This window comes from Scyliorhinus canicula, chromosome 8 (genome assembly GCF_902713615.1).
Source record: "Scyliorhinus canicula chromosome 8, sScyCan1.1, whole genome shotgun sequence".
Lineage (NCBI taxonomy): Eukaryota > Metazoa > Chordata > Chondrichthyes > Carcharhiniformes > Scyliorhinidae > Scyliorhinus > Scyliorhinus canicula.
Window position 1 is genome coordinate 61710961 of NC_052153.1, and position 1143580 is coordinate 62854540.

Here is a 1143580-nt window from a genome sequence, read left to right on the forward strand (position 1 = left end):
TTCTCGGGGATGCCTTCCCCATTGTGGCCAGACTCCAGCAGTGCGCTGAGCGGTGCGCTCACCTACTCGAAGCTCTCGTCAGCCGGCACGACTGGTTGACGAACTTCAAAAGCAGGTGTGTTGGCCGGCGTGAAAACATGGCGTGAGGACGTCGGGACTTCGGTCCATCCGGGCCGGAGAATAGGGGGGGGCCAATAAGTCGGTATTCTGGTCGTGTCGGGGGGTCTTTCGAGGCCTTTGCCGGGAATGCCGACGTGTAGTTTGTGCGGGGTTCGGAGAATAGCGGGAGGGCGTCGGACCGGCGTCGCCATGAAAATATGCGCGGCCCGCTATTCTCCGAACCGGCGTGAGAGCGGAGAATCGCGCCCCTTGTCTCTTAAATTCTTAGGATTTAAAAATATATATATTTTATGGGATGTGATTTCCAGCTGGGCCAGAATTTACTGCTCATCCCTTATGCCTATTCCACAAGGGGGCATTTAAGAGTAATCCACACAGCTGTGGATCTGGAGTCACATGTAGCCCAGATTTCCTTCTCGAAAGGACATTAGTGAACCAGATGGTTTTGACAATGGTTTCATGGGCATCATTAGATTTTTAAAATTCCAGACTGTTATTCAATTCAAATTACACCATCTACCATGATGGGATTGGAACCCAGGTCCCCAGCTAACTAGTCCAGTGACAATACAACTATGCCACTTCCTCCACTATATTCATCCACACAATCTTGATGGTGGAGTGTAGAACTGTGGTAGACTGAATTGGCAGAGAAGGAGTCATGGTGGCTGTGAGGTAAATGAGTGCAAACATGAAGGAAACTCTGGTTGTTATAACAACCAGAGCTCAAAAGCCCTTCCAGTAGATGAATCTGAGTGAATGTTCATTGGGTGACGTAGTGTCCAAATAGGGGAAATTGATGATATTCTACACCTAGAGGTATCTAGTAATGGTGGTGAAACCCACTAACCTCTGCATCTGTAAGGCCAGGTCTGTCATGTACTGTCCAGCTCTGACATATAGGGCAACAGGATAGTTCGAGATGCCGTGGTGAGCTGCTGTTTGTCCATTTATGTCTGTAGCTGAACAATCCTTGCGACAAGCCAAAGTAAAGATTTTCAAGGCCGAAGTGACTTTTTATAGCTACGTACAGGACATGGTGAGCAGTGTTGTGAGGTATGAGGCTTTTGGCAACAAGGGCACAGATGTCTGTGACCCCTTCTGCCTGGTGACTCACAGTCTCCTGTGGCACTGGTTCTTGGTCATATTCACTAGTAGATCCGATGTTGGGCATATGACCTGTTCTCTCTCCCCTCCTTACTGATGCCTGGTGCTCCGCCCATCCTGTGGGTCCAAAATGTGAGAGAGGTATCCCCATTGACAGATACTGCCTTCCTTCTGGTAAGATGGCTGTTCAATTGTTTCCGACAGCCAGGCATCACGATGCCAGTAGGGTGATGAGCACCTGCATTGCTTGGCCTGCCCTCTTATCCGACCACTTGCGCTGCACAAGGTAACCTGTTTCCCAATGGCCAAGTCTTCTCTGCCCCTTTTATGGGTCAGTGCAGACTTGATTGGCACTTCATGATGCCGAACTGCAATGTCAAGGTGCTTAGGTGCCAGGGGGAGTGCTGGGGCACACCCCGACCTTGTCCCTGACCACTCGGGGGGGTCTTTAATGGCCTGAGAGACCCCCACCCCCCAACGAGATGCCGTCACGCCTGGTTCACGTTTGTGGAAACCAGTGCTAAACAGCTCCGAGTGAGGTCTCGGAGGAGGGCACAATGATTCTCGGGCGCCGGGTGCATACGGTGTCCTGGTATTTAAATGAACCTAATGGCTTACTTAATATGCAAATCTGGATCTCGCCCCTGTACCAGGCTGAGCAGGTTGGGTGCATTGTGATCAGCCTGACGGTGGGTGTAGAGCCGAATTTGAGGCTCTCGCGTGATTCACCCATTGTACCTGGATCCGCGTCAGGCACATCACAGTTGCTGAAACATGTGCAATACCTTTTCCCTAAATAAGGGGACAAAAACTGCTCACAGTACTCCAAATGTGGTCTCACTATTATCTCATACAGATGCTGCAAGATTTCCCTACTCTTTTACTCCAACCCCCTTGAAATGAGGGCCAATATTCCTGACTACCAACTGCAGCTGTGTTAGCTTTCTGTGTTTAGTGCACAAGTATCCCCAAGACCCTTTGTGTTGCAGCTATCTGCAGTATTTCCCCATTTAAATAATACTCTGTTCTTTTGTTTGCCCTTCCAAAATTAAAAACTTCACATTTTCCCACATTATACTCCATTTGCCAACTTTTTTTGCACACTTACTTAACCCATCAATATCTCTTTGCAAACTTTGTATCCATTTTTCAACTTGCCTTTCCACCTATTTTTGTGTTGTCTGCAAATTTGCCTACAGTACGTTCACGTCCTTCCTCCAAGTCATATATATTATAAACAGCTACGGTCCCAGCACTGACCCTGTTGACCCCATTGATTACAGGTCACCAACCTGAAGAAGAATCCTTTATACCCACTCACTGTTTCCTGCCCATCAGCCAATTCCCAATCCATGCTGATATACTACCTCCAACACCAGGGGCTCTTATCTTTGACTTAACCTTTTGTGAGGTACCTTATCGAATGCCTTTTGGAAGTCCAAATATAACACCTCTACTAGTTCTCCTCTATTCACTCTGTTTGAGACTTCTTTGAAAAGCTCTAATAAGTTAGGCTGACACGATTTCCCTTCCATGAAGCCATGCGGACTCTGCTTGATTAGATTATGATTTTACAAATATGCTGCTATTATTTCCTTAATAATAGACAGCAAAACTTTTCAACAATAGGCTAATCGGCCTATAGTTATCCGCGTTATGCCTCCCTTGCTTTTTGGATAGGTTGGCTGTTTTCAATTCCTCTGCCACTTCTCTAGAATCCAGGGATCTTTGGAAAATTACAAACAATGCAAACCATCAAGTCCACTGGACTTATCTGTCTATAGCCCCATTTGTTTGTCTAATAATACTTTCCTCATTATGGTGATGGTATTTAACCCCTCCCCTATATTCTTCAGTAATAATGGGATGTTCAAATTATCTTCCAACATAAACTATCTGTTTAACTCCTATGCTATTTCCTTGTTCCCCATAACTATCTCCCAAGATTCATTTTCTATGGGACCTATGTTCATTTTGACCTCTCTCTTTCTTTTTATATATTTAAAGAAGCTCTTGTCAGTTTTTATATTCTTAGCTAGTTTTCCCTTGTAATTTATTTTCTCTCTCTTTGTTTTCTTTTTAGTCCTCCTTTGCTGGAATTCTGAATTTATCCCAGTCCTCGGAGCTGTTATTGATGTTTTTCTCCTTAAATACTTTTTCTTTCAACTTAATACCCTCCTTAACTTCCTTGGTTACCTATGGTTGATTTATCCCTCTCTTATAATATTTCCTCCTTACTGGGATATATTTTTGCTGAATTACCTCCTTAAATGTTTACCACTGCTTGTTTACTGTGTTTCCTGCTCATCTATCCACCCAATAGCTAACTCTGTCCTCATTTCATTGTAATTTCCTTTATCTAAGTTAAACTTGTGTCTCTGACACAGTTACTCACTCTCAAACTGAATATTAAATTCTATCATGTTATGATCACTACTTCCTCGGGGATCTTTTACCCTGAGGACATTTATTAAACCTGCCTCATTATCAGATCCAAGACAGCCTGTTCCATGTTTGGCTCCATGACATGTTGCTCTTAGAAACTATCCCTAATGCACTCTATGGATTTGTTGTTATAGCTACCCATTTCAACTTGATTAACCCAAACAACATAAAGATTAAAGCCACCCATAATTATTGCTCTATTCCTTTTACATGCTCCCATTATTTGTTAATTTTTATCCTTACCTGGAGTGTTTCTACTGTTTGGGGGTTTTCTTTCCCTTGCTGTTTTTTACCTCCACCCAAATGGACTCTATATCATCCGAGTCTAGATTGTCTCTCACAACTGTCCTCATTTCATCTCTTATTAACAGTACTACCCCACCACCTTTCCTTCCCGCCTGTAATTTTGAAGGGTCAAATATCCTTTAGTATTAGGCTCCCAGTTTTGATCTGATAATCATATTTCCATAATGGTTATGAAATCATATCTAGTTACTTCGATTTGTGCCATCAGTTGATCTACCTTATTCTGAATGTTTTGTGCATTAAGCCTTTAGGCTTGCCTTTTGCCATTTTTAGTCACCCTATCTTTTCTTCATATTGTGGCTCTATTTGCCTCTCACCCTTGATTACCCTGTCTACCGTTTTTGCATTTTACTGTTCTTTCTTTCTGTCCTTGTTTCTCTTTCCCTTGTCACCCTGCTTAAGCTCCCACATCCCCTGCCATTCCATTTAAACCCTCAACAACTACACTAGGACATCAGTCCCGGTCCAGCCCAGGTGTAACCTGTTTGTATTGGTCCCACCTCCCCCAGAACTGTCCCAATGTCCCAGGAACCTGAAATCCTCCCCCTTGCACCATCTTTCCAGCCAAATATTCATCCGATATATCCTGCTATTTTTACTCTGACTAGTTCTCACAGTATTCACTACCCTTGGGGTCTTACTTTTCAATTTAATTCCTAACTCCCTATATTCAGCTTTTAGGATCTAATTCCTTTTTTTTAACCTATGTCATTGGTACCGATGTGCGTATCACGACCATTGGTTGTTCACCCTCCCCCTCCACAATGTCCTGTCGCCGCTCTGAGACATGCTTGACCCTAGCACCAGGAAGGCAACATATCATCCTGGAGTCTCGTTTGTGACCAAAGAAACACCTAACTATTCCCCTGACAATTGAGTCCCTTACAACTATTGCATTACACACTTTTTATCTTTTCCTCTGTGCGTTTTTAATGCTAAGGGTGAAGCAAATATGACATTGCATGACCTCTTTCCCATGATCCCCGTCCTGTGATCTCCTTTCCACTATCATTCGCCTGTGCCTGGGCTCTTTCTCAATCCAAGGCCTCGGATGGATGTCTTGCAGCAACAGCCAATAGCTTCCTGATAGCACTGCCATTCAATTGAGCTACCAGCCTCAGATTGGCCCATGTTATCCCATGCCGCCAAAGAGGGAAACTTGCTCTAAGAGAGCATAAGGTAATTTTTTTATCTCCATTGTCCAGAGCAGTAATCTGGCAGAGAATATCATATACTAGTTGTAGAGCGCATTTGATTTTCATTCTATTTAAATGAATGGGACCAAAAGCATAGGGGGAGATAGTGATATTTTGGTAATTCACTGGACTAGTAATCGAGAGGGCAAGGCTCATGCTCTGGGACATGGCTTTAAATCCCACCATGGCTGCAGATGAAATTTAAATTCAATTAATAAAATGTGAAATATAAAGCTAGCCTCAGTAATGGTGACTGTGAAACAATTGTCGATTGTTGTAAAAACCCATCTGCTTCACTAATATCCTTGACAGAATAAAGAACATAAGAACTAGGAGCAGAAGTAGACCGTCCGGCCCTTCGAGCCTGCTCCGCCATTCTAAAAGATCATGGCTGAACTATTCGTGGTCTCAGAACCACTTACCCACATTCTCGCCATATCCCGTAATTCCTTTATTTTTCAAAAAAACAACTACCCTTTCTTTAAATATATTCAATGAAGTAGCGTCTACTACTCCTTTTGGTAGGGAATTCCATACTTTAACCACCCTCTGAGTGAAGAAGTTCCTCCATGATTCAGTCCTAAATCTGCCCCCCCTAATCTTGAGGCTATTCCCTCTTGTTCTACTTTCACCTACCAGTGTAAACATCCTTTCTACTTCTATCTTATCCATTCCCTTCAAAATGTTATATGTTTCTATTAGATCCCCCCTCAACCTTCTGAATTCCAGTGAATATAATCCCAATCTACTCAGCCTCTCCTCATACGATAACACCCTCAACTCCGGTATCAGCCTAGTGAACCTCCTCTGCACCTCCTCTAGTGCTAGCACATCCTTTCTCAAGTGTGGAGACCAAAACTGCACACAGTACTCCAGGTGTGGCCTCACCAGCACCTTGTACAACTGCAACATTACCTCTCTGCTTTTAAACTCAATCCGCTTCGCAATGAAGAACAAAATTCCATTTGCCTTCCTAATTACCTGTTGCACCTGCAGACCAACCTTCTGTGACTCATGCACAAGTACACCCAGGTCCCTCTGCATAGCAGCATGCTGCAGCTTTTTACCATTTAAGTAATAATCTGTTCTATTGTTACTCCTACCAAAATGCACGACTTCACACTTATTGACATTATACTCCATCTGCCAGACCTTTGCCCACTCACTCAATGTGTCAATGTTCCTCTGTAAGGTTTTACAGTCCTCAGTACACTTTGCTCTGCCACACACCTTCGTGTCATCTGCAAACTTGGATACCTTACACGTAGTTCCCAACTCCAAATCGTCTATATAAATTGTAAATAATTGTGGTCCCAACACCGATCCCTGAGGCACACCACTCGTCACTGATTGCCAGCCAGAATAGCACTCATTTATTCCCACTCTTTGTTTCCTGTTAGACAACCAATCCTCTATCCATGCAAGTACTCTACCCTTAACACCATGCATCCTTATCTTATGCAGCAGCCTCTTGTGCGGTACCTTGTCAAAGGCCTTTTGGAAATCTAGGTACACCACATCCACTGGGTCCCCTTTGTCCACCTTGCTTGAAATGTCTTCATAGAATTCCAAGAGATTCGTCAAGCATGACCTGCCCTTCATGAATCCATGCTGCGTCCGTTCAATGGGACAATTTCTATCGAGTTGCCCTCCTATCTCTTTCTTGATAATAGACTCAAGCATCTGCCCCACGACAGAGGTTAAGCTAACCGGTCTATAATTCCCCATCTTTTGTCTACTTCCCTTTTTAAACAGTGGCGTCACATTTGCTGTTTTCCAATCCTCTGCGACTGCCCCAGTGTTCAGCGAATTTTGGAAAATTACCGCCAGTGCATCTGCTATTACTCCAGCCATCTCTTTCAGTACCCTGGGATGCATTCCATCAGGGCCAGGAGACTTATCTATCCTGAGCTCCATTAGCTTGCCCAACACTTGCTCTTTCGTGATAGTAATGGTTTTCAGGTCCTCACCTACCTTCTTCTCTCGGTCAATTGCTGGCATGTTATTAGTGTCCTCCACTGTGAAGACCGATACAAAATATTTGTTCAATGCCTCCGCCATTTCATCATATCCCATAACTAAATGACCACTCTCATCCTCTAATGGACCAATGTTTACTTTAGCCACTCTTTTCAGTTTTATATAATTATAAAAACTTTTGCTATCTGTCCTTATATTCTGTGCCAGTTTTTTTTCATGTTCTATCTTACTTTTCTTTATGGCTTTTTTCGTGGATTTCTGCTGACCTTTAAAGTTTTCGCAATCTTCTAGTTTCCCGCTGATCTTGGCCACTTTGTAAGCCTTCTCTTTCAATTTGACAGCCTCATGTATCTCCTTAGACACCCATGGTAGATTACCTCTTTCCTTACAATTCTTCCTTCTCACTGGAATATACTTTTGTTGAGCACTATGAAAGAATTCTTTGAAAGTACTCCACTGCTCCTCAACTGTCCTACCATAAAATATTTGTTTCCAGTCTACTTTAGCGAGGTCCTTCCTCATTCTATCGTAGTCCCCTTTGTTCAAGAATAGGACCCTGGTATTGGATTCTATCATCACACTCTCCATCTGTATACTAAATTCAACCATGCTGTGATCACTCCTCCCAAGAGGATCCCTAACGATGAGGTCATTAATTATTCCTGCCTCATTACACAGGACCAGATCTAGGATAGCTTGCTCTCTCGCTGGTTCCATTATATATTGTTCTAGAAAACTATCCCGGATACATTCAACGAACTCCTCTTCAAGGCTACCCTGACTGAACTGTCATCTTTACCCTGGTCTGGCCTACATGTGATTCTAGACCCAGAGAAATGTGGTTGATTCTTAACTGTCCTCTGAAGAAATTCAGCATGTCTGCATTGACTCTCACAAACTTCTGTAGATGTGCCATAGAGAGCATCTTATCCAGCTGCATCATAGCTTGATATGGAAACTGCTCGGCCCAAGATTGCAAGAAACTGCAGAGTGTGGTGAACTCAGCCCAATGCATCACACAGGCTTGTCTCCCCCACATTGATTCTGTCTGCACCTCCCACTGCCTTAGGAAGGCAGATAGCATTATCAGAGATTCCTCCCACCCAGGCTTTGCCTTCTTCCAGACCCTTCCATCAGGCAGAAAATACAGAAGTCTGGAGACCCGCACATTCAGACACAGGAACAGCTTCTTTCCCACAGCTACTAGATTCCTCAACAACTCTCCCTTGGACTGATCTGTTCCCTGTAAGAACACAATTCACGACGTCCTGCTCTTGCTCATGTATTTGCTTTATTTGGCCCCTTGTTCCACACTGTAACCAATCACTGTTTGTCGATGTACCATTTGTCAATGTACTCCATTGATTTTTTTTTGTCTACTATGTACGTACTGTGTACATTGGCAGCAGAAAAATACTTTTCACTGTACTTTGGTACATGTGACAATAAATCAAATCAAATCAAATTGTCTAGCTAGCTTTTCAATTCAAGGTCAATTAGGGATGAGCAACAACTGCCCACTTTGCCATCAATGCCCATGTCCCATGAAAAAATAAAGATTAAAAAGGGACAAGTGCTTTGGTCATTGAAATTAATGCCCAGATGTCAAATGCTATAATTTAGTCCCATGGTTTATTACATAGATATTTACATGGAACAAACAGTGCAGAAGGAGGCCATTCGGCCCATCGAGTCTGCACCGACCCACTTAAGCCCTCACTTCCACCCTATCCTTCTAAACGTTTTGGACACTAAGGACAATCACTCAGGTGGACACCGCCTCCTCAACAGGAATTATGGATGGACAATCAATTCTGATCTAGCCAGTGACACCCAACAAAAAATTGATGGTAGAGTGCACTAAACAGATTTTATCGATATATTGCGCAGTGTGTGAGAGCAACTTTTGGATTTCTATATCTTACACGAGTTTTTTGAGCAACAGTTGAAAACTCCTACATACATCGCATTTTGTCTACATCAAAGGCAAATGTCACAGGTAAGACCTCATTATGCATCTATTCCCAAATTCCTTTGAAGAAGGCATTCATGTAAATAGTTGTAATTGCTTACTCCAAAATTACATGATCAGACAGGACTTGTTGATGCAACTGTTCTGAACCACTTTGAAGCACAGGCCTATCAACCATTATCTTTCAATATTAATATTTATTGATCCCTCTATAAGTGTTTCTTACTCTGGCTGCCAAAGTTATACTTTAATCACCCATGACCAATGCCATTCTTGCCACACATGACTTTACACAGATACGATTCACAGTAAACTCTTATCCACTTGAAAAGTCTTTTGCTTCACGGTGCAAATACTTAACTCTTCAGGAGGTCCAACAACAGTTCCTATTGGAATAAATGAACTTAACCTGATCAAAGTTATTTGAAAAGTGTAATAACTTGGCCAAGGCCGGTCTTCTAACAATAGCTCACTTTATTAAAGTAACGAAAAGTGCCGCAGCCGTAGTGTACAACACTTATATCCCAGCCCGGAAACCTATGGAGATGCCAGTCCGTGTCGGAACTGCGGGTTTTAAAATCCCACCATGCATCTCCTATTGGGCGAGCCTCCGCCCGTTTAATAGGGGAATTCATATTCCACGAAGCCCACAGGGAGATCTATTAACAATCCCATATGTCCTTCATGGCCATCAGGACAAAAAGCTTGACAAAGAAGCCATTGAGATCGGCCTATCCCTGGAGAATGCAGAAAAAGGGGCTCAGGAGTTTCAGGGGGCACCTGACAGTAATGTTCGTTAAGGGTTGGAGCCTCATGTAAAGGCACCCATTCCTCACTGGGAAAGAGAAGATTGAAAATAACCTCAGCCAGCTGTGTAAAATGTTGAAAGGTGCAATGGTGTAAGGACTCATCAATGTGTTATGAAATGCTGAGATCATAATTTATACAAAGCTGATATCCTCATATTTTCTATAAACAGAACAGTTAGAGTTTGGATCGAAATTCACTCCAATCCACATTTCAGCAACTTATATCCAAAACTAAATCCAAGTGATGTGAACTACTGAAAAACTATAGGGGCAGTTTTTTAATTGTCACCAACTTAATCCTGACCTGGGGTGAAGGCCGAGGGTGCGTAGTAGTCATAAAGTCAGGTTGTTGAGGTAGCTCAATGCCCCTTGGATGCCCAAGAGAAATATGAAGTAATTGTCAGGTGGGCTTGTAGATGAGCATTTCATATACTTGCCTAAGGCAGGTGGAATGCTCTAACACAGAGAATTCAGGATGCCATGTTTGCAACCCTTTGATGCAAATAGGTTGAGTGTACTATGCTGTTGATTGTGCCTGCTGGAGTCTGTTCCAGAACAAACCTCCAAAGGCTGCCCACCGTGAGACCAGATTTGACTGCATTGCATTACAATCGGGCCTTGACGTCCTCTACCCCAGCTGTTCAATATTCCAGGACCATCCTCTGGCAAAAAGAAGATTCTCATTACTCCAATCCAACACCAATCTGTCAATTTGTAACTTCATTGAAGTTAACCTATTAAACCAGGACTATTGTAAGCGAGCACAAACTTAGCATGTTTTCAAGATATTGATTGTTTTTCGGCAAAGGAGTAGTGACAGATAGTCAAATCAAATATCTAAAATTCAACCTATACTGCTGATTAATCAACCATTTATTGGATTGGATTGTCACGTGTACCGAGGTACAGTGAAAAGTATTTTAATGCGAGCAGCTCAACAGATCATTAAGTACATGGGAAGACAAGGGAATAAAAGAAAATACATAATAGGGCATCACAAGGTATACAGATTAACTACATAACCACCGGCATCGGATGAAGCATACAGGGTGTAGTGTTAATGAGGTCAGTCCACAAGAGGGTCATTTAGGAGTCCGGGGCTGGATTCTCCCCTACCCGGCGGGGCGGGGGGTCCCGGCGGGATGGAGTGCCATGAACCACTCTGGAGTCGGGCTGCCCCAAAGGTGTGGATTTCTCAGCATCTTTAGGGGCCAAGCCCTCACCTTGAGGGGCTAGGCCCGTGCCGGAGTGATTCACGTCCTGCCGGCTGGCGTGGAAGGCCTTTGGTGCCACGCCAGCCAGGACTAAAGGGACTTCGCCGGCAGGCGGAAGTCCGTGCATGCGCGGGAGCGTCAGCTGACATAATTCCCACGCATGCGCAGGGGAGGGGGTCACTTCCGCGTCGGCCGTCACAGAGGCTATGGCCGACGCGGAAGGAAAAGTGTTCCCCCACGGCACAGGCCCGATCGCGGATCGGTGGGCCCCGATCGCAGGCCAGAACACCGTTGGGGGCAGCCCCAGGGGCCAGATTGCCTAGCGCCCCTCCCAGGACACCAGAGCCCGCCTGCGCCGCCAGTCCCGCTGGTAAGGGAGGTGGTTTGATTCATGCCGGCAGGACAGGCATTACAGCAGTGGGACTTCGGCCCCTCGCGGGCTGGAGAATCGCCGGGGGGGGGGGGGGCGCGCCGACTGGCACGGTAATTCCCGCACCCGCCGAATCTGTGGTGCCGGAGAATTCGGCGGCTGCTGGGGGCGGGATTCACGCGGCCCCCTCGGCGATTCTCTGACCCGGCGGGAGGTCAGAAAATCTAGCCCACGGTAACAGTGGGGAATAAGCTGATTTTGAGTCTGAGCGTGTTCTCAGACTTCTGTATCTCCTGCCCGATGGAAGAAGTTGAAAGAGTGAGTAAGCCGGGTGGGAGGGGTCTTTGATTATGCTGCCCGTTTTCCCCAGGCACCGGGAGTTGTAAATGGAGTCAATGGATGGGAGGCCGGTTTGTTTGATGGACTGGGCGGTGTTCACGACTCTCCGAAATTTCTTGCGGTCTTGGGCCGAGCAGTTGCCATACCAGACTGTGATGCAGCCAGATAGGATGCTTTCTATGGTGCATCTGTAAACGTGGTAAGTGTTAATGTGGACATGCCAAATTTCCTTAGTTTCCTGAGGAAACATAGGCATTGTTGTGCTTTTTTGGTGGTAGCGTTGACGTGGGTGGACCAGGACAGAGTTTTGGAGATACTGCACCCCTTGGAATTTGAAACTGCTAACCATCTCCACCTCGATCCCGTTGTTGCTGACAGGGGTGTGTACAGTACTTTGCTTCCTGAAGTCAATGACCAGCTCTTTAGTTTTGCTGGCATTGAGGCAGAGATTGTTGTCGCTGCACCACTCTACTAGGTTGTCTATCTCCCTCCTGTATTCTGACTTGTCGTTATTCGAGGTCCGGCCCACTATGGTCATATCGTCAGCAAACTTGTAGATGGAGTTGGAACCAAATTCTGCCATGCAGTCGTGTGTGTACAGGGAGTAGAATAGGGGGCTAAGTACGCAGCTTGCGTTGCCCTGGTATTGAGGACTAATGTGAAGGAGGTGTTGTTGTTCATTCTTACTGATTGTGGTCTGTTGGTCAGAAAATCGAGGATCCACTTGCAGAGTGGAGAGCCACGTCCTAGGTTTTGGAGCTTTGATATGAGCTTGGCTGGGATTATGGTGTTGAAGGCGGAGCTGTAGTCAATAAATAGGAGTCTAATGTAGGAGTCCTTGTTGTCGAGATGCTCTTGGGGTGAGTGTAGGGCCAGGGAAATGGTGTCTGCTGTGGACAGGTTGCGACGGTATGCGAATTACAGTGGATCAAGGCATTCTGGGAGTATGGAGGTGATGCGCTTCATGATCAACCTCTCGAAGCACTTCATTACAACTGAAGTCAGGGCCACTGGACGGTAGTCATTGAGGCACATTGCCTGGTTCTTCTTGGCACCGGTATAATGGTGGTCTTCTTGAAGCAGGTGGGGACCTCGATGCAGCGCCGGCCCTAGGGTTGCTGGCGCCCCGGGCAAGCTGAACTTCGGCGCCCTTGGGGGGGGTGGGGCGGACCCGAGCGGGGGGGGGAGCGGACCGAGGGGGAGCCGCCCTGGGGGGGGGGGGGGCTCCCTGGGGGAGGGCGGCCGCCGCGCATGCGCTGTTTGGCACCTGCCCAACTGCGCATGCGCGGGACCCGAGTCTCTGGCGCCCCCTAGCACATGGCGCCCCGGGCGACTGCCCGAGTTGCCGGTGCCTTGAGCCGGCCCTGCCTCGGTGTGGAGTAGGGACAGGTTAAAGATGTCCGCAATTACTTCTGCCAGCTGGTCCGCGCAGGCTCTGAGTGCACGACCAGGGATCCCGTCCGGTCCTGTCGCCTTTCGAGGGTTCACTTTCAGAATTGCCAACCTGTCTTCGGAAACTGTGATTGTGGGTATGGGTGAGTTATGGGCTGCTGGGGCACATAACAGCAGATTGTTGGTTACCTGCTCGAACCGAGCATAGAATGCATTGAGTTCATCGGGGATGGGTGCGCTGCTGCCGGAGATACTGCTTGGCTTGGCTTTGTAGCCCGTTACGTTGTTTAGTCCTTGCCACAATCGTCGAGAGTCTGTCTATGACTTCAGCTTGGTTTGATATTCTCTCTTGGCATCTCAGATGGCTTTGCGGAGGTCGTACCTAGATTTCTTGTATAGGTCAGGGTCGTCTGATTTGAATGCCTCAGATCTGTCTGTCAGTAGGGAGTCAACCTCGTGATTGACCCATGGTTTTCGGTTGGGGAAAGTACGTATTGCCTTTTTTGGCACACAGTCGTCCACACATTTGCTGATGAAGTCTGTGACGGTGGTGGCATACTCATTTAGGTTCGTCGCTGAGTTCTTAAATATGAACCAGTCCACTGTCTCTAGGCAGTCACGTAAGAGCTCTTCTGTTTCCTCGGACCAGCACTGCACAATCTTCTTAGCTGGATTCTCCCACTTGAGTTTCTACTTGTATGCCGGGAGAAGGAACACCGTCTTATGGTCTGATTTGCCAAAGTGCGGTCGGAGGATGGAACAGTAGGCACCCTTGATTTTTGAGTAGCAGCGGTCAAGAGTGTTGTTGCCCCTGGTGGGACAGGGGATGTGCTGGTGGAATTTTGGCAGTACACTCTTGAGGTTGGCCTTGTTGAAGTCTCCGGCCACGATGAACAAGGCATCCGGATGTTCTGTTTCGTAGTTGTTTATAACTGTGTACAGTTCATCCAGGGCCTTCCTTACTTCTGCCTGGGGTGGGATGTAGACCGCTGTAACAATGGCTGAATTGAACTCATGTGGAAGATAGTATGGGCGGCACTTCATGGTCAGGTATTCCAGGTCCGGGGAGCAGTAGATCGCCAGGGTCACCACATCCAAGCACCAGGAGAAGTTGATGAGGAGGCAAACCCCTCCACCCTTCCCTTTGCTTAATGACGCGGTGCGGTCCGTCCGGTGAATTGAGAAGCCTTCAGGTTATATGGCAAAGTCCGGTGAGGCGGGGATGAGCACACAGCAGTCTCTTACTTCCCTATGAGAGGTAAGTTTTGCGTTAAGTTCATTAGCTTGTTTTCGATCGCTTGGATGTTTGCCAAGAGTATACTGGGGAGAGGGGTCTTGAAACCGCGTTGCTTCAGTCTAACCTGCAGACCACCGCGTTGCTTCCTTGGTTGGCGGCTGCGGCTGGATGATCCTGGGATCCGATTGGAGAAGTCTGACCTTGTGGAATGTAGGTGGTTGCGTCTGGCGGATTCAGGGCTCTGGAGGGGACCAGGGTGCTGGTTACGTTTCCGGGGTCATGTCTGACAGGGTCCCGGGTGCTGGTTGAGGTAGAGAGGTTGCTAGGGGGCATATTTGCGATCCGGATGGGACCCGGCGTTCTGCGGGCACGTGAATACCTTGCAGCGCGTTAGGGTCCTCGCATGGGGTGACCGCCATTTCGGGGGTCCTGGTTCATGGGCAGGGGCTTCCAAAGGCAGGATGGGCTGAGTCCCGTGGTCTGTTGCCTCCCTGGGTGCTCCTGGGGTCGGGTTGGGCCTCCGCGTGGATTTTTCTTTCTTCCATCTCCAGGTAGGTTGGGTTGCTGGGTGGGCCTCTCCTGGTCCGATCGCTGGGTGGGGCTCTTGGGGTCGGGTTGGGCCGGACCTCGTCGTCAGAGGTCGGGTAGGGAGCTCCGGGGACTGTACCGGGCGATCCGGGGTTGGCGTCAGTTGTTAGGCTGGGTTGAAAGCTCCGAGGTCCACATCGGCTCCAAATCGAGGTCGGGGCTTCTCTTCCAGTTTGGGCCCAATCCCCTTCCAGATCCTGGAGGTCAGGTCGGGTCGGGTCAAAAGGTCTCGACGGGCTTCGGAGGATGTTCAAGCCTGCAAGAAAAGATAAAAGATAAATTTAAATTGCCCTTTTTATCGTTTGTTCCCCTACTTCTGCACAAAAATAGGTCAACTTATTAAACTACAGTAAGTATTCCAATTTGTAAATACTAATTCAAAGATGAAAATAGTGGTCAGGATTCTCCGTTTGGGAAACTAGCGGGATTCTCCGTTGCCCGACATCGATATCGTAATCGGCGATCGGGTGGAGAATCCCTTTTGAAGCCGAAATTGGAGGTGGGGCCTGTTTTTGAACGCTCCGCCCCCTCCAAAACGGCATCAAGGGACGTTCACCTCACAATGTTGGGACGGCCTCAGGATGTCACCTGAAGGCCCTCCCCTGATGCTCCGGCCCCGATGGGCCGAGTTCGCGATTGCGTGGTTCACTTGTGCTCTGAGTTTACGTCAACCTCACATGGCGGCTGCGGACTACGTCCAGCGCCACCGCAGTTGGGGTGGGAGCCCTGCCACTGAGCGGGGAGGGGGGGGTGTCTTCAGCGGGGTCTGGAGGGATAGTCCAGGGGTGGCAAAGGGGAGCCCAGGGGGTCACTGTCTGGCGAGTCGCGTCCGTGCACGGCGTGCGCCATGTTAGAGGGCGCAACCACTGCAGGTCGTCACTGTGCTCCTGCGCAGCCAGAGACCCGGCCATTCTCCGGCCGTGGGAGCCGGGAGTTTTACCTGGCGTCGATGCTAGCCCCTCACCGGGCAAGGAATCGGTGAGGGTTCGGCGATGATTTTGGCATCGCAAAACACCACTGCTCCGACGCCGGCTTCGGTACTTAGCCGCTGATGTACCATCAATTGGACGCAAGGTCCAAACTTAGGCTTCAATCAGCTAGCTGTTAGCCCGGTGGTCGACTACAGAGAAAGGCCGACCACCGGGAACTCTGGGTACTTATACCCCGCCTCGGAGGCGGGTTCTATTTGCCTCTCGACCAATTGGTGAGCAGTCACTTGACTACTCCCAGCCAATCAGACGAGCGGTACATGACCAGCCAGAGCCAATGGGAAACCAATGCTCTGCACCAATGACAGTGCTCACATTCATACCTCCACATTCACCCCTTGTGGAGAAAGAAGGCGGAGGAGGGTGTGGAGAAAGAAGGCGGAAGAGAGAGAGAGAGGGGGAGGGGGCCGAGGACTGTTGGTACGAGTGGAGACGATCGAGAAGATGGGGGCTGCCCACTGGCTCGTGGCAAAATGAACAAAACTAAATAGAGTAGGATGCAAAGAAAATACAATAAAGTCCCATGGTTGCATCAGATGGACACGATCAGCCTGTCGGGTGCCCGTGGTGTTCTGCTGGACCGTCGCAGTGGAGCAGGTGACGCCGGGCTGATGGTCGTCCTTGCCTCCGGGAGCGTCGGTCGTAGATGTGTCTCCGTACCCCGGGCCGGTGGTGGAGACGCTGTGATCGGGGAAGAGGGGGTCTGTGCGCTGGGTCGTGGGGGCGCAGGGGGCGCTGGGGGGAATTGGGGTTGGGGGGGAGGTGTTGATGTAAGGGGAGAAGGTTGCACGGCGGCGGGTGCCAGGTCCCGAAGCGAGACCGTATCCTGCCGACCGATAGGATACTCCACTTACGCATACTGCGGGTTGGCGTGGAGTAACTGGACTCGCTCAACGAACGGGTCGGACTTGTGCACCCGCACATGCTTCCGGAGCAAGATGGGCCCGGGGGTGGCCAGCCAGGTCGGGAGAGGGGATCCTGAGGACGACTTCCTAGGGAAAACAAGAAGGCGTTCATGAGGTGTTTGATTAGTGGTAGTACAGAGGAGAGACCGGATTGAGTGGAGGGCGTCGGGGATGACCTCTTGCCAACGGGGGATAGGGTGGTCTCTGGACCGTAGGGCCAGCAGGATGGTATTCCAAATGGTGCCATTCTCCAGCTCGACCTGACCGTTACCCCGGGGGTTATAACTGGTCGTCTGCTAGAGGCTATGCCCCTGCTGAGCAGGAATTGACACAGTTCGTCACTCATAAAGGAGGGCCCCCGGTCGCTGTGGATGTACGCGGGGTAACCGAACAGGGAGGAGATGAATAGGAGGGCCTTCATGACGGTTGTTGTGGTCATGTCGGGACAGGGGATGGCGAAAGGGAAGCGGCTGTACTCATCAATAACACTCAAGAAATATGTGTTGCGGTTGGGCAGCACGGTAGTATTGTGGATAGCACAATGGCTTCACAGCTCCAGGGTCCCAGGTTCGATTGCTGGCTTGGGTCACTGTCTGTGCGGAGTCTGCAAATCCTCCCCGTGTGTGCGTGGGTTTCCTCCGGGAGCTCCGGTTTCCTCCCACTGTCCAAAGATGTGCAGGTTAGGCGGATTGGCCATGATCAATTGCCCTTAGCTTCCAAAATTGCCCTTTGTGTTGGGTGGGGTTACTGGGTTATGGGGATAGGGTGGAGGTGTTGACCTTGGGTAGGGTGCTCTTTCCAAGAGCCGGTGCAGACTCGATGGGCCGAATGGCCTCCTTCTGCACTGTAACTTCTATGAAAATTGTTGGAGGGGAGGGGACCCCTGAGACGTTCGAAGGGGCGGGATGCCTTGATCAGATGCGCTCGTTTGGGGCGGGAGAAGTGCGGTTTACACTCGGCGCAGACGTGGCAGTCCCTGGTGACGGTCCTGACTTCCTCAACGGAGTAGGGCAGGTTGCGGGTCTTGATAAAGTGGTAAAAACGGGTGACCCCTGGATGGCAGAGGTCCGTGTGGAGAGAGCGGAGGCGGTCAATCTGCGCGCTAGCACAGGTACCGCAAGATAGGGCATCGGGAGGCTCGTTGAGCTTCCCAGGACGATACAAGATATCATAGTTGTACGTGGACAACTCGATCCGCCACCGCAAGATCTTGTCGTTCTTGATCTTGCCCCTCTGTGTATTATCGAACATGAAGGCTACTGACCGTTGGTCTGTGAGGAGGGTAAACTTCCTGCCGGCCAGATAGTGCCTCCAATATCGCACAGCTTCAACTATGGCCTGTGCCTCCTTTTCCACCGAGGAGTGGTGGATTTCGGAAGCGTGGAGGGTCCGGGAGAAGAAGGCCACGGGTCTGCCCGCTTGGTACAGGGTGGCTGCCAGAGCTACATCAGACGCGTCGCTCTCGACCTGGAATGGGAGGGACTCGTCAATAGCATGCATCGTGTCCTTTGCGATATCCACTTTGATGCGGCTAAAGGCCTGGCGGGCCTCCATCGACAGGGGAAAGGAGGTGGACTGGATGAGGGGGCGGGCTTTGTCGGTGTAGTTGGGGACCCACTGGGTGAAGAATAGGAGAAGAAGCCCAGGCAGCGTTTGAGGGATTTGAGGGTGTTGAGGAGAGGGAGTTCCATCAGGGAGTGCATGCGTTCGGGATCGGGGCCTATCACTCCGTTACGCACTACGTAGCCAAGGATGGCTAGGCGATCGGTGCTAAACATGCACTTATCCTTATTGTAAGTTAAATTAAGGAGTTTCGCGGTTCGGAGGAATTTTTGAAGGTTGATGTCATGGTCCTGCTGGTTGATCCACCGTGGAAAAGACTTTGTACTTTGCGATCCTGTTAACCAGATCGGAAATACGGGGGAGAGGATATGCGTCCAGCTACGTAAACCTGTTGATGGTCTGACTGTAATCAATGACCATCCGGACTACCAGCACTTGGGCTCGCCAGGGACTGTTGCTGGCCTTGATGACTCCTTCATTAATGAGCCTCTGGACCTCGGACCCGATGAAGGTCCGGTCCTGGGCACTGTATCGTCTGCTCCTAGTGGCGACAGGTTTACAATCTGGGGTGAGATTAGCAAACAAGGAAGGGGGGTCCACTTTGAGGGACGCGAGGCTGCAGACAGTAAGGGGGGGGAGTAGGGCCGCCGGATTGGAAGGTCAAGCTCTGCAGGTTGCCCTGGAAATCCAGGCCCAAGAGTGCCAGAGCGCATAGACGGGGGAGAATGAGGAGTTTGTAGTTTTTGGAAACCCTCCCCTGGACCGTGAGGTCTGCTATGCAGCACCCGGTGACCTGGACGGAGTTCGAACCACCACAGCTGCAAAATCAGAGAATCCAGCCCTGTGTTCTCCCGCTGGTGGTGAATCACTCCAAGGAGCGCGCCCAGAAGCGATTCATTCTCCATTGACCATCCTAATTTATGCACTTGAATTCATCTTTGAATTAGTATTTACAAATTGGAATATTTACTGTAGCTTAATAAGTTGACCGATTTTTGTGCACAAGTAGGGAAAGAAAATTATTAAAAGGGCAACATAAATAGAAGCTCCCATGATTCTGTTTGGAATCTTGTTATTTTGAGCAGGCGGCCCAATACTGATGTCCGGTGGCTGCCCCCACCCCCCCCCCCCTCTCCCCCCCTCCCCCCCCACTAACAAGTAGGGACATCCTCCCCCCAACACCATGGGAATTGCTGGGTCAACCCCTCCCCATCACCCCCCACAGCATGAGGGTGACTCGATCCCTCCCTGCTGGACGGCCATCAGAGACCCCCCATCAGATAGCTCCAATCAGAGACTTCCACATCAGAGACCACCCTCAGACTCCCCCACTAGACCCCCATATCAGGGACCCCCCCGCCGATTCCATGCACCAATCAGTCACTCCTGCCTGGAAACTGCAGAACAGTCTAGGCAGAAAGAGTGAAAAATAACTACTTCTCAGTTACTTGTCCCTTACACCAGCTGCGTCAGACAGGGGTGTAGAAAGCAACAGCTGTTCCTTCATAGAAAGCCAAGGCAACATCACAAGGCTGTTATTTCTAAACCACAGTATGTCTTTTATCCGTATACAATGGACAAATGACCACAAGTTGTTTTGTACAATAATATAATTTATTTACTGTCACACAATTGTTACTGTTAATCACACACATACAAGTTGATCTATAAGCTAATACACACAAGACCTTAACTTAACTTCCAAGTGACTGGCATGTACCGGGCAAATATGGCCTTTATCTGTAGTCAGCAGTCTGGCAGTGTTGAAAATCTGTCACTGGTCATCGTTGTCCTTGTCTCTGGTCCTTCAGCGATGGCGTGGATGGTCTTCCTCTTCTTCGGCCAGTGAAGGGTCCCGATGTTGGTTGCTGTCGAAGTGAGGGAGTGAGGGGTTGCGCATCACCTTTTATCCCCCGGAGTTTTTGCGTCCCTTTGGGTGGTCCCAGGTGAATGTCCAATCAATCGATCAGGGCTTGATCATTCTGATTGATTAGGCCCAATTAAGACCCGCCATCCTGAAGGTGGGGTATATCCTTACCGGCCATGTCTGTTGGTGTCTGAGGCACATAGGTCTTTCCAAATAAGGATGGGGGGTTTCATGATAGGGATCTTTGGTGAGGGTACTGATGGGCGCCTCTGATGGGGGAAGGTGGGAGGTGGGGTGGGCGGGATTTACATTGTTGGTGGAGGAGGACCTTCTAATAGACTTTGGGGCACCTACGCTAAATACCTATTCCCTTGGCCCATTAGGAGGTCCACCACATCAGGGTCACACTGGAAAACACTTGCACCAATCCATGCTGCCGGAATCCCGACTGAGAGGGACGGAACATCACAGAAGCGTGGAGAATCTGGTGTTCAGCAAGTTAATAGGATGCAAATGGGTTCAACTGACTCATTTGCGAACTGCGATGTCACCGCCAACGTGGGACCGGAGCATTGCAACCGCGTCGATCCTGTTTTGCTTGGCACGGGATACGCCACCATTATCAGAACTCCGTGAGGAACGCTGGAGAATCCCGGCCAGTATCCCTCATTCATAATCCAGATCTGAAAAGGATAGCAGAAATTGCAATGATGCATTGAGGAGAAAGCTAGCTAAGTAACTGAAGGAGAAAGAAACAGAATAATATAATAATAATAATCGATTATTGTCACAAGTAGGCTTCAATGAAGTTACTGTGAAAAACCCTAGTTGCCACATTCCGGCACCTGTTTGGGGAGGCCAGTATGGGATTTGAACCCGCGCTGCTGACATTGTTCTGCATTACAAGCCGGCTGTTGAGCCCAGTGTGCTAAACCAGCCCCTTCTATATGTTGGGAGAGTTAGATGAAGTGGGGTGGCAGAAGGCTTATGTGGAGAATAAACACCAACAACAACCGGTTGGGCCGAATACTGTGTTACTGTGCCGTAGAAAAATAACAATGTGAGCATTGTTCTGGCATAGTTCTGACAGAGATAAAATCAATCTAAAGGAAACTAAAAATTAGAAAAGGCAGCAAGTGGGCCAATATTACAGTTGAGCCCCACCTTCCATTTTTAAATTATTAACCTTGCCCTTTTCCCTTGAATCTGGTTCAAGATTTGTTGGTGCGTTAATCATAAAGAATATTGTGCAACTGTCAGCAGCCTTGCCACTCCTTAGCACTATTGAATGAATCACAGCCCTATTTCTTTCATGGAATGCAACAATATTCAGAATGTAACATGATCTTTACGTATCCGTGCATAAACAACACACTGAAGCTCTGTCATATCTGTTGACTGAAATGCAAACGATGTTTCTGGAAAAAGGAATCTGCTAACAGCTTCACCATATTAAAAACCGATCATTTGCAAGTTGAATGGTTTCAATTTTAGACTGTAGCTTAGTAAGTTGTGGTACTGGCTAGAGGAGGAATCAGTAGTAAACTACTGCTATGGTGTACATATTGTTGTGAATAAAGAGAAAAGCAAATTACTGCGGATGCTGGAATCTGAAACGAAAGGGAAAATGCTGGAAAATCTCAGCAAGTCTGGCAGCATCTGTAGGGAGAGAAAAGAGCTAATGTTTCGAGTCCGATGACTCCAGCTTTGACAAAGAGTCATGGGATTCGAAACGTTAGCTCTTTTCTCTCCCTACAGATGCTGCCAGACTTGCTGAGATTTTCCAGCATTTTCCCTTTCGTTGTTGTGAATAAAGTTACTTCCGTTTGACTCTACAAACTCGTGCTGGATTCTTCCTGGCCCTCACAAAACAAACCCTCCAGGGAATCAGGACTGGAGTTCAACACTTGGCTTTGTGGGACACTGAGGCAAGACTAGCGACTTATGCAGGGGTATCCCTAGCCATAGCGGGCACGATACTGACGCTGGTTACATAAGGGCAGCGGTCCATTAGACTGCCATTAATAATAGTACGGGGCCCTGGAACTGTGTCTGGCTACAACGTTTCTGGCTAGACTGGTAACAGATCTTCCGGATGGGCACTGGAGTCTTGGGGAAGTAACCAGAAGTCTTCCAGGAGGGCCAGGGCAAGATTAAGGGGGCCAGGATCAAGATATATGTGGGGCCTGAGGATCAACCAAAGTACTTTCGGGCTCACCCAGTCCCAAATGCACTGCGGGCAAAATTCGAGGACAAACTCAACTGATTGGAATGCCTCGGTGTCCTCTGGCCGGTACGGTTTACTGATTGAGCAGTGCTGGTAGTTCTGGTACTAAAACCTGACAAAACTGCAATCCTATCCAGAGATTATAAGTTGACCGTAAACAAGGCCTCACGTCTGGACAGGTACTCAATGTCGCAGATAGAAGACCTATACATGAAGTTGGCCAGCGGTCATTCCTTTTCCAAGTTTGCATTAGCCACGCCTATTTCCAGCCAGAGCTGGATGCCGATTCATAGAATTTACAGTGCAGGTGGAGGCCATTCAGCCCATCGAGTCTGCACCGGCTCTTGGAAAAAGCACGCTTCCCAACCGCACAACTCCACCCTATCCCCATAACACAGTAACCCCATTGAAAACTAAGGACAATTTCGGACACTAAGGGCAATTTAGCATGGCCAATCCACCGAACCTGCACATCTTTGGACTGTGGGAGGAAATCAGATTACCCGGAGGAAACCCACACACACACGGGGAGAACATGCAGACTCCACACAGACAGTGACCCAAGCCGGGAATCGAACCTGGGACCCTGGAGCTGTGAAGCAATTGTGCTAATCACTATGCTACCATGCTGCCCATGGGCATTACGTTACCATTAATACCCCAAGGGTCTCTATGAGTACATGAGGTTGTTGTTTGGAATATCAGTGGCTTGTGTAATATTTTAGCGTGTTATGGAGAAGATGCTGAGTGGGCTACCGCATGTGGCTGTCTACCTGGATGATGGCCTGGTCACCGCAGCCATGAAAGGGAGCACCTTAGCAATCTGGAAGAAGTCCTCTGCCAGTGTTCTGAGTTGGGCAGCCACCTCAAGAAGGGAAAGCACGGTTTTTATGCCAAGGAAATTACACACTTGGGCTATTGCGTGGATCAGGACAGACTACACCCGGTTGAGGAAAAGGTGCGGGCGATAAAGCCCCCACACCAGAAAGCACGACAGAGTTGCAATCATTCTTTGGTCTCTTAAGGTACTATAGGAAACGTATTCCTAGCCTAGCGACCATCCTTGCCCCACTGCATGCAATGCTGAAGAAGCAGCAAGAATGGATGTGCAGAGCGCCTCAAGAGGAGACCTTTTCCAGGGTAAAGCAATGGCTAACGGCGTCAGGGTTGTTGGCGTGTTCCGACATTCCAAGCCCCTTTTGGTGAGATACAAAACCTCACCTTGCGGAATGGGGCAGTGCTGTCGCACCGCATGGCTGATGATAGGGAAAGGCAGACAGTGTCAAGGACTTACGTCGTTGCATAGCACAAATATGCCCACATTAAAAAAAAGGTTTGGCTGTCATTTTGTGGTGAAGAAATTTAATTAATACATATATAGGTACTATTGTGATGAACCATGAACCACTGCGAGGGGTTTTTAAAGAAGACAAAGAGATCCCACCAATAGCACGGTAGTACAGTGGTTAGCACTGTTGCTTCACAGTGCCAAGGACCCGGGTTTGATTCCCGGCTTGGGTCACTGTCTTGCGGAGTCTGCACATTCTCCCTGTGCCTGTGTGGGTTTCCTCCAGGTGCTCCGGTTTCCTCCCACAAGTCCCGAAAGACGTGGGGCACGACTCTCCGCTCCCCACGCCGGGTGGGAGAATCGGGGGAGGGCCGTTCTGGCACCCCCCACGATTCACCCACTCCCCCCCAAACAAAACACGACACGCCGCTCGAAGAATCGCCGCTCGCCGTTTTTCCCGGCGACCGGCGATTCTCCGGCCCGGATGGGCTGAGCGGCCTGACGACCCCGACGGGTTCATGCCGGCGGCAACCACACCTGGTCGCTGCCGGCGTGAACAGCGCGCGACAGGTAAGTGTGGGGCCTGTGGAGGGCGGAGAAGGGACTGAGCACCACGGGCGTGCTCAGGAGGTGACTGGCCCGCGATCGGTGCCCACCGATCGTCGGGCCGACGTCTGTAAACGATGCACTCTTTCCCCTCCGCCGCCCCGCAAGATCAAGCCGCCACGTCTTGCGGGGCAGCGGAGGGGAAGAAATTGCATTTTTCTCAGAAGTTGTTCTCAAGAATTTATGGATATTTTTGGAACTCCATTTCTAAACTGCATCCATTCATCACGGAAAGCAGAAATTGGTCCAGGATTGCCACAGTCAAAATAAACAACCGCTTCAAAACATAGATTCACAGAGTCATACACAGTACAGAAGGCGGACACTCAGCCCATTGCATCCATGCCGGCTCCCCACGGAGAAATCCAGTGACTCACACTCCACCATTTGGTCTCCGTCGCAGAACCGAAAGCTTATTCCCTTCAAGTGTTTGTCCACTTTCCTTTTGGCACCATTGATTGTTTCTGTATCTAAGGGCAGTGAGCGAATCCTCGGTCATTCCCCTCACTGTGCAAAAAAATTCTTCCTCACATTTTCTCTTTATCTCTTGCCCAAAATGTTTAATCTGTGCCCTCTAGTCCTTGTACAAAGAGCTAATAGGTAGAATTTTTCCTTGTCTAGCTTACCTAAACCTATCATCATCTTGTACGTGTATGAGAAAAAATTTAAACTATTCCAGAATAATTTAAAATGGTCATCTGATGTTTGAATTCTGGGAAAGTATACTATAAATGTTATATATTTGGAAAATAATTCCTGTTGTAAAATACTCATTTATTAATCCAAGGACCTGCTACTTACAATAAATGTATATTTTTAACTAGTTGATGGTGCTTTTTTCCCTTTAATGTTTTTCTTTGATATTGATGCAAACATGAATATCATTTTCATTTGAACTTAGTGAATAGTATCAATATGACACAGTAGCATATTAATCACACTGGCCTCATGCAATTCTTCTGGCCCAGATGTTCTGGTGTCCAGATAATCAGAGACCAGATGTAACTCGGAAGATGCGCTACGGGACCCCATTAGGCGGATTCCACAGCATTGCCTGGGAGGATTGACGTTCCGGTGGGGAATTTCCCATGCTCCCTGGGACCCTCTCAACAAGTCTCTAACTCCAAAATTAGAATGAGAGACTTCAGCCCTTTCTGACTTACATGCGTTACCCAGGAAATGCTCGGCAGGAAAAAAACTATCTAACACCTGGTTAACTACACAACTGACCCCCAATCACTCATAATGAACCCCATAATCATAGGCTGGATTCTCTGATTTTGAGACTATGTCCGAAGGAAGTGTCTAGTTTTGCATGAAAAAGTCAGTGCCCCCTCCGCACCGATGCACCGCGAGCGGGCCTGGCCTGCCAGATAGTGCCCCCCTGTAACCCCTCTCACCACCCCTGGACCATCACCCCCAGTCCCCGCCGAAGGCCCCCACAGCCAGCGGAACGGCTCCCCCCCACCCCCGACTGTGGAGGCGCTGGACACAGTCCACAGCCGCCATGTGAGGTTGATGACAATTCAGAGCACACGTGTCCCATGGCATTGGGAAGTCGGCCCATCAGGGGCGGAGCATCAGGTGACGTCTCGGGCCACCCAAACGGCGTGCGGCGTATTCACTGATGATGCTGTTTTGGAGGAGGCGGAGCAACTGAGAACAGGCATCAAAAGGGATTCTCCGCCCGATCGCCGAATGTGATTTCGGCAACGGCAAGCGGAGAATACCGCCCCATATCTCTAAACTCTCTCAGGTCAATTAACCCCCGACTCCGCCATCCTAACCCAACTTCATCCCGAAATCAAACTGACTAGCTCTCATCTTGGCCTGACGTGTCTCTCCCTGACTCAACTGCCCGACCCATCTACCTACTTCACCCACCTGCCACCTTACCTGCCTAACTCCCCCCACCTAACACCCTAACCACTTGCCACCCGACCAAGCTTCCACCATTTTCACATACCCAACTTACCCACTTCCCTTCCATGTTTATCATCGCTCTTTGCAGTTTTCAAACCAGCCTTTGGATATTTAAACTCTTTCCATACAAAATATGGCCACTGTATTTTAAAAAGGGGACATAGTGCACAAATTCAGACTGCTGCTCTCACGAGTCAGATGTGAAGGATCCTTCATTGGGAAATCGTTCAAAAAAATTGGTGAAAGGCATGTATGCATTTTCTATCTGTTCAGGCTTAGAAATAGGGGTGAAAAATGGGGTTGGGCGGAGAATCAGTGTTGACGCTGAAATTCTGGCAGGCGCCAGTTTCACGCCAAAATGCAATTCTCCGCCACCTTGATCGCGGCGTCAATGCGCTCAACTCCACAAGCACAGTAAAGGCCATTGGCATCTCATTAGCGGGCCTGACCCGGTACTGTCTGGGGCCTCCGTGATTCTCTGCATTCACCGGGGAGAATTCCTGATGGTGAGGTTCCATTGTGCTTTTAAAAATTAAGAAACACGCTGTGGCTGCTGAGGAAGACAACCAGAGGAGGTAGGACACCCAAAGGTGCGACCGTGGGCTGTCGGTCCTGACACTGGCTGGGCTGGCCGGCTGGCAGGGGGACGGCCAGGGCCGGGCGAGGGGGTGAAAGGAGGATGGGCCGTGGGGCTGGGTGACCTCCCTCGGGACTGTGGCGGTGTCCAGGTATGGACCATCACGGCTGCAATCTGCACAGCAGTCATGTTGCTGCACGCCCTACTGACCACCCACCTTGGACATTGGTCGAATGGATGCTCCCACCGCCCAGCCCCCACTCTTCCACTACCATCCCCGCACCCTCCGCCTTACCACGCCCCCCCAACCAGCCGCCACCTGCCAGCGGTGCATCACATGGCCCACCCAAGGACAATGGCCACAGTAGCCTCTAACGGTGGGGTTTTGGGGGGGAGGTGGGATACCATAGCGGTGAGTGCAGGCTGAACTGTGGTCTCTGAGCCAAGCCCATCCCCCAATGCCCGCACATTCCCCACACTGCAGCCAGCCCAGACCAGCCCACCCTTCTGACAGAACACCGAGGCAAGTTGTAATATTTCTGCACAGGTGTTCCCCGTGAAAACAATTATACAGATTTGTGCGCTAGCCTCTGTCACTAAACTGTGCCCTGCACCTGTGCCAACTTAACTGGTGTCTAATTTTCTGGCCTTACGGACCTAAACACTATGTCTAGGTGGATCCCCAGATGGCACATCAGGAGTGGAGGCAGCCTGCAGTGATTCCCGTCCTGCGACCTAGGTCCCCTTTGGCATGTGTCTTCCGAGGCAACAAGGCCTGGATGGGTCCGGCTTCTGCTCGGGTGTTCCTGGTGGCATGGTGCCACCCTGTTCTGCCCGCTGGCCATCAGATACACCAGGGACAGGAGGGGGGTGGGGGGAGTCCGAGGTGCTGCGGTGTTCCCGCACCTCACCTGCGGGAGTCATCGGCAGGGAGCCTCATCACCTCCTACTTTCTCGGGGTGCCCGATGGATACTCCATGGGATGCGAGCGGAATTATCCCTGACACTTCCCGACCCTGGCACTGCCAGTCCTGGAGGCCTGCTCTGGTCTCGACCAGGGTCTGCATGCTCACGCCCATGGAGCACAGGGAGTGGACCATCTCCGCCTGGAACTGCGCAACATCACCCATTCAGTGTGCCATAACTTCTGGGTCTGTGCCACATCAGCCACTGGCTGCGCCATCTCCACCTGGGACTGGGCCACCTCCCTCTATGTCTGAGCCACGTCTGCTAGTGCCTGATCAATTGCGTGGCGCTCTAAGACATGGCCTGCTGATTCTGGGCCATGCTCAGGAGCACCGCTGCAATGTCCTGATGGCTCTGGTACATGGCTGCCTATGAGAGGAGGACAACCATGTCCTGGGTCTCATCCACTGCCTGAACAGATTACCCCAGACCTTGGACATGCTGATCCATAGCCGAAATCCTCGCCCCCAATGCCTCCACTGCGGGCGCCATCCGTGCGGTGTTGGCCTGGGTGCACACATGGCTAGCACCACCCCCTGCTCCTGCACGCGGTTGGACACCTCCACCTGCACCTGGATGCTTGCCGAGAACCCCTCATGCAGTCCCTGGCTCTGCAACTGCATCTCCACAAACTTCTAGAAGTCCAAAACCCGTCTGGACACCAACTAGTCCCTGGGGTCGGCCCGTCCTCCGACCGTCCATCCCCTCGGGAGTACCTACCACCACCTGCTGTACCAGAGCATGTGTGTGGTGCGCACCAAATGGTGTCCCAGGAGCCTTTTCACTAAAGTGCCCAGCCGAGGTGAGTGTCTCTGGGATATTGGAGGGTGTTGGAGACAGCTGTGACAGGAACTCCGTGTCGGACTCGAGCTCTGGGGTGTCCTGGATCTCAGGTCTACGGCTCGCGTCCGTTTCGGTGTTCGCGCCGCTGCTTGGCATGTGGGATTCAGGCTGTGGCTGTGGTCGGGGGAACATCAGAAGGGCCCACCCCATCACCACCAGCTCCTACAGGGCACATGACAATCAGCATGATTAGACCATGGGCCGGGAGGGAGTGGGAGTGGTTGTGACGGTGGAGCTGGGATGTAGGGATGGGGGTGCTGCGGGGTTGTCAATGGGAACTGTAACTCAATGGGGTCTCCCTTCCTTGTTCAATGCTGATCTCCACCAGGTGACTGCCCTTTCCTCGGGCCCGCCGACCACACACAGTGCACTCTGCTGTGCTGCAGTGAGGGGCCGCAGGTCTGATGGTCCCCTCCAGTCTTCTTCCACTCCCAGCGGTTATGGACGGCCTTCTCTTGGGGTGGTGGTGGTGGGGGGGGGGGAGGGGGGGGGGGGGGGCACAGAAAATGCACAGTTAGACAGTCTGATGCAGGGACCAGGGGGTGGGTAGCTGGTGACTTCCGTGGTCAGGGCACGGGTGCTGGCATGTGGTGCAGGATGGGGGTTTGGGGGTGGGTGGGAGGAATGAGGTTATGGATGAGGGCGGGTGGATTTGGTGCCAGGGGAACAGTGCTGCCTACTCACCTGGGTGACCTGAGAGGTCATACCATTTCTTACGGCACAGCTCACCGGTTTGTACGGTGTTGCCCATGGCGCTTACAGCTGTTTTGTTATGTTCTTGAGGCAGCACAAGCTGCTTCCTTGATGTGCACTCTGACAAAGGAAGGTTCAGACTTGGAGATAGCTTTAACTCATTTATTAAACTGTTAACGATTCTCCTACTTGGATTCGACTCTCCTGTTAATCCTGCTATAGCTACTCAGACTGACGAACCAGTCTGCTACAATCCAGGTGGTGGGTGTGATGTGTTTCAAATCAACCCTATGTACTCACTGAGCATCTCCATTGGAAAGAGCAAGATCATGTGTGCTGTGTCCTTATATATGGGTTGGTGTAATGCCCTCCTGTGGTAGTGTCACCACTGTGTGTATCTTGAATGGCCATAGGTCGTGTCCTATCTTACTGGCCTATTGGTTGAATGTCTGTGTGTCATGCCTCTGGTGCTCCCTCTAGTGTCTATCTAGTCTACGTGTATTTACATTAACCCCTTGTGTATTTACAGTGATGCATATCATCACATTCCCCCTTTTTTTGTGTTACATATTTTCAGTACAGTGTTAAAGAAAATTGAACAAAAACAGGTAGATAAGTGATGCTATGTACAAGTTATGATGACTGTGATGACTATACAATAGTATACAAGACCAAATAATCGTTGCAATGATTTTGAGGATAAGACAATACAAAATAAAACTTATGAGTCCAATAGTTCATGAATTTAAATGGTCTGGTATGGAAGTGTCAATGGTGACATTGTCATTCCCTTGTGAATGCCATCAGTGTCCTGGTGTTTGATCACCAGGAGGTGTTCAAGTGTTCAAATCACTTCATTGACTGATTTGGAATCTTTTTTTTCGATGCTTATGGTAGCAATTCTGGATGGCATCTGTCCTGAAAGCCAGGTTGCCTGTTGGTAGTGTAGCAAACGTGAATTGGTAAGATGCATCGTCCTGCCATGGTATGTCATTGTACTGAGCTGAGCAGTAACAGTGTCCCTCATTTGCAGAGTTGTAACATGTTGTACCAGTCGTCGTTCCATAGGTGTTGTTTTTGTTGTGCTTTTTGTTGACGTTGTTGCCGCTGGTACGCTTCTTGTTATTGTCTTTGATGTGGTTTTCACAGGTTGTGTTGTTGTGTTGGATGGTTCTGTTGTTGTGTTTGTTGCGCTCAAGGACCACACTCTGTGGATAATACGAGTCCTTCACACAGTTACTCGTGTTAGCGTGCTTTGTGGCATCTACTGTTTCCTTGAGTATGCCGTCACTGAGTTCGCGGCGCTCCCCGTCTGGAGGCATGTCCGGCTTACTTGACTCAGCTTTGGCTTGTCGATGCTCCCCGTCTGGAGTCTGGTCTGTGTCACCTGAATCAGTTTTGGCTTGTTGATGCTCCCCGTTTGGAGCCCTTTCTGGTTCACCTGAATCAGCTTTGGTTTCTTGCCGCTCCCCGTCCGGAGTCATTTCAGGTTCACTTGCAGCTTCTGAGGTTTCTTGATGCTCGATGTCTGGAGTCAAAATGTTCAGGAATTCATCTGCTTGTGGAGAGGCTCGAGCGAATGAGGTTTGAAGTAATGTGGTGTCACCGGAGTCACCAGTAGTCTCACTGTGATTGTTGAGTGCCTCTATACATTCTAGCTGAGGTCTGTCACGTTACACATCTGGTATGGGAAGTGGGATGCCGTCGTCACTTGTCTCACATACAGTGGGTAGAGCCTCAGTAGCTTCTTGTCATTCACTTGAGCTGGGTAGACTGTCAGAGTCTTCTTCTGGTGGCTCAAACAATCTGGGTGGACTGTCGTAATCGCTTTGTTGTTCACTGCAGCGTGGTAGACTGTCATGGTCTTCTTGCTGTTCACTTGAGCGTGGTAGACTATCATAGTCTTCTTGCTGTGCACTTGAGCATGGCAGACTGTCATAAACTTTCTGTTGTTCACTTGAGCATGGCAGACTTGCATTGTCTGCTGCTGGTTGCTCAGAGGAGGTTGCTAGACCCTCATGGTCTTGTTCATGCAAGGACTGCGCTTTGGAGTCTTGCGTTCCTTCAATCATGGAGTCTGTCCACGAGCTCACTGTGGAGGCTTGTGTCACTCCCTCTGTGGAGTCTTGCAGCGTCCTTGTGTGATACGATGCATTGGTCTCGCTGTGGAGACTGTCATCACTTCTTGTCCATGCAAGGACTGCGCTCTGGAGTCTTGAGTTGCTTCTATCGTGGAGGCTGTCCACGAGCTCACTGTGGAGGCTTGTGACACTGGAGTCACTTTCTGTGTGGAGACGTGCAGTTGTCTCGCTGTGGAGTCTTTCATCGCTTTCTGTGTGGAGGCTGGGAACTTTCGTGGTGCGTGGACCACTCTCTGTGTGGAGTCGGGGACACTTCGAGGTGTGTGGACCGCTCTCTGTGTGGAGTCGGGGACACTTCGCGGTGTGTGGACCGCTCTCTGTGTGGAGTCGGGGACACTTCGCGGTGTGTGGACCACTCTCTGTGTGGAGTCGGGGACACTTCGCGGTGTGTGGACCACTCTCTGTGTGGAGTCGGGGACTCTTCGCGGTGTGTGGACCACTCTCTGTGTGGAGCCGGGGACTCTTCGCGGTGCGTGGACCACTCTCTGTGTGGAGCCGGGGTCTCTTCGCGGTGTGTGGACCGCTCTCTGCGTGGAGCCGGGGACTCTTCGCGGTGCGTGGACCGCTCTCTGCGTGGAGTCGGGGACTCTTCGAGGTGTGTGGACCGCTCTCTGTGTGGAGTCGGGGACACTTCGCGGTGTGTGGACCGCTCTCTGTGTGGAGTCGGGGACACTTCGCGGTGTGTGGACCACTCTCTGTGTGGAGTCGGGGACTCTTCGCGGTGTGTGGACCACTCTCTGTGTGGAGTCGGGGACACTTCGCGGTGTGTGGACCACTCTCTGTGTGGAGTCGGGGACTCTTCGCGGTGTGTGGACCACTCTCTGTGTGGAGCCGGGGACTCTTCGCGGTGCGTGGACCACTCTCTGTGTGGAGCCGGGGTCTCTTCGCGGTGTGTGGACCGCTCTCTGCGTGGAGCCGGGGACTCTTCGCGGTGCGTGGACCACTCTCTGTGTGGAGTCGGGGACTCTTCGCGGTGTGTGGACCACTCTCTGTGTGGAGCCGGGGACTCTTCGCGGTGTGTGGACCACTCTCTGTGTGGAGTCAAGGACTCTTCGCAGTGCGTGGACCGCTCTCTGTGTGGAGTCAGGGACTCTTCGCGGTGCAGAGAGTGTGGCAGGAGGCCGTTCTCTGTGGGCTTGTACAGCTCTCTATCTCTTGGCGTCAGGCCGCAGCATAATCTGCACTCATGAGTCGGATGTCACATATGCTGGTCTGAGGATTCCTCAATCCGAAGAACTTGTCGTTGGGGTCTTCAATGTACAACACGTCCAGTTGCGGTTTGGAATTGGTACTGGGGTAGCCACCTCCCAAGATGAAATCGTCGTCTGAGTCGTAGTTTTCTAGGACCATATCATCACGTTTTGTGTCGGAGCTGGCATTGGGTTTGCAATGTCCAAAGAAGCATTCAAGGTCTGAGTCACAGTCTTCAAGGACTGTATCATTTCTTTGGGCGGTGCTAACTATTTGTTGCAGGGTTCTGCGGAGATTACTTTCAGCTACTGGTCGAATTGCAGGCTTTGTGTTGTCGTTCCAGGTGAAATAATCCGGTTTTGAGGGTTTAAAATTTTTTTTTCGTCTTTTGGGACATTTTCCCTTTAAGTGGGCATTGTCCGGGGCCTCTGACGTCATGAAGCATGTGACGTAGGTCATAGGAAGCGATTGCGCATGTGCAGATCGCTGCTCCTTTACTTGGGGCCTCTTTCGCAATTGTGCATGCGCGGCTTCTCGCGCATGCACAAATGACCGTACCGTTCTGTGCGTTCGTCACGCAACTGCGCATGTGCAGCTCCTTTTCCAAGATGGCCGCAAATCAAAACTGCCGTTTTCTGCAAGCCTACCTTGTGGTGATTGTTGGCGCCTCTTTTACTGTTTTTTCTTGTATGTTCCTCGCAGAATTCTTGGAATTTGTCCAGGACTGCCTGGAAATCGCTCTTGTTTTGCCCCTTTGAGTATTTGAAGGTCTGGGAGATTTCAGCTGCTCTTGGACCCGTGATGGTAAGTAGCAGCTTTATTTTCTCTGCATCCGCCATGTCATCTAAGTCGGACGCTACCAGGTAGATCTCGAATCTCTGCCTGAACGCACGCCAGTTTTCACTGAGATTGCCGTGGTACCTGAGCTGCTGTGGAACCGGAATCTTGAACATTATCTTGCCTGGGTGCTGTTGCTGGTTGTCACTGTTTGCTGAGTTGTAACTATATGGATTTAAACAGTTCACTCCTTGTTACCATGTTTTGGTATGCTCTTGACGTAGCATAAGCTGCTTCCTTGATGTGCATTCTGACAAAGGAAGGTTCAGACTTGGAGATAGCTTTAACACATTTATTAAACTGTTAACGATTCTCCTATTTTGATTCGACTGTCCTGTTAATCCTGCTATAGCTACTCAGACTGACGAACCAGTCTGCTACAATCCAGGTGGTGGGTGTGATGTGTTTCAAATCAACCCTGTGTACTCACTGAGTGTCTCCACTGGAAAGAGGAAGATCATGTGTGCTGTGTCCTTATATATGGGTTGGTTTCATGCCCTCCTGTGGTAATGTCACCTCTGTGTGTATCTTGAATGCCCATTGGTCATGTCCTATCTTACTGGCCTGTTGGCCAGTAAGTGTATTTACATTAACCCCTTGTGTATTACCACAACAGCCTATGCCAAATGTGCTCAGGTACTGCCATCGGCAGAGTTTGGTAGCCTCCTTCCTGGGCCAGGATACAGGAGGAGTGAGAACCGCCAGGGGACGGCTTGAATCCTGCCACCGAATTCTGCGACGCTGGGGTTTTGGCGGGGACGGGAATCGCACTGCGCCAGACGGCGGCCGTCGGCAGTGCCTCCCCCCCCGGCGATTCTCCGGCCCGCAATGGGCCAAGCGGCCACCTGTTTTAGGCCTTTCCCACCGGCGTAAATTAGACCTGTTACTTACCGGCGGGACGTGGCTCGGCGGGCGGCCTCCGGAATCCTCAGGGGGAGGACGCGGGGGGATCTGGGGGGTGCCCCCCAGGTGGCCCGGGGGTGCCCCACGGTGACCTGGCCCGCGATTAGGGCCCACCGATCCGCGGGCGGGCCTGTGCCGTGGGGTACTCTTTCCCTCCGCACTGGCTGCTGTGGACTACCGCCATGGTTGGTGCGGAGACGAACCCTCCTGCGCATGCGGTGGAGTGACACCAGCACACGCTGGCACTCCCGCGCATGTGCAAACTCGTGCCAGCCGGCGGAGGCCCTTTGACATGGCGCCAAGCCCCTTCCGCCCAGTTGGCGCAGCGTCAACCCCACCGGCGCTGACCTAGCCCCTGAAGGTGCGGAGGATTCCGCACCTTCCGTTCGGCCAACACCGGAGTGGTTCACATCACTTCTCGGTGCCTGGACCGCCCACCCCACCGGGTAGGGAAGAATCCCGCCCAGGGTCTCCGTCCCGGCTGGGGTCCAGCCTCTCCTCCACGGCGTCCAGCAGGGCTTCAAGCTCGATGTCCATGAACCTTGGTGCTGCTCTCCTCGCTGCCATCTTTTGGCTGGGATGGTGTGGGGAGTGAAGTGTATATGCTGCTGCAGCTTGTCAGCTTTCCGAGTGTCAATCGCAAATCTGACGAATCCGACACCTTTTCTCATTGGAATTGATTGTGTTTTGTATTCCACATGGCGTAAGTGCCAGCCCCTCAATGGACACTGAATCGGTCCAGGTGCGGCGCCAGTTTTGCTGTCGTAGAAGTCCGCGAATCCTACCCCGCCATCAACACCGAGGATTTCCGAACCTGTTTGGAAAAGCTGTGCCTATAAGTCCACTGTTGTGCAAGTCTGCCCTCTTGAGGATCAATCTAATTTCAACATGTTCTCATGTCTGTAAGGAGAAGAAAAGAGGATGCGGCCTGTTTTTTTGAGTGCACCTTCCCAGCACAGAGTTTTGTATGCCTGCCCCTTAGGAAATCACAATATCACTCCTGACAATCAACGAACAGAAATTTGCAGAGACAAAGGGCGGGATTCTCCCGCAACTGGCCGGATGGCCCGACGCCGGCGCCTAGAGCGGCGCAAACCACTCCAGCATCGGGCTGACTGGAAGGTATGGAATCCTCCGCACTTCCGGGGACTAAGCCAGCGGCGGAGGGGTTGGCACCGTGCCAACCGGTGCCGAAAGACCGGCGCAAGTTGCCGCATGTGCAGATCCGCCGGTGTGGTTCTGTGCATGCACAGACTGGCCGGCGTGTTTCCGATCGCGGGGCAGGCCACCGTGCCCCCCCCCCCCCCCCCCCCCCCCCCCACAGTGACCCAAGCCAAAATCGAACCTGGGACCCTGGAGCTGTGAAGCAATTGTGCTATCCACAATGCTACTGTGCTGCCCTTAAGAACAAATTAATCTACACTCCATTATTCTACCATAATCCATGTACCTATCCAATAGCAGCTTGAAGGTCCCTAACGTTTCTGATTCAACTACTTCCACAGGCAGTGCATTCCATGCCCCCACTACTCTCTGGGTAAAGAACCTACCTCTGACATCCCCCTATATCTCCCACCATTCACCTTAAATTTATGTCCCCTTGTAATGGTTTGTTCCACCCGGGGAAAAAGTCTCTCACTATCTACTCTATCTATTCCCCTGATCATCTTATAAACCTCTATCAAGTCGCCCCTCATCCTTCTCCGTTCAAATGAGAAAAGGCCTAGCACCCTCAACCTTTCCTCGTAAGACCTACTCTCCATTCCAGGCAACATCCTGGTAAATCTCATTTGCACCTTTTCCAAAGCTTCCACTTCCTTCCTAAAATGAGGTGACCAGAACTGCACACAGTACTCCAAATGTGGCCTTACCAAGGTTTTGTACAGCTGCATCATCAACTCACGGCTCTTAAATTCAATCCCTCTGCTAATGAACGCAAGCACACCATAGGCCTTCTTCACAGCTCTATCCACTTGAGTGGCAACTTTCAACCTTACCGTTAACCCTGTATTCCGCAATCATATTTGTCCTTCCAAAATGGACAACCTCACACTTGTCAAGGTTAAACTCCATCTGTCACTTCTCAGCCCAGCTCTGCATCCTATCTATGTTTCTTTGCAGCCGACAACAGCCCTCCTCACTATCCACAACTCCACCAATCTTTGTATCATCTGCAAATTTACTGACCCACCCGTCAACTCCCTCATCCAAGTCATTAATGAAAATCACAAACAGCAGAGGACCTAGAACTGATCCCTGTGGTACGCCACTGGTAACTGGGCCCCAGGCTGATTATTTGCCATCCACCACCACTCTCTGACTTCTATCGGTTAGCCAGTTCATTATCCAACTGGCCAAATTTTCCACTATCACATGCCTCCTTACTTTCTGCATAAGCCTACCATGGGGAACCTTATCAAATGCCTTACTAAAATCCATGTACACTACATCCACTGCTTTACCTTCATCCACATGCTTGGTCACCTCCTCAAAGAAGTCAATAAGACTTGTAAGGCAAGACCTACCCCTCACAAATCCGTGCTGACTATCCCTAATCAAGCAGTGTCTTTCCAGATGCTCAGAAATCCTATCCCTCAGTACCCTTTCCATTACTTTGCCTACCACCGAAGTAAGACTAACTGGCCTGTAATTCCCAGGGTTATCCCTATTCCCTTTTTGAACAGGGGCACGACATTCGCCACTCTCCAATCCCCTGGTACCACCCCTGTTCCATACTGAAAGTGGTAATTCCGTGTCCACATTTAAGCACTGAAACTATATTGCCGAATATAGCACATGAATAATATTGCATTTACTGAACTTCCTTTGTCTGCAATATTAGTAGATTTTCATTCATTTATTTTAAACTGATCAAGACCTCAACTAAAATAATGTACAGAAGAGCTCCAGGTAAATACATGAAGCTTTCATTGCAAGGTATCCCAATGTATGTAATCTTAATGTCATTGGTGGTAACATTAATTAACTATTTCCCCCAAAAACAAGTCGGAGGATTGTGACTGTGGTTGTAAAATAGCTACTGCACTAAAACCATGGTTATGGCAAGCCACAGTATCCATATATCCCCTTTTTTACAGAACCACAGGATTGAGACTGCATTACCCTGCACATTCTTCCATTTCCATTTCAGATCATCATCCAATGTCCTCATGAATGCCTCGATTGAATCTGCCGCCACCAGGCAGTGCACTTCAAATCTTACCCACTCGCTGCTAGAAAATGTTTCTTCTTGTGCCTCCATTTCTTCTTTTGCCAATTACATTAAATCTGTGCTCTGCTTCTCAATCCTTCCATCGGTGGGAACATTTCCTCTCTGTCTTCTCTACCCAGAGCCATAGGGAACAATGGAACAGTCACTCTGCGCCCGAAAAGCAGCTTGCCACGGTGCAGCGTGGTTGATAGAAGCCGAGAGACCCTGTTCCCGGGTTCTACCCCGTTCGCAACACCTCGAAACATTGCGATGCAAAACCCGCCCACTTTTTAGCAAATCTTCACATTAAAGCGAGACAGTTAATTTCACTTTAATGTGCAGATTCCTGAGTTACCCGACACATAGGATCAATTTCCTTTGCCTCGGACACCTTGGGCGAGTGCCCCCCACAAATGGGGACGAGGAGTGTAGGCAATCAGATGGGAGGCCAACAGGTACTCTGGCACTGCTGGTGCCACCTGGGCACCCTGGCACTGCCAGCCTGGCCCCCTGGGTTCCAGCCTGGCACTGCCAAGGTGCCCAGGTGATACTGCCAGCTGGAAGCAGCACTGCCAAGGTGCCAAGCTGGAATTTCTTGTGTGCTAATGAATAGTCTGGGGGTGCCCTGAGCGGGTGTTGGGGTGGCGAGGTCCTCCTATAGCGCGTTGGGGTTTGAGGTGTCAACGGTCACATTGGGGGCCTCGGAGATCGGGACACCATTTTAAAGTGGCGTCCTGGTCTCTCGCTATCCTGAGGAATTCCAGCCAGTGGAGCTGCTCAGTGCAGAAAACAATGTGCAACCCCGGCATTGCGTTCCCCACTGAAGGCCTTTATCTAACGTGAATGGTGTTTTATAGCTATATGTTTCATGGCGCCGAGAAACACGCGGCTAAACACGCTCGCTATGGGACTTTGTTCCCTTTTAGTTAAATCATACCCATTATGTTTGAATGCCTCTTCACCTTCCCTTCTTCAAGAAAAACAGTCCCTCCCAGCGACCAGAGAATCCCGCCCGAGGTTGATGGACTTCTCCATTGTCCGTGTCTCGCCCGTGGTGTTCTTATAGCAGGTGGGGTGGAAGAATCCAGCCCATGTGCCGAAATGAAATTCCTCATCCCTGGAACATATCTTTTGAACCTTTTCTGCATTGTCTCCATATATTGCATGCAGTAGCATCTGCAAGTTACTCGACACACAAAGTCTAAAAGTAAATTATCATGGATGAACAAAATATGTTTGTTCTTTCTCGTCTGTTCGACTTTCGGCATTGGACACATTTGATCAATGGTGTGCTAATCCTGTTGCCAGAATCGGAATTGTGCGCCAGTTTTGCTCTGTTGCTATTACCCCTGTGCCACGCTATTAAAAATCGGGTGAGACCCATGGTTACAGAACCACCCTCATATCTGACCCATCATGAAACCCCACCCCAACCCCCATCCTGGTATGATCCGCTCCGATCTCGCCCACTCCTAGATGACTCCCCTCCCCGATTAATCCCCCCTCCCAGAAAAATCTCCTGCCTGGACTGGGCCCCTACCGGACTGAACCCACTCCCGGACTGTGTCCCCTCCCAGGCTGACCCACCTCACTCCCTCCCAGACTGATGCACCCTCCCTCCCATTCGGCTCCCCCTCCCTTCCGAACTGAGCCGCTCCTCAATTGGCCCCACTTCATCTCACCCCCAGATTAATTCCCCCTCCCTCCCAGACTGAGCCCCCTCCCTGACTGACACCCCTCCCAGGCAAGCACCCCTCCCAGACTAAGCCCCCCTCTCAGGCTGAGCACCTCCCGAACTGAGCCCATGGTTGTGTCATATTTCAGAGGGTAATGGAAAACATACTCCGGGGGTTACCACAGGTCAAGGTTTACCTAGACTGAGTTTTAATCCCTGGATCGTCTGATCATGAACACATGAAAAACCTTGCAGCATACCTCAACGCTTCAAGGCAGCAGGGGTCCGGCTGCACAGGGGAAAGTGTGTTTTCCACACCTCAGAGATGATCTACTTGGGCTCCAGAGTGGGCCGGAATGGGTGGCACCCGGACGATGACAAAGTGCGGGCAATCTGGCAGGCTCAGTGCTAAATGACCAGACAGAACTCTGTTCTTTTTTGGGTCTAATCAATTATTATGGGAAATTTATCCTGAATCTGGCAACAGTATTGGCCAGCGTTGGGTTTGGGATCCGCAGCAGCGAGCAGTTTTCGATGAAGTGAAGAGAAGACTTCCTTCCTCGCGACTCTCAACGCATTTCGACCCATCAAAGTCACTACCGCTGAGCTGCGATGCTTGCCTTCGGGCATCAAAGCTGTTCTTGCACACAGGATGGATGTCGGCACATTGCGCTTGCCTCCCGCAACCTGGCGGCGGGAAGGAAACTCTGCACTTTTTCCTGTCTCCTGGATTACAACACAAATGATATCCCTTCAAACAAAATTACATCCCTTGCAAAGACCTTGGAGCAGATAGAAGCGGTTTAAGAAAGATGCTTTGAAGTGGCTTGTGTTTAAACTCTACTGTCTCTCTATCCCAAAAAGGTACTGACTAAAATGCTCTCATGCAAAGACAATAGCCGGACATGCTTTCTCAATCTGTGCATAATGTTATTCAATTTGAATTAACGTTCTGGATGGAAATGCAACTGGTTGTCCTTTCTGCATGAGAGTCGCTCCAAGTTCATTTTCAGTTCTATCACACTGCAGAGTGACTTGGTCATTGACATTTTTATACCTCAGCACTGGCGTTGTCATCACGAGTTGTTTGCTGTGATTGGAAGCTTCTTCATCTGTGCTCTAATATTACTGAACATAGTTTTGCAGTGGGCTTCTGTAGAGGTTCACACTCTGATTAATTTGACCAGGTTGTTCACAACTCCAAAAAATTGCTGGACCGCCTTCACATCTGTTGCTGGTGCATCTTTAGCTGGTTTAGCACAATGGGCTAAGACAGCTGGCTTGTAATACAGAACAAGACCAGCAGCATGGATTCAATTCCCGTTCCAGTCTCCCCGAACAGGCGCTGGAATGAGGCGACTAGGGGCTTTTCACAATAACTTCATTGAAGCCTACTTGTGACAATATCTATCCTATAGCTTGCACCTAATCAGAACCAGGGCAAAATTCTTACGTGACCTGTATGCTTGACTTCAGACTTTTTCAGCTGCCTTTGTTTTTTCTTGTTCAACTTCAGGTTAATCTAGTGAACTCTCTCTCGCAGTCTTGCTCGATTCTGATCGTGGTCTGTGATTGCTTCTCCATTGTGTCTCTGCATCCATAGACTAGCAGATCATCCATTAGATTTTCACACCTGGAAGATCATTGACTATTTTATGCTGTCGTTAAAAACTGTTGCTTCCATCCAACTTCACTTGGCAGTATTCATCCTTCGCACCTCATTATGGCAGAATTTCATCAATGGTTGGCATGGGTTGGTGGGATCTCTTTAAAGCTTTATTTAGGTCCTTTAGATCTCACCCTCTTGGGGTTCTTGCTTGTTTCACTGCTGTAATGCTGCTTATCTAGTCTGCAAGAGTTGTCACTTTCTTGAATTCTCACATCTTTTCAAGCTCCTCTACCTTATCTTTCATGCTGAACTTGAGGGCAGCTGGAACTCTCCTCGGAAGACTCTTGAGTTTGTCTCACACTCTCATCGACCTCAAGATGATACTCACAAGGAAGACATCCAAGAAGCGCAGTGATTAGCACTGCTGCCTCACAGCAACAGGGACCCGGGTTTAATTCTGGCCTCGGGTGACTATCTTGAGTCTGCACTTTCTCCCCATGGCTGCATGGGTTTTCTCCGGGTACTCTGGTTTCCTCCCACAATCCAAAGATGTGTAGGTTAGGTGAATTGGCCATGCAAAATTGCCCCTTAGTGTCCAAAAAGTTAGGTGGGAATACTAAGTTATGGGGATAGGGTCAGGATGTGGGCCTAGGTAAGATACTCTTTCCAATAGTCAATGCAGACTCAGTGGGCCGGATGGCATCCTTCTACACTGCAGAGGTTCTAAAGATGTGTGAAAATGTCTTTGCAATCTGACAGCAACTATTCAGTAGTTATTAGCTTGACACTGCAAAACACTTCTAGTATGTGTAGGGTTATACCCAGTCCAAGCTTTTGACTTGTTTCAGCCAAGGTGAGGGATCTTTTCTCAGTGTCCACTATCTGGAACTGAGGACCTTCTTTCTTCCCGATGCATTGGGCTCTCAGCTTAGTTTGTCTGCTTGGGGTGAAGATCATTCCGTTAAAGATCCTCAACTTTATCTTCAATGGCTTAACTTTTGAGGAACCATCTCCAATGACCTCACACAGATCTGGGGAACTCATGGTGTCGTCTGTAGTAGAGTGATTTGTCTGAAGCATCATCCAACATCCCTCCAGCTACCATCTTTCCAGACTTGTTTTTCTTCTTTCCAACAAAACACTGACCTACAGATTCAGCTTTTTGCAGTTTGAACTTTGCTTTCTCCATGTTGGACATGTTTCCTTTTCCTTCTTGTGGTGTCCTTGATGTATTTACATCCAGTACTCTGCCTTGATCTTTCTGCAGGGCCATCTTTAAGTTGTCATTCCACTTAATCATTGATTTGTGCCTGGAAGGCTTGGGCAGCCTTCCAGCAGAACACAAAACCTTGCCAGCTCTCCCATCAATACTCTTGAGTTGATGATTAACCACCTCAGAGCTTCTGCTCATGTCAATAACTTTCTTGAGAGTACATTTCTCTTCTTTCAGCAAACGTGCTTCTTCTTTCAGTTGTCTGAACCCACAAGACTCAGCTTGATGTCTGAGTGCAGCCATGTACTGATCAATATTCTCCCCCTCTTCCTGAGCTTTCGTTTTAAATGACATCAGTAAACAGTTCAAAGTGGATTTTCAAGGCCTCGAAACTGTCCAAAGTCCAGTTTTTCCATCCTTCAGTTAGATTTAGGGTGCATGACAACTTGTCGTACCCCTTCCCCATCACTGATAATAGATTTGCTGCTCTTATTTATTCAGATTTCACGTTGAAATTTCATAATTCTGTCAATTCCATCTCTGAAGAACTGCCAATTCTATCTCAAATCTCCATTCATTGCCATAGAGGCAGGTACAGGAATATTCAAAGCTATAATGACTCGCCCAACTGTCAATATCCTATACCAAGTTGGCAATTGAATTTTCATTATGCTCTACGATTGTTTTACTTCTGCTGGCTCTCTTACAGTTATCAAAATCCACCCAATCAAGGCCAAGGTGACCAATCTTACATTGACTTCCTCAGATGCTATTTGCCCTGTATTTCTCCCGGCAGTGGCGGAGGCTGCTCGGAGTTTACTCTTACCACTGTCCAACTATATTTGGTTTCTGCGTATGCACACTGTGCTGACACATGCACAGCCCATTGACTCAGCCAGAGGGGACTGGAGGACTGGCCAGCTTGGTTATTGATTAATACATTTTCAATTCTAAACCATAGGAAGGTGGGTTGGTATTTGGGCTGGGTTGGGGGGGTGGGGGGTGGGGGGGGGGGGGAAGGTAGCCTCTAGTAGGGCTCTGCCAGGTTCAACGAGCCTGCAGGTGCTTGTGAGGGACCGGTGGCCAGCAGGCCTGAGTACTTGGGGGGGGGGGGGGGGGGGGGGGGGAGATCCAGCAGCAGTCCCAAGTCGGCTGGAGGGATCTAACAATGGGATCTAGGTGAGGGTGGATCTAGTGGCAGGCCAAAGTCAAGGGGGTGGGAGATGCATCCAGCAGTAGGCCCAAGTAGGGGGAGGGGGGGGGGGGGGGGATCCACTGGGAAGCCCAAGTGAGTGGTGGAAAATCTGGCAGCCAGCAGACCGGAGACACAGGCAGGCCTGGGAAGGTCGGGTAGAGGGGATGCTGGACAACTGAGGGTAGATGGTTAGTGAGAGGAGTGTCTAAGCATGTTGGGGTAGAAATTGGAGAGAGGGGCGGCTGAGTGAGTGATTTGGGCTATGGGAGAGTCCGAGGGTGTGTGTGTGTGTGTGTATGTTGGGGAGCAGCATGAAACTGCAACCCATCAACATTCACAGTGTCGCCAGAGTCCAAAAAGCAGAATGTAAGTGAAGTATCTTGGACTGGATTCTCCGTTATTGGGGCTATGTCCCCACGTCAAAACGGTAGAGTTTTACGCCAGAAAAACTGGCATCAAAGGGACACGAATTCCTAGACTTGCAGGGGGCTAGTAGGGACCCGGAGTAGATCTCGCAGCTTTTGATGCAGATATGGGCCCCCGCACTTCCAGGTTGGAGGCCGCGCATACGCATGACAGTGGCCTCCAGTGGCCACGCCATGCTCCATGGCAGACTTGGACCGCAGAGCTATACCCAAAAAAGGAACACCACAATCGGCTGCATGCCCGAGCCTCAACCCCTGTACAAACATTCCACGGCCGCCTATAAGGCCCTCCCTGGCCTCTGATCGGCCCGCCCCCGACTAGGGCGGCCGCAGACTGAGTCCGCAATGGTCCCAGGTAGGTCCCAGGTGGCGCGGCATACTCCTCGAGTATGCCGCTTTACCGGCGCAGGTCCCAATTCCTTGCGGGAAAATGGATTCTCTACCCCCGCGCCAGCCGCGATTTTCGCGCGAGGGTGCGGAGAATCCAGCCCCTTATCTTTATTCTTTCTTTAAAGTCTTGCAGACCTTTCCCTGGTCTCCATTCTCATCAGCAACCCACCGCTTTAAAGTATCCCTTATTTATTTTCCTCAGAGTTGATCACCCTGATCCTGGTTGCACACTTCTGACACCATGTTCCATCTCGTGTGTAAAATGACTGCTGCCTTAGAGCCATTATTCACATGTCATCATATCAGAGGCCTCTTGTGTACGGCAAGCCACAGCGTACAAAAGTATTTATCCAAAAAATGATGAACAATTAACTGATGTAGGCAGCACGCCAATTTTGTGCAGCCTCTTACACATTTTTTTTATATTACTAGACACACTGTTGAGTGGCTGCACAACTCAGCAGGGGAGCCATTCTTGGACAAAGCCAGCACAACTTAAAGCAGTGCTAAAAGCCAGCCTCTGGGAGGTGCATTCTGGCCAGGGCAAATTCAGTAACTTTGTGCAGGAGAATTGAGCAGAAAGTAAAGTGAATTACTGTGCAACAGGGGAGGGTCGCTCCAAAGTTCTTTGATTCAGCACTGGAGGCCTTGGTGGGGGAGACAGAGGAAGAGATATGTGATTTATCCACAGAAGGCAAGATGGTCCCAAGACATATTTTGAGAAGTCATACCAGTCAACACAAAGAGTCAAGCCCTGAGGATAGCTGTATTTCTGCAAAGAGTTCAATTACTTCACACAAGTGGTCAAGGTCTGTGAACATCTTCACATGCTATATCGTCACAAACTATTCAATGTATCTCACCCCCATCACTCACTTACCAGCAGCTCTACCAATCATGACTTACACTTAACATTCAGAACATCACCTCATTCCTCACACACTTAGCACTGCTGCAAGCCTCACACCGACATCTTACAGCTTACATACACTGCCAGCTATTAGACCATGGCAGCCAAATCATCCAACTGGATTTCATTGTACCCACTAATGCATCTCTCTCTTTGTTGCGAGACAGGGCAGTGGATACCTGGAAACACCAGCACCTGGAGGTTACCCTCCAAGTCACTCACCATCTTGACTTGGTTCCTGTAGTGATCCCTATATGTGCATGTACACAAGGGTTTAATGTGTAATCAGTAGCACCACATGATCAATAGAGGGCGGACCAACAGGGGTATAAAGGCAACCAAATTGGGTCTCTCTCTCTTGGGTACACTGTGAACAAGGCAATAGCAGACTAGTTCAGATGGCTAGTGGAGTTACGTATAGTTACGTAGTTAGATCTTGTTAACCTTATCACTAGTATCAAAGTTAAAGTAAAGAACTCAGGCAATTATTGTTATAGTTACTCAATAAACCTTTTGTTACTACTGGACAAGTTTGAGTCTTCTTCATCGAGATTCAGAAGACCTCATCACTAACCAATGTTTGAGTAGCACATGTTACCTACCACACAAGTAACAAAACAGTTCCTTCACCCGCCGGGTCAATATCCTGGAACTCTCTCCCCAACAGCACCTTGGGTATGCCTACACCTAAAGAATGGCAGTGATTCAAGAAGGCATCTCACCACCACCTTCTCAAAGGCAACTAGGGATGGGCAATAAGTGCTGACTTAGCCATGACCCCCACATACCGTAAATGAACAAAAAAAAGTTAGCATGTAACCGGACAGGCATGGTTCTATGTCCATACCCATTGGTCACCATCAGGTGAACGGCCTGATGGGGTTGAAACTATCAAAGATGATGGTATCTTTATGTCTAATTTCGCTTCTCAAATCTCACTTCCCCGGCAACCCAGAATCCTTTCTAATTCTAATTTGTAATCAGCAGATAGTGTGAAGATCACCAACCCCCCCTCCCCACCCCGCCTGCACACACAGACCACCCTCTCGCACAGCCGTTCCGTCATCACAAACTTACTCTTGTGCCTTTCTCCTTTTAAATGTCCAGGAATTGCAACCTGGCCAGGTAGTGCTGGAAGAGCAAATGGGCAACAAGTGATGAAGAAGGAATGCTGTTAGTTGATTTCATACTTTCAGACACCTACTTCACTGTGTGTATTATACAGAATAGACCTGAGGCAGGATTTTCTTGTGATCAGACACCCATGACTGGCGCAGGACCCTTCAAATCAGGACAAAGACCCTCAGTATATGCCACATTCGCTGTAGACGTTAGCAGCTTTGACGAATTTTAGAAGCTATGAAACACTTCTATAATCGCAGCAACAGCCAGTACACTTCAATCAGCAACTAAACTGTTGAAGATCCCTTTAAATAGTACTGGTACAGGTCCTTCCTGCTGCTGAATGCGTGTTCAACCATGTGTGTTTTAAGAGAGACTATTAGCAAGAACATTGAGTTCCAAAATGGCAGGGCTGGTTTTTAATCAGCATTACATAATACTTGACATCACTATCTGCCCACTCTGTGCACTGTTGTTGGAAGCTCCATGAATGTGCATCAAAACCTTCACCAAAATGGTGTGCAATGCAACTCCCATCAGACGGGCAAACATATGCCTTTGGTGCTATCGTGAAACTAAAAAGGCACCCATGACATTGGAAAATCTGGTATGAAGGAGCCAAACCTTGCTATCATCGGCTTTTCATTCAGGCTGTGCGACTGGAAATAAATGTTAAAACATTTGCAATTTCATTATTTTAAATACAATGTTACGACCCCCTGGGCAAGTGCGCGGCCAATTCCAGCCCCACTTGTCCCAAAGTCACAACACAAGTGAATAAACCAATAATTCTTATAAAAATAACCAAAATATCTTGAGTACCCAATAATTACAGTCACCAGGTTTGTAAGTTGAAAGACAATTACTGTTTATTTATAATAAGAATAATTATGAAATATGCAGTAGATACAGTTGGTTAAATATTAATAAGTACCTAACTCCTATTTTAACTTGCCTTCCAACCCTCTACACCTAAGGCAGACGAACACAGAGGACTGGAAAAGGAAAAAAATAATAAAACAGAAAAGAGTCTTTGCTTCAGATGATGATTGCTAGCATGCTTTCTTCGCAGTCTTTACTGGAGAGGCAGAGACTTTGTTTCCTCAAACCTGGCCTTCAGTTTGTGGTTCACCTTCAGGCCTCTTTGATGTAGAAAATGGAGCACTCACAGGCAGCAGGCCTTCTGGAGAAAGGTAACCAATTCACACCAGCTTTTCTGGGAGAGTTAGCAAATTCTGAACTTTGTCTGCACCGCCTGTAATGGTTCTTCTGTAAACAGATTTGTCCAGGCTTTCTGCCAGTTCAGAAAAACTGGGTGCGATTCTCCAGCCTCGCTGCGCTCTTTCTCGAGCGGAATGAGACCCGTGAATTGCGGGAGTGGCTGAAATCGAGATGTGCGCCAGGTGCCAAACAGTTTGCGATTCAACCAGCCCACTCCTGTAGATGAAATCGTGATTTCACCCTGGCATGGCGAGAAACAAATTATCACCACTTAAGGCCATATCCAAAAGCTTCCCGTGATTCATTGACCTCCCCAGCAAGTAATCACACTGGCGCTGATTAGTACTCCTTTTTAAATATGTGAACCTGTGGGGGGCTGAGGAGATGAGTAGCCATCTTTGCTCACAGGCAAATAGCCCAGGGGTGCTGGGCTTGCCACCCCAATGGTCGGCAAGGGGGTGGGGGACCCTTGGCTTGGGGGTTGGGAGGGAGGAGGCCCTCTGCGGAGGGGCCCTCAATGGGAGGGTGTGGGTGAAGGCGTTGAGGAGGGCAACCGCGCATTATCATGCCAACACCTTGATTGTGTGCACCAATTCCGTCCCTGCACGTCTGCCCCACCAACCACCCATAACCCCCACTGATTGCCAAGGCCTCTGGCCGTGCGGCTGAAGGCTCTTGCTAATACTGAATCGGCAATCATGGTTAAGTGAGCACTTCACACAACCCAAGTGGATTCCCATGGGTGGGCGGGCCATGTAGCATGTGGGAGTCATTACCTTGCATCCCAATCAGACCGCGATGCCTAGGCACTGTGCCTCAACACTGCGGGAGGCAACACCACACACGCAGCAGCCAACATCCGAACACCCAGGGGATGGGACAAAGCTCCAGGGACATGTCCACGGCCAGAGGGTGGGTGAGTGCAACATGGAGGGGACCAGCACATGGTCCTGGTGAAATTATGAGCGAGTGTCCAGGGTACAGAGTCTGGGGTCCAGTGAGGGGGGGCTGCTGCAGCCAGGGATGCGTGGGCAGTGCATTCCAGTTTGGAGGGGGGGGCATCAACAATGGGGGAATGGAGGGTCCTGGGGTGGGATCCACCGCTGTTTTTCAGTCTTACAAACTCTTCCAATTCCTTACAGATATTGAACGGTATAGATGGTATTTTGGGCCTAGCCAGCGCCGGCCCTAGGGTTGCTGGCGCCCCGGGCAAGCTGAACTTCGGCGCCCTTCGGGGGGCGAGGGGGGCGGGGGCGAGGGGGGCGGGGGCGAGGCGGGGGGGCCGAGCCCCGAGGCGGGGGGGGCGGGGCCGAGGGGGGGGCCGAGGCGGGGGGGGGGCCGAGGTGGGGGGGCGGGGCCGAGGCAGGGAGGGGAGGCGGGGGGGGCGAGGCGGGGCTGAGGCGGGGGGAGCGGGGGAGGGCCCGAGGCGGAGGGGGCGGGGCCGAGGGGGGACGGAGGGGGGGGGGCGGCCGGGGGACGGAGGGGGGGGCGGCCGGAGGGCGGGGGGGGGGGGCGGAGGGGGCCGCCCTGGGGGAGGGCGGCCACCGCGCATGCGCTGGTTGGCACTGGCCCAACTGCGCATGCGCGGGACCCGAGTCTCTGGCGCCCCCTAGCACATGGCGCCCCGGGCGACTGCCCGAGTTGCCGGTGCCTTGGGCCGGCCCTGGGCCCAGCAGAACTTGCCCTAATGGTGCTGTACCTAGGCTGGGCAGCCAGACACCAGAGACGGCAGCAGCAGCAGCGTCTGCAGATGCTCGAGGCAGCGGCCCATGTGCTGGACCCCGTCCCAACAGGCCAGGGAGGGACCCAGAGTGGGAGGCCCGCGACGGCCTAGGGTGTACAGGCATCGCAGGACATTTTAACAGATGACAGACAGCACGTACCGCAGGAGGCTCTGCCTCAACTGGGAGATAGAGCCATGTCCTCGCGCTCTTGGCACTACGTGAAGAAGCAGGAAACCCGCTCCCGGTGGCCCTCAAGGTCACCGCAGCTCTGAACCTTTACACCTCAGGATCCTTCCAGGGATTGACTAAGGAACAGTATGGCATCTCGCAGGCCACAGCCCACAGGTGCAGGTGACAGGTCATGGATGCCCTTTTTGCCCGGGCGGAAAACTACAGAAAATATGACATGGACCAAGTCCAACAAGATGCCCGGGCAGCAGGGTTCTCCGCCATTGCCTGGATGCCCCAAGTCCAGGGGCTGATAGACTGCTCGCATGTCACCTTGTGCTCACCGGGCCATCTGGGAGTGCGCTGCGTTAACAGGAAGGAGTTCCACTCCCTGAACATTCAGCTCGTGTATGACCACCAGATCAGGATCATGCACGTGTGTACATGCTTCCCTGGAATGTGCACGACAGCTACATCCTGGGGAAGTCAGTCATCCCCAGACACTTTGAGGTCCACCCCAGGATCGGCGGCTGCCGCTTGGGGGATAAGGGGTACCCGCTGAGGACCTGGTTAATTATGCCAGTACGGAAGCCGGAGACCGTTGCAGAGATCCAATACAACGAGGTCCATGTGGCCACTCGGGTTGTCATTGAGTGGTGCATTGGACTGATCAAAATGCAGTTTGGATGCCGCGACTGCTCCGGTTGGGCCCTGCAGTACACCGACCGGAGGTCTGGCACAGCAGTGAGGCGATGAGCTGGAGAATTGGGATCAGGAACATGTAGACACCTCTGAGGAGGAGGGGGGAGGAGGACAAGGATGATGAGGAGGTGCTGGACCAGCAGGTGCTGGAGGACGATCCCAGGGAGGAACCGGAGGGCCAGGGAGACCCTTACAGTCACTCGCTTCACTTAGGACGTGGCCTGATCTGTCATCGGTACTTTATCCACCCCCCCACCCACATCTCCCACCATACCAGGGTCTGTGTCACATCACTCCAGAATGTTATCATAGAATTTACAGTGCAGAATGAGGCCATCCGGCCCATTGAGCCTGCACCGGCCCTTGGAAAGAGCACCCTACTTAAGCTCATGCATCCAACCTGTCCCCGTAACCCAGAAACCCCACTTAACCTTTTTCAGACACGAGGGGAATTTATCATTTCCAATCCACCTAACCCGCACACCTTTGGACTGTGGGCGGAAACCGGAGCACCCAGAGGAAACCCACGCAGACACGGGGAGAACGCGCAGACTCCGCACAGACAGTGACCCAAACCGGGAATCGAACCTGGGACCCTGGAGCCGTGAAGCAACTGTGCTAAGCACTGTGATACCGTGCTGCCCTTTGCTGGGACTGTGTTGGCACCGTCAGCAAGCCACTGTTGAAATGAAAATGAAATGAAAATCGCTTATTGTCACGAGTAGGCTTCAATGAAGTTACTGTGAAAAGCCCCTAGTCGCCACATTCCGGCACCTGTCCGGGGAGGCTGGTACGGGAATCGAACCGTGCTGCTGGCCTGCTTGGTCTGCTTTAAAAGCCAGCGATTTAGCCGAGTGAGCTAAACCAGTTGAGGGCAGATGGAGTGATGATAACCCGCAGAGTGCTGAGCGCCAGTGCTCTTCAATCTATGCCCGAGTCTAACCCCTGCCTGGCAGCTGAGTGCTCGCACACACCCATCACCTGCATGCGGTGTGCCCAGGGAGGGGTATGCATGAAGAGGTGGGCCATGGGTTCGGAGGTTGGCCCGCATAGCAGAAGAAAGTGACAGAGGCGTCATGCTGGTTGTGCTCAAGGTTTTTTTAAAGTATCACTGATGTCATACAAGTCCCCATTCTCCCGAAGGTGCCGCCCCACTCTCTCCACCCCCCCCCCCCCCCCTCACCCCCTACCTTCACCCCCATCCACTCCCCCCCTCCCTCGGTACTCCAAGTGATCCTCAATGTGCTTGGCCTTCCTAGCCTTACTGCTATGTCTTGGTGTCTCCCCAGGATGCACATCTGAGGTGGAGGCAGCCAGCTGCTTACCTTGGCCCGTGGCCTTCGATACCCCTGGTGGGTGTCCTCTGGATGCTCTTGTCCAGAGGGTCCCGGCTCACCTTTCGACGGCACTTGCGCAGTCGTGCCGCCCTGTGCCATGTGCTGACCTCGAGACATGGCCTCATCAGAGGGGTGGAACTCGGGGGAGCTGGTGGCCACCATCCCCATTCCATGGGACGGGTCTGGGTTGGCCCCCAGCGCTCTCTCCTCCCAGTTGGTGTCCATAGGCCCCGGGGTTCACCTTGGAATGGAGGGGCAGCTGGTTCGAGCCCTGGATCCCCCTGCATGAGCTGTCTCTGCCAGCCCTGGTGGCTCCCTGATTCCTGCACCAAGGAGTTGCGTCCATGACGATGCTCCTCAGTGATTGGGCCATGCTCTGCAGTGCTTCGGCAATGCTCACATGCGACTGGCACAAGCTCCGCAGCACCTCCGCCATTCCCATCTGAGAGCAGGACATGTCCCGCAGCACTTCATCAAGGTCAGCCTAGTACTGGGTTACATCTCCCAGCGAGTCGGATATTCTGCCGAGTTCCTCAGCCATGACCGTCACCGATTGTGTGCAACCTTGAACACCTTCACTCATGTTGCTGCGTTGTGCACCAGGCTCTCCACTGTGGTCGCCACCCGAGGAGTGTTGGCCTCGGTGTCACGCATTGCCACCAACATCCCCTGCACCAAAAGCCTCTGGGACTCCTCCAGTCGGCTATGGACCTGCTGGAGTGTCGCTGACATGACCCTCTGAAGGTCCTGACTGTACCCTAACGTCTCCATCAGCTCCGGGTAATGCTATACCGGAGGCTCAGTGGCAGGCTGGTACTCAGTTGGGTCCTGGGATCCAGCAGACCTCTGACTGCTGTCTCACCTGAGGTTCCTGCCTCCACCTGATGTGCATCAGCAGCTATGTGGTGCTCACCAGATTGTGCCCCAGAAGCCTGCCCACTAATGTTTCCCACCAATTTGTGTGTCTCTGCGCTGGCGGAGGGTGGGGATGACAGCTGTGACACCTCTGAGGTGCTCTCCTGGGAGGCAGAAGAGGGGGCCAAACGGGATGGGTCAATGCTGTCAGCTGGAGGACCTGCGGGAGAATGGACATGTGGTAAGTGGGAGGGATGGGTCAGTCAGTATGGCAATAACAACTCCCATTTTACAGGCCCTCCAGGTTGGGCCCGATGGATCCTCACTGCTCGGTCCTCGGCCATCCTCGTCATCTCCATCACCCGTTCATCAAAGATGGTGAGGATCCATATGTCTGCCATGCCTCCACCTGTCTGGGCCCTCTCCTGGTGATTTTGGGAGAGATTCTCCTGTGGAGACACAGAGAGGGAGTCATTAGCCACTTGCGTGGTTCACAATGGTGGGAGGGGAAGTGTGAAGGAAGGTTTGGGGGTGGTTGAATGGAGAGCAGGATTAATGGAGGGTTGGGGCCACATGGAGTTTTGTGGGGGGTGCATGCTCGCATGGGGGAGGAAAGGTCTCGGGGGGGGGGGGGGTTGTCAACAAATCCCTGCTGCCCGGTGTAGGTCTTTGACTTTCTTGTGACACTGGAGGTCAGTCCTCCTGGTCACATTCCCAAGCTTATGGCTACCACCACTTCGTCCCAGGTGGCACTGGCTGCCCTGTGGCTCACCCTCGGGTACCCTCGGAGGAACAAGACATCTCTCCTGGCTTCCACCGTGTCAAGGACCCCCTCAGGTCTGCATTGCTGAATCTTGGGCCGGTATTTTGAACGTGATGGGGGCGAGCTGAATGGTGCTGGCTGAGCAATTACTGTTTAAGTGCTGCTCGACCTTGTGTGGGGGGTGGGTGGTGCTGATGAGTGTGGTCCTGGCAAATCAGCTTGCGAACCTTCATTTGCGGCGAGAAGCCCTTGGGGCTTCATTTTAGTGAGCCAATTAACATTGAATAGCATTGCCGGCCTCGCTGGACAGAGCACCGGTAAGCTCACTGCAGTTGCCGCTCGCTACCATCTTTAGAATCTTTCTGAAGAATCGCACCCACAGCTTTTCTGCAATAAATCAGAGAGTGGGTCTCTTCCTGGGGCTGGCATGATCAAAACTGAAATCAAACTCGAGCCTTGTGACTCTGGAAAACACTCCAGTGGGATCAGAACCAAATCACACCTGTTACTGAGCAGAGCACAACCTTTTGGACAATTCATTGGCCATCAGTCAAATCAATCAAACCGAGACCCAGCCAATCTCTGTCAGTCTACAACTCCCATCTGGACCAGCACAGTCTTCTGCATAGGTTAAAGGCGCAGGCCACTGCTTTCTTCTGCTTGCCTTAAAGTGACGTGTCCAATAATCATCCATGGATCAATATAAATAACAGCAAAATAAAAGAAAGGGGAAATAAGGGAATAAACAGGAATAAACAGAAAAGACCCTTACAATAATTATATCACTAGAACATGATTAAATCTCACCCAATCTTTTTTCAGTTCAATTTATTGTTCATTCTTCCCAAAACAGGAGAACCAATGGAGGAATTGTTGTGCTCTTGATAGGGATTTAGGCTCATTTAAAAGGAGTGATTTAAATTAAATCAGTTTAAGAATGCACAAGCAATTCAGTTTAAATCAGATTTATTAAAATGCGACACCAATATTGTTTCAGAACACTTTAGCATACTTGATCAAATGCCTAGAGAACGGAATTAATTTGCATTAACCAGAAATAATTTTTAAATTTTAGTTTTCAAGCACTAGCTGGCGTGCAGTGGTGTAACCCTTTCCAATGCTTCAAGATATTTTTATTTGTTTTTCTCCATTAACCTTTTTACTACTATCACCTCCTCCAATACTTTCCTTGTAATAGAAGGGTCCAGTACATAAAAGGTAAGTACATGTGGGACTGAGTACAGCACTGTCCACACATTGATGCAAGGAGATACCTGATCTAGAACCAAAGTCAATCTGGAGATGGACACTGTTGGGTTAATATCTAAAATGGAGTCAGCTCCATAAGTATACATTCTACTGTAAATATATACATAGTTAAGAGTTGTCAATAAAGACTTGCTGTTAACATACTTCAGACTGGAATGTACTTCATGTTGTCGAAAGCCAGGTTTTTCATTCTCCAGCTTGGCTGAAGGCATTGGTTCATGCTGAGGTATGATTCCAGGGACATGGGTCACCTTGCAGTACATCTAGCTAATGGCAATTCTGCAGTGGGAATCTCAAAAGTAAGTGGTGGGCAGGCTATTCTAACATCACATCAGAGTCAGCTCCTCTCTTCACAATATCATGTATTCCACCACCTGGGTAACTGGACAACTTATCCCTTTCCTAATCCTGGAATGCATTGCCAACTGAAGAAACCCACGGCTGGATTCTCCATTTCTGAGACTAAGTGCTGGCACCAGGACAGGATTCGAGGACTTCCATGACAGCAAAACTGGCGCCGCACCCGGACCGATTCAGCAACTGTTAAGGGGCTAGTACTGGCGCCACGTGAAGCACAATCGATTCCAATGCGGAATGGTCCCGGATTTCCCGATTTGCGATTAACACTCAGGAAGCCGACACGCTGCAGCCGCATATACACACTTCACTTCCCATACGCACCATTCCAACTAACAAGATGGCGCTGGTTGCATTGGAGCATGCCCATACAGCTGACGGGTTGGCTGGGGCCATAAGGCACCTCGGTGGGGGGGGGGGGGGGGGGGGGGGGTGGCCTGGGGGGACACCCATATGACTCGTGTCCCTAAATTCACAGTAGGCAGTCAGTGTCCCGTGCCTGTCCACCCCGACCTCACAGCCTACCTCCTGGCCACCCACCACTACTCCCCCCTGGCCCTGGCAGAAGCCCCCCGGCCAGCGGCACAACTGTCAGCAAACTTTGGTGATGTTGGACACTTTCCATACCCTCTCTCCCTCCCTCAGCAGCGCCTTCGCCTGTTGCATGATTTTTAAAAGCACAAGTGAACCTCGCCATCGGGAATTCGGCCCATCGGAGGCAAAGCATAACGGAGGCCCCAGAGAATACCATATCGGGCCCATTAATGATATGTCAACGGCGTTTACTGTACATGTGTTCTGGAACGCATTAACACTGCTGTCTAGGCAACGGAGAATTGTGATTTGCCGTGAAAACGGCGGCTGCCGCAATTTCGGCGATGAAACCGGTTCTCCACTCTGATTCCTGATTCCAGTGTTCCCTGATTCCAGCGTCGTCCGACGGAGAATCTCGCTCCCTGTTTCCATCTTACCTCTTTGATTTTTTTAAACCTTTATGACTTAATCAAGTGAGCAATGTATGCTTTTCCAATGATGCTTGTGAGTACAGCAGATTGCAGATTGATAGAAAAATTGTTAATTTCAAGATGTTTTAGCACATAAATATCAATTATAAAATGGTAATCCATCAGGATGCATGCATGTTGATGCAACTGCAATTCCATTGTTGCAGAATAACTACCCCCCCCCCCCCCCTTTCTATCAGTGGAGGAGGAACAAAATAAACTTTGTTACATTCAGTTGTTAACTCATGAGGAAGTATTATTAAAATGATAACTTCATTTTAAATTTGAAAATCACAATGTTTTTCTGTTAATGTTAGTTAAAGTAACTCAGTGAAAAAGGCTTCTCGCACTTATCATGCTAACAGTCCTTGAAATGCACCACCTTGTGGACAATGAGGATTTAGTGCTCCAAAGAGTCTGCCCTTTGTGTCCATGCACTGGTAAAATTCACTTATTCTTCATTTTTTTCTCTAGTCCGAATAGTTTTTTTGTCACCTCATTGAATCTGAAAACACAATTTTATTGTCACATCTCATTTGTCATTAGTTTTTGCCAATGGCTTTAATATATATAACTGCTTTATTCAATTTTCTTAACTCTCAGTTTAGGAACAATATTCACAGTTCTATTTATTTGGGCAATGTGATCGAATACCCCACAGAAAGGGGTGGATGTCCCACACTGCACCAACCTAGCCCGGCCACAGTGCATTATGGCAGGTGTGAAACGAATCGATTTCCCGCTGGCTTTGCACCCGGAGTGCTGAGCTGTCCACCCCACCCCGTAATATGCAGCCCCTTATTTGAAATTTACCCAATGTGCTTTGGGGATGAGCTTGGGGTGGACGGGAAGACGGTGGGTGCAATGTTGTTATGTTGTATGGAAATGGTAACAAAGGACTAACAGGTTAAACCATTCACTGGGAGATGTTAGCAACTCTTACATACTGTGTGTTCGCCCCATGCTACCGATACATCACTGCTGTCTCCACGTCATCACAATAGACATCTTCCCCCTTTTAGTTGAGACAACCAACACTACAGCATAAGACAATGTTGGACTGTGGTAACAGGCCATTAACTATTTACAATGTACAGAGCACAAACTTGGGCAACAGAACATTAACTACTTACAATATACTGAGCACAGACTTGGGCTGTTACACCCGGCGCAAAACCCGATGCATCTCTTCCCCCCCTTTTAAAAACAACAGCCCACATGTAGGCTAACATGCACATAGTCTTTGAGCTTGGAGTTTGGTCTGCTCAGGTGCCCTAAACTCATAATTGTGTCAGATGGCTGTGCTTAGTGTACAGGCTGTTGTCCACCTGGCGGATGGCATCAGTCATTCTAGGGTGTGTGCAGTGGTTCCAGGGGTTGAAGCATTGGTATCCATCTCCACAGGTGCAGGGGGCATGGATTACAAACTCATTGTATTGAAATCTGTGGCAGTTGGTGGCGCTGGTTCTGGTAGCTGTAATAAGTGACACCAGTTCCTGATGTAGAGAGCACCATCTGACGCTACCACATACCTGTTTGGTTGGGGACATGGCTGTGGACCATTCTCAGTTTGTTATGACCGTGGGTGGTCTGCATTCTGACTGTTTGGTCCAATTCTAGAGTATAGTCCGCGTTACGGTCTTAGTACCTTTTACTTCTTTGTTGTCATTTTATGAAGGCTCCACCCACAGTTGTTTCCACTTTGGGTTACTGAAGGTTCTTACCAATAAGGATCATGCTTCTGGTACATTTGAAAGACTTCCTTTGTGCTGATGAGAGCAGGGCCTGTCTCAGCAAATTTCACAGATTAAGTATTGTGGCATATAAGTCTGTGTTGTCACAGAGGCATTTTTTGAGGAGATGCTTTGCTGGGCATACTGCCTGCTCTGCCAAATATGTTGGTTGTGGGTAGAAGGGGCTACTTGTCATATGCTCAAAGTCCCACGTGTGCGCAGAGTTCTGGACCACCCTGGAGGCAAATTGCTGGGTGTTGTTCATCATCATCCTCCGGGAAATGCCATTTGTAGTGAAATGTTTCTTCACCTTTTCAATGACTGTGTTGCTCTTCATGTTGACTTAGATAGTCGACTTCTTACCAGCTGAAGTATTAATCGACAAGGACTAGATTCTGTTTCCCATTCGATTTGAATATCTCTGCCACCATAAGCGACCATGGAAGGTCTCGGATCTCATGGAGGCGAAGCGCTTCTTTGGTTTGATGCGGCTTGAGCACATTACATGGTGCACATGGTTACAGTGCAGACTTTGTTTGCACTGAGTGCTGAGCTTGTGGCATTTGAGTGCTACAGTGAGAGTTTGGTGACTGAGGGAGTATAAGGGTTCATTTTTATTTAAAGTCTAGTATTTCTTTTATTTAGTTAATTAACTTAAAAGTTGCTGTTTGGTCTATAAGAGGGTGAATTTTGAATCAGCTTTAAACAAGGTTCTACTTGGACTTACTTGCAGCTGGAGCTTGTTAATTAGTTAATTGCATTAGGCCAGTTTTCAGAAGCTAGAGTCATAGTATAAATAGGAGCTAGTTACAGTGCAGACTTTGTTTGCACTGGAGTGCTGAGCTTGTGGCATTTGAGTGCTACAGTGAGAGTTTGGTGACTGAGGGAGTGCTGAGCTTGTGGCATTTGAGTGCTACAGTGAGAGTTTGGTGACTGAGGGAGTGCTGAGCTTGTGGCATTTGAGTGCTACAGTGAGAGTTTGGTGACTGAGGGAGTTAGGTGAGGAGGGAGTAAGGTGCTCCTTACATTTCATTTCCTATATTTATCAAAGAGCGTGAAGGGAGCCAGGAGTTTAGAGTACAGCTGACTGGAAGTAGAGTCGGAGGGCGGAGGTCCAGTTGGTCCAAGGGGCAGCTAATTCTGTAAAGTAAGAGGGGATGTAGGCTAGGGCAGTTGCATGCTCCTCCTGTAGGATGTGGGTGGTGAGGGATACCACTGGTGTCCCCGCTGACTATACCTGCGGGAAGTGCACCCAACTCCAGCTCCTCAGAGATCATGTTAAGGTACTGGAGCTGGAGCTGGATGAACTTCGGATCATCCGGGAGGCAGAGGGGGTTATAGAGAAGAGTTACAGGGAGGTAGCCACACCAAAGGTACTGGACAAGAGTAGCTGGGTTACAGTCAGGGGAAAGAAAACTAACAGGCAGACAGTGCAGGGATCCCTCGTGGCCGTTCCCCTTCAAAACAAGTATACCGTTTTGGATGCTGTTGGGGGGGATGACCTACCGGGGGAAGGCCCCAGCGGCCAGGTCTCTGGCACTGAGTCTGGCTCTGGGGCTCAGAAGGGAAGGGGGGAGCATAGAAAAGCAATAGTAATAGGAGATTCAATGGTTAGGGGAATAGATAGGAGATTCTGTGGTCGCGAGCGAGACTCCCGAAAGGTATGTTGCCTCCCGGGTGCCAGGGCCAGGGATGTCTCTGATCGTGTCTTCAGGATCCTGAAGGGGGAGGGTGAGCAGCCAGAAGTCGTGGTGCACATTGGTACAAACGATGTAGGTAGGAAAAAGGGTGTGGAGGTAATAAACAAGTTTAGGGAGTTAGGCTGGAAGTTAAAGGCCAGGACAGACAGAGTTGTCATCTCTGGTTTGTTGCCGGTGCCACGTGATAGCGAGGCTAGGAATAGGGAGAGAGTGCAGTTGAACACGTGGCTGCAGGAATTGTGTAGGAGGGAGGGCTTCAGGTATTTGGATAATTGGAGTGCATTCTGGGGAAGGTGGGACCTGTACAAGCAGGACGGGTTGCATCTGAACCAGAGGGGCACCAATATCCTGGGGGGGAGGTTTTCTAGTACTCTTCGGGAGGGTTTAAACTAATTTGGCAGGGGAATGGGAACCGGATCTGTAGTCCAGCAACTAAGGTAGACGATAGTCAGGACGCCAAAGCACATAGTGATGCAGTGGGGAAGGTAACAATGACAAAGGAGAGTACTTGCAGGCAAGGAGATGGGTTGAAGTGTGTATACTTTAATGCAAGAAGCATCAGGAATAAGGTGGGTGAACTTAAGGCATGGATCTGTACTTGGGACTACGATGTGGTGGCCATCACAGAAACTTGGATAGAAGAGGGGCAGAAATGGTTGTTGGAGGTCCCTGGTTATAGATGTTTCAACAAGATTAGGGAGGATGGTAAAAGAGGTGGGGGGGGGTGGCATTGTTAATTAGAGATAGTATAACAGCTGCAGAAAGGCAGTTCGAGGGGGATGTGCCTACTGAGGTAATATGGGTTGAAGTTAGAAATAGGAAAGGAGCAGTCACCTTGTTGGGAGTTTTCTATAGGCCCCCCAATAGCAGCAGAGATGTGGAGGAACAGATTGGGAAACAGATTTTGGAAAGGTGCAGAAGTCACAGGGTAGTAGTCATGGGCGACTTCAACTTCCCAAACATTGAGTGGAAACTCTTTAGATCAAATAGTTTGGATGGGGTAGTGTTTGTGCAGTGTGTCCAGGAAGCTTTTCTAACACAGTATGTAGATTGTCCGACCAGAGGGGAGGCCATATTGGATTTAGTACTTGGTAATGAACCAGGGCAGGTGATAGATTTGTTAGTGGGGGAGCATTTTGGAGGTAGTGACCACAATTCTGTGACTTTCACTTTAGTAATGGAGAGGGATAGGTGCGAGCAACAGGGGAAGGGTAAATACAATGCTGTCAGACAAGAATTGAAGTGCAGAAGTTGGGAACATAGGCTGTCAGGGAAGGACACAAGTGAAATGTGGAACTTGTTCAAGGAACAGGTACTGCGTGTCTTTGATATGTATGTCCCTGTCAGGCAGGGAAGAGATGGTCGAGTGAGGGAACCATGGTTGACAAGAGAGGTTGAATGTCTTGTTAAGAGGAAGAAGGAGACTTATGTAAGGCTGAAGAAACAAGGTTCAGACAGGGCGCTGGAGGGATACAAGATAGCCAGGAGGGAACTGAAGAAAGGGATTAGGAGAGCTAAGAGAGGGCATGAAAAATCTTTGGCGGGTAGGATCAAGGAAAACCCCAAGGCCTTTTACACATATGTGAGAAATATGAGAATGACTAGAGCGAGGGTAGGTCCGATTAAGGACAGTAGCGGGAGATTGTGTATTGAGTCTGAAGAGATAGGAGAGGTCTTGAACAAGTATTTTTCTTCAGTATTTACAAACGAGAGGGGCCATATTGTTGGAGAGGACAGCGTGAAGCAGACTGATAAGCTTGAGGAGATACTTGTCAGGAAGGAAGATGTGTTGCGCGTTTTGAAAAACTTGAGGATAGACAAGTCCCCCGGGCCTGACGGGATATATCCAAGGATTCTATGGGAAACAAGAAATGAAATTGCAGAGCCGTTGGCAATGATCTTTTCGTCCTCGCTGTCAACAGGGGTGGTACCAGAGGATTGGAGAGTGGCGAATGTCGTGCCCCTGTTCAAAAAATGGAATAGGGATAACCCTGGGAATTACAGGCCAGTTAGTCTTACTTCGGTGGTAGGCAAAGTAATGGAAAGGGTACTGAGGGATAGGATTTCTGAGCATCTGGAAAGGCATTGCTTGATTAGGGATAGTCAGCATGGATTTGTGAGGGGTAGGTCTTGCCTTACAAGTCTTATTGAATTCTTTGAGGAGGTGACCAAGCATGTGGATGAAGGTAAAGCAGTGGATGTAGTGTACATGGATTTTAGTAAGGCATTTGATAAGGTTCCACATGGTAGGCTTATGCAGAAAGTAAGGAGGCATGGGATAGTGGGAAATTTGGCCAGTTGGATAACAAACTGGCTAACCGATAGAAGACAGAGAGTTGTGGTGGATGGCAAATATTCAGCCTGGAGCCCAGTTATCAGTGGCGTACCGCAGGGATCAGTTCTGGGTCCTCTGCTGTTTGTGATTTTCATTAACGACTTGGATGAGGGAGTTGAAGGGTGGGTCAGTAAATTTGCAGATGATACGAAGATTGGTGGAGTTGTGGATAGTGAGGAGGGCTGTTGTCGGCTGCAAAGAGACATAGATAGAATGCAGAGCTGGGCTGAGAAGTGGCAGATGGAGTTTAACCCTGACAAGTGTGAGGTTGTCCATTTTGGAAGGACAAATCTGAATGCGGAATACAGGGTTAATGGTAGGGTTCTTGGCAATGTGGAGGAGCAGAGAGATCTTGGGGTCTATGTTCATAGTTCTTTGAAAGTTGCCACTCAAGTGGATAGAGCTGTGAAGAAGGCCTATGGTGTGCTAGCGTTCATTAGCAGAGGGATTGAATTTAAGAGCCGTGAGGTGATGATGCAGCTGTACAAAACCTTGGTCAGGCCACATTTGGAGTACTGTGTGTAGTTCTGGTCACCTCATTTTAGGAAGGATGTGGAAGCTTTGGAAAAGGTGCAAAGGAGATTTACGAGGATGTTGCCTGGAATGGAGAGTAGGTCATACGAGGAAAGGTTGAGGGTGCTAGGCCTTTTCTCATTAGAACGGAGAAGGATGAGGGGCGACTTGATAGAGGTTTATAAGATGATCAGGGGAATAGATAGAGTAGACAGTCAGAGACTTTTTCCCCGGGTGGAACACACCATTACAAGGGGACATAAATTTAAGATAAATGGTGGAAGATATAGAGGGGATGTCAGAGGTAGGTTCTTTACCCAGAGAGTAGTGGGGGCATGGAATGCACTGCCTGTGGTAGTAGTTGAGTCGGAAAATTTATGGACCTTCAAGCGGCTATTGGATAGGTACTTGGATTAGGGTAGAATAAGGGAGTGTAGGTTAACTTCTTAAGGGCAGCACGGTAGCATTGTGGATAGCACAATTGCTTCACAGCTCCAGGGTCCCAAGTTCGATTTCAACTTGGGTCACTGTCTGTGTGGAGTCTGCACATCCTCCCCGTGACTGCGTGGGTTTCCTCCGGGTACTCCGGTTTCCTCCCACAGTCCAAAGATGTGCAGGTTGGGTGGATTGGCCATGAAAAATTGTCCAAAATTCTATGATTAACCTAGGACAAAAGTTCGGCGCAACATCGTGGGCCGAAGGGCCTGTTCTGTGCTGTATTTCTCTAATCTAAAAAACATCTGGACATTTCCCTCTCTATGTCTAAGTACATTCAGGGCCAGTACATGGTTTCCTTTGCTCTGCACTCTGTTGCTTCCATCCCTGGTGCCCTCAGTAGAGTTGCTGGGTAGTACCTCTGCAGAGAAGTAGAGATGATGAATCTTTGGCCAGGCAGTTCAGTCCATCTTGCATGGTTCACTCCTCTCTCATGAAGTAGAATGTGCGGAGCTCATGAGGAAGCTCCTTTGATGACACTGGCCAACTATTCATGGAGTTGCCTGCATGTGTGATCCGCCTGTCGGGCAACTTAAAATTTGTCAATTCTACAGGATGACAATAATTGAACCATCATGATATAATTGTCCTCACAATCTGCCTGGTCAGTGGTAGATAGGTAAGCCCTTGAGAGGACATTAACAAGGTATAGCTCCTTGCTGTACTTGTAGAGGACACTGAGGTTGTAGCATTGTAACTTGAGCATCGTATGCTGCAGGCCTGGTGATGCAGTATGAAGATGCTTTTTAAGTATAGTATGAAGAGGCTTTTAAGTATAGTTATATGTGGCTGGTGATAAGGTTCAATGTTGGCTGGGCAGCCATAGATTGCCATGAAATACCTGACATGCGAAGATTAAGTAATAATAATAATAATTGCTTATTATCACAAGTAGGCTTCAATGAAGTTACTGTGAAAAGCCCCCAGATTAAGGCAAGGAGTTTCTTCTCAATCTGGGCATAACGAGATTCAATGTTGGTGAGGAACTTGGTGCAAAGGCTACTGGACTGGTGTGCCAGTATGGATACAGACTGCGTCAAGTTTGTGCTGGGAGGCATCTGCTGATATGAATCAGGTGCTCGAGCACCCAATCATTGTAGCACTGGAGGGGCTGAAAGCAGATGCTTGAGTATGTCGAATGCAGCAGTGTGACACTCCTACCAACACCATTTGACACCATGGTGAAGAAGGTGACAGAGGGGTCCACTCACCTAAGGGCATGAACTTCGATAAATATTTCGCCACACCGAGGAAACATTGCAGGGCATGCTTGTTTTCAGGGGTGGACATGTGTTGTATAGACGTTGTCTTATCCAAATCTGACTTCACACCATCGGCTGTGAGCAGGTGACCCAAATAAGGAACTTAGTTCTTCTTCCCCTTGAAAGACAAAGAATTCAAAAATTTTGATCTCTGGGTCCGCTAGGTTCAGAAGTTGTACCATCTTCATCAGTGAGATGGGCACAACAGCAGGCATGCCATTCTTTTTCAACCTTCTTCCAGTTATCAGCTATACTTGTGTTGAAAGTGAGCAGGTCGATGCGGCAAAGACCTTGTGCCATCTCTGCCACTCCCTGACACCATGTAAAGTTGCTGGTTGTATGAAAATTATGACAAAGGACGAACAAGTTAAACCATTTACAGTTAAACCATTTACTGAGAGATGTTAGCTGTCCTCGTCAGCCTGGCAGTGCCACCGAGATACCATGGTACTATGCCCAGGGTGACACTGTCAGGGTGCTGGGATAGGCAGTGCCAAGATGGCAGACTGGCAGTGCCAAGGTGCCTGTTTTCCAGAGGGAGAGGCAGGGTACCACCCTCCCCAGAGCCTGCCCACTCGGAGGTCTCAAATGGCCTGAGAAACTCCACCAGGTTCTGATATGCCTGGTCCACGTAAGTTGAAATCCGTGCTAAATGGTAGCCTGGTGAGGTCTCCCAGCCGCGACCATTATTTCCCGGGCGCTGGGAGAATCTGGCACAGGCAAATTTAAATGAGCCTAATGGCTCACTTAAATATGCTAATCTAGATCTCATCCAGCGAGGACGGGATCCAGATTGCGACATCTTGCAGGATTCCATTAAATCTCGCGAGACTTTTCTCGCGTTGCGAATCTCACAAGAGGCCTCTTGCGAGATTCAATGGCCTCGCGCATCACCAGATCGGGTACAATAAGGCCATTAAAGTGCGCCTGACATCGGAGATCCTTTGATGTGTTTATCTTGTTGGCTTTGATTATTCTCTCAATAAAGAAAGTAGGCATAGAAATTTAACTGGCAATGATGGCATTCAGGATTAGCAACAGCTTATTGAAGGTAAGGGAAACAAAAAGAAAGAAGGAAGCAATTTATTGCTTATTAATTGTAGCACCTGCTTTCTTTATTTGTTTCATAGCCATGCCCTCTGCTGCTGTGCAGCTCAAGATATACACTGGAGGCTTCCAGTAGTTAACCAAGGGGTTTATTGATGAAAGGCAAAGACAGTTAAGTAACAGGCACAGAACGTTATACAATAGGTCTGAACACTTCAACTCCCTGGTCCACACTGTCCGTGTCCTGCTCTCAATGTCCCTTGCAAGCTCCCTGTTGGCTAGGGTTTGTGCGCGATTGGCCACGAGCATGTGGTCCGTGGAACCATTCCCTTCAATGTGCTGTGCTACTACATCCCTCCCTTCCTAAGTCCCTTATAACAATTACCCCAAAAGCTATATCCAGAAGTTGCAAATGTTAACAGAGACAACAGGAAAAACAAAGAACCCATCAAAAAGTCAATTCGATCGGAAGTCTCTGGGTCCTCCTGGACCTTAATAATCCTACCCAGACTCGGCACTATTTTGGGCGATCAAGTGGTCAACAGCTGGTGTCATCTCGGGATGCACGACCTCAAGAAAAGTGAACTGGCCTCAGAGACGTCGACAGGCACAGCTAGCTGAGCAAAATCAAGAGTCCATGGTCCCTTTGGCTGGACAGAGTTACAGGAATGTTCACTATGTAATCTGGACTTGTCGACTCCAAGTTGGGGGTCGCCACCCGTTGACTCCTCAAGTGGTTGACGTGCTTTCTGATGGTCTTCCTGTTCACATTGACCACAAAAGACACCGACCCTGACTGAGTCACAACACGTCCTAACCAAGGCAAACCTGAGGCGAAGTTACAAACTAAAACTGTGTCTCCAACCCGCAATGACTTGTTGCCCCTCTGCTCTGACCACTGGCTCTTCTGATGTGCCTCCACCCGCTCCCTCTCCACCGCCCCCCCCCCCCCCCCCCGGGTCAAATTTGAAAACACGAGAGCCAATCAGAATTTCAACTGACGGCCCAAAACAGCTCAGCTGGTGTGAACCCTATGGTGGAATGAGGGGTTGAGTTATACGATGACAGAAAATTAGCGAAGTGGTTTATCATATTGTTTTTTCATTGCATTCTTGAACGTTTGAACGGCCCTCTCAGCCTGACCACTGGGGTTAGGGGGCTGTCCTGTTGTGTTTTCTGCCATTTGCCGCACAAAAATCTGGAAATCATCGCCGGTGAAGTGGGTCCAAAATAATTGACTCGGGAAGTGCATAAATGGCAAAACTTGGCACAAGGCATCCACTGTGGCTACTGAGGTAGTGGTCCCAATCTCTTGTACCGATAGCCACTTAAGAGGGCGCATCTACTAACACCAAACTGGAACCCAAGGAGTGGGAAGAAGCAGCAAAACTAGAGCTCCCTGGATATCAAAGGTGCTAGAGAATAGTATGAAGCAGGAAAAGAGAGCATGTGACAGATTTTGGCTTGTAATCACTCAGGAGAGTTAGGTTGAATATATAAATTATGCAGGAGAAATGAGAATGAGGAAAATAGAATGAGGAATAGGAAAATAGATTGGCATCCAAATCTAAAAATAATCCAAAGATAGACAGAATAATAAATTGCAACTGTGAAGATGAAAGTTCTTTCATGAAATGTCATAGTTACTTAGAATGTTACAATAACAACGATTATTATTTGTATAGCACCTTTGATATAACAAAACACCCCAAGGCACTTCACAGAGTATTATAAACAAAGTATGGCACTGGACTAGATAAGGAGGCACTAGGCCAGATGACCAAATGCTTGGCCAAAGAGGCAGGTTTTAACAATCATCTTAAAGGAGGAAAGCAAGGTGGTGAAATAGAGAGGTATATGAAGGTAATTCCAATGCTTGAGGCCTCAACAACCTAAAGGCATAACCACCAATTGTAAAGCAATTAGAACTGGGAATGAACTACAGCTCCCTGGATAGCAAAGGTGCTAGCAAAAGGCTTGGATTAGTAGAGTATGAGATAGGGAGTGCCATGTCCCTGGAGAGAAGGCCATTTGGCCTATCAAAACTGTGCTGTAAAGGGATGGTTGCTTGAGGTGCAGATCAAACTCAGGATTTCAATATTTTCAAAACCTGTAATTTCATGCAAGTACTGTTAATGACAAATCTTGCCACTAAAACCATTTCAATTTGCACCTTATGACTGCAGAAAGAACAATACAACTCAAACATTTTATGTAATGATCATGGAGCAATCCCAGGCATTAAGTGACCTTATAGGCACTGACAAAAACTTGATTTAATGAATGATGGTTAATTCTGCATAAAACGCTTGGACCAAAGGTATGGGGCTGGATTATCCATCGGCAGGATCCTCCGCTTCGCTGGCAACGCACTCATGCCGCAGATTTCCCGACGTAGGGAGGCCCACAATGGGAAAACCCATTGGCCAGTTGCCGGGACTGTGGATTCCGCTGCCCGTGGGGACTCGCTGCACCAGAAAATGGGTGCGGTGGGACAGAGGATCCTGGGTTTTAATAACATTGTCTGCGAGAGAACCACTTAAGGCACAAAAATGATGCATGAAGCTTTGCTTCTAGCTTAAGAACAGAATAACTAGGAACATGGGTAGGCAACTCAGGCCCTCGAGGCAACTCCACCATTCAACGTGATCATCTCGGTCTCAACTGCACTTTCTTGCCCATTCTCCATAACTCTTCAACACATTATTAATTGAAAATCAGTAAATCTCCTTGAATTTACTCCATATCGCAGCATCCACCGCACTCTGGTAGCGAAGCCCACAGATCCACAACCCTTTGAGAGAAGTAATTTCTTCTCATCACTATTTTAAATCTGCTACCCCTGAATCTAAAATTATAACTTCTCATTCTAGATTGCCTCACAAGGGGAAGGATCTGCTCTAAGTCTACTTTGTATATACATTTTATCATTTTATATACCTCAATTAGATCTCCTCTAATTCTTCTAAACTCGAGAGAGCATAGGCCTAAACTACTCAACCTCTCTCCATAAGACAAGCTCCTCATCTCTGTAATCAATCTAGTGGACCTCCTCTGAACTGCCTCAAGTGCAACTACACCCCTCTTCAAATAAGGGGACTATGAAGGCAAACATTGCCTTCCTTATTACCTGCTATACCTGCATACAGATTTTCTGAAGTTCATGCACGAGGACACCCCAGATCCATCTGCACTGAAGCAGCCTGAAGTTTCTCACCATTTAAATAATATTTTTTCCAATCAAAATGGATAACCTCACACTTACCCTTGTTAAAGTTCATGTGCCAAATTTTTACCCACTTACTTAATCTATCCGCATCCATTTGTAAATTTCTTATTTCCTCATTTCATGTGGGCATTTTGTATTTCCGTGAAGGGTGCAGCAGCAAGAACTGTTCATGATTTGGCTCAAGTATCAGCTACTCTTACAATGTTTCATCTGTCCTGTGCTTGTCGAAGGCTAACTGGTTAACCCCTCTGCGAATAATAATTTTCATAGGATTGATTTTAGAAATCCATACAGGAACCTATTTTGTTCAAAATAATTAGTAGGTAATCATGATCCTTCATGCGATTAAACTTGAAAGAGCTAACCAAATAAGCCAATTACAAAAGGATTGATTTCACTTGGGCTGCCATTTTGCTTTGAGGTGTTCTACACATAGGCCTAGAACACTCCTGTGGACCTAAATTATTCTATTCAACTAGATTATTTGCTCAACCAGATTCTGCTATTTTATCAATGTTCTATTTCTTTGGGGACGAGGCAACAGGAGCAGCCAGGAGTTCCAGTGCACTATGTCATTCCATCAATTACACAACCTATTCATATGCATGGATTTTGGATAAATTCACCACTTGTCTCGCCTGCTTTTTGTTGTGGAAATTGGGTGTTATCAGGTTCAATCTCCACTTGTTTTAAAGTCAGATTATATAGTTTAATAAGAAAGTGAACATGATTTAGTGTTGGCAATGATAAATGAGATGGTATAATGTTTGGAAGGTGTTAGCTGGGAGATTATACAAGAGTAATTTAGGGAACCGTGGAATTGTGGGATTGTGAGTGGTCTTGGGAGAGAATAAAGGATTGAAATTACCCGATAACTGCAATTAGATTATGGTACTGAGCTTTCTTCTAGGCTCGTGCAGCAAGAAGATATATTTTGAGGAATAATAGGGTGGAATTTAATGTTACTGGCATAAATCCCAGTGGCAGACACCAAAGTGGGTAGCATTGATGCTAATATTTGGAACAGCAGCCCAAATGTGATTTGAAAATGAAATGAAATGAAATGAAATGAAAATTTGGGATTTGGGAGCAACCAGCCAATTAACATGGCAGCGGTAAGAGGCTCAGCCAATTATGTGGTGGGGGCAAGCAAAAAGATGCCGTGCCTAGAGTCAGATGGTCACAGGTTTGGACATCATTTTAAAATGGTACCTGAACCTACCTACAATGCCTCCAAGCCAACAGCATTATTAATACAGACCCTGCGAGGAAGGCCCAGACTCATCTGTGTTTGTTTGGATCAGTCAATGGTGTCGGGCAGGGGGCTGCAAACAGGAAAGGGGCTCTCAGCAGGCAATGGGTGACCCCAGGATTTAGCAATATCTCCCTGCAGGTTTTTCCTCCACGTTTCCTGGGAACTTTATGAAGTGCTTTCGCCTACGGAAGGCAGCAGGAGGCTCTCCCGCCTGGATGGAGATTGCAGTGGAGGTTAGCAGTTACGGGTGCACAAATGGGTCCAGTGCTGAAAGAGGGTCAATGACTTCCACCCCTATATAAGTATAACAGAATGTTTAGATTGCTGTGGCTCTCATGTGGGCAATGAACAATGGGTCTTAGCAACAGGAGGGAGCAGCCAGGCAGGCGAAAGAATTGTAAGACCCAGCAACAGGTGCAACATGAGGATTGACTGCATGTGGGAGACAAGGAGTAGCTGCTTGTAACCAGTGTCCTCTAAGTCCCATTAGAGTGGAAGTGTAGACAGGGCACCCGCGAGACCCCATTATGTCACAGAGGAATACCAGCTGATACAGAGGTCTGTCACCTATTGAGCAAAAATTCATTTTCCCACGATTGCATATCATGGGCAAAGGCGGATAGAGGAATGCTTAACATTCAGTCCATCACACCAGCAGAGGAGGAGACTGGGGAACTCGTTGGGTAAAGCAGGTAATCTGGGCAATTGTGGACAGCGAAGCAGGAGTGCAGAAAGAAGAGAGTGAAGAGGCCTTGAGCTTGTTGTCAACCCCAAGAAAAAAGAAGAGACAGGCATCAGAGAGTTATGGGAAGAGGGAAAGTGAATGTTGTAAACCTAATTGTTTGTTTTCTCTTACAGTAGCCTGCTGTTTAAACCAGGACCTCTGATGAGAAGGGCATTGAGCCTTTGAATGCAGCATCACGTCTTTCATCAGCATCCTTCAACTACGTAAAATGATCTGATCAGAGTAGCCATTATCCTACGGGATGCTTTTGATGTGCTCAATTTTAGCATGGTGAGCAAATGGCTCAGGCCCTATTACGAGGTTCCGATAAGGCCAGTCTTACAGCGTGTGAGACATAGACTGTAAGAATCCCAATGTGTAAATTGACCAGTGAAGGTGCATTCTTCATGGTACCACCTCTACCAATTAGCATCCACTTGTCAACCAATCAACACTCACTTCTCACAAGGTATCAATTTGTTGTCTTCCCCTGACACTGGTATTCTTGCGATTGTCCTGATGCATGCAAGATTAAAAGCTTCAACAAAATGTCTTTTTGTTTTCAACAATTCTGTACTACCAAGTGCCATTTTGGGAATAATGGTTGTTTTCTTTAAACCCACACCCCAAAGGGGTAGCAGTGGTAGACAGTTTTCTTAACAGACCCACTGGATAATCACTTAATGGGGCGGAGGTCCAAGGCATTCCACTCACTGAGTCATAGCACAGAATAAAAGAGACACATGGACAAGTGGGCAGTTGGGCCGATAAAGCCGGTCAGTCAGCTAAGGTGCAGATGAATGCTAACCTAACAAGGGGAACATACATTTCTCACACACTAACGGGATAAGATGAACTATTTTCATTATATTTTTATTGCAAATGAGTAATCTACACACATTTATTCAAGATTTAATTATGTTTTCTGGTTTGTACATTCCCTTGCTGTCTACAAAATAAAGCAACATAAATATTTGTATTTAATATTGCTTTGCTAAGTGTTGAAGTAAGCTTTCAGAAAGATTAAAGAGGTATGCAAGGACTTCTGCGAAAGACATGAAGGTGAAATTGGTCTATCCTAGTTGTATAAAAGAAGTTCATGGTCAATTGATAACTAATCTTGCACATGTCAAATTTCCTTTTTGATTGAATTCAATGGAAAAGAATTTCAAGTTATGTGTAAAAAGGGCTGCCAATTGCTATGATCCTGTCACAGATCAATTTTATCCTAAAGGTATCCTGTTCCAATCACCAAGATCCTATCATTACAATCCAGAGTTACAATATTCTATAATTTGATATTGAGTAATATGAACACACTCCCTGAAAATAAGATGCTCAGATCACTTATGGGAGAGACTAGCAGCACCACACTCAAGGGAATATCTAAGGCAGGCACAAATCTTCTAATCATCGGATAAAAGTATGCAATTCTCCCAGAAAATGATTAAGGGTGTGATTCTCTGGCCTCATTGAGCTCTCGCTCGAGCAAAAGGCCAGTGAATAGAGGGAGAGGCCGAAAACGAGATACGCGCTGGGCGGCAAACCGTTTGCGATACAACCAGCCCATTCCTGTAGGTGAAATTGGGACCTCGCCATAGCGTGGCAAGAAACCAAATATCATAATTTAAGCCCCATTTCCATTCAATTAGTGAGAACAACCCCACATCCAATGATCTCCTGTGATTCAGCGGCCTCCCCAGCAAGTGGTCACGCTGGCGCTGATTAGTACTCCTCTTTAAAACATGAGCCTGGCAGATGGGCTCCCTTGGGGAGCCAAGGAGGTAAGCAGCCATCTTCGCTCACAGGCAGTGAGCCCGTGAGCACTGAGCATGCTGCCCCTGTGCTCGAGGGTTGGGGGGCAACCGGGGGTGCAGCCATGGTTGGGGGTGAGCCGCCATGGGGGCTGGGGGTATCAGGGCTGGGGGTTGGTGGTGGGAAGGGCATGGGATTGGGGGTTGGCCAACATTGCGGAACAAAGAGCTAGAGATGTCATGCTGATTGTATTGTGTACACCAATGCTCCACTATCCCAATGGTGCTGCCCCACTATCCGCACCCTCCATTCCTCACCCCTCCCAAACCCCTACAAATCCCCCTCCCCTTCCCCCCAACGCACACTCAACTCCTTACCCTCCGCCCACCCTTGCCCCCACAGTGCCCTCTCTGATCCTCATTGTGCTTTGCCTTCCTAGCTCTACCATTATGTCTAGGTATGTCCCCAGGCTGCACATCAGAGGTGGAGGCAGCCAACTGCTTACCACGTCCTGTGGCTTTGATCCGCTTGCCAGGCATCCTCTGGGGGCTTTCGGGCCAGAGGGCCCCGGCACACTTGATGGCAGCACATGCACAGCCGTGCTGCCCTGTTCTGAGTGCTGGCTGCGAGATGCGGCTTCATCAGAGGGGTGGAACGTAGGGGACCTGGTGGCACCATCCTTAGTCCATGGGATGGGTCCAACTTGGCAAACGTGCCCCCTCCTCCAGATCGGTGCCCATAGGGCCCTGGGGTTCACCTTGGGATAGAGGGGCAGCTGGTTCAAGCCCCAGTTGCCCGTGCATCATCTGGCTCCGCCATCCCTGATGGTTCCCCATGATCTGCATCATTATGTTGACACCCTCGGCAATGCTCCTCAGTGACTGGGACATGCTCTGCAGTGCCTCAGCCATGCCCAACTGCGACTGGGACAAGTTCTGCAGGAAATAATGGGTGCCTGTGATGCTGATGAACATGTTAAGAATTGGGGAAAACTAAAATTAGTTGGGATAAAATAAAGTAAAAAGGGGATCTGATGAAGGCAGATGTCTGAATGGACTATTAATCTGGGAATAAATATCAGTGTTTACCTAAGTGACTCGGGGAAAACAATGGGATGTTGAGGAGGTAACTTCAAAGTGGAAAGGTAAGGGAATTGATACTTATTTGCTAAAAGCTGGGTTCACAGGGTGGGTAACATCAAAGGGAATAATGGTATATACATAGCACAGTAACTGGAGAAAGGGGCATAGTAGCAGCTGCTACCACACCCAGCTACAGAGAGCAGTCTCCCCTGAAAACAAGTTATTGCTAAAAGGGCAGCCAGTTAAAATCCAAAACTCAAAGAGTTTGCCTCTGCTGAAACTGAATGTGGACAAATAACCTGTGTATGTTATTATCTTCTGGATTAAGCTCATAGAGTTATATAATATTGGATGTTGTTGGGGACTTTAGGAACTTTCAAGCGATTATTGGATAGGCACATGGAGCACACCAGAATGACAGGGAGTGGGATAGCTTGATCTTGGTTTCAGACAATGCTCGGCACAACATCGAGGGCCCGTTCTGTGCTGTACTGTTCTATGTTCTATGTTAACACCGGGCATCTCAAGAGTTCCAGAAACCATTGGTAGTTGGGAACAAAGGCGTAACTTCTTGTAATACTGTGTATGCATCATAGAATTTACAATGTAGAAGGAGGCCATTTGGCCCATCGAGTCTCCAACAGTCCTTGGAAAGAGCACCCTACCCAAGCCCATGCCTCCACCCTATCCCCGTAACCCCACCTAATCTTTTCTGGACACTGAGGGCAATTTAGCATAGCCAATCTACCTAACCTGCACATCTTTAAACTGCACCCAGAGGAAACCCACGCAGACACGGGGAGAACGTGCAGACTCCGCTCAGACAGTGACCCAAGCCGGGAAGCGAACCTGGGACCCTGGAGCTGTGCTAACCACTGTGCTACCCACTATAATCATCAGTGTAGTTCAGTGTACTGTTGTAGTGTTTTATAGTCCTACTTGTCATGTATTTTTCCTTTAAGTTAATAAATATTCTTTATTAATGGATCACAAAATGACTGGACTATTCCTCTCTCGTTTGCAAATCTTTGCTCTCAGTACACCAAACTGAAAATATACACCACTAAGAACCTGTGTTCCAAGTTACCCTTCTGGATTTTGGGATAACCTCGCATTTAACATCAGCGGGTTTCTCAACCGTTAGTAGAGCAATCAGTTTTAGCAAGTAGGGGGTTTAGTGGAGATGTCATGTAGAGTCGTATTTACAGAAAAGTTGTGATTTAAAATCAATATAAATAATTAGAAATAGAGCAGGAAAGAGAAGAAAAAGGAGAAAAATTAAGACCAAGAAGAGGATTTATACATTTACATTTATTTTAAAATGTTTAAAAATTCATCTAAAATAATTTGGTAAAAAGTATTTTGACAAAATATCTCAGTGATTAAAAAGTTGATATAATATTGTACGTTTCTCTGTGGATTGTAGGTTAACATTGAGGAAAGGACAGTCGTCCTCTTGTAAGGGACATGAGTCAGGCTAATGACTTGTTGATGCAGAATTGCTTTCCGTTACATCGGCAACTTAGAGACGAGGACAAGCTCATAACAGAGTTATAAATATAAACATCAACTGAAAAACCAAAATGCCAGATTAAGACATGACATTGACAATATCTTGGAATGGACTAACTACAGTGTGGTGTATCAGGATTGTTGAATCAAAGTTGTACAGCATGTTCTTAGCATTGGAAACGATTACCACAGTGCCACCTAAAGGCATAGCTTCGATCCGAGGTAATATATTTTATATATCACTGTAAGCTGTTTCCCAAGTTTAATATCTAAAAGATATGTGTGGCAGTGTGATGAGCATGTGACCAGAAACCAGAAATGTGGTCAGCATAAAGCTGCCTAGAGTGTAGGTGTAGGAGAGAGAAGGAGGAGGAGATACAAGTGTAAAAAAAACAGCAGGTATGCTGCCCAGAGTTTTGCCTCTGACCACCACTGGCGTGTCTCTCCTCTTGACCTGCATGTTTGCAAACACTCGTTTGTGTTTATTTTCTGTTGTGAAGAATTGCATTGCTGTTGAGGTAGAGGAGCATATTATTTTCAGATTCTTTTTGCCTTGTTGTTGCTTCGTCGGGTGTACCCAAATCCGACAGCCTCATAGAGGTATCGTTTGATGCATCAAGGTTTTCAGTTTGTTGTTTTGCACCCTGTCACTGTTTATTTTTCTTAACTTTACAAAGTTATGTCTCCTGAGCCTCCTCATTCTCTCTCTGGCTCTCTGTCCTATCTTTTTCCTCTCTTGACTTCCTTGATGATCAAAACTGTTATCAACCGACTGACTTACAACAAAGAACAAAGAATAAAGTACAGCACAGGAACAGGCCCTTCGGCCCTCCAAGCCTGTGCCGACCATGCTGCCCGTCTAAACTAAAATCTTCTGCACTTCCAGGGTCCATATCCCTCTATCCCATCCTATTCATGTATTTGTTAAGATGCCCCGTAAATGTCATTATAGTCCCTGCTTCCACCACGTTCTCCGGCAGTGAGTTCCAGGCACCCAGTACCCTCTGTAAAAAAACTTGCCTCGTACATCTCCTCTAAACCTTGCCCCTCGCACCTTAAACCTATGTCCCCTAGTAATTGTTCCCTGCGGAACACCACTAGTCACAGCCTCCAATCAGAAAAGCACCCTTCCATTCCATTGCTACTCTCTGCCTTCTATGACCTAGCCAGTTTGGTATCCATCTTGCCAACTCACCCCTGATCCCGTGTGACTTCACCATTTGTAACAGTTTTCCATGAGGGGCCTTGTCAAAGGCCTCACTGAAGTCCATATAGACAACATCCACTGCCCTACCTGCATCAATCATCTTTGTGACCGCCTCGAAAAACTCCATCAAGTTAGTGAGACACGACCTCCTCTTCACAGAACCATGCTGCCTCTCGCAAATATGTCCATTTGCTTCCAAATGGGAGTAGATCCTGTCTCGAAGAATTCTCTCCAGTAATTTCCCTACCACTGACGTAAGGCTCACTGGCCTGTAGTTCCCTGGATTATCCTTGCATCCCTTCAGAAACAAATGAACAACATTAGCTATTCTCCAGTCCTCCGGGACATCATCTGAAGAAGTGAGGATCCACAGATTTCTGTCAAGGCCTCAGCAATTTCCTCTCTAGCCTCCTTCAGTATTCTGGGGTAGATCCCATCAGCCACTGGGGACTTATCTACCTTAATATTTTTCAAGACGCCCAACACCTCGTCTTTTTGGATCTCAATGTGACCCAGGCTATCTGCACATCCTTCTCCAGACTCAACATCCACCAATTCCTTCTCTTTGGTGAATACTGATGCAAAGTATTCATTTAGTACCTCGCCCATTTCCTCTGGCTCCATACATAGATTCCCTTGCCTGTCCTTCAGTGGGCCAACCCTTTCCCTGGCTACCCTCTTGCTTTTTATGTACATGTAAAAAGCCTTGGGATTTTCCTTAACCCTATTTTCCAATGACTTTTCGTGGGCCCCATTAGCCCTCCTGGCTTCTTGCTTAAGTTCCTTCTTACTTTCCTCATATTCTACACAGGCTTCGTCTGTTCCCAATCTTCCAGCCCTGATAAATGCCTCCTTTTTCTTTTTGACAAGGCCTACAATATCTCTCGTTATTCAAGATTCCCGAAATTTGCCGTATTTATCCTTCTTCCTCACAGGAACATGTCGATCCTGAATTCCTTTAAACTGACATTTGAAAGCCTCCCACATGTCAGATGTTGATTTACCCTCAAACACCCGCCCCCAATCTAGGGTCTTCAGTTCCTGCCTAATATTGTTATAATTAGCCTTTCCCTAATATAGCACATTCACCCTAGGACCACTCTTATCCTTGTCCACCAGCACTTTAAAACTTACTGAATTGTGGTCACTGTTCCCGAAATGCTCCCCTACTGAAACTCCTACCACCTGGCCGGGCTCATTCCCCAATACCAGGTCCAGTATAGCCCCTTCCCTAAAATCCTGAAAGGCACAACAGGTGATGAAAGATTATGGGCTTGTGGGCTGGATTCTCCATTTGGGAAATCCTGGGCTGGATTCTCTGTTAGTCAATGCCCAAATCAGGAAACACAATTGGTGTCATTCGAGGACCTGCTGGACCAGGCATGCCATCAAAGACTCCGGCTGAGCAGGGAGGCCGTACTGAATATTTTCCAGATCACGGCACACCTGGAACTGCAGGATTATGGGGGAGGACGCCTGCTCCTGGTGGATGTCAAGGTGATCGTCACCCTGAACTTCATTGCCATGGTATTATCCCATGCGCCGAATGAGAACCTGTCTGGATTCTAGCAGACTATGGTTCACAAGTGCATCTGCGCCGTAATGGATACCCTGTATGCACGATTGGCAAAATATATCAGCTTCAATGTGGACTGTGCCCACCAGGATGCCTGGGCAGGTGGGCTCACCGTCATTGGCGGGATGCCCCAGGTACAGGGGGTGATTGACAGGATGGGCGGGGGGTACGCATGTACCCCTGCGGGCTCCGGCGCATGAGGGGGTTGTCTTCACAAACCGAAAGGGGTACCACTCCATGAATGCGCAGCTGGTGTGTGACCACATGATACCACAGCATGCATATCTGCACCCAATACCCAGGCAGTGTGCATGACACCTTCATCCTGCCAGACCCGATTGTTCTCGACACCTTCGAGGCGCTGCCCCGGCCAGGGGTTAGCTCCTGGGTGACATGGGCTATCCGCTGTGGTTGTGGCTAATGATGCCTACCCAGAGCCCACAAACTGACGCGGACACTCGCTACAACAGTGTGCATGCCACGACCAGGCCATGGTCGAAAACTGCATCGGCGTCCTGAGGTGCGATTCAGGTTCCTGGACCACTCTGGAGGGGCCCTCCAGTATAGCGATAGGAGATATCCCGCATCAGAGTGGGCTGCTGCGTCCTTCACAACATCGCGCAGCAGAGGGGTGACAGGCTGGAAGAGGGGAATGAACGCCAAGCCTCGTCCGACAAGGATGATGCAGGGGAGGGTCAAGATGGGCAGGGTATGGCAAAGAGTCCAACATGTACAGGAGGATGCACAGTCTGTGCACCAGGGCCGGCGCACACAGGATGCTCTAATTGCCCCCAGGTTCACCGACTAAGGGCTTGGCCATTGGCAGCCGAACATCCCGTCAAACCCCCCCCCGCCTACCCTGCTAACTCCTCCGTGTGATTCCTACCTGCCTCACTATGGCTGTGGGCCCTGGGTTGGCAGTAACAGCGGGTCTGGTCCAGGGGATGGAGGATGATGACCACCCACTCTGAGATGAGCTCCGGTGCTTCGTACTCCTTGACAACGTCTGACTCCTGTCCACGGTAGAATTATACACTGTCCACCTGGGTAGTCCCTGCATGCAAGTTGGCCATTCCATCACTGAATTCCACTGAACCCTTGGGGTGCCGGGGGTGGGACGGGGTGCGAGGGTGGGACGGGGCGTGGGGTGTTGGGGTGGAGAGGGTTGGGTTTGGGACTGGAACCGAGGTGATAGCATGATGGCTGACCTGGGGGCTCTGGTCAATGTCCCCCCTCCATTGTCCGTCCTTCCCCACTCCCACCCACCCCCTCCCAGCCACCCCTCTGCAGCACCCCCAGGCCACCCCTCACACCTTTCTGATAAAACACAGAGGCAGGTTGAAACATTTATGAACAAGTGTTCATTGTGAACAGGTGAACAGGTGTCCACAGGTTTGTGCCCTCGCTCCAATACAATCCTGTGGTGCTGCACCCATGCCAACTTAATTGACATCTAACTTTATGGCCTTACGGGCCCAATGCTATGCCTAGGTGGATCCCCAGATGATACATCAGGGATGGAGACAGCCTACAGCAATCCCCGCCCTGTGACCTGGGTCCCCTTTGATGGCTGTCTTCTGGAGTGACTGGGCCTGTCTCTCGGGCGTCCCAGGTAGCCATCCTGTTCTGCCCACGGCCCATCGGTTGCGCAAGGGACTGGAGGGTGGGGCTGGGGTGGGAGTCTGAGGTGCTGCGGAGTTCCAGCACTTCCCCTGCCAGGGTCACCAGCATGGGCCTCATCACCTCCTCCTCCATCAGGGTGCCCGATGGTCCCTGGGCTACTCCTTGGGACAGGGGTGCTCCTGGAGCTGTCAGATGCAGGCAGTACAGGGGTAGCCAGTTGGTGGCCTTTGTAAACAGGGGCACCGGCCATAACAGGTGGTATGGGTGCTGGCAGGTGGCGCAGGATAGGGTTCGATCATGCTGTTGGTCGGTGGGGTTCAGTCACTCTCCAGATAGAGGGGCTATGAAATGAAATGAAATGAAAATGAAAATTGCTTATTGTCACGAGTAGGCTTCAATGAAGTTACTGTGAAAAGCCCCTAGTCGCCACATTCCGGCACCTGTCCAGGGAGGCTGGTACGGGCTGGTATGGGTGTGTGGGATGGGGGTTGGTGCCCTGGGCACGGTGCTGGCTACTCACCTGGATTGCCCTGAGGAGGTTGTGCAGTTTCTTGCGACATTGCTGGCCAGTCCAGGCAGTGGGGCACATGGCCTCTGCCACCAGGCCCACTGTGCGGCAATGAATGGCAGCCTCCTTCCCACCCCACGGAACAGGGCGTCCCTCCTCTCCTCCATGGCGTTCAGCAGGGTCTTGAGCTCTGCACCTGTGAATCGGAGTGCAGCTCTCCAGGCTGCCCTCTTGTTACTGGAATGAGTGTGTGTGGAGAGTGGAGTGCTCATTTGTGGCTGCAGCTTATTAACCTCTAGTGCCAATACCGACCCCAGCGATTCAGACACCGTTTTTCATCAGAATTGCTGTAGTTCCACATGGCGCTGGTGCTAGCTCATTAATGATCCTGAATTGTGCAACCAGCGCCGATTCCATGGTCGTAGAACAACCCAGATTCAGTCTCGGCGAAAGCACTTTGGGCGGGATTCACCGATTCCCGATGCCGATTTCGTAATCGGCGATCGGGCATAGATTTCCATTTGACACCCAATCGGAGGTGGCGCCAGTTTGACGCCGATTTTATATCGTCCGCCCCCTCCGAAATGGCATCATTGTGTCACGTGGCCCATGTATCGGAACAGCGTTGGGGCATCACCTGAAGACCCAATGGGCCGAGCAGTCAGGAACCTGGCGTGGCAGCTGCAGATTGTGTCCTGCGATGGGTGGGAACCGTGCTGTTGGCCGGGGGGGGCGGCTTCCGCGAGAGCTGGGGGGACTGGTGAGGGTGGCCAGGGGGTGGCCAGAGCGGTACTATTAGGCAGGTCGGATCAGCGCACGACCAGTGCCATGTTTTACGGCACGACCGCTGCAGGTCATTGCCATGCGCATGCGTGGCTACATCCCCGGCAATTCCCCACCTTTTATATCGTGGGGGCCGGGAGTTATACTTGGCATGGCTGCTAGCCGCTCATCGGTCACAGGATCGGTGAGGGTTCAGCGCGAGTTCCTCCGCTGCGCTGACATCAACACTTAGTCTCTAAAACGGTGAATCCAGCCCTTCGTCTTTGAACAGAGAATGCAGCCTTGTTCTCACACCTGAGCTGAATGGCACCAGTTTTATGATCCCTTGTGGCCGTAAATCAGCAAACAATTCAGCATGGCGTGGAATACAAGGGATTCCGAGGGAATCTATCAGATCGCCATCTTGAGCGGGCAGCCCGATAGTGAGGTCAGGCGGCTGGCACCACCCCACACCGCAATCAGCCTTGAGCCCCCCCACCCACCGTACCGCAAATCGGTCCCGGCTCCCCCACCATAAATTGACGCAGACCCCTTCCCCATCCTCCACCGCATGGCAGCCCCCCCCCCCCCCCAGATTGTCTGGGTTCCCCCCTACCCCAGGTATGTGGTTGACCTGGCCCATGCCCTCACCCCAGGACACCGTAATAGGGGGATGCACCTCTACCATGTTACCTTTTAACCTATTTCCCTTTCCACTGCAGCCAACTCTACCCAAGAAGCTTAATCACAATCCGAGAACTGTTTCATGATGATGTGATAATATGACTGCGACTGTCTTGGGTCACAGATCTGAAATAAACACCTTCAAAATCCATGTTCAAGCAAATCTGTTAGACAGCCTGCATATTATTTACAATCCACCTGGCAGTTGTTCTGGATCTTGTCAAAGATCAACTGCCCTCTGCTGTCAGTATTAAGTATCTTCTTGGTGTAAAATTCTTTAAATTCAGTCTCCTCTGTGCCAAGACTAAATAGATTAGCTGCGCTGGCTCAACCTTCTACAAACTACGGCCGTGAGTGTTTGACAACAAAGAGATCTGCAAGTCAACACAAATCCTAGTGTACAGGGCAGTTGCCTTCACGACACTCCAGCAACATCAGCTGCGCTGCACTGCACACTGTCGGCGAAATTCTCCGACCCCCGCAGGGTCGGAGAATCGCCTGGGACTGGTGTAAATCCCGCCCCCACCGTGGCCGGAATTCTCTGCCACCCGGGAATTGGCAGGGGTGGGAATCGTGCCGCGCCAATTGGCGTGCCCCCTGCGGCGATTCTCCGGCCCGCGATGTGCCGAAGTCCCGCCGCTGAGAGGCCAATCCTACCACCGTGGTTTCAACCACCTCTGGTGGCGGCGGGATTGGCGGCGCGAGCGGGCCCCCGGGGTCCTGGGGGGGGCGCGGGGCGATCGGACCCCGGGGGGTGCCCCCATGGTGGACTGGCACGCGATCGGGGCCCACCGATTGGCGGGCGGGCCAGTGCCATGGGGGCACTCTTCATCTTCCGCCGCCGCTACGGCCTCCGCCATGGCGGAGGTGGAAATGAACCCCCCTACCGCGCATGCGCCGGTGGTGACGTCAGCGGCTGCTGACGCACCGCCGCATGCGCGAACCGGCGAAGGCCTTTCGGCAAGCACCGACGCCGGGGGGGGTGGGGGGGGGGGGGGAGCCAGCTGGTGCCAGGTCCCTGAGGGAGACTGTGTCTTGGCGGCCGTCAGGGTACACTGCGTAAGCGTACTGCTGGTTGGCGTGGAGTAGCTGTACCCTCTCAACCAATGGGTCCGCTTTGTGGAGTCGCACGTGTTTACGGAGGAAAACGGGCCCTGGAGCTGCCAGCCACGTTGGGAGCGAAACCCCGGAGGTGGACTTCCTGGGGAAGGCAAAGAGACGTTCATGGGGGGTTTCGTTTGTCGGGGTGCACAGAAGAGACCGAATGGAGTGAAGGGCATCGGGGAGGACCTCCTGCCAGCGGGAGGCAGGGAAATGTCTGGACCGTAGGGCCAGCTGGACGGCCCTCCAGACCGTCCCATTCTCCCACTCTACCTGCCCATTTCCCTGGGGGTTGTAGCCGGTCGTCCTGCTCGAGGCAACGCCCCTGTTGAGCAGGAACTGGCGCAGCTCATCGCTCATAAATGAGGATCCCCAGGGAGGGAAGGGGGAGAAGGGAGGGAAGGGGGAGAAGGGAGGGAAGGGGGAGAAGGGAGAAAGGAGAAGGGAGGGAAGGGGGAGAAAGGAGAAGGGAGGGAAGGGGGAGAAAGAAGGGAGGGAAGGGGGAGAAAGGAGAAGGGAGGGAAGGGGGAGAAAGGAGAAGGGAAGGGGGAGAAGGGAGGGTAGGGGGAGAAGGGAGGGAAGGGGAGAAGGGAGGGAAGGGGGAGAAGGGAGAAAGGAGAAGGGAGGGAAGGGGGAGAAAGGAGAAGGGAGGGAAGGGGGAGAAAGAAGGGAGGGAAGGGGAGAAAGGAGAAGGGAGGGAAGGGGGAGAAAGGAGAAGGGAAGGGGGAGAAGGGAGGGTAGGGGGTGAAGGGAGGGTAGGGGAGAAGGGAGAAGTGAGGGAAGGGGGAGAAAGGAGAAGGGAAGGGGGAGAAGGGAGGGTAGGGGAGAAGGGAGGGTGGGGGAGAAGGGAGAAGGGAGGGGAGAAGGGAGGGGAGAAGGGAGGTGAGGAGGAGAAGGGAGGGTAGGAGGAGAAGGGAGGGTAGGAGGTGAAGGGAGGGTAGGAGGAGAAGGGAGGGTAGGGGGAGAAGTGAGGGTAGGGGGAGAAGGGAGGGCAGGGGAGAAGGGAGGGTAGGGGGAGAAGGGAGGGTAGGGGGAGAAGGGAGGGCAGGGGGAGAAGGGAGGGTCGGGGGAGAAGGGAGGGTAGGGGAGAAGGGAGGGTAGGGGAGGAGGGAGGGTCGGGGGAGAAGGGAGGGTGGAGGGGAGAAGGGAGGGTGGGGGGAGAAGGGAGGGTGGGGGAGGAGGGAGGGAGGGTGGGGGGAGGAGGGAGGGAGGGGGGGGGAGGAGGGAGGGGGGAGGAGGGAGAGTGGGGGGAAAATAAATAAATAAATAAATAAAAAATAAATGAGGATCCCCAGTCGCTGTGGGCGTAGGCGGGGAAACCGAATAGAGCGAAGATGGTGTGAGGGCTTTGATGACAGTGGCAGACATCATATCAGGGCATGGGACGGCGAATGGGAAATGTGAATATTCGTCGACCACACTGAGGAAGTACATGTTTCGGTCGGTGGAGGGGAGGTGCCCTTTGAAGCCCACGCTGAGGCGTTCAAAGGGGCGGGAGGCCTTCACCAGGCACGCACGGTTTGGCCGGTAGAAGTGCAGTTTACACTCCGCGCAGACCTGGCAGTCTCTGGTGACAGCCCTGACTTCCTCGATAGAGTAGGCCTTAATGATTGCGGGCTGAATGAAGTGGTAAAAACGGGTGATTCCTGGGTGACATAGATTGTCGTGCAGGGTCTGGAGTTGGTGCACTTGTGTGCTGGCACATGTACCTCGGGATAGGGCATCGGGGGGCTCGTTGAGCTTACCGAGGCGATACAAATTCTCGTAATTGTAGGTGGAGAGCTCGATCCTCCACCTCAAGATTTTATCATTTTTGATCTTGCCCCACTGTGTGTTGTTGAACATGAAGGCAACCGACCATTGGTCAGTGAGGAGAGTGAATCTCCTGCCGGCCAGGTAATGCCTCCAATGTCGCACAACTTCAACGATCGCTTGGGCCTCCTTTTCGACGGAGGAGTGCTGAATTTCGGATGCATGGAGGGTGCGGGAAAAGAATGCCACAGGCCTGCCTGACTGGTTGAGGGTGGCGACCAGAGCGACGTCTGATGCATCGCTCTCGACTTGGAAGGGGAGTGTCTCGTCGACCGTGTGCATCGCGGCCTTGGCGATGTTGGCCTTGATATGGTCGAAGCCCTGATCAGCCTTGGCCGTCAGTGGGAAAACGGTGGATTGAATGAGTGGGCGTAATACGAAAAAAACCCCAGGCATCGTTTGAGGGCCTTGGGGCAGTGGGGGAGGGGGAGTTCCATGAGGGAGCGCATGCGATCAGGGTCGGGCCCTAGAACTCCATTCTGAACCACATAGCTGAGGATGGCTAATTGGTTCGTGCTGAACACACACTTCTCCTTCTTGTAAGAGGTTGAGAAGAGTGGCGGTGTGGAGAAATTTGGAAAGGTTAGCGTCACGGTCCTGCTGGTCCTGGCCGCAGATGGTGACGTTGTTCAGGTACGGGAAAGTGGCCCGCAGTCCGTTCCGGTCAACCATTCGTTCCATCTCCCGTTGGAAGACCGAGACCCCGGTGGTGACGCCGAAGGGAACCCTGAGGAAATGGTAAAGGCGGCCGTCTGCTTCGAATGCATTGTATGGGCGGTCCGCCTTATGGATGGGGAGCTGGTAGTAGACAGATTTCATGTCCACTGTCGAGAAGACCGGTATTGTGCAATCTGATTGACCATATCAGATATGCGTGGGAGGGGGTACGCGCCAAGCTGCGTGTACCGATTGATGGTCTGACTGTAGTCAACGACCATCCTGTTTTTCTCCCTGGTTTTCACCACTACCACTTGGGCTCTCCAGGGGCTGTTGCTGGCCTCGATAATACCTTCCCGCAGCAGTCGCTGGACCTCAGACCTGATGAAGGTCCTGTCCTGGACGCTGTACCATCTGTTCCTGGTGGCGACGGGTTTGCAATCCAGGGTTAGGTTTGCAAAAAGGGAAGGCGGGTCGACTTAAGGGTCGCGAGGCCGCGAACAGTAAGGGGTGGTAAGGGCCCGCCAAATTTCAGGGTTAGGCTCTGGGGGTTGCACTGGATGTCCGAGTAGCAAGGCAGAGCAGAGGTTGGGGAGGACGTAGAGTTGTTAGCCGCTGAACTCTATGCCCTGGATGGTGAGGGTGGCGATGCAGTACCCCCAGATCACCACGGGGTGGGATCTGGAGGCCAGGGTTAGCGGGATGTAACGCGAGGGAGCAGCACCTTACCGTATCAGGGTGGATGAAGCTTTCAGTGCTCCCGGAGTCAAGAAGGCAGGATATCTCATGCCCGTCGACCTTCACCTTTGTCAAAGCGGTAGTTAGGTTGTGCGGTCGAGACTGGTCAATCGTGACCGCGGTGAGACGCGGCTGGTTGTCGGCGTTTGCAGGCGATGAGTGGCCTGATGTGGTGCCCGACGAGCAGGGGTCCTGAGGCAGGTAAGTTGGTGGCGCCCACGGGCCGCACGTATCCTTGGGCAGGCATGATGGCGGCGCTAACGGGCCGCACGTGGTCCGAGGAGAGGAAGATGACGACGCCCATTGGCCACACGTGTGGTGTGCCGGGACAATAGCGGTGATTGAGCGGGCCTGGCAAACTGCAGCGAAATGTCCCTTCTTGCCACAGGCCTTGCAGAGTGTGCTCCATGCCGGGCAGTGCTGCCGGGGGTGTTTTGACTGTCCGCAGAAGTAGCATTTGGGTCCCCAGGGGTTTGTTCACTGCCGCGCGGCGCAGGCGTGGGGTTGGCTGGGGGCGGTCACTCATGGGGTCCATGATGGGGTGGCTGCAGGCGGGGTCCACGATGCACAGGGGGGGGGTGGGCCGCGCAGTCGGGGGGGGATAGGACCGTACGTTACATGAGGCGACCGTAAGCGAGAGCGCTAGTTTTTTGGTCGCCGTAAGGTCGGGCGTGGCCCCCTCTAAGAGGCGCTGGTGGATGTAGTCAGACCCTATGCCCGTAATGAACACGTCTCTCATCAGCAGGTTCGAATGTTCAGTGGCCGAAACGGCCTGGCAGTCACAGTCTCTCACCAGAGTGAGCAGGGCATGCCAAAAATCTTCCACAGACTCACCGGGAAGTTGGTGCCGCGTGGATAGGAGATGCCTGCTGTAGATTTTGTTGGTCCGCTGAGCGTAATTCTCCTTCAGTAGCTCCATGGCTTCTGCATAGTTCGGCGCGTCCTGGACGAGGGGAAAAACGTTGGAGCTCAGCCGCGTGTACAGAGTCTGGAGCTTCTGGGCTTCTGAAATTGGGTCTGGCGCAGACCCGATGTATGCTTCAAAACAGGCTAGCCAATGTTCAAAGTCTTTTTTGGCGTTGTCTGCTTGAAGATGCAGCTGCAGGTGATCCGGCTTGATGCGAAGGTCCATCTCTGAAAAATCTCTGTGTAATAAATTGATGCACTATCAATTATGACGAGACCAGAGTAGAATGTAATCGAGACTTTATTACACAGAGATGTGTGGCCTCCTACAGCAGCTGACGAAATGGCGGAGCCAGCAGGCAGAAATCTACCCCCATACCTGTAATACAGGGGCCTTACCGTAATACCCATATATGCACAGTATAATACATCAATGGTGACTACCACACAATCTTTCAGAATAATGACAACTTCTCCATCAAGGTGCATCATGCTTTGTGTCATAGTATCTTAAAGATGAGGCAGAGCAGTGGCAGAGTGATGTGACCATCAATTCACATGACACGTGGTTGGAAGTAAACAGTGGTTTTAATAGTCTTTCAACAGAGCCTGCCTGCGACGTGATGAACTGGCAGGCAGGCTCACAACTGCCGAACTTTATACTTCCGGTTAGTGGGAGGAGCCATGGGCAGAGCCAAGGGTGGAGCCCAGTACAAACTTCTCATCTCCCCCTATGGGCAGAGCCATGCAACTGCTCGTATACCGAGCTTACATAGACACAGTACATCATATATCATAACAGTGTGAATTACACGGACTGTGATTCACCACATTCACCCCCTGTAAAAAATTGAGTCCAGCGGGGGTGATGTGTCTACAAAACCGAAATTACGAGTTACAAGTTACAATTCACAGGTTATAAATCACAAATTAAGTCGATCCGGCGGCCGAGTCGTCCTCTGGGATCGACGAAGCACCGGGGTTGCCGCCTCTTCTGGTAGCTGGGCGGTGGCGGTCGGCGAAGGGACCATGGCGGCCTCCGGGGGTGATTCGGTCAGAGCTTCGTATCCGACTGGTTCGACTGGTGACGGGGAGCGCTGGAAACCCAAGGGCGCGGAGCACGGGCAGCGAAACTGCAGGCATGGGGGCTCCGGGCGCGGGGGGTTGGCTGGGTTATAGTGCGAGGGGTATCTCAGCGGAGGTAGTGTCGGAGTTGGATCCTGCAGGCGCCAGGTCCCGGAGGGAAACAGTGTCCTGACAGCTGTCAGGGTACTCTATAAATGCAGAGTGTTGGTTTGAATGGAGCAGGAGCACTCTCTCTACGAGTGGGTCAGTTTTGTGAGTCCGGACGTGCTTCCGGAGGAGAACCAGGCCCGGTGTCTTCAATCATGCTGGGAGTGAAACCCCAGTGGTAGTGCCCCTATAGAAAACAAATAGCCGCTCATGAGGGGTCTGGTTGGTGGCTGTACATAGGAGGGACCTAATAGCATGGAGCGCGTCGGGGAGGACTTCCTGCCAATGGGAGGTCGGGAGCTTCCTGGACCGGAGGGTCAGTAGAACGGTCTTCCAGACCGTCGCGTTCTCCCTCTCCACCTGCCCGTTCCCCCTGGGGTTGTAGCTGATAGTCCTGCTCGAGGCAATGCCCTTTTCGAGCAGGTACTGACGCAGCTCGTCGCTCATGAAGGACGAACCCCTGTCGCCGTGTACGTAGCTGGGGAAACCAAACAGGATGAAGATACTATGCAGGGCCCTAATGACTGTGTGGGAGGTCATATTGGGGCACGGGAAAGCAAAGGGAAAGCGAGAGAACTCCTCAAAGACGTTCAGGAAGTACACATTCCTATTGGTCGAGGGAAGTGGCCCTTTGAAATCGATACCGAGGCGTTCAAAGGGCCGGGAGGCCTTGACCAGGTGGGCCCTGTCTGGTCTATAGAAGTGCGGTTTGCACTCTGCACAGATCGGGCAGTACCTGATGATGGCTTTTACCTCCTCAGTGGAGAAAGGCAGATTTCGGGCTTTGATGTAGTGGGCGAGCCGGGTGACCCCGGGGTGGCAGAGTTCATTGTGGATAGCTTTCAGGCGGGCGTCTTGTGTGCTGGCACACGTGCCACGGGACAGGGCATCTGGGGGCTCGTTGAGCTTCCCCGGTCGGTACATAATGTCGTACTTGTAGGTGGAGAGTTCAATCCTTCACCATAGGATCTTATCATTTTTGATTTTGCCCCTTTAAGAGTTGTCGAACATAAAGGCAGCCGATCTTTGGTCGGTGATGAGGGTGAACCTCCTACCTGCGAGGTAGTGCCTCCAGTGACGTATAGCTTCCACGATGGCTTGTGCTTCCTTTTTGACCGAGGAGTGTCAAAGTTCCGAAGCAGAGAGGGTTCGGGAGAAGAAGGCGACTGGTCTCCCTGCCTGGTTTAGTGTGGCTGCAAGAGCTACCTCTGAGGCATCGCTCTCTACCTGAAAGGGGACGGATTCATCCACCGCCCGCATGGCCGCTTTGGCGATGTCCTCCTTGATATGAGTGAAGGCCTGACGAGCCTCATCCGATAGAGGGAAGTGTGTGGCCTTAAATAGTGGGCGGGCTTTGTCCGCAGACTGAGGGACCCACTGGGCATAATAAGAGAAAAATCCCAGGCACCTTTTGAGGGCCCTGGGACAATGAGGGAGAGGGAGTTCTAAGAGGGCGCGCATACGGTCAGGGTCGGGGCCCAGGACTCCGTTCTCCACGACATAGCCGAGGATGGCTAGCCTGGTCGTGCGGAAAACACATTTCTCCGTGTTATACGTGAGGTTGAGCTTCTGGGCCGTCTGGAGAAATTGATCGAGGTTAGCGCGTGGCCCTGCTGGTCGTGGCCGCAGATGGTGACGTTATCCAGGTACAGAAACGTGGCCCGCAGCCCGTACTGGTCCACCATTCGGTCCATTGCTTGTTGGAACACCGAGACCCCATTAGTGACGCCAAAGGGAACCCGGAGGAAGTGGAAGAGGCGGCCGTCGGCCTCAAACGCCGTGAAGTGGTGGTCTTCCAGGCGGATTGGGAGCTGGTGGTATGCAGACATCAGATCCACCGTGGAGAAGACTTTATAATGGCCGATCTGATTCACCATGTCTGCAATTCTGGGGAGGGGATACGCGTCAAGGAGCGTGAACCGATTAATGGTCTGGCTATAGTCCACTACCATTCAGAATTTTTCCCCGGTCTTGACGACCACCACCTGAGCTCTCCAGGGCTATTCCTGGCCTCTATGATCCCCTCACGTAGAAGCCTATGGACCTCGGTTCTGATAAACACCCTGTCCTGCAGGCTGTATCGCCTGCTGTGAGTGGCTACGGATTTGCAGTCCGGCGTGACATGGGCAAAGAGTGGAGGGGGGTCGATTCTTAGTGTGGCGAGGCTGCAAATAGTGAGTGGGGGCAAGGGCCCGCCGAAACTGAGTGTGAGGCTTTTCAGGTTGCACTGGAAATCGAGTCCCAGTGTGGCGCAGAGTTCAGTACAGCTGGAAGTTTGAGTAGCTAGTGCCCCGGATCGTTAGGGTCGCAACGGTGCGCCCTTGGAGGTGAACAGAGTGGGAGCCCGAAGTGAGGGAGATAGTTTGCCGTGCAGGAAAAATAGGGAGCGAACAGCGTCTTACCAGATCTGGGTGTACAAAGCTCTCGGTGCTCCCAGAGTCGAAGAGGCACGGCGTCCTGTACCCGTTGATTTTAACGGTCATCATTGAGTTGCGGAGGTTCTTTGGACGCGATTGGTCCAACGTGACCACGCTGAGTTGCGGGTAGTCGGCGGCTTGATCAGCTGTGCTGGAGTGGCCCTGTGATGACTGCCCTCTGAGTTCGTAGTCGTTGAGTTGAGTTTCAGAGTTGGAAGAGGATAGATCCCAAGATGGCCGCACCCATGAGTTGCACATGGCCGGCCGCAGGAGGAGGATTGCCAAGATGGCCGCCCCATGAGTCACACATGTCGGGTGGGGGCGGAGTCGGCATACAAGCTGCAGCATTTCAGGGCCTGCGGGCCTGTGAGTTTTGGAAGCGAGTGCTTTGGGCTGCAGGAGAGTTTGGAGAGGAGGATTTCTTCACCAGGCAGGCCCGGGCATAATGTCCTTTGCGACCGCAGTTGCTGCAGGACGCGTTGCGGGCCGGGCAGTGCTGCCGTGGGTGCTGGGACTGTCCGCAAAAACGGCACACTGGGGCTGCATGATGGCTGGGTGGCCGTGCGGCGCAGGCCAGGGGCAGTCACTGGTCGGGGGCCCAGAATGGGGTCGCTTGGATCAACGGGGAACGAGGTGAGGCTGCGGAATGAGACCTCCATAGTGGTAGCTAGTTCAACTGTGTCCTCTAAGTTCTGGGCCCCTTTATCTAGCAACCACTGGCGCACATAATTCGATCTGAGGCCTGCCACGTACATATCTCTAACGGCAAGTTCCATGTGCTGTTCGGCTGATAGAGCCTGGTAATTACAGTCCCGAGCTAAAATCTTTAACTCCCGCAGGAATTCTTCCAACGACTCCGCAGGACGCTGGCGGCGGGTCGTAAAAATATGACGCGCCTAGACCTCGTTGATGGACCTCACATACATTCGATCTAGCATGGCTAGGGCCCCCGTATACGAGTTGGTACTATTGAGTTGAGAAGATATACGGTGGTTCACCCTTGCGTGCAGTTCTGCTCCTCTGTAGTTTCTGAAGTGCTTGATTCAGCCAGGTAGGCCTTGAAACATCTGAGCCAGTGCTGAAAGATTTCTCTTGCCTCTGCAGCCTGCGGGTCAAATTCTAGTCGGTCAGGTTTGAGGGCTGATTCCATAGTTGTTTCTTCGATTTCTTCTTGTTTCCAAAGACTATTAAATTGATGTGACCATCAATTCACACGACACGTGGTTGGAAGTGAACAGTGGTTTTAATAGTCTTTCAGAAGAGCCTGCCTGCGACGTGATGAACTGGCAGCAGGCTCACGACTACCAAGCTTTATACTTCCAGTTAGTGGGAGGAGCCATGGCCGGAGCTTTGGGCAGAGCCAAGGGTGGAGCCCAGTACAAACTCCTCATCTCCCCCTATGGCCAGAGCCGCGCAACTGCTCGTATACCGAGTTTACATAGACATAGTACATCATATATAATAAGTGTGAATTACATGGACTGTGATTCACCACACAGAGAAGGAAAGAAAAGGAATGCAAATCCTGCACCCTGAATCTGACTTCCTCCTGGGTCATCCAGCCCCATCTGTCCAAAGATTTCTTGGTTGAGAATTGGCCTACTCAAACACATTAAAATACATGGCAGAAACTCAACAGGGTGGGATTCTCTGTTCCTGAGACATAGAACATAGAACAGTACAGGCCCTTCGGCCCTCGATGTTGTGCCGAGCAATGATCACCCTACTCAAACCCACGTAACCCGTATACCCGTAACCCAACAATCCCCCAATTAACCTTACACTACGGGCAATCTAGCATGGCCAATCCACCCAACCCGCACATCTTTGGACTGTGGGAGGAAACTGGAGCACCCGGAGGAAACCCACGCACACACGGGGAGGACGTGCAGACTCCACACAGACAGTGACCCAGCCGGGAATCGAACCTGGGACCCTGGAGCTGTGAAGCATTGATGCTAACCACCATGCTACCATGAGGCCCCAAACTATGGGCTGGATTCTCCGATTCGGAGACTAAGTGCAGACGCCGGCGTGGGAACGGTAGCATTCTGCGACTGTCAAATCACCGCAAAACGGCCACTGATCCCACGTCTGGTAGGGGGCTAGCAGGCACGCAGCGTAAAGCACCCGACTCTAGCTATGGATACGGCTGGAGAATTGCCGGGTCCTTGGCCACGCATCCGCACGGTAGCAGCCTGCAGCGGCCGTGCCCTGCAACATGGAGGAGTTTATCGTATTGGCTGAAGACTGACATCTGTCATTCTGGGGATTTCTGAAGGAGACCGAGATGGATCATTCACTCAGCACTTCTAGTTGAAGATTGTTGTGAATGCCTCAGCCTTGGCGCTGGGCTCCTCCATCATTGAGGATGGGGACATTTGTGGAGCCTCCTCCAGTAAATTGGTTAATTGTCCACCACTATTCATCGCTGTATGTGGCAGGACTGCAGGGCTTAGATGTGATGCGTTCATTGTGGAATCTGTCTATTACTTGCTGCTTATGCTGTTTGATACTCAAGTCATCCTGTGTTGCAGCTTCACCAGGTTGACACCTAATTTTTTGGTATGCCTGATGCTGGTCTTGGCATGCTATCCTGCACTCTTTATTGAACCAGGGTTGATCCTCTGGCTTGGTGGTAATGGTGGAATTGGGGATATGCCGGGCCATGAAGTTGCAGATTGTGGTTGAATACAATTCTGCTGCTGCGGATGACCCACAGCGCTTCATGGATGCCCAGTCTTGAGTTGCTAGATCTGTTCGTTTATCCCATTTAGCACAGTGGTAGTGCCACACAACACGATGGAGGATATCCTGAATGTGAAGATGGGACTTTATCTCCACAAGGACTGTGTAGTGGTCACGTACACCGATACTGTCATGGACAGATGCATCTGTAGCAGGCAGATTGGTGAGGATGAGGTCAAGCATGTTTTTTCCTCTTGTTGGTTCCCTCACCACCTGCTGCAGTCCCAGTCGAGCAGTTATGTCCTTTAGGACCCTGCCAGCTCAATCTGTGGTGGTATTATCAAGCCACTGGTGATGGACATTTAAATCTCCCACCCAGAAGATATTCTGCACCCTTGCCACCTCAGTGCTTTCTCTAAGCAATGTTCAATAAGTTCATAGGCTAGAGGGACAGAATTAGGCCATTCCGGCCATTGGTTCTGCTCCGCCATTCTATCATGGCTGATATTTTCCTCAACAGCTACCTACAGTGCAACAGCTGGATTGCATAATCAGCAAGAGCATCTCCTCCCGAGAGGGCAGCATGGTAGCACAGTGGTTAGCACAGTTGCTTCACAGCTCCAGGGTGCCAGGTTCGATTCCAGGCTAGGTCACTGTCTGTGTGGAGTCTGCAAGTTCTCCCCATGTCTGCGTAGGTTTCCTGTAGGTACTCCAGTTTCCTCCCAAAGTCCAAAGATATAGCGGGTTAGGTAGATTGGCTATGCTAAATTGCCCTCAGTGTCTAAAAAGGTTAAGTAGGGGTTACTGGGTTACGGGGATAGGGTAGATACGTGGACTTGAGTAGGGTGTTCTTTGTAAGGGCTGGTGCAAATTCAATGGCTGAATGGCCTCCTTCTGCACTGTAAATTCTAGATTCTATGAACACATGACCCAGGAGCAGGTGTCGGCAATTTAGCCTCCCGAGCCTAACACCCTCAATGTGATCATGGCTGATCCCATCCTGGCCTCCACTCCACTGTCCTGCCCATTCTCCATAACTCTTCAACCCGTTCCCAAATAAAAATCTGTCTAACTCCTCCTTAAATTTACTCACCGTCCTGCATCCATTGCACTCTGGAGTACCGAATTCCACAGATTCACAACCCTTTCGGAGAAGTAGTTTTTCTTCCAATTGGTTTTCATTCCAGATATTTTATTGAGTTTAAATTCTACCATGGTGGAATTGGAACCCAGGTCCCCAGATCAGCATCCTGGGTCTCTGGATTACTAATTGAATGACAATACTACTACACCACCACCTCCCCTTGGAGAAGAATGGTTGGACGTTGGTCAGTAGCTTGCACGAACATGGAGATTAAAATGTTTTTAGGAGAGGGGTGATCAAGGCCAATTTGCAGGAGAGAGCAACAGTACTTGAATAGAGAATAATTAACAATATCAGCCAACATGGGGACCAGGAAAGAATTATAGAATCATAGCTTTCAGTCCATCGAGTCTGCACTGGCCTTTGGAAAAAGCTTCCACCCTGTCCCCGTAACTGGGCCTAACCCTTTGGACGCTAAGGGGGAATTTAGCATGGCCAATCTGCCTAACCTGCACATCTTTGAACTGTGGGAGGAAAGCGGAGCACTTGGAGGAAATGCATCATCGGCAGGCTCTCCTGCGAGCTATGTACAGGATGGGCCGAGTTCCCGAGGGCGGGGGACACATGTGGTCTCAGTGGTCGAAAACTTGGCGTGGCGGCTGCGGACTGTGTCCAGCAGCGTCACATTCGGCCGGGATCCGTGCCGCTAGCCGGGGGTCTTCCGCGAGGGCTGGGGGACTAGTGGGGGGTGGCCAGGGAATGGCCTGTGGGGTTGCAGATGGCCGGCAAGTCCGCACACGGCCGGCACCATGTTGAATGGCGCGACCGCAGCAAATCGGCGCCATGCGCATTCGTAGCCATTCTCCGACCATTTCCGGGAGTTTCACATGGCTGCTAGCCCCTCGCTGGTCCCGGAATCAGTGAGGGGTCGGTGCCGATTTGTCGGTCGTGAATTCTCTGTTCGAGCCGGCACTTAGCTGCTGAAACGGAGAAACCAGCCCAAGATGTTTGGCAGTAAAGAAACAGCCAGTGGCACAAATTAACAAATAATTAACTGCCACAAACCAACAAAATAAACAAATGCTATTCAGTTACAAAACATTTATTCTTATCGTGTAAGATTTGGAAGCTTCTAGAGGCCATTTTGTAGTGAGAAATTACTGTTTCAGTAGACAACTTTCTGTTTCTGTAGAAACTATTGTTACTGAAATATTTTCAGTAAGATTTCAAAGCGGTTCAGTAACTCAGTGTGGAGAGTAGTGAAGGCTTCATCTTGACAACATCTTGAATTTGCATGTTAGTGTTTTACTGCAATATCATGGTTGTCTCAGGATTTTTTATACTTTAAAGGCACTAAATAAAAGCAAATCAATGTTGTCATGTTTGCAAAAGAACTGCACAACAGTTTGTTTGGAATTTACAGAAATAATAGCTGAAAGGATGTTGTTTTCGATTTTAAATATTCGGTTTGGTTTGTGCTAAGAGCGTCATATTACGCGTTGGCTGCTTCAATTAAAATTGACACCCCTTGTCGACGAAGTCAAAGCTTAAAAACAAAATGATGAATTGATTATTAAAATGAATTGTTGAGTTTTGCAATTACACTGCACAAAAATTAGCACAGGTGGAATGAAAAATAATGGAGTTGTCAGTAAAGACAATTTCTACAAATATGTAAAGCACATACAATCGTGCAATGTGTTATTGTCTTCGGGGAGGGCAAGTTCTTTTGATTGGGAGGGAAACAAACTATTTTGGCATGTATTCTGTGGTCGTTGGGTCCTTCTAAGAACAGAAAATCGAAACTGAGGGCACTTTTGGCACGGTTTTCAGTGTGGGAAATACATTTTGTCAGCCTGGGAAATGGGCGAAAATTGATTCCACTGTGAAAGACAGAATGTGTTTTTTTATTATTACTTTATCAGAGTTGCAAAGCCCGAGCTTAAAGAGTGTGGACAGGGGCAAACCCCTAATCCAGCTCCTTGCCTGCTCCAGAAACTAATTCAAATTGAATCCAATTCATGGTTCCCAATAGAGAGTATACCAGATCCAGACGTACACCTGATCTAGCAGAACTAGGGAGCATAGCCTCAAAATAAGGGGAAAGAGATTTAGGACTGAGCTTTGGAGGAACTTCTTCACCCAAAGGGTTGTGAATCTATGGAATTCCTTGCCCAGTGAAGTAGTTGAGGCTCCTTCATTAAATGTTTTCAATATAAATATAGATAGTTTTTTGAAGAATAAAGGAACAGAGGATTATGCTGTTTCAGCGGGAAAGTGGAGCTGAGTCCACAAAAGATCAGCCATGATCTCATTGAATGGCAGCGCAGGATCGAAGGGCCAGATGGCCTACTCCTAGTTCCTATGTTCTTATTATCCCATACTCATCTTAGCCAAAAGGCCACAAAACTTTATGCTTGATCTTAGCCACAAGGCCAAGAAGTGAATGTGTTTTGCTTATTACTTTATCAGAGTTACAAAGCTAGGGCTCAGAGTGTGGACAGGGGCAAACCCTTAATCCAGCTCCTAGCCTGCTCCAAAAAACAATTCAAATTGAATCCAATTCATGGTCCTCACAAGAGAGACATACCACATCCAGGCATTACACCTGATCGCATGCTCATCTTAGCCAAAAGGCCGGTAAGCGCTATGCTTGATCTTAGCCAAAAGGCCGAGAAGCGAATGTGTTTTAATGCACGAGGTGTGCTGGAAATACTTTGCCTTATTAACAGTCCCCAGCACTTCTCTGGTTAGTTGTCGGAGTATTCCTAGGCTACCTTCAGACGTCACCCACAGATAAACATTAGCGTTGCTATGGCCTCGCTGAAGCGGGGCGAGTTGTGCAAATGCAAGGAACAAAAACACTTAAATCAGCGATCAAACCACTCCAGCACAAAGGCAGAACGGAAGCTGGCGAACTGGCTGCAGACATGTCGCCCTAATTAAAGCTGCTCGACTCCGCCCTCATTCCTTCTTCCGTGCGCCCTCACTCAGAATTGCCCCTGTGGTTTACACGCTGACTGGGGCACTGTATTAAAAATAAAACTGACGGTCAGTTGACGCCCACGTTGTGGTGAGCGATTGCAAAGAAACGTGGGCTTACATTTTTCAGCAGAAATTTTGGCTGCCCGGGATGTTTTCTTTTATTTCAAAGACCGGCGTTCGGAGCTTCCAGCCTTCTACCAGCCTCAGTCAGACCGTGCCTGTGCAGATGCTCACAGGTCTGATGGATTGCAAATCTGATCAGCCTTGCCTGACTGCGAGGTGAACTCCCAGGACCAGGGCACAATCTTGGTGTTGGCGGATTCATGTGGAAGCTCACGCCCATGTTCAACACAAGGGAGCCCCAAATAACTGGTTGACAGATAGTGAGTGAGGCTCCACACTTGCAACAAGGAATACCCTGGGCGGGGTGGGGTCTTCCAGCAAAATGTCACATCCCTATGCAATCCTGTATTCTGGTGTCAGGCTGGGATATCATCTTTTTCACACCGCTGCAAGATGAAAATGAAATGAAAATGAAAATCGCTTATTGTCACGAGTAGGCTTCAATGAAGTTACTGTGAAAAGCCCCTAGTCGCCACATTACGGCGCCTGTCTGGGGAGGCTGGTACAGGAATCGAACCGTGCTGCTGGCCTGCTGGGTCTGCTTTATAAGCCAGCGATTTAGCCTTGTGAGCTAAACCAGCCCCAGCTTCCAGCCCCAGCTTCCAGATGGAAGCTGTCCCTTCAATTGTTAATGTATGCTTATCGACATTTTAGTGATACCCGGCTTTAATTAGCTGCATGTTCACTGGAATGATACAGACACAAATACAGATACTTGGGGAGATGATGGGACTTATTACACTGTCGATCAGGCACAACGAGGCTGGTGAATAGCAGGAGAGGTTAAAAACGAAAACCGCATCGGGTGCCAAACAGTTTGCGATGCAACCCTCCGTTCCCGTACGCAAAATCGTGATCTCTCCGTAATGAGGCGAGAAACCAATATCACTACTTAAGTGCAATTTACATACAATTATCAGGAGCCACATCATCTCCAATGGCCTCCTGTCTTTCAGTGGCCTCCCCAGCAAGAGTTCACGCTGGCGCTAATTCGCACTCCTTTTGAAAAAAACGTGAACCTGGCGGAAGGGAGCCGAGGAGGTGAATAGCCACCTTTGCTCACAGGCAAAGAGCCCAGGGGTACTGAGATTGCCACCCAGGTGCTCGGTGGGGGAGGGGCTGTTTTGGACTCCCAGCTAGGGATGGGGGACCACCTGCGGGGGGATGCCATTATAGGAGGGTGGGGGGTTCCTCGGGGGTGGGGGGTTCCTTGGGGTGGGGGGGGGGGCACCTGCTCACGCTGCTAACCCCTAGATTGTGTATTAATTCCAGGGGCAACCATTGTCCCTGCCCACCGACCACCCATAATCCCCACAGACTGCTGAGGCCTCTGGTCGTGTTGCTGAAGGTTATCACTAATAAGGGAATTGGCAATCTTGGTTAAGTGAGCACTTCACACATCCCAAGTGGATTTCCGTGGATGGGCGGGCCATGTAGCATTGCCTAGCATTCCAATCATACCTTGATGCCTGAACACTGCGGGAGGCAACAGCACACACACAGCAGCCAACATCTGAACACCCAGGAGATGGGACACAGCTCCGGGAACATGTCCACCGCCAGAGCGTGGGTGAGTGCCAGAGGAAGGAAGGGGGGATGCCTGGAGAGATGGGAAAAAGGTTCAGAGGTCAGCCCGCATTGCAAAAAAAAGTGACAGAGGCATCATAATGGTTGTGCAAAAAGGTGCTTCATGTGTTTTACAATTCCCCACTCTCCCGATGGTGATGCACCCCCACCCCCCAAGCCACAACTCGGGGGAGCTGGTTGCCAACATGGCCACTCCATGGGATGGGTCTGGGTTGGCACCCAGCACCCCTTCCTCCCAGTTGGTGTCCATCGGACCCTGGGGTTCACCTGGGTTGGAGGGGCAGATGGTTTGAGCCCCGGCTGCCCTTGCACCATCTGGCTCTGCCAGTTCTGCTGCATAGTATCGACGCCCATGGCGGTGCCCCTCAATGACTAGGACGTGCTCTGTCGTGCCTCGACAATGCCCACCTGTGACTGGGCCAAGCTCCGTAGCACCTCGGCCATTCCCATCTGAGAGCGGGACATGGCCTGCAAAATCTCATTAAGACATTCTGTCGAGACCCTCAGTCATGGCGTGACGCCTTGGACACCTTCACTAATGGTGCCGACATAGTGCACCAGACTCTCCACGACGGTCACCGCCCTAGCAGTGTTGGTCTCAGTGCCACACATTGCTGGTGCCTTCTCTTGAGCCCAAACACCTGGGACTCTTCCAATCAGCCATGGATCAGCTGGAGTGACATTGACATCCCTCACTGCATGTATCGGATGCACCCTGTCATCTCCAGCAGCTCCGAGTACCTCTGTACCACAGGCTTAGCATCAGGTGGGACCCAGCTGGGCCCTGGAATCTAGCAGTCCTCTGACTGCTGTTTCGCCTGGGGGTTCCTGCCTCCACTTGATGTGCATCATCAGCAGTGTGGTGCTCACTAGATTGTGCACACGAAGCTTGTCCACCGCATGTCCCAATGAGGCGTGTGCATCTGCACTGATGGAGGGTGGGGAACCTTGTGGCTCTCCTCCAAGGTGTTCTCCTCGGAGTCAAGAGAGGGTGTCGCCTAGGATGGGCCGGTGCTGTTGGCTTTAGTACCTGCGGGAGAATGGACATGTGATCAGTGGGAGGGATGGGTCAGTCAGTAAGGCAATAACAACTCACGTTTGACAGGTCCCCCAGGTTGGGCACGGTAGTTCTTCACCTCTGCAGCATCTGTCAGCCTCCATGTCGGTGACCGATCACCTCCAAGGCATGATCCTCAAGGGAGGTGAGGATTCTTAGGTCCAGCACTCCACCAGCAGTCAGGGCCCTCCTGAAGATTATGGGAGAGCTTTTCCTGAGGAGAGACAGAGCGGGGATTTGTTAGCCACATGCATGGTTCACAGTGGTGGAATGGGGTGTTGAAGGGAGAGGGATGGAGGGAGGGTTGGGGGTCGCATGGGGAGTGGATGCTCCCTTGGGGGGGGGGGCATTGGTGTCTACTCACTTGTGCTGCCTGGTGTAGGTCATTGACCTTCTTAAGGTACAGGAGGCCATTCCTCCTGGTCACACTCCCAGAGCTGACAGCTACCGCCACCTCATCGTAGGCAGCACTGGTGGCTGACTCTCCAGGACCATCGAGGGAACAGTAAAGTGTGTGCATCACTATTAGAGAAGGTATCTAAGGATTATGATGAGGTGAGAAAAATCATATTAAGTGCTTCTGAACTGGTGCCAGAAGCCGACAGGCAAATGGTTAGAAATCTAAGGAAAGAACCAGGTCAGTTCTACATAGAATTCAAAATAATTAAACAAAATAATTTTGATGGGTGGATAAGAGCATTTAAAATAGACCAAACATGTGATTCTCTTAGGGAAACAATTATTTTGGAGGAATTTAAAGATTCACTTCCAACGTTACTGAGAACTCATGCGGAAGAGCAAAGAATTAAACCACTAGACCGGCAGCAGAAATGACAGATGATTTTGAATTGGTTCACAAAGCAAAGTTTGGTTTTCAACATCAATTTCAGTCTGTGAAGGATAGAAACTGGGGAAATGAGAAATTCACAGGTGGTCCATGCAAAGGAGGTTTAGTTGGTGATTGGTGATGTTAAGGACAGTGTATCTCAGAACAAAAAGGAAACCTATTATAGTGGAAGAGAGATAAGAAAACTTAAGTATTTTCATTGTAATAAAGTTGGACATGTGAAGTTATAGGATTGGTGGTTTAAGAAAAGTATTGGGAAAACTGACTCAGTAACACAGGATAAGCCAGTGGGCTTTATTAAAGTGGGAAGAAAACCTAAGCGTCTAGTTTGAGGGCTATGGTGATGGCAGCGTTGCCAATGTCTCCTAGTAGGTATTCAGGGAGCCCGGTGGTGCAGTCCATGGTGAAGGTATGGAATCAGTTGAGGAGGCATTTTAGGGTGGAAGGGATGTTGGTGCGAATGCCGCTGTGCAAGAATCATGTTTGAGCTGGGGGTGGGTGGGTGGATAGTATATACAGGAGGTGGAGGAAAGTGGGGCTGGTTAAGGTGAGGGATCTGTATTTGGATGGAGGGTTCACCAGTCTGGACGAGCTAAGGGAGAGGGTAGAGCTGCTGAGGGGGAGCGCGTTCAAGTATCTGCAGGTTAGAGTCTTTACGCGAAAGGTCTGGAGGGGGTTCCCTAGGTTGCTGGGATACATCCTGCTGGGGTGACTGCTGATTCCAGATGTGGAAGGGGAGGGAAGAATTGGGGATGTGAGTTATTTGAAAAGGACGTCAGATGGAGTGTGTTATGTTAATATGCTCAAAAGGTATTTTGATAGAGATGGAAAGAAGGAGGAGGTGTTGGTTTGGTAACTCAGGGAGAAGAGATAAATTCAGATGGTTCTGAATTTGAAGTTCTTGAAATTAAATTGGATCATGAGGAAGTATTAAGAAATTTGGATAAATTGTTGAGTTACCTTCCAGAGTAAACTCAAAATGGCCTAAAAGTGTTATTACAGTCAATAGTATGTGGAAATAAATTATAATAATCTTTATTAGTGTCACAAGTAAGCTTACAGTAACACTGCAATGAAGTTCTTGTGAAAATCCCCTAGTCACCACACTCCAGCGCCTGTTCAGGTACACCATGGGAGAATTCAGAATGTCCAATTCATCTAACAAGCACATTGTTCAGGACTTGTGGGAGGAAACCGGAGCACCTGGAGGAAACCCATGCAGAGACAGGAAGAAAGTGCAGACCCAAGCCTGGAATTCAATCCAGGTCACTGGCGCTGTGAAGCAACAGTACTAACCACTGTGCCGCCGTGCCGCCCCTGTAAGTAAAAAAGCAATTATGCATGATGTAGATGTAGGAAATACTGTTCCCATTAAACTACAACGATACAGGCTCAATCCACTGAAGTTAGCACAAGTACAAAAGGGGATTGACACCATGCTTAAGGAGGATATCATTGAAGTGAGTTGCAGCGATTGGAGCTCATTGATTGTCATGGTACCAAAACCAGATGGAATACAAACAATTGTGTGGGACTATAGAAAGGTGAACGCAGTTATGAAGTCAGATTCGTATCCTATTCCTCATTTGGAAGACTGTGTTGAAAAGGTGCAAACGCACATTTTATTACCAAACTTGACTTACTTAAGGGATATTGGCAAATCCCTTTATCGCAGAATCACAGATTCTTTATCTGTGAAGAAAGTTTCAACTTTTGCGACGCCAAATGGTCTGAATCAATTTAAAGCCATGTCTTTTGGAATGAAAAATGTGGCAGCAACTTTCTAAAGATTAACGAACTAGGTCATTTCTGGACTAAACATTGCGTAGTGTACATTGACGATTTGGTGGTGTTCAGTCAAACATGGAAGGAGAATTTGGAACATTTTTAAAAAAAGTTCCTTGTCTAAATAAAGCTGGGTTGGTGGTATATTTGGCTAAAAGTGAAATTGTGAAAGCTCATGTCACATTCAGAGATCATACAATTGGACTTGGTCAAATGGCCCCACAGAATGTGAAAAGGAAAGCTATTGGAGAATTTATAATACCATCAATGTGGAGAGACGTTTTAGGCATGAGTGGTTTCTATTGGGAATTTATGCCACATTTCGGCAGCGTGATTGTCCACTGACTAAACTTCTAACAAAGACAAAATTTCATTGGACGTCGGAATGTCAGGAGGCTTTTGATAATCTGAAGTCTGTGTTAACTACTGTAGCAGTGTTAATGTCACCTCATTTTGCCAAGCCATTTAAGGTGGTAATTGATGGGGTGTAGGTGTTGTACTGCTGCAGGAAGACAACAAAAGATTCGAAAGACCCATCGGTATTTTTCTAGGAAACTCAATATTCACCAAAGGAAATATTCGACCACCAAGAAGGAGACATTGAGTTTGGTATTGACGTTATAACGTTAGGGTTAGTAACAAGAAACAAGTGTATATTCAGACCATAATCCACTAAAATTCTTGACAAAACTGGAGTTTATTGTTACAACCGTTAAATTTACAAATTCCACATTCGGCATAAAGAGACAATGTGATTTTTATCTGTTATTTGTTCATGGGATGTGGACATCACTGGCTGGGCCAGCATTTATTGCGCATCCCTGAGGGCAGTTAAGAGTCAACCGTATTACTGTGTATCTGGAGTCACATGAAGGCCAGATCAGGTAAGGACAACAGATTTCCTTCCCTAAAGAACACTTTTATGACAATTTATTCATGGTCCTCATTAGACTTTTAATTCCAGATTTTATTGAATTCAAATTCCACCAACTGCCCTGGTGGGATTTGAATCCAGGTCCCCAAACCATTACCCTGGGTCTCTGGATTACTAGTCCAGTGACAGTACCACTATGCCATTGCCTCCCAGCTGACTGACCTGTGAGAAGACTAAAATGGACTATACTCATGGTTATGTTTGGCTGTTTTAAAATGTAAAATTATATATCTTATAGAGTACAAGTTGCATGTAATCATAAGAAATTTTTATAGTTAAAAGGATTTAGAAAAATGAAGCCACCTGTTTATATAGTTGGTTCATTTTTAAGGGGGAGGTGTGACGGACAGAGAATTTTAGGAATATTGAATTCTAAATATTAGGCAATTTAAGGCTTTAATGGATGGGGTTATAGTGTGTTTGACTCCAGAGGTCAGGCTTTTTTTTTAATAATCCCATTTTATCGGGCCTGGGAGCTTTTAGGAGCCAGAAGATGAATTTGACCAGATGAATGTGTTTTTCTGCCTGGGCCCATGCACTGTGGTTTGATTGGGGAGTTAATGTACTTTCAGCCTTCAAAGTTAATTTGCTTTTCAACGTGGACAGGTGATGACATTGCTGGGTGGAGCTAAGTGTTTCAGTCACTTTTTGAGAAAGCTTTGGGAGAGGAGTTGAAATCTGATCTGTCTGACACTGAGTCCACAATTATCTCCCAGTAGGATAGTTCTAAAAAGATTAATAATAGTTAAAACAGAGCAGTCTTGTCTGAAGACAAGGAAGAGGCTGAACCAACCCAGATGAAACAGCTATTTGAAGATATTCAGCCAGAGTCTGAGGCAGTTCTAACAGGAGCTAAAATCTGTCCTGTAAAGCAAGTATGACTATGTCAAGCTGATTTTAAACTGGATAGAGAGCTGTATGTTCCTTTAATTGTTGTTTAATGGATAATTGAGTGGTAATGTTTAAGGTGTAATTAAAAGCTGTTCTCTTTGGGATTGAAGTTAAAGAGTTTAATATTGTATTCATAATAAAGTTTTGTTTTAAAATACGTAACACCTATTGGTTTATGCAATCACTCCTGGAGTGAATTATTCTTTACGCAAAGTCTTACAAAATAAATTAAAATATTGCGGTTTCGGTCCAGTATCCTAGCCACTGCTGGGATCCAGTCTGAGATGGTAACAGGAGACAAATTCAGTCTGAATCTAAAATCATGTTCCACTGACGAGAGGGCAAACTTTCCATTGACTAGCTTTCCGAGTTTATGGCCGGCTTTCGAACTCCATTTACACTCGACCAGTTTAACGTCACGATAACGTTGAAACTGATTAGCACGGATACTAAACTTGCGATGTAAAGATACCCTTATACAGGTAAATTAAAAGAGCAGAAAGGGAGAGAGACATTTCAAAAGAATGCGTCAGGCATGAATAGCTCGTAGCAGGGCAATATCTGTCATTCCTGCCTCATACTTTGTATTGTACATTGAAAACTCCTTTCACAAATCATGAAGATGAGAAAGCCTTTTTTGTCAGCAGGGCATCTTATAAAATTTCCAAGGAATGTAATCACTTGAGTAACTCAGTTATAGCATCCACATAGTTGCGTTGATTATGCTAAATGTGAACATAATTACTGCAGCAGCACTTCAGATGATTGCTAAAACTATTTCAGTCTGTCAAGAGTTTTAACCATGGTCTTTTTGGATTGTTACAGGGGAAGTTCACATTAGAAGAATAGAGCGAATCGGCAGTTCTTCCAGCATCTCCGTGCTTAGTTTTAAGAACGATTAAAGTACATAGAAACAGAAGCTGGGATGAACTCATTGCGTCAAGGTGAACAATGAAGTTTCGTTCAGTGCAGCAAAAAGGGCGAGAGAGAGAAAAACACTTTGAAACGATTTACAGGAACTAAGTTCTTGCCATAAGTTCACATCAACTGACAAGCTTTTGTTACACAAATTATTCAAAAGTTAAAAATTACTAGAATTCCCAGACGCAATTGCATTCCCTTCCATCTGATAACGCGTCTCTCTCTCGCTCTCTCTCCAACCTTTCTTCCGCCAAATGACTAGGGGTACATCATTCCCCTCGCACATGATAACACAACATGGATTTCAAACCAGAATGCGGTAATGATCAATTCAGACAACGTGTGAGCCTGAAATCTGTTCCAGTTATAGTATTTACCATAAATCAGTCCGCACCTGTTTACCTATCCATTGCTATTAATATTGATTGCCTTATTGATGTACTGTACATTTTCGATTGAGATTTTGCTTGGAAATCAGATGAATTATAATCATCCACAAAGTCCAAAAAGTCAATGTCTTGTTTTCTTAAGCAGGTGGTACGCTTAAATTCAGAGGATTGGTCCCTTTAAAATTTTATAAATGAAGATTAATTAATTGTGTTAATAATGCCACAAACACTATTGCCAGGTCACTGACTCCATCCCTCTTTCGAGGTTGTATCAATCTGTTTATCGTGTCATATTTGACCCCAAGATGAACTTTGGTTCGTATATTTGTGCTAACACTGAATCCACCCATCTCTACCTTCATAACATGCCCGTTTTAAAAATATTCTTTCACGTGACCTGGGCATCACTGGCCAGGCTAGCATTTTGATGCCGACCACTAATTTCCCTTGAGAAGGTGATGGTGAGCCACCTTATTGAATCACTGAGTCCATATGGTGTAGGTGCACCCAGAGTGCTGTTTAGGAAGGGAGTTTATCATGTCATATTTGACCCCAAGATGAACTTTGGTTCGTATATTTGTGCGTACCACCTGCTTAAGGGAATTCCAGGATTGTGACCCAACAACAGTGAAAGAACAGCGATGTAGTTGCAAGTCAGAATGGTGTGTGCCTGGGAGAGGTACTTGGAGGTGATGGTCTTCCCATGTATCTTATATCTTTATCCTAGGTGGTAGAGGTCACTGGTTTGGTAGGTGCTGCGAAAATAAATTTGCTGAGTCGCTGCAGTGCATTTTGTAGATGGTGCACTGCTGCCACTATACATCAGTGGTGGAGGGAGTAAATGTTTGAAGAAGGGATGCCAGTTAAGCAAATTGCTTTGTCCTGTAAGGTGATGAGCTTCTCGAGTGTCGTCGGAGTTTCAGTAATCCAGACAAGTGGAGAGTATTCCATCACAATGCCCTGTAGGTATTGGACAGGGTTTGGGGAGTCAAGAGGTCAGTTAGTCGGCCGCAGGATTCATAGCCTCTGACCTGCCCTTGTAGCCACAGTATTTATATGACTGGTCCAGTTCACTACCTGGTCAATGGTAACCCCCAGCAATGGTAATGTCATTGAATGTTAAGGGGGAATGATTGAATTCTCTATTGTTGAAGATGGTCATTGCCTGATACTTGTGTGGTGTGAATATTACTTGCCACTTATCACCCAGGTCTGAATGTTGTCTGTGTCTTGTTGCATAAAAGCATGGACTACTTCAAGATCTGTCTCAAATGGTGCTGAACGTTGTGTGTGCAATCCCGAACATCCCCACTTCTGACCTTACCATGGTGGAAAATCATAGAATCCCTAAAATGCATAAGGAGGCCATTTAGCCCATCAAGTCTGCACCAATCCTCTGAAAGAGCATTCTATTTATGCCCACTCCCCCACTACCGCCATAACCCAGTAACCCTACCTAGCCTGCACATCGTTTGGACACTAAGGGGCAATTTTAGCATGGCCAATCCACCTAAGCTGCACATCTTTGGACTGTGGGTGAAGCTGGAGCACCCAGACCCATGCAGACACATAGAGAACATACAAACTCCACACAGGCAGGCAGGAATAGAACCTGGGACCCTGGTGCTGAGAGGCAGCAGTGTTGACCATTGTGCACCATGCCACCCTTCATTGATGAAGCAGCATGGGGCCTCAGTTCATCTGCTACTGAATTCCTCATCTATGCTTTAGTTGAATTCTACACTTGACTATTTCAATGCACTCCTGGCCAGCCTTTCACGTTCTTCGCTTCCATAAAAGAGTAGAAAGACTTGTATCTTATTTAACACCGTCCTTGACCCCGGGGATGTCCCAAAGCAATATACATTCACATTTTGAATCTAATCACCGTTGGAAAGGTGCCAAGCAATCTGCAGACAACACTCTTCCACTAACAACAATATCATAAGTGACCAGAGAACCTGCATTTGACCAAAGTTTTGTTCACCTGTCTTCAGGTGTAACATTATTTTGACAATTCTCCAGTAAGGCAAGTGCCTTGGAACTTTTAATGTGTTAAAAATGCCATTATTGTAGATGGCTAGCGTGTGGATCACAAAACGGCAACAACACGGGTTCAATCTAGTTGGGCCGGAGGTAGACTTGAGCACTTCCTCGTCCTTGACCTTGTTCTTGAGGGTGGTAGGCAATGGCAAGCCACCATTGGAAAACAGCCAAGAAAACGGCTCAGGATGAAGCACCAGCAGACAATGAGCAGAGCACACATGAATGAATGTTTAGTGTAATCAAATTGAAGGTCCAGCTAAGAACTTAAAGCTCCAACTATCTGTAGTAGGTGAGCCAGAAAAAGAAATCAACTGTGGAAATCATCTCCTTGGAATTGAATGTGACCAGGCGACCTCGACAAAATACCATTGACTAATATACAAGCGCAGTCCAATTTTAACTAGATTTTTGTACTAAAGTAAAAGTATACAATTTCATCTGTGTTATTCTCATTGATAAAATCTTGTTGCGTCTTGCAATCATTTGTGTTCACAATATCAATTCACGATAAATGCCAATGTTTGTGTGAAGGATAAAGGTAAAATGCTTTCGTGCATAAAATGCTTTGGCGCAAAACCGCATATTCCAGCCGTGTTATTTGACTTCATAGTGCTGCATGTCAATGAGCAACGCTCAAAGTTGATGTCCAACGCATGAATGTTGTTATGGATTACTCAGTTTGTTCTAAAACGTGGGATATACTCTATACGAAAAGGCAAATCGTGCAATTGAAGCTAATTGGAGATTACGGCATACATCAACCGTCATTTCAATAAACAACCTCTCAGTGATTCTGATGGTCTTTGTTGGTATGAAGAACCTTGTGTATAAAACGCCAGATCTGCTGCGATCACGCTGAATACTTTTGCATCACAAGCACAAAATACTTCATAAACAAACACAAAACTATAAAAATGCAGCTGCTGATATGCTGAGTTAAAAAAAACACTTAGCAAATCAAGCAACTTCAATGGAAAGGACAGACTTGTGAACGTTTCAGGCGTGGACTCGGCTTCGATACTGGGTTTCAGAGCTCTGGCAATGCGCCCGCGGGCAAAACGTTCTCTCCAGGAACTCTTTAATTATCTCTCTATTTGTGCCAAAATTCAGATGAACGTGGGAGTCGCAAATCAGTAATGCAGGTCTGATTACGCCCACTTGTCCTTTAGCTGTAATCCGCAACATTTATGTGGCTGAGTTTTGGATGTTTTCTGAGAACCGACTGGTTAAAGAAAAGTATCCAATTGGTGGTTCTAACGACGTTAGTACAGTGCAATTGGTAGAACTTGTAAAGTAACTTAACACTCTTGTTCACTACCTTTGCATGGAGGATATTCATTATTCCACCAAAGAAAGCCTAGAGCGATGGCTGATAAGTGATTCAGAAATTACACAATGGAATATTTTGACGATCTACCAAGTCTGATGTAAGTCAATGAGGAAAAAAAAGTTAAGAGTACATCAGTCCCAGGCCAAATATATAACTGGCAACCAAAATCTCTTCATATCATTTACATTATCAAATGTTAGAAATATGGGTTTGTAAAGAACCAATTGAAGTTAGCCAGGCAAAGAGATATAAAAGAAACAGATTGGTTTAATGGTGCACTGTGTTCCTTTTTGTTTACTTACAGTGCAGCTGGAGTTTTAAGAGTGATGATTAGGCCATTTATATGTATTTTTGCGTTTAAATAGTTTATACTTGTAACATTTTGTATGTAACGCATTTTCAAAGGAGTTTTGGTGACTAAAATGTTATGGTCTCACGTGAAATGGAAAGCATTTAATGAAAATACGATCATTAATACAATTTTTTTTTGCCATATACGTTAAGGCCTTCTCCTCATAAAATGGTGGAATTCCAATATTTCTGCAAAACTATTAAGTGAGGAATTAAAGTTAGGGGACTTGATAAACAAATAATCACATCAATTGTTTAGTCAGTTCTGATGTTACCATGTTTGCTATTTTCTAAAATCTTACATACATGAACTGCCCCACGACATATTTGAGACAACATCTGCCAGTATACATTGTGTGAAAATATTCCATTCAATTTTATAAAGGAAACAAATTATGTAAAAATATGGCAAAGGGAAGTAAAGTTTTGTGTACATGAAGCACATGCTTGAATTGTTTGATATATCATCATGTGTGTGTGTATATATACATATATATATAAAATATATGTCTGTGCGTATATATATATATATATGTGAATGTCTGTCAGTATGTACCACATTGTTTCACAGAAACTCAGAACATTTATTAACAGACAATTAACAGAATAGAAGGTGCTTATTGTGTCGATACCAGAGCCTAAATAAGCTTAGTGGCAGTAGTTCCAATCAAAATTTAATTTTGAATAGAAATAATTTTATATATCACATAAGAAAATATCAATCATCATGATGTTATCAGCGATAATTTCTGCATGCATATAAATACTTTTATCCCATTAATGTTGGATACAGATCATGCAACAAAAATATCTTCTTTTATTTCCCTATTTTTTTTAGATCCAGACAATTGAACTAATTTTCACACCAATTTAATCTTCTGAACTTCTTCAGTTAGTACTTTAAAATTATGGGAAATGATCAATAAGGCACGTGACACCATTTATTATAGCAACATTTATAATACCAAAGAGCTGGAGAGATAGAAATGTAGTCTGAATATGTAGAATCTTATTAAAATGTTGTTTATGGATGCCTCCAATTTCTTTTGACTCTTATCCATTAGTGAGGATTTAAATTGAATAGTATTTTGGAAAGTAATTTCACATAAAGACACAAGCAGTATTAAACTCAATCCACTATACATCTATTATCTATGCACAATTGAGATGTTGACACTAAAGCCAAGAAAGATCATCTGGTCTAGTGCAAATGGTTAAATTTGATACTTACAATTAAAGATTAATGTTGCTATACTGGGAATGAGACAATGCCGACCTTAGTAGTTCTAGGATTTAATGGTTTGATGGTGAAAGCTAGAAGCTTGTGATTGACCAATCAAAGACCGGTCCTATCAGCAACTAAACTGTTGGACTTATCAGGTAGAGGAAAAATGCACAATAATAAATATTACTTTATTTTTTAATCAAGGAATAAGCTGAACAGATCTAACATACTGTGCTCAAAACTAAAAAGAAAATCTGGAATGTATCTAAACTTGCTGGCAATTGAAGAGAAAAATTATTTTCCATCTAAAATTGGCAGGCCTAAAATAAAATAACGTAGTATTTCAAAAAATACATTGGTTATCCGATTATGTTAAAGCTGGTGATATATTTATCACAATTATCTCTTGGACTTATACAACTAACAAACCTTTTAAATATAAATATGTCAATTTATAGATGTTATTTGTGTGATTTATAGATGTTATTTGTGTGATTAATGTGTTCCTGTGCAGATACATGTAAAATTACACTGATATAAACATGAATATATTGGTAATAGAAATGTGACTGTGCATGCATTGTCGAAATTGTATGTCTAAATATGTATATCTCTATATATATATATTTAACATATTGCCAAGGCATGCATCCTTTCATGAACCTTATGTCTTCTTGACATTATATTTGAATAATGTAGCTGTGCCAATATTTATAACTGAATATGACGATGCAATGACTTACAATGGAACTTTTCAGCAGAAAAAAATTATCTGTTGCAGGGTAATTGCAGGATCTCCATCACTATTGATGCTCCTATTTCCACCTTCCATTCACCCTTGGGATCTTTTTTAGATCTGCTGCAGTGCCTTGGTCTGTAACATTACATCTGGACCTCTTTTGCCCAGTGATTCTAAACATCCCAACCCCAATCTTCAATCCTTCTAGATGCTCAAATCACACCAAATTTTATTCCAGCGTCACTGGTATTCACAGCACTTTACTTTTGAAAGGTTGGCATGTTGGACCCCAAGCTTTAAAGTATGAACTAAAAAGAGCCACACAGACTCAAAACGTTATTCCTCTTTCTCTCTCTACAGACGCTAACAGACCTGCTGAGCCTTTCCTGCATTTTGTGTTTTTATTTCAGATTTCCAGCATCCACGGTATTTTGCTTTTATTTCAGTATGCACCCTTTGCCCTCTTCTGACATTTTTTCCTGCTCCTCAGATCCAACTTTTCTTCCGTTCACCTTATTTTGTCTTCCGTAGGGACACAGATGAAATGAAATGAAAATGAAAATCGCTTATTGTCACGAGTAGGCTTCAAATGAAGTTACTGTGAAAAGCCCCTAGTCGCCTGTTCGGGGAGGCTGTTATGGGAATCGAACCGTGCTGCTGGCCTGCTTTCAAAGCCAGCAATTTAGCCCTGTGCTAAACAGCCCCTGCTAATCAATGTCTAATTACGGACTCAGTTATTACCATGTCTCCCCACCTCAGTGTCTTGCCAGCATGGGCTCAGTTTTTTCTTCTGTTGGCCTCCCCACAACTTTCAGTCTCTGTCATTGGGACAAATCTCAATGTTTACCATTGGCCGTGGTTTATGATAGGCAGACGATGGACATGAGGAGCAAGAGGTAGTTAATCGAGAGAGATTTTGGCCAGAATGGCATGGAATTGAGATTGCAGGCCAGGTAATGCGGGGTGAAAAGGCAACATGAACATGAAACTTACAAAGTTACAATGGCTTGAAAGCTGTGGCAACTCTTATTTCATCTTTTAAAAAAGTTTTCAGAGTGTGCCTACACCACGAGGCGCCTCAGAGCACCTACCTACAGCAGCAGCGCCTACATTTCCTGGTGTACCTGCCCAGTGCCCCAGGTGCTCCCACTGAGCTTCGCGTCTGCACAATCTGCCCACCTTCCCTAATTGGATGGGGTTCCCCGAGGCGGCTTGATAATTGGCCGCCTCAGGGAAGATCGCGCAGGTGGACAGGCCTCAATAACCATCGGGGTTGGAATTCAGATGTGGTCCCATCCCTCATTTATAAACTAAAGTGTAAAGATTCAGTCCATGGAGAGCGGTTGGTGTAAAATGGACAGTGAGGAGGAAGTGAATAAAGTCAAAAGCAGTAGAGGATGCATTGGAAAGGGAATCAGGAGATTTGGCATGTAGGAGTCGGGTTTAGGGCAATAGGGATTCTGCAAACCGTATTGTCCCCTTATCCACTAGGTATACGTGTAACCAGCAGTTTCTTTCCTCACTGGATTCTTGGTCCTTTTCTTGAAAACAAAAGCCGGGAAAGAGATACAGAAAGAAGCGAAACACGAACATGTTGTTCCATGTTCTATGAACAGAATCGTAGAGCTTTACTGCACAGAAAGAGGCAATTTGGCCAATCCTGTCTGGAACGGCCATCAAACACATATCTGTTCTAATCCCATTTGCCAGCACTTAGCCTATGGCCTTGTATGATGTGGTGTTTCAAGTGCTCGTCTAAAGGCTTCTTTAATGTTGTGAAGTTTCTGTCTCTGCCACCCTTTCAGGCAGATTCCAGATTCCCAGATTCCAACCACCCTCTGCGTGGAAAGGTTTTTTTTTAACTCAAATCCCCTCTAAATCGTTTTCCCCCACCCTGGTTATTGGCCCTTCGACTAAGGAGTTCCTTATCTATCCCATCTATGTCCTTCATAATTTTGTACACCTCAATTGGGTCCCCCATCCCCCTGCGGCCTTCTCTGTTCTAAGGAAAACAACCCCAGCGTAATCAGTTTATCTTCATAGCTGAAACACTCCAGCCCAGGGAACATCCTGGTGAATCTCCACTGCATCCTCTCTAGTGTAATCACATTCTAACCAGCATTTTACAGCTCTATCATAACTTCCCTGTAATTATTTTCTATGCTTCAGCTAATAAAGGCAGGTATCTTATATGCCTTCTTAACCACCTTATCTGCCTGTCCTGCTACCATCATGGATCTATGGGGATGCATCCCAAAGACCCTCTGGCTCTCTGTACATCCTCGTGTCCTACAGCCCATTGTGTGTTCCCTTGTCTTGTTAGTCCCCCCCCCCCCCCAAAATGCATCACCCCCACAGTTTTCAAAGTTAAATTCCATTTGCCTCTGCTCTGCCCATTTGGCTAGTCCATCTAAAGATATGTTGAGTGTATTAACAACTCCACAATACAAAGGAACACAGCGGATTACAAAACAATCAGCCATACTCTTAAAAACATCCACAATACATTAAGAACAGAAACCGATGAATCAACAAGAAAACAAAACTAGCAGCTTTCAAGCCCGGTGGAAAGGCACCCAAAAGAACAGCACAGACCAGCGGAAAAGGACACCGGGCAGGCAGAAGGGAGAAAGATTAAACACCCCTCCCCTCCCAAGAGGGGGACAACTCATCTATTTCATTCTGTAATCTAAGACTTTCCTTCTTGCTATTTACCACACCACCAATTTCCGTGTCATCTGCGAATTTACTGATCACAATTTCTAGGCACATTAAGTCCACCAATAATAATGATCATTCCAAATGATTGGATCGCTTCCTGGAATTCCCATCAACCAGTATTAATTACAAGAGACTCTCAGTGTGGGGTGTTCAAGTCGCAAGCGTTTTATCAGTCCTACGATGAGTGCATGGTTACAATGCAAGTGAGGAATTTAATCTGTCATTGGCCCAAGGTAATCTTGCTCAGTGGGTTGTGGTAACCAAGCGAATGTGTCATTCCTGGTTACAGTGAACAAATGGGTTGAGGGACCAGTTTTTGAACTTCAAAAATGCCTTTCAAAAATGCGCTGTAAAGGTCATACATTGGAAGGGGATGCTGATGCAATGTGTTCTTCCCTTTTATTAGATTGTGTAGTTACTTGTGTGCGTATACACTTACACACAAATGTGGACAACGATGAAGCAAAATATTTGAGCGTGGGACAATACTTAAGTGTTCTTTATGCTGTGAGCAACGCCATGGGTGAGCAAATGGGGTGCCCCTGTATTATAGCTTGGCCCCCTTTGTTCCGTCTTTCGAATTTTTCAAGGGTTATTGAACAACACAAGCCGTGATCGTCTTTTTCTTGTAAAGCAATTTTCCAATTAATGCCACAAATTAAGCATTGCTATCGCGGATTTCAATCAGCTCGAGTGCACGGGTCTCACAAACGTGCCAACTCAAGAGTGTTGGGAATGTCGATCAAAAGTTTTGGAGAGTAGGATAACCCGTTTTTCATTGAAACAGCGATCCGTGCGTACGTAAATGCCGCGAGTATGCGGATATCTGTAAGCATATTGCGTCCATGCCAATTATTCAATAGCACAAACAGATCAAAGTTTTTTTTACGGTGAATAAACGAAAGCAAATTTCCAAGGCAGAATGTATCTGCAAACAGCATCATTGTGTTTGATACTCAGCTGTAACATGCAGGGTAGCAGACATGCTTAAAGTTCTTTCAGCGAATGGCTGGTGCAGTTCTCAAGTCCTTGGTTGAATGAGCTTCCACAAATCGGTCACCAATTACCCGCCCCCGCAGTCGAGTCGGGTTGAGTACACACACACACACACACAGCTCCAGTCACTGGCATAGATACAGCCACGCTCACAACATAACACCAAGTATCAGCAGTAGAACCGAGTAATAGCAGTGATCCCAAAGCTTATAGAACCCCTCCCCCTCTGCAAAAAGAAAGAGAGAGAGAGTACGGCCAGAGTGAGATCTGCGGGGAAAACTCACTGGCGACACAGCTCCATCTTTGAACGCCGACTAACTTCACTGGGGAATATATTCGCCTGGATCCAGAGATACTCTCTGTCATGAGCTTGTTTGCGGTGGCTTGTGCAATTTTTTTAAAGTACCCGGTAAGTGGCTTTTGATTTGAACAAGTTGCAGAATAACCCCTCAACCACTTTAATTTCAGCGTGATCCGTGTGCAAATAACCGCAGTTGCTAACGTGAATGTTTGAGAATATGTGTGAAGTTCTCCTGTCAACTGTCATGATATGTACAGTGGATTTAGGTATCCCCATTACGTTGGTTACCAGTATCGCTGGTCTGTTTGTGGATCTGAAACTTGTGGAAACATAGGTGACCACTCGCAAAAGTATGGTTTAATGAGCGGAACACTTATTCCAACGCCTCCGAACACACAGGAGCGAAACTGGGTTACTATAAACAGGCAGGTTTATTTATTATACGATGCAGGTTATGAAGCGGCACAATCGGCATGGACCTCGAGTGCTGGTCGATATTTTGCCAGGCTCTCGGCTAAATAATAAAACACTGGCGGAAATTTTGTTTCCAAATCCTGTCCTTTTAAGCAAACGTTAACTTGCAATTGTGTACTTATGACAGGTGGACTTCTGAGTCTGTAGGTGAACAGAAACGTTATGCCAAGAACAAACTTATTTATTTTTACAGAGGAATGGTGTATAAAAACTGGGCTTTTGGCATTGCAGCACTCAGGTAATTGCCACTGCGAGCTGATAAAGCTAATTGAACCTGACGCAGGGGTGAAGCTGAAGGTAGAGAACGTGGTGTGCGGATCAAGCTGCCAATGGTTCGCCTCCTCTGCAGCTTTCCCTCTGACCGAGTTGCCCAAGACGCTCATGGCCCCTCATCCAATCAACAGAAAAGGTTCATATTTAAATCCCCAAATCTACCAGATGCCGATAGTCCAAATACTTGAATTGCAGAAGGAGCGTGCCTTCGAGTCTGGATATTGATATGAGAAATCCTTTGAAGTATTTGCCTGTTATCCTTGAAATGAAGGCGTGCAACCAAATTAGAGAGAGTATTTTTTCCCGTCAGCATTCATAAATAACACCCACTGCTTTCAAATTGAGAGACCAGTCTGTCGTTTTTGTAATCGGCGTGTAATGAAGTATGGAGAAAATATAGATAAATGCTTCATATATATATATGTATAGTCGTTATTTAATCTCTTAAACGAATGCAGTTTAACACATCATAACACTATGACATTTCAAACAAGTTAACCTAAATAATAACATCTATAACTGCAAATGTGGTTACCGAGGCTTTTAACGCTGGCAAGTATATATTTTTTTAAATAATGAGTTTTGATTATAAATATCTACTGACCTTTTGAATGCGAGGAACGACCTTTGCCTCCATTGGCCGGTCAGCTGAAAGGACAGTGAGAGTTCACGGCCTGTTTGGGCCGGTTTTCTGCCGCCAAAGGTGTTCCGCTCGCGCCGCCAGGTGCGCAGGCTCCCGCCACTTTATTTAGAACCAATAAACTCAATTATGTCTATTTATTCTAATTAGTACCACGTTCCTGTCTTCTCTTCTGATGAACATTAATGTTTTCAATATACCTCTTCCTCCCTTCAAAACTGTTCTGTTTTGCGGGCCAATTTGATTTTAAAAAATAATCTACAATCACTTATTTAAAAAATCGATTATTATTTCAATTAGAGTAAATCTACTTATTTTCACTGGCTGGAGTCTTCACTTAGTGCACTGGTTACTCAAGTTGCTTTGCTGTTGGGGTAGGTTTATTTCATGTATTTTTTTCTCTCTTTCATTGGAAACTTCATCAAACAATATATCACGTTTCACAAACATCTACTGGAGGAATTGTGGTCCTGGGCAACATCTGCCACCAAAACAGAGCAGCTTGTATAAAGTGTGTCACTCTGGTTGTAACTTCGCACTATGTCACTTTTCTTTCGCTTCTCTGTCACGATTGAACCCTGACATTATCAGCCCTGACATACAATTCCGCTTTTCCTTACAGGCAATCTGCAATCTGCCTGAATCCTGTCTATGCTTTTAACATGAAAACAGAAGGTGAACTTCACTCTATTTGTCTCTCCCCCGCGCGTTCAGTTGTTTCCTCTTTGACAGGGCATGTAGGCCACCCAATTGGTTCGAGCAGTGCCTCTGACACAGTTAATTCACATTTCACATTCCACTTGGGTTCTGCGACTTACTCGATCAATTGGATTTGGGTTATTAGATATGATTTTATTTTCCAGTAACTCCAAGTTCCCAGTTCCAATGTATTCCCAACACTACCGTTTGTATTTATTTTTGGCCTCCTTTAAACAAATCTGACAGAGATATCAAAGCGTGTTGTTCACAGGCTACATTGCAACTTTTGGATTTATTTCGCACGTGCGCTCTCCTTTGTCATGACAGGCAGGAGCATGCTGCAAAATTTGGCGGATTACATTTAATTGCTAAACAAGCAACAACTCAACTAATCTGGATTCGCTCCCAGTTCTGCATAATGCTTCTTGGAGATCATCTAGTCGACCTTGCAAAATTGAGACCCAGTCCTGAAGTATAACATACCAACATACAAACGCGCGAAAACACGAATTAGGAGCAGGATCAGACCATACAAAGAACAAAGAAAAGTACAGCACAGGAACTGGCCCTTCGGCCCTCCAAGCCTGCGCGGACCATTCTGCCCGTCCAAACTAAAACCTTCTACACTTCCGGGTCCGTATCCCTCTATTCCCATCCTATTCATGTATTTGTCATGGTGCCCCATAAACATCACTATTGTCCCTGCTTCCACCACCTCCTCAGGCAGCGAGTTCCAGGCATCCACTGCCCTCTGTGTAAAAAAACTTACCTCTCACATCTCCTCTAAACCTTGCCCATTGCACCTTAAACCTATGCCCCCCCCCCCCAGTAATTGACCCCTCATCCCTGGGAAAAAGTCTCTGACTATCCACTCTGTCTATGCCCCTCATAATTTTGTAGACCTCGGTCAGGTCGCCCTCAACCTCCTTTGTTTCAGTGTGAACAAACCAAGTTTATTCAACCTCTCCTCATAGCTAATACCCTCCATACCAGGCAGCATCCTGGTAAATCTCTCTTGCACCCTCTCTAAAGCCTCCACATCCTTCTGGTAGTGTGGAGACCAGAATTGAACACTATACTCCAAGTGTGGCCTAATGACTTGCCAATTTTTATACTCAAGGCAAGCATGCTGTATGCCTTCTTGACTACCTTCTCCACCGGTGTTGCCCCTTTCAGTGACCTATGGACTGTACACCAAGATCTCGCTGACTGTCAATACTCTTGAGGGTTCGGCCCATCGAGCCTGCTCCGCCATTGAGTAAGACCACATCAGTTCTGATTGTGGCTTCAACTTCACTTTGACTCCCTTGTTACTCTAGAATATATCTACCTCTGCCTTAAAAAAACATTCAATTACCTAGCCTCCAATGCTGTTGAAGAAGACACATCCAAAATTTCACAACCCTTCCCCCTCGAGCAAAACATTCCTTTCATCTCCATCTCAAGTGGGATACCCCTTATTTTTAAACCCAGTCCCCTAGTTCTAGTCTCTCCAACAAGGATTCTTTCAGCATCCACACTGTCAAGTCCCCTCAGGATCTTTTACGTTTCAAAAGTATCCCCTCTAACGCCAAAGAATATGGGCCCAATCTGTCCATTCTGAGAGGTCTTGACAGGGTGGATGTGGAGAGGGTTTTCCCTCTTGTGGAAGAATCTAGAACTAGGAGTCACTGTAAGGGTCGCTCATTTAAAATGGAGGTGAGGCACATTCCTTTCTCTGAGAGTCATGTGTCTTTGGGACTCTCTTCCCCAAAATGTGGGAGAGGCACAGTCTTTAAATATTTTAATACATAATCTTGGTTAACAAGGGGGTGATACATTATGAGATGGTGGGGGGGGGGGGGGGAGAGGAGTGGTGGTAGGCCAGATGCAAATTGAAGGTTACTATCCGATCAGCCATGATCTTACTGAAGAAAGAGCAGGCTGGAAGGGACAAATGGAAGTGGCCTACTCCTGCTCCTTGTTTGTAGGTTGGGAACCTTTCCTGATGAAATGCCCTCACCTCCACCTCCGTTCCCCCCATCCCAGGTATAATTATGTGAAACTTATCTGAACTGCTTCTAACGCATTCATATCCTTTCTTAAATAAGGAGATCAAAACTGTACACAACACTCTGGATGTGGTCTCACCAACCCCAGTACAACAGCAGCAAAGCATCCCGACTTTTATATTCCAGTTTCCTTGCAATAAATACGACATTCCATAACGCTCGGCGGAGCTTTTCTGAATTATCAGGACAAGAGTGACATTTTACGAAATTTATAGAGAGGAGGAGACAACTTGGGGTGATTTCCCCGAATTCTATCTCCAAACAATAGGAATAATTATTGCCAATATTAGACATTCCCATTTTTTCCTGGCCCAGCTATTTCCACCGTCCTCATACAGACACTCCAGAAACACGACTGGTGCAATTGATCCAATCATAAAATGATGAAATTGGCTTAAAATGTTGGAAATGGCTAAATGAAGGAAGTAAGTACTCAGGTGCAGTCAGTGGCTCTTCGCCTTTAATACAGAGGTTCACACTATTCGGCTCGATATTATATATCAATGTTACCAAGCCTGGAAAATAAGAAGACGACGATCTGACCATTGATTGGTTTTTTTTATTACTATGTATAAAAACTGGAAAAAATTAATTGACCCACACACTGTGATCAAAAAAGTAATCATTATACAAATAATTTGCGTTAGATTGATGTTCACGATGTTGTCATTTCGTTGACAGTACTTATTGCAGTCCGGGTTCGTACACCGTTACTCCAGCTATTCACCTTAATTCCCGTTACAAAAGCAAATAAAATTATTTAACACGGGCTCTATGACATTTTCAGAACCAAAAAGGCAAAGGTATAGCATCAAAACATTACAGCAATGATTATTCGATGAAACAGCCATCAATGTATTTGACCAGACAATAAATACCCCGGTATTGTATTTAGTAAATTTGCATTTATATTGTATCTGTTCTTTTCACAGGATATTCTCTGACATGGTTTGGATAATGTAGTGAACTGTCATTAACTCTCGTTGGATTGACACGATTGCGGATAATTTAAGCGTTTTTTTTATTGCCGACGAATCGTCTTAAACATGAATGGAAGACCCTGTAATATTAACCACAGGGGAACAGGTACTCCTCAGGGGCCAGCCTTGATCAATGGACAACAGATCCCCCCCATCATAATTCAGACAGAAACACCATGCCCGTCTTCAAACAGCGCAACACCAAGTCCCGCTACTGGAATGCTGGCAAACAACATGCACACAAAACTGTTTCTGAATGGCTGCCAGCATTCTCCAGTGACACCCCAAAACACCACCATGCCCGACAATGCCATCCATCTACCTGCTTTAAGTCCGAGAAGGCACGTGGTAACAAAACATACTTTTCAAGTACCCCAGCCACTCGGGTATTCAACAGCCCTCTCCTCAAAACCAAAACACATGGATTTTGGAGGCATTTTTTCGAACAGCACTATAAAAGGTATGGCTTTCATTAACTGAAATGAACTTTTTTTTGTTTTTACTTGAACATCCAGATGTGTATTAATCTATACAGGTGAATTCAGCTGATGAATTCTTGAACTACTGGTGTGCTTCTCAGCTAAGATTAGAATTTATGTCCGTAAACAATGAATCTTTTTTTAATGCATAATGCAACATTATTTTCCTGAACAGCATCTTATTTTGTTCATTGGGTAAAGGGTATTTGAAAAAATGGATGGTTGATTAGTAATTAACTGACCTGTCCTGATCCATTGCCATAAGCATGCCTTTGCATGTTTGTGGTGATGTCAGCATACAGCCAGCAAGTTGAAATATGCTTGGTTAAATAGTAAGTGACCCTTGCTAATCTATTACTGCCAGCTTTTTTTAACCTTTTGCTTGGTAACTGTAGCACAGGACTCCTACAGTACATTCAGTGAATCAATAACCAGCACTTCTAACTGTGATGTTTTATAATAATACATAGTGATTTATTATTCTTAGGAATTGAACTGCAAATTACAATGTGATGACTCACTCTGATTATATCATGATTATTAATCATTCAATATACATCATAACGTATTAACTGCGTGGAATATCCTGCTTGTTGCAGTCTGCCATGACACTAGGCACCAACAAAATCAGTGGAATAAAATTCCCTCAGTATATATTATGAAATAAAGAAAATGTGAGAATACTTCCAGGGTAGTAATTACATCTTGGAGTTATAATGGTGGCTATAAACAGTTACCCATTATAACATCACCTCAATTCCTTGGTTATTTTTGATGCTTTTTACTCTTTATTTAAATCCACTCCCACTGTGATAAATGTTGATTTGAGATCTCAAAGTTAGCATTTTTGCACAATGATCATTCATTCTGTAGCTGACAGTATGTCTCACAAATAAGCTAAACAGGAAATCATTGTTTTACACATAAGTACCCACTAGATGTTCTTTTAGAATAATCAGAACATGATTATGGCTGGTGAGGTAGGGAGGGGGGAGTACATTGCAAGCTATGCACTTCAGAATTCAATGTTTTGACAGTATATGGTGCACTGAGATGATTTAGATACACCAGCAGTCCTTGCAGGTTTTGCTGGCTTCTCACCAATGCTTTGCTGCTTTGAAATTAAGTGACTGTTTAAGAATGGCATGAGTTAGTTTCAACATGATAGTCCTTCTTCACTGGTCTTTCACCCAATTCATTACATCAGTTTCCATTCTTAATGCTGTATAATCCAGATTTCTGAGAGGTTAAAGTACACTCTTTAAATTACATTATATGTTTGAATTCCCACTAATGCCAAAATGACCAGAGTCTTATCTCTTCTGAGTCTTCACAATTGTTAGGATGAGCCCAATACTGTATCTCTAATTTATTGGTTGAATTGGAACAGGAACTTGCATAGGAACTTGTATTCTGACACATCACATGATTAAGTTCTTGCACGTTTGATAGTTTAGAACAAAGTTGTATGAATTTTGGATGCTAAAAGGAACTGCTACTTTATTGCAAATAAAGTCAATTGAGCGAGAGAAATGTTTGGCATTTTCCAAGCCAATTAGGCTTTACCAATGCCATAGAAATGAAAGCATAAATATCATAATGAGTGCTTCTAAGGCAACCAGTTGCTATAGTGGGACACTGCTGGTTCTATTGAACAAAAATGGTTTGATATTGCTGTCATATTGGATGTTTAATTTGATTCCTAGCTGGAAATGACAAGCTCCCGCGTTTTAACCCCAAGCATTTGTGCGCACAGAAGTGAGATTTTAGAATGCAACAGCAGTAAAATGATGAAAAGATTCTTGTACTTTCCCCCATAATTTCACTCATTGATTTGTTAGTTAAAATGAAATTGCAGCTAACAGACAGACTATAGAACTTGGTTGAGTACACAGACAGAAAGAAACTGGGCAGCATGGTGGCGCAGTGGATAGTGCTGCAGCCTCATGGCGCTGAGGTCCCAGGTTCGATCCCGGCTCTAGGTCACTATCCGTGTGGAGTTTGCACATTTTCCCAGTGTTTGCGTGGGTTTCGCCCCCACAAGCCAAAGATGTGGATTGGCCACGCTAAATTGACCCTTAATTGGAAAAAAATTGGATAGTCTAAATTTATTTTAAAAAAGGAAAGAAAATATTTCCCCCGGTGTTTAAAAAGTGGAAGTACATAGGGTTTTGAACACAGTGGATTAAGGCATTTTGCATTGTAAGGATACTGAAATTTTAACATATTTCAGTACTTTAAATCACTTTGCATTCTGCACTCAAAAATACTGTGCTTAGCTCTGAAATAATTTGTAAGATGTTGAGATATTATTTCAAAGCGACCTCCAGTAGGTTGCCAAAGCAATGTTGAGCAAAGTGCAGCTGAAGTGTTAAGATTTTTCCTAAAGGTCCATAACTAAAATGTATCAATTCAAAGAATAATTTTGAAGTAAGTACATTCTGTAAATTCCATTTGCATTTAACAGGAGAAGATTTAAAGATTTACACTTTCTCATCAAAGGAAGTATCCTGAAAATATGGGGGCATTACTAAAGAGAGCACTAAAAGCCCTTACTTTTCCAAAAACCTGACAAGAGATAGCTAACTGCTTTCTGCAGTATCAAGTGGACCTGGTTACAAGTATGGCAGAAAGGAGGAAGATGCCAAAATAAGGCATATGTGTGTCTGAAATAAACATGTCACTAAATATGTTATCAAAACTGTGGTACTCTTTAACTGTTCACATTCCCAAGTTGTCAGACGATTTTGCAGTCCTTTGAATGGTTAGCATTGTGGTCATAAAGCAACATGGCACAGAGTGCATAAGTTATACTTGGAACTATTGGACTGAAACCCAAAGTGCGTCACACGGAGAATCTTGCCAACACATTCCAACTGCATGAGGCATGTTAGGTTACTGATATACAGGAAAGGCTGCAAGATGGCCAGATGGATGCTGTACATGACCCCCTGTATTTTCTGAAAGGTAATGTGGCAAAGTTACGTTGCAGTTTTTTAGGGTGGGCTGGGGGAGGGAGGGTGGCAGGAAGTGAAGTGTTAACACTGTGAAACAGTGAGGGAGATTTCAACCCCCTCCACTTGATAGAAACAGACCAGTGATGGAGTTGAAAGTAGAGCTGATTGGCTTACTGCCATTCCTGTATTGTTGCCATTTTATCTAGGATCCATTGTCATCCCGGACCAGCAGGAAGCATTATTAATCTATGCAAATACATTTAAAAAATATAATTCATTTGGATTACCTTAGTATTTAGTCCAAAGATGTGCATGTTAGGTGGATTGGCTATGCTAAATTGCCCTTAGTGTCCAAAAAAGATTAGGTGGGTTTACGGGGATAGGCTGGAGGGGTAGGGATAGGGTAGAGTTGTGGGCTTAGGTAGGGTGCTCTTTCCAAGGGCCAGTGCAGACTTGATGGGCCGAAGGGCCTCCTTCTGCACTGTAAATTCTATGATTCTATTTTTAAATGTTGGTCCCATACTGAACTGGAGTTATACCACACATCATGCAAACAAAAACAAATTTGTACAGAGTTCTTGCACCATGCCATGCACTCAAAAATCTATTTCAACTTGACTCCTGAATTATTGTGTTAATTTTGTGCTGGTCCGTATCTAAAAAACATGGCCTGGATTTTAAGGGGCACCATGTTCCCTGCTACCGCCCTTGCCCCCCTCCCTCCCCCTAGCAAATAAGCAAATGATTGGAAGGCCGGCCATTAAAAAGCTGGCTGTCCTGCTGCTATTCCGCACTTGGTTAACTGGCCCAGGGTGAGACTTCTCCCATCTGGGAGACAGTCCCACCGTACGCAGCTGTTCACCAATCTGATTGGCTGAGAACTCCACGGTATCAGCAGCACCAGATTCATACAATTATCTATATTTTTCTTTTCGTTCATAGATGTGCATTTTGCTGGCTTGGCCAGCATTATTGCCCATTCCTATTTGCCCTAAAGAACTGCTGCGGTCTGTGTTTCTCAGGAACACCCACACCATTGTTAGGGAGGGAGTTCCAGAATTTTGACTCCATGACAGCGAAGGAACAGCGATACAGTTCTAAGTCAGGATGGCGTGTGGCTTTGAGGGAAACTTGCAGGTGTTGGTGTTCCCAACATCTGCTAACCTTGGAGAAAAGCAAAATACTGCGGATGCTGGAATCTGAAACGAAAGGGAAAATGCTGGAAAATCTCAGCAAGTCTGGCAGCATCTGTAGGGAGAGAAAAGAGCTAACGTTTCGAGTCCGATGACTCTTTGTCAGAGCTTTGACAAAAAGTCATCGGACTCAAAATGTTAGCTCTTTTCTCTCCCTACAGATGCTGCCAGACTTACGGAGATTTTCCAGCATTTTCCCTTTCGTATCTGCTAACCTTGTCCTTCTAGATGGTAAAGGTTGTGGGTTGGAAGAGCTGTCGAAGGAGCCTTGGTGAGTTGCTGCAGTGCATCTTGTAGATCGTACACGCTACTGCCATTGTACGTCGGTGGTGGCAGGAGTGCATGTTTAAGGTGGAGGGCTTCCTTGTCCTGGATGGTGTCAAGCTTCTTGAGTGTTCTTATAGCTGCACTCATCCAGAGAAGTGGAGAGTATTCCGGAGATGTATGGTGAGATGCACCTTCAACTTGCAGAAAGTAAGTCATTGAGCTTGAGTGGCATTGAGGGGGAGGGTTATGAAGTGGCAAAGGCTTTGAATTGGAGGACCAGAAGCAAAAGAGAGGAAAAGAGAACAGCAGAGATAAACTGGATGTGGTGAGAATTGGGAAGTGGTAGAGGTTACTTCCAAATATCACTGATTGGGTCACAACGCCAAACCCGGAGTGAAACAACTTTAAACAAAACTCGCAACTCTATATGAGAATGTGGGTCCCCTTAATTGACTGATGTTAAAGCAAAACGACTAACAATGAGTCAATTAAAAACTGGAACTCACTGTATCATTAGTCATTGGTGAATGATGAGTGGACACAATGCACTTCAAATTTTACTCTGCCTCCTCGCAATACACAAAATATAATCACATCTGCCTTTTATTTCTCCACTTCACTTCCCTCCCTGTGCCGCCATCATCGACATAACCCCCTCTGCCTCCCACCTAAGTCCCCCTCCACTCACCCCCTCACCAATGTCCTACAAGTGCAAGGTTTTGATGCTCATTCTCATCCCTCCCTTTCATTTCAGAGTTCAGGGATGCCTATAATTTTGCCGATCAGTCTCCCACCCTGACTTGTGTTTTTGTTTAAGGTGGGAGGAGAAATTAAGAGATTTAATTGCATTTTATGCAAATAATGGGGATGGGATAACCTATTTTCTTTTTCTTTATAAATGTTTTTTTATTGGGTTTTTGAACAAGGTATAATTACCGTTATGTACACAGGATAAGAAACATATACATATATATATATATATATGAAAATGAAATGAAAATAGCTTATTGTCACGAGTAGGCTTCAATGAAGTTACTGTGAAAAGCCCCTAGTCGCCACATTTCGGCGCCTGTCCGTGGAGGCTGGTACGGGAATCGAACCGTGCTGCTGGCCTGCTTGGTCTGCTTTAAAAGCCAGCAATTTAGCCGATATATATACACATATATAGAAGAGAAGGGCACACCCAAACATACCAAAGAGAAGAAAATAGTACATAGTAAAAAAAAACAATAAAAAATAAAATAGAATAACTGGTAGGGTATTGTCCACCAGCTCGACAGTGGCAGCTCTGTACACCTGGCAAAATTATTTACAACTTGTAAGTAGGTGACTGTTTGCAGGGGAAGGGGGGTGGGGTGGGGATTGGGGAGGCAAATATACATTTGGGTGCCAGGGAGATAATTACAGTGTGTGATTCTTGGCTGTGTTTCGCGTTGTTGTCGCCTGCTTCTCCCGGATGGATCTCACTGCCGTCTCGCGCTCGCCTCCGCTTCTGCTGCTCCTCCCGTCCTCCATCTTTATTTTCCTTGTTCCCCGCTCCTGGAGATGTCATGCTCGTTTTGGTATCCCGTGCCTTCCTTCCGGCTCCCATTTCCCTGCCCCCCCCTCCCCCCTCCCCCCCCTCGCTGGTTCTCCTCTCTTGTTCCCCCCCCCCCCCCGTCCACGGTTCACCTTTCTTTCCTCAGGTTTAACTGTCTCTTCCCTCCCTCCTGGTCTATCTCTCCCTTTCATGCCTTGGCTACTTTCCCCTGATTCTTGACTACTTTCCCCTGATTCTTGGCTACCTGGCTATTCTTCCTTTTGTTTGTTGGCCACAAACAGGTCCCGGAACAGTCGCGTAGATGGCTCCCACGTTCTGTGGAAGCCGTCATCTGACCCTCGGATGGCGAATTAGATTTTCTCCATTTGGAGAGATTCCGAGAGGTCGGACAGCCAGTCTGCAGCTCTGGGTGGTGCTGCTGACCTCCAGCCAAACAGGATTCTACGGCGAGTGATCAGGGAGGCAAAGGCAAGGGCGTCTGCCCTCCTCCCCAGAAATAGATCTGGCTGGTCCGAGACCCCGAAGACCGCCACTTTCGGGCATGGCTCTACCTTAACCTATTTTCTTAACCATGAATATTGCTTAGCTGTAATTGGGGAAAAAGCATCTTGTTATGAATTTCGGTTCAGAATTTACTACACTACCTGTCTTTGCTGACCTACATTGGCACCAGTCAAGCAACATCTCAATTTTAAAATTCTCATCATTGTTTTCCGATCTCTCCGTGGCGCCATCCCTCCCTAACTCAGTAATCTCCTCTGGCCCCACAATCCTCTGAGATATCGTGCTTCCTAATTCTGGCCTCTTGAGCATTCTCAATTTTAATCATTAAACTATTGATGGCTCTGCCTGCAATTGCCTCTGTCCTAAGTCCTGGAATTCCCTCCCTACACATCTCTGCATCTGTACCTCACTCTCCTCCTTTCAGACACATCTCTTTGACCAAACGTTTGTCATCTGACCTAATATCTCTTTATGTGTTTTGGTGTCATATCTTGTTTTATAATATTCATATGAAGCACCTTGGAATGGTTTATTATGTTAAAGGTGCTATATAAATGTCAATTATTGTTGTTGGAATGAATAAAAAGAATACTAAAGACTCCATAGATAAACAGACTTCAAAATTAAGGATATACTTAAATTATTTCACGAATCGGGCAGCACGGTGCCGCAGTGGTAGCACTGCAGTCTCACGGCGCCGAGGTCCCAGGTTCGATCCTGACTCTGGGTCACTGTCCGTGTGGAGTTTGCACATTCTCCCCGTGTTTGCGTGGGCTTCACCCCCACAACCCAAAGATGTGCAAGGTAGGTGGATTGAACATGCTAAATTGCCCCTGAAGTGGAAAAAATGAATTGGGTACTCTAAATTTATATTAAAAAAAAATTATTTCACGGATTTGTGTAATGGAAGATGATAGAGTCACAATGCATCTACCACTAGTATATAATGGGATTGAAAAGTGATTTAGAATATTTACCCCTGTTTACTACTGATCTCCATTGCATGTTGTACCTTGGCAATAAGTGAATAGACACACAGCTGTTACTACAGTGATCAGTTTTCATAAGCACAAATGTTTAACGTGTATCCAAGGATGAGATTATATAGCTTGTGAATATCAGTGGAATATTTCAACCAGTTTCACTGAAATTTCAACCAGCCCTGTTCACTAGAGTCTGTTCCACTTTTATTAATTTCCCCCAGCTTGTTCAGTTCTGCTATTGTGCTTTAACCATTCAGTCAGCCTCTGGGTCTCGCATATGTCTCATTTCTCTTATCAGTTTGTCTTATGCTTCCTTTTCTCAATCATCTGTTATCCGTCTAATCACTATAAAGCGTTTCTTTTCTTTTCTCTTCCACTGTTCTTTTCCCTCACCTTTTCCCTTGATTGGTTTCTCCTTCTGTCCACCTGCGACATCTTCTCCTCCCAATGAAGGATAAAGCAATGTTAACTTTGCTTCATCCACAGATGCTGTCTGATCTCCTGAGTGCATCCAGAATTTTCTGTTTAATTTCATACTCAATTAAGTTAAAAGAGCTGAAAGCCAGATTTGAGGTGAGAGTGATTGCCCTTGACATCAAGGCAGCATTTGACCGAGTGTGACGTGAAGGAGCTCTAGAAAAACTGGAGTCAATGGGAATCACAGGGAAAACCCTCCATTAGTTGGAGTCATACCTGGCACAAAGGTAGATGGTGGTGGTGGTTTGAGATCAATCATCTCAACTCCAGGATATCACTGCAGGAGTTCCTTAGGACAATGTCCTAGGCCCATCCATCTTCAGCTGATTCATCAATGACCTACTTTCCATCATAAAGTCAGAAGTGGGGATGAATGTAGGTGACTCCACCATGTCCAGTACCATTCCTGAATACTCAGATACTGAAGCAATCCATGTCCAAATGCAAAAAGACCTGGACAATATCCAGTGTTGGGCTGACATGGCAAGTAACATTCATGCTACACAAGTGCCAGACAATGACCATCTCTAACAAGAGAGGATTTAACCATCGCCCCTTGACATTCAATGGCATTACCATTGCTGAATCCCCCACTATCAACATCCTGGGAGTTATCATTGACCAGAAACTGAACTGGATTAGCCATATAAACACTATGGCTACCAGAGCAGGTCAAAGACTAGGAATCCTGCAGTGAATAAGTCACCTCCTGGCTCCCCAAAGCCTGTCCATCATTGACAAGGAAAGTCAGGAGTGTAACGGAATACTCTCCACTTGCCTGGATGGATGCAACATCACTCAAGAAGCTTGATGCCACCCAGGTCAAAACAGGCCACTTGATTGCTACATCTTTCAGAAACATTCACTCCCTCCACCGCTGATGAACAGTGGCAACCGTGTGTACCAAATGCAAAATGCACTGCAGAACCTCAGAAAGGTTCCTTAGGCAGCCCCTTCCAAACCCACATCCATTACAATCTTGAAGGACAAGAGCAGCAGTACTAGGAACGCCACCACCTGGAAGTTCCTTTCAAGTCATTCAACATCCTGACTTGGAAATATATCACTGTTCCTTCACTGTTGCTGGGTCAAAATCCTGAAATTCTCTCCCTAAGAGCACTGTGGGTGTACATACATCACAGGGACAATGGCAGCTCAAGAAGGCACCTCACCACCACCTTTTCAAGGGCAACTAGCGTCAGGCAATAAATACTGGCCGAGCCAGTGGTGCCCACATCCCGTAAATGAATTAAAAATGTTGGATTTTGTCTCTCATATGAATGATATATAGTTGTTTTATTGGATTGGAGATTAACTGAGAACTGAGGTGGACCTTATCACCAAACTGCATTCGAACGCACATTCCTCCCAACTAGTTTACAAACTGGCCCTGAAACCCAAAACCCGCTGGGAAAAAAACCAACATCTCGAGCAAAGTCACATATGTGTCGGGAGAGCGGTTCACAAGCTGCGAAAAGGCCCAACTCGCAAAACATGCTCCCAAGAGGAAAATATAGCCCAGCACCTTTGAATATTTGAATTCCTATACTCCAGACCTTTGAGATCAGTATATTGTCAGTGCAGGTATGCCTAGTTATGACCAGATATACTGGCTGACCCAAGACCAGGTGTGGGGCCCACATTGACTTTCAATTTGGCAAGCCAATGTTTTCTTTACAAGTTTTACCTGCATGTTTTGTCTGGGATGCATAATCCATCAGGGGTGGGGGAAGGGCTAAGTGGTGGAGGTCCAAAATAGATGCATCTCAACACATCACCGCAGATATTTTGAGCGATTGTCTTTTTGTCTGATACTTTGAATCGTGCTTAATTGGTTAGCCCTAGAGACCGTGTGAAGCATTAGCTAATTAAATATGATAGATTTACTCAACCTTGGCCTCTGTGAACTGTAAATGTGCACTTCTGGCACTCGTCCCAAGAAGTAATTATAGCATGATCCAGAGCTTTAAGACAGTTTAGTCGAAAAAATACCAAGTATTGTTGGTGACATATCTCTTTAATCTTTTGTAATCTTTTCTTCCTGCACCTGCGCTAAACAAATCACATGGCTAGAATTGCTAGAATCCTTATCCAAGTGACATGCAGATCAATCAGGACTAATGTATGCAAGACCAGTGCAAAATACTCTTGGGAAGGGAGACAAGAAGCATTGTAACAAGCCTATTTTAGAGTGAGAGATTGCAGTTTAATCTGGTTTCTATTAGAGAAACCACTATGAGCAGTCTTTTTGTTCAGGGGTTGTGGCTTGTTAAAATATAATAAGGGACGAGGAAATAGTACATTAGAATATACATGGGCACATTATGTCATTTTTTGAAGAATGTACTTAATATAAATGGATTGCAGACTTTTGTTTTTATCGACATTATGCAGTTTTCAATCATGCACAGAAGTTGTGTACACAATGTCGTGTAGTTTAGCTATTAGGACAAAACAAACTGTGGAAAGTATTCTGATTTTTGGTTCAATCCAACTTTATCTGACTCCAAATTGCAGGTCAACAAAGTCAAAGCCAGATTATGACCACTGAAAAGTGTTTCTCAAAGTCAACAGCACAAGTGTAAACTGGGCTCAGCTACGGGTTTCTGTTATTTTAGATATGTTGAAGAATAGAGAAATGTGTCCGTTTAAAATAAAAAAGACCAGCCTGGGCAAAGATAATCTTACTTTTTAGTGTGGCATAGAAGTTGTAACAGTTCAACCTATTGGAATAGAATTATGTTCGCCCCCCCAGTACTTGGAGCTTTTACACAATTGTGGTGCCAGATGGTTATAAGTTGTGGAAGTGTGTTTTGCAGTTGGTGCATTGCGTACAGAAATATCACCTAATAAGTAAACCTTATTCATCGATTACCACGAGAATTTTTTTTAGTTCTCCCTTTTTCTCTGGAAAGTGTTACAGGCAGGGGAGAGAGGCAAACTGAACTCCTTTATTTTTCTCATCGTCTGTAAGTATTGGTGTTAATTTTTTTGTGTGTTTCCCCAAACCCTCTGTTTATCATGTCAATTTTAATATGACTCACAGTAAACTCTCTTCAGAGTTATATAAGTGTTGTTTATTCATACTTTCAAACCCCGGAATCATTTTTGCAACTATATTTACACATACGCACGAAAGAAGGAGATAGGATAGAAAAGCGTTTGACAACAAGGACTAACTTTAAAAAAAACAAATATATGGATATTAATTCACATGGACGTCAGAGTCCAGAATGTCAGAGTCAAATGAGGGTTCCTTCACAAAGGAGTTAAATTTTAAGCAGGTCCAGCTAGCTGAAAGCAGGAGTAGCTGAATTCCTTCAGAGTTGGTGGTGACACAGCAAGATGAGATTGGTATACAGAGGCTTGATTCACTCTACTGATGATGGCAGGAATCTTCTGGAGAACCAGGCTTCGAGGAGGTTTAAACTTGAAACAGTCTTTGTTCTCAGCTTGGAGCTGTGCTTTAGTGTTGATAATAATAACCTTTATTATTGTCACAAGTAGGCTTACATTAACACTGACTGCCTTGGGAGTGCAGGAATGTAACATTAAAATTTTCCAAAGGCCAGATGACCTTAGGTCATGTGGTGTCGTCCATTGATGAGTCAGCTTCAGGTTGACGATCGGTTTCCATATCGTTGGTCAAAATTCATTGTTCACCTTTGGAGATAGCTGGTGGCTATTACTCCGTGGGTAACTTAAGTTTCAATGCTCTTTCCTTTTTTTAAGTCGAGGCTGGGGAGACGGGCTATCTGCTGCTCCCTTATTTCATTGATTCTAATAGACCCACATAATGACAGATGGAAGATTCCGTAAGGTTGGCGGTCTTGTACTGTTGGACACTTTCAGAACTGTAACCAACTTTCAAGTCATCTGACCTGTGGCAGCCAGGCTTTTGGTCCAGCAAAGTCAATTTTTAAATAAGCAGAAAAGAACGCTTGATTTAAACAGTTCATGGTCTCTTTCATGTCTTATGAACATGACAAAAATAATGTGTACAGTTTCACAGGTGCCAGCAGCCCTCCAATACTTCATCGATGCAACTAAACAAGTGAATATTTACAAGCTATTCAACAGAAAATCTATCAAAGCTGAACTAAATCCTGTCCTCCTGAAACACACACACACACTTTTAACAAGGCATCAGTGAGCAGCAATCGGGGGTAAGAATACTTCCATTCCAGAGAACAATAAAACAAACACAACTACATGCACTCCAGTTCAAGCTTGATAACTCAACAGAGGTCAACGAATAGATAGCAGAGGTTTATGGCCTATATCAGCCAATACCAAACGTTATGGTGCTCAGTAGGTTTCTTAAATATCTGATTAGGTTTAGTTATTGAACTTTGGCTAGATTACTGACTCCTCTCTCATCACACATAATACAATCCAAATTTGGTGCAATAAGATAGGATCTAGCATATCTTTCTTTCTTGTACACTTTACGGTTTGGCGGCAAATTTATAACGTAAATAATCATGTTGTCAACACTTTTTTAATGATGCCAAAAGATGTATAGGTTTCAATATTTAATTTTAAACTGACAACAAATAATGGTATGCTGTTACTTGTTATTTGACTCAGTGAGAAGATATTTAGGTCCCGATTTAATGTCCTCGTAGCTTCTGACTTGGTGACGTGATGAAGCTGTTCAATCTCGCCGGAGACATCTCACAAGATTTGCGACGCTTGAAACGTCTCGAGAAATTTAAATAAATTTGGCGAGATGTCACAATGGGCATGACCCAGATTAACATAGTTAAGTGAGCCATTAGGCTCATTTAAATATGTCTGTCCGGTATTCTCCCGCGGTCCGGGAATTAGCGGACTCACCTGGGAGACCTCGTCATGGTGCCGTTTAACACTAGTACGCACAAATGTGGACTGGGTGTAATGGCACCCGGGGGTGGGGGTCCTCCCAGGCCATTGGAGGCCGTCGGTTGGTTGGGTGCTGGGCAGGGTGGTACCCTGGGCACTCCTGCTGGCACCTGGGAACCTTGGCACTGCCAGCCTAACACTACAGGACTACCACCTGGGCATCCTTTCAGTGCCACCCTGACACTGCAGGGTGGCTAGATGACACTGCCAGACTGGCAGGGACAGTGCCAGGTTGGCACCACCAAAGTGCCCATGTGCCAGATTGCCTATGCCAGGAATCAGGCCAGGGGTGCACTGTCCTTAAGAGGTGGGATGAAGGCTGGCTTGAGGACCCCCTAAGAGGTAAGTTAGGGCAATTGAGGAGTCCAGAGGTCATGGTGGGGGAGCAGAGTTGAAAGATCGGTGTGGCATTTATAAATGGCACCCAGATCCACAAGTAGTGGGGCAACGGGCCTGGGCTGGAGAGGATGAAATGCCTACTTCTGCTTTCGCCCACAGCACCCAGTCACTGTATGTAAAATCCAACCCACAATATATCATTAGGCGGGATGTTCATTTCCTAGTAGTGAGAATTCTGTCCCCATCTCCTTCTGCACTGTAAATTCTATGAATCTCGGCAAGGAGTCCCACCTCCAAGAGCTGCTGGCCAATCAAATGGCCCTCAGCTCCCTCATGCCACCAAGCGCCACTGGGAGCAGAGGACACTGCTGGGACTGCAGCAGATCCCAACAAGCATGATCATTGGAGACACATGGTGGTAAGTGTCAGGGGTGGGGTGTAGGGATGGTGGAGCGGGAGGTGAGCAGAGTATAGGGTATTGTCAGAGCCTGGCTAGCTGGAACCGGTGAATGGGAAGGCAAGGGGGTTCAGGGGCCAGGTTGGACTGAGAAGTGTGGGAGGGTCTCAGTTGGTGCAAGAGCAGGCATGCTTCTTCTGCAATTTATTACACTGTAGTGAGGACAGTGGCAGGCAGTTAGGCACCAGGAATGATGCCATGGCATTTTCCACCACCCCCAGCCTGCACACAACAAACAGGGGAACATAAAGTTCTACCCCATATCTTTTTCAGCATATCTTTGTCTCCCACTCCTAAAAGTAAACAGGATTTCTTTCTGTCTTAAGCAAAATGTTCCGGATGTTTCTTAATGTCTTGGCTCAAATTCGCATTAAGTTATTATAGCCTCAAATTTTAATCTTACCCGTCCAGCAGGAGCAGGGCAGGTGAGCAGTTAAAATTACAAAAATAGTCTTACTGTCCTATATCGGTTGGAATACTCTGAATGTCCTATTAACTGCAGCATTGAATTGCATTAGAAAGACACCCATTGGCAAAAGGTGCATGCTTACTAAATACTTGCAATTCAGCATCTTGTGATATACTTGGGATCACAATGTTATTTCAACTGGGAAAGGACTCTTCAATTATCACCAGCTGTTCCTGTGCACAAGTATTCTGCTGTAGTGCTAAGTGCATCAACACGTGCCAATCCTTATATCTCACTCTTAAACTAACCACAATGCTAATTTCTGAGTTTGCAAGTGGTGAATGTATGACTATCTCATGCAGAAAGAATTTCTTCATCTGGGGTGTTATCATGGAGGGCTCTGGCTGTTGAAAAGGACCTCGAGGAAAGAGAAAAAGAACAAGAATTAGGTTGGCATTGGGACACTGCTCACTTGCAGAATACATGCTTTACATTGTAATTTCATGTTAATCTGACTCTGCATATTTTCAATGCTTAATGAAGTGGAACAAGTGATTGTCAGAGATTCTGCTTAGTGAAGCCTCCAGCATTGAAATGACTGATGTGCTTAAATATTGGGGTACAACCTGACACCTTTTGACTCTAAAAAGGAGTTGCCAAGTTGGTCAAGTTGTTTGAATGTTGGCAGGCTATTTGACTGGGGAGATATCAAACCAAGATAGCTGATACCTCTACACTTGTATTTTTCAGCCGGAGTTACTGGTTGAAAATCAAACTGCATCCTTGGTTAAATTTTCAGCTCTAGCACACACAAAGAACAATTATGATTATTGAAACAAGCTAATTTACATAAACAAGGGCTAAACTTGGGACCTTGTGACATACTGTTCCTTTGGGAGCTCCATCAAAAATATGGGGTGGGATTCTCCATCTCGCCAGACCCGTTTTCTGGTGCAGTGCACCCCCGCCAGCAGCGGGATCCTCCATCCCGGCCAATAGGGTTTCCCATTGTGGCCACCCCACACCGTTGGCAAATCCATGGACGTGAATGCACTGCTGGCGAAGGGGAGGATCCCACTGACGGAAAATCCCACCCATGATTTTTCTGGTGTCAATTAACCCAACAGTATCATTTTGCTATGCATATTTATTGTAGACATCATCCCTATTCTCCAGTCTTAAGCAAACTACCGTATGTTGTAGTAGTCCAGGAAACATGAAGATAAAGGTTGACTAACAGGAACTCCCAGTCCGGTAAGTATTTTAATGGCTCAATAATGAGTACCAACTGGATGGACCTCATCCTGTTACCATGGGAACTTGTACTTAAAGAGCCCCACATCAAGATCAATAAATGATTCCTTGTGAGGGTTATCACATCCCAACAGCCTGCCCCGTGCCTCACGTCCAGGTCCTCCTCTTTGCTCCCGAGACCATGAGGTTGCCTGCGCTGCTTTGCAAACAGCCTTGAGTCCATTGTCAGTGGTTGGATCTGGGGCATAAAGCAGATGGGGGATAGCCGCTTCATCGCTGAGCATCGAAGTGCCACTGACTGGGGTTCTATCCCAGTATCGATTTCTGGCAGCTTCCACATCAGAGCCTGAGTGTCCATCCTCCTGGGGAATGACTCTCGGTATACCATGGGTTTAGTCCCTTGCCCTGTGGTAGGTTTCAAAGACGTCGAAGGCATCACCCTGCCCGGAGTAGTCTCTGCAGTCAAGGGTTCCCTGCTCCGAAGATGGTCCACCTGCCATCTTCTCAGAAAGGCCAGTCTTCTGAACTACCACTCCTGGGATCCAAGGGGTCCCGTCTCTGAAATTATGAATATAGATGGTATCTCCTGGCCTGAAAGTCCTATTATGTGTCATCATTTTTCTTTTGAGCCTTCTGTTTTGACTCCACTTCCCCACTTTGGGAAACAGAATACTGACTCTGGTCTGACGGTGTCGGCCCATCAGAGGTTCCACTGGTGCAACCCCCATTGTCACATGTGGTGCGGCCCAGTAGTTGAAAAGGAACCAAACCATTTTGATGTCAAGTGAACTGGTGATGGAGACCATTTTTAAACATTTGGACCGCCTGCTCAGTAAAACCATTAGAGGATTGGTGGTAGGGCGCCATCTGAATATGCTTCATCCCATTGGAGTTTGCAAATGACTCTCCATTGATGAATGGCGTGCTGTTGTCAGACATGAGGACCTCCAGTATCCCATCAGTGTTAAATGATTGCTGGAGCTTTTCTATGGTGGTGCTGGAAGTCATGGAGGACAATCAATGTGTGCATTTAGAATGAGTGTCGACCAAGGTCAAAAACATTGACCCCATAAATGACCTGGTGAAGTCCACGTGTACCCATGCCCAAGGCCTTCCTGGCCATCCCCATGGGTGTAGTGAGGCTGACGACGGGAGCTTTTGATTCTCCTGACATGACGGGCATTGTTCCACCAAACCTTCAATGTCGGAATCAAGCCCGGCCACCAGACATAGCAACTTCATCTTGGAGACGCCTGGGTGAACACTGTGGAGCTCCCTTAAGATTGGGCACTGGCCAGTGCGAGGGACAACTACTCCGGCTCTTCATAGGATGAGGCCATCTTCCACGCTGAATTCTTGGTGTTTAGATAGGACGGGCTTCAGGTCCTCTGTAGGGTGTCCTTGGAGTCCACCGCTCAGGATCACGTGGTGTAGTTTTACCAAAGTAGGGTCTTTCTGGGGTCATGTCTGGATCTGCATGCCGGACACAGTTAGGGTGTCAATTAAATTCAAAGTCATGATGACCTCTTCTATTCGTGTGGGGGGGGCGAGTGTGTGGGTAATGGTAGTTGACTCGGTGCATCAGCATTGGCTATGTATGTTCCCTGGCAGTGATCGAAGGAGTATTCGTAGGCTGCCAACAAGAGTTTCCAGTGCTGAAAGCGAGCCAATGTGTGGGATCGACCTGTCCTTCTTGAATAGGCTCAACAGGGTTTATGGTCCGTGATTATCATAAAGTGTCGGCCATAGACATATGGATGGAATTTCTTCACTCCGAATGTCACGGCCAGACCCTCTTTTGCAATTTGTGTATAATGTCACTCCGCATATGCAATCGGTCACTCGGTACCATCGTCCCAACAATGGGACAAGTTACTCCACAGGGAAAGTCATCGAATGTTAGTGCCAGCAATCTTGTGGAATCATGCCAAGATATTGGACAACAAGAGCAGGAGCACTTGTTTAACTTCTGTAAATGCTTCGTCCTGTGGCGCCTGCCACGGCCACTTGGTTTTTCTTCAGCAATGCGTGCAGTGGTGCCAGTGAGGTAGCTCGGTTGGGGTTAAATTGCCCATAATAATTGATAAGGTCTAGGAACAACTTCCGTTCCGTCGTGTTTGGCCTCTTTTATGGCTTTCACTTTGTCCTCTATGGGGTGCAGGCCTTCCTTGTGGACACATTAACCGAGATACGTTACCTCGCCCTCTTGAAACAAGCACCTTTCCTGCTTGAGGCAGACGCAGGACGTCTTCCAAGTTTGCCAGGTGTCCTTTGTCGCTGGCTCCTAGGATTAACACATCATCAAGGTACGCTGCCACCCTTGGCTACTCTTGAAGGATATTTTTCATTACGCGCTGACAAATAGTACACGCCAATGAGACTCCAAAAGGCAGCTAGGTGTATTCATACAATCCCTTATGGGTGTTTATGGTGACCAACTTCCTGGATCCCATATCGAGCTCCAACTGGAGGAATGCATGGCTCATGTCCAGCTTGATAAAAGTGTGGATTCCAGCCAGCTTTGTGGAGAAATCTTTGATATGTAGCTTGGGGTACTGGTCAAGGCAGGAGGCACTGTTGACAGTCAATTTATAGTCTCCGCAAAGGGGGACCAACTCGTCGGGAACCACCAGCGCAAACTGTGCTGGACATATTATGCCAAGGCGCTTTAGATGTCCAAGTTCAGCCCTTACCTTGGTGAGCAAGGCATAGGGGACCAGTCATGCTCTGAAAATGTTTAGCAGGGCCTCTGCGTCCATGTAGACCTTTGTGCTTGCCCTTTTGACCTTACCAAGGCCCTCCTGAAACACCTCTGGATATTTCCAGATGACTTTGTATTGTCCCCTGAAGATCTGCTGCCAGTTCATTTGGATTTTTTTGCGTATCCTTTGACCCCGGGTACAACACTCTCGTGACTGCTCCCCAAAGTCTTCTCGGGAACAAGGTCAAGAATTCCATTAGAGGCTTGCCAATGTGCCTTCCAGCTGTAATAAACCTGTAGCGCTGGGGAATAACTGGTGGTCTCAGGTCATAGTGGTTTATCGCTAAGTCCACCAGCTCCTGTGCCTCTGGGTAAGTCAGGCTCTTAATGATGCAGAAAGTCGGCTCCACAGGCAGTCAAAATGATTACCTTCTGTCAGTCGTCCCCCCTCAAAGCCACTCGCACAAAAGAAATAACGCATTCTTTCGCTGTACTGGGGCCAATCCTCCTCACCCACATCATACGCCTCGAGTATCCAAAATAACGCTATTTCCGGGTTCCCTTTGTAAACCTCTTATTGGAGGCATTTTTTTAAAATGCAGGGCTGTCCAGAATCCCGCTCTTGCTCCGTGTTGCCAGTGTAGTAATCCTGGAGATAGTAAGATAAAAGTTGAACCAAGTTTATTTTAACTCACAAGTAAAACTGCACCCATGGCATACACACTCGTGTCCCAGCCCGGGACTAAGCGGAATTCCCAGTCCAAGTCTGCGCCAGTATTTAAAAAGCTCGATAATAAGTCCTGGCTGGATGGGCCTCAGCTCTTTACCATGGGAACTGGCACTCAATTAGCCCCATTTAGAAATCAGCGAGTGATTCCTCATCATGATCCCTTTCGGCGTTATCGCAGGTGTCCCACCAATGTTGAAGACACTAATATCTTTTGCATTCCATTTTGCCGATTCACAGAACTGTAGCTACGAATGAAAACCTTAAACCAGGCTATTCAATTTATTGACTGAGTTTCATTCAGCAGAGACTATAATTCCAGACTTAATATTAAAAATATGTAGAATAGCTTTATAAGAAATTGATGCTAGCAAATTACAACATTTTTAGTCAGATTTTCTCCAGTTAAGAACAGGGGTTGCTGATGATTACAGATCCATTCTAGTAATTGTAAAAGTAATGTGTTACAACCCTCACGGAGGACACAGAGTATGGACCATCAGGTTCCCCATGACCTCAGCTGAGTACGAACTTCTGCGATATGGGGCAAGGCTTCTCTTTAACAAGGGGTGCCTGCATAGTTTAAAAACCCTGGCCTAAATGAAGGTCGGGGGCAAGAGAACCCTTCAGGGAGTGGATTAGAAAAATTGCGCATGTCATTAAACCCAGTTTTGTATCCCACCTACTGTTTCGTTGTGGTCATTCTGTGCAGATTCTACATAGTTCATTAAATTAACTGGAAACTTTTTATGGTAGTAAAGTTGCTGAATTTTATTTTATGCGATTAATGTACAATTATTTGAATATTGCTTGCTTCTGGACTATTTAATTGTTTCATGAGGACATAGCAAATCATTGTGTTCATGCAGCTGGTAGCCTTGCAAGAACTTTCCAACAGTGACCCATTGCAAACCACACAGTGCTGGCTAAAGATGCAACTCATACACCAATATAAGTAGGCATGCATGTTGTTATTGAAAGTCATTCATCGTGAATTAATATAGGTAAGCACATCATTATTGGTTCATCGGTTTATAATAGCAAAATCTGTAAAAGTAAAACACAACATGCCTGAAACATGCAAGAGAAATTAGATTAAGGATTTGCCGGGGCAAAAAGCAGAGAGGGAATCAGTGAGATCAGCAATGGGGACTAAAAGTGGCGATATAGCAGGAAAGAGCATGGGAATCAGCGAGAGCAGAAATAAAACCAAAGACACAGAATGGAATTTCAGTGTGAGAATTAGTGAGAGAAGCAGCGAGGGTTAAGAGTGAGCTTTCAGTGTAACAATCAGCAAAACCTATAGTGAGGGTTAAAAGCAAAGGGGCAGAGCACAGGAAGAGAGTGGCGAACTCGGCGTGAAGTAGAATTTGGGCCGCCGCATGCTAAACGGAAGGCTGCCACTGCATTTTATGAATCCCAGGGAGAGAGGTCCTGTGGGAAGGAGGAAGGAGGAAAGTAGGAATATGTGTGCTCGTATGTCATGGGCTCGTACAGTGAAGCCTGGTCTCAAGTCATCTTGGACCCTCTTTCCACTGGACCAAGGCCTTGTTATGTCAAGCCATGTGGTAGCTGGTGTACAACGGCAATCTCAGATTAAAATAACTCATGTGCAGGCATCTTCCACCCCTGAGAATGAAGTTTGAGACCTGGAACGTCAGGGCGCTCATGGACAACCCCAACAGTGACAGGCCGGAACGGCATACTGCTATTGTTACCCAGAAACTCAGGCATTTTGAGATTGACATCGCCACCCTAAGCTAGACCCGGCAGGCAGGGAAAGACCAGCTCAATGAACAAGGTGGCGATTGCATCTCCTTTTGTAAAGGTAAACCAGAAGAAGATCGCTTCCTCAACAGGGTTGGTGTCATCATTAAAAACAAATTAGTTGGCAGCTTCAATGGTTTCCCTTGCAGGATAAACAAATGTCTCCTGACCCTTCAGCGCACCCTAGCCCAGAACCAGTGTGCTACAGTCCTCAGTGAGTACGCCTCAAATTTGGAAGTTTTAGAGGAGTTCCAAAGAGGAATTTTACTCCAGCCTCGAACAATCCTTGACCCGAGTCCCACTGGGCAACAAATGGGAGAAAAGCATTTGGGAAGGAGCTGAACACCTCAAGTTTCATCAAAGGCAAGCTGAAGTCACTCCTTAACAGCGAAAGGAGCGCGTGACAACCGAGGCACCCCACCCACCCATTCCTCCACCCACTGTCTGCCCCACCTATGACAGACTCCACCCATTGGACTCCTCAGTCAACTGAGAATATATTTTTAGTGTGGAATCAAATCATCCTTGACTTCAAGGGACTTCCTAAGAAGAGAAGAAGAAGGAATTTTTGTTCCAGGAGCTGAGCCTCGTTGATACTTTTCCAGTATAACATCAATAAGCTTTTACATTTTGCCAGCTTTCAAAAAGCCACTCTGAAAATGTTTTGGTACTCAAAATTAAATTTGTTTAAATTTGCACTGAAACACTAAAATCCAAGGAAGGAACTAAAGTTTCAGCATAGACTGTTTTCCCAAATCTATTTTGATCGGATTTAAAACCGCTTTTGGAATAACAGCAAATTCAAAATCTTCTGGGCCAAATGTGACTTTTAATGTGCCAGTATTTTCTCTTCAGTTAGACACTTTAATGAACTCCCATCTTGAGAGAGAAGAGCAGTAACACTTTAGGTTAACAATAAGCAGGCAATGAGTCAGCAGTTAGCAACCGCTGGCCAACAGGCTACTTAGATATTCTGAGGATGCCTGCATACTTCTCCCACGTAAACAACAGCCTCTAAATCTAATCATCAATACTCTTGAGTTGATTATTTTAAAAAGAAGTTGTGTGACACATAAAGAATATTGGATAGCTATGCAATGAACCATTCACTGAGTTTGAATTACGTGAAAAACTGAGTACAGCTGAAGCAGTTTATTTGCTTAAAACCAAAGCTGGATTATTACTTTGTGGTTCATTACATTTGGCAAATATCTATATAATAAAAATAGCATGCTCTGTCAGCTTCCCGTTCAGCAGTGTTTGGGTTTTACAATATACTGTCCACATCTAGTAATATCTACTGTATTATGTGGTTTTTTTTGCAGGATTTCCCACGATTCTGTAATTCTATACTTTGACCACTAACGTGTGTTGTCGAATAGATTACCCAAATTTCATCTGAAATTTGTTTAAGCTGCCTTTTTTTCTCAGTAATGATATTTAGTGAGAGGATCAACAATTTAGTATCAGTACTTTAATTTACACGGTAGATTGATTGTAACCATCCAAATTAGAACTGTCAACAATACCATTGTTGGCCCACTGTCACCAAAAAGACTGCTTATGCCCAAGAAGAAGGGAGATTACCTCACTATTTGCTATGATCTCTGTAGATACTGTTAGATTTAAAATAAACAAAATTCTAGCGTCTGACTGAAAGAATCACACAAGGTTTCAAGTTTGAAGAATTTGATTGTAACAAACAAACTAAAAGCAGCTTTAACTAAGCATTATTTTATAGGCGATGTATACTCTAAAGCGCAGAAATGTTTTTCCATTTAACTTTTAAAATGACGGAAAATCTCCCACTATGGTTATACTTTCACTATTCCTTAAGTAGGCACTTCTTTCCCACAGACAGTCCAAAGCTGTCCTCCACTCCTGATGGCCTGCTTCCTTTTGTCTTTCACAGCCGGGTATAATGTATAATCCCAGATCTGCCTTTAACTATGAAGGTTACACTGGAGATTTCTTCTCTCTGAAAAATTGTTCAACCTCCTTTCACTCCTTTTTTTTCAATCTGAGCACAAGGGCTCACTGGCACTCTGTGTGGTGAACAATAAGGGCATAATTTTGTCTGCTTCAGGTTGAGGACTCGCTGCTTTGATCTCTTGCTCTCTCCTAGATTCTTGCAGGCTGACTTGTGTCTGTCAGACTCAGAGGTATCTTAGGAAATGACATAATACAATCCTATGCCATGGATTATGATTTCTTCACCTCACAAACCCATTTCCATGGTATAATGAATCACATGGGCCTCATATCCAGGTAAAATGCAAATTAGTTATTTTATAGACTACCGACACCATCCCACCTTGGAATTCACAGACAATTCAAAAGTATAACCATTTATAAAACCTGACATTCATAATATGTTTTTGTGAGAATGGTTCTGAAGGAAGTAAGGTCCGCGCTTGAGGACACAAAAAGGTTGATGTCCGATAACATGAAGTTCAAAGTGAAATAACACGGTCAGGAGCTAGGAGCAGTGGGTAGGCTTCATGTCAAGATGAGTGCACTAAAGTGAATGTGGGGGAGGGTGAGATAATCCAGGGAGTGAAAGGAGATTTGGGAAGTAGTCAATGTGAGTGCACTAGTAAATCTTGTAGTTCATTTGTAATGATACATGGTCAAGCATTTGTCTGTGTTTTCAGCCCCTTCTCCCATGGATTGGTTTCTTTCATCACTTTTGACTTGGATATAATGGAGCTCGGGTGGGGTAATTCCACCACTGGTGAAACAGGAGTCAGGAGTATTTTGTATTTCAGCATTTTATTTAAATAGAGGCTATCTTCGATCTTATGAATCTTTCTGCCATGTATTTAACAACAAATCATATTCACTAAATAAAGCACTTGCTTTGAAACCTAATTGTGATGGTCTCCCAAAGTGATGTACCTGGAATTCATTGTGATCTTTTCATCTACAACAAAACATATTTTTGTTAGCTATTCTGTACTGAAGCTAATTGTAACACACTTACTGTCACCCATTAAGCAGCTAACTCAACGTGAACCAGACTTCAAGCTTGGAATTTCTGGTTTCTATTAGTCAATTTAGTTACCGGCTGAACAGTGTGAAAAGTGCTTTTGCTTTGCTTTTATACCTCCACAGGAATTTCTCTTTTATATGTTGCTTGTATGCTAACTTGGCAAAAGATTGAATATTGCTCCATTGCCTTTAGTGTGATTAAATACTTTACTACAACTATCTGGAACCAATCCACGAGGGACATTGTACTTCTGGGTACAGGGATAAATTTAATATGGTTGAGCTATTTCTCTTAATTCTCAAATTGCTACATATATAGATGTTACCTTGGACGTATTTAACTTTCTGGTTTCTGCTGTTGGTTAATTGTGATTATAATCCCTATTCTGTTACTTGCAAAACTAATTGAAAATAAAATTATTAAAATTGATTTATTAATTTTAAAGCTTCACATTATATCCTTTCTTTTTCTCAAGCTCTTTGAATATATGGCCATGCAACAAAGAAATATTTTCCAAACTAACATTGTTTTTCTCAGAATTACAATTAATGATTTCCTGAATCATTTCCCTAACTGTTTCATTGGGAATTTCCCTTATACTTTTCATAGTTTGTGTAATCTGAATTCATTATTTCTAACTTCCTTTGACAGATATAGAGCAGAATTTTACAAGTCTCCATCAAAATGTTTGCAGTTGTGGGGATGAGATGTTGTTGGGGGGTGGGGGGGGGCTGTAAAATTCCCTGGGTCGCCTCCCCCACACTCCCCAATCCTCTCATCCATTCCCTGGGCGGAACTCTCCGACCGCCCGGGGGGTCGGAGAGAATCGCCCGGGGCTTGCGTCAGTCCCATCCCCGCCATGTCCAGAATTCTCTGCCTCATCGAGATTTGGCGGGGCTGGGAATTGCGCGGCACCAGTCGACGGGCCCCGCGCGGTGATTCTCCGGCCCGCAATGGGCCGAAGTCCCGCCGCTGACAGGCCTTTCCCGCAGGTGTGGTTTAAACCACCTCTGGTACCGGCGGGATTGGTGGCGCGGGCAGGCTCCGGGGTCCTGGGGGGGGGGGGGGGTGGCGCAGGGCGATCTGACCCCGGGGGGGTTCACCCATGGTGGCCTGGCCCGCAATCGGGGCCCACCGATCAGCGGGCGGGCCTATGCCGTGGGGGCACTCTTTTTCTTCCACCCCCGCCATGGTGAAGGCCATGGCGGGGGCGGAAGAGACCCCCTCCCCTGCACATGCGCCGGTATGACATCGGCAGCCGCTGACGCTCCGGCGCATGCGCGGACTTCTGCCGGCCGGCGAAGGCCTTTCGCCCCCAGCTGGCAGGGCGCCAAAGGCCATTCGCGCCGGCCGGCGGAGCGGGAACCACTCCAGCGTGGGCCTAGCCCCTACAGGTGCGGAGAATTCCGCACCTTTGAGGAGGCCCGACGCCGGAGTGGTTCACGCCACTCCGTACCGCCGGGACCTCCCGCCCTGCCGGGTAGGGGAGAATCCCGGCCCCTATCTTTAATTTTACAGGGTTCCGGCGGGGTCTACCTGCCGTCACCACAATTGAAGTCCTTGAACAGCCAATTAATCAGGTCACTTCCCACCTTGGCCTTCATTTTGAGGCTGGCTGTAGGAGTTCAGGGATGGAGGTGGGGAGCCCAGCAGGTTAATCTGCTGGACCTCGAATCACAGAGGAGTGGAAGAGGGGGGCGGGGGGTGCCTCCACCTCCATTCCTGGGTGCCATTCAGGATCAGGTCCACCCACCCAATTCCCAGCTCAAATTAGGGCAGCCCGGTAGCACAGTGGCAAGCACTGGGACTTCACAGTGCCAGGGTCCCACGTTTGATTCCCTGCTGGGTCACTGTCTGTGCGAAGTCTGCACATTCTCCCCGTGTCTGCGTGGGTTTCTTCCGAGTGCTCCGGATTCCGTCCACAGTCCCAAGACGTGCAGGTTAGGTGGATTGGCCATACTAAATTGCCCTTCGTGTCCAAAAAGGTTAGATGGGGTTATTGTGTTACAGGGATATGATGGAAGTGAGGGCTTAAGTGGGTCGGCGCAGACTCAATGGGCCAAATGGCCTCCTTCTGCACTGTATGTTCCATGTAAAATGTCTGAATCCCAGGTGCTTCCTCCCTGTCAACCTTCAAATCACCTTCTCACCACTACCCCCTTGCCACTGAACCACGCACTTGCCTGCGTCCTGGGGCTCAAGCACTTTGACTCTGAGGACTGTTTATAGTCCCAGTTCTGACCACCACTCCCAGTGGTATGACTGGGTCTACAAGGCTGCCTGCCCATCAGATTGTCCACCAACTCTCTGAGCCGTAACTTCCACCCATCACAAGTGGAAACCCTGCTCCAACTAATTGACGTTCCTCAGAGAGTTAAACAGCTGCGGGGCATCACTGATCAACCGGGATGTGTGCCCTGCTTCTCCAGTGGGCTGTGGGAAACCGTGACATAGAAAAGATTTTGCCTGTAGATTCTAATGTCACCTCTGCCATTCTTAAACTGAATTTTGAAAGATCCTTTTCAAGTTATTAATTCCATTAGGCATACATTATCTTGGCATGTCAAATCTTCACTTGAGAGAATATATTAGGATGAGAATTGTGAGGAAAGGTGACTGCATTTCAGGAGTGATAAAACTGGCCAATAAATAGCTTCTATGATAAAACAAAATTTAATTTAAACACCAAATCAATCAGATTAGCAACAAAGTAATAGCTCTACACTTAACAGTTTAAACAGTTCTTAAATAAAATGAAAAACTTTAACTTACTCACTACACCTGCAACTATATATATTCCAATATAGTTCAATGACCACTTATATATAAAATTAACAATCAGTTTACTTTCTTTTCTCGGTGGGTGCCACGATCTTGCAGAGACATTTCTATTCAACTTCAAATCCTACGGAAAACTGAAATTACAGAAATCCCTTAATTACATCATCTCTACCATAAGCATAAGACATTCTACTGTCTCCTCCCACAAGATGTCTCATGACCTGGTTAGCCAGGACCAAACACAATGGTGGAATTCTCCATCCCACCAGCCTGTTCTCCGGCACGGCACGCCCATTACCGCAGCTGGCCAATGGAGTTTCCCATTGTGCGCCACCCTAGGCCATCAGGAAATGCACGGGCATGGGTGCACTGCCGAAGGGCTGGAGGAGCCCGCTGGTGGAAAATCCTGCAGAATAGCTCTTAGATATTATCTACACCCGAGGGAGCCTCCAAACCTAAATAATATTCATTAGCCACCTATCTGTAAACAAGTAAATGCTACTTAAATGCTACTCAGAACACCCCCTGCAAAATCAAGGATTACCTCACTTTTACAACCCCTTAATCACAGCTTTAGTAGATCTAATTGCTGTATGCACCTTAATGCCAATTTGTACCAGCATTATTGCAACGAATATAAAATATAACAATTTCTAACATTAATCACAAATAACATGTTGAAAAAAAACATGAGGGACTTAAAGCATGGGCATGATCTACTAGCCACACTGCACCCGAAAAGCAGTGTGTCACAACGCAGCATGGCTGGTAAGTGACAGATGGCACTGCTCCCAGGAACCTCCTGGCTCGCTACATCTCCTGGGATCTCGCCGGAGGTTGAGATGTGAAACCCGCCCATTATGGGCGGGATCACTTCTTGCCAGATCAGCTAGTCTCACTCTAATATGCAGTTCCTTGAGTAACAAAGCATTGGGACCTAACCCCCTCACCTTGGAGACCTCGGGCGAGCACCATTCAGTGAGACCAGACGGAACGGCACTCATAGGGGTTTGCCAGGAGATCGGAGGCCCCCAGCTGCTTGCCCCCTCGGCAGTGTGGCAATCTGGAACTACCAAGGTGCCCAGATAGCACTGCCAGCTTGTCAGGCTCGTGTGCCATGGTGCCAAGCTGGCATTTTCCATTATGGTTACCTCAGGTTTCCAGTCTGATTACCTCCGGATGCAGCGGTGTACTGCATGGGGAGGGGGTGAGGTGGGGGGCCTGGGGGCCCTCTTATAATGAGCTGGGGCTGGGAAAGGGTTTCGGGGGTCACATCGGGAGCTCATGAGATCGGGACCCCATTTAAAAATGGTGTTCCGATCTCTCGCTGCACTGTTCTGGCGAGCAGAGCACCTCAGTGCAGGAAACGGGGCTGAGTGCTGCCTTGGGAGAACTTTCCTTACTTATGCCCTGTGTCAAGCTGGATGTTTCTCAGCACTGCAAGTGCAGGAAAACACACGGCTAAACGTGCTCGCTATGGGTCTCTGTTCCCATTTGGTTAGATTGGCTCCTATGTTTAGAAATTGTGGAATATTGTTCTCCTTGGAACAGAAAAGTTCAAGGGGAAATTTAATAGAGGTTTTAAAAATTGAGATGTTTTGATAGAAGATGTGTTGGTAGCCTATTGATTAGCACCCAATCCACTACCTTAATAAGAGCACTCCAGAGGCACTGGCATATTATGTCTGCAGTGTGTACCATCTACAAGATGCACTCCAGTAACTCACCAAGGCTTCTTTGATAGGACCTCAGAAATCTGTGACCACTATCACCTAGAGCCGAGTTGGGGGACTCCTAGTGACCTTCCAACAGCATTGGGTAACCCCAAACATTCACATTATGTCGACGTCTTATTTTTTCCGCCAGAGGTGAGGACATAGGAATCAAACGTAAACAAGTGTTTTCTAGCTATATCTATGCACATATTAGGAATTAGGAAGAGGCACAGTCACAATTATATTCGCCAGATACATGAGACCCTCACATTAAACCCTGGATAAGCCACCCTCCCATGACCATTTTGCATTAACCCCTGGAAATAGTACCAACTTTAGGAGGGGTTAATCTGGCAATAATTAAAATCTTCTCTTATTAAAAAAACCCTTTTTATCTTTTGACATTTTAAATGGGAGAAATTATGCTGGATAGCTGATTTTCATTTTGGGAAATGCACCTCTCTCTCCCTCTCACACATTCACCTCACACTCACTAACGTCTCTCTCTCACATTCACACCACATACACTCACGTCTCATTCTCGCACACACCACCCACACACACACACTCACCCACGTCTCTCACACATACTCACTCCCCATTCTCTCACACACATACACACACACACTCACTCCCCATTCTCTCACATACATATAAACACTCACCACACACAAACTCCCCATTCTCTCACATACACACACACACACTCTCTCACTCTCCATTCTCTCATATACACACATACACACACAGTTATTAACCCTTGCTCTCACACACAATAACCCCACCATTCTCTCACACATGCCTCACCAAGGCCCTGAACATCCCCATCTCCCATATGCGCCTCTCTGAAGCACGGATCCCCCGCCCCCCCACACCCCACTCACCCCCAAATCTCTGAGATGTATGCCTCAGAGGACGAATTCCCCCGTTCTCTCACATGCACCTCACTGTTTTGTCTCACTGCTTCATGCTGCCTCTTTTGGCAGCTGGCTCCATGGTTGTGGGCATTTTTTGCGCAGCAACAGTGTGGTGGTATGAATGTGAGCACTGCCATTGGTGCAGAGCATGGGTTTCCCATTGGCTCTGGCTGGTCATGTACCTCTCGTCCAATTGGCTGGGACTAGTCATGTGACTGCTCACCAATTGGTCGAGAGGCAAGTAGACCCCGCCTCCGAGGTGGGGTATAAGTACCCAGTGTTCCCGGCGGTCGGCCTCACTCTGTAGTCAACCACCGGGTGAACACTAGCTGATTAAAGCCACAGTTCGGATCCTAATCGTGTCTTGAATCCAATTGATGGTACATCAAACAGCAAGTTGGAATAAATCAAACGGGCCAATCAGAAAAATGCCTCTCATTCACTGGATGCTGAAAGGCTGACATTGTCTTTTTCATGGCTTGCTGGGGTTGGTTCCGGGCCAGTGGCAGTACTGGGAAGCGACTCGGTGCCGAGTCCATGGCCGCATGGTGGCCCCTGGGGATCAGGGTGGCCTGGCTCAGATTGTCATTACTGCAGTCTGACTTTTAAAAGCACCCCTTTGGTTCTTCTTCCAGGCTCCTGGCTACTCACAATTCTGAGTGTTGTTTTTATACTTTGAATGCTCAGAAGGCCTCTGGTCATCTAGGAGCCCACCCAGGTCACTGTCTGATATCTTCATACTCCAGCTGTATCATCAAGGGGATGGACATGGCTAAGCTCAATCAGGGGCCTACCAGGTGTTGGCACTCCTCAGAAGCGCTGCCCCATTGCAGAGGAAGCAGGTGATCAGCAGGGTTCACCCAACCAGAGAATACTTGCACTGTAACCTTTGGAGACCTCGCTGGTTCCCCATCCCTCTCAGGGCAGAGGCCTCACGAATGAACACCATCCCTCCAGATCACCAGCTGTCTCCTCCTGGCGAGGTTGGCAGCACTGACTGTCTCTGCTACCACCTCCCAGATAGTGTTCAGGAGGGCAGGCTTGAGACTGCAGCCCCCCCCATGGAAGAGGATGCCTCTCCTCTACTCACTGACATGGAGCTGTGAGTCATAGAAATATAGAAAATAGGAGCAACAGGAGGCCACTGGGCCCTTCGATCGTGTTCCACCACTCGTTACAATCAAGGCTGATCATCTAACTTAATAGCCTAATCCCACTCTCCCCCCCCCCCCAATTTCCTTTGATCCCCTTCAACCTAAGTGCCATGTCTAACTGCTTCTTGAAAACATGCAATCAACTAATCAGAGTCATCTAGTCTTTTTTGAATTTAAGCAAAAGCTTGGAGGATAACCATAACTCTTCCCAAGTGCATTCTTCATGGCAACCACTCAGAAGTCAGAATTTTATGTGGTTTGAGTGGGCACATGCCGGATCCAACAGCATGTGAAATCATGCAAGACGACATTGGTGCGCTTCCCAATTCATTGCCTGAAAGGGGGGGAGGGAATGCCTGGAAAGATGGGCCAAGGGTTCGGGGGTCGACCCGCATTGTGGAAGAAAGTGAAAGAGTCATCATACTGGTTGTGCACAAGTGTGTTTAATGTGTAATAGAAATGTCCCCATTCCTGATGGTGCTGCAATCCACCCCCTTCCCAGTGCTGCCTGGAATGAGGTGGCGGTGGCTGTGAGGGCGGGAGTGTGACCAGGAGGACTAGCCTCCAGTGCAGGAAGAAGTTCAATGACTGGGCAGCACGAGTGAGTAGGGACCAACGCCCACCAACTCCTCATCCCCAACACCTGAGACCTGTCCATCCCCACAGGAGCATCTACTCCCCCAACTCTCCAAGTGACCCTAACCTTCCTTCCCTCCCTCCCCCTTCAAGCTCCCCCCCCCCCCAACCTTCCTTTCACACACGTCCTCCCACCACTGTGAACCATGCATGTGACTTCTAACTGTTGTCTCGTCTGGGGGTTTCTGCCTCCATCTGATGTGCATCAGCAGCGGTGTGGTGCTCACCAGATTGTGTCCCAGAAGCCTGACCAATAATATGTCCCAACAAGGTGTGTATATTGCCGCTGGTGGAGGGTGGGGATGACAGCTGGGTTGTGACCATTATGGTGGCATCCTCGGAGCTCTCCTCCGAGGTGGTCTCCTGGGAGGCTGGAGAGGGGACCGCCTGGGATGGGCAGGCGCCATCGGCTGGAGGACCTGCAGGAGAATGGACATGTGGTCAGTGGGAGGGATTGGCCAGTCAGTAAGGTATCACCAACTCAGATTTGCCAGGTCCCCCGGGAGGAGCCCGGTGGTTCCTCACCTGTGCAGCATATGCCAACCTCCGTGTGGGTAACTGCGCTGTCCTTGGCCACACCAGTCACCTCAAGGGCATGCTCTTTGAAGGTGGTGAGGATTCAGATGTGTGGCACGCCTCCGCCAATCTGGGCTTTCTCCCAGCTATCATGGGAGAGCTTGTTGGTGCCGACTCACTTGTGCTGCCTGGCCTTTGACCTTCTTCCTGCACTGGAAGCCAGGTCCCCTGGTCACACTCCCGGCCCTCACAGCTGCTGCCACCTCGTCCCAGGCAGCAGTGGCTGCCCTATGGCTGACCCTCCTGGACCCTGGGGGGAACAGGCCACCTGTCCTGGCCTTCGCAGCATCTAGCAACCTCCCTAGGTCAGTGTCCTCGATTCTTGGGGCCTCCTCGGCGCTAGTGTTGCGAGCTGACTGGAGTTGGCTGAACAAGTGCGGCTCAAGTGCTGCTCAACCTTGTTAGTGGGAACTGGCGTGCGCGGTACCAGCGAATCAGCTTGCGAGTCTTCATTTGCTGCGAGAAGCCCGTGAGGCTTCATTTAGTGGACTAATTAACTTTGAATAGCGTTGCTGGTCTCACTGGTCCAAGAGCCGGGAAGCTCACCGCAATACTCGCTCGCTACAACACTTGGAAAATCTTCTGGTGAATCTCGCCCAAGATGTCTAGGGATGTAATATTGCTGTCAGGTGTGTAACATAGATACAGTTTGCTGCATTTTTTTCATAACTTTTAATTTGCACAGGTTTGCAACTCCCTGAGACAGCTCTGCAGCAGCTATCTGCCTTGATGGAGCCCAATAGAAGTGTCAATGCGGACCCTCCCTTTTCTCGGCAGCTGCCATCTTCCCACCCTCCCCGCTAGTGCTGGGCCATTCTCAGTGTGTTTCCCACTGGCCGTCCATTAATTGGCCTGCCCACATTAAATCAGATCCTGAGGCCAATTGTGGCCAGCAGCGGAATTAGTATCCACTTCTGGGCCCATCTATTGTGCGCAATGTGCCCAACAAGCGCAAAATTCAGGCCAGAGTCCACTTGCCAACTGAACGCATCTCTTTCTCATTAGTATAAATTGCTATTCCCTTTGAAAGTTTGCATTCTTGAATTTGTTCTGATGAATGCAAAATTAAAAGTTTTGACAGAAGGCATCTATATTTGTAATGGTACTTTTTTAAAAAATGCAAATGAGCAAATTATTTATTCATGGGTGTTGCTGGTAAGGTCAGTATTAGTTGTCATTGTAACTGTCCTTGAGAAAATGGAGGTGAGCCAACAAATTGAACTGCTGAAGTCCATGTGGTGTAGGTGCTCTCAGGGACAAAGTTCCAAGATTTTGACTCAACAATAATGAAGGAATAGTGACATATTTCTAAGAATGGTATGCATCTTGTGGGTGGTGGTGTTCATATGAGCTAAGAACCATGGACACATTACGGTGCAGAAGGAGGCCATTCAGTTCATTGTGTCTGTGCCAGCTAAAAAAGAGAAAAAAGAAATTAGCCACTCATTTTTATCCCATTATGTTCTTCTGTAATATGGTGACCAGGACTGTACGCAAAATTCCAGCTGTGGCCTAACCAGCATTTTATACAGTTCCATCATTACATTCCCTGTTCTTGTACTCAGATGTTTTCTTGACCACCTTACCCACCTGCCCTGCCACCTTCAAGAACCTGTGGACATGCACTCCAAGTTCTCTCACTTCCTCAGCCCCTTTTAATATATTTCCGTTTACTGAGTATTCCCTTGCTTTCATTGCCCTTTCCAAATGCATAATCTCATATTTTTTTCAAATTGAATTCCATTTTCCACTTCTCTGCCCACTCAACTAAATCATTGATATGATTCTGGAATCAACAACTATCCTTGTAATCAGTAACGGAATCAATGGTGATGGAGATAAGAGAGGAAAGTAGAGTTGAGGATTATATCAGATCAGCCGTGATCTCATTGAATGGTGGAGGAGACTTGATGGGCCAAATGGCCTACTTCTGCTCTTATGTCATATGGTCTCTTCACTGTCAACTACACATCCAATTTATATGTCATCTGCAAATTTCCCAATCATGCCACCCATATTTAAGTCATTAATATATATACAACAAACAACAAAGGCCCCAACATTGAGCCCTGTGGAACACCACTGGAAACTGTTTTCCATTCGTAAAATCACCGATTGACCATGGCCCTTTATTTGCTGTCACAGAGCCCATTTTGGTTCAAACTGGCACATTCCCCTGTATCCCATGAGATCTCGCTTTTCTGACCAGCCTGCCATGTGGGACCTTGTCAAATGTCTTACTGAGACCCATGTAGACAATAACCTCAGCACTATCCTCATCAATCCCCCTTGTTGCTTCCCTGAAAAGTTTGATTAAGTTAGTAAGACATGGGGCGGGATTCTCCATTTGCTGACGTCAAAATCGCGAAATGCGATTGGGCGAAGATGCCAAAATCACGGCGGGCACTGATGGTCCCATCAAAACCCCTGGGTTGGCCCACGGTGGTGGGGGCGGATGTCGAGGGCAGGGGTTGGTGGAGCCCTGGCCACCCACAGGGTCCGCTCATTCCCCCCCAATATCCGCTCATTCCCCCCCTCCTACCCAGCCAGCACTGACTAGCCCACCCTCACACCCATTGGACAGAGCACCGAGGTAGGTGTTACAGTGGCAACAAGTATTTCATGTGAACAAATATTTACAGATTTGTGTCCTAGCTCCCATAACTAAACTTTGCCCTGCACCCCTGCCAACTTAACTGGTGTCCAATTTTCTGGCCTTACGGACCCTAACGCTATGCCTAGGTGATTTCCTTAGACGGTACAGTCGGGGTGGAGGTGGCCTGCTGTGATTCCTGCCCTGTGACCTGGGTCCCCATTGGCGAGCGTCTTCTCGGGCGACTGAGCCTGGATGGGCCCGGCTGCTGCTCTGGTGTCCCGGGTGGCGTGATGCCACCCTGTTATGCCCGTCCCTGTTCTGCCCACTGCCCATCAGATGCACCAGGGATAGGAGGGGGTGGAGTCCGAGGTGCTGCGGTGTTCCGGCAGCTCCCCCTGTGGGAGTCACCGACATGGGCTCCATCACCTCCTGTTCCCTCGGGGTGTCGGACGTCCCACGGGCTACTCCACAGGACGGGGGTGTGAGCAGAGCTATCCCCTGAGGATGATGGAGGGTATTGGAGACAGCTGTGATGGGAAATCACAGTCATCCTCTGACCCGGACTCCATGGTCTTCTGAGTCTCGGGTGAAGGGCTGGTGTCCGAGCTGCTCTCAGCATCACTGCTTGGCTCACCGGGGGTTGGGGGGGGGGGGGGGGGGGGGGGAGAGGAGCTACGGGTTCCGGCTGTGGCACTGGCTGGGGGTGGGTTCTGTCTGTGACACTGGATGTGGCACTGGCTAGGGGCGGAGGATGCCAGATGACCCACCCCATCTCCAACAGGTGCTGTCCGCCAAAGGCAAGATGCATGATTAGACTGCGGGCCACAGGGGAGTGGGGGTGCTGGGGGTGAGGGTGGGAGATGGTGGTGTTGGGTGAGGGTGATGTGGGAGTGAGGATGGTGTGAGGGTGAGGGTGGTGTGTGGTGGTGGTATAGGGGTGTGGGGGGGGGGGGGTTGATACATGTGTCATGGGGAACCGCAACAAAGCGGAGTCTCATTTCCTTGCCCACGGCCGATCTCCACCTCATCGACCTCCCTTTTTTCCGGACCGTTGGCCACATCCAGGGTCCTCCGCTCGGCCACAGTGAAGTGCCGCAGGTCTGGCAGTCCCCCGCCTGTCTTCTCACGCTCACAGCGGTTGTGCGCAGCCTTCTCCTGAGGAAGGTGGTTGGACAAAGAGAATACGACAGTGTTAATCAGTCCGACGCATGCAGCCCACGGGGTGGGCAGCTGGTGTCCTCAGTGGCCAGTGCACCCGACCATAGCGGCCGGCATGCATGCCAGCATGTGGTGCAGGTGGGGGTTCGGCCGCCCGTCCAGGCTGGGCGGGGGGTTTTGGGTTACGGGTGTGTGGGATAGGGGTTGGTGCCAGGGTCATAGTGTTGCCGACTCACCCTGGCCACCCTGAGGAGGCCATACAGTTTCTTCCGGCACTGCTGGTTACTCCGGACGGTGTTGCTGGTGGCGCTGACCGCCTCTGCCACCTGCGACCAAGCACAGTGGCAGCTAGGAGCCTCCTTCCTGGGCTGGGGTACAGGGTCATCTTCATTTTCTCCATGGCATTCAGGGCGGTCTCCAGCTTGGCGCGGGGGAGCTTGCAGCTGCTCGCCTTGCTGCCATTTTGTTGGCTGTGATGGTGTGTGTGGGGATTGGGATGGTGTGTGTGGGGAGTGAAGTGTGTATATGCGGCTGCAGCTTGTCAGTCTCCTGAGTGTCAATCGCAAAACTGGTGAATCCGGCACTGTTTTTCATTAGAATCGACTGTGTTCCACATGGCGCCGGTGCTAGTCCATTAACAGCAGTGGTCCAGGTGTGGCGCTAGTTTAGCTGTCATGGAAGTGCACGAATTATGAGTTGCTGTCAACACTTAGGGTGCGATCTTCCCAAATGGGAACAAAGTTCCTTGTGTAAAAGCAAATTACTGCAGATGCCGGAATCTGAAGCCACAGAGAAAATGCTAGAAAATCTCAGCAGGTTTGGCAGCATCTGTAGGGAGAGAAAAGAGCTAATGTTTCGAGTCCAGATGACCCTTTGTCAAAGGGTCCGCAGACTCCGCACAGACAGTGACTCAAGCCGGAAATCGAACCTGGGACCCAGGCGCTGTGAAGCAACAGTGCTAACTACTTTATCATCAAGACTTTTTTCTTCCACCTTTGACTATTGTCCCTCTTTGCCTCAGTTTATCTGTTGCCAAAATGCTCATCCATGCTTCCTTTACCTCCAGCTTTGAGCATTCCAAAGCTTTCTTGGCTAACTTCCCATCTTTCACGCTCCATAAATTTAAATTTATCCAAAGCTCTCTTGCTTGTAAGTAAACTTGTGCTGTCTTGTTCAGTCATCGTCTCTGTCCTCGCTGACCTATATTGGCTCTTACCCCCCTTGTTGCCTTATGATTAAAATTCTCAGCTTTGAATTCAAATTCCTTCATGGTTTCTCCTCCCTCTGTCTCTACAACCTCTTCTAGCTATCCAACCCTTTGAGAACTTTGCTTTTCTGTTGCTCTGGCCTCTTTTCCATCCCCTAATTTCTTCACTCTGCCATTAGCGGATCAATCTTCAGCTGTTTAAACTCTTGGCCCTGGCAAACGTACCAATATCCTTCCCACATCTCCAGTCCTTACTTTTTTGTCCATGGCCACCTCAGAATGTCTCCTGTAACTCAGGGCTAATATTTGTATGAATACTCTCCTTTGAAGTCCCTTGGGACATTTGACTATGTTAAAGGTGCTATTTATGAAAGATGTAGTTGGTGTGATACATTCTGTACGATGGCATAGTGGCACAGTTATTAGCACAGCTGCCTCACAGTGCCAGGGTCCCAAATTCAATTCCGGCCGTGGGTGACTGTGTGGAGTTTGCACATTCTCCCCGTATCTCTGTCGGTTTCCTCTGGTTGCCTGGACTTCCTCCCACAGTCCAAAGATGTGCAGATTAGGTGGATTGGCCATGCTAAATTGCCCCTTAGTGTCTAAAGATGTGCAGGTTAGGTGGGGTTATGGGGATACAGCAGGGTCTAGGGAGTCTAGGGGTCTAGGGAGGGTGCTCTTTCAGAGGGTCAGTGCAGACATTTAAGAATTATTCTGTTGGATCCAATTAGGGGCAAAATATGTAGTCTGCGATGCTCAATTTTGCTGGTGCAGATTATTGGGCACGATTCGCCGGCTTGTTATAATAATAATCTTTATTATTGTCACAAGTACATGAACACTGAAATGAAGTTACTGTGAAAATCCCCTAGTCCACACTCCGGTGCCTGTTCGGGTACACTGAGGGAGAATTCAGAATGTCCAATTCACTTAACAGCATGTCTTTCGTGACTTGTGAGAGGAAAGCGGAGCACCCGGAGGAAACCCGCGCAGACACGGGGAGAATGTACAGGCTCTGCACAGTCAGTGACCCAAGCCGGGAATTGAACCTGGGACTCTGGAGTAGTGAATCAACTGTGCTAACCACTGTGCTACCATGCTGCCCACTATAATCATCAGTGCAGTTAAGTGTACTGTTGTAGTGTTTTATAGTCCTACTTGTCATGTATTTTTCCTTTAAGTTAATAAAAATTCTTTATTAATCGATCACAAAACGACTGGCCTATTCCTCTCTAGTTTGCAAATCTTTGCTCTCAGTACACCAAATTGAAACTATACACCACTAAGAACCTGTGTTTCACTGAGGAATGCAGAACTGAGAACAATCATGACTGTATTTTGATTCCAGCAGCTAATGTACAATATGTGGGTTATTTTCCATTTATGTACTCCTGTCGTTAGTTTTGCTTCAGTTGATATTGGAATACAGGTGCAAAGGATAATGTAACTTTTTGCAAATCAGTAATATAAAAGATGCAATGTAATCCAGAATGAGTGGAGGCATTTTACATGTGCTATTGTGTTCTTGGAATGCCCCAAAGTGCTTCATTTTCAATTAATTTATGATAGTCACTTTTGATATCACGAATTATGGAAGTCAATTTGTATAAAACCGTCCCTGAAAATGACAGACTAGAGTCTGGAGCCCGCAAACTCCTTCCAATCTACCACAGGAGACATTGGCAACAACAGTCAAACTACAGTAAGAACAAAAAGAAAAAAATGTCATTGGAAACATGGCAGCTGAATGAGATACCTCTGCAGTCCAGGACGTTTGTGCCATTTGGGTCCTGCACATAGCCTACGATAAGGATTGTGATCACTTTGCGACTCCCTCTCACCCCCAAGGACTGTTGCACCATCAATTTTCAGGTGATCAATGACAGCAACACAAAATTCAATGGTCTGTGTCCATTTCTCAAACACCAGTCATGATTCTTTCAGCACGTTGCAAATCTTTACAGTCCTAAGTGGTTGAGGAGGCTCATACACAGTGAGGGCAAAGCAAGTCATTGACAATCAGACAGAAAGTATAGATGCCGGAAAGAAAATCACCACAGGCGCAAAAGTCATGTGGCAGGCTCTCTCAAAACACCATCAGCTATGCGCTAAACAGATGCCCCTATCTGGTGCCTTTCCAGACAGGGTGGGCTAGGTTAAAGGCCTAGCTACTGGATGGGTGCCAGTTGGGAGCCTTTTTAGATTGTGATGACCCTACAAATGCTACAGCTGTGCTTCCTCATGAAGTGGCTGGCTGATCCTGCTTTCCTCAGTCAGTCCTCCTTCAATTCCTCCTTCTGCTCCTATTTTCTATGTTTCTACCTCTAGTTCTGTCATTTAAGGGTGTTGGGAGGGGGTCGGGAGTGGAGTGCTGGATGAGCCACTTGAGCTATCATTCTAAAAGTCAGGTGTCTCAACCATTACTACTTCAACAATGCCCTCATGGTGGGGTCCTCATGAGCATACCCATTGAGTTGCATGAGGGAACCTTCTATCAATGATCAGGACTATGACCCCTGCATGATAAATCTTTCTACTCCATTTCTCAGCATGTTCAACTTGGACAGTAAATTCTCTTGCAGATTGAAGCTCAAAATAAACAGCAAATTTTAGTGAAACATGTTCCAACTTCTTTAACTGAGACTTTGCGGCAGATGGCACTAACGTTGCCACACTCTACACTCTGGGTTACAATTCTGTTAAATCGTCCTGCACAAGTATGTGTAATACTTCTTCACTTTCTCCATTAGGCCATGCAGGTACTTGGTGCTTGGCATTCAAGTAGCAGTGTTGTTTGAAATATAAGCAACATGATGCAGGGGCAGCCAGAGCTCCAACCAGCTGCTCCTCTGTCACAAGGTAGACCTCGGCAATATGGACACTGACCGGGAGGAGGCGACACTAAGTGCCAACCCAGACCTGTCCCATGGAGTGGGGATGGTGGCCATCAGCTCCCCCAAGTTCCACTCCTCTGATGAGACTGCATCTCACAGTCAGCACCCGGAACAGGACAGTAAGGCGGTACATATGCCGCTGACAAGTTTGCCGGGGCCCTCAAGCCCCAGAGCCCCCATTGGCCTGTCAAAAGTCACGGGACGAGATAGACAGCTGGCTGCCTCCACTGCTGATGTACATCCTGGGGAGACACCTAGACGTAGTGGTAGAACTAGGAAGGCAATGCACATCGAGGATCACTGAGGGCACCGGGGGAGGGGATTCGGGGAGGAGGGGTAGGTAGGGAGTGAGGAGGTGGTGAGGTAATGGTGGCACCATCAGGAGAGTGCGGAATTGTATTACACATTAACCACCCTTGTGTACAACCATAATGGCACGTTTGTCACTTTCTTCCACAATGTGGGCCGACTTCTGAACCCTTGGCCCATTTCTCGAGGCATTTCCCTGTCCCCGGGCACACATGTGCGGGTGATTGGAGTGAGCGAGTGCTCAGCAGACAGGCAGGGATCAGACAGTGGCATAGATTGAGGAGCACTGGTGCTCAGCTCACTGCGGGTTATCATCACCACCCCCTGCCCTCGACAGTGACCCGCTGATGGCACTGACACAATCCCAGCACCCTGGAGAGTGGGAAATGGGAGTGGGAGATAACGGACCAGGCCCTGTTGTGAGCACTAACCTATATGTCGCCGCCAGTGGCAGACGAGAGAATCACAATGGGATCAGCGTCCAACGCCAATCCCTCTGTTTGCTCGTGCGGAATACTCCACCACATCAGGAACTCTGCTACCGGTGGCTGGCAGAGGAGAATTCTGGCCTTAGTCATTTTTTGGGAGAATTGCCCGCAGTAATTTCAGCAATGTAAGAGTTACAGAATAACAAAGAAAGGCTAATTAACTTGACATAATAAGCATACATGTATAGGATTTTAAGGTGTAGTTTACTTGTTCCTGTTACCAACCTTGCTAAGACACAAAAGGAAATATCCCTAGTAATAATACAAACCTCTGAAATCATGGTTGTTATTAGCACCCTCGATTTCTATAGTGAACTGGGCCTTGTTTTTCTCAAAGTTTACTTGAACTTTGCATTTTGTCTTTACTGTAGGCTTTAGATTATTGCCCACTAATGTCTTAACATTTCTTGCCTTAAATTAAAGTTAATTGTAGACCTGTGCAGAGATAGAAGTAAGGACCGGAATTTTCAAAGCCTCTTCCTGATGGGGACAATGATTAGCATCCTAAATTCTGCAGGTCTGAACCTACTACCAGTACACCAGGCAACATTTCCACTAAAGCTTTCACATAGGTAATCCAGGCTTGCAACATGCAAATCAGGATCCTATGATGGTAATTGAGTCTGAATGCATTTTTGAGGTACCTGTTGTCAGGTGCTTGTTAAAATTCCCTGAGGAAGGAGCCGTGCTCCGAAAGCTCGTGTTTGAAACAAACCTGTTGGACTTTAACCTGGTGTTGTAAGACTTCTTACTGTTAAAATTCAGTAGCTCTGAAGAAGTCTTCATAGTCATGTGCAGGTTAGCTGTAAGTCTTGTGGTAGTATGACTAGAGGTATTACGGTAACTAGCAATGCCGGGACACCATTGGTGGAGACGTCTCGCTGCAAAGGACAACCAAGGCCCCCGACCGTCTGATTGTGTCGCTATGAACTGCATATAGACTTTTAATGTGACATGTACATGGCCAATTGTGAAATTGCAAAACTGTATTATGTCTTTGTAAATAGTTATGGGTCAGTGGGCAGACGCAGAACGAGAGTAGTGCAGTACCTCAACACTAGTAATACTACCAGTTATGCTATTCAACCCGTGCGGACAACCAGTTATGGTCAGGCGACCAAGCCGCCACCACCCCCCGGCCGAATTCTTTTTCAACAGGGGGTGAATGTGGTAGTATGACTAGAGGTATTACGGTAACTAGCAATGCCGGGACACCATTGGTGGAGAAGGCTCGCTGCCCAGTGGCCCAATGGTTTGTAACACTAGTCACCCATTGGTTAGAGTTGTAAGGTAGCTCCACCCTGTAAGGCGGGGTATAAGAGCCCGTGTATTCCCCACAGCTTCCTTTCTGTACCTGAGCTGCTGGGGAAACATCTTGTCTATTAAAGCCTTCGGTTTCGGACTACAACCTCGCTTCTGTGGTCAATTGATAGTGCATCAAGTCTTTATTAATTCTTCAAACTATTTACATTTATACAGTATAGGGGTATAGGGTACAAACTAGGAGCTGTCTCCATGATTGCTAGTACACATGACTCTGTCCCACATTAAACCAACCCTGGATGCAGGTCTTGGGCTCTCTTACATCGATGTGTGGGCAGTACTGTGCAAAGTCCTCTTTATACCATACTTCATACTATACATACACTCCCAAGTTTTTATCCAATGTATTTTAAGTGATTGTTTACCTGGTGTTTTACATTGCTGTTACTGTCATTAATTTACATTGTCATTTCTATATTATCACTAGCCCATCTTCCCCCTTCATGTCCTTACATTCAAAGGCTCAAGTGGTTTGGAAGTCTTATATAACCCTTCTGCATAGGGATATAATCCCTATTCTCAGAGGAGTGGTATGCTCTGCAGCTGTTGGTTCTTTCTGTGGGTTTGGAGGTTGTTCTGGCATCTTGGTAGGCAAGAGGTTGGTCCTTGTCCTTTCTAATTATCGAACATTCTCTCTCAATGTCGGTCTTTCTGTATTTTTTTTAAATTTAGAGTACCCAATTAATTTTATCCAATTAAGGGGCAATTTAGCGTGACCAATACATCTACCCTGCACATCTTTGGTTGAGGGGGCGAAACCCATGCAAATACGGGGAGAATGTGCAAACTCCACACGGACAGTGGCCCAGAGCCGGGATCGGACCTGGGACCTTGGCGCCGTGAGGCAGCTGTGCTAACCACTGCGGCACCGTGCAACCCCGGTCTTGCTGTAATTTTGGCATGTGTCTGCTGTAGGCAGAAGCTTCAGCGTATAAGACTGCACTCTTGCTTAGATGTCCTGGTAATTGGTTACTACTCCTGGTATGGGCTTTTTCAGCAGGATTGGAATGGGTATGTGGAGTTCTGTCCATCAGAAGTTCATTTACGGCAGCACGGTAGCATTGTGGATAGCACAATCGCTTCACAGCTCCAGTGTCCCAGGTTCGATTCTGGCTTGGATCACTGTCTGTGCGGAGTCTGCACATCCTCCCCGTGTGTGCGTGGGTTTCCTCCGGGTGCTCCGGTTTCCTCCCACAGTCCAAAGATGTGCAGGTTAGGTGGATTGGCCATGATAAATTGCCCTTAGTGTCCAAAATTGCCCTTAGTGTTGAGTGGGGTTACTGGGTTATGGGGATAGGGTGGAGTTGTTGACTTTGGGTAGGGTGCTCTTTCCAAGAGCCGGTGCAGACTCGATGGGCTGAATGGCATCCTTCTGCACTGTAAATTCTATGATTCTAATTCTATTATTTGGGAATGGGCCACATTGTAATGGGATGGACCAGTATGTGAGCAGTCAGTGGGGAAGCCCTTCTTCTATTTTAGAAGGGCTTTTATTTTACAGGCCCCTCTTTCAGCTGCCCCATTTGACTGTGAGTAACTAAGAGCTGGTCCGGTGGTGGAAGTCGGATGTGGTGCCAAAGTGTCCAAAGTACTCATTTGCAAATTATGGGTCGCTATCAGATACTATCTCTTCACATGGACGTGGATCACAAATATCTCGTAGTTTCTTAGGGAGATTTTCCGCTCCCATTTTTAGGGGGTGAGAATGGCAAAGAGGGTGGAGAATCGTGATGGAGTCCCAAAAAGGCTTATGCCAGCAGGATTTTCCCTGCTCAATTTCCAAACCCCCCCCACACACACCTTTAAATGTTGGGATCACCATTTAGAGCTATTTAACTAAGCATATCAGGACGTTACACCTGATAGATCCCCCATGTTAAATTGTCCATTCACATTGGTGTGAGAGTACACTGAATTGAATCACGACATTTTCCCCATGATGCACACCTGACGATCAGAGCCCACTGGAGGCACACAGCTGAGTATAGCCCCGGGGGCAGAGGCCCCGTGCAGTACCTTGGCATTGTTTGGGCACTGGCTCTGACACTACCCAGACACTGTCCCCTGGCAGGGGTGATTCTGTAGAGAAGGTGCTGGAGATTCCATGGGGAAGATGTTGGGGAGCCCTGTCGGACAATGGAGGGGGAGTTCTGTGGGCGAGGTGGACTTTTCCCGCCCATGTTGACACTTCAACGAAAACAAATCGGTAAATCTGAATCTGTCCCTAAGTGTTGCCTCTGTATGAGTTGTATAAGGTTGCTTCATCTCAACCCACCTGGAGAACCTATCCACCACTACAAGGAATGATTTGCTGTTGAGAATGAACAGGTCAATGCCCAACCTATCCCTTGGCCTGGTATGTCGGCAACTGGGTGGGAATGAGGGACTTTATTTGTTTCTTCCTGTAGCAATGCATACATTTCTCAATTTTCAATGGTGTCTTCAATACCTTGGAAATGCCTGGCCACCAGACAGCAGATTGGGCCATACTCTGAATTTGGTGATGCCCAGGTAGCACTTGTATATATATTTAACAATCTTTGGCTGCAGGAAGATTGGAGATTGGGATGCCAGCCACCCGTCATAGACCAGGGTGTCGTCCATAATCGTAAAATGTTTTTGTTGTTCGAACCAAGTTTTCATGGTCCCTCTGTGTGATCTCTGTGGGTATGGGCACAGTCCTCATTTCACATTTGTTCCTGATTAATCTGTTGGAGTTTGCTTGTGGTCACTGTAATGTTCTTTGATTGGGCTGATGTGGAATCTCTATAATGCCGTGTGAACAAAGAAAATTAGACTTTGTTTTGTAAACAAAGTTATTTATTACTAACACTACACAAGCAAACAACTAAAATGTCCACGGTGAATACAGTTGAAAATAAATGTCTAACACTAACTTACACTAAGAGACAACAGAGCTGCTCTAATATGCGACTGCTATCAACTCCTTACAAACACCTTCTGCAGGTTAACATGGTGCATGCGGGTCCTGGGACTCCTTACTTACCCCACCTGCTGATCGGATGCTAGAACTACAACAGTAAAACATATAACTTATAATACACATGGAGATCATAGATCATAGAATTTACAGTGATGATGAACTACTCATATTATATACAGATGATAGTCTGCCTAGCATCACATCCTCCTTTCTTTCAAAATGATTTTGAATCATAAGCATGTACATTCAAACTATACACATATACAGTGAGTTTTTCAGTTAAAACTGCATGCATGTAAACATGACATTTCATCAGGTCAATCGATTTGGCTGTTGGTGTTCAGAAATTGAGTCTATCAGGTTGTCTTCGAATCCTGGTGGATCGCTGCAGTGCTTGAGGTGAAGACCGAGGTAGTCTGGTTATTTTCTGGTAAGCTACGTTACCCTTGGTTGCTTCAATGTTTGGCATTTCTACAGCCATGTATATAGTCTCATCCTGAATACATAGCGCTCAAAGGTTTCATTCTTTTGCGGATGGCAATAGTTATTGAATTGCTCAATTATTTTTGAGTAGCTCTTCTTGTCTTCCTTCGAAGTGAACTGAAAAGTATTATACAGATAAATTGCTTGGGGCCCGGCTACTGTCATTAGGAGTGCTATTTTTCTATCATCCATAGCTTCTTGGAGACCAAAAGCTTGCACATAAAAAGTGAACTGTTGCTGGAAAGCACGCCAGTTTGCATATACATTATCAGTGGTGAGCAGTTGGCTGGGAGTCTTCAATGCTTCCATCACTCTTTGCTGATCCTGGTAGTATTTAGTTTTACAGCCAGTATTTTTTTCCGAGTGCCCGCTTGTTCTCTTGTGTCTTCTCGACGTATCTAACTTTCCCTAACTGTTCTCTTTCAACGTTCACTCCAAGGTACCATGTAATGTTCTTTGTTTGGGCTGATATGGAATCTCAATAATGCCTTGTGAACAAAGAACATTAGACTTTGTTTGCAAACTAGGTTATTTATTACTACCACTACACTAACGAATAACTAAAATGTCTAAGGTGAATACAGTTAGAAATAAATGTCTGACACGAATTTGCACTAAGATTCAACAGAGCTGCTGTATTATGCGGCTGCTATCAACTCCTTACAAACATCTTCTGCAGGAACACTTGGTGCATACGGGTCATGGCACTTGATACCTGCCCCACCTGCTGGTTGGATGCTATAACTACAGCAGTAGAACATATAACTTATAATACACATGCAGATCATAGAGCATAGAATTTACAGTGATGATGAACTACTCATATTATATACAGATAATAATCTGCCTATCATCACAGTCACTGGCAAGCATCGCGCTATTAATTTGGAGTACATTTCCAGTTGTTTGATGGAATTGACATCATGTTTTGTCAGAGGCCTACTGTGGCCTTGAAAGTGTGTCTGCTGTTGCCTGCCTTTTGCATTAGATCGATGCGAACATCATGGGCTCGATCCTCCGCTGTCGAATTCTCCATTGCCCCGGCAGCCCGGGGATTTCCCAATAGCATGGGGCTGCCCACACTTGGCCGGCTAGTGAGACGGAGAATCCCGGGGGTGGTGGGATGGAGAATCCTGCCCCATGAGTGTGCTCTAGCCAGGCAGACTGGCCAATACACCTTAACAGGAAAACAACAGATAGCTCCAAAACCAGATTTGTCTTTAATTTTTCCAAAATAAATTTGCATTTAAGCTCCACCAAGCTTCCCAAAACACGACCAGTCTGCTGCTTGCCCATGCACGCCTTTCCACCCACCCCAGCCCTCAACCATTATGACTGTCTCTCTTCAACAGCAATAATCTGGCTTGGCTCAGAAAAGGAGCAGGTCACATTCACTGTGACCACCGCCTATCAGTTATTCTGAGCATGAGAATCACCCTGAATATTACAAAACCCCAAGTTCAGCTCAACATAAAAGAGAATATTTTAAATTGGATTTGTTGGGTGGTGTGCAGGGGAGAATAGAGAGACATGAAGATAGACAGCAAATTAAGGTAAATTAGCTGATCTGGTAAACGTTTGATGGAACTGTCTTCAAATTAAATTTTGTACCATGAGTTATATTTGGCAGAACTCCTTCTCCCAAGAGGTCTATATGCGATCTGGGAACAAAGCTAAATCTACAGTGTAATGGAAAACCAAGACACAGAATGCAAAGCTTTTGACTTATGTTATTTGTGTGAAAATGTTTCTTTCCTTTTTTTTCAAAAAACAAGGTTTCATCGTTGTATGAATGAAGATCTGCACTGATGAGAACGCTCAGAGTTTGGTTTTGAAATTCAAAATGCTCTTTACTGATGTAAGGATGAGGATCTCCAAAATGCTCATGCAATTTAAAAAATACTTTTGCTAAAAGAGCTCCAAACTTAAACTAAATATATATTCTTTCTGAATTAAAGTAATGGTGATGCAAAGAATCTGAGATGTTTATGTAAGTACGATGCCCTGACATATTCATTTCCCTGGATGAGAATACGAGAACTTTTTCAGAGATTTTGGACCTGCACATTTGAAAGCCTTTAATGCTCAGTAACCAGAGTCTCATGGTTGTCCAACAACCATCATTCTCTTCCAAAATCACGAATTACTGTTTACTTTTGAAATTGAAGCATGTGAAATAGAATGTGCATAATTTAAACAGGCGAGTAACCAAAACAACTTTGTAGTTCAACATTGAATCCTTGCTTCAATAGGAAGGTGCAATTTTATTCCTTATTACGAATGTTTTTGCAGATTGAGACAGCACAGCAAAATATCACTTTCATTACTTGAACTGGCAATGTATGTAGCTCTGTGACTTGCACACTACATAAACATAGCTCTGCACCTAAAATAATTTTTAAAATGCCCAAGGAGAAGATCAAATTTGTTAACGATTTGAATTCTAAATAGTCTTTCACTATTTTGTTTTCTCTACATTCATTTGAACCACAGTGTTTTCTTTTCACTTTCGTTAATAAGTTGTGTCCATCTTCTACTGTTACTGCAGAAAGGAAAGTGATCTGCAAAATCAAAGTATAGTTTTTTCTTTTTTTTGTAAACTTAAAGTACCCAATTATTTTTTCCAATTAAGGGGCAATTTAGCATGGCCAATCCACCTATCCTGCACATCTTTTGGGTTGTGGGGGTGAAACCCATGCAGACACGGGGAGAATGTGCAAACTCCTCACGGACAGTGACCCAGAGCCGGGATTCGAACCCAGGTCCTCAGCGCCGCAGGCAGCAATGCTAACCACTGTGCCACCGTGCTGCCCAAATCAAAGTATTCTTGGCTACTTTTGACCTTTTTTTTGTCTTGATGGTTAAACCATATTTGCTTTCATTGTAGTTTGCTGCTTTCCTCATTACATAGTTTTCCATGAAAAATTAAAAGGATGCCAGTGTATCTCCTTGAGGAATGCCTGCTTATATAGAACTTTGGCTTATTCCTGCTTATCGGCGATCGGGCAGAGAATTGACTCCGATGCCAAAATTGGGACTGGCGCCGGTCAGCCATGCTCCGCCCCCTCGTAAATGGCGAAATGGCGCGATCGTGTCACGTGCTGCGCGCCATTGCAACAGCGTCGGCGCATCATTGGCTGGCCCTCCCGCGATGCTCCGCCCCCGATGGGCCGAGTTCACAACTACGCGGGACACATGCAATCTTAGCCGTGCAGGAACCCTGCATGGTGGCTGTGGACTGTGTCCGGCACCACCACACTTGGTCAGATTCCATGCCACTGGCTGGGGGAGACTTCCACGAGGGCTGGGGGGACTGGTGGAGGGTGGCGGGGGAGGTGGGCTGTGGGGTCGTAGATGGCGGGTTGGGTCAGGTCCGCGCATGGCCGGCGCCATGTTGCATGGCGCGACCGCTGCAGGTCGTCAGCAGTGTGCATGCATGGCCACTGACAAGGCGATTCTCTGTCTGTTTTCAGCGCGGTAGTGGGAGTTTCACCCGGCACCGCTGCTAGCCCCTGACTGGTCCCGGTATCGGTGAGGAGTCAGCAACAATATTTCCATCATAAACCTCCCGCAAATGATCCGTTCGGGCTGGCACTTAGTCGCTGAAATGGAGAATCTAGCCCCTTATCTTTCTTTTACTCTACATCAGGCAAGGTGTAACCACCAAATTTTCACTCTCACTTACCCATAGTCTGCTGTGTCCTTCACAGTTTTGCCCTCTAAAAAGACTGAGGACATGATTTAACCAAAATGTTTCTCAGTGTGGCTACATCGACGCGACGACCAAAAAAGCATAAAAGCGCCTATACTTCCCCAGGAAACTAAGGAAATTCAGCATGTCCACATCGACTCTGACTAATTTTTACAGATGCACCATAGAAAGCATCCTATCTGGTTGCATCACAGCTTGATGCGGCAACTGCTCGATCCAAGACCGCAAGAAACTATAGAGTCGTGAACGCAGCCCAGTCCATCATGCAAACCCGCCTCCCATCCATTGGCTTGGTCAACACATCCTGCTGCCTTGGGAAAGTGGGCAGCATAATCAAAGACCCCACCCACCCATCGTATTCTCTCTTCCAACCTCTTCCACTGGGTAGAAGATACAAAAGTCTGAGAACACGCACCAATAGATTCAAAAACTGCTTCTTCCCCACTGTTACCTGACCCTCTTATGGACTGAACTGATCTCTCTACACATCTTCTCTAATGTTGTAGCACTATATTCCATATGCTTCACCGATATCTATGTCTTTGTATTTACATTGGCTATTTATCGTATGTCCTATGTTTATAATGTATGGAACAATCTGCCTGGACTATACGCAGAACAATACTTTTCCACTGTGCCTCAGTACACATGACAATAAACCTAAATCGAATTTAAATTGAACCATTTCCCTTTTTGACGTTCATTGGCTTTACCAAAGCTGAATCCCACATCTACACTCTGGCAGTTACCACTGACCAGCAGCTGACTAGACCAGCCATATAAAAACTGTGACTACAGGAACAGATCAAAGACTGGGAAATTTGTGATGAACAGTTCACGTTTAGACTCCCCAAAGACTGCACACTTGTCTGTAAGGCACACGTCAGGGGTCTAAGCTTCAACAATGCTCATGAAGCTCAAAATCATCCAGGACAAAGCAACTTGCTTGATTGGCATCCCATCCACCTTAAACATTGACACCCTCCCCACTGACACACAGGGCAGCAGTGTGTAAAATATACTGGATAAAATCAAATTACTGCGGATGCTGGAATCTGAAATGAAAGAGAAAATGCTGGAAAATCTCAGCAGGTCTGGCAGCATCTGTAGGGAGAGAAAAGAGCTAACATTTCGAGTCTGATGACTCTTTGTCGAGCTTTGACATAGTCTTTTCATACCCTACAAATACTGCCAGAGCTGCTGAGATTTTCCAGCATTTTCTCTTTCGGGCAGCAGTGTGTACCATCCACAGGATAAAGTGCCAAATCTCCTTCAACTGCTTCTTCATAATTCATAACCTCCAACACAGAGAAGGACAAGGGCAGCAGATGTGTGGGTACATCACCACCTACAAAGTCTGTCTAAGACTCACATTGAAATTTACAGTATGGAAGGAGACCATTCACCCCATCTTGTCCTGAGAACTAGTCATCTGGCCTGATTCCATTTTCCCGTTTTTGGCCCATAGCCTTGTAGGCTTTGGTACTTCAAATACATAGCCGAGTGTTTTTTTAAGTGTTATGAGGCTTTCTACCTCTACCCTTTCAGGCAGTGAGTTTGAGATTCTGACCACTGTCAGGGTGAAAGGTTTCCCTCGAATCTTCTCTAAACGTCCTAAATCTTACTCTAAATCTATGCCCCTGGTTATGAACCCCTGAACCAAGGCAAGCAGGAATTCCAATCCACCCTGTCGAGGCCTCTGATAATTTTATACATTTTGATTAGGTCATCTCTCAGCCTCCTCTCTTCTAAGGAAAACAACGGTACACTATACAATCTTTGCTCGCAACTTAAAATTCTCCGGTCTAGGCACCATCCTCAGAAATTATCTCTGCCCCTTCTCCCATGCAATCTCATCTTTCCTAGAGTGAAGTGAGCAGAGCTGCACATAGTATCCTAGCTGTAGCCTAACCAATGTTTTATACAGTTTCAATGGAACCTTCCAGCTCCTTTAGTTTCCGCCCAAGCTAAAAAAAGGCAAGTATCCCATATGCCTTCTTTTACCAAATTTTCTACCTTCCCAGTGACCTAATATACTTGTCTATGGATACACTTCAAAGTCCTTTTGTTCCTCCTCACTTCTCAGTCTCTGTACATTTATGTATCTCCTTGCCTTGTTAGCCTTTCCCAAATGTGTTATCTTCTACTTCCCCGCATTTAACTTCATTTGCCAGTGTTCCGCCCATTTGACTAATCTATCTTCCTGCAACTTTCTTCATTACCAACCACACAGACAGTTTTGGTGTTGTCTGCAGACTTCATAATCATTTCTCCCACAATTCCAAATCTATTGAGATGTAACCAACACCCATAAGCAGATCAAACAATATAAACACAAATTAGAAGCTTTGAACCTTGGCCCCATTCTGCAATAGCTGCCATGACCAAATCTTGTGGGAGAAAGAAATATGTGATTGTGAAAGTAAGGAGGTGCAAGCAACTGTTACCTGTGCCGCTAGCAGTGAAAAAATTGGAGTTCAAACGCAATTTAGAAATGTGCTCTCTCTGCTGCAATTTGCTGGGCAGGATTCTCTGATCCTGAGGCTAAGCGTTGACGCCATTGGAAACGCTGTCGTGTTTCTCGACAACGTCAACATGGCCTCAGGATCAGCAATTCTGGCCCCTATAGGGGGTCAACACGACACTGGAGTGGGTTTTTTAACACGGTCGTTTGGCCCATCCCAGGCCGAGAATCGCAGGGGGGGCCCCGTAGAGCGGCCCCCATCCGGCGCAGCGCCGACTGCGCCAGTGCCAAAGGCGGTGATTCTCCGAATCGCGTGACGGCGTCGGGGGGGCGTGGTGCGATTCGCGCCGTTGGTGGAGATTCTCCTGCCCGGCCCCTGGCTGAGAGAATCCTGCCCATTGTTCCAGACTACATCGACTGATTTTGACCCAGACCTTGAATGCTTCCTACAAAGAAAGACTTCTTTTGGTCTATTACTTCTTGTTATTGAAAAGAAAGTTAGAAGTAAAAGGAAGTTAACAGTTAATTCCCGAGTGAAGTTGTTGTTTAAATTATTCATTGTTGTGTTTCCTGCAGTTTTATAGTACAAGCTTATGCTTTTGTTTACAGGAATGGTTTCATGGTAGAATTTCATCTGTGCCGTCTGCCACACAATTAGCATTTCTAGGACAAAGGACATATTTTATTACAAACTTCATTAGTTATATAACTTAAATATAAGATCTGCTGTTTTCCATTTAAACATTTACTACTGTTGGCAGCACTGAATGACCTATTTGGGTGAGTGTTTGACATGCATGAAAAAAATCTGGCTCCTTTGTTCATCAGCATGTGTAAGGTAAAGACTTGCCATTAAATTCTTTTACATTCAGCATGTCTTTGAATTAAAAGATCTTATTTATGTAGTGTTGACAGATGTTGGTTTCTTTGATTGCATGAATTCTAATTGCCAAATCGAAATAATCATCTATTATGAAGTTAGTGTTGGCTAGTTTCACGTCAACAAAATGGCACTGGCAACTTTTGTGATTTTGACAAATTCTAGATTTCTCAAAGTACCATCTGTTTTTTTGAGATTACAGCATAGATGTGAACCATTCAGCCACCATGTCCTTGCAGACTCTTTGAATGAGTTCCCTAGATTATTCCTGCACTTTTGCCAGACATTTTTACCAGAATTTTGTAGATTTGTCCTCTTCAGGATTTCCTATAGAATTTGCTTTCACCACCTTTTCAAATGCTGTCTTTCAGATCATTCTGTCTGGAAAAAAAAGCTCTCCTCGCTTCGTTTCTAGTTTTTTCCCCCCAATAATTTTATATCTATCAGGAGCCACTTGCCAGAGCGGAATGTTTGTCCTTACTTGCTCTACCAAACTTTTCATCATTTTGAATTCCTCAATTCAGGTTCCTCTTACATTCTGTTCTGTGGAGAATGATCCCAACTTCTTCAGTCTCTTCACATAACTGAAGCCCCCCCATCACTGCTGTTAATCTTGTAGCCTTTTTTTGGTATCCTATTTGAGGCCTTGCTCTCCTTCCTAAGTGTTTACCCACAATTTTCCAGCTGAGGCCTAACCAAGGATTTGTAAAAGTTTAACATAGCTTGCTTGTTTTCTTGCATTTAATGCCTTTACATACAAAGATAAGGATTTCATACACTTTCCATATCAATTGGCCCTACTTACTACTTTCAAGGATTTGGGAATTTGCAATCACAGGTCTTTCTGCTTTTGTATACCCCCTCAAATTGCATGCCTTTTCAGTTATCTATTTGACATGCAACCATCCAATTTTCTGGCCATTTCACCTGTCTGCTTTTGCCCTCCCGGAGCCTGCTGCTATCCTCCTCACTATTTATCGTGATGCCAAGTTTTGTATTATTTTTGAATTGTAAATATTTAGCTAAAGCAAGAAAAGCAATGGTCTTCTTCCCAGTCCAGGGATCATAATGCATACATCTCTCCAGTCAGAGAAATATCCCTTCACGCCTACTCTTTGTCTCTGAGCTCTGAACCAATTATCTATCCAAGTTACCACTGCCCGTTTCATTCCACGTCCTAATTTCTGAATATGTCTGTTATGAGGCATTTTACGATATGTTTTTTAAAGTTTCAATTGTACAACTCATACAGCTCTAGCATCATCACAAATCACGTGATTCAAGTGAATGGCCAGGACACACAGGAGCAGCTCCACTAGTATTCATGTTTTTTTGTTTTGTTTTGCACATAATGAAACTAGATTACTTGAGAGGCAGTTTTCAGAGTTTACTAATAATTACAGAGATGAGCACTTTTTAATTTTTGCTCAGGTACTCAAGGGAGCAGTTCTCCAGCCTTGGCTTTTATTTGTGTTTCTTTCTTTATTGCACCTTGCCTGTGTTCAAACACTGTCTATTCAAGGGCCAATGGAAAGAGGCTTATGTTTTCCACTTCTTCAAACTCTAGTCATCAAAATATCAGAAATGATTTTTTTTCTAATGTTCCTGCCAGAGGCAGGTTGGAGAAGTTTCCACCTGCTGCCCTGAACTTGTCATGCCTCTGACCTTGTTTGAAGTCAATTATGTATTCAGGGTGGTCTTGCAGTAGTGAGTTCCTCTACAGAGGGAGCTCACCCCACACAAATCACAGCGTTCATGAATAATCAAGTCCTGGGCACTTTCAGAGTTCATTTTCTTGTTCTTATAGTCTTGTCATTGATGGTAGGAGTTATATATTCTCACCACAAAGTATATATAACCAGAACAAATATCATGTTTCCTATTCTCTGGGATCTGCAGAGAAACTGGTCATCTTCCACAGTGAAGTGAGGTACGAATGTATTTGCATCTATTGGCAGAGGAATAAGCTTTGATACTGTCAAATGTCCAGTAGGTTAATCCAACAGTTACAGCTTATTACTTAATGGTTCCATCACCTTAATTTATTAATAATGGTTTCACTACCTCATGTGATCTCAAGGCAAAGTCCCACGCTCTCTCTAATGTCGACCTTGCATTCAAGAGGATCAGCTTCCTCTCACATACCAAACATTCCTTTTTCTCACCAAGTATTTGTTACTCTCGATAAATTTACATATAGATCCCATATCCAGGAAGATAATTTGCGCTCCTCATTTATGTTTTGTGATGGAATACCAGGAAAAAAAGTGTTACCACCTGATAATCAATCCTTCTTTCTTGTCCAACATATTAGTCTCAGGATTTTAAATCTTTGTGGAATTCTATAGCCTGGTTATTTCAGCTGGATGGATTACAAGTACAAATCAGATGAATTTGACCAGAAAATGGGCAGAGACCCACTTTCCTGTGGGGGAGTAAGAACTGAATGCTTCAAAGAGGCGGGAGTTTTACTTTCCAATATTTGTGCAAGCAGGACACTCATTAGTAATCACTACACCAAAATAGAGTTTGAGGGTTGCTAGATGATAGCAAGCATGCCAAAGATCATGATAAATAGAGGTTAATGTATTTATGCAATTTTTTACTGATGTCTCTGCTGGTATTTAGATTTTTGTGAGCTTTTGTGCTTATTGATTTAGTTTCAGTTGCTCACTAGCAGCATCCCAATGGGAATCTCTCTATCTGGAGTTTCAGAAATACAGTGAGAATCAACACAAGGAAAGCAAACAGGTTAGGCTCCAAAAGAGGTAAATGCACACGTGCCACACAAACACATCTGCATAGCAAGGGAAATGTAACTTGTTCTAGCAAACAATCTGAATTTAAACTGCAGGCAGAGTGGAAAATGCTATTCCCTGTTGCTTCCCTTGACCCTACAGTTTTCAGACTTCTTAAACCCAAGCTTGAACTGTAAGTCTTCATTCTCCATTGTGGTTTGTTGATTCAATTGAACAAAAGATTATAGACTGAGAAAATGATGACCCATTCGTTCCTGAATTCAAATTCCTGATGGATTCACAGGAGTGTGAATTTGTCTGCTAACAGAGATGCTCATGTTACATTTGCCTGACAGTGTGCAGCAATAATAATTGTGACTCACTCATAATGGACAGTTTATCGAGCAACACTTTGGTTTCCAAAAAACACTGTTACACATACACCAAAGCATATGGACTCTGTCATCTGTTATTCATATGCGTCTGCATGTGGTCCAAAATCCAGTGGTCCAAAAAACAGAGAACCCAAAGTGTGCAGTGGACATAGCCCAGCTGTACAAACTTACTGATGCAAATCCCAGTTAGAGGGGTTGGATTTACACCAGTAAATAGATACAAGTTTAGTAATACCCTGAATGTTGTGATGCAACAATGTACATTAAATTTAATTTCCAGCTTTTGGACTGCAGCTCATTGAGAAACCTGAACTGAAAAGAGATGGAACAATTCAGTAATATATTTTTTTAGTGTCAAATGTTTTCCACTATATTATCCAGTACAACAAGGACACAAATGGGTTAAATACTTGGGAGCCTGGGTATGAGGTTAACATAAGAACATAAGAACTAGCAGCAGGAGTAGGCCATCTGGCCCCTCGAGCCTGCTCCGCCATTCAATGAGATCATGGGTGATCTTTTGTGGACTCAGCTCCACTTTCCGGCCCGAACACCATAACCCTTAATCCCTTTATTCTTCAAAAAACTATCTATCTTTACCTTAAAAACATTTAATGAAGGAGCCTCAACTGTTTCACTGGGCAAGGAATTACATAGATTCACAACCCTTTGGGTGAAGATGTTCCTCCTACAAGGTTGTTTAATGTCATTGCAGATCCGATATGTTTATCAATCTTCCATCTAAATAGATGAATTTCCAGTTCTCCCTCAACCTGGATGGCGAATGGATTCCCAAATTTAGTGATTAGTTCTTTGAAATGGTCTGGTTGCACCTCCAGCACCAGTCCATCCCTGGCAGAGTTTAACGGATGCTGGTTGGATTTTATCTGATCCTATGATGCCTAATCTCACAGCAGTTGGCCACAGTTGCCAATATTTCGGGAAGATTGGAACCCCCATAGTTTTGCTTTGTGGTTGGTACAAAGAAATTGGGGAAATTTCCTGACTCCACAAACCCAACTTGGAAGAAACTTCTTCAACCCATTGGGTTTTCATTCTGGGAGGGTATGGAGTTTGCGGGTATTAACTGGGGTTGGGCCCATCGATCACGGAAACCATGCAAAGCCAGCTGCTTGAGCATTAAGTGCGGATGCGGTCTGTTTAAAAGGCCTATCTCACTGCTCTGGGGCTTTGTCCCAGTTGTAATAGTAACAGTGCAACAAAAAACATCCCTCACCATACCTCCCACTCATCCCTCATAATCTTCATATCAACCCATGGCTCATCCCCCAGCCCTTGAATTCAAAAGCTTTGATCTCAAACTCGCTATGCTTAATCTTCAACTGCGTTTGATGTTTTGAGGGTTTTTATCTTGCATTTCCAGTACTTCCCTGCATATAACACACATCCGTTTTGCATTCTGATTTGCATTGGCACAATTAATAAAACCATACCTCAAGAAATCATCATTATACTGCTTTTTTCCCGATGTCAGCTGCTTCTTAATGGGTCGTTCACCAGAGGCCCTGCTTTGTCTTGCCATGATCTCTCCTGCGAAGCTCTCTCCAGAAGATTCAGTTGTCAGATCTTGGCCATTTTGAGTTTCTGGCCCTCTTTCTTATTACAAACTGATTGATCTTCAGTTCTTCACACACTCCTGTTGCTTGCTTGCTGGCAGCTACAAAATGGAGGAATCTCTCCGCCGTGATTTTGCACTCGAAGCACAGATCACATGATGTCAGTGTGCATGCCTGCACATGACCTGCCCTCTGCCGCTACATCTGGTGGGAAGACTCTGTCTTCTTTAAAAAGAAATTTGGTCCTGGGTCAGCGCCCTGAAGTCAGGAGAACACGGTACTGGTACAATGCGTTCACGTCAGGGGATGGCAGTCTACACACATAACACAAATCACATTTATTTTCTGTGATTGCTGCTGGTGCCTTCTTATTGGATCTCAGTTTGAAGAACAAACAAATTGTTGCAATCCCTGTTTATGTAGCTATCACATAATTCCTCTCGCTGGGATGGTGTCGCCATTGAAGTACCTATGGAAGCCAGTGCTCCCCTGCCTCCTCCTATTGGTCAGCAGAACAATGGGTTGCCAGATGTGGCATTAGGAAAGCTAATCACCCATTGAATAATCTGGGTGCCAATCGGATGGAGCAAAGCAAAATGCTGCGGCTGCTGGCATTCTCAACCTAAAAGCTGGCTGCAGCCAGCAATTTAAAAAGCCGGTTGTGGCCTTTGGGCGCTTCTCCCACAATCAGGAATGCCACATCCAATTGTCCATGACCCCCTCATCCCCCCCCCCCCCCTCCCCAAACACCTGCCCTCAACCTACCCCATGGGTCGTGACCCTGAGTTTAAAAAACCCTGCCAAGAATGAGAGTTTAGAAATGGGACCGATATCTTTTCATTAGATCTACTTGTGTGCATACCTGATATTTTAGCATTGCTACGGTCAAGGACTGTTCAGGACTTACAAAATTCTTCCGTATGAAATTAGTTCTGGTGGAGTCAGGGGCAGCTTCAGCAAAGTACGTGATGTGCGAAGAGTAGTTCAGCTTTGCCATTGGGAAAGGTGGGTGCAAGAGACAACATCACTCCTTGTTTTTCAGTCAGAGGGAAGTTTTTGTTATGTTTTAACAGCGCATAATCTTTTTTCTGCATCTAACTGAACTCTTTACTCATCGCAGATGTGCTTTCTGCAGTAAAGCCACAATGGTAGTGTTGGATGCCCACTGAAGTAGCTCTTTTGGGTGAACAGTGCACAGGGTGGTGCAGAGGCACTCTGGGTTGGCTGTGGGGAAATCTACACCATTGTCAAGAAATAGTGGTTATTTATTGCTTATTATTTATACTTCATTGTCATTTAAGATTTGAACTGGTGGAAAGGCTAGTAATTCCACTGGGTATTAGATTCTCCGACGGCAGGATTCTCTGTTTTGCTGGCACCCAGGGGTTTCCCGATGGCGTAGAGCTGCCCCACAATAGGAGACCCCATTGACCGGCTGGCGTAACGGAGAATCCCGCCAGCGGGTCGGGGCAGAAAAATGGCGCGGTGGGGTGGAGAATCCACATGTCCCTTTGGTGGTGTTCATTTCCATACAAAACCATTGTAGGTTAGACACAGCTAGTTTAGATTCAAAGAAAAATTCCAATATCCTTTAGCCCCAAATGCAGAAGAACATTATTATTATTTTCTTAATCAATGCTGTAATAGGGCCAAACACCCATGGCAGAAAGCGAGGGAAGGGCACAATGTACTTGTGAGGATTTCTGCTGATGACCGCAACAATGTTCACGTGGTCAAGAGATATTCCTTAATTCTCATTCTATTAGGAGGCACTAACACTCATCCAGCACTCCTGCCAGCCAGAGATTTAGGCTGACTGGGGTTGTTGGGGAAGGCTGGGGTATCCACTGGAAAAAAGAAAGTAGTTGCTTCTTGAGGGCTTGGTGATGGAGTCACATTGAAATACAGTTTCCTTTCAGATTTCAAAGCCATTTCCCCATCCAGATCGAAGTGCATCCCTTTTTTGCTGGCTTTCAGTAGATTTGTGAGGGCAGCACGGTAGCATGGTGGTTAGCATAAATGCTTCACAGCTCCAGGGTCCCAGGTTCGATTCCCGGCTGGGTCACTGTCTGTGTGGAGTCTGCACGTCCTCCCCGTGTGTGCGTGGGTTTTCTCCGGGTGCTCCGGTTTCCTCCCACAGGCCAAAGATGTGCGGGTGAGGTGGATTGGCCATGATAAATTGCCCTTAGTGTCCTAAAGAATAAGGTTAATGGGGGGGTTGTTGGGTTAAGGGTATGGGGTGAATATGTGGGTTTGAGTGGGGTGATCATTGCTCGGCACAACATCGAGGGCTGAAGGGCCTATTCTGTGCTGTACTGTTCTAAATATCTAAAGATGTACCTCACTGATTCTACAAACAGATACCTCTTGAGGACTGGGAATGTAGAAACGCACCACACAAGGAGTCCCCAGTCTCAGCTATGCCTTCTTTTTGCTAATAGTTTTGTTTGGTCAGGAGGAGTCATCCCTCCAGATCACCCTGGAAACTCTAATGTTAGGCTGCGGTCTGGCATAAACAGGTCTGAGCCTGATTTCCAGTGTCTTCAGTACCCTCCCATTGAAGTTATGCAAGAGTGTGCCAGAAGGGACAGAAAGCTTCAACCCATTTAAGTTAGTTTATGATGACTTATTCATATATTTTAACTGCACACTCATACACAAACCATAGAGTTTGCCAGACAAAACCTTGATGAATGTAAAAAGGAATGAACAGTTCAGTAAGATCTGTGAATAATCTAAAATGCTTATAATTTTCTTTCTTTGAGGAGTCCTCAAATGTGTTAAATTGATACTGAACAGTAATTCCTGGCACATATCTTTGAATGTCTCCATGTCTGCTTCTATGCCAAGCACTGGCTCCACAGGTGATGCTCTTTAACATTCGCCCAATTGTTCCATGACCAAAAACATTGTGAATCATTTCTTCTATGTGGAAGTGATTCATCAAGTACGCCCCTCAGAGATCTTTAACTTTATTCTTTGTGTCAGTGCACTCACTGTTCACTTGAGCTGAACAGAGCTTGCTATGGTTTAACACTTGCCTGAGAATGTGGCTTTATGGACTATAATGTCTTTGACGATTCACTTCTGGAGAGGCAGTTTTAATTTCAATTCAGCTGCCTTATAAAATCTGCAGTCTATCTTATAGACAGTTGCATTCACTAGATTTTGTGATTGTTTGCAGATACCTAGGTAACAAATATTCTATGGCTGGAATTTGACTGGCCCGCTGACACAGGACTTGGCCGTGGGGTGGGGGCTGTAAAATGCGGTGAAGGGAATGCAGGATGTTGTCAGACATTGGCAGCAGTGGGGTACAGTTGGTAGCACCAATGGAGGGGGCGTGCTGCAAGGGTCAGAGAGGGGCAGAGGCACTTGCTCCCAATGGACTAGTCAGGGAAAGGTGTTGGGGGTGCTGGTTGTGTGAGTAGGGTAGAGCCCATCTACCATGCCCCACATTGTCTTTGTGCCCAGTCACTGAAGGATGAGGAACAATGCAGAGGGAGAGAGGTCCAGGCACCAATGAGGCCACAGCAGGGACAGTAGGAGCAGCAGGACGCCAGCGTCTGGGTGGAGATGCCATAGAAAGGACAGAGGAGTGCACCAACAGCCTCCTGGACAAAGAAAGGCCCATCAGTGGGAAATTACATTGCTCAACTAACTCCTTACCTGAGCAGTAGTCTCAGTATAGATTGAGGCTCTCCAGTCAGGTGGTCATTGATTTATCCACAATATTCAGGATGAGCTGAAATCCATGGGATCCAATTAATATCTAACAGCAATGGCCCTGGAGATTACCCTGAGTCTCAACTTCTATACCTCTGGATCTTTCTAGGGATCCACAAGGGGCAAAAATTCACAGAATAGCTAGAACACAGAATGAGTCAATTTGCTCATCATATGCATGCTGGTGTCTGCAAAAGCAATTCACCTAGTGCCACTCTCCCCCCTTTTCCCTGTAGCCCTGTAAATATTTCCTTTTCAGATAATGATCCAATTCCCTTTTGAAAGCCATGATTGAAACTGACTGAATTAACAGTGCATTCCAGATATTAACCACTTGCTGCATGTATGGGATCTCACCGGCTCCAGCTTACCTATGCATCAAGGAGGTGACCAATGTCCTGTTCAAGAGGGCCAATAACTATTTCTATTGCACCACTGACAGTCGGACAGAAATATCCATCAGCATTGCAAACATCACTAGATCTTCCGGGTAGAGCGTTTCATCAACTGCCCACATGTAGCCATTCACCATCCTGTAGACTTCATTAACAGGAAGGGCTTCCATTTCATCAATGTACAACTGGTCCACAACCAAGGCAGAACAGTTCTGGCACTTCTGCATCTTCATGGATGGATTATTGGAGAAAACGGCTGCCCACTGAAGACAGGGCTACTCACACCTGTGAGGAATCCACATAATGTAGTTGAGAAGTACAGAAACTGCCACCATTCCATGCAAGCAACCATCTAACAGATTGTTGGGCTGCTGAAGATGAAATCCAGGTGTCTAGGTCAATGTGGTAGTGCACCTCAGTATCCCCCAGTGAGGGTCTTGGGGATCATTGTGGTCGACTATGCTCTGCACAACCTTGCCTAACAAGGACATCATCGATTGCTACTCTTTATCTGATATCTGGATGGGGAAGAGGCTGCTGAACAGGTGACACGGAATGAGGAACCCCTTGTACCAGAAACAAAAGGAAATGAGAGATGTGCAATTGGAAGTACTGGGGTCACTGGCAGAGGGTTTGAGGAGCACCACACACATTTGGAGCACCCCAGTAGGAGTCCTCAGATGCAGACGGCAGCTGCTCCTCCTCCCTTAAAAAGCACTCATTCCTCCCTGCTCGGCTGATAAAGACGAGACTTTGGATGTCTTGCCCCACTCCTCTTGCCATTGCTGCATAAAGCCTCTGGACAACGTGACGGCATGCAGGTCTCTGTGCATTCCACCAGCCATTGAGTGGTTTGCTAGAGATGCCTGCCCATGAGTGTTGGCAACCTCTGGATGGAGAATGCCTAGGTCTTTAATCATCCGTGCATGATTGTGCGCACGAGTGTGCATTGCATCTTGCAGTTCTTCCAGATGTTCCTTCACATTTTGCTGAAGCTCCAGCAGGCGGCATATTGCCATTAGGCCCTTCATCATTGTGCAGCTCTGCATGAGCCTGGCCTTCCACAGTCCTTCAACTGTCCGTGGTCTCAGCAATTACAGCGTCGACAACGTCTCGGGCATGTCTGTGACGTACCCACCAAGTTGTGACCTTGAAATTTAATTGCAAGCGCACAGCACCAATATGAAAGTATCTGCACTCGTGGATGGATCTGGGGAATGTTGTGATGCTGCAGCATCTGAGGATCCATTCCCTTCCTCGGAGTTGGATGGATGGCTCCCAGACTCTCCAGCTACACATTTTCCTGAATTCCTGAGACATGCATGAGAGAATACAGACATTTTGGGGTTACGATTTTCCTATCTCCTCGTCCCAATGTGGGGCTAAACCTCTTGTGTCCCAGAAGCACCCTTGTGTCCCTGCACTTGTTCACTTCCCCCTGTGATGACATTCCTTGTTTTTCATCAATTTTGAGGCTCCCTGTGACCCAGTTAGTTTGAGGGCCGCCGCCTCTGCTGGGCTCAGGATACACAGGTGTGGGAGGACTCCACTGCCCTTGACAATTTTTCAATTCTCAGGACCCTATTTCAGTAAGTCAATACAAAACAGCAGGGCAAGCTTAAAACCAATGGACACTATTTTGAACTTCAGTGGCAGCTTAATCAACTGCCCTTTGCACATCGGACTCTATTTTCTTTCTATTAACTTCAGTTAAAAACTCTGCTGCTGTCCGTTTTATGCCCGCCAAAGAGTTCAAAGTTAAACCCCATATGTGCTCAATTTAGACAGTTGATCAAGCTGAACTATGATGTCCAGGTTTGTTTGATTTTCACAGATTCTTAACAGCGCAGACGGAGGCCATTCGACCCATTGACTCTGCACTGGCTCTCCAAAGGAACATTCAACCTTGTCTCATTCCAGCTGCCTTATCCCCATGACCTTGCACATTCTTTCTTTTAAATTAGCAATCCAACTCCCTTTTGAAAACCTCAATCAAACCTGTCTCCAATCGAGACTGCAACCATCCTCTGGATGAAAAAAATCCTCACATCTTTCAGGAGGTAACAAGGAAGTTAGACAAAGGAGAACCAGTGGACGTGATTTATTTAGATTTCCAGAAGGCCTTTGACAAGGTGCCGCATAGGAAACTGTTAAATAAGTTAAGAGCACACGGTGTTAAGGGTATGATCCTAGCATGGATAGAGGATTGGCTGATTGGCAGAAGGCAGAGAGTGGGAAAAAAGGGGTCTTTTTCAGGATAGCTGCCGGTGACTAGTGGTGTGCCTCAGGGGTAGTGCCGGGACCACAACCTTTCACAATATATATTAATGATCTGGAAGAAGGATCTGAAGGCACTGTTGCTAAGTTTGCAGATGATACAAAGATCTGTAGAGGGACAGATAGTATTGAGGAAGCAGGGGGACTGTAGTAGGTCTTGGACAGGCTGGGAGAGTGGGCAAAGAAGTGGCAGATGGAATACAATGTGGAAAAGTGTGTTAGCATTCATGTCGAGAGGGTTAGAATACAAGAGCAGGGATGTGCGTCTGAGGCTGTATAAGGCTCTGGTCAGACCCCATTTGGAGTATTGTGAGCAGTTTTGGGCCCCATATCTAAAGAAGGATGTGCTGGCCCTGGATATGGTCCAAAGGAGGTTCAAAAGAATGATCCCTGGACTGAAGAGCTTGTCGTATGAGGAACGGTTGAAGACTGGGTCTATACTCATTGGAGTTTTAAAAGATGAGGAGGGATCTTATTGAAACTTAGAGGATACTGCGAGGCCTGGATAGAGTGACGTGGAGAGGATGTTTCCACTTGTTGGAAAAACTTGAACGAGAGGACACAATCTCAGACTAAAGGGATGTTCCTTTAAAACAGAGATGAGGAGGAATTTCTTCAGCCAGAGGATGATGAATCTGTGCAACTCTTTGCCGCAGAAGGCTGTGGAGGTCTGAGACAGAGATAGATAGATTCTTGATTAATAAGGGGATTAGGGGTTATGGGGAGAAGGCAGGGGAATGGGGATGAGAAAAATATCAGCCATGATTGAATAGCGGAGCAGACTCGATGGGCCAAATGGCCTAATTCTGCTACTATGTCTTGTGGTCTCATACTCCTTTGGCCCATTATTTTGAATCTGTGTCCTTTAGTTCTTAGTGCTCTCTTGAGTGGGAACAGTTTCTCACTATTTACCCTATCCACATCCCTCAGGAATACATACCTCGGTCTCGTCTCCTCTCAGCCTTCTTTTCTCCAAGGAAAATAGACTCAACCTTTCCAATCTGTCCTTAAAGCTATAGTTGCTGAATCATTCTTGTGAATCTCCTCTATCCTGGACATCTGTGACAATAACTTCCCTTTAAAAGTATAACTTATTGTGAGTTAAAGAGATCAAACAACTAATTAAAACCAGTAGTAAAGTAATTATAACTCCATGTTCAGCACTTAGTGCTGTATGCACATTAAGCTACACCTTACATGATTGATAACATTTCATGTGAAGATCAAATCATTTCTTTCGTGTATTTTGAACTTGAACACCTCTTACAAAAACAGCTTCACAATCATTGTAACCATGGTGGATGTGGCATCTGCTATAGAATAAAACCGGTGGGCAATTGAATTTTACGGGATTTCTTCCTCCCTGCTACAGGACTGAGGATGAATTAAATTCCCTGAGAGAACAACAATGTCCCTTTAAAAACATATCCTTATTGGATAAAAAAAGCTAGAAATTCCCGGGATCGAGAGCTATGGAAGTGAGGTGAGGTTTTGTGCCTGCAATTTGGCCCCATTGATGATCCAGTGTGGGGTTTTTCAAGTGATTCCCAGGGTAATCCCAGGCTGCTTGGAACTCTGCCCGACTTGTCTCTGAGAGCAGGTGTAGCTTCTATTGTGAACATAGTATATTAAGACTTTCTCAAAGCTGCAAAAGTATTTTTTTCTATTACACTGAGATTGATTATCGTTAGGGCAACTTGCTTTCAGCCCAATTCAAACTTGAGTATGGATGACCACTCCAATTATTAAAGTGATCCCATTCCCAGGAATTGGAAGAACGTCAACACAGTAGTCATAAGTGTTTCCTTGCAACACTTGCAACACTTGTCTGCGTTCTATCCTGAATCCTATCATTTGGATTTATGATTATATACTCATATTAAAAGCAATTTGAAATTTCTTTAATTCTGCAAGCCATATGTTAGTTGAGCCCTAAAATGCATTTTTTAATTCTTGAATTACAAGTTTTTTCTTGATGCTTCATCCCGATGCTTCAAAATAATCCTTGTAGAGAAATAAGTATCGGCTGCCAAAAAATGTTCCGATCAGGGTCTCAGGGAATAGGCCAAGTCGGAAGGGAGTTCTAGAGGTCACCAGGCCTGAAGGCGATGGTGCCCCCAGTCAGAACATACCTTTTACGGGGGCCCCTCTTGTGAACATCACCCCCCCCAGCACTCCCAGGCATTCTCCCTCGCAAACCCCCAGGCCCTCACCCCTGCCACTCTTCCCCTCCCCACCAGCACCCCTGGCCCTCCCCTCATCCTATCTTGTGCCACGGTCCTCATAACGCAATGGTGAGTTTCCGTATGAGGTGCAGCAGGGATGACATGAAACTGGATGGCTCCCACACTGAACCAGATGGCATGCCACACCTTAGGTAGGGCATGGAGCCGATCTTGAGGTGAGCTTCAAAAGGGCTGGTACATGTCTTGAGTTTCCAGCTCCTCCTCAATCTACACTAACAAAAACAGCATGTTTTATTTAGAGATTCCTTTGAGCACCACTGCTTAAGTCATGAAATGTGTTGATAATTTACACCTGAAAATTACAATCAGGATTCTAGACCTGCACACAAGTTAAACCTCTTGTGTGTTTCAGTTGATTGGGCTGCTCACCCATTTATAGGTCCAACTGAAACTTTTATCAGACAGTCCCTAGGTATTCATGGGAGAAGCCAAGTTCCTACCTGCACAATACAACCCATAATTCCAGTTTCTGGTTGCCTGTTTTTTGTGTGATAAACATGTGGCCAGCAGCTGAACATTGTTCTCATATGCACTGGTTTAGCTCACTCAGCTAAATCACTGGCTTACCAAGCAAGCCAACAGCATTGTTCAATTTCCGTACCAGCCTCGCTGGAATGTGGCGATTAGGGGCTTTTCACAGTAACTTCATTGAAGCCTACTCGTGACAATAAGTTAATTTCATTTCATCTTGTTAATTTATATGTTACCCATATATGAAATGTTTTCACCTGTCATGATTAATTGCCTATTTTTTGCTTCTATCACCAAAAGTGTCAATGATAATAGCATTCTCTGATATTGGCAGCTAGTTGTTCCTTTTATTTTCCATGTCACTGTTTTATTGTCATTATCACTATTTTAAAAAACAAGACATTTATGAATCGTGGAAGTAAAAATGTCAATTCCTCAATAGCAGGGTCGACTGAGTCATTGCCAGTAACAGGAACAGCCTGATCCTCTTTGGCTACGCTGGGCCCTCATTTAATCACTATTTGGGATTGTGTGCCATAAAACAAACAGGGAACATCTTACAAGTGTACGTACACATCAACAAGAACATTTCTTTCCAAATTTGTTTCAATAAAATGTTTTGTGACAAAAGCAAATTTGTTCTCCTTTCCAAGGCAAAATAAGACAACACTGTGCAAAATAATAGAATTTGACATAGAAACTTCACCTTCTCTCAAAAGATTTAAAGTGTGCTACCCTGTCTTATTTATACTGTCACCACAAGCAACACATCTTCTTGACAAATGTTGAAGCCTTCAAATTGACTATTTGCAAAATTAATGTGGGAGGCCCATTAACAGTCATGGTGGCCAAAGATTTCTGTGCAGCTGATCATAGAATCATAGAATTTACAGTGCAGGAGGAGGCCATTCAGCCCATCGAATCTGCACCGGCTCTTGGAAAGAGCAGCCCACGCCTCCACCCTATCCCCGTAACCCCATCTAAACTTTTTGGACACAAAGGGTAATTTATCATGGCCAATCCACGTAACCTGCACATCTTTGGACTGTGGAAAGAAACCGGAGCACCTGGAAGAAACCCACGCAGACACGGAGAGAACGTGCAGACTCCGCACAGACAGTGACCCAAGCCAGGAATCGAACCTGGGACCCTGGAGCTGCCCATTCCAATCTCGGGTCGGGCAAGTTAGGCTTCTGCAAGACAGGACTGTTGCAGTTAAGGGTTTTTCCTCTTTCTAATCGCCCATTAAAGAACTCCCCAACTTTTTACTTGGAAGTAGCAGGCCATTAAAAAAGAAATCCATCTAACAACCCAGCCATTAAGGTAAATTAAGTTTGAATGGTGATCTGTAATATGGGCGCTCGAGTTCAGTGATTAGACTGTTTTATTGGACATATCAAGCTGCTTAGGTCACTTCATGTGAGCAAAAACACAACCATCAGTCTCCAAAAGAGCCTGCGGGGTTGAGGTGGAGACATAATACCACATCAACAAACTCTCAGTGGATAATGAAAACAAATTTTATAATTTTTAGAATTCCGTCTTTCCATTTGAAATCTATTTTCTGTCTGACATTAAATTTTAGGTTATTTTATATTTTGGTGCAGTTTTCTGATTATAATTAATGTTTCTCTTTGAAGTAGTGGATCCACAGCTGTTCTTTTACACAAAAACTGACAGCCTGGTACTTTATATTTATTCTGTTCTAATATCTTCTGTCTAAAGTAATCTTCAGTACCCTGTTTTAGGTTTCAAACTAAACATTTTGAACAATTCAGTTAAAAATTCTTCTTGTAGTGGTCTGAGGTTTCAACTATCAGGAAAGCCTTAATAGGTAAGGGCTTATTTTCTCTGGAAGAGAAAGGCTGGCTGTTGACCTCAGAGAGGTCTTTAAAATTATGAAGGGGTTTAATAAGGCAGACACAGAGAGGAAGTTTTCACTTCTGGAAGGATTCAAAACTAGGGGACATAAAAATAAAATAGTCATTAATAAATCCAATAAGGAATTCAAAAATAGGTGAGAATGTTGAACTTGCTACCACATTGAGTTGTAATAATAATAATTGGGCAGCATGGTGACGCAGACTGCTGCCTCACAGTGCCGAGGTCCCAGGTTCGATCCTGGCTCTGGGTCACTATCCGTGTAGAGTTTGCACTTTCTCCCTGTGTTTGCATGGATTTCGCCCCCACAACCCAGAAAAATATGCAGGGTAGGTGGATTGGCCATGCTAAATTACCCCTTAATTAGCAAAAATTAATTGGGTACACTAAATTTTTTTTTTTTTTAAATAATCATCATCTTTATTAGTGTCACAAATAGTGTCACAAATAGGTTACTGTGAAAATCCCCTAGTTGGCACACTACGGCGCATGTTCGGGTGCACTGAGAGAGAATTCAGAATGTCTAATTCACCTAACCTGCACATCTTTGGACTGTGGGAGGAAATCAGAGCACTATGTATCATAATAAAGAGCTTTATAATTTTATTACTGCTTTGTGGTTTCATTATACATAAAACATTATTCAGCTGGAAGCAACACTCATGTGGCACAGATTGAAGGAAATCACGACCACACAATCTTTGATTTTCCAATTATTAAGAGTAAATAATGAACCATTGGGAAACCTAGATAAGTGCAGGAAAATAGAGGAATAGAAGGATTCAGTGATGGGGAGAGATCAGTAGAGTGAGAGGAGGTGCATGAGGAGCAAAAACACCAATGTAGAGCAGTTGGGAAGAATTGCCCATTTTGGTGCTGTAAAGTTCCGAGTATTCTGTCCAGTGTAAAGGTTAGGATTTAGAAAGTAAAGTCCCAAGATGATAAATGGAAATTACAATTATATATAAGAAAAATATTAAACAAATTGGATTGCACCAGGAATGTTTTACTATAGATGGGGAAGAATCAAATGAATGATTGTGATGCATTGCATGTTGATTGTCACAGATATGGAAAAAGGCTTACACTTCTTTATGGATAAAGCAATACAATATGCTTTTACTAATGAGAAGGTGGTCAAGGATGACAGTAGCAGAACAGCTCAAGAGTAGCACAGATATGACAGGCTTGACCACAAAGCTTTTGACTTCATCCAACGAACATACTTTCTATTTTTATTCAAGAACCAGTTCTTCTTACTGCTGATTTGTTTCTGGCATAATGATGTAATGTGAACACAGCTCTGTTTTAAAATTTGAATCTGTGGCTGGTAGCCACTGTTATGGGCCGGGATTCTTCCCTACCCGGTGGGGCGGGGGGTCCCGGCGTACCGGAGTGGCGAGAACCACTCCAGCGTCGAGCGTCCCCAAAGGTGCGGAATTTTCCGCACCTTTAGGGGCTAGGCCCGCGCCGGACCGGCTCCCGCTCCGACGACCGGCGTCGGGGCTGGCCGAAAGGCCTTCGCGGTCGCGTGAGTCAGCGCATGCGCCGGACTGTCAGCAGACGCTGACGTCAGCGCATGCGCGGTGGAGGGGGTCTCTTCCACCTCCGCCATGGTGGAGGCCGTGGTGGCGGTGGAAGAAAAAGAGTGCCCCCACGGCACAGGCCCGCCCGCCCATCGGTGGGCCCCGATCGCAGGCCAGGCCACCGTGGGGGCACCCCCCGGTGTCAGATCGCCCCGCGCCCCCCCAGGACCCCGGGGCCCGCTCACGCCGCCTGCCCCCCCCCCCCCCCCCCCCCCCGGCACAAGAGGTGGTTTAAACCACGTCAGCGGGAGAGGCCTGACAGCGGCGGGATGTCGGCCCATCGCGGGCCGGAGAATTGCCGCGGGGGGACCGCCGATCCGGTGTGGCGTGATTCCCGCCCCCGCCGATTCCTAGGTGGCGGAGAATTCCAGCCACGGCGGGGGCGGGATTTACGAAGGCCCCGGGCGATTCCCCGACCCTGGGGGGGTCGGAGAATTCCGCCCCTGATCTCTATAGAGACAGATCATTTTTAAGAAGAGATTTGAATTCTCAGTCACCAACTGAAAGAAGCACACAGGGCGCGATTCTCCGCTGCTCACGACGGGTCGGAAAATAGCGGGAGGGCCTTCCCGACATTTGTCTCGACCTCCCGCTATTCCCCCCCCCCCCCCCCCCCCCCCCCCCCCCCGGCCGCCCCACGACACGAATCGCTGCTCGCCGTTTTTTTCCGGCGAACAGCGATTCTCCCCTAGCTGATGGGCCGAGTTCCCGGGCCTTTACGGCCGTTTTCACGAACGCAAACACACCTGCTCTCACCGTTCGTGAAGACGGCCGCAAAGTGCCGTTCCCGACAACCATGGCACCGATTGGAACGGCCGCACCACGGCCGTGCCAAGGGTGACATGGGCCTGCGATCGGTGCCCACCGATTGCGGGCAGCGGGTCCGAAACCCGCGCACTCTTTGTTCCTCCGCCGCCCCGCAGGATCAGCGACGGTCGCTAAGCCTGCGATGCCATGCTTCGCGGGGCCGCGCTGCTAGCCCCGACCGGGGGGGAGAATCGGGTCCCGGGAGGGGGCGCGGAGGCTGCCGTGAAACACGGCCAGTTTCACGGCAGCCTTTACGACTCTCCGCATTTGCGGAGAATCGCGCCCACAAGATTTCTCATTATTTAGACTTTTGCTGTAACAAACAAACTAGTAGCACAGTGGTTAGCACTGCTGGCTCAGTTACGCCAAGGACCCTTGTTCAATTCAAGCCTTGGATGGTTGTCTGTGCAGAGTTCGCAATTTATCCTCGAGTCTGTGTGAGTTTCCTCCGGTTTGCTCCCAAAGTCCAAAGATGTGCAAGTTCGATGGGGTTACCGGGATAGACTGAGGGAGTGGGCCAGGGGAAGGTGCTCTTTCAGAGGGTCGGTGCAGACTCGATTGGCTGAAGGGCCTCCTTCTGACTGCAGGAATTCTATATTCTAAATTCAGGATAAAATAATACCCTCCAATTTACTTCTTTAATAAAAACAAAACATCTTTAATCTCTTGTTTCACCTTCAGGAACCAGGGAATACTTTTCACAGCACTTGCTGGTAACTGTTTTATGGTTGTTTTGTAACCTCAGCTCAAAATCGTCGGCTGAATTTTATGTTCACTTGCTGGCGGGTTTACAGGCGTTGGATGTGAGCGTGAAATAGCAATGATGGGCTTCAATTTGGGTTCCCACCCACCTCAACAACACTACAATTTAACATCCTCATTGCCTGAGACATGGCACGAAAATCCACTTGAGAATATTTTGTTTATTAAACAGTTAACAGTAACTAAGATCTGAAAATCAACTATGTAACATTCCACATATCACACTAACCGTTAAAGAACAAGGAAATGTCACCATTCTATATTGGTAGCAATACAAAGCTATATCAGCTCATTTTCACACAAAAAAACAAACACACACTATCACCCCTCGTAGGTTCCCCAACAGAAACGGAGGAAAGTCTGAGAATGTGTTATCACGTCCAGAACTTTATCATAGAAATTATCTGTCCATCAAAGTTTGACTTGTTCCATGTATCAGTGCCATTCTCTGTTCAGGAGCCACAGCTTTGCGGGCCCTTCCACACGGCCCAATCTCACCAGAAGTAAATCCATTTGATTTGATTTGATTTATTGTCACATGTACCAAAGTACAGTGAAAAGTATTTTTCTACGGCCAAGGGAACGTACACAGCACTTACATAGTAGACAAAAAAAAATAATCAACAGAGTATATTGACAAATGGTACATCGGCAAACAGTGATTGTTTACAGTGCGGAACAAGGAGCCAAACAAAGCAAATACATGAGCAAGAGCCACATAGGACGTCATGAATATTGTTCTGACAGGGAACAGATCAGTCTGAGGGAGAGACGTTGAAGAGTCTAGTAACTGTGGGGAAGAAGCTGTTCCTATGTCTGGGTGCGGGTCTTCAGACTTCTACATCTTCACTCCTATCCTTGTGCATTGTGGACAGGCTTTGGGAGTCAGGAGGTTAGTTACTCAGCACAGGTTTCCAGCCTCTGACCTGCTCCTTTAGCCACCGTGTTCTTATGGCTAGTCCAAATAGTTTTCTGGTCAATGATAATCCCCAAAGTATTGATATTGGGGGATTCAACTAATGTAATGCCATTTAATATCAAAGGGCGATGGTTCGATCATTTCTGGTTGGACATGTTCATTGCCTGGCACTTGTATAATGTGAATGTTACTTGCCACATGCCAGCCCAAGACTGGATATTGTCAAGGTCTTGCTGCATTTGGACCTGGACTGCTTCAGTGTCTGAGGAGTCATGACTCGCCGTTGGCCGCCAGCAGGATCTTCCAGTCCCACCAAAGTGTGCAGCGTTTTGTGTGGCTCAGCGGCCGTACACCAGGGAACCCTCCGCAGAGTGTCAACTTTGGAAGATCCTGCTGGCTAATCCTTTGTCTTCTACTTACCTATCACTTACCAACTGATGTCGCAGGGTTGGCTCCAGTTCTCTGCTTTTATTTTTGCTATTGATATCTCTTGTACTGAGCTGTATCAAGTGTATTCTAGAAATGCATTTCGACAACATCCATACATATTCTCATGTCTACCACATCCTCTATCAACAGCTCAGTCAGACATGACTTATACTAGGGGATTGTCACAGTAACTGCATTGCAGTATTAATGGAAGCCTACTTGTGACACCAATAAAAGATAATTATTATTGCTTCACCCACATGCCAATCTTCTTTGATGAGCTTATATTTGTCTATATAGTCAGTCATTTTGTGATAAGTTCCATATGATCGTCATAATGGATGCAACAGCAGTTATCTAGGCCGGGATTCTCCCCTACCCGGCGGGATGGGGGACCTGGCGTGATGGAGTGGCGTCAACGACTCTGGCGTCGGGCCTCTCCAAAGGTGCGGAATTCTCCGCACCTTTAGGGGCCAAGCCCTCACAATGAGGGGCTAGGCCCGCACCGGAGTGGTTGCCGCTCCGCCGACCGTCGCGAATGTCCTTTGGCGCCCCGCCAGCTGGGGCCGAAAGGCCTTCGCTGGGCGGCGGAAGTCCGCGCATGCGCCGGTGCGTCAGCGGCTGCTGATGTCATACTGACGCATGCGCAGCGGAGGCGGTTCTCTTCCGCCCCCACCATGGTGAAGGCCATGATGGGGTGGAAGAAAAAGAGTGCCCCCACGGCACAGGCCCGCCCGCCGATCGGTGGGCCCAGATTGTGGGCCAGGCCACCATGGGGGCACCCCCTGGGGTCAGATTGCCCTGCGCCCCCCCCCCCCCAGGACCCTGGAGCCCACCCGCGCCGCCAATCCCGCCGGCACCAGAGGTGTTTTGATTCCCGCTGGCGGGATTAGCCTGTCAGCGGCGGGACTTCGGCCCATCGTGGGCCGGAGAATCACCGTGGTGGGCCCGCCGACTGGTGCGGGGTCCCGCCGACCGGCATGATTCCCGCCCCTGCCGATTCCCGGGTGTGGAAAATTCAGGCCACGGCGGGGGCGGGATTGACGCCGGCCCCAGGCGATTCTCCGACCCTGCAGGTGGGGGGGGGGGGTCAGAGAATTCCGCCCCTGGTTTCTCCCGCCTCTCCTTCTTAAGTAATACAATGACATTTGTAGTTTTACAATTCAAAGCCACAATTCTCAAGGTGAGAGATTCTTGCAAAATTATGACTAACACACATGCAATTTTGTCAGTATTTTCACTTATTTCTTTTAATACCTTGGGAAGTAATGATAAGTTTCTGGAGATTGAAGTTCCATTATTTTCTCCATGCCCATTTTTTAATATTAAATCTACTAAGTTTCTCCCATGGCTGATGTTTAGGTTTGCTTGCACCTCTTGTTTTCTGTCCACTTCCTGCACCATGAAAGCCAAGTGTTCATTTAACATTCCTGCCATATCCTTCTTACCAACTATACTAAAACTTCTATTTGATTTAATGAGCTCTCATTTTAATTTATCCTTAATCTCCTAGCTGTGCCATCGTTTCTGCCCAATTTCACAGTACTACAAAATTAGTATGGTGCAGAAGAAGGCATTCAGCCATTGTATCTGCATAGGTTCACTGAATGAGCAATTCACTTCACATAGAACATAGAACAGTACAGCACAGAACAGGCCCTTCAGCCCTCAATGTTGTGCCAAGCATTGTCCGAAACCAAGATCAAGCTATCCCACTCCCTGTCATTCTGGTGTGCTCCATGTGCCTATCCAATAACCGCTTGAAAGTTCCTAAAGTGTCCGACTCCACTATCACAGCAGGCAGTCCATTCCACACACTAACCACTCTATGTTGACTGCCTATTTTCAGAGTTATGCAGATCTTGACATAAACTTGGTAGCAAATTGGTTTCATAAGTCTTAAATGTGCTGATTCTTCCAAAATTCCTCTCGGACCCATAATTACAAGTGACTTGAGTTTGCACTCGTGCTGCAAAGGTTCCAGAAGAATAATTGACAATTATCACTATGAGTAAGTTGTAGCACATTTTTTGCCATTCTGCAGGCTCACGGACTCAAGCTGATAATTAGGTTGGCAGGCCTTTTTATTTGAATTGAAACTGAAGTTCCAAGTAATTATTATATGGCGAGTGCAAATAATGCGGCACAGTTTAATGGTGCCTCAATTGCATGATTTTGGAAGTATAATGCTGATATTACAAGCACCACGGTAGCATTTTGCACATATTAACATGACCCAATGGGCAAGTATCACAATCCAACAGAAGAAAGACCTCAATTGATCAAACTTTATATGCGATCTTTCACATCAGCACTTCATAAACAGATTGTTACAAGAGAATCTGATATTAAATGCTTAACGTTCTTTTTTAAAGAAATAGAATCAATGCTAGAAAATCTTGGGCTCCACTGGATTTAGATTTTGGATGGTTAATTTCATGACACTCTCATTGCATCGATTGTGGATGCAATGAATACTTTTTCTAATAAAATTGTAGCAATGAATAAGATCTGAGATAAAGACCAACAGAAAAACTGTCCTAACTTTTTCAATCTATATTGACTGTCGCGGCACGAAAGCTCAGTGGTTAGCACTGTTGCTTCACAACTCCAAGGTCCCAGGTTCGATTCGTGGCTTGGGTCACTGTCTGTGTGGAGTCTGAACGTTCTCCCCGTGTCAGTGTGGGTTTCTTCTGGGTACTCCGTTTTTTTCCGACAAGTCCTGAAATATGTGCTGTTCAGTAATTTGGACATTTTGAATTCTCTCTGTGTATCCGAACAGGTGCCGGAATGTGGCAACTAGGGGCTTTTCACAGTAACTTAATTGCAGTTTTAATGTAAGCCTAATTGTGACAATAAAGATTATTATTATTAAATACCTTTAACATGAGTTAGGTTCCAAGTTAAGTACACTCTGGGCGCGATTCTCCGCAAATGCGGAGAGTCGTAAAGGCTGCCGTGAAACTGGCCGTGTTTCACGGCAGCCTCCGCGCCCCCTCCCGGGACCCGATTCTCCCCCCCGGGTGGGGCTAGCAGCGCGGCCCCGTGAAGCACGGCATCGCGGGCTTAGCGACTGTCGCTAAGCCCGCGCGCCAAGCGTCACAGCGGCTGACGCGCACGATGACGTCATCCGCGCATGCGCGGGTTGGACGGCTCCAACCCGCGCATGCGCGGATGACGTCATCACGCATATGCGTCAAACCCGCGCATGCGCGGGCCATCATGCCCCTCAGCCGCCCCGCGGACTGATCCTGCGGGGCGGCGGAGGAACAAATAGTGCGCGGGTATCGGACCTGCTGCCCGCGATCGGTGCCCACTGATCGCAGGCCCATGCCACCCTTGGTGCCATGGTTGTCCGGGACGGCACTTTGGTGCCATGGTTGTCCGGGACGGCACTTTGCGGCCGTTTTCACGAACGGTGAGAGCAGGTGTGTTTGCGTTCGTGAAAATGGCCGTAAAGGCCTGGGAACTCGGCCCATCGGCCTGGGGAGAATCGCTGTTCACCGTAAAAAACGGCGAGCAGCGATTCGTGTCGTGGGGCGGCCGTGGAGAGGAGAATAGTGGGAGGGCGGGAAAAATGTCGGGAAGGCCCTCCCGCTATTCTCCCCTCCACGGCCGCCCCACGACACGAATCGCTGCTCGCCGTTTTTTACGGTGAACAGCGATTCTCCCCAGGCCGATGGGCCGAGTTCCCAGGCCTTTACGGCCATTTTCACGAACGCAAACACACCTGCTCTCACCGTTCGTGAAAACGAACGGTCGGAGAATAGCGGGAGGGCGGGAAAAATGTCGGGACGGCCCTCCCGCTATTCTCCAACCAGTTGTGGGCAGCAGAGAATCGCGCCCTCTGTTTTAAAAAAAAACATATTTTATTACAAACATGTATCAAAGCAAGTTACAGCAAAATTTCCTTTTAAAAACATTCATTATGGGCGGCACGAGGTGCAGTTGTTAGCACTGCGGCTATGGCGCTGAGGACCCGGGTTCGAATCCCGGCCCAGGGTCATTGTCCATGTGGAGTTTGCACATTCTCCCCGTGTCTGCGTGGGTTTCACCCCCACAACCCAAAGATGTGCTGGTTAGATGTATTGGCCATGCTAAATTGCCCCTTAATTGGAAACAAAATAATTAGGTACTCTAAATTTGAAAAAAAAACATAATTTTTGAGCTTCAAATTATGGTGGACTTAATCTTAATTAATTACAATTTTAACACTTTTCTCTGGACTTTCCCAGTCAGTTGAAGGCACATTTGGAGGTGAGGCTTTGGGGAAAATTGAGGGGTAAAAAGCCATCTGGCTGGTACCTAATATTTTCTCACTTCCATCAGTCTATTCCAGGGGTGGATCAACAACCTGCGTGTGAATGGTGAGAAGTATTAAGAGGCAATTGAGAGAGACTTTGCACCTGCAATGGCTATTTGCCAACTGTGAGCGGTCACTTGCAGTGTCTGGAACATGGCAGCTGAGAGGCGGCGAGTGCACAACAGGAAGTCATTGAGCCCTGCAACTGATTTCCAATATTCTTGGTATTGTTCGACGAATACAAAATATTTAATGACTCTGCAGAGGTATATCAACCAAAGTTTTATTGGACCATATTTTACTCCTCTGACTTACATCTTCCAGGAGGTAGTAAGAGAGGACGCAATCATATGATGCTGCTTGACCTCCTCTGATGGTGTAGCCTTTGTATGATTAGGATGTTCAATGGTTAGAATTAAACCATTAACAATCCAATATAACACAATTATACTATATGTCCCGCCAAGTGTCTGACTCCTATTTCTATGTTGTCAAGATCAAAGAAATCACAACTTTAGTCTCTGCTGTGTTGTAGTCATTTTTTTAAATCTTCTTTTAGATCTTCTTTCCTCCATCCCTCTTATATGGGCAACTGTTATGGCAATTTTATGAACCTACTAGAATGGGTTCCCTTCGCCTTTGGAGGGCATCAGGGTTTTGAGCCCTGCGGTCCCTTCTGATGGGCAGGAGGCAAATTGGTAGATGACTCAGGTTCACCAGTCAAGTTGTCATCTGAATTGGCAGATGAATGCAGCACCTCTGGCTGGTTAGATTGGGTAGATGACTGCTTCCTCAGGTTAAAACACTGCTTCTATATGCATCCTGTGCACGTCTGTTCCATTTCAACATACTGCTCCATTTGGATGGGGTAGGACCATGGGTGTGGTTTCTATTCAAGTACCGTATATACTCGCGTAACATGCGACCTTTGAAGACCTAAATTTTGACCTGAATTTGGGAGGTCGCATGATACGCGAGATACAAAATTTCGGGTGTGAAGTGCTGGTCAAGATTAGGCTGTTAGGCTGTTAAGCAGACCGTATCCATTAACGGAAAGTCAAATGGACATTATTATGGACATAATGAAATATAAAACAGGAATACATATGTAGGTTAATTAACAAACTTTAATAAAACTTTAATAAAACTTTAATAAAAAAACTATTAAAACAAACTTTTGCAGATTAACTAAAATCCGTCAAATTCGCTTTCATTGCTATCAGTGTCATCATCAAATAAAGCTTGGAATTCTTCTTCATCGAGGCAGTCGTCATACTGATCATCTTCCAGGTCTTCAATATTTTCATCCTCTTCTCCTGCATCTTCGAATATAGCATCATCTTCACTTCCATCCAAAGCATTCGCTATTCCACATTTTTAAAATGCTTTAACAATCAAATCTGCATCTATCTCAGCCCATGCTTCTTTTACCCACAAACACAGTAGAGGCAAATCCGGAGCCTTCATATTCCCTCCCTTTGTAAATGATTTCCCTCCTTCCATCATCCAGTCATTCCATTTCTTTCTTATATTGTCTTTAAATGGCTTATTAATGGATACGTCAAGTGGCTGAACGACGCTAGTCAAGCCAGCTGGAACGATTGCTATATCGGTGTTTGATTCGCGAACAGCTTTCACAACAGAATCCACGCGATGTAACCTAAACATATCCCACACAAGTAAACTTTTTGGGCGTCGTAAACCACCTGCTCTTGATTCCCAAACTCTCTTCAGCCAAATCTTGCAACCATTATCGTTCATCCAACCTTTTTCATGGACATGGACAACGATACCATTTGGAAATTTTACTTTGGGCATTAATTTCCGTTTAAAGATAACCATTGGAGAAAGTTTCGTCCCATCTGCCATACACGTTAGTACATCCGTAAAATGTGTCTTTTCGTGCCCTGTAGTTTTGATAAAAATACTTTTCTCACCGACTTTATTAACGGTTGAGTTTGATGGCATATCAAAATTCACGGGTGTTTCATCCATGTTTCCAATGCACGATAACTGATAGCTGTTAGCTTTGCGATGTTTGATTACAAATGTTTGAAAACTAGTCACTTTTTCTTCTAATTTTTTTGGGAGTCTCTGTGCAATTTTTGTTTTTCTTCTTAACACAAAGTCATGTCTTTTCATGAACCGCGTACACCATCCAGGACTTGCAGTAAACTCACGAATGCCCATGTTTCTTGCTTCTCGTAAAGGATAAAGTCTAATTTTAGATCGAGTTATAATATAACCATTTTCCCGATTTTCGGACACCCACTTTGAGACGTTATCTTCTAATTGCGGCCAATGACATTTCGACCCGCGATTAACGCATTTATAGGAAGGACTTTCCATCAGTTTCTCTTTCTGTTTTCTCCAGTTGCGGACACAGCTTTCTCCGACACCAAACAGCTTTGCAGCTTTGACGTTGTTGCTGTGTTCCGCTTCGGCAACGACTTGCAGCTTCAATTTGGCAGTATATTTCTTGGCAGATCTTTTCTCCATAGTGGCTAATGGTAGAATGTATTCGACCGTTATGTGTTACGCGTTAGTTAACTGCTTATTACCATGATTAGAAACCGCAAAACAGCTGGTTGTTTACGGCGGGTGTTAACGGCGTAATTTGGTATCTCATTTGGTGTCTCAAAAACGTGACTCGCATGATACATGAGGTATAGCATAAAATCATGTTTTGGGCTCTAAAATTTAGGGGTCGCATGATACGCGAGATTGCATGATACGTGAGTATATACGTACTTGTCCATAATGAGCTTGGTCTCGAATCCAAAGTGGCTCTCCTGGCTGAAGTCCCAGCAGATTGCAAACTTTTGTCCTTATGATGGAAGGAAGGTTATTGATAAAACAGCTGAGGATGGTTGGACCTAGGAAACTCCCCTGAGGAACCTCTCCCATGCTGTCCTGTTACTGAGATGATTGACCTCCAACAACCATAACCATCATTCTTTGTGCTAGGTATGACTCCAGACAGTGGAGCGTTTTCCCCCTGATTCCCATTGACTCCAGCTTTGCTGGGGCTTCTTGATGTCGTACCCGATCAGATGGTGCCTTGATGTCAAGGGCACTCACTCTCACTTCACTTTGGAGTTTGTTTTGTTCTCTTGTCTACTGATGATAAATAGCACAAATAATGCAGTTTGTCATTATCTCTTTCAGTGCCTTTGAGAGATCTGGCCACCAAATAGCATATCTTGCTCTGGCTCAACATTTTATGATGACCAAAGGTCTTAGGTACAATCATTGCAGTATGTCTAGTCTCAGAATCTTTGGAAGAACAACTCTCTCCTCATATCCAAATAAATCGTCAACTATACTGAGTGCCCTCTCTGTTCATAGCACTGTCTGAGAATGTGTGGCATGTATGCTGGCCATCGTTTGATGAAGTACTCTTAAAGCTGAGCACATCCTTCATCAATATTCTGCACATGATTTCATTAATTTGCTGAGTTGTTGCTGGTGGTGTTGTTATTGCTGTCAATGCCAAGGTCTCTGCTTCTTCAAAAAGGGCTGCATCATCTTGTTCAGGCCTTGGCACTGGGATATGGGCCAACGCATTCCCTGCCATTCCAGAATATACTCTTTCTTTCCATCAAACTTCATCATCTTCTGTTTGAATTGTTATACTCGTGGGGGCATTTTTGCTATCTTGAACTGGAGACCAAGAACTTAAATGTGTGAACATCTCACAAGCCTATGAAGCAGCTACTACTTTTTTCTCTATCATTGCATATCTCTGTTCAGTCTCAGTGATTGGGATACTCAGTAAACTTGTCTGTGTTTTCCATCCATCTGTATCTGAAAGAGTACAGTCCCCAGTCCTGTGGAAGATGCATCTACAGTAATGATAGTGGGTAGCTCCAAGTCAGAGTGAACTAAAATGTCAGGTGCTTTCAGCATCTCTTTCATTTTTCTCAAAAGCCTCTATTTCTTCAGAGCACTATTATCCTGCAAGATCACTCATCGCATATAATAATGTGCTGAGCTGATCACTGCTTGCCTTCACAGTGAGGCCCAAAGCAGTGCGATAAGTGGCAAATTTGGTGGAGACTTCTCCATCACTATTTATTCCACAACTATTTATGCCACTATACAATATTCTTGGTATTGTTGGACTAATACAAAACATGAGCCTGCAGAGGTATATGAAACAGGAGCATTATTGGAACATATCTTACTACTCTGGCTTACATCTTCCATGAAGCTGTATGTGAGACCAAATAATGTGATGTTGCATCACTTCTGTGATGATGTACATAGTACGTGATTAACATATTAAACAATTAGAACATTAGCGACCCTATATCCAACACATTCACTACAGAGGTCAGTCATAGGCAAAGACTTGGAAAGACCGGTTGATATTAATGTTTTGGTAAGTTCCTGCTGGAGATGTTCACAAGTCACAGGGCCACAATATTTCTCTTCCCCAATGTCTTCCATTTTCTTCAGAAGTAGTTCCTCCAAGTCACCAGAGCCCAAATCTGTTAGTCACTCAATCATTAATGTGCGTTCAAACATGAACCGAATTCATCATCCCACATGCTACAAGGGCGGCACGGCGGCACAGTGGTTAGCACTGCTGCATCATGGCGCCAAGGACCTGGGTTCGATCCTGGCCCCGGGTCACTGTCCATGTGGAGTTTGCACATTTTCTTGTCTGCGTGGGTCTTACCCCCACAAGCCAAAAGATGTGCCGATTATGTGGATTGGTAATACTAAATAGCCCCTTAATTAAAACAAGGAAAGAAAATCCTACACACCATGCTTAATAGGATGGCAATCCAATGTTATATTGTCAACAATTACTGTAAATAAGATAAAGTAGATATGGCCTGTTTTACTCCGCAATATTTACCCACAGTAAATAATTATACTATTTGGGCCAAATTGAGTTAATAGGCCAGACCTGCAGTTTCTTTCCCTTTGAGTATTTGTCCTCTCCCCTTTTGAAAATTATTATTCAATCAGCTGCCACCACTTTTTAAAATACATTTCAAATCACTCCCTGCATAAGTATTTTTTGTCATGTTGCTTCTGATTATCTTAAAAATGTGTCCTCTCGTTAACAAAGCTTCTTTACCCAATCAGAACCATTCATGTTTTTGAATACCTTTGTCAAGTCACCCATTTACCCGCTCTGCTTTAAGGAGCATGCCACAAATTCTCAAGCCTGTCCCTACAACTGGTATTTTTGATCCTTGGGTCCATTCTTGCAAATAAATCTCTTTTGCACTCTCTTGAAAGCCTTTACAAATGTGTGGTGCCCAATAGTGGACCAGATACTCCAGCTGAAATGCAACACTGAAGATTTAGTATGGCTTTTGTGCTTCATGCTGCTCTCTGTAATGTCAAGAATCCTATATATTCTTTTTAGGAGTCTTCTCAACTTTCTTATCCACCTTCAAATGCTTATGAACACACCCCTCAGTCTATGGGTGCGATTAAATAAAAAATCGTCAGTGTCCGTTCTGGGTGGGACTGGTGGAGTCTTTCCAGATGCTTGTAGTGCCGTTAACTACTCCGCTATCCTAATGGCACTTTGTTGCTATTTTGGCTCCTGGAGGGGAATGTCCCCTTGAGGCTGCACTGAGCATCAATTCCTGCACTGAGGAGCTCCGGCGAGCAGACCTGCTCAGTGCAGGAAGAGATCAAGGCACCATTTAAAAATGGTGCTCGATCTCCTGAATACCCCTGACACAAACCTGGACTCCCCCAACTCACCCAAAAGGGGGTCCTCAGGACCCCTGCACCCCACCGCACACGGGCAAGGCACCCTGCCAGGACCGATCCCTGGTGCGGGCACAATGCCAGGCTTGCACCTTTCCTGGCAGTGACACCTAAGGCACCCTTGCAGCACTGCCAGGATATCAGACTGGCAAAGCCAGGGTGCCACCCTGCCCAGGGGCCGACCACTCAGGGCCTCCAATCACCTGGGAGACCTCCCCAAGTGCCATTCCGCCTGGTCCCCTTCTGTGGGAAACAGTACTGAACAGTGCCCGGCTGGGGTCTCCTCGGCGAGGTTGGTAGATGGCGGGTGGCCATGCAATCCAGCGTTAGCCACTCACTTACCTATGCGAGACTGGGTCCCACCCATCATGGGCGGGATCCAGATTGCGACGTCTCACAATGTTAAGTAATGGGTTAAGAGACATTCCAATTAGTTGTCTCATTTATGTTATGTATCCAATAATTGACACTGATATGGCCTTTGTGTCAGGTGATGTGATGTTGGTGATGTGATGTTAGCGTTTTATGCAGAGTCTGTTGAAGTAAATTAAAGGTATTTGTGGAAAAAGAGCAGAACCTTTGACTCTTTATACAACAGCAGCTAAACGTCTAACACACGAGACCTGGTTAGATCTCGCGAGACGTAACATCCATCAGGAATTCCGGGTGAGGCCTCTCCCGGCATCTACCGGCCACGTTCCATCCCATGTCCGGTGGGATACGGCCGGTAGGTCGTACCCTCTACTTTTCCATCCCTCTTAAAATTTCACCATTTACTTGAAATTATTATCCTCATTCTTTCTACAAAAGATAATCACTTCACACTTTTTTGTGATAAATCTCATTTGCCATTTGTCTACCAACATGACCAATCAGTTTATGTCCTTTTAAAATCCAATGTTATTCTCTTCACTCTTTCATTGGATTTTCAAGGTTCATGTCAGCTCCAAACTTTAAATCATGCCTTGTTAATACTATATATCAAAAGGATTTGCGATCCCAAACCTGACATGCAAGGGATGCCATTGCATTTCTCTCCAGCTTGGAAAACATTGTTCACCATTACTCTTTGCTTTCTGTCCCTTTAGCCAATTTCTTAAATTCTTAAAACTTCTTTACTTCCATGTGCTTCAATTTGCAAACGAGTAGAGGTGTATCTTTATCAAGAACATTTTTATATTCTATACAGAATATCAACCATTTTACCCTCAGCAACCATCCCCATTACGTCCATGAACTCAATCAAGCTATTTATACATGATTTGCCTTTAACAAATCTGTGCTAGTTTTAAAGTTATTAACCCACTTTAGTTTATGCCAATTAATTTTATCCAAAATTATTGTCTCTAAAGGTTTCTCCACAAATGATATGAGACTGGCTGGCTTGTATTTGACAGATTTGTTTCAAAGATGGAATTATAGAACCCCTACAGTGTATAAGAAGACCACTTGGCCCATTGGGCCTGCACTAATCCTCTGAAAGAGCACCCTACCCAGACCCATTCCCCTCCCTATACCATAACCCCACCTAACCTGCACGTGTTTGACACTAAGGGGCAATTTATTCTGGCCAATCCACCTAACCTGCACATCTTTGGACTGTGGGAGAAAAGTGGAGCACCTCAATTGGGGTGAGGGCAGAGGTTCCAGCCGAGGCCTCATCCATCCAGTGTCAAAGTTGTGGAAAGGCAGGCAGGAGCCTGCGGGAAGGCCATCAAAATAATTTTATGGTCCCCTGCAACTGCAAGCCCACTGGCAGGAGATCATAAAATTTTGCCCTTAGAGTTGGAGCCTTTGACAGTACTGTGATACTTACCTGAATAGTTATCCAGGAAATATAAGATTAAAACTTAGTTTAAAAGCTAGCTAACTCCATAACTGATCCCCAATCATCCACCCACAACCCACCTACCTGACTACACTCCAGACCCAACAACCATTGTTTAATTAATTTACGGGATGTGGTTGTAGCTGGCGAGGCCAGCATTTATTGTCATCAGAAGGTGGTGGTGAGTTGTCTTCTTGAACTACTGCATTCCTTGAGGTGTTGGTGCACCCACTATGCTGTTAGGGAGGGAATTCCAGGATGTTGCAACAGTGTAGGAATGGAGATGTATTTCCAAATCAAGGTGGTGAATGACTTGGCGGGGAAACTCCAGGTGCTGAGCTTCCCAGGTATCTGCTGCTCTTGTCCTTATAGATGGTCATGGTCATGGGTTTGGAAGGTGCTTTCTAAGGAACCTTGGTGAGTTACTGCAGTACATCCTGTAGATGATACACTTGCTGCCGCTATTCTTCGGTGGAGGGTTTGAATGTTTGTCTAAGGGGGAGCAATCAAGCGAGCTTCTTTTTTCTGGATGGCGTCGAGCTTCTTGAGTGCTGTTGGAGCTGCACTCATCCAGGCAAGTGGAGAGTATTCCATTACACTCCTGACGTGTGCCTTCTAAATAGTGAACAGGCTTTGGGGGGTCAGGAGATGATTTATTCATCATAGGATTCCTAGCCTTTTGATCTGCCCTGGTAGCCACAGTATTAATATGGCTAGTCCAGTTCATATGCTGATCATTGGTAACCCCCAGGATATTGATTGTGGGAAATTCAGCGATGGTAATGCCATTGAATGTCAAGGGTTGGTGGTTAGATCCTCTCTTGTAGGAGATGGTCATTGCCTGGCACTTGTGTGGTGCGAATGTAATTTGCCACTTGTCAACCCAAGCCTCGATATTGTCCAGGTCTTGCTGCATTTGGATATGCACTGCTTCATTACCTGAGGAGTTGCGAATAGTGCTGAACATTGTGCAAGCATCCGCAAACATCCCCACTTTGGACCTTATGATGGAAGGGAGGTCTTTGATGAAGCAGCTGAAGATGGTTGTGCCTAGGACACTACCTTGAGGAACTCCTGCAGAGATGTCTTGGAGCTGAGGTGGTTGACCTTCAACCACTACTACCACCTTCCTTTGTGCCAGGTATGATTCCAACCAACGGACAGTTTCCCCGCCTGATTCCCATTGACTTCAGTTTAGCTAGGGCTCCTTAATGCCATACTCAGTCAAATGCTGCTTTGATGTCAAGGGCAGTCACTTTCACCTCATCTTGGCATTCAGCTCTTTTGTCCATGTTTGAACCAAGGCTGTAATGAGGTCAGGAGCTGAGTGACCCTGGCAGAACCCAAACTGAGCGTCTGTGAGCAGGTTATTGCTGAATAAGTGCTGCTTGATAATGCTGTTGATAACTCCTTCCAGCACTTTGCTGATGATGGAGAGTAGACTGATGTTTCTAATTGACTTCAGACAAGACCCCGAACACCCGATCCTTTGACCAATCGACTACCCCCCAGATTACACCTGAGCATCCCACCCCACCCACGACGAGACTCGACTATCCCTGATCACCTGACAGCCCCTTTCCACATCCCGACCACTCCCCACCCACCTGACCTGACCATACGCCTCTGACTCAACTAATCTGCTGACCAGTCCTGACCTGACTACGACACACGGAGACATGGCTACCTCTCGACCTGACTACACTCCGACCTGACCTATTATCCCCCAGCCGACTACCCATACGTCCACCTAACACCTCACCCATTGCCTATCTCGCCCACCTTAACACCTCCTAAATGGCATAATAAGCAAGCAGCGATTGATCAACTGATAGCTTGTAGTAAAAAAAAATTGAACTCAATGCTTTGCAAGCTTCAGTTATTTATTTCTCAGGCTACGTCACAGTTGGTGTGGCTATGTTTCACTTGGTTTTGCATGATCAATATTTCCTGAGCTATCTAGCCTTCTGCCCTACTTCATTCAGTGATGCCCGCATTGTAGACCTTGGTTTTCACCTCGATTAGGCATGATCTAATTGAACGGCAGAACAGATTCAAGGAAATGAATGGCCTATTCCTGTTTCTTGAGCTTTGAGCTTGGCAAACATGCAATTTTCTCTAATCCTTCTAAATTGCACTCAAAGCTTCCCCAATTACTTCCCATCTACTTTTCCAACCTGTGCCGCACAACTGAATGTTTCCTGCCTGTGCCACATTTAAAGGTGCAAGCTTTTCCAAAATTATCCACAGCTTTAGTAAAGCTGACAAAGTCAAGGAGATGTTAATAACTCAAATCAGCCCTGACGAAAGCTGCATGATCTGTCAAGTCAAGAAGTTAGACTGTAATTGTAGTAGACACAAGTTAATTACAATTTGATCTGCAGACATATCTAACATGTGGCCACTTTTATTATGGGATTTGAAACTACTGCTGGGGATATAAGTACTGAAGACTGGAAATTTATTTTCTAGCAAGATGCCCAACATTCTATTTAATGCATTTATTACATTCTGGAAGGATAAAGGCATTTCAAAACAATCACTAGCCAGGGCAACGGCAACATAGACAGTAAATGCAACCTTGCTAATATTATCCACAAGTTAGAAAAGAAGTTAAATAAGAAAATAAAAGTAGTTGTACAGACTTCATGATTTGGGGTCCAGTGCCATTTATTCTGAATTCCAGTCCCAAGCACCGGGTCCGGCGTCCATCCCGCCTCCGCCGTGTCCCGAATTCTCCGCCACTAGAGATTCGGCGGGCGCGGGAATCGTGCCGCGTCGGTCAGCAGGCCCCCCCCCCGGCGATTCTCCGGCCCACGATGGGCCGAAGTCCCGCCGCTGAACCCTCTCCCGCCGGCGTGGATCAAACCACCTACCTTACCGGCGGGAGCAGGCGGTGCGGACGGGCTCCAGGGTCCTGGGGGGGCGCGGGCGATCTAGCCCCAGGGGGTGCCCCCAAGGTGGCCTGGCCCGCGATTGGGGTCCACCGATCGGCGGGCGGGCCTGTGCCGTGGGGGCACTCTTTTCCATGGCGGAGGCGGAAGTGACCCCCTCCCCTGCGCATGCGCGGGGTTGACGTCAGCAGCCGCTGACGCTCCGGCGTATGCGCGGACTTCCGCTGGCCGGCGGAGTCCCTTCAGCCCCGGCTGGCGTGGCGCCAAAGGCCTTCCACGCCAGCCGGCGGGACGGGAACCACTCCAGCGTGGGCCTAGCCCCTCAAGGTGAGGGCTGGTCCCCAAAAGGTATGGGGACTTCCGCACCTTTGGGGCGGCCCGACGCCGGAGTGGTGGGTCACGCCACTCCATCACGCCGGGACCCCCTACCCCGCCGGGTGGGAGAATCCTGGCCCGGGTGGCAGTAACATAGCAGTGACATAGTAGTATTCTCACTGAATTGGTAAACTAGAGACCCAGCTCTGGGGACCCAGGTTCAAACCCCACCACTGCAGGTGGTGAAATTTGATTCAATAAAAATCTGGAATTTAAAAAAAGTCTAATGATGACCATGAAGCCATTGCCGATTGTCGTAACAACCTAGCTGGTTCACTAATATCGTTTTGGGAAGGAAATCTGCTGTCCTTACCTGGTCTGGCCTACATATGACTCCAAGACTCACAGCAATGTGTTTGACTTGTAACTGCCCCTTGAAGGGCAACTAAACACGAGTAATAAATGGTGACACAGCCTGCAATGCCCACGTCCTATGAACGAATAAAAACATTTGCAATATGTGTTTGCAGAAATCTGGACCCTGGAATCTTACTGTCCCAGAGTGCTGGATGACAGTGTGTAATCATTGTTATCGCTGGTAAATTTCCGTGGAATCTATACAGTGCAAAAGGAGGCCATTTAGTCCATCATGTCTGCACCGACCCTCTGAAAGAGCACTCCACCCAGGCCCACGTCTTCGATCCTATCCCGGTAACCCTACCTAACCTGCACATCTTTGGGGGGAAATTTAGCATGACCAATCCACCTAACCTGCACACCTTTGGACTGTGGGAGAAACCCAGAGGAAACCCAGACAGACAAGAGGAGGATGTCCAAATTTCACACAGACTGTCACCCAAGGCTGGAATTGAACCCAGGTCCCTGGCATTGTGAAGCAGCAGTGCTAACAACAGTGCCACCGTGAGAAAGTATAGTCTTGTTGGCGTACTGTTGTGACAATTTTGCAGAAAGTTAATATACTTTTACATCTTCATATGTGCCATTTCCAACTTCCTCCTGTTATGGTACTCTAGCGGTTTCTATTTCTTCATTTACTGGAAGGAGGTTGTTTTATGCGGCCATTTCTATTACAAGGACAAAAGAGAACGAGATTATGCATTGCAGTCACATACAGACAAGGTTGGCTGCTCCAAATCAAGCAGAATAACATTCAGTAGTGAGATGTCCACAGAAGAAGTTTGGCTCAGAACATCTCCAAGTGTCCTGGACATATACTCCTCCACAATTCAGAATCTGCATCTGCCCGGGGTCTCCTCAACTGCTGCGAATGTTGGGGCATATTTGTCAGCTGCCTATCCCATTGGTTGTAGGTAACACTCACCTTGTCAGAGTGTAAGTGGGCATTGAACCTTTTCCTATACTGGATCTATGTCCTTTGCTTTATACTTCTGGATTGTAAGATTTTCAAATGCCAAGTTTGTGTTTTGCTTATGCAGGGAATAGCATAATTTAAGGAAACAATACATGAATCTGTCCTCAGTTCTAGTTGACAACAAGTGATGCCTGCCTTCATGTTTAGGTTTGGTAACCTAACTTTAAATATCTCCTGTCCATCCTAGCATGGCTGCTTGCTTTCTTGCGAGGTGACCTAATTCGGCTTGCTTTTACTTGGGATCATATTAAGTTAAGTGTAGCTAGGTGATTATTTATTTAAGAAAATATTCACTTAGAAAATCTTTGTTTTTTTTTGGGAAAAGCCATTTACTTCAGTTTTTATATTTCCATGGAGCCCCTTCAAATAGTTTAACTACATTACTTGTAATGGTAATACTTGGCCATTACATTCTGCATACAAATCCAATTTGTGGGGCAGCACGGTAGCCTTGTGGATAGCACAATCGCTTCACAGCTCCAGGGTCCCAGGTTCGATTCCGGCTTGGGTCACTGTCTGTGCGGAGTCTGCACATCCTCCCCGTGTGTGCGTGGGTTTCCTCTGGGTGCTCCGGTTTCCTCCCACAGTCCAAAGATGTGCAGGTTAGGTGGATTGGCCATGATAAATTGCCCTTAGTATCCAAAATTGCCCTTAGTGTTGGGTGGGATTACTGGGTAATGGGGATAGGGTGGAGGTGTTGACCTTGGATAGTGGGTAGGGTGCTCTTTCCAAGAGCCGGTGCAGACTCGATGGGCCGAATGGCCTTCTGCACTGTAAATTCTATGTAATCTATGTAAAACCAAAGAAAATAAGCAAAGTCAGCATTATGTAACAGACAGGATGGGGGTTCATTTAATCAGCACTAATTTCTCCTCTCACCACCCATCCAAAAACACAAAGGTGTTTTAATTTATCTCTTTACAAAGGGTGGCATGTTTCTCAACCCCTTCGTTTTTTTGTGTGATACAGTTTTCTGGTAATACACAAACTCGAGATAAAATGAACTCAGAAGGATTAGTTTAGGTGCACAGACTCAAAATACAGAAAGAGGGCTGCTATGCTTCCCTTGCATTTAGATAATAAAGGGAGGGGTAGAGATAAGAATGCTGTACAGTACAAAGACAAAAGAAAGAGAAAATATGGTCTCATGTGGGTCCCAGAGCCCAAAACCAAATTCCACAGAAGGATGAAGACCAATGCTGGCTAATTCATTTGTCCGGTGGTATTGGCTTCACACAATGAGATAGGCATGTAAGAGAGAATGTGTATTGTAAGCAATGGTACAGAATTTACACCTGAAGGAATGTAGATGGGGCTAGTTATAATAAACAGCAGACTGAGCTATGCAGTTCAGCAAGGCTTGTTCCATAAGCCAAAGCCCATGTTATATAAATCCCACTTCTCCACTAGATATTTGATAAAGGGTGTATATCCAGCTTCTGGATTCCAAAGACAGTTAAATGTTTCAGCTATTAGGAATTAAAAGGAAGATTATGAGGTATTTGTTTTAGCAGATGATCCATCTCTCTCTGGCCAGCCAACATTATTAAATGCAGGTGGCCTTTGTATACCTCCCGTTGAAGTTGGGCTGTGTGGTGCCCTGGTGGTCACCACTGACTCCTCACAGATAATGAATTAAGGGTTTTCCTAAAACTGCTAAGTAGCTCCTTTTGTTGAGGGGTCATAGACAGACATAGATTCTGTCATTCTATAGATCTTTATTCAGTTTAAATATTTTAGAAATAGCAACTAGTGTATCTAGCTATATTTTATAAAATTATACAGTGTGATTTCTTAGTCACTCACAATTCTCGCCTCCACCCAAATTGGTTTAAAAACGCCCAAAGATTGCTCTGACCAAGCAAGGTAAAGCAGGAGAAGTAGAGATTTGCAAAGACTTTTTACTGCCATTTATTTGACATCATTAAATGATTTCACACTTGCAGACTAAAAGGCAGTTAACATAGATTTAAGAGTCAATATCTGAAGCATGTACTATGCTGATGGAATAATAATGCCAGATCGAATGATTGAGAATGAGAGAGATCCGGAAGGATGAAGACTCCAACAATTGTGTAGAGGTTGAGATGTGTAAATACTTGCTGTAAAGAGCAATGGTTTTCAGAAACTACAGACTCAAGCAGCATACTTTGGAATGATAGACAATACCGCACAGCCACCATCTCGACCCTGACCCCACAACTAAACGGTTAATGATATGTAAGTACGCCTAACCTTTCTGGTACTTGCAAACAGTGAAATTTCTTCATTGCAAATGACAGCCTCAGTATTGGCTGCTGATTCTTGTTTAAATGCAGCTTGCCCTGGAGACACCCTCTTCCTTTTTCACCACTTCAGCAGGGAGGCACGGTTGCAGAATGGTTAGCACTGTTGCTTCACAATGCCAGGGACCCGGGTTCAATTCCTGGCTTTGGTCACTGTCTGTGCGGAGTCTGCACGTTCTCCCTGTGTCTGCTTGTGTTCCGTCCGCGTGCTCCGGTTTTCTCCCACAAGACACCCGAAAGACGCGCTTGTTAGGAGAATTGGACATTCTGAATTCTCCCTCCGTGTACCTGAACAGGCGCAGGAGTGTGGCAACTAGGGGATTTTCACAGTAACTTCATTATTGTAAGCCGACTTGTGACAATAATAATAATTATTATTATTAATTGGCCAGCAGGTCTGACCCATGTCCAATTAGGCTTCTGCCTCTATCATAATGATTTTCATTTCCAGGTTCATGTTGTGGCTGTGTTTTCTGAGCTGGGAATGAACCTGCCCCTTGATTCCCGCCTCGTCCACCAAAATATGGCCCTTTAACTCCCAGGCCCCATCTATATATCCCAGTTAATTATCTGCCCAAAACTAGCTCTGAGTATTAGTTTGATGGGCAGTAAGTAGGAGACCACCAAACAGAGTCAAAATAATTGTCTCAGCACTCGGGTCAATTTTGATAAAGAAGTTTGAGAGTGACTTGAGATGAAAAATTAGGGAGCTGGGTCACCAGACACTTAAATCCCTTGCAGGACTTGATGAAGGACTTGATGTCCTCCTGGACCTGCAGGGAATGTTTAAAAATTGTTGTGAAGCAAACCTCATCTTTATTGGCGAAGTGCAGGCCTCAGTTCTTCTTTGTACTAGCTTCACCTGATGGGGAAGCAAGAATGGCTTCTTTGCTCAGGTCACCAGTTAAAGTTGTGATTGTGCCCACTTGTGTTATCAGAGCCTGATTTACATATTTAAAGAAAATCATTACAAGTGTTCTCCCTACCTACCTTGAACACTGGTCAAAATAGAAGACAGGAAGAACAGAGCACGTGATTTACTTACATGTCCACCCAGTGTCTACCATGCGGATAGAGTTAAAATTACCTTTGTCGGTTGTCTTCTAATGATACAAACCTAAAGGAATACAAACTTGAAACACTGATTAGATAGCTAATACAATATCATTGCCTTTTTGTATCTAGACATAGAACACAATTAACACTTTTTGTTAATTGTTAATTTGTTAAGGGGCAGCACGGTAGCATAGTGGTTAGCATCAATGCTTCACAGCTCCAGGGTCCCAGGTTCGGTTCCCGGCTGGGTCACTGTCTGTGCGGAGTCTGCACGTCCTCCCCGTGTGTGCGTGGGTTTCCTCCGGGTGCTCCGGTTTCCTCCCACAGTCCAAAGATGTGCGGGTTAGGTGGATTGGCCATGCTAAATTGCCCGTAGTGTCCTAAAAAGTAAGGTTAAGGGGGAGTTGTTGGGTTACGGGTATAGGGTGGATACGTGAGTTTGAGTAGGGTGATCATTGCTCGGCACAACATCGAGGGCCGAAGGGCCTGTTCTGTGCTGTACTGTTCTATGTTCTATGTTCTATGTTAAATGGAAATTCCAAATTGTGCATGTAAATATTCAATGAAGTTAGTTAAAGTTCAGCTGAGCGTGCTGTGCCTTTTATGGGTCTGTTTTGGAGCCAGATCATCGTATTGTATGGAATCCAATAGCAATAGCAACTGGCCGTCATACGTCTACTTTGACACATAACCGAGGAAGAGCCATTTCCTACTTCTTTTGATAAACAGATTATAACCTGTAACATATATAATGCTTGTACAATGTCAAGTGCATTTCAAATATGAAGAACGCGAAGTGGATAAAAAGCAGTGTTAGGTACAAATTACTTTCATCAACAGCCAAATCTTTTTTTTAAATCAAAAACTAAATCAGGTTTTTTTCCCCATTTTAAACTAGGCCAGTCTGTTCAAGGGCTAATTTCTGATCTCAAACAATGTCAACAAAATAGCCTCCTCTTCGAAGAAAGAATAGCTGTGGTTGAGATGTCAGTCCCCATTAAATCAGATTTGGCAAGGCTGAAGGTGAGGGGCAGGAACTGGAGTAGTCTTCACAGGGGCTGACTCATTCAAATTGGGCTTAATCCTACCTCTTATTCCCAGTGGCTTTGTGCTGCCCTTTGGAAGGTATATAGAATCTCTTTAAGTTGAAGGAACTGAGATTTTGTCAGTGCTACAAAAGCACTGGAAAATTTCAATTAATTAGCATGCCGTAGGCAAATGAAAGAATAAAACTGAAAAGAGAAATGCCTTCAGGTCTGAAATGAATGTAAGCACACAAGAGTAATGCAGGTTTTAAATATTTGCGGCTGTTTGTATAATTTTCCCAGGGTTTTCCCTCCTGTAAGTACGGTCAATAAAAAGCAAATGGAAGATTTTGTTTAGGTCATGATGAAAAAATGTTTCATTTTTCGACACCGATAAATAGTTTAATACTATTATTTGAAATGTCAGAACAAAGTAGATCCATAGCCAGATTATAGTATTTACTTTGCACCTGATCACAGTTGATAAAAGTCATTTTGGAAAAGAAGCCAATGAACATAAATTCTCACAATGTGTGTTTATAAGTTTAGAAATTAAGGTCCAAAAATAAACTGTCACTTTGAGCCAAACTATCCTGTGAACCAGTGGGCAATATTGACATAATCACTGAAAGATAAATAGGAGTAATCTCCTTTATTTCAATGTCAACATTTCTGTTCCTCTCTCGCCAAGCGACTTGACACGTGTCACCTGACAATTTTCTAACAACAGGAATTCTGCGTGCGAGGAGAGTGGGGTGAACCTCTATCTGACAAACCCTATGGGTTCCACAGTAGTACTCCATCAAATTGGTGTAGATTTCTAAAAGGTACTTCTTTAAAGAAGTAATAGAAATCCAGTGGAAGCCGTCTATGTGAGTTTTTAAAGAAGGGGCATGAAGAGTCAGGAGCCAAATTAAAAAGCAGAACCAAAAAGGTAATAATCTCTGGATTACTACTTGAGCCATGAGTTAATTGGCATAGGACCAATACGATTAAGGAGGTAAATGCGTGGCTCAAAGGTTGGGGTGGGAGAAATGAGCTTGAATTCATGGGACATTGGCACCAGTATTGGGGAAGAGGGGACGTGTTCCAAAGTGACGGCCTTCAACTGAATCATGCTGGAACCAGAGACTTGGTGATTTGCGTAACTAGGGCTTTAAACTAAATTGGGGGCAGTTCAGTTCAGTTCAGTTGTAGGGGAAACTAGAAAACCCAATTTGAAGGAGGAGCTAAGAGTTCAGGTTAGCAATGTTATTGGTGGTTACCAGAAAATAAAAGTGAAGGATAGAACAGGTGAATGTTTGTATGCACCAAGGAATTATAGAAGAGTAGGGAAGTCTAACATTAAAACAAATTTAAAAGCTTTGTATCTAATTGCAAGAAGCATTTGTTAAAAAATGAATGAGCTAAAGGCGGCAATAGCAACAGGAGGTTATGACTTGGTGGGGTTCACTGAAACGTGGTTACAGGGAGACAAGGGACGGAGTTCTCCGAGCCTCCGTGCCAAAATCACGATTGGCGCGGGGATGGAAAATGGGCACGTTCGCTGAAAATCGGCGCGACGCTACTCCCGCAATTCCCCAGAGAATCGCCGCGAATCGCACGTGCGCGATCTACGCTGCGCGGGTAGGGGGCCGTTGACAGAGGTCCCTGCAGCGATTCTCTGACGACCATTAGCCAAGGTCCCGACGGCGTGGTTCTAACCACATTTTGCCTGTCGGGAACGGCCGGAGGCAGCTGCGGAGTCAGCCCATGGCCGCCCTGGTGGAGGGCGGGGAATCCTTCACAGAGGGGCCTCAGGATGGCCAGGCTAACATTTGGGGACCACCGATCCGCAGGCGAGCGCGATCTTGGGGGGGCCTATATTTTTGGGGCCGTTCCGCTTTGTGAGTTCATCATGTCGTGCGGGCAGCCCCCGAAGGCCGCCGCCGTGCGCCTGTGCAGACTCCCGACTGGAAGTGCAGGGTCCCGTATCGGCAGGCAGATCTGCGTGGAGTTCTCCAGGGCCCTGCTAGTCACCTTCATGTAGGAGAATTACTCTGGACTTTCTCCAAGAAAATCCGGAGTGAAACACCCGCGTTTTGACGCTGGAGTGGGTCATAGCCCATTCATTGGAGAATCCAGCCCCAGATCTGGGAAAACAGGGCGGGATTCTCTGATCCTGAGGTGAAATATTGACGCCATCGGAAACGCCGTCGAGTTTCTCAACGGCGTGAACATTTACCCTCAGGATCAGCAATTCTAACTCCCTTCTCCACGCCGGCCCTGACGCAACATGGCGTGGGGCTAAAGGGGCCGGCGCGGTAGAAAAGAGGCCCCCAGCCAGGGAGGCAGGCCCGCCGATCGGTTGGCCCCGATCACGGGCCAGGCCATAATTGAGCCCCCCCCCGGGGTCGATCCCCCCCCCCCACCCCTCCCCCCCACAGGCCACCCCAGACCCTTCCACGCCGAGGTCCCGCCGGCTGAGAGCAGATTTGAACGGCGCTGGCGGGACTCAGGTTTCTTGTAACGGCCGCTCGCCCCATCCTGGGCCGAGAGAATAGGCGGGGGGGGGGGGGGGTGTTGTGTAGAGCGACCCCCGACTGGCGCCACACCAACCACGCCGGCGCCAATGGCGTGAATAGAATCGCGTTGGGGAGACGTGGCGCGATTAGCGCCAGTCACGGGGATTCTGCAGCCCGGCCGCAGGCTGAGAGAATCCCGTCCTGAATATCCAAGTGTTTGCAGTATTTCGGAAAGATAGGGGGAAAGGAAAAGGAGGTGGCTTGTTCCCTGATGGTGAGGAAAGGGATCAGTGCTGTAATGGGAAATGACATAAGTACTGGAGATCAAGATGTCGAATCAGTCTGGATAGAAATAAGAAATAACAAAGGAAAGAAGTCCTTGGAAGGAGTAATCTATAGGTCCCCAAACAGTAGTTCTATAATGGGGCACAGTTTAAACCAGGAAATACTGGGGGCTTACAAGAAAGGTACGGCAATAATAATGGGTGATTTTAATATGCACATGGAAAGGAGGAATCAAATTGGCAAGGATAGCCTGGTGGCAGAGTTCATTGAATGCATTAGAGATTGTTTCCTGGAACGATATGTTGGGGCACCAACCAGGGAGGAGGCTACTCTCTATTTGGCATTCTGTAATGAGGAGGGATTAATTAATGACCACATAGGTGAGGATCTATTATGGAGTAGTGACCATAGTATGGTGGAATTCATGATTCAGTTTGGGGGCGAGAAGTGGAGTCCCACACTAGTATTCTGGAATTAAACGAAATTACATAGGCTTGTGGAAAGATGTGGCCCGCATAGATGGGGCAGGAAGGCTAAACGGTAGGACAGCTGAATAGCAGTGCCAGTTGTTCAAGGCGATACTCAATTCCTCACATCAAAAATATATCCCAGAGGATGAATGATGGGAAGAGTGGTAAAAAAACATCCATGGCTAAATAAGGAGGTCAAGGACATTATAAAGCCAAAAACTAAGTTATATCATATTGCAAAGGCCAGTGGTAGGCTGGAAGATTGGGAAACTTTCACATATAAACAAAGGGATGCTAAAAAAAAGTAATAAAAAGAGCTAAGGTAAATTACAAAAAAAGACTAGCACAGAATATCAAAAAGGATAGCAAAAGGTTCTGCAGATACATAAAAGGGAAGAGAGTGAATGAGGTGAATGTTGGCCGCTTGGAAGATGAAACTGGTGAGATAATAGTGGGGAACGCAGAAATGGCAGAGATGCTAAATCAATACTTTGCCTCAGTTTTCATAGTTGAGGTCACTAGTGCCATTCCTATTGGAACAGGCAATTCAGAGGTAATAGAAACGGTGGAACTTGGAACAATCAGCATCAATAGGGAAACGTTACTCAACAAACCCTTGGGATTGAGGGCAGACAGGTCTCGAGAGCCTGAAGGCCTACATACTAGGATGTTAAAGGAACTGGCAGCAGAGATAGTGAATCCATTGGTTATAATATTCGAAAATTCCATCGACAGGGGAAAGGTTCCAGTGGATTGGAAATATGCTAACATAATGCTCTTATTCAAAAAGGGAGGGAGCCAGAATGTGGGAAATTACAGACCAGTTGGTTTAACATCTGTTGTTGGAAAATTGTTAGAATCAATTATCAAGGGTGTAATATCAGGACATTTGAAAAGCCAAAACGCTATCCATCTGAGTCAGCATGATTTTATGAAGGGCAAATCATGTTTGACTAATTTCCTTGAGTTATTTGAAGATGTAACAAAGTGGATAATGGGGATAAGGTGCCGCACAGAAGGTTAATTCACAAGGTGAGATCACATGGGATTAGGGGTAACTTATCAGCTTGGATAGAAGACTGCCTGACTGACAGGAGACAGAGAGTCGGGATAAATGGATCTTTTTATGGATGGCAAGATGTAACTAGGGGGTGCCACAGGTCCGGTCTTGGGCCCCAGTTATTTACAATCTATATTAACGACTTGGATACAGAAATAGAAGGTTTTATAGCCAAATTTGCAGATGACACAAAAATAGGTGGGACCGTAAATTGCAATGAGGAAATAAGAACCTTACAAATGGATATAGATAGGTGATGAGAGTGGGCCAAAATATGGCAGATGGGGTTTAATGTGGAAAAGTGTGAACTCATGCATTTTGGTCGAAAAAATGAAAAGGCAACTTATTATCTAAATAGGGAGAGACTTTGCGATGCTCTGATGCAGAGGGATCTGGGTGTCCTTCACAGAAAACGAGCATGCAGGTGCAGCAGATAATAAGGAAAGCAAATGGAATGTTGGCATCTATAGCAAAAGGAATTGAGTATGAAGGTAAGGAAGTGCTGTTGCAACTACACAAGGCATTGGTAAAACCGCACCTGGAGTACTGTGCACACTTTTGGTCCACTTATTTGAGGAAAGATGTAGCGGCATTGGAGGCAGCTCAGAGAAGGTTCAGTAAATTGATTCCAGAGATGAGGGGTTTGTCATATGAGGAGAGATTGAACAGTTTAGACCTATACTCTTTAGAGTTTAGAAGAATGAGGGGAGACCTAATTGAGGTATACAAGATGCTAAAAGATATGGATAAAATAGACGTGGAGCTGATGCTTCCTCTTGTGGGGCATTCTAAACAAGGGGTTATAATCTTAAAATAAGAGCCAGCAAATTTATAACAGATTTGAGGAAAAACTACTCCCAAAGGGTTGTGAATCTGTGGAATTCGCTACCCCAGAGTGCAGTGGATGCAGGGACAGTGAGTAAATTTAAGGAGGAGTGAAACAGATTTTTAATTGGTAATGGGTTGAAGAGTTATGGAAAACGGGCAGGACAGTGGAGTTGAGGCCAGGATGGGATCAGCCATGATCACATTGAAGCTGTTTAGGCTCCGGAGGCTAAATTGCCGACTCCTGCTCCTAGGCCATGTGTTCTAGGGAGAAGATGCTCTGGCTGATTTTGCGATGCAACCCTTGGTCTGTAGCATTGTAGATAACAGATGAGGAGTATATCAGCCATGATAGAATGGCGGAGCAGACTCAATAGGCCAAATGGCCTAATTCTGCTCCTATATCTTATGAACTTATGAACATTTGAGTAGGTGGCACATAAGAAACTTAATGTCACATATAATTGAGGGCATTGTAGCCATATGGATAGAGAGGTCACTGTCATAACTCATTTATCAAGGCAGTAGCATGAAAAAGTTGGATTGTACTCTTTTATACATTTATTTACAGATGCAAGCATGACATATTGAGCATTTCCTACCTACCAACTAAAGTTTCAACTGGTTTCTATGGTGTCCACCACCTGAATACAATTGAACAGGTGCTCTTTCCAAGAGCTGTTGCAGACTCAATGGGCCGAATGGCCTCCTTCTGCCTGTAATTCTATGATTCTATGAACAACAAACTAATATGCAATTAGTGGTAAGCTACCTCCAGGGACCTGGGTTCAATTCTGGCCTTGGGTGACCGTGTGGATTTTACATGTTCTCCTGCTGTCCAAGTGTGTTTCCTCCTGGTATTCCGTTTTTCCCACAGCCCATAGATGTGCAGGTTAGGTGGATTGGCCATGCTAAATTGCCCCTGTGTCCAAAGATGTGCAGGTAAAGTGGGGTTATGGGGATAACATATTGTTTTGAATATTGTTGGAGAATGCAGAAAAGCTAGCTGAATGGGTTAATAGATTGCAAACTTGATATTAAACAATATGAAATAATGGGGGCGATTCCCCTGAATTCACTCTATGTACTGCCGCCAGTGGAAAAACTGGAGTGTTTCCTGCTGGCACTGGCAACACTGAGTGATGTGACCATCAATTCACAAGACACGTGGTTGGAAGTGAACAGTGGTTTTAATAGTCTTACAACTGAGCCTGCCTGCGACGAGATGAACTGGCAGCAGGCTCACAACTGCAGATCTTTATACTTCCAGTTAGTGGGAGGAGCCATGGGCGGAACCATGGACGGAGCCAAGGGTGGAGCCCAGTACAAACTCCTGATCTCCCCCTATGGGCAGAGCCGCGCAACTGCTCGTATACCGAGCTTGCAGAGACACAACACATACAATATAACACAGTGTGAATTACTAGGATTGTGATTCACCACAGTGAGTGGGCCTAGTTGGGTTTTTTTCCCGGAGAATTGGTGCAGGCATGATAAGCCAAATGGCCTCCTTCTGCACTGTCGGGATTCTATTGGATCTTCTTGAATGTAATTGAAGGGCAAAGCTAAGTATAAAATGTTTTTCAAAATGGAAAGGTAATGAATGGGGTTCCATATTGAGTCTGCTGTTTGTTACCATTGACATTAATAATTTGAATTTAAGAATATGGATAGCAATATTGAAAATGTAAGAAAGAAAATTAAAATTGATGATGGTTTTGAAAGTGGTGTAACATATTGTTTTGAATATTGTTGGAGAATGCAGAAAAGCTAGCTGAATGGGTTAATAGATTGCAAACTTAATATTAAACAATATGAGATAATGGGGGCGATTCCCCTGAATTCACTCCATGTACTGCCGCCAGTGGCAAAACTGGAGTGTTTCCTGCTGGCACTGGCAACACTGCTCAGGTGCTTTTCAATAGCACTTTGAAACATTTTTGCAGAGGGTCAGATTTTTCACTGGCCTTGAGAGGGGGAACGTAAACTCCCTCTCCTCAGAGATCGGGGTCTTTGAACTTGACATGAAATATTCAGGGGTTCCAAGCCTCAGAGGGAATACTTTTAACTAATGTTAATGTTAAACTGTGTTAATGTTAAACATTGGTATAAAATCTTAGGTAGGACACTTTGGAGCATTTCGTACAGTTTTGGGAACCCATTCTGTAATGGTTCTAACAGCAATGGAAATGGTGTTGTATAGACTCACTCATCCTTTACGAAGTTTGCTACCGATGTTAAACATTTAGCTGCTGTTGTATAAAGAGTCAAAAGTTCTTCTCCTTTTCACAAACACCTTTATTTCACTTTAACAGACTCTGCACAAAACTCTATCTTCACATCACCTGACACAAAGGCCACCTGAAGCCCCTTTACATATCAGTGTCAATTATTTGATACTTAACATAAATGAGACAACTAATTGAAATGTCTCTTAACCTGTTACTTAACAACCAAGGATGAAGGATTTAAAATATTGTGTTCACAGAGGAGTCCACATGAGAGGCGAAAATAAATTGTTTGTTTATTGAACAAACACTATTGACACGTATACACAGGTCCCAGTCAGGACTTCCCTGCTCGACACCCACTTGGGCCCAGCTTTTTTATGTAGTGTCTATGGCTCAGCTGATGGGGCTCCCGCCCCTCAGCTGGCAATCTCATATTTAAGGAGACTCATGGGGAGACTAATTGGTCCGACCGTGTAGAGCCCGTGCAGGTTATAAACAACAGGTATGTAAAAAGACTTGAGAATTTTGGTCTTTTTCATTAAATCTGAGGAGGTTAAAAGGATACATGACAGAAGTATTCAAATATATGAAGGATTATGTGATGCATATAGACATCTGTTTGCAAGGCAATAACAAACAGCATAAGTTTAGGATAACCACAAGAATAAAAGCTGGTCTGAAAAGGCATTTGAGAGTGTGAGAGAATATATTGTCCACTGACAAAAAGCAATCCCTTTGGGACCTGATTCTAATAAACATAAGAAACATATAGGGCGAGATTCTCCACAAATGCGGAGAATCGTAAAGGTTGCCGTGGGACAGGCCGTGACCCACGGCAGCCTTCATGCCCACTTCCGGGGCCAATTCTCCCCCCCCCCCCCCCGGGCAGGGCTAGGAGTGTGGCCCCATGCGTCACGGCGGCGCGGCCTTGATGACGGTCGTCAAGGCCGCACACCAAGCGTCACGCCGGCTGACGCGGCCGATGACGTCAGCCGCGCATGCACAGGTTGGACAACGGCAACCCGTGCATGCACAGTTGGCGCTTTTTCCCTCAGCCGCCCCGCAAGATGTGGCGGCTTGATCTTGTGGGGCGGTGGAGGGAAAAGAGTGCGTCTGTTACGGACGCACGGCCGCGATCGGTGCCCACCGATCGCGGGCCTATGCCCCCCTTGGCATAGTCGTGGTACTGCCGTGCCAATTGGGCCCCCAGATGCCTGAAACGGTCATCTGCCGCCCGTTTCATGATGGCAGCAAGCAGGTGTGTTTGCTGCCATGTTGAAACGGGCGCTCGGCCCGGCCACTCGACCCATCGGCCTTGGAGAATCGTCGCTCGCCGTAAAAAACGGCGAGCGGCGATTTGTGGTGTGTGTCGGGCATGGCGGGGGGGGGGGGGGGGGGGGAGAATAGCGGGAGGGCATGAAAAATGTTGGGAGGCCCTCCCGCTATTCTCCCACCTGGCGTGGGGGGGCGGAGAGTCGTGCCCATAGGGCGTGATATTATCAAATTGCAACATAGTCCTGTGACGAGCGCGTTTAACTGGGTGTTTCCTGGCACTAGCAGCATTGAGAAACGCCACGTTATCTATCGGGACTTTGTTCCAATTTGGGGCCTCAGCGGGAACGACCTGCTGAAACTGTACATAGTCCCGCTTCCTAACCCTGGGGACCTCAGCTCACCACAACTCATCAATGCAGGAAGAGATTTTAAAATGCCGTCCCGATCTCTTGGTCACCGCCCCCAAAGCCCCAATTCATCTATAGAGGGCCCCTTAGGGGAGGGGGGCACACCCCAAACCCCACCCCACCTCATACGCACCCATGGGCCTGATCACCAGCAAGGGAGAAATGTCAGCCTGGCACCCTGGCAGTGCCACCTGGGCACCTTGTCAGTACCAGGATTGTACCCAGATGCCACTACCAGGATGCCAGTGCTAAGATGATAGCAACAATACCCTGCCCAGAGGGCAACCACCTGGGAGTCTCCATTCCCCTGGGTGACCTCCCCCGCCCCCCCTCCCAAGTGCTGTTCCGCCTGGGGCCCGTTTGTGGGGACCAGCATTGATTGGCGCTTAACCAAGGTCTTCGAGGTGAAGGGGTTAGATCCCAGGGCATCGGTAGGTCCAAGTGATTAGTGGAGTGAGACTAGATGTCTCGCTCTAATATGTAGATTTGCCAGATAATGATCCCACCCACAATGGGCGGGATTCAGATTGCGACATCTTGCAAGATCCAATTAGATCTTGTGAGGCCTGGCAAGCCAGGTAGAACACGGAAAAGGGATCTCCCGGCAGCAATAGCCACACCTCGCATCCTTTCAAGTGCAATGCAGCTGGTAGATCACGTCCATAGTAAGAGACCCGCAAATAAATCTCCATTGGTGGAAATTCTGCTAAGGCCTTCATTTGTAAGGACCACAAAGAATCCACACCAAGTTGTTGAAACAAAAAACTTACTTTATTTTACAACCACTATTATATAGAGTTCCAATTGTTCCCTGGTTCTGTTATTGTTTTATCTCTGTTTTGAAAATTATACTAGGTTGCCACTTATCCAGCATTGAGGGACTACTGCACTGTCAGAGCAATCGGGTTGGATTTCAAACCCCCTGCCCCACCCCATAGCTTTTATTTGCGGTGGTGGAGGTGGCCCGTGGCTGGATCTTCCAGTACCACCACTGTCGATGGGTTTTCCCATTGTTTGCACCCTACACTGACAGGAAATCCATGGCAAGGGGTTGCTGTTGACTGGACCGGAAGAACCCACCAACGGGAATAGCCGGATAATTTCAGCCATCATCTTTTGGATGTGATTGTTAGCTGAGATCCTATCTCCCTACTCAGTTGATGTATAAAATTCAACACCACTATTTCAAGGATGTACAGAGGGGTTATTTTGGTGTCCAAATCAAAATTTATCCTTCGACCAACATTAGGAAGGACAGACGGGAAGGTAAAGGAGGTGGTGCAGCTCTGATATTTAAGGATGACATCAGTGCGATAGTGAGAGATATTATAGGTTCTATGGAGAAAAAGGTTGAATCCATTTGGGTGGAAATTAGAAATAATAAGACGAAAAGGTCACTGATGGGCGTAGTCTATAGGCCACCAAATAATAACATCACGGTGGGGCAGGCAATAAACAAAGAAATTACTGATGCACGTAAAAATGGTACGGCAATTGTTATGGGGGATTTTAATCTACATGTCGATTCGTCAAACCAGATCGGTCAGGGGAGCCTTGAGGAAGAGTTCATAGAATGTATCCGCAATAGTTTCCTAAAACAGTATACAATGAAACCAAGGAGGGGACAAATTATCCTAGATCTGGTCCTGTGTAATGAGACAGGAATAATTAATGATCTCATAGTTAGGAATCCTCTCAAAAGGAGCGATCACGGTATGGTTAAATTTAAAATACAGATAGAGAGTGAGAAGGTAAAGTCTTGTGCTTAAACAAAGGAGAGTACAATGGGATAAGGGAGGAATTGACTAAAGTAGACTGGGAGCAAAGACTTTATGGTGGGACAATTGAGGAACAGTGAAGGACTTTCAAAGTAGTTTTTCACAGTGCTCAGCAAAAATATATACCAGTGAAAAGGAATGACTGTATGAAAAGGGATAATCAGCCATGGACATCCTTAATTGCCCTTGAACTGAATGGCTTGCTAGTACATTTCAGTGGGAGGGTAGTTAAGAGTCAACCACATCACCGTGTGGGTCTGGAGTCACAAAAGACGATAAGACCATGAGACATAGGAACATAATTAGGCCACTCGGCCCATCGAGTCTGCTCCGCCATTCAATCATTGCTGATATATTTCTCATCCCCATTCTCCTGCCTTCTCCCCATAATCCCTGATCCCCTTATTAATCAAGAACCTATCTATCTCTGTCTTAAATACACTCAGTGATGTGGCTTCCACAGCCTTCTGCAGCAAAGAGTTCCCCAGATTCACCATCCTCTAGCTGAAGAAATTCCTCCTCATCTTTGTTTTAAAGGATCGTCCCTTCAGTCTGAGATTGTGTCCTCTTGTTCTTGTGTTTCCTACAAGTGGAAACATCCTCTCCACGTCCACTCTATACCAGACCTCTCAGTATTCTGTAAGTTTCAAAAAGATCCCATTCATCCTTCTAACCTCCAACGAGTATAGACCCAAAGACCTCAACCGTTCCTCATATGACAAGCTGTTCATTCCAGGGACCCTTTCCAAGGCCAGCACATCATTCCTTAGATACAGGGCCCTGAACTGCTCACAATACTCTAAATGGGGTCTGACCAGAGCCTTATACAGCCTCAGAAGTACATCTCTGGTCTTGTATTCTTGCCGTCTTGACATGAATGCTAACATTGCATTTGCCGCTGAACGTCTGAACATGCATGTTAACCTTAAGAGAATCGTGAACAAGCCACAAAAAACCCTACCATTAATGTTCCACTGTCTTCCCTGCTATGTTCCCTTTCCAATCAACTCTGGCCAGCTCCTCCCTCATGTCTTTGTAGTTACCCTTATTTAATTGTAATAGAGTAAGTCTGAATCCAGCTTCTCCCTCTCAAACTGCAAGGTAAATTCTATTACATTGTGGTCACAGCTTCCTCAGAGTTTCCTCACCTTAAGTTCCCCAATCAAGTCTGCCTCATTACACATCACCAAATCCAGAATTTCTTGTTCTCTAGTAGGCTTTGTCACAAGCTGCTGCAAAAAAACATCTCTTCGACATTCCACAAATTCCTTTTCCTGAGATCCACTACCAACCTGATTTTTTCAATCCACCTGCATATTGAAGTCCACCATGATTATTGTGATATTGCCTTTTTTACATGCTTTCTCTATCACCCAATTTATTTTCTGCCCCATATCGTGACTACTGCTAGGGGACCTGTACATAACTCCCATCAGGCCCTTTTTACCCTTGCTATTCCTCAACTCTACCCACAGAGATTCTTTGGGCGGAATTCTCCGCAGGGGGCCGAATTCGTGAATGCCGTCGTGAACTCGGCCGCGGTTCACGACGGCCTCGGAGCCGGCTCCCCGCACCTAATTCACCCCCACCCGGGGGGCTAGGGGCGGGCCTCCGTCTTTCTCGGCAGCGACCTCGTTGTGCCGGGAATGACGCGCGTCCGGCGCATTTGTGAAGTTATCCGCACAAGCGCGGGTTGCCGGTTCCAACCCGCGCATGCGCGGATGACTTCATCGCGCAGACGGCACAAACCCGCGCATGCGCGGTGGCCGTCTTTCTCCTCAGCTGCCCGGCAAGATGTGGCGGCTTGATCTTGCCAGGTGGCGGAGGGGAAAGAGTGCGTCCGTTTTGGATGCTGGCCCGACGATCGGTGGGTACCGATCGCGGGCCTATCCCCTCCCGAGCATAGGCGTGGTGATCCCATCCCAATCAGGCCCCTAGATACCCCAAACGGGCATCTGGCGCTCGTTTCACGAATGCAGCGACTAGGTGTGGTTGCTGCCGTGTTGAAACGGGCGTGAAGGGCCGGCCGCTAGGCCCATCGGGCTCGGAGAATCGCCGTTTGCCGTGAAAAACGGCGTGCGGCGATTTTTCCGAGCCCGGGGGGGGGGGGGGGGGGGGGGAATCATGGGGGCACCAAGGGAGCGTAAAAAATGTCGGGGGGCCCTCCCGCGATTCTCCTAGGCCGCATGGGGAGCGGAGAATTCCGCCCTATGCCTTTTGATCCTATATCGTTCCTTGCTATCGATTTAACTTCATTCCTTACTGACAATGCAAACCCACCCTTTTGCCCATTTGCCTGTCCTTTCGATAGGACGCATATCCTTGTATATATAGATCCCAGCCCTGAACCCCTTGCAGCCACGTCTTTGTGATGCCCACAACATCGTACCGGCCAATTTCAATGTGCGCAACAAGCTCATTTACCTTGTTCCGTATACTGCGAGCATTAAGAAATAATACCCTCATTCCTGCATACCTCCCTTCTCACACTTGTCACCTTTTTTGCACTGCCTGAGGGTGATGTTGATCTCTTATTTTTGTTCCCTATTTCCCCTTCATTTACTACACCTTCTCAGCTAATGCTCTGGTTCCCACCCCCCTGCCACACTAGTTTAAATCCTCCCGAGTGACACCAGCAAACCTCCCAGCCAGGATATTGGTACCCCCCGAGTTTAGATGCAACCCATCCTTTTTGTACAGATCGCACGTGCCCTGGAAGAGATGCCAATGAAACTCTCCCTCCAACACTGGGTTAGCCATATGTTTAGGTGCACTATCACATGTAGGCCAGGCCGGGTTAGGACAGTAGATTATTTTCCCTGAAGGATGTTGAACCAGATGGATTTTTACGACAATCGGCAATAGTTTCATGGTCATCGTTAGATTTTTAATTCCATACTTTTATTGAATTCAAATTTCACCATCTGGCATGGTGGGATTCGAACGGGGGACCCCAGAACATTACCCTGGATGTCTGGATTATTGTCCAGTGACAATACCACTATGCCACCATCTTCCCATATGTGTCATAATTCACTTGCCTTGTTTGTCCTTCCCAAGTGCATCACTTCACATTTATCCGGATTGAATTCCGTTGGCCACAGAACAGCCCATCTATATCCTCCTGTAATCGAGGCTATCCTCCTCACTATTTACTAGCCCACCAATTCTAGTATCATCCGAAAACTTACTGATCAACCCTCCTACATTCATATCTAAATAATTTCTAATACTTTATTCTCTGCTTGTATCAAGTTCTTCACTCTTATTCACCTCATTGATTTCTTTCTATTTCTGGTGTGTATCTTGTGTTTTCTGCTGTGAAAGTGGACACAGAATAGCCATTCAACATCTTTGCCGTTTCTTCATTCCCATGATAACTTCTCTTGTCTGTGCGCTAAGGGACCAATGTTTACTTTTTAAAAAAATTTAGATTACCCAATTATTTTTTCCAATTAAGGGGCAATTTAGCGTGGCCAATCCACCTACTCTGCACATTTTTGGGTTGTGGGGGCGAAACCCACGCAGACACGGGGAGAATGTGCAAACTCCACACGGACAGTGACCCATAGCCGGGATCGAACCTGGGACCTCAGCGCCGTGAGGCGGTTGTGCTAACCACTAGGCCACCGTACTGCCCTCGGGACCAATGTTTACTTGAGCTAGCCTCCCCCTTTTGATTTACTTTCAAAAGCTCTCAAAGGATGTTTTTGAGATCTACCTGCTTTGTTTATTCTCATGTATTTTATTTCCCCCCCATTGTTATCAACTTTCTGGGCAGGCTTCAGCCACCAATCCTCAGGCTTACTATTACTCTTTGAACATTATAACTCTCTTCTTTTAATCTAACTTTATCCTTAACTTCCTTCGTCAGCATGGATGGAACTTTGTCACTCAGGTTTGTTATTTAATGGAAGATATTTTTATTGATATTTGAATAATGTATTAAATATTTCCCACTGTTTACTTACTGCCACACCTTTCAGTCTGTTTACCAATGCAACTCACCTTGTACCTGTGCAATTGGCTTTGATTAAGTTTAATATTAATGATTTGGACTTCTTTCTGCCTAATTACACAATATTAGATCTAAATAGCTTTTGTGAATGCTGCATTCTATACGCTCATCTTCCAAAGTTTCTTTGCTAATTTGATTTATTCCAACCATAGGAAGATTAAAGTCTCCCATTGTTGTTATATAGCCTTTGTTAAAATCTTAAATTATTTCTTGCTTGATTCTGTCTTCCCCTCCGCTGTCTTCCCCTCCGCTGCCCCGCAAGATGTGGCGGCGTGATCTTGCCGGGCGGTGGAGGGGAAAGAGTGCGTACCGTTGAGACGCCGGCCCAACGATCGGTGGGCACCGATCGTGGGCCAGTCCCCTCCCGAGCACGGTCGTGGTGCTCACTCCCCTCTCCGCCCCCCACAAGCCATAAAACAGCTGCTGGTGCCATGTTCACGCCGGCAGCGACCAGGTGTGGTTGCCGCCGGCGTGAACCGGTCGGGAACGGCCGGCCGCTCGGCCCATCCGGATCGGAGAATCACGGGTCGCCGTGAAAAACGTGACACGCCATTTTGGGGGGGAGGTTGAAGAATCGCGGGGGGTGCCAGAGTGGCCCTCCCGCGATTCTCCCACCCGGCGTGGGAGCGGAGAATCGCGCCCTTTGTTTTGTTTAAAAGCAAAATACTGCCGATGCTGGAAATTTGAAATAAAACAGAAAATGCAAGAAAAGCTTAGCAGGTCTGGCAGCATCTATGGAAAGCGGAACAGAGTTAATATTCTGAGTCCTTATGATACTTCTTCAGAACTAAAGGGAGGGAGAAATCTGATGAATATTATACTGTTTAAGAGGAGGTGGAGCAGGTGGAGCAAAGTAGATGGTCAGAGATAGGTGAGAATGAGGAGAAATTTGACAAAGATGTTATGGGCAGAAGACAATGGGGGGGGGGACAATGGGGGGGAGACTATTTAACCTCCTGAGGAATATGGTTCAGCCAGAAAAGCCAGGCACGGAAATCTATGATGAAGTAATGGAAATATTTCAGGGCCACTATTCACTAGTCATCACAGAAGGGTTAAGGTTTCCTAAGTGCAATCAGGACGAAGGTGAATAGATTTCACAGTTTGTAGCTACCTTGAAAAGACTGGTTGAGCACTGCGAATTTGGGGATGTGTTAAATGATACCATCAGAGATAAATTAGTCTGTGATTTATGGAGCGTAGCTATTCAAAAGCAGTTTTTAATCGAAAGGAACCTGACCTTAAAGAAAGCTTTGGATGTTGCTGTATCTATGGAATTAGCAGGCAAAGTAGCTCAACAGTTGAGTTTGAGTTCAAAAATTCATAAATTGTCAGCCGAAATGTGGACACAAACTCGCACTTGCCATAGGGCAGCATAGTAGCACAGTTGCTTCACAGCTCCAGGGTCCCAGGTTTGGATTCCCGGTTTGGGTGGAGTTTGCATTTTTTCTCCATGTCTGCATGGGTGCTTCGATTTCCTCCCATTGTCCAAAGATGTGCAAGTTAGGTGGATTGGCCATCTTAAATTCCCTTTGTGTCCAAAACGAATAGATGGGGTTACGGGGATAGGTTAGAAGTGTGGGCTTAAGTGAGATGCTCTTTCCAAGGGCCAAATGGCCTCCTTCTGCACTGTGAACTGTATGTATAAAATAGGCGTCTAAAAAGAGAGTACTCAGCAGCAGATTGTTGATACAAAGACATCGGGCTGAATTCTCCGCTCCCACGATGAATCGGGAAGGCCGTCGCGAACTCAGCCGAGTTTCACAACGGCCTCGGAGGCCACTCCTCGCACCTTATTCACCCCCACCCGGGGGGCTAGGAGCGGTGCTCCGTTATTAATGATGCGACGGCGGCACCTAAGTGACGTCAGCCGCGCATGCGCAGGTTGGCCGGCTCCAACCTGCGCATGCGTGGCTGATGTCACGACAGCTGACGGCTCCAACCCGCGCATGCGCGGTTGCCGTCTTCCCCTCCGCTGCCCTGCAAGACGTGGCAGCTTGATCTTGCGGGGCGGCGGAGGGGAAAGAATGCGTCCCTTTGAGACGCCGGCCCGACGATCGGAGGGCACCGACCGCGGGCCAGTCCCCTCCCGAGTACGGCCATGGTGCTCACTCCCCTATCCGCCCCCCACAAACGAGCATCTGGCGCCCATGTTCACGACGGCAGCGACCAGGTGTGGTTGCCGCCTTCGTGAACCGGTCGGGAACGGCAGCCCGCTCGGCCCATCCGGGCCGGAGAATCGCTGGTCGCCATGAAAAACGGCGAGCGCCGATTCGGCGAGCGGGGGAATCATGGGGGGGGGGGCCAGAACGGCGTGCCGTGAGTCGCCCGGCCCTCCCTCGATTCTCCCACCCGCCGTGGGGAGCGGAGAATCGCGCCCATCATGTGCAGGGATTGTGGCAGAAAGGGCCATGTTGAATGTGCTTGTTGGAAAAAAAAACAAGTTTCAGCAAAAGTTGCAAGGAGCAAGAGTCAAATAAATCAAAGGGGAAACTGCATAAAGGAAAAAGCATCCATGTGGTACAAAAAGGACATGAGATATAACTTAAATCACAGTCCAAAGATTAGCTGTCATTAAAGATACTGGCTATTGTTGGTGAAACAAATCGTTACTTGGTCACTCCATCGCTGGATGCTCAGCCGGTGAAGATAGAGGCAGATACTGGGGCAGTAGCTCGCTGGTACCAGATACTGTTTATTGAGAAAAGCTCTGATATATTTCTCAGAAACCCGCAAAAATACTGTTTAAAAACCTATCCGGTGAAGTAGTTTTATTTAGTGGCCGTGTTGATGTGACAGGGCAATTAAATAGACAGTCAGCTGATTTGACCTTGTACATAGTCAAAGGAAATTATCCAGGACTTATGAGAAGAGCCTGGCTGGAAAAGATCAGGTTAAATAGGGCATGGTAAATCTCATGACAGATTCCAAATCGGGTCTACCCACAATCTTGAAGAAACATGCCATTGGCTTCAACAATGAGCTGGGAAGAGTGAAGGATACCTCAGTGAAGATCAAGATCAAGGAAGAAAGTAAAGGCCACGCCGATCACCCCCGTGATGAAAAAAGATGGATTTGTATGCATTTGAGGTGATTTTAAAGTCACTGTTAATCCTGTACTGTGTGCAGTACCTTTGGCCCTTGATTGATGGCTTATTCTATGGGTTGGCTGGAGGTCAACTCTTCAGTAAATTGACCTTAGTCAAGCAGAGCGTCCACCCAATTCTCAATGATTGTGACACACAAGATTATTTTTTGATACAAAAGATTACCATTTAGCTTCCACACCAATGTTGTTCCAATGAACTATGGAACAAATTTTAAGCGGATTAGATGGCGTCCAGTGTTACTTAGATGACATCTTGGTTACTGGAAATAATGGCGAAGAACATCTCCGCAATTTAGATTCTATACTCCAGAGATTAGAAGATTATTGATTATGAGTCCAAAAAGAAACATGTGAATTTTTCCAATCGTCAATCGAATATCTGGGACATGTCATCGATGCCAAAGGACTGCATAAGTCGCCTTTGAAAGTCAAAGCCATTGCCGAGGCATCCGCATCTCAGAATGTGAACCAACTTTGATCTTTCTTTGGCATACAAAATTATTACAGGTTTGTCCCTAATCTGGCTACTATTCTAAAACCTTTATACAATTTACTGTGTCAAAATAAAAAGCGGGCGTGGGTGCATCAATGTGCAAGCCAAAGAGGTGCTACTCAAGTCTGACGTCCTGACATATTTTGATCCAAATTTACCCCTGAAACTGGCATGCGACACCTCACCTTATGGTGTTGGGGTTGTAGTTTCCCACATAATGTCCGCACGTGAAGAGAAGCTGATACCTTTCATGTCAGGACCTTGAATAAAGCCGAAAACAATTACATACAGATAGCAAAAGAAGCCTTAGGAGTCATTTTTGCCATAAAATAGTTCTACCAATTCCTGTATGCGAGGAAATTCACTTTATTGATGGACCATTATCCACTAACAATGATTCTTAGACCTCATACCAGGATTCCATCAATGGTAGGATGCAGAGATGGGCATTGTTCTTGTCAGCACACACACCTACAATCAAGTATCATCATCAATCAAGCCTTCATGGGAACGCAGGTCGACTCTCTCGACTATCCTGATCAAATAGTTCATTAATAAGCAGTTTGTGTGGGACATTTTCTGCATTGAGCAAGTAGATAACATTCCTGTAATTGCAGGACTAGTTAAGCATACCAGAAATGATCCAATACTGTCAGAGGTCATGGATGTGGTCCTGCGAGCAAAGACTACAGGTACAAACACTGAGTTAAAGCCATATTCCACTAATCAAACCAACTGGGGAAAGCAGTGCCTCAGTTGAGAACCAGACACCGAGTCAATCTTAGAGAACTATGTCAACTCCAGTTAAGCTGACCAGGGGCGAAGTCCAAACCAAACCAAAGACCCCAGAGGTTGTAGCAAGTACTAAAGGCCTGAGGTTCGCCAACAAACACACAGAGAATAACTGCCTTCAAAGCATTTGACATGCTGACTGTTACTGCTGATTGATTAAAGTTATATACTGTTTATTGTGTCATGACCTTTGATTTAAAAGGGGAAGAAAATGTTGTGTATTTATGGTATTTCTAGTGTTTCCACACTAGCAGCCTTGCAGTGGAACTGCACTAAGAGACCGATCATGTGTCGTCAGCCGTATGCCTGGGCAAATGGGTAGTGTAACTTGGAAGCCAGTTGTGTTAACATCTTCAGATAAAGCTCTTTGCTTGTTTGAACCTCTGAGGCCTGCAGACTTAATTTTAAAACCACCACACCTCTTATCTTATCTAATGTGTTTTTTCACCTCTTCTCCAAATTGTCTGTATTCCTCTTGGTTCCTCAACTGTATTTTCTACCTGACTCCTGTCATGAGCGCACTTTTACTTCCTTATCTTCATTTCCATCACCTTTTTCATCCAAGGCGCTGTGGATTTGTTTGCCCTACCTTTCCCTCTTCAGAGAATATACCTTGATTGTGTCTGGAGCATTTCTGCTTTGGAGGTAGCCCATTGTTCAGCTATGGGTTTTCCTGCCAACCTTTCATTGCAACCTATTGTGAATGATTTAGGATTTCTGACCTGGATGATTAATCTTCATAGTGTGCTTCTGACACGCCACCGAAAAAGGGAAAGATATTTTTCTAGACAAAACAAGGAACAGCTCTCACCTGAGGGAGATTACTCTTCCAGTTATGACATAGTTATACAGCTTTCACTTACTTTCTGGTGGGGGGTTCCCCAGGTAAGTCTCTCATACTAAACCGTTACTTTTTCAGCGTGGATTCTTGTCTCTTAGGACTTTTCCTAATGAGCTTCTCGGAATTTGCTCAACGTAACACACACAATTTAAATTTTTAGTGGGGTTTTATCACAAACATTAAAAAAAAATATAGAACATATTTACAGAGTATACAAAATATAAGCCTGCTAATAGTTGGTCATTATGTAAGTCTGCTAATAGTTTGCCATTACTAAGAGAGAAACATACTTACACATGGATATCCAAAAGTATCTTCGCTCCAAAACTTTTAACAGAGGAAGAAAGCCATACTTATAAAGTTCAGAAAGAATAACTTGTTTGACGAAACAGGGAGGAACAGAACAGTGATTGCACCCTCTTTGCAGGACAGAAGAGTGAGTATTGGTTCTGTCTAATCTGTGTCTTTTTATACATTTTCTTTAAGCAGCCTGTCTTAAAATTAGCTATACATATCTGTAGATTTAGATCTTTTTTCTCTTAAGGATAGTGATGAGACCATCAATTCACTAGACACATGCTTTGAGATATGAACAATGGTTTTAATCTACTTACTACAGAGCCAGCCTGTTACACGTTGAACTCTCGATGAACTGGTCGGCTGGCTCTGGGCATCGAAATTTATACAGCAGTCCAGGGGGAGGAGCCGTGGGCGGAGCCAAGGGTGCAGCCCTGTACAAACTCCTATGCATTCCCAGAGCTACCCCCTAGTGGTCGGGCAACGCAACTGCGCTTACAATCGTACGGTCTCATATATATATATCACAGTGTGAATTACAGAGTTACATTCACCACATTCACCCCCTACAAAAAAATCAAGTCCGGCGGGGGTGGTGGTTCATAAATTGAGTCTGTCCGGTGGTCGAGTCGTCCGCTGCAATCTGCGGAGCACCGGGGTTGCAGCCTCTTGTGGTGGCTGGATGGGTGTTGTGGGTTGGGGTACGATGGCGGACTCCAGGGGTGATTCTGTCCGAGCTCCATACCTGTCTGGTTCGACTGGGGGCGCTGGGGGTTAGCCGGTGCGGGTACGCGAAACAAATGTAGCGAACTAGTGGGCTCAGGTGCGCGAGGGGGCGGCTGGGTGGGGTCTAGAGGGGTACCTCTGCAGTGATAGCGGGGATGCTGGATCCAGCGGGTGCTAGGTCCCGGAGGGATACGGTGTCCTGACGGCCGCCAGGGAACTCTACGAAGGCGTACTGTGGGTTTGAGTGAAGCAGGCACACCTTCTCTACAAGGGGGTCAGTTTTGTGCGTCCTGACGTGCTTCCTCAGAAGTACAGGGCCCGGTGTCTTCAGCCATGCCGGGAGTGAGACCCCCGTGGTAGTGCCCCTGGAAAAGATAAAGAGCCTCTCGTGAGGGGTCTGGTTGGTCGCGGTGCATAAGAGTGACCTAATAGCGTGGAGCGCGTCTGGGAGGACATCCTGCCAATGGGAGACTGGGAGATTCCTGGAGGGTCAGTAGGACGGTCTTCCAGACCGTCGCATTCTCCCTCTCCACCTGCCCGTTCCCCCTGGGGTTGTAGCTGGTAGTCCTGCTCGAGGCGATGCCCTTGTCGAGCAGGTACTGACGCAGCTCGTCGCAAATGAAGGGCGAACCCCGGTCGCTGTGTATGTAGCTGGGGAAACCAAACAGGGTGAAGATACAATGCAGGGCCCTAATAACTGTGTGGGAGGTCATATCGGGGCACGGGATAGCAAAGGGGAAGCGGGAGAACTCATCTATGACGCTTAGGAAGTAAACATTCCTGTTAGTTGAGGGGAGCGGCCTTTTGAAATCGATCGCGAGGCATTCAAAGGGCCTAGAAGCCTTGACCAGGTGGGCCCTGTCTGGTCTATAGAAGTGCGGTTTGCACTCCACACAGATCGGGCAGTCTCTGGTAACAGCTTTTACCTCCTCAGTGGAGAAAGGCAGATTTTGGGCTTTGATGTAGTGGGCGAGCCGGGTGACCCAGGGTGACAGAGGTCGTTGTGGATGACTTTCAGGTGGTCGTTCTGCGCGCTGGTGCACATCCCGTGGGATAGGGCATCTGGGGGCTCGTTAAGCTTCCCCGGTCGATACATAATATCGTAGCTAGAGGTGGAGAGTTCGATCCTCCACCGCAGAATTTTATCGTTTTTAATTTTGCCCCTTTGCAAGTTGTCAAACATGAAGGCAACCGATCTTTGGTCGGTGATGAGGGTGAACCTCCTACCTGCAAGGTAGTGCCTCCAGTGACGAATAGCCTCCACAATGGCTTGTGCTTCTTTTTTGACTGCCGAGTGTCGGAGTTCCGAAGCGGAGAGGGTACGGGAGAAGAATGCGACTGGTCTCCCTGCCTGATTTAAAGTGGCTGCAAGAGCTACCTCTGAGGCGTCGTTCTCAACCTGAAAGGGGGTGGATTCATCCACCGCCCGCATGGCCGCTTTGGCGATGTCCTCCTTGATGCAGTTGAAGGCCTGGCACGCCTCAGCTGACAGGGGAAATAGCGTGGCCTTAGAGAGTGGGCGGGCTTTGTCCGCATATTGAGGGACCCACTGGGCGTAATACGAAAAGAATCCCAAGCACCGTTTGAGGGCCTTGGGACAATGAGGGAAAGGCAGTTCTAAGCATACGGTCCGGGTCAGGACCCAGGACTCCGTTTTCCACGACATAGCCGAGGATGGCTAGTCTGGTCGTGCGGAAAACGCATTTCTCCTTGTTATACGTGAGATTCAGTTTCTGTGCCGTTTGGAGAAAACGGTAGAGGTTAGTGTCATGGTCCTGCTGGTCATAGCAGCAGATGGTAACTTTATCCGAGTACGGGATGTTGTCCCGCAGCCCGTACTGGTCCACCATTCGGTCCATTGCTCGTTGGTACACCGAAACCCCATTAGTGACGCCGAAGGGAACCCGGAGGAAATGGAAGAGGCGGCCATCGGCCTCGAATGCCGTGTAGTGGCGGTCCTCCGGGTGGATTGGGAGCTGGTGGTCTGCAGACTTCAGATCCACCGTGGAAAAGAGCTGATACTGGGCGATCTGATTTACCATGTCTGCAATCCTGGGGAGGGGGTACGCGTCGAGGAGTGTAAACCTATTAATGGTCTGACTATAGTCTACGACCATGCGGAATTTTTCCCCGGTCTTGACGACCACCACCTGAGCTGTCCAGAGGCTGTTGCTGCCTCAATGATCCCCTCACTGAGAAGCCTTCGGACCTCTGATCTGATGAACACCCTATCCTGCAGGCTGTACCGCCTGCTGCGGGTGGCTACGGGTTGAAATGAAAATCGCTTATTGTCACGAGTAGGCTTCAAAGAAGCTACTGTGAAAAGCCCCTAGTCGCTACATTCCGGCGCCTGTCCGGGGAGGCTGGTGCGGGTTTACAGTCCTGGGTGAGATTGGCAAAGAGAGGAGGGGGGGAGATTTGCAGCATGGCTAGGCTGCAGACAGTGAGTGAGGGTAGGGGCTCGCTGAAACTGAGGGTGAGACTCTTGAGGTTACACTGAAAATCTAGGCCCAATAAGAGTGGGGTGCAGAGTTCGGGCAGACGTAGAACTGGAATTTGGCATAGCTAGCGCCTTGGATTGTGAGCGTCGCGGCGGTGCGCCCTTGGATCTGGACAGAGTGGGAGCCCGAAGCGAGGGAGATAGTTTGCCGCGCGTGGAAAACGGGGAGAGAACAGCGTCTTACCAGATCTGGGTGTACGAAGCTCTCAGTGCTCCTGGAGTCGAAAAGGCACGGCGTGCTGTACCCGTTAATTTGGACCGTCGCCATCGAGTTTCGCAGATGCTTCGGGCGCGATTGGTCCAGAGTGACTGCGCTGAGTTGCGGGTAGTCGGCGGCTCGATCAGCTGTGCTGGAGTGGCCCCGTGATAATTGCCCTCTGAGTTCGTAGTCGTCGAGGTGAGTTTCAGAGCTTGAAGGGGATGGATCCCAAGATGGTCGCCCCCATGAGTCGCACATGGCCGGCTGCATGGAGGAGGATTGCCAAGATGGCTGCCCCCATGAGTCGCACATGGCCGGCCGCATGGAGGAGGATTGCCAAGATGGCCGCCCCCATGAGTCGCACATGTCGGCTGGGTGGAGTCGGCATACAGGCTGCAGCATTTCGGGGCCTGCAGGCCTGTGAATTCAGGGAACGAGTGCTTTGAGCCGTGGGAGGGTTAGAGGCTGGGGCGGAATGAGTGCTTTGAGCCATGGGAGGGTTAGAGGCTGGGGCTTTCTTCGCCAGACACACTCTGGCATAGTGTCCTTTTCGCCTGCAGCTGTTGCAGGCCGCGTTGCGGGCCGGCAGTGCTGCCGTGAGTGCTGATTCTGGCCGCAAAAGTGGCAGGCTGGGGCAGCATTGTGGCTGGGCTGCCATGCGGCGCAGGCCTGGGGGAGTCGCTGGTCGGGGGCCCATGACGGCGTCACGGGGTCCGTGGGGAACGAGGTGAGGCTGCGGAAGGAGACCTCCATAGTGGTAGCAAGTTCAACAGTCGCTTCAAGATTTAGGGCCCCCTTTTCCAGCAGTCGCTGGCACATGTAATTTGACCTAAGGCCTGCAACAAAGGCATCGCGTACAGCAGGTTCTCTATGTTCTGCCGCGGTAACCGCCTGGTAATTACAGTCACTAGATAAAGTTTTAAGCTCTCTCAGGAATTCTGCGAGCGAATCCGTCGGCTGCTGGCGGCGAGTAGTGAACATGTGTCGTGCATTAACAGGCCTCACATACATTTTGTCGAGTAGTGCCAGGGCTTCAGTATACGAACCGGCACAGTTTAGTTGAGTAAAAATTCTGTGGCTCACCCTCGCGTGCAGTGGGCTCAGTTTCTGCTCCTCCGTTGTTTCGGCTGTGCTTGCTTCCGCCAGGTAGGCTTTAAAACACCAGAGCCAATGAGAAAAAAATTATTTTGCCTCTGCATCCTGTGGGTCGAGTTCCAGTTGCTCAGGCTTGAGGGCTGATTCCATGGTTGATCCTGACTGTTTCTTAAGTAGATTAAATTGATGAGACTATCAATTCACTAGACACGTGCTTTGAGATATGAACAGTGGTTTTAATCTACTTACTACAGAGCCTGCCTATTACACGTTGAACTCTCGATGAACTGGTCGGCTGGCTTTGGGCATCGATATTTATACAGCAGTCCAGGGGGAGGAGCCAAGGGTGGAGCCCTGTACAAACTCCTAAGCATTCCCAGAGCTACTCCCCCTAGTGGTCAGGCAACGCAACTGCGCTTACAATCGTACGGTCTCATATTTATATCACAGTGTGAATTACAGAGTTACATTCACCACAGATAGTGCAGCCTTGTACCTTTCTAACCAAAGGAACTAGTCGGTGGTGACCATTCTTAAGACGTGTGTGCGCCAGTTTCAACTTCTTGCCATGCGTTTGATTCTTACAAAAGTTTTTTATTTAATCTGACTCTCTGGTCAGTGTGATATTCATCACACTATTCAGCCCCGCTCTGTTCTTGCCCCATTGAAGTCAGTTCTCCCCCCATTAATTATTTTTTTAAATGCCAGATTGTCTATTTACTTTTCTGTCATCATTCTAAACCTTACAATACAATGGTCACTGTTTCCTAAATGTTCCGCCACTGACACTCAATCTACTTGGTCCACATCACTTTCAAGAATCAGGTCCAACAGTACATCATTTCTTCTGCACTTGCTCCGCCCCCACTTAAACTGTATAAATCCCATCACTTTTCTCTACCTCTATGCCTCTGAAGAAGTGTTATATGGGCCCAAAGTCTTTCTTGGGGAGTTTCTCCCCGGTCCAGTCACATTTTAAAATGTTGTCAACGGTGGGGAGCCGGCAAGACCGGCTCCTCAGAGATCAGGGTGCCATTTTGAAAGGGTGCCCAGTCTTGAGAGACCCCACAACCCCACAGACATGAGCATTACTCCCCCCCTACTTTCAGAAACTCCCCCTTCACCTGCCCAACCTTTATGAAGCCCCTTCATCCCTCTTTCATGGGCATGGTGCCCCTCAGGCCCTGACCCTTGGCAGTGCCAGACTGGCACCCAGCAGTGCCCCAAGCACCCTAACAGTGCCAACTGGGTACCCTGGCAGTGAGGTTGGCATTGCATGGGTGCTGGGGGCGTGCCAGCATACAGTCCTACCCTGTTCCTGACCACCTGGGAGGCTCCAATGACCTCCATGACCACCCCCCACCTCCAAGTGGCCATCACTCCGGGTGCCCAGAATGCAGCCTCTACTAGACAATGCATATTTAAATGAGTCAAATGGCTCATTTAATTGTGATTATCTGGATCATGCCCAGCGAGGACGTGATCCAGAACACGCCGGGCGTGCGAGTCAGGTGACTCGCGCATGGTTTCGCACTCTGTGAAAAGCCCGTTTTGGGCCTCTCCCATGATGCACCTGGCACGCCCAGATCATGTTGGGCGCACTACGGTGGTAGAATCAGTTCCACGATAATCACAAACACATATAATAGGCAATTCAGGCAAAGCTTGTTTCCTAGCTAGTAGTTAGAATGTGACACTGGCTACCACAGGGAGTAGTTGAGGTGAGTAGCATTGATAAGCACATAATGGTGAAACAAAAACAAGAATTTGTTCATGGGATTAGATGCAGAGGATGGTGGAAGACCTGTGTGGAGAATAAACTGGGCTGAGTAAACTGTTCCTGTGCCGTAACTACTTTAAAGTTGATGCTTACCCTTTCATACCTTCTATTCTTCGGTCCAAGATCCACCACATCAATACCTTCTAATATTTTGTAACGTAGCCATCAATAAATCCAATGATTTTCCTCTATTGTCTAACTGAGTAGGATTGCCCTTTCTTTGCTGCACTCTTAACCTAATAATAGTATGCCTACTCATGACAATGATTTATCTTTCTGTCTGCACATTGTTCCCTCTGAATTTTCCAACGTTCCACCTTTGGCCATTTCCTCCCTCTCCTTGTCTTCGAGAAGCCGTACTTTCCTCCTGTTAAATAGTTGGCAGACTGAGGTCATTGTTTTTGACCCAGTTGAGAAATTCCATACCCATGTTATTAATTCCTTCCTCCTGCTTTAGCTATTGAATCAGGCTGAAAGGTTTCTCCAGTCTCCTATTTGAACCTATATCAAGCTTCTGACCCTATTTGCTCTCCGTCACAAAGACCACCCACTCCCTTCTCCATTATGCAGCCACCGTAACCTTTGTCTAAGCTCACCTGTAACTGAAACATTCACTTACACTTTGTCACATCCAAGCAACTATTCCTATGGTCTCATGGGTCCCGTCCCCATTCTCTACTCAGCTTTGACATGCAAAGTTCTACTGCCTGTTATTTCTACAACATCAGGTTTCACTTATCTACCTTTTCTACCCTCGCTGACCTACATTGACTCGCAGTTCCCTAATGCCTCCTATTTAAATTCTAACCTTCATGTTTAATACTTTTCTAGGCTTTTCCATTTGCTACAGTCCTACAACTTCACTTTTTCTTTTCCTATTTCTTCTTTTTCTTTACCTTTTGTGAATTCCCCTTTTTCTCTTACCCCATGTTTGACACCCATGTGCTTATCACTATCCTGCACTCTGGAATCCTTTGTGTCATCGCTCTGCCTCTCCACCTCTCTCTTCTCCTTTTAAAACCCTCAATTATTACCTGTCTCTGCAACCAACCTATTGGCCAGACCTCTGCTATATTTTCTTTGGCTCCTGAATTTGAAACATTACATTTGTATTTTATTTAGAATTAAGTGTAAGAAAAATGATTTTGATTCACTTGCACTCTCAACTACAATGGGTAATATAAATTTGATTTTCTTGATTAGAATGTGGTGAATCTATTACCCAAATCTTGTCTTATGCTATTCATCCTCAAATTTATTAACAGCTGTATTTGTGACTGGTATCCTGAGTATTGCCTTATTGTTTTGAAACTGTACTGCCTGACATATAAACACTATTGCTTTATGAACCAGCAGACAAAAAATAGCTCAAATCAGTCCAGTTAGAGAGGGACAGTTTTTACCTTCTCAAATGTACTGTATAATGACACAGGCATGTGTTTAATTTGCTGTTCTGAATTCCCCGAGTTGAAAGTAAAGTATTGGTTAAGGTTATTAGGAGCAGATTGATTCCTTTCACTCTACGATGCCTTTCACATTGCTTTACTTTTGACCTTTGGTGCTAGTTCTAATTTCCTGTTGTTACTATATAAATTAAACAAAAATACTTAAAATGGGGTCTTAGGTAGGTAACAGTGGATCTGAACACACTGCAAATTATAGGTCAGTATTGTTGAAGAGATTTCATTTGATGAATGAAATATAGCAGCTTTTTCAAATTAACTTTCCCCGGTTCATTTGTCTGCGCACATGATTAGCAACAAATAGCTGTTTCACTTCAAAGGAGTGTTTGGGGCCATGCACAGTCAAAAGGCAGGAGATACAAAGGTTTGTGTGGGAAGGTGCCATTGGAAAGAATGGGATGTTGGGGTGACTGAGGAAATGACTAGGGTGTTGCGGGGATGCTGTAAGAGGAAGGGAGGATATGTGTGATGATGGCATCAGCTGGAGGTGGCAGAAATAGCAGAGGATGATCCATTGAATATAAAGGATGGTGACGTGGAAGATGAAGGTAAAGAGAATCCTACCAGGATTCTGGGTGGGAGAACGAAGGGTGAGAGCAGAACGAAATTAAATATTATGGACACTTCTGAAGATTGTATCCTCCAAACAGATGTGATGGAAATGGAGAAACTGGGAGGATGGAATAGAGTCCTTCTTGGAAGTGGAGTGTGAGGAAATGTGGCCAAGGCTGAGGAGAGGTAGTCAAGTTAACTATGGGCTTCAGTGGGCTTGCGTAAATTGGTTCATAGCTTATCCCCAGAAACAGAGACAGAAGTTAATCAATGCTAACATATTAACCTTGCTCCTCACCTGAGGTGTGGTAATCCTCAGATTAAATCATCACCAGTCAGCTCTTCCTCCTCAAAGGGGAAAGCAGCCTATGGTCATCTGGGACTGTGGTGACTTTGCTTACTTTACTATTAACTTCAACCCATGAGTCCTTATTTTGTACAGTAATCTTTTGTATTTTTTTAAAAATCGTTCATGGGATGTGGGTGTCGCTTGCTGGCCAGCATTTATTACCCATCATTGAGGACATTTAAGAGTCAACCACATTGCTGTGGATCTGGAGTCACATCTAGGCCAGACAAGGTAAGCGTGATAGATTTGCTTCCCAAAAGGGCATTCATGAACCAGATAGGGTCAACATTGGACTTTTAATTCCCAATTTCTACTGAATTCAAATTCCACTGTCTGCCATGGTGACATTTGAACCCAAATCCTGTGAGCATTACTCTGCATCTATGGATTACAAGTCCAGCAGCAATACCACTGTGCCACAGCCTCCCTGTGTGTTACCAGCTTATTAAATTCTTTTTGAAAATCCAGATACATTACATCCACTGGCTTCCCCTTATCCTCAAGTTAGACCCTCAAAAAACTCATTTGTCAAATTTGATTTCTCTTTCGTAAACCCAAGGTTGTTTAAACACATTGGTATCTTGCGGCTCCTTTGCAGCAGGGGCAGGGTTGAAAAGTACAGCGAGCCACTCAAAAGTCCATTGACTTCGGGGAGAGGGGCTATAAGAACTTACTGGTGTAAAATTCTGCCATTGTGATTTTTTAAAGTCCCACGTTATTATCATCCAAAAACATTATTGTTCAATTTGATTCTTGTTCATGTCAGTCTGGGCGGCACCGTAGCACAGTTGCTTCACCGCTCCAGGGTCCCAGGTTCAATTCTTGGCTTCGGTCACAGCCTGTGCGGAGTCTGCACGATCTCCCTGTGTCTGCATGGGTTTCCTCCGGGTGGTCTTGTTTCCTCCCACAAGTCCCGAAAGATATGCTGTTGGATGATTTGGACATTCTGAATTCTCCCTCTGCGTACCCGAGCAGGCGCCAGAATGTGGCGACTGGGGGCTTTTCACAGAAACTTCATTGCTGTGTTAATATAAGCCTACCTTTGACAATAAAGATTATTATTAAATTAACATGCAGCCTGGAAGTCTGCAAACCACCTTAACATATGGTTGCATGGCGAGATCCAGATTGTGACATCTTGCGAGGCATTCCAAGTGTCGCAGATGTCGAGAAGCCTCTCGTAAGATTTAGCAGCCTTGCTACGACACTGGGTCGGTCAGGAAGAGGCCATTCAATTGTGCCCAGAGTTAATGGGCGCGATTCTCCGCTCCCACGCCGGGTGGGAGAATCATGGGAGGGCCGCTCTGGCACCTCCCGCGATTCTCCCACCCCCCCCAAAATGGCGTGTCGCGTTTTGCGACACGCCGCTCGGAGAATCGCCGCTCGCCGTTTTTCACGGCGACCCGCGATTCTCCGGCCTGGATGGGCCGAGCGGCCTGCCGTTTCCGACCTGTTCACGCCGGCGGCAACCACACCTGGTCGCTGCCAGCGTGAACATGGCACAAAAGGTGAGTTTGGGGCCTATGGGGGGCAGAGAGGGGATCGAGCACCACGGCCGTGCTCGGGAAGGGACTGGCCCGCGATCGGTGCCCACCGATTGTCGGGCCGGCATCTCCAAGGGACGCACTCTTTCCCCTCCGCCGCCCCGCAAGATCAAGCCGCCACGTCTTGCGGGGCAGCGGAGGGGAAGACGGCAACCGCGCATTCGCGGGTTGGAGCCGGCCAACCTGCGCATGCGCAGCTGACGTCATTAGGCGCCGCCGGCCGCGTCATTCTCAGCGCGCCACCTTGACGCCAGCGTCAAGGCCCGGCGGGTGAGATTTACGGAACGCCGCTCCTAGCCCCCCGGGGGGGGGGGGAGAGAATAGGGGGCGAGGAGCGGCCTCTGACGCCGTTGTTAAACACTCCGGGTTTCACGACGGCCTCGGGCGTTGCGGAGAATTCCGCCCAATGTTTTGAATGTAAATTACCCTAAAGTGTTTTATTCAAGTGGTGATATTGGTCATGTGGGAACTCTGCTTGGTTGCTCAATGCTTTCAGACTCCCCTGCAAAACACATCCTCTTTTGCAGCCTTATTTCCATGACCAGGCAAAAAAATGTAAAGGAGCCACAGTATTAAATAAATTACCCATGCACTCTATGGGAGTGAAAGATATTAAATTGGCTAAGGGTAGATAACAGAGTAATGTCGATTGTTTTTCAGACTGCAGGGTAATGTGTAGAGGGATGACCCGGGGACACTATTATGACCACTGCTTTTCTGGCTGTGGACTTGAATATACTGGATATAACTTCAAAGTTTGCAAAAGATTTGTAACAAACCACAGGAGGACATAGTGAAATGGGAGGCAGATGAAATTTAATGCAACAAAGTATGAAATTATTCATTTTAGGACAATCTTGCACTGTATGAGGAGAGGCAAAATAAATTAAATGGTACAATCTTAAAGGGAGCGCACTAACAGAGTGCCTGAGTTTGTGTGTATACAAATCCTTGAAGATAGGATAAAAAGCTGAGCAGTTCATTAAATAAGGAAGCACATAGGATCCTTGGCTTTATTAATACAGGCAAAGAATACAGAAGTAAGGATGTTATACTGAAACTTTATTAAACATTGGTTAGGCCTCAACTGAAGAATTGTATTAAATTCTGGACACCAGACTTAGAAAGGATGCCAATGTCTTAGGACTGGCTTTTCATCCTAGAGGCAGATTGTGGGGAGGATTGGCAAATTTCCTTGCTCAGTGTACCCACCTCATGAAAAGTGCTTGAAAGTGGTATTTTCATTCTGAAAGAGTAGGGGTCGGAGTGGTGAAAACAAGTCCGATTTGTTGCCCCCAGAAAGAGAATTCAGGAGAAGCCATGGAGGCTGCTGAGTACAAAAGTTGTCAAGATAAAAGGCCTGCCTTGGTGCTGTGGGACTTCATCCCTGCTGTAATAATCACAGTAAAACAAACAACAGCCCTCTCGCCATTATCCTCCCACCTCGTCACACACTCCCCATGGCCCCCATACCCTCCATGCCAACCTATGGGATTTCAATGCTCATTAACCCAGTATACATCATATTCAGATTCAATTAATCTTATAGTAACATTGACATGTGTGGAAAAGGTTTTTAAAAAGTTATTAATTCTTAATTTTCTTATTTCCTAGAAATATCCATCATCCAGAAATCTGAAGTACCAATAGCAGAAACTGTAGGCACTTGATAACTCTTTATCTTATGTATTAAACATTCTGCTGACAGAACACAGAGAAAAGGATGTCAATCAAGCACTGTTTTCTGAATAAACAGACTAATGGATGTCTGGGATCTTAGCTATGAGTAGCCATTGGGTAGAGGAGCAGGGGTTTGCAAGGGGCCCCCGAGTACGACCTTTTGAACTTGCCTTTTAAACATTCCATCATCTCAACTAATCGAGGCCATGAACCACAAGTCCTTAAAAGGCTGGCTCCGATGCCATGAAAATTGCTGGGAACTAGGAGATGTATATCCCTGCTATGTAGCTGGTCAGGTCAGGTTCATAAACTGCACTGGCCCCCATTCTCAGCATCCCTGATTTTCAACAGCATAAGGGTATGGGATTGTGAGCCTGCATCGGGCTGCACCCGTACGCTGTTGAAAATTGGGGCATTTAGGATGGGGTTTGAAATCTACGAATTGTGTCCTGGACAATAAGATCCAGAGAGTCTCCCTGGCTCTGCAAAAACCCAACACTCAGCGAGGCTAAACCCGATTTAGCGCGGGGGGGGTTGGGGGGGGGGATACTTTGAGGAACAAGACAGTTCTAATGATCCCAGAAAGTCATTATGGTGTTTCATTTCTTGGCCACTGGCACATTCCATGAGGCAATAGGCAACATCTGCCAGATTAATTCTCATGTAAGGGAAGTACTTAATGCCCTCCTTGCTAGCTTCACCCAGTCCGCAATATTTGACACATGAACAGGATAATTGAGTGTCCCATTCATTTTCAATGGATCACGAGATTTCCCTGACTTCTTGGAACTGTGGGTTTCACTCATGGGGTCGTACGAGCTCTTACTGTCAACCCATATCATTACATCAACCAAAAGGATTTCTCTCCCTTAATGTCCAATTAGTGTGAGGCTATAGGCATAACTTCCGTCAGTGACCTGTATGTAGAAAACTGTTATGATTTAGTCAACCCATTCTTCATCAGTCTGATATCCCCGCTCTCGTTCAGGATGCAGGGAAACTCTGATGCTGCTGTACTGAGGGTTAGAAGGTCATCAGAGCCATCTCTTACAGATCTTTTCTCAATGCCCTTTTGCTCAGGATCATACCCTTCATGCTCCTTCTTCCTTGCTTCCAGCTCTGGAGAGCAGACAAGGAACAAAATAAAATCAGTTTCCAACTTTATGTCGTCTTTGTCGACAGGAATAGTGCCGGAAGACTGGAGGATAGCAAATGTTGTCCCCTTGTTCAAGAAGGGGAGTAGAGACAACCCTGGTAATTATAGACCTGTGAGCCTCACTTCGGTTGTGGGTAAAATGTTGGAAAAGGTTATAAGAGATAGGGTTTATAATCATCTTGAAAAGAACAAGTTGATTAGCGATAGTCAACACGGTTTTGTGAAGGGTAGGTCATGCCTCACAAACCTTATTGAGTTTTTTGAGAAGGTGACCAAACAGGTGGATGAGGGTAAAGCGGTTGATGTGGTGTATATGGATTTCAGTAAGGCGTTTGATAAGGTTCCCCACGGTAGGCTATTGCAGAAAATAAGGAAGTATGGGATTGAAGGTGATTTAGTGGTTTGGATCAGTAATTGGCTAGCTGAAAGAAGACAGAGAGTGGTGGTTGATGGCAAATGTTCATCCTGGAGTTCAGTTACTAGTGGTGTACCGCAAGGATCTGTTTTGGGGCCACTGCTGTTTGTCATTTTATAAATGACCTGGAAGAGGGTGTAGAATGAAATGAAATGAAATGAAAATTGCTTATTGTCACGAGTAGGCTTCAAATGAAGTTACTGTGAAAAGCCCCTAGTCGCCACATTCCGGCGCCTGTTCGGGGAGGCTGTTACGGGAATCGAACCGTGCTGCTGGCTTGCCTTGGTCTGCTGTCAAAGCCAGCGATTAGCCCTGTGAGCTAAACAGCCCCTCGGAAGGATGGGTTAGTAAATTTGCAGATGACACGAAGGTCGGTGGAGTTGTGGATAGTGCTGAAGGATGTTATAGGATACAGAGGGACATAGATAAGCTGCAAAGCTGGGCTGAGAGGTGGCAGATGGAGTTTAATGCGGAAAAGTGTGAGGTGGTTCACTTTGGAAGGAGTAACAGGAATGCAGAGTACTGGGCTAATGGCAAGATTCTTGGTAGTGTAGATGAACAGAGAGATCTCGGCATCCAGGTACATAAATCCCTGAAAGTTGCCACCCAGGTTAATAGGGGTTAAGAAGGCATATGGTGTGCTAGCCTTTATCAGTAGGGGGATTGAGTTTCGGAGCCACAAGGTCATGCTGCAGCTGTACATAACTCTGGTGCGGCCGCTCCTGGAGTACTGCGTGCAGTTCTGGTCACCACATTATAGGAAGGATGTGGAAGCTTTGGAAAGGGTTCAGAGGAGATTTACTAGGATGTTGCCTGGTATGGAGGGAAGGTCTTACGAGGAAAGGCTCAGGGACTTGAGGTTGTTTTCGTTAGAGAGAAGAAGGCTGAGAGGTGACTTAATAGAGACATATAAGATAGTCAGAGGGTTAGATAGGGTGGACAGTGAGAGGCTTTTTCCTCGGATGGTGATGACCAACATGAGGGGACATAGCTTTAAATTGAGGGGTGGTAGATATAGGACAGATGTCAGAGGCAGTTTCTTTACTCAGAGAGTAGTAGGGGTGTGGAACGCCCTGCCTGCAACAGTAGTAGACTCGCCAACTTTAAGGGCATTTAAGTGGTCACTGGATAGACACATGGATGAAAATGGAATAGTATAGGTCAGATAGGCTTCAGGTGGTTCCACAGGTCAGCGCAACACCGAGGGCCGAAGGGCCGGTACTGCGCTGTAGTGTTCTAGGTTCTATGTTCTATAACTAATTGTTGCTGCCTTATTCTGTAAATGTGAAGGTCTCCCCAGAGAATGCACATTAGAAAAAATATCTATTCTTTTTAATCTTTTGCAACATTTATTCTGCACAGAAGATCTTTAAACTTCCTTTTCCCCCATTGCTTCCGCTGATTAGAATCTAAATATCACAATTGTTCTCTCCTCTTAGGAACACATTGCCTGTGCTCACCTTTCTGTATAATGTTGGGAGGACCCTATTGCATTCCTCTTATGCTTAATTTCAGTCAGAAGAATTTTTGTACACAATATTTTTGTTGTTCTCTTCTTCAGTTCTCCTTTTGGATAGTCCTGCTGGGCACATGCCATCACTTTCCTACATTCTGGTTATGCTTTCAGAGCTGTCCAACATTAAATGCCGCAGCTGTGACTTCAAAAATCCTTCCAGCTCCCCTCCCATTCCTCCGACATATTTTCCAAAACTTCTCTCAAATTGTCAATGGGTATTGGGCCTTTGTCCCAGCCAGGATTATCAATATGAGCTGACCCTGTGATTTCCGTTATGGTCAAATTCAGGGCCACTGATGTGTGTAATTCCTGCCCCAGCATTCTTCCAATAGTGGGTCATAGGATCTGGAACTTCCCAAAAATTAGTTCACAGGGAATAGGGCCAGATGATGACATATTAATGAAAAGGAAATTTAAAACATATTATGAGTATCTTCATTGTGCAAAGCGAGACATATGTTTGGAATAATTTACAAGGGAGATTAGTAGAGAAAAAAATAGTAGACATTCAGCATGCAATTGGACAGCAAAGGAAGAGCTGGGGTACTAAAAGATTGAGCTCCTATCGGTCAATAGCTTTTTCTTACGGTTTAACTAAAGCAGCACTTCAGTGTGAAAGTTGATTCATGATGTAATAATACTACCAGTGATATCCCATTCCATGATAAGGGTGATTCCGTACAAAATCCCCTCTCAATTACTCAGCAGCCCAGCCCTCCCTTACCCCTCCATAAACAAAGAAGCCCCTCTTCTCAGCAAGCCCCTATTCACTACTTCACTCAACAGCCCCTCTTCCCAGTCACTCAAGAGCCTCTGTTCCTAATACCCTCCCCACATTTATTCATTAAGCAGCTTCTCTTCTCAAATCCCTTCCACACATGCACCTACACCCGTGCTTTTGTACTTTCAAGTGCACTCTGGGCTCACCGTCTGCCCCTTGCTGTTTGACAGTTCTAGGGCTGGCCCATAGATCCTCCAAACTGTCATCTACTCTCGATAGATGCCATTGCTGTTCAGAGGAAGAGGAACTCCTAACCTGAAATGTGATTGTTACGCTCAGATTCAAGGTCACTCCTCAATTTTGGAACCAATGTTCGAGAGGAACATAGGGCCCTATGAGTACACGTCCACAGATCCAGGATGGTACCTGGATAGGTAGATAAGATAGTCAAAAAGGCTAATGGGAATATTGCTTTTATTTGCCAAGGCAGAGAATGTAAGGGCTGGGATATTTTGAGGAACTGTATGAGATATTCATAAGGCCATAGCTGGAGTACTGCATGCAGTTAGACCATAAGATGATAAGACATAGGAGCAGAATTAGGCCACTCGGCCATTCAATCATGGCTGATATTTTCTCATCCCCATTCTCCTGCCTTCTCCCCGTAACCCCGGTTCCCCTTATTAATCATAAACCCTATCTATCTCTGTCTTAAAGACACTCAGTGAATTGGCCTCCACAGCCTTCTACAGCAAAGAGTTCCACAGATTCACCACCCTCTGGGTGAAGAAATTCCTCCTCATCTCTGTTTTAAAGGATCGTCCCTTTAGTCTGAGATTGTGTCCTCTGGTTTTAGTTTTTCCTACAAGTGGAAACATCCTCTCCACGTCCATTCTATCCAGGCCTCACAGTATCCTGTAAGTTTCAATAAGATCCCCTCTCATCCTTCTGAACTCCAAACGAGTACAGACCCAGAGTCCTCAAATGTTCTGGTCAAGTTATGAGGAATGATTGGGTAGGCCGTGGGTGTTTTCTGTGAAATGGGAAGGTTGGGTACTTTTATATTCTTTGTTGCTGCAAAGAAAAAAAAGGTTGTAGGTGCCCCCAAATCACGGTGGACAATGATATATAACACCCCTCCTCATTTGCTTCATTAATGCAACAACAATAAATGTTTATGACAAAGATCCCTTTATGTATTATTTCTATATATATATATACATATATACATACATGCACACACACTTCAATAAGACACAATCTGTGGTGGACGTCTATTTCTTTCAGGTAGAATTGGCTACTTGTGACGTCAGAAGTGTCTTCATTCCTTTCTGTAGATGGTACTTCTTGAGCAGTTGTTTCCAATATCTGTCACTAAAGCGATCGAAAAGGCCCCCCGAAAAACTGATTTCTGTCTCAAAGTATTGCTCTGTAGGTTTTCCAAGGGAAGAATCTCTTGAAAAGTTTCTGCAACCTGGTGCTTGATGTTAGTGTTTACCAATCTCTGAAGTATCAGGTGGAGTCTTCCTGCTTATGTTCCTTGGTCCTTCGATTTTTTGACAGAACGTTTTTTGTTTTTTTGAAAAAACATTTTATTAAGGCATGTATAAGTGTACAATAATTACAGTAAACAGTACAAATACAAATATAAACATGGTGCAAATACCGCCTCCCTCCCTCACAAGTCCTACCTCCTCTAAACAGTAACCTAACTCACCCCCCCCCCCCTCTCAACCCCCCACCTCTGCTGACAGTTTTCTCCAAAGAAGTCGACAAATGGCTGCCACCTCCAGACGAATCCTGAGTGGGGGAGACGGAGGGGGGAGTGGGGGAGACGGAGGGGGGAGTGGGGGAGACGGAGGGGGGAAGTGGGGGAGACGGAGGGGGGAAGTGGGGGAGACGGAGGGGGGAGTGGGGGAGACGGGAGGGGAGTGGGAGTGGGGGGGGTAGGGAGAGAGTAAGCGAGTGACTCATCCAACCCCGGTTACAAAATGTCTGCCACCATGCCATGGCGTGCTGGTCACGAGGACACGGCCGCTGGTTGCCCTGTGGCTTATGGCCACAGGCCACTGACGCACCGGTGAAGAGGACATAGTTAACTGCCCGTTGGATGCAGGGAAAGTGACCAGCGCGACCAGGCCACCGGGACACACAGGTATCCCATGGCAGGCGGCTGCCGAGGTGTCGACTAACCTCCGTCTAACATGTCCCGTTTCTCTGACCCCCACCACCCCACTAGGTTAGCACAATGTCTGTGAACAGAACGGCTATGTTCTGCGCAGTGGTTGGGGCCGCTGCACTGCATTTGGAGATGGAGCAGCATCCACAGCCACAACCCGCAGTGGATGTAGGGCCAGATGCAGCAGCAGAGGGAAGGGCCGAGGAGTTGCCAGTCGTCGAGCAGCATGGGGGGGGAGGAGGAGGAGCGGGACGAGGAGAGAGTGAGGGTGCAGCCATGGCACCAGAGGCGACGACCAAGGCCGAGGGTGTACCGTGCCCAGATCTCTTTCCTAACAACGACGGACATCACCTGCAGGAGGAGACTCCGGCTGAGTAGGGGGACGGTGATACATATCTGTCACCTCGTGGCGCACCTCGCCCCACGTGGAATGGGGGCAGGACACGCGATCCCGGTTGCCATCAAGGTGACGGTCGCTCTTAACTTCTATGCGACCGGCTCCTTCCAGTCTCCGAGCGGGGACCTCTCCGGGATCTCCCAGTCATCGGTCCACAGGTGCATCCGGGATGTGACTGATGCCCTCTATGCCATCGCGGACCGCTACATCACCTTTCCCGAGGACCGAGCAACTCAAGACTCACAAGCTCATGGATTTGCCAGCGTGGCCGGGATACCGATGGTGCAGGGGGCAATCGATTGTGTTCACGTCCCCATGCGTCCGCCTGCAGGGGACAGGGAGGTGTTCACAAACAGGAGGGGGACATACTCCATGAATATCCAGGTGGTATGCGACCCCCATATGACGTTCATGAACGTCTGTGCAAGGTTCCCAGAGAGTGTGCATGACTCCTACATACTGGCGCAGTCGTACATCCCTGCGATGTTTGAGGGACATCCCCCCCCCGGCTGAGGTGCTGGTTGCTAGGCGACAGGGGTTATCCGCTGAGGTCTTGGCTGATGACGCCTATACGGAGGCCTCAGACCAATGCGGAAACACGATACAACGAGGCCCATGCAGCAACCAGGGGTGTGGTGGAGCGCTGCCTTGGCCTCCTGAAGATGAGATTCAGGTGCCTGGACTGCTCCGGAGGGGGCCCTGCAGTACCAGCCCGACAGGGTCGCTCGCACTGTTGTGGTCTGCTGTGCGCTGCACAACATCGCAATGCAGAGGGGAGATGACCTGCTGCAGGAGGCAGAGGGAGAAACCAGTGGCAGTGGTGCCAGCACAGAGGAGGAGGAGGAGGCTGGCAGAGTGGCGGGCGCAGCACGCAGACACGACCCAGGTGCTGGTGATGTCCAGGAGGCGGCACGACGGACCCGGCGAGGATGGTGCGCACGCGACGCCTTGGTGGCAGCACGGTTCACGCGTCGCATGCGACGTCCCCGCTGAACACCAAACGACCACCTGCATCGCTAGTCGTGCAGAGGGTCAACACACAACTGCCACCACCACAACCCCCCCCACCCCCTCTCAGTGTACACTGCTCCACTTCGACATCACCCTTACCACTGGGTCCAGACGGTATGGCACAATATTTATGGCTGTCAGCGGGTGTGATCAGTGCCATGTGGAATGATGAGCTCAGAATCGTTAGAGAGAGTCTGACCCATGGCAATAGCTGAACCATCCACCTTGGTGGCCGCTGAGTTTGTCACGGACACTCCATCACGTGCCCGCGTGGGCTAGCTGTGGGAGGGGGTGGGGGGAGGGGCAGGGACTGCACACCCAGCACCGAAGTTTCACCGCTCGTCAACCCCAGCGACACTCGGTCACCATCACGATTCCTGTGGCTGTGGAACAATCACACGGTATTACAAGTAAGGTGGAACAGTGCGTTTAATGTTAACAATAATTTACAGGTGCCTTAGCCCCTACAACTAAACTGTGCCCTTCACCCGTGCCAACTTACTCAGTGTCTCTCTTTGTTGCCTTAAGGCCCCTACCATTACGTCTAAGTGATTCCCCAGATGATACAGCAGGAGTGGAGGAGGACTGCTGCGAATCGCCCCCTTCGACTCGTTTCTCCTTCGGCAAGCGTTTCCTGGGGTGACCCGGCCTTGATGGGCCAGGCTGCTCTGCGGGCATCTCGGGTGATGTTGTGCCACCCTGCTCTGCCTGCTGCCCACCCGATGCACCAGGGATGGGACGGGGGGAGACTGAGAATTCCGGGACGTCCCGTGATGGAGTTAATGGGACTGGCCCCGAAACCACCTCCTCCCTCGGGGAGCCCGGTGGCCTCCGGGCCTCACTTTGGGACAGAGGTGCGAGCGGGGAGGTGCCCCATCGCGCCACCGACACCTTGCGCTGCCAGTCCTGGAGGCCTGTAACGGTATCCACCAGGATCCGAAGGTTTGCAGAGACGGTGTCCAGGGAGTTAGACATTCCCGCCAGGGACTGTGCGATCTCAACCTGCGAGTGCACAACGCCATCCAGCACATGTGTCAAGCGGTTGATGCTCTCCGTGACTGACTGCTGGGACTGTGCCATCGACTGCTGTGACTGTGCCATGGCGTGCTACTACTGGGCCATGACCTGCTGAGACTCGGCCAAGGCCCGCAGCGCGCCGGCAATGTCGTGTTGGCTCTTGCGCATTGCTGCCTGTGAGAGGGCAACCCTGTTCAGGGCCGAGGATGACGCGTGCACATTAAGCCCAATGCCTTGCATAACCTGACCCATTGCCTCCACCGTGGATGCCACCCGTGCGATGTCGGCCTAGGTTGCTGCCATGAGCGGCACCACTCCCTGCTCGTGGACGCGGTTCGACTCCTCTAACAGCGTCTGCAGAGTCTGGAAGACAGCCCTCATCCCGTCATTGTGTCCCTGGGTTTCTTGATGCATCGGCTGTGCGGGTGGGTTGAGAAACTCCAGGAACTCGGAAAACGTCTGGGAGCCAGCTGCATGCTGGGCCTGGCCTGCCCTCCGCCAGTCTGGGCCCTCGGCTGCTCCGACCTCCACCTGCTGTACCTGCTCAGCTGTGATGTACGACCCAGACTGTGACCCAGGAGCCTCATTACTAAATAGGCCAACCGGGGTGAGTGTCTCTGGGATGGTGGATGGTGGATGGTGTGGGAGATAGCTGTGCCTCAAGCTCGAGGTCGTCTTGGGTGGACGCCTCCTCTATGTTATCGGCCTGCTGAGAGGCCACAGGGCGTTCGCGGGCCATTTCTTTCTCTTGCTCTCTCGCCGCCCTCTGGGCGTCCTGCTCCACAGATTCGGTTGGGGAGGATGGGACTCCCCGCTGATCGGGCACCCTCTGTCGTGCGGCCCTGGGTGAGGTGGGGGCAGATGCCTGTGTCCGCCTGGAGGCAGATGGCCCTAGTCGTTCGGCATCACGTCCTAGGGAAGAGAATGAAACGGGTTATTTAGAGACGCTCGGCCGGGCGCTGGACGGTCCCAGTGGGTAGGGTGTGAAGGGACAGAGGATGGGGGAGGTGTCCAAGTGGGCAGGGTGTGTGAAGGGACAGAGGATGGGGGAGGTGTCCAAGTGGGCAGGGTGTGTGAAGGGACAGAGGATGGGGGAGGTATTCCAGTGGGCAGGGTGTGTGAAGGGACAGAGGATGGGGGAGGTGTCCAAGTGGGCAGGGTGTGTGAAGGGACAGAGGATGGGGGAGGGGGGGTGTTTGTCATGCAGGGTTGCCTCACTTGTTGCAGCTCCGCCAACCTCGCATTGTGCGATCTCCCGGGTGGCAGATCCCCCAACAAGGTCCAGTGCCCTCTGCTCAAACATGGTAAAGGGTGCAGGATGGGCGAACCCCCTCCAGTCTTGTTCCGCTCACGAGTGTTGTGAGCGGTCTTGTCCTGTTGGGGGAGGGGGCATAGGTAGATCATTACAATACGGCAGGTATCGGCAGGCCGTTCAGATACTGGCACAGTTTGGGGGTCAAGTTGTAATAAGACCATTGTATCTCTCCACGGGGGCCAGAGCGCTGGGTCTGTGACTACTTTGTGAACCACCCTCAACTCACTCTGCCCCAATCCCCCTCCACCCCCCATGCCGGGGGGGGTGGGTGGGTGGGGGGGGGGGGTGATTAAGTAACTGGGGGAGGGATGGTTGTGACCCGGGGGCACCCTCTTGGCACTTACCCTGGCAGCCCTGGTGAGGTCGTGCATCTTCTTCCGACACTGGTCAGCTGAACGAGGGGTCTGCCCCACAGCACTGACGGCAGCAGCCACCTCACGCCAGGCCTGGCGCACCGCGCTGGCAGGGTGGCGATGCCCGCTACGCGGGCAGATGAAGCCCCTCCTCTGCTCGATTGATTCGAGCAGCGTCTGCACGCCAGCCTCCATGAATCGCGGGGCTGCTCTCCTGAGCTCCGACATCCTGGCCTAGTTTCTGTGCTCGCCCGCGCCTTTTTACGGCGTCGGGCGGCGTCACGTGGGCGTGTTCGTGTCGTCGTCGTGTTCCAGCGTCATCGCGCACGTGATTGACACGGCCCCGTTCCTAGCCCATTTCCCGGACGTGATTACGTCGGGAACTGGGCCGTGTCGGGCCGTCGCAAAAGTCGGCTGTTTTCACGGCCGACTTCGCGATTTTCCGCGGGTGCGGAGAATCGCGCCCTAAGTGTTCGCGCCATAGTGAACGCCGTTGCGTTTCACGATGGCACGAAATGGGCACGGAGACGACCGATTCTGTCCCCCAAAGGGGACCAGCATGGCAGCCTCCCTTCTCGGCGCCAAATTTGCGCCGAGCCAACCCGCGCATGTGCAGGGGACTTCTTCAGCGCGCCGGCCCTTATGCAACAGGCGTGGGGGTTCAGGGGCTGGCTGCGCAACAAAGAAGGCCCTGGGGGAAGAGGCCGGTCCCGCCGGCAACAACCAGGGGTTAACGGTGCCGGCTAGACTCTGCTTTTTCTGCGCGGCCACTCAGTCCATCCGGGAGTATCGAGAGCCCCGCCGATTCCAGCGGCCGGCGGCACGTCAAACACGTCGGCGCAAATGGCGCCGATTCTCCGCACCTTAGAGAATCGCGCGCCGGCGTCGGACCGTCGTGACACGGTTGCGCCGATTCTCCGGCCCGGCTTAGGGCTCGTAGAATCGCGCCCATAGTTCCTCCATTGCAGTATTTCAATCTTTCTCCCCAGCAATCCTGAATGCACCCAATAATAATGGAGTAAATAAGAAATTCTGCAATCTCCCTCACAATGGAAAGTCCAAAAATGCCATGCAGGATATTGTTACTTAGATTGTATTTGTTGGTAAATTTGGGTGCTTTTTATGTAAAGGATTGTATATCTGGTGTCAGCTTGAAAGACATTTTGGTTGCAGAATTAAGCTTCCGTTATAAACACTCCTCCATTATTTTATTTTTGGGTCTTGATTTGCAACATTTTAATGCACCCATATTGAAAACTGATAAATATTAGAGAGTAGGTGATAAATTATTTTTTCTTTTAAATAACTTTTATTGAAAAAGTTTGTATTTATACAACAACATCGAACCATAATAAAATACCAACAATAACAATAATAATAGCAATCAAACATTCGCCACTCCTCAATGAACAACACAACATATTAACAACAACTTAAATTAACACAATGTTAAGTTACATAACCATAGCAAAAAAATAGAAACTACAATAAGGAACACCCCCCTGGGTTGCTGCTGCTATTGACCAAGATACCTATCTTTGAACCAGGAAGTCCAGAAAAGGCTGCCACCGTTTATAGAACCCTTGTATTGATCCTCTCAGGGCAAATTTGACCCTCTCCAATTTTATAAATCCCGCCATGTCACTGATCCAGGTCCCCACACTTGGGGGCCTCGCATCCTTCCACTGCAGCAAGATCCTCCGCCGGGCTACTAGGGACGCAAAGGCCAGGACACCGGCCTCTTTAAAATATTATTTAAAAAAGAAAATCAAACAGACTTCAGTCGTTTTCCAGATATATTCTGGAAGATGAAGGTTATTACTTAAAAGGAGAAAATAAAGGGCACAATATTTATTAGAACAATCAAAATTAAAGACCAAAACCTTGATTTTAAAGCTGCTCAAGGCTTTCCCCAATTGCATTGGACACACCGCTCCCTTTCAGGCGGGTTACTGTTGACTGTTCTCACAGTTTTGCAGCTGATGCCTCCACTCAACACTATCTAACTACCTACCCATCTGCTGGTCAGATGTCACAGTTGGTAAAATTGTTCGCAGGTTAGGCCTGGTTTATCTAAATGACACACAGGTCTCTCATTGGCAATGCTTACCCTCTGGCCCTTTGTTTGTCCCTGCACTCAAGATACAATCACAAGCTCCATTTTTTGCCAAATTTAACACCACATAAACTGTATCATTGGATGTTTGCTGGCTGGATCAGTTCATCCTTGATTTATATATCATTGTCCTCGGTTCTGATAATTAAAAAAAAATCTTAAACTTTGACAACCTGTGATGCAAGAGCTTGGAGTCAGATTGGTCAAGGTTAAAATATTGCTGATTTAACTACTCTAAAGCTTCTTTTGGATTTATTATACAAAATGTATGACTAAAAGATTGACACATGTTGTCTGATAGCTCTACCAAGATCAAAGATGACACTCTTGCAGGTGTTGGGGTTCCCAGGATCTGCTGCTCCTTATCCTTCCAGGTGGTAGCATAGAACATAGAACAAACAGTACAGCACAGAACAGGCCCTTCGGCCCTCGATGTTGTGCCGAGCAATGATCACCCTACTCAAACCCACGTATCCACCCTATACCCGTAACCCAACAAACTCCCCCCCCCCCCCCCCCCCCCCTAACCTTACTTTTTAGGACACTACGGGCAATTTTTTTAGCATGGCCAATCCACCTAACCCGCACATCTTTGGACTGTGGGAGGAAACCTGAGCACCCGGAGGAAACCCACGCACACACGGGGAGGACGTGCAGACTCCGCACAGACAGTGACCCAGCCGGGAATCGAACCTGGGACCCTGGAGCTGTGAAGCATTTATGCTAACCACCATGCTACCGTGCTGCCTGGCGTGGGTTTTGAAGATGTTGTCGAAGTTGCTGTGTCCATAACACTTGTTAAACTCAGCTAGATTAGCCGCTTCATCATCAAGTTCACCTCAGAAGACTCAACTACATGATATAGAACATAGAACATTCAGTGCAGAAGGAGGCCATTCAGCCCATCGAGTCTACACCGACCTATTTAAGCCCTCACTTCCACCCAATTCCCGTAAACCAATAACTCTTCCTAACTTTTTGGTCACTAAGGGCAATTTAACATGGCCAATCCACTTAACCTGCACGTCTTTGGACTGTGGGAGGAAACCGGAGCACCCGGAGGAAACCCATGCAGACACGGGAAGAACGTGCAGACTCCGCACAGACAGTGACCCAGCCTGGAATCGAACCTGGGACCCTGGTGCTGTGAAGCCACAGTGCTAGCCACTTGTGCCACCCCTTTGATATGATCCTTTATGCTTATAACTCTCATGTGGAGTCTTTCTTTAAATGTGCATTAAATCATTGAAAAGGCAGAGTCAGTTAGTGACACAATGGCTGGAGTTTCTGGGCCCCACTACATTGTTTCACGGCGGTAGAGGCAGCCCACCATTGGCCAGTGGCAGGATCATCTGGTCCTGCCATTGTCAACGGGGTTTCCCATTGAATGCAACCCCTGCAGCCAGGAAACCAACGGTGGGGGTTCGCCCTTGGCAGCACCAGAAGATCCCACCAGTGGGAATCGCTGAAATTTCCAGCCAATGCCTTCATCAAATTCCCAGCATTTAGTCATTAATAACTTCTTTTGGGCAGCACAGTGGCGCAGTGGTTAGCATTGCTGCCTCACGGCGCCGAGGTCCCAGGCTCGATCCCGGCTCTGGGTCACTGTCCATGTGGAGTTTGCACATTCTCTTTGTGTTTGCGTGGGTTTCACCCCCACAACACAAAGATGTGCTGGTTAGGTGGATTGGCCAATCTAAATTGCCCCATAATTGGAAAAACAATTGGATACCCTAAATTTAACCATAACTAACAAGTTATACCCTTTTGAAAAACACATGGCATTTATAATTCAAGGTGTGATATCGTTTTCACTCAATGGCAATATAAAATCAGTGATAAGACAAAAAAAGGTACCAAAGACTGTAGACTGTAGTTGCCCACCCCTCCACAAAGCAAGTACAAATATAATTATGTTACTGTACCAGTTTTTGTTTCCCTTTCGTCATGCTAAGTACAGGCATTAAGATATTACAAATTCTAAAACTATATTTTTCAAAAGTGAACACCAAAACGTGAGATTTATGCAGCATACCATGCAACCTCTTTGGCATTTGAACTTTTAGACAATAACGTCGGTGACCAATATCTGAGCGAAGGAATCTCACAGCCACTTGTAAGATGCACACACCCTGTTGTTTAAGATGGACCGAAACCTACAGACAAAGGTGTTTGCACACAACCGATCTCCGAGTTTCACCAGAGGTAACAAAGAAATTAAAACTCCACAGGTGGTAGATGAATATGAACTGGATCATGTCAACCTTTTATTGTATTGTGCTTTCCCCCAACCAAACACAAAATCTTAAACTGTGAAAGGCAACAACATAGGATGTGTATCAGCCCAACCCACCAGTTTTTTTTGGATGAAAGACTCTGAACCCGTCACAGATCAGATGGTTAAGACAGTCATATTTGTTATCTGTTCTTTTACAAATGACGGCAGAAGCTGTTCAGGTCAGAAAACACCTTGATAGCTCCATTGAAAAAAAACATCTTAGCCAGCTGCAAGACAACTAAGCTGCCAAGGTGAAACTGCTGTACTTTGAAACAGAAAGAAGAATTCTCCCCCAATCTGTTTCAAATTTGAGTTCCTTAAGAGTTAATCTCCTGGCAATTCAGCTGCAAGAAACTCCCCAGCTCACTTGAGAATCTGGTGCTTTCATAAGACCTCCACTTCACCTTAAGTAACAACTCATCCAAGCAACTACAAGCCTGCTATGAAAGAGATAGAAATAATTCCAGATTGTAATCATATTGTTTTATTAATCTCCAGCTACTTATTGTCCATGTGCACTTATGTGCAAGATTCTGCATTTAATATGCATGCTAATAAATAATCTCTTTATTTTTAAACTCACAAAAAGCTTGTGACTGGAATCATTTAAATTATCAACTCTGAGGATAAGAAAATATATTAACCTCACACATTAAAATAGTTTGATCATGGAGAACAATAAAAATGGGCAGCGCGGTATGGTGGTTAGCATAAATGCTTCACAGCTCCAGTGTCCCAGGTTCGATTCCCGGCTGGGTCGCTGTCTGTGTGGAGTCTGCACGTCCTCCCCGTGTGTGCGTGGGTTTCCTCCGGGTGCTCCGGTTTCCTCCCACAGTCCAAAGATGTGCGGGTGAGGTGGATTGGCCATGCTAAATTGCCCGTAGTGTCCTAATAGTAAGGTTAATGGGGGTTGTTGGGTTATGGGTATAGGGTGGATACGTGGGTTTGAGTAGGGTGATCATTGCTCGGCACAACATCGAGGGCCGAAGGGCCTGTTCTGTGCTGTACTGTTCTATAAAAAAGCCCAAACTCTGTCTATGACGCTGTTAATTTTATGATTTGCTACAAAAAATATAATGGGAGCGCCAGGGATCTGGGTTCAATTCCGGCCTTGGGTGACCGTGTGTGTGAAGTCTGCATGTTCTCTCCATACCTGCGTGGGTCTCCTCTGGGTGCCCGGGCTTCCTCCCACAGTCCAAAGATGTGCAGATTAGGTGAATTGACCATGCTAAATTTCCCCTTAATGTCCAAAGGTTAGGTGGGATTATGGGGATACTGCAGGGGAGTAGACCTGGGTGGGTGATCTTTTGGAGGGTCAGTGCCAACTCGATGGGCTAAATGGCCTCCTTCGGCACTGGAGGTATTCTATGATTCTATGACTCAGAAGACGAATAGTGATCTCAGAGGTGGGTTTTGGAATGGGGTGGTGGTGAGGGGACGGTAATTGAAAAGCTGTGTAGAGGTGGGAAAAAATGGAAAAATGGATTTCCTTTAGATCCTGCCAATTTTAACTTCTGGATGTTGAGTGGTTAGACCTTCGGCACCAAGCTGCAGCTGAGGAGTGGAAAGGAGGGATCAAAGGCCTCCTTGTTGTAGAGAGGTTTGAAAGATTGTTTTGGGGGAGAAATCAGAAGGGCCTCAGTGGGGGAAAGAATTGAAAAGTGGGAGAGGATGCGATCAGAAGGGTTGGAGGTGGTGTCACTCACAGATGATGCAGGTAAACGGGATACAGCAGTTAAATGGAAAGGAATTAGTTCTTGGATCGTGCCGTCTTTGATTATTGTTATCCAACGTCCAAGAAACACAGACAGACAGGGTTAAGATTAAAATGTTGGTTTATCCTGGCACTTGCAGCCTCTTAAAATATTTAATTGGTCAATCCACCTGTGAGTGAGTTGGTTGCCAGCCCCCACTTGTGCTTTTCTTCTACATGTTATAACCAGAGATGGGTGGGTGGAGGTTTCACATTTTTTACATATTTACATGCCACCCAATCCAAATCGCATTTTTAGCCGGCGAATATTCTCCTCAGAACTTTTTCACCAACACATTACAATTTCATACTTTGTTCTTTGAATTTTTCATCTCATGCTTAACCTTTTAATATAGGCCCAAATGTTCCCAAAAATGTAAAGTTTGTTGGCTCAGGCGAGAAAACCAGTGTGAACCTTGCAGGCTGCACAACCAGTTTTTCTTGTCGTATTGAACAGCACTCTGAAATTTCAAAGGGGAAGTAATTTCACATGGTCAGCGGAAGGGCCAGGATCAAAGAAAGCTTGCAAAGCCGGAAAATCCCGAGATTGGGGCACATTTTGCAAAGGGTGATACAATCTCTCCGATTTAAAGGGCATGGGGCAGAATTCACCGCTCCCCACGCGGCCTGGGAGAATCGCGGGAGGGCCCCCCGACATTTTTTACGCCCCCCCTGGTGCACCCCGCGATTCTCCCCCCCCCCCCCCCCCCGCTCAGAAAAATCGTCGCTCGGGAGGGGACAGGCCCACGATCGGTGCCCACCGATCATCGGGCCAGCGTCCAAAACGGACGCACTCTTTCCCCTCCGTCGCCCAGCAAGATCAAGCCGCCACGTCGTGCCGGGCGGCTGAGGAGAAAGACGGCCACCGCGCATGCGCGGGTTCGTGCCGTCTGCGCGATGAAGTCTTCCGCGCATGCGCGGGTTGGAACCGGCAACCCGCGCATGCGCGGATGACTTCACAAATGCACCGGACGCGCATCATTCTCAGCGCGACGAGGTCGCTGCCGAGAAAGACAGAGGCCCGCTCCAAGCCCCCCGGGTTGGGGTGAATTAGATGCGGGGAGCGGGCTCCGAGGCCGTCGTGAACTCAGCCGAGGTTCACGACGGCCTTCACGAATTCGGCCCCCTGCGGAGAATTCCGCCCCATGGTCTTTTGAAAATTCAAGGGCGCAATTTAACGGCCTCACCGTGCCCGACTTGGTGTCAAAAGGAGGCCGTTAAATCTCATGAGAGGCCTCTTGTGAGATTTGCGATGCTCAAAATGACTTGCGAGATTTAACAAAGTCTCATGAGACTTTGTGATCTGGATTTCGCCCAAATTGGGCATGATCCAGATCAGCAGAGTTCCCAGGCTGGCAGGGTCACTGCCAGGGTGTCAAGTTGGCAGTGCCAGGGTGCCCGGGTGCCAGGTTGGCACTGCAGGGATTGGGCCAGAGGGGGTCTCACCATGTGTAGGGGGTGTGAAAGGCTGTTTACAGGGGCCTTCCTGAGGTTGGGGTGGGGGAAGGGCGGGGGGTTGGAAAATGGGGGTTCGTAAACGGGGCTGAAAGGGGTGGAGAAAGATCGGGCAGCCAGACAAAATGGCACCCTGATCTGTGAGGAGCCTTTCCTGTTGGGCTTGCCAGCAGGAAATGACTCGTTAAGTGCGGCCTCAGCAGAAAGAAACTCTCCGAGAACAAGAAAAACAGCAAAGTGCCGTTGAATAGCAAGGTGCTTCACGGCGCCGCAGCCATCGAGAAAGATCCCTTGAACACACACCCAAAACCGGACATAGATTGTATTTCTGATTAAATCACACCCCCAGATGAATTACATCGACTACATTATCAGTGTCTTCACTCTCTATTTCCAAAGACAAAATTGTTCTTCAAAAAATGTTCATGCTATGCAATCTTGCCCACGATTAACGATTTTTGTTTTATTTGTTCATGGGATGTGGGCATCACAGGCTGTGTCAGCATTTGTTGCCCATCCCTAATTGCCCTTGATGGGCCAGTTAAAAATCAACCACATTGCTGTGGGTCTGGAGTCACATGTGGGCCAGACCAGCTGAGAATGGCAGATTTCCTTCCCTCAAGAACATTAGTGAATCAGATGGGTTTTTACGACAATCAACAATGGTTTCATGGTCACCATTAGACATTTAATGCCAGATTTTTATTGAATTCAATTATCACCATCTGCAGTGGCGTGGTTTGAACTTGGATGCCCAGAGCATTACTCGTCCAGTGACAACACCACAATGCCACCGTCTCCCCATTAACCTTGTAATGAGTCATTTCATACGAGAGGCTAAAAGAGAGGCGCTATGTTACCAAGCTATACAGTTCAGCTTATAGCTAGTAAGCAATTTTATTTACAAAATTACAAGAAGCAAATGAAGAGAAGTGGGACAAGAAGGAAAATGTTTAGCCTAGATATTTAAACGTTATCAAAATTAGCTTTGAGCGATTTCATTCGGCTTTTAATGATACACATGTGGTATCATTTTTGCCCAAAGGAGTCACACCTTATGGCTATGATGTGAAGAACAGTTGCTAGAGTAGAACTTGGGTTGAATGCAAAAGGAAGAAGTCCTATGTATTATATAATTCCTTTGGGTCTCCAATTGGGCAGAATTCAATGCACATAATCAAAGAATTGATTTCCCTTAGGCAGGCAATTTGTTATTAATCAATTTCCCCTTTGCAGATTGAAGATTGCAAATTGCAACCTTTAGGTTGATTAGTTTCTTACTCATTATTGACACTCAACTTGGATGTGAACTAATTTGATCTCTAGATCAAGCGTTCGTGATAATTATGCAGCTACAAAATTCACATGTGACAACCATTTCAAAGCCAAGAAAGAATCTCATATGTAATTAACATGTAATGACTTCTTTCCAGGTGACCATCCTTGCTATTCTTCCTAAAGTAACGCATGAGAAACTGGATACAAAATTCAGACTGTGGCAGTGATTTTTATGAATCAATCTCTTTTGCTTTTGTGTTTAGTACCATTATTATAATTGTGTACCGTGTTATACTTTTTGTACCATTATTATGAGACTTCCCAGCCTAGAAAATGGATTGCCTAGAATTGAGATTCAATCTGGGTGCAGCTTGCACAGCACACAACTGAAGATGCCAACAGCAATGGCCATCAGTCTCATTTATTTATTACTGGTGAGCTGCAGGTGCCAGTTATAGCCCCAGAGGAAACTCACTGGTACTGGAGGGACAAGAGAGGCAGAAAGTTCAGTTGGTACCAACCTATGACATTAGGCAGATCCAGGGCTGGGACGCAAACCAGAAGGGCCGACAGCAATAATCAGCAACTGCTTATGGGGTTTGTAGTAATCCACGGGAGGCAGGAGTTCCGTCACCACACCAATATTTATTTACAATAACGATGTTACAGGAGCAGCTACAAACAGTGCTGCTAGCAGTCCAGTCAACTTAAAACTGCTCACAAAGCCTACACAGGTGATTATATGGGCCCCCTCAATGAGCTATCATTGAGGGAGCTCGTACTCCAATTGGCCAACCAATAAAGCCAATTGGAGTTCATTACAGGGTTTTAATGTGCAGCTCCCTGCATATTTGCTTAAGTATATTTTACAATTGTAACATTTTGGTGGCAGCCTCCAGCGCTCCCTTTTAAGGACTGCTGCTTAGGTTATATGTAAAGCTGGTAATCCTTTTCCATGGCTACTTCTTTACCTATTGAAAACTTACCTCATTGTTCCACCTCTCTCTCTTGCCTTTTATTCCTGCCAGTACGCCCTCCTATGTATGTAAGGTACATCAGGTAACGTAATATTTTAGTATCTCCTCCATTCTTTTTATCTTCCACAAGTATATATTTTCTGATCAAGCCTGTTCTTCATTTAACAAATCTACTTTCATATGTTCATAAAATATAATTTCCTTTTGTGACTTATTAGCCCTTATGTATTCTCTCCCTGACTCACCCTGATCTTTATTTCTGTTTTTCTCTTTATTCTCTAAAATCAGCTTGCTATTTTTTATAATTAGCCGGAATTTTTCATGTGCCTCCGTTCCAAGTTTTGTTTTAATTTCTGTATTTTTGCAAGGAATTACAGTTTTTGCTGCACCACCCTCATAGGAATAGGTTTTGTCTGAAGCAAATTGTCGCTGTTTGAACATTTCCAGTTGTATTTGCATTGCCTTGCATGATACTCCTTACTTTCCAGTTCACATTATTTTTTCCCTTCGTGGAAATTTTCCATTTGCCCATTATATAACTTTAGTTTTGTCGGCCCCCTTTCTTTCCAGATTTTCTATTGAATTTCATTTGGTTATGGTTATTATTTCTCTGACACTTGTCATGTCAGGTCTGCACCTCCATTTCATGGAAAACATAGTAGGCCATTCATTCCCTTGCAACTGTTCCTCCATTGAAAACAACCATGGCAGATCCTCTATCTCAATTCCATACTCCAGCACTCTCCCCATACCACTTGACATCTTTAGAGTCTAAAAATCTATTTTCTTCTTAAATATATTCAGCGATTTGGCCTCCGCAACCTTCTGTGGAAGAGAATTCCTCATCTCAGTCCTAAATTTCCTACCTCATATCCTGAGACTGTGACCCTTTGTACTCCACCCTCCAGCCAAAGGATTGAACATCCCTTCTTCCAGTCTGCCCAGCTCTCTCAGAATTTTATACGTTTCAATTAGACCCCCTCCCATTCTTCTCAATTCCAGTGATTACAGACCCAGTCGACTCAATGTCTCCTCACGCGACAATCCTGCCATCCCAGGAATCAGTCTGGTGAACCCTTGCTGCACTCCCTCTATGGCAAGTATATTGTTTCTTAGGTAAGGAGACCAAAACTATACACAATACTCCAGGTGTGGTCTCACCAAGGCCCTGTACAGCTGGAGTAAGATCTCTTTGCTCCTGCACTCGACTCCTCTTGCAATGAAGGCCAATATTCCATTTGTCTGGAAAAGATCAAGAACTCCGTTAGAGGTTGCAGCCATTTATCTGATGCTTCCAAGAGTTAATTACCATCAGCTGTTAAGGGGGGGGGGGGGGCAGAATTAGTATTTATTTATGGGAGTTAGGGGGGATTCAGGGTGTGGGGGGAGGGGGTGTTGGATGTAGCCTTTGTTGTGTTTTTCTATTTTTCTATATTACTGTATCTCTGATTCTGTGTGATGTTGGCATGCCAATTGTACCATGTTTGGACATTTTTCAGAGTTATGTTGTAGTTTCGATCATGTTTGTTGATTATGAAATCTTTCATAAAATATTATTTAAAAAAGAAGATTCCATTTTCCTTCCTAGCAGCTTGCTGTACCAGCATGCTTGCTTTCAATGATTGATGTACTAGGACACCCAGGTCCTTTTTGTACCTCAACATTTCCCAATTTGTCACCATGTAAATAATACTCAGCCATTCTGTTTCTCCTTCCGAAGTGAATACATTCACATTTATCCATAGTATACTGCATCCGCCGCGTATTTGTCCACTCACTCAATTTGTCTAAATCACCATGAAGCTTCTTAGCATCCATCTGACCTTTTCCAGTGAGTTTTGTGTCATCAGCAAACTTTGAAACATTATGGCTCCCTCATTCAAATCATTGATATGTATTGTGATTAGCTGGGTCCCAAACACTGACCCCTGCAGGACCCCACTAGTCACTGCCTGCCACTTCGAAAAAAAAACATTTATACCTACTTTGCTTCCTGCATGCTAACCAATTCTTAAACCATATCGATATACCCCCAATCCCACGTACTTTAATATTAAATACTAACCTCTTATGTGGGACTTTATCAAAAGCTTTCTGGAAATCCAAATGCACCACATCGACTAGTTTTCCCTTATCTATTCTGTTTGTTATGCCCTCCAGTACGTTTGTCAAACTGATTTCTTTTTCAGAAAACCATGTTGACTTTGTCCAATTTTCAATGTGTTCTGATATCACATCCTTTATAATACTCTCGCATTTTCTCCATTTCTGATATTAGGCTAGCCTGTCTGTAATTCCCTCTTTTCTCCCTCCCTTATTTTTTCAAATGGCACGGTTACATTTTCCACGTCCAATCTACCAAGACTGTTACAGAGTTTACAGAACTTTGGAAGATAAGAACCAACGCATCCGTTATTTCTCCGGACACCTCTTTCAGTACCCTTGGATGTAGATTGTCAGGCCCTGGAGATTTATCAGCTTTTAATCTCATTAACTTTACAAACACTATTTTAGTAATATTAATTTCCCTTAATTCTTCCTTCTCACTAGGTCCTTGATTACTCAGAATTTCTGGAAAGTTATTTGTGTCTTCCTCCATGAAGACTGAACTAAAGTATTGTTTAATTGCTCTGCCATTTCCCTGTTCTCTTAAAAATTTGCCTGTTTCAGATGATAAGAGATTATAATTCTCTTCACTAATCTTTTTTTTGTTAAACTTACTTACAGAAGCTTTTACATTCCACTTTTATGTTACTTGCAAGTTTACTCTCATGATTTATTTTTCCCCTCTTAATCAATCTGTTTGTCCTATTTTGCTGAATACTGAACTTCTCCCAATTCTCAGGCTTGTTATTTTTTTCTAACAACTTTATAGAACTCCTCTTTGGCTCTATTGCAATCCTTAATTTCATTTGTGAGCCACGTTGGCCATTTTTCTTGTATTGCTTTTGTACCAGAAAAGAATGTATAACTGTTCCAATCCATACATTAGTTAAATATTAGCCATTCACTATCCACCATCATGCCTTTTAATCATAGAATTTACAGTGCAAAAGGAGGCCATTCGGCACATCGAGTCTGCACCGGCACTTGAAAAGAGCACCCTACCTAAGCACACATGTCCACCCCATCTCTGTAACCCAGTAGCCGCCCCCAACCTTTTTGGATTCTAAGGACAATTTTAGCATGGCTAATCCACCTAACCTGTACATCGTTGGACTGTTGCCCAATCTATCCTGACCAATGCATACCACATAGCTTCGTAGTCTTCTTTGTTTGGATTTAGGACCCTAGTTTCAGATAGGACTTTTTCACTTTCCATCCTAATAAAGGGTTCAATCATGGTATGGTCACTGTTTCCTAAATGATCCCGTGCAACAAGATTATTAATTAAGCTTTTTAAGCAAAATAACAAATCTCGGAAAGTACGTACCTTCGTTGGTTCCTCAACATACTGGTCTACAAAACCATCTCGTACACACTCCAGGAATTAATCTGCCACGGTATTATTGCCAATTTAGTTTGCCTAATCTATATATATACTTCGGTCACCCATGATTACTGTAGCAGCCTTGGTACATGCATCTCAAATTTCCTGTTTAATGCCATCCTCTACATTGCCACTATAGTTTGGAGGCCTATAGACAACACCCATTCATGTTTTCCACTCCTTGTTGCTTCTTAGCCCCACCCAGACTGATTCTACATTTAAATTTCTGAGCCAATATCTTCTCACACTATTGCACTGATTTCATCCTTAACTAACAACACCTCCACAACTCCTTTCCCTTTTTTGTATATTATCCTTTTTATAATATCCTTATATATTCAGTTCTCAGCCTTTTTCAGCCTGCATCTATGTCTCCATAATTATAATCATATTGTACCTGTGTATATCAATTTGTTAATTCACAGATCTTATTGTGAATGCTTCAGGCATTCAGATATGGTGACTTTAGACTTGACTTTGCAACATTTTTAAACATGATTTCTTTTTGTACGATTGTCCTATTTGCTACGAGCTCTTGTTTCCTCTGCCTTCCACTTTTTTCTTTCTACTTTTCTGTCTTTCATTTCTATTTTTGTTTCCCTCTCTTGTATCTCCCGACTCAAGTTCCCATTACCCTGCCATTTTAGTTTTAACTCCCCTCAACAGCACTAGCAAATACCCTTGTGTGCATATTGGTCCTGGTCCTGCTGGGGTGCAACCTCAAGGGTTCCTGGAACTTTTCTGAATAGATAGAATTAGGTGCACATTGCAAATGATATGGTTCCAGCATTGTTGGGTAAATGAGCTGGAAAGAGCCATTTTCAGCTCAGTCACCTCAATTTCCTCTATATTTAATCTTGACTGCCCAAATGCAGGAGTGTACCAAAAATCTTCAGTTGATTACATTTCTTTGTGTACTCATTGGATGAGAGCATCATTGAGTGAGGCCAGCATTCCTAATTGCCCTTCTTGAACTCCTAAAGCTCATGAATTTGACCCATCAACAATGAAGCAATGACAAGTCAGGATGAAGTATGACTTGAAGGGGAACTTGCAGGTAGAGGTATTCCTCAGTACCTGCTGCCCTCGTCCTTCCAATTTCTAGACTCACAGAGTTTGGAAGGTGCTATTGGAGAAACCTTGGCGAGTTACTGCAGTGCATCTTGTAGATGGTAAACACGGCAATTGTTATCCACCAGTGGTGGAAGGAGTGAAATTTTCAGATGATGGATAGGGGTGCTAGTTTGCTTTGTCTTGGATGGTGCTGAGTTTCTTGATCATTGCTAGAGTTGCATTAATCCCAGCATTTGGAAATTATTTCTTCACACTCCTGACTTGTGCCTTGAAGATGGTGAATATGCTTTGAGGAATCAGGAGGTGTGTTACTTTTTTCAAAATAAACTAATTTGATTTGCTATTGTTACTGCAATATTTATCTGGCAGTTCCAATGAGGCTTCCCACCAATGGTAACCTCGAGGATGTTTATGATGTGGGATTCAGCAATGGTAAAACCGTTGAATTTCAGGGGAAGATGGTTAGATTCTGTCTTGATGATCTTTATCTGTAATTGTGCAGCATGAATGTTATTTGGCACTTGTTAGCCCAAGCCTGATTGTTGTTCAGGTCTTGCTGTGGGCAAAAAGTACTTTATTATTTGAGAAGTTGCAGAAGGAAATAAACACTGTACAATTATTAGCAAAGTTTCCCATTTCAGACCCTAGGATGGAGGGAAGGTCATTGGTAAAGTAGTTAAATCTGGTTGGGCCTGGGACACAAGCCTGTGATATGCCTGCCGCAAAGTCCTGGGGTTGAAATCACCTCCAACAAACACATCCATCTATCTCTGTGGTAGGTATGTCTCGAACCACAGAATCATAGAGTTCCTACAGTACAAAAGGAAGCTATTCGACCCATCGAGTCTGCACCGATCCTCTACGTAGGCCCACACCCCTTCCCTATTCCTGCAACCCCACCTAACCATTGGACACTAAGGAACAATTTAGCTTGGCTAATCCACCTAACCTGCACACCTAGGGACTGCGGGAGGAAACTGAGCACCTGGAGGAAAACCATGCAGACATGGGGAGAAAGTGCAAACTCCAACTCCACACAGTCACCCAAGGCCAGAATTGAACCAGGGTCCCTGGTGCTGTGAGCCAGCAGTTCTAACCACCGTGCTGCCCAAGTGGGAAAATATTCCCTGATCCTGATTGATTTCAATTTTACAAGGGTTTCTTAATCCACACATATGTAAATACTTCTTTGATGTCAAGAGCAGCCACTCTCACCTCTGGTGTTCAGATCTTTTGTCCATGTTTGAAGTCTAGAGTTGAGTGTTCCTGGCCAAATTGAGCATTGTGTAATAGGTTATTGGTAAGTGTTGCTTGATAGTAATGTTGCCAACACCAGTAGATTGATAGATTTGTAATTGGCCTGACTGGATCTATCCTGTTTTTTGTGGATAGGAAATACCAGGATAATTTTCCATTTTTGGGTAGATGCCAGTAATTTAACTGTACTGGAACAGCTTGGCTGGATGCTTGCATAATTCTGTAGCACATGCCTTCAACTGTGTTGTATGGGTATAGTTGGAGACCATCGCCTTTTTTGTAGGTAGTGTGCTTCACCATTTCTTGATATTACATAGAGTGAGTTGGATTAACTGAATGATTCTGTGATGGTGAGTTGCTCTGGAGGAGGCTTAGATGGATCATCTACCAGGTACTTCTGGCTGAAGATGGCAAATAAGTCAGCATTGTCTTTGGCACTCAAATACTGGGTTCCACCATCATTCAAAATGGGTTTCATGGGTCCTTTTCTTCCCATCAGTTATTTAATTTTCCACACCATTTATGGTACATTGCAGGACTGCTTTGGTCTGCATTTTGGCCTTGGGATTTTGCTATGATTTTATGGATTGCTTAGTTCGGTCAATAGCAAGCTGCTTCTGTTCGACATGCATGTATCTTGTGTTGTAACTTCACCAGTTAGCATTGTCTGGCATACCAAACGTATCATCTGGTTGAATACCCAAGAAGGAATAAGAGGTAGGGGTGGGGAGGAGAGAGATAGTAAAATTAGCGCTGTTGTGTAAATAAATCAGGGTCTGAACCACATTTTGGAGTAAAAAGGAGCAATGTATAAGTCTTGAAGAAGGAGAAACATTCAGATATCTAACAAGTTTTTTTTCATACAAACTCATTGATGTCCCATACAAAAAAATTGAATTTAGTATGCATTACCTGCTAACCTTTGTTTCTGATCATGATCCTTAAGCTTGTCTGAGGCTGGTCTTAAACTCAGTTAAAATGAAAGTTTGAATGTTAATTCTGGATTACTTAGTTCAAATGGTTCAGAGTTATCCCAACATGTTTGCTTTGTAAAATAGTTTTAGTTTATAATGTGACTAATAATAAGAATAACCAGAGAAATCAAAAGCATTTGATGGGTCCGGGGATTGTGTCGGTGGGGGGTAGGGGGGAAATTGGCACCATTTAAAGTGGAACAGAGCTCCTCAGTGCAGGAAATGTGACATTTCAATAGCGGGGCAGCCAGGAACGACCCCACTAAACCCACCCGAAACGGCATTGTGTTTTTTTTCCGTTAATGATGTGCTTGAATTTTCCAGCATCCATGCTGACAAGCTCTGAAGCAAATCTTTTAGAGAAAGTTGCCTAGAACTGTTCCATATCTAAGCTGAAAGCATGCTATTATTTATGATATACTGGGCGTTTTCCATTTCTGTGCACAATAATTTGCTACGACTTCACAATATCTTGATATATTCTGTTGCAAGGCTAACATCTACTTTTATATATACTTCAGGGAACCCTGGGTTTGGACCACAATGCCAAGCAATTGGGAAAGGCACCAGCAACAATTTAGTGGTTACAAGCAGTCCCATGACGCTCCAGAGAACAGGACTTCTGTCAAACCAGGCAATTGTTCACAGCAACCACTTCAATCGCGCCATCTATCGTCAGATGCACCCAAACCTAAACATTCCTGCTTCAGATACAAGGTCTTGTAAAGTTTTTGATTTGAATTTGTTGATTGTTGATAGGCATGGATTGACAAAGGGGCATTGATAACATTGAGCAAAGCAAGAAGATATGCACCTGCTGCGTTTTATATGCTTACATTTTAGGATCTCACTAAATCAGGCTAGTACGCCTGAACATCTGGTTTGTTGAGCACAACTTGAATGAGCTGCAAATGGTAAGAAATTTTGGAGTTCTTGCCTAAACATAGGAAATATCATTAGCCCTTACTAATTTTGTACAATCCTTTCTAAATTTCCATGTATCAAAATCAATGCTCTTTTTCATCAATTCACTTCTTAAAGAACTGCACACCCATCTAAAACGGATAGTTTTGTGATTTATTACTTTGGATTTTATGATTTTGATAAGAAATTTATTGGATTAATTTTTTTTATCTTTCACATTGTTATATCTACATAATCTTTTGTGCATTATTTGTTCTTGGCTTTTTCAGCAAGACTCTTTTTACAGAACCCTTTTCCCACAGTGCAGTTGCAGACAGTAGTTGCTCCATTTGCAGAAACCAGTGTTCAGCATGGGAATGAGATTTGGTATTCCAGTGTCAATGATGGATTTTGAAAAGGAAGAATTCATGCAAATACATGTGCCTTGTGCCATCTGACCACACTACTTAAACTTTGGTCGGGAATTGTCCAAGGTGGATCTGGTGAACCATTACTGGCAGGATCTTCTGGGCCCACCAAAATCTATGGCCTTTTGCCTGGATCCATAGCCCTGGCTTTCGCGGGTCCAGATGATCCTGCCATTGTGAGGGTCCAAAAAATCCCACTCTAAATGATGCGCTCTCCTCAGGTCTCACCTCTCACAAATTTTACCACACTGGGAGCCCCTTTTGAAGCGATGATGTAATAGAACATAGAACACAGAACATAGAACAGTACAGCACAGAACAGGCCCTTCAGCCCTCGATGTTGTGCCGAGCAATGATCACCCTACTCAAACCCACGTATCCACCCTATACCCGTAACCCAACAACCCCCCCCCTTTAACCTTACTTTTTAGGACACTGAAGGATGGTATGCCTGCTCTGCCCAAAAGCCGTGCTTCAGTCTCTGCTGATCCTTCATCCTGAGTTATTTGTTTAGCAGTTTTTGTCTGCATTGGTTGGTCATTGCCTTCCAAGCTTGGGGCAGGGTGAGGACGCAGGTCCCAAGTCTACCTCAGCCAGAACAGGAATCGCACCCATGCTGTTGACATTAATCTGAACCACACGCTAACCATCTAGCCAAGTGAGCTAACCGGCTCCAAGTCGCTACAGTATTAATTTTATTATATGACTGAATCTTGCCAAGCTAATACCAGTAACATTTTCCACATCAGTCAGCCTTAACTCCAGCAGTCCATAAAATAGTGAAGAATTCCCATTTGCCAAAGAAACACATTCAGGGTTTTTCTGAAGGAATAGTGGCAACAGCATTACATAGTATACCGGTCTAAAAGGTCAGAGTCTTATAAATGGTAGATGTGGTGGCTCGAGACGTGCACTGCAAGCTTCCAGTAGTTAACAAAGGGATTTATTGATGAGAGGCAAAGACAGTTTTTTTTTAAAAATTTAGATTACCCAATTATTTTTTCCAATTAAGGGGCAATTTAGCGTGGCCAATCCACCTACTCTGCACATTTTTGGGTTGTGGGGGCGAAACCCACGCAGACACGGGGAGAATGTGCAAACTCCACACGGACAGTGACCCAGAGCCGGGATCGAACCTGGGACCTCAGCGCCGTGAGGCGGTTGTGCTAACCACTAGGCCACCGTGCTGCCCTTAAAGACAGTTAAGTAACAGGCACAGAACGTTTACAATAGGTCTGAACACTTTGACACCCTGGTCCACACTGCCCGGTGTCCTGCTCTCAGGGCCCAGTGCAAACTCCCTGTTGCCGATGTTTGCACGGTCTTGTGCGATTTGGCCCAAGCCGGTCACATGGTCCTTGGAGGTTGCTATCATATCCCTCCCCCCTTAAGTCGCATATTACAACTGCCCCAAACTATATAAGCAAGTTCCAAATGTTAACAGAGACTTCAGGGAAAAGAGCGTCCATCAAAAAGTCAATGGGTCCAGAGACCTCCAGGTTCTAAATTTGGAAATACAACACCAATTGGGTTCTTAACCGACAGCCTATAAGCAGCTCAGCTGGTGTGACTCCCATGGTGGAATGAGGAGTTGAGTTGGACAATAGCAAAAAATTAGCTAACAATTGAAGTGGTTTATCGTGTTGCTTTATCATGAGAGTTTGAATGGCCCCCTCAGTCAGACTGTCCGGCATTGAGTGACAGGGGCTGTCCCAATGTGTCATACGCTATTTGCTCGCACAAAAACCTGGAATTTATTGCAGGTGAAGGGGGTGCAATTGATGAAACAATTGACTCGGGAAGCCCATGAATAGAAAACATTCAGTACAAAGAATCTACCATGGCCGCCGAGATAATGGTTCCCATCTTTTGAACCGATAGCCACTTAGAGTGGGCATCCACCAGCATGAAAAATATTTTCCCATAAACAGACCAGCGTAGTCAACCCTGGACCATTGACAAACTGGCCATTCCCAAGGGTGAAGAGTGGCAATAGGCCACAAAGTTTGCTGCATTTGGCAAAGATGGCACTGTTGTATGAGCTCTTCAATAGCTTTTTCTATACCTGACCACCAGACATAGTTTTGTGCCAGCATCCCGGCATGGGTCGCTGTCTGTGTGGAGTCTGCACGTTCTCCCCGTGTCTGCGTGGGTTTCCTCCGGGTGGTCCGGTTTCCTCCCACAGTTCAAAGAGGTGCAGGTTAAGTGGATTGGCCATGCTAAATTGTCCTTAGTGTCCAAAAAGGTGGGGTAGGGTTACTGGGTTATGGGGATAGGATGGAGCTGTGTCTTGGGTAGGGTGCTCTTTCCAAGGGCCGTTGCAGTCTCAATGGGCCGAATGGCCTCCTTCTGCACTGTAAATTCTATGATACCATCTGTAATAAGGCTCCTGTCATGAAGAGCCAGAGAATGCTCATAGTTCCTACATTCCAGGAGGAGGATGTTGATTTGCAGTGGGGACAATGCATAGATCCTCACAGAGCTTCTGTGAATGCCAGACTCCTATCTGGTTGATGGCAGCTTGCTTGCTGTCGATGATCAGGGTTATGTCATGGCGATGCAGCAGAGAAAGTTTAACTTCTTCTGATCCAATAGCATCCTTTGTGAGCTGAACCCTTGAGGACCACAGTGTCAATGGAGACAGAAGCTGATGGGATGGGAGGCCAGCACACAGGGAGAATGACTGAACTGTGTGACACCAGACAGGACATGCTGGCAGACACTATAATTACCGTTGAGATACAGGCATGAGTGATGTGTTCAGTCATTGTGGCGCCATCACTATGTTGCGAAGGTTGAACAAAGCACAAGGAATGAGCCTTGCCCTGGACACCCTGCCTTTACCTTGTGCAAGAATCGAGTTTTCACTACAGACTGACAGGAACACTACTCATCACAACAAAGGAGCCATAAGGGTGAAATGAATGGGGAGTATATTTACAGAAGTGAACATTCTGTACAAATGATTAGTCCCCATGCCTGCACTGTGCAGCTACACATTCTTAATCTTTATCACCCTGCCATTACATCATGGTGCATCCCCAACATCCACAATGGAGGTGGAGACAATCTGTTTATTACTATGCACTGTTGTCTATGATGCCCTCGGAGGGCGTTCTCTGGAGGGTTGAGATCTGGGGGGCCCCAGCCTTTTTTCGGGTCCTGCTGTGTGGCAATGCCACTTTCCTCGGTCTGCAGATCCGAAGTGGTCACAGGAAGAGGGGATTCGGATGGGTCGGACAATCCCGGGGATACCTGAGTGGATGGCCCCGGTGTGTGCACCAGCTGATTCTCTTCCCACTGGGTGCCCGAGGGCCCTTGGCTGCCTCCATGAGAAGGGGGCAGCAGGAATAAGCTTGAGAACCCCACCCCTTGTGGTCCTGAAACTGATGGATGCCAGAAATGCCTCTGCCATTGAGTGCAGCTCTTGCAGCAATGCAGCACAAAGGTCTTTGACCAGTCTCCACAGAGCCCACGACCCTACCATTGTCGACCTCACTGCTTTGGCCTGTTGGTGCTGTCATCTCAGTCTAAAGTGAATGGACTCCTCCATCATGCCTTGCAATCTCAGGACTGCACCAGCCATCCCTTCATTATTTTCCCGACGTTGCCTTTGGAGCTTCAGCAACTGAGGCATGACTGATCATCATCAGCAGAGGAATGATTTACATCCTTACCTGCCAGCTGAATGTCTCTCTCCTCAAATCAGCGAGGATCTTAAGTTCCGGGATCTCTCCCTCCTGTTATGAGTCAGCTTGTCCTGCATGAAGATACTTGGCGAGAGTGTGAGCAGAATACATGCTAGGGCAGATGATAAAGGTGCTTAGCATGCGTGGCTGGTGAATAGGACTAGAGAGGTGATGAGGATCCACAGGGGAAATGAAGATGTGCGTGGGACAGTTAGTGGTGGTGTCCCTTTAGCTGGCACTGAGTAAGATTTCAAAGAACAAAGAACAAAGAAAATTACAGCACAGGAACAGGCCCTTCAGCCCTCCCAGCCTGCGCCCATCCAGATCCTTTATCTAAACCTGTTGCCTATTTTCCAAGGGTCTACTTCCCTCTGTTCCCCGCCCATACATATATATGTCCAGATGCATCTTAAATGATACTATCGTGCCCTCCTCTACCACCTCCGCTGGCAAAGCATTCCAGGCACCCACCACCCTCTGCGTAAAAAACTTTCCACGCACGTCTCAATTAAACTTTCCCCCTCTCACCTTGAAATCGTGACCCCTTGTAATTGACACCCTAACTCTTGGAAAAAGCTTGTTGCTATCCACCCTGTCCATACCTCTCATAAATTTGTAGACCTCAATCAGGTCTCCCCTCAACCTCCGTTTTTCCAATGAAAACAATCCTAATCTACTCAACCTTTCTTCATAGCTAGCACCCTCCATACCAGGCAACATCCTGGTGAACCTCCTCTGCACCCTCACTAAAGCATCCACATCCTTCTGGTAATAAGGCGACCAGAACTGCACGCAGTATTCCAAATGTGGCCTAACCAAAGTCCGATACAACTGCAACATGACCTGCCGACTCTTGTACTCAATACCCCGTCCGATGAAGGCAAGCATGCTGTATGCCTTCATGACCACTCTATCGACCTGCGTTGCCATCTTCAGGGTACAATGGACCTGAACTCCCAGGTCTCTCTGTACATCAATTTTCCCCAGGACTCTTCCATTGACCATATAGTTTGCTTTTGAATTAGATCTTCCAAAATGCATCACCTCGCATTTGCCTGGATTGAACTCCATCTTCCATTTCTCTGCCCAACTCTCCAATCTATGTATATTTTGCAGTATTCTCTGACAGTCCGCCTCGCTATCTGCAGCTCCACCAATCTTAGTATCATCTTCAAACTTGCTCATCAGACCACCTATACCTTCGTCCAGATCATTTATGCATATCACAAACAACAGTGGTCCGAGCACGGATCCCTGTGGAACACCACTAGTCACCTTTCTCCATTTTGAGACACTCCCTTCCACCACTACTCTCTGTCTCCTGTTGCCCAGCCAGTTCTTTATCCATCTAGCTCGTACACCCTGAACCCCATACGACTTCACTTTTTCCATCAACCTGCCATGGGAAACTTTATCAAATGCTTTACTGAAGTCCATGTATATGACATCTACAGCCCTTCCCTCATCAATTAACTTTGTCACTTCCTCAAAGAATTCTATTAGGTTTGTAAGAAATGACCTTCCCTGCACAAAACCATGCTGCCTATCACTGATAAGTCTATTTTCTTCCAAATGTGAATAGATCCTATCCCTCAGTATCTTCTCCAACAGTTTGCCTACCGCTGACGTCAAGCTCACAGGTCCATAATTCCCTGGATTATCCCTGCTACCCTTCTTAAACAAAGGGACAACATTAGCAATTCTCCAGTCCTCCGGGACCTCACCCGTGCTCAAGGATGCTGCAAAGATATCTGTTAAGGCCCCAGCTATTTCGTCCCTCGCTTCCCTCAGTAACCTGGGATAGATCCTATCCGGTCCTGGGGACTTGTCAACCTTAATGCCTTTTAGAATAGCCAAAACCTCCCCCTTCCTTATGCCAACATGACCTAGAGTATTTAAACATCCATCCCTAGCCTCAACATCCATCATGTCCCTCTCCTTGGTGAATACCGATGCAAAGTACTCATTAAGAAGCTCACTCATTTCCTTTGAATCTACGCATAAATTCCCTCTTTTGTCTTTGAGTGGGCCAATCCTTTCTCTAGTTACCCTCTTGCTCCTTATGTACGAATAAAAGGCTTTGGGATTTTCCTTAACCCTGTTAGCCAAAGATATTTCATGACCCCTTTTAGCTCTCTTTATTGCGCGTTTGAGATTTGTCCTACTTTCCCGATATTCCTCCAAAGCTTCATCAGTTTTGAGTCGCCTCGATTTTATGTATGCTTCCTTTTTCATCTTAGCTAGTCTCACAATTCCACCCGTCATCCATGGTTCCCTAATCTTGCCATTTCTATCTCTCATTTTCACAGGAACATGTCTGTCCTGCACTCTTATCAACCTTTCCTTAAAAGACTCCCACATTTCAAATGTGGATTTACCCTTAAACAGCTGCTCCCAATCCACATTCCCTAGCTCCTGCCCCAATTTAACACTCTTCCTTTAGGACCACTCTCGTCTTTGTCCATGAGTATTCTAAAACTTATGGAATTGTGATCGCTATTCCCAAAGTAATCGGCGACTGAAACGTCATCCACCTGGCCGGGATCATTCCCCAATACCAGGTTCAGTATGGCCCCTTCCCGAGTTGGACTATTTACATTCTGCTCTAAAAAACTCTCCTGGATGCTCCTTACAAATTCTTCTCCATCTACGCCTCCAACACTACATGAGTCCCATTCAATGTTGGGGAAGTTAAAATCTCCCATCACAAACACCCTATTGCTCCTACATTGTTCTATAATCTGTCTACATATTTGTACCTCTACTTCACACTCGCTTTTGGGAGGCCTATAGTAAAGTCCCAACAATGTTACTGCACCCTTCCTATTTCTTAGCTCTATCCATATTGCCTCAGTGCTCGAATCCTCCATCGTGCCCTCCTTAATCACAGCTGTGATATCATCTCTGACTAGTAATGCAACTCCTCCACCCCTTTTACCTCCCTCTCTATCCCTCCTGAAGCATCAATACCCTGGGATATTTAGTCGCCAGTCTTGCCCATCCCTCAACCAAGTCTCAGTAATACCAATAACATCATATTCCCAGGTACTAATCCAAGCCCTAAGTTAATCTACCTTACCTGCTGCACTTCTCACATTAAAACAAATGCACCTCAGACCACCTGTCCCTTTGCGATCATCATCTCTTCCCTGTCTACTCTTCCCCTTAGTCACATTGAGTTTATTATCCAGTACCTTACTGGCTTTAGTTGCTGCCTCTTTACTGACCTCTAACTTCCTAATTTGGTTCCCATCCCCCTGCCACATTAGTTTAAAACCTCCCCAACAGTGTTAGCAAAAGCACCCCCGAGGACATTGGTTCCAGTCCTGCCCAGGTGTAGACCATCCGATTTGTAACGGTCCCACCGCTCCCATAACCGGTTCCAATGTCCCAAAAATCTGAACCTCTCCCTCCTGCACCATCTCTCAAGCCACGTATTCATTCTGACTATTCTTAAATTTCTGCTCTGACTGTTCTGTGGCACTGGTAGCAATCCTGAAATTACTACCTTTGAGGTCCTACTTTTTAACTTATCTCCTAACTCCCTAAATTCTGATTGTAGGACCTCATCCCGTTTTTTACCTATATCGTTGGTGCCTATATGCACCACGACAACTGGCTGTTCACCCTCCCCCTTCAGTATGTCCTGCAGCCGATCTGAGACATCCTTGACCCGTGTACCCGGGAGGCAACACACCATTCGGGAGTCTCATTTTCGACCACAGAAATGCCTGTCTACTCCCCTTACGATTGAATCCCCTATGACTATAGCCCTGCCAGTCTTTTTCCCTCCCTTCTGTATATGTGTGTGGAAGTAAGAGTGTATGAGTTATAAATGATGAGAAGAGTGACTTACCCTGGTCTTCTGTAGGGCATTTGCACTGACTACCGCCACTAATGCCTCTCATGCTGGATTGGAGACCTTGCTTGAAAGTCATTGCTCGGAGTGTAGATATAGAACATCACGGCAGGCCTCCACTGTATCGAACAGGCACTCGAAGGAGGTGTTGGTAAATTTGGTTGCCGTATGCTTCCTGGGTTTGGCAGCCATGACTTTCCAGCAGCTTCCCTTCACTTGAAGTGTATTTGCTGTGTGGAGAGGCAGCCTTTAAATATGGGCCCAGATCACTGATGCACTGAGGTAATGGCAGGGCTGGTGAATCGGAGGCACCCGCCAGCGATCCAACATGAAACTCGTGTGCACAATACGGTGGAAAAAGCCGCCATTGCCATCGGAAGGTTACCCTCCTGAAATCAGACTTGGATGATTCTGCCCTGAGAATCCTCCGTATCTCAGTTTCACCCTTTGATATTTTATCACCATGGAATATGACATGTGTCACTTACTTCCCCTTCCTACGGACGGTATTTTACTCTTACCTGCATTAATTCCATTTACTGTCATTCTGCTTCCCTGCAACATCTAGTCTCCTACTTCATGTGAATTTAATGTTCTCCTAACTGCAACCAAATGTTGGTGACATTTTTAAAGTCACCAAAGAGAGATGAACGTCACTTGGTATTGGTCCAGTTAGAGTGCTATTTGAAGTCAAAGGATGAAATTTACCAGTCGCTCCCTACCTGGCTCGGGATGCGATGGGTCCGGTAAACCCTGTGCCTCTCACGCCTCCAAAGGGATCTCTCAAAATGTCACAATCTGGATCCCTCCCGCAATGGGAGGGACCTAAATTTGCATATTTGGGGAGGGTTCAGTTGGGGGGGGGGAGGTTGTCTCCCAGGCAGGGTGCCCAGTTGGCCCATGTGTGGGATCGGGCCTAGGGGATATCCTGTCCTTATGAGGTGGTGCGGGGGGCTTGAGGACCCCACAACAGGTAAGTTGGGGCATTAGGAGAGGTCCAGAGGTCATGTTGGAGGATCAAGAGAGATTGGGATGCCATTTATAAATGGCGCCCCGATCTCTTCCTGCACTGACAAGCGGAGCTCGTCAGTGCAGGAATCTCACTGAGGCCCGAAAAGATAAATGTCCTGTTCAATAGTGGGGTCATATCCGGCGAACACCCCGCTAAACCCACCCACAACGGGACTCTTTTTTAATGTTAAACCGAGCCCAAAGTTAAAGTTTGAAGCCAAGGTTGTGTGAGTCTACTTCTGTCATGCCCAAGACAGAAACTGAAACTTCAAAAAGTGCAGTCCAATATAGATGTCAATATCAAAACCTAATGAGGTTTATTGTACATTATTTGTGGCAAATTGGGGCCTTTTATTAAACTATAAATTTATACTATTAGGTTTACACAACTTATGTGCAGAGAGAGTGTTTTTGCCGTTCCTTCTGACCTATGTTAATGGGTTTTTCAAAGTTGCAGATATATTAACCTGTAGGACAGTCCTTAGTTCCTTGAGTTCATTTGTGGTTAGAATTCTCTGTCCATCCATCCTTTGAAAATCACAGGGAATAAGGGATCATTCATAACTGTTATCTTTTCAAAAGCACAGAATGTACTCTTTTACCTTACTCCCCTTCCAACAGATTGCTGTGACTTATGAACAAGTCCATGGACCATTACATGGTCCTCCCTTCCCAAGTACTCCCTGTACATCAGTGAAAATTACAGCAATTATTTGTGGCCCTTATAAACAGATAACCACTTCCTTCCCGAGTCGAAGAGTATTTCTTTTGGGTATCAGCTTTAGATATTTGATTTATGGCAATTGTAATATGAATAATGGAGTGAACTTTCCTCATGGAGTGAGAGAGTAAGTGGGATCCCCCTCTGACTTCACTGCAATTCTGATCCATGCCTCTTGGTCATGGACTATTGACTATTCAGGGCCAGTACCAAATGGGATTCTCATCACCTTGAGCAAATCCACAAAAGCCAGAGAGAAATTAAATGTACATGCCGTTGTCAGACCACCTGATAAGAGATCTTTAAAAAAGTCATGGAGATAGACGAGGTCTACAATAATTAATGCTTTACAGCCAGATTTGAGAGGGAGGAAACCTTTACTCGGTCCTTCTGTCACTATCCATTGCCTGCCACTCAGTGGTAAGAGGTGCATACAGAAGATCTGTCATCCAAGTGACTGGATTAAGTGGGAAGTCAGATAGGAATACTCTAATTGCATTTTTATATGTTGGGGTGGCTGTGGGGCCTTTGAACTGCTGTTCAAAAACAGCAGCCCACACAGCCTCCAGTAATGAAGGTGTTTTGGGGTATCTGCAAAAGCTATGTTCACTTATCTTTCTCCAGTTTCATCTTCCTGCTGCTTACCCCCTCTCGGAACCACCAATATGGAGTGGGTTCTTATGAGAAAAAGTTGGAAAGGCTGGGTTTGTTTGTTTCCGTGAGAGTTTAGAAAAGTGAGGGGTCACTTGATTGAAATATACAAGATCCTGATATAGAGCACACACACACACACATACTTGGCCTCAGCTTGGATTTTATCCAAACTGTTCTGTTCGGCTTAAAGACTGTTGTTTTTTTTGTGGTCAATCTGTTAGAGATAGCTGTCTGTGATAAACTCAATTTCTTATTTTTCCCTTCAAGTGAAATATCCACTGAGATGGTGCAGCTTAGCAAAGTTTCCTGGGGATGTCCTCAATGTTGCTGAAAATGGATGTTTTGAGAACAGGGAAAGGGCTACCACGTCACTGTGTTCTTGTGTTAAAGATATATGAATGTTTGTATTTGCAACACATCCTTTACCCATTTCCTCTTGGGGACATCTTGAAATTGGTCTAAAGATCGATTCATGCTAAAGTCAGCATTAGATATCGAAACATTTCAGTGGTCTGCAATGTATAAAGCAAGCAGAAGGTTAAACACAATATTTTCTAAGTGTTAATAAATTGAATATCCATTCTGTTGAGGATTTTGGATTAATTGGATATTTTATTAACATCATGCTTTTGTAAACTTTACAGGCCCAAACTGATACAGCTCCAGTACACAAACAAACATCTGAAACAGGAGCAGAAGTAGGCAATTTGGCTCCTCAAGCCTGCTCCGCCATTCAATAAGATCATGGCTGATCTGAATGTGTTTCAAGTTCCATTATCCATTCTACCACAATAACCTGTGATTCTCTTGCCTAACAAGAATCTGTGAACCTCCACCTTAAAAATATTCAGTGAACCCGCTTCCACCACCTTCTGAGGCAGATTGCCCAAATTGCGGAACCCCCCGAGAGAAAAGAAACTCTCTTCATCTCTGTCCTATAAGTACGACTCCTAATGTTAAAACCACATCCCTGAGTTCTGAACTCCCGCATAAGAGGAGACATCCTTTCTGTACAGGCAACACTGTTCAGGATTTTGTATATTTCAATCAAGTGACCCCTCACTTTTCTAAACTCTAGCGGAAACAAACCCAGCCTTTCCAACATTTTCTCATAAGACAACCTGCTCATTCCAGGTATCAATCAAATAAACCTCCCTGAACCACTTCCCAACACATTTAAATTCCTCCTTAAATAAGGAGACCAAAACCACACACAGTATTCGAGTTGTGGCCTCGCCAATACCCTGTACAATGGAAGCATAACATCCTACATTTCTGTTCAATTCCTTTTCTAATAAAGAATAGCATTACATTAGCCTTCTTGATTTCAATGTGCTGTCGCTGCATTCTTTCTTTTTGTGACTTCATGCGCTAGAACACCTAGGTCCCTCTGCGCCTCAAATTCCCGCAGTCGTAACCCATTGAAATAATACTCTGCTCTTTTATTCTTTCCCTCAAAGTGAATAGCTTCACATTTTCCCACAATATACTCCACCTTCCAGATTTTTCCCACTCATTCAACCTACCTATATCTATCTGCAAACTCCATATATCTTCACCTAATATAGAAATGAGGCAGAGGAGGATTCCTGCTCTGCTACTGATTTCCCTCCCAACACCCAGACTATTGAGAGCCGGGGGCTTGATCATCTTTATTAAATATTTTTATCCACACTTGTCAGTGTGGGAAGATTTTGGGTCTCCATGGGGAAAAGTTGGGAGGTATGGCATCAGTTGGCCATAGACACGTGCCTCTAGCAGACACCCTCACAAGGTTACTATTTGTAAGACAGTTAATGTTAAGGAATTGAAAAGCACGTTTCTGGAACCTTCCAATCCATGACCCGAGCCTAGAGATACCAATGCACTTCAGTCCAAAAGAAAACCTATAACAATAAAATAATGTCTTTGAATGTGATCATTGTTCTTTTAAGCTGTAATTCTATGGCAATTTATAAAAGTTAATTGTTTGATCGTAAAGTGACCCTCAGGAAAGAACCTCCAAGTTTAACTGACTTCTTTCAGTTATCCATTGACAGAATGAAAGCAAATGGTTATCTTTTGATGGGGGGGGGGGGGGGGGGGGGGAATTCAAAATTTATGTACCCTGAAGTCACATGATGGCAGAGAAACAAAGCAAGTTTATTGTTTTCAGTTGTCCCACTGACACTTGCACGACTAATTACAATTCTTTTTACTGACCTAACTAATCTATAAAGGAATTCCAAACATTTCTAAGGTTAAGGTTAGGTGATTTGGTAAGAGCTCAAGGCCAACATATGAACATATTATTTTGTGTCATTTGTAAACTTTACTTCATTCTTTGTTTATTGGTAAACACTTGAAATATCCCAGGTTTTGACATGTTCTCCACATTTTGTCCGAGTTGAAATTATGCATGTGAATGCGCACATATATATTTATACATGTGGGTGTGTACTAATTTCCAACAAGTTGCTCATTATCCACTCTATCTTCATTAGGTTCAACAACATGTGCAGAACTTCAATTTCTTTTCCATGATGTAAATAAGTTATACTAATTTTAGCCTTGCTGTAAATATGTTATACTAATTTTAGTCACATTGTGATCAAAAGCATGTTAGGAGAATGTGTAAATCACCTCAGTAGTATGTATTGGCTATAATGGAACTATGTTCTTGACATTCAAATAAAAAGCCATTTCTTGGGCATAATTTTTGAAAGATCTAAGGGTTAATTTAAGAATTGATAAATCATGAGGATATATTGGAAATTCAGCTGTGGAGGTCAGCGATCCAGAAAAGATTTACTGTCTGTTAACATTGAAGAACATGCTGACATCCACATTCCTTTAACGCTCATGGACTCATGAATAAAAGAATAGATTGGACAGCAGTAAAATTTACCGGGGTGGCACATTGGAGCAGTGGTTAGCACTACTGCCTCATGGCGAGGACCCGGGTTCGATCCCGGTCCCGGGTCACTGTCCATGTGGAGTTTGCACATTCTGCCTGTGTCTGCATGGGTCTCATCCCCACAACCCAAAGCTGTGTAGGGTAGGTGGATTGGCCATGCCAAATTGCCCCTTAATTGGAATTATATTTTTAAGCAGTAAAATGTACCTAATGATGTTTTGGTGTCACCACCAATTCACTGAGATAGCTTTTAAATTTTGTCCCCGTGAAAATAAAAATAGGGTAAAATCAGGTGATGATAATAAATGGTATCCCTACCTTACTCCCTTGATTTTCCATATCCTCCTCTGTCATGCTTATTTCGGCTGCAATTTTCTCTCTCGTTCGGTGGGGGGTCGGGAAGTTTCCTGGCTCCCCAAACCTGACTCGGGAGGAACTTCCCTGAATGGGTAAGCGCGGGCGCTGCCAGTGCTAACTGGAGTTGTGCCCTCCGCTCCCAGAAATGGCTGAGAAGTAGCCACAGGGGGATATTGAGTTCTGAGGCAGGTCTCAATGCTCTGGGACTTTGTCCCATTTATAATAAAAATAATAAGACCCTCACCCTTACATATCTCCTCACCAACTTTCACACTCCCCATGTCCCATCCATGCCAACTTATTCCACCTCATGCCTTGCCCATACAAGTTTGGTCATTCATGCTCCCTATGCCAACCTATACTCCATGACTCATGCTCTGAAGCCCCTCATGCCCTCCATGTCAACCCATGCTATCACTCATCCCCATGAGCCTTTGTAACCCCCATGTGGCACAATGGCACAGTGGTTATCACTGCTGCCCGACAGCTCCGGATTCAATCTGGCCTCGGATGACTGTGTGGAGTTTCCTCCGGGTGCTCCGGTTTCCTCCCACAGTCCAAAGATGTGCAAGTTAGGTAGGTTAGCCATGATAAATTACCTCTAAGGTTGTGCGAGTTACTGGGTTATGGGGATAGGGTGAGGCATGGGCCTAAGTGCTCATTCAAGGGCCGGCGTAGACTCGATGGGACGAATGACCTCCTTCTGCACTATAGATTCGATGATGCCACCTTAGTACCAGCCAATGCTCCTCGGCACACCATCCTTTGCCCCTAAAGCTTCCAAGTAATCTCACCCAGTATCCACTGTAGGCTGACCTCAAGCTCCATGTTTGACAAAATAAAATAAAGTTCTAAGTATCTAATACAGATTTCAATGATTTAACAAAATCACTGTATTTGATAAAAGTCCAGTCAATATATTTAACTCATTTCAAGTACTTAATCACCTATTAAAAAAACATTTGTATACATAGCCGGACATCAAAGACAGCTAATATCTTTATAACCACTCAGATGCCAATCAAGCTTTGAATTTACAGGGCTCCCACTGTGATAATGATAGGTTGTGGAAAAAATGGTAGTACTGAAGTTAACAAACATCTATTGAAATTGCAAACATTAAATCTTTTTTCAAATGAGAGACTGAGCAGACTGGTTTTCTAATTTTAAAGAGCAAGTAATTTAAATGACTTTGGAGCTTTATGCAAATTCATGTCTAATTTTAAAAATTCCCATGGTGTACCTCATGTCTCCAAAGACCACTGGTAGGTTTAGACACTTACCTCAAATTTGTAAAGTCCACAAGTCATGTTTCAAAAACCTGTGCAATGAAAATTGCTTCTGAATGAAGGGAGCTGCACTTTTAAGTGTGCCGTTGCCTCCATGAATGATGAATGAATGAAATACGTCCTGCCCTATTCCCCAACACTCCTGCCTCCAGTGAAAATAGTGGGTGCCAGATACGGGGCCAGAACGTATGGATTTGAAGCTTGAGTACCATTTTGGCTATGGCACGGGGTCCTTCTGCCTTTGTGAACATTCTGGCCTTATTGTTCTGGCATAATATCAAAGCTGGCTCTGGACTTGTTTCTTTTATCAAATTCATGTACGAAAAGACTAATGAAACAGTGAGTACATTCACAGCTTGCAAAGCAAAATTTTAAGGATTAAAAGACCTTTCAAAGTTTGGTTGTGAAATGCAGCAAGCATAACTTCTGAAACCAAAGTTTGTTCTAGTAATGAGGCACATGCAAACTATGTATCTTTTTTTTAAAATACAGAAAATGTCTTTATTTCACGTGCTCGCATTCTGCAGTGATATTCATCTTAAGTTCAGGTTAAAAATTAAAATTCAATTCAATTCAATTTTAGATGATTTGGATTTGAACTTGTTTGGAAAGATGTGGGGCGAGATTCTCCACAAATGCGGAGAATCGTAAAGGCTTCCGTGGGACAGGCCATGACCCACGGCAGCCTTCACATCCACTTCCGGGGCCGATTCTCCCGCCCGGGCGGGGCTAGGATTGCGGCCCCGTGCGTCACGGCGGCGCGGCCTTGACGACGGTCGTCAAGGCCACACGTCAAGCGTCATGCCGGTTGACGCGGCCGACAATGCGCAGTTGCCGTCTTTTCCCTCAGCCGCCCCGCAAGACGTGGCGGCTTGATCTTGCGGGGCAGCGGAGGGAAAAGAGTGCGTCCGTTACGGACGCACGGCCCGCGATCGGTGGGCACTGATCGCGGGCCTATGCCCCCCTTGGCACGGCCGTGGTACTGCCGTGCCAATCGGGCCCCCAGATGCCCCAAACGGGCATCTGGCGCCCGTTTCACGACAGCAGCGAGCAGGTGTGTTTGTTGCCGTGTTGAAACGGGCGTGAAGGCCCCGCCGCTCGGCCCATTGGCCTCGGAGAATCGCCGCTCGCCGTAAAAAACGGCGAGCGCTGATTCGTGGCGTGGGTCGGGCGTGGGCGGGGGGAGAATAGCGGGAGGGTGTGAAAAATGTCGGGAGGCCCTCCCGCTATTCTCCCACCCGGCGTGGGGGGGTGGAGAATCGCACCCCATGTGGTGGGATTCTCTGCTTCTGAGACTACATGTTGTCGCCAACACAGAATTCGTGGACTTTCAAGACAGAAAAACTGGCGCCACACCTGGACCAATTCCGCTACTGATAAGGGGCTAGCGCCGGTCCATGTGAAATACAATCGATTCCAATGGGAAACGTGCCGGATGCACCGATTTCGTGATTCACACTCACGATGCTGACAAGCTGCAGCCGCATATACACACTTCACTCCCCACACTCCCCACCCTGGCCAACAAGATGGTGGCGAGGAAAGCAGTCCCGGGAGTTACCGATGCCGGGATGGAGACTCTCTTAGACGCGGCGAAGGATGACCCTGTACGCCAGCCCGGAATGGAGGCTGCCTGCTGCGGGCATTCGCTGTGCCTGGGTGGGAGAGGCTGTGAGCACCGGGCCAGCAGTGCCAGACAAAACTGCACGGCCGGCCCAGGTGCGTAGGCAGCAGTGTGACCCTGCCAATAACCCGCATCCCACACACCCGTATCCTGACCCCATCTCCCCCACCACCTCCCCAGGAGGCTGGCCGAACCCGTACTCTGCCCCACATGCCAGTACCCATACCGGCCAACATGGCTGGGTGCCCTGGCCACTGAGGCCATCAGCTGTCCACCCCCAGGGCTGCATGTGTAGAACTGCCTAACATTGTTGTTTTCTGTTCCCCCCACCCCCTCCAGAAGAAGGCCGCACGCAACTGCCGGGAGCGAGCGAAGACTGGAGGGGGACTGCCGGACCCCCGGACCCTCACCATGGCCGAGCAGAGGGCTCTAGACGTGGCCGGCCCTAGAGATCGCGAAGGTGGAGCTCAGCCGCGGGTGAGGAAATGAGACTCCGCTTAGCTGTGGTTCCCCATGACACATGTGCCAACCCCCCACTACCTTCGCGCCAACATCACCAACACCCCACCCCCATTCCCCACCCGGCCCACGATCTAATCATGCGTCTTGTCTTGTGTCTTGCAGTATCCACTGGTGATGGGGCAGGTCCATCTTGTGCCCCCACTCCCAGCCTATGCCACAGCCGGGGCGCCCCCGTGAGCTGAGGACTGACTCGGAGAGCAGCTTGGACACCAGTCCTCCGCCAGAGACTCAGGAGAACCCGGAGCTAGAGTCGGAGGATGACAGTGATTTTCCTCACAGCATCTCCAACACCCTCCACTATCCCAGAGACACTCACCTCGGTTGGGCACATTAATGAAGAGGCTCCGGGGACACTATCTGGTGCGCACCACACATTGCATCCGGTAAAGCAGGTGGAGGTAGGAGCATCCCGAACGGACAGAGGGCGGCCGAAGCCAGGGACTAGTTGTCGTCCAGAAGGGTCTCGAGCTTCTGGAACAAGCAGTCCCATCTATACGGATTCCCGGCGGACTTATCCAAAAAATTTGCGACAGTATTGGCCCCGCACCTGCGGGAGATGTTCACAGACTCGCTAGCTAGGGGCACACTGTCACCCACGTTAGCACAGGCCTCAATCTTGCTGATACCTAAGAAAGACAAAGACCCAACGGAATATGGGTCATACAGACCCATCTCACTGCTGAACGCAGATGCCAAAATACTGGCCAAAATCCTAGCCAAAAGGCTAGAAGACTGTGTACCTGACGTAGTCACAGAGGACCAGGCGGGCTTCGTCAAAGGTAGACAGCTTACCTCGAATATCAGGCGCCTGCTGAACGTGATAATGACCCCCTCCGGGACACAAGAGGTGATCGTCTCCCTGGACGCAGAAAAGGCCTTCGACAGAGTCGAATGGAAATACCTCATAGAGGTACTGGAGCGGTTCGGGCTTGGAACAGGGTTCACCTCTTGGGTAAAGCTCCTATACAACGCTCCCATGGCAAGCGTACGGACCAACAATACCAACTCCCAATACTTCCAGCTGCACAGGGGCACCAGACAAGGATGCCCACTGTCCCCGCTGCTGTTCGCACTAGCAATCGAACCACTAGCAATCGCGCTCAGGGCAGCAAAAAATTGGAGGGGGGATCCAAAGGGGAGGCAGAGAGCACAGGGTCTCACTCTATGCAGATGACCTGCTCCTCTACATCTCGGACCCACAGAGCAGCATGGACGGAATCATTGCGCTCCTGAGTTTGGAGCTTTCTCGGGCTACAAACTCAACATGAGCAGAAGCGAGATCTTCCCAGTACACCCGCAAGGGGGGGATGAAAATGCTAGGATCCCAAAGAAGGTCCTACAAAAAACAAAATCCAGGGGGGGGCTAGCCCTCCCAAACCTACAATTCTACCACTGGGCGGCAGCAACCAAGCGAGTAAGGGGATGGATCCAGGAGCCAGAAGCTGAGTGGGTGCGTGTGGAGGAGGCCTCCTGCGTGGGGACCTCCCTCCGGGCCCTCGCCACGGCAGCACTCCCATCCCCACCAAAAAACACTCCAGGAGCCCAGTGGTGACAGCCACCCTACAATCCTGGAATCAACTGTGGCAGCAATTTGGCCTGACCAAAATGTCGGACAAGGCTCCCATTTGCAACAACCATAGGTTCACACCAGCACTGACTGACGCCACCTTCAAAAGGTGGAGGCAGGACGGAGGGACATTGACAGTCAGGGACCTATACACGGACGGCAGGATCGCTACACTGGACGAACTGACAGAGAAATTTCGGCTAGCCAGGGGGAACGAGCTACAGTATCTGCAGCTGAAAAACTTCTTATGAAAGGAGACAAGGACGTACCCACAACCGCCACGACAGACACTACTGGAAGACCTACTGGGCGCAAGTATCCTAGATAAAGGGAACTGTAGCGACATGTATGACCGACTGGTAGAAAGGGCCGACACCGTACTGGACGCAACAAGAAAGAAATTGGAGGAGGACCTGGGGATTGAGATCGGGTGGGGACTCTGGAGCGAGGCACTGCATAGGGTCAACTCCACCGCGACGTGCGCAAGGCTCAGCCTGACGCAACTAAAAGTGGTACATAGAGCCCACTTAACAAGAACCCATATGAGTAGGTTCTTCCTGGAGGTGGAGGACAGATGTGAATGGTGTCAAAGAGGCCCGGCCAACCACGCCAACATGTTCTGGTCTTGCCCCAGACTTGTGGAGTACTGGACAGCCTTCTTTGAGGTCACCATCCGAGGGTCAGACGAAGGCTTCCACAGAACGTGGGAGCCATTCATGCAACTGTTCCGGGACCAGTTTGTGGCCAACGAACAAGAGGAAGAATAGCCGGGTGGCCAAGAATCAGGGGAAAATGGTTGGGAGTTGGGGAAGGTAGCCGGGGCATGGAGGGGAGAGATGGACTGGGAGGGAGTGGGGGGGGGGAACTGCTAAACCTGAGGAGGGAGGGGCGAACCACGGGGGGGGGGGGGGAAGACAGCTAAACCTGGGGAGAGGGAGGCAAACCGTTTAGGGGGAGGGGACGGGAGAGGAGGGCTGGCGGGGGGCAGGCCCGTGCCGGAGAGAGGACACGTAATGCCAAAAAGTGCATGACATCTCCAGGAGCGGGGAACGAGGAAACTGGAGATGGAGGACGGTAGGAGCGGCAGAAGCGGGGGCGAGCGTGGGACGACAGCGAGACCCGTCCGGGAAGGGGTGTGCCCTTCTCCTCTAAATGTGTGTAGATATATATATATACATATGTGTTTCTTATTCTGTGTACATAACGGTAATTATACCTTGTTCAAAAAAACCCAATAAAAACATTTATAAAGAAACAAAACAATGCGCGCCACCCAAGCTAACACCTCACGGGTGACCTCCTCATTGGAGGCATTGGGGCGACAGTTTTGGCTTTTGATCAGCATGTCCAATGCCTGGGGCATTCTGTGCAGGCGCTGGTCGAGGCCCAGGACAGGGTTGCTGCCTCACAGGCTACCATGACGCAGAGCCACCTGGAAATCACAGCGGCACTCCTGAGCATGGCCCAGTCATAGCAGGCTATGGCTGTGATGTTGACGGCATTTCCCGGGCACTGGCCGATGTGGCGCAGACAAAGATGGAGCTGTCCCAGTCCCAGAGGGAAATGGCGCAGTCACTGGCTGATGTAACACTAACCTAGAAGGTGGTGGCATAGTCAATGTGTGATGTGATGCAATCCCAGATGGTGATGGTCCACTCCCTGTGCTCCATGGCCACGTCCTGTAGATTCTGGTCGAGACGAGAGTGGGCATCCTGGACTGGCAGTGCCAGGTGGTGGGGGAGCCTCAGAAGATAGCTCCCCTCGTATCCCGTCCCCTCGTACCCCGAGGTCGGAGGAGGTGATGTGGCCCGTGCCGGTGACCCCCGTAGGGGAGGTGCCGGAAACTGCAGCATCTCAAACTCTTCCCTGCCCTCCTTTCCCTAGTGCATCTGGTGGGCAGCGGGCAGAACAAGGTGGCATCACACCACCAAGGACATTATTGCAGCAGCCGGGCCCATCAAGGCCCTGTCGCTCCAGAAGACGCCCACCAACGGAGACCCAGGTCGCAGGGCGGGAATCAGCATGCCGCCTCCTGCAGTACTCTCTGGGGAACCAACTAGGCCTAGTATTCGGGCCCATATGGTCAGGACGTTAGACACTAGTTAAGTTGGCATGGGTGCAGGCACAGTTTAGTTATGGGGGCTAGGGTGCAAATCTGTATATATTTGTTCACATTAAACACCTGTTGCCACCGTTACAGCCTGCCTCGGTGCTCTGTCTGATGGGTGTGAGGGGTGGATGGTCTGGGCGAGGGGGGGGGGGGGGGGGGGTGAAGTGGGCGGACGGCCGGGGTCAGGTGGACATTGGGAGTGTTACCATGGGCAGGAATCAGACGCTGAGCACCAGAGCTCATCGCAAAGCGGGTTGTCATCATCCTCCATCCAATGGACCAAATCTGGTGTTACTGCCAACCCAGGGCCCCCACCTCGCCGTGTGGCAGGTATGTGTCACCAAGGGAGTTGCAGGTGAGGGGTGGCTGGGCTGGGAGGTGGTGGATAGTGAGGAAGTGTGGGGTTGCGATGCTGTGCTCGTGCCCCTGGCCTGACCTTCACCCCCTCAGTTGGTGAACCTGGAGGTGATCAGAGTATCCCATGTGCGTTGGCCCTGGCGCACATGTGCAGCCTCGCATGCCTGCCTGGGCTCCATGTCATACCCTCCCCTCGCATCCTCCTTATCGGATGAGACCTGGTGTTCCTCCTCCTCCTCCAACACATCAACACATCGTCCCTCTGCTGTGCAAAGTTGTGGAGGTCGGCATGGTAGCACAGTGGTAAGCACAGTTGCTTCACAGCACCATGATCCCACGTTCGATTCCTGGCTTGGGTCACTGTCTGTGTGGAGTCTGCACGTTCTCTCTGTGTCTGCGTGGGTTTCGTCCGGGAGCTCTGGTTTCCTCCCACAGTCCAAAGATATGCAGGTTAGGTGGATTGGCCATGCTAAATTGCTGTTAGTGACTAAAAAGATGAGGTGGGGTTCCTGGATTATAGGAATAGGGTGGATGTGAGGGCTTAGGTACAGTGCTCTTTCCAAGAGCTGGTGCAGACTCGATAGGCGGAATGGTCTCCTTCTGCACTGTAAATTCAATGGTTCTATGATTCTAGGAAGCAGCAGGCTGCCACAATGCGGGCGACCCTCTCAGTATCATACTGGAGGGGTCCTCCAGAGTGGTTCAGGCACCTGAACCCCATCTTCAGGAGGCTGAAGCACCACTTGATCATGCCCCTGGTTGCTGCATTGGCTTTGTTGTAGCAGGTCTCCGCGTTGGTCTGTGGCCTCCGGATAGGCGTCATCAGCCGCGACCGCAGTGGATAACCCCTCTCACCCAGGAGCCAATCCCTCAGCCGGACATGTCAGGAATCATTGAGTGTGCCAGGATGAAGGCGTCGTGCACACTGCCCAGGTACCGGGCACAGACATGTATGATGCGCAGCTAATGGTCACATTTCAGTTGCATGTTCATCAAGTGGAACCCCTTTCAGTTTTTGAGAGTGGCCTGTTATCCTCAGGTTCCCATAAGGGGATATGCATCCTGTCGATCACTCCCTGGACCCAGAGAAACCCATTAATGGAAGCAAACCCCGCTGCCAAGGCATCCTGATGGGCTTGGTCCACATTAAATTGGATGTATTGAGATGCCTGGGCATATACGACCTCTGTGACGGCACTGATGCACCTGTGCGCCAAGGTCTGTGATCCTAGGCAGGTCCCCACACGCCTGGAAGGACCCCATCATGTAAAAGTTCAAGTCAACCGTCACCTTGACGGCCATCAGGAGTGGGTGTCCTCCCTCATCCCCTACTGTGCGAGTTGTGTCATCATCTGGCAGAAATATCTCTCTGCTCAGCCGGAGTGTGGCGACTAGGGGATTTCACAGTAACTTCATTGCAGTGCTAATGTAAACCTACTTGTGACTCTAATAAAGATTATTATTATTACCTCTGTTGAGGCAGCTAGATTGAACAGATTGGGTCCAACTTCAGGAGGCAACAGACTTACCTGTGCCTATTCTTGCTCAGTACTAAGCTGAACTGAGAATTTCCAAGGATCTGTGGGTAAACATATCACTGGCCAGGCCAAAAAGTGTGAGCAAGCCTATATCGGGATTCTCTCGATCAAATCCCAAGAATCTTTAATCCAATCATGTCCGACCTATAAATTTCAGCCTTTGTCAGGGCATTTAAGACAGAAACTGTGGCCGAAAAGTTATGTAATTTCTTCATTTTCCTTTCAGTATATTCTTTTTCTATTTCCCATTCTCAATGTAATCTTTCTTTCCCTCTCAGCTTTTCACTTTCCGTATCTAATTTTACTCCAATTCACCTTCCTTTTTTATTTGTTCCTCTGTTTCTTTCTCAATCCTAAAAGTCTTTGGTTAAGGAATTGCCCCATTAGTGGCCCAATCTAACCGAATTGCAACAGAGTTCCGTGTCCAGTGCGTTTACCAGGGTGATTCCCAGCACTCGCATAGCCAAGAAAGGCCACGCTACCACAGAACTTAAGCAGAGAATGGCCTGCCGAGGCTGCATTTAGTCCTGTTTCCTACACTGAGGAGCTCCGCTCGCCAGAACTCCTCAATATAAGAGGAGATCGGGATGCCATTTTTGAATGGCATCCCAATATCTCAACTCCCACGGGCAAAATGCCAACCTTGCACAATAATGAAAAATGAAAAGAAATGAAATGAAAAGAAAATTGCTTATTGTCACAAGTAGGCTTCAAATGAAGTTACTGTGAAAAGCCCCTAGTCGCCACATTCTGGCACCTGTTCGGGGATATAGCACTGCCAGCTGACAGTGCCTCCCATGTTCCTTTCCGTCTGATCCCCATTTGTTGGGTCCAGTACTGAACGGTGCTCGCCTAAGGTCTCCGAAGCAAAGGGGTTAGATCACAAGACCTCGCTAGATCAGGCGAGCACATATTAGAGTGAGACTAACTGGCTCACTCTAATATGCAGATTTTCCAAATATTGATCTTGCCCACGATTGGCGGCATTCAGATCGTAATGTCTCGTTAGATCATGTGAGGTGTGGCGTGGTGTGCCAGGTAGATCCCAGAAGAGGGATCTCCTGACATCTAACGGCTGCGCCATGCCCCCACTCACCCAAACGGGGACACGGTGCAGCCGATAGATCTTGACTGAGATGTTCTGTTCTCATTATGCCATTATCAGCTCGCATTTTCAGCCAATTAAGGGACAAAATAATTTAACATGAAGGATACAGGGAAATGACTAATGGTAAATGCTGCAAAATATTCCCCTCAAACAAGATTTGGCACATTCAGGTGTGCCAAAATGTTACTGAATACTGGGGTGCCAATGTGGGCAGCAGATCTGACACCTCTTGGGAAACCTAATCTGATTGGCACATGTCCTTTGTCGAGTCAGACAATTCTCAGCTTGGAGGCTTCATGGGGGCAAATTGTCTGAACTCAATAAAGGGAAATTGAGGCAATTTAAATAAATAAATAATCTGACCGAACAACAAGGCTCAAAAAACATTAATGTCCGAGGAAACCAAATGAATGAACTACAAAATGCTCCTTTAAAAGGCCCAAGGCAAATTTCTTGAAAGTCCATGGCCTCCTGCCTGCAAGTTTGTCTGAACTATCTGTTGCCGGGTTTCACTGGTGCGCTGTAGACCTGGGCCGCAAATTTTGGCTCCGTAGTGAGCATACTTTGAGTGCTATTTGTTACATTACATTATAGTAATATCTCATTACTCTTTTGCTTACTTCCAGAATGGTCTGATGGTTAATGTTCAGTAAAACTATCAGTCTTCAAATTAAGCAAATACTGTTTATTGAATAACGAATTATAAATATCTGTGAGTTCATTCACTCTTCTAAAACTATAACTGAAGATTAGATAAATAAGAATAATTATATATTGTTTAACTGCACTTGCCAACTAAGCTATATCTCTAACATTCTGCTCGCTAGTCACTCCTAATACGAAGAGGCGGGAATCTCCTCTGAGTGAAGTTTATATACATAGATCTAGTGCTGCCTTTTTGTGGTTGTCTTGCACTATCTTACAGATGTTAACCCCTTACATACCAGCAGATATGCAGATCACTACATCCCCTTTTTTTTAAACAGTTTCCTATGCAATAGAGAAAATTGTACAACAAAGTGTATAAATTATGAGATGTATATTTGTACAAGCAAAAGTTATGGAATGACTATACACAAGATTATAAGATTTTATAAATTCAGTCTGTTAGGTTCTCGTCGTCTTTGTGTCGATCTTCTTAACGGAGGAGGTGGTGAGTCTGAAACTTAGACATTTTTGTGCATGTCATCCAATTTCTTGGTATGCAGTAGATTTTCTTGAAATAATGCGTCATTGAAGTTAAAATTTTGAAATAATGGTTGTTGAAGCCTAATTTCTTTGTAAAGCACAACTGTTGCGTCGACAAAATGTGCCTTCTGCTGATTTGATAATGTAGGAACGTGGTGCTGCTTGCCTAATAACTGTAGCTGGATAAGACCGTCCTCCTTCTGGATTCTTGATCCTGACAAGGTCGTCCTTTGTCAGTGGTTCTGATTGAACTAGATGTTGGTTATTGTACAATCTTTGTTTTGAACGTAGTTCTTCAATCTTCTTCAGAACAGACAAATGGTCTGGATTCTGCAGTCTGATCGCTGGTAAGGTAGTCCTGAGATCCCTGTTGAATAACATTTGAGCCGGCGAGAGTCCTGAAGATAGAGGAGTAGCTCTGTATGACAATAAAGCAAGATGGATGTCTGACATTGAGTCATTTGCTTTACTAATCATTTGTTTGATTATGTGAACACCCTTCTCTACCTTGCCGTTGGACTGAGGGTAGTGGGACTGGATGTCACATGACTGAAGTTATATTTCTTCAAGAATTCTGACTAATAAACTTTCAAAACATGGACCATTGTCTGACATTACTGTATCCGGTATTCCATGTCTTGAGAATGCTTTGATGTCAAGTCAAGAAGTTTTGTAACTTCTGTGTAGTTAGAATAATAATCCATTATTAGAACATAGTCTTGACCAGTTGTGTGGAAGAGGTCAATCCCTACTTTTGACCAAGGAGATGTGATCAGTTTGTGCAGCCGATGGGTCACCTTGCATTGTGTAGGTTGGTGTCTTTGACAGGTTTCGTAGGTTATTATCATGTCAGTGATGTCCCTGGTTTATCCCCGGCCAGGAGACTGCCTGTCTTGCTCTTCTTTTACATTTTTCAATACTGAGGTGTCCCTCCTGAATTTTCTCTAAAACGTCGGATCAAAGACATTGTGGGATGACAATTTGGTCTAGTTTCAATAATAGGCCATCAACTACTGTCAAATCAGATTGTATGTTATGGTATTGAGGACAATGCCCCTTCGGCCACCTATGTAGTAGTTGGTGCATTACCCTCTGATGAGCAACATCCTTCTTCGTTTCTGACTTGATTAATTGCAGTTTTTTGTCTGATGCTGGAAGGTTCTTCGCACAGAGTTGAGCCTGAGCTTCTACATCTCGGATGAATTCCATTGATGTGCTTTCTGTTGCAATGGAACAATTGATACAGTGTATGCAATTATAAGTTCTTTCCCAATGTGTATAAATTAAACGGAAATCGTATCTTCTTAATTTCACCATAATCGCTTGAGTCTGGGTGTCATATCGTTTAGATCTTTGTCAATGATGTGGTCCGTCTAAACAATGAAGGTTGGGAGTCCTTAGATATAATCATAGAATTTGAGTATTCCTGTCAACAGACCTGGACATTCCTTCCCAATTTGTGCATATCAATCATTCTGTTGCTGTCATTGCTCTTGCAGCATACGCTACAGGAATCCAATCAGGCTGTTCATCTTGTTGCAAGAGAACTGCATCTATTCCATCCTGACTTGCATCAGTGGGTATTTTGGTTGCTCTTTTCGGATCGAAGAAAGTGAATATCGGTGCAGTCATAAGTTATGTTTTTAGATCTATCCAGTCCTTCTGATGACTTCGCGTCCATTCAAAAATGGTAGATTTTCTGATTAAATTTCTCAATGCTGTTGTTCTTGATGACAAGTTGGAAATAAACTTGGCCAGAAAATTGACAAAACCCAGAAACCTCAGAACAGCTTTCTTATCTTCTGGAATTTTTATGTGTTGTATTGCTGCTATCTACTATCATTAGGTCCGACGACACCTTGATGAGAAATGGTATCTCCCAAGAATTTCAATGAGGATTCTGCAAATGTACACTTTGCTTGATTCAGTTTGAGTCCAAACTTGTTGATGCGTTCGAATACTTGTTCCAAACGTTTGATGTGTTCCTCCTTGGTTGTGAACCAATTAAGATGTCGTAAACATACACCATCAGACCTTCAATTCCTTCTGTCATTTGCTCCATGATCCTGTGGAATATCTCAGATGCTGATAGTTTACCAAATGGCATACTGTTGAAGAGAAATTGTCCAAAGGGTGTGTTGAAAGTACATAATAATCTGCTTGAGTCATTGAGTTGCATTTGCCAAAATCCCTGTAAAGCATCTAACTTTGTGAAGATGCATGCGTTTGCCATCTCACTTGTAATTTCTTTGCGCTTTTGTATGGGATAATGTTCCCTTCGTATATTCTTATTGAGATCTTGAGGATCAATGCAGATGCGAAGATCTCCAGAATTCTTTTTTACGCAAACCAATGAGCTGACCCAATCAGTTGATTGTGTGACTCGAGATATGATATCTTGGGTTTGAAGTTGGTCAAGTTATAGTTTTAACCTTTCTCGCAAAGGAGCAGGAATTCCCCTTGGTGGATGACTAACTGGCTTGACATACTTCCTGAGTAAACTTTTATACTGGAACGGTAATGTGCCCATGCCTCGGAATATATCAGGGTACTGATTCAATATTTGTTGGATTTCTTCATCCAGACCTAGTGTAAATTGAGTTGCTGTGTATGTTATTTGTACAAGCTGCAAGTCTTTGCATGTTTGTGCTCCCAACAATGAAGATTTGTCATTTGTGACGATTTCAAATCGTAATAATTTCTTGATTCTTTTATTGGAGACTATCAATGGCATGATCCTATTGAAGTAATCTGGTTGCCATTGTAGTCCTTCAGTCTACATGCAGCTGGAAGTATCTCAGGTTCTTCCGGAATCTTACTGAGATCCAATCTTGACAGTAGATTTGCTGAAGCTACTGTGTCAAGTTTAAACATTATAGGACAGTTGTTAACTTGAATGACAGAATTCCATTCATTGTTAATTTGAATTGTGTTAACTTGATGTGGATCACTCAAAGTTTCTTTAGGTTCCTCACATCTTTCTATGATTCCCATGAAAAGTGTATTTTTGAGTGAAAAAAGGTCATTGTCTGATGAAAAATTTTCTTTTGTTTCTTTCCCTGCTGAATCCACACTCCGAACGTTGATGTTCCTGTATTTCTGTTTCGGAGTTTGATATTGGAGAGAAGATCTACATTGCGATGCATAATGATTCAGTTTTCCACACTTACAATGAGCTGACATTTCCTCTTAAAATGAGCGGTTCCACTTCTATAACACGTCATGACGTCAACGTTCTGACGCATGAGACATTTTACGCATGCGCAGATCGGTTCTCTTCCATCTTGCATTTTCTGCCGAAGTGTGCATGTGCAGGGTTCGAGTGTGCACACACAAGATGGCTGCCATCCTAAATGTGCTTCTTCATCGATTGTGACACCATTTTTCCACACTAAACGTCTTGGTAATCTTTGCTCCTTTTTCAGGGGTATAATATTCATTGTATTGATTCTTGCTCTGTTCATGTGCTCAGTATTTTTCTATGGCTAATTGTAACATTAGATCTTGCTGTCTTAAAAGCCTCTCTCTTAAATTTTCATCATTTATGCCATATACAAGGGGCTGGTTTAGCTCACTGGGCTAAATCACTGGCTTTTAAAGCAGGCCAGCAGCACGGTTCGATTCCCGTACCAGCCTCCCCGGACAGGTGCCGGAATGTGGTGACTAGGGGCTTTTCACAGTAACTTCATTTGAAGCCTACTCGTGACAATAACTGATTTATGCCATATACAATTTGATCACGGATTAGCGAGTCATGCAGTACTGCATTGTTACAAGATTGAGCTGGGAGTTTCAAATCTGTGGCAAAGCTTGTAAAAGATTCACCTGTTTTCTGCTATCTTCTGTTCAATATGTAACGTTCAAATATTTCATTTGTTCGTATTTTGCAGTGGTCATCAGAATTTACTTATTATTACGTTGAATTTGCTTTTGTCCTGACCTCCAGAGTATAGGAATGAATTATATATTTCAATTGCATGCTGTCCTGCCATTGATAGAAGCAATGCAATATTTCTAGCATCAGTTGCTGCTGTTAAATCAGTAGCTTCTAAGTAGATTTGAAATTGTTGCTTGAACAACTTCCAATTAGAATTTAGATTACCGGTAGTCTTGAGTTGACGTGGAGCTTGTGCGTGATCCATCGAGGTAATTTTCTGCGATGGATCCGTTTGCTGCGACACGCCCCCAGTTGAATAGCTGCTATTAATTTATTCTTTTCTTGATGTTTCAAATCTTTCTTGCTAGTTTTTTTGAAGCCAAGACCTGGTATCATGTTATATTACGTTATCGCAATATCTCGTTACTCTTTTGATTACTTCCAGAATGGTCTGATGGTTGGTGTTCAGTAAAACTATCAGTTTTCAAATTAAGCAAATACTGTTCATTGAATAATGAATTATAAATATCTATGAGTTTGTTCACTCTTCTACAACTATAACTGAATATTAGATAAATAAGAATAATTATATATTGTTTAACTACACTTGCCAACTAAGCTATATCTCTAAAACTCTGCACACCAGTCGCTCCTAATATGAAGAGGCAGGAACCTCCTCTGAGCGAAGCTTATATACATAGATCTGGTGCTGCCATCTTGTGGTTGTCTAGCACTGCCTTACAGATGTTAACCCCTTACATATCAGATATACAGATTACTACACTATTGGTGCTAATTGTTGTCTAAAATGGCATGTGCACACACATCTGGGGCGAAATTCACTGACCCCCCGCATGGTCGGAGAATCGCCTGGGGCCGCCGAAAATCCCGCCCCCGCCGTGGCAGAAATTCCCCACCACCCAGGAATTGGCGGGGGCGGGAATCACGCCCCGCCGATTGGCGTGACACCTGCGGCGATTCTCCAGCCCGCAATGGGCCGAAGTCCCGCCGCTGGGAGTCCTCTCCTACCGCTGTGGTTTGAACCACCTCTGGTGGCGGCGGGATTAGCGGCGCGAGCGGGCCCCCGGTGCCCTGGCGGGGGCGCGGGACGATCGGACCCCGGAGCGTGCCCCCACGGTGGCCAAGCCCGCGATCAGGGCCCATCGTGGCTAGTGCCGTGGGGGCACTCTTTTTCTTCCACCGCCGCCACGGTCTCCACCATGGCGGAGGCGGAAGAGATTCCCCCAGCGTGCATGCGCCGGTGGTGACGTCAGCACCAGCTGATGCACCGGCGCATGCGCAAACCGGCGGGTATCTTCACGCTAACAAAGGCCGCCGGGTGGTTGGGCTCTTGGCAGGCCGCTACTCTGGTACTCCCACTGCCAACTAGGCACCCATGACACAGCTAGCCTGGCATCTTGACAGCGACACTCACACTGCCAGGGTTCCCAGGTAGCGCTGCCAGGTTGGCAGGGACACTGCCAGGGTGTCAGGCTGCCAATGTCAAGGTGACCAGGTGCCAGGTTTCCCATGCCAGAGATCAGGCCCAGGGGTGCCCTGCCCTGAAGAGATGGAATGAGGGGGCCTGAGGACCCCCAAAGAGGTAACTTGGGACATTGTGGAAGGGGGGGGGGGTCCGATAGGCTGCCGTGGGGAGTCCAAGGGGGGTCAGAGAGATCAGGGCAGAATTTAAAAATGGCACCCACTCATTTCCTGCACTGACGGGAGCTGAGCTCGCCAGTACAGGAAGTGAGATAAGTTCGCTTTGGCGGAGCCGAACCCGACCGAAGCCAGAAACATAAGTGGCCTGTTTGATAATGGGTTCAGCACCGAGATGCACACCCTGCTATGCATGCCCAAAATGGGACTCTGTTTTTTTGGGCCTTATATCGTTAAGTCTCCAAAATAGTGCTGTTGAAAGAGGCAGTCAACCATTCTCTTGTTAGACGCTGATTTATTTCTACTGACTGCTGCTGAGTTAGTCAAAGTGTTTGGTCATGTAAAGCTGGAGTAATTCAAAGGCATGGTGAGGCACGTGCAAAGGCCTTGGTTCTGACTTCGAATTCTGTTTAGAATCCAGACATATTTTCTTAAGTTTCCAATTCCCTTAGCATACCAAAGAGAATGAGTGTAGTAAGTAATCCTAAAACACCAGGTTAAAGTCCAACAGGTTTGTTTTGAATCACTAGATTTTGGAGCATGCTGCTTCCTCAGGTGAATGAAGAGTTCGGTTCCAGAAACATATATATAGACAAAGTCAAAGATGCAAGATGAAATTTGAATGTGAGTATTTGCATGTAATTAAGTCTTTACAGGTCCAAACAGAGCAACTGGAGAGAGGGATAATCACAGGTTAAAGAGGTGTGAATTGTCTCAAGCCAGGACAGTTGGTAGGATTTTGCAAGCCCAGGCCAGATGGAGAGGGGTGAATGTAAAGCGACATGAATCCAAAGTCCCGGTTGAGGCTGTGCTCATGTGTGCGGAACTTGGCTCTAAGTTTCTGCTCAGCGATTCTGCATTGTCGCGTGTCCTGAAGGCCGCCTTGGATAACGCTTACCCGAAGATCAGAGGCTAGAATGCCTTTGACTGCTGAAGTGTTCCCTGACTGGAAGGGAACATTCCTGCCTGGCGATTGTCGCGCGATGTCAGTTCATCGGTCATCGCAGCGTCTGCATGGTCTCGCCAATGTACCACGCTTCGGGACATCCTTTCCTGCAGCGTATGAGGTAGACAATGTTGGCCGGTTGGCACGAGTATGTACCACGTACCTGGTGGGTGGTGTTCTCACAGGTAATGGTGGTACCCATGTTGATGATCTGGCACATCATGAAAAGATTGCCATGGCAGGTTTGTGCGTTGTCGTGGTCGCTGTTCTGAAGGCTGGATAGTTTGCTGCAAACAATGATTTGTATGAGGTTGCGCAGTTGTTTGAAGTCAAGTAGTGGGGGTGTGGGGATGAACTTGGCAAGATGTTCGTCCTCATCGATGACGTGTTGAAGGCTGCGAAGAAGATGTCGTAGTTTCTCTGATCCGTGGAAGTACTGGATGACGAAGGGTACTTTGTCGGTTGTGTCCCATGTTTGTCTTCTGAGGAGGACGGTGCGGTTTTTTGCTGAGGCGCGTTGGAACTGTCGATCGATGTGTTGAGCACCATATCCCGTTTGTAGGAGGGCATCTTTCAGCATCTGTAGATGTCTGTTACGCTCCTCCTCGTCTGAGCAGATCCAAGGAGGGCTTGTCCATAGGGGATGGCTTCTTTAATGTGTTAGGTTGAAGCTGGAGAAGTGGCGCATTGTGAGGTTATCCATGGGCTTGCGGTAAAGCAAAGTGCTGAAGTGACCATCCTTGGTGGAGATGAATGTGTCCAAGAATGCAACCAATTCTGGAGATTAGTCCATTGTGAGTCTGATGGTGGGATGTAACTTATCGATGTCATCGTGTAGTCGTTTCAGTGATTCTTCGCTGTGGGTCCAAAGGAAAAAAATGTCATCAATGTATCTGGTATATGATGTCAGTTGAAGGTCCTGTGTGGTGAGGAGGTCCTGTTCAAACTTGTGCATGAAGATGTTGGCATATTGAGGTGTGAATTTGGTCCCCATGGCTGTTCTGTGTGTCTGGATGAAGAACTTGTTGTTGAAGGTGAAGACGTTGTGATCCAGAATGAAGCGGATGAGATGCAGGATTGCGTCTGGAGATTGGCAGTTGTCGGTGTTGAGTACTGAGGCTGTTACAGCAATGCCATCGTCATGGGGGATGCTGGTGTTGAGTGCCGAGATGTCCTTTGTGACGAGGAATGTTCCTGGTTCAACTGGTCCGTGAGTGTTGAGTTTCTGAGTAAGAAGTCTGTCATATTGCGACAGAACCTGGGCATTCCTTGTACGATGGGTTTCAAGATGCCCTCGATGTAGCCAGAAAGGTTCTCACACAGGGTCCCATTGCATGATACAATAGGACGGCCTGGTGTGTTGGCCTTGTGAATTTTCAGGAGGCAGTAGAGATCTCCAATGCAGGGAGTACGTGGGATGAGAGGACGTAGAGTACTCTGAATGTCTAGATCCAAGGTTTTGATCAGTCTGTTGAGTTGGCGGGTGTGTTCCTTGGTCAGTTCTGTGGGTAACTGTAGTGTTCCTGGTTGTTGAGTAGCGGCAACATGAATGAGGATAAGCAATTTGAAGTAGGAGGAGGAGAAGGGTTCAGCAGGAGATAATATCTAGCCAGGCTCTTTAGGTAGTAGGTCTTCTAACTCAAATTAAGCAAGGAATAATGCAGTAGATAACTTCTTCTAATTATGCTAGTGCTCACTGAAATCCACATCTGTTACAGACGACATACAGCCTCAGCACAGATGAAAACAACATTGTCTTTCCAGTGCGAATCAGGGGATGTGTCCAACATCACACAGTTCGTCATCCTCAGTTGCGTATAAGGGTGAATAGAAGGAATCCTTTGCTTTCTGTTTTTCCAAAGAGAAGCAGATGGAGCATGCATGTGGCTTCACCAGGATTGTTGACTTCCCCATCGTGCTATGTGCTTTGCTTGTACTGCAGCATGGTTGGCAAAAGACTGCTGACTTTCAGCAGGGGAAACGGCAGATGGTTTTGGAGGTTGACCTCACCCATTTCTGGCCTGAAAATGTTGAGCTTCAGATTGCAACACCGTATTGCAGGCAGCAGCAATTTGAGCTGGCTACCTGACCGGCAATAGCAAGTGGCTCTGTGCACACAAGCCCACTTCCCTCTCTCAAGGTGATTGCATTGATGGTCTCAGCACTGCCACTCTCCTGGGGCGGTAATGTAGCAATCCTAGGAAAGCGTCAGTGGACAAATTATTGGAATGCTGTGAGACAGTGCAAACATTTGGCCACCAGTAACTGCAGCCGTGTGGCAGCAGGTGAGTTTGCAAGGTGTTATAATCCTGCATGGGACTCATCCAGCTGGGGATGATTGTTCCCTCGTGCAGACTGGGTTGTGAGTTAACCAGCACTAGTGTAACAGGTCAGCTGCTAAAGGAGTGAGGACCTGAAGATGTTTAACAGGGTCCTGCGTAAGTATTGCTGTTATGCTGAATAAACGTCTTTCTTCTGAACTCTTTGGACCCCCTTTCCCTGTTTACTTCACAAGACAGCAAATTGAGCCTGCATGGTTCAGTCTTCCCCTTCAGCGCACAGACACTGGGTGGCTCCTGTTGTGCTGCAATGGAAGCTGAGACATTCGCCATCATGGTTAGGTCTGTATAGCATTGCTGCCTACAGCGCTGAGGACCCGGGTTCGAATCCCGGCCCTGGGTCACTGTCCGTGTGGAGTTTGCACATTCTCCCCGTGTCTGCGTGGGTTTCACCCCCACAACCCAAAGATGTGCAGGATAGGTAGATTGAACACTCTAAATTGCCCCTTAATTGGAAAAAATAATTGGGTACTCTAAATATTTTTTTTTTTTTTAAATGGTTAGGTCTGTAAATGTGCTATTGAAATTTGCCACTGCTGCCACGCTGAAAATTATGGACTCCAAGCTTTGTGTAAATCTGTGTGTAAGGTTCATGCTGGACTCCTCCATGCCCCGTGACAGTGACCCAAAGGCAGGCCCACCAATGCACCAAACATTTCTGTGGGTTTACTCATCAGCCTTTTGCTATTATGCCACCCCATGGATGACCTCATCACCCTCTGGCAAGCTGGCATTTGTAGCGTTGCCCGTATCCCCTGTTCTGACTGCAGGACACCTGTGCCCTGTGACACACCACATGCCATTCCCATCTCTAAGCCAACTTCGAAAGCGCATGCAGTGCAAGTATCTGAGTTGGTGTGTACTGATGTGAGACGGAGTAATGACATTTCATCACCAGCAATCTCTTCTTCCTCTTGCACATCATGCTTCTTGCACTACTGCCTGGCCAAGTTAGAACTCTTGGGTGTATTAAAGGAGAAAAGCATAAAGGTAGAGTTGACATGAGGGAAGAGGTGGTAAATGCAAGTACAATGCTTATTTCAGCTGCAATTTGTAAATCAGAAGAAATTGTGGGAAGAGGATAACGTGGGATGCAAGAAGGAGGAATAGGTTGGAGCATAAAGTAATCTTCACGCTTTCATCTCACTGTTAGCCAAGATATCAGTCATGGAAGCTTCAATAGCAGTTTCCTCCATAGGGATGAAGGTATGCATTCGTAACTGTTCACTCTGCTTGTTGCTGCTGATTGCAGTTATGCACAATCCTGTCAGGCAGAAGAGAGACAAGTGAATGTGATGCAACGTTTCTGGGCGACGTGACTGTCATAGTTGAATAGCTGGCAGTGTGTGCAAGCTGTGAGATGTGGGTATGAAGCTTGAGCAGTGCTAACTCTGTGACTGTGAAGTGAAGCTTTGGATGTAATTGACAGATTGTTGGTGGGAGAGGGATGAGGTTGTGGCACATTGAGGGGTGTCTGAAGTTAGTGATGTAGTTGGTGGAATGTGACAATGTAACCTTGACCATTCGTGTGATATCATTAAACTACTTTCAGCACTGCATCCAGGTTACTGGACTACTCTTTTTGCATTGATCGGCACAGCTATCTGGTCTCACTCTAACTTCTGTTTGTCATGCTTTGCCATGTCAATGGCAAAGCATTTCTTGCCCATCCCTAATTGCCCTTAGACTGGGTGACTTGCTTGGTTATTTCAGAGGGCAGCTGGTTTAGCTCACTCGGCTAAATCGCTGGCTTTTAAAGCAGACCAAGCAGGCCAGCAGCACAGTTCGATTCCTGTACCAGCCTCTCTGGACAGGCGCCGGAATGTGGCGACTAGGGGCTTTTCACAGTAACTTCATTGAAGCCTACGCGTGACAATAAGCGATTTTCATTTCATTTCATTTTCATTTCTGTGGGTCTGTAGTCACACATAGCCCAGGCCAGGGAAGGGCGGCAGATTTCCTTCCCTAAATGGTATGAGTGAACCAGATGAATATTTTGAAAAATCGCTGATCATTCACATGGTCACCATTCCTGAGACTAGCTTTGTATTCTAGATTTATTAATTGAGTTCAAATTCCACCAGCTGCTGTGATGGGATTTGAACCCTTGTTCTCAGGGCATTAGCCTGGGCCTCCGAATTATTAGTCCAGTGACATTGCCACTATATCAACATCTCCCCCTGCTCTAGCATGCAGGTACTCAGCTTAGAACTGTTGCCATTGTTGAAATAAATGGGCAGCACAAAGTTTGCATATTGCCTGCATGAGAAGAAAGGGGTGTTGGCTAATTATGCATCATAATAACCGTGCCTCTTTTTGGGTGTGATTGCATTTTGCCCCTATGCTATCTTAGATCATAAAGGAACCAATTCAAGTGATTTTTTTTGTTTAGTTCAACTGTTCCTGTAATAAGCTTTGTCCATTTAGGTTGTCAGGATCTTTCTTCAGTATGAATAAATCTTGCAGTTTTATCAATTGTGCCCTGTCCCTTTGCAAAACTCAAAGGATGGCACACAATCCAACAGTTAAGCTCTTTTTGATTAATTCAAATGAATTGAGCCTTGCTTTATGAAACTTGAACTTCCAGTCTCCAACAATTAGGCTCTTTCCCACTGAAAGGAAATTGCGTAATTAGGTTAGATTAAGGCAACTTCAAAGCAGCATTTTCCACAGAAACAGAGATTTCAAGTGACAGCTGATGCTTTGTCACCTGTGAGGAAAAGGTTGCGACAACTTTGATTTTCTTTTTCATCGTCTTGTTATTTTTACTTTTACTTTTTAGATCCATTACCTCTGGTGGATCACTGGGCTCAACTGCACTAAGTCTTATAGAAAGCCAGTCAACATTGAATGTGAAGCAAGAGTGGCCTCATGGTTACCCAATCCTTCCATCCCTCCCGTCGTATCAAGGTTCTCAGAATGGCAGCGAACTAGGGGATGTGTTGAGTATACCGCCTGGGACTGCCATGTCAAATAACAGCACCACAAACTCTTTGCCGTCCTACCTGTTTGGGAATGAGAACAGCGCTCGCAATTCTGCCCGATCTAATTCTGCTCGATCAAGAAAAAGAGGTCTTTCCACCTCGCCCTTTTCAGATGGAGTTGGAATCGACCTCATTATCCGCACATCTCCAACTTCATTAGTTGCATACATCAATGGATCCAGGGGGTCTCCAGCTGATGTTTCCCCTCAGCCTGAAGTGTGTGGACATTTCCTCGGAGTCAGGGGTAGTTGCATCCCTCAGGCTTACAATACAGCAGGTAAAGAGCGTAATCTCTTTACACTCACTGATCTTGAAGCCAGTAACGGAGTGTACCAGAGGATGCAGCAGCTGGAACACTCTTCTGTGCATCCCATGCTGATGAACAACATGGTTGTTCAACAGGGTATCTCAGTGATTGGTAATCAGCAGTATGATGCATTTAAAAATGATCAAATGGATGAATTCTCTTCAGGCATGGAAATTCCTACACTGCCCCAGGGCCCGCCACCACCTTACCACGCCCACCAGCACCTCATGACCCACTCCCATCCCCGTGGGCAGCCATCACCACAAGGGACACAGCTGGATGAGGACGGTGAGCCATCAAGAGTTAACGGAAAGCACTGCTGCCGATGGATAGACTGCAGTGCAATGTACGATGAGCAGGAGGAGCTTGTGCGACATATTGAAAAGGCACACATAGACCAGCGTAAAGGAGAGGACTTTACTTGCTTCTGGGCTGGTTGTCCACGCAGATACAAGCCATTTAATGCTCGCTACAAACTGTTGATCCACATGAGGGTGCATTCAGGAGAAAAGCCAAACAAGTGTACGGTAGGTGACAAAGCAAAGTTCTATATACTCCTTTTTACTTGCTTACAAATGAACAATTTTATTGACATGAGGCACTGAAGCACTGTGCGATAATTAATCATGTTTACCATATCTAGCTTTGGTTGCCATCTTTATTCTTGCAAAAATAGCTTCAAAAATACAGTAACTTATGTTTGGTTCATTGAATATAATGGAGTGCCACAGTCTTAGTGATTTTCTGGATATCTCAACTATAATATAGCTTTGATGCAAAGAAAACAACACCAATGTATTTTTTAAATTGAGGATTAACATTCCAAAAGATTTCTTTTGTGCAGCAATGGTTGCAAATACTATGCAAAACCTGAACGTTCAGTTTTATTGCCTCTAATATTGTTTCATGAATTCATGCAGTAGCCTAGTTACTAACAGCAGCAAACATTATTTGTGCAATAAGGACATAAATGGAAAGACTGCACAAGTTTTTAAGTTTAAAGGGTAAACTGCTGCTCATTTGACCATGCACAATGCCATGCAGTGATAGCTTCTGGGTTTTAAAGCTGTCGCATTATTGAACCCTGTATTGTAACCTCTTCATAGGGTGATACTAAATAGAATCGGGTAGGAGGCAGGAGAAAAATCAAAGGGAAAGTTTTCATCAGAATAGTGTTATGTAAATCAAAGCAACAGATCCAAGAAAGGATTTGGCACAAGGTGTTGGCTGCTGTAGCCCTCTTGATCAATGTTGATTGATGATGCAGGAAATGCATGAAGTATATTGTTTGCACTAGGGAATGATCTGTGAGTCAACACTCCCAGTAAGGAACTATAAGGAGCACATGTTAGCTAAGAGAAAATCATGTCCACAGTTTCCTGAAATACTCTCCCAACAGAATGATGTACTGTACAATGCCTCTTAAATACAAGATGACTTTTTAAATGCAAGAAATATGGTAAGAGCACAATTGCCCATACATTGACAGATGCTTTAATATTTAAATCATTGTATTCAAAAGGGATTTGGATTGCTATCTGAAAATCAATAATGTGCAAGGTTACGAGGATACAGCAGGAGAGTGGGATTAGGTAGAACGCTCTTTTAGTGAGACAGTACAGACGTGATGGGCCAGATGGTCTCCTTTTGCATAGCAAGGATTCTGCATTCTCATTACTGAGAAACTAAAAATACTGGTATTATGTTATTTATCAGGATACACACCACATTGTTTTGAATCCACTCAAGTGAATTAGAAATCGTTTTGATAAATTAGTGAGAAGCTATTGAAAGAAAGATTCAACCAACAGGATTGGAGCACTAAAGAGGAGCAACAATACAGAAGAGGTACAAGATTTGGTGTAACTTTGAAAACAGTGTTAGAATACAGATTGTTAGGTAGGGAATATATCGGTATGTTTTTATAAGAGAGATAAAATCACTACATTTTCGAAGTTAACAAATGAGAATTAAAAATTGTTGCATTTGCTAGATTTTTCAATTCTGTGAAACTATGCCAAGAACTGTGCTGGGAAGTTACGGAAATGACTTGTGGTCTAAAGGTGATCAGACCTGATAGTTTCAAGTCTATCACTGAGGTGTGATCATCGCTGTTGCAGCTCTGTATGAATCCTATTTCTAGTACAAGAAAAGTTAGTAAGTAAAACTAAAGCGATAGAGGTTGGATGCAAATATTAATTTTTAGATAGGAACTAGGTCGGCTGACAGATTTTGAAATGGTTGCAATGAAATTATTATGCCACGTTATTAGTCAAGCCCATGTGTTTGTGGTTGAGTTGCCACCTCTATATGATGTGAACAGTAGATTACAAAGATGACATTGTTGGGCGGAATTTACTGGCTATTCACGCCGGCGGGATAGTCCGGTCACACCGACGGTGCACCCCGGCCTCGGGTTTGGGGCAGCACGGTAGCATTGTGGATAGCACAATTGCTTCACAGCTCCAGGGTCCCAGGTTCGATTCCCGGCTTGGGTCGCTGTTTGTGCGGAGTCTGCACGTTCTCCCCATGTGTGCGTGGGTTTCCTCCGGGTGCTCCAAAGATCCAGTCCAAAGATGTGCGGGTTAGGTGGATTGGCCATGCTAAATTGCCCATAGTGTCCAAAATTGCCCTTAGTGTTGGGTGGGGTTATTGGGTTATGGGGATAGGGTGGAGGTGTGGACCTTGGGTAGGGTGCTCTTTCCAAGAGCCGGTGCAGACTCGATGGGCCTCCTTCTGCACTGTAAATTCTATGAAATCTATGTTTCATGGTGACGAGGGAATCCCGTTGACAACACTGGGACCAGTAAGTTCCCCTGGGGCCGCCTGCACCACCAAATCCCGCCCCCAGTGTACGGTGTAAATTGCAGTTCTGTTTTAAGGTTTGGATATTTCTTGCTAGGATTGGGTTGAAATGGAGGTGGGCAGTGAAAGAAAATGGCACTGATGTCATGCATGAAGACACTCTCCCCACCCCCCCTCCCCCCATTCCTGATCTTGCCAATTTTCATGAGAGCGGGAGCAGCGTGAGGAGAGAGTGGGGAAGTGAAGTTGCCCTCATCATTAATTGGATGCATTTAGGCAATTAAGCAACTCCTTTAAAAACTTCCTTTCGAAGGTCTCAATTTTTGCATGGGTAGGCAGCCACTGGGAGCTGTATATATCTGAAGAGCACCAGCCCATTGGAACAGGGTCAGCAGTGTGGAAAAAGTTTTATTTAATTGAAGAAGTGGAAGTTTTGAAGCAAATCTATTCCACAGCAATGAAATTTTAATAGCATTAGCATTTCCCTATCCTATCCCAGGTTCCAGCTCTCCTTTTGTCCTGGCCAATTTGGATCCTTTCAGTTTTTTAAACTATGTACAGATGGCAGACAAAGCAACGGCTGCTAAGTCAGGCCAGAATGTCACCCATTTTCATGGTGTCCCACCTCCACTCTCCATCCCTCCAATCCCCACCACTAATCGGCTGCCAATTCCAACTCCTCATCAATTAATCCCTCTTGTCCACTAACATCTTCCCGTTAGGAGGGATTTGCGACTAGCAGCAATCCCATCTCCGACATCCTACCTCCCGAGCCAAAATAATGCCCTTAATCTCAGATACATTTACCCAGCAAGAATTTAATATCTTCTCTGTTCACCATATGGGCATTAATAGAGAAGGTGAGGGTCTGGATTCTCTGGTCCCCCAGCCATGTGTTTCTCTGCAGCACGCCTTTTGTGGAGGTGGGATTCCCTACTATTGCCACTTATCAATTGGATTTCCCATTGAAACCACCCCTTGCAGTCAGGAAACCTGTGGGTGGGCGGAACGCTGCCAACGGGAATGTGGAATCCCAACGGCCCGAGAATTCCGATCTAAGTGTATCACAATGGGCGGAATTTTACACTTCCCTGACAGTCGGTTTGAAAGTGACATGGTGGTGCTGTGGGGTGGAGGAAGGGATTCATAAAATGCAGCAGGCAACTTGCTGGCTATTTACCTGCCTTTCCCAGTTCTGGGATGGTGGCAAAGCATCTGATCGCTTATCACCCCTAGGCCTATTGAGGCCCTTAAGTTCAATCAATGACCGCTTAAGGGCCCCATCCTGCTGTTAGAACATAGAACATACAGTGCCGAAGGATGATGCCATTTGGCCCATCGAGTCGGCACCGACCCACTTAAGCCCTCACTTCCACCCTATCCCCATACCCCAATAACCCCTCCTTTTGCCACTATTTCACTCAGGACGGGGAAGGCTGACATCATGTGGGTAACCTGGCAGTTTTAGCTGGGAGAGCTGGTTTCAGGCAAGAGGGACAGACATCCTTTACAGTCCTTTTGGCGCATCAAAGGCACCTCCACCCTAGGCCTTCCACCCAGGCTTCTTAACCCTTAAAACCCAGCCCTATGTTTCCTGAGGATGATTGGCAAAGCAGTAATTCAGCCCACAGATTGTTTTTTTAAAGTTCCCTTTGACTAGGAAAGGATGGAAAATAAAAATGCCACAAATATTTTCTGAAACTATCAATTGTTGCAACTCCAAATGTTTATTTGAAATTATTCCAGATTTGGAATGATGAATTTACTTTGAAGGTTAATATTACACGAACTGAGGTGTCAGCTGTGTGCATGTATTGCTCTGAATGTATTGGTCAGCTATATTAAAGAAAGGGGGGGAAATAATCATGGGGCAGCAGGGTAGCATGGGGGGCAGCAGGGTAGCATTAGGGGCAGCAGGGTAGCATGGTGGTTAGCATAAATGCTTCACAGCTCCAGGGTCCCAGGTTCGATTCCCGGCTGGGTCACTGTCTGTGCGGAGTCTGCACGTCCTCCCCCTGTGTGCGTGGGTTTCCTCCGGGTGCTCCGGTTTCCTCCCACAGTCCAAAGATGTGCGGGTTAGGTGGATTGGCCATGCTAAATTGCCCGTAGTGTCCTAATAAAAGTAAGGTTAAGGGGGGGTTGTTGGGTTACGGGTATAGGGTGGATACGTGGGTTTGAGTAGGGTGATCATGGCTCGGCACAACATTGAGGGCCGAAGGGCCTGTTCTGTGCTGTACTGTTCTATGTTCTATGTTCTATGTTCTATGTATCTAGTGATGCAGCATTTCAAATTTATTGTGCAATGATTTCATAGGTCATCATCTTTATGTTACTCTGACAATATCAAACCCACGACCCATGCAGATAGTAAATACAATAAAATATATAACTAGCATTGAGATACCTCAAAAATGTTCTCCAACAAAAGCTTTAGAAAACCAGCTCCAACAAGACAGTTGGTGGAAAGAGTCATGAGCAATGCTATCGAGATGCATTTACTTACCTCTAACATGCTCACCAATGATCAGATGAGTTATGCCAGGATGGCCGTGCTCCAAATGTGAACACAAGCTGAATTTCAAAGTGAAGTCAGAGTAACTGCCTTGGTGACAAGGCAGCATTCAACTGAGTACAGCAAAAAGAATGTTCAGTAAGGCTGAAGTCAGAAGGAAAGAGGGGGAAATTCTCCAATTGTTAGAGTCACCTGTTAAAGTCACAGGAAGATGTTGTAGTAGTTGGAGACCAATCATCTCAGCTACAGGACATTGCTGTGAGAGTTCCTCAGGGCAGCGTCTGAGGCTCAGCTATCATCAGCTGCTTCATCAATGAACTGTCGTCCATTTTCTCATTTGATTGAATAGTGTTCATTCCATTCGCTATTCCACAGACCATAAAACAATCCATGCACACACGCAGCAAAACCTAAACAATATCTATGCTTTAGACGTGAGTGCATTAACAGCCATAAAACACGTGAATAAACATCTAGCCACTTTCAGAAGCTAGGGAAAAGGTAGGCTTGTAAATAATTGGGTAGCACTGTGTAGGAGGACTGGTCGGGTCGATTGGTCAGAGAGGACGCGTGTGGTCAGGGGGATGGGGATCTTGTTGGTCAGGTGATCTAGGGTGATTATTGGTAGATTTTGGGGTGGGGTTTGGGTGGTCAGAGGTATACTGGTCAGTGGGGGATTGGGTTGTCAGTTGGGGTTTAATTGGGGCAGGTTCGTTAGGGGAGATGGGGTCAGGTGATCAGTGAGGTGAGTGGTTAGTTGGATCGGTTGGTTGGCAGTGGGGTGTGGGTCAGCTGGTCAGTGTAGGGGGTTAGTCAGGAGTGGTCAGGCAGGAGTCAGTTGGGTATGTCAGTGGGTATGGGTAGGTCAGTTTGTGGGGTAGCTGCCTTGTAGGTTGATAAGTGAGGGAGAATCATAATAATCTTTATTAGTGTCACAAGTAGGCTTACATTAACACTGCATTGAAGTTACAGTGGTGGGGCTCGAGTGGTCAGTAGGGGGGAGAGGGATTGGCGGCCAATTGACCAGTGAGGGTTAGTGGTGTTTGGGTGATCAGTCGGGGGTGTTCAGGGGGGTACCCTGGGGTGTTGGGAGGTGGGGGGAGCCCCATGGAGTGGCGGGGGGTCGATACTGTATTGCCCAGGTGTTGGAAGTGGTTTTAATTCTAACATTTTCTGGGTAATTACTGTAAGGCAGTTGGAACAATCCAAACCAGGCCATGAGAATACCATCACCTCAAGCACTCCTTGATCTTGCATACCATCCTGGTTTGGACAAATATTGCCATTTCTTCTTCATTGAGAGCATCTTTGCCACATATGGACTGTAGACTGCAGTGAAAAGGATAACCATCACTTTTCAGAGTAACGGGTGTGGAGTAATAAATGCTAGTCCTACTCTTCAGAATGAATTCCTAAAATATTTGAGACAGCTTAGTTTTTTGGGAAAAGATAATAAAAATGTGGGGTTGAGAATCCTCGAATCTCTTTCCTTTTACACCCTTACCATCACAAGAGAAGATTTTCAACTCATTGATCTTTATTTGAACTGAAACCTGGATATCAGGTGGCAAAGAACAATATTATACCTTCAGTGCCACCCACTCATCCTTTAGTATGTTGAAACTGGCATAAAAGTGGAATCACAGAAAAATTCTTCTTAAATGCCCTATCATATTTTAGTTCTTCAGTTATTCCTAATATATCTGGAACTGGTAACGTTGCACAGCCAGAAGCAACATTTGCTCATGATTTGAATTAGAATTGAGTTCCTCTAATGACATTTTACCAGTCATAAGAACCATGTTTAGTAAATCTGAATGCAATCTAATTTTTGTCCATATGGATAGAATTATATCCATCTCTCAGGTTTTTTTTATATTGTGTTACCCTCTTCATTGAAATATGAGGCTCTTGTAAGTGGCCATCGAGTAAGGTAGCCAATAAAATGCGGTTCCAGGAAACAGCATTTCACAGTCTGAATTCGATTTACATTGCCAATGAGATTTCATATAGGTGGATCAGGGTAACTGAGTCCCGTGTCTGAATGAAACATTTTCTTCCAGATTTAAACCTGCACCTCCAAAACACAATCAAAAAGTTCTCATGCTAATACCTATGTGTTTGAATCACATGAGGAGACAAAATGAAGTTTCCTCTGATCAAATTGACAGTGCAGCGTGCTATCATTTCAAATAAACATGACGAATGGTAACATCTCCACTACTGGAAACTGAAAACAAAAACATGCTGTTTTCTAACATCTGGAGAAGTTTAGCCATGTCAGAGAAGAAACATTGCTGAGCCATTGGCATGAATCCCATGAGGCATCTGGTATATCAAACTCTTTAACAGGTATGATAGAAGTATGATCTTCAGAAATGTTTGAATGACATTTGCTGGAAGGATGGGAAAGAAAAAAGTTAAACAGAGGGGAGAAATCCTCTCCAGATGTTCCACTGGCAACAGTCAGTAGGAATACCTGCCAGAAACTATTTTACTTCAGAAAGCACAATTTAAGATCTGTCATTCAGTAATTTTAATTTCATTTCCCATGAGGTGGCATGCGATCTAGCATACCTGAGCAACTGGCCTTGTTTTATACTATGCATTTTGTGGAAAATCAGAACCAGATTTTATTTTATTTTTTGGAAAAGCAGTTTGCCTGTGTTAGAGAAGCATCGCTGGCTTATATCGGGGTAAATGGATTTTAAAGGGATATTGTCATTACAGGAAAAAAAACATAGAAATCTTTCTTGGGCACCTGTACAAAATGGCCCTCTCACATCAGACACCTGTTATATATCTGGCCAGATATTCAGTTCAATTTAGTTGAACAGAGGTGAAAATATGACAGAAGGTTGAACAGGCAGTCAAAGCGATAGCGCCTGTTTGTGCAACCACCCAAGGTGAATTTCTATCCCCAGTTGTTTAACCAATCTCACTGTTTAGTTATAGAGAGCAACCATAATAGCAGGACTTCATTGTTAGTTACGTTGAAAATTGACACAATGACACGATGATATGTTTAATATGATTTGTAGCATTATGCATTTCCAAATTTGATTTGTATCCATTAGAAAGAAAATTAAGCCTTTTGACTGAGTACAGCCAATTGTGCGTTTTCTGTTCTATGGAATTGTTACTGAATATGGTGGAAATGTGATTGAGTGACATTTGTTGAAAAAATAGGGCAAAAATATCCTGGGTATATTGATAATTGACTTCTGAGTGAATTAAGCTGTAGCTTGGTAAGCACAATATAAATAATTCAGTCAGGTCGGTGTATTGAGTTATTTTTATCGCACTTCAAACTACGAGCCAGATGCATTTTTGCATGCAAGCATTTTTTCTTTCACCAATTCCTTTGTCAATAAATAATTTCACCAATTCCCTTTTTGCACATTTTACCGGATTCTTCTCCCTGTTACAACTGTTGTTTGGATTTGGATTTGATTTATTAACATTTGTAACGAGGTACAGTGAAAAGTATTGTTCTGCATACTGTCCAGACAGATCGTTACATATATGAAAAAACATACGACATACATAAATACACAATGTAAACACAATGTTAATACATAGGTACAGGCATCGGGTGAAGCATACGGAGTGTAGTACTACTCAGTAGAGAAGATGTGTGAAGAGATCAGTTCAGTCAATAAGAAGGTCATTCAGGAATCTGGTAACAGCTGGTAACCTATCCATCTCTGTCTTAAAGATAGTGATTTGGCCTGCACAGCCTTCTGCGGCAAAGAGTTCCACAGATTCATCACCCTCTGTCTGAAGAAATTCCTCCTCATCTCAGTTTTAAAGGATCATCCCTTTAGTTTGAGATGGTGTCCCCTGGTTCTAGTTTTTCCTACAAGTGGAAACATCCTCTCCACGTCCACTCTATCCAGGCCTCGCAGTATCCTGTAAGCTTCAATAAGATCCACCCTCATCCTTCTAAACTCCAACAAGTATAGACCCAGAGTCCTCAAATGCTCTTCATTCCAGGGATCATTCTTGTGAAACTCCTCTGGACCCTTTCCAAGACCAGCACATCCTTCCTTAGATATGGGGCCCATAACTGCTCACAATACACCAAATGGGGTCTGACCAGAGCCTTATACAGCCTCAGAAATACATCCCCTGCTCTTGTATTCTAACCCGCTCAACATGAATGCTAACATTGTATTTGCCTTCCTAACTGCCGACTGAACCTGCACGTTAACCTTAAGAGAATCTTGATCTAGGACTCCTAAGCCCCATTGTGCTTCTGATTTCCTAAGCCTTTTACCATTTAGAAAATACTTTATGCCACCATTCTTCCTACCAAAGTGCATAACCTCACACTTCTATTTCACATTGTATTTCATTTGCCACTTCTTTGCCCAGTGTCCTAGCCTGTCCATTTCCTTCTGCAGCCTCCCTGCTTCCTCAATACTACCTGTCCCTCTGCATTTCTTTGTATCATCTGCAAACTTAGCAACAGTGTCCTCAGTTCCTTCTTCCAGATCATGAATGTATATTGTGAAAAGTTGTGATCCCAACACTCACCTCTGAGGCACACCACTAGTCACCAGCTGCCATCCACTTTATCCCCACTCTCTGCCTTCTGCCAGTCAGCCAATCCCATATCCATGCCGGTATCTTACCCTTAACACCATGGGCTCTTAACTTATTTAACAGCGTCCTATACAACACTTTGTCAAAGGCCTTCTGGAATCTAAATCGATCACGCCCACAGGTTCTCCTTTGTCTAACTTCCTTGATACCCCCTCAAAGAATTCTAACAGATTTGTCAGACATGACCTCCCCTTGATGAAGCCGTGCTGACTCAGTCCTATTTTATTATGCACTTCCAAGAACTCTGCAATCGCATCTTTAATAATGGACTCTAAAATTTTACCAATGACCGAAGTCAGGCTAACCGGCCTACAATTTCCCATCTTCTGTCTCCTTCCTTTCTTAAACAGGTGTGTTACAATAGCTATTTTCCAGTCCTCTGGGACCCTCCCTGCCTCCAGTGATTCCTGAAAGATCATCACCAATGCCTCCCCATTCTCTACAGCTATCTTCTTTAGAACCCGAGGGTGTAGTCCATCGGGTCGAGGTTATTTGTTCATCTTCAGAACTTGCAGTTTCCCCAGAATCCTCTCCTTAGTGAACCTTCTCCTTAGCCACTACACTCACCTTTCCTCCCTGATTCTTCTGAATTTCTGGTGTCCCACTGGTGTCTTCCACTGTGAAGGCTGATGCAAAGTATCATGGTGGTAATTATTGCAGTGGTAATGCTCTAAGAGCACCAAGGCTAATTTAAAAACAAAATGTTCCTGCATTACTGACTGTTGTTCAACCTATAACTCTGCCATTCATGCAGTGTCATTGAATGCATGACATACCGTGATTGGGTGCTTCGGCAGATCTATTCAGCTTTATAATTATTCAGACATTCCATATCATATTTGTGTCATTCGATACTCTGACACAGCATTTCTTTTTGGCATAAGAGTTCCAACAAGCACTATTTCTGTGACAGTGTGCAGTTCCTGGACCTCCTTTTGGAGATCTGGATTTGAGGATGGCTATAAAATACATTTGGAGTTGTAGCGCGGTTGGTAACGTCCCAGCCCAGGAATTCATGGCCAAGGAAGGTTCGTTCATGACATGGTCAAGCAAGCTGTGTGCGTCAACGTGTAAATCATTCCAAACATGCCGTAGCTGGCAGTAAGAGCAGCAGAGTCTCCTGGTCAGCCACGCTTGATGTGGAGTGGCGCCCCTCAACCTATAAGTCCATAGTGACAGACTACCGAACCGTTCTAGGAATTACTAGCTATGGAAACAGACTTGGTACACCACTAGGTGTGGAAAGAGAATTGGAATGGAATAGAATATATCTGGAACAGCTTGTCCTAGACTGGTCCTCCAAATTACACCCTTCATCTTTTCAAAACCTCTTGCATTCGACGTTTGTCATTGGTGTCAGAAATTATATAGACGTGGTTATCCAGGTAGATTTGAGTAGATTTTTGTTTTAAAACAAAAGATATCAATCAAACCTGTATCTGAATAAATCTCACAAGATATTTGTATTTGAACTAAATGGTTTAACGCTTCTTTCAGAAATTGGTTTCAAACAAACAATTTTGTAACAATTGCATCAGATTGAAGCATGATTTCTGTGAGAAACACTGGTTGATAGCTCCATATGCACTGCGACAGAAGTATAGAAGCCAATATAATGTCCAATCTTTGACAAAAATGAGGCATTGTTATTTTGAAATAGCTGCCTCCCTAACAATACTGTGGGTGCACCTACACCACATTATTATAAAGTGAAAGGGGGTAAATGTACCCCGACTACGCTTGACCAGTTTTCAGTAACCCTTTAAACTCAGGCATGCTACTCACGCAGTGAGATAGACAAAGGGAACAAGAATCGGGTGAAGGTCCAACAAAAGTTTATTGAACACTTTATCAGGGAAAAACAATATTTATCAAACTCTGCTTTCATACTTCTAATTAAACTAATTAAACTCTATCAAACTCTATAAATCTCTTCTCAGGATTCTTCAGTAAACAGCCTTAAATCTCTATTTGAACAGTCTCAAATCTACGCTAGCTACCTACTTCTGACACATACTTCTCATGATTTGCTACACCCTATCCACAGATATCTATCACTATATTTGAACTGTTCATCTGATGAGTCTGGTAATACCTATTCAATAAGGTCACAACAGCCTGTTCCTCGGTCTTTGAGAATTGGCCAATGTTTCAGGATCTGCAGTCATCAATTTGGGCTTCCCCTCTCATTTAGGTCTGGTTCTGATCTTCGGGTCGTTTCACCAGGCTGGTCTTCTGGGTCTGGTCAGTCTGATGATGCTCACCACGAGGTACAAGGAGGTAGAGAAGCTGTGCTGCTCAGCTACCAGTCAAAGGTGCTCTCTGGAGACGCCGTTGAATAAGTTGTAAAAACAGAGCTGGGGCTCCAGGTTGCCTTATTTATTTCCCTCTTTGCACTCTTTTCAAAGACCCTGTGGCCTGTGCCCAATACTGGCATCAGGCGGAGGCAGGAATGAGGTGGTTACTTTCCATATTTGGAGGTCGCAAAACAGGGTTTTGAACCTTCAACTATCAAATGCTGCCCATGTCACGCTATGTCTCTGGTGTCCTACTGAGCTGGGTGCCACCAAGTCTGTGTAGCATTCTTCGAACAAAGCAGGTTCACTGGAGGTGTAATAGCAGTTTGTTCTGAACCCATGGCCGGGATTCTCCTCTACCCGGCGGGGCGGGGGGTCCCGGCGTAGTGGAGTGGCGCCAACCACTCCGGTGTCGGGCCTCCCCAAAGGTGCGGACTTCTCCGCACCTTTGGAGGCTAGGCATGCACTGGAGTGGTTGGCGCCACGCCGACTGGTGCCAAAACCGGCGCCAACGGCCTTTGACGCCCACCCCCGGCGTCGGGGCTGGCCAAAAGGAGTGGTTGGCGCCACGCTGACGTCACCACCGGCGCATGCGCGGTAGGGGGGTTCTCTTCCGTCTCCGCCATGGTGGACACCATGGTGGCGGCGGACTTAAAAGAGTGCCCCTGTGGCACTGGCCCGCCCGCCAATCGGTGGGCCCCGATTGTGGGTCTGGCAACCATGGGGGCACCCCCCGGGAACCGATCGCCCCGCGCCCCTCCCAGGACCCCGGGGGCCCGCTTGTGCCTCCGATCCCGCCGCCACCAGAGGTGGTTGAAACCACATCGGCGGGAGAGGCCTCTCAGCGGAGGAACTTCAGCCCATCGCGGGCAGGAGAATCGCCGCATGGGCTCGCCGATCGGCACGGAGGGCACGCCAATCGGCGGGGCGTGATTCCCGCCCCCACCAATTTCCGGGGGGTGGAGAATTCCGGCCATGGTGGGGGCGGGATTTTCGCGATCCCGGGCGATTCTCCGACCCTGTGGGGGGGGTCGGACAGTTTCGCCCCATGTGAGTGTTAGCACCTGGCAAGCCAGTTCCAGGCCTGTATGGCTTCGATGGGAAGTTGATTGTCTAAGGCCTGGCTGAATGAATACTGTCTGTTCCAGCTCTGCAGTTTGCAAATTGCAGAGTCCGGCTAGGTTTAAACTTGGCTTCACATTTCGAGTTTTTAATCTATGTTCATTGAAAAAATATCAACATTTCTGTAACAATCCTGGAGGTCATGGGTCACCTGACCACAACATAGATGGCCACGGTTCAAAAAGGCAGCTCATGGCGAACTTCTCAATGGCAATTAGGGACGGGCAAAAATACTGGCGTAGCCAGCGAAGCCCACAGCCTTTGAATGAAAAAAACATGTTTTTAAGATGTTATATGAGGTTAGTTCATACCGTGTGAAATAAAATGAACTTTGTAGCATGCTCCCATCTAGAGCAACAATAGGGACCTTTCAATTCAGTAGAACATATCTGATGCAGCACTGCATTTTTACAGGAGCCATCAATGCAGTGTGGAATAGTTATGTTGAGGCCATAGAATGTTGGTAAAACTGTTAAAAATACTTCAATTATTCTTTGTTTTAGTGTCTCAGTTGCGAAGTTCAAGTTCTTCAATTCAAGTGACTTGAAATTGCCACAGAGGTCAACAGCTAAGAAACAAATGGTAAATAGAAAGCTAATAGCAATCAGGTTGATTCGGCCTGTTTTTTCTATTTGAGAGCTCAGAATACACTGAAAATACATGTAAAGAGAAAACAAGCAAGGTTCTCTACAAATGGAATGGTTTGTTGTTTGGCAGTTTTAAAACAGATCCTGTATTATTGTGATATGAGGTACACGGAGGTTTAAAGGACTATAACTTAACCTTCTGTCAATCAGTACCACATCTACAGATTATGAGTTAGTAGCCCCATGACCTGTATTCAACCTAAAATTAGTAATGGTCAACTGTATTTATTGTGCCACTTAACTTAGAGTCATTGGTAAACTTAAAGTACAGTTTTCTGTTTCTTAATTCAAGTCATTATAAATATAGTGAATAACTGTAGCCCCAGTACAGTTCCCTGGGAGAGCACTGCCAATTTGGAAACATATCCATCATCCCTGCTCTCTGTTTCTTATCTCCAAATCAATTTCCTCTATAAGTTAATAAGTTACTCTAGTTCCATGTACTCTCATTTTTATCAACAATCTTTTCACTGGAACTTTGTACATGATCTTCAAATCCATATAAATAATTTCCATCGGCACTCTTTATTTACCATGTTAGTTTCCTCCTCAAAAAATTCAACTAGGTTGTTAAACATAGTTCCCCATTGCAAGCCCAGGCTGCTTCTCTCTGAACAGATTATATTGGTCCAAATACTCAGTTCCTAAAATTAAATCCTCCTCAATCTACTAGTGATTGTTGTGGGTACACTCATTGGGATTGCATTCGGGAGGTGAGAAGAGATATCAAAAGATAATGTGATGAATTCTCCATTGTCTGACACCAATTGCAAGGTTCCTGATCCAGTGGGAAATGGAGCAAGGCTGAAAAACTGGATCGGCCCCGGGCATCAATCCCATTCCGATGATCGAGTCCCTTGCCTGCAATGGCAGCGAGCTACACACCCCAGTAAAATGTAAATCAATGATGAGAACCTTTTTTGCACCTGACTAATGGGCTTCAAATTAATTTGAGTCTCCACTGTGCCTCCCCTTCCCGTAATGCACCAGCCCCCATAGCGGGAGATCCTCCTGGCGGGATTTGGTGCAAGTATTCCCAAGCATGGTCCTGATGCGGTGGACCCTGCAGTGGGTCAAGGGGGTCAGTGCATAACTGAGGTGCTGCCCAAAGTCCACTCCCCCACAATAGAAATCCTGCTCCCCATAATCACATTTGCTATGATTGACAGTTCCTCACCACATCAAAAGCAGCTAAGTGCTTTCACTTCCTATTTTTCACAGCAGAAATAACTTAGTTCCTTTTGATATGGTGAGGAGCTCTCAATCATAGCAAGAACATTTATAAACATTGTGTTTAGCATCACAGCAGGGTACTTGAGACTCATTCAAGCATGAAGGGAAAGTTAGATCAACAATCCACCAGCTAGCTATCTCTGGAGTAATAGAACTGTCAACCATTGGCTAGTTCAATATATTTCTGTGTGAAATTGAATGGAAGATTTACATTTCAAGGGCTGCCAAGGGATTTGAAGCCCTTTGAAGTGAACTTGGCTTTGGAGGAAGCCTCTCACATTTGTAAAAGCTGTTATTTTAAACACTTTTGACTGAGGCAGCAGATGTTAGGGAAGGGTATGTGAAAATGAAGTGATTTTTCACTCAACTGATTGGACTGCTCTTTCAATTTCAGACAGGGGTGATTGATGGGAGTCTCTGATGGGGGTGTCTAATGGGGTATCTGATGGTGGTCTGATTGGGTGGGCTGAGGGGGTTGGGTCACCCCCATGGATGGATGCTGTGAGGGGTGACACATTATTTCTTTGGTAAGGGAGAGGATGCTCCTACTTGTAAACAGAAAGGTGCAACATAATTAGCATTATGGGGGGTGGAGGGGGGGCCTGTTGCCGGACCCCACTATCGGGCCACCATTACCAGGATTCCAAAACAGTCCTGCAAGCTCTCCACCATGCATAAATTAGCATGGAAAAGGAGAGGGAATCACACTTAGATGCCTCTCCGAGCGCCATGGGAAATCAGTAGTGTGCCTCCACTGGCAGGAGAACACCTTCAGAACGGAAAATCCAGCCCAATATGTGCTTAAGACACCTTCAAAACCAGTCAGTAATTAAGTTAGCAGGCTGTGCTGAAAACTATTTGCATTTTCGAAATGTACCCTTACTTTAAAGATCTGTTGGTTTGGATGTTACAGCCAGTGGCAAAGCAACAGTGCTTGCTGTTGACCTCAAATAAGGCTGCCCACAACGATCTAGTAATCTCTGTGGCATGGATTTCCCTTTTCCCAATGTCAGTTTGAATCTAGTGCCAAGTGAAGGTCTAGGATCTCCAGGTACTCAACAATGTTGAGATCATCAGACGGCCGATCGCAGAGAAGTATTCTCCCAGGAAGCAAAATACGGACGTAAAAACCATTGAATCTCTCCATTTGATTTTTAAAAACTGTACAGGTAGTGAAATAATGGTTGGGATAAACACATGGGATTCAGTCAATAGCTAAAATACCCTGCTATAAAAAGGTTAAGAGTTTGTGAAATTTCTTATCATAATGGAGAAATTAGACATTAACTAAATATAAAATTACACTTTTCGGGCCACTGTGTCTGTTTTGCGGTAACTATGAATTTAGTATGTTATTAAATTCTCAGTTATACCTCATTCAACAAGGTATAGGATGCAATTTACCGGCCGCAACCCCTTGGAATTGGAACGGGACATGGCCGATGGACCCCTTGAGAGGCCTCTCCTGGGATTCCAGACGGTCGTTGCATCTCACGAGATCCAACGCGATCTCATGAGGCATTACTATCTGGATCCCACCCATAATTGTCAGGACCCAGACTAGCAGAGTTAAGTGTTTAAAAACTCACTTAACTCTACCGATGCAAGGTCGAACCGGCTCATGGCCTTACTGAGGAGACCCTAGCCGGGTGCCATTCAGCACTGGTTCCCACAAATGGGGACTAGGTGGAAAAACACTTGAGAGGGTCTCCCAGGCAAATGGAGGCCCCTGGTGATCAGCCTCTGGGCAGGGTGGCACCCTGGCACTGTTCATGCCACCTCGGCACCCTGGCAGTGCCACATGGGTGCCTGCCTGGTACTGTCAGGGTGGCCAGGTGGCACTGCCATCTGGCAGGAGCACTGCAAGGGTGCCAAGGTGGCCAGGTGGCATTTTGCCCGCACCAGGGATCGGACCCAAGGGTGCCCTGCCCGTGTGAAGTGGGGCTCTGGGGGCTCAAGGAACCCCCAGCAGGTGAGTTTGGGGATGGGGGGTGGTCTGGGAGTTGTGTCAGGGAGCCGAGAGATCTCTTTCTGTACTGAGGAGTTCCGCTCTACAAGCATGGAGAATGACCTCTCTAATCCTGTACAGAACAGATATTTTTGGTTAGGTCGTGTCCATAATATTTTTCAGTGTTTTTACAGCAAGACTAAGAATGGACACTTTCATTATTGCATCCTGGAATGATCTTACCAGTGCACACTCTGCAGAAGCATAGATTCACAGTCAGCAATCTTTGGATTTCCTTACTTAACTGCAGATGTTGCAGGCTGCATAAAATTCAGATAACTAATGACAATAAACACTGACATATTTGCTGCATTGCTACTGCAAAATACAAGCCTGTAGATTATTACAATATGAGTTATTTCTCATCATAAGGGTTAGTTTGTAGACTTCTGTGCTCACAAAATTCAGTTTGGTACTTCACTGAAATTGGCTAGGGTATGTCAATATTTAACTTGAGTGAACATTGAAAACTGCTGAAAATCTGAAACAAAAAACAAATGTTCTGAAAACACTGTTGTGTTCTTTGTGTTGCTTATTTGGGATGGTTACATAGTGCTCCACAAAGACCACAGTGCAGCTTTTACTTAAAGCTAAGATTTTATTGACAGCACTAAACTGGGTTTTGACACTTAGTCCTTTTAGAATACAGAATTGATCAAAAACATCTAACTACACTCATCTACTGCTAATTGCACTACTGGTATAAACTTCTCACACTAACTGTTCTTATGACGTTCACTAGCTGTCACCTGCATATCTCCCCTGAGGTCCAGCATCACTGCTTTATGTAGTAGTATCTGCAACTCCCTCTAGTGGCTACTCGTGGTACTACGTTAACCCTTGTAATGCTATCGTTATGATAATACCACAAACACGTGGCGAATCAGGCAGCTTCTATGGGGACAAGAGAAATATTGCAGGTATGAACCATCTAAGTTTTGACAAAGAATTCACATCCAAAACATCGATTTTCTCCACAGATACCACCTGACCTGATCAGTGTTTCCTGTATTTTCTGTTTCTTATTTTATTTGATAGCTGTTTGCTTTGATGTTCCATCGATAACTGAGAGGAGCCACAAGACACGGATCACATCAAAGAGATTCAGATGTAGAATCCCTACAGTGCAGAAAGAGTCCATTCAGCCCATCAAGTCTGCTTGGACCGTCCAGAAGAGCGCACCCCCTCCCCCCGTCCTATCCCTGTAAGCCTACCTAACGGTGGACACTAAGGAGCAATTTAGCATGGTCAAACCTACACATCTTTGGACTATGGGAGGAAACCAGAGAACCCGGAGGAAACCACACAGACAATGGGGAGAACGTGCAAATTCCACACAGTCACCCAAGGCGGGAATCAAATCCGGGTCCCCGGCATTGAGGTAGCAGTGCTAACCACTGTACCACCGTGCCGCTATATTACTTGCTATAAGCTGAATTGGTTGATAATCATCCTCTGAATTGTGAAAAGAGAATAATACCCTTAAGTCGCTCAAGGTTTTCATTTTATATATCCTTGTGAAGGAGGAGTGAACCTATTCAATTTTGAAATAAAAACAGAAAATGCCAGAAATACTCAGCAGGTCTGGCAGCATCTATGGGGAGTAAAACAAGCTTAATGTTTCAGCTGATGATCAGAACATATTATTCAACGTTAAATTGTTTCTCAGCAGTGACTGACAACTTGAACAATGCACTTAGCTGACAATTCGAGATGAGATCCATGCTGAAAAATCAATGTAATTGCTGCAAATTTTCTAAGTTGCAATTAACAGCCGTTACCCAGCAATGAATTGTATCTGTATAACATGGCACGAAGGAGGGACTGTGATGCAAAGCAGTGGCGAGAGGAGTTGTTGAAATGATGCTGTGCACTGCAATAATAAAACTCAAGCAGTCAATCAAAACCTACATCCCTGGTCTGGTGTTCTAGCCCTCTTGACATGAATGCTAACATTGCATTTGCCTTCTTAACTGCCGACTGAACCTACACGTTAACCTTAAGACAATCGTGAACAAGGACTCCCATGTCCCTTTGTGCTTCTGATTTCCTAAGCATTTCCCCATTTAAAAAATAGTCTATACCTAAATTCCTCCTTCCAAAGTGCATTACCTCACAATTTTCCACATTGTATTTCATTTGCCACTTCATTGCCCACACTCTTAGCTTGTCCAAATCCTTCTGCAGTCCCCTTGCTTCCTCAATACTACCTGTCCCTCTACAGATCTTTGTATCATCTGCAAAGTTAGCAACAGTGTGTTCAGTTCCTTCTTCCAGATCATTAATGTATATTGGGAAAATGTCTGCTCCCATCACAGATCCCTGAGGCACACCACTAGTCACCGGCTGCCATCCTGAAAAAAACCCCTTTATCCCCACTCTCTGCCTTCTGCCAGTCAGCCAAACCGCTATCCATGCCAGGATCTTACCCTTAACACCATGGGCTACTAACTTATTTAACAGTCTCCTATGCGGCACCTTGTCAAAGGCCTTCTGGAAATCTAAATAAATCACGTTCACTGGTTCTCTTTTGTCCAACTTCCTTGTTACCTCCTCAAAGAACTCTAACAGATTTGTCAAACGTGACCTCCCTTTGACAAAGCAGTGCTGACTCAGTCCTATTTTACCATGCACTTCCAAGTACATCGAGATCTCATCTTTAATAACAGACTCTAAAATCTTACCAATGACCGAAGTCAGGCTAACCGGCCAATGATTTCCCGTCTTCTGCCTCTCTCCCTTCTTAAACAGTGGTTTTACATTAGCCACATTCCAGTCCTCTGGGACCCTTCCTGCCTCCAGTGATTCCTGAAAGATCACCACCAACGCCTCCACAATTTCCTCAGCTATCTCTTTTAGAACCCTGGGGTGTAGTTCAACCGGTCCAGGTCACTTATCCACCTTCAGTCCTTTCGGTTTCCCCAGAACCTTCTCCTTATTGACGGCCACTGCACTCACCTCTGCCCCCTGATTCTCCTAGACCTCTGGCATCCCACTAGTGTCTTCCACCATGAAGACTGATGCAAAGTAACTATTCATTTCATCTGCTATTTCTTTGTTTCCTATTATTACTTCTCCAGCCACGTTTGCCAGTGGTCCAATGTCTATTTTTGCTTCTCTCTTACCTTTTATATATTGAAAGAAACTCTTCCTATCTTCTTTTATACTACTAGCTAATTTGCACTCATATTTCATTTTCTCTCCCCTTATTGCTTTTTTAGTTGTCCTCTGCTCACTTTTAAATGATTCCCAATCCTCTGGCTTCCCACTAATCCTTGTCACTTTGTATACTTTTTCTTTTGCTTTTATGATGTCCTTTACTTCTCTCGTCAATCATGGATGCCTTGTCCTGCCCCTAGCATGTTTCCTCCTCCTTGGGGTAAATTTCTGCTCTGCCTCCCGAATAATCCCCCAAAACTCGTGCCATTGCTGTTTTACTGTCTTCCCGGCAAGTCTCCTTTTCCAATCAACTCTGGACAGCTCCTCCCTCATGTCTTTGTAGTTACCCTTATTTAATTATAATACCGTTACATCTGACTGCAGCTTCTCCCTCTCAAACTGCAGGGTGAATTCTATCATTTGTGGTCACTGCTCCCTAAGGGTTCCTTCACCTTAAGTTCCCTAATCAGGGGCTGGATTCTCCCCTACCCGGCGTGACGGAGGGTCCTGGAGTAGGGGAGTGGCGCCAACCACTCGGGGGTCGGGCCTCCCCAAAGGTGGGGAATTCTCCCCACCTTTGGGGGCCAGCCCCGCGCCGGAGCGGTTTGCACCAGAAGACTGGCGCAAAAAACCGGCGCCCCCGGCAGCGGGGCTGGCCGAAAGGCTTTCGCCGGTCGGCGCATGCGCCGGTGGTGACGTCAGCGGCATGGGTTTCTCTTCCGCTTCCACCATGGCGGAGGCCGTGGCGGCCGCGGAAGAGAAATAGTGCACCCAGGGCACTGGCCTGGAGTCTGAGCGGGGGGCCCCGATCGCGGGCCTAGCCACCGTGGGGGCACCCCCGGGGTCCGATCGCCCCCCTGCCCCCCCCCAGGACACCGGGGGCCCGCTCGCGCCGCTGATCCCGCCGTTACAGAGGTGGTTCAAACCTCGGCGGCGGGAGAGGCCTCCTAGCGGCGGGATTTCGGCCCATCCGGGCCGGAAAATCACCGCAGGGGCCTCGCTGATCAGGGTGGCGAGATTCCCGCCACCACCACTTCCCGGGTTGCCAAGAATCTCTGCCACGGCGGGGGCGGGATTTTAGGCAGCCTCAGGCGATTCTCCGACCCTGCTGGGGGTCGGAGAATTTCGCCCCAGGTCTGCCTCATTACACATCAGCAAATCCAGAATTGACTGTTCTCTGGTGAGATGTACCCCAAGCTGCTATAACATCTTCTCTTAAACATTCCACAAATTCCTTTTCTTGGGATCCACTACCAACCTGATTTTCACAGTCCACGTGCATATTGAAGGCGCCCATGATACTTGTGATATTACCTTTTATTTACACGCTTTCTCTATCTCCTGATTTATTTTCTGCCCCACATCCTGACTACTGCTAGGGGGCGTGTACATAACTCCCATCAGGGTATTTTTACCTTTGCGATTCCTCAACTCTACCAACAGAGAGATTCCTTCTGATTATATATTGCAACTTGCTATTGATTTAATTTCATTCCTTACTAACAATGCAACCCCGCTCCCTTTGCCCATTTGCCTGTCCTTTTGATAGAACACATATCCTTGGATATTTAGATCCCAACCCTGATCCCCTTGCAACCACGTCTCTGTGATGGCCACAACATAGTACCGACCAATTTCAATGTGTGCAATAAGCTCATTTACCTTGTTCCGTATACTGCGTGCATTAAGGTACAATACCCTCATTCCTGCATTGACCACCTCCCTTCTCACACTTGTCACCTTTTTTGCTCTGCCTGAGGGTGATGTTCTATTATTTTTGTTCTCTATTTCCCCTTCAGTTATGACAGCGTCTTAGCTAACGGTCTGGTTCCCACCCCCCTGCCATATTAGTTTATGGCACAGCTTCTGTGATGGCAAGTAATACACCTTCTTCTCCAAGGGTGTGAGGACATGCAGCTATGCCTGTGGTCCTCTAATTCATTGCTCCTGTATCCTGTTATGAGCTACCTTGACCTGCAAGGAAAACAAAACGTGTCAGTTAATGTGCAGCAATCTGTTTGAGTGACATGTTTGTCATACCTTGCAGTACATGGAAGTTGTCAGATGTGGGTGTTAGACTGGTAGAAGCATCATCCATGAGAGGGCGAGGTGGAGCATTTGAACATTAGGCGTGACTGCTCAAAATTATTGATCGGCAAGTGATCGAGCTCTGATGCTTTGAGCAGTGGATGAAATTGCTGGTGCAGGTGGTATGCTTTGGCAGTTGAAGATTCATTCACTGACCTTGGCCATTCATGCAAGGTCATTCAACCTCTTCCGTCACTGTATTCAAGCCATTGAACCTGAACTCCTTACATCCACTCTATAGCTATCAGCTCCCAAGCCTTTGTAGTGTATGTACGGATGGCCTCCCGTGGCTAGATCACCTCTCTTCTCTTTTCAACCCATTCACTAAGGTCTCTAGTGTAGAACAATCGTAACAATCCCTCTGACATGAATAGTCAAAGTCAGTGAATGCATCTTCAAATGCCATAGCCTACCAGCTGCACCATTATTCAGGTTTCTTCCTCCTTCTGTGGTGTTTCCCAGCCAGTTAATGAGCTGCTGCAGCCTGATTTCCCCTTCATTTTAAGAAGTGCAGGCTGACTTTAAGAAATGCTAGCTTTAACTGGTGCTCGACTCATACAAACTTGAACTCCTTACTGAACTTGCAGCTACTCAGCAGGGCGTTTAGCACTGGGCCACAAACCACTATCATAGAATTCAGCAGGCAGCACAAAGTGTGCCTGTCTCAATTTTAATGGGTGCAGGCTAACCATGCATGCGATCTTCACCCCCATTATCAGGCACGATTAAACTTTTAGTTCTATTTGTTCACAGTGTTTCTGCACAAACTGATTAAAGGAATATAAATCCCAGGTGTGACTTAAAATTAAATATCAGAAGAAAACCTCTGTTGCATTTGTGTAATTTAAAAAAAATTCTGCAGCAGTTATCCTGGGTATTATGAGTAAAGGTGCCTATTTCAGTTCCAATTTGAAGGCATTTTCCGTTGTGACCTTATGCAAAGTAAAAACTGGACTGAACATTCCCAAACTCATTTGACGTCGGCTGGCAAAATAGGATCTTTTTACCCTTCAATCTAGGCTTGGTTTGAATTTGGTTTCAGAATTAAACAGATAATGTGTTAAACTACTGCATTACTCAGTTCCTCTTTTTAATAGCATCAGCTTATTTTGGCGGACATTAATGAAATGAAAATCGCTTATTGTCACGAGTAGGCTTCAATGAAGTTACTGTGAAAAGCCCCTAGTCGCCACATTCCGGCGCCTGTTCGGGGAGGCTGGTACGGGAATCGAACCGTGCTGCTGGCCTGCTTGGTCTGCTTTAAAAGCCAGCGATTTAGCCGAGTGAGCTAAACCAGCCCCAACCATTAATGGCACATTGTGTCATAGGGAGGTAAACCCATTGATGTTGTATTTCTAAGTCTGCAATGTAAAACACCAGCAGGAGTTGAATAATTGTATTGAACAATAATCTCGTACCAGTGTTGATCTAAACATGCTTAACACACTCTTTTGGAATTACTTTGTTTACTATTTTAACAGGATTAACTTGTTCATTTCAACATCTGGTAAAATAGTGAATAAAGAATTTTCATATCAGCATGTTAAACATTTGTGTGGAAATGTTACTCACGTTATTCAACATACTATAAATGATGACATTCATACTTTCTGTTAGCGATTGTTTTTTTCCTCCATAAATGGCTTGGTTTAGTGATTAAATCATCAGGAAATGCCTGTAAAATAAGATGTAAAGCCACGGTTCAAGGTTGTCATAATTTATGCTTGTCAGATAAAATTCTTGACAACTTATTCTGTATTTCAGAAATGCATTTTTAAAAGTGCAGCTATACAAGCACGCTTTTATCATTATAATAGAGCGTCATTGATTCTAATCGGGTCTGTTCTACGTGATGGACTGAAGACAATGGTACTGTTGTTTTCTTAATTGCTAATTTACTTGGACTTGCAGTCATTTCAGTTACTGGGAATGGAAAGTCTCTTCTGTTATGACCTAACTGACTCAACAGCACTTGTCTAAACATGTTCCAGATATTTATTTAATGACAATTTGGCAAACAGACATCACATACTTGTTAATAAGTGGTACTATGTTTGTTCAAGAAAGCATGAACATCATGCATCATTTATTGAGCCGGCAGTGCATTTATGTGCATCGTGTGTCACTGTGCTGTGAAACTATTATCTGCTGAAAGTTGGCCACTAAGGAGTTCTTTCTGAGAAACCTACATCCAAAAATGATTGCTGAAACAGTTTAGAGATGTTGGTTAGTGAGGTCTAAAAGAAATCCCTTATACTGACATGCATTCCCTGTTCATCCATCTTTAATGTCAGTGTCTATCATAATACAGTTTAAAATATTAAGAAAATAACAGGCTTGACTTTCTGAGATATCTGGGCGGCACGGTGGCACAGTGGTTAACACTGCTGCCTCACAGTGCCAGGTTCCCAGGTTCAATTCCGGCCTTGAGTGACTCTCTTTATATAGTCTGCACTTTCTCCCCGTGTCTGCGTGGGTTTCCTCCGGGTGCTCTAGTTTCCTCCCACAGATTAAAGATGTGCAGGTTAGGTGGATTGGCCATGCTAAATTGTCCCTTTAATGCCCAAAGATGGTTAGGTTGAGGGATTATTACAATAGGGCTGGGAAGTAAGCTTGAGTCGCATGTTCTTTCAGAAGGTCGGTGCGGACTCAATCAGCTGACTAGCCTCCTTCTGCACTGTAGGTGTTATATGATTCTATACTATATATGAATCTCTTCGGATTTCCAGCATGCTGTGTAGAACATGTTGGGACAGTTGTAGGATTTCTCAAGAATTTTACATTATCGGAGTACTCTTCAGCTGGATGAGTCACCATTGCAGGCACGTAAATTGCCTGGTCCTGTATCCTGTTACCAAAATGAACAGACATCTGAGATGAACAGCTGGAATATTCAAATAAAACTACTATCCGGTGAGAAGCGAGGCGACAAACCTGAAGGAATCCATGGGAACGCCTTAAAGCTCTGAGAAGCCAATTTAAATTTTCTCTCTAAACAGTCTGGCAAAGCCTGAAGATCAAAGAATCAACTTTTGATACACCAACTGGTCTGGAGCCGTCCCCATCAGGGAACTCTAACACCATTGGTGGTCATGCCTTCATCTGCCAAGCTCTGGGATACCCAGAACTGAAGCTCTTTCGATCTCTTCACCTTGCTTTCGTCCTTTGAGACATTCCTTAAAACCTACCTCTTTGACGAAGCTTTTAGTCGCCTGACCTAATATCTCCCTAGATAGTATCATACTTTTAAAAAATAATCTTTATTGTCACAAGTAGGCTTACATTGCAATGATGTTACTGTGAAAAACCCCAAGTCGCCACATTCCGGCACCTGTTCGGGTACACAGAGGGAGAATTCAGAATGTTCAAATTACCTAACAGCACATCTTTCGGGACTAGTGGGAGGAAACCGGAGCACCCGGAGGAAACCCACGCAGACACAGGGAGAACATGCAGACTCTGCACAGACAATGACCCAAGCTGGGAATCGAACCTGGGACCCTGGCGCTGTGAAGCCAGAGTGCTAACCACTGTGCCACCATGCTGCCCTACTGTGCTACCGCGCTGCTGGCTTGTAATAATGCTCCCGTGAGACGTCTTGGAACATTTTATTACGTTAAATTGTACAATTGCATGGCGCTGTATAAATTTAAGTAGTTGTTGGCTGATGCAAATTCTCCAAGTGCTCAAAGTATTGATACATTGTTTCATATTTTACTCCAGTATGAGCACGGAGGCTGGCGTTAGAATCTGTTATGAATCTGCCTTATCTATTTTAGGTCCTCCAAAATGGCCTTTGGCACCTCTGTAAATGTGAGGTTAATCCAGCTTTCCTTTTAAAGGTTGTCAAATGTTGGTCTGCATTGGGAAGGGGAGGGGAAATAATAGATCTGGAACTCACAGCCGCAGCTCCAGCAGCAACCCCCCACCCACAGAATGGACAATATGTAACTTGTGGGTCTCAGCATTCCAGTCCTAAAGAGGCCACTTCCCTGCTTTATATCTTCCTTAAAAGATATCCAAGTCCAAAGATCTGACATTTGTCACTTGTTTCTTCAATCAGCCTATCCTCTTCAACATCCAGGGTGCCTGTTTCCTTCAGTGTTAGCTTTTCTTATTTAATCAGGAACAGGTTTTATTATCCTGCTGCCGCACCAGGTTTCATCCTCTTGTCCAGTTATTTCCTTCCCCCAATTGGAGAGTAACAAACACGATGCATCTTTTCAAGAAGCAAGACCAAACTGATCTAGGAAACAAGACTAATCAGTGGCAGGTGACTTGGTAAAACACCTAAAGTTGAATTTTAACAGTGAAAAATGCATGGGTTGTGGTGAGGACAGTTGTTAAAATTCTAACTGTGGTGAATTCTAAATACTAATAATCCACACTGTATTGTACAACATGTGTTGAGTGTATATCGTATTGGATCACGTGTAGTTGCGCGGCTCTACCCATAGAGGGAGATGAGGAGCTTGTACTGGGCTCCACCCTTGACTCCGCCCATGACTCCACCCATGGCTCCTCCCCCTAACCGGAAGTATAAAGGTTGATGCTGAGAGCCTGCCTGCCAGTTCATCTGGAGTTCATCTCGTCACAGGCAGGCTCTGTTGTAAGACGATTAAAACCACTGTTCACTTCTAACCACGTGTCGCGTGAATTGATGGTCTCATCACAAACATATCTGAAACCTGACCCCAAACTGTGCCCAATCTACCCACTGTCTGATAAAGGTGGGACAAGGGGCAGGCAGCCAATCTGCTCCTCAGAAACTGGTTTAGCAATTTAAATATTGTAATGAGGATGGAAGCCTCTGATTTAACTTGTTTTGTCCTGGCTGAAACCTGACAGATAAGCTTTCTAGAGAAGCATTCACAGCATTACTTGTCAACAAAGGAGGAGCATGAGTGCTTCTTCCCAGCTTTCGTGCACCCATGGCTCCTCTCATCAGACCTCCCTTCATTCAAAGACCCCCAGGATCGAATTCCCCCCCACCAGAGTCATGGATTTATCTGTACCTGCTGACTGCTACAGGATCTTCCTTGCTCGACTGGAACTGAAGGCCTGTCAATCAGGCTGTCTTCCAGGTGGGGAACCGTCAATGAAAAATGATACATGCTGTGGAGTTGAAAAGCCCCAGAATACAGGGAACGCTGAATTTTCAGGTCTGGTGTTTGAAATTTGGCTCTCCATTCCCTATATCACCTGCCCCAGTTAATAACCAGGCCCAGCTACAATATAGAATTAAATTACAAAGCTCTCAAATAGATATGAGTTAATTAATGTCAGTCAGGTTATATTTCTAAAGGGCAATTTGTAGAATTGTTTGAAGAATAGCAATGGAAAAACAATACTTTATATGAGTTTTCAAAGAGTTGACATGGGGATAGATGCAAAGTATATGTAATGGTAAATGGAAAACTTTTCAGACAAAAATTGTGTTGACTGATATTCCACAGGGGGCCACTGTTGTTTACCATATACAAAAATAGTTTGGATTGAAGAATTGAGTAAACAATATTACAATCCTGAATTATAACAAATTGAGGGATGTGGCAAACCATGATGAGAAGTGTGAAAGATTGCATTGTTAGACTGGTAAGAAGGCAAATAGTTGACGGTGTGTAGAAATACAGTAGGAATAGGGAAATAAGTTTTTTAAATACTAAATGTCGTAAAAGAGTAGAGAACACTTGTAGTACAAATATGCGGGTCATCATTCATTCTCAGAATGTGGGGGTCGCTGGCAAGGTGCCCATTCCTAAGTGTTCTGATGTAGCTGAGTGGTTTGCTAAGCCACTTTAGAGGACAGTTATGAATCAACAATAGTAGCAAGAATTTGGAAATACGTATAGGGCCAGCCCAGGTTAGGATGGCACATTCTTTTTCTCAGAAGACTTTTGTAAACAATTTGTTTGTTTTTTAACAATCTAACAGATTCTTTGTGACTTTTGAACCAAGAACTTTACATGTCTTATTCATTTTAACTGTCTTCAGTTTCTCAAACTTCCAAGGCAAGATTTCGTCTCACACTCTTATTCCAGGTCTCTGGGCCAAGCCTTATTAGTCCAGGCCACTGGGTTACTTGCCCAGTAACATAATTACTACAATACTATACTAAATGTAGCACGGGCAGCACGGTAGCATGGTGGTTAGCATAAATGCTTCACAGCTCCAGGGTCCCAGGTTCGATTCCCGGCTGGGTCACTGTCTGTGTGGAGTCTGCACGACCTCCCCGTATGTGCGTGGGTTTCCTCCGGGTGCTCCGGTTTCCTCCCACAGTCCAAAGATGTGCGGGTTAGGTGGATTGGCCATGCTAAATTGCCCGTAGTGTCCTAAAAAGTAAGGTTGGGGGGGGGGGTTGATGGGTTACGGGTATAGGGTGGATACGCGGGTTTGAGTAGGGTAATCATTGCTCGGCACAACATCGAGGGCCGAAGGGCCTGTTCTGTGCTGTACTGTTCTATTCTATTCTAAATGTTAATAATTTAGAATATTATTATAGGGGCAGCAGGGTAGCATGGTGGTTAGCATAAATGCTTCACAGCTCCAGGGTCCCAGGTTCGATTCCCGGCTGGGCCACTGTCTGTGTGGAGTCTGCACGTCCTCCCCCTGTGTGCGTGGGTTTCCTCCGGGTGCTCCGGTTTCCTCCCACAGTCCAAAGATGTGCGGGTTAGGTGGATTGGCCAAGCTAAATTACCCGTAGTGTCCTAATAAAAGTAAGGTTAAGGGGGGGGGGGGGTTGTTGGGTTATGGGTGGATACGTGGGTTTGAGTAGGGTGATCATGGCTCGGCACAACATTGAGGGCCGAAGGGCCTGTTCTGTGCTATACTGTTCTATGTTCTATATTCTATAATACACATAGTTAAGGCAATAAAAAGAAACTGAATCCTTGAAGGTAGGGTCTGGGGAGATTAATTTCCATTGGCCTTTCTCCCTCTAATCCGCAATTTTAGGAGGAGCTGCAGAAAGCCCAGACAAAAGAAGAATATTAGCTAAATGGTTCATGGAGAAAAACACCAGTCCAGATATGATGGGCCTGATGTTCTGAGATACCATAAATATAAAACACTGCTGCCATAAGTCACAGCATGTTGTCCCTTTAGGGCAGAGCAAGAATAATAAATGCCTCACGGAGAAAAAGCAAAGATTATACCTTGGGCAGCACGGTAGCATGGTGGTTAGCATAATTGCTTCACAGCTCCAGGGTCCCAGGTTCGATTCCCGGCTGGGTCACTGTCTCTGCGGAGTCTGCACGTCCTCCCCGTGTGTGCGTGGGTTTCCTCCGGGTGCTCCGGTTTCCTCCCACAGTCCAAAGATGTACGGGTTAGGTGGATTGGCCATGCTAAATTGCCCGTAGTGTCCTAAAAAAAAGTAAGGTTAAGTGGGGGGTTGTTGGGTTACGGGTATAGGGTGGATACGTGGGTTTGAGTAGGGTGATCATGGCTCGGCACAACATCGAGGGCCAAAGGGCCTGTTCTGTGCTGTACTGTTCTATGTTCTATTATAATTTGCTTCAGATGGCACACAGCAAAATGTTGGTGCGATTTCCAATGTTTATCAGTTATTTCCAAGAGTCAAAATAATTCAATCCCCCAGTAATAAGAATTAATATTGCAACAACAAAGTATTTTTAAATAAGGTCCAATGGGTGTCTTATTAAACACGCTACTTAGGATCATAAACCTATATCACAATAGAGATTTAGGGCAGGATTCTCCGTTTAGGACTAAGTTCTCCCACCAAAGTAGAATCGCTCTTGGTCTATGCTAGCACGAGACACGGCGGCCAGAAGTAATTTATTCTTCCTTGCCATTGCAAATTTATGAGTGGGTGACCCAATACCAAGGTCCAATGGCTGGTCACCTTCCCCACCCCACAACACAAGTCCAGGCTCCCCTGCTGACAAGTAGGGGCATCATCTTCTCAGTCACACCACACGCGCAAGAGGGTGACCTGACCCCCCAACCAGACCCCTATCCACATTAGAGACTCCCACTCAATCAGATCCCTACCATGTGGACCACCGCATCAGGGCCACTCCAGTCAGGGGGAACATTTTCTCAGCATCTCCAAAATGAAATTCCTTAAGAATTTTAACGGTTTCAATTTGATCACCTCACTTCAGGGAATAAAGACTAGTCTACTCCCTCACTCCAGGAGTCTCTCTACTGAACCTTCCTTGCACTAAGGCAAGTATTTTCCTTTATTTTCCCAACCAAAGTGGATAACTTCATGCTTGATATGGTATTCCATCTGCCATATTTCTGCCCAACCCAACCTGTCACTTATCCCTCTGCAGCTTCTTTTCATCCATCCTATTGCTTACTTTCCACCAAACTTCACATCGTCAGCAAAATTGGATAAGTTGCATTCAGTCCCCTCAACTAAGTCATGAATATAGATTGTAAATAGCTGAGAGCCACGTACTGATCCACGTGGTACGCTGTTCGTTACATCCTGTCAAGCTGAAAATATTGGTTAATTACTGCCAATCAATCTCTCTGCACCGAGAATGAACTATAATAAGAGTGGAGTTTCATTCCTTGAGATTTTAATTGATGAAGATTTAAAAATTAATTTTTATTTACTCTTCCATTCTATTTTCTTCTTTTGTCGCTAATTCTCTTTCTGTAACTGATTTGATTCTGAATTTGCCCCCTCTGATTTACATTTCCTTCTCAGTCCCTGCGCTGTTAATTTCCTAATTACATGAGCTGATTGGCTAAAGAGATACACAGTTCTTTCCCTGTTCACTCAAGTCCATGATGGCTGGTTTCCCTCGCTGTGATGTTATCAGCTCATGCTTTTAGTAACTTGCCAGACAAAAAAAAATTAAATCCTAAACATGCAAGGGCATGTCTAATTAAGGCAGCCTTGCTCCAGAAAACGATTGTCCAATATATCCATCAGGTTTTTCTTCACTATATTTCCAATGTTTTAATTCCGGGTGCTTCTAAATAAATGGTTGTTACTGACTTTGTCATCTATTGTCTGACTATGATGCACTCTATCTCCCATTCTACTCACCTAATTTCCCTACTTTGTTTCCCCAATCTGAAGTTCTCAGGTCAACACTGCAGCACAGATGCCATTATAACACCAAGAGTAAGAAGTCTTACAACACCAGGTTAAAGTCCAACAGGTTTGTTTCAAACACGAGCTTTCGGAGCACGGCTCCTTCTTCACCTGAAGAAGGAGCCGTGCTCCGAAAGCTCGTGTTTGAAACAAACCTGTTGGACTTTAACCTGGTGTTGTAAGACTTCTTACTGTGCTCACCCCAGTCCAACGCCGGCATCTCCACATCATTATAACACCAAAACATCTATAGCTGTTGGATATTGACATCCAAAGGACAATATCCATGCAATAGTATTTTTCATACGTATATGAATGAACCTTTGTTTTAAGAATAAAGGAAGATAAGAAAGCATGATATGAGAAACCTTAATGATTCTAGAGACTACAAATAAACCATTTTATTGTGGGCATTACCAAGTTTACCATCTTGTAAAGTTTATTCCTGAATCCCAAGATAAAACTGAAAAACATTCAGAATGCCTTTCTAAACTTACACCTGCCATATTGTGTTCTTGTCACAATTTCCATTATCTCATCAACCAATTTGTTCTATAAAATATACATTGATGGGTGGATTCTCCACCGCCTGCCACCGGTAGCGGAGTCCCCTTTGCGGTGGAGAATGGATGGGCGTCCTCTGGTCCCCCGTCAGAAGGAGCAGTGAGCAACATGCCTGTGCCGGCGGGAGGATGCAAATGCATTTGTATCTCATTAACGGGCAGCAGAAATCCAGCCTTTGGCCTCAGTAATGGTGACTTTGAAAATGTCATCACAGAATATTACAGTGCAGGAGAGGCCCTTCGACCCACTGTGTCTGCACCGATGCATGAAATATATCCTATTTGCCAGCACTTGGCCCATAGCCTTGAATGTTATGACAAGTGCTCATCCAGATACTTTTTGAAAGATGTGAAGCAACTCGCCTCTACCACCCTCCCAGGCATTACATTCCAGACTGTCACCACCCTCTGGGTAAAAAAGCTTTCCTCAAATCCCTTCAAAACCTCCTGCCCCTGACCTTGAAATTGTGCCCCCTGGTAACTGACCCTCCAACTAAGGAGAACAATTGCTCCCTACCCACCCTGTTCATGCCCCTCATAATCTTGTAGACCTCAATCAGGTCGCCCCCCAGTCTCCTGCTCTCCAGCGTAAACAAACAATTGTTTGAATAGCCATATGGTTCACTAATGTCATCCTCACCTGCTCTAGCCTACCAGGGACCCAGATCCACAGTAATGTGTTTCACTCTTAACTGCTCTCTGGAATGGCCCAGCAAACTACTCAGCTTAAGGGCAATTAGGAATGAGCAACAAATGCTGGCCTTGCCAATGACACCTAGACCCCAATAAAGAATAAAAAGAAAAGCATATGAGGAAAGTGTAGTTGAGACAGAAGATCAGCCATGACTTTGTTGAATGGAGAACAGGTCCAAAGAGCCACATGGCCAAGCACCTATTTCTTATGTCAAAAGAACCCCTTTCGCCAAGCTTTTGATCATCTTTCTTTAATATCTTCTGATGCGACTTGGTGTCAAATTTTGCTTTGTAATGTTCCTGTGAAGCACTCGGGATGTTTTATTTCACTAAAAGTACTACAGACGTATAGATTGTTGGTGTTGTTGAAGTAGTGTTGTGCTAGTTTGAATGTCTCTGTTTTGAATTATTCTTTATGGCCTTGCTGGTCATATAGTATACAGGAGCTGTTTATCACTTGCATACACGAAGATTCTGACACAAATCTCAGTTAACTGTATTTCAGGAGCTTCCTGGGAAAAAATATAAAATTTGTAAGTGTTGCAACACATAAAACAAAATTTTCAGCAAACATGTATCTAATTTCCTTCACCAGTGTCCACTGGAATGGCAGTTTAAATTAGTGAGTGAATAACTACATGTTGCTTGGATACAGCATTCTATAAATACATCTTAGAGTTCAACTAATAACCACCTTGGTTTTGTCTCTACTATTGACTGGAAACGAGCAATGAAAAGCAGACATCGGTAAGACTATATTACCAGTACCTTGTTAATCTTCTCATTGATAACTTCAAACCAAATGTGCTAAAAATATAAAATGTTTTAATATACTAGCATAATTAGCTCCCACCTATAGAGTGAGAAAATAATTATGAAGCATTCCAGTTTGAGATAAATATTCAGATACCGCAACGAGCCCTTTCAACACTGTTTGATGAAACTATGGTTTCATGACTAGTAGGAATGTAGGAGGGTATTAAAATGTTTGAAATCGCTTGAAACAGTCAACCATAAAATATTTGCTGATCTAGAGGACAACTTGGTTGTTTCCTAATTTGTTGAAAGAACAAAGGATAAATTATGGATCAAAACCTAGAATCACAGACCTGACCATATTTATGTAATTTATTACAACTCCTGAGGATTAAAGTTTTTATTTTGTTATTTGTTCATGAGCACCACAGGGAAGGCCAACATTAATTGTCAATCCCTAATTGCCCTTGAGCTGTCTTCTTGAACAACTGTAATGCTTGTGCACGTACCAGCTGTTACCTGTTAAAGTGGGAATTTCAGGATATTGACCCAGCAACCATTAAGGAATGGCAATGCATTTCCAAGGAAGGATGCTGTGTGACTTGGAGGGGAACTTGCAGAGGGGGGTGGTGTTTCCACGCGCCTGCTGATCTTAAACTTCCAGGTGACAGAAGTTAGAACATAGAGCATAGAACATTACAGCACAGTACAGGCCCTTCGGCCCTCGATGTTGCGCCGACCTGTGAAACCACTCTAAAGCCCATCTACACTATTCCCTTATCGTCCATATGTCTATCCAATGACCATTTGAATGCCCTTAGTGTTGGCGAGTCCACTACTGTTGCAGGCAGGGCATTCCACGCCCTTACTACTCTCTGAGTAAAGAACCTACCTCTGACATCTGTCCTATATCTATCTCCCCTCAATTTAAAGCTATGTCCCCTCATGCTAGACATCACCATCTGAGGAAAAAGGCTCTCACTGTCCACCCTATCTAATCCTCTGATCATCTTATACGCCTCAATTAAGTCACCTCTTAACCTTCTTCTCTCTAACAAAAACAGCCTCAAGTCCCTCAGCCTTCCCTCATAAGATCTTCCCTCCATACCAGGCACCATTCTGGTAAATCTCCTCTGCACCCTTTCCAATGCTTCCACATCCTTCCTATAATGCGCCGAATTTGGAAGCTTGGAGAAGCCTTGGTGAATTGTTGCGGTGCATTTTGTATACAACATGTACCATTTATAAAAGGAGTGAATGTTTTCAGTGGTGGGTGAACTGTAAATCTCCTCGGTGGTGTTGAGCTTCTCAAGTGCTATTGGCATTCATCTAAGCAAGTGGTAAATATTTCATCACACTCCTGACTTGTGCCTTATGAGGTTTGAGGAATCGCGAGATACATTACTTGCTGCAGAATTCCCAGTCTCTGACCTTCTCTTGTAGCCATTGTATTGGATAATGGTTAAACTCTTTCTTGTTAGAGATGGTCAGTGTCTGGCAACTGGGTGTCACAAATGTTGGGCACGATTTAACGGGAAAAAACAGAGTCCCGTTTTGGGCGCGAATAGCAGAGTGTTTCCTTCCTCCTGCAGCACTGAGAAGGACCCTGCTATCAAACGGACTCTGTTCTTTATTTTGGCAATGGCAAGGAACGCCCCACCCTGGCTGCACTTACCTTAATTTCCTGCCCTGCAATCTCAAATTAGACAGGTGAATTGCGAGCCCCAAATCAGCTCCACACTGGACACAAATCCTCGCCTGAGTCGTCTGACACGATCTGGATTTCGTCATCTCTGGGCATTATGGCTCATTTAAGTACCTGGATGCTGGATTCATTCGGTGCCTGGGACTCACCGACCATGCCTGGAAGATCTCTACAGGGCGGCATTTACTACTGGTCCACTCAAATGTGGATCAGACACAATGTCACCTGAGTGGGTCTCCCTGGCTGCATGCCCTTTGGGCAGGGTGGTGCCCTGGCACTGTTGGTACCACCTGGGTACACTGGCAGTACCAGCCTGGCACCTTGGCAGTGGCAGCCTGATACTTGACAATGCCACCTGCCAAAATGCCCAGTGGAACTGCCAGCTGGCATGGGATTTGCCAGTTTGGCACTGCCCAGGTGCCAACCTGGCATTTTTGCCCATGCGCAATCAGGCTGGGATTGCTCAGCCTGGGTTTTGGAAAGGGATCGGGGGGGCGGGGGGGGGGGGGGGAGTGAACCCTCCCATATTGTGTTTGGGCTAGGGGGGAGGTTGGTTATTGTATTGAGGACCTCTGAGATCGGGACGCCATTTCCGATCTCTCACCACAATGGCGAGTTCCGGTGAGCGGAGCTCCTCACTGTGGACAACAGGGCTATGTGCAGCCATGGACGCGAGTTCCCATTCAGGCCCTTTATTCACCGCGAGTGCCGGGAAACACACGGCTAAACATGCTCGCTAGGAGACTTTGTTCTCTCTTGGCAAAACTGCGGCCCATGTATACAGATATCTTTGATGAGACACGTTCAATTCTCGATTATGAACACTGCTTAGGAACTGGCAGGAAAGCAAGGCACAACTTCTATAAAAAGAGTGTAACTGCATCAGATTAAAATACCCAACCACAATTTTTATTTCCCAAATGAAGAGTATCAACCCAAACACATCAGTTGCCCCCAAACAAATCTATTCAGCCTTCAGTTGTCAAATTAAGACCCAAATTAATTTCAATTAAAGAGCTCTTTTTTTTCAGGCATTTGCCGCATTGATCCTATTTATTTTACACTGGAATAATGGGATACCAATTCTCCATCTAATAATTTCCTGATCTTGGCTGTATCAGCGATGATCACTGGGCTAAATCGCTGGCTTTTAAAGCAGACCAAGCAGGCCAGCAGCATGGTTCGATTCCCGTACCAGCCTCCCCGGACAGGCGCCGGATTGAGGCGACTAGGGGCTTTACACAGTAACTTCATTGAAGCCTGCTCGTGACAATAAGCCATTTACATTTACATTTACATGAGGATATTAAGTGGGGTCTGGAGGCTTTGCAGTAGGAACAGGAAAACGTAGAAATGCACGTTATTACAAGCTGTTTTTGCACAACTCCTAACCAGTAGCTGAAGACTAGTTGGAGGACAACCTTGGAGTGCACATTAGTTGATATAAATATAGATATAAAATACATTTCAAATTTAGAAAACCAATAAATGTTTCTAGTTAGTAAATTAAATCTTCTATGACAAATTGATACGAACATAGAATCTAGTGCTGGCACTGAACAGCAATTCTTTCAACCAAACATATGATGCAATTTCCATTCAAAGTGTGACACTAGCAGATTTGGCTGACATCTCCATTGGAAATGTTTATTAAAACTATATTCATAGTCATAGGACATGATCTATCGGCCTCACCGTGACGGACTCGGGACTTGTCGCGGGATATAACAAGATCTCGTGATGCGTCATGATCTGGATCCCGTCCATTGAGGTCAGGACTCAGATTTGCATATTGAAGTGAGTAGGTCGTCTCACTTGAATACGTTTATGGCAGATCTACCCAGTGTCCCGGACCTAACGGCCTCGCCCAGGAGACCCTGAATGTGCGCCGTTTAGCACTGGTTTCCGCGAAAATGGACCGACGTACCGATGGGGGGGGGGGGAAGGGGTCAGGATGGGGGGGATGGGGTCGTGATGATGGGGGGGAAGGGGGTAAATGGGGAGTGGGGTGAAGATGGGGGTGTGGGGGGAGGATGGGGGCGATGGGGGGAGGAGAGGGGGGCCTCTGGGCAGGGTTGTACCCTGGCATCCCCAATGCACCTGGGCACAAGGCCACTGCCGAATGCTAGGCTGGCAGTGCCGAGGTGCCCAGGTGGCATCATTCTTGTGCTAGGGATTGGCCACGGGGGTGTCCTGCCCTTGAGGTGGGGTGCGGGGCGCTCGATGACCCCTTTATTGGTGAGTTGGGAAATAGGGGCGGTCCAAAGGCCATGGTGTGAGGTCTAGAGATTGAATCCCTTCCTGCACTGGCAAATAGAGCTCGATGGTGCAGGAAACGGGGCTAAGTGTGGCCTTGGCGGGGTAATCGTTACCAAGGTCCAGAAATGAAGCAGAGTCCTTTTAATAACGTGGTCATTCTTGGCGCTGCCAGAGCTGGGAAACACCCGGCTAAAAGCACTCGACACGGGACTGTTTCATTTCCATTAAATTGCACCCATAGTTTATTGTTGGTGAAGTTTCCTGCTTTGTCTCATATCACACTAACCAGCCAATTCTGTTTCTATATACCAGAGGACTGATTTGACATGACATATTGTAATGGATATTCAGGCGCGGGATGTGTGTGTAGGGGGGGGAATGAAGAGGGGTAGTCGGGAGAGTAGTCAGGAAGCTAGTTGACAAGGGGCGGTAGGGGTGTCATCAGAGGGTCGAGTGGAGAATTGAGGTGGGCCACTAGTATAGTTACTGAGGAGATAAGTGGTTTTAATCCTTTCAACTTTTCCTGGGTAACTAATCTGTTATGGGAGTTGGAATTATCTAAACTCTTTGATTTAAATCAGAGTTTTGGATAGTTCCCAATACAGGGTAATTGCCCATCAGAAGTGTAAACTTTCCAGTCCTTGCTTAGGAACGTCCAGGAGTCCCTCAGCACATCTTTTAGGGTACCCCCTGAGTACAAACACCCCCCTCTCTTCCCCTTTCTCAGGTGGCTGTCAATACACTTCTGAGTACACGCACTGACCGTGCATGTGCAGGAAAGTAATGACACTGTGCCCCAGTGTATAGCTTTGATTTATTTAACTATGGTCTGTCATCTGAATTGCAGAGCAGATTCTGGCCTGCAATCCTGAATAAAAACCTTTTTATGCTGTATCTAATTCATCATTAAAATGTTGATATGGGAAAGGAAGTGAACCAGGATTCGTCTTACGATCAGGATACTCAACTGAGGTCAGGAAATGATCTCTGAATGAAGGAATCACCCGACTGCTCTTCGGTATTAAAGGCAGTACGGTAGCACAGTGGTTAGCACTGTGGCTTCACAGTGCCAGGGTCCCAGGTTCGATTGTTGGCTTGGGTCACTGACTATGCGGAGTCTGCACGATCTCCTAGTGCCTGTGTGGGTTTCCTCTGGGTGCTCCGGTTTCCTCCCACTAGTCCCGAAGTATGTGCTGATAGGTAATTTGGACATTCTGAATTCTCCCTCCGCGTACCCGAACAGGCGCCAGAATGTGACGAATAGGGGCTTTTCACATTATCTTTATTGCAATGTAAGCCTACTTGTGACAATAAAGATCATTATATTTTTGTTAGAGATTGGCTGGACAAAGTCATTCAAAACTAAATGGGAAATATCAAACTTTTTAAATTCAAGTGTCCATAGGATGTGGCAGATATGAGGATTCAAATGATCTTCGAAACAAATTTTATCAACACCTTTTTAAGGAAAACATATTGCAGCTATATTGACAAGTGAAATTAAGTTCATTGTGGTATTACAATGGCGTCACAGAGTAAAACAGTATAACTGCGCATTTATGGCATTGGCAGCAAAAGCAGCCCCAAAGAAACCTATTAAAGACAAAATGAAGGCAGAGATTATGATATAAAATTGTTGAACTCTAATGTTGGGTCCAGAAGGCTGCAGAGTGCCAAGACAAAAGTTGAGGAGCTTAATTGTAACACCTGCAGCAAGCCAAAAGAGCAAAAAGGTCAGAGTGCAAGCAAGGTTAAGAATTGAAGTAACAGGCAACAGGAAGTTCAAGGTCAGGCTTGTGTTTTTTGCATTTAGAAATGCCACAGTTGCCTGGCTGTGATTGTGGAGGAGCAACTCTTCCGCAGGAAAGCCAACAATGGCCTGGCAGTCATTGCTGACACAGGTGAGGGTGTCTCTTGTGGGATGAAGGGCACCGCACCTCCTTTCCCAATGAAGGCCTACTATGGGTGTGTCCAAGCCGATGTGTCTTGCCAGAGAAGAGATTAAACTCTACACTATGGACCAAGACTCATTCACCAGATCCACACTAATTTAGGAGTATTTGAAAGAGAATGGCACCTGTGTCACCTCGTGAACCAAGTTAATTGTCAATCTGCAGCTCACCAGTGGATGGAAAAACACTTCAAATCATGCTATGGAAAATTACCACCAATCAAACAGGTTGTATGGGCAATAATCCCAGTCTTATGATTAACTCCAGAGTTCAAATATAAAAACCAGAAAGGACAGTAGTCATTTCTGGGGGACAAAAAACAGTTCTGTCCTTAATATACCAAAAAATGTTGAATGATTCACAGATTACCTCACCTGAGGGCCTCACCCCAGGCCTGATGGGATCTATCCCAGAATACTGAAGGAGGCTAGAGAGGAAATTGCTGAGGCCTTGATGGAAATCTTTGGATCCTCACTGTCTTCAGGTGATGTCCCAGAGGACTGGAGAATAGCCAATGTTGTTCCTTTGTTTAAGAAGGGTAGCAAGGATAATCCATGGAACTACAGGCCGGTTAGCCTTACATCAGTGGAAGGGAAATTACTGGAGAGAATTCTTCGAGACAGGATCTACTTCTATTTGGAAGCAAATAGACGTATTAGCGAGAGGCAGCATGGTTTTGTGAAGGGGAGCTCGTGTCTCACTAATTTGATAGATTTTTTCGAAGAGGTCACAAAGATGATTATGCAGATAGAGCAGTGGATGTAGTCCATATGGACTTCAGTAAGGCCTTTGACAAGGTCCCTCATGGTAGACTTCACAAAAGGTGAAGTCACACGGGATCAGGGGTGAGCTGGCAAGGTGGATACAGAACTGGCTAGGTCATAGAAGGCAGAGAGTAGCAATGGAAGGGTGCTTTTCTAATTGGAGGGCTGTGACCAGTGGTTCCGCAGGGATCAGTGCTGGGATCATTGCTGTTCGTAGCATATATAAATGATTTGGAGGAAAATGTAACTTGTCTGATTAGTAAGTTTGCAGACGACACACAGGTTGGTGGAATTGCGGATAGCGATGAAGACTGTCAGAGGTTACAGCAGGATTTAGATCATTTGGAGACTTGGGCAGAGAGATGGCAGATGGAGTTTAATCCAGACAAATGTGAGGTAATACATTTTGGAAGGTCTAATGCAGGTAGAGAATATAGAGTGAATAGTAGAACCCTCAAGAGTATTGACAGTCAGAGAGATCAAGGTGTACAGGTCCATAGGTCACTGAAAGGGGCAACACAGGTGGAGAAGGTAGTCAAGAAGGCATATGGCATGCTTGCCTTCATTGGCTGGGATCATTCATAGGATGTGGAGGCTTTAGAGAGGGTGCAAAAGAGGTTTACCAGGACGTTGCCTCGTATGGAGGGCATTAGCTATGAGGAGCGGTTGAATAAACTCAGTTTGTTCTCACTGGAACAACGGAGGTTGAGGGGCGACCTGATAGAGGTCTACAAAATTATGAGGGGCATAGACAGAGTGGATAGTCAGAGGCTTTTCCCCAGGGTAGATGTGTCAATTACTAGGAGGCATAGGTTTAAGGTGCGAGGGGAAAGGTTTAGAGGAGATGTACGAGGCAAGTTTTTTACACAGAGGGTAGTGGGTGCCTGGAACCCGCTGCCGGAGGAGGTGGTGGAAGCAGGGACGACAGTGACATTTAAGGGGCATCTTGACAAATACATGAATAGGATGGGAATAGAGGGATACGGGCCCAGGAAGTGTAGAAGATTTTAGTTTAGATGGGCAGAGTGGTCAGCACAGGCTTGGAGGGCCGAAGGGCCTGTTCCTGTGCTGTACTTTTCTTTGTTTTTTGTTCTTTGTTCTTATTCTGCATGCATTCTACAGGGTGTGTCATTGAGCCCTTATTGACTGAGATTTGTTTTTGGAACTCCAGAAGGATAGAAGTGCGCCTCGTATTGCGCATGGAAAAAGATCATATTACACAGAATTTTCACCAGTAAAATGTCATTTAAAAAGTTGCTATTTTTATCAAATCTGCTTCACTTATCTTACAATTTTATCTGTGACCCTAAAAAACTGAAGTCAATCAAATCAACGATAATAATGGTTTTGACTGCTGCTTGTTTGCACTTCAAATTCTCATGTCCACAATTCTCCTGTGTACAACTACAGTACCTGATCTTTCATGCACAAAACCTTGTCTTGCAGGTACATTTAAAAGCAGATGTACAGTAATTAAATTTAAAAATTAAGAAACAACCAATCCGGAAACATAAGAATTATCTTTTTTTAAAACACATGGAACTGAATTTAAATAGTTTGAAACTAGGGGTGATATCTTTGGCTTCAAGATAAATTCATCCTGGATATAAAGCTAAGACAACAAACGTGAGGCCTCAGCCATACATTAAGGAACACCTTCAAGATAAATAGTTTCTTCTGTTATGGTGTTCTTTCAGTTAAATTTGCCTTTGAATTACCAATACACCAGTTACTGCTTAACTTTCATTTCCTTGCACACCGGTTAATTATCTGTTCATTTTGATTACAGAACATGACTTCTCTGTGCTAGCATTAAGTGTAGGATGAGAGTGTGACTGTACTCTGAAGTAATATTCGCTTGTCAAATGTTTTGTATTTTGACCTGTTGACTGCAATATAGCTGCTTGCTGTCAGTTGTACCCTGGTTGACTGTTGTTCGTTTTAACCTGAATTCTGTCTGTATTCTCATTTTAACACTTCATTTGAGCCCTCAGACCATTTCTGTAGTTAACGTTCGACTCAAACATCATCAATCTTTCACTTCTGATTCCCTTGTTCTCTTCAGGCACATAACAGCTCCCATTTTCACTCCCTTAAGCCAGAGGTAAGCAGACTTGACTGTCAATGGTCAATGACTAGTTTAACTGTTCATCTGGCTAAACTACGTAAAGAACTAATGGGCCTTGCTGTCCTCTGCCCAAACAACTACTATTCCAGGATCAGTTCACCTCTGCAAACCAACTTTCTAAACTCCTCTCTCTACCTTCTCTATGATGCGGAGATGCCGGCATTGGACTGGGGTGGGCACAGTAGGAAGCACCTGATGAAGGAGCTGCACTCTAAAAGCTAGTGATTCAAAGCAAATCTGTTGGACTTTAACCTGGTGTTGTGAGACTTTTTACTATCTTCTCTATCCTCAGCTCCAACAACAATCACAATGAGCTCATGGATGTCCTTGTCATAAAGATTAACATTGTCTGAACAAATGCCTCTGCCACTTCCCTCCTTTCCACTAGCCCACCAGGTCAAATATCTCCGAAGCAACCACCTGACCTAGAGCCCTGAGCTCTCATCTTTCTCTAGTTTCCCATCAGGTCCTCTCCAAGCCCATCTTCCCCATCAGAACAGCCTACTTCTTTCTCTCGATCCTGCTTCTACCAAATGGTTGATCATCCAACATTCCTCTCTGGGCCCCATGTTAGCTGATATTGTCCGTGATTCTCTGATCCGAGTTCAACCCAGCCGCCGCTACCAGTGAGAACGGAGGATTTGGCATTCAGCCAAAACTCTATTCACTGCAGCAGGACTGGAAAATCCAGCCGGCTGAACGGACGGAGAATTCCAGACATTGTTGAGGTGCCTGGTGGCAGAGGTCCTGCCCACAATAGGTGGCAGCAAATCAGAGGTTGGCAGCAACTTGTTATCCCCAGCACCAGCAGAAGCAGTGGCATCTGGTGGCACTGCACCCAACAGAGGCCCGGGAATGTCATGGGATCCCAGACCGAAGGTGAATGAGAGTGGGATGTGGGTTGTGAGGTGGGTGTCAGGGGAAAGGGAGATCAGAGGAACGAGCACAGGTGACTCTCAATGCCCACCACCAACTTCCTGATAGAGGTTCCACCGTTGGGCACAGAATGCCTGATAATGAGATCCCCCCCAGCGCATTTGATAGGCTGCTGGCAACCCCAATACGAATTGCTAGGCAGCTGTTGGGAGGTGCGAGGAGGCCATGGAGCTCCTATTAAATCCCTGAGACTCCACTGAAATCTAGTTGTCTCATTAATGAATCTAACTGATATCTCACTGACGGCAGCCTGGAATCCCTTCCACCCTCAAGTTAATTGTGAAAGGTCTCTTGCCACCATGATTAAATGGGCTTGGCTGCCATGGTTCCAACCACAATGGGCTGCATTAATGGCAGCACTGTAGCATAATGGTTAGCACAATTGATTCACAGCTCCAGGGTTCCAGGTTCGATTCCCGGCTTGGGTCACTGTCTGTGTGGAGTCTGCACATTCTCCCCGTGTGTGCGTGGGTTTCCTCCGGGTGCTCCAGTTTCCTCCCACAGTCCAAAGATGTGCAGGCCAAAGATTGCCCTGAGTGTTGGGTGGGATTACTGGGTTATGGGGATAGGGTGGAGGTGTGCGCTTGGGTAGGATGCTCTTTCCAAGAGCTGGTGCAGACACGATGGGCTGAATGGCCTCCTTCTGCACTGTAAATTCTATGATTCTATGAGAAGTTAAAAACCACGTTGAGGGAGGTTGAGTGAGGTTGATCTTGCAGCTATGAAGTCACTTCCACCTGGTTACTAATGAGCAGAATGCTAAGATGGAACCTTGAAATTCCATGGAAGGTGCCATTTAACATATTGTACAGAGCCATTGTTAGTTTGCCAAAGTTGCATGGCATACATCCAATGCAAGTAGAAATGATGATTGTTGGAAATCAAACAGACGCTCAGGCTTCCAGATCAGGTACTTCCTTAATTCCCATGATAAAGACAGCAGCAGACATTATCAGCCCCCTACAAACTGTTTCTCCTAATCTAAAGCATCCAATGAATTTACAACCCAGCAAAGAATGCCCATGCCCATTATCATTTTTAAAATGACATATCAGAACTCTCGGACTTAATAATGGATTCGCTCAGCAAGGACAGCACGGTGGCACAGTGAGTTAGCCCTGGTGCCTCACGGCGCCGATGTCCCATGTTCGATCCCGGCTCTGGGTCACTCAGTTTATTGCACATTCCCCCCCGTGTTTGCGTGGGTTTCGTCCCCACAACCCAAGAGATGTGCAGGGTGGTTGGTTTGGCCTTGCTAAATTGTCCCTTAATTGTAAAAAAAAATAATTGGGTACTCTAAATTTATTTTAAAAAAGGATTAGTTCAGCAGAGGTTTGTTTAGGCAGGCTGAAGTGGGGTGTTAACTTTGATGGATTGAAATGTTTATGAGATTTTAATAAATTATTATTTCTCTGATCTGTTTTTCCAATGTCTAAATGCTTATTTGGACAGGATTGAGAGATGTTAATTGGGGTAAAGCTTCTATTAAAAGTTCAACTAAGCATTCATGATGAGGCCACCTGGGTAAATAGGGGTGGGATTCGCTCAGCCCGGGGCCGGGCCGGAGAATCCCCAAAACGGGTGCGAATTGCGGTATGCTGGCCCAGTGCTCTGCGGAGAATCTGCGACATTGGCGTCATCGTCGTTGACACGGCACCGGTCGGGGGCTGCTCTATATGGCCAACCCGCCGATTCTCGGCCCGGGATGGGCCGAACAGCCGTCGTGAAAACGCCGAAACTTGCCGGTGCCGTCCACACCTGCTCTCAGTCGGCGGAACTCAGCGTGGAAGGGTCGGGGGGGTGGCCTATGGGGGGGGGGGGGGGAGAGAGAGGGTCCGTCCTCGGGGTGGCCTCCAATGTGGCCTGGCCCGCGATCGGGGCCCACAGATCGACGGGCCGGCCTCTCTGGCTAGGGGCTTCGTTTTTACACACCAACCCGCGTAGTCCTGCGCCGTGTTGCATTGGGGCCGGCGCGTTGAAAGAAGACACTGCGCATGCACGTATTGGCACTGGCGCCACTGCGCATATGCGGGTTGGCGCCGGTACTACTGCACATGCGTGGATCCCACAGCAACCAGTTTGCACCGGCATCAGCAGCTGGAGCAGCGTGAACCACTCCAGTGCTGTGCTGGCCCCTTTTGCGGGCCAGAATTGGACGTCAGGTCGGCCCATTCACGCCGTCGTAAAACGCGACGGCGTTTACGACGGCGTGGACACTCTGTCGCGGGATTAGAGAATCCCACCCCAGATGTCTGGACAACTGTTTCTTTTAATATAGTTGCCAAATGTTGCCATCTTTTGTGTTAGTTTTGATTGACATCTTTTTTAAGCTATTTTAAATTAGTCTTTCTTTGATCTTTATCAATTCTGCATATTTATCTGGATAAGATTAAGAGGTGTAAAGTGAGGTAAAGGTTCTGTTATTGAAGTTGCAAGCGATAGTATCTGATTGATGTTTTTATAAGGGTGTAGGAATATCAGGGTTTTTTTTCCAAAGCAGATTCTTATTTTGCATCACGTGATGTGTTGTGATGCAGAGTGTTTGCCGGGCTTTGGGCAGATCACTATCTCTCATCGTGTTTTGGAATACCATCCGCGCGCCTGCTCTTTTTCAAAAATCCATGGATTAAATTATAAATGGGTTGAATGGAGTGAAATGTTATTTAGATGACATACTCATCACCGGTTCCAGTGAACAGGAATGCTTGGAGTCTTTGGAAGCTACCCTGAAGAGGTTATGGAGCCACAACCTGAGTTAAGAAGGAAAAGTGTAACTTGTTTAAGTCATCCATAAATTAAATTGATCGTATTATCGAGAAAGATGGTTGACACAAAGAGCCAAAAAAAATCAACAATCATAGAAGAACAAAGTCCTCAAAATGAGACAATTAAGGACATATTTAGGATTGATCAACTATTATGGTAAATTTGTGGAATTGAAGCTTTTACACATGTTGCTATGTTTCGAACAGGCATGGCACTGGTCAGAAAAATGTGAAAATGCATACAATGAAGTGAAAGAAGCTTTACTGAAGTCAGAGCTGTTGGTTCCTTATAATCCCAAGAGGAATTTGCAACTTTCTTGTGATGCCTCACGCTATGGGGTTGGTCCATCACGTGAACCCGCCCCTCATCCATTGACTTTGTCTACACCTCCTGCTGCCTTGGGAAGCGAGCAGCATAATCAAAGACTCCTCCCACCCCGGTTATTCTCTCTTCCAATCTCTTCCATTGGGCATGAGGTACAAAAGTCTGAGAACATGCACTAACCAGTTCAAAAATTGTTGCTTCCCCGCTGTTATCAGACTCTTAAATGACCCTCCTGTGGACTGAACTGATCTCTCCATACACCTTCTCTACTGAACAGTGCTACACTCCGTATGCTTCTCCCGATATCTGTGTCTATGTATTTACATTGTGTATTTATCGTATGTTCTATGGGCGCGATTCTCCGCTCCCACGCCGGGTGGGAGAATCGTGGGAAGGCCGCTCTGGCACCCCCCGTGATTCTCCCACCCCCCCAAAATGTCGTATCGCGTTTTGCAACACGCCGCTCGGAGAATCGCGACCCGGATGGGCCGAGCGGCCTGCCGTTCCCGACCAGTTCACGCCGGTGGCAACCACACCTGGTCGCTGCCGGCGTGAACATGGCGCCAATACCTGGTTTGTGGCTTGTGGGGGGGCGGAGAGGGGGGTGAGCACCACGACCGTGCTCGGGAGGGGACTGGCCCGCGGTCGGTGCCCACCGATCGTCGGGCCGGCGTCTCAAAGGGACGCACTCTTTCCCCTCCGCTGCCCCGCAAGATCAAGCCACCACGTCTTGTGGGGCAGCGGAGGGGAAGACGGCAACCGCGCATGCGCGGGTTGGTTCCGGCCAACCTGCGCATGAACGGCTGACGTCATTAGGCGCGCCGGCCGCGTCATTCTCGGCGCGCCGGGCCTTGACGCCAGTGACAAGGCCCTGTGGCCGAGATTTACAGCACGGCCCTCCTAGCCCCCCGGGGGGGGGGGGGGGGGGGGGGGGAGAATAGGGGGCCAGGAGCGGCCTCCGACGCCATTGTGAACCTCTCCGGGTTTCACAACGGCGTCGGGCCTTGCGGAGAATTCCGCCCTATGTTTTTCATGTATGGAGTGATCTGTCTGGAATGTATGCAGAACAATAGTTTTCACTGTATCTCGTACACGTGACAATAGATCAAATCCAAATCCTTAGGCTGTCTGTGTGGAGTTTGCACGTTGTCCCCATGTCTACATGGGTTTCCTTTGGGTGCTCCGGTTTCTTCCTACAGATTAAAGATGCACAGGTTAGTTGAATTGAGCATGCTAAATTGCCCCTTAGCATCATTCAGAGGGTCAGTGCAGACTCGATGGGATGAATGGCCTCCTCCTGCACTGTCGGGATTCAATGATTTTATGATTCTTGGCAGCTAGTAGATTGCAAAGATCTTCATTGATGTTGTCGGTCACCCTTACAATATCCGGTATAGCAAGTCAGAGCAACATGCAAGTGCTGATGCTTTCTTACGATTGTCATTGCAAGTCAAGTATGACCCAGAAGAAAATGTTGTCAAAATTTGTATTTCTCGCTCATGGATATTGTACCTGTGACTTCATCTCAAGTTCAAAGATATACAAGAATAGATGCAGTAATGGTGAAGGTGGTGGATTGGTCCAAAGAAGAACATTGTCTAATGTTCGTAGGAAAAATCCAGACCTTAAGTCATAGTACAGAATGGAGTTTGATTATTTCTCCGTGCTTATGTAGTAGAGTCTTTGACCAAATACATGAGGGAGATCCTGGTGTGGTGAGGATGAAGGAATTGGTATGCAATTATTTTTGGTGACCAGAATTGGATGCTCAAATTGAAGAGAAAATTGGGCAATGCCAATCTTGTGCAAAACTAAGGAATTCTCCACCATTACAACCATTATATCTGTGGGAATGGCAGACCCAGCCATGGCAGTGAATACACATTGATTATGCTGGTCCACTGGAGGGTCGCATGTTCTTGGTGATTGTGGATGTGTGCTCAAAATGGCAAGAAGTCGCATTAACAAAGTCAACGACGACTGAGCAGACCGTTGAGAAATTAGATAAAATATTTGCAGGATTTGGAACATTGGAGCAGATTGCCAATGATAATGGTACACAGTTTACTTCGAAGGAGTTTGCGGACTACTTGGAAGGGAACAATATACACCTTATCACGCCAACTCCATATCATGCAGCAACGAATCAATTGATCTAATGTTTTGTGCAAACATTAAAGCATTCTGGCTTAGAATCAAAGGATCAGGGAACATTATCAAGAAAAGTAAACAAATTCATAATACCTTATCAAACACTGTACATGCTACCACATAAAGTTCACCAGCAATGCTGTTCTTCAAGAGGAAACTATGAACCACAGTTTGATTTGTTAACTCCAGGTGATACTTCATAGATTGCCAAATGACAACAATCAGCACAAATTGCTAGGAGGGAGAAAATCTCTAAAAGAAAAGTAAGTATTCAACTATGGTGAGAGATGCTAGCTAGGAGCTTCACCACCAATGAGAAAGGGGTACCAGCCATGATACCAGCAAAGACAAGTCCAATGTCATACACCATACAGACAGATGATGAAAGAGCTTGGCGACATCATGCTGATCAGTTACTTGCTGCACGAAGTGAGCTTGCAGCAAGTCTCAAGAAGTTCTACCTTTAGAAGATCCAGGGAGCTACACCTTGGAAAAGACACCAGAGACAAGTGACGAGTTCAAATTCTGTTTCTGAGGACTTTTTAATACCTATGGTGACAGATACTGAAATAACTATTCAAGAAATACCATCAGTGCGGGATGCTCCTTCCCACCGTGCCACATTTCTGCCTCACCCCGCCGGCTGGATGCTCCGTTATGCCGGCTGGTCAAAGGGGTTTCCCATTGTGGGCAGCCACACGCAGTCGGGAAACCCCTGGGCTGCTGGCAAAATGGAGCATCCCGCCGGTGGAGAATCCAGCCCCACGTAATTAAAGGAATGAGGACACTTCCGAGGTCGTAAGTAGCCAAGTTAAAGATTGCTGAATTATATCAAAAATGAATAGGCATCCACCCATTGTTTTATTGAATTGCATATGTGTAGAAATAATAAAAAAGAGATATGTTGTATAAATGTTAATTGTTGTCGTTACACTAATGAAGTAAAGGGGGAGGGGTGTTATGTATCAGGAATACATTCCTGCTGGTTATGCGTCACGTGATTGGTAATGGCGTCACCAGATTGTTTACATGGGCTTTGGGCAGGTCACCATCTTGATTGTATGAGCAACATCTCTTAATAATTCATAGATAGATAGAATTTACAGTGCAGAAGGAGGGCATTCGGCCCATCGAGTCTGCACCGGCTCTTGGAAAGAGCACCCTACCCAAGGTCAACACCTCCACCCTATCCCCATAACTCAGTAACCCCACTCAACACTAAGGGCAATTTTGGACACTAAGGGCAATTTATCATGGCCAATCCACCTAACCTGCACATCTTTGGACTGTGGGAGGAAACCGGAGCACCCGGAGGAAACCCACGCACACACGAGGAGGATGTGCAGACTCCGCACAGACAGTGACCCAAGCCGGAATGGAACCTGGGACCCTGGAGCTGTGAAGCGATTGTGCTGTCCACAATGCTACCGTGCTGCCCAAAGAATGTGGGAACCTCCATTTTCCTTTCGTGGCAACAAAGAAATATAACAATTCTGAATAGGTGATTTATTTCATGAGCATGTCAAGAGCGGTTGTTGTTATAATCTGGCTTATTGGTTCTGTACATGTTGCATCATGTATGAGTGGGCATGGAAGGGGCATTAGGCATAGTAGTATCAAGTATGGAGGGAACATGGGAAGTGGGTGTGGGTTATGGGGTGAGGGTGTGAGAAGGGTGAAGGCTAGATTGCCTAACAAGCCTCAATACAACTGGGATGAAATGAGCCTTCTAACAAGCCCACCACAGTACTCACCAGCCTCCATGTCTGCATCCAAACTGCTTTTGAGGTCAGCAGTCCTAACTTGATCCTGTGCCCACTTCTCTGGAGTGAAAACAGAGCATGTGGGGTGTGGGGGCCATTTATAATGAGATAGGTCTGCAATTCAGGAAATTTCCTGACTGGACCTTCCCATTTCATTAGTGAAAATTAAGCCCAATAAAAGAGAAAAATGGCAGCAGAAGGATATCTGTATAAGAAAAAAGGATCTACAAAATATGAAACTTTGACATTGTAAGGAAATCCGACTTGGATTATCAAAGCTACCATTCAAAGCTGTCAAAAGGCACAGTTAGTGCTGAGAGTGGAAATTGGGACTGACATCAAATTGGAGAAACTATTTTTTAACAAAGCCTTTTTTAAAAATTACCATTGTAGGTTTTGTTGAAGATTGAAGGACTTCACAAATGCCTTAGTTTCACAATTGTTTCAAATGTAAAACCCGCCCATTACTATTAACAAAAACAAAAATTGAAAAAGAAAAATTTAAAGACATATAAAATTCCATTGCCTACTCAGAAAGCCAATGTCAAGCCCTTTATTACTGCTGAATAAATGATTCATTCCCCAAAGCAAAAAAAAACAACTCTTGCATCTGGCCTGAGCAAAAAGAATTAACTTTTACATGACCTCAAGATATTAGAACACAATGTAAAATTCCATGACAAATTTCTCAGTCAATGCATAACAGGTATGACTCTTTATAATTTAAAGGAGTTTTGTGGTTAAATTTCAGCCAAAGAAATGGGATAAAATCAGTTCTTCAGAGTACACAGGTGCAAATCCAGCTGCTGTAGTTATTATGGTGGAATGCAATTTTTTTATAGACTATTGTCATCCAGGAAGGATTGAAAATAATTTCTTGGAATGCAATTGAATGAAAACATATATAATGCATAAAATATAGTAAATAATTATGTTTCTCTGCAGTTTTTAATAGAAACATAGTTATGAAGAAACTTCACTCTCTGACAATTCTCAGCAATTTGCTGACAAAGACAATCCCCTGTTTCACGTGATAAATTGCATGTTACTGTTGTTGGGAAATCCAGCTCATAATACTGTTATTTCTTTCATCACCAAGGAGACAGCATTGTTTCTCTTTCCTGCAGTGCATTCTGAGTAGGGTGATGAGCACTGTAATTGGCTTGCTCTCTGTGGACAAGTTACAGAACTTTCCACGGAAACCTTTGTTGCCTTACGACAAAAAATGCTAAACATATCTGACTACCGTTAATTGCTGTGCAGACGCAAGAAAGCCTCATGTAACTGTTAGTTTAGGGAATACTTTAACGCTACACAGGCTATATTCACAGCAACACCTTTCCTACCCTCTCTCACGTATTTATGCCTGCTTTCCACGTGCAAGATGCTCCTGTCAATATTATAATGAGATGTCCCTGCAAATCCTGTGGTAACCAACAGTACACTTCTGGCTGGCAAAATGCCTGCCTCATCAGAATTACCACAGCGTAAGCAACTTTGCAATGTTTTGCGAAAAGAAGTTACCAACAGAGTGCGGTGAAGAAAATGTCATAGACTGGCAATGTTAACTGCTGCAAGTATGCAGTCTTTATCAGACTTTAATATATCTATTATATGTTAAATTCGGTATATAGGGATACAAGCTCATCAAAATATTTCACAGTACCTTTGGGCAAACCAATAATACTGCTTCTCATATCATTTGTGTCTGTGGAAGGCTCTGAGATAGGAGTTTTGCAAATAAACTCAGCCTGGTGTCTGGTACAGTGATTCTGATTACAAGGGTATGGTTTAAAACCTTTCTCAATATGGTAAAAGTAAATTCGATCATAGACAAATTTTAATAACTTCTGTCTCTTCTCCCTCCTGTTTGTACCCTGCCACTTTTTTCTCCTTTAACCGCCACTCTGCTTTTTAGTTCCTCCCATTTGCCTTGTATATTGCACATTTCTATCCCTGGATTCAATTCCCTTACTCTCCAATCATGCTTAAGTTGAATACTGAACTGAAGTTCATTTTGATTCATCAATGTACAGCACACCAGGAGTCATTTAATTACAAATATAATTTTATACTTAACTACCCCAACTATAAAAGTATATTCAATAGGGTTCATGACTCATTCATCAATTTGTAGCATTTTATACGGAACTGGATCTTGCTTTTGCAATTGTCTCTGTTTCAAACCAGGTGTGATAATTTTACAGTGTGCCATGCTGAAACTTCATTATTATTTTTTTTCCCAAAGGAGATGCTATTAAGTGTTTACTTTGCACCTTCAATTCTTTGATTTAAGTGCTTTTTCTAATAGGATCTTATATCCCTTATTGCAGGCATTTTCAAAGTCGGGGTCGCGGTCCGCCGGGGTTGTCGGGAAAGTCACGGACCCGTCATTCGCGGCGCTCCAGATTGCGCAAATTTGCGTGCAACAACCGCAGCAGCCGGCTTTTTACAATACTGGCTGTGAGCGGCCTTCAGAATGACGGCCCCAACCATATAAAAAAATGGGGGTGCACTGCACATGTGCGCCCGCTCATCAGTGCCCATGCGCAAACTCTGTGCATGCGCACTGATGAGTGGCCATGCAAGCGCAGTGTGCTTTCATATTTACCAGAATACTGTGCAGTGACTTGAATCTTATTTAAAATGTTAATGATTAGAATTTCATTCCCTCTGCTATGAAACAAATTAATCCTTAAAAAAGAAGAGGTCTTTCTTTAGAGCGCTCTTTAGAGGTCTACAAAATTATGAGGGGCATAGCCAGAGTGGATAGTCAGAGGCTTTTTCCCAGGATAGAGGGGTCAATTACTAGGGGGCATAGGTTTAAGGTGCGAGGGGCAAGGTTTAGAGGAGATGTACGAGGCAAGTTTTTTACACAGAGGGTAGTGGGTGCCTGGAACTCGCTGCTGGAGGAGGTTGTGGAAGCAGGGACGATAATGACATTTAAGGGGCATCTTGACAAATACATGAATAGGATGGGAATAGAGGGATACGGATCCAGTAAGTGTAGAAGATTTCAGTTTAGACGGGCAGCATGGTCGGCACAGGCTTGGAGGGCCGAAGGGCCTGTTCCTGTGCTGTACTTTCTTTGTTCTTTGTTCAGTTGTTAAAAACCGACTGCTGCGGCTGTTGCACGTGAATTTGTACAATCAGAGATGCAGACGAAGATTTGTTTTTAAATTTAAAGTAATCTTCCTGCCTGAAGGGAAGTAGAGAGCAGGTCACGCCCCCCCCCCCCCCCCCCCCCCCCACAAAAGTCGATGTCACGTGCTTTGGGCGTGTTTGCAATTTGTCCATTTTGTCAGCAGCAAACAAGTAAATGAGGACCAAGCAGGCTCACCTCATGCATTAAAATAAGAGAAAATAGTGGGTGGCGAATGTCGGCCGGCATGGGTCATAAAGGTTGGCCAGCATGGGTCATGAAGGTCGGCCGGCGTGGGTCCCGAATGTTGGCCGGTTGGTAAAAATGGGCCCAATTGATCTGCAGCATATTTAAAATGCAAAGGCATATATTAAAAATAGTTTTTAAACAGAGCCAAATCAAATAGCAAAGGTGGATTTATAGACCACACATGAATTACTGTGGATGATATATGCATTACCAAATAACATTCAACATAAATATGCCAAAATGAATATCAATGATTTCCACGTTATATAATAATGACATGAATTATGCTCACAACCAAGACTGGTTAAGACTGCCAGTCAGGTTTGTAGTGTGGCACATTTGTACATACTGGAAGCTACAAATATCAATATGCAGGCCTCTGTTCTTACATTACACCTGTTTCAGCTAAATAAAATAAGCGACTGCTGCTTATTGGCTCATTCCTCAGAGCAATGCCTTGACCAATCAGAGTCCAGCTGCCTTGTTTAAAATTCAAATAATACTTTGCAGTTAACTGTGTCATGATCAACTGGTGCATTCTCCGTGACAATGGCTCTACCAATCAGAGTTCACTTTCCAACCAATCAGCATTCTCATCTCATAAAAGCGTACATTTGTTGTTTCCCTGACATTGGTATTCTTATAAATTGTCCTGAGAGTGCATGATGAAAAGTTTGGAGAACAATGGGCGGGATTCTCCGACTCCCTGCCGGGTTAGATAATCGCCGGGGGTTGGCTTGAATCCTGCCTCCGCCGTCCTCTGAATTCTCTGGCCCTCCAAAAGTCGGCGAGGCGTGAATCGCGCCGCCCACCTCGGAGAATGGCAGGGACCGGTGCGACTCAATGGGCCCCGGGGCTGCCCGAATTCTCCGGCCCGCGATGGGCTGAAGTCCCGCTGGTTTTTTGCCGGTCCTGCCGGCGTGGATCAGACTAGGTCCCTCACTGGCGGGACCTTGCGGCGTGGGCAGGCTCCGGGGTCCTGGGGGGGGGGGCGATCTGGCCCCAGGGGGTGCCCCCACGGTGGCCTGGCCCGCGATCGGGGCCCACTGATCCGCGGGAGGGGCCTGTGCCGTGGGGGCACTCTTTTCCTACGTGTCGTCCGTGTCAGCCTCTGCGATGGCCGACGCGTAGGTGAACCCCCCCCCCCCCCCACCGCGCATGCGCGGGGATGACGTCAGCAGCCGCCGACGCTCCTGTGCATGCGCGGACTCTCGCCGGCTGGCGGAGTCACTTCGGCCCCGGCTGGCGTGGCGCCAAAGGCCTTCCACGCCAGCCGGTGGGGCGCAAACCACTCTGTCGCCAGCCTAGCCCCTGAAGGTGCGGAAGATTCCGCACCTTTGGAGCGGGCCGACGCCGGAGTGGTTCATGCCACTCTGCCCCGCCGGGTACGGGAGATTCCCGCCCAGAGTCTCTTTTTCAGCAGTACTCATTAATAACATTGTCAAATTGATATCAAATCCATTTATTTCCTATTTTAAAATCATATTCCCTAGCATTGAATGTGCTTGTCTGTCAATGTGCAGAATCAGAATATTTGAGGCAGAGATCATTTCATTTTTAAAGAGAAGAGTAAATTGACATTTGACATAAGAAAAGATACATGGCTAGGGGATGCAGCCAGGGCACTGGGATTCTAATGGACTGCGTTACTCCTACAAAGTGGTGGCATAACGAAGTGGGCAAATAGCATTTCCTGCTGTAAATTTCTGTATGCATTTACTGAGTTCATTAACACAAATAGGAAGCTGCCTCTCAGGGGCTGCGTGGTGTTGCACTGGTACCTCATGGCACTGAGGACCTGGGTTCGATCCTGGCCCCGAGTCACTGTCCGTGTGGAGTTTGCACAGTCTCCCTGAGTCAGCGTGGTTCTCACCCCCACAACCCAAAAGATGTAGGTGGATTGGCCTTGCTAAATTGCCCCATTTAAAAAAAAGAGGAAGCTGTATTTCATACATGTCATGTAGAGGGGTGTGATGGTTAAAGAGTTTAAGGAAGTGGGGGGGGTAAATTAATCCAGGAGGTTAACCTTTTCCTGTTCTCATCCAAGCTTCTGCTGTGAAATATTTATCTTAAACCAGGTAGAAAAGCTTGGAAATCCAGAAGGTGGTTATTGTAGCTAAAATCAGCGGCTATTTGTAAGCTCTGGCATTCCATTCCACTAACCATTTACCTAACCCTAAAGTCCAGGGGCTATACAAATCTGTCTGATTTTTCAATCAGACATCATAAAGGGTCTGGAATGTCTGTGATCAATGGACTGAATTAGGTTAATATTTCTGGTAATTATTTTCCATTTTAAACTTCTGTACAAAACCTCTTTTTTTGGGGAGTGTGGGTAGATAACTTGGTTATAGGTGCAACAAATGTTTTTTTTTCCCTATGCCCTGTTAGGAAAGGAAGCAGCAACAATACACTTGGTTAAAATGGCAAATAAAAAGTGAAAGGAGACATCAAACGAAAAAGTATCATTTGGTGCTTTAAGCCTGAGGCTTTCACAAACCTCACGCAATCTGTCTTAATGGGGAATCTGTCAACCTGTGAAATTTAGCTGAATATTTTGAGAATTTAAGTCAGGCTCCAGAATATTCATTCACATCTCCACTCTGAACTTTAACCCGCTGTTCCCACCTCTCTCCGAAACAGGTTTACAACTTGTGGCCCCAGAAGACTTGAGGAAAGTAAATACAGTAACAAAGTATTTTCCCTCCATCGTCTCATGTATATAAGTAACTCTTTATCACCTCATTAGTGTTCTTTGAAGTATTATTAAAGGTGCAACAGCATTTGCTCTTTAATTGGAAGTGTTAAAACCATGTTACCTGATCCAGGGTAAACACATATATCTCTAGTTAGATAGATATCTGCCTGCATCTAGCCAGACTTTGTCTGCTGTAATCTTTTAATATTAGAAATGCTATCACCCCCACCCCCACTACATTTGCTCTAACTTTTTTTGAAGTACACAGTTAATTAAGTTAAGTACCCAATCCCTTTAAATTCCTTTTGCGCAGTCGCATATGCACAGCACCGATGATAGGCTGAACAGCTGTTCTGATGAAAGATAATTGACCTGAAAGGTTAACTCTGTCTCCACAGGTGCTGCCTGTCCTGCTGAGTATTTACAGCAGTTTTTACTTCTACTTCGGATTCCCCATATCTGCAGAATTTCGATTGTATACTAAGAATTAAAATTTGCTTTCCATAATCTCAATTCATTTGATGCAATGTTATTGTTCTGTTCAGTAAGGTTTATTGTTTTGAACATCTCAGTTCATCATTACTGTTAAGCAATTGCCTTGATTTTAATGTTGTTAATCTGCCCATTCTACCCAGTGAATAAAATGTTATATCAATAGAATTTCTCATGTTACTTAATTGGCCTATTGAACGGACAGAACTCTGAAGATGACCTAGCATGAAACAAAGTTATATTAGTCATCAGTTGATGAAACATAAATCCCTCTCACTTAAAATCTCATGGGGGTTGCTCTTCTGGCAAAAGAACGGCGGATCAAAACTCCCCCATGCACAGGTACTCGGCCATTAACCCCATTTTAAACTGTGGGGATGAGGTCGTTAACATATTGAGCAAGCCAGGCATCTGCAAGGGCACCTCATTGACATCCAACCAAATGCAGCCTCTTTTAGACTAATAGCTGTGGCAGTCTCCACCTCCCATGGAAAAATTGTTTTGCCTCAAGATATAAGATATTCAATAATCTCTAATATCCTAACCTAACTGAGCTTTGGGACCATTCAAGAGGCTTCAAATCCACTCATGTGAGCTTGCTGCTGTTTGAGTTTCACTCGTGCCTTTTAAATGCATTAAGCACAGAATTTCCAATGATCCCCACTCCTGACATGCCCTTTCACTGGGGAATTACCCATGCAACTTCTCCCCAACCCCCAGCATCACCGCCAGCAGAAAATAGTTTTTTCCAATTTTTTTTTCCTCGATATCCTCTGAGACTCTGCCTTGGCCCAGGCTGGAATTTTGGGCCTCTTCAGTTCAGGCAGGGAGCCCTAAAAATGCCTGATTTGCATCATGCGGATTTCCCAATGAGCAATCTTGTGGCCAAAATGAAATCATGCAACCGGCATGTGAAGACTTCATTTACATCAAATAATTGTTTAAGTTTGATTCTTTGTTCCAGTTTCTGACTGCAGGCAAGGGACCACCTGGTTTACTGTTCACCCATTTTGATGGAGCCAGTTGTGTCAAAACTATGCTACAGTGGTTTAAGAAGAAGGACCACCACCACCAACCACCGCGGGCAATAAATGCTTGCCTTTCCATCAATGCCCACATCTAAATATCTTCTTTTTAATTAAGTAGAGTGGAAGAAGATCTGAAGAAATTCATCCCAACACAGCATTTTGCACTATTTTTTGGATCTTTAATTCATGCTCCTTTGTAAGACACAAAATCAGCAAAGATGTTGCACTTCAGCAATCGTGGGATTTTACAGGGCTCATAGAATCATAGAATTTACAGTGCAGAAGAAGGCCATTTGGCCCATCGAGTCCGTACCAGCTCTTGGAAAGAGCACCCTACCCAAGCCCACACCTCCACCCTATCCCCATAACCCAGTAACCCCACCCAACACTAAGGGCAATTTATCATGGCCAATCCACCTAACCTGCACATCTTTGGACTGTGAGAGGAAACCGGAGCACCCGGAGGAAACACACGGACACACGGGAAGAACGTGCAGACACTGCACAGACAGTGACCCAAGCTGGGAATCGAACCTGGGACCCTGGAGCTGTGAAGCAATTGTGCTAACCGCTACGCTACCGTGCTGCCTAAATGCTCGTAATGTATCCGGCCTCCATGTTGGTCTGATGAACTTGACTCCTGCGTCCCAGAATATATACGTCCTCCATTTCAACTTTCAGGAATAAAGGAAATTTAAAATGTATCTGTCATAAAGCAAAGATGACAGATATAGGCTAAAACAGATATGGGGTGTTTGTAGTATCGACCTAATAGGTTTTGGAAACAGATCCATTTGTCAGTTACCTCTGAACTGCATCATTCTAAATAGACCAGCCAAAGAAATAAAGTTCAGACCGCAATGCACAGTGGGCTTCTGGTGGACTGCTAAGATTTTATATTTTGCCATGAGTGAACTCGGTGGATTGCCTGTGATGATAAGAGCGAGCAATATTGCTGGCTTTTGGAGCTCTTCTACAACACTGGAGAAGGGCTCAGCTGAATGCAGACCTTGTTCATTCACATCTGTGCATTGTTGACAAATCCACTTGGCAACTTCAACAATCAAAGCAGCTTTGTATTATTAATGGGTTATAGGATATTGAGTCAAGGTGGTTTAATACAGAAATATTGTGTGAGGGTCACACTGTCTACTTGTAATCTGCGACCCCGGGCATTTTGTATTAAAGGATTTAATAGGATTAATTTTAGAAGTGATTTGCATAAATTCATATGGAAATGTGCCAAAAGATGATTTTATGTCATTTGATATATCTGATGTTGGTTTGTACAAGATACAGAATTTGTTTTAATTCAGGTAATTGTGTGGTATTATTCTCACTCAGCCATACATTATTCTGATTTTTAATTTTTAAGAAGACAGATTGGTTCCTGCAAAGTTAGTGTACACTTTTTTAAAATCAAAATATAAAGATTGTGGCCAAATTCTCTTAAGAACCAGATCATTCAGGATGTAAAACATGGGGCGCGATTCTCCGGACTCACGATGCATCGGAGAATAGCGGGCGGCGCAAATTTTTACGGCCACGCTGGTCCGACGCCCTCCCGCTATTCTCGCTCCCCCCACGGCCGACCCCCCCGACACGAATCGCTGCTCGCCGTTTTTTTACGGCGAGTATCGATTCTCCCCTGGCCGATGGGCCGATTTCCAAGGCCTTTACGGCCGTTTTTATGAACTAAAAACACACCTGCTCTCACCGTTCGTAAAAACGGCCGTAAAGTGCCGTTCTGGGGAACCATGGCACCGATTGGCACGGCCGCACCACGGCCGTGCCAAGGGTGTCATGCGCACGCGATCAGTGGGCACCGATCGTGGGCAGCGGGTACTTACCCCGCGCACTCTTTCTTACTCCGCCGCCCCGATGGATCCGTCCGCGGGGCTTCTGAGGGGCATAACGGCCTGCGCATGCGCGGGTTTCGCGCATATGAGTGATGACGTCATCCGCGCATGCGCGGGTTGGAGTCATCCAATCCGCGCATGCGCGGCTGACGTCATCATACGCATCAGCCGTCGCTAACTTTGGCGCGCGGGCTTAGCGAAATTCGTTAAGCCCGCGATGCCGGAGTTCACGGCCACGCGATGCTAGCCCCGACCGGGGAGCAGAATCGGTTCCCGGTCGGGGGCGCGGAGGCTGCCGTCAAACACGGCCGGTTTCACGGCAGCCTTCACGACTCTCCGCATTTGCGGAGAATCGCGCCCATCATTTACAGCTCACCACACATCGTTTTGAAGGAAGTGACATTGTTTGGGAAAGGTATCACATATTTTTGGATTTCCCATTTAATCATTTCTGGTTTTTCTGCTGATGTTTGCCATATTATCAAGCAATGGGTTCTGAATTAGATTCATGATTGAATAACTGGCAGTGTGTGCAACTTGTCAGATATGGTTGTGGAGGCTTGCAGCAGTTTCAAGTGTGTGAGGGTGATCTTAAGCTATGAATGTGCAGTCGTGCTTGATAGAGATTTTTGGTGGGTGAGTGAACGGGGTGCAGTGAATGGAGCAGCATCTGATGTGAATAGTTCCTTCGTAAGGATATGGAATTTGAAGATGGATTTACTGGGTTTGACTGTGTAGCAGTGGATCCACGTTTTCAGAGTAACACTGTTCACTCTGTGTCTTGTAAAGCACTTGGCTGGAAAATCTCCTGGCCCCCGTGAGAAGAGAACTTTCCTGCTCCTGTCCACACCCTGCATCAGGGCCCAGAGTACTGTATCTGTGATGAGACCATCAATTCACGCGACACGTGGTTAGAAGTGAACAGTGGTTTTAATCGTCTTACAACAGAGCCTGCCTGTGACACGATGAACTCCAGATGAACTGCAGGCAGGCTCTCAGCATCAACCTTTATACTTCCGGTTAGGGGGGAGGAGCCATGGGTGGAGCCAAGGGTGGAGCCCAGTACAAACTCCCGTACACTCCCTGTGCATCTCCCCCTAGTGGCAGAGCAGCACAACTGCTCATGTGCCGAGCTTACAGAGACATAGTAATACAGTGTGAATTATGCTACTGTGATTCGCCACATTCACCCCCGTAAAAAAATCAAGTCCAGCGGGGGTGGTGGTTTACAGATTGAGTCTGTCCGGTGGCCGAGTTGTCCACTGTGATCGGCGGAGCACCGGGGTTGCAGTCCCTTCTGGTGGCTGGAGGAGCACCGTCGGTTGGGGTACGATGGCAGACTCCGGGGGCGATTCTGCCCGAGCTTCGTACCCGTCTGGTTCGACTGGGGACTGGGGGCGCTGGGAGCTAGCTGGCGCGGAAGCACAAACAAAATGTAGCAAACTGGTAGGTGCGGGGGCATGGGGGGCGAGTTGGTTGGGATGTAGTGTGAGGGGTACCTCGGCGGTGGTAGTGGGGGGGGTTGGATCCTGCAGGTGCTAGGTCCCGGAGGGATACAGTGTCCTGACGGCCGTCAGGGAACTCTATGAAGGTGTACTGTGCGTTCGAATGCAGTAGGAGCACTTTCTCTACGAGTGGGTCAGTTTTGTGCGCCCTGACGTGCTTCCGGAGGAGTACTGGGCCCGGTGTCTTCAACCATGCCGGGAGCAAAACCCCCGTGGTAGTGCCCCTGGAAAAAATAAAGAGCCGCTCATGAGGGGCCTGGTTGGTAGCGGTACATAAGAGGGACCTAATAGCGTGGAGCGCGTCTGGGAGGACCTCTTGCCAATGGGAGATCGGGAGATTCCTGGACCGGAGAGTCAGTATGATGGTCTTCCAGACCGTCGCATTTTCCCTCTCCACCTGCCCGTTCCCCCTGGGGTTGTAGCTGGTAGTCCTGCTCGTGGCGATGCCCTTGCCGAGCAGGTACTGATGCAGCTCGTCGCTCATAAAGACGAACCCCGGTCGCTGTGTACATAGCTGGGGGAACCAAACAGGGTGAAGATACTATGCAGGGATCTAATGACTGTGTGGGAGATCATATCGGGGCACAGGATGCGGGCTTAGTCCGCATATTGAAGGACCCACTGGGCATAATCGAAAAGAATCCCAAGCACCATTTGAGGGCCTTGGGACAATGAGGGAAATGCAGTTCTAAGAGTATACTGGCATACGGTCCAGGACTCCGTTTTCCACGACATAGCTGAGGATGGCTAGTCTGGTCGTGCGGAAAACGCATTTCTTCTTGTTGTATGTGAGGTTAAGCTTCTGGGTCATCTGGAGAAATCGGTTGAGGTTGGCATCATGGTCCTGCTGATCATAGCCGCAGATGGTGATGTTATCCAAGTACGGAAACGTGTTCCGCAGCCCGTACTGGTCCACCATTCGGTCCATTGCTCGTTGGAACACCAAAACCCCATTCGCGACGCCAAAGGGGACCCGGAGGAAGTGGAAGAGGCGGCCATCAGCCTCAAACGCCGGGCGGATTGGGAGTTGGTGGTATGCAGTGGCAGAGGAGCGCAACTGCTCGTGTGCCGAGCTTACAGAGACATAGTAATACAGTGTGAATTACGCTACTGTGATTCACCACAATCTGACAATCTGGGACTTCGCTCTTTGCCATGTTGCGCAAGTGCAGGCTAGCTTTAAGTGATGCTAACCTCACAAACTTGGTGACAGGCTGGCTTGACACCACTCTATTAAGACAAGGCTTATAGGATGAGATTTTGGGGGGGGGGGTGAAAGAGGGGGAGGTTGGGGTTGAAGCAAGGGGAAGATGAGGTTTGAAGCAGGGGGAAATGAGGGTTGAGGGAGAGGGAATGAGGTATAGAAGGAGGGGACAGCTGGAGGTTGAAGGATAGGGCAGATGGGTGTTGAAGGATGGGGCAGATCGAGCTGACTCAATTGTTTTCCCCTCTCATCAACTGAAGCGTCCCCCACGCCCCTCCAGCTCAATAACTCTCATATCCTGCAAATTGTCACCTCAGCTTCACATGAAGTCTGAGGCATTAAAATGGTGGTGGTGTTGCGTGGGGTGGTGGCGGTGGTGGTTGTAGTTGCGAGGGTGGCACATACTGTGAAAAATCTTCAGGAGTATTTTCCTCTTAGCAATCATTTTTACAGATTGAAAGAGATTTTGCTACGTTATGATAGAAAACGGCACATTTAATATTTGAAGACCCAGTTCTTGCCGCATTGTGGTGAAACTAACCTTTTCAAATGATGTTAAGGTAAACTAAAAGATGTCCTTACTGATAATTCTATTACTGTTGAGCTGCTTTCCCTTGAGTCAGACATGATATCCTGCAATGTTAAATGTTTTTGCTGAGGGACATTATAAGCATTGAACTGAGGTCTTTAATAATCAGTGCTGTGTATGTTATTACATATAAAAAGCTCAGCCACATGCATTATACAAGTTGGAATTTGTAATGCATGCACCTCTTGTCAAGCAACCACAGGGACTCTCATATCGACTATAGTTTCAAACTAGGCAATGCAGGACCTAAAACATGTATTTTATTGGTTTCTCATTTTGATTCTGGAATCTTGATGACTTTATAATTTAGATTTTTAAATGCTGGAACCAATTTCAATATTCTGCTGTTAAATGAAATGAAAATCGCTTATTGTCACGAGTAGGCTTCAATGAAGTTACTGTGAAAAGCCCCTAGTCGCCACATTCCGGCGCCTGTCCGTGCTGCTGGCCTGCTTGGTCTGCTTTAAAAGCCAGCGATTTAGCTGAGAGAGCTAAACCAGCCCCTGGTTCAATAGTGGGTTCAAAGTTCAATAGTGTCAGAAACCCAGCTCTTAAGAGAGAGAAGGCCAGATGAATGCAGAGTTGGGAAGATGGTGGACCTTAAAAAAAATAGTGAACGTAAACAGAATGCAGAAGTCCTGCCCTAATTTCTGACAGATAGGAAAAGGGGGCAGGGTTTGATTCACAGAGGAAGGAAACCCTAACTTGGCTGGGCAATTTGAACTTTGTGGTGAGTTCAAAGAGCTACCACTATCTCAACAGGGGATTCTGAGTTCACAGTTCGATTGACAGTTTAATGAAGATATTAAACGATCAGCTTTCTTAATATGGGATCTGAATACAAGTGTTTGTTTTTATTAGCGACTGACCACTTGAGACTTAAAATCTTTAAATGGGTTTCTTGTGTGCAAATTCCTTTCGCTATCAAATATGTATGAGTAAGAGCTGTATTAGCTTGTTCGAGGTTATTTTTTTTCATCTCCATATAGCTTCTGAAGTCTGCCCATGACATATACTGTGTGAGTCGTTATGGAGGTGGCATGGGGGCATGAGCATATGAGAGAGCATGTGGGTGAATAGTTAGGGGACATGAGCTACATTGGTGTGTTATGAGGGGACATGGAGGTGGGTTGGAATGTGAGGGATGGGGACTAGAGGTCCCAACAGCATCTAAAATGACTGGAACAAACCCAAGAAAACAAGCTTGCCTTGTCAATCACTTGCTCCAATCACTTACTCCAGTGGCTGCGTAGAATCTGATTTCAGTTTTGGCGGGCCCAACTCAATCCCGCTCCCACATTCGCAGAGTGAAAATTAGGTCAAATGGAGCCCTGGGCTACCTACCCCCTAAGTGAAATGTGCATTAGGCCTCCATTTATGATAATACATTTCATGAGTTTGTGATACTTTTGCGATTCTTGCAGTCTGCTTGTGGTTTAGAATCCTCCTACCACACCTCCTTTTCTTTCCTTGGCTGTATGCATCTCTTCATTTTGTCTCTCTGAGATTTATCTTCCAGCTTTAAACTGTTATCCATCAAAACCCATATGGAGGAACAATCTGATATTGAGTAATAAGGCAGGGAATGGGAGACAGCTGGGGGCAAATCAAAATCAACATTTCAGTGCATGATACATTACAACACTTCAAAAAGTACTGAATTGACTATAAAGCATTTTGGAACTCCCCTGTGGCACAGAAAGATGCAATCTAAATGCAAATCATTTTCTCAACTAAACTATAGAATGCGATCCGCGATCACCATTAAAAATAATAAAACGAAGTATAATAAAATGGAATCACCTCGAAGCAGACAAAGGCTGTTTTTTTTTTCAGTAGTGTATTGCTTTTATTAGTTGTCAGCATTTGTATGGGTTTTTGATATTCCTGAACAGCCTTTCAAGTTTATGTAGGTTGCCATCCATCTATCCAACATGAACACACTGGATGCGGTCCAACCAAATTGTAACGAGTCCCGTGTTGAGCGTGTTTAGTCAAGTGTTTCCTCAGCACTCACAGCACTGAGAAAGACCACACTATTGAACAGGACTCTGTTGAAATGTGGGGCCTCAGTTGGAGGAGAACAGTGGACGCCATTTTAAAACCCCGATCTCTGACCTCCCAACACCAACCTCGTACTCCCCAAAGCCCCAGCTCACTTATAACGGGTCCTCAGGGAGGGGGGGCACCCTCCCCACATGCCACCTCACAGACAGGGCACCCCCAGCCCGATCCCCGGTGTGGGAACAATGCCAGCCTTGCACCTTGGCACTGTCAGCCTGGCACCTGGCAGTGCAACCTCAGTAACATGGCAGTCCCAAGTCTCACTGTGGAGCTGTTTAGCACTGGTTTCTACAAAATTTGAACAGATGTAATGGCACTTGGGAGGGTCCCGCAGGCAATCGGAAGTCCCCGGGTGGCCGGGCTCTGGGCAGGGTGGGAGCTTGGCACTGCCAGGCTTCCCAGATGGTGCTACCAGGCTGCCCAGGTAGCACTTCCAGGCTGCCCATGTGGCACTGTCAGGCTGGAAGGGCCACTGCCAGGCTGGCAGTGGCAAGGTGCATGGGTGCCAGGTTGCCCATGCCAGACTTTGGGCCTGGGATGCCTTGCCCTTATGAGGTAGGATGAGGAGGCGCTCAAGGACCCACTAATCGATAAGCTGGGGCATTGGAGGGTTCTGGAGGCCATGATGGGGGATCGAGAGTTCGGAGCGGTATTTAAAAATGGTGCCCTGATCTCTTCCTGCACGGATGAGTTATTCGCTCCCAAAATGGGACCTTTTTTTTGTTAATCGCTCCCTGTATTTCACGACTCCTCTGAGAAGTTGACCAAACTCCACAAAAATTGCTCGGGGCTAGAAGATGCCTTCCCCCGCAATGGGGAATGCAGGGTGTGGGCTCACTGCCAATCCCCTTCTCATTTGCCAGTGAAAACTGGAAGCACAAGGAATGGGGGTATGATTCGCCGAAATGGGTACTGTCCATCATTTCTGAATGTCTGTGAAGTTTTTCAAATTCCATCAAAATCCGGCCCAATGAGACGGAAGGGAAGATTGGGTTAAAATAAAGAGAAAGAGACAGAAAGAAAAGGCTTTTTAAAAATATATATTTAATTTCTTTTCAATATCCAGCAATTAAAATCTGTGGAGATTTTGCACTTGTAATTTTCCATGCCAGAAAATTTGCTTGGCAGTAATGAGGAATTACCACTTGCTAAAAAGGCATGTAGACTGAAAGGACAAGGGCTAAGTTTTTCTGGTGAACCTAATCAATATGTACCATGTTAAAATAGAATCTTCATGCTGTCCAATGCAAACAGCATGTTGTAATTTTAGCACAGATTATAGCAAGTTGCGCATCTCAGTCGGCATCAACCAGAGGTTGCACCCTGATTAGTGTACAATTAAAGGGGAGCCCTGTCCACCTCACGATTATTTTTACTGCCAACTGTAGGCCGAAAAGTTTGCCAACCCATTTCGTAGAATCACAGAATTGTTGCAGCTCTCTATGAGGCCGTTTGGCCCATTGTGTCCGCATCGGCTCTCTAAATGAACATCATGACTGAGTACCATTCCCCTGCCTTTTCCCCACACCCCTGTGCATTATTCAAATTCAAGCAATCATCTAATGCCCCGTTTGAACCTGCCTCCACCAGATTTCCAGGCAGTGCATTGCAGACTTCAAACCACTCGTGTGGGAAAGTTTTTTCTCACCATATGTGCTTCTTTTGTAAATCACTTTAAATCTGTGCGTTCTTGCTCTCAATCCATTTACCAGCAGGAACCTAAATAATGAGTCTAGAATATGGTGTCAGATGCTATTTGTTTAACTTTAAAAAACACAAGGAAAGTACAGGCTGTGTAATCTGAAAATGATCTGCAGGTATTCATGCAAATGTACAAGCAATTATCAGAAAAGCAGCCTGGCCAGAAAAGTGAAAGATATAAAGCAGCAGATTCTAGTTTTACAGTGACAGTTATAAATAAAATTAAGTTGATATTAATTAAGTGGATGTAATTTGGGTCAAATACAGCAAGCAAGTTTGTTATAATTTAACAAATGTTTTAATACATTTCAGGCAGAATGTTACCCTTCCCCGCTGGTGCATTTGTAGGCCTGGGCTGGGCATAAAATTCCTCAGATGGACTTCCTGCTGGGTTTGCAACCACCCCAACCCCTCTGCAAGTTTACATTGGGGCTGGTAAGGCCTTGGCTGGCCTGTCCACCTTGGCCCCAATTGAGCCCCTTAAATGGCTAACTTTCGACCACTAAAAGTCTATTTCCTGTCTGTGGTGAATGTGATTCACACGGGATTATAAGCTGTATATATATGTGTACGCATTCGTGGAGTTCCCGGACGGTCGCCAGGACACAGTATCCCTTCGGGACCTGGCAACCCCCCCTACCCCCACTGCGGAACCCCTTACCCCGTTCCCTATGCTGCCGCCTCCTCGCGCCCCTGATTCCGCAAGCTCATCCCACCGGTTCCACGCGTCAGAACCAGCCCGCCCCCAGTCTCCAGTCGATCCAGAGGTATATAAAGTTTGGACGAGACCCGCCCCGGAGTCTGCCATCGTACCCCAGCTCTCAACACCCACCCAGCCACCGCAAGAGGCTGCAACCCCGGTGCTCCGCAGATCGAAAAGAACAGTTCGTCCACCGGACAGACTAACTCTGTGAGCCACCACCACCGCTGGACTCGATTTTTTTCACAGGGGGTGAATGTGGTGAATGTGATTCACACGGGATTATAATCTGTATATATATGTGTCTATATTGTAAGTGCAGTTGCACTACCTGACCACCAGGGGGAGTAGCTCTGGGAATACTCGAGAGTTGTACTGGGCTTCTCCCTTGGCTCCACCCAGGACTCCTCCCCCGGGAGCTGCTGTATAAAGATCAGTGCCACAGGGTCAGCCGGCCAGTTCACCGAAAGTTCAACGGCTAACAGGCTGGGTCTGTTGTAAGTATATTAAAACCGCTATTCTAATCCTACAAGCACGTGTCCGTAGAATTGTTGGTTCCAACACTGCCAGCCTCAATTTTCAAATTAAATTTGAAATTTTCAAATATTTTGGGGAAGCCCAAAATAAATCGGGTTCAGGCCTCGGATATTGTCACAAGTAGGCTTACATTAACAATGAAATGAGGTTACTGTGAATAACACAGTTACTGTGAATAACACAGCTACACACACATTCAGCAGTAGAAAGAACATCACACCCCACACAACCCGCCTCACTACCACTATTTAAAGAAATCATCAAATGATTACAGGTTAGTTATGTGGTGGTATGACTAGGAGGTTTACGGTACCTCAGAGTAGTGCTGCTATTGGTGCAGAGGACTCGCTACCCATTGGCTCAGGCAGATCATGTGTCTTTCTGCCAATTGGCTGAGGTTAGTCATGTGACTGCTCGCCGATTGGCCGAGAGACCAGTAGCCCCTCCTACGAGGTGGGGTATAAAAACCCGTAGCAGCCGGCAGTTGGCCTTTCTCTGTAAGTCGACTGCCGGGCACACAACTAGTTCATTAAAGCCTGATATTTGGAACTTCTTCACGACTCGAGTCCAATTGATGGTACATCAAGTTACTGGTTAATTTATTTTGGAAGTTGCTTCAATTCTATTAATCTTTGATGCTTTCTATAGTTGTTAAAATTACCAAAGCCGACAAGGAGCGGTGTAGCCGGTGTTCAAAAAAGGCTTTTGCACAACCCAAGGGCAGGATTCTCTCAGCCCGGGGCCGGGCCGAAGAATCCCCACCACCGGCGCGAATCGTGCCACGCCGCCCCGATGCCTGCACGCGATTCTCCACAATCGCCGCCATTGTCACCGGCGTAGTGTGACCATATGGAGAGGATCATGCAGGCCAACACCTGCCAATTGTAAGGGTGCCTTCATTCTGCAGCCGCATTTTAACCATCAGAGCAAACCAAAGGGGGGCTACTTAGCAACACTAGCTGTTGACCACATAGCTGATGACTCCGATGCACAACCCACATGCTCTTGTATAGCATACATACAATGAAAGCCATGCTGCCACACCAAATGTGATCGTGCATACCATGGCCATGTTCCAACAATGCTTGCACCACCTGGACTGTCCTGGGAGTAACCCTAAAGTATTTACCTGAGTGGTTGTCAAAGATTAATCATTATCTGCTCCATGCAACACAACTGCACGTTATCAATGCACAGTCCTTGCCACCAACTTTATGGCGGAAGGCTTTGGAGCAGGAACATGAAGATGGGGAGGATGCAACCAGAGAGTGTTTTGCTTCCCAGATTGTCAGTGATGAACTCATCTGAGAGTGATATCAGTGAGCACAACTCTACTTCACTTTTGAGCAGCTGTCATGCACTTTCCCTCTTGTCTGTCACTGGCAATCACAACATTTTCTTGACCACAATGCAAAAATAAAAAGAACCACCACAAAATAAACATTGTCATGTGGTCAACAATTCATTCTCAAACATTGGATATTATCGAGAGAAGCTTAGATTTATAGCATCCTGCACTTACTGCACTGGAAGAAACTCACTAAAGTGTTGGAAATCTTCATAACACTCAAAAGTATTCATTACATGTGTCTAAATTGTTAACTGCTCACTTTCATCATCACTCTGCTCCTGAGTGAACCTGGTAAGACTTTGAAGACTAGAGAATTTAGCTCTGTTACTAAAGATCATTTTCTCCAATACTTAGAGTCGACAATCATCTGGCAACAGAGTAAAGGTGAAATTTAGAAGTGTGAACTCTAACGGTGATGAGCTTTTTATTGACAACGAGTGAACCAAATTTTTAATTCTTAGAATTCTGTTATCACAAACTTTTCATGTAGTTATTGTTGATTTACTAACACTGACAGAAACTGTTCTAGCTTGAAGGATGAGGAATACGTTCTTGATTAAATAAAGATGATAATTGTAAGCTTAATACCTCTCGAACTACAATATGCATCTTTTTCAAAGGAAGTTAAGTTATGGAACATTTGGTACAATAGTGAAATAGATTGATTCAAGTGTGAGAGATAAACTTCATTGTTTACACAATAATTAAAGAGGATATTTTCTGCATTGATGCACATTTGGAAAATAGATGCTTCTATTCAAATTGAGGAACTTTATGCAACTAAAAGACAAATACTGCAACTGAAAATAACTATATAAATACCTGTTAAACACCGTTCATCATAGAAGCTGCAACCTAAAGATTTAATCTCTTAAATTTCTTCTGGTCATGTTTAGTGTCAGTTCATAGCTGTTCTGACTTTGCACTGACACAACTCTTATTTATATAATGGTTTTCACAACCTCCAGACATCCAACCGTGTAACATTTCATGAAGTACTTTTTGAAATGTAGTCACTTAATATAATGTAGGTAAATCTGACAAACAATTTTCACACAACTAGGTCCTGATGTGTTATCTGTGTTGGTCTAATATCAACTGCAACTGGATGCAGTAAAACGAGAAACAGGCTTCCGACACAGGAGATGGTCCAACGCTGTTTTATTGAACCTGTTGATTGTTGTACATAATCTGCTGTGGGTGGACACTCTATTAACCTAACTGATAACCTCCTACTGACTTGACCAGACTAGCTCTCTATCACATGGTGATGATGTTCATTGGCCTGTGCACTGCGACTATCTCCCTAGCCGTGTCCTGTGAGAGAGGGAGAGCCTTAATGCCCTGTGGGTTTTATAGTGGTGGTGTCCTGTCCGGTAATTGGTTGTTCTGATTCGTGTGTGTTCATTGGTTATCCTGTGTGTCAATCACTGCCTGTCTGCATCTCATGATATACATGAGTGGATATTATGACAGGTCCCACAGAGCAATGAGATAATAAAAACCTTAGGCTGGTAGAGTTGATGGGGGAGAGTGAAGGCCCTCCTGGTATGAACTGGACTGAGCTCATGGGTCGTTCAGGCCAAAACCCAAAGTAAATGAGACGCCAAGAGCAGTAATGATCTGCTTCCATAAATACCAGATGAAGGAGAAGTTGTTAAGCTGGGAAAAGCAGAAGCGGAATGTGCAGTGGGATGGTGCTAGAGTTCGGATTTACCAGGACTTGACAGTGGAGTTCGCAAAGAGTTGAACAGAGTTCAGCCGAGTGAAGGCGGCACTGTACAACAAGGGACTGCGATTTGGTATGGTATACCCGGCAAAGCTGAGGGTGCTGTACAACGCCAAAGATTTTTATTTTGAAACGGTGGAGGCGGCTAGGGCGTTCATGAAGACAGGAGGCTTGGGACAGAAGTGAGGAGTGGAGCTGGAAGAGAGATCATAATTAAGGAATATGTACTTTTTAACTGCACGGATGAGGTGTCAAAGGCGGTTGTCTGGGAGGCTTTAAAGGCGGTGGTGAGGGGTGAGGTGATCACGTTCAAGGTTAGACTAGGCAAAAAGGAGAGGTTGGAACTTCAGAGCGTAAGAGATGAGATGCTGGAGGGAGACAGGAGGTATGCAGAAGATAGAGACCAGCGCATTTGGAAAAGAGGGAGGAACTCCAGGCGAGCTTTGACCGCCTATCTACCAGGAAAGCGGTACGCCAATTGAGGCGAGCAAGGGGGGCAGTCTATGAGCATGGAGAGAAGGCAGGCCAGATGTTGGCGGGTCAGCTCCGTAGAGAGGCTGCGGCAAGGGAAATTTTCCAGTTGCGGGACAGGGCAGGGAAGTTGGTGGTAGCTCCAGATCAGATTAACAAGGTCTTTAAGGAATTCAATGAGAGATTGTACAGGTCAAAGCCACCTGGGGAGGCTGGGAGATGCAGGAATTTCTAGATGGGCTGGAGTACCCGAGGTTAGAGGAGGGGGACAGGGCTACATTAGAGGGGGCGATAATGGAGCAGGAGATAAAAGATGAGATTGGGAGGATGCAGTCGGGGAAAGTGGTAGGGTCGGATGGGTTTCTGGTGGAATATTATAAAAAATTCAAAAATAAGTTGGTACCGCTGATGGTGGGGATGTTTGAGGAGGTGATAGGGAAAGGGGTGTTACCACAAACCTTGGGGACAGGCATTGGTTTCCCTGTTACTTAAGAAAGATAAGGATCCGACGGAGTGTGGGTCGTATAGGCCCATATCACTTTCAAACGTAGATGCAAAGATATTGACAACAGTACTGGCAGGTAGGCTCGAAGAGTGCCTCCCTAAGGTGATCTGTGAAGATCAGATGGGATATGTGAGAGGGAGGCAGCTCTTTTCGAACATTAGGAGGGTATTGAACGTGGTTATGGTACCGGCGGAGGGGAAGGAAACAGGTGGTTGTGGCATTGGACGCTGAGAAAGCGTTTGACCTGGTAGAATGGGGGTACTTGATGGCAGTTCTAGAGCGGTTTGGAATTGGATCCAGATTTGTGGACTGGGTAAAGCTACTATATAAGGAGCCGAGGGCCAGCGTCTGCACAAATAACATCAGCTCAGAATACTTTCCTCTCCACCGTGGAACTAGGCAGGAATATCCTATGTCCCCCCGGCTGTTTGCACTCGTAATTGAGCCATTGGCCATCGCATTAAGAAGTTCAGGGGTATGGAACGTATGGAAAGGGACAGTGCGGCGGGGTATAGAGCATAGGGTGTCCTTATATGTCAATGACTTGTTATTATACGTGTCGGAACTAAGTGTATCAGTAGGGGGAATACTGGAGCTGCTTCAGGTGTTTGGATCTTTCTCAGGGTACAAATTAAATCTAGACAAGAGTGAATATTTTGTGGTGTCTCGGCCGGGGGTGGGGCCAGGAGTGGGGGGGCTACCATTCCGTAGGACAGGGACTCACTTTAGATACCTGGGGGTGCAGGTTGCCCGAGATTGGGGGGGGCGGGGGGCTCCATAGGTACAATATTTCTGGTTTGGTGGGGAGAGTGAAAGCTGACCTGGCAAGGTGGGATGGTCTCCCTCTGTCATTAGCGGGTCAGGTACAGGCGTTTAAAATTAATGTGCTGCAGTGATTCCCATTTATTTTTCAATGCCTGCCGATTTTCCTGCCAAAGGCATTTTTTAGAGAGGTTAAAGGGGTGATTACCTCGTTCATATGGGGAGGGAAGGTGTCCAGAACTAATAAGGTGCTACTACAGAGAGGAAGGCAGGCAGGGAGGGGGTTTAGGTCGTCTGAACCTGATGTATTATTACTGGGCGGCGAATGTGGAGAAGGTACAGAGCTGGGTCAGAAGGGTTGATGCCCAATGGGTCAGAATGAAGGAGAGTTTGGGTAGGGGGTTGGGATTGAAGACGCTAGCGACAGCGCCGCTCCCGACAACGCTGGGGAGATAATCAGGGAATCCAGTAGTAACAGCTTCATTGAGAATTTGGAGGCAATTTCGACAGCACTTCAGGTTGGGGGCATGGTGAGGGAATGCCAATTCAGGGTAACCATAGATTTGAGCCAGGGAAGTGGGATGGGAATTTTCGGAGATGGGAGGAGAAAGGAATTAGAACACAAATAGATTTATTTCTTGGGGCTCGTTTTGCAGGATTGAAGGAGCTGGGAGCAAAGTATGGGCTAGAGCAGGGGGAAATATTTAGATACATGCAGGTTCAAGTCTTTGCCAGAAAGGAGATACAGAGTTTCCCAGTAGAGATGGCTTCCACATTGCTGGAGGAGGTGCTGACGACAGGGGGACTTGAGAAGGGGGTAGTATCGATGGTTTACGGGGCTATTTTGGAGGAGTAGAAGGCGTGTTGCCAATCGGCACCAGAGTCGCCAATAATGTTGCCAATTTAATAATGATGCCCTTTAGAGTCGTCAGGTATCAAATGATACCACCACAAGGCTTTACTGGATATTGATCAAAGGCCCACACAACCAGTTAGTCAGTTCAAGTTTAAAGATGGTTTATTTACACACAAGGATTACTTCGACATGCAACACAAAACACTACAAGTTAAACTACACCTAACAACTACAATAACCTATACTTAACTTCAGGGCAAGCGGCTCTATGCAGATGGACAAGGTCTTTGTCCGGATCTTGTTGGCTGGGTGAAGACGTGGCTCTGTTTCTGCTGGTAGCGATCGTTGGTCTTGAACTTGTCTGTCTGGTCGTTATGCTGCACTTGGGTTGGCATAGGCCGGATCCAAGAGATGTGTCTCGTCTTATCCCTCTGGGATTTTGCGCTTTTTGGGGCGGTCCTTAACTTGGACCCAATAATTCAGCAGGCTTCGATCACTGCCTTTGATTTTGGCTAATAAAAGGGCGGGTGCCTTGATGGTTGGGCATGTCCTCAGCAGTCATTGACCTTGGCTGTTTGGGCTCATTGAGTAAAGGGAGTGGCACCGATTAGTCTGTATTTGTATCGGTTACCTGAGTACAGTTCTTTTGTTCTGGGGAAATGGGCAATTAGAACACAAACGAGCGGGGATTTCGATCGCGTCTAGCTATCTGGGTTGCAAATACACACACAAGCTCTGAGCCTGTCTGAGTCCTGGGTTGGCCATAATTCCCATGGTCCTTTGCAGGTGGCCATCTGAGATGGCTACATCCGGTCCTCTTGATCCTGAATGCGAAGCGTGGTGGATCACACTGTTGATCCCTTATCCATCCCTGGTGTGCCTGTTACCCTTGGTCAAAGACAGGTTCTATACTACTCTGTCCTATGTTTTTGGAGCATTTACCTAACATTTTTATTAACACATCATACATTCATAATTTCTAACGGGTCACTTCGCTGTTCCGCACAATTGAATATCTAACTAACACTATCTAAGCTACTCTCACGCTGCGAGCAAATATCAAAAAGAACTTATGTACAATACAAGATTTCAAAACAGCAGCATCAGATTCCTACTTAATCTATCAAAGTTAGAGAGGTATACGGTCTTTATTTTTTATCAGCGATTACAGTGTATGTTGAGTTGGGTGAATTCCAAAAAGGGGGCTCGGAATGTATATATCAGGGAGCGGGAGGCTCTTTTTCGCCATTTGCCGAGTCTAAGTGCCTGGATGACATTGCAGATTATTGCAATTACCAGAAGGGCCTCTACTGTGTATGAAAGGGGGTACCATTTGGCAATGATTTTGCACCATGTAGGGGTTTCAGTGTCTATCTCCATGTGTGGTGTGGTGTCCGGGCTAGGGGTGTCATGTTGTGTGGTGATGTTCGGGGCTGGTGTGGTACAGAGGCTTGTAACGCGCGCAGTTGTAGGAGTCCAGCGATGACCACAATATAGATGATCAGTCCTCACTTCATCTTGTCTTCTGTTTTCCGTATATTCCTGGGGGTGCAAGCATAATATCTGTTATTATCTTTGGTTAATATCTTGTTGATTTGTCTTTCTCTCCTTAACCTCAATTATCCATTAGAATCATCACCATGTATGACTCCCTCTTTTTATTTTAAATAACATTTTGAGAGACAAGACATTGCCAAAAAAATATTTATTTGTAAGATTTTCGTACCTGGTGGTCAATGCGGGGAGTGGGCGGACAATTTCTCCATCCAGTCTTTCCTTTACTGGAACCAGTGATGGCTGAGGCTCATCTTACTAGCCGAATTTTAGGGCGGCCAGTTTTATAGAGTTTTGTCGTCCAGGGTCCAGAGGTAGTTCGCGTGTCGCAGCATATGTGGCAACTAAGTGTGTCAAACGTGTAAATAACAGGTGGGGAACGACCAGAGGAAGGTAAAGGGATGAGTGTACAGACTGTGGCAAAGGGCATTCTTTAAACCAAAATGAAAGGGCAGAGAAGGGGAAACTGAGACCTGTCAAAGACAGTGCAAAGTGTAAAGAACCATTCCAGAGTACTCAAAGTGATGGGAACATGAGGTGCATGTGGGCTGCGGCAGGGCAAGAATGGGTGGAATCCTCAGGTAGGGAGGTGATAAGTGCCGTTGCTCCACTACCCAAGCTTAACTGACCAGATGCATTTGGGGTTCTCGGGCAGGGTGGGGATTAGTGCCGTTATTCCCTACCTGGGTGCACGTGAAACTGGACCTGGGCCCTCGGGAGGCCATATTCAGGGTGTCGGATCAGCCGGGGTTGGAAATGGGTGCAGAGGCAGATTTTGCAACCTTCACCTCATTGATCGCCTAAAGACGGATCCTGTTGGGATGGAGAGCAACCTCTCCACCCTGTGCCCTGACGTGGCGGGGGGTCCTGCTGGAATTCTTAACACTTGAAAAGGTCAAATTTGAACTGAGGGGAAGGTTGGAGGGGTTCTACAATTCATGGGCATTATTCATTATGCACTTTCGAGAATTGGATTACATCGAACATTAGGGGAGTTGGGGGCTGGGAGGGTTGGGGGTAGGGGGACTGTATGTGTTAATGGTGACTATGGATGATTCCTAATTCCTTTTTGTCATTTGTTTATGTTAACATGCGGGCCAATGTCTGGGGTTTGGCGGGAGGATGGGATCGTTGTTATTGATATAAGGATTGACATTACATTCGTTACTGATTATTGTTTATTGTTGGGTGTAAATCTGGGAGAAAGTGTGCAAAAGGAGGAGAATAAAAAAATATATTAAAAAAATAAAAACCCTGGGTGCAATTCTTGGGAAAATGTCTAAGTTAATTTGTGGCGGGATTTTCAGGAAGTTTCCCGTCAGCTCTGCCGGCGAGTTCCCCATCCCTATTTAATGACACTGAGTCACTTTTTTGGGCCCTGGGGAGTTTCTCACCGGTTTAGTCCACACTTAGCATTTTTTTTTAGCACTGGGGAGATGAATCCGAGATCAGGGGCGGCATTCTCCCCTACCCGGCATGACGGAGGGTCCCGGAGTAGGGGAGTGGCGCCAACCACTCGGGGTGGCGCCTCCCCAAACATGGGGAATTCTCCCCACCTTTGGGGGCCAGCCCCACGCCGGAGCGGTTGCCACCAGAAGACCGGCGCAAAAAACCGGCGCCCCCGGCAGCGGGGCTGGCCGAAAGGCTTTCGCCGGTCCGCGCATGCGCCGGCAGTGACATCAGCGGCAGCTGGCCACTGACGTCACTGCCGGCGCATGCGCGATGTGGGGTTCTCTTCCGCCTCCGCCATGGCGGAGGCCGTGGCGGACGCGGAAGAACATAGTGCAGTCAGGGCACTGGCCCGGAGTCTGAGCGGGGGGCCCCGATCGCGGGCCAGGCCACCGTGGAGGCACACCCGGGGTTCGATCGCTCCCCGCCCCCCCAGGACCCCGGGAGCCTGCTCGCGCCGCTGAGCCCGCCGTTCCAGAGGTGGTTTAAACCTCGGCGGCGGGAGAGGCCTCCCAGCGGCGGGACTTCAGCCCATCCGGGCCGGAGAATCACCGCAGGGGCCTCTCCGATCGGAGTGGCGAGATTCCGCTGCCGCCACTTCCCGGGTGGCCGAGAATCTCTGCCACGACGTGGGCGGGATTTTAGGCGCCAATTTCGCCCTAGGTCACCATTTTGCAATGGTGCCCCGATCTCTAAGTGAGTTTGTGGGTCCCCCAGGCCCCCTAAACATGGGAAATGTCACCCTCCCCCTCACACACACGCAGATACTATGCCACACTCCCCAAGTGAGGACACCCCACTATGGGTCCTTGGGGCCCCCCTCCTTCAGGCCCCCCAAGTCCCTTTACAACACCCCACTTCCAGGACACCCATCCTTCAGCCCCCAACCTCCTGGAGGCCCCTACTTACCTGCCCTGCACACCCCCACCCTTCAAACACCCCTCCACTCTCCTTTCATGGGCATCGGCCCCCCTCAGGCCCTGCCCCTTGACAGTGCCCCTGGCATTCGGGCACCCTTGCATCTGGGCAGTGCTCCTGGCTTGGCAGTGCCACCTGGGCACCTTGTCAGTGTTGTGCTGAAGAGTTAGCTGAGGTTAAGTGCTCATGACCTACAGTTGGGACATGAATCTGTGACTTTCTAACTTGGAAGCCAGGGTGCTGCTGAGCCAAAATAAGCAAAATACTGTGGCTGAAACAAGAACAGAAAATATTGAAAAATGGCAGGAGGCCTGGCAGCATCTGTTGGAAGAGGAACCAGATATTGTGAGTCTGTTTCACCCTTCACCAGAACCAAAGAGGGGAGAAATGTGTTGGATATTATACTGTAGCTGGGAGAGATTGCAACAAGTTGTAGCAACCTTAAGAACAAGAGACAGATGGTCCAGTGTGTGTGTGAGGTGGAAGTGAGGTTTGCATTGAGACTATAAATAAGAACATATAAGAACATAAGAACTAGGAGCAGGAGTAGGCCATCTGGCCCCTCGAGCCAGCTCCGACATTCAATGAGATCATGGCTGATCTTTTGTGGACTCAGCGCCACTTTCCGGCCCGAACACCATAACCCTTAATCCCTTTATTCTTCAAAAAACTATCTCTCTTTATCTTAAAAACATTTAATGAAAGAGCCTCAATTGCTTCACTGGACAAGGAATTCCATAGATTCACAACCCTTTGGGTGAAGAAGTTCCTCCTAAACTCAGTCCTAAATCTACTTCCCCTTATTTTGAGGCTGTGCCCCCTAGTTCTGCTTTCACCCGCCAGTGGAAACAACCTGCCCGCATCTATCCTATCTATTCCCTTCATAATTTTATATGTTTCTATAAGATTCCCCCTCATCCTTCTAAATTCCAACGAGTACAGTCCCAGTCTACTCAACCGCTCCTCATAATCCAACCCCTTCAGCTCTGGGATTAACCTAGTGAATCTCCTCTGCACACCCTCCAGCGCCAGTACGTCCTTTCTCAGGTAAGGAGACCAAAACTGAACACAATACTCCAGGTGTGGCCTCACTAACACCTTATACAAACCTCCCTAGTCTTAAACTCCACCCCTCTAGCAATGAAGGACAAAACTCCATTTGCCTTCTTTATCACCTGCTGCACCTGTAAACCAACTTTTTGCGACTCATGCACTAGCACACCCAGGTCTCTCTGCGCAGAAGCATGTTTTAATATTTTGCCATTTAAATAATAATCCCTTTTGCTGTCATTCCTACCAAAATGGATAACCTCACATTTGGCAACATTGTATTCCATCTGCCAGATCCTAGCCCATTCACTTAACCTATCCAAATCCCTCTGCAGACTTCCAGTATCCTCTGCACTTTTTGCTTTACCACTCATCCTAGTGTCATCTGCAAAATTGGACACATTGCCCTTGGTCCACAACTCCAAATCATCTATATAAATTGTGAACAATTGTGGGCCCAACACTGATCCCTGAGGGACACCACTAGCTACTGATTGCCACCCAGAGAAACACCCATAAATATATGGGATTCTTTTTTTAAATGGGCTTAAGATGGAAGAGAATGGTCACAGTCTAAAGTTGTTGAACTCAATGTTGAACCTAATTGAAATGTGCGATTCTGCTCCCCCTGCTTCCGTTGGGTTTCACTGGACACGTGGATATGAGAGGAAGGTGCTGAGTTAAAATAGCGAGCAACAGGAATATTGGGGCCATGCTTGCAGGCTGAGCGAAGGTGTTCACAGGAATGGTCACCCAGTCTGGGTTTAGTCTCCCCTATGGAGTGGAGAGCACATCGGAAGCAGTGAATGCAGTGAACCAAATCAAAGGAGGTGCCAGTGAAACACTGCTTCACCTGAAGGAAGTGTTTGGGCCTTGGATAGCGAGGAACAGCGGGCGCGATTCTCCGCTCCCCATGCTGGGTGGGAGAATCACGGGAGGGCCGGGCGACTCACGACACGCCGCCCTGGCATCCCCGCGATTCTCCCACCTCCCCTCGGAGAATCGCCGCTCGCCGTTTTTCACGGCGTCCGGCGATTCTCCGGCCCGGATGTGCCAAGCGGCCTGCCGTTCCCGACCTGTTCACGCCGGCGGCAACCACACCTGGTCGCTGCCGTCGTGAACATGGCGCCAAAGGCTCGTTTGTGGCTTCTGGGGGGGCGGAGAGGGGAGTGAGCACCACGGCCGTGCTCTGGAGGGGACTGGCCCGTGATCGGTGCACACCGATCGTCGGGCCGGCATCTCCCAAGAGACGCCACCTTTCCCCTCCGCCACCCCGCAAGATCAAGCCGCCACGTCTTGCGGGGCAGCGGACGGGAAGACAGCAACCGCGCATGCGCGGGTTGGACCCGGGCAACCTGCGCATGCGCGGCTGACATCACTTAGGCGCCGCCGTCGCATCATTCTCGGCGCGCCGCCTTGATGCAAGCGTCAAGGCCCGGCGGCCGAGATTTACGGAGCGCCATTCCTAGACCCCTGGGGGGGGGGGGGGTGGGGGTGAATAGGGTGCGAGGAGCGGCCTCCAAGGCTTTCCCGATGCCGTACGGGAGCGGAGAATTCCGCCCAATGAGTTCAGTGTGAAGGTGTTGCACCTTCTGCGATTGCAAGAGAAGGTGACATGGGAAGGGGATGGATTTGAGCGTGATGGAAGAGTAGACAAGAGTGTCACAGAACCACATATGAACCACAGCATAAACTGCCCAAAAATTAAACTCAAATGAGTTGGGAATCTTTCTGGATGGATGAAATTAAATTGGGCAAATTGCCTTCCTCATTCATAGATAACTTCACATAAGTCTCTATGTTCTGAAAGCATCAGAGAATTAGCAGGTAATAGGGAAAGAAAATAGAATGTTGGCCTTTATTTCAAAATGGAATGTAGAAGTAGACAAATCTTGTTAAAAGTATACAAGGCACCAGTTAGTCTACACCTGGAATATTGTGATCAGTTTTGGTCCTCTTCTCTAAGGAAAGATATACTGGCATTGGTGGCAGTCCAAGGAAGGTTCACTAGGCCGATCCCAGGTATGGAGGGATTTTCTTATGAGAGGTTGAGTAAGTTGGGTCTGTATTTATTGGAGTTTAGAAGAATGAGGCAACCTTATTGATGCACAATCAATGACTACTAAAGCAAGGTTGTCGTACAACTGAAGGCTTTAATAAGCTAGATGTTTCCCCCAGCAGCTCAGGTACAGAAAGGAAGCTGCTGGGGCGGCACGGGCTCTTATACTCTGTCTTGCAGGGCGGAGCTACCATACAAGCTCGACCAATAGCAAGCATACATTATCTACCAATGGTGTTCCAGCATTGCTAGGTACCGTAATACCTCTACACAGACTACCACACTTATTGAGACATATCTGATTCTGAGGGGGCTTGACAGGGAGAATGGTCAGATGTCGCTTCCCTTATAGGAGAGTCTTGAACCAGAGGACATAATCTCAGAGGTGTTGCCCTTTCACAACAGAGATGAGAAGCAATTTACCTTCCCACATGGTAGTAAATCTGTGAATTACTTTCCGAAGAGAGCTGTAGAGACTGGGTCATTAACTATGATCAAGGCGGAGATACCCAGATTTTTAATCAGTAAGGGAATCAGCAGTCATAGGGATAAGGCAGGGAAAGTGGGGTTGAGGATTATCACATCAGATCAATCATGATCTCATTGAATGGCACAGCAGACTCGATGGGCCAAATGCCCTACTTCTGCTCCTACATCTTATGTTCTACAAATTCAGGGACTTTAAATTCATAATATTCCTGAAGAGTCAGGGGTGGGGGGTACTGGGCAACAAATGGGGGTGCCCAGGGACCCACGAGAGCCACACCCCTGCCCTCGCTGCTGATCTCCCTGCACTAATCTCACCACAAACACCCAAAAAAAAAACTCCCCACACTACTCACATGTACTCAGGGTCACTCCGCGATCCTCCAACTCCAGTGCCTGCCCTACTTGTAGCAGCCACAGCCTCCCCACTGTTGCTGCTGAGCACAAGAGCTGCCAGCAGCTTTCAATAGGCGAGACACCCATCACTGGAGTCTTAATTTCAAGGGACTGTCCATCACTGGCCTCACCACTGCCTGGTTGACATGTGGCTTAGTGAGCCTTCCCCAAAACAGGCAACGCGGGTCTCTTGCCATCTGTCCAGCTAGCAGGTGGGACCTCAACCGTTCAACAAGGTTTTGCCCTTGGTTCATGCTTGTTTATGAGTAATGTTCTCAGAATTGTACATTGCTTCACTGCTGAGTAATTAATTTTCATTGGCAGGGGAGATACCATTGGTTTGTTTGCATATATTGCATTCTTTGGAAATGACATCAGTGCCTCGAGCTTGTGGTCGAAAACTTCACTGTGAAACATTTGAACAATGAAGGACAGGAAAAGGAATTCTGGTTAATTCATCTTGCCCCAGACATTTTGTAATATCCAGTCCATTACTATATATGTATATCACACTTCAAACCCTAAAAAAATCCATGTGATCTGGGAAAGGCACAAAGCCAAGTTTGGAAACAAAATCCAAACCATTTGGGGAAAAGAAATCTGGAACATTTCTCTGGGGGGTCACTCATGCCTTGATAATTCTATGCAGTATCTACCTTTTATAAGGGATGACCTCAGTCCTTGCCAGGAAGAGGGCCAGCATTTGTTTGAAATAATTCAGTGAATTGGCAGCCAGTGCATGAGCTGAGAGTCTGTTTCAGAGATCCACTATTTTCTGGGAAAAGAAGCACCTCTTGACATCTCACCCAGATCTGGCCTTATACAACTTATAAATAGTGATCCTCACTAACCTATTTAATTGGAACAAACTGTTGATTTGAAAACCAAATGTTTCATTTATTATCTTATCAAGGCATCCCTGAGAATCATGCTACACAAGTAAAACAGTTCATAATTGTTGTATGATCCAAAATTCTATGAATTGTATTACAGCCACAGATTATATGAATATAATTCTCCTATATTGCAGCCCATGAAATTTAAAGGTCTCCCATGGTGATAAAACAATACGACGTAGTCCCAATAACGCTAACATACAGTTCGAAACAGACAGAAAAAGTTTTGCCAAAGAGAAATATTGCAGATGCTGGAACTCTGAAATAAAGGCAGAAAATAGTGGAAATAATCAGCCGCTTAGGCAGCATCTGTGGAGGAAAAATACAGTTACATTTTCGGGCATGTGACCTTTCATCAGAACCAAACAATATTGGTTGGCCTGTTACTTTGCATTGATGTTTTGACCTTATTTCGCCCTCTGAAGACAATAGTCCATGGCAAACCAGCACTCCAATGTTTTTCCCACGTACTTCGGATGTGTCTTTAGGTAGCCAAGTCTGATCCTATTTTCATTCAACATCCACCGTACATACTTTCCGCAGACATCACCATGAATCAGGAGGCCAGGATGTCAGATGTCATTTATAATTAAATCCACCTCGGGCCCAAGTTATATAGCTTTCTATAGGGCAGGGAACGAGAGGCAAGGTTGTGAAGGCATGGTCTTCATGAATAACCTCAATCGGTTCGGAAATTGAACCCACGTTGCTGACCTTGTTCTGCATCACAAACTAGCTGTTGAGCCGAAGCTAAACTGGCCACTAAACCATCAGGAAAGTTGTGGCAATTACTTTTGTTTGTGAACAAGAAATGGTTCACCTTTTAAAGAGTTTGGTGGCAAAATTGAGCTTTGTTGTACCCATTTTGTTTGGATGATATAAGGTCCATTAGGGTTCTAATATGTGGTCCTCTGTACAGAAGCACACTGCTTGAACAAAGCATACCAAATGCCACCTTGATACATGGATTAGCATGCACACCTTGGAGGATTAACTCATGCAGCTCTGCGTTGAGAAGGCTGGCTTCAGACTGCACAATCTTGGCATAGATGACAGCATCTGGGATGCCTGGCTGACAGACAATGGCAAAGGAAAAGTGGCAGAAGTGGGATCTGTATACTGTCATCCCGAGAGAGGACAGCAGGTTTGTGCTCCCTGCTGCCAGTACCGATCCTCAGGGTACACGACACCACAGCAATTATGCTAATCTGTTGCATAACAGATTGCTGTGACACCCTGCAAGCCCCTTTGAATACTAATATCCACAGCTATGCTTGCACAGTCTGAGCTTCCGTGGCAGCGAGCTGAGTTTGCGTGAAAACAAGCTGACCTAGCATTGACTTCTGCCTGGGCTCCCACTGCAGCATTCAGATTTTTGGTGTAAGCTGCTAGTTCTGCAATGGAAGCCCAGACACTGGCCACAGGCACTGTGTCAGGCTTGGGTTGACAGATGTGCTGATGGAGTTGGCCATCAGTTTGATGGAGCTAGGCTCCAGCTCTGATTAAGGCCCCATGCTAAGGTGGTTTCAGATTTCTATATGCTCCTTGAAATTGAACTCAGGCTTTCTGACAGATCTGCCAATGTACCAAGCATTTTGCTGTCTCCTTGCTCTGGTCCATCAAAGTCCTCATTTCTGTCCTTTACAGTATAACTCATATGCAACCTCACTGCAGCACATTTGTGCCTCATTTGTCATCATGTACCGATTCCCCTTTCTGGCCTCCACTCAGATACGTACAGTGCCAGTATCTCAGCTAGAGAATGGGTTTGTAATCAAGCGATGATGCTGTGTCTTTATCACCATTGCCTTCTTGCTATTCCTCCACTGCCTGGCTAGGTCACAGTTCTTGGGTACCTGAAAAGAGAAAAATGCAAGCCTCGGTATGTGATGAATAGGGTCAGAAGGAAGATTAAATATGCACTTCACAGGACTGTTACCGAACAAAACTTGACACCAATTGTCAGCAGGAGATATTAGGGCAGAATATGTGTGAAGCAAACTTGGTACAAGTTATGTTATGGGCCACAGAGAAGTGGGGGTTATTGAGTATAATAGGAAGGCACTTGCTCAATAATGTGTAATGTAGAATGTAGGGTTAGGTTGCTATTTTAGAATATTGTTTTAGTAGACTTGGTACGAGGAAAACTTGTATAATCTTTACATGGAGCCAAAATGGGGTAGAGTCAATGATGGAGCAACTTGTATATAGTCTGTGAAAGGAACAGACTTAAAGTCCTTTCCTCATTCCATGTCATTTTTCATGTTATGTGGTGTGCGTGTTTATTGTGGATCTACCTCTAAGGATGAAAATAATGATTAATTTAGCAGATTTAATGTTTTACTTATTAACCCAAGGAAGGGTGAATTTGGTTGGCGAGTCAGTATTTTTGATCTGTTGATAAATATCTATGTAGCACCTCAGCCCATGCTTTAAAAAAATAGTTTCCCATCAGAACTCTTTCTATTTATCTTTGACTTTAATTTATTGTACAGGAAAATCAGCATAAAATTCTTACCATTTTACACCATTTCCAGCATCTAAAGTACATCGACCACCAGACAGATTTTAAAAATATAATATCTTGATTCAACGGTGCAGAAAAAGCTTTTAAATTGTCCACAATTGTATAAGGAGTATTGTGCCTGTCCCAAGTACCATTCCTCTGCCACATTGTTCCTCCACATTGTCCTCATTTAGATATGGTGGAAAAACTGGTGAATAGATGTTTTTGAAAAAATCATGCTTGTCCATAATTCTTACTCACAAAGGCTCCACTGGGGAAAATTGAGGTGCATTGTCCAGTTCAAAAGTAGTGAGAAAATTCCCAATTATGATATGATCTGTTAAATTCTGGCTGACAATCTATATTGTAGCGATACCTCTGGCAGCAGGTTGATGGTGAGGGACAGTAATGTGCAGAGGAATTGCTCCGCTCCTGTAAGCCACTCCATCAGAGGCAGACTTACACTTTTGGGGGTCCCGCATGTTGCCTCTGTGCAGGGACCCCACCTCACACCTGGCCCTCTGGTGACATCAAGCCCTGCCCAAAGTGATGTTGAGCTCTGCCCCAAATCCCCAATCCCCACCCCCAATGACATGAATCCCCTCCTGACCCCGCCCACCCTCAGCTCACACAATGCAAGTCACAAAAAACAAAAATTACTGCTTAACTGCTTTAGTGCTTTTCAACTTCTGACAACAAGATGTCCAAAGATGTGCAGGTTAGGTAATTGGCCACGATAAATTTTCCTTAGTGTCCAAAAAGGTTAGGTGGGGTGACTGGGTTATGGGGATAGGGTGGAGGCTTGGATTGAAGTAGGGTACTCTTTCCAAGAGTCGGTGCAGACTCGATGGGCTGAATGGCCTCCTTCTGCACTGTAAATTCTATGATTTATGATCAATGAACACGTCTGTAATTGATTAGCTGAAATCCAATCCCATCTATTGTCAGCATGACGGTAAAGATGGTCAACATTGTGATCTGAGTGTGTTGAGGGAAGAAGACATGAACTGGCTGATGATCAACAGGATAGAGAAATCAGTCAATAATATGGCTGCAGCACAGCACAGTCCAGTGCAGGACAGAATGAGGTGGAAAACGTCCAGTGCAGGAGTAAATATTCCAATGAACTGAAGTTCCACCCCAAGTCTAATATTAGTGGCTTTGCTGGCAATTGTCTGGCAGAATTCCATTCTTTGTCCAGAAGAAAAGAGACTTTCTGAAGGCCAGTATTGAGAGTGTTGGAGGATGGCAGTTACTCACTGGTTAGAACTGTCTGCATGTGACCATCAGCCATTATATCAGACCAGCAAATGTTCTCTTTTGAAGAACACAATTTGGACTGGCCAACATAGTTGAGAGATGGATATTTTAGATTTTCTTTGCCATGTATGGCAATTTAGATAGCTTTGCTTCTGCACTTTTTCTTCACAAATTAATTTTTACTGTTTTGTGGAACCATTTACTTTAAAGAAACAGTGCCATCAGCAAATCGCTGCAAAATGTTGAAACAACTTTATTGAATACTTCACAATTGTTCGCTTCAGTTAGAAGTTTTGTCATTGAAGTTTGAAATTATTACCTCAATGGAAGCAGAGGCACTAACATCAACAAAGAATACAGGCCACTATGATGATAGAAGCATACAAGACACCGGAAGTTATTTTTTGATGAAACTAGAGACAATGAAACCATTGTAGGTAAAACCTTGTAAGGATGCACAGTCAATTGTCAGTATTGCTGAACTTGTCAAATGTTCCGGACTCATCGTTCTTTGCAGATAATTTTTCATTCTTTCCAACACAGAGAAAGAACATTCAACAGAAGCATTTCTTTTTTTTTTCTTTTTTTTAAATTTAGAGTGCCCAATTATTTTTTCCAATTACGGGGCAATTTAGTGTGGACAATTCACCTACCCTGCACATCATTGGGTTGTGGGGGTGAAACCCGCGCAGACACGGGGAGAATGTGCAAACTCCACACGGACAGTGATCCAGGGTCGGGATTCGAACCTGGGTCCTCAGCGCCGTAAGTAGCAATGCTAACCACTGTGCCACCGTGCTGCCCGCCAGAAGCATTTCTGACATTGTTATAAACTATTTTCAGAATGGTTTCCACATTTGGAAAGGTTGACTTCAAACCATCATGTACAAATTTGTACAAATCAGCTGGTGATCTTAAAGGACAGAGCTTATCATTATCAATGTATTGAATGAATTGTTTCACTTCATCTTCAAAAAGATTTGTGTCTCTGTCCTCCTGGTAGAATCCAATTAATCTCTCATTGCAGCGGCTCTTAGCTTTCTTATCCAAGCTTTGTTGAAAAGCATGAAAAATAATTCAACAGTTTCCTTCTTAGATTCACTTCCACTCTGCAATTGTACCATAAGGCAATGTCTTCACGGTAGGTTTCTTCCCTCATTTTAACTGCAGAACAATGAGCTTGAGCAATATATTGTCATTCCATTCTCATTGCAGAGTCCACTTCTTCACCTTCATATTTTTTCAGGCGAAGACGGACATTTCCTATCTCCGGAAATCAGCAGGCCAAAGTCAACAGACAAGTCACCAACATTTTTGGTGGATGTTGTTGTTGAGGATGAATGTTCAGTTTGGGCACTGCTGAATATTTCAAACCTTTTTTTAAATTTAAAGTGCCATTCTTTTTTTTCCAATTGAGGGACAATTTAGCGTGGCCAATCCACCTACCCTGCACATCTTTGGGTTGTGGGGTTGAGACTCACGCAGACACAGGGAGAATGTGCAAACTCCACATGGACAGTGACACAGTGACCCAGTGCCGGGATCAAATCCGGGTCCTCGGTGGCATGAGGCAGCAGTAGTAACCACTGCGCCACCCGATTTCAAACCTTTTAAAGTAAAGTGTCAACGTGTCTTTTTGCCTAGCTTCATCCTCTTGTCCCGCCCTCAACTTTCTGCGTTTTTGACTGCCAGATTCATAGTATCTCTTCATATTGACTGATCTGTCTTGATTTCAATGAATATAAATGTTCATAAAGAGCAGGCTTCTTTGCCCTCCTCAGCCCTGGCCTGGGAGTTGAATCATCCCTGCAGCTGCTCTCCTTGAGGACCTAAGCTCATAGGTGTGCTAGTAGTGGCTCACTGGCTGCCGGGCTGCTGCTGCAGACAATCTGGCTTGGCCTCTGCTCTCACCCTCACCAATCCAATTGTTGCCCACCCTCTCACTCTCTGTCCTGGCCTTAGGCTCTGGTCAAGTCGCATCACTAGCTGCTGTTCCCTGAAAACCATGACGTTGGCGCTTGCTTGGGCTTTGCACCTCACAACCCCTCACCTCTCGCTCAGGCGGCAGGTCCTCGAGCGTGTGCTCCTGGATGACTGCTTGGCTGCTGCTGGGTCAGCATTCTTACTTTTGCCATAGCCACCGGGCCAAAGTCAGAAACCTGGCTTCTGCTCACTCAATGAAAGTTCAGGAAGTTCACACCAGATAATCAGAAGATCCATCTAAACTGCTCTATCTCCACCACCTCTCAACGTCTGGCATACTGTTTTCCCGCTCTAAGGGGAAGTCCACCAACCAGAGCCCGATGTTGTTCTGTATTGCCCGCTGAGCCTATTAGCGAATTCAGTGCTCCCAGGCTCTCATTGGTGCTCGCACACCATGGCAACCTCTCAGTATGCAAACCCTGCCCATCCCCAGTAGGATCCTTGGGCTGCTTGAAGCCCACCTGAGGGTGGCTGAAGAGCCAGGAAAGGGAATTGGGGCCTAGTGAGACTGAATGGCAGCACCCTGAGTCTGGATTACCTCATGGAGAGAGAGGGCATCAGGACAAACCCAAACATGCTTGTTGATTGCTGTGCTGAGGAGCCAATTAAGGCCCCAACTGTGAAAGATATCTGGAGCTTATCTGTCTGAATACTATCCGTAAATATTAGTTTCTACAGTTTTCATGCTAGTAGAATAAAGGAATCTTGCTTTTTAACGTTTTATGCAGTCTGTGTGCTTAAACCGCACATTACAATATGGTCAAAGGTGTTCTGGATTAGGGGAGCATCTGTCAACTCTCACTATCCCAACAAATGAGTTAGTAAAGAAAAATCAAAGAAAACCAGAAACATTGACCATATTGGGAGTCTGGAAGAGAACCGTGTAATTGATGGGTAGAACAAAGCAGAATAAATTGGCACCATGAAGCATGGCAGAGGAATGGTAATCATGGGGTGGGGTTAGTGTGCAATCTTCCCGACAGAAGACAATTACAGCCTGCACATGAACCTCCACTAGCTTTTTGTGAGGTCAGTAGGAATGATCACTGCACATTTTCTTTCTTGTGCAAATAATTTCAAATTAATTTGCGTACAAATTTACAGATTAGACGGAACATAGATGTGAAGAAAGTGTAACATTCTACCACTAAATAGCAGTGTGCAAGAGTAGGTGAGTGGAAATTGGAAGTACAACACATCGGCCACGAAATTGAACTTAACAGTGCACAGTTTTTCAGTAGTGCTGGGACCAATTTGCCTCCAAATTAGTGTCAGCAGCATGCACACACACATCTGATGCTAGCCACATGAGACATCCTATTAATTAAGGTGTTAGTATACCTGCAGGAAATGTGTAAGGTATAAACTGTGATGTCAATCAGTGTATAATCCTGATTTGATGCCAGTGAAGCCATTGTGGTGCGCAATGTTGCAATTAACACACTCTTAATGCACAGCTAAACTGCATCCAGTAGCAGGAAGGAGACTCTCCCCATCCACACCAGCACTATTTAAAAGGATCATCACTTACTTTCAGGTTAACTGGTGATGAGGGATTTGGAAACATACTTATCTGGCTGATGAAGAAACAGCAGGGAGAAATAAAACTAGCCGAATGGCATCCTTCAATTCTGGATGCTTCTATGATTCCATGAAAAGACCGTGGCGCTGGGGAATTGAAGTTAATTTTCAAATCTGTGTCTGATGGGCTTATATTAGTTAAGGATCTCCAGGATAAGAATGTAACAAGTAGGCGCAGGAATAAGTTGTTTTGCCACACGTGCCTGCTACGCCATGCAAATAGGATCATGGTGATCTGATTATAGAATCAACACCAACTTTCTGGTTGCCCTCCCATAACTTTTGACTCCCTTGTATATCAAAAATCTGTTCTACTCAGCCTTGCTTATATTCAATGCCCCAGCCTCCACTGCTCTCTGGAGTGGTGAATTCCAAAAATGAACAAACCTCTGAGGCAAGAAATTCCTCCTCATCTCAGTCTTAATTGAGAGGCCCCTTATTTTGAATCTGTGCTCCTAGTTCTAGATTTTCCCCATGAGGGAAACATTCTTGGAATATTTACACCCTCAAGCCCCCTCAGAATCATATATATTTCAATAAGATCACCTCTCTTTCTTCTAAATGCCAATGAGTATAGGTCCAACCTGCTCAACCTTTCCAAATCAGACAACACCTTAATCCGAGGAATTAACACAATGATCCTTCTCTGAACTGCTTCCAATTGGAAGTACTATTATTGGAAGCTCCCTTAAGTAAGGATGCCAAAACTGTTTTTTTCAAGTGTAGTCATTGTTGTAATGCAGGAAAAATGACAGCACATTTGTGCACATTAAGCTCCTACCAATAGCAATTTGATAATGAGCAGGTCATCTGTTTTTGATTAGGGATAAATATTGGATGGGACACTGCCAGTAACTCCACTGCTCTTTTTCAAAGCAGTGCCATAGTGCCTCTTTTATATCCACATGAGAGGGCAAATGAGGCCACAGTTTATCAGCACATCCAAAAGACAGGACTTTCAACAAGACAGCGTTCCTCAGTGCTGCACTGGAGTCTCAGCCTTGATTTTTATGCTACAGGTTTGGAGTGGGGTGTGAACCCACAACTTTCTGACTCAGAACTTAGGGCGCGATTCTCCGCACCCCACGCCGGGTAGGAGAATTGCGGGAGGGCAGGGAGAATCACGACACGCCGTCCTGGCACCCCCCCGCGATTCTCCCACCCCCCAAAAAATGACGTGTCGCATTTTTTGACAGGCTGCTTGGAGAATCGCCGCTCGTCGTTTTTCACGGCGACCGGCGATTCGCTGGCCCGGATGGGCCAAGCAGCCTGCCGAACCCGACTGGTTCACGCCGGCACCAACCACACCTGGTCGCTGCCGGCGTGAACAGCGCGCGACCTCTGTGTGTGGGGCCTGTGGGGGGCGGAGGGAAGATCGAGCACCACGGGCGTGCTCAGGAGATGTCTGGCCCGCGATCGGTGCCCATCGATCGTCGGGCCGGCGTCTCTAAAAGACGCACTCTTTTCTCTCCGCCGCCCTGCAAGATCAAGCCGCCATGATTTGCGGGTCAGTGGAGGGGAAGACGGCAACCGTGCATGCGCAGGTTGGCACTGGCCAACCTGCGCATGTGCGGCTGATGTCACTTAGGCACCGCCGGCCGCGTCATTCCCGGCGCGCCGCTTTGACGCAAACGTCAAGGCCCTGTGCACGAGATTCACGCGCTGCCGCTCCTAGCCCCCCGGGGGGGGGGGGGGGGGGGGGGGGGGAATAGGGGGCGAGGAGCGGCATCCGACGCTGGAGTGAAAGACTTTGCCGTTAGAGTGCGACCAACTGAGTAACAGCTGGCAGAAAGAGGGAAAGATGATGGGCTTCTGTGTTGTTCAGATACAACATGCAGTGATTAGTCCCCAATTACTTTGTGTGAAAGTCTCATCCTAAAAGTCAGGTATACCTCATCAGTTGAAAATCAAGAAAATAGCTCCAGTAAAAAAAAATTGTTGTATTTATAGATTAAGTGGAAATAACGGCTCTGGAAATTGAACCAGATGTTACTAGTGCTAGTTAATTTTTCTTCAGATGGCAAGTTAACTATGTTTCTAACACACCTAATAAAACTGAAACCTACCTCATTAGATAACATTTATTCTCCATATTAAGTTTATGCAACAGTACCTGCAGTGCATTGTTACTCGTTCTCATGTGGTGCCAAATTAGGGCATCTTGAATAAATCTCGCACACCTGTATTACATAGATCCTGTCAGTTTTTCTAATTGGTAGCAGGTTGAGTTGAGGTTACCAAACAATATTTCACTCTTCCCCCAGAGGCAAGACCATTAATCGTGTGTTCCACAGGTGGTATCAAAAACGGATGCATAACTTTGTGATATTTGTGCATCTGATATTTCAAGCTAACTGCAACATAAGAGCACACCATATTATGAACTGGAATTCAAAACTTCTGCATGAGCAAAATATTCCCCATAGCAACCATTTTGAGATTTGAAGATGCCATATTCCTGCTTTGTTTAACAAATTTGTTGGAGAACTACAAGAACTACAAGAATATAAATTATTGCGATTTGATATATTTCTTAATTATAAAGGAAATAATAAATTCCTGTTAGCTAGTCTTTATTTTAAGTATTTTTTATTGATCTCAATTAGTATTTATAACAAAACAGAAATGATAAGAACACACAGGCAACATATACAGAAACACGAGGCATATTAACAGTAAACTCCAAATGGCGGCTACAACAACCATATTATTAATTATATACATGTTGACCCGTGGTATTAAAACATACCAGGAGTGTTTGAGGCCACAGAGGTATAACCTCTTCGTTGTCATGTTAGCATCAATGTTTTTTTCTCCCCCAGTACCATTTTTGGTCCATCTGTACTTTCTTCCTCTGCCCTGAGTGTTGCTTCCCTTTCTCCCCAACCCCCCCCCCCCTTCTTTTCCCCTGTCTAGCTCGATCTCCGCTCCCCCCCCGCCAAGTTAGTTGCTGGTCATGAACAGTCCGCGAAGAGGCTGGTGAGTTGTTTCCATGTATTGTGGAAGCCTCCGTCCGATCCTCTGATGCCAAATTTTATTTTCTCCAATTTAAGGAATTCCACCAAGTCAGACAGCCAGTCCGCGTCTTCGGGTGGTGCTGTTGATTTCCAGCCAAGCAGGAGTCTCTGACAAGCGATCAAGGAGGCAAAGCTTAGGGTGTCTGCCCCTCTGCCTGTAAAGAACTCTGACTCTTCAGCCACCCCGAAGACCGCCACCAGTGGGCATGGCTCCAACCTCACTCCCACAACCCTGGACATGGCTTCAAAAAAGGCGGTCCAGTACCCGACAACTTTGGGGCAGGCCCAGAACATGTGGGTGTGGTTGGCCGCGCCTCCCTGGCACCGTTCACAATTGTCTTCCACCTCCAGAAATAACCCGCTCAAGCATGCTCTGGTCAAATGTGCCTGGCGCACTACCTTTAGAATCTTTATTATTGTCCCAAGTAGGCTCACATTAACACTGCAATGAAGTTACTGTGAAATGCCCCTAGTCGTCACACTCCGGCGCCTGTTTGCGTACACCGAGGTAGAATCCAGAATGTCCAATTCACCTAACAAACACATCTTTCGGGACTTGTGGGAGGAAACCGGAGCACCCGGACGAAACCCAAGCAGGCATGGGGAGAATCTGGAGACTCCGCACAGACAGTGACCCAAGCTGGGATTCGAACCTAGGACTGTGGCGCTGTGAGGCAGCAGTGCTAACCACTGTGCTACCATGCCACCTTCTGGTTGAAACGTGAAATCAGACCCTTGACTATTCCAATTCGCTCCTGGCTGCCCTCCCACATTCTATCCTCCATACACTGTGAAGCAACAGTGCTAACCAATGTGCTACCATGCCGCCCATAGCTGCGATAGGCTCTAGCCCTTCGGATGAGGAGGTGGAGTTTGCCTTACGCAGTGCTTCAATCGAGAGTCCTCCCCCTATCTCCAGGCCCAGCTCCTCTTCCCACTTTTCCCGTGTCTCGACCAGCGGGGCCCTTACCTTCTCGAGCAGTCGTCTGTATGTGTCGATGCTGTTACTATCTCCTAACTCGCCCGATGCTAGCAGTCTGTCCAATAGTGCGTGTCCGAATAGCTGGGGGAACATTGTGGTCTCTTTGCAGAGGAAGTTCTTCAGTTGCAGGTATTGAAGGTTGTTGCCTTTTGGGAGCTGGAGCTTGTCTGTTAGGTTCCCCCAGGGCTGCATCTCTACCGTCTACTTTGAGATCCCCTACTATCAGCACCCCTTCGTCCTGTCTCCACATCTTAAAGGAGGTGTCCATTGTTGCCGGGGTGGATTTATGTTTTTTGCAGATGGGGGCCATAGCAGACATTCCACCAAGATTAAAATGGTGCATGAACTGGTTCCAGGTCCTTAGCATGGCCACAACCACTAGGTCTCTAGAGTACTTGGCTGGGGGAAATGGGAGTGGGGCCGTAGCCAGTATTCAAAGGGATGTCCCCATACAGGAGGTCTCCTCCATTCACTCCCATTCTGCCTCCGGCTCTTTCACTCTTTTAGTTTATCTATCTTGGTGAAGAAGGCTGAGGAAATGAAGATTGGGAGGAATCTTGGCACATGTTAATTTTTATTATCTGCACTTTTCCCACCAGGGAGAGCGGGAACGAGCCCCATCTCTCCACAGGTCTCTCTTCACCTCTTTCATTAGGCTCGACAGGTTTCATTTATGGATCCGTGTCCAATCGTGGGCTATTTGGATTGCCATTAGCTGTCTGCACTTGACAAACCAGTCTGATCTTCCCACAACTACCTCTGGCATGCAACTCACCCGGGCCCTCGCCAGGACTTTAGCATCATTGTTCAGGGGTGAGATGGGTCTGTATGACCCGCACTCCATTGGGTCTGTGCCTTTTTTGTGATCAGTGATATTGAGGCCTGTGCCAACATGGAGAGCAGCACCCTGCTCGACAGCGAATCAGGGCCAGTGCTGCCACAATCACTTTTATAGAAGTCCACCAGGAATCCGTCTGGACCCAGAGCCTTCCCCAACTGCATGGAGTTGATGTTCTCCATAACCTCCTCCAGACATACCACTGCTTTCAGACCCTATTTCTTTTCCTCCCCCATAACTGGTATGTCCGTTGACAAACCGTTTCATTTTTGAGTCTCCCTCCAGAGGCTCGGCGGGGTACAGCTCCCAGTAGAAGGTCACAGAGGTCTCATTGATCTTATTTGGCGCTGCGATTAGCCTGCCATACCCATCCCTCACCTGCACTATTTCCGTCGTGGCTGTTGCTTTCTCAGCTGGTGAGCCAGTAGGTGGCTGCCCTTGTCTCCATGGTCCCATGCCTGGTGGAGTTGGTTCACTGCTTTCCCAGTGGAGAGCAGGTCAGAATCAGAATCACAGAATACTACAGTGCAGAAGAGGCCCTTCGGCCCATGGAGTCTGCATCAACGCATGAAAGGCCCTGTCCTGTCCACCTAATCCCATTTGCCAGCACTTGGCCCATAGCCTTGAATGTTATGGCGTGCCAAGTACTCATTCAGGTAGCTTTTTAAGGGACATGAGGCATCCATCCTCCACCACCCTCCCAGGCAGTGCATTCCAGACCATCACCACTCTCTGGGCAACAAGGTTTCCACTCAAATTCCCCCTCAACCTCACACCCCTCATTTTGAACTTATGTCCCCTCGTAACTGACCCTTCAATTAAAGGGAACAGCTTCTCCCTATCCACCCTGTCCAAGGTCCTCATAATTTGTATACCTCAATCAGGTCATCGCTCAGTCTTCGCTGCTCTAAAGAAAACAACCCAAGCCTATCCAACCTCTCTTTATAACTTATATGTTCCATCCCAGGCAACATTCTGGTGCATCTTCTCTGCACTCCCCCCAGTGCAATCACATCCTTCCTATAATGTGGCGACCAGAATTACACACAGTACTCCAGCTGTGGCCTAACTAAAGTTCTATGCAGCTCCATCATGACCTTAAACTTTTCCTGTCCCCGGGAGAGCAGCCAAACAAGCTTCATTCCAGAAAAGACCCTTGACCTGAGCCCCTCCAGCCCACCCAGCACAGGTCCCCCTGACCCCACCTCCCATGAAGGACCCCTCGCAACCCTGGCGGCAATTGTTGGGAGGTTACTTAACCACCTTGCCATCCACCTTGCCATCCCTCAGACTGCAAGGTGCTATGTTGGCACTGCCAAGGGGCGAGGTATGAAGGGGGTACTGGGGGTAGAGTGGGGGTCTGAAAAGGGCGTCTAGGGTCTGAAAGGGGTTCTTAAGTCCTTGTCAGTGAGTAGGGTGGTGGTGGTAGTAGGGGGTGGGTGTGGTGCCCTGGCCAACAATCTGGTGGGAGATGGGGGGTGGGGGCTAGCTGAAGTACTTTTTTGAAATCAGAGTGCCCTTTAAATATTGCCGCTCTGATCTTAGAGGTGCGGGACCTGTCAGAGAGATTAGGTCCCGCCCTTTACATTGCAGTGTGGACCATTGTGTGCCATTGAATGGCACGAGAAAGCCAATTCAGCTAAAAATAATTTCCAAGCGCCACAGCATGGCACGTCGGGGTCACTCCTAGCGCCAGCGGGAATCACTTTGGTTTTCCCGCTGGAGGGAGCACTTAGTCACGGTTCTGGAGAAGTGCGCCCATTAACTTGGGTTCAGAGTGGAGTGTGTATTCGACCAGAGTCACCTTGTGTGCTTAAATTGGACTTCTCGTGTTAATGAGACCATTGTAGCTTATGATGTACTTTGTAATCCATGTTAAACTTTAAATCAGTGTGTTTGTTATGCTAAGAAGGGAGTAAAGGAGTATTATTTTACAATCCAACTTTTCATGTTTAATAAATGTTTTTTGTTATTAAAACTAATTAGCAGTCCTGTGACTCTGTACCTCCATGTTTCCTCCAAGAATTGTCTGCCTGGGTTCCAGTTATCAAGAGTCTGATACAGTGCAGCAGTCTGTACTGGGGATATGGGACCTTTATGATCAGGGCAAGCAACGGCATTGAAGAATCCTGCCTGAGACATGGAAAGTCTAAGTGTAAGCTAGAATACGTAATTCAATGTAAAATCAAGTGGAGAAAGCAAAATAAAAGAGGAGAAGAAAGAAGGGATTAAGAGAGAGCGTTGAAAGAGATGGAAAGAAAATGTATTTTATTAGACTGGATTCTGCATGTGTAATGGCAGCAAAACTGTCGATGTTCACGGCCATAACAATTGTGAAGCTGATATTAACTTCTGGTATCCGCAGATGTGCAGTTAAATGTGGAAAATCAGAAGTTGATGTCAGTGATTTCCAGCTCCTCCACAGGGCACTCTTTGAAGTCCACACAGATGGAAATCTCAGAAATCAATTAAATTGAGATAAACTTCAACTGTTATGGTATTAATCTTTGCTGTGAAACCCTTTATAAAGTTACTGGGTTTTCAACGATGTGCGAACTTCATAATAATTGCTGAACAGCCTCTTTGGCCCTGGAAAACACATTTTATATTTGTAGAACGATCATTTTGTTTTGATAAATATTCCATTCGCCTTTAAGTTTGTTTATGATACTTAAACATCTATCTTAATGTTCCAAGCTTTCTTTACCTTTTTTGTACAATAATTTGTACAAAAAGTGAAGGATAATCATTGTATTTTGCTTCCTGGTTTGCAGTCTGTGAAAAGCCTTCAATGTGATTGGCTGCTTAGCCTGTTTGATGACATCACTGTTGCTGGCCTCTGGTGACCTCCTATAGTTAATACCAGGATCAAATTATTGTCAGGAAAGCATAAATCAAAGCATAAAAATGGGACAAGTATTTTTTCTATATCTCAACAATAAATAAAATTTGAAGAAATGACACAACACACTTGTGAAAATAAATTTCACTGCCAGCGACAGGTAATTTGATAGTATTTCTGTTGAAAATGCATTCACACTTTCAAGGGAAAATCTTGATTTTCTGCCATGTTTAGTGGGTATGTCGGCTCAGATTTCCCTCTGTTCGTCACTGACTGCCCGAATAATCCACATTTACCTTGTCTGTAGGCAGCAGCAAAAACTTCCACTTCTCCATATCGCAGGACTGACATATTACAAACTGTGATGGTTCCAGAGTCGCATATTGCTGGAAAAGCCCTTTTGACACCAGACACTGAAGGCACACCCTTGAGTTCAGTCATAAGCTCAATGGTAGACAATATTTTAAAAAGATTTTCAAACAGTTAATTCATTTAAAATAAAACTTTATTGGGCAGCACGGTGGCCTAGTGGTTAGCACAACCGCCTCACGGCGCTGAGGTCCCAGGTTCGATCCCGGCTCTAGGTCACTGTCCGTGTGGAGTTTGCACATTCTCCCCGTGTCTGCGTGGGTTTCGCCCCCACAACCCAAAAATGTGCAGAGTAGGTGGATTGGCCACGCTAAATTGCCCCTTAATTGGAAAAAATAATTGGGTAATCTAAATTTATTTTAAAAAAAGAAAGAAAAAAAAACTTTATTAATCATTTAAATACATTATAACAGTTTAAAAAAGTTGTCCTTGGATATGAATGGCCCCTAATCCTCTTCATCCCCTAACCCTGGTAACCCAGTTCCTTTTCCTCTGCCCACCCTGTCACCCTTGCCACCTCCAGCTCCCCACTCTCACTCCTCTGGGCTTGCACCCCACCCCCCAACCTTCCAAGATCGGCCCCTACACCTTCAGCTCCTTTCCCAGTCTAGCTCCCCACCTCTGCTCCAAATCCCCCCCCCCCCCCCATTCCTCATTCCCAGCAATATTAAAAGCACTTGATGGAGGGGATCAAAGTTCAGTGGGACTGTGGAGCTGGGATGTGGGAATGGAAGTGCCTGCAGTCAGAGTAGGGGGTGGATTGCTGGTATGGAGAGATTTGGGGGTACTGATGGTAAAGCTGGAGTTGCAGATGTGTGAAGGCAGGTAGAGAAGCCAGTCAGTGACTGGGAAGGTCTATCATGAAATGCATTTCTATTCACAATTCGCCTGCAACTAACTGTTCATTTTATGCATGGGGACAAAAAGTGTGAACTCCTTGATTCACGCCTGTGATTATTTTTTTGCAAGCAAGAAACCATTGCAAACAGGTAAACTGCCTGCCACTCTAAGAACTGGACCTTTGGGACAATCAGTATGGACTCTGCCGGAGCCCGTTCAACCATACTGCAACTTCTAGAATTCAGCTTTCCAGAAATGGCAATACCATTACACCTCCCAGGAATAATGGACTTCCTCTACTGAGGAAGGAAACTTTGGCCCTGACGGCCAAACACAGCAGCTTTGTCTCCTTACTTTATTTGATGCTAAGTGTCCCAAATTTGCGCCCATCTTTCCCAGAACTTCATGTTCAATCCCTCCAATCAGGTTTCTGCCCTGCCACAAAAGTGGTTCTTCTGAAAGTCACAGATGACATTCCATGACTAAGGCAAACTAGCCCTTGTCATCTATCTCAGTCTGCCCGCAATATTTTACACAGTTAGTCACATCATCCTCCTCTAATGCTTCTCCACTGATAGTCAGCTAGGTGGCACTGTACCCACCTGGTTCCATTCTTATCTATCTGATTGTAGCCAGAAAATCCTCATCATGGCTTCTCTACCTATTCACGTACTGTTCCCACTGGTGTCCCTTAGGGATCTATCTCTGGATCTCACCTATTTCTCCTGTGTGCTGCCCCTCAGAGCAGCAGAAATATCTTCCAAATAAATATCGTGAAGGCTAAAGCCTTTGTCTTCAAATCGTGACTCAAATTCCCATCCCTAACCATTGACTCTATCCTTCTCAACTTAGGGCGGGTGAGTCTGTTTGCAATCTTGTTTTCATATTTTACCCTGAGATGGGATTTCAATCACATATTCACACTGTCACTAAGACCACCATCTCCTTAACATCATCTGAGTCTGCCTCTGGCTGAAACACACAATCGCACCCTTGTTATCTCCAGACTTGACTATTCTAATGCACTCCTGACTGCCTCCCACATTCTATCCTCCATAAACTTGACTTGCACCAAATGCTATTCATGAATTCGCCCCAAACTCACTGATTTCATTCTTGTTTTCAAATCTCCCCATGGCCTCACCTCTCCTTACCTTCGTAATCTCCTCTCGCACTATAATCTTCTGAGATATCTGTGCTCCTCTAATGCCAATCTCATCAGCAACCTCAATTTTAATCAATCCAGCATTTGTGGCTGTCCCTTCAGTTGTCTAGGCCCTAAGGTCTGGAATTCCCTCCCTAAAATTTTCTTTATCACGCTTTCCTCCTTTAATACACTCAATAAAGTCAACTATTTGACCACACTTTAGGTCATCTGTCCTAACATCTCCTTAAGTGGTTCTGTGCCCATATATTTTTTAATGCCTTGGTGAAGTGCCTTGGGATGCTTTATTATGTTAAACGTGTCATATAAATTCAAGTTGCTGCTGTTGCTGCAACAATGGTTGATCAGAGGCAAGGCAACTTGAGCATATTAAACTGTGCAGAACAGATGTCTGATAATGCTGCCTGATTTACTCCTTAATAATGATGAATTCGGGCGGCCCGGTGGCACAGTGGTTAGCATTGCTGCCTACGGCGCTGAGGACCCGGGTTCGAATCCTGGCCCTGGGTCACTGTCTGTGAGGAGTTTGCACATTCTCCCCGTGTCTGCGTGGGTTTCACCCCCACAACCCAAAGATGTGCAGGTTAGGTGGATTGGCCATGCTAAATTACCCCTTAATTGTAAAAAATGAATTGGATATTCTAAATTTTTTTTTTAAATGATGAATTCTGTAAGCACCATCAGTATTCCTGCCACAAAACAAGGCCACTATGTTTCAGTCAAACTGTGGAGAATTAGATTCCCAAAACGTGTGGGTGATGTGTGCAGCATAATTATCTTTTAGGCACTTAATAGCATTGCTTCATGTGAACCTACCTGTATCTGTATTGTTATATTTGTTAATTGCCAACACTGTTCATAGATGTAGCATCAATATTTCCTACATCAAATGTATTTGTCACTGTTGGTGACATTTGTGGACAAACATCATCCTATTGATTCATACACCTTTGTTATTTTGACAGAACAATTTAAAATAAGGGCATCAATAACGTGTGTTACAAATAGCAGAAAAATACGGCCAAATGATTGTATTAAGCTTTGCCCACTGTTGTCAACAGTAATTTCTCGGATTTTCCTTCTACTGCATAGGCACAAAAATTATTTCAATTATAGAATTGGAACTCTAGGTTTTTTTGGTATCAGAAGCAGTATTGAGGAGACTAAAACATTTCATTTTTAGAAAATTGCACCAGTCCTGCTTTAATTGGACAAACACAGATATGAAAGTGGAAAAGTCTGTACCAATCTGAAATCGTAGATCTTCTCCAAGGCCGTATACGTTTGTTCAGTGGTAACTATCACAATGCAGAGATCGATTTTAATAAATGCCAAAGTGGTATTGATGGGCATTTCCAAATACTGTTCTATGAAACATATTGATCCACTAGCCAACAATCAAAACAGAAGCATGTGAAAAACACACAAAAGTTGTGTACAGAACTATCTATGTTTATTTATTTTTTTAATCAAGGCAGTTAATGGAAATAACTCAGAATTTGTCTTATGCACATATTTACACAGTATAAAATGTGTCCTTCCAAGAGGTTTGATCAAATAGTCATTTCTTTATAGGCAGCTAATTGATGCTTTATACATTGTACCACAGGGGGAACAGATCTACCATGTATGCCAATATTTGACTGTATATAACCAGTCCCCCCTGCCCTCCCGCAGATTATACCTGCACCAGAAAGTAGACAAATAAGATGGAGGTTGTCTCTCTCTGGGCAGAGGAAGAGAAATGTAGAGGATGAGTTCATTAATGTTATTCCTCAAAGATTGAAAATTGCGTAGACTCTCCTTCCAATTCTGTTAATTGGAAGTAGAGTAATAGTGCTTGCAGTGAAATAAATATCTTTTTGAAAATAAATTATCAGGTGGATTGGTGGAGTGGCATATTGGTGACGTAAAGCACTCTGCCATATCAAACACATAGGGCTGGATGTTACATTGTGAAAGCGGGACTGCCATACTCCTTCAGAAGCGTACTATCCAGTGTGATGATGTTGGCTCTCAAACCTAATGTCGTCACACTGGTGCACAATAATACGGTAGGCGGGTGGGCTCCAAAATCAGCAGCCCACCATTTAAAGGAGTAATTAAAATAATCAGGGCCATCCCTCAGGGATAAGTAGAAAATATTGGTGCTCTAGTCATCTTTGAGCTCAGCATCATTTGTGTTGAGAAACGGTGTCTCCCATTGGCGTGCTATATACTGTGGGAGGTACCACCCCCAGCGAGGAGGTAAGGAGAAGGAGTAGGTCTCCTGTCCAATCAGGAATGCATGAGTGCAGGAAGGTGAGCAAGCTACTGAGGACTGAGAGGCTGCGGAGCGGAAGCAGCAGCAGGCACTTGAACAATGCAAAGGCCGTACCATGCCGACCGCGTTCACAGGAGTTTTATGTCTTCAGGTGATGGAGTTCAAGTGCCTCCATGGACTTCAGGCAAGAACTGTCGGCCACGTCTCACTGGAATCGGATCGCAACAATGCGAGGAGGGGAGCTCCCCCAGGGTTCCCGACAGCCAATATGCCTCACGAGAGTTACCCAGGCCTCAGGGGTGTCGTGATCATGATCCTGCTCACAATGGACGGGACCAAGCAGGCATGAGGAAATATCACCTATCATGATAGCCTGCAGCAGGGTTCAAAGAGAATCATTGTCAAACCTTGGAGCAGTGCTTGATCTTTTGCCCTCCCCAGCTCATGGTTCCATTCTCCTGGCCATCTGTGGAGAGACACAGGGCGCGATTTACCCATCGCAACGTGCCCGGCTCCACTCTGGGCACAACGGGTGAATCGCAGGAGAGCCTCAAATCGGGCTCCATGCTGGCTGAGAAACCTCGTTCAAGTCACCTGACTCGCAGCGCCCGGCGGAATCTGGGTCATGCCCTTGCTGGGTTTGATCCAGACAATGATATTTAAATGAGCCATTAGGCTCACTTAGCATTTGTTTCCTTAATTATGGATCAGGCGGGATGGCATCACTGGGCTCTCAAAGGCCATTAGAGCCCCTAGGGTGGTGGGGGCAGGGCAGGGTATTATCCTGGAACCTGGGTATCATGGCACTGCCAGCCTGGCACACTGGAACTATCACCCACACACCAGGTGGAGCCAACCTGGCACTGCCAAGGGTCAGGCTCTGGCGGGCTATGAAAAGGGCGTGAGCGGGGATGGTCTGAGAGGGCCAAAGAAGGTTTGGGGGATAAAGCAGGGGATCCTGAAAGGGGGGAGTGTAGAAATCAGGGCAGTCTTTCAAAATGGAGTCCTAATCTCCGAGGAGCCGATCGTGCTGGCAACCTCAGCTCCCCAGAGCAGGAAATAGGTCTACGAATGGCCTCAACAGGGGGCCGGGGGGCTCTCTGAGGGCTAAAAAAAATGGTTAAGTGCCGTTGAATAGCGTGTCATTCTTGGCACTGTGGGCACTGAGAAATACCCAGCCAAACTCACCCGAAATAGGTCTGGGAAATATTTCTGGTGAATCACACCCACAGCGTTAAGAGTGTGATGTTCTATACCTCCCTAAAGACTTGATATTCCTCAGGGCTTTGGGTCATGTGCATTCCAATGCTATTTATTTCCTGCCAAGGCTCCTGAATACTTCCCAACGAGAACAATCATCCATCATTTAACGACTGCAATGGTTTAAATAAATCCAGATTTTTCACCAAATATTCTGATGTGCCCAAATAATGTTTCCTGGTGCATCTGCCACAATCCAGGACCAGGGGTCCCCTTAAATGAGTGGCCATGACTTCCTTCCAGGTCACGGTCTGCCCTACTGTTTGGACCCACTGGTTCCCAAGGCAGTTCGCCAGCTGCCTTCTTGCCGGGTGTTAATTGGCCACTACATGTGTTATTCACCATCTTCCAAATGCAGGGGTGGGAGTCGGTGATCCACTGACTCCTGACCTCTCACCCACCGCAGATGTGTGTAAAATTCAACTTCTGGTTGAATCCGGACCAGTGTCCCCGTGCTGTATTACTCATCTTAGTGAGACCATTACTGTGAATTTTCACAAGTATAAGAGCCAGTTGGTCGATAACACCTGTTACATCCTCACAATATGTAACGTACAGACACTATGGGCGCAATTCTCGGGCCTTGTTGTGCTCTCGCTCAAGCAAAATGAGGCCAGTGAATAGCAGGAGAGGCCAAAAGCAATTATCACCATTTAAGTCCCATTTCCATACAAGTAATGGGAGCCACCCCATATCCAATGGCCTCCTGTCATTCAGCGGCCTCCCCAGCAAGTGGTCACACTGGCACCGGTTAGGACTCCTTTTGATAAACGTGAACTTGGCGGAAGGGCTTCTGTGGGGAGTCGAGGAGGGGAGTGACCATCTTTGTTCACAGGCAACAAGCCCGGGGGTGCTGGGATTTCCACCCCAGTGCTCGGTGAGGGGGGTGAGGGACTTTCGACTGGGGCTGGGAGACCCCCGGCTGGGGGTGGGGGATCTTCCGCAGGAGTGGGCCACCATAGGAGGGTGGGGGAGTGGGGGGAGCAATCGCACGCGGCACCACCATGCTGAAGGCTATTGCCAATAGGGAAATGGCAATCGTGGTTAAGTGAGCACTTCACAGATGCCAAGAAAATTCCTATGGGTGGATGGGCCATGTAGCATGTGGGAGTCATAGCCTAGCATCCCAATCACACCTTGATGGCTGGACACTGTGCTTGAACATGCGGGAGGCAACACCACACACATAACATCTGAACACCCAGGGGATTGGGACACAGCTCCGGGGACATATCCACAGCCGGAGGGTGGGTGAGCATCATAGGAGGGGGAAATGCTCGGAGAGATGGGCAAAGGGTCTGGAGTTCAGCCCACATTGCGGATGGAAGTGACAGAGGCATCATAATGGTTGAAAGAAAAGGTATATAATGTGTTGTACAATAACTCACACCTGATGATGCTGGCCCCACTAGCCCCATCACCCTCCTCCACCCCCCCCCCCCCCCTCCCCACAACCTCCCGGTGCCCTCAGTGATCCTTAACGTGTTTGGCCTTCCTAGCTCTACCACCATGTCTCGGTGTTTCCCCAGGATGCATGTCCCGCAGAACCTCATCACGGTCAGCCTGGTACTGGGTCAGATTCCCCAGCGAGTCGGACATTCTGCCAAGATTCTCAGCCATGGCCATCACTGATTGCATGATGCCTTGGACACCTTCACTCATGGTGCTGGCATTGTGCATCAGGCTCTCCACTGCAGTCACCACCATAGCAGTGTTGGCCTTGGTGTCATCTTCTCTGCCTGTAGCCTCTGGGACTCCTCCAAGTGGCTATGCATCTCCCTTGTTCAAAGACGGGGAGAATGTACAAACTCCACACGGACAGTGACCCAGAGCCGGGATCGAACCTGGGACCTTGGCGCCATGAGGCAACAGTGCTAACCACTGTGCCACCATGCTGCCCCCATTATTCCAAACTTAGTCATTACCATCTTTTCAAATTTAACCTTAATATCTAGTACTCGTCTTTAACATGAAAGGAATCTAACCAGGAAACAAAAGGGGCGGAATTCTCCGCAAGGCCCGACGCCGTCGTGAAACCCGGAGAGGTTCACGACGGCGTCGGAGGCCGCTCCTTGCCCCCTATTCTCCCCCCCCCCCCCCCCGGGGGCTAGGAGGGCCGTGCCGTAAATCTCGGCCGCGGGGCCTTGTCACTGGCGTCAAGGCCCGGCGCGCCAAGAATGATGCAGCCGCCGCGCCTAATGACGTCAGCCACGCATGCGCGGGTTGGCCGGCTCCAACTCACGCATGCGTGGCTGATATCACGACGGATGACGGCTCAAACCTGCGCATGCGCGGTTGGTGAGATTTTCCAGCATTTTCCCTTTCGTTTCGCAACATTTTAATGATCTGTGTACATGAACCTAAGTCTTTTTTGACCTTCACTTTGTTTTGACACTGTTTGAAATAGACTTGAACTTCAGGCCAAACTACCTGGGCAAAATCAAATGGTATGTGAATTGAACCCATGCAGTTGGCGTTGTTTCGCTTTACGAACCGGCTGGCCGACGAACTGAGCTGGATGATACAGGGTACAAATCAAGAATGCATCACAAAGGGCGGTATGTGGCGCAGTGGATAGCACTGGACTGCGGCACTGAGGACCCGGGTTCGAATCCCAGCCCTGGGTTACTGTTCATGTAGAGTTTGCACATTCTTCCCATGTCTGCGTGGGTTTCGCCCCCACAACCCAAAGATCTGCTGGTTAGGTGTATTGGCCATGCTAAATTGCCCTTTAATTGGAAAAAAAAATAATTGGGTACTCTAATTTTTTTTAAAAGAACGCATCACAATAGGGAGTCTCAGGAACAGAAAAAAATTAATACAAATTGATGGGGATATTGTAGGTAAAAGAACAATTGATAATAGAAATAAATACGCAGGATTTAATCATTAACAGGACATCTGTCATAGCAGTTCAAGTGTTTGCAGAAGCAGAGCAGAAACCATCAAAATAATTTGGTACAATAATCTTTATTGCAACTGAGCATGACTTCAACCATCACTTAATCACAAGAGGTTTCTGATTCTGAACCACTGAATACCATTTCATCTTATAAAAGTCCACTTAATTATAGCATTTAAAATTTGAGCTCACTATATGAATATGAGAACTGTGCCCTTCACTTCTAATTGCCTCTGACATTGAAAAAATGCTTCTGTAATAAAGCCCCAAATTAATTATATCTTATATTTTAAGCCAATGTTACTATTGTAAAGAACTATTAAAAATATATATAATTAGATCCATACACCACTTCAATTAAGGTTTATGAAAACCATGCTTAAATTTCATATTTTCCATTACATTCGTATACCTAACTCACACTCCCACCTACTGTTTTCCAGTAAAATGTATGCATTTGAGGCAAAATAACATCTTGCTTGAATGTGTGTAAAACATTTGTTCTATCGGGGAAAGCAAGTCATTAAAACTGAGCAAATAAGTAACTTAATATCAATTTCACCTCTTTGTTCTCACAGTTTACCACATAAAAGCATAACAACTAATTAAAGACACCATAGCGTTTATGCATTTTCTGGTTATTAGAATCAAACTCAAACAATTAAGAAACAGCAACTCATACATTTGTTACTGATCTAGAATTTAGGAAAGCATAAAGCAAGGCAAGTGTTTTATTTGTACTGATGCATGTTAATTCTGAAAATAATGAGCTGTGTACAATTTAAAATTTTCGGACTGTGTCAGGAAAAAACATTTTGACCTAATATAAAGAAATGGTTCCTTTAGTTCCAACACTGCTTTTGGGTATAATTTGAAGCAATTAATTTAGTGTTGAGCAATAATAATAATAACCTTTTATTGTCACAAGTATGAAGTTACTGTTAAAAGCCCCTAGTCACCACATTCCAGCGTCTGTTTGGGTAAGCTGGTACGGGAATTGAACCTACGCTGCTGGCCTTGTTCTGTATCACAGACTAGCTGTCTCGCCCACTGAGCTAAACCAGCCCTAACCAGTACATAACGAAAGATTACTGTTGGTTTCAGTGCGTCTCTTTTCTTATATGGTACAGCAGATAAGTATCAATATGCTGTACAACCCAATGGCAATATTGCAGAAGTAGGTTTTGCATTGATATCTGTCTTTTCCTACGTGCATTATTCGGTTGTCCATCAATATCCTTGAATTGACTGCTGTGCCATTTAATTTGCCTCACAGATTTATTGAATTGCATAAGCAAGCAGGGAAATAGAGAAGGAATGTGATTTCATGTTCATTTTGTGCTCTTCGTAATACTTCACGGGAATGACCCAAGTCAAAATTTGTGATTATATTCATCATGGTCAAGTCACTGATGTGAAATTCTGCATCCTGGCTCCTGACTAATTTCAATCTTTTCCTATGGTCTGACAGCCATGAAAAGAGCTACTTCTGCAACTGCTGCTGTCGGACATCGTGACAACCAGAGTTATTTTGATAAATACTGATCACTTGTCACCATCAGTTCTGTAGCAGGGTCAATGGACTCTAAACGTTAACTATGTTTCTCACTTCACAGATGCTGCCAGATGTGCTGAGTTAATCGAGCATTTTCTGTTTTTATAACTGATCACTGATTCACTGACAATTCAGTTCAGTGGCAGATGTCATTTGCCCCACAGCAGATTGTGGTGCATCTATTCAATTATTCAACACAGCAACTTCCTCAGGGAGGTCTGAACTTTCTGACGTGTAAGCCAACTCAATGTACACCTGACAAAGGCCCAAATAGAGAAGAGCAAAGGAAAAATTAATAGTTAGATATTCTTGGTCATAGATGGCTAAGGGAAGCAGTTTACTATTGTTAACATCAGATTACTTTCCTCCTGATCAGAAAGCTTCAAGATCCAAAACTAGAGTTGTCTAACATCTTATCCAAATACATTCAGCTCAATTACATCAAAGAAGATTTTCCATTCCCCTTCTGCCCGGTTTAGGATGGATTTTCACTCATTGCTCACTATATTGATTTTTTTCCCTGTGTGTGGTCGGAATCCGCCTTACCAAAATTATAGTCATGACTTTGATCCGGAAATATTTTCCATGACTGGAAAGTAAGCAAAGTTCACAATACTATGGGTTGGAATCTCCGCCCTGCGACGCCGGCAAAGTGAGTTGCCATTGGGTGGTGGATTGGGCGTCAGGCCGAAATCAAGGTTCTACCTTGCCCCGGGTGCCAGGCCTTCGACTCCACTTTGGCATCTTGCTTCCTTCTACCAAACTGGAAGGCTTTGGCACAATCAGCATTTTTCTCCCTTAATGCAACCAGCAGTAGCAGTGATGGCAGCCATCTGAATGAGTCCCACATTTAATATGACCCACCTCTGTTTCTCCTCAGCCCCCTGAAAATCAGAATTTTTATCCGTTTTTAACTGAAGATTGGGTTTCTGACCAAAAAACTGACCTTCCTCCTATTTCTCACCTCCGTGGCAAAATCTCCAGCTCCTGGATTGAGACAAAGGAAACGTTATAGCTGAAGTTTTATAAGGATTCGTGCTTAGACACATGAAGCAAGAGTTTCTATTCCTTTTGGGTGGATTTGGGGTGGGGCAGGACTGCCTGTTACTGGCATCCAGTATTGCTCTGGCAAACGGCGAGGGATTTAAAATTTTAAAAGGTTTGACAATTCTCCCACATTCCACAATTTTTCAAATTGCTAACAGCCATTTCAGTCCCTGAGGCAGACTCCCTATTGCAGGTGGGAAACCAGCCAGGAAAACCCACCAAAACAATGATAATGACACGGATCCTGGAACACTCGCCACTGTCAATGGTGGGGAAGTTGGGCAGTGTCAAAATCCACCACACTACCTTGAATGTGAGCTTTCCACAAAAATACAATATCTTGTCCTCTTGGTTTTCAATCCACACGCATGACCTGAATATCAAAACCAAATGTAGGCTTGTCAGATTTGCTAACAAGATAGAATAATAGATACAGAAGATGTAGCAGAAGATTTAGAGTGGGTATGCAACAAGGCAGACAATTGTGAAATGGAATTTATGACAACTAAGTACAAAGTACTGCACAACGTTTGAAAAACGCTTGTCATAAGTAAAGAATGGGTTGTCCGATGCAAGGTGACCTTTACTTTCTCTTTGGAAGTAAGCTTTACTTTAAAATATAAAGAAATTCAGAGTGCTAGAGGCCACTTTACCATAGTAATGTGCGGAAAGGTTTGAGGATGCCCCAGTGGCAAATACAGGCACCCAGCAGTTGAGCAGTTTCTTTTGACTATTATATTATAATTTATTATTACGGTTTCTTTTTACTAGTCCATATCATCCTTGCAAAGGAGGTCTTGTGGCACAATGGTAAAAATCCTGCGGTAGCACAGTGGTAAGCACTGTTGCTTCACAGCACCAGGGACTCGTGTTCGATTCCTGGCTTGGGGCACTGTCTGTGCAGAATCTGCATGTTCTTGCCATCTCTCCGGGTGCTCTGGTTTCTCCCTCAAGTCCCGAAAGACGTGCTTGTTCGGTGAATTGGACATTCTGAATTCTCTCTGTGTACAACTAGGGGATTTTAACAGTAACTTCATTGTAGTGTTAATGTAAGCCTACTTGTGACACTAATAAAGATTATTATTATGAGAAGCTCCAGGTTCAAGTACAACTCCAGGACTTGATGGCCAAGGAAGGTGCATTCATAATGTGGGCAAACAGGTTGAATGTCAATCTGCAATTATTATCAATCTGCAAACCTTCTTCCATGTACCAATGGTAGGTGATAATAGTGAGACTGATTCCTAATCAGCCATGTGATGGAAATAAAATTGAAGCCTCTACCATCACTATTTGTAGCTCTGCACTATATCATGCATGTAAAATTGCATGTTGCCACAGCAACAAGGATGTGCAGGTTGGGTGGGGTTGCGGGAGTGATGTGGTGGAGTGGGACTAGGTGGGGTGCTCTTTCAGAGGGTCGGTGTGGACTTGATAGGCTGAATACCTACTTCTGCACTGTAGGGATTCTATGTACTGTGGCCCAGTTGGTTGGACAGCTAGTATGATCAGATTGATACCAATAGCACAGGGTTGTTCTCCATTCTGATTGGTGTAGATTTGGTCGTGGTGAAGATTTTGGCGCTGTGGATTAGTCCTCCTTTGGGCAGAGAACTGAAGAAGATCATCCTTGCTTGATTGATAACTGCACTGATCTGTCTTTTAATATTAAATTGTTCCAAACACCTCAGTGCCCCCAGCCGCCGGGGTATGATGTCTGGCATTGATAAATATTCAAGATTGGACCATATTTTGAAACCTAGAGTTGAGAGTGTTGAGTTTCTGTAAGAAACAAGGACAGCAGATGAAAATATGAAATATGATCCTCCATACTCACATTCACTGGTTCTGCAAAAATCATGAACAGCAATGTGTTGTTTGTGCTCAACTTCTTACTCAGGATAGTATGAAGCCAAGCAAACTAAAACGTCATTTGGTCACCAAACATCCTTCCTTCAAAAATAAAGCATGTGATTTTTTTTTCAAACAAAAGCTCTTTCAACTGAAAGGACAGAATGAATGTAATCAAAGTACTGAGTGCTATCCTTGCCAAAGTACTTGAATCACATTACACAGTCTCATATCAAATAGCAAGAATTGCAAAATGGCATATGGTTGATAAAATCTTGGTACTGACAGGAGCAATTGAAGAATGCAGGGAAAATTACAACTTTTTTGTTTGCTACATCAGATCATTTGAGATCAAAAGAATTTTGAGTTCATTGTTATGCCCTAATTAATCAGGACTGCTGATGAGGACATTTCAAAACATTCGTCTGGTTCTGATAAACGAAAATGTGAATGAGTTGTGTCCAGCTGGTTGTTGTTGAGATTTGAGCAAATGTGGCAATAGATATGACTGGATGTAGTAATGAACTTGCTGCTCAGGTGAGAGTTGTTGCATTTATGCCATTAAGTGACAATGTTGTGTACAAAGGGAGGTGTTAGTCACAAAAGCATTGCCAAAAAAAACTGTAAGATGTACTGAATTCTGCTGTCATAGTTGCAAATCATTTAAAAGCTTAGCCAATGACCTTGTGCCTTTGTGGCAAGAGAAAGGGAATTAGGATTTCACATTGTTTCAGTTCTGATAAAAGGTTATTGATCTGAAACATTATCGATCTGAAACGTTGGGTGCGATTCAACCAAAAAGTTTCTAAGTGTCATTTTGGGCGTGTTTGGCGGGGTGTTTCCCTTTGCTTTTCTGGGTGAGTTCCACACCGCTATTCAGACGCACTTAGCACGTGACTTAATTAAAGGAGTGGAGCTCCTCGGTACAGGAAGAGATTGGAGCGCCATATATAAATGGTGCCCAATTTCTCAGCTGCCCCCCGACGTGACCCTCTGATTTGTCCAGTGCCCCAACTCACCTGTTGGGGGTCCTCGAGCCACCCTGCACCCCAACACATACCAGCAGGGGCACCCACAGGCCCGATCCCCAACAAAATGCCAGCTTGACACCTTGGCACTGCCTGCCTGACACCCTGGAAGTGCCTCTCTGAAAGCCTGGCAGTGCCACCTGGGCACCCTGTATGTGTCAACACGCGGGTGTCAGCACCAGCAGTGCCAGCCTGGCCAGAGGCCGACCACCCAGGAGGCTCTGATCACCTTCGATACTCCCAAGTGCCATTCCGCCTGGTTTCCGTTTGTGGGGACCAGTACTGATCGGCGCTCGGCAAGAGTCTCCTCGACAGCGCCGATAGACGCCGGGTGGCCATTCAATCCGGCGTAACCACGGGTCACATAACGGTGTGAGACTGAGATTCCCCCAGTATCCGGCAGAGCAGCTGTTGGGAATCCTGGGGGAGGCTGCTCCTGGAATCTACCCGCCGCATTTTGTTCTGATTCTGATGGGATGGTGCGGTAAATCATGCCCTTAGTCATTTTTTTGGGCCTTAGGCATTTTCTCCCTGATAAAGCTCAAACTTTGAAATGCTTTCAACAGTGGGGAGCTGAACTTGCTGGATAGACTGGCTCCTCAGAGATTGGGCTGCCATTTTGAAAGAGTGCTCTGATCTCTCAGTGAGCTTGAGTGTCCCCCACCTACAGGCAATGTCACTCCCTGCACATATGGATAACACCCCCTCCCCAAGTGAGGACATGAGGAGACCCCGTTTTGGAGTCGATGAGGGTCTCCCCATTTGAATTATGCCCATTAACTCTGTTTCACCTTTCATACATTGTTGTCAAACCTGCTGCGTATTACTGGCATTTTCTGTTTTTCTGTCAGATTTCCAACATCTCCAGTTTTTTTTCTTTTGAATTCATGTCTGTTCCTCGCGCTGTGTGGAGAGGTAGGGCTGTTGCACTGGCACGTTCACTTCACACGCAATTTTGATAATCGTCGCATGGTAAAATTGCCGCAAGAATCCGTAAACTCGGAGGAAACTTTATAAAATCAACATTGAATCATCACTTCACTATCATTTCTTCAACCAGAGCCTCCAGGTTCTACAGGGTGATTTGGACAGTGGAGTGACAGGCTTAATGAAGTTTAACCTTTCTTTGCAGAGTAAGAACGGCAGTTTTTTCACCATGCGTGAAAAGGTATAGAGTTTCGCCAACATACTTTAGCTACAGAATAATTATGTGCTGCAAGACATTAAAGTGTGTTCCTCATATTGTCTTCTGCCATTATAGACATGAAGTGAAGTTAAAGGTGCAATTCTGGAGCGCTTGTGTTAGCTTTATACAAAATTCTGTTGATATTTTGGGCTATTATATACCCCTAAGGCCAAAGCCCTGATCAGTGGAGTGGGAGGAGGATCTGTACTTGCACCCCTCCATGAGGTTCACCGAGAGCGTAACCTTGTTTCAGGCCCGGTTACAGCAGGCGTTGGCCATAGGCTACCATTGGCAACAATCAATTTCCTCCTTGGAAACCATTTGGCTGGCAGCCAGGTGTTCCCACAGACCTCTGGTGAGAGCTGCTTTAGGGTAGCAAAGTCAAATCCAAGCCAGTAAAATTAAACAGGCCCAAAGAAGACCACTAGAATTCCCCAAAATAGCTTCTCCAAATATCATCAGGCTAAATAGGGAACCAAAATGTCCTCCAGCAGGGAAAAATTAGTGAGGAAGATGCAGCACCAGCCAAAGAGTCAGGAAGAAATAAGGTATCAAGCCCAAAAAGGAAAAGGTTAAGGACTTGCCCGAAGTATGGTGAGCAGAATCCTTTTTCCACTTTAAATAGGGACACCGAAAGCCCTAAGACCCAGCCAGCAAATTTAATGATGGGGTGAATCGTAATTGGACATCATGATAACCGCGCCCAAATTCAGGGGGCTTGATTCTCCATTTGGGAGACAAGATGCAGACACCAGCGAAGCATGTGTGGTCTTTCACGATCAAAAAATCAGCGTGAAACCCTCCCCACCGATTCCGGTATCAGTGAGGGGCTAGCACTGTACCTCCCGTGGTCTGAGCCGAAAATGGCTAGAGAAAGACAGGTCCCAGTCGATGCATGCGCACGGCTGACTACCTGCACCGGTCGCAGCGTAAAACATGGCGCTGGCTGTGCGTGAACCCTAACCCGCCAACCCCCTGGCCACCCCCCACAAGCCACCCCAGCCGTAGCAGAAGTGCCCCCCGCCAGCAGCACAGATACCCTCTGAGTGTGGCGGCGCTGGACACAGTCCGTTGCGGCACGCCGGATTCCCGCACGGTTGGGACCACACGTGGCCCGCACTGTCGAGAACTTGACCCAGAGGAAGCACAGTATTGCGGTTGGGCCAGCCGATGACGTGGCAACGCCGTTGATACGGCGTGTGCCATGTGTCACGATGTCGCCAGTTTGGAGGGAGCGGAGCATGGCAGACCGGCATCAAACTAGCGCCGGCCCCGATTTCGCCGTGGGAATTCATTCTCTGCCCGATCGCCGATCACGATTTAGTCGTCGGGCGTTGGAGAATCCCGCCCAGGGACTCTCAACTTAGTTCCTTCCTTTTTCTCAGAAAGGGGAGACATGCATGAAAAGTGAATCCCTGAAATGTGACTCAGGAAAGTAATTTTGAAAGCCTCTGCTCTTGAAAGAAGGCTACTAAGTTTAAAAACTCATTGAAAAATATAAAATAGCCAATGATTGCGACCAGGCGGACTCACAATATTACATCAAACTAAGTCCAAAGATGTACAGGTTAGGTGAATTGGCCAGGCTAAATTGCCCTCAGGGTCCAAATTGCCCTTAGTGTTAGGTGGGGTTATTGGGTTATGGGGATAGGGTGGAGGTATGGTATTGTGTAGGGTGCTCTTTCCAAGAGCTGGTGCAGACTCGATTGGCCGAATGGCCTCCTTTTGCACTGTACATTCTATGAAAAAAATAAAATAAAATAAGCGAGGGCGGTCAAACATAAGTACAAATATGTAATTGTTGAAAAGTAAATTTAAAACAATTAGGAAAGCTTCTTTAATTATGGAGTGACATGCTTGGAATAATGTTACCAGGGTGGGACAATAGTGGCAAAAATATTAGCAACTATGCAAATGGGTAACGGCAGAGTGAGGGTACAAGGGGGGTGAGTTTATGTTCTTAAGCATCAAGTACTAAAACTCCAATCCTTCACCACAAGACACCGCTTTAATAAAGCGTCGTTGGATTAGCCTCAAACATTTCTTTCCTCTTCTTTCTGTCAATGTTCTCCACTTCATTTCTCCTTGTGGTGTTAACTACCTGCTCCAGTAGGATTTACTTGAAATAGTGACTATTCTTTATATAGAGCCTGGGACGACTGCTGACAGGCTGTTTAATTGTTGAATCATGACCAACTCAACCTGATCTTCACAGACATGCATTTTTACAAAGGTAATTGGATAATAATTATCAACTGCATCCTTCTCCCTTACCTAAGACACAGAGGTGAACTGAGATCAAATAATTCGGAGCAAATGGAAGGCTTTCTTGACTTGAATGGTACAGGTTTGAACTACGTTAACCGACTGATTCATCAGAAAGCTTTGAATATTTTTAACATGCCAATTTCATATTGAACTTACAGTTGGATTAGAAACAAACCTTTCGGCTTCGAAATTGCTAGCATTTGAATTGAAATTCTTCGATCTGCTAGTTTAGCGGAGTCATTTGAAATAAATGGTAGAGCAATTTCAGACAGACGCTCTGAGCTTTAATTTTCTGGTATTCCATGGTGCAATTTCAGGATCTCTGGTCATTTTAGCAAAGAAAATCTTTCAAAGATGTCCAGTTTGATTTTGGGTTTGAAGTTACAAGAACAATTTTGCAAATCTATGCTCTCGGTATGTATGGGACTTTGCCTGTCAAGAGCAGATGATTAAAATTATTCCTCACAGCCTGGATTAGTTTGAATAAGTAATTTATGCAGAATTTGTGCTCACTACCTCATTAAGATAAAGCCCAAAAATTGACAATTCTCACTGATCCTGATACATAAAAAATATTTTATCTATCAAATACTTTGGGCTTCGTATACTTTCAGTTTGTCCATAAAAGACCTGATCCTTCTGTAAAAGCTTGATACCTTTTTTTACAATTGGCATTAGTGCAAACATACCATTCAGTCATGGTTTAACAGAATAATACAGCTGTTAATGCAGCTTTCTCAGAAGCAATAGCAAAGATAATTGAGCATAATAACTACCCTACTGTTGTCAAGGTAAGTGACAAAGAGACATTGAATGGATTACTATTCTGTCGCGTCATGCACTTCAATAGACTTACACAATGAATGGCTGCCGAAGAATTTCAAGCGTCCAATACATTTTTGTGATTGTTCCTCCTGCGCATTGAAAGTTTGAGAAAGAAGAAAACACTAGTAACTGCGCACAGGTGCCTACCAATTGTGGGAAGGTTTTACATGAGGCATTTGGAATCGGCCTGAAAATCATCCCTTTACCAATGCACACTTTAATAGTCGCTCCATTGCAATATCATTTTTGAGTTAAAATAGATTTTTTAAAAAACAATTATTATTTAAGCATTTCTATATGACCTCCACATTCTGCTTTCATTTCCAAATTAAACTAAGTTTGTTAGATCTAATCAAAGAAGGCAACTGAACTCCGCCCTTTGTGAGGGAGATGGACACATATGCCAATTTATTTTTATTTGCGTAGACTCATTTCACAGTTAATTCAAAACAGTGGCTTTGTTCAGAAACACATTTCATGATGCCTTGCCCGAGCGCTGATAAAAATACTTTTTATCTTAAGTTGTAAGATAATCATATTAGAATTTACACTGACATATTGTTTCTCATGAAGAACAAATTGCAGAGTTTGACAGGAAAGGTAAACATTGAGTAAGGAAAGATAAAGTGGAAGTCAAGGATAGAGAGAGGTGATAAAATGTACAATTAGAAGTGGATTATGAATGCAGAAAAGAAGGTACCTAGCTATTAGGGAAGGAGTTTCAGTGGATGGTGCATTGTAGCTGAAGGGATGGCTGCCTGTAGAGCAGAGTAAATATAAAGAAGTAGATTGATGTTTGATTAGTGGAGGGAATGTGTATAAATACATTTCTCTCTCCGAAATTCAAATGGGCCTGGACTATGAACCCATTGGATCGTCAGAGCGGAAATTGTATCTGTTCGAATTTGGGGATGATTTGGAGCTAAACAAGCATACCAAACTTTGTGTACAAGAGGAAGCAAATTTGAAAAGTTAGGTTGTAGAGACTGAGATAGAGATACTAACAGTAAAGTCAATCAGTAACTCAGACCTGTGATGAGGGCATGGACAATTGTTGGGGAAGATTAGGGGCATGACTGGCAATATTTCAGAGGTAGATCAGAAGTAAGAAAGGAGGCAGGACTATAAGGCTCCACTCCTTTGGGTGAATCTTGAGGTGCAATGTGGTGGATTAGTAGAATTTAGAGTGGTGGCACAGAACTGTCCAATAGCCAAAGTGATGACTTTGACTTTACCATCATTAAGTTAAAGGAAGTCACACCTCATTCAGAACATAGGACGCGATCTACCCGAATGGGAACAGTACCCCGTAGCGCATGCAATTAGCCAGGTGTTTCCCGGCACTTAGAGTGCAGTGAAACACTAGGTAATCAAACAGCCTTTTAGGTAGATTGGGAGCCTCAGCAGGAACACGCAGCCGAGGCCGCACTTAGTCCTGTTTCCTGCACTGAGGAGCTCCATTTGCCAAAACGTCTCATTGCAGGGTGAGACCTGGACGTCATTTTTACAGGCCACACTTGCCATTCCATCGGTCCCTGTTTGTGGAGACCAGCACCGAACGGCACACAGCCGAGATCTCCAAGGCAAAGGGGGTTAGAACCCAGGGCTTGGGTAGATTGCGAGAATGCATATTAGAGTGACACTAGCTGTCTCACTCTAATATGCAGATTTACAAAAAGTGATCCCGCCCACCAGGGGATGGTTTCACATTGCACATTCACATTCCTGTGCGATCGCGTTAGATCTCGCGAGGCATGGGGAGCCACATAGATCCTGGCAGAGGAATCACCTGCCGTCTACCGGCCACGCCGTGCTGCCTTTCAAACGTAATGCAGCCGGTAGATCTCGCCTATAGTCTCAGGTGCACAGCTGAAGAGGAGAGAAACAGTACTGATGGGGGGAAGAAGCAGCGGAGAGGTAAAATTAGTTTAATCATTACACAAGTTAAACAGACTCCACTGACGATGTAGTCAATGGGACATCATGTAAATAATGAAGAGGCAGGACTAAACATGGAGCAAAAGAGTTCATCCACAGATCAAGAGAAAAAACTATTGAAGGAGGAGGTGAGACAGCAAAAAGTAGGGTGAACACATAAGATTGATGCCATGGAGATAGATTTGCAGAAAGAATGTGTTGGAGGAGGATAAAGTGCATCTTCCTATCTGACACTTTCAGAAGATAGCGATGGAAAATAGCTACAGGTTGTACAGTTTCGACATTTAAAAAAAAATTAATTTAGAGTACTCAATTATTTTTTTTCCAATTAAGGGACAATTTTGCGTGGCCAATCTACCTAACCTGCACATCTTTGGGTTGTGGGGGTGAAACCCACGCAGACACAGGGAGAATGCGCAAACTCCACATGGACAGTGACCTAGAACCGGGATTCGAACCCTCAGACCCAGGTCCTCAGCGCCGTAGGCTGCAGTGCTAACCACGGCGCCACATGCCGCTCCTAGACATTGTTAATATAAAATTCACATAAAATGTTCAGATAAGTTTGAAATCAGAAACGTTCTGAATAAAGACTCAAATCATATTCAATTTCGGAAAACTGGATGACACATTCACACATTGCACCATGTAGTCTGCAATATTTTATTACAAATACATCATGTGATATTTAGGGGGATCCATGTTTCTTTCTGCATTTCTAATTACATGTATCAAGGAGTAACTATTGTTTATCTTTTGTTCTACTTTTTTTTGTTTCCAAGTTTCTGACCTACCTAGGTTCTATGTAGATTAGTGGATGATTATTGCTCGGAGTATAAACATCTCCAGTTTCATAAAACAATTTTTCTTTATCTTTATCCAAGGAACAAATTCTAATTGCCATGGGTCCAATACATATATATTCTTGACAAACACAGAAGACTGTATATTGAAAATTACAACTTTTGTGATGATTGATGGTGGGAGGAGGGCTGGGGGCATTTAAACAAGTAAGTGTTTCATTTCCCAATGGTCAGTGAGTTGTAGTTTGAGGAATGTAATTTCTTGGTGTGCTAGGGAAGGTCAACTACCTCTTTGAGCAGCATGCTTTATTCAAGTGTTTTTTAAAAGTTAGATTCAGTTATGGATTATTCAAAAATATTTTTGAACGAATCTGAAGTACAAAATAAGTATCAAATTCTCCACTGGATAGCCAGAATTTAAAATCCTGTGCTGTGAACTCTGACTAAAACTGTCTTCAAGTGTAAACTAGTACAAAGCTGCACTGCAAATATCTATGATGTGGAGGTGCTGGCGTTGGACTGGAGTGGGCACAGTAAGAAGTCTTACAACACCAGGTTAAAGTCCAACAGGTTTGTCTCGAATCACTAGCTTTCGGAGCATAGCTCCTTCATCAGGTGAATGAGAGGTGGGTTCCACAACCACATATATAGAAAAAGGCAATGATGCAAGATGATACTTTGAATGTGAGTCTTCCAGGTAATTACGTCTTTACAGGTCCAGATGGAGTGATTGCAGAGAGAGATAATTACAGTTAATTACTGTTCTGCCTTGAGACAATTCACACCTCTTTAACCTGTGATTATCCATCTCTCCAGCCGCTCCATCATATATTTTTGAACAGTAAAGAAATTAAGAGTGATGGTGAGCGGGCAGGTAAATGGAGCTGAGTCCATAAAAAGGTCAACCAAGATCTTATTGAATGGCGAGCAGGCTTGGGGGGTCAGATGGACTACTCCTGCTCTTAGTTCTTATGTTCTTATGTTCTCTTCGCAGAATTGTTAGCCAGGAAAATTTAGAAGGATTGAAATCACTTCTAATTCCTGGATAATGATGGTATGGATCCCCAGCCCCTCACCCCCCATAACTCTGGACCCCTCCAACCACCCAACCCTGACTACCAACCCAACACCCTGACTGCCCCCAACACCTCTCACTACCCTCCGACCCATTGACCACCTCCAGCCCCCAACTACCCTCCCACCCCTAGACTAGTCTTCTATCTCTCGTACTACCCCCATTCTTCTGTCTAGCCCCCATCCCTGTCTGTCCTCTCAATCTCTGATGACTCCCCTGCCCTCCCAACTACCTTCCCAACCCCTCAAACATCCTCCCAATTCCTCAACCATCCTCCCAGCTTCCTGACTACCCTCCCACCACCCAAATACCCTGGCCCCTCCTGATTGCTCACCAACCTACTCCACACCCCATTTTTATAGCAGATGGTGCCATAAAAAGGGGAGTGGATTCACTTTCCCCTGACACTGCTGCCTTGCACTGGAAGGAGTCTGGAGTTGCTGCACTACATTTTCTTCACAAAGCCTTGGTCAGAAGTTCAGGCAAGAAATGTGCAGCCTGGATGAGGAAAAAGGTGCAGAGTGCAATCTGATGGTGTTTGCCACTCTGGGAGTCCAAGGCAAGGCCATTCAATCCAATGCCTTGAGTAATTCTGGCATAGCCATATTCAAGTGAGACTAACTACTTACTTGAATATGCAAATATGGATCACGTCCATTGAGAGTAGGATCCAGATCCTGACGCCTTGCGAGAATTCGTTTGATCTTGCGAGGCTTAACAAGCATCGTAAATTTTGTGCAAAGCCTCTTGCGAGATTTAACAACCTCATTGCATCACCTGGTTGGGCGCTACAAGGCCGATTGATTGCGCCCAAAGTCTAGTGCTTGGCTTGCTTTTAGTTTATGGCCTTGCTAATCTGGGGCTACAGTTTTAGTGATCGGTGCATTTGTCTGGCTAGAATCTTTTTGTTCCTCCACCCCTCAGACTTGCATCTTCCAAATAATAAGTGACCGCCCTAATCTTCCTACCAAAATGTGCTACCTCCCATATACTAATGAACTTAATTTGCCAATTATACGCCCATTCTACGCATTTATCAATTCAAAGAAAAATACAGCACAGGAACAGGCCCTTTGGCCCTCCAAGCCTGTACCGGTCATGATACCTTTTGAATGCCTTTTGAATGCCGTTAATGTATCTGCTTCCGCAACCTTCCCTGGCAATGCGTTCCAGGCATTCACCACCCTCTGCATAAGAAACCTGCCTCGGACATCTCCTCTAAAATTTGCCCCACGGATCTTAAACCTATGCCCTCTGGTTCCTGCCCCCTCCACCCTGGGAAAGAGTGCCTGCCCATCCACTCTATCCATGCCCCTCATAATCTTGTAGATTCCTATCAGGTCACCCCTCAACTTCTGTCCTTCTAATGAAAACTGTCCGCGTCTATTCAGCCTCTCCACATAGCTAACACCCTCCAGACCAAATAGCATCCTGGTAAATCTCCTCTGCACCCTTTCCAAAGCCTCCACATCTTTCTGTAATGTGGCGACCTTACCAAGGTTCTATACAACTGTAGCAAGACTTGCCAGTTTTTATACTCGATGCCCCGTCCAATGAAGGCAAGCATTCCGTATGCTTTCTTGACTACCTTGTCCACTTGTGTTGCCACCTTCAAAGATCTGTGGACCTGCACGCCCAGATCTCTCTGACTTTCTATATTCCTAAGAGTTTTGCCATTTACGGTATATTTCCCCTCGATGTTTGACCTACCAAAATTCATTACCTCACATTTGTCCGGATTAATCTCCATTTTCCATTTCGCTGCCCAAGTCTCCAACCTATCTATGTCCCGTTGTGTCCTCTGACAATTCTCGACACTATCTCAACACTGTTACTCCACCAACCTAGATGTCATCTGCGAACTTACTACAGTAATCAGACCAGCTACATTTTCCTCCAAATCATTTATGTATACTGCAAACAACAGAGTCCCCAGCACAGATCCCTGTGGAACATCGCTAGTCACAACCTTCCATTCAGAAAAACTCATTCTACTGCTACCCTTTGCCTTCTGTGACTGAGCCAACTTTGTATCCATCTTACCACCTCACCTCTGATCCCGTGCGACTTCACCTTTTGTACAAGTCTGCCATGAGTCATCTTGTCAAAGGCTTTACTGAAGTCCATGTAAACAACATCCACCGCCCTCCCCTCATCAATCACCTTTGTCACGTCCTCAAAAACTTGATCAAGTTAGTGAGGCACGACCTCCCCTTCACAAAACCAGGCTGGCTGTTGCTAATGAGTCCATTTGTTTCCAAATGGATATAAATCCTGTCCCTGAGAATTCTCTCCCAATAATTTACCTACTACCGATGTAAGGCTCATCAGCCGATAGTTTACAGGATTATCCCTGTTAACTTTTTTAAACAGTGGTACCACATTAGCTATTCTCCAGTCCTCTGGTATCTCACCTGTTGACGATGAGGATACAAAGATGTCAGTCAAGGCCCCAGCAATTTCTTCCCTTGCTTCCCTCAGTATTCTGGGGTAAATCCCATCCAGCCCAGGAGACTTATCTACCTTAACATCTTTTAAAAGATCCAATACCTCCTCCGTTTTGATGGTAACATGATCCAGACCTGTAATTTGTGATGGTCCTCCTTCATACTCATTAACTCCCACTACCTCCTCTGAATTTGAGGTCAACTACAAATATAAAAACTGAGGCAGGAATTTTCCAGCCCCACCTGTGGCAGGATGGCAAATTCCCACCCAAAGTCAATGAATGTTTGGCTGTGTCTCTGAATTATCTGTTTTGCCTGTGACGAGACCCGCCGAAAGGCCGGCCTGTGTTTTTGATTTCAAAGCCCAAATCGTTAATTTAAATTGTGAACAACAGTGGGCCTGACACTGACCTTTCTGGAACATCACTTCTCACTTCCTGTCACTCTGAATACACACTCTCTACTCCCACTCTCTGCTTCCTGGATTGAAGCCATCAGGCAATCCATTCTGTGAGTTGTTCCCTGACTCTACATTCTTCTACCTTATTCATTAGTCTATTATGGTTCATGTTATCAAAATCCAAATAAATTATATCTACTTTATTCTCTACTCTTTGTGACCACTTCAAAACATTTCAACAAGGTTGGTCAAGCATGGTTTTCCCTTTTGAAATCCATGGTGACTATTCATTATTATGTTTATCTTTTTGAGATGTTCTTCTCTTCCTGCATTAGCAATGATTTTATTATTTTTCCAACCACAGATGTTAAGCTGACTCATGTATAATTCCCTGGGCATGTTCGGCCCCCTTGAAATTTAGGAACTACATTAGCTATCGGCCAGTCAATTCTCTGCCACTACACCTATTTCTAACAAATTAGTAAATATGTGTAGCAATGTCTCTGCCATCCCTACTTTAGATTATTTTAAAATGCATGGATGCAATTCAGCTAGACCAGTTTTTTTTTATCCGAGTTTATTTAGTTTATTGAATACATCCCCTTTATTTTCTTTTAAATACACTTAGTACTCATCTCGTTATTCTCCCTGGTAAATATCAAAAACATAGTTTTTAAATTTTCCTGTCATCTCTCCATCATTTCCTGTGGTATTATCCTGGAGATCAAATGGTCCAAATCCTAGCCCAGTCATCATTTGTTTATCAATGCGCCTTGAAAACATTTTACTATTTTGTTCCTCGATAACTTAATTTCATTGGTCTTTTTTTGCCTTTCAAATTGTTTATTTTTCGAATTCTCTCCTAATGGCCAAAGTAAACATGGCTCCCTCGGAGGCTGAAACAGAAGATAAAATAGCAAGGAATAGAAAATTGGCGCAGACATTAAACAAATATTTTTTGTGTGTATTCACACTAGAAGATACGGAAAGCATCCCAGAAATAGTGGGGAATCAATGGTTTAGTGAGAATGAGGAACTTGAGAAAATTTATATTCGCAAAGAAAAAAGTGCTGGAGAAATTAATGGGCCGGAAAACTAATAAATGCCATGGACCTGTCAGCCTACACACCAGAGTTCTAAAAGAAGGGTTGCCCTGGTTGTGATCTTCCATATTTCCCTGAATTCTGGAATGGTCTCAATGGGGTGAGAGTTAGCAAATGTAAGACCATTATTCAAGGGAGAAAGGAGAGATTAAACCATGACCTCTAGGCCAGTTATCCTGACTTCAGACATCAGGAAATTGCAGGAAACCATTATAAAATAAGTAATAGCAGGGCACTTAAGAATTCAAATTCTGATTTGGCAGAGTCAACATGGTATTATGACAGGGAACTCATGGGTGGAATTTTAGAAAAAAACATTGCGAAGTATGTGGTTCTTTTTGAAAACTGGCGTGTTCCTCCCCAAAAACACAGCCAGGTTTTCTGTTCAGTTCTTCTGACACCTGGGGCGGAATTCCCCGACCCCCCTCGCAGGGTCATGAAATCGCCCGGGGCCTTCGTAAATCCCACCATCGCCGTGGCTGGAATTCTCTGCCACCCAGGAATCGCGCCCCGCCAGTCGGTGGGCCCCTCGCGCCGGTCGGCGGGACCCCCGCGGCGATTCTGCGGCCCGCGATGGGCCGAAGTCCCGCCGCTGTCAGGCCTCTCCCGCCGACGTTGCTTAAACCACCTCTGTGCCGGCGGGAGCAAGCGGCGGGAGCGGGCCCCGGGGTCCCGGGGGGGGGGGGGGGGGGGCGCAGGGCGATCGGCTCCCGGGGGTGCTCCCACGGTGGCCTGGCCCGCGAACTGGGCCCACTGATCGGCAGGCGGGCCTGTGCCATGGAGGCACTCTTTTTCTTCCGCCGCCACCACAGCCTCCACCATGGCAGAGGGCAGAGGTGGAAGAGACCCCCTCCATCACACATGCGCCGGTGGTGACATCAGCGGCCGCTGACGCTCCGGTGCATGCACGGACTCATGGCGAACGGTGAAGGCCTTTCGGTCAGCCCCGACTCCGGTCGGCGTGGCGCCAAAGGCCGCTGGCGCCAGTCGGTGGAGCGGGAGCCACTCCGGCGCGGGCCTAGCCCCTAAAGGTGCGGAGTCCGCACCTTTGGGGAGGCCCGACACTGGAGTGGTTAGCGCCACTCCGTGACGCCTGGACCCCCCCACCCTGCTGGGTAGGGGAGAATACTGCATCATGTCAGAACAAAATTGGGAGGCAGCTTTTGCACTGTCACTGAGGCAGGACGAGGCCTGAGAGAGCTGGCAAAACTGAAATTGGGGCACCATTTTTAATGGGCGCCTCGATCTGCGTTGAAAATATACTTCTCATCCCCCCCTTCCCACGGCTATGGAGGAGCCCTCTCCACAAGCTTCATAGCGACACCCCTCCTACCCCACGGGTGGCACTGTCCTCCCCTCATCCCAACCATTTTCTAGCACGCACTTCCCTCCCCTCCCTTAAGGGATCCCCCCCCCCCCCACCCCCCACCTCCCCAATGGAGAAGGGTTTGCCCCCTCTCAGTGCCCCCTAGCAGGGTTGGCCCATCATCGGCCCTCAGCCCTGGGGCCTCCATGGAACCTTTGCAACCCCAGTGCGATCATCACAACTGGTTTTCAATATTGAAAATCAGTCGTGATTCCCACTGGCGTGACATCTGGTGTGTCCAGAAACAATTAGTGTAAGCCGTATTATAATTTAACCATTTAAATTCATGGAAATTAGGTTCACACCCCTTTTGGCCATAATAGAATTTGTGTCCACAGTGAACGGACCCTGAGAATTGAGCCCCATATACATAGAAATATATCTAGAAAATAGAAGTCGGAGGAGGCCATTTGGCCCGACAGGCGTGCTCTGCCATTCATTATGATCATGGCTAATCATCAAGTTCAATGTCCTGATTCATCCCCCTCCCCATATCGCTTGATTCCGTTAGCCCCCCTAAGCTATATCTAACTCCTTCTCGAAATTACACATTTTGGCCTCAGCTTTGTTTTGTGATAATAAATTCCACAGATTCACCATTCTCTGGGTGAAGAAATTTCTCCTCGCCTCTGTTGAAAAAATGTTTACCCCTTATCCTTAACCTATGACCCCTAGTTCTAGACTCCCCCACCATCGGCAACGTTCTTTCTGAATCTACCCTGTCTGATCCTGTTGGAAATTTCAAAGTTTTTATACGATCCCCTGTCACTCTTCTAAACTCCAATGAATATAATCCTAACCGACATAGTGGGCTGGATTCTCCGTAGCCCTTCGTAACGCGGGTTGCCTGCGAAAAAAATCGGTGTTAATCACTCCGGCGTCGGGGCCTTCTTTAAGGCCGCTATTCTCCGTTCCCGGAGGGGCCAGCAGCTGACTGACGCTATACGCGTCAGTTTCTCCAGCTGCGGAAGTGGTGAGACCCGGCGTATTTTGGAGGAGGAGGAGGAGAGAGACAGACCCGGCATTTGGGGGGGGGGGGGGGAGGGTTGGTGGTGTGTTCCGGCATTTGGGGGGGGGGGTGTTGGTGGTGTGTTCCGGCATTTGGGGGGGAGGGTTAGTGGTGTGTTCCGGCATTTTGGGGGGGGGTGTGTTCCGGCATTTTGGGGGGGGGGGTGTGTTCCGGCATTGGGGGGGGGTGTGTTCCGGCATTGGGGGGGGGAGGGGTGTGTTCCGGCATTTGGGGGGGGGGTGTGTTCCGGCATTGGGGGGGGGGTGTGTTCCGGCATTTGGGGGGGGTGTGTTCCGGCATTGGGGGGGGGGGTGTGTTCCGGCATTGGGGGGGGGGTGTGTTCCGGCATTGGGGGGGGGAGTGTGTTCCGGCATTGGGGGGGGTGTGTTCCGGCATTGGGGTGGGGGGGTGTGTTCCGGCATTGGGGGGGGGGGGTGTTCGGCATTGGGGGGGGGGGTGTGTTCCGGCATTTGGGGGGGGGTGTGTTCCGGCATTGGGGGGGGGGGGGGGTGTGTTCCGGCATTGGGGGGGGGGTGTGTGTTCCGGCATCGGGGGGGGGGGTGTTCCGGCATTTGGGTGGGGGTGTGTTCCGGCATTGGGGGGGGGTGTGTTCCGGCATTGGGGTGGGGGGGGGTGTGTTCCGGCATTGGGGGGGGGGTGTTCCGGCATTGGGGGGGGGGTGTGTTCCGGCATTTGGGGGGGGGGTGTGTTCCGGCATTTGGGGGGGGGGTGTGTTCCGGCATTGGGGGGGGGTGTGTTCCGGCATTGGGGGGGGGTGTGTTCCGGCATTGGGGTGGGGGGGGTGTGTTCCGGCATTGGGGGGGGGGGTGTTCCGGCATTGGGGGGGGGGGGTGTGTGTTCCGGCATTTGGGGGGGGGTGTGTTCCGGCATGGGGGGGGTGTGTTCCGGCATTGGGGGGGGTGTGTTCCGGCATTGGGGTGGGGGGGGTGTGTTCCGGCATTGGGGGGGGGTGTTCCGGCATTGGGGGGGGGGGTGTGTTCCGGCATTTGGGGGGGGGTGTGTTCCGGCATTGGGGGGGGGGGTGTTCCGGCATTGGGGGGGGGGGTGTGTTCCACCCAAACAACACCTCATCCTCAAACAACACCTAAAATAAATGATCTGACTATCACTTTGCTGTTTGTGGAACTTTGCTATTTGCAAATTGGCTGTTGTGTTTCTGACATTACGAAGGTGACTGCTCTTTTAAAAGTATTTAACGGTGTGTCAAACATTTTGGCATTTCCAGAGATGGTAAAAGCTGCTATAAAACTGCAAGTTCTTTGCCTTAACTTCTGCAATCACCTTCTTGCCATATGTCCCTGGATTGGCTCACTGTCACATCAGAAAGATGATCCCTTTATAAAATGCATATCTTTACTTGTTCTGTGACTTTAGTGAAAACAGAGCACCTGTGATCATTATAGGATATATCTAAGTCACCCTATATGCAGATTGCAGACAAAGACAATGCTGATCACTAACACAGTTTGTTTTCTACCCACTGCCAAGATTACTATCTGGTCTGAAGGACAATTTACACTTCAACTAATTTCTTTACCATAGTTTCTTGGTCCAACAGGGAAAAGATCACGTTGCACCTTTAATCTTTGAAACATCAATTTCTTTACATAAAGAGCATTTAGCTGAAAGGTGTAAGGTGATGATTTGGAACAGTGACTGTCAGAATCAATTTGAGCTGATTATTATCTCCTCTTTGATATGTATTTAGTTAACAATTTAATCAGATGTAGAAAGTACAGTGACAGAGATAATTACAGGTTCCCTGTATGTCAAAGAAAGGAATCTTAACTGCACAGAACAAATAAGGGAGCCTTTTGACATAGGTGTGTAAGGAGTATTCAGTTTAATTTGGTAGGTAAAGCTCGCATTTTGATTAATCTTTACAGGTCTGCAGGCTTGCCCAGGTTTAAATGCTTTCTACAAAGCAAAGCCAGCTATCATATAAGTTTAACTTCCATGCCCGATAGTGGCGGTCTTCGGGGTTTCAGACCAGCCAGATCTATTCCTGGGGAGGAGGGCGGACGCCCTTGCCTTTGCCTCCCTGATCGCCCGCCGTAGAATCCTGTTTGGCTGGCGGTCAGCAGCACCGCCCAGAGCTGTCCAACCTCTCGAAATCTCTCCAAATGGAGAAAATCAAATTCGCCATCCGAGGGTCGGACGACGGCTTCCACAGAATGTGGGAGCCATTCATGCAATTGTTCCGGGACCTGTTTGTGGCCAACGTACAAGAGGAAGAATACTAGGGTGGCCAAGAATCAGGGGAAAATGGACGGGAATCGGGGGGAAGGTAGCCGGGGGGGCTACGGGTTTGTTATGGGGGTTTGATGGCTAGCTAAGGCCCAAAACCAAACTGTAAATAGAAGCCTATAAACATGTGCCTCGGCCATATTGGGGAATGTAAAATATGTAAGCCGGCTAAAGGGGGCAGCCACAGTTGTTATTACGAAGATGCCTACCTGTAAATATACATGTCAATATTTGCGTGTTTTTTTTCCCTCTAATAGTTTGTTATTTGTTCAATATAAAATATGAAAACTCAATAAAAAACATTTTTAAAAATATATATAAGTTTATCTTCATTGACAGTGTGTCTGATGCATGTACCCTTTACAGAAAAGCCTCTGCTAAAGCCAAAAGCAACAGTGATGTTGCATTTAAAAAAGTAACAGTGATCTTAATGTTGGTGCCAGAAGTGCTTTTCTACTTGCAGCTCCCAGTGTCAGCATAAAACAACTTCAGAATTGCTATAACGTGAATTAGATTCAGGCAGAACTTTTTTTTCCTCAACATTCAAAGTAAACACATAAACACAACCAGAGGATTTCATATATTCATTATTTGCAGAAAGATTGTAAAACGTGTTTTGTTAAGAACACTTCCCCGATCTTTTCAGAAATAGGAAACATCAAACTTTTCCACTCTATTTGTGAGGTGAATACACGTATTGTTCTGAAGAAGTTAAACCAATTTGCATCATGTCAGCCACACAAAATCAAGGAAGTAACATGACTAAAATGACAGTGCAAGAACCTTATTTCAGCTGCTCTACCAGAGTTGTACCTTTTCAATGGGGCCTTGAAAAAGATAGTCGATGATACTGTAGGGACCCAATGCAAAGTTGAAGCACCAATGGGCGAAGTGTCAGCTTTAAACCATAGAATTCCTACATTTCAGACGGAGGCCATAAGGCCCATCGAGTCTGCACCGAGAGGGTCACTCCCTTGCCCCTAACCCCACCTAACCTGCACATCCTTGGAGACCACGGGGCTATTTAGCTGCAGGCCTCTCAAAAATGTTTTGAACAGGGTTTCTAAATTCTTTTTTTGGAGTCAGGAGTATTATTGTCTCACCGTTTAAGTGGCACTTGCATAGCAACGACCAATAAGCTTCAACAAAGAAGCAACTTGCTGTCAGTGTGGTAATGAAGTCCAACCATGAAAATTAGTCAGGCTTCAAAACACTTTCATCAAGTGAGCAGTATGTTCTTTCCACCTGCTTCTGTTAACACCCAAGGCAAATCATTTTTATAGTTTGAATCCACATCCCACAGCCCCACCTGGAAGTTCCCCTCCAGGCCACTCACCACCCTGACTTGGAAATATGTCACAAATCCTTCACCTGTCATTGGGTCAAAATCCTGGAACCGCCTCCTAACATCACTGTGGATGAACCTAAACCACATGGACTCTGGCCTTTAAGAAGCAGCTCACCAGCACCTTGCCAATGGTAGTTAGGGATGGGTAATAAATGCTGGCCTAGCCAGCGGCCCCGACATCCCATGAATTAATTTTTAAAAGGCGAAAAGTATACTTGGACTACACTGCCATTTATTTCCCTCTTGACAATTTAAGCAATTCATTCTCATCTCACAGTAACTAGTGCAATGCATGCGGCAAAAGATGTATATGCCTTCTATTTTTGCTTTTCCTCTTTGTGAGAATTCTGTGCTTCCACTCTTTGTCTGTTCTCGACAACCTACTTATTATTCAGAACTTGTCGTGAGGAATCACATATTCCACTGCTAAATGCCATGAACCATCAGGTTATCTTGTATTTCCAAAGGTCTGGTCAGTATTTTTTTCCTGGCATTTTGGATAAGCTTGGACCGTTGAGTGCGCTTGTTTAGCCCTCTAAAACAAAAGGAAAATAAACAGACGCTGGAAATCTTAAATAAAAACAAAATGCTGGAAACGCTCAGCAGGTCAGGCAGGATCTGTGAAGGGAGGGAAGCAGAGATAGCATTTCGGGTCAACCGTCTTACATCAGAACTGGAAAATGTTATAGATGAAGGGTGGCACCTATACTATGGATGCTAATGGGGGCATTCAGTGTTGCTCACAGCCAGCATTTTTATTTTGTGGATGTTTCTAATGCACAAAAGAAAATACATTAGAAAGGCTTTTTGCCAATTTCTTTTGTAACTGTAACTTGTGTTGGCTCAGATGAATGTGGCTTAAGGATCCCCCGAGATCCCTGTGGTAGAAGCTGGGCAACATGAGCAAACATTTTGGAAGATTTAAATATTTACAGTTTCTTATTATTCAAACTGATAGCCAAATCAGTGCTGAGAGCTCTGGGAAAAAGAGGAAACAGATTTATTTACTGTTTTGTGTGTTTCAACTGTGCAGTTTCTTTCAGCAGTATTTTATACTTATTGAAATTTAATTAAAAGCTGCTTTTAAAATGTCTGCAGCAAAATATAGGGCAGGCAGGCTCGGAGGGTTCGGAGAGCTTTTAGCTCGTTTATATTAATTTACCACCTTTCACCTTGTTTCGGATTTTCTTAATTCACAAAACAAGGCGAGATTTGAAAAACAAACAACATAACCACGATATTAGAAAACGTGTAAAATTAAAGTTGTTGAAATGTTGACAGAAATGTTGGAGATAAATAGAGAAGGAGAAGTAGAAAAAAATGTTAGAGGAAAATGCAGTAAAAGTTTACTGTCAATACTACAGTGATAAAGCTATTCTTAATGCTTTAGGAGCTTTGCTCATTTAATATTGGTGTTAGGGGGCGCGATTCTCCGCCCCCCACGACGGGTCGGAGAATAGCGGGAGGGCCTTCCCGACATTTTTCCCGACCTCCCGCTATTCTCCCCCCCCCCCCCCCCCCCCCCCCCCACGGCCGCCCCACGACACGAATCGCTGCTCGCCGTTTTTTTACGGCGAGCAGCGATTCTTCCCTATCCGATGGGCCGATTTCCCAGGCCTCTACGGCCGTTTTCACGAATTTAAACACACCTGCTATCACAGTTCGTGCAACGGCCGCAAAGTGCCGTTCTGCACAACCATGCCCCCGATTGGCACGGCAAAACCACGGCCATGCCAACGGTGGCATGGGCCCGCGATCGGTGCCCACCGATCGCGGGCAGCGGGTCCGATTCCCGCGCACTCTTTGTCCCTCCACCGCCCCGCAGGATCAGTCCGCAGGGCGGCTGAGGGGCATGACAGACCGTGCATGCGCGGGTTTGACGCATATGCGCGATGACGTCATCCGTGCATGCGCGGGTTGGAGGCGTCCAACCCGCGCACAAGCGGCTGACGTCATCGTGCGCGTCAGCCGCCGTGAGTCTTGGCGGCCGTTCGCTAAGCCCGCGCTGCCGTTCTTCCCGGGGCCGCGATGCTAGCCCCGACCGGGGGGGGGGTGAATCGGGTCCCGGGAGGGGGCGCGGAGGCTGCCGTGAAACACGGCCGGTTTCACGGCAGCCTTTACGACTCTCCGCATTTGCGGAGAATCGCGCCCTGGCAAGGTTTATTATTTCGCATGTGCTGAGAACTGGTGAACCCAAAAAAACAGGAATAACTGTGCACCTACCAACACCTTAATGGTGAAAAGTCTGCATGCTATTAATAAAAACAAGTATTAATAAAAATGTGATTTTAAGGCTATACTCTGATCTGCAGTTTATTGTGTCATTTAAATCCTTGATTACATCACATCACTGAAATCATTTCCATGGGCGCCATCTAATGAAATAAAAAGTCCGTTAAGCACCGGGAACGACCCCACTATCTAACGGCATAGGGGTTTTTTTAGGCCTCAGCGGGGAACACCCCACCGAGGCCACACCCAGTCACATTTCCTACACTGAGGAGCTCCGCTGAGGTGCCGCCAACCCAATACCCCAACTCATCTGTTGGAGGAGTCCTCAGGTTCTCCGCATCACATTTCACATAGGCAGGACACCCCCAGACCGGTCCATGGTGTGGGCAAAATTCCACCTGGATGCATTGGCATTGCCAACCTGGCACTCTGGTAATTCCCCTGCTGCCCTGGCACTGCCATCTGGGCACCCTGGTGCCCCTGCCAGCTTGGCACTGCCACCTGGCAGTGGCAGTGTCAGGGTGGCACATGGGTGGCACTGACAGGGCGTCCAGGTGGCACTGCCAAGGCGTCAGGCTGGCAGTAGCGAGATGCCCTGGTGGAATCAGCAGCATCAGGGTGACACCCTGCCCAGATACCAATCACCCAGGGGCCTCCAATCACCTGGGAGACCCCCTCTCCCAAGTGCTGTTCTACTTGCCCCCTTTGGTGGGGATCAATGCTCAATGACACCCGGCTGGAATCTCAACAGTGAGACTGGTAGAGCTCGGGAGCCAGTTAGATACAGCGCCGGCAGAGTTAGTGAGCTATTAAGCTCACTTAACTCTGCAGGTCCAGGTCCCACCCAGATCTCATTAGATCTAATCAGGCTTAACGACCATCAGGAAACCCAAAGAGGCCTCTCGAGAATCTATCGGCCGCATCCCGTCTCAATTCTGGTGGGACGTGGTTGGTAAATCGCACCCCGTTTACCGTTGCAATATTTAACATTATTACTGTTACGAAGTATGACATCTGGTAAGACCTCACATCAATACAGTTAGAGGTGAAGAGCAAAGTTTATTCATTGGATGCATGATGGCTTTATACCCGAAGAGTGTATCTGATGATCTGGTCACTGAATCATGACCTGCTGGGCACCCATACCTCTGCCACAAAGACACTCATAAGTGAGATATGAAGATGGTGGACATCAACACAGAATTGGGAGACAGTTGCTGGTGGCTGGGACTCTGGAGACTGACCGTTTGTAGGTGCACCAGGAAAGGCCAGGAGAAATAGAAAGCTCAGCTGACCACAGAGTGGGCTCAGAAAAAATAGAGACCAGAAAACCCTGTACCTTCTCAGCCCACCGCCAAGGTTCAAACCATCATCTCCCAAGATGGAATGTTGCCAGCATCGTACGAAGCTAGATTTTAGGAAGTTCGCTGATTTTTCAGAATGTGCTGATTTTATAACTTTTGAGATACTGCAAAATTTTTAGGTCTGATGCTTTTCGCTCAGTCCAACTATTTATTCATTTTGTAGTTTTTGAAGAATGTAGGGCGCAATTCTCCGCACTCACGGCGGTGCGGAGAATAGCGGGCTGCGTAAATTTTTACGGCCACACTGGTCTGACGCCCTCCCGCTATTCTCCCCCCCCCCCCCCCCCCCCACGCCCGCCTCCCGACATGCATCGCTGCCCGCCGTTTCTTTACGGCGAGCAGCGATTCTCAGCTGGCCGATGGGCCGAATTTCAAGCCCTTTATGACCGTTTTTATGAACGTCAAACACACCTGGTCTGACCGTTCGTAAAAACGGCTGTAAAGTCCCGATCTGGGGAACCATGGCACCGATTGGCACGGCAGTACCACGGCCGTGCCAAGGGTGCCATGGGCCCGCGATCAGTGCCCACCGATCGCGGGCAGCGGGTACTTACCCCGTGCACTCTTTATCCTTCCGCCGCCCCGCTGTATCCATTCGCGGGGCGGCTGAGGGGCATCCCGGCCCGCTCATGCGCGGGTTTCACGCAAATGCGTGATGACGTCATCCGCGCATGCGTGGGTTGGAGTCTTCCAATCCGCGCATGCGCGGCTGACTCATGTGACGCGTCAGCCGTCGCAAACTCTGGCTAGCGGGCTTAACGAAATTCGTTCACAGCCGCGGGATGCCAGCCCCGACCGGGGACCAGAATCGGTTCCCGGTCGGGGGGGCGGAGGCTGGCGCCAAACCCGCCCGTTTTTGACGCCAGCCTCACGATTTCTCCCGGGTGCGGAGAATCACGCCCCTAATTCTTTATAGCATAATGGCTGGCATTTACCGGACTAGTCTGTAACCAAATAACCTTCACATAGAAATTTCAGAAATTAACAGTTCAGTGCTATATCATTAACCATTCTCTAGAAATATACCTGAATCTTTTAAGTTACCTGATTTCCAGAGAAGATATCAATACAGATCAAGATGCAGCAACAGACAATCAAGGGTGCAGCTCCAAAATCTTATCACACTATATTTCCAATATATGTCATGCTGTTGTTGGGTGCACTAGACTGGAAAAAAAAGATCTCATAACAGGGCAACTACTGGCCACAATGTTACTACAAAGGGCATTTATGAATACCGAAGCAAATTCTTTAACCATGCTTTATATGAAAGGAGTGTATGACTGAATATTATTTAAGTGAAGAAAGGCTGCAGCGCTGAGAGATTTGGGGGTCCTCGTGCATAAATCTCAAAAAGCTAGCATGTAAGTTCAGCAGGTAATAGGGAAGGAAAATGAAATGTTGGCCTTTATTTCAAAAGCAATGGGGTATAAAAATAGGGGAGTCTTGCTAGAACAGTACAAGGCACTAGTTAGACCACATATGGATATATTGTGAACAGTTTTGGTCCCCATATCGAAGGAAAGATATATTGGCATTTTCAGCAGTCTAGAACAGGTTTACTAGGTTGATCCTAGGTATGGAGGGTTTTCTTATGAGGAGAGATTGAGTAGGTTGGGCTTGCATTCATTGGAGTTTCATTGAAATGAAAGGCAACCTTATTGAGACATATTGGATTCTCAGGTGGCTTGAGTAGGATAGATGCTGAGACGTTGCTTCCCCTTGTGGGAGACTCTAGGACCAGAGGACATGATCTCAGAGTAAGGAATCACCCATCTAAGACAGAGATAGGGAGGATTTTTTTCTCTCAGTGGGTAATGAATCTGTGGAATTATTTACCGCAGCGGGCTTTAGAGGCTGGGCTGTTAAATTTGTTCAAGGCTAAAATAGATAGACTTTTAATCAGTGAAGGGAATCACGGGTTACAGGGATAAGGTAGGAAAGTGGAGTTGAGCATTATCACATCAAGTCAGTTATCATCTTCTTGAATGGCGGCGCAGAATCAATGGGCTGAATCGGTGGCTGTACCGTGGCACAGTGTTTCCTCACAACGCCAGGGACCCGGGTTTGATTCTGACCTTGGGTGACTGTATGGGTTTCCTCTGGGTTCTGCGGTTTCTTCCACAGTCCAAAATGTGCAAGTTAGGTGCATTGACCATGCAAAATTGCCCCTTAGTGTCTAAACGTTAGGTGAGTTACAGAGATGGGGCGAGGGAGTGAGCCTAGGTAGAGTGCTCTTTCAGAGGGTTAGTGCAGACCCAATGGGCTGAATGGCCTTCTTCTGCACTGTAAGTATTCTATAGTCTATGAATGCCCTACTTCTGCTCCTGATGATCTAATGGACTACTGTGAGATGAAGGAAAATCCTGGAAAATATAAAGGAATTTGAACCCTCGAAAAAAAAACCATATTGATGCACACCCTACATTTGCCCATAAAAAGAAATCATGGCTTCAGACATTTATATACTTAAATGCTCAGAGCAAAAAAGTTACTTATATTTTCCTGTCAATCAACATTCAAGCATTACTAAGATTGATTAACGTTCATAATAAGCTGCTTTCTATTTTTCCCTTTTTGCGAAAGAGGGAAAATAATTTGAGACAAGTATTTTTCTTTGAGTGTCAAGTACTGTAGAAGTCAACCACAGGTTAAATATAATTCAGAGCTAGAATTTGGATTGAAACTAATTTGGATCAGAAACATCGAACATTTTGATTGTTCCATTTAGATTTGAAGTATAAACAAACAATCCTTGAGTTTATAGTCAGAGGATCATACAGTAAGATTCATGAGGCCATTAAGAAACCAAATTAATGTTTATGATAATCTCAGTAATCAAATACATGCCCAACTCTAAACTAGAGAATTGGGTGCATACCAACTATTAGGATACCAGAGATGGTAAAAGTGTAAGTTACTGGACCAGCATTGAAAAAGCTGTGTAGTTGTTAAACATGGGCTGCTAAATTCAGCTCTGTAGGAAGTATGCATGTGCGTGGGCAGCACAGCAGCACAGTGGTTAGTACTGTGCCTTTAATTCCCAGCTTGGGCCACTGTCTGTGCAAATGTCTGCACGATCTCCCTGTGTCTGCGTGGGTTTCCTCCGAGTGCTCCGGTTTTCCCCCACAACTCCCAAAAGAGGCGCTGTTAGGTAATTTGGACTTTCTGAATTCTCCCTTTGTGTACCCCAACAGGAGCCTGAATGTGGCGACTAGGAACTTTTCACAGTAACTTCATTGCAGTGTTAATGTAAGCCTATTTGTGACAATAAAGATTATTATTATAAAAAGTATGCAAAGTGGGTAGATTATGGCATTCGGCAGCGTCTAAGACTAACTTGGCACCTGACCTGCAACTTTGAACTTTACAGGCTGGATTTTCATCCTAAGAGGCGGGTAGCAGGGGTTGAGAAATTGCCTGGCTTGGCATGTCTGCCCTGGGAGAAAGTGCCAAGAAGGGTGTGACTTTTGTTCTCGAGGGGTGTAGGTCGTAGGGGCATGCTGGATTAAGTACCCCTGAAAAGAGTTCACAAGCAACTACAGAGGCTGGTGGGTGCAGAGATGGGCTGTTCAAAAAGACTTGTTTTATTGCGCTGGGACTATGTCACACATTCTCCCTGTCCTCTCTATTCAAACTGATGGCCCCTCAGACCTCCCATGCCTACCACTGCCCCACCCTCCACCCAGCCTTAATTTCCACCCCAACCTATGGCACTAAACCCATTTACCCAGAATACACTTTGTACATAATTAATTAACCCAATAGTAACAATGTCACATGTGAAAAAGCTTTAACAAAGAGTCATTCATTCATAATTTTATTACAAAAGACTCGTTGTATTATAACACAAAAGGAATGCCAATTAACCAGCCCTTTGAAGTATCAATAGCAGAAGTGGAAAGCTCTCAACACCCCTTTATCTTGTAGAGATGAACATTGGGCAGTTGAGAAATAGATATATGAGAGAAAGAACCAGTGATGTTTTCCTTTGGGCACAGCTGTTACATCAAACTAATGAATGTCTGGGCTCTCAGCTAAGAATGAATAATGAGGTTTGACTGAGAGCCCATAGATTCATTTGTCTGTTGAAAGAGTTGTGTACAAGCAAAACAATTGCTTGATTGACAGCTTTCTCTCTTAGATCTATTGCTCAATTGTGCAATATTTATTTACACAAGATAAAGAGGTATCAAGTGCTTGCAGTTTCTGCTATTTGTAGTTTAAAGGGCTGTTTAATTGACACTTGCACAGGGGTATAATAAAAGGAGTCTTTAGTAAGAAAGTTATGAATTAATGACTTTTTAAAATATTTTTTCAAATACAACATTGTTACCATACATGTGCAGAGTGTATACTGGGTAACTGGGCATTGAAGTGTTATCTGTTGGCATGGAGTATAGGGAAGGCATTGGGGTGCGTGAAGGGGCATAGGTTGACCTAGCAGGCACAGGTAAGATATTTTGTACATACTTATCAAAAGGCTCCCTCCTCCATACTGTGGTGTATGATGCTTCTGAGGGGCTGTGAACCATGACTCTGAAAATATGGCCCAACTCCATGAAAATCGCAAAGGACTAGGAGATGCCTGTAGCCACAATGGTGCCGGTCAGGTAGGGAGTGTAGCGTGTGGGCTTTTAACCTGCACCTTTACCCGCCTTGATGAAAAATGGGAATTCCAGGAATCCCGGAGTCAGATCCCAGTTGCCAAGGTCAATGGAGTGTCCTCGATTCAATAGAAAATTTGTCCCAACATGTCTGATCAATGCCCTCTGTTCAGGATGCATAGTTGAACATGTCACTCAAAGAGATCACCTTACAAATCTGTGGTGATCTGAGGTGATTTTGATTTTCTTTTGCTGTTGTAGATTTAGTGGAAGTACTGTGTACTCTGTAATTGGAGAACATCACACAATTCTTTTCAGTCACAGAGGGTGGTGTTGAATCTTTGAAAGGAATGATGTGGTTTGAAAGACCTCTCAGCAGAAAACTTAATTTGAGCCCTGGATGCTATAGTTGCAGTTCCAATTGGGCACAGCGATAGAGAAGAGGGAAGAAGCTGTTCGCAAGAGGAAGAAGACTACTCTTAAGAGAAGTCCATATCGACCTAGTATCTTCACAGAGTACTTTGCATACCTGTCCACTTCAGCCAACAGCAGAGTCTGCAGTTTACATTTCCCCTGGGAGCTGGTCACTCAACTGTGCCTCATCCTCATACCAGTAGAGTAGAGCAAGGTGAGGACCCAGGGTTGTCGGTGGCCATCAAGTTTACCATGGGCCTCAACCTCTGTCTGTCAGAATGCTTCCAGGCTGGACCTGGTGACATTATCAACATTTCTTAGTTTTCCAAATATCACAGCATCAGGAAGGTCACCATGACTCTGTGCACAAGGTGAGGAAACTTTGTTTTCTTGTCTCTAAGCAACGAGGAATGGGCATGTCGTTTTTCCAGGGTTATCGGCTTCTCAATGATGCAGGGAAAAATCAGCTGCATACACAAGGGTCTGCAATTTCCCCACCTAAGGGAGAGATGTACTGGAACCGCAAGGAATTCCAACTTCTGAATGCGGAGGTTTTGTGTGACCATGCATAGACCATCATGCTGGTGAATATCCATTATCCTGGCAGCAGTCAAAATGCTTATATCCTGCACCAGTTAGTCATTCCAACCACCCTTGACTCACTAGATTGAACCAGACATTGGCTGCAGGATGACGGGGCTACTAGTTGTACTTGTAGCTGGTGATTCTCCTCTTCCGTTTACCAAACCTGGATACTGTTTCTGCAATGAGACCCATGCTGCATTGTGGAACATCGTGGAACAGACCATCAGCATCCTAAGACAACTGGCTTGGCAATTGATGGAAGCCCTCCAGTACTCTCCAGGTGGTGTCTTGGGATTTGTTGTTATCTGCTGCGTCTTCCATAACCTGGCATCATGAAAGTGCAAGCCCTTCCATCATGCCTTTGGTGACCACCTCAGAAGGAGGAAGAGAAAGAGGAGGAAGGAAGGAGGCATACAGGATGTCTTTCATTCTAGAGAGCTGGCATAAATATCTTATTTGACTAAGATTCCCATGAAAAATTTCAATATCATGACGACTTCTCACTTTGCATCTTTCGACCCCACTGTTAGGGATCATCACAGTTTCCTCACAGTCAAACACAGAAATGAAAGGTACCACAAATTAAACCCATACTTACTTTATCCAACAACACTTCCAATAATATATACAATACTCAAATATTCACCCTTGCACTTTCCATTACTTCATTGCAGGTACCTTTGCCTGTCCAAGTGCTCCTATGCAGTTCTTCACCAGTGTCTACAGCATGGCTGGTGGAAGGCTGCTAAATAGTTAAGAGTCCAATTGGCTTTGTAGCTTGCACTCAAGCAGTTCTGGATTTTGAGGACCAGAGGGCGAACAGGAAAGGCATTGGCGGACGGACAGTGATGCGATTACAAATGCTGTTATTTTGAGAGAGAACAGCAGATTCATATGCCATAGAGGCATTATCACACGCTGGGATGGTGCCATGCTAGCCTGGTTGTTACAAATAGAAGGTTTATAAAATTGTTGCATTTTAGGATCGTCTCCTTATTCTACAGTAAAATGGAGAAATTAAGGGATCATGTAACCTGTTCTGCCTTCTGTCAGACTGCACGCATGGGTGATTTGGTTGTTAAAGGTTAAAGGGGGGTCCAGGTTGTTTTACTGGGAAGAAGGTGCAAGAAATTCACACCTCTAAACAATGATCTGAGTAGCTGTACTGATGATGGATAGACTGATTGTCTTCAAGTTATAGGGAGGTGTTAGGAATCCAAGGTTTTGTAAACAGTCATACTTTAAACTGTCTATTTAATTCCACAATGGAATGTAGTTGGGAGTCCAAAGTTTAGCGACTTAATATTTTTACCTGAACAAGGCCCATGTGATTCACATTGTCATAGGAATGGACTTTAAGAGGGGAAAGGCCCATACGGAAGTCATTGTGGGATTGGGTTGTACGTTTCTCTAAATATCACTGACCCTCACAGCTAGAGTCAATCTGCAAGAATCTAAGAGAGAGCAGAGAAATATAGACAGCATCCCTCGATTATTCACCATGCAGATTGCAGGTAACGGCTCACAGCTCATGCTTGGATTGAAGAGACCAAATTTGTGAGGATTTAAACAAAATTGTAAGATTTGCGTAGCTTTGGCTAGAGGGAGGGATCTCCGATTTGTCCCACACTGCAAAATTCAGTTTGGAGAGTAGAGATTATCAGACTGGAAAAGGAAAAGAAGCTGAGGATAGCTTTGGACTGGTTCCTGGAGAATGAAGTGTCCACTTAAGGAGCAAAGTAACATATACCCATGGCAAAGTGATTTTTGGTTGTAGAACAAGTTAAATAGAGGACCTTTTCTGCAATGTGGAGCATATGATGTATGTAGTCCCAAAAGATGAGTTGTTCAGTGAATTGGACATTCTAAATTCTCCCTCACAGGAACCGGAATATGCAAACAAGCGCCTTTTCACAGTAACTTCATTACAATGTTAATATTACTGTATTATTATTGAAATAGTGTTTCATCAATGTTGCTTTAACTTTGCTACAGTAAAGGTTTTAAACTTGAATCATGTTATGTAATCAGTCATTCACTGAAATTTAGAATTTATTTTTTAAAGTTATGGGGCGGGATTCTCCGTAGAACGATGCCGAAATCGGGGACAGTGATTGGGCGGAGAATCGGGGCAGGCGCCAATTGACATGGGTCGCGATGCTCCGCACCCTCCAAATCGGCATCATCGGGACACATGCTGCGCGCAGTTACAACACCGTTGGGACGTCATCAGCTGGCCCATCCGCGTGCAGACAGTGTCCAGCACCATCACACTCGGTCGAGATCCGTGCCACAGGCCGGGGGGCTTCTGCCAGGGCTGGGGGGAGTGGTAGGGATGGCTAGGAGATGGGCTGTGGGGCCAGGGTGGCAGGTACACGGTCCAGCATGGCCAGCGCCATTTTTGTCTGGCAGGACCGGTGCTTGTGTGGGGCTGTAGGTGTGTGCAGCTGTAGCTTGTCAGCCCTGCGCATGTGCAGCGTGGGACCCAGTGGTTCTCAGACCGTTTTCTGCTTGTTCTGAGGGTGTTTCACATGGCGCCGGTGCTAGCCCCTCACTGGTACCAGAATCGGGTTTCGTGCCGATCTTCCCGTTGTGAAACACCACGGATCCTCCATTGGCATCGGCACTTAGCCTCAGGAATGGAGAAACCAGCCCCAAATTGGTCTCTCTGGGATTGTGTTTTAGTAGTCTGTTTGGAGTATGGTTTGTTGGACTGCTGTGAGACCCTGCAAGCCCCCTTAAGTATTAGTGTCTACAGCCATGATGGCAGCGGTCTGAGTCTGTTTGACACCATTCTGGGCTTGCATGGCAACAAGCAGAGATCTTATGACATCCCTCTGAATGTCTGCAGTGCTCAATGTTGCTTAGCTTCTACCCGTGTTACAATGGAAGCTGAGACATCAGGCATCGACTGCTTTATCACATTGTGGTCCACAAGTGCTCTCTCTATTTAACTTGTTCGACAACCAAAAATCCAATTGCCATGGTTATATGTTATTTTCTTCCTTAAGTTGGCCACCACTCCCACGCTGGAATAAATAGGTTCCAAACTCTGCACTAAATCCTGTGCCAAATTGGAGCAGGACACCTCCATGAACCTTGAAAATGACAACAGGCTCTCTGGCAGGTCTGCTAACACAGCAAACATTTCTCAGTCATCATACTGGCATCTCAGTCATTCCATCTTTTGTTTTACTATACTCTCTCATTAGAGTGCTGTAATCCTATAATCAAAACTGAGTTAGCTGTTTGATCTATAACTTGGGCAGCATGGTAGCACAGTACTAGCATTGTTGCTTCACAATGCCAGGGACTCAGGTTCAATTACTGGCTTGGGTCACTGTCTGTGCAGAGTCTGCATGTTCTCTCCGTGTCTCCGTGGGTTTCCTCCGGATGCTCCGGTTTCCTCCCACAAGTCCCGAAAGACGTGCTTGTTAGGTGAATTGGACATTCTGAATTCTCTCTCCGTGTACCCGAACAGGTAGCGACGAGGGAATTTTCATAGTAACTTCATTGCGGTGTTGATGTAAGCCTACTTGTGACACTAACAAAGTGGAGGATACTGGTATGAACAATCCATAAAAATATAGAGTACTTTTGATATAGACGCACAGTGCTGCCACTACTAACACCTACCAGGCAAAAGTATTTGTAACATTACAAAGGGAAGTTGAGAGAAAACAGAGATCTATAGACCAGTGAGACTAAAGTCGGGAGGAGGGAAGTTGCTGGAGTCCATTATCAAGGATTTAATAGCACAGCATTTGGAAAGCAGTGGTAGAATCAGACTAGGGGCGAAATTCTCTGCAGACCGTCGTAACGCCGATTTCCGGCGAGTAAACTCGGTGTAGATGACTCCGGCGTCGGGGACTTCTTTTAGGCCGCTATTCTCCGTTCCCGGAGGGGCCAGCAGCTGACTGACGTGATACGCGTCAGTTTCACCAGCTGCGGAAGTGGTGAGACCCGGCGTTTTGGGGGGGGGGGGGGGGGAGGGGGAGAGAGACAGCCCGGGGTTTTGGGGGGGGGGGAGGAGGAGGAGAGAGACAGACCGGCATTTTGGGGGGGGGGGAGGAGGAGAGAGACAGCCCGGCGTTTGGGGGGGGGGGGGGGGGGGGAGGAGAAGAGAGACAGCCCGGCATTTTGGGGGGGGGGGAGAGAAGGAGAGACAGACCCGGCATTTGGGGGGGGGGGAGGAGGAGAGAGACAGACCCGGCGTTGGGGGGTTTGCGGCGTTGAGAGGAGAGGAGAGGAGAGGAGAGGGGGGGGGGTTTGCGGCGTTGAGTTGAGGGGGGGGGTTTGCGGCGTTGAGTTGAGGGGGGGGTTTGCGGCGTTGAGTTGAGGGGGGGGCGGCGTTGGAGGGGGGCGGCATTGGAGGGGGGTAGGGGTGGTGAAGGGGGTAGGGGTGGTGAGGGGGGGGTTGGGGTAGGGGCAGCGGCGTGCAGAGGAGGGGGGCGACGGATGCCCGGGGCCAACGCACCGTCGCCCCCCCTCTGCACGCCGCTGCCCCAGCCCCAACCCCCTCCCCTCACCACCCCTACCCCCTTCACCACCCCTACCCCACTCCAACGCCGCACCCCCCCCACTAACGCCGCACCCCGTCCCACTAACGCCGCACCCCCCCACTAACGCCGCACCCCCCCCCCTAACGGAGGAAGGAAGGGGGGGAGGAGGAAGGAGGGGGTGGAGGAAGGAGGGGGGAGGAGGAAGGAAGGGGGGGAGGAGGAAGGAAGGGGGGAGGAGGAAGGAAGGGGGGGAGGAGGAAGGAAGGGGGGGAGGAGGAGAGAGGGGGGGGTGTGTGGATACCGGCCTTCAGAGGGAGGGGGACGGGGTGTGGGTACCGGCGTTAAGGGGGGGGGGGACCCGCCGTTGAGAGGGGGGGACCCGGCGTTGAGAGGGGGTGGACCCGGCGTTGAGAGGGGGGGGACCCGGCGGTGAGAGGGGGGGGACCCGGCGTTGAGAGGGGGGGGACCCGGCGTTGAGAGGGGGGGGACCCGGCGTTGAGAGGGGGGGGTTGCGGCGATGAGGGGGGGTTGCGGCGTTGAGGGTGGGGGGTTGCGGCGTTGAGAGGGGGGGACCCGGCGTTGAGAGGGGGTGGACCCGGCGTTGAGAGGGGGGGGGACCCGGCGGTGAGAGGGGGGGGACCCGGCGTTGAGAGGGGGGGGACCCGGCGTTGAGAGGGGGGGGACCCGGCGTTGAGAGGGGGGGGTTGCGGCGATGAGGGGGGGTTGCGGCGTTGAGGGTGGGGGGTTGCGGCGTTGCGAGAGATGGGGGGGCGGCGTTGGAGGGGGGTAGGGGTGGTGGGGAGGGGGGTAGGGGCGTTGGAGGGAGGTAGGGGTGGTGAGGGGGGGTGGTTGGCGTAGGGGGCAGCGGCGTACAGAGGGGGGGCGACGGTGCGTTGGCCCCGGGCATCCGTCGCCCCCCCCTCTCTGCACGCCGCTGCCCCCAAACCCCCCCCCCGATGCCGCAACCCACCCCCCCGATGCCGCAACCCCCCCGATGCCGCAACACACCCCCGATGCCGCAACCCCCCCCAATGCCGCAACCCCCCCCGATGTCGCAACCCCCCCCAATGCCGCAACCCCCCCCGATGCCGCAACACCCCCCCCCGATGCCGCAACACCCCCCCGATGCCGCAACCCCCCCCGTTGCCGCAACACCCCCCCCGATGCCGCAACCCACCCCCCCCCCCGATGCCGCAACCCACCCCCCCCCCCCCGACACTGAACGGCGTCAACCATCATCAATGGTTGACGCCGTTTTAAAGCAACTGTGATTTTCGCCGACGCGACCCGTGGCCACGTCGGCGGGACTTCGGCCCATCCGGGCCGGAGATTTGTGGAAACTAAAAAAAAAATGAAATCCCGCCGGCGCCAGCTGTTTTCAGAGGCTGCCGGCGGGATTTGCACAGCGCCGGTTTTTGGCCGGTCAGAGATTTGAAAACCCTGCGGGAGCGGGATTAACGCCGCTGCCGGCCGATTCTCTGCGTGGGGTCGGAGAATTTCGCCCCTTATCAGCATGGATTTACGAAAGGGAATTCTTGCTTGACAAATGTACTAGAATTCTTTGAAGATGGGAGTAGTAGAGTTGACCAGAGAGAACCGGTGTATGTGGTTTATTTTGACACGGTGTCAAATAGCTGATTACTATGTAAAGTTAAAGCACATGGGATTACAGGTTGTGTCTTGAGATGGATAAATAGCCGGTTAGCAGACAGGAAGCAAAAAGTTGGAATAAATAAGTCTTTTTCTGATTGACAGGCAATGATAGTGGGGTATCACAGGGATCTGTGCTGGGACCCCAACAGTTCACATTATATAATGATTTGGATGAGGGCACTGAATGTATTGGGGGCGATTCTCCAATATTGGGCCCAAATGTTTGCGCCATTATGAATGCCGTCACGTTTCACAACGGCACGAACAGGGCCCGGGTATGACAGATTCTGGCTCCAGGCACCGCGCCAACCCGCGCATGCGCTGGGGACTTCTTTAGAGCGTCGGCCCCGACCAACGGTGTTCAGGGGTCGGCCGCGCCAGGAAGTAGGCCCGGGGGGGGGGGGGGGGGGGGGGGGAGAGGCCGGCCGGCTGATCGGTGGGCTCCGATTGCGGGCCAGACCCCATCGGAGGCTCCCCCCAGTGAAGGAGCCCCCACCCCCACAGGCCGCCCCCCCCGACCGTTCCCACAGAGTTCCCGCCGGCAGCGACCAAGGGTGAACGGTGCCGGCAGGACTCTGTCATATCGGCACGGCCGCTCGGCCCATCCAGTCCGGAGAATCGGCGGCCCCTCCGAATCCAGTGGCCCGCGGCCATTGCCGCGCCAAATACGCCAGCGCAAATGGCGGTGATTCTCCGCACTTCGGAGAATCGCGTGCCGGCGTCGCAGAGTCGCGGCGCGGTTGTGCCGATTCTCGGGCCTGGCACGGGGCTCGGTGAATCGCCCCCATTATCTCAAATTTGCAGATGATACAGAATTGGGTGGGAGAGTGCAGAGATGGTTTAGTAGGATTTGGGCAGGCTTAGTGAGTGGGCATATGCATGGCAGATTCAGTATAATGTGGATAAATGTGAGGTTATCTGCTTTCATAGCAGAAATAGGAATGCAGATTATTATTTGAATGGGTGTAAATTGAGAGAGATGGATACTCAGCGAGACCGTGGTGTCCTCATGCATCAGTCACTGAAAGTCAGTGCGCAGGTACAGCAGGCAGAAAAAAGGCAAATGGTATGTTGGCTTTCTTAGCGAGAGGATTTGAGTATAGGAGTAGCGATGTTTTACTGCAATTGTATTTGTGTGGCCACACCTGGAGTATTGTATCCTTATCTGGAGATTTGATGTCCTTATCTGAGGAAGAATGTTCTTGCTGTGGAGGGAGTGTAGCAAAGGCTTACCAGGCTGATTCCTGTTATGGCGGGACTGTCATATGAGGAGAGACTATGTCGGTTAGGATTATATTCACTGGAGTTTAAAAAAGTGAGAGCGGGATCTCATAGAAACTTATCAAATCCTAACAAGATCAGACTGGGTAGATTCAAAAAGAATGTTTCCGATGGTGGGGGAATCCAGAACTCGGGGTCATAGTTTGAGGAAAGGGTGTAAACCCTTATGGACTGAGGTGAGGAGAAATTTCTTCAACTAGAGAATGGTGCATCTGTGCAATTCACTACCACAAAGAGTAGTTGAGGCCACAACTTTGTGCAATTTCAAGGAGTTAAATAGAACTCTTGGTGCTAAAGCGATCAAGAAATATGGGGTGGAAGGCTGGATCAGGCCTGATAGCACAGTGTTTTCTACTTTAATTTGAAAATGACTGCCCAATGACTTAGCTGGTTAAAATTAGGAGGCGCCAGATCGTACAAACCAGAAAGATCTCAAGTCCAACCCCAACCAGCGGTGTCATTTAATCGTGCTATAAATGGCTCCAACTTTCCTCAGCAAAAAATGGAAAAAATTGGGTGGGGCTCCTACTACCAATTGCTTTGACCAACTGCTGTTGGAAGTGCATACTTCATGTGAGGGTAGGATTGGCCTCAGCTGTGATGTTGCTATTGTTAACAGCACTCATTGTCCAGCCTCACAACTGGAGGCTGTCACTTGGCACCTGGACACCTGGCAGATTTCTCCAGAAAGCAGTCAATCCATTGGCAGAAAGAAGCAAAGGTACGGCGGAGAAAAAGTGTTGAAAGTTGATGGGAACAAGAAGGGGAACATTTCAAAGTGTTTGTTTATAATCCTGATTGCATCTGGAAGAATTACAAACATCTGAACTTTAGAAAATACCGCCATGTGAGTAAAGTACAAGTATAACAGACTGTTCGACATATTTAACATAACTTTCATGCATCTTAGTTCCTTGGAGTAACAATCTGGGCAATTTTCATTTGGCACACACTTTGTAACACTAACTGCTGTTCTGATTCCAGAAAATTGTGCAGATTCTGTTCCACGCGCCTCCATCTCAGCTTCATACGGTACTCTGTTTAACTTCACAGCAAGTGAAAATCATGGTGCAGTCTTGAAACTGTGCAGGATTTCTTACACCCTCCAGCTGAATTGAGCTTCCAGCCGATGATTCAGATCACTGTGGTAGCTCATTCCGTAGATTCCTGATCTAGAGTTGGAGCTCATTGCCACATATCTAGTTCAGGTATGTGTTGTTCATGGAATGCACCTTTCCCACTGTCTATATGACCTTTGTGAAAATTCTCCATTCTAATAGCTTAGGTCGTTGTCAGGAAATAAATTGATACAGTCAAAAGGAGTGAAACTCAGGCAGTTTGAAAATAAGCAGCAGTTAACTCTTTTTTTGTCCATGGGATGTGACCAGTAATGGATAATTGGATTGACATCATGACTTAATGGAAACCTGGATGAGGAGTGATAGCACCTTATTGCTTAATGAATCCGCCCCACCTTGCCATACCATTTGCCCCATCAAGACCGGCACGGTGACAGTTTCCACACCAAGATATCTTCACTGCTTTCCTCCCCCAACCTTTGCACCAAATGACTTCTAATCCTCTTGAGCTCTTCCTCCATCTCAAATCTTACTCTGGGTTCACTGATCTCTTATCTTACCTCAATCCCTCCCTCTATGTAAACTTGCTTACCCATATTGCCGACCACCCCTTAACCTTGCCATCTCATGGGGTCTTACTAATCCCAACATATCAATCGTGTATAGATGAGGCCATCTCTGATCATTTCCTTGTGTCATTCTGCACTAAAATCCTACTTGCACGTCATAATCCTGCCTGCATCCCTGGAAAGAATTATCGTTTAATTAACTTTACAATTGCTCTTTCAAAATCCCAATGGCTTACCCTTTGGCCCTCTGTTTGCCACAGCATTTCTACTGCTATTGGTTTGCTCATCCATGCCTTCACTTCCATTTTTGATGCCATACTCCCTAAGAAAAATAATTTTCTTTCTCACCCTGGCCATTCCCCTGGGTATGTCCTCAACACTGCTCATGTAAGCCTAAGCACTCGAGAGACAACGGCAGACAACTAGTTTAAGATCAACTGGAGAACATAGCACACTGTTGAGTCCTGCTCTGGTCAGTTAAAACTGTTCATTATCATCCTGGAAAAGAAAGATAATCCCTGGTTTCTTTTCTCTACTGCAAACCATCACTTTAAACTCCTCTTCCCTGCCTCATCCACCCGCACCTCCAACAATATAAGTAGCTCATGGACTTCTTTGTCACATTGATAGAGACAATATCAGCTGCCACTGCCACCTTCCGTCCCTCCACTAGTCCACTGGGCCAAGCTTCCTCTAAAGGTTCTTGCATGTCCTCAGCCTAAATTCGCATCTTTGGGCAGTTTCTCGTCTTGTGCCCTCTCTGGGCTCATCTTGTCCATAAGTTCTAACACGTACTTCCTCTGCCCTCATAGATCATAGAATTTACAGTGCAGAAGGAGGCCACTCGGCCCATCGAGTCTGCACCAGCCCTTACAAAGAACACCCTACTCAAACCCACGTATTTACCCTATCCCCGTAACCTCCACTTAACCTTTTTTTGGACACTAAGGGCAATTTATCATGGCCAATCCACCTAACCGGCACATCTTTGGACTTTGGGAGGAAATCGGAGCACCTGGAGGAAACCCACGCAGACACGGGGAGAATATGCAGACTCCGCACAGACAGTCACCCAGCCGGGAATCGAACCTGGGACCCTGGAACTGTGAAGCAACTGTGCTAACCACTATGCTACCATGCTACTCTGTTCCCACTAAATTGTTAACCACCCAACTTCTCCCTACGTTAGCCGATAGTGTTAACAATTTTCTCTCCTCAGATGTTTTCCCTCTCCCTGGCAATAGTCTGAGTCTGAACCAGATTGTTTGCAATCTTGGCATCACATTTAATGCTGAGATGACCTTCCAACCACATATTTGTGCCATTGTTACATCCGGCCCCATAGAATTGCCCAACTTTACCTATGTCTCAACTCATCTGCTGCTGGAACCCTTTCATGCTTTTGTTACCTCTAGACTTAACAATTCCAGGCACTCTCGGCTGTCTCCCACATGCTACCCTCTGGAGACTTGAATTCATCAGACACTTTGCTGCCCATGGCTTAACTTGCACCAGGACCCATTCACCTATCACCCCTGTGTTGCTGCCCTATATTGGCAGTCAACAACGTCTTGATTTTCGGAATCTCATCCTTGATTTGAAATTCCTCCATAACCTCACTATCTCTGCAATCTCCTCCAGTTCTACAGCCCTCCAAGATATCTGTGCTTCTCTAATCCTGCTCTCTTGAATATCCCTGATTTTAATTGCTCCATCATTGGTGGTCATGTCATCAGTTGTCTTAATGCCAAACTATGGAATTCCATCCTGATACCTCGGCACATTTCTGGTAGCTGAAGTGAGTGCACAGTATGTGGGATGGGTAAAAACAGCTCCAGTTGCAACGCCCTTTGGCGCTAACTTTGGCCCCTGTGAGTAGAATGTTCATTGGGACAGGAGATACTTAACAAAGGGTATTGGCTGGAGCGTTGAGCTCCAAAACAGCACCGCTGGAGTCCAATCAGTTTTGCAGGGTAATTGATGTCATGATCTGCCTTCTCTGCATTCATCTAATGACCATTAGGAGCACGCATACTGAAGCCCTTACCAAGATGGTGTGTCCAGTGCCACCTATGGCAGAACTGTACACAGATAGACGCCATTGATCCCCCAATCAGCACTCGTAATGCCCAATCAATGAGTGATACCAAGCCAGTTTCATGCCCTCCGAAACTATGAGGTGTGAGCAAGTTTCGTGCAAAAATAAGGAAATGCTCAGCTCTAACTTAGATTTATAAATAACCTTCAACATTGAACAGAATGTAAATTATAAGCAAAGTTTGTAGAGTTTGAGTATGGTTGGATTTGAGAATTATTTTGTCACTGAAGCTGCTTGATATAATTACATACAGAAATTGAAGAACGTTTTAAAGAAATTGCTGGAAAGTTTAGTTGGAGTGAAGTCAGTGGCAGTAAGTTTCCAGAAACGCAAGTTGAGTAACATAAAGTTCTATTACAGTCATTACAGAATGCCATCTACATTTTACTGCTGATGTATGAACCTTAGAGGCACACAAATGAGCTAGCTCTGATCCATAATTAATTTACATAAATCCACATTGCTCTGAATGCATAATGCATGCAGTGTGCTGGATATCTAAATGGGAGCCATATATATGTATTAAGGTTATGTCAGTTCCTTACCAAATAATTTATACAGTTAAAAAGTGACTAAATTGAAACAGAAAAATGGAGGAAAGAATCTTGAGAGGATATTATAACAAAATGTCTAAAAATAAAAGTATATTGAAGATGGGGAAGAGAAGGAGAATTTCAAATATATTTTTTAAATTTACTGACCTAAAGGTTTGTGACTTGAAGCCAAACCAGGCTTGTTGCCTGAGCTTCAGTTGGCCTAATTTTGCTCAGCCATCATGCTCACCAATATGAATTTTTCTTTCACTGTTGCCTGTTATGTTCTTCTTATTCAACGTAAACATACCAATCATACTCAAGGATTGATAAAACAATAATGCGGATTGCTTATTTGATGATAAGACCAAATACAGATAATGTTAACTTGGGGAGGTTGTGCTGCTTACAGACTATCTATATGCAAGCCATGGAGCTAATACATCATAACCTGCCGAGGTGGTATTGATTGATAGTAATTTAAGATACGCTTCCTCAAAAGTGCATCACAACATGATCTTTCCAACAGCTAGACATATAACTTTTTCGTGGGTGGGTTTGTGCTTGGGGACCTGCAATGGTGCAACAGTACAGTGAGAAAGGAGTCCAAAACCTTTTTCTGTCATGACTAAAAATAAAGCTGCTTCTCAGCATGCTGTTAAATCTATTTAGTGTTGCTGGAAGTTGAATAGATTTAAGACCATTGCGTCATTTAATTTGGAACTATTTTCAGCACTATATTGTGCTCCTATGGTGTTTGAGCAGGAGTAGCACCTGCTCTACCACGATATGATTATGACTGATCTGATTGTGAGATTACCTCCACGTTCCTGCCTAACCCTATTACCCTTAACTCCCTTGTCAATCAAAAATCTGTCTAACTCAGCCTTGAACATATTCAATGTCCCATATTCCACTGCTCTCTGTTTAAGAGAATTCCAAAGGCAGATAACCCTTCAATCACGGAGGCTGCATTGGACCCGAAAATAAAGAATCAGTTTACCATTAAGGCAGACAAATTATTCAGACACAGTTTAAGAAGGTATCACTAACTCCAAAACTGGTATATTGTTCGTGCAAGGTGACCCAGCAGGCAAAAACATCTCGACACATTACAGCATTTAGCTGACTTATTAAAGTTGCCATGACAAAGATCCTTGCAACTGGCTGGCACAAATGAACATGACTTCACAGATAGAATCTAGGTGTTCTGTACTTTCTATTCAAAAAACCCGAAGTTAAAATCTTTCTTTTTTAACAGATGCTAATAAATCTGCTGTATTTGATTATTTATGCAGCTGTTTCTAAATTGGTGGTATAAAGTTGCCACATGCTGTTTAATGCAGAACAAATCTTGGGAGGAAGAACATGGCAAACTAATGTTCCCATCCATTCACTGTGGTAGTAGGTAATTACAATTGTTTCAATGAGAAAGCCAACAAAAGAATTTGCAATATAAAATAAATATGCTATACAAAAAGTGTTCTGGCATTCAGCACCAGTGTACTGATTTCACAGTGAACAAACTGAAAAAGAATTGGCAGCAGGAGCTTTTTTGGTTTACAGATGGAAAAGGTTTAGGTTTGCAGTTTTACTCCAAATTAATCTGTTGTTACTTAAACTATAATATGGGAACAGATAGAAACACTGAATGACCTTTGATTCCTGCTATTTATAAAAACTATGGCCAACTCTTGAGCACATTTATTGCAATGTGAACCAATTGTGTTTTTCACCCACTGGGAAAATAATATTCAATTCATTGTGTTATTCATTCATCTTTTGCATTCCAAAATAAGTAAAAATTGTACAAAAAATATAAATTGGCCACTTTGTATTCTTCAATCATTTTAAATACTAAAATAATGGACCAAATTTTAGAATCCTTGGAATTGCTGGATGAAAAATGATCAAAGTCCATCTAGTTTGCCATCAATAATCCAAAGTGGTCATCTATAAATGATAATGGAGTGCTAACTATTAATACCAATCAACCTTTGTTAATCCATAAGTCTGCAACAGACCCAGAAATGACACAAGGACCCATAGGCTTTATCCTCTCTGGTATACTATACTCACTATGTCTCAAATTACTTGTATATCGTTATGCGTACATGCAGATGCTAAAATAAATCTGTCAATTTGCATTCAAGAAATTAATATTAAGTGTTTCTATTGTCTCTTTGTGGAGTCTAATTCATCGATTGATCACTTGCTTCCTGAAATATTGGCCCATTTATTCATATGGAGGTACAAGGAGGGCATAAACAGCTGAAGGACCTGGAAGGCTGGGGACAGGGAGGTTCTGCAAAGCTTAATAGCAGTTCCTCATTTTTTAGACCCATTTCCAAAGAAACAGCTGACCAAAATGATAGCCTAGCCAGCACTTAGCAGAGAGAGGCCAAAAACTTCCCTGAGGGGCCCCACAATACCGCAACACCATTAGAGACCTACTTAAGCGATGTAAACACCTCAAGAAAATCAAGTTTTTACATTGACACAGGTCAACATTTTTGATGACATTGCTTTAATGGCTTTGTAAGCCAATTTTATGTGAAGTATTTTAACATCAACATTAAATAACACCTATCAGAAACCTTTGATGCTCGCGTGTAATGGAATAAAGAGTAGAATTTCCAGGGGTGTTCCTCGATATGCTATAACTGCAGTGGAAGCTGTTCATCCTATCATGTCTGCCTGCTCTTTGAAACAGCCATTCAATTAGGCCTGTTTAACCCCATTTCCCATAGTCCTACAAACCTTTCCTTTTCAAGACTATTAAATCCTTTTTAAATTTCTCATACAATTTGCTTCCACAGTCCTTTCAGGCTGTGCATTTGAGCAGACAATAGAATTTGAGCTTTGAGCTTCTAGTCAGGAGTCAAACTCACTTGTCTCTAACCTCTTGTGCTTTTATTTATCTCATCATCAATATTACAGTTAAAGCAAAAGAAGTTGAACAATTACCAAGTCACTTCATGTTTGACCGTAAGAGTCATTTCCCTGTGCTGCAAACACTAAATTAATTCATTATACAAGTGGTTTGCACTTCTAACTCCCAAATTTTTACTGTATTAATATTCACATTATTAAAAGGTTTGTGGCTTGTGTCTATCCATCATATCACTCATTTAAAAATTGTGACATGAAATTGGAGAAATTGCATATGTGGCTGTGCAATTCCTGTGAAATTACGAATACCCAAAATGTAATGTAATAAGCAGACCCAGAAAATTGACAAGCAAGGGTGGCACAGTGCTCAGTGGTTCGCACTGCTCCCTCACAGCACCAGGAACCCGGGTTCAATTCCGGCCTTGGGTGACTGTGTCTAGTTGGCACATTCTTCCTGTGTCTGTGGGTTTCCTCTGGGTGCTCTGGTTTCCTCCCACAGTCCAAAGATGGACAGGATAGGTGGATTGGCCATGATAAATTACCCCTTAGTGTCCAAACATGTGCAGGTTAGGGGTTGTAGGGAGAGGACAGGGGCCTATGTGGGGTAGTCTTTCAGGGGTTGATGCAGACCCGATGGGCCGAATGGCCTCCTTCTACACTGTAGGGATTCTGTAGGATTCTTACTGTGAGGTGCGGCCAACAGAAAAGAACTTCAAAAATTTAAAAGATTTCACTTTCTCGATAGTCTAAGAAATAATAACAATCCAATTTAATATTATTTGAATAATATTTTTGGCGCTGTTGAGGGGAGCTCATGAGGATGGTATTTATCAAATGTTTTGATGCTGACTGTTCATGTTATAATGGTAAAATAATGAAGAAAATTAGAAAGATGAGAAACATATAGCAGATTAACATTGGAGGAACAGCGGATGGAGCCTGAGCTGGAGGAGCTGTAAAGATGTAGAAGGGCAAAACTGAACTGAGTTGATAATAAGGAATGAGAATTTCGAAGGTTATGTGCTAAAGATGAGGATCCAATGAAGACTGGTCAAGGATTAGAGTGCTGGGCGAGTGTCATTAGTGTCAGATAGGGGCTGAGAGGTTTGGGGTTCATGTCAGCTGGAGATTAGGAAATCAGATGACAAGGAGGAAGGTTTCAGAGAGTGAGAGAGAGAGAGAGAGAGAGAGAGAGAGGGAAGAATAAACAAAGAAATTAATTAATTTATTGCAATGAAACAAATAATGAAAATCCAACATCGAAATCAAAGCCAGGCCAAATAATAATTTAATAAAGAATAAGGTTTTGGGTGAAGATAAAAATGCAACATTATTTGCATCTTAAACAAGTTTTGTAACATAATAAGTAAGTTCTGTTGTAAATACGATATATCTGATACCACCGTAGTACTGAGATGTACGATAGCTTACATCTCAAGTTGCTGTAAATATATTACAATGAGGTGCAACTGCTGTTGATTATAGGTTACAAGAACCACAGTAAATATCAAACCTGCTCTCCTGGTTCATTATTAGAAATAATATTTTGCTTTTGGATAGGATGGCACAGAGATGTGAGAGATTGTCATTCTGCCTATAGACTGACTGGAACTTCCTCTGGTGGCAAGGCAGAGTTCTGACTCTGCAAGCACGGTAGCATAGTGGGTAGCACAGTTGCTTTACAGCTACAGGGTCCCAGGTTCGATTCCCGGCTTGGGTCACTGTCTATGTGGAGTCTGCACGATCTTCCCGTGTCTGCGTAGGTTCCCTCCAGGTGCTCCGGTTTCTTCCCACAGTCCAAAAATGTGCAGGTTGGGTGGATTGGCCATTCTAAATTGCCCTTAGTGTCAAAAAGCTTCTTCTTGAGGCTCCCTCCATTGCCACCGTTGATGCTTCTTTTATAGCGGGTTTAATGATACCAATTTTGTAGCTAAATTCACAATGAATATCCCACAATAATTTCCATGCCTAGTGTGGTGGTATGATTTGCATAGCTGTCTGCCATTGGTGCAGAACACCGGCTTACCATTGGCCCTGGTCAGTCATGTGCCTCTCGACCGATTGGTTGAGACCAGTCACATGACGGCTCTCCGATTGGTCGAGAGGCTGAGTTAACCACGCCTCCATACCGAGATATAAATAGTCAGAACGCCCGGCGGTCGTCCATTTTATTGTAGTTGACCGCAGGGCTAAGTTCTAGCTTATTAAAGCCTAACTTTTGTACAGCAACCCGTCTCTCGTGCAATTGATGGCTCATCACCGAGGAAGGATTTGAGTTCACTTACGTTCTTGGGTGCTGTGACCTCATGGATAGCCTTGAGCTTCTCCTCAAGGGGATTCAACCCTGACACACCGATGCAAAACCCTAAACATGTCACATCTGATGTCTGGAATGTACATTTTTTGCATTTGATATGGACCCCTGCATCCTGAAATCTCCTTAACAACTTTTCTAGGCTTGACTGTGCCCTTCAGGGGTCGTGCCATTGAATAACATGTTGTTGAGGTAGACCATTACCTTGGGAATCCCTTGGGGAAGGTTTTCCATTGTATGCTGGATAACTGAACAGCCTGACATGGTTCCAAATGGCAACCTTGTGCACTGAAAAAGGCCCTTGTGGGTGTTTATTGTGGCAAACGTCTGGTACTCCTTATACAATTCTTGTTGAGGGTGTGCATGGCTGAGATTTGATTTAGAGTAGGTCAGGCCTCTCGTCAGTTTGGCGTAGAGGTCCTCAATCCAGGGGATTGGATTCGTATCCACCTGGACAGCCTGATTTATGGATAATTTGTAATCTCCACAGATTCTTATGGAATGATGCAGCTTGAGAACAGGAACTATGGGTACTGCCCATTCTGAGAACTGATCCGGTCTGATTATGGCCCATTGTTCTAGTCTCTTAAACAAAGTTTCAACCTTCTGATGCAGGACATAGAGAACTGGTCTGGCTCTAAATAATTATGCTTCGAATCCGGATTGACATAGATTTTGGCATTGACATCTTTAATGCGGCCTAGTTTGCTGTGTAGAACCTCCTCAAACCTCCTTAAGACATCTTGAAGGACAAGGTTGGAAAGTGTAAAAATTTCCAGCCAATTGAATCTAATTTGCTGTAACCAATCTCTTCCCATGAGGCTGGATATGTACCCTTTCATGACAACCAGGGGTGGGTGGGCCTCCCTCTCTTTATAAGCCACTGGTGTGTTGGTGGTCTCAAGGATTTTCAAGGTTTCCCCTCTTGGTGGGGGACTTCGATGCCAATCATAAAGAGTGGCTCAGTAGCACTACTGATTGAGCTTGCTGAGTCCTAAAGGACATATCAGCCATACAGGGCCTGTGCAGGTGATGAGGGAACAGAGAGAAAAACCTATTTAACCTTGCCCTCAATAATCTACCTGTCCAACGTTTTCGCAATCTCAATGATCAGGGAACCCAGCACATCAGAGCAAAAGACAAAACTGAAGTATTTTCAACCACCTTGAGCCAGATGAGCTGAGTGGATGATCCATCTCGGCCTTCTCCTGAGATCTCCGGCCTCATGGATGCCAGTCTAATGCCAATTCAATTCACTCCATGTGGTATCAAGAAATAGCTGAAGGTACTGGATACTGTAAATGCTACAGACCCTGATAAGATTCCGGCAATCGCGCTCCAGAACTAGGCCCGTCCCCAATCTTTTTCATAGAATTTACAGCGCAGAAGGAGGTCATTCGGTCCATCGAGTCGGCACTGGACCTTGGAACGAGAACCCTACTACAGCCCATGCCACCACCCTATCCCTGTAACCCAGTAACCCCACTTAACCTTTTTGAACGTCGAGGGCAATTTATCATGGCCAATCCACCTAACCTGCACATCTTTGGACTCTGGGAGGAAACCGGAGCACCCGGAGGAAACCCACACAGACACGGGAGAGCGTGCAGACTCCGTACAGACAGTGACCCAAGCCGGGAGTTGAACCTGGGGCCCAGAAGCTGTGAAGCAATTGTGCTAACCACTATGCTACTGCACTGTCAAAATGTTCCTCTATAACTGTAGCACTGGCTTTTACCTAACAATGTAGGAAATTGCTCAGGTACATCCTGCCCACAGAAAGCAGGACAAATGTAATTCAGTCAACTGCTGCGTCACAATCATCAACAAAGTGTGTCAAGTGGGCAGCACGGTGGCGCAGTATGTTAGCACTGCGGCCTCACGGCACCGAGATCCCAGGTTCGATCCCGGCTCTGGGTCACTGTCCATGTGGAGTTTGTACATTCTCCCCATGTTTTCATGGGTTTCGCCCCCACAACCCAAAAATGTGCAAGCTAGGTGGATTGGCTACGCTAAATTGCCCCTTAATTGGAAAAAATGAATTGGGTACTCTAAATTTTTTTTTAAAGAAGAAAAAGCAAAGTGTGTCATTAAAGTGTCATTGATAATGCTCTTACACAGGAATAACCTGATCACTGATGATGAGTTTGGGTTCTGCCAGGGGCTACTGACTTCATTACAGTCTTGGTCCAAAGGTAGACCAAAAACAGAACTTGAGAGGTGAGGTGAGAATGACTACCCTTAACATCAGGGCAGCATTTGAACAAGTGTGGCATCAAGGGGAAAACTCTCCACTTGTTGGAGTCATAACTAGATCAATGGAAGATGGTTTTGGTTGTTGGAGGCCAATCATCTCAGCCCATGACATTGCTGCTGGATTTACCCAGGGAAACGTCCCATCTTCAGCGACTTCATCGGTCACCTTCCCTCCATCATTAAGTCATAAGTGGGGATGTTTGCTGATGATTGCACAGTGGACAGTATCACTCATGACTTCTGAGGTACTGAAGCAGTCCATGTCTGTAAGCAGCAAGACGTGGACAATATTCAGTCTGAGATAACTGATGAGTACCATTGAGCATGGTCAAGAGAAATCAATCAATTTCTAGATATTACTGGCATCAAAGGAATTGATGATAGCACAGGAAAGCGGTATTGAGGTAGATGATCAGCCACGGTCTACTCTAATTGAATAGCAGAACAGGTTTGATGGGCCAAATGTCATAATCCTGCTCTTATGTTCAAACAATGACCATTTTTAAAAATCATTTTTTACGGGATGTGGGCTCAGTTGGCTAGGCCTCCATTTGTTGGCCATCCCTAATTTCCCTTGCGGTGGTGAGCCGCCTACTTGAACCGCTGCAGTTCATGTGGTGTAGGTACACCCACTGTGCTATTAGAGAGGGTGTTCCAGGATTCTGACCCAGCGGTAGTGAAGGAACAACAATATATCTAAGTCAGGATGGTGTTATGACTCCCTGGGCTAGTGCGCAGTCAATTTCAGCCCCACAGACCTCGGAGTCCCAACATATGTGAATTAACCAATAAATTGTATGTCCTCCTGAGATCTTTGACTGTTGACTGCTCCAATGACTTCCCAACACCATATTTATGAGTAAAACATTACAAGACTGTTTATTTATAATAAGAGAAGAGATAAACATAATGGAAATAAATTTTAAAAATGTTCTAATAATCTAACTAATCCCTAAATCCCATCCCACCCTCCACCCAAACACACATGAGACAGACATGTGGAGGGGGTAGGAAAGTATCAAAATACCAGGGATTAAAAGGGTTCAGATGAATCTTTGCTCCTGAGGTCATGGTCTTTCCAGTCGGTGATGCTGAAATTACTGGTTCATAGAAATTTCATAGAATTTACAGTGCAGAATGAGGCTATTCGGCTCATCGAGTCTGCACCTGCCCTTGGAAACAGCACCCTACCCAAACCTAAACCTCCACCCTATCCCTGCAACCCCACCTAACCTTTTTTGGACACCAAGGTGCAATTTAGCTCAGTCAATCCACCTAAACTGCACATCTTTGGACTGTGGGAGGAAACCAGAGCATCCATAGGAAACCCACGGAGACACTGGAGCTGTGAAGCAATTGTGCTAACCGCTGTGCTACTGTGCTGGTTGGTTTGGCTCTTTTAGAATCTGCTTTCAATTAGTCCTCGCGGGCTGTAGGAATTCATCTGAAGAGTCACTTTCACTTGTACAGGCCTCCACAAGATTAATTCTCAGTCTCACTGAGATAGTATAAGAATTCTCCAGTTAAGCGAGGAAGGTGTTTGGAGCCATTCCTGACTTGGACACACACGAGCTGATTGTGGGAGGGGGACTGGAACCTGGTGCAGGAGCCAAGGTTGGACAGATCACGGCCGCGCTCGCTGGTCCCATCAGGGGGGGCGAAGGCGCTGGCTGGGCTAATGGTGGAAATGGGGGGGGGTGGACCCTTGGAGGTTTCTGCACCCGAGGGAACGGGAGTACTCGTTTTTCTCAGCAGTCCATAGGGTATACTCGCGGATTGACTTTTTTGTGGTGGGAAAGGCTTTGCTGACTGGAGTCAAGGGGTCGGAATATTCTGCAATTGCTGTGTCAGATCACGCGCCACATTGGGTGGATATGGTGCTGGAGAAGGGGGTAGTGCAGAGGCCGGGGTGGAAACTGGATGTGGGGCTTTTGGGGAACCAAGTATTCTGTGAAACAATTGAAAAGGTAATTAAGGAATATGCAAGATTCAACTGTACGGATGAGGTGTCAATGTCAGTCGTCTGGGAGGCTCCAAAGGCGTAGTGAGGGGTGAGGTAATTTTGTTTAAGGCCAGGGTGGACAAAGAGGAGAGGTTGGAGCGGCAGAGGCTAGATGAGATGTTGGAGGCAGATAGGAGTTATGCGGAGGATGGGGACCCAGCGATGCTGGGAAAGAGGAAGGAACTGCAGGCGAGCTTCGACCGACTACCCTCCAGGAAGGCGGTGCGCCAACTGAAGCGAGCGAGGGGTGCAGTTTATGAACATGGAGACAAGGCATGGAGATAGGGCCGGGAAGTTGGTGGTGGCTCCAGAGCTGATTAACAAGGTTTTTGAGGAATTCTACGAGAGGTTGTACAGGTCAGAGCCACCTGGGGGAGACCGTGAGATGCTGGAATGTCTAGATGGGTTGGAGTACCCGAGGCTAGGGGAGGGAGACAAGGCTACATTAGAAGGAGCAATACTGGAGCAGGAGATAAAAGACGCAATTGGGAGGATGCAGTCGGGGAAGGTGGCAGGGCCGGATGGGTTTCCGGTGGAATATTATAAAAAATTTAAGGATAAGTTGGCACCCCTGACGGTAGGGATGTTTGAAGAGGCGATAGGGAAGGGAGTGCTGCCGCAAACCTTGGGGCAGGCATCAATTTCACTGTTGCTTAAAAAGGATAAGGATCCGACGGAGTGTGGGTCGTATAGGCCCATTTCACTTCTTAATGTGGACGCAAAGGTATTGGCAAAGGTACTGGCGGGTAGGCTGGAGGGGTGCCTCCCAAAGATGATAGGTGAGGATCAGACAGGATTCGTGAAAGGAAGGTAGCTGTTTTTGAATATTAGGAGGGTTTTGAACGTCGTTATGGCACCGGCGGAAGGGAAGGAAACAGAGGTGGTGGTGGCACTGGACGCCGAGAAGGTGTTTGATCGGGTGGAATGGGGGTATCTGATGGCAGTGCTGGAACGGTTTGGGATTGGACCAAGGTTTGTGAACTGGGTAAAGTTATTATATAAGGAGCCGAAGGCGAGTGTCCGCACGAACAATATCAGTTTGAGATACTTCTCTCTCCACCGTGGGACAAGGCAGGGATGTCCTACGTTCCCCCTGCTGTTTGCGCTTACGATTGAGCCGTTGGCCATCACATTAAGAAGTTCGGGAGCATGGAAAGGAATAGTGAGGGGGGGGGGGGGGGGGGGGATAGAGCATAGGGTGTCCTTGGATGCCGACGACTTGCTGCTGTATGTGTCGGAGCCGAGTGCGTCGATAGGAGAAATATTGGAGTTGCTGCAGGTATTTGTGTCTTTCTCTGGGTACAAGCTGAACTTTGACAAGAGTGAGTATTTTGTGGTGTCTCAGCCGGGGGGTGGGGGCAGGGGTGGTGGGGCTGCCATTCCGTAGGGCAGGGACTCACTTTAGGTATTTAGGGCTGCAGGTTGCCCGGGAGTGGGGAAGGCTTCGCAGATACAACATCACTAGTTTGGTGGGGAGAGTGAAAGCCGATCTGGCGCTGTGGGATGGTCTCCCTCTGTCACTGGCGGGTCAGGTGCAGGCGGTTAAAATAAATGTGTTGCCGCGATTTCTGTTTATTTTTCAATGCCTACCGATTTTCCTGCCAAAATCTTTTTTCAGGGAGATTGAGGGGAGGATTACCTCGTTTATATGGGGAGGGAAGGTGGCCAGAGTGAGGAAGGTGCTGCTACAGAGGGGAAGGCAGGCAGGGGGTTTGGGTCTCCCGAACCTGATGTACTACTACTGGGCGGCGAATGTGGAGAAGGTGCGGAGCTGGGTCAGAGGGGTTGATTCCCAGTGGGTCAGAATGGAAGAGAGTTTGTGTAGGGGGTCGGGGCTGAAGGCACTAGCAACGGCTCCGCTCCCGATGGGTGCAGGGAAATACTCAGGGAGTCCGGTAGTAATAGCCTCATTGAAAATCTGGAGGCAATTTCGCCAACACTTCGGGTTAGCGGCAGGGTCGAGGGAAGTGCCGATCCGGGAGAACCACAGATTTGAGCCAGGGAGCTGGGACGGAAGTTTTCGGAAATGGGAAGAGAAGGGGATTAAGACTCTAAAGATTTGTTTCCTCGGGGTCGATTTGCAGGATTGAGGGAGCTGGAAGCGAAGTATGGGCTGGAGCAGGAAGAAGTGTTTAGGTTTATGCAGGTTCGGGACTTTGCCAGGAAGGAGATACAGAACTTCCCGGAGGAACCGGCCTCCACGTTGTTGGAGGCGGTGCTGGCGGCAAGTGGACTGGAGAAGGGAACAGTGTCAGCGGTATACGGAGCTATGTTGGAAAAGGATAAGGCACCACTGGAGGGGATCAAAGCGAAGTGGGAGGAAGAATTGGGAGAGGTTATAGAGGAGGGGGTCTGGTGTGAGGTGCTCCGGAGAGTGAATGCCTCCACCTCGTGTGCGAGGTTGGGGCTGATACAGCTGAAGGTGGTGTACAGGGCACACCTCACGAGGGCAAAGATGAGCCGATTCTTTGAAGGGGTAGAAGATGTGTGTGAATGTTGCGGGGGGGGCACTAATCACGTTCATATGTTCTGGTCCTGTCCAAAGCTTGGGGAGTACTGGAAGGAGGTGTTTAGGGTAATTTCCAAGGTGGTGCATGTGAAGCTGGACCCGGGCCCCTGGGAGGCCATATTCGGGGTGTCGGATCAGCCAGGGTTGGAAACGAGTGCGGAGGCAGATATCATAGCCTTCGCCTCGTTGATCGCCCGAAGGCGGATCCTGTTGGGATGGAGAACGGCCTCTCCACCCTGTGCCCTGGCGTGGCGAGGGGACCTGTTGGAATACTTGACCCTTGAGAAGGTTAAGTTTGAGCTGAGGCGAAGCTCGGAGGGGTTCTACAAGTCATGGGCACTATTTATTATGCACTTTCAAGAACTGGATAACATCGAACATTAATGGTGGGGGGGGAGGTGCAGGGGGAGGGGCTATGTATGTTGAAGATGGCTATGGGTAATCCCTGGTTAATTTTTTTTTCTTTGTCATTTGTTTATGTTAACATGCAGGCTGATGTCTGGGCATGGTGGGAGGATAGGATCGTTGTTACTGTTATGGGGTTTGAGATATTTGTTGTTGGTTATTGATTGTTGTTGGGTGTAAATTCAGGAGAAAAGTTGTGAAAAAGGAGGAGAATAAAAATATTTTAAAAAAAAAGAATTCTCCAGTTAACTACGGTGCTGAGGACCCAGGTTCGAATCCCGGCCCTGGGTCACTGTCCGTGTGGAGTTTGCACATTCCCCCTCCGTGTCTGCTTGGGTTTCGCCCTCACAACCCAAAGATGTGCAGTTTAGGTGGATTGGCCATGCTAAATTGCCCCTTAATTGGAAAAAAATAATAATAATTGGGTACTCTAAATTTATGTAAAATAAAGAATTTTCAACGTAAAAGTTTATGAGAGCTTTCCATCCACTTTGCCCTTGTAACATTGTCTGCTCTTTCCACAGATCAGGATTGACTGTAGTGCAGAGAAAGTAAAAGGTCCATTCTAGAGATCTCAGGGAGAGCTATCAGCACTGTGCCTTCCTCAACCTTCCAAACTGGCATTATTACTGCATAGACCTGGCTGGAGACTGCTTGCTGGTTTTTAATCAGAGGTTAAGCTTCACAGGCCTGGCTGGGTGGAGTGAGTGTTTTAAATCATCAGCCTTAGCTGTTAAAGAGAGTGTTTGAAAGCTGTTTCTGTTGCTCTTGAGATCTAAGCAGAACTGAAGTAAAATGGAAACTGCTTCTTCTGTCCTGAAGGGTTCCACCATTCAGAATCCAAAATGGGATAAATCCCAGAATTTCAAAAGAGTTGTCTGTTAGTCAAGTCCAGCAAAATGACAGAATGAGCTATGCCACAGAACAAACCGCATCGAGGGGTGTGCCTGGGCCAGTTCAAATAGCAGCTTGCAGGAGTAAGGGGTTTCAGTTCAAAACCAAAAGTCTGTAGTTTTAAAAACAGCCAGCAGGGCAGACTTTTTAAAAGTAAATTAGAATTTAAAAGAGGTTCCTTACAATGGTGAGTAATTTGGAGGGGAATGTCCAGGTGGTGACCCTTGTCCTTGTAGATGGTAGTGATCATGGTTTTGGAAAGTGCTGCCTAAGGAGCCTTGGTAATGCAGTGCATCTTGTGTAAGGTACAGATTGCTGCTCCTGTGCGTCGGTGGAGGGAATGAATGCTTGTGGGAAGGGTGCCAACTAAGTGCGCTGCTTTGTTCGGGATTGCATCGAGCTTCTTGAGTGCTGTTGGAGCTGCACTCACTCACACAAATGGGGGTATTCCATCACACTCCTGACTTGTGCCTTGTAGGTGGTGGACAGGCAGTGGGGAGTCAGGAGGTGAGTTACTCGCTGCAGGATTCCTTGCCTCTGGCCTGCTGTTATAGCGACAGTATTTATATGGCTAGTCCAGTTCAATATGTGGTCAATGGTAACCTTCAGCATATTGATAGTGGGGGATTCAGTGATGGTAATGCAATTGAATGTCATGGGGTGATTTTTTTATATTCATTCGTAGGATGCGGGCGTCGCTAGCTGGGCCAGCATTTATTGCCTATCCCTCAGGGCATTTAAGAGTCAGTCAAATTACTGTGGGTCTGGAGTCACATGTAGGCCAGACCAGGTAAGGATGACAGATTTCCTCCCCTGGAGAACATTGATGAACCGTTTGGAGCTTTACGACAATCGACAATGATTTCATGGTTATTTTTAAACTTTTAATTCCAGAATTTTTATTGAAATCAAATTTCACCATCTGCCATGATGGGAATCAAACTCAGGTCCCCAGTGCATGGCTTTTGGTCTCTGGATTATTAATCCAGCGACGATACCACAACACCGCTGCCTCCCCGTTGATTCTATTATATTGGAGATGGTCACTGCCTGGTACTTGAGTGACATAAATGTTAACTTGCTATTTGTCCTGTTTTTTCTATACAGGACATACCTGAATCTCCCACCATTAACATCCTGTGGATTACCAATGACCAGAAACTGAATTGGACAAACCACATAAACACTGAACACGTCAGAGGCCAGTAATTCTAAGATGGTTAGCTCATCTCCTGACTCCTAAGCTTGTCCATTATCTAAAGGCACAAGTCAGTAGTGTGATGGAACATTTGCCACTTACTGGAGTAATGCAGTTCCGACGCGACCCACTATAGAGCAGCATGCTTGATTGGCACTCCATCCATCACCTTCACCCATTCCCGTCACATTGACAGGCGGTGGCAATGGTGTGTACCATTTATTCGGTGCACTGAAGCAACTCGCTAAGCCTCCTTCGGCAACTAGAATACAAGACCAGGGATGCACTTCTGAGGCTGTATAAGGGTCTGGTCAGACCCCATTTGGAGTATTGTGAACAGTTTTGGGCCCAGTATCTAAGGAAGGATGTGCTGGCTTTGGAAAGGGTCCAGAGGAGGTTCACAAGAATGATCCCTGGAATTAAGGACTTGACGTATGAGGACTCTGGGTCTGTACTCATTGGAGTTTAGAAGGATATGGGGGGATCTTATTGAAATGTACAGGATACTGCGAGGCCTGGATAGATTGGACATGGAGAGGATGTTTCCACTTGTAGGAAAAACTAGAACCATAGGACACCATCTCAGATGAAAGGGACGATCCTTTAAAACAGATGAGGAGGAATTTCTTCACCCAGAAGATGGTGAATCTGTGGAACTCTTTGCCGCAGAAGGCTGTGGAACCCAAATCACTGAGTGTCTTAAAGACAGAGATAGATAGGTTTTTGATTAATACGGAGATCAGGGGTTATGGGGAGAAGGCAAGAGAATGGGGATGAGAAAATATCAGCCATGATTGAATGGCGGAGCAGACCCGATGGGCCGAGTGGCCTAATTCTGCTCCTATGTCTTATAGTCTTATGGTAACGCCTTCCAAACCTACAGATTCTACCATCTCGAAAGACAAGGGCAGTAGACACTTGAGAACAGCACCTGCAAGTTCCCCTCAAAACCACTCACCACACTGACTTGATATTATAGTACCGCTCCTCAACTGTCACTCAATTAAAGTCCTGAGACTTGCTTTTTAACCGCGCTGTGGGTGTATCTGCACCATATGGATTTCAGGGGTGCAAGAAAGCCTATCTTAAGGGAAATTCAGGATTGGGTAATCAATGCTGATCTTATCAATGACGATCACACCCCATGGAATGTTTTTTTAAAACACCAGAAATGCCATCAAACAAATTGTCAAAATCTCAAACAACCATGTTTGGTGGTAAGAAGCTTAGCAAGAAGCCCCCGACCATGTTTGCAAGTTTTACGATGGGAAAAATTATATAAAGTGTCAAAAAATCCTACACAATATCTCATTCAGTGTTGTCAGCCGTGGCAGCTCACCCTATTGATGAAGACAAGCTTGCTTCCATTGGGAGAGGAGAGGCTGGGCAGAGAAGTTTATCTTCCTCAAGCTGAAAGCTGAGCCCAACCACCTCCTGCAAGAACAGAGGGAGTGTGTATAAGTGGCACTAAAACAGAAAATGCTGGACAAACTCAGCAGGTCTGACAGCATCTTTGCAGAAAGAACGGAGCTGATGTTCCAAGTCTAAATGAGTCTTTGTCAAAGCTAGAGATGACTGGGAATAGGATGAGATTTAAACTGTTGTGGAGGGGTGGAGGGGGTGGGGGGTGGGGTGGGGGGGGGGGGTGCTGCTTGGGCGCATGGAACAATGGGGCTGGATAGAGGACCAGCGGTAGGTAGAGATTGATAATGTATCTTGGACAGTGGTGTTCAAGGCTAAGAAGGGTGCTAGAGTGGCATATTAAGAGATCAGAATGTGTTGATGGCAGAACAGGGGTAAGTAGTGTATCAAAGGACAACTGTGAACAGGGAACAGATGGCCCTAGTTGGGTGGGGTGGGCAGAAGGGCAACAATGGTGAGGGAAATGGATCGAAGGAAGAAATAAAAATAAAATGATAGAAATAAAAATGCCTTAGAGTGTAAGTAATAGCTTTGTGAATGCTTATTGACCCCCAGTAACCTTTTCCCGTTGGCGGTTGAGGTGTTACATGGAACGCTTTCACCTACATTCTTTACCTCCTTTGGCCATTTTAGACTTTTCAAAGCATCTTTCCTCTGCCTGCAACCAGATTCATGTCCCCTTTTAACAGCTTGAATTTCTTGGGGACTGCCATTAGCACTCTTTCCCCTTGGTATCTGTGGCCATTAGCACCCGGTTTCCCTGGGTTTCTGTGGCTATGACTCATCTTTCATTCTCACTCCACAGTATAAATATTTCCCACTCTCTCTGTCTGTCAGCTTTGACAAAGAGTCATCGGACTCGAAACATTAGCTCTTTTCTCTCCCTACAGATGCTGTCAGACTTGCTGAGATTTTCCAGCATTGTCCCTTTCGTTCCAGATTCCAGCATCCGCAGTCGTTTGCTTTTAGCTTGAATTTCTTGCTATATTACCCACATGCCCCAATGAATGGATCTGGAATCACAAATCATTTATGTTTTACAGATTTTTAAAAAAATTCAAGTTGCCACAGGCATCATGGTGGTGCAGTGGTTAGCACTGCTGCCTCACAACTCCAGGGACCTTGGTTCAATTACAGCCTCGGGTGACATTCTGTGTGGAGTTTACACTTCCTCCCCATGGGGCAGCACGGTAGCATGGTGGTTAGCATAAATGCTTCACAGCTCCAGGGTCCCAGGTTCGGTTCCTGGCTGGGTCACTGTCTGTGCGGAGTCTGCACGTCCTCCCCGTGTGCGCGTGGGTTTCCTCTGGGTGCTCCGGTTTCCTCCCACAGTCCAAAGATGTGCGGGTTAGGTGGATTGGCCATGCTAAATTGCCCGTAGAGTCCTTAAAAGTAAGGTTAAGTGGGTGGGGGGGTGGGGGGGGGGGGGGTGTTGGGTTACGGGTATAGGGTGGATACATGGGGTTGAGTAGGGTGATCATTGCTCGGCACAACATTGAGGGCCGAAGGGCCTGTTCTGTGCTGTACTGTTCTATGTTCTATGTTCTATGTCTGCGTGGGTTTCCTCCGGGTGCTCCGGTTTCGTTTCACAGTCCAAAAATGTGCAGATTAGGTGAATTGGCCACACTAAATTGCCCCTTAGTGTCCAAAAGATTGGGTTGGATTTATTGGGTTACGGAATTAAGGTGGAGGCGTGGGCTTAAATAGGGTGTTCTTTCCAAGAGCCGGTGCAGACATGATGGGCCAAACAGCTTCCTTTTGCACTGTAAATGTTATGATTCTATGAACAGGTTAGGTTAGGTTACTGAGTTTCGGGAATAAGGTGGGGGCGTGGGCCTGAGTGCTCTTTCAGAGGTTCGGTGAAGTGTCAATGGGCCAAATGGCCTCCTCCTGCACTGTAGGGATTCTATGATTCTATGACAATCTGATGTAGTCAATATGTTTTCTTTATTTTATTTTTAACTTATTTGGAAAAACAGAATCAGTATATTTTTATTTTCTTCACTTCAATTGTTTTTTATGTATCCTTACATACACACTTTTTCCTCATTCTCTTTGGGGAATGGTTGGAAAGTGGTGGAAGGATACCCGAGCTGATTATCAGCCTGTTCAACGGCATTATGAACCCTCCTTCTGTGGCCAACAAGTCCTGGCATTGGGCCTGAACCAGGAGCTTCTGGCTCAGAGATAGCGGCACTACCACAAGACATACTGGAAGGAGGCCTTAGCTGTACTAATGTCATACAATATGTACTGTTAGTCATTCAGAGATCCAACAATTATCACCCCTATTAACGTTCCTTCTAAGCTGAAGCTATGTAACCACACAAGAACCCAAACGTTCCTATCCACGTTTCAACTCCTTTAACTAACATGTATGGGCCTCACAAAAAACATTAAAGGGTCTCCTATTGAGACATATTGCCTGCACTCTCCAAAAAAAGAGGGTGCATTGATCTCCACTGAAGTGCCTGAGATTTTTATATGATTTGAATATACTTCATCAGTCGTCAAATGATACCGTGCTGATCTACCCTAATTACTCATTTGCTACATTTAAGTTAGCGATGCTCATCTGAATATCTCAGGTTTAAGTCTTGGAGTCTGGGTGAACTTGATTACCTCAGTCAGAGTGATGGCAGGGCTCCAATGATTGAATGTAATTCACACTGCGAGGGAATGTAAAAGGCACTTATCATAGCTCTCTAAGATCCCTATTCACTGAATCCTATTAAAGTGTGTCCATGTGGATGTTGGGTTAAAGCAGGATGAAGCTTAACTGTGTTGCATCTGCATACCTGCCAAGGTTTTCTGTCTAGGGCCAATGAGACTATTTGAGTGAGGTGCAGAAGAACAGTCAGTGTAGACAAATTCAAGATAGAAGAAAGAGGGGATGAATTGAAACAAGAGGCACTCTCGCAAGATGGCATTGGAGTGAATACCCTTCTATGGTCAGTGGCATATTCATTCCTGTTATGAGGCAAGTCTAATTCTGGTGCTGGAATGTATAAAGTTCCAGTTACACAGAAAAAAAATGTATTTCGGTTTATTATTAGTAGCTCTGCTAAAAGTTAAAGAATGTTTTACATCTTATGCATGGCTTGCCCCAGGCACACAACATGGTTACACTAATAACACACATCCGATCATTAAATCGGTGTTTAATGTATTATCAATGTGGAATCTAGAATCCAATCTGGCTTTTATTCTTGCTAGATTCCTTGCACTGTCCAGACCAAGTCAAACAGGTTTCAATTGCTACAGTTACGGCCCCTTCCAAAGTAAACCTTTGTGGTTAATTTGCACTCTTGGAGCCAGAATTTTGAGTGAACTCTGAGCCATGCCATTTGTAGCAAAGTAGCATGGCTAAGCAATAAAAATCACTGTTTAAGCATCCTAAACTAGTCGCATTATGTTGCACAACCAGTAGTATTTGAGAGTAGTAAAATGATAAAATGGCTGGTTTAAAAAAATGCTGGAAATGAGTTAAATGTAAGGTCCTGTAGGTATTTGGTGGGGAGTTTGTACTACTCTGAATGACAAATGTGTTTATTTAATAGGGCTCCTTATTTAATTGTACAGATAAGATGGCACCAGTATCAACCTTTTGAGGAGAACCCTCTCGCCCACATCCAAAGAACAATTTAAACCACAAGGTTATGCATATATATTTCTAATGGTTAACTCAGTGAGATGCCATTGTGAAGCACAGCAATTTATTCTCAATTTGTTTAATTTCAATTCTGTTCCACCTGTTTTACTGAATGCTTTTATGCCATGCATCTCTAACTCGTTCAGATTGCTTCAGGCATTCCTCGTTCCATCGCTCTTGACTTTCTTTGATTGTAATCCTCTTAATATATTTGAGAGCTAATTCCAGTGTTGAAGAGTGCCTTTCTCAGTTTGCAGACTCTCTGATTTCCAGAATTGATGAAATGAAGCAAAGAAAAATGATGTAGCAGCATCCTGTTTCATATGATTCAGGACCTGCCATTGAATTTCTACCTGCTGAACTTGTAATCTGAAAGAGGGACACAAACAAATAGTGACAGAGTCACATAATGTAGATGTCAGCTGGTAAATTGGCCTTTGAAGCCTCGAAAAATCCCTCTACAAGCAGGAGGCTTATATATCATCCATCCAAAAACGTGCGGTGGATTAAATGCAAGTATAAAGTGAGATGTGGGGGCGGGTATGGATGGTCGCCATTTTGAAATTCCATTGATATTCAGTGCAAAGAGTTTGCATGCCTTAAACCCCTGTGGACCTTTGCAGCACAGCCCATATCACCTGTTTGCACCAGATAGCAGGTGCCAGTAAGTAAAACATTCGTTTGCGGGGTGTAAAATTTAGGTTGACTACTAATGCATATCGTGTTTGAAAAGGGGGATCGACTTATATGCCAAATATATGTAAAGACATGTATTTCGGTGCCAGAAAAATGGGGTCAACTTATATGCTGCAATTTACCGTACTTCTCCATGGAAGAAGAGAGTGCAAAACTGTAGCACAATGGTTGGCAGTTTCTTCACAGCTCCAAGGACCCAGGTTCAATTCCCGGCTTGGGTCACTCTCTGTGCGGAGTCTGCCCATTCTTCCCGTGTCTGTGTAGGTTTCCTCCGGGTGCTTTGGTTTCCTTCTACAGTCCAAAGATGTGCAGGTTAGGTGGATTGGCCGTGATAAATTAGTGTCCAAAAAAGGTTAGCTGGGGTTACGGGGATAGGGTGGAGGTGTGGGCTTAAGTAGGATGCTCTTTCCAAGAGCTGGTGCAGACTCGATGGGCCCAATGGCCTCCTTCTGCACTCTAAATTCTATGATATGATATCTATGACATCCGTATGCCCTTAACAGCCAGATCAATAAATGCATAAGTCTGAGTATTTCAGTCAGCACAGGAGAGTGTCCATGATTTGGTTTGATTTGATTTACTATTGTCCCATGTATTAGTATACAGTGAAAAGTATTGTTTCTTGCATGCTATACAGACAATGCATACCATACATAGGGAAGGAAGGAGAGACTGCAGAATATAGTGTTACAGTGGAGAAATATAGTAGATTAAAATAACTGAAAATGAGGCCAATGCTTCTCCAGTCCTCCAGTAAAATCACTGAAGTGATCATTTCACAAATGTAAACCGAGACGGTGACTTTACCTGGAAGCTTGACCATGAGGCATTACAGTTGAACATTATCTGCACTATCTTTACATCAAGACAAGAGAGGTCAGTGAATACCAAATATGACTGATTTTTCCATTCTGCCCCCCCCCCCCCCCCCCCCCCCCCCCCCAAAACAAACACACACACACTTTTCGATGAGCGAGTGCTTGGCTTTCACTTAGAAGCTATTATTTGAGACATCATTGTATGGGAAATTACTGTTACAAATCAATGCCTTGTCACTTAGTGGTGGAGCATGTAAATATATTGTTGAGAGTAATGCAACAATCTGCTTGAGAATGTGGAAGTCTCTTTGTGAGGGCCATTTAAACGGGTTCTGTAACATTCACTTTCATTATTGGAACCATTCGATGAAACTCTCATGAAATTCGCAGTTGATAATATATTAGCCGACATTTGCTTTTTGTATATTAGTTCCAAAACAGTTACCAATGATCTATGAAAGTGACTTTGGCACCAGGTTGTTACCGAATGATTAATGATAAACTTTTAAGGCTATATAATTAAATTCTGATCTCTTCTTGACAACTTGATAATAAGGGAATGTTAAATCTAGCCCATCAAACTTTTGTTTGATGCAACTAAATAGCATTCCACTTTAAAACAATAGAAACATCTAATAAAGCTATGAAAGACAAGAGAAAGGGGTTTCTCCTTTGTGAGTCAGTTGTATTGTTTTAGGGAATTTTCTGTAAAATATGTGAACTATCTTCCAAACGATTCCAGCCAAAACCACTTGTGTTCTTTGTGATTCTGTTATCAGAATGGATGTTGTAGTGTTCACAAAAATCACAGACGCTGAGTTCATTAATGAAGCTAACTTTTATTCACACTACTTATTAAAGCTCGACCACTTACTCCTGTAGTAAACAATAATCTAGTAATCTACACTCTGCTAAAACTAGTCTCGACACTGTATCTATAACTGTACTCTACACTCTCTCACTGCTCTTCTCCAGCTCTCTCCCAGAAGCCTGTGAGTCAGTGCTTTATATAGTTCTGCATCTAGCTCCATCTAGTGGTTACTTATGTAATTACATTAGCTCTTTGTGTTCTGAACATTTCACATAATGTGACACCACTGAGTAGAAAATACTGCTTGGATCACTTCAGAAAGCTTCATACCATGCAAACGGAGTGGTCAGCTTGTTCAACATATCAGTTTCCAGAAGTCCATCCCCTCCACCCTCGGCTTTCAGTTCCTGCAAATCCTGTTCCTTCCTCAATGCTGGATCAAATTCCCGGAATTGCCCATCAAACATCATCACATCACCACAGAGACTACTGTCATTCCAAAAGGATGTTCACCACCAATGCCGTGTCAAGGTAAGCAGAGACCGGCAATAAAATTGCAGATTTTCTCAAATCGTGAGAAAAAATACACAAAAAAATCACTAGAACATTTATGGATGAGATACAACATTTAAAGTTCAGTAAGAAGTCTTACAACACCAGGTTAAAGTCCAACAGGTTTGTTTAAAACATTAGCTTTCGGAGCACAGCTCCTTCCTCAGATTCACCTAGTGTTTGAAACAAACCTGTTGGACTTTACCTGGTGTTGTAAGACTTCTTACCGTCCTCACCTCAGTCCAACGCTGACATCTCCACATCAAGACATTTAAAGTTGTTATAGAAGGGAAGAGCTATAATGTAAGAATATCAGAAACTTGGTTGACTGGCTCCAATTGATGGTAATAAATGCAACATGCAAAGGTACAGAATGTTCAACAAAAGATTTTGAGCTTGCAGAAAAAGAGGTATGGGTCGCACTTCATGAACATACAAACACAAAGTAGACATTCAGGCTGATCTGATTACTTAAAATACGCACCCCATCTGCTGCGATACCCTTTCCCCACCTTGCTTACCAAGAATCTACCCACCTCTGCCTCACAAATATTCAAAGACCCTCCTTCCACGCCCTTTTCAGAAAGAAAGTTACAAAGACTCATGAATGACTGAGTGAAAAATGTCTCCTATCTCCATTTTAAATGCACAACCCCTCATTTTTAAACAGTGACTCCTAGTTCTAGGTTCTCCCAAAAGATGAAACATCCTATCCAGATCCACCCTGCCAATACCTTTCGGAATCTTATATGTTTTAATCAAATTGCCTCTTATTCTTCTAAACTCCAGTGGATGCAAGCCTAGCCTATCCAACCTTTCCTCATTACACAACCTACCCAATCCAAGTATTAGTCTGGTGAACCTTCTCTGAACTGCTCCCAATGTATTTACATATGTCCTTAAATAAGGTGACTGAAACCTTATTGAGTTCTTTGAGAAGGTGACCAAAACAGGTGGATGAGGGTAAAGCAGTTGATGTGGTGTATATGGATTTCAGTAAAGCGTTTGATAAGGTTCCCCACGGTAGGCTATTGCAGAAAATACGGAGGCATGGGATTCAGGGTGATTTAGCAGTTTGGATCAGAAATTAGCTAGCTGGAAGAAGACAAAGTGTGGTGGTTGATGGGAAATGTTCAGACTGGAGTCCAGTTCCTAATGGTGTACCACAAGATCTGTTTTGGGGCCACTGCTGTTTGTCATTTTTATAAATGACCTGGAGGAGGGTGTAGAAGGATGGGTGAGTAAATTTGCATATGACACTAAAGTCGGTGGAGTTGTGGACAGTGCAGAAGGATGTTACAAGTTACAGAGGGACATAGATAAGCTGCAGAGCTGGGCTGACAGGTGGCAAATGGAGTTTAATGCAGAAAAGTGTGAGGTGATTCATTTTGGAAGGAATAACAGGAAGACAGAATACTGGGCTAATGGTAAGATTCTTGGTAGTGTGGATGAGCAGAGATCTTGGTGTGCATGTACATAGATCCCTGAAAGTTGCCACCCAGGTTGAGAGGTTTGTTAAGAAGACATGCGGTGTGTTAGCTTTTATTGGTAGAGGGATTGAGTTTCGGAGCCATGAGGTCATGTTGCAGCTGTACAAAACTCTGGTGCGGCCGCATTTGGAGTATTGCGTGCAATTCTGGTCGCCGCATTATAGGAAGGATGGGGAAGCATTGGAAAGGGTGCAGAGGAGATTTACCAGAATGTTGCCTGGTATGGAGGGAAGATCTTATGAGGGAAGGCTGAGGGACTTGAGGCTGTTTTCGTTAGAGAGAAGGTTAAGAGGTGACTTAATTGAGGCATACAAGATGATCAGAGGTTTAGATAGGGTGGACAGTGAGAGCCTTTTTCCTCAGATGGTGATGTCTAGCACTCGGGGACATAGTTTAAAATTGAGGGGAGATAGATATAGGACAGATGTCAGAGGTAGGTTCTTTACTCAGAGAGTAGTATCGGCGTGGAATGCCCTGCCTGCAACTGTAGTGGACTCGCCAACATTTCGGGCATTCAAATGGTCATTGGATAGACATATGGACGTTAAAGGAATAGTATAGATGGGCTTTAGAGTGGTTTTACAGGTCGTAATGTTCTATGTTCTAGGATACTGTACACAGCACTCCAAATGTGGCCTCACTAGTGCCATGTACAACTGAAGTAAAACCTCTCTACCTTTGTATTCGATTCCCCACTCTATACATGATAACATTCCATTAGCTTTCTTAATTTATTCTTGTACCTTCATACTAGCCCTTTGTGGTTCTGCACTAGGACACCCAGATTCCTCGACACCTCAGGGCTCTGAAATCTATCAGCATTTAGACAATAGCCTTCCCTTTTATTCTTTGTACCAAATTGGACAATTTTACATTTCCCCATATTATACTCTATTTGCCAGATTTTTGCTTACTCATTTCACCTATCTTTCGGGATCTACCTGGCTCGCCACCCCTCGCAAAATCTAACCTGATCTCATGAGATGTCGCAATGTGAATCCCGCCCATTATGGGAGCATGCCTTTTTAACAAATCTGCATATTAGAGTGGGGCAGCTAGTCCCGTTCTAAAATGCACTCCCACAATCTTTTATTGGGATCTAGCCCATTGACCTTAGACACCTGTGGTGAGTATCATTCAGTGCTGGACCCCACCAATGGAGTCCAGGCGGACCAGCACTCATGGGGGTATCCCAGGAGAGTGGAAGCCACCAGGTGTTTGCCCTCAGAGCAGGGTGGCACCCTGGCACTGCTGGTACCACATGGGCTCCTTGACACAGCTAGCCTGGCACCCTGGTAGTGCCACCTGGATGCCAGCCTGGCACTACCAAGGTGCCCAGATGGCACTGTCAGGGTGCTAGGCTGGCAGTGTCAAGGTGTCGAGCTGGCATTATTCCCACGATGGGGATAGTGCCCAGGGGCGCTGTGTGTGGGTGCAGAGGAGTGCAGAGGGACCTGAGGACTGGTTTCTAGGTGGGTTAAGGTTTTGGGTGAGTGTGGGATCGCTTCAGGAGTGTTGAGACATCGGGACACCATTTAGAAGTGACATCACAATCTCCCCTGCACTGAGTTCGGGTGATCGGAACTCCTCAGTGTAGAAAACTGGACTAAGTGTGGCCTTGCGGGGAGTTCCCCACTGAGGCTCCGAATCTACGCAAATAAGAAGAGTCCCGTTCAATAGTGTGGGGTTTCTTGGCGCTCTGAATGGTAGGAAACACCCAGCTAAATGCGCTCGTTAGTGCCATCTGGACGCTCTCTTATCATTCATCTGTGCAGTGTATGATATTGGATGTATTCTAGCTGGGATAATAGTAAGTACCCATTTCTCACTTGGTGTATAGCTTCTTCCTCGTACTCACTCTTCTTGGGTGAATGCTCTGTTCTTTGAGTTTTGCTCCCTCCTAGCAACTTGCACTTGCTTTTTGTCATTTGACAATCTTTGAAGGATCAGACGGTATCAAAGGATCAAACTTTGTTCTTTGCTTCCTCTTAAAGAGTAGCTTTGCTGGTGAACTCTGTGTTTTTGCATGTGCAATGCTTCTGTATGGCAACAAGAAGTAGTTAACTCGTCTTGACAAGGTACCTTGGTTCTTTCATGCCTTGATTGCATGATTCAGTGACTGAGCAAATCATTTGTTGCAGGGTAGCCTTCAAACTCGTTAAAAGTATGCAGAGTTTCACAGTCGCTCACGCTCTGCTCTGGTCTACCAACATTTTTGAATGTTTCATCTAACTTTTCAATCATTTGTTCTGTCATTGTGGATTACATGATCACTACCTTGGGCCATTTAGAATGTGCATCACTCATCCCTCAAATGGACCGGCGTAGGCTATGTGTATTCTCTGCCATGGCTGTGTTGGCCATTCCCATGGATGTGTAGTTTTGCACAGGACTGACATTGGCCCACTTCCTCTTCGATTTAAGCATCTAATCCTGGCCACCAAAAATAACTGCATGTCAACTCTTTCATCCTCACCACACCAAGATGCCCTGCATGTGGTTGATCGAGGACATTGTTACACAATCACAGAGGAATAATCACTCAGATACCCCATTATAAAACTCCACTCTGGACTGTCAGCTTAAGTGTTTTCATTATGTGGGGCTTGAGGTCTGGATTTTTACAATGTACATCTGCCATCGTTCCATTTAGGGCCATGTCCACCACCTTCCCCATCACTGAATCGGTTCTTGTATATCTGTGTATTTGAGATGAAGTCACAGGTACATTATCCATGTGCAAAAATATATGTGGACAGAATTTTATTCAGATTATTGCTTGACTTGTAACAGCAATTTTGTCAAAGTATCCGCATTTGCGTGTTGGTCTCATTTATGAAACTGGATATCATAATCGTGTGCCGACAATATCAATAACCATCTCTGGAACTGACTAGCTGCTGAAGAAGGAATACCTTTCTACGGCCCGAAGATTGTTGTCAAGAATCGGTGAACTGTCAAAACTGTAAAATTGCGTCCATAAAGGTAATGGTGAAACCATGTTGCACCGAATATAATTCTTAAAGCTTCTTTTTCTTGCTGAGTGTAATTTGGTTCTGTGCTAATAAATGTTCGCAAAGAGAATGCTATCAGCCGGTTCTCTCCTAAGTGCATTATGTTCAGGACAACTGCGCAAACCTCCCTCAGGTGATGCATCGCAAGCAAGCTGCAACCTCAGTTTGGGATTATAGTGAATCAATAGCTCTGACTTCTTTAAAGCTTCTTTTATCTCTTTATATGTACTTTCACATAATTCGGTCCAGTGCCATACCTGTTTGGCACATAATAAAGTTTGTAATGGCTTCAATAACAGTGCTTAATTTGGACAAATTTACTGTAATAATTTGGCAATCCAAAAATGACCTGAGTTGCATCACATTTTTGAGGATATGGTGCTTCTCAGATTTTGGTCATCTTCTTCAACTCTTTATTCAAAACATTTTTGTCAATTATTTTTAAAACTTAGAGTACCAATTCATTTTTTCCAATTAAGGGGCACTTTAGTGTGGCCAATCCACCTACCCTGCATATCTTTGGGTTGTGGGGCGAAACCCACGCAAACTCCATACGGACAGTGACCAAAAGACAGGATCGAACCTGGGACCTCGGCAACGTGAGGCAGCAATGCTAACTACAGGGGCTGTTTAGCACAGAGCTAAATCGCTGGCTTTGAAAGCAGGCCAGCAGCACGGTTCGTTTCCCGTAACAGCCTCCCCGAACAGGCGCCGGAATGTGGCGACTAGGGGCTTTTCACAGTAACTTCATTGAAGCCTACTCGTGACAATAAGCGATTTTCATTTCATTACTGCGCCACCGTGCTGCCTTTTCTTTGTCAATGATATGATCAAAATAGTTGATGGATGTCTTGAAACAAATCACACTTTTCCCTTTTTTACTCGAAGATTGCAATTTTGTAACCAGTCCAGGGTAGCTTCCAAGTTCTTCAGGTGTCCTTGTTTTCTTGAACCTGTGATGAGAATGCCATCCAGATAACACTGTACACCATTCAGCCCACTCAGAATTTGATCCATGGATTTGTGAAGAAGGGCAGGTGCAGTAGTTATCTCGAATGGACGTCTCCTGGAACAAAAAAAAAACCTTTGTACGTCATGGTTGTGATTAGCGGTTGTGATTTTTCAACTAAATTCATCTGCAAATTCTCCTCTGATAGATCTATTTTCCTGAATGTTTGACCTACAGATAGTCCAGTGAACAAATCTTCAATCAGCGGTAGTGGATAGTCTTCTGCACTCAATGCTGGGTTAACTGTGGTTTTAAAATCTCCATCTACCATTTCTGTCTAATGAAAGTACATTTCTGCTTTTCTCCATAGCATTTCCCCTGAGAGGCCCCCTCCCACACGTAAGCTGATTGAGAAGTCTGCTTCCTCAATCACTACTGATGTACTTCTAGTCACATACCAGAAGGCAAACTGAAAGCATCCATTTCTCCAGGAATAAAATGCGTGGCTTCCACCCAGCATTGCTTAAAGTGATTTGAGAGATGCAGTTTCATTTCTCACAAGTGTCCATCAACAGCGATTACCCTTTTCTTTGCCAGCACATCCAAAGAAAGCTTCTCTGCACCACCCTGCTCAACATAACCAGTTGGTCACGAAACAGGAGCCGGATCTGTTTTCGAGGCAGAAATCCACCTCATGTGGGGAAATTATTAAAGTTGAAATTTTTGCGTGGGTAGCCTTCAGTTGGTTATGGGGACAGATTTCCTGTCCACTTAAAGCCAACGCAGGCAGGAATTGAGGAATCTGCGATTTAATTAGGCATCCCACGGCAACCACCACTGAGGCTGTCCTGAGATCTCTGTTTTTTGTCAGAGCCTTCCAGTTCACCAGAGGGAAGTGAGACTTTGCAGGAAGCCAGAGACCTGACACTTGGGTGGAGTAGCCTCTAGCTTTATTGATACCGGACTGGACCTAATGCTGGGGGTGAGGGAGAGGATGAAGGTCCTTACCTGATAGTTTGATAGGTGATAGGAGAAGGTCACCTTCTCATGCAACAGCAACAACTTTCTGTTCAGGGCCATCTCCATCTTCCTACAATTCTTCCTCCTCATTTATCCCTGCTTCATCTCCTCCCCAAATAAGCTGTCTCCTTCTCGAGCCTCACTGTCCTCGAGGTCCACAACTTTCTGGAGTGTAGCATACCAGCACAATATCCAAGACCCTTGCTTGAGGGTCTGGGAGGGCACCACCATCCAAAAGGTCAACGTACCACAGTCACACTTTCAGAAGCCTGATGTCCTGCTGAGCAGGTTACATTATTTGTATTGCCTCTGTGTCGAGGGCACAGTAGCCATTCCATCAAGGTATTTCCCTTTTCCCCTAGAATCTGTCAAAGTACTTTCAGCATTAGAGTGAAGATTTTAGGCAGCTTAGACTGGTGCAAGATTAAAGAATGATGGGAAAGCATGGAGGAAGCTCTTGATGTGGTCGCACACCAGTTGGACATTGAGAGAGTAGAGAAGCCCTTCCTGTTGATGAATCTCACTGGCCGGTCACTCAGTGCTTTGATGGCCACATGGGTGCAGCTGATGATGCCTTTCACCTGGAGGAATTCAGCAATGAAAGTAAAAGCCAATGTCTCTGACCCTGCATTGCGACATCTGGGATTAAGCAAATGTGCTGTACAACTCCAGCAAAGAGAGATCCAATTTTCCACCTTTATGCAATAGTGTGCTGTAGCTAATGTTTTTTATTCATTCATGAGGATGTGGATGCTGCTGGCTAGACCAGCATTTATTGCCCATCCCTAATTTTCCTTGTGAAGGTGGTGGTCAGTTGCCTTCTTGAAGCATTGCAGTCCAATGATTGGGAGTAGGTTGATTTGATCTTAGTTTCAGACTAATTCGGGACAACATAGTGTGCCGAAGGGCCTGTACTGTGATGTACAATTCTATGTTCTATGTGGTGTAGTTACACCTACAGAGCTTTTTGGGAGGGAGTTCCAAGGTTTTGACCCAGCAACAGTGAAGGAAGAGTGATATATTTCCAAGTTAGGATGGTGAGTGGTTTGGAGGAGAATTTCCAGGTGGTGGCGTTTCCGTGAGTCTGCTGCCTTTGTGTTTCTTGATGGTAGCAGTCGTAGGTTTGCAAGATTCTACCTAAGGAGCCTTTGTAATTTCCAGCAGTGCAGCTTGTAGATAGTTCACATTCCTGTCACTGTGCATTAGTGGTGGATGGAGTGAATGTTGTGGATGGAGTGTCAATCAAGTGGATTGCTTTGTCCTGGATGGTGTCGAGCTTCCTGAACAATGATGGAGCTGCACTCATCCAGTCAAGTGAAGCATATTCCATTATCTTCCTCACTTGTGCCTTGTAAGTGATGGACAGGCTTTGGGGAGTCAGGAGGTGGGTTACTCACCGCAGGATTCATAGCCTCTGATCTTCTCTTGTAGTCACAGTATTTATATGGCTAGTCCAATTTAGTTTCTGATCAATGGTACCCCCGAGGATATTGATAGTGGGATATTCAGTAATGGTAATGTCATAGAATGTCAAGGGTAGATGGGTAGATGCTCTATTGTTGGAGGTGGTCATTGCATGGCACTTGTGTGATGCAAATGTAACTTGCCACTTATCAGACGAAGCCTGGATATTGTCCAGGTCTTCCTCACATTAGACATGGATTGTTTCAATATCTGAAGACTTACAAATGGTGCTGAACAGTGTGCAGCTATCAGCGAACATCTACACTTTTATATCATGATGGAAGGACGGACACTGATGAAGCAGCTGAAGATGATTGTGCCGAGGACACGCCCCTGAACAACTCCTGCAGGGATGTCTTGGAATTGAGATAATTGACCTCCCAACAACCAGAACTATCTTCTTTTGTGGTAGATATGCCTTCAACCAAGTTAGGGCTTTCCCCCTGATTCCCACGGACTCCAGTTTTGTTAGAGATCATTGATGTCAAACTCGGTCAAATGCTGCCTAGATGTCAAGGGCAGTGACTCTCACCTCACTTCTGGCTGGTTTGGATTTGTCCTGTTTCCAAGGCACAGTAGCAGCAGTGTGTACCATCTACAGGCTGCACTGCAGAAACTCACCAATGTTCCTCAGGTAGCGCCTTTCAAACCCACAACCAATGCTCTCACTGATAGAGGATTGGGTAAACATGTTGTGGGTTAATTTAAGATCAGGCACATGAAGACAGTTATACATGGCTTTAAAGCTTGAAGACATAGGCACTGCTCAAAGGAAAAGTGAAGCAAAGACTAGGTCACATGGCACATTTCCTTTTTAGTACTGGCATCCTTTAAGTAACATTACAACATCCAAGTCACTGGATCCCACAACTAATATAAGCTCTGCTTAAGTGCTGCTACTGTGCACCAGCAGAAGGGGTGAATGTTTATAGAAGGGGTGTCAATCAAGCGGGCTGCTTTGTCCTGGGTGGCGTTCAGCTTCTTGAATGCTGTTGGTGCTGCACTCACCCAAGCAAGTGGTGACTATTCCATCGCACTCCTGACTTGTACCTTGCAGGTGGTGCAAAGGCTTACATCACTGAATCCCACAGTATCAACAGCAGATACATGGGAACACCACCAACTGGAAGTTCCCATCCAAGTCGCTCACCATCTTGGCTTGGAAATAAATTGCTGTTCCTTCACTGTCACTGGGTCAAAATCCACTGGGTATAAATCCATAAAAATGAATTAAAAAAAGTATCCTGTGCCTTCAGCCATTTCTTGATATCACACGGAATTAGCTGAAGACTGCCATTGGTAATGTTGGGGATCTCAGAGTAGGCCGGGATGGATCATGCATTCGGCACTTCTGGCTAAAGATGATTGCAAACTGTTCAGCCTCATCTTTTGCCCTGATGTGCTGGGCTCCTCCACAATTGAGATGGGGATATTTGTTCAATCTAGTCCCGTTCAGTGTTTAATTGTTCACTGATCATCCCTTACTGGATGTGGCAGGATAGCAGAGCTTATATTAGTTGTGGGATCTAGTGACTTGGGTGTTGTAATATTTCTTAAAGGATGCCAGCACTAAAAAGGAAATGTGCCATGTGACCCAGTCTTAGTTCCACTTTTCATTTCAGCAGAGATTATGTCCTCAAGTTTTAAACACACAAAGCTCTCACTTTTCATTTGAGCAGAGATGTCCTCAAGTTTTAAATCCATGTATAACTGTCCTCATGCGCCTGGTCATAAATGAACCCACAACATGTTTACCCAATCCTCTACCAGTGATTGATGCCTTGTGAATTGGACAGTAAATAAGCCTGAAGTATTGTCTCATTTTGATAACATAACACGGTAATCAGCAGTGGTGACACTTTTGACATCAAGAATAAGTACAAGTCAGCAGCCTTTGACCGTACTATGTGACATGAAAAGACCCTTGATGTTTTAGTCAGACTGCAACAAATTAAGTATACAAGAATGTTGCACCCACAGCATGGTAACTGTGAAGAAAAGCTTTAAAGACACAGCACCGAGCTGAAGTGAAGTAAAGTCACCATAATCCCAGATGACCACGGGCTGCTTTTCCCCCTAGAGGGGGAGAGCTGGCTGGTGGTAAATTATTTCGACGATTGCCACACCTCAGATGAGGGGCAAGGTTGAGAAGGCAGGCCTTCACAGCACCGAGCGAATGCTCAAGTAAAGTGCTGGTAAGCAGATGGTTCCTTTGTTATGAGTTTGAAACATAGCCTGTCACCTCTATGAGTGGGACCACACATCGAGAGGATCAGCATCAGGTTGGCTCAATCAGGAAAGGTGAACAACCAGGGTGTAGACCAGATCGATAGTGGCTAAGAGACAGTAAAATAAAATGAATGAAGCGTCATACAAATTGGGCCAGAGAGGATTGTGATTATAATGGATGGCTTTGGGGATATTGTCCAATAAACTGAATGAAAAACAAAGATGCCATTATTCCATGGGGCGTTGCCACCATGTGTATTTATGCGCAAAGCTTCAGAAAAGTGTACAAAGTGTACAAAAGTGGCTACCATGACACTCATCCCAGATACGACAGAACAAAGAAGGTTAAAATGACATTTTCTGAATGTCCACAAAATTCCCCAATTTGAATTGGGATACAGTTGACCTACTATCTGAAGTCAAAATGTTTAAACAATGTCCGGAGCTATGGTTTCTTGATTCATCTGTGTCTGAACCAGACAAGTAAGCCATAAAATCTAACCTCACAATTGATAACTAAGGTCCACATAGGCCCAACATGTCAGGATGAATAGAAGAGCTAAAGGATCCCCAGAAGATATAAACTAAATTGGAAGATCAGTTCAGTATCAGGTTAAGCTTCTATATTCACCAATTAGCATTTATGTTATTTTGACAGCAATCTACAGAATTCAGAGACCATTTTATCAGCAGATGCAGAGAAAATGGTATGTGCTATGGTTTTGCCAACATAGAGTTGGCAGACAATTGTTGAGTTGGTGATTGCTTCCATTCAAATTGAAACATTCCAGGATGATCTTCTAGGCAAGCCCAAAACATATAGCAGTGAAGAGCTACTTCGAGATTGACATAAATATGAAGTAATCCTCATTGATTGACAAAGCGTAAAGATCCTATGTTTAGAATTTAGAATTTAGAATTTAGAACAGTACAGCACAGAACAGGCCCTTCGGCCCTCGATGTTGTGCCGAGCAATGATCACCCTACTCAAACTCACGTGTCTACCCTATACTCGTAACCCAACAACTCCCCCTAACCCCAATTGTTGGCGCACTCATTAGAATTCCAAAACCTAGCAAAACATGTGGAAGGTGTGAACTTTCACATGCCCAGCCTTTCATCAACTCTGCAAGGCAAGGGGCAGCACGGTGGCACAGTGGTTAGCACTGCTGCCTCACGGCGGCGAGGTCCCAGGTTTGATCCCGGCTCTGGGTCACTGTCCGTGTGGAGTTTGCACATTCACCCTGTGTTTGTGTGGGTTTCACCCCCACAACCCAAAGATGTGCAGGCTAGGTGGATTGGGCACGCTGAATTGCTTGTTAATTGGAAAAAATGAATTGGGTTTGCTAAATTTATTAAAAAAAACACAGCAAGACATGTGGCAGAAAGGGCCATTAATAGCAGCAGTGCACAGAGCAAAGTCTGATGCAGCTACAAAGAGTCATGCACTGATTAAAATAGACCATACCCAATCGGTACCTTAAAACAATTAGACTTGTCAACCTGTCAGAAATATATATATATGAGGTGATTGACAAACCAGAAAATGATGATTAGGTACACAAGACAAACAGCGGTGAGTACATTTCACGCTATCAATCTTCCGGAAAACATGGATGCCATCTCTCCGTCTGAAGTGTTTGCCAAGGTACAATGAAGTCATCACACACAAAGGCATAATGGTGAGGTGCAACTGAAGATCCATTCCAGCTTCTTAACAACTCAAGTCCAATTACATCTTGCACAGAATCCCAAATGCAACCTAGAGCTTCATCCAAAAATCAGAATCCCATGGATCACTGTGAGCAATTAAAAAAAATCCAGGTAATGATACCACCACAAGATCTAAGCATACCGACATATTACTGTTATGGCAATTCTGTACTACTATGTTTTAGAGACTCAGGGATTCATCGGTTTTATCCGTATGGAATGGTGACTAAACATGAGCATGTATTGTAAATAGATATAATTCTTTGGAAAGGAGAAGCATCTTTAAAAAGACAGGTGGATGCTGCAGTATGCCTTTAAGGGATATCAGCATGACATCACCAGGAGGGAAATGTATCATGTGATCAAGTTTGAGTTTCACTTTTGCTTTGAGCAGAGCACACATTCACAACTGTGATGCTTTTATCTTTAACTTATGTAAAACTGTTCTCACGTGCCCAGTCTTAATAAATTAACCCACTGTGTGTTTACGCAATCCCCTCTGAGGCATTGGTGCCTTGAGTTTTAAACAGTAAATAAGCCTGATATATTATATCATTATAAATAACATGGCAGAGGGAGAGTAAGATTCCAGTCCCATCCTCTCCTCCATGCTGCTCATTATTGCCAGCACCAGGTTCACTGGCATGGTGGCACAGTGGTTAGCATTGCTGCCTCACAGCACTGAGGAACCAGGGGCAGAATTCTCCGCTCCCGGGAAAAATCGGGAGGGCCGTTGTGAACTCGGCCGAGTTTCACGACGGCCTTGGAGGCCGTTCCTCGCCCCCTATTCTCCCCTCCCTGGCGGTGCTAGGAGCGGCGCTCTGTAACACTCGGCCGCGGGGGTGTCGTGCCAAGAATGACGTGGCCGGCGCGCCTAATGACGTCAGCCGCGCATGCGCAGGTGGGCCGGCTCCAACCCGCGCATGCCCGGCTGACGTCATGACGCTGACGGCATGAACCGGGCGGCGCAGGGGAAATAGTCCGTCCGATTTGGACGCCGGCCCGACGATCGGTGGGCACCGATCGCGGGCCTGTCTCCTCCCGAGCACAGTCGTGGTGCTCTTTCCTTGCTAGGCCTCCTACAAGCCCCAAACGGGCTTCTCACTCCCGTTTCACGACGGCAGCGACCAGGTGTGTTTGCCGCCATTGTGAAACGGCCGCGAACGGCAGGCTGCTCGGCCCATCCGGGTCGGAGAATCGCCGTTCGCCGTGAAAAATGGCGAGCGGCGATTCTTCTGAGCGTGGGGGGGGAGAATCGCGGGGGGCGCCAGGGGGGCGTGAAATTTGTCGGGGGGCCCTCCCGCGATTCTCCCTCCCGGCGTGGGGAGCGGAGAATCGTGCCCCAGGTTTGATCCTGTATGTATGGAGTTTGCACATTCTCCTCGTGTTTATATGAGTCTCACTCCACAATCCACAGATGTGCAGGGTAGGTGAATTGGCCACACTAAATTTCCCCTTAATTGGAAAAAAATAATTGGGTACTCTGTTTTAAAATTTATTTTAAAAAGAAAAATATTTTAAAAACAAAATATATATATATCGATGATTGCCATCTCCATTCGGTTCTCCCAAGGACCCACCCTGAAAATTCGGACCGATATTTGTTTTTCTCTCTCTTTTCAACCAAATCTTTCCCCTTCACCCCTCCACCTCTCACCAGGTATATACCCCCCCTTCCTTTCCCTCTCACTGACAGGTTTCCCTCTGGTTTTGTATCTTCATCCCTATTGGAATATTTCTTGCACTTTTTGTTCTCTTCAATTCAACTTGCTGTGTCTCTGATATTCTCCCTCTGCCCTTCCATTCAGATTCCCAAGACGGTCTCTCTATGTACAGCACAGCACTTCTCCTCCCACTTAAAGGTGGCTCTGTCACTCTTTATTATTTGCTCTTACATATGAATAGAACATTCATCTATTTTTCTATCCCACTGCCCCAAAATCTTTTTCTCCTTGTTATAAAGCAGAGCCTGGTGTCACTAAAATATTAATCAGTTCAGCTTTTCAAAAATTGACAAGCATATGATGCAAAGACATGTTTGAGATTATGATATTCAGTTCATATAACACTGTGGTTTAATTGTTACATTCCCAAGCCATGCTAACATATGATCAGACATTAAGCAGCAAATCCAAACTGTAAACAATGCAGTGTCTTCGAAGGGGAGACGATTATGACGGATCCGCAGAGAATGTCCAGTTCAAAACTGAAATTTGTAACTGATACCAGTAGTTTGATATGATTTGGGCTAACTGTACCCAAACGTACAATTAAATTCTGTGCTAAACAATTTACTACTTGAAACCATTATCAAGAAAGGTTATTTTGGCACCTCAGTTTATTATATGATGATATTGGGTGCGATCTACCGACTGTTTTGTTATGCTCTTGACGTAGCATAAGCTGCTTCCTTGATGTGCACTCTGACAAAGGAAGGTTCAGACTTGGAGATAGTTTTAAGACATTTATTAAACTGTTAACGATTCTCCTACTTGGATTCGCCTCTCCTGTTAATCCTGCTATAGCTACTCAGACTGACGAACCAGTCTGCAACAATCCACGTGGTGGGTGTGATGTGTTTCAAATCAACCCTGTGTACTCACTGAGTGTCTCCACTGGAAAGAGAAGGTCATGTGTGCTGTGTCCTTTTATATGGGTTGGTGTAATGCCCTCCTGTGGTAGTGTCACCTCTGTGTGTCTCGTGAATGCCCATTGGTCGTGTCCTATCTTGCTAACCTTTGGGTGAATGTCTGAGTGTCATGTCTCTGGTGCTCCCTCTAGTGTCTATCTAGTCTCGTGTATTTACATTAACCCCTTGTGTATTTATAGTGATGCATATCACCACACCGACCATGCTGCACCCCCATTGGGGTGAATGGGAGGGCGATGTGAACGGTAGATACTGGGACATCCCTCTGCCATGATCTATCTGGCTCTCCAAGCCTTGCGAGGTCTAATGGGATCTCGCAAAACGTCGTAATCAGTATTTAGTAAATCTGCATATTAAAGTAAGACAGCTTGCCTGATCTACGGAGGCCCTGGATCTAACCCTTTTGCTTTGGAGACCACAGATTTTTTAATTAAAAAAAAATAAATTTAGAGTACCCAATTCTTTTTTTCCAATTAAGGGGTAATTTAGCGTGGCCAATCCACCTAACCTGCACATCTTTGGGTTGTAGAGGTGGAATCCATGCAGACACAGGAGCGGGATTCTCCGAGCCTCTGTGCCGATACCGGTGCCCGGAGGATCAGTGCGAATCACGCGCGTGCGGTCTACGCGGCGCAGGTAGAGGGCCATTTACAGAGGCCCCTGCAGCGATTCTCCAAGTTTCAGTGGCCGATTCTCGACGGCGTGGGTCCCTCATGGTCTCACCTGTCGGGAACTCGGCGTGAAGGCTGCAGGCTCAGGCCGTGGCCGCCCTGGTGGGGGAGCAGGGGGATCCTTCATCCGGGGGGGGACCTCACAGTCGGGGGGGGGGGACCTCACAGTCGGCCAGGCTATCGAACAGGTGCCACCGATCCGAGGGCGCGCTTTTTGATGCGTTTTGACACTGGTTTGGGGACATAGCCCCATTATTGGAGAACCCCACCCCCCGGAGAATGTGCAAAGTTGGAGACCACAAATGAGAGTTGTTTGGTGCTGGTCCCCAGAAATGGGGACCAGAAGGAACGACACTTGGGGGGGGGTCTCTCAGGGGATCAGATGCCTCCATGTGGTTGGTGATACCCTGGCACTGCCAGCCTGGCTCATTGGCAGTGTCATTTGGGTGCCAGCCTTGTATTGCCAAGGTTCACTGTCAGCTGGCAAGGCACTGCCAAGCTGGAAGTGCCAAGGTGCAAAGCTGCCATTTTTCCCATGCTGGGGATCAGGGCTGAGGGCGCTCTGCCTATGTGAGATGTGGTGTGTGGGACCCCGAGAACCCCCCAACAGGTGAGTTGAGGCCTTGGGGGAGTCCGGGGGTCTCATGGTGAGGGGGTCGCGAGATCGGGGCGCCATTTAGAAATAGTTAGCTGAGCTTCTCAGTGCAGGAAATGGGGCTAAGTGCAGCCTCGACGGGGCGCTCCCCACTGAGGCCTGGATTGAAACCTGTTAGATAGCGCGGTGTTTCTTGGTGCTGTGAATGCCTGGAAACATCTGGCTATACACGCTCAACACGGGACCCTGTTGCAATTCGATTAGATCGGGCCTATTGTCCCGTGCTTCAGATGTTACTTTTCCATTATATGATGTAAGAGTTGGATGCAAGCAGTGAGAAAACATTTACATCAAATAAATGTGCTAGCACAAAGGAATTCTGTACCTTTAATGGTTGAGTAATTTTTTTCTTGGCTTTTACTAAAATCTATCACTAATTATCATTTAGAGACCTTATACTAATATTTTCTGCTTCTTTGAAAGCTTCTAGAGTAATTTAATTTATTTTATTTTACTGCAATGCCTACTATATTTAACACTTCTAAATCGGCACGCATGCAGAAACCATTCAGCCAAAATTGAAACTCAGTCAATCTTTTTCTAAGAAAATTGTTCACTACAACTAAATCAATGTTGAAGAGAAACTATGCAGTATTAAGACGTCATTTCAGGGATGTGAAATTGTTTCAAGCTAGGGTCACCAAGAACAGGTCAAGTCTTGTTGGTTGATTAAATTGTTCTTGTTGACTTATTCTGAAGTCGTTCTGGAATGTGGACGCGTTAATTGTTATGGCACACGGCCAGTATTAGCAGCAACATAGTGTTTTTCTTTTGGGTTTTTTTTCTGAATCTCCTGAAAGATTACATCAAAAATGCCAAAGCACATCGTGCTTTCAATATTCTACTAAATGTACAATGTCAGTGCTATTTTTTCTGATTATAAAGAGACACAATTAATTTTCTGCTAAGTATGTTTTTGTTATTTTATCCCATTCACTACTACATTAAGTTCTCTCTACTGCCATCTACCTTCATATCATATCTTCAGCTAAAAGTGTTCACCTTTCACTCCACTTTTCTGTCTCTGAGATAGAGGGCGCGATTCGCCGACCCCCACGCCAGGTGGGATAATCACGGGAGAGCCGGGCGAATCACGCCACCCTGGCACCCCCACGCGATTCTCCCACCCCCCCCAAAATGGCGTGTTGCGTTTTGCTGCCAACCACACCTGGTCGCTGCCAGCGTGAACAGCGCGCGACCGCTGTGTGTGGGGCCTGTGAGGGGCGGAGGGAGGATCGAGCACCACGGGCGTGCTCAGGAAGTGTCTGGCCCGCGATCGGTGCCCACCGATCGTTGGGCCTGCATCTCTAAAAGATGCACTCTTTTCCCTCCGCCTCCCCGCAAGATCAAGCCGCCATGTCTTGCGGGGCAGCAGAGGGGAAGATGGCAACCACGCATGCGCGGGTTGGCGCCGGCCAACCTGCGCATGAGCGGCTGACGTCACTTAGGCGCCGCCGGCCACGCCGCATTGACGCAACGACAAGGCCCGGCGCGCGAAATTCACGCGCCGCCGCTCCTTGCCCCCCGGGGAGGGAGAATAGGGGGCGAGGAGCGGCCTCCGACGCCGGAGTGAAACACTCCGGGTTTCACTCCGGCGTTGGCTGTTTGTCTCCCTTTGGGAGAATTGCACCCAGAGTGTTTTCACCCTGAAATACACTGGGCGCGATTCTCCCAAAACGGGAGAAATCGTAAAGCTGGCGTCAAAACCGGGCGGGTTTGACGCCAGCGCGCCCCTTCCCGACCGGGAACCGATTCTGGTCCCCGGTCGGGGCTAGCAGCCCGACGCCGTAGGCTCCGGCATGACGGGCTTAACGAATATCGTTAAGCCCGCTTGCCGGAGTTAGCGCCGGCTGACGCGTCATATGACGTCAGCCGCGCATGCGCGGATTGGAAGACTCCAACCCGCGCATGCGCGGATGACGTCATCGCGTATTTGCGCGAAACCCGCGCATGCGCGGGCCGGGTTGCCCCTCAGCCGCCCCGCGAATGGATACTGCGGGGCGGCGGAAGGAGAAAGAGTGCGCGGGCATCAGGCCCGCTGCCCGCGATCGGTGCCCACCGATCGCGGGCCCGTGGCACCCTTGGCACGGCCGTGGTACTGCCGTGCCAATCGGTGCCATGGTTATGAAAAGCGAGTTTGTGACGCCGTTTTTACGAACGGCCAGACCAGGTGTGTTTGCCGTTCGTAAAAACGGCGTAAAGGGCTGGGACTTCGGCCCATCGAACAGCTGTGAATCGCTGCCGGCCGTAAAAAAACGGCGGCAGCGATTCAGGTCGGGAGTTGGGCGGGGGGTGGGGGAGAATAGCGGGAGGGCGGGAAAAATGTCGGGAAGGCCCTCCCGCTATTCTCCGACCCGTCGTGGGGGTCGGAGAATTTCGCCCACTGTACCTAGCAAGGCAAGTATCAATACAACTTACTCAATGAGGATAGGTTCAAGTGGGCTCTCTAGGCTCTCTAGTTGGGAGTCCAAGTGCTCTATTGCTACAGCTACAGGACTCTGTGGCCTTTTTCAATGGCCTTAAAAGTTTTGAGGCAAAAATGAGCTTTTTCCAAATAGCAACACATGTTAAATACTGCAACTGCAGATCATCGTGCAGCTGTTAAACCAAATCTATGGAACAAAGAGGGAAATATCAGGTCCTCTGAGAATCTCTTTCCATGACTCATGTACTTCATCAGTATGGGTGGTCTTACTTGTAATAATCATAACTTTCCTTTCTAGAAGGTACAGCATTACACATGCATTTATGCTTCCCAGACTGTGGTGATTGTCCCTTTAAGGCCAACACAGCAGATTAAGGGTAATCTGGCCTGGGGGACCAATTGGGACTCAGAGGTAATCACATCAGGGGTGGAGCTCTCTTAGGCAGGTTACGTGTAGGGAGCTAGGAACAGCCATAAGGCTGCTGAGCAATTCTTATTAATAAACATCTTTTGAGTTAATTAATAAAGTCTGTGAAAGTGCATGTTTACACAGCCAAAATGTTTTCAACGCATTTTTCAGAATTCTCATGAACCACATTTTGTCTCACCTTGCGAAGTGCAAACCATGGTGCATGGACAAGTGTCCGAATCTGTGCTTCAGGTGCAATCTCACTGCCGTACACTAGGCTGATAAGGGGGCTGCCAATTGTTTGAAGAATTTCAAATATTGACATCTAGCTGTTCATCAGAGTACACAATAGTATTGAGGGAAGATAAGATGTAGAACTTGTGGTAAATGGGCAACTGGGGTTGTATTCATGATGCACGATCAATTGCACAAAGACTAAGGTTGGGTACAACTGTGGCTTTATTGCAGTCAGATGCGTGGCCTCCTGCTGCAGCTGGCGAAATGGCAGGTCAATGGAGGACACGCATATTTATACAGCTCCTTGTGGGCGGAGCCAGCTGGCAGGGGCTACCGGTGAACTTGTAATACAGGTCCTACCTTACATCCCCTAATACAGGTGTAGAGTGTTTCACCACATTCACCCCCTGTTAAAAATGAGTCTGGCGGGGGTGGTTTGGAACTATATACAGTGTTGAGAATTATGTACAGTGTCTTAGAAAAGAAGTGAGGGAGAAAACAAAATGTCCATTTTGACGGTCACGGTGCCCGTTAGAGGTTGAGTCGATCCGGTGCTTTGACGATCCGCTGGGAGCGACGTATTGGTGGCGGCGATGCCGGTGCTGCCGGTGCTGGTGTCACCGATGTCGGTGCGGGCGGTGCTGGTGCTGGCCTGCTGTCAGATGACTCCGGGAGCGTGCCAAAATCTTCTTCGTTCTCTTGCGTGGGCAGGGGAAGGAGGGATGGGCCTGGTGGGGTTAATGTTGGGAGCGCTGGGGGAGGGGAGGATGGCGCCTGGGCGGGGAAGTGTGTTTGGTTGGAACCTGATGGTGCGAGGTCCCGGAGGGAGACAGTATCTTGGCGGCCGTCAGGGAACTCCACATAGGCATACTGGGGGTTGGCGTGGAGCAAGTGTACCCTGTCCACCAACGGGTCCGCCTTGTGGAATCGGACATGCCTACGGAGCAGGAACTGCAGCTGCGAGCCAAGTCGGGAGCGACACCCCGGATGTGGACTTCCTCGGGAAGATAAAAAGACATTAATGCGGTGTGTTATTTGTAGCTGTGCACAGTAGCGACCGGATGGAGTGTAGTGCACCAGGGAGGAGCTCCTGCCAGCGGGAGGCTGGGAGGTTCCTGGACCGTAGGGCCAGCTGGACAGCCCTCCAAACCGTCCCGTTCACCCTCTCTACCTGCCCATTTCCCCGGGGGTTGTAGCTTGTCGTTCTGCTGGTGGTGACACCCCTGCTGAGCAGGAACTGACGCAGCTCATCACTCATGAATGAGGATCCCCTGTCACTGTGGATGTAGGCGGGGAAAGCGAACAACGCAAAGATTGTGTTGAGATCTTTGAAGACGGTGGCAGACGTCATATCGGGGCATGGGATGGCGAAGGGAAATCTGGAGTACTCATCAACCACACTGAGGATATACGTGTTGCGGCCGGTGGAAGGGAGGGGCCCTTTTAAATCAACGCTGAGGCGCTCAAAGTGGTGGGAGGCCTTCACCAGGTGCGCACGGTCCGGCTGGTAGAAGTGCGGCTTGCACTCTGCACAGACCTGGCAGTTCCTGGTGACTGTCCGTAATCCTCGACGGAGTAGGGCAGGTTGCGAGCCTTGATGAGATGGTACAGTCGTGTGACCCCCGGGTGACAAAGGCTGTCGTGCAGGGCCCGGAGTTGGTCTACTTGTGCGCTGGCACATGTACCTCAGGAGAGGGCGCCTGGGGGCTCGTTGAGCTTGCCGGGGCGTTACAAAATCTCATAATTATAGATGGAGAGCTCGATTCTCCACCGTAAGATTTTATCGTTTTTGATCTTGCCCCACTGTGTGTTATTGAACATGAAGGCTACCGACTGTTGGTCAGTGAGGAGAGTGAATCTCCTGCCAGCCAGGTAATGCCTCCAATGCCGCACAGCTTCAACGATAGCCTGGGCCTCTTTTTCAACGGATGAGTGCCGCATTTCAGAGGCATGAAGGGTGCGGGAAAAGAACGCCACGGATCTGCCTGCCTGATTGAGGATGGCGGCACCTGATGCGTTAATTTCTACTTGGAAGGGCAGTGTCTCGTATAGTGTGCATCCCGGCCTTGGCTATGTCTGCTCCGATACGGGCGAAGGCATGCTGCGCCTTGGCCGTGAGGCAGAATTCGGTGGATTGTATGAGTGGGCGGGCCTTGTCCGCATAGTTTGGGACCCACTGAGCGTAGTATGAAAAGAACCCCAGGCAGCGTTTGAGGGCCTTGGGGCAGTGGGGGAGGGGGAGCTCCATGAGGGGGCGCATGCGGTCGGGGTCGGGCCCCAGAACTCCGTTCTGGACCACATAGTCGAGGATGGCTAAGCGGGTCGTACTGACATATATTTCTCTTTATTATAAGTAAGGTTGAGAAGAGTGGCGGTGTGGAGGAATTTAGCGAGGTTGGCAGCGTGGTTCTGCTAATCGTGGCCGCAGATGGTGACGTTATCTAGGTACGGAAACGTGGCCCGCAAACCATACCGGTCGACCATTCAGTCCATCTCGCTTTGGAAGACCGAGACCCCGTTAGTGATGCCAAAGGGAACCCGAAGAAAGTGGTAGATGAAGTGTTGGCTAGTGTAGACTTGAGAGATGAACAGACGCTTCCAACACTGATGAAGATTCAACTCAATTTTATTAACTACTTCTAATTAACTAACACACGATGACTGTGGGTCTAAATGATGCTAACTTAAACTAGAGACCTAAGCCTTGTCCGAACCAGTTGATTCTCTCAGCACATATTGTGAGTCTGTGCCGGGCTGGATGAGTTCTTGTTACACTGAGAGGCAGCACCCAGAATCAACGGGAACCATGGTGCCCTCTGCCTTTATAGTGTGTGTATTCTAACTGGTGATTGGCTGCGGTGTTTGTACATGTTGATTGGTCCCTGTGTGTGTCCATCAGTGTGTGTCTGCACCATGATATACTGGTGTATATTATGACATCCCCCATTTTATAAAAAAAAGATTGATATAGGCATGTGATAATAAATAGTGTGGGTGTGTGGAGAATGTACCGAGCTACATGTGAGGTGCGAAGACATATGTACAAAGCTATATACAGGGAACAAGACTATTTACAGAGGAAGGTGCCTGGTGCAGATGACTACCATGAACTGGAACAACCAAGAAATCTATTTACAAATCAATGGTTAACGAATGCAACAATAAAGGATATAGGGAAAAAAACATTTCGGAGAGTCCACATGTGTACAAAGTTCATAAATTCAGTCTCTGAGGTGGGCGACGAACTCTGGTTGACCGTAAGGGTGGCACACCACTCATCATCCTGGCTGACGCTGTGGACGTGGACGGCATCAGTGCCACGCTTGGGGGACATCCTGTTCGTAGTAATGACGCCGATTTGGAATGGGACCTGTGGGTCATTGCAGGCACAGTCGGAATCAAGGTCTAGAGTAGGTTCATTGATGGCAGGCTGGATAGCCCTGACGTCTCTGTGGGGCTGGGTGGACCTCCTAAAAACAGCAGGCATGGAAGATCTGCACATTGCAGCGTAGTGGGCTCGTTTGCCACACTGCAGGCAGCGTCGGGACTTCGCGGGACATTGGCGAGGAGCCACAGTTCCCGCACGCTGAAACGTCCCGGCGTTTGTCACGCCACTGCGCATGCGCGGGGCGATCCAGCGTAGCGCGCACCTGCACAAAGCAGTCGGTGACGTCAGCACACTCGCTGTGTGTAAGCACGGGACTCTGCAAAAAGCGCGCGAAATGGCCGCCATCGTTCAGATCGAGAGCCTGAAAAGATTTAATCATTTGGACCCGTTCTGCTTCATAAGGGGCTTGCTGCGCCGTTTCAGCAGCCTGGATGCAGGAGTAGCGCGTGGAGGCATGTTCATGAAGTACACAGGTCTCAATGGCCGTAGAGAGAGTGAGCTGCTTTACTTTTAGTAGCTGCTGGCGCAGGGGCTCAGATTGAACACCAAAAACAATCTGGTCACAGAGCAATAAGTCAGAGGTGGACCCGTAGTTGCAGGACTGCGCAAGGACGCGGAGATGGGTAATAAAGGACTGGAAAGGCTCGTCCTTACCCTGAATTCGCTGCTGAAACATGTATCTCTCGAAGCTCTCGTTGACCTCGACCGCGCAGTGGCTGTCGAACTTCAGAATTATGGGGCACGATTCTCTGCCCCCCACGCCGAGTGGGAGAATAGCGGGAGGGCCTCCCAACATTTTTCACGCCCTCCCGCTATTCTCCCACCCCCCCCCCCACGCCCGACCCACGCAACGAATCGCCGCTTGCCGTTTTTTACGGAGAGTGGCAATTCTCCGAGGCCGATGGGCCAAGCGGCCGGGCCTTCACGCCCGTTTCAACACAGCAGCAAACACACCTGCTCGCTGCCGTCGTGAAACGGGCGCCAGATGCCCGTTTGGGGCATCTGGGGGCTCGATTGGCATGGCGGTACCACGGCCGTGCCAAGGGGGGCATAGGCCCGCGATCAGTGCCCACCGATCACGGGCCATGCGTCCGTAATGGACGCACTATTTTCCATCCGCCGCCCTGCAAGATCAAGCCGCCACGTCTTGCAGGGCGGCTGAGGGAAAAGACGCCAACTGCGCATGCGCGGATTGGCGTTGTCCAACCTGCGCATGTCGGCCGCGTCAGCCGGCATGACGCTTGATGTGCGGCCTTGACGACCATCGTCAAGGCCGCGCCGCTGTGACGCACGGGGCCGGCTCCTAGCCCCGCCCGGGGGGGAGAATCTGCCCCGGACATGGGCGTGAAGGCTGCCGTGGGTCACGGCCTGTCCCACAGCAGCCTTTACGATTCTCCACATTTGCGAAGCATCTCGCCCGTGGTCTTGAACTTCGATTTGTCCTCCCCCTCATCGAAGGTGAGCGAGTTGTAAATGTGCAGAGCGTGGTCACCGGCTGTGAAGAGGAAGAGAGCAATCTTCCGTGCGTCCGAGGCAGCTTCCAGGTCCCTGGCTTCAAGGTACAGCTGGGAGCGATGTTTGAAAAGTTTCCAGTTCGAGCCCAGATTCCCTGCAATGCGGAGAGGCGGCGGCGGGCGAACGGAGTCCATTCTGTAGGATGGCGCGAGACTGGTGGAAGGCAGATCACTGAAAGGTAGGTCTCAGAAGTGGTAGCATCCCTCAACTTCTGGTACCATGAAGTGTTGGCTAGTGTTGACTTGAGAGATGAACAGACACTTCCAACACTGATGAAGGTTCAACTCAATTTTATTAACTACATCTAACTAACTAACACACGATGACTGTGGGTCTAAATGATGCTAACTTAAACTAGAGACCTAAGCCTTGTCCGAACCAGTTGATTCTCTCAGCACGTATTGTGAGTCTGTGCCGGGCTGGATGAGTTCTTGTTACACTGAGAGGCAGCACCCAGAATGATCGGGAACCATGGTGCCCTCTGCCTTTATAGTGTGTGTATTCTAACTGGTGATTGGCTGCGGTGTTTGTACATGTTGATTGGTCCCTGTGTGTGTCCATCAGTGTGTGTCTGCACCATGATATACTGGTGTATGTTATGACAGTAGAGACGACCGTCCGCCTCGAAGGCAGTGTATGGACGGTCCGATTTACAGATGGGGAGCTGGTGGTAGGCGGATTTTAGGTCAATTGTTGAGAAGACCCGGTACTGCGCGATCTGATTGACCATATCAGATATGCGTGGGAGGGGGTACGCGTCGAGCTGCATGTACCGATTGATGGTCTGGCTGTAGTCCACAACCATTCTGTGTTTCTCCCCAGTTTTAACTACTACCACTTGGGCTCTCCGGGGGCTGTTGCTGGCCTCGATGATACCCTCCCGAAGTAGCCGCTAGACCTCGGACCTGATGAAGGTCCTATCCTGGGTGCTGTACCGTCTGCTCCTGGTGGCAACGGGTTTGCAATCCGAAGTTAGATTAGCAAAGAGGGAGGGTGGGGTCGACCTTTAGGGTCACAAGGCCGCAAATGGTGAGTGGTGGTAGGGGCCCACCAAATTTGAGGGTGAGGCTCTGGAGATTGCACTGAAAATCCAGGCCCAGCAGTAGTGCAGCGCCGAGATTAGGAAGGATGTAGAGACGGAAACCGCTGAATTCTACGCCCTGGACTGTGAGAGTGACCGTGCAGAACCCTCGGATCGGGCCAGAATGGGATCTGGAGGCCAGGGAGATCCGTTGATTGGCGGGGTGGACCGCGAGGGAGCAGCGCCTTACCGTATCTGGGTGTATGAAGCTTTCGGTGCTCCCGGAGTCCAGCAGGCAGGAGGTCACGTGGCCGTTGGTTTTCACCGTTGTCGAAGCGGTGGCCAGGTTGTGTGGACGAGACTGGTCCAGCGTCATCGAGGCGAGCTGCGGGTTTTCGTCAGAGGTTTCAGACGGAGAGCGTTGGGGGCCCAGGTCGTGGGACGTCGTTGGCATTCCTACCCCATGGGGAAGACAAAATGGCGGCGTCCATGGGGCGCACATTGCAGGGGCGGGACAAGATGGCGGCACCCATGAGCCGCACGTTAGCGGAGCTGGACAAATGCCGGCACCCATGGGCCGCACGTGGACTCAGTGGAAGAAGATGGCGGCGCCCACTGGCCGCACGTGGCCCCGGGAGATGAAGATGGCGGCGCCCATTGTGCATTTGGCAGTGGGGAGGGGGCGATAGCGGTGACTGCGCGGGCCTGGCACACTGCGATGAAGTGGCCCTTTTTGGTACAAGACTTGCAAGTGGAAGCGCGGGCCGGGCAGCGTTGGCGGGGGTGCTTCTGCTGGCCACAGAAGTAGCAGCGGGGACCCCCTGGGTGCACGGATTGCCGTGTGGCGCAGGCGTATTGGCTAGGCAGGTCCCCAGCTGGGGGTGTCGTTTGCGGGGTCCAGGAGGGATAGGAGGGGTGGGCCGCGTGGCCTGAGTGGTAGGCCTGAACGCATTGCGCATGAGGAGATTTGAATGTTCAGTGGCCATAACGGCCTGACAGTCACAGTCCCGGACAAGTGGGATTAGGGCCCGCCAAAGTCTTCGATGGACTCACCAGGGAGTTGAGAGCGAGTGGCGAGTACGTGCCTGGCGAACAGCGTGTTTGATTTCTGCGTGTAGTTCTCTTTGAGGAGTGCCTTGGCTTCCCCGTAAGTCGGGGCGTCCTGGATCAGCGGGAACATGCTTGAGCTCAACCTAGAATACAGGACCTGTATCTTCTCAGCCTCCGTCGGTGTGGAGGTCGCTGAGTTGATTTAAGCCTCGAAGCAAGCTAGCCAGTGATTAAAGTCTTTTCTGGTGTCGGGCGAGTGCGGATCCAGCTGCAGGCGATCTGGTTTGATTCTGATATCCATCTTGTTGAAAATCTGACTGCAATAAATTGATGCACGATCAATTGCACAAAGACTAAGGTTGGGTACAACTGTGGCTTTATTGCAGTCAGATGCGTGGCCTCCTGCTGCAGCTGGTGAAATGGCAGATCAATGGAGGACACGCATATTTATACTCCTCCTACTGGGCGGAGCCAGCTGGCAGGGGCTACTGGCGAACCTGTAATAAAGGTCCTCCCTTACATCCCCTAATACAGGTGTACAGTGGTTCACCACAATTCACTTATCCCATAGTCAGCTGAGCCAATCACGGAAAACCTGGCGAAAAAGATGATGCGTTTGTTGCCTCCTCCCTTCCTCATGCTTATCCTACTCCACCTCCTCCACTTCTTTCTGCCCTATCTCCATACACAGAGTGGCAATGCCTATGCCTCCATGATGGCAAGCTTGTGTAGGATGCAGCAAACCACAATGAAAAATTACATACACTCTAGTTAGTAATGCAGGGCTCCCCTTGAACAATCCAGGAAATGGAAGCATTGTTTACGCACCACATGGATTGTTCCAGGGCACTGAATGTTTTTTGGCACATGCATGTATGCTGGTGTATGTGTGTGCATGCACCATGGTGGGGAGCGGGTGATGTATACTAGAGTCATGAGTTAAGCAGTCAGAGGAAGAATCCCATTGCCCAGTAACCACACTCTGGTCTGTTGTAGTTTTTTTAAATTATTCCTTTCTTAAAGTTACAAAATCAATCTCCAGAGTGAACAGGGCAAGCCCTTAATCCATCTCCTTGCTTGCTGCAAAAAACAATTCAAATTTGTTTTGAATCCAATTTATGGTCCCAGCTAGAGCGACAGACAAGATCCAAGCTGACAAGAACAGGCAATTACACCTGATCTCGGGCTTGATCTGACACGATCTTAGTCCAAAGCCGCAGTGGCTCAAATGCAGGTGGCACAGACTGCTACGGAATAAAGGCACAATGACTGCTGCTCAGATCCTGGGAGATGACCTGCATCTTAGGTTGAGAATCACCACACTCCGTCTGGACACAGAGAATGAAATTCCCTTCTCCAAGTTTAGATGTAGCAACCGTGAAGCTATTGCAGTCTGCAGTCGAGGAAAAATCGATATGCTCACACAGCATGCTTTTGTTCGGCAAGACAGGATGAAATTTACCTAGCTCACTTTGCATACAGAACCTCAGTGACCTTTGATACAACAGTAAGGGCAAGCTGCAAGATGTCGCAATTATCCAGCCTAAAGGAGCCCAGGCTCGCTGGCATGCAGCCACTGACAGTGCTTCCTTGCACTAGAAATGTGTATGTACTGTGGATGCCATTTTAGGTCTGAAATGACACCGGCAACATCAGAAATACAGGCAATACGCAATCAAATGTTATCGCCAGGTACTTACGAATTTTGAAAGTAATGCACGTTAGACAGAAAGTCTATATAGCTCACAAGAACAGGATTTCTTTGGACAAGGAAAGGATGGTTATGTTTTGAATAAATTGGAGTTTATGGAATTTATTGAATGGAAGACCAGCAAAGAGGGTATTGGAATGATCAGCTGCAAGTGTGAGTGAGGTTATAGCAGTAATTAGCTCAAGTTGAGCAGAGATGTTTATTTGATTTTTGTATGCAGTTTGTTTTTTTATCCATCCAATCATTCAATCATTTTGATTCTTGTAGGACCTTGTTCACCCAAATTGGCTTCCATTTTGCCCACATGACAGTAAATATACTTCAAAAAATGATTCATTGATAAGGTGTTTGAACCACCCTAAGGATGTATCTTTCTTTATTTATTCTTTCTATGGCCAACACCTAGACTGTTTAATACAAGTATTTATTTTATTCATTGACAGGATGTGGCCTTTGGTGGTTAGGCCAGTATTTATCACCCATCCCTAGTTGCCCTTCAGAAGATGGTGATGAGTTGCCTTCTTGAACCACTGCAGTCCCTGAGATGTAGGTACACCCACAATACTGTTAGGGTGGGATTTCCAGGATTTTGACCCAGTGACAGTGAAGAAATGGCAATATATTTCCAAGTCATGGTGGTAAGTGACTTGGAGGGGAACCTCCAGGTGTTGGGGTTCCCATGTATCTGCTGCTCCTGTCCTTCTAGATGTTAATGGTCATGGGTTTGGAAGGGGCTGTCGAAGGAACCTCGGTAAGTTACTGCAGTGCATCTTGTAGATGGTACACACGGCTGCCACTGTTTGTCGGTGGTGGAGGCATTGAGTGTTTGTGGAAGGGGGAGCAATTAAGCTGCTGCTTTGTCCTGGATGGTGTCAAGCTTCTTGAGTGTTGTTGAAGCTGCACTCATCCAGACAAGTGGAATGTATTTCATTCCACTCCTGACTTGTGCCTTGTAGATGGTGAACAAGCTTTAGAGGTCAGGAGGTGAATTACGCCTCATAGGATTCCTTGACTTTAACCTGCTCTGGTAGACACAGTGTTAATATGGCTAGTGCAGTTCAGTTTCTGATCATTGGTAACCCCCAGGATGTTGATTGTGGGGGATTCAGTGATGGTAAAGCCATTGAATGTCAAGGAGCAGTCGTTAGATCCTCTCTTGTAGGAGATGGACATTGCCTGGCACTTGTGTGGTGCAAATATAACTTGCCACTTGTCAGCCCAAGCTACAAGGATATATCATTTTGGATGAGTTGTTTTATGCATTGCCTTTGTCATTGGTTTTCTTTCATTATCAAATGTGTCAATTTTTTGCGTACGTAGGGTTCTAATGTGGCTGAAGAGCCAGATTGCAGACCTGCAGATCTTTCCACAGTGTGGGCAAGAATGAATTATTTGATTTTGTTGGGACTGCCTGGTCTTTCTAGCTTGTCTTTTGTCCTCTGCTGCCTGTATTCTTTGCAGTTCAAAGGAAACTTCGCTCCATGGGATTTTCCCCAGGTAATTTTTTCTTACGCATTTTTCTCCCATACTGTGGTGCACATGCCATGTTTCCTGCGGTTCGCTTTCAAGGAGTCCTTGAAACTTAATTTTGGATTACCCTGCAGGCGAGTATAAGTTGTGAATACATGACCACATTAGGGATTTTATCATCAGTCATGTAAAATAACATGTACACTCCATCTGAGCTGTGCTCTGATAATGAGTGCTCTGTTGTGTATTGCATTGAGCAAAATGTGCAAATGCTCAACTGCTGGCAGCCATTATTGAATTAACTTTATTTACACCCCACAGAGAGGGCAGAGGAAGGGAAAACAAAGATGCTCAGATACTAGACTTCAATCCAAATATTTATCCTCTTTGAAGTATCTCAACACTTTTTCTTCCCATTTTGATGCCCATGATGTTCCAAATGCATCTTATGTGGAACCTTAACAACTGCTTTACATGTCTGGAGTAGGTAGTCAATGTCTCTGGGGTGTGACTGAATTGAATTAGGATTTCTGACCTGGATAGAAACATAAAAATAGGTGCAGGTGTAGGCCATTCAGCTCTTCAAGCCTGCACCACCATTCAAAATCATCAGGGCTGATCATACAAATTCAGTATCCCACTCCTGCTTTCTCTCCATGCCCTTTGATCCCTATAGCCGCAAGGGCCATGTCCAGCTCCCTTTTGAATATATCCAAGAAACTGGCCCCAACAGCTTTCTAAGGTAGAAAATTTCATGGGTTCACAACTCTGAGAGACAGGTTCTTCCTCAACTCAGTCCTGAATGGCTTACCCTTTATTCTTAGGCTGTGACCCCTAGTTCTGGACATCTCCAACATTGGAACATTCTTTCTGCATCGAGCCTGTCCAGTCCCATCAGGATTTTGTATGTTTCTATGCGATCCCCTTGCATTCTTCTAAACTCCAGTGATTACAAGCCCAGTCGATCCAGTCTTTCTTCATATGTCAGTCCTGCCACCACAGGAATTAGTCTGGTGAACCTTTGCTGGAACCACAGGAATTAGTCTGGTGAACCTTTGCTGGACACCCTCAATAGCAAGAATGTCCTTCCTCAAACTAGGAGGCCAAAACTGCACATAGTACTCAAGGTGTGATCTCACTAAGGCCCTGTATAACTGCAGCAAGACATCCGTACTCCTACACTGAAATCCTCTGATTAATCTTAATAGTAAATTTCTGACTAAACCACCGAAAGAGGGAAAGTTATCTTCCTATACAGAACAGAGAACAGCTCTCATGAGTGGGAGGTTACTCTTCGAGCTCTGAAATAGTTAAACAGCTTTCAGTTACGTTTTGATGGGGATTCTCCAGGTAAGTCATTCATACTAAACTGTTATTTTTTCAGCATGGATTGCTGTCTCCTGGGCCTTTTACTAATGAGCTTCTAGGAATCTAAATTTACTCAATGTAAAACACACAGTTGATATTTTTAAGAGGGCTTTATTTTAAACATTTTAAAATATAAAGCAGATTTACAGAGTCTACAAAATGTGAGTCTATTACCAGACTGTCATTTCTAAAAGAGAAATATGGGACATGATCGGAAGCTTGCATTTTTAATATGGCGGCAATTGGGCCGGTAGTGCCCTGCTTGGGTGTTGGAGGGTACAGGGGCCCCGGGGACCCCCTCATAGTGAGTTGGGGCCTGAGGAGGGGTCGGGGGTTGTGGCGGGGATGTGCCGATCTCTCGCTACACTGAGGAGTTCTGGCAAGCAGAGCTACTCAGTGCAGAAATAGGAACTATGTGCAACCTCGGCCGAGCATTCCCCGCTGAGGGCTCCTATCTAACCGGGGTGCATTAAATAGTGGGGTATTTCTCAGCACTGCGGCACCGGGAAACATAGTTAAACGTGCTCTTAATGGGACTTTATCCCCGTTTAGTTACATTACGCCCAAATACTTCAACATGGATAAGTATTTCCACTATAAAACTTTTAACAGAGTAAGAAAGCCACACTTACAAAGTCCAGAATGTCTTGTTTGATGAACCAGTCCCAAACAGAACCTTGACTGCACCCTCTTTGTAGGAAAGAAGAATTAGTGCTGATTCGTTTGAATCTGTGTCTTTTTATACATTTTTCTTAAGCGGCCTCTCTAGAGACAGCTATACATATCAGTAGATTTATACATTTTTTTTTCTCTTAAGGATGGTAATAGCCTGGTACCTTTTTAACCTTAATGAAGCTAGTCTGTAGTAGCCAATTTAAAGATAGCCCTTCATATTTGTAGGATCCTTTTTTTAAAATGATGGTCACCTTCAGAATATGTCTTATCTCTGTGTTGAATTGCGGTGCTGGTGTCAATACATCTTGCAATAGACCAGACTAATAGTCGTTTGAGCACTATGTTATCTCTATGGATCTGTGGGCCTCTTTGCTAAGTTTGTTCTGAAGGTGTTAAGGAAGAATTTTATGTTTATCAACTCAACATCCTGGAGTATAATTTATTTTCTTTGTTACATTCGTTGTTTGGGGTAGTTTGAACTATTTAAGTCTTATTCATAATTCTATTTGTTCTGCTTCTATCACAATGGTTTTAGGGATTCTGAATGACAATTACATGATACAGGTTTCATTTGTACTATTTTGACTTCATCTGGTTCTGTGGACAGTATGATCTTCATCACATGAGCATATGAGGGAATAGGTATTTTTACGCAGGATATTTTGCTGGGAGGTTGATACCACATTTCCTCCACAGTCTCTTATGTAAACAGGAAATTGCTCTGGCAATTGCATTTGCCACCTTGCTGTCAATGCAAACATTTCTGGAGAATCGGGGACAGGATTCTCTGATCCTGAGGCTAAGTGTTGACGTTGCGTTTCTCGACGGCGTCAACATGGCCTCAGGATCAGCAATTCTGGCCCCTACAAGGGCCAGCACGGCACTGAAGCGAACCTCGCCGCTCCAGCTGCTGATCCGGCGTCAACTGGGCGCCGCGCATGTGCTGTGGCACCAGCGCCAATGCGCGCATATGCAGTGGGACCGGCACCAATGTGCGCATGCGCAGTGGCTCCCTTCTCCGAGCAACATGGCTCCGCTGGGGTCGGACCCCCCCTTCCCCTTCACAGGCCGCCCCCGCGAGGTAAGACCACATGTGGACGGCACTGGTGACTCGGATTTTTTGTTACGGCCGCTCGGCCCATCCCAGGCTGAGAATCGGCGGGCTGGCTGCATAGAGCAGCCCCCGACCGGCGCCGCGCCGACCACTCCAGCGCCAATGGCCCCGATGCTCCGCTCTGCGGAGAATCATGTCCCGGTGTCGGGGCGGCTTGGCGCGATTCGCGCCGGTCACGGTGATTCACCGGCCCAGCCCCGGGCTGATAGAATCCCGCCCCTTATTCCAAGATAGGCAAAATTATCTCCAGCCTTCAGGGTTGTGTCATTAATAGTTAAAGTAAGTGGGGAATAGTCAGAACTTCATGGTAGTTGGTGAAGTACCCATGTCCTTCTTATGCTGATAATTAACCCATAATCTAGAGCCGTATTTGAAAAATATTCCATGATCCTTCGAACGCCATGCACACAGTGCAACACGAAGGCTCAATCAATGGCAAACAGTAATTCTGGTATTGTCATCTCTGATACATTAGTTAAAGATTTCCGTCATCTCAGGTTAAATAAATTGCTATCTGTTCCGAATTAGATGTATATTGTATCAAATTTGCATCAAATGTCTCAGAAAGCATGACAACAAAGAATATACTGAAGAGCATGGGACCATGACACACCCCTGCTTCACACCATTTGTTATTTCAAAGGGGTCAGTGTATTCACCACTGTTGGTGACACTGGCCATCATTCCATCATGAAATGGCCTGTGTCAGATTTGCGGCTCGAATAGGGCATCCATGTTTGGTTAAGATTCTCCACAATCCCTCTTTCTTCGCCATGTCAAAGACTTGGTAAAGTCAACAACGGCACAGTAGTGTCCTATCTGTTGATCCTGGCATTTCCCTTGTATTTGCTGAAGGGTGGAGATCACTGCAAGTACCTCCCTTTCCTGAGCCTAATTTGGCTTTCTGGCTGTGTACATTCTGTCCAAGTAGCTTGCCAATTCTATTGAGTGGAACATTTGCAAGAATCCTACCAGCTATTGCAAGCAATTCTGTATTGTTGTCAGACTCTGATTTTTATACTCTTTTGTACAAACGAAGAACAGTAGTGACATCTTTGAACTCCTGAGGAATGGTTTGTAAAGACCAATCTAATACTATAAACACATTATGAGGGAGTTCCGGGCACAAACCTGAACCTACTTCTGTGGCACAGGATATCAACATACTACTACCAATGTGACAAACACAAAACTTGAAATGTGTTTGTATATACAATGTTGTTGATTGAGTAACTATCAAATTGTTCTTTTAATGAGAACTGATACTTAAATTCTAATTTTCCTTACATGTTACAGTCAAGAAGTTATCTGTTATTCAACAGTTAAACTATTTGTACCTAAATAACCCGCACAAATGGTAAGCGAATAACCTTTATTCGTCCACGGAATGTGGAGGTCACTGGCAAAGCCAGCATTTGTTACCCATCTCTAATTGCCCCGTTTTCTGAACTTAACATTCAAGAGGACAGTGAATAGTCAACATTGCTGGTGGCCTGGAGTCATATGTAGTCCAGATCAAAGGATAGCCAATTTCCTCTACTAAATGGCATTAGTAAACCAATGGGCATTTTTGGTAATCAATGATAGTTTTGTGGTAACTATTACTGAGACTAGCTTTATATACCAGATTTATTTCCGGATTTAAATTCCACCAGCTGTTGTGATGGGATTTGAACCCATCCCGCAAGAGCATTCAGCCTAAATCTCCGGATTACTAGCTCAGTAACGTTACCATTATGCCACCACCTTGCCTCTATTGTTGCTCGTTGTGCTTTACTTAATTGGCTCTGTTTAATCACCTTGCTCTAGAGTCGCCAGATATCTTTATACCACCACGAGGTTCAAGTTCAAATGCTGATCAATAACTCAATACACCAGTTAGTAAGTTTCAAATCAAAACACATTTATTATATACACAGTCAATCACTACTCATGCATACAACTCTACTTACTAGACTATCTCTAACACTAAAAGGCCTATACTTAGCTTTGGAAATAGCCAACCAGGTCAGGGGAACAATGGCCTTTCATGTGATTCTGAGTCCGCAGGCTTCAAGCTGGTATGGACTAGTAGCTAGGAGCGCCTATCTTGTAGCGTGCGTTGACTGGAGACTTACTTGGTTAGTGCAGCTGCTAGGCAGGTGTCTCGTTGTTGAGAGTCACGGTCAACAGTTGTTTCAAGCTGCTGAGAGACCCTGCCAAGAAGGACGAATTGAACTTGGGGGCTCTGTTTTATAGCCCCCAGGGGTTTCGCGCCCTTTTGGGCGGACCCCGTACCTGGTTCCAATTGATTGGACTAAGTCCCAATCGGTTTAATCAATTTCTCCAATACTGGAGCTGTTCCCTGATCGCTGGGTGGTTCCTATGTGTCCGTTGGCCTTAGTTTGTCCTGGCTCCTGCTGGCGCCAGGGAGTCTGGTTTGGTCTCGATTACTTTAATGTATCCAATTGTTCCTGGGGATCACTCATTAATATGCAGATGGTTGCTGGTTTTGGTTCTGTCTGGGTCTTTGCAAGTCTTAATACACAGGAAACCTTGTACCTGCTCGTTTCCCTGTTCCTGACCAGTTTTCCCTGCATTCTTAGCGGGCTTCCATTTTGGAATCGGGAAGTGGCCAACCCAGGTGGCTACACTGTTACGCAAATTGACCATCACTACAAAATCCATTTGTAAATTGATGATGCAAATTCGAAAGTACTTCATTAGTTGTAAAGCGCTTTGGAATATCCTAAGGTTATGAAATGCACTTCTTCACACGTTTCCATAAAATATCCCTACAATTCCAATTTATTCCTCTTACCATTCCTTTGATACTGTAAAGATGGGATGATAATGATCTTTGCACAATGCCATTGGAACTGCCTATTCGGCAATTTTTGATTTGTAGAATCATAGAATCCATACAGTGCAGAAGGACTCCATTTTGTCCATCAAGTCTGCACTGGCCCTTGGTGAGAGCATCCTATTTAAGCCCATGTCTCCACCCTATCTCCATAACCCAGTAACCCTACCGAACATTTTGGACACCAAGGGGCAATTTAGCATGGCCATCCACCTAACCTGCACACCTTTGGACTGTGGGAGGTAATCGGAGCACCTGCAGGAAACCCACGCAGACATGGGGAGAAAGTGCAAACTCCACATGGACAGTCACCCAAGATCAGAATTGAACCCAGATCCCTGCTAATCACTGTGCCACCGTGCCGCCCAATATGATATATCGGACATGTTATAACCCAAGGTTATGGGAAGCAGTTTTTAAGGGGTTTCTAACTGCCTTCAAAACTGAACTTCGTGGAAACTGAGAGGCATAATGGGTTCAGTCCTTTCATTTCAAATTTGAACCCAGATTGATATGATGGAAGTTCCCTCTGTCTGCTGTCCATAAGTTTCCTCTCTGAAATGCGTTGGGTAGTTTCAATCTATTTCCTAATCCACATTGGTCTACAGCATAAAACTGCACCTAACTTACCACTAGTTGACCACTTCACTCAGAAACATGAAAGAACAACTGGGAGAGCCAGTGAGACAAATGTCACAACAATGCACCGGGGGATGCTATTCTAAGTTTGGGGCACAGCAAATCAACCTTCATACCACATTTAACTGCTGGAGTAGGAATACTGCTGATCATCAGCACTAATATCCTTCACTTTGATGAGCACAATTCTTTTTAAAAAGCCGCACTTCTGCTTTAACCACCAGCTGTCCCCATCTCAACATCCCTTTTGCCTGAATCCTAGTGCAGTTGAAGAAAACATTTTAGGCCCATTCAAGTTTGCCAAGATAATAAATTGTTCTGTCAAGCTTTTTTATGGCTCATTGTAATAAGTTTGATGTGCCAAAACGGAGAGAGAATGCAGAGCACATTGCCAACATCTGATCATTGTAAATACACAGATATATTCATTTTCTTCTGTTTTGCTGTGCCAGGTCTCCACTGTCGTAGTGTCGCCCATGTTAACCATTAAATCCATCAAATATCAAGCAGAAACTGCATTGATGTGGCTCACGTATGCCAGGCGAGGGAGATTTCCTTCCTTAAAATGTATGAGTGAAGCAGATGTGTTTTTATGACAAGTACCAACTTCATGGTCAACTTTACTTAGATGTGAGCCTACATTTGCAGATTTTTATTAATTGAATTTAATATCACCAGCTGCTGGTGGGGTTTGAACCCATGGAGCCCAGAGAATGATCCTCTGGATTATTCGGCCAGTGACATTACCACTATGCCACCATCTACCCTATTAATAAGACCTGAGTGATAAAAGAAAATTGATGTCAAGCTATCCATACAATTCCTACGTTATATGGATAAAGGTTATTCCAATGTATAAATACTCCCTAGAAACCTGGGACAGGAGTAAGCTGATCATGCCTCAAGCCTGTTTCACTATTTTGTCCAAAGTATTGCTACTTTGTATCTCAACTCTACCTGTCTTTGCCCCATATCTCATCATATCCTTAGCGAACAAAAATACATCTATCTCAGTTTTTAATGTTTTTCATTTAAATAGTCTCAATAGCTTCTTGTGGGGGGGAATTCCAGATTGCTACTACCCTCTGTGTGAAGAAGTGCTCCCTAAATAACCTAGATTTGATTTTAAGATTGAGTGCTTACGAGAAAAGTCCCCAACTTTATCAAATCTTTTCATCATCTTAAGTAGTTCAATTAGATCACCCCTTAATCTTGCAAATTAAAGATAATGGGCGCGATTTAACTAAATGGGAACAAAGTCCCTTAGCGAGCGCGTTTAGCCACGTGTTTCATGGCACTTGCTGCGATGAGAAGCACGCTATTAAACGTCACTCGGGTTAGATAGGAGGCCCCAGTGGGGAACTTGCGGACAAGGCTACACATAACCCTGTAGTCTGCACTGAGGAGCTCCGATAAGTGTAGCAAGAAATCGAGACTGCATTTTTAAATGCTGACACAATCTCTGGAGCCCCTACGTGACCGCCCCCCCCCCCCCCCCCACCACCACCAAAGCCCCAACTCACTACGACGGGGTGCCCAGGGCTCCCACGTGGCACTGCCAGTTCCAGGGTACCTGGATGGCACCAGCAGAGCCAGGATATCACCCAGTCCAAAGGACATGCACTGGGAGCCTAAGATCACTTGGGAGACCCCCACAAGTGCTGTTCCATCTGGTCCCCGTTTGTGGAGACTAGTACTGAACGGCACTCACCCAAGTTCTCCGAGGCAAAGGGGCTAGGTCCTGTTGTCTCGGGTATCTCGGGAATCTGCATATTAAAATGAGACTAGCTGCCTCCCTCCAATATGTAGATTTGCCAAAACATGATCCCGCCCACAATGGGCGGGATTCATACTGCAACATCTCACAAGATCGCGTTCGATCTCGTGATGTGTGGCAAGCTGGGTAGATCCTGGGAGCTGGGCCACGCTGTACCGCAGTGCGTTGCTTTCGGGTGCAGCGTGGCCGTTTGAGCGCACCCAATATAAGCCTAGTCTGCGAAACCAGTCCTCATAATTTATCGCTTTATGCCCCATTCTCATTCTGATGACTCAGACCAATATATCTTTCCTGAGGTGTGATGCTCAAAAACCAAACTCCGTGTTCCAGATGCATTCTAAGTAGCTGCAGCTACCTGCCGCTGCTTCAATTCCAGCTCCTTGAACTAAGGCTATCATTCCATTAGCCTGTTGAATTATTTTTTGTAGCTATCCACCAGCTTTGTGACTTCTGTCTCCTGAATGTCTCTGTTCGTCCACATTTCTGAGCTGTTCATCATTTAGAACATGCTTTGATTTATCTTTCTTAGGTCTATTGTGGATGACCTCATACTTCGCCGTATCGAACTACACCTGCCATAGTTTTGCCCACTCACTTGCTCCATCAATGTCCTTTTGCAGCTTTCTGTTCCCATAGTGTTGGTCGTTCTAAGTTAGTGTGTTTAACACTCCTCCAATAGAGGCAGTGTGCTTAACACTCGTTTGGCTCTGTTTCTTATTTCTATGCTCTGGAGTCGCCAGGTGCCGTAAGAGACACCGTCACAAGTGCTAAGGTCAAATTCAAGCCAATAAAGTCATACACCGATTAGTAAGTCCAAAACAATTAGAGTTTATTATAGCAATTATAATAAATACTCATGCACACGCTAAAAGACTAATACTTATCTAAGTAGGAACAAGCAAGGTCAGGGGACAAGGCCTTTGTTCCTTTCTGGTCTGCAACTTCTGTTCGCTAATAGCCGGCAAGAATACAAGCAATGCCTGGGTCACGTAGCGATTGTCGTTTTGGCACTTACTGATAGATGGCTGTTGCTCAACGGCCGGTGATGAAAGACAGGATCTGGAGGCTGGAGTCGGAGGCCGGAGTCAGGATACAACAGGCAGAACTATGTGCGGGACCTTCTTTTTATAGGTCCCCAGAGGTCCGTGTCCCTTGGGGCGGGCTCGCTCACCTGCTGGGGATTGATTGGGTCTTTCCCAATCGATATGATTCGAACCCCCCTATCCTAGGGTCGTTCTTTGATGGCTGGGGCGGTTCTTAGGGCTTATTGTCCTGGTTTCGTTGGCGCCATCCTGTCTGCTTAGCTATTGAAAAGTATCGATAGATACTTAAATGTGTCTATTGTATCTGGGACTATCCCGGTATCACCTCATTAGTATGCAGATCGTTTTCCCATTAACATCGCTGCCTGGACTCTGCAGCTGTGGGGAAACCGGTTTTTGCAAATGTCTGAATGCTGCAAGCTTCTGCAAGCTGTTTGCTCTTTACTGTCCGTTTTTCCCTGCACTCTTTGCAGTTCTCCATTTTGTATACTGGTGTCCATTTTAGATGGCTACAATAGACAGTACTAACTCTGCCATTGTTGCACCCAGTGCATAGTTCTCATTGATATTCTCGTTGTTATGGCTATTTGGCCAAACTTCACAGATGGGGCATTAGTCTCAGTTCCCTATGTGCCTGTGGGAGAGAGCGAGCTATGAACCACATCATAGAAGAATGTCCGATCCACAGACTCAGCAGAGGCCTATCCGCACTCAACACTGCAGGACCGGAACAAACTTTGGTTGATGGATTTTGCATTCGCTCAATAAATAAAATGATTTGTCGTTATGAAATGCAACAATCATTTTTGACGCAGTGAGGTGTGTGTTGTCGGCAAAAAATCTAATGTACTCCTTCGGTTATTTCTGTAATTTTGCCGAAACAAAATAGATATTCAACAATTATCTGGGCCCTAACTTCCAAGCTCCCAGCATTGGATTGGAAGTTGCCCCAAAGATGCATTACGGAATCCCTCATGGACAGTGATGGGGAATCTAGGTTAGTGAATGTTCTTCATCTAGAATGGGCTGCAAAATTGAAATCAGGTATGTTCACTAACCATGACTCCATGAATAAGATTAAATACATTTAAAACATGCCAAATATTTCAGAACGAGTTATAGAAAACGCTTAATCATTTATATATTAATAGAATTATCATCAACTGGTTTTTAAAAAAATTACACTTTGTATGCAGAAGGGAGCACATGGCTCTCACAGTCACTGTTGTGTGCAATCAGCATACACCTCACTTCACTTGCTCTTGCTTTATGTCCGTATCACTTCAGTTATACCAGTAGGAAAAAACTCCACGGATAGCAGTAAGTGGCAATCCTGTCTGTAGGCAACGGTCAACAAAAGTTCTCATGAGCTGCACTCAGAACCCAGATGCACCTCAGATTACCCACCACTGCTCTTAGAACATCACAGGTAAGCATTTGCACAGCAATTTCCCACAAATACAAACTTCACCTGGGCAATTGCCCTGCGCTGTGAGCCATCCGAAAATGCGATTTAAATCGCAATCTTCGGGTCGTTCCAACTGGGTTACACTAATAGTTGTTCAGGGAAAGTTAGAAGAATTAAAACCAAGCCTTTGGTCATTTGACCTAATGTCTTGTTATGTAGCTCAGCGTCATACTCTATTTTATAATGCTTCTGTGAAGATCTTTATGATTGTTCCATAACATTAAAGGTGTTATGAAAATATATATTGTTGTTGTTCGGGGTTCTCTGATGCTTCATTTGAATGTTTAAAAATAAACAGACACATTTTGTGTGGATCAGACCATTGGAATGTAATTTGTCTAATTTTAATTTCATAGTTGTAGTTTTTACATCTTTCAACATCAAAATCATATAAGCTATTAAAGTAACATTGTATGTTATTACCCACTGAGAGAATTCAATGTTGAAACAACTGTAACTCGTTCTTATTTTTTTTTCTATTGGCAGTGATTTTGCTGTGTCAGATACCGTCAGTAAATCCACATGAATATTATTGCTACAAAGCAGCCGGCAAAACCATTACTTTTATAGCATTTAATATTTCTGCCAGATAAGTGGAGGATACAGAATCTGAATACACTTCTATGTCATTAATGAGGAGACTGTATAACTCACAGATGTTTCCAGGTTTCCATGAGCCATGCTGTTCAACAATGTTACATGGTAATTTTGTATTGAGAAATTAGAGAGAAAGGCAAGCATTTGTTGTATAGCATGGCTGAAAAGTGTCAGGGAAGGTGAGGTCAATGAGAAAGTTGTGGTTCGGTCATGGCAAATATTGATTTTAAAACCTGAAAATTGTAGGAGGAAGAGAAATTTAGGAAATATTTGCATTTGTACTTTTTCCACCTCCAGTAAAGACCATGGGTATGAATTCTAAGCTAGCAGAAACTGAGTTCTGTAGTAATTAATTAACTTTGACTTTACCTTTCTACATTCCACTGAGTTTCCCCTTTTCTGCTCTGTTAAATATTTGCATTGCACTCAAGTATAGTGTATGGTTATTGCAAGAAAAGCAAGACTACTTTTCTGCAGCAATAATGAAATGTGCAATTGCTTTATATTGCGTGCTAACGCGAGCATCAAAACATTTATTTTTGTCAGTTGTCGGTCATTTTAGTAAACTGTTACTTTTCCGCAGTGTACCTTGGCAGCATCTTAAATTTGCAAAGCTTCACAAAATCCTCGCTTGATTCGGTCAAGAGTTTTCGAAAAAAAGAGAGCAGGGACTGAATGAAATATGAGAATAACCTCTGCATAAGTCATTGCTGGACCTCAATAACATCAGCTATTGCAGAAACAAAGGGAAACAACTTAAAATTCAGATCTCAGCAGGCTTTGGCTGTGAACACAGTGAGAAATGGCTAAATTCCATTAAGATCAGGTTTGCCAAGTTTTGAGCGGCAATTAGCAAAGAAAGGAGGGAAAACATGCTGATGCAACAGATTACGGAATCAATTACATCATTACAAACGGGGGAAGGGTAGGACTGGGAACATTTTCAATCAGTTCTTCTTTAAAAAAAAAGATTTTGCTCAGAAAAAAATACTACCATCAATACTACATCAATAAAGAACTGGAAAACTCTGGAAATTAGACAGACAATGAAGAATGAATATAATTGAGTCAGTCAGATTGTTTCCAGTACTGTAATCACATTTCTAAGACTTTAATCCACAGGCATTGGGATTGTTATTTTAAGGTAAAATAAAACAGTTTTATTTGGTATCATCACAGCAATATCAGGCTCTGGAGATTATTGTTACTCCAATAGTTTTGAAGTTCACTAGATTGACCAATGAACATAGCATGCCGCAGCTAATCAGTCACTCACTTTCCTGGTTGCGCCCAGTGCTGTTTTACAGAGCAGGTGGAAACTTGTGCTGCTGTCAGATACACAGAGGGTCCACAGTTGTGGTGACAAATTAGTTTTGACAAGCTTAATGACCCCAGAGAAGAAAAGTCTCCCGTGTTGATAGAAACGGTGGAATAATTGGTCAGCCCAGCCGAGTAAGGAATGTGTTAAAATTTCAGATCCTCGCTTGCAGGCCAATTGCACATCAGAGGGTAGTTGCCGTTTATGATTTGGCAGATTCACCAAACAATACCAACACATTGAATTAACGTCATTGATATTGTTTTATTTGGATACATCCCTCTTATTTTTCCCCGTGGCCCTCCTCCTCTGATGCTCCTGTAGGATTCTATCAGGACACAACGCCCTGAGTGTCTCATTCAAGTCATCTTGGGCATGATGAGTCGGAGCAAACTTCAGTTGGCAACATATCCTTCTGAACCACCGCAGCCAAGCCTGACCCTGTCTGTCGTAGACGGCCACGTGCCTATTTTTCAGCAAGGGTCACGGGATAACAATGAGGAACATGAACCTTGTAAAATATTCTTCCCTTTGCAACTGGAAATCAGAATCCAATTATGGAACCCCTAAAACTACCCAAGCCAATGCCAGTTTGACTCATTTGAATTAAACTGATTTTATTTTTCCTTTCGAAAATAATTAACAAGAAATGTAACAGATACAGTTGTATCGTTCCAGTCCTGTTCTTTTGCCAATCACCACAGAAATATGGGAGATTATTTTGTTTTCTCTCTGCTTTGGAATAGCATTGACGAAGTAGCACATCCATTACAATTTTAATTATTTCATGAAGAAACTGACAGAGATGTATTTGAAAAAGTACAATGACATGCATTCTTTCTAACAAGGTCACATATAAGAACATTCAGTACTGAAAGAAGTCAATAAACAAAGTATGTGAACAAGGCATTGTTTCTGATCAATCGCAGCAGCCTTCCACACGAAGTAGTGTCTCAAATAAATGAGACTTCAATCTGTATTTCTTTGTTCTGCAGCAGTATTGCTTATTAATGGGATCCAGGCCCATCCCTTCTCAATTGTGGTGCTCTCAAAAGAACTACTACTGTGGAAATCTACTGGTTCTTGGATATTGATGGGGTTGGGATTCAGAGGATGAATGGAGGGAAGAGAAATGAATAGTGAGAATCATAAAATAGAATAATTTCACAACACAGAAAGCGTTATTCAAGCCATTGCACCCATGTAGCTCTTTGAAAGAATTGTCCCTTAAATCTCATTCCATGGCTCCTTCTCCATACCATTCCAAATATTGTTTTGTCAAATATTTCTGGACTTCTGATAGTTGTTTTGGATTCTGATGTGGGGTTTCTGATGGGGCATTCTATTTCTTAATTCCTCTACATTTTTGAAAAAAATCTTCTAACCTCTCCATTCTTTTGCCAGTGACCTGAACAAGCTTGAGGTGACAAATTCCTATGTGCTTATATTCCTAAATTTATGGCCTCCAATTTAGGTTCATTGATCAAAATCATTTTGAACACATGCATTGGATGATCTTTTAACATTTCTTTGTTCCAAGGAAAAACGTCCCAGTTTCTCTGGTGAGAACGTCTCGCCCTTAATGAAGCACTTCTGCAAGCATTTTTCAGCCTTCTTCAGAGTAAGGCATCCAAAACTAAACACAGGCCACACAATCTAAATTTGTTGTTCTGCTTTGGTTCCAAAAGTCCAGACATTATCTTGGGTAGGGCATTGGCATGGGCGCTGGGAATGTGAAAAATAGGCAAATTGTGATGTCAGTCAGAATGTAATGCAGTGATGTCATCAACTAATGTTCTTTCTTAACCTTGCAGAAAAAAACCTTCACCACCCCCCTCCCCCCCCCTCCCCCCCCCCCCCCCCCCCCCACACACACATACACACTATTTAAATAATAATAATAATGGCTTATTGTCATAAGTAGGTTTCAATGAAGTTACTGTGAAAAGCCCCTAGTCGCCACATTCTGGCACCTGTTCAGGGAGGACGGTACAGGAATTGAACCCGCGCTGCTGGCCTTCTTCTGCATTACAAGCCAGCTGTTTAGCCCACTGTGCAAAACCAGCCCCTGGTATCATCAACTGAGACATTAGTTCCTGATTGATTTCTCTGGCTGCCGTTGAGTTTGTAGAAGTGTTTGGTGGGTTCTGTTTTTACCTAAATTTGCTGAGGTCCACAGGGAATGGTGTAACTGAAGGATTGAGTCCTGACTTCAAGGATTCTGGGTAGACCATTTGCTCCAAGACATGGGAGTTATGATATCCATCACTCTTGGCCCACAGCCTGACAAGGAGAATGAGCAGAGTCAACAGAGGAGGAGAAGTTAAAGGAAGAGGGATGGGGATTAGGATTCTCTGCAGGGAGCCATGTCCAACTCAGCGTGTTCAATTCACCTGCCTGACTTTAGCAAGGACCAGGTAATGGGCATCTCTGCTTCACTAAGGAGGTTCTACCTGCTGTAGCCAAAACTGTTGCTTCAGAGCAGGGTGAAAATTGCATTGGTGGTGGTTGTGAAGGTTACTGTGGCCGTCTGCAACAAGCAATATTTGCACTATCTCCCAGTTTGTTAACCACATCTGTATGCAAAGAAAGCTGAATACATGTCATTCTCGTTTGTCTGAATAAAGCAAACACGCTGCTCTACCAGGATCGTATGCTTCCTGATGGTGGAGGGTATCACAGCATGCACTTCATTTTGTGGGCACCTCATGTCAACTCTGCAATGTGCCACAACTGGAAGGTGATTCCAGTCATAAATATCCAAAAGGTAAAGTGAGTGGACAAAATTCTGGCAAATGGAGTATAATGTGAGCAAATGTGAAATTGTTCACATTGGCAGAAAGAATAAAAAATGAGATTATTATCTAAATGGTGAAAGGTGCAGAGGGATCTAGATATCAGAGTGCAGGAACCACAGAAGACTAATGTACAGGTACAGCAAATAATTAGAAAAACTAACAGAATGTTATCATTTATTGTGAGGGGAATTAGTTACAAAATGATGAGCGTTATGCTTCAGTTGTACAGGGCATGAAATGAAAAAAAATGAAAATCGCTTATTGTCACAAGTAGGCTTCAATGAAGTTACTGTGAAAAGCCCCTAGTCGCCACATTCCGGCGCCTGTTCGGGGAGGCTTGTACGGGAATTGAACCGTGCTGTGGGCCTGCCATGGCCTGCTTTCAAAGCCAGCGATTTAGCTGTGTGCTAAACCAGCCCCTTACTGTGAAAAGCCCCTAGTCGCCACATTCCGGCGTCTGTTCAGGGAGGCTGTTACGGAAATCGAACCGCGCTGCTGGCCTGCCTTGGTCTGATTTCAAAGCCAGCGATTTAGACCAGTGTGCTAAACAGCCCCTCATTGGTAAGATCACATCTGGAGTATTACATACAGTATTGGTCTCCTTATTGAAGGAAAGATGTAAATGTGTTTGGGAGCCGGTTTATCTCACTCAGCTAGACAGATGGCTCATGATTCAGTGCAAGGCCAGCAGCATGGGTTCAATTCCAGTACCGGTTGAGGTTATTCATGAAGGTCCCGCCTTCTCAACTTTGCCCCTCAACTGAGGTACAGTGATCCTCAGGTTAAATCGCCACCAGTCAGCTCTCTCCCTCAAAAGGGAAAGGAGTCTATGGTCATCTGGGACTATGGCAGCTTTACCTTACCTAAATGTGTGAGAAACAGTTCAGAGAACATTTGCTAGACTAATACCAGGAATGGGCAGGTTGTCTTATGAAGAAAGGTTGGACAGACTAGGTTTGTATCCTCTGGCGTTCAAAAGAGTATGAGGTGACTGGAACAAAACCCTTAAGACCCTGAGGGATATTGACAGGGTAGATGTGGAGAGGATGTTTCCTCTTCTCAGAGAATCTCGAAAAAGGGGGTCACGGTTTAAAAATAAGGGATCGCTCATTTATAATAATCTTTATTATCACAAGTAGGCTTACATTAACACTGCAATGAAGTTACTGTGAAAAGCCCCTAGTTGCTACATTCCGGAGCCTGTTCGGGTACACGGAGGGAGAATTCAGAATGTCCAAATTACCTAATAGCACATCTTGTGGGAGGAAACCGGAGCACACGGAGGAAACCCACGGAGACACGGAGAGAGCATGCAGACTCCGCACAGTCAGTGATCCAGGACGAGAATTGAACCTGGGACCCTGGCGCTGTGAAGCCATAGTGCTAACCACTATGCTACCATGCTGTCCAAAGGTTGCCCATTTAAGACAAAGGTGAGGAGAAATGTTATCTCTCAGATGGTTGTTAGTCTCTGGAACTCTCTTCCTCAAAAGACAGTGGATGCAGACTCTTTGAATATTTTTAAGGCAGAGCTAGAGAGATTTTTAATTAACAAGGGGGTGAAAGCTTATCAAGGGTAGGCAGGAATGTGGGGTCAAGGTTACAAACAGATCAGCCACCTTAATGAATGGTGGAGCAAGCTCAAAGGGCCAAGTGGCCTATTCCGTACTGACAGTGACCCAAGCCAGAATCGAATTCGAGACTCTGATGCAGTGATGCAACTGTGTTAACCATGGTGCTACTGTGCCACCCGATTCATATGTTTGTATCTGATGTTTTGGGACCGTACTTAGTGCAAGGTCAATATCCGGTCTTTTGACAGCCATCATGATGCTGTCATTCTACAACTATCTGCATTTGAGCCACCACAATAAACCAGAGGGCAGTATGTTATTCTCGAAGTCTGAATGAAGACTGAAGACTTACAGTTAACACAAGCTCTTTATTCAAAGGGTTCGTTCTGCTTCCAGAGCTCAACTAGATGTAAAACAGTCAAGAGGTATGACCAGTGAGACTAAGGTAAACTGCCTAGGCTGAGCTGTCTCTGTGCGCTGCTGCTCCCTAGCTCTGTGCTTCTCAAAGAGGCGGGTCCTCCCTTGGGCTCGACCCTTTATACCCATCTGTGATGCTGTCCTCTAGTGGTGCTGTGGCTGTTACATCTGTGCTGCAGTCCCTGGTTTATGTGCAGATGTATGTACAGATGTACAGATCACTACATCCTCCCCCTTTTGAGTTGATATGTTTCCTAAACTGACCGCAAGAAAACTGTACAGAACAAGTGGTGAGAATAAGCAAATCTGCACACTGCGAAAATGTTAAGTAATACAGAAACAAATAACAGTGCTATGAGTCCATCGTTAGAAATGTTCATATTCGTCTTGTGGGTGTGTTGAAATGTTGTTACAAATCCAGCTGGTCGGGTGCCTTACGGCGTCTGCTGGAGCGTCGTAACGGTGAGGTGGGGATGACGGTTTGATGTCATCAAGAGTACTGCCTGCCGTTGTCTGGCTAGGAACGTCCTGTGGACTAATGGACTTGGTCAAGTCCAGTGTGGGAAACACTGGCGTCGTAGGCCGAAGCATTAACAGATCCCGGCGGTTGCGGGGAAAGTTGTGGGGAAAGAGTACTCCTACCGACGACTTGACAATGTAGGACCGCGGTGCCCCCTGCCTGATCACCGTGGCTGGCTCAGATCCTGGATCCCTGATCCTGACGATGTCGCCCATGTTCAGTGGCTTGAGTGGGATCACATGTTGATCGTAATATTGTTTTTGTTTGGACCATAGTACCCGCATTTTGTCGAGTACCAGAGGGTTATCGGGGTCTCGGAACTGAATCACCAATAGGGTTGTTCGGATGTCCCTGCCAAAGAGCATCTGCGCTGGCGACAGTCCTGAGCACAATGGGGTTGCTCGGTAGGATAACATCGCCAGGTTGATGTCCGAGTGTGAATCTGTTGCCTTGCTAATAAGCCGTTTAATGATGTGGGCACCCTTTTCCACTTTACCATTTGACTGTGGGTAGCGCGGACTGGACGTTACATGCCGAAAGCTGTATCGGTCTGAGAACTCTTTCCATTCCCAGCTCGCGAAGCAGGGACCATTATCTGACATTACCTCACGTGGGATTCCATGTCGTGCGAATGTCTCCTGGCACGCCTTGATGACAGATGACGATGTGAGATCATGGAGTGGGGCTGGTTTAGCACACTGGGCTAAGTCGCTGGCTTTTAAAGCAGACCAAGGCAGGCCAGCAGCACGGTTGAATTCCCATACCAGCCTCCCCGAACAGGCGCCAGAATGTGGCGACTAGGGGCTTTTCACAGTAACTTCATTTGAAGCCTACTTGTGACAATAAGCGATTTTCATTTTCAATTCATTTCATTACCTCCAGATAGTTTGAGTAATAGTCCATGATCAAGACGTAATCATGCCCTGTGGCATGAAATAGGTCAATGCACACTTTTGTCCACGGCGCCATTGTGAGTTTGTGTTGCTGCAGTGGTTCTTTACACTGTGCAGTTTGATGTCTTTGACAGGTGTCACATGTCATGACCATGTCCGTTATGTCTTGATTCATGCCGGGCCAGTACACATAGTCATGGAACTTCAGAATCCCAGTAAGGAGTCCGAGACATTCTTTTTCGATCTGTGCATCTCTGCACTCAGTTGGGGTCATGGCCCTGGACGCGTATGCCACCAGGACCCAGTCAGACTGGTCGTCCTGTTGGAGGAGAACAGCGCCAATCCCGTCCTGGCTGGCGTCAGTGGAGATTTTGGTGGGTCTGGTTGCGTCAAAGAAAGCAAGGGTCGGTGCCCTTGTTACTTGCTGTTTGAGATTCACCCATTCATTTTGGTGACGTTGTGTCCACTCAAACGCAGTGGTCTTTCGTAGGAGATTGCGTAAAGCTGTCATCCGTGTGGACAGGTTTGGGATGAAACTGCCGAGGAAGTTGACAAAGTCCAGAAATCGTAGCACCACCTTCTTGTCATGTGGCATCTTCATGGTCCAGATTGCAGCAATTTTTGCCTCATCAGGGCTGACACCCTGAGATGATATGGTGTCACCCAAAAAGGTAACAGACTCCTTCGCAAATGTGCATTTTGCCTGGTTCAGTTTCAAACCGTATTTATGAATCCTCTGAAACACCTTCTTCAGATGACAGAGGTGTTCGTCTTCAGTGGTGGACCATACGATGATGTCATCCACATAGACTCTGACACCCTCGATGCCCTTGGTCATTTGCTCCATTATCCTGTGGAAGATCTCTGACGCAGAGATAATGCCAAAGGGCATGCGATTGAAGCAGAAACGTCCAAATGGTGTGTTGAACGTGCACAGTAATCTGCTCGAATCATTAAGCTGTATCTGCCAAAACCCCTGCGAGGCGTCGAGCTTGGTGAAGATACGGGCATTTGCCATCTCAGATGTGATATCTTCACGCTTGGGGTTGGGGTAGTGTTCCCGGCGAATGTTCTGGTTCAGGTCCTTCGGGTCTATGCATATGCGAAGATCTCCAGAAGGTTTCTTAACACAGACAATGGAGCTAACCCAGTCAGTCGGCTGTGTGACTTGCGATATGACGCCTTGTGACTGCAGTCTGTTGAGTTCCGCCTTCAGCTTCTCCCGCAGTGGAGTTGGAACCCTCCTGGGGGCTGAATGACGGGTTTGACGTCTGTCTTCAGCATGATTTTGTATTGGCAGGGTAAGGTGCCCATGCCTTTGAATACGTCGGGGTAGTCTTGTAGCATGCTGTGGATTTTAGGTTCCAGGCTTGATGGATCCTGGGTGTGCATGTAAATGCAGTACATCAGCCGCAGGTCTGATCGCCTAACAGTGATGATTTATTGTCGTCGACAATCTCGATTCGTAGTTGCTTGCGTATCGTCTTGCTGTCCACCCAGAGATGGCATGATCCCTTTGAGGCGATCTGATTGCCGTTGTAGTCCTTCAGCCGACGTGCAGCGGATATTATTTCATGGTCTCCTGGAATCGAATGGAGATCCTTGCTAGTGAGGAGATTAGCTGAGGTCCCAGTGTCAAGCTTGAAGACAAATGGAAAGTCATTGATTTGCACAGTCGCAGTCCACTCACTGCTGGAATCTATGCTGTTGACCAGGTGAGGTGTAGCGATTGTTGCGCCATGTTCCTCGATTGTCTCAATCGTGTCCACAACAAGCGAGTTGTTGCAAGCGAGGTTGTCCTCGTCCGAGGATTACTCATCATTGGGTTTTTTGTGCTCCGTTGAATCTATGCTTTTTACATTGAATTTCATGTGTTTCTGTCTAGTTGTCTTCATTAGCAGTGCAGCTCTGCACTGTGAGGCAAAGTGATTGTATTTGCCACACTTTAAACATTGTTTTCCAGAAGCTGGACATTGCCCTTTTAAGTGGGCGTGTCCGCAGCGGGGACACATCATGACGCTGTCCCTCCACGCTCGCGCATGCGCAGTAGTCTTCCGTGTCAAATCTTCAGGAGAACTGCGAATGCGTGTGGCCTGCATCCAGGTTTGCGCGCGCAAGATTGCCGCTAGAGGAGCGCCTTCTGGAAGCCTGGGCCACCATTTTGATGGGCTCGACCTCATGGTGAAGGCCTTGGTCCTGGTAAATAAACTCCTCATATTCTTCTTTACTTTTTGCATAAGTAGAGCATCTTTGCATGGCTGTTTCAAGGGTTAGATCTTTTCATTTAAGTAAGGATTTTCTAAGTCCCTCATCAGATATACCATGAACTATCTGGTCTCTGATGAAGGAGTCACGGAGGTTTTCAAAGCTGCAAGATTGAGCTAGTAATTTTAAATCAGTTACAAAACTGCTGAAAGATTCTCCCAGCTTTTGCAAACGCCTGATGAACTTGAATCTTTCAAATATCTCATTGACTTCAGATTGACAGTGGGTTTCAAATTTTTTGATGATTATTTCCAGCTTGCCCTAGTCCTCCCCTGCTGGGTAGGTAAAGGAATTATATATTTCTAATGCCTGCGGCCCAGCCAGGGATAAGAGCAAGGCTATCTTCCTGGCATCAGACACTGAGGTTAGATCCTTAGCTTCTAGATATATTTTGAACTGTTGTATAAAAAGTTTCCAATTGGAATGCATATTACCAGTGGTCTGGAGCAGGCATGGCGGTTGGATTGGATCCATCGTGCCGATTGGCATCTGAAGGGTCCAAATGCTGCGAGGCCTTCCGTGGTCGAATGTCTGGTTTAAGTCCTCTTCTCTTGCTGTTGTCTAGCTAGCTTGCTGAAATCACACCTGATACCATATGTTATTCTCTATGTCTGAATGAAGACTTACAGTTAACACAAGCTCTTTATTCAAAGGGTTCGTTCTGCTTCCAGAGCTCAACTAGATGTAAAACAGTTAAGAGGTTATGCCCAGTGAGACTAAGGTAAACTGCCTATGCTGAGCTGTCTCTGTGTGCTGCTGTTCCCTAGCTCTGTGCTTCTCAAAGAGGCGGATCCTGCATTGGGCTCGACCCTTTATACCCGTCCCCGATGCTGCCCTCTGGTAGTGCTGTGACTGGTAAATCTGTGCTGCAATCCCTGGTGTATGTGCAGATGTATGTACAGATGTACAGATCACTACAGGCAGCTACTGAGCAAGAAGTATCAAACAATAACAACCATTTACTGACTGTCTCATGACTCTAGTTTGCAAACCACATATTTGTGGGCAACATACCCATAAGGAGAGCAAGAGAGGCAATCTCCTCATGGCAGCACCTGTAGCCCTAATGATCTCCCAGAGAGGTTCTCCCTCTGGCTCTTGTTTCCCTGCAATTTTCCTTTTACCACCAGTCAGAGGCTTGAGGTCTCCTGCATGGTTAGACAATGACCATCTCTCTGAATTTGCTGCTGAGGCTTCAGCGCTGCCAGCCCTCATATTGGGCCAGCAATTTTTCAATGGAGGTAGATAATTAGGAAGCCCCCTTGTTGTAAAATCACTAAGATGATCCCTCTGCCAGCAAGCATGGGCTTGGAACCAGCCTCTTGCCCCAACATCGGGGGTCCTGACATCTGTATTAAAATGCAACCCTTTGACTTCAATCAAGATTGTATCTCCATGATTACAATTGCCAGACTAAAATGAAAATGTTTTGTTTTACTGTGTATGATTATTTTATAGTGAGATCACTTCATTCTGTTGAATCTTCATAATAAATTCATTATTCATGGCTTTTTTTTAACGAGTACAATCACAAAGAATGATGGGGGCGATTTAACTCAATGGGAACAAAGTCCAGAAGCAAGTGTATTTATCAGCGTATTTCCCTCGCCGTGCCACCTGGATGCCTTGGCAGTGCCAGGCTGACACCCAGGTGGCACTGGCAGGATGGGAGTCCCATACGAGTGCCATTCCATCTGATTCCCGTTTGGCGAGGCCAGCACTGAACGGCGCTCACCCGTGGTCTCTGAGACAGATGGGATAGATCCCAATGTCTTGGGTGCCTCGGGAAACTGCATATTAGAGTGCGACTAACTGTCTCGCTATAATATCCAGATTTTTAAAAAATGATCCCACCCACAATGGGCAATATTCACAATGCAACGTCTTGCACGATCGCGGTCGATCTATTTCTTTGAGTTATTTCTTTGATCCCGATCCATGCTAATCTATATCTATTCATCCAATTTCCTTCCTGCCTTTAATTAGTTCCTCCACTTTCTCCATTGTACAAATTATAAAAGTGAAGAAGCCATGAAGAATGTAATAGTTTGTTAAAAAGAGGACATAAGCACATCTGAGACACAATTCAGCTCATTGTTGAATGCAACAAGATTTTAGATAATGTACAAAACAAGAAAAAGGACTTGCATATTTATTGTAGAAAATAAAATTCTGGAAATTGGATTTCCAACAATTCTTTTTTGTAGATAAGGTAGTTTTGAGGAAGTCACCGGCTAAAACGTGTGGTAAAAGCATTGAATCAACTTTTGGAAGAGTGTGGAAAATATGTAAAACATATTAGCAGATGTATTACCTGTAAAGGGAATAGATTTAGACTTGTCTAAACAAAGGTTGCACAGGGACAGGAATAGAAAAAACACAAAGAAACAATCACTGAATCACAGAATTGTAATGGTACAGGAGGAGGTCATTTTGCCCATTGCACCATCTCTTCAAACAAGCAACATGGCTCAGTATCATTCCCTTACCTTTTCCCCATACCCTGCACTTTGTTTCAGTTGAAGTAATCATCCAATGCCCTCTTGAATACCTCAATTGAACCTGCCTCCAGCACCCTTCCAGGCAGTGCATTCCAGAACCAAACTACTCGCTGTGTGAAAACCTTTTGGCTTCTTTTGCAAATCACTTTAAATCTGTGCTCTCTCGTTCTTGATTTTACGAGCAGGATCAGTTCCTCTCTATCTGCTCTGCCCAAGTTCCATTTTATTTTAAATATCATTCCATAGCTGTTTGAATTTACTGTGTTAAATAGCAATGTGATTGACAGTACCAGGGTAGATAACTGTATTTTAGAGTTTGAATTATCTGATAGGTATGAGCATTAGATGTTTCAACATTGCTTATTCAAATGTATAATTTCTTATTAACAGCAGAGTGATACTATCTAATTTTTGGAGAGCTCCAAATCTTCCATTACTGTAAAAATCCCTTGGTATGTTACTTGTCTGTTGCCACGTTAGTTTTGCAGAAACCAGTTTAGTGTAACAAAGTCAAAAAACTTCAAATCAATTGTTTTGACTGCGTCAGCATCTGAAGAGTTGGGAATGGTACAAAACACAGTGCAAACATCTCTAGCTCTGACTTTATGATGAAGGGGAGAGAATTGATGAAGCAGCTGGGAGATGATTGAGCCTAGGACACTAACCTGAGGAACTCCAGCATCGATGTCCTGGGGCTCAGGTGATTGGCCTTCAACAAACACACACATCTTCTTTTGTATCAGATATGAATCCAGTGAACTAGTAGAGAGTTTTCCCTTGAATCTCATTGACTTCAATTTTGCTCAGGCTCCTTGGTACTACCTTGAAATGCTGCCTAGGTGTCAAGGACAGTCACACTCAATTCACTCTGGTGTTCAGCTCTTTTGTTCTTCCAAATGACAATCAATATGGAGGAGTACCAATTCATCAGCTGAGGGAGGACAGTAGGTGGTCATCACCAGCCCATATTTGATTTAATACCATGATATTTTATGGGGTCCCTTTAAAGATGATTGAAACATTAACATTGTGCCATTTATGTTATGGATAGCTTAGTCAGGTCTGAGGCAGCTAATTGTTCTAGTTGAATGCATAATTGTTGGCTAAGTAATATCCTATGTTGAACTGTGAGCTGGCTGTGAAATACAGGAAATTGTGATTATGGTGATATTTGAGTTTGAACGTTTAAACACCCCAATTTTTATAGTCAGTTTTTATAACTTCACCTGCACATTTAGCAATAAAACAGTAATTGTCGAATGCCCACACTAAAAGATTGCCCAGGCAATTACATTTACAAACTGAAGCTTTGGTGACAAAAATAATACAGCACACTGCAAACTTTGTTTTGTGTTATTTTCTTAATGGCTGCGCAATGAGAACAGGAGGCACATTTTATCATCAAAAGAAGAAATATTGTTTAGAAAGTCCAATATACTGACGTTTAAATAGGACAGATTGAAAGGTACGTATTCAGAGTTTTTCAAACAGCTCCTATAAATTAAAGAACACATCTGTGAACTTCAGTTCCAAATGCTTTAATGTACAATGGCACTTATCTGTAAATTGACCGATCATTTCAGCACTCTAAAAATATTGTGTTACACATAACCAGTTTCATATGGTGTTTCTAAAGCCTTTGAAGTTTGATATACCCATCTTTTATCTGATTATCTATTGAATCATTCTGGTCAATATGAAAAGCTGCACATATGTCAGCGAGTTGCAGTGATGATACTTGACAGCAGATGTTGGTTGGCAGGGAGACAGATGTCTGATTTGACCCTTCTTGCCAGTTCTTTTTGCTTTTGTTACAGCTCTACTTCATATTTCATTCATGTTTAGGAAATATAAAGTATAATTTACAATATAAAAATCTGTGTAATATCTTGGTTGCCAAATTACAGTTTAAAGATAATTCACTAACAGTGAGACTCTCACAGTCTGAAACACTGACTGCCCGCTCTGTTCTGAATATTTTAGATTGAAAAGTGAGTCATAATTGGAAATTGGCTGTATAGATTTCCAGACTCTGGATTGAATTAAGATCCATGCTTACCGAAGTCACTGAAACACTGTGCATTAATGATTGTATCTGTCAAAGTTAACTGAGCTGCCCATAGGGCAGAATCATGTCCTTTGGTCCCTGCCGGAATAGTGGACCCTCTTTTAGGGTCAGGAAGCCGATAGTTTCATGGGTGAGCTTTGCCAAGTCTCTTTCACAAAGCAATGACTTTGGCATCCTTCCTCTGGGCAGGCGGGATGGTGTGTCCATTCTGTCAAAGGGACGTTTTCTCATTAAAGGGACCATAGCATGGGTGACTGGGGCTCACCAACATTTGATTTTTGAGGCTGTAGTAACCACAGGAACGTTGAGGAGACCTAGGAAGGCTGCCCCCAGGTGTTACAGGTGTCACACTTACCTGGAGGTCAGAATTCAGAATCTGAGCGGTTGCAGTGAGGTGAACTCTCCAAAGCATGGGAGGAAGAGATCAACCTCCCTAACCAAGCAGGCCTGGACGGAAGTGGCTAAGGAGGTTGGTCAGCAGATGAGTGTGGTCCCTCCAACTGGGAGACAATGCATCATGAGGATCCAGGACCTCAGAAGGACTGCAATGGGGGGCGGCATAACACTTTCAGATGCTAAACCCCACACTCTGACTTTCTCAGCATTCCCTAGAACAACAATCCTCAGGTCAAAACAGCTTGCAGCTCCATTCAATTTTAGGCATTTGCGTAAGCATTTATCCTGTACATTCAAGCATTATATCATTAATAGTGTGCCATCTTTTATACCGATATGTTGAACACTCTCCAATTACTTATTAACTTCAGTTGTTCTAACCTTTCTAACCTTTCAGCAAATTTAGCTCTTTAAAAGTTATGCATCTGTATCCTAGTCCTAGGTATGTGTGACTCCCAGATTCTGCTCCCCATAAATGCTACAAATTCCATTTTCTGTACAACTTCTGAATCATTTATAAATGCCAGATCAGATTGCCATTGCTTGTCATGGCTTACTGGGGAAATACCATCCCACCTAGTTTCAGAATGAATGGGCAGCAGCAAGCTGTAAGCACAAGGTAATCTTTAATAAATCCAATGGGGGATTCAGGAAAAACTGCTTTATCTGGAGTGCTTAGAACCTAGGGCAATACTTCCCAAATATTTTCCAGTCTGACCCCATTTTAATGCCTCAAACTTTGCATGACCTTGGGGTGAAAGATTGAGGGGTTGGGGGGAAATATGGAAGATTTGAGCGACAACGGAGGCTTAATGGAGGGGAAAGCAGTTAGGCCTGCCATGTCTCCCCCTCCTTCACCACCCCATCTCCCTCTCTTTCACCCCATTCTCCTTCCTTCACACTCCCATCTGCCCTTCCTTCACACTCCCATCACTCTCCTGGTGGTAGTTGAAGAAATGGCAGAGTTTCTCCCAAAGAGGAGGGTTTCGCTGCTCACGCTGCACCCACCCATTTCAGGTGTTTCTCGACCAAGTGAAACAGGAAGCCAAATTTCATCTCACAAAGACATTGTCCAGTGTTCATTCATTGGAGCCCACAGACAAAATTGTATCACTCCATTTCATTTCACTTAAATTACTAAGTAAATAACTGCAAGCTCTATGCTCAGAAATATCTTCACACAATGGAATTAATTTAAAAATAATTTCTATCTGAAATCTGCAGTGATTGCAACAGGCAAGAGAGAGTTAAACATGGGTGAGCGTGAGATTAATATTGCATTTGTCTTTGATACAATATCAATGAGAAATGAGACTTTGGCCATGAGTTAATGCCTGAAAATCTGAATCCTGTTTTGGGCACGTATAATGGGGTCTTTCACGATGCTTGCAGTGGCGGGAACGACCCCACTATCAAACAGGACTAATGTGTTTTTTGGCCTTGATCGGGAATGTCCCACCAAATCCGCAAATACCCCACTTACTGCACTGATGAGCTCAACCCGTCAGTGCAGGAAGAGATTGGGGCACCATTTTTAATGCCGCTCCGATCTCTCGACCCCCTTCAGACACCACACCATGGTCTCCGGAACCCCCCCCCCCCCCCCCCCCCCCCCCCCCCGCCCCCCCGTCCCCCACTGCCCAAACATACCTCATAGGGGTTCCTCGAGGCCCGTTAATCCCACACCATAAGATAAGGGGCATCCCCGGGCCCAATTCTAGCATGGGCAAACTGGCATTCGGGTACCTTGACGCTGCCAGCCTGGCAACCTGGTAGTGTCCCTGCCAGTCTGGCAGAGCCACCTAGGGGCCTCCGATGGATTGGATGACCCACCAGGTGTCAATGTGGCTGGTCCATATTTGTGTGGAGCAGTGCTAAACTGCGCCATGGCGAGGTCTGTCAGATGTGGGCGTTCGTTCCTGGACCCCGAGAGAATAGTGTGCAACATATTTAAATTAGTCTAATGGATCACTGCAAGACGAGGCTGTCAGATCTCTCGCTTCATCCTTACAGTCCCAGCTCACCCTAGCTCTGTCTCTAACTCCATCCGTTTATTTTTTTTCTCCCTCATACTGTATAACAAAGTGGAATGCTGGGACTAAAGGATAAACATTTTTTTAATTTAAAGGCTCTCTAGCAGCCTGGGCGCGACAGAGTGATGTCTACAAGGACCAGTGCACGTGTGCAGGCAGCCAGATTGCATTGGCTGAAGACACAGTGACAAAACAAACACCTTTGTGTCCACAGGCTTTCTTTGCAGCAACAGTCAAGCCTGAGAGAGCAGTCCTTTAGGTCGCGCCCACCAACACAAAATGTGAGAATTTAAAGGGATTGCAGATGTCAGAAATCAGCCTGAGTTCCATGACCGCCATTACTGACTCAGAGGTTGCGACCTTAGATTCTCATCTTCTGGCTCTACCCGGGGCCACGACCCACAATTTGCGAAGCTCTGATCTAGAACTTGATGCCACAGGGAGAAAGTGGATGTTAAAAATTCACCCCTACACACTACTTGATTTTCAACCATTTAAAATGATGCTTGCCTGAAATTTTAAAATTCACTCTCCCTGTCAGGAAGGGAAAACCCTAAAATAAGACCTTCAGTGTACTAATAATCTTTATTGTCACAAGTAGGCTTACATTAACACTGCAATGAAGTTACTGTGAAAAGCCCCTAGTCGCCACATTCCGCCGTCCGTTCGGGTACACTGAGGGAGAATTCACAATGTCCAATTCACCCAACAAGCACGTCTTTCAGGGCTTGTGGGAGGAAAGTGGAGCACCCAGAGGAAACCCACGCAGATTCAGGGAGAACGTGTAGACTCCACACAGGCAGTGACCCAAGCCGGGAATCGAACCTGGGATCCTGGAGCTGTGAAGCAACAGTGCTACCCCACTGTGCTACCATGCAGCCCAAGGTATAGATAGTTAAAGGTGAAATATTACTGAGAAAAGTTCTGAACAACTTGAAAAGTTGAGGGCCATTTGAAAACTCATGGCTTTACATATTGTTATAATCAATGAGTATAGTAAGCTTGATGAATCTTAAGACAAAAGAATTAACATCATCAATCTTACAATTTCAGCTACTTTTCCATTAATAACATTTCACAGAACATAATATTCCTATAGTGCAGAAAGAGGCCATTCGACTCATCGAGTCTTCACCGATTCTCTTAAAGAGCACCCTACCTCGGGTTCACTCCACCACCCTATTCCCGTAACCCCACCTAATCTGAAAATTTTTGGATACTTAAGGGGAAATTTAGCCTGGCCAATCCACCTGACTTGCACATCTTTGGACTGTGGTAGGAAACCGGAGCACTCGGAGAAAACCCACGCGGACATGGGGAGAACGTGCAAACTCCACACAGACAGTTATAGAACATGGAACAGTACAGCACAGAACAGGCCCTTCGGCCCTCGATGTTGTGCCGAGCAATGATCACCCTACTCAAACCCCAAGTATCCACCCTATACCCGTAACCCAACAACCCCCCCCCCCCCTCTTAACCTTACCCTTTTTAGGACACTACGGGCAATTTAGCATGGCCAATCCACCTAACCCGCACATCTTTGGACTGTGGGAGGAAACCGGAGCACCCGGAGGAAACCCACGCACACACGGGGAGGACGTGCAGACTCCGCACAGACAGTGATCCAGCCGGGAACCGAACCTGGGACCCTGGAGCTGTGAAGCATTTATGCTAACCACCATGCTACCGTGCTGCCCCCAGTTATCCAAGGCTGGAATTGAATCCGGGTTCTGGTGCTGTGAGGCAGCAATGCTAACCAGTATGCCACTGTGCCACCCAATTTCGATTGATAAAACTTTGTTTTAAATTCACTGAAAATTAGGTGTGGAGAAAGAAAAGATTGTGGGGCATTTTAAATTATTTTAACTATTTCACAAATTTCTGAAATTGATTGAAATTGTATACATTTGCCAAATACTTTTAGTTTTCTGGTCATTTCTATCTGGTATACTGAACAATTAGAGAGTGTAAATAAATCCCCAAAATATGATTGAAGTTCTTGTCAGAAAGCATATGAATGCAATTTTCTGTTTTGAGTATTTTCTTTCTCAGCTGTATACTTGGCACAATATTGTTGCACTATGAAATGCTCATGTTGTTATTCTTCAGATAGCTCCCTTTCAAAGTATTAACTGTTTTTCCCACTTTTAACCTTATTTTTCCATCTGTTGGTTTTCAGCCCCCATCCCCAAAGCAGAAAATGCAATCTTCCAGATGAATCATTCTATTGCAGCCCTTTGTTGGAAATGCTGTCTCAGCAGCAGCTGGTAAATATATGAGAGATGTTGGGTGTCACCCTCTGCAAATTTGTTATACTTTTGGAGCAGACCGTTTTGGTTTGAGACACTGACATCGGGGTCCAATGGGTGGAAAATCCTTGCATTGTATGGGTAACAGTGATGCAGGTGTTTTTCCACAAATTGACTCAAATAGTGGCCAGGGGCACACAATCATAGGGGGCTGGATTTACAGGGACCCCTATAATAGGGAGACCCCCCCCCCCCCCCCCCCCCCCCCGTAAGGGCTCCTGCAATAGAGAGAACCCCACACAGGGAGACTCCCCTGACCCCCCCCCCCCCCGCCCCGCCCCCAAGGAACCCCTGTAATAGGGAGACCTCCCACATGGGGGGCCCATGTGAAAGTGGGATCCTCCAAGGACCATCAGACCAAAGGGATCCCCCACAGGGGGATTAAAAGGGTCCTCCGCCCCCCCCAGCAAAAAGAGGCCCTGACTGGAAGCTAGAGAGCAGTCCAGACAGGGGCAGCTGCAAACCATTCATAGATTTCTAATAGTGCTTTGTAGAAGCTGTCAGTTACCACTATTAGAAAGCTATGAATGATGTGCAGCTAATGCATCTGTGGGATTCAAATGCAGGTCACAGCCGTTTTTCTTCGAAGAATGGACATAAGGAGCTTCAAGGTAAGTGTCAAGACTGTAATTATTCTCACTGCTCCTGCCTGGACAGCTTCTACAAAGCATCTGCAGCTTTGATTCATTCCGCTCCCTTCATGGTTCAGTGGCCTAAGTGATGAAACATCAAAGTGAGGTAAGTGAATTCCAAGCATTAAGTGCATTCCAATCACTCAAGCATGTGATTGCACTCAACGATGCAGACGAGATCCATCTTTACATATTTAATCAGCCATGAGGCTTGTTTACGTATCTTGCCGGTGATTCTCCCACGGCCTGGGAATGAATGCCCGCACCAGGGATACCTCGCCATGTGTTGTTAAGCCCTGGTCCACACAAAGTGGACCAGGCGTGACAACACCTGGGGGAGTCTCCCAGGCCTTTGGCGGCCTCTGGGTGGTCGGGCCCTGGGAGGGTTGTACCCTGGCCCTCCTGTTGCCACCTGGGCACCTTGGCAATGCCAACCTGGAACTTTGGTTGTGCTACCCATGCACCTTGGCAGCACCAGCCATGCATCTTGGCAATGCCACCTGGGAACCCTGGCACTGCCAGTGATCCTGAGTGGCACTGCCAGGCTGGCAGTAGCCAGGTGCCCAGGTGCGAGTTTGCCCACGCCAGGGATTGGGCCTGGGGGTGCCTTGCCCTCAGGAGTTGGGAAGAGGGGGAGCTTGATAACTCTTGGCATTGTAGATGCTGGGAAACACACCGCTATTCGTGCCCAAAACGGGACTCTGTTTTTGGGCGTTAAATTTACTTAACTCGGGGCTGGATTTAATTCTGTGTAAATGAATGGGTATTGAGTGAGTTAAAATTGGACCCTCTGGTGTCTGTGACAGGCAGCCCCAAAACGAACACAAAAGGGTCAGGACTATGACAAAATATAACGGGCACGATTCTCCGAAATGGAGTCAAAGTCCCGACGCCGGAGTGAAAACCGGGGTGTTTCACTCCGGCGTCGGAGCCCACACCCAGCCCCCTATTCTCCCGCCCCCAGGGACTAGGAGCGGCGTCGCATATCTTACGCACGCTGGGCCTTGGTGTCACGTAAAAAGCGGCACCGCGTAAATGGCGTGACAGGCGTCGCGTAAACGAAGTCACCCGCTCATGCATGGGTTGGTCGGCGCCATCCCGCGCATGCGCGGTTGCCGTCCTCCCTGAGGCCACCCCGCAATAAGATGGCGGATGGATCTTGCGGGGCGGCGGAGGAAAGGAGGTCCTCCTTTAGGGAGGTCGGCCCGTCGATCGGTGGGCCCCGATCGCGGGACAGACCCCATCGGAGGCCCCCCCCCGGTGCAGGAACCCCCCTCCCCCCACAGGCCGTATCCCCAGCGTTCCCGCGCAGTTCCCACCGGCAGCGATCAGGTGTGGACGGCGCCGGCGGGAACCTGTTGGGGCGGCCGCTCGGCCCATCTGGGCCGGAGAATCACCGCTCACCTCTTGAAAATGGCCGCAGCGATTCTCCGAGCAGCCAGCCCTGATTCTTGCCGCGCTGGTTTGGGGGGGCTGGGAGAATCGCGTGCGGGTGCCAGGGCGGCGTGGCGGGACTCGCACAGCGCCCCGGCGATTCTCCCACCTGGCGTGGGGGGGGGGGGGGGAGAATTCCGCCCAAATTTTATCAAAGGAACTAATTATAGAAAGGGATTCCCTTTTTGACATGATAAAACTACCTAGATTCACTTCATCAAATTTAAGACACGGGTTTGTTATGATCTTGTATTTTAATTTAATTTATTCTGTGAATAATTTAATCAAATATAACCTTAGATGGCATTTTTACTCAAGCTGGTATTTAATTGAATTGAACTGCACTCATTTCATATATGTTTAGTATAAGACAGATGCAAACTCCGTTGGACTGTGCAAAATTAACAAGATGCAGGTGCAACCCTGGCTGTGTTTGGCAAAAGCTTCGAGCAGAAACTTGAATGAAATTGAGTGGTACAGGAGTACAGGAGCAAGCTGAAATATTAGTTAATGCAATTCAGGAAGAATTTTGGGCCTAACTTAAATATAGCCGGTGCCAAAAAATGAATTAAGTAAATCATTTGCAAAAATCTGCCATTCAGAAATCTCAATGCTTTATTCAAAATAAAGCTTTGCGTCAGTTACTTCTACTTAATATCAATAAGTCATGTTCTGTTGAAAGCTGCCAGTTCTCTGGTGAAAATGTTTGTCATGTGGCAGCGAATCATAGAATCCCTACAGTGCAGATAGAGGCCATTCGGCCCATCGAGTCTGCACCGACCCTCTGAAAGGGCAACCTAACCCAGGCCCAATCCCCCACCCTCTCCCTGTAACCCCACCTAGGGTCAATTTAGCATATTCAATCCACCTAACCTGCACATCTTTGGACTGTAGGAGGAAATCAGAGCACCCGGAGGAAACCCATGCAGACATGGGAAGAATGTGCAAACTCCACACAAGGCTGGAATCGAATCCGGGTCCCTGGCGCTGTGAGATACCAGTGCTAGGTGCTGTGAGATAGCAGTGCTAGCCACTGTGCCAACCTGCCACCCTCATCACAAAGAAAATTATTAATAAATTGAAGATACATAGGTTGAGAGTTAGCTCCACTCCACAAATAACTGATTAAAAATATCTTCATGGGCTTTATCATCAGTGTAAGTGCTTGGAAGCTTTACTACAGAAATGTATAGATCGCAACAGCGTTCTTCAGCCAGCATTCAAGTGCCTTAAATCCCACTTAACTAGACATTTTATATTTTACAAAATAATTGGAAAAATGTTTCTTTAAACATCTCATTTCTCCTCAGCACCATCACCCACCTCCACCGCCCACCATCACCACTGCATCCCCTCCCCCACCCTGCCTCCCCTGTAATTAGATTAACAGTACTACAGTTTCTTCCGATTGATTTATTTTATTTTCAGATGTGTGAACTGTTAGTTGAGTATCTAATCTAAACAGTGTAGTAAATCCTACAGAACAAAAATTATCAGTTGTAGCTAGAAGTACATGAATATATATTTTTACACTTTGTAGATACAACACTTAAAATTGTTAACCTTATCAAGAGCAGAATGAATGTCATAAGCCTTCATTTTAACTCGGGTGATGAGAAGGGTGAGGAGGGCCAATGTGAGTGGCCCAGCATTGGGCCCAAAAGAATTTGACTCTCAGGCTTCATCTAAATGGTCTCAGTCAATCACCTAAATTCAACTGGAGGCAGCAACGGGCTGATGGAAAGGGGCAGAATGTTGCGTGGCCCTCACCCACGACCAAAGTTACCATTTCTCAATACTCAGATAAGCATCCATTAAGAAATTTCCAGAACTGTGGGAGGGAGCAGCCCCTGAAGAGATAGGAATGAGTGGTGAAGACTGCTGTGGAGGAGAATACTGGTCAAGTGAGAGTGTGGGAGTTGGCACATGAAAATATTATGCCACTCACCTTTCCTATACTCATCAGGAGATTAAACGTCTTGCGTTGCTGCATCAGCTGTGAGGAACCACGCACCTACTGCTCCACTACTTCTGATACCCCCAGCCACACCCATTTGGGTAACAGGCCTCTGCCTCCCGGGCACAAAGAACTGAACTTTTCTTCTGGCCCATCCCACGTCCCGGCATCATCACCAGGCAAGAGCCAGAGAATGGAGCCGGTATGTGTCTGAGATTGAAAGCAACCATGTACTAAAGGTTATACCTGGCTTACTGTAGTCATGTAAATTCTGCCATGAGACACAGCTTTGAGGCAGCTGTGTACAGTCAGTTTTAATAAAATCATTTTACTGGAAGCAGTTTACTCTTTGAACTCATAACATGGTGTCAGAAGTGGAGCTGAGATTGAGTTTTGAAGAGTTGGAGAGAAGCCACAGCCACTGGAAGAGGAACACAGAAAGATTCGTAGCTGTAGAAAGCTGCTAAAAGAAATTAACTGAAATGGAAGCAAACAGTCTGGGTGAATCAAAATGTTTGTTAATTTTCCTCTCCCAGCTCCTGTCGAAATTAAAGGTGATATGCAGTGGAACTGGCAGTTTTTCCACTCGTAATGACAAACCTACGAGATTAAAACAGATTAAATTAACAATTTGGAACCAAAACGGGTAGCAACATTTTTTAGCACTGTTGGGGAGAGACTGATACAACTCGTACACCACCCTAAATCTCTCCAAAGAACAGAAAAAAACAGACAGCAGAAATCTTGAAATCCTTGAACCCAAAGTGAATGTAACATACAAAATCTATGAGTGGGTTATTCTGCCCCACCCAACCCCACAGCATGTTTTGCGAAGCAAAGCCGGCCTGCCAGTGGTCAGCAATGGGATCTCCTGGTCCCATCGCTGTCAATGGGGTTTCCCAGTGAGAGCAAGTCCACTGAGAGAGGACAAACCTACTCAAAAGAAAACAACCGACATGGGCAGAAGTGAAGAGGTTGTAAAACATCAGCTCGAAAACATGAACGGGAGAACAGACCTGGCTGTGCATTATGCTGATGGACATTTCAGGTTGAAAGAACAAAACTATCACGGACGAAAAGCAAGGTGCAAATTCTGCAGGGAGGACTTCGCACAAATGAAAATAAGTGCCCTAACTGCAAGAAGCCAAATAATTTTACATACAAGTGTTTAGCTAGAAAGAAGCAAAATAAAGCCGACACAGATGGCCACTGGAGAGATATTGGCTGAAGAGTCTGGCTGATCACGATACACCATAAAACAAGTTGGCTTCAATAAATCTATAGGTGATAAATGGTTTGTGACTGTTAGAATGATGACTGCAGAAGAAGACCATCAGTGAACAGGAAATATCAGACAGATACCGGTGCATCATGCAACATCATGAACTTCACGGACCTATGCGAAGCGGCTCAACATTGCAATCCAAAATTAAAGCCCTTGAATGTAAGCTGAGGCCAAATGTTGGCACGATACTCATGCTGAGAGGGCAAATTAAACTGAATAACTAATGCAATGGTAAGAGTGAAGATCTAGGCCTGGATTTTCACGATGGCGAGCAGTTTGCATCGACCATCCTGAGTGTCGGGACTCCGACCGGCCTGTTGCCATTTTACGCCCAATTGAGCATTTATTTGGCAGCGGGCTGGACCTCTGTCCGCACTTTGAGAGCTGTCAGCCAATCTGATTGGCTGATTGGCCAGTAGTTCTACAGCCTCTCCAGACACAGTGCTGCAGTGGCCAGAAAAAATGTTGCAGTGCTGTGCCTGAGCCTAAGTCCCAGCACCGCATTTCAGCTAAGTGGTAGGAGATGCTCTGGGAGGGGACCAATCTCTGTGTCGAAGGTTAGGCGATGGGAGGAGGGACGACTGGAATTCAAGGATAGTTACTGACAAGTGAAGCAGGATGAAAAGAGCAACTTTCTAATTACATTCTGGACACTGTTTGGGGGATACAGATGGTTACACATGCTGTTTGGCAATTTATGACTACAGAAGTATATGAACACAGACAACATGAGGTAGTCAGTGATCTTCCTGGAATGGAAGTCATCGTAGATGATCTGCTGGTCTGTGGATATGGAGACACAATGCAAGAGGCCGTTGCTGACCACAATCAGATGCAATTTGTAGAGGGATCACACCAAATAATTGAAGATGCCTGAAGTCAAGAACTTAGGTCATGTATTGACAGCAAGAGGCCTTCACCCAGATCCTGAAAAGATAGCAGTGATGCTGAATCCAACAGCTGTAAAAGTAATGCAGTGATTTGTTGGATTCATGAGCTATTGTGAGCAAAATGTTTGCCTAATTTGTCATTGAAGTGTGAACCACTATGCCAGCTCATTGTTAAGGATGTGCAGTGTTATTGGGGCACAGAACAAGAAGCAGCGTTCACTAAAATCAAACGAGTGATGACAACACCAGCGCTGATGTATTCTGATGTAAATGATTAAGTCAATTAGCAGTGTGACACCAGAAAGACAGATCTTGCTTCCAAATGGTCTCCTTGTGTGGTTCTGTGGCTGGATGGAATAGGGATGGGATGGTCACCCATGATGCATCGATTAGCATGAGTGTTTATTGGCAAGAACAATCAGTTGCATTTGCATCCAGGGCTTTAGCACAAACTAAAAGATGCTATGCTCAGATCGAGAAAGAATGGGTGGCCATTGGCTTTGCTTGAGAGAATTTTCATTAATACCTGCTTGGGAGAGACAAAGTGACAGTAGAATCCAATCACAAGCCACCTCAAAGTATTTTCTTCAAACCGTTACTATCTGCTCCGCAGTGTCTACAAAGAATGTTACTTTATCTACAGGTGTGACACACAAGAAAATGGAAACAGATATACATCACTGACATACTGATGGGAGAAAAACTCCTTATGAAAAAAGTTGACAATTATGAAACAGAATGTGAGGTCTTCCAGTTCCAATGTGAAGCAGCAGCTCGACATGTTGATTGAAAGTCATCAACCCTGCAGAGACATTGAATCTGACAAACAAGCACCTTTCTCAAATCAAGTGAGGCTACCCAACATGATTGCAATCTCCAAGTGCTGCAATTAGTAATGTTGAAAGGATGGCCTGACCAGATCAAGGGCACACCTGTAGTCACAAGAGCACATCCGGCATACAGACATGAATTGATAGCACAACATAGCATCTTGTACAAATGAGATGGAATCATTATTCTGAAGTAGATGAGAGGAGAAATGCTGATGTACAAGAGCAAGGCCTTGGTGAGACCACACTGGTGTATTGCTGCAGTTTTGGTCTGCTTACTTAAGAAAGGATATACTTGCCATAGAGAGAGTGCAACAGAAGTTCACCAGACTGATTCCTGAGATGGCAGGATTATTGTATGAGGAGAGATTGGGTCGATGAGGTCTGTATTCACTGGAGTTTAGAAGAATGAGAGGGGATTTCATTGAAACATATACAATTTTGATCTGGCTGGACAGACAGGATAGAGGGCTGATGTATCCCCTGGCTGGGAGATCTAGAATAAGGAGTCACAGTCACAAGATACAGGATAGAACATATAGGACTGAGATTAGGAAAAGATTCTTCACTCAGAGAGTGATGAACCTGTGGAATTGCCGACCACAGGAGGCTGTGGAAGCCAAGTTGTTGAATATATTTAAGAAGGAAATGGATTTCTCGGCACTAAAGGTGTCAAAGTGTATGGAAAAAAAGCAGGAGTGTGGCGTTGAGATAGATGATGAGCCCATGATCATTTTGAATGGCTCCTATTTTATATGTTCCTATGAAGAGCATCCATGAAAGCCATGAAGAAATTCAGCTGAGTCTGAGGAAGGCAAATATGAGCAATGAAATTAAGAACCACACCAGCCAGTCCAGTGCTTGTAATGATGACCAAACTAAGTAAACTATAGAGCCCCTGATGGTGCATAACATCCCAGACAGAGTATGGATGAAGTTGAAATACAGCTCTTCACTCTAGCAGGAACTGATTATTTTATCACCATAGACTATTAATCTAACCACTGGGAGTTAGACCAGCTGATTTCAATGACTATTGATGAGATTGTAGAATACCTGAAAGCACACTTCAGTCGCTATGGCATTCTAGACATTGTGATGAGCAACAATGGCCGTCAGTTCACAAGTGAAGAATTTAGCCACTTTACAAATGATGGGGAAATTCAACACCATCCATCTTCTCCACACTATCTCCAATTGAATGAAAACACTAAGGTGGAAGTGAAAATTGCCAAAGTAATCAAGAGCTGAAGCAGATCTAGCAGAGATGTATGGAAGGCAATCCACAAATAGGGAAACACACTGACATGAAAAGTGGACCAGTCCAAAGACAAATGCCATGCCGTACCCAAACGCCTCTTACAATAGCAAAAAAGTTACTAAAGCCAGAGGTTTTAACAGATGTGGTGAAAAATATCAAGGTTAAACGGTAGAAAGCCAAATTTCATTTTGACAAAACCTCCAAACCATTGCCAGAGCTGAGCATTGGTGACCCAGTTAAGGTTCAACCTTTCAATGCTCTCAACAGGAATCAGCCCACATGGAAACTTGGGGCATGCGTAGAGTAGTTGTCACCTCAATCATATTGTGGTTAACATGAATAACCAATAGTATATGCCTGCAAACACAGGCAAATGCGAACATCTAGTGAAGCTTTCACTTTGCTGCAGGTAACCGATCAAGAAGATGAAATCTCACCAGCTTCCCAGAGTACAGAATGACCATTACTCCCAGAGGTCCACTGGTCCCAGCACGCATGTGTACCATTAAGAGACCTACATAATTTAACAACTGTATATGATTTGCATGTGCAGTGACTGATAAGAATAGTGAATAGTTTGTTAATGCAGAAGAACTTTGGGGGACTAACTGACAACTTGGTAACTCACAATTACACATGATATTGCTTGCAAATTTGTCTTTTGATCATTCTGAATAGGGGGATGTTGGTAGGCCACTTAAATGCCAAATGGGCAGTTAGTTTGGTGGGCCTTCCCCAAAAGAGGTGACATAAGTGAGGAATAGTGGGAACAAAATGTCACTAAAACCTGACACACCTTACAAATGGACCCAGAGCCTCTAAACAGGATGCGGGTGCCATTGCTGAGGCTGTAAAGGTAAACTTGGCTATTTACATCTTCACATTGAGCTCCTACCGGGGTTGAACATCTCTCAGTTTACTCTCCACTACTGTCTAAGGGAAGTGACTGATGCATTGAATGTGAAGAGAGGAAAGTTAATTTACTTCTGTTTTTCCAAGGAAAAGCAGTCAAAACGTACACTGGCTCCCCCCAGGACTGCAGGCTTTTCAATTCTGCAGTGAGTCATTACTGCATACTGTCATGGGAATGTCGCTTTCAGAAATGTTTGGCTGCTCATATTACTGCAGTGATGTCAGAGTGTGGGTGGAGCTGGGCTGTCTATCAGCTTTTTACTTTCTTTTTAGGCTGTTTGCTGCAGGATGTGTTTTAGTTTTGTTTTCAGTGTTGGAGCTGAAGCCAGACCAAGCAGGTGTACTGCTGTTCTCTCTGCCATAAAAAGGCTATCACTTGATCATTTGGTGAATTCAGAATTATAAATGTTTTCAGTAGTGACTTTAGCCTGATGTTCTTCTGTTAAAGGTTTTGTTTTTAAGTCGTATGGATGGTAAAAGGAAAGCTTAAAGGATTACTTAGTGTTGTAGTGTTTGGGGGTTGTTTTTGAATTAATGGTTGCTAAGATGTTCACTGTATGTTTTAAAAAGGTTAACTTGAGTTCACCTTGTTTTGCTTTGCTTTAAAAAATACTTTTCCATTTCTGCTGTACCACACCTGTAAAGTGTGTTCCCCATACCACAATTTATTAAAGTTGTGGGTCAGGTGAACTCCATGATACACTTTGGGGTTCTCTAGACCCTGGACCATAACAAAACAGATTGCTTTGCAAGTTCAGAGGTGTTGGATAATCAAAAAGGCTACCACTCCCCAACTTCCATCTGGCATGGAACCATATTTAGCTCATCAATGCCTGATTTTCTGGTAGCAGTCCTGATGCCTTTATTGTGTCAACATTTGAGGCGCCATGAGAGACCAGCGTGTGGCCACTGGGTGACAAGGGGCAAGCACTGATCCTCTGATCTTACGATTTTGGTGTGGTGCACAAGCCACGCACACGTGGGCTGCATGCATATAATGGGAGCCACACAGAATTTAATTGAGCAGATCTTTGGGATTTTAAACAAAGCTTATGATGTCTGTTCTACTCTGGGAGCATGTCACAAGTCATCATGGTCTGCTGTGACCTTCACAACCTTTCCAGCATGAGGCACAGCCCTTGCTACAATATTCAACTAAGGAGGAAGAAACAAAGGAGAAGGAAGAGAAGGAAGAGACGAGAAGAAAGGATAAGGCAATCAACTGATCCTCTTTCTGGCAAGGTTGTTCATAACAACTCATTGACTGCGATGCCAGTGAATGGAGCCCTAATTCCCCCTTCTACAATTGTCCCACACCATAACGTTCTCTGTTGTAGACCATCAATGTCATCCTCTTTTCTGCCATGCATAAATAAAAGGCACTACAAAACAAACGTTCCAAATCAATTTTGTCAGAAAAACCATCACTATTCCATACACAGGTCAACCAATCATCCTTGAATATTCCTTTAGTGCCTGCCTTTTATGTGACTATGCCTGGCCTAGTGCTCTTATACCACATAGTGTAAGGACCCTTCCTGTTGATTCCCTTATTTCCCACTTCTTTTACTTTGTTGTTACAATTTTCTGATCCATGGATATTTAATGGACATGTACATTTAAGTCAAGCAGAGGAAGTGAGGAACACAAAAGTTGCAAAATGTGCTCTGAAGATTTAGATTTTTAACAGAACTCAGACGTTCTGGCACCTGAGAGATCGGAGGGATCCAGTTCGATTGGTTGGTTGGTGGCCAATGAATTGTCATAGACCATGGCCGGGATTCTCCCCTACCCGGCGGGGCGGGGCGTCCCGGCGTAGCGGAGTGGCGCCAACCACTCCGGCGTCGGGCCTCCCCAAAGGTGCGGAATTCTCCGCACCTTTAGGGGCTAGGCCCGCGCCGGGTGGTTGCCGCCACGCCGACTGGTGCCAAAACAGACACCAACGGCCTTTGACGTCCGCCGCCCGGCGTCGGGTCTGGCCGAAAGGCCTTCGCCAGTTCGCGCATGTGCCGGTGCATCAGCTGCCGCTGACATCACCACCGGCGCATGCGCGGTAGGGGAGTTCTCTTCCGCCTCCGCCACGGTGGAGGCTGTGGCGGCGGCGGAAGAAAAAGAGTGCCCGCACGGCACAGGCCCGCCCACGGATTGGTGAGCCCCGATCGCGGACCAGGCCACCGTGGGGGTTCCCCCGGGGTCTGTTCTCCCCGCGCCCCCCCCCCAAGACCCTGGGGGCCCGCTCACGCCGCCAATCCCGCCACCACCAGAGCTGGTTGAAACCACGTCGGTGGGATTGGCCTCTCAGCGGCGGGACTTCGGCCCATCGCGGGCCGGAGAATCGCCGCGGGGGGCTTGCCGGCCGGCGCGGGGGGCCCGCCGATCGGCGCAGCATGACTCCCCCCTCCGCCAATTCCCGGGTGGCAGAGAATTCCAGCCACGGCAGGTGTGGGATTTACGCCGGCCCCGGGCGATTCTCCGACCCTGCGGGGGGTTGGAGAATTTTGCCCCATATCTGCCGGCAACAGACAGCGATTGGCTTCAATCAAGTGGGAGGGTTTCTGAGTGCCCAGGAAGGAACCAGAACTCTCCTGGATGCCAAGAGAAGAAGCTGCGAGTTGCTCCTTTTCTCCTTCTCCAAAAAGATTTCTTGCTGTTTCCGAATCTGTAGAGAAGTCTTGAAATCCTGATGAATATTCAGTGAAAACCATTACAGATTGAAAGCAAGAACCTCCAACTGAAGGCCTAGACTAAAAGGTATACTGGAAGACGTCCATCTGAAACAGAGATTTTTATCCTTTTTACTTTTCATATTACTTTCCTCTACACCCCTCTTCCCCCTCTGTGTTTGTCTGTCTTGTGTGTGTGTATAGAGGGTGGGTGAGTTAAAGGGGGGGGGGTGGGTGAGGAAATAGATCATAGTTAATCAGTTGTATTTGCTGCCTATTTAATTATAGTTATTGTTATTGATAAAAAAATAATTGTCTGCGAATTTACAAACCTAGTGACTAGTTATTGGGCAACCAAAGATTAAAGACTAAGAACTAATAGATGATTTCAATTGTGTTGTGACTCTGGGTCAAGTAGGGCTGGACTTGACCGTGCACTAGCTCAGGGTGTCATAACAATAGTCAATGGAAGGCTGTTATCTTTCATTGGAGGAAACTGGGGATGGCCTTGCAGCAACCCCATGCCAGCGGCTCTCAAGTTTATTTCTGCACCAAATTGTTTGCCTGCGGTGGATTGCTAGGGCTCAAGGGGTAACATTTCACAGGCTGCCAAAAACAAATGCATCAAGGAGGTGACCAATGTCCTCTTCTGTCATGTCAATGAGTTCATACATTTTTTCACAGATGTGACAGCCAGGCTGCAAGATCAGTGGCCTTCAGGGCCATTGCTCATTTCACTAGAGCTGAAGTGGTCTTCAACTGCAGCAAGGCAAACCTCCAGCCTGGTGCAACCCCATGACCCCAACAATGAACATTCAAAAATGAATACACAAAAATTCTCCCACTTGAACACAGCTGCTAAAAATTGTCAAACTCACAGGTAGTTGTTATCCATGGCCTGCCTTCAGCCCCTGCTCTGGTCTCAGCCTCTCACTGCTCTGCTTCTACAACGCCATGATCCCTTATCACCATTCACTAGATTTGCACACTCTGTTCCCGCACCTCTCTCAATTCCTTAACCTGCATCACAAGATAACTTAGGAATTTTCTGAATGGCTGAACGTGAAAACACAGAACTCTTAGATAACTGGCATTTTTAACCGGCAGACCATCCATTCTCCAAACATGTCGGGAAATAGAAATTAACTTTATTCTTCATCAGTATCAATAAATATTCTGCAGCTGTTAACAAGTTACAGATTTACTTTACAAGAAAAGGGAGAATATTATAATACTGATGGTATATTCTCATTGTTGCGCACAATGCATTTTATTGTGTAACGGCTCACATGGCATGATACTGTACCAAGCTCCAGGGCATCATAGCTGGGGGGCGGTGAGGGGGTGTCCCCTGCTAATAGGCAGCACGGTGGCACAGTGGTTAGTACTGCTGCCTCATGCCTCACGGCGCTGAGGACCCGGGTTCAATCCACTGTCTGTGTGGAGTTTGCAAATTCTCCCTGTGTCTGCGTGGGTTTCACTCCCACAACCCAAAGATGTGCAGGTTAGGTGAACTGACGACACTAAAATGCCCCTTAATTGGAAAAAAATTGTTGGAATAAATCAATAAAAAGGAAACTCCTGCCAACTTGGAGGGTCCCAGGGGGGATTTCACAAAAATTACCTGGGAAATGCAAACTTCCCATGAACAATTGTCCTGCACTTCTGCACTGGGAACCATCTGACCAACTGCAACTTAAAATTGCAAACTTCATATTGCTCTGACTGTCAAACATCAATAGTTACCCAGATAAAGTCAGAAGAATTAAAACCAATTCTAACTTCTGGTTAGCCATTGTACCTCAGTCAGACGTTGGCCGAAATGGAACCAGCATATTTGAAAGTAATAAATTGGGAGCAGAGTGGCTATCTAACTCTGAATTCTCTCTTGTGTTTTCCTGCAAAAAAGCTGCTCAAGATTTTTAATTTAACTTTCCGTACTTTCAGTTTAGCAAATGTAGAAACAAGTTCCTTCAGGTTAATGAATTGTGCAATTTCATGTTCTATTGACAAGGTGGATGGTCCAACAAGTCTTTCTTGTATCATTGAGGAACCAATGTATGTTTTGACCAATTTTAGCTTGGAAAAGCTTCATTGACCAATGACTACATAAACTGGCAGGATCAAGAGGATGCGTGGAACAATAAATTTGTTGGGGACATTATCTCTCAAGTTTATTTTTGCATACATAATTCAAAATATCTTGTGGTAATGCAGAGTTAGGAACTCGTCTTGCAATAGCTCACAATTCACTGCACAATTTTGCACCATCAATATCGTGGAGTCCTCATGTTTTAAAACTTGCTCTGGCTTCAAGCAATGTTCCATAATCTGCTTTGATATGCTTTTCAGAAAACTGTGAACAGCATAGAGGAAGCCAAACTCAGAACTAATCTGATGCATCTGTGTGAATCTTTCTTCAACCAATTGTATTTCTATGTCAGGACAATAAAATCACCATCACGTTGGTGCACTGAAAAGGCTCATCATCTGCTTCACATTTGAAGTGCTTCCTCTTTCTCCCAATATAGACTTTATCTAGTTCCAAGTGTGCAGGTATCTCAAAATCCTCAGCAAGTTCATGTGCATCTATCAGTGTTTCCTCAAACCCTTTGTCACTCCTGCAGTTCACAAGAAATGTGTTGGTTTCTCTCAATTGCATAACTGCATTGTGCAGGTGAACTTCCTTTGCCTGAAATCATTTGCTAATCATTTGCAAGAGCTTGTGTATGTACTTCTGAGGAATTGCCAGATATTCCTGTTAGGGTAGTATTGTCAGTGATTTCACTGAGTGCATTATTAACATCACCGAGCTGATAGCAAAGAGGTTTCAAGGTATTAGTCGACTTTCTCATCTACCTGGGTGGCACGGTAACACAGTGGTTAGCACTGTTGCTTCACAGCTCCAGGGTCCCCAGTTCGATTCCCAGCTCGGGTCACTGACAGTGTGGAGTCCGCACATTCTCCCCGTGTCTGTGTGGGTTTCCTTCGGGTGCTCCGGTTTCCTCACACAAGTCCCGAAAGATGAGCTGTTAGGTAATTTGAACATTGTGAATTCCCCCTCCGTGTACCTGAACAGGCGCCGGAATATGTCGACTCCGGGCTTTTCACAGTAGCTTCACTGCAGTGTTAATGTAAGCATACTTGTGACAATGAAGATTATTATTATTATAGTTTCACTCACTGGTTTCACTGCAAGATTCGGGATATAGTGCATTAGAACAAGAGTTGGAGCTCAGAAACACTGCTACAATGATACAATGCCTTGATCTTATTTACTGTAAAAGACACAAGGCACCAATCGCTCATAAGGCATTTGGTAAACACATTGTAGCTTTGTTTAATAAGACTAGGCACACGAGAACAGTTATACATAGGGATAAAGCTTGAAGGCATCAGCTGTGTGTTTGTGCTCTCTGCTCAAAGAAAAAGTGAAACTAAAACTGACTCAGTTGATACATTTCCCTTCTAGCGATGTCACGCTGATATCTCCGAAAGGCATATTAAAATGTACCCCCTTTTTATGCAGATATTTTCCCCCTTCAAAAGAAGTACAACTATTAATTACATTAACACTGCAATGAAGTTACTGTGAAAAGCCCTTTGTCGCCATGCTCCGGCGCCTGCTTGGGTACACAGAGGGAGAATTCAGAATGTCCAATTCACCTAACAAAAACGTCTTTCGGGACTTGTGGGAGGAAACCGGAGCACCCAGAAGAAACCCACGGCGACCCGGGGAGAACGTGCAGACTACTCAGACAGTACTCAAACGGGAATTGAACCAGGGACCCTGGCGCTGTGAAGCTACAGTGCTAACCATTGTGCTACCGGGCAGTGATCTATTGGATTATCACTCTTGGATGTCGTTCCTGGTTGCATTTTGGATCTTGTCCTCAATGCAATTGGACTGTATGGTGGATAAGAAGCTGGAATGGATTTGATTTGCTCTCAGTTATGCATCACAGTTGCACCTTTGTGTGTAAAGACTTCATAGAACCTGAGTTCTGAATAAATCCTTGTCACCTCGTCTGATTGCCATTCACATTCTGTAGGATCCAAGATGCAAACCTGTTGTCCCAACTGTAAACTTGGCAATTCAATACCTGTATTTTAATTATGTGCATTGGTCATCTTCCTTTGTATTTTAAAATATGTTCTCTAGTTTCTGAGAGGGCCAAATGAGTAGGAATAGGTCAATTGGTAATGGAACAGTTGAATTTAAAGATGTAACATGCAATGTGTAGATCTTGCTTGGTCTGTCTACATTTAAGGATTAGGGATTTCATCATGCAAATCATTGATTCAACTAGACCATTGTGTTTTGTTATGTTCTTGTTGTAGTATAAGCTGCTTCCTTGATGTGCACTCTGACAAAGGAAGGTTCCGACTTGGAGATAGCTTTAACACATTTATTAAACTGTTAATGATTCTCCTACTTGGATTCAACTCTCCTGTTAATCCTGCTATAGCTACTCAGGCTGACGAATCAGTCTGCTACAGTCCACGTGGTGGGTGTGATGTGTTTCAAATAAACCCTGTGTACTCACTGAGTGTCTCCACTGGAAAGAGCAAGATCATGTGTGCTGTGTCCTTATATATGGGTTTGTGTAATGCCCTCCTGTGGTAGTGTCACCTCTGTGTGTGTCGTGAATGCCCATTGGTCGTGTCCTATCTTACTGATCTATTGGTTGAATGTCTGTGTATCACGTCTCTGGTGCTCCCTCTAGTGTCTATCCAGTGTAAGTGTATTTACATTAACCCCTTGTGTTTTTACAGTGATGCATATAACCACATCCCCCATTTTTCCATGTTACATATTTTCTATACAGTGTCAAAGAAAATTGAACAAACTAGGTAGATAAGTGATGATATGTACAAGTCATGATAACAGTGATCATTAAACAATAAGTCCAAATCATATGCATGAGTCCAAAATTCATTAATTATTATGGTCGAGTGTCTTTCTTGTTTGGTTGGTGAGTTGGTGATGTTGATGGTGGCATGTCCTTGGAAATGCCATCAGTGTCCCTGTCCTAAGGAACCAAGAAGTGGTCAAATCACTTCATTGTCTGATGTGGACTCTTTCTTTCTTTTGATGCTTGTGGTAGCGATGTATGCAATCCCTGTCATCCTGCCATGGTATGTCATTGTACTGAGCTGAGCAATAACAGTGTCCTGCATTTGCAGAGTTGTACCATGTCGTTCCAGTCGTTGTTCCATCGGTATTGTTTTTGTCGTGCTTGTAGTCGACGTTGTTGCCTTTGGTACACATCTTGTTCTTGTCTTTGATGTTGTTGCTGTGTTGGTTGGTTTTGTTGTTGCGTTTGCTGCACTCAAGGTCCACACTATGGATAATACGAGTCCTTCTCACAGTTACTCGTGTTAGCGTGCTTTGTGGCATCTGCTGTTTCCTTGAGTATGCCGTCACTGAGTTCGGGGCGCTCCCCGCCTGGAGTCCTGTCCGGCTTACTTGAATCAGCTTTGGATAGTCAATGCTCCCCGTCTGGAGACTGGTCTGTTTCACCTGAGTCAGTTTTGGTTTGTCGATGCTCCCCGTCTGGAGCCCTTTCTGGTTCACCTGAATCAGCTTTGGTTTCTTGCCGCTCCCCGTCCGGAGTCATTGCAGGTTCACATGAGTCAGCTGAGGTTTCTTGATGCTCCACATCCGGAGGCAAAACGTTCAGGAATGCATTTGCTTGTGGAGAGGCTCGAGCGGATGAGGTTTGAAGTAACATGTCACCGTAGTCACCATTAGTCTCACTGTGATTGTCGAGTGTGTCTGTACATTCTAGCTGAGGTCTGTCACGTTGCACATCTGGTATGGGAAGTGGGATGCCGTCATCACTTGTCTCACATGCAGTGGGTAGAGCCTCAGTAGCTTCTTGTCATTCACTTGAGCTGGGTAGACTGTCAGAGTCTTCTTCTTGTTCACTGGAGCATGGGAGACTGTCATAGTCTTCTTGCTGTGCACTTGAGCATGGCAGACTGTCATAGTCTTCCTGTTGTTCACTTGAGCATGGCAGACTTGCATCGTCTGCTGCTGGTTGCTCAGAGGAGGTTGCTAGATCCTCATGGTCTTTTTCATGCAAGGACTGTGCTTTGGAGTCTTGCTTTCCTTCAATCATGGAATCTGTCCACAAGCTCGCTGTGGAGGCTTGTTCCATTGGAGTCACTTTCGGTGCGGAGAGGTGCAGTTGTCTCGCTGCTAATTCTTGTGCATGCAAGGTTTGCACTCTGGAGTTTTGCGTTTCTTCTATCGTGGAGTCTGTCCATGAGCTCGCTGCGGAGGCTTGTGTCACTGGAGTCACTTTCTGTGTGGAGATGTGCAGTTGACTCGCTGTGGAGTCTTTCATCGCTTTCTGTGTGGAGGCTGGGACACTTTGTGGTGCGTGGACCACTCTCTGTGTGGAGTCGGGGACTCTTTGTGGTGAGTGGACAACTCTCTGTGTGGCAGCAGGCCGCTCTCTGTGGGCTTGTACCGCTCTCTGTCTCTTGGTGTCAGGCCGCAGCATAATCCTGCACTCACAAGTCGGGATGTCATATATGCTGGGCTGAAGATTCCCCAATCCGAAGAACTCGTCATCGGGGGCGTCAATGTACAACACGTCTAGTTGCGGTTCGGATTTGGTACTGAGGTAGCCACCACCCAAGGTGAAATCTTCGTCTGAGTCGTTGTCTTCCAAGACCATATCATCACGTTTTGTGTAGGAGCTGGCATTGGGCTTGCAATGTCCAAAGAAGAATTCAAGGTCTGAGTCATAGTCTTCAAGGACTGTATCGTCTCTTTGGGCAGTGCTAACTGCTTGTTGCAGGGTTCTGCGGAGGTTACTTTCAGCTCCTGGTCTAATTTCAGGCATTGTGCTCTAGTTCCAGGTGAAAGAATCGGGTTTTACGGCTTTAAAACATTTTTTGGTGTTTTGGGACATTTCCCCTTTAAGTGGACGTGGTCCGGGGCCTCTGACATCACAAAGCATGTGACGGAGGTCGTAGGAAGCGATTGCACATGTGCAGATTGCTGTTCCTTTACTTGGGGCCTTTTTCTCAAGTGCGCATGTGCACTCCTTTTCCAAGATGGCCGCCAATCAAAACTGTTGTTTTCTGCTGCAAGCCTACCTCGTGGTGAGTTTTGGCACCTCTTTTACTGTTTTTTTTGTATGTTCCTCGCAGAATTCTTGGAATTTGTCCAGGACTGCCTGGAAGTCACTATTGTTTTGCCCCTTTGAGTATTTGAAGGTCTGGAAGATTTCAGCTGCTCTTGGACCCGCGATGGTAAGTAGAAGCTTTATTTTCTCTGCATCCGCCACTCCATCTAGGTCGGACGCTACCAGGTAGATCTCGAATCTCTGCCTGAACCAACGCCAGTTTTCACTGAGGTTGCCTTGGTACCTGAACTGCTGTGGAACCGGAATCCCGAACATCATCTTGCCTGGCTGCTGTTGCTGGTTGTCACTGCTTGCTGAGTTGTAACTATATGGATTTAAACAGGTCACTCCTGGGTACCATGTTCTGTTATGCTCTTGACGTAGCATGAGCTGCTTCCTTGGTGTGCACTCTGACAAAGGAAGGTTCAGACTTGGAGATAGCTTTAACACATTTATTAAACTGTTAATGATTATCCTACTTGGATTCAATTCTCCTGTTAATCCTGCTATAGCTACTCAGGCTGACAAACCAGTCTGCTACAATCCACGTGGTGGGTATGATGTGTTTCAAATAAACCCTGTGTACTCACTGAGTGTCTCCACTGGAAAGAGCAAGATCATGTGTGCTGTGCCCTTATATATGGATTGATGTAATGCCCTCCTGTGGTAGTGTCACCTCTGTGTGTGTATTGAATGCCCATTGGATGTGTCCCATTTTACTGACCTATTGGTTGAATGTCTGTGTGTCGTGTCTCTGGTGCTCCCTCTAGTGTCGATCTAGTCCAAGTGTATTTACATTAACCCCTTGTGTATTTACCATGATGCATATCACCACACATTAGATCTAGGATAATGAGGAGAATAAGTAATGTGTTCAATATTTAACTTCTCACACATATCCTGAAATTGCTTGCCAATAAATTGTATAATGTTATCCATAACAATCTCTCTAGGCACACCAAATAAACTTAAAAGTTCACAAAGAGTGCGCGAATCAGGTGTGCTTGACATGTTGTGTAATTCATGAATGATGAGGTACTTGGTAAAATAGTCAACAATGATAATTACCTCAGTGCTATGGACGTGAAAAGGGTAGGATGCAATTTTGGGACCAGGTTACGGGCATTAACTTCGTGTGCAATTACTGCTGCTTTTTGCTGACTTAGCATATGCTCTTGACATACCTCGTACGTCTTGACGTTGACTTCAATGTTATTGTTCATACCCGGCTAATAGATTATCCATCTTGCGCGGCTGCTCATCCGATCTATGCCCATATGAGTGTTGATGAATATCATGTTGAAAAGTTTCCAGTATGATGATCTGTCTGCCTTTAAAAATGACTCCCTTGGAGATGCCCAGCTCATCTCCATAAGGCAAAGTGGTCTCATGTGTTTGTGGACATGCTAGATTGAATCAACCCTTGCTTCCGTTAAGGTTTTCCATATTTCTATGATGGTAAAAAAATGCAAATTCCAAACACTGAAGCAAATGTTTCCTGCTCGAGGTTGGAACACTTGGCTTGCGTTACAGATATTCTGAAGCAAAGTCTGAAGCAGAAAGGTTTGCCTTTTTGTATTATGCATGCTCCAGACCTTTTTCTGCGGCATCTATTTACAGGATAATTACCTCCGTAAGATCGTTACATTACAATGTCAATGCTTCTGTTAATGACTGTTTTCGTGCTTTGAAGAGGTATTGGTGATCTTCATGCTATAGGAAAGGCATATCCTTTTTCAACAATTCCCTTAGCGATACAGATTTTTTTCAGAAAAATTGGGAATGTAAGGGTGCAAGAAATTAAAGAAACTTAGATATCTTTGAAAATCGTCCTTATCTTGAGGATTTGGCATGGCATAATTATCCTTGATTTACTTTGATCGGGACATATGCCAGAACTGGAACAAATAGAATTGAAAAAATTGATCTGGTGCAGGTTGATGTCACATTTCAGATTGTTGAACACCAATCCTCCTTGTAGTTACATTGTATATCTTGTGTTGTCCTATTATGTATTCTCATGTATTTTCTTGAATTTTGTTTAATTCCCTTTTCTTCCATGTACTGAATGATCTGTTGAGCTGCTTGCAGAAAAATACTTTTCACTGTACCTCGGTACACGTGACAATAAACAAATCCAATCCAATCAAATCCAATCCTTAATTATGTGCTGTTTGCGTTAATAAGTGCAGATTATAGTCATGTTTTGGCTTTGTTCTCCCCACAACAGTAATATAATCTGTAATACCAATGCATCCTGGTACAGTGTATGTAATGTGGTCCATGTGAGTTTGGAAGAGATCCTGGCTAACGGATAGCCCGAAAGGAAGTTATTAGAAACAGTATCATCTGAATGCGGTATGAAATGTGGCAAGGTTTTGGAACTTCGCCGCAAAATGTGCTGACCAGTCACAGTGCTTGGCATCAGGCTTCAAGAAGAATTTTTCACCTGTATATCTTGGATTTAACTCTTTTACTGTGTGGATTTTGGCAACTCTTCCAAACTGCACTTCAGTGTCATGGATTGTGGCATATTCTCAATAATCCATTCTTCTATAAAATAATGAAGAGCATAGATAAGGTAGATAGGCAACATCTTTTCCCAAAGGTAGATGAGTCTAGAATTAGAGGGCATAGGTTTAAGGTGACAGGGAAGAGATACAAAAGAGACCAGAGGGGAAATATCTTTACACAAAGGGTGGTAAGCATCTAGAACGGGCTGCCAGAGGCAGTGGGAGAAGCGGGAACGATTTTGTCTTTTAAAATGCAGTTAGACAGTTACATAGGCAGGGTGAGTATAGAGGGATGTGGGCCAAATGCGGGCAAGTGGGACTAGCTTAGTGATGGAAACTGGGCGGCATGGACAAGCTGGGCCAAAGGGCCTGTTTCCATGCTGTAAACATCTATGACTCTATGACACCTGTGTGCTCTTGTAGTCTTTAAGTGATGCCGTCTTTCTCCATTTTGTTTAGTTTGACCATTAATTTGTCTTGTGGATGCTGCACCTATATATAAATTGACAGGCATGCATTCTCCTGCAAGTGTAATGTTGCAGCTCCCTTGAAGCTACATATTTTGACCAAGCATTCTGGAAATTTCAATGTGAAGTGATGACTGAGGCAATAGAAGTAGTTTCTGAGGTTCTGAGCTTTGTGAAGGCTGCCTAATTCCATGAACTGTTGTTAGTTTCAGGTCCCAATGTGTCACTGGGCTTATAATCACTAAGACTTTAGTTTCCATGGTATAGAACATCTGTGACATCCAGGAAGATTGATCACAATTGCACTCCAAGACTATGGAACCTGCCCATGGAATTAGATAACCATTATACACAGAATGTTTCACAGCAGTGGGTTTCACCATTGCCCTCCATGTCTCTGGATACATGTTGTTTAGAATTCACAGGAGTGGTATGTTGCCAGTATCCCATGTCAATCCTGTCCAATAATGAATACTTACCAACTTTCTTAGGACAGATAATTTGAATCTTGGCAAACATTTTCGATGGTGTGATTGGCTCTATGTTTCCCATGAGATTGAGAGTGTGAGAAATGTGTTCACCGCTCTTAAGACCATAAGAGCACAAGACAAAGGAGCAGAATTAGGCCACTCAGCCCATCGAGTCTGCTCTGCCATTCAATCATGGCTGATATTTTCTCATCCCCATTCTCCTGCCTTCTCCCCATAACCCCTGATCCCCTTATTAATCAAGAACCTATCTACCTCTGTTTTAAAGACACACAGTGATTTGGCCTCCACAGCCTTCTGCGGTAAAGAGTTCCACAGATCCACCACCCTCTGGCTGAAAAAATTCCTCCTCATCTCTGTTTTAAAGGATCGTCCCTTTAGTCTGAGATGGTGTCCTCTGGTTCTAATTTTTCCTGTAAGTGAAAACATTCTCTCCACATCCACTCTATCCAGGCCTCACAGTATCTTGTAAGTTGCAATAAGATCCCCTCTCATCCTTCTAAACTCCAACGAGTACAGACCCAGAGTCCTCAAACGTTCCTCATACGACAAGTTCTTCATTTCAGGGATCATTCTTGTGAACCTCCTCTGGACCCTTTCCAAAGCCAGCACATCCTTCCTTAGATATGGGGCTCAAAACTGCTCACAATACTCCAAATGGAGTCTGACCAGAGCCTTATACAGCCTCAGTAGTACATCCCTGGTCTTGTATTCTAGCCCTCTTGACATGAATGCTAACATTGCATTTGTCTTCTTAACTGGCGACTGAACCTACACATTAACCTTAAGAGAATCGTGAACAAGAACTCCCAAGTCCCTTTGTGCTTCTGCTTTCCGAAGCATTTCCCCAGTTATAAATTAGTCAATGCCTAAATTCCTCCTTCCAAAATGCATTACCTCACACTTTTCCACATTGTATTTCATTTGCCACTTCATTGCCCACTCTCCTCGCTTGCCCAAGTCCTTCTGCAGCCTCCTTGCTTCCTCAATACTACCTGTCCCTCTACAGATCTTTGTATCATCTGCAAACCTAGCAACAGTGCCTTCAGTACCTTCTTCCAGATCATTAATGTATATTGTAAAAAGTTGTGGTCCCAGCACAGACCCCTGAGGCACACCATTAGTCACCGGCTGCCATCCTGAAAAAGACTCCTTCACCCCCACTCTCTGCCTTCTGCCAGTCAGCCAATCATCTGTCCATGCCAGGATCTTACCCTGTACACCATGAGCTCTTAACTTATTTAACAGTCTCCTAAGCAACACCTTGTCAAAGGCCTTCTGGAAATCTAAATAAATCACGTCCACTGAATCTCCTTTGTCTAACTTGCTTGTTACCTCCTCAAAGAACTCTAACAGATTTGTCAGACATGACTTCCCTTTGACAACGACGTGCTTACTCAGTCCTATTTTACCATGCTTAGCACTTCCAAGTGCTTTGCGATCTCATCTTTAATAACAGACTCTAAAATCTTACCAATGACCGAAGTCAGGCTAACCGGCCTATAATTTCCCATCATCAGCCTCCCTCCCTTGCTAAACAGTGGTGTTACATTAGCCACTTTCCAGTGCTCTGAGACCCTTCCTGCCTCCAGTGATTCCTGAAAGATCACCACCAATGCCTCCACAATTTCCTCAGCTATCTCTTTTAGGACCCTGGTGTGTAGTCCATCCAGTCCAGGTGACTTATCCACCTTCAGACCTTTCAGTTTCCCCAGAACCTTCTCCTTAGTAATGGTCACTGCACTCACCTCTGCCCCTTGGTTCTCTTGGAGCTCTGGCATCCCACTGGTGTCTTCCATCGTGAAGATTGATGCAAAGTAACTATTCAGTTCATCTGCCATTTCTTTGTTTCCTATTATTACTTCTCCAGCCACATTTTCTAGTGGTCCAATGTCTATTTTTGCCTCTTACCTTTTATGCATTGAAAAAATATCTTTCTATCTTCCTTTATATTACTAGCTAGCTTGCACTCATACTTCATCTTCTCATCCCTTATTGCTTTTTTAGTTGTCCTCTGCTCGCTTTTAAAGGCTTCCCAATCCTCTGGATTCCCACTAATCCTTGCCACTTTGTATGCTTTTTCTTTAGCCTTTATGCTGTCCTTGACATCCCTCATCAGCCATGGCTGCCTTGTCCTCACCTTAGCATGTTTCCTCCTCCTTGGGATGAATTTCTGTTGTGCCTCCCTAATAACCCCCAAAAACTCCTGCCATTGTCGGAGCAACATCGAGGGCCGAAGGGCCTGTACTGCGCTGTAATGTTCTATGTTCATTGCAGTTCCACTGTCTTCCCTGCTAGGCTCCTTTTCCAATCAACTATGGCCATTTCCTCCCTCATGTCTTTGTAGTTATCCTTATTTAATTGTAATACCGTTACGTCTGATTGCAGATTCTCCCTCTCAAACTGCAGGGTAAATTCTATCATATTCTGGTCACTGCTCCCTAAGGATTCCTTCACCTTAAGTCCCCTAATCAGGTCTGCCTCATTACACATCACCAAATCCAGAATTGCCTGTTCCCTAATAGGCTCCATCACAAGCTGCTCCAAAAAAACATCTCTTAGACATTCCACAAATTCCATTTCTTGGGATCCACTACTAACCTGATTTTCTCAGTCCACCTGCATATTGAAGTCCCCCATGATTATTGTAATATTGCAGTTTTTACATGCCTTTTCTATCTCCTAATTTATTTTCTGCCCCACATCCTGACTACTGCTGGGGAGCCTGTACATAACTCCCATCAGGGTCTTTTTACCTGTGCGATTCCTCAACTCTACCCACAGAGATTCTATGCCTTCTGATCCTATATTGCTCCTTGCTATCGATTTAGCATCATTCCTTATTAACAATGCAACCCCAACCCCTTTGCCCATCTGCCTGTCCTTTTGATAGGACATCTATCCTTGGATATGTAGATCCCAGCCCAGATCCCCCTGCAGCCACGTCTCTGTAATGCCCACAACATTGTACCGGCCAATTTCAATGTGTGCAACAAGCTCATTTACCTTGTTCCGTATACTGCGTGCATTTAGGTACAACACCCTCAATCCTGCATTGGCCACCTCTCTTTTCACACTCTCCTCAGTCACTGTACCCTGTACTGTGGCCCTTTTTGATTTTTGACTATGACTTCTCTGCCTTACACTTTCCCCCTTACTGCTTTTTGTTTCTGGCCCCGTTTTACTTCCCTCCGACTTCCTGCTCGGTTCCCATCCCTCTGCCACATTAGTTTAAACCCTCCCATCTTCATCTCTTTGTGCACATCATCACCATTTTCTGGTTCATTAATCACCTGATGTATATGTTTCTGACAGGATACTGGATGGTCATTCTTACCTGTTGTTCATGGTCTGTTTGGATCATCCCAATGCAGCTGAATCAGCCTTTGTTCGAGTGCATTGTCGTGCCAATGGCCCTTTCTGCCACCTGCTTTGCAGAAGTGATGAAAAGCTTGGCGCACCATTTACTTTCCCCTTCACATTGCTTCCATTATCATAAACTAGCCCATGTTGAGTTTTTAGCAGGAAATTACACCTCTTCCAACTGCTGAAGGATAATTATACCAGCACCAGTTGTCTTGTTTTGTGGCACAAATACCAAGAAATGTTCCATTTTGCACACAGGCTCATAGTTATCAGTGTCTGTAATTATGTTCATAAAGCAAATGATCATGGTCAGTTGTTCAATATGGCCTACATCTGTTTTACAATCTAGAATGACCGAAAAGTACTTGCCAATATGAGCAGATGTTATGATTTGTTTTTCTTTGTTGTTGGATAAGAGCTGAATCAGTTCATTCTGTATATCTTTCCCAAGGTAGTGTGCATGTATCTCACTATCTTACTATCTTCGATTTAATGAAGATACTCATCCATTACTGGATTAAACAAAGCTAGATATTCTCCAAATTTCAGTAAGTCCCCATTACCAGTAGACTGATGTCTTTTCTTTGTTCCCAGAAAGGCCAGATTTTGCATACCAAGAGCTCTCACAAATGCAATAAGTCAATCTAAGATTTCCTGCCAATACTTTATTCTAATTTAATGTGATGCAAATTTTCTTCAAGAACAAAGAGCAAAGAAAAGTACAGCACAGGAACAGGCCCTTCGACGCTGCAAGCCTGTGCCAACCATGCTGTCCGACTAATCTAAAATCTTCTACACTTCCTGGGTCCGTATCCCTCTATTCCCATCCTATTCATGTATTTGTCAAGATGCCCTTAAATGTCACTATTGTCCTTGCTTCCACCACCTCCTCCGGCAGCGGGTTCCAGGCACCCACTACCCTCTGTGTAAAAAACTTGCCTCATACATCTCCTCTAAACCTTGCCCGTCGCACCTTAAACCTATGCCCCCTAGTAATTGACCCATCTACCCTGGGGAAAAGCCTCTGACTATCCACTCTGTCTATGCCCCTCAAAATCTTGTAGACCTCTATCAGGTCGCCCCTCAACCTCCGTCGTTCCAGTGAGAGCAAACCGAGTTTATTCAACCGCTCCTCATAGCTAATGCCCTCCATACCAGGCAACATCCTGGTAAATCTCTTCTGTGCCCTCTCTAAAGTCTCCAAATCCTTCTGGTAGTGTGGTGACCAGAATTGAACACTATACTCCAAGTGTGGCCTAACTAAGGTTCTATACAGCTGCAACATGACTTGCCAATTCTTATACTCAATGCGCCAGCCAATGAAGGCAAGCATGCCGTATGCCTTCTTGACTACCTTCTCCACCTGTGTTGCCCCTTTTAGTGACCTGTGGACCTGTACATCTAGATCTCTCTGACTTTCAATACTCTTGAGGGTTCTACCATTCACTGTATATTCCCTACCTGCATTAGACCTTCCAAAATACCATCATCAATGGTATTCCTCTCTTTCAATCGCAGTTCAACTTGTTTCCACTCACTTTTGAAAATTCACAATGTTCGCTGCTTCTCTTGTAGTCATGTTTCTCTAATCTTTCAAACTTTTACCAGAAAAAAGCGATGGCACACCACTAGGGAGGTGGCGGCCTATGTTGTATCTATTGTCTGACAGTACAAAAGAAATAGATTGCAGATGCACATGTGTTGAAAACAACATTAACTGAGTTTTATGAAATAGGTCTTCACTGTACAAAGACTGGTAATAGACAAAGGCCAAAAGCCCGCGAAGTAGCCAATAACGTCACACACTGTTGCATGACTCGGTTCTTTAACAGACATTGCACACAACCACAATCACCCACACCTGCGTGGCACAGTAGCACAGTGGTTAGTACTGTTGCTTCACAGCGCCAGGGACCCGGGTTCGATTCCTGGCTTGGGTCACTATCTGGGCGCCTGCACGTTCTTCCTGTGTCTGCGTGGGTTTCCACCGGGTGCTCCACTTTCCTCCAACAAGTCCCGAAAGACATGCTGTTAAGTGAATTGGACATTCTGAGTACCCAAACAGGCTATGGAGTGTGGGGACTCGGGGATTTTTACAGTAACTTAATTGTTAATGTAAGCCCACTTGTGACACAATTAAAGATTACTATTATTATATGTAACAGTGTAGTGGTATTGTCACAAGACTAGTAATCCAGAGACCCAGAGTAATTCAATAAAATCTGGAATAAAAAGTCTGATGATGACCATGAAACTATTGTCAATTGTCGTAAAAACTCATGTCTTTCACTCATCCCCTTTGGGAAGAAAATCTGCTGTTTTTTCCTGGTCTAATTCTGCCTGTGACTCCAGTCCCACAGCAAAGTGGTTGACTGTGAATTGACCTAACAAGCCACTCAGTTGTATCAAACCTCCATAAAGTCAAGAAAAAGAAAATAAACTGGACGGACCGCTTGGCACGACCTAGGCACCAGTAAAGACAGTGGTCAAAATCATAGAATCACACCTCAAAGGTAATTCCCCAGGCACCACTAGCATCAGCATTGGCAGGCCAGACCCAGCAAAGGTGGCAGCACAGTGGTGTACAGTACTCTCTGTACAGTATCATGTACTGTCCCCCTTCAGTTGATGAATCAGTATCCCACCATGTTGAATACCACTTGGAGGATGCACTGAGGGTGGCAAGGACGCAAAATATACTTTGGGTGGGGCACGTCAATATCAACAGCGGCTCGGTAGCACCACCACAGACCAAGCTAGCAGAGCCCTAAGAGTCAGAGATGCTCGACCAGGTCTGCAGAAGGTAGTCAGGGAACCAACAAAAGGGACAAACATACTGGGCGAAATTCTCCGACCCCCACGACGGGTCGGAGAATAGCGGGAGGGCCTTCCCGACATTTTTCCCGCCCTCCCGCTATTCTCCCCCCCCCCCCCCCCCCCCCAACTCCCGACACGAATCGCTGCCGCCGTTTTTTTACGGCCGGCAGCGATTCACAGCTGTTCGATGAGCCGAAGTCCCAGCCCTTTACGCCGTTTTTACGAACGGCAAACAGACCTGGTCTGGCCGTTCGTAAAAACGGCGGGAACAACTCGCTTTTTATAACCATGGCATTGATTGGCACGGCAGTACCACGGCCGTGCCAAGGGTGCCATGGGCCCGCGATCGGTGGGCACCGATCGCGGGCAGCGGGCCCGATGCCCGCGCACTATTTGTCCTTCCGCCGCCCCGCAGTATCCATTCGCAGGGCGGCTGAGGGGCATCCCGTCCCACGCATGCGCGGGTTTTGCGCAAATACGCGATGACGTCATCCGCGCATGCGCGGGTTGGAGTCTTCCAATCCGCGCATGCGCGGCTGACGTCATATGACGCGTCAGCCGGCGCTAACTCCGGCAAGCGGGCTTAACGAAATTCGTTAAGCATGTGATGCCGGAGCTTGCGGCGTCGGGCTGCTAGCCCCGACCGGGGACCAGAATCGGTTCCCGGTCGGGAAGGGGCGCGCTGGCGTCAAACCCGCCCGGGTTTGACGCCAGCCTTACGATTTCTCCCGTTTTGGGAGAATCGCGCCCACTCTACCTCATGCTCACCAATCTGTCTGCCGCAGATGCATCTGTCCATGACAACATCAGTAGGAGAGACCTCAGCATGGTCCATGTGGAGACAAAGTCCCATCTTCACATTGTGGAGACCTTCCATTGTGTTGTGGCATGTTGTGTTGTGCTAATTGGGTAGACTTAGAACAGATCTAGCAACTCGGGACTGAGCATTCATGAGGTTCTGTGAACCATCAGCAGCAGATACAATGTCCTCAACCACAATCTGTAACCTCATGATCCATAGATCCCCGCTCTCCAATTACCATCAAGCCAGGGATCGACCCTAGTTCAAGGAAGAGTCCAGGAGGGTATATAAGGAACAGCACCAGACCTACCTAAAAATGGGGTGTCAACCTGGTGAAGCTACAACACAGGACTACCTGCATGCCAAACAGCATAAGCAGCAAGTATCAGACAGAGCTGAACAATTCCATAATCAATGGATCAGATCCGGCACCGACCCGGTGCAAAACTATTCAGGTGTGTCCTGTACACAAAAAGAGGGACAAATAAAAACCTGGCCTGCTACTGCTCATTAATCTACTCTCGATCGTCAGTAAAATGATAGAAAGGGTCCATCAACAGTGCTATCAAACGGCACTTGTTTAGTAATAACCTGCTTACCGATGCTCAGTTTGGAATCTGCCAGGATCACTCAGTTCCTATCCTTGTTATGCACTTGGTTCAATCAAGGACGAAAGAGCTGACTTCCAGATGTGAGGTGATCATGACTGTCCTTGACATCAAGGCAGCATATGACCGAGTGCGGCGTCGAGGAGCCCTAGCAAAACTGGAGTCAATGGAAATCAGGAGGAAAACATGTCACTTGCTGAAGTCATATCTGGCACAGGTGAAGATGGTGGTTGTTGGCAGTCAGTCAACTCAGTCCCAAACATCACTGCAGGAGTGCTTCAGGGTAGTGTCCTAGGCCTAACCATCTTCAGCTGTTTCATGTATAAACTTCCATCCAACATAAAGTCAGATGTGGGGATGTTCGCTGATTATTGCACAATGTTCAGCACCATTCTCCTCAGTTTATGGAAAAAGTCCATGTACAAATGCAGCAAGACCTGGACAATATCCAGGCTGTGCCTGATAAGTGGTGACTAACAGTCACACCACACAAGTGCCAGGCAATGACCACCTCCCTTGGAGGAAATCTAGCCATTGTCCCCTGACATTCAAAAGCATTATCATAGCTGAATCCACCATTATCAACATCCTGGGGGTTACCATTGAGCAGAAACTGAACTGAACTAGCCATATGAATACTGTGGTTACCAAAGGAGGTCAGACGCTAGGAATCCTGTGGAGAATAACTCACCTCCTGCTCCCCAAAGCCTGTCCACTATCTACAAGGCACAAGTCAGGAGTATAATGGAAAACTCTCCACTCACCTGGAGGAGTGCAGCTTCAACAACACTCAAGAAACTCGATACCATCCAAGACAAAGCAATCGATGATTGGCACCCCTGCCACAAACATTTGCTCTCTCTACCACTGATAAACAGAGACAGCAATGTGTTACAACCTACAAGCTCCACTGCAGCAACTCGCCAAGGCTTCTTAGACAGCACCTTCCAAACACATAAAGGACAATAGCCCCAGATACATGGGAACACCAAAGCCTGCAGGTACACCTCTCAAGTCACTCTATCCTGACTTGGAAATATGCCACCATTCCTTCACCATTGCTGGGTTAAAACCCTGGAACTCCCTTCCTAACTGCACTGTGGCTCTACCTACACCACAGAGACTGTAGCAATTGAAGAAGGGTGCTCACCACCACCTTCTCAAGAAAAATTAGAGTTGGGAAATAAATGCTGGCCTAGCCAACAACGCCCACATCCCGTAAATGAAAAAGTAAGAGAATAAGGTGAGAAAGATTACCTTAGTTGCAGTCACATAAGATGTCATTTGTGATTTTGATGAGAACTGGATCAATTTTGTGGCAGGCAGAAAGCTCATTGGAAGAATTCAAGCTTTGAGTTCCAGGAAAGATGGAAACAGATTTGGGAGGTGGCCACACATTCAAAGGCATTACTGATGTCTAGCTGGAACTGATTCCTCTTGTTTCTAGTGGTAAAAGAAATTTGTACCTTGAGTTAGTCAAACCAATTTTGGTGCCTGATTTTATATTTATAATTAGGCCAGTAAAACATAAATTATTTGTTTTTAAAATGCAGATGGCATTAATAAACTTTAACGGCACTTCCCTATATTATTTCTATACTTTTGAAAAGGTTTCAATTTTCCACAATTTTAATGAGGGCCATGCATAAAAAGGTTCATAAGATTAAAAAGCCTCAATGCTACAGTTCATCGTTTGATTGAAGGGTGTGTATTGTCAGCTATAGTCTTCAGCATACACGTGGCAGTGACATTATAAAGAGTTACCTGAACAGAAGCAAACACATCCCTCAGTACAGATCTAAAATGGTAATGATGGGAAGTAATTCTCGATCTCTTAGGGTTTGAACCCAAACCTTCTTTTAAATAACAATATAAAATATATTCTGCTCAAATCCTTCGCTGTTTAGCAGAATTTAGGCTTGGATGGTAGTAAAAATGAGTGCTAACAAACCAAGAGCCTATTTTACAACCCGCCCATATTTATTTTCCAAACATGGATTTCTACCCTTCACATTACCTGATAAGATCTATTTTAATTGTAGCAGCAGATGTTGTTAAATGTGTGTATGAGAGTTGGAGTAGATTATTTGCAGCAAAAAGAGTTCACTCGAAAAGTGACAAGAAGGGACCAGTAATGATTTCATATGCATTTTCTGTCCGTCCGTATGCCACTTGCCCAATATAACAGCTGCATTTAATATGCGTACATTTAGAATTCTCTTGTGCAAAACAGAACTGTTAATTCCTCACCTGGACTTGTGCCTTGACTTGGTTAATAGGTAATAGGGAGTTCTTTCAGGCTCTGCACGATAAACAGTTACTTTCTGGATTTGTTCCATGTGTTGAACAGGTCCACAATAACAATAATCTAAGGCTTTTTTTGATGATGAAAATTGTGTAGCTAAGTGGCTGGAAAATAATTGTTAAAAAATGTATATCCCCTGACTCTCCAACGTACCACTTTATTTAAACTGATGGAGTAGATGTATTGAAATCTACCCTTTTTTCACTCAGTTTAAAAATGGTTAGTGTATTCTTTTAGGGATTGAGATGACCGTAAATATTATTTCGTACATTTGGGGCTTTTCACAGTGACTTCATTGAAGCCGACTTGTGACAATAAGCGATTATTATTATTATTATTAGTGATGGAATTTTCCATTGTCACATTATTTCTGAGGTCACCATGATTTTTCATATTCCAGTCATAGAGCATCACTTTTTAATGTTTCATTTTTAATGTACTTATTTTGCATAAAGACCTCACATTATCACCACTCAATTAATTGCATTTTTAGGTCACCTTATATTGTTACAATATCTCGGAACATTTCACGAGTGTTTTTTGAAATGTAGCGACCGTCAAGCGCTGGGCAAATGTGACAAGTATTTGATGCCAACAGTGAAATGGATGCCAGTTGAGCTGGTTGAGGGAGAAATGCTTTAAACACAATTCCAGAAGATATTCCCACTCCTCTTTGAAATGTCTTGGGATCTTCATCCAAAGCACTGGAGCACAAGGGATTCTGGTTTTAATGTCTTATCTGAAGGACAGCATCTCTAAAAGTTATTTTCGTACAGCACTCATGTACTGGTGCAAACAAACATTTTAGAGCAGTGCTAAGAGCGCATAATATGATCTACTTTGATTAAATTTCTACTCCAATGCAAATCATATCTAATTCTAAAGATGAATTACTTTCAAAGCAAAGAACAGGTGCAAAGTTGCCCTGTTTTGGGAGCCAATCTCCTGTACATGAACTGAGTCAGAAAAATCATTCCATGCCACATTGGTTCGGACATGTTAAAAGTGTTCCTGCTAATTATCTATAATAGATGTTGAATTTTCCAATAAAAGGCTTAGTGGCTGTTTTAGGATCCCAACCGGAAATTGGTTTACCCTGAATGTAAAAGGTGTCAGGTCTGCTGCATTGAGAATTATCTGGTTTACATGTAGCGAAACCAGAATTGCCTGGTTTTCACTGTGACTTTATTGATGAATTATATTCTTTAATATGACTGTATAAACTAAGAATGAAAACATTTGACTGGTTCCTTTGTTTATTGCAGCAGGTTTTTTTTTCAAATCACTGTAATCAAACACATTTGCAAAGTACAGGTAATAACTTTAATGCATTTGTGAACATGCTGTGCTCAGTTTTCCATGCATAGTTAATCCATGTTACTAATGAAACTCATGGAGAATTTCATAAAAAGTATGGAATGCCCTGTGAAAAGTGTGTACATATTCATCAAAACTTATTTATGCATTACTAACCAGCAAACATAATCTCTTTAGGTACTCATTGAGGGGTAATTTGAACTTATCCTACATATAGACAGACAGGATTGAGCTGAATTCTGATTTAACACCCTTCCCATTTTACTCTCTGCTAAAATCTGTTGAAGTCAGTTGGGAGCATTATCAACTGGATTGTCAGATGGATATTCCACTCAATCCAACTGGCTGGGTTAGGTTACAATTATTGCCAATATGGCAGCACAGTGGCACAGTGGTTACCACTGCCTCACAGCAACAGTAAGGCGTGTTCGATTCCGGCCTAGGGTGACTATGTGGAGTTTGCACATTCTCCCCATGCCTACGGGTGCTCCAGTTTCCTCCCACAGTCCAAAGATGTGCAGGTTAGGTGAATTGGCAATGCTAAATTGGCCCTTAGTATCCAAAAATGGGCAGTTTAGGTGAGATTACGGGGGTAGGTCGTGGGAGTGGGCCTAGGTAGGGTGCTCTTTCGGAGTGTCAGTGCAGATTCGATGGGCCAAATTGCCTCCTCCTACACTGTAGGGATTCCCTGAATTCTATGTCTAATATTAAATCATCCTCTAGCATCAAAATTATCTAAAAAAATATATTTAAGTCTGGTTAAGTAACAGGTTCTCAAATGTCTTAATGTAGAAAACAAACACATATATTTATAGGATTAATACAAAACCCAAGTCTTTTCCTCCCACAATAAGGGGAGCGCATAGTGAGTGACACCGGTAGGGTCAGCTGAATGCATACCCATCTTACCTGATGCAGAATTCCACTTACGAGCACAGAGCATGTGCTTATGTCTGACCTGTTTGGCTACAACTTTGCATCCACATGTATGAAGGGCGACAGGTTTTTGACCAATTGTCTACTTTTTTGACTGTTGTACTAAATGATGACATAACAGGAATCCACCCTGTTAGCATTTCAAAATTAATTTACAAATGTTTGAAATGTTGCAATATTAAAAGTGACAAGGCCGACTGAATTTAGTAAATGTTTCAATTCATAATTGTCGATGTAACAAAAGAAAAATCATATCTTCATAGTTTCGACATTGAAGGTTTGGAAAATGGAAAGTTAGCACCTAAAGACAACACACAGCTGAGATGTGTCTTTATCAAAACCAGACAAAATTGAAATGTTGAGGCTGTCAACAATAAGGCAGGCTGAGATTGTGAGGGAGGTTAAAAAGCCCAGCCGTAGATTAAAACAATTTCTGATGCATTTAGTTATGAGTTAATTTGGCATCAAATCTTTAGCTTGTTAAAGGGCTCAGAGTGTCTCCATTTTATATTTTGAGCACAATTCATGTAATGTAAATAGGTATAATCCTTTTATTTGAGACTCATTAAGAGAGAGCCAGGAAAACAGGAAATGAATGCAGTCAGGAAATTACATTTTATGGGGTTCTGTATGGTTTGAATTTGTATGTGATTGCACAAATACGAGTAGCACAAACCAGCTTTAGGACATAGTGAAATCTTCAGCATGTAATTTAATTTTCTAACCACAAGACAAATAAAATCTTAACAAAACATTACTGAACAAATAAAATTATTCTGTTGGGACCTGTATTGTTGATTAACAAAACTTCTGGTTTCAGTGAATCAGTAGGAAAAAAACAAAAGCTGTACTTTTTCTCTCTAACCAACCGAGCAATCTGACATAGTACTCCAGATCTTCCTTTCGATGGAGGAGGAAGACACTTCTACACATTTTCAATTTGTCCGTTTTCACGTCATTTGCTTTTCCCTTCGGAGTATTGAATCTGAACAAACTATTTGAAGGAAATAAGCTTCATTTTAGGCAAGGAAGATATCTAAAATCTTCAAATCAACATGATATGAAAATTACCAAGAAGTGTCACTGTGGGATTTCTATGATACAATTAGAGGCATGGAATTTACAGTGCAGAAGGAGGCCATTCAACCCATTGAGTCTGCAGCGGTCCTCAGAAAGAGCACCCCACTTAAGCCAACCCCATCCCCGTAACCCAGTAACCCCACCTAACTTTTATTTTTGGAAACTAAGAGGCAGCACGGTGGCACAGTGGGTTAGCCCTGCAGGCTCACGGCGCCGAGGTCCCAGATTCGATCCTGGCTCTGGGTCACTGTCTGTGTGGAGTTTGCACATTCTCCCCGTATTTGGGTGGGTTTTGCCTCCACAACCCAAAGATGTGCAGGCTCCGTGGATTGGCCACGCTAAATTGCCCCTTAATTGGGAAAAAATGAATTGGGTACTCTAAATTTATAAACAAAAATTTTTTTAAAAATTTGGACACCAAGGACAATTTATCATGGCCAATCCGCCTCACCCTCACATCTTTGGACTGTGGGAGGAAACCGGAGCACCCGCAGGAAACCCATGCCAACACGGGGAGAATGTGCAGACTCCGCACAGACAGTGACCCAAGCTGGGAATCGAACCTGGGACCTTGGAGCTGTGCAGCAACTGTGCTAACCACTGTGCTACTGTGCTGCTTACTCAACAACTGCTTTGGATAAATGCTACTCCTTTAACAGGATTTGCCTTTCCATTTAAATTTGGGGATCGGTTGGCCCTTTTTCTGTCCACATTAGAAATTATGTTAAATGCACCAAGAATTTGCAGCCTGATGCATTGTTTTTGTGTTACCATAATTTGAAAGCTGACGATTGTAAGAATGGGGTATTGTATGTCATACAAACTGCACCACTGTTGTCATCATAGTACTTTATAAAGGTGTTTACAACTGCGATTACCTCGCTGGCAATCTGGGTTGTAATTAATCTCAAAATGTATATCATTTGCTTTTAGTTTACCAGCCTGTGGCCTTGGCGTGAATTTCACGATTCCCACCTATACTATTCTTGTAAAAGCAGCTGCATGAATTATCAACATTGCATTGCTAAATGACATCAAAACTATCCCACCTTTTCTTCCTTTTCCTGTTTTGTACCCTCATTCATGCAACATTAAGAAAATGGAAGAAAGGAATTTAAGAATGGTTTTGGTAATGAAACCATGTGTCGAATTATTTAAGTGATCTCTGTGTATGAAAGCTTCAAACTGTCCAAGAAGAAAAGGGTTTAAACCTGAACCCACGTTTAATTTAATTTTTGGAGGCTACAAACGAGTCCTGAGTTAGGAAAAAGAAAATTTGGTTTATTGCAAAGCAATTACATTTACAATATACATAAAATCCCAGCAGGACCTGCTCTGCCAGTTCCATTCCCTGTCGACTTTACACAGATGGTGTGGCCCACGGCGCTCACGGCCTCTGCGACTTGCATCCAGGCACGACGAGCTGGGCAGCTGGCAGCTTCATTCGGGCTGGGGTACATCCGCATTTCCTCCACCACGTCCAAGAGGGTCTCCAGCTTGGTGTCTGTGAACCTCAGGGCTGCCCCCCTCGCCTGCCATCTTGTTGGCTGGGATGGTGTTTGTGGGGGAGAATTGTTTATATACGGTCGCAGCTTGTCAGCCTGGATATCAGTCGCGAAACTGGCGAATCCGGTACCATTTCTCAGAATTGAAAGTGTTCCACGTGGCACCGCTGCTAGCCCCTTAACAGTCATAACTGTAATGAAAGTTCAGGATTCTGCTTTGGCTTCAACACTTAGTCTCAGAAACGGAGAATCCATCCCAGATTTTCCAAATGAATAAAAACAAATGACTGAGGACATCAAGTATTTATAAGGGCCGGGATTCTCCCCTACCCGGAGGGGCGGGGGGTCCCGGCGTGTCAGAGTGGCGTGAACCACTCTGGTGTCAGGCCACCCCAAAGGTGTGGAATTCTCCGCACCTTTAGGGGCTAGGCCCGCGCCGGAGTGGTTTCCACTCCGCCGACTGGCGTGAACGGCCTTTGGCGCCACGCCAGCCGGGGCCGAAAGGACCTCACCAGCCGGCGAAAGTCCGCGCATGCGCGGAGCGTCAGCGGCTGCTGACATCATACTGGCGCATGCGCAGGGAAGGGGGTCCCTTCCGCCCCCGCCCTGGTGAAGGCCATGGCAGGAGCGGAAGAAAAAGAGTGCCCCCACGGCACAGGCCCACCCGCCGATCGGTGGGCCCCGATCGCGGGCCAAGCCACCGTGGGGGCACCCCCCCGGGGTCAGATTGCCCCGCACCACCCCCCCCGGACCCCGGAGCCCGCCCGCGCCGCCAATCCCGCCGGTACCAGAAGTGGTTTAAACCACGCCGGCGGGAAAAGCCTGTCAGCGGCGGGACTTCGGCCCATCGCGGGCCGGAGAATCGCCGCGGGGGGCCCGCCGACCGGCGCAGGGGGCCCGCTGACCGGTGGGGCGCAATTCCCGCCCCCGCCGAATCTCGGGGAGCAGAGAATTCGGGACACGGCGGGGTCGGGATTGACGCTAGCCCCGGGCGATTCTCCGACCCCCCCGGGGATCAGAGAATTCCGCCAAAGGTGTCAGGTGGGTGTGAAAGATCTCATGGCAATATTTTGAAGAAGAGCATGGGTGTTATCCTTGGTGTCCTCATCATATTTACCCCTCAGTAAAATCACATAAAGCAAATTATCTGATCATTATCTCAATGCTATTTATGGGAGTATGGTGAATGCAAATTAGCTGCTGCATTTCCTACATTCCGACGGTGACTACACTTAGACAGTATGGAGCTGATTTTCAGGCTGCATTAGCCATCAGTGAGAACAGCGACGCAGCTGGAAAATCCTCATTTAAATACATTTTAATATACTGAAAGTGTAGGGGGTTAGGGGAGGTGAGAGCCCCGATGCTGATAGGGGGGAAAGCCCCTGATGCTTGTGGGTAGGGTCCTCCATGTCTGTAGGGATTGGGGGGGAGTGGGGACTTAGGGGGTGTCAGGGGAAAGTTTATTGTTTGTGCTGATCAGGGCGCCCTTCTGTAGAGATGGCCTCACCGGTTCTATCGGGCCCCATCCCCCCACAGTGACAGCGCAAACCACATCCCCTGAATTTGTTTTCCTGGAGTGGCTCAAGATCGGGACTAAAAACGCAGCTGGAGAGCTATGCACCGGGGCGGTATTTACTGACCACCCCACTGTGTGTTTTTCCGCAGCAGAGGTGGCCCGCCAGCGGGATCTACCAGTCCTGTCATTGTCAACAAGTCTTCACTTTGACTGCGCCCCTCATTGCCAGGAAATCCGTGCGCCGGCGTGGGGCCGGAATTTCCCGCCGGCACGAACCACCGATAAATCCGGCCCCGGGTTTCAGTCAGAGCCTGACACACTGAAAGAATATGGGAAAATTCTGCCCTACGTCATTAACTGTAAAGTGCTTTGAAAGATTCAGGGCCCGATTCTCCGCCCCCCACGACGGGTCGGAGAATAGCGGGAGGGCCTTCCCGACATTTTTCTCGCCCTCCCGCTATTCTCCCCCCCCCCCCCCCCCCCCCCCGCCCAACTCCCAACACGAATCGTTGCCGCCGTTTTTTTACGGCCGGCAGCGATTCACAGCTGCTAGATGGGCCGAAGTCCCAGCCCTTTACGCTGTTTTTACGAACGGCAAACACACCGGGCGCGATTCTCCCAAAACGGGAGAAATCGTAAGGCTGGCGTCAAACCCGGGCGGGTTTGACGCCAGCACGCCCCTTCCCGACCGGGAACCGATTCTGGTCCCCGGTCGGGGCTAGCAGCCCGACGCCGCAAGCTCCGGCATCACGGGCTTAACGAATTTCGTTACGCCCGCTTGCCGGAGTTAGCGCCGGCTGACGCGTCATATGACGTCAGCCGCGCATGCGCGGATTGGAAGACTCCAACCCGCGCATGCGCGGATGACATCATCGCATATTTGCGCGAAACCCGCGCATGCGCGGGCCGGGATGCCCCTCAGCCGCCCCGCGAATGGATACTGCGGGGCAGCGGAAGGACAAATAGTGCGCGGGCATCGGGCCCGCTGCCCGCGATCGGTGCCCACCGATCGCAGGCCCATGGCACCCTTGGCACGGCCGTGGTACTGCCGTGCCAATCGGTGCCATGGTTATAAAAAGCGAGTTGTTCCCCCCGTTTTTACGAATGGCCAGACCAGGTGTGTTTGCCGTTCGTAAAAACAGCGTAAAGTGCTGGGACTTCTGCCCATCGAACAGCTGTGAATCGCTGCCGGCCGTAAAAAAACGGCGGCAGCGATTCGCGTCGGGAGTTGGGCGGGGGGGGGAGAATAGCGGGAGGGCGGGAAAAATGTCGGGAAGGCCCTCCCGCTATTCTCCGACCCATCGTGGGGGGCGGAGAATCGGGCCCACCTGGTCTGGCCGTTCGTAAAAACGGCGGGAACAACTCGCTTTTTATAACCATGGCACCGATTGGCACGGCAGTACCACGGCCGTGCCAAGGGTGCCATGGGCCCGTGATCGGTGGGCACCGATCGCGGGCAGCGGGCCCGATGCCCGCGCACTATTTCTCCTTCCGCCGCCCCGCAGTGTCCATTCGCGGGGCGGCTGAGGGGCATCCCGGCCCGCGCATGCGCGGGTTTCGCGCAAATACGCAATGACGTCATCCGCGCATGCGCGGGTTGGAGTCTTCCAATCCGCGCATGCGCGGCTGACGTCATATGACGCGTCAGCCGGCGCTAACTCCGGCAAGCGGGCTTAACGAAATTCGTTAAGCCCGTGATGCCGGAGCTTGCGGCGTCGGGCTGCTAGCCCCGACCGGGGACCAGAATCGGTTCCCGGTCGGGAAGGGGCGCGCTGGCGTCAAACCCGCCTGGGTTTGACGCCAGCCTTACGATTTCTCCCGTTTTGGGAGAATCGCGCCCTCAGTGTTTATAAAACATGCTGTAAATGCAGAACTTAGCAAAATGAACACTCTTACTAATTAAAATGATCCTAAAGGGCAAAGGAAAGAATTCATTAGCTTTGACTTCAAATCTTTTAAATTCCAGGATCTGCATTTTAGAATTCTGTGGCAATAACTCCAGCTGCAGTGACCCAACCATGCAACCTAACCTAGCCATGGAGTAAAGATTGGCATTGCTGGTCTTGTGCTCTCAATCATGGCTGATGTGGAACTCAGACATATATATGGCAAGTTTCTCCTTTGAACTCCTGTCCACCACAGACAGCTTACTAATATAATTACAAATGTGTTGGTGACTGAGTGATTGAACTGTGGCAAGCCTATAACTATAGTGATGAAAAGAATAATAAATTGCAATCGAACTTGTAACCTTCAAAGTTGGTGGAGGAAAAATATGAAACTGTGACTTATTTCTCTAGCTTTGCAAGTGTTAGTGTAATGTAGGATTGCAAAACACTTCATCTTTCCAAGTTTGTTCATGTATGTAATTAAGTTGTCAGACACTTTAATACAGTCTCGGGTATAAAGTTGCCTGTCAAGCTATATAGACTGCATCTCTCATTGACCTGTGTCTAATAATAGGGCTGTGTGGGACTTTGACTGATGGAATTGGCCGACTTTGTACTTTCTGCCTCTAATTGAAGTCAAATGGTATAGAATAGGTCTACTTGACATACAATCCTTCATGTTTTCAGTTTCACTGACATCAGAGACAGTGCTGAAACCTGATCTGAAGAATATCAATGCTGTTAGCCTTTAAACAATGAATACGCATAACGTAAGGGCAGCAAAATAGCATATTAATAAGATGAATTGGGATCATGTGTGATTGTTGATTGGACATTTAACATGTGAAATGAATCCCACTCCACATTGGTTGCCTGATGAAATAACCATTTTTTTAACCTAATGGTGAAGATTGTCAGTAAAAATTGAAGATTGATTACCCTAAAAGTTCACATAGATATGATAACTTATGGGTCAGAAATGTTTAATCAAAAGAAAATTCTTGATAGTCATTTAAGTTAAATATTTCACAATAGTTTCAGTTTACAGTTACAGCAGTAGCACTCATCAGTCAAAAGGTTATTTATTGAAGCCCATTGTAGAGGCATGAGCACAGACCCTAGGCTGCCACTTAGGGTGCACTGCATCACTGGAGGTTTTATCTTCCAGATAAGAAGTTAAACCAAGACTCCGTCTGCCATCTCAGATGGATATCAATCTTCCCACGGCACAATCTGAAAAAAGAGTGGTGGAGTTATTCTGGTGTTGTGGGCAACATTCACCATTCAGCCAACATAACTGATGTCAATGACCTGACTATTGTTTCACTACCATTTGAGAAACCTTGCTATGAGCATTTGGATGATGTCTATCCCAATTCATAGAATTTAGAGTGCAGAAGGAGGCCATTCGGCCCATCGAGTGCACCAGCTTTTGGAAAGAGCACCTTACCCAACCCAACACTAAGGGCAATTTTGGACACTAAGGGCAATTTACCATGGCCAATCCACGTAACCTGCTCCTCTTTTGACTGTGGGAGGAAACCGGAGCACCCGGAGAAAACCCACGCACACACGGGGAGGATGTGCAGACTCCGCACAGATAGTGACACAAGCCGGAATCGAACCTGGGACCCTGGAGCTGTGAAGCAATTGTGCTATCCACAATGCTACCATGCTGCTAATGTTACAGTAGTGGTTATATTTCAAAAATACTTCACTGCCTATGAAATATTTCTGAGATATATTGATGGCATGAGTAAGGTGCAAATTCTTTCTTTTTAATTGGTCTTTCCCTGTTCCTATGGCATCAATATCAGGAAATCTCTCTCTTTAATATGTTAACTCAAGGGGCACGATCCTACAGCCACGCTGCAACGGAAAAGCAACTCGCTACGGCCCAGCGTGGCCGTAGAAAGCTGGGAGACGCTACTGGGATCTAACCTTCTCGCAACGCCTCGCAAGATTCAACGCAATCTCGTGAGATGTTGCGATGTGAATCCCGCCCACAATGGGCAGGATCACTTTTTAACAAATCTACATATTAGAGCAAGGCAGTAAGCCTCACTCTAATGTGCAGATTCCCGAGGTAACTGAGGCTTTGGGATTCAGCCCCTTCACCTCAGAGACCTCAGGCGAGCGCCATTCAGCACCAGTCCCCACAAACGTGGACCAGATGGCAAGGCACTCGTGGTGGTCTCCCAGGGGATTGGAGGCCCACAGCTGCATGCCCTTTGGGCAGGTTGGTGCCCTGGCACTCTGGAAATTCCAGCCTGGCAGTGCCACCTGGGAACTTGGCAATGCCACCTGGGTGACAGCCTCACACTGCCAAAGTTCCCAGGTGGCACTGCCACTCACATGGGCGCTGCCATTGGGAGCGTGCGTGTGATCGGGCCTGGGTTGCCTGTCATGGGTGTTGGGGGTGCAGGGGGGGGGGTGACCGTCCCATATGGTGTTTGGGCTGGGAGGGAGGTCGGGGATTGTTTCAGGGGCCTCAGGAATCGGGATGCCAATGAAAAATGGCGTCCCGATTACTCGCTACAATGGGGAGCTCCGCTCTCCGAAACTGTAAAAAATGGGGCTATGTGTGACCTCTCCCATGCGTTCTCCATTCAGGCCCCTTATTCAACACGAGTCATGTTGAATAGCCATGTGTTTCACGGCACTGCGAATGCTGGGAAACATGCGGCAAAACGTGCTCACTATGAGACTTTTTTCCCTTTTGGGAGAATCGTGCCCAAGCTTTATACTCTGTTCAGGCCTTGCATAATAATCACATTTCACGAAGGTTACATTGTGGGAATTAAGATGTATTTTTCCTCCCTTTCCCTTTATTCCCAAGTCACCTTCCCCAGTTGACAGGTCGAGTAGTCAAAACAGCCGTGCACATTTACCAATACCAGACTGGAATGATCACCAGAATGTCCTTAGCAGAAACCCAGGAAAGGTTCTCTTATTCATTTCCGCTGTGTGAATGCTATGCTGTGAAGAAGTAATTGATCTCTGTGTGTCTCATCCAATGATAACACTATAGAGGTTAGTCCATATGACTCATAAGGAGCTGAAATGGTAACTCTGTTTCTCTCTCCACAGATGGTGCCAGACCTGATGAATTTATCCAGCATTTTCTGATTTTTTTCATATTTCCAGCATCTGTAGGATTTTGCTATTATTTGAGAGTTTTGGCTGTATAATATTCACAGTATTGCTGTAGAATCAGGAGGAGCACGCACGCATGGTTTCCAATTAAGTGAAAATCAGAAAACTTATCATTTCTTCAGGAACCAACCATTGTTCCATTGAAAGACTGCTGATTATAAATGGGGAGATGGTAGCATATCGGTAATGTCGCTAGGTTCGTAGTCCAAAGGCCCAGACTAATATTCTAGGGGCATAGGTTCAATTTCTACAATGGCTGTGGAATTTAAATTTCATTATTAGAACTCGTATTGAAATCTCGTCTCAGTAATGGTGCTTGTCAAACTAATATCAATTGTCGTAAAAGCTCATATCGTTTATTAATGCGCTTTCAGAAATGGAATCTGCTTTCTTTACCCAGTCTGGCTTACCAGTATCTCCAGACGTACAGCAATGTGTTTGACTCTTAAAATGCCCTCTGAAATGGCCTCGCAAGCCACTCACAAAATGCAGTGAAGGGGATGCCCCCATACTGACGGGGGTGGTTGGGGTACCTCAATGCCGGCGGGGGGGGATGGTCGAGTCAGATCACCCTGATGCTTGTATGGTGTGGGGGGGGGGGGGGGTGTTCCCCAATCTTTGAGTGGTAAGGGGCTGTTGTAACTCCACGTGCAAGGGTCAGGGGGTGTTCCCAGAGCTGCCAATTAATAACAAGAGGCAAGCTTGCCATCCAATTAAAGTGGGCAAGCTGTTTCTCAACAGTGGAGTACCAGTCAGAGCTATTCCAGCTTGAAAGGAGCAGCAGACTGTGATTGTAGGAAATAAGAGAGAGGGTGCTTCAAAATGGAGGAAACCCTCCACTGCAGTACCCATCCAGACCAGTGTGTGTGTATTCCATCGCACCCCTGGGCCGGGATTCTCCGAGCCCGCGGCAGGTCGGAGAATCGCCGTTGACACCGAAAATTCCCACCGTGCTGCTCCGACGCCGGGACGCGATTCTCTGGCGACCGGAGAATCGGCAGCAGTCGCGGGACCGTGGTCGACGCGGCGCCGGTTGAGGGCCGTTGAAAGAGGCCCCTGCGGCGATTCTCTGTAGTAGACTGACCGTGTTCCGCCGACGTGGTTCCGGTATTTTACCACCCGGCGGGAGCTCGGACCCGCAGAGTTACTGAGTGCAGAGACCTTCCAAGAGGACACTGTAATGGTTGAGTGTGTAACTGGCAAAGGCATGGATGAGGGTTTCAGCAGCATTGGCTGAGACATTGGCCGAATTGAATGATGTTACAGGGGTGGAGGCAGGTTGATTTTGTATAGTGGATGTGTGATTGGAAGTTCAGCTTGAGGTTGAACAGGATGCCAAGGTTGTCATTGGTCTGTCCACCTTTGGACATTGACCAAGGAAAAGGATGGAATTGATTACAATTGTATGGAGTTTGTGACAGGGGTAAAAGACAATGGCTTTGGTGTTCCCAATGTTTCCATTGTGGAGACAATTGGAGCTCATTAATAATTAGAAGCTAAACCATCAATGTGACAACAGGGAGCAAGTAGGAGGAGTTGCGAAAGGTGGTGGAAAGGTAGAGAGGATATCATTAACATGTATGTGGAAATTGATTCCCTTTTTGTGCATGATGCTACTAATTTATTTTTTTAACGCATTTTATCACAAACTTGAATCAAAGTAGGTTACAGCAAATAAACACCCCAGGAAACATACTTCCCAACAATCAGCTATACAGTTTGTATAGATTTTTCTCCTTTTTCACCACCTCCCTCTCCCCATCACCCACCCCCCACCCCCCTGCTACGAACAACTCCTCAAACACGGTCACAAACATCCCCCACCTTTTCTTAAACTCCCCTGCTGAGCCCCTTAACTCATACTTTATCTTCTCTAACTGCAGGAAGTCATACAGGTCACGCAACCATGTTGCTATCCCCGGTGGCGATGCCGACCGCCACTCCAGCAAAATTCGTCGCCATGCAATCAGATAAGCGAAGGCCATGACATCGGCCTTCCGCCTCTCCACGAGCTCAGGCTTCTCCGAACCCCCAAATATCGCCACCAAAGGGTCTAAGTCCATCTCCTCCTCCACTATCCTGGCTAAGACCGCAAACACTCCCATCCAGAATCTTCCCAATTTTTCACAACCTCAGAACATGTGTGTGTGATTCGCTGGCCTCCGCCCACACCTCTCACACTCATCTGCAACCCCCTGAAAGAACCCACTCATTCTCACCAGTGTCATCTGCACCCTGTGCACCATCTTAAACTGTACCAGGCTCATCCTTGCACAAGAGGAGGTCCTCACTCCACATTCCCCAATTGATCTTCATTTCCAACTCCGCTTCCCATTTCTCCTTGATCTTCACCACCCGCTCGCCTCCCTGCTACCCAACTACTTAAATAGATCCCCAATTCTTCCCTCCCCTTCCACATCCGGGAGCAGCAGTCGCTCCAGCAGGGTGTATCCCGGCAGTCTATGGAACCCCTTCCAGACCTTTCATGCAAAATCCCTAACCTGTAGATACCTGACCTTACTACCCCTCAGCAGCTCTACCCTCTCCCAGAGCTCCTCCAGACTGGTGAACCCTTCCTCCAAATACAAATCTCTCACCTTGACCAGCCCCACTTACCTCCACCTCCTGTATACACTATCCATCCCCCCCAGCTCAAACCTATGATTCTCGTACAGCGGCGTTAGCAGGAACATCCCTTCCACCCTAAAATGGCATGATGCTACTAATGTGCGACATGTAGAGGGAGAAGATGTAACTACAACACTGATTTTTATACCAAACAGAAAAGACTGGCAGATAATGGGCAGATACACAGATTTTTGGTCTCAAAGGAAATTAAGGACTATGGGGAGCAGGCAGGAAAATGGAGTTGAAGGCCAAGATTAGCCATGATAGTTTTGAATGGTAGAGCAGGTTTGACAGATCATAAGGTTTACTCCTGCTCCCAATTCTCGTGTTCCTGTAGGCTGGATTTTCACTACCAAGGTGGAAACATTCCCAATTCAACAGACATGCCTTGGTATAAAGTGCTCCTTTATGTGTTATTTTCTCTCTGGGGAGGCAGGGGCAGGATAGAGTCAGACTTGCCTTCCCCAGAAGGAGATCAGGAATGGCCACTGGGGCAGCCAAGTTGGTTAAAATGAATGCCTTGGTTCTTTGGACTTTGTCCCCATTGTCTAGTTATATTTTAGGCTCTCCAAACCTCACCTCTCACATCCCATCAGCTTCTCCAGTCACACCCATACCCCCTCCAAGCCCCCATGCCATCTTAATGCCAACTCATTCCCCATAAAGCTTGGCCAAAAGGATTATGCTAATGAGTTTGTTGACACAGGTGCAGAGAACTGTTGAATTTGCTTGATTGAAATCTCTCGGAGGTGACAAGTTATTTTTATGTGATCTCTTTTGTCAATGTCTCAATGTTTTTTTGCTCAAGGTTATGAGGTGTCAAGTTCTTAAAGCTTCTGTTATTGAAACTTTAATGGTATGTTTGATTGACACTTTTATAGGGTTGTAGGAACTGCAGGTTTCGTTTTCAAAATAAAAATGAATGAATGATTTCTCCTAAACAGGTTCACACATGCCATTGTTACTATAAGGTTTATTAGTTCTGCTAGCACAAACAGTATGAGGGGCAATTGTGAGTGGGGAGTGGCATGAACAATGCAAATGGGAGCAGATGTAGGCCATTCAGGCTCTTGAGTCTGCTCTGCCATTCAATGAGATCATGGTTGATCTTCAACCTTAATTCCCACAGTATCCCCATATCCTTTGATACCTGTAACATCTAGAAATCTATTCTACCTATGTATGTGTGTGTGTCTATGTGTGTGTGAGTCTGTGTGTGAGGTGGTGATGGTGGTTTAAGTGGTGGTGGTGGTCTTTGTCTTAGATATTCCTTTATTCTTGGAATAAATATGTTAAGTAAATACTGGCTCTAGATCCCTTCTTTGCTCAGTGAATGAGCAGTGAGTAACAAAGCAGGGTTGACACCACAAAACCTGCAGGGGGTTACGAGATGCCGACCATTGCAATGGAGCCAGCTAGACCGGGAGAGCGAGGAGTGGGCTCACTATTTGTACTCTTACCCTGCATGACTGAAAAATTGGAGGTGTGAAGAATGGAGGCTGGATCCTGCCCACCATTCTTAATGACACAGGCTCCTTCTAACTGCAATGATTCCATTCTAAAAATGCCTCCCTTGTATCTCGAACCTCAATAAATTATTTGGCATTTTTCATCAACTATTCACTGTGATGGTCAAGGCAGAGCACTTTATAGCATGCCCTGTTAGACATTGTCCCTCAGTATTCAACTTGTTCCTTGGGATGTTTTATGATATTAAAGTGCTACATAAATGCAATTATTGTTGAAAAGTATTTGTCCTGAAAATTGCTGAAATGCAAGCCGTTAACTGCAGCAAGTGCAACAGGGCACCCTGGACTTTGGTGGGTGATCGAACCGCGGGCTCGATTCAATTAAATGGGAACAAAGTCCCATAGCAAGCACATTTAACCATGTTTTCTCGGCACTCACAGCGCTGAGAAATGAATGGCTATACATGCCACTCGTATTGAATGAGGGGCCTCAGTGGGGAACGCACAGGCGAGGCCCCACATGGCCCCGTTATCTACACCGAAGGTTTCCACTTGCCGGAAATCCTCAGTGTAGCGAGATTGGGACATCACTTTTAAATGGCGTCCCGAACTCCGAAGCCCCGATGCGACCGCCAACCCCTACTGAGCCCCAGTGGACTACGGGAGGGCCCCTCCGCCTGCAGCCCCCCCCCCCCCCCGAACCCCGCAACACCTGCACAGGGAACCCTGGCCCAATTGGCAGCACACAAAAAATGCCAGCTTGGCACCTAGGCAGTACCAACCTGGCACCCTGGCAATGCCGTTGTCAGCTTGCAGTGCCAAGATGATCAGGTGACATCTTGCCCAGGGATCGGCTCATGGTGCTCTACCCTGATGAGGTGCATTGCAGGGGCTCAAGGGCCCTCTAATTGATGAGTTGGGGATGTGGGAAGGTCCGGAAGCCACGGTGGGGGCTCCAGAGATCAAGGCACTAAGTGTGGCTTTGGTGGGGCATTCCTCACCGAGACCCAACAATGAAGCAGAATCCCATTCAATAGCAGGGTCGTTATCAGTGCTACAAATGTCGGGAAACAACCAACAAAATATGCTCAAAAAGGGACTCTGTTTCATTCCCATTAAATCAGGGCTACGATGTCAGATATTGGAAATGCACAGCAAGACAGCCACCTTCCAAAAGGAAATAGGGGGTTAATGTCTTGAATGTGACCCATCATCAGAAGTGGACATCTGCAGAACACTGGCATTTCCTAATAGAAATTTGTATAATAGCCTTCCGTCTAACAATAGTTTCTCACGTCTTTTCCTGTAGTTTGAAGGCTGTAATAAGGCTTTCTCAAGACTGGAAAATCTCAAGATTCATCTCCGAAGTCACACAGGGGAAAAACCTTACCTTTGTCAGCATCCAGGATGCCAAAAAGCTTTTAGCAACTCAAGTGACCGTGCCAAGCACCAGAGAACACATCTAGACACAGTAAGAGTCTCCAATTCAGACATCAGTGCTCTATTATTAAGAAATAAAAGCTTTTAAACTTAATGGTAAATGTTGCAATCTTTACAAAAATAATCCTGTTATCATATTTCTCATCGTGCCTCAATTTATTTTTTAACTTCTTCATAATCATAATTTGATATCTAAAATACAGCAGTTCTAACACATGAAAGTCCCTGCAAAAATGCTTTCATGTATTTAATATTTTGTTAAACATTGCTTGGGAGATCATTTTAAGACAATATAACATTCAGCACATCAGCCATTTAGTCTTATTCGCTGCTACAAATACCCTAAATAACTGGTTACAGTTAATTGTTTTCATCTGTTATTATGTGAGTTCTAACTTATTTAATTAAATATTTAAACTCGTTTAGATTTTAGCTTTTCATGTGGTTGAATACCTTAATTGAATTTTCTCTCTCATCCCATTCAGCTCTTGCTGGAGAAGATTTATAATTCCAGAAACTTAGTTGGGAATACAGCAGACACACACTGCTATTTTAAAATAAATGAGTGAATGTGCGTGGTTAATTCAGTTGGCTAGGTAGTGAGCATGTGGATCAGAATAATGCCAACAGCATGGACTGGATTCCCATTCTGCCCAGGGTAGACTGACGACCTGTCCCCTCACCTTTCCCCGTAGGGTGTTAGGCAATGGCAAACCACCACTGACAAAACTAGGCAAGAAAACAGCTTAAGATGGAGTGTCCATAGACAATGAGCCAAGGACCTGCTTTTGGACAGATCACTCACTCATGAATTGGAATAGAAATACATGTCTTCAAATAGTATTATGAAGAATACCAAAAATGTTCCAATTGTTCATTCCCGTATGTCAACAACAGTAATTTCTAGACAATATTTCCAAATGTAACAGAGCACAACACAGAGCTCGAGCAGTCCTTGGTATTGTGAAAGGGTTGAAAGATCCAGAAAAATGAAGATGTGCCTGGATTATCAGAGTCCGATTCTTTGTTTATCGTGGAATTCCTGTACTTTACTACTAATAATAATAATCTTTATTGTCACAAATAGGCTTACATTAACACTGCAATTAAGTTACTGTGAAAAGCCCCGAGTCGCCACATTCCGGCGCCTGTTCGGGTAGACGGAGAGAGAATTCAGAATGTCCAATTCACCTAACAGCACATCTTTCAGGATTTGTGGGAGGAAACCCACACAGACACGGGGAGAACGTGCAGACTCCGCACAGACAATGATCCAAGCCGGGAATCGAACCTGGAACCCTGGCGCTGTGAAGCAACAATGCTAACCACTGTGCTGCCGTGCCACCCATATTACTTATTTGCTAATTTAACTATTGAGGTTTGGGAGCACAATCTCCAATGCAGTTCATAATTTTACACAGCTCTGTCATATTATGTTGCATTAATGTTAATTATTTTTGCTCCTGCAATTTTCAAGAATACAGGAATCCATAAAGACTTTTAGCTAACCTGGCTGAATCTCGTTATTCAAGGCTAGGAGCATAACCCGTTCTTACTATTTGCACTTTCCACATCCAGTATAGATCAGTGTACAATATGGACACCTCTTTCATTTTTTTGTTGGCTTCACTGACAGACAAAATATGTGAAAAAATTGTAGGAGCTTGAAAGTACAACAAAGCTATGGGGATTGTTCAGTTGTTGCTGGCTGCCAGAAGAATTAACTGTAGAAATAGATAGAAATTACAACACACAAATCGGCCAATTTACCTCCAGTATGATCATCGAGCCCTAATTACATTGAACCATCCTATTACCATTTTCTTCATCTCTCTGTCCAATCTAATCTTGGCTATTGACATTTGTTCTGTCTCAACCACTAACTGGGGAATTGAATTCCACAGCCTCACAATTCTCTATGTAAAGAAGTGCCTCTTGGGCATTATTCTGAAACACCTCTAAATCCACATTTAATCTTATATCTAAGACCCTTGGTTATTGATCTCTTAACTACTGGAAGCAATTCTACTTCTACTGATATTTTCCAATGCTTTCATGATTCGAAACAGCTCTACCATATCATCCCTTAAACTGCATTTTTCTAACAAACAAAGCCCAAGTTTTTTGAATCATTCTCCATAGAACTACATTCCTGGAATTATTTTAAATTGGTTCTGTTTGGACCTAATTCTGGACCCCACACTTTAGAAAGAATGTCAAGACCTTGGAGAAGGTGCAGTGCAGATTTGCCGGAATGATACCAGGGATGAGTGAGTTGAGTATGCGGAGAGACTCAAGAAGCTGGAAATGTTCTCCTTAGAGCAAAGGGAGTTAAGGGTGGATGTAATAGAGGTGTTGGGTTTAGATAAATAAGACAAAACTATTTCCACAAAAAGGTAGGTTTGTAGCTAGAGGCACAGACCTATACAAATTGATAAAGGAGCTGACGTGGGGGGAGGTGTGAGAGGAGCGCGAGGAGAGACGCATACAATTTCTTTTAATGGAGCATGTTGTTAAGATCTGGAAAATTTGATCCTAACGTTCAAAAGGGAATTGAACATATATTTGAAAATGAAGAATTTGCAAAGTTTTAGGGAAAGAACAGGAGAATGCGAATAATTGGATACCTCTTGCAAGGATTAGACAGCTACATGGGTAGGATGGGTTACGGAGGGATCGGGACCGAATGCGGGCAATTGGGACTGGCTCAGTGGTAAAGATTGGGCAGCATGGACAAGTTGGGCTGAAGGGCCTGTTTCCATGCTGTAAACCTCTATGACTCTATGGCACATTCATGGTAGGCCAAATGGCCTCCTTCTGTGTTGTGGGATTCTCAGGAGTTGCTCTTCTCTCTAAATTAACTCATCGTGATTATATCAGCTCATTACGTTAGTCTCCTCTTGAAGTAAGAGCTTGTAGATAGCACTTTTCCAGACAGTTACCTCCCTTTAAATTGTTCCTATGTCAGATGACAACTATACTAGTTAATGAACTAAATTATATTGCTTGGGAAAGCATGACCAACATTCTAAACCCTCTGAGTTTGTCGGGACTAATTTCTTATTTCTACCTTTGTTTTCTGTCTTTCCTAGCAGATTATATTTTCTCTCATAGCGATCAGATACTGTTACATGGACCTTTCTGCTGTTTCTTGAGCTGAAACCCTAAATGCTTTCTCTTGCTAATCGTTTCTGACTATGCTGCAGTCTCAGGGGCTGAAATAATTGTAAGTATATAATTACAATAATCACAGAAGTCGGCTGCAAGCTTTCACTGAAAAATAAATTAAATTCACAAAGATGGTAAAAGGTACAAAAGAAGAGAATGTTGTCAAATTTTAATAGCAAGTTTGCTTTGGTAGGGAATGCATGTCAATCTGTTCAATGGTTCGCATGCAACCCTATGAGGTGTGTTGTTAAATTTATTCACAATTGGGGACCGGGTGTTTCTCAGTAACCTTTGACTTGTACTTGAGCTCTTCCGTGCCTGGCTCTAATGTACGCATGATCCAGGTGAAGTTAATTTATTTGAGATCTGACTGGTGGACAGTACAACAGAAAGCTCCTGACCAGCTCTTGATTAGACTCCTCACCCATCCTTCACTGTACTAAAGCCAGTGATGTTTTCTCTCTTTGTTTAGAAGCCGTATGCATGTCAGATCCCAGGCTGCACTAAACGGTACACCGACCCAAGCTCTCTCAGAAAGCATGTGAAGGCACATTCCACAAAAGAACAGCAGGCTAGAAAAAAGGTGAGTAAATTCAGGAGGATTGAAGAAATTAATTGTGATGGAACGGAAGCAACAAAGAATATTGATTTTCCTGTGTAGTGGAAGTATCGTTCTTATTTCACGTTTAACAATGCTTTTGGCGCAAGGTGCAAATCCTCAGTTTTGAGGTTGTTGAGGAACACAATGCAGACACAACTCTTGCTATATATGAAAATAAGAGATACCACACTGATCAAGTAGGCTTATTTTGTTACTTAAGTTAGCAGATAATTTTTTCTTAATTGCTAGTTTAGTCATAGAAATTAGATAGATGAGCAGATTTCTAATTCAGCGTTACTGAATGCTTAGCAATGTAGGGCTGTAATTGTCTCTCTGGTTCTGACTGAGAAAACTAATCTTATCTGATGCCCTGTGACTACCTTAATCTGAAATGACTAAAATATAGATTATCTAATAATCGTGAGGAGTAATGTGCAAGATTCTGAAAATGTAATTGTCAGACTACAGGTATATCAATAAATTGATGGGCATACTCCTCAATGTGAACTTGAATCAGGCAGCCTACAGGGGTCTAACTACAATCCTTTGTCCATGCTAGATCAAAGTATCGAAGCCAGGGCTGTGAAAGAATGGTACAATTGGGCCTGAAATTTCACCCCTGGATTGGTAAACTTCCGGCTCTGCAAACACAAATTGGGGGAAACTTGCCCGGATGAACAGATCTTTGTTCCAGATTGGCTGGCGTTAACAGGAGCTATGGCTGCTGCCCAGAAAAACAGTTCATAAGCAGCACATGAGTTGTGGTTACAGAGGCAGGCTGAGTGAATGGCCAGCATCAGTGATCCAGCACTATGTCCCAGCTGTAAAAAACCCCAGGAAAACTAAAAACAGTTCTCTAGCCTTCACCTCGTCACACACTCCCCATACTCTATCCATACCAACCATGCCACTGCATGCCCTCCACCCACCATCCAGGGCCATCCCATAACCTCTGTGACAATCACCCCTCATGGTTCATCCCTATGCCAACCTATGCCACTTCCTCAACTCCCATGCCCCTTTACAACCCCTATGCCAACCCATGCCCCTACACACCATCCTTTGCCCTTACGCCCTCCATGCAAACTCACTCAATATCGACTATGAGCAGACCTCAGGGTCCATGCTGAGAGCAAAAAAATTATGTTCTAAGCAACTGTTGTTGAATTCCTTCATTAAAAAGCACTTTTAATGTGCCATTAAAAACCCATTCACTGCATTAAAATTCCTTAAACTACTAAATCCCTCAACAACAACAAATATTTATATTCACGGCACCACATCACAGACCTTGGGCAGGACTCTCCGGCACATGCGCGGACTTCCGCTGGCCGGCGAAGTCCCTTTGGCCCCGCCTGGCATGGTGCCAAAGGCCATTCCTGCCGGCCGGCACGGCGCCAACCACTCCGGCGCGAGCCTAGCCCCTCAAGGTTAGGGCTTGGCCCCTAAAGGTGCGGAGAAATCCGTACCTTTGGGGCGGCCCAACGCCGGAGTGGTTCACGCCACTCCATCCCGCTGGGACCTCCCACCCCACAGGGTAGGGGAGAATCCTGGCCCTTATAACCACTTGGAGCTATCAATCAAACTGTGAAATGACAGGCACCACACTGTGATAATGATATAATAATAATAATCTTTATTAGTGTCACAAGTAGGCTTACATTTAACACTGTGAAAATCCCCTAGTCACTCGGGCACCTGTTCGGGTACACTGAGGGAGAATTCAGAATGTCCAATTCACCTAACAAGCACGTCTTTTTGGATTTGTGGGAGGAAACTGGAGCGCCCGGAGGAACCCCATGCAGACACGGGGAGAATGTGCAGACTCCACACAGACAGTGTCCCAGTCTGGGAATCAAACCAGGGTCCATGGAGCTGTGAAGCAACAATACTAGCCACTGTGCTACTGTGCCACCCGATATGTTGTAAAATCAGTCATGCAGTTCAAATCCTATAATGATAACCCTCAGGCTTATGTCAACAGATAGAGTGAAATAGCAAACACTTTTGTGGAATGTTGAAATTGACACCATTTTTAACATCTTGATAAGAAATGGATTCCATTTAAAATGGTAGTACTGTTGTGGTTGAATATCTAAAATTTATTCCAATGACAACGCCAATAGAAACCACTGACCAAGAAATTTGGAAATATTTGGTTGCTCAAAGACTTGCTCGCAGACAAACATAGAATCAGGAATACTAGTACAACTTTAACAACTGTTACAAGAACTTTTACCTTTAGTGAGTGAAGAGGATATAACGGGCAGAAGTGGATTGCTCACCGTTACACCATCTAAATGAATTTCTTTTTCAGTGAAGTTAAGTGAAGGGAAAACGTTTTGATCAAGATTAGTTTTAGGGTTAGTTTTAGGCAGTACAGGCTAGATTTAACTAGTGCACTATCCCAGCTAATTAACAGGGAGGCTACTGATTGGACGATGCAATCATTGTACTCAATGGACACAGATTCAATTTGCATTGTGATCCCCACTGCAAATGCCTTTGTCCCTGAGACTTTTGATTCCAACCTATTCACCCCCTCAACCCATGCCAACCCCTCAGCCCCACAGTCACCTACCCACCTAACTCAGGCCCCTGATCTTTCCCCATCCCAATCAAAATCAGCAGACCACACAAGCAATTGCCTCTTCCCCTGCAGTTCATAACCCTCTTCCCTCCAATCAACACCCCGTGCCCAACCTTGATGACACCTTGACCTGCCTAGATCGACAAATTATTTTAACTGACCACGATTGAGCTTACTGTCCCACTACTGACCAAGCAGCAGTCCTTCCAGCTTTTACCTAGTCATATTTTGTACAATAGGTCAAATCTTTGCATTCCTGACAGTTGGCTAAAGATGAGTCTTAAGAGTTAGAAATCAGCTCATCATGGACTAATGTTGTGGAAAGTTAGTCTCTCCTCCAAAATGAACTATAGCACTGGCACTGTTGATGGAAGTCTTCTGGTTTTGAACATCAAATAGTCAAGCTCACAACAACTAAATGACCTTGGTTACTTTATTAACAATACTGCAAACTCAAGTTAAATGGACAAACTCTGGAAACAAAGGAGGCAAAATTCCTTAGCCAAGTTTAGCAAAGAAAGGTTGTGAATATAAAGCAGTGTTCCACTTAACCTTACACCTATTCTTAGTAAAGTTTCCAAACACAAATTTCAACTCCAAGGTGAAATGGCCACACATCGGTAAGTTACAAAAACATTATTCCTTTCTGTCATGGGAGTAACTATAATTTTCAAATAATCTAATATTGTAGCAGAGTCATTACTTTGTCAAGCTGACAGCGTCACAATTAAATAAATAAAACACACTGACCATTGGCATCTAATGAGGCACTTATTGCCAGTTTGTAAACAACCAAATCCCTTCCACAATCAACTCTGTCGCATATGTCATACAGATGAATGGGTATAATTCCAAAGTTCTAATTTCAATTTGGGGTTGAGATAATTGTCATAATTTGTTCTGTCCTAATAATTTATGACATTTTAACCTCTTAGTGAGATTGTAATCTTATAACCACTCCCTAGTATCAATTATCTATAAACAATGTATTGTTTTCTTAATTAATTCAGTGGAACCAAAGTCCACATTGTTGATGAATGAATCACGTGGCGAGGAGTATAATGTACGTTACAATGTCACTGTAGTTGAAGTGTAGCTGTAGAAGAAACTGTGTACTCACAGATGTCTGCAATTGAATATTACTACACAGTTACACAGCTGATTTTCAGCAAAGTGTATATACTTTGTGTGCCGACCCACACTCTCCATGCTCCTTCCAATCTGGCTTTTTGAAAATCCACCTATTTACTGTGGGCCATGCTTTCAGTAGTCGAGGCTCTAAACTCTGAAATTCCCTCACTAAACCTCTTGCCTCACTGCCTTTCCCACCTTTCTTTGGGTCAAGCTTTTGGTCGCCTGCTCAAATGTTGCTTGCGAATCAGATTGTGTTTCATAGTTGTCCTGTGAAGCACCATGGGACATTTTCTTGTGCTAAAAGGCGCTACATGAATGCATGCTGATGTGTGTATTAGAAAATGTTTACATTTTGCTGTAAGGTACCATTTTTTCCAATAATCAATCTCAGCCGTTGAAATTATTTTTCATTTGGCACTAATATGAGCTCCAGAGACATGATTCAAATGTGGTGAAATGGCAGTGACTGTCAAGTCTGTTACAGTTTGTGTCCTCTCCTCTTATAGACAACTGTATTTCCATTTCCAGCCATGTCTGCATGTGGAAGGCAGAAGGGAGGGAGGGAGACAACGGAACAGCAATGGCCAAAAACGTGGTTACAGAATGTGCAATAGCTTAACTAAGCTTGTGTCCCACATGTAAATAAAGACCTGAAGCAGAATTGAATACATTTTCAGTTTAAAAATAAAGATATGCTCATCTTCAATGGCATTACACTAGGCATTAAAGGCAAGCTTTATGTGGAAGACATATCTTAAAGGTTGTTTTAGCTGCTTTACTTTGGAGAGGTGGTTTAATTCTCTTTAGACAATCTGTCAAATGTTCCTGAAATGCAAATGTTCAGTCCAGCTTTGGAAGTGGCACTACATGGAACTGAACTCTAGAGTCTAGTTCTGAATCATATGGAATCATAGAACTGTATGGCACAAAAGGAGACCATTCATCCTTGCATGCCTGTGCTAGTCAAAGAAGAACCATCAGTCCAATCCCACTTATCAGTTCTTGGTCCATAGTCTTGTAGGTTATGGCATCTTAGGTGCATTTCTAAGTGTGTGCAATGAGGATATTTGCATCCCTTTCAGGAAATTAATTATAGATCCCTACTGTAGAGTGAAGGGTTAACTCTAATGATAGCTATGTGCATGTATATATGGAGCTATGTCGCACTAATGTTATTCACTGAGAGGAGAGGAGTGTGAAGCATCTCAGAGAATCGCTCCAGCCTTGTCTTGGTCTTATTTAACCTTTGTAAATAGTTAGCAAGTAAATAAATGAACAAAAGGTCATTGCTTGCAGCAAGATCCCTTCTAGAGTAAGAAGCCAACACATCCTGAGATAAACCCACAATAACCGACCTACTACTCTCAACTCCCCTCGAATCCTTTGAACAATTATCTTAAACCTGTGTCCCATGGTTATTCACCTCTTTGCTCAGAGAGTTAGGTACTTCTTATCAACTTTATAGAGCCTGCCCCATAATTAAAAGCACTGAAATTAAACCTCCCCTCAGACTCCCCTATTCAAAAAGAAACAACCCCAGCCTATGCAATCTTTCTGCAGCCAAAATTCTCAAATCCTGGGCCTGGAAGCATGGCAATCCCCTCTACACATTCTCCAGTTCCTGTAATTTGATCACCAGAACAGTACCCAGTACTTTATACACCTGGAGCATAACTTCTTTAATCTTCTATCCTATGGAAGTGATCTAAAGGCCATTTTGCACCCAGCCCAGATCCATGCGAGCCGGTTCGATCATGGGAGACGCCAGAATCAGGATCCTTGCTGGGTTGGGATTGGTTTCCGATCTAGCCGGCCTACTCTCGCTGGCGGGTTCTGGATCCCATCTATACATGGTGAGGTTCCAATTGACACCAATTGTGGACAATTTCCAAATCATTAACGGGACGAACACCCTACTAATGGCCACCCGCTATCTAACCGGCTCCCCAGCAGGAGGTCACACCTACTTAAAAATGGAATATAGGTGAAATGGCTGCTAAGAGGATTGAAGGATGTGAGTAGCCATCTTCAAAGTTGGCATGCAGCCCGGGGGCTCTGGTGAGGGGTGGGGGGGCCCTGGGGCGGGTGGGGAGAATGGGCCTGGTTTGGAGGGGGGGGGTGCTGGGTGCCATCGGTGGGGGGGGAGGGGGTCGCCCCTGGGCTGGGGGCGGTGAGGGGCTTGCCCCTGGGCTGGGGGCGGTGAGGGGTTCAGCACCTGTGGATCCCACAGGCCAACCCCCAGATTGTGTATACCATATTAGAGACAACTTCAGCTATTGCCTGACTGTCCCACTGAACACCTCCAGAGCAGAGCCCTGTCCGTGGAAATATGGTGAAGGGCACTTTAACTCCCTCTGGCCATGAGCAGCCTCTGGCTGCACAGGTGAAGGCCACTGGGGAATGGGCATCATTGGCTATATAAGCACTTCACAGCTCTTGAGTGGAATCCCTTGGCTACACCTTCCTCTATCTCAGGCGAATGCTATTACCTAGTAGCCCGATCAAACTGTGAGGCCTGAACACTTTGCCTGAATCCTGGAGGTGTCTACACCACAGAGGCAGCAGCCAACAATCATACACCCAAGATCTGGCCTTCAGCACTGGGGATATTTCATTACAGTGTTAATGTAAGCCTACTTGTGACACGAATAAAGATTTTATTATTATTATCCCCGCGACCAGAGGGTGCGTGTGTGGATTGGGGAGGGAACCTGAGCTCAGCCCAAGTAATCTTCCTGGCAGGGCTCTGGGGTCCAGTGTCCGGGGCACCCTGCTGTGGCCGGGGTGCATGTGCAGGGCAGGGTCCCTCAGCACAACCGGCTCATTGGATCGCATCCTGAGAGAAGGTGTGGGGAACGTAAGGATGGGGGAGGCTTGGAAGATGAGTCCAGGCAGCCAGACACCTGAAAAGGTGGCGGCAGCAGCGTTGGCACAGGCTCGAGGAGTCAGCCTATGTGCAGGGGCCTTCCACACACCCTAAGGACCCAGCGTCCCATCAGGCCTGGGAAGGACCCCAAGGAGGAGGCCAGCAATGGCCCCAGGTGTACAGGTGTTATTGGTCGTTTCAGACAGCATGTGCCGCAGGAGGCTTCGCCTCAACAAGGGAATGGTGCGGTAGTTGTGCCATGCGGATTTGGCTCCATGTGGAGCAGGAGGATACCCACTGTCAAAGTCACCACAGCCCTGAACATCAATGGTTTGGGTTCATTCCAGGGCTTGAGCAGGGACTTGTGCAGCCTTCCCGTACCTACAGCCCACAAGTGCATCCATGAAGTCATGTATACCCAGTATGCCCAGGCATCGGACTATATAAACTTTGAGTTGAACCAAGCCAGTCAGGTTGGCCAGGCAGCAGGATTGTCTGCCATTGCCTGGATGCCCCAGGATCAGGGGGTAATTGATGGTGTGCATGTTGCATTGTGCACACTGGGGCTACAGGGAGTGCCGTTCATTAACAGGAAGGTGTTCCACTGACTGTTCAACTTGTGTGCAACCACCACCTCTGAATCATGCACGTGTGAGAACGTTTCCCAGGGAGCGTGCATAACAGCTACATCCTGGGACACTCGGAGATCCCCGGCATCTTCGAGAATCACCCTAGGATGACGGGTTGGCTCTTGGGGGATAAGGTGAGTGCCGAGGTCCTGGCTCATGTCGCCAGTGCAGAAGCCGGAGACCAATATGGAAATCAGGTATAACAAGGCCCATGTTGCCAGCCGTGCTGTCATTGAGCAGAGCATCAGACTGCTGAAAATTAAATCTAATGCCTCGGTTTGGTGATGCAATGCAGTACACCCCCCAGAGGGTTGCCTGCTTTGTGGTGGTCTGCTGTGTCCACCACAACCTGGCACAGCAGCGGGGTGACATGCTGGGGGAGGTGGAGGAGGAGGGACATGCTGTCTCATCTGAGGAGGAAGGGGAGGAGGAGCTGAACCAAGAGGGGCTGGAGGACGAGCCCAGGGAGGACCTGCAGGAGCAACCAGAGGATGGTGGACAGCCAATGGCAACGGTCAGCACTTCTCGCTCACTTCGCAAAGGACAGTGATTTGTCCTTCATCTCAACCCCTACCACCCCCGACTCCCAATTTCCCCATCCCTCCCAACTCCGAAACCATTCCAACTCCCCCCCCCCCCCCCCCCCCCCCCCCCCCGGCCCCCCACCACACAATCCACACATTCCCCCCCTACCTCCCTGCCTACCCTGTTTCACCCTCCCAGGGTCTGTGTAACATCCTTCCATGGTGATGGGCCTGTGTTAGGCACTGCCAGTGGGTCATTATACAAGGCAGGAGGGTGTGAGGTAAGCTCTGGGGCCCCTCAATCTATGCCAAAGTCCGACACCTTCTTTGTATTGACAGCGCGCTCACACCCATCACCTGCATACGGGGTGTCAAAGGGGCCCCAGATCTAGAACCATCATTCCTGGGGGGGCTGGCGGGCAGGGGCTGGGGAAAAGCAGAGGACAACAGGGGGTGGGGATGTAGGTCGGCCTGTAATGGTGAGTTACATGACAGAGGCTTCACAGGTCTCGGGTGTAACATAAGGGCACCGGCCGACTTACCGGTGACACATCCCTCGCCATGCCACCCTGTTCCACCTGCTGACCCCGAGAGATGCCGTTGTCAGGAGTGGGGGGAGACTTGGAAGAGGAGGAGACTGCCATTGTCTCCCTGTTGGAAGGCTCCCTGTAGGGCCCTGGGGGGATACCTTGCAATGGAGGGGTAGCTAGAATGAGGTCCAAAGACCCCTGCGTCATTTAGCTCCGCCAACCCTGGCAGCTAACCATTGTCTGCACCATGGTGTTGACGCCATCAGCAATGCTCCTCTGTGACTGGGCCACGCTCTGGAATGCCTCAGCAATGTCCACCTCTGTCTGGGACACATTCCTCAGTGCCTCGGCAATATGTACCTGAGACTGGGCCACACTCTGGAGTGCCTCGGCAATGTCCATCATTGTCTGGTACACACCCCCCAGCGATTGAGACACACTGTCACTGGCTGAGGATGCCGTGGACACCACCACTCATGATGCTGATCTCATGCTGCAGGCTTTCAACTGCGGTTGCCACCCGAGCAGTATTGGCCTCAGTGCCATGCATTGCCGGTGCCATCTCTTGCGCCCATAGCCTTTGGGACGCCTCCAATCGGCTATGGACCCACTGAAGTGTCGTAGATATCACATCTTGAATCTCTCAGTTGTACCCTAGTGTCTGCATCAGTTCTGGAAGGACCTTGTCCAGAGGTTCGGCATCTGACTGGATCCCAGGTAAGTCCTGGGATCCAGCAGACCTCCAACTGCTCTCTCCCTTGGATGTTCCTGCCACCACCAGATGGGCATCAGCGTCTGTGTGGTGTTCATCATGTTGTGCCTCAGAAGCGTTCCCATTAATGTCGTCCACCGAGGTGTGTGTCGCTGCACGGGTGGAAGGTGGTGAAGCTGTGACGCCTCAAAGATGGAATTCCCAGAGCTCTCCTCCGAGGTGTTCTCTTGGAAGTGGTGGGAAGCAGGGGGGCCCGGATTGACCGGCACCATCCGATGGAGACCCTGTGTGAAAATGGACATGGGGAAGGATCATTATGTCTGACATGAACAAATCACTTGCAAAAGGTCATCCGGGTGGATGGCGGTGGATCCTCACCTCTGTGGCAGAGGCCAACCTCGCTGTCGGTGACCACTCTGTCCTGGCTCACCACCTGACTTCCAGGGTTTGTTACTTATTGGAGGACTCTGATGTCCTACACTAAGCCCACCTGGGCCCTTTCCTGCGTGTTATGCGCCAACTTCTCCTGTGGGGATAAAGAGAGCGGCACGCTGCATGCATTGGGGGCATCTGTGGTGAGAGACAGGCATGGGCACCGCTGCTGGGCATGGGTGGGTTGTGTTTGTGGGTGCCAGGGCATGCCGGGACTCAGGCACAATATTGTGCTGGGAGGCATGGTGTGTGCTGCCAGCCACTGGCTCGTTGGGCGACGGCTGGGGGAGGAGGGGTGCGGCAGGGGGAGGTGATCTGGGGGTAGCACGTGGGATCAGTGCCAGGGTGCTGATGCCAACTCAACCTTGCGGCCCAGTGGCAGTCGTTGAGCTTCTGATGACTCTGGATTGGGGTCCTCCTTGTAACGCTTCCTGAGCTGACAGCCTCAGCCACAGACTCTGCTAACCTGTGGCTGACCCTCCAACCCCCTCGGGGGAACAAGCTGTCCCGCCTCAACTCCACCACGTCCAACAGTCTGGCCAGGTCGGAATCTGTGTAACGTTGAGCTGTCTGCGCAGTGGCATGGCTGTGTGCTCTCTGGGGGTTTTCTCAGAGGGAGCTGTTTATGAGTTGCTACCCCTCGTTAGCGGGGAGCTGGCGGGTGCTGTCCAGGCGAATCAGCTGCCAGGATAGTCATTGTCGTCATGAAGCCCGTAGGGGATCATTGCCAATTGCCGGCCCTAACTGACGTTAGATACCAGTCGCAGTCTCGCCGGGTCGGCTGCCGGGAAGCACCCGGAAAGTCGCGTTCGCTACCCCACTTGGTGCTTCTCCCGTTAGATTGTGCCCTATGTCTTGACTAACAAAGGAAAGTATTATTAATGCCTTTGTCCTGTTAGCTTCAGGGATTTGTGGTAATATACTGCAAGGCCTGTCTTTTCTGCTGCACTTCTCAGTATCCACCTATTTATGGTTTATATTCTTGTCTTCTTTGCTCTCCCCAAATACATTACCTCACATATCTATGGATTGAATTCCATTTGTTTCTTTTCTGCCTACTTAACTAGTCCATTGATACCTTCCTGCAGTCTAAAGCTTTATTCTTCACTGCTATCCATATAGTCAATCTTTGAATCAGCTGTGAGGTTCTTAATCATGCTCCCTACATGTAGAATAGAATCGTAGAATAACTACAGCAGAAGGAGATCATTCGGCCCATTGAGTCTGCACTGACTCTCTGAAACAGAACCCACCCACACCCAATACTCCACCCCCACCCTTTGACACCACACGGGGGTAATTCAGCATGACCAATCCACCTAACCTGTACATCTTTGGACTGTGGGAGGAAACGGAGCACCCAGAGGAAACCCACGCAGACACGGGACGAACATGCAAACTCCACACAGTCACCTGAGGTTGGAATTGAACCCAGGTCCCTGGCACTGTGAGGCTAACCACTACACCACCATGCTATGTATGTCTAAACCATTGATATAAAGCATGTAAAGCAAGGGAGCCAGTTCCAAGCGTCATAGAGCCCCCTGGAAACAGCCTTGCGGTCACAAAGACACCCATTGACCAATTACAATGACCAATGTCTGCCACTGGGCCAATTTAGATCCAGCATGCCACATTTTTCATTTGCATTAATATTGGGGGTATTAAAATGATATTTTAATGCACCTTCAGTGAAGTGATAAAATGTATTTTTAAAATCCTAACAAAGAGAACAGCTGTTGGGCAGCATAGTGGCACAGTGGTTAGCACTGCAGCCTCACGGCGCTGAGGTCCCAGGTTCGATCCCGGCTCTGGGTCACTGTCCGTGTAGAGGTTGCACATTCTCCCTGTATTTGCATGGGTTTTGCCCCTATAACCCAAAAATGTGCAGGTTAGGTGGATTGGCCACACTAAATTGCCCCTTAATTGGAAAAATGAATTGGAAACTCTACATTTATTTTTAAAAAGAGATCAGCTGTCACCAGAGGCACACTCTGCACCTAATATGCACCTCTCTAAACTATGACACAAATATATTGGGGAATAACTGAGGGAGCATCTTCTGTGCCTTTAGGCCAACACAGTACAACTGTGCTGCAGGAAACATGCAGTTAGTCCCCACTGTTGCGATGGTACAATGTTCCCAGTAACAAGTCAGTTCACCTCCCCTTTCAGCTTCACCACCTTTCAGTCTAGCAGAGGGATTTCTGATCTGAAGTCACCTAGTGGCTGGACTGTGATCCATCAGAATTAAAATGAATGCTTTTTCCCGCATTTTCATTTATTTTCCCACTAGCAACAGTACAAGCGTACGATGTGGTTTTGCAATTTCAACACAAGTTGAATTTCTCTAATACATGGAGGCACTGATAACATCCATATGGCCATCTAGACAAAGGACCCTTTGTCTTGCACCACCACTTGCTCCCCTTACCTGTGCACTCTGACTCATCATGGTGATACCTCCAAAAGCTGAATCCCCCGGGATGTGTGCAGCTTTGTTGCATCTGAAAAAATGTTGGTAAAAGTAGTACAGTGTGTCAGGAGACCTTGCCGCATTTTGGGTCATTGTCAGTGCTAGCTCTTCAACTCTAAAATTCCAGAAGAGGAACATATTTTCAGAAAGCTGATTCTTAAAGAGCTTTATTGTAAAACGTTGTGCGTGCTTTATATACGCTCATGTGGGTGACAACATGGTAGCGAGCAAGAAGGAGAACAAGACAGAATGTGGTTTGGGTTTCAAGTTCCACTCGTCCCTTGATGCTCTGACAGGCAGGAATATTCAGGGGCTTAAAATCGATTTTCTGGTCTTATCTTGCAATATGCTCCATCATGGTCCACAATCAGAGTAATGGTATCAGGATTTTGTGAGTTTAAAGAGCACATACATAACAGTCCTGTCCTCAGCCTGCAACCAGCCTTGTGTGAAAACAAGCATCATACATCTTGCACTTGTGTTACAATAATTCACCAGATAATGTTATTTTTAAGTTGTTAAACTCCCAGAGTTTCAGTTGTAAGTCATAGTTTGAATGTGCTGTATTAGGAGCAAGCACGATCAACAATGAAAAAACTAAAAAGTTAAGGACTAAAACTGAGCCTTCAGTAAATGTGTAGCTAGTGAGCAACACTTTGTTGCTTACAAGCTTGGATGATACACTTGGTTTGGTGAAACTATTGTTTAGCATTATGTTGCACTATTTTTAATGTTTGCTATCATCCACAATATTTCAACCTCTGACTGTATTTTCTTTCTTTGGGGGTTGGGTGCACTGCAGTGTCAAGGAAGGCACTTTCCTGACATCTACCTCGTGCAGGGGTATCTCCATGTGACTGCACATTCATGGAAGGTTTAAGCCGTGTCCTGATTACTTCCTTTCCTCCGGATTTTTTTAGCATCCAACTTTAATGGCCAGCCAAATGTTACACTTCCTTTAAGTTACCCTGCCCACAAATCAGTTTCACACAACTACAGAAGCACACAGATTTTCCCCTCTCAGCTCACTCTACGGGTCCCAAAAAGTAGGCGCATTCCGCACTGGAGTTCACACTGTATGTCTAAATTAGTCCAATCCTCTCATTTTCAGTGAGGCTGGGCATGTGGATTCTGAGTGATGCACATCAGTTGCTGCATACCGGTCCTGCTGTCTAAGCCCCAGGATTAGAAAATTCATTCTTATCCACTTTCTTTTAGGAACTCATGGCTGGTATATAATATGAAATGAGAAATTTCAAAAGGGCTTGATATTGTTCATTGCTCTAGGATGGTTTCAAGTTTGAGATAACTGCACAAAACTGACTTATATTGTGCTCAGGCAATGTCCAAACCTCGTAGTTTGTTTCCATTATTGTAATATGCTCCAACTTTGTTAATTCCTAACGTATTGAAATATTTTACGAACTCCATTTCTGCATTCCTGCCACCATAGACCATCAGCATCTTGAAAATAAATGAGAAACACTGAATAATTTCTGTAGTGCACACTTATGTGGTTTGTCTTCTATAGTGCAGACAAATTCAAATATTTTAAGCCCTAGTGAACTCAGACTCTATCAGTATGCTAAGCTTCCGAGGCATCTTTGTTGTTTTAGTTTAGTTGAGAACTTGAGTCTCACTTTGGCATGGACAAACATTCCCGGCTAATAACAGTGAAAGCTGAAGAAACAAAAAATTGTCTCAAAACTGAATTATGACTTTAATTAAACTTGAATGATGGCATGAGGCCAAGCAACCTTATACAAAAATGCCAAATTCATAAAATGAAAATCGCCATAAAAATTCCATGGAGATGAAGGCTCAGTGAAGCAATTTTGCATCAGTAGGTTACCAATGTCCGACAAATGGATAAAAGACCTCTCCTGTCACATCCTGTTAGTCATGGATTCATTTATATAGCAGTTTACAAATGCTCTTTAATTTGTCTTTTCACATTATTTTCAATGGAAGTGATTCTTAAAATGTTTTTTAAAATTACACAGAACACAATTTATCTTTCTGGGTTGTAATTCTGACCCACTATGTACAATTAATGCGCAAGGACAATGCACAATTCACAATGGTGGGCCAACTACAATAGCTTGTCACCTGTACATTATTGGGTCAAGTCACCAATTATATTACAAAGGCACTTCTCAAGTTACTTCCAAAAATATATGTTTGAAGAACAGGTTTTACTCTCAAAAAGATTCAAGATTAAATGTTTTATTGTGCTGTACAATAAGACTGCAAGTTAAATCCCATGACCAATGGTAAAGTACTGTGTGAGTGATATATATGTGTGTACATATGTTATAATATGTGCCCACATACACTATATATCTCACTAATAATACAGTGCATGTGCAAACTTTTTTTAAGGTTCTATATCACAGTCTTTTGATAGAAGTATAAGGAACGAAAATGTAGAAGTAACTATTACAATCCTTCAGCAGCAACAGAAACACTCAGTACATTGGAAAGAAATCTAATTGACTGGAAATATTCTGCATATGTGTGCACATGCACGGACTGATGTATGTTAAGAGGCAGCAAGCCAGGCATAAGGGCCTGAATTGTCGCTCCCGGGACAGGAGCAAAGTGTTGGGATCATTACCAGCTCCGCAAACCCAACCCAGGAGAAAGTACGCCGGTAGGTCAGATTTTCAGTCCAAGAGTAGTGGTGGACTGGTTGAAGATGGGAGTCATGGCAGGTGACTCTGGAAAGAGTGTTGAAGCGGGCTGAGCAGAAAGCCTGCCTCATGCACTAGCACTGCATTGAAGCTGTTGACAACGCTCCAGCAAAAATAAGATCAGCCTGAGACAGCCATGAATCGCGGATGTGGACATAAGAACCCACTCACATCGCCACCCCATGGAAATGGTAGGTGCTGTAGTGTAGAGGCTCTCCATCATTATGAAAATTCAGTCCAATAAGGTAATAAACATTATCCATTAATCTCTACAATCCCTCAAAAAATATCATATTGCAAATATTCAGCTGTCCATTTCACTGTAAATTTATTGAGACAAATCCCTCATTCGCTTCAAAATATTCGATCGGGATACATTTTGTAAGGTAGCTTGATTCAGGATGCAGAGCACGTGGACTGAATATATTCTATGGAGATAGGATTAGTAGATCGGGAATTCCGTAAATTCACCTCATTTGTTTATTCCAAGATCCTAACATAACCAATACAGGCAGTATTTATGTCTGCAAGTTCAGATGAGAGAATGTGCAGGACAGAAAGAGAAATTAGCCGCAAAAAAATAATTGTTATTCTTGAGAGGGAATTGCCCACCATTTGACTTCCACTTTTCAGCAAATATTCCTTTAAAATTTCTGATAAGAACTAAAATAAATGCTTTGGTTTGATCAGAAAATGCCATCAGGAACTTAACAAACTAAAGAAAGGAGTGCACCCCTTAAGGTAGAGTTCTTTATTGGCAAAACAGTGCATTGCACAGGAGAACATTTTGAAAATATATTATTAAATTAGTAACTCAGATTAAGATTCATTAGCGCATTGGCATCACTGCACATGAGGACCAAATTGGCAACTAAACAATTTCTTGTCCACAGTAAAAAAAGAAATGTACAAAGGTAGAAAAATTGGGTTGGCGCTAAACTCAATTAGGGATCCAAAAATGGTAATGCAGGACTTAGTAACATTCTGATTTGAAGCATGTCGACATCCTCTTGGTAAATATGTTGGGTTGTACACAGCTAAGATTTGCCAAAAGGACAGTGAGCAAACAGATCATGACATCTGTCAGCATGCAACATTAATTTGCTGCCACTTGATTACTTGCTAAGCAACATGTATAAGCTCCCACCCCCACTCCCCTCTACCGCAACACCACCCTGCTACTAAAGGCTTCATCAATGTCTTACATGTTAGTTGAAGGCTGACTTCTTTTTCTGTCGCTGCAATTCTACCAGTACTTGGTGTGTTCAATAGTTCTTTCTGGTTTCAAGAATCCACCGAGAATAGTGTAGCATGAACTGAAGGACCTTTTGCTGAATTGAGGGCTTCTGGACAAATTAGCTGCTCCCAAACATAGATGCACTGGTCTACCTTTCAATTGGCATTGAGCATGACAGCAAGATTTTTTATTCTTTCATCGATTCCAGGCTTGGGTCACTGTCTGTGTGGAGTCTGCACGTTCTCCCTGTGTCTGCGTGGGTTTCCTCCGGGTGCTCCGGTTTCCTCCCACAGTCCAAAGATGTGCAGGTCAGGTGGATTAGCCATGCTAAATTGCCCTTAGTTTCCAAAAAAGGTTACGTGGGGTTGCTGGGTTACGGGAATAGGGTGGAGGTGTGGACTTAGGTAGGATGCCCTTTCCAAGGGCTGGTGCAGACTTGATGGGCCGAATGGCCTCCTTCTGCGCTGTAAATTCTATGATAATCTATGTATTATGAGCATGTCTGGCAAGGCCAGCACTTGTCACCCATCCCTAATTGCCATTGAGATGTTGCTGGTTGTTATGACCCCTTCACGAGCCAAGTACTCTATTGTATCCAATTCCCCTTGTCCACCATGGAATATGAACTCCCCTGGTAATTGAGGGGGCAGAGCCTCCCCCTGACTGGGAGGAACTTCGCAGTATATAAACCCTGGCCTGGATGCAGGTCGGGGAGGGTGCCCCTTCAGGGTGAGGCGTTGTAGTACTTGTGGTTATTGTGTATACTGTATATAAACCTTGTTCTTATCCAGCCTACCATGCATTCCATGAAGTGTCTTCAATTGGCTACTACACTGGGTAATTGCCTTCTTAAACTATTGCAGTCCATGTCATGTAGGCACACCCCAGTGCAGTTAGGAAGGGACGTGACCCAGTGAGAGTGAAGGAAAACCAGTATAGTTCCAAGTCAGGATAGTGTACGACTTAGAGGGGAAATTGCAAGTTGTTGTATTTCCATGTGTCTGTTGCCCTTCTCCTTCTCGGTGGTAAATGTCATGGGTTTGAAAGGTGCTGACAAAGCAGGCTTTGTGAGTTGTTGCAGTGTATCGTCTATGATTGAGTTTTGTATTCAGCTTGATGGAATGTTGAGGGTGCCTAAGATTAGTATTTTAATACTAAATAAGTACAATTATGAGGGCATGAAAGCAGAGCCAGTTAAACTGGACTGGTAAATTGGGTTAAGGGATCAGTCAATAGAAATGCAGTGGCCAAACTTCAAGGGCAAATTCCAGATTAAACAGAATAGATGCATTTCAACAAGAAAGAAAATTTCCAAGGGGAGGACCCACCATCAGTGGTGAACTAAAAAGTTAAAGATAACATCAAAGTGAAAGGGAAAGCATATAACTGGGTGGGAGGTCAGAGAATGGGGTAGGATATAAACCACAGCAAAGGAAGACTATTAAATAAAAAGGAGGAAAGAATTAGAGAACGAGAGAAAGCTAGCTAAAAATAAAAGACAGATAGTAAGAGTTTCTATAGATCAGTGGTCTCCAAACATTTTAAACACAAGATCACTTTTAGAGTTCGAAATGCAGCACAAGGGCCGGAATTCGCCAGGCGGGGTTCTCCGTTAGCCGATGCCGAAATCGGGAAAGGTGATTGGGCGGAAAATCGGTACCGACTCCAGAGAGAGAGGAGGTAAGGAAAGGGTCCAACATTGCCACAGTTTGCTGACAGTTGTGCTGCTGGCCGGGGGGTTTCTGCCAGGGCTGAGGAGAGTTGCGGGGCGTGGCCAGGAGGTAGACTGTGGGGTCGAAGTGGAAGGGCACGGAACACCATTGCCGCAGCCGGTAAGGCAGCTGAGCACACTGTCAACAGGCTACTTTCAACATAATGCCACGGGTTGTACGGGTGTCCTCCCAGGAACCTCCTCTCGGTGTCCTCTGGCCCCAGCCAATGCATCAGCTGTATGGGTGTGCTCCAGCACAACCAGTACCATCTTTTTGGCTGGGATAAGTGTGTGTGGGGAGTGTAATGTGTATGTGAAGCTGCAGCTTGTCAGCCTCCTGAGTATCAATCATCGACTCAGCGAATTCCGCCCGCTCAATAAAGGCACAGTCCCCCCCTGAGGTCCCCCTGCTCTCCGATCGGCCCACCCTCGACCATGGCGGCCACGGACTGAGTCCGCAGCCGCCTCGTGAGTTTCCCGAACGGCTGGGACCATGTTAGAAATATACCGTTGGGACTTCAGCCGGTCGGGGCGGAGGATAGCGGGGTGGGCCTCAAGCAATGAACGCAGGTGGGAGATACGCGGCTTACTTCCCGGATAAGCTGCTTTTCAGGGGCCGGAGAATTGAGGAACCGGTGCAGGTCCCAATTCCATGTGTGAAAATGGATTCACCGCCCTAGTGCCGGATGCGATTTTGGCGTCAGGTTGTGGAGAATCCAGCCCGGAGTCTCAAAAACGGAGAATCCCGCTCTCCATTTGGGAGATTAAGCATTGCTGCCAGGACTGAATTGTGTGCGATTCTCGTTCCTGGTGGGGGCCGTTATTCAGTACACGAATCAGGACAAGTAAATGGGCCAGCCCTCTGCCACATGAATTCAGAGTAATTCTCAGCCCTGCGGGCATTCTAACCACTGGGGCTGGAGTTAATGCTAAAGAGCCTGGCAGCTGATTTGATTTGATTTATTGATTTGATTTATTGTCACATGAACCGAAGTACAAGTGAAAAGTATTTTTCTGCGGCCGAGGGAACGTATACAGTACGTACATAATAGACAAAAGAATAATCAACAGAGAACATCGACAAACAGTGATTGGTTACAGTACGGAACAAGGGGCCAAAAAAAAGCAAATAAGTGAGCAAGAGCATCGTGAGTAGTGCTCTTACAAGGAACAGATCAGTCCAAGGGGGAGTCATCGAGGAGTCTTGTAACTGTGGGGAAGAAGCTGTTTCTATGTCTGGATGTGCGGGTCTCCAGACTTCTGTATCTTCTGCCTGATGGAAGGGATTGGAAGAAGGCAATGCCTGGGTGGGAGGGGTCTCTGATAATGCTGTCTGCCTTCCTGAGGCAGCAGGAGGTGTAGACAGAATCAATGTGAGGGTGGCAAGCTTGTGTGATGCATTGGGCTGAGTTCACCACACTCTGCAGTTTCTTGCGATCTTGGACCAAGCAGTTCCCATACCAGGCTGTAATGCAGCCAGATAGGATGCTCAATAGGATGCTCTCCATCGCACATCTGTAGAAAAACAGCTGGAGCTGTTTTATGGTGCTCCACTTACCACACACACTTCAGCCACAAAGATGGCCCCAGATGACCTGTTCCCCCGAAGTTGGTAGTCCAAGTTGGACCCAAAAAGCTCCCCTCCAGTGAGGAGAGGAGGGACAGACACCCTCTTCCCCACTGTGGGCCGAGACTAGAGCCTGTCCTTCTGAACAACGCCTGGGAGGTGATGGCAGAGACATACAGCAAGAGAATGGACCTGGTGATCCAGAGGGGTGGAGGTAACTGGTGAGGCTTCTGTCCTGAGAGTGGCAGGGAACCAGGGAAGGCTCCAAAGGCCAAAGTGCAATTGTCCTCTAGTTGAGATGGCCCTGCTGATCCCCTGCTTCCTCTGCAGTCGGTCAGCGCTTCCGAAGATTTCCAGCACGTGGTGGACCCTTGTTTGAGCTTGGCCATGCCCATCCTCTTGATGAAAGAGCTGGGATATGAGGGTGTCTAGGGGTGTTCTGGGTGGTCTTCCAGATGACCCAGAGTCCTTCTGAGCATTAAAGGTACACAGGCAACACTCAGCAGAGTGAACAGCTAAGAGCCTGTAAGTAGCAGCAAAAGGGTGCTTTTAAAAGACAGCAATAGCGGTCTGAGCCAGGCCACCCTGATCCCAATGGGGACACCCTGATTCACTCCAACTCACTCCCTGCTACTACCCCCAGCCGGGTAGCCACTCTCCAGCAAGCCTGACAATTCTTGAGGGTTTTTCAGTGTCTTTGTAGCCTCACGCTTCCCCTCTGCAGCCATAGTGTCCGGGCCCTTCTTGTCAATTCTGCACTAATTCGTGACTGAGTGACTTCCACCTAAGAGGGGTGGAGCATTGTGGAAGGGTGGAACAGGAAGTGTCCAATCCGCTAATGATATTGAAATCCATGCAAATGACGGTTTCGCATGGGTCCGCCGCTGTGGGGCACAAACATGGATATAGTGCCCAGCGTGCCCAGCGAAGGACCGGAGCATGGTGCCGAAATCGGCGTGGGCACGAACCTCGATTTTTGAATTACCTGCGATTCTCTGCCCAATCGCTATTCACGTTTCTGGCATCGTGAAGTGGAAAATCTCAAGGTCTACTCTTAAAAATTTGACTTTACTAAAACCCAGAAAAATGTACTCTATGCATAACACACACCTATTTGTAGTGAAATGCCTGTGTTTGCACACTATCTGTGAGTGCTGTGAAGCCATAATTTGTGATGGCCAATCTCATACAATCCATCAGGTGGGCATCTGTGAGATGAGTGCAATACTTGGAATTGATGATTTTCACCTGTGAAAAAGCCATCTCAGAGAATTATGTGGAACCAAAGTTGGCCTTCACCTCGAATGTCAAAAGAGGGTACTTTATCAGTTTATAAGTCCCCAAATGTCTTTGGCTCTTGGCCTAGCTTTCAGCTCTATATCATATTGAATGATGATGATTTCCATGTCAAGTCCTTTGCTTTGTTAAAACACCTGCTGAAATGTTACTGTTAGTTCTCCAATGTCCACTTGAAGGAAAGGCTTTGAGACAACCATAATGATTTGCTCCTTCTTGTCTACCTCCTGAACTGGTTTGTTGAATTCCTTTTCCAATTTGTTCAGATGGTCACAGAATTTGTTTGGAGGAACCCTTTCTGTTTGACCTTTTGTTGTATTTTCTCCAAATTTAGGACGTGCTCAGTAATATTGGGCACGATTCTCCGCTCTCACGCCGGTTCGGAGAATAGCGGGCCGCGCATATTTTCACAGCGACGCCGGTCCGACGCCCTCCCGCTATTCTCCGAACCCCGCACAAACAACACGTCGGCATTCCCGGCAAAGGCCTCGAAAGACCCCCCGACACGACCAGAATCCCAACTTATTGGCCTCCCGCTATTCTCCGGCCCGGATGGGCTGAAGTCCCGACGTCATCACGCCATGTTTTCACGCCGGCCAACACACCTGCTTTTCAAGTTCGTCAACCAGTCGTGCTGGCTGACGAGAGCTTCGAGTAGGTGAGCGCACCGCTCAGTGCACAGCTCAGCGCACTGCTGGAGTCTGGCCACAATGGGGAAGGCATCCAGAGCGGGGGGGAGTGGGGGAGTGGGGGAGTGGGGGAGACTGAGGGGGAATTGGGGGAGACGGAGGGGGGAGTGAGGGAGACTGAGGGGGGAATGGAGGAGACTGAGGGGGGAGTGGGGGAGACGGAGGGTGGAGTGCGGTAGACTGAGGGGGGGAGTGGGGGAGACGGAGGGGGGAGTGGGGGAGACGGAGGGGGGAGTGGGGGAGACTGAGGGGGGAGTGGGGGAGATGGAGGGGGGAGTGGGGGAGATGGAGGGGGAGTGGGGGAGATGGAGGGGGAGTGGGGGAGATGGAGGGAGAAGTGGGAGAGACGGAGGGGGGAGTGGGGGAGATGGAGGGGGGAGTGGGGGAGATGGAGGGGGGAGTGGGGGAGATGGAGGGGGGAGTGGGGGAGACGGGGGGGGAGTGGGGGAGACTGAGGGGGGAGTGGGGGAGACGGATGGGGGAGTGGGGGAGACGGAGGGGGGAGTGGGGGAGACTGAGGGGGGAGTGGGGGAGACTGTGGGGGAGACTGAGGGGGGAGTGGGGGAGATGGAGGGGGGAGTGGGGGAGTGGGGGAGACTGAGGTGGAATTGGGGGAGACGGAGGGGGGAGTGAGGGAGACTGAGGGGGGAGTGGAGGAGACTGAGGGGGGAGTGGGGGAGACGGAGGGGGGAGTGGGGTAGACTGAGGGGGGAGTGGGGGAGTGGGGGAGACGGAGGGGGGAGTGGGGGAGACTGAGGGGGGAGTGGGGGAGATGGAGGGGGAGTGGGGGAGACTGAGGGGGGAGTGGGGGAGACGGAGGGGGGAGTGGGGGAGACGGAGGGGGGAGTGGGGGAGTTTGGGAGACGGAGGGGGGAGTGGGGGAGACTGAGGGGGGAGTGGGGGAGATGGAGGGGGGAGTGGGGGAGACGGAGGGGGGGTGGATGAGATGGAGGGGGCAGTGGGGGAGACGGAGGGGGGAGGGGGGGAGACTGAGGGGGGAGTGAGGGAGACGGAGGGGGGAGTGGGGGAGACGGAGGGGGGAGTGGGGGAGATGGAGGGGGGAGTGGGGGAGACGGAGGGGGGAGTGGGGGAGACGGAGGGGGGAGTGGGGGAGTTTGGGAGACGGAGGGGGGAGTGGGGGAGACTGAGGGGGGAGTGGGGAGACTGAGGGGGGAGTGGGGGAGAGGGAGGGGGGAGTGGGGGAGACGGAGGGGGGGTGGGGGAGATGGAGGGGGCAGTGGGGGAGACGGAGAGGGGAGTGGGGGAGACTGAGGGGGGAGTGGGGGAGACTGAGGGGGGAGTGGGGGAGTGGGGGAGACGGAGGGGGGAGTGGGGGAGACGGAGGGGGGAGTGGGGGAGTCGGAGGGGGGGAGTGGGGGAGACGGAGGGGGGAGTGGGAGTGGGGGGGTAGGGAGAGAGTGAGCGAGTGACCCGTCCAACCCCGGTTACAAAATGTCTGCCACCATGCCATGGCGTGCCGGTCACGAGGACACGGCCGCTGGTTGCCCTGTGGCTTACGGACACAGGCCACTGACGCACCCGTGAGGAGGACGTAGTTAACTGCCCGTTGGATGCAGAAAGTGATCAGGGGTTAGGCTGCCCGCGTGTCAGCAGCGCGACCAGGCCACCGGGACACACAGGTATCCTGTGGCAGGCGGCTGCCGAGGTGTTGACTAACCTCCGTCTAGCATGTCCCGTTTCTCTGCCCCCACCACCCTTCTGTAGGTTAGCACAATGTTTGCGAGCAGAACGGCTATGTTCTGCGCAGTGGTTGGGGCCGCTGCACTGCATTTGGCGATGCAGCAGCATCCACAGCCACAACCCGCAGTGGATGCAGGGCCAGCTGCAGCAGCAGAGGGAAGGGCCGAGGAGTTGCCAGTCGTCGAGCAGCATAGGGGGGAGGAGGATGAGGGGGAGGAGGAGAGAGTGAGGGTGCAGCCACGGCGCCAGAGGCGACGACCAAGGCCGAGGGTGTACCATGTCCGGATCTCTTTCCTAACAACGACGGACATCACCTGCAGGAGGAGACTCCGGCTGAGTAGGCGGACGGTGATACATATCTGTCACCTCGTGGCGCATCTCGCCCCACGTGGAACGGGGGGGGGACACGCGATCCCGGTTGCCATCAGGGTGACGGTCGCTCTTAACTTCTATGCGACCGGCTCCTTCCAGTCTCCAAGTGGGGACCTCTCCGGGATCTCCCAGTCATCGGTCCACAGGTGCATCCGGGATGTGACCGACGCCCTCTATGCCATCGCGGTCCGCTACATCACCTTTCCCGAGGACCGAGCAACTCAAGACTCACGAGCTCGTGAATTTGCCAGCATGGCCGGGATACCGATGGTGCAGGGGGCAATCGATTGTGTTCACGTCCCCAAGCGCCCGCTTGCAGGGGACAGGGAGGTCTTCACAAACAGGAGGGGGACATACTCTATGAATATCCAGGTGGTATGCGACCCCCACATGACGTTCATGAACATCTGTGCAAGGTTCCCAGGGAGTGTGCATGACTCCTACATACTGGCGCAGTCGTACATCCCTGCGATGTTTGAGGGACATCCCCCCTGGCTGAGGGGCTGGTTGCTAGGCGACAGGGGTTATCCGCTGATGTCTTGGCTGATGACGCCTATACGGAGGCCTCAGATCAATGCGGAAACACGATACAACGAGGCCCATGCAGCAACCAGGGGTGTGGTAGAGCGCTGCCTTGGCCTCCTGAAGATGAGATTCAGGTGCCTGGACTGCTCCGGAGGGGCCCTGCAGTACCAGCCCGACAGGGTCGCTCGCATTGTTGTGGTCTGCTGTGCAAAGCACAACATCGCGATGCAGAGGGGAGATGACCTGCTGCAGGAGGCGGAGGGAGAAGCCAGTGGCAGTGGTGCCAGCACAGAGGAGGAGGAGGCGGAGGAGGCTGGTGGAGTGGCGGACGCAGCACGCAGACACGACCCAGGTGCTGATGATGTCCAGGAGGCGGCACGACGGACCGGCGAGGACGGCGGGCACGTGACGCCTTGGTGGCAGCACGGTTCACGCATCGCATGTGACGTCCCCGCTGAACACCAAACCACCACCTGCATCGCTAGTCGTGCAGAGGGTCAACACACAACTGCCACCACCACAACCCCACCCACCCTCTCTCAGTGTACACTGCTCCACTTTGATATCACCCTTACCACTGGGTCCAGACGGTATGGCACAACATCGATGGCTGTGTCAGCGGGTGTGATCAGTGCCATGTGGAATGATGACAGCCCGCTCTGCAATGAGCTGTGAGCTCAGAATCGTTAGAGAGAGTCTGACCCATGGCAATAGCTGAACCATCTACCTTGGTGGCCGCTAAGTTTGTCACGGACACTCCATCACGTGCCCGCGTGGGCTAGCTGTGGGAGGGGGTGGGGGGAGGGGCAGGGACTGCACACCCGGCACCGAAGTTTCACCGCTCGTCAACCCCAGCGACACTCGGTCACCATCACGATTCCTGTGGCTGTGGAACAATCACACGGTATTACAAGTAAGGTGGAACAGTGCGTTTAATGTTAACAATAATTTACAGGTGCCCTAGCCCCTACAACTAAACTGTGCCCTTCACCCATGCCAACTTACTCAGTGTCTCTCTTTGTTGCCTTAAGGGCCCTACCACTACGTCTAAGTGATTCCCCAGATGATACAGCAGGAGTGGAGGAGGACTGCTGCGAATCGCCCCCTTCGACTCGTTTCTCCTTCGGCAAGCGTCTCCTGGGGCGACCCGGCCTTGATGGGCCAGGCTGCTCTGCGGGCGTCTCGGGTGACGTTGTGCCACCCTGCTCTGCCTGCTGCCCACCCGATGCACTAGGGATGGGACGGGGGGATGCCGAGAATTCCGGGACGTCCCGTGATGGAGTTAATGGGACGGGCCCCGAAACCTCTTCCTCCCTCGGGGAGCCCGGTGGCCCCCGGGCCTCACTTTGAGACAGAGGTGCGAGCGGGGAGGTGCCCCGTCGCGCCACCGACACCTGGCGCTGCCATTCCTGGAGGCCTGCAACGGTATCGACCAGGATCCGAAGGTTTGCAGAGACGGAGTCCAGGGAGTTAGACATTCCCGCCAGGGACTGTGCGATCTCAACCTGTGAGTGCACGACGCCATCCAGCACATGTGTCAGGCGGTTGATGCTCTCCGCGACTGACTGCTGCGACTGGGCCATGACCTGCTGAGACTCGGCCAAGGCCCGCAGCGCGCCGGCAATGTCGTGTTGGCTCTGGCGCATTGCTGCCTGTGAGAGGGCAACCCTGTCCAGGGCCGAGGATGACGCGTGCACATTAAGCCCAATGCCTTGCATAACCTGACCCATTGCCTCCACCGCGGATGCCACCCGTGCGGTGTCGGCCTGGGTTGCTGCCATGAGCGGCACCACTCCCTGCTCGTGGACGCAGTTCGACTCCTCTAACAGCGTCTGCAGAGTCTGGAAGACAGCCCTCATCCCGTCATTGTGTCCCTGGGTTTCTTGATGCATCGGCTGTGCGGGTGGGTTGAGAAAGTCCAGGAACTCGGAAAACGTCTGGGAGCCAGCTGCATGCTGGGCCTGGCCTGCCCTCCGCCAGTCCGGGCCCTCGGCTGCTCCGACCTCCACCTGCTGTACCTGCTCAGCTGTCATGTGCGACCCAGACTGTGACCCAGGAGCCTCATCACTAAATAGTGTCACTGGGATGGTGGATGGTGTGGGAGATAGCTGTGCCGCGAGCTCGAGGTCATCTTGGGTGGACGCCTCCTCTATGTCATCGGCCCGCTGAGAGGCCAAAGGGCGTTCGCGGGCCATTTCTCTCTCTTCCTCTCTCGCCGCCCTCTGGGAGTCCTGCTCCACAGATTTGGTTGGGGAGGATGGGACTCCCGCTGATCGGGCACCCTCTGTCGTGCGGCCCTGGGTGAGGTGGGGGCAGATGCCTGTGTCCGCCTGGAGGCAGACGGCCCTGGTCGTTCGGCATCACGTCCTAGGGAAGAGAATGAAACGGGTTATTTAGAGATGCTCGGCCGGGCGTTGGACAGTCCCAGTGGGCAGAGTGTGAAGGGACAGGATGAGGGAGGTGTCCAAGTGGGCAGGGTGTGTGAAGGGACAGAGGATGGGGGAGGTGTCCAAGTGGGCAGGGTGTGTGAAGGGACAGAGAATGGGGGAGGTGTCCAAGTGGGTCGGGTGTGTGAAGGGACAGAGGATGGGGAGGTGTCCAGGTGGGCAGGGTGTGTGAAGGGACAGAGGATGGGGGAGGTGTCCAAGTGGGCAGGGTGTGTGAAGGGACAGAGGATGGGGGAGGGGCTGGTGTTTGTCATGCAGGGTTGTCTCACTTGTTGCAGCTCCGCCAACCTCGCATTGCACGATCTCCCGGGTGGCAGATTGCCCAACAAGGTCCAGTACCCTCTGCTCAAACGTGGTGAGGGGGTGCAGGATGGGCGAACCCCCTCCAGTCTTGTTCCGCTCACGAGTGTTGTGAGCGGTCTTGTCCTGTTGGGGGAGGGGGCATAGGTAGATCATTACAATACGGCAGGTATCAAAAGTCCATTCAGATACTGGTACAGTTTGGGGGTCAAGTTGTAATAAGACCATTGCATCTCTCCACGGGGGCCAGAGCGCTGGGTCTGTGACTACTTTGTGAACCACCCTCAACTCACTCTGCCCCAATCCCCCTTTGATGAGGGGGGGGGTGGGTGGGTGATTAAGTAAAGGGGGGAGGGATGGTTGTGACCCGCGGGCACCCTCTTGGCACTTACCCTGGCAGCCCTGGTGAGGTTGTGCATCTTCTTCCGACATTGCTCTGCAGAGCGAGGGGTCTGCCACACAGCACTGACGGCAGCAGCCACCTCACGCCAGGCCTGGCGCACCGCGCTGGCAGGGTGGCGATGCCCTCTACTCGGGCAGATGATGCCCCTCCTCTGCTCGATTGATTCGAGCAGCGTCTCCACGTCAGCCTCCACGAATTGCGGGGCTGCTCTCCTGAGCTCCGACATCCTTGCCACAGTTTCTGCGCTCGCCCGCGCCTTTTTACGGCGTCGGGCGGCGTCACGTGGGCATGTTCATGTCGTCGTCGCGTTCCGGCGTCATCGCGCACGTGATTGACGCGGCCCCGTTCCTCGCCCATTTCCAGGACGCGAATACATCGGGAACTGGGCCGTGTCGGGCCGTCGCAAAATTCGCGGAGAATCGCGCCCATTGTTCTTTAACGGAGAGGATCACAGGCCCGGTTTCAACTTAAATACATTCACTGCACTGATCAAGTCTCCGTCCCTTCCTTGCTGATCGCGATTCAGCTTATTCAATTTTGCACTTACGTCCACAAGAAACGCCAAGTCCAGCAACCACGCATTACCTGCCAGCTCGCAGTATACCTCATTTCTTGATTGAAGAAAGGTAACAATTTGAGGGAGTCGATCTAAAAATCGCTGGAGGACTTTTCCTTGACTTAATCACCCCACATTTGCTTCAAGGATTAGTTCACCATAGGTGGCGTCACGCTCGTCGAGTAATGATTTGAGCAAGTAATGTTGCAGAATTGGCATGAATTGAGTTGACGATCTTGACAACTATCATTACATGAGAAAAGTTCTGGCTCCTGTTTAAGTGGCATGCTCATGATGCCTGTTGTAAGTTCATCACTGTTTTTAAAATCTTTGAACAAGGTGTCGACAGGAATCATCATAGCCTTCTTGATAACTTGGCGATTGGTGACTGGTTTCTTATGTTTCACCAGCAGATGGCTAATATGAAAAGCTGCCACTTTGTTAGCCTTACCTTTAGCCGCAAGTTTCGATAAGTGTGACTGTTAAGCTTTCAACGTTTCCCCCAACTTTCTTTATCCGAATCGCGCTGTTTAAAGGGAAATTTGCTTAAAGTTTGCATGCATTGTGTTGTGATTGTTACGATCCCAGTTGATGTTATAACTGGATGGGAAGATCCCAGAATGAACACTGGCTCAAAAGACAATTACATTTATTTATTTTTAATAAAATGTGGAGGAACAGAGCCACAGGACCGCAAATTAGTTTTAACAACAAGGGGAAAACATTTATTAAACATGAAAAGATTGGATTATGATACAATACTCCTTTACTCTCCCCCCCCCCCCTCTCCACTTCTTGCCCTCTTCTTAGACCTCCCTAGATCCCGACTTGACATTTGAGTTTTAGAAAATGAATCTTATTAGAATGAAAAAATGAAAAGCCCAGCTTCACCTAGGTTTTGGCATAGTTCAACAACAGGCAACTGGACGGTGGCCCCAGTTGCTCAGTGACAGCGTCATAGGTGGACAATTGGTTCATTTAAACATAAAGCATTTCTGACTGTTCTGTGACCCAGGATTTAGCTTTGTTTAACTCTCCAGCAGCAGGGGCGGCAAGTGGTGCAATGGTTAGCACTGGGACTGCGGCACTGAGACCCGGGTTCGAATCCCGGCCCTGGGTAACTGTCCATGTGGAGTTTGCACATTCTCCCCATGTCTGCATGGGTTTCATCCCCACAACACAAAGATGTACAGGTTAGCTCGATTGGCAATGCTAAATTGCCCCTTAATTGGAAAAACAAAAAATAATTGGGTACTCTGGCCGGGATTCTCCCCTACCCGGCGGGGCGGGGGGTCCCGGCGTGCTGGAGTGGCGCGAACCACTCCGGTGCGGGCCGCCCCAAAGGTGCGGAAGTCTCTGCACCTTTAGGGGCCAAGCCCTTACATTGAGGGGCTAGGGCCGCGTCGGAGTGCTTCCCACTCTGCCGGCTGGCATGAACGGCCTTTGGCGCCACGGCAGCCGGGCTGAAAGGCCTTTGCCGGCCGGCGTAAGTCCGCGTATGCGCCGGAGCGTCAGCGGCTGCTGACGTCATACCGGTGCATGCGCAGGGGAGGGGGTCTCTTCTGCCTCCGCCATGGTCTTCACCATGGCGGAGGCGGAAGGAAAAGAGTGCCCCCACGGCACAGGCCCGCCCGCCGATTGGTGGGCCTTGATCGCGGGCCAGGCCACCGTGGGGGCACCCCCCGGGGTCAGATCGGCCCACGCCCACCCCCCCCCCCCCCCAGGTCCCCGGCATCCGCCCGCGCCGCTAATCCCGCCGGTCAGGTAGATGGTTTAACCACGCCGGCGGGAGAGGCCTGTCAGCGGCGGGACTTCGGTCCATCGCGGGCCGGAGATTCGCCGCGGGGAGGCCGCCGACTGGCGTGGCGCGATTCCCGCCCCCGCCGAATCTCGGGGGGCGAGGAATTCGGGACACGGGTGGGGGGCGTGATTGACGCCAGCCCAGGGCAATTCTCCTACCCGGCGGGGGGTCGGAGAATCCCGCCCTCTAACTTTATTAACAAAAAACTCTCCAGCAGCTTGCATTTGTGACCCACAATTTAAAATACCCCAGCATCCAGAATCATGGCTTTTCCTACTCTCTCTCTCTCTCTCTCTCTCTCTATTTAAAAAAATGTTAAGATCAATTGTTCAAAACTGTGGAATCAACCTGTCGATTGTGATTGACATGTTGGAGACTACTGTTATAGATATTTACAAAAGAAAAAAGTTACTTGAGTGTTGGTCCGATAGAAAATAAGTCTGGGGATTTAATAATAGAAAATAAAGAGTTGGCAGATGAATTGAACAGGTATTTTGAACTGGTTTATACTACGGAGGATACAAGTAGCATTCCAGAAATAGCTTTAAATCAGGAAATGGAATTGGAAGGAGTAACTCAAGAAAATTCCAATTACCAGGGAAGTGGTACTTTGCAAGTTGGCAAGTCCGCCGGTCCTGATGGACTTCACCCTAGGGTCTTAGAATAATTGGCTAGTGAGATAGTTGATGTGTCGGTTTTAATTTTCCTAAATTCACTAAATTTGAGGAAGGCTCCATTAGATTAGAAAATAGTTAATGTAACTCTTTTATTCAAAAGGAGGAGACAGAAAACAAGAAACTGGAGGCCGGTTAGCTTAACATCCTTCACAAGGATATTGTTAAAAGCTATTATTAAAGCCATTATAGCAGGGCATTTAGAACAATTCAAAGTAATCAGCAGAGTCAACATGGTTTTGTAAGAGGGAAATCATGTTTAACCAATTTATTGGAATTCTTAGAAGAAGCAACGTGCTGTGGATAAAGGGGAACTGGTGAATGTACTGTACTTGGATTGCCCAAAGGCACTTGATAAGGTGCCACATCAAAGGTTACAATAAAGCCTCATGGTAACATATTGGAAAGAATAATAGATTGGCTAGCTAACAGGAAACAGAGGGTAGGCATAAATGGGTTATTTTCTGATTGGCAAGATGTAACGAGTGGCTTGCCACAGTGATCAGTGCTGAGGGCCTCAACTTTTTACAATTTATTTAAATGACTGGATTAAGGGACTGATGGTACGATTACAAAATTTGCTGCAGACACTAATATGGGGAGGAAAGTAAGTTGTGAAGAGGCTAAAAAGGGATATAGATATGTTCGCTGAGTGGGCGATGATTAGGCAAATGGAGTATAATGTGGGCAAATGTGAAATTGTTTATTTTGGCAGGACGAATAAAAAAGCATATTATCTAAATGGTGAGAGATTACAGAGCTCTGAGATTGAGACAATATGGATGTGATAAATCAAGCATTTATTCAGAAACAGAAGTTACATTCAACAAACCAAGACTGTAACTGGATCACTAGTTGGGTCTTGAGAAAGGTTATTTTGTCCCGAAGACTTCTTGGTTCCTCGATGCGACGTGTTATAGCTTCTCTGTTTCTCCGGAACACCTATTTGATGTCAGTGGCTAGCCTATTTTCAGCCACAAACTCTTTTAAGAGATGTAAGTGAGACTCAAGTAGTGCTAGCAAATTACGATGTTTGGCGCCTTGTTCGTGCATGTAGCCCATCAATGGGACAGTTCGCACTGGCCACACGCACAAATCATAAGAATGAGCAGGAAGCATGGAAAATGCCCTGCTGCCCATGTTACGTTAAAGAGGTGAAGGGTAATCAGACATTGTGATCCCCACACCCATTTGAGGGGGTTGTCCAATTTAATGCTCTTCAAAACTATTGAGGATTTTACAGGTCTTCTGTACTGATTAAGCACAAATTAGAATTTCATAATTGTCACATTTTGTAACTGAACTCTGATGACCACACTTTAACAAAGGCCTTAAAACCTCACCCCATTCTTTTTGTGCACATATTTGGGCATGTGGAATTTGAACATTCAAAAGATTAGTTATTGACACGGCCAGAATTGTCTAAGTCTAAGCAGTGCGGCTGTATTAAAAATTCCAAGTAGCTCACTTCTGGGTTTAATTTCCTCTGTGTACTATTTTTAACACACTGGTTAACATGTTACAGTCCATGCTATTTTAACAGAGTTGTTAACACAGTTATTTTAAATGCATTGATAACTGCATTAAAAATAGAAAACACATTATCCAGCCAGCGAAAACAGCTCATGGAAGAAAGTAAACCCCTGGATGTGTCTCTCCAGAAATAGTGTGCAATCATATTGACTTATTTGCATATTCAGTGATTTGATTAATTTACTGAGCATTACTTCTTGTGCGTAGAACGGTCGGATTGGATTTTCCTGTGGGCTTCAGGATTCCGATGTAATGACTAAATGGTGGCCTTGAGCTAGCATTTGGCAGCAGTGAGACAAAATTAGCAAACTTACAGGACGTGACCTCCAAATTGGCTGCCTCTTCTTTCACCGTCCTACAAAAGAATGCGGGCAGACTGGATTTTCCAGTCTGGATAACCTGGATTTTCCATCTGTGGTCTGGAACCCGATGCCCAGATAATTTCTGAGCTCCAACAGTGTACCGTTTCTGTGTTGCTCACATGGCAGTATCTTTGGGGGCCTCACGGTAGCATGGTGGTTAGCATCAATGCTTCACAGCTCCAGGGTCCCAGGTTCGATTCCCTGCTGGGTCACCGTCTGTGTGGAGTCTGCACGTCCTCCCTGTGTGTGCGTGGGTTTCCTCCGGGTGCTCCGGTTTCCTCCCACAGTCCAAAGATGTGCGGGTTAGGTGGATTGGCCATGCTAAATTGCCCGTAGTGTAAGGTTAATGGGGGGATTGTTGGGTTACGGGTATACGGGTTACGTGGGTTTAAGTAGGGTGATCATTGCTCGGCACAACATCGAGGGCCGAAGGGCCTGTTCTGTGCTGTACTGTTCTATGTTCTATGTTCTATGTTCTATGTTCAATGTTGCGGGCTGAATCAGAGGGCCGTCAGGTCTGGAGCCTTAATAATTCGGCGCTGCTGAAGCAGGTCTAGACCAAAAGGGCACTTCAACGTAATGGCACCCACAATGGCCCTCTAAGCAGTGAAGAACCAAACAAAATCCAGGCCAGAGGATCCATTGGGATGGAAACAAAATTCCTCTGCTGGATTGGAAGCAGCCACAATTGCAGCCTTTCATGCTTATGGCCCTATCAATGCATCATGGAACCTCTGGCCCTAGGTAGACTGTCTCTGTTGAGCTGCAGCCTCTGCATATGGTGGGGACCACTCTGCTGGCAGAAAAGTGCTAATAAGGCCACAAAATCAGCCCCAATTGAATCCATAACCAGTGTAATGGTTGCATGTCCATGGAGCAGGAACACATCTGTTGCAGCTCCCCACTATTTTACCAGCTTTTCTGCCTCCAATCCAGTCATCTTAGCTTGGAAAGTTCAGCCTTTTTGTTGGAATTAATGGCTCGATTGTTAGGCTATCATTTCCAGAATTAACAATAACACAAGCAGTTTTTTCATCATTTCGTGTAAGAAATCAGTTACTATCATGTTTGAAATTGAGGTAATTTGTATACCTCAAATATACAAATAGAAATCCAGAAATAGTAAATTAATTTTTTACTCATTTATATTTTTTAAGGTCAGCAATAACCTGGATTTTCCATCTGTGGTCTGGAACCCGATGCCCAGATAATTTCTGAGCTCCAACAGTGTACCGTTTCTGTGTTGCTCACATGGCAGTATCTTCATATGCAGATGCTCTAATTAGGCCAGCTGTGAATTTCATGCCCAATTAGTGATCAAGTATTTCCCAGAAGGTGGGATTTGCCTGCTGAGGGTTTGCTAAAAGGCAAATGGCAGCCATGTTGGGGCTTGCCGAACAGAGAAGGCAGGGCACCGGAGGGCCAGCAGCCTTGTGGTGCAGCGAAGTGGCCAAATACAAAGGTATTGCATCTAATCTGACACCCTTATTGCCAAAATGTGTTCCTCAATAAACATATTGCTTGATGGCTCCCTGCATTACTTGTGACAGCTATGCAATAATATACACTAAACTGTTTTCGCTTGGTGATCTCTGATTTGTAAGTCACCTCCTAGTCCTCCTCAGCCTGTTGACTAGCTCTGAAATTAGCAACGCATCCCAGAGGCATCAAGGTACTGACACATCATCCGGAGCCATTATTTTCAAAGCCCACTCTCTTGCATTTTCGCCGCCACGAATGACTGAAAATCAAGGCCATGCTTTCCTGCAGTATACTGTACTACGTTTGTTGCACCCAAGTTAAAAGGTGTAACTTTTTCATGGAGGAAATAGTTAACTGTTTAATCCTCTGATTAAAAAACACTAAAATTGAAGCTCTTTACTGAAAATGTATTACCTTCTGCACTCTTGTTCCTCACATCAAACAATGGTTCATAATTGTTGCTGTCAAACTGAAAAAAACATTGCATGTACTATGAGGAAACAAGTCTAATTTGTTCTACTGCACTCACTGACGAAGATATTTAAACATTCCTAAAGTTAATTTAAAATATTTTATGTATGTGTTGAGAGGTGCACTAAAAGGCTCAGGGTCACTGAACAGCGCATATGGTATCTAGGATACATTCTTTACAAAAATGCAATGAAGAGCAAGTGTTCTAATCCTGCAACTTTAATCCCCCCTACTTCCTGTTCAGGAATGAAATATAAATCAGGCACCATGGTGTGCAGCAATTTTTACTGAAAAGGCTGTTGGCAAAAGAGGATTAGTAATGGGCAAAAGTGTTTAAGGAATTTAATCTCACAATTTGTTGTAAAACTTTTCAGGCCATGACTGACCAATTCTTTTTAATGCAACCAAGGAAGAACAACAAAACGCACTTTGAACGTGATTACACACTGGCTCCGACTGACACTTAACTAGAAGTTATAGCAACCAGTCTCAAATGTTTGTATAACACACAACATCAAAGCATGGAAGACCCCTTTTAAATATTTCATTTGCATCAATTTACAAGCAGCCCTGTGAATTATTTTAAGTTTCAGATTTTTTCATAATTACATAGTTCTACACATATGTGAACAATAACCAACACTGGATGTTGCAAAAGGCCTGTAAGTTTTGATCCGGCTAACTGGTGTTACATTGAGGTATATCAAATCAGCCAGAATTACGATTACATTACTTCCCTGTTTACACAGAATGTTATTCCTGCAGCACTTTAAAAGCAGAGAAGAATGTTCTTTAAAAAGTTATCAAAGTGAGTTATTTTTCATTGTGGCCAAAGATCAGAACCAGGGGCGGAATTGGCCAGAGCCAGCGTCAATCCCGAATTCTCCACCCCCCGAGATTCGCCGGTCGGCGTGCCCCCCGTGCCGTTCGCCGGGCCCCCCGTGCCGTTCGCCGGGCCCCCCGTGCCGGTCGGCGGACCCCCGTGGCGATTCTCCGGCCTGCGATGGGCCGAAGTCCCGCCGCTGACAGGCCTCTCCTGCCGGCGGGAATCAAAACACCTACCTGACCGGCGGGATTGGCGGCGCGGGCTGGCTCCGGGGTCCTGGGGGGGGGGGGGGGGGGGGGGGGGCGATCTGATCCCAGGGAGTGCCCCCACGGTGGCCTGGCCTCCGATCGGCAGGTGGGCCTGCGCTTTCACCATGGCGGTGGCGGAATAGGCTCCCTCCCCTGCGCATGCGCAGGTATGACGTCAGCAGCCGCTGACGCACCGGCGCATGCACAGACTTCCGCCGGCCGCCTTTCGGCCCCGGCTGGCGGGGCACCAAAGGGGGAGGAGGATGAGGAGGTGCTGGGGCCCATGTTGGAGGGGCTGGAACACCACAGCAACTCGGACTCCCCGCCCCCCCTCCAACCTCCCCCCCCCACCTGTCCCTGGCACATCCAGTGAGCATTGGGCAGAACAGGGTTGCTCCATGCTGCCTGAGCCACCCGAGCGACTGCCAGCCAGGCTGGTCGCTCCAGAGGACAAAACCCAAAGGAACGCAAGTCACGGAGTGGGTATAGCATTTGGCCACCTCCACACCTGATGTACCACCTGGGGATACACCTAGACATAGCATTGGGACCCATAAGGCCAGAAAGGTAGACACCAGACTGCCATTGGTGCAGAACACAGGATAACTTTAGCAGCTGGGCCACAAACCGCTACAGAGATGATCACCTGTTATGTTCAAAATAAACACCTGTACACAAAAGTTCCAAAATTCCTCGGTGCTCTTTCAGAAGATTGTGAAGGATGGGCTGAATCGAGCTGGCTGCAGATAGGGCACTGGGACGGGGGGAGGGAGGGACGGAGATGGATGGATATTGGAGGTGGACATGGACTGGGCCTTGAGGTCAGACACCGCACATCAAACCAGTACCCCACTCCTCCCTCTTACCTCCAACCACTCGCACTCCGTCCCCACCTCCGCTACCCAAAGAGTTTTGTGGGACCGTGTGGTGGAATTACCAGCTCACATGCAGGGATCACCCAGGTGGATGGTGGGCAGGAGTCAGACATTGTCCAATGATGTGGAGCAACAGAGCTCATCGCTGAGCAGGTCATCATCATCCTCCATCCCATGGACCAGACCTGTTGTTACTGCCAACCCAGGGCCCACACCCCATTATGAGGCATGTAGGAATCACAGAGGGGGCGGGGGATACTCATGCCGTTGGCTAGACCCCAAGTTGGTGAACCTGGAGGCAATTTGAATTTAGACTATGTAAGACTGATGTATTAACTGGGCTATTAAAATGTACCTCAGTTGTGATATGGTTTACTGTCCAGTGAATTAATTATTGCAATTTTAGCCATTTGAGAACATCTGAGGAAGTACGAGAGGTCAGGAACCATTGTTATATTTTGAAAGGTTGCAGATCTAAATTCCAGTGCAGCTAACGTTGGACAGATTTCCCGATACAAACAACAGAATTTTAAGGCTAATATATTGAATTAAAACTTTTATTTCAGTGATTTATTCCGCTTCCTAAATAAGATCATGTGGTCCTTAAGAGACAAATAAATAATTTTGTTAGTGAGAAAAGAGTTTGATGTAAATTTCTGCAATTTACCATAATGACAGTCAACTTTGCTTCAGCAATAACATAGATTTATAGATTTATATCATAGAATTTACAGAGGGAGGCCATTCGGCCCATCGAGTCTGCACCGGCTCTTGGAAAGAGCACCCCACCCAAGGTCAACACTTCCACCCTATCCCCATAACCCAGTAACCCCACCCAACACTAAGGGCAATTTTGGACACTAAGGGCAATCTATCATGGCCAATCCACCTAAACTGCACATCTTTGGACTGTAGGAGGAAACCGGAGCACCCGGAGGAAACCCACGCACACATGGGGAGGATGTGCAGACTCCGCACAGACAATGACTCAAGCCAGAATCGAACCTGGGACCCTGGAGCTGTGAAGCGATTGTGCTATCCACAATGCTACCGTGCTGCCTTAAAACTGATTATTATTTCTAAACTCCTCCACTACATTCCTACTGCCTCGCTTATTGTCACGAGTAGGCTTCAATGAAGTTACTGTGAAAAGCCCCTAGTCGCCACATTCCGGCACCTGTCCGGGGAGGCTGGTACGGGAATTGAACCGTGCTGCTGGTCTGCTTGGTCTGCTTTAAAAGCCAGCAATTTAGTCAAGTGAGCTAAACCAGCCCCAATGACATCAAACCATTATTTTCAAGTTAAAAGCACTCTTCCTTTTGGACATGGATGGTCATTTAAAAGACTCCAAACTTCAGTAAAATATGTCCTTTGAAGCCACTGTACTTTACAGGTATGTTGGTAGCATTGTTAATTCCCCGTAACTCTGAAATTCAACCATGTGATATTAACCAATAAGTAATGCCACCTCTACAATCCTTTATTTCATAGAATTTACAGTGCAGAAGTGCTCATTTCAGTGTGTAGTACTTCTAACTTTTTGTGCACTGTCATGTTTGTGTGGTATCCTAGAGAGGAGAGCTTGCACAGATATGTGCAACTTTGGGTCTTATCGTGAACATAAGCGGTAGGGTGGCAGTGTGGTGAGCACCGGGGTTCGATTCCGGCCTTGGGTGACTACCTGTGTGGAGTCTGCACATTCTCCCCGTGTCTCTGTGGGTTTGCTCCGGTTTCCCCCCACAGTCTAAAGATATGCAGGTTAGGTGGATTGGCCGTGCCATGTTGCCCCCTTGTGTCCAAAGGTTAGGTGGGGCTACGGGGATATGGAAGGGGAGAGGCCCTAGGTAGGGTGCTCTTTTGGAGGGTCAGTGCAGACTCGAGGGGTCGAATGGCTTCTTTCTGCACTGCAGGGATTCTGTGATGTATGATTGCCTATAAGGGCCTAACATGTTTTGTAACTGAGGTGCTGAACCATTTACAATAATACAACACAACATCATTTCAAGACTTATACAGCATGCACAAGAGAGAATAATGAATGATCCAGTATATAATTACAACCAAATAAGAACACCTAGTCTTTTAGAAAACTTGACTGCACAAGAATTGATTTCAGCTCTAGATCATCAGCAAATTGATGTTACAAAAACAATGGGCGCGATTCTCCCAAAACGGGAGAAATCGTAAAGCTGGCGTAAAACCCGGGCGGGTTTTACGGCAGCGCGCCCCTTTCCGACCGGGGACCGATTCTGGTCCCCGGTCGGGGCTAGCAGCCCGACGCCGTAGGCTCCGGCATGACGGGCTTAACGAATATCGTTTTTGCCTTTTTGCACAGTAATTCATACAATGATGTTTTGTCCACTTTGGCTTGGACCATTCACAAGCAAAAAATGCAACTCGATGTATCGTGCTGCCTCGAGGATTTGCCCCTAATTATTTCAGAGAAGATTTCCTCCTAACATTTATATCAAAGTGCAATAGTAATTAAATTCAGTAGCCACAACACATTATATCATTCAGAAAAATTGGCATAACAGTGATGATTTATTGGAGCTGAATACTGCTATGAATAAAGAACAAAACAAGTTCAATCATACCTTTTACAACTCATAATTTTCATAAATGCAATATTGGAATTGTCTGTGATGAATTATATAATTTTGCAGAGCATGAAGCCATTGGCACTTTTCCTGAAGCAGTATTGTTAAAGTCTGAATGTCATATTCCAAAGTCCTGTTCCAAAGAAAGCCAAATTCAATTCCCACAACCGAGAAAATTCCAAGATAAAGTTACTCTTCATAACAAATAGCAGGGAAGAGTTTGAATAATTTAAAATATCGAACAGAAACTGAGCTTGACAATGGTGTTGGCTAAATTCTCCAACTTTCGGATTATTTAAAAGACGTCACCTTTTTAGGTGTTGTTAAAAAGCAGTATTGCCTTAGATACGGTTTTGTTAGTCGCGGTGCACAGGAGTGACCAAATGGCGTGGAGTGCATCAGGGAGGACCGAACAGAGCGAAGATGGTGTTGATGTCTTTGATGATGGTGGCAGGCGTCATGTCGAGGCATGGGACGGCAAAGGGGAATCGGGAATATTCATTGACTACACGGAGGAAGTACGCGTTGCGGTCGGTGGAGGGGAGGGGCCCTTTGAAGTCCACGCTGAGGCGTTCAAAGGGGTGGGAGGCCTTCACCAGGCGTGCACGGTATGGCCGGTAGAACTGTGGTTTACACTCTGCGCAGATCTAGCAGTCTCTGTTGTTCGCCCTGACTTCCTCGATGAAGTAGGTCAGGTTGCGGGCCTTGATGAAGTGGCGAAAATGGGTGACCCCTGGGTGACAGAGATTGTCGTGCAGGGCCCAGAGTCGGTCCGCTTGTGCGCTGGCACATGTATCCCGGGATAGGGCATCTGGGGGCTCGTTGAGCTAACCGGGGCAATACAAAATCTCGTAGTTGTAGGTGGAGACCTCGATCCTCCACCTCAAGATTTTATCGTTTTTGATCTTGCCCGCTGTGTCTTATTAAACATGTAGGCAACCGACCGTTGGCAGTGAGGAGAGTGAATCTCCTGCCGCACATCTTCAACGATGGCTTGGGCCTCCTTTTCTACGGGGGATTGCCGAATTTCGGAGGCATGGAGGGTGCGGGAAAAGAATGTCACGGGCCTGCCTGCTTGGTTCAGGGTGGCGGCCAGAGCGACGTCTGATGCATCGCTCTCGACCTGGAAGGATAGCGTCTCGTCGACCACGTGCATCGCGGCCTTGGTGATGTTGGCCTTGATACGGTTGAAGGCCTGGTGAGCCTCGGCCGTCAGGGGAAAAACGGTGGATTGAATGAGTGGGCGGGCCTTGTCCACATAGTTTGGGACCCACTGGGCGTAATACAAAAAGAACCCCAGGCATCGTTTGAGGGCCATGGAGGAGGGGGAGTTCCATGAGGGGGCGCATGCGATCGGGGTCGGGCCCCAGAACTCCGTTCTGGACCACATAGCCGAGGATGGCTCATCGGTTCATGCTGAACACGCACTTCTCCTTGTTATACGTGAGGTTGAGGAGAGTGGCGGTGTGGAGAAATTTGGAAAGGTTAGCGTCGTGGTCCTGCTGATCGTGGCCGCAGATGGTGACATTGTCCAGGTATGGGAAAGTGGCCCGCAGTCCGTACCGGTCAACCATTCGGTCCATTTCCCGTTGGAAGACAGAGACCCCGTTGGTGACGCTGAAGGGAACCCTAAGAAAGTGGTAAAGGCAGCCGTCCGCTTCGAACGGCGTGTATGGGCGGTGCACCTTACGGATGGGGAGCTGGTGGTAGGCAGATTTCAGGTCCACTGTCGAGAAGACCCAGTACTGTGCAAACTGATTGACCATGTCAGATATGCATGGGAGGGGGTACGCGTCGAACTGCGTGTACCGATTGATGGTCTGACTGTAGTCAACGACCATCCTGTTTTTCTCCCCATTTTTCACCACTACCACTTGGGCTCTCCAGGGGCTGTTGCTGGCCTCGATGATACCTTCCCGAAGCAGCCGCTGGACAGTTGAGACCTGATGAAGGTCCTGTCCTGGGCGCTGTAGCGTCTGCGCCTGGTGCCGATGGGTTTGCAATCCAGGATTAGGTTTGCAAAAAGGAAAGGCGGGACGACCTTAAGGTTCGCGAGGCCGCAAACGGTAAGGGGTGGTAGGGGCTCGCCAAATTTCAGGGTTAGGCTCTGGAGGTTGCACTGGAAGTCCAGGCCGAGTAGCAAGGCAGCGCAGAGGTTGGGGAGGATGTAGAGGCGGAAGCCGCTGAACTCCATGCCCTGGACGGTGAGAGTGGCGATGCAGTACCCCCGAATCACCACAGAGTGGGATCCGGAGGCCAGGGAGATTCTCTGGTTAGCGGGTTGTACCGCGAGGGAGCAGCTCCTTACCGTATTGGGGTGAATGAAGCTCTCAGTTGTCCCGGCGTCCAGCTAGCAGGAGATCTCGTGCCCGTCGACCTTCACTTTTGTTGAAGCGGTTGCGAGGTTGTGTGGTCGAGACTGGTCAATCGTGACCGAGGCGAGACGCAGCTGGTCGTCGGCGATTGCAGGCGATGAGGTGCCCGACGGGCAGGGGTCCTGAGGCAGGTAAGATGTCGGCGACCTTTAGCCGCACGTGTCCTGGGGCAGGCAAGATGGCGGCACCCATTGGTTCTGAGCAAGGCAAGATGGCGGCGCCCACGTGGTCCGAGGAGGGGAAGATGGCTGCGCCCACTGGCCGCACGTGGGGGGACAATAGCGGTGATTGAGTGGGCCTGGCACACTGCAGCGAAATGTCCCTTCTTGCCACAGGCCTTGCAGAGGGCACTCCATGCCGGGCAGTGCTGTCAGGGGTATTTTGACTGTCCACAGAAGTAGCATTTGGGTCCCCCGGGGTTGATTGGCTGCCGCGCGGTGCAGACATGTGGTTAGCTGGAGACTGTCGCTGATGGGGTCCATGATGGGGTGGCCGTCGGCGGGGTCCACAATACACAGGGGGGGGGTGGGCCGCGCAGTCAGGGGGATAGGACTGTACGTTGCGTGAGGCGACCGTAAGCGAGAGCGCTAGTTTTCTGGTCGCCGCGAGGTCAAGTGTGTCCCTTTCTAAGAGGCCCTGGCGAATGTAGTCAGACCCTAGGCCCATAACGAATGCGTCTCTCATTAGCAGTTTCGAGTGTTCAGTGGCCGAAAGGGCCTGGCAGTCATAGTCTCTCACTAGGGCGAGCAGAGCATGGCAGGAATCTTCCACAAACTCACTGGGAAATTGGCGCCGCGTGGAGAGGAGATACCTGGCGAGATTTTGTTAGTTTGCTGAGCGTAATTTTCCTTCAGCTGCGCCATGGCCTCTGCGTAGGTCGGCGCATCCTGGACGAGCAGAATAACGTTGGAGCTCAGCATCATGTACAGAATCTGGAGCTTCTGTGCTTCTGGGATTGGGTCTGGTGCAGACCCGATGTACGCTTCAAAACAGGCTAGCCAATGTTCAAAGTCTTTTTTGACGTTGTCTGCTTGAGGATGCAGCTGCAGGCAATCCGGCTTGATGCGGAGGTCTATCTCTGAAAATCCTCTGTGTAATAAATTGATGCACTATCAATTACGACGAGACAAGTGTAGAATGTAATCGAGGCTTTATTACACAGAGATGTGTGGCCTCCTACAGCAGCTGACGAAATGGCTGCTGTACGGGGAGCACACGTATTTATACTCTGCCTACATCAAAAGATGTGCGGGTTAGGTGGATTGGCCATGCTAAATTGCCCGTAGTGTCCTAAAAAGGTAAGGTTAAGGGGGGGGGGGAGCTGTTGGGTTACGGGTATAGGGTGGATACGTGGGTTTGAGTAGGGTGATCATTGCTCTGCACAACATTGAGGGCCGAAGGGCCTGTTCTGTGCTGTACTGTTCTATGTTCTATGTTCTACTGGGTGGAGCCAGCAGGCAGGGATCTACTCCCGTACCTGTAGTACAGGGGCCTTACCGCAAAACCCAGATATATATACTGACTACCACATAGAATATATTATCCACAATATAAGAGGTACTTGAAGACAACCATAGCCAAAATAGCCAAAACCATAGCCCCATTCTCGCTGTCCCTGGGGAAAAAAACTAGCATAAATCAAGATTCTGATAGTCATCTTAGTTGAACAGAAGAAAAAATTAAAATGGAAGGACAGTTAATAAAAACCTAAAATGGAAATGAACTTGCTTGAATGGATAGAATGAATGCACAACAACATCTTCCACAATTCATTTGGCAGCAGAAATATATTATTCATATGATTCTAACCTGAAGGACTACTTGATGCATTTCTACCTTATTCCTACTAAACTTACCGCAAATGGTAAGTCAAGTCAAACCAGTCTAAATACCCTTTCATAGGAGGCGGTGGCATGGTGGTATTGTCCAGAAATCCAGGGTAATTCTCTGGAATCCAACCATGGCAGATAGTAAAAGTTGAATTCACGGAAAAAAAATCTGGACCTAAACGACCATGAAACCATTGTCAATTGTCGTAAAAACCCATCTGGTTCACGAATGTCCTTTAGGGAAGGACATCTCATCCTACTTATATAACTGGCCTATATGTGACTGCAGATTCACAGCAATGTGGTTGGCTCTTAACTGCCCTCTGAAATGGCCAAGCAAAAAAAGGAATGGACAATAAATGCTGGCCCAGCCAACAATGCACACATTGCATGGACATACAAAAAAAATTCATTCATTTATTTATGGGATGTAGACATTCTTGAACACCTTCTTGAACAATGCAGTCAACATGATGAAGGAACTCCCACTTGTTGTTTGGAAATTTTTGGATTTGGACTCAGTGACAATGAAGGAAGGACAATGTATTTCCAACTTGGTGACATGTGACATGGTAGGGAAATTTGCAGATGGTGGCATACCCATGTGCCTGTTGTCCTTGTCCTTCTAGCTGGTAGAAGTCATGAGCTTGGGAGCTGCTGTTGAAAAAGCCTTGGCAAGTTGCTACTCTGCATCTTGTAAATGGTATACATTTGAGGACATTTGAGGAATGGTATCTGGTTGAGGACACTGGGTCTGTACTCATTGGAGTTCAGAAGGATGAGGGGGCATCTTATTGAAACTTACAGGATACTGCGAGGCCTGGATAGAGTGGACGGGGAGAGGATGTTTCCATTTGTAGGAAAAACTAGAACCAGAGGACACCATCTCAGACTAAAGGGACTATCCTTTAAAACGTAGATGAGGAGGAATTTCTTCAGCCAGACAGAGGTGAATCTGTGGAACTCTTTACCACAGAAGGCTGTGGTTGCCAAATCACTGAGTGTATTTAAGACAGAGATAGATATGTTCTTGATTAATAAGGGGATCAGGGGTTATGAGGAGAAGGCAGGAGAATGGGGATGAGAAAATATCAGCCGTGATTGAATGGCGGAGCAGACTCGATGGGCCGAGTGGCCTAATTCTGCTCCTGTGTCTTATTGTCTTATGGTCTTATTGCTGCCACATTGCACCCATGTGGTGCAGTGTGTCAATATTTACCAAGGTGAATGTTATGTCCTTCAGAACAAGCCTTGTTCTGGATGATGGTGTTGAGCTTCTCGACTGTTGATGGAGCTGCCGCCGTCCAAACTAATTGGGAGTATTCCATCACACCCCTGACTTGTGCCTTGCAGGTGGTGGACAGACTTTGGAGAGTCAGGAAATTAGTCACTTATCAAAAAATATGCAGCCTCTGACCTTTAGAGCTGCAGGGTGGGATTTAACTAAATGGGAACAAAGTCACATCGCGAGCGTGTTTAGCCATGTGATTCCGGGCGCTCGCAGCACTGAGAAACACAATGCTATAAAACGGCACCCCGGTTAGATAGGGAATGCACGGCCGAGGCCACACATAGTCCCGTTTTGTGCACTGAGAAGGTCCGCTTGCCAGAATTCCTCAGTGCAGAAAGAGATCAAAATGCCGTCCAGATCTCTGGGGTCCCCGAAGTGATCCCCCCCCCCCCCCCCCCCCCCCACCAAAGGCTCAACGCACTATGGGAGCATCTCCCATTCCCCCAACACCCATGAAGGGACCCCAGCCCAATCGCCACCACCCAAAAAGCACCACCTTTGCACCATGGCAGTGCCAACCTGGCACCCTGGCAGTGCCCCTGCTAGCTAGCAGTGCCACCTGGGCACCTTGACAGTGCCAAGCTGGCACCCAGGTGACACTGCCGTGGTGTCAGACTGGCAGAGCCACGGTGCCCATGTGGGACCAGCAATGCCAGAGTACCACCCTGCCCAAAGGACATGCACTGTGGGGCTTCTGATCCCCTGGGAGACCCCCACAAGTGGAGACGAGTACTGAACGACACTTGCCTGAGGTCTCTGCGGCAAAGGGGATAGATCACAATGCCTCGGGAAGCTGCATATTAAAATAAGACGAGCTGTCTCGCTCTAATATACAGATTTGCCTAAAAGTGACCCTGCCCACAATAAGATCCTGGCATGGATAGAGGATTGGCTGACTGGCAGAAGACAAGAGAGTGGGGATAAAGGGGTCCTTTTCCGGATGGCAGCCGGTGCCGAGTGGTGTGCTGCAGAAGGGGGCTGCAGAAGAATTTGGATAGGCTAGGCGAGTGGGCAATGAAGTGGCAGATAAAATACAATGTGGAAAAGTGTGAGGTTATGCACTTTGGAAGGAGGAATTTAGGCACAGATTACTTTCTAAATGGGGAAATGCTCAGGAAATCAGAAGCACAAAGCAACTTGGGAGTCCTTGTTCACAATTCTCTTCAGGTTAACGTGCAGGTTCAGTCAGCAGTTAAGAAAGCAAATGCAATGTTAGCATTCATGTCAAGAGGGCTAGAATTCAAGACCAGGGATGTACTTCTGAGGCTGTGTGAGGCTCTGGTCAGACCCCATTTGGAGTATTGTGAGCAGTTTTGGGCCCCGTATCTAAAGAAAGATGTGCTTGGAAAGGATCCAGAGAAGGTTCACAAGAATAATCCCTGGAATGAACAGCTTGTCGTATGAGGAATGGTTGAGGACTCTGGGTCTGTACTCGTTGGAGTTTAGAAGGATGAGGGGGGACCTTAAAGAACAAATAACAAAGAAAAATACAGCACAGGAACAGGCCCTTCGGCCCTCCAAACCTGTGCCGACAATGCTGCCCGTCTTATTGAAACTTATAGGTTACTGTGAGGCTTGGTTAGCGTGGACATGGAGAGGATGTTTCCATTTGTAGGAAAATCTAGAACCAGAGCACACCATCCCAGACTAAAGGGACAATCCTTAAAAACACAGATGAGGAGAAATTTCTTCAGCCAGAGGGTTGTGAATCTGTGGAACTCTTTGTCACAGAAGGCTGTGGAGGCCAATTCACTGAGTGTCTTTAAGACAGAGGGAGATAGGTTCTTGATTAATAAGGAGATCAGGGGCTATGGGGAAAAGGCAGGAGAATGGGGATGAGAAAAATATCAACAATGATTGAATGACAGAGCAAACCCGATGGGCTGAGTAGCCTAATTCTGCTCCTATAAGGGGCAGCACGGTAGCATGGTGGTTAGCATAAATGCTTCACAGCTCCAGGGTCCCAGGTTCGATTCCCAGCTGGGTCACTGTCTGTGTGGAGTCTGCACATCCTCCCCGTGCAGTGGCGTGCAGAGGGGGGGGCTGACGGTGCGCTGGCCCCGGGCATCGATTGGATGGGGGCAGCAGCGTGAAGAGAACGGAGCACCTACCGCGGTCGGCCAGAGCGCGCCTGCGCACCGCGGGTGGCCAGAGCGCGCCTGCGCACCGCGGTCGGCCAGAGCGCGCCTGCGCACTGCGGGCGGCCAGAGCGCGCATACGCACCGCGGTCGGCCAGAGCGCGCCTGCGCACCGCGGTCGGCCGGAGCGCGCCTGCGCACCGCGGTCGGCCGGAGTGCGCCTGCGCCTGCGCCGGAGTGAACAAAAAGGGTGCGAATTCTTCTCCCGAATCGATGGCAATCAATGCCACCATGGGTGAGTTTTATTTATTCTTTATCTTTATCTTTTGATCCATTTTTAAACTCTTCTCTGCACCCTCTCTATAGTTGTCAACTTTACTAAACTGTCGTGCCCAGAATTTGACATTTGGGCCAGGGGCACCCATTTGGGACAGAACCAGTATTTTATGAAGATTCATCATGGCCTCTTAACTTTTGCCCTCTTACCCTTTATACTTAAAGCCCAGGGTCCTATAAATGGGAGATTCTCAGAGACAGGGGCAGCACGGTAGCATGGTGGTTAGCATAAATGCTTCACAGCTCCAGGGTCCCAGGTTCGGTTCCCGGCTGGGTCACTGTCTGTGCGTAGTCTGCACGTCCTCCCCGTGTGTGCGTGGGTTTCCTCCGGGTGCTCCGGTTTCCTCCCACAGTCCAAAGATGTGCGGGTTAGGTGGATTGGCCATGCTAAATTGCCCGTAGTGTCCTAAAAAAGTAAGGTTGGGGGGGGGGGGGGTTGTTGGGTTACGGGTATAGGGTGGATACGTGGGTTTGAGTAGGGTGATCATTGCTCGGCACAACATCGAGGGCTGAAGGGCCTGTTCTGTGCTGTACTGGTCTATGTTCTATGTTCTACTTGACTGCAAGCTGCTGGAGCTCGGATCTTGAACAGAGCTTTATACCTGGATTTGGAGACCCTTTATGCACTGGCATAGTGCACAAACAGGCCCCACATGAGCAGGGTTTTGTGAAGAAGAAGTGATCTGGAAATGTGTCGACTGTGAAAATTATATTTGTGGAAATTGGGTGAAGTAATGCCGGTGTTTGATGAGACTTGGTGCTAAAGCTTTAGAGAAATGAAGATGGAATTTGAAGATGATTTGAAGAAGTTCAACGTTTTGAAGGATATTGTGGCTGAAATGAATGCGATACGTGCTGAATGGGCTGATTGAGAAATGTGTGAGATATGTCTTTGTATCTGCTATGTGTAATTTATCGGTCATATTATTGCAATTTTCCTGTTAATTCATGTTTAATTTACGTTGATTTTGGTGTGATTGCTAATATAAAAGTGAAGTCTTGTATATTGGTCTTAGTTGGGTTGTTTGTAGTTTGTTTCCACAAGAGTCATAACAGTATTTCCATGATGTTGCTGCTCGTATCCTTCTCCATGGGGGTTGCAGAGGAGGGAGGCACAACTTTCGAGACATAACATCTCACCCATTGCTGCAAAGCAAAATGACTGAAGAAGAGAACAATATCCCTAGAATCCCAGCGCTAAGGGGAAATTGACTAACTCTTACAGCGCAATTTAACCTCAGGCAGCCGTCCTATACCTTAGAGATGACCTAGAGGCAGCTTGGGGCCTGTCGTGAAGGTGAGTGAGTGCCTTTAAATTTGCTTATCTTTCACCGGGAGCAGGGTTTGAGGGAATATCAGGTAAGCTCTTCGTTTCTTTTTCTTCTTCTTGTTTTTTTTTAAATCTAGAGGTGATGTCAGGGAAGGCAGTACAATGCTCCTCCTGCAGAATGTTTGAGGTGAGGGACGTCGTCAGTGTCCCTGCTGATTTCATCTGTGGGAAGTGCACCCAACTCCAGCTCCTCAAAAACCGTGTTAGAGACCTGGAGCTTGAGCTGGATGAACTTCGGATCATTCGGGAGGCAGAGGGGGTCATAGATAGGAGCTTCAGGGAAGTAGTTACACCAAAGACTGGAGATAGATGGGTAACTGTAAGAGGGACTGGGAAGAAGCAGTCAGTTCAGGGACCCCCTGCGGTCGTTCCCCTGAGTAACAAGTATACCGTTTTGGATACTTGTGGGGGGGACGACTTACCAGGGGGAAGCCATGGGGTACGGGCCTCTGGCACAGAGTCTGTCTCTGTTGCTCAGAAGGGAAGGGGGGAAAGGAGTAGAACATTAGTAATTGGGGACTCAATAGTCAGGGACACAGATAGGAGATTTTGTGGGAGCGAGAGAGACTCACGTTTGGTATGTTGCCTCCCAGGTGCAAGGGTACGTGATGTCTCGGATCGTGTTTTCCGGGTCCTTAAGGGGGAGGGGGAGCAGCCCCAAGTCGTAGTCCACATTGGCACTAACGACATAGGTAGGAAAGGGGACAAGGATGTCAGGCAGGCCTTTAGGGAGCTAGGATGGAAGCGCAGAGCGAGAACAAACAGAGTTGTTATCTCTGGGTTGTTGCCCGTACCACGTGATAGTGAGATGAGGAATAGGGAGAGAGAGCAATTAAACACGTGGCTACAGGGATGGTGCAGGCGGGAGGGATTCAGATTTCTGGATAACTGGGGCTCTTTCTGGGGAAGGTGGGACCTCTATAGACAGGATGGTCTACATCTGAACCTGAGGGGCACCAATATCCTGGGGGGGAGATTTGTTAGTGCTCTTTGGGGGGGGGTTTAAACTAATTCAGCAGGGGCATGGGAACCTGGATTGTAGTTTTGGGGTACGGGAGATTGAGAGTATAGAGGTCAGGAGCACAGATTTGACTTTGCAGGAGGGTGCCAGTGTTCAGGTAGGTGGTTTGAAGTGTGTCTACTTCAATGCCAGGAGTATACGAAATAAGGTAGGGGAACTGGCAGCATGGGTTGGTACCTGGGACTTTGATGTTGTGGCCATTTCAGAGACATTGATAGAGCAGGGACAGGAATGGTTGTTGCAGGTTCCGGGGTTTAGGTGTTTTAGTAAGCTCAGAGAAGGGGGCAAAAGAGGGGGAGGTGTGGCGCTGCTTGTCAAGGAGAGTATTACAGTGGCGGAAAGGATGCTAGATGGGGACTCTTCTTCCGAGGTAATATGGGCTGAGGTTAGAAACAGGAAAGGAGAGGTCACCCTGTTGGGAGTTTTCTATAGGCCACCTAATAGTTCTAGGGATGTAGAGGAAAGGATGGCGAAGATGATTCTGGAAAAGAGCGAAAGTAACAGGGTAGTTGTTATGGGAGACTTTAACTTTCCAAATATTGACTGGAAAAGATATAGTTCGAGTACACTAGATGGGTCGTTCTTTGTACAATGTGTGCAGGAGGGTTTCCTGACACAATATGTTGACAGGCCAACAAGAGGCGAGGCCACATTGGATTTGGTTTTGGGTAATGAACCAGGCCAGGTGTTAGATCTGGAGGTAGGTGAGCACTTTGGAAACAGTGACCACAATTCGGTGATCTTTACGTTAGTGATGGAAAGGGATAAGTATACCCCGCAGGGCAAGAGTTATAGCTGGGGGAAGGGCAATTATGATGCCATTAGACATGACTTAGGATGTGTAGGTTGGAGAAGTAGGCTGCAAGGGTTGGGCACACTGGATATGTGGAGCTTGTTCAAGGAACAGCTATTGCATGTTCTTGATAAGTACGTACCAGTCAGGCAGGGAGGAAGGGGTCGAGCGAGGGAACCGTGGTTTACCAAAGAAGTGGAATCTCTTGTTAAGAGGAAGAAGGAGGCCTATGTGAAGATGAGGCATGAAGTTTCAGTTGGGGCGCTTGATAATTACAAGGAAGCGAGGAAGGATCTAAAGAGAGAGCTAAGACGAGCAAGGAGAGGACATGAGAAGTCTTTGGCAGGTAGGATCAAGGAAAACCCAAAAGCTTTCTATAGATATGTCAGGAATAAAAGAATGACTAGGGTAAGAGTAGGGCCAGTCAAGGACAGTGGTGGGAAGTTGTGTGTGGAGGCTGAGGAGATAAGCAAGATACCAAATGAATACTTTTCGTCAGTATTCACTCAGGAAAAAGATAATATTGTGGAGGAGAATTTTGAGACCCAGGCTATTAGAATAGATGGCATTGAGGTGCGTAGGGAAGAAGTGTTGGCAATTCTGGACAAGGTGAAAATAGATAAGTCCCCGGGGCCTGATGGGATTTATCCTAGGATTCTCTGGGAAGCCAGGGAAGAGATTGTTGAGCCTTTGGCTTTGATTTTTAGGTCATCATTGGCTACAGGAATAGTGCCAGAGGACTGGAGGATAGCAAATGTGGTCCCTTTGTTCAAGAAGGGGAGTAGAGATAACCCCGGTAACTATAGGCCGGTGAGCCTAATGTCTGTGGTGGATAAAGTCTTGGAGAGGATTATAAAAGATACAATTTATAATCATCTAGATAGGAATAATATGATTAGGGATAGTCAGCATGGTTTTGTGAAGGGTAGGTCATGCCTCACAAACCTTATCGAGTTCTTTGAGAAGGTGACTGAACAGGTAGACGAGGGTAGAGCAGTTGATGTGGTGTATATGGATTTCAGTAAAGTGTTTGATAAGGTTCCCCACGGTCGGCTATTGCAGAAAATACGGAGGCTGGGGATTGAGGGTGATTTAGAGATGTGGATCAGAAATTGGCTAGTTGAAAGAAGACAGAGAGTGGTAGTTGATGGGAAATGTTCAGAATGGAGTTCAGTTACGAGTGGCATACCACAAGGATCTGTTCTGGGGCCGTTGCTGTTTGTCATTTTTATAAATGACCTAGAGGAGGGCGCAGAAGGATGGGTGAGTAAACTTGCAGACGACACTAAAGTCGGTGGAGTTGTAGACAGTGCGGAAGGATGTTGCAGGTTACAGAGGGACATAGATACGCTGCAGAGCTGGGCTGAGAGGTGGCAAATGGAGTTTAATGTGGAGAAGTGTGAGGTGATTCACTTTGGAAAGAATAACAGGAATGCGGAATATTTGGCTAATGGTAAAATTCTTGGTAGTGTGGATGAGCAGAGGGATCTCGGTGTCCATGTACATAGATCCCTGAAAGTTGCCACCCAGGTTGATAGGGTTGTGAAGAAGGCCTATGGTGTGTTGGCCTTGATTGGTAGAGGGATTGAGTTCCGGAGCCATGAGGTCATGTTGCAGTTGTACAAAACTCTAGTACGGCCGCATTTGGAGTATTGCATACAGTTCTGGTCGCCTCATTATAGGAAGGACGTGGAAGCTTTGGAACGGGTGCAGAGGAGATTTACCAGGATGTTGCCTGGTATGGAGGGAAAATCTTATGAGGAAAGGCTGATGGACTTGAGGTTGTTTTCGTTAGAGAGAAGAAGGTTAAGAGGTGACTTAATAGAGGCATACAAAATGATCAGAGGGTTAGATAGGGTGGACAGCGAGAGCCTTCTCCCGCGGATGGAGGTGGCTAGCACGAGGGGACATAGCCTTAAATTGAGGGGTAATAGATATAGGACAGAGGTCAGAGGTGGGTTTTTTACGCAAAGAGTGGTGAGGCCGTGGAATGCCCTACCTGCAACAGTAGTGAACTCGCCAACATTGAGGGCATTTAAAAGTTTATTGGATAAGCATATGGATGATAAGGGCATAGTGTAGGTTAGATGGCCTTTAGTTTTTTTCCATGTCGGTGCAACATAGAGGGCCGAAGGGCCTGTACTGCGCTGTATCGTTCTATGTTCTAATGATAAAGAGGTCAGTGAATAGCTCTAGAACGGGTGCAACTACGTTTTCTATAGGTTTTTTGGTGATATTTAATGAAATATTTACGTGGGGCTTTGGGGCATACAATCAAGATTTGCCCCGGGCATCACCAGACCTCTGCACGCCACTGTCCCCGTGTGTGCGTGGGTTTCCTCCGGGTGCTCCGGTTTCCTCCCACAGTCCAAAGATGTGCGGGTTAGGTGGATTGGTCATGCTAAATTGTCCATAGTGTCCTAAAAAGTAAGGTTAAGGGGGGGGGGGGGGTTGTTGGGTTAAGGGTATAGGGTGGATACGTGGGTTTGAGTGGGGTGATCATTGCTCGGCACAACATCGAGGGCCGAAGGGCCTGTTCTGTGCTGTACTGTTCTATGTTCTATGTTCTATGTCTGATGGTCTTATGGCTTGATTTTCATCACAATATCTTGTGAGATCACGTTAGATCTTGCGAGGAATTGCGAGCCAGATAGGTCCCTGTAGTTGCGTCTCCCGGCTTCTATCGCCCGTGCTGTGCCATGACGAGCTGCTTTTCGGGCGCAACTTGGCTGTTCGATCGTGCCCGCAGTATCTATTTTTAAGGCTGATCTAGTGGTTAGTGGTAATCCCAAAAATGTTGATCGAGGGAGATCCCACAGAGATCTAGGGGCTTTTCACAGTAAGTTCATTTTAAGCCTACTTGTGACAATAAGCGATTTTCATTTCATTTCATTTATCACCCGATGATGCTCATGCCATTTAAGGGGATGTGTTTATATTAATAATTGTTGGAGATAATCATTACCAGACATTTTGTGGTGTGAATGTGTCTTGCCACTTATTTGACCAAGCCTGAACGCTGTTTCGGTGGTGCTGTATATGGGCATGGTTTGCTTCATTGGCTGAGGAATTGCAAATGGAACTGAACACTGTACAATCACCAGCAGTCATCCCCACCTCTGGTCCTATATTGGAGGGAAAGTCATTGAAAATGCACCTGAAGATAGTTAGCGTAAGGCTGCTACCCTGAGAAACTCCTGCAGCAATGCCTGAACCTGACATAATCAGCTGCCAAAACTACGGCCCTCTTCCACTGTGCTGGGTTTGGCTCCAGCTGATTGACTTGAATATACTTAGGCTGCTAGATGCCAATTCGGCCACACATTAGTCACACATTACCTTGAAACATCCTGCCTCTTTTAGCCTTCTCTTTCCCTTTCTCAATTCAATTTTGCTTTCCAATTTATGATTTTACTTCCTGGTTCAGACTCTGTACATTCACAATTCTTCAATTTGACTGGTTAAAGACGTACACATGCTGTGTAGTTTCCATGTAGTAGGTATACAGTTTCCTGTCTGCTGATAGCCATTTGTCATGCAAAACCCCATAGAAGTCTATGGGCAATTGCAATTCTGGAGAATAATGTTGTGAGGCTAAGTTCCTTCAAATTTTAAGTATGATTTTTCAATTTTCAATTTGAACGGAGATGGAGAAAACTGTTCAAAAATGCAAGCCATGTTCCAAGGTGATGGTGAGAAACCAACAAATAGCCGTCAGGGGGGTGTGAAGAGACATTTCCTATAATCCAGCCACCGATCAAAACTCTTAACTGTTTAAGGAAGTGACACTTCAATGTAAACTACTGGATATTGAAACAATGGCTGCCACAGACGGATACACCCAAAACCTCTTGCGAATACACAAATGAGTGAAGTATTTCAAGGCAAGGCTGTCTTGCAAGTGACACAGGTAGTGTCAAGAAATTCTTCAGCAGAGAAAGCCAGCTGAGGGCTGTTCTCTCTTCCCCCTCCTCTCTCTTTTGGAAGACGTGTAAGGTTCGAAGAAACCTACCTTGTAATAATTGCAACATCTTCTACACCTGACTGCACCCAAGAAACCAACTAACCTAAATCTACTGCACCAGTTGGTGAGGCCGCACCTGGAGTACTGTGTTCAGTTTTGGTCGCCTTGCTATAGAAAAGACGTTACTAAACTGGAGAGAGTGCAGAAGAGATTTACAAGGATGTTGGCAGGACACGAGGGACTGAGATATAGGGAGAGATTGGATGGACTAGGAAGTTTTTCGTTGGAGGCTAGGAGACTGAGGGGCGATGTTACAGAGGTGTATAAGATCATGAGAGGCATGGATAGGGTGAACGCACTCAGTCTTTTTCTCAGGGTTGGGGAATTAGGGAATTAAGGGGCGGGATTCTCCGACCCCCCCCCCCCCCCCCCCCCCCCCCCCCCCCCCCCCCCGGCCGGGCCGGTGAATCGCCGGAGGGCGGCGTGAAACTCGCCCCGACGCCGGCTGCCTGATTCTCCAGCGCCGGTTTTTCGGCAGGGGCGGGTATCACATTGTGCCGGTCGGACGCCATTGGCACTGCCCCCCCCCCCCCCCCCCCCCCCCCAGCGATTCTCCGCTCCGTGATGGGCCGAGTGGCCGCCCGTTTTTGGCCAGTCCCGCGTAAATCAAACAAGGTCCTTACCGGTGGGACCTGGCTCTGCAGGTGGCCTGCGGAGTTCTCGGCGGGGCGCAGGGGGATCTGGGCCGGGGGGGGGGGGGGGGGAGGGGGGGGGCCACTGTGGCCTGGCCCGCGATCGGGGCCCACCAATCTGTGGGCAGGCCTGTGCCGTGGGGGCACTCTTTCCCTCTGTGCTGACCGCTGTAACGATCTGCCATGGTCGGCGCGGAGAAGAACCCCCCAACCCCCCTGCGCATGCACTGGGATCACGCCAGAACACGCTGGCGCAGCGCCAACCCGCCGGCACCAGCCTAGCCCCTGAAGGTGCGGAGGATTCCGCATCTTCCGGGCGGTCCGACACCAGAGTGGTTCACGCCACTCCTCAGCACCGGTGCTGCCTGCCCTGCCGGATAGCGGAGGATCCCGGCCAGAATTAGAGTGCATAGGTTTAAGTTAACGGGGGAAAGAATTAATGGGAACCTGAGGACAACTTTTTTTACACAGGGTGGTATGTGTGTGGAATGAGCTGCCGGAGGAAGTGATTGAGGCAGGGATATTGACAACATTCAAAGGCATTTGGACAGATACATGGATAGGAAATGTTTAGAGGGATCTGGGCCAAATGCAGGCAAATGGCGTTAGCTAAGATGGGCTTTTTGATTGGCATGGACCAGTTTGGACTGAAGGGCCTGCCTCCGTGCTGAAGATTCTATGATAATGGGTGATGTCCTTCCTTTGCTGCTCATAGCAAAATCCAGCTTTAGTCATCAAGTTGTTTTCTGTTTTGGCTCCTGAGGGCAGTGCTGAGAGACCCCCAGAGGAAGGAAGTAAAAGAAGAGAGGGAAAATGCTGGAAAATCTCAGCAGATCTGGCAGCATCCGTAGGGAGAGAAAAGAGCTAACGTATCGAGTCCAATGACTCTTTTTCAAAGCTTTGTCAGAGCTTCAACAAAGAGTCATTGGACTCGAAACATTAGCTCTTTTCTCTCCTTACGGATGCTGCCAGATCTGCTGAGATTTTCCAGCATTTTCCCTTTCGTTTCAGATTCCAGCAGCCGTAGTAATTTGCTTTTATCCAGTAAAACAAGAGACTTTGATTATGTATTGTCGATCATGGTCTCAAGATACCCCAATGCCAATAAAGTGCTTTCGAAATGTTGTCATTGTTGTAATGTAGAAGGCAATCTCAGTTTTGTGCTTAGAACCACATGGAGAAATAATTCCAATTTGATGTCTAATCTGGTTTAAAAAAGTGTTCAGGCAGTTTCTTGGACTTTCAACACAATTTTAAATGTCTCTAAAATTGAGTTAAATGCTTTGAGAAAATGTACGTTCCCAAAACATTTCAAGCAAAAACGTTGACTGCAGATTGTGTGAATTTGATCTGCGGGCGGGTAATATAATATAGGTCTGCTGGCCATCATGGAAAAGTATTTAGCTTGGAAAGGAGGAAAGCTGTATAGAGTTTTATTGTGACAATGTCACATACACATGAAATGAAAATGCTGTTCAGAGTAATTTGTGCCATTGCGTTCCTTGCTTTTCCAGAAGATGCTATTACCTTGCAAATAACAACAGGCGGGATTTTCCGCTTCGCGATGCCGCAAACGCGTTCGGATGGAGAATCGGGCGACAGGCCAAAATCAAGTTCCAGGCCTGGCGTAATTCGGGTACCATACTCCGGTCCCTCGCTGGTGGCAATAACAAGGTTTGCGCCCCGCACTGGCGGTGGCATCAAAACCGGCATTTACGTGTGATTAGCGCGGTTGACACACTATACTCTGGTCCTCCACCCCTCTCAGTCACATACGGGCACGATTTGCTACAGGTATTTACAAACGGGGACTGGACACCATGGCTGCTGAGGGAGACAGAGAAGGTAAGAAGTTTTAAAAACTGTTAAAAATTGTACCGCTTGCTGTCAGGGACGGAGGGGGGCGTGGGGGGAGAGTAGTGGGGAGCAACTTGGTGACAGCTCCGTGGGTTTGAGGTGTTCCCCTCAGGATCGGAGTGGCCTGGCTCAGGTTGCCTTTGCTGCTTTATTCGTTTTAAATGCACCCTTTTCGTACAAGATACAGGTCCCTGGCTGCTCACTCTGCTGACTGCTCACTGTGTCCTGGAAATGTTCACAGAGCCTCTGGTCATCTGGGAGTCCACCCAGGCCTCTCCTCTGGAAACTCCAGACCCCCCAGCTGACTTATTAATGGGATGGGCGTGGCCAAGCTCAATCAGTGGCCCAACAGGTGTTGCAACTCCTCAGTGCCCTCATCAGAAGCACAGCCCCACTGCAGGGGAGGCAGGGGAATAGCAACGCTCATTCCAAACAAAGGCCACATGCACCATGGCCTTTGGCACCCTCTTTGGCACACTGCCCCTCTCAGGGCAGTAGCCTCACCTGTGACACTATCAGCTAGCCCACTCTGCAGGAACACCAGCTGTCTCCAGGCCCTGTCAGGACCCATATCACACTGCAGCTATGCTCCCAGCAGACGGACACTTCCCTGCCTCACCCCCATTTGTAGGATCTACCCACAAACAAGCCTCCAAGCATGGAAGTGATTGGTGGCACACAGTGACCTTCTCCACTGCACAACCAGATGACACCTTGCTTGTGGGATAACACATAGCCCATCCAATGAGGACATCCACAGTAGACCCCGATGGGGAAACAAGACGGGGGCCACAGAACCTATCGTGACAGGGGTTGCAGCAGCCACCGGTATTCCTGTTGACAGGGACAGGTGGTGAGGATCGAGGCTGCTTGGTACCACTCACTGATGGGAATAGGGGTGCAGTGTGGAAGGAAACATATATCATGGGGAACGGCTGAGGGTTGGGGGTGGGTTTGGGGGGACATCTGGAGGATGGAGCTGAAGTGCAACTCAGGGTCACCATGTAGCCTGTGGGATTTGGGTGGGCTAGGGAATACTCATCGTGCTAACATGTCTTCTCTTTTCCCCTCCTGCAGAGAATGAATTTTGGAGTACAGCCACCCATGCTCGCTATGTTGCGGATACAAGGAGACTGGATGCGCAAGGTCTGCTCTGGAGGACCCTTCACAAGAGGACCTTACGACAGAAGAGCAGGGGCAGCCGGTGAGGCTCGAGTGCTGGTTGTCCAACAGGCCGAGGAGGAGGTGCAAAGAAGGCACCGCATCAAGCCAAGCGTATACCGTCAGTGCCTGTCTTTCGAGGAGACGCCGGACTCCCTGTGCTACCAAAGTCTAACCAGGGAGATCGTGGGCTATCTGCTGGGTGATGGTGTACCTTGCACCGTGGGGATACCCGCTCCCAATGGCCATCATGGTGATGGTTGCCCTTATGCCTCTGGATCTTTCCAGAGCAGGGACATGTCTGGGATCTCTCAGACATCTGCATACAGGTACATCCACACTGTGATGGATGACCTGCGCTCCCGGGCAACAGACTGTATAAACTTCAGTCTGGCCAGGCACACCAGGATACCTGAGTAGCAGAATTTTTCGCCATCACTGGCATGCCCCAGGTCCAGGGGCTGATCGATGGCACCCATGTCCCCCTACAACCACTGGCTAATCAAGGGATGCACTTCATCAATTAGAAGGGCTTCCACTCCCTGAATGTGCAGTTTGTTGTAACTACCAGCTGCACATCATGGACTTCTGCGCCCGATACCCAGACAGCGTGTACGATGCATACATCCTGGCACACTCGTTGGTTCCTAGCACCTTTGAGGCTTTCCCTTGGGTGAGGGGTTGGTTCTTTGGTGATAAGGGTTATCCACTAAGGTCCTGGCTAATGACACCTGTCCGAATGTCCCAGACTGACATGAAGAACCACTATAACAATGCCCATGCAGTAACCAGGAGTGTCATTGAGCAGTGCATCAGCGTTCTCAAGGTGCACTTCTAATGACTAGACCACTGCTGTTGGGCACTTCAGTATAGCCCCAGGAGGGTCTCTAACATCGTGCCGGTCGCTGCATCCTGCACAACATCGCATAGCACGAGGAGGAGGAATAACACTAGGCCTCATCTGATGAGGAGGATGGCCAGGAAGGACCAGCATGGAGCCCAGGCTGGCATGAGGGCTGCCCAACATGTCCTCCTGGGCTGCCGCACATGGGACATAATCACCACCAGATTTGCTTATTAGGATGCCTATCCACCAGCAGCTCCACCATCCTGTCCCACCTCTCCATGCTCTTCGCAGTGTCCCCCCACCCCCTTGAAAATGGTGGCCCCTTCCTCATAGCCACTCACATCCTGCCCTGTCCCTCCTCCCTTCACTCCATCCCACCATCCCAGCCCTCTCTCCTCCCTCTGAAGGTCCTACCAACATCACTCTGGGCAAGCAGTATCAGCGGGTCTTGATTCCTGGCTTGGATCACTATTTGTGTGGAGTTTGCACAATCTCACTGTGTCTGTGTGGATTTCCTCCAGGCGCTCCAGTTTCCTCCCACAATACCCGAAAGACATGCTTGTGTTGCCTGGAACTGGATGGGGCCAGCTGACTTTCAGGTATCACTGGTGACGAGGTGCCACCCTGTTCTGGGCTGCCTATCAAATACGCCAGTGTCAATTGGGAGGGTATTTATAAGCGCTGAGGTGGCGCCAGTATGAGCCCCATCACTTCCTTCTCCCTTGGGGTGCTCGATGGCCTCCAGGCTACTCCATGGGAAGGAGGTGAGGCCGGATTGAGCTCCAGAGGTTCCACCATCAATTGGAGCTGCCAGTCCAGGAGGCCCTCTCTCACCTTAACCAAGTTCGCAATGCCCTCATATGTAGAACACAGTGACTGAGCCACGTTCCAGACTGAGTGAGTCATGTCCCTCACTGCCTCCGTCATGTCCGCCTGTGACTGGCCCAGGTCAGTCAGCTCCTGTCCAATGCTCTTGACTCCCTCAGCCATGCCCTTTGTAACTGGATCAAGCTTCAGAGCACGGCAGAAATGTCCTTGTGGGCCCAGTACATGGCTGCCTGTGACTGACTCCCCTATCCTGGGCCTCAGCCCACTGTGCTCCAAGTTTTAGATGTCTTGACTCATGGCTGTGAATTTTTGAACCAAGGTTTCCACCACTGATCCCACCCATTCAATGTTGCCCGCCTCTCCTCCACCACATCCAACATGGTATCGAGCTCCACATCTGTGAAGAGGGGTGCTGTACTTCTTTGGGCTATCTTCTTGGCTGGAATGAGAGTGTGTGTGGAGTGGAGTGCTTATAAGCAGCTCCAGCTTGTCAAGTACTCCAGCGCCAATTCCGGTGCAGGCGAATCTGATGCCAACATGAATGAGAATTGCTCTAGATTCATATGGGCAGAGAGCCAGGCCATTTGCATGCCCTGAACTGCTCCACAAATAGTGCCCCCAACGGGAATACAAACTGAATGCAATTCAGTCCTGGTGTCAACACTTATTCCTCCAAATGGAGAATTTCGTCCAACGTATGGGGCGCGATTCTCCCAAAGGAAGACAAAGTACCAACGCTGGAGAGAAAACCGGAGTGTTTCACTCCGGCGTCGGAGGCTGCTCCTCGCCCCCTATTCTCCCACCCCCAGGGGGCTAGGAGCGGCGCCGTATCAATTACGCGCACCGGGCCTTGACGCCCGCATCAAAATGGCGCCGCATAAATGACGCGGCCGGCGGCGCCTAAATGATGTTACCCGCGCATGCGCAGGTTGGCCGTCCTCCCCTCCGTTGCCCCGCAAGACATGGAGGATTGATCTTGCGGGGCGGCGGAGGGAAAAGAGTGCGTCTTTTAGAGACGCCGGCCCAATAATCGGTGGGCACCGATCGTGGGCCAGAGCCCTCCTGAGCACCCCCCTGGTGCTCGATCCTCCGTCCCCCCCCCCCCACCCCACCCCACCCCCCCCCCCCAACCCCACAGGCCCACACACAGCGGTTGCGCGCTGTTCACGTCAGCAGCAACCAGGTGTGGTTGGCGCCGGCGTGAACCGGTCGTATTGGACAGGCCGCTTGGCCCATCCGGGCCGAGAATCGCCGCCCGACCGTTAGAAACGGCGAGCGCCGATTCTCAGAGCGACCTGTCGCAAAACGCGACACGCCGTTTTGGAGGGGAGGGGGGAATTGCGTGCGGGTGCCAGGGCGGCGTGGCGTGAATCGCCCGGCACTCCCGTGATTCTCCCACCCGGCGTGGGGGTCGGAGAATCACGCCCGTGTTTCTTGATGCGGCAGCAACTTTACCATGTTTTGATTATATCTAGTTAGTCCTTTAGCGAGTCCAATAACATGGCTTTAGTCAGCCTTCAAAGAAACTCATTCCAACTGTTGATAACTATTTTGTGCGAAGAAAGGTTCCCTATCATCAGTCCTGAGCCTTCACTTCTATTACTCGAAATGATACACTCCTGACCTGTTGCCCTGCCATTTTCAATCCTAATTGTTAATTGTGAGTCAGGAAGTTCCTAATGTCCTGTTAATCTATTACGTTTGCATATCAGACTGATGCTTTCTAATAATTTAAGCAGTTGTTTTGTGAATATTATGTTCATGAAGTTGAAGAACATTGGTGTTTTCCATTTTGTGTGTCCATTGTCATCATTAAGCACTCACATTTGGTATAAATGCAGTTAGAACATATTTAAGCATTAACTTTTCTCTCAAAATCTGAACATTGTGCTTGTGTACTAGAAATTAAACCTCCAGCTACTGTTGACAGCAAGTCACAACATCATTCTCTTCTACAGGTTGTACTCAAAAGTACTCAGTACTGGAAAGGAGGAGGGTTCCTTCAAAATAGCATAACATCAAAGGGGACAATCTGAAATGCATGTGAAGTCAGTGGAGCTGTCACACTATGTGTTTGTTTTTATTGGTTCCAGGTCTGAGTCAGTTCAATGCTCAACCTTATCTAATTGCCACCAGAAAGTTGTGGGCAGCCCATTGTACCTCACCAGATGTGGAGAGCATGAGGTCAGCTGTCTCCTAAATAAAGATAATAAAGCAGGCTGGAGGAATGCAGTCCCCACATTGTGGAGTGTGAGTGGGGGAACCTCAAATCAATATTTGGGTCCAGGAGGAGCCAAAGTAATCCCCTTGGGCCCATCAATTCAGTTTATAAACATTTCCTGAGCCATTTTGTGTGGCCTCTAGTGTTCATTTAAGGGCAACTGGTTAGGCCACTCAGTGCTTGGTGTAAACAGGGAGAGCTTGAACAGTACATTCTTTGCACATTTATATCTGAAAATTGCAACTAGTGTCTTACAGGTATTTGTATATATAGGCAGCCTTTCCCCTCTTTGAGGTCAGTGACTGCTCACTCATGTACATACCAGATAGTCTTTGGCTGCCCAAGAGGTGGCCAAGGTGTCACTTCCCCAATCTTCAATTGCCGGCTACCTATCATCCAGACACAAAACACAAAATTAGCAGCTGAAGATCAGTCCAGAATTTCTAGTCTCAAACCAGTCTTAAAAACAGGAAGTGAGACCAATTCCTGCATGACAGGTTATTTTGTCTACCGTTCCTTTCATACATTTTTTTCCGAAGTGTGTAGAAGAGTTGCATTAAACTGTCAGTATTGAATTCATGTGAAGAACGATTTGTACTTAAAATGGATTCATACTAGGTTTGACACGGGGAATCATGTTATTCTCCTTGAAGGTCTGGAAGCCAATATTTAAGGTTGCTCAAAGGGATAATAAGGGTGATGGATAAAAATGGTGATACTGGGCGAAATTCTCTATCTCGCGCTGCTGGGAGCGTAGTTCCTGATGAGGTGCAGAATCCTATGGTAGTGAAGAAAAGTTCCATTTCCAATGCTCCAGCCCCCCCCCCCCCCCCCCCCCCCCCCCCCCCACTGGCATCGGGATCAAGGTTTGCGCACCACTGTGACCCATTTGTATCCACTTAGCGGTCCAGGCACCATATTCTCTGAGCCTGTGTGATTCTCTGGTCCTCTGGGTTGGTAATCACGTGGGTGAGAATCATTACTGCCATTGACAAAGGTGGCCCTGATGTGGTGGACCTCACGGTGCGCTAAGGGGGTGACTCTGTAAGAGAGTTGCCCCAAAGCCCATCAAAGAGCCACTCCTCCTCCCTCCCCCACAATGCAAGACCTGCCCACCCCACCACACCCCACCCTCCAGAGACACCCTTAATAAAGGGACCCCTCAGAGACCCCCTAAGTAAAGGGATCCCCAGAGAGATCACGTAAATAAAGAGACCCCCCATAAACCCCCCAGAAGAGAGTCCCCTGTCAGGAAGCCCTGCAGAAGAGAGATCCCTGTCTGGAAGCTAGAGAGCAGTCTAGACAGAGGCAGTGAAAAACATTACTACTTTAACATTTACCTGGGTGATACACTTCCTGGCTCAGACAGAGGAAGCTTTACGTGTCAATTCATGGAAAGAGAAAATCAGTCAGCTGTGTTTAAACCTCCTCAGATCTGTGGTTGACAATAATCTGGCGAAGTTCTGAGGAGTCATCCACAGTGATTCATTTGGGGTTTCAGGAAGCAGTGTCTTTTTGACCACAATCACCTTGTTTGCATCAAAGGGACTTTGTGTTTCAATGAGACAATTGTAGCTTCAAAAGTACTTTGTCATCCGGTATTGTATTATCCATAAATTCAATACAGTGCAGAAGGAGGCCATTCTGCCCATTGAGTCAGCACTGACCCTCCGAAAGAGCACTCTACCTCGGCCCATTTCCCCACCCTATCCCTGTAACCCGGCACATAGTTTATGCCCAATCTACCTAACCTGCACATGTTTGGACTGTGGGAGGAAACTGGAATGCCCGGAGGAAATCCACGCAGACACAGGAAGAATGTGCAAACTCCACAGTCAGTCACCCCAGGCCGGAATCAATCCTGGGTCTCTGGCGCTGCGGGACAGCAATTGTGCCACTTGCCAATTATAATCCAATTTTTCCATGTTTAAGAAATGTTTTTTTCTTGTTATTAAAACTAATTTGCAGTCTCTGTCCCTCCATGTTTGATTAAAAAAAAGTAAAAGGTACAGTCTTTTAGCCAAATTCCATTCTGTGATCTTCCTGTCCAGTTCTATCAACTGGGATCCTACCACTATAAAAATTGAGGTGCATGTTTCAGGAACACACCTTTCGGTTTGGGGCTGGAATTAGTCTCCAACCTAGGCAGCCTGAAGATTTGGAAGCCTTTTGGATCTTAAAATTAAATATAGCTCCGTGTTAAATGCAAGATGACAGCACTGAAAATAATAGTGTTGTCATCTAATCCATCCCTAAATGTTTATTTCAACAACTAATACATTTATTCTATTAAACATGATTAATATTTAGATATGTGGTCTTGATATATCCTAGCTATTAATTTAGAAGTAACTCACATGACACATCCTGATAGCGTTCAGCAGTTTGGTCTCAGATATATTTAGATTCCAAATGAAAAATATCTAACATGCCAAACAAATATTGTTAATATAATTTATGTCAGTGAAGTATTTATGTTTCACTTAATAAGACGGAAGTCTTGAATACATATTGTTTGCAATTACAATATGCAGCACAATTTCAGTTGCTGCCAATCACAAAGCTGGGAACGACTATCAATTTCATACAGTTATTAAAAAGAAGAACTAATTTTGTATGGGATTTCCCATGTATCCTATTGTGAATTGTTTCAACATCCTGGTGTATGATGTTAAAAAGATTATTTGTACCATTCTTATGTGTTTTTGAATTTTATTGAAAGTGGCGTGAAGCTTGCTTTTAAAGCAGACCAAGGCAGGCCAGCAGCGCGGGTTCAATTTCCGTACCAGCCTCCCCAAACAGGCGCTGGAATGTGGCGACTAGGGGTTTTTCACAGTAACTTCATTAAAGCCTAATCGTGACAATAAGCTATTTTCATTTCATTTAATTTCATATGACCTCTCATCAGTTGACTCACAAGCAGTAACAACAGGAATTTAACATACAAAATCCATGAGGTTGGCCGACACAAAGGAGAGCAGGAGCCGTTGGGCAATCAGTACACATATGCAACCACAAAGAGTCAACAGGTAGAGGCAGAAAGAGTCACATAGAATTCTTGTGAGGAAAAGCCAAACAAGCACTCTGAGAAGATTGGTTTTCTGTTTGGCAGTAAGAAGAAACATGGAATTCCAGAAGCTGTTGGAGAAGCAATGTATAAGCGGGTTAATGGAAGTGAATCCTAAAATGTAGTGTGAATAGCTCAGACATGCATTAAAGCAGAGAGTTGATTTCAGAGGACCAGATCGTGAACCAAGCACTGTTGGTTGGAACTCTGGAAAGCTCCTTCATCACCTGACACGATCTTAGTGAGAGAGGATTGGTAGATGTCATACTGGTGCTAACCGTATCTGGGGACCTCAAATCAAATACACCTGCCTGTGACTGCAAGCCAGGGTTGAATGAATTGGGTTGAAAAGTCTGAGGCCGGTATTTTCCAGTCCCATCATGGTGGAGAGCCACTGCAGGTGATTCAACAGACCATCCAAAAGGCCATTGACTTTTGGCAGGACCAGACCCTGAGAGTGCACACAGAGCCATTTTCTTCAGAAGATTATGTGGGGTGCTTGTGTTTGCCTAGAATAGGTATTTGTTGGGTGGAATATTTAAAATGACTTTTACCTTTCTTTTGAAGCATAATTTGCTCACGTGCATTTGTTCTGATTTGTGTTACAGTAAAAGTCACAAAAAATGAAATCTGGCTGGTAATTTCTTCATTTAGGTGTCTTTTGGAAAATTTGGTTATTTTGGTTTATAGTCCCTCACAGGAATCATGACAACTGTGTCAATCCATTTGAATGAAAGGCCAATACCCGATTCCTCCCTGTAATATTCAGACAAATATAACTACTAAACGGCAAAAACAAAAAGCTTGAGTTGCCAAATTAATATAGATGAGTTATATCCTTAAACATATCATGTCTCATCAATCCAGAAAGAACATATATTCCCATTACTTCATCCAAATATTTTCTAAATTATTCCAGAGTTGATTTTATCTCCGCCAACCAGACCCAGACCCAAATTTTCATCCTTGAGGAGGGATACATGACAAGCCAGTCCCCAAGTTGCAATCCCACCTAATGCCCAGAAAATGCCAGTCCATGCTACTTTCATGTCCGGGTTGTGGGAACAGGCTGGAATTGGAGCGGAAACCACCTAAAGCAGGGCAGAGATGTAAACAGGGTGGGGGGATTAGAAGACCCACCTCCATTCACTCGGACATTTTCCCTGTTCCATATTAGAGTGTTAATCATTCTAACACTTGCAATTCACTCTGTTTCCTCGCCAACCACCCATCATGCCTTCTCACATCCTCCTTGCCAAGTTGAATCCATTACTGGGGTTGGAATTTCAGCCACTTACTATTATGGAATACAGTTGCATAAACGTAGAAATAAATCCTTCAGATCTGAATACATTAAAGTATTTGAAGTAGATGGCCATCTGTTCCACTACTTAAAAGGCTCTGCAGATAGCTGGACTGTTAATCAAAGAAAATATCAAATTACAGAAGAAGAATAACATATTAAAATCTGAATCTTAATACTTTTGAATTCACAGGATCAGTTTATCCAATGGATAAAATACTCTAATGCATTTGAGTACTTTCACAATGCTGGACAATTTAATGGTCAGTTACCTTTTTTAGTCAAACCATATAATTAATAACTATATTAAAACTTATTGTTTAACACATGCTGTTACATTATGAAACGTGAAGTTGTCAATGGATTTTGAACTTGCCTATCAAATGTTCCATGGAAATAGTGATTGGGGGGGGGGGTTCAAAAATACCTACCCATGCATTGCAGCATGCAAGGGTGGGATTGCTACGAATTGGCTTGCTACCTGCATTCTTATCCCAGATCCTTATAAGTTCTACACAATGGAAGTAGGGGTTGGAATTGGGTCGGATCCAGCAACTTCCATTCCACCACAGAGGGAGGCATGAAACTCTGGCCCCACATATCTGTTCCATGTTTTGATCACTCTTTGTTTAAACAGGAACTTCTTGACATTGATTCCAAATTTGTTTATTGATACTTTGTATCCTGCTTCCACAATGTAGCGTGCAAACTCCCCAGAATTTGGCAAAGTGTCAGGCTCAGACTGAAAATCGGCATGTAACCCTTCAGTTGCACAGACCAGTTTTAACTCCAGATCTTGAGCCTCTTTCAAGAAAAAAAAAAGTGGTTGGAGTTTATACATCACTCTGTTGGGGCGGAGCCTGATAGAACGGGCACCTGGCTCCACAGAAATTGGGGCGTCATCTTTAAAGGACGCCCAATCAACAATGGAATCTAACAGCCCCCACCATGGAGGTATCAAGGGCTCCCCCCCAACTGGCCAATCATCGGGGGCTCCCCCCACCACTGTGCTAGTATTACCGCCATTCCCCCCCCCCCCCACTAAGTGTCTGCTTCTCCCATGTGCCTGCAAGTACCCCCGCATAGCCTGCTCTCCTCTCCCCACAACACATTAATAGAAATCCAACCCCCCCCATGGGGCTCTCATGAGGGCTCACTACTGGCACTGCCCGAACACAGGTTGGCATTGCCAGGTTGGCACTGCCAGGTTGGCACTGCCAGGTTGGCACTGCCAAAAAGCAGTGCCAGGGCACTTCCCAGGTATGTCTCTCTCCCTTTCTTCCCCCGGAGGGATCCCCTCAACTGTTTCTCCTTTTGACAAACCTGTTGTAAATGTCGGCGAGGCATGAACATTTAATGAGGGGGGAGGGTCATGTGGCAGGGAGACCGGTTAAAATGTCTTAAAATCCATTGAATGAGGTTCCTGCCTGTTGTCAGGGTGTGAACCTCATGATGTCGCCAGTGAGGGTTGGGGATAATCAGGAAATATGATCTCTCTGGAGAGAATTGCATTCCCCGACTCTTTCCAGATTCTCCGCCTGCATCGCCGATCTCTCTGATCGCGAGCTGAAAGTCGCCCCTATAGATTGAAAGTCACATTCTGGATTTTCTTTTTTGCACCATTCTTATCTGATACATCTTCTCAGTTACATTTTGTAAAAGCTGAAAAAGGTTTCCTCATTTCACGACTTGTATCTGGTAGTTTCAAGGCTTGATTGGTTTACTTGTGCCTCAGTCCCCAGGCACTATCCTGAAGATATGATGTGAGTAGAATACTTTATAATTTGAGCATGTCTTCCCTCAACTTGCATTGTGCACTTCAACTACATAGTTCCATATTCTATTTGCATCATGGGTTGTTTCTCGACAGTGATGAAATGTGTTGAGTGATAAAATATTTAATACTCCTGGATCTCTTTTTTTTATAAATTTAGAGTACCCAATTATTTTTTCCAATTAAGGGGCAATTTAGAGTGGCCAATTCACCTACCCTGCATATTTTTGGGTTGTGGGGGCGAAACCCACGCAGACAGGGGGAGAATGTGCAAACTCCACACAGACAGTGACCCAGGGCCGGGATTCGAACCCGGGTCCTCAGCGCCGTAGGCAGCAATGCTAACCACTGTGCCACCGTGCTGCCCATCCTGGATCTCTTTTAACTCCTTCATAACTCTTGCTCGGCAATTTAAAGTGGCCAATTTACTTGCCAAATGCACTATTTTACATTTATTCATATTAAAAAATGTCATCAGTTATTGTTCAACCCACTTAAGTACTCCGGGTAATTCCAAACATTGCACTGTCAGCAAGAAGCCTTTCCAACCAGAAACATATATAAGAAATTTGGTTGTACACAGCACATGTATTTCCGACTGTTAATTTCAATTGTGCACACAACTTCTGCTTGAGACTTGAGCAGTGAACCTACCTACTTATTGCAAGATGCATTTTGATGAAGTTGACACAGCATGCCCCTCGGTGAGTAAAATTCCCACCTCCTCATGAGGAGTTTGTGAGTTTGGGTCCTACCCCAGACACTTGGACATGATGTTGACACCCCTGGGCTGTAGTGCTGGAGATGCCACCTTTCGAATAAAAAGTGAAATGGAGATCCCCATTTGCCCAAAGGATTCCACAACAATACCTGAAGAGGAACAGAGGAGTTATCCCGTGTGTTTTGGCCAATATTTACTCCTCAAACAACAATACAAGAGCAGATGATTTAATTGTTTATCTCCTTGATGTTTTTTAAAATAAATTTAGAGTACCCAATTCACTTTTTCCAATTAAGGGGCAATTTAGCGCGGCCAATCCACCTACCCTGCACATCTTTGGGTTGTGGGGGCGAAACCCACGCAAACACGGGGGAGAACGTGCAAACCGCACGCAGCCAGTGACACAGGGCCGGGATCGAACCTGGGACCTCAGTGCCGTGAGGCAGCAATGCTAACCACTGCGTCACCGTGCCACTCTATCTCCTTGATGTTTGTGGGATCTTGCTGGGCACCAATTGGCAACTGCAATTTTTGACACACAACAGTGACTACGCTTCCAAAATACCTCAAGTGCTTTGGGGCATCTTGAAATCATAGAAAATGCCATAGAAATAAAAGTCTTCTGTTCCTTTTTATTTCTTAAACTACTGCTTCAGATTCAACGGCCACTCCTAATTTTGAACCAATGGCACTGATTTCACCAGTTTACATTCTAAATCCAAGTAATTCTTGGATATTGAAAACATCAGGGGAATAAAACTGGGATCAAGTGGACTCATCTTTAAAGTGCTACGGGTGTATCGCCGAGCCGAGTTCTGAGAAGTTTGCGGCCATTCCCCCGCTGCCTACCATACTTTGCAATCTTTCCGGAGAATTACACCCAAAAGTAATAACTGTACTTTACAAGAATATATTCATTTTAGTTTGAGTCAATTGGAAAACAATGCAGTCAGGGAAAACTACGATCTTAATGTGAGTGAGCTTGTTATCAGATGGAACTGCAAAGTGTCTGGCAAGACAGCCAAATAAAGACATTTGAATTCCTCATTAAGAAAAACTATCACAAGAAAATACCAATTTATCTGAATTTCCTCATTGTAAAACTGTTAATTGATATGAAATTCATTACCATTGGAGTGGGCTGATTCAATACCCATTACTAACATATAACTGATGTGGAGATGCCGGCGTTGGACTGGGGTGAGCACAGTAAGTCTTACAACACCAGGCTAAAGTCCAACTTGTTTGTTTCAAACACTAGCTTTCGGAGCACTGCTCCATCCTCAGGTGAGGAAGTGTTTGAAAGCTAGTGTTTGAAGCAAACATGTTGGACTTTAACCTGGTGTTGTAAGACTTCTTACTATAACGTATAAGTGTTGGCTTACTCATCTATGTGAAAAATCTAATATATTTGCAGATATAACTTTCCATTTTGGATTAAAGAAGCATTGCTATTATTGGGAGAATAAAGAGCTTCACTCCAATTTCATCATGATACTGTGGAAACCAAAGGCAGGGGGATTTTCTAAAAATGGGGCTATGTCCCCATGCCAGTGGAAAAACGTTTCACTCTTGACTTTCCTCAGAAAAATCTACAGCTTTTCTCCTTTTCTCCTACCTGGCAGGGTCTGGCAGGCCCCTGGAGTGCTTCTCGTAGCTTCAGCTGCAGATACGGGCCCCCGCACTTCCGATCGTGATGCACATGCGCACGGCAGCAGCCTGCAGCTGCCGCGCCGAACGTCACGGCGGACCTGGACTGCAGAGGCAACTGCGAGGTGTGACTCGCCTGGGATGGCGAGCACCCATGAATCCGAGCCACCTAATCGCTGCCCTGGTCGCCCATGAGCCCCCCCCCCCCCCGGTGGTGCTCGATTACTCCCGCCCCACACCAGGGCGGCCATCGACTAAGTCCGCAGCCGCCACCTGAGGTTCCCGACGGCCAATACGTGGTTAGAAACATGTCGTTGGGAACGTGGCCAGTTTTGCGCGGGGGGGGCGCCTCTGTCAAAGGCCACCTAGCAGCGCTGAGTAAATTACGCATGAGCTATTCTCCGGGATCGTGGGAGCGGCGCTGTCTACGATTGCGGCGTAAACGGAGATTCTCCGCTCCTGCACCGAATGCGATTTTGGTGCGGGGCTGCGGTGAATCCAGCCCAAGGTTTAGCAATTTATGTCGGAACATCAATGTCGAGGTCAAAGGCAGGTTCCAACTTCAAACTTTGTCAGGGTCAGTCAACCAACATTGATTTTATCTAGTTTGGCCAATTAGTGGTCAGAGGTCATGATTCAATTAAGGAATGTTCTTGAAACTGGAGTGCCAATAGGAAATCCTACAACATGGAAGAAGTTGTAGCCTGCCATTGCAGATCAGGGATAGAGAGAAGGAGTTGCCGTCTCAGCAACTTCAACATTTTGGAAATATAAATTGGACACAGTTTCCAGATCACCATTGTGGACTGGGATCTGCTCCTCAAGGGGACCTGCAGCTTGTGACTGGTCACTGGCACAACATTTCAAACCCTCCCACCTCTGTTCCTGCTCCCATCGGCCTCTGAATATAATGCCCCAAATGGGGCAATGACATTTTGGTGACAAACTGTGATAGTAATGGCATCACTGTATTGAAAGGTCAGTAAAGAGATGCACAAATGTTTGCTGAACACATGTATACTGTCAGTACACCCCAACTATTGTTGCATTATTGGTAACATTTCACCAGTGATAAATAATGGGAGATGTCAGTGCAATGGCTGCTCGCAGTAGCGGAGGAAAATATAGCTCCACATGTGCACTGTGACATATTTGCAGGGAGCGCTTTAGATTTCTAACTGCAGTGTGATGACCCCTCTATTTTTGTAGGTTTGTTTTACCTCACCGTTCTAGATCTGGGCAGAAGGAATAAAGTAGAACTGCATGTTTAGGCAATTAATTGCAGGCACAGACTGCCTCTGGCAAACATCTGACGAGCCTCAGTTCCTTCCAACGAAAAAGGGAAGATGCTGTTGTGTTATGTAATTTGGAATAACACTTGATGCAGTTTTGAGATACTCCAGACTTTGAAGTGAGTTCAGTGTGTTTTATTGAACTATTAGCACAGTTCTCAATGAGTTCGACTCTCTGCTAATCTAAATGTAGTAACTCAGTCTAACTGAACCAGGCTTGCTCTAAGCCACGTGCTGGGTTCTGATGCTGAGGATATGCCCTGTCTCACTCTGTAGATGTTGGTCTGTGAAAAGAAGCGGGATGTGAGTGCCTCATCCCTTTTATTTTGCGATACCACCCCTGAGTGTCCTGACTGCTCATTGGTCATGTCCTATTCTATGTGTTCGTTAGCTGCATGTTTGCATATCATGACATCTACCCTTTTTTCATGTTTTGTTGGCGTATGTGAATGTATTTACATGTGAATGAGTCTGTCCAATGTGACTGACAGAGGACAGCAGAATAGAGCAAACAAAACAAATGTTCACAAGTCCAGTCTCTGAGGCCTGCGGCTGATCCTGGTCGGCCACCAGAGAGGTAGCGGGGGGGGATGACAGCGCTTTGACAGGCGGGATGGAAGCCTGACTGGTGATGCAGATCTGCACAGGGCTGCATAGTGGCCTGGCTTCCCTCAGTTTAAACAGCGTCTGCCTCTTGCAGGGCAGCGTTTCTTTAAATGGGCGGTGCGACAGTTCGAACACGTCATGACGTTGGCATCCTGACACTCCGTGCGTCGTTGCACATGCGCAGTGCGGTTCTCAGATGTCTCCACCTGCGCAGTGCGGGTTTCGGCCGCTTCGTTATCCCATTCGCATCTCGCATGTGTCGGGCCCCGGGAAGAGCGCGCAAAATGGCCGCTTTTGTCAATGTTGAGGCGCTGCATCCGGGAGATGGCCTGCACACTCTCCACCTCGTGGGAGGCTAGTTTATTATTTTATGCCGTTTTGTACTGAGAATAGTGATTTTTAGCATGCTCATGTACTGTGCATGTTTCAATCGCGACTGGCAGGGTCATATGCTTGATCTTTAGTAACTGCTCTCTCACAGGATCAGAGTGAACTCCAAAAATGATTTGGCCTCTGACCATGGAGTCAGTGATATCACCGAAGTTGCAGGATTGTGCTAGCAGTCTAAGGTTAGTTAAATATGAGTTGAAGGATTCGTCTTTACCTTGCAATTGCTGCTCGAATATGTAGCGCTCGAGATTTCATTGGTGTCCACCTCACAGTGGCTGTCAAACTTGTCCAGGATGGTCTGAAACTTTGTCTTGTCTTGGTCTTTGGCAAAATAAAGGAGTTGAATATTTCCAAGGCGTGATCACCCACTGTGGTGAGGAAAAGAGCTATCTTCCGTGCATCAGATGCACCATTGAGGTCTGATGCTTCGACATAAAGCTGAAATTTCTGCTTGAATGTCCGCCAGTTGGCACTGAGATTACCGGAGGTCCTGAGCTGGTGAGGAGCCGGAATCTTTTCCATTGTGCCAGTATACATTCGCTGGTCGTCATGGATCTTGCTGAGTTGAGCTAACTAGATTGAACAGACTCCTGGTATCATGTTGTGTTATGTAATTTGGAATAACGCAAGCTGCCACTTGATGCAGTTTTGAGCAAATGATGCTCCAGACTTTGAAGTGAGTTCAATGTGTTTTATTGAATTATTAGCACAGTTCTCAATGAGTTCAACTCTCTGCTAATCTATATGTAGTAACTCAGTCTAACTGAAGCAGCCTTGCTCTAAGCCACGTGCTGGGGTGTGATGCTGAGGATACACCCTGTCTCACTCTGTAGATGTTGGTCTGTGGAAAGAGGCGGGGTGTGAGTGCCTCACCCCTTTTATAGTCTCATAGAATTTACAGTGCAGAAGGAGGCCATTCGCCCCATCGAGTCTGCACCGGCTCTTGGAAAGAGCACCCTACCCAAGGTCAACACCGCCACCCTATCCCCATAACCCAGTAACCCCACCCAACACTAAGGGCAATTTTGGACACTAAGGGCAATTTATCAGGGCCAGTTCACCTAACCTGCACATCTTTGGACTGTGGGAGGAAACCGGAGCACCCGGAGGAAACCCACGCACACACGGGGAGGATGTGCAGACTCCGCACAGACAGTGACCCAAACCCGGAATTGAATCTGGGACCCTGGAGCTGTGAAGCAGTTGTGCTATCCACAATGCTACCGTGCTGCCCCTTATAAGACACTCAGGGGTGGTATAGTGAGATACCACCCCTGAGTGTCCTGACTACTCATTGGTCATGTCCTATTCTATGTGTTCATTAGCTGCATGTTTGCATACCATGACAGATGCGCTAATTGTTCAAGATAAATTCACATCCAAAGTTGTTTTTTTCAGATTTTCTAAAGACTTGGAATGGTATGTGACTGGAAATCTGAAACCATGTCATGAGGATGCAAATATAAAATAATTTGTAGTATAAATGGAAAGTATAATGTTGAGCAGTGGAATAACAAATAGACTGATTTTACTCATGGCACAAACCTTGTATCTTATGCAACATCCTCACTGGTGTCATACCATGTGTTTCACTGTTCCCTTCTGTATCCTCAAATTAGACAGTATTTTCTGGATAAACAGTTACATTATAGCACTTGCAAGACCTCAGTAAATTACATTGCAAGACCTCAGTAAATGCTGATTTTTAAAAAAATGTTCACTTGCCCCTCCCTCTTTTGTCCAAAAATACCTGTAGATCCTCACCACCACTTCCTCGTCAATTCTTATTTCTCCCAATCATAAGTGAGAAATTAAATTTCATCTGCACAACCCCAGGTTCAGAATGGCAGCTTCCGTTGTGTGAGTCTGACATTATCATCTCCTATTCAACTTATTACAACTTAATTAGCCTGCCAATTTTGAGCTACTTAATGCCGGGGTCGCAATTTGTGTGCATGAGTTGAGCCAACTCAAGCTCACATAAGGTTCCTTTCCACCAATCTGGAATAGATTTTAGAAACCTTCTTTAAGCGAAAGGGCAGCTTTTTAAACTGTTAACAATTTTTGCTGTGTTTATGTATTTGAAACTATTTTTTTGGAATGTTGCAAAACAGTGGCACAAAAAGCAGTTTTGTTAATATGGCCTCCCAGTGGCCTAATAGCGATTTATTGCTGACAGGCGGAGATGCACGTGTTGCATCTGATCTGACTTCCTGCACTAAGAACCTATCACCTCCTGCTTAACCATGTTTTTGCATGCAGCGAGATGAACCTTCACATTTCACATGTACTTCATTCTGAAATGTCAGTCTGCCACAAAATTAGGATAAATTATTGGTCAAATTAAAACGAATAGTTTTCACTTTGTAACATTCTAAGCAATGTATTCCCGTGTATGTTACCACTTTGCAAATCTTTCTTACATTCCTGTGTAATGTGATAGAAACTTGTCAGTTTCTTTCGTTTACAAATCCATTTCATGAATGTATGCTCAACAGGCAAAGCTCCATCTGATAATATTTTTTTAACTCACTTATTTTGATGCCTCTCGTGTAAGATCTCTGTTTTCTCCTTTACTCAATCTGTTTTAATTCTGTATGCAGTTAAGATCCAGCAATGAGCCTGATCAGGAAATGCTCAATGACTGCCTCACTATTCAACCATTGCAGCCTGCTACGTCACCACAAGATGCTGTAGACGGCACTATGGGCCGATCACCAGGGCCACCCCATGACATCTATTCAGGTAAGCTTTTAAAAACCTCCAAACAGTTTGCAAAATACACATTTGCTGAGCTTCCTTTAAGGACATTTCAGGTGGAGAGTGACCTTGGGAGAGATTGCAGAGTCGCAGCATGGGTCAGTGCAGTCTGGTCCAACTGGCCATATGACGCAGGCAATGGTAATAGTGGATGCATCAGTCTGTTATTTCATACAACCTGGGGCAGCTAATATCATTACAACTATCAGACAATATCTAACTGGAAGGAATCACGGTGCAAATGTTGCGTGCAAAGCCAATGGCCAAAACATAATTTTAACTAGAGGGAGGAATTGGCCAAGGTGATTGGTAAACAATCGATATCTCAATAGTCTGAGGCTCAGGATCTTTTAATTCTAAGGCCAAGCCTGCAAGGCCCAGTATGTTTCCAACACAATACAGGCAGGGAAGTGGGCAAGAGTAAAATGCTGAGTGGCCAGAAGGAATGGTTCCTGCCAACCCTGTAAAATGATCAGGATGAGGTGGGGCGAGATTGTCTGGGGTAGTATCTTAAGATGGGGAGTTGAATCTTTCCTTATGAAACCCACTTCCGTACTCAGACCCACGGCTAAAACAGCAGTTCAGCCTCATCGAGCACTGGGGTGGCAAGCCCAGCGCTCCCAGTCTCTTTCCCTGTGAGGAAAGGTGGCTACTCATCTCCTTGGCTCCCCACAGAAGCCCTTCGCAATGTTCACATTTTTAAAAAGGTGGACTAATGGGCGCCAACGTGTTCACTTGCTGGGGAGGCCAATGAATCATGGGAGGCCATTGTATATGGGGTCACTCCCATTCATTGTATGGAAATAGTGCTTAAGTGGTGATAATTGGTTTCTCGCCGCTACTATGGTGAGATCCCGATTTCGCCTACGGGAGCAGGCCAGTTCCATCACAAACGGTTTGATGCATGCTATTCACCGGCCTCGTTTCGCTCGAGCGAGAGTGCAGCAAGGTTGGAGAATCACACCCTGTATATTTTCAAGAAACACTTAGATAAAGCACATCAGGCGAAGGGGATCAAAGCATATAGGGGGAAAGCAGGATTTGGCTATAGAGTTGGATGATCAGTCATTATCATAATGAATGGGGAGCAGGACCGAAGGGCCTCCTCCTGCTATTGCCTATGTTTATATACTGTGATTGGATGTGCGGTGTCGCAGAGCACGCATGGCTTGGTAAAGAGCTCTTTTCTTCGGCATTCATTTAGATGCAGGGATGCATCCTTGGGTCGCATGACTGTTGGCACTGGATAAGCACATTACAAATTCAGTCTATGTTAAGGATCTTCCTCTTCTCAGAAGTCTTGGAACTTTACATCGTCAGTTTCCTTGCAATATTAATAACAATTTATTAATTTTCCTATTTATGTTTCCATTATGATTTGAGGCAGAAAACACAGAAAAATACATTAAATATTAACAGGAAAACCAAAATTCATATTGGAAACAGTCCAAAAGAAATCTGAACAGTTTGCCACTAATGCATGATTCTAGGGGTAAAAATTACACCCAAATATTGTAAGAGGTTTGTGTTTCCTTATGGCTACCATTAGCATTATACAGATATGCTTGATGAGCAGCCACTGAAAAGGAATGCTATTCTGATAAAAATAACTGCAGACTATGTTTCATTGAGCATTGGGTCAGGTCAGCAACCATGCTGTTTTTCAATCCCCACTCACCCAGAACTGATGGTACTGCCTGTGAGACTCAATAGAATGCACCTAAGCTCTTCACAAAGACAAAATGCTTAGCTACTCCTAGTCAACAAGGACATTATTTACTCCATTCAAATAAGGGGAATGCTGTATAAGGAACCTATAAACATCCCCATGAATTTGTTAAAAAATGTCACCTTTCTAAAGCATCATGTTTTCCCTACCTTACCTTTTCTGGCTATTTTTGCTAGAAACAAATATCTTTCCCATTGCAGAGAGCAATTATTGCTACCCCCACACTGGACAAGAAAGGGTGGGATGTTGGGGGTGGATGTCACTGGTCAAATCTACAAAAATGTGCAACCTGGGAAAAAACACCCACTTCCATTGTAACCGCCATAGATTAGGAGGCATCCCAGTAGTCCCGTCTGGAGAGGTTGACCTATGATTTTAATATGTTAATGATATACCACTCTCGATATTCTGACATTCTTTTAAATTTAATGCTGGCCAGCTGGAATGTCTAGGTCTCCAGAAACCCTGCAGCTAAAGGGAGTTGGGAATAGGCTGGAACGGCAGATAAGTACTTTTCTGTCACTGCTGTGGGCCAGGAGGCAATTAGGCTGAGTCAACATGGTTTTGTCAAAGGGAAATCATGTTTAACCAATTTATTGGAGTTCTTTGAAGGAGTCACATGTGTTGTGGATAAAGGGAAACCAGTAGATGTACTACACTTAGATCTCCAGAAGGCATTTGATAATATGCCACATCAAAGGTTATTGTAGAAAATAAAGGCTCATGGTGTTGTGGGTAAAATATTGGCATGGTTAAAAGACTGGCTAGCTGACAGGAAACAGAGAGTTGTGTTGTTTACTGGTTGGCAGGATGTGACGAGTGATGTGCCACGGGAATCAGTGCTGAGTTTATATAATTACTTGGACAAAGGGACTGCAGATATGGTTGCCAAACTTGCTGATGACACAAAGATAGGTAAGAAAGTAAATTGTGAAGAGAAGATAAGGAAGCCACAAAGGGACATAGATAGGTTAAGTAAGTAGGCAAAAATCTGGCAAATTGAGTATAATGTGGGCAAATGTGAAATTGTCCATCTTGGCCGGAAGAATAGAAAAAGAAGCATATTACCCAAATGGTTAGAGATCATAGAACTCTGAGGTGCAGAAGGATCTGGGTGCCCTTGTGCATGAGTTACGAAAGGTTAGTATCAGGTACAACAAGGCATTAGAAAAGCAAATCGAATGTTCTAATTTAGTGAGTGGGGAATTAATAACATAAATAGGGAGGTTATGCTTCAGTTGTAGAGAGCATTGATGGGACCACACCTGGAGTACTGTATGCAGAGTTGATCTTCGTATTGAAGGAAAGATGTTTGAAGCAGTTCAGAGGAGGGTTACTGGACTAATACCAGGAATGAGGAAAGATTGGAGAGGTTAGGTTTGTATCCACTAGAATTTAGAAGAGTAAGAAGTGACTTGATCAAATCTTTTAAGGTCCTGAGAAGTATTATCAGGATAGATGTGGAGAGGATGTTTTCACTTGTCAGAGAATCTAGAACTGGAAGTCACTGTTTAAAAATAAGGCATCACTCATTTAAGATAGACATGAGGAGAATGTTTTTCTCTCAGAGGGTCGTGAGTCTCTGGAACTCTCTTCCTCAAAAGGCAGTAGAAGCAGTCTTTGAATATTTTTAAGGCAGAGCTAGATAGATTCTTGATTAACAAGGAGGATGTTGATATGTGCAGTTCAGGTTACAATTAGATCAGTCATGATCTTATTGAATGGTGGAACAGCTCGAGAACTCCGATGTCGCAATTACCGGCCTGAATTTTCCCAGTGATGCTTCTTGGTTGCTAGGGTCAATCCCCAATGGTCTATTTGGGAAAGACCCTGGGTAGTAAACAAAGTAAAACAATGAAAATGAGTCACTATCATTCTACTTAGACATTTCTGGTTGGCCTCCTCCTTCATGCAAACAGCCCTCTCTGCCTCTTCATAATTATCAGGGCCCCAGAGTTAAAATTGAGAATTCCACAGTCAAATGTAATGCATAGAGTTGCAGAGTAAAACTCCTCCTGACCTGCCAAAACCATGCTGCTCAACATCCATCGGAAAATTATAAATCAATTTATAACGAGCATGTTTCCAATTTCATTACAAACAGCCAACTGAGAAATTTCCCCACAATCTGCTTTGAATCCTACTTTAGAAAAGCATCAATTACAGTTTACCAATGTGACATTTTACAGCTTTTGTATGTGACATCCTTATGGCCTCCACAAAGTATAATTAGATACAAAGTTAATGTCAGGGGTCTGCAGCAAATGATTAGGAACTGGTTTGAGATACTTCAAATCTATGTTCACATGGAACCTCAATGGTCAGCAAAGAGAGGAGACATTCTATACATTAATCTGGGCTGGGATTAAACCAGTCTCTAGTGGTCAAATATCTTATCCCACTATATCAGCTTAAGCTTGTGCTTGGTTGCTAATAAGTTGCATCAACAAGGATGATAATGGGGCAGTAAGGTGGTGCAGAGGTTAGCACTGCTGCCTCACTGCGTCAAGGATCCGGGTACGATCCCGGCCACGGGTCACTGTCCAAGTGGAGCTTGCATATTCTCCCCGTGTGTGCATGGGTCTCACCCCCACAATCTAAAGATGTGCAGGGTAGGTGAATTGGCCACACTAAATTGCCCCTTAATTGGAAAAAAAGATTTGTGCACTTTAAATTTTTAAAAAAGGATGATAATTTATATTCCCTGTAAGAACACTATTCACATCATCCTATGCTGCTGTTGCTCATGTATTTGCTTTGTTGTCCCCTTGTTCCGTACTGTAACCAATCACTGTTTGTCGATGTACCATTTCTCAATGTTCTCTGTTGATTATTCCTTTGTCTACTGTGTACGTACTGTGTACGTTCCCTCGGCCGCAGAAAAATACTTTTCACTGTACTTCGGTGCATGTGACAATAAATCAAATCAAATCAAAATCAAAAATCCCCCAAAAAATATGGTGAGCAGCAAATTTTGAGAAAAGATATAGGGCACGATCTACCCAAATGGGAACAGAGTCCCAAAGTGCGCGTGCGATTAGCCGGGTGTTTCCTGGCGCTCAGAGCGTTAAGAAACACCGTGCTATCGAATGGCCATTCAGGTAGAAGGGGACCTCAGTGAGGAACGCACGGCTGAGGCCACACTTAGTCCTGTTTTTTGCACTGTGGAGCTCCGCTCGCCGGAACGCCTCAGCGCAAGGAGAGATCAAGATGCCATTTTCTCTCGATTTCTCAACCACTCGACACGACCCTCAAACCCTGGGAATGGAACAATGTCGCACTCTCTTATTTTGAGGCATGGTAAATGGAAAGGATTTTTGGGTTGAATAAAATTGATTAGCTGCAGATTTGCCTGAAAGTGATCTCGCCCATAATGTTAGATCTCGCGAGACATGACAGGCCGGGTAGATCCCAGAATAGAGATATCCCGGCACCTACCGGCCGCGCTGCTTTTCGGGCGCAATGCGGCTGGAGAACTCACCCATAACGTAACGGGAGAATCACTCACCTGGTTATGTGCCTCTATTAGTTTTCAAAATAGAATTGGCAGAGGCCTGGGAATGGAACAATATCTCACTCTGGGGGGCTAGTTTAGCACAGTGGACTAAACAGCTGGATTGTAATGCAGAACAAGGCCAGCAACACGGGTTCAATTCCCGTACTGGCCTCCCCGAACAGGCACCGGAATGTGGCGACTAGGGGCTTTTCACAGTAACGTCATTGAAGCCTACTTGTGACAATAAGCGATTATTATTAACTAGTATCTCTTATTTTGAGGCATGGTAAGTGGAAAATAATTTTGGATTGAATAAAATTGGGTTAGAAATTCAAGAAAACTTTAAATTTAAAGTGCAATTCTTTTTTTCAAATCTAGCTAGCAGTATACAGTGAGTAGTCTTGTTCAAGAAAATGTGATGATATGTTAGTCTGAATGTCCTCCTGTAATCGTGGAAATTTCCTGTTGAGAATTGAAATTGAGTTAGGAGTAATGTATTTTGAAAAAGATGAACCAATCTTGATTAAAAACGTAGAGAAAATAATTTTACATCTGATACCAATAACACACTGTGAGGTTTCAGCTTCACGGGGATGGACACCGATATATGGTATTTGTATGTATGTTTCTGGAATAGTTATCCAGGATAAAATTGTAGTGGACTGTGGAATTCTAATAAAGTGTTACACAACGAGACCTACATTTTTCATTGGAACTGCATCTGGGAACTGACACAACCCCAGTAAATTGCAACAGAAAACTCCTTGTGAGCCACTGATTGTCCTATGCACTTTCGAGATTTCCGGCCGGTAAATTGAGGCATGGCTTCCAGGCTTGGTGGGGGTGGGCTTACACCCGATTTTCTGGCAAATGGACGAGGCCATCACATCTATGTAAAATCCCATCCATTGAGTTTGCATGCAGAAGGGGTGCAATGACACTGTCAGGAATTGATGAAGCCATTGCATGTAAATAGTGTTTTATTGGATTATATTTGTTCATGATTGAATAAATAGCAATAAGTTGCATTGAAATGCTTTATCTCCTAAAAGGCCGTAAGGCTTCAACTAATGTAAAAAATAGTTGAACTTTGTGTAGTTGATATATGGTATGTTATGTTTGATGCATGATATTGAGTGGTACTTCATTTTGCTTTGTGTGTGTTAGTAATGGCATGTCTATCATATCTTTATTTCTCATAAGTTAACTGGTGCCTGGACATCGGCCAGGATATTTTGGATGGTAGGGTTTCCCGTCCCGCCATCCAAAGAGGTCCCCACCAATTCTGCCTGGCCCACAGCCATTTCACGCTCAGATGAGTGTTGGCTAAAAAGCCATAAGGCTGGATTCTCTGTTTGGGAGACTTTGTTCTCCCGCCAGAGCTGAATTGCACCAGTTTTACGATCCTCTCGCGGCCCACGTGATTGCTGCCTATGGGGATTGGAGAAACATAGGAGGGTGGAGCATACAGCACTGGGCCTGCTAAATAGATGCAGATGGGTCATTATGACCATTTACATGCTCCTGCTGGTATGCGCTATGGAACTTGTTCACGCTGCCAGTGGGGGGCCTGAGTATGGCGTTGGACGCCAATCCCGATTTTGCCTCACGCCCGAAACTCCCACTCATCAGGGAACGCATTCCGGACATCCCAGAGAATCCAGCCCATTGAGTTTTAAAGCACAAAAAAAAGAGGCCCTTCGGCACATTGTACCAGGGCTGGCCATCAAGTAGGTGCGACTTCCGCACGTCACTTGGGAGGATGTCCCGCCTTTTAGTGCTGCCGGACAATCAGATTGGCCAGCAGTTCTCCAGTCCCTGCAGTGCCAGAAGCTGTAGTGGAGAGAAGAGGAATTTCTTGAAGACGTCAGAACCTAAATCACACGACTGGACGCAAAGGTACGTTTTCGGGTTTCGGGGTGGAGAGGGTAAAGAAGGCCTCGGGGGTGGATAATGGGTGATTGGGGTGTCAGGGGAGAAGCTGTGGTGGGGGGTGGGGGTGGGGGGAGGGAGGTCCAGTGGCCAGTGGGGGTGGGAGCCCAAAGTTAGAAGGGGGCTTAATGTGTAGGCCTCCCTCCCACCCTTTTCCACCCGAGGCCCAAACCCAATTATATTCGGTCTTCCCCCACACCCTGGAAATCCTCCCGCAAGCCTAAAAGTTGATGCTGGATGGAAAGCGGGAGCAGCCTGTCCAAGGCCTTGCCTAACCCAGTGTAAAACCGCTGAAAGGGCAGGCGGGAACCCAACGGGAAGTCCATTCATTCTATTTTGTGCTCCACCCAGCCTGAAATCCCATCAGTGGGGGTGTGTGTAATTCAGGACATTATTTCCATTATGTTTTCTTTTCAACTGAAGACAATTGCAATACAGATGATTAAGCTGCATTTGAAGAGATGTGTTGAGTAGAGGTAAAATACTTTGGGTGAGGGAGCTGAGGCAAACTTATGCTGGAATTTAAGTTTCTGGAGACAATAGGATTTTCTACCCTCCCTCTGTTTTTCTGTAGAAAGTGGGAGTCTGGATTAATATAGGAAAAGCAACAATCAATCAATCGAAATTTAAAACATTTCTGTTGACTTGGCCTCAGCAATCTTTTGGGGGAGAGTTCCAGCTTTCCTTTTTGTGAATAAATGTTTCTATCATCACTCCAGAATGGCTTAGCTCTGCATTCAAGGGATGTCCTTTCGTTTTGTACTCCCCCAACAAAGAGAATAGTTTCTGTCCATCTAACCTGTCAATTCCTTTCTTCAAAACAGCTCAATTATATCATCCGTCTCTGTGAAAATTAGGGCTTAAGTAAGGGAAGACATACACCTTAGCCAAAATGACACCGGAGCCCCGATTCCAGAAGTCCTGTCACTGAGCCCGGGAACTGGCATTTTCACTGGGGGTTATTGGGGGGAGGGGGGAATGGGAGTAGGACACATTTCACACAGCTGCCTTTACTCAGAAGCAGCTTTCATCATCAAAGTTTCTAAAACACACCTTGTGGGATTTACAAATTGGAGGAAGGAGTCTAAACCTTCTGGTGTTCTTTGAAGAAGTCAGATACCCTTTTGTAGAGGTTCAAGTGCAGCTGTAGTATTGTTAAAAGTATTAATATGAGTAAAAAGTGGATAAGGTATGTGGAATTGTCAAGCTATCAAGTTCTTTATATTTTGGGGGAAAACAGCCTGCAGTTGAAAAGAAATCAGTGCCTGCAATTTCAATAGACGTTTGTTATTATGAGCTTATGTGTTATCATTATAGGACTAGTGCTGCTTGATTGATTTCACAACCTATCCGTATCCCATAAGAGTCTGTAAATTCACAGTTTGATTGACAGCTTAGAGAGCTTGTAAAGGGATTAACTATCTTTAAAGTGGGGCTAAGAAAACAAATGTTTGGTTTTCTAAGAGATTAAGCACTTGAAGGGATTAAGCACTTATAGATACTTAGAACTTCATTTTATTTTATTTCAGCATGGCTCCTGAGGTCTGCAATGATGGTTACTGGGTGTGTTTGTATGGAGTTATAAGGTAAAGGATGGTGGATGGTGGCATGGGCTGGCATTAATGTTAGTATAGGGGTTACAAAGGGCCATGGGGATGAACAATGGTTATGGATTGACGTGGAGGGTATGAGTGACTATGTGAGTCAGTAGGAAGGCATAGATTCACATGGTGGCATCAAGGGCCATAGGGGATGGGTAGAGGGGCAAATGTCAGCCAGGAGGGTATGATATGCCATGGGGGGGGGGGGGGTGTAGAGGGCTTAATTTGGCATGGATGGTATGAAGAACCATAGGGGATGGGTAGAGGAGCATAGGTTAGCATGGACTGCATGAGGGGGCATGGGAGGTGGGTAGGGGGACATGTGGGGCGGGATTCTCCGACCCCCTGCGGGTACGGGAGAATCCCGCCTGTGGTGCCTTGAGTTGGCATGGATGGGAGATGACAAATGTATTAGAGGTGAGGCGGCAGTGGGGGGAGTGGGGTGAGGCCTAGAGACCTTACTGTTTTTATTACAACTGGCACACAGTACCAGATTGCTTAGACAGGTTTTTTCGCCATCTCCCTTGGCTCAGTGGTTGCCTCTGCACTGTTTCTGAGGGCAGCTGGTCCAGCTCCACTTCACATCGCCACCCCCCCCCCCTAAAAAAAACCTGGAACCAAAATCCAGCTGTTGAAAACATTTCTCCCAACTCAGGAGTGAAACTTCAGCCATTAGTCTTATATTCTCAAGGGTGACTTGTCATCAGAAATTAACCTTTTAGCCCCAATATTATTCGGGTGAAATAAAACCACAAAAAGTGCTGGAAAGACTCAGCAGGTCGGTCAGCATGTGTGGAGAGAAAAAAAGAGATAATGGCGTGATTCTCCATTTCGTAATTGCCGATCAGGCGGAGAATCAATTCCGACTCCCAATTCGGGACCAGTGCCGATATGATGCTGGTCAGCCATGCTCTGCCCCCTCACAAGTGGTGTAATCGTATCGTGCGATGTGCACCATTGCAACGTCTTTGGCGCATCATCAGCAGGCACTCCCGCGATGCTCCACCCCCGATGGGCCGAGTTCCCGATGGCGCGGGACATATGTGGTCTCAGCAGGCGTGAACCTGGCGTGGCGGCTGCAGACTGTGTCCAGCACCGCCACACTCGGTCGAAATACGTGCCGCTGGCCGGTGTGGGGGCTTCTGCGAGGGATGGGGGGACTGGTGGGGGGTGGCCTGTGGGATCCAGATGGCGGGTCAGGTCTGCGTACGGCCGGCGCCATGTAGTGGTACGGTGCGACCGCTGCAGGGACCCAGCCATTCTCCGGCCGTTTTAGGTGCGGGAGGCGGGAGTTTCACCCGACACCGCTGCTAGCCCCTCACCAGTCTCAGAATCGGTGCAGCGTCACCGCCAATTATTTGGTCGTAAACCTCCCGCCCATTTTCCGTTTGAGCCGCCACATAGCCGCTGAAACAGAGAATCCACCCCAAAGTTGTCCCACCGGAGCCGAATTGCTATAGTTTATGATCCCCTTGCAGTCGTAAAGTGGGATGTGTTGGAACCAACAATTCTACGGACACGTGCTTGTAGGATTAGAATAGCGGTTTTAATATACTTACAACAGAGCCAGCCTGTTAGCCATTGAACTTTCGGTGAACTGGCCGGCTGACCCTGTGGCACTGATCTTTATACAGCAGCTCCCAGGGGAGGAGTCCTGGGCGGAGCCAAGGGAGAAGCCCAGTACAACTCTCGAGTATTCCCCCTGGAGGTCAGGTAGCGCAACTACACTTACAATATAGACACATATATATACAGATTATAATCCCGTGTGAATCACATTCACCACAGGATGCAGTTCAGTGTCACACGCCATGCAAATTTATGAATGGTGAGCAATACAAGGGAATCCCAGGGAATCCCGCTATTGCGTCGCTGTTTTGAGCGGGAGGCTCGATTACCTGGGTGCCGCCCCATCTATCCCCAAGTGCAGATAGATTACGGGAACAACCCCGCTAATCCTGCACTCTGTTTTATTTTGGTTCGATCGCACCCTATGTTTGGGTGAATCCAAGTCTGGATCTAACCCAAAAATCCAGCGGTAAACACCCCGCCAAACTCGCCAAAAATTACAAAAATGAATTGTGCCCTTAGTTTCCAAATGGAGAATTCTGCTCTAAATGCATGTTCATGTCTGCTTTTAACAATTCAAAAGGGCACCTTGCCTTTCCCAAAGTGCAACATACCTGCGCCAAAAGTGTATCTGTTCCTAACCAAAAGGGTACCCTACAACTCCACAGATCTCCAGCAGCTTTCGACCTTCTTCTGATGGGTCCAAATACCACAAGTCGTCTTTTGGACGTCCCACGAGCGAAAATTGGTTCTGGCGAAGGGCAAGTGCAACTGCTTCTGTGAACCACAGATGTGCAACTACAAGCCACCCCCATTCCCCGCCCCCTGGCAAAAATGTTGGGTGCCAGACTCAGAGCGGGAATTCTGGACTTGGGCCTTCAGCATCATTTTTGATAAGGCAGAGACCCTCCCTGTCATGGCAAAAATTTAGGCCTATGATTTAAAACATAATAGAAATCTCAGTGACCTAGAAACTCTTACCTGCCACATATTTTAATAAATAGAATGGTTTTCTAAATTTGTATGTTTAGTATTTGCATTGGCAATCAGTCAGTCAACAAGTGTTTGTTTTCTCAGTAATGGAGTGCAAGAGGCAGTTTGCCATCAAATTAGCAAAGAGTTTGGTATCAGGGACAAACCACTCTTGCCCTGTCACTCTGACAGGTACTGATGCAGCCAGAAGGACATGCCTAGTCATCTCCCTGGTGGATAATAAACAAGGGCTATCATAGAATTTTTTTTTAATCAAAGGACTGAAAAGAATTCAGCTTTTGTCTAAAATAACATTTTCCATACATTATTAACGCTGTGATGATGAAGGGATTAAAATGGTGAATCCACTTCCTCAGGCCAGCTGGTTTCTCATATGGCAGACATTGCAAGAATGAACATAATATCCTGCTGACTTTTTTAAAAAGTAAAATTAATATATTTTAATAACAAGAGCCTGAATTCTCAAAATTGGGAATTTGGCTATGTAAAGCATCGTAATTGAATATTTTTGTTACAACTAAAAGGGATTTATTCCAAGACATGAGTCTTTTAAACACAGACACATAATTGCTAAATCCCCTGTCTCTGCTTTCTTATTTTAATGTTATTGACTAATGGATTCTTGACATTTGCCTGTGGGTTCTTGAATATCTCAGTTGTCTACGACATTTCACAGTCCACCAATCTGCTCAGCACATGGTCTTTCCAGTCTCTATCAGGCTCCAAGATCATATGCTTTTCTAATTGCAAGTCATTATGTGTTCCTGGGATGGTTCACAGTGAGATTCAAGAAATTCAATTCACTTAATTCAATCAAACAATTTGTACTGAAATCACAAAGCCAAACAAAAGTCGCTTATCAACATTGCCGGAACACTGCCTTCGACTCATTCCCAGCTTTATATACTATTTTCTTTAACCCTCTGCGCACAAGACTGATTCCACGTGTCACCAAATGGTAGACTAGTTGGGAGAGCCAATTTAGGTACGTAAAAATGCATTAAAGAGTTAGGACCTATAATTGACTGAAAAGTTATATTTCAGTCTATAAAATCCTATGATGTGGAGATGCCGGCATTGGACTGGGGTGAGCACAGTAAGAATTCTTACAACACCAGGTTAAAGTCCAACAGGTTTCTTTCAAATCACTAGCTTTCAGAGCACTGCTCCTTCCTCAGGTGAATGAAGAGGTAGGTTCCAGAAACATATATATAGACAAAGTCAAGACAATGCTTTGAATGCGAGCATTTGCAGGTAATTAAGTCTTTACAGATCCAGAGAGAGGGTTAGTCCCAGGTTAAAGAGGTGTGAATTTTCTCAAACCAGGACAATTGGGAGGATTTCGCAAGCCCAGGCCAGATGGTGGGGGGTGATTTTAATGCAACATGAATCCAAGGTCCCGGTTGAGGTCGTACTCATGTGTGCGGAACTGGGCTATAACTGTTCGGAACTGTTCGGCGATTCTGCGTTGTTGTGTGTCCTGAAGGCCGCATTGGAGAACGCTTACCAGGAGATCAGAGGCTGAATGCCCTTGATTGCTGAAGTGTTCCCCGACGGGAAGGGAACATTCCTGCCTGGCAATTGTCGCGCGATGTCCGTTCATCCGTTGTTGCAGCGTTTGCATGGTCTCGCCAATGTACCACGCTGCGGGACATCCAACATTTCGATTGGCCAATGGTGCAGAGGTGAGTATCCACCGGCCCGCACCCAAATGACCTGTCACATGTGAGTTGTTCATGCCAGGATGATGATCCTTTCCTCTCCCTGACCACATGCTTATTCTCCCGCAGGATCACAACTTGGCGGTGCCGGCCATTCAGGGTGCCCCCCCCAACCACTTTGTTTCCCCAAGAGAACACTTCGGAGAGCTCTGAGGATGCTACCATTTGTCTTAGCGTAGCATAAGCTGCTTCCTTGATCTGCACTCTGACAAAGGAAGGTTCAGATGTGGAGATAACTTTAACACGTTTATTAAACTATTTATAATTCTCCTACTCGGGTTTGCCACAACTGTTAATCCTTCTATAGCTACTCAGACTGACAAACCAGTCAGCTACAATCCACGTGGTGAGTGTGATATTGAATCAACCCTGCATCTGTACTCACTGAGTGTCTCCACTGGAAAGAGGAAGATCATGTGTGCTGTGTCCTTTATATATGGGTTGGTGTAATGCCCCCCTGTGGTAGTGTCACCTCTGTGTGTATCGTGAATGCCCATTGGTCGTGTCCTATCTTACTGACCTATTGGTTGAGTGTCAGTGTGTCATGTCTCTGGTGCTCCCTCTATTGTCTAGCTAGTCTACATGTATTTACATTAACCCCTTGTGTATTTAGAGTGATGCATATCACCACACCATTGATGCATAATGGCTGTCATCCCCACCCTCCACCAGTGCAGAGACACACACCTCCCCCAGTTGCCCTCCACCCTCCCCTGGACCCATCCCCTCAGCCTCCCTGCTGCTAGACCTGGGCCACACACCCCCCATGCATAACACGTGCAGGTGATGGGGTGAACGTGCACTCAGCAGGCGGACAGAAGTCAGACTATGGCATAGATTTAAGAGCACCAGAGGATGCTCACAGTGGGTTAAAATCACCCTCCTGTTTGTATGTTGACCTGCTGACGGTGCAGGCACAGGCCCATCACCCTGGAGTGATACAGCACAGACCTTGGGAGGGTGGAACAGGGTGATTGGGAGGGTTGCGGGGTGCAGTGGGGGGGGGGGGGTTATTGTGAGGCGGACCGGGTGGGGTTGCGGTGGGTGGGAAAGGAAGATGGGGAGAGATGACGGACAAAGCCACATCCTCTGCTGAGTGGGTGAGGATGAGAGCTTTCCTGGTCCTCCAGGCATGCCGGAACCCACCACCACCGTCTGTCCTCTGCCGTCGGGCTGCTTCCACAGGTCTTCCCCGGCTCATTCTTCAGCCCCTCCTGGTCCAGCCCCTCCTCGTCCTCTTCCTCCGAGGTGGCTGCATGTTCCTCCTCCTCCACCTGCAGCACATCGCCCGCTGCAGTGCCAGGTTGTGGAAGCACAGCAGACCACCAGAAACGGGGCCACCCTCTGGGGAGTGAACTGCAGTGTATCACAGAATGTTAAAGGCATCGGAACCCCATTTTCAGCAGTCTGATGCACTGCTCAATTACAGCTCGGGTGGTCTCACGGGCCTCGTTATATCAGGTCTCCCCATTGGTCACTGGCCTCAGTACTAGTGTCATTAGCCAGGTTTTAAGATGCCTCAAGAGCCATCCGGCCATCCTGGGGTGTCCCTCGAAGACACCGATGATCTCCGACTGCTCCAGGATGTAGTTGTTGTGCACAGTCCATGGGAAGTGTGCACACACGTGCATGATCTTGAGGTGGTGATCACCCACGAGTTGACCGAGTGGAACCCCTTCCTGTTAATGAAGGGTACTCCCGGACTGTCCGGTGCATGCAAGGTGACATGCATGTCATCTATTACCCCCTGGGACTGGAGCAATCCAGTTATGGCAGAGAATCCTGGTTCCCGGGAACCTTGATGGGCTTGGTCCAGGTCAAAGTTTATATAGTCAGCTGCCCAGGCAAACAGGGCATCCATAACGTCATGGATGCACTTATGGACTGTTGGCTGGGATATGCCACTCAAGTCCCCAATCGAGCCCTGGAATGTCCTGAAGCATAAAGGTTCAGAGCAGAGATAACCTTGACGACCACCAGGAGTGAGTATCCTTCACCTCCATGTGGTGTCACATTCACAAGGACATGGCACAGGTGCCGTACCATCTCCACATTGAGATGGAGCCTCCTACGGTACATGCTGTCCATCATCTGTTTGAAGGACCAGCGACGCCTGTACACCTTGAGCTGACACCGGCCTCCTACTCTGGATCCCTCCTTGGTCTGCTGTGTGACCGGATCCTCAGGGTGTGGGGCGCGGCCCTGCACATGAGCCGCCACCTCGAGCATCTGTCGATGCTGCTGCCGCTGCCTTCTCCAGTGTCTGGCTGCCTGGCCTGCCAACACCACCGCAAAGGCAGCTTCTGCGGGGTCCACGATATCGTCCATAATCTAATATCTGTAAGGAATAATTGGAAAGAGACTGACGATCAGCTATGGCTTCCACCCCGGTCACTCGGGTCCCCGATGCCTCCCCACCCTCACATCACCCGTCACCTCTCAGGTCGCCATCCAATACACCCTGCACACGCACCCCCCCCCCGACCAAGCCAGTCCCACCGGGGGCTCCCCCATCCCCTTGAGCACTGGGTCAGTGGCTCCGGTGCCTCCGGGGTCACTGCCCGATTTTAAAGATGGCTACTCACCTCCTCAGATCCCCACAGCAACAATTGCCATGAACAGAGACAGATAGGAATGATCTGATGAGCAGAATTAATGATTTAAATGTTTTATTGTTAGTTATAAGTTGTATTTTTTTTTAGTTCAGTTGACTAAATATTGCAATAATCAAGCTGCACTCGCATTTCATAAAATGAGTGTTTATTTTTGCATCACAGATTGTGAGCTAAAAATGTTCAACATCTTTGAGCACTGGGAAGAAGTAAGTTCTTGAGCCCAGTAAAAGAAAAACTTTAGTACATGTTGGAAATGTAAAATAAAATGTTATAATGTTGGAAATAGTCAGCAGGTCAGGTATCAAGGATAATGAGGAAAGGCAGGTTAATATTTTGAGTCATTCTCTCAAACCATCAACTGGGTCATGCCCAGTAAAGGCATATCCTATTCATAACCATAAACATGGACTCTATTTGGTTTAGAATTTTCTGGAACTGTCGTTTTTTTGAAAATGGACAATAAAAGCTGATAAGTAGGTGATATTTGTCCATTTTTGCACAGGCTACCTCAAAACTGGGGCAAGTTTCGAAGTGGGTGACCATGGGTGGACATACCAACACAAAAAAGATCTATGGGATTCACACCTTCTTTTGCTTGTGGACAAAAGACAAAATTTATGGACTCCTGAACTTACTGATCTGAATTCACTGCCTGTCGGACATGCGGACTTGGTAGGCCTGAATGCGAGCACGAAGCGCGTTCCCAGGCGCAGTCAACCCCGAATGCAATTTCACAATGACTGACCAATTAGTGACCATCCATCATGAAACATGCTCTGTGAAAGGCTGAGCGGCAGGAAGAAGGCAGGTGCTGAGAAAAGATTGGATGTGGTTGGCATTTCCAATGTGCTCCCTGAGGGGGGACAGTTGTTGTAGAGCTGTCTGAAGGAGCTGCTGACTTGTAAAAAAACAAATATCAATGAAGCAACAATGCCACGAGTGTTCAACAGAACACTCATACACAGACTTTAGTCCCCAGACAGATTTGCTAATTGTTTTTGAGCCCTGGTCTTTCACCCCCTCTGAATAAAACCAAAATTGCCAGTCAACCTGCCGACCAGCCGAATAGGCAGACAGACAATTTGCTGTTAATTTAATTTAAATTGCCTTCTTGACTGTTAGCGGGCACACTTCTGACTTGCGCACGTGTGTGCCTGCCAACGGAAATATCATGCAAGGGCACAATGATGTTGAGACATGCGCCCGGTGTCTTCCCGCACAATTATACATCGGGTCAGGGAAAGCCCAAAGTAAAATTTTGACTACTGTCTCTGAACCTGAAATGTAACAATGAGAGAGACACAGAAACTAGTCAAAACATAAATAAAGGTGAATGTCTACCATCTATTCTCCACTGTAGAGCAGTGGCTTCTAATTTAAATAATTCTAGATGGACAATATAAATATTGATCATATGATTGAAACTACCTTCAGGTAGCAAATCTTTTACTCCAAGAACCAAACAGAAAACTAGTCAGTCTGCAAACAACAGCTGCAGAGAGCTAAACAGAAAGAGCAACAACATTTTTATCTTTAAAGACTACAACATCTTAAATTCTCCAAGCCTGCTACTTTTCAAGTCCATCAGTACAGAAAACTGACCTCCTGGCAAGAAGAATAGAAGTACCTAACTTTATGATCTACTGAAAATCCAGTTCTTCAAGGGTATCCTGCAACAATCTGATGTCCAACTCCAGCTAATGAATGCACCTAGACTACCAAAGAATACATCACAAGAACAGACCCTTTGGTCCTCCACACCTGTACCAGTCATGAAACCACCCTTGGCCAATACTCTCAGCATTTTCTAGTGTCCTATCCCTCACTACCCATCCTATCCATGTATTTGTCGAGATGCCTTTTGAATGCCATTAATGTATCTCCCCTGGCAGTGCGCTCCAGGTACTCACCACCCTCTGTATAAAAAAGCTGTCTCACACATCTCCTCTAAACTTTTCCCACAGACCTTAAACCTATGCCCCCTAGTGACTGACCCCTCCACCCTGGGAAAAAGTGCCTGCCCATCCACTCTATTCATGCCCCTCATAATCTTGTAGACCTCTTTCAGGTCGCCACTCATCCTACCTCTATTCCGAGTCCATTTAGCCTCTGCGCATAGCTAACACCCTCCAGATCAGGCAACAACCTAGTAAACCTCCTCTGCACCCTCTCCAAAGCGTCAACATCCTTCTGGTAGTGTGACAACCAGAATTGTGCCCAATATTCCAAGTGCGGCATTACCAAGGTTCTACACAACTGTAGCATGATTTGCCACTTTTTATACTCTTTGCCCATCCAATGATGGCAAACATTCCATCTGCTTTCTTGACTATCTTGTCCACTTGCCTTGCCACTTTCAAAGATCTGTGGACCTTTAGGCCCAGATCTCTCTGACTTTCTATATTCCTAAGAGTTTTGCAATTTACTGTATATTTACTCTCTATGTTCGACCTACCAAAATGCATTTCCTCACATTTGTCCAGATTAAACTCCATTTGCCATTTCTCTGCCCACGTCTCCAACCTATCTAAATCTGTCCCTGAGAATTCTCTCCAATAATTTACCTACTGCTGACGTGAGGCTCTCCAGCCTATAGTTTCCTGGATTATCCCTGCTACCTTTCTTAAACACAGGTGCCACATTTGCTATTCTACAGTCCTCTAGGATTTCACCTGTAGCCAATGAGGATACAAAGATATCAGTCAAGACCCCAACAATTTCCTCCCTTGCTTCTCTCAGTATTCTGGGTTAAATCCCATCCAGGTCAGGAGACGTATCTACCTTAATGTCTTTTAAAAACCAAATACCTCCTTTTTGATGTCAACATGACCCAGACTATCCACACACCCTGCCCAAGAATCATCTTTCACAAAATCCTTTTCTTTGGTGAACACTGACGCAAAGTATTCATTTAGTGCCTCGCCATTTCCTCTGGCTCAACACATAGATTCCCTCCACTATCCTTAAGTGGTCTAATCCTTTTCCTGGCTACACTCTTGCTTTTTACATATGAATAAAAAGCTTTGGGATTCTTACCTTAATCCTACTTGCCAAGGGCTTTTCATGACCCCTCCTAGCCCTCCTAATTTCCCACTTAAGTACCTTTCTACTTTCTTTATACTCCTCAAGGGTTTTGACTGTCCCAACCCTTCTTGACTGTAAAAAAGCCTCCTTTTTCTCTCATAATGTCCCTCGTTAACCTAGCCCCCTAAAATTCCCATACTCATCCTTCGTTCTCTCAGGAATGTGACTTTCATGAATCCTAATCAATTGTCACTTGAAAGACTCCAAACATGTCCGATGTTGAGTTACCCTCCAACTGCCACACCCAATCCAAATTCTTCAATTCCTGTCTAATGTTATTGTAATTTGCCTTTCCACAGTTTAGCACCTGTCATCCCTATCCAAAAGTACCCGAAAACATACAGAATTTTGCTCACTACTCTCAAAATGTTCCCCTGCGGAAACCTCAACCACCTGTCCAGGCTCATTCCCCAATACCAGGTCCAGTACTGCCCCATCTCTAGTTGGCCTTTCTGCATATTGCATCAAGAAGCCTTCCTGGATGCACCTTACAAATTCTGCCCCATCCAATCCCCTAGCACTAAGTGATTCCCAGTCAATATAGGGGAAGTTAAAATCCCCAATCACAACAACCCTGTTACTTTTCACCTGTCCAAAATCTCTCTGCCTGTCTGCTCCTCTATCTCTCACTGGCAGTTGGGGGGCCTGTAAAAAACCCAACCTTGTGATTGCCCCCTTCCTATTTTTGAGCTCTACCCAGATTGCCTCATTGTATGAGCCCTCCGAATATTCTCCTTAACCAGTAATGCTACTCCCCCACCCTTTTACATCCCACCTCTATCTCTTCTGAAGCATCTATATCTTCCAACATTCAGCTGCCAATCCTGCCCTTCCTTTAACTATGTTTCAATGATAACCACAACATCATAGTTACAAGTACTAATCAGTGCTCTCAGTTCATCTTTCTTATCTGTTATACTTATGGCATTGAAACAAATACCCTTCAGAACACTGCGTTTGAGCAGATGGTGATGTTGTTGTTCTCTTATTTTTGTTCTCTATTTCTCCTTCAGTTATTACACATTCTAAGCTAATGCTCTGGTTCCCACCCCCCTGTCATACTAGTTTAACATACTATTCAGAAATGTTAACAACTTCTTCACTGGGCTTACAGCACACGTTCATTCTAAGACAGGCCAAACATGTGCATTACAAGCTATCATTTTGCTTATGACTTGTAAAAGTTCACTGTTCTCAAATTGTATTTTTCCATGAATGTGTATGCATGTGGGGGAGAGAGAGAGAGAGAGAGGAAATGCTGAGAAGTGATGTAGAGTTAGACATTTGGGGTGAATCAGTGAACAAATAACCCTCTTTTTAAACACTTGAAAAGCATGTGCTTGTTGATCAATTTGACTATACACTCAGAGGTTAAGAAACACACACATCTTTTTGAAAAATATACTGATTACGGATAGTAAGGGAAGGGAGTTGGGGTTTCCAGTACTCTCTCATCTTTTCTGTAATGACTTTTTAAAGGTTAGATAAGTTTCAAGCCTGTTGAGCACAGCAAAGTATGAAAAGCAGTAAAAAGATACAGGGTAAAATTGCACCTAAAAGCAGAGCAGTATAACAACCAAGAATCGCGAAAGAAACCGAACTGCTGATTTACTGCTCGACTTACTCCCATTTCCATGTTTAGAGCTTGATTTAGAGAGCTGGAGATCTTACCTGGGACAGACGTGGGCATAATAATAGATGTAAATCGAGGCCAAATTGTAGCGTTCAGATCTTGAGCTGTTGCTGACTTGCTGTACATGCATCTCCATGGAATACTCCGAGAAGTCGGGACCCGTGGCCATGTCTTGCTGACTGTTACTTCAGTAACTTGTAGTGCTGAGCTAACCACCTTTGGGAAAGTGCCTTCTTCCTTATGTGGCAGCAGCTCCCTTTGGGTTAGATTTCTTGCCCTTCCAATCATTGAGCTGCCTACAAGGAAACTTATTAGTGCGAGCAGCACACCAGTTGTGTTCAATAGGACCCAACCACAAAAATGGTCAGGCCTCCTTCCAACTTTATCAGGCAGCGGAGGGCATGATCCACTGCCCACCCAATATATTCACCACTTGTGACGTTTTGCCTCAACCCCTGAGATGTCACAATTTTCACAGGACTTCTTTTATTTTTAACCTCTTCTGTAGCCTTTGCTGAATGCAAAGTAAAACTGACTGAAGTCAGACCCAGCAGCACCGGCACTATCAAGATGATGATCAGTTGTATATATTTTTTTACAGTTATTATAACTACACTAAGGTCCCCTTACATTTAGTGGGCTAAACAGTTGGCTTGTAATGCAGAACAAGGCCAGCAGCGCGGGTTCAATTCCCGTACCGTCCTCCCCAAACAGGTGCCGAAATGTGGCAACTAGGGGCTTTTCACAGTAACTTCATTGAAGCCTACTTGTAACAATAAGCGATTATTGTACATTTGATGGGAGGTGGACTATTTTCGGTCTTTGTCAAAATTTGCTCAGTTAGCAGCCATAACACACAGCTTATTAACGGCGCCTTTAAATGCAGCAATAGAACAAGCCAAAATCAAACACTGGCAGGGAGGACAGGGAAAGCTAAACCTATTTGCTGTTTTTACTTTGTTTGCATCTCCTGAAACACAATGATCCCAACATTTGCCATTTTGCTCACAGAGCTCCTTTTTATTATCGATTAGCAACAATTATATTTTTTCTTAAATCTGGATATACTGGCCGGGATTCTCCCCTACCCGGCGGGGTGGGGGTACCCGGCTTGATGGAGTGGCATGAACCACTCCGGCGTCAGGCCGCCCCAAAGGTGCGGAAGTCTCCGCACCTTTAGGGGCCAAGCCCTCACATTGAGGGGCTAGGCCTGCGCCGGAGTGGTCCCTGCTCCGCCATCTGGCGTGAACGGCCTTTGGCACCACACCAGCCAGGGCCGAAAGGACTTCGCCGGCCGGCGTAAATCCGCACATGCGCCGGAGTGTCAGCGGCTGTTGATGTCATCCCGGCGCATGAGCAGGGGAGGGGGTCTCTTCCGCCTCTGCCATGGTGAAAACCATGGCGAAGGCGGAAGAAAAAAAGTGCCCCCACGGCACAGGCCCACCCGCAGATCGGTGGGCCCTGATCGCGAGCCAGGCCACCGTGAGGGCACCCCCCGGGATCAGATCGCCCCGCGCCCCCTCCCGCCCCCCCGGACCCTGGCGCCCACCCGCGCCACCAATCCCACCGGTAAGAGAGGTGGTTTGATCCATGCCGGCGGGAGAGGCTTGTCAGCGGTGGGACTTCAGCCCATCGCGGGCCGGAGAATCACCGCGGGAGCCCGCCAACCGGTGCAGCGCGATTCCCGCCCCCGCCGAGTCTCGGGTGGCGGAGAATTCGGGACACGGCGGGGGCGGGATTGACGCCGGCCGCAGGCGATTCTCCAACCCGGCGGGGGTCAGAGAATCCCGCACACTATAACTGCTATCTCTTCTGAGTTCAAAAGCCTTGCCAGTCATATTGTCTTGGGTATGCTTACTTTGACAACTTGTTTTATTAAAGAAAACATGTATACTAAATATATTTATGTAATGAACATGATGATTCGTGACTATTGACATTGGGCTGGCTTCTCCACCATGAGTACCGATAGTGGCGTTCCCGATGCAGCGGAGAATTCAGCGTTGGGGAGAAACTGGGATTAGAGCCCGCGAATGGGTCATTAAATCTCATTTGCATCCTTTTATCTGGCCTGGCACAACATTCTCCTGGCCCAGGTGATTCTCCAATCGTCTGGGCTGGGAATCACGTGGGCGCGAATTGGTGCAGGCCCTGACAAGCATGTACCAGATGCGGGGGACCTCACGGTGTGCCAAGGGATACTTTTTTAAGGGAGTTGCTCCCAAAGTCCATCGGAGGGCCACCCTCCCCCACAATGCAAAACATCCCCACCCCCCCTGCCACCAGACCTCCCCACCACCCCAAGGCCCTCTAATTAAAGGGAGAGCCCCTAAAGAGACCCCTCCACAGCAAGCCCCAAATAAAGAGACCACCATAGCAACCTCCCCAAATAAAGAGCTATCCAGAGACACCCTAAATAAAGAGAACGCCACAGAAACCCCTAAATAAAGAGACCCCCCACAGAGTCCCCCTAAATAAAGAGACTCCTTAAGAGAGACCCTTTCTTGAAGCTCCCCAGAAGAGAGTCCCCTGTTCGATAGCGAGAGAGACAGTCAGTGAAAACAATTACTGCTTTAAAACTCACCTGGGCAATACACCTGTTGGCTCAGGCATAGGAAGCAGCACCTGTCAATTCATGGAAGGAGAAAAACAGGAGTTTAAACCCCCTCAGATCTGTGGGCTATAAGCCATTTGTTCATTTCTCTTTGATATTGATTTTACGAGGCTGTGCTTGACAGCTTCTACACAGACCCAGCTGTCAGCATTGTTCCATTCATCCATGTGCGGCAGGGTGGCACAATGGTTAGCATTGCTGCCTCACAGCTTCAGGGTCCCAGGTTCCATTCCAGTCTCGTGTGAGTGTGTGGAGGTTGCACTTTCTCCCCATGTCTGCGTGGGTTTCCACCGGGTCTCCGGTTTCCTCCCACAGCCCAAAGATGTGCAAGTTAGGTGGATTGGCCATGCTAAATTGCCCCTTAGGATCCAAAAAAGATAAGGTTAGGTTGGGTTACTGGGTTACAGGCATAGGGTGGAGGTGTGGGCTTAAGTACGGTGCTCTTCCCAAAGGACAGTACCGACTCAATGGGCCAAATGGCCTCGTTCTGCACTGTAACTTCTATGATTCTATGATGATCTCCCTTCATGATTAAGTGAATTTGAAGTGCTCAGCTGTGAAACTGTTTATAAACATCAAGCTTTGATTGACAGCTCCTGGGCCACATCAGAGTTATGTGTTTTCTGTCAGTTTCACTGCTGAGCACTTCAAAGTCATTCAACGGCGAAGGGAGACGAATGGAAAGCACTGACTTTTATTGATAGGGAATTTCAAATGTAAACAGAATTCTTTCTCTTGTCAGAAATGTTGAGAAATCTTCAAGAACTGTATTTTTCTTTTAAAATTTGGATTGCATTATTTGCACATTTGGATTTGTTTTTAAAGTAGGTGATGTGTTTATCTTTGGACTGGGACCAAGCATACCTTTTCCAATAAAACACCTCAGTTACGAATGAACAGAGAAGAAGCAAAGCTGCTCAACTCGCAATCTCTTTGCCTTGCCTGAAACAGTGTGGTTATAAGTATCCAGGCAGGATACTTTGTAAAGCTTGCCTGTATTTGGAAAACCGAGAGACTGAGATAAAAAGGATTGATCCACATCTATTTTCCTCCACACTGAAGCTCAGTTGGTGAGACCTCCAGGCATCTACTGAGAATAGCAATCTGGGGCGGAATTCTCCGACACCCCGCAGGGTCGGGGAATCGCCTGGGGCCGGCGTAAATCCCGCCCCTGCCGTGGCCGGAATTCTCCGCCACCCGGGAATCGGCGGGAGCGGGAATCGGCCGATCGGCGTGCCCCCCACGCCAATCGGCGTGCCCTCCGGGGCGATTCTCCAGCCCGCGATGGGCCGAAGTTCCGCCGCTGAGAGGCCTCTCCCGCCGACGTGGTTTCAATCACCTCTGGTGGCGGCGGGATTGGCGGCGCGAGCGGGCCCCCGAGGACGTGGGGGGGGGGGCGCGGTGCGATCGGACCCCGGGGGGTGCCCCCACGGTGGCCTGGCCCGTGATCGAGGCCCACCGATCGGAGAATTCCGCACCTTTGGGGAGGCCCGACGCCGGAGTGGTTGGCGCCACTCCACTACGCCGGGACCCCCCGCCCCGCCGGGTAGGGGAGAATCCCGGCCCTGTTTTCTCACAAGGGAACTCCAGATTGACAGTGTCCAAACAGTGCAAATTCCATCTTTTTTTATATAAAGTTTTTCCTTCAATTGCCCACCTGTGCAGAGACCCTATTGTTTCTTCTTTGTGTATTTGTGTGTGTGCTGGGGAATTTTAAAAGGGTTAGATAGTTATATTTCTGGATTACAAATTGTGTGTTGACCAATCCTTGCAACTTGTTTTAAAAAAGTTTTATTTTATAATAAATCAATCAAATTTGAGATTATAGAAAGAAGCCGGGTTAACGTCTCCTTTATCTGGGTCGAACAGTAGCACAGGTAAATAATTGATCACTTTGGCGAATGAATTAAAGACTTGCACTAATGTTGCGAGCTGTGGACTAAGTAGGGTTAGATCAAGTGTGCACTCCTCTCATCCCAGTTGGAACAGAAAAGATCATGTTGTTTCTGAGAGTTTTTAATAAAGAACAGTGTTCTTACACATCATTAACATGGGAATTTAGATTGTTTATACAACATGATTTTCTGTTTCACATCGTTGAGGCCAATTTTTATTACCTTCCAGCAACAATTTTGAAAGAAAGCCATCAATATCTTCAAATGTCATTGTCTGTTAAATTTTCAAGCGATCATTATGCCATCAGGGCTGGATCGGCTCCTAAAAAAAGGTTTATTATGATTTTGAAAGAAAACTCCAGGCAACGGAAGATATGATTCTAACGTAAACACAATTAAATCCACTCAATGCCAAATATTCCTTGAGGTTTGTGTCTGTTTAAAGTAGAATTCATTAATACTCTGTTGTGTGACTTTGCCACAGCAGTGATTTGTGATGCATGCAAACAGTCGTTGAGTGTGCACCTTTACTGGAGACATTCTGAACAAACGTACGCAATAAAAATAACTTTTGTTAGAGGGGTAGCTGGATCATGGGAAAAATGCAAAGGCTTTTTATTTGTTGGAAAAGTACACTTCAGACTGTAGAGACAACTGTCTGAGGCTGAACCTAAGTGCCATTTTCAACTCCGAGATAAGCTTCTGACCACTTACCCCAAATTAACTTCTGTAACAATTCCTGATTCTGACCCAGCTGCTGAAACCCACATCCGTGGCTTTGTTACCTCTGGACTTACTACTCCAAACTGTGCCTAACCCAGGGGAGGCAATGGCGTAGTGGTATTGCACTGGACTAGTAACCCAAAACCCAAGGTACTGCTCTGGGGACATGGGTTCAAATCCCACCACAGCAAATGGAGAAATTTGAATAAAAATCTGGAATTAAAAGCCTAACGACAACCATGAAACAATTATCGATTGTGGTAAAACCCCATCTGGTCCTTTCCTGGACTAGCCTACATGTGACTCCAGACCCATAGCAATGTGGTTGACTCTTAAGTATCCTCGCGGATAGGCAACAAATGCTGGCCAGGCCACATCCCATGAACGAATAAAACAAAAAGCCTCCCACTATTCACTCTTTGTAAATTTGAGGTGGGTCCAAAACTTTTGTTGCCCATGTCCTGATTGTACCAAATCCATTTTCCCATCATCCCTCTGCTCACTCATTGACGGTGGTTTCTGGTTAAGCAATGCTTCCAATTTAAAATTCTCATCCTCATATGCAATTCTTTCCATGACCTTACCCTTCCTTATCTATGTAATCCCCTCCAGTCCCACAATCCTCCAAGATATCTTACAACCCCAACAGTGCAGACGTAGGCTACTTGGCCCATCGTGTCTGCACTGACCCTCTGAAAGAGTACCCTCCCTAGGCACACTCCCCCACCCTCTCCCTTCAACCCCGTAATCCCACCTAACCGTTTGACATGAAGGAGCAATTCAGCATAGCCAATCCACCTAACCTGCACATCTTTGGACTGTGGGAGGATTGTAATTGCTCTACCATTGGTTTTCTTTAAAAAACATACATTATTCAAACATTTTGTAACTGCACCTTACATAATAGTTCAAATTTGACATTACATAAAGTGCAGTACAGACTGGTTTCTTTCAATGCAATACATGAGGTGCATCATGCTCTTGCCATTATAAGTTATATTATAATGTACATTCATATTTCATGTCAAATATCCTCCGGTACATTTGGCCTGAAGATTCTGACTCACTGCCACTACATTGTGGTGACTGTTTGAGTTAATGAAGAGGCATTCTGCCAAATACTTTTGATAGTCTATTCAGGGAACCATCCAACTGGATCCACCATCTCCTTTCCTACAGGGCTTCAAGGACGTAAACTGTGGACCACTGCCGGATAGACTTGTGGTCAGAGGTGTTTTCCATGAGGTGCAGGTGGTACTGCACGATTCAATTGAATGGAGCATTCCACAGCAACATGGCCATACACATCCTTCACAACACGGCAACCTCAAAACCTAGTGACATTTGGAACCATATTTTCAAATCCGGGTTGGGAAACCAACAACTGGATGAAATCCATTTCCGGATCACACACTCGCCTTGGGTCGCTGTCGCAATGCTATTTTTAAATTCATTTGGCCAGGAGGCAAGCTCAGTACCAAATTGGAGGGGGGAGCTGGCTGCCTGCCGTCAGTGGCAAAGACCGGTAACAACCATGTTGGAACTTGCTGCTGTTTTGCCGAAGAGAGCACACAGTTCTTCAGAGGACCATGAAGCAAAAATGACAATCCCGCACTCGTGCAGCCGCAAGTAAGTCCTAGAGAAACTGGGGGAAAGACAGGAAAACTTAACTTGGCTCAGCAGCGAACCCAACATCACCAGACCATTCGGGATCACCAAAGTAAAGTTTAAAAGTTCAATGCTGAATCGGGCAGGCCCTTTAGCAAGCTATTTAAAGAGCTTAAGCAGTTGTTAATTGATGGTGAACAGGTTCCCATTCCTTCGCCGCCACTGACCCTTTTAAAATTACAAACTATCTCGCAGGCAACCAGATCCTGAGATGTCTGCCAGGACCACACTTTTCAAATCCTGCCCACATTAGTACCAACTCTGCTTCCCTTTGAAAACCCAGCCTTTAGTGTTGCATACCAGTGTCACATAAAGATGACCGTCAGGAAGGGGGCAAAATTGCATGTGTTTTCTTCCCCTTTATGTAGACATTTTTACATCGTGTCCCTTCAGAAACGTTCCATGTTTGATCTTCAGATAAAGCAGATGATGAGTGCCTAGAGCAGCTCACATATGATCACCTGGTTCTAACCCACAATGGACATTGCTTGCACAAGCCCAGTTTCTGTTTCACTGTATCTGTATGCTCCTTCCAGTCTTTGATACATATCCCCATCAGGTAGCCTGACCTGATGGTGAAAGGTCTGTAACTGGTGGGTAATACCTTCAGCTGCAGGCCCAGAGCTCAAAACTCTTTTCCAAAACCTTTGTCTCTCTAGCTCGCTTTCTTCCTTTGAGATGCTCTTTAAAACGTCCTCCTAGGCCAAGTGTTTGGTCATCTGCCTTCATATTTCCTTAGGTGAAAACATTGCTTTATAATACTCTTGTAAAGTACCTTTGTGTGCTTTGTTTTGTTAAAGAGGCTTTATAAATACAAGCCACAGCTTCTGTTTGCTCCATGCAAAATGTGTAAAATCTCTGGAAGGCAATGCTCAACCGAAATAAATCCAGACATCTTACTCTGGTTGATGCAAGAACCAAGACTGAGAAATGGTTTAACATTAATGCAAGAAGGCTGAGTTGAAGGAGAAGATCAACCATTATCCTGTTGAATGGTGGAGTGGACTCAGTAGCTTCACAGCTCCAGGGTCCCAGGTTCGATTCCCGCTTGGGTCACTGTCTGTGCGTCTACATGTTGTCCCCGTGTCTGCGTGGGTTTCCTCCGGGTGCTCCAGTTTCCTCCCACAGTACAAAGATGTGCAGGTTAGGTGGATTGGCCATGGTAAATTGCCCTTAGTGTCCAAAAATGTTAGCTGGAGTTCCTGAGTTATGGGGATAGAGTGGAGTTAAGTACGGTGCTCTTTCCAAGGGCTGGTGCAGACTCGATGGGCCAAGTGCCCTCCTTCAGCACTGTAAATTCTATGATTCCTTATGTTCTTAATGTGTAGGTGTATTGCTGGAGTTTGGTCAGATAAGAAGCCACTAAGCACTGCTAAATTTCTTGTTGTGTGTTCAATAAGCACCGCCTTAGCCATTACCCATTTGCAAGGTATTAGGAAATAGATATGGGGTGCAATTTACCACCTGCGTCTAGCCGGAATTGGGATGGGTCATGACTAGTGGATCCTGGGAGATGCCTCTCCCATGATTCCTGTCGGTCGCTTTGCCTTCCGAGATCTAGCGGCACGTCATGATCTGCAATCTGCCCACATTGGGCGGGACAGACCCACACAGCTAAAAGAACTTAAAAACTCACTGAGCGGTGTTGCCGCCAGATCACATCGCCACCCAGGATCTATTGGCCTCGCTGAGGAGACTCCAGCCGTACGCCATTAAGCACTGGTCCCCACAAATGGGGAACAGGCAGAACGGCACTTGGGCGATCTCTCATGTAATCAGAGGCCCCGGTTGGTTGGCCTCCAGCCAGGCTGGCACCCTGGCAGTACCACCTGGTCACTCTTGTAGTGCCACCTGGGTTCCACCCTGGCACTGCCAGAGTGTCAGGTTGGCAGGCCAAGGTGCCAAACTGGCATTTTACCTGTGCCAGTGATCGGGCCCGGGGGTGTCCTGTCGATATGTGGTGGGTGTGGGTGGGGGGGGGGTGGGGTTGGGGGGAGGAGGCTGAAGGACCTCCGACTTGGGGCTTGGGGGGGGGGGTTCCAGGTTTCATATCGGGGTTCGAAAGATCGGAGCGCAATTTAACAATGGTGCCCCAATCTCTTCCTGAGGTGCTCCACTCGTCAAAGCCCCTCAGTGCAGGCTCTGTGCCATTGGCGGGTCGTTTCCCACCTGTTGCCTTTAGATGGCAGCGTTTGTAGTGCCAGGAATAACCCCTCGATTCCCACCCAGAATGGACTTTTTTTTTAGTTAAATCATGCTCAGTTATTTTAGGTAATTTATATTTTTTTGTGTTGGGCACAGTCTAACTTTAAGCTTAATTTATATTTCCACAGTTCTGTGTTAAGAAGTCTTGAATTTTAGTTTCAAAGATCTTTAAAAGATGCCTGCATTTTAATTAGGTTTACGACTCTACTAAAGAACAGGAAAACTATATTGTTGCCTAGTAGCCAGGGGCCCACAGGGAGAGCAAAAACAGTTTTAGAGCGGTTAGAAGCAGCATTCGGCAGAAAGGGCCAGTACAGGCAGCAGATGCAAAACAGACAGAAAGCAAGTCAGAAATTAAACAACAGAAAGGTTCCAAAATGAGGGAGAGGAACAAAAGGAAGTTTCAAGAAGATCTTCTTGTCAAAGGGAAAGAACATGAATCTGGAAAAATGTTCTGCTAAGTGAAGTTAAGAGTAAGAAGTAGAGGCTCCAAGTTAAAAGTCAGGACTACAGGATACAGAGCTGAAATAATGTGAGCTTGCAAAAAAAACCAGAAGATCTAGGGACACCCAATGGCTGTTAACCCCTTACTGCAGCCTGTGAAGTAGTGATGTTTTGTTTGCATCGCTAGGTATCTGAGAGATTGTGCGAAAGGTAAAGCCTGAATGCATGTGCCAAAGTTGAAACCCTGGAGGCAGATCCTTAATGGAAACATATGAGAGAAAGCATTGTTTAGGAGAAGATTCCAAGGCATGTTCTTCGAGAGCACAGAAGAGAAATCCTCTTGTGAAAGACAGAGGGCAGAATTTTCCCAAAAATAGGCAGGATGGCGTAGCGAGCAGACCAACAGCGGAAGAGCTGGCAGCCCCAAAAGGTAGTGAACCCCGCCGCATCATTTGGCTCATAACCAAAAATAACATGACGGTCAGATCCCACTACATCATGCTGGCAGGGTTGGGTGGGATTGAAATGAGCCCGCCCTGGCTAGGAGGGAGAAGGACTTGCCTGGGCAGTGCCAGGGGGCAGTGCCAGGGGACAGTGCCTGGACATGTCCCTCTCCCCATTGAGCCAAGCACTCACCTGAACTCATCTGGCGAGTTCTGTTCACCAGGTGTGCACTGTGGGAGACCTGTCATGCCCACATGCCAATGGGAAAGGACAGTTTAAGGGCATGGGACTATTAGACGCAATGGCCTGCTAACTACATTTAAATGTATTTAACATTGGGTTCCCCATTACATCAATGATGGGGGTGGGCAGGGACACAGGAGGAAATGAAGTCAATGTTCTCATTGTATTTTTAAATGCCAATGGCACTATTTAAAAATACACTTCTCAATCAAAACTCATGTAGAAAATTGAAATAATATGAAAATTCTGTGTGATAATAAAATTAATTTTTATGACATCAACAGAAATTTTAAATAATGACAAATGGTTGTGGTCATCAATTGAGTCTATAAATTTACACATTTAGCAATTCCCTGAAAAAAATTATTTGGAATAATATATGCTTCAGAAGTTGACCTTAATGCAAAGCTGTTTGGTATCAGTCTGATACTCTATGAATGTATTGTTTCTGTAGAAATAATAATCTGATGCTAAAATTGTGAAAAGGCAAAATGGTCTACAACAAAATCCTATAATCTTGTATTGTTATTAATACCACAAGTTCCAGCTCCAGATTAATCTCAAAATCTCCCAGTCATACAAGCAATGAAAATTACAGATATGTTCTCCTGCCGTGCCCAATCAATTGTTCCACCCGTCAATCATTTTAAATGTCTCAAAACCAACTTAAAAGCAATTCAGCAGCAAAAAAAGGGGTGACTTTCAGTAATCTAAAAGATCCAGACAATGAACATAACCCCTCTAGGCAGCACTTAATGTAAATATATTGTAGCATGCTTGACGTTGTTGTGCTGCATACCATAGCTTGTTACAAGTATATTTTGTTATTTACAAATCAGTTCACATCTTATTGTCAGAAGCATTGCTGTGACACAAATAATTTTGTGTAAATGATTTATTAAACGTAAGCATAATTGTATCTGTATTTGTTGATACCATTGATTTACAAGACTGAGGCACCATGGAATGCCACATGATTTATTTTACAATACCCTCTCCACAAAAATAATGATTCGCCATTATGATTCAGGTGAGTTTCTGCGCCATGGTCCACAAGTTAGTCTGAGACACAGAGGTGATCAGTCACTGACAAAGGCAAGCCGGACAGCAATAGTCCGCAATTGTTTTGTGCAACCAAGCAAAGAACTCTTTCCACTTCCATCTACAAAATAAACTACAGTGATGGGAATAAGATGGGAATAGAGGGATATGGACCCCGGAAGTGTGGAAGATTTTAGTTTAGATGGACAGCATGGTCGGCGCAGGCTTGGAAGGCCGAAGGGCTTGTCCTCTGCTGTACTTTTCTTTGTTCTTTGTACACTCCTGTGCATTTTCGGATCTTTTTTGGAAAATCTCCGGTGGTCCCTTTTTGTTAGGCGGCTCATAATGAAAGAGTACTAGTTGGAGCTAGCACTGTGCAAGCTTTGACCAGGTGAAACAAATGTAGCCTTCCAATGGGTTTTCAGAATTTTGCTTTATAACGTGGTGGCGCAGACAGGCTGTCACAGGCACCCTGACAGTGCCAGGATGGCACGCAGGAGGCACTGCCCGGGGACCAGATTGGCAGTGCCAAGATGCTTGGCTGGCACCAGCTGTACAAGGGAGCCAGCCTAAACAGAGGGTGACCACCCAGGGGCTTCCGATGGTATGGGAGATCTGCCCAAGTGCCGTTCTACCAGCGGTGCCCTCGGCGAGGCCGATAGATGCTGGCTGGCCGTTCATCTGGCGTCAGCACGGCTAAGTGGGTTTCTGAACTCACTTAACCATGCAAAACTGGGCGGGACCTAGATTGCAACATCTCGCGAGATCTGGTTAAATCTCGGGAGGCGGAGCGATCATCGGGAATCCCGGGGGAGGCCTCTCCCGGGATCAACAGCCACATCTCACCCCGATTCCGGTGGGATGCAGCCCATCAATCATGCCCTTTGTTTCTGAATAGTCCATTCAATTTGAAATGACTCTTTTGAATTAGTTTCAGAAAAAGGTATTGAATCGATATCAGTCTGGACAGCTCCTTTTGTTCCCACCTGACACAGAGAGTATATTAACCGCAAGAGAAGTTCGGCGATCCTCAGGCAGCCGTTGTTTTGTAGCCTTCTGTGCATTTAAAAAATATAAAGTATTGATCGAAAGTTCAAAATATACCGGAACATAGATGTAGATGGCCACATGGTGGGCGAATGCTGATGTGGACGAGGTAGAGGGCACCTCTTAGCTCTCTGGGATTTTGTCCCAGTTGGATTAGAAATTGTTAAGATCTTTTAGTCTTTATCCCTCACACTCCCTCAGTCTCCCACCTTCCCCATGTACTCTCAATCATGTCAATTCAATGCAAACCCATGTCCATTCCCCTTGCCACCCCCCCCCCCCCCCCACATTGTCCTATACCATTCATGTGACTTCCATTATTATAGATAACTCCTCGTATCCACCATGGGTTGACATCAGAAGATATACAGAGATGGTAAAAACGTCAAACAATCTAATGCAGCACTCACTCATACAAACTAGATAGTGAAAAATCTTCCATTCATAAAACTTTACAAAGTTTTTAAATCTCAAGTGTTTAATCTCTTACAAAAACACACATCTATTTTGGTAACCACATCAAAGACCTCTGATCCTTTAATCATTTCTTTAAGCTGTCAAGATGTGAATTCCCAAATCCCCTGCTGAGATAATTGTAGTTTTTGAAACTCAGTTTAGCATTCATGCTGACATAATGATAACCCCTTGTGGAAATGTCAACAAAAAGCACGATTGAAATTGCACCAAAAATGCTACTTTTCCTAACCTATGCCTGTCAATCAGAGCAGTCGAGCAGAGAGGTTTTTTTAAAATGTGCACAGTCAGCTGCAGCCTGGTTATTTTAATTTAAACAACAGTGGATTTGCAAGATTTCAGGTCATGACAGTTATGCACACCTTGGGCGAAATTCTCCGACCCCACGCAGGGTCGGAGAATTGGCGGGAAGCGGCGTTATTTCCGCTCCCGCAGGTTTTCGAATTCTCCCGCCGGTAAAAAACCGGCGTTGTGCAAATCCCGCCGGCAGCCTGTGAAAACAGCTGGCGCCGGCGGGATTTCATTTTTTTTGCACTGACCTTAAATCTCCGGCCCGGATGGGCCGAAGTCCCGCCGACGTGGCCACGGGTCACGTCGGCGAAAATCACAGTTGATTTAAAACGGCGTCAACCATTGATGATGGTTGACGCCGTTCAGTGTCGGGGGTGGGTTGCGGCATGGGGGGGGGGTGGGTTGCGGCATGGGGGGGGGTGGGTTGCGGCATGGGGGGGGGTGGGTTGCGGCATGGGGGGGTTGGGTTGCGGCATCGGGGGGGAGTGGGTTGCGGCATCGGGGGAGTGGGTTGCGGCATCGGGGGAGTGGGTTGCGGCATCGGGGGGGTGGGTTGTGGCATCCGGGGGGTTGCGGCATCGGGGGGGTGGGTTGCGGCATCAGGGGAGTGGGTTGCGGCATCGGGGGGGTGGGTTGCGGCATCGGGGGGGTGGGTTGCGGCATCCGGGGGGTTGCGGCATCGGGGGGGTGGGTTGCGGCATCGGGGGAGTGGGTTGCGGCCATCGGGGGGGGGGTGGGTTGCGGCCATCGGGGGAGTGGGTTGCGGCCATCGGGGGGGGAGTGGGTTGCGGCCATCGGGGGGGTGGGTTGCGGCCATCGGGGGGGCATCGGGGGAGTGGGTTGCGGCATCGGGGGGGGTTTTGGGGGCAGCGGCGGGCAGAGAGGGGTGGCGACGGATGCCCGGGGCCAACGCACCGTCGCGCCCCCCCCTCTGTACGCCGCTGCCCCCTACCCCAACCACCCCCCCCTCACCACCCCTACCTCCCTCCAACGCCCCTACCCCCCTCCCCACCACCCCTGCCCCCCTCCAACGCCGCCCCCCATCTCTCGCAACACCGCAACCCACCCCTTAACGCCGCCCCCCCCCTCAACGCCGGGTCCCCCCCCCTCAACGCTGGGTCCCCCCCCCTTCAGAGGGAGGGGGACGGGGTGTGGGTACTGGCGTTGAGGGGGGGGACCCGGCGTTGAGGGGGGGACCCGGCGTTGGGGGGGGGGGGACCCGGCGTTGGGGGGGGGGGACCCGGCGTTGAGGGGGGGGGGGAGAGACCCGGCGTTGGAGGGGGGTAGGTGTGGTGGGGAGGGGGGTAGGTGTGGTGGGGAGGGGGGTAGGTGTGGTGGGGAGGGAGGTAGGGGTGGTGGGGAGGGAGGTAGGGGTGGGGGGGAGGGAGGTAGGGGTGGTGAGGGGGGGTTGGGGTAGGGGGCAGCGGCGTACAGAGGGGGGGGGGGCGACGGTGCGTTGGCCCCGGGCATCCGTCGCCCCCCCTCTCTGCCCGCCGCTGCCCCCAAACCCCCCCCAAAATGCCGGAACACCCCCCCCCAAATGCCAGAACACACCCCCCCCCCCAAAATGCCGGGTCTCACACCCCCCCCCCCAAATGCCGGGTCTCACACCCCCCCCCCCAAATGCCGGGTCTCACACCCCCCCCCCCCCAAATGCCGGGTCTCACACCCCCCCCCCAAATGCCGGGTCTCACACCCCCCCCCCAAATGCCGGTCTCACACCCCCCCCCCAAAATGCCGGGTCTCACACCACCCCCCCCAAATGCCGGGTCTCACCCCCCCCACCAAATGCCGGGTCCTCACCCCCCCCCCCAATGCCGGGTCTCACACCCCCCCCCCCCAAATGCCGGGTCTCACACCCCCCCCCCCCCCCAAATGCCGGGTCTCACACACCCCCCCCCAATGCCGGGTCTCACACCCCCCCCCCCCAAATGCCGGTCTCACACCCCCCCCCCAAATGCCGGGTCTCACACCCCCCCCCAAATGCCGGGTCTCACACCCCCCCCCAAATGCCGGGTCTCACAGCCCCCCCCCCCAAATGCCGGGTCCTCACACACACCCCCCCCCCCCCAAATGCCGGGTCTCACACACACCCCCACCCCCACCAAAATGCCGGGTCTGTCTCTCTCCTCCTCCTCCTCCAAAAAACGCCGGGTCTCACCACTTCCGCAGCGGGTGAAACTGATGCGTATCGCGTCAGTCAGCTGCTGGCCCTTCCGGGACCGGAGATTGCCAGCTTAAAAGAAGGCCCGGACGCCGGAGTCATGCGCACCGATTTTTTTCGCAGGCAACCCGCGTTACGAAGGCCTACGGAGAATCCAGCCCCTTATCCGCCATTCTACTCCATCAATTTGTGACTCCTCTTCCCTGCAGGCTAAGGCCCTTGCAATAACCAAAATGGGATATGATTTAATTCTTAACCAATTTTAAATGGGTGACTAGATTCATAGGCCGGGATTCTCTAAAAACGCAGCTAAGTGTTGACGCTGGCGTAAACACCGCAGTGTTTCACACCGGCATCAACGGGCCTCTTGGCCCAGCGATTCTGTAGCCCACAGGGGACCAGCGCGGTGCCGGAGTGCTCCATGCTGCCGTACGCGGCCTTGCACTGCTCGCCACCGGTCCGCGCATGTGCGCAGTAGCCACTTGCGCGCCGGCACCACGCAACATGGTGGAGCCACACAGCAGGCCGATAGGAAGAAGGTAGCTCACCCCAGATCATGCACTCATGCTGATCGGTGGCCGTCGTGGAGGCCTCCCCGGAGACTGATCCCCCCGACCCCCACCAGGACGGCCACCGCAGACGCGACGTGAGCTCCCGCCGCGTGGAACCGTACGTGAGCCACGCTAGCAGGAACTCGGCTGGTCGACTGCAGGGAATCGCCACGGGGGCCTCTTTCAACGGCCGTGTCAACCGTGCACGCGCGCAACTGGCGCCGATTCTCTGGTCGCCGGAGAATCGCGTCCCATCGTCGGACCCGATCGCGGGTCTGAAGCCCCATTCTCCGCCCCCGCACCGAGCGGCATTTCGATGCGGAGGGTTGGAGAATCCCGGCCATAATCTGCACACATTTACACTGTAATCTAAATGAGTATTGTAATCCATATGTACATATACTGCAATTGACATACATTGTGATATTCATAACTTGTATGTTCACCTGCAAACCAGTTGGTATCCACATACAGTGAGATAGTTCTTCAACTTGTAGAAATTGAGGAAGGTAGCCATGCTGAATTTTACCAAAATTTGCTGGCAATTCTATTCTTTAATTCATAATTCTTTTAAAAGACAACATCCAATAAATAAATTTTTCAATTGTTGAACATTGAATCTGATTATTTTTCATACCAAGAGAATGTTTGTTACTTCCAGGAGAGAGTGATGTTTCCTTAATTCACAGTGACTGTATTGTTATTGATAGCAATTCTTCTTGTATTAAGTAATATTACATTTTTATGGCTCTTTTCAGGAATGTTTTCCAGCACGCATTCAAGCCGATGCGGAACAGCAACAGGCATCATTCCTTCCTCCCATCCTCCAAACCATCCGTCTCCTGTGCACAATATGCAAGGGAGTCCCCACAATCCACAGACACAGCTACCCCAACTCCCTGTGGTAGAAGAGGGCAATGAGAGGTAGGTAAATGTTAGATTAAGATTTTTTTAAATATAATTTTTATCTTCATCAATACTTGATTTACATCTGATATTCAAAGTCAATCATCAAATCATTTTTTCCATAAAGTTTTTGTGTTCCATTAAATGAAAATAACTTGCTTGATAACTCAGCCATTTGAGCACTGGTCCTGGGTTCAAATTCTACAGGAAACACTGAGCCTATCATCTTCTAATGTGAGTTTGTAAAAGGTTCTTTCACAGGATCCATCCACTACCTACCAAGTTCATTTTAGTATAAAATCGCCAACAAAATGGAAGTGTTGTACTAACCGTGACAGTATTTAGACCATGTAAATCAGAAATTTAATGGATAAAGTGTTATTTTGGTTGTGTACAGTAAGAAGTCTTACAACACCAGGTTAAAGTCCAACAGGTTTGTTTCAAACACGAGCTTTCGGAGCGCAGCTCCTTCCTCAGGTGAATGGAGAGGTATGGTTGTGTATGGTGAGGTGCTTGTCAACATCCTCGTTGTCGAGTTCGTGGCCCATATTCGACGGCACTTAGTGCCAAAAATGAGTCCCAACGAGATTCTCGACATTACTGGCTACCTTGCCGTCTGATTCGCCTGACTTGCGCCTCAGCTTCTCGCCACTAACAAGAGGGAGCTGCTTTTAAACGCTCCTTCACCACTCACTCTCAGTCAACACACAAGCATGGCATCACGTAGGCCTGCTCCTCACTTTGGTGATGCTGACCTGACCAGGCTTCTTTACGCTGTGGGTGAGAGACGGTCCAGCCTTTCCCCCTAAGGGGTCGGAGGACCAGCAACAGAGACACCAATGCTACCCGAGAGGCAGTGGCAGCTGTTGTTAGTTAGGGCAGCATGACCAGGAGGACCACCGTCCAATGTCGGAAGAAGACCAATTAACTCCATCAAGATGAAAGGATAAGTTACCACCTCTCTCCTGACATCTGTTTTCAAACCTCCCCCCTGCCACAAATCACTGGCTGACCCCTCGCACCCTCCTCACATCCGATCTTCATGCTGGTTCCTCAGAACCCCCTTGCACTCACCAACACAACCCCTTCAATTCCAGGTCTGGTGCCCACGGATGCCACCTGCTATCGATCCCCCTGAGCGTGTGGATCACACTGCTCTCTCTTTAACCCCACAGGATTAAATAACCCATAATAAGCAGTGAAGGGCCAAAACAGGGGGGGGTGGGATGCTAGATGGGGGTCCCCAGAAATAGCAGTGTTGACAGAGGTGAGTTAAGTCAGCAAAGTGAGGATCCACTGCCCTTGCCCTTTCACCCAAATGACCTGTCTCAAGTGAGTAGTTCATGCCAGACAAAATGATCCTTCCCTCTCACTGACCACACATCCATTGTCTCACAGAATCTCCATCTGATGAGGCCATCCAGAGACATTTCCCCCACTGCCACCCAAGATTCCACCTCGGAGGAGAGCTCCGAGGAGACCAGCCTCAAGGTATCATAGCTATCACCCGCACAGTGCAGGGACATGCACCTCGGTGGGCAACATTAGTGGACAGGGTTCTGGGGCACAATCTGGTGAGCATCACACAGTTGCTGATGCACATCAGCTTGAGGCAGGAACATCCAATGGAGACAGCAGCTGATGGACTGCTGGATCCCAGAACTTAACTGGGTCCCAGTCAGATGCCTCTGGACAATGTTCTCCCAGAGCTGATGCAGATGATAGAATGCAGCCGTAACATTCAGGAGGGTTGTCAGCAATATTCCGACGACTGAAATGCCAATTGGAGGAGTCTGAGGCCAACACTTTAAGGTGGCGACCACAGTGGTAAATCTGGAACCCGACGTCTGCATCTTGAGAGATGATGCCCAAAGTATGGTTCATCTGTGCTGGCAATGGCTGAGGGCCTGGACAACAGTAGATGTCCCATTCAATGAGGGACATGTCCCAGACGCAGATGGACATTGCGGAGGCACCCCAGAGTGTGGCCCATACAGTGTGAAGCATTGCTGAGGGAGGCGATACTATCGTGCAGATGATGGGAGCCTCCAGGACTGGCAGAACCAGACGATTCAGAGGCTTCTGAAGCTCATTCCATCTGACTCTCCATCCTATGGAGTCCCCCAGGGCTGTACGGGCACCATCAGGGGGAGGAGGTGCTGGAGGCCAACCTTGCACCTACCATCACTGAGGCAATGGTGTTCTCCAGCTCTTCCAAATCCCACCCTCCTAACACTAGTTCATCTCAAATGCTGCAGGCAGAACAGGGTGGTATGGTGATGCCTGTGACACCGGTAAGACGGCCTGGGCCCTCCTCCTCTCCAGCATGTCACCCCGCTGCTATGCTTGGTTGTGGAGGGCACAGCAGACCACAACAAAGAGGGAGAGCCTCTGGGGGTTGTACTGCAGAGCACCACCAGTGGTCCAGGCATCAGAACCACATATCCTATGCACCGTTCAGTGACGATGTGGGCTTCATTATATCGGGTTTCCACTTCAGTCTCAGGCCTTCACATCGGTGTCCTCAGCCATGACCTCAATGGGTATCCCATGCCCCCACCAACCAACCCGTCATCCTGGGGTGGTCCTCAAAGACAACGGGGATCTTCGAGAGCGCCAGGATGTAACTGTCATGCACAATCCCTTGGTAACAGGCACACACAAGCATGATACAGAGGTGGTGGTCACATACAATCTAAACATTCAGGGAGTGGAACCCCTTTCTGTTAACAAAGGACACTCGCTGATGCCCCAGTGGGCGCAGAGAAACATGCATGCTATTTTTTGCAGCCTGGACCTGGGGCACCCTGGTGATGGCAGAGAATCCTGCAGCCCGGGCACCTTGGTGGGCCTGGTCCAGCTCAAAGGTGATAAAGTCTGCTGCCCAGGCATACAGAGCATCTGTAGCCTCCCAGATGCACCAGTGGGTTGTAGATTGTGAAATACCATTGAGATTACCGCTCACAGCCTGGAATGACCCAGTGTCATAAATGTTTAGAGCTGCGATGACCTGTAAGGCCATCAGGAGCGGGTATCCTCCTGCTTTATGGGGTGCCAGGTCTGCGCAGACGTGGCACAGATGCCGCATTGTCTCTTTGTTGAGACGCAGTCTTCTGCGCCACATGGTGTCCATTAGCTCATTGATGACCAATTACGCCAGTACACCTCAGGCCACCACTGACCTCCCCTTCAGCGTTCCTCTCAGCCTGATGGGTGGCCGGGTCTTCAGGAAGTGAGGCGGCCCTCTGCACATGGGGTGCCATCTCCAGCCTGCGTCATCGCTGCTGTGTTCTCTGGAGCCTGCCCCCCTCAGCTGCCACCAGCATCGTGATGGCAGCCTCTGCGGCCCCAACACCAGCAAACATTTTTTGATCTGAAAGGAATTAGAGAAGAAGAGAAAGCCCAACAATTAGTTAAGGCTTCCATCCCCAGGACCCTCAAATCCCCCAAGCCTCCCTTCCCCCTCCCCCCTCTCCCCGCGTGTCCCACCTTCTCGCAGAATGCCATTCAGCAAACCAGTTGTTCTGGAAAACGTTCTTCCGTACACTTATTCCTGACCACACCAGGAGCCCCTAGACCACAGACCTCTGCCGGGAACATTAGGGAGGCCGTTCTCAGGGGCCCAACCCTGTTCCACACACTTGCCCTTTGGTCACGAGAGGATCACCAGTGCTGAACCCCTGTTCTTTAGTGTTTGATTGTTGGCAGCTTTCTCTGTGGTGCTGAAACTCCTAGATTTCAGGCACACTGTTCAGGCATCAAAATTTGCTTGATCTGCTGTGCACTAATCATCCTCTGAGACATGGCACGTGTGCCTTCGAGAGTTGAGAATATTCTGTTTAGATATATTTATATATTCTGTTTGGGCAGCACGATAGCACAAGTGGATAGCAGTGTGGCTTCACAGCGCCAGGGTCCCAGGTTCGATTCCCCGCTGGGTCTCTGTCTGTGTGGAGTCTGCACTTTCTCTCCGTGTCTGTGTGGGTTTCCTCCGGGTGCTCCGGCTTCCTCCCACAGTCCAATGATGTGCAGGTTAGGTAGATTGGCCATGATAAATTGCCCTAAGTGACCAAAAAGGTGAGGAGGGGTTATTGGGTTACGGGATAGGGTGGAAGTGAGGGCTTAAGTGGGTCGGTGCAGACTCGATGGGCTGAATGGCCTCCTTCTGCACTGTATGTTCCATATTCTATGTTCTATAAAACAATCAACAATACATTTATACAAAAAGATACAAAGGAACAACTGAACAGTCCATATATCACATTAACCATCAACCAACAAGGAAAAGGCACTGTGCCATACATACACAAGCACCTTTCCACCGCAGAATATCAGTAGAAACAGAAAGCCACAATAGTGGATTTATATACTTAAACATTAAAAAACCAACAGTGCAATAAACTCACCAGCGAATCTGCAAAAGCATTTTTGCAACACCCTCATCTAGTTGCTCAGTCAAATTGGTCCCCCACACCTTCCCCCTCTCCAGCACCGGCAGTAGGTCATCCTACTACCTCCCTTTCCTTGCTCCAGCCCGTAGAAGCAAAAGAGGCAGAAACAAACAAACACACAGCTTCCAAACATTAAACATTGAACAGTCAACAGTACACAAGGCACCAGCAATCTGCAAAAGCATTTCTTCAACACCTTCATCAAATAGCTCAGTCAAATCAGTTCACCACCCCTTCCCCCGCTCCAGCAGTGGCAGTAGGTCATCTTACTCCCTCCATTTCCTTGCTCCAGGCCACAGAAGCAAAAGAGGATGTAGCAAACAAGCCCACAGCCTCCAGGCATTAAACAGTAAACAGCAAACAGTGCAATAGCAAGCATACAGCATCCAATCATTGAACAGAAACAAGAAACAGTACAAAACAGCACCAGTAATTTGAACCACCTCCAAACCTGAAGCAGTTAACAACAGTCACCAGCATAATGGTTTGGACACAAAACTCAAGATGGGGTCCTGATGAGCGGACCTCTGTGGGAATTGACCAGGAAGTTTTAACTCCTGACAGGCAAGTCCCCTGCACACTGGGACATCCATAAATGTCACTAACTCTGAGGTGGCGTTGAAGTCTTTGGACAGTTCCGCAGGAATTACCTGAATAGTTACCCAGGAAATGTGAGACAGAAATATCCTCCTCTAACTCTTTGGTAACTACACAACTGAACCCCCAATCACTCATGTTAAACCCCAGTGGCTCCCCTACAACTCACTCAAACCCCAAAATTTCTTGCCTCCACTGATACCTCAAATAATTCCCTTTTAGTGCATAATCCAAATCTGCTTTCCCTAGTAACTGGACATTTCCATGCATTAAGCTACACCAACAATCTCTTCACCCACTGAACAATCTCATCACAACCCTTTTGAATTTGTGCATAGTGATATTCATTATTTACCACTACCCCTACTTTGGGAGTATCTGCAAATATGGACAATTGGAATACAATTCCTTCCTCTAAATCATATTAAAAAATATGGACAACAGTGGCCTTAATACCGAAGCATATGACACTCTCCACTGGAAATTTGTTCCCAGACTGATACTTGTCTCCATGCACTGCAACCTGGTGGTCTTGAAGTGCATCCCTGCCTCTAAGCCAGAAACTCCATATCTGAATCCCATTCCAGGTCTTGATGGCCAAGGGAGGTGTATTCATAACGCGGTCAAACAGTTGAGTGTGTCAACCTGCAAATCCTTCCAAACATGTCAATGGTTGGCGGTAAAAGTGGGGAGACTCTTGGTAACTTACACTTGATGTGGAATGACCTCCCCCAGCTAAAAGCTCTTGGCAACAGACTAGTGACCGGTTCCAGGAATACCTAGCTATGGAAACAGACAAAAATCTACCTCAGGTGTGGCAAAAGAATTGGAATGTATTGAAGTAAGGCTTATAGATCTATATTTTGATGGCTCATCCTTCATGTCTTACTTGGAGATGGGAGTCATATTTGGAATTTTCCAATCCCTTCTTGGCCCAATCACATGGAATCTGCAAAATATTGACATGACGTCAAAATTAAATCACTGTTTGATTCATTGCCTGTAGAAGACCCATCAAGTGCCTCATGAGGTGAAAATGCATATGAATATTTAAAATTTTCAGCTAAAAATGCATTCTGTTTAGTACTCCTCCTCTGGGGGTTAATGTCCTGTCATACAGGAGGGTACAGAAGCAGAGGCATCCGTTTGTATGTAGCCTATCAATCGCTGCCTTAGGCGATGTATTCAGAACTTTCTTCTCTGGTACTATGCAAGTTTGCTTTCTAAATGTGCATGGCTTTACATAGTTAAAATAACCCTTCAGGTAGGCCTACCTCAAATGTTAAAACAATTTACTGAACTCAATCTGGCTTTTAGAGGGGGAAAATAGTCATCTGCACCACAAAGTGAAAGGTATCTTATGATTTATGTACTTTCTTGAAGCTTATAGCTTTAGGGTTAGTCAACCCATTACCCAACTCCAGTCCCCAGAAAAAGATCTTCAGAGGTTTCAGCTGATGACTATTTCAGTGTGAAATGGTTCTTGCATGGACACAGAAGTCAGCAGCTCTTATCTGACTCAGTTATCACACTACAGTCAGCGATGGATTGAAGTATGTTCTGTCTGTCACTGATACTCTGAACTGTTAGTCAAAATAAGTCCGAGGCAATGTTTGCACAGACATCCTTCGAGGACACTTAATATTTCTGCGCTGGAAGCAATTATACTACTAATCTAATTCAAGTGCGGACTATATGGTCAATGGAAGGGTCCTGGGGAAAATTGATGTACAGAGAGATCTGGGAGTTCGCGTCCATTGTACCCTGAAGGTGGCAATGCAGGTCGATAGAGTGGTCAAGAAGGCATACGGCATGCTTGCCTTCATTGGACGGGGTATTGAGTACAAGAGTCGGCAGGTCATGTTACAGTTGTATATGACTTTGGTTAGGCCACATTTGGAATACTGCGTGCAGTTCTGGTCGCCACATTACCAGAAGGATGTGGATGCTTTAGAGAGGGTGCAGAGGAGGTTCACCAGGATGTTGCCTGGTATGGAAGGTGCTAGCTATGAAAAAAGTTTGAGTAGATTAGGATTGTTTTCATTGGAAAGACAGAGGTTATGGGGGGACCTGATTAACGTCTACAAAATTATTAGATGTATGGACAGGGTGGATAGCAACAAGCTTTTTCCAAGAGTGGGGGTGTCAATTACAAGGAGTCACGATTTCAAGGTGAGAGGGGGAAAGTTTAAGAGAGATGTGCGTGGGAAGTTTTTTACGCAGAGGGTGGTGGGTGCCTGGAACGCTTTGCCAGCGGAGGTGGTGGGGGCGGGCACGATAGCATCATTTAAGATGCATCTAGACAGATATATGAACGGGTGGGGAACAGAGGGAAGTAGATCCTTGGAAAATAGGCGACAGGTTTAGATAAAGGATCTGGATCGGCGCAGGCTGGGAGGGCCGAAGGGCCTGTTCCTGTGCTGTAATTTTATTTGTTCTTTGTTCTTTGTACCGCTGCTGGACAGTCAAACTATAGTTTCCTATACTCAACCGACTTTTAGATTTGTGATCATCGATTGAAGAATCTGGTTCAGATGGGTTCCCAAAAAAGGAAAATCACTTATTCTATCATTTCTGGGTGGCGACATCATTCAAAAATGTTTAAAGGAGAGCAAGATGTGGTTTCCTCTTCAGTGTGATGCACCATGTCTTGATTTTTTTCAACATTCCCAAAGAGGGGAGAAAGCTTTGTGGTTCAGAAAAACTTTAGCATTTCTTTCTGTCATAACTATTGCCTACTATGGTTTATGTTGTCTTTTGAATGTGGTGTTTCAGTTAGGAATTTAGCCACTATTCTCCTTGATATTGTTCAGAACTGTTAGGTTACATGTGTGCAACGTTACTCAAACCTGTGCAGCCGAATGGCTAAAGAAATGATTCATATTTCCTAATGTCATTTCTGTGGTTTTGTTTTTATTTTGAAAGCTGTAAGCTACCCAGTTAATATGTTCCAGGGTTCCAAAAGCATGAACCATCAACTATTGTGTGCAATCTTCAGCACAAGGAATAGCTACTCATGTCTGGCAAGGGAAAGCATTTCTTATGCCAGGTAAATTTGCATTACCATTGATGTGAGCTCCGAATTGAAAGTAGAAATTTTCTAGGTCCACAGGAGCAGCTGCAATTGAAACAGAAATATTCACAATTTATCTCTTAACTCGTTGCAACCAAAGATGAGTTTCTGATTGGGAAAGGGTATGAAATGAAGAACTCTCGGAAGAATCACGATAATAGGACAAAACCCTCAGACGAAAGGTAGTCTCAGCAACACCAAGAAATTATGAACAATAGATGGTAGCGTTGTGCTGTATCTAGTTTTTGCACCAGTGCTGTTGTTTTCCCATCTGCACGACATTTTGATAAGTGCCTCCCATTTCTCTGTGGCAAAATTAGTGTTCTTTACAGTTGCTCTGACTATTTCATGACAACCTAGCCAGAATATAAAACAGTTCCTCTGGCGATGTTAGCACTGCATTGTAAAATAACTCGTGCAACTGTCAGCTTTAAAGGATTATAGTTTAATATTTCTACAGTATTTGCCTAAACTGGGCTAATCCCATCAAAGTGAATTTCTTCTTCACTTTTTGACGTAATTTATTTACTCAAGCATTGAATTCCTGCAGCTAAAAAGAAGAGTGAGCTAAAGAAAAATGAGATAGGTATAAGAAAAGCTCAACTCATCCAAAGTTTAAATCAATATTCGGGACAGAGTTATTTCTCTTTTCGCTTTCGTAGTAACCTGCTATCATTTTACTTCCTCATGATTCCGAACTTTTAAAAATCCATCTATTAAATCCATATTCCCAGTCATTTCTGGAACTTGATTGTTTGCACAAAACCCATAAGGTTATACTTAAGGGTGAAAGTTAGGTCAAAAGACTCTGGTTACATATCTATGGTCTATCATTATCTCCTTAAACTCTTCTATAACTGATTAAGATCTCTTTCTCCCATAAATTGCCTTGGGAAATTCAATGGAATAAAAATGTTCTCTCAATGCATGTTGTTTATGTAACAGTAGCATCATTGCCGTCGTCTTCGTCGTCAGATATCACTCACCAGGCAGTTTTCATGATCCATTCATTTCAGTTTTGGACTTACTTGAAATCAAAGACAGGCTACAAGGATGCTCTCCATTCATGGCTAAGGACATTCCTATAACACCTTTGGGAAGAAGCAAAGGGCTGGTGCAGTGAGAATCATGTACTGAACCCAACTTTTAGACAGAATGCTGTTTGCATCTTGAAGCAGTTCTTCAAATGCCAGCAGATCAAGAGGCAATTGACTGTTTAAACTCTCCCCACCAAGGTTTCCAAGATCATTGTCCTCTGCTGCAAGCTCAAACTACATGGCAGTGTAAAAAGGCCCAGCTATGGAGGTGGATTACAAACTAAAAACAAGGCCAGGTCAGAATGCCGAATGATGTCCCTGCAAAAACAACAGCATGATAAGGAAGACGGATGCATTCAGTGTTCATCCAAGAGACATTCAACTTAATGCCTAAGCTTTAAAAACAGTTAGCTACATGGTACCAAGAAAGTAATTACAAGCAACTTATGTATCATCCTCTTCACTTACCCAGCTAACATCAGGGCACATGCTTTGCTATGCTGCTTCCTTTTTCTAGACAATCTGTAGAATCCGCCAAAGTAGCGCATATGGACCATGCAGGTAGAAAACAAAAGTAAGGTTTATTTACACGATATAAGAATCTCCACTCCCCGAAGGGTCTTCCTTCAGTCGGGGTATTTATACCAGTGAGCTTTTCCCTTGTTCAGGGGAAGCCCTGCTCCCGTTAACCGGTAAGTCCGTTCCCTGTGGAGGTCACGGAAAACCTAAATAGTTCTTAAAGTTCTTATGCTGTCTCCTCCGTGACGGTTATAAAACTCCTCCCCCCACCCAACCCCAAGTCTGGAGAAATATTCATGTCTATGGGTGCGTCCCAGGAACCAAATATTTTCTTAGACCAGCTACAGCCTTTGGGCATCTGGCATCCAGAGGGAGGAGCATTTTTGCGTGCAATGCCTAGGCAGGGTTCAGCAGGACACAGACAGCCGTGAGCGCCAACAAAATGGGCCCCAGCGGTGGCAATATGTCCATGTTGGTCTCGGAATCGGAATCCAAGGGGACTTCCTCTAGCATCTCAGCGACCTCAACATCTGAATCCGGCTTCTCCACGCTGGGCAATCGAGGCTAACGGTAGCATCTGTGGCAGAGGTGGCAATGCGAGTTGATCCACGAGCCGATTAGACTCGCGACCCTGTGCCCATACTTGATGGGAGACTGGTTCCATCTGGGTTAACATGATGCCCGGTATCCACATGGTGCCCTCAAAAAAGTTGCAGATGTGCAGCAGGTCTCCCAAAGCAAATCTGCGCAATGTCGTATGCCGGCCTGCGTCAGCTTCAGTTCTGTCCTGGCGGACTTTCCTGGATAACCCAACTCAACCGGATGCAAAGGCGGTGACCCATCATAAATTGGCCAGAGCGGCCCCTGACGTGGCATGCAGCGTCATCCGGTAGCAAAAGAGTAACCTCGCCAGTCAAGTCTCCCAGGAACACAAGGTCTGGCTTTTCATTCCGAGCTTGAACACCTGGACCACTCACACCGCTGATCTATTTGGTGCCGGTGGTGCGGGGCGGTATGCACCTTACTTCTGTCGTTCATGCTCATGATCACCCCAAACTCTGCTCTCACGAAAACTGTTCTGAGAACAGCACTTCAGGTATCCCGTGTGTGCTGAACGATTGCCGCAGCCTGTCGATGGTGGTCTGAGCTCTCGTTGACTGCACCATCCATTTTGAGTGGGTATGGACGACAATGTGGATCATTGCTCCTTGGAACGGTCCCGCAACATCTATGTGGAGGCAGGACCAAGGACGGCCGGGCCAATCCCATCCTCATCGCCAGTATAAAATACGCCAAGTAGCATGCATGGACCAAGCAGGTAGAAAACAAAAATAAGGTTTATTTATGTCATACAAGAATCTCTACTCCCCGAAGAGTCTCCCTCCCTGAACTGGGCTCTGATACATCTTATTCTGTGATCTCCGCGAGGGTTATAACACAATCAAAACTAATCTTCTGGACAAAGTTGACATAGAATGTATCAATTTATTCACCTCCTCACTGTTACATGCCAGTTATGTTGGTATATTTTCCCATGATACGCCCTTTCAGTGCTCGTGTTTTTTTAAAATTCATTTACGGGATGTGGGCATCACTGGTTAGGCCAGCATTTATTGCCCATCCCTAGTTGCCCTTCAGAAGGTGGAAGTGAGTTGTCTTCTTGAACCGGCGCAGTCCTTGCAGTTTAGGTACATCCACTGTGTTGTTCGGGAGGGTGTACCAGGGTATTGCCCCAGTGAAGGAACGGCAATATATTTCCAAGTCAGGGTAGTGAGTGACTTTAAGGGGAACCTAAGGTGGTGGGATTCCCAGGTATCTGCTGCTCCTGGCCTTCTAGATGGTAGTGGCGATGGGTTTGGAAGGTGCTGTCTAAGGAATCTTGGTAAGTTACTTATGTGCATCTTGTAGATGGTACACACGGCTGCCACTGTTTGTCAGTGGTGAAGGGTTTGAATTTTTGTGGAAGGGGAAGCAATGAAGCAGGCTGCTTTGTCCTGAATGGTGTTGAGTGTTCTTCTTGAGTCTTTGTTGGAGCTGCACACATCCAGGCAAGTGGTGGGTATCCCATTACACTCCTGGCTTGTGCCTTGTAGATGGTGGACAGGCTTTGGGGGGGTCTGGAGGTGAGTTACTCACCATAGGATTCCTAGCCTTTGACCTGCCCTGGTAGCCACAGTATGAATGTGGCTAGTCCAGTTCAGTTTCAAATACCTCACCATTTACCTTGATAAAGAATTCTTAAGTTATGGTGATGGTGCACTGACGTGATGCAACACGGGCCAAAAGCAATGTAAATATTGTGGTCACTCATCCCCAAGGCTCCTCTCTAGATTGCCAACTAATCCTTTCTCATTGCACAACGCACACTCCAAGATGGCCTGTTCCCTTGTTGGTTCCCCAACATACTGGCCTGGAAAACCATCCCCTATGCACTCCAGAAATTCCTCCTCTATTGTATTGTGACTAATTTGAGTCGCTCAATCCAAATCCAATCACAGATGTTCCTTTATCGCATGCAACACTGATTTCCTGTCTAATGCTATTCCCAATATTACCATTGAGGTTTGGTGGTCTGTATACACCCCCTACAATGTTTTTTGCCCTTTGATCTCAACTTCTCATCAGAGGTAGTGCTGGATAGAAGACTAGCATTTCCCTCCAAGGAGGATGAAAAATATGAATTATTTTCAAACACTCCTTCAAATTCAGACATGGAGTGGCAAAGTCAGAGGCCTGAGACCAGAAAAGTAAAAGTGAACAAAAATTGCAATTAAAAATACAATTAAAAAATTAATCTTGATGATAGATTGGAATTTAAATATTTAGACATAAAGTGCTGACACATGCTCCACATAATCCAGCAAAATATACTTTTTGAGTGTAATGCTGCTTAAATTGTGGTGACGGTGCACCGATGAGATGCAACACAGGCCAAAAGCAATGTAAAGTTACCTCTGCCCCAGCCATAACAATGCACAATGATCATATCATTTTCATCCCACAAATCACAATTCTTGATCCACAGTAATTTAATTCCAATCAACTTGAATCATATTTGGAATACTGTCTCCCAAACTGGAGCAGGACAAAATTTCTCTGTCAAAGGGCGCACACAAACCTCCAAATAACCACCTGCCAAAGGTTCAAGCACCACTTGCCCGGTATGTGGCAGAGTTTGCAGATTACGCATTGGACTTATCAGCCATCTCTGAACCCATCAACCTAGAGTGGAAGCAAATAATTCTTGATCCCACAGGACAGCCCAAGAAGACGGACAAAATTAAGACAGCAAGAGATGATAACACAGGAAAGACTAAATTATAAAAACTCAAAGTCTACAACTAGCTGAGAAGTGTTTGCAATTTTAAAGATACTTTCAGGTCCTATCCACATCTACTGTAAGAATAGTTCAAGCTTTGAGATGGTTTTACATGTTGCATGTTGCAAGTAGGGGGATTCTGAACTGGCAGAAGATAGGGACAGAGAGAACACATCTGATATAAATATCAATGTATCTGCTTCCAATGTGACTGCAATTCATTCATTGTGACTTCCAATTCAACTGGCAGTACTACAAGTTGAACAGGAAAGATGTTTAAAGGGCAAGTCAAACAGTTCACTGTTCTGCCGCATTGTTTCATCACATGTATCTGAAAATTCATACGCCAACATAAGAAGCACAACTTTTTCCTAACAGTTGAGGGACAGAGGGGAACAAACTATGAGCATTTTAGAAACAGCATCCATATGGTGTCAAATGCCTTCTTTTTAGCAGCAGTAGGTTTCCAGTTTTCCAGTGGAAAGTTCCGATAAATGGAGAAACTTAGATGTAGATTGAAAGCTGTCCAACATACCAATTTATATATGGCAAGTGGGACTATTCATAATGGCTGCAGTCACCAATGTCAGCAGGCCAGGAACTCAGTAAGTAATTTATGAACTATTTTAAATGCCATAAAGTACTACTAAATGAAACCATTCTTTTGTAGTACAAAATGACTTGCAATTGTTTCCCAGATGCCAAACCTAATGTGAAATTGTTCAGGCTGTGCGCTCTATTTTTGACATCTTTGGACTTTTACCACAATTGAATGCAGTACAGGCACCCCAAGGTTCTTTTCAAAGTTCATCTTAAGTGGGCATTAGGCCCCATGAATATAAGGGCTAATTTTGTAAAACGAAAATGTCAATTTATGTCACTGTGTCATTTCTGATTTGTCCGGCAGATTTGCAGCCTCAGACCCTTCTCCTCACCACATCAGTCCAAGGAGAATTACAGCACCACCACCCTTGATGCACAGAAGGACACCACAGCCACCCCAAATACAGCAGTTTTCAGGATCCCACCTCAAACCCTACCCACCAATTACAGCCTCTTCGTCACATTCCAGCAGTATCCATGTCCAAGGTAAGAAATAAGGAAGACCTACAGCAAAAACACAGTCAAATCCACACTGGAAATCTTGTTGATAAATGCAAAGTTCTGCAATGTTCTATTGCAAACTTTTACAATTTCCAATTTTCCTCCTTTAGTAATCAGGAATAGCAAAACTTGTCTCTGCCAGGGTCAAATCTATTTACATGCAATTTTTCTCCTGTTCTTGCAAGAATAATGAACATTAGGAAAAGTTCTGAACTGTTTGCAGTTCAGCTGAGCAGTTCTTAACTATAGTTAAACATTTTCTTGAAACGAATTATTTAAAACCTCAAATAGGGTAGTTCATTTGAATGCAGAACAGGAGATAGCTGGGATTTTCCTCCCCTGATGCAATCCACAGTAGAGGTTGGTGAGTCAGGTATTCTTCCTTCCTGAGGCCATCAGCACTGACCCCAGTGAATTTTCCACGGACATGCATATTTACATATTTTCAATGGATAATTGGTGGTGTTGTCTTCAGGAGCTCATCATTGAGATGGGCCGGAAATGGCAGCTGCAATGGGAATTGGGAGCAGCTTAAAACGTCAGACAGCCTTCAACAGGAAACTGATTTTGCTGTCTCCATACAGATTCAATAAAATGGAACTGACAATCCATTGTATCTCTACTTATTTGACTTGTGCTTTCGGCTAGCACTGTGTTAATGCAGAGTTGACCACCGTGGCACAAACTGCCATTTCATGAGACAGAAAACTGCGGGTGGGAGTTAAAATTGAGTCCAAAATGCAGCAATCAATTAAACATTCCATCATGCAACTCGTATGTTACTATGAAAAAAATTAAGAAAAGGTTTCCTTGGCCAATTATATTCCCCTCGGCTTCACTGAATTTTGGCACTCTGGGCAAGTCAAGAGGTCACCACTATATGATAAGTCATCAAGAAATCAAATAGGGAATTCAAAAGAAAACTCTTTGCCTCGAGGGCAATGAGAATGTGGAACTTGCTACCACATGGCAAATCGTTTAGATTCATTTAAGAGGAAACTAGATAAATGCATCAGGGAGGAGAGAATAGGGATTTTCACTGATAGAGATTATTGAGGAAGGATGGAAATAGGCTGGAGTGAAGCATAAAAGCTGACATTGACAGGTTTGAGCCAAATGGCTTCGTCCTGTGGTGTATATTCTATGCAATGCCCTCTCCACTTCCTCAATTGTTCTTCATGCATTCCTTTCTTCCCTTAAGGTTGTCACTGCCAGCTTCCATGCTGTTCCATCACAAATCATTGATCACTACCTTCTGGCCTGCCTATCCTGCTTACATTTCCCTTCCCAGCCATTGCAATCCATTTAATTTCCTTACATGGACTCAATGGCCTAAATGGCCTCCTCTTGTGCCGTAAATGACTATGGCTCTGTTGTTCTTCAGTGCTGTCAATTTCCTCACCCTTCCTTGTCTGACCTGCTTGAGACCTGCTGTTAATGGAAGGGACTCTGGCTATTACATGCAGTGGGAGCTGACACTTGTTCATACCAACCTGAGGTTTGCATTGGCATAAATCAAATTGACTGACAGCAGGTTTCTCATAGGAGCAGCATTGACAGCAAAATACATTTTTGTGCACAAAAACTGACACAAAAGCCCAGATTTTCACCCCCAAGTTGGATGCATGGAGTCGAGAGATTTCCTAGCTCTGCAAACCCAGCCTTTAAAAAATGTCCTCCCACAAGTTGGAGTTTCAATTGGGGGATGGGGGAACAGGCTGAAATAGGAACTGAGGCAGAACGAGAGCAGAGGCTAACAGGTGCAGAGGAAGACTGGGTGGAAGGTCTAACTGTATGCATCACACTGTTTTTAAATAAATAAAAGATTAAAACAAAAAAAAATCCTCTAGCTTTCACCTCTCATCTGTCCTTATCCTCCACACACACTCCTTATGCTCTATCCATGCCAAACAGATGCCGACCCAAGCTCCCCATCTACACCCAATGACCCTCATGCCAATTATGGCCCTCTGCCGAGCCACATGTCCTATACCGTTTTTTCCAACCCATACCCCCCAAAAACCCCATGGCCTCTCATTCACTATGCCAACTCGTCTCATATGCCAACTCATACACCCTTTTCTCTTTCACCCTCCATGCCAATTCACCTCATATCCTTGGATACTTTCTGGACAGCTTTGACATTTTGTTGACAGTTGGACAGTTCCCTGGCAGCTTGACAGTTCTAATTAGTTTGTGCAAAGAAAAGTGCATAATCATGTTTAATTTTAACAATCCCAAATGATGCCTTACCTCCCAAAGGGTTCCTTACCTCTCCCAAAGGTGTGTCAGGCCTCTATTCAAAGCGGTATCTTATCACTCCAAAGGGGAGGGGTACCCTGGCTATCCAAAGAAATCCAGAAGGTTCAGACCTCTTCTTACCTGGTTGAATCAAGAAACTCCATATTTCACACTCCTGGCCTTCCAAAATCCCACTTCAGTGGAAGCAGCTGGTGATATAAATGGCCAGCTGCCTCCGTAAAGCCCTAGCCTGACTCCAGTCCCCCTCCCACAATGATGGCAAATGCTGGGTTCAGAACTGAGATATAGAATTTTCAGCCATTTCTAGGGTGTTCACCATCCTTTCCATCCATTTCACCAATCTCCTTTCACCAAAGTTGCTTTCCTGACTTTTTAGCTTCCTTTCATTCATGCTCTGATCTATTGTAGAATTAGTGTTTATCCTCTGACCTTTTTTTCATGAATTCCAGGACTTCCATCAGGAGCTGGACTCTCTGCCAGCGGGATGCTCCATTTTGCCAGCAGCCCGGGGGTTTCCCGATGGCGTGGGGCTGCCCCACAATGGGAAAGCCTAATGACCAGCCAGCGTAACGGAGCATGCCACTGGCGTGCTGAAACAGAAATGTGGCACAGCGGGGCGGACAATCCAGCCCCAGTTCTTTTTCCCCACTCTTTTCAATAATTTTACAAACTCATCAGTCAATAACATCTACTTCTGCTGATTAACTTATTCTGCATCAACTTCCTTTAGATAACATGGTATCAATATACACCATTTCATGCTATTGCAGTGCAATTTCAATATTCTCCATGCTACATAAAAGTGAAGTCTCAAAATCATCAAGTTATAATTTCCTGAGTTCCATCACTCTTCTCTTTCATAAGAAAATTTTCAAATTTGATGGTGAACGCATCTATTGGCCTTGGCACTTTACTATGGATTCTCATATTTTTTTAAATTGCAGATTTGGCTCTTGTCAGTTTAAGTAAAATTGGCCTCAGACACTTACAGCTGCACCAGATTTCGTCCCATTAATAGTCAATAGGTGGAAAATCGAGCCCACATAAATCTCTCAGTGAAAGCCAAAATACGTGATTCGAGAAATTGCTGTTACTGGTATTAGTGACCAAATGCAGAACACATTTGGATGATGTTCCTCTGTCTTCTATTTGTACAGGTTTTGACCCAATTAAGCAGATTAATAATACCGTTAAAATGGCAACATAGGAATATCTTATGAATGCATTAAATATATTAATCTGCTGAAATGACAACAGTCATTTCCGCCTGTTAAAGTTTCAAAAATTATTGTATTGTGCCTTTTTTTCATGGCCAAGAATGCCATCATCTTGCCTTCACATACGATAAACCATGCTATCAATTTCAGAGTTGCCGGAGCACACCAATCCCTTCTTGATGCTGAGACAGACACATTGCTGAGACTCTGAGCAGGATTTTTCATATCATTTATGCGACTTTAGTGGCATTAAGAAGGCAGTTAAGAATTACATTGACTAAAGAGCCATTTCTAAACCTAAAGGCAGATGTTTTTATGTCTTACATTGCTATTTATCTCATATCCTGCCCAGGAAGGGATCATACCAGATTGCATTCTTCTGGTTCAACACCACCTGCACTATTTCCTGGATTTCCAAGTACATGTGTAAGACATAAATGACGGGATGATATCACCTGACATATTTCCTATAATTTGCAACAGCAACACTCGCTGCAAGAATGCCAATACATTCCTGGCGTCCATCAGTGGTATGGGCCAAAAGGGAAGGGGGATTTATTATAAAGGATATTTTGGTGATATTCTTTTTAGAGTACCCAAATGTTTTTCCTTAATTAAGGGGCAATTTAGCATGGCCAATCCACTGACCTCACATCTTTGGTTTGTGGGGGTGAGACCCACGCAAGCACTGGGAGAATGTGAAAACTTCACACGGACAGTGACCTGGGGCCAGGATCGAACACGGGTCCTCAGCGCTGTGAGGCAGCAGTACTAACCACTGCGCCCCCGTGCCGCCCAGATATTTTGGTGAATTTAGGGAAAGTTTAAATATTTAATTAGAAAGGGCAATCTTCATGCAGCGTCTACACCGTGTAGCTAGATGCCACAACAATTCTCCTCATCTGTCTGAGGTGAAGGATGCAGCAGAAATGTCAATGACACTTGTGCCCATTCAAATCTTGCTAATCACCCTGAACCCTTGGCAACTGGCCTGGCAAACAGTGCAAGCATAGCGCACATGCAAGACCCAGCCTGCCACAGACCTGTCACCATTGCAGCACACAAGGTAAGCTTCCCTCTTATTTCTTCTTCCCTTCACTTTTCCTATTACTGTCCATCATAGAGTCATAGACATTCACAGCATGAAAATAGGCCCTTCAGCCCAACTTGTCCATGCCACCCAGTTTTTACTACTAAGCTAGTCCCAATTGCCCTATACCCAGCTTTCCCATAAAACTGTGTAAATGCTTTTTAAAAGACAAAATTGTACCCGCCTCTTTGGGCAGCACGGTAGCACAAGTGGATAGCACTGTGGCTTCACAGCGCCAGGGTCCCAGGTTCGACTTCCCGCTGGGTCACTGTCTGTGTGGAGTTTGCACGTTCTCCCCGTGTCTGCGTGGGTTTCCTCTGGGTGCTCCGGTTTCCTCCCACAGTCCAAAGACGTGCTGTTAGGTGGATTGGCCATGATAAATTGCCCTTAGTGACCAAAAAGGTTAGATGGGGTTATTGGGTTGCGGGATAGGGTGGAAGTGAGGGCTTAAGTGGGTCGGTGCAGAGTCGATGGGCCGAATGGCCTCCTTCTGCACTGTATGTTCTATATTCTACTACTGCCTCTGGCAGCTCGTTCCAATTACCACCCTCTGTGTGAAACAATTGCCCCTCTGGACCTTTTTGTATCTCTCCCTCCCTCACCTTAAACCTATGCCGTCTAATTTTAGACTCCCCTACCTTTGGGAAAAAATATTGACTATCTACCTCATCTATGCCCCTTTATTTTATAGCCCTCTATAAGATCACCCCTAAGCCTCCTACGCTCCAGGGAAAAAAGTCCCAGTCTATCCATACCAATCTATCCATACAAAAGTTGTTTTCTGGTTTCTGAGAGAGTAGAATGGGTAAGGGTAGGTAAAGTGATACACACTGGGCGCGATTCTCCGCCCCCCACGACGGGTCGGAGAATAGGGGGAGGGCCTTCCCGACATTTTTCCCGACCTCCCGCTATTCTCCCCCCCCCCCCCCCCCCACGGCCGCCCCACGACACGAATCGCTGCTCGCCGTTTTTTACGGCGAGCAGCGATTCTCCCATAGCCGATGGGCCGATTTCCCAGGCCTTTACGGCCATTTTCACGAACTCCAACACACCTGCTCTCACAGTTCGTGAAAACGGCCGCAAAGTGCCGTTCTGGAGAACCATGCCACCGTTGGCACGGCCGCACCACGGCCGTGCCAAGGGTGGCATGTGCCCGCGATCGGTGGGCACCGATCACGGGCAGCGGGTCCGAACCCCGCGCACTCTTTGTTCCTCCACCGCCCCGCTGGATCAGTCCGCGGGGCGGCTGAGGGGCATAACGGCCCGCGCATGCGCGGGTTTCACGCATATGCGTGATGACGTCATCTGCGCATGCGCGGATTGGAGCCGTCCAATCCGCGCATGCGCGGCTGACATCATCGTTTGCGTCAGCCGCCGTTAACCTTGGCGCGCGGGCTTAGCGAAGTTCGCTAAGCCTGCGATGTCGCGGTTCACGGGGCCCCGCTGCTAGCCCCGACCGGGGAGCAGAATTGGGTCCCGGGAGGGGGCGCGGAGGCTGCCGTGAAACACGGCCAGTTTCACGGCAGCCTTCACGACTCTCCGCATTTGCGGAGAATCGCGCCCACTGTTCTGCTGGATACAAGCACTGCTGGTGATACAATAGATGCACTTAAAGGTGTCACTGTCAGATGTAACATAACAATGTGTTGATCTTGCTTGGTCTGTCTGCATTTTAGAATTAGGGATTTCACTGTGCAAAATTCAGCGAGGTGGTTGGATCTAGGGCAATGAGGAGGAGATGCGGTGTGATCGATATTCCACTTCTCTCACATCGTGAAATGGCTTACCAATAAACTGTAGACAATTATCCATAATGGAACACCAAATAAACGGAAAATAGCACTTAGAGTCGGCGGGATTCTCCCAACGGGAGATTAAGTGCCGACGGCGGAGTGAAAACCGGAGTGTTTCACTCCGGCGTCAGAGGCCGCTCCTCGCCCCCTATTCTCCCACCCCCGGGGGGTTAGGAGTGGCGCCGCGTCATTTACGCGCCGGGCCTTGGCGCTACGTAAAAGAGGCACCGCGTAAATTACACAGCCAGCGCCGCGTAAATGACGTCACCCGCGCATGCGCAGGTTGGGCGGTACCAACCCGCACATGCGCAGTTGCCATCCTTCCCGCGGACGCCCCGCAAGACATGTCGGCGTGATCTTGCGGGGCGGCGGAGGAAAGGAGTGCATCTCTCAGAGGCCTGCCCGCCGATCTATGGGCACCGATCGCGGGCCAGGCCCCTTTTGAACGCCCCCCCGGTGCTTGATCCCCCCTCCCCCCCAACAGGCCGCTCCCGCAGTGTTCTCGTGCTGTTCACGCCGGCAGCGACCAGGTGTGGTTGCCACCGGTGTGAACACATCATATTGGGCAGGCCGCTTGGCCCATTCGGGCCGGAGAATCGCCGCTTGCCCGTTACAAACAGTGAGTGGCGATTCTCCAAGCGGCCTGCCGTAAATCTCGGCGCGCCGGTTTGGGGGGTGGGTGGGAGAATCGCGTGCGGATGCCTGGGCGGTGTGGCGGGACTCGCCCGGCACCCCCACAATTATCCCACCCGGCTTGGGGGGGTGAGAATTGTGCCCAGTGTGTGGGACATAAAAGAGGTTGGATCCGATTTGGACCCAGGATGGGTTGCAACTTCATGTGGAATGAGTTCTGACTTGGCATCTGCTTTTGACATGCCTTGCACTTCTTGATGAAGACTTCAATATCATTGTTCATTCCTGGCCAATAAAGTGTCTCTCTTGAAAGTCTTCTCATCCAATCTGTGTCCATGTGTAAGTGACAAAGTGACTTAAGAATATGAGGTTGCAACAGTTCTAGTATGATTATCTTTAAAAATTACTCTCTTGGAGGTGCATGGCTTATCCAGGTCATGCCAAAGTGCCCTCACATGTTCACGGTCATGCTGAATTGGATCAACCCATCCCTCAATTATGTTTTTCCTTGGTGTGGAATCTTTCGTAATTTTTTCTTGCACTGTTGGCAGTTCTATTGCGCACAATTTACCAGGTCAGTTGACGGACTTGTGTTCTCCTGCATGTGTAGTATAGCAGCCTACATGAGACAGTCAATATTGTTGAACATTCTGGAAATGTTAATGTTAGGCCATGAACTGAGGTTATAGGAATAGGTTCTGAAGTTGATCTGCTATTTGAGGCCTGACTAAATCCATGGATTGTCATTAGTGCAAATTCACAGCATGCGGTAGACCTGTGATCGCCTGGTATTTAGACTCCATGATGAGCTACACCTGTGGCACCCAGGAAGATTGAGGGTACTTGCACCCCAAGACGATGGAACCTGCATATGAAATTAGTGAACCATTGTATGCTGAAAATTGTGCAGTAGTAGATTTCGCCATGGCTATGGATACATGTCTTTTAGAAGTTGCAAGAATAGTATTTTGGCACTTGTCCTTGTGTCAGTATTGGCCACTAGTAGTGGTTACATATTTTCTTCGGGCATATAATTTGAATCTTGGCAAACACTTTGGATGGCATCTGTGTTTTCCATGAGATTGATTATGTGAAACCTGTGCATGCCGCTCTTATGCGAGGGAGATATGAGGAAATTGGGTCCAGAAATGGGATCGAAGATGTAACAGGCAATTTAGGGGTTAAAAAGACTGACGGAAAAAACTGATACCATGGAGTCAGAGGGCTACGCCCACACCTGGCCTGAGGTAAATTTTCCCAGTCAGACTTAAACCCGTTAGTGGGAGGGCAGCATGGCGACGCAGTGGTTCGCATTGCTGCCTCACAGCGCCGAGGACCCGGGTGCGATCCCAGCCCTGGGTCACTGTACATGTGGAGTTTGTACATTCTCCCCATGTCTGCATGGGTCTCACTCCCACAACACAAAGATGTGCAGGGTAGGTGGATTGGCTACTCTAAATTTCCCCTTAATTGGAAACATTAAATGTTAAAAAAAAACTTGTTAGTGGGATTACACAGGATGCCCCAGACCTATTGTCCTTTGGTACACTCTGTCTGACCAGCCCATTAGACCATTACAGTGTCTGATTTCCTCTTGTTCCATCAATGGAAGATGAGTTGCATATCAATAGCATGGCTCTGTTCTTTTGTATAAATGAGAGAAGGCAATCTAACAGCCAAGATAACGATGATGGAGTTCAAACACCAGGAGAGAAGCTTTGTTTGAGGGGCAGTGTGGAGCTCTGAGAGAGAGAGAGAATTCTGGTTTGAACCGGTACAAGGAGAAGAATTTGAAAAGCGAACATGAAAGGTCATGAAAGTTGCCATAAGGCAGACTTTGGAAAAGGAGACTAAAATAACTTTCATAACAGGAGAATAGTTGCTTCGTAAATACAAATACCATCTTTGCCTTCTGTGTAAGTGGAATGAAAGCTGCAAGTTCATTTAAAGTGCTGTTTAATGGGAATTTGTGTATTAAAGTTAAGAAACTATATGTAATTTGTTATTGTTAGGGTTGAATTTAAAGGTTTAATTTATTTGGCATAGAGAAGAAGATTCAGTTCCAGATCGCGGGAGGCAGTGGCATTGTCGCTGGACTAGTAATCCAGAGGCCCAGGGTAATCCTCTGGGGACCAGAGATTGAATCCCTCCATGGCAGATGGTGAAATTTGAATTCAATAAAAATCTGGAATTAAGAGCCTAAAGGTGACCATGAAACCATTGTCGATTATCGTAAAAACCCATCTGGTTCACAAATGTCCTTTAGGGAAGGAAATCTGCCGTCCTTACATGGTCTGGCCCACATGCGATTCCAGACCCACAACAATGTGGTTGGCTCTTAATTGCGCTCAGGGATGGACAATAAATGCTGGCCCAGCCAGTGAAGCTCACATCCCATGGACCAATAAAAAAAAGGACACACTTCTGCTGCCAGCCTGCAGGGAAGCAGGATTAGGGCAGGCATGAAGCGGGAACGGAGGCAGGTTGACTTCAGAGTGGGCAGGTTAAAGATCCCACCACTGTTTTGTCCTAATTCGGGACAGGAGAATTGGACTCCATATAGTTGTTTTTCAAACCAGTATCTATTAGAAAGTGAAATTATATAATCATTAATTTATAATACAACAGAAAAATTGTAGATTGATGTTTCCTAAGAAGAGAAAGTATGTCATGTAACCACATTTAAATACGCCAAAGTGAAGCAAGGTCATAGATCCTTCAGATTTAAAAGATGAGCGATCCATTCTTTATTTGAAGTATAAATATACAATTGAATGCTCTATTAATTGTTGAGTCACAATCTGAAACCATTGTTTCCATATGAGAATTAGATACAGGGAGAATAAAATCAAAGCTGTTCTGTTATCAAAGGCTAAGTAATGTAAATTGCTTATTGTCACAAGTAGGCTTCAAATGAAGTTACTGTGTCGCCACATTCTGGCGCCTGTTCTGGGAGGCTGTTACGGGAATCGAACCGTGCTGCTGGCATGCCTTGGTCTGCTTTCAAAGCCAGTGATTTAGCCCTGTGCTAAACAACCCCTGCTATACAGGAAGAATTAAAACCGGAATCTGTTCATTTCTAAGAGGCAAAGCCATTTAAAATTCTTCCTGCCTTATTTGGTTCTTGCATCTATGCAGCTGACCTGATGACAAAAAGTTCCTTAATTGCGTCACGTTGCTTAACATACTGGAGACGGGCTGTGAGTGAGCATGGAATTATGTAAATTAGCTCCTTAATAGAAAGAGTACATCTTTGAGGCCTGTTCCCACCTTAGTTCTAAGAAAATGGGAAAGGGTGGAAATGGAGGTGAAATTGCCAGCAGCTTGGCTTGATTTAATTCAACCCTTGTTGGCACAGTGGTTAGCACTGCTACCTCGCACACCAGGGACCCGGGTTTGATTGTGGCCTTGGGTGACTGTCTGAGTGGAGTTTGTGCATTCTCCCCGTGTCTGCGTGGGTTTCCTCCAGGTGCTCTGGTTTCCTCTCTCAGTCCAAAGATGTGCAGATTAGGTGGGGTTATGGAGTTACGGGGTAGGGCGGTGGAGTGGGCCTAGGTAGAGTGCTCTTTTGGAAGGTCGGTGCAGGCCAAATTGCAGTGCTCCTTCTGCACTGTGGGGATTTTATGATTCAATTTAGCTGCTGAGTTTCCCAGGTCTTGTGAAATGCACCCAGATCTAAGCAGAAATTAAATATTATAAGTGTGGTATAATGGGTTAAAGTTATGGAAATGAGATAGTGATGTTCATCTTGGTGTAGCAGTGAAATCAACAGTCATGTACTCGAGTATCTGTGGAGCAGAAGGATTAGTCTGTACTCGGGACAGATATACTTACCCAGTAGCCGATCCTGTATATAGAGTTAACAAAGTAGTTTTGAAGTAGCATGCCTGAGCCAGACCAAAGTTACTCATAAGTAGAGGGAAGCTGTCCCAGAACAGATTACGGCCATGAGACAAACTACAAAATAATAATGAATTTCCCAGACAGAGAGATGGGAGTATGGGTTGAGAGAGCTGCCCCAAGCCTGTAGACCCTGTGATGGATGGGGTGTCACATCCTTCCACCTGGATTTCAGAGTCCACCCCTTCTGACCTGTGGAGCATGGGGTTGAGGAGAAGACAGTTGGTGCTACTATTCGTTTTGCTCCTACGGCAGCTGGTGGTGCACTTCCTCTCTGCCTTTATCAGGGGTGCAACATAGAGCTGCATGAGCTTCTTCCATGAGCTTCTCCCATACCATGGTGAGGCCTCGCAGCAGGGAAGTGCAGCTGAAAGAGGTGAGGTACTAGCCACTTCAGTGAAGTTGGCAATCATCTGGCAGGCAGCGAGTACACTCTGAGAAGGATTGTGGTCTCTAACCAAGCTATAGTTGGAGCTCTTCAGTATGACTCATCAGCAAGCCTTCACAGCTTGCGTAAATGTTCATGGACAGGTGGTCCAGATTGAAGAGGTCCTTGTTGTCTCCTCCTCCTCTTCCTCATCCAGAAGTGGCTCTGCATGCTTGATAGCAGTCGCTGTACACTCACAATACAGAGGTTGCTGAGGATATAACATACCAACATTGTTACATACTCTAGTAAGTGTTGTGAGGCTCCCTGCTGAGTAGCCCAGGCAGCAGAACCATTGCTTAAGAATGCCAGTAGTTGACTTCCGGTGACGGCGGGCGGGAGGCGGCCACGCAACGGAGGGCTCCCGGTCAGGAACGGCATTTTCAGGGCTTTAAGCTTGGTCCCAAGGCCCACGGAGGCATCAAAGACACGGAGAAGGCGCAGAGGAGGCACAGCAGAAGAAGATGTCAAGGGTCGGTAAGAAAACGGCCGTTAAAAGAACAGCTGAGGGCCCGTCGGAGAGAGGAGAGGTCACCATGGGGTCACCAGGAAAAAAGGAGGCTGGTGCACCAGGGGAGGCCGCATTGCTGAAGGCTGAAGAAATAACTAAGGTAATGGCTGCAGAATTCGAAAGGCAGTTTACAAAACACCTGGCGACGATGAGGAAGGAGATGAGGGAGGTTTTGAGTGTGCTGGTGGAGGAGGCGATTTCCCCATTGACGACGGCGGTGGCGAGTGCAGTGGCGGAGATGCGGGCGCAAGGGGAGGTGCTGAAGGAAGTGGAAGAGACGGTGGCGGAGCACAGTGATCAACTTACCTCGATGGGGAAGGAGATGCGGAAGGTGATGGAGGTGAATAAGGATCTGCGAGGAAAATTGGAAGATCTGGAAAACAGGTCCAGGCGGGCGACAGAATCTGAGGATTGTGGGGCTGCCCGAAGGAGTTGAAGGGCCGAGGCCGACGGAGTATTTTGCCGCTATGCTGGTGAAGCTATTGGGGGAGGGGGAGGATCCCTCCCGATACGAGCTGGATCGGGCGCATCGGTCGGGGAGGCCTGTACCAAAGGCGGGTGAGCAGCCAAGAGTAGTGACCTTGTGCTTCCGTAGGTACTGTGTGAAGGAGAAGGTCCTGTGCTGGGCCAAGCAGAAGCGGGTGGTGCAGTGGGCTGGAGCTGGTATACGTGTATACCAGGACTTTACGGCGGAGCTGGCGAGGAGGTGGGCTGCTTTCAACCGGGTGAAGAGGGCATTGTACATCAGCAAGGTGCAGTGCGGCATTGTATATCCAGCGAAGCTGAGGGTGACTTACAAGCTCAAGGACTTTTATTTTGGAACGGCGGAAGCAGCGGAGGAGTTTGCGAAGGCAGAAGGGCTGTGGCAGATCTGAGAAATTGAGATATGGCCATGTGCCGATGTAACCTCAGGACTGCATTTTCTTCTTTTTTGTCTCTTCTTTTTTGTTTCACTGCGTGCGGGTGTATGGGCTAAAGGAGCCAATGTTGTATATATTTGGACAAGGGAAGTGATGGGACTTTCACTCGAAGTGAGGGTTCTTTGGGGTGTAGGTGGATTTGCGGGGTGTGTGTGCTAAAAGGGGATTTCTGGGTTTTCCTAGGGCCGGGCAAGGGGGAAAGGGACCCGGGCGGGGGCCTCCGCACTGGCCAGTTTAAACCGGTCAGTGAACGGGAGTGAGGTGGGGGGAGGTGCTGCGGCCATCGGAGCCTGGCAGAACAAGGTCCAAGTGGTCTAGCCGGGGTGGAAAGTTGGGGGAAAGGAACCGAGATTGGGGGGAGGAGTTTTACAAGAGGCAGTGGAGGGGAGGGGAGGGTTTACAACTCTTGGGTATTACATACGGTACTCTTTCAGAGGTTGGACGGTATTGAGTATGAGGGTGGGGGGGGGGAGGGGATTCTCGGGTGACCACGGGTGGGGGGGGAAGGGAGTAGTGGACTCTAGGGTGACCATGGGCTGTACCCGGACTCCTTTCTCTTTTTCTCTTTTGTTTTTTGTTTCCACCGTGGGAGGGTTTGTTTCATTGGATGCATATATTGACAGGTGGGCTGTTGTTTGAGGTGGTGGGAGGATGGGATCGTTGTTATTGTTAAGGAGATTGACTTTGTATTTTTTACCGTTTACTGTTTGGGGGTGGGGGGTGAATTTTGGAGGAAACTGTGAAAATGGAGAATAAAACATTTTAAAAAAAGAATTCCAGTAGTTTGTTCTGCAATTTTTCTGGTATCATCATGAATCCCATTGTGCAACCATTGTTCTCATGGTCAAGTGAAGGAGGGGTGGATCATCAGCCATGTGTACAGGGCTATCGCTTGTACCCAGGAAGCCAATCATTGGTCCATAGTGATCCGAAGCTGGAAAGAGTGGTGGACTGCGCAGGATCATGGGGCGGAATTCTCCGACCCCCCCCCCCCCCCCCCGGCAGGGTCGGGGAATCGCCCGGGGCCGGTGCAAATCCCGCCCCCACCGTGGCCGGAATTTTCCGCCACCCGGGAATCGGCCGGAGTGGGAATCACGCCCCGCCGATCGGCGTGCCCCCCGCGGCAATTCTCCGGCCCGCAATGGGCCAAAGTCCCGCCGCTGACAGGCCTCTCCCGCCGACGTGGTTTAAACCACCTCTGGTGCCGGCGGGATTGGCGGCGCGAGCGGGCCCCCGGGGTCCTGGGGCGATCGGAACCCGGGGGGTGCCCCCGCGGTGGCCTGGCCCGCGATCGGGGCCCACCGATCGGCGGGCGGGCCAGTGCCGTGGGGGCACTCTTTTTCTTCCACCGCCGCCACAGCCTCCACCATGGCAGAGGCAGAAGAGAACCCCCCCCCCCGACCGCTGACGCACCGGCGCATGCGCGTACCGGCGAAGGCCTTTCGGCCAGCCCCGACGCCGGGCGGCGTAGCGCCAAAGGCCGTTGGCAGAGTGGCGCCAACCACTCCGGCGCGGGCCTAGCCCATTCTCCGCACCTTTGGGGAGGCTCAACGCCGGAGTGGTTGGCGCCACTCCGCTACGCCGGGACCCCCCGCCCCGCTGGGTAGGGGAGAATCCCGGCCATGGTATCATGTCTGTTGCATGAACAGCAGTCATTCACAGACATGATGATTCATAGGCGGAAACCAACCAGGCATTCATGGAGTTGAACTCTTTTCAGTTCCAGTACACTTTACCATTGACATATGAGGCTCACAGAGGGACTTGCTTGTAGTTGATGGCACTTTGCACCTTTGGAAATCCCAGTATCAAAGGCCCGTTCATCCTGCTTCTCTCAGAACCATGAGCTTGCCTTTCCTCACATACAGGGCCTCTGTCACTTTTCAGCCATGGTAGTAGTGAATGGCATCCTGGGATATGAAATAATGTCACCTGCTCCTGCCTGAAAGGATCAGTTCGCTTTGAGGTTTGGAATGATAGTGAGCTTGACAGCCACTAGCAGTGCGGTCCTTGCCCTGCCATGAAGCAGCAGGTCCTGTTAAAGGATGGAGCACAGTTCTTGGTGGATCTCAGGTGCTCCATGCATTGTTCTAGGCTGAGGTGACAGTAGGTAAAGTACTCCTTGAAAACCCTTGGTGAGCAGGGCTTTCTGTAGAGAAGCCTCCTCTTCTCTCTGCACAGAGCTTTTCTTCTTTGCAGCCTCTGCTCCATTTCCCAAAGGCACTGCAACTACATCCCTCGTATTTGTTTTGGGACAAGTGACAGAACTTCTCTGCCCCCATATGGATGCAGCAACATTCACTGCTAAATCCAGCAAATCACCACAACCCTTCGATCAACATGCCACAGCACTTGCAGAAGCTCTGCCCGAGCCAAGCTAAGTTAAAAACATCTCGCCTGATAGTTGGATAATTGGTTCTTGGTTGGGGGTGAAGCTGTACGTGATTTGAACAAGTCTTCATTGGAGTTGTGTGGTTTCTAGAACATGTGACCAACCTGAACGACTGTTTCACATTAAGACCCTCCCGCTGCGAACCTTTATGGCATTGGTACAGCTTGTCCGCAGTAGCACCCTCCTCAATGTGGGGCACTGCACAGGCCACACCATGGAACACCTTCAGCCACCATCAGCACATACCAGTAACAGTGGCAGTAGGGAACTCAGCTTCACAGTCTATAATTCTATCAACAGAATTTAAGCACTTTTAAAAATATTAAAACCAAGAGATTTGATAATACCTGAATGATGCTGAAATTATTGCTAATGTGTTCTGGCCTGGATAATTTTTAATGTGATTGCTCATGAATGTTGGTACAATGGTAAATCCTTTATTTATTTTATAATCATCGTTGAATTTTAGTCACCTCATGAAAACTATGGCCATAAATAAGTACAAAATTCTCATTCCTGTGTACAGCAGATCGAACAATTTTAAGCTTAGAAAGATTTATGTCTTTCAACAGTTTATTAGTTTCAACTTCACCACCCCAGGCATGGACAAAAATTTTAATCATCCTTCGTTGTCTCATCTCAATGTATTAAAGAGCGCACAATGGTGCTGTTTCATCAGTTTTGGTTTATTTTATAATATCAGGTGGCTGTGGGAAGCCAGTTCTAATAGTCACCATCTCCTGCAGTTCACTACCTTGCTGTTCCAGCTTGTTTAGAATGATTTAAAGAGCTGTAGCCATGGTCACTGAACTTTCAGCTCAATCTGGTACCAAACAATAGTGACATTTATCTATCTCAATGTGCAGTCTTAAACTTGTCAGTTTAGTTTAAATTGGCTGTACCAGGCGAGAACAGTTCCATAGCCAACATGCCTTTTCAACAAAGAGCAGTAAACAGTTTCCCTGCTGAAGACTGGATGTCTTGGAAGCCTATGTGAATCTCCAAGTGTTAGCGCTTAAATAGCAAGCAGTCATGAAATCAGTCCAAGATTGACTGTCCTATGTACTCCAGAAACTACTTCTGTTTTGCAGCTGTGTTTTCTTCATGAGAAGAATAAAAGGCTTTCAAATGATCATAATGTCTTTCTAAAGGCATTACTCATGGACTTTTAGGCCTTATCTCCCATTTTTGTGCAGTAATTCTGAAGATTGCCGCAACATTTCTGTACTTCGAAAATAAATCTAGCTGAAGGCTGAGAATGAGAGATTTTTCTTCCGTCTTCCCCACTGTTTGGTGTTATTTTGTGGTACTTAACACAAAATAATAAGAATCTTTTTATCGTCGCAAGTAGACTTACATTAACACTGCAATGAGTTACTGTGAAAAGCCCCTCGTCACCACACTCCAGTGCTGTTCGGGTACACAGAGTGAAAATAGAGTGAAAACAATTTTTGTTGTTTCCATCAACATATTTTCGTTACATTGTGAATATTCCAAGGCAGCATTTGCTCCTCATCAGTTTAGGTGTTTTGTAGAGATGCTTTTAATAAAATACTTTTAAATTTGTAATTATAGTTTGACTTGGTGAATAAATCATTTTGAAAGTGCTTTGTTTTTCAATTTATACCAGTGCTTTAGCATCAAGGTGTTTACTCATGAAACCTATTTACTATATATGCTTGATATACTATATAGGTTAAGGGGGGGGTTGTTGGGTTACGGGTATAGGGTGGATACGTGGGTTTGAGTAGGGTGATCATGGCTCGGCACAACATTGAGGGCCGAAGGGCCTGTTCTATGCTGTACTGTTCTATGTTCTATGTTCTAACCCTCACCATTCTGTTCACTACCATTTCACACTAAACCAAACTGTATAAATTGCTGACATTGAAGGGATTATTGTGGAGCAGTTGACAAAGGGTCATCTGGACTCGAAACGTGAGCTCTTTTCTCTCCTTACAGATGCTGCCAGACCTGCTGAGATTTTCCAGCATTTTCTCTTTGGTTCTAGATTCCAGCACCCACAGTAATTTGCTTTTCTCCACTGTATATGTGAATTTTAAAAATAAAACCTCCTGTAGCCAAAACGGGGGTGGGTGATATTGTGACGGTCTTCCATAGTGTCCAGTAGGTGGCCCAGGGAGGGGTCACTAAACCTCAGGACTGCTGTCTTCTTGCCTTTCAAGACCATGTTTTCTGCAGAGCAGCCCTGTGCTGCCCAGCTGCCTTCTCTGGCATCCGGCAGGAATTCCTGCTGTCGGGGCATCTTGTTTTTTAATAAACATTTTATTGAGGCATTTTTTGGTATTATAACAACACAATGTACATGAAACTATAAATATAGTGCAAAAGCTATCTCCCTCCCTTACAGGTCCCATCTTTATTAACCCCCTACTCCAAGCTAAACTAATCCCCCCCCCTCTCCCCCCCCCCCCCCCCCCCCCCCCCCCTCTGCTGACGATTAATTTTCCGCAAAGAAGTCATAGAACATAGAATTGACAGTGCAGAAGGAGGCCATTTAGACCATCAAGCCTGCACCGGCCCTTGGAAAGAGCACCCTACCTAAGTCCACAACTCTGCCCCAGGCCCGTAACCTAGCAACCCCACCCAGCCACTTTGAACACTGAGGGCAATTTAGCATGGCCAATCCACCTAACCTGCACGTCTTTGGAATGTGGGACGAAACCGGAGCACCCGGAGGAAACCCACGCAAACACGAGGAGAACGTGCAAACTCCACACAGACAGTGTCCCAAGCCGGGAATCGAACCTGGGATCCTGGAGCTGTGAAGCGACAATGCTAACCACTGTGCTACCGTGCCGCCCAAGTCGACGAACGGTTGCCACCTCCGGGCGAACCCTAACAGTGACCCTCTCAAGGCGAACTTGACTTTCTCCAAACAGAGAAAGCTACCCGTGTCTGATAGCCAGGTCTCCAAGTTCGGGGGCTTTGAGTCCCTCCAAGCTTATAGTATCTGTCTCCGGACTACCAGGGAAGCAATGGCCAGAATGTCTGCCTCTTTCTCCTCGTGGATTCCCGGGTCTTCCGACACCCCGAAAATCGCCACCTCTGGACTCAGTGCCACCCTTGTTTTTAACACCGTGGACATGACATTTGCAAACGCCTGCCAAAAGCCCCTAAGCTTCGGACATACCCAGAACATGTGCACATGGTTCGCTGGTCCTCCTGCACATTTTGCACACCTGTCTTCCACCCCGAAGAATCTGCTCATCCCGGCCACTGTCATGTGAGCCCGGTGAACGACCTTACATTGTATCAGGCTGACTCTGGCACATGTTGCGGACACATTGACTCTACTCACCGCGTCCGCCCATAGACCATCCTCTATCTCTCCTCCCAGCTCCTCCTCCCACTTGCGCTTCAGCCCCTCGATCTGCATCCCCTCTGACCCCATAAGTTCCTTGTAAATGTCCGGGATGCTCCCTTCTCCTACCCACCCTCTGGAAACTACCCTGTCCTGAATCCCCCTTAGTGGTAGGAGCAGGAAGGTTGACACCTGTTTACATAGGAAGTCCTGCACCTGCAGATACCTGAATTTGTTTCCCCTCGCCAACCCAAACTTCTCCTCCAGTGCCCTCATACTCAGAAAGCTCCCCTCTATAAACATATCCCCATCCTCTCAATTCCTGCTCTCCGCCATATCCGGAACCCACCATCCATACTTCCCAGGGCAAACCGGTGATTATTACAGATTGGGGACCAGACCGATGCTCCCTCTGCTCCCACATGTCTCCTCCATTGCCCCCAGACACTCAGGGCCGCCACCACAATGGGGCTGGTGGAGTACCATGCTGGCGGGAACGGCAGAGGCGCAGTTACCAACGCCCCCAAACTGGTGCCCTTGCATGAAGCCATTTCCATACGCTCCCATGCCGATCCCTCCCCCACCACCCACTTCTTGATCATAGCTATATTCGCCGTCCAGTAATAGTTACTAAAATTTGGCAGCGCCAGCACACCCTCTCCCCGACTCCGCTCAAGCATTACCTTCCTTACCTGCCTTGCCTGCCCAAACTTTGTTGACCCATTTAAAAAAGGACCGCGGAATAAGGGCAGCATGGTAGCATTGTGGTTAGCATAAATGCTTCACAGCTCCAGGGTCCCAGGTTCGATTCCCGGCTGGGTCACTGTCTGTGTGGAGTCTGCACGTCCTCCCCGTGTGTGCGTGGGTTTCCTCCGGGTGCTCCGGTTTCCTCCCACAGTCCAAAGATGTGCGGGTGAGGTGGATTGGCCATGATAAATTGCCCTTAGTGTCCTACAGAATAAGGTTAATGGGGGGGTTGTTGGGTTAAGGGTATGGGGTGAATATGTGGGTTTGAGTGGGGTGATCATTGCTCGGCACAACATCGAGGGCCGAAGGGCTTGTTCTGTGCTGTACTGTTCTAAATTCTAAATAAAGATGGGGAGACATTGAAACACAAACAGGAATCTCGAGAGGACTATCATCTTCACCGTCTGCAACCTCCCAGCTAATGACAACGGGAGCACGTCCCATCTCCGAAAATCGTCCTTCATTTAGTCTACTGGCCGGGCCAGATTTAATTTATGCAGCCGGTCCCATTCCCGCGCCACTTGAATGCCTAGGTACCTAAAGCTTCCCCAATTGCCTCTCCTGTCCCTTCGCCTGAATTGCAAACATCTCACTTTTCCCCATATTTAGCTTATACCCCGAAAACCGGCCAAATTCCCCTAGAATCCTCATGATTTCTTCCATCCCCTCTAATGGGTCCGATGCATACAGAAGCAGGTCATCTGCATGAAGCGAGACTCTGTGCTCCACTGCCCCCCCTCCCCTCACCCCTCGGACCAGTTCTTGAGGCTCTCACAGCAATTGTCAACGGCTCTATAGCTAGCGCGAGCAATGGAAAATGGGGAGAGGGGCAGCCCTGCCTCGTCCCCTGGTGCAGTCTAAAATAGTCCGATGTTGTCCTATTCGTCCGTACGCTTTCCACTCGAGCCTGATACAGCAACCTGACCCAGTCAATAAAGCCCCACCCAAATCCGAACCGTCCCAGTACCTCCCACAGATAAGCCCATTCTACTCAATCAAAAGCCTTCTCTGCGTCCATTACGATCACTACCTCCACCTCCCTACCTTCCGGGGGCATCATGATCACATTTAACAGCCTTCTTACATTGGCCACCAACTGCCTACCCTTAATAAACCCCGCCTGATCCTCCCAATAACATCCAGAACACAATCCTCAATCATAGAGGACAAAATTTTGGCCAGCAGTTTGGCGTCCACATTCAACAGGGATATCGGCCTGTAGGACCCACACAGCTCCGGGTTCTTGTCCTGCTTCAGAATCAGCGAAACGGTGGCCTGTGACATCTTAGGGGGCAGCACCCCTCTTTCCCTTGCCTCATTGAACATCCTCATCAACACCGGCTCCAATATCTAGAGAGCATTTTTAAAACTCCACTGACCATAATGTACCAACCTCCCACATCCAAAACTATTCTACCCGCCTCAAGCACCACCCATTTATTGATCAGGATCGCGACCCCTCTAGTCTTTGAATCCAGTCGTGAGTGAAAGACCTGACTGACCCAGCCTTTCCTCAATCTAATCTGGTCAGCTACTCTAAGGTGTGTCTCCTGCAACATTACCACATCCGCCTTCAGTCCCCTAAGATGCGCAAACACACGTGCCCTCTTGACCGGCCCATTTAACCCTCGAACATTTCAGGTGATCAGCCTAATTGGGGGGCTCATTGCCCCCCCCTTCGCCATGCCCTTATTTGGGCCCACCCACAGCCCATGCTCCGCGCCTCCACTGGCCCGCCCCCAGGCAGCCCCCACCCCCAACCTCCTGTCTGACCCTTGGCCCAAGTCCCTCCCTCGTCAGCAGATCATTTTCCCCTCCTCCCCCCCTAGTAACAACACTCTGTTACACAACCCCTTTGATAAACCAAACATATCCACACCCCCCACGACGCTTCCGTGAGCTAGCCCGCCCAGCTAGCTTGGTGACCCCCATCCCTGGCGCCAGATAGTATCCCACCTCTTGTTCCCTCCCCACCCTCCCCCCACTGCTCATACAAACATACTCCAACATCAAACAATCCCCACACAATTGCCCGACAGAAAAACACCAAAATCTAAACAAGCATACCATCCCCCAACAGTGTAAATGAAAACCTTAACTCACTCAGCTCTGCCATTGGTCCCAAATCAATACAGAAGGCATTGCAAATAGCTTCCACAAAACGAAAAATGAGAAACTTTTTTTTAAAGAACAGAGAAACAAAAAGAAAAAAAACACATGAACGCTGCAGCAAAGTTCAAAAGTTCTCAGTCCACCACCAGTCCTTTCCTTTTCACGAAGTCCAGCGCGTCCTCAGGTGACTCAAAATATAAGTGCTGTTCCTCGTACGTGACCCAGAGACGGGCCAGATACAGCAGTCCAAACTTCACCTTTTTCTTAAAGAGGATCGACCTGATCTGGTTGAAGCCTGCTCTCCTCCTGGCCACCTCCACACTCCGGTCTTGGTAAACCCGCAGGATACTGTTGTCCCACTTACAGCTCCGTGTCTGCTTGGCCCACTGTAGAATGCGCTCCTTATCCAAGTACCTGTGGAAACTCACCACCATTGCCCTCAGGGAGTCGCCCGTTCGCGGCTTCCTCGCGAGTGCTCTGTGAGCCCTGTCCACCTCCAAGGGTCGGGAGAATGCCCCATCCCCCAGCAGCTTCTCAAATATATCTGCGATGTATACTCCAGTGTCCGCTCCTTCGGACCCCTCCGGGAACCCAACGATTCTCAAGTTCTGCCGGCGGGACCTATTCTCTAGGTGCTCCACCTTCTCTAGGTGCTTCTTCTGATGGTCTCTCAGCATCCCCACCTCCAACTCCACTGCAGTTTCATGTTCCTCCTGCTCAGCCAAAGCCTTCTCCACCTTCTGGATTTCCCAATCTTCTATCCGGGCATCTTGGTGGACTTGGTCCAGCCCAAAGTTGATATAGGCAGCTGCCCGGCAAACAGGGTATCCGTGATCTCACGGATGCACCAATGGGCTATAGCTAGTGATAGGCCGCACAAGTCCTCGCTTGACCCTGGAATGATCTGGTTGCATAAACCTTCCTGTGGTACATGCTGTCCATCTTCTCCTTGAGCGAGCATCGAAGACAGTACACTTTGGACCATCGGCAGCAGCCCCTCTGAGTCCCTCATCGGCCTAATGGGTGGCCAGGTCTTCAGGGTGTGTGGCAACCCCCCACACATGGGGTGAGCCTCTAGCTAGCCTCCAGCTAGCGTCTTCCCGGATGCCTTCTCTGGCGTCTAGCCATCAGCACCATGAGGCCAATCACTGCAAAGCCAGCAACATCATTCACTGTGGTATCTGTAAGAAATTGGAGAAGGAGAAAGACTGGTAATTAGTTAGTGCTTCCAACCCGAGACACTCAAATCCCCCAAGCTTCCCCCATCCTTACCTGTCCCTGCCTTCTCTCAGTGTGCTATCCACCGAGCCAGACGTGCTGGAGTACCTCGCTCTGCACAGTCACAGCCAGAGCCCTTAGACCCAGATGCCTCCCGGGAACATTAAGGAGACCATGCTCAGGTGCCCTCTCCTGATCCACAAACTCACCCTCTGGTCGCGGGGATATCCCCATACTGAGCCGAACTCTCGAGTGTTTGATTGTTGGCTGCTGCCTCTGTACTAGACCCTGAAGACCTGGCCACCCATTAGGTCGATGAGGGACTCAGAGGGAACGCCGGCGATGGCCCAAAGTGTACACTCGTCTGAGACATGGCACATGCACCCACAAGAATGCACTTGGGAGCTGTGAAGTGCTCACATAACTAACAATACCAATTCCTTATTCGCAATAGCCGTCAGCTGTGAAGCTAGAGGATGCTCACAGTTAGAGGGAGTTAAAGTGACCGTCAGCATATAACTGAGAGCAGGGCTCTGTCCTGGAAGTGTTTAGTCAGATGGATGGACAGCAGCTGTAGTTGCCCCTGCTGCACAATTTGAAGAGTGGATTGTAGGCCCTGCAGATGCTAAACCCCTCACCCTCCCAGCCTAGGGGCGACCCGATCTGTGAGGCCCAGTCCCCTGACCGCACCCACACCCTTCCCCCCGAGCACTGGGGCAGGAGCTCCCGTGCTATGGAGCTGTGTGCCGTAAAATGGACACTTAACCCACTGGAGAAGGAGGTTCCACAAATATTCCCATCCCCAATGATGGAGGAGCCCAGCGCATCAGTGCAAAGGACAAGACTGAAGCATTTGCAATAATCTTCAACCAGAAGTCCCGAGTGGATGGATCCATCTCGGTCCCCAGAAACACAGATGTCAGTCTTCAGCCAATTAAATTCACCCCATGTGATATCAAGAAATAGCTGAAGGCATTGGACACTGCAAAGGCTATGGGCCCTGACAATATTCTGGCAATTGTACTGAAGACTTGTACTCAAGAACTTTCAGCGGCCTTAGGCAAGCTGCTCCAGTACAGCTACACCACTGCCATCTAACCTGCAAAGTGGAAAATTGTCCAGGTATGTCCTGTACACAAAAAGGACAAATGTTACCTGGTCAATTATCACCCTATCAGTCTATCAATCATTTAATCAAGTATGGCATCAAGGAGCCCTAGCTAAACGGAAGTCAATATGAATCAGGGGGAAAATCCTCGCAGAAAGTAAGATGGTTGTGGTTGTTGGAAGTTAGTCATCTCAGGGCCGCGACATCTTTTCAGGAGTTCCTCAAGGTAGTGTCCTAGGCCCAACCATCTTTGGTTGCTTCATCAATGACCTTCCTCCCAACATAAGTTCAGACGTGGGGATATTTGCTGATGACTGCACAGCCCAATGTTCAGTACCATTTACAACTCCTCAGATACTGAAGCAGTCCATGTCCAAATGCAGCAAGACCTGGACAATATCCAGGCTTGGGCTGATAAGTGGCAAGTAATACTCGTGCCACACAAGTGCCAGGCAATGGCCATCTCCTACAAGAGAGAATTAAACCATTGATGAGAGAATTAAACTATTGACCCTTGACATTCAATGGAATCACCATCACTGAGTCCTCAACTACCAACATTCTGGGAGTTACCATTGACCAGAAACTGAACTGAACTAGCCATATGAATACTGTGGCTACAAGAGCAGGTCAGAGGTTAGGAATCCTACAGCGAGTAACTCACTTCCTGACTCCCCAAAGCCCCAAAGCATAAGTCAGGAGTGTAATGGAATACTCCCCACTTGCCTGGATGAGTGCAGCTTCAATAACACTCAAGAAGTTCGACACCATCCAGGACAAAGCTGCCCGTTTGATTGGCACCCCTTCCACAAACATTCACTCCACAGACGCACAGTAGCAGCCATGTGTAATATCTAAAATATGCACTTCAGGAACTCACCAAGGTTCCTTAGGCAGCACCTTCCAAACCCAACACCACTGCCATCTGGAAGGGCAAGGGCGGCAGATACATGGGAACACTACAACGTGGAAGTTCCCTCCAAGTCACTCACCATCCTGACTTGGAAATACATCGCCTTTCCTGTACTATCGCTGGGTCAAAATCCTGAAACTCCCTCCCTAATAGCACAGTTGGTGTACCTACACCACATAGACTGCAGAGATGGGAAACAAATGCTGGCCTAGCCTGTGAAGCCCACATCCCATAAAAATGAATTATTAAAAGATTATTCGGTGCAGGTCTGATATGTTTTGAAGTGGAAGTGTTGTTTTATGTGAAATGGAGGTCATGAGGTTGTAAAGTTCTCTGTGCAGCAGTGATTGCTCACACTGTCGAATTGCCAGAGGTTGCCTTAACAGGTGAGCTTTGAAGATAGAACCAGGATTTACAGGACTGACTACTGTGCTGCAGATATGGCAATTCCAGCAACTCAGTTACTTTACATCAGACAAGTAGTTGTTTTTAGATGCCTTTCTCTCCCTGGGTAGAAACCTTTTCAAGATGGTTCTCTGTGGATCTGAATTTACAGGTTGAAATTTCCTGTTATATCTTTAGTAGAGAGCCAAAATTACCTCTGTGATATTTCCCCTTGTGTGGGAGACTGAAACTAGGGGGCACAATTTAAAAATAAAGGATCTCTCAGATGGTGATGAGGTGAAATTTTTTTCTCTCAAAGGGTTGTTAATCTCTGGAATTCTCTTCTACAGAGAGCAATGGAGGCTGGGGGTGGTACATTCCCCTACCCAGGGGGGCGGGGGGTCCCGGCGTAGCGGAATGGCGCCAACCACTCAGGCGCGGGCCTCCCCAAAGGTGCGGCATTCTCCGCACCTTTAGGGGCTAGGCCCGCGGAGGAGTGGCTCCCACTCCGCCGACTGGTGCCAGCGGCCTTTGGTGCCACGCTGATCAGCGTCAGGGCTGGCTGAAAGGCCTTCGCCGGTCGGCGTGCGTCCGCACATGCACCGGAGCGTCAGCGGTCGCTGATATCACCACCGGCGCATGCGCGGTGGAGGGGGTCTCTTCCGCCTCCGCCATGGTGGAGGCCGTGGCTGTGGCGGAAGAAAAAGAGTGCCCCCACGGCACAGGCCTGCCCGCCGATCGGTGGACCCCGATCGTGGGCCAGGCCACCGTGGGAGCACCCCCCGAGGTCCGATCGGCCCGCGCCCCCCCCCCAGGACCCCGGGGCCCGCTCGCGCCGCCTGCTCCCGCCGGCACAGAGGTGGTTTAAACCACGTCGACAGGAGAGGCCTGACAGAGGCAGGACTTCGGCCCATCGCGGGCCGTAGAATCGCCGCGGGGACCCGCCAACCGGCGGTGCGCGATTCCCGCCGATTCCCGGGTGGCAGAGAATTCCGGCCATGGCGGGGGCGGGATTTACGAAGGCCCCGGGCGATTCCCCGACCCGGCGGGTGGGGGTCGGAGAATTCCACGCCAGATCTTTGAATATTTTTAAGGCTGAATCAGAGCAGCCATGATCTTATCAAATAATAGAGCAGGCTTGAGAGGACAAATCGCCTACTCCAGCACCTAATTTATTTGTTCACATATATATTCATATATACTCTTGTCTCTTACCCCCACTCACTTGAACACCCACACTCTTCCCTCACTACACATGATTCACCAGAGAAATATGACCAGAAGACCATCTGCACTCCATACTCCATCCAGATTTCCAAAGCATGAGGCCTGCTATCAGACGTTTGAAGTCATTGTCCCAATTTTGATATTTAAAGTAGTGAATGAAAATGGGGAAAATGTTTGTTTTATATTTTAATACATTCTAATATATTCTAATGCTAATAAAATTTAACATGGTAATTTCACAAAGTATTTTCTTCAAAGTCTGCCAGTTCTCCACATCTGTTTCATACCTAGGGCGGGATATTAGCTCAAAGGTGGAGAGAGCATGCAGGGGTACTGTTTTCCAGGATGAAAACCCAGCCCCAATCAGCATTTCTCTCCTCCATATCCTGCCATAGGCAACCAGATTGAGAAACTAGCTGGTTGTCAGATGGGTAAGCCTTCAGCACCAGACCTCAGCCAGGGTACATAGAGAAGAAGGATGGACGGATCAGAGATCATGAGGGAGAATGGGTGGGGTTTTGTTGAGTACGAGGTCCTCTGGCAGCGGGGGGTTGAGGGTTGGAGTGGGGGTGGAGAGAGATTGGAAAGCAAATTTGAATTGGAGGTCAAAAGGCAGATCAGAGACCTTGTGGGGGAGACTGAAAGAGTTGAGTGGGCAATCAGAAGGTTGGGGCAGGGGAAATCAGAAGAGTTAATGGGGTGTCTGAATTCAGAGGTTGAAAGCAGGCAAACCAGAACGTAAGTGGATTGATGTGTGCCTCCTAGCTGCATCAGCCCGTACCTCCTGTGATGATATGCATAATGTGGAGATGCCAGCGTTGGACTGGGGTGAGCACAGTAAGAAGTCTTACAACACCAGGTTAAAGTCCAACAGGTTTGTTTCAAACACTAGCTTTCGGAGCACTGCTCCTTCCTCAGGTGAATGAAACAAACCTGTTGGACTTTAACCTGGTGTTGTATGATATGCATAAGCAGTTATGTAAATATTAACAGATACAACCTTCAACCAGCAGGTGGCAGTAAAGAACAACCACGTGACACTGCAATCTCGGGGAGTCTGGAGATAGTTGTTGTCGTGGATAGTCGCATTTGTTATAGCTCTTGGATAATTTTAAAATAGTAATTTAATAGTTTGTAATTTTAATAGTTTTCATATTATTATCTGGCCCACATTATTGTTAATCAATAAACATTCAACTAGTCACGAACTAGACGTTCTCTAGTGCACTAATTCTGTCCGCCAAGCGCCAGAACATAACACCCCCCTTTAGCTGATTGGTTTTCTGAGACCTGAGAAACCTGGCTGTACAGTTTAAATTTAAAATGGTGGTTAAATGTAAAGCACGTAGAACATTATAATATTTAAATGACCCTATCTATATCTGCCTCCTGCCAATCGGTTGGTTGCCCACTCCTCAGCCTTTGTTAAAACTAAAAGTAACCATGTCGTGAGCAGATTTCAGATTTTTACATTTTTATATGTAACCTGACCGAATTGGAGGTTACTGTTCACCACATAGACTGCAAACTTGCAACACAGCACCAATTAATCTTTGTGGTGTGTCTTTTATAGTTTTAGGAACATTCTATCACAAATGGCAGTCTTTTATGCTGCAGATTCTGCCGATATTCAAATGTAGCAGACCCTTTGGCTCATTCCAACATCAATTATTTTTCCTCACAAAAATCACTCCATGGTCAGCATTTCCTAAGTATTCAGGATACTGTAGCAATTTAAATTTGCATTTCAGAATATTTTAATTCAATACATGGCTGCCCTCGTGGTCAAGTTTGTAAATGCATTCCCAAACTTAAGCTAGACATCAGGACATCATAGGAATTGGGTGGGGGTCGCCAACGACAAAAAATATGTCATTTTCTGAAGTGCTACGCATTTATTAAGGCAAGATTTGCAGATACAAACTTAAAAAGAGGAAGTTGCTATGTTTTTCATTTTGTTTAGAATTTCTGCCTTGCTTTTGCCACTCAATCAACATCACCAACCCCCCTCTCCCTCCCCCCTCCCCCCACCCTCAGCCCCATTCAGTTTCCAGTATTCCTGCAGTTTGCTAATATTTTCTGCAGACTTTAATTATATGATTATAAGTCAATAAAAACAATTAACGTTATATAAGCAAAAGCAGCTTGAAATTAAACTGTCTCGCCATCCCTTCCAAATCTGGCTTGCTTGTTTTCTCCAAGTTGGGGGTTGGAAAAATTGGAGTCTTTCCCTGACAAGTCATGTTCAGTTTTATCTCCATCTCCATATTTCCTAATTTCCCAGAGGGGAGAACATTTTTGTGTGTTTCCCTGTTTGTTTTATTGAGTTATTTCTAATTAAGGATATATATTTAAGACAGCTTACCCACTAACAATCCAGTACTTCTTTGCACCACCCCCACACCCAGCTGCAGCTGTGAATTCAAGACTGATTGACAAGTTAAACTGTCAACATTTCAGAACCATTCAGAGATCATCTGTATATGTATTCAATAAATGTTTCATTTTAATATCCTGGGACTAAATAGATTTAAAATGTTTTTTCTCCTCAACTATTCTCATAACAGTTTACTCGATGTTGATAAAGGATTCAGTTTAAAAGGTAATATTTACCACTGATGGACGTATGCACTCAGTACGATGTTTAAACCAATTTTGGTCCCCTTAAATGTATGAATATAGGAGCATAAGAAAAAGGGAAGGGGTAGGCCATTCAGCCCCTCGAGCATGCTTCACCAGTCAATAAGGTCATGGTTGATCTGTTGTGGCCTTAATTCTACTCTCCTCTCTGTCCCCTGTGACCCGTAACTTGCTTGTCAATCAAAAATCTAACTCACCCTTGAATATATTTGATGACCCAGGCTCCACTGCTGGAGAAGCGAATTTCAAATACTAGTGACCCTCTGAGAGATGAAATTCCCCCTCATCTCCATCTTAAATGGGAGACTCCTTATTTTGAAACTATACCCCCTAGTTCTCGATTCCCCAACAAGGGGAAACACCCTCTCAGCGTCTACCCTGTTAAATCCCCTCAGAATCTTGCATGTTACAATAAGATAGCCTCTCATTCTTCGATACTCCAATAAGTATAGGTTCATCATATTCAAACTTTCCTCATCGTCAATCCTTTCATCCCAGGAATTAGCCTAGTGATTCTTCTCTGAACTGCTTCAAACGCAAGTCGGTCCCTCCTTAAGTAAGTTCATTCAAAACTGCACACAGTACTCTGCATGTGGTCTCGCTAATATCCTATATAATTGTAGCAAGTCATCCCCACCTTTATACTCCATCCTGCTCGCAATAAAGGGCGATAAAGGCTATCATTCAGTTTGTCTTCTTAATTACTTGCTGTACTTGCATGCTGTCTGAACCAACTTCCTTCTGTGCCAAAGCATTCTGCTGTCCCTCTTCATTCAAATAATATTCTGCTTTTCTATTCTTCCTGCCAAAGTGGACAACCTCACATTTTCCCACATTATACTCCCATCTGCTAGAGTCCCGGGATAAGGTAGCATGAGAAACAACGCAGTCTAAGCTGTCAAAGCTTAGCTGCCCCTCTTCTTCCATAGGTCTCTGGTTCACACCATTCTTTTCAGCACCCTTTAACCATTCTGGAATTCAATGTATCATCTTAGAGAAGAAGCAAGAATGATAATTGATCTAGTCGTTCAGGGAGTTTTTCTCAGAATGCTCATTCGATGCAGGAAGTGAAAGAGGGAAAGGCGTAGATGTGCACAGCTCGCAGGAAATACTGCATGCGGGACATCAATGTTTTTTTGGGGGGGTTTTTTGTTGTTTTTTTTTGCACTGAGTGCTGAGCTTGTTGCATTTGAGTGCTAGAGTGAGAGTTTGGTGACTGAGGGAGTATAAGGGTTCATTTTTATTTAAAGTCTAGTATTTCTTTTATTTAGTTAATTAACTTAAAAGTTGCTGTTTGGTCTATAAGAAGGTAAATTTTGAATCAGCTTGAAACAAGGTTCTATTTCTACTTACTTGTAGCTGGAGCTTGTTAATTAGTTAATTGGATTAGGCCAGTTTTCAGAGGCTAGAGTCACAGTATAAATAGGAGCTAGTTACAGTGCAGACTTTGTTTGCACTGAGTGCTGAGCTTGTTGCATTTGAGTGCTAGAGTGAGAGTTTGGTGACTGAGGGAGTGCTGAGCTTGTGGCATTTGAGTGCTACAGTGAGAGTTTGGTGACTGAGGGAGTGCTGAGCTTGTTGCATTTGAGTGCTAGAGTGAGAGTTTGGTGACTGAGGGAGTTAGGTGAGGAGGGAGTAAGGTGCTCCTTATATTTGATTTCCTATATTTATCAAAGAGCGTGAAGGGAGCCAGGAGTTTAGAGTACAGCTGACTGGAAGCAGAGTCAGAGGGCAGAGGTCCAGTTGTTCCACGGGGCAGCTAATTCTGTAAAGTAAGAGGGGATGGAGGCTAGGGCAGTTGCATGCTCCTCCTGTAGGATGTGGGTGGTGAGGGATACCACTGGTGTCCCCGCTGACTATACCTGCGGGAAGTGCACCCAACTCCAGCTCCTCAGAGACCGTGTTAAGGAACTGGAGCTGGAGCTGGATGAACTTCGGATCATCCGGGAGGCAGAGGGGGTTATCAAGAAGAGTTACAGGGAGGTAGCCACACCCAAGGTACTGGACAAGAGTAGCTGGGTTACAGTCAGGGGAAAGAAAACTAACAGGCAGACAGTGCAGGGGTCCCTCGTGGCCGTTCCTCTTCAAAACAAGTATACCGTTTTGGATGCTGTTGGGGGGGATGACCTACCAGGGTAAGGCCCCAGCGGCCAGGTCTCTGGCACTGAGTCTGGCTCTGGGGCTCAGAAGGGAAGGGGGGAGCATAGAAAAGCAATAGTAATAGGAGATTCAATGGTTAGTGGAATAGATAGGAGATTCTGTGGTCGCGAGCGAGACTCCTGAAAGGTATGTTGCCTCCCGGGTGCCAGGGCCAGGGATGTCTCGGATTGTGTCTTCAGGATCCTGAAGGGGGAGGGTGAGCAGCCAGAAGTCGTGGTGCACATTGGTACCAACGATGTAGGTAGGAAAAAGAGTGTGGAGGTAATAAACAAGTTTAGGGAGTTAGGCTGGAAGTTAAAGGCCAGGACAGACAGAGTTGTCATCTCTGGTTTGTTGCCGGTGACACGTGATAACGAGGCTAGGAATAGGGAGAGTATACAGTTGAACACGTGGCTGCAGGAATGGTGTAGGAGGGAGGGCTTCAGGTATTTGGATAATTGGAGTGCATTCTGGGGAAGGTGGGACTTGTACAAGCAGGACGGGTTGCATCTGAACCAGAGGGGCACCAATATCCTGGGGGGGAGGTTTTCTAGTACTCTTCGGGAGGGTTTAAACTAATTTGGCAGGGGAATGGGAACCGGATTTGTAGTCCAGCAACTAAGGTAGCCGATATTCAGGACGCCAAAGCACGTAGTGATGCAGTGGGGAACGTAACACTGACAAAGGAGAGTACTTGCAGGCAAGGAGATGGGTTGAAGTGTGTATACTTTAATGCAAGAAGCATCAGGAATAAGGTGGGTGAACTTAAGGCATGGATCGGTACTTGGGACTAAGATGTGGTGGCCATCACGGAAACATGGATAGAAGAGGGTCAGAAATGGTTGTTGGAGGTCCCTGGTTATAGATGTTTCAACAAGATTAGGGAGGATGGTAAAAGAGGTGGGGGGGGGGGGGGGTGGCATTGTTAATTAGAGATAGTATAACAGCTGCAGAAAGGCAGTTCGAGGGAGATCTGCCTACTGAGGTAATATGGGTTGAAGTCAGAAATAGATAAGGAGCAGTCACCTTGTTGGGAGTTTTCTATAGGCCCCCCAATAGCAGCAGAGATGTGGAGGAACAGATTGGGAAACAGATTTTGGAAAGGTGCAGAAGTCACAGGGTAGTAGTCATGGGTGACTTCAACTTCCCAAACATTGAGTGGAAACTCTTTAGATCAAATAGTTTGGATGGGGTAGTGTTTGTGCAGTGTGTCCAGGAAGCTTTTCTAACACAGTATGTAGATTGTCCGACCAGAGGGGAAGCCATATTGGATTTAGTACTTGGTAATGAACCAGGGCAGGTGATAGATTTGTTAGTGGGGGAGCATTTTGGATGTAGTGACCACAATTCTGTGACTTTCACTTTAGTTATGGAGAGGGATAGGTGCATGCAACAGGGCAAGGTTTACAATTGGGGGAAGGGTAAATACAATGCTGTCAGACAAGAATTGAAGTGCAGAAGTTGGGCTGTCAGGGAAGGACACAAGTGAAATGTGGAACTTGTTCAAGGAACAGGTACTGCGTGTCTTTGATATGTATGTCCCTGTCAGGCAGGGAAGAGATGGTCGAGTGAGGGAACCATGGTTGACAAGAGAGGTTGAATGTCTTGTTAAGAGGAAGAAGGAGACTTATGTAAGGCTGAAGAAACAAGGTTCAGACAGGGCGCTGGAGGGATACAAGATAGCCAGGAGGGAACTGAAGAAAGGGATTAGGAGAGCTAAGAGAGGGCATGAAAAATCTTTGGCAGGTAGGATCAAGGAAAACCCCAAGGCCTTTTACACATATGTGAGAAATATGAGAATGACTAGAGCGAGGGTAGGTCCGATCAAGGACAGTAGCGGGAGATTGTGTATTGAGTCTGAAGAGATAGGAGAGGTCTTGAACAAGTATTTTTCTTCAGTATTTACAAACGAGAGGGGCCATATTGTTGGAGAGGACAGTGTGAAACAGACTGATAAGCTCGAGGAGATACTTGTCAGGAAGGAAGATGTGTTGCGCGTTTTGAAAAACTTGAGGATAGACAAGTCCCCTGGGCCTGACGGGATATATCCAAGGATTCTATGGGAAGCAAGAAATGAAATTGCAGAGCCGTTGGCAATGATCTTTTCGTCCTCGCTGTCAACAGGGGTGGTACCAGAGGATTGGAGAGTGGCGAATGTCGTGCCCCTGTTCAAAAAAGGGAATAGGGATAACCCTGGGAATTACAGGCCAGTTAGTCTTACTTCGGTGGTAGGCAAAGTAATGGAAAGGGTACTGAGGGATAGGATTTCTGAGCATCTGGAAAGACACTGCTTGATTAGGGATAGTCAGCACGGATTTGTGAGGGGTAGGTCTTGCCTTACAAGTCTTATTGACTTCTTTGAGGAGGTGACCAAGCATGTGGATGAAGGTAAAGCAGTGGATGTAGTGTACATGGATTTTAGTAAGGCATTTGATAAGGTTCCGCATTGTAGGCTTATACAGAAAGTAAGGAGGCATGGGATAGTGGGAAATTTGGCCAGTTGGATAACAAACTGGCTAACCGATAGAAGACAGAGAGTGGTGGTGGATGGCAAATTTTCAGCCTGGAGCCCAGTTATCAGTGGCGTACCACAGGGATCAGTTCTGGGTCCTCTGCTGTTTGTGATTTTCATTAACGACTTGGATGAGGGAGTTGAAGGGTGGGTCATTAAATTTGCAGATGATACGAAGATTGGTGGAGTTGTGGATAGTGAGGAGGGCTGTTGTCGGCTTCAACGAGACATAGATAGGATGCAGAGCTGGGCTGAGAAGGGACAGATGGAGTTTAACCCTGACAAGTGTGAGGTTGTCCATTTTGGAAGGACAAATATGAATGCGGAATACAGGTTTAACGGTAGGGTTCTTGGCAATGTGGAGGAGCAGAGAGATCTTGGGGTCTATGTTCATAGATCTTTGAAAGTTGCCACTCAAGTGGATAGAGCTGTGAAGAAGGCCTATGGTGTGCTAGCGTTCATTAGCAGAGGGATTGAATTTAAGAGCCGTGAGGTGATGATGCAGCTGTACAAAACCTTGGTCAGGCCACATTTGGAGTACTGTGTGCAGTTCTGGTCGCCTCATTTTAGGAAGGATGTGGAAGCTTTGGAAAAGGTGCAAAGGAGATTTACCAGGATGTTGCCTGGAATGGAGAGTAGGTCATACGAGGAAAGGTTGAGGGTGCTAGGCCTTTTCTCATTAGAACGGAGAAGGATGAGGGGGCGACTTGATAGAGGTTTATAAGATGATCAGGGGAATAGATAGAGTAGACAGTCAGAGACTTTTTCCCCGGGTGGAACACACCATTACAAGGGGACATAAATTTAAGATAAATGGTGGAAGGTATAGGGGGGATGTCAGAGGTAGGTTCTTTACCCAGAGAGTAGTGGGGGCATGGAATGCACTGCCTGTGGAAGTAGTTGAGTCGGAAACGTTAGTGACCATCAAGCGGCTATTGGATAGGTACATGGATTAGGGTAGAATAATGGAGTTTAGATTAACTTCTTCTTAAGGGCAGCACGGTAGCATTGTGGATAGCACAATTGCTTCACAGCTCCAGGGTCCCAAGTTCGATTTCACTTGGGTCACTGTCTGTGTGGAGTCTGCACATCCTCCCCGTGTGTGCGTGGGTTTCCTCCGGGTACTCCGGTTTCCTCCCACAACCCAAAGATGTGCAGGTTGGGTGGATTGGCCATGAAAAATTGCCATTAGTGTCCAAAATTCTATGATTAACCTAGGACAAAAGTTCGGCACAACATCGTGGGCCGAAGTGCCTGTTCTGTGCTGTATTTCTCTATCTATCTATCTATCAGTATTAACAGGAGGCTGAGGAACAGACACTCAGTCAGTGGAGTGGACTTGCAACACTGAAGGTCTATCATCCACAAATATCTTTTCTACACATGAGTGAGAGGCAGTGCAGGGCAAGGCTGCAATTTTCCAGGGATCCAGACGTCCACCACCTACGTCACATGCCCTGAGAAGACCTGACACCACTTGGGTTTGGAGGCATCCCCCTGCCAGTGGCCCTGAAGGAAATGGCAGCTCTCAATTTCTAGGCCATTCCAGGGAGCAACTCCTGACCTGTGCAGCATTTCACTGTCAGAAACACATTGGTGCATAAAGGAGGTGACCAATGCCCATTACAGAAGGGCCCATCATTATGTGAACTTTGCTCTGAACTAGGACAGCCAGGCTCAGAGATTCACGTGCTTCGTAGATATTCTGAGGTTGCCCAGAGCGCAGGGAGTCATAGACTGCACCTATGTGGCTATACAGGCTCCCTGGCCATTGAAGTTCATCAATCACAAGGGCTTCATTACATCAACATACAGTTGGTAAGTGACAATGCAATGCAAATCCTGCATTTTTTTCCTCCATCCAAGATGCTCCGTGAGATTTTGAGGGGTCAGAATGTCTAGAACTTAAGAACTAGCAGGAGTAGGCCATCTGGCCCCTCAAGCCTGCTCCGCCATTCAATAAGATCCTGGCTGATCATTTTGTGGACTCAGCTCTGTCATAATATACACACAAGTATATGATGGTGCACAAACAGACATTGATTGACACACAGGATGACCAATGAACACACAGAACACAGCAGCCAATCACCAGACAGGACACGGCCACTATAAAACCAGAGGGCACTAGTTTTCCCGCTCTCTTGGGATGCAGCCTCTGAGACAGTCAGAGCCTGTGAGCAACAACTAGAACATCCACCATGTGGTAGTAAGATAGTTTGGTCAGGTTAGCCTCAGGTCTCCAGTCAACTCAGCATAGTGTCAACCCACAGTTAAAGTATGTTTAATAGTTAAGAGTTCAGTACAATAGAGTTGCATCTATTCAAGTGTTGGAAGCCTGTCTCTCTCACTGCTATCGTAAACACAGTCCTTGCAGACCCAGCATACCCAACACATCAAGCTCCACTTACTGCACGCTCACAATAACCCTTAAATCTTTTACTGTTCAAAAATCGATCTATCTTTGCCTTAAAAACATCCAACGAGGTAGCCGCAACTGCTTCACCGGGCAAGGAATTCCAGAGATTTACAACCATTTGGGTGAAGACGTTTGTCCTCAACTCAGTCCTAAATAAGTTCCCCCTTATTTTGGAGGCTATATCCACTAGTTCTAGTTTTGTCCGCCAGTTGAAACAACCTCCCTGCTTCTAACTTAACAATTCCCTTCATAATTTTATGTTTTTATCAGATCCTCCCTCATTCTTCTAAATTCCAATGCGTATCGTCCCAGTCTACTCAGTCTCTCCTCATAAGCAATAGCACAATGGTTAGCACTGTTGCTTCACACAGCCAGGATCCAAGGTTCGATTCCCGGCTTGAGTCTGCAAGTTCTCCCTGTGTCTGTGAAGGTTTCCTCCAGATGCTTCAGTTTCCTCTCACATGTCCCAAAAGACATGGGGCTGGATTTTCTCCACCCTCGCACCAAATTCACGGCCGGCGCATGGGTGGAGAATCGATGTTCCCACAAGGAATCGGGACCGGCGCCAGGTCACCTATTCTGCGGACTCCAAAAAGCGACGTACTTCCTATGCCACTTGGGGCCATTGCCAGATGCCCGCACCGACATCCTCCATCCCCGACCAGCTGAAGTCCCAACGGCATGGAACTCATGTGCTCCAGCCAGTCAGGATACTCGCGTGGCGGCTGCAGACTCAGTCCGCAGCCGCCCTGGTCGGGGGTGGATGGATCGGAGGCCAGGAGGGGCCTTTTAGGCGGCCGGGGAATGTTTGTGAGGGTGTTGAAGGTCTGGCGCACGTCCCATCGGGGGGTCACGTTGTTGGGTCTGGCTCCATGGTCTGAGACCGCCATGGAGCAAGGCGTGGCCGCTAAAGGCTGCTGCCGTGCACATCGCGGCCTCCAACCCAGAAGTGCGGAGGCCCGTATCCACAGCAAATGCTGTGAGATTTACTCCGCGTCCCTGCTAAACCCCTGCAGGGCAAGGAATATGTGGCTCTTTCACACCAGTTTTTCTGGTGAAGCTCCACCGTTTTGACCCCGGCTTGGGGACATAGTCCCAATAATGGAAATCCAGCCCATGCTATTAGGTAATTTGGATTACTCTCTGTGTACCCGAACAGGTGCCGGAATGTGGCGGCTAGGGGCTTTTCACAGTAAGTTCATTGCAGTGTTAATGTAAGCCTACTTGTGACAATAAAGATTATTATTATTAAGCCAATCCTCTAAACTCTGGAATTAACCGAGTCAATCTCCTCTGCACCCGCTCCAGTGCCAGTACATCCTTTCTCAATAAGAAGTCTTACAACACCAGGTTAAAGTCCAACATGTTTGTTTCAAACACGAGCTTTCGGAGGACTGCTCCTTCCTCACCTGAGGAAGGAGCAGTGCTCCGAAAGCTAGTGTTTGAAACAAACAAGTTGGACTTTAACCTGGTGTTGTAAGACTTCTGACTGTGCTCACCCCAGGCCTGCATCTCCACATCATCCTTTCTCAAGTAAGGAGACTAAAACTGTACACAGTACTCCAGGTGTGGCCTCACCTGCACCCTATACAGCTGCACCATAACATCCTTGTTTGTAAACTCCATCCCTCCAGCAATGAAGGACAAAATTCCATTTGTCTTCTTACTTACGTCTGCACCTGCAAACCAACTTTTTTGCGATTCATGTACAAGGACACCCAGGTCCCTCTGCACAGCAGCTTGCTGCAATTTTTTACCATTTAAATAATAGTCTATTTTGCTGTTATTCATTGCAAATGGACGACCTCACATGTACCAAGATTGTACTCCGTCTGCCAGATCCTGCGCACTCACTTAAACTATCTGTACCCCAGGCAGACTTTCAGTGTCCTCTGCACACTTTACACTACCATTCATCTTAGTGTTATCTGTAAACTTTGACACATTACAATTGGTCCCCAACTCCAAATCATTGATGTAAATTGTAAACAACTGCGGTCCCAAAACTGATTCCTGAGGCACACCACTAGCCACTGTTTACCAACCAGAAAAACACCCATTTATCCCAATTCTTTGCTCTCTATGAGTTAACCAATCCTCTATCCGTGCTAATACATTACCCATAATAATAATCTTTATTATTATCACAAGTAGGCTTACATTAACACTGCAATGAAGTTACTGTGAAAATATCCTAGTCGCCACACTCTGGCACCTGTTCGGGTTCACAGAGGGAGAATTCAGAATGTCCAAATTACCTATTGGAACGTCTTTCGGAACTTGTGGGAGGAAACTGAAGCATTTGGAGGAAACCCACGCAGGCACGGGAAGAACGTGCAGACTCCGCACAGACAGTGACCCAAGCCGGGAATCGAACCTGGGACCCTGGCACAGTGAAGCAACAGTTATGCAACAGCCTTCATCTGACCATTACATTTAGATCCCGTGGAATGGTTTTCAAAAATTGCAATTTACTCACAGTGATCGAGCACCCGTGAACCTGAAATGGCATCAGAACTTTTTAAATTTCCAACCCCGACCACTAAACCTTGGTGCAACCCCGGCATCCGTAGCAAGGGTGAAGACAGCCTGCTGGCTGCTGCGTCCTGATGCCTGTTATGACCTTGGCGGACATTCTCTGGTGGCCAGAGAGCTGGAGGGGCCCAGCCTCATTGGTGTTTCCTGCTCGTTCAGAAGCACTCTTGTGCAGCCCGTGCTGCTGGAGTTGATGTGGGCACAGGAACAGGGAATTGTGATTGGCTGTGCACCCATGGAGTGTCCTGAGTGGAGACCCTTGGAGTGTCCGGCCAACACTCATCCTCCTTGTGGGTGCCAGAGGAACCCCCTGACATTGCTGCTGGAGGAGATGAGGCACCCGGAGGGAAGTCAAGATGCCTCGTCCCCATGTGGACGACATTCTGAGGGTCCCCACCCGGGTGTGTGTCCAGGACCAAGCGCAAATCCAGCACGACCTGCTGGACCAAAATCTCCCATGGTTCCCAGAGGGAAAGAAACGTTCCACCCAGTAGTCTTATTTCCCTGTTGTTCTGGTGTTCTATTTGAACGTATACAAGACCATTTCAAGCCAATATTCTTATTTCCATATTTTACTGATTTTTCCTTCTGAGTGGCCTTGAGGCACTCCATGTTGGAGCCACGGCATCAGACAAAACACACGGCGGACTCCTCCATCTTCTGCTCTCGCCTGCTGAGACATTTTAGAAGCCCTGCTCAATGTTCCGCTCTCTCCTCTGCATCTCCGACAGTAAGCTGACAGCTGTTTCCAGAGGCGCATCCGCTGCCTGGCACTGAACAGTTGACTGGTCTCCGGCAGCTTTCCAAGTGCCTGAGACCTGGGCTGTCCCTGCCCCCAGGAGGATGCACAGTAGTTATCACAGTTGCTTCACAGCTCCAGGGTCCCAGGTTCGATTCCCAGCTTGGGTCACTCTCTGTGTGGAGTCTGCATGTTTTCCCCGTGTTTGCGTGGGTTTCCTCCGGGTGCTCCGGTTTCCTCCCACAGTCCAAAGATGTGCAGGTTAGGTGGATTGGCTATGCTAAATTGCCCTTGGTGTCCAAAAAGGTTAGGTGGGGTTACTTGGTAACGGGGATAGGTTCGAAGTGTGGGCTTAAGTGGGTGCTCTTTCCAAGGGCCGGTGCAGACTCGATGGGCCAAATGGCCTCTTACTGCACTGTAAATTCTATTTTATGATTCTATGATTCGGGTGAGCATTGAGACAGTTCTTCCTGAGCCCTCCATCCTCAGACTTGCTCTAGGAGCCCAGAGAGCTGCTGGGCTCCTAGGTGGCCATGGTCAGCTGGTATCTGTAAAATACACTTTTATTGGATGAGCTGAAGCTAATTCTGAGTACATTGCACCCTGCGTGAATTTAAGGATTTGGTGAAGTGATGAGGCTGAGATACATACTGGGTTGTTGCAAGAAGTCGAGCTCTGTGATGCCACAGGAGTGAACTCACTGACAGCGAATCGTTCTGCTGTCCCTCCCCTGGTCTGGGCTTGCTCTTGTTTGTTGTGCACAAGTTTGGCCTGTCGTCTTGAGATGAGAGAAAGACATCTGATCTGACGGGTTGGAGCAGAGGCTGCATGCAATGTATGTCCCCTGTGCGTGGTGCGCCCTATCCAGGAGGGGAAGAGAATGGAGTGTGAGCAACAAGGGAGATGGGATGGTGGTGTTGTGAAAGTCTAGTTGCAAGAATGAGTGTTGACATGTATCTCCCACGACTGAATGTGTGAGATCCATGAAGAGATTAGCCATTTGAGTGCATCATGCCACGCTCAGAGTTTGATAGTGGTGGGAGCCAATCAGTCATGATCTCATTGAATGAAGGAGCAGACTCAATGGGCTGAATGGCCTTTTTCTGCTCTTACATCTTATGGTCCTTTGGGAGCTGAGAGGACACACCCTGGCAGAGCCGATCATTCATCCGGTTCCTACACTGGATGCCTGTTCACGGGTGGATGACAGCCACGCTAACCTGTTGGGCAATGACCTTCCAAGCCAGAGAGTGCAGGTTGGTGTGCTTTTTTGAGCTGTCCCTGGGGTAGAACATATGAAGATGAATCTGGACTGCCTGAATGAGGATTTTGAGGGCCCTGGCAGTAAAAGCTGGTTCTGCCTTCTTTTTGAGGCTGCTTGCCTTTTTCCTCTGGGTTGCTAACATCCTCAGAGTCTGGTGAAGATAGGTGGGCTGGAGAGAGTGATATGAGTGTGCTGGACTGATGTTTAGATATGGCGCCGGGTCCTTCAAACCCATCAGCTGATGGCGGGCGGATGAATATGGCCCACCAGCAGCAGATTTGAAGAGGAACTCACCTGTGCATAATTAATGAGTTTCCAGGCATAGAATCTGATGTGGGATCCTGCCATTCTGGGCTGTGGGAAAGGTGCCGCCAGAGTCACTCGTCAGCACATTTGGCCTTGAAAAGGGAGAATTCTGCCTTGTGTTTGGTGGTGGGTGGTGGACGTGGAAGTCAGCGTGCTTTCCACTGGTAGTGGTGGTGGCGGTCAGTGGTGGGGCCTGCTGGTGCGAGATGATCAATGATGCACAATTTTGCACTGTTATGCTAATTACTTGTACAGCTATGATGAACTTGTTGATTCTGGTGGTGGGACAGGCAGGAATTCACCATCCCAATCATTACCTCATGAGATTCAATGTCTGGGTGCCGTGTTTAAGGGGCACTCAACATACTGCATTGTATCTTCCGCCTTTAACCCATCTTTAAGGTCCAGAAAGCATGAGTACTAAAGTTCATCCCTCTGTTGGGAAACTGACGTTTGGCCTCCCGCCAAATTATGTTTCCCCGCTTGCCAAACTTTGTATTGCTAGCGGACCGAGAAGATTCCACAGTTCGTATCTTCCTCACAAATTTCTTTCTTACCTATCTTCATATTGTCAGCAAATTTGGCTTCCCTTCATTCAGTCCCTTCATCTAAGTCATTAATGTAGGTCGTAAATAGTTGAGGCCTCAAAACTGTTCCCTGCAGCTCTCCACCAGTTCCAGTTTGGTGATCCGAAAATGGCCATTTATCCCAGATCTGTTTCCTGTTAGTTAGTCAGTCTTCTATCCATGCTAATATATCACTCGCAACACCATAGGCTTACCTCTCTTCAAATGTGACACACTTCACTAAGACAGAACTAATCGCCCCCATTCACTCGTTGAGGAGCTATGCTCAGAGGGAGCACAGGTCACAGGATCAGGATTATTCTCAATCTGTGCATCCCTTGAGTGCTCCTCACTTTTAGGAAAACTAATTTTGTGGAAACAACAACTTTTATAATGCTTGAATCCATCCATTCATTCTTTGAAATTAACCCAGGTTATGTGACAGATATTTGATCTGTTGGGTGCAAAAGGCACTGCAGACAGCTCTTTGGCAGTAATCACATACACTTATAATTGAGTCATTTATACTACATTTTCTGGCCCACTGATTGACTTTCTGTCAGATGTTTGATAGTGGTGGGAGCCAATTTATTGCTGAAATGGTGGAAATTAGCTTCTTGGCACATAAAAATGAATATGATGTGTTACACTAGTGGCAGTAAAGAGGTGAAAATTGGCAAAGAAGGAGAACTCTCACACAGGACAGCATGTTTCAGTAAAGTTGAACTGTTTGTACTGGTGAAACAGTACATTGGATTCAATCATGCATGGCTTGGCACTGGTGCAGCATTGACAACAGAAGACCATTGAAAACCTAGGCCATCTTCATATATAATGTTTGAAAGGTTTTGAAACCAGTGAAAATCTTCTCACTAATTTGAGATGTGTAGGTAAATTAAAGGGTGCTCTTTGGGAGGCTCTGCATGCCAGACAGAGCACCAAAGGCAGCTTATGTGTCTCAGGAATTGGTCCGCACCTGATTTTCTGACCAGGGCTTTTCCAGTTTTAAAGCCCACATGAATTTCACTTGACCAAGTCCCTTGCTGGTCTAGATCTCTCCTACTACATGGTGCTTTTCCGAGCATCGGTCTTCCTGCCAGACTTGCCACAAGCTACATGCATGGAACAATGAACCCCCAAAGACCATGTCCCATCCAATTTCTATGGAGAAATGTGTTACAAGAAGAGGAAAATACTATATAATACCTTTTCAAATGACCAAGTATAACGCACAAGGCCAATTCCTTGTACAAGGTAATTAAAATTACAAGCATGCATGTATGTCAATGTTTCTTGGCACTCCTGATGTTACTGAACATTTATTTTCCTCATTTGCTCATTCCCAGTGAACCTGAGTCACTGCTTTCACTTGTCAAAGATTTCCAAACATGTTCATGCTAATCCCATATTTTAGGAGAACCCTTGATCCACCACAATTGCTATATCAGGATTTTCAAGGCATTGCTGCTAAATGCCAGAAACCTCCACAAAGCCATTATTATTCAGGTTCTACATGTCTGCTGCACCACCGCCACATCCACACAACTATTATCTAATTAAACGGACAGAAAATGTAACTGACTATCTACTACCCCTTTCCCAACACCACACACAGACAGAGGAAACAGAGTGGTGGGAAGGGAAAGAAGATATTAATAAAAATAAAAGGATAAGGATCTCTGATGAATTGTGATTACTCCTAGTCGATGTCTTTCTGAAGTTCAGGCTTTCGATTTGGTACTTCTTCCTTCTAGGCTGTAGATGGTTTTCTCTGGCAAAGATCTTTACCTTCTCTGCAGACCCAGCATCATTTCAGGTTCACAGCAAAGGATGTGCCAGGCACTCACTGCTTTCAGAACAATAGAGCAGTTATTTCACTTCAGCATGCAGGAGAGAGAGAGATAGAGCATTCCTTTCACTTCCAAGGTCTAAACACTTCGGCTAAGTTCTCCCAGAAAGCATCATGCAGGAACCAATCACTCACTGTTTTCAGACAGAACACTGTCCCTGGCAAATGCAGTTCCTAAGATCCACTTGGTGCAAAGAGTCTGGCTTCTCCTTTCCAAAATGCGAAGCCTGGGAGCAAAAGTGCCCCAGCAAGCAGGCTGTTTCAACTTTGAGACTTCTGCTTAAAGGCACGTCCTGAATTATAGGTCCATGGACCAAAATAATAAAAATAAAATAAAATAAAATAAATGGGAACAAAGGAAATAAACGGGAAAGATTTGTATAATGGTTCCAATAGGGTTCAACCAATAGTTACTTCAAAAAAGTTAGAAGAATTAAAGTATTTTCTAATTTTGTAAACACCCAGATAGATCCCCTCATGGGACTCCCTTCCCACACACCCTGCCCCCCAGAGGCCTCCTATCCGCAAACCCCCCCATCCCCGATTACGACTCCCCCGACAGTTTTCCATTCCATCAAGACCCCACAAGGATTTCCCTCCCCAGAGTACACACACTATTCCTGACCCATGGACCCGACTCCCCATCCTACTTGACCCACTCCCCCCACAATCGTTGATCTTGACACCATCCTGGTACATCCTAGCAGCCTACCTGCAGATTTAGGTGGCGCACTCTTGATTGGGAATCCTGTGTCCTATCATAGACGGGTAATGGTCACCCCTGTGACAAATACCACCCCCAACCCATCAACTGCCCGCCGCCCCTCCAGCCGCCTAGGCATTCCTGAACTGTCCCAGCAATCCACACACCCCCTTACAATGTTTCAAGGGCGAGATCCATGCTGCTTCTCTTTTGCTGGGCATTGCTCTAGCAGCAGCCATCACTTCCAGTGCTGGTATCAGAAGAGAGAGGGATGCATGGGCCTTACTGTATCTACATTCAGCTTCCCATAGCTATTGCAGGGGTGTTATTGCCAAGGGTGCAAAAAGTGGAGATTTGTTTTGTCTCCTTTGAATAAACCAAGTGCAGATGATTGCATGAAAAATGTGTAACTGCTGCCTGAGAAGTGGATTTTACCCTGCGTTATCATATCAGATCATGGTGATTTATAGGCATGATGGCATTATTTCTAAAATTTTAGATGGCTATATTTTATCAGTCACTCCCTGGTCATTACTCAGGATCGCAAGTTCCTTTCATCAAATCCCGCCATCAAGAAACTGTGCCTGTGCCTATGTATTCACATTGTGTATTTATGTATGCCCTATTTTTTTCAAGTATGGAACGATCTGTGTGGATTGTACGCAGAATAATACTTTTCACTGTACCTCTGTACACATGACAATAAATAAAATCCAAATCCAAAACCGATTTTTATATTCCCACGGGATTGTCTGCCCCTGCCTGTCATAATGCCTGCCACCGGCGGGAAGGGTCGCGGGTGGGGGGGGGGGGGGGGGGGGGGGGGTGCCTGGGGGTTGGGATTCCTCTCTTTCAGTCTGTCATCATGGAGGGAGATACAAAAAATCTCCCTGAAATACTGGGGCCAAGAGACTAGTGAGATTGAGAACCAGAAATAAATGAGTATTTGTAAAAAAAAGTTGCTCAAAAAATTAATGGAACTGAAAGTTGATGCCAGACCTGATGATCAATATCACAGCGTGTTGAAAGAGCTGGCTGTGGCGATATGGATGCATTAGTGACCATCTTTCTAGATTCTGGAATAGTGCCTGCAGATTGGAAAGTTGTAAATGTAGCCCCACTGTTTAAGAAAGGAGGGAAAGAGAAAACAGCGAAATTAAGACCTGTGAGCCTGGCATCAGTAGTCGGGGAAATGCTAGAATCTATCATAACTGGACAGAGTCAGCATGGATTTATGAAAGGGAAATCACATTTGACAAATCTGTTGGATTTTTTGAGGATGTTACCAGCAGAATAGTTAAGGCAGAACCAGTGGGTCTGTGTAATCGGTTTTTCAGAAGCCTTTTGATAAGGTCCTACACAAGCAAAATGAGGGCGCATGGGATAGCGGGAAATACACTGGCATGGATTGAGGATCAGTGAATGGATTGAAAGCAGAGAGTAGGGATAAACAGATCATTCTCAGGGTGATAGGCCGTGACTAGTGTACAAGGATCATTGCTTGGATCCCAGCTATTCACAAAATATATATCAATGATTTGGATGGGGGAACCGAATATTTCAAAATTTGCAAGTTTGCTGATGACACAAAACTTGGCGAGAATGAGGCTTTTGACCAGGATGCAAAGAGACTTCAAAGAGATTTTGACAGCTCAAGTGTGTGGGCAATAACATGGCAGATGGAATGAAATGTGGAAAAATGTGGTTATTCACTTTGGTAGGAAAAACAGAAGTGCTGAGTATTTTATAGCTAGGGAGCGATTATGAAGTGTTGACGTCCAAAGTGAGCTGGGAGTTCTTGTTCATAAGTCAATGAAAGCTAACATGCAGGTGCAGTAAGCAATTAGGGAGGCTAATGGTATGTTAGCTTTTATTGCAAAGGGATTAGAGTACAGGAGTAAAGAAGTCTTTCTGCAGTTGCTTCGAGCCTTGGTGAGTATTGGTCTCCTTACATAAGAAAAGATATATTGGCCATTGAGGTAGTGCAATGAATGTTCACCAGGCTAATTCCTGGGATGACGGAATTGTTCCATGAGGAGAGATTGAGGAGACTGGGTATGAATTCTCTAGAGTTTAGAAGAATGTGAGGCGATCTCATTGAAATCTTACAGGGCTTGACAGGTTAAATTCTGTTTCCCCTGTTTGGGGGTCCTAGAATCAGGGGGCACAGTCTCAGAATAAAGTGTAGGCCATTTAGGGCCAAAGCAAGGAAAAATTTCTTCAGAGCGTGGTCATAGAGTCATAGAGATCGACAGCACAATAAAGCCCTTTTGGCCCATTGCATCTGGGCCGGTCAAAAAACAACCACCTAATTATTCCCATTTTCCAGCACTTGGCCCATAGTTTTGCATGCCTTGCCATTGCAAGCGCACATTTAAATACTTTGTAAATGTTATGAGTGTTTCTGCCACCACCACCCTTTCAGACAGTAATTTCCAGACTCCCACCATCCTTTTGGTGAAAACGTTTTTCCTCACATCCGCCCTAAAACTCTTGCCCTTACCTAAATCTATACACCCTGGTCATTGATCCCTCCACCAAGGGGAAAAGCTTCTTCCTGACTAAGCCTCTTACTATCTAAGCCCCTCATCATTTTATACATCTCAATCATATCCCTCCTCAGTCTTCTCTGCTCCAAGGAAACAACTTCTCTCTATCCAATCTCTCTTCGTAACTAAAACTCTCGAGCCCAGGTAACATCCTGGTAAATCTCTTCTGCACCCTACCAGTGCTATCACATCCCCCCCTATAATGTGGTTTCCAGAACTGCTGCACTGAACCAACGTTTTATACAGTTCCAGCATAACCTCCCTGCTCTTAAACAGTAAGAGCGTAATCCAACGGCCACGCTGCGCCAATAAAGCAGCTCACCATGGAGCAATGTGACTGTTGAAAGCCGAAAGATCCTGGGATCTACCTGGCTCGCAAAACCTCACGAAATTCAACGTAATCTCACAAGACGTTGCGTTGTGAATCCTGCCCACAATAGCCGTGACTATATTTTAGAAAATCTGCATATTAAAGTGAGGTGTAAGCCTCACTCTAATGTGCAGATTCCTGAGGTACCTGAGACTTTGGGATTCAACCCCTTTGCCTCAGAGACCTCGGGAGAGCGCCGTTCGGCACTGGTCCTCGCAAACTGGGACTAAACAGAACCGCACTCATGAGGATCTCCTAGGAGTTCAGAAGCTCCTAGCTGCATGCCCTTGGCACTGCTGCCACCTCGGTACCATGGCACTACCAGCTGGCCTGGGCATTGCGAAGGTGCCAAGCTGGCATATTTTCACATGAGCGACTGGCTGAGGTTGCCCGGTGTGGGTTTGGGATGGGGGGTGATGCGGGTAGGGGGTCGGGAACCCTCCAATATTGCATTTGTGCTGGGGGGAGAGGTCTGGGATTGTTTCGGGGGCCTCGGAGATCAGGACGCTATTTAGAAATGACATCCTGATCTCTCACTGCAATGGGGAGTTCGGTGAGCAGAGCTCCCACTGTACAAAATGGGGCTATGTGTGGCATTGGCCGCGTGTTCCCTGTTCAGGCTCCTTATTCAACATGAGTCATGTGGAATAGCCATGTGTTTCATGGCACTGCGAGTGCCGGGAAACACATGGCTAAACACGATCGCTAGGGGACTTTGTTCCCTTTTGGGAGAGTCGTGCCCTATGCCTCGGCTAATAAAGACAAGTATACTATATGCCTTCTAACCACTGTATATTCTTACTCTGCTACATTAATGGAGCTGTGTACATGCACAGCAAGGTCTCTCTGATCCTTGGTGTTTCCAATCGTCATGTATCCCTTGCCTGTATGACCCACCAAGTACATCACCTCACACTTATCTGAATTTCATTTGCCACTGATCAGCCTATCTATCCTCTTCAATATTTACCACTCCACCAGTTTTTGTATCATCCTTGAACTTACTGATCAACCTTCTACATACAATTCTGGATCCAATTTGTCAAATTTCCATAAATCCCATGGGTTCTTAAATTCGCTATCAGTTTCCCACGTGGGACCTTAACAAATGCATTGCTGAAGTCAAAGTAGACTACACCAAATGCATTTCCCTCATCTACACACCTGATCACCTCTTTGAAAAATTAAATCAAGTTGGTTAGACATGATCTTCACTTAACAAAACCATCCTGACTCTACTCGATTTACCCCTGCCTCTCCAAATGCAGATGGATTCTGTCTCTCAGAATTGCGTCCACGTTTCCCCACCACTGAGGTAGACTGACTGGCCTGTAGTTTCCTGGTTTATCCCTTCCTCCCTTCTTGAATAATGGTATCACATTGGCTACCCTCCAGTCCTCTGGTACCTCTCCTGTGGCCAGGGAGAAATTGAAAATGTTTGCCAGCACCCCTCTTATTTCCTGCCTTGCCTCATTCAACAGCCTGGGATACATTTCATCCGGCCCTGGAGATTTATCTACTTTTAATCCTGCCAGACCATGCAGAGCTTCCGCTCTGCGTATCTCAATTTATTTAATTTTATCACAGCCCATCTCCCTGATTTCTATACCCACATCATCCCTCTCACTAGTGAAGACTGACACAAAGTATTCATTTAGAATCCTATTTACATCCTCCGGCTCCACACACAAATTACCACCGTGGTCCTTAATGGGCCTTACTCTTTCCCTAGTTATTCTTTTACCCTTAATGTACTTGTAAAACAACCAGGATTTTCCTCTATTTTACCTGCCAGTATCTTTTCATGCCCCCTTTTTGCTCTCCTAATTTCCTTTTTCAGTTCCCTCTTGCACATTCTATACTCCTCTAAGGCTACTGGTGTTTTGAGCCCTCGATATCTGCCATAATCCTCTGTTTCATCCTTCATCCAATGCTATATATCCCTTGATATCCAGGGTTCACTGGATTTGTTTGTCCCATCCTTTTTCTTTATTGGAACGGTGCAGACTCGATGGGCCAAATGGCCTCTTTCTGCACTGTAGGGATTGTATGTTGGCCCTGTACTCTCCCTATTTTCTTCTTGAATGTATCCCACCGTTCTGTCACAGATTTACCCAAGTGTCTTCTCCCACTCTGGCAAAATCATATCTGACCTTATTAAAATTGGCCTTCCTCCAGTTTAGAACTTGATTTCAAGCCCATCCTTGTTCTTTTCCATAACAATCTTGAATCTAACGGAGTTATGATCACTGTCTGCAAAATGCCCCCCCCCCCCCCCCCCATGGACACTTCAGCCACTCGCCCGACTCCGTTACCTAAAATTAAGTCGAGTGAATCTTTGGAATTCTCTACCTCAGACTGCTATGGAGGTTCAATCATTGAGTATGTTCAAAGCACAGGTCATAGAACATAGAGCATAGAACAGTACAGCACAGAACAGGCCCTTCGGCCCTCGATGTTGTGCCGAGCCATGATCACCCTACTCAAACCCACGTATCCACCCTATACCCGTAACCCAATAACCCCCCCCCCCCCCCCCCCTAACCTTACTTTTTAGGACACTACAGGCAATTTAGCATGGCCAATCCACCTAACCCGCACATCTTTGGACTGTGGGAGGAAACCGGAGCACCCGGAGGAAACCCACGCACACACGGGGAGGACGTGCAGACTCCGCACAGACAGTGACCTAGCCGGGAATCGAACCTGGGACCCTGGAGCTGTGAAGCATTTATGCTAACCACCATGCTACCGTGCTGCCCCAATATATTTATCAATACCAATGACATCAAGGGATACAGGAATAGTACAGGAAGATGGTGTTGACTTAAAGCATAAATCATGATCTAGTTGAATGGCAGAGCAGGCTGGAGGGGCTGAATGGCCTACCCCTGCTTCTATGTCCCTATGTTCCAGTTCACTTCAGATGTCTACATTGTTCATGGAGTCTTTGGCTAATCCACCTGTGGTGCAAAGAACCTCCCTCACATGACTTCTTTTATTCCTTTCTTCACCTCCAGAAACATGCAGGAACTTCATACAGTGCAGCTAAAGTTATCAAACTGCATCCCCATGAGATGCACTATACAGGTGCATGGTGTTGCTGTTCATAACATATTTCTTGAAGGCCACTATTCTTGGGCAGGCTACATATATGGCCAAACCCATTGGGAAGAACAGGATGCCATTTCAAGACTGCTTCAAATCTAATCTACATAAGATTGAACAATAAAAAAGGAACTGTCACGCATTATAGTAATATGTTTACAGCATTATGCTCCCAGCATTAAACTTCACCCACTAGGAATCTGATTTTAGGAAGTTATGCCTTAAGTTAAAGTTATGCCTCTCATGCCTCCCAGTTGTAATTTTGCACCCAGGCATAGAAAGCCAGAAGCCAGAAGGTATACAACAACAGACAAGATAAAGCATCACAGTTGACAGGTACTGTTTATCATATCCTGATCACATACCCAAGGGATTCTAAAGGGAGATAATTGCTTGTTTCATTAGACCATTCAAAATATCAGTGACAGTATGCAGTCTGGTAATCCTCCAATGAACAATGACCTGACAATGTTGCAATTTGACTGAATGTCTGGTGAAACTGGTTGGCTTTACACATAGCTCAGAAACCAGTTGGCCTCCTGCTTCTACTAGCCCTAGGGGCTACCCATTCAGAGCTCTCTTGAGTCTTTTGAAGGTCAATCTGCCAAATAATGTTATATTCTTTAAACTGCATTCTCTGATTTATCAGTCTTTATTTTTATACTGTGTGCAAAAATAAACAGCCCATGTGCAAAATACTGCTTTCCCTGGTTACTTTCTCAAATTGAAACAGATGGCAAAAAGCCTCTCTTGTCTTCTTCTATGTTGAACTGAGCTTCAAATCCTTTCCATCACCAAAATCATTTACTTCCACCTCTACAACACAGCCCATTTATGCCCCAAGCACACTCCCATTACCGCTGAAACACTGACCCATACTTTTGTAACCTCCAACCATGATTTCTGCACGAGAACCTGAACTGCACTTTGCACAAATCTCAACCCATCAAAGATTATACTACCTAAATCCTCTTTTTGTGTCAAATGCTACTCAGCCATTACACCACTCGTGCCTGACCTTTTTCTGAGTCCCTACTATCGAGGACAACTGAAAAATTCTGCTCTTTGCCCACAAATTGCTTCATTAACCCCCCCATGTCAACACTTCACTGCACCATCTTCAGCCCAACATCACAGTCTGCATTGTTCAGCCGACTAAGTTTAGGATTTTGTACGTTCAGAAAAGGAGAGTGATAGAACATAGAACATAGAACAGTACAGCACAGAACAGGCCCTTCGGCCCTCAATGTTGTGCCGAGCCATGATCACCCTACTCAACCCACGTATCCACCCTATACCCGTAACCCAACAACCCCCCCCCCCCTTAACCTTACTTTTATTAGGACACTACGGGCAATTTAGCATGGCCAATCCACCTAACCCGCACATCTTTGGACTGTGGGAGGAAACCGGAGCACCCGGAGGAAACCCACGCAAACAGGGGGAGGACGTGCAGACTCCACACAGACAGTGACCCAGCCGGGAATCGAACCTGGGACCCTGGAGCTGTGAAGCATTTATGCTAACCACCATGCTACCCTGCTGCCCCCTGATCAGAGGTAACATTGTCCCCCTGAAAACCGATAATGGTGGCGTCCTCAATGAAAATAAGAAAATGATGGACATGTTGAATAATTACTTTGCATGAATAATAATTGTAGAGGAAGTGGTTAGCATACCAGGCTTGCCAAGGAAACTATTAACAAACCAGGGAAAGGGTCTCAGCAGCATGAATATAAGAACAAAAATAACAGTAATGGAGAAATTAATGTCACTCAGAAGTGACAAACTACCAGCACCAAATGGTTTCCATTCCATGGTTTTAAAAGGAAAGGTGAGACAATGCAAATTCCCAAACTATAATCTCCCAAATTGTTCTTAATTTGAGAACAATTCCCTTTCTATTGGAAAATTAAGCATTTCATGTCCTTCTTTTAAGACAGGTGACAGAGGGATACCAGAGAATTATAGACCAGTTACCCCAATATAATTAAGGGTAAGGCGTCTGAACACCTTGAAAATGTTCAAATAATCAGAGAAATCAAGCATAAGACCATAAGACCATAAGACATAGGAGTGGAAGTAAGGCCATTCGGCCCATCGAGTCCACTCCGCCATTCAATCATGGCTGATGGGCATTTCAACTCCACCTCCCAGCATTCTCCCCATAGCCCTTAATTCCTCGCGACATCAAGAATTTATCTATCTCTGCCTTGAAGCCATTTAGCGTCCCGGCCTCCACTGCACTCTGCGGCAATGAATTCCACAGGCCCACCACTCTCTGGCTGAAGAAATGTCTCCGCATTTCTGTTTTGAATTTACCCCCTCTAATTCTAAGGCTGTGCCCACGGGTCCTCGACTCCTCGCCTAACGGAAACAGTTTCTTTGCGTCCATCCTTTCTAAGCCATGTATTATCTTGTAAGTTTCTATTAGATCTCCCCTTAACCTTCTGAACTCCAATGAATACAATCCCAGGAACGCCAGCCGTTCCTCATATGCTAGACCCGCCATTCCAGGGATCATCCGTGTGAATCTCCGCTGGACACGCTCCAGTGCCAGTATGTCCTTCCTGAGATGTGGGGCCCAAAACTGGACACAGTACTCCAAATGGGGCCTAACCAGAGCCTTATAAAGGCTCAGTAGCACATCGCTGCTTTTATATTCCAACCCTCTTGAGATAAATGACAACATAGCATTCGCTTTCTTAATCACGGATTCAACCTGCATGTTTACCTTTAGGGAATCCTCGACTAGCACTCCCAGATCCCTTTGTACTTTGGCATTATGAATTTTCTCACCGTTTAGAAAGTAGTCTATGCTTGGATTCTTTTTTCCAAAGTGCAAGACCTCACATTTTCTCACGTTGAAATGCATCAGCCATTTCCTGCACCACTCTCCCAAACTGTCTAGATCCTTCTGCAGCCTCCCCACTTCCTCAGCACTACCTGCCTGACCACCTAACTTCGTATCATCAGCAAACTTCGCTAGAATGCCCCCAGTCCCTTCATCCAGATCATTAATATATATGGTGAACAGCTGCGGCCCCAACACTGAACCCTGTGGGACACCGCTGGTCACCGGCTGCCATTCCGAAAAAGAACCTTTTATCCCAACTCTCTGCCTTCTGTCAGACAGCCAATCCTCAACCCATGCCAGTAGCTCACCTCGAACACCATGGGCCCTCACCTTACTCAGCAGCCTCCTGTGTGGCACCTTATCAAAGGCCTTTTGGAAATCCAGATAGACCACATCCACTGGGTTTCCCTGGTCTAACCTACTTGTCACCTCCTCAAAGAATTCTAACAGGTTCGTCAGGCACGACCTCCCCTTACTAAATCCATGTTGACTTGTTCTAATCCGACCCTGCTCTTCCAAGAAATTAGAAATCTCATCCTTAACGATCGATTCTAGAATTTTACCAACAACCGAGGTTAGGCTAATTGGCCTATAATTTTCCATCTTTTGTCTTGATCCTTTCTTGAACAAGGGGGTTACAACAGCGATCTTCCAATCGTCCGGGACTTTCCCTGACTCCAGTGATTTTTGAAAGATCTCAACCAACGCTTCCGCTATTTCTTCAGCCACCTCCCTCAGAACTCTAGGATGTAGCCCATCGGGGCCAGAAGATTTGTCAATTTTAAGACCTTTTAGCTTTTTTAGCACCATCTCTTTTGTAATGGCAACCATACTCAACTCAGCCCCCTGACCCTTTATAATTTTTGGGATATTACTAACGTCTTCCACTGTGAAGACAGACGCAAAGTACTTATTAAGTTCTCCAGCCATTTCCTCATCTCCCATCACTAGCCTTCCAGAATCAGTTTGAATTGGCCCAATGTCTACTTTGGCCTGACGTTTGTTTCTTATGTATTGAAAGAAACTTTTACTATCATTTCTTATATTACTGGCTAGCCTGCCTTCATATTTGATCCTCTCCTTCCTTATTTGTCTCTTTGTTAACCTCTGTTTGTTTTTGTAGCCTTCCCAATCTTCTGATTTCCCGGTGCTTTTGGCCACTTTATAGGATCTCTCTTTTCTTTGATACATTTCCTGACCTCCTTTGTCAGCCATGGCTGTCTAATCCCTCCCTGGATAATCTTTCTTTTCTTGGGGATGAACCTCTGTACAGTGTCCTCAATTATGCATACAAACTCCTGCCATTTTTGCTCTACTGTCTTCCCTGCTAGGGTCTGCTTCCAGTTGATTTTCACCAGTTCCTCTCTCATGCCCTCGTAATTACCTTTATTTAACTGTAACACCATTACATCCGATTTTGCCTTCTCTCTTTCAAACTGCAGACTGAACTCAACCATATTATGATCGCTGCTTCCTAAGTGTTCCCTTACTTTAAGATCTTTAATAAAGTCTGGTTCATTACATAGCACTAGGTCCAGAATAGCCTGCTCCCTTGTGGGCTCCATGACAAGCTGTTCCAAAAAGCCATCTTGTAAGCATTCCATGAATTCCTTTTCTTTGGATCCACTGGCTACATTATTTACCCAATCCACCTGCATATTGAAGTCCCCCATGATCACTGTGACCTTGCCTTTCTGACATGCCTTTTCTATTTCCCGGTACATGTTGCGCCCCTGGTCCTGACCACTGTTAGGCGGTCTGTACATAACTCCCATTATGGTTTTTTTGCCTTTGTGGTTCCTCAATTCTACCCACACAGACTCCACATCATCCGACCCTATGTCGTTTAGTGCCATAGATTTAATTTTGTTCTTAACTAACAAGGCAACCCCACCCCCTCGGCCCACCTCCCTGTCTTTTCGATAGGTTGTATATCCTTGGATGTTTAACTGCCAGTCCTGAACCCCCTGCAGCCATGTCTCTGTGATGCCTACCACATCATAATCATTCACGATGATCTGTGCCATTAGTTCATCTACTTTGTTACAAATGCTACGAGCATTCAGGTAAAGTGCCTTAATGTTAACTTTCTTATCAGTACAGATATTGGAAGTCCTAAGATGTCCAAAGTTATCCTTCCTTTTTGTTGCATTCCTAGTCTGCCTCAAGCTTAAATCCACCTGCCTACATGTTATCCTCCTGCGTATCTTGCCATTTAACTCCCTGCTCCCTGTTTTAACTCCCTGCTCCCTGTTTTAACTCCCTGCTCCCTGGATTTGTAAGCATGGATTTGTAAAGGATAGGTCATGTCTGATGATGTGATTGAATTTTTTGAAGAGGTGACTAAATTAAAGGGCAGGGGAAGGCCTCTGGATGTTATTTGTACCGACTTCTGGAAGACCTTTGATAAAGTCCCTTATAAGAGACTGCTAAATTTGAAGCTAATTATTGACCTGGTCAGGAGATTGGCCCAGCAGTGAGAGCAGAGTAATGGGCAAGTACTCAAATTGTCAGGATGCACCCAGTAGTCTCCCATAAGGATCGGTGTTGAAGCTTCAACTATTCACCATATTACATTAACAATTTAAATGATGGGATAGAAAGCCCCATATTAGATTTGCTAATGATGCAAAATTAGATGATATAGTAGACAGTGTAGATGGAAGCATAACATTTGATTAAGATATTGATAGATTAAATGAATGGGAAAATCTATGTTAATGGATGGCAACATAAGTAAATTTGAGGTTCTCCACATTGACCTTAAAAAGGACAGAACAGGATACTTTCTAAATAGTGAAAAGCTTGAAACAGTGAAGTTCAAAATGACTTGCAGTACAAGTACAGACATCAATAAAGTATCAAGAAACAGCATTTTCAAAATATTTTTCACCACATCAAACTCCAATGCCTTTCTTTCTCCTTTGCAGCATTCCCCTTTGCTATTTTGTACGCAGTTTTCAAAACTGTAATATATTCCTCATTTATCCTCTTTTGAGAAGCTTTAATTGTTTTGGAGTCAGCCAGGTATGTTATGTAAGAACTATTAATAGCCTGAAACCTGGATATACCACCTGGACTCTATTGCCATTTCAATGTGATACCTTATTTGTGCAAGATCCTCCAACTATTCTAAACAAGGTTCCTAGTATCAGTGGGGAGATGATCAGGGGATGTGGACTCCCAGTCTAGGGATGTCCATGTCTTAGCACAGCAATCTCCCAGCAGATGGTATCTATGGAAAGCAGATGTAAAGCAGATGGTACGTGAACCGGCATGGTGGGTCTAAGCTGGAAGAATTAAACCTGGCACATGAACGCATTAAAATCTTGAAACTATTTGAACAACTTCTGGCTCCCGCCTGAAGGTCTCCAGGTGCAGAGTTTTCTGATGGAGTACATGCAATGTAATAGGAAACATGGCCAAATCCTGGGAAGTGTACTCCTGTTGCATGAAGTTCTGTGCTGGGAGCAAACACTTACTCCCATCTGTGTTTTTTTAAATAATAATAACCTTTATTAGTGTTACAAGAAGGCTTACATTACGCTGCAATTAAGTTACTGTGAAAATCCCCCAGTTGCCACACTATGGCACCTGTTCGGGTACACTGAGGGAGAATTCAAGATGTCCAAATCACGTAACAGCACGTCTTTCGGGACTTGTGGGAGGTAACCGGAGCACCTCAGGAAACTCACTTAGACATGGGGAGAACTTGCAGACTCCGCACACACAGTGACCCAAGCCGGAATCGAATCCGTGTCCCTGGCGCTGTGATGTAACAGTGCTAACCATGCTACCATGCCGCCCTTTGAATATGGGGCTGAATATATATATTTTTTATTCGTTCATGGGATGTGGGTGTTGCAGGCTGGGCCAGCACTTATTGCCCATCCCCAATTGCCCTTGAGGGGGCAGTTAAGAGTCAACCACATTGCTCTGTGTCTGGAGTCACATGTAGGCCAGACCAGGTAAGGATGGCAGATTTCCTTCCCTGAAGGATACTAGTGAACCAGATGGGTTTTTACGACAATTAACAATGATTTCATGGTCATCATTAGACTTTCAATTCCAGATTCTTATTTAATTCATATTTCATCATCTGCATGACGGGATTTGAACCTGGGTCCCCAGAGCATTACTTTGGATCTCTGGTTTACTAGTCCAATGACAATACCATTGCGCCACCACCTCCCCTTACAGAGTGCTCCACACCAGCACACCCTGCAGCTAAATTGCCTGTCAGCCGGACTTCTACACCTCACTAGGGAGGAAGTCCTGACATCAGGAGCTGTCACACAGTCTGATTGGCTGGCAGCTCCAGCAGTTCCGGAAGTGCAAAGAACGCATTCATGGTTGCTGACGCGATACCTGGAGGAGGCTTATGGGTCCCAGAATCAGGTTAATCCAGGGGCTTGGGCAGAGAGATTTGGGCAGGTCAAAGAGGTGCATGGTGGGGAGGGGTTGGGGATTGGTAGGTCTAAGGCTGCAGACGGGTAGGAAGAAAGGGGGTGCGTGATTCAATGGAAAGATTTCAAGTGTAATTTCGGGTGGGTTTGGCTAGGTGTTTCCCACCGGCTTTATCGGGGAGATCCACACTCTTTAACCACACTTAAATAATTTGTTTTGGCCTTGGGGTGTTTCTCGCAGGTCAAGCCTACACTGAGAAATGTTTCCATCATTGGGGAGCTGAACCCACCGGTGAGACAGGCTCCTCAAAGAACAGGGCACCATTTTGAAAGGGTGCCTCAATCTCTAAGTGAGCTTGAGGGTCCCCACACATTCCATAGATGGGCAGTGTCACTCTCCACACTCATCGGCATTACCCCACACACCCCCATGTGAAGACACCCCACATGGGCCTCCCCACACCCCCTTTTGGGCCCCCCCATCACCGTCTCAACATCTTGAAGGCCCCTTCACCACTGTTATGGGCCAGGGTTTAGAGAACCCCAAAGTGTATCATGGAGTTCACCTGACCCACAACTTTTAATAGATTGTGGTGTGGGGAGCACACGGCCCACTCGACAGGTGTGGTATAGCAGAAATTGAAAAGTATTTTTTTCAAACAAAACAATGTTTATTCTATGAACTCAAGTTAACCTTTCTAAAACAGTGAACATCTCAGCAACCAGTTAATCAAATACACCCCCAAAGATTACAACACTAGGCAATCTGTATGCTGTCCTTTTAACACCCAGAAGACTTAACAAACCTTTAAACAGAAGCACATCAGAATTTACATTCACTACTGAAAACATTTATAATTCTGAATTCACCAAATGATCAAGAGATAGTCCTTCATAGCAGAGAGATCAACAGTACAGCTGCTTTGTCTGACTTCAGCTGCAACACACTGAAAAACGAAACCAAAAAGACAGACACACCCAAGCTTTTCTCAAAGTGAAACTAAAAAGCAGAACCAGAGCTCAGTTCCACCCACACTCTTACATCACTGCAGTAACATGAGCAGCCAAACATTTCTTAAAGCGACATTCTCATGACACCACCCGACACTTCAGAACACCCCCCCCTTTTTGCAAGACTGCAAAATAATTAAATCAAAACCTCCATATTCTATATAAAATATTACACTGCAAGGCACACTTCCTCTAGAACCCCTGACAATTTATCATGCATTTATTTTTGAAAAATAAGTAGACAATTGGTGACTTGCACCCACCCATTTAATGTTAGAAATTGCCTTTCTCCCTAGTATTTGTTTCAAGCCATCAAGATCAATCCATAACCTGTGGACATTATCTCACAGTGAATGATTATCTACAAAACTTCCTTTTATATGCCCAATGTGCAGAATCTAAAAATATTTGACAAATAGAAACGTATATCCACAACCACATTGACAGCTAGTGTGTCAGCAGCCAAAGTACATTTAATGAACCTGTTCAGCTTCCCAAACTAAAGGACAGCATTTCCCATTTCAATACATCGGAAATATTCTGAAACTAGTTACACTAGAATACCCATCAGAACAGTTAGCATGTGACACGTGACTAGTTCATCGATTTTTGATTACCAAAACATGGAGACTTAAGTGTGCGTTTTCCTGGGTTTATTTTTTTCAATGTTTTATCTATCCTCAAAACAATCTAAATTTTAGGGTATTTTGAATAGGTACTTGAATGCAAGTCATCAAAACTACCATCTGGTCTAGTCTCAGTGTCCAAACAGTTCAACTAAACAGTTGTTTTGCCTCCGTTCTCTATGAGAACATAACATGAGTAATTGGGATGGAACTAATACTACCTGAATAGGATTGCCAATTTAGTTATTCAAGACTTATTTTGCTTAATATCTGAACCAATATATCTTAAAATATCATAAATCCCCACAGTCTGTATTCCCAATTTTAAATTCTACTGTAATCATCATTCAGAACACATTTCTTAAATTTCACAACCGTTTTCGATTGTCGTAAAAAACCACCTGGTGACTAATATCCTTTAAGGAAGGAAATCTGCCATCCTTACCTGGTCTGGGTAGTATACAGTTCCATCGTCTAGTCGTTTCAGTGATTCTTCGCCATGGGTCCAAAGGAAAAAAATGCCATCGATGTATCTGCTGTATAAGGTCGGTTGAAGGTCCTGTGTGGTGAGTAGGTCTTGTTCAAACTTGTGCGTGAAGATGTTGGCATATTGAGTTGTGAATTTCGTCCTCATGGCTGTTCCGTGTGTCTAGATGAAGAAATTGTTGTCGAAGGTGAAGACATTATGATCCAAAATGAAGCCGATGAGTTGCAGAATTGCGTCTGGAGATTGGCAGTTGTCAGTGTTCAGGACTGAGGCTGTTGCAGCAATACCGTCGACATGTGGGATGCTGGTGTAGAGTGCCGAGACGTCCATTGTGACGAGGAATGTTCCTGGTTCAACTGATCCATGGGTGCTGTAAAAAGTCTGTCGTATCCCGACAGAAGCTGGGCGTTCCTTGTACGATGGGTTTCAGGATGCCCTCAATGTAGCCAGAGAGGTTCTCACACAGGGTCCCATTGCCTGATCCGATAGGCCTGGCGTGTTGGCCTTGTGAATTTTCAGGAGGCAGTAGAGATCTCCAACATGGTGAGTGCGTGGGATGAGAGCACGTAGGGGGCTCTGAAGGTCTGGATCCAAGGTCTTGATCAGTCTGTTGAGTTGACGGGTGTGCCAGGGTCACTCAGCTCCTGACCTTGATACAGCCTTGATTCAAACATGGACAAAAGAGTTGAGGTGAGACTGACTGCCTTTGACATCAAGATAGCATTTGACCGAGTATGGCATCAAGCAGTCCTAGCTAAACTGGAGTTAATGGGAGCCGGGGAAAACACTCCGCTGGTTGGAGTCATATTTGGCACAAAGAAAGATGGTTGTGGTGATTGGAGGTCAATCAACTCATTCCAGGACATCACTGCAGGTGTTCCTCAGGGTAGTGCCCTGGCACCAACCATCTTCAGCTGCTTCATCAATGACCTCCCTCACATCATAAGGTCAGAGGTGGGGATGTTTGCGGATGACTGCACAATGTTCAGCACCATTCACGACTCCTCAGATAATGAAGCAGTTCATGTCCAAATGCAGCAAGACCTGGACAATATCTAGGCTTGGGCTGACAAATGGCTAGTTACATACATGCCACACAAGTGCCAGGCTCTAACCATCTCCTACAAGAGAGGATCTAACTATCACCCCTTGACATTACATGGCATTATCATTGCTGAATCCCCCACAATCAACATCCTGGGGGTTACCATTGATCAGAAACTGAACTGGACTAGCCATACTATGGCTACCAAGGCAGGTCAAAGGCTAGGATTCCTCCAGCAATAACTTATCTCCTGAACCCCCCCAAAGCTTGGCCACCATCTACAAGCATAAGTCAGGAGTGTAATGTAAGATTCTCCACTTGCCTGGATGAATGCAGCTCTAATAACACTCAAGAAGCTCAACACCATCTGGGACAAAACAGCTCACTTAATTGGTCTCCCGTCCACAAATATTCAAACCATCCCCCACTGATGAACAGTGGCAACCGTGTGTACCATCTACAAGATGTACTGCAGGAACTCACCAAGGTTCCGTAGGCAAAACCTTCCAAACCCACATCCACTACCATCTAGAAGGATAAGAGCAGCAGATACCTGGGAACCCCACCACCTGGAGATTTCTCTCCAAGTCACTCATCACCCTGACTTGGAAATATATCGCCGTTTCTTCACTGACGCTGGGGTAAAATTCTGGAACTCCCTCCCTAACAGCAGTGTGGGTGTTCCTACGCCTCAGGATCTGCAGTGGTTCAAGAAGACAACTCACCAGCACATCTGAAGGGCAACCAGGGACGGGCAATAAATGCTAGCCTAAGTAATGATGCCCACATCCCTCAAATGAATAAAAAACAAGAAACATTTTCCGAGAATAGATCCAAGAACAACAGATTTCAATTACAGGGATAGATTGGAGAAGAGAAGATTGAGAATAGGTTTGATAATGGTGTTCAAAAAGGATCTGCATCGAGAGAAACTGTTCACATTGATGGAACAAGGGCACACTGATATAAGGCGATTGGCAAAAGAGGCAGATTTTATTTACACAATGACTGTTTTGAGCCTGGAAAGCACAGATTGAGAGTGTGGTGGTTGACCGACCAATCGTGGCTTTTAAAAGGGGATTGGATAATTACCTGAAGAGGAGAAAATTTGCAGGATTATGGGGAAAAGTTGGAAGAGTGGGTCTAGCTGAGTTGCTCTTATAGAGGGCTAGCATGGTTCTGATGGCTGAATGCTCCCTCTGCGCTGTAAGCACTTTATGATACCAAGACACATTTGATTAGTCTCCACAATTTTGATTCTGCAATTTTAGTTATTTTTGATGGTTTTAGAAACACTTCTCTCTGAAAATGTTGCCCTGCAGAAATCCATCTTTTATTTTAATTAATCTTCACTGCCACAGATATGTGACAAAAAGAGCTAAAACAATTTTCAAGATTACTTTTCTCGCCGTGCACATAAAAGCCGCGTTCTAACGGCTACATCGTGCCTGGCGCAAGCCGGTTAGATAACGGGAAAGGCCAAAATTGAGAATCGGCCGCGTGCAAATCAATTTGCTATCAAACCGACTGGCTCCCGATGGCGAATTCTGAATCTCACCCAAAGATGGCGAGGAAGTCGCAAACCACAATTTACACTCATTTCAATCTCATTAGCAAGATTGAAGTCAAATCTAACGGCCTCCTGGTATCTAACTGGCTCCCCAGTGAGAAATCATGCCAGCGTCAATCAGGATTCAGAAAAACTGGAGCCCACCGCCGCCCCCTGGTGGCATGCCCCGGCTTCGCCTCTAGTGTTTCCTCCTCCCTGACAAAGCCCGCTGGGCCCTGGGGGTCTCTGTGGGATGCAAGGGCAGGTGGAGTGAGCCAGAGGCCTCTGGGTTATCTGGCGCTGCCAGTCCTGGAGGCTCCTCATTGTCGGCACCATGGTGTCAACGCCCTCAGCATGTCTCAGTGACTGGGTCATGCTCTGCAGCGCCTCGGCAATGTTCACCTGAGTCTGGATACGTCTCTGTCAAGATGCTCAGCCGTGGTCGCCACTGACTGAGTCACACCTTGGACGCCACCACGCATGGCACGGACGTCATGCACCAGGCTTTCCACTGCGGTCGTCACCCCAGCAGTGTTGGCTTAGGTGCCACGCAGTGCCGAGCACACACAGCCTTAGGGACTCCTCCAATCGGCTATGGACTCACTGGAGTGTTGCTGACATTCCCCTCTGAATCACATGGCCACAGCCTAGTGACTGTGTGCACTCTGTGATAGCCTGGTCCACAGGCCCGGCATCTGACTTGGACTCAACTGAGTCCTGGGGGCCTATAGATCTCTGACTGCTGTCTCCCCTGGATGTTTCTGCCCCCACCCGATGCGCATCAGCATCTGTGTGGTGCTCATCATATTGTGCCCCAGAAGCATGTCCACTAATGTTGCCCACCAAGGTGTGTGTCTCTGTTCTAGTGGAAGGTGCAGGTGATAGCTGTGATGCATCAATGGTGTTCTTCTCTGAGAGTGTCTCTTGAGTGGTGGGGGAAGGTGTGGGGCACTCCCAATGGCCTGGCCCCATCGGGTGGAGATCCTGCGAGAGAAGCGACATGCAGTCAATGTGAGCAAAGGATCATTTTGTGTCACTTGAATAATTCATCTGAGACAGGACATCTGGGTGAAGGGGAAGTGGATCCCCACCTCGCAGTCGGACTGCTCTGTCTTCTGTTGCTCCCGTGATCTCCAGGGCCCTTTCTTCATGTTGGGTAAGGACGGTGATGAGTACTCCGACCCCCCCCCCCCCCCCCCCCCCCCCGCCCCTTCAAGTCTTGTTCTCTCCTCTTCTTGCTGAGCTGCTCCTGTGTGGACAGAGACAGAGCATTGTGAGCCACACACTTGATGGATCAGGAAGATGTTTAGCAGGTGGCATGTGAAGGGCAACGGACCTGGACATGAAGGTGCTGTGCTGGTAAGCGCCAGGAGGCTCTGAGGAACAAGCACGAAGATCGGTGTGGGAAGGGTGCGAGGTGTCAGCCAGCAAGTGGTAGTAAATTTGAGGGGTGGCAGCTGGAACCAATGCCAGGTGAGAGGTGGTGACTTACCCTTGTAGCTCGTTGGAGGTCGTTGGTATTCTTCCGACATGGATGGCAGTCCTCTGGTACAAGCTTCACCCACTCACTTCAGCTGCCACAGCCTCCCAGGTGGCATTGCCTACCCTGCAGCTGAACAGCGGGCCCATCTCGCATCCACTGCAACCAACAGTCTGTCCAGGTTGGCATCACTGAAGCAAGGGGCTGGTCTGCGTGCTGCCATTCTTCTTTCTTCTGTGTTGACTGTGGTGAGGGAGCAGCTCCATCTTGTTACCGGCAAGCAGCTGGGGCGCACGTGTGATGAATCAGATGGCGAGTAAGCCCGGAATGGCTTATTTTTGGCACTAAGTGCCCTTAGATATGGGTCGCAATCTCGCCAATGCAACACTTGAGCAATGCCCCACCAATCACTCCCGAAATTACATTTAGAATTTATTCCGTTAGATTGCAGCCTTTGTCAAGAGCCAGAAAAGGTTTAGCAGTCCCAATTAAGGATCTCGCAGGTCACATTTTAGTACAGATTGCATTTTGGACACTGCCCTCAAAAGCACAAAGGAAGAAATACTACGGGTAGAGACAGAAGATAGTGAGAGTGAGAAAGATATCTAAAGCTGGAGCAGAGCCATAGATAAGGGGCTGGATTCTCCGCAGGCGGGATGCTCCATTTTGCCGGCAGCCCAGGAGTTTCCTGACGGCGTGGGGGTGCCCAACAATGGGAAACCCCATTTACCGGCTGTTGAAACGGACCATCCCGCCGGCATGCTGAACCTGAAATGTGGCGGGGCAGAGAATCCAGCCCAAGATGCCTGATTCACCTGTAATAATAATAATCATTATTGTCACAAGTAGGCTTACATTAACACCACAATGAAGCTACTGTGAAAAGCCCCTAGTCGCCACATTCCGGCATCTGTTTAGGTACACAATGGGAGAATTCGGAAAGTCCAAATTACCTAACTTACCTAACAGTACGTCTTTCGGGACTTGTGGGAGGAAACCGGAGCACCTGGAGGAAACCCACGCAGACACGAGGAGAACGTGCAGATTCCACACAGACAGTCACCCAAGCAGGAATCAAACCTGGGACCCTAGAGCTGTGAAGCAACAGTGCTACCCACTGTGCTATACTGCTGTCCATAGGTGGTGAAGAATTGCTTTCTTACATGATTCTTGAAGGCTTGCCGAGGTAATGAAAAATAACACAGAAATAATAAAACCCACGCATGTATTAAAGATTTAAGTGAATGCCGTTAATCAACAACATACAAAATGGTAAAAATGTACTTGTGCTTAAACCCTGAATTACTTTAGATTTTGTTTTGATCTCCATAGAGACCAATAACTGAAAACAATTTGAATTTCCAGTTACTAGCTGTAAGATTGACATAGCAAGATTTCATGTCTTCAAACTTTTACTGTAACAAATGACTAAAATCACTATGATTTAAAACTTTTACATTTTTTGGAGACAACTTATTTTGTAAATTACAGAGAGGCATGTTCCTCATTTATACTTATCACAATCGCACTTCCCATGGGAAAATAGAAGTAATAGTGGGTTCTAGTATCCCCATTTCTCTGAGTAGTAACTTCAAGTGGCCATCTCCAGAAACTTTCCTCAGTTTTTACAACAATGGATTGGTTGCAGCAGCATGGCCTGGTCCATTGATTCCTTTTCCTCTAAACCATGCCGGGACAAATTTACCAGTATCCATAGATGACTATAGAATGTGTTTCATCAACAAGAGACCAATCCGTCCCATATCTGGATGTCGTAGCTCATAAAGCCAAGCAGTCTCTTCTCTCTGTTTACCATACAGAACTTCTGTCTGTCTGTGACATTCAGGGTGGCACGGTAGCATGGTGGTTAGCATAAATGCTTCACAGCTCCAGGGTCCCAGGTTCGATTCCCGGCTGGGTCACTATCTGTGTGGAGTCTGCACGTCCTCCCCGTGTGTGCGTGGGTTTCCTCCGGGTGCTCCGGTTTCCTCCCACAGTCCAAAGATGTGCGGGTTAGGTGGATTGGCCATGCTAAATTGCCCGTAGTGTCCTAAAAAGTAAGGTTAAGGGGGGGGGGGTTGTTGGGTTGCGGGTATAGGGTGGATACGTGGGTTTGAGTAGGGTGACCATTGCTCGGCACAACATCGAGGGCCGAAGGGCCTGTTCTGTGCTGTACTGTTCTACTGTTCTATGTTCTATGTTTCCTCCGAGTGCTCCGGTTTCCTCCCAAAGTCCAAAGACGTGCAGGTTAGGTAGATTGGCCATGCTAATTTGCCCCGTAGTGTCCAAAAAATGGTTGGGTGGGGTTACTGGGTTACGGGGATAGGGTGGAGGTGTGGGATTAGGTAGGGTGCTCTTTCCAAGGGCCGGTGCAGATTCGATGGGCTGTAGATTCTATGATTTTAAGATTAATTTGGAGGGAAACGTATAACCTGATCACAAAATGGCTTCCTCTGCCCTCTTCCCCATGGCAACATGAAACAATCAACCTTGGGCAGGATTTTCTGTGGAACCCGTCACAAGTTTCGCAGAGGTGGCCTGCTATTGGTTGGAGCTTCTGGACCCATTGTTGTCAACAGGGTTTTCCATTGAATCCACCCCTCACCGTCCTAAAATCTGTGGCGGGGTGCACTGTTGGTAGAATCCGAAGAACCCACCATGTGAAGAGGGAAAACCTTAGTACATAGGTTAAAAATGCTAATTAGCTTTCCTTGACCTGAACTCCCTTTCATCTTGGAAGTTAATGGACAGTTTACAGCACAACTGTTTACAACCTGCTACCTTAAACACCTTTGTAGAACTCTGAGAGACTCGATCCTTTGTAAACTCAGAGACTGCTGCCTTTGTGTCCAAACATAAATACCTTCCACTTTTTTTCAGTGGAACAATCTAAGCATTCTTTTGATCTCTAACAATCAAACCAACCAGACATACTGTCAGGTAGACTGCAGAACAGGTCACATAACCTGTTTCATTATAAATGTAACAAAACAAAGTAAGCAGAAAAAAAACATTAATTAGACCGGAAGAATAGGGAGAGGGAGCATTTTATTTTTAATTCATTTGTTTGATATATAGCTGTTGTTGAAATTATGAATTTATTTGTTCAATGTAGCTGTTGTTGAAATTATTAAAGTATTCTGTTTTTTTCCCTTCACGCTGAACGTGATATGGGACATGGTACCTTTTCCCCAACAATTATTGGGTTTCTTGATACAAGACTATGATTGGTTGCAGCAGACAATATTGTATGAATCTCTGAATTGTGAATAGAAAGTTGGAGAAGGTGCAAACATGCAGATTGAGGGCAAGGCAGTGTGATGGATGTATACAGTATGCATTCCGATTGGCCCTGCCAGCTGGCTTGGCTTCGATAGAAGCAGTTTTCTCCTCTAATAGGACTCAGCTGTAACCTTTTGCAAAGCAGTCCTGTTCCAACAAGTGGAGCACTTAATTCATTGTAATTTTCTGCTGAATATTGAGAGCAGCTACTTTTAGTCACGTGCAAAGAAGTGTTGTCTCTAAAGCTGATCGGCACATATTTCGATGCAGACATTTAATCGAGAATACCGTATTTTCTATATCTCATTTTGTAATTGCAGATCATACTGTAATAAAATTAACTGATTTCACTTACACAGCAGTGATTTTTCCTATTTGAGTTGAGCACAGAATAAAGCTAGAAAATTGATTTGGCTCAAACTATTTGTAAATACTTGAAAATGCACTTTAGTCAATTTCGATCATTTGAATTTTGATTCATTTGCCCATCACTCACGCAAAGAGTAGCAAAATGCCAGTTTGATGAGTCCAAAATTCCTTTCCAAACTCCGCCATCTTGGTTAACCTGTTAACCGTTTATATTTATTTTTAACATGTGGCAGCTGCTGAGTGGATGACAAGCTTTCAATGTCTAGGGGCAACATCCTGGGGTGGGGGGGGAATTCTCTGTCAGCCGACGCCGCAATCGGGAAACACGATTGGGTGGAGAATCGGCTTTGACACCAAATCGCAATTCTCCAGTGCCTCTACAGCGGCGTCAATGCGCTCCACTCAGCATGTACAGTAAATACCATTGGCATATCACTAGTGGGCTTGACCTTATATTCTCCACCCCTACTGAGGGGAATTCCCGACAGCGAGTTTCACTCATGCTTTTAAAGAGGAAGAAACAGACGCCTTGGCTCATGAGGGAGAGAGAGGAGGTAGAAGATACAGAGAGGCACGACCATGGGCTTCGGGGCTGCACACTGGCCGGGCTGGGAGGGGGGGGGTGACCAGAGGTGGGCCGTGGGGCTAGGAAGACTCCCCATGTGACTGGGGTGGTGTCCAGGCATGGACTGCCTTGGCCTGCAGAGCAGCCATCTTGCTGCGCACCCTACTGACCACTAGCCTTGACCTCTGGTTCTATAGACTGACACCGGCCATATGGGTGCACCCACCCTACACCCCAGCCTTCACCCTCCACCCCACCACCCCAGTACCCTATCCCCCACCCTCCACCATATCACCCTCTCGCCCCAAACCGGCCGCCACCCGCTCGCGAGGCATCACATGGCCCACTCGAGGGCAATGCCCACAGTAACCTCAGCAGAGGGGAGCCGGAGGAGGGCCACGAAGCGTACTGCTGGCATGGGCAGCGGCAGCCGACGGTATCCCTGGCAGCAGGGACAGGGACCAGAGGCCCCCACGGTGCTGGGCACCGATGGGACCAGGGGTGTGGGGATGGGGAAGGTTGTGGGGACATGAGGGAGCAGGGTCCTTGGTGCCAACCGGGGCCACCATGTAACCCATTGGACCTGGTTGGTCATGGTGGTACGCACCATGCTAACATGTCAGCCTTTCAGCCCCTGCAGGCAATGGATATTTAAATTCAACCAGCAATGGTAGCTTTCCGCTAGTCACTGCATCACTTGGGGTTGCCCTGCGGCTGTACGGGCTGGAACTGTTCGAGGAGGAGGAAACTGGAGCAACGGAGCCTGCCCCAGCAGAAAAGGAGGCAGCTGCTGAGGATGGAGAGCTGACCATCCAACAGGCTGAGGAGGAGGAGGATGAGGTGCAAAGGAGTAGATGTATGTGGGCTCGCATGTATCTGGAGCATCTGTATTTGAAGACCTGCCGGACCGTGCATGCCATTGAATACTCCAGCAGAGCAGGGAGACAGTATGACATATCTGCCAGATCATCTGCACCTGGCAAAGTAAGTAACGGGGGAGCACACCCAGTGGCCGTCAAGATGACGGTCTCCCTGAACCTGTCCACCAAGTTGTCCTTCCAGGCACTGAGTGGAGACCTGTCCGGGATCTTACAGAGTTTGGTGCACAGGTGCATCGGTGCCATCACAGAGGCTCTATGTGCCCAGCACAATATCGGCACAATACATCCATTTTGATGTGGACCGGGCCCAGCAGGGTGCCTGGGCAGCGGGGTTCACCACCGAGATGCCCCGGGCACAGGTTGCAATCAACAGGATGCATGTCGCCCTACGAGCGCCTGCAGATGACAGGCCACTCTACACGAACTGTAAGGCGTTTCACTCAAAGAACAAAGAAAAGTACAGCACAGGAACAGGCCCTTCAGCCCTCCAAGCCTGTACTGACCATGCTGCCGGTCCAACCTAAAACGTTTTATACATATGGGGCCTGTATCTCTCTATTCTCTTGTTATTCATATATTTGTCAAGATGCCCCTTAAAGGTCACTATCGTACCTGCTTCCACCACCTCCTCTGACAGCAAGTTCCAGGCACCCACACCCTCTGTTTAAAACATTTCCCTCACACATCTCCCCTAAACTTTGCCCCTCGCACCTTAAACCTATGGCCCTAGTGCACTAGGTAGCACTACTCTGTCCATGTCCCTCATAATCTTGTAGACTTTTATCAGGTCGCCATGTAATCTCTGTCGTTCCAGTGAGAAAAAAAAAAGTTTATTCAACCTTTCCTCATAGCTAATGCCCTTCATACCTGGCAACATTCTGGTAAACCTCTTCTGTCCCCTCTCCAAAGCCTCCACATCCCTTTGGTAGTGTGGCGACCAGAATTGAACACTGTACTCCGAGTATGACCTAACTAAGGTTCTATACAGCTGCAGCATGAGTTGCCAAATTTTATACTCAATGCCTTGTCTGATGAAGGCAAGCATGCTGTATGTGTTCTTGACTAACTTCTCCACCTGCGTTGCCACTTTCAGTGACCTGTGGATATGTATACCCAATCCCTCTGCCTGTCAGGGTTCTGCCATTTACTGTATATTTCCCACCTGTAATAGACCTTCCAAAATGCATTACGTCACATTTGTTCGGATTAAACTCCATCTGCCATCTTTCCCAAGTCTCTAACTGATCTATATCCTCTGACAGTCCTCATCACTATCTGCAATTCCACCAATATTTGTGTCGCCCGCAAACGTACTAATCAGACCAGTTACATTTTCCTCCAAATCATTTATATATACTCCAAACAGAAAGGTTCCAGCACTGAACCCTGTGGAAAACTGCTAGTCACAGCCCTCCATTCAGAAAATCACCTTTCCACTGCTACCCTCTGTCTTCCAGTTCTGTATCCATCTTGCCAGCTCACCTCTGATCCCATGTGGCTTCATCTTCTGTTCCAGGGCGGCGCGGTAGCACAGTGGTTTGCACTGTTGCTTCAGAGTGCCAGGGACCCGAGTTTGATTCCCAGCTTGGGGCACTGTCTGCGGAGTCTGCACGTTTGTCTTGTATCTGCGTGGGGTTCCTCCGGGTGCTCAGGTTTTCTCCCACAAATCCCAAAAGACATACTTGTTAGGTAAATTGGGCATTCTGAATTCTCCCTCAATGTACGTGAACAGGCGCCGTAGTGTGGCGACTAGGACATTTTCACATTAACTTCATTGCAGTGTTTATGTAAGCCTACTTGTGATACTAATAAAGATTATTATTATTATACAAGTCTGCCATGAGGGACCTTGTCAAGGGACTTATTAAAGTCCATGTGGACACTCGATGAATGTGCAGCTGGTGTGTGACCATCAAATGCGTGTCATGCACATCTGCGCCTGATACCCGGACAGTGTACACGACGTCTTAATCCTGGCACACTCGACAATTCCCAGCCTCTTCGAAGCGGACCCCTGGCTGAGGGGTTGGCTCCTGGACGACAGGGGCTATCCTCTGTGATCGTTGCTCATGTTGCCTATCTGTAGGCCACAGATTGATGTGAAAACCAGCTACAACAAAACCGATGCAGCATGATTGATCAGCGTTTCGGCCTCCTGAAGATGCGGTTCAGGGGCCTGGACTGCTACTGCTCTAGAGGGGCTCTCCACTATGGACTGGGAGGACCGCCCGCATTGTGGCAGCCTGCTGCGTCCTCCACAACATCACGTATCAGACAGACGACATGCTGGAAGAGGAGAATGAACGCCAGTCATCATCAGTTGAGGAGGATGTGGGGAGAGCAAGGATGGGCAGGACATGGGGCCCGGGCAGGCACAGGAGACCGCACAATGCGTGCGTCAGGGCCAACACCCATGGGATGCTCTGATCGCCTCCAAGTTCACCGTCTAGGAGGTATTGACCAGGGGCACGGACATCGCATCCCACCTGCACACTATCCCTCTCCCTGGCCACCTTCCCCCCACCCCCCCCTTCCCCCCCAACTGCAAACCCCTCCGTGATACATACCTGCTGCACAGGGATGTGGGCCCTGGGTTGACCGTCACAGGGTTCTTATCCATGGGATGGAGGATGATGACAACCCGCTCTGCGATGTGTTCTGGTGCTCCACATCTTTCAACAAAGTCTGACTCCTGCCCATGGTTGCACTTTCCGCCTTTCACCTGGGTGATCCCTGAATGTGAGCCGGCCATTCCATCGCATGGCCCCGTCAAATCCCAAGGGGTGGTAGAGGTTGGGACATTTGGGGGGGGGGTTGCATAACAAGGGAATGGTGAGCACTGACTGAACTGTGGTCCCTGAACCAAGCCCACCCCCAACGTCCATCCATCCCCCCCCCCCCCTCCCTCACCCCCTCTGAGCCAGCCCACCCCTCATACCCTTCTGACAGAGTACTGAGGCAGGTTGTAATATTGTGCATAGGTGTTTAATGTGAAAACATATATATAGATTTGTGACCTAGCCCCTATCACTAAACTATGCCCTGCAAACGTGCCAACTTAACTGATGTCTAATTTTCTAGACTTACAGGCCATAATGCTACATCTAGGTGAATCCCCAGATGGTACAACAGGATAGGAGGGGGCCTTCTATGATTCCAGCCCTACGAAGGGTCCCCTTTGGCTGGTGTCTTCTGGGGCGGCTGCTACTCGGGTGACCAAGGTGGCATGGTGCCGCTCTGTCTGCCCACTGCCCACCAGATGTGCCAGAGACAGGGGGGGAAGGAGTTCGAGGTTCTGCGGTGTTCAAGCATCTCCCATGCAGGAGTACTGGCACAGGCACCATCACCTCCTCCTCCCTCGGGATGCCCGAAAGCCCCCTGGGATGGAAGTGCGAGCGGAGCTATCCCCTGAGGTTCCCCCGCCACCTGGCACTGTCAGCCCTGGAGGCCCGCATTTGCCTCGGCCAGAGTCTGCATGCCTGTGGAGCACCTCCATCTGAGACTGCACCACATCACCCACTGACTGTGTCACCACCTTCTGGGTCTGTGTCACATCAGCCAGTGACTGCACCATCTCCCTCTGGGACTAGGCCACCTCCCTCTCTGTCTGCGTCATGTCAGATAGTGCCTGGGCAATGCCGCCAACGCACTCAGCCATGGCCCGCTGTGACTGGTCCATGCCCAGAAGCGCCGCTGCAATGTCCAGGTGGCTCTGGCACATAGGTGCCTGTGAGAGCGCAGCCCTGTCCTGGGCCTAGGCCACCACCTGCACAAATTGTCCTAGACCTTGGATATGCTGATCTATAGCCGAATCCCTTGCCGAATCTGACCTTCCGCCCCCTCAGGTGTTCCTACCTCCAGAGCATGTGTGTGGTGCACAACAGATAATGTCCCAGGAGCCTCTTCACCAAAGTGCCCAACCGAGGTGAGTATTTCTGGGATGGAGGTGGGTGTTGGAGACAGATGTGCCTGGTAATCAGTGTCATCATCGGACTCAAGATCCAGGCTATTCCTAGGTCTCGGGTTGAAGACTCTCGGCTGTGTCTGTATCCTTGCTGCTGCTCAGCACCTGGGGTTCTGGCTGTGGGCGGGGGCGGGGGACACCAGAAGGACCCGCCCTATCACCAGCAGCTCCTGCAAGAGACAAGACGATGCATGATTAGACCACGATCGAAGGGGAGTAGGGGTGGTGAGGATGTGTGGGGGGAGCGGGATGAGGGGGTGGTGTGGGGGTGAGTGGCAATGTGGGGGTGAGGGTGGGGTGAAGGTGGTGTGCGGGTGAGGGTGGTGTTGACGGGGTGGTGGACGTACGTATCACGAGGAACCACAACACAGTCGGATCTCACTTCCTCGCCCAAACTCCACCCCTGCGACTGCCCTTTCCTCAGGATAGCCAACCACTTCCCAGGCCCTCTGCTCTGCCGGGGCGGGGGGCCAGAGGTCTGGCGATACCTCGCCAGTCTTTTCTCGCTCCCAGCGGTTATGGGCAGCCTTCTCCTGGGGAGGAACAGAAAATGCCCAGTGTTATTCAGGGGGTGGATAGCTGGTGGCTTCAGTGGCCAGGACACCCGGCCATGGCAGCCGGTATGAGTGCCGGTATGTGGTGCAGGGTGGGGAATTCTGATGCCCTCCGAGTGGTGGTGGTGGGGGGGGTGGGGGGTGTTACGGGTGTGTGGGACAGGGATTGTTGCCAGGGGCACAGTGCTGCCTACATGCCTTGGTTGTCCTGAGGAGGTTGTGCAATGTTTTCCGGCACTGCTGGCTGGTCAGGACGGTGTTGCTCATGGTGCTGACGGCCTCAGCCACCTGCTCCCAGGCACAACGAACGGAGGGGGCTGGCAGCCTCCTTCCCAGGCCACCTCTCCTCCATGGTGTCCAGAAGTGTCTCAAGACCGGCACCTTGGTGCCGCTCTCCTCGCTGCCATCGTGTTGGTGGGGGTGGTGTGTGTGGGGAGTGCAGTGTGTTCAGCCTCCTTTGTGTCAGTCACAAATCTGGCGAATCCGGCACCATTTCTGATTGGAATCGATTGTGTTCCACGTGGCGCCGGTACTAGCCCCTCAACAGTCGCTGAATTGGACCTGGTGCTGCACCAACTTTGCTGTTGTAGAAGTCCACAAATCTTGCCTTGGTGTCAACACTTAGAGCGTGATTCTCCAATTTTGAGGCTATGTCCGGAGCATGTGTCCCCCTTACAACCAAAAAGTCAGCACCGCCCCCGCACCGATGCTCTGCCCGGTGGGGAGCTAGCAGCCGAGCCACGTAAATCTCTCGGCTTTACCCGCAGACATGGATGGATAATTGCCAGGACGGTGGCCGCGCATGCGCAAGGCAGAGACCTGCAGCGGTTGTGCCGTGCAACTTGGCGCCGGCCGCATGTGGACCTGCCAGATAATGCCCCCTGCCACCCCCCAACCATCCTCCACCAGTCCCCCCAGCCCCCACGGAAGACCTCACGGCCAGCGGAATGCTTCCCCCACCCCCACCCCCGACTATGGCGGCGCTGGACACAGTCCACCGCCACAAAGCGAGGTCCCCGGAAACTATGAGCACACGCGCCACATGCCGTCGGGAAGTTGGCCCATTGGGGGCGGAGCATCAGGGAAGGGTCTCCGGTGACGTCCTGGGACCGTCCCAATGGCGGCGTGCGGCGGAGTCGGCAATGATGCTGTTTTTGAGGGGCCGGAGCATACGAAAACTGGCGTCACCTCTGATTTTGTCGTAAAAACAGATTCCCCGGCCAATCGCCGAACGCGACTTAGGCGCGGCAATTGGAGAATCCAGCCCTTAGTCTCAGGAATGGAGTATTTCACCACCTGTCTTTGTCTGATTCTGAGAAAACAGCTTACAGAATTTAGAAGATGAATTTCAGAAGTAACAAAACAAAAGTAAACTTCTACAATTGAGTCTGATTAGGCCTAATTAATTATCTCATTGCTTTGTTTCTCTTTATAGGTTATTATGGCCAGCTACAGACTTTTTACCCGCCTCACTATAATGAAACTTCTCGAAATGTATGCCAAGCTAGTCCTCGCAATATGGTGCCTTCATTTGAAGACTGTGTTCTTCCCACAAATGTGGGGCAATCTGGATTTGATGTCTTCCACAGAGCTTTGTCCGCTCATCCCAGTTTTCCAGGTGACTATCTTTATTCTTATGCAATGCAAGAGCACCACACTTCTCCTATTCTGTAATGAGCCATTGAAATGAGGTTTTAAGAAGAAGCTGTAGTTACTAAACAATCTCCAGTGCCAGGACTGTACCTTAGGATGTTTTTTATATTCATTTTTACAGGATGTGGGCATCGCTAGCTAAGCCAGCAGTCATTGCCCTTCCCTAGTTGCCCATCCATTGCCTGTATGAAAAGATCAGAGATAAAAAATCATTTTGAAAAGCTTCAGTAGTGACATCTGATGGTTTAAATTGTTTCCTGAATGCTAACGGTCAAGGGGGATAAACCTTACCTCTGAACTTTGGTTAAAGAGCAACATTGTCAGAGAATTTTGAGAAAATCTCACCCTCGGCCCCAGGTGTGGGGTGAGGTTTTGTAATATTGCATCGTGGTGCGGGTTGAAATATTCAAGGAAGTGGGGGGAATTAAACGGAGGAGGAATTAAAGTTGAAAACACTTAAGCAGTCACAAGATATGAATAAATAGTCATTAACAATGAGAATACAGTGTTGCTCCTTGTTGCAAATTTGATTTGAAAATTAGGTGGTTGTCCAGTCCCTGAATAATTTTTCCATTGCAGTGTTATGGGCAGCACGGTAGCACAAGTGGATAGCTCTGTGGCTTCACAGCGCCAGGGTCCCATCTTCGATTCCCCGCTGGGTCACTGTCTGTGCGGAGTCTGCACATTCTCCCCGTGTCTGCGTGGGTTTCCTCCGGGTGCTTCGGTTTCCTTCCACATTCCAAAGATGTGCAAGTTAGATGGATTGGCCATGATAAATTGCCCTTAGTGACCAAAAAGGTTAGGAGGGGTTATTGGGTTACAGGGATAGTGTGGAAGTGAGGGCTTAAGTGGGTAGGTACAGACTTGATGGGCCAAATGGCCTCCTTCTGCACTCCATGTTCTTTGTTATAATTTTAATGATGCAAGAAAATTTTACATCACTCACAGTTGCATCAGCGTTAACATTATTATTTTAAATTGAGATTTTTTTTTCCCCCAAGTGTTTAAGTGTTGAAGCTGAATAATCACTTCGACACCTGTTCAAGAGATATCCAAATCACTATTGAAAATGTTGCTGTTATTTCATTGCTTTGTTTACTTTTCATTTTCTGAAACCAGCCAGAAAGCCAAATGTGGCAAAGGCCATTAAACAGTGAACTGAAGCTGATTGGAGCTGCATTAATATGGTTGTAAAATACACAAGTGCTTCCAACCACATCATGAAACAGCCAAGAAACTCAAGCTGGTTATACTTTCCTTTAGCGTTTTTCGGAATTTGTTTTGACAATTTTTTCCATGCAAAGGATTTGGAAAAGCAGTTATTTTGTAAATGCTAGTTCTTGAAACAGCCCTCAGAGCGGCTGCCACTGTGCCATCCTAACTTTGCTGGAATTACAGTGTAAACCACGTTTACAAGTGTAAACAAGGTTCCCACCACATTTCCTGCAAAAGTACAATGGAGGGCTGGAAATGAAAGCAACTCCGTGCTGATTATCAGCCAAAGTGTTTACCCACACATTTAGAGGAAAATAGAACGGCAAAATAAAAAATGGTTGATCTGCGAATGACTTTCCCCAACTTAAGATCAGGAGTAGGCCATTTACATCAATTGACAGAGGTTCAAACAGATAAGCAAATTAAATGCAAGGCTCGGAGAGTGCTGCAGGGAGAAGGGGTTTAAATTCTTGGTGCATTGACTTGAGTACTCGGGGAAGAGTCAGCTAATCTACTGGGCCAGAAACAGAAAATACTGGACAATCTCAACAGGGTCTGACAGCATCTGTGGAGAGAAAATGAAGCTAACGTTTCGAGTCTGGATGACTCTTTGCCAAAGCGGTGGGCAGTGGGCAGGGCTTTAAACTAACCAGGAGGAGGGAGAATAGGTGAAGGGAGATTTAGAAATCCAAGTGAAATGCACAGAATATATAAATACACACAGAAGTATAAATATATGCACATATCACCAGGAAGAGCAATCTGTAAAAATAGTCAATTGGTCAGATTTGGGAATAGTCCCATTAGTTTGGATTTTGGTGAAGGTTACACCGCGTTTTAAGAAAAAAGGGAGAGAGAAAATAATGAACTAGAGGCTAAACATCAGTTGTTGGGAAAATGCTGGAATTTATTATTCAGGAAGTCTTAACAGTGCACTTAGCAAAGTATAGTATGATTCATAGAACATAGAACATACAGTGCAGAAGGAGGCCATTCAGCCCATCGGGTCTGCACCGACCCACTTAAGCCCTCACTTCCACCCTATCCCTGTAAACCCCTCTTAACCGTTTTGGACACTAAGAGCAATTTATCTTGGGCAATCCACCTAATCTGCACGTCTTTGGACTGTGGGAGGAAACCGGAGCACCCGGAGGAAACCCATGCAAACACGGGGAGAACGTGCAGACTCCTCACAGACAGTGACCCAGCAGGGAATCAAACCTGGGACCCTGGCGCTGTGAAGCCACAGTGCTATCCACTTGTGCTACCGTGCTGCCCTAAACAATTTGAATAAATCATCATGGTTTTACTGAAGAGAAATGACAGATTTATTAGACGTTTATGCAGGTGTAACCAGTAGGGAGAAAAAGGGGAAAGAGTAGATGTCTTGTACCTGGATTTCCAAAGGACATTTGATGTGGTACAAAGGTTAATAGGCAAGATAAGGGCTCATGGAGTTTGCGGTAATATATCAACATGTGGACAGGATTGGTTAATGGATAGAAAGTAGAGGGAACATAAATAGGGCCATTCAATCCATCTGGGCTGGGATTCACACGGACGTGGATTAGTGTAAATATGTGCCAACATGGCTCTGTGCTGGGCGAGATAAAGATTAACATATTTAAATGAGTCATTATGTTCATTTAAATATATCTGCACCCAATTCTCCCTAGGCCTGAGAACTAACACCAATGTCTGGGAGACCTCTCCATGGCTCCATTTGGCACTGGTCCACACAAACATGCACCAGATGTAATGGCACCTGGAGGGATCTCCATGGCCATTGGAGACTCCTGGGTGCCAGATTGCCCATGCCAGGGATCTGGCATGGGGTGACCTGCCATTAAAAGGTGGGGTGAGGTGGGGGGCTCGAGGACTCCCGAAGAGGTAAGTTGGGGCGGGGGGGGTCCAGACTCCATGATGGGGATTCAGATGAGGGTCGAAAGATCAGGGCAGCATTTAAAAATGGCGCCCTGATCAGCTCACCAGTGCAGGAAATGAGGTAAGTGCGGCACCGGCACGGTGTTCCTCACCAAGGCCAAAAAACCTGTAGGCACCAATAAAGTCCACGGTATACGCACCCAAAATGGGACTCTGTTATTTGCACATTAAGTCACGCCCAGTGAAGAAATCACTGCTTTTTCACTCATCTATCCCTTACCTCTGCTGCCTCAGCCAGATATCTGGAAAGCAGCAGCTGTAACTTCATAGAAAGCGAAAGCCATAATAACAAGTCTTTCAACCCCCTCAGTTCCTTTGATCTGAAAGGTTTCTATTCACTTCAAAGAGAAATAGCTTTAGCTAGGCTGTAATTAACAGCTTCGAAACAACCAAACGTCTGGATTGTTAATTTTCATTTCCATTCATGCATAAATGAATCTCAAGTAGCCTACTGTGAAACTACCCCAACAATGTTTATAAACATCTAGGAGTTAAGTGATTTTACTAACCCGTTTGATCTGCAGAAAGCACTTAACTGCTTTTGAAGTGGTCATGAGCTGTCAATCATAGATAATTGCCAGCAGGAAGGGGGCAGAATCTGCATTGCAGTTGGGGGAGAGGAGCCAGCTGCTGGACATCACTATCGGCTGCCCTCTCAAAATGGCGGCCTGATAGCAGGATCTGTGACAGAATCCCTCACCATCCCCACCATGCATAAATTTGCATGGCAAGGGACAGTCAATCGCTTCTGGGTGCCACTCCTAGCACCAGCACAAGCCAGAAGTGATTTAACTCCAGCGGAAGAACATAATCTCCCAATGGAGAATCATGCTCGTAGTTCATCTCTACCTATCCTATCTGTTTCTATTAATAGCTTGAAAACATGGACCAAATCAACCCTTAACCTTCAAAGTTCCTGGGAATACAACCTTAGTTTTTATAATCTTCTGTCAGAATTTTGCCCATTGAGTCCAGTGATGAAATCTTGCATCCTCCCCCATGGCACATTTAGGGGTGGGTGGTAGGTGGGTGCCCTATCACCTTCTTCCCTCCATCCTGATTAAGTCTGTGCATGGCCTTCCTGTTATGCAACAAATTGAGTCCCTTACATGCACAATTAATGCCCACCTAAGGGTCTCATCCCACTGCTACTGGCATTGAACCGGGAGTGATGGTGTGCTTGATAAGCAGGGAGCACGACAAGCCAATTCTGTCTCATTCAGAATTACTCAGTGCCTCATTGAGGCACCCCACGCCGGGAAGGGGTGGCCCACAGAAAACCATTTTCCTGCCTTTTCTGCTGACCTCCCCCCCCCCCCCAATCCCCCCCAATCCATCTGATCCATGAACACTACTCCTTGACCCATTTCCCATCATCGCTCACCTGTTTCTGGGTCCCTCCTTAATCCGAGGCCTTGGGTGTGTGTTATACTGGCAGTTAGCATTGACTCCCCGGAAGTGCTGCAAGTACAGAGGAGCAGCCAGTCCCTGATTGATCAATAGCCCTCCGTAGGCAGAAGTTCCACCCGCACAGAGTCTTTGAACGCCGTGGAAGACCTTCTGCAGGCATGTCAAGTGCCTGAGTGGCACAAAGTGCAGTGGGCCTTCCCTAAAAGTGACAATGCAAGGGTCTAAATGGCTCTCTAGCTCACAGCCAACACCTTGGTTGCCTCCACAAGATTCCACCCCAGGTTTCATGGACTGTCTTAAAGGCCTTCCTGAGTTGCGGTGCCCAGAACTGCATACAGTACTCCACAAGTAGGATTTGTCAAATGGTGCAGTTCCCACATCGCCACCTGAAGTCTCAATGAGGAATGCATCCAGCCAAGCACAGCAGTTGGCTGTGCAACCCATTGATGCTCCAAGCTAGAGTCAGGATTTCTACCACTCACTTGGGAGGAAGTCCTGCGTCAGAGACCTGGGATTACAAGCAGTCCCAACTGTCTCAGTGCAAGAACCCTCAGGGCCAGGTAGGCGTAGGGTCTTGCACCAGGGACAGGAAGGGAGCCCTGAGGGAGACAGGCGTCATTACGACAAAGCCAGGCTGGAAATAATTCAGGGCACATAAATTTGGGAAATGGTGTCTGTTCTGGAAACGGGGCCAGTGATTGTCATTCCTCATCTCTCTTTTCCACCCCAGACCTGAGCAGGCTCTCCAACCCCATCACTGACCTCCACCCATCGACCGCAAAATTGTGGCCAGGCGGGAAGTGGCCTTTAAGTGTCCAGAAGTATCCACAAGTGGCCATTTAAGGGTTTCAATTGAGGGTGAATGCAGACAGGCTGCCCTGGGCCTCACTCCCATCCGCCTTCCAATTCCCCCACTTCCACCCCCCAAAATTAGAAACCGGTGAGGGGTTGGCAGAAAGGCAGCAGGAAGTTCATCTGAGTAAATTTACAAACCCCCCCCCCCCCCCCACCCACCCACAGACCTGGGTGTTGTTCCAACAGGGCTTTGTATGGTTCAATCTTGACTTCTATTACCTTGCCCACTGGATAAAAGGCCCGAATTCCATTATTAGCCCTTTTGATTAATTCTGTACTTGTCCATGGCAGTTTAGTTATGCACAAGCACATCCTCCCCCCACTCCTGGCCACACTCCTTAAGTTTCTTTGGACCTCCACTTAGTGTTTCAACATTTGGGAAGTGTCCTGTTTCTATCCTTTTTAGGTCCAAAAATTGAGGACATCACATTTACCTGGGCTGAAATCCATTTGTTTTGCCCAATAAGAAATGAATTACTCTGACTTTGCATGAATTATCACCTCACAGCCATTGCGCTGGGAAGTCTCTGGACCTGGCTACTTGGCAGCAATCATCTGGCAGGCTTTACTTAACTTTGACCAGGGAGTGATAAAAGACAAAGACATAGGCAGTCAGTCAGGTTTTAAAACAGAAGGCTCCAAGGACAAACATTTGGCAAGCTCAGAAGCAGAAAACAAGAGAGTAGTTAGGAGTTATTTCAATTCAAGTCAAGCACGGTAGCCCACTGTTGTGTAAAAGTAGAGCACGATCATTATTTTTTAATATTATGGAAAAACAATTTGTCCTGATTAAATCCAACAATGCCTTGCTCTGAATGTTCACTTGTTCTGTCATAAGCTTAACATTTCATATCTTGTTTCATTTTACCCTGTGTTTTCTTGAATATATTCAATATATGTGTGGCAGGTGTATAAGAGATTGTTTGGCATATTCAGTTCATTATCCAACAATTGGATGCTGTTGTTGCACCCCTGGACTATGCTATCATTACAAGTAAATTGGCGGCGTAAATCTATCCTAGCTCTATAGGAGCTCTTAAAGTGTGCCGCTCTGAATGCAACCATGCAGCTAAGACGTGAACCAAAATTGGTAACACCAGCATTGCATTGAATCACATGTACTAACTTGTTTCCAATTCATTGTATAGAATTGCAGTCCATTTAACAGCGTTCTTCAAACTCGGGGGCGCGACCCGCGGGTGGGTCGTGGGCGGGTGTCGGGAGGGTTGTGGAGCCGTCCTTCGTGGCGCTCCCGATTGCGCTAATCCCCGCGCAGCAGCCGGCTTTTAATAACGCCGGCTCCAAGCGGCCTTCAAAATGGCTGCGAACATGTTAAGAAAAAATCGCCCGCATTGTGCATGCGTGCACAATCATCGACGCGCATGTGCAAAACTATGCACATGCGTGCCGATGATCGGGCACGCATGCGCAGTGCGGCCGCAATTTTTTTAAACAGTCGCAGCTTTTTGTTTTACAAGTTCGGGGGGTTTTATTCATTTTATTCGTTTATTTTATTCATTTAATTTTTATTTTTTTTCATTTATTCATTCATTTTATTTTTTTTATACGTTCGGGGGGGTGGGGTTTATTCATTTTATTCACTTATTTTCTTCATTTTACTTTTTATATTTTTTTTACAAGTTCGGGGGTGGGTTATTTGATAAAATTTTGCAGGAACAAAATTCAAAACTTTGGACAGGTGGAGACTCCATACTTTCCGACACAGGAAGGCTTCACCTTCATCCAACAGGTTCCATTAGAGGAGCGTGTACGAGGGCCAAAGAGACCCAGAACTATTTCCTCCATTTTTGTCAGCAACAAACAAGGTAAGAGAAAATGGTGGGTCGCTCAGGTCGGCCGGTGTGAGTTGCTCAGGTCGGCCGGAGTGGGTCACGAAGGTCCCCGGAAAAAAGTTTGAAGAACACAGATTTAACATATTTATGCTATATACACTTCTGGACAAAATTATTCAATATGCTGTTTTATTCAACTCTATTTTAATGTTCATCATCATGAAAGCAAACCAACTGTGATATTTTACCTCAAGATGCCAAAATAGTTCAGAAATCTAATCTCTTTTGTGTGAAATGTAACTTATTAATCATTTTCTGTTTTGTTTCAGCTCAAGTGCTGTATGATTAAATGGGTTCTGGTACAAGGGTTTGCCAACTAGCTATTTTTTAAATCTGAATTAGATAAAAATTCTGATGAAGCATAATCCTGACTCAAGCGGAACATTTCTTGGCAAACTAGATACGCATTTATCAGGATTCAATTGTACCAGAACAAGATTTAAGTTTGGAGATATGCCAGTAAAACTTTTTTTTTCAGTTTTAACTTCCACTCACATTCAAATACCAGAACTGTATATTTGTTTTTTTTAAAAAGGAGTAGTTAAGTAAGCAAAAATTCTATACACCAAGCGATGTTTCTCTAGTTTCTCTTTGTTGTGCATGGTCAGTTTCTTACACTGCCTGGCTCTTTAGGCTTAGCACAGCTTAAAGGGATAACTGCTTGTGAGTGACCTGTTTGTCCCATGCATGGCTGCCATACACCTGCGCAACTTAGAGTGAAGATTGACACCAAGATTACAAAGTATAGGCAGCAAATTATTCTTACATTCTGAATGTAAACAGCAACAGCTTGTATTTATAACATCTATAGCATCTGTAACATAATAGACTATAAAATGTGCCAACGTGCTCCAGGGAGGCATTATAAAATTAAATTTGACACCCAGCCAGATAAGGAGATATTGGGGATGAGGACCAAAAGCCTGGTCAAAGGTGTTGGTTTCAAACAGCAAAATGAGTAGGAGGGCTGTTCGGGAGACAAGGGACTGGATTCTCCGATCGTCGACGCCGAAACCGCGTTCAGCAATCGGCCGGAGAATTGCTGGGTCACTCCTACCCACAGATCGCAAGCATGACGGTGGGCTACCCCCCCCCCCCCCCCCGCCACTGACCATCCCACCAGAGACCCCCATCAGCATCAGACCCCCCCATCAGAGACCTCCACCATAGACACATCCACTGAGAACCCCATCAGAGACCCCAGTAGATACTTCCCCTTAACAGGGAACTCTTCCTCTCAGAGACCCTATACAGAGGCCCTCACATAATAGAGAACCACCATATCAGAGCGCCCCCATAACAGAGAACCCCGCAAACAGATAATCCCCCCATAACAAAGACCCTCCCATATAAGAGACCCCCTATATTAGAGACCACGTCAATAACAGAGAACCCGTCCATGTCAGAAAACCCCCATATTAGTGACATCCCATAACAAAAACCCCTACCCCATCAGTCATCGCTGCCAGGAAGCTAAAGGGCAATCCAGACAAAAACAGTAAAAAATAATTTCTTTAAAACTTACCCGCCCTATCAAGCTATTGCCTCAGGCAGAGAAAGCAGTAGCTGTAACTTTATAGAAAGCAAAACTTGCCTCACCAGTGTTTAAACCCCCTCAGATCCTTTGATCTGCAAGGCCTCTACTCACTTCAAAGAGATTTTACTGGACTGTGATTGGGAGCATCCAGACAGCCAGACATCTGGATTGATCAATTTCATTTCCCTTCACACTTGAAGTGAATCTCAAGTACCCTACTTTGAACAGGCTAAGTGCTTTCGCTGTGAATAAGAGGAAGTGAAACAACTTGGCTCCTTTTGATGTGGTAATGAGATGTCAATCATAGCAAGAGTGTTTATAAACAATGTGGTTTGCATCAAAGTAGGCCAATGAAATCTGGTCAAAATCCAGATTCGCACCAGGCACCAAACTGATCGCTGTGCTCCGGCCCCTCACTGGAGGCAGGATCGGATTTCGCACCCACACGCCAGTGGGAGGATGCTGACACCCATTTGCATCCACTTAGCAGGCCGGACACCATATTCTATGGCCCTGCATGATTCTCCAGTCCTCTAGATCGTGAATCACGTGGGTGGGATTTACAACAAGTCTCATCAAACTTGAGCCTGATGTGGTGGACCTCGTGATGGGAAATGGACCTGATAATCTCACAGTCTGAGGATTCAGAGTAAACCATTTTGAACAGAGATGAGGAGACATTTCTTCATCCAAAGAGTGGTGAGCCTGTGGAATTCATTACCACAGGAGATAGTTGATGCTAAAACATTGAATATATTCAAGAGGCGGCTAGACAGCCAGGTCACCCCAATACTTGGGGAAATGGGGCCACCCTGAAAATCCGGGGATAGGAGCTGCTTTCCTATGCCGGGGAGGGGGGCTGATTTGCGGTGCGAGGCAGGGGGGTTGGCTGAGCGCAGGACTTCGCTATCGGGCTGCCTGCTCAAAATGACAGCCCAATAGTGGATTCTCTACAGAATCTCTCATTTTCTGAATTGCTGTGAATCGCTCGTATTCGGAATCTCCCAGAGGCAGAGAAAATCACATGCAATTCACCTATGGCAGGAGAATTTAGTCTCCCAAATAGAGAATTCGCCCAATAAAACTGTCAATCACTGGCTAGTATTGCAGTGTGAAATTGCAGTGTGAAATTGAATGGACCATTTGATGCCTTTTCAGTGTATATGACTTTCGAGGAACCCTCTGGCAATTATAATAGCTGCTGCTTAAAACACTTTTATCTGATCTGACTGGACAATGTCAATCACAATCAGGCCCTGCTCCCCTTTGCCAAAATTACTCCTTATTCAATGATCAGAATGCAAAAATAACCCACACCTACTTACCTCTACCTTTGGCGATTTCCTTAAAACTATCTCTCCTGCCGACTTCATCCCTATCTCCAACAAAAGTAAAGTCATCAAATGAATTCAAGTTGTTAAGAGCAAATTACTGCGGATGCTGGAATTTGAAACGAAAGGGAAAATGCTGGAAAATCTCAGCAAGTCTGGCAGCATCTGTAGGGAGAGAAAAGAGCTAACGTTTCGAGTCCGATGAGTCTTTGTCAAAGTGCAACACGGTAGCATTGTGGATAGCACAATGGCTTCACAGCTCCAGGGTCCCAGGTTCGATTCCGGCTTGGGTCACTGTCTGTGCGGAGTCTGCACATCCTCCCCATGTGTGCGTGGGTTTTCTCCGGGTGCTCCGGTTTCCGCCCACAGTCCAAAGTCCAAAGATGTGCAGGTTAGGTGGATTGGCCATGATAAATTGCCCTTAGTGTCCAAAATTGCTCTTAGTGATGGGTGGGGTTACTGGGTTATTGGGATAGGGGGAGGTGTTGACCTTGGGTAGGGTGCTCTTTCCAAGAGCCGGTGCAGACTCGATGGGCCAAATGGCCTCCTTCTGCACTGTAAATTCTATGATTCTATTAACAGACAGAGAAAGTGGGAAATATTTATACTGTGGAGTGAGAATGAAAAATGAGTCATAGCCACAGAAACCCAGGGAAACTGGGTGCTAATGGCCACAGATACCAAGGGGAAAGAGTGTTAATGGCAGTCCCCAGAGAGGACAAAAGATGTGAAAGTCAAACAGCAGAGAAACTAACATCAGAGGATGAACTGTAGGTGTGGGGGGAGGGGAAGGGGGAAGCAAAGAGGAGAAAGGTGCAGGAAAGGTGGATAAGATTGGGGGGGGGGGGGGAATTAAATGTATATTAAGAAAGAAAGAAATGGCAAAAGACAGTTAAAATGAAATGAAAACAAATGGGTCGAGGTGGGGCTGACCATCTGAAGTTGTTGAATTCGATGTTCAGGCCGGAAGGTGTACTTCGATGTGTGCCTAACCAGAAGATGAGATGTTGTTCCTCCAGTTTGCGTTGCACTTCACTGGAACATTGCAGCAGGCCAAGAACAGACATGTGGGCATGGGAGCAGGGTATTGTGTTAAAATAGAAAGCAACAGGAAGGTCAGGATCCTGAATGCGCACAGACCGAAGATGCTCCGCAAAGCGATCACCCAGTCTGCGTTCAAGTTGTTGCTGTTCCCATTTTCTCTGCTTTTTTATCCTAGATGTTATGGCTCTTTTAACTTACATCTCTCCTCGGTGAGTTCCATATCCTTACGCTTCAGCAACTTTACTCTTTGGGAAAACATTCAATAACACATCTGGGACAAGTCATTTATATTTGATCTACTAAAATATCTCTATGAGGTCAATCTCCAATTATATTTTAAATAATAGAAATGCGCAACGTTTAAATGAAGAAGCAAGTTAATTTATGGAACCACGTACAAGCAAATATGCAACATCAATATGCATATTGGCTGGGATTTTCCATGCAAGTCCACCCCGCTGCTGCTGCTTGCGAGGGCGGTGAATTTGGCGCTTCCATTCACTGCAGCTGGTCTGGAGAATCCCGACGCCATGATCGAACGGCGGATCCCGCCCATTTTAAATAACTGTCAAAATTCTATCATCTACCTTCTCAAAGGGGACTGCATCAAAAATAAGGGGCGGAATTGCCCGGGGCCGGCGTCAATCCCGCCCCCACCGTGTCCCGAATTCTCCACACCCCCCCCCCCCCCGAGATTCAGCAGGGGCGGGAATCGCGGTGCGCCGGTCGGCGGGCCTCCCGCGGCGATTCTCCAGACCGCGATGGGCCGAAATCCTGCCGCTGACAGGCCTCTCCTGCCAACGTGGTTTAGACCACCTACCTGACCGGCGGGATTGGCGGCGCGGGCGGGCTCCAGAGTCCTGAGAGGTGGCGCGGGCCGATCTGATCCCGGGGGGTGCCCCCACGGTGGCCCGGCCCGCGATCAGGGCTCACCGATCGGTGGGCGGGCCTGTGCCGTGGGGGCACTCTTTTTCTTCCGCCCCCGACATGGCCTTCACCATGGCAGAGGCGGAAGATACCCCCTCCGCTGCGCATGCGCCGGTATGACGTCAGCAGCCGCTGACGCTCTGGCGCATGCGCGGACTTATGCCTGCCGGCAAAGTCCATTCAGTCCCGGCTGGCGTGGCGCCAAAGGCCGTTCATGCCAGCCGGCTGAGTGGGAACCACTCCGGCGCGGGCCTAGCCCCACAATGTGAGGCCTTGGCCCCTAAAGGTGTGGAGAACTCCGCACCTTTGGGGCGGCCCGACGCCGGTGTGGTTCACGCCACTCCGACACGCTGGGACCCCCCGCCCCGCCGGATAGTGGAGAATCCCGGCCAAGGTTTTAAATATTGTCTGAATCTCTCCAACACTATTGTTGTGAACACTGCTCCCCTTTTCTTGCATCTCTACACATTTTATGGGAAGCTACCTAAAATGTATGCTTCTCTCTTTGAAGCCCCAATTTGTTCAATACTCAAATGACTATTGTTGGGTCATTCTTTTTTGTAACTCTTAACCTGTTGCCAAGAAGCACTATTCATAACTTCCAGGAGCAATCAAAAGAAACATGGTCTACTCCTAACTGAATCAATTACAAAGTCCATCTGTAATGGAAAAACGTGTATGTGTAAGTCATCCCTCAAGCCTGCTACCAAGGAGACCACAGCAGTCTTTATAACATAATAACAAAGTAGGTTGAGGTCAGTGGCGTGCAGAGGTCTGGTGATGCCCGGGGCAAATCTTGATTGCATGCCCCAAAGACTCAAGTATAAGGCCTAATATACTGAGAAATATTATGAGAAAGGAAAACATTTTGAATATAACTTCCCGTACCAGCCTCCTGAACAGGCGCCAGAATGTGGCGACTAGGGGCTTTTCACAGTACCTTCAGTGAAGCCTACTTGTGACAATAAGTGATTTTCATTTCAGTGTAGATGATGTTCTAAACCGCTGTGTGCAGAGAGCAGTGAATGGTCTCTCCCCAGTGTGAACTCGCTGGTGTCTCAGCAGTTGGGATGAATGACTGAATCCCTTACCACACAGAGGGCAGGTCAATGGCTTCTCACCTGTATGAACTCACTGATGTCTCAGCAGGATGGATGGCTGAGTGAATCCCCTCCCACACACACTGCAGGTGAACGGCCTCTTCCCAGAGTGAACTCTCTGGTGTGTCAGCAGGTTGGTTAATTGAGAGAATCTCTTCCCACACACAGAGCAGGTGAACAGCCTCTCCCCAGAGTGAACTCGCTGGTGTGTCAGCAGTTGGGGTGAATGACTGAATCCGTAATCACACTCAGAACTGAGGGAGTGCTGCACTGTCAGAACAGCCTTCTTTCAAATAAGTTGTTAAACTGAGGCTCTGTCTGTCCCTATTAGGGATGTTGAAGATTCCACAGCCACTATTTTGAAGAAGAGCAGGGGAGTTACCCCCGTGTCCTGGTCAATACTAGGGGCTTTTCACAGTAACTTCATTTGAAGCCTACTTATGAAATGAAAATCGCTTATTGTCACATTCCGCATTCGCCACATTCCAGCGCCTGTTTGGGGAGGCTGTTACAGGAATCGAATCGTGCTGCTGGCTTGCCTTGGTCTGCTTTCAAAGCCAGCAATGTAGCCCTGTGCTAAACAGCCCCTGACAATAAGCGATTTTCATTTCATTTCATGTGTCAAACTGAGGGAGCAAAGGATGTCAATATTTTTAAGAGAGAGACCTGGGCCAAGCTTTCCAGAGTCTGAACCCTCCCTGGATTCACTTCCTTTCCCTTCAGTTGCTGCAAGTGACCAATTGATGGTCAGAATGAAAAAAGAAATGGAAAGGGGGAGAAAAGAAAGTGTTTTACTCACAGATGTTGGAGACAAGAGGAAGATTCCGTCGGTGTGAAAGCTCAATTATCACTCACACAAAGCCCGCACTCTGATTGGCTGGAGAACCACAGTCCCTCCGGTCCTCAATCTTTTTTCATTGGTCAACATCTCAGCACGCAGATCAGGGGGCAGGGCCTTTCCCTGCATGTGAGGAGCTCCCCCTCCCTTGGACATGCGCAGTCCCGCGCGGCTGATAGAGCGGTTTCCCCACCGCGGGGGAGTCTGGGAGCGCAGTCACCTCACCCTGACACAAGGTACATGTCGGTAGTCACTGGATTTGATTGTGATGCCCCCCCCCCCCCCTTAGCAAAACAATTTGTTAAATTCAGGTGGAAAAATTTAGGCATCTGGGTGACATTGGGAAGAGCAATAGCCTCTGATTGGTGCCCCCATCCAATGGATGCCCGGGGCCAACGCACCGTCGCCCCCCCCCCCCCCCCCCCCCCCTGCACGCCACTGGTTGAGGTTGACTTTGAATGTGATGCACTATCAATTGGACACGAGACGAAGATGAGATCCAAACGATAGGCTTTAATGCACAAGATGTGTGCCCGGCAGCAGACGTACAGAAGAATGGCCGACTGCCGGGAAGCACGGGTTCTTATATCCTGCCTTGTAGGCGGAGCTACCTACCTCTCAGCCAATCGGCTGTGAGGCACATGACTTACCCAGGCCAATGGGCAGCGAGTCCTCTGCACCAATAGCAGCTCACTTCTAAGGTACCGTAAGGTACCCCTAGTCATACTACCACAGAATGAAAAGCAATCAGACATAATGAAAACCACAGTGCTTCATATTTGTCACAAGCATTGCCATGGCCAAGTACCTGTTAGAGACTTCCCATTTACTCAACAAAGTGAGGAAATGTGGCACACTTGATCATTCCTGTAATCCTAACAATTAGCTCTGGGGTCAAGGAATTCTGGCAGCAGCAATTTGCTCATCCTCGCAGCTGAGGAAGATATATAACTTGAGGAGGCACGGAGAGATAAAAAGACAAAAATAAAATAAACAACTAAATAAAAATGCTATTTAATAACAATATATTGGAAAAAATTGGATATGTTATGTAATTCGTCTTCCCTCTCACGTTCTGATATGTTTTCAATTTTTGTTTTATATTCTTAAACTACCCCATAGATGCAGCTGACCAGCTCCCAAGGTGTTGGCCATGGCCCTCTGGAATCAGCTGCTGGGGACGAATAAAAGCATGTGAGGATAACTTGTGTATGGCACCTATCCCTTCTAACTTAGGAAATAACAGATCGCGTACCATGGGTATGACTTTGCACAAGGTCATGGATCCCACATCCCACCCTGGCATTCAATTCTTTTGTAATACAAATATTTATCTCGAGTCCAACTCTCCTTGTATACGATTGTAGAAAGATGTAAAAAGGCCTGAATGTTAACATCATTATAAAACTTCCACAGGCCACTAGAAATTCTATGCTCGGTCCCTTGGGAGAATCCTGCAGAAGTTATCGTCTAGGCTATTGCACTCGAATGGACCTTAATGTATGTTGTAAAAGTAATGGGAACACATATAGGTTTATACCATCCTGTAGGACATGTTCCAAAAACCTATAAATATTTTATCAGTCCTAAGGGAAAGATATAACAATGGCCTCCAGAATTCTCGCATTTTTGCATTAAAAATAATGAAGGAAAAAGTTAATTCACAATCTATTTATTTCAGAAAAAATACTTTTTGTGCGGGAAAATGGAGAACAACAAACTCATTTCTCAATCAGAAAGCATTCATTAGCCACGGTTACATGAGAAAAACTGAAAGAAATTCACGGAAGTTATCCATAAAGCCTACCTGAGCCTTGGATGCTGTGGATTTCTACTTGCTACAGAGAGAGATGCACCTTAAGAGTTCAGATTTTCATCCTGGTGGAGCTACAACATCCAATATGCACCAACATAATCCACATCACAAGGCAAACAATTGGAAAAGAGTGGGGGAATTATAGCGTTTGTATGTGTGACAGAATCATAGAAAATGAACAATGGAGACCAATCAAACCATTGTGCCTATGACAATTCTGAAAAAGCTACCCAATTAATTCCATTATCCTGCTCTTTCCCATTGCTCTGAAACATTTTCCTTTTCAAATATTTTCCTTTTGCCAGTTGCTATTGAACCCGCTTCCACCACCCTTTCAGGCACTGTATCCCAATTCACAACAACCTGCAGCTCAAAAATATTCTCCTTATCTACAACACCCCCCTCCCCAGTCCCTGGCTCTTTTGCTAATTTTCATAAATCATGGTCTTCTAACTAGCAGCACTCCTTTTCTATGCTATTAAAATCATGCATAAATGTGAAGACCCCCATTAAATTCCCCTTAAACCTCCAGGCTCCAACTTTATAGTTGCAATACATAACTAAATTCCCTAATTCCTGGTGACATTCTAGATAACCTCCCCTGCACCCACTGAAAGAGAAAGGGGAAACAGATGGGAATTGGTATATTCACTCCCAGTCCATAGAAACCTCCATTTACACGGGAATTCCAAGCTATTAAATAAAAATTGCCTGCTATTTGCGCAGGGATCCGATGAGTGGATGTCCATAATGTACTTTGACAAAGGGTCATCTGGACTCGAAACGTTAGCTCTTTTCTCTCCTTATAGATGCTGCCACACCTGCTGAGATTTTCCAGCATTTTCTCTTTTAGTCTATAATGTACTTCAATGTTAACTTGAGCATCAGAGCCAGAGTCAGTCAGTAGACAATATCAAAGATTATTTTTCGAGGTACCAGCTGCTGGAGATTCAACCATGACATTGTCCCAAATGTTATTGTACACTTATGACAACTTCAACATACATGCCAACAGCCAGCTTTTTCAGCTGACAGTCCAGTCAAGTATCATGTTGTCAGTGCTTCATGAGAAAGTTAATCTTTTTTCACACGGAATGGAGGTTGTCGGTATGACCAGATCAGTGTCAGGGTATAACGACAGGCTATCAGAAGGACAAGATCTTTAAAGTAAAAATTATCGCATGTTAACTCACAGACAAATGTGTGGAAAATGGATGCCATTCCAAAGAAGAATAGGTCGCAATGGGTAATCAAAAGGTTGATCTCAGAAGTAAGTTCAAAAACGATCTCAAAGGTGGAAGGAGGGTAGAGAAACAGTAAAACTGAGTGATCTGGAAATTCCAGAGAGTATGACTAAACTGGCTGAAGACTCTGCACCTGTACTGGACACAAGTCTCTGTGACAGTTATGTGCTGCATTGCTTCATTACATTTTCCAGTGATTGCTGATGCATCAAGGCTCCAGTAGGATTGTGGTAAAGACCAGGAACAGTAGTGCAGGTTCTGGAGCACTCAAACAAAGCCATGGCAAAGGCAATACGTGACAAGAAGACATGAGAAAACATGCAGACTGGGCAGTTAAGTGGAAAATGAGCTTTAACATAGATAAATGAGAGATGATGCATTTTGGTTGGAAATTCAGAAACATCACATATACCTTCAAAATAACAAGCAAAAAATGGGATAGACGAGCAGAGGGATCTAGCGATACAAGTAAACAAATCAGTAAAAGCAGAATCACAAGTCAGGAAAGTAATTAAATATATTTGCAAATCAGTGAGACGTTTTTCCTAGGTTATCCAATTCAAAAGTAGTAAAGTTCGATAAACTTGCATGAGACTAGTGACTGTGACCAATATTGTGCATATTTCTGATCCGCTACAGCCTAGAAAAGGACATTGAAGCATCAGAGAACGTTCATAAAAGTACCAAATGATACCAGAACTGAGACATTAGAGCTATTAGGAAAAATGTAACTGATTTGGTCTTTTTTGCTTTAGAAAAGAGAAAACTTAGAGGTGTCCTGGCAGAGTTCTTTAAAATTATGAATAGATTGGACAGGATAGATGTAGAAAGAATGTTTCCACTTGTGGGAGAATCGAAAACTAGGGGCCCTAAATATTAAATAGAACATAGGAAATGCAAATTAATTCCAATAGAGATATAGGGAGAATTTTCTTTATTCAAAGAGCTGTTAGAATTTGGAACCCACTACCACAGAAAGTGGTTAATGCAAAGAACATAGTAAAAAGGCTTGCATTCATAAAGTGCTTTCCATGACCGCCAGATGTCTCAAAGTGTATTACAGCTAATGACGTATCAGTCACTGTTGTAAGGTAGGAAATCTGGCAGCTACTTTTCTCTAAGCAAACTCCCGCAAGCAGCTATGTGTTAATGAACAGACAATCTCCCAGGTGTGACATTGACTGAGGACTAAATATCGGATAGATCTTCGGGGATAACTCCTCTGCTCTTCTTCAAAATACTGCCATTGGATCTTTTACATTCACACAAGCAGGTAGACGGCGCCCTGATTTGAAATCTCATCTGAAAGATGTTAGGCATTTTCAAAAGCCGATGTGAGAAAAGGGAATAGAAAGATATGCTGAAAGGCTCAAATAAGGTCAATTGAATGGGAGAAGATTTGTGTAAAGTATAAACACCAGCACAGTTGTATGAATGGCCTGACTCTGTGCTGAGTATAATATATAATAATGAACAAATATCCATGACAAGCGACACCATTCTTGGTTTGTTACCTGTTGTTTCTCTCTGGCCCCTTCATGTAGTTCGGTCCACAGCATGCTTACCTCCTATTTTCCAGTTGTGACTATGGACCTACAGTGAAACATTAGGCGCAGTTCTGCCCCACCACGCCGGGTGGGAGAATCGCGGGGGTGCCGGGCGAGTCCCGTCACGCCGCCCCGGCACTCGCATGCGATTCTCCCGCCCCCCACCCCCCCCCAAAACGGCGCGCCGAGATTTACGGCAGGCCGCTCGGAGAATCACCGCTCGCTGTTTGTAACGGGCGAGCAGCGATTCTCCGTCCCGAATGGGCCGAACGGCCTGCCCAATACGACGTGTTCACGCCGGCGCCAACCACACCTGGTCGCTGATGGCGTGAACAGCGCACGAACGCTGCGGGAGCGGCCTGTTGGGGGGGGGGGGGAAGGATCGAGCACTGGGGGGGGGGCTCAGAAGGGGTCTGGCCCGCGATCGGTGCACACCGATTGGCGGGCCGGCGTCTCTGATGGATGGACTCCTTTCCTCCGCCGCCCCACAAGATCACTCCTCCATTTCTTGCGCCGCGCCCTCGTGGAGGACGGCAACCGCACATGCGTGGGTTGGCGCCGGCCAACCTGCGCATGCGTGGGTGACGTCATTTACGCGGCGCCGCTTTTACGCAGCGCCAAGGCCCGGCGCGCGTAAATGACACGGCGCTGCTCCTAACCCCCTGCGGCTGGGAGAATAGGAGGTGAGGAGCGGCCTCCAACGCCAGAGTGAAACAATCCGGTTTTCACTCCGGCGTCGGCACTTAGGGCGCGATTCTCCGCTGCCCACGACGGGTCGGAGAATAGCAGGAAGGCCTTCCCGACAATTTTCACGGCCTCCCGCTATTCTCCCCCCCCCCTCCGGCCGCCTCCGACACGAATCGCTGCTCGCCGTTTTTTACGGCGAACAGCGATTCTCCGCGGGCCGATGGGCCGAATACCGCGGAGTTTACGGCTGTTTTCACGGCTGCCATCACACCTGCTTTCAGCGTTCGTGAAAACGGTCGCAAAGTGCCCGTCCCGGACAACCATGGCACCGATTGGCACGGCCGTGCCAAGGGTGGCATGGGCCTGCGATCGGTGGACACTGATCGCGGGCAGCAGGTCCGATACCCGCGCACTATTTGTTCTTCCGCCGCCCCGCAGGATCAGTCCGCGGGGCGGCTGAGGGACATGACGGCCCGCGCATGCACGGATTTGACGCATCTGCGTGATGACGTCATCCGCGCATGCGTGGCTGACGTCATCGTGCGCATCAGCCGGCGTGACGCTTGGCGCGCGGGCTTAGCGACCGTCGCTAAGCCCGCGATGCCGTGCATCATGGGGCCCCGCTGCTAGCCCCGCCCGGGGGGAGAATTGGGTCCCGGGAGGGGGCGCGGAGGCTGCCGTGAAACACAGCCAGTTTCACAGCAGCCTTTACGACTCGCCACATTTGTGGAATCGCGCCCTTAGTCTCCCATTGGGAGAATCCCGCCCATTAAGTCATCTTTCTGTTCTTAGGGTGCTGACTGATCTGTTCTGTACTTTCAGCATTCTCTGTTTCCATTTCAGATTATCAACATTTTCAGTTTGCTTTTCCTTTTACCATCACGGGTGGCCGTTAGAAATTAAGAATCGTTTCGAAGTTTTGTGGCATGCAGGGCACCGTGGACACTTCACACGTCACCAGCTGCAGAAACCCGATCTCGTTGTTTCAGAGCTTGGGCGGTGGCTGGAGTCACTGTGGCATGGCTGCAATGCTGAGGATTATGTGAATAGCACATTTAGGGAGGTGGTCACCACATGGGTTAGGCGCATGCAGGCAGAGAGAAAATGGGTGACCACCAGAAAGCCTAGGAGGATGGGGAAGGTTGTGCCGGAGTCCTCTGAGTCTATCTCACTCATGAACTGGTTCTTCATTTTGAGTGTCAGTGAGGGTGATGGTTCCTCAAGGGAGTGCAACAAGACCCACGTTTGGGGAACCCTGGGTGACTCGGCTGCAGGGGCAGAAAGGAAATAGAGTGGAAAAGGAATAGTCGTCGGGAATTTGATAGTTTTGGAGAACAGACAAGAATTTCTACAGCCACAGACATGACTCCAGAATGGTATGTTGCCTCCCTAGTGCCAGGGTCAAGGATATCACAGAGTAGCTGCAGGACATTCTTATGGGGAGAGGATGAATAGCCAGAGGTCATGGTTCACATTAGTACAAACGACATGGGTAGACAGAGGAATGAAATTGAAAGTGGACTTCAGGGATCTAGGTAAGGTGTTAAAAAGAAGATCCTCAGAGATAAAAAATCTCCAAATTACCACCAGTGACACACGTTAGCGAGCATAGCAACAGGAGGTTAGAGCTGATGAATGCATGGCTGGAGAGATGTTCTAGGAAGAAGGGATTCAGATTCCTGGGACATTGGGACTGGTTCTGCTGGAAGTGGGGCGTTTTTGGGTTTTGAAATGCATTCAGTCGACATGTCACACCTCACTGGCTGTAATCATGTGACTCTGCCATGGGACAAACTGCCTGTAGGCTGATATTTCTATTCAGTTCAATTATGCCTCTCACTATGAACACACTGAAGAAGTACAGTTGCCCTTATACATGAAACAGAATCTGAACAAGCTGGGCAGTTTACACCTCAATAGGGCCGGAACCAATATCCTTCCTGTGAAAAAAAACAAAACATATTGGACAATCTCAGCAGGTCTGACAGAATCTGTGGAGAGAAAAGGGAGCAAACGTACGAGTCTGAATGACTCTTTGTCAAAGCTAAAGAAAACTGGAAATAGGATCAGAGTTAAACTGTTGTGGGGGTTCATGGAGCAGAGGAGCTGGACAGAGGGTCAGTGATAGGTGGAGATTGACAAGAATGTCCCTTCTATGAAGTGCAAAAACAGTAGAGTAGTAAGAGTAGGAGATTGTAACTACCAGACTCCTATTTATCGACTACAGCTCAGTCTTCAACACTATTATTCCGACGAAACCCATCTCCAAACTCAATGGCCTGGGCCTCGGCTCCTCCCTTTGTGACTGGATCCTGAACTTCCTAACCCACAGACCACAATCAGTAAGGATAGGTAACAACACCTCCTCCACGATCATCCTCAACACCAGTGCCCCACAAGGCTGTACCCTCAGCCCCCTACTATACTCCTTATACACCTATGACTGTGGCTAAATCCCCCGCCAACTCGATTCTCAAATTTGCTGATGACACCACCGTAGTGGGTCGGATTTCAAACAATGACGAGAGAGAAGGAATGAGATAGAGAATCTGGTGAACTGGTTCGACGACAAATCTCTCCCTCAATGTCAACAAAACGAAGGAGATTGTCATTGACTTCAGGAAGCGTAGAGGAGAATATGCCCCTGTCTACATCAATGGGAAAGAAGTGGAAAGGGTCGAGAACTTCAAGTTTTTAGGTGTCCAGATTACCAACAACCTGTCTTGGTCTCCCCATGCCGACAGTATAGTTAAGAAAGCCCACCAACGATTCTACTTTCTCAGAAGACTAAGGAAATTTGGCTTGTCAGCTACCACTCTCACCAATGTTTACAGATGCACCATAGAAAGCATTCTTTCTGGTTGTATCACATCTTGGTATGGAGCCTGCTCTGCCCAAGACCGCAGGAAACTACAAAACATTGTGAATGTAGCTCAGTCCATCAAGCAAACCAGCCTCCCATCCATTGACTCTATCTATAATTCCTGCTGCCTCGGAAAGGCAGCCAGCATAATTAAGGACCCGACACACCCCGGACATACTCTCTTCCACCTTCTTCCGTCAGGTAAAAGATACAAAGGTTTGAGGTCACATACCAATCGACTCAAGAATAGCTTCTTCCCTGCTGTCATCAGACCTTTGAATGAACCTACCTCGTATTAAGTTGATCTTTTCTCTACATCCCAGTTATGACTGTAACATTACATTCTGCAGTCTCTCCTTCCTTCCCTATGTACGGTATGTGTTGTCTGTACAGCATGCAAGAAACAACACTTTTCACTGTATACAAATACCTGTGACAGTAATAAATCAAATCAAATCAAATGAGACATTAACTGGGATAGTTTTAGTCTGAAATTAATGGAGGGAACAGGGGCCGGGATTCTCCCCTACCCAGCGGGGTGGGGGGTCCCGGCGTACCGGAGTGGCGAGAACCACTCCAGCATCGGGCCTCCCCAAAGATGCGGATTTCTCCACACCTTTAGGGGCTAGGCCCGCGCCGGAGTGGTTGGCGCCCTGCCGACCGATGTGAACGGCCTTTGGCGCCCCACCAGCCGGCGCCACAGCTGGCCGAAATGCCTTCGCCGGCCGGCGTGAGTCCACGTATGCGCCGGAGCGTCAGCAGCCGCTGACGTCACCCCGGTGCGTGCGCGGTGGAGGGGGTCTCTTCCGCCTCCGCCATGGTGGAGGCCGTGGCGGCAGCGGAAGAAAAAGAGTGCCCCCATGGCACAGGCCCGCCCGCCGATCGGTGGGCCCCGATCGCGGGCCTGGCCATCGTGGGAGCACCCCCCGGGGTCAGATCGCCCCCCCCCCAGTACCCCGGGGCCCGCTCCCGCCGCCTGCTCCCGCTGGCACCAGAGGTGGTTTAAACCACGTTGGCGGGAGAGGCCTGACAACGGCAGGACTTCGTCCCATCGCGGGCCGGAGAATCACCGCGGGGGGCCCGTCAGTCGGCGCGGCACGATTCCCGCCCCCGCCGATTCCCGGGTGGTGGAGAATTCCGGCCACGGTGGGAGCGGGATTTACGCCGGCCCCGGGGAATGGGGGGTCGGAGAATTCTGCCCAGGGTTCTTAAGGCGCATTCAGAAGAACATTTTTGGCCAGTATGTAGCAAGTCTGACAAGAGAGGGTGTGATTCTGGACTTCGGTTTAGTAACTGAAGCTGGGCAGGTGGGAGGAGTGACAGATGGAGATCATGGGCGGCATTTTCTGATCATGGGGCTAAGTGTTGACGGCGTCGTAAAAACCATAGTGTTTCACAACGGCGTCATCGGGCCCCCAGGTGCAGCAATTCAGCGGCCCACAAAGGGCCAGCATGGCTGCAATGGGAAGGGCCCGAGGGAGTGGCCACCAATCAGCCGCTGATACACGGGTTGCGCCATTGACGCGGTGCCACGGCAGCTGAAAACCATTCTCCCCCAACACACAGCCATCGTAGGCAAGGTGGCCACCAAACGAGCAGCCCCGAGATTCAGAGATGGCGAACTGGATACCCTCCTGGATGTCGTGGAGGAGAGGAGGGTGGTTTTGTATCCCGGACCGGGCCGCAGGACAGCAGGCGCCATCGTTTGCTGTGCCTGGACGGAGGTGGCTGAGGCCGTCAGCGCTGTTGGACCGATGGCCAGGGCAGCTGACCAGTGCAGGAAGAAGCTGCATGGCTGCAGGACATTCGGGTGGGGGGGGGGGGGGGGGGGGGGGGTGGTGAACAGCCAGCTGTCGTGGTGCACATAGGCACCAACGACAGAGGTAAAAAATGTGATGAGGTCCTACAAGCTGAATTCAGGGAGTTAGGAATTAAACTAAAAATATGACCTCAATTTAGTAATCTCAGGATTGCTACCAGTGCCACGAGCAAGTCAGAGTCGGAATGTCAGGATAGATAGGATGACTGCGTGGCTCGTGAGATGGTGCAAGAGGAAGGGATTCAGCTTCCTGGTGAATTGGAACCGGTTCTGGGGGAGGTGGGACCAGTACAAACCGGACAGTCTGCACCTGGGAGGACTAGAACCGATGTCCGAGGGGGGGTGTTTGCTAGAGCTGTTGGGGAGGTTTTAAACTAATGTGGCAGGGGGATGAGAACCAATGCAAGAAGTCGGAAGGTAGTAAAACAGGGACAGAAACAAAAGGCAGTAAGGGGGAAAGTGTAAGATAGAGAAGCCATAGTCAAAAATCAAAAAGGGCGACAGTACAAGGTACAGTGATTGAGGGGAGCTCAGTGAATAGGCCCAATAATACTAAAAGGAATAAAACGGGAAGTAAAAATATAAATGGTAAGCGACGCGGCAGGCTGTTACATGAAGATATGGGTTCAACGACAAGGAAAATTAGGAGAAAAGTTAAGAGGAAATATAACTTAGGAGAGGTTACTGATCAAGGTGTTAAGATTCAAAACAGAGGTATAAACGCCAACTTAAGTGTACTTAACCTGAATGTTCGTAGTATTCGGAATAAGGTAAATGAGTTGATGGCGCAAATCATCGTGAATGACTATGGTTTAGTGGCCATTACTGAAACATGGTTAAAGGATGGTCAAGACAGGGAGTTAAATATCCGAGGGTATTAAACTATTCGGAAGGACAGATTGGATGGTAAGGGAGGTGGTGTAGCTCTGTTATTTAGGGAAGACATCCGGGCAATAGTAAGGGATGACATCGGTGCTATGGAGGATAAGGTTGAATCCATTTGGGTGGAAATCGGGGCGGGGCGGGGCGGTCCAACCCCCGCCGTGATCCACGTGGCAGAACCCACCCATGCCAGTCGCAATGGCCGGGTGCCCTGTGCCGTGGTGGGGGCCGCTGCCCTGCATGCAGCCCTGGGAGCGTGAGCAGAGTGGCCTGCAGAGAACTGCATCCCCTCACCGTGCCTGAGCAGAGGGCACTGGACATCGTTGGCAGACCCGAGGAGCGGGAGGTTGCCGATGCCGATGTCGGAGGTGTGCCACCAAGTGAGACACCTCCCCACCCCCCACCTGGTTGTGGCTCCTCACAACATGTGTGCCAACCACCACCCCCTTACCCCACCCACTCACCCCACCCCCTCACCCCACCCACTCACCCCACCCCCTCACCCCACCCCCTCAGCCTACCCCCTCACCCCACCCCCTCACCGCACCCCCTCACCCCACCACCTCACCGCACCCCCTCACCCCACCCCCTCACCCCACCCCCTCACCCCACCCCCTCACCCCACCCACTCACCCCACCCCCTTACCCCACCCACTCATCCCACCCCCTCACCGCACCCCCTCACCCTACCCCCTCACCCCACCCCCTCACTACATAACGCCTCACCCTCGTCCATCTGTCTCACCATACATGCTGTTTTGTGCCTTGCAGGACCAGCCGGTGATGGTCCGTACCCATCTGGTTCCCCCCGCCCCCAGCCAGTGCCAGGGCCGGTGCCCCCAAGGGACGCAAGCACCGATGGGGAGGGCAGCCGTAACAACAGCCCTCCGCCCGTGACAAGCCAGGACACAGCGACCCAGGGGACTGAAACACAAGGGATGGAGTCACAGCACACAACGACACGGGACAGACACACAGGGGACATACACTCAAGAAACCAACACACAGGGCACAAATACACAGGAAGCCAACGCACAGCACAACACGACACAGGAGATGCCGGACCTCAGGTCCGATGATGACATAGACGTTCCGTCACTGCTGTCTCATACACCCTTCACCATCGCAGAGACTATCACCTCGGTTGGGCTCTTTAGTGAGGAGGCTTTAGTGAGGAGGCTTCTGGGACACTTGCTGGTGTGCACCACACAGCCGCTCCGGTACAGCAGGTGGAGGTAGGAGCAGCCGAGGGGCCGGACGGTCAGAGGGCAGCCCGGCCCGAGCAACAACTGCCGCCCATACGGGTCCCGGCTTCCTGGAATATACACTCGATATTCATAGATCAGATGCAGTCAATGTCCCGGGGACTAGACAAGGGGATGGCGGCTGGCTTCCAGCACCTGCAGACGCAGGTGGAGGAATCTAACCGCTTGCAGGAGCTGGAAGTGGTGCCGGTCATGCGTGCCACCCAGGCCTAACCGCACGGGTGGCCTCCGTGGTGGAGGCTATGGGGGCGAAGGTGTCGGACATGTACCAGGTTATGTAAAGCCTGGGGCTATCTGTGCAGGCGGGGGCCGTGGCCCAGGACATGACTGATCACTCACAGGCAACCATGTGCCAGAGCCAGCTGCAGATTGCAGCGGCGCTCCACAGCATGGCCCAGCCTCAGCAGGCCATTGCTGAGAGCATCGTCGGCATTGCTCAGGTGATGTCCCAGTCTCAGCAGGCGCTTAGAGCATCCGCGCCACTGCCCAAGTGCTGACCGGCATCCCACAGACCCAGGGGGAGGTGGCACAGTCCCAGAGGGAGGTGTCAAATTCTCAGTCAGGGATGGCCCACTCCCTGAGCTCCATGGCCACTAACATGCAGACCCTGGTTGATACTAGAGCGGGCCACAAGTACTGGCAGCGACAGGTGTCAGGGACGCCTCAGGGTTCGGGCTCTGCTCGTACCCCTGTCCCATGGAGAAGCCCGGGTGCCATTGGGCACACCGAGGGAGGAGGAGGTACTGGGCCCGAGCCGGTGACTCATGCGGGGGAGGTGCCGGAACACTGCAGCACCCAGACTCCCAATCACCCCCCGCCCCCCGCCCAATGCCCCTGGTGCATCTGGTGGACAGCAGTCAGAGCAGGGCGGCACCACGCCAGCCGGGATGCCCAAGGAGCAGTCTGGCCCATCCAGGCTGGGCCGTCCCAGGAAGAGTGCGCCTAAAAGGACCCTAGTTGCAGGGCAGGGCAAACCACCAACCCCCCCCCCCCCCACGAACCAGCCCCCCACCACCCCACCACCGGACACCCCCATCACCCCGTCCCCAGCGAAATGACAGGGCCATCTGATGGAGTGTCCAGCTCGCATGCAGGGACCACCCAGTTGGAGGGTGTTACTATGGGCATGAGTCAGACATTGTCTAACAATGTGGAGCTCGGAGCTCATGGCAGAGAGGGCTGTCATCATCCTCCACCATATGGATCAGGCCCGGTGTCACTAGCAACCCCGTGCCCCAGCACGTTGTGCCGCAGGTGGATGTGTAATGGTGGGGTGGTGTGCATGCGGCTGTATCGATGGTGTGGGAGGTGAGGGTGTTCGATGGTGGGGAGGTGAGAGTGTTCAGTGTTTCAGTGTTGAGGGAGGTGAGTGCGTTCAATGGTGGGGGAGGTACGTGCATTCAGCGGTGGGGGAGGTGAGTGCGTTCAGTGTTGGGGGAGGTGAGCTTCTTTGGTGTTGTGGGAGGTGAAGGTGGTCAGTGGTGAGGTGGTGCGGTATTGTGGTGTCCATGCAACTGCACAGCAAACCCCCTCCACACCCCTAGTTGGTGAAACGTGCGACAATCAAAGCGTCCCGTGCTCGCTGGCCTGCCGGTGGCGTAGTGCAGCCTCCCGTTCATGTCCAGCCCCCATATCCCACACTTTGTCCCCCTCCCCCACCTAGTCTGACGAGGCCTGTACTTGCTCCTCATCCTCCTCCATCACATCGCCCTCTGCTGGGCTATATTGTGGAGGACGCAACAGACCACAACGATACGGTCGACCCTCCTTGACTCATACTGCAGGAACCCTCCAGAGCGGTCCAGGCACCTGAAGCACATCTTCAGCACCCCGAAGCACCTGTTCAGCACACTCCTGGTCACACAATCGGCATCATTGTAGCTGTTCTCCGTGTCACTCTGTGTACTCCGTACAGGCGTCATCAGCCACAACCACAATGGGTAACCCCTGTCGCCCAGAAACCAGCCCTGCAGCTGGGAGGGGTGTCCCTCGAACATGCCGGGGATGAATGATTGCGCCAGGATAAATGAGTCATGCACACTGCCCGGATACCGGGCGCAGACGAGCAGTATCTTCACCTGGTGGTCCCCGACCACCTGAACATTTATTGAGTAGTACTTCTTCCTGTTCGTGAACATCAGCCTGTTATCCGCCAGTGCCCGTAGGGCGACATGCACCCAATCAATGACCCACTGGACCATGGGCATCCTGGCGATGGCAGCGAAACCCGCCCGGACATCCTGGTAAGCGCGGTCCACAGGGAACTATATGTAGTGCTCTGCAAGGACATGCAGGGTGATCTGTGATGGCACGGATGCACCTGTGCACTGATACCTGGGAGATGCCGGACAGGTCCCCACTCGGCGACTGGAACGACCCCTTTGCGTAGAAGTTGAGGGTGACCGTCACCTTGATGGCCACCGCTGGCGGGTGTCCTCCCCCAGTCCCACACGGTGCCAGGTGTGCCATCATGTGGCATATGTGGGCCATCGTTTCCCGGCTCATCTGCAGTCTCCTCCTGCATGCTGGGTCCGGGAGTTCCTCAAAGAACATGCAGCGCCGGTACATGCTGGGCCTCTTCAAGCGCCTCCTTGGCATCACCTCCTCCTCCTCCCCTTCCTCCTCATCCTCATCCTGTTGCTCCCCCTCGTCTTGTTTCTCATCCTCCTCCTCGGCCTGTCAGCCGGGCAGCCCTCCAGCCTGAGCGGCTGGCACCTGCCCCTCTGCGGCCTGCTCCTCCACTGCGGCCTCCGCCTCCTCTCTGAGCCGCATGCGCTCACTCTCCCACAGGGCTGCATGCACGGCAGCGGCCCCCGCCACGGCGGCCAGCATCGTCGGGTAGTGCCCAAACATGATCTGCAGGAGGTGAGGGGACACAAAATGTTATCATGGCACATACACCTGTGCACAACCAAGTGCCATGGGCTACATGGTCTTCAGTTCTGAGAATGTTTCAGCCAGGTCACAGCTGGAAGGCATTCTCTCTCTCTCTCCCTCAACCAGGCAATTTCTAAAGCTTCCAAGCCAGTTCTGTGAAAAAAGCCAGCTAGTAAGGGCCTTGAAGACAGCTCTCAAGTGGATTAAAAAAGCAAGCAGTCGCTCACAAGGTCTGTAAACTTTTAATCCTCTATCTGAAAGGCCGAGAAGAGCTCGAACTGAGAGCATTCTTTAAAATACAACTGGGATCTGTACACAGAAATAGGCAAATGAAAGGCCTGCAAACTCGCAAATGTAAAGTCCAGTAATCTCACAGGCTGACAAAAGCTCCATCTGGTGGTAGAAAGGCTGGGGTGCATTGATCTGAGCATCCTGTGTACAACACTATCTGGTGACCGGCGACAAGAATTGCACTGATCTGAACACTATAGACCTAGCTCCATCTGGTTACAGAAGGGTGGAATTGCACTGACCTGGAATTCTTGGGTAAAACATTATCTGGTGGTCGAAGGACAGAATTGCACCTGAACCTCTTGATTAAATCTATTTCCCAGAGGCCGCAACCACAGCAGTGAAGACTCATCTCAAAGCTATCTTTTAATTCTTGTTTTTTTCCTCACCAACCCTTACCTTGTGTCTGTCCTGTGTGTGTCTGGGTAGACACAATGGGGTTTTAGGATTCGGGAGACTGATAGGCCATTGTTCTGTTATTTCTTTATATATAGTCATCTTTTCCTCTTTTTATTAATAAACGGTTTGTTAATGTTCTACTTCTAAATCTGGTACTGATTGGAACAGTCAAGAGCTGAAGATCTTCGGAAAACACAAATTATTGGGTTAATTCACTTATGTTGAGACTCCAGGGGCGGGATTATCCGACCCCCCGCTGGGTCGGAGAATCACCCGGGGACGGTGTCAATCCCGCCCCCGCCTTGTCCCAAATTCTCAGCCCCCCGAGATTCGGCAGGGGTGAGAATCGCGCCGCGCCGGTCGGCGGGCCCCCCGCGGCGATTCTCCGGCCCGCAATGGGCCGAAGTCCCGCCGCTGACAGGCCTCTACTGCCAGCGTGGATTAAACGACCTACCTGACCAGCGGAATTGGCGGCACGGACGGGCGCCGGGGTCCTGGGGGGGGCGGGGTGATCTGACCCCGGGGGGTGCCCCCACGGTGGCCTGGCCCGCGATCGGGGCCTGTGCCATGGGGGCACTCTGTTTCTTCCGCCTTCGCCATGGTCTTCACTATGGCGGAGGCGGAAGAGACCCCCTCCCCTGTGGGAACCACTCCGGTGCGGGCCTAGCCCCTCAATGTGAGGGCTTGGCCCAGAAAGGTGTGGAGACATCCGCACCTTTGGGGCGGCCCGACGCCGGAGTGGTTCACGCCACTCCAACACGCCGGGACCCCCCCCAACCCCGTCAGGTAGGGGAGAATCCCGGCCCGGGTCTGTGGGGCTGGAATTGATTGTGCAATTGCCCAGTGTGTCGTAACAGGATGTAATTGCATTAGAGAGGGCACAGAGGAGATTTATGAGGATGTTGCCAGCACTGGAAAATTGCAGCTATGAGGTATTAGCTGGGTTGTATAGGCTGGGTTGTTCTCCTTGGAACAGAATGAGATACAAAACTGTGAGGGGCCTGGATAGAATGGATGGGAAGGGCCTATTTACTTTAGCAGAGAGGTCAGTGACCGGGAGCATAGACTTGAAGTGATTGATAGAAAGATTAGAAGGGAGATGAGGATTTTTTTTCCATGCAGAGAATTGTGTGATTCTGGAACTCACTGCCTGAAAGGGTAGTGGAGGCAGAAGCTGTCAACTCATTTAAAAGATGTCTGCTTATGCAACTCAAAAGCCATAACCAGGGCTATTGGCCAAGTGCTGGAAAGTCGGATAAGGCTGCATGGCTCATTTTTTGACCGGTGCAGACACAACGGACCAAATGGCCTCTTTCTGTGCCGCAAACTTCCCAAGATTCTCTGAATCTATGCCTTTCAGTTTTGAAATAGACTTCTAGCAACTTGCAGAAGATTCACACACACCAAATAAAAGTGAAAGTACTGGTCTATAAAACATTGAAAAGATTTCTCTGTTCTATATGACACTGGTGTCCATGAACATATGGGAGCACAAATCCACGAGCCCTCGCAGACACCAAAAGCACCAGAAAATCCATGGTCCGGGCAGGATCACCTGTACACAGGATGAGAATATGTCTCCGCCACTGGAAACGCATTTTGCGTGCCCGATGGAGGAGAAAAACAGAAAAAGTAGCACTGCCTGTGTGAACCATCACCTGAGAGCATTTTTTGAATATAGCTCAAAAATTGCCATTATGGTGGGCTGAAATTCTTCAAAGCCTGAAAACAGTATAATATTGAAACTGGGACCCCCCCAGACACAATCATATTGCTGATTTCATCACAGCAAGCAGGTAGTTAGTGAATGGGGAGGCTATGGTCATAATCCTAACATTATATTTTCCTCTCCTTGGCCCAATCCACAACTCCTCGCCTCCATCCCTGGGAACCAAGCAAATTGGAAGGTTTCTGGGGCTGGTTTTCAGTTTTGAGGTGGAAATCGACCTATTTTCCAACATTATGCTCATGCCTCCTGTCTGGCAGTGCCTGCCCACACTATTTGCATGGTGGGGTGGCATGGACAGGCCATCTTTTCATGAAACAGCCAGAGATGGGAGCAGAGGTGGACAGATGCCAAGGTGGGCAGGTTAGAAAATCCATCTCGGTATGCTAGGACATGAGCCCAGTGCTGTAGAAGAGTATGAGGCCCTCTAATCCTCACTTCTCTGCCTCCAAACCCTCCTCCCCACACTTCCTCACCCCATCGCTCCTATGAATCCCCACCTCTTCTATACCCGCATATCCCCCACCCCTATAACCCAATGCTCTCTGAGCCCCCATATCCCCCTCAACCCCTGAATGCTCATTCACTATCCCCATATCCCTAAGTTCCCTTTGCCCACATACATTGTGTCCACTGTGGCCTCTATAAGCACTTAGGCCTCTATAATAACTCTAAGAAGTCTTTGAGATGCTCATAAAACTGTGAAAATAAGCAAGCAGTCATTCAAAAAACACTTCAAGAAAACATTATCATTTAAGTGGTCAGAAAACTGTCAGAAAAAAAAAACTACCAGTCTTATTGTCAACTATTTCAACAACGTGTGCTGAGATGAATCCATTATGGAGTTTGGGGTTTAGCCAAGCATGCATAATTATGTTATAGTGAATTATTGTATCAACACCTTTGCTGAGCTGAATCCATTAATGGGGGTTGGAACTCAGCCAAGCATCGTACAACTGTGTCAAAAAATCCCAGAGCTAAATATGATCTGCCCAAACTTTGAAGTAGGGAAACAGATGTCTGAGCTGTCATTCAATGAAAAAAAATCAAATTACAATGGACAACTGACATAGTCAGATCTGAATATCAATGTTGTTCAATGCAGAAGAACATTTTTATCAATGATATACCCTAATGCATCTGAAGACTTCTTCACTTTCATGATGTTGGTGAATTTAATGGTCACTTAGTTTTTAAGAACAAACTGCTGTCATCAATTATTGTATCAAAAATATATATGTAACTTATGTTATGGGCCAGGGTTTAGAGAACCCCAAAGTGTATCATGGAGTTTACCTTACCCACAACTTTTAATAGATTGTGGTAGGGGAACACACTTTACAGGTGTGGTACAGCAGAAATCGAAAAGTATTTTTTAAAGCAAAACAATGTTTATTCTATGAACTCAAGTTAACCTTTTTAAAACATACAGTGAACATCTTGGCAAACATCAATTCAAATACAACCCCCAAAGAATACAACACCAAGTAATCCTTAATAACTTCCCAAACAACATCCAGAAGACAAAAAGAAACACCTTTTAACAGAAGCACATTGGGCACGATTCTCCGCACTCACGCCGGTTCGGAGAATAGCGGGCCGCGCAAATTTTCACGGCGACGCTGGTCCGACGCCCTCCCGCTATTCTCCGAACCCCGCACAAACTACACGTCGGCATTCCCGGCAAAGGCCTCGAACGCGCCCCCAACACGACCAGAATCGCTACTTATTGCCCCCCCGCTATTCTCCGGCCCGGATGGGCCGAAGTCCCGACGTCATCACGCACTGTTTTCACGCCGGCCAACACACCTGCTTTTCAAGTTCGTCAACCAGTCGTGCTGGCTGACGAGAGCTTCGAGGAGGTGAGCGCACTGCTCAGCGCACCGCTCAGCGCACTGCTGGAGTCTGGCCACAACGGGGAAGGCATCCCCGAGAACGGGAGGGGGTCCAGAGCGGGGGGGGGAGTGTGGGAGATGGAGGGGGGAGTGGGGGGACGGAGAGGGGAGTGGGGGAGACGGAGGGGGGAGTGGGGGAGACGGAGGGGGAGTGTGGGAGACGGAGGGGGAAGTGGGGGAGACAGAGGGGGGAGTGTGGTAGACGGAGGGGGAGTGGGGGAGACGGAGGGGGGAGTGGGGGAGATGGAGGGGGGAGTGGGGGAGACAGAGGGGGAGTGGGGGAGACGGAGGGGGGAGTGGGGGAGACGGAGGGGGGAGTGGGGGAGACGGAGGGGAGAGTGGGGGAGACGGAGGGGGGAGTGGGGGAGACAGAGGGGGGAGTGGGGGAGACAGAGGGGGGAGTGGGGGAGACAGAGGGGGGAGTGGGGGAGACAGAGGGGGGAAGTGGGGGAGAAAGAGGGGGGAGTGGGGGAGACGGAGGGGGGAGTGGGGGAGACGGAGGGGGGAGTGTGAGTGGGGGGGTAGGGAGAGAGTGAGCGAGTGACCCGTCCAACCCCGGTTACAAAATGTCTGCCACCATGCCATGGCGTGCCGGTCACGAGTACACGGCCGCTGGTTGCCCTGTGGCTTACGGACACAGGCCACTGACGCACCGGTGAAGAGGACGTAGTTAACTTCCCGTTGGATGCAGAAAGTGACCAGGGGTTAGGCTGCCTGCGTGTCAGCAGCACGACCAGGCCACCGGGACACACAGGTATCCCGTGGCAGGCGGCTGCCGAGGTGTCGACTAACCTCCGTCTAGCATAACCCTTCTGTAGGTTAGCACGATGCATGGGAACAGAACGGCTATGTTCTGTGCAGTGGTTGGGGCCGCTGCACTGCATTTGGAGATGGAGCAGCATCCACAGCCACAACCCGCAGTGGATGCAGGGCCAGCTGCAGCAGCAGAGGGAAGGGCCGAGGAGTTGCCAGTCGTCGAGCAGCATGGGGGGGGGGAGGAGGAGGGGGAGGAGGAGAGAGTGAGGGTGCAGCCACGGCACCAGAGGCGACGACCAAGGCCGAGGGTGTACCGTGCCTGGATCTCTATCCTAACAATGACGGACATCACCTGCAGGAGGAGACTCCGGCTGCGTAGGCGGACGGTGATACATATCTGTCACCTCGTGGTGCACCTCGGCCCACATGGAACGGGGGGAGGACATGCGATCCCAGTTGCCATCAAGGTGACGGTCGCTCTTAACTTCTATGCGACCGGCTCCTTCCAGTCTCCGAGCGGGGACCTCTCCGGGATCTCCCAGTCATCGGTCCACAGGTGTATCCGGGATGTGACCGACGCCCTCTATGCCATCGCAGACCGCTACCTCACCTTTCCCGAGGACCGAGCAAGTCAAGACTCATGAGCTCGTGGGTTTGCCAGCGTGGCCGGGATACCGATGGTGCAGGAGGCAATCGATTATGTTCACGTCCCCATGCGCCCCGCCTGCAGGGGACAGGGACGTGTTCACAAACAGAAGGGGGACATACTCCATGAATATCCAGGTGGCATGCGACCCCCACATGAGGATCATGAACGTCTGTGCAAGGTTCCCAGGGTGTGTGCATGACTCCTACATACTGGCGCAGTCATACATCCCTGCGATGTTTGAGGGGCGTCCCCCCTGGCTGAGGGGCTGGTTGCTAGGCGACAGGGGTTATCCGCTGAGGTCTTGGCTGATGACACATATACGGAGGCCTCAGACCAATGCGGAAACACGATACAACGAGGCTCATGCAGCAACCAGGGGTGTGGTGGAGCGCTGCCTTGGCCTCCTGAAGATGAGATTCAGGTGCCTGGACCGCTCCGGAGGGGCCCTGCAGTACCAGCCCGACAGGGTCGCTCGCATTGTTGTGGTCTGCTGTGCGCTGCACAACATCGCGATGCAGAGGGGAGATGACCTGCTGCAGGAGGCGGAGGGAGAAGCCAGTGGCAGTGGTGCCAGCACAGAGGAGGAGGAGGAGGAGAGGGAGGAGGAGGAGGAGGAGGAGGCTGGTGGAGTGGCGGGTGCAGCACGCAGACACGACCCAGGTGCTGGTGATGTCCAGGAGGCGGCACGACGGACCCGGCGAGGACGGCGGGCACGTGACGCCTTGGTGGCAGCACGGTTCACGTGTCGCATGTGACGTCCCCGCTGAACACCAAACCACCACCTGCATCGCTAGTCGTGCAGAGGGTCAACACACAACTGCCACCACCACAGCCACCCCCCCCCCCCCCCCCCCCCCCCCGCCCCCTCTCAGTGTACACCGCTCCACTTAGACATTACCCTTACCACTGGGTCCAGACGGTATGGTACAACATCGATGGCTGTGTCAGCGGGTGTGATCAGTGCCATGTGGAATGATGACAGCCCGCTCTGCGAAGAGCTGTGAGCTCAGAATCGTTAGAGAGAGTCTGACCCATGGCAATAGCTGAACCATCCACCTTGGTGGCTGCTGAGATCGTCACGGACACTCTATCACGTGCCCGCGTGGGCTAGCTGTGGGAGGGGGTGGGGGGGGAAGGGACTGCACACCCGGCACCGAAGTTTCACCGCTCGTCAACCCCAGCGACACTCGGTCACCATCACGAATCCTGTGGCTGTGGAACAATCACACGGTATTACAAGTAAGGTGGAACAGTGCGTTTAATGTTAACAATAATTTACAGATGACCTAGCCCCTTCGGCAAGCGTTTCCTGGGGCGACCCGGCCTTGATAGGCCAGGCTGCTCTGCGGGCGTCTCGGGTGACGTTGTGCCACCCAGCTCTGCCTGCTACCCACCCGATGCACCAGGGATGGGACGGGGGGAGGCCGAGAATTCCGGGACGTCCCATGATGGAGTTAATGGGATGGGCCCCGAAACCTCCTCCTCCCTCGGGGAGCCCGGTGGCCCCCGAGCCTCACTTTGGGACAGAGATGTGAGCGGGGAGGTGCCCCGTCGCGCCACCGACACCTAGCGCTGCCAGTCCTGGAGGCCTGCAACGGTATCGACCAGGATCCGAAGGTTTGCAGAGACGGAGTCCAGGGAGTTAGACATTCCCGCCAGGGACTGTGCGACCTCAACCTGTGAGTGCACGACGCCATCCAGCACGTGTGTCAGGCGGTTGATGCTCTCCGCGACTGACTGCTGGGACTGGGCCATGACCTGCTGAGACTCGGCCAAGGCCCGCAGCGCGCCGGCAATGTCGTTTTGGCTCTGGCGCATTGCTGCCTGTGAGAGGGCAACCCTGTCCAGGGCCGAGGATGACGCCTGCATGTGAAGCCCAACGTCTTGCATAACCTGACCCATGGCCGAAACCGTTTCACCCATTGCCTCCACCGCGGATGCCACCCGTGCGGTGTTGGCCTGGGTTTCTGCCATGAGCGGCACCACTCCCTGCTCGTGGACGCGGTTCGACTCCTCTAACAGCGTCTGCAGAGTCTGGAAGACAGCCCTCATCCCGTCATTGTGTCCCTGGGTTTCTTGATGCATCGGCTGTGCGGGTGGGTCGAGAAAGTCCAGGAACTCTGAAAACGTCTGGGAGCCAGCTGCATGCTGGGCCTGGCCTGGCCTCCGCCAGTACGGACCCTCGGCTGCTCCGACCTCCAGCTGCTGTACCTGCTCAGCTGTGATGTGCGACCCAGACTGTGACCCAGGAGCCTCATCACTAAATAGGCCAGCCGGGGTGAGTGTCTCTGGGATGGTGGATGGTGTGGGAGATAGCTGTGCCGCAAGCTCGAGGTCGTCTTGGGTGGACGCCTCCTCAATGTCATCGGCCCGCTGAGAGGCCGCAGGGCGTTCGCAGGCCATTTCTTTATCTAGCGGTGTCGCCGCCCTCTGGGCGTCCTGCTCCACAGATTCTGTTGGGGAGGATGGGACTCCCTGCTGATCGGGCACCCTCTGACGTGCGGCCCCGGGTGAGGTGGGGGCAGATGCCTGTGTCCGTCTGGAGCCAGACGGCCCTGGTCGTTCGGCATCACGTCCTAGGGAAGAGAATGAAACGGGTTATTTAGAGACGCTCGGCCGGGCGCTGGACGGTCCCAGTGGGCAGAGTGTGAAGGGACAGAGGATGGGGGAGGTATCCCAGTAGGCAGGGTGTGTGATGGGACAGAGGATGGGGGAGGTGTTCCAGTGGGCAGGGTGTGTGAAGGGACAGAGGATGGGGGAGGTATCCCAGTGAGCAGGGTGTGTGATGGGACAGAGGATGGGGGAGGTGTCCAAGTGGGCAGGGTGTGTGAAGGGACAGAGGATGGGGGAGGTGTCCAAGTGGGCAGGGTGTGTGAAGGGACAGAGGATGGGGGAGGTGTCCCAGTGGGCAGGGTGTGTGAAGGGACAGAGGATGGGGGAGGTGTCCAAGTTGGCAGGTTGTGTGAAGGGACAGAGGATGGGGGAGGTGTCCAAGTCGGCAGGGTGTGTGAAGGGACAGAGGATGGGGGAGGTGTCCAAGTGGGCAGGGTGTGTGAAGGGACAGAGGATGGGGAGGTGTCCAAGTGGGCAGGGTGTGTGAAGGGACAGAGGATGGGGGAGGTATGCCAGTGGGCAGGGTGTGTGAAGGGACAGAGGATGGGGGAGGTGTCCAAGTGGGCAGGGTGTGTGAAGGGACAGAGGATGGGGGAGGTGTCCAAGTGGGCAGGGTGTGTGAAGGGACAGAGGATGGGGGAGGTGTCCAAGTGGGCAGGGTGTGTGAAGGGACAGAGGATGGGGGAGGTGTCCAAGTGGGCAGGGTGTGTGAAGGGACAGAGGATGGGGGACGGGGGGTGTTTGTCATGCAGGGTTGTCTCACTTGTTGCAGCTCCGCCAACCTCGCATTACGTGATCTCCCGAGTAGCAGATCCGCCAACAAGGTCCAGGGCCCTCTGCTCAAAAGTGGTGAGGGGCCGCAGGATGGGCGAACCCCCTCCCGTCTTGTTCCGCTCACGGGTGTTGTGAGCGGTCTTGTCCTGTTGGGGGAGGCGGCATAGGTAGATTATTACAATACGGCAGGTATCGGCAGTCCGTTCAGATACTGGTACAGTTTGGGGGTCAAGTTGTAATAAGACGATTGCATCTCTCCACGGGGGCCAGAGCGCTGGGTCTGTGACAGCTTTGTGAACCACCCTCAACTCACTCTGCCACAATCCCCCTCCACCCCCCCGTGCCAGGGGGGGGAGGTGGGTGATTAAGTAAAAGGGGGGAGGGATGGTTGTGACCCGGGGGCACCTTCTTGGCACTTACCCTGGCAGCCCTGGTGAGGTCGTGCATCTTCTTCCGACACTGGTCAGCTGAACGAGGGGTCTGCCCCACAGCACTGACGGCAGCAGCAACCTCACGCCAGGCCTGGCGCACCGCGCTGGCAGGGTGGCGATGCCCTCTACGCGGGCAGATAATGCCCCTCCTCTGCTCGATGGAATCCAGCAGCATCTCCACATCAGCCTCCACAAATCGCGGGGCTGCTCTCCTCAGCTCCGGCATCTTGGCCTACAGTTTCTGTGCTCGCCCGCACCTTTTTACGGCGTCGTGCGGCGTCACGTGGGCGTTCTCGTAGCGTCGCCGCGTTCCGCCGTCATCGCGCACGTGATTGACGCGGCCCCGTTCCTCGCCCATTTCCCGGACGTGAATACCTTGGGAAATGGGTCGGGTCGGGCCGTCGCAAAACACGGCCGTTTTCACGGCCAACTTCGCGATTTTCCGCGGGTGTGGAGAATCGCGCCCATTAGGTTTACATTCACTACTGAGAACATTTATAATTCTGAATTCACCAAATGATCAAGAGATAGTCATTTCATGGCAGAGAGAACAGCAGTACAACTGCTTTGTCTGGCTTCAGCTCCAAACTGAAAACAAAACTAAAACACACCCTGCAGCAAACAGCCTAAAACAAAAGCAAAAAGCTGACAGACAGCCCAGCTCCACCCACTCTCTGACATCACTACAGTAGTAAACACTCATTATTAAAGGTACTCTCACTACAGATATTTATATACATACCCATTTATAAATACCCATTTCTTAAAGGTACTCTCACATGACACTTAACATACAGTGTTACATTACGACTTGTGAAGTGACATCTTTTGAACTTGTCTGTCAAATGGTTCCCGACTCCAGACTAAGGTTCCCCCATGTTCACGATATCTCTGAGCTGATGTGAACTGTGTTGCCTTCAGAAGCTAGCCTGACTCCATCAAAATGCCTACCTGAGCAATGGAGCCAGCAAAGCCAGTACCAATGCATACAGGTTCGCTACCCACACCAATTTTCTATGCCGCTTAAAATTGCCTTGACAGGGATGGGGCGCGAATCCCAGACTGGGTCTTGTCTGCCTTTGTTTTTGCCAGCTCACCATGTACGAGGCATAGAATTCGAACCCCTGATGTTTCAGAGCCAATCAACGTTTTGGTCTTTACTGGACCTCCTGCTTAAAAACTCAGCTGGAATCTACTTAGCATGCCCTTATTTTATGCAAAGCATTAATAATTTTTTTTTAATTTACAGCTTATGACTTTCAAGGAACTTCCCCTGGGATTTTTGGTGACTCTGTACGGAATTGCCCTGAGGACAGTGGTTTTCTCCAGATTAATGCAATTGATCGTTGCCCCAGCCAGATGTCTTCCATTTACACAGAGGGTTGAGAACAGAGACGAACTACAAGGAGGCGACCCCGCACTTTTTGTTTGTTTTGTTCTATTTTAGAACCAATTCTTAAAAGTTGTGATTCTGAATGAAGTTACTCTGGTGAATTCAGACTTTGCATCCCTACCTCTCCCAGATGAGAGAAGCAAATGTTCACCTCTAGTTTCTCTTTGCACATAAAGCCCAGCACCTGAGAGAGGAGAAACACGAAAGCTGTATGAAATATATCATGGAATGGAAGTAGCCCATGGAATTAAGGTGCAGCTCATCTATCCATGGCCACATTACAACCACTCGAAAAGAAAAGGGAACCATGATTTATATGAATGGTCACATGTTGCTTTATAGAGTCCTTGTTTCTCTTTAATTGTTCTGTTCTTTCCTCAAACTTGAACATTTTTTTTGAAAGAAGAGTTTTCACAATCAGTCTGATAGGAGTGGTGGGACAGTGCCACGGTGCAGTGGGAACTGTGTCTAACGTGCATCCCCAGCCACCCATTTCTTTTTCCAGTTGATGCTGAAAAAATGGCTGATAGCACCACCTAGTGTTGAAGCAACCTGAACTTTAGAAACAGTGGAGCAGACTGCTCAAACAGGTAGCATTGCATGTGGAAGGAAGCTTCCAGAACAGGTCTGTTGTCTTTTTTTTTCTTTTGTTTTTACACTATCTTCTATTTACACATATACTGTATATCTCAGTTTTTATGTACATTTTCTAAAAAAAAATTCTCGCTTTTCAAATCATTCGTTGGAAATTTACATTTTTCAGGCAAGGTTTTTTTTTTGATGCACACTAACAAAACTTAGAATGAACAAGAATTTGGGTTTTTCCATGATGTTTGGCATTAAACAGCCCTCAGATTCAGAAAAGGTTATGCTGTGTCTCCCCATTCAAAGATGTGTCACAAAATACATTTACAAGTTTGTTTTATTAAAAACAGAACAATAAATAAAATAAGAACTAACCATATTTAGATTTTCAGTGTGTGAGTAGTATGCTATGGCTTTTACTGAAACTCTATGGAAATTGTAATTTAACTAAAGCCTAATTTATTGCTCTAATATATGTACAGTAATGTACACACACCTGCAAATCACTGTCCAACTTAGACTAATAAAGATATTGGACCGGATCTTGCTGGAGAAATAATGGCATGTTAACAACACATGCTGTTATTAATGTGCAAGTTGGCCACCAGGTTCCGGGAAATAGGGGATTATACCATGAGTTGCAAATTTCCAGAACTTGTTGCTTGATTTATGCCATTCTCATAATGTCCCTGTTATTATTAAGAATTTGCTGGATATACACATTAATTGCCCATTAAACTTGCCATCAAAAGTTAAGACTACAACATGAACTGAATAAGCACTTTTTTAACCACGTGGTAAATGTTGCTAATCAACTGCTTTATCCCAGAAAGTGGTCAATTTAAACTATTCAATCCCAATCCTGCACGTTGCAAGTTACTTGTAAAGATTTTTTAAATGTTAAAAGAAACTGAGGGTGAGATCTTCTGGTTGTCCACATCAGCAGGAACTTCCTGTCCCATTGACAGTGCACCACTGCCATGGGTTTCCCAATGGCATGGAGTGGATTCAATGAGAAATCCCATTGATCGCTGTGGACCAGAAGCTCCCGCCGCTGGCCAGTGGTGGGCCACTTCCCGCCGCGGGAAGACGAGAGAACCTCCCCCCTACTTTTCCTTTGTCTGTTCTCTCTTTCTAAATCAATTTTTCTTTTCCTATTTATATTTCTCTTTCTGTTGCTAATTTGACTCTGATCCGCTCTCCTTCTCCAACATCCCTTTGTGTCTTTCTCAGTACTTAAAATTCATTAGTTAGCTGAATAGACTGTATTTCACTAAGTGCAGCAATGCAAACATTTTTAAGTTGTAAGGAGCAGAAAATAAATCTAGCGACATATACTGCGAGGTGCTCCAGCCCAGCAAGTTCCAGTCTATTATGTTGTACAGAGTGCAAAATTGCACATTATCTATTTATTTTTCATTATATTGTTCTATTTCTGAGCTGAACGTAAGAAATGAGGTGGAACACAGCATCGACACTGCACTATTTTAATTAAGTATTTTGTTTATTATGGTAAAATGCAGAGATCACAAAATTCAAGAAGGATTGTTCAGAGGAATGAGGTAACTTCAGTTTAACCATATGATCTAAACCACCTTTTGTGTTGTTCTATCCTCTTAAACTCATCCTGTGCTCAGAATAGTACCATAACACCCCAATTCCCCACACCTTGAATGTGTACGGTGCACAAATTATTCTAGTTGGTCCCCAATGGGTCATACATTGCCACATCCACCAGTAGAAAAGAAAACGTACTCACGTAAAACAATATTCAGAGATTTCTCTTTATACCTCTCGAGGTCTTGTTTACTTGAATGTTCACAACAATCCGTCCAAATTTCTACATGTGTTTAAAGGGGAGCAGCATTTTGATCAGTGGGTCAATTCTAACTTATCAAAGTCGCTTTCCCCAATTCTCTACATTTTATGATCAGAAACCACTTCGTAATTGTTAATACAATGCCAATCAGCTGCTTTACCTCAGAAAGAAATCAATTTAAACTATTCAGTCCCATTCCTGCATATTGCATGTTACTGGTAAAGATTGTAAAAATGTTCAAGACATTCTAGGAGCAACCATTTTGTGTAACATTCCACTGGTGAACAATCACAAAACTCTGCTTCAGTGACAATACAGGAATTTATTCTTACCACCGATTGTCCCCATTTATAAGGAGCAGAATTTTTGATATCACATAGAGAAGGAGAAAATGCTGGAAAATCTCAGCAAGTCTGGCAGCATCTGTAGGGAGAGAAAAAATCTCTCCCTACAGATGCTGCCAGACTTGCTGAGATTTTCCAGCATTTTCTCTTTCGTTTCAGATTCCAGCATCCGCTGTAATTTGCTTTTATCACACCAGAGAAGGGTTTACACAAAAGGCCTGCACCTAGGCTGCCACTAACCAGCAGTCTAAAAGCAGGGAATGTAATCAATAGGGTCACTGGAAGAAATAAGTGACTGAGAGGACATCTCCCTTTAAAACATTTATGATTGTGTGACAATCATATTGGGGGCAGGTTTAGCACACTCGGCTAAATCGCTGGCTTTTAAAGCAGACCAAGGCAGGCCAGCAGCACGGTTCAATTCCCATACCAGCCTCCCTGAACAGGCGCCGGAATGTGGCGACTAGGGGCTTTTCACAGTAACTTCATTTGAAGCCTACTTGTGGCAATAAGCGATTTTCATTTCATTTCATTTTTCAATTCTGCAAAACATGTTTCTTCTTTTGGACGAGTGACTCAACATCTAAACAGAACCAAAAGGAAACTGCTGTAAAGATCATACAAGGGGCACTGTTTAATTCAAGAAAATTGATTGCTTTACTAAAATTGGATAACGCTCCAATTTTATTGGACTTAGGTGGGAAATACACAGAGGATACTTAATGGAATGGGGGCAGATCTATATGAAAGAATTTTTAGTGTCATAAGAAGTAACAATAACATATACGTAACAAGTTTGTATGGTGTGTTCGCCATTTTGTGATAGCACACAGAATGAAGGGGAGGTTAGATGCAAGAATCATAACCCCTATAATAAAGGTAATCCCTGGGGGTTTCAATTACTGTTTTTGACTTTAGTAAAAATTTTGCCGTTGACAATCTGAATTAATTGAGAAGCCCTAAAGCTTGAAATCAGACTCCAAAGTTGGCTGAAGTGAATGCCCAGAGTTGCAGTAAAGTATTGAATGCTATATTTTAGCATGCAGCGATGACACCACTTCACTGTGTCATTCATCAATGTGAAAGTATGACTTTCATTTACACAGCCTGAAAATAATACAAGCATTCAAAGGGATTTTAGGAAAAGGGCTGTTAAATGTGGGCATTTTGGCCATTGGACAGGGTTGACCCACAAACAAATCTAAATATCAAAACCTCTTCATATTCCACCTTGCATAAAATGAGTAGGATTTAATCCAGCCTTTGATAGGGTGTGCGGCGTTTGGTGGCGGGGGTGTCCTGAGGAAATGAGACCATTGAATTAGGAGGGTAGGCCTGGTTGTAATGCTTGTGCCTTCCTGACACTCTATGATTCAGTCAAGGGTGGGCAAGGTTGAGGATGGCCTTCCCATCAAAAAACTAATTGAGGCCCTTAGGTGGCCACATAAGGGCCTCAGCCCACCGTAAAACACCAGCATTGAGGAGGGAGAAAGCCCAACACAACTTAGAGAGACTGCCTAATAGATGCTGGCAGTCTCTGAATGAGTCCCACGCGGCCCTCCTGCTCACGTATCCTGTAATCCATGGAGATGCCCTCTATCTGCAAAGCCATTCCCTCAGAAAGACGCCATTGCAGACAACAGTCCTCTCCCACCCCCACCCACTCACCTACTTGTGGCACCATGAGTTTGAATCAGTAACCTGGGTTGCCAGGCCTCCTCCCTGATCTCTGCAATCCAGCAGGGCCACCAATCACGGTAGGGCTACTGGCCCTTTGATTGTCCGACAGCTCTTTGAGGTTGGGTGTTCACCCTCAAAGGGATGGTAACCCCAATACCAGAAATTTGATTGCTCGATGACCATTGAACCTTGGACCCCACCACCCCACCCAGCCGGCTTTCTGGCCTGCCGTTGTGGCCAGAGCTGCCATTAAATTCACCCCAATATTTTGTTCATCAACCACTAATGGCCAATTTCCGTAGTTTTTAAAATGATTTCAGTGCACAGTCATTTGTTTTTTTCTTCGGTTTCCTTTTACAAATGTTTTTGTTGTAAATTATTCTTTAGCTTCAGGTCCTCTTGCATTTCACACCTCTGCTGATGAGACAGCAGGCATTCACCCTGTTACTTTCCCTGCCAATCTTCTGTTGTTGATCAGTTAAGTCTTCCAGGCATGATTGTTCCTGCTGATTCATCATCATCCAAGTTGGAGACACTGCTTAGTGTTGGCGCAGATCAGGCGTTGAGCAGAGCAAGGATTGAATGAAGATGAAACCTTCACACCTTGTCACAGAAACGTATTCCCCTACTACGCAGCACAGTTGTGTTGCCTCAAATTACTTGACTTTTGAAATCAAGAATTATCATTGTCTCCTTCTCTAACTCACCGTTTGCATGGCTTCAAAATCATAGAAGTCTTTACTTGCCCTAATTTCCCTTTGTTTCCACAATTGGCAGGCTTTTGAAATGCAAGTTTGGTCGCACTTAACCACTATAAATCTATGTAATCTTCTATTGCACTATTTTCAATCTTTGCCATGTCCTCCAGGGAGGACATTAGCCATTCACCTACATTTCTTACACCAGTTGTAACAGTAGCCAACATAAAATATTTTGTAAGTTGCATCGTTGCATTGTAAGTTGCATTGTAAGTTGCATAAAAGTGAGGCATCATTTGCCATATTTTCATAATTAGAACAGTCAGATATAACCCAATTTCTATGACTCTGATGAGGTTTCTGTCCTGCGTAAACTCCATGTTGCAATTCAGTTTAGCTCAGATGCTGCTTTGCTCATCTATCTAGCTTTGATTATTATTTTATATATTTCATGATAAATAGCTGTTTTGCTGTGTTTCTCCGAGATTACATTGCATTGTCCTCCCTGGTGAGACAATAATGTTTCCCCACTGAGGATACTAATGGTATAATAAAGTACAGTAATTATGCATGTTAAAAACATTTTTAAATAAAATAATTTTGTACATATGTTAGAGCTTTCTGCATAATATAGTTCTGGAAGCACTTTTATTAGGAAATGATGTGAAAATGTATCATGTTTTTGCATGGTTTTGTAGAGCTTGTATATATTTCATCGATCTGCACATGTAGATTTTTAATGACAATTTTGGTTGTATATTTGGTTGATTTTCTTACCCAACACTACACTTATGACATCATGTAAATTGTGTGGCTAGAGCTTGAATTTGCAACAGGATAGATTAATGGCTACATTTTCATTCACACATATAATGTAGTCTTGTGGTTTATTACTATTTTGATAAATTATTTTTTTCCTTAAGTTTATATTATTCTTTTGCTATATTAGTTCACTACTTTGAGCACAAAATAAATTGTTTCCCTGAAAATGGTACAAGATTGAAACTGGAAATCTGTCAGCACTTGAACAACTGAAATGCACCAGTGAAGGATGTACTGAAAAATAAAGAAGTTTTTCCACTTGTTTTACTGTTATTGCTGAGTATTGTGCTACTTCTTTATATAATCAGAAACAGAAAAAATGCTTTAAGGTCTTGCTAATGAGGTTGTTTTTTTTTATTCTTGGCCAAAGTTCTAGGACTGGAATTGATTAGAAATGTAGATTATATTGCTGTGAAATAACTGTCATAAAACTGCAGCACCTGGAGTGAACATTTTTGTACTTCTTTTTCCCAATGGGAGTTACCCAAATAAAACTTTTGAAATGGTTAAAAGTGATTAAAGTTAGTTCCTTGTTTGTTTAATTCAACTCTTTTCACCGAAGTCGTGACTTGGCCTGCCTCAGTGTGACCTGAGTCAAGTTAATGATCAGCACCCAGATGAAAATTTACCGCGAGTTCATTTTAATTGAAAATCTGTTCTGTTTGGGATTTCTATATTGGAAGTATGTCTGATAAATAGTTTAGTGAGTAAGAGCAGGGATGTTTAGGTAGATGCAACATTCAGATCATAGTTATGTGAGCAGCAATGGGCAACCGTGGCTAGTGAGTGGGCAGTATGAGTGGCCCTCGACTATCTCAGTGGGCCGCAAGATTGAAATCAGGCCTGTTCACTATCCATGACCCCATAAATAGAATCATGTAGAATTTACAGTGCAGAAGGAGGCCATTTGGCCCATCGAGTCTGCACCAGCTCTTGAAAGAGCACCCTACTTAAGCCCATGCCTCCACATAACCCAGGAACCCCAGCAAAACCTTTTGGACACTAAGGGGAATTTATCATGGCCAATCCACCTAACCTGCACATCTTTAGACTGTGGGAGGAAACCGGAGCACCCGGAGGAAACCCACGCAGACACAAAGAGAACGTGCAGACTCCGCACAGACAGTGACCCAAGCCGGGATTCGACCCTGGGACCCTGGAGCTGTGAAGCAACAGCGCTAACCACTGTGCCACCGATTTAAAACATTGAAAACATGACAAATATTTCATAACAAGAAAATCTCAATCATTTATATATTAATAGAATGATCATCAACTTGAAATGGTAAAAAACAAAATAAATATGTACACTTTCCAACTTAATCTGCAGTTGATAATTCCGAAACTTCGGCCTAAGCTTTCTCTCATGGGTTGGGAGTGCAGAGTCGGGACAATTTGCAGCTCCACAAATCAGAGCCAGAAAAAATTGCCCAAGAAGATTGAGTCCGGGGGCGGAGTGAATAGGAGTTGTGACGGGTAACCCAGGAACGAGTGCAGAGGCTTCCGGGTGTGGGGGCAGGCTGAGTGGCATGGTGTCAAAGCTTTAAAATAAAACATAACACAGCCCTCCGTCCCTCACCGCTCACATTCTCTCAGCACTCACAAACTCCCCATGCTCCATCGATGCCAACCCATGCCACCTAATGCCCCACCCTCATGCTCCCTTGATACATGCCATGCCATCCTATGTGCCTCTACCTATCCCCCATGGCCCTTTACAGCCCCAATTGAACTTTTTTTTAAAAATGTATTCTCCTTTTCACATTTTCTCCCAAATTTACACCCAGCAATAAACAATAATCAGTAACGAATGTAATGTCAATCCCCATATCAATAACAACGATCCCATCATCCCACCAAACCCCCAAACATTATCCTGCATGTTAACATAAATAAATGACAAAGAGGAATCAGGAATCACAATAGTCACCATTAACACATACAGTCCTTCTCCCCCCAACCCTCCCAGCCCCCAATTCCAATTCTCAAAAGTGCAGAATGAATAACGCCCATGAATTGTAAAACCCCTCCATCCTTCCCGTCAGTTCAAATTTGATCTTTTCAAGCATCAAGAATTCCACAGGTCCCCCCACCATACCAGGTTGACGTTGATCTCCACCCTAACACAATCCTCCTTCGGGCGATCAACGAGGCGTAGGCTGCAACATCTGCCTCCGCACCCGTTTCAAAACCTGGCTGATCCAACACCCCGAATATGGCCTCCTGAGGGCCCGGATCCAGTTTCACATGCACCACTTTAGAGATTATCCTAAACACCTCCTTCCAGTAATCCTCCAGCTTTGGACAGGGCTAAAACGTATGAACGTGGTTTGCAGCAGCCACCGCCCCTCCCCCCCCTTCCCCCTGCAACGTTCACATACATCTTCTGCCCCTTCAACGAACTGGCTCATCCTCACCCTTGTACGGTGCGCTCTCTACACCACCTTCAGCTATATCAGCCCCAACCTCACACACAATAAAACTTTATGGCAAATCATGCACCCCCAGCTACCACCCTTTGCCCTCACACCTACCATGGTTACTCACTCAGTACCCACCATGTGCACACCTCAGTACTCTTGCTAAGATGAGATAAAATTGTTCCTAAGTGTCTGTTGAAGAATTCACTAATTCAAACGAAGGAGTAAAAAAGAGCAGAATGGCAGTTCAACTGTGACTGCCACTCCGCAGGCGTTCTGCCCAATGGTTCACCTCTGCCTTCCTGGACGGTTCTGACACTGGGAAGAGAAGCCTAGGCTAGCGTGGTGGACTGATGGCCAGTCATCATGGACTGACAGATTCATTCATTTTGTGGCGGGTGGTGGGGGGGGGGGGGGGGGATGCTGCGAGCTTCTAACTGACAACAAAAGTGTAATGGTGACACAGATCACTAATGAACATTCTGCTGCAGCTGAGATTGTTCAGCTACAGTTCAATTAACATGCCATAGCCTGACTGCTCACCCAATTATGCCTAGTAAATAATCACTGATTTGTGTGAGTGCCACTGATTGCTGCTCAGCAGTTACCCCTCAACTTGCTGACATTCAGTGACTGCAATGGTTTCTCTGCACCATTTGACGAGTGGGCAAGCACATACATCCCCTTTGACAGTGAGCAAGAGCACGCTGACTGAGGAGAGCTCTCTGACCCAGCAGATTTGTGTGAAGTTGTGTTTTGATAGGGGCCCACTGTTGACTAGTTCGCACACAAGGTCTTGGAGTGAAGCTTGGGACAATTCCTGTGCCTAAGATGAGAGCGCAGAATGCAGTAGAATGGCAAAAGCAGTGGCTACTCAGTCATGCTGCGTTGGACAAGGGTGGTGTGGGGCCTTGTCCATTTTGGAAGCAAATGAAGGACTGGTCATCAATGTGGTGGCCAGCACATGAGTTACTGGCCATCGAGATGGAGCAACTGAAGGTAAATGGGCAGAGAATTTTGACCTTGGAGGAAAAACATAACTGCTAACGCTCTCTGTTTACTTTTGCAGTGATTAGCATGGGGAAGAGATGGAGTCTGTGCAACTGGCTATTATTCTTCTGGCACATAGAGAGGAGAGAAGACGTCAATGGAGGCACCTGGCTCTGCAGAGGTCGGAGCAAAACTCTGCGGAGGAAGGGGGTGGCAGGGCTTGCTCACCTGGGAGGGACCCCAGAGAGCACTCAGGTGCCTGCCACAACCCAGTATGTACTGACGGCGGCCGAACCTCCTGCAGATGAGCGACAACCTGTGTGCACGAGATCAAAGTTTAAATAGTTTATATAGTTAGCGGCCCAGACAAACAGGGCATGCATGATTTCAAGGATGCACTTGTGGACTGTAGCTTGTAAATGCCACACAAGTCCCCGCTCGAGCCCTGGAATGATCCTGAGGCACACATCTTTGGGCTGCAGTGACCTTGACAGCCACCAGGAGCAGGTATCCTCCTCCTGGTGGTGCCAAGTCCTCAAGGACATGGCACAGGGGCCACTTTGTCCCCTTGTTGAGGCGGAGCCTCCTACAGCACACGCTGTCTGTCATCTGTTCAAAAAGACCAGCGATGCCTGTACACCTTGGGTCCTCGCCGGCCTCCCCCTCTGGGTCCCTTCCTGGTCTGATTGGCGGCCAGGTCCGCAGGATGTGGGGCGGAGCCCTGCACATGGTCCGCTGCCTCAAGCATCTGTCAACACTGTCGCTGCTGCCATTGCCACCGTGTGGCCACCAGCACCGACAGGGCAGCTTCCCTTGGGTCCAGGATCTCATCCAGCTTGTGTATTATCTGTAAGGAGGTTGAGAGACAAACAACCAGTGACAGCTTCCACCCATAACCCTCAAGTCACCCATGGCTCTCCCCTCACCCCCCCCACCCCAAATCCCCTGCCATCCCTCAGTATCTGAATACTGACCGCCTGACCTGATGTTAGAGGGCCGAGTAATGGGCATCTCAATCATAGAGCGTTTTGCTTTTCAGTCACTGATGCAGGAGAGCCTCATTTGCGTTGGTTTCAAGTTTAAGCTGCAGCAGAGACTTGCCCCTAGGAACTGTGGTCTTGGTGCACGTGGAAAAAAGCCGTTGTGCTGAAGAGGCCCTATCGTGACAGATTTTGCAGGCTGAAGAGTGCACCATCGTAGTCTGCGTCATGTTGTGCACGACAGCTACACCCTGGGACAGTTGGAGATACCCGGCCTCTTCAAAGACCACTCCAGGATGGCTCATTGACTCTTGGGGGATAAGAAGTATCTATTTAGGACCTGGTTCATGATGCCAATAAGGAGCCCAGTGACCAATTCACAGACCCGATAAAATGAGGCCCATCCAGCCACCCGGACTGTCATTGAGCGGTGCATTGGACTGGTCAAAATACATTTCCGATGCCTCGACTACTCTGGTGGTGCACTGCAGTACATCCCCCAGAAGGGCCCTGCTTTTTGGTGGTCTGCTGTGCCCTCCACAACCTGACACAGCAGTGGGAGAAAGGTGCTGGAGGTGAAGGAGGGTGAGGAGGGGTTGAAGGACAAAACCAGCGTGGACCCGCAGGACCAGCCATAGGATGGAGGCCAGGCGGGAGCGGTGACGGTCCGGTTTGGGAGACCCTCATCATCACCCGCTTCTCATAGGACTTCTCTTTATCCGTCATCTCACCCCATCCCCCTTCCCACCACACCTATTTCCCCATCCTCGGTCCAGCTCGGCCACCCGTCACCCTCTCGCATTCCCCCCGCCGCCAACAACTGCCCTGTTCCACCCTCCCAGGGTCTGTGTTACGTCACTCCAGGGTATTGGGCCTGAGTCAACACCGTCAGTGCATCACTGTCGAAGGCAAGAGCATGATGATAACTCACTGTGAGCTGCGCTCGCGCCTCACAGTATCATAGAATTTACAGTGCAGAAGGAGGCCATTTGGCCCATAGAGTCTGCACCGGCTCTTGGAAAGAGCACCCTACCTGAGCTCACCCTTCCACCCTGTCCCCATAACCCAGTAACCCCACCCCACCTTTTTGGGCACTAAGGGCAATTTAGAATGGCCAATCCACCTAACCTGCACATCTTTGGATTGTGGGAGGAAACCGGAGCACTCGGAGGAAACCCACGCAGACACGAAGAGAACGTGCAGACTCCGCACAGACAGTGACCCAAGCCGGGATTCAACCCTGGGACCTTGGAGCTGTGAGGCAGCAGTGCTAACCACTGTTGTAAGATGTTATAGGAAGAAGGAATTCAGATTCCTGGGACATTGGGATTGGTTCTGTGGGAGGTGCGACATGTTTGGGTTTTGAAATGCAATCAGTCTACATGTCACACCTCACTTGCTGTAATCATGTGACTCTGTCATGAGGCAAACTGCCTGTAGGCTGCCATTTCTATTCAGTTCAATTAAGCCTCTCACTATGAACATCACTGTGTTGCCCATTGCCTGATTCCTGTTGCTCTGCTGAGTGCGCGCTCACACGCATCAGCTGCACGTCATATGACTTGGGTGAGGGGGGAAATCCAGGACCACTATGCCAGGGGTGTTGGGGCAGGGGCTTGGATTTCATCCCACATGGCAAAATAACGTGCCAGAGAGTTCACATGTCTTGGGGGCTACGTCTTTTAATGCCGTACAATTGTGACTCCAACTGCCCCTAGCCTCTGATGGTGCCCTTCCCCCTTCCCCACCCCTCCTCAGCCCCCTCTTCCTCCCCAGTGCTCTCTCAGTGATCCTTGACCTGCTTAGCCTTCTGTGCTCTGCCACTACGTCAAGATGTGTCCCCAGGATGCACATCAGGGTGGAGGTAGCCTGCTGCTTACCACGTCCCGTGGCCTTTGATGCCCTGGCAGGCGTCCTCTGGGGGTCCTGAGGCCAGAGGGTCCAGCCCACTTGCCAGCGGCACATGCCTCACCGTTCCACCCTGTTCTGGAGGCTGACTCCAAGACACGCTGTTTTGAGGGCGGAGAGCTCAGGCGGGCTAGTACCTGCCTTTGCCAGATCGTGGGGAGGCTCTGGGTTGGCACCCAGCACCCCCTCCTCCGAATCAGTGCCCATTGGCCCTGGGATGTCACCTTGGGGAGAGGGGGGTGCAGCTGGATTGAGCTCCAGATGCCCCTCCATCATCTGGCTCTGCCAGCCGAGGTGGCTCCCCAATGTTTGCACCATGGTGTTGACGCCCCAGCGATGCTCCTCAGTGACTGGGCCATGCTCTGGAGCACCACAGCAAGGTCCACCTGGGACTGGGACAAGTCCCCCAGGAATATGTTGCCAAGGCCCTCAGCCATGGCCATCACTGACTGAGCCACGCCTTGGACACCCACCATTCATGCTGCTGGCATCGTGCACCAGGCTCTCCACTGCGGTCGCCACCTTAGCAGTGTTGACCTCAGTGCCATACATCGCTGGTAGTATCACCTGCACCCATAGCCTTCGGGACTCCTCCAATTGGTTATGGACCTGCTGGAGCGTCACTGACATCCCCATCTGAATCTCATTACCACCCTCTGTCAAATGCAGAAGCTCCGGGTAAACCTGGTCTAGAGGCTCAGTGTGGATTATCTGTCTGCCATAAGCCATCCGGTATATCTAAGTGCTGGGATCTGCTGATGTATAATGGTCTACTTCATGTAACCTTTGGTTGGATAGTACATTATCCTTCACTCCAGTATCAATCCTGACTTTAAGTCTGGTGATATTGTTTATTATGCTGAGAGTGGTGAAGATCTCTCAACCTTTCCTGTGATGTTGTCAACACTGTCACTATTGCGTGTTGTTGGATGCTCTGCAGCTTCACCTTACTGATGCTCCTACCTCTGGAAGATTGAACCACTACCATGTTGCTGATGGCAGGGGAGGGCTGCTGTGGCCTGGATCTGCAGCATTTAGCAAAGTGGCTCCATTTTCCACATTTGTTTCATGTTTTACCATATGTAAAATAGGCTGATTTGTTTGATGGGGTGCTGCTGCTGAAGTTGGAGCAGACACCCCCCCCCCCCCCCCCCCCCCCCCCCCCGTGCTCTGAATACCTTGGCTTCCCATCTAAAATCTCTGCTTTGTATCTCGGATTGTTTATTGAACATACAGATATTGATGGGCAGCAGGGTAGCATGGTGGTTAGCATAAATGCTTCATAGCTCCAGGGTCCCAGGTTCGATTCCCGGCTGGGTCACTGTCTGTGTGGAGTCTGCACGCCCTCCCCGTGTGTGCGTGGGTTTCCTCCGGGTGCTCCGGTTTCCTCCCACAGTCCAAAGATGTGCGGGTTAGGTGGATTGGCCATGCTAAATTGCCCGTAGTGTCCTAATAAAAAAGTAAGGTTAAGGGGGGTTGTTGGGTTACGGGTATAGGGTGGATACGTGGGTTTGAGTAGGGTGATCATGGCTCGGCACAACATTGAGGGCCGAAGGGCCTGTTCTGTGCTGTACTGTTCTATGTTCTATGATGGCTGCTTGTGACGTTAAGTATTTTTCTTGCAGCAACTGTTTGCAGACTAAACCACTATATATTCCACAAACTACTCGATCCCTGATCGAATCTTTAGTAAAAGTTCCAAGTACACATGGCTTTGTCAATATTTTTAGAGTGGCCGTGTAAGATTAATCTTCTTTTTGGTTCAATGAATTGAATGCATGTCTACCAAAGATTATGTTTTTTACCGGGAGACAAATCTTCTTGAATTGTTTCAGGATTATCTCGGCATCTTCTTTTCCCCCTGTCTGGAAAACAAACAACTCATATTTTTGATGGCTTCAGGGCCCGCAAGGTTCAATAAGCCTGCACCTTTTTTGGTTTGTCAAAGAGTGCAGCATCACAGTAAGTATGCCACTCCATCTGAAACTTTTCAAAACTATTCGCAACAAGACGTGTGGGTCAATGCAGCAAAGTCCTTGTGCCATACTGCCAACTTCTGAAACCATGTAGAATGTTGTGGGTTCCTTAAATCACTGAACTCAACAGCTGTATACAACACTTATGCTCTGCCCAAGATTCCGGGGATAGCTCCTGTGCTCCTGCCACGTGACCTCTTGTGTAGCCGTGCCATCACATTCCCATGTGACCACTAGGTCTACATGGATCATGTCCTACATCAATGGTCTACGAGAGTGCAGACTTAATGGAACTATGAAAGTGCTCGTTGCGTGCAGATGACCAGGGTTGAATATGCTGTAAATGGAAAGGATATATAAGATCTTCAATGGAAACTTGCAGAGCTTTTCTTCAAGAGATTAGATGAGAACAAATGGCCAGAATCTTTTGTTCCAGCGTCTACTTTCGGTGATGGGCATGGAAGTCTGAGTGATTTTCGCTGTGGGTGGCACAGATAATCACACTTAATCTTGCACTGGTCAACTCATTACATATGCATCTGCAAGGAATTTGCAGAATCTCATGGCAATGCAGGCAGGATTTTGCTGTCCCCACCGTTACTTCATCGGGTTAAAGGCCTGAGCGCCATATTTAAAGGGCACCCAGACAGCCATTCACTCACAGCATAGCCAGGAGTTCCAGATTCTGCCGAGACCAGGACGTTGCATGCCAGACACTATTCAGTGAAGGTTCCCTGAAGATTCTCCATCAGGCCATCCAGGAAAGACAGGATGTTGCTGTTTCCCAGGAATGGCAACAGGGAGCCCTCCCATCCGACTACTGTGGCATGGGCAGATCTGGCAGCAGAGTTTAGCACCTGTGGCATCAGTGCTGGAACTGAAAGAACAAGGGTAAGTGGTATTGTCTGCTCACTGCAAAGTGACACCCATAAGGACATCAGGCAATGCAAGTGTGTGATTGGATAGGGATGTCAGACATGAGTTTGGGTTGCAAGACACAGCAGCAGATAGAATATGTGCACTGAATGTATCCCAGCTCCTTCATGATTACAATCAGTAGTAGGACATCCTGCTTGTGAATCACTTACTGGAGAGGGCTCAAGAGCCAGCATGGGCATGCATGCTCCTAAGCTGCTCATGAACCCATTGGGATGACATTCAATCCTTCTATCTTACAGCAGGGAAAAATAACACCCACAATAAGAGGGAAGGGGCCAAGACCAGATATTTAAGCCTTCGTCGCTTTCTGAGGAGGAGGCCAGCAAGCTAGCCAGGGAGAAGCAAGGCCGTGCCTCTTCTGAAGGTGTGATAGGACATCCCCAGGAATCCAGTGAGGCTGCCTCCAGTCTGCTGTTGTCAGATGCACCCAGAGTATCACATTGCTCCAATTAGGAATCTTCTTTAGGTATCTACTAAATATTTATTTTCTCCATTGTAGGAAAGGGGGAGGCACACAGTGGAGACCACCACAGATGATCGCCAACACCACCTCTGAGGATGATGCCTTAGAAGCCTTGGAGAATGGACTGTCACGGCATTCATCTGCATCTTCAACCAGCACAGATACATTCACCTCAATGGCCACACATTCTAGACTAGGCTCAGGGTCACAGTCTGGTGAGGACATCAGTAGTCACAGGTCCATAGCTGGTGGAGGAACTGATATCGATGTCTCTGACACTTGGAGGACTGCTGCTGACCAGGCCCCTACTCAGCCCCATACAGATGATGAGCCTCTGGACTCGACGCTAAGAGATATGTTGTAGGTGCAAAGACAGACAGCCGAACATCATGCATAGATGCCAGAAGCCAAGACTGGACCGAAAGCTGGAAGAATCTTTCCACGTTGTGTGTGCTGTTGTAGCTCCGGCATGCGAGCACTTGACTGCCTCCATGGAAAGGTAGGAGGCCGCCATGGAGATCCAGGGCCAGGAGAACACACAGTGACTGCCGGATATGTGCTTAGACTTACTCTAGCCTTGTGTGTAGTGCTGAGGCAAAAGGGAGGTGAGGCATTTCGACCTCCCTCCGTCATAGGTCCCCAGTGGAGCCCTGGAAGAAGCCACTGACAAAAGAAGTTTTAAGGCAGCGTGACTTTCAATGCTATCGGCATGGTATTTCCTCCAGGTCATCATGGAGAAGCTGACAGATGTGAGGAACCACTCCCTGTGACATTATAATACATCTTTGGCATTGCCTTTCACTCTCTGTGAATAGTTGCACTGCCTGTATTATACCCATGGTCAGACCAATGCTCATCACACTGACCTCAGGTCACCAACACTCTGACCTTCCTGTGGTCCCACAGCCTCTTGCTGCACCGGTCATTGCTCTTCCTTGCCCTGTGCTGATCAAACCTCCTCATCTTGACAGAGTCATGGAATATATATATTTGTGTGTTAAGTAAGGTAAAAAGGGTTCCAGTATGATTTAGGTTTTGTTTGTGAACCTTGGTGCTGTGAATTCTGGTTGGACTCCTGACTAAAAGACCCAGGGTTAAATTCTCTGTTTATGAGGCTAAGTGCCGGCACGAATGGAGAATCTGCGGGAGGTTCACAACAGGAAAATCGGTGCGGACCCCTCATCGATTCCGGTGCTGGTGGGGCTAGTACCAGTGTCGCTTGAAACACCCGCAGATCGTGCCAGAAACGGGCAAAGAATGGCCAGTCCAGGGCAGCTCATGCGCAGGGCTGACAACACGCACTGGTCGCGCCGTAAAACATGGCGCCGGCCGTGCTCGAACCCTAACCCGCCAACTGCAACCCCACAGCCCACTCCCTGGCCACCCCCACCAGTCCTATCAGAAGCCCCCCCTGGCCAGTGGCACGGATCCCAGATGAGTGTGGCGGCACTGGACACTGTCCGCAGCTGGCACGCCGGGTTCCGATTGCTGGCACCACACATGGCCCGCGCCATCGGGAACTCCGGCCATCGGGGCCAACGCCGTTGAAATGGCGCGTAGGATGATGCTAGTTTGGAAGGTGCGGAGCATGGCGGACCAGCATCAAACAGGACCCGGCCCCGATCCCGGCATTGGAATCCATTCTCCGCCCAATTACCGATCACGATTTTGGTGTCCGGCTATGGAGAATCCAACCCCCGGTCTTTGGGTTTGTTGGCATATATGCATTTTTAATTAGGCTTTAGAACCCCTGAAGGCAAGGAGATGGTTTGAAGGTTTAAATGATTGCGGGGAGGAAAATACAAATGGGGAAAAAACTGTACCAATATTAAAGCAAAATACGGCAGTTCTGGAAATCTCAAATAAAAACAGAAAATCCTGGAGAAACCCTATCTGAATGTTTGGAGCCTCCATTTTTACACTGCAATCCTCAAAACTACCTTTTCTTTTATATAATTATTCTCTGAGGTTGATCTACATTCTTCCAGTTACTCCTTTGCTGCTGACCTCCATAACCACCTCCATTCTAAACCTCTTGGTTTCTCTGGGCAGATTTCTTCTGCTGGACACCGGGAACAATATTTCTAGACTATCAGCCACTGCCTCTGCAAAAGCTGCAAAAGGGGAATCAAAGAATCTCGCTGTCATCCATGGATGCCTATACATACCAGTAATAGCCCTATGAACATGCTGCTACTCCATCTCATCAGTGAATGGCAAGCCTATTCACAGCTGCCATTCACATTCCGCACTTACTGGGATGATCCGCAGGCCAATCCTAACACTGTTAATTGCTCACCCCCAGGCCAGTTCGGCCATTTGTATATGAAAAGCACATTGCATCACATCACTGATGTTGACACCATTTGGGTTTGGGACTCCGGGCATCAGTCTCCCGAGCCCAGATTAAAAATCTAGCCCCTGAAGGCTCACGCGATATGGAGAACGGGTAGAAAAGTGAAATTGAGACCAAAGATCGGACATGATCGTATTGAATGGTGATGCAGATTTGAGGGGCAATATGGTCGACTCCTGTTCTTATTTCCCATATTCTTTGGGATTGAAAATTTTATGGAAACACAAACAATAACAGACAAGAAACGATCCATTAGTTCATCCAGCTTGCTCCAATGCCTTGTGCATCACAGAATATACACTTCCAATGCACGCACACAAAAGCCATGTATTCTCCTGAAGAGATAAGATGAGGTGAAAGCCCAGGCCAATTGACGGAGGGGGGAGGGGGGGGAGATGTCTGGAAAATTCTGACCTGACCTCCTCCTGCAATCAGAACTGGTCCAGAAGACTACTCTGGCCCTGATTAATAATGTTATACAGCACCTACTTTTCATATAAAGTGATCCAGAATCAAGTTCAGCTCTCGCTTGAAGATAGGAAGCAGAGGGTAGGTATAGATGGGCATTTCTCAAACTGGAGACAAGTTGAAAGTGGTGTTTCTCAGTGGTCAGTGTTGGGATCTTTGCCTTTTCTGATTTATATGAATGATTTATATGAAGTGTGTGTTGAGGGCACGATCTCTAAATTTGCACATGACATAAAGTTAGGGAGAATAGTGAATTGTGAGGATGACGCTGAGCGATTTCAGAGGGACATTAACAAGTTGGCCAAATGGGCAGACACTTGGCAGATGAACTTCAATGCAGCAAAATGTGAGGAGAAACATGGGGAGACATTATAGGCTCAATGGTACAACTTTGATGGAAGTACGGGAGCAGAGAGACCTCTGGGTTCAATTGCATAATATTCTGAAGGTGGCCAGATAAATTGAAACAGTTATTAAGCAGATTTACAGCATCCTTGGGATTATAAATAGAGGCATGAAGTATAAAAGCAAGGAAGTGATGATACCTCTACAAATCATTGGTCTGACCACATTTGGAGTATTGTGTTCAGTTCTGGGTACCTTATTTAAGGAAGGATGTTAAAGCCCGACAGAGAGTGCAGAAGAGATCTACTCGAATTATACCAGGACTGAGGAATGTTTGATACAAGGAAAGATTGGAGAAATTGGGCTTCTTCTCTTTGAAGCAAAGATTAAGAGGCGACCTTATTGAGATGTTCAAAATTCTGAACAATTTTGACAGGGTAAAGAAGGATATTCCGTTTCCATTAGTTGGTATGTCAGTGACTAGGAATCACAATTTCAAGATGGTCAGCAAGAGAGATAGGAGTGAGATGAGGAGAAACCTCTTTACTCAGAGTTGTTGGGGTTTGGAATGTGTTGCCTGGGAGAGTGATGGAGGCAGATTCCATAGGAGGTTTCAAAAGAGAGCTAAATATATATTTGAAAGTGATGAATTTAGAGGGCTACAGAGATAGGGCTGGAGAATAGGACCAGCTAGGTTGCTCTTTTGAGAGCCTGTGCAGACACGATGGGCTGAATGGTCTTCTATGCTGTAAAAAACAAACAAACAATTCAGCAAATTAATTTTCGCCACATGTGCCAGCGACCTCTTCCATTGGTCTCTGGCAAAAGAACCAGCTCCAAACATCTAATTTAGTTCCTGTCTTACATAACTTGGGATTGTGACCACTGCTGCTCCCCAACCTATTTAGTTGAGACTAACTGTACATGCGAAAACAACCTTCATCACGGTTCACTTGATCAAATAATATCCAAGTCTATGGGTGGGATTTAACGATCATGCCGCGCATGTTTTTCGGCGGTGGAGGCGGCCCACCAGCGGGATCTACCGGTCCTGCCATTGTCCATGGGTAACCCGTGCACTGGCATGGGACCGGAATATCCCATGGGTGTGAACAGCCCGTGAATCCCACCTAATGCTTCTCTGAAATCTATCATCCCAGCTCTTTGAGCTTCACGTGGCAACCAAGGTGCTTTAAACTGCTAACCAATCTAGTGGCTTTCTAGTGTACCTTTTTTTTTTAAACCTCCATGTAACCATGTGAGAAGACCGTAACTGAACATAAAAACATAAAGTAACAAGAAGGAGCAATAATAGACCATTTGGTCCTTAAAGTTTGTTCTACCCTTCAGTGGGGTAGTGGCTGATCTAATTGTAGCCTCAACTCCACTTTCCTACATGCCCCCATAAGCCGTGTCTCATTTGTGGGTCAGTATCCTAACTGAGGCCCGACCAGGCCTCACGGTACAGGGCGGCACAATAGCACAGTGGTTAGCACTGTTGCTTCACAGCACCAGGGTCCCAGGTTCGATTCCCAGCTTGGGTCACTGTCTGTGCGGAGCCTGCAGGTTCTCCCCGTGTCTGCATGTATTTCCTCTCGAAGGATGTGCTTTTAGGTAATTTGGACATTCTGAATTTTTCCTCTGTATACCCGAACAGGTGCCAGAGTGTGGAGACTAGGGGATCTTCATAGTAACTTCATTGCAGTGTTAATGTGAGTCTACTTGTGACAATAAAGATTATTATTATTATACCATGGCCTTTTACAAGGATAAAATAGTCGCTTTGTCCTAATCGGTTAGCCAATAAATCAACCCTAGCATGTTATTCACTCTAACTACCTCTTCACTGGATTAATCATGAATCTTTAGAAATCTATACGCTAGAACACAGGTCACTTTTGCTGGCTACTGCCTTTAATATATAATATATATATACTATTGTAAGTTACTCATATACCCATTCCTCCAGCACATCTAAATCTGCCTGGAGCAGTCAAACATTCTCTACAGTCCTGACTCTCATTCATATCTTGGTATCAATTTCAAATTGTCCTCCTAATACAACACTGAGAAATGTGTATGCGTGCTTCATCAGTATCTTGATACTGCTATTTCCCACTGCTTAAAATTATTTCATTTTAATCCAATTATCTATTTAGTGCCAAGATATGCCCAATTTTACTGATTCTGCCTGTTGCTGCTCAATGGCAAACCTGAAATAATTGGAGATTGTTTGAGTTTCTTTTACATAGAATATTTATGGTCAATGAAGAGATTAGACTACAGGGTGGAAAGAGATTGTTCTAACTCTATGAACTACCCAAGTCCAGCCGTGTACAAAACCACATTTGTGGACAGTGGGTGGGATTCGCGGGCCCAGCCTATCATTGAGATCATTCTATCCCACCAAAAGACCTTTGGCAGGGCTACCGAATCTCCCTTGGCATATAGAATCATAGATGTTTACAACATGGAAACAGTCCTTCGGCCCAGCTTGTCCATGCCGCCCAGTTTCCATCACTAAGCTAGTCCCACTTGCCCTTTTTTGGCCCATATCCCTCTATACCCACCCTGCCATGTAACTGTCTAACTGTTTTTTAAGGAAAAAATTGTACCCGCCTCTACCACTGCCTAAGGTAGCTCGTTCCACATGCTCACCACCCTCTGTGTGAAAAAAATTCCCCTCTGGTCTCTTTCGTATCTCTCCCCTCTCACATTAAACCTATACCCTCTTGTTCTGGACTTCTCTACCTTTGGGAAAAGATGTCGACTATCTACCTTATCTATGCTCTTCACTATTTTATAGACCTCGATAAGAATACCCCTAAGCCTCCTGCGCTCCAGGGAAAAAAGTCCCAGCCTTTCCAGCCTCTCCTTATAACTCAGACCATCAAGTCCTGGTAGCATCCTTGTAAATCTCTTCTGCACTCTTTCTAGTTTAACAATATCCTTCCTATAATAGGTGACCAGAACTGAACACAGTATTCCATGTGTGGTCTTACTAATGTCTTGTACAACTTCAACATGATGTCCCAACTACAGTATTCAATATTCTGACCAATAAAACCTAGTATGCTGAATACCTTCTTCACCACCCTGTCCACCTGCGACTCCACCTTCAAGGAGCTATGAACCTGCACCCCTAGATCACTTTGTTCTTTAACTCTCCACAACTCCCTACCATTAACTGAGTAGATCCTGCCCTAATTTGATCTACCAAAATGCATCACCTCATATTTATCCAAATTAACTCCATCTGCCATTCATCGGCCCATTGACCCAATTGGGCAAGATCCTGTTGCAATCTTATATAATATTCTTCACTATCTTGGTGTCATCTGCAAACTTACTAACCATGCCTACTACATTCTCATCCAAATCATTAATATATATAACAAATAACAGTGGACCCAGCACCGATTCCTGAGACACACCGCTGGTCACAAGTCTCCAGTTTGAAAAACAACCCTCCACAACCACACTTTGGCTTTGGTCGCCAAGCCAATTTTATATCTAATTGGCTACCTCACCCTAGATTCTGCGAGATTTAACCTTTTGCAACAACCTACTATGAGGTACCTTGTCAAAGGCCTTGCTAAAGTCCATGTAGACAACGTCGACTGCACTGCCATCTCTACCTTCTTAGTTGCCCCTTCAAAAAACTCAATCAAATTTATGAGACATGACTTTTCCCTTACAAAGCCATGCTGACTTTCCCTAATTAGCCCTTGCCTGTCTAAATGCCTGTAGGCCCTGTCCCTCGGAATACCTTCTAACAACTTACCCACTACAGAAGTACGGCTAACTGGTCTGTCTTTCCCAGGCTTATCCCTACAGTCCTTCTTAAACAAGGGCACAACATTTGCTACCCACCAATCTTCAGGCACCTCTTCTGTGGCTGTCCATGATTCAAATATCTCAGCGAGGTTGGGGGCGGGGGTGGGGGGGGGGGGGGCAATTTCCTCCCTAGCCTCCCACAACGTCCTGGGATACATTAAATCAGGTCCCAGGGATTTATCTATCTTGATGCGCTTTAATACCTCCAGCACTCCTTCTCTGTAATATATACACTCCTCAAGACATCACTTTTTATTTTCCCAATTTCCCTAACATTCATGCTGTTCTCAAAAGTAATTACTGACAAGAAATATTAATTTAGGACCTCTCAATTCCCTTGTGGATCTGCACATAGATGACCTTGGTTATCCTTAAAAGGACCCACCCTCTCGCTAGTCACCCTTTTACCCTTTATGTATCTGTAAAAGCTCTTTGGATTTTCTGCCAAGACAATCTCATGTCCCTTTTCAGCCCGCCTAATTTCTCTCTTAACTCTACTCCGACACGCCCTATACTCTTAAAGGGATCCACTTTATCCCAGCTGCCTATGCATGTCATATCCCTCCTTCTTCCTTTTGGTCATGGCCTCAATATTCCGAGTCATCCAGGGTGCACTCCTTCTACCAGCCACAACTGGGCCGATACTACCGGCTGCTGAATCATCTCCAATTATTTTTACCTAAATTAAAACCAATGACATAATATAACCCTGGTTATGCCATCACTGATATTTTTCATTTTAAATGGTTTTACAGTTCCATTTGTTTATTGCACCACAGTGATATTGAGTTTTAAAAAGTAACGGGCTGGATTCTCCGCCGGCGGGATGCTCCGTTTTGCCGGCAGCCCAGGGGTTTCCCGACGGCGTGGGGCTGTCCCACAATGGGAAACCCCATTGACCGGCTGGCGTCATGGAGCATCCCGCCGGCGGAGTGAACAGAAATGTGGCACGGCGGGGCGGAGAATGCCGCCCCATATATTTAACCAATGTAAAATAGTCAATAATTCAGCCTACGGGTTGAGGAAGCACGTTCACACTTTGCATTTTATTATTATTTCTCCATTCTACAGAGTTCTTACCTGCATCATTAATATTTTGGAATTGTGAGATTAACATATTAACATAAAAAAAGGAGGTAGGCAGAAAGCGGGTAATTATAGGCCAGTGAGCTTAACTTCGGTAGTAGGGAAGATGCTGGAATCTATCATCAAGGAAAAAATAGCGAGGCATCTGGATGGAATTGTCCCATTGGGCAGATGCAGCATGTGTTCATAAAGGGCAGGTCGTGCCTAACTAATTTAGTGGAATTTTTTGAGGACATTACCAGTGCGGTAGATAACGGGGAGCCAATGGATGTGGTATATCTGGATTTCCAGGAAGCCTTTGATAAGGTGCCACACAACAGGTTGCTGCATAAGATAAAGATGCATGGTATTAAGGGTAAAGTAGTAGCATGGATAGAGGATTGGTTAATTAATAGAAAGCAAAGAGTGGGGATTAATGAGTATTTCTCTGGTTGGGAATCAGTAGCTAGTGGTGTCCCTCAGGGATAAGTGTTGGGCCCACAATTGTTCACAATTTACATAGATGATTTGGAGTTGGGTACCAAGGGCAATGTGTCCAGGTTTGCAGACGACACTAAGATGAGTGGTAAAGCAAAAAGTGCAGAGGATACCTGAAGTCTGCAGAGAGATTTGGATAGGTTAAGTGAATGGGCTAGAGTCTGGCAGATGGAATACAATGTTGACAAATGTGAGGTTATCCATTTTGGTAGGAATACCAGCAAAAGGGATTATTATTTAAATGATAACATATTAAAACATGCTGCTGTGCAGAGAGACCTGGGTGTGCTGGTGCATGAGTCGCAAGAAGTTGGTTTACAGGTGCAACAGGTGATTAAGAAGGCAAATGGAATTTTGTCCTTCATTGCTAGAGGGATGGAGTTTAAGACTAGGGGGGTTATGCTGCAATTGTATAAGGTGTTAGTGAGGCCACACCTGGAGTATTGTGTTCAGTTTTGGTCTCCTTACCTGAGAAAGGACGTACTGGCGCTGGAGGGTGTGCAGAGGAGATTCACTGGGTTAATCCCAGAACTGAAGGGGTTCATAGAATCATAGAATTTACAGTGCAGAAGGAGGCCATTCGGCCCATCGAGTCTGCACCGGCTCTTGGAAAGAGCACCCTATCCAAGGTCAACACCTCCACCCTATCCCCATAACCCAGTAACCCCACCCAACACTAAGGACAATTTTGGACACTAAGGGCAATTTATCATAGCCAATCCACCTAACCTGCACATCTTTGTGACTGTGGGAGGAAACCGGAGCACCCGGAGGAAACCCATGCACACACAGGATGTGAAGACTCCGCACAGACGGTGACCCAAGCCGGAATCGAACCTGGAGCTGTGAAGCGATTGTGCTATCCACAATGCTACCGTGCTGGCCATTCAGGGGAGAAAGGGGGGGGGGGGTGGCACACGCAGTGGAGAAGATGGGGGGGGGCTGGTGCAGATGCTGGGGGAGGTGCAGGCCATGGGGATGGGGGGCTCGTGCAGTCACTAAGGGGGGGACTCGTGCAGTCACTGGGGGGGCTCATGTAGGGCATGGGGAACCCATTGGGGGGGTATGGAGACAAAGGGGGGAGAAAGAATGGAAGTGTGGGGGGTCACGTTGGGGGGGGGTTATAGGAGCCATGTGGGGGGAGTTGAAGGATGCCATGGGGGTGTGTGGGAGGTGTGTGGGGGGTGGTGTGGGGGAGCCACAAGGGTGTGTGTGTGTGGGGGGGGAGGGTGTGTGTGTGTGTAGGGGGGGGTGTGTGTGGGGGGTGTGTGTGTGTGGGGGGGTGTGTGTGGGGGGGTGGGTCTTAGGTGTGGGGGGAGCCACAAGGGTGTGTGGGGGGGGGGGTGGTGTGGGTCGTAGGTGTGGGGGGAGCCACAAGGGTGCGTGTGTGGGGTGGTGGTGGTGTGGGTCGTAGGTGTGGGGGGAGCCACAAGGGTGTGTGTGGGGGGGTGTAGGTGTGGGGGGAGCCATGGTGTAGGAGGTGGGATCCATGGGGGGGGGGGGGAGGTGGGAGCCATGGGGGAGGAGGTGTGGGGGGAGCCATGGGGTAGAAGGTGGGAGCCATGGGGGAGGAGGTGGGGGGGGCATGGGGGAAGAGGTGGGGGGGCCATGGAGGAGGAGGTGGGGGGGCCATGGGGGAGGAGGTGTGGGGGGAGCCATGGGGTAGAAGGTGGGAGCCATGGGGGAGGAGGTGGGGGGGCCATGGGGGAGGAGGTGGGGGGGCCATGGGGGAGGGGGTTGAATCTGTTCTGGAGAAGATTTCACATCCCCTCCTGGGCTGAGGGTCTGATTACGTGGGGGGGGCGTGTATAAAGAATATTGTTTGACCTGGAAGCGCCTCCCCAGTCACCCTCCGCCTCCACCGCGGGAAAAGCGTGCAGGGCCCCGGGCGCGGCCTAGTCCCTCAGACTCCATCCTCTCAGCCCCGGCCTCACCTCAGCCCCCCAGCCGCCCCCGCCCCACCGGGAGAGGTTGAGTAGACTGGGACTGCACTCATTGGAATTTAAAAGGATGAGGGGGGATCTTATAGAAACATATAAAATTATGAAGGGAATAGATAGGATAGATGCGGGCAGGTTGTTTCCACTGGCGGGTGAAAGCAGAACTAGGGGGCATAGCCTCAAAATAAGGGGAAGTAGATTTAGGACTGAGTTTAGGAGGAACTTCTTCACCCAAAGGGTTGTGAATCTATGGAATTCCTTGCCCAGTGAAGCAGTTGAGGCTCCTTCATTAAATGTTTTTAAGATAAAGATAGATAGTTTTTTGAAGAATAAAGGGATTAAGGGTTATGGTGTTCGGGCCGGAAAGTGGAGCTGAGTCCACAAAAGATCAGCCATGATCTCATTGAATGGCAGAGCAGGCTCGAGGGGCCAGATGGCCTACTCCTGCTCCTAGTTCTTATGTTCTTATGTTCAAAAGTCAAATTTAAATATTTTGGCCAAATCTAAGCCTTTCCCCAATCTTGAGAAATTAATTTGCAAAACATGACCAAGATTATCATAGCATTTACAGTGCAGAAGGAGGCCATCCGGCCCATCGAGTCTGCACTGGCTCTTGGAAAAAGCACCCTACCCGAGGTCAACACCTCCACCCCATTCCCATTACCCAGTAACCCCAACCAACACTAAGGGCAATTTTGGACACTAAGGGCAATTTATCATGGCCAATCCACCTAACCTGCACATCTTTGGACTGTGGGAGGAAACCGGAGCACCCGGAGGAAACCCACCCACACACGGGGAGGATGTGCAGACTCCGCACAGACAGTGACCCGAACCAGAATCGAACCTGGGACCCTGGAGCTGTGAAGCAATTGTGCTATCCACAATGCTACCGTACTGCCTACGATGAACCACAAACAGACAAGCTGTTTAGAAAAAATGCTTTCATCAGCAGCTAAATACTTCACTCACCATGTGCCTGTAAATTTGAGGTCATGCAACACCATAGAGTCCTTACCCACGGCTTATTTTAATTATTTGTTCATGGGATGTGGGCATCACTGGAAGGCCGGCATTTATTTATCCTAAGCTTGACATTGGACTAGCCTGATTTGTCCTATATTACCTTGTAAAACAATTCAGTTCCCTGACTTCTAAAAGCAGCTAGAATTGCAGAACTCCTGTGTTCTAGTCAAGGAAATAGTTATCTGAATGAACAGAATCACATCTGTACATGTTTCAGCTTAGCCAATCACCTTTAATAAAAAAAGGACAGAAAGAGAGCTGTGCTATAATTGTCTTCACAGATCTGCAATAATTTTCATTTTCTTCTAATGTATCCATGCATCATGAAGTACAATGTTGAGGTGGAACGGATGTGACCCTGATAGAAATTGGCATCCTCTGATTAAAAACTGACAACCTCACTGGAAGTAAAGTCTAACAGTCCTTAAGACCTCATGCAACATCGTTCAAGATTTAAATTTTAAAATGTCCCTCAGAAAACAGTGGAATTTAACACTTTGCAAATGGTGATGGAGTCAAAAATAGATCAGTGTAATTTTCAATTTTAGAACTTCAGCTAATAACACAAACATAGCACAGACACATATATATTGTCTTCAAGCATACTTTTTAATTTTTTTAAATAATCTTTATTGTCACAAGTAGGCTTACATTAACACTGCATTGAAGTTACTGTGAAAAGCCCCTAGTCGCCACATTAGATCATAGATTTTACAGTGCAGAAGGAGGCCATTCGGCCCATCGAGTCTGCCCTGCCCTTGGAAAGAGCACCCTACCCAAGCCCACACCTCCACCTTAACACCGTAACCCAGTAACCCCACCCAACATTCCGGGTACACAGAGCGAGAAATCAGAATGTCCAATTCACCTAACAGCACGTCTTTCGGAACTTGTGTGAGGAAACCGGAAACCCACGCAGACACGGGGAGAATGTGCAGACTCCGCATAGAGAGTGACCCCAGCCGGATCAGAACCTGGGACCCTGGCGCTGTGAAGCCACAATGCTAACCACTGTGCTACCGTGCGGCCCTCAGGAGGAGCATACAGAGGATTTTTGAAGCAAATGCATTTGGAACAATTCTTCACACTCATACCTCTTTTTCTGATCTATCCTCATTCTTAGTGGTCAGCATATTTGACATTGACGTGATCACAAACCAAGAAAATCTAAGGCCGACCAAAGTCTCAGGGGAAATATCTTTAATCTTGGATGTCCAAACTACTGAGTTAGCATTTCTTTGTGATCTGTCAAAATAAAATTAAAAGCTTCATATCAGCATGACTCCATCCTTTATTTCTTTACGCACTACTCCACAATCTATGCACTATCATTCGGGCAGCACGGTAGCATTGTGGATAGCACAATAGCTTCACAGCTCCAGGGTCCCAGGTTCGATTCCCAGCTTGGGTCACTCTCTGTGTGGAGTCTGCACATCCTCCCCGTGTGTGCGTGGGTTTCCTCCGGGTGCTCCGGTTTCCTCCCACAGTCCAAAGATGTACAGGTTAGGTGGATTGGCCATGATAAATTGCCCTTAGTGTCCAAAATTGCCCTTAGTGTTGGGTGGGGTTACTGGGTTATGGGGATAGGGTGGAGGTGTTGACCTTGGGTAGGGTGCTCTTTCCAAGAGCCGGTGCAGACTCGATGGGCTGAATGGTCTCCTTCTGCACTGTAAATTCTATGATCTCTATGATCATAGAAGACGGGCAACGACTCCCACACAAACTAAGTTTGACAAGTGTCACAGCCAAATTGTATTTTTCAGATGCTGATAAACCCATCATACATTTTCAGTATTTTCTGCTTTTAACCAGTTAGATCAGTTGCCAAATGTAATGAAAGCTCAGCAGAAACTTAGCACACCAGAACTAAATAAAACTCTGTTATGTCATTACGAGTTTACTGCACCATCAATAAACCAAAATGGGAGCAGACAGCTTCATAGCTGTCCTCCTGTTGATCATTGAAAATACATCTTTAATTACATTTAATTTAAATCTACACATGAAAAGCAGTGTACCGCATCCTTTCATGCCATTTGTAAATTTACAGTGAACTGCTGTAAATTGATCTGCCACTGTAAGAAATTAATGATTCACAAAGTAGATGACCAGTTTGCTAAAGTATGATAGAGATCCTTCTTATATGTTCTTTTGAAAGTGCCACAGCATACTTTTGTAAGTGACCAGAAAATACCAATATCATGCATGAGTGCATTTATTGTTAACACCATAATTCCCAAGGACAGACTAGGCTAGTCCTTATAACTTAAAGCAGCCTGAAAAAAATAAATATGGCCTTCATTCGCAAAATGTGTTGTTCGAAGTTTGCAAGAGAAATAAGGAAATATGCTGACTTATCACAAAACAAATAAAAATACACTTTTGCTACTAAAGCTCTGTTCTCTTTTTACTGCGAGTAGGTGAATTTAGAAGTTCTGGCAACTGTCCTAGAGTTACATCACCCAGCAAGTATTTCACAAAGGCAGTATTATTGAGTAACGACCAATTATCAGAAAGGAGAGAGGAGGTAGGACAAAGGACACCTGACAGATGAAATGTTAATAATTTACCCAGATGTCTTTGCTAAGGAAAGACAGATGCTGTACACAGTAAGGTTCTAGAAGTACTCTGATCAACTTTTACTTTCACTGGCGTTTATCACTAGTCATACTACTCACACACGGTACTACAGAAAATTAATAGGTGTCCAAATTTCTCCATTTTCTTTCTTTTTCATTGCGCAAAATCATTTACCAATGATGCACAGTATGTACCCTGAAGTCATTCTGGATTGGCTGCTTCATTGAGTCATGCTCGTTGAAATAATTAATCATGGAGAGGGAAAAACGTAGCCAAGAATGTTGAGCAGTAAAATTAGGATCATTGAATTTCAATAAAAGGCAAATTTAAGAGCAAAACATAAGTGATCACCAAGGCCGTTGTGAAATCTTGGTATATATGGATGCTGGCTTACAATATTTCATTTCAAATCCAAACATGAGTTATTATCAATTAGATGGATAAGGTATGTTCATTTCTCTTAACGCCTGATTTTGCAACAAAGCAAAAATGCAAGTATAATAATGCTGAGCAGATACATACTCAGTGGTGTGGATGGTTCAGTGTCTTCACCACATATAAAGTATGTTCTGAATAAATTCAAGATATTAATACAGTCAATGAATTGACCAAAATTACATGGACGATAATGGATACCCATCTGTGAAATACAAACTAACAATTCAAATTAAGGTCCGGATTTTGGTCGCGATTTCCTGGCCGTTCGTGTTGGCGGGATCTTCCGGTCTGGCCGACGCTGCAACCTGCCGTGAGTTTCACAGCGCCGATGAGTGCATTCAATGGGAAACCATTGACAACAGCAGGACGAGACGATCCAGTCGCCGGCCACTGCTGAGCCCTCCACTGCTGCAGACCAAGTTGTGGAGGGGGAGGAAAATCCCACACATCAACTACAACTCAAGTTTTTGAGCAGCTAAAGTTGTTTGTCAGAGCTCAGATGATAGATTGCTATCTTACATCCATCAAGGAATAATTTATCATTCACTAAATTTCTAAAATTTAAAATTTTTCAATATAATTTTCTTCCTACTACGGTGCTGTGTTTCTGTTGTAAACTGACATAGAGACGAATTATACTTAAAACTACATGTCCAATTGCCAGCTTTGCATCAAAGCAAATCAGTTTCAGGTATGTTTGAAATAAGTGAAGAGGGCACTCTTCACATGCCATTTTGAAATGGCTCTCCGACTCCCCCAAGTCCCACGCACTATGGGAGAGCACCCCTGGCCAGATCACCACTGTGCAAAAATATGCCAGCTTGGCCCCTTGGCAGTGCCAACCCCTGACAGTGCCAGCAGGGCACCTTGGCAGTGCAAGGCTGGAACCCAGGTGGCACTGCCAGGGTGCCTGGCCAGCAGTGCCAGGGTACAACCCTGCCTAAAGGACATGCATCTGGGGGGGCCTCCGAACCCTTGGGAGTGGCCCACAAGTGCCGTTCCATTTGAGGAGACCAGTACTGAACGGCACCTGCCCAAGGTCTCCGAGGCAAAGGGAATGGATCCCACACCTCCCAGGTACCTCGGGAATCTGCACATTAAAGTGAGACTAGCTGTCTCGCTTTAATATGCAGATTTGCTAAAATGTGATCCTGCCCACAATGGGTGGGATTTACATCGCAACATCTCACGAGATCGCGTTAGAGCTCACGAGGCTTTGTGAGCCAGCTAGACCCTGGGAGCAGGGTCTCCCTGCTTCTATCGGCCATGCTTTTCGGGTGCAGCATGGCTGTAAAATTGCACCTCCTGTCTCTGCCACTCTGTGTTGATGTTTTTACTAAAATGGAGCTTTTACTGGGTCTTTTCCCTGCCTGGTTGATGCTCTGCAATTATAAAGCTGAAAAAAAATCACTTTATTGAGAGCTGCCATCTCATTGAGGAGACTTCAAACCAATCCACATTGAACAACCGACTCTGAAAATTCTGCTGACATTTTGAAAGCTGTGACAAATTCCAAAACAGCAGCTGAGAGAATCCACAACATTTTAAACTCAGACCATTTGCATTTTCTCCCAATGTTAACAGATCATTAAAAAAATCAGGATCCACATCTTTACCAAAACCAAATCAGATCTTCATTAGACCTGCCTGTGTACCAAGTTTCGTTGAAATCCATAGATGGGTTTTGAGATTTTGTGCGAAATCTTTTTTTTAGAAAACATTTAATTGAAGCATTTGTAATTTTCACAGTTTAACAAATTAACATTCTGAACAGCCTAGCAGCCTGACACACTCAACAATATTAAAATAACTTAACCAACTACACCCCCCCCCCGCCCTAGCTCCTAACTACCCGTATATTAGAATCCCTGTCAATTATTTTACACTGCCATGCCTCTCATTCCCCCTCCCCCCCACTTTCTGCAGACGTTCAATTTTCCTTAAAAAGTCGATGAACGGCTGCCAACTCCGAACAAACCCCTGCATTGAACCTCTCAAGGCGAACTTAATTTTTTCCAGCCTGAGAAACCCTGCCATGTCACTAACCCAACTCCTGACTTTGGAGGCTCTGAGTTCCTCCATCCCAGCAAAATCCATCTTCGGACCACCAGGGAGACAAAGGCCAAAACATTGGCTTCTCTCCCCCCCTGGGCCCCCAGATACTCTGATACCAGGAGTGGCTTCAGAAACCCGGAGAATCTTTTGTAAAGCTTGACCAGGTATCCATCAGGTCCTGGAGCTTTGCCCGATTGCATCGCCCCCAGTCCATCTATCACCTCCCCAAGCCTGATTGGGCCTCCCAAGCCTTCTACCAGCTCCTCGTCTACCCTTGGGAACTCCCCCAAGAATCACTTGAGGGTGAGGGGAGCCTTTCATCAGGAGACTCCCCATATCTCCTGTCCATCTGTACAATTTCACCTACCAGCCTGTCCAACTCCGCCTGTTCAGTCTTCTCCCTATGGGCCCGAATCAAGATGAATTCCCCCCTAATTAACCGCCTTCAGTGCCTCCCATAGCACCCCTGCCGAGATCTCACCCGTATAATTAATCTTTATATATCCCCAAATGGCCTCCCTTACCGGCTCGCACACCACATCCTCCGCTAGTAGCCCTACATCTAATCTCCATTGCGACTGCTGGGCCTTTCCTTTGCTCACTTGCAGGTCTACTCAGTGTGGGGCGTGGTCTGACACCACAATTGCTGAGTATTCAGCATCCACCCCCTCCGCCAGCAGCTTTTTGTTCAGCACAAAGAAGTCTATCCTGGAATACACATTGTGCACATGGGACTAGAATGAAAATTCCTTACTCCTTGGCCTCCCGAATCTCCATGGATCCACACCTCCCATGCACTCATAAACCCCCGCAGCTCTTTTGCCATTGCTGACACCTTTCCAGACCTGGGACTCGACCGGTGCAGTCTCGGATCCAGGACCGTGTTGAAATCCCCCCCCCATAATCAGTCGTTGCGAGTCCAGGTCCGGGATCTTCCCTAGCACCCTCCTCACAAACTTGACATCATCCCAGTTTGGGGCATATATATTCACCAGTACCATAGCCATTCCCTCCAGCTTCCCGCTAACCATAATAAATCTACCCCCCCCCCCCAGGTCTGCCTCTATCTTCCCCACCTCGAGTGCCACCTTTTTGTTGACCAGAATTGCCACCCTCCTCATTTTAAAGTCCAATCCCGAATGGAACATCTGTCCGACCCATCCCTTCCTCAGTCTAACCTGGTCTCCCAACTTCAAGTGTGTCTCCTGCAACATGGCCACGTCCGCCTTCAATTGCCTCAAATGTGCGAACACACGGGCTCGTTTGACCGGCCCATTCAGACCACGAACGTTTCACGTGACCAACCTGGTCCAGGGGCTCCCTAACCCCTCCCCTGTCGATCAGTCATAGCCTCTCCTAGGCCAGCCCTTGGCCCATGCCCAGCACCTCACCTGGCCCGCCCTCCGGCAGCTACCGTCATCAACTCTTCTCCTCCACCATCTTAAAAGTCCTCTCCCCATCAGCAATCTAACCTCATTGCTCAGTTCCCCACAGTCAAAGCTCAAGGTATTCATTCTCCCATCAGCTTATTGTCTTTCATAAAGTCCACCATGTCCTCTGGCCAAAGTACAATTCCCGACCCTCATAGGTCACCCATAGATGGGCCGGGTAAAGCAGTCCAAACTTTATTCCTTTTGCATACAGGGCTGATTTGACCTTGTTGAAACTCGCTCTCCTCTTTGCAAGTTCTGCTCCCAAATCCTGGTACACCCGGATCTCAGCATCTCCCCACATACGCCGCCTCGTCTGCCTGGCCCATCTCATAACACGTTCCTCGTCGAGGAACTGATGCAGTCATACCACCATCGCCTTCGGGGGCTCACATCCCTGGGGCTTAAGCATAAGTGCACTGTGGTCCCGATCCACTTCCAACGGCTTGGCGAACAAACCTTCCCCCATCAGCTTCTCCAGTATCTTCCCCACATACGCACCAGCATCCGACCCTTCTTTCCCCTTCGGCAGACCCACGATCCAGATGTTCTGCCTCCGAGAACAGTTCTCCATGTCCTCCACCTTCTCCAACAATTGTTTCTGCTGGTCCTGCAGCATCCCGATCTCCGCTGCCATCGAGGTGGACTGCTCCTCCTGCTCCCCTGCCTGCTCCTCCAACCTCTGGATCGCCTGTCCCTGGGTCATCAGTCTCGCCTCCATGCGGTCAACCACCGCCCTAATCGAGTCCACCGCCTGGGCCAGGTCCTCCACATGCTCCTTACGTTGTTGGGAGAACTTCTCATTCAAGAAGCTCACCAACTGGTCCGTCGCCCACTGAGCTGGCAGGGCCAAACCCTGCGCATCTGCCATTGCCACACTCGAAACCTGGTCCTCACTCGCCACCAACTTCTGATTTCTCCTTTTCCGATTTTTCCTGGGCCGCAGCTCCATAAATTGGAGGTCCCCTCCTCCTGTTCCTGCTTCTACACCCTTACTTCACAAAATTCCTACAACAATCCAGCGTAAATGTCCACAAAAAGAACACCATGAGCGGGGAGCTGCCAAATGTGCAAACTTTCACCCCATGGCCGCCACTTGGCAAAGTGTCAGTCTCAGACATGAAACTGTTGTGCGTTTCTCATGGAATTTTTGATAAAAATAAGCGAGTGGGCATGGTTTATGCCACCATTCTGATGGGGTGAAGCATCATGGAGCCGGGACCCCGGCGCCATCTTTAAAGGGCACTCTGACCAGTGCTTCAGCTTCAGTCTAACCGTGTTTCAACACAGTCGACTCAGAGGCTCCACATTCAACCACACCCAGCATTCATCGCTAGCGACTGCCCCTGCCCCCCCTCCCCGACATTCATTGCCAGCAAACATCCCCCCTCCCCAACATTCATCGCTGGCATCTCCCTCACCCAGTGTCCACTCACCCCTTCTGCCCACTACACATGTATGCATCCCCCTCGGGGGCTCTCACTAAGGTCCGTCCCGAGGGAAGTGCCAACCAGTGCCATGAGGCAGTGTCAGGGCACTGCCCATGTACGTCCCTCTGCCCCCTCCCCCTCACCAAGCATGGGCTATATTTACCTCTGACCCCCGGAGGGAACCCCTCGACTGACACATGCCTGGCCCAACCTGCTGTAAACCTCACCGTCATGAGGGGGGTCATGGAAATGTATTAAAATGGGGCTCACGCCCTTTGCGAGCATAAATCTCGAGTCGTCACCAGCGAGGGGTGGGGAAAATTGGGAAATGCAATCTCTTCGGCGAGTGCAGGTGCGGGGCTGGTAGCATAGCTACTTATGAAGACTGAGGTGAAGTATCTAGATTGTAAACTTCAGTCTTGAGAACGAGAGAGAACTGCTGGGCTAGTGATGGCAGTGTAGTGTATTGAGCAGCGTGTGAGGCAGTGTGGCCTATGGTATATTGAGCATTGTGAGAGGCAGTGTGGTCTGTGGTATATTGAGCAGTGTGAGAGGCAGTGTGGTCTGTGGTATATTGAGCAGTGTGAGAGGCAGTGTGGTCTGTGGTGTATTGAACAGTGTGCGAGGCAGTGGGGTGCATTGAGCAGTGTGAGAGTGATGTGCCATCAATCAACACAAGACGAGTAGTGAATGAAACTGAGGATTTAATAAGCTAAACAGAAAGCCTCCTGGCCTCTGGTCCCGAACTGGGGTAGGGCCGGAGGTAGGCCACCTTTATACCGAGCCCGAGGGGAGGCGGCGCCATCAGGTAGTGATTTACCATAATACATGTAATACAGTAACAGTTTACCACAATACATATAATATACTAACAGTGGTTTACCACATTCACCCCCTGTTAAAAAAAAGAGTCCAGCAGGGGTGAAGTGGACTTAAAGGTCAGGTCTGTCAGGGGCTTTGACCTTCTGCCATGATCGCCTCAGTCCCGGCTGTGGTGTGTGCACTGGTGTTGAGACTTGCGCATCCGGGAGCACGTTGTCCTTTTCTTCACCCAGTAGTTGAGTCGGTGGACGGAGGGCGGTGTAGGGGCAGGGGTGGTGGTGATGGTCGCCGGTGGGCCTGCGGGTGCCAAACCTTGAAGTTGCCGGGTAGTGGTGTAGGGATACGGTGTAGGGCCGGGGGTGGTGGTGATGGTCGCTGGGGAACCTGCAGGTGCCAAATCCCAGAGGGAGACTGTGGCCTGCTGCCCGTCATGATGTGCCATATAGGCATATTGTGGGTTTGCATGGAGGAGCAGGACCTTCTCGACGAGGGGATCCAATTCATGACTCCTTGCATGCTTCCGGAGGAGGACGGGCCCTGGGACTGTCAGCCAGGATAGGAGCGAGACCCCTGAGATGGACTTCCTGGGGAAGGCAAACATACGTTCGTGAGGGGTCTCATTGGTGGCAGTGCACAGGATGGAGTGGAGTGCATTGGGAAGGACCTCCTACCAGCAGGAGACTTGGAGACTTTGAGACCATAGGGCCAGAAGGATGGCCTTCCTGACCGCAGCGTTCTCCCTCTCTACCTGCCCATTTCCTCGGGGGTTGTAGCTTGTCGTCCTGCTTGAGGCGATGCCCTTACTGAGCAGGAACTGAAGCAACTCGAGGTTCATGAAGGAGGAACCTCGATCGCTATGGATGTAGGTGGGAAAACCAAACAAAGTGAAGAGGCTGTGCAGGACCTTGATGACGGTGGCAGAGGTCATGTCAGGGCACGGGATGGCAAAGGGAAATCGTGAGTACTCATCAACAACGTTGAGGAAGTACACGTTACGGTCAGTGGAGGGGAGGGGCCCTTTAAAGTCGATGCTGAGGCGCTCAAATGGGCAGGAGGCCTTTACCAGGTGCGCTCTGTCAGGCCGATAGAAGTGCGGTTTGCACTTTGCGCAGAACTGGCAGTCCCTGATCATGGTCCTAACCTCCTCAATGGAGTAAGGCAGGTTGCGAGCCTTGATAAAATGAAAAAAACGGGTGAACCCGGGTGACAAAGGTCATTGTGGAGGGCCCAAAGTCGGTCTACTTCTACGCTGGCACATGTACCATGGGATGGGGCACCTGGGGGCTCATTGAGCTTCCCAGGTCGGTACAAGATCTCATAGTTGTAGGTGGAGAGTTCGATCCTCCACCTCAGAATCTTGTCGTTCTTGATTTTGCCCCACTGTGTATTATTAAACATGAAGGCAACCAACCATTGATCAGTGAGGAGAGTGACTCGTCTGCCGGCCAGGTAATGCCTCCAATGTCGCACAGCTTCTACATTGGCTTGGGCTTCCTTTTCGACGGAGGAGTGTCAAATTTCGGAGGCATGGAGGGTACGGGAGAAGAAAGCCAGGGGCCTGCCCGCCTGGTTGAGGGTAGCGGCCAGGGCAAAGTCGGATGCATCGCTCTCCACCTGGAATGGAACGGACTCGTCCACAGCTTGCATCGCAGCTTTGGCAATATCTGCCTTGATGCGGTTGAAGGCCAGACGGGCCTCAGCCGTCAGGGGAAAAATGGTAGATTTAATGAGTGGGCGGGCCTTGTCCACATAATTGGGGACCCACTGTGCTTAATAAGAGAAGAACCCCAGGCATCTCTTGAGGCAGTGGGGAAATGGAAGTTCCAGGAGGGGGCGCATGCAGTCGGGGTCGGGCCCTAGGCCTCTGTATTCCACAACGTAGCCAAGGATGGCTAGGCGGGTTGTGTGGAAAACGCATTTCTCCTTATTGTATGTGAGGTTAAGGAGCTTGGCAGTGTGGAGGAATTTGTGGAGGTTGGTGTCATGGTCCTGCTGGTCATGGCCGCAGATGGTGAAATTGTCTAGGTACGGGAACGTGGCCCGCAGCCCGAACTGGTCAATCATTCGGTCCATTTCTCGCTGGAAGACGGAGACCCCATTGGTGATGCCGAAGGGGACCCTGAGGAAGTGATAGAGGCGGCCATCTGCCTCGAAGGCAGTGTATTGCCGGTCCTCCGGGCGGATAGGGAGCTGGTGGTACGCGGACTTCAAGTCGACTGTGGAGAAGACTCGACACTGCGCAATCCGATTGACCATGTCAGATATGCGGGGGAGGGGATACGGGTCGAGCTGCTTGTACCGGTTGATCGTCTGACTGTAGTCGATGACCATCCGCTGCTTCTCTCCAGTCTTGACGACCACTACTTGGGCTCCCGAGGGGCTGGTACTAGCCTCAATGATTCCCTCTCGTAGGAGTCACTGGACCTCCAACCTGATAAAGGCCCTGTCCCGGGCACTGTATTGTCTGCTCCTAGAGGCGACCGGCTTACAGTCCGGGGTGAGGTTAGCGAAGAGCGAGGCTGGGGCGACCTTAAGGGTCACGAGGCTACAGACGGTGATGGATGGCAGGGGTCCACCGAACTTTAAGGTAAGGCTTTGGAGGTGGCACTGGAAGTTAAGGGCAAGTAATAGGGCAGTGCAGATATGGAGGAGGACATAGAGCCTAAAGTTAGTGTACTCTACACCTTGTACCGAAAGGGTCGTGACACAGTACCCCCAGATTGCTACGGAATACGATCCGAAAGCCAGGGAGATTTTCTGGATCGCGGGTAAAATTGGGAGGGAGCAGCGCATTACCATATCTGGGTGGATAAAGCTGTCTGTGCTCCCGGAGTCGAAGAGGCAGGCCGTCTCGTGCCCATTGATCCGGATGGTCATCGTGGATCTTGTGAGTTGATGGGGGCGAGACTGGACGTGTGTGATGGAGGCAAGCTTCGGAAGGTGGTGGGTTGGCCGGTCAGAGGTAGTGGTGGCCAGTGTACGACCGGGTGAGCAGGGGTCCCAGGAGCCGGTGGAGCAATTCCAAGATGGTGGGCCCCATGGGTAGCGCGTGGCGGGTGGCATCGGAGGTGGTGTCAGAGATGGCGGCCCCCATGGCTCATGCGTGGCGGGTGGAGTACAAGATGACGGCGAAGATGGCTGCCCCCACGGGTCGCACTAGGTGGGTGGCAACGAAGATGGCGGTGAAGATGGCGGCCCCAACGGGTTGCACATGGCGGGTGGCAGTGAAGATGGCGGCGCCCACGAGGAATTGAGCGACTGCCAGAGTATCTAAGATAAACTGGAATATAGTGCAGGAATCCGCCGAAGCTATCTCACTCTCTAACCACTTTTCCATTCCGGTTACTGGTGAGCGAGATGGTTTCTCAGGACTCTGGCAAAATAAGTTTATGGCACCACAGGTGGCTCAGCTGCACAGGAAAGGAGGCGGTGCGGAACATCTATATGGTAGGGAATTCCATAGTCAAGGGAGCAGACAAGTCTTTCTGTGGCCATGGATGTGACTCCAAGATAGTATGTTGCCTCCCTAGTGTCACACAGCGACTGCAGGACATTCTTTTGGGGGAGGGTGCTCAGCCAGAGGTCATGGTCGGCATTGGCACCAATGAGATAGATAGGAAATGGGATGAGGTCCTGAAAGCAAATTCTAGGGAGCTAAAAGAATTAAAAAGCAGGAACTCCAGAGCAGTAATCTCAGGATTACTCCCAGTACCACATGCTAGTGAGCATAAGAATAGGAAGCTGCAGCAGTTCAACATGTGGCTGGAGAAATGGAATAGGATGTGGGGCTTGAGATTTCTGAGGCATTGAGATCAGTTCTGAAGCAGGTAGAAACTTTACAAGCAGAAAAGTTTATGCGTTGAAAAGACTGGGACTACTGTCCTCACAGGAAGATTTGCCAGTACTGTTAAGGTGGATTTAAACAAGATTGGCAGCGTAATGAGGTAAAATTCAGAATGGAGAAGAGAAAAACTGGCAATGAGAAATAGAGAAATATTAACTGTGATAGTGAGGATTTATCTAAAAATAGCATCAAGGTAAAGGGAATACTTGGAGAGTTTCATAGAATTGAAGTAGGTGTTAGTAAGTCATGAGATGGGATCAGTGTAAGGGAGAAAGTAAAAAGCCTAAGTCGGGCTTAATGTGCATGTCTGTTAATACACTGAGTGTGGTTAATAAGATGGTATACTACAAGCACCAATTGTCAAATGGAATTATGATATTATTGCTATAATAGAGTCCTGGCTCAAAAGAGGGCAGGACTATGCATTAAATATTCCTGGTGCAATATGTTTAGGAAAGATAGGAAAAGGAGGAAAAGGTTGGGAGTGGGGAGGGATGGCTGTATTGATTAAAGATGACATTACAGTACAGGAGAGAGAGGATCCAGAGGGGTTAAGGACATAATCTCTTTGGCTAGAACGAGTATCATGAGGAAGAATGAGAAAGGTGCAATTACATTGCTCGGTGTAGTCTATAGGCCACTAATTAGTGGAGGAATGTAGAAGAACAAATTTGCAAAGAAATTGCAGATAGGAGCAAGAATTATAAATTAATAATATAGGGACTTCAATTATCCAAATATAGACAGGGTTAGGAATAATGCAAAGAGATATGAAGAGCAAGAGTTCATGGAATATGTTCAAGATCATTTTCTGTAGCCATATGTTTCCAGTCCAATGAGAGGGCAGTCACTGTTGGATCGGGTTCTGGGGAATGAGTTGGCCCAAGTGGACAGATTATCGGAGGGAGACCATTTAGGGAACAGTGACCATTTGTATTATAAGCGGACCATGGAAAAGGACAAAGAACAGGGATGATTACTTGAGGGAAAGCCAAGCATGGCGACTCTCTGGAAGCTCTCCCTAACAGATTCACATATCTTACAATCGTTCTAATCTTTTAAAATTTAATTCTAAGACTAACATTATTACTAACCTCTCTCTTTTATCTTTTCTTGCAGGCTTGAACATCCTACAGTGTGTACCTTGTGTTGCCCTATTATGTATTTTCTTTTATTGCCTTTTCCCTTTCATGTACTGAATGATCTGTTGAGCTGCTCGCAGAAAAATACTTTTCATTGTACCTCGGTACACATGACAATAAACAAATCCAAATCCAAATCCAAACTTTGATGGGATGAGAATGCAACTGAGTTAGAACCAAATGTTGAAAGAAACCACACAATAAGAAAAGACTATAATACACTATAACAATACACTTAACTACAATAATGGCTATACATACACCGTATCTCATGACGTTACCCCTTTTCCCCAACTAACTACATTTCTTGAACTCTGAGAAATGCCCCTTTTCTTAAATAACATCCATTATTATATAACTCAATGAGCTAATTACAGCTTATAGCTCCCACCCCACAGGTTATTTTCCAAGTTTGGGACAGCCATCTTTAGTTTCAGCACAGTAATTCTTCTCTATTAGAGTTTTGATTTTAAACAGCAACTTTTTAGCAACAACTTGTTTTCAGGAGAGCCTATTTTCTGCAGCTGGGTGTGACTATGATGGCAACTGCTTCTCTACCCTTTTCTCCAATTATCTTGCTATGGATTTTTCCCTTTGATGTCACCCACCCTATGGACCATTCTTTCAGCATATTGGTGTAAATTATTCCCTTAACTCTCCTCCTTGAAGTCACATCTTCTATACACCATCATTTTCCCCTAGTCACTTCGGTAAACACTTGTTTTTCTACCACTACACTAATTCACATGTCAAAATCACCGCTTCAAATGCTGTACTTCTCAGAGCCCCTTTCACCCAATTCCTTAACTTTATTTACTTCAAATTTCACTTTTTAATCTTGATTTTCTTCAATTGTTAACACCTGGTGCGTGAATCAATAAAGTTAGGATGCAGGTGATTAGGAGGGTAAATGAATGTTATCATTTATTGGAAGGGGAATATAAGGATGTAGTAGGGATTTTTTTTTCTTGTTAAAACTAATTAACTGTCCTGTGACTCTGTACCTCACCTTTTGTACAAAAAGAGTCAAAGTTACAGGACGGGATTCTCCGTCCTCACAGCCAGCCAATCGGGTTTCCCAATGTGGCCGCCCCATGCCATTGGACATGGGTGTGCTGCCGGCGGACCACAGGATCACGCTGACTGAGAATTCAGCTGATGGTCTTTTGAGCCAGGTTCCATTCTGGCATCTTTCTGTCCATTGATAACATAAATTATCGTAACAATAACATCCTGAGGGAGAGACGAGAACTCGGGACACAATTTACAATTAAGGGGTCTTCAATTTAAGACAAAGGTGGGAGGATTTCTTTTATCTGAGGTTCATGAATCTTTTGAACTCTCCTCCTCAGAGTATTGGAGGCAGGATCATTTAATATTTTTAAGGACGTATTTGTATAGATAGGTTCTTAACTAACAAGAGAGTCAAAGATTATTGAGGTAGGAGGGAAAGTGGAGTTGATGCCACAATCTTATTGAAAAGCGTGGCAGGCTCAAGATACCGAACGGCCTACTCCTAATTAATATGTTCATTGAGTTGAAATTGTAGAGGTAGAACGAACAATACATCTATTTACTAGAGTACCTGAGGCTACTAGCATATATTTTTAATTATATTTTCCGCTGTAAACTAATTCTTCAAAGATGCCGTTATGTCCAAAATATTAAAAGTCACCAAAGCTAAAACAGTGGAACACCAGTTAGTCAGATCATTTTGATCAGGGAATAATTTGCATAATGATTTACATATTGGGTAAGATTCTGTGGTCTCTCCACGGCATGTTTCTCTGCAGGCGTCCCGCCATTGGCCGGCAGCGGGATCTTCTGGATCTGCTGCTGTCTATGGGATTTCCTATTGAATCCAGCCCACACCGCCAAGAAACCCTCAGCAGGGTGGCGCCGTTGGACGAGTCTAGTGTAAACAGCCAAAAGATCTCGCCCAGTGTTTCCAATGTGGACTATATGAAAGCATATTCAGTACAGCTCCTTATATATAGCATCATGAAATAATCAATTACACAGGGAATAATGGGAGTGCAGCCAGCTTCAATAACCTGTCAGTTCAGATAAGTAATGCTTGTAAAAATGGCTTTCATCGTGTACAAATATAATCAAATTATCTACATGCTTTGAATTTTAACAGTAAATTTATGCCCATTTTATTTCAGTTTTAAAATTCCTCTGAGATATAGGAAATTGCCTCCAATAAAGTCAGCTCGAATAACCACAAGGCTATGATTTTATTACAACACTGGGCTCTCAACGAGGAAAACCAAATACCGGTTCTAGTCTTGACTGAATTTCACCACCATTAAATTGGCTTTGCTGGTCCAGTGCCCACTCTATTTCTGTAGCAGCGCACACTCATTAAACTGAATTAAACTGGCCGTTTGCATCATTACATTTCATGACTGAAGCACTGATCCTAGAGAGGCAACATTAATGAGATATTATAATCTGACTTCTCTTTGGGAACATTTTGCCAGATAATCAATGAACAGTCATTAGAATGAGAAGATGGGCTAGAGTTCTGGCTTCTGCTGATTCTGCACAATGATACCCATTAGATATTTGTGTGTGAGAATTTCAGCTGTGGACAGGATCAGGTTTGGCTATTAATTAGCTCCTGATGTTTACTGTATTGATCCACAGTGGTTAGCACTGCTTCCTTACAGCTCTAGGGACCCGGGTTCAATTCCGGCGTCGGGTGACTGTCTGAGTGTAGTTTGTAAGTTCTCACCGTGTCTGTGCGGGTTTCCTCCGGGTGCTCTACAGCTCCACGGTTTCCTTCCACAGTCCAAAGATGTGCAGGTTAGGTGGGTTGGCCACGATAAATTGTCTCTTCGTGTCCAAAGGTTAGATGGGGTTACAGGGATAGGGTGGGGAGTGGATCAGGTAGGGAGCTCTTTCAGAGGCTCGGTGCAGACTCGATGGGCTGAAAGGCATCCTTCTGCACTGTAGGGATTCTAGACTTCTATGACATTTATGAAGAATGCTACTTGGGTGAGCTGCCCCGGATATGTCGGCTTTGTTTGCGGCTGGGGGAATGGGGTGGATCTTCGGAAGGCAAGTTGTTTAGTGCTTGGGTTGGGGTAGTGAGGGGTAGGGGTGGGCTGCTGACATGGATGGAGTTAGTGTAGCGCAGTTGGTTTTTTTTGGAAATGTTCTTATTGTAATTTTTAACCATTTTTATACAAAGTATATAATAACACAGAATAACAACCAAACAGTAAGAACCACCCTTCCCCTTCCAACATTATAACCTCACCATTAACCCTCCCCCACCCTATCACCTAATGGTGATCAACTCTTTAAAATACATTATAAATAGCTGCCACCTTACGGTAAAACACTTCCAACGACCCCCTTACAGTAAACTTGACCTTCGTGAGGTACAAAAGCTTCATCAAGTCACCCAGCAACGCCAAGACGCTTGGCGGTCTAGTCCACATCCAGCCCAAGGGGATCCACCTCTTTTCCACAAGGGAGGCAAAGGCCAGGATGTCTGGCCCCATTCACAGCCGGTGCTCCGGCACATCCGAAACCCCAAAAAATCACCACAAGTGGGCAAAGCTCAAACCCAATGCCCAAGATTGCTGACATAGTATCGGAAAAAGACCTCCAGAAGCCCACCAGCTTTGAGAATGTCCAGATCATGTGCACATCATGTGTCGGCCCCCTCGAACACCGATCACATCAAACCTCCGCCCCATCAAAAAACCAACTCATTCTAGCCTTCGTGAGGTGTGCTCGAAACACAACCTTTAGCTGGATGAGATCAAGCCTCGCACAAGACAAAGCTGCGTTCACCGTCCTCTGCCTCACTCCAAACTTCCTCTTCCAAGATCAGCCCCAGCTCCTCTGCCCACTTTGCCTTCACAGCCTCAACCGAGCATGTCTCCTCCCTCACATCCGCTGGCCTATGCCCGATGTACTGACCACCTCCGACCTTGAGCAGGATAAAATCCGCTCGAGCAAGTTAGAAGGCTGCTTCACTGGGCAGGCTTGAAAATGTCTTTTGACCCAGCGAGGCACCTGGAGGTACCTGAACCCATCAGCATTTGGAAGCCCATATTTCGCTTTCAGTTCCCCCAGGCTTAAAAACAAAATCCCGCACAAATCTTTGATCCCTTAAAAACAAATCTCCCACCTTCTCCAACCCCTTTCCTTCCATTCCCTAAACTTCACATCCAACCTAGCAGACTTGAATAACTGATTTGCACAGATGGGAGCTTGCCTTGAGGCAGCCTTCAAATTGAATTGTTGACAGAATTGCCTCCAAATTTTTAATGTGGCTCCTATCACTGGGTTAGTTGAAAGTTTTTTCGGCACCACCGGGAGCGGAGCCATTACCAGTGCTTCCAGTCTTGCTCCCCTCGCAGACGCCATTCCCACCTGAACCCGCAGCTCCTCCAAATCTCCGCACCACTCTAGCACTTTTTCAGCATTGGCTGCTCAATAGTACTACTGAAAGTTTGGCAAGGCCAAGCTCCCTACTTTTTTCTGTCCTCCTGATCCTCTGGCCCTTACCAACCCAAATAAACCAGTCACAATCTGGTCGATCTCTCTGAACAAAACCTTAGGCAGGAACACCGGGAGGCACCGAAATAAAAATAGAAATCTCGGCAAGATATTCGTCTTAACCGATTGCACTCAGTCCGCCAGGGATAGTGGAAGACCGTCCCACCTTTGCAGGTCTGCTTTAACCTTCCCCACCAGACTCGTCTAGTTCAGTGTTTTTCAAACTTTTTTGCCAGGGACCCATTTTTACCAACCGGCCATCTTCAGGACACAAGCCCGCCAGCCAACCTTCACGACCCATGCTGGCCATCCTTCGCGACCAATGCCAACCGACTTTCGTGACCCCTGCTGCCTAAACTTTGCAACTGAAGTTTTTGCTTACCTATAATGTGACAGGTGAGCCTGCTTGGTCCTCACGATCTCACTTGCTTTGTCATTCAATGTTACATTTCTGCTGAGGACTTCAGCCGATGATTGAAGTTCTTGCTGCATCCTTTGAAAAAAATCAAGAGGTTTGTCCTCAAACCCGTTATGCTTAGTCTTCAAATGCTATTGAAGTTTTGATGGTTTAATCTTTCACTGGCTAGTACTTCCCTGCACATAAGCTTTGCATCCTGATTTTCATTGGCACACTGCAGCGAAGTGCCCTTTTTTGCCGCAAGCCTTGCGGGTGGGCAGCGTTGGCGGGGGTGTTTCTGTTGCCCGCAGAAGTATCATCGGGTGCCCCCGGGGTTGGCTGGCTGGCACGTGGCACAGGCTTAGGGTTGGCTGAGTGGGGTCCCCGGTGGGGCGGCCGACTGTGGCATCCACGATGCGTAGGAGGGGTGGGCCGCGCGGCTGGAGGTGTAGGCCTGAATATTGCGCGAGCCGACTGTCATCGATAGCGCCAGCTTTTTGGTTTCCGCGAGGTCGAGCATGGCCCCCTCTAAAAGTCGCTGGCGTATGAGGTCTGACCCTATCCCTGTAATGAAAGTGTCCCGCATGAGGAGGTTCGAAAGTTCCATGGCTGTGACGGCCTGGCAGTTACAGTCTCTGACCAGGGGAATTAAAGCATGCCAGAAATCTTCTACGGACTCACCAGGGAGTTGCCTACGAGTAGAGAGTACATGTCTGGTGAAGAGCGTGTTCGTCCGCTGGATAAGAGAAAATACGTTGGAGCTCAGCCGCGAGTAGAGTATCTGGATCTTCTGAACTTCTGGAATTGGGTCTGGTGCAGACCTGATGTAAGCTTTGAAACAAGCTCGCCAATGTTGAAAGTCCTTTTTGCAGTCGCTTGATTTCAGATACAGCTGCAGGCAATCCGGCTTGATTCGGAGGTCCAGCTTCTGAAAATCTTAGAGTTAGAAATTGATGCATGATCAATTGCACAGAGACAAGAGTTGAATACAACTGAGGCTTTATTACTCTAAGATGTGTGGCCTCCTACAGCAGCTGGCAAAATGGCTGCTGTACAGGGAGCACACATACTTAGACTCCGCCTACTGGGCGGAGCCAGTAGGCAGGGACTACCCCGGTACCTGTCGTACAGGGTCTTACCACACATGTCCTAATATACACAACAGTGGTGATTACCACAAAAGCCATACCTGAAGAAATCATCTTTACACTGCTTTGTTTCCAATTTCAGCTTCTTCTGAATGGGTTGTTCATCAGAGGCCCTGCAGCTCACATTTGTCCTGCTGTGAAGTCTACCGAGAAGCTCTCTCCAGCAGATTCAGTTGTGCGATCCTGGCCTATTTGTGTCTTTGGCCCTCTCTTATTTATTACAAACAGATCCATCTTCAGTTCTTCACACACTCCTGTTGCTTGCTTGCTGCCAGCTACAAAATGGAGGAATCTCTCCTTCAGGATTTTGTGGCCAAAGTATGGATCACATGACATCAGTGTAGGTGCCAGACGCATGATTTCCTCTCTCTGGTGCAAAGACTCTGCTGATTTTGATGAGAAATTTGGTCCTGGGACAGCACGCTGACATCAAGAGGAGGTGGTACTGGAACAGGGCACTGACAACAGAATGAGACGGTACTGGGATAGCACGCTGACATTAAGAGGAGGTGGTGCTGGAACAGGGCACTGACAACAGGATGAGACGGTACTGGGATAGCACGCTGACATTAAGAGGAGGTGGTACTGGAACAGGGCACTGACAACAGGATGAGACGGTACTGGGATAGCACGCTGACATTAAGAGGTGGCATTCTGCCCCGCTGGGCAACAAGCCTGTGCACTGCTGGATCTGCTTGAGGAAATATGCTTATGGACAGCATTCACTTTTTTTTTAAACAGCACATGGTGTTCCATGAGTTTAATTTGTGAAGACTGATAACTTATGATACACCATTAAAGTGACACAATTGCAAAGGTTTCAAACATTCACACAGATTTCACATGCTGGTGCTTAAATTCCACTTGCGCTGCCGCAGAGGAGAAACACACATAATTTCTTTTCAGTGATTGCTGTTGGTGCCTTCTTCTTGGATCTCCGTTTGAATAACAAATTGCTGCAATCCCGGTTAATGTAGCTGTCACATAATTCCTCCTCCCTGTGATGGTGTAGGCATTGAAGTACTTGTGCAAGTCAGTGAACTGGTGCTGACTGCCAGAATTGTAACCTGCCATTCTCATCCCTCACAAAAACGGTACTTGACCGCTCTCCGCATCCTTCAGAAGCCCCGAGTTCCAACACTACCACGGCCGGAATTACCACCCCCGCCTCCTCCTATTGGTCAGCGGAACAATGGGTTGCCAGTTGTGGCATTAAGAAAGCTAATCACCCATTGGATAATCTGGGTGCCAATCAGATGGAGCAAAGCAAAATGCTGAGGCTGCTGGCAGACGCTGTCGGCATTTTCAATCTAAAAGCCGGTTGTGGCTGTTGGGCGCTCCTCCCGCGATCGGGAACACCACGGCTGATCGCTCTGCGACCCTTCTGACACCCACCTGTGACCCACCCGCCGGTCTCGACCCTGGGTTTGAAAAATCCTGGTCTACTTCAAGCTCCAGAGTTTTCCTCAGTTCCTTGCGATCTGGACCCCCAAACACCGAAAATGACTTCCTGCTAGCCGGAACGGCAATCCACCAATCCATCCGCCCCGGTGCACCAACCACCAAATATTCAGTCTTTCCTACATTTAGTCTATTGCCAGAGATGGTCCTAAAGTGCTGCAAAATCTCCATAATGCTTCCTAACATATAACAAAAAATCGTCAACGTATAGCAAGGCCCTATGCTCCACCCCTCCTCTAACTATTCCTTCCCAAGCTTTCAAAGTCCTCAACGCCATGGCCATTGGCTCTTATTGCTAACACAAATAAGAAAGGGGATATCGGACATCCCTGCCTGGTGCCCCTGTATGAACAGAAGGGCCCAGAAGCCGCTTTGTTAGTGCAAACATGGCAAATGGTGCCGCATACAACAGCCGCACCCACGTTACGAAGCCCGATCCAAACCCAAATTTCTCTAGTACCGCGAACAGATAGTTCCATTCTACCTAGCCTAACCCTTTCTCCCCATCAAGCAAAATTATGCTCTGGAACCCAGTCCTCCCCCGGGGTAAGTACCTGGTTCAACGGCCACCTCATGTTTGTATTCAACCTCCCCCCACTCCTCCTTTTACAAACCCATTTGGTCTTTCCCCAGAAACACTGGGAGACAAGGCTCCAGTATTACGGCCAACACCTTAGCTAGAAGCTTTGCATCCACACTTACCAGGAAGATCGAACGATATGACTCACAGTCTGCAGAGTCTTTGTATTTATTCAGGAGCAAGGAAATCGACACTTGCCTCAGAATCTGTGGCAGAGCACCTCTCTCCAAGGAGCCCCTGAATAGTAAAGGGGCCAGCTGGTCTACAAATTTTAAATAAAATTCCACTGGGAACCTGTCGGATCCCGGGGGTGCCTTCCTCGACTGCATCAATTTCAGCACCTCCTCGAATTCTCCAACTCCGACGGAGCCTTTAATTCTTCCCGTAACTCCTCCCCCACCTTGGGAAACTTCAACTCCCCCAGGAACTCCACCATAACATCATAACATTCCCATCCCACAGCAGTTTGTATACATTTTCGTAGAAGGCCCTAAATACCTCATTTGCCTCCTCCTCAGCCGAGACCAGCCCCCTGATCCCACGCCCTAATCTGGACAATCTCCCTCTCTGCCTCCCATTTCCTCAGTTGATATGTCAGGCGTCGACTTGCCTTCTCCCTAAACCCGTAGATTGCCCCTTTAGCTCACCCCAAATATCACACTGCCCATCCGTAGAGAACTGCGTTTGCAGTTTTCTTTCTCTCTCTTCAGAGAATTGTGATTTGGTGTGAAACTGGCGCCCGGCACAATTTCGACGTCAAAACCGATTCTACTGCCTAATTGGGTTTCCTGATTCCGGCATTGGCCGAGGGAGAATCCCACCCCATGTCTTTGGGAATGCCCCATCATCCATTCGGCTTCCATGACGCAGCCAACATAGTGGCCACAGACAGAGGGCAAACAGGCTTTGCATACCATGCACACTAGTGCACTTCCATATTCACCGCTCTGCCTTGCGAGGAGATGTCTAATATTCGTCTGGGGCAGCAGAGGTGGAAGCTGTCCAGACACTTTCCTTGGCTTAAGTCAGTCCACCATGCCTCGCCACTGTAAAGGAGGATGCTGAGAACACAAGCAAAAGTATAAAATGACAAAATCTCCGTAAATGATAGGCAAATCTCGTGATACTATGGGCAGAATGTTCTGGTCCCGCCGACCCAGGGACCTGGAATTCCCATCCAAGTCAACAGACTTTTTAGTGGTCCATTAAATTGTCTGTCCCGGGCAGCACAGTGGCACAGTGGTTAGCATTGCTGCTTCACGGCGCTGAGGTCCCAGGTTCGATCCTGGCTCTGGGTCACTGTCCGTGTGGAGTTTGCACATTCTCCCCGTATTTGCGTGGGTATTGCCCCCACAACCCAAAGATGTGCAGGCTAGGTGGACTGGCCATGCTAAATTGCCCCTTAATTGGAAAAAATGAATTGGGTACTCTAAATTTTTTTTTTAATTGTCCGTCCTGCCCGTGACAATTCACGTGGTGGGTGGGATGGGAAAATGTACCCCTATGAGTTTCACTCCTAGGTGCTTTGTTCTATAAGTTTTTTGCCAGAATCGCCAGTAATAATGATATATTTCCTTTCTGGTCAGCCTGCAAATTGGAAGCTATTGCAGTGGAAGGCCATGAAACCGCCACACGATGGCCCACTGAGTCAAACCACAATAAAAAATCAACCGTTTGGAAAACATTCTGTGTGCTGGACTATGAAAAGAACTGTTCAGGGAGGAAGATCTTCGGAGCTGGAGCTACATTTGGGGTTCTGCTACTATCCATTATTATGGGATCACTAAAACGCAATTTTTTCCATTTTGCTTGCTGAAATGATCATTTTAAAGGAAGGCATGGATTGTGATTTTTTTTTTGCATAAATGTTTTAAATGTTTTGATCCTGTTCTTGGAAATCTCTTTGCGAACACAGATACAAACCAGTTGACAAAAACGATGCAGACCTCAATAAAATGAGCATGCTCTGATCTGGCTTTCTCACATATTCTGTTAATATTTAAACAATTCCATTGGAATCAGTGAAGGCTGTCGGAGCTCGTTGGGACTGCAGCGTTGTAACAATTTCTCAGTACAGTCCAAAACTATCAAAGTGTAACACTTAAGTACGATTTCTTTAAAAAACCACGAAGGGAAGCCAAGCTGACAAACCGTAGTTACGTAGAAACATAGAAAATAAAAGCAGGAGGAGGCTATTCGGCCCTTCAAGCCTGCTCCGCCATTCATTATGATTATGGCTGATCATTAAATTCAGTACCCTGATCCCGCCTTCCCCTCATATCCCTTGATCACTTTAGCCCCAAGAGCTATATCTAATTCCTTCTTGAAATTGCACAATGTTTTGGCCTCAACTTCCTGTGGTAGCAAATTCCACAGATTCACCACTCTCTGGGAGAAGAAATTTCTCACCTCAGTCCTAAAAAGTTTACCTTTATCCTCAAACTATGACCCCTTTTATAATCTAATTAAATCCTTTTACTGTATTTGTTTTTAAAGTAAGTACATTTTTTAAATATTCGAAACCTCACCAGTTCTGCTTTCAATAGGGATTCCATACCAAAGGCACAAATCATTATAAACTAGTCGAAGAACTTAGGGAGTAAGGATTCAGAATCAATGCTTGGTGAGTAGAGCTCTGATTAAACTGAGGTCTAAATGCCAAATATTCTTATCTTCTTCCAAAGTTTCATTTTAAAAGCTGCAATATGGTAATAGTTTTGGTTCATGGAACCTTCTAATCTATTTCAGCCGCACAAATAAGATTGAACTGATGGAACTGTCAGATACACGGGGGCCCAACTCAGGTAGAAGGAGAAACAGAAACCGCATCAAGTCCACCTAGATTACTTTAACTGTGTGTTCTTTGGAATCGAGCAAAAATGTAGAATCTCTTGCGTTCAGTTGCAGCCTGTTGTGTATAGTACAATATGAGCAGTTATCAGAATAATTTGAAGATGTTTTGTATATTAGGCATGTATACTGTCTAGATTTTCAATTGGGGGGAAAAAGCATATTTTTAAAAAATTAATTATATTAATATCCACTATCTACTGATTTCATTTTAATATAAATTAACCAACAAATTGTTTTTGTATTAATGCTGATATAATTTAGGCCATGTAAATCAGAGTGTTGATTTGAGGCATAAATGCTGTCATTGCGAACATTGTCTTGAAGATACATAGAGATGGCACATCAGTTTTTATTTCGAAACAGGAGCTTTAGTTATAGTACTTTTAAAATGTCTGCACCCAAGCTTTTAGCTTTCTGCTTCTGTTTTTTATTTATTCATTCATGTGATCTGGTCATTGTAGGCTAGCATTCTATTGCCGATACCTAAGAGCCCTTGATAAGATGGTGGCAAGCTGCCTTCTTGAACCGCTGCAGTCCATGTGGTGTAGGTACACCCACAGTGCTGTTAGGAAGGGAGTTCCAGGATTTTGACCCTTTCTGTAACCACATACCAAGTTTGACTAATTACATACCATACAGAGTGAAGAGTTAATAGACAGACATAATCAAACACCAAACAATTGTGTACTATGCCAGAAACCATTAACAACTATTAAAAAATGAAATGCTAGTAATAACTGCGGCTTTAAGCTATTAAAATACAATTTTAAGTATTTCCGAGTACCTATGAAAAATAATTGAAAATCAATCCACTCCAGTGAGGGCAAAGTGGGATTTACCAAGATTGCAACAAAGCCACTAAACAAATAATCTGGTAATGATTGGTAATTTATTTCAACCAAAAACAAAATATGATTCAACTCGAGCTGCAAGGCAAAAATTTAGCAAAAATGATGGTGTGCTTATTTTTTATATATTTTGAATGCATTCCCTATTATTTTTTGCTAATGATAATCATCGGGCAATACATTTTGCTTATTTACAATGAATGGTTGCCTGCTTGATTTCACTTCAATGTAACCAGTCCAACACAATCCAATAAAAAACCTCCTGCGCAAATGAGGTCCAATGTACTAAACCTATTGAATGATTATCCGGTTCCAATGCTTAAGTAAGTAACCCTTAATTATAGCTTGCAAAAAGTGTTCTCACTTAACATGAGTGCACCCAACACATTCGTTAGTTAAGGCCAGTGCGGCAAAACTTGCGAGCAAATGTGCTTGGGCAATTCCGCTGTAAAGCTAAACTGAAACTAAATACATTCAGAAAGTAAATACACAAATAAATTGATGCGATGCAAGAAATAGAGGAAGTGAGTTTCTCTGATTTTTATGAGTAATATATTGAAATGTATCCTGCTGAGAGAAGCTGCATATTTCATAAAGAACTAACATACCAATTACTTGAAATCTACAAGTTAATCACTGTCAGGTACACAGCGGATTGCAATCAGCTAATGGGGCCATTCAGCATACAATAGGCATGTAAATGTTTCTGCTGTAACTGAAACGAGGAGACACATTCCCTGGTTAATCTCTACTGTAAAACTAACTGCCAAAGCGAACATTACACAGAAATGCTAATCTTCTGAAATGAATGGTGTTTCCTGTCTAACCTTAAATGTTAATAAACAGTCAATGTAAGGTCGAAAATAGAACTTCAGTGACACCTAGTGAAAGAAATGGAGTAATGCTGAAAATGGGAGGCATGATGGTGTTGGCTGGCTGAAAACTATATAAGCAATCCCGTATAATTCAACATTTAAGCAGAGGTTTCATGTTGAGAGCAATTAAAACAAGATGCACAAGAATACGGTAACAACAAATCGAGAAAGGATTATGGAAAGGATGGTAATGGCATTTGTTGCAATGGCATGTTGGTAGGCCACAGGTTTGTTCTTTTTCATAGAATTTACAGAAGGAGGTCATTCAGCCCATCAAGTCGACACCAGCCGTTGGAAAGAGTACCCTACTTAAGCCCATGTCACCACCCTATCCCTGTAACCCCACCTAACCTTTTGGACATGAAGGGGCAATTTACTATGGCCAATCCACCTAACCTGCACATCTTTGGACTGTGGGAGGAAACCGGAGGACCTGGAGGAAACCCACGCAGACACGGGGAGAAAGTGCAAACTCCACACAGTCACCCGAGGCCAGGATTGAACCCGGGACCCTGGAGCTGTGAAGCAGCAGTGCTAACCACTGTGCCACAGTGCCGCCCACACTTTACACATGGGAGAGTTTCCAACACCTTTAGAAAATGATACACAGGGACCAATAAAGGTGAGAAAAAAATATGTTGGTCAACTCCACCCATGCTGCTTCCCTGTGGCAATGATTGCATTGACAGGAATTGTCCCTGGCATACAGGTGGGAACCTGAAAGTTGTGTGGGGGAGGGGGAGGGGTGACAAAATAATACAGAAGGTGGACATGCCTGTAAACACAGGAGAGACAAGGTCTAAAGTTAATAATTTTATCATATTAGTTGGATCCTCCTTCCATTTGATGCAACTCAAAGTTTTAAAAAAACAAATGGTGGTGTAACGAGACCGGTAGATGCGGCAGAAGCCTCTTCCGGGATTTACCAGCTCGCCACACCTTGCGAATTCATGATTTGGATGCCACCTATATTGTGGGAGGAATCAGTATTTGGCAAATCTGCATATTAGACTGAGTAGCTAGTCTCACTCTAATATGCAGCTCGCCTGATCTACCTGAGGCGTTGGGATCTGATGCCTTTGCCTTGGAGACGTTAGGCAAGCGCCATTCAGTACTGGTCCCCACAAAACAGGACCAGGTGGAATGGCACTTGAGGGGGGTTCCAAATTGGTGCTGCCAAGGTGCTCAGGTTGCACTGCCAGGCTGACAGGGGCACTGCTAGGTTGGCAAAGCCAAAGTGCCAGGCTGGCATTCTGCCAGGGATCTATCTGGGGGTGCCCCTCCCTTGTGAGGTGGGGTGGAGTGGGAGTGGGAACCTGAGGACCTCCTTATTTGGGGTTTAGCGGTCCAGTGATATTTTAAAATGACATCCTGCACTAAGAAGTTCTGGTAAGCAGAGCTTCTCAGTGCAGGAAATGGGATGAAGTGTGGCCTCGGTGCGACCTTCCCCACTGAGGGCCCGGATTACAACGGAGTCCCGTTCGATAGCTTGGTCTTCCACTGCAAGCGGCATGAGATACCCAGCTAAATGTGCTCGACACAGGAATCTGTTGCAATTCGGTTTGATCGCACCCAAAAATGTTGGATTATTGGTGGAATCTTACCAGAATTTGGCGAAGTATATGGCTCTGAAAGAAAACTGGCATGGAATGCTCCAGTTGCACAGATAAGGGGCGGAATTCTCCCAAAGGCCCGATGCCGTTGTGAAACCCGGAGAGGTTCACGACGGCGTCGGAGGCCTCTCCTGGCCCCCTATTCTTCCCCCGCCGGGGTGCTAGGAGAGCCGGGCCGGGAGACTTGGCCGCTGGGCCTTATCGCTGGCGTCAAGGCCCGGCGCGCCGAGAATGAAGCAGCCGACACGCCTAATGGCGTCAGCCGCGCATGCGCAGGTTGGCCGGCGCCAACCCGCGCATGCGCGGTTGCCGTCTTCCCCTCCGCCGCCCTGCAAGACGTGGCGGCTTGATCTTGCGGGGCAGCGGAGGGGAAAGAGTGCATCCCATTGAGAGGCCGGCCCGACGATCGGTGGGCACCGATCGCGGGCCTGTCTCCTCCCGAGCACAGTCGTGGTGCTCAGTCCCCTCTAGGCCCCCCACAAGCCCCAAACGGGCATCTCACGCCATGTTCACGACGGCAGCAACCAGGTGTGGTTGCCGCCGTCGTGAACCGGTCGTGAATGGCAGGCCGCTCGCCCCATCCGGGTCGAAGAGTCGCGGGCCGCCGTGAAAAACGGCGGCCCGCGATTCTCCGAGCGGCGTGTCGCAAAACGCGACACGTCATTTTGGGGGGATGGGAGAATCGCGGGAGGTGTGAGAGTGGACCTCCCGCGATTCTCCCACCCAGCGTGAGGAGCGGAGAATTCCGCCCAAGTTTTCTCATGGAATCCTGAGTCTCTTTGCCAAAGGAAAATGTGTGTACACGAAGAATAGTCCTTTGTATGAGATATGTGGGATGGCCAACAACCGTGAAACTGTTTGCAAGAAGCCGGAGAAAACTTTGTGCAAGGGGGCAGAGATGTGGAAAGATCAACTTTTTTCTGTGAATAATGTTCAATTATAAAGCAGGCATTTGAGGCAGAAATGTTTGGATGGTGGGGTTTCCTTCCCTATCACTCCAAGAGTCAGCAGGCAATACAGTCAATCTTAACAGCGAGAGAGGGACTTCTTCCTCTCACTCAAGCAGAAATGCTGCCTCGGAGAGCATCAGTGGTTGTTCTGCAGCTCTATAGTCCTAGCAGTGCCAGTGGCAGAAGTTACCAGGACTGGAACTACAACCAATCGCTAGATTAAAAGTTGTGGGGTCCAGGACCAGGTAGGTTTGGGAATGGCAGGAAGAGAATGGGGGAGCGTGGTTGAGGCTTGGGAGTGATAAGGGGGTGGCTCCATTGATGGAGAGGCAAGGAGTGCCAGAGACACCATTGCAGGGATAGACCTTAGGAAGGAGGGGCACCCATCATGAAAAGGAGGCCCTTGAGTGAGACGGCACCCAAACCACTTCCTACCCAAGTCCTGAGCAGGATGACCTACTGGGCTTTTCCCCTGCCCCTGAACTGCTCATGCCAGCCTCAAAATTAAGGCAAGTAGGGAAGCAGCCCTTAGGTGGCCATTACCACTTGTATGCTGAAAAGATCAATGTGATGCATCTAGTATGTAGGTGAAGAGAGTTAATATGTTTTCTGCTTTTGATGCTAGTTTGCTTCTCATTTTCAGCCCATACTGCTGCCAGCAGCAATGTGATAAAAGAGAGCCAAATGTGAAGGCCCACTCCCTGTGTTTACAGCCTCTCCATTGGCAGCTTCCTCAGCTGTGCCTCCTCATGGCAACACACGGAAAATGGGTCCTTCACAATCACTGGCTAAAACTTCAGTGGGACCCAGAGGTCTGGCTCCCAGGAAGGCAACGCAAAGACCCATTTAGACTTTTAGACACAACAAACACTCCTGAACCAAACTCCCAGCTATGGGTAAATAGCTTCACTGCCTTGTGGACATCTCAGGGGAATTGAAGGAGTAAACACTGACAAAAAAAACATTGCGAGTGGAGCTGAAAGACAGACTGCTGTTTAAATTTGCCATCTTTCCGGCAGCTCCTACGGCAAATGCAGTGCTTTGTATTCCTTTGGACTCAATCAGGAAGGTAAAGAGGGGGAGCCTGTTTGAGCAGCCCAGACTTGCATTCTGGAAAGGATACTCCAGTCATGTTGCAGAGTGTTAACACAACATGGGAGACAGCAGTTACTAATGATAATCTCAACTCAAGGCTACGTGAGCTTTGGTGCTACTGTGAGCTTTGTTTAATCAACACTTTCTTTTGGAACAAACTATGCCATGAGATGTCCTGGAGGCATCCATGAAATGGCCATTGGCACCAGCTGAATCTAATCATCACCAGACATGACTCTCTGAACAGCATTCTCAATACACGCAGCTATCACATCGCTGACTATGATACAAATGGGTGTACACTAAAGTGAGAATGCAACCCTTGAAGCTTTGTCATTCACAGCAGAAATGCCGTCCTCTTATCAATGTCAGCCATCTTGTCTACCCAGAAAAAAATCAACAGTCCCACCACTCGACTCAACATGCGCTCTCCAGCATTCCAACACAGAGTGCAGAAGCAAAATGGAATATACTTCAACACACCATTTACAATACCATACTCACAACATATGGGAAACAAGAGTGGAAAAATTCTGAGTAGTTTGAGGATAACATCATTGTGATAGAACGTATCGTTGAAGCCAAGCAGTCCGCTCTAACTACCAGAATGATCTGAGTGAGAAGACACTGCATGCATCACAAGCCATTCAAAGTCAAACCACAGACTGCTAGGTGGTGCACCAATGACTGCTGCTTGTAACTCTGCTAGAATATCCAGATTTCCTTCAACACAAGGAATGTCAGGTGAAGGGATCAAAAAGACACCAAGTTCATCAGCACAGAATATGACTGTTCAAAGGCAGGGGAGGTAATCACCAACTGCAATAAACAGTGCAGAGAACACTGTCACTGAGGAAAATCGAGAGACTATAGAGAGCTAGCCTGTCATGGCAGAGCTGGTTACACACAGTGGAAGAGCTTATAAAGCTATTAAGTTGCTAGCCATGGGTAAAGCTCCTGTGCCATTGCTATATTGCCTGAACTCATCAAGCATGAGAAATGTTGCACTCCTGCAGTATTTGCATGAAGTACTCTATCTCTGTTATAGAACGGGGCAATGCCCAGGAAAGGCATGATGCATGTATAATAATAATAAGGGTGAACTCAGCGCTTGCAACAACTATGAAGGGATTGCCCTGCTGAGCATTGTGGGTAAAGTTACTGCCTGTGTTGCCCTAGTCAGACTGCAGGTCCTCGCTGAGCACATCTATCCTAAATCCCATTGTGGTTTCAAAACTGGAAGATTTACAATTGACATGATCATCTCAGGCAGACATGTTCTGGCATCAACACTCTTTTCCATATTCTTCTCTTTGCTGCTGTCATAACCTTCAGATCACCTGCAGAGGGTGCCGAGAGCTGAAGGAAAGCTGTTCAATCTTGCTTGCCTAAGCTCCTAGACAAAGGTAAGCAAAGCCCTCATCAGAGAGTTTCTCTATACAGATGATGCCACACTAACATTTCATACTGAGAAACACCTGTAGAGGCAAACAGGCAGACTTTCTGAAGCCTTAAAGTGTTTGGTTTCACCATCAGGATCAGGAAGATAAAGCTAATTGTCCAGGATGTTCTCATATTGCCATCTATCAGCATTGGCGGGCTGGGGGGGGGGGGGGGGGGGGGGGGGAGATGGCTAGCAGCCAAGCAGCGTAGAGCTCCCAGCTCTAGCTGCCGATACAGCCTGCAGAATTGCCGGGTCCGTGGCCGCGCTTGCACATGGCGATGACCTGCAGCGGCCGCGTCATGCTTTATGGCGGATGCAGCCCATGGACCACCCCACCGCAGTGCCCCTAGCCCCGAATAATGCCCGCCCCTGCCCGCGGATCAGGCCTCACCCGACTGTGGCAGAGCTGGATTGAGTCCGCAGCCACCACGCTGAGTTTCCGACGGGTGAAACCATGAGAGTCCCACTCCGTCAGAAACTCAGCCAGTAGGGGACAGAGCCTGGGGGGACACCCATATAACCTGTGACCCTAAGCTCACAGTGGACAATGGTGCTCCATGCCTGTACACCCCGACTTCACAGCCCACCTCCTGGTCGCACCCCTGCTACTCTCCCCGGCCTGGCCAGAAAACCCCCTGCCAGCAACACAACTGTCAACAAACTGGGCGATGTTGGACACTTTCCATACCTCCTCCCTCTCCCTCTTCAGCCACGACGTCGGTTTTATGATTTTTAAAAGCACAAGTGAATCACGCCATCGGGAATTCGGCCCATCGGAGGCAGAAAATCGCAAAGGCCCCATAGAATACCTGGTCAGGCCCACTAATGATATGCAAACGACGTTTATTGTGCAGGCATTCCTGAAAGCATCAACGCTGTCGAGACAATGGAGAATTGCAATTTGCCGTAAAATCGGCAGCCATCGCGATTTCGGCGTCGGAACTCCCCGTCCAATAATGTTTCCCGATTTCCGTGAGAGCTGAAGGAGAATGCCGCTCTTATGTACAGTGAATTGGCCGCTGAGTGACCACCTCCTAGATGTCCATGAATCTGTTAGAAATTCACCTGCAAGTGAAATATGAAGATGGCAAATATTGATCCTGGCGACTGGGAGACAGTCGCTGCCGGCCATGACCTCTCGAGGCTGACTGTTTAGAAGGATATTGGATGAGGGAAACCAAAATTTAAAAAAACAGCTGCCATGAAATGGGCCTGCAGAAAACAGTGGCCAGTTATTCATGCACCTTCTCAGCCCACTGTCTTCCTCCACAGAAAATGCAGCAGAGTTTTCCATGCCAAAATGGGCCTACTGAGCCACACCAGGGGTGCTCAACACAGAAGGCAACCCATGGAATTTTACGGGTCCCCCTGCATGCAACCCCACCAGCGAGGACTGTAAAATTATCCCCTTTTGGGGAGAATTTTACAGCAGGCTTCAGGCCTCTGATGACAGAATCAAGTGGGTGTTCTGAACCAACACTTGCCAGTAGTAGGACCAGCTCAGCAATTTACCCAGAGGTGGCTGCCTCTTGGCTCCACAGCATATAGATGCTGCTGGCCTCATCAGAGGGTTGGCAGCTCTCAAGCCTCTGCATCCCTACCGGAGATGGGTGGGGCTGAGCTGGATCAGCATCAAGAGGATGTTTCAATTTTGAAGTGCCTTAGGTAAGTAATGAATTAAAAACGACAGGGGCCTTTCAGAAAGGCCTCCCCGAGTGGCCGACTGGAGTCTTTCCTGCCTTTGGCTCGCTCACAGATGCCACCTGAAGCCTGCAGGGAGGCTTACTCCATTAGGTCAGTGGCTTCTCCCATCTGCAGGTGGCCCCTCTGCGGCTGACAAAAATGCCCTTAAAAGGGTCTTTAATTATTTAAATTGGCTTCCTGCATCAGTGCCGGTCCCTCTCCTGGAAAACTTCCCTATTGTGGGGACTGCCTCAGGGAGATGGCCCGACACGGTTGGCAGCTAAGTCCCAGCTCCCCACCCCACCACCCTATCACCCAGCTCACCTTCCCAGTGCCAGAAAACACCTGCCCGTTGTATGTCAAAAATGTCTGGTGTTGTTTAAATTCTACAGGTTGAATTGAAAGATCCTGAGGAAGGAATGTCAATAATCAAAAGGGAAAAACACCCATAGGAAATCAGATATAGTACCAGTCCCTTTTCTCATCAATTTATAATAGCTGCCTTTTCCCTATCTTATTTTGCTATGCATGAATGGAATCCATCCAGACCAGGGGGTTTGGTCGTCTCTGAATTTAATTGGTTCATCAATTAACTGCCTTGTTTCTGTCTGAAATGTCCTTCTATCTTTTTAGATCTCTTCCAAATCTAGCTCCACTCTGTTCGTCTAAAAGTGTCTTTACAATGGTATTGATCATATGGTCCCAAACGCATCATAATTTTTCTTATTTATTCTGTTTGCAGATTACTCTATTATTTACTCTGTATTCATTCAGAATATATCTTTCAGTTCCTCTGTTTTCTTAATTTGTTTTTATCTTCTTTCCTCACCTTTCCTTTTCCTTTCTTCATCCCCACCATTTGTTGATATATTTTGTTCATGTGTTTTTTTTTTAGCCTTAACGTTGCCCATTTTGATTCATTCATCTATGCTATTTCGTTATGGGCTGGTTTTTAAGTCAACTATTGATCACCATGTTAAATATTAATTCAAACACTGTTGCTTTATCTCGTTAGGAGTTCTTTTCCCAGTTAACCTTCCTTAGTCCTATTCTCATCCCCTCAAAATCAACTTTTAAAAATACTATCCCCCAATTTACTTACAACTGCACTTTCAAACTGCCGGTTGTCTAGCCTTTGGTCTTCCATTCGTCACAACATTTCTGAAGCTACTGCTTTATTCAACCTCATCCTCACCTCCATCTTTCATCCATTGTTTCCAGTAAAAGCATTTTTCACCCACACCATTCCTCCTGGTATGGCCCTTATCTCCACTCCGCTCAGCCCAAGTGGCACAAACTTGAAAGGATATGACAGACAACTAGTTTAGCCATCCACTTCCAGATCTGGCTGGATCACAAGCACCAATAGGTTTTGCTGCAGTCTGCTTGATTGCTCACTATTCCAGGATCGTCCTTGAATCCAATGGTAACCCCAGTTTATTTTCACCCTTCAGTGTGGATGATGGTGCAGTGGTATTGCACTGACAGTGAAAAGACCCAGCTATTGCTCTGGGGTTCAAATCGGGCAGCTAGTGGAATTTAAATTCAGTTCATCAAATCTGGAATTAAAAAGCTGATCTCAGTAATTGTGACCATGAAGCTATTAGGGGATTTTCACAGTAACTTCATTACAGTGTTAATGTAAGCCTCCTTGTGACACTAATAAAGGTTATAATTAGTGACTGTTGTAAAACACATATGGTTCACTATTATCCTCGTGGGAAAGAAATCGTCCACCTTTACCTGGTCTGGCCAACACACAGAAATGTGGCTAACTCTCAACTGCTATCTGAAATGTCCCAGTAAGCCATTCAGTTCGTGGGCAATTAGGAATGACAATAAATGCTGGCCTTGCCAGTTGCTTCCACAACCCTTGAATGAGGTCAGCACACCAAGTGCTGACTGCTGAGCCACAATCAGTGGCAGTCAGACATGCCAGTGGTGATTTAGTGAGCATAATTGGGTGAGCAGTTAAATTCCAGGCATATTAATTGAGTTGTAGCTGAATGATCTCAGCTGTAATGGAATGTCCGTGACTGAGATATCAATATTAGATTTGTACTTGTCAGTAATGAGCCTGCAGATCACCCGCCCACAACATTTGAGTGGATCTGTCAGTTCAAGGTGACTGGCCACTCACCCAGCACACTGGCCCGAACACCCCTTTCCCGTGTGACAGCCTCACAAAAATGTCACAGCCCAGGAGCAGAAAGCTGCCTAAGGAAGGGTGATTTTCACACTTACATGTCCTTCCCCACCCCCCCCCCCTTTCCAGCATTGAGTCTTCCCATAGTGATACTATGTCCTCTCCCCCTCAACCCAGAGTCAACTCCCAGTAGCCCTGAGTCATGGCTCCTCAACACACGTAATCCCCCAGTAGCCGCAGTTCATGGCTTCTCAACCCCAAGATGCTTTCCCCTTTCCCACAAGGTGCTTGACCCTTTCCCCCAAGGTGCTTGACCCTTTCTCCTGAGGTGCTTGCCCCTTTCCCTGTGGCCTTCCCCGCTACCCCTGAGGCATTTGCTGGTACACCCGAGTACTTCCCCACTATCCCTAGTGCTTTCCTGGTACTCTTGAGTGCTTTCCCGGTAATCCCGCTTCACCGCTACCCCGAGTACGTTCCCGGTCCCCCCCGAGGCCTTTCCAATACCCTCTCTCCCTTCTGAATAAGCAGTTTTGCTTCATGAACTTTGCACTCACCCGCAAACTTCCCTCGGAGGTCTGCTCGCCAGGTGCACGCCATTTGAAAGCAGTTGTAATTTGCACCATATGTGACGGCAGACTGCCGTGGGTGGACCTTTTGATGGAGGGGATGATTCCTGTGTAAAGGCCTGATAATTAGATGTAAATGTAAATGAAATTCCTGACGTTTCATGGCAGGAAGCACGACCCACCACTTCCAGGGGCAGGGGACGATTGTGGTGAGCTTTCCCGCCGACATAAAATGCGATTTGGCCAAGATCGCATTGCTGAATCCGCCAGATGAAAATGGGAGCAGAAAGTCCCGGCCCCTTTTTCTCTCCACAGATGCTGACTGACCCCTGCACATTTTTTCCAGCTTTTGTGAATTTACTTTACCTCTTTATGTTGCTTGAATGAGAAAATAAAGGTTTTCACCAAAAGTAAATTTTATAGCTCAACCATGGATTGAAGTAAAGATTCAAGATGACAAATCTAGACCAGATGACTGCAGTGCCACACACCTACACAAACTAAATTTGTACAGCTGTGAGCAAAGGTCCTTTGATTTGTCACTAAAGTAGATTGATTCACATCTAATGCAATCAGACTGAATAGGAAAATGTATGTACAACCAATCAATCCTTACATCATTACTGGGGGAAATGGGACATTTCAAATTCATTTATGTGATGTGGGTGCGCTAGTTAGGCCAGTATTTATTGCCCATGCCTAGTTGCCCTTCAGAAGGTGATGGTGAGTTGCTTTCTTGAACCGCTGCAGTCCCTTGAGGTGTAGGTACACCCACAGTGCTGTTAGGGAGGGAGTTGCAGGATTTTGCCCCAGTGCCAGTGAAGGAACGACGATATATTTCCAAGTCAGGGTGGTGAGTGATTTGGAGGGAAGCTCCGGGTGGTGGGGTTCCCAGGTATCTGCTACTCTTGTCCTTCTAGTTGGTAGCATTCGTGGTTATGGGAGGTGCTTTATCAGGAACCTTGGCAAATTGCTGCAGTGGATCTTGCAGATGGTACTTACGGCTGCCATTGTTTGTCGGTGGTGGAGGGTTTGAATGTTTGTGGAAGGGGGAGAAATCAAGCGGACTGCTTCGTCCTGGATGGTGTCGAGCTTCTTGAGTGTTGTTGGAGCTGCACTCATCCAGCAAATGGAAAGTATTCCATTACACTCCTGACTTGTGCCTGAGGATGTCAAACATCTTCACAGACTCCGGCTTATGACCAATCAAAATGGAGAAGGTCCATCTGAGAAGGCACTAAACACATTGAGAGACTTCATCAGGAGCATGCGTAAATGAAGCTGAAGCACTGAAGGAAGTGGTGGACAAACCTCCAAACAGCCCATTCACCCAACCCTTTAAGCACCAAATGGACCTTATGTGGTGGAATCTGCAGATCACGCATTGGGCTAATGAACCATCTCAGAACTCATCAATTTGGAGTGGAAGCAAGTCATCCTCAATCCTGAGGGACTACCTAGGAAGAAAAGTAATGGTGAGTTTCAGTAAAGGTAATGCTTCAGTCCCTGCTTTTGAAATACCAGACAGGAGGCCGCCCAGTACCAGAAAGGACCCTGATGCGGTGAAATCCAAACGATCCAGTACAAAAGTGTGTGGTGATATGCATCACTGTAAATACACAGCGTGTTAATGTAAATACACGTAGACTAGATAGACACTAGAGGGTGCACCAGAGATATGACACACAGATATTCAACCAATAGGTCAGTAAGATAGGACACTACCAATGGGCATTCACGGCACACACACAGGTGACACTACCACAGGAGGGCATTACACCAACCCATAAAAAAGGACACAGCACACATGATTTTGCTCTTTCCAGTGGAGACACAGGGTTGATTAAACACATCACACCCACCACATGGATTGCAGCAGACTGGTTAGGTAGTCTGAGTAGCTATAGCAGGATAATAACAGGAGAGTCGAATCCAAGTAGGAGAATCGTTAACAGTTTAATAAATGTGTTAAAGCTATCTCCAAGTCTGAACCTTCCTTTGTCAGAGTGCACAGCAAGGAAGCAGCTTATGCTACGTCAAGAGCATAACAAAATAAACTGCACATCTAGCCATAATCTCCCCTCCCCCCATCTCTCCCCTCTCTCATTCTCCTCTCCCCCTCTCCATATCTTTTCCTCTCTCTAACCCTCTCTGCAACTCTCCCCATCTTCCGTTCCTCTCCCCTTTCTCTCTCTCTCTTCCCTCCTCCCTCTCTCTCTGTCATAATGTGAGTCACACGCACAAGATAAATTAGTTTTTATTTAACATGGAACAACCGCAAAACCAATCTAATTTATTATTGTTATTCTTTATCGTTTCTAATCTGCAAGTGATAATACCTAAAGTCTCTATATTTTAAACAGAAGTTATTATTTATATGAGCAGCTGATAGAGGCTGAGACTTGTCAATGTGCTTGTTACTGGTGCTGATTGGGCGTTCGCCCCTCCCCATCCCCAAGTGGTGGTTGAACAAACTCTTTCTCTCCCTCTCCACTAAAACTGCGACCAGGAGTGGAAATTTCACATTAGCCAATGCAGCCAGACAACATCAGATCCTGATGCTGTGGAGTCAATGCTGCCATTAATACCCCACTCTGCATGAGAGTAAACAGCTCCACATGCCACAAATGCAGATGTTATGGTTCAATCCCCCAACAAATATTTGCAGTAGTTTAATGGAGAACATAATTGCAACTAACACTTAAAATGATACAAAATTGGCTTAAATAAACCCCAAATACAAAAGTAAACTACAGCTGATGCTCTAATTTTGAAACACAAAAGTTGGAAATATCAGCAGGTCTGGCAATACCTGTGGAGAAACAGAGTTAATGAGTGAAAAATTGTGGTGCATCCAGGTGCAGGAAAGGAGGTAAAAGGGCCAGAAAATCAGGAGGTGGCATGCTTTCCCAAAACCCTTATGTTGTGATGTTGATTCCTCTTTTCCTCTTTTTACAAGCAGCGGGAAAAATCCAAGGCATCATCGCCATAAGCGGCACGTTGCACAGTGGTTAGCACTGCTGTGTCACAGCGCGAGGGACCCGCATTCAATTCAGGCCTTGGGTCACCGTCTGTGTGGAGTTTGCACATTCTCCCTCTGTCTGCGTGGGTTTCTTCCGGGTTTCCTCCCACAGCCCAAAGATGTGCAGGTTAGGTGGATTGTCCATGCTAAATTGCCCCCTCGTGTCCAGGGATGTGAAGGTTAGGTTAAGGGGTTATGGGGTAGTGGATTTGGATGGAGTGCTCCTTCAGAGGGCTGGTACAGACTCTATAAGCTGAATGGCCTCTTTCTGCACTGTAGAGATTCTATAATTACCACTCGGACGCAGCAGGGCTGCAATTAAGCTTACTGATAAGTAATTCAGATTAATCTTCCTGGATTTGAATGATTTTGCATGGAGTTTTTTGCATTTTACAAACGGCACACAGGGATTATGAACCTTCAGGCCCCCACCAGTTAATGCTGGCACCTGTGCTGCCTTTGGAAGGATGAAATGATGGCTCGAAAAGGGTGGCCCTGTTTGCAGACCTCAGGATGGAGCTAGAAGCAAGCAATGCAGACATGGGGATTATGGGCCTTCAGATCACCACCGATTAAAGCTGGTGGCACCTGTGCCGCCTCTGGAAGGCTGAAGTGATGGCTCAGGGTGGTCCTGTTTGCAGACCTCATAATGGAGCTAGAAGCAAGCAGTGCAGATTTTGGGCAGATTGGAGAGGGTTGGGATTGGTGAGAGTCTGGGAAATAATGGCTTGAAGCCATGGCACCTGGGGAGATCAAAGGAGATTTTGATAGTTGACTTTCAGCCTCTGAAAGGTAGAGATCAGTTCATCAAATGAAAACAGTGCCATTTAGCAGACTTACTGACAATGTTCGGGTTGGACTTGAGAGGACGGAGTACTGCAGATTGGTTGAGTGGGAAGTAGGTTAGAATGAGTGAACAGAAATTGAGATGGCCGATGTCAGGACAGCAACTCTCAATGAAAAGATCTGGATATGGGAAGAGGTCAGAGAAAGAGGTCAATGCGAACTAAGAATTCTAAACATGCGAAAATGTGCCTCCTGTGAAGACCTCTGACAAAGTAAGTGAGTGTGGAGGCAAAGGCGACAGAAGATGAGCTTGCTGTCATCTCGAGCTTGAAAATAATTGAGGTGGGGGGTATAAAGTGAAGAAGCTGAGCTTTTGCTGAAGACTGATCATTCAGGACTAGAGTGGGGTAGATCAGAGGGAATGGTGAAAACATGGAAAATTTGAATTTGGGAGGAGAGATGAGGTTAGAAGAAAGTGAAGGGAAAGGAGTATCTGTATCCAAGAGTCCTAAAGTTTACTATCCTTGGCATCTAAAAAGAAGCAAAATTATTTTTGTTTAAGTGCCTGATTAGGAAAAAGATTAAATGCAACTGAGCAACTTTTCGATAGGGTGAGTTGGTGGTGCTGAAGGGAAAGCTCAAGAGGATGTATGTAATGGCATAGGGCACTGACTGGATCTTGGCATATAGCAAAAGTAGTGATTCAAGGAATACCAAATATGTTAATGATATCTGTAATCATAGGTGAATTCTGAATATGAAGGAATTCCGTGGGAGAAGATCACTAGGTTGCATTGTGTTTTCTTTTAACCCATTCTATTCTTACAAAGTACATATTAATTTTGAAGATATTTGTAGATAATAATAATCATCGCTTATTGTCACAAGTAGGCTCCAATGAAGTTGCTGTGAAAAGCCCCTAGTCACCACATTCTGGCACCTGTTCAGGGAGGCTGGTGCGGGAATTGAACCCGTGCTGCTGCCTTGTTCTGCGTTACAAGCCAGCTGTTTAGCCCAGTGGGCTAAACCAGCCCCTCTGCTGGAATTCGATCAGCTCCAGGCGCTTTGCCACCTGGTAACATATTTCTCTGTTTCCAGCAGTGTGGGCAGAGTGCCTACAGCAAGATTTCTATTAATCTGGGACAGCCTATTTATCGATTTGTCATTAATGTGGGATGGTCTGTTGAGGACAATATTGAAGTGCCCAGCCCATCTCTCAAGGATCTGAGATTTCTCTGTGAGTAGCAAGGTCCTATCAGCACTGAGTAGTCTGAGAGGAGCTGGCTGATTGAGGACCATAGACCATCCTGACAGATTTGTAGAAGCACTTCATGTCATTTTTGGCGGTATAGGCTACTTGTCCTGCATCTCACGTAGTCTGTGTTGCAGATGTTGCTATAAGCCATTTTTGTGGCTGTGGACTTGTCATTTAGGGAAGCCCAGATTTCCTCAATGTTGTTGAGGGTCTCTGAATGTCACTTAGCCTCTTCTCTAGATCATCAATGAGCAGCTGTTGGATGTAGTCACTCTTCAGTCTTGAGATGTTCAGGCGCTTGGGAATATTCTACCTTGAGTGCGTTGCTTTTGCTGAACTTTCAGACACATTTTAGAGATGACAAGTCTGTGGTCAGTCCAGCAGTCAGTGTCGCACATGGACTTAGTCACGCTTACATCCTGTCTGTTATCCTTGCTGACAATGACATGGTCGATAAGAGGCCAGTGCCCAGAGCTAGGGTGCTTCCAGGACATCCTATTTAGGTTTAGGAGCTGGAAAACTGTGTTGGTGAAAAGAAGCTCATGCTCAGCGCAGAAGTATAAGACCATTGCTGTTGCCTTTCCCAACTCTGTTTTTGCTGATAATGCCTCCCACTTTTGCTGATCTGCACCGACTCTGGCATTAAAGTCACCAAATATAATCAGCTTGTCTGCATTTGATGTCACTGTAGTCAGGAAGTGGAGGTCTTCATAGAATTTCTCCTTGATGTCTTCAGATTTGATCATTGTGGAGCCACGTGTGCCGATAATGGTAGTTTGCTTCTTGCCTACCAGTGGGATCTTGAGTGACATGAGATGGTCATTTAGACCCTTTGGGAGACTGGTCAGCCTGTTCACCAATTCATTTTTGACTGCGAAGCCCACACCAGCCATTTTTGGCTCAACCACTCCAGTCGAAAGTGCATCTTGCCCCTATTTCCGTGAGTTGACCTTCCTCTGAAGGTGAGTTTCGCTGAGTACAGCAATATCAACTTTGTATCGGGCTAGCTCTCTGCCCACTAGGGCAGTTCTCTGTTCTTGTCTATCAGTTTGGGCATTGTCCTTGAGAGTACGCGTATGCCATACACCAAAGGTGAGATGTGTGATATTTTCTTTCTTTCTTGTTTTGATATTGCTGCCACTAAAATGGGAATCCCATCAGTTGTGGAAGCCGACCAGGATTTGGTGAAGCAGGCAATGTTTGGGGCACCTTTTCTAGCCCCTTCCTCAAACAAAGGAGGTGAGCAGTGTGGTCCTGAAAAGGGCTGCTCGGTCGCTGCTGGGTTTCACCGCTGCTTCAGTTCAGTGAAAGACGACCCTATGGCCTGAGGTGTCGGAGAGCAGGTTTTGGCTCCAGCTCCCAGTGAATCACACCTGCTGCTTCGTCGTTCACCCGTCACACAGCACTTGGGCTTTGATCGATGTATGAAGATGACTTGCGTGTGAATTTGATTTAAGTGAGGCAGAGTTGCATCCCATCAGCCTCACTCTTTACACCCACGTGTATCCAGTAGAAGGAGAGAGTCTAGATGGATGAAGGTAGACAGGGCACCATGGGTGACCAAGACATCTTCAGTGTCTTGTCCTGCCCTTCATGCTCCACAATATGTTGCTGACTCTGCCTTCCAGCCCATTGAAAGAATTCAGACAAAAGACTAGAATGTCAATAACCATTGTGAAAAATGACTGAAAGCAAATGTAAACTGTTCAGTATGATCACGTGCCAGTGTTTCTGAACTGTGAGACAAGTGGAATAATTAAGTGGATATTTGGACACACCTTACAGCTTTGCATAAGAATGACCTTGAAGTTGTTGCTTCCGACAAGAAATAAAATGAGACGGGAAGGATATGTGAGCTGAATGGTTCTCAGTCAGAGAGTGAAGACCCGCCATTAGAGTTCCTGGGTAAAATTTACAAGCTGCTAGGCACCAATGAAGCATTGTCAGACTGGGATAATTATCAGAAAATAGATAGTCATTCAATGTGTGGCACCCCCAAGAAATATTTGTATGTCACTTTGTTTATTCAACATTATGTTTAATATGTAATTGTCTGCAAGTATACCTTTGGTTAGCTTTCTCCCTTAAAAGTCAATTCCCAACGAAATATCCTCATGGAGACAATGGGTTCGTCCACAACCAAACACCCCCATAAACACAATGGACCGATCTACTCAGAAGGAGGAGTCCCTTGTGCTATTTAATGTATATCCAGTTCTTTTTTTGTTAGGTAAGATGATATATTTCTATTTAAGTTGCAGTATACTAACCAAGTAATGAAAGATGCTTACAAAAGGTTAAAGTTTGACTGTGTTTAAGATGTTCTGGACAGTTGTAAAGTATGATTCACATTGATTTTACTTCAAAAAGCTGGTATTATTCCATGCATTGAACCAAATTAAAATTGTATTATTTCCAGTGATTAGGGTAGCCATTACAAACGTAGTAAAGGTAGAGTTCAGCATTAGAATGCTTGTTTAGTGCTTTGTTTCTTATAATTTAATCCTTATGATTCATGGGACCTAGTCTTAAAGTTCAATAAGCCATGACTACAATTATTTCAGTATCAACAGAAGTTTATAATCATTTGTTAATGTGAAGCTAGGCTTACTGTTAAAGCTTGGGTAATTTGACTCGTTAGAGAGACACTGCAATGAGTTTGCATTATTGTATCTGACGAGTTGTTTGATGGTCTTGCACTTAGATGAGCCAATGTACTATTGTGCATTAAATCAAAGGCCACTCCCTTATTCTATTCAGTCTATACACATCTCCTGTTATATCTTCTGTTTTGGGCATATATGACACATTACCCCTCCCCCCCGACCCCCTTCCATGTGCAACAAATCCTGGTACCCCGGATGGGACCCTTCATCTCAGAAACTCAATAGCAAAACATTACCAAACCAGATGTAAGGAGGTTCTTGGATGTTGGCATACTACCGTCAATATATGTCTAACTCCTCAAGCATTGCTAAGCCCCTGTACCAATTACTACAAAAGCCCAGTAACAGCACTGAAGCACGATAGCACAGTCGGTAGCACTGTTGCTTCACAACGCCAGGGACTTGGGTTCGATTCCTGACTTGGGTCACTGTCTGTACGGAGTCTGTATGTTCTCCCCGTGTCCGTGTAGGTTTCTTCCAGGTGCTCTGGTTTCCTCCCACACGTCCCAAAAGACTGCTTGTTAGGTGAATTGGACATTCTGAATTCTCCCTCTGTGTACCTGAACAGGTGCCGGAGTGTGACGACTAGGGACTTTTCACAGTAACTTCATTGCAGTGTTAATGTGAGCCTACTTGTGATACCAATAAAGATTATTATTGTTAAAGAAGAACTCCCATCTCTACCGGCAAATAAATCTTGGGAAAGGCAGCAAGCAAAAGAATGGCCAAGTCCCATCATGCCAGTGCATCAATTGGATGGAGGACCATCAGAAAGATCAATAGCAGGAGGCGAAAGAGGCCGGTGTGCTGGCCTTTGCGTCCCTAGTAGCCCGGCGAAGGATCTTGCTACAATGGAAGGATGCGAGGCCCCCAAGCGTGGAGACCTGGATCAATGACATGGCGGGTTTCATTAAGCTAGAGAAGGTCAAATTCGCCCTGAGAGGGTCGGTACAAGGGTTCTTTAGGCGGTGGCAGCCTTTTCTCGACTTTCTGGCTCAACGATAGGGTACGGGGACAGCAGCAGCAGCAACCCGGGGAGGGAAAAGGGGGGGGCCGACAATGACTATGTTTGTTTATTTAATTTTAATATTTTTTAAGTTCTTTTGTTGTTCATTAGGGTTGGGGGGGTGGGGGGATGTGATACATGCGCCGATACGGTCTGGGGGTGTCACAGTTATTATGGGTTATTTTGTTGCATTTCATTGTTTGTCGTTATGTTTTATATTTTCTGTAAAAAATTCCAATAAAAAATTATATAAAAAAAAAAGAAAGATCAATAGCTGTTAATGAATTACTTTTCAACTATCAGTTATCAGTTTTCCGGACTACAATGAGCTTTCTATCCTGTACACAGATATTTTAAACAAGGGTTTTGGTGCTGTATTATACCAAGCGCAAAAGGGGAATAGGTGAGTTATAGATCAAAGATCCTGAACACTCAACCCTTCAAAGAACTACAATCTACAAGCAGGAAAGCTAAGAATTTTTAGCTTTAAAGTGGGTGTTGACTGAAAGATTTAGAGACTACTTCTATTATGCATCCACCTGCACTGTATATGCCGACAATAATCCACTTACTTACATCCTCTCCACCGCAAAGCTTAACGTGACGGATCAGCAATGGGTAGCTAATCTGGCAGATTACAATATTCCCAACCAGTATCTTCCTGGTAAGAAGAACAATACGGCAACGCTCTTCCTAGAAATCCTGTAGACTTTGACAAGTACTGGGAAGATTACGCCATAGAAATCTCACCACCTATGATCCAAGAAATGGAAAGGGAAATACAAGTTCAATCCAACAGTACTATAGGCTGTTTGAGTGCCCTGACTACCCAATTATTTGATCTATAATATGATACAGCAGCCTCTCTCACCAGGAAGGAGATAAGGGGTTCCCAAGAGCAAGAGCTAACCAGTGCCTTCACACTCAAGGCAAAACAGCAGAGTTCAAGAACATGACATGGAAAGGCTATCAACCACCTTCATGAGTGGAAGTGCTCTATGATGATGGAGATCTGCAAATCATCTACAGCTAATATTTCCAGATGAGTACCTCAACTTGGTCCTCAACAACTGCTGATAAAATGGGACAACTTGGAGCCAACCATGTGAATAGTTTGATTTACTGCCCATACCTGCAACAAATCATTATTTCACCACTCAATCTTGTACCTGTGTGAAACAATGGAAACACAATACCCTTCCCAAAGTACCCCTCAATCCAATCATCAACACTAAGCTCTTCAAAGATAGTCTCTTTAGACTTCCTCCAACTTGAGATGAGTACATGGGATGAGAATACAAATTGGCAATCATGGATCATTATGTCAGATTTCTGCAAGGTTACCTGACTACCAAAGCAGCAACTGACATGTTCTTCATTCACTTTATACTGAGGTTCATATTCCCCCAAAAAATACACATGATCATAAATGGGAATTTGAGAATCAGTTGTTCAACCAACACCACAGTAAAATCCACAAATCTCTCACAACAGCATTACATCCAGAGGATAATGGTCAAGTTGTAGGTTTTAACAGGACATTATTAGGGATGCTTCATACTCTGTTTCATCATGAGAAGTAGTGAAAGACCATGTCAACAAGGTTATACATGCATGCAACAGCACCCAGCAGATTGATAATGGTTACTCTCCATTTCACCCCTTTTTGGTAGATCACCATAACTACCAGTGGATGTGGACTTTGGGGTCTTCACATTGCAGAGGATGGGTCAGCCACAGGAAGCTACACTGAATATGTACATGTCATCTCTCTAAGACATGAAAAAGATCATCAAAGATTTAAATCAAACCTCACCTTTTTGCTTATTTAATCCCTGAACTTTGCTGAACAAAAAGATGGCGGTCATAGGTCACATGATTCACAAGTTGACTATAGTTTCCGGAAATTTCCAAATGCAGTTACAGGATAAAAGCTCAGCCCTCATCCTTGTTGAATCTCACATCTCATCTTGTGAGAACGCATTACAGTCAAAAAGTACAGGGTCGAGCAGACAATCTGTCTGCCCAGCCTGGTCATATAACAAAGGGAGAGCCATCTAAACTCATTACTCCTGCAGGTGCACTAATTGCCACCATCTATCTCCTGAGGTAAATAATGGATCTTGACCAGAGTCCTAGAAACTGCTTGTTAGTCTGCAACTGACTCAGTAATAGGCCACGTCACATGATCTAAGCTTCTTGCCGTTGGAAAGTTTTAATATTACATTTCTAGACTCACAATTCATTGTGCTGTTTAACCTCCAACCTGCTAACACCTTGTCCAGGCTGATTAACAGCCTGCATCAAGTCCAAGCCTCCTCAAAGCCTGTTTCTGTGGATGATTCCTTCCATCACCTGAACAGACCAAGTGTCTCTACATACAAACCTCATTGCTCTGCATCACCATCAACTTTAAAGGAATTCTGCAACTCCTGCTTCAGCTAGATGAACCTGCCTGAATTGTAACTCCTCCATGAAGAAATCCTAAGTGGACTCTGACTTTCTGGCAATCACATGAACTAATATCAATATTTGTGATTCCTTTCCTTTTAAGTTATTCATAGTTTTAAAACTTCATTTTTTTTATCGTGTTACTGTGTGCTTATGTGTATGGATGAAGATGCAACCATCCCTTGTGTTTGAATATATGAAAAAAATATCCTTCTGATTTAACGACTACTTTACAAACCACTTTATAAACTGACCTCACAAACCAAGGCTTTTGGGAAACACTGCAGCCTATTTCAAAAATTAAAACACCTCTGATTACAGACAGATGGCAAGTAAAATAAAGGAGTTCATGTTTGCCTCTCTCTCCTGTCCATAACACACAAATGGAGGGAGCAGATGTATCAAGTATATGAGATAGCATCTTACAATGTAGCTAAATAATCAGCAAGAGACAAAAAACAGAATGATAAGAAGGTTCCATGTGCTCCATTTAGCCCAGGTGATCGTATGCTAGTCAAGATATTGTTTCTCCTGGAGTACCCGGCAATCTGCAGTCATACTGGCAGGATGCAATTCATCAGGTAATCTTTTAAAAGGAGGAGTCAATGCTGGCATATGAAGTAGAGCCAGAACAAGGCAAGGAACTGGTTAAATTTCTACTTGGAAATGTATTACTCCAATGTGATTGTTTACCTATTGATGATGGTGACACGCCACCTGCAAGAAAGACGCCAGCTCAATGATTAACCAAATGCAAAGAACCAGACAGAAAATCTAGCCAGATGATGAGTTATGACTCTGCTGACGCCGAGTCGGAGAGAGTACTATCTGGGATAGCAAACAGAGGAAATTGAACATTCAGGACCAGATCATATCACCAAGAAATATCGGAGAACCCAGATGAAATGAATGACATCTGGTCTGCAGATGAACTATGTCAAATTGAAGCAGGGGATACCCGATGACGCAACACAGATGCAAAGCAATAGTGACATGTCTGATCCCAATTGTCGTGCCAATGATCAACAATGCAGGGAAGAGCATGCCTACTTTTCAGGACCAAATAAGAATTGAAGCCAATTTCCCAATGGAGGGGGAAACCATCTGACAGAAGACGATAGGAATGCATCAGGACCTCCTCAGATATTCACATACAATGGAACCTCTTTAACTGCCCACACCACAACAAATGTTTTGTACAGTCGTAACTGTTTCAGCAGCCAGTCTAGTTATGAACAACAGCATCATAAAAGAGCAGCATTCTAGGAAGGTCATCTACATGTACAAATAGTTTTGTTTCATATGGGAGTTTGTCAGCAGGAATTGAGTTTGTGCTCCAAGGAACTCCAGTGGTTGACCGCTGATCTAGTGGCAACCCCACATATTGCTTGACTATTGTGCGCATTTTGTTTTTGAACAAACAGCATAGTGAATGCAAATGTTGTGCAGAATGATGTCAGCATCCCTGCAGCTCAAATTTGTAAGATGATCTGGAGATGCAGGATACCAAGGGCGCGATTCTGTAGCCTCGTTGTGCTCTTGCTTGAGCGAAACGAGGCCGGTGAATAGTGGGAGAGGCTGACAATGAGAACCGTGTCAGGTGCCAAACAGTTTGCAATGCAACCGGCCACTCCTGTAGGCAAAATCGGGACTTCACCGTAGCATGGCGAGAAACCAACTTAAGCCCTATTTCAATACAATTAGCGAGAGCCACGCCATATCCAACAGCTTCCCGTCATTCAGCTGCCTCCCCAAGCAAGTGATCACACTTGGGCTGATTAGTACTCCTTTTGAAAAACGCGAACCTGCCGGCAGACATCTGTGAGAAGCAGGGTAGCCATCTTTGCTCACAGGCAAAGAGCCCGGGAGCGCTGGGCTTGCCACCCCAGTGCTTGTCGGGGGATGGGGTGACCCTCGGGTGGGGGTGGGGGAACCATCTGCAAGGGTAGGCCACAATTGGGATGGTGGGGGGGGCAACCACATGCGGCACCACCATGCCAACCCCTGGATCGTGTACCCATTCCGGGGGCAACCCTTGTCCCTTCCCGTCTGCCGTACCCACCACTCATAACACCTATTGACTGCCAAGGCCTCTGGTCATGCAGCTGAAGGCTATTGCTAATAAGGAATTGGCAATCGTGGTTATGTGAAAACTTCACACAACCCAAGTGGATTCCTGTGGGTCAGCGGGCCATGTAGCATGTGGGAGTCATTGCCTAGCTTCCCAATCACACTTGATGCATGGACATTGTGCCTGAAGACTGCGGGAGGCAACATAACACCTGCAGCAGCCAACATCCGAACTTGCAGGGGATGGGACACAGCTCCGGGGGCATGTCCACGGTTGGAAGATGGTGAGTGCCACGGGGAGGATGAGATGCCTGGGGAGATGGGCCAAGGGTTTGGAAGTCGGCCCACATTACGGAGGGAAGTGACGGAGGCATCAGACTTGTTGTACACAAGGCTGTTTATTGTGTGTAACAATTCCTCATGCACCCCCCCGCCCCCTCCCCGCCCCGGTGCCCTCCGTGATCCTCAATGTGTTTTGTCTTCCTAGTTCTACCATTACGTCTCAGTTTGTCCCCAGGATTCACATCTGATGTGGAGGCACCCAGCTGGTTAGCAAGTCCCTTTGATGTCCCTGGCAGGTGTCCTCTGGGGCCAGAGGGTCCGTCTCACTTGTCGGCGGCACATGTATAGCCAGGCCGTCTTGACCTGTGTGCTGGCTGTGAGATGTGGCCTCAGAGGGTTTGAACCTGGGGAGCTGGTGGCCACCGTCGCGACATCATGGGATGGACCCAGGTTGGTGAAGCTGGGGTTCACCTTGGGACAGAGGGGCAGCTTGTTTGAGCCCCAGCTGCCCTTACATCATCTGGCTCCGCTGGTCTGCAGCATTGTGTTGACGCTCTCAGCAATGCTCCTCTGTGATTGGGCCATGCTCTGCAGCGCCTCGGCAATGTCCACCTATGACTGGGACAAGCTCCGCAGTGCTTTGGCCATTCCCATCTGAGAGCAGGACATGTCCCGCAGCACCTCATCAAAGTCAGCCTGGGACTGGGTGACATTCCACAATGAGGCGGACAATCTGCCTAGACCCTCAGCCATGGCCGTCACTGACTGCACGATGACTTGGACACCTCCACTCAGCTCTTTACTGCGGTTGGCACCCTAGAAGTTTCATGCATTGCTGGTGAAATCTCTTGCGCTGTAGCCATGTAGCCACTGGGAGTCCTCTTATCAGCTATGGACCTGCTGTAGTGCCACTGAGATCTCTCTCTGAATGTCATGGCTGCACCCTAACTTCCACAGGCCCAGCATTGGACTGGACCCAGCTGGGTCCTGTGATCCAACAGACCTCCGACTGCTGCCTCGCCTAGCGGGTGATGTACCATCAATTGGATGCGAGATACGATGAAGGTCCAAACTTAGGCTTTAATCAGCTAGATGTTAGCCCGGTGGTCGACTACAGTGAAAGGCCGACCGCCGGGAACTCTGGGTACTTATACCCCGCCTCGGAGGCGGGGTTTACTTGCCTCTCGACCAATTGGTGAGCAGTCACATGACTAGTCCCAGCCAATCAGCCGAGAGGCACATGGCCATCCAGAGCCAATTGGAAACCAGTGCTCTGCACCAATGGCGGTGCTCCTATTCGTACCACCACATTCACCCCTTGTGGCGAAAGAAGCCGGGGGGGGGGGGGGCGAGGACTGGTGGTATGAGTAGAGACAATTGAGAAGATGGGGGCTGCCCACTGGCTCGTGGCAAAAGTGAACAAAAACAAATACAGTTGGGTGCAAAAAAATTACAATAGAGTCCAATAAGGTCCCATGGTTGCATCAGATGGACACGATCAGCCTGTCGGGTGCCCGTGGTGTTCTGGTGGACCGTCGCAGTGGAGCCGGTGACGTCGGGCCGGTGGTCGTCCTTGCCTCCGGGAGCGTCGGTCGTAGATGTGTCTCCGTACCCCGGGCCGGTGGCGGAAACGCCGTGATCGGGGAAGGGGGGGTCTGTGCACTGGGTCGTGGGGGCGCAGGGGGCGCTGGGGGGAATCGGGATTGGGGGGAGTGTTGATGTGGGGGGGGAGGCCGCACGCCGGCGGGTGCCAGGTCCCGAAGCGAGACCGTATCCTGCCGACCGTCGGGATACTCCACGTACGCATACTGCGGGTTGGCGTGGAGTAACTGGACTCGCTCAACCAACGGGTCGGATTTGTGCACCCGCACATGCTTCCGGAGCAAGATGGGCCCGGGGGTGGCCAGCCAGGTCGGGAGAGGGGATCCTGAGGACGACCTCCTAGGGAAAACAAGTAGACGTTCATGAGGTGTTTGATTAGTGGTGTTGCAGAGGAGAGACCGGATTGAATGGAGGGCGTCGGGGATGACCTCTTGCCAACGGGGGATAGGGAGATCTCTGGACCGTAGGGCCAGCAGGATGGTATTCCAGATGGTGCCATTCTCCCGCTCGACCTGACCGTTACCCCGGGGGTTATAACTGGTCGTCCTGCTAGCGGCTATGCCCCTGCTGAGCAGGAATTGACGCAGTTCGTCACTCATAAAGGAGGATCCTCGGTTGCTGTGGATGTACGCGGGGTAACCAAACAGGGAGAAAATGGACAGGAGGGCCTTTATGACGGTTGTTGTGGTCATGTCGGGACAGGGGATGGCAAAAGGGAAGCGGGAGTACTCGTCAATAACACTCAAGAAATATGTGTTGCGGTTGCTGGAGGGGAGGGGACCCTTGAAGTCTATACTGAGATGCTTGAAGGGGCGGGACGCCTTGATCAGATGTGCTCGCTCAGGGAGGTAGAAGTGCGGTTTGCACTCTGCGCAGATGTGGCAGTCCCTGGTGACGGCCCTGACTTCCTCAACGGAGTAGGGCAGGTTGCGGGTCTTGATAAAGTGGTAAAAACGGGTTACCCCTGGATGGCAGAGGTCCGTGTGGAGGGCGCGGAGGCGGTCAATCTGCGCTGGCGCAGGTACTGCGGGATAGGGCATCGGGAGGCTCATTGAGCTTCCCAGGATGATACAAGATATCGTAGTTGTACGTGGACAACTCGATCCGCCACCGCAAGATCTTGTCGTTCTTGATCTTGCCCCTCTGTGCATTATCGAACATGAAGGCTACTGACCGTTGGTCCGTGAGGAGGGTAAACTTCCTGCCGGCCAGATAGTGCATCCAATATAGCACAGCTGCAACTATGGCCTGTGCCTCCTTTTCCACTGAGGAGTGGCGGATTTCGGAAGCATGGAGGGTCCGGGAGAAGAAGGCCACGGGTCTGCCCGCTTGGTACAGGGTGGCTGCCAGAGCTACATCAGACACGTCGCTCTCGACCTGGAATGGGAGGGACTCGTCGATAGCATGCAGCATGGCCTTTGCGATATCCGCTTTGATGCGGCTAAAGGCCTGGCGGGCCTCCATCGACAGGGGAAAGGAGGTGGACTGGATGAGGGGGCGGGCTTTGTCAGCGTAGTTGGGGACCCACTGGGCGTAATAGGAGAAGAAGCCCAGGCAGCTTTTGAGGGATTTGAGAGTGTTAGGGAGAGGGAGTTCCATTAGGGGACGCATGCGTTCGGGATCGGGGCCTATCACTCCGTTACGCACTACGTAGCCAAGGATGGCTAGACGGTCGGTGCTAAACACGCACTTATCCTTATTGTAGGTTAAATTAAGGAGTTTTGTGGTTCGGAGGAATTTTTGAAGGTTGGTGTCGTGGTCCTGCTGGTCGTGGCCGCAGATGGTGACGTTATCGAGATACGGGAAGGTAGCCTGTAAACCGTACTTGTCGAACATTCGGTCCATCTCCCGTTGGAAGACCGAGATCCCATTTGTGGCACCGAATGGAACCCTGAGGAAGTGGTAGAGGCGCCCATCTGCCTCAAACGCGGTGTACTTGCGGTCACTCGCGCGGATGGGGAGCTGGTGGTAGGCAGACTTGAGGTCCACCATGGAAAAAACTTTGTATTTCGCGATCCTGTTAACCAGGTCGGAAATACGGGGGAGAGGGTACGCGTCCAGCTGCGTAAACCTGTTGATGGTCTGACTGTAATCAATGACCATCCGGTTTTTCTCCCCAGTCCGAACTACCAGCACTTGGGCTCGCCAGGACTGTTGCTGGCCTCGATGACTCCTTCCTTTATGAGTCTCTGGACCTCGGACCAGATGAAGGTCCGGTCCTGAGCACTGTATCGTCTGCTCCTGGTGGCGACAAGTTTACAATCTGGGGTGAGATTAGCAAACAAGCAAGGGGGGTCCACTTTGAGGGACGTGAGGCTGCAGACAGTAAGGGGGGGAATAGGACCACCGAATTGGAAGGTCAAGTTCTGCAGGTTGCACTGGAAATCCAGGCCCAAGAGTGCCGGAGCGCATAGACAGGGGAGGATGAGGAGTTTGTAGTTTTTGAAAACCCTCCCCTGGACCGTGAGGTCCGCTATGCAGCACCCAGTGATCTGGACGGAGTGCGAACCCGAGGCTAACTCGATCGTATGTTTAACTGGGTGGATGGGGAGCGCGCAGCGTCTTACCGTGTCGGGGTGGACGAAACTTTCCGTGCTCCCGGAGTCCAGTAGGCATTTCATCTCATGCCCGTTGAGCTGGATCGACGTCGTTGTCTTTGCGAGCGTGTGTGGTCGCGACTGGTCGAGCGTGATGGAAGCAAGTCGTGGTGAGAGTTCCAGATCATCCTCGGTGGCAGAGTAATCGCTGGCAGGGCCTTCCATGTTGGCCCAAGATAACGGCGCCCAGGACCCGCACGTGGCGTCCGGGACCCAAGATGGCGGCGCTCAGGGCCCGCACGTGGAATCGGGGTCCCAAGATGGCGGCGCTCAGGACCCGTGCGTGGAATCGGGGTCCCAAGATGGCGGCACCCAGGACCCGCACGTGGAGCCGGGGCCCCAAGATGGCGGCACCCAGGACGCGCACGTGGTGTCCGGGGCCCAAGATGGCGGCGCCCGTGGTACCCTCGTGGCGGCTGGGTGCAGGGTCAGCGGCATCTGCGGGCCGTTCAGGGCAGCCGGGAGCGGGGGTGGGGAGGACTGTGGGCCTGTTGCAGGGGCCGGGAGGCGGGACGGAGAGGTCGGTACGCGGCGCTGGGCCCTGGGAGGGCCCGGGGGGGGGCGATCCGCGGTCGCGGCGCGGAACAGCAGCGACCGACTTGGTCTGGCAGACCCCAGGGTAATGGCCCTTCTTCCCGCAGCTCGTACACAGCGGAGCGGGCCAGGTAGCGCGGGCGGGGGTGTTTTGAGAGGCCGCAAAAATAGCAGCGGGGCCCCGCTAGCTTGTCGGAGCGTCCCGCAGCGCAGGCCTGAGGGGGGGTCGGTGTCAGCGGAGGACGGAGGTGGCGCGTGCCATGGTGTCCCAGTGGTTGCCACGCGGCCAGGGGCGTGCGTTCAGGCCGGCGACCTCCAGGGAGGTTGCGAGGGTCCGTGCCTCAGCTAGGCTGAGGGCGTTCTTTTCCAGTAATCGCTGGCGGATAGAGGAGGATTGCATGCCGACAACGTAAGCATCTCTGATTAAAAGTTCCATGTGCTCTGTCGTAGAAACTTGGGGACAGGCGCAATTTCTCCCCAGAGCCCTGAGGGCCTGGTAAAACTCGTCGAGGGACTCATCAGGGAACTGTTGTCTAGTAGTCAGGAGGTGCCGTGCATATACTTTGTTGACTGGCCGGAGAAAGTGTCCTCTCAGGAGATCCATGGACGCGTCATAATCGTTTTCGTCCTCAATCATTGAGTATACCGCCGTGCCCACGCACGAGCGGAGGATGTGGAATTTCTGTTCCTTGGTGGGCTTGCTGGCTGCAGTTGTCAGGTAACTGTTGAAACACGCCAGCCAATGTTTAAAGGTTGCAGGCGCATTCAAAGCATTCGGGCTGATGCGGAGGCAGTCAGGCTTGATGCGTAGCTCCATTTCAAAATTCTAGCTGATTAAATTGATGTACCATCAATTGGACGCGAGACACGATGAAGGTCCAAACTTAGGCTTTAATCAGCTAGTTGTTAGCCCGGTGGTCGACTACAGTGAAAGGCCGACCGCCGGGAACTCTGGGTACTTATAACCCGCCTCGGAGGCGGGGTCTACTTGCCTCTCGACCAATTGGTGAGCAGTCACATGACTAGTCCCAGCCAATCAGCCGAGAGGCACATGACCAGCCAGAGCCAATGGGAAACCAGTGCTCTGCACCAATGGCAGTGCTCCTATTCATACCACCACAGGGGGTTCCTGCTTTCACCTGATGTGCATCAGCAGCTGCATGGTGCTCACGTGATTTTGCTCCAGAAGCCTGACCACTAACATTTCCCACCGAGGTACATTTATCTGCGTTGGCGGAGGTTGGGGATGACAGCTGTGATGCCTCAATCGTGTCTTCCTATGAGTTCTCCTTTAAACCCACCCCCCAGTCCCCATTGGATCTGACGTCTGACTTGTTCCTACCACCGATAACACTGTCAGGCCAATTAGAAGACACGGTTCATGCTGGGCAGACCTTAATTGGCCACCCAGTGTGAAATTGCATTGAGAAAGCGATCTTCCTCTGGACCGATTCTACATCCGCTTCGGGGCCCGCCAGCGTCATGCACATGCCAAGCGTGAAATTCAGGCTGTCATCTTACTTTTCCTTTTTTAAATAACTTTAGCATTCCCAATTCAGCTTTTCCAATGAAGGGACAATTTAGTGTGGCCAATCCACGTACCCTGCACATCTTTGGGTTGTGGGGACAAAACCCACGTAAACATGGGAAGAATGTGCAAACTCCACACCGACAGTGACCCAGAGCCTCTACCTCGGCGCTGTGAGGCAACAGGGCTAACCCACTGTGCTACCGTGCTGCCCAAATGTACAGATATGTCATCTTCATCCTGCAGATGGGCTATCCTCAGTCTACGGTGACCCTGAAGATCCCACCCTTTAACCTCTGATGATGAGACACTGGCATCTGCACTAACATCACACGCTCTCTGAAGCAAGCAGCGGGGGGCGGGGTCGGGGGCCGGGGGCCGGGGGGGCCGGGGGGGGGGGGGGGGGGGCGGGGGCCGGGGGGGGGGTGTGGGGGGGCCGGGGGGGGGGCAGGGGCGGGGGGGGGCCGGGGGGGCAGGGGCGGGGCGGGGGGGGCCGGAGGGGGGGAGGCGGGGGGGGGCCGGAGTGGGGGGCTGGAGGGGGGGGCGGAGGGGGGGAGGCGGGGGGGGCCGGAGTGGGGGACTGGAGGGGGGGGCGGAGGGGGCCCGAGGGGGGGGCGGAGTGACCACCGGCGAGCCTGGATCCATCCGCCATGTTTGTGCAGGGCGGCCTGAGGGAGGGCGGCCACCGCGCATGCGCTGGTTGGCACCGGCCCAACTGCGCATGCGCGGGACCCGAGTCTTTTACGCGGCGCCGGGTCTCTGACGCCGGTCACGCACTCCTTCATGGCGCCCCCTAGCACATGGCGCCCCGGGCGACTGCCCGCGTTGCCGGTACCTTGAGCCGTCCCTGCCAATGGTGAGCAGAGAGGTCCAAACGCTCTCATACTGGTGGACGAGTTGTCATCTCTGTGGGCTCCTCCCAGTATGTTCAGACAAGGGCAGCTTTTCTGCTCAAATTGCAGTGACCACTGCATATGATGTTGCGACAACCGGGCAGTGCCAAGTTCAGGTTCCACTAGCCAGAGGACAACCACCATGGTTATCATGGCCTAAGGGGCAGCAGAATCAGCATGCTGCCTCCAATGCTACTGCCAATGAGGGTGGGGGGGGGGGGGGGCTAAGAGGGTGTGGGGGAAGAGTGGCACCAAATCACAGAATTCTCTAAGGCAACTTGAGCAGGATAGAGGCTTGTAATGCGTGACAGTAATTCCATTCACTAATTTGATGTTTCTGTACAGTTTGACCCCGAAATGCATTTTTTCTGGTGCATTGAAAATGGCATAAACATTTCATAGAATTTACAGTGCAGAAGGAGGCCATTTGGCCCATCCAGTCTGCTCTGGCCCTTGGAAAGAGGACACTACACAAGCCCACACCCCCACCCTCCCCATAACCCAGCAACCCCACCCAACCTTTTTGCACACTGAGGGCAATTTAGCATGGTCAGTCCACCTAATCTGCACATCTTTGGACTGTGAAAGGAAATCGGAGCGGCCGGAGGAAACCCATGCAGACACGGGGACAACGTGCAGATTCTGCACAGACAGTGACCCAAGCCGGGAATTGAACCTTACACCCTGGAGCTATGAAACAACTGTGCCAACCACTATGCTACCGTGCTGCCCTTGATTTTGCTTTAATGGTTTTGCTGAGTTGGTTTTGACTGTTGCCATAGGTGTGGGATGCAGCACCGGCTTGGAACTGCACCGAATGCAAATGGGGTTTGGAATTGGTCTAGCATATAATGATGGTTTGGTAAGGAGACAGTGCCATTGGCATGAGCAAGGATTGATGTTATGGAGGCCTAGCTGAAGAATCGCAAGATCAAGGCATCCCTGCCTCCCTGAAGGCTCTTCCCGCCTCCTTCCATGTCCTCACCCTGTGCATAACTGCGCTCTTCATCAGACCCATTACTGGAGTCATCTTTCATGGCCTGTGGAACTGCTTCACTATTCTTAGCCTCCGGTGGGTCTCCTTTCCACTCAATATGTGCAGAGATGCAACAACGATAAGCGAGACACGCTCTGGAGGGTATTGCAATGCTTAGACGATCGATTCAGGCATATAAAGCATATCTTGAGCAGTTCAATGGTCCTCTCTAGCACTGCCCTTATGGAGGCATGACTCCTGCTATATTTCTCCTCCACATTATTCTTCGAGGTCAAGAGGATGAGACATCCACTTGACCTCATTAGTTGCTGGCTTCTGAACTGTTGATTGGGGGTATCCTTTCCTGGGACAAGCACCTCTTGTAGATCTGTGAATTACCTATTCATAGTGGCAAACTCTGCAATACTTGCTCTCAATTCCATAATCTCAGACATAATGTGTCCTCATGAGGTTTCCCGTGAGAATTGGCATGGCTAAGAGAGAGCCACTTGAATTTAAACATGCCAACACCAGGCCACTAGAAGTAAAATGGGTCAAGATAGAACCGCGAGAGTTGAGGCACGTAAGGAACAGGGATTAAAGTAAAAAGGGCCAAAGCCAGACGAGCAGAAGTTAAAGAGATCCATGGAGAGCCTCCAAAAGTTAAAAAGGATGGAGAAAGAGAGCCGCTAATCTGTTTAGTGAATACCTTCATGGCAGGTTTAAATGGTGATTACCCACGGGGTACGGGATTGCCCTTTCAAATAAAACTAAGTTTGAAGTAATAGTTGCAAAATTCAAACAAAACATTTAAGTGTTTTATTTTCAAAAAGAGTGCAAAACAAGGGTGAATCACTTGATTGCTTTGTTGCTGATCTTAGGCTGCTAGCTCAATCTTGTAACTTCTCAGTATTGAATGATTCCATGATTAGAGACCAAATAGTCTTTGGTGTAATTGATGGAAAACTCAGAGAACGATTGCTGAGGCAAAAGGATCTCATGCTTCAAAATGCGCTTGAAATGTGCCATTTACATCAGTTACCGAAAAGTCAATACCATGAATTTTTTCACCGTGGAAAGGGCATGAAAATGAACCTTGAGGTAGAAGGTGTTAAGGCAGTGTTGCAGATGAAGAAAATCTGTGTTTCAGACGGCAGCCATTTTGCACTCGCGTGCGCGCATTCTAACCATGCACACTTCGTTAAAAGATGCAAAACAGAAAAAGACCGATCTGCGCATGCGTGAAGAAGGATGGTGCGTGTTGACATGCATGTCATGACGTGTGGACGGTGTGGAACCTCCTGCTTTCAAAAGAATTACCCTGCTAGAGGAAAGCAATGCTCACAATGTGAGAAGCAAAACCACTTTGCTGCTCAGTGCAGAGCCACACATGCATTTAAATATGCAACGTCATCGTCAAGACAGATTAATGTGAAAAGTGTAGAATCTAAGGAAGAAGTTTTTGAACAAAATTTTTCCAATGATACAGATGTTGGATTATGAGGAGAGGTTGAGTAGACTGGGACTGTACTCGTTGGAATTTAGAAGGATGCAGGGGTATCTTATAGAAACATATAAAATGATGAAGGGAATAGATAGGATAGATGCAGGATAGGATTAGGGGCAGCAGGGTAGCATGGTGGTTAGCATAAATGCTTCACAGCTCCAGGGTCCCAGGTTCAATTCCCGGCTGGGTCACTGTCTGTGTGGAGTCTGCACGTCCTCCCCCTGTGTGTGTGGGTTTCCTCCGGGTGCTCCGGTTTCCTCCCACAGTCCAAAGATGTGTGGGTTAGGTGGATTGGCCATGCTAAATTGCCCGTAGTGTCCTAATTAAAGTAAGGTTAAGGGGGGGGTTGTTGGGTTACGGGTATAGGGTGGATACGTGGGTTTGAGTAGGGTGATCATGGCTCGGCACAACATTGAGGGCCGAAGGGCCTGTTCTGTGCTGTGCTGTACTGTTCTATCATCTATCTATGCGGGCAGGTTGTTTCCACTGGCGGGTGAAAGCAGAACTAGGGGGCATAGCCTCAAAATAAGGGGAAGTAGATTTAGGACTGAGCTTAGGAGGAACTTCTTCACCCAAACGGTTGTGAATCTATGGAATTCCTTGCCTAGTGAAGCAGTTGAGTCTCCTTCATTAAATGTTTTTAAGATAAAGATTTTTTTGAAGAATAAGGTGATTAAGGGTTATGGTGTTTGGATCACTGAGTGGGGTCCAGGACAGGGTGCTCTCGAGGGTATGGGTTGGAGAGGGGAGGATCTCGGAAGTAGACGAGTAGCCCGGCGGAGGATTCTTCTTCAGTGGAAGGATGCGAGGCCCCCAAGCGTGGAGGCCTGGGTCAATGATATGGCGGGGTTTATTAAATTGGAGAGGGTGAAATTTGCCCTAAGGGGGTCAGTGCAGGGGTTTTTTCAGGAGATGGCAGCCATTCCTAGATCTACTGGCAGAACGGTAAAAACAAAAGGTCAGCAGCAAACCAGCGGGGGGGGGGGGGGTGGGGGGGGGGGGGGGAGGGGGGTTGTCTCTTTGTTTTTGTTTTGGGTTGATTATCTGTTTTTTGCCAATGACGGGCGTTAATTTATTGTTTCTCTTTTGTATTTACGGAGGGGGGGGGGGGGGGGGGTCTGTTCTTTTTTTTGTTCTTAGAATTTTCTGTTATTGTTTTCTTTTTGTGAAAATTTGAATAAAAATTATAAAACAAAAAAAAATCTACAATCTAGTATTAACTAATGATGTCCTCAGGTGGAGATTAACCTCTCCACCCTGTGCCCTGGCGTGGCGGGGGAACCTGATGGAATTTTTAATGCTTGAAAAGGTCAAATTTGAACTGAGGGGAAGGATGGAGGGGTTCTACAATTCATGGGCGTTATTCATTATGCACTTTCGAGAATTGAATCACATCGAAAATTAGGGGGGTTGGGGGACTGTATGTGTTAATGGTGACTATGGGTGATTCCTGATTCCTTTATGGCATTTTTTTATGCTAACATGCGGGCCAGTTTCTGGGGTTTGTTGGGGGGATGGGATTGTTGTTATTGATATGGGGATTGACATTACATTTGTTACTGATTATTGTTGGGTGTACATTTGGGAGAAAATGTGAAAATGGAGAATAAAAAAATATTTTAAAAAACTAATGATGTCCTTGTGCTACTTCTCTCTAATCTAAACTAATCCTTGAGCTGTGATCAATCCTTTTCTTTTACTAACACTTCACTAATTACCCGGCATTCCCTGAGGCCTGACATTTACACTGGAAACTGGTGGTGCCCTCTAGTGTTTGAATTACACTGAGAAGTAATAATTAACCCTTCACTGGCATACCTATATGTCAATACACTGGGTGCATTTTTAACTCAGTAAAAATGAATCCTTTTTATTTTAAACAAGGAAGCTTGACAGACTAGTTTCCTTACAATCAGCATGTACATGCATTGCAAACCACAGACACTTCATCCTTACAAACGTGGCACAGTGGTTAGCACTGCTACGTCATCAGCAAGGACCCAGGATGGATTCCAACTTGGGGTGACTGTGTGGAAATAGCACATTCTCCCTGTGTCTGCGAGGGTTTGTTCTGGTTTCCTTCCACAGTCCAAAGATGTATAGGTTAGGATGGGGTTGAGTGGACCTAAGCAGAGCTCTCTTTCGGAGAGTCGGTGCAGACTTGATGGGCCAAATGGCGGCCTCCTGATCTGGGATTCTGTGTTCTAAATTCACAAAGAAAACCCAAACCGTCATGGTCAGACTTGATAGGACAAGGCAGTCACTTTTACCTCCTCATGTGGAACGGCTCGTAGAAAGTGGTCCAGCACCAGCAACTTCATGACCTCTGCAGGGGAGTTGCAGTCAGGCAGAAGCCACTTCTTGATCATTGTGGGCAGCATAGCGGTTATCACTATGGCTTCACAGCGCCAGGGCCCCAGGTTTGATTCCCGGCTTGGGCCACTGTCTGTGTGGAGTCTGCATGTTCTTCTCGTGTCTGCGTGGGTTTCCTCCGGGTGCTCCGGTTTCCTCCCACAGTCCAAAGATGTGCAGTTTAGGTGGATTGGCTTTGCTAAATTGCCCTTAGTGTCGAAAAAGGTTAGGTGGGATTGCGGGAATGGAGTGGAGGTATGGGGAGAGGGTGGAGGTATGGGCTTGGGTGGGGTGCTCTTTCCAAGGGCCGGTGCAGACTCTATGGGCCGAGTCGCCTCCTTCTGCACTGTAAATTCTATGATATATTTGCAGTCAAACATTTGAGAATAGGAGTGCTTTACACTCTTGGTAGGACTATTTGGACTCCTGAATCTACCCATTTAAGTAGAGACCAGTCAGGCAAAGAAGGATCCCCACATTCAACTGTGGATCATTGGCCACTGCATTTGCCTCCAGGTTAAAATAGGCCTTCTGAGAATCAGCAAATGAGAAGTCATAGTGCCATTTCATTGGTCTTGCAGCCATCTCTACTGCTCAGCACGTCTTTCAAAGTCCAAGAGAAACATCTCCACAATGACTTTTAAAAAATTGAGTGTACCCAATTCTATTTTTCCAATTAAGGGGCAATTTAACATGGCTAATCCACCTACCCTGCCCATCTTTTTGGGTTGTGGGGGTGAGACACACGCAGACACGGGAAGAATGTCCAAACTCCACACAGTGACCCGGGGTCAGGATCGAACCCAGGACCTCGGCACTGTGAGACAGCAGTGCTAACCATTGCACCACCGTGCTACCCCTCATCCCCACAAGGTCAGCATGAGATTTACATAGAGAGGTTGGATTGGGCATTCCTGACTCTGCATATGGTCCTGTTCCGGTCGCAGTTTGCAGTCTCTACGCGACTCTGGGCCACATGAGCACGTTTGGCAGCATGTGTGGAGAGAGAACTAGAGCTAAAGTTTTGAGTCAGTATGACTTCTTCAGAGCTGAAGAGTGCCAGAAATGTGATGGATTATATAGATGGAGATGGGGTAGGGAAGGTGGAACAAAATAGGTCAGGTGGAGCAGAAGATAATAGGTGCAGCAAAATTGGTACGTTCCCCTCCAAGATACATACCTTGGAATTATACCACTGTTCCTTCACTGTCACTGCGTCAAAAACCTGGAACTCCTTTCCTAAGCTTGCTGTGACTATATGCAACATGGAACCCAGCCGTTCAAGGTGGCTCACCCCACCTTCTCAAGGTCAATTAAGGAAGGGCAACAAATGCTTGTCTAGCCAGTGACGCTCTCATTCCATGATTAAATAAATAAATGTTGGAAAAAGAAGATTTAACAGGGCTATGGGGAAAGAGCAGGTGAGTGGGACTAATTGGCTAGCTCTTTAAAACAGCCAGCGATAGGTTTAATGGGCTGAATGGTCTCTGAAGTAAACAGCAAATGAGATCCCAAGAGTTCATAAGAAAGCCGTTTATTCAGCATAACAGCGGTATTTACAGTTACATGGAACAATCTTTTAAAATCAATGCCGCACTCACAAACCTAAAAGGGCAGCAACCAACTCCAATAAAGGACTCCCCAGAAAACCATTCTGCCACAGCAAACTGACATCACAAAAAGGTTACAAATGGAAAACGGGGAAAAAAACATTGCACGACCATCACCTGAAGTCGTCCTGATGACGTCAACTCCGCTACTGCCGGATACATCAGACGCCAGAGCTTTCCCAGCATTTGCGCTCCACAAGCCGGCATCAATCCTCGGCCTGGTGCTCACCTGCCATTTCAATATAGTTTCCAAAAAAAGGCCTCGCAGCAAATCCATATGTCAGTCCATATATTAAAAAAACATTGGGGATAAGCTCCAATTCATCGTGCTTACCAATGAAGTAAATGGCAAAAGGGAGTCTGAGGAATTTATAAGTAGTAAGTTTATTTAGCAGCAGTATTTACACATCTTAAGGTCCTCACTCCTGTAGCAGCGGACCTGTTATACTAGTGCAGATTAATGCACAACCCAAGCAGCACGAGGGAACTATCATCCCAAACTGGATGAGTCCCATGCGGGGTTATAACAGTCCCCTTCTATGCCGAGAACCACCTTTCAGAACCACCTTTCAGCTTACGTTAAGTTCAATATTGCAGTTTATTTTGCAACAATTTTCTTTTTGATAATGTTTTTACCTTTATTACTTTATCAACAGCATATGTGGTATAGTGGTAATGTCACTGGACTAGTAATCCAGAGCCCAGCCTAATGCCACCAGGGCTGTTGATGGAAATTAAATTTAATTAAACAAGAACATTCTGGGTTGCACAGTGGTTAGCACTGCTGCCTCACAGCACCAGGGACTCGGATTCGATTCTGGCATTGGGTCAGTGTGTGGAGTTTGCACGTTCTCCCCGTGTCTGCGTGGGTTTCCTCCGGGGGCTCCGGTTTCCTCCACAGTCCAAAGATGTGCAGGATGTGCTAAATTGCCCCTTAGGGTGAAGTTACAGGGTGGGCGACTGGGCTGAGTTAGGGTGGTCTTTCAAAGGGTCAGTGCAGACTCGATGGGCCAAATGGCCTCTTTCTGTAGTGTACGGATTCTATGATTGTATGGTACTTCAGACATGGGGACACGTACACTGTGAACATATGTTGGGTGAGTGCCCCAATGAATCAAAAATAGCATGCAGTATATACCTAATTTTAAAAATATTCCCCCCTCCCATCTTGCCTCTCCCTCCGGTGATTTTTTCTTGCTCTCCTTTGTTTGCCTCTCCTTTTTGTTTTTTCTCACCTCTGGTTAACCACTGACCCTGCTTGTTTTTTTTCCATTCATGGGATGTGGGTATTGCCAGCAAGGCCAGCATATGTTCCCATCCCTAAATGTCCTTGAAGACAGTGGCTTGAGAGGCCATTTCAGAGGGAAGTTAAGAATCAACTACATGGGCAGCACGGTAGTGCAGTGGTTAGCACTGCTGCCTCATGGCGTTGAGGTCGCAGGTTCAATCCCAGCTCTGGATCACTGTTTGTGTGTGGAGTTTGCACATTCTCCCCGTGTTTGCGTGGGTTTCGCCCCCACAACCCAAAGATGTGCAGGGTGGGTGGATTGGCCATGCTAAATTGGCGCTTAACTGGAAAAAATTTATTTTGGTACTCTAAATTTAAAAAAAAAAATCAACCACATTGCAGTTGGCCCAGAGTCACATTCAGGCCAGACTAAACATGAATGGCAGATTTCCCTCTCTGAACCCTCTTACTGGGTTTTTCTGTAACCAGGTTTACCCCCTCCCTCCTTCTGCCCCTGATTTTCCCCATCCTTGTGGTGTACCTCTCCCCAGGTGCCCCTCCTGCTGGTTTGCCATCCTGCTTTACTCCCCCACCTGGTTTGCCCTCCTTCTGTTATAACCCCCCCCCCCCCCCCCGTTTGCCCTCCTTCTGCTTTACACCTCCCATTTGCCCTCCTTCTGCTTTACACCCCCCCCCCCCCGATTTGCCCTCCTTCTGCTTCAACCCCCATCCCCCTTTGCCCCTCCCACTGGTTTGCCTTCCTTTTTCTCCTCCCTTTGGTTTGCCCCTCCCCTGGTACACATCCCTGTGGTTCACCTTAACACTGGTTCACCCAGTCTCTCCCCCCCCCCACCCCGTTTACTTTCCTGTTAGCTCCACCTCCCTCTGGCTTTACCCCTCCCTCTGCCTCAACCCCTCCCTCTGGGTGAAACCTCCCTCCAGCTTCACCCCTCCCTCCGCCTCCACCCCTTCCTCCGCCTCCACCCCCTCCTCCGGCTCCAACCCCTCCCTCCGGCTCCAACCCCTCCCTCCGGCTCCAACCCCTCCCTCCGGCTCCAACCCCTCCCTCCGCCTCAACCCCTCCCTCCGGCTTCACCCCCTCCCTCCGGCTTCACCCCCTCCCTCCGCCTCCACCCCTCCCTCTGGGTGACCCCTCCCTCCGTCTCAACACCTCCCTCCGGCTTCACCCCCTCCCTCCGGCTCCACCCGCTCCCTCCGGCTTCACCCCCTCTCTCCGGCTTCACCCCCTCCCTCCGGCTTCACCCCCTCCCTCCGGCTTCACCCCCTCCCTCCGGCTTCACTCCCTCCCTCCGGCTTCACCCCCTCCTCCGGCTCACCCCCTCCCTCCGGCTTCACCCCCTCCCTCCGCCTCAACCCCTCCCTCCTGGTTGACCTCCTCCTCCACCTCAGCCCCCTCCCTCCGGCTCACCCCTCCCTCTGGGTGACCCGCTGCCACCAGGCTTTCACCCCCTCCCTCCGGCTTCACCCCCTCCCTCCGGCTTCACCCCCTCCCTCCGGCTTCACCCCTCCCTCCGGCTTCACCCCCTCCCTCCGCCTCAACCCCTCCCTCTGGGTGACCCCTTCCCTCCGCCTCACCCCTCCCTCTGGGTGACCCCTCCCTCTGGGTGACTCCTCCCGCAGGGTGACCCCTCCCTCCGGCTTTGCCTCTCCCTGGCTTCACCCCTCCCTCTGTGTCACCCCTCCCTCTGGTTCACCCCGGCCCCCTCCGGTTCACCGGTTCACCCCTTCCCCGGCTCCCTCCGGCTCCCGGCTCCCTCCCCCGGTCCTCCCCCGGTCCTCCCCCGGCCCTCCCCCGGCTCCCTCCGGCTCACCCCTCCCTCTGTGACTGTGCTGCGCAGCCGCAGTGGTGCGGCGATGACGCTGGCGGCCCGCTTCCTGCCATCAGGCGCGGTTTCAGCGGCGGCTTCAGTTATAGCAACTGTTGCCTTGTGAATAAAGCGCCGTAGTCCTGGCGACTGTTACCCACCAACAACTCCTCACAACAACAGCAACCGAGGTGAATATTATTAGTATTATTATATATCTGTAGTTCCTCTGAGCCCCAAACTGCTCTTCCAGCCTGTGGCACCGACAGCTCTCCCTCTGCAAACCTCTCGCTCTCTTTCTTTTACCGGATTTTTTTCTCACATCCAAGAAATGGTGGATCTGAATAATAAGCTGTTAATATTTAAACTGTGCAGCGTGGACCGCTCTGTTCTCGCCTCTATCTCTTTTGGGTTTGCAGCATATTTATTTTTCCAGGTTGCTGCTGCTGCTAATTTATTTGTGTTTTTAATTCACATTTAGTGGGGAGGATGGGAAGGAAAAGATGATTTTAAAATAACGACAATTCCCTGATCCCAAAACATGTTTCATCTCACCTCCTGCTCTCGCAAGGCCTTGTGTGGATCTTGCCTGGTGCCTGTTTTGTTGTTGTTTCCTTACATTATTAATTATCCTGGTGTGTATTATTTTGCAGGTTGTTGATAACGGTGGTTTACCTTTCTTTGCATTGTCTTTATTATATAACGTCCTGTATATGTGTGCGTTTGTGCCTATGCATTGTGTGTGTATGATCCTCAAACACACACGCATATTATGTATACAATAAGATATATTGGTAAAATGTGGAAACGGAGTTTTGGCAAAAAAAAGGTGTCAGTGATTATAATGATTATTAACCCTCAGCTCTGTTTTTCTTTAGAGGGCGAGGGTGGTGATTGTTGTCTTTCTCTTCTCTGTTCTCTCTCTCTCTCCCCCCCCCCCCCCATCTTCTCTGTTGTATCTTTATTTCTTATTGTTGGTTACACCCCCCCCCCCCATCGCTGACCTGATCGTGATTTTACCTGCCTTATTTGAAGGGATATTTTAACAAAGAATTAATACTTGCAGAAGTGTGCACATAGCTGTTAAGTGTTGGTGAGTGTGGCTGATCAGGTGTTTGCCCCCTGGCCTTATGCAATATTTGATGGTGCTGCGATCTTCCCCGGGGTGGGTTGATTCCCCACCCTCCCCGTCTCTCTGTCCGGATCGTTTTAGTGGGCATGGATTTTTGGAGGCATCTCTCTTGAGTTTATTTTAATTAAAACCGGGCAAAATGGCGGTGAGTTAATACAGAGAGGGAGGGAGATTTTAATGGTGTTTATTTATTACATTGGTTTAAAATCACTGGATTTTTAAAGAGCGTATGTTTCATCCACTTTTTAAAGCCAGATACTCCTTCGCTTATGCGAAATTAAAAAGGATTTTGTTTTAATTTAACATCGATATTTGATTTCCTTGTAGAAAACTATAACGTTTGAGATTTGGTTAAACTCTGGGTATTGGGGGAAATCGGTTTGATGCCGGCTTCTTCGGTGAAGCGGATGGGATTGATTTTTGTTTTATGTGGCTTTTTGACAACAGATTGTTATCGATTGGTCTGCTACCTAGACGTCTCGAACAGAGAGCATTCGGTTTTAGTTTGTTTTATTTACGAGGGCGGTGGTGTTTAACTTTGACTTTTTTAATAGGTGATTTGTTTCTTTGTGCTTCAGGGGGCGGAGGAAAAGGTTTACGATGTCTTTAATATTCCAAAAGGCGGGGAAATATTTCATTTTAAATGTAAGAGTGTAAGGGCTTTATGTTCACACATATGTAATCAGTGCAAGATCGAGTAATTATTTTAAGTTGACACATTTATTTTAAAATACTCAGTTGTATCGAAACGTTATCAAGACGCTGTTAACTTTTGTCCAGTGTTTTCTATACACGTGTTTGCTTAAATGTTATGGCTTGTACTTTGAAATCTTCGTTTTCTATTTAAAATGTTTTAAACACACTTGCCAAGAGCAAATGAGTGTTAATTGTGGTGGATTCAATGATATTTATTTATGTTTTGATTTACCTACCACTCTGTATGTTGAATTCATGGATATATTCAGTTGGATGATTAATTGCTGTAGTGAACTTTGTTTCGGTTCGGATGTTTTACAGACTTTTTTGATTCTCACAAAACATTGATAATTGAAGTACAAATGCATAATTGAATCTTACTAAACTGTAGACGCTCAATTGAGTGTGTGGGCAGAACTATACTTGGTGTTCATAAATACTGTTATTGTATGTAAACCACTGTAGCCTTTCTTTGAAGTCTCAAGTGAAATGACCCGTTTTTAGCCTGAATTACGTGCTTCCACAAAATAGAAAAAGAAACATCAATCACGTGTAACTGCAAAGTGAAACAATGGTATTTAAAAACAAATCCAAATATTATGGTTTTTATGTTATTGTTAAAGATAAGTACAATTATGCAATTAAGGAATTGACTTGTATACATGAACATTCAGTTTTTATTGGAGATAATTGAAGGATAATGTTTTAGTAATATAGACATCCTCAGTTTTGTGCTTGTGTTTGGCACAGATTTTACTGGTTCAACTTTTGCTCTATTGTAGCCAGCAGAATTAAAAGCTAAGTTATTAATTGTAGTTTAGTTTTTGAGAATTATAGTATTTAACATTATGGATTTGGGCTTGCGAATGTGTCAATGTTAAAAAAGCAACAATAGAAAGTGCTTTAACCTTGGCATATGTAAACTGTGGCAGGTCTTAAAAATATGAAACATTCATTCATGCAACTTTTCTTTCCACGTAAAATAAAACAAAGGTTGTTTTAAAATAAAAAGGATGAAGAATAGATGTTTAATGTATTGTTGGGGGAAACTCTTACTGTGGCAAGTTGTGAATTGATAACGATATGCTATTGGGAAAAAAAATCACACTTGTTCCATTAGGTTTATTAGAATATTCCTAAATAATGCTGAAAAGAGAGACATTTATTTACAAAATTTATATAAATTGCTGCGATCATTTAAAATTTTAACAACCTTGCGTTTGACCTGATGTGTGCACGTTAAAAAGCTTTGGCAATATGTCTCTCAGCAAAATTCAAGTTCTGCACTGCCAAGTGACTGTTAGACTATAAAAGCCAATTACTGTGGATGCTGGAATCTGAAACAAAAACAGAAAATGCTGGACACTCTCTTAGCAGGTCTGACAGCATCTGTGTTAGAACATAGAACATACAGTTCAGAAGGAGGCCATTTGGCCCATCGAATCTGCACCGGCCCACTTAAGCCCTCACTTCCACCCTATCCCCATAACCCAATAACCTCTCCTAACCTTTTTGGTCACCTAAGGGCAATTTAGCATGGCCAATCCACCTAATCTGCACGTCTCTGGACTGTGGGAGGAAACCGGAGCACCTGGAGGGAATCCACGCAGACACAGGGAGAACGTGCAGACTCCGCACAGACAGTGACCCAGCGGGGAATCGAACCTGGGACCCTGGTGCTGTGAAGACACAGTGCAGCCACTTGTGCTGCCAGTGCTATAGTGAGGGAGCAAATAACTTTATTATCCTTAATACAGTAATTAATTACTGGTTTGGCATGCATTTGAACTTCGTAGCATATTTGCAGACTTTGAGAATTGTAGCATTTGGTCAATAGATGAACTTTATAAGAGGCAAAAACCAGTGGCATTTCTGTATTACTGCCTTGTCAGAGACATGATTCCAGTCAGTAAGTTCTTTTGTCTGGCTTTTTGATTTTATTATGTTAATTTTGGTTAAATTTTGAAGGTGTGTTTTGGGGATCCTGTGTAATAAAGTGGTTGCTCTACTTTCCATAATTAAACTGCTTCTCTGCACAGGTGCAAAGGTGCTTTCTCATGTTGTGCCTTTTTAAGAATGGGGATTCTAATGGTTCCATAAAAATTACAGTCTGGAAACAGACCCATTTACCTTGATAAGTCTGTGCTGGTGTTTGTCCTCTGCATGAACAGTAGTCTTAATTCCATGTGCCCACATCCTGTCACAATATCCATTTATCCCCTTTCCATCATCCACCTGTCTAGCCTGTTCTTCAATCAACTGCTGAGTCTGTGACTAGCCACTGGTTATACTTGTTCTTCAGCTTCAGCTTCTGTTCCTGCCAGCAACTTGCTCACTCAAGGCCAAAGTACCCATTCTCGTGCCTTCCGGGTTTTATGAAGATCCCCAACTTCGCTTATCATTTTACTGCCCTGCAGCTGATTCTGTATACATCCTGGATTCTCGATCCTACGGAAATACCACCATCAGTGCATCCTCTGATAATCTACCCACACACAGCTTCTGAATTTCACTCACTTCACCTATCTTTAACTCGTTCAACAGTTGAGTATGCTCCATGCTAACTCCATAACCTCACCATAGGACCTCTGAGTTTAATTCTGGTTCCCTCCTATGGTCTCCTATCCATTTCCTGTTTGCTCTCAGGTTTTAATGTACCCTAATAACTATGTAATCAGGCCTATGTAGCTTACGTTTTCCTGTGCTTTGCGAGCACGTTTTAATTGCTGCTCTGGAACCAAATCCATCTTCCCTATTTCCATTTATTTCTCCCTGTGGTGGTCTACCACTGTGTGTTTATGTATATATGTGTGTGTGCTTGCATTAGGGGATGTACGACAGTACCTGTATTACAGGTTTCCCGGTAAGCCCCTGCCAGCTAGCTCTGCCCACAGGGAGCTGTATAAATATTCATAAGTTTCCCTGAGATTCCATTCTACAGCTGCAGCCGAAGGAATAGCATCTCACTGTAATAAAGCCTCTCTTGTACCGATTCGAGTCTTTGTGTGCAATTGTTAGCGCCACAATTTATTACAGTGAGATTTTCCAACATCATGGACATCAGAATTAAGCCCGATCGCCTGCAGCTGGATCCGCAGTCGCTGCACGCCAGGAAAGACTTTAACTACTGGGTGGCTGTTTTCGAGGCCTACATCACCTCAGTGGACCCTACATCATCGGAGGCTCAGAAGGTACAACTCAAGGTTGAGCTCCAGCGTGTTCCCGCTGATTCAGGACACGCTTAACTACACCCGGGCCATGGAACTTCTCAAAGAGAATTACGCCCAGTCGACGAACACTCTGTTTGCGAGACATGTACTAGCCACTCGCGTTCAGCAACCGGGTGAGTCGATTGAGGACTTCTGACGGGCCCTTATCCCTCTAGTACGGGACTGCGACTGCCAGGCTGTCTTGGCCACGGAACATTCGAATCTCCTCATGCGGGATGCCTTTGTGACGGGTATTGCATCGGACCCCATCCGGCAACGACTGCTGGAAGGGGCCGCTCTCGACCTTGCGGCAACAAAGACTTTAGCGCTCTCAATGACGGCCGCTTCCCCTAATGTGCAATCCTACCCTGCCTGCCGCGCGGCCCACCCATCCTACCCTCGTGGACCCCGCAACCGCCCCCCCCCCCGACTGGGGCCGCTCCCGCGCAGTATGCCTGCGCAACACGCCGCACCGCGCATCCTGGGGGTCCCCGCTGCTACTTCTGCGGTCAGCAGAAACACCCCCGCCAGCGTGCCCGGCCCGCACCGCGACCTGCAAATCCTGTGGCAAGAAAGGCCACTTTGCAGCGGTGTGTCAGTCCCGCGCAGTTGCCGCTATCACGCCCAAACTCTCCCCCTCGCCTCAGCCGATCGCGCAATGGGCCCTGCCGTCCGCTGCTCCCGGGGCCATGTGCGATCAGTGGGTGCCGCCATCTTCCTTCCCCGACTCCACGTGCGATCAGTGGGCGCCGCCATCGTTCGCCGACCCCGCCATGGGCGCCGCCATCTTCATCCTCCATGAAGCGTTCCATGGTCGCTGCCATCTTGCCCCGCTCCCACAACGTGCGCTCCATGATCGCCGCCATCTTGCCCCGCCCCCGCAACGTGAGCTGCATGGGCACCGCCATCTTCTTCCCCGCAGGTACTCCAGACGCCGCCATTTTGTCCTCCCCTCGGAACTGGACCACGGGACCCGGGTCGCGGCTGCTACTCGTCGGACTCTTCGGTCAATCGCCCGCTACTCGCCTCCATGACGCTTGACCAATCCCGTCCTCGCAACCTGGCCACCACTTCTACGACGGAGCTTATCAACGGCCACGCGACCTCCTGCCTCATCGACTCTGGGAGCACGGACAGTTTCATCCATCCGGACACGGTAAGGCGCTGCTCCCTCATGGTCCATCCCGCCAACCAGCGGATCTCCCTGGCCTCCGGATCCCACTCTGTCCCGATCCGGGCTTCTGTCTGGTCAAACTCACCGTACAGGGCGTTGAATTCAACCGTTTCCGCCTGTACGTTCTCCCCAACCTCTGTGCGACACCTACTGGGCCTGGACTTCCAATGTAACCTCCAGAGCCTTACCCTCAAATTCGGCAGACCCCTACCGCCCTTCACCGTTTACGGCCTCACGACCCTCAAGGTTGACCCTCCCTCCCTCTTTGCCAATCTGACTGCAGATTGCAAGCCCGTCGCCACCAGGAGCAGAGGGTACAGCATCCAGGACAAGACCTTCATCAGGTCCGAAGTCCAGCGGCTGCTTCGGGAGGGTATTATCAGGGCCAGCAACAGTCCCTGGAGAGCTCAATTGGTGGTGGTTAAAACTGGGGAGAAACACAGGATGGTCGTGAACTACAGCCAGACCATCAACACAGCTCGACACATACCCCCTCCCTTGCATATCTGATATGGTCAATCAGATTGTACAGTACCCGGGTCTTCTCAACAATTGACCTGAAATCCACCTACCACCAGCTCCCCACCCGTAAATCGGACCGTCCCTACACTGCCTTCGAGGCGGATGGTCGACTATCAATTTCTTAGGGTTCCCTTCGGTGTCACTAACGGGGTCTCGGTATTTCAGCGAGAAATGGACCGAATCGTTGACCGGTACGGACTGCGGGCCACATTTCCGTACTTCGACAATGTCACCATCTGCGGCCACGACTAGCAGGACCATGACGCCAACCTTGCAAAATTTCTCCACACCGCATCTCTCCTCAACCTCACTTGCACTTCTCCTTGTTATGTGTTCAGCACAGACCGCTTAGCCATCCTCGGCTACGTAGTCCAAAACGGACTACTGGGGCCCGACCGCATGCGCCCCCTCATGGAGCTTCCCCTCCCCCACTGCCCCAAGGCTCTCAAACGATGCCTGGGGTTCTTTTCTTATTACGCCAAGTGGGTCCCACAATACGCGGACAAGGCCCGCCCACTGATCCAGTCCACACAATTTCCCCTCATGGCCGAGGCACAACAGGCCTTCGCTCGTATTCGCTCAGACATAGCCAAGGCCGGGATGCACGCGGTAGACGAGACACTGCCCTTCCGATTAGAGAGCGACGCTTCAGATGTCGCCCTTGACGCCACTCTAAACCAGGCTGGCAGACCCGTGGCATTCTCTTCCCGCACCCTCCATGCCTACGAAATTCGACATTCGTCTGTTGAAAAGGAGGCCCAGGCAATCGTTGAAGTGGTGCGGCACTGGAGGCATTACCTGGCCGGCAGGAGATTCACTCTCCTCACTGACCAACGGTCGGTAGCCTTCATGTTTAACAGAACATAGCGGGGCAAGATCAAAAACGACACAATCTTGCGGTGGAGAATCGAGCTCTCCACCTATAATTACGAGATCTTGTATCGCCCCGACAAGCTCAACGAGCCCCCAGACGCCCTCTCCCGAGGTACATGTGCCAGCGCACAAGTGAACCAGCTCCGTGCCTTGCACGAGAGTCTTTGCCATCCGGGGGTCACTCGGTTGTACCATCTGGTCAAAGCTCGCAATCTGCCCTACTCTGTCGAGGAAGTACGGACAGTCACCAGAGACCGTGCGCGCCTGGTGAAAGCGTCCCGTCCCTTTGAACGCCTCAGCGTGGATTTCAAAGGGCCCCTCCCCTCCACCGACCATAACACCTACAACCTTAGTGTGGTGGATGAGTTCTCTCGGTTCCCCTTCGCGATCCCATGCCCGGATATGACGTCTGCCACCGTCATCAAGGCCCTTGATTCCATATTCGCTCTGTTCGGTTTCCCCGACTATATCCACAGTGACAGGGGATCCTCGTTCATGAGTGATGATCTGCGTCAGTTCCTGCTCAGCAGGGGTATCGCCTCCAGCAGGACGACCAGCTACAACCCCCGGGGAAATGGGCAGGTAGAGAGGGAGAACGGGGCGGTATGGAGGGCCGTCCAGCTAGCCCTACGGTCCAGGAACCTCCCAGCCGCTCGCTGGCAGCAGGTCCTCCCTGACGCGCTCCATTCCATTCTGTCACTGCTGTGCACCGCAACTAACAACACACCCTATGAACGTGTTTTTGCCTTCCCTAGGAAGTCTACATCCGGGGTGTCGCTCCCGACTTGGCTCGCAGCTCCAGGGCCGGTCCTCGCAGCTCCAGGGCCATGTCAGGTTCCACAAGGCAGACCCTCTGGTGGACCAGGTACGCCTGCTCCACGCGAACCCCCAATATGCCTACGTGGAGTTCCCCGACAGCCGCTAGGATACAGTCTCGCTCAGGGACCTGGCTCCCTCGGGTGCCGATCCCATACCCACGCGCCACCCTCCTTTTCCCCGGCGTCCCCGACTTCAGCCCCACCAGGTCTACCCCTCGTTCCCCTGCCCACACTCGAGGACATGGAAGATTTTGGCTCGTTCCCGGAGTCATTCAGCCACTGGCCAGCACCAACACCGCCAGCACCTCCGCCGTGTAAGCTCCTGCCGGCTAGCTCCGCCCACAGGGAGCAGTATAAATATTCATAAGTTTCCCTGAGATGCCATTCTACAGCTGCAGCCGAAGGAATAGCATCTCACTGTAATAAGCCTCTCTTGTACCGATTCGAGTGTTTGTGTGCAATTGTTAGCGCCACACACACTCCCTTTAAGCTTTTTTTCTTTATCCTTCCTAGTCCTCTCTCTCTTCTATTGTCTTCTTTCCTTCTCCCCTCTCTGGTTCTCTGTGCTCCCACATCCCAACATCGAGTTATCAGTACTTCTCAATCTTCCTGCTTTCTTGCTGTTATCCCAAGCTTGATGCCTTGGATAAACCAACAGCTTCCGTCTTTGCCTCTCTTGGCATTTAAAAAAAGACTCATCTCCTTCCCATCTAACTTGCCGATACTGGAAGAAAATAAAAACAGAAAATGCTTAGGGCAGCATGGTGGCGCAATGATTAGCACTGCTGCCTCACGGCGCCGAGGACCCGCATTCGATCCTGGCCCCGGGTCACTGTCCGTGTGGAGTATGCACATTCTTCCCGTGTCTGCGTGGGTATCACCCCCACAACCAAAAGATGTGCAGGATAGGTGAATAGGCCATGCTAAATTGCTCCTTAATTGGAAAAACGAATTGGGCACTCGTAAGTTTATTTAAAAAAAAGGAAAATGCTGGAAATACTCAACAGTTCAGGGAGCCTCCGTGGAGAGCAACATCATTATTTTTCAGGTCAATGACCTTTCATCAGAAAATGGTACACGAGTGATGATGCCACCTTCCCCCTAAATGCAGCCTCCCTGTCCAACTATATATTCAACCATTTGCTATGTCATACCATGATGGTGACAGTGTGGCACTTATCATGAAATCACACCTTGGCTTGACCCTCCTACCACCACCAATCCCTGGGCACCTTTTCCTCCTTTGCAAACCTCACCAGTTCAACCTTATTTAACATCTTTGTTCCCTAATAACCAGTCAAGTACAATAAATATGTTCTCACAAATGTCCTTCACTGCTTATCTCCCTCACCCTCTGTCCCAGACAACATCTCACATTTGTTGATTTCTGCCTCTATCTCAACTCATCCTGCCTGCTCTCTCCTGAGTTCATGCCTTCTTTATCCTCGCTTTATCCCTCCATGTAAAGTCCTGAATTTAATTCACATCCCCTTAACCATGGCAATTCACATGGTCTCAATGCTGCCGTCGTCTCAATCACAGATGAAGTTAGTTCTGATCATTCTTCACCCTCGTCTGCCTTCTATGTACCAACCCTGCCATCTCAGACGCATGGGAACAACACCACTTCCAAGCTAACACACCATCCTGACTTGGCACTACGTCTTTGTTCTTTCACTTTCACTGTCACTGTGTCAAAATCCTGGTATTCTCTTCAGATTAGCACTTTGGGTCGACCTACACCACATGAACTACGGTGGTTCAAAAAAGAGACTCATCACCACCTTCGCAAGGAAAATTAGGGATGAGCAACAACTACTAACATTGCCAGCGCTGTTCACTTTCCATGAAAAATTTATGAAAGAATGAAAAGTACAAATTAAACAGAAGCTTTCCTGGAATGCATCACTGTGAGCCATGGCTAAGTATTTCCAACCATTGGTGCTGGACTACTTATTTCAATAAGCATTTTTTTAACTTGGGAGCATAGAGATGTATATGATAAGAAATATGGTAAGAAATATTTGTAGAAAGTAATCTGCATTTGGTTGGTAATAGGAAATAAGAGTAGGCCATTTGGCCCTTCGAGCCTGCACTGCCATCCATTATGATCATGACTCATCATCCAACCCAGTCACTGGTTCCCACCTTCTCTCCATATCCTTTGATCCCACTTTCTCTCCATATCCTTTGATCCATTTAGCCCCAAGTGTTATATCTAACTCCTTGAAAACTTACAATCTTTTAGCCTCAACTGCTTTCTGTGGTAGCGAATTCCACAGACTCGCCACTCGCTTGGTGAAGAACTTTCTCCTCATCTTAGTCCTAGACTGTATCTTCTGGTTCTGGACTCCTCCCGCCATCATGAACATCGTATTTGCATCTTCCCTGTTTAGTCCTGTTGGAATTTTATAAGTTTCGATGAAAGCCCCCCTCATTCTTCTAAACTGCAGTGATTATAATCCTAATCAATTTAATTGTATCTCTTATGTCAATCCTGCCATCCCGAATCAGCCTGGTAAATTCGCTGCACTCCCTCTATAGCAGGAACATTCTTCCTCAGATAGGAGATTAAAAATGTACTCAATATACATGCGTGGTTTCACGAAGGCCCTGTATAATTGCAACAAGACACCCCTGCCCCTGTACTCTAATTCTCTCACTATGAAGGCCAACGTACCATTTTGCTGCTTTTACCGCCTGCTTTTAGACAGAGTGGATAGTCAGAGGCTTTTCCCAGGGTAGAGGTGTCAATTACTAGGGGGCATAGGTTTAAGGTGCAAGGAGTAAGATTTAGAGGAGATGTACGAGGCAAGTTTTTTTACACACAGGGTAGTGGGTGCCTGGAACTCGCTGCCAGAGGAGGTGGTGGAAGCAGGGACGATAGTGACATTTAAGGGGCATCTTGACAAATACATGAATAGGATGGGAATAGAGGGATACGGACCCAGGAATTGTAGAAGATTTTAGTTTAGACGGGCAACATGGTAGGCACGGGCTTGGAGGGCCGAAGGGCCTGTTCCTGGGCTGTACATTTCTTTGTTCTTGCACCTGCATGTTTACTTTCAGCGACTGGTGTACAAGGACACCCAGACGTCGTTGCACATTTCCCTCTCAATCTATAACCATGCAGACAATCTGCCTCCCTATTTTTGCTACCAAAGTGGATAATCTCACATTTATCTACATTTTACTGCATCCGCCATGCACTTTCCCACTCAACTTGTCGAAATCATACTGAAGCATCTCTCCCATCCAGCTTTGTATCAAGTGTAAATTTGCAGAAATTACATTTAGTCCCCCCATGTAACTCATTAATATATGTTGTGAATAGCTGGGGTCCTAGCCCTGTTCCCTGTGGTACTTCACTAGTCACTGCCTGCCCTTACGAAAAAGGCCCATTTATTCCTCCTCTTTGTTTCCTGTCTCCCAACTAGTTTTCTATCCATTTCAATACATTATACCAATCCCATACACTTTAATCTACACTTATGTAGGACTTGTCGAAAGCCTTCTGAAAGTCCAACTAAACCACGTCCATTGGCTCCCCCTCGGTTACTCTACTAGTTAAATCCTCGAAGAATTCCAGTAGATTTGTCAAGCATGTGTTTCCCTTCATAAATCCATGCTGACTCTGTCCCAATCCTGCACTGTTTCCAAGCACTCTGCTATTAAATCTTTGATATGGACTCTAGAATTTTCCCCACTACCGACATCAGGCCCGTTGGTCATAATTCCCTGTTTTCTTTTTAAATAGTGGGATTACATTAGCTACACTCCAATCTGTGGGAACTGTTCCAGAGTCCATAGAATCTTGTAAGATGACCACAATACATCCATAATTTTAGGGCCACTTGCTTAAACACTCTAGGCTGTAGAATATCAGGCCTTGGGGATTTATCTGCCTTCGATCCCATCAATTTCCTCAACAATTATCTACTAATACTGATTTCCTTCAGTTCCTCCCTCTCTCTAAACCAGTGTTTTGCAAACGTTTTTACCTGAACCGACGTTTACCAACTGGTTGACCTTTGCGACCCATGCCGGCCGACCTTCATGACCCACACCGGCTGGCCTTCTGAAAACACCGATTTACGCTTACCTTTAATGTGATAGGAGAGCCTGCTTGATCCTTGCCAATCAGATTCACAGGAGGAGAGAGCAATGCGCATATCAGGTGCAGAGTTCAGACCGATCATTTGTGCTGTCTTCATATTTGTGAGGACGGAAAATCTAGCCTTGAAAATGTAGGTCGTTGTGAAGAGCAATAGTGCAACAGAATGCTGATTTACTCAGCACTGGATACTCCTTGGAGACACTACACCAGAATGCTGACAGCCTCATGAATCTGTGGCTTGTTTATAATATGCTGTCAAGGTGAGGTGCAGAAGTTCAGTCTCTTCATTCAAAATCAGCTGTAAGTTAATAATTGTAGCCACCTGGGGTGGCCACGTCCCGATTACAAAATGGACACTTGCAGAGAATGAAGGGAAAATTGGACAACGCTAAGAAAGCAAGCAGATGCAAGGTTTGTCTTTGGATTGAAGTTTGCAGCTCCCAGATAAGACCGATACTGCAAAGCCATTAACATACTAATGAGCTATCTCCAGGGGCAAAGAGAAACCATTTAAGCAAACGATACCAAAGCAGGACACCCCGGCGCCAGAGGAGACTAAGAGGCCAACGGTCACCTAGGGCCCGCCCAGCGATCAGGCAGCCACCCCTTTATTGGAGAAAATCAATACAGATGATTAGGATGTGGTCCAATTAATTGGGGCCAAGTTCAAGGCCCGCCCAAAAGCACGTGAAGCCCCTTTGGGGTATAAGAGGAAGCCCCCAAGACAGAATCATTCTTCTTGGCCTTGGCTCTCAGCAGCGAGAGACCTGCCTAGCAGCTGCACCAGACAATTAAGTCCAAAGTCAACGCACACTACGAGATAGACGCTCCTAGCTACTATTCTATACAAGTTCGATGCCAGCAGCCTCAGAACCGGACAACGACCATAGTTCCTCTGACTGAGTGGGCACTTAAAGCTATGTATAGGCTTTTAGTAGTAGTGATAGTTTTGTTAGTAGAGTTTGTGCATGAGTATAATTGACTGTGTGTAAATAAATGAGTATTGATTTTGAACTTACTAACTGGTGTATCGAGTCTTTGATCAGTATTCGGTTTTGAACCTTGTGGATAGCGAGAAGATACCTGGCGACTCTTGAGCAAGCATAATTAGAATTAAGGACGGCGACCATATTGTCCGTCATAAACAGAGCCAATTAAGGAGAGAGCATAACGAGCAACATAATTGACTCTGATGTCTCAAATAATTTTTCACCTACCTCTTTTTTTTCAAAATCTGACCATCTCCTCTGGAAAGTAGCAACAAAAACTGTTGATCAGCGTGGCTAGTGGGACTGAATAAGGCTTGCCAGTCTATTGATAGTTTCCCTTACTAACCTTGTTTTCTTCAAAGTTCCGTAGCAATTTTTAAGAACCTGTTGTACTTTTGGCTTTTACTCACACTTGCTAACTTTCAGTGACTTTTGGAAATCATCTTCTTTCTTCACAGTGCCGAACACAATCATCATTCTTATGCAATTTGAGGTTCAGTTAGTTTAAAATTGAAAAGATTGTAAGACATAGTAGGCATCCACTTTTCATCACCAAATGAATCGCCGGACGGGACGTTTCTCAGAAGGAAAGCATGGATTTCATACATTCGTCATAAACGTGACAAGCACCCGCCTCTTGATAGAGCTAACATACCTCTGGTGGACAATAAATGTGTGTACTTGGCCCCCATATCGGAACACAAAGCCTCAAAAAGCCTGGTATTGAGTGCGCTGTGTTTAATTACATTCACAACTTTCATAATTCCTTTCAACACCACTTCAAAGTCGGATGGAATTCCTTCAATGCCAATGCCTCTCGGTGAATAAAACCATGATTCCAAACAGTGTCTTGACCAGCTGCGTCCTTAATCCTTATAACTCCTTGTTTTCCCCAGTCATGTCGGTTGCCCCATCGCTTGTGGTTCCTCTGCAATGAATCCAGTTGAGCCCGCACTTTCCAACCACGTAACTATTCAGTACTTCAAAAATCTCTGCGACAGTCGTGCTGGTTGGTAATGTCAGGGAGCACAGTAAATCCCTAACAAATTCATTGTGCCAAACATATCTAAAGTAAACTAGTAAGGTTGCACAATCTGAAAAGTTTGTACTTTCATCCAGTTGTATTGAGAACTCCTATGCTGACTTTAAAGGAGAAATAAGCTGCGCTTCTAAATTCTCAGCAATATCACAAATTCGGCGAGCTACTGTGTCATCACTGAGAGGGGTGCATTTCAGTTTTTCAGCTGACCTCTCATCCATGGCCGTATGAGCCATGTTAATGCTGCAGCGAGAATGAATCTCTCTGCTATAGTGCGGGACATTTTCTTTTTAGCTCCACGGTAAGCTACCATATAAGAGACGAATTGTGCTTTGTCATTCAATGTTACATTTTTGCGAAGGACTTCAGCTGATGATTAAATTTTCGCTGCATCATTTGAAAAAAATCAAAGGTTTGACCTCGATCTTGCCATGCCTTCAAATGCCTTTCAAGTTTTTAGGGTTTTAAATTTTCATTTACCAGCACTTTCCTGCATATAACACAGGCTGGCCTTTGCATCTTGATTTGCATTGTCCCAACTAACAAAGCCATATCTCAATAAATCATCTTTAGTGCTTTGTTCCTAATTTTGGTTTCTTAGGTTATTCACCAGAGGCCCTGGAGCTCTGTATACAGCTCATACTAGTATTGCTTTGTCCTGCCATGGACTCTCCTGGGCAGCTCTCTCCAACAGATTCAGTTGTAAGATCCTGGCCTGTTTGTGTCTTTGGCCCTCTCTTCCTTATAACAAAATGATCCATCCTCAGTTCTTCACAGACCTGCTGCTTGCTTGCCCGCAGCTAGAAAATTGAGGAATCTCTCTTCCGTGGTTTTGCACCAAAAGCATGGATGTACAAATGTGTGATATCAGTATATGTGCCGGGCAGGTGATTTGCTCTCTGTGCCACATCTGGCGGGAAGTCTGCATCGTTCCCATTTAAAACCCGGTTGCAGTAGGCATTCTCAACTTAAAACGTGTCGCAGCCGGCGTTCTTAAAAGCTGGTCACAGCTGTTAGGCGCTTCTACTGTGATCAGGAACGCTGCAACCATTTGCTCCGAGACCCTGCTGACACCCGCCAGCGACCCACCCGCGGATGCACAGTTTGTAAAACCCTAATGTAAACCCTATGTTCCTCAACATTTCTGGTATGCTATTTGTGTCCCCCTTTGTGAAGACAAAGTCAGAATCAGAGTATGTGTTTGGTGCAGGTTAGGTGGATTGGCCAATCTAAATTTGCCCCTTAGTGTCCAAAGATGTGCAGGTAGGTGGCCTCCTTCTGCACTGTCGTGATTCTATGGTTCTGCGGTTAATTGGTCAGCTATTTCTTTGTTCCCCATTATAAATTCCCCTGTTTCTGACTGTAAGGAACCACATTTATTTGGATAATTGGAGCGCATTCTGGGGAAGGTGGGACCTGTACAAGCAGGACGGGTTGCATCTGAACCAGAGGGGCACCAATATCCTGGGGGGGAGGTTTTCTAGTACTCTTCGGGAGGGTTTAAACTAATTTGGCAGGGGTATGGGAACCGGATCTGTAGTCCAGCAACTAAGGTAGACGATAGTCAGGACGCCAAAGCACGTAGTGATGCAGTGGGGAAGGTAACAATGACAAAGGAGAGTACTTGCAGGCAAGGAGATGGGTTGAAGTGTGTATACTTTAATGCAAGAAGCATCAGGAATAAGGTGGGTGAACTTAAGGCATGGATCAGTACTTGGGACTACGATGTGGTGGCCATCACGGAAACTTGGATAGAAGAGGGGCAGAAATGGTTGTTGGAGGTCCCTGGTTATAGATGTTTCAACAAGATTAGGGAGGATGGTAAAAGAGGTGGGGGGTGGCATTGTTAATTAGAGATAGTATAACAGCTGCAGAAAGGCAGTTCGAGGGGGATCTGCATACTGAGGTAATATGGGTTGAAGTTAGAAATAGGAAAGGAGCAGTCACCTTGTTGGGAGTTTTCTATAGGCCCCCCAATAGCAGCAGAGATGTGGAGGAACAGATTGGGAAACAGATTTTGGAAAGGTGCAGAAGTCACAGGGTAGTAGTCATGGGCGACTTCAACTTCCCAAACATTGAGTGGAAACTCTTTAGATCAAATAGTTTGGATGGGGTAGTGTTTGTGCAGTGTGTCCAGGAAGCTTTTCTAACACAGTATGTAGATTGTCCGACCAGAGGGGAGGCCATATTGGATTTAGTACTTGGTAATGAACCAGGGCAGGTGATAAATTTGTTAGTGGGGGAGCATTTTGGAGGTAGTGACCACAATTCTGTGACTTTCACTTTAGTAATGGAGAGGGATAGGTGCATGCAACAGGGCAAGGTTTATAATTGGGGGAAGGGTAAATACAATGCTGTCAGACAAGAATTGAAGTGCAGAAGTTGGGAACATAGGCTGTCAGGGAAGGACACAAGTGAAATGTGGAACTTGTTCAAGGAACAGGTACTGCGTGTCTTTGATATGTATGTCCCTGTCAGGCAGGGAAGAGATGGTCGAGTGAGGGAACCATGGTTGACAAGAGAGGTTGAATGTCTTGTTAAGAGGAAGAAGGAGACTTATGTAAGGCTGAAGAAACAAGGTTCAGACAGGGCGCTGGAGGGATACAAGATAGCCAGGAGGGAACTGAAGAAAGGGATTAGGAGAGCTAAGAGAGGGCATGAAAAATCTTTGGCGGGTAGGATCAAGGAAAACCCCAAGGCCTTTTACACATATGTGAGAAATATGAGAATGACTAGAGCGAGGGTAGGTCCGATTAAGGACAGTAGCGGGAGATTGTGTATTGAGTCTGAAGAGATAGGAGAGGTCTTGAACAAGTATTTTTCTTCAGTATTTACAAACGAGAGGGGCCATATTGTTGGAGAGGACAGCGTGAAGCAGACTGATAAGCTTGAGGAGATACTTGTCAGGAAGGAAGATGTGTTGCGCGTTTTGAAAAACTTGAGGATAGACAAGTCCCCCGGGCTTGACGGGATATATCCAAGGATTCTATGGGAAACAAGAAATGAAATTGCAGAGCCGTTGGCAATGATCTTTTCGTCCTCGCTGTCAACAGGGGTGGTACCAGAGGATTGGAGAGTGGCGAATGTCGTGCCCCTGTTCAAAAAAGGGAATAGGGATAACCCTGGGAATTACAGGCCAGTTAGTCTTACTTCGGTGGTAGGCAAAGTAATGGAAAGGGTACTGAGGGATAGGATTTCTGAGCATCTGGAAAGGCATTGCTTGATTAGGAATAGTCAGCACGGATTTGTGAGGGGTAGGTCTTGCCTTACAAGTCTTATTGAATTCTTTGAGGAGGTGACCAAGCATGTGGATGAAGGTAAAGCAGTGGATGTAGTGTACATGGATTTTAGTAAGGCATTTGATAAGGTTCCCCATGGTAGGCTTATGCAGAAAGTAAGGAGGCATGGGATAGTGGGAAATGTGGCCAGTTGGATAACAAACTGGCTAACTGATAGAAGACAGAGAGTGGTGGTGGATGGCAAATATTCAGCCTGGAGCCCAGTTATCAGTGGCGTACCGCAGGGATCAGTTCTGGGTCCTCTGCTGTTTGTGATTTTCATTAACGACTTGGATGAGGGAGTTGAAGGGTGGGTCAGTAAATTTGCAGATGATACGAAGATTGGTGGAGTTGTGGATAGTGAGGAGGGCTGTTGTCGGCTTCAAAGAGACATAGATAGAATGCAGAGCTGGGCTGAGAAGTGGCAGATGGAGTTTAACCCTGACAAGTGTGAGGTTGTCCATTTTGGAAGGACAAATCTGAATGCGGAATACAGGGTTAATGGTAGGGTTCTTGGCAATGTGGAGGAGCAGAGAGATCTTGGGGTCTATGTTCATAGTTCTTTGAAAGTTGCCACTCAAGTGGATAGAGCTGTGAAGAAGGCCTATGGTGTGCTAGCGTTCATTAGCAGAGGGATTGAATTTAAGAGCCGTGAGGTGATGATGCAGCTGTACAAAACCTTGGTCAGGCCACATTTGGAGTACTGTGTGCAGTTCTGGTCACCTCATTTTAGGAAGGATGTGGAAGCTTTGGAAAAGGTGCAAAGGAGATTTACCAGGATGTTGCCTGGAATGGAGAGTAAGTCATACGAGGAAAGGTTGAGGGTGCTAGGCCTTTTCTCATTAGAACGGAGAAGGATGAGGGGCGACTTGATAGAGGTTTATAAGATGATCAGGGGAATAGATAGAGTAGACAGTCAGAGACTTTTTCCCTGGGTGGAACACACCATTACAAGGGGACATAAATTTAAGATAAATGGTGGACGATATAGAGGGGATGTCAGAGGTAGGTTCTTTACCCAGAGAGTAGTGGGGGCATGGAATGCACTGCCTGTGGTAGTAGTTGAGTCGGAAAAGTTAGGGACCTTCAAGCGGCTATTGGATAGGTACATGGATTAGGGTAGAATAATGGAGTGTAGGTTAACTTCTTAAGGGCAGCACGGTAGCATTGTGGATAGCACAATTGCTTCACAGCTCCAGGGTCCCAAGTTCGATTTCGACTTGGGTCACTGTCTGTGTGGTGTCTGCACATCCTCCCCGTGACTGCGTGGGTTTCCTCCGGGTACTCCGGTTTCCTCCCACAGTCCAAAGATGTGCAGGTTGGGTGGATTGGCCATGGAAAATTGTCCAAAATTCTATGATTAATCTAGGACAAAAGTTCGGCGCAACATCGTGGGCCGAAGGGCCTGTTCTGTGCTGTATTTCTCTATCTATTTGTCTTCACCAATCTTTTTCTCTCAACATACCTTTTTTAATATAAATGTAGAGTATCCAATTCTTGTTTTTCCAACTAAGGGCAAGTTTAGCATGACCAATCCACCTACCATGCACATCTCTTGGGTTGTGGGAGTGAGACCCACGCAGATACTGGGGCAATATGCAAACTCCACACGGACAGTAACCTGGGGCTGGGATCGAACCCGGGTCCTCAGCGCCATGAGGGAGCAGTGCTAACCACTGTCTATTCTGTCCTGAGTTTTAATTTTATTTTGGTTACCCTTGACTGAGCTGATTTGTTGATGCCAGCAATGAGGATTAAACATAGGGATTGTAGGGATATCGTAGATTGATTTGAATATCAGTTGATAGGCAACCCAGATGGTAAAATAGCTGTTCAGTACTAGTTTGAAATGTCCTGTGTTGTTCTCTATATATGGAGTCTGTCCTTGAATAGAAGGTAAGATTCAAAATGGAAGGAAATGAAGATTAAACCTAAAACATGTAAAGCCATTTTTCAGAATGTTGACTAGTTGGATGGGTGAGAACTGCACACTGAAACTTCTCTTAACTTTCTAGCACAATTAAGATGCTGGTTTCTCACTCGTTATTGCAAACAAATCTCACAGAATATGTTTATTTGTGTAAACCATGCATTTGCACAATCTTCTGGTTTTTGGATTGCTTTTCACTTGCTTATTTATGTTTTGTGTCATACTTTGGTTTCCTGATTGAACAAACACAAATGAAAACTTGTTCTAAGATGCATTGGGCAGAAAATTCTATCTTTCGATGGTGAATAAACTGAAGTGCTTCATTGTTGTAGAACCTCCTGCTTTCCAGACATTCTTTTTTATACTGTTTTTATTGGTTATCACAGTTTATGTTTCACATTTCTGTTCTTAAGTGAAATTACAAGTTGTATAATGGCAAAGACAACCAAGGAAAAATAAAAATTACAAAAGAGAAAAACAAAAGAGAGAAAAGGAGAACAGAAACAAACAAGATCATTATCTATCCTTACATGCACTTGTCTCCCCTCCCTCTGTGACCGTGGTCCCACTTTGGCCAATCTGCCTCTGCTGTACGCCCAGTGTGGCCTGAACGGTGTGTTCCTGTTCACTCTGCTTTTCTGTGTGTCTCGATCCCGTCCCCTGTGGTTTTAACTCTTGTCCCTCGCGTTCTTTTTTTGTGGGCCTTTCTCCCCTCCCCTTCCTCCCTCCCCACACCCCTTTCCTTTTCCTTTATGTTCTATAGGCTCCTTCGTGTGTGTGTGTGTGTGTGTGTGTGTGTGTGTGTGTGGTGTGTGTGTGTGTGTGTGTGTGTGTGTGTGTGTGTGTGTGTGTGTGTGTGTGTGTGTGTGTGTGTGTGTGTGTGTGTGTGTCCCGCTTTCTCTACTGATTGCTGACTATGAAGAGGTCTTGGAACATGAACGACTTCCACGCCCCAAGATCCGACCCCGGATGGCAAATTTTCTCTACTCCAATTGGAGGAATTCCGACAGGCCTGACAGCCAGTCTGCAGCTTAGGTGGTGCTGCCGATCTCCAGCCAAGCAGAATTCTTCCACGGACAATTAGCGAGGCAAAGGCTTGGGCGTCAGCCGCCCTCCAAATAAAGAGTGCTGGCTGCTCTGAGACACCAAAGACCATCATGTTTGGGCATGGCTCCACTTTCGCCCCAACAACATTGGACATTGCCTCAAAGAAGGTCGTCCAGAACCTGACATATCTGGGGCAGGCCCAGAACATGTGGGTGTGGTTTGCCATGCCTCCCTGGCACCATTCGCATTTGTCCATCACTTCTTGGAAGAACCTGCGCATTCCGGTTCTATTTAGGTGCGCTCCGTGCACCACCTTTAGCTGCATTAGGCTCATCCCTGCGCAGATGGAGGCAGGGTTCGCCCTGTGTAGCGCTTCGATCGAGAGTCCCCCACCTACTTCTATGCCTAGTTCTTCCTCCCATCTACCCTTGTCTCGTCCAGGGACGAGTGTACCTCCTCCAACAGTCGCCCATTCAGGTCCCTCCAGTTCCTCCTACCTATTTCGCCTGCATATAACAGTTCCTCAATTATCGAACGTCCTGGTATCTGATAGTACGTCATCATTTCCCGGCAGAGGAAGTTTTTGACCTGTATGTGTCTCCGTTCATTTGTTTTTGGCAGTTGGGACCTCTCCGTGAGTTCCACCCGGGTCGCTATTCTGTCATCTGTATACATGTCTCTGACTGTCAGTGTCTCCAACGTTTGAAGGTGGCATCCATTGTTGCAGGTGTAAAGCTGTGGTTGTTACAGATGGGAGCCATAGTGGATATTTTGGTTGAGCCTAAGTGCTGTCTCATCTGATAGCACATTTGGAGCATTACTGGGCTTCTTGACTACTTGGTCAGAGGGGATGGAAGTGCGGTTGTGACTAGGGAACAGATAGATATCTTTATGGAGAAACTCCCCTTCATCCTCATCCATGCTGCTCCCGTTTCCTTCGCCCATCCCCTCACTCTTTCTGCTGTGGCTGCCCAGTGGTAGAACAGTAGGTTTGGGAGGGCCAGGTCTCCTAAGCTTCTTCTCCCTTGTAGGATCCTTTTTTGGATCTTCGGGGGCCTTCTCTTTCCACCCCCCCCCCCCCCCCCCCCCCACGCACACGCACACACGCCCACCAACACACACACACACGCCCACCTACACACATGCACAAACGTCATGATTAATTTGTCGACCGTGAAAGCCTTGGGGATCGGGAGGGATGTGAACAGGAAGAGGATCTTGGGCAGTACGTTCATTTTGATCGTCTGCTTTCTCCCCGCCAGTGAGAGTGGGAGTGTGCACCACCTCTGTAAGTCCCCTTTGACTTCCTCCACTAGACTCGTCAGGTTCCATTTGTAGATCAGTATCCAGTCATGGGCTATTTGGATGTCCAGGTGGCGGGATTTGGTTTCAACTTGTTTAAATGGTGGTCTCTCCAGCTGTGTCCCGCCTCCTTGCGTGTTCACTGGGACGATTTCACCTTTTGTTCAGGTTAAGTTTGAAGCCCGAGGAGACTCCAATCCCCTTAATGAGATTTGTGAAACCCTTCCATGTTCATAGAATCATAGAATTTACAGTGCAGAAGGAGGCCATTCAGCCCATCGAGTCTGCACCGGCTCTTGGAAAGAGCACCCTACCCAAGGTCAACAACTCCACCCTATCCCCATAACCCAGTAACCCCACCCAACACTAAGGGCAATTTTGGACACTAAGGGCAATTTATCATGGCCAATCCACCTAACCTGCACATCTTTGGACTGTGGGAGGAAACCGGAGCACCCGGAGGAAACGCACGCACACACGGGGAGGATGTGGAGACTCCGCACAGACAGTGGCCCAAGCCGGAATCGAACCTGGGACCCTGGAGCTGTGAAGCGATTGTGCTATCCACAATGCTACTGTGCTGCCCCAAGCTGTTGGCTTGGGGTTTTGGGATGTAGAGGTCATTTACATAGATGGACACTCTTTGTTCTCTGTTTCTCTCTCTCTCTATCTCTATCTCTATCTCTCTCTCTCTCTCTCTCTCTCTCTCTCTCTCTCTCTCTCTTTCTCTCTTTCCCCGCCCCACTCCCATCTGGCTACTTCTCCAGTCCTTCTCCATTCTGAGGGTGATCACTAGTGGCTCGATTGCCAGGGAGAACAGCAACGGGGATAGCGAGCATCCTTGCTTTGTGACTCTGTGCAGCTGGAAGTGTTTAGAGCTGGTGGTGGTAGTCCGTATGCTCGCCATGGAAGCGCTATTTTAAAAATACATTTATGGGATGTAGATGTGCTGACTAGGTTAGCATTTATTGCTCATCTCTAGTTGTCCTTCAGGAGGTGGTGGTAAGTTGCCTTCTTGAACTGTTGCAGTCCTTGATGTGTAAGTACACCCACTGTGCTGTTAGGGAGGGAGTTACAGGATGTTGCCACAGTGACAGTGAACAGCGATATATTTCCAAGTCAGGATGGTGAGTGACTTGGAGGAGTAGCTCCAGATGGTGGCATTCCCAGGTATCTGCTGCTCTTGTCCTTCTAAATGATAGTGGTCATGGGTTTGGAAGGTGTTGTCCTGATGAATTACTGCAGTGCATCTTGTAGATGTTACACACGGCTGTCACTGTTCGTCAGTGGAGGGTTTTAAATGTTTGTGGAAGGGAGAGCAATCAAGTGGGTTGCTTTGCCCCGGATGTTTTCGAGCTTCTTGGGTGTTGTTGGAGCTGCACTCATCCAGACAAGTGGAGAGTATTACACTCCTGACTTGTGCCTTGCAGATGGTTGACAGGCTTTGGAGTGTCAGGAGGTGAGTTACTCACCATAGGATTCCTAGCCTTTGACCTACCATGGTAGCCACAGTATTAATATGGCTTGTCCAGTTCAGTTTTTGATCAGTGGTAACTAACTCCAGGATGCTGATCGTGGGGGATTTAGCGATGGTAATGCCCTTGAATGTCAAGGGATGGTGGTTAGATCCTTTCTTGTAGGAGATGGACATTGCTTGGCACTTGTGTGGTGCAAATGTAACTTGCCACTTGTCAGCCCAAGCCTGGATATTGTCCAGGTCTTGCTGCATTTGGACATTGACTGCTTGATTATCTGAGGAGTTGCGAACGCTGCTGTACAGTAGTTTCACCCAGGAGGTGAACTCTGACCCAAGCCCAAACCGTTCCAGTACCTCTATGAGATACTTCCACTCAACTCTGTCAAGGGAGATGATCACTTCTGGTGTTCTCTCCCCGGATGGGGTCATTATCACATTCCACAGGTGCCTAATGTTCGATGTTAGCTGCATGCCCTTGACAAAGCCCATCTATCCTCTGCGACCACCTCTGGCATGCAACTCCAGCCATTGAGCCTGGGGTTTTGCTACGATGTTTGCATCTACGTTGAGTAGCGAGATTGGGCCTGTAGGACCTGTACTCAGTTGGATCTTTGTCCTTTTTGGCTGTCAGCACTATTGAGGCTTGTGCTAGTGTTGGTGGTAGGGAGCCCCTTACCATTGAGTCTGCCAACATCTCCTGCAAGTGCGGGGCCAGTAGTATCTCAAATTATTTGTAGAAGTCCGTAGGGAATCCATCTGGCCCCAGCGAATTCCCCGCCTGCATGGAATTGGTACACTCCATAACCTCTTCCAGTTCTAATAGTGCTTCCAAGCCCCATCTCCTGTCTTCCCCCATGACCGTCATGCCCAGACCGTTGAAGAAAGGCTTCATCCCAGAACCCCCTCGGCAGTGGGGAAGGGGAAGGGGAGGGGGCGGGGGCGGGGGTGGGGGAGGTGCTCGAAAGCCTCCCTTTTCCGGCATGGTGAGCAGCATGCCGTTGCTGTCCCAAACCTGAGATATTTCCCTCGTGGCTGCCTGCTTTCTCAGCTGGTGAGCAAGCAGGAGGCTGATTAAAGGACCCCGTGTCTGGTGGAGCTTCCTGGGCAGGTCAAAGTCCGTTTGAAGCTTCTTCCTATCCGGCAGTAGCTCTATAGTTGGAGCCGTGCAGTACCACCGGTCCACCTCCAGTATGGGATTGACTAGTTGCTGCCTAACCGCCCTCTCTTTTCTATCGCTGCGCCCCTAGTACACAATAATTTATCCCTTTATCACTGCCTTCAGCGCCTCCCAGAATGTGCAGGGTGAACCTTTCCATTCTAGTTGTTGTTAACTTCTTGTGATATCCATTCGCAGAATGCCTTATTGGCAAGGTGAACCATGTTCAGCCTCCATGGGGCGTTGGGCCCGGCCCGTCTCCAACCTCCCATCCATGTAGTGTGGAACATGGTCAGAGATTACGATTGTGGCATACTCTGCTCCTACTACCCCTGGAAGCACCAGTTTCCCCACAATGAGGAAGTTGGTCCTTCTGTACCTGGGAGAAGGAAAACTCCTTTTTTTCCTGGGTTTGTGACCCTCCAAGGGCGCATTGCCCCATCTGTTCCATGAACACTCCCAGTTCTTTCACTGTATTTATTTTGTCCCCAGTTTGAGGTTTGATCTGTCTGTCTGTGGGTCCTATACACAGTTGAAGTCACCTCCCATGATGTGTCGGTGTGCGTCTATGTCGGGGATTTCCACCATCGTCTTTTTTCATGAATTCCGCATTGTTCCAGTTGGGAGCGTACACGTTAACAAGAACCACTGGTGCCCCTTCCAGGACACCACTAACCACAACATAACGTCCCTCTTGGTTCGTAACCATCTTCAATGCTGTAAATACTGTCCTTTTATTGGGAAGTATGGCCACTCCCTAAGCCCTCGTTCCAAAGCACAAATAGTACATTTGTCCCTCCCAGCTCTTTCTTACCTGCAGTCGGTCCTTCTCCCTTAGTCTTCCTCCAAGAGACCCAACTATGTCGGCTTTCATACTTTTCAGATGAGTGAAGACTCTGGATCTTATCACTATGCCGTTAAGACCATTGACGTTCCAGGTGACTATTCTAATGGGGGTTCCCCCCCCGCCTCACTCCAGGGGGGCCAGCCATACATACCTTGTGGATGCGCCTCTGCACTCCGAGGGTTTCCCTTTGTTAGGGGGCCATCCAAATGGCCGTGGTCCCCGTACTCCCCATGAGGCCAGGCCCCTGCATCCTGGGGTTTCCCTTTGTCCAGGGGCCACCCAGGTTGGCCACTTTCTATGTATACACCATGTGGGTGAGCCTCAGCACTCAGGAGTTTCCCTTTGTTTGGGGGCCCTTCAAAGTGGCTGTTTGCGGTGCCTTTGTGTTCCTTGCTACCATATGTGATCTGTTATAGCCAGCATAGTGCCCTTCCATGTCTCTCTGCTATGCCCCTGGGTCTGTCTTTCTTTCTCCCCCCCCCCCCCCCCCCTCCCTTCGTCCCTGCGAGTGCTTCCTCTGCTCCCAGCCTTTCCCCACCCCCTCGCTCGTACTTCCTAATGCTAGCTTACCCGCTAGTGCGGTCCCCCCCCCCAGTCGATTATATGCCACTCCCCCAAGCAATGCATGACAATTCCCCCTTCCTTGTCCTCATCCCCTCCTGCATCCTGCTACTCTCTTCCATTCCTTTCTGAGACTTAACTAGACAATTTTAAAAAAGGCGGTTCAGTCCCACATAAACAGTGTTGCTCGTTTTACTGGAGTGTATTAACACGCCTCCGTTTAAAGGCCGTGTGCTTAACACTACTATGGCTCTGTGTATGTAGTTATGCTCAGGAGTCGCCAGGTGCCGTATTTAGACACCTCACAAGTATATCAAGGTCAGGTTCAAAGTAATAAATCTGTACACCGATTAGTAAGTCCAAACGATTGATATTTATTATGACAAATATAATAAATACACATGCATACGCTAAAGAGACTAACTTACTTCTAATACTAAACAACTAAAATACTTATCTAGACAGGAACAGTCAAGGTCAGGGAGCAAGGCCTTCGTCCCGTTCTTGGTCTGCAACTCTCAGGTACTTAAAGTTGTCAGGGTCTAGCAAAGTCTGGATCACGTAGCGATCGTTGTATTGGCACTTACAGTTCGATGGCTGATGCTCAACGGCCGGTGCTGAAACGGGAGTCAGGATGCGATGTAACAAGTCTGGGGAAGGTTGGTGGCAATACAAAGGACACTGAAGAGGAAGGACGAGGATCAAAATAATCAGTCAGGCCGCCAGAACCTTCACACTGTGGACTATCCAGAGGGAAACAAGTGCAGGAACCCTATGAAGCCCAAGCCACCAGAAATAGACAGAATGCACAGGTCACTCCAGCCAAATCCCAAGGCCTGGAAACAGCCGCAGGCCATCATTGCGAAGCTGCACCGGTACCAAGACCGGGAAAGGATCCTAAACTGGGTGAGACACACAAGGTATTGCAACTGGAAGGGTCACTCGATCCAGGTGTATCAGTGCATTGGGGCAGAACCGGCCAAGCGGCAGGCAGATTTTAACAAAGCCAAGACGGCCCTTTATAAAAAGAAAGTGCAGTTCGGAATGCCCAGCCAAGCCACATTTAATTTCTAATAAACTTCTAAAGCTGCCCCATGTGTTTTTGTTTGAGACATCAGCCAAGGTGCTTTTGGTGCACTCTTTTAATTGTGGTTAGTTCGCTATGAAAATGCATCACTCACTAACTAGATAGATGGATGACATTTCAGTTTAACAAAGGCTAAAGGATGGAACTTCCAACATTTCAGTGTTAATTAATAATGCACAGTGCTGTCAGTACTGGGGTTAAATTCAGTATTGCGTGCAAATTCAATTTTCATACGGCTTTGTCTTGCAACTTTGTGATCTGAACATTGTGGCCTCCGTTATTGTCACTGCAGTGGCACAGTGGTAGTTTTTTAAATACTTTGAAATTTCTCCTAAACTTATGCTGGCTTTATATTCTATTTTTTTCCCTTCAGTTCTGAAAGTTTTTCGATGGAAAATAGGTTTCTTCAAATATTCAGTTCTAATCTTCCGATGTTACCCCAAATTGGCATTCTGCTTTGGATTCCATGCGCCTTTGAAAAGAAAATGTAAAAATTGACCAGCCCGTGGGCTTCTCTAGAAGCCAGCATTTCAAGTTTTGTTTTACCCATGGAATTCTGTACCCTTGTGCATTTTTATGAAGTTCTTTGCTATCATAAGAATGAAGAATAATTTGTAAATCCTGTATTGCATTTTGTCCTTTATAATGTACTTTTAATCATTAAGTCAACACAGTTTAACCAACAACGTGAATATTTTTTTCAGGTGCCAACTGTTGGGATTAGGAAAAAGGAAAGACTTGCATTTACATTGCACCTTTCACAGGAATGTCCTAAAATGCTTTTCATCCAATTAAACATTTTAAGTATCGTCTATACTGTAATGTCGGTATCCAAAAGCCAATTTGCCCACAGCAAGCTCCTACAAATAACGATGTGATTATGACGAGATAAGTTTTAGTGATGTTGGTTGAGTGATAAATCTTGGCCAGAACACCGGGGAGGAACACTCCTCTCATCTTTGGGGAGTGCCACTGAACCTTGTTCGAGGGTAGATATAACCTTATAGAATCTTAAAATTTACAGTGCAGAAGGAGGCTATTCAGCCCACCGAGTCTGCACCAGCCCTTGGAAAGAGCACCCTGTTGTGGTATCTCTGACAGTATTGCACTGGCATGTCAGCAATGGTAGCTTCCGAGTGGAAGTATGTATGACAGCTTCTTTACAGATTAGGAGGAACAAAAAAAGGACTGTATTGTGTCGATAGAGAAAGGCAAGAAAAGTCATGATAGTGTGGGGAGGGGAGAAGCTGCATACCAGACAGTTTATTTTTCTTATCCTGCCCAAGAGAGTTGTTAGAGCTTGCCTAGATTGTTTGGAGTCTTGGATTAGATAGTTGTTTTATGACTTTAATGAACTGAGACTTGGATTTAATGCAAGTAACTCAATTGTGTCTCTACAAGCTTTTTTTGAAGTGATTGTAGCCTAATAACATTAATTGAGTTTGTTTAACCCGAGACAAAATTTAATCAACCCGAGACAAAATTTAATCAAGTAGTTGGGCTAAGTTGCTCAAGACTGGTTAAAGCGAAATCACATATTGTTGTTTCGTCATCATCAGAGAGAAACATCAGGGTTTTACCGTGGAAGCTTTAATTGTGGTTATTCATCGCAAGACATGAAGAAAGTTCTTTAAAAAAATATATTTTTATTGAAAATTCTCATTTATAACCAAATGGCCAGCATCAACATCAAATAGCCCAGAAAACAAATATTATGTGGGCAGCACGGTAGCATGGTGGTTAGCATAAATGCTTCACAGCTCCAGGGTCCCAGGTTCGATTCCCGGCTGGGTCACTGTCTGTGCGGAGTCTGTACGTCCTCCCTGTGTGTGCGTGGGTTTCCTCCGGGTGCTCCGGTTTCCTCCCACAGTCCAAAGATGTGCGGGCTAGGTGGATTGGCCATGCTAAATTGCCCGTAGTGTCCTAAAAGGTAAGGTTAAGGGGGGGGGGGGGGGGGGGGGGGGGGTTGTTGGGTTACGGGTATAGGGTGGATATGTGGGTTTGAGTAGGGTGATCATTGCTCGGCACAACATCGAGGGCCGAAGGGCCTGTTCTGTGCTGTACTGTTCTATGTTCTATGCTCTATGTTGTAAAATATTGCAAAAAAAAAGGGGAGGGGGGATATAAATCCCACCCAAAGAAAGAAAAAAATAATCTACCCCCAATAATGATAACTACCGCTCACCCTATTCACAGCTGATAGTGACTAACTCTTTAAAGTAGGAAATTAATGGCTGCTGCCTCAGATAGACCCCCTAACGGTGTACTTAACCATATCCAGATATAAAAATTCCATGAGGCCAACCAGGCCGAGTCACTGGGTGGATCGGAAGATCTCTATACCAGCAGAGGTTGCCTCTGCTATCAACGAGACAAAGGCAAGAACATGCGCCTTCATCCCGGTCTGCAACCCTGACGAGTTCGACATCCTGAAACTGGCCACCAACAGATGAGGCTCCAGATCAATGTTAAGAATCGCTGACATGGTGCTAAAGAAGAAGACCCCAAAACTTACCGTCCTTGGACATGACCAAAACATGTGGGTGTGGTTAGCGGGCCCATGAGAGTACCGCTGACACCTGTCCTCCAGTCCACTGAAGAACCAACTCATGCTAACCTTAGTTAGGTGAGCCCTTTGTACTACATTGAGCTGAATCAGGCTGAGCCGTGCACAGGAGGAAGTGGACTTCACCCTATGAAGGGTCTCACACCACATGTCCTCATCTAAAATAACTCCCAGCTCTTCTTCCCACTTAGCTGTCACCCGGTCCAGCAAAACCGCTTCTATTGTCATGATCTGCCGATAAATATACCCCTCCATCCCCAGATCACTCCAGCAATAGGATTCTACCCAGCCGGGAAGATTATGGCGCAAAGGGAAATGTAGGACAAGCCTTGCAGATAAAATCGTGTAACTGGAAGGAGCAGAACAAGTGGGCCCCGACGGTTGAAATTTCGCTGAAAGTTCCTCCAAACTGGCAAACCGTCCCTCCATGAACAGATTTCCAAAATACCTGAGGCACTTTCCTTCCCATGTCGCATCCAAACCCAATGGTACAAATAAACGGTTGCCGCAGAGCTTGTAATGCTGCCTAAACTGCTTCCAATCCTTAAAGTTGAGATCACCACCGGGTTTGAGGAATATTTCGCTAAGGAGAATGGGTGCAAAGCCGTTATCAAAGCTTGTATACTCTGGCCCCTACACTAACTTCCTCCATCCACCCCATATGGAATCTGACTCCCCCAACCATTCCAGCACCTTTTCAATATTGGCCGCCCTATAATAAGTGAGCAAATTGGTAATACCAGGCCTCAGACTGCTGGTACTTCTGAAGGAATACCCTACGAATTACACACCCAAATAAAAAAGGTGATTAACTTGTTAAACTTGGCAAAGAAAGAGACTTCCATGGCAGCCATGAGCAGAGTTGTTACATGAAAGGTGGCCCTCATCTAAGAACTTCGACTAAGATCTTTTAACCCCAACAAACAGACACCAAAAGTACTCGTGGACCCCAGACTAACATCCCATCGACTGCACTGCCAAGCAGGATGGAAAACAACCAGCTGCTCAGCCGTAAGCCAAGTAAAGATGAGGGGAGGAAAACTTCAGCCTCTGAGCAGGGAACTACAAGTGGAGGCACAGAACTGGTGAGGTCAACCCAGCAGAGCTCTCAGCGCAGACCCAGACATTGATGAACATACTGATGTGCTTCATCGCCTCCGAGCTCCAGAGACATAGGGAGGAGATGACTAAAGACCTCCTGACAGCTTTTGTGGTGGCAATGGAAGTCTTGACGGCCCCCATGAGGGAGGTAATGGACAGTATGGACCGAAAGCTAGAGATCCAGGTAAAGACGACACGGGATCTCAAAAAATCTGCCATGGACCAAGGGGACCGGATCATGGCACCTGCGGTCAAGGTAGCGAGCTTGATCAAGACCTAGAAGGGGTTGAAGGACAAAGTCAACGCCAAGAGAACTGATCATGTTGACAAAACCTGAAAATTATGGGGCTGCTGGAGGAAACGGAGGAGAGAAACTTCTCAGAATAGAGGAGGTAGACCACACCCACAGGTTGCTTCGACAGCAACCTGGGCTGAGGCTGCACAAGTTCCAAGGCAAAAAGTGGATTCTCAGATGGGCGAGAGCGAGAGGGTACAAGTGGGAAGTACATTCCATCCCTTGTATCAGGACAAGGACAATCTGGACAATCGCTGGGCAGAATTCAGTGGTGCCATATCCGCGCTGTGGTTTGGCATGCTCTACCCAGCCAAGTTATGGGTCATGTACCAGGGTAAAGAACACTAATTTGTCGCCCTGGAGGAAGCCAATAAGATGGCCCAAAAAATGGACTGGGCAATCTATGCTAGAGGGAAAAGGCCAGAACGCGGGCTGCAAGGATTCGAGAGGGGGGAGGGGTGACCACAGGCAGGTGCAGGGTAGGGAGAGAGGTAGACGGGGCGGGGGGGGGGGGGGGGGGGGGGGGGGGTTAAATAGGAGAATCTGAGTGATAGAAAAGCTGCTACTCTAGAGAGCAGGCTGGTGTATGGGAGTACAGCGAAGGAGCGCACCTCCTGTGAGGGAGGGAGCATCTGGCAGAGGAGAAGTGAAAACAGAACTTCAGGGGAAACAAAGGGTGAAAAGGTGGAAATCATAGGAGGTAAGAGAGGGGGAATTGCAAAGGGGGGAACAAGGAGGGGGGAGCACAAGGATTAGGGGGAGAAACAGAAAGAGGGGGAGGATAGAGCACTGGTTGCAACAAACAACACGTGGAGATGGCGAAAATGAGGAAATCGGTGGCCATCATGAATAGTCTGTGAGCAAGAGCAGGCCTAAACTAATATGGCACGTGAGGTGCCTCAATAGGCCAGTAAAGAGATCCCCAGAGTCCTCGCCCATTTCAAGAGTTTGAGAGTGGACATAGCCTTACTACAGGAGACAGACTTCAAAGAAGGGGACCGATTGCGGGTAAGGAAGGGCTGGGTGGGCCGATTGCAGGTAAGGAAGGGCTGGGTGGGACGAAAGTTTCATTCATGCTTCAACACCAGGTGGAGGGGGAGGGGCAATGTGGCGGCCATACTAATCAACAGGACAATTTTATTCACGGTGAGCACAGTGACAGACCCGGGGGGTGAGGGGGGAAATATGTGATGCTTAGTGGGACCCTGGAAGGGGCTCCAGTAGTCTTGGTAAATATATACGCCCCGAACTGGGCAGATGCAGAATTCATTAAAAAAACAATGGCTGAAATCCTGAACGTAGACGCCTACTGACTTATCATTTGTGGGGGGGGGAAATCTCCGACCATGCGCCACATTACATGGACCTGAGCTTGGAGAAGGGCCGGGCCCAACGTCCCCCACGGAGGCTGGATGCAACTCTCCTCGCCGATAAGGAATTCTGTACAAAGATATCCCGAGCCATCGACTGTTATGTAACCTGCCACCAGAATGGGAATGTCTCATCCTCCACATTCTGGGAGACACTGAAGGCAGTGATCAGGGGCGACATCATAGCTGAATCGGCATTACTCGACAGTCCCAACTGTGAAACTGTTGGAGGAGAGGAAAAAGCTGCAGATGGAATTTGATCTGTTTTCCACAAGGGAGGCAATCCACTAGCTCTGCCAGACACTGGGGGCCTTCAATTAACATGGAGAGAGAGGACCAGCCGCAGTTGGGGATAGAAATGGTAAGATGGTAGCAGACCCAAATGAGGTTAACAAGGCCTTTGCAAACTTTTACTGAGATTTATATACCTACGAACCAAGTTCAGGTCTCGATGATGGAACAGTTCAGTTCTTCGACAGACTGGGTATACAGATGGTGGGGGAGGACAGTAAAGAAGGGCTCAAGCACAGCTAGAGCTCGGATAAATTGTGGAATGAATTAATTCCATGCAGTCAAGGAAAATTCCAGGACCAGATAGTTCCCAGTAGAATTTACAAAAAAATATGTGGCAGGCTGGCCCCGCACTTGTGGGAGATGTTCAACGACTCGCTATCAAAGGGGGCCATGTCGCCCACACTGGCCCAGTCCTTGATCTCATTGATCATCCAAAAGGCCAAAGACTTGACAGAGGAACTATGCAGACCTATCTCTCTCTTAAACACTAACGCGAAAGTGCTGGCGAGGCGCCTGGAGAGCTGCCTGCCAGAGGTAATCGCGGAAGATCAGACCGGGTTTGTCAAGGGCAGACAACTAACAGACGCCTGCTGAATGTAATAATAACCCAATCTGGGGAGAGGACACCCGAAGTGATCATCTCTCTGGATGCTGAGAAAGCCTTTGATTGAGTATAATATGTGTGTGGTGAGGGGCGGGTGAGAGTACCTAGGATATGCAAGACCATCTTTGAGCGAGGGCGTCAGGAGGGACGCCTGGCCCTACTGTACCTCCTATTCTATCACTGGGAGGTAAACGTGGATGGGTGAGGGGGTGGCTAAGGTAACCAGAGGCGGACTGCAAGGGGATATCTCTCCCAGTGCTGGCCACCGCATCAGTCCCAGCCCCCCCTGCACACACACTCCAGGAGTCCGATAGTAGTGGCCATACAAAGGACATATAACCATTTCAAGCTTGGCAAGATGTCCATAGAAGACCCTATCTGCAACAACCATATGTTCATACCAGCGAGGATAGACAACACGTTTGGGACATGGAGGGAGGGTAGAGGGACACAGAGTAGAGAACATGTACGCGGATGATAGACTGGGGTCCCTGGGAGATCGGAGAGGTTGCAACTCGTGAAAGGGAATGAGCTCAGGTACTGCAGCTGCATGACTTTTTCCGCAAGGAGGCAAAAACATTTTCCAAAGACCTAGACACACGTTTCTGGACACAATGGTTGGGCTAGACTGGTTAGGGAACGACTAATGTGGGGACACCTACGGGCGGCTCAGAAAGGTCAGGAGTCCACTGGACGACACCAAATGGAAATGGGAGGAGGAGCTGGGCATAGAGATGATGGGAGGACTCTGGATCCAGGTGCTGCACAGTTTCAACTCTACCTCCCCTTGCACTGGGCTAAACCTAATGCAGCTCAAAGTGATGCACAGAGTGCACTGTACTATGACTTGCATGAACGGGTTCTTCCTGGAGGATAAGTGCAAGTCGTGTCTGGGGGCCCCGGCCAACCACATATATAGACAGATACATACAATTTACTGTGCAGAAGGAGGTCATTCAGCCCATCGAGTCTGCACCGGATCTTCCCCAAGCCCACACATCCACGTGTTCTGGTCCTGCCCCAGACTAGGAGTTCTAGATGGCCTTTTTCAAGGCCATGTTCAGGGTTGTGGGGTCGAGATGAAGCTGTGCCATCTGTAGTGGTCTTCGGGGTGTCAGAGCACCAGAGTTCTGGACAGGGAAGGGACGGACGCCCTGGAATTCACCTCACTGACCTCACAGGGTGAAGACATTTGCTGGAAGTCGACAGCGTTACCCAGGGCTTCGGAGTGTCTCAGACCTGGCCGAGTTCCTGAAACTAGAAACAAAAATTCTCGACAAGGAGGTCTGTGAGGAGATTCCACAACAGGTGGAAGAAGTTCACAAACCGCTTTGCAGACCTGTTGACAAACAGCAACTAACTGAGGGGACAGAAACTAACTGGGGCTGGGATGGAAGGAGCAGTTAGGAAGGAAAGGAGGCTGAGAGGGATATAAAAGGGGGCAGGGAGCACAGCATGGATGAGATGTAGCTCATGTATAGCAGAGAAGAAACAGGGAGGAGACTATTCGCAGGAGGGGACACTGATCCCTCCCACATGTGTCATAGGAAGGAAAGGAGGCTGAGAGGGATATAAAAGGGGGCAGGGAGCACAGCCTGGATGAGATGTAGCTCACGTATAGCAGAGAAGAAACAGGGAGGAGACTATTCGCAGGAGGGGACACTGATCCCTCCCACATGTGTCAAGCAGGGAAGATGGATCATCCTAACCTCTCTTGAGAACTCCAAGTGGGGAACAGGACTCTTTCTCTATCCCCCCCCTCGGCAAAACAAATGTAATTATAAACAATCTAAAGAGTCCTGGCAGTAATTGGAAATACGTATGTGTCTGATTATTACTAAATGTTAAAAATCCCAATAAGAACACTTTAAACTGTATGAGACATACCAATGTAAGGAAATGATAGTACTGGGATTACTGTCACAGACACAGTGGCAACTTGTGTTGGTGGTGGTCTTGTTTTTATCTTGTTCTGCAAAGTTTTGACAATGAATGCAAAAATTCCATTTAAAATATTTTCAAAAAAAACAGCCTTGGCAAAGAAAGATTTAGCAAGGAAAGCAGGAAGACATTGAAACAGAAATAAAAATCTTAGGGGTATGTTCATCTTAACAGTCTGGACTCTACCCGCCAAAGACAGGCGAAGGCTATCCCACTTTTGTAAATCGGTCATCACCCTACTCGCCAGACTTCTGTAGTTTAACCTATGAAGCATGGGCGAACCATGGGCCATTCAGATACCCAGATATCAGAAGCTACCTCTGGTTAGACGAAAAGGCAATACCCCCAGATTGGCTCCCTTCCCCGGTAGATTATTCACTTCTTCAGGCTCAATTTATAACCCGAATAGGAGCCAAAGCTCCTCAGCAGCTACATTTACATCCCCCCCCTCCCTTATCTCCCTCCATTCACCTGAAGACCTTTGTGATCTAGCCAAAAGTTCTATTGCCTGCGCAAACAGGAGCGCACTCCTACTCAATAGAAAATATCCTGAACTCATCGCGTTAGTACATACAGTGGCTGTAGGAGATCTATACAATAGCCAGACCCATGAAATGAACTTCTGCCCAAATCCAGATCTCCCATCACCACAAAAAGGTATTCCCTCTCGGACGCTTTTTCAGTATCCATATGTATATAAGCACCTCTGGTTCGGGAGCTGAAGAGGACAACATTCAGCTCCTGCCGTATATTAGCTGACAATCGATCCTTAACAAAGCCTGTTTAGTCTTCTGCGATCACTTCTGGGACACAGGCCTCCAATCGCACTTCCAGCAACTTGGCCATGTTCAAAAGAGAGATGGGCCTATGTGATCCACATTACGTGGGATCCTTATCCTTTGTCACGATGAGAGATGGAGGCTTGTGAGTATCGGGCAATGAACCCTGAGCTAAAGAATCATTGAACATATCTGCTATCAATGGCATCAACTTGCCCACAAACCCCTCATAAAATTTGATGGGAAACCTATCTGGGCCAAGGACCTTAACTCTTTGCATCAGCCCATCAGTACATCCTCGGGGCTTAACGAGGCGTCCAACTGCTCCATTCTTCACCACTGGGAAGGATATCCCATCTGGGAACTTCGACATGCCGATCCACTTCCTGGGGGCTCAGATCTATGGCGATCCCTGTAAAGAAAATCTCAAACGCTGCATTGGCTTCCCTCTGGGCGGAAACCAAGCTGCCGTCCAAGTCCCTAATCTGTACAATCTCCAGGGAAGATGCTTGCCATCTCAGCTGGTGAGTCAAAAGATGGCCTGCCTTCTCTCTCTATTCATAAACCACCCCCCTTGAGTGCCTCAGCCAGCACACTACCTTCTGTTGAACACCAGATCAAACTCCATTTGGAGCTGCTTCCTAGTGGCCAGCAACTCCTGGAGTAGGGTCCTCCGAATAGCAGAGAGACCGAGTCATTTCTGTTAAACCTAATATATTCCTTGACAGCCACCAAGATACCCCCCCCCCCCCCCACCCCCACCACCACCACCAAGCCCAAAGAAAAACCCTAAGCCCACCAAATCTGACCAGACAAGTTCAACAGCTGCAGTTATTTCCCTATCTCACTCCCATTTGCCAGCCTTGTTTATTGCTAGTGGGGCAGTTTCCCCCCACCCCAGCACAAAGATAAAGACGATGACATTACCCACCTCCGAGATAAAACATTCCCCATAGTACAGTCTCCATCATATAAATCTCCCATCAACCCCACAAATTTGCAAACAAATTTTATCAACAACTATATACAGGATATTCCAACACCCTTCCTAACATTAAAGATCTCATAACAACACATTTAGTCAGACCCAAGTCAATGACTTTTAATGAAGCTGCCCACTTCGGTGCTTCAGTGTAGTAATTCTTCCACTCCTGTGTGACCAGCAGCCTTACTGGGTAAAGCACCACGAGCCAAACTCCTTTCTTATACAGAATGCCGTAACCTTATTAAAAGTCGCCCGCTTTCTCACCAGCTCAGCCCCCATGTCTTGGTATATCCTCACAAGGTTTCTTTTCCAGTTCGAGTAATGGTGTTCTTAGGCCCACTTCAGGACTCCCTTCTTCTCCCTAAAGCTGTGAAATCGAATAATGATCACTTGAGGTGGCTCATTCAACCGAGCTTCTGCCGAAGTGTCTGATGGGCCAACTCCGGAGGGGACGCAAGACCACCCTTGCCCATCATCTTCCCAAACATTTGCATTAGATATTCCGTGGGATTTGGGCCCTCCACCCCTCCGGCAATCCCACGTCTCTGAAGTTCTGATCAACAATCTTAGCCCTCAATCACTTATTCTCATCCTCAGCTGCAAAGACGCATAGGTCCGGTGTGCCTGCCTTAAATCCATCTTGCCTCTTTACCTTGCTTTCCTCCTTTAAGATGCTCCTTAACATTGCTGAGAAACTGCAGAGTGCGGTGAACTCAGCCCAATGCATCACACAAGCTTGCACCCCCACATTGATTCTGTATACACCTCCCGCTGCCTCAAGAAGGCAGACAGCATTATCAGAGACCACTCCCACCCAGGCCTTGCCTTCTTACAGACCCTTCCATCAGGCAGAAGGTACAGAAGTCTGAAGACCCGAACATCCAGACATAGGAACAGCTTCTTCCCCACAACTACAAGACTCCTCAACGACACCCTTTCGGACTGATCTGTTCCCTGTAAGAACACTACTCACGACGCCCTATGCTGCTCTTGCAAATACTCTTGTATTTGCTTTGTTTTGCCCCTTGTTCCGCACTGTAACCAATCACTGTTTGGCGATGTACCATTTGTCAATGTTCTCTGTCGATTATTCTTTTTGTCTACTATGCACTTTGGTACATGTGACAATAAATCAAATCAATACCAGCCTCTGGCTGTCTGCCATGACATTTCCATTACTTGATGTTACATTTTGTTTTATAACCCTCCTGTAAAACACCTTGTGCTGTTTTATTATGTTAAAATAGCTATATAAAAGTTATTGTTCTTAATTTTTCTCATTCCATACATAATTAAATATAACATTCCTTTATTTGCATGAAATACCTCCATGATGTGTGCTCTGATGAACTATGAGTCTTTCTTTTATTGCTTTGAAGAAAACACCATGTTTCACCATTTTGGATGAATTACTTTGTTAGCATTGTTCGAATGGCAAACCAATCCATTCTAAATGTGTTGTTTTATCACCCAGTATAAATCCATTCTTGGTTGTGAGCCTAATTTAAAAAACTTAATTTAAAAAGTTTACTGAATGGGCCCGGTCTTGGCGAGGGTTTTCAATGAGGCAAGGGACAGAGGGATCCTGCCGCCGACAATGTCGCAAGCCACTACATCACTGATATTGAAGCGGGGTAAAGACCCGGAGGCGTGCGGGTCCTACAGGCCAATCTCCCTGATTAATGTTGACAGCAAGCTCCTGGCAAAGGTACTGGCGGGTAGAATGGAGGACTGTGTACCGGAGGTAATTGGGGAGGACCAAACTGGGTTCGTGAAAGGTAGGCAGCTGGTGGCCAACCTGAGAAGATTACTTAATTTGATAATGATGCCCCCGGCGGGTAGGGCGGTGGAGGTAGTGGTGGCAATGGACGCCGAGAAGGCCTTTGACCGGGTGGAGTGGGACTATCTATGGGAGGTGCTCGGACGGTTTGGGTTCGGGGAGGGATTGGTAGATTGGATCAAATTATTATATCAGGCCCCGAGGGCCAGCGTCAGGACTAACAGAGAAGTGTCGGAGTACTTTAGGTTGTACCGAGGGACCAGACGGGGCTGCCCGCTCTCCCCGTTGCTGTTTGCGCTGGCCATAGAGCCGCTGGTGATTGCGTTGAGAGCCGCAGAGGGATGGAAGGGGATGGTGAGGGGCGGGGTAGAACATAGGGTCTCTCTTTACGCAGACGACCTGCTCCTGTACGTGTCGGACCCAGTGGCCTGGGATGGGAAGTATACTGGGAATGCTGAGGAAGTTCGGCCAGTTCTCAGGATACAAATTAAATATGGCCAAGAGTGAAATGTTTGTGGTACAGGCAAGGGGCCAGGAGAACAGATTGAGAGGGCTACCGTTTAGGCTGGTTGAGGAAAATTTCCGGTATTTGGGAATCCAGGTGGCATGAGACTGGGGCAGGCTGCACAAGTTAAATTTGGCCAGGGTGGTGGAGCAAATGAAGGGAGAGTTTCGGAGATGGGCTGCACTCCTGCTGTCGCTGGCAGGGAGGGTGCAGACTTTAAAGATGACAAGCCTCCCGATCTTTATCCCACAGTCCTTCTTCAAAAGAGTTAACAGGATGATCATGAGCTTTGTCTGGGCGGGAAAATCCCCGCGGGTGAAGAAGGCGATGTTGGAGAGGAACCGCAGCGAGGGAGGGCTGGCTTTGCCGAGTCTGATTAATTATTACTGGATGGCCAACATCGCTATGATAAGGAAGTGGATGGTGGGTACGGGGTCTATTTGGGAGCGGGTGGAGGTGGCTTCGTGCAGGGGCTCCAGCTTGGCAGCCCTGATCACGGCTCCTCTACCGCTGCCGCCGGCCAAGTACACCACCATCCCGGTAGTGGTGGCGACCCTGCGGATATGGGGCCAGTGGAGGAGGCATGTGGGGGAGATGGGGGCGTCTGTCTGGGCGCCAATCTGCGACAACCATTGGTTTGCCTCCGGGAGTATGGATGGGGGGTTCCGAGTATGGCGGCGGGCGGGGTTGGGAAGGGTGGGTGATATGTTCCTGGAAGGGAGCTTTGCGAGTTTGAGGAGCTTGGAGGAGAAATTTGGGTTGGTAAGGGGAAATGATTTTAGGTACCTACATTTGCTGGACTTTGTTCGTAGACAGGTCCCATCTTTCCCACGCCTCCCGCCAATGGGGATCCTAGACAGAACAGTCTCTAGGGGGGAAGAAGGGGAGGGTAGAGTCTCAGATATTTATAAGGTGCTCATGAGGGAGGAAGGGTCCCAGACAGAGGAACTGAAACTTAAATGGGAGGAGGAACTAGGCGGGGAAATGGCGGACGGGCTGTGGGCAGAGGCCCTGAGTACGGTAAATTCGACCGCGACATGTGCTAGGCTCGGGCTGATTCAATTTAAGGTCGTTCACCGGGCCCATATGACGGTGGCTCGGATGAGCAAATTCTTTGGGATAGAGGACAAATGCGCTAGGTGCGCGGGAGGACCAGCGAACCACGTTCACATGTTTTGGGCATTCCCTAAGCTGAGGGGGTACTGGGAGGGATTTGCGGGGATCATGTCCCGGGTGCTAAAAACAAGGGTGGTGATGAGTCCAGGGGTGGCAATTTTTGGGGTTTCGGAGGACCCGGGAGTCCAGGGGGAGAAAGAGGCCGATGTTTTGGCCTTTGCTTCCCTCATAGCCCGGCGACGAATACTATTGGCGTGGAGGGACTCAAAGCCCCCGAAGACTGAGTTGTGGCTTGCGGACATGTCGAGTTTCCTGGGTATGGAAAAAATTAAGTTCGCCTTGAGGGGATCTGTACAGGGGTTCGCCCAGAGGTGGCAACCATTTATTGACTTCTTTGCGGGAGAGTGAGCGTCAGCGGGGGGGGGGGGGGTAGAGTAGGGTAGAGTAGAGTAGAGTAGGAGGAAAAAAAATGGCGGGTAGTACTGGTGGGAGAGGAGCGGGCTTATGCAGTATGTTACGATTGAAGTATTGAAAGTACATGGACGTTTGCACATTTTTGCCTTTTTTGCTTTCTTTCTGTTGATGTTTGTAACTGTTTACAAAGCCAAAAACTACCTCAATAAAATTGTTTATTTAAAAAAAAAAGTTTACTGAATGAACTGTGCACATTTGATTAGCGTAAATAGCATATATTAATTTAGTTTTACATTTAAGCAGTGTTAGATTTCTGCAAACAGTAATACTCGTTCATTGCATCTGGTGTACAGTGTTAGAACTGAAACATCCTTCAAGTTGAAGGGTTAATTGTTGTCGTCTTGTTGCTGCAAACAGCAATGTTTTCAGCTGAATGGACGATGCAGGAAGATTTCAGATAATTACTGTTGTTGAGTGAAGCCAGTTTTCTTAAGAAGCAAAGGAAACGGGTTGTTTGGGGTCAGTGTGCCTTGCACTTAACACATTATTGTAAATCGCTTATTGTCACAAGTAGGCTTCAAATGAAGTTGCTGTGGAAAGCCCCTAGTCGGCACATTCCGGCGCCTGTTCGGGGAGGCTGGTACGGGAATTGAACCGTGCTGCTGGCCTGCCTTTCAAAGCCAGCGATTTAGCCTTGTGCTAAACCAGTCCCTTTTTACACACTCGCTCACTTTTTTTCTCTTCAGAAATGGGGCTCGATTCTCGCCAATGGGATTTTCTGTTGCGCCGGCAGCACACACACGGCCAGCGGCGCGGGGTGGCCACAATGGGGGCGGCATGGTAGCACAGCGGTTAGCACTGTTGCTTCACAGCGCCAGGGTCCCAAGTTCGATTCCTGCTTGGGTCACTGTCTGTGTGGTGTCTGCACGTTCTCCCCACGTCAGCGTAGGTTTCCTCCGGGTGCTCTAGTTTCCTCCCTCATGTCTCAAAAGACGTGCTTGTTGGGTGAATTGGACATTCTGAATTCTCCTTCTGTGTACCCGAACAGGCGCCAAAGTGTGGCGTCGGGGATTTTCACAGTAACTTCATTGCAGTGTTGATGTAAGCCTACTTGTGACAATAATAAAGATTATTAAAAATCCCATTGGCAGGTGATAGGAATTGGGAATCCCGCTGCCGGCGAGAGCGTGTCGCCCAGGAAAGTCCCGCCCATGATCTTTGCTGGGGATTCCTTCTATATACGGTAAATCGCAGCATCACAGTCAACCCAACGTATAAGACCTAACTGCTTTTGGATGACTAAATGCATGTTGAAGCCGATATACGGCATATAAGTTGACACCCAATTTTTCAGCTAAGAAATATGGGTTCTACTTATAAGTTGGCACATGGATAAAGCAGGCAATTATGGGCTGTGTTGCTAACAGATGCATGTGAGTTTAAGTGACTGCCCTTGATATTAAGTGTGCCCAAGCAAACTGAGTTCATGAGAATCAGTGAGTAAACTCTCCACTGTTTGGAATCATACCTAGCGTGAAGGAAGATGGCTGTGGTTGTTAGAAGTCAATTATTTCAGTCCAGGGCATAATTGATGGGGGTCCTTGGGTAGTGTCATGTGCCCAATCATCCTTTTTTTTAATGTATTTTATTTCAACCATATATGAAAAATTACAACATATAAACAGTTCGGGAAACAAACCACCCATCACACAACCATACAGTTTGTACAAATGTTTCCACTTTTCTGCCCCTCCCTCATGAAGATCCCACACCTTGCCTCAAAACACTTTGCTGAACCCCTTAACTTGTATTTGATCTTTTCCAGCCGAAGAAGTCCCCCAGCCAGGCTGCTACACCCGGTGGTGTTGTTGACCACCACTCCAATAAAATTAGTCGCTGGGCAATCAGAGAGGCAAAGGCCACAATTTCGGTCTTCCTCCCCTCCATTAGCTCCGGCTTTTCCAGTATCCCAAATATCGCTACCAAACGGTCCAGCTTAACCTCCTCCCCCACCATCATTGCTCGTGCCGCGAACACCCCCGCCCAGAATCTCTCCAACTTTCCGCAGCCCCAGAACATATGTGCGTTTGTTTTCACTAGTCCCTGCCCACACTTCTCACACTCGTCTGCCACCTCCTGAAAGAACCCACTCATTCTTGCCCACATCATATGTACCCTGTGTGCAATTTTGAAGGCTCGTCCTTCTGCATGAGGAGGTTGCATTTGCTTTTCGTCGTGCCTCACTCCATACTCCCGTTCATTTCCCCTCCCAGTTCCATTCGTACTTCTCCTTAATCTTCACCACCCGCTCACTTCCCTGTTTTACCAGCCACCTATATATGTTTACGATCCTGCCCTCCCCTTCCACATCCGGAAGCAACAGCCGCTCCAACAGAGTGTACCTCGGCAACCTGGGTAGCTCTTTCCAAATCTTGCGCAAAGCCGCTCACCTGCAGGTACCTCAACTCACATCCACTCGGGACCTCTACCCTCCCCTTCAATTCAACTATCCTGGCAAACTCTTCTTCCAGATACAAATCCCTCACCTTAACTATCCCCACTTCTCTTCACTTCCTATATGTGCCATCTATCCCCCACAGCACACAATCGTAGTTTTCACACAATGGCGTTAACAGCGACATCCCCTCTATCCTAAAGTGCCTCCTCAGCTGGTTCCAGATCTTCACAGTGGACTGTACCACCGGGCTCCCTGACTATCTGCTCGGTGCCATTGGCAACGCTGCCATCATGATAGTCTTAAGCTGGATTCCTACAGGATTCCTCCTCCATCCTAACCCATTCTACCCCCTCTCCTTCCCACCCGCAGCTCACCAATTGCTGCCCAATAGTTATGTAGCAGGTTCGACAACACCAATCCTCCCTGCTGCCTCTGTACCAGGGTCCTCTTAACCTTTGGCACCTACCCTGCCCATACAAAGTCCACAATAATTGTGCCCAGTTTGCGAAAGAAGGCCTTCGGTATAAAGATCGGGAGTGTCTGGAATATGAACAAGAACCTCAGGAGAATGTTCAGGGGCTGGTTTAGCACAGTGGGCTAAATAGCTGACTTGTACTGCAGAACAAGACCAGCAGCGCGGGTTCAATTCCCGTACTGGCCTCCCCGAACAGGCGCCGGAATGTGGCAACTAGGGGCTTTTCACAGTAACTTCATTGAAGCCTACTTGTGATTATTATTATTATTATTATTATTATCGTCACCACATGGACTCTCCCTGCCAAAGTCAAGTGCGTGTCCCACCTCTTGAGATCCTCCCTAACCTCCTCCACCAGTTTTGTTAGATTCCATTTGTGAAGCATTGCTCATTCCCTTGTTACCTGACTCCCCCATTATATAAACATGTCTCTAGCCACCTTAAATGGCATTCCCCCTAAATTGGCTTGCCGACCCAACTCATTCGCTCGGAACAGTTTGCTTTTCCCTACATTTAATCTATATCCCGAGAACTCCCCAAATGTCCCCAACAGGCCCATGATCTTCTCCATGCTCTCCAGTGGGTCCAAAATATACAATAGAAGGTCGTCAGCATAGAGCAACACCCGATGCTCCCTTCGTCTCTTCATAATCCCTTCATAATCCTTTGTCACTCTGCTGACCCCCGAAGAGCCGTTGCCAGCACAAACAGCATCTGTGACAGCAGGCACCCCTGCCCTATTCCCCTGTGTAGTTCAAAGCTCTGTGAACCTATGTCATTGGTCCGCACACTCACCCTCTGTGCCACATATAACAGGCGCACCCATGCCACAAACTTCGGCCCAAACCTTCCCTGGACCTCAAACAGGTACCACCACTTCACCCGGTCGAATGCCTTCTCCGTATCCATGGACACCACTATATCTGATACCTGAGCTCCCGACAGAGTCATAATTACATTTAACAGCCTCCTTATATTAATAGAAAGCTGCCTGCCCTTTACGAAGCCTGTTTGGTCCTCTTCAACCACCCGGGACACAACCCTCCATCCTTCCCACCACCAACTTAGCCAGCACTTTCACGTCCGTATTTAACAGCGATATGGGCCTATATGACCCACATTCCAATGGGTCCTTCCCATTTTTTGGTATTAACGTTGCCTGCGCATCGTCTCCGACAGCTCCCCCTTCTCCAATGCCTCAATAAATGCCCCCAAGAGATGTGGTGCCAGGTCCGTCACGAACGCTTTATCAAATTTCACCGGGTAGCCATCGGGCCCCGGGGCCTTCCCCAACTTTATACCACTTATACTGTCCAATATCTTCCTCTGCCCCAGGGGCTCCTCTAACACCTGCTGTGATGATAGGCAGACTATCATCTGTATATAATATGAATAGTTCATCACTGTAAATTCTATGATCTATGATCTGCATGTGTAATGTAAGTTATATGTTTTACTGTTGTAGTTTTAGCATCCGACCAGCACGTGGGGCTCGGAACCCGGATGCACTTTGTGTTCCAGCAGAAGGTGTTTGTGTGGAGTGTATAGCAGTCACATATGAGAGTAGCTCTGTACTTTCTAAGTGTTAGTTAGTATTAGAACGTTCCCACTGTTTATATCTTAGACATTGTAATAACCCTTTAGTAGTAGTTAGCAATAAATAGTTTGTTTAAATCCAAGTCTGATGTTCATTATTAAGACGACCGAATCGTGATCCATCATCGGCGTATCAAGAGAACATTACATCTGCCTCTTCTCTTCCGCCAGCTGTGGATACTCCAGTTCATCTAAGAACCGTCCCATGACTCCCGTCCCAAGAAGTTTCCCGTGACGTTGGGCAGCACGATAGCATAGTGGTTAGCACAGTTGCTTGACAGCTCCAGGGTCCCAGGTTCGATTCCCGCTGGGTCACTGTGCGGAGTCTGCACGTTCTCCTGTGTCTGCGTGGGTTTCCTCCGGGTGCTCCGGTTTCCTCCCACAGTCCAAAGATGTATGGGTTAGGTGGAGTGGCCATGCTAAATTGCCCTTAGTGTCCAAAAATGGTTAAATGGGGGTTACTGGGTTATGGCGATAGGGTGGGGTATGGGCTTGAGTAGGGTGCTCTTTGTAGGGGCTTGAGTAGGGTGCTCTTTGGAAGAGACCGAATGGCCTCCTTTTGCATTGTAAATTCTATGATTCTAGGATTTTCTCTTCACCCCTGTACAGCTCCTTATAATAAACCCTAAATGCCTCATTTATCTTCCCGTCTCCGACACCACATCCCCTTCTCCAGTCCGTATCTTCAATATTTTCCCAGATGTGGCCTGCCTCTGCAGCTGATGTGCTAACATTCGACTCTCCTTCTGTCCGTATTCATACTGCATCCCTCTTGCCCTAAGCAGCTGTCTTACTGCCCTCCCCGTTGTCAGCATATCAAATTGCCCCTGTAATTTTTTTCTCCATGCCAATCCCTCCTTAATGGGCACCCTTGATGACTCCCTATCTACCTCCACTATCTTGTTCATTAGTCGTTCGTATTCCTCCCTCTTTTTTTTTCTATCCGCATGAGCCTTGAACGAGATAATCTCCCCTTGGACCTCTGCCTTTAGCGCCTCCAAAAAAGTGGCCGCCCCGTTTTGGTTCAATTCTATATAATTTAATCACCGCCCGCACTTTGTCACAAAACCCTGTATTTGCCAACAACCCCGAATTGAGCCTCCACCCCGGCCTCTGCTCCCATCCCGATCTAAGCCAAATCTCCAGCCAATGGGGCACATGGTCCAAGATTACTATCCCCGCATACTGTGCTCCCTTCATCCCAACCAAAATTTCCTGGCTCACCACAAAAAAGTCAATTCTGGAATATACCCTGTATACTCGCGAAAAAAAGGAATACTCCCTTCCCCCTCGGTTCTTGAAGCGTCGCGGATCCACCACACCCATCTTTTCTGTAAACCCACCCAGCTCCTTTGCCAGTCTTATCTTACCCATTGACCTGGGGCTTGATCTATGTACCTTCAGCTCCAGGTCACAATTAAAGTTTCCTCCATAACCAAGTCTGGGATTGCTGCCAGGAACTCCCTCATAAAACCTACATCGTCCCAATTCGGTGCATACACATTCACCACTTCTGATACCCCACTTACAATCACATATCTCCCGCCCGGGTCCCTCACTTCCTTCGCACTCACAAACCCCGTTTTCTTATTCATCAAAATTGCCATTCCCCGCGACTTTGAATCAAACCTCGAGCCGAAAACCTGATCAACCCATCCCTTCCTCAGCCTAACCTGGTCCTTCACGTGGAATGCATCTCCTGCAGAAAGACCATCTCTGCTTTCAAGCTCCTAAGGTGCGCAAAGACTGAGATTTTTAGACCGGTGCATTGAGCCCTCGCCCGTTTCAAGTTATCAGACTTACTGAGGGCTGACCCGTCCATATCCCTCTACCGTCTGCCATCCTCTCTTTTTGTCTCTGCCCCCATTAATTTCATGCTATACCTGACCCATCTAAGATGACCCCTTTCTCCACCCCTGACCACTGCCAGGTGGAACTTCTCTTCCGACCTTCAACCGCACTTTTCTGTCAAAGTTGCACTGCATTTTGGGTAACAAGAGCTCTTTTCTACTCCTTCAAGCAGGAGCTGCCCTGTGTGCGACCACTCGCATCATGGCTGCCATCGGAAGTCATGCCCAATCTTCAGCTGTTTCATTAATGACCTTCCCACCATGGTCAGAAGTGGGAATGTTTCTGCATGACAGCAAATGTTCAATGACCCCTCTGATACTAAAGCAGTCTGTGCCCATTTTCAGCAAGATCTGGAAACATCCCGTCTTGGGCTGATAAGTGGCAAGTAACATTCATGCTACACAAGTGCCAGGCAATTATCAGCTTCAATAAGCGAATCCAACCATCTTACTTACATAGAATTTACAGTGCAGAAGGAGGCCATTCGGCCCATCGAGTCTGCACCGGCTCCTGGAAAGAGCACCCTACCCAAGGTTAACACCTCCACCCTATCCCCATAACCCAGTAACCCCACCCAACACTAAGGGCAATTTTGGACACTAAGGGCAATTTATCATGGCCAGTCCACCTAACCTGCACATCTTTGGACTGTGGGAGGAAACCGGAGCACCCGGAGGAAACGCACGCACACACGGGGAGGTTGTGCAGACTCTGCACAGACAGTGACCCAAGCCGGAATCGAACCTGGGACCCTGGAGCTGTGAAGCGATTGTGCTATCCACAATGCTACCGTGCTGCCCCTATCTCTCCTACATTCAACAGCTTCACCATCACTGAATCATCAATTATCAACATCCTGTGGGTTACTATTGACCAGAAACTGACCTGGATTAGCCATATAAATGCTGTTGCCATAAGACCAGGTAAGAGACTAGGAATTCTGTGCAGAGTAACTCATCTCACAAATCTGTTCACTATCTACAAGGCACAAGCCAGGGGTGTGATGGAATAATCTTGACTGGACGAGTGCAGCGCCAGAGACTCGATGCTTTTCAGGACAAAGCAGCCTGCTTGATGACACATCACCCATCACCTTTCCATTCGCCCCACCACCGATGCACAGTGGCAATAGTGTGTGCCACCTTCAGGATGCACTGTAACATTTCTTTAATGCTCCTTCCAAAGTGTCTTTCAAACCCATGACCTCTACCACCTAGAAGAACAAGGGCAGCAGATGTATAGGAACACCAGCATCTTCAAGTTCCCCTCCAAGTCAAACACCATCCTGACTTGAAACTATATCATCGCCATTTCTCTGTTGCTTAGTCAAAATCTAAGAACTACACAACTCCCTAATGGCACTGTGGGTGTACCAACACCACACAGATAATCTTTATTAGTAACACAAGTAGGCTTCTATTAACACTGCAATGAAGCTACTGTGAAAATCCCCTAGTCGCCACATGACCACGCCTGTTCAGGTACACTGACAGAGAATTCAGAATGCCCAATTCACCTAATAAGCACATCTTTTGGGACTTGTGGGAGGAAACCGGAGCACCCGGAGGAAACCCACGCAGACACGGGAAGAATGTGCAGACTCCGCACAGACAGTGACCCAAGCCAGGATCCCTTCTGCACTGTAGATTCCATGATTCTATCCCTGGCGCTGTGAAGCAACAGTGCTAACCGCTGTGCTACCGTGCCACCCATCAGGATGTCGGTTCACCAGTACCTTCTCAAGAGCAATTGGGGATTGGCAATATAAATGCTGGCCAAGCCAGTGAAACCCACATCGCAAAGCAGACCGCGCATCGCGCCCAATGATCTGAACTTTTTTTCACATTTCAAAACAAAAGACCACCTAGCCAATACCAGTGGTTCTCATTTTATGCTCTGCATATAAGTCTAACCTTGTTTTTGGAAGTATTTTTCGAAGCTACAATGGTCGACTTGTATGCTGCACTGTACAATAATTCATAGGAAGCCATGCAGAAAGTCTGAAAGTCAACAAGGTGATACTTAAATTTGTGGTCATTGAAATTTGAATTCCTCTCTGAACTTTGGATATATTAGGATGAATAGCATTGACGGATTTTTTTTTTTGACAAGTAGCCATCTTCTGATGTCGAAACAAAATGTACAATATGTATTGCAGTTTTAACATCAAGGGTTGCATTGTGGGGAATTTAAAGCTGTATGAATAGGTTGTTGGGGAGTTTGGAGTTGTTGTGCAATCTACCATTGTACTATGAGGCTGCACTTGTATCTGAGTATCATGTATTGCACTAAGGATTATCAAATGCAGGGTTATAACAAAGTTCATTGTCAGTAAATTCAAAGGTTACCTCTTTGTATTAAGGTATGTTCTTAACATAGGCAGTAGTAAACACTAAATCTAGGATGCTGAAGAGAGAAATTAAATGAGTTGCTCCATTACAATAGATTCCATCTGCTGGAAATTTAGACATAATCTCATACTGAAACAATGCCACTAATGCACATGTAAACAATTTATTGGGATCTTAATTAAAGAGAAAACTACTTTTCTGGAATAGCTTTTACATCCTCAGAACATCTTGAGCACTTTGTTTTTGAAGTGGAGCAACTATTGCAAATAAATAATCTTTATTGTCACAAGTAGGCTTACATTAGCACTGCAATGAAGTCGCCACATTCTGGCACCTGTTCGGGTACACAGGGCGAATTCAGAATTCTCAGCTGGTACAGGAACTGAACCCGCGCACCTGGCCTTGTACTGCATCACAAACAAGCTGTCAAGGGCAGCATGGTAGCACTATGGCTTAACAGCACCAGGGTCCCAGGTTCGATTCCCTGCTGGGTCACTGTCTGTGCAAAGTCTGCACGTTCTCCCCGTGTCTGCGTGGGTTTCCTCCGGGTGTTCCAGTTTCCTCCCACAGTCCAAAGACGTGCAGGTTAGGTGGATTGGCCTTGCTAAATTGTCCTTCGTGTTCACAAAGGTTAGGAGGGGTTATTGGGTTACGGGGATAGGGTGAAAGTAAGGCTTAATGGTTTGGTGCAGACTCGATGGGCCGAATGGCTCGGTGCAGACTCGATGGGCCGAATGGCCTCCTTCTACACTGTATGTTCTATGTTCCAGCTCATTGAGCTAAACCAGCCTCACAGCAAGTTCCCACAAACAAAAGATGAGGTTATTTAACTGCTAACCTGTTTTGTTGTTTAAAAGATAAATAAATGTTGAATAGGACACATTCCCTATTTTTCAAATGGTAGATCAGGATCTTTTCCATCCATCTGAACATGGAGCATTGGTTTAATTGGTCATTAGAAAGATGGTACCTTCTGACAATACGGGCTCCCTCAGTATTGCACTGCAATGCCATCCTAAATTATGTGAAATCATGGATTAGGATAATTCCTGAACCCATAGTCTTCATATTTAGGAACGGGTGCCTTGTTGGATCAAATTGACGATTTGTTATTGATGCTTTGTTCACAGGTAACAGTTCTTTTAATGCTAAAACAAAGTATAAAAATGTTAAAAGCTACTGTACTGTGGGAAGAATAGATCAGGGTTTTTCAAAGTGCGGGTCTCAACCCGCGGGTGGGTCGTGGGTGGATGTCGTGGAGCTGAGGGACGTGGTATTCCCGGTTGATCGAATTGCTTCTTGCTGTGTTCATCAGCCGCTATTGGTATTGAGACTGAAAACCGCTGCAAATCAACAGTCACGTTTCCGACCATAAGCGGCAAGTGAGCAGCGCAGGGCACCCTGCACGTACACTTGGGGGCCAAGCGCCCTGTACTTACATCCTTTCAGCACAAATTAATTTCAAGACCAGCTTTTTTCACTTATGAGCAAGGAAAGAGGCTTGTGGACATGGATCATTTTGTTACAAGAACGACACGTCCAGTGAATCAAATGGGCATTGTAGCTGCTAGCCAGGATCTTGAATCAAAATCTGCTGGATGAAGTTGCCTAGGAGAGTCTACAACAGGACAGAGGAGTGGTAAGTGTTAGCTCTGTACAGAGCTCCACGGACTCTGGTGACCATTCTACAAAGAAGAAACTTAAATCTGGAATAAAGATGATATCTTGAAGTATGGTTTTGTTAATTGTGCCCATGCAAATCAGGATGCAAAGACCAACAGTATGCAGGGAAGTACTGGTGAATAAGAGTTTAAAACCCTAAAAACTGCAATGGCATCTGAAGATCAGGCTTTGGAAGAAACCCCTTGAATTGTTTTTTTTCAAAGGATGCAGCGAGAACTGAAATCATCAGCCGAAGATTGAGCAGAAATGTAACCTTGAATGACAAAGCACAATTAGCCTCTTTCATAGTAGCTTGTCGCACAGCTAAAATAAAATGCCCCACACTGTTGCAGAGAGATTAATTCTTCCTGTAGCCTAAGACATGGCCAGCATGGTCCTAGATGAGAAGTCAACTGAAGATCTGAAATTTATCCCACTTGGTGATCACAGTGGCTCGCCGAATTTGTGATATTGCTTAAGAATTTAGAAGTACAACATATTTCTCATTTAAAGCTAGCACAAGAGTTCTCAAACAGGATGAAAGTACAGATGTTTCAGATTGTGCCAGGTACGTTTGGCACAATAAACTTGTTGAGGAATTGCTCTCCTTCTTGATATTAACAACTAGCACGACTGGCGCCCAGATCTTTGAAACATTTAATAGTTGCATGGTTGGAATGTGCAAGCTCGACTGCGTCCATTGCAGAGGAATAGGGAAGCCAACCTGACTTGAGAAATACAGCAGAATTATAATGAGGATTAAGGAGGCTGGTTATGACATTTTTTGTAATTATTGCTTTATTAACTGTGAGGCACTGGCATCAAAAGGAATTCCATCTGACCTTGAAGTGATATTGAAAGGAATTGTGGAAGACGTGAATTTCATTAAAAGCAGCACACTCAATCTTCCGAGGCTCTGTGTTCTGATATGGGGGCCGAGCATATACATGTATTGTTCAACACAATCATGGGGCCGGGTGCTTGGCACAGTTTACGAATTAAGGTATGAAATCCATGCTTTCTTACTTGAAAAACCATCCCCATTGGCTCATTGGTGATAAAAGTTGGATGCTAACTCTGTCTTACCTTTTCAATTCTAAACAAACTGAATCTCTAATTGCAAAGAAAGGATGATGATTGCTTTCGGCGCTGTGAAGAAATAGATGCTTTACAAGCGCTGTTGAAAGTTTGGCAAGTGCAAGTACAAAACCAAAACTACATGTTCCCCACGATGCAGTGTTAGCAGGGAAACTATCAATAGACTGACCAACCTTATTCAGTCGCATTTGGATATGCTGACCAACAGTTTTTAGCTACTTTCCAGAGGAGAATATTTAAAATTTTGGAAGAGAAGAGATGGGTCAACAATTGAGACCCCAGAGTCAGCTATTAACTTAACAGCTGACTCCAAATGAGGAGACTGAGCTTTTGCACTTGATCTGTGACAGCCCATTTAAAAACACGCCCCAGGTCCATGAGATTATCAGCATTCTGGAGTAGCAGCTCCGAAGACTATCCAGTGCTGAGTAAAGCAAGCATTTTGTTGCTGTTGCCCTTCACAATGACCTACATGTGCGAGTTAGAATTTCCGTTCTCACAAAGATGAAGACGCCGCAAAGGAACCATCTGCACCGATGTGCGCATTGCCCTCTTCTCCTGATGAACTTGATTGGAGTGAGATTGTGAGTACCAAGCAGGCTCACCTGTCACTTTTTAGGTAAAGGAGAGTGGTGTGGTTCCCAAAGGCCAGGCAGCTGGCAAAAGTGGGTCCCAGGGAAAAAAGTTTAATAAACACAGGAATAGATAGATGATTAATTTGGAAACTATTGCAACAATGTGAGAAAGACTTTTGTCTGAATAAATAAGAAAGTAAGCAGCACATCATATTCCGGATCTGTATACATTGCTGATATATCTCAAAAATAACAATTTAAATCTAGCAATCCAAAGTCTAAAGAAAACACAGGAGTATTGTTTTGGTTTCATAATCAACTCAGATGCATTATTGAAATTAAAGCTTTAACAACAATCGGATATTTTCATTTGTTTATGGTATATGAGCTGAGCAATTAGTTATTTCAAATCAAATTTCCACCCATTGTAATGTACTACCATGATTTACTGAAATTCCTTTGCCTTTTAGTGAAAGCGAAGCCTATGTGCAGCGGTTTTAATGTTTTAGAATTTCACAATTCGATTTAAATTGAAGTTTTACCTTTTTAGCTGGGTACAAATCTGAAAATTAGTTTAATCATACAAGCTAAATCATTAATTACGTTGGCCTATTGATCATGGATTTCAACACTTTATTCAAACTTTTTAGATTGTAAAGTGTTGCTATGAAGTCAGTGGCCTTGAAATTGTACTAAGGGATAAGGACAAAGGAGTGATTGAAGTTCCTTTGTTGTAGTGCAGACTTTAACCCCTTTAAATTAAATGTGTGAATACTTCTGTTAAAATAGTGGATGTGGAATTTCATGCAAAAAGTTAAGCATTTCACCCAAGAGCATAATTTCAAGGTCAATAATTTCAGCCTTCTGGAATCATTCATACAGTAAATGGGAGTGTTGAAATTCAATGATCTCAATATATCATGTTTTTAAATGAAAAATATTATTTGCCATATATATTAGACTATACTTTCCACCTCTGTTCCTAATTTATGGATGTAGGATTAAAATAGTAAATTCTAATAATTGCAATTTTGTTTGAATGAAAACAAAGTTTTTGTTACTTAAGTTCGACAATATAAGCCTAACTTGATTGTCTGAGTGTCCAGTTTCATTAATAGGCAGTTGTGATAAAATTGAGGTTAATCCTATTATATTACTGTAAAATAACTTGGACCCGCGATGCAAAATTAGTTAATGTAATTCATGATTTCTAACTTGCATGCTTCTATGAGAATTGCTGATGCATGCATTTCTTGGGAATCTTGGACTGTAAGTATATGTAACACCCTGGGAATGGGCTTGTCGGGTAGGGGTAGCCCCCCTCCCCCACCCCGCCAAAAGCTGGAGGCGCTGCTGGGTTTGGAGTGCTGCCAGCCATCTAATTTGCATGCAGTTCTCGGAAGTGGAAGATCCTCTCAATTGGGAGTGGAGGCCATGACCTGAGACACTTCACAGGTCCTGACTTCCTGGACCCCCAGAAGTGTCTGGCTTCTGACATTTCAGCTGGGCCCGGGCCACTGTCTTTGTGTAAAATTCTGGTTATGTACTTTGCTATTGCTAAAATAATCCATGCTGTAATGAATTTCCAAAAATATTGATCCTGATTTCACATTAGATTTAACACAGTTTCAGAGCCTAAAATGGCACAATACTTGGAAACCTTGTGTGTGAAGTGCTGCTGATGTTGATAGACTCCTCAAAGAAAGATTGTACCTTTCATGTAGTCCTCATCACATCCTCAGTACGTATCAAAGCTCTTTATAAACAATACATTACTAAACTTGTATGCATATAGAACAGTGCAGTGTATTTCAACAAAAGTAAAGTCACCATTGTCCCAGATGACCAAAGGCTGCTTTCCCCTTTGAGGGGGAAATCTGACTGGTGATAATTTAACCTGAGGATTACCACACCTCGGGCAAAAGGCAAGGTTGAGAAGGCAGGCCCACATGAATAACCTCTGTCGGCTGGGGAATTGAACCTACGCTGTTGGCCTCGCAGGGAATCACAGACCAGCTGTCCAGCTAACTGAGCTATATAGCCTGGCTTTAAGCTTTAGACTGGAACGTTCATTGAAACTCTATTGAAAAATAAAATTTGAATAATAGGTCTGTCAGCGTCTGTGGAGAGAACAAATAAGTTCATGTTTTGGTCTTGAGTGCTTAATTACTCCTTCGTTGGATTGCAGCCCAAAGTGCAAACTTGTCTATCCCACCATGGATGATACCTGACTTATGTTCTTCCAGATTTTTCGGCGTTTGTTTCTGATTTCTCGCATTTACTTTTACTTAAATTATAAAATGTGTTGGTTCTTCAAGGCTAAGCACTGTTACATCATGTTTCAGCCTCAGAAATGGTATGAAGAAGGTCGTTCTTATTTATGTGTCAGTCATCGGCAAGCCTTTCTTTTCTTCCAGGAAATCATAGAATCATAGAATTTACAGTGTAGTAGGAGGCCATTCGGCGCATCAAGTCTGCATCGGCTGTTGGAAAGAGCACCCCACTTAAGCACTCCATCCTATCCCCATAACCAGTAACCCCATCCAGCCATTTGTCCACACTAAGGGCAATTTATCATGGCCAATCCACCTAACCTGCACATCTTTGGACTGTGGGAGGAAACCGGAACACTCGGAGGAAACCCACGCAGACACTGGGAGAACGCGCAGAATCCGCACAGTCAGAGACCCAAGCCAGAATCGGACCTTGGACCCTGGACCTGTGAAGCAACTGTGCTAACCACTGTGCAACCGTGCTGCCCATAATTATTATCTTCTGTTTTTGACATACTTGATGGGCTTGTTTACATTATACCTAAATCTATATTTAAGTAGTTCAAGACTGTACTTCCACTGCCTTTTGAGGATGGGAATTCCAGAGAATCAGGGCCCTCAGAGAAAAAATTATCCTCATCTCTGTCTTTAAACAGTGACCCCAAGTTCTAGATTCTCCGACAAGAGGAAACATCCTCTCCACATTTATCCTGTCAATATCCCTCAGGATCCTAAAGGTCCTGATCAAGTTGTCTCATGCTCTTTTGACTCTACTGGACCCAAACTTAATCTTTCCAACCTTTCTTCATAAGACAACCCACCCATTCCTGGCATTGAGTCTAGAAAACCTTCTCCTAACTACTTCTAATGTATTTACATCATTCCTTAAATACGTAGACCAATATTGTACAAAATACTCCAGATGTGGTCTCACCAATGTCCTGTGCAGCTGAGGCATAACCTTACTATTTTTGTAATCCATTCTCCTCATAAACAATAACATTCTATTAGCTTTCCTAATTGCTTGCTGTTCCTGTATAGTAGCCATTTGCAATTCATGCACTAGGACATCCAGACCCCTCTGCATCTCGGCGCTCTGCAATTTCTCACCGTTTAGATTATAAGCCTATTTTTATTCTTCCTGCCAAAATGGACAATTTTACATTTGCCCACATTATACCCCATTTGCGAGGCTTTTGCCCATTCACCTAACCTCTCGCTATCTCCTTACATTTTCACAATTTATTTTCCTACCTATCTTTGTGTCAGCAAAAATTTCACAACCATACCTTCAATTGCTTCATCCAAGTAATTTACATAAATTGTGAAAAGTTGAGGTCCCTGCACTGATTCCTGTAGCACACCTCACGTTATGTCTTGCCAACCCGAAAAAGACCCATTTATGCCAACTGTTTACTGTTAGATAGTCAATCTTCGATCCATGCTAATGTGTTACTACCTACACCATGAGCTTGTATTTTCCACAATAACCTTTGACCGTAAGCAATGCTGATAAAACAGTGATGTTTCTTCTGTTGTAACTTATGCGTTCTGCTGTATGCAAAGTCCATGGGACTTTACAATAAAATACTTTCCAAAAATAGAGTTTTGCTCTTGTGACGACTGGTCATGGATAAATGATAGAAAGCAATCAATAATCTGCTCATATTGTTATGGGCCAGGGTTTCACAACTCCAAAGTATATTTTGGAGTCCACCTGACCTGCAATCTTTATGTTGAATTTGGCTAAGATGAGCACAAGAGCCTGCCTTTCAGGTGTTATTCAACGGACTTCTGAGGTGCTTTTAATCAAAACCAAGCTTTATTCTACAAATTTAGTTAACATTTGTATAAACACACACAGTAAGAATTTTTATCAACTACAACTATAAAGACCCCACACAGCTATAGTAATCTATGTATAACCCTTAATGAATTCCCTCTTAACTGTTCCAATTCAATAACAAAATCCAAGTAAAACCAGAAACCCCTTTTCAAAGATGTGGCCCAACACACGGCATTCTTACTGGTATATAACTTGTTATTGATACTCTGTTCCCTTTTCAAACAGCAGGTTTGAATTCCCTCCAAAAAGCAATTATCTTTTTAAAGTTACCAAGCAGTCTGAAAACAGCTTGTAAAATAAAGATAGAGAGATACGCCTTTCAACCTGTGCAGTTCAAACCAGTCCAAAACTCAAAAGCGAAAGTAAAACTCAGAGCCATAGCCCAGCTCCACGCACACAATGACATCACCGAAGCCATGTGATAAGACAAAAACATTTCTTAAAGGGACACTCCCATGACAATATCAACAAAGTAACTCATTGTCAAAGCCATCAATTTACAGTAAAGGAAGATAGAGGTCCTTAGCAGTTCCCTTGTGCATAATCAGTTTTGTTCGTTCTCTTTTGTTTCACACCCTTACTGGAGACCGAATGACTGAGGCCATACTACCTTTGCTGTTTTGGGCTAAGACCTGACAAAGGCAGGTGTGACACTCCACAAAGATGTCGTCCAGGCATGTTTATTTTAAACATCTTTTAGACATTTCCAGAAGCTTGGCCAACTTGTAGTTCTAAAGGTCAGGTGACATTTGGCAGCTTTCTTAAAGATCAATAGTGTCTCTTAAAGAGGACATGCAGGTTTTAAAAATGTGCAGTGTTCTCCTGTCAGCACGGTACTGTCAGTAATGATTTAGTTATTTTTCCTTCAACATGAGTTTGTATTTTTCTCCAATTTGTTTTTCTACTTATTTTGCAAGTGGTGATACATGCTGGGTACCTTGTCCGAGTGACTATTGTTCATGTGCAGATTCGGAAAGTAAGGCTTTGAATTTCTTCTGTATTTGTGTCCAGAGGAATGCACGACCAGGGTGGAAGCCAATTGCCTAGCTTTGTTAATCATGGAATTTCAGGCTTGTCCAGCCAGCAGCCCTCAGAACTCAGCCTTCCAAATTTGTTGGACATACAACTGACTTACATTTGAAATGCGAGGAGAAACGAGCAGCAAACAGTGTGAAGTTAATTGTGCGTGCATTTGTGTGCGGGCGTGCTGGCTTGTGTGTGACCCAGTCTCGGAGTACTCCTTTGTCCTCACCCTAACACACCAACATGCACTCTCACATTGGGTGAGGTTGAGTGAATGAACACTCTGAGACTGGGAGTCAAACACACACCTGACTACTCATAGAATCATAGAATTTACAGTGCAAAAGGAGGCCATTCGGCCCATTGAGTCTGCACCGGCCCTTGAAAAGAGTAATACTCGCCGGTTTTATTTATTACATTTTTAAAAAATGATCAATTTATTACCTTGACATTGTTCACTTGCTCAGCAGTTGTTTATTTTCAAACATCAGCTCATTTAAAAGAAGTTCATGTTTAATGTTGTGACAAATCTTGTCTTTGCAAAATTTATTAATCAACCCCAAGTGAGAAAAAAACTGAAATGTCCCACCGCGCATTCGCACACACACAGGCGTGCACAAACAGGTTGGACAAGCCTGATTATACATTTAGCTACAATACGCATACTCCTGTTTGTTTTATGTATGTCTATTGATCCCCTGACAACTTGAATGCATCTCCACCCATAAAACTGACCTTGCCTGTAAATTACTGAGCCCACATGAGTTCAGAGCTTGCATTTAACATTATGGCCAGTTTTCCAGGCATAACAGTAAAGCCACTTTGTGTTTTATTGCAATTCATAGAATAGAATCCCTACAGTGTAGAAGGAGGCCATTCGGCCCATTGAGTCTGCACCAGCCCTTCGACAGAGCACCCTACTTAAGGCCATGCCTCCTCCCATCTCTGTAATCCAGTAACCCCACCCAACCTTTTGGAAACTATGGGCAATTTATCATGGCCAATCCACCGACACATCCCTGGACTGTGGGAGGAAACGGAACACCCAAAGGAAACCCACGCAGACACTGGGAAAAAGTGCAAACTTCACATCGACAGTCACCAGACGCTGGAATTGAACCCGGATCCCTGGAGCTGTGAGGCAGCAGTGCTAACAGTGTCCCTGTGTCGCCCCTAAATGTTATTTACATTTTTTGTTCATATATGTTCAGTGTCCTTTTGAACCTCTGTTATGAGCGAAGGCCCTGGAGATGAGCAGCAGGAACAGCTTCAAGTCATTAAAAATGCTTGGATTATTACAGCCCCAGCTCAGCACTTCTGCATCATCGGGACTTCCACTTTCACAACCCAGGAGGTCCGGTGTCGGATCCAATCGAGATCTTGAGCAGGAATGCAGGTTCATGAGAGGGGTGTAATGAGAGGGTGAGTCAGAGCAGGAGTTTCAGAGAAAATGTGCCTCAGGCATGGAGAGGCCGGAAGTCAGGGGTTGAGGAGGGAAAATAGGCCACATATTGGAGGTCAGGGAAGGGTAGAGGCCACTCCAAAATGGCACCAATTGGGTCATGTGGGAAACTACACTAAAACTAATCTTGCTGTGCTCAGCAAGATTACGGGCCTTATGAGCTTATCTAACATTAAATTAAAATGACGTTAAATGGGGCACAGTTAAACAGGGACTTGTTGTTTCTTTCATTTCCCATCTTTGAGGCCCTTTCTCAGCTCATCTGGTTATTCCATTATAGTATTTCTCCTCCATGTTCCTATTCCATGTGCTACCCAATCCATTTCTTACTTATTCCCATATTTGGCAGTAACACTGTCCCTCAACTTATCCCGGCTGCTCTCTGTTGCTGTTACTTTTGTCTGTCATCAAGGCTTCGCCCAGGTCTCTATTGTAACTGCACTCATTCGCATCTGAGGCTCCTGCTTCCCATCTCACCATGGCCCACACTTCACCACATTTACGTTGGAACCATAACCACATTTCAACTTTGTGGCAGAAAATTGCTGTTCCTATTATTAAACTGCAGGGGTTGGAATAGAGTAAAATTTTCATTTGCGGTAGGTAGATGTCAAAAACACAGGCTGATTAAATAAAACACAAATTAAAAAGCAAAGAAAGGGACAGAAAGAAGGCAAAAGAGAATGGTGCAATCAAAACAGGTGAAGCACCACCAAGAACAAGGCATGAAAAACAGTTAATGTCAAGTGACTTGCCATAAGCAGTTCTGCAGGAACTTTACTATATTTTTAACTCTATATCATCTAGTTTAAATGAAATTCAGTTTGGAGTTTAGTGACAAGGGCTTGTAATTTCCAAACTCCAGGGCATCTGTGGGTACCCCAATGATGCATTGGGACACAATGCCCTGGAAGTCCCCACCTGAAGATTGCATGGCAATTGTCTGGGAAGTTCAAACTTCCATTGGGCATTTGTGCTGCACTGGTGGTGAACTCTGATTTTGTTACAGCAAAAGTAAAAGGTTGAAGAGTTAAAACAACTTCTAACTTCTGGGTAACTAAGGTACTGACCCATCCACATGACTACCTCTACCACACCAACATTTAACACGACTCTCCCTGACTACCATCTGGCCCCTCTGACTACCTCCCCAATACAGTAGTCCCCCGTTATACCGCGCTCCGCAATACCGCGGTTCGCGATATACGGCGGGGGGGGTGGGGCTTATGGACCCCAACTTACTTGACTCATTTTAAACTCTTTTTGAAACAGCACCTTTTTTAGCCGCGATGATTAGACCGATTAGCAGCGATGATTACCCGCGATGATCAGACCGATTAGCAGCGATGATTACCCGCGATGATTAGACCGATTAGCAGCGATGATTACTGTACTGTAGAACGATTAGCCGCGATGAGTAGCCGCGACCGATTAGCCCAATTACACAGCCATAAAAGGGATACCTTTTCCAGTGCAGGTATCTTCGAGTTCAGTTACTGTCGTTCAAAATGTTTAAGCGCAAGTCTTACTCAGTGAGTCAAAAGATACATTTGATAGACCGGCTTCGAAACGGGGAAACGAAGGCAAAATTATCCAGAGAGACTGGTGTACCAGAGTCAACCCTCCGTGGGTGGGTGAAAGATGAGCCCAATTTAAGAGCATATGTTGGGACAGTTTCTCAGAGTGGAGGGCTTAGCAGGAAAAAGGGCAAGGAACGCTAGTGACAGTAACTTGGAGAAGGCTGTGTTCACCTGGTTTGTCCAGGAACAGTCTGGTGGCACCCCCCTATCTGGACCTATCATCAGGACTCAGGCTGAGAAGTTCCATCACCAGCTCCACCCAGAGGACAGCAATTTCGTAGCCAGCAAGGGTTGGCTCCATCGGTTCCAGAAAGGACATGGGATAGGTGCAGTTACCATCAGTGGTGAACAGAGATCCGCCGACTCAGGAGCCGCAGCAGCCTTTCCCGACATCCTCACGAACTACATGGTGCAAGAGGAGCTGACCCCAGAGCAACTCTACAATGCAGATGAGTCAGGGCTTTACTGGAAGATGCTGCCTGACAAGACCCTAGCTGTCAAGGATGATGCCCACAAGACTCTGGGGTACAAGCAAGCCAAGAACAGGCTCACCATCCTGTTTGCCAGCAATGCCACGGGAACACACAAGCTGAAGCCATTGATTGTGGGCAAATTCAAGTCTCCTAGATGCTTTCACCACATCAACATGGAGAACCTACCCATTACCTACCGGAACTCTGGCAAAGCCTGGATGACAGCTTCCTTATTTGAGGAGTGGTTCTTCAAGTTCTTCGTACCCAGTGTCAGGGACCACCTTAGAGCCCGCAACTTACCGCAGAAGGCCACACTCCTACTGGACAACTGCTCAGCCCACCCTCAGGGAGATGTTCTCAAGACCAGGGATGGGCAGATCCAAGTGCTCTATCTCCCAAAGAACACCACCAGCAAGATCCAGCCATGTGATGCTGGCATCATTCAGACCTTCAAGTCTGTGTACAAAAAGGAACTGATCCTGGAAATGATAGACTCTCCTCTCACTGTCCCAGATTACCTGAAAGCCATCACCATCAAGGATGCCTGTTATCTGGCAGGGAAGGCCTGGGGAGCTGTGACAGAGAAGACCATCGCCAACTGCTGGAACAAGGCCCTAGGAGCAGCACTCCCACGACCCCAACATTACCCGGATGAAGAGGATTTCGTAGGCTTTACTGAAGCAGAGATCAGGGCAGCTGAGGAGAGGCTAGAGGACCAACTGGATGAGAACCTAACACTCCAGGATTGGGTGAACAGGTGGTCAGCAGCAGAGGACGACATGGCACCCGCAGAAACATTCACAGAGGAGGAGATCATCGACCAGGTCACCCAAGAGGAGGCAGAAGAAGAAGAAGAACCCCAGCCCACAGTGGCAAAGAGCCACTCGGATGCCATCACGCACCTGAAGTGGCTCATAGCATACACAGAGCAGCAAGACTTCGACCCAATATACATCCTACACCTGAAGAACCTCCAGAGACAAGCACAAGTCAAGATGAGGAAAGGGATGTGCCAGAGGAAACTCACAGACTTTTTTAAATGATTTAAAAAAATATGCTTGTAAGTACAATTTTAAGTATATTATTGTATGTATACTGTATATTATTGTATATATTTTAATAAATTTAAAACTTGATTTAAGACTTGAACGAACTTTGCTGTTTCTTATTTAAAACGCCCTTCCATTCAGCAATGTTCAGCACAGTCAGCGATGTTTCCTCTCGTTCATTCATTTGGATATCCGCCATCTTGGATATCCGCGGCTCGGATACAACGCGGGTGGCTGTCTTGGACCCGAACACCCGCGTTATAACGGGGGACTACTGTAATTGTCTCGCTGACCGCCCCCCCCCCCCACTGACCACCTAATCCCCTCCCCACTGACTACCTGACCTCAAAACCCACCCTACCTCACCCAACTGACCCTATCGTCCATCCCCCCCCCCCCCCCCAGTCCTTCCATTTTTTCTTTTTGAAAATGTTTTTATTGAAGTTTTACTGTACAATATACAAGAGCTCCAACCCACCCTTTTTCTTGTTTTAGGATACTTTATTGGATCACATATTTTATAGTAGGTGATTGTCATCTATTTACAAATGTGCCCCCCCCATCCCTTTTTCAGTATAAAAAGGTCTTTCCCACTTACCTTACATCCTGACTTCTCAAATTCAAACTTACCTGCTTTATGACAGTTAGTGCTGTAGAGAAGGGGCATGCCTTCCTTACCTTCAACCCAACTGGGAGCCTCGGGAACCCAATGCAACCTGACCCAAGCTGGAAGTTCAGGCAAGAAAGGTGCGCTGTATGTCAGGATAAGTAAGTAGGAGGAGAGTGGCAATCCAACTTTGCCATTCCACGGAAGTTACTGCCTATAATATTGTAAAAGGAAATAGGAAATAAAATCTTGTTCTTAAGTATTATTTATTAAAGAGATCTCCCACCCTATTTTATCAATCTACTAATTGCTTAGAAATGTGCACATGATTGTTATGTGTGGATTATAATCATAATTTCTGAGGTTTTGGAACTGAGATGCAATATTTCAGTGTTGTGCTTTGTTTAATGTCACCACCTATGCTGAGCTAGAACAATTCAGCCTTCAAAATGCTCCACTCTTAAAGCTGCTTTTATAAATAATTGAAACATTTTCACTGTACTTTTTACTGAATTCAACAGATTGGTATTCAATTTGTACCATCTCAACAAACTTGCTGTGCTTTATACACTGGCTCAAAATAATGAGATATGTGATAGAGTTCTGAGCCATACAGAAAATTTTGATTTGAGCCTGTACAGCACTTTCGGATCTGTGTCAGGATAGAGGTACAATTTGAGCTGCAATTTGTCCAAATCCACTGAGACAGTGTTTTTCATACTTTTTTTCCGGGGACCCTTTTTTACCAAAAAACCAACCATTTTTGCCAATGGTGAATTTTGCGATCCACCATTTTTGCTTACCTTTAATGAAACGGGTTAGCCTGCTTGGTCCTCGTGATCTCACTTGCATTATCATTCAATGTTACATTTCTGTATGGATTGTTCATCAGTGGTCCTGGTGCTCTCACCAACACTGCTTTGTCCTGCCGTGGGCTCTCGTGCGAAGCTCTTTCCAGCAGATTCATTTGTGCGATCCTGACCTGTTTTTCCCATAGAATTTACAGTGCAGAAGGAGGCCATTCGGCCCATCGAGTCTGCACTGGCTCTTGGAAAGAGCACCCTACCCAAAGTCAACACAGCTACCCTATCCCTATAACCCAGTAACCCCACCCAACACTAAGGGCAATTTTGGACACTAAGGGCAATTTTATCCAGTGCCAATCCACCTAACCTGCACATCTTTGGACTGTGGGAGGAAACCGAAGCACCCGGAGGAAACCCACGCGCACATTGGGAGGATGTGCAGACTCCGCACAGACAGTGACCCAAGCCGGAATCGAACCTGGGACCCTGGAGCTGTGAAGCGGTTGTGCTATCCACAATGCTACCGTGGAAGGTCTCTGGCCTTCCTTTCCTTAGTCCAAGAAGATCCATTTTCAGTTCTTCACACAGTCCTGTTGCGTGCTTGCTGGCAGCTACACAATGGAGGAAGTTCTCCTGAGTAATATCGCGCCCAGAGCATGTGACGTCAGTGTACCGGGCACATGACCTGCTCTCTGCCGCCACGTCTGGCAGGAAGACTCCATCGATTTTTGCAAACAAATCTGTTCCTGGGACAGTGTGCTGATGTGTGGAGAAGGCAGCTTTCCCTGCTGGGCTCCGGTCCTGCACAGTGCTACATCAGGCTGAGGGCGCAAGCATACGTGGGACGACCGGCATTCTTGAAAGCCAGTCCTGGCCGGCATTTTTAAAAGCTGGTCACTGCCGTTGGGACATCTTCCCACGTTTGGGAACGCTGCGATCAATTACCCCGTGACCCTCCCGGCACCTGCCCGCAACCCACCCAGCGGTCGTGACCCTGAGTTTGAAAATGACTGCACAAAGAAAAAATAGTAACTGTATTCGGCTATTTGGCTCTGAAAGCCTGATATGCCATTCAGATAGATCATGGTTGACATTCTTTGTCAACGCCATCTTCCTGCACTGTACTCCTTTCCCTTAATCCTCTTGGAATTATAGAATCCCTACAGTGTAGAAGGAGGTTATTCATCTCATTAAGTCTGTACTGACCCTCTGAAAGAACACCCACCCAAGCCCCCTTCCCCACCCAATTCCTATAACCCTTTAACCTAACCTACACATTCCTGGACACTAAGGGGCAACTTATCATGGCCAATCCACCTAACCTACACATCTTTGGAATGTGAGAGGAAACCGGAGCACCCAGAGGAAACCCACGCAGACACGGGAGAATGTACACTCCACAGAGACGGTCACCCGAGGTCGGAATTGAACCCGAGTCCCTAGAACATTGAGGTAGCAGTGCTGCCTTGAATATACAGTGACAGCATCCACAAATCTATGAAGTTGAGGTTTCAAAAGATCCAAAACCATTTGGATGGAAACATTTCTCCCAATCCTAAATGGCTGACTAATTCTGAGACTATGTACAATATTCTAGAATGTGCAGCCGGACATTTTCTCCGCATTTATTCTGTCAAGTCCCTGAAGAACTTTATGGGCGGGATTCTCTGATCCTGAGGTTAAGTGTTGACGCCGTTGGAAACGCCGTTGCATTTCTCGACGGTGTCAACACGGTCTCAGGATCAACAATTCTGGTCCATACAGGGGGCCAGCACGGCACTGGAGCGGCCCATGCCGCTCCAGCTGCTGATCCTGGCGTCAATTGGGCGCCACGGGGCCTACGCATGCCCAGTGGCACTGGCGCCAACGCGCGCATGCGCAGTGGGTTCTCTGACATAGGGTTAAAGGGGCCGGCGTGGAAGAAAGGAGGCCCTCAGCCTGAGAGTCCGGCCCACAGTCTGATGTCTAATTTAGGCTTGCTCTACCTTCAAGGAACCTGTGAAATAAAATAGCCTGCAGAAAATACAAAATATAGCCCTCAAAATCTCAAAGAGCCTGAACGGTATTCTGCCAGCTGTTCCCCACAATAAATGTTAAATTTATAGGTGTGTAGATGTTTGATTTCTTTCTCTACCCCTTCTTAACTAACTATGCAACATTTGCAATTTTCCAATCTAAAGGCACAATTCCTGGATCCAGAGCTTTGATGGATAATTTCAGTATTTTCTATTTTTATCTCTGGTTTCCAGCATTTGCAATTTTTCTGATTTTGTTTTAAAGAGTGTTGTTAATGAAGCTGCAGTAAGGGTGTTAGTGTATGAAATGTAATGCTAGAATGTACAATGTTTTGGAGCAAGTAGTAGGGCTCAGAGTAGTGCACGTAAACTTCACTTTCTGTATTTGCAAGCAACAGCTTCTCTTTATAAAGATTTAATCTACTGCATGATAAAATGCACTCTGATGAATTCCTACTTCAGTTAAAAAGGGAATGTGAACTTACTGTAAATAATTACAAGTTGTCAGGGAATGCTGTGATTTGCACAGAACTGGAACACAAATTCCTTATTTGTCAACCTTGTTAACATATGTACCTTGAGATTAATGTTCAGTTAGTTACAAAGATTTTGCTTTATTTCTGCCTTTCAGATTTTCAGACTGTGCAAGCTCTCAGGATGCACTCAGAAATTGCCTTTGGTGGGAAACTGGAGGTGTAGAAAAGAAAAGGAAAGGCAAAGAAGGCTCAAAAAATATTTAAACCCCTTGTATCATTGTATCCAAAGATTCCAGTACTATATTGAAATATATGTGGGTCTGCAGTTTTCTTTGACTTGATGCCCTGAGATGTACAAACTAAGCATAAACAAATGGCATACAACTTACAAGACTCTGGAATTTTAAGTGAGTTACATGCAAAAATTAAAATCATCCAAGTATCCTCCATCGTTCATGGCTGTACATAAAACCCGGAATAAATCTCCACTTACAAAACTCACCATGTCCCTGGATCACAAATATGCATATCCTCCAATTGCACTTGTTTGTGGGGTTACTTGACATTGGATCTAGATTTTGAAACACACAGATACTCGTAATTACCTGAAGCAAGTAACTATCAGCTGACTAGGGTAGAATTGTAACCACCATCGTCTCTTGCCGTTGTAGGAAGTCATTACACAAGCTACTTTTTGGGAGGAAAAATTAGGAAAATGACTCATTTTGTGGCTGTACTCCTTTTTGTGATGGTGGAGGAAGAATAAAGAGAGAACCAGAGACAGCAGGCTCAAAATAGAGAAGCATCACAGGAGGAAATTGTATACAGTCTGTTATGACCCCCTGGGAAGGAAGAGAGTGTGCACCATCTGGTTCCCATTAACTATGACAAGTATGAACTCGTCCTGTAATTGGGGGTGGAACTGCCCCTGAACAGGGAAGGTTCCACCTTATAAAAACCCCGGCCTGGGTGCAGGTCGGGCAGCTTCGGGGCGTGGGAGTTTAGTGGTGTATCTTAATAAGTCTCTTTCTTCGTTCCTACCGAGTGTCCTCTGAGTGTTTCTCACCCATTGAATTCTACACTGGCGATGAGGCTAAAGTGGACTTATTGCTGCCACCGCATGTTCCACTCTCGGGCCACTTTGTCCAGGCCGCATAGAGGAAAGCTGGAGACCTTTGATGTGAGTTATGATGATTGGGCTCAATACATAGAGTGTATGCAATATTTATTTCGAGCCAACGGCATAATTGGAGATGAACAGCAGACCATGACCCTACTAACGGTGGTTGCCGGGCCAACACATGCACTTATCAAATGTTTAAGACATCCAGATGCGTCTGACTCCCAAGTCTTTTGCAGCTTTGGTAGCCTTGGTACCAAAGTGCAAAACCACCAGTCATTGTTCGCCGATTCCGCTTCCACATGGCCAACCGAGCCCAAGATGAATCAAACAGTGATTTTATTGGCGCGTTGAAGGAAGCTGTCTGACACTTGCGAGGTTGGCCTACCCATAGCTAATCTCTTTGCGACCGCTTTGTCTGCGGGATACGGGACCTCGCCACACAGAGGAAGTTGCTCACTGAAACCTAGCTGACTTTGCAGCGGGCAATTGAAATTGCCGCCTCCTGTGAGAGCGCAGAACTCAAGAGTCCAGGAGCTTCAAGAGATGGCGGAGTTGAATCGGGGCGCTCCAAATGTTGCTGCCAAGGTCCATCCCAGGCGGAGGACCGGGAGACCCAGCAATGGGGTGCCTGCCCAAATGATGGCGGCCACTGTCACAGAGCAACTGTGGAGCGCAGGGTTGAATCAGCGGGTAAGGGATACCCTGACAGATGTCCAGGCCCAAGACCCAGTGGCCAATGCGATGAGTAGCCTGCCTGCCGCCTATCCAGACGGTTTTGCTCCCCTCGTGACAAGGCTTACTATGCCGACGACCACTAGGAGGATCTACAGTGTTGTGGCACCCTGTGTCACCCCAATACGAATATCCCTTTTGGTAAATGAGCACCCCCATCGACATGGAGCTGGATACTGGAGCAGCTGTGTCCGTGATCAGCCGCCGCATATTTGAGGGCATCTCCACAGGCTTCCACAAATTGATTCTCCGTGACACTGAGGCCAGGTTGGCCATGTACATCAGAGAGCCGTTGGCCATTGAGGGCACTGCCGAGGTACCGGTGACTTATGGGCACCAATCCGCTAATCTACCATTGGTGGTAGTGTGTGGTGGAGGAACAAGTTTGCTGGGTCAGGACTGGTGGCACCATGTGAAACCCAAGAGTATATGCCCCATGAACCCGCACGGTCTCGAGTCTCGGCAGATTCCCCATGGTCTTTGCAGATGGACTGTGCGCAATAAAAGCAGCCATGGCCAAAATCAGTGGAGACCTGTAGGCACTGTCACATTATTTCTGCGCCCACCCAGTCCCCTATGCATTGCGGCCAAAACCTGATGCTGAATTGGACCGGCTCGAACATTTCGGGATCATCTGCTCCGTACAGTTTGCCAATTGGGCCACCCCAATTGTGCCAGTACTCAAACCAGACAGTTCCATGCATCTCTGCGAGGACTATAAAATGACGATGAATGCATTTCCTGTTTGGACCGACACCCGATCCCCTACATTGAGGACCTCGATGCAAAGCTGAGTGGAGGACGGACGTTCACAAAACTGGTCACGAGTCATGCACATCTACAGGTTATACTGGACCCAGACTCCCGTTGATTTGTCATTGTGTACACCCACGGGCTTATTAGAGTATACCTGGTTGCCTTTTGGAGTCTCGTCGGCATGTGCTATTTTCCAGCATGTGATGGAGAACATCCTGCGGGGGTTGCCCAGGGTGGCCGTCTACTTGGGACGATGCCCTCATTACCAGGGTGTCGGACCAGGAATATCTGCTGAACCTGGCTGAGGTCCTCCGGCGTTTTGAGCAGGCAGACATATGTCTCTGGTCGGAAAAATGAGTCTTCATGCCCTCAAGGACACTTATTTGGGGTACCAAGTGGACCTGGATCGGCACCCTATAGAGGCCAAGGTGTGGAAAATAAAACATGCCCCTGTCCCCGGCAGCCAGCCAGAACTACGCTCTTTCCTTGGATTAGTAAATTATTACGGGAGATTCATCCCGAGCCTGGCAACCTTTCTCAGTCCCCTCTACCTAGTGTTAAAAACAAAGGTCAACCGTGGGACTGGACACCGTCTCAATAGCGGGCATTCGGCGTGGTAAAATGGCAGCTGTTGTCCTCAAAACTACTAACGCACTTCAACCCCGCCAAACCACTGCTGTTGACATGTGATGCATCTCCTTATGGCGTGGACATGGTCCTCGCCCATTGCATAGCCAATGGATCAGAACGACCAATCGCATTTGCATCCCACATGCTCGCCAATGCTGAGCGCAGTTATACGCAGATCGAAAAGGAAGGATTGTCCATCGTCTTTGGAGTCCAAGAGTAATATGAACTCGACGTGGGGCATCAGAGGCCGCTCCAGAGTTTTACTCCTGGAGATGCCATCTTTGCCCAGAATCTTGGTGATCGGAGCCAGGTGGATCCCGGGAATCGTGCTATGCAAAACGTGGCCAGTAACTTGTTTTGTACAGGCATTGGGCCGGGAATGTACCCGCCATATGGACCCTATCTGTGGCGCCTCCCAAGAATTGCCAGTGCCCGCCACCGGTGCCCAGATTCCACTACCTCCACCGCAACCGGCATCCCCTCCGACTGTCGACGGCCAGGAGGTTGAGATGCCGACGCCATTTTCTCAGATCCTGATTTGGACCTCGACATAATAATAATAATCTTTATTAGTGTCACAAGTAGGTTTACAATAACACTGCAATGAAGTCACTGTGAAAAGCCCCGAGTCGTCACATTCCGGCGCCTGTTCGGGTACTCTGAAGGAGAATGTCCAATTCGCCTAACAAACATGTCTTTCGGGACTCGTGGGAGGAAACTGGAGCACGGGAGGAAACCCACGCAGACATGGGGAGAACGTGCAGACTCCACACAGACAGTGACCTAAGGCAGGAATCGAACCTGGTCCCCTGGTGCTGTGAAGCAACAGTGCTAACCACTGCGCTACAGTGCCACCCCAGCGGACGTACAGTTGCAGGAAGACGCCAATCCGCGCCATTCATTCCCCCGTCAATATCCATGCCCACTCCTCCAATGCCAGTCACACCTGTCTGGCCTCGAGGCTCGGTACGGAAGCACCACTCACCGATCAGGTATGTGCCTCCTGGGCCAGCCCCTCAACGCCTGAACACCAGGCAAAACGGACAAAGTGTCCCACGGATTGACGAGAAACATGGCCATTTCTCCGAACTTTGGGGGGGGGGGGGGGGGGGGGGGGAGAATGTGACCCCTGGGAAGTAAGGGAGTGTGAACCATCCGGTTCCCATTAACTCATAGCGAGTATGAACACCCCCAGTAATTGGGGCAGAGCTTCCCCATCAACAGGAAAGGCTCCACAATATTAAAAACCCCGGCTTGGGTGCAGGTCGGGCAAGGTGACCCTTCAGGGCATGGGAGTTTAGTAGTGTATCTTAATAAATCTCTTTCTTCGTATCCTACTGTGTGTCCGATGAATGTTTCTAGCTAGTTGGATTTTACACTGGCCTTGACTGACATTCCTGGTGATGTCTGAAGAGCTGTGTGGCTTCCTCCAAAATGACATACAGCACATGCTGTAGAGCCCCTCCAGTAGAAAAGGAGGTGACCACAGATGTGAACAGGGAGTAGAATACTATTTGCACATATTCCTTGAATACTAGTATGAATGGGTTAGAGGAGCAAAGGGATGTAGAGGTACAGATACACAAATCATGAAAAGAAGCAATACTACAGAGAATAGAATTGCGTTACGACACCATGGGTGATGAGCGGTCAATCGCAGCCCCATTTGTCCCGGAGCCGCAACACAAGTGAATTAATCAATAATTCTTAGGAAAAGTCTTTGTCTCTTGGCTGCCCAATAATTACAGTCACCGTGTTTCTAAATGTAAACACAATTACTTTTTATTAATAACAAGACTTGAATGAAATAATCAGCAAATGCAACTGGTTCACTATTATCTAATTCCTAATTCCCCACTTTAACTTGTCCTATCCTCTATATACACAAAAGGGAAAAAGAGTCTTTTTTTCTGATGGTGATTTTTAGCACCTTTCTGCTCTTTAAACTTTGTTTTCTGTTTGAGGCTTTTACTGTAGATTCATTCAGGTCTCTGTAGTTTCAGAAATACAGCACTCTCACAGCCTTCATGGAGAGAAAGTAGGTCCTTGTCTTTGTTTGCAGCCTGCAATGGTTTCCCTGTAGGTTAACTCATTAGGTTCTCTGCAGCTCTAGAAATAAAGCACACACAGCCTTTCTGGACAGGGAGAATGGCGAGAGACATGGCCATTTCTCCGAACTGGGGGGGTGGGGGGGGGAATGTTGTGGTCGGGCAAGGTGACCCTTCAGGGATTTCTCAGGTCTCTTGAGAACCATCCCACCAGGATAGTATAGGATCCAATCACCAACTTTTACCGGGCAGAGAAAAGCCTTTTGGCTAATTCATTTGCCACCAGCCAATCAATCAAACCAAGTCCTACCCCATCTCTCTCTCTCTCTGGTGCCCAAAAGTCTGAAACTTCTGTTTAAAATAGCATAGACTAACCGAGTGTTTTCTCCTGTAACTTCTGAATTCCCCATTCTCTCTCTGGCTTGACTTAGAAATAAAGTGCTTTCATTACCCATGGATCAAAAATGTTAATGGCAAAATAAAAGAAAGGGGGAATAAGGGAATAAATAGGAAGAACCCATACAATTTAAAAACAGAGACGTTGTGTTAAACTTGTATTAAAGCTTGGTTAGACCACACTTGGAGTACTGTCTACAGTCCTGGTCTCCCATGTTATCTCAAGAAGTTAGAGGTACTAGAGAAGGTGCAAAAAAGATTTGTATGGATAATACCAGAATTGAAAGGTGGCGGTGATAATCTGCACCCTTTCTAATGCTCCAGTACAGAACAGTCACACAGACTCCTTTTACTACATTTTATTTGCTCTCTGCCCTTGTATTGGTGTACAACTAAATTCAAAAACTTTTGCTTTGTAGGTGATGCTTTGTCAGCAGATAGAGAAAGGATAAGAATGTTAATAATCTGTGTATTGTAAGGTGGAAACAAAAAAAAAGTTTTGTCCAGGGACGGGTTTTCCTGATTTGTAGATACACTGACAATACAAGCAGCTATTTTATATTGACCAATGTGTATGAACTTCAGAATTATCAATAAGATCTTAACTTCACAAATGAAAACAGAATTGGGTTTTGATGAACAGATGTTGCCAAACCTGCTGAGTTCTCCAGCTTCCAGCATCCGTAGTATTTTGTTTCTTTGGTTTACAAAACTACATTTGTTGAATGTAAATAATTGTTTCACTGCACTTGGATAATTTCTGTTAAATTATATACTTTATTGCTCATTGTTGTCACTGAACCCTTAAGGATATAGGGGTTGAAACTGATCAGCATCACGTGGCATGATATACTTTATCAGGGATGTTAAAGGGATCTTCATCTGCTACCTAGCCAAAACTGCTGCATATTCCAGAATCAGCCTGGAATGTAAAGATAAGCCTTGACTTTTCTTCTCTACTGTCGAGCCCCCTGCTCTGAAATCCCTCTCCCCTGCCCCCTCACTGTCATCTCCCCCCAAAAATGTGAGGAGCAGGTCAACTGCCCATTCCTTCTCTTGCTGAATTTCTCTAGCTTTTCTTCAATGTTCTCTCGTATTCTTTCCAAATTCATCTGGTCCATGAGACCCACCTCATGCTCCTTGACCCTATTCCCACTAAACTACCAATCACCCTACTTCCTTCCTGATATTTGTGCTGCTAATATTTAAACAATTCCTTCTCGTATGGTACTGTCCTTTCAAGTCTGACATCACCACACCTCTCCTCAAGAAAAACCTCACCCATGACCCCTCTGTTCTTGCAATGTATATCCCCATCCCAATATCCCTTTCCTCCAAAGTCCTTCAATATGCTGCCACTTCCCAAGTCTCTGTCCACCTTTTCCATAACTTCATGTTGGAATCTCCAAGCAGCTATCTGCTCTGCCACAGCATTGAAATGGCCCTCCTCAAAATAACAACTGATAGCCTGTGTGACCATGATCATGATGTAATATCCTCTAGCTTGTCCGTCTTGACTAATCTGCACATTTTAGCATGGTTGGCCACACCATCCTCCAATATCTTCCTGTCATTGTCCAGCTAATTGGGACTGCCCTCGCCTGTTTTCCTTCTTAACTATCTAATTGTAACTAGGGAATCTTCTGCAATCACCGCCACTGTCTCTTGTGTTCCCCAGAGTTTCATCCTTTGTCATCTTTGGTTTCTTATTTCATGCTGTTCCTCAGTGACGCCACCTACAATACACTGTCAGATTCCCCATGTACACTAAGGATGCAGAGCTCTACCTCACCACTTGATCTCTCTATTACCTATGATTTATCACGCTGCATAAATGGTCAGGAATAAAGAGGGCTCCAAAAAAACCTGATAGTAGTGATATTGTCAATGCAAATAAAGAAACAGCAAATATGCTTTACCTCACTCCCTTTTACTTTTTTCACCTTCAGCAGTACGTGAGGAACTCATGAATTTCTTAATAACTAAGATTGTGCTTATCCAATCAGTTGCCTTTGCCAGATACTTCTCCCCACTAGCCCACCAGGCCAAACATCCTACAGTTTCCACCCTGAGCTCACATTTTTCTTGTCTCCCCTCATGCACTCTTTAAGCTTAACCTCTCCATGATATCCATTCTGTGCTTCTATGACCTGATTCCTAGTAAACTGCTGGCCATCTAACTTTCCTTCCTGGCCACCATGTTATCCAAAATTGTTAACGGTTCTCTCTCTAGCTGTTGTCCCTCTTTACAGCAAATATGCGGCTATCTTCCCCTCTCCTCCTCTTAAAAAAAAATCTAAACTACCTCTCTTTCCACTCCGACGTTCTTGAGCATATTGTTGTCTCCCAAGTTTTTGCTGAACTTTACCCGAACTCCATGTTTAAATCTCTTCAGTGAGGTTTCCAACTTTTGCACAGTAGCAAAATGGCTCTTATCAATGCCACAATTCCATCTGATATGACTGACTAAGGTAAACTACCCCTCCTCATCCTTCTTCACAATTGTCTCCAATCATTGGCACAGCAGCATAGTGGGGTGGCATGATAGCATCGTGATTAGCATTGTTGCTTTACAGTGCAGGGTCCCAGGTTCGATTCCCAGCTTGGGTCACTGTCTGTGCGGAATCTGTATGTTCTCCCCGTGTCTGCGTGGGTTTCCTCCCACAAGTCCTGAAAGACGTGCTGCTGGGTAATTTGGATATTCTGAGTTCTCCATCAGTGTACCCGAACAGGTGCCGGAATGTGGCGACTGGGGGATTTTCACAGTAACTTCATTGCAGTGTTAATGTAAGCCTACTTGTGACAATAAAGATTATTTATTTATTTATTTAGTTGTGGGTTGGAGATAGGTGACCAATCTGTTCTCAGGGTGTGGGTCAGTTAAGTTATGGAAGGCCTTTAAGGAGGTTGTGTGTCCCCATTTTAACAGGCCTTCTATTTCTAAATACTGTCAAATGTGTTTCTGGGGCCTCGTGATTCCTGGCTGATAAAAGGTGAGAAAGGCTGGATTCATAATTTAAATGTCTTTAAAGCACTTTATGGGCCAGGTGGACTAGGAGTGTTTTGTCTATGCCCAACAAGCTATCCTGTCAACTCCCCTCTGATTTATTTGAACACCATGGCCTGAATATTATATTGGGGCGTGCCCGGAATTGGGGTGGGTGGGAGTGAATGTGAAACTAGCCTCCGCCCAAGATCACGTTGTTAACGCGATATTACGCTGAGTGTCTAATTAAAGGCCATCCGAGGTGTTGGTCACCCAGCATGAAACACACTTTGTGAAAGGCTGAGCGCTGACTGGGAGGGTGGGTAGAGAACGGACAACAAGAAAAGGGAATATGCGGCTAGCGGTTCCAGTGTGTTGCAGGTGGCCGTCGTGGAACTTTCTGAGGGAGCTACAGTTGAGGTTTCTTTTTAAAAAATCATCGAATGAGCTGTGACAAGTCTCTAGACAGCACAATCCGAGACCTTGGCTCCAGATACATTTGTTAGTTTTATTTGAGATCTGAATTTCATCCTACTCTGGATTGTATTGCAGCCTTAAATGTAAAGGCTGTCTTTCCGCTCAGCCCACCTGCCAACAGCAAAGGAAGCGGACAAAGTAAAATCCCAGTTAATTGCTGTTTAAATTGTTGCAACGCCTACTGTCCAAAATGACGATGTCTTCTCACACGATTTTACGTGCTTCCAGGTTGGGAGCTTGCTGAAACTTTATACATAAAATTCTGGCCTATTTCTCTGGGATCACCAACCCCAACCCTGATATCGCCCCATTGTGACTTCACTGAACTACATCCCCACATAACGTTCTCCCACCACCCACCAATGACTTTCCTCTCGCCCCTTGGATGCTTCCTCGCCCAACCCTGCACATTTATTCCATTCATTCACTAACATTGAAAGGTTTTAGGCACTTAAATAACTTTTCGGTGGAGAGTGAATGAAAATTTCCGACAGCTTATGCCTTAAAAGGGGGCCGTTCCTTGTCATCTCTCACAGATCCTGCACTATAAGGAATGATTCAGAGAACAGATACACTTCACGTTTCTGGAGATGTCTGGTTTGGAAGTCTGGGCCAGAAATGTGAGCCCCTGCGTTAGATAAGAAACTAAGAGTGAAATGGCAATCCAATTGTGATTGTGACTTCTGAAAAGATTCAGCCTAAGATATCCTTCTGTTATTCAGTTTTACATTTTGTCACTAACTTTGCTGTGGAACACCTTGCAACATTTACCAAGTTAAAGTTGCTGTATAATTGCAAATTATTGTTAGAATTAGCATGCAATATAGTTTGCAAACTGAAATTAGTATTTCCATCTAATTAATCTTTTACCCACCCTAATTAATGAATGAACTGAACAAATTTAAAGATCTGCAAGACATGCTTTATATTCGACCATTCTTTTGCAACGCCACCCCTAATTACGTTTACCCACTCATAAGATGTAATTCATATCCCCAATGTAGACATTCATATGTCCTTTATTATGTTCTCTTGTTTTCCTTGTTATGTGGCAATGGATGTTACAATGATCATCTTCAGAAGTGAAGGAAAATTGTATATGGTCGGAAATATTTACTTGGTAATAGAAAATAAAGCTTGTGTGAAGTTACCTGACTTATGTTGCACCTTGAGTAGAATCACCCACTTTGCCAAGTTTTGCTAATAATACCAGTTATTAAATGTGTACCCTGGAACCACAGAAGTTCATAGACTATGAGAGCCTATTTGGCTTATCTGTGTGTGCTGACTCTTTGATGCAGTAATTCTGCTTTCTCTCATCGCTGCATAATGTCCTTAAGAGGAACAAAGGCTCCCCATGTGAAGATATTTTCCCTACCTCCTCTCCTCATTGTGACCATTTTAAATTGACGATCTTTCATCAGACTATATATAAACTACAATCTAAAATCAGTGCCTGAACTGTGTACCAACAATTCAGTCTTCACTAAATTACCATTTCCATATGATCTCAAGTATACTAAAGAATTTAATCACACTATAGGCCAGGTCTCATACTTAAAAGGGTAATTACATTACAATGGATTTGCACTTTCAATTATTGACTACTGCCAAACCACTTGAAATATTTTCTTTGCTGAATTCTCTGCTTGTTTCAAATTCTGTCTTGGGAAAAAAAGTTACTTTCAATCCATTTTCACATATCCAGTAACAATATAATCCTGTTCAGCTTTGGTTCACGGGTTGGATGAAGTCAGATCCATGTTGATTCCTTCACAAGTGCATTACATCCTTTTCTCGTGTCCTTGCCTTCATGAGATGGTTTCCCATCTCCATTGGACTCCTGATACACGCCTGTGGCATCAGTTCAGCAGGCTCTCAAATTGATTATTCTTTGGCAATAAATACCATTCATTCTCAGATGTGCTGAACTGCTATAAGCTTTACTACTTCTCCCTTTTATAATATCAATGTTTTTATTGCCACAAGTAGGCTTACATTAACATTGCAATGAAGTTACTGTGAAAAGCCCCTAGTCGCTACATTCCGGCACCTGTTTGGGTACACCGAGGGAGAATTCAGAATTCTCAGCTGGTACGGGAATTGAACTTGCGCTGCTGGCCTTGTTCTGCATCACAAACCAGCTGTCTAGTGGGTAGCACGGTTGCTTCATAGCTCCAGAGTCCCAGTTTCGATTCCCGGCTTGGGTCACTGTCTGTGTGGAGTCTGCACGCTCTCCCTGTGTCTATGTGGGTTTCCTCCGGATGCTCCGGTTTCCTCCTACAGTCCCGAAAGACGTGCTGTTAGGTCATTCTGAATTCTCCCTCTGTGTACCTGAACAGGCGCCTGAGTGTGGCGACTAGTAACTTCATTGCGGTGTTAATGTAAGCCTACTTGTGACAATAAAAATTATTATTATTAAGTCATTGTACTACTCATGACTTCTCTCCTTTGTTACAAACTGTCTGCACCCTTCATTCTCACCTTGGATTCCAAACATGCAAAACTGTAATTTTTTTTGCCCAAAATCTACTGTGCTGTGGTCACTGACTCTGACCCTCTCAGTCTTCTCCAGTCTTCCATTTGACTTCCTTCAGTGCCTGCCTCCATTCATTCTAGTTCCATAGTCTCTCTGTGACTTACCTACCAGTATCATCAAAAAATATTTTGTTTCCAACGCCCACTACTTCAACTATGGCCTTTTGTCAAACCAGTCCCTGATTATCAGCTTTCTTTTCTGGATCCCTTATGTTCTGATAACATCAGTCTATTCCTATACTGAAGAGTGTTTCTTATTCTACAAAACTGTATTTTTTCCTCCAAAAATAAAACCTTTTCTGAACCACTTCATCATATCCAAATACTGCCTGTTCCTAATCTGGTGTATTTTCATCACATTTTGTTTGAAGTTTGCCAATCAAACTTGTATCCAACTAAATAATTGATACATTGTGTGACTACTCCAGCTGTGGTTTGCTATCATTTCCTTATCTACCTCCTGTCTCCAGCCATTCCAAACTTCTTTAAAGTGTCTCCTCCGCAGTCTACTTTTGACACAGTATCTTCCTGTGAAGCCTTTTGATTTCCTTCGTGCACGGTTGTATTGGTATATGTTTTGCAAAAAATTATGTTTAAGCAACTTATTAGCTACTTGAAAATGATTATCAGTGGTGATTGCCTACTTTCTAGCAGCAAGATTATTGAATTAATGAGTCACAAATCTTGGGTACTCAGTGCCTTGACAGATAATACTCATGAACAGAAATGGGCTATTGTTACTAAGGAGGGAAGGGAGGGAAGGTCAGAAATGAAGAATTAATGGGTAGGAAGCACCAAGTCTGTGTATCAAAACAGTCAAGCTCTAAATCCAATAAGGTTCTTATAAAACATACCTAGTCGCCAATGAAATACAAATATTGTGTCGAATAATTGAAAAATTCCCAGGAAACTACTGTAAAAAGTATTATAAAGTAAACTGCGTCTGGTATATTCTTGGAAATGAATCTAAATATAAGTGCATTTTTGTGTAGATTCAGGTATTGCAACCTTAAACAACAAAAGCCATATCTATTCACATCATACAGGTTTAGGCTTGCCCAAACAAGTAGCTCATAATAAAGGTTGCGCAATATTGTTCAGTGGGAATTGCACGTATACATAGTTGAGTGAAGATCATGTGCTAATCTGAAATTAATAACCTTTACTGCATGATACAGTGACAACTCAAATAAACAAATTAAACTATTTGCTCGTGTTTTTTATGTTTGATTTTTTTTTTTCTTTTTAAGGGTGTTATAAAGGAAACAATGTGCTTCATTTTCTATTTCATTATTTTAAAATAGGAATAAAGTATGTATTCTAATCTACCCAACATTGAGTGAAAAACTGTTTTTGTTGAATGCATCATCCAGAAGAATCCTCTGCACTTTCAGGGGCTGCGCAGTGGAGTTGGCAGGGCGGCCGTAGAGCCAGGTCCCGCCGGTACAGACCTGGTTTGATTTATGGCAGCGGGACCGGTCAAAAACAGGCGGCCGCTCGGCCCATCGCGGGCCGGAGAATCGCCGGGGAGGGGGGGGGGGGTCATAAATATTGGGTCACTAGTCTCATTGCTGCAATCCTTGGGCATGTTTCAGCAGGGGAGATTGGAGCGGGTTGCAAAGCGAGATGATCGCAACTACTATGGTGTCAACTCTGCAGAAATATTTTTAACCTGGATTTGTTGAGGGCTGCTGAGAGATCTTGAGCGCCCTTGCCTATCAACTAATTTATAGATGTGATCCTTCAATAGACAGAAGCTGGTTTAGCACAGGGCTAAATCGCTGGCTTTGAAAGCAGGCCAGCAGCACGGTTCAATTCCCGTATCAGCCTCCCCGAACTGGTGCTTGAATGTGGCGACCAGGGGCTTTTCACAGTAACTTCATTTGAAGCCTACTTGTGACAATAAGCGATTTTCATTTCACATTAAATCCCTAATTTATGTATTTAAGGTGTCTAAAGTCAGTAAAGCCAGATGATGCCATATGCTGTTACTATCTCTAAACCTGCTTCCCTTACCTTGAACATCCTTTAGCTGGAGTGACAAAAGCAGTGCTTACATAAGTCTGGATCAAGGCTTGGAACACTCCAAAGGATTTAAAGGCAACAGTGAAATTGGCCAGCTGGCAAACTTGTTTTGCGGGCATTGAAATGAGTGTGACTTATCATCACCATATTTTTCTCTGCCTTCTAACTCCAGTATGCACCGATACTGCCATTTGGATTTACTTGCCTGGCCGAGGTTTTGCGGTTGTAATGAGCACAAAATTATCAGTGTTTTCCACCGTTACACTGTGAAACTGATAGCAGTCCGCATATACGCAGTTAAATTCAGTCGGGACTTTGCTGTCAGCAAACCTGTGCTGTTCTACAGACTTTGGTATTGAAGCTTTTGTGGATGGAAATCATGAAATCGTTGGATTAGCCTGAGCCTTCACTGTAGAAAAAGTTATCCCTTGTTGAATGTGGTGTAACTTAAAAACAAAGTTATAATTACTATTGAACAATATCTCTGGCCCTGGGAAAGTAATATTATACTTGTGGAATGTCACATTTGTTCATGTCATGATTTTAAAAAATCATAGATTTTTTAAATAAGCTCATTTTTGTTCTCTGAAAAATGATAAAATGTGAATGGTGAGACCTGCTTGTGTTTTCCTGTTTGCTGTCTGTGAGAGTCCTTCCATAAAATTAGTTGCTTAACTAATTTTCATTGTCCCTGGATGTTAGAGATCCCTATAGCTGCCCTCCACTTTCCATGCCCCTGATTTAATTGGGAGTTGTTATCAAGGCAACAGGCACTCCATCCTGTCTACCCCTCCTGACCTACACCAGTGGTGTGCAATCTGCCCGGAGACCACATACGGCCCATTAAAGTTTTGAGTGCGGCACACAAGACATTGTGTTAACAGTTGCCCACATGCAGGGTTGCCACATTCCACTGATTTCCATCCGTGTATCTTTTTTCCAACCGATACAACTGAAGTGATATGCACATAAGGCAAGAGCATGTGAAGTGAGGTGCATGCTGATTGCATCCAACATTGAAGGTGAGAGCCGTGCGTTCCCTCTGCACTCAAACAAACTTAAATATATCAATAATTAAGCATTTTCTATTGTTATGAAATATTCAGTGCATATTAAATGTATTCAATCTTCTCCAAGGGTCATGGTTAGTGAACATGCCAGATTCAATTTTGGGGCCCATTGAGATGAAGGAGGGCAACTCATGTGGCCCACTCATTAGCCTAGGTTGCCCATCACTGCCCAACACCCTCCCCTGCCTCTCCACCTGTTCTGGGGTGAGAGTGTGGGGTGGGGGGGGGGGGGGGGGGAATTAAATTCCATCCAGGGCCACAAAGTACAGACATTAAGTTAAAACTCCTGTTCCATTTACTTTGCATTTCTCAAGTTGTTTAAAACTGTTGTAGGGAAAAATCCCTTGTGCCAGTGCATTCAAGAGGTCGAGTCTCAAGGCAAGGTTCAAAGCGTTTTTACTGTATTGTACAAGTCCTGAAGTCCTTCAGGGAGACCCACGCAGCCAGCTCCTAACAATGGCTTGACCACGGTGATCTCTCCGATATGCAGACGAGGTTCAATATTTATAGAGAGTACAAGCATTTGCAAGATTTTGGCGGGCTTTTGCCGTTTTACATTTGAATAGTACAGATAAATAGAACAGATATATGGGGTGAAATTCTTCGACCCCCAGCAGGGTCGGAGAATCGCCTGGGCGCGCCTAAAATCCTGCCCCCGTCGTGGCAGAGATTCTCCGCCACCCGGGAAGTGGCGGGGGCAGGAATCTCGCCCCGCCGATCAGAGAGGCCCCTGCGGCGATTCTCCGGCCCGGATGGGCCGAGGTCCCACCGCTGGGAGGCCTCTCCCGCCGCCGAGGTTTAAACCACCTCTGAAACGGTGGGCTCAGCGGCGCGAGCAGGCCCCCGGGGTCCTGGGGGGGCGGGGGGCGATTGGACCCCGGGGGGTGCCCCCACGGTGACCTGGCCCGCGATCGGGGGCCGGGCCAGTGCCCTGGGTGCACTATGTTCCTCCGCGGCCGCCACGGCCTCCACCATGGCGGAGGCGGAAGGGAACACCACATCGCGCATGCGCCGGCAGTGATGTGAGCGGCCAGGTGCCGCTGACGGCACTGCCGGCGCATGCGCCGACCGGCGAAAGCCTTTTGGCCAGCCCCGGTCCCGGGGGCGCCGGGTGTTTGCGCCAGTCTTCTGGTGCAAACCGCTCCAGCGCGGGGCTGGCCCACAAAGGTGGGGAGAATTCCCCACCTTTGGGGAGGCGCGACCCCTGAGTGGTTGGCGCCACTCCCCTACTCCGGCACCCTCCGTCACGCCGGGTAGGGGAGAATGCCGCCCATGATTTCCCGGGCTTCCTGACTCTGACGTCAATGTGTCGTTATCTGCTTGGTTTTAATAGGTGTTCCCTTGACTTACAATGGGGTCCCATTATCTCTATGCTGTACCTTGATTAGGTGTTGAGTGTGGTTCCTGGGTTAAGCTGGGAATTTATTGTGTCAGCCTCCTGTTTGATAGGATTTGTGTCTGTGTGTAAAACTAATCTAATCAATATATTTAATCCTTAGGTTTCTTTTGCCTGCCTGGGTCATTTTGGTTTTACAACATTTCATTTTATAACATTTCATAAGACTTAGTTTTAATCAAAATATATATATATATTTGCCCCACTGTCAGGGTCTTGAATCGCAGATATCCCAATCTTCTGGCCATGGTGCCGTTTTAAGATGCAGCTTCGTGCTGTTGCTAGGCAGATTATAGATTCTCCATTTTGTTCGAAAAAGGTTTCTCAGCTGTGCAAAAATGGGATTCAAACGAATGCCCATCCCTTTACATCATAAATGGTGCCATTCAGTCCAATAAATGAAGAATGCTTTGATGATGTAAATATTAATATGAATCCAATATAGCCTTAAAAAATGTCCTACTTCAGTCCCTCCTCTCGTCCAGGGGTCCCATTCATGGCTGACCCCCCATGGACGATCCTCAGAGGTAAAAGGATCTGTATAGATGTCGTCCTTGCTGTTGTTCCTCTTCCCCCATGGTGTGGTACAGTTCTTGCATCTGGATGCTGGCAGTGGGTAGCATTCTTGGTACAATATTTGCACATATGGCTTTAATACAAGTTAGACCCAGGCAGAGTGTGAACAGGATGACTATTACTAAAATTACTCCTTTCATGATGTATGCTCCCCAAACTGTGTTAAACAACCACCCTAACCACCCATCAGTCCCTGTGAGTCCCTGTTTAAAACTATCCAATTGTTTTTGTATCCTGGACATGGCTGCTGTTATGTTTAGTGTCTTGTCGTGTACATATGTGATACATTTTTCTTTGATGATGGTGCATACCCCTCCTTGTCTGGCTAACTGATAGTCTACCGCATATCTTGTTTGTTGTGTGTATAGTCTGAGTTCCGCGAGTTCTTGGTCAATTGCCCCTAGTGCTTGTAGGGTGCTGTTTCCTAGGATGGTCAGGCCGCATATAAAGAAATTCCTATTCTTGGTGCTGACCACCCCTGCTGCGCCCCCTAGGGATAGTGTCCCCAGGAATCCATATTCCAATGAGGATCCCAATGTGACAGGGGTCTGCCAGTCGGCGCAGAATTCTGCACTGATGGCCCTGGTCACTATCCGTTTTTGGACATGCCCTTCGCTTGGGCATGGAACCGTGAGTGGTTTGATTGTCCCCACGGCAAAGAACCTTGGAGGCCTGTCTGTGGCCGTCATATATACATTTTTAAATTAAAACACATAACCCTCTTTAACTCGATAACATGCATTACCCCTGGGTCGTCTGACCCCATGGTTCCATGTTGTGGAACCTTTCTTCCCCCGGGACTGCCCACTCGATTGTACCTCTTGGTGAGAATCAAATGGGTAATTCCACGAGGCTGAGCTTACGTGGGTGCCGTTGCACTTGCCACACATGAGCTGCCTACCCGCGGTGACTGCAATGCATTTTTGTTGTTTGCAGTCACAAGTGAAGTGTCCTTCCCGGACCCGGCACTCCTGGAGGGCACAATGGGCCTCAGCGCACGAGTCATTTTTAGGGACAAAGGCATGCACGCACCCCCATCCCTTTCCCTTGAAACATTGTGGGTAGTCCCCATGTGTCTCTATCCGTTGGGGTCCCATCCCCCTGAAATTCCCGGCTCAGTGAGCTCTACACATCTCCCTTGTTTCCCTTGTTTGAAATGTCCAAAATGTTCCTTGCAGGGCGCCCCCGATGTGTCAATAGTAAACGGATCTTGTGGGAGCCACCCTGGTGTTGTGATAAATAGAAAGTTTGCCGATCATGCTGAAGGGTAACAAGCGGTCCTATTCCCATAGATCTGCTGGTGTGTCCTCAGGAATAGGTTTTTTTCCACAATTGGTGGTTCTGCTCCCCTAACCCTCATGTGTTGGAGCGTATTTACAATGGTCATGGCTATCATTAAATGTATCTCTACTCCCATCTTGGTTTTTTCTTTTTACAATAGTTACGATATATACAGATAATAAACAAACAGGTGATTAAATTAAAGGTTATTGGTTTTGATGTCTTGATCGTAGGTCTGGTCCTGGTCCCTATGAGATTTGAACAATGAAAACAGTACCTTTAGTTTACTTGTCTTAATACAGCTTCAATTGGGTCCAGTGTTTCCAGATCCCCTGTCCCCTTATATCCGGGTTAGGTGGATTGGCCATGCTAAATTGCCCGTAGTGTAGGTTAATGGGGGGATTGTTGGGTTACGGGTATACGGGTTACGTGGGTTTAAGTAGGGTGATCATTGCTCGGCACAACATCGAGGGCCGAAGGCCCTGTTCTGTGCTGTACTGTTCTATGTTCTATGTTCTATCTATGCAGGCACAGGTGTCTCCGCTAATAATGACCTCGTAAGGTCCGTGCCATCTCGGGGCAAATCCTGGTTTGGCAGGAAGCATTTTTGTTAAGACCCGGCTCCCGGCTTTTGGGACCTCTGGTAATGTTTCTGAGTCCTCCTGTGTCTCAACCTGTGCCTGATTTGAAATTACGGACCGGCGCATCCCCTTTAATTGGGTGCTGAGGTCTCTGATGTACCGGCGGATCCGATCTTTTATCGGACCCACGTCTGTCCCACCTGTGATAATGTTTTCGGGTAAGTGCATTGCTCGCCCGGTCATCAGCTCGTATGGAGTCAAGCCGGTAGTTCGATTTGTGGTCGCCTCATCAGAACCGCAGGTAGGACTTCTGTCCAATTTCTACCTGAGGATTGCATTGCTTTTGCTACAGTTACTTTTAGAGTCCGATTCATCCTCTCCACCATCCCGGAACTTTGTGTGTGGTAGGGGATGTGAAATTTCTGTTTTATTCCCAATAATTGGCAAATATTCTTCATAATTTTTCCTGTAAAATGTGTTCCCTGGTCCGAATCGACCTGAGTTGGCATCCCCCATCGGGGAATAATTTCGGTTGCCAAGATCCTGGCTACCGTTGGAGCTGTACAATTGGTTGTGGGGAATGCTTCCACCCACCTGGTGAATTGGTCAACTATTACTTGGCAGTATGTTTTTCCGTGAGAGGGAGGCAACGGCCCTATAAAGTCCATTAGTATCTGTTCCCAGGGTCCCTTTGGTCTAGGTTTATATCCCATCTTTTATGGGTTTCCCTGGGTTGTGCTGTGCACATATAGTGCATCTGCGGCAGTATGTAACCACATCTCGTCCTAGTCCTCTCCACCACCACTCTCTCCCCAGGCTATGTATCATTGCATCCCTGCCTGTGTGGGAGAGTCCGTGGTTCTAATAATGTGGTCTGGATGCATCCTGGTGCCAATACCCGGTTATCTTTTCTCCAAACCCCATCTGTCCCTTTAACTGCGCCCAACTCCTCCCATCTATCTCGTTCTTGTTGGGGAATGTCCCTGTGTAATTTCTGTAAGTCAATTTCCTCCTGTTCTACCACTATCGCTGCAAGGGGCAGGCTTTTAATATCGCTATTCTCCAATGCTTGTTGTGCCGCTGTGTCTGCGGCTTGGTTTCCTTTGAAATGAATCCACCCCGGGGTGTCCTTCCCTGGTTCCCGCTGGTGGGCTTTTATTTTGATTACTGCAGCCTCTTTAGGCTGTTCACTAGCTGCTGGCAGAGCCCTTATTCGCTGCTGATGTTTAATGGGGGTACCTCCTGTGGTAATGAACCCCCTTCTCCTCCATGCTGACATGTAGTCATGGACCACCCCGAACGCGTATTGGCTGTCCGTGTATACGTTTACGGTTTTCCCTGCTGCTAACCTCAAGGCTTGGGTGAGGTCACTAATTCTGCCACCTGAGCGGACTGACCCCCGTCGATCCGTCCCGATTCTAGGGTTTTCAGGTTCTGGTCTACTACTGCCCACCCTGTCCTTGGTGCTCCGGATACATATTTGCGGGACCCATCCACATAGAGGGTCTCATCTGCTGTTGGAAGGGGTTCGTCCCTAATCTTCCCTCCCTCGCTATCGTTGTCAATTTCTCTGCAGCTGTGCGCTTCCCCAATATTTAAAATCCCTGCCGCGGGGTTTTCTCCTGTGCCCCTAATGATGGTGACTGACTTGTTAGGTGGTAGGAGTGTGGCCTCCCACCTTGCCCTTCTAATATTTGAGACTTTTTTAAGTTTGCCCGTGTTTAGCATTCCTACCAGTGTATGTCTTGTGTGTAACACGATCTCTCCTGTCATGACAATGGGCTCGCTTACCCTCACAGCCCATGCTGCACAATCTAGGGCGGCTATGCACCTGGGCATCCCGGTGACTACTGGTCCCTCAGCCGTTGAAAAATACCCTATGGGTCTCTTCCTATCCCCATGTGTCTGTGCCACTACGGCAGAATAGAAGCCGTCCTGGTTATCATAAAATATGTGGAACTCCTTGCTTCCATCCAGCTGTCCTAACCCTGGGGCTGAAACTAACCTAGCTTTCAATTCTGTATATGCTGTCTCTTGCTCCTGTCCCCACTCTATACGTTCTAAGGCTGGCTTCCCTCCCTTCACTAGTCTCTGGATTGGTTCCGCGATCTTTGCAAAGTCAGGGATAAAACTCCTACTATAATTGAATAATCCTAAAACTTTCCGGACCCCTCTTACTGTAACTGGTCACAGCATCTCTTTAATTGTGATTTTGCGATCTACGGGCATTTCTTTAATTCCCTGGGAAATTAGTCGTCCTAAGTACAGGACCTGAGGTTTTGCAATTTGTGCCTTATGTGGGCTGACTCTCAGCCCGGCATCTGCCAATCCTTTTAATACAGAATACAGGGCTGCTTTGTGCCCTTCTTCTGTTTTGGACGCTATTAACACATCATCCACATACTGGAGAACCGTATTGTCCTCATGCAACTTCACCCTACTCAGGATATCGCTCATTGTTCTGTGAAATATGGCGGGGCTGTTGTGAAACCCCTGTGGGAGGCGAGTCCATGTATACTGTTTTTCTCCCACAGTGAAAGCAAATTTATCTTGGGATTCTGTGTCCAGTGGAAGGGACCAGAACCCATTTGCTATGTCCAATACCGTGAAAATGTTGTGGTCTTGTGCCAATCCGTTTAAAATAGTCGAGGGGTTTGCCACAATGGGGTGTAATTTAGGTGTCACTTTGTTCAAACCTGTGTAATCGATGGTGAGTTGGTAGCTCCCATCAGGTTTTATAACTGGCCATGTAGGGGAATTAGTGGTGCTGGTGGTTTCTCTGAGGATTCCCTTTTCTATCAGTCCCTTAACTATCCCTACCACTGCCTCTTGCGCTTCTTGCTTGATAGGGTATTGTCGGTGGGGCTTGTGTTCCGGTCCTGGGACTTTTATCGGCTCTGTGTCAGTTAGTCCGCTGTCTAATTTCATCCTGGCCCAGGCTTCGGGAATGGAAGCACAGATGGCTCCGAACCCTTTTCTCTCCTCATCCCAATCTCGGACCACAATGGTGGCTACCCCGATTGTCCCCAGGTGGCTTGCTAATGTCCCTATTTCGGTCTTCCTACCGTCCGGTTGTGGCCAAATTATTTTCCCTCTCCCACAATCTATCAGCACCTGGTATTCCTTCATTAGGTCATTTCCCATGATTGTGCCCTCATTATTCTGACACACGTAAAATTGCATTGAAATGTACTTGTGGTTAATTTCTACTAATGTGGTCTCGCTAAGATAGGCGGGCATTCTCTCTCCCCCTACCTCGGTTATGTATATCCTTTTGTTGGTTAGTGGCAAGGGTAGGTTTGTAATTGATATTGCTGCTCCTGTATTTACTAACATGTGGCATTCCCTACCCCCCCACCAAGGCTTCCACATATATTCTATCCTCCTCTTTCCTGCTGTGAACGGGAGCTACGGGTTGGGAGATTTCGACCTGTGTTGGTCGATGCGTGGTGTGGACGGACACCAGCTTCTGTCGGGATTCACTGACTTCTGTGGGCGTGGCTACACTAATCCTCTCCTGTCTCCCAACTCCCTGGTTTTGGGTCCCTTGTAGTCACTCCTGTGAATTCCGGGGATGTGATGCCCCCGGGGTTGGTCTGTAGTGGTCTTGGGGTCTCCCATGTTTCCCCCAACACGTTGCCTCGGTATGCCCTGCTCTGTGGCAGTGGTCACAGCGGAGTCCGCCATCCTCGGGTTTCCCCCTGAATGGCGCTCCCCTGCAGAATCTAGCCATATGCCCTGGCTGGCCACATGTGTAGCAGCTGAACCTGGTTCTCCCCTCACCTCCGTTATGGGGGGTCCTCTCTGGTCTGGGCTTTGTCTGGGCACCCTTCTTTTCCTTTATCCCGCTAGCCCACTCGACTAGCTCGTCATAGTCCTGGGATGCTATCACCCCCATCCTAAGGACTTCCTGGTGTGCCTCCGATAGCCCGTCCTTAAATGCTTGGATAAAAGCCCTGTCTCTCCTATCCACATTGTCCGGTCCTGAACACTCCCTATATACTTGGAATAATCTTTCTCCAAACTTCGATGCACTTTCCCCTGGGGTAAAAGGCTTATAGGTCGCTTTCGGTTGTGCTGCCGTCCCTCCTCTGGTGACTGGCGCTAGATTATAATTTTTTATGTCTCCCTTTAATATGGGAGCTGTTGCTTCGCTCTGCACTGACTCGTATGAGGGCAGAGGGTCCGTTTCCTCTGATCTCTGCTCTATCTCCGCAATGTAGTTTCTGTGTTCTAACTCTCTCACTCTCTCCTGCAATACCTTAATATGTTCTGTTTCTTTGTGTCTCTCCTCCATAGAGGCATTTACCTTCTCAATTAGTCCAGCTAACTGGGTCACCAATATTACTCCCATTACCTTTGTTTTATCCCGTTTTACTCTATCTACCCATTTTCTTTGATCTTCCAAAGTTTGTGATGCATTCCACCCGTTCCGTTTCATCTTTTCAACAATCGCTTCTCTGGCTAACAAATACTTAAAAATGAGAGCTACTGCAGTTTCTCCCTTAATAACGTGGTCTGCCATTTTGCTGTCTAGCAGTCCTGTAACCCCCGTATGCTGGTTCTAACAGTAAAAGTGCTCCAACTTTCTCTCCCTTATCTCCTTTTCACTGATACTGTTCCAGCACCGTCTGTATTGCTGTAGGGTCTCGTAGTGGGGCCCCAGTGAGCCTCTTGCCCCTGTGCTCCCCCAACTATTCCTGACACCTCACGCTTGGTCTATTTTATGTTGTCTTATTGGGATGTGTGCTGGTCTTTAGTGGGTTTATCGGCCCCTGTTCCCAGCCCCTTTAAGTACAACGCCTCCCGCTTGGCCACCACCCCCACTAGCAAGGCTGATCCATCACCCCAAAGAGGGAGTCTCAGCTCCCTGGTACCCTGCTATGGGCTGTGGTGTTCCCTACAGACGAACAAGGTTATCAAACTCCGCCCGGGCCCCTAATGGACTCTCCGTCGTCGTGTCTCTTGGTCAGGATGGATCGGGTCCCCTTTTCCTCAACACTTACACATGTGTATTTGTTATCAAAGCCCCTGTTAAAATTAGTAACTGTGTCCACTCTGTTGTTCGCCTCTACAGAGTCGGTGTTGCTACCCGATTATTCACTGTCCGTGCCTTGCTCCCTGAGTGCCTGTATCTCTCAGTGCCTGTTTCAACACCTAACCCTAGCGTGGAAGATTCCTCCTCTTAATGTCAGATTTAAGGTAGGGCACCTCGAGTCAAGCACTCCCTTGTCCTATAGCTTTGGCACGGACAGCGGTTTCATTTACAGTCCTGGGTTAGTCACACCAATTAGTTCTGCATGCGGTTCTTATCCTTATATTTCCTGTTATCAAATACCCTAAAAACTGTTATCTTTACCTCTGGTTCTCTATTTCTCCTATTAAAAGTTTCACTTAAGGTTTTACTTACCTTTTTCCACGTGGTCGTCTTTGACCTACACCTCTTTAGCGCACGGTATCTCTGTCCGGCGTCCTCTTTTACTCAAAAAATTCTCTGTACTATTTCAAAAAAACTTAGGCAAGATTATACAATTCTCCAGGACAATATTTAAAACAGACAAACCCTAACCCTTTAAATGTACCTCACTTTGAACGGAGACTTGTACCCGTTCTTGGCTGCACTGGATTTTTATCAAATTCGTTTAAATTTGATCCCGGCTTCCAGACCGTGGCCACCAGTCAAGAAGTCAGATATCAAACCCTGCTCGCAGCGCCATTTGTTGTAGGGAAAAATCCCTTGTGCCAGTGCATTCAAGAGGTCGAGTCTCAAGGCAAGGTTCAAAGCGTTTTTACTGTATTGTACAAGTTCTGAAGTCCTTCAGAGAGACCCACGCAGCCAGCTCCTAACAATGACTTGACCACGGTGATCTCTCCGATATGCAGACGAGGTTCAATATTTATAGAGAGTACAAGCATTTGCAAGATTTTGGCGGGCTTTTGCCGTTTTACATTTGAATAGTACAGATAAATAGTACAGATACATGATTTCCCGGGCTTCCTGACTCTGACGTCAATGTCTCGTAATCTGCTTGGTTTTAATAGGTGTTCCCTTGACTTACAATGGGGTCCCATTATCTCTATGCTGTACCTTGATTAGGTGTTGAGTGTGGTTCCTGGGTTAACCTGGGAATCTATTGTGTCAGCCTCCTGTTTGATAGGATTTGTGTCTGTGTGGAAAACTAATCTAATCAATATATTTAATCCTTAGGTTTCTTTTGCCTGCCTGGGTCATTTTGGTTTTACAACATTTCATTTTATAACATTTCATAAGTCTTAGTTTTAATCAAAATATATATATACATTTGCCCCACTGTCAGGGTCTTGAATCGCAGATATCCCGATCTTCTGGCCATGGTGCCGTTTTAAGATGCAGCTTCGTGCTGTTGCTAGGCAGATTATAGATTCTCCATTTTGTTCGAAAAAGGTTTCTCAGCTGTGCAAAAATGGGATTCAAACAAATGCCCATCCCTTTATATCATAAATGGTGCCAATCAGTCCAATAAATGAAGAATGCTTTGATGATGTAAATATTAATACAAATCCAATATAGCCTTAAAAAATGTCCTACTTCAAAACATATGTCTTGGACCAAGATTTTTTGTACACCCTTCCTAATACTTTCTCTTTGGCTTGGTGTTTCATTCTGTCTGATTGTAATTCTATGAAATTAGTAAAATATATTGAATATGCAGCACAGAAACAGGCCAATTTGCCCAAATAATCTGTACTGATGTTTGTCCTCTGTATGGGTCTCCTTCCGTTCTATCTACCTTATCTCAGCCTTTCTTTTCCCATTTCTCTCATGCACTTGTTTTTCTAATGTGATCTTGTTTTTCTAATTTAGTTGCCAAAGCTGCAGCAAATAAGAAATTCATTTCCAAAATGATGGGAATACAAAATTTAAAAGGGACAAGGCAATGAGTATTAAATTTAAATGAAAATAAGTGATATTCTCTGGTTTGAAGGCCAGATTGCCAGGGATGGATGACTGCAATGTGTACAATACTGATTGAAAGCAAGCCATATTGCTTTTAAGAAGAGTTTGCTTTGTCCTCATCTAGTATAATCAACAGTATCGAAGTTGGGGCACCCAGGGTTGTGGTTGGCCCAGGGTTCAGTGTGGGGCTAGAGTGCGGACAAAGTAAAATCAAAAATGGAAACATAACTCAAAAATAAGGTTCTAAACAACAAAATATGCAAAGCAATATATTTTAAGTGGGGTAACTCATGGTGAGGACTCACCTTATTTTTGTCTCATTTATTACCCCAATTGAAAGTTTGCATCCTTTCATCTGCATGGTGGAATGTTTATCAGAATATGTAACTTGTGTTGGTCCCTAGATAACAGATTGGCATGGTTGGATTTGAATTATTTTCCCAAAATATGTCAATATCCCTCTGTAACATTTGCAGCATGTGGAAAATATTGTACATTCTTCAAGTTAACTGATCTGTAGAAAATCAAATACATTATTATTAGTAAAAATGAAGTGCAAGCAGACTTTGAGTGCAATGCAGGAGGAAAATTAAATGGAAGTGCTGCATTCTAATTCTTGAAAGTCCCCCGGAGACCAATTCCCTTTTCTGCATAAGTGCCTCCATCATAATTGGTGCAACATCATGACCTTTCATTCTATATCTAATATATGTTGTCATATGTCCTTCCAGGGAGCATATAACATGTAACGGTCCACATCAGAACTGGTGGGGCTGCTCAAGTCTGTGACAAATTGCAAAACAGTCCTGACATTATTATTTATATTATACCTTCCAACATGTTCAAAATATAATTATTCTAATTATTACAGTGGACCCAGATAGTTAATTCCATTTCTTGTGCCCTCAACTTTCCTTTAAGGTAGTTATCTGTGATTTTTGATTCTTTAAGCAAACACTATCAGAATTAGATGCAAAACTTAAAATAATTGACTGAATTGAGAACAAAAGATACAGTGATGCCAGCCTCAAGATGGGCTGCTGTCACGCTGCAGCAGAAAATTGTTAGATCCAGGCAAAAACATGTGCATGTGCCTATCTATCCTTTTTGCTATATAAATTTAGAGTATCCAATTTTTTTTTTCAATTAAGGGGCAATTATATCCTGTTCTCATAAATGCTTCTGAGTTGGGAAGGCAATTGAACAAAGTCAAGTAGAGGCTGAGAATGGACAGGAAATCCATTTCCTGTTTGAGAAGTACTTGTCTCCTAAGAATTCAAGAGGAGTTAAAATTTATGGAGGGTAGGGGGTGGGAGACCAGCCATGACAGGATTGGGCTTGTTGAGTTTAGAGGTGACAAATTTATGGATGGGGGTTTTGGTGATAGATTAGATGAGGTAGGCGTGCAGAAGAGCTTGTTATGGCAGTTGAAATGATCCATCTGACTGAATAGTGGGAAATTACTTTTGAGTTGAAAGCTAAGTAAGCACTTGTTACTTATGTATGGATTGAAATAGTGTACAAGAGTGAACAATTATTGGCAAACACAGTGATTGCAAGAAACACCATAAATGGAGTGCATTATAAACAGAGTGCAAAGTTGGACACTTGGTGAGTGTGGGAATTTGGTGCAGAGGGAGAAGGAAGTGCTGCTTTTTGCCTCCAATACCTGTCGTGGTTCACGTAAGCTTGAGGCAGTAAGTTTCCAGTGCTTTGTGCTTAAATTAAATAAGTGTTTAAAAGAAGGCTTGCAACAGACTAAAAAATAGATATAAATAATAGATACCAAGATATAGTAAAGCACACTGAGTGTCTGGCCTGCTGTGTGAGAGTTTGGGGACAGTGAGACTGTTCCCAGCGATGTAGTCTGCAGTAGATACCTGTCTCTGAATCTGTCTGACTGAAGAGCTGAAGAGCAAGTTGAAAACACTCCAACATGAATTTGAGTGGCAAGAGTATCTGGACAGTTTGCTGCAGACTTTCAAGATTAGAACAGGGTTGTTGTGACCAACAATATATAGAATAAAGGGTACCCAGGTAAGATAGAAAATCCCGGCCAATTTACGTTGGACAAATGTAAACTTTAAGGTGTCAAATTTTTAACATAGGATCTGTATTCAACCTACTGCCCTTTTTTTGGAAAAAGGCCATTTTGTTGCCTGCTTTTAAACTGCAAGAAGCTGTTTTGCAGAGATAGTTCCATCAGACGAAGAACAGAAAGCCATCAGACCAGCTGCTATTTATTTTCGAAGCCAATGCAATAAATAGCAATACCTTGAAAGTGGGAGGACATTTCTTCCTGTTCCAATTTTGAGTTCACCTGATAGCGAACTTCCTGGACATTCGATGACCAAAGGTCTTGCAGCTTGACAAGACCTTCATTGCAACTAAAATATCGACACATCTAAGAAACTACAGACCTACTACAAAAGGAACTGAGGCAATCATAAATTGTCAATGTATAGTTTCACCTTCTTCTGTATTTTCTTTGTATGAGTCGAGTAAGTGAGATGTTGGGCGCGATTCTCCGCTGCCCACGACGAGTCGGAGAATAGCGGGAGGGCCTTCCCGACATTTTTCCCGCCCTCCCGCTATTCTCCCCCCCCCCCCCCCCCCCCATGGCCGCCCCCACGACACGAATCGCTGCTCGCCGTTTTTTACGGCGAACAGCGATTCTCCCCAGGCCGATGGGCCGAGTTCCCAGGCCTTTACGGCCGTTTTCACGAACGCAATCACACCTGCTCTCACCGTTCGTGAAAACGGCCGCAAAGTGCCGTCCCGGACAACCATGGCACCGATTGGCACGGCCGCACCACGGCCGTGCCAAGGGTGGCATGGGCCTGCTATCGGTGGGCACCGATCGCGGGCAGCGGGTCCGATACCCGCGCTCTATTTGTTCCTCCGCCGCCTCGCAGGATCAGTCCGCGGGGCGGCTGAGGGGCATGACGGGCCGCGCATGCGCGTCAGCCGCAGTGACGCTTGGCACGCGGACTTAGCGACGGTCGCTAAGCCCGCGATGCCGTGCTTCACGGGGCCGCGCTGCTAGCCCCGCCCAGGGGGGAGATTCGGGTCCCAGGAGGGGGCACAGATGCTGCCGTGAAACACGGCCAGTTTCACGCAGCCTTTACGACTCACCGCATTTGCGGAGATTCGCGGCCGTTATGTTTTTAACCTCTGGGGAAAGTGTGCAACAAATAAGCCTTTTTTAAAAAATAAACTCACAAATTAGGGCCATCACTCTGAGGATATGAACACACACCTTTTACATACATATTGATTATGGGCAATTAAAAAAGAACACAAATTTGGTCTGTAAAGTAATCAAAGGGCCGGAGTAGTCTTTGTGATTAGGCTTTCACAATTTGGTTGTCTGGGCGATGAGTTTGTGTAATGCTTTTGTGAAAGTTTTTTTGAACAGTATGTTGCGGGACCAACTAGGGATAAAACTATTTCAGATCCAATGCTGTGTAATGAGGCATGGTTAATTAGTAATCTCATTGTGCTTCTGGTGGCGGTCATGGTCTGCTTGCACATGAGCTGGCTCCTGCCTGGAGGTGTCAGTTTTGGTCCTTTTTGCATGTTTAATGGGTGGCTTTGATGGATAAAGTGGGGAGAGTGGAGGGTGATTGTTTCTTCCTCAGATTGGAATGACGACTGGGTATTAAACCTGGTTAAAGTCGGTGAAAGCACTGGCTCAGGAATTGAAGGATACTCGTGGCGCAGCACCAATGGGAAAGATGGTGGAAGAGGAAGGGTCGTCGTTGGCTGCCAGATTGCTAGAGGAGTAGCTGAAGAGCTTTATTAAAGAGGAATTTCAGCAGCAATGAAAGGAGGTGCAGGGAGACTGGTCGATTGCGATTGAGGGAGCAGTAGCACCTCGTCACGGGATCTTAGATTGGGTGGAGAAGCACCTGGAGGTGGAAGGAGCAACAATTCAAGAGGTGGAAAAGGTGGTATCGGACCAGAGTGACCGGATTGTGTCATTCTAGGTGGTGCTCCTGGGTGAGGCCTGTAAGGTGTAAGGTGTTGCTTGCGAGGGTGGATGATCAAGAGAATCGGCCTCGGCATTTAAGTGGATGATCAGCCATGATCATGCTGAATGGCGAAACAGGCTCGATGGGCTGATTAACGTACTCCTGCTCCGATGTTACTCTGAATTTAAATTCCAGCAGCTGCCATGGTGGGATTTGAATCCATGTCCCCAGACCATTTGCCTGTGCATTACTTGTCCAGCAACGTTACCATTATGCCATCGTCTCCCCATGTTACTGGTCATTGGTTCTGCAGGTCCTTGCATGGCTGATGAGCCCGATCCTAGAGCCGCATCTGTGATCCCACACATGGCAGGTGTTGCAGGGGGGTGGGATTGTTTCTTGGAACTGAGATCGCAGGCATTTCTTTTTCCGGCTGCTTTTCCGAACCTCCTCTTGCTGTTGGGTGTTCTTGAAGAATTGTGTCCTTTCAATTTGGAAGTTCCTCCAAGTAAGTTTCTTCTGGGCAAGTTCCTCCCAGGCATTTGGTACGCCTTCAGGGAGTCTTTGAAGAGCTTCCTTTATCCTCCTCTTGTTCGGAAGCTTTCCTTCAGCTAGGTGAAGAAAATTTGCTTTGGCAGTTCGGGTTCTGGCATCCTAAGCACATGGCTGGCCTGGTGGAATTAGTTTTGGATGATCATGGCCTCGATGCTGGTGCTCTTGGCTCCTTCAGGGATGATAATGTTAGTACGCCTGTCCTCCCAGTTGATGAGGAGAATCTGTCTCCTGGTGTTGACGGTATCTCTCCAGGACCTTGAGGAAGCATCAGAACGTAGTCCAAGTTACTGAGCCCTATAGAAGAGTTGGGAGGACGACTGCCTTCGTGTAGAAGGATCTTGGTATCAGTACGGATGTCGCGGTTGTCAAAGACTTGTCCTTAGGCATTCATAGGTGGCGCTCGCAGATGTTGGACCTCTGCATCGATCTCAACCTTAGATGAGCAGTGGTTCCGCAGGTCAGGGAAATATTCCGCGTTTGGGATGGTTTCTCCAATGAAAAGACTGGATCTTGCCCTGCGGTGGGTAGGTAAAGGACTTGAGTCTTCTTGAGGTTGAGGCTGAGATCGATTCTTTGTTATGCTTCCATGAAGGTGTCAAGCATGGCTTGGAGATTCTTTTCTGAGAGTGGAGATAGTGTTGTCATCCATATACTGAAGTTCCACGAGCGATGTCAGTATTGTTTTGTTGTTGGATTCAACCAGTTGAGGTTGAAATGTTTTCCATACATCATGTAGATGATGTCCACTTCACTGGGAAGCTTGTTCTTGACATTGTGAAGGATGGTGGTGATGAAGATGGAGAAAGGCTGGGGGCGATTACACATCACTGCTTGACCCCAGTCTTGACCAAAATAAACAAAACAGCATTATCAATGCCCCTTTAGATACTTCCTTTCCCTTTCCTCTCTCCTCATCATTTCTTCTAATGCCACCTTTTTCCATTTATTCACTGTACCCTCTGATCTTCCCCTCTCTGATGCTGAACGACCTGAGCTTGGCAACTGACAACTTGGCAGTTTTATCCTGTTACACCCTTCCCTCAATAAATTTCAGGCTCAGCACAATGTTGAATGCTTCCTCCGTTGTCTTAATTTCTGTGCTCATTTCTTTGGACTGTAGTCCGTACCCCATGAGCCCTTTAACCCTCCTCCAGTATTCTCCATCACCTGGATCTCTCCCCCTGCCGTCTTACCCACTCTTGATCTTTCACTGAGAACTGACACTGTGACATTGGCTGGCTTACTCTCTGTACACCCCCCATTCCCCCTAATCTGTCTTCCTCTGAACTTGCTGCACTCTTGTTCTTTCAGTCCCAACCCTTATTTTGTTATTAAACCTAGCTGCAAGAGTGGTTATTGTCTGGTGTACCAGCCTCTACCTTGCAGAGGCTGAGTGCCAACTTCCAGACACTTCTTTTGACATCCCCTGGACCATGATCCTATCACAGAACACCGGGTCAGTGTTTTCAGGACTCACTAATCTCCTCTAATTTGGAGATCTTTCCTTCCACAACTTCCCACCTCATAGTCCCCAACCTTATACAGCTAGCTTTTACCTCCTTCCCAAAATCCATAAACAGGATTGTCCTGGTAAACCCATTGTTTTAGCCTGTTGCTGCCTCAGTGAACCTGTTTCTTCCTATCTTGAATTATTTCTTTCGCCCCACCTCTTCCCCTTGGTCTCTTTCCACCTGCATTCTTGATTTTTGATTCTCTACGTCATTTCAACAATTTCCAGTTTCTCAGCGTTAACTGGCTCTTCTGCTCTGCTCCAGGACAGTCTAAGGGCTCCTCTTCTTCCTTCATCTGAGGCCCAACCAGTCCACATCCATCAACACCCTCCTCCACCTGGCTGAATTTGTTCTGTCATTCAACAATTTTTTCCATTATTTGGAGGAAGTGAGACAATTTAATGAATTCGTTATTAATTAATTAATAATCTTTATTGCCACAAGTAGGCTTACAATAACACTGCAATGAAGTTACTGTGAAATGCCCCCAGTTACCACATTCTGCTGTCTGTTTGGGTACACGGAGGGAGAATTCAGAATGTCCAAATGACCTAACAGCACATCTTTCAGGACTGTGGCAGGAAACCGGAGCACCCAGAGGAAACCCACGCAGACACGGGGAGAACGTGCAGACTCCACACAGACAATGAACCAAGCCGGGAATCGAATCTGGGACCCTGGAGATTTGAAGCAGTAGTGCTACCCACTACACTACCGTGCTACCCATGCAGAGTACCAGCATGAACCCTACTCATGCCTGTATATTTATCAGTGTCTTCCTTGTCTCAGTGGGACAAAACTATCCAGCACTCGCAGCAAATGCTCCTTAAACGACCCCCACATTACTGTTGTGCCTTTCCCTGAGAACACCTGTTCCCAATTTATGTTCCTCAGCTCCTGTCTCATAGCAGTATAATTTCCCCTCCCCCAATTAAATACCTTCCCATACTGTCTGTTCCTATCCCTCTCCATGACTATGGTAAAGGTCAAGGCGTTTTGGTCACTGTCACTGAAATGCTCTCCCATCGAGACATCTGACACCTGGCCTGATTCTATACCAAGCAGCAAATCCAATATGGCCTCCCCCCTAGTCGGCCTGTCTACATATTGAGTCAGAAATCCTTCCTTGGCACACCTGACAAAACCTGCTCCATTCAAACCATTGCACTGAGGAGGTTCCAGTAAATATTAGGGAAGTTGAAGTCACGCATGGCAACAACTCACTTATGCTTCTTTCAACTTGGTCTATTTTCATTGCTTCCCACAATGTGGCCTCCTCAACATTGGGAAGACAAACCTCAGGATTGATGACTACTTTGCGGAATACCTCCACTCAGTCTGCAAGCAAGACCCAGACTTTCCAGTTGCTTGCCATTTTAATTCACCTTGTAATTGTATTTCTTCCCTCGGACTGCTGCAAAATTTTTGTGAACCCAATGTAAGCTTGAGGAACAGCACCTCATCTTCCAATCAGAGATTTTCCAGCCTCAGGGTCTTAACATTGAGTTCAGCAACTTCAGGTTATGAACTCTGCTCTCCATTTTGATTTGTTAGATTTCGCCAAATGCCAGTCTGTATCTTGTTTGTGCTTTCAGGCAGAGCTGTTCATTACTCTGCCATTACCACTTACTCTGGATCAGTGCTTTGTTACTTTGCTGCATTACCCTTTGCCTTTCGTTACATGACACCGTTGATGTTTCATTTCTCCATAATCTCAGACCTTTCTTTTGCTCTACCTTCCACCACTCCCTTTTAAATGGCTTAAAACACTTCACATTTTTACCGTTTTAATAATCTACACAAGTACGCTTACATTAACAGTGCAATTTGGGGCACCATGGTGGCGCAGTGGTAGCACTGCAGTCTCACGGCGCCAAGGTCTCGGGTTCGATCCCGGCTCTGGGTCACTGTCTGTGTGGAGTTTGCACATTCTCTCCGTGTTTGCGTGGGTTTTGCCCCCACAACCCAAAGATGTGCAAGGTAGGTGGATTGAACATGCTAAATTGCCCCTTAATTGGAAAAAAAATGAATTGGGTACTCTAAAATGAAAAAAAGAACAAAAAAAAACACTGCAATTTGAATTCCATCCTCATCGCCAATGTAATAATTCCAGGATATGCGGAGTGAAAGGCCAAACTGGTTTATTTTAAACTGTTGTGCTACAATTTATATTAATGACTTGGGGGAAGCAAGTGAATGTACTGTGGCAAGATTTGCAGACAACACAAAAATAGATGGAGAGACAAGTTGCAAGAGGAAAATAGTTTACAAATAGATATTGAACAAAGAACAATACAGCACAGGAACGGGCCCTTCGGCCCGCCAAGGTATTGATAGACTAAGTGGGCAAAAATTGGCAAATGGAGTATAATGTGGGAAAATTTTAAGTTGTTCAGTTTGGATGGAAGAACAAAAGAACAGTGTTATTTAAATAGTGAAAAACTGCCGAAAGCTGCCACACAAAGGGACTTTGAGGTACTTGGGCATGAAACACAGAAAGCTAGCACACAGGTGCAGCAGGTAATCAGGAACGCGATTGGAATGTTGGCCCTTATATCAAGGGGATTGGAGTATAAGAGTAGGGAAGTCTTGCTGCAGATGTACAAGGTACTGGTGAGACCACACGTGGACAGTTTTGGTCCCCTTATTTGAGGAAAGATTATTTCATTGGATGTGATTCAGAGAAGGTTCGCTCGGATGATCCCCAGTATGGAGGGCTTGACTTATGAGCAAAGGTTAGACAGGTTGGGACTCTACTCATTGGAATTTAGAAGAATGAGAGATGATCTCATTGAAACATATAGGATTCTTTTTTATAAAAATAAATTTAGAGTACCCAATATTTCTTTCCAATTAAGGATCAATTTAGTGTGCCCAATCTACCTACACTGCATATCTTTGGGTTGTGTGGGTTAGATCCATGCAGACACGGTGAGAATGTGAAAACTCCACACTCAGTGACCCGGGGCTGAGATCAAACCTGGGAACTCAGTGCCCGACAGCTAACCACTGCACCAACATGCTGCCCTCAAAACATATAGGATTCTTAAGGGGTTTGACAGGATAAATGCGGAGAGGATGTTTCCCCTCATGGGAGAGGCTAGGAGCAGAGAGCATAGTCTCAGAATAAAGGGGTGCCAATTTCAAACCTGTGATGAGGGATTTCTTCTCTGAGAGTTGTGAGTCTTTGGAACTCTTTGCCCTAAAGCTGTGGGGGGGGGGGGGGGGGGGGGGGGGGAGGAGAGTCCTTGTGTATATTTAAGGCTGAGATAGATAGATTCTTGATCAGTAAGGGAATCAAGGGATGTGGGGAAAGGGCAGGACAGCGGATATGAGGAATGCCGGATCAGCCATGATTCTATTGAATGGTGGAGCAAGCCCGAGGGGCTGAATGGCCAACTCCTGTTCCTGTTTCTTATGATCTTATGAAACACCTCTTCATGCAAAGGATGGGAGAAGTTTATACATCACTATGCAAATGGTAATTGATACTAGTTGTTAAATCTTAATCCTAATATATAATAGATTTATCTTGACCAAATCAGGCATATAATGTCGGGTCACAGATCAGCTATGTTTCTCATTCAATATTGGGGGAAGAGGGTTGAGGAGCTAAATAGCCTACTTTATTCTTATATTCATTACTAGGATAGCAGGAAGGCGGATTCCATATACCCTAGATCCTTTCCAGCCATGAGACCTTTTTTTCCACATTTCTATGATATACCATATAATAATCTTTATTGTCACAAGTAGGCTTACATTAACACTGCAATGAAGTTACTGTGAAAATCCCCTAGTTTCCACATTCCGGTGACTGTTCGGGTACACTGAGGGAGAATTCAGAATGTCCAATTCACCTAACAGGCACATCTTTTGGGACTAGTGGGAGGAAACCAAAGCATCTGGGGAAACCCACGCAGTTACGGGGAGAATGTGCAGGCTCTGCACAGACAGTTACCTAAGTGGGAATCGAAGCCGGGACTCTGGTGCTGTGAAGCAACAGTGGTACCCACTGTGCTACCGTGCCGCCTATGGTATATGTAATCAATCTGGATGAACAGATTAGCACTATTTGAACTATTTTTCTGTCTCTTTTCATATTACAATCAAATTATGTTAATTTTCTAATTATTTCCTTAGATTATTTCATCGAGAGATAAAAATAGGTGGGAAGGCAAATGGTGAGGATGACAGAGTCTACAGAGTGATATTGTCAGGTTAGGTGAGTGGGCCAAAGCCTGGCAGATGGGATATAATGTTGGAAAATGTGAAGTTATTCACTTTAATGGAAGATAATGGAGCTGAATATTATTTCAAAGGAGAAAGGCTGCAGAAAGCTGCAGCACTAAGGGATTTGAGGGTCCCCGTGCATAAATCACAAAAAGCTAGTATGCAAGTTCAGCAGGTAATAGGGAAGGCAGATGGAATGTTGGTCTTTATTTCAAAGGGAATGGAGTAATAGGGAAATAATGGAGTAAAATAGGGAAATCCTGCTGAAACTATACAAAGCTCTAGTTGGTTTATTAACAATAAGCTCTGGTTAGACCACACCTGGAATACTGTGAACAGTTTTGCTCCCCTTATCTGAGGAAAAATATACTGGCATTGGAGGCAGTCCAGAGAAGGAACACTAGGTTGATCCCTGGTATGGAGGGATTTTCTTATGAGGAGAGGTTAAGTAGATTTGGCCTGTACTCAAAAGGAGTTTAGTAGAATGTGAGGTGATCCTATTGAGACATAAAGGATTCCCTGGGGGCTTGATAGGGTAGGAGCTGAGAGGATGTTTCCTCTTGTGGGCGAATCTGGAACCAGAGGGCATAATCTCAAGAGTAAGGTGTCATCCATTTAAGACAGATAAGGAAGAATTTCCTCTCTTGAGGATAGTGAATTTGTGGAATTCCTTATTGCAGTGAGATTTAGAGGCTGGGTGGTTCAGTACGTTCAAGGCTGAGATAGACAAATCTTTAATCTGCGAGAAAGTGGAGCCAGTATGTCATTGAATGGTGAAGCAGACTCAATAGGCTGAGGGGCCGACTTCTGCTCCTATGTTGTATGGTCTTATTGGTAACTTTGAAATCAAACAAGCTCAGGATGATAGGTCGATGTTTATGCATTCAAAAACATAATTCTGTGGAGGATTCAGAAATAGAACATTTTATCATCATCCAAACCACAGGAACAATTATGATTATGCCAGAACACCCATAGTATATAATTATATTTTTGAAATTATTATTCACAAAGAAAATTATATTTAGATTAGTCAGATTTTCAGGTGGACTGGATTGCTGAGAAATAGTATTGCTGTACATATTATACAGTTATTTCCACCCTGCAGAATGTGATGAATGGATGAGATTGTCATATTTAATAGTTTTTTTTGCAGTAATGTTATTAAAACTTGGGTTAAGATGCATACAGACTGTGCCTGCGAAAGCTATGATTCAAGGATCGCAAAAGTGAGGTCATCATTGATTTTGCAGGTGAAGTGATCTGCTAATGGAATATTGTTTATGTTCAAAGGACAATTAGGGTGTAGATAATTTATGAGGGGTATTATGTTTGGTCCTGGCTAAACAGGTCATGGGACACCTTGCAGGAGGAGACAGAAAAATTCCTTATGCTTTGGGTACAGATGATTCAATTAAGAGGAGGAACCAGGTCTGTCTGAAAAGTTAGTTCTTCCTCAGATTTTAATCTGAACAGAGGTGTTTCAGTTTTGGTCCTGAAAGCTTCTCTCTCTCCAAAGATTCTGCACAGAGAAAAGCAAGTTGAAATCTGGTTGTTAACTTTATTTGTGAGTGGTACTTGGACTATATTGATTTGTTGAATTTGAATACAGAGGCAGGTTTAGCAAGTAAGTTAAAGTTTCTCCTTTTACTTAAGAACTGTTGTAACTGTTAACTGTAACACTATTATTCTGTTGTTTAATGTGGTTAATTCTATGTTTAAATTAAAGTTTGTTTTAACCTAACACTCCTGTGGTGCAGTAGCACTTCCTCAATTTTACAAATTGCAAATAGTTGGTTTGTGATCCAGATCCTAACAAGAGCAGTAAAGCTTAGTTCCAATTATTTGAGAAATTGCCTGCATATGAAATATCATGATGATTATGCAAATTGGGATGCTACAAATGGTGTCCTATGCTCATGCCATATAAATCCGCATGCTTCTAGTTACATACTCATCAACTAAATGTAGTATTCATTGTTATTTGCCTCAGAATTCTCACTACTGAAATTGGAACAAGTCATCAGTCTTTCCACAAAAATAGGTTAGAGTAGATGGACAGCGAGTATCAAAATATTCTACTCTTACACAAACCAGTCCTGGAAACTGAAATTTATCAATGTCAACTGGTTACTCGGTAGCAGTTGAAAACCTGTGGATAAATGTCAATGCACGGGACAGACCTTATTAGGCAAGGTACACAAGAAACATGTAAAATACATTTGATTCTTATTAGCTTGACTATAAGTTCAACAACTTCAAATATAATGGCTATGCGGTGGCACAGTGGCTAGGTCTGCTGCCTCACTGTGCCAGGGACCCAGGTTTGATTCTGACCTCGGGTGACTTTGTGGAGTTTGCACATTCTCACCGTGTCTGCGTGAGCTTCCTCCAGGTTCTCCGGTTTCCTCCCATAGTCCAAAACTGTGCAGGCTAGGTGGATTGGCCAAGCTAAATTGCCCCAAAGTTGTGTAGGTTAGGTTATGGTGTTACAGCAGGGGACTGGGCCTAGGTAGGGTGCACTTTCAGAGTGCCAGTGCAGACTTGATGGGCCGAATGACCTCCTTGTGAATTGTAGGGATTTTATAACAAAGCTATACGTTTTGCTATCACAATACCATTGGCTAATCACAAGTTCTTTAAACCATACTGTGAACGTTAGCATAAAAGTTCTACCATTGGAAGGTGTAGGCTTGTGACCCTATAATAGTTGGTCAATATGAAATTAAAATTAATTTCATATTGGACCTGCTTTAAGTTGCATTCTGGAAGACTGATATCCGTGGGCTCACTCTTAATATTCACACTTGTATATTAGACCCTCGTGAGTCTGCATGTTTGCCATTGGGAAAGGTGAATTGAATCTAGCAGTACAAACATTGAGAGGTAAGTCACAATGCCAATTCTCTGGAATGCAACAAAAACAGGGCTTAGATTGGGTCACCAGCTCTATATAAATCAAGTTCTTTAAACCTGCATAATGTAATAATAAAGTCACTGATGCTCACAAAGGTTTCTTGTGGATCAGGAAAGCCTAATACTGCAATTTTTACTTTGGCTTCACGGCATGCCTGCGTAAAGAGTGCTTGCTTCAGGTTTGGATTGAAAGCATGTAAGCTTAAAGAATTCAACCAGGCCCAATCAGGCCTAAATACTCCCAACTACCAAATGCTGATGAGAGCTTGACAGCAACAATGAACAGCAGGGCCTGTTGGCATTGGATAATGTCAAGGATTCACTGATGCAGTTCGCACTGAGGAACTAAAAATGTCACTTGGTGCTGAGCACCTGCTAGCGCTGCTTGATACCGAGAGAATGTTTTCACTAATTGGGTTTAAGAAAAGTTCAATAATGTTATTATATACCTCTTCTTTAGTAAAAGGCTGACTGTTTCCACTTCTACTTCACTCCACACGGTAACATTCAGGGTACAGAGAGCTCAGTAAAGATGGAGTGAGGAAAAAGAAGGTGCTGGCATCTTCCAGTATCAGGGTACTGGGGCTTTTAATGAAGTGCATCTAGTGTGGAAGAAAGTTACACAATATACTAATTTTGTTAGTCATCTCTACTTTGCATGTACCAGGCTAGCCTCAGTAAACCTACAGATTATCAGATCAGCATAAGTAGGAAGACAATTTACCTTTCAAAACGTCTGACAGCTAACATAAAAGGGGAATCCAAAGTCTTTTGTATGCATGTAAATCGTAAAAGGGTGTTAAAAGGAGAAGTAGGATTCATTAGGGACTGAAAAGGGCATTTCTGCATGGAGGTAGAGGGCAGAGCTGAGGTATTAAATTAATACTTTGCATCTGTCTTTACCAAGGAAAAATATGCCACCTTTGCCATGGTGAAACAGGAGGTAATTCAAACACTAGAAGAGTTGACAAATGACAAAGAGGAGATATTGGACAGGCTGTCTGTACTTAAAGTTGATCAGGCAACAGGATCAGATGAGATGCATCCAAGGATACTGAAGGAAGTAAGAATAGAAATTGTAGAGTTTCTGCTATAACCTTTCAGTCTTCCTTTGACTCGAAAGGTGCCATTGGACTTGAGGAAACACATGTTGGGCTTCTGTTCAAAAAGGATGTAAAGATAATGTTAAGATTCCGGCTGCTGTTAATGCTGGACAAATCACGTCCCAGAAGGAAACCTTGGATGATGGATCCTAACTTTTTTGAAAATGATGAGAAAATTTATTGAACAAATTCACAGGAGTCTGCTGATGAACCGTTAATACAAGGAATAGAGTATTCAAACAGGAAAAATGAACTACCTTACACCAGACAAAAAGGTTGGAAAGATCTCCACACAAACACAAAAATTAATTCAAATTCCCACTGTTCCTTTACCCCAAGGATATCTTTACAGACACACAAACCGGTGAAGAATTACCACTAGCATGGCACAGACGTCTTGCTTGATACTGTCACAGTTTCAAACTGTTTCCTTCTGGTGAATTCCTGAGCATTCACTTGATGCTTCACACCAACTTGTATCTTCATGAGACACCCAAAAACTGCACTCTAAACTCACTGTTTCTCTTCAGCTGCAGAGCAAACCGATCAAATCCCGAAACAGTTTTCCAGTAGCACCTCTGCTAAACTGATCACTTTACTGAGTCCTAGAACTGATTATTCAGTTAACTACAATCCCTCTATCCTTGTAGCTCTTTTTCTCCGAGAACTTAAAGTCCCTCTGACACAAATTAAAATCCGCTCTCTCAACTTCCACCTTTTCAGTGTCTGTAACTGGATCACTGTCACTAGGCAACTGTAAAGCTTTTCTACTTTATTTCTTTTTTCAGAATCACTGAACTTTCAGCCCCTTTTAACTAATCTCTTTAACTTCAGGTGTGGTAAGACCTCATTAAAAATATACACATACAAACAAAACTGAAAGACCTAAAGCCTTTTCATCACAAGTCTATCCAGACTTCCAGGCACCAAGATTCATAAACAGAATCTATAAAACTGAAACCATTTTTACATTTCCTAACACACAAATTAATATATATTCAACTTAAAGCCAGCAACTACAGGCCAGTCAGATTCATTTTGGTGGTGGGGAAACTGTCAATAAAACAATTGGGACAAACCTAATCGTCACATGATGGTTGCTGGCATAAAGAACTTGGGGGGGGGGGGGGGGGGGTTTGCCGTTGCCCAATACCGATATCGTAATCGGCGATTGGGCGGAGACTCCTTTCCGCCGCCCAAATCGGGGGGTCGGCACCAGTTTGACGTCGGTTTTCTATTCTTCGCCTCCTCCGAAATGGCATCATCATGTCGCGCGCCGCACGACATTGGAACGGTGTTGGCGCATCATCGGAAGGCCCTCCCCGATGCTCCGCCCCCAATGGGACGAGTTCATGACCGCGAGGTCGACGTGTGGTCTCAGCGGTGCGGAACCTGGCGTGGCAGCTGCAGACTGTGTCCAGCGCCGCCACAGTTGGCCAGGAGCCGTGCTGCTGGCCTGGGGCTTCCGCGTGGGCTGGGGGGTGGCCAGGGGGGCGGGCAGTATTTGGCAGCTTGGGACCACGCACGGCCGGCGCTATGTTTTATGATGCGATCGCTGCAGGTTGTCGCCGTGCGCATGCGCGGCCACGGACCCGGCCATTCTCCACCCGTTTTTGTCGTGGGAGCCAGGAGTTTTGCCCGCTGCGGCTGCGAGCCCCTCAGTGGCCCCAGGATCAGTGAGGGTTCGGCGCCGATTTGGCATCGGAAAACGCCACAGTTCTCAGGCCGGCGTCGGCACTGCGCCTCAAAATCAGAGAATCCAGCCTCTTGGGTCTGAAGACAGATTGCATAGTTAAAAATGTCTTCCTTACTGAAGAGAAGGCTAGGAAGAGATTTGATCGAGATTTTCAAAATCATGAGGGGTCTGGAAAGAGTACAGTGAAGATTGAGACAAGAGCGCACAGACTTAAGTAATTTGCAAAAATAACGAATGCGATATGAGACAAAACTTTTTCATGCCGAGTGTTGTTGGGGGCTGGAATGCACTGTCTGAGAGAGTGGTGGAGGCATGTTCAATCAAGGTATTTCAAAGGGAATTGGACTGTCATTTGAGAGGAACATTGTGCAGAGTTGTGAGGAGAAGACGATAGAATGGCACAAAGTGAATTGCTCATTCAGAGACCCAGTGTAGACATAATGGGTTGAATGGCCTCCTACTGCATTGTAAATTTTCTGTGTTCCTGTGAAATAGGAAGGGTATGCAAGAACAGGAACGTTTTGATGTGGACATTCAATCAATGAATTCTGACGATGGTCAATAGTTGGCAGTTGTGATAGTGCACCAAGGAAGTAGCAAGAAGCATTTCTCATCTTGACCTGGTATTTGGAAATGACTTGGGCAACATACTGTTGACCCTCTTGGTCTCTGTATTCTTAGAAGAAGTTGAACAGTTTACCTATCAAACAATATGGTCACTGTAACTTAATGATTCAACGCAATTTTATTACATAAACTTCCATCAAGTATATTATGCATGCAATCTTTAGTCTTTACAAATAGTTACAATTGTCCCAAGACTCTCAGCTTTGGACATTTAAATAGATGTTACCCCGTAAAAGACTGGCCAGGTCCTTTCTTCTCCAACAGTCTTGAGACCCAGTTCGGGGTGTTGCATCTGCGAGGTTCTTCCCACAAGTTATGGCCTCCAATCTCAGAATTTATAGGTGCTGTGCCTGCGTATTCCATGGAAGAGGTCATGCCTTTTGTCCTTCATCAACAGTTCCGCTCCGAAAGAATAACATGCCAAATGACCCAATCTTCCTAACGGCATCAGTTTCCTAATGCAGCCATTGTTACGTATGCTTAGACCTTGTGGTTTCAAGGTGTTATAAGAACATAAGAACATAAGAAATAGGAGCAGGAGTAGGCCATCTGGCCCCTCGAGCCTGCTCCGCCATTCAATGAGATCATGGCTGATCTTTTGTGGACTCAGCTCCACTTTCCGGCCCGAACACCATAACCCTTAATCCCTTTATTCTTCAAAAAACTATCTATCTTTACCTTAAAAACATGTAATGAAGGAGCCTCAACTGCTTCACTGGGCAAGGAATTCCATAGATTCACAACCCTTTGGGTGAAGAAGTTCCTCCTAAACTCAGTTCTAAATCTACTTCCCCTTATTTTGAGGCTATGCCCCCTAGTTCTGCTGTCACCCGCCAGTGGAAACAACCTGCCCGCATCTATCCTATCTATTCCCTTCATAATTTTAAATGTTTCTATAAGATCCCCCCTCATCCTTCTAAATTCCAACGAGTACAGTCCAGTCTACTCAACCTCTCCTCATAATCCAACCCCTTCAGCTCTGGGATTAACCTAGTGAATCTCCTCTGCACACCCTCCAGCGCCAGTACGTCCTTTCTCAAGTAAGGAGACCAAAACTGAACACAATACTCCAGGTGTGGCCGCACTAACACCTTATACAATTGCAACATAACCTCCCTAGTCTTAAACTCCATCCCTCTAGCAATGAAGGACAAAATTCCATTTGCCTTCTTAATCACCTGTTGCACTTGTAAACCAACCTTCTGTGACTCATGCACTAGCACACCCAAGTCTCTCTGAACAGCGGCATGCTTTAATATTTTATCGTTTAAATAATAATCCCGTTTGCTGTTATTCCTACCAAAATGGATAACCTCACATTTGTCAACATTGTATTCCATCTGCCAGACCCGAGCCCATTCACTTAACCTATCCAAATCCCTCTGCAGACTTCCAGTATCCTTCTGCACTTTTCGCTTTACCACTCATCTTAGTGTCATCTGCAAACTTGGACACATTGCCCTTGGTCCCCAACTCCAAATCATCAATGTAAATTGTGAACAATTGTGGGCCCAACACGGATCCCTGAGGGACACCACTAGCTACTGATTGCCAACCAGAGAAACACCCATTTATCCCAACTCTTTGCTTTCTATTAATTAACCAATCCTCTATCCATGCTACTACTTTACCCTTAATGCCATGCATCTTTATCTTATGCAGCAACCTTTTGTGTGGCACCTTGTCAAAGGCTTTCTGGAAATCTAGATATACCACATCCATCGGCTCCCCGTTATCTACTGCACTGGTAATGTCCTCAAAAAATTCCACTAAATTAGTTAGGCACGACCTGCCTTTTACGAACCCATGCTGCGTCTGCCCAATGGGACAATTTCTATCCAGATGCCTCGCAATTTCTTCCTTGATGATAGATTCCAGCATCTTCCCTATTACCGAAGTTAAACTCACTGGCCTATAATTTCCTGCTTTCTGCCTACCTCCTTTTTTAAACAGTGGTGTCACGTTTGCTAATTTCCAATCCACCGGGACCACCGGTGTTGTGTGCTGTCTGGTTCAAGATGGGCTTTAATGAGGTCTGTGGTCTAGGTGTTGCATTCTATCTGGGTCAATACCATCTGGACGAGACTTGACTAGTTCCTGTACATCTCTGTGCTTTGCAATTTGCAAACGTCTTTGAATGTATAATTTCAAAGCTGACCATATTTCCCATCATGCTTATAGTTAGCCATTTTGCACAAGTGGGGCCTTACTGCTTCAATGCAGAAAATAGATTTCATGGTATCCAATGCGGATAGTGACAACAGTATGATTAAGCTCAAAATTCTCTGGTCAACTTCAAAGAAATAAGGAGACAACTTGAGCAAGTTATTTGGTAAATGTTATTCAGTGATAGAATCCCAACAGTGCAGAAGGAGGCCATTTGGCCATCAAGTTTGCACCAATCCCCCAAAAGAGTAACCCCACATAACCTTTGAACACTAAGGGGTTATTTAGCATACCCAGTCGACCTAACCTGCACATCTTTGGACTTCGGAGGAAACCGGAGCATTTGGAGGAAACCCACCCAGACACTAGGAGACCGTACAAACGCCACACAGCCAGTGAACCAAGTTCAGAATTGAACCCGGGACCCTGGTGCTGTGAGACAGCAGTGCTAGCCACTGTGCCATCATGTCACCCATCAGAGGAGAGTTCAAAATTCTATAAATTAACCATCCTTAAAGGTATAATGTTGCGGAAGCAGTATGGATTCATGCCTAGAATCAGTAAACTCAGTCCTTTTTTTCTTTTTTTTGCACTGGAGTGCTGAGCTTGTGGCATTTGAGTGCTACAGTGAGAGTTTGGTGACTGAGGGAGTTAGGTGAGGAGGGAGTAAGGTGCTCCTTACATTTCATTTCCTATATTTATCAAAGAGCGTGAAGGGAGCCAGGAGTTTAGAGTACAGCTGACTGGAAGTAGAGTCGGAGGGCGGAGGTCCAGTTGGTCCAAGGGGCAGCTAATTCTGTAAAGTAAGAGGGGATGGAGGCTAGGGCAGTTGCATGCTCCTCCTGTAGGATGTGGGTGGTGAGGGAAACCACTGGTGTCCCCGCTGACTATACCTGCGGGAAGTGCACCCAACTCCAGCTCTTCAGAGACCGTGTTAAGGTACTGGAGCTGGATGAACTTCGGATCATCCGGGAGGCAGAGGGGGTTATAGAAAAGAATTACAGGGAGGTAGCCACACCAAAGGTACTGGACAAGAGTAGCTGGGTTACAATCAGGGGAAAGAAAACTAACAGGCAGACAGTGCAGGGATCCCTCGTGGCCGTTCCCCTTCAAAACAAGTATACCGTTTTGGATGCTGTTGGGGGGGATGACCTACCGGGGGAAGGCCCCAGCGGCCAGGTCTCTGGCACTGAGTCTGGCTCTGAGGCTCAGAAGGGAAGCGGGGAGCATAGAAAAGCAATAGTAATAGGAGATTCAATGGTTAGGGGAATAGATAGGAGATTCTGTGGTCGCGAGCGAGACTCCCGAAAGGTATGTTGCCTCCTGGGTGCCAGGGCCAGGGATGTCTCGGATCGTGTCTTCAGGATCCTGAAGGGGGAGGGTGAGCAGCCAGAAGTCGTGGTGCACATTGGTACCAACGATGTAGGTAGGAAAAAGGGTGTGGAGGTAATAAACTAGTTTAGGTAGTTAGGCTGGAAGTTAAAGGCCAGGACAGACAGAGTTGTCATCTCTGGTTTGTTGCCGGTGCCACGTGATAGCGAGGCTAGGAATAGGGAGAGAGTGCAGTTGAACACGTGGCTGCAGGAATAGTGTAGGAGGGAGGGCTTCAGGTATTTGGATAATTGGAGCGCATTCTGGGGAAGGTGGGACCTGTACAAGCAGGACGGGTTGCATCTGAACCAGAGGGGCACCAATATCCTGGGGGGGAGATTTTCTAGTACACTTCGGGAAGGTTTAAACTAATTTGGCAGGGGAATGGGAACCGGATCTGTAGTCCAGCAACTAAGGAAGACGATAGTCAGAACGCCAAAGCACGTAGTGATGCAGTGGGGAAGGTAACACTGACAGAGGAGAGTACTTGCAGGCAAGGAGATGGGTTGAAGTGTGTATACTTTAATGCAAGAAGCATCAGGAATAAGGTGGGTGAACTTAAGGCATGGATCGGTACTTGGGACTACGATGTGGTGGCCATCACGGAAACTTGGATAGAAGAGGGGCAGAAATGGTTGTTGGAGGTCCCTGGTTATAGATGTTTCAACAAGATTAGGGAGGATGGTAAAAGAGGTGGGGGGGGGGGGTGGCATTGTTAATTAGAGATAGTATAACAGCTGCAGAAAGGCAGTTCGAGGGGGATCTGCCTACTGAGGTAATATGGGTTGAAGTCAGAAATAGGAAAGGAGCAGTCACCTTGTTGGGAGTTTTCTATCGGCCCCCCAATAGCAGCAGAGATGTGGAGGAACAGATTGGGAAACAGATTTTTGAAAGGTGTAGAAGTCACAGGGTAGTAGTCATGGGTGACTTCAACTTCCCAAACATTGGGCGAAATTCTCCCAAAACGGGAGAAATCGTCAAACTGCCGTAAAACCCGGGCGGGTTTTACGGCATCGCGCCCCTTCCCGACGGGGGACCGATTCTGGTCCCCCGTCGGGGCTAGCAGCCCGACGTCGGAGGCTCCGACAAGTCGGGCTTAACGAAAATCGTTAAGCCCGCTTGTCGGACTTAGCGCCGGCTGACGCGTCATATGACGTCAGCCGCGCATGCGCAGGTGGGAAGACTCCACCCGCGCATGCGCGGGTGACGTCATCGCGTTTTTGCGCGAAACCCGCGCATGCGCGGTCCGGGTTGCCCCTCAGCCGCCCCGCGTATTGATACTGCGGGGCGGCGGAAGGACAAATAGTGCGCGGGCATCGGGCCCGCTGCCCGCGATCGGTGGGCACCGATCGCGGGCCCATGGCACCCTTGGCACGGCCGTGGTACTGCCGTGCCAATCGGTGCCATGGTTATTTTTTTCCAGGTGGTCACGACGTTTTTACGAACGGCAGGACCAGGTGTGTTTGCCGTTCGTAAAAAGGTCGTAAAGGGCTGGGACTTCGGCCCTTCTAACAGCTGTGAATCGCTGCCGGCCGTAAAAAAACGGCGGCAGCGATTCGTGTCGGGATTTCGGGGGGGGGGGGGGGAGAATAGCGGGAGGGCGTCAAAAAAGTCGGGAAGGCCCTCCCGCTATTCTCCCACCCGTCGTGGGGGGGGGAGAATTTCGCCCATTGAGTGGAAACTCTTTAGATCAAATAGTTTGGATGGGGTAGTGTTTGTGCAGTGTGTCCAGGAAGCTTTTCTAACACAGTATGTAGATTGTCCGACCAGAGGGGAGGCCATATTGGATTTAGTACTTGGTAATGAACCAGGGCAGGTGATAGTTTTGTTAGTGGGGGAGCATTTTGGAGGTAGTGACCACAATTCTGTGACTTTCACTTTAGTTATGGAGAGGGATAGGTGCGTGCAACAGGGCAAGGTTCATAATTGGGGGAAGGGTAAATACAATGCTGTCAGACAAGAATTGAAGTGCAGAAGTTGGGAACATAGGCTGTCAGGGAAGGACACAAGTGAAATCTGGAACTTGTTCAAGGAACAGGTACTGCGTGTCTTTGATATGTATGTCCCTGTCAGGCAGGGAAGTGATGGTCGAGTGAGGGAACCATGGTTGACAAGAGAGGTTGAATGTCTTGTTAAGAGGAAGAAGGAGACTTATGTAAGGCTGAAGAAACAAGGTTCAGACAGGGCGCTGGAGGGATACAAGATAGCCAGGAGGGAACTGAAGAAAGGGATTAGGAGAGCTAAGAGAGGGCATGAAAAATCTTTGGCGGGTAGGATCAAGGAAAACCCCAAGGCCTTTTACACATATGTGAGAAATATGAGAATGACTAGAGCGAGGGTAGGTCCGATTAAGGACAGTAGCGGGAGATTGTGTATTGAGTCTGAAGAGATAGGAGAGGTCTTGAACAAGTATTTTTCTTCAGTATTTACAAACGAGAGGGGCCATATTGTTGGAGAGGACAGCGTGAAGCAGACTGATAAGCTTGAGGAGATACTTGTCAGGAAAGAAGATGTGTTGCGCGTTTTGAAAAACTTGAGGATAGATAAGTCCCCCGGGCCTGACGGGATATATCCAAGGATTCTATGGGAAGCAAGAAATGAAATTGCAGAGCCGTTGGCAATGATCTTTTTGTCCTCGCTGTCAACAGGGGTGGTACCAGAGGATTGGAGAGTGGCGAATGTCGTGCCCCTTTTCAAAAAAGGGAATAGGGATAACCCTGGGAATTACAGGCCAGTTAGTCTTACTTCGGTGGTAGGTAAAGTAATGGAAAGGGTACTGAGGGATAGGATTTCTGAGCATCTGGAAAGGCATTGCTTGATTAGGGATAGTCAGCACGGATTTGTGAGGGGTAGGTCTTGCCTTACAAGTCTTATTGACTTCTTTGAGGAGGTGACCAAGCATGTGGATGAAGGTAAAGCAGTGGATGTAGTGTACATGGATTTTAGTAAGGCATTTGATAAGGTTCCCCATGGTAGGCTTATGCAGAAAGTAAGGAGGCATGGGATAGTGGGAAATTTGGCCAGTTGGATAATAAACTGGCTAACCGATAGAAGACAGAGAGTGGTGGTGGATGGCAAATATTCAGCCTGGAGCCCAGTTATCAGTGGCATACCGCAGGGATCAGTTCTGGGTTCTCTGCTGTTTGTGATTTTCATTAACGACTTGGATGAGGGAGTTGAAGGGTGGGTCAGTAAATTTGCAGATGATACGAAGATTGGTGGAGTTGTGGATAGTGAGGAGGGCTGTTGTCGGCTTCAAAGAGACATAGATAGAATGCAGAGCTGGGCTGAGAAGTGGGAGATGGAGTTTAACCCTGACAAGTGTGAGGTTGTTCATTTTGGAAGGACAAATATGAATGCGGAATACAGGGTTAATGGTAGGGTTCTTGGCAATGTGGAGGAGCAGAGAGATCTTGGGGTCTATGTTCATAGATCTTTGAAAGTTGCCACTCAAGTGGATAGAGCTGTGAAGAAGGCCTATGGTGTGCTAGCGTTCATTAGCAGAGGGATTGAATTTAAGAGCCGTGAGGTGATGATGCAGCTGTACAAAATCTTGGTCAGGTCACATTTGGAGTACTGTGCGCAGTTCTGGTCACCTCATTTTAGGAAGGATGTGGAAGCTTTGGAAAAGGTGCAACGGAGATTTACCAGGATGTTGCCTAGAATGGAGCGTAGATCATACAAGGAAAGGTTGAGGGTGCTAGGCCTTTTCTCATTAGAACGGAGAAGGATGAGGGGCGACTTGATAGAGGTTTATAAGATGATTAGGGGAATAGATAGAGTTGACAGTCAGATACTTTTTCCCCGGGAGGAACACACCATTACAAGGGGACATAAATTTAAGATAAATGGTGGAAGATATAGAGGGGATGTCAGAGGTAGGTTCTTTACCCAGAGAGTAGTGGGGGCATGGAATGCACTGCCTGTGGAAGTAGTTGAGTCGGAAAAGTTAGGGACCTTCAAGCGGCTATTGGATAGGTATGGATTAGGGTAGAATAATGGAGTGTAGGTTAACTTCTTAAGGGCAGCACGGTAGCATTGTGGATAGCACAATTGCTTCACAGCTCCAGGGTCCCAAGTTCGATTTCGACTTGGGTCGCTGTCTGTGTGGAGTCTGCACATCCTCCCCGTGACTGCGTGGGTTTCCTCCGGGCACTCCGGTTTCCTCCCACAGTCCAAAGATGTGCAGGTTGGATGGATTGGCCATGAAAAATTGTCCAAAATTCTATGATTAATCTAGGACAAAACGTTCGGAGCAACATCGTGGGCCGAAGGGCCTGTTCTGTGCTGTATTTCTCTATCTCTATCTATCTAAACAAGCATGACCCTAAATCTTTTGTAATAGACAGAAATGAAATTTGAAAAAAAAACATATACCTCTGCAAAACCTTCTGGAATATAGAGGAAGTAGTTCACTGGGATAATACAGGAACATGCTGGTACATTAGTATGAAGAGCAAGGGGGGCAAAGAGAGACCAAGGAATAAAGTATAGGTTGAACAAAACATCATATGTTTATATGTATTTCAGCAGGGAAAGTACCAGTCTGAGAAGAGGTGAAATGCATAAAGGTGTGGGGAGTGGGGGGAGGGAACGACAGAATGAGCGCAACAAACATTTACTTTTTGCAAGTATTGACATGGGAAGACGTCATTGGCAATACATCATTTGTGAACAGGAAAAATTAATGACTGCAATATAACTGGGTCTTGGTCAGATCAAGATTCTCAAAAGCACTAAGTCCCAAAAGCTAAATGGTATTTTTCTGAGTGCTGAGAGATCAGGGAGGAAATTTACAAAGGATTGACGACTATTACGAGGGAGTCTGTGGACATGAAAAAGGTGCCAATATTGTTCAAAAAATGCATATGTTAAAGAAGGGGGTTAAAACAGACAGACAATGATAGACGCATTAACCTCACATTGGAATGAAAATATGCAATACACACGCTCCATGAATTGTGTTGAAATAGCTAATGCTAAAACAAAGAGAGAGGGCACGATTTTACTGTCGCATTGCGTCCTTCGATCCGGGCACGCCAGTTAAATAGTAGGCATGGCCACAATTGGGATCCGCGCTGGACGCGAATCGGCTTGCAATCTAACCGACCAGCTCCCAATGGCGGATTCCGGTTTCTACCCAGACGTACCGATTGACACCAATTAAGACCAATCTCCATCTCATTCGTGAGATGCAAGTCCAATTTAACGGCCTCCCGGGAACTAACCAACTCCCCAGCGAGTGATCATGCGGGCACCATTTAGTACTCCTTTTAAAAATGAGAAGCTGGAGCAATGCTGCTGAGGAGGTGAGTACCCATTTCCAGTCCCCGGCATGCAGCCCAAGGGCACTGAAGCTACAGCCCCAGTGCCTGGAAGGTGGGGTAGGGGACCTCCCTGGGGAGTGGGCTTGCTTGGGTGGGCTGGGCGTCTTAGGTCAGGGTCTTGGGGTGGGGGGGGGGGGGGGGCGTGCGTGAAGAGCATAACATCTCTGGGGCCTACAAACCATCTCCCAATATTGTGTATACCCATAAGGGGCAATTACAGCTGCTGCCTGTCTGTCGTACCAAACACTTCCAGGACAGAGCCCTGTTCTTGGTTATATGCTGACGGTCACTTTAACTCTCTTTGACTGTGAGCAGCCTCCAGAGCTAGAGGCTGTTGCTAATAAGGATTTGGCATTGTTAGTTATGTGAGCACTTAACAGCTCCCAAGTGGCTGCAGGTTGTGTGTGCTCTGTGCTCCTGCTGCTTTGGCTGCAAAACTGTTTCAAGACTGAGGGTTTTGTTTGCTGCTGACGTTTCTGCTTCTGAAGTCTAGGATAAGGCATGGGAAAGCTTTGAACAAGCTTACTACCAGTCTGAAGAAGGGGAAGAGGTGCTTTCTCACTCCTCTGCTTTCTTTTGTGTCACTGTGGCTTCAGGAACAGACTATTCCTGTTTTGAGATTCTGCTCTTGGAAGCTGGCAGAGGGGAACAGAGAGGAGGAAGCCTGCCTGCTACTGCAATGCCTGGGCCGTGTTTCTGCTTGCAGCTGCCCTTCTGCTTTTTTTGACCTGGGGTGAGGCAAGTGGAGGATTTTGGCTAGCCTACTCCCATGAAGATGGAGGAGGGTTTGCTCTTGCAGTGTGCTGATATTTCCGCTGGAATAATTTGTTTATTGACTTTTGACTGTTTATTGACTCATGTCTGGAACTGTGTATCACTTATTAATGCCCCTTGCGGTTGGGTGCTGGTGGCTTTATTTTCTTATTGCTTGTTTACTGGGTTTGTTAATGGTGTGAAGTTGGCAATTTTATTGTATTGTAGCCTGTTTTGTGGTTTCTGTTTGCTATGTTCAGCGGGTTTAGCTGCTGGTGGTTTTGTTTCTTGTTGATTGGTTATTGTTTTTTTTTGTCAATGGTGTATAGTGGGTAATTTAATGTATTTTAATGTATTGTTGTTTGCTCTGTAATTTGTTATGTTTTTTGGTACATTGGAACTGTTATTAAATTAAAATAGAACAAAGTGCATTCTCATGGGTACATGTGCCATGTCTCAGACAAGTGTTATTGCCTTAGCTTTCAATCAAACTGTGAGGCCTGGACATTTTGCCTGAAGCCTGGAGGTGTCAGCACCACAGAGGCAGCAGCCAGCAATGTAAGACTCTAGAGCTGGGCTTCAGCACTGGAGATATCCTCGCAACCAGAAAGTGTGTGTGGATCAGGGGAGGGTACCAGAGCATGGTCTCCCTAATGTTCCCAGCAGAGATCTTATATCTAGAGGACCCTGCTGTGGCTGGGGGTAAGTGTGCAGAGCGGGGTTCTCCAGCACAACTGGCTCGGTGGATGGCACTTGACAGAAGGCGGGTCACACAAGGGTTGGGGAGGCTCGGGGGTGGAAGCCCAAACTGATTGTTAGTCTCTCTCCTCTAATTCCTTACAGATACACAATGGATGCTGTTGTTGACCCTGCAGTGACTGCCCTTGTGGTACTGGTGGCAGCCCAAATGACCAGACACTGGCGAAGGCAGCAGCAGTGTCAACGCAGGCTGGAGGTGGCACCCCATGTGCCAGTTTTGGCGCCTCCCCATTGTCTGCACCATGGTGTCGACGCCCTCAGCGATGCTCCTCGGTGACTGCAACATGCCTCGGCTCTGTCCACTTGCATCTAGACCATGCTCTGCAGTGCCTCAGCAATGTCCACTTGTGTCTGGGATGACTTTGAGGCTGTCTGCCATGGCCCTCACTGACTGAGCCGCGCCCTTGAACACCACCACTCAAGACGCTGATGTCTCGCTCCAGGCTTTCCACTGCAGTCGCCACCCGAGCAGTGTTGACCTCGGTGCCACACATTGCCAGCACCATCTCCTCCAAACGCAGCCTTTGGGATTCCTCCAATCATCTGTGCACTTGCTGGAGTGTCGCTGACATCCCCTCCTGGATCTCATGGCCGTGTCCTAGCGTCTGCATCAGCTCCGGAATAACCTGAGAGGCAAGGATCATTTTGTCAAGACATGAACAACTGACTTGAGGCAGGTCATATGGGTGATGGGGCAGTGGATCCTCACCTCAGCGGCGCAAGCCAACTTCACTGTCAGTGACTGCTCTCTCTTCGGCCAATCTCGCAATCTCCAGGGCCCATTCTTCATCGAGGGTGAGGACTCTGGTATCTGGAAATCTGCCGTAATTCTGGGCCCTTTCACGCCTATTATGGGCTAACTTCTGCAGGAACCGAGAGGGGCATTGTAAGCCGCGGGCTTGGTGCATCAGCGTGGGGAGTCTGGCCGTTGGCAGGTGGCATGTGTGGCACTGCACCTGGGCATGGAGTGATTGTGCTGGTGGGTGCGTGTGTGTGCTGGGGCACAAGCGAGGTGATTGGATGTGGGGAGGGTGTGAGGTGCCAGCAGCTGACCTGTTGGGGGCGTGGTCAGGGGGTGGCAGGCAGAACTGATGCCAATCCTTGCAGCCAAGTGGACGTCATTGGTCGCCTTCCTAAACTCTGCTGATCCTCCTGGTCACGCTGCCCGAACTGACGGCTGCTGCCACTGACACCCAGGCGACATTGGCAGCCCTGCTGTTGGTCCTCCGAACTCCTTCGCGGGAACAGGCTGTTCCGTCTCTCTTCCATAGCGTCCAGAAACTTGGCCAGATCAGCATCCCCGAAGCGTGGAGCAGGACTGCGTGGTGCCATGCTTGTGTTCTGACTGGGAATGAGTTGAGGTGAACGTTTAAAAGCAGCTCCCCCATCTTAGCGGGGAGCTCTCTTGCGAATCAGATTTTGGGACAGAGAGTACCGGCTTGAAGCCGGCACTAAGTGCTATAACTGCCATGAGATTATAAATACTGCGCCCAATTGGGTCACTAAAATGCATAAAATGCATTTTGCAATTGGGGGAAAATCGCATATTGATCACTCCAAACCTTTGGTTCTGCCTTCTCTGTCCCCTTTGTTTTTTCCCCAACATTGGTGGTACAAACATTAGCCCCGTGGTTTGACGCTGTAGATATAGGGTGGGATTTTCCTGTCCCTCCGTGGCATGTTCTGCAGTGGCAGAGAGCAGCTCAGCAGTGGCCGTTGGTGGGATCTTCTGGTCCTGCTGTTGTCAGTGGGGCTTCCTGTTGAATACACCCCTCGTTGCCGGGAAACCTGTGGCTAAGGTGTGTCATTGGCGGGACCAAGGGATTCTGCCAAAATCTCGCCCATAGTTTTCTGCAGAAATTCCTTAGCGCTTCCACCTCATGACCTCTTTCTAATCTATATTTTTGACCAATGTTTGGCCATTTGTTCTAATCTCTGCTTTTTTTGTCTGTGCCTGTCTTCCATACATTTTTCCCCAGATCCTTGTTTTTAAAAAAATATTTACAGCTCTATGTAAATGTAGCTTGTTGCTGGAGCATAAGCAAAATACTGTATGGGGACTCATTTAATTTACCGCACTTGTTAGTTAAGGGTCATTTAACTATTGAATGTTCTGAAGCACACTTCATAATAAAAAAGGAGAAAATATTAAGAAAAATGTTCACTGAAATAAAAACTAAATATTGTGCTCAGTTGACCTATCATCCTGGTGTCTAAATTCCATTTCAAGATTTAAACAAAGCATCATGTGTAAACCTTATGAAATAAGCCTGATATTGTTAATGGTTCATTTTCTCCAGCTATGGCTCCATTCATTCAAATTTGCCATCAACCCACTCTAAGTATTTTTATTCCAAATTTTCAACATTTTACAATTTACAGCAAACACAAAACCTCCTCAACATATTAAGCCCTCCCTTCAACAGTCAACGGTAACCAGCTCTCCAAAATGCAAAATGAACAAACCCCAACTATTGTAGAACCCATTACTGCCCTCCATACTTTAGAACAAATTTAACTTTCTCCAGGGCCAAGAGCTCCAGCAGGTCCCCCCGCCACATTGAGGTACAGAGTGGAGAAGCTGACCTCCACCCCAACAAGACTTGCCTACGAGCAATCAGCGAGTCGAAGGCTAAGACATCTGCCCCTGCACCCGCCTGCAACCCCAGCCGATCCGATACCCCCAATATGGCTTCTAGGGGACCGGACTCCACATCCACATGCAGAACTCCAAAGCCTTCCAGCTTCGGCAGACCCAAAACATATGTACATGGTTTGCAGGACCCCTCCCACATCGCTCACAGACCACCTCCACCCTTCGAACAGCCGGCTAATCCAAGACTTTGCAAGGTGCACCCTGTATACCCCCTTCAGCTGTATCAGCCTGAGCCTCGCACATGAAGTCGAGGCGTTCAACCTCTGCCGCACCTCACACCCCAATCCCTCCTCCAGTGCTACCCCAGCTCCTCCTCCCACTTCGCCTTAACCCCCCTCAATGGACACCCCTTCCTCCTCCAAAATCCTCCCGTAAATCGCTGAGATCACTCTCCAATCTCCCAGCTGACAGCACTGCCTCCAACAGCAAGTCCCGCACTTGCATATATTGGAAACCTTCGCCTGGCGCCAACTCAAATTTCCCATTCAGCTCCACCAACCTCGCAAACCGCCCTCAGATCCTTACTTTCATTAATCCCCTTCTCTTCCCATCCCCGGAACCTCACATCCATCTTCCCCGGACCCAGCAGCCAACCTAAAATGCTGCCGAAGCCACCTCTAGATCTTCAGCGTGGCCACCACCTCTGGACTCACTGAGTACTTCCCTGGGGCCATCGGGAGTGATGCCGTTGCCAGCGCCCGCAACCCCGACCCCCTACATGACCCCGCTTCCATCCTCACCCACAAAACTCCCACCTCTGTATTCCGTCCCTGAACCTTATGATAGAATTTACAGTGCAGAAGGCCATTCAGCCCATCGAGTTTGCACCGGCCCATGGAAAGATAACCCTACCTAAGGCCACACCTCCACCCTATCCCAGTAACCCCAACTAACCTTTTTGCACACTAAGGGCAATTTAGCATGGCCAATCCACCTAACCTTTACACATCTTTAGACTGTGGGAGGAAACCGGAGCACCCGGAGGAAACCCACGCAGACACTGGGAGAACGTGCAGACTCCGCACAGTCAGTGACCCAAGCCTGGAAGCCTTCTCAGCATTTGCCGCCCAATAATAATACATCAAATTCGGGAGGCCGCGCATCCCCTCCCACCCCAATGGCTATCAACCCTCTACAGTATCACCTACCTTATCCTCGCCACCTTCCCTGCCAAAACAAGGAGAATAGACTGCCCACCCCCCCCCCCCCCCCCCTGGAAAATGCCTTGAAAAAAGACCGGTAGGCAGTGAAATAAAAACAAGAATTACGGTAAAATATTCATCTTTACTGCCTGTACCCGGTCCGCTAACGATAGAGGAAGATTGTCTTACTTCAACAAGTCAGCCTTCACTCTCCCCACCAAGCTAGTGAAATTGAACTTGTAGTAATAATAATAATCTTTATTGTCACAAGTCGGCTTGCATTAACACTCAATGAAGTTACTGTGAAAAGCTCCTAGTCACCACATTCCGGCACCTGTTCGGGTACACGGAGGGAGAATTCAGAATGTTCAATTCATCTAACAGCATCTCTTTTGGGACTTGTGGATGGAAACCGGAGCACCCGGAGGAAGCCCACGCAGGCATGGGGAGAACGTGCTTCGGAGACCTGCTCAGTCCTGGGCCACCTGCACCCCCAGATACCTGAAGTATGACGCTGCCAAATGAAATGGCAGCCCTCCAACCCCAGCTCCCAGCCCTGGAGAGGAGACCATAAAGTACTCACTTCAAATTCAACTTCTACCCAGAGAACGTCCCAAATCTCTGAAGCAAACCCATTATGTCCCCCACCGAAGATATATAACAAGTCATCCACATACAAGGACACCCGATGGCCCACCCGCCCTACCACTATCCCTTTCCACAATCCCGAGTTCCTCAGCGTAATGGCCAAGGGCTCTATAGCCAATACAAACGGATGGGCGGGGACATAGGGCACCCTGCCTTTTTCCCCAGTGCGTTGCAAAAAACGCTGAATTCATATTATTTGTGTGCACGCTTGCTATCGGCTCCTTATACAACAGCTACACCTACAAACTTCGACCCAATCCCAAATTTCTCCAACACCGTCATTAAAAAACTCTACTGCACCCGATCAAATGCCTTCTCCGCCACCCCCATCTCTGTCTCCCTTCCCTCTGCCGGAATATGCACCACATTGAACAGTCACCTCACATTCGATGACAACTGTCTGCCTTTCACGAACCCCGTCTGATCCTCCCCAATCACCCTTGAGAGGCATCTTAATGGCTGCACTTTTGCCAATACCTTGGCATCCACATTCAGCAGAGATATGGCCCTGTACGACCCACACTCCACTGGATCTTTGTCCTTCTTAAGCAAGCAATGAAGCCAAGGCCCCATCATTTTTGGTAAAAGAACCCCCCGGTCCATCACGTCTTCGAACATTTCCACCATCAACGGCGCCAGCTTGTACTTAACTCTTTCATAAAATTCGATCGGAATCACATTCGGCCCCGCCGCCTTCCCTGCCTGCATCCTCTCGATTGCCACCATCACTTCCTCCACCCTCATCGGCTTCTAAAGCCCTACCTGCCTTCTCCACCTCACCCAACCTCGGGCACTCAAATCCACCCAGGAACTCCCTCATTTCCCGCTCATCCTCTGGTGGCTCCGACTCATGCAAGCCCCTATAAAACTGTTCAAACACATTGTTAATCTGTCCGTAGCCACCACCAACTCCCAGTCTTATCCCGAACCTGAACTATCTCCCTATGGAGCTGACCTGCCAACATATGCCCTGCCTTCTGCCTGGACTCATGGACAGCCCCCCTCGCCCTTCTCAACTGACGTACTACTTTCCCCGTGGACAGTAGGTCGAACCTCTACTGCAACCCCTTTCTCTTTGCCAGGAGCTCCGGATCAGGGTCCCAGACCTCCCATCCACCTCCAAAATATCTTCTACCAACCGTTGGCATTCCTCCCTCCTCCCTGTCCACCTTGCTACCAACCATTGGCATTCCTCCCTAACCACCTTGACGTTAAACAAGGTCACCTTCCCCCCTCACTACCGCCTTCAGAGTCTCCCAAACCACAGGCGGTGGGAGATCCCCCGTGTAATTCAACCCCACATACGCCTCAATCACCTTGCCTATTTTGTCACAAAAGCTCCTATCCGTCAAAAACCCCACATCTTTCTTCCTTCGGGACTCAGCAACACTCGCCAACGGACATTAGCTCGCCCCCTTCTTTCCAGGACCTTTCTTCTGGCACTTTGACATTCCCCAAACTCCTTATGACTTCCACACCTGTTCATCGAAAAATTACCCCTGACACCGAGCATAAAAGTCCAAAAACCAAAGACTCTAGCAGGAGCCACCTTATATGCGACCTCCACCTACATGTTGCCACCGGAAGTTTCATCAACCCACTCTCAAACCCTTTTGTCCTTGCAATCTTGCCCATCTCCAACTTCCCATTTCTAGTAATAGTCTGAATAGGAATCATATTGGACTTGAAACATTAACTCTATTTTTTTCTCCATAGCTACTGTCAGACCTTCTGAGTTTTTCGAGCATTTTCTGTTTTTATACGGATTTCCAGCATCCACAGTATTTTGCTTTCGTTCACATTTTGTTATGGTTTTCACTGCGATGAGTTTTCTGCTCCATTACCAGGACTGCTTATTTTCGCCTTCGCAACATTGCTTGGCTCTCACCCTGCCTACCACACCCATGCCTTTGTTATCGCTAGAATTGACCTTTCCACTGTTCTCCTGGTTGGCCTGCCAAATTCACTTCTACCTAAATTTGTACTCATGCAAAACTCTGCAGCTTATATCTTAGCCCAATCCAAGTCTTGTTCACCCTCTGCTTGCTGAGCTACATTGACCCCATATCTGACAGTGCTTCAATTTTAAAATCCTATTTTTTTGTTTCAGGTTGCTCAATGAGCTCTCTCTTCCCTATTTCTGTAGCCTCCAACCCTGTGAACCTTTGATCTCTTCCCTTCTCCAATTCTATCCTCTTGTTCATCCTCTCTTTTAATTGCTCCAGTACAGGTAGCGGGATTTTGTGCCCTTAAGCTCTGGAACTCCCTCCTTAACCCTTTCTGGCACTCTGCCCCTCTCTCTCCCCCTTGATTGTGCTCCCTAAACCCTGTGTCTTTGCGCCAAACTTTTGGCCACTGTCATGATATCTCGTTCTGTGGCTCTATGTCAAAATGCTTTTTTGCTAATTGACTTGGGATCCCTTGCCACATTTTTTTTTTTAATTTTAGAGTACCCAATTATTTTTTCCAATTAAGGGGCAATTTAGAATGGCCAATCTACCTATCCTGCACATCTTTGGGTTGTGGGGGTGAAACCCACGCAGACACGGGGAGAATGTGCAAACTCCACACGGACAGTGACCCAGGGTCGGGATTCGAACCCGGGTCCTCAGCGCCGTAGGCAGCAATGCTAACCACTGTGCTACCGTGCTGCCCGATCCTTTGCCACATTAAAGGCACTATATAAATGCAAGTTGTTTTTTCAAAGAATCCAATTATAGAATTGAAAGGTTACCAGAAGTGCACCAGTAGATATGCTCATTTCTTTATGAGAACCTTAGGAAACGGGTGGAGTTATTGCTTTGGGTGGAGTTGACAGTAGGTGGAGTTGACAGTCCAGATTCAAAGTGTGCCCATTTCAAGAAATCATAGTTCATAGAATTTACAGAAGGAGGCCATTCGGCCCATCGCGTCAGCGCCAGTCTGGTCCTTGGAAAGAGCACCCTACTTAAGCCCACGCCTCCACCCTATTCCCCTAACCCAGCAACCCCACTAAACCTTTTGGACACTAAGGGGCAATTTTAGCATGGCCAATCCACCTAACCTGCATATCTTTGGACTGTGTGAGGAAACCGGAGCATCTGGAGGAAACCCACGCAGACATGGGGAGAAAGTGCAAACTCCACACAATGACCCGAGGCCAGAATTGAACCTGGGACCCTGGAGCTGTGAGGCAGCAGTGCTAACCACTGTGCCACCATGCTGCCCCAAATGTTATTTTCTCTTGTGTTTCCATTTAAACCCTACCTGCATATTGTCAAATAAAAAATCTGTTATGAACCAGTGCGATTAGGCAGAATTTCAAATCATAAAACTTTGTCATAACTGTAGTGTTCAATTGTTTGATGATGAGTCTGTTTACTGGAAATGCTCACTGTGCTTGATTAGTTAAACTTTGAACTCAAGGAAAAAGTAAACAAACTAGAATTTGATGCAAAGCGTGTGGCAGACATTTAAAAAAAACCCTTGTAAATAAAGTTTTTACATGCACACGAGCTGGTGTGTCATCTCTGCATAGCCCAAGATATAAAATAAACAACAATAACTCATGCAGTTTGATTAACATAGCTGAAGTTAGATTTATTACTAAATAAATTACTGGTAATTCTACTCTTGCGATTGACCCAATTTTAAATGACTGAAAATGAATGACTTTTAAAATATATACAGAATCATTTGCTAGATACATTGTGAAACAGTAACTAGTTTCTTGACTTACAAAGAAAATAAAAATGTAAAGACTTTTAAAATGTCCTTGTACCCAAAAGAACCAGCTTAATTTTAGAGCCTCCTCAAAGGTCTATCAGCAAGTGCTATTAGTGGTAATTTCCAGTATTGTTGACATCATGAGGGTGTGGCCAGATTTGTAGGCAGAGCTGGTTTCTGCTGTGACTTTTTCAACAAGTGGAGAACACTGTGAAACTTGATTTGTGCTGAATGTTATTTGCACTTGAATTCCATGATCTTTTGCATGAGTTACACCAATTTTGGATGAATGGCATGACAAAAATAAACGCATTGAGTGGAACCTCTACCCTGTAATGTTTATGAGGAACAATTGAGACACGAGGACCCATCAGGAATATTTAGCTCTGTAGCACAGTCTTTGTGTTGCATAGCAACTGACTCCAGCAGTAATAGAACATTGGATCTCCCATAGCAACTATGCTGAGTATATCAACATGAGGAGCATAAGGATTTGATTCAGCAATGCCATAGTAATACAGTAAACAATTCTCAGTGCTTTTTTCTGCTTGAAACCCATGTAAAACATATTTTTAAGGGTAATTTTCTTTTCGGCACTCAATATTCACAAAATTAATTTTAATATTGAGAATCTTCTATGTATAATGAAAATGTGGGATCCACAGATTTTAAAACCTACTTCCTCAATATATTAGCAGTTTTGCAATGCGTGTTAAGATTCCCGAGTTCTGAATTTTTGAGGCATAATTGAATCCATGATTGGAAATGTAATTTCAAAATAGTGTCTCGTTAATATGATTGAGGATTTGATAAGTACCAGAATATTTTAAATAATGTGATACCGTGAATGACCTGGAGCATTTCAGTCGGTGCCTTCTAGAAATTAACTGAGTCACTCTGTTACAATTTAAGGGTCTTAGCTAGCTGCATGTCTCTTTGAAAATGTCTGCATAAGTGAACTGTTCGAAAAGTGGTTTTCAGTCAGTTCAGCCTTGTATTAGAAATGAGAGAGAATTAGCTTAAATTATTTTTTAAGAGTATGATAAATGATCCCTCCACCTATCTAAGCACCAATTTTTACTTGTAGTTCAGCGCATACCATGGTAATTTGGAGAGGATTACTGCCAATCTTGTCGTTACCATCTTCATTCGAGTGTCAGTGACGAGAGAAACTATCATATGAATTTGGCTCAAGAACACAGTAACAATCTGATGGAAGCTGATACTCTAATCTTGAGTGTGCAAAATTCAGATTGGGCATGATGTGCTATCTTTAACAAGAAAGAAGAAATCAATTGAGAATGATGGCTAACATTTCTGGATAAATCAACATTCATACAATTTATAACATCAATATGTGAGACAATAGAGTGGTATTGTCGGATCTCTTATGGTCCTCATCCAGGTTGATAGAGGTGTCCAAAACACATTTTATTACTAAGAAATTGCTTAATACACTTGCATAAGAACTTAATCAAAACTAAGATCAAATAATATATAAACTTGTCAGAATACAGCGAAAAATCATTAAAACGTTAAGATAAGAAAAAGTAAAGAAAATACTTCAAAAATATAAATTTCTACAAATGCTTCAACACTTCCAGAAGGCTAAAATTCTTCTAAAAAAAAATTAATCAGACGATCATATTCTTAAGGAAATCCTTATCTCTAGTTTAGTCCCTTACTCATTTCTCATTGGTTTTGTCCTCAACTGAGATCCCCTGTTTCATTCAGAAAAGTGGTGATCATTCAACAGATGATTAGTTAATTAGACATTAATCACATAAGATTAATTAATATTTCCCTGACACAGTATAGTTCCCCAAGCACATTCTCACGGTCTAAACATTTGCTTCATGACTAGTTTCTGGTTTTACTATGTTACTAGATTGTTGCAATTCTGCTGAATGTGCCTTCATATTGTTTCTTTAGTTAAGGCTTATTCAGTAAATCCTTCAAAACATGGTTAGTATCTGTAGTCGTGACCTGAAAGGTTCACTAGCTCACTCATTTTTTATAAGTTCATTATACTTTTGCAGACTCAGTATTTTTTAAGAATCATTTTATTCTCCAATATATGTTTAGTTGATTTCTTAAAGGATCCCAAATAATTGGTAAATCCAATAGGTATGAATCTTTGCGACCACTTTTCTCCAGTTTTCAATTTAATCTACATCATTTGAAGAGGTGTAGAACATACCAGACTCTGGAGAAAGGGGAGTGACTCCCTTGGGAACCTTTTATTTGAGTGGCTATTAGCGGACAATTATATGCCTTTGGGCAACCAGCAGAAAATATTGTGAGCATTGATCTGCAAGCAAGCTATCTATTACTATTATAACTTGGAGCTGATTGAAACTCTGCCAATATTCTACACCTCATACCTCATTCATCACTCATCTACCCCTCCTCTTGCAATCGCTGACACCCAGAACCTCAGAGCTTCCAATTTAACAGTCTCACCAAAAGACTCACCATCGTCTTAAAAGCTCTTGGTCTCACATCCTGTCATATCTGTAACTTCATTCAGCCCCAAAATTCTGCGGTTTCTACATTCTTCCGACTACCTCTTATCTGTTCATCACTTCTTTGGTATGATTAATAGCAGCAATCCCTTCTGTCAGCTAGAATCTAAGCTCTGGAATTCTTTCTGGAAACCTCCATCGTTCCACCATTCCTTTAACTAAGTTTCTTAAGACACTAATTAAAAGCTACATTTTTGACCAAACTGCCAGTCATCCTTCCTGTTAATTTTGTTTTGGTTTGGTGGTAATTCTTGTTTTACACTCTTGTAAAATTGCCTAGGGGTAGCTTTCTAACTTCAAAATTGCTGTATTAATGTAAGTTGTATTTATTGTGATTTATTGTACCTAGGTCTGCATGAAGGTTATTTTCAAATGTGCCCAAAATCAGCAAAAGAGGAGGCAATCTGATCTGCCCACCCTTTCTACATGTTGGGAGGTCAGATCGTGATCGGTTCTTATGTTGCTAGAGTTTGTCTGGGAGACCAGGATAAGCACCTTGCTCCACTTGGGAATCTTCATGGGCTGTTTATTTGAGTGGCCATATAGTGCTTTCTTTGTGGATTGCTGGTTACGCTACTCAGTACCTTCTATAACTGGACCAAGTGTAAATGGAGCTGCACACTATGCCCATTCTTACCTGAAAATTACAATCAAGGTTCTACAATGTCGAGTTGGTATTTTAGCAGCTTCCCATCTTTTTCACGCAGGCAAGCTCACCCAATAAGAGGCTCACCTGAAAATTGGATCAGATAGTCTTTGGTATCAATGTTCTCGTTGACGTGCCTCAATTATTTTCAATTACCACCTGCTAATTTTGTAGTTGAGAAACGTCTTTCCCCTCCCTTACCCCCATGCTTTTTTAACAAATTAACTTTATCAACTCATCCTCCAACTTTGAAAGATTCTTGTATTTAAGCTCTGAAATGTCGTTTCCTCTAATCCTCACTGGAAATTTCCTTCAATTTAATAATGGGGTGGCTAAATCCAATCTTTTCAGGCCACACTTCAAACCCAGTTTCCAAGTTACTGACTTCATCCCTCTCTCTCTCTCTGCCTACAATATGAGATTAAACCAGTCTGTTGGCAACTTAGGTCCTGCATTGATCCCAAGATGAACTTCCATTTTCAAGATGTCACTGAGACTGTCTCAGCAGCAGCATCCACTTCACCCCTATCTCAACTCATCTGTTGAAATCCTCATGCCGTTGTTACCTTTAGACTAGACAATTCCAACTCACCTGGTTGGTCTCCCACATTCTACCCTTTGTGAACTTGAGGTCATCCAAAACTGCTGACTTGAAGCAAATCATGTTGATTTTAGAATTTTCATCTTTATTTCCAAATACCCTTAGCCCTCCCTATTTTTGTAAACTCCTCAGCTGCAAGAACCCTCTGAGATATCTGCACTGTTCTAATTTTTGAACATTGCTGATTTTAATCATTCCACCAATAATGACCACACCTTCATTTGTTTATACCTTAATCTTTGGAATATCCTCTTTACATCTCTCCGTCTGGGGTATTTTAGTGCCCTCGCTCTGGGGTATTTTAGTGCTCTCCCTCTGGGGTATTTTAGTGCTCTCCCTCTGGGGTATTTTAGTGCCCTCGCTCTGGGGTATTTTAGTGCTCTCCCTCTGGGGTATTTTAGTGCCCTCGCTCTGGGGTATTTTAGTGCCCTCGCTCTGGGGTATTTTAGTGCCCTCCCTCTGGGTTATTTTAGTGCCCTCCTGGTATTAAGTTTCACACACTTGATTTTCCCACGCTCTGGACACCTCACTTTGACCATTTATAGACTATAGAACAGTACAGCACAGAACAGGCCCTTCGGCCCTCGATGTTGTGCCGAGCAATGATCACCCTACTTAAACCCACGTAACCCGTATACCCGTAACCCAACAATCCCCCCATTAACCTTACACTACGGGCAATTTTAGCATGGCCAATCCACCTAACCCGCACATCTTTGGACTGTGGGAGGAAACCGGAGCACCCGGAGGAAACCCACGCACACACGGGGAGGACGTGCAGACTCCACACAGACAGTGACCCAGCCGGGAATCGAACCTGGGACCCTGGAGCTGTGAAGCATTGATGTTAACCACCATGCTACCGTGAGGCTTTATTTACTTAAAGCACTGCTTTCTGTGTTCTCTCTTTTTTAACCTTTGCAGCAACTTTGTTTTTAGTTCTATTTCTTTAAACTTAAAACCACAGTTGTTGATTCGCAGGGTTATTTTTTTTTTCTCCATACCACACTGACCAATTCACAACTGTTCGGTATCTGTCCCTCAGACTCTGGCAATATCTCAAAATCTCAAATGGGTCTTGTAATAAGTCCAAGGAGGCAGAAGTCCTTTCACCAGAATTCCTTTTATTTACAAAACCAACAGTAGAACAACCAGGTGCATTCAGCTTGCTATCTACACTGGGAGTGCAGAGGATCTGTCATTCCCTGCTATATACAGAGAAAGGGGTTTCCTGATTGGGGCACTAATCAGGGAACTCGTATTCTAATCTCAAAGCCCTGGTCTAAGTCATTACATCTCTATTTGCCAAAAGAGAGGCATTCGGGTGAGTAATTATTTTCTTCAGACTTCGATTAAAACAGGATACTCGCCGGTGTCACCATGAGGGTCCAAACCCTGTACGATACCCGAGACAGCGGGGAAAGGCATTGCCCCAAGAAGGGGCTGAAGAAGGCGGCCACCAAGAAGCGCGTCAAGGGCGCGAAGAAGCACAAGAAGAGCCGGAAGAAGAGCTACAGCAGCTGCAAGATGCTGAAGCAGGTGCACCCAGACACGGGCATCTCCTCCTTGGCTATGAGTGTCATCAACTTGTTTGTCAATGACATCATTGAGCGCATTGCCTGCGAGTCCTATCGCCTCATCCGCTACAGCCAGCGACAGACCATCTCCTCCCGGGAGATCCAGACCACCGTCCACCTCATGCTGCCCAGGGAGCTGACTAAGCACACCATCTCCGAGGGCAGTAAGGCAGTCACCAGGTACACTAGCTGCAAATGAGGGCGCCTGGATGGATGGATTGTGTTTAAAAATAAATACACACAGGTGTCGGGCCAGTGGCAGTGTCATGATAATCCCATTCTCATTTCCAGATGTAAAGATGCACTTTCAAGACTTTATTAGAAATACAACGGATATTTACTAATAAGAAAATAACAGCCTTGTGGCTGCAACCAGCACCCAAAATGACTCTTTGCCTCAGTGTCTGCCTCATCATGGGATGTTTCCACACTCTGTCCCAATTGATCCCCCAAGCCAGGTGACCATTATTCTGCTGTGTTGCCCTTAAAGGGACAATCACCACACTTCCTGAGATCACATACACAAAGCTCCTTGATTTTGTGTTGTCTGCAAAGTCTAATGTTGTGCGTCCTGTCCCAAGTTCAGATCATCATATGAAACATCTATTTTGAGGACACTGATACCAATAGCAATTTCTGGGGACATCACTGTTTACGTCACTTATCTGAAAGACAGCACACCACTATTCTGTCTTAACCAACTTTTTATTCAAACTGCTACACCTGCTCTAATTTCATGTGCCTTAATTTTAAGCAAAGGTTTCCTGTGCAGCATTTTAGCGAACACCTGAATCTATGCAACAATAACTTATATTTTATGCATTCCCTTTAACGTAATTAAAGATCAGAAGGTTCTTCGCAGGAAAATTATTAAACAAATATGATGCTGAACTGCAGAAGGATATATTAGGTCAGGTGACTAAAAGCTTGGTCAAAGAGAAGGTTTAAAGTGTATTGAAGGTGGGGAGCAAGGCTGAGGTGTAGAGTTGGCAAATAGAGATCAGAGAAGGCATGGCCACTCATGGTGTAGTGATCAAAATTGGCAATGTTGAAAAATTAGAAGAGTGCAGATATCTCGGAGGGTTCTTGCAGCTGAGGAGTTTACAGAAATGGAGAGGGGCGAGGCTATGGGAGGGGAAATGGAAATGCGGATGAAATTTTAACATCAATGGGACTTGCTGTGAATTAAGACATGGACAGCAGAGTTTTATATAACCTTGAATTCACGGAGGGTATGTGGGACACCAACAAGGAGCACGTTGAAATAATCAAGTCTAGAGGCAACAAAAGCATTAGGGTTTCAGCAGCAGATGAGTTGAGATGGGGGTGAAGTTGGATGATGCTACTGAAGCAGTCTTAATAACTTGAATATGAGGTTGGAAGCTCATCTTGGGATCATGTATGACACCCAAGTTGTTAACCAGACTGTTATAATCACAGATTGTAGGCAGGGAGAGAGGGATAAAGACAGTATCTTGAAAACCAAGTTGGGAGTGTGGCCTGAGAACCATGGCTTCAGTCTTTCCAATATTTAATTGAAGGAAATTTCCGTGTTTTCATCATTGAATGTCGCAAAGGCATTCTGATAATTTAACAGCAATGGAAGAGTCGAGAAAGGTGGCAGTGAGAAGCTTGTTAACGATCCCTGTGAGGATCTGTAAAACATAATAATCAAGTTGAAAATGAACCCCTGCAACTGAAGAAATGACCAGACAAGATATCACTTTTTATGACTTTTTACTTTAATGCGAGTCACAATCAATGTAAATTAATTGGCGAATCACAGTTACTACAAACATTAGTTAATACAATAGAGGCTATCTTATTGATTTTCCAAGTAGCCCACCCAGCCTGAGTGGTCCCAGTTTCAGCCACACAGTTCTTCCAAGCAGAATTCCAGTCCTTTTCCTTCCAAAAGCCAATTCTATGCAGGCAGCGGCTTCTGCGTGAACAGAGTTTCATATTTTAACTTCCTTCTGTTGGTACTGCTTCCAAGTCATGGGTCAGTGGGTTGTGGTGATGTGCATCACCGTAGATATACAAGGGGTTCATGTAAGTACACGTAGACTAGCTAGACACTAGAGGGAGCACCAGAGACATGACACACAGACACTCAACCAATAGGTCAGTAAGATCGGACACGACCAATGGGCATTCACGAGATACACGGAAGTGACACTACCACAGGGGCATTACACCAACCCGTATATAAAGGACACAGCACACATGATCTTCCTCTTTCCAGTGGAGACATTCAGTGAGTACAGACACAGGGTTGATTCAATATCACACACACCACGTGGATTGTAGCAGACTGGTTTGTCAGTCTGAGTAGCTATAGAAGGATTAACAGTAGTGGTGAACCCGAGTAGGAGAATTGTAAATAGTTCAATAAACGTGTTGACGTTATCTCCACGTCTGAACCTTCCTTTGTCAGAGTGCACATCAAGGAAGCCGCTTGTGCTACGCCAAGAGCATAACAAGACATGGGTCTCATGGGCCAATATTTCCTATTATTCAAAAATTGTAATTGCTCTCTTTCCAAATGAGTAATTACAAATTTTCCATGCTGTTACTGCTTTTGGGTGAAAGACCATCACAAGCTGGGCAGCATCTGTCTTTATGTGAAAACTAGCTTCACCTGCAGATACTCAACAGTTCTCTCAATAACCCATGTCAGGGAGGACATTATCTGCAGCATGTATATGAGAAAAAGGAGGTGGAGGTGGTGGGGGGGGGGGGGGGGGGGGGGGGGGGGGTCAAGCATGCATTCTTGGGGGATACTAAACAGTGCAGGAGCAGGAAGAGGAACCATTGTAAGTGGCTACAATTTGATAAGAATGGAATCGGGCAAGAACAGTCCCACCCACCTGAACGGCAGTCAAAAGGTTGCGAAGGACACAACTTTTGCTGCATTTTCTTTTTAGGAAGGTGGAACTGCTAGATTAAAGCAGGCCATGGTCCATCTAGTTTGTTTTCTGTCATCCTGATAGTCACATGATACGTAGCATTGGTTTGTTGACTAATTATAGTAATCAACAACTATTAATTAGTGTTCAACAGACCTCACATGACAGAAGGAAAACACCAGTAGCTGGCAAGCTTTAGGAACTAATAAGTCCAAAATCCCCTGCTTCTTCCAAGCATGTTACACTTTGCATTTTATGACTCATATTATTCATTTACTGTATCCCAAAATTTTATTTTTGGAAATAAATCAATCAGCACGAACTGCTTGCTCTATCTCCCTCGGGATAATCCATAGATTGATCACTTGCTCATTGAAATATTGTTTTGAATTCCACCCGCTACCGGCCCTGCCTCCATCAAGCACAGACTATATTCTCTGGTTCTACTCTGCTAAGGTGAAAACACTCTTTATTTTCTCAAGAACTAGGATAGGACGTGGGTCCAGAATAATTACACATTGTACATCAACAAGAGGTTACAGATCGAAAGGGAAAAAATAATTGCACAGTGGAAGACAAAAATCTCACTCTGCCACTGACCCTGCCAGATTGCCGGTCAAGAGAAACATCAAGAGTTTCAAATCTGTATGTTGAGTGACTAATCCTGTATGTAGCCATAGAGAAGAAAAAGGAAAGTTCAGAGTGTCATAAGCTGCCAAAGAAAATAGTCGTAGACCCATCACTTGAAATCTTCAGGACCCGTATTTGGATTATTTGCATTTAAAAGTTTTCATTATCAGGACTATTTCTGCAGGTCATGCCACGAGGTTTAGCTAGTGCTACTCCATATAAATGTTTGTAGCATACCAATATTAGTCTGTGATTCATAGATTCATAGATTTACAGTGCAGAACGAGGCCATTTGTCCCATCGAGTCTGCACCGGCCCTTGGAAGGAGCACCCTACTCAAGCCCTGATGCTGACAAATAAAACAAGATATGTATGTAGGGAATGGAATCGTGTCACTCACAGGCTGGGGCAACGATAGCACTATTTACTGTAACTTTCAACTGAGATAGATCTACATGGCATGAATAAAGCACAGTATTATGAATGAATCCATTCTGCAAATTGTGACAACGAGTGCTTGACAGAAAAGATTTCTGCAAGTTACCAGAAGACCAGTGTACAGAGCACTTGTCGTCATCAAGCTCCTGTGCTGTAGTGGGACCTGGACTGTGTTTGTAACACAAAAGAATGCGAGAGAAATTCCATCAGTAGTTCTTCCGATTCAATGGCAGGACCATCGAACAAACATTGTTTTCCTTCTTGAAGCCTGGCCCACAAGCATTCAGGCAAATCTATAAAATTAACTTTGATGGACTAAACACTGTATTCCGATGACCAAAATTTGTCTCTGCTGTCAGGTCCTGTTCTCTCAATTGGCCAACATTCTACGGGAGGACAAAGAAAACGTTTCAAAGATACTCTGAAGCTCTCCTTCATAGAATCATAGAATTCACAGTGCAGAAGGAGACCACACCTCCACCATATTCCCGTAACCCAGTAATCCCACCTAACCTTTTCGGACACTAAGGGCAATTTAGAATGGCCAATCCACCTAACCTGCACATCTTTGGACTGTGGGAGGAAACCGGAGCACCTTGAGGAAACCCACGCAGACACTGCGAGTACATGCAGACTCCGCACAGGCAGTGACCCAAGCCGGAATTGAACCTGAGACCCTTGAAGTATACCATTGATCTTAATAATTGGGAGAAGTTTGCTACCAGTTCAGAATGGCGCAAATTTGTCCATAAAGCTGTATCACACTTCGAGTCCCAATGCCTTAACGATCAGGCAGAGCAGCAACACAGAGGGAAAGGAAAAGAAGCAAATACCACACTCATATCCCACTACCCCGTAGGATGTTCTGCCCGCTGTGCCGAAAGTTCTGCAGGTCGGGAATTGACCTGTTCGTTCACTGGAACACCCATGGCAGAAATTTATAACCCTGATTAGACGCCATCCTCCAAATGAGGGGCATCTGACTTCTGATGTGATGTTAAGAATGAAAAGTACCAAATTGCCAAAAATGTCTTCCCTGACATTGGTTTATTGAGTATCTGCTGGCCTGGGATTGTCCAGTTTTGGTGAATAAAGCTGATTACTCCAACCTCTATGACATTCAGGGGCTAGGCCGGCGCCAGCGGGGTTGGTGCCGCGCCAGCCGGTGCCAAAGGGCTTGCCGCCACGCCAAGTGGTGCCGAAGGGCCTCCGCCGGGCGGCGAGAGTTGGCATATGCGCGGGACCGCCAGCATGTACTGGCGTCATCCCAGTGCAAGCGCAGGGGGGTTCTTCTCCGTGCCGGCCATGGCAGACCGTTACAGCGGCCGGTGCGGAGGGAAAGAGTGCCCCCACGGCACAGGACCGCCCGCAGTTCGGTGGGCCCTGATCGCGGACCAGGCCACCGAGCGCCCCCCCCCCCCCCCCCCCCCCCCCACCCCCAGGACTCCGCAGGCCGCCCGTAGACCAAGGTCCCACCGGTACAGACATGGTTTGACTTACGCCGGGGGGACTGGCCGAAACCGGATGGCCACTCGGCCCATCGCACGGTGGAGAATTGCCGGGGGGACCACCGCCAACGGCACACGACCAGGCCAAAGCAATTCCCGCCACAGCTGAAAAACCGGCGGTGAAAAATCTGGCATCCGAATGCCGCCCCCCGGCGATTCTCTGGCCTGACAGGAGGGTCGGAGAATCCCCCCCAATGTTTCTCAAATTCTGCTGCATGTAACATGAACTACATTAAGCCTTGCTTGCCCATATCCTCCATCGTTGCTGACTTTATTTTTGTGACTCTAATCCATGGTTAGCTAATAAGATTTTCTGTACTCCATGGACTTAGGCGTTAAACTATAGTTTTTAAGTTGCCCCATTGCCTCACCCTATCCAATTTCTGAAACCTACCTTGCCATATATCCACTCCCCCAATTTGCTTACAAGAATGAAATACTACAGATGCTGGAAATCTGAATAAAAACAGAAAATGCTGGAAATACTCAGCAAGTCAGGCAGCATCTGTGGTGAAAGAAAGAATGAACAGCATTTTGCAAAGTTTTCTCAAGATCCCTTGCTGTAATCTTTCTAGGGGCAGCATGGTGGTTAGCACTGCTGCCTGACAGTGCCTCGGACCCGGGTTAGATTCCAGTAATTGTTGAGTGACTGTTTGTGTGGAGTTTTCACTTTCTCCCTGTATCTTCATGGGTTTCCTCCTCGTGTTCCAGTTTCTTTCCACAGTCCAAAAATGTGCAGGGTTGATTGGGTTGCATTGATAGGATGGGGGAAGTGGGCCTTGGTAGGGTATTCTTTCAGAGGGTGGGTGCAGATTCGAGGGGCCAAATGGCGTCCTCCTGCACTGTAGTGGTTCTATAGATAGATTGTTCGCCCGAATATGTGAATTGCGAGAGTGTTGCAGGTACTTAGCACCATGTGGCCAAATAATGGCGGGACTGTGGGAAGCCAATCAATAATGGGTGGCGAACAGGAGATAACTTTGGAGGTAGGCTTGAGGGCATATCCTTAAAGGGCAGTCTCGAATCTTCATATTGGCTGAACAAAGAGAAGTTTGAAGAAGGGTGCAGCCAATCAGGATGGATAGATGGCTGCAATGAGGCGGTGTCACTCCATGCATTAGTAACTCTTCCCTAGAGTGCTCCTGCAGGTAGTGTGAGAAAAGAGAGAGGTAATAATCTCAGAGGATAGGAGGAGGTTACCAGCCAACCTCATGAAAACTGGGCTGGAGTTGGCCAAAGAAGTTTGCAGCTGTAGGGTCACGACATGAACATGAGCACAGTGCATAAAAACTTCAGTGACCTGGTGAGGACTGGCAAATTGTGGCATACATGCTGGCAAGGTAGTATGCCTGCATGTATTATATCGAGGTCATTTAGAACATCAGTTGGAAGTACTGAGGGTGGCAAGGGGACACAGCATGTACTCTTCTTCAATGTTCATCAGCAAACGTGGCTCGGTAGCACCAGACTGACCAAGTTGGTTGAGTCCTGAAAGATATAGCTGCTAGACTGGGTTTGCAAGTAGTGAGGGAACAAGATGGAAAAGACTCCTTGACTTTATGTTCATCAATCTACCTGTTGCAAATGATTTTGTCCATGGCAGCATTGGTAGGAGTGACCATGCTTACAGTTCTTGTGAAGATGAAGTATTATCTTCATATGACATGTTACGTGTTTAGCATTACCACCATGCTAACTGGGATAGATTTCAAACAGACTTAGCAACTCAAAGCCGGGCATCTATGTCGAGGAGGCACTATCAGGAGTAGGAACAGCAGAATTGTATTCAACTGCAATCTTTAACTTTATGGCTTGGCATATCCCCCACACACCCAGTGCAACTATAATACCAGTGTCTATGCAGAATTGTGGAAAATTGCCATGGTCCTGTCCACAAAAAAAAAGACAATTTGATCCCAAACAATTATTGCCCATCAGTGTACTGGCAATCATCAACAAAATGATGGAGGTGCCATTGACAGAGATGACAAGAGACACTTAGACAGCAGTAACCTGCTGACCGAAGCTCAATTTGTGTTAAGCCTAGGCTACTCAACTTCCTGACCTCATTACAGCCCTGGTTGAAACATGGAAAAAAAGAGCTGAATTGCATAGGTGAGAGTGACTGCCCTTGATATCAAGGCAGCATTTGAATTGCAGTGGCATCAAGGAGCCATAGCAAAACTGGAGTACATGTTAATTTTTGGAGGAAATTCTCCATTGGTTGGAGTCATATCTAGCATAAAAGAAGATGGTTGTGATTGTTGGAGGTCAGTCATCTCAGTCCTGGGACATCACAGCAGAAATTCCTCGGGATAGTGACCTTGGCTCATCTCTCTTCAGCTGTTTCACCAATGACCTTCCCACCATTGTATGTTCAGATATGGGGATGTTTGCACAATGTTCATTGACATTCTCGAATCCACAGATACTGAAGCAATCTGTCCATGTACAACAAGACTTGGAGAGCATTCAATATTAGGCTGATAAATGGGAAGTAACATTCGTGTGATACAAGTACAGGAAAATGACCATCTTCAACAAGAGATATTCTAACCATCTCTTCTTGATAAGCAGTGGCATTATCATTGCAGAATCCCCCACTATCAATATCCTTCTGGTTACCATTGGCCAGAAACTGAACTAGATCAGCCATATAAAATTGTGACTACAAGAGCAGGTTATTAGAGGCTAGGAATCCTGCGTTCAGTAATTCCTTCCTGACTCCTCAAAGCCTGTCCACCATCTTGCAAGGCACAAGTTAGGAGTGTGATGGAATAGTTTCCACTTGCCTAAATAAGTGCAGGTCCTACAACACTGAAGAAGCTTGATATCATCCAAGGAAAAGCAGCCGGCTTCATTTGCACCATATCTACCTCCTTAAGCATTCACCCCCTCCGCCATACAGTGGCAGCAGTATGTAAGATCTACAAGTTGCACTGTAAGAATCACTTTCTTGGGCAGGCCCTCATGTCGAGAATGACTTGTTTCCACTCCTGGGTGGTGGGTTCTGCGATGGCTAAATTGTCCAATCCTGGATCCGCACACTCTGCCACAGGTTTAGCAGGTAGTATTTGATGAGGTGGATGGGTGGAATGCTCTGAATTCTGCTCTCTTTCCGCAGTTTCCGCTTTGCCTCCACGTACTCCACCCTGTGATGCTCAAGGTGATTGGTGCCTTCGTGGATGCTTCGTCTCCAGTTTGTGCTTTCTAAAGCAAGCGATTCCCATGTTTCGATGGGGATGTTGCATTTATTTACGGAGGCTTTTGGAGTGTCCTTGTAGTGTATCAAAGAACAACACAGCACAGGAAACAGGCACTTCGGCCCTCCAAGCCTGTACCGGTCATGATACCAAACTTTACCAAAACCCTCAGCACTTCCTCTGGCTTCCTCATTATTGCTTGCCATTGCAAGCTCAAAGTAGAGCATTTGTTTCGGGGGTTTTGTGTTGGTCATGCGGACAATGTGGCCTGCCCATCGTAGCTGGTTGAGCATCACCAGTGCCTTGATACTGGGGATATTTGCCTTGGAGAGGACGCTCACGTTGATATGTCTATCCTGCCAGTGGATTTGCAGGACTTTGTGGAGGTAACGTTGGTGATATCTCTCCAGGGATTTGAGATGTCTGCTGTATATGAGCTTGGTACTGAATTAGAGGTCTCGGTCTTCGAACACTCTGTTCCTCTGGCGTCTGAAGACTGCTCTTGCGCATTGGGGTCAATGCCAGGTTTAATCATCACTGTCTGCTCATGTTGAGAGGAGGCTCCCGAGGTATGGGAAATGATCCTCATTATCCAGTGGCTCACCGTGATGGTCGGGGACAATATTGCGTGGCAAGAGCGGGCTGGTGGAGAACATTTGTTTTTCGGATGATAGTCTGAGGCCCATTCTCTCATTTCCCTCACAGGCAGCATGGTAGCACAGTGGTTAGCATAGCTGCTTTACAGCTCCAAGGTTCCAGCTTCGATTCCCTGCTTGGGTCACTGTCTGTGCGGAGTCTGCACGTTCTCTCCGTGTCTGCATGGGTTTCCTCCGGGTGCTCCGGTTTCCTCCCACAGTCAAAAATGTGCTGGTTAGGTGGATTGGCCATCATAAATTGCCCTTAGTGTCCAAAAAATGGTTAGGTGGGGTTACTGGGTTACGGGAATAGGGTGGAGGCATGTGTTTAATAGGGTGCTCTTTCCAAGAGCTGGTGCAGTTTCGATGGGCCAAATGGCCTCCTTTTGCACTGTAAATTCTATGATTCTATGGATGCGTTAATGGTGGTTTGTGTGCACGCACACAGGCATCGTCTACATACTGCAGCTCAATGACAGAAGTTGGAATGGTCTTGGTTCTGGTCTGGAAATGTTGGAAGTTGAACAGTTTCCCGCTTCTCTGGTAAGTTAACACCACTCCAGCAGGGTGCTTCAGGGTGATGAGCTGCGAGTTGCTGCGAGGAAGATGGAGAAGAGCGCTGGTGCGATGACCCAGTCCTGTTTGATCCCTGTTTGCCCAGTGGTGGTTCCATTGGCGAGGATCATTGATGGCATGTCATTGTGGAGCAGGTGAAGAATGGCAACGAATTTCTGCGCGCAGCCAAATTTGATGAGAATGTTCCACAATTCCTCACGGTTGATAAGAATTGAATGCCTTTGCAAGATCAAAGAAGGCCATGTACAGAGATTGATGCTGCTCCATGCACTTTTCCTGGATTTCTTGTGTGCTGAAGACCGTGTCCATTGTGCCTCTTGATGAGTGGAAGCTGCATTGAGTGTCCGGGAGAACCTCTTCAGACACTGGGAGGAGGCGATTGAATATTTGCGCAATGACCTTTTCCGTGGCATAGGGTAGGGACATTCATCTGTTATTTCCACAATTGGACCTGTCTCCTTTCTTGAAGATGGTCACAATTAAGGCACCTCTGAGATTATCCAGCATGCTATCTTCCTTCCATACAAGGGTAGCACAGTGGATAGCACAGTTGCTTCACAACTCCAGGGTCTCGGGTTCGATTCCCGGCTTGGGTAACTGTGGGGAGTCTGCACCTTCTTCCTGTGTTTGCGTGGGTTTCCGTCCACAGTCCAAAGATGTGCAGTTTAGGTAGATTGGCGTGATAAAATTGCCCTAGGTTTCCAATAAAGGTTAAGTTGGGTCACGGGGATAGGGTGGGCTTCGGTAGGGTGCTCGTTCCAAGGGCCGGTGCAGACTCGATGGGCCGAAAGGCCTCCTTAATCATTTTAAATTCTATGATTCTAAGGGTGATGAGGTTGTGGATTCTTGTCAAGAATGCCTCTCCCCCGCATTTTGATACTTCTGCAGGGAATCCATCTGCGCCATATATCTTGTTGTTTTTCACTAAAGCTCCTTTAACTGCACCCTCCAAACCTGCAACCTCTGCCACCTAAAAGAGCAAGGATGGCAGATGCAGAGATACAGCACACTACCTGCAAATTCCTCTCCAAGCTACACAGCATCCTGACTTTGAGTTACATCATCATTTCTTCACTGTTGCTGGATTAAAATGCTAGAACATCTTCCTAACAGCACTGTGGGTGGGCTTGTACCACATGGACTGCAGTGTTTCAAGAAGGTGGCTTATCACCACCTTCTCGAGTGCAATCATGGATGGGCAAAATGCTGTCAACAGAATTTGTAAAAAAATACTTGAGCATGTGCCCTCAGATTGAGGTTGTGATAGTGGCTGTTATAATTTGGGGAGTGTGACAATAAGGCTATGTTGTGTATGAAGGGGACAAGAAAGTTGAAGGTGGAGTTCACAAGCAGCTCATCGGAGATCATATGACATTGCACATGAGTGAGTTGAAAGTTAGGGTGCTGGTAAATAAGTGGTTGGTATTAAAAATGAGTGGATTAATTGTTAAGAACAAATTCTCACCGTTCTTTTCAGAATTTTATTTTTTTAATCTGTTCTCTAAGACAATGTTTATTTATTTTGAATTGTTTATTCGAAATAGTTCTTTTAGGCAGTGAGGAGGGGCAATTCAAACCAGAAGTTAGTAAACCAGCAACAACTCATCCTTACACTTTCCTGATGGCTTATGTTGGATAAGACTCTGTGCAGTATGGTAGTGATGCAAGTTGACCAGGAATAGCCCATGTTCTACAGCTGATGTGAAATGCACCAGTCGTTGGGCTACCCTAATCTTCTCTTCATCTCATCTGTTCTTGTCTCCCATTTTTTCCAGGTTTCTGCCAATTCCAGTGCCAGAACCTAGAGGTGAAGAGCAGAGGTCAGAACGTAAGTACAGAATGTTGCCTTGCTGATTTCTGCTATGAATTTTTTTCTTTGGTGTATTTATAAATTCCTCACTTTTGAAATGCTGCCTTTTTTTTTTCTGTGATCTCCTTTCATTAAGTAGCCGTATTACCAATACATACAGGAAATTATCTGCTTCCATGTTTTGATCAATGTCTCGTTGGCTCCTTGCAAGGGAGATGAGAAAAATGCCCCAACAGGGTTAGCTGTCTTTCCAGGTATCCTTCCCTTTGTGAGGAAGCACTTTACCTTGTCGAAGCAATGCAAATTGAGAGGTTAGTTACGTGGGAGGTCATAAGCACAAATGTGCATCCAACCATACTACATTTCAGTGAAGCTTTCCTGTTTTTCTGGGTTCATCAGGGCTCATGTATGGCCTGGGACTCCAATTTGCAATTATGCATGAGGCTCTCGCTGGATTCCAGCAAGTGCATCATTTGCTGCCAAAACAGGTGGCTTTAAAATTGCAGAATGACCACAGTGGAGCGGAAGGTGGAGCCATTCCATGTGACTGCTCCCGGTTTAGTTCTGGGGAGATTAAAAACACTGAGGTATAGTCTGATCTTCATAGAAACTGCTAACTTTTAAAAAGAGGTATGAATTTCCCATAGGCCAACTCAAAGGATCACATGACAAGATTGCATGTTTTAAGGCTTTATTGTAACAAATAAACTAATATTAACATCAACTAAACATTAGTTAGTAAGCAACTAATGCACTAAACTACTTAAGGCAACAGGAATCCCCCATGCTACATTTATACATTCTGGCCTGATTCTCTGCCGCCAGTAGCGGATTTCCCGATGCAGTGGCAAATCTCAAGTTCGGCAAAAATCTGCACCGATTCTGTTGCGATGTTCCAGTCCCCCGCTGGCGGCAGCATTGAGGTTAGTGTCCTGCGGCAGTAGGAAAATGCAAATTGGTCATTTGAACCCATTTGCATGCTGTCAATAGCTAGACAAGGGATATGCTCTGGCCCTCTCGGCGGGATTCACCCAGGCGTGGATTGGTGCAAGTATTTGCCAGCATGGCCCTGAAGCGATGGACCTCGTGGTGGGCAAAGGGGTTAAGTATTTTAATGAAGGTGCCCCCGAAGTCCATTGGAGGGCTCCCCCCCCCCCCCCCCCCCCGGCCTAAGCAAATCCTGCCCCTCCATCCCTCCATACCCCCCATCAGAAACTCCGAACCAGACACCGATCAGACCCTCCCAATGCCAGATACTCACCTTAATAACATACATCTCCCCATACCTCCATATCAGAGACCACAATGTTTATAAACATCTCGGAGTAAAGTGCTTTCACTTCTTTTTATCAGCAAAAAGCAATTAGCTGCTTTTGACGTGGTCAGGAGCTGTGAATCATAACTGGATGTTTATAAGTATTGTTGGGTTCACAGCAGGGTAATTGAGATACATTTAAGTATGAAGGGAAATGATAATATACAATCCAGACACCTGGCTGCCTGGAAGCAGAGATCCATCAAACCCCCATATCAGACACCTCCCCACACGCCCCCACACCCAATCAAAGACCCCTGTATCAATTTCTGCTGTCAGTTACAGCTTATTAAACAGCTATTTCTCTTTGAAAGTGAATAGAAGCCTCGCAGATCAAAGGATCTGAGGTGGTTTAAAACCTTGTGATGTGATTTTGGCTTTCTATGAAGTAACAGTTACTGTTTTCTACACTGGATTAAAGCAAATTACTGCGAATGCTGGAATCTGAAACCAAAAGAGAAAATGCTGGAAAATCTCAGCAGGTCTGGCAGTATCTGTAGGGAGAGAAAAGAGCTCACATTTTGGGTCCAGATGACAACAGGGAGAGGAAGAGGTGTCCAGTTGGGAGATACTGCAAACTGGAGATGGGAAGCAGCAAGCAGGAGCTGTCATAATATACACACAAGTATATGATGGTGCACAGACAGGCATTGATTGACACACAGGATGACCAATGAACACACAGAACACAGCAGCCAATCACCAGACAGGACACGACCACTAAAAAGCCAGAGGGCACTAGTTTTCCCGCTCTCTTGGGATCCAGCCTCTGAGACAGCCGGAGCCCGTGAGCAACAACTAGAACATACACCATGTGGTAGTAAGATAGTCTGGTCAGGTTAGCCTCAAGTCGCCAGTCAACTCAGCATAGTGTCAACCCACAGTTTAAGTATGTATGATAGTTAAGAGTTCAATAAAATAGAGTTGCATTTCTTCAAGTGTTGGAAGCCTGTCTCTCTCACTGCTGCAATAAACGCAGTCCTCGCAGACCCAGCTTACCCAACACATAAGGAGTTAAATTGAATGAGTTAATAAGTTGAGAGTTAGTAAATTATTAAGAGTTTTTAGGTTAGTAAGAAGATTTTTAGACTAGTTACTTCAAGACTGGCAGTAGATTTTTAATGTAAAAGTCATAAGGCAAGAACATAACCCACCTTTCTTACGGGAAAATAATTTTCATTTTGCATACTGTTTGTAGGAATACATTAGGAGTGCTAAATGAGGGATAGCTATGTATTTAATATCCTTCTGATATGTTGAAGCTTTGTTGGATCACATTTGATATACTGTATAGTTAAATGTGTTTATCTTTCATTATAATTGTGCTTTATTTTCTAAGATACGTTTTTGAAGAAATGAATTCCACTGAATCGATGTGATTTTTAAAAATTATGCTTGTGGCCCTATTAAAATTTTCTGAAATTCCAGTTGGCCCTCATGATCTTTCTAGTGAATATCACTGCTTTGACCGATCAATATGTCTGGGGAGTTGGTATTATTGTCCTTGCAGTCACAAGAAGAAAGAGATCGTTGGTGGAGATAGTTACAACCTCAAACTGTCCACTTTAGGTTATTGAATAAATGAGGGGCTTCGATATCATGGAGAAGCGAAAGAATTCTTTCTTGGTTGCTGGTGATCAATCCACCCAGCATCGTTCTTATAACCCCTCCTCTTTCCTCCACCTCCTGCCATACCCTGCTTTAACTCTGGGGTCTTGACAATTTGAAAGCATTAAAATGGGGGTCACAGGGAAACATTTTGAGAAGCACTGCTCTAAGAGATTGAATATGTTTGTCGTGATGAGTATTTTGCTTTGCCAATAGTTGAATACATTGGCTATTACATTGCACAATGTTCCCAGCAGTGCATAGCTGGTGGCTAGGATTGTTTATAAGAAATGAAATAATAACCTAAATCTACACGCTCCCCCTCCTTTTTTTCTTTGGTAGGGACGAGAAACTCCGTGCTATACAGTAAATGTGATCCTGGAGCAAAGTGTGTATTTTGTTTATTTATTATTTTCATTGGATGTGGGTGTCAGAGGTTAGGCCTGCATTTGTTGTCCATCCCTAATTTCTGTTGAACTGAGTAACTTGCTAGGCCATCTTAGCAGGCAGTTAAAAGTGAACCACGTTACTGGAGTCACATTTAGGCCGGACCAGGTAAGGATGATAGATTTCCCTCCCCAAAGGACATTAGGGAACCATACGGGTGTTTTACTGACAATTGATTATGGCTTCATGGTCACCATTACTGAAACCAACTTTCAATTCCAGATTTTCTTCGCTGAATTTAAGTTCCACCAGCTACTGTGATGAAATTTGAAACAACCGTGTCCCTAAAACATTAGCCTGGGCACCTGTATTTCTAATTAAGTGAGATTACTGCTAAACCACCATCGCCCTCTGAAGGTATTTTATTATTCAACCTGCATCCCTCCCTACAATCAGATGGCCTGTGATAGATAGCTGATCTGCTCAGACACTCAATCTTTGCCCAAATCGTCTTGTGCCAAACCATGCTGTAGCCACTATTCACCCACCCTGACAATCTCTATCCCAAAAAGCAGGAAACCTACCTGCTCTCAGGTAGAGGTCTTTTCGAGGGCATACCATACTGTGCTAAAAGTTCTACAGCCTAATCTCTGCTTATCAACGGTTTTTTGACAGAATTCAGCCAGTACTATTTTGTTGTATTTATCATGCTTTTATAGCAGAAGGAAATTAGGTTATTAAGAAAAAAGAAATTGCCCCTGTTTTAGTCAGGTGGAGGCTAATGTTAGCTTAAATGGTTCTAGGTCTTTATAGTTGACAGCTGCAGATAATTGGCTTTTTTCCTTAACAAAGAATCCTAATGCAGCTGCACAGCATTCATTGCCTTTTCTTCCATTATGATAGTAATGTATTTAACTTCAGTTTTTTAAAATTGATTTAGTGCTAAGCTGCTTACAATACATGTAGTCGAAATGACAGGCAAATAGTGCAAAGTGTCTTTCAGCTGTGAGGGTCATGCATGAATGATTGCCAGTTTCTTCATTTTAATAAAATGATGTCCTGCTGAAATAATATTTTGTACTGAAATACATTCAAAAATTATATCTGGTTTCCTGCCACGCAACCTTAACTGGACCCATGGTAAGCTTTAAATATTTTAAATATTTTGATGAAACTTCCATTTGTTAAGAAAACTGCAGGTGTATAATAAAAGATTACCACTAAAGAATTCTGATGTTAGCGTTATCCTGAAGTATTTAGCCCCAGAAATATTCCCACCCTTATTTTTACTCAAAGCTATAATTTCTCGATAATGGCCATTTCTGCTCCGTTTCCAAAGCAGGGGCACTGAAATAAAACATTCTGGGATACAACGTACGCTGTGATATTTTTTAGAGATTGTCCATGCAATTTGCTTAAATCCATAGGCCCCTTTAATTTTTTTTGCATGATAATGCAGACACAGCAACTTAAATGGGCCTTTGAGTTGCTGGGTGGGTACATGCTGTCCAGTTTAAAGAGACCATCAAACACATCAACTGTTCATTTGCTGTTCTACTGATGACAAATATATTTTGTACAGGATTGTTTTAGTTAAAGGAAAGTTTACGTGTTGACACTGTGGTGTAGGGTTTGCACTGTTTCCTTCTGCATAATTACCCTAAAATCAGCAGGGTCCATGAAATAAGACTGTGGAATTTTAAACTCAAGTAATATTTGGCACAAATCAAAATTGCATGATATTTTGCATTTGTGGACGGGATTCTCCGGTCTCCGACTCGGAAATGCCGTTCGGCGATCGGCCGGAGAATCCCTGTTGGTGTCGAAATTGGGGGCGGCGCCGCTTTTGCGATGCTCCGCCCCCTCCAAAACGGCTCACGCTGTCGGGACAGCCCTCGGCCCTCCCCCGATGCTCCGCCCCCAGTGAGCTGAGTTCCCAACGGCGTCAGACACTTATGATATTTATTTTCGGGAACTCGCCGTGGCGGCTGCAGACTAAGTCCAGCGCCGCCACAGTCAGGGGGGAGGGGGGGGGGGAGCCTATCCGCCGGCAGGGGGGGATTTGGCAGGGGCTGGGGGCACTGGTGGGTGATCACTATTTGGCAGGCTGGGTCTGCACGCGGCCGCCGCCATGTTGCAAGGCATGGCTGCTGCAGGCCGCTGCCATGCGCATGCGTGGCCACGGACCCGGCAATTCTCCGGCCGTATCCGCAGCTAGAGCCAGGAGCTCTATGCTGCATGCCTGCTAACCTCCCACGAGATGGGGGATCGATGGCTGTTTTGTGCCATTTTTTCGGTCGTAAAACACCACCGTTCCCATGCCGGCGTCAGCACTTCATCTCAGAATCAGAGAATCCAGCCCAATGTGTTGGAAGCCAGTCTATACATTTCTCGTTATAAACACTCCCTCCACTATACCACCCCACATGACCCATTTTGTAGCTGTAAATCAGAAAACAAATCCCACCCCATCCCGACGATTACCAACTCCAAGAAGGAGATGAACAGTCTCCACCTCAAGTAAAACCCCTTGTCCAAATCCCAAATGGCAAACTTTATCTTCTCCAAATGTAACGATTCTGACAGGTCACTCACCCACCCCGCTGCCCTTGGAGGCTCCGGAGCCCACCACATAACAAGATCTTCCTCTGAACTATCAGGGAGGCAAAGGCCAACTCGTCAGCCTCTCTCCCCCATCCTGCACTCCCGGATCTCCTAATACCCCAAATATCGCTATCCGTGGGCTCAAGGCCACCTTCACCCCTAGAATTTCCAACATTGTCCCCGAAAAGGATTCCCAAAATTGGACCAATTTCGGACAGAACCAGAACCAGTGTGGTTCATTGGCCGCCTTAAACACAAGAAAATTGGGAGATTCTGGAAAAGAAATAAAAACTTTGGCAGGATTGTCATTTTCATGGTTTCAACCATGGGGCTCTGTACAACAAGCTAATTCAGCCAATGAAACCGGTCCAAACCCAAACCACCCTGATGTACCATCAATTCGACTCAAGACACATTTAGGATCCGAACTGTGGCTTTAATCAGCTAGTTGTTCGCCCGGTGGTCGACTACAGAGAATGGCCGACCGCCGGGAAATCTGGGTACCTATACCCCGCCTCGGAGGCGGGGCCTACTTGCCTCTCAACCAGTTGGAGAGCAGTCACATGACTAGTCCCAACCAATCGGACGAGAGGAACATGACCAGCCAGAGCTAATGGGAAGCCAGTGCTCTGCAACAATGGCAGTGCTCATATCCATACCACCACATTCACCCCTTGTGGAGAAATAAAGCGGGGGGGGGGGGTGTAAGTGGGAGAGAGAGAGGGGGGCATCCGAGGACTGGCGGTATGAGCAGCGAAAATCGATAGGGGTGAGCTGCCCAATGGCTCGTGGCAAAACAATACTACTACTACTAATGACAACAGAATAACACAAAGATGTCCAAAAAAAGTCCCATGGCCGCATCAGATGGAGACGATCAGCCTGTCGGGTGCCCGTGGTGTTCTGGAGGACCGTCGCAGTGGAGCCGGTGACGTCGGGCCGATGGTCGTCCTTGCCTCCGGGAGTGTTGGTCGTAGATGTGTCTCCGTACCCCGGGCCGGTGGTGGAGACACTGTAATCGGGGAAGAGGGGGCATGTGCGCTGGGCGTGGGGGCGCGGGGGCGCTGGGGTGAATTGGGGTTGGGGGGGAGGTGTTGGTGTAGGGGGGAAGGCCGCACGGCGGCGGGTGCCAGGTCCCGGAGCGAGACCGTATCCTGCCGACCGTCGGGATACTCCACGTACGCATATTGCGGGTTGGCGTGGAGTAACTGGACTCGCTCAACCAACGGGTCGGACTTGTGCACCCGCACATGCTTCCGGAGCAAGATGGGCCCGGGGGTGGCCAGCCAGGTCGGGAGAGGGGATCCTGAGGACGACTTCCAGGGGAAAACAAGAAGACGTTCATGAGGTGTTTGATTAGTGGTAGTACAGAGGAGAGACCGGATTGAATGCAGGGCGTCGGGAATTACTTCTTGCCAACAGGGAATAGGGAGATCTCTGGACCGTAGGGCCAGCAGGATGGTCTTCCAAATGGTGCCATTCTCCCGCTTGACCTGACCGTTACCCTGGGGGTTATAACTGGTCGTCCTGCTAGAGGCTATGCCCCTGCTGAGCAGGAACTGACGCAGTTCGTCACTCATAAAAAAGGTCCCCCGGTCGCTGTGGATGTACGCGTGGTAACCGAACAGGGAGAAGATGGATAGGAGGGCCTTTATGACGGTTGTTGTGGTCATGTCGGGACAGGGAATGGCGAAAGGGAATCGAGAGTATTCGTCGATAACATTCAAGAAATAAGTGTTACGGTTGTTGGAGAGGAGGGGACCCTTGAAGTCTATACTGAGACGTTCAAAGTGGCGGGATGCCTTGATCAGATGCGGTCGGTCGGGGCGGTAGAAGTGCGGTTTGCACTCGGCACAGACGTGGCAGTCCATAGTGACGGTCCTGACTTCCTCGACGGAGTAGGGCAGGTTGCGGGTCTTAATAAAATGGTGGAAACGGGTGACCCCTGGATGGCAGAGGTCCGTGTGGAGGGAGCGAAGGCGGTCAATCTGCGTGCTGGCGCAGGTACCGCGGCATAGGGCATCGGAAGGCTCGTTGAGCTTCCCAGGATGATACAAGATATCGTAGTTGTAAGTGGACAACTCGATCCGCCACCGCAAGATCTTGTCGTTCTTGATCTTGCCCCTCTGTGCCTTGTCGAACATGAAAGCTACTGACCGTTGGTCTGTGAGGAGGGTAAACCTCCTGCCGGCCAGATAGTGCCTCCAGTATCACACAGCTTCGACTATGGCCTGTGCCTCCTTTTCCACCAAGGAATGGCGGATTTCGGAAGCGTGGAGGGTTCGTGAAAAGAAGGCCACGGGTCTGCCCGCTTGGTTCAGGGTGGCCGCCAGAGCTACATCAGACACGTCGCTCTCGACCTGGAATTGGAGGGACTCGTCGATAGCATGCATCGTGGCCTTTGCGATATCCGCTTTGATGCGGCTAAAGGCCTGGCGGACCTCCATCGACAGGGGAAAGGAGGTGGACTGGATGAGGGGGCGGGCTTTGTCAGCGTAGTTGGGGACCCACTGGGCGTAGTATGAGAAGAAGCCCAGGCAGCGTTTGAGGGAGTTGGGGAGGGGAAGTTCCATCAGGGGGCGCATGCGTTCGGGATCGGGGCCTATCACTCCGTTACGCACTACATAGTCAAGGATGGCTAGACGGTCGGTGCTAAACACGCACTTATCCTTATTGTAAGTTTAAATTAAGGAGTTTTGCGGTTCGGAGGAATTTTTGGAGGTTGATGTCGTGGTCCTGCTGGTCGTGGCCGCAGATGGTGACGTTATCGAGATACGGGAAGGTGGCCCGTAAACCGTGCTTGTCGACCATTCGGTCCATCTCCCGTTGGAAGACCGAGACTCCATTTGTGACACCGAATGGAACCCTGAGGAAGTGGTAGAGGCGCCCATCAGCCTCAAACGCGGTGTACTTTCGGTCACTCGCGCGGATGGGGAGCTGGTGGTAGGCGGACTTAAGGTCCACTGTGGAGAAGACTTTGTACTTCGCGATCCTGTTAACCAGGTTGGAAATACGGGGGAGAGGATACGCGTCCAGCTGTGTAAACCTGTTGATGGTCTGACTGTAATCGATAACCATCCGTTTTTTCTCCCCAGACCGAACTACCAGCACTTGGGCTCGCCAGGGACTGTTGCTGGCCTCGATAACTCCTTCCTTAAGGAGCCTCTGGACCTCGGACTCGATGAAGGTCCGGTCCTGGGCACTATCGTCTGCTCCGAGTGGCGACAGGTTTACAATCTGGGGTGAGATTAGCAAACAAGGAAGGGGGGTCCACTTTGAGGGACGCGAGGCTGCAAACAGTAAGAGGGGGAGTAGGGCTGCCGAATTGAAAGGTCAAGCTCTGCAGGTTGCACTGGAAGTCCAGGCCCAAGAGTGCCGGAGTGCATAGACGGGGGAGAATGAGGAGTTTGAAATTTTTGAAAACCCTCCCCTGGACCGTGAGGTCCGCTATGCGGCACCCGGTGATTTGGACGGAATGCGAACCTGAGGCCAATTCAATTTTATGTTTAACTGGCTGGATGGGGAGCGCACAGCGTCTTACCGTGTCGGGGTGAACAAAACTTTCCGTACTCCCGGAGTCCAGCAGGCATCTTGTTTTGTGTTTGTTGAGCTGAACCGTTGTTGTAGTCTTGGCGAGCGTGCGTGGTCGCGACTGGTCGATCTTGATGGAAGCCAGTCGTGGTGAGAGTTCCAAATCCTCTTCAGTGGCAGCGTAGTCGCTTGCAGGGCCTTCCGAGTTGGCCCAAGATGTGCTCCGTCACCGAAACTTGGAGACATGCGCACGTTCTCCCTAGAGCTGCGAGGGCCTGGTAAAACTTGTCGAGGAACTCACCAGGGAACTGTTGTCTGGTCGTCAGGAGATGCCGTGCGTATACTTCGTTGACCGGCCGGAGAAAGTGTCCTTTGAGAATCTCCTTGGCCGCATCAAAGTCGCCTTCGTCCTCGATCATTGCGTAGACTGATGTGCCCACGCATGAGTGGAGGATGTGGAGTTTCTGCTCCTTGGTGGGCTTGCCAGCTGCAGTCGTCAGGTAACTATTAAAACACGCCTGCCAGTGTTTAAAAATTGCAGACTCAGTTGCAGCATGCGAGCTGTTGCGGAGGCAATCAGGCTTGATGCGAAGCTCCATTCCAAAATTCTAGCTGATTAAATTGATGTACCATCAATTCGACTCAAATCACATTTAGGATCCGAACTGTGGCTTTAATCAGCTAGTTGTTAGCCCGGTTGGCGACTACAGAGAATGGCCGACCGCCGGGAACTCTGGGTACTTATAACCCGCCTCGGAGGTGGGGCCTACTTGCCTCTCGACCAATTGGAGAGCAGTCACGTGACCAGTCCCAACCAATCGGACGAGAGGCACATGACCAGCCAGAGCCAATGGGAAGCCAGTGCTCTGCACCAATGGCAGTGCTCATATCCATACCACCACACACCCAATACCACTCAACCCGGTCAAACAACTTCTATGTGTCGATAGATATTATCACCTCCGTTTCCTGCTCCCACCTCCTGCCCCCACCGAAGATGGCCACCGCCACCTCCCACCGTCCAGTGAGTATATAAAGAAACCTTCATTGTCAGTAACCCTCCCCCAACTTCACTTCCGTTAATTAGTATTTCTGTAGCTGGGGAACCCCCAACTGAGGTTGGACACGAACTTTAATTACAAAAAACCCACGTGCTCGTATACCCTACCCAACCCTTCTTTAATCTTATACGCCAACTTCTTCTGGATCGATGCATTCTGCATCTCTAGCCGTTGTGACACCCTCTCCAATGCAGCCTGCGTCAGCTCAGCCACTCTTGCCAAGTCCTCAGTGACTGGCAGCCTTTGCTTTCTGAATTCTGCCAATAGGAACTCAACCAACTTCTGTGTCGATCACTGCGGACAACAACGCCAACAGGACCCCTCCGTCATCTTGCACCACGCAGGTTCAGGTCCGAAGAATGCCCCTTGCTCAACACACTCCTCGTCTGGTAATTCTCTGATATTGTCTGCAGGAGGAGAGATCCTAGTTCTTCAATATTACGACTTTTACCACTGGCACCACCCCCATGAGATGAGCAAGGACCAAAAAAGCAGTCCTCAGGCAGGAGTCACTTCATGTGCGACCACTCATTCCATGGCCACCACCGGTAGTCCCCTGGCAAGGATAAAGTTAACTACATAATTAAACAAATTGTTAATGGTAATTAAGACCCTCTGATTTACAGTATCCGCGCAGTTGTAGGTAATTATGGAATATGGGGCACAGTGGTTAGGACTGTTGCTTCACAGCTCCAGGGTCCCAGGTTTGATTCCCGGCTTGGATCACTGTCTGTGTGGAGTCTGCACATTCTCTCTGTGTCTGCGTGGGTTTCCTCCGGGTGCTCCACTTTCCTTCCACAGTCCAAAGACTGCAGCTTAGGTGGATTGGTCACGTTAAATTGCCCTAAGTATCCAAATAAAAAAGGTTAGGTGGGTTACAGGGTTATGGAAATAGGGTGGAGTTGTGGGCTAAGGTGGGGTGCTATTTCCAAGGGCCGGTGCAGATTCGAAGGGCCGAATGGCCTCCCTCTGCACTGTAAATTCTATGATTCTATGATGTCCAGAATTACCATTAACAATCTTCGTGAAATAAAAAGATTGTTCAACTTATTCAGCCATCACTATCGATGGCCTTGATTTGAATTGGATTATGACAACAAGAAGGGGGTTGAAGTGACTTCCCCATTTTCTCTCCAGGTCTGACCCTGACAGAATAGTTAACTAGCAATCACAGTTCGTATGTCACATGCGCCTGTGCCCCCACTCACACTCATACAGATGGTAGAATAAGAGGTTAGACTCAAGGATTTTCTTTGCGGGTTATGAAGAAAATAAATAAAGGAGTATATGATTAGCTGCTCTTTTGCTGGTCTCAATGTGGTGATTCCACATTGCGGTGGCTGTGTTCAGTTATCTTCCTAACTGTAGTTGTAAGGAGCAGTTTTACATGTTTTATTCCCAAAAGATCTTGGATTGCAGTAGATTACTCTTCTTAGGATGGTTATTTTATAAATCTGGGCAAAATACGTCAGAGAGAGAGAGAGAGAGAGACAGAGGGGGGGGACATAACCACTTATTTCAGTACAGCATGGTTTTGATCTCTACCCTGCTTGGTAAAGTTTCTCTCAAATTACTCAGCTGCCTGTATATTCCAGAGAAATTCTACTAGTCCATGTCTTCTGCCGTCACTGTTTCAGAAGAGGCAATTAATTTAATTTTGATTACTCATCTCAGAAATATTTGCAAAGTTTTAGGATAGTGTAAAGCCAACAGGAGATGGAGTCTTCCCTCCCCTCTTGGTGGAATACAAGCTGTATATTGTTGCTGTCTGGGCAGTCTTCATTGTCTTTCTAGGGTTTCAGTTTTCTTTTAAATCAAGCCAGGAAAATAAAAACTAGAAATTGTATTGTTTTAAAAAGGCACATTCGAGGAACAATGACCATTAACTCAGAAGCCTGAGCTTCTTAAATGTTGTGGTCTTTTAATTATACCATGTGTTTTGGGTTTCCTGCCCAAATGCCAGCCTGAATGGCAGGCTTGGCTTCCTGTTGGGCTGGGAACACTCTAGAAGAGACCATGGCGCAAGAGCAGGTTCGTTTCCTGCTCTTTCATGCAGATATAGCGGGGGCTGGGGGTTCGGTGTGTAGATAGTGGGTAAACGTAGTTTGGTATGTAACCTGGAACAGATATGGGCAAGGATAGGCTGTCCCAGCAGATCAGTGATTACAGGAGGTGCAGTGCTAAACGGGGGTTAGCTGGCTTTGGGGCATGGCAGCTCCTAGCCCATAAATGCCAAACCACCTGTCTGGGAGTTAAACTAACTCTCTTTGGGTCTGATCGGGAAAACAATTTTGGAAAATGAAGTACAATACTTTAAAGTTATCATCATAAAGTATAAAATGAAAAGGAATTGACATGTTATTGACTATATTCTCAGAACACCTTACCTCATGGAATGTACTTAAGCCACCTGTATGTGACGTAGATAGCTGAGGATGTTTCCTGCAATGAACAGATAAATTAGCTCCATGTGTACCAGGAATATTCTGGTCTGTAATTAAATTGGATTTAACATGCAACCAAATCCCAGTGCATATAATGTCTCCAGGTAGCTGTTACCTGACTGTAGTCTTGTAATTGCTCTTAAGAATCAACTGACAAATAAATAGCTTTAAAATATTCATAACATCAAGTCATACTTAGCAATTACTTTCAACCATAATAAATAAATATTTCTGCTGATTTCCATCAAAATTAATTTTCCTGTCTTCTCATTTGCTACGTTAACTTCTCCATTAGGAGGTCTTTATTCTTAAACATGTAGTTGTTTTCCCCAATTTTAGCCATCCTTTGGGTACTAGAAGGACACACCTTCCAGCAGCTGTTTTCAGAACGTCATTTGCTGTGATTTCACACCAGGTTATTTGAGAAATCATCTGTGGATGCTGTATTTCATAAACAGACTAATTAAGAAAGGAAAAACGGCTAAAGAAAATGTCAGCATAAACAAGCCTGTGGCAAATGGATAGAGCAATATGACTTTCAGTCTAGTTTATTGTTTAGGAAAGCAGAAATGACTTACTTTATCTTCTAAGGAATATGTATCTACAGTTTAGTATGTTCTTCATTCTCATCAATGTTCTAAGCACCGTTCTGAATCTTGTGGTTAGCTATTGGAAACTACAGTTAATGCCATCCTGGTAATATTTATTTCAGCTATCTAAATTTATGCATCATTGATTTGATCATTTGTCTAATGCTAATACTTAGCAGTTACTCTACCACAAAGTTGGCAATGTCTGTACAGCCAGTGTTCCGTCAATGATTAGATACTGCAGCTCAGTATTGAAAACCTATCTCTCTCGTTCCTGGATGCAGTATGGTTCATATTGATGCAGATTGTGGTAGGTTATTTTAGTTTATAAATTTTTGTGTTATTTGTAAGAATGAATGCAGCTACTTTTTGTTTAAATGGATTTTCAATTTCATTTTGATCAGATATGTTAATCTTAAACTTTTCCTCACGTTTACAGCACTAATAGCCAAATAGTTTAGTAACCTGTTGTCTAGACTTGTCCAAAGTATGGCCAATTGGTGAAGGAGGCACTTAAGAGGTTAATTTTAACTCGGTTTTAGATTTATTCAGAAAGTGAAACATTGCGAATGTAGCTCCTAACTCTGCAACCCCCACTAGTGTCAAAGTCTCTTCATACTCTTTCAGAAAATGTATTAAACAAATAAACTAATGAACAACCCCTTGAAAAGGGGTACTATAACTTGACTGTAACTGAACTAAACTTTAACAGAAACTTATAAAAATTTAATTAAAATATAATTTTGGGGGTTAATGATGCACTTCAGCCCATGTGGTGTACACCAGTCGCAGAAGTAAGTCACAAGTGTATCAGTGGATACTGCATGCTCCCTTTCCAGGAAATCTTGGCGCAGCCATAACCATGAAAAAGAATCATGCAATCGTATCGAACAACCCTCCTTAACTGCTCATTGCCTGGACCTGTTAATAGCCTCCTTGGCCAGGCCCAGGGGTGGCTCTTTATACTCCTGATTATGCCAATAAATTTACCAATTAACAAATTGACAGTAACTGACAGTAATTGGCTGTAACAAAAAATGTGTCCCTATATATGTGCAAGTAATTATTCAACATATAAGTATGTCTGTGTTAAGAAATGGGAAACCTGGATTTCGGTTTCACTTTAGAGTGATGCCTGAAAGCCTGTGATTTGTTTCTTTGCCTGCATTTTTAATTAGGTTCTGTGACCCTTGAAGTGGAAAGCTGTGTTATCATGGAGGGGTAGTGGTTTAGGGAAGTTAAAACAAAGTAGAAAAACTGAGCTGTTGCCTAGCAACAGGGATCCCACAGAGAGACAGGAGAAACAGAACTGCAGTTTTAGTTCAATTGGATGCAGGTGCCAGGAGAAGCAGCACAAGAGAGAGAACTGCGGGAAGCAGGTTCCAAAGAACAAAAAAGAAAATCCCCAAACCAGGGAATAGAACAGGACAAAAGATCCAAAGAAGATCTCCTTGTCAAAAGAAAAGAACAGGAATCTGAAAAAGGTCCTTTTGAGGCAAAGTTAAGAATGAGGAGAAGAGGAAAAGGCTCCAAGTTAAAAGACAGAGCTGCGGGGAGCAGGCTTGGAATGAAATGCACTTGTGAGAAGCGAGAAGAACAGAGGAGACAGCCAAAGGTTGGTAACCTCTTACTTCGGGTCATTTTGGAGCTGTGATGCCCTGCTTGCCATACCTGCTGTGATACTCTGGTACAGCCACATACCTGAGAAGGTACATGAAAGGTGAGGCCTGAAGCATGTTGAGATCCACGTGGCAGGACAATCACAAAGAGAGGTGGAAAGCCTGGAGGTGGATCTTTGTTAAAGCTGTTCAAGTGAAAGCAACATTTGGGAGAGGATTCCAAGGCAAATTCTCGGTGAATTGAGATCTGAAACTCTCGGGAGGAAGGCGTTCAGTGAGACTGGTTGCCTCACAGTGTGCGATAAACATCTGGGCAGGTGGGGGTTGATAGGATAGATACTGCAAGGATATTTGCACTTGTGGATGAGATTAGAACCAGTGGACACAGTTTAGGAATAAGAGGTCTATCGTTTAAAACAGAAATGAGGAGAATTTGTTTCTCTCAGTCGTTAGTCGATGGGATTTTCTTCCCTGATGAGCAGTGGAGGCTGGGTCATTGAATTTATGCAAGGTTCAATTGGACAGAATTTTAATAGGCAAGAGAGTTGAGGGTTATGGGGGAAGAGGGCAAAGTGGAGGTGAGACCACAACCAGATCAGCGATGATTTTATTGAATGATGGAGCAGACTTGAATGGCTGAATTTCCTATAGCATTTATTGCTTAAGTTGTTTAGTAAGTGGTCCTGTGTCGTAACGTCACCAGGTTGATCCCTCATTTTTTTGTATGCCTGGTATTGCTCCTGGCATGGGCATGCCCTTCTCCGCACTTCATTGAACTAAGGTTTATCCCTTGGATTGACGGTTATGGTAGAGTGGGCCATGAGGTTACAGATTGTGGTCGAGTACAATTCTGTTCTGCTGATGGCCCACAGTGCCTCGTGGTTGCCCAGCCTCTACTGCTCACTAGGGAAGAAAATTCCACCTACTAATGACTCTTGAGAGAAAAACATTTCCTCATTTTTGTCTTAAATGATGGATCCCTTCTTCTTAAACTGTGTCCCTGGTTCTAACCTCACCCACAAGGTGAAACCATCCTTGCAGTATCGACCCGATCAAATACTCTCAGGATTCTTTATGTTTCATAAGATTTCCTCTCATTCTTATAAACTCCAATGTGTATAGGCCCAACCTGTTCCACTCTCTTCGTAAGATAAAAGATGAGCCCCTCATCCCAGGATTGAGTTGGGCATTCCTCTCTGTACTGCTTCTAATGAAATTATGGGCGCGATCTTCCGGCCGCGTCGTGCCTGAAAGGCAGTGTGGCATGACGTGGCCGGTAGATGTCGGGAGATCCCTCTTCGGGGATCTACGTGGCTCACCCATGCCTCACGAGATCTAACACGATCTCGCAAGACGTCGCGATGTGAATCCCGCTCATTGTTGGACAGATCACTTTTTAGCAAATGTGCATATTCGAGCGAGACAGCTAGTCTCATTCTGATATGCACGCCCACAATCTAACCAAGACGATGGGATCTAACCCTTCACCTTGAAGATCTCGGGCGAGCGCAGTTTAGTGCTGGCCCCCCAAACAGGGACCAGACGGAGCAACACTCATGGGGGTCTCCCACTAGATTGGAGGCCCCCAGGTACTTTCCCTCTGGGCAGGGTGGCACCCTGGTACTGCTTGTGCCACCTGGGCACCTTGGCATTATCAGCCTGGCACTGTCACAGAGTGCCACCTGGTGTCTAGGTGGCACTTCCAATTGGCAGGGGCACTGCCAGGGTGTCAGGTTGGCAGTGCTATGGTGCCACATGGCATATTTCCCGTGGCGGGGATCCTGCTCAGGGGTTGCCCTGTTCAGGGGTGTGGGGGGGGGGGGGGGGGGGGGGGGGGGGGGGCTGATGACACCCTTACAGGCGAGTTGAGGCTTTGCGGGGGGATTCGGGGGTTGTGTCAGGGGATCGAGAAGTCGGGACGCCATTTTAAAATGGCATCCCGATCTCCTTCTCCACTGAGAGTTCCAGCGAGCGCAGCTCCTCAGTGCAGCCTCGTCGGGGAGTTGCCTGCTGAGACTCTGACTCTACTCAAATGGGAACGGAATCCCGTTTGATAGAGTGGGATTTCTCAGTGCTCTGAGTGCTGGGAAACATCCGGCAAACGCACTCGTTATGGGACTCTGTTCCCATTCAGGTAGATCACGCCCAGCACCTTTTTTTCAAATAAGGGAATGTACACCATGTTACAGATGACACAAAAAATGTTGGTGTGGTAAATAATGAGGAGGAAAGCCAGGGCAATATAGATGGGCTGATCAGATGGGCAGAAGAGTGGCAAACGGAAATTAATCTTGAAAACGTGAGGTGATGCATTTTGGGAGGGCTAACAAGGCAAGGGTGGGTTGGTGCTGCCGAACTTTTGAAATTACTATTGGGCGGCTAATATAGCCATGATTAGGAAATGGGTAGTGGGGGAGGGGACAGCAGGGGAGCGGATGGAGGCGGCGTCATGTAGAGACACCAATCTGGGAGCATTGGTAATGACACCTCTGCCGTTCTCACCAGCCCGATACTCCACAAGTCCGGTGGTAGTGGCGGCTCTGAGGATCTGGGGGCAATGGAGGAGACATAAGAGAGGGAGGGAGCATCGATTTGGACCCCGATTTATAATGACCACAGGTTTGTACCGGGTAGGCTAGATGGCGGATTCCAGAGTTGGCAGAGGGCAGGAATTGGAAGGATGGGGGATCTATTTATAGATGGGAGCTTTCCCAGCTTGAAAGCTTTGGAGGATAAATTTAAATTGCCAGCAGGGAATGGTTTTGGGTATTTGCAGGTGCGAGACTTCCTGAGAAAACAGGTGCCGGCCTTTCCATTGCTGCCGCTGCCACGGGGAATACAGGAACGAGTAGTTTCCAGTGCCTGGGTGGGAGAGGGGAAGGTATCGGATATTTACCAGGAGCTTTCTGAGGCGGAGGAAACTCCAGTGGAGGAGCTTAAGGGAAAGTGGGAGGACGAGCTAGGAGGAGAGATAGAGGCGGAGGTATGATGATACCTCCTCATCATGCGCCAGGCTTAGCCTGATACAATTTAAGGTAGTCCACCGGGCACACATGAATGCGGCTAGGATGAGTAAGTTCTTCGGGGTTGAGGATAGCTGTGCGAGGTGCACGGGAAGCCCAGCAAATCATGTCCACATGTTTTGAGCGTGCCCGAAGCTTAGAGGGTTTTGGTAGGATTTTGCTAAGGCAATGTCCACGGTACTAAAAACACGGGTGGTGCCGAGTCCGGAGGTAGCGACCTTTGGAGTGTCGGAAGATCCGGGAGTTCAGTGGGCGAAAGACGCCGACGTCTTAGCTTTTGCGTCCCTGGTAGCCCGGAGACGGATGTTGTTAATGTGGAGGGACTCTAAGCCCCCGAGTGTAGAGACCTTGGTTAGTGACATAGCTGGGTTTCTCAGGCTCGAGACAATAAATTTTGCCTTAAGAGGGTCAATGTTGGGGTTCTCCTGGAGGTGGCAGCAGGTCATCGACTTTCTCGGGGAAAATTTAAATGTCAGCAGATGCAGTATTCCAAAGGGGGAGGTGGTGGTCGGATGGATTGTTGTTGTATGGTTGAGGTGCGTAAAGATTGGGCTGGGGGGAGAATTGTTTATTTTACCATGTTGATGTCATTGTTTATGTAAAAATTGTAAAAATCGTTGTGAAAATTTTCAAATTCCTTAATAAAATATTCTTTAAAAAAAAGGCATATGGGATGCTTGCAGATGGATTCGGCAGATTAAGTTTAATGTGGATAAGTGTGAGGTTGTCCATTCTGGTTTGAAAAATGGAAAGGCAACTTTTTATCTAAATGGAGAGAAACTTCAGAGTGCTTCGATGCAGAAGGATCTGGGTGTCCTCATGCATGAATCGTAGAAAACTAGTGTGCAGGTACAGCAGATAATAAGGGAAGCAAACGGAATTTTGGCTTTTATAGCTGAAGGAATAGAGTATAAAAGTAGGGAGATGTTGCTGCAACTATGCAGACTGCACCTGGAGTACTGTGTACAGTTTTGTTCCCCTTATTTGAGGAGGCAGCAGTTCGTCGACTTTCTCGGGGAAAATTTAAATGTCAGCTGATGCAGTATTCCAAAGGTGTGGGGGGGAGGGTGGGGGGGGGGGGGGGGGTGGGGGGGTGGGGGGGGATGGTCGCTGCATTAGAAGCAGTTCAGAGAAGTTTCAGTAGATTGATTCTAGAGATATGGGGTTTGTCTAATGAAGAGAGATTGAGCAGTTTGGGCCTATATTCTCCAGTTTGGAAGAATCAGATGAGATCTAATTGAGGTATATAAGAGAATAAAAGGTATGGACAAAGTAGACGTAGAGCAAATGTTTTCTCTTGTTGATGCACTATCAATTACGACGAGACGAGAGTAGAATGTAATCGAGGCTTTATACACAGAGAAGTGTGGCCTCCGAAATGGCTGCTGTACGGGAGCACACATATTTATACTCCGCCTACTGGGCGTCAGTGATGACTACCACATTCACCCCCTGTTAAAAATGAGTCCAGCGAGCGGGGGGGAGAACTATACAGACATGTTACTTTTAAAATCACGGAGAATATTACAAATTTAGGCGGTCTGGTGCCTTGATCTGTCGGCGAGACCGCCGCGGTGCTGGTGGCGACTCAGGCGTCGGCTTGGTCTTCAGTGACTCCGGGAGCGTGTCGGAATCCTCTTCATCCCCGGGTGGGAGCAAGGGGAGGAAGGATTGTCCTGGAACGGGGGGTGCAGTGCGGTGCGCAGGGGGAAGGAAGGGTGATGCCAGGACAGAGGGGGGGTGTGTGTGCAACCAGCTGGTGCCAGGTCCCTGATGGAGACTGTGTCTTGGTGGCCGTCGGGGAGAGTGGCGGTGTGGAGAAATTTGGAAAGGTTAGCGTCGTGGTCCTGCTGGTCGTGGCCGCAGATGGTGACATTGTCCAGGTACGGGAAGGTGGCCCGCAGTCCCTACCGGTCAACCATTCGGTCCATCTCCCGTTGGAAGACCGAGACCCCGTTGGTGACGCCGAAGGGAACCCTAAGAAAGTGGTAAAGGTGGCCGTCTGCTTCACACACGGTGTCTGGGCGGTCCGCCTTACGGATGGGATGCTGGTGGTAGGCATAACTCAGGTCCACTGTCGAGAAGACCTGGCATTGTGCAAAATGATTGACCATATCAGATATGCGTGGGAGGGGGTACACGTCGAGCTGCGTGTACCGATTGATGGTCTGACTGTAGTCAACGACAATCCTGTTTTTCTCCCCGATTTGCACCACCACCACTTGGGCTCTCCAGCGGCTGTTGCTGGCCTCGATGATACCTTCCCGCAGGAGCCGCAGGCCAGGGATCTACCCCCGTACCTGTAGTACAGGGGCCTTACCGTAAAACCCATATATATATACATCAGTGGTGACTACCACACTTGTGGCGCATTCTAGAACAAGAGGTCACAGTTTTACGATAAGGGGTAGTAGATTTAAGACAGATGAGGAGAAATTGCTTCTCTCAAAGGGTCTTGAATCTGTTGAATTCCCCAGAGTGCAGTGGACATCGAGTAAATTTAAGGAGGAGATAGACAGATTTTTAATTAATGCGTTGAAGGGTTATGGAGAACGAGCAGGAAAGTGGATTCGCGGCCGAAAAGAGATCAGCCAGATCGGGTTGAATGGCAAAACAGGCTAGAGGGAATGAATTGCCTTCTCCTGCTCCCATTTCTTATGTTCTTGCCTTTATTTGCTGAGACTTAGAATATAAGAGCAGGGAGGTTATAATGGAGATGGAGCTATCCGAAACTATGCTCGTTAAGCCACACTGTGCAGTTCTGGTCGCCACACTGAAAAATTAAAATTGCCATAGGCTGCTGTTGAGAGAGAGCTGACTGATGGTAATTTAACCTGAGGGTCACCACACCTCAGGCAAGGGGCAAAGTTGAGAAGGTGGTGCTTTCATGGTACAGGAATTGAACCATCTCTGTTGGCATCGCTTTGCATCCCGAACCAGCCATCCAGCTAACCAACTTCCACATTATAGGAAGGATGTGATTTAATTAGAAATAATGCAGAGGAAATTCACCAGGGTGTTGCCTGGGCTGGAGCTCTTCAGGCTGGTTAGGCTGGAGTTGTTTTCCTCAGTGCAGGGAAGGCTGTGGGGGGCACCTGATTGAAGTGTACAAAATTATGAAGGATACAAATAGGGTAGTTAGGAAGAACTTTTTTCCTTTAGTAGAGGGGCCAATGACCAGGGGGTGTAGATTTAAGGTGAGGGGATTTGAGAAAAAGCTTTTTCACCCTAAGGATGGTGGAAATCTGCAACTCTCTGCTTGCAAGGGTGGTGGAGACAGGAACCCTCGCAACGTTTTTTTAAAATTTAGAGTACCCAATTATTTTTTTCCGATAAAGGGGCAATTTAGCGTGGCCAGTCCATGTACCCTGCACATCTTTGGGTTGTGGAGGTGAGACCTACACAGACACTGGGAGAATGTGCAAACTCTACACAGTGACCCGGGGCCGGGATCGAACCTGGGTCCTCAGTGCTGTGAGGCAGCAGTGCTAACCACTTTACCGCCATGCTCCCCCACGAACCCTCGCAATATTTGAGAAGCATTTAGATGAGCACCTGAAACACAAGAGTATACAAGGCTACGGATCAAGTGCTGGAAAATGGGATCAGAATAGATATGTGACTGATGGCCGGCACAGACTTGATGGGCTGAAGGGTCTCCTGAAGGGTCTCCCATTCTGCTGTAAAAATCTATGACTATATGACAGACCAAGCTAAGCAATCGCGCAACCAATGGACCAGATCTAAACTCTGGAGTCCTGCCACATCCAGACGTTAATGGTGGACGATTAAACAGCTCACTCAAGGAGGAGGCTCCACAGATATCCCCATCTTTAATGATGGGGGAACCTAGCACATACCAACTTCAGCCAGAAATGCCAAGTGCATGATGCATCTCAGCCTACTCCCAAGGTCCCCAGCATCAAACATGCCAGTCTTCAGCCAATTCTATTCACTCCATGTGATATTAATAAATGGCTGAAGGCACTGGATACTGCAAAAGCTATGGGCCCTGACAATATTCTGGCAATAGTTCTGAAGACTTGCGCTCCAGAACTTGCCATGCCCCCAGCCAAACAGTTCCAGAACAGCTACCTGGCACTGTGGAAAAATTGCACAGGTATGTCCAGTACACAAGACAGGACAAATACAACCAGGCCAATTAACGCCCCATCAATCTACTCTTGATCGTCAGTAAAATCATGGAAAGGGTCACCTATCATGCTATCAGGTTGCACTTGGCTAGTGATCCCACAACCAACGGATCAGAACTAAGCTCTGCAGTCATTCAGTCATGATTGGTGGTCGACAAACAACTCACCCAGCTTCTGACTTCATTATAGCCTTGGTTCAAACATGGACAAAAGAGCTGGATTCCAGAAGTGAGGTGAAAGTGACTGCCCTTGACATCAAGGCAGCATTTGACCGAGTATAGCATCAAGGTAAAACTGGAGTGAATGGGAATCAGGAAGAAAAGTCTCCGCTGGTTGGAGTCATACCTGGCACAAAGGAAGATTGTTGTTTTTGTTGGAGGTTAATCTTCTTGGTTCCAGGACCTCGCTGCAAGAATTCCTCAGGATAGTGTCCTAGGCCCAACCATCTTCAGCTGCTTCATCAGTGACCTCCCGACCATCATAAAGTCAGGAGTAGGGATGATCACTGATGATTGCGAAATGTTCAGCACCATTCGTGACCATTTTGAAGCAGTCCATGATTAAATGCAGCAAGATCTGAATAATATCCAGGCTTGGGCTGACAAGTGGCAAGTAACATTTGCACCACACGAGTGCTAGGCAATGATCGTCTCTAACACTATAGAATCCAGCCATCAGCCCATGACATTCAATGACATTACCATCTCGGAATCCCCACTATTAACATCCTGAGGTTTACCACTGACCAGAAACTTAACTGGACTAGCCATATAAATACCGTGGTTACAAGAGCAGATCAGAGGCTAGGAATTCTGAGGCAAGTAACACACTTCCTGACTCCAAAAAGCCTGACCACCATCAGCAGGGAATAAGTCATGAGTGTAATGAATACTTTCCACTTGCCTGGATGACTGCAGCTCCAACAAGATTCAAGACAGCTTCCAAGACCAAGCAGCCCACTTGATTGACACAAACATTTGCTCTCTCCACCACCGATACACAGTAGCAGCAGTGTGTCCCATCTACAAATACACTGCAGTAACTCACCAAGGCAGCATCTTCCAAACATACAATCGCTGCCATGTAAAAGGAAAAGGGCTAGCAGATACCTGGGAACACCACCACCTGGAAGGTCCTCTCCAAGACACATACCATCCTGATTGTTGCTGTTCCTTCCACGTCGCTGGATCAAAATCCTGAACTCACTCCTTTTTTAAGAAAAAAATTTACATTACCCAATTATTTTTTCCAATTAAGGGGCAATTTAGTGTGCCCAATCCACCTATCTGCACATTTTTGGGTTGTGGGGGCGAAACCCACGCAGACATGGAGAGAATATGCAAACTCCACACGGACAGTGAACCAGAGCCGGGATCGAACCTGGGACCTCAGCGCTTTGAGGCAGCTGTGCTAACCACTAGGCCACCGTGCTGCCCTAATCCTGAACTCACTCCTTTTTTTTAAAAATAATTTTTATTGAAAGAGTTTTTCCATACAAACATTTACCCCTACTAATTTTTTTAAATTATTTACAACACAATCCCTCTAGGCAATATCCCCCTCCCCTCGCCCGCCCTCTCGCGCGCACCAGTCCTCCCCCCCCCCCCCCCCCCCAAGCAACAGCTTAACAAACAAGGCAGCCTACAGTTTCAGACATGAGCAGCGAGCAGACTTGCCCGCGTTACGTCGTGCATGTCCCCCCACGACCCTTGCTGCCCCCCCTCCCCCCCCCCTCCCCCCCCTCCCCCCCCCCCCTCCCCTCCCCCCCCTCCCCTTCCCCCCCCCCCCCCTCCCTCCCCTCCCCCCCCCCCCGGGTTTCTGCTGCCACGACCCCGAACGTCTATCTCTGATCCAAAAAGTCAAGGAAAGGTTGCCACCGCCTGGAGAATCCCTGTACCGACCCTCTCAGGGCAAATTTGATCCTTTCTAGCTGAATATAGCTAGCCATATCGTTAATCCAAGTTTCAACGCTTGGAGGCCTCGCGTCCTTCCATTGAATTAATATCCTTCGTCGAGCCACTAGGGACGCAAAGGCCAGTATTCCGGCCTCCCTAGCCTCCTGTACCCCCGGTTCTACCCCGACCCCAAAGATCGCAAGCCCCCATCCTGGTTTGACCCTGGACCCCACCACCTTCGACACCGTCCTTGCCACCCCCTTCCAGAACCCTTCCAGCACCGGACATGCCCAGAACATATGCACATGGTTCGCTGGGCTTCCCCGACATCTGACACACCTGTCCTCACCCCCAAAGAACCGGCTCATCCTTGTCCCCGTCATGTGAGCTCTATGCAGCACCTTAAATTGAATGAGGCTCAGCCTCGCACACGAGGAGGAAGAATTGACCTTCTCCAGTGCATCCGCCCACGTCCCGTCTTCTATCTGCTCTGAACTCACTCCTAACAACAGTGTGCACCTACACCACATGGAACTGCAGCGGTTCAAGAAGGCAGCTCACCATTTCTTCTCAAGGGTAGTTAGGGATGGGCAATAATTGCTGGCCTAGCTGGCGACATACACATCCCAAGAATATATAGCATGGCCTAGGAGAAGCAAGAGTGAAGTTAAGGTCCAGGCTTTTTGGGGTGAAGATTAGGACAATCTGGCTAATAGAAATCACCAGTCATTCAGTCCTCATTTGACCTGATAGAGTGGATTGAACCTTTGAAAAACTAATTTTTAGTCCTTAGCCTGTGGATGCACTGCTTTGTGATATTGCCATGTTTTTCTGATAGCCTCTGCTGCTGGGTTGGCTGGAATTTTCCCCTCCCCAACTTTATTTACAGTGCCTAAAGCATTTGGAGGCCTTGCTCTAAAGCCCAGGGAAGCCCCATAAATCCCAATGCTACACAAAAGGGCCTCAATTGGAGTAGGAGCAGTTTTCCCCATCAAAGCCCTGCCTGCCACACCCGTAAACTTGCTTCCAGGTTGGGGCGGTGGGGGGAGAGGGATCCCAGAGGGAACTCCGTCCGTGCAATTTCATGCTCTCGCGTCTTAGAAGTCGCTGGGGAGAACATAAAATTCAGGCCAGGTTTGTGAACATTTGTACTTTTTTAAAAAAAAATAATTTTTATTGAAAAATTTTGAATTTATACAACAACAACGAACCATAATAAAATACCAAAAATAACAATAATATTAGCAATCATAAACATTCGCCCCACCTCCATGAACAACACAGCATTTTAACCACAACGCAAATTAACACAATATTAAGTTACATAATAGAAACTACAGTAAGGAACACACACCCCCCCTCCCTCTCCCTCCCCCGGTTGCTGCTGCTATTGACCAACATACCTATCTTTGAGCCAGGAAGTCCAGAAAAGGCTGCCATCGTTTATAGAACCCTTGTATTGATCCTCTCAGGGCAAATTTGACCCTTTCCAATTTTATAAATCCCGCCATGTCACTGATCCAGGTCTGCACACTTGGGGGCCTCGCATCCTTCCACTGTAGCAAGATCCTTCATCGGGATACTAGGGACGCAAAGGCCAGGACACCGGCCTCTTTCGCCTCCTGCACTCCTGGCTCTACCGCAACTCCAAAAATCGCGAGTCCCCACCCTGGTGTGACCCTGGATCCAACCACCCTCGACACCGTCCCCGCCACCCCCTTCCAGAATTCTTCCAGTGCTGGGCATGCCCAGAACATATGGGCATGATGCGCTGGACTCCCCAACATCTGGTGCACCTGTCCTCACCCCCAAAGAACCTACTCATCCTAGTCCCGGACATGTGGGCCCGGTGCAGCACCTTAAATTGGATGAGACTAAGCCTCGCAGATGAAGAGGAAGAGTTGACTCTCTCCAAGGCATCCGCCCAAGTCCCGTCCTCTATCTGCTCCCCAAGTTCCCCCTCCCATTTAGCCTTCAGCTCCTCCACTGACGACTCCTCCACCTCCTGCATTACCTTATAGATGTCAGACACCTTCCCCTCTCCAACCCACACCCCCAAAAGCACTCTGTCCATCGTCCCCCGCGAGGGCAGCAAAGGGAATCCCTCTACCTGTCGCCTAGCAAACGCCTTTACCTCCAAGTATCTTAACATGTTCCCTTGGGGAAGCCCAAATTTATCTTCCAGTTCCCCCAGGCCTGCAAACCTCCCGCCAATAAACAGGTCCCTCAATTTACTGATGCCCACCCTTTGCCATCCCCTAAATTCCCCATCCCTGTTCCCTGGGATGAACCGATGATTGCCACACAATGGAGCCTCCATCGAGCCCCCTGTTTCCCCCCTGTGCCGTCTCCACTGTCCCCAGATTCTTAGGGTCGCCGCCACCACCGGGCTCGTGGTAAACCTCTTAGGGGAGAGCGGCAATGGCGCCGTTACCATGGCCCCCAGGCTTGTACCTCTACATGACGCCATCTCCATTCTTTTCCACGCAGCCCCTCCCCCCTCCATCACCCATTTTCGCACCATTGACACATTGGCCGCCCAATAGTACCCCAGAAGGGTTGGGCAGCGCCAGCCCGCCTCTATCCCTCCCTCGCTCCAGGAACACCCTCTTCACTCTCGGAGTCCCATGTTCCCACTCAAAGCTCAAAATACTGCCAGTCACTCTCCTAAAGAAGGCCCTGGGGATAAAGATGGGCAGGCACTGAAAGAGGAACAAGAACCTCGGAAGCACTGTCATTTTGACGGACTGTACCCTCCCCGCCAACGACAATGGCAGCATGTCCCACCTCTTGAACTCCTCCTCTATCTGATCTACAAGTCTGGTGAAATTATGTTTATGAAGAGTCCCCCAGTCCCTGGCCACCTGCACCCCCAGGTACCTAAAGCTCTCCCCTGCCGCCTAAGCGGGAGCCTACCAATTCCTTCCTCCTGGTCTCCAGGGTGCACCACAAACACCTCACTCTTGCCTAAATTTAGTTTATAACCTGAAAAGGTCCAAACTCAGCTAGCAGCTCCATCACCCCCGGCATTCCTCCCACCGGGTCCGCCACAATACAGTAACAGGTCATCGGCATACAACGACACCCTATGTTCCTCCCCACCTCGCACCAAACCTCTCCACCTCTCTGAGTCCCTGAACGCCATTGCCAGCGGCTCGATTGCCAGTGCAAACAACAAGGGGGACAGGGGGCAACCCTGCCTGGTCCCTCGGTAAAGCCGGAATTACTCCGACCTCCTCCCATTCGTGGACACGCTCGCCATCGGGGTCTCATATAGCAGCCTTGCCCATCTAATGAACCCTTCGCCAAATCCAAACCTCCCCAACACCTCCCATAAGTACCCCCACTCCACTCTATCGAAGGCCTTCTCCGCATCCAGCGCCACCACTATCTCTGCCTCCCCCTCAATCGCTGGCATCATGATGACATTCAACAATCTCCGCACATTTGTGTTCAGCTGCCTTCCCTTCAGAAAACCTGTCTGGTCCTCGTGTACAACCCCTGGCACACAGTCCTCTATCCTGGTGGCCAGGATTTTTGCCAGCACCTTGGCATCTACGTTGAGGAGAGATATGGGCCTGTATGAACCGCACTGCTGGGGGTCCTTGTCCCTCTTTAAAATTAACGAGATCAGCACCCGCGACATCGTCGGGGGCAAAGTCCCCCCTTCCCACGCTTCATTAAGTGTCCACACCAGCAAGGGGCCCACTAGGTCCGCAAACTTTTTATAAAATTCCACCGGGAACCCATCCGGCCCCGGTGCCTTCCCTGACTGCATCCGCCCAATCCCCTTAACTAGCTCCTCCAGCTCAATCGGCGCACCCAACCCCTCCACCTGCTCCTCCTGCACCTTCGGGAAAGAAAGCCCGTCGAGGAACCTCTCCATTCCCCTCCTCTCCCCCGTTGGCTCCGACCGGTACAATTCCCCGTAAAAGTCCTTGAAGACCTCATTCACCTCTACCCCCTTCCGCACCACATTCCCACCCTTGTCTCTCACTCCAGCAATTTCCTTAGCCGCATCCCGCTTGCGGAGCTAATGAGCCAGCATCCTACTCGCCTTTTCACCATGTTCGTACACTGCCCCTTGTGCCTTCCTCCACTGTGCCTCCGCCTTTCTAGTGGTCAGCAAATCAAATTTAGCCTGCAGGCTGCGCCTCTCCCCCAACAGTCCCTCCTCTGGTGCCTCTGCGTACCTCCTGTCTACCTCCAGCATCTTTCCCACCAGTCTATCCCTCTCACTCCTCTCGCTCCCCTCCCTGTGTGCCCGGATGGATATCAGCTCCCCACGAATCACTGCCTTCAGGGCTTCCCAGACCACCCCCACCTGAACCTCCCCCGTATCATTCACCTCGAGGTACCCCTCAATACTTACCCGGACCCTCCTACACACCTCCTCCTCCGCCAACAACCCCACATCCAACCGCCACAATGGGCGCTGGTCCCGCACCTCCCCCATCTCCAACTCTATCCAATGCGGAGCATGGTCGGAGATTGCAATGGCTGAATACTCGGCCTCCTCCACTCTTGGAATCAGTCCCCTACTCACCACGAAGAAGTCTATCCGAGAGTACGTGGGAGAAGAAAGAGTACTCCCGTGCCCTCGGCCTCACAAACCTCCATGGATCCACCCCACCCCACCCATCTGGTCCATAACCCCTCTCAGTACCTTGGCCGCCGCCGGCCTCCTACCCGTCATACGCCTCATAAAGCCCGCATCGTCCCAATTTGGGGCATACACACTAGCAAGTACCACCTTCTCTCCTTGTAGCCTGCCCCAAACCATAACATACCTACCCCCCTTATCCGCCACCACCTCCGATGCCTCAAACGACACATTTTTCCCCACCAGAATCGCCACTCCCCGGTTCGTCACATCCAAACCAGAGTGGAAACCCTGCCCCACCCATCCCTTCCTCAGATGGACCTGGTCCGCCACCTTCAGGTGGGTCTCCTGAAGCATTGCCACATCTGCCTTTAGCCCCTTCAGATGAGCAAGTACCCTCGACCGCTTCACCGGCCCATTCAATCCTCTCGCATTCCAGGTGATCAACTGAATCAGAGGGCGTTCCGCCCCCTTCCCCTGTCGACTGCCCGCCCCAGGCCAGCACCCCCTGCCCGACCCCAGTCCCCACAGCGACAATACCTCACCTCTGTCCCCCCAGCCCCCACCAGTTCCTTCCTGACCCTACCAGCAGCAACCCGGTATTCCCCTTTCCCCCCTCCCTTCCCCCCCAGGCTAGGAACCCTCCTAGCCGCGAACCGTCCTCCATTGTACTTCCGTGGGTCACCTAACTTCTGCTGACCCTGGAAACTCCCGCCAATAACCCGACCCCTCCCAAAGTGGGATCATCCCCCAATCTATCCCTCCTCCAGGCACCGCTCCAGCATGGGGAAGAACCAGTTAAGGCACCGCCTCCCCCCCGTCATCGTCTCCACCCCCCAGCCCCGCAGCGCGGGAAACCAGAGGAAAGCCCGCGCTTTCGCACTGCCCCACCACACCCTTTTGACGCAGCTCCCAAATACCAGCCCCACTCCATACCCCCAACCCGACATAGAATACAACAACCCCCCCCAACCCTCCCCGCAAGATACAAAACTCAAACAATGCCCCACAGCAAAAAAAACATAACAGAACAACACCCCCATAAATAACCATATCAAAATTGCAAAAGTACAAAAAAAGAGAACACAGCAACAGCAGAATCCAGCAATAAAGTATTACAACCGACCCCGCAACCCCCAACCCCTAGTTCAAGTCTAGTTTCTCCGTCCGCACGAAGGCCCACGCCTCCTCCGGGGAATCGAAATAATAATGCCGGTCCGAATAAGTTACCCACAGGTGCGCGGGCTGCAACATTCCGAACTTTATCTTTTTCTTGTAAAGCACCTCTTTCGTCCGATTAAATCCGGACCGCCGCTTAGCCACCTCCGCACTCCAATCCTGATAGATCCGTACTACCCCATTCTCCCAATTGCTGCTCTTCACCTTCTTGGCCCAGCGCAGCACACACTCCCGATCACTGAACCGGTGGAACCTCACCACCACCGCACGCGGGGGTTCATTCTCCTTAGGCCTCCTGGCCAGTACTCTGTGTGCTCCCTCCAGCTCCAAGGGCAGATGGAAAGACCCGGCCCCCACTAGCGAGTTCAGCATTGTAGCCACGTAGGTTGTCAGGTCCGACCCCTCCAGCCCCTCCGCAAGGCCCAAGATCCGCAGATTTTTCTGCCTCATGCGGTGATCAAGCTCCTCGAAGCGTTCCTGCCACTTCTTGTGGAGTGCCTCGTGTCCCTCCACCTTACTCACGAGGATCATGGCCTCCTCCTCTCGTTCAGTGGCCTGCGTCTGCAACTCCTTGATGGCAGCACCCTGGGTCGTCTGAATCTCCGAGAGCCTTCTGTTCGTTTCCTGCAGAGAGCTCAGTACCTCAGCCTTGAAGTCTGCAAAACAGCACAGGAGAGCAGCTTGTTGCTCCAGGGCCCACTGCTTCCACTCCTCTGGAGCTCCGCCGGCCGCCATCTTGGATTCTTTCCCCCGTTTTTTCTGGGGAGCTGCTGCCGTTTTTTCCCCCTTTCCACTCCGAGTTCGAGTCATGGACTGTGGGGAAAGTCGATCAGCACACCTTCTCCCACCAGGAGACATTGAAAAAGTTCCGTTTTGGGCTCTAAAAAGAGCCGAAAAGTCCGTTTAAAACGGGAGCTCCCAAATGTGCGGCTTCCTACGTCATCGCTGCCACCGGAAGTCCCGTGAACATTTGTACTTGACTGATCTATTGCTTTGCTTGATTTTAAATAGGGTGCTGTATTTTATCAAAAGAAAAGTTACCATTATTTTTTGAGTATAATGTGCTAAAATCAGGTTATTTGTTTTGGTTAGACAGGTGGTAATTAATGGGGAAAAAAGCCAGGGAGGGCAATTTATTCATATTCAGAGAAGCAATGCAAAATAACAAAAGTTATGACAGACTACCAGAGGCAGTGCCATTGTTGGGTTCATTTCAAGTTCAGAAGAAACCCTCAGTTTCCTGTCAGCAAAAGAAAAAAAAGGGAAGATTTCCTGTATGCCCCTCACTCCATCACCACACACACCATAGGATTCTATCTCATGTGATTTCCCTCTTACTTGCTTACATGAGTGCTGGGGATTTTCAACTTTACTCAAAGTTTTCTTCGCCTTGGCTGGAATTCTCAATGAGGAATTTTGATCTCCCGCCTGGAAAAATCTACTCAACATGGAATTGGAGCTAATTCACTTCAACTGTCTTGACTGCAATTTTAAATTGCAGACAGCAAAGAAATAGATCCTCTTTGATTACATGATGAGAACTAAATCTACTATTTAGAGAGTCCTTTCTGCTATTTTAACCCAGGGTCTGAGTGGTGGAGGGTATTGAGTGTCTCCTTGCCAGGTCAAAATTGCCAGAAACACGATCCAGCACTGGAATTTTCCAAATTAGGGATGCTTTTAACATCTTTTTTCTTTTGGTTTCCTGTCGGCCAGGAGGAGCAAACATGCTCCTGTGGGCCCCACAAGAAAACGTTGGGCCTTTGTCATTGTGATTCACTCTCCTGAACATGTCAGAAATTGTTCCCATAGGTCCCAGCAGCAGCCTCTGAGTTGACCATTTTAGAAGCTCGGTAACTGTTTTTCGCCAACTCACAAGCCCTTTTGTTGCAAGTGGCATGTTAATGAGTGTAATTCATTAAAATTGGCTGAACCACCTGGCTGCTGTTTCTGAAATGCTGCTCACTTGGGCAATTAAATCGATCTTCTGTCTTAGCTATTTGTGTAATCTTTTATTTCTGCATTGTCTACCTTTAACAAAATACATTTTTGCAATGCTGGAAAGTTCAGTGTTTATTGCAGATCCCTAGGTTCCTTGAGAAAATGGTGGTGGGCTGCCTTCTTGAATTGCTGCAACAAGCATTTTTATGCAACTGAGTGGTTTGCTAGGTCACTTTGGATAACAACTAAAAGTCAACCATGCTGGTGTGGGACATAAGTTACATATAAGCCAGACTGGATAAGGATAGCAAGTTTCTATCCATAAAAGGACATTGATGGGCCAGTTGTTTTTTTAACGGCAACCTGACAGTTTCATTATTATTTTTTTCCTTTAGATATCTGATTGTGCTACTGCAATAAGTTAGTAATCTCCCTTCATCCAAGGACTCCAAGAACTTATCTGAGGAAACTGAATAGGAATGAATTTGGATTGCAATTATAGCCTAATGTTGGATTTCATCTTCCTGATTTCAGTAATTTTTAAATTTAAAATGTTTATGCGAATATAAAATTATCATTACATGTAACAGGAATAGCTTGCAGTGGTTTTTAGTGGGTGTGAGAACACAACGCAACGATGCCCATAATTGAATGAAGATGCACAGCCTATTTATAGAGCTTTAACTGAAGTGGGACATAGAAAATCTTCTACTGTTATAATAGTTGGTGCTCTTCAGAGATTGGTGTTGAGACATTATGATATTTGTGCGTTTTACACTGCAGGTTCTATTTACTTTCAATATTATCAATCACTCCGATGAATGGACCTCTTCTCAGCATGTCTTAATCGGTCCAGTGTCTAAGAAAATGTTTGTAACATTCAGGTTTAAGGCATTGAGCACTTAGGTTGGGTTACTGAAATGTATTGCATACCACCACACAATTCTCCTTCTAATCAGTGGGCGGATTTAATTGTCCATCAGACCGAGGCTCAGTCTATAAACTGACAGGTTACTCATTTCACATGGAGCATGTAAAAACAAATGTTCAGGGTAGCAAGGTATTTACATGCTTTAATCTTTTTCACAATACAAGCATCAGAAAAAGATGTTTCATAAAAGTTAGCTTTCAACAAAATTTAATGCCTTGATATAGTCACTCAGCCTTTGTGGTACACCACAACTGTACAGCCAAACTTTTGCTGTTCACCATAATTCTCTGCTGATTGAAGACTGAATGTGGATTACCTTGTTTGACTGCAGGTAGAAGCCCAGAGGTTTGTAGTCCAAAAGGTGTCAGTTGAAATTCTCATCACAGGCTGGGTCTAATTTTTAATCTGTGCCAGTTGATTTACAACTCTGTGATGACATGTAGGAATAAAATTCCCAAGGCTTCTGTAGCCACTGTATTAAAAGATCCAAAGATGTGCGGGTTAGGTGGATTGGCCATGATAAATTGCCCGTAGTGTAAGGTTAAACCGGAAGTGATTGTTTAGGGGCAGCAGGGTAGCATGGTGGTTAGCATAAATGCTTCACAGCTCCAGGGTCCCAGGTTCGATTCCCGGCTGGGTCACTGTCTGTGTGGAGTCTGCACGTCCTCCCCCTGTGTGCGTGGGTTTCCTCCGGGTGCTCCGGTTTCCTCCCACAGTCCAAAGATGTGCGGGTTAGGTGGATTGGCCATGCTAAATTGCCCGTAGTGTCCTAATAAAAGTAAGGTTAAGGGGGGGTTGTTGGGTTACGGGTATAGGGTGGATACGTGGGTTTGAGTAGGGTGATCATGGCTCGGCACAACATTGAGGGCCGAAGGGCCTGTTCTGTGCTGTACTGTTCTATGTTCTCTATGTTCTATATAAAAGTTACTGTCAGATTGACATACCTGCGATGATTGAAATGTCATCAATGACACAGGGCAAGCATACCCAAATGCTTTGCAGTCAATTGACATTCGCACAAATTCAGATACATATTAATTATCATCCTGGAAGCTAGGATTTTTTTATTCATGGCTGGAGAAATAGTTTAATGCTGAGGTTACCAATCCATTCAATGGCTTCAGCTAATGCAGTGTGAAGGGTTGTGGTTATGACACCAGGAGTGGATCTTTCCGGGCAGCAGTTCAACATGTGGGCGATGGTCTGACTTGAATGGCGACAGTCACAATTTGAGCTGTTCCTCATGTTCCACTTGTGGAGCAAGTGGCAACATCTTCCCTGTCTTGTCCTCAAGCAGTTGAGCGTTGTTCAGATTTTCTGTTGAAGTTTGAAGTCTTGGATTTCAGCACTTGAGGCAGTTGAGATTGGTAATTTTTGCAGTCAACTAGGTGGGGCACTGTGGCAAGGTGGGTCAGTTTCTAGGGTGTGGAGTGTGTTCCAGTAGGCCACAGGATTTCAGATGAGTATGTGGGTTTTGTTTTGAGGTCCTGTTTTTGAGGCACTTCATTCGCTGTTGTGAGTGACACTCTTTGAGGAGGTTGTTTTCCCTGTGGATATCAGGTTTAATGTGTGCTAACGCAGAAAGCCACTTGAGCTGTGTTGGTCTCAGCATCCTGGAAATAATCCTCACGATGGAGCTAGAAAGAGAATGTGTTGCATTTTAGCTTTAGATCCACTTCACAGAAACATAATATGCTCTTTCATTAGTAATAAGGAATTCAAATTAAAAACTTAATATAGCCAAAATAGTATTTTATGTTTTTTTTTTGTCTGCTTTAACTTGACTGAACGCTTTGTACGGTTGTTGGATACTGAACATCAACTGTTCTGCTTTGCACAATATTCATTAGAGATAGACATTAAAAAGGATATGTAAATATATTCATACCACATTGTCCCTGAAAAACAATTTGTATAATTTATGGCAATAGAACAGTGAGAGGCAAAGCAGCTCATTGTGATGCGACAGAAACTTCTTTGCTCTTCAGTGTGGTTTGTATTTAAAATGATTATATGTATCTAACTTTTAACCTTCATTACTTATTCTATGTTATGAAGAAAATACATGTCAGAACTGGCATGCAAGTTATATCTCACCAGTATCTTAATCAGTTGTAAGTTCTCAATCCACTATTTGCAATGTAAATTAAATCATGTGGTCTTCATGAATCACCTCTTTTTTTTCTTTTTTAATTTTGTTCCCTTTTTCCTCCACTCCTCTGAGGTTAGTGACACATGTACAGATGTGCATGGCTCCAGGAGCTCTCCCGTATTTTCTCAAGTGGCTTCATATCTGACCTTTCTTCTATATTGGTATTAACACTATTTGATGATAACTCAGCCCAGTACTGCCATCACCTGAAATTCATGCTTAAGCCTTTCTAGAAAAAGTAATTAAAGCATATGAGGGGCAAAAGATTTAATTCCCACTTTGGAGCTTCAGCATGCTCAAACCGATTGTAATCTCCACCACTGCCATGATTGCCTTTGCCTAATTCTATATAGACAAAGGATAGAACTTTAAACTAGTGTGACCTGTACACCTTGGGAACTCCTAGATCATAGAATTTACACTGTAGAAGGAGGTCATTCAGCACATCGAGTCTGCACCGGCTCTTGGAAAGAGCACCCTACACAAGGTCCACACCTCCACCCTATCCCCATAACCCAGTAACTCCACCCAACACTAAGGGCAATTTTGGACACTGAGGGCAATTTAGCATGGCCAATCCACCTAACTTGCACATCTTTGGACTGTGGGAGGAAACCGGAGCACCCGGAGGAAACCCACGCAAACACGGGGATAACGTGCAGACTCCGCACAGACAGTGACCCAAGCTGGGAATCGAACCTGGGACCCTGGAGCTGTGAAGCAATTGTGCTATCCACAATGCTACCGTGCTGCCCACTTTTTAAAATTTCACCCTCGGCCATTGCGGGCTATATTTATCCAGTTCATCAAGGCCGCGGCAACTAACCTGGACGAGTACGCAACCACCGTCACAGACTTCATCAGTAAGTGTGTCAAGGACTGTGTACCAAAGAAGCCAAGACGGGTATTCCCCAATCGGAAACCCTGGCTCAGCCAAAGGGTTCACTCCCTGCTGAAGTTGCAGATGGAGGCGTTCAAGTCTGATGACCCTGACCTACATAAGAAATCCAGGCGTGACTGAACAAGTTGTATGCCCGCTTTGAACAGTCAACCAATACAGAACACAGAACATACAGTCCAGAAGGAGGCCATTCAGCCTATCAAGTCTGCATCGACCCATTTAAGCCCTCACTTCCACCCTATCCCCGTAACCCAATAACCCCTCCTCACCTTTTTGGTCACTAAGGGCAATTTATCATAGCCAATCCACCTAACCTACATGACTTTGGACTGTGGGAGGAAACCAGAGCACCCGGAGGAAACCCATGCAGACACAGGAAGAATGTGCAGACTCCGCACAGACAGTAACCCAGTGGGGAATCGAACCTGGGACCCTGGCGCTGTGAAGCCACAGTGCTATGCACATGTGCTACCTGCCCCAACAGCCCTGGACACACCCATACCCACTATTACAGCCTCAGAGGTAAGAGCTGCCTTCTTGAAAGTGAACCCGCGGAAAGCGACGGGCCCTGACAGAGTCCCTGGGCGAGCACTCAGAGCCTGTGAAGACCAGCTGGCAGTGTATTCACAGATATCTTCAAAACCTCACTCCTCCGCTCCGACGTCCCCACCTCCTTCAAGACAACTACCATAATACCAGTACTAAAGAAGAACAAGGTAGCCTGCCTCAACGACTACCAACTGGTGGCCCTGACGTCTGTTATCATGAAATGCTTTGAGTGGCTCGTCATGAGACGGATCAACGCCAGCCTCCCAGAAGGTCTCGATCCATTGCAGTTCGTCTATCACCGCAATCGGTCTACAGCAGGCGCTATCTCCCTGGCTCTACAATCAATACGCGGAACACCTCAACAACAAGGACACTATGTGAGACTGCTGTTTGTAGACTATAGCTCCGCCTTCAACACCATTATCGCGACAAGACTTATAACCAAACTCCGCAATCTTGGACTTGACCCCTCCCTGTGCACCTGGATCCTTGACTTCCTCACCAACAGACTTCAATTTGTCAAGATTGGCAACAGAACCTCCTCCACAATAGTCTTCAACACCAGGACCCGCAAGGATGTGTGCTCAGTCCTCTACTGTGCTCCCTAAACGCACACAACTGTGTGGCAAGATTTAACTCCAACTCAATCTATAAGTTTGCGGATAATACGACTGGTGGGTCATATCTCAAACAACAACGAATCATACTACAGAAGGGAGATAGATCACTTGGTTGCACGATGTACCGAAAACAACCTCTCTCTAAATGTCAGAAAGACCAAGGAACTGATCATCGACTTCAGGAAGCGTAGCATGACACACACCTCCATCTGCATCAATGGCTCCGAAGTGGAGATGGTCGATAGATTTAAGTTCCTGGGGGTCACCATCACCAACAGTCTGTCCTGGTCACAACAGTCAAGAAAGCCCAACAACGTCTCTACTTCCTACGGAAGCTAAAGAAATTCAGGAAGTCTGCATCGACTCTCTCAAACTTCTACAGATGTGCCATAGAGAACATCTTATCCGGCTGCATCACAGCTTGGTATGGCAACTGCTTGGCCCAAGATTGCAAGAAACTGCGAGTGTGGTGAACTCAGCCCAACGCATCACACAAGCTTGCCACATTCACCTTGATTCTGTCCGCAACTCCCGCTGCCTCAGGAAGGCAGACAGCATTATCAGAGACCCTCCCACCCAGGCTTTGCCTTCTTCCAGACCCTTGCATTAGGCAGAAGGTACAGAAGTCTGAAGACCTGCACATCCAGACACAGGAACAGCTTCTTCCCCTCAGCTACTAGACTCCTCAACAACTCCCCCCTCGGACTGATCTGTTCCTTGTAAGAACACTATTCACAATGCCCTATGCTGCTCTTGCTCATGTATTTTCTTAGTTTGGCCCTTGTTCCGCCCTGTAACCAATCACTGTTTGTCGATGTACCATTTGTCAACTCTGTTGATTATTCTTTTTTGTCTACTATGCACGTACTATGTACTTGGCTGCAGAAAAATACTTTTCACTGTACTTCGGTACATGTGATAATAAATCAAATCAAATAATTCGGATAGCTTAACATAGCCAATAATTGTTGACCATATTTAAAGCTTACTACATTGTCAATTTTTGAGCTGTGTTGCTTTCATCTATTATTTTATTTCATCCAATACCACAAACATTTCATCCATTGTGCTGTCATTACATCAAGTGTTGTGACATATGTTGCTAATTTTCTTTTTTTTTTTTTTTTTTTAAATAATTTTTATTGAAAGAGTTTTTCCATACAGACATTTACCCCTACTAATTTTTAAATTATTTACAACACAATCCCTCTAGGCAAATGTCCCTCCCTCACCCGCCCTCTCGCGCGCACCAGTCCTCCCCCCCCCCCCCCCCCCCCCCGGCAACCTTAACAACCAAGGCAGCCTACAGTTTCAGACATGAGCAGCGAGCAGGCTTGCCCGCGTTACAGTCATGCGTGTCCCCCCACGACCCTTGCTGCCCCCCCCTCCCCTCCCCTCCCCCCCCTCCCTCCCCTCCCCTCCCCCCCCTCCCTCCCCCCCCCCCTCCCCCCCCCTCCCCCCCCCCCCCGGGTTGCTGCTGCCACGACCCCGAACGTCTATCTCTGATCTAAAAAGTCAAGGAAAGGTTGCTACCGCCTGGCGAATCCCTGTACCGACCCTCTCAGGGCAAATTTGATCCTTTCTAGCTGAATATAGCTAGCCATATCGTTAATCCAAGTTTCAACGCTTGGAGGCCTCGCGTCCTTCCATTGAATTAATATCCTTCGTCGAGCCACTAGGGACGCAAAGGCCAGTATTCCGGCCTCCCTAGCCTCCTGTACCCCCGGTTCTACCCCGACCCCAAAGATCGCAAGCCCCCATCCTGGTTTGACCCTGGACCCCACCACCTTCGACACCGTCCTTGCCACCCCCTTCCAGAACCCTTCCAGCACCGGACATGCCCAGAACATATGCACATGGTTCGCTGGGCTTCCCAGACATCTGACACACCTGTCCTCACCCCCAAAGAACCGGCTCATCCTTGTCCCCGTCATGTGAGCTCTATGCAGCACCTTAAATTGAATGAGGCTCAGTCTCGCACACGAGGAGGAAGAGTTGACCTTCTCCAGTGCATCCGCCCACGTCCCGTCTTCTATCTGCTCTCCCAGCTCCCCTTCCCACTTGGCTTTCAGCTCCTCCCCCGATGCTGCTTCCGCCTCCTGCATTATCTTGTAGATGTCTGATATCTTCCCCCCTCCGACCCAGACCCCCGAGAGCACCCTATCACTCGCCCCCTTACTGGGGAGCAGGGGAAACCCCTCCACCTGCCGCCTAGCAAATGCCTTCACTTGTAAATATCTGAACATGTTTCCCGGGGGGAGCTCAAACTTCTCCTCCAGCCCTCCCAGGCTCGCAAACCTCCCCTCTATAAACAGGTCCTTCAGCTGCCGTATGCCCACCCTGTACCAGCTCTGAAATCCCCCGTCGATGTTCCCCGGGATGAATCTATGGTTCCCCCTTATTGGCGCCGCCAACAGACCTCCCATTTCACCCCTATGTCGCCTCCACTGCCCCCATATCTTGAGGGTGGCCGCCACCACCGGGCTCGTGGTGTACCTCGTGGGGGGGAGCGGCCATGGTGCCGTTACTAGGGCCCCCAGGCTTGTGTTGCCACAGGACGCCCTCTCCATTCGTTTCCAAGCTGCCCCCTCCCCTTCCATCATCCACTTGCGCACCATTGACACATTTGCCGCCCAGTAGTACCCCGAGAGATTGGGCAGTGCCAGCCCTCCACTGTCCCTACTCCGCTCCAAAAAGACCCTCCTCACCCTTGGGGTGCCATGCGCCCACACGTAGCTCATGATGCTACTCGTCACCTTTTTGAAGAAGGCCCTAGGGAGGAAGATGGGCAAGCACTGAAATAAAAAACAAGAACCTTGGGAGGACCGTCATTTTGATTGACTGCACCCTCCCCGCCAGCGACAACGGTACCATGTCCACCTCTTAAACTCCTCCTCCATCTGTTCCACCAGCCTGGAAAAGTTCAACTTGTGGAGGGTCCCCCAGTTCCTTGCCACCTGCACCCCTAAGTACCTAAAGCTCTTTCCTGCTCGCTTGAAGGGGAGTCTCCCAATACCCTCTCCCTGGTCCCCCGGGTGTATCACAAAAACCTCGCTTTTGCCCAAATTTAATTTGTACCCCGAAAAGTCCCCAAACTCTGCTAATAGTTCCATTATCTCCGGCATTCCCCCTTCTGGGTGTGCCACGTACAGCAGTAGATCATCCGCATACAGCGATACTCGATGTTCCTCCCCTCCCCTAGTCAGTCCTCTCCACCCCCCTGAACCCCTCAGTGCCATCGCCAACGGTTCAATCGCCAGTGCGAAAAGTAGGGGGGATAGGGGACATCCCTGCCTGGTCCCTCGGTGGAGCCCGAAATACTCCGACCTCCTCCCGTTTGTCACTACACTCGCCGTCGGGGCCGAGTAGAGCAACTTCACCCACTTAATAAACCCTTCCCCAAACCCAAACCGTTTCAACGTCTCCCACAGGTACTCCCACTCCACCCTATCAAATGCCTTCTCCGCGTCCAGCGCTACCACTATCTCAGCCTCCCCCTCCACTGCCGGCATCATAATTACATTCAGCAATCTCCGCACGTTCGTGTTGAGCTGCCGCCCCTTCACGAACCCCGTCTGGTCCTCATGGATTACCCCTGGCACACAATCCTCTATTCTAGCTGCCAGGATCTTTGCCAGCAACTTGGCATCCACGTTCAAAAGCGAGATAGGCCTGTAGGACCCGCACTGCACGGGGTCTTTATCCCGCTTCAATATCAGGGAGATCAGAGCCTGCGACATTGTCGGGGGCAGAACCCCCCCCTCTCGCGCCTCATTAAAGGCTCGTACCAGTACCGGTCCCACCAAGTCCACATTTTTCTTATAGAATTCCACCGGGAACCCATCTGGCCCCGGCGCCTTCCCCGCTTGCATCTGACCTATTCCCTTGACTAGCTCCTCTAGCCCTATTGGCGCCCCCAGCCCTTCTACCAGCCCCTCCTGGACCCTTGGGAACCTCAATTTGTTTAGGAAGTCCTCCATTCCCCCTCTCCTTGTCGGCGGCTCAGACCGATACAACTCCTTGTAAAAATCCCTGAAGACCCCGTTCACTTCTTGCCCCTTCTGCACTACCTTCCCGCCCCTCTCCTTCACTCCCCCAATCTCCCTAGCCGCATCTCGTTTGCGAAGCTGGTGTGCCAGCATCCTGCTCGCCTTTTCCCCATACTCATAGACCGCGCCCTGTGCCCTTCTCCACTGCGTCTCTGCCTTCCTGGTGGTCAGCAGGTCGAACTTGACCTGCAGGCTGCGCCGTTCTTCCAGCAGCCCCTCCTCTGGTGCCTCCGCGTATCTCCTATCCACTTCCAATAGCTCCCCCACCAGCCTCTCCCTCTCCTGCCTCTCCTTTCTTTCTCTATGCGCCCTTATGGAGATCAGCTCTCCCCTGATCACTGCCTTCAGGGCCTCCCAGACCATCCCCACCTGCACCTCACCCGTGTCATTCAAGTCCAGATAGCTCTCAATGCTCTTCCGGACCCTTTTACACACCTCGTCGTCCGCTAACAGCCCCACATCCAGCCGCCACAGCGGGCGCTGGTCCCGCGCCTCCCCCATTTCCACATCCACCCAATGCGGTGCATGATCAGAGATCGCAATGGCCGAGTACTCAGCTTCCCGTACCCTCGGGATCAGCCCCCTGCTCAACACGAAGAAATCGATTCTGGAGTACACTCTATGGACGTGGGAGAAAAAGGAATACTCCCTCGCCCTCGGCCTACCAAACCTCCATGGGTCTACTCCTCCCATCTGCTCCATGTACCCCCTCAGCACTTCTGCCGCTGCCGGCCTCCTATTGGTCCTTGCGCTCGATCTGTCTAGCCCGGGGTCCAGCACTGTATTAAAGTCCCCCCCCATGATCAAGCCCCCTGCCTCCAGTCCCGGAATGAGGCCCAATAGGCGCCTCATAAAACCCGCGTCATCCCAGTTCGGGGCATATACGTTGACCATCACCACTTTCTCCCCCTGCAGCTTACCCTTCACCATCACATACCTACCCTCCTTATCCGCCACCACCTCCTCCGCCACGAACGACACCCTCTTTCCCACCAGAATCGCCACCCCCCGGTTCTTTGCGTCCAATCCAGAGTGGAACACCTGTCCCACCCACCCCCTTCTCAGGCGAACCTGGTCCACTACCTTCAAATGGGTCTCCTGTAACATTGCTACATCAGCCTTCAGTCCCTTCAGGTGTGAGAATACCCTTGATCTCTTGACCGGCCCATTCAACCCCCTCACGTTCCAAGTGATCAGCCGGGTCGCGGGACGACCCGCCCCCTTCCCCTGCCGATTAGCCATGTCCTGTTCCCTGCTCGCCCCGGGTCGACCCTCCCCTTCTGACCCGCTCCCCATGGCGATGTCCCCCTCCCCCCACCTCTCCAGTCCTCCACTTCCCGTTTCTGGTCTTTTCAGCAGCAACCCGGTGTCCCTCCCTAACCCCCCTCCCCCCCCCCCAGGCTAGGACCCCTCCTAGCCGCGATGTACCCTCCATCGTACTCCCGTAAGTCAGCTGGTTCACGCTGACCCGGCTGCTCCTGCCCCACTCCGACTCCCCCCGGCTCGGGGGGGGGCCTCCCCCCCCCTTGCCACTCCTCCCTGGCCCCGCTCCAGCGCGGGAAAGGTCGCCATTGCTAGCCACGCCCCGCACTCCTCCCGTCCCCCCTCCTCTGCCCCGCGCGCGGGAAAACAGAGGAAAGCCCGCGCTTTCGCCCTGCCACACCCCACCCCGCCATCTTCAGTTCCACCCCCGTCCCCGTCCATGCCTGTAAAAGAACCCCCCCTAGGAGCCCATATCCCCGATCTGCTCTCCCCCCCGTCCCACCTCCCCAACTTAACATTATAAATAACAGATAAATAACAAATAACAATGTACTTAACAGTCGCCCTCTACCAAACAGCATAAATAACCATAAATAACCCTGAATAACCGCAATAACAATAACTAAGGGAAGTTGGCAAAGGGGGAAAAAACATCAGAAGAAAAACCACAGCAAGAGTTCAAAATCCAAACAAAGAATTCAGCTGAAAGTACCCGAGCGGCTACGGCCGCCAAGTATCCCCTGGGTCTAATTCGAGTCCAGTTTCTCTTCCTGTACAAAGGCCCACGCCTCCTCTGGGGACTCAAAATAGTGGTGTTGGTTCCTGTAGGTGACCCACAAGCGCGCTGGCTGCAGCATTCCGAACCTGATCCGTTTTGCATGTAGCACCGCCTTCGTCCGGTTGTACCGGGCCCGCCGCTTTGCCACCTCCGCACTCCAGTCCTGGTAGACCCTCACCGTCGAATTCTCCCACTTACTGCTCCTTTCCCTCTTGGCCCACTCCAGCACTCTCTCACGGTCGCTGAGTCGCTGGAACCGCACCAGCACCGCCCTCGGGGGCTCATTTGCTCTTGGCCTCCTAGCCATGACCCTGTAGGCCTCTTCCAGCTCCAGGGGCGAAGGGACGGCCCCTGCCCCCATCAGGGAGCTCAGCATTTCTGCTACATATCCCGGGAGGTCTGACCCCTCCAGGCCTTCTGCCAGGCCCAAGATCCTCAGGTTCTTCCGCCTCATTCGGGTATCCAGCTCCTCAAAACGGCTCTGCCATTTCAGGTGGAGTGCCTCGTGCACCTCTACCTTTCCCACGAGGACCGTGGCCTCCTCCTCCCTCACAGTCATCTCCTGTTGCAGCTCCCGAATCGACGCCTCTTGGGTCGCCTGGGCTCCCATCAGCCTGGTGGTCGTCGCATTCATTGACTCCAAGAGCTCCATTTTCAGCTCCGTAAAGAAGCGCAGGAGAGCGGCCTGCTGCTCCTCCGCCCATTTCCTCCATTCCTCGGGTGCTCCACCGGCCGCCATTTTGGTCTTCTTCCCCCGCTTTTTTTTGGGAGCTGCTGTTGCTTTCTTTACCACCCCACTCCGGGTACCGACCATAAAGTTGGTCTGGTTCTCTTCAGGGAGCCTTCCCCACCGGGATTTGTCCTTACAGCGCCGTTGGGGCCCTCCAATCGGCCCGAAAACACCTTTGTAGCAGGAGCAGCCAAACGTGCGACTTAGCTGGTCATAGCCGCAACCGGAAGTCGTTGCTAATTTTCTTAAAGGGCAAGTATGAAAATCATTTCAGTTCTGACAGAATTGCTATATATCATTCAGAATGTGCTGAACTGCAGTAAAGCTTCTGAAAAATAACAATTTAAGCTCGAACAAATATTTATTTATGCTTTGCATTCCAGGTCTGAATATTGGACTGTTAGTCTCGTGTTGGTCAATTAAGAAATTATTTAAAAATGAAATTCCCTTCCTGCTCCGTTTTTGTTTCTGCTGAATTCCGTTTCTATTATTTCTTCCCCATCTATGGTGCATACTGCGGTTAAAACTATCAATATAAGCAGGGGAGCTCAATGGTGAGAAGATCGAATAAGATGCATAACAGGTGGCTGATCTGATATTGTGCACCTTGCACTCCTGCCAAAGTTAAAAGTTCCTCCCGAGCATGCAGCCTCGAGAGTGAACTTGCCTCCAAGCATTTGGAGTGTCTTAACTGAAGCCTGAGCAGTAAAAAAGACCCACTTATATTTCTCTTCTCTTCGAGGCAGTGATCCTCTTGTTAACCTAGCTGAAATGTGGGAAACGTGCTTTGAAACCTGCATCCTGCCACTCTGTGATACAGCATGTTGATGCTTAAAATATACTATTTGAAGCTGAATAAAATCTACATATTATTATAAGTCTTGAGTGTAACATGTAATGCTGTGTCACACTTTCTGTAATAATTTTTTCCATTACGGTTTGTTGATAACACTTTTAAAGCTCAGACTCGCTATCAGCAATACCACGGGAGATCATGCAGCAGTTACTATTCTCATTGCCTATTCTCACTGCCAATTCTCATTGGCTTATTTATGCTTTAATAGTACACTGGCACCTTGCCGTATCTCAATAACTGTAGTGTCAGCTGTGGCTTAATTTGTAGCACTCTCACCTCTGAGTCAAAAAGGTGCATATTCAAGTCCCACTCCAGAGACTTGAACACAAAACTCAAGGCTGTTATTTCAATGCCGTGCTGAAGGAGTGCTGGCATTGCAGAGCTGCTGTTTTAGGTAAGAAATGAAAAGGTGGCCAAACCTGCACACAAGATCCCACAGCACAATTTGAAAGAGCAGGGGAATTATCCCTCAGTGTCATGGCCTCAGTCAAATATACTTGAGTCGCCCACTGTTCTGCCTCATTCTTTAATAATAGGGTGGTACCATATTGTTGTTGGGATCATATTCTAAAATTAGTCACTATCTACATGAAAAAAAGAGAAATTGGAGAGCGGTAACAATGTGGAGACTCTGAGAATTCTTATCATTCTGGAAATGGGTCCGTCTCTGATTCCTTGATTATTAGTTCATACTCCAACCCCTGTACTTTGAGCCCCGTGAGTCTGCTAGAACAGGAAACAGAATATGTCTCTTCTCCTGCACCTACCGCCCACTCTCTTCCCCCCACCCCACCCCCCAAATTCCCAAGATGTAAACATACAGCCCCATTAAATGTATCATAGGCGGGCTAAAAAATGAAGTGGCAGAACAGGCATCACGAGAAGGTATGAGAGTGAAGTGAGAGCAATTCGGCACAGGCTGAAATTAATGGAATAAGGTCAGATTGAAGTCAGAATAATGCAGCGAGGAATGAGGAGCTCAACCAGAGGGAATTAATATTGTGATTGAGGGTAAGTATTGCAGTAAGGATTTAAGTTAAAGAACTAGAACAGGTTTTAAGAAATTAGTTTTTAAGTGTTAAATCTTAAGCTCCCCCCCCCCCCCCCCCCAATCTAGAGTTCCATTTCTGATATTAGTTTATACTCTCATGAAGAGAGGGATGGCAGTTATCCTCAGTCCCATGCAGTGCCAATTCTGTCCCATGTGGAAACTTAAGGATGCTTTTTGTGTCCTGGACAACCACATCTGACGGAAGTGTCATCAACTGGAGAAGTTCAATCTTTGGATTGCAGAGTTTGAGCAGCTGCTGTCATCACTGCAGTACACTACGGGGATGTTTCTCGATGTGGTCTTCCCGAAGCTTCAGGATGTGTAGGTAGACAGGGAATGGGTGACTGCCAGGCAGTCAAACAGAGATGACTGTACCATGTTCTTCAACTGATATTCAGTTCCTTATACTGGTGGAAGCAATGGTTCATCTGGGATGTGCAACCAGACCCATGGCACCATGGCTGCTCAACTGTTTTGGGAGGCAGGAGGAAGATTGGGCAATCAATAGTGATTGGAAATTCTGTAGTTTGGGGAACAGACATTTCTGCGGCTGCAGGGGGTTAGGATTTGGAATGAACTGCCTGCAAGTATGGTGGGGGCAGGGCCATTTGAGACTTTAAAAAAGAGAATTGGATTGTTATCTGAACATTTTTTTAAATGCAGGATTATGGGAGAAAAGGCAGGGGAATGGGGAATGGCACGCGGTGAATTGCTTTTTCAGAGGGCCAGCACAGACGTGGACATCTGAATAGTCTCCTAGCTGTAATCAATTTATGATTCTAATCCAGGATGATGTGTTTCTTCCCTGCTGCCAGGGTGAAGGGCCACTCAGCGGCTGGTGAACCGAAGGATGAAGGATGATCCATATTGGTATCAACAACATGGTTGAAAAACAGTAGACATCCTGCTGGTAGATTTTAGGGGACTAGGAAGTAGGATCTCAATAAAAGTAATCTCCAATTACAACCTGTACCACACCCTTGGAAATAGAAAGATAGAACAAATGAATGTGAGGCTGAAGAGGCGCACCAGAGAGGCGTTTAGGTTCTGAGGACTTTGACATTGGTTCTGGAGGAGATGGAACCTATAGCAGACGGGTCGCACCTTTAACAGAGCTGGGCGAAGGATCTTGTCAGATGGTTTAAACTATCTTGGTGGACCAAGCGACCAATTATAAAATTTTGGAAGTATAAACAAGATGCACAAAGAATTGAGAGAAGCTAATAGCATTAGAGCCAGAAATAGTAAAGTATCAGGTGAGGTTAAAAATGGAGGTAATATGTTCAGATGTAAGTTAGGTTTTGAGTGCATGTATGTGAATGCATGCAGTACAGTTTTTTTTTAAGATTGGTGAGCCGCAAGTGTAAATAATCTGATGGGAATATAATGCTATGGTGCTGACAGGAACATGGCTCAAAAAGGGCAGGATTTGGTACTACATATTCCTGAATGCGAAGTGTTCAAGGAGGATAGGGAACAATAGAAAGGAGATGGGGCCATTCAGATATTATTATAGTGCTTGAGAGAGAGGATGATCTTAAGGGAGGTCAAGGATTGAATTGTACTTGAAGAAGGTAAAGAGTTGGGTTCCTGAAGGGTTACTACAAGGACCACTACTTTTCCTTATATATGTTAGTAAAGACTCAGACTTGGGTGTGCAGCATATAGTTTCAAACTTTACATTTGACAAAGCTTAGAAGTATTGTGATCTGTGAGGAGGATAGTGATCGACCTCAAGGGGACCTAGGCTGGTGAAATGAATGATTATGTGACATGAAATTTAATGCAGAGCAGTGTTAAATGGTTCATTTTGGTAACAAGAATGAGGAGAGTCAACATAAAATACAGGGATAGCAGTAACAGAGGGGCTTGGGCTTACATGTGCACAGGTGCCTGGGCAAGTTCAAAAGTGGTTAAAAAAGAAATTGTGATCCTGGACTACATAAATGGAAGAATGTTGTATAAATTCAAGGAAGTTATGATGAACCTTTAGAAAACTTCAGGAGCAGAATTCTCTGATCCCCGCCGGGCCGGAGAATCGGCGCACGCGAATCGTGCCACGCCATCCCGACGCCGGGACGCAATTCTCCACAGTGCGGATCAGCGCGCTGATTCTCCGGCCTGGATGGGCCGAGCGGTCGTAATCAAAAAGCCGAGTCCCACCGGCGCCGTTCTAACATCCTCTGAGCCGGTGGGATCTTGGCGTTGAAGAGTCCGGGGGCGACCTGGTTTGGGGGGGGGGGGCGTTGGGGAGGGGTGGTCTGACCCCAGGGGGGCCTCCGTAGTGGCCTGGCCCGCAACCGGGGCCCACCGATCGGCGGGCCGGCCTCTCTGTCCCCCAGCCTCCTTTCCTGGGGGTATGGGGTCCCGGAACGGGTGCCGATGCCGGAGTAAAACACTCCCATTTTTACTCCGGCGTCAGCACTTAGCCGCCTGATGGGAAAATCCCGCCCCAGTTCTCTCAACTGGAATATTGTGTCCACTTTTGGGCACTGCACTTGAGGACGGAGGTGAAAGATTTAGAGAGGGTGTAGAAAACAATTAGGAATTGTTGCAGGGATGAAGAAGATTTGATAGAAATCTTCAAAAGTATGACGGCTCCAGTCACAGTAGATAGAGAGAAACTCTTCTCATTGACAGAAGGATGAACATAAGAACATAAGAACTAGGAGCAGGAGTAGGCCATCTGGCCCCTCCAGCCTGCTCCGCCATTCAATTAGATCATGGCTGATCTTTTGTGGACTCAGCTCCACTTTCCGGCCCGAACACCATAACCCTTAATCCCTTTATTCTTCAAAAAACTATCTATCTTTACCTTAAAAACATGTAATGAAGGAGCCTCAACTGCTTCACTGGGCAAGGAATTCCATAGATTCACAACCCTTTGGGTGAAGAAGTTCCTCCTAAACTCAGTCCTAAATCTACTTCCCCTTATTTTGAGGCTATGTCCCCTAGTTCTGCTGTCACCCGCCAGTGGAAACAACCTGCCCGCATCTATCCTATCTATTCCCTTCATAATTTTAAATGTTTCTATAAGATCCCCCCCTCATCCTTCTAAATTCCAACGAGTACAGTCCCAGTCTACTCAACCTCTCCTCATAATCCAACCCCTTCAGGTCTGGGATTAACCTAGTGAATCTCCTCTGCACACCCTCCAGCGCCAGTACGTCCTTTCTCAAGTAAGGAGACCAAAACTGAACACAATACTCCAGGTGTGGCCGCACTAACACCTTATACAATTGCAACATAACCTCCCTAGTCTTAAACTCCATCCCTCTAGCAATGAAGGACAAAATTCCATTTGCCTTCTTAATCACCTGTTGCACTTGTAAACCAACCTTCTGTGACTCATGCACTAGCACACCCAAGTCTCTCTGAACAGCGGCATGCTTTAATATTTTATCGTTTAAATAATAATCCCGCTTGCTGTTATTCCTACCAAAATGGATAACCTCACATTTGTCAACATTGTATTCCATCTGCCAGACCCGAGCCCATTCACTTAACCTATCCAAATCCCTCTGCAGACTTCCAGTATCCTCTGCACTTTTCGCTTTACCACTCATCTTAGTGTCATCTGCAAACTTGGACACATTGCCCTTGGTCCCCAACTCCAAATCATCTATGTAAATTGTGAACAATTGTGGGCACAACACGGATCCCTGAGGGACACCACTAGCTACTGATTGCCAACCAGAGAAACACCCATTTATCCCAACTCTTTGCTTTCTATTAATTAACCAATCCTCTATCCATGCTACTACTTTACCCTTAATGCCATGCATCTTTATCTTATGCAGCAACCTTTTGTGTGGCACCTTGTCAAAGGTTTTCTGGAAATCCAGATATACCACATCCATCGGCTCCCCGTTATCTACTGCACTGGTAATGTCCTCATGAAGAAACAGAGGATACAGACTGAAGGTGATTGGCAAAAGCACCAATAAAACGAGTGGTTAGGACCTAGAACACTCTTTCCGAGAGTCTGGTGAATGCAAATAGTCGGGGCTTTCAAAGGGGAATTGGATAAGTGCCTGAAGAAAGAAAATTTGCAGGGCCACAGAGGAAGTGCAGGATAGTGGGGGTAGTTGAATTGCTCTTGTAGAGAGCCAGCTTTGTGTGCCAATATTTAACTGATGCTGAAAAAGACATGAGGTGGACAGTTACATGAGATTGACGCTTCAGTGATCCAATCAGTGCTCTGCCCGATGTGGTGTTTGCTACACTTGGTTGCTTCTGTGCGGTACTTCACTTGTGGCAACAGATGAAGTGGAGGCAGCCTACTCACTTCTCCTAGTTTGCAGGTATGTGGCAGTCATCCTTGTCTTGGTATCAGTAATGACATCTACAGAGGGGCCAAGGAGGCTGCTGGGCATCCATGAAAGTTGTTTCCCTCATCCTCCCAGTGGCTGCTGAAGTCCATGGCTAGTGCATGGATGGCTGAAGGAGAGCACTAGATAGGGTGCAACTGGCATCTCCTCCAAACATCTGTGCTATTAGTGCCACTGCCTGGTGTTTGGATACTGGACCAAGCCCCAACTTGTGTTCAGACAGCAGATGAGAAACTCTAGCAATTTACAATTTTTAAAACTGTGAGGAAAGGATACTTTACCCCAAGGCATGATTCTGACAACAGGTGTCTTTTATGTTGTAACAAACTTTAATTTAAACACAGAATTAACCACCATTACATCAAAAAATAGCTTTACAATTAACAGTTAAACAGTTCTTAAATAATAGGGAAAACTTTAACTTATGCTCCACACCTCAGTATAAATATTACAACCAAACAACCCAATACAGTTCAAATGCCACTCATAAATAAAATTAACAAAATAGATTACTTTCTTATTTCACTCAATCGAAACAATATCGTGTCAGCCATCTATATGTAAACAAATAAATGGTTAAAAACCAATCTTTTAATAGCACTCGTGTTCATTTCCATGCACCCCCTTGGCAATATTATCTGTATATGTGGCATCAACTTATATGCACTCTACTTTCCCACCACCCCTTTCCGCTGTTTTATTTCTTGTGTTGTCATTGTGCTTACCTGATAACATGGAGGTAGTGGAAGAGTTGAGGGTTGATGAAGATTAGAAATGGTCTTGGAGAAGCTACAAATTCCTTTAGATAAGCATCAGAAATGACAACGTCATTGATTTCAGCTATCGTCACAAGCTGTGTAAGCGCCACTTATTTCATCTTCTACTGTTGCCGCAGGCTGAACCAGATAATTGGCAATTTGAGTGTTTTATTTAACCACAAGCTGAGCCTCCGACCTCAAATCTCCTCGGCTACAAAAACTGTTTACTTCAAGTTGTTGTTGTACAGAGGTAATAGGATTCCCCAATTTCCTGAAATATCTATCATCCACTAAAGGTTGTCCTCTTATTGTTGGGAAGCTTTTAGGGAAGTTACTTTTATGTTAGGATAAAATGGAAAATGCTGGAATGATTAAAATAACTGAATTAGGTTTGGAAGTAGTGGCATTCTGCATGAATGAATGAATTGAGATGAACTGATTGGCCTTCCTCATCCATACATATTTTGACATTTTGTGGAAAAACAAACAAGCTATTTTGAGGGTGACCAAGGAATCATGTAGAAATTGTCTCAGTGATATAACAAAAAAATGATCCCCAGAGCCCCATAGGGGCTGGTTTAGCACAAGGTTAAATAGCTGGCTTTTAAAGCAGGCCAAGCAGCGCGGGTTCAATTCCCGTACCAGCCTCCGCGAACAGGCGCTGGAATTTGGCGACTTGGGACTTTTCACAGTAACTTCATTTGAAGCCTACTTGTGATGATAAGCGATTTTCATTTCATTTTCAAGTATTTTTGGACAATTCTCTACAGTGTGACAAATTTCATCCTTGAAAGGATGATAGACCTAACAAAAAGATAATCTTCCAGGTTTGGGCAGTTCATCCAGTGCACTGAAAGTGTGACCATTTATATAAAGGTGTGTTTTATGTCTAATTAGCCAGAATAAAAATATCCTTTGTCAAATTAGCGCTTGTTGCTCTGGTACACCTGATAGCTAAATTAGCTGAGGATGGCTGAACTAAAATTGAATATGTTTTTCAGATGGTAGTGTGACTTATTTGAATACTCGCTCTGAAATCTTGGCAGAAGAAGTGAGTGCTTCACTGAAGCATATGGTGAATTGCAAACGGAAGCTGCAATTCTAGCAGCGTTGGGTCTCTCAGGAAGCATTTTGCATAATGTATTCTGTTTGAATAAATGGCTGTTTTCCCAGTATACCATTTTGTGTAAAACGAATGTGTTTAAAAAAAAAACTATAAAAGCAACAGCATGTAATGTGATAGTGCCCCGTGCAACATTCACATAGGATGCACATAAATGGAATATATGTCCTTTTCTATTTTATCAGTATTTGTGCAGTGGTACGGGAATAAAATGCAATTTAACCATAAAAACATAAAACGCTTTTTCTTAGAAGTTCTGAAACAAATTGGTACCTGTGTAGACAAACATCAAATTCACCTTTAAGTAAAAGTGCATCCTGTCCATCTTACACATAAGTTTAGCCATCCATCACCAATTACAGTTGGATCGCATGAAGCACTGATTAATGGGTTTTGCTCGCTTCCAAAACCAAGCAGCCAACTCCAGCTTGCTTAACCCTAGCGCTTAACCCCCAACTGTCTAGTTTCTCTTCCATCTGCCCATATGTCCTCTCTTAAATTTAGCTTCTCCATGAGACTCACCTCTTATTCTCTTGCCCTCTTTCCCATTAAACTGCTGACCATCCAAATTTCCATTCTCACTCCCATTCTAGCAGACATGTACATGGTTACCACTCCTCGGTTACTGACTCTTTCCCTTTTAAAACTGCTCTCATCACCCCTGCTCAAAATAACCCACCATTGATCCAGCTGTCCTTGGAACCTTTCCTTCCTCTTTAAAGTCCTTGCACTTGCTATCTTCTCTTAATAATCCTTGTCGATAATCCTTGGCTGTTTTTCCCCTGAGACCCTGTTTGAATGTCTTCAATCAAGTGTCTTTCCCTGCAACAGTTCTAAAATGGCCTTAATCAGGATCACAGATGACATAGTCTGTGATTGTAGTGTATTATCTCTTCTTGACATTTCTACTTTCTTTGACCTAATTGATCACAACATCTCCCATGCCTCTCCATTCTCGATGTGGAGATGCCGGCATTAGACTGGGGTGAGCACAGTAAGAAGTCTTACAACACCAGGTTAAAGTCCAACATGTTTTTTTTAAATCACTAGTTTTCAGAGCACTGCTCCTTCATCAGGTGAATGAACAGGTAGGTTCTAGAAACATATATATAGACAAAGTCAAAGATGCAAGACGATACTTTGAATGCGAGCATTTGCAGGTAATTAAGTCTTTACAGATCCAGAGAGAGGGGTAACCCCAGGTTTAAGAGGTGTGAATTGTCTCAAGCCAGGTCAGTTGATAGGATTTTGCAAGCCCAGGCCAGATGGTGGTGGGTGAATGTAATTCAACATGAATCCAGTTGAGGCCGTACTCGTGTGTGGAACTTGGCTATAAGTTTCTGCTCAGTGATTCTGCGTTGTCGCGAGTCCTGAAGGCTGCCTTGGAGAATGCTTACCTGAAGATTAGAGGCTGAATGCCCTTGACTGCTGAAGTGTTCTCCAACTGGAAGGGAACAATCCTGCCTGGCGATTGTAACGCAATATCCATTCATCTCCATTCTCTAGCATGGTGGAACTGGCGTTGATGGGTTCAACTTTTTTTTATAGTCGTGAGAACATCTATAGAAATGCATTATCTCCTGACTTGCACTGTTAACTGTGGAATTACTCCATGCATTGATCCATTCCTTTACCCGTCTTTATGCTACCTCTTTTCTACATCATGTGCTGTCACGTTCTCTTGGAAAGACGGAAGCCATTGGAGCTCATTTTGCCTCCCAAGGTGGGTTGAGGTTGGGCCAGGTTAGAAGTAAAAATTTTAAAATCTTTAATTGTGATCCCAGCTAAAGAGGTGGGTCAGTTGGTAAAAGTTTATAGAAGAAGCTGGGAGCAGGATGGGAGTAGTGCATGGATTATCTAGCCGCACTACTCTGCAGGCCTTACCATTAATTTATGCTGGTTTAGCACACAGCTAAATCGCTGGCTTGAAAGCAGACCAAGGCAGGCCAACAGCACGGTTCAATTCCTGTACCAGCCTTCCCGAACAGGCGCCTGAATGTGGCGACTAGGGGCTTTTCACAGTAACTTCATTTGAAGCCTACTTGTGACAATAAGCGATTTACATTAGGGGCTTGTTTAGCTCACTTGGCTAAATTGCTGGCTTTTAAAGCAGACCAAGCAGGCCAGCAGCACGGTTCAATTCCCGTACCAGCCTCATCTAAATGAAATGAAAAATGAAAATCGCTTATTGTCACTAGTAGGCTTCAATGAAGTTACTGTGAAAATCCCCTAGTCGCCACATGCTGGCACGACCAGGATGGGAGTAGTGCATGGATTATCTAGCCGCACTACTCTGCAGGCCTTACCATTAATTTATGCTGGTTTAGCACACAGCTAAATCGCTGGCTTGAAAGCAGACCAAGGCAGGCCAACAGCACGGTTCAATTCCTGTACCAGCCTTCCCGAACAGGCGCCGGAATGTGGCGACTAGGGGATTTTCACAGTAACTTCATTGAAGCCTACTAGTGACAATAAGCGATTTTCATTTTTCATTTCATTTAAAAGTTACATTTTCTCACCAAAGTGGCCAGTCCTTTACTTTCACTACTGGTACCCAGAATAAAAAGGATTTTAACCAGGTTTCTTTCAATAAACAACACACTTATTAGTTTATTATAAAACAACTTATTTTTAACAAGTAATAGTACTGGTTAAACACACAATTGTAACCTGAAAGTATAACTATCTATCATCCTAAAGAATTCCTCTGGCACACGCACAAACTAAAGGGAAACTGAGAGGGTCTCTCTCTGCAGAGATGGGCTTTCGAGGATAGGCATTACAAAGTAAAGGATAACAATCAGAGTTTCAGTGCTGTTGAACTGGAGTTCCCTTATGTGAGGAGGGGTCGCTGGTCCCAGTGGATATCTGGAAATTCTCATCAGTAGGACTTTCCCATGGAGGCGAATATATGGCTGGATTAATTCTTCTGGTCACAGCTTTGCAGGTCCAAATGCAGACAAGTTAAGCAGCAGGTTGAGAACTATACAGACAGATTGAGGAAGGAGCAGTGCTCCGAAAGCTAGTGTTTGAAACAAACCTGTTGGACTTTAACCTGGTTCTGTAAGACTTCTTACTGTGCTCACCCCAGTCCTTCGCCGGCATCTCCACATCAATTTTAAACAAGGCAGAGAGAGAAAGAGCTAGTTATGATAGTCTTCCTTTCTGGGTTTATTCCCCATCAAAAGTAACTTCAAAACTAGTGTCATGATATGCAAACATGCAACCAGTGGACACTCGGAATAGTCACAACCAATGGGCAGTCAGGACACTCTGAGGTGGGATCACCACAAGAGGGCATGACATAAACACTATAAAAGGGATGAGGCACTCACACCCTGCCTCTTTCCATAGACAGACATCTAGAGGGTTAGACAGGGTTGATCAGCAGCATCACACCCTAGCACATGGCTTAGAGCAAGCCGGTACAATTAAACTGAGTTACTACAGTTAGATTAGCAGAGAGTCGAACTTATTTGAGAACTGTGTTAATAGTTCAATAAACACATTGAACTCATTTCAGAGTCTGGAGCATCCTTCAGTTAAGACTGCATCAAGTAGCAGCCTGTGTTATCCGAAGCAGCAGAACACAACATGATACCAGGAGTGACTGTTCAATCTATTTAGTTCAACTGAACAAGATCCGTGACAACCAGCTACTGAATACAGGCACAATGGACAAGATTCAGGCTCCTCATCAGCTCAGGACCACCGGCAATCTTAGTGCCAACTAGCAATCATTCAAGCAGAAATTTCAACTATACATGGAAGCCTCTGACCTAAATGGCGCGACCGATGCTCGGAAGATAGATCTTCTACTCACCACTGCGGGTGACCGTGCGATAGAGATCTTCAACTCCTTTCACTTTTCTGAAGGACAGGATAAAACAAAGTATCAAACCATCCTGGACAAATTCGACAGCCACTGCGAGGTGGACACCAACAAAACATTCGAGCGCTACATCTTCAAGCAGAGGATGCAAGGTAAAGACGACTCCTTCAACTCCTATCTCACTAACCTTAGACTGCTAGCGCAATACTGCAACTTTGGTGATATCACTGACTCCATGATCAGAGACCAAATCATTTTTGGAGTCCACTCTGATCCTCTGCGAGAGCAATTGTTGAAAGTCAAGCACATGACCCTGCCAGTCGCGATTGAAACGTGTACTGTGCATGAGCACTCTAAAAATCGCTATTCACAGTCCAAACAGCAGAAACTGTAGCATGTAGCCTCACGGTAGCATGGTGGTTAGCATCAATGCTTCACAGCTCCAGGGTCCCAGGTTCGATTCCCGGCTGGGTCACTGTCTGTGTGGAGTCTGCACGTCCTCCCCGTGTGTGCGTGGGTTTCCTCCGGGTGCTCCGGTTTCCTCCCACAGTCCAAAGATGTGCGGGTTAGGTGGATTGGCCATGCTAAATTGCCCGTAGTGTAAGGTTAATGGGGGGATTATTGGGTTACGGGTATACGGGTTACGTGGGTTTAAGTAGGGTGATCATGGCTCGGCACAACATCGAGGGCCGAAGGGCCTGTTCTGTGCTGTACTGTTCTATGTTCTATGTTCTATGTTCTAAAGTGAAAAACAAGCCTCCCACGAGGTGAAGAGTGTTCAGGCCATCTCCCGGATGCAGCGCCTCCACATTGACGAAAGCGACCATTTCACGCGCTCTTCCTGGGGCCCGACGCATGCGCAATGCGATCGGGTACACAAAGCGGCCGAAAACCGCACTGTACAGGTGCAGACGTCTGAGAACCGCACCGCGCATGCGCAACAACACAATAAGCATCATGACACCGACGTCGCACCGTCCATTTAAAAAAAAACCCAGCCCTGCAAGAGGCAAACGCTGTTTAAACTGTGGGAAACCAAACCACTATGCAGCCCTGTGCAGATCTGCACCACCAGCCAGGAGCCAGCGCTCCCAATTCTGACAGCGGCGCATCAGCAGTGTGCAACACCGAATGCATGACTCTGATCCAGGCAGTGCGACGGATCCAGATGATGAATATCTGGACAACACTTACCGAGTGGGCATTATTACGAAGTGCGAATACTCCACACCGGACACGTTGCAAGTCCAATCAATCCTGGCTGTGGATTCCGAGGGCGAATGGCATGCAGTGATGAAGGTCAACCACTGCCCCATCCAGTTCAAACTGGACACAGGTGCCACCGCCAACCTGATTTCGCAGGTGGACTTCAAGAGAATCAAGAAGCCCCCCACAATCCTACCAGCTGCCTGCAAACTCCTGGACTACAATGGAAACACAATCAAGGCACTGGGGTCCTGCCATCTGCAGGTGTCCAGCCGACACACACAAGCAAGCTTACGCTTCGAGATTGTTAACCCAGACAGGGCGTCCCTGCTAGGTGCGCACGTTTACAAGCAACTGAACCTCTTTCAAAGGGTCTACACCACGACGCCGTCCCATTCGGATCTTCAGGCCAGCGTCAACGACATCCTAACCCAGTACCCAGATGTATTTAGCGGGATGGGGCACGCTGCCGTACGAGTACAAAATTCTACTGTGGCCTGATGCCAAGCCAGTGGTCCATGCACCATGACGTGTCCCTGCTCCACTGAGAGAGCGCCTGAAGGCAGAGCTCATGAGTCTACAACAAGAAGGCATTATCACCAAGGTCACTGAACCAACGACTGGGTCAGCTCAATGGTGTGCGTAAAGAAGCCTTCGGGGGACCTACGCATCTGCATTGACCCCAAGGATCTGAACAAAAACATTATGCGGGAACATTGGCCCATCCCGAAGAGGGAAGAAATCATGAGTGAGATGGCACATGCCCGCTTGTTCACAAAATTGGACGCATCCCAAGGATTTTGGCAAATCCAGCTTGAAGAATCCAGCAGAAGGCTCTGCACCTTCAACACGCCTTTTGGCAGATTCTGCTACAACCGAATGCCATTAGACATCATCTCAGTATCAGAGATTTTCCATCGCATCATGGAACAAATGATGGAGGGAATAGAAGGGGTTTGTGTCTACGTTGATGATATCATAATCTGGTCCCCAACCCCAGAGGAACATGTGTCGCGACTCAAGGAAGTATTCCGACACATACATGAACATGGCCTCAAGCTAAACAGGTCTAAGTGCTGTTTTGGGACAACCACGCTGAGTTCCTGGGGGATCAGATTTCGCAACACAGTGTGCGCCCGGACGCAGACAAAATTAAAGCCATCGAGGCAATTAAAGTCCCTGCGGACAAGAAGGCAGTACTGCGCTTCCTGGGAATGGTCAATTTCCTTGGCAAGTTCATCCCGAATTTGGCCACACACATCACGGCCCTACGCAATCTGGTGAAAAAATCAACCGCCTTTGAATGGAAGGCAGAGCACCTAACAGAGTGGCTGGAGCTGAAAGCCAAGCTCACTACTGCACCCGTCCTTGCATTCTTTGACCCAGACCGAGAGACCAAGATATCCACAGATTCGAGTCAGGATGGCATTGGGGCGGTGTTGCTTCAAAGAGACAACACGTCATCCTGGGTACCAGTAGCATACACGTCACAGGCAATGACTGGGACCAGATAGGCGCGGATTGAGAAGGAGTGTTTAGGTCTTCTCACCGGCATCCTCAAATTTCATGATTATGTCTATGGCTTGCCAACATTTACTGTTGAGACGGATCATAGGCCTCTGGTCCACATCATCCAAAAGGACCTGAAAGACATGACTCCTCGTTTGCAGAGAATTCTGCTCAAACGCCGGAGGTATGATTTCAAGTTGGTGTACACATCTGGCAAGGAGCTCATCATCGCCGATGCATTGTCCCGCTCCGTCAACTCACCCAGTGAACCACTGGAGATCATCCAGCACATTGAATTGCAAGTGCAACTATGTGCAAGCACTCTCCCGGCAACAGATGAGAAGATCGTTCTCATCCGAGAAGAGATGGCCAAAGACCCCCTGTTGCAGCGAGTCATCCACAACCTTAGCAATGGCTGGCAGAATGTGCAATGCCCTCAATTCTACAACGTCAAGGACGACCTGATGCTGATCGATGGCTTCCTGCTCAATCTGGACAGGATAGTCATCCCGCTACGTCCCCAGAGCGTGGTGCTGCGGCAGATTCATGAGGGACAGCTGGGCGTAGAAAAGTGCAGACGCAGGGCCGGGCAAGCTGTCTACTGGCCCGGCACCAACCAGGACATCACGAACATGGTCCTGAACTGCGAAACCTGTCAGAGGTTCCAACCAGCGCAGAGCAAGGAGACACTCCAACCACATGACCTAGAGACCTTTCCGTGGTCCAAGGTTGACATTGACCTATTCCACACGAATGGTCACGACTATATCTTAATCATCGAATACTTTTCGAACTATCCTGAGGTGCTGAAGCTGCCAGACCTCACCTCACGGACCGTCATCAAGCATGTAAAGAGACATTCTCATGGCAAGGTATCCCAAAGAGCATCATGAGCGACAATGGCCTGTGCTTCCACAGTCGCCAAGAGCTACAATTTCAGGCATGTCACCTCCAGTCCGCGCTATCCGCAGTCCAATGGCAAAGTCTAAAAAGGCGTGCACATTGTTAAGCAGCTCACCTGCTTCCGACATACACCTTGCACTACTTGCGTACCGGGCGACTCCCTTGTCCGCTGGCATGTCGCCAGCTCAACTGCTGATGAACAGGGACCTGCAGACGACTCTTCCAGCCATACACCTGCCCAACCTTGATAACCACCTGGTGCTGCCGAAGATGCAGCAGTCACGCGACAGCCAGAAGCAGGGCTATGACACACATGCCACCGATCTGGACGTGCTATCCCCGGCAGACACGGTCAGGATCAAGATACCAGATGGCGGGTGGTCTGCTCCGGCTGTCGTTGTTCGACAGGCCGCGCCCAGATCCTATGTCATACGTATGGCTGATGGCTCCATTGTGCGAAGGAATCGAAGGGCACTGTGAAAAGTTGCTTGCCCACAACCACATTGCCCTCCATTTCCACATGTCAAATTGCCACCTCCAGACACCTCGAACCATGAGGCCACCAGTCGTGCCTCCCACTCGCCTGTCAAGACACCGTCACCTCCTCCACCACCTCTCTGGCGGTCGACGAGGATCAGACGCAAGCCTCAGAGACTGGACTTATGAGCATTTGTTTTGTTTGTTCTGTTCTCTATTCCTCACTCAGTCACATTAGACAGGCACATTTATATGTATATACATCCAAATAAAAGGGGGAGATGTCATGATATGCAAACATGCAACCAATGAACACTCAGGATAGGACACATCCAATGGGCAGTCAGGACACTCTGAGGTGGCATCGCCACAAGGGGGCATGACATACACACTATAAAAAGGATGAGGCACTCACACCCTGCCTCTTTCCACAGACAGACATCTAGAGAGTTAAACAGGGTTGATCAGCAGCATCACACCCCAGCACGTGTCTTAGAGCAAGCTGGTACAGTTAGACTGAGTTACTACAGTTAGATTAGCAGAGAGTCGAACTCATTTGAGAACTGTCAATAGTTCAATAAACATGTTGAACTCATTTCAGAGTCTGGAGCATCCTTTAGTTAAGACTGCATCAAGTAGCAGCCTATGATATCCGAAGCAGCATAACACAACTAGCAGGTTCAAAACTTAAAGGCTGGCTCTGCCATGTCATTTCCAGTAAGTCACTAGACTTTTCCCTTCAGTTTTTCTTTCATCAGTTAAAATGACTGTGTTTCAAAGCAAACAAACAGGTCTTCCTCAAGTACAGTGCAGGTCAGGTGATTTCTTGGAAGAGGCTTGCATGTTGATGGTTCCAAGGACCTTCTTAGAAAAAATTCCAGGTCATCATCCAAATATACAAATAATGGAATGTCTCTCGATGTTTAAAAAACAATATCGTTTTCAAAGATATGGGACAGGGTTCTCCGTCCCGTCGAGCTCGTTTTCTGGCGTGGTGCGTCCCCGCTGGCAGTGGGCTTCTCCATTCCCGCAGCGGGCTCATGGGGTTTCTCACTGTGGCCACCCCATGTCACAATGGAAACCCGTGAGCCTGGGAAAGCTGCCGACTGAGAATCCCGCTGATGATTTTCCCAACGTCACCTTTTTTGTTACCCATTTCAGAGTGGTTTCCTGGGCATAGGGAAACCCGGTAGATAAGAAGCACTAGATCCTAGAAAGGTAAGCGCATTTACAGCACTGCTTGTGGAACAGGAGGAGCAGGAGTTTTTCTCTCGAGGCCACACCAGCTTACAACCACACCACTTCAACAATTCTTTACTCCCCTGATGTCCTTGTAATCTCTGACCTCTCCACAATTGCTTGCGATCTCTGCTCTGACTCCCCTGATCTCCCTCCACCTGTGTTACCTTCCTGATCACAATTTCCCCATCCCAGTCACTCATTCCCCACCACTTAGCCGCTCCCCTGTGAGCTCTCTGCTCCTCACTTCTAAGCTATGGTCCTGTGCTGGAGGTTTTGCCACTCAAAAGGAAGGCAGCCTGTGAATAAAGTTTGTTGTTTGGTGGGAAACTGTTGAAAACATTTTAAATACGTCCTGCTCGGCATATATCCATGGGCTTCCTGTCCAGACTTTTTTTCCTTCTTCTCTCCTCTAAAAATTGGGCAATTGTCATTAGACCCTGCCACAAACTCCATACTCTTGCTGGTGATTCCACCCTTCATCCATAGTCACTGTTTCAGCCTGATCCAGACTGTTAGAAACATTGGCGTTCTGTTCAATCCTGAACTGAACTTCCAACTCTACAGCTTCTTAACTGCTGAATCCACTTCTTTACCTTTTCCTTTATACCTATATCAACCTACTTGATAGGTAATATTTCTCATGCCAGCCTTGGCTCCAAAGTAGCGCACTTGTATCTGTCTCAAGATTGTGTGTTGTAACTCCACTCCTGAAACTTGAGCACCCCTGCGCAGTATTGAGGCCTTGGGCAGTCCCTAGGCACCAAGGATGACTTGCTTCCACTCCGGGGAGGTGGGTTCTGGCGTAACTGAAAAGTCTGATCCTGGATCTGTAGACTCTGCCACAGGTTTGGCAGGTGGTACTTGATGAGGTGGATGGGTGGGATGCTCTGGATTCTGTGCTGTCCTTCCGCTCAATTTGATATGCCTATCATAGAATCCCTACAGTGCAGAAGGAGGCCATTTAGCCCATCGGGTCTGTACCACCCTCTGAAAGAGCACTCTACCTAGGCCCATCCCCCTGCAATCCCATAACCCCACCTAACCATTGCATGCTGAGCGACAATTCAGCATCGTCAATCCACCTAATCTGCAAATCTTTGGACTGTGGGAGGAAACGGGAACACCCGGCGGAAACCCACGCAGATACGGGAAGAAAGTGCAAACTCCACACAGACAGTCATCCAAGGCCGGAATTGAACCCAGGTTGTTGGTGCTGTGAGGCAGCATTGTTAACCACTCTGCCACCGTGCCGCCCAGTGCATGGTAGGATTTCGTGGAGGCTGCGTTTGTGATATTTGTGCAAGGATTTGAGGTGTCTGCTGAACATTATTCATGATTCCATTGCATGCAGGCGGGCAGGGACCACGGCTGCTCTGTAGACCTGAGCTTGATGCCGGGTTTGAGGTCTCACTCTTCAAATACTCTGTTCTTCAGGAGTCTGAAGACTGCACTGGCGCATTAGAGTCGGTGTTGGATTTCGCCGTCAATGACTGCTCGCACCTCGACGAAGCTCCTGACATATGGGAAATGATCCACATTGTCCAAGGGCTCACCGTTTTGTGTGGCAGGAGCAGGCTGGTAGAGAACCTTTGTTTTCTAACGTTTAGTCTGAGGCCCATTCTCTCATATGCCTCTGTGAATGTGGCGACGATAGTTTGTAGCTTGGCCTCTGAATGTGCACACACAAGCGTCGTCTGCATACTTTAGCTCGATGACAGAGGTTGGAGTGGTCTAGGTTCTGGCCAGGAAGCATTGGAGGTTGAACAGTTTCTCCCTTGTCAGGTAAGTTAACTCCACTCCACCGAGGAGCTTCAGCGTGACTGGGTGAATTGCTGCTGCAATGGAGATGGAGAGGAGCATTGGTGCGATGATGCAGTCATGCTTGACCCCAGTTTGCACATGTATTGGGTCTGTCATGTTTCCTTTGGTGAGGATGACTGATATTATGTCATCGCGGAGCAGGCGGAGAATGGTGATGGATTTCTGGGGGTATCCGAACTTAGGAAGATGTTCCACAGTAACTCATGATTGACAGAGCCGAAGGCCTTTGTGAGATTGGAAAAGGCCATTTCCAGAGGTTGATGCTTCTTCCTGCATTTTTCCTGGATTTGTTGCAGGCTGAACATCATGTCCATTGAGTCTCTTGATGGGCAGAAGCCGCACTGATACTCGGGGAGGAGGTCATCGGGGAGGACACTTGTGTCGGAGGCTGCGTCTTGGTTAGGAAGGTCCTCGAAGTGCTCTCTCCAGCCCGCGTGACTGCCTCTCTGTCTTTGAGCCCCTTTCATCGTGGTTGGCGGCGAGTTGTTGAGTTTCCTGTGCTCTTTCGATCCACCATCTGTTCATTAGGTCATGGGAACTTTGGTGCACTTCGGCCTTCAGTTGATTGTAGGATTGTTTCCTCACTCGAGTTTTGGTGGAGCTGCCAGTTCAAGAACGCCTTGCGCTTATGGTCAATGAGATCCTGGACCTGATCATTCTCGTCAAACCATCCTTTGGTGTTTCCTGGTCGAGAGCACGAGCATCTCATAGAATCACAGAATTTACAGTGCAGAAGGAGGCCATTCGGTCCATCAAGTTTGCACCAGCCCTTGGCGCATCCTACTTAAGCCCAGAGTGATGGAGATGGCAGTCATTGGTCATGACGCGGGTGGTGCAGACATCTTTACAGTCCCTTGCCTAGACGATGATTTGGTCTATTAGGTGCCAGTGTTTGGAGAGGGGGTGTTGCCATGAGCTCTTCTGCCTGTCCCTCTGGCAGAACAGGGTGTTTGTGATGACCAGGTCATATTCTAAACATTTTGTTAGGAGGAGGACTCCGTTGGCATTTGTTTTCCCACGATTTCCCTGCCTAGCACATCTTTCAAAAGACTTGCGTCCTTCTCAACTCCAGCATTGAAGTCGTTGAGGATAATCAGCTTGTCTCCCTTTAGGATGCGAGACAGCGATTGTCCGAGGCTGGAGTAGAATGCCCCTATTGTCTCGTCAGTTGTATCTAAGGATGGGACACAGGCACTGACGGCTCTGATGCTGTTTCTGGGACAGGGTGAGTCATTAGTCATGAGTAATTCATTCACTCCGCAGGGGGTTCAGTGAGACGTTCGACCAACTCGTTTTTTTATGGCAAAACCGACCCCATAGAGATGACGTTTTTCTTCTGGTTTGCTTTTCCAGAATAAGGTGTGTCAGCCACTTTGTTCGTTAAGCTGGTCTTCTGCCAGTCGTATCTCACTCAGGGCAGCAATGTCAATATTGTGGTGTCGAAGTTCCCAGGCTATGATGGCAGTGTGACATTCAGGTGTGTGGCTATTGGGGGTGTCCATGAGGGTCCTTGCGTTTTAGGTCCCAAAATTAATTTGGATGGGTTGGGTGGGGTTGGGTGTAAGATGCCTGTGCATGGATTCTTTTAACCTGGGTGGGTGTTGCACACCCCAGCAGCACAAGCAGTGGCGAAGGAGCAGCGCAAGTGGGGGCGAAGGAGCAGCGCAAGCAGGGGCGAGAGGAGCTGGGGTGAGAGGAGTGATGCAAGCAGGGCCTAGGGGAGCAGGGCGAGAGGAGCAGCAGCAGGGCGAGAGGAGCAGTGCAAGCAGAGCCTAGAGGAGCAGTGTAAGCAGGGTGAGAGGAGCAATGCAAGCAGGGGCGAGAGAAGGCGGAGTGAGAGGAGCAATGCAAGCAGGGACGAGAGGAGCAATGCAAACAGGAACGAGAGAAGGCGGAGTGAGAGGCGTAATGCAAGCAGGGGCGAGAGCAGCAGGGGCGAGAGGAGCAGCAGCGGGGTGAAGGAGCAGCAGCGGGGCGAGAGGAGCAGCAGCGGGGGGAGAGGAGCAGCAGCGGGGGGAGAGGAGCAGCAGCGGGGGGAGAGGAGCAGCAGCGGGGAGAGAGGAGCAGCAGCGGGGGGAGAGGAGCAGCAGCGGGGCGAAGGGAGCAGCAGCGGGGCGAGAGGAGCAGCAGCGGGGGAGAGGAGCAGCAGCGGGGCGAGAGGAGCAGCAGCGGGGCGAGAGGAGCAACGGCGAGGGGAGCAGCACCGGGGTGAGGGGAGGAGCAGCGGGGGAGGGGAGGAGCAGCGGGGGAGGGGAGCAGCAGCGGGGCGAGAGGAGCAGCAGGAGCGAGAGGAGCATCGGCGGGGCGAGGGGAGCAGCGGCGGCGGGGCGAGGGGAGCAGCGGCGGCGGGGGGGGCGAGGGGAGCAGCGGCGGGCGGGACGTGAGGGGAGCAGCGGCGGGCGAGGGGAGCAGCAGCAGCGGGCGAGGGGAGCAGTGCAAGCAGGGACGTGAGGGGAGCAGCAGCAGCGGGCGAGGGGAGCAGCAGCGGGCGAGGGGAGCAGTGCAAGTAGGGACGTGAGGGGAGCAGCAGTGGGCGAGAAGAGCAGCAGCGGGGGAGGGAAGCAGTGCAAGCAGGGGCGAGAGGAGCAATGCAAGCAGGGCCAAGAGGAGAAGTGCAAGCAGGAACGAGAGAAGGCGGAGCGAGAGGAGCAATGCAAGCAGGGGCAAGAGGAGCAGCAGGGGCGAGAGGAGCAATGCAAGCAGGGGCGAGAGGAGCAATGCAAGCAGGGGCGAGAGGAGCAATGCAAGCAGGGCCGAGAGGAGCAGCGCAAGCAGGAACGAGAGAAGGCGGGGCGAGAGGGGCAATGCAAGCAGTGGTGAGAGGAGCAATGCAAGCAGGGGTGAGAGAAGCAGCCGGTGTGAGAGAAGCAGTGCAAACAGGGATGAGACTGCAAGGCATCAGGGGGAGGGAAAATGAAAAACACATTACGCTTTAAATGTGACGTCACTGACAGGCAGGCAGATAAGGGGAGCATGATGAGTATCTGTTAGTCCCTGTCCTATAGCAAAGCCTGGTCTCCAGTCCTCGCTGATTTCTGTGCCACTGGCCCAAGATCTCGCCCTGCTGGGAAGTACTGACATAACATAGCACTATTGGAGGTATCTTCTTTCAGTTGAACTGAGGCATCGTCTGATCCTGCAAGTGGTCAGAAGTAACTCAGAGTGCTATTTGAACTTCCTCCAGGCTTACAATGTATCCATCCAGCTTTCCATTTCTTTGACTCTGGTCTTCAAGGGTTGCAGTGGTGGAGTGCTTCTTAGTTTTACACAGGACTAACCGGGGGGGTGGCGATTCTGGTGGGGAAGAGGGTGGCGTTCGAGGCGGCTGAGGTGGTGTCGGACAAGGAGGGCAGATATATTATGGTGAAGGGTAGGCTGCAGGGAGAGAAGGTGGTGCTGGTTAATGTATATGCCCCGAATTGGGATGATGCTGGCTTCATGAGGCGCTTGTTGGGCCGCATTCCGGACCTGAAGGCAGGGGGCCTGATCATGGGGGGAGACTTTAACACAGTGCTGGATCCCCCACTGGACCGGTCCAGTTCAAGGACGGGTAGGAGACCGGCGGCGGCCAAAGTGCTGAGGGGGTTTATGGACCAGATGGGAGGGGTGGATCCCTGGAAGTTTGGGAGGCCGAGGGCGCGGGAGTATTCCTTTTTCCCTCATGTCCATAGGGTTTATTCCCGAATAGATTTTTTTGTCCTGAGCAGGGGATTGATCCCGAAGGTGTAGGATGCTGAGTATTCGGCCATAGCAATTTCAGACCATGCCCCGCACTGGGTTGATCTGGAGATGGGGGAGGCGTGGGACCAGCGCCCGTTATGGCGCCTGGATGTGGGGATGCTGGCTGATGAGGAGGTGTGTAGGAGGGTCCGGGGAAGTATTGAGGGGTATCTTGATACCAACGACACGGGGGAGGTCCGGGTGGGGATGGTCTGGGAGGCTCTGAAAGCAGTGATCCGGGGGAAGCTGATCTCCATCCGGGCCCATAGGGAAAGGAGGGAGAGGGAGAGACTGGTGGAGGAGCTCCTGGATGTGGATAGGAGGTACGCGGAGGCACCGGAGGAGGTGTTGCTGAGGGAACGGCGTAGTTTGCAGGCCAAGTTTGACTTGTTGACCACCAGAAAGGCGGAGACACAGTGGAGGAGGGCGCAGGGCGCGGTATATGAGTATGGGGAGAAGGCGAGCAGGATGTTGGCGCATCAGCTCCGTAGGCGAGATGCGTCTAGGGAAATTGGTGGAGTGACGGATAAGGGTGGGAATGTAGTGCAGAAAGAGGCAGAGGTAAATGGGGTCTTTAGGGACTTCTACGAGGAACTGTACCGGTCGGAGCCTCCGATGGGGGGGGGGGGGGGGGGGGGGGGGGGGGATGGAGAGCTTCATGAACAGGCTATGTTTCCCAAGGTTCAAGAGGAGCTGGTAGAGGGGCTGGGGGCGCCGATAGAGTTGGAGGAGCTAGTCAGGGGGATTGGTCAAATGCAGTCAGGTAAGGCGCCGGGGCCGGATGGGTTCCCGGTGGAATTTTATAAAAAGTATGCGGATCTGGTGGGTCCCCTGTTGGTGCGAGCCTTCAATGAGGCATGGGATGCCCCAACGATGTCGCAGGGCGCTGATCCTCTGATCCTGAAGCGGGATAAGGACCCCTTGCAGTGTGGATCATACAGGCCTATCTCGCTCCTCAATGTTGACGCTAAGTTGCTGACGAAGATCCTGGCCACCAGGATAGAGGACTGTGTGCCACGGGTGATACACGAGGATCAGACAGGATTTGTCAAGGGACGGCAGCTCAACACGAATGTGCGGAGATTGCTAAATGTTATTATGATGCCGGCGGTGGAGGGGGAGACGGAGATAGTGGTGGCGCTGGATGCAGAGAAAGCGTTTGATAGAGTTGAGTGGGGGTACCTGTGGGAGGTGCTGGAGCGGTTCGGATTCGGGGAGGGGTTCATCAAATGGGTGAGGTTGCTCTACGCGGCTCCGATGGCGAGTGTAGTTACCAATGGAAGGAGATCGGAGTACTTCAGGCTCTACCGTGGGACCAGGCAGGGGTGCCCCCTGTCCCCCTTGCTCTTTGCATTGGCGATTGAACCTCTGGCTATGGTGTTGAGGGAGTCAGGGAGGTGGAGGGGTCTGGTACGGGGTGGGGAGGAACATCGGGTATCGCTGTATGCGGACGACCTGCTGTTGTATGTGGCGGACCCAGAAGGGGGAATGCCGGGGGTGATGGAGCTGTTGGCGGAGTTTGGGGGCTTCTCGGGCTATAAGTTAAATTTAGGCAAGAGTGAGGTAGTACACCCAGGTGATCAGGAGGAGGGAATTGGGAGGCTCCCGTTTAAGAGGGTAGTGAAGAGTTTCAGATACCTGGGGGTGCAGGTGGCCAGGAGTTGGGGGACTCTCCATAAGCTTAATTTTAGCAGGCTGGTGGAGCAGATGGAGGAGGAATTTAAAAGGTGGGACATGGTGCCACTATCGTTGGCGGGTAGAGTGCAGTCCGTCAAAATGACGGTTCTCCCGAGGTTCTTGTTCCTCTTTCAGTGTTTGCCCATCTTTATCCCTAGGGCCTTTTTTAGAAGGGTGACTAGCAGCATCATGAGCTTTGTTTGGGCGCATGGGACCCCGAGGGTGAAGAGTGTCTTCTTGGAGCGGGGTAGAGATGGTGGGGGGATGGCGTTACCCAATCTCCCGGAGTACTATTGGGCGGCCGATGTGTCGATGGTGAACAAGTGGGTGATGGAGGGGGAGGGGGCAGCATGGAAACGGATGGAGAGGGCGTCCTGTGGAGATACAAGCCTGGGGGCCCTGGTAACGGCGCCGTGGCCGCTCCCTCCTACGAGGTATACCACGAGTCCGGTGGTGGCGGCTACCCTCAAGATTTGGGGGCAGTGGAGGCGACATAGGGGAGAAGTGGGGGGCTCGATGGAGGCTCCGTTAAGGGGGAACCATTGGTTCGTCCCGGGGAACATTGATGGGGGATTCCAGGGTTGGCACAGAGCGGGCATCACAGCTGAGGGACCTGTTCATTGATGGGAGGTTTGCGAGCCTGGGGGAGTTGGAGGATAAATTTGGGCTCCCCCCGGGAACATGTTCAGGTATCTGCAGGTAAAGGCGTCTGCTAGGCGGCAGGTGGAGGGATTCCGTTCGCTTCCCGCGAGGGGGGGTGAGCGACAGGGTGCTTTCTGGGGGTCTGGGTCGGACAGGGGAAGATATCTGATATCTACAAGGTAATGCAGGAGGTGGAGGAGGCGTCAGTAGAGGAATTGAAAGCTAAGTGGGAGGGGGAACTGGGGGAACAGATCGAAGACGGGACATGAGCTGATGCCCTGGAGAGGGTTAACTCTTCCTCTTCATGTGCGCGGCTTAGCCTCATCCAATTCAAGGTGCTGCTCCGGGCCCACATGTCCGGGACTAGGATGAGTAGCTTCTTTGGGGGCGAAGACAGGTGTGTCATGTGTTCGGGGAGTCCAGCGAACCATGCCCATATGTTCTGGGCATGCCCGGCACTGGAGGAGTTCTGGAAGAGGGTGGAGAGGATGGTGTCGAGGGTGGTAGGATCCAGGGTCAAGCCAGGCTGGGGACTCGCGATTTTTGGGGTTGGGGTGGAGCCGGGAGTGCAGGAGGCGAAAGAGGCCGGTGTGCTGGCCTTTGCGTCCCTAGTAGCCCGGCGGAGGATCTTGCTACAGTGGAAGGATGCGAGGCCCCCAAGTGTGGAGACCTGATCAATGACATGGCGGGTTTTATA

General features: G+C 46.9%; 2 protein-coding genes across 4 annotated transcripts in view; both read left to right on the top strand.

The window, feature by feature from the left end:
* Window positions 1–119793: 119793 nt before the first annotated feature.
* On the top strand, window positions 119794–836398 carry glis3 (GLIS family zinc finger 3). Its single transcript, XM_038804655.1, has 10 exons — window positions 119794–120187; window positions 272468–272663; window positions 309371–310406; window positions 591987–592148; window positions 595758–595868; window positions 670178–670319; window positions 707270–707435; window positions 721321–721502; window positions 795907–796089; window positions 835962–836398. The coding sequence occupies exons 1-10, from the start codon at window positions 119794–119796 to the stop codon at window positions 836096–836098; spliced, it is 2709 nt and encodes a 902-aa protein (XP_038660583.1). The 3' UTR covers window positions 836099–836398.
* A 93014-nt stretch (window positions 836399–929412) lies between these two features.
* The window catches only part of rfx3 (regulatory factor X, 3 (influences HLA class II expression)), a 572273-nt gene continuing 358105 nt past the window's right edge, over window positions 929413–1143580 (top strand). For 2 of the 3 annotated variants that reach the window (XM_038804657.1, XM_038804659.1), the window contains exons 1-3: window positions 929413–929567; window positions 996212–996463; window positions 1073774–1073826. The gene's annotated coding sequence lies outside the window, so the exon portion shown is untranslated. The remainder of the gene's footprint in view (window positions 929568–996211; window positions 996464–1073773; window positions 1073827–1143580) is intronic. The other variant, XM_038804656.1, reaches the window with a different exon arrangement.

Bases quoted from the DNA above. Each gene is read 5' to 3' on its own strand.
- glis3 (XM_038804655.1), top strand. From the start codon at position 119,794: ATGAATGGAAGACCCTGTAATATTAACCACAGGGGAACAGGTACTCCT. The intron at 595,869-670,177 runs GTGAGTAAATTC...TTCTGTATGCAG, and splicing joins AACAGCAGGCTAGAAAAAAG to TTAAGATCCAGCAATGAGCC. The intron at 796,090-835,961 runs GTGACTATCTTT...TTTAATTTACAG, and splicing joins CGCTCATCCCAGTTTTCCAG to CTTATGACTTTCAAGGAACT.